The 1153433-nt window shown below is 43.7% G+C and overlaps 2 protein-coding genes and 2 long non-coding RNA genes across 5 annotated transcripts; 3 read left to right on the top strand and 1 right to left on the bottom strand.

Annotated features, from left to right (window-relative positions):
* Window positions 1–182099: 182099 nt before the first annotated feature.
* LRMDA (leucine rich melanocyte differentiation associated) lies at window positions 182100–955940 on the bottom strand. 2 transcript variants are annotated; one of them, XM_066600375.1, is made up of 7 exons: window positions 955729–955940; window positions 945197–945297; window positions 409780–409911; window positions 405927–406061; window positions 401095–401221; window positions 262104–262188; window positions 182100–182338 (listed from the first exon to the last, which is right to left on the bottom strand). In XM_066600375.1, exons 1-7 carry the CDS (start codon window positions 955783–955785, stop codon window positions 182259–182261), a joined length of 717 nt encoding a protein of 238 aa, XP_066456472.1. In that variant the 5' UTR covers window positions 955786–955940; the 3' UTR covers window positions 182100–182258. The 2 variants fall into 2 exon arrangements, with proteins under 2 accessions (XP_066456472.1, XP_066456471.1); XM_066600374.1 differs by having other exon boundaries at window positions 405927–406064; window positions 409783–409911; window positions 955729–955938.
* LOC136624783 (uncharacterized) lies at window positions 713527–738291 on the top strand. Its single transcript, XR_010792430.1, has 3 exons — window positions 713527–713606; window positions 718013–718153; window positions 737495–738291. It is a non-coding gene; the product is annotated as an uncharacterized lncRNA (long non-coding RNA).
* Window positions 882889–969198, top strand: LOC136625837 (uncharacterized). The gene is made up of 4 exons (XR_010792586.1): window positions 882889–882933; window positions 885946–886201; window positions 960664–960758; window positions 969138–969198. It is a non-coding gene; the product is annotated as an uncharacterized lncRNA (long non-coding RNA).
* A 78866-nt stretch (window positions 969199–1048064) lies between these two features.
* ZNF503 (zinc finger protein 503) lies at window positions 1048065–1051222 on the top strand. Its single transcript, XM_066600377.1, has 2 exons — window positions 1048065–1048717; window positions 1049274–1051222. Exons 1-2 carry the CDS (start codon window positions 1048472–1048474, stop codon window positions 1050642–1050644), a joined length of 1617 nt encoding a protein of 538 aa, XP_066456474.1. The 5' UTR covers window positions 1048065–1048471; the 3' UTR covers window positions 1050645–1051222.
* The last annotated feature ends 102211 nt before the right edge of the window (window positions 1051223–1153433 follow it).

Raw genomic sequence — 1153433 nt, forward strand, 5'->3', positions numbered from 1 at the left:
CTTGACGCATGCAGGTATATACACTAAGCTCTGCTACACGCAAGTATATACACTCAGCTCTGCTACATGCAGGTATATAGTGGTCTACAGCTCAGTGACTGTATTCTCTCTCTATAGTAGATCCAATCTGTAGAGTATACCAGAGATACAAGATATTACATCGTATATTCAGGATACACCGAATATCCACAGTAACATATACTAAGTGGTGTAATTTATCGATATGTAATATACAGTAATTGACTGTTGTCATGATCCCAAAACGTGGATGACCAAGCCATGGACGGCGAAGATTTCAAGCCGAATCCCCACTCAACAACTGTTAAAACATCTACAACCATTCATACAAACATTTTATGTTCACATAGCGAACATCGGGTCAATCTAGTACTCAATAAAAGTACAACTCTCAGACTCCCCTGAGTAATGAATGACAAGCCTCATGTCCCCTCATGTAATGAACAATAATCCACACTGTCCCCCTGTAGTAAATAAGAAGCCATACTAAACCCCTGTAGTAAATAGCCATACAGTTTCCCTGTAGTAACATATGGCTATACTGTCCTCCTGTAGTAAAAAACATGAACTATACTGTCCTTTTGTAGTAATAAATAGTAGAGATGAGCGAACGTACTCGTCTGAGCTTGATACTCGTTCGAATATTAGCGTGTTCGAGATGCTCGTTACTCGAGACGAGTACCACGCGATGTTCGAGTTACTTTCACTTTCATCTCTGAGACGTTAGCGCGCTTTTCTGGCCAATAGAAAGACAGGGGAGGCATTACAACTTCCCCCTGCGACGTTCAAGCCCTATACCACCCCCCTGCGTGAGTGGCTGGCGAGATCAGGTGTCACCCGAGTATATAAATCGGCCCCTCACGCGGCTCGCCACAGATGCATTCTGACAGAGATCAGGGAAAGTGCTGCTGGTGCCGGAGCTGCTATAGGGAGAGCGTTAGGAGTGATTTTAGGCTTCAAGAACCCCAACGGTCCTTCTTAGGGCCACATCTGACCTTGTGCAGTACTGTTGAGGCTGCTTTTAGCAGTGTTGCACAATTTTTTTTTTTTTTGTATATCGGGCGTGCAGAGCATTGCGTCCGCAGTCTGCAGTCATTGTACAGAGTATAGGGCCAGTACTGGTGAGGCAGGGAAAGAGATATTCAGGCTATATAGGCAGTGGGCTTTTTCCAAAAAATTGGGGAAAAATACTATATTTGGGCTGCCTGTGACCGTCTTCAGTTTACTGCGTGTCTGCTGGGGGTAGTAGTCCTAATTAATATGCAGCTAAGCGTTACAGCAGGCTTGCGCAAAATTGTTTCCTGGATCTGCTGTCTCTGTTACATGATCGCCGTCATCCCGCCAGAGGGAAAGAGTATACATAATATTATACGCTGCCTACAGTATCTATCTGCTGGGGGTAGTAGTCCTAATTAATACGCAGCTAAGCGTTACAGCAGGCTTGCGCAAAATTGTTTCCTGGATCTGCTGTCTGTTACATGATCGCCATCATCCCGCCAGAGGGAAACAGTATACATAATATTATACGCTGCCTACAGTATCTATCTGCTGGGGGTAGTAGTCCTAATTATTACACAGCTAAGCGTTACAGCAGGCTTGCGCAAAATTGTTTCCTGGATCTGCTGTCTCTGTTACATGATCGCCGTCATCCTGCCAGAGGGAAAGAGTATACATAATATTATACGCTGCCTACAGTATCTGTCTGCTGTATCAGCTCAGCATTTTAAAAAAATAGAAGCAAAATACTTAAGGCCTACTACTGGCCTTTGGCCACTTGACTGCTTCTGCGCTGTGAATTCCACTAGCTCAGTCATACGCACCTACGTCTCACTACAGGCGTGCGCAAAATTGTTTCCTGGCTCTGCTGTGCGTTCCATAAGGGAAGTCAGCCCCCAATCACAGGCCAATAAGCGGCACATTTAATTACAGCATTCTGTTTCTGCACTACTGGTAATACAGCATGCTGAGGGGTAGGGGCAGGCCTAGAGGACACGGGCGAGGACGCGGAGGCCCAAGTCAGGGTGTGGGCACAGGCCGAGCTCCTGATCCAGGTGTATCGCAGCCGACTGCTGCGGGATTAGGAGAGAGGCACGTTTCTGGCGTCCCCACATTCATCTCACAATTAATGGGTCCACGCGGTAGACCTTTATTAGAAAATGAGCAGTGTGAGCAGGTCCTGTCGTTGATGGCAGAAAGTGCATCCAGCAATCTATCAACCACCCAGAATTCTGCGCCGTCCACTGCTGCAACTCTGAATCCTCTGGCTGCTGCTCCTCCTTCCTCCCAGCCTCCTCACTCCATTACAATGACACATTCTGAGGAGCAGGCAGACTCCCAGGAACTGTTCTCGGGCCCCTGCCCAGAATGGGCAGCAATGGTTCTGCATCCTCTCCCACTGGAGGAGTTTGTCGTGACCGATGCCCAACCTTTGAAAAGTTCCCGGGGTCCGGGGGATGAGGCTGGAGACTTCCGGCAACTGTCTCAAGAGCTTTCAGTGGGTGAGGAGGACGATGACGATGAGACACAGTTGTCTATCACTCAGGTAGTAGTAATTGGAGTAAGTCCGAGGGAGGAGCGCACACAGGATTCGGAGGAAGAGCAGCAGGATGATGAGGTGACTGACCCCACCTGGTTTGCTACGCCTACTGAGGACAGGTCTTCAGAGGGGGAGGCAAGGGCAGCAGCAGGGCAGGTTGCAAGAGGCAGTGCGGTGTCCAGGGGTAGCTAAAACGTGGACATTTTAGCTTCATCAATCTGTGTACAATATTCATCCTCCTCCTCCTGCTCCTCCTCCTGAAACCTCACGTAATCACGCCGAACGGGCAATTTTCCTTAGGCACACAAGGCTCAGTCATATAATTTTTGTAAACAATTTTTATACGTTTCAATGCTCACTAAAGCGTTGAAACTTGCACCTGAACCAATTTTTATTTTAACTGGGCTGCCTCCAGGCCTAGTTACAAAATAAGCCACATTAACCAAAGCGATTAATGGGTTTCACCTGCCTTCTTGGTTGGGCATGGGCAATTTTTCTGACGTACATTAGTACTGTTGGTACACCAATTTTTTGGGGCCCTCGCCTACAGTATAATCCAATTAATTTTTTGCCCACCTGCATTAAAGCTGACGTTACATCAGCTGTGCTGGGCACTGCAATGGGATATATTTATGTACCGCCGGTTGGTTCCAGGGAGCCACCCATGCTGTGGGTCCACAGGGAGTTGTAACTGCATGTGTCTACTTCTAAAGAACCCCAGTCGGACTGGGGCATGCAGTGTGGGCCGAAGCCCACCTGCATTTAATCGGACGTTACCTCAGCTGTGATGGGCACTGCAATGGGATACATTTATGTACAGCCGGTGGGTTCCAGGGAGCCACCCATGCTGTGGGTCCACAGGGAGTTGTAACTGCATGTGTCCACTTCTAAAGAACCCCAGTCTGACTGGGGCATGCAGTGTGGGCCGAAGCCCACCTGCATTTAATCGGACGTTACCTCAGCTGTGATGGGCACTGCAATGGGATACATTTATGTACAGCCGGTGGGTTCCAGGGAGCCACCCATGCTGTGGGTGCACACGGAATTCCCATTGCGGAGTTGTACCTGCCTGTGACTATTTATAAAAAACCGCGGTCTGACTGGGGCATGCAGACACCTTGACAGAATGAATAGTGTGTGGCACATAGGTTCCCCATTGCTATGCCCACGTGTGCAGCTCCTGATGGTGGTGGCACAGGATTATATTTCTCATTGCTTCTGTACAGCATTGTGGGCTATCGCCCCGCCCCTATTAAAGAGGGTCGCTGCCTAGCCGTGCCAACCCTCTGCAGTGTGTGCCTGCGGTTCCTCCTCATGGCAGACGCACTTATAAATAGACATGAGTGTGGCGTGGCATGAGGGCAGCTGAAGGCTGGGCAGGGACAGTTTAGTGTGTGCTGTGGACACTGGGTCGTGCGGGGGGGGGGGGGTTGGGCAGCATGTAACCCAGGAGAAGTGGCAGCGGAGTGTCATGCAGGCAGTGATTGTGCTTTGTTGGAGGTAGTGTGGTGCTTAGTTAAGGTATGCATTGCTAATGAGGGCTTTTCAGAAGTAAAAGTTGTTGGGAGGGGGGGGGGGGGCAACTCTTGCCGCTATTGTGGCTTAATAGTGGGACCTGGGAACTTGAGATGCAGCCCAACATGTAGCCCCTCGCCTGCCCTATCCGTTGCTGTGTCGTTCCCATCGCTTTCTTGAATTGCCCAGATTTTCACAAATGGAAACCTTAGCGAGCATCGGCGATATACAAAAATGCTCGAGTCGCCCATTGACTTCAATGGGGTTCGTTACTCGAAACGAACCCTCGAGCATCGCGAAAATTTCGTCCCGAGTAACGAGCACCCGAGCATTTTGGTGCTCGCTCATCTCTAATAAATAGCTATACTGCCTCGTGTAGTAATAAATAGCTGTACTGTCCCCTGCAGTAATAATTAGCCATGCTGTTCCCCTGTAGTAAATAAGGAGTTATTCCATCCCGCTGCAGTAATAAATAGACATAAATACCCCTGTAGCAAGCAATATATATATATATATATATATATATATATATATATATATATGCGCAAGTTGGGCTTACTTGCCAGGGATCTCCTGCTTACTTTCCACTGCCCAGGGGTGACAGCACCACAATGATGTCCAGGTACACAAGGTAAAGTCCAGATGCCGTTTCCTCCAGCGTTTATTTAAGCATAGCAGGGTTTTTAGTATACATACAGTCCAGCATGTCATATACAACTTCACACTGTTGTCCATCACAGTGTACACAGCAATGCAAACCACTTCCTTCAGCGGACCTTCCAGGAAGGTGACTTCACCCCAACAGGCGATGAGCGTGGGGCAGACTATCACTTGTCCGCTCCATGCTTCCAGGTCCCTCACAGACCAGCACCAGGTCTACATAGACCTTAGGCCCCACAGGCCTCAATGGACCTAAGCTCCACAGGCTTCAAGGACCCTGAGTTTGTGAGGGAGGAGAAATTTAAACTGTGTAGCCTCACCCTTGCAGGTGCAGGTTAACTAAATCAAATACGATGACTGTGCTCTGAGGCCCTCTACAGGTCACTCTTGCTACTGCACTGTCACTATATATATATTAGTATAATAGTTCGTAGTAAAGGAATTAGATAGAAACTGAGAATGATAGTAAGGTAACCAAAATCTAAACACTTTATAATTTTTACCCAAAGGAATATTTAAAGATTTCTCCATTTTACAAGATGCAGCAGAAAGGTTTTCTTCACAGTCATACAGGAATTACACAGATTGCTTAAACAATTAAAGTGAGGTAGACAGGATGATTTAGGGATATCTGGAATACGCTGGTTGCCGGGCAGATTACACCTAATCCTATTACTGGGCAGATCAATCTGTGGTTAACCATTTAAGTCCCAGGGGAGTGTCTTAACTACCTTAAAACTGTATCAACATTATGGAGGACCCTTTTCGGGTCACTACAGTTCTCCCTGCTTTGACAACAGCAATCCTCAGCAATTGTATGCTCACCATCTCACCTCGTCGGGCACCTGCTTCCACATCCGGCCCAATTCTCTCATCCAGAGGCAGCTCCGCCGCTCGGTCCACCACATCAATCCTTATCAGGCGAGTACAAAAGTGAAAAAAATGCTGCTTGTGTGTGAGAATCTAGCCTTTATTCTTCAGTGTCCCTACATAGAAGTCAAATTGACAATGTGTTTCGATTCGCAATGAATCTTGGTGACCAAGATGGTCGAATGGAAATGTGTCCTCAATCTGACATCTATGTAGTGAGACTGAAGAATAAAGGCTAGATTCTCACACACAAGCAGCATTTTTTTCATTTTTGTACACACCTCTGTGTTGCACCTTAGGGAACAGCACAGGTGGATAACTGTCACACATGATAATTTGTGTATATGGGATTTTAACCCATCAGTAAGGAAAGAAAGGTTGTGTTATTATTTCTCATGCATAATAACAATAACTTTTCACAAATTGTAGGTGATCCACCTGGTGGGAGGAATAGGTTAGTTCACAGCCAAAATATCTTTTGACAGTGGCATAACAGTGGGATAAGCAGGCTTTGCAAGATAATAAATCAAGTCTTTTGTTGGTTAGAGGTTACAAGGCTCTTTAGATAAAGCCTAGGCGTAACACCTTAGACCCCGGTAGTCAGCCTGCAACTACCTGTTTGCAATATCATCCCCAAGGTGCAGTTTGGGACACACAGGCTAAAGTACATCAGATGAAACTAAACAAGAACTGGGCTCCAAGTAGTCTCTTGGGGTGCAAATCTTCTAATCCACAGCAGAACAGGTAATAAATAATAATAATAAGTGCCAACTTATTCCGCAGTGCTTTCAAGCATTGGAGAACACAGACAATACAACAATTACATGTGATATACAATCAGTTTGAAACAAACGGGGTGGGGCGTGATACAGGAGGTACAAGGGGGGATAAGGCATGGGGAAACACAGGCAGTACGGGAATTACATGTGGAAATCAGTTATTAAGAAGTAAACGGGGTGGGCCGCTAAGGAAGAGCAGGGGTAGAGGTCATATGCAATAAGCAGGGTGGAAGGTGTGGGGAACCATAGAGAGGAGTAGGGGGACTAGGTCAAGAGATTTGGTATGCCTCCCTGAAAAGATGCATTTTTTACTGTTACACTTAGCCCTCACCCTTACCCTGGATCCCTGCCACAAATTGCTGGACAGTGCTATTCCCCTGCACTGCGCTCCCGGCCCTCCTTGTCCCTGCAGCCCCCTGGTCATGTGGCCCCGATAACAATGCACCAAACCCGCCTCCTCTGCGCCGGCCCTCCCAATGCTACGTTGTGCTGCCGGTGCCGCCGATGCTGCTGCTGGCCTCAGTCCAGCTGCCGCGGCAGCCATCCTCTCTTCTTCCCAATTTTATCAAAGAGATTGAATTAGCAGCACAAAAAAGACATCCCAATAGGGGTTAGACCTATGTGCAATCGCCAGTAAGGAGATCCAAACCAATAGTCCATATAAGAAAGAGATCCGGCAGCACTTCAGGATGCAATGAAAAATCCAATGGTTGTTTATTTACCCATCACCCACAGACAGCGACATTTCGGCTTGAATAAGAAGAAGGCTTATTCAAGCCGAAACGTCGCTGTCTGTGGGTGATGGGTAAATAAACAACCATTGGATTTTTCATTGCATCCTGAAGTGCTGCCGGATCTCTTTCTTATATATCCTCTCTCCTTCCCGGCAGCCCAGATGTCAGCATACCCCCAGCCAATCACAAACTGGGAGCGTTACCATTTCTGACAACTGATGTCTTATGTCACCACCACTAGCTTCTGATGGTGACATAATACACCAGTACCGGGCTCCTGCACTTGCTGCTTACCCGCTATGGGATATCTCTGCTATCTGCTCCACCCTGCATCTCCACTCTCTGTCTTCTGCTTACCGCTGCTCTCACTAACTAACTGCTCTTACTGCACTCTTTCTCTCCTCCAATCACGAGCTTACTTTCATCTGTCACCCCCCACTGTTTGCTAGCCAATCCCATAATTCTTCTCTTGGTAGACACTGTCTAATGAAAATTAGGACTGCTGGCAGCCAATGAAAATAGTCTGGTTGCTGGGCAGATTATACCTAATCCTGTTACTAAACAGATTAATTTGTGTTTAACCATTTAGCGTTCAGGTGAAAGTCTGAACTACTTCAAAACAGTGTTAACATTATGTAGGACCCTTTTAGGGTCCCTACAAGAGGGTTGCTTTAATTTTTTAAAATACTCAGTTAAAGTCTGTTCCAGTTACCAGAGGTGTGACCTGATGTTCCTATTCCATATCTGTAACATGTCATCCACCTCCCTCAATTTTACAAGCAATTTGTCTGGTAACTCAATACTGGAGCAAAGACATTGTCAAATTCCCCAATGAATACACAATGGGGGATATTTATTACTACTGTACACGATACAAACAGTTTCTCCCTAAAGCAAGCAGGTACCAAATTTGTCAATGGAGTGCACACTTGGTGCAAGACTAAAACCCTGTCTTCCTTTTCTGTCACATTTGTAGCTGTTGGATAAAGTGGTGCAGGCACTTAATAAATACGGCATTCATCCTGAATACCATATTTTCCAATGTGTTTATGTCAGAAAACTGGTGTAAATGCATTCATAAATTTGTCCCGATGTACTGTATGCATACTTCATTTTTAGTGCTTTTTAGAATATTAAGTTGCTAGTGTAGAGAAATTCTTGCTGTCTGCATCAGCACACCAGCAGTACATAATGAAAGTGCCTGATATTTTATACTCCTTGTCCCCGGCTCTGACACATCTATTTGTGCTCTGCGAGGGTAGAGATCCTTTCAGCTCCCAGCATGTTCCACTAACGAGCCAATGGCAAAATCAATATGCTCAGTGCCAGCAAAGTCACAGCAACCTTTGAAGGCATCAGACAGATCCATCCCAACCCGCAACATCTTAATTTCCAATCAGCAGTGTTCCAGCCCCTGTGTCACCCGCATGACACCTCAAACAAACAACTAACTCATTCTCTCCTGGAGCCAGTGTCAGGTTATGCTGTCTACAAAGATATCAAAGTCATTTTTAGAACATGAAGTTGCCTTTATAAAATGTAGAACAATGTTCACACATGCATACAGGCTCTGCAGATAATATGCACAACGGATCATCATCTCCAGGGTTCACCATAAATAATTACTCTTACTGCAATTAAGATTCACATGAGCTGTAAAAAACTGTTTGTCTACAGTTCTGCGCCTCAATATTGTCAGACATGTTTCAGCCATATATATCTTTATCATTATGACAAGGTGTTTTCAGCTACAACCAAAGACTGGATGTAGAAATCATATCAGTGTAAACTGATTTTTGTGACATTCCAGTAAGAGGGGGGAATATAATCACTTAAATATCGGGTAATGGGATAAATAGATCTCATCACATTCTGTTAGGCATATTGCTATGCTATGTTGTTGCTAGAAGACAAAATGCACTGACATGCCAAAAGTCCTAGGATAGCGGAGTATGAAGTGGCGTGACCTCAGGGAACGCCCATGCTGGTATAAGTTGTAAGGGAGGTGGAACACTGGCCAGCGTGCTCATGAGAAGGTGATGTAAAGTTTCAGAGGTCGAACAATTCTCAATAGCGGGTGCCAAATGGATGGGACATTCCATTTCCAAAGTTGTGCTGGCATTTAAAATTCCCTGATCCATGGTGTGACCTATGTAACAGGAATACATCATTGAAGGCATTACCAGCGACAGTGGTCAGCAAGGTGGTTGCCCTTGGCTGCTTAATGATTGCTACAGGAGGCGTCTGACTAGAATTGTCCGTATGAACAGACAAGCTACTCTGGCATAAATCACATCCAAATTTGATGCAGGAGGCCTCACACTCATACTCCGCAGGTCAGTGCAGTGTTCTTCAGGTTCCAGGGGATATGGGAGCAGAAGACCCACTAGAGTGCCTCTGTTATCACCATGACATTGGACACAGTGTCTCACCTGCGCTCGTCGAGTGCTAACTTGACCATAGAGAACTGACAACATGTGGCGTGGTCCGATAATTCAAGGTATCAAATGTTTGAGACTGATGGTTGGGTTTGTGTGTGGTGAAGAACCCATGAAGTCATGGAACCCAAATGTCAACAAGGCACTGTGCTAATGATGGTTCTGTGCAGCCTTTCATGAACTTTATATATGCCCACAATAATAGGATATTCCAGCAGTATATTGCACCGTGCCATCGGGCCCAAGTTGTCCAAAATTGGTTTGGGGAACATTCTAAAGAGTTCTTTACAAATGGTGTGGCCTACACGTTTGCCCGGCATGAGACCAACCCAGCACTTATGGAATGTAAGGAGGTCCATTTGCACCCAATATCCTGCAATTACAAATAGCACGGAGCTGTGGGCGCTATCCAGCGGCTCAACATCCCTTCCAATGTCTTCCATCCACTTGTGGAACCAATGCCACATTGAGTTGCTGCAATTTGCTGGGCTAGAGGCATCCTACACGATATTAGTTCCTGTCCCATGACTTGTGGAATGTCAATGTATTTATACATATATCATATACATGTCCACGTACAACAAATCTGCACATCATATACACACGCACACACAAATATGCACATTATACATTTTTTTAGATTACAGTTAACTTTTTCCAAGTCAAGACATTATATCACTTACTGCAGAAGTGTAAAATTATTAACCCTTCCTGCCCAGAGCCCCTGCACCATGCAGGCTGCAGACACCCTCCCCATCATCATCCCAACTGCTGAGGTGTTCCAGAGGGGGAAAGCTCTGACACAGGAGTGAAGACAGAAGCAGCCCTGAAGGTGGGCAGGTGGCACGTATTCCATTATTTTCCTTCCTCTGCACTCCTTCTCCTCCCTCTCCAAGGTTCTTGTTGGTTGCAGTCAGGGCCGGCCCATAGGCGTATCGTGAGGGGGAGCAGGGGTTGCTGTTGCGACCCGGCCCTTGCTCTGCAGGGGGCCCAGAAGCCCCGCCATATTCAAAATGCACATTTGTGCATTCTGTAGAAGGCGGAGCAGGGCGACCGGCATTACACTGACAGCCCTGTGATTGGTGCGGCTGGGGTGTGTGGCTGCTGGAGGGGAGGGGAGGCTGACATAGCCACGCAGCTGTGGCTCCTCTCGGGGGTTCTTTTCAGCGTGTCGGCAGCCACCAGCGAGACATCCTGGGAACCAAGAGGCTGCTATCTGCTTCCAGAAACCTTCTTTGCTGTGGTAAACTCCCGATTGGCTCCTCCCACAGGCTGGTCACATGACTGGCCACATGAGTGTGACCTCATCAGAGGTCCTTGCTGCCGGCTTCCGGGAGGAAGACCCCTCTGTCTGCTGGGAGTCTCACAAACTAGTGGAGTTACACAGGTAAAGAGATTTACATAAAGTCCCTGCAATAACCTTCCATCTCTAACCTCACTGACCAGCAGTGAATGCCTGCTGTTAACTCCTTCATGACTGACCTGGTTTAACCCCTTCCCGCCCCATGACATAAGGGTATCTCATGGGAGCGGGGTACTTCCCGCAAAAAGACGTACCCTTACATCATGGGGATAGCGCGAGATCATAGCAGATCTCGCACTATCCCGCAGCAGGAGGGCATTGGTTCCCCCCCCCCCTCCTGCTGTTAACCCCTTTCCTGCCACGATCTAAGTAGATCTAAGCGCCCTCCCTCTGTGACTTCAGTCAGGCTCTCGCGATAAAATCACGAGAGCCCGGCTGGTTGCTATGGCAACAGGACGCTGCATGCCGGTGTCCTGTATTGCCATAGCCTGTGATCGCTATAGTAAGCGATAGGGCATGGCAGGAGAGAAGTCCTGCCATGCCTTATTGTAGCGATCTGCAGTGCTGCAGTTAAAGTCCCTCAGAGGGACACAGACTGTGTAAAAAAAGAGTAAAATAAAGTGCAAAAAATAAAAATGTAAAAAAAGTTTAAAAAAACCCTTTTTTATGCTTTCTCTCATATTAGCGTAAAAAAATTAAAAATCCCACATATTTGGTATCGACGCGTCCGTAACGACATGTACATTACATTGAATGCACTTATTATCCTGCACGACTAAAAGCGCTAAAAAAATGCTAAAAAACTGAGGCAAAATGCTAATTTTTAGTATTTTGTCTCCCAAGAAACACAATAAAAGTGATAAAAAAAGGATGTACCCCAAAATGGTACCAATAAAAACTTTTTTTTTACCTCAATTTTGAGCATTTTTGAACGCATGGTAAAGCAGTTTTAATGCACCCCACAATTGTGATGGGTGGGGAGGTGCGTTAGAAAACGCAAATACAGGACAGATAGCTCTCGAAAATCACTGCTTCCGTGGTCACGTCCGAGTAATCGCATTCAAATCAATGGAAGCAGTGTACCGCGATATAAAGCGGTGTGTGTGAGAGTGGCCTAAGGGGCTACAAACAAATTTTCATGTAGTGCATTAATGGGGCTAATTCATGTATTTGCAGCTGTATGCAGCATGATTTAGGTATGGGTACGCGGTGAGAAAGGGAGGGGGCCCGAGCTGAACCTTTGCACCCGAGCCCCTGAGCCTTTAGGTACGCCCCTGGGTATACGACCTGAGCTGCACAAGGTGCAGCACCTTTCTGGAGTTCAAGGGGCACCATAACACCCCTTCCTCCAACCTCTGATTGCTTTTACCCACCCCCTCGATCAGCTGAGGCTCCCTCTGCTCTTCACACCTTGCTCTTCTATCCCTGTGGCTCTACACTGGAACTCTGCTGTGATCACAAACAGGCTCTGCCTCCCCCTCCCCCGGACTTGTGTATTTGCTGCGGATTTTGGTGTGGATTCACCGCAGATTTCACCCCCTCATTTAACCCCTTAACGACTGCCCCATCGGGAAACTACGTCCTCAGAAAGTGGGCCTTAATCCTAGAGGACGTAGTTTTATGCATCCTCTTTGGATTGATGCCCACTTGCCTGAGGACGTGACAGCTCCATGCTGTCGGTGCCCGCAGGTAGCCGACAGCATGGAGCTGTCATCCCAGGATGCGGGCAGTCCCCCCCGGCATTGCGATCGGCGCTAGCCAATGGCTAGCGCCGATCGCAAAAAAGTAAAGAAAACTGTCAAAAAAGTTAGTTCTTCAGATGCCCTGCTGGATCGGCTCCACCAGGGCAGCTGAAATTACTTACCTGGCTTGTCGGCGGTGTCCCACGGAGATCTCGTCCTCCCGGACCCGCCGGCGGCCTTCTGCGCATGCGCGCCAGACGATGACGTCACGCGCATGCGCAGAAGCCCGGGAGCCCCCGGCAAATTTAAAATCTCCTGGCTCCCGGCTCCTGAAGGTAGCCGGGAGCCAGGAGGTGTTACCGGGGACCGCTGTGAGCGGTCCCCGGGCCCGCGATCGCCGCTATCGATTAGATAGCGGCGATCGCGAAAAAGTTGAAAAAGTAAAAAAAAAGTAAGGTTTCACCTCCCCTCATGGATCGGATCCATGAGGGGAGGTGAAAATACTCACCCCCGGTCCTCTGCGATGTCCCGATGTCCCGGGACCCGAAATCCCGGTCTGCGCATGCGCGCCCGATGATTGACATCGGGCGTGTGCACAGAGGGGCTCGAGCCCCGGGAAATTTAAAATCCCTCTGCTCTTGGCTGCCATGTGTAGCCAAGAGCAGAGGGATGTCACTGGGGACATGATCACTGTCATCCAATGGATGACAGTGATCATGTAAAGTAAAAAAAAAGTGCAAAAAGTTAAAAAATAAAAATAAAAAAAGGGGTAAAAAGTAAAAAAAAAAAGGGCAAAAAGTTTAAAAAAAAGTTTAAAAAAGTTTAAAAACTTGCGTTTCATCTCCCCCCACGGATCATATCCGTGAGGGAGGATGAAATGACGTACCTAAGGCCTGCGGATTAATCCACGGACCTTACCCCAGCTTCTGCGCACGCGCCCGTCGCCAATGTGGCAGGCGCATGCGCAAAAGCCGTGGTAATTTAAAATCTCCCTGCTCCTGGCTACAAAACTTAGCTGAGAGCCTGGAGATTTCACGGGGGGCCGCGGTGAGCGGTTCCTGATCACGTGTTCGCCGTTATCCAATGGATAATGGCGATCACGTAAAAGTAAAAAAAAGGTGAAGGTTCATCTCCCCTCACCGATGTGATCGGTGAGAGGAGATGAAACTTTTTACCGGAGGCCTCCGTATTTGCGCCCCGACACAATCTTCTTCCGTGAACGTTCCCGGATTCTGCGCATGCGACCGCCGGCAAAACATCGGACACATGCGCAGGAGTCGGGGAGCCCAGGAAATTTTAAATCTCCTTGCTCCCAGCGACCAACGGTCGCCGAGAGCCTGGAGCAGTGACGGGTGGCCTCGTTGGGCGGTCCCCGGTCACGTGAAAAAAAGGTAGCGATCTACCTTAGGTCGGTCTCACATGACCGGATAGGAATTACGGATTCCGCATGCTTCTGATCCGCGGTAATACGCAGATCAATCGCATTGGATTACACAATTCCGCTCACATTAGCGGGTCGGAATTGCGTAATCCACTCGCAGAAAAGAGAACGCAGCAGGTTCTATTTTACCGCGGATATCCGCAACATAGAGCCCATTGTGCTCCATGGTCGCGGATATACCCGCAGCCCATACGCAACTACCTTGTATACGGGCTGCGGGTACCCGGGTCATCGCTAAGCGACGGTGCGGAAAATACAAACAAAAAATATATATATATACTGCGTATGACCGCCTGTGTGAGTAGGCAGTTATGCGCAGTACATTACGCAGCCGTACGCAGGGTCACAGCCGGGCTCACAGCTGGGATCCTCTGCGGGCCTCCGCAAGCGGATTCCACCTACGGCTGTGTGAGCCCGGCGTTATTCAGATCGCTACCTGTAATACGTAATTTACAAGAAGCCCCGGGAACGTTCGCCTTCCTGCAGTTCCAGGAGCAGCTTGTTGAGCGCCTTCTGTGTGAGACCGCCGCATCTCATTAAGCTTACGGAGACTCACAGAGCGCCACTTTTTACACCCCATACCCGCTACTGAGGTCAAGAAATGACCCCCAAAAAGCATGAGAGGAGGGGGGATACACGGTTTTATAGCCCCATGTACCCATCCAGCCTCTGTAATTACCCCTGTCTTTGGAAATATTACACAGTTCACATTATTACTTTTATCTAAGATTTGGGTAACGCCGAAAAGGGCGGAGCGGTAGGGGTGGGTGTGTGTGTGGGGGGGGGGGGGGATATTTTTTTAAGGTGTCAATTTTTATTCCGTACAAGTGGGCAATGGGGCCTGGAATTTATTCAGTTGTGCCCTGCAATCCAACGGGTGTTCCCTCCATTATAGGCCTTGCCATGTTTCCTGTAAGTAGATTAGGGCCACAATGGGTATGTTTCTGAACAAGGGACAAACGGGGGTACCCATTTGGGGGTGAACGTCTTCATTCCTATGTACACTGTACAAAAAAAACAGTTTTTAAATTGACAAAATTGCCAAAAAAATGAAAATCGTAATTTTTTCCTTCTGCTTTGCTTAGATTTATTCAAATACTGTGGGGTCAAAATACGCAATACACCCCTAGATGAATTCATTAAGGGGTCTAGTTTTTAAAATGGGGTCATTTGTGGGGGGGTTTTATCGTTTTGGACGCTCAATGGCTCTATAAGTGGGCAATGGGGCCTGGAATTTATACCGTTGTACCCTGAAATCCAACGGGTGCTCCATCCATTATAGGCCTAGCCATGTGTCCTTTAAGTAGATTAGGGTTACAAGGGTTATGGTTCTGAACACGGGACAAACGGGGGTATCCATTTTGGGGTGAAAGTCTTCATTCCTATGTGTGCTGTACAAAAAAAAACAGTTTTTAAATTGATACAACTGCCGAAATAATGAAAATTGTAATTTTTCTCCTACTGCTTTGCTTAGATTTATTCAAAAATTGTAGTGTAAAAATGCACAGTACCCCCCTAGATAAATTCGTTAGGGGGTCTAGTTTTCAAAATGGGGTCATTTGTGGGGGCTCTCTGTCGTTTTGGCCGCTCAAGGGCTCTACAAGTAGGCAATGGGGCCTAAATCACCTTCATGCTAAATTTCTGTTCTGAAAGCCACCGATTACTCCTTTCATTTTGGGCCCCGTTGTGCATCCAGACAAAAGATTAGGGCCACAATAGGTATGTTTCTGAACACGGGACAAACTGGGGTATCTATTTTGGGGTGCAAGTCTTCATTCATGTGTGTGCTGTACAAAAAAAGCTGTTTTTAAAATGACAGAATTGACAAAAAAATGAAAATCACAATTTTTTCCTTTTGCTTTGCTTCAATTCTTTCAAAAACTGTGGGGTCAAAATGGGCAGTACACCCCTAGATAAATTCGTTAAGGGGTCTAGTTTTAAAAATGGGGTCATTTGTGGGGGTTCTCTTTGGTTTTGGCCACTCAAGAGCTCTACAAATGTGCTATGGGGCCTAAAACGCCTTCAAGGAAAATTTATGTTCTGAAAGACACCGACTACTCCTTTGGTTTTGGTCCCCGTTGTGCATCCAGACATAAGATTAGGGCCACAATGGGTATGTCTCTGAACACGGGAGAAACAGGGGTATCCATTTTGGGGTGCAAGGCTCCATTCATGTGTGTGCTGTACAAAAAAAGCTGTTTTTAAAATGACAGAATTGACAAAAAAACGAAAATCACAATTTTTTCCTTTTGCTTTGCTTCAATTCTTTCAAAAACTGTGGGGTCAAAATGGGCAGTACACCCCTAGATAAATTCGTTAAGGGGTCTAGTTTTCAAAATGGGGTCACTGGTGGGGGCTCTCTTTGGTTTTGGCCGCTCAAGAGCTCTACAAAAGTGCTATGGGGCCTAAAACGCCTTCAAGCAAAATTTCTGTTCTGAAAGACACCGACTACTCCTTTCATTTTGGGTCCCGTTGTGCATCCAGACATAAGATTAGGGCCACAATGGGTATGTTTCTGAACACGGGAGAAACAGGGGTATCCATTTTGGTGTGTAAATCCTCATTTTCATGGGCTCTATAGGAAAAAAATATGTCTCTAAAATGACATATTTGCAAAAATATGAAATTTTATTTTTTCTCCTCTAAATTGAATTAATTCCTGAAAAAAACTGGTGGGGTCAAAATACTCATGACACCCCTCAGTGAATACATTAAGGGGTGTAGTTTTTAAAATGGGGTCATTTGAGGGGGTATCTATTATTCTGACACTTATGAGCCTTTGCAAACTTGGTTTGGTGCAGGAAAGCAAAGTGTTCCTCAAAATGCTGAAAAGTAATGTTAAATTTGTATGTCCTCTAAATGGTTAAAAAAAACACAAAAGTTTTTCAAGTGTGCATTCAGAATAAAGTAAACAGATGGAAATATATATCTTATCAAAAATTTGTACAGTATGTTTGGACATATTTGAGCTATTACGGTTGAAAATGTGAAAAAATGACAATTTTTTCAAAATTTTTCCAATATTGGTACTTTTAATAAATATACACAAATTATATCGGTCTCTTTTTACAACCTAAATGAAGTACAACATGTGGCGAAAAAACAATGTCAGAATCACTTGGATATGTAAAGCCTTTATGGAGTTATGCTACGTTGAACGACGCATATCAGATTTCCAAAATTTGGCTCCGTCACTAAGGCGCAAACAGGCTTCGTCACTAAGGGGTTAAACGGTTGTAATCCACAGTATAAGGCCTCATGTCCACGGGGAAAATAAGATCCGCTGCAGATTCTCCATGTAGAATCTGCAGCGGGTCCCTCCTGCCCCGCGGACATGAGCGCCGAAAATAAGAATTTAAAAGCATTTACCTATCCGGCGCGGGCGGGGAAGGTCAGCTGTTCCTCACGGCCGGATCTTCTTTTTCGGACGGCGGATGAATTCCTCACGCCGGCGGCACGTCGCCGGCACGTCGTCGACGTGCCGCGCGCATGCGCCGGGCACATCCGCCGAGCCGAAGCAAGGAAGATGCGGCCGTGAGGAAGAGGAGACCTTCCCGGTCCGCTACGGATGGTAAATACTTTAAATTCCTATTTTAGGTCTCCCGCGGATCCGGACGGCTTCCATAGGCTTCAATAGAAGCCCGCGGGAGCCGTCCCCGCGGGAGACCCGCACGAAAATGGAGCATGGTCCAGATTTTTCCATGCTCCATTTTTTTTTAAATCCCTTTTATTGACGATCCGCGGGTATTTATCTACCCGCGGGTGGTCAATGCATCCCTATGGGATGCGGATCCGCATGCGGGAGATCCGCTGCGGATCTTAAATCATATTTTGCCCGTGGACATGAGCCCTAAGGCCGCCTGCAGACGAGCGGGTCGGATCCGGCAGCGAGAAATCTCGCCGCGCGATCCGACCCCAGAGCCTGCAGGGACGAGCGCGTACTCACCCGCGCTTGGCGGCCCCGGCTCTTTGATGTGCCGGCTGCCGCGCAGCCGGCGCATGCGCAGACCGGAGCCGGCGGCCAGGTGAGTGCGTGCCCCGCAGAAAATTACAACATGCCGCGGTTTGTTTGCCGCGCGAGATTTCGCGCGGCCAAACCGCGGCCGTCTGCATAGGAGTGCGTATTGTAATGCACTCCTATGCAGACTTTCAGCGGCGGAAATCCCGCGGGAAATCCCGCGGCGGGATTTCCGCTCATCTGCAGGCGGCCTTAAGCTGCGATATCACAACTGTATTTTGCTACTTTTTTGTATCCATAATACGGACTTGTGTCCCGACCTGATCGCAGGTCTGCTGACCCGAACTGTGAGAATTGTAGGAATCTATGCTGCTTGGAGCTTGGGTCAGGAGACCTGTGATCTGTGTGGGAGACATGTCTGCATTAGGGTGCATTTACATAGCGATTTTCTCATGCAATTTCTGTGCGTTGTGAGATGCACATGAAAAGGTCTGTTTACATGTGTGATGTGCGAGAAAGTATAATGTCCTATTTTTGGTCAATTCCGTTCAAAAATCGCCCATTCTTTCCTATGGGAGTAAAAAAAAATAAAAATCCCATTGCACTCACATGCACATTTCATGAAAGCGCAATTTTTATTTTTTTTTTTGCTATTGGAACAACATACAATTTTCATGCTTGTGAAAATTGCAAGTGCAGTGGTGCATTTCTCTTGCAAAGCATATCACACTCATATAAAAAATTGCAGGTTTGTAAATGTGATATCAATTCAAGTTTCTTGGACTGATTTTACACCCTCAGGGCTTCTACCCACTAGCATTTTTCTTAATGCTGCGATATTGCTGCGTTTTTTTTAATGTGACTTTTTAATGTTAAAATCGCATCGGACCAAATCGCAAGTTTATGCTTTTGCAATGTTTGTGCGATCCAATTTTAATATTAGAAAGTCGCTAAAAAACGTTAGTGGGTAGAAGCCCCCAGGGTGAACACCCACTTGCATTTTTTTTTTACGGTGTGATATCGCTGCGTTTTTTAACGCGATTGTCAATGGAACTTTCTAATGTTAAAAACGGATTGCAGGTTGATGCTTTGCAATTTTTGTGTGATGCGTTTTTACCAGTAGAAAGTCCCATTGACAATCGCAGGAAAAAAACGCAAGTATGCAAGAGCCCTCACAGATACAAAACAGTGGATGAAACATGGTTGTGTCTCCTCATCCTAAATCCATGTGCTGTGTATTTAAAATGTGTGATTGTTCTCAGTGGGAGAAACCAAGCAATCTTGTAGATATGATACCTTTTAATGGCTAATAAAAATGCATGATGTTATAGCAGTGATGGGCAACCTTTTGGGCTCGGTGTGCCAAAATTCGCCAAAAAACCGAGGATAACTCGGGTGGTGTGTCACTTCGAGAAAAAAATCCATAAATTCGCGATATTTATAGTTTAAATAACAAAAAAGTATAATTGTAATATATAACTGTATTTAGTAAACCTTAAACACCCATAGCACAGGCCCTCGCCTCTACCAGCCTCCCCCTCACTTATCTTACTAAATAGCCCCCAGCAGTGATAGTGTCCCCCACAGCAGCCCCCAGCAGTGACAGCGGCCCACTACAGAGCCACCCCCAGCAGCGGGCCCCCAACAGCCGCCCCACAGCAGCAACAGCGGCCCCACAGCAGCAACAGCCCCCCCCCCCCCCACAGCAGCGACAGCGCCCCGCAACAGTGGCCCCCCAGCAGCGACAGCGGCCCCCCCACAGCTGTGACAGCGCCCTGCACAGCGCCCCCCCCCCCCAGCAGCAACAGCGCCCCACACAGCGGCCCCTCCAGCAGCGACAGAGGACCCCCCCAGCAGCGACAGAGGACCCCCCCAGCAGCGACAGAGGACCCCCCCAGCAGCGACAGTGGACCCCCCAACAGCGACAGTGGACCCCTCCAGCAGTGACAGCGGCCCCCTGAGACCCACATACTCACCCTATCCACGTCCTGGAAGCTCTGCTCCTCCGCTGGCCTCCGCCGCTAACAGAGATGATCTCCGGCGCACACTGACATCAGTGTGCTGCCGGACTCCTCCTCCCCGGACACTCTCGCGGAACCAAGTGGTAAGAGACGTCGGGGGAGGGGGTTGGGGATCCTGACTGCACACTGACATCACAGTGTGCGCTGGGATCAGCGCTGCTACTGGTAGTAGCGCTGGTTAGTGAATACCAGCAGGGGAGCCGCGGCCCCTGTTAGTATTCACCAACGGGGTGAACGGCCGACAGCGGCTGCGTGTCAGCGACTATGGCCATGCGTGTCATAGGTTCGCCATCACGGTGTTACAGCAACCTTTCAGGGATATCTCGCCCCCTTCGTCAGGCTATTGTTCAATCACACATTGCTCTACTGGCTAACACGGTACCAAACCTTTTTTTTTGTGGTTTTAAAACAAACACCACTGGTCTATTTTCGCCGCAGATTTCTTCTAGATTGTGTGAATAAAATTAGTTTTATTGCCATTGCCTGAGCTGTAATGCGCTGCGGATCTTTGCATGCAAATCCACATCAGAAAATGCGCTACGTATACGCTTAAATAGACATACCCTAATTAGCTGTGGGAAACCCGCAGAGTCCTACAGTATCAGCACAGTGGCTGCAGAAACTGACCTGCACAACTGCAGCATGCCAATGTATGCTGTGGAGTGTATAAAAACAAAACAAACCCAAATTGCTCATCCGCAAAAAGTTGGGAAGTATGGACATGTAAAGAAGGGAACACTACTGTGTGCCAATAATACAATGTTTATGAACTGCTTTTTTACAAAAGATAGTGGATATTTTTTTTCTCTGATAGAGACAAACGTAAGCTTTTTTCAACTTTCGTATATATGCAGCAGTCTTGGTTCTGGTACCATATCTATGTAGTAAGATTGCTTCTGGTATCATATCTATGTAGTAAGGTTAGTTCTGGTATTATGTTGTAAGCTCATTTCTGGTATTGTATCCATGTAGTAAACTTTATTCTGGTACTGTATCTATACAGTAAGCTCTGTTCTAGTACCATATTTCTATAGTAAGCTTAGTTCTGGTTCCATATCTATGTAGTAAGTTCGGTTCTATTTTGGTACGACTCACAAATGAGACTACGACATACAATGACCACCAATCCCGCTGCTCAGACAGCAAGCAGACGTGCATTTATGTCCCGTCTGATGCCAACTGCACCCGAGAATCTTGAGCACAACTCAGGCTCTGCTATCTGAATATAACCTTAGGGTTCTGTCATGAGTGTTGTTTTGACTCTTAGTAGGTGCATAAAAAATTTGCATCTAAAAGAACTCATGACTTCTTATGGGTTTTTTCAGATGAACGATTTTTTGATGTGCCGAAAAAATTGCACGTCCCTGAGATTTCTCTTTGTCAAAAGATAGGACATGTCCTATCTTTTAACGGCATAGGGACAGCAGCTCCCATAGACTCCTGTTGGAGTTGGCTGGCAAAGGGAGGGTGCGGGGGTGGGGAGCGGCATACTCGCTAATAGCAGCTACGACGTGCTCGCGGCTGCTTTTCATTCACCTGATTTAACACGGATTGCATGGCTGTCTGAGCATTAAAACAGTGCTTGTGTGAAAGAGTCCTTACTGTGCGAGTGGGAGATAAACACTACGAGAGATAGATATGGTAATAGCTAGAGATGAGCGAGCACCAAAATGCTCGGGTGCTCGTTACTCGGGACGAAATTATCGCAATGCTCGAGAGATCGTTTCGAGTAACGAACCTCATTGAAGTCAATGGGCGACCCGAGCATTTTTGTATATCGCCAATGCTCGCTAAGGTTTTCATTTGTGAAAATCTGGGCAATTCAAGAAAGTGATGGGAACGACACAGCAACGGATAGGGCAGGCGAGGGGCTACATGTTGGGCTGCATCTCAAGTTCCCAGGTCCCACTATTAAGCCACAATAGCGGCAAGAGTGCCCCCCCCCCTCCCAACAACTTTTACTTCTGAAAAGCCCTCATTAGCAATGCATGCCTTAGCTAAGCACCACACTACCTCCAACAACAAAGCACAGTCACTGCCTGCATGACACTCCGCTGCCACTTCTCCTGGGTTACATGCTGCCCAACCCCCCCCCCCCCCGCACGACCCAGTGTCCACAGCGCACACCAAAGTGTCCCTGCGCAGCCTTCAGCTGCGCTCATGCCACACCACCCTCATGTCTATTTATAAGTGCGTCTGCCATGAGGAGGAACCGCAGGCACACACTGCAGAGGGTTGGCACGGCTAGGCAGCGACCCTCTTTAAAAGGGGCGGGGCGATAGCCCACAATGCTGTACAGAAGCAATGAGAAATATAATCCTGTGCCACCGCCATCAGGAGCTGCACATATGGGCATAGCAATGGGGAACCTATGTGCCACACACTATTCGTTCTGTCAAGGTGTCTGCATGCCCCAGTCAGACCGCGTTTTTTTATAAATAGTCACAGGCAGGTACAACTCCGCAATGGGAATTCCGTGTGCACCCACAGCATGGGTGGCTCCCTGGAACCCACCGGCTGTACATAAATGTATCCCATTGCAGTGTCCTGGACAGCAGAGCTAACGTCAGATTAAATGCAGGTGGGCTTCGGCCCACACTGCATGCCCCAACCTGACCGGGGTTTTTAATTCATAGACACAGGCAGGTACAACTCCCTGTGGACCCACAGCATGGGTGGGTGCCAGGAAGCCACCGGCGGTACATAAATATATCCCATTGCATTGCCCATCACAGCTGAGGTAATGTCATGTTTAATGCAGGTGGGCTTCGGCCCACACTGCATGCCCCAGTCAGACTGGGGTTCTTTAGAAGTGGACACATGCAGTTACAACTCCCTGTGGACCGACAGCATGGGTGGGTGCCAGGAAGCCACCGGCGGTACATAAATATATCCCATTGCAGTGCCCAGCACAGCTGATGTAACGTCAGCTTTAATGCAGGTGTACCAACAGTACTAATGTACGTCAGAAAAATTGCCCATGCCCAACCAAGAGGGCAGGTGAAACCCATTAATCGCTTTGGTTAATGTGGCTTAATTTGTAACTAGGCCTGGAGGCAGCCCAGTTAAAATAAAAATTGGTTCAGGTGCAAGTTTCAACGCTTTAATGAGCATTGAAACGTATAAAAATTGTTTACAAAAATTATATGACTGAGCCTTGTGCGCCTAAGAGAAATTGCCCGTTCGGCGTGATTACGTCAGGTTTCAGGAGGATGAGCAGGAGGACGAGGATGAATATTATACACAGATTGATGAAGCTAAAAGGTCCATGTTTTTGATGGTGATAGAGAACAATGCTTCCATCCGCGGGTGCAGCCTACGTATTGTTTAGGTATCGCTGCTGTCCCCTGGTGGAGAAGAGAAGTCTGGGGAAATCCAGGCTTTGTTCATCTTGATGAGTGTAAGCCTGTCGGCACTGTCGGTTGACAGGCGGGTACGCTTATCCGTGATGATTCCCCCAGCCGCACTAAACACCCTCTCTGACAAGACGCTAGCCGCAGGACAAGCAAGCACCTCCAGGGCATACAGCACGAGTTCAGGCCACTTGTCCAGCTTCGACACCCAGTAGTTGTAGGGGGCAGAGGCGTCACGGAGGACGGTCGTGTGATCGGCTACATACTTCCTCACCATCCTTTTACAGTGCTCCCGCCGACTCAGCCTTGACTGGGGAGCGGTGACACAGTCTTGCTGGGGAGCCAGAAAGCTGTCAAAGGCCTTAGAGAGTGTTCCCCTGCCTGTGCTGTACATGCTGCCTGATCTCCGCGCCTCCCCTGCTACCTGGCCCTCGGAACTGCGCCTTCGGCCACTAGCGCTGTCGGATGGGAATTTTACCATCAGCTTGTCCGCCAGGGTCCTGTGGTATAGCATCACTCTCGAACCCCTTTCCTCTTTGGGTATGAGAGTGGAAAGGTTCTCCTTATACCGTGGGTCGAGCAGTGTGTACACCCAGTAATCCATAGTGGCCAGAATGCGTGTAACGCGAGGGTCACGAGAAAGGCATACTAACATGAAGTCAGCCATGTGTGCCAGGGTACCTGTACGCAACACATGGCTGTCCGCACTAGGAAGATCACTTTCAGGATCCTCCTCCTCCTCCTCCTCCTCCTCAGGCCATACACGCTGAAAGGATGACAGGCAAGCAGCATGGGTACCCTCAGCATTGGGCCAAGCAGTCTCTTCCCCCTCCTCCTCATCCTCCTCATGCTCCTCCTCCTCCTCCTGAACGCGCTGAGATATAGACGGGAGGGTGCTCTGACTATCCAGCGATATACTGTCTTCCCCGGCCTCTGTTTTCGAGCGCAAAGCGTCTGCCTTTATGCTTTGCAGGGAACTTCTCAAGAGGCATAGCAGAGGAATGGTGACGCTAATGATTGCAGCATCGCCGCTCACCATCTGGGTAGACTCCTCAAAGTTTCCAAGGACCTGGCAGATGTCTGCCAACCAGGCCCACTCTTCTGTAAAGAATTGAGGAGGCTGACTCCCACTGCGCCGCCCATGTTGGAGTTGGTATTCCACTATAGCTCTACGCTGCTCATAGAGCCTGGCCAACATGTGGAGCGTAGAGTTCCACCGTGTGGGCACGTCGCATAGCAGTCGGTGCACTGGCAGATGAAACCGATGTTGCAGGGTGCGCAGGGTGGCAGCCTCCGTGTGGGACTTGCGGAAATGTGCGCAGAGCCGGCGCACCTTTCCGAGCAGGTCTGACAAGCGTGGGTAGCTTTTCAGAAAGCGCTGAACCACCAAATTAAAGACGTGGGCCAGGCATGGCACGTGCGTGAGGCTGCCGAGCTGCAGAGCCACCACCAGGTTACGGCCGTTGTCACACACGACCATGCCCGGTTGGAGGCTCAGCGGCCCAAGCCAGCGGTCGATCTGCTCTGTCAGACCCTGCAGCAGTTCGTGGGCCGTGTGCCTCTTATCTCCTAAGCTGAGTAGTTTCAGCACGGCCTGCTGACGCTTGCCCACCGCTGTGCTGCCACGCCGCGCGACACCAACTGCTGGCGACGTGCTGCTGCTGACACATCTTGATTGCGAGACAGAGGTTGCATAGGAGGAGGAGGAGGAGGGTGGTTTAGTGGAGGAAGCATACACCGCCGCAGATACCACCACCGAGCTGGGGCCCGCAATTCTGGGGGTGGGTAGGACGTGAGTGGTCCCAGGCTCTGACTCTGTCCCAGCCTCCACTAAATTCACCCAATGTGCCGTCAGGGAGATATAGTGGCCCTGCCCGCCTGTGCTTGTCCACGTGTCTGTTGTTAGGTGGACCTTGGCAGTAACCGCGTTGGTGAGGGCGCGTACAATGTTGCGGGAGACGTGGTCGTGCAGGGCTGGGACGGCACATCGGGAAACGTAGTGGCGACTAGGAACTGAGTAGCGCGGGGCCGCCGCCGCCATCATACCTTTGAAAGCCTCCGTTTCCACAACCCTATACGGCAGCATCTCCAGGCTGATAAATTTGGCTATGTGGACGTTTAACGCTTGAGCGTGCGGGTGCGTGGCGGCGTACTTGCGCTTGCGCTCCAACACTTGCGCTAGCGACGGCTGGACGGTGCGCTGAGAGACATTGGTGGATGGGGCCGAGCACAGCGGAGGTGAGGGTGTGGGTGCAGGCCAGGAGACGGTAGTGCCTGTGTCCTGAGAGGGAGGTTGGATCTCAGTGGCCGGTTGGGGCACAGGGGGAGAGGCAGCGGTGCAAACCGGAGGCAGTGAACGGCCTTCGTCCCACCTAGTGGGGTGCTTGGCCATCATATGTCTGCGCATGCTGGTGGTGGTGAGGCTGGTGGTGGTGGCTCCCCGGCTGATCTTGGCGCGACAAAGGTTGCACACCACTGTTCGTCGGTCGTCTGCACTCTCAGTGAAAAACTGCCAGACCTTTGAGCACCTCGGCCTCTGCAGGGTGGCATGGCGCGAGGGGGCGCTATGGGAAACAGTTGGTGGATTATTCGGTCAGGCCCTACCTCTACCCCTGGACACCGCACTGCCTCTTCCAACTTGCCCTGCTGCTGCACTTGCCTCCCCCTCTGAAGACCTGTCCTCAGTAGGCGTAGCAAACCAGGTGGGGTCAGTCACCTCATCGTCCTGCTGCTCTTCCTCCGAATCCTCTGTGCGCTCCTCCCTCGGACTTACTCCAATTACTACTACCTGAGTGATAGACAACTGTGTCTCATCGTCATCGTCCTCCTCACCCACTGAAAGCTCTTGAGACAGTTGCCGGAAGTCCCCAGCCTCATCCCCCGGACCCCGGGAACTTTCCAAAGGTTGGGCATCGGTCACGACAAACTCCTCCGGTGGAAGAGGAACCATTGCTGGCCATTCTGGGCAGGGGCCCGAGAATAGTTCCTGGGAGTCTGCCTGCTCCTCAGAATGTGTCATTGTAATGGAGTGAGGAGGCTGGGAGGAAGGAGGAGCAGCAGCCAGAGGATTCAGAGTTGCAGCAGTGGACGGCGCAGAACTCTGGGTGGTCGATAGATTGCTGGATGCACTTTCTGCCATCCACGACAGGACCTGCTCACACTGATCATTTTCTAATAAAGGTCTACCGCGTGGACCCATTAATTGTGAGATGAATGTGGGGACGCCAGAAACGTGCCTCTCTCCTAATCGCGCAGCAGTCGGCTGCGATACACCTGGATCAGGAGCTCGGCCTGTGCCCACACCCTGACTTGGGCCTCCACGTCCTCGCCCGCGTCCACATCCTCTAGGCCCACCCCTACCCCTCAGCATGGTGTATTACCAGTAGTGCAGAAACAGAACGCTGTAATTAAATGTGCCGCTTATTGGCCTGTGGTTGGAGGCTGACTTCGCTTACGGAACGCACAGCAGAGGCAGGAAAGAATTTTGCGCAAGCCTTCTGTAACCCTTAGATGGCTGCGTATGAATTAGGACAACTACCCCCAGCAGAGACCCAGTACACAGAGGACAGTCACAGGCAGCCCAAATAGATTTTTTTTCCCAAATGTTTTTGGAAAGGCCCACTGCCTATATACACTAAATATGTCTTCTGTCCCTGCCTCACCACTACTGGCCCTGGACAATGTAAAATTACTGCAGACTGTTTCACTGTGGACAGGAATACAGCGGTGATGTAAGAGGCAACACAGAGGCAGGAAAGAATTTTGCGCAAGACTGCTGTAACACTTAGCTGGCTGCGTATGAATTAGGACAACTACTCCCAGCAGAGACCCAGTACACAGAGGATGGTCACAGGCAGCCCAAATAGATTTTTTTTCCCAAATGTTTTTGGAAAGGCCCACTGCCTATATATACTAAATATGTCTTCTGTCCCTGCCTCACCACTACTAGCCCTGGACAATGTAAAATTACTGCAGACTGTTTCACTGTGGACAGGAATACAGCGGTGATGTAAGAGGCAACACAGAGGCAGGAAAGAATTTTGCGCAAGCCTGCTGTAACACTTAGCTGGCTGCGTATGAATTAGGACAACTACCCCCAGCAGAGACCCAGTACACTTGTGGACAGGAATACAGCGGTGATGTAAGAGGCAACACAGAGGCAGGAAAGAATTTTGCGCAAGCCTGCTGTAACACTTAGCTGACTGCGTATGAATTAGGACAACTACCCCCAGCAGAGACCCAGTACACTGAGGACGGTCACAGGCAGCCCAAATAGATTTTTTTTTCTAAATGTTTTTGGAAAGGCCCACTGCCTATATACACTAAATATGTCTTCTGTCCCTGCCTCACCACTACTGGCCCTGGACAATGTAAAATTACTGCAGGACGCAATGCTCTGCACGGCCGATATACAAAAAAAAAAAAAAGTGCAACACTGCTAAAAGCAGCCTCCACACTACTGCACACGGTTAGATGTGGCCCTAAGAAGGACCGTTGGGTTTCTTGAAGCCTAAAATAACTCCTAACGCTCTCCCTATAGCAGCTCCGGCACCAGCAGCACTGTCCCTGATCTCTGTCAGAATGCATCTGTGGCGAGCCGTGGGAGGGGCCGATTTATATACTCGGGTGACACCTGATCTCGCCAGCCACTCACTGCAGGGGGGTGGTATAGGACTTGAACGTCGCAGGGGGAAGTTGTAATGCCTTCCCTGTCTTTCTATTGGCCAGAAAAGCGCACTAACGTCTCAGAGATGAAAGTGAAAGTAACTCGAACATCGCATGGTACTCGTCTCGAGTAACGAGCATCTCGAACACGCTAATACTCGAACGAGTATCAAACTCGGACAAGTACGTTTGCTCATCTCTAGTAATAGCGTATTATGCGTACGGGTTTAAAGCCCGTAATATGCTGTATCAATACCCTAAGGTGGCCAGGTTGCCGCTCACTTGAATTGTGTAAATTACGCATGCAAGAAAAATCTCAGCATATTCTATCTTGGCATGTATTACGTGTGCATACACACCAAGATAGTACATGGAGACGGGCGGTACACAGCCCGTACTCAATGTCATTGCGTGCTGGCTGCATGCCGTGCATGTATATTTCGAAGCCTGGCCAAGTGGTTACAACACATAATGGTAGTGTATAACGCGACATAACCTAACATAACGCTGCATGGCCAGACTTAGTTGGCTTCTATGGGCTAAAACTGTGACTAAATGGATCTTTCAGGACATGCTGCATTTAAAAAATAAAACAATATGTGCATAAAAAGCAAGTTTAAAAAAATGAAAATCTGAATAAAACCATTTAAATATATTGTCAGCGCTCTTCTCAGTGCGAGAAAAACCAGAGATGATATGGATTTGTAACATGCACGTAGTTCCAGGCGAAGCACCATTGTATTCAGATAGAGGTAGCTGGGTGTTAGGAATGATTATTTATACTGCAAAAGTTGTTCTAGGTTGTTCTACTGCCAGGACCAGACGTAGTTTCTGCTGACAGCGAGCACATAAAAGCACTTCCTCCCTCCTTTCTCCCTCTCTCACAGCTCAGTGTCCATTCCGTTATAATTGGCTCCCGAATTATTTATGACATTAATTGCTGTATTATCGACTGTCTGTCAGCTGCCCTGCCAGTCAGTCCATCGTTCTGAGCTCACGGTGCAGGGTGCAGCCTCCGTCAGACTGACAAGCTAATTAGACCCGTCACCCGCCTCTGTGACAAATGCTGCTCCCTTTGAACAGTTCCCTGAAATAGGCTTCTATTTTCTGGCCCACCTGTCTCCCCGGCCCCCACCTTTCCTCTACTTTTAACAGTTTGCCAGCTATTGCCAAGAACATCAAAGTGCAACGTAAAAGCAGAAGCCATGTAAGCCAGTAGGAATCTGAAGACTGATTTGTAAGAATAAAATATACCAAACTGTCATCTCTCGGCCACAAAGTCTGAGCATTATAATGAATGCCCGGCAAATAAACTGCTGCAGAAGGTGTGAAATGACTCAATTATATCATATTCAGTGATCACAGGACTATCTACAATCATTACATCTGGCAGAAAACATAACTCATGAAACGTCTTACCTACATCCCTCCCTATGTTAATGGAGGACCAAAGGTGTCGATTGCCAGCTCAAAAACATCTTTTGGCAATTAGCTTTTATGTATAGCAAGCATAATACGAAATAAAGAAAGGAACTACAGGTACCAGCCTGCGGAGATTCTTCTGTGAACCACATAAAGGCTATTTACCAAGATAAGCTCAGCTGTCATACAAACATCTGTGCAGAGTACAGTAACTAAAATCAGAGCCAATCAGCCTGCTCTCACACCGGCATTAGGGTCAGTTCAGGTGAGGCTGCTCTCACACGGGCGTTAGGGTCACTTCCGTTGAGGCTGCTCTCACACGGGCGTTAGGGTCAGTTCTTTTGAGGCTGCTCTCATACCGTCGTTAGGGTCAGTTCAGGTGAGGCTGCTCTCACACCAGCGTTAGGGTCAGTTCAGGTGAGGCTGCTCTCACACCAGTGTTATGGTCAGTTCAGGGTTTTCTGTCCTGTACTCCATTTTTGGAGAGAAACTGAAATAAAATGGATCTGTTTTTCCCCATTGGGTTTAAAGAAAAACAAAATGGAAAACAAACTTAATGGAAGCAAAGTGAAGCCTTCCCCTTTTCTTTCATTTTTTGAAACACCATTGAAATCGATGGGGAAAAATGGAATCAGTTTCTCCCCTCCAAAATCGGAGCAGAGACAGAAAACCTAGACTGACCCTAACACAGGTGTGAGAGCAGCCTAAAGCTTATCCATTGTGTAATGAAAAGACTGTTATCCAAAATACTTTCTGTATTCCTCCCTTACAGTTTTCAAGCTCTCTACTTGCTGTTAACCAATAGAACTCTTCATTGTGAATCGATTACAGTTAGAGTGTACCAGTGCTCGGACTACCAACAAGATGAGTCTGTGGTGATCATGCTAAATAACATGTATATGTATTCTGTGATAAGGCTGGAGTTCACACTTTGCACTATTTAGGTGGGACATCCACTGCAGCGATGGGTATTTCAGTGGTGACAACGGCTATTTTGGAATCTGAGCTAATCATCTATGTCCATCACATAACCAGGAACAGATTTCTATTCCTATTAAATAACTGTAAGCAGAGATCAAAGTAAACTGTTTACATTTTTATTACACAAAGAATAACCTTTATCGTTGAACCTGTAATTCCTGTGTTTTAACTTTTAGGACAGCTTCGTACAAGTATAATATGAGTCTTTTACTGTCTCTCTATTACTTCTGTAAATTTTGACTGACAATGGATCTGTGCTGTGAAGTTTAATATCGGGAGATTCACCCATCTTTGTGTGTCAACTATTGCTCCCTGTTATCAACCACTTCCTAAATGAATACTGTCAAGTGTTAGGTGCAATTAGGTGTGCATCCTGTCATGGCAGAAGCTCAATCAATATTCATTGGTCCTTAATTCACACTTAAAAGGGCTTTTTTTAGTCCATCCTCCCTTTTGTGACAGTCAAAGATGGGGCATTAGCATTGCTGTGTATTTTTGTATCCCACTAACAAAATTACTAAGTCATAGGAGATACCATGTGAAGTCTTCCTCATTGTTTCTCCCTATTTATACAGTCACTAAACTGACCATCTTGGACATTTAGTAACTAGAACCAGACGATGGCCAATTAATAACTGGAACTATGAATCCAGCTAGTTATATTTTCTGAATCGGGAGATGACCCCAAACCCAATGCAGACACCCCAATTGTTGTGCTATTTCAGGAACATGTAGAATCGCGTACATACTGAACAGATAATCTTCCATATATGATGTCTACTTGTATATAAATTAATGTTACAAAATATTTCAGCGGCTCAAAGCGTAACTCAGGACACGGGGCACGTGCTGAGGAGCTGGGAGGGTAAAGTTGTCACTTGTCATGGTGGCACTTACCAGACTCCTGCTCAGAGGGACACACGAAGCCTCGGCCAGAGTATCGCTGGGCCTCTTCCAGACACCCCTAAGAGAGGGATGGCCAATATACGTGCCGTAGAGCATTAGATTGTCACGTGACGCCATTCTTCCTTACCCACCGAAATGAACCTTAGCGAGAGGTTCACACACGCTTTAGTGTTTAAGTACCTTAGTTCCTAGTAATGGTCAGGGTTTGGTACAACTTTACTTGAAACTTTGGCACTTTACAACTTCAGAACACACTAGTGTAGGCAAGACAGAAGGGAGGTCATGGAGATAATTAGAATGATGCCGGTCCTACAGTCCTGATTATCTGTATGATACTGCTCCTGGAAGGGGAAACTTTCTCAGAGAGTATACTCTGGATCGGCCCCACAGTCCTCGTTATCTGTATGGTGCCACTCCTGGAATGGGTAGGAGACAAACTCTCCTCAGACACTCACAGATAAAGTACCCCTGCACAGTGATCTTGACTTGCTTTTGTACTCATGCTCTCTCACTCTCTCCTTACACTCTACTGGCTCCTGGCAATGGGGTACTAAAGATAGCTTTCTTATTCTTCCATGCTCTTCACCACCTGAGGGTTAAAGGTACCCCCATGTGGCTGGCTCTACACTCCTCTCCTAACCATTGAAGATTCTGGACTCCACCTTACTCTCCTACACTCATACTTATAGTCTCTAACATACCACGTAACAGGACATAAATTGATACATTTGCAGACATCTCCCAGTCTCATGCAGACATTAACCCTTCATCTGCTGCAGCTGTGCAATACACATAATAAGAGACAAGACAGTTTGCACAGTGCATCCACACAAAGGACATGAGATGTATGACAGTTATGGAGGGGCCAGGAATAGATGTTCTGGCCACTACACTATGGCAGCCATAGTTTTCCTCTTAGAGCGTCTCCTGGGGATATATGACTGAAATATTGAATCGTTTTTTCATCTAGAAAATGTGTGCATTCACTTAGCTATCCTCTCCCTAATGTGATCAGGGGAGGTCAGAGTGTGTCTCATAGAGCCTTAAAAATTGTGGGGACACAGACCCCAAGCTGTTATACCCAAGGAGCTTTATCTGCTTAGAGGACTGTCCATACAGTTCTGTGTGCTGCTCGCAACCTGTACATTTGAAACAAATTTGTAAGAACTAGTACGTCTACTCAGAGGCGTAACTTAAAGCTCCTGGGCCCCAATGCAAAATGTGTAGCAGGGCCCCTAATTATGTTTTATTAATAGTATTGGGCTCCCTATATGGAGAAGAGAGGCCTTATGGGCCCCCTAAAGCTCCTGGGCCCGGCACTCACTATAGTTATGCCCCTGCATCTACTATATTATCCCTTTTATTTTCAATAACTGTTTTTTTGTATATTGTTTGTTCCTTATCCTTTGCACTTTACCCCTTTTTTATTTTTTGTATAAGCACTGCTATCTTTATAGAATAAAGCCTTAAAACTTTATTAGTTCTTTCTTGCGGCTTTACAAACATTCCATAAACCCTGATAGGTGCAATAATTGTGTTTGGGCTGCTGGAAAGATGGAAAAAGTGTCCGTATCACGTCAGTGAGCAGAACCTAGATGGCTGACCTACCTGGAAGTAAAATGGTCAGTGGTGGTAGCAAAGTGTTTTGGGGCACGCAAGAACATGCCTGGGTGTGATTTAGGCTCCATCATGCATGAGTATGAGTTCCAGGGAATAAGTCAACTCTGTGGTCTGCCCTACACTATCCATGACAAATTAATAAAGATCTAAGAAGTCACTGGGAGCTCCCGAGGATAGACCACCAAAATGACCTCCGTAATAACCAACTTTGTTTATTCAGATGCAACACGTTTCGCTGCAACGCGTTGCATCTAAATAAAGAAAGTTGGTTATTACCGAGGTCATTTTGGTGGTCTATCCTCTGGAGCACCCAGTAACATTTTCCATCTTTACTACATTGCGATATTTGGGTCCACCTTCCCGGAGGACACAGACACCTGGCAGCTCTGCTGAACTCTCATGATAGAGGAAAAGACCAGAAAACCTCATCTATATATCTTCAAGTTTACCGGGATGTGGAGATGCTAGTGGGGATTTCTCTGCCCCAGGATCCCCACTAGGCACCGGGTAAGTCCCGTTCTTATTACATGATTTTCTCCTATTGATGCTGGTGCAGCGCTGTTCCAACCATCTTCTTTTAACATCACACATTAGTGACAAGTGGCAAGATAGAAAGTTAGTGCTTGGCTTAAGTAGTTATTCCCTGCACTAAAAAGCTGGCAGTTTTCTTGCAAGGAGCACTCCAGCTTTACAAGAACTAACTTAGTGCTTATTTGTGTAAAGACATAATATACATGCAGGCAGTTCTACACCATTCTTGTTTTTCTTTCCTATCTTTTGGTAATGGTTGACTCGCATATAGCAGCCATGTACAAGAAGCTGAACAAGTAGGCTGTGGCTAATCTTTGCACAGAGAGACATTGACTCAGTGGACAAGGCCAAGGAGCAGATGGTTTGCTTGCTAGTGGAGCCCAATCTCAACAAGGCACCAGTAGTGCTCAGGAGAGAGCAGCAGTGGATGCTAATCCAGAAACCACCTCTTCAGGAGATTTAAGTATCACCAGCTCTTAGGAGGATTTGTTTTACTACAGTTGGGCACAGATAATCCTAATCTGCACATGCAGCTCATTCTCCAGTTCCAACAGGCCGAGGCAGAACAAGAAGCTGTGGAATTACAGGCAGAGTTTGCAGCCTGACAGGCCCATTTGGAGAGAGCACTAACTCAAGTTAGCCTAATTTAAGTGCACATTCTGAACCGTGAGTCCAGCAGTACCATACCTTTTAAATTCTGTGTGGAAAACTTCCCTGTTATAGAGAAGGATGGGGACCTGGACACTTTTCTAAGGGGTTTGAAAACACTTGTTGCCAGTACCAGATACCCCGTAATCAGTAGGCTAGAAGGAAAAGCCCCAGATGTATTTGCAGCCCTGCATGAAGACAATGATGGAAACTACGAGGCCATCAAGCAGGCCCCAATCTACAAATACAATGTGACTCCAGAAGTGTATGACAAGACATTTTGGAGCTTACAATGTGAACCCAAAGACAGCTGCTCTAATTTGGTAGATTATCTGAGTACCACCCCCAGCAATGGATCCAGGGACTGTCAATCACCAGCTTTAATGGCCTGAAGGATCAGTTTCTGCATGATTGCCTGGAGAATGCAAGACAGTTAGTCATGGATCCTGAGTCCAAGTATGCAGGCTAAGCAGCACAGATTGCTGAATACTATGTGCCCAACTGTGCACCAGAAGCACGGAAATCTGCTACGACCATCTGGAGAGGGAGTAAGCCGAACACTAACTTCTTTGCCCCTGTCAACCAACCCTCAGAGGGGTCTGCCCCCTTTTCATGCCACCAAGTCTGCCACAGATTCCCACAGGTGTTTTGCAGGTAACAAAGTTAGTCACCTCAGTAGCCCAATAAGAAGAATGCTTCCTCTCCCAAGCCCCAAGTGTTCGCTCCAGCTGTTTTATTTGTAGGTGGGGATGATGGAAGAGCCAGTGCCAATCTGCAGTCAGTCACCTGGGGCAAAGCTGTCACTTTGGGGCTGCGAGACACCAGCGTTGAAATGACTCTCATCCATCCTGAACTTCTGTCCTCCAAGAATATAATTCCCAGAAAAACTTTGACTGTCACAGGGATAAAATAATGCAAGGTTCTTGGTATATAATTTCCTCAAATCATATTGGCCAATCTACCAAGTCTTCTGTGCCTCCTATTGCATCATATAAATGGTATCCTACCCTCCCTGGTTTCATTTGTAGGCTTAGGCCCAAGAGAGGTGAATCTTAAAGATAGGTACCCATGTTTCCCAGGTTAACATTAGACCACATAGTATTACTGCTAGGACCCATCTAAAAGCTTGGTCATTTGGATATTGGCAGATGGGCCAATTTGATTTGATCAAATTATATACCAAGAACCTTCCATTATTTAGTTTCAAAGGTTTTTATTAAAGTAGCAAAATCTAATTCATATGCCATTCATCCATCCGTTATCCCCACGCAGGGGGCAATAATGTCAATGGAGCAAAAAGCGATAACATTTATATAGTTATGTTTGCAGTCCAATCATAAATGTTCTCACAATGTCATAAGCTATATAGTATGTAAATTTTATCCTGAACTATAATCTTATCAATAAAACTTATCAAACTCAACCGTAGGTCATCCAGCCTATCTTTTTCTATACGATCTCAGTGGTCCAAAAACAATAAATATATATATATATATATATATATATATATATATATATATATATAGATAGATAGATAGATATGACGAAAGCACTGACTGACTGACTGACTGACTAACTCGCCAAAAGTTCTCCAACTTCCCGATGTCGTAGAAACATGAATTTTGGCACAAGCATAGATTATCTCCAAAATAGGAGAAGTAATTGGGTCCCAACTCGATTATTCAATTCTAGCGCAAAAGAATTAGCGTCGAAATTTAACGTACATAACCTAAATCTCTCACTTCCCAATGTCATAGAAACTTAAAATTTGGCACGGGCATTGATTATGTCATAAATAGGAAAAGTTAATAGGTCCCAACTCGATTATTCAATTCTATGCGTAAAAGAATTAGCGTCCAAATTTTACGTACGGAATCTAATTCTCTCACTTCCCGGTGTCATAGAAACTCAAAATTTGGCAGGAGCATTGATTATGTCATAAATAGGAAAAGTTAATGGGTCCCAACTCGATTATTTAATTCTATGCGCAAAAGAATTAGCGTCCAAATTTTACGTACAGAATCTAATTTTCTCACATAGAAACTTAAAATTTGGCACGGGCATTGAATATGTCATAAATAGGAAAAGTTAATGGGTCCTAACTAGAGATGAGCGAGCATACTCGTCCGAGCTTGATGCTCGTTCGAGTATTAGGGTGCTCAAGATGCTTGTTACTCGAGACGAGCACCACGTGGTACTCGTCTCGATTAAACGAGCACTGACCATTGAATTCAATGGAGCCGGCGATCTCAGGATGAATTTTCGGGAAGGGCTTAAAAATATAAGCCCTTACCTGAAAATCATCCTAAAATGTGTAAAAATAAAAAAATAAAAATGTCAGCATAAAGATCGTTCTCCTCTGCCATAGCTGTGGCAGAGAAGAACGATGTTAGCCCATTGAATTCAATGGAGCCGGCAATACAGCCGGCTCTATTGAAAGCAATGGGCTGCCGGCGAGCGCGGGAGTGAGGCACCCCCCCCCCCCCCCGCACTGTGAGCATAAAGATTGTTCTCCTCTGCCACAGCTGTAACAGCTGTGGCAGAGAAGAATGATGTTAGCCCATTGAATTCAATGGAGCCGGAAATACAGCCGGCTCCATTGAAAGCAATGCGCTGCGGGCGATCGCGGGATGAATTGTCGGGAAGGGGTTAAATATATAAGCCCTTCCCTGCAATTCATCCTGAAATGTGTAAAAATAAACAAGATATATATACTTACCTTTCCGCTGCAGCCGGAGCTCAGCTGCGGCCGCCGGCAGTTCTCCTGAACCGCTTCTCTATATTATTCAGCAGCCGGGGCTTTAAAATCCCCGCCTGCTGAATGAGCTGCCTCTCATTGGTCACAGCCTGACCAATCAGAGGCAGGTCTCACACACACACCCATTCATGACTGCTGCCTCTCATTGGCTCAGCAGGACCAATCTCTTTGGTCCTGAGAAAGGGTGGGCAGCAGGAAGGATTCCATGAAATTGTGCCCTAGAGTCTCTACATTGCCCTTATGATCCTTAAAAAGTGATGCACAATGTTTAGCAAATGTATCACATATTTTATCTGGGTTACTGTTGGTGGTGTTATGAGGCATATATAGTTTAAAGACAGAGTTCATCCTTTGTCTCTTTCGCAGTTCCATTGCTAACAACCTATCTGGTTTGTTTCTATAAGTATAATATTTATATCTAGTCCATTGAAGTGCTTGCTTTACCTCTTCCGACAATAGAACATTGAGCTGCAGCTTAAGATTTCCTTGGTCGTGGCCCTCAAGGGAAGACGCTGATTATAGGTTTCTAATAGGAACAGCCTTCTTTCTAGAGCCAGAAAGGCTTGGGACTTCTCTTTTTTTTGAGAGGATAAGCAAATTAGCTGTCCCCAGATATAGGCCTTATGTGAGAGCCATATCCAATGGGTTAGAATTGTGACAAAAGAATTCAGAGATCTGACTGGAAATCTGCGCTGAAATATTAGGATCCTGAATAAGGGCTTCATTCCACTGCCATTTAAATAGATGTCTGGGAGTCTCATCACATTGAATCTCTGAAATGACTAGGTCGTGTTCCAACCATACACATGGATAGTGTCTTGTGGTCGTTAGGTAGGGTAGGAAGGATGTGGACATCAGTATATAGTCCAGTCTAGAGTAAGTCTGGCTTACTGGTGAAAATAAGGTGTATCCCTTCTTATTTCCATGAATTTCCGTCCAGCTATCAGCTGTTGCCAATATGGACAATTTGTTTTCCCGTCTAAGGTTGAGGAGAGGGGAGAGTTAAAATCGTCTGCCCATAATATTTTATACTGGGTATATGTAAGCGGTGTGTTGGCAATCAGCCGGATAGTGGGCAAGGGATTCTCCGAGTGGGCATAGATGTTAATTATGGCCAATGATTGATTGTGTAGTTTATAGAGATGAGCGAACACGTTCGGCCCCGCCCCTTTTTCGCCCGAACACCGAACTTTGCGAACACCTCGGTGTTCGGGCGAAAAAGTTCGGGGGCCGCCGTGGCAGCGCGGGGGGGTGCGGCGGGGAGCGGGGGGGAGAGGGAGAGAGAGAGGGCTCCCCCCTGTTCCCCGCTACTGCCGCCCGCGCCGCCGCGCATCTCCCCGCCCCCCGGCGGCACCCGGACACTTACGCGCGAACACTCCAGTGTTCGCTAAAGCCGGTGTCCGGGTGCGGATGTGTCCGTTACGGACACGTTCGCTCATCTCTAGTAGTTTACCCAAAAGAATACAATACCTTCCCTCTCAATCAATTTCTGTCTGTTTGGGAAATGAATTGTGTAACAGAGTGAGTATGCCTCTGTGTTTTTTAGGGGCAGTAGCCATAAAGTATCTAGACTAATGCTGACTGAAGTGTTTGGGAACTGAAGTGTGGGACAAATGGGTCTCCTGAAGACAAACTATTTCTGGCTTATGTTTTATGTACTTCAGGCAAGTTTTTTTTCCGTTTATTTGGGAAATTGAACCCCCTTACATTATGGGATAATAAACCATTGGATGTCTTGAATAAAGCGCTTTTTAGCCTTTCTGCCCCAAACCTCCTGTCTCTCCTGTAATTGTCTGTCTACTAGACCTGTTGTGAGATTGATGACCTGTAACCATGAAAAAGAAAGAGTAACAAATAGGCAAATAAATAATGCAACTCCCCTAAACCTAAAGCGGAGAGGCATCACACCTAAAACAGAAAACAAAAGTGAAAAGGTCCTAGGACCATTGTAGTCAAGATTAGTAATGGTCTTCCTTACTAGAAAGCAGGCAATCATTGAAATTCGAGGCAGCTATCCATCCATAACCGGACTAGTCTTTAAAGCAGAAGGATCTCACCTCTCTTCATCCATACGGCAGGAAGAAATATACTCACGTCCGAGACCACTCGGTCGGGTGGTTGTATTTGCAAATAGTACTGTAGTCGCGGGAATATGGACATACACCGAGTATATTCTTCTCTTTATTAGAAATACTGCTTCACATAATCAGGTGCACGGAATACGCGTTTCAGCTCAGAAGAACCTCAGAAGAATATACTCAGTGTATGTTCGTATTCCCGTGACTACGTATCCGGACTAGCACTCTTACAACACTAGCTATCACATTTCAACATACAACCTTAATATTTTGGCAAGCCCCCGTAAACTAGTCTACTGGACTTACACCACCTCTAACTATTTTAATTCAACTTCAATATTATAACAGAGAATATAGTAAACCAAACGTACCCTTAACCCCCCTCCCCCTTCTTCGATCAAAATTCTGTGGCCGCTCAAGGAAAGAGCTACACTTAGGCGTCCTTTATGATCAACTAGATTGACCTGCTCTAAAGTCCTGAGTGAGGGGTCCAGTTGGGTTCTGCGGAGAATACTACATGTTCCAAGCACATCTGTGGTGAGGACACAAGGGCCCTGCTCCATGCGGCTTCTCCACATAGATCTCCACCCTCCTGAGAGCTCCATAAGACTCCTCTAATGATTTGACAGAGTATGACCTTCCGTGATATTGAAAGTGGAGGACAAAGGGAAAGCACCATTTATATCTGACATTGGCTGAGCCCAGAGTCTGCGTAATTGGCCAGAAGCCTCTCCATTTAGCCAAGGTCGACTGGGTTACATCAGCAAACAGCTGGACCAAGGTAGGCAGCCCCGGCATCGCCAACAGATTCTTAGAAGCCGACAACAGCTGGTCTCAGACTTTGTAATAGTGCAATTTTAGGTCTACATCCCTCGGGAGGTACGGATTAGGAGAGTGGGCCAATGCTCTATGGATCCAATCTATCCTCAGACATGCTTAATCAATTTGTGGCAAATTGATTGCGGTCTCTTATAGGGCCGTAATTGACTCTGGTAGTCCCCTTATACGTATATTGGAGCAACGATACCTGTTCTCCAAATACTCATATTTGGTCTCCAAGAGCTCAATTTTAGCTTCCAGATCCGCTACATGGCTGCGGTCCCCCTCCATAGTGTCGACAATATCGTCTGCCCTTCTTTCCAACTCATATGTCCTCTGACCCAAGTTTCGGATCTGCTCTAAAAATTCTTTCACTGCAGCTGATAAATCAGTCTTTAAGATCACCTTCATCTCATCTAGCAGAATCGAGTGGTTGCTGGTGACAAGGCTGGTTCCTATAGCTAAAGCCCTTTGAGGGCTTGATGTATAGACCTCAGGTTCTGATGGACTCTAGAAAATTGTCGATCCTCCAAAAGTAAATCACAGCAGCACTCCTCAGTACAAAGACCACCACAGTGGGAGGCAGCGAAGATAGTGCGCACAGCTCACATAAAAGAGCCAGATTCCCTTGGCTCCTCCAAACGCAACCAGCAAAGTTCATGTGAATGAGCAGCGCCAAGAGTGGTTTCTTCTTTTAAAAATGCATCATAAGATGCCTCTTTATTGCATCCAGTAAAAGAAACACAACGTTTCGACCCATGCAAGGGTCTTTTTCAAGTCTTGAAAAAGACCCTTGCATGGGTCGAAACGTTGTGTTTCTTTTACTGGATGCAATAAAGAGGCATCTTATGATGCATCTGGAAAATTGTCAGGGAGGGAGGGACTTGATGTATAGACCTCAGGTTCTGTTGGACTCTGGAAAATTGTTGGGGAGGGAGGGTCTGTCTGAGACGGAGAGGCAGACAATCTGGGCAGATTAGCCCTAGATGGGGGTCTGAAAGATCTTCGGTATTTTGCCTTTGTTCTTGGCCGCAGCTATGTTAAATTCTGGAAATATGCCAGAAAGTGCTGGTGTATGTTGAAGTAAATTTTATCGCATCTCAGAGTGCTTATATCCGGATGGAGCAGAAATTAAGGATGCATTCTCCAATCCATCCTTTTCTGCACAAGCACCTTAAAAGTCCCTATTTTGTTAGCAGTGGAGCCAAAAGTATGTACCATTACCTGTATGTACAGTAGGTAGCAGCAAAACCTCATAGAGAAATATAGAACACTTGCAGAAATCTGTAATCAAGAGTCCCAGAGAATGTTAAATCTGCCTTGGACCAATCTAAGCTCCAGCAAGCTATTTAAAGTCCAGCAAACAAGTGGCTCTAATTATGTGTGCAGCAAATTCTCAGAGGGGTTCAACTTTAATCCTCCTCCCTTCCTCTATGAACTGGATAATAGTCTCTATCTGGTCACCACTGGCTGCTGGCTAGAAGCAAAATATGGCTCCCCTGCCTCTTCCCTGGATCTCCTTGGGTTTCTCTGTCAGGGGCCTGCAGGCCTGCCACTCCACAGCTCCTCTCTGTTCTCTTTTTCCCTGCCCCTTCTGGGGTAAAGAGGCGGCCCCTGTGCCTCTAGGCTGCAAAGCTGCTGCAGCCGGGCCAATCGCGTTCTACGGCCACCAAACTTCCGGTGCCTACCACCACTTCACTGACCCGCTCACCTTCTCCTTCTGAGAGTCGGCACCTCTCGCTGCAGCAGAGTCCCCTCCACTCCCTTCCCCCGGCTCGGAGCTTGGCTCCGATGTCCTCAGGAGCCGATCGCAGCAGGGCCTCCTCTTCCACTTCCGGGTGCCTGCGCTCAGAACTCCAGCCCGGGGATGCATCTGACCAGGGAGGCTGCGACCGCTGTCCTACTTCAATTTGCCTGCAGAGGATCTCGACCTGCTCCTCTCAGTCTGGGGAGGACTGTGCTTGGGATTTCAGGACCCGTTGGACCTCAGGGCCAGCGGGAAATCACAGAGAATCGTCCTCAGCTCTGGAGCTCCAGCCGCTGTGTCTTCCTCCATTGCAGGCTCACCTTGCATTATTTAATGTGGTTAGTGTATATACTTTAGTTAGGTATATTTTCTGATAACATATGTATTTTGCTGTTACTGCTTTTTGGTTTCTGCTTCTATGTTATTTTGCAGCCATGGGTTTAACGTGCACCTGTAGATTTGTATTTGGAAGTGATGACTTTTTTTCTTTTTTTAATTGTACGACTAGCCAAAAATCCATCATCACAGATCCTTCAGTCTTCACTGTTGAGCATCGCCCCTTGTGATCACAGGTCCTTCAGTCCTAGCACACATCCTAGTCTTATAACAACATTACTGGTCCTTCAGTCTCCACTGAAATGTACAGAACAGGACGTGACGTCAGACGCCAGGTAACGGGCGCCAGAAGCAGGAGCTAGCCTGTAGCAGGGGACACCGGAGCGGCACAGGAGCCGTAGCTGCCAGGAGTCCTAGGGAGCGGCCGATCAGCGGGCAGAAGTGGAGGAGCAGGTCCCAGAGTGGCAGGAGGACAGAGAGTGTGTCCGTCAGGAGAGAGGTCCTGCCGGTGAGGCTGCAGGAGCTGGGGAGGAGCTGCCGACAGAGCTAATAAGTATAATCTGTGTGTCTTAGTGTGTGTGTACCTGTGGGTGTGTGTCTGTGACTAAGGGAGGGGGTGTTAGAGTAGCAGTGTGTAAGTGTCTGTGTGCAAGGTGTAAGTTCAGCAGGATTAGGGGATTGAGTGAGAAAAAAAAAAGTGTGTGAGTGGTTGCGCATAGGCAGAAGCGTGTGAGTGGTTGCGTATAGGTGGCAGCGTGTGAGCGGTTGCGTATAGGTGGCAGCGTGTGAGCGGTTGCGCATAGGCGGCAGCGTGTGAGAGGTTGCGCATAGGCGGCAGCGTGTGAGCGGTTGCGCATAGGCGGCAGCGTGTGAGCGGTTGCGCATAGGCGGCAGCGTGTGAGCGGTTGCGCATAGGCGGCAGCGCGTGAGTGGAGTGTGAGCAAGTCTATCTTCACTACTACCGTAATTTAATTGTAGATCCCCATTAGGATGAGCTCCATGCCTGGCAATGTGATCCAGTGTGCTACTTGTGCAATGTATGTGGTCCTTGATCAGACAATCGAGGGTGCATAATGTTGCACAAGATGCGTGCACCTCACACATTTAGAAGCCCAAATCCTGGATCTAAATGGGCAACTGGCAACACTGAAAGCCATTGACATCATGGAAAGGAGTTTGGTGCTCTCTGAGCAGACATTCGCCGGGGTAGAGGCGGGGGCGGATGGTAGTACGGAAGAGCAGCGGGAGCAGGCAGTCAGCTGGGTGATAGATAGACGGAGGGGTAGAGGGAAGAGAACCAGGGAGGCTAGTCCTGAACTGGCACAACCCAACAAGTTTGCAAAGTTGGCAGATGAGGGGGATGCCATTACAGAGCCAGCACTGCTGCAGCACGACATGCCCTCTGAACGTCAGGGAGAGGACTGCTCCAGTGAGATGGGGACGGGAAGCGCAGGGCAGGCTAGACAGGTCCTAGTGGTGGGGGACCCAATCATAAGGGGGACAGATAGGGCAATCTGCCATAAAGACCGGGATCGTCGAACGGTTTGTTGTCTTCCTGGTGCTCAAGTTCGACACATCGCGGATCGGATTGATAGATTACTGGCAAAGGCTGGTGAGGATCCAGTGGTCATGGTGCATGTTGGCACCAATGAACAAATTACAGGTCAATGGAGTGCCCTCAAAAATGATTTCAGGGACTTGGGGTCCAAGCTTAGGGCGAGGACCTCCAGGGTAGTTTTCTCGGAAATACTACCTGCACCTAAAGCCACACTAGAAAGGCAGCAGGATCTTAGGGAGGTAAACAAGTGGCTCCAGAGCTGGTGTAAGAGGGAGGGATTTGGGTTCCTGCAGAACTGGGCTAACTTTGCTGTCGACTACAGGCTCTGCCATAGGGACGGGCTGCATCTTAGTGGGGGAGGGTGCAGCTGTGCTGGGTGAGAAGATGGCTAGAAGGCTGGAGGAGTGTTTAAACTAGGGACTGGGGGGAGGGCAGAAAGAGAAATAAGGGGGTAGTCAGCGTAGCTAGTGAACTGCGTCTAAGCAATGGGAATGGGGGTCGAGGAGGAGGAGGGGTTAGTACAGTTAGAACTGTCAGATCAGCCAATGGTACCATTAGTAACAAAATGAATTTAAAGAACAAAAAAAACTGTATAAATTGTATGACCACGAATGCAGGAAGTCTGATCGGTAAAGTGGGTGAGCTTGAAGCGACAATGGCTGATGAAAACTATGATATAGTCAGAATAATGGAAACATGGCTTGATGATAAGTGCGATTGGGTGGGGAATTTACAGGGTTACAACCTCTTCAGAAGAGACCATGGAAACCAGAAAGGGGGAGGGGTAACATTAATTGGGACAACGTCCTCAAAAATATCAGTACAGAGGACAAATCGAAAAAGTTTAAAAGGATCCTAATCACCTCATGCAAGCAGTTCATTCCCTTTAAAAATAAAAGAACTTCAAGTAAAAGGAAACCATTGCGGCTCGACAAGACTGTAAGGAAGGGCAATAAGCGAAAAAAAGAAAGCGTTCAAACTACTAAAGCAAGAAGGCAGCGAAGAAGCGCTAAAATCGTACAGGAAAAAAAAACAAAATATGCAAAGATAAGATCAAAATTGCTAAGGAGGAGGTGGAAAGACTGATCGCCAAAGAGAGCAAAAACTATTTTTTAACTATATTAACAGCAAAGGATTTGCACCGAGAGAACTGATCCTTTAACAAATAATGCAGGAGAAATCATTGAAGATGATGGAGAGAAGGCAAACCTATTAAATAGTTTCTTTTCAAGCATATTCACGAACGAAAAGGAAATGCCACATGAGATGCAAGGGACCAAAAGAACCCCTCACAAAATATATCATACCTAACGCAGAAGGAAGTGCAGAACTGGTTAAAGAAGATTAAAATCGATAAATCGCCAGATAGAATACACCCAAGGGTACTAAGGGAACTAAGTGATGAGATAGCTAGGCCGCTATATCTAATATTTATGGATACTATCAAGACCAGAGTTGTACCACTGGATTGGCGCATTGCCAACATGGTTCCAATTTACAAAAAGGGGTCCAAAAGTGAGCCTGGTAACTACAGGCCGGTAAGTCTCACTTCAGTAACTGGAAAAATATTCAAGGGGTTTCTGAGAGACGCCACCTAAGAATACCTCAAGGAGAACAACGGAATAACTCCTCACCAGCATGAATTCATGAAGGGTCGATCATGTCAGACCAATCTGATCAGCTTCTACGATGAAGCAAGCTCTAGGCTGGACCTGGGAGAGTCTATTGATCTTGTATATCTGGAATTCTCTAAAGCATTTGACACCGTGCCACATAATAGGCTGATATATAAAATGAGACAGCTCGGATTGGGTGAAAACATGTGTATCTAGGTAAAGAATTGGCTCAGAGATAGAAAGCAGAGGGTGGTAATAAATGGTTCATACTCTGGGCCACCGTCGCTAGCGGGGTGCCACAGGGTTCAGTATTGGGCCCCATTCTATTCAATATTATCAACAACCTGATAGAGGGGCTGTACAGAAAAATATCAATATTTGCAGATGACACAAAATTGTACAATATAATCAATGCAAGGAGGACAATGTACGGCTACAAACGGACCTAGATAAACTGGGGGCTTGGGCAGAAAAATGGCAAATGAAGTTCAATGTTGATAAATGTAAGGTTATGCACATGGGTAGAAACGGATGTCACCAATATACACTTAATGGGGTACTGCTAGGGAAGAGAGATATGGAAAAAGACCTGAGGGTACTAGTGGATTGGGGTGCATTAAAAGAGGTATAGGGGTGAGGGACGAGAACATTATTCTACCACTATATAAGGCACTTGTCAGGCCCCACATGGAATACTGCGTACAGTTCTGGTCACTGGTGCTCAGGAAAGATGTTACAGTGCTTGAGGCAGTTCAAAGAAGGGCAACTGAACTAACACATGGAATGACGAGACTGGAATGCTCAGAGAGGCTATCAAAATTGGGATTATTTACCTTGAAAAAAAAAACAGCTAAGGGGTGATAAATATGTATAAATACATTAGGGGACAATACAAGGATCTCTCCCATGATCTGTTTATACCCAAGACTGTGACTGTAACGAGGGCATCCGCTACGTCTAGAAGAAAGCAGGTTTCATCACTAACACATTAAAGGGTTCTTTACTGTAAGAGCAGTGAGACTGTGGAACTCTTTGCCTGAGGATGTGGTGATGGCAAAATCCATAGAGGAGTTTAAAAGGGGACTTGATGTCTTTCTGCAGCGGAAGGATATTACAGGATATAAATCTTAGGTTAATTGTTAATCCGGGTATACAGGCAGGTAGGAACTATTAGTGGTTCATCCAGGGATTAGTCTGATTGCCATTAGGGAGTTGGGAAGGAATTTTTCCCCCAAAAGGGCTAATTGGCTCCTGCCTCTTGGGGTTTTTTGCCTTCCTCTGGATCAACAACATAGGAGGATAAACAGGCTGAACTAGATGGAAATTGTCTTCATTCCGCCTTACATACTATGTTACTATGTTACTGCTGAGCCACCCCTCCCCCTTGTAACATCATGGCACATCCTTATTCAATTAAACTCTCCACATCACCACAGGTGATGTCTACTGCGTCGCTTAAAGTGTAAAGCTCAACTTGCCTCATGGATGGAGCACCTCTGTGGGGACTGCATTATGAGATGGGGTATAGATAGAGTATAGTGTAATAGCCCTGAACATAAAGGGGGAGCTGCTGTAGCGATATTGGTAATATTTAGAGAGAATTAAAGGGGTTCTCTTTAAATGGAAATGTATCACGAATCTACAAGATTGGATAGGTAATACATTGCTGCATGATGTAATTTGGGAGAAGTTTGAAGGAAGTGACAGTTGAGCCTGTGCGTAGCAAATATATTAAGTCTATAAATGGCCGATGGAAACAGCCGAGTGCTATATGCAGGGGCATATAGTGTTCTCTTTGCCTCCAAAGTATGGTGGTGCAAGAACACAATGTGCTGCGGTAAGTAATCCACCAGGGACAGTCATACAGTACTGCTCCATACACTTGTGTGCCATATTAAGGCTAAAAATACCAAAATTCCATAAAACGTCCATGTAAATGATGTCAAAATATCCACAAATGGAAAAAGTTCTTCCAGTAAAGATTACGCTAGTATTCTGTTAATATATAGTGTTTGGTCATACATTCAAAGTATAATGAAAACAGATTATGTAAAAAAATGAATGATTTGGGTGCAGTTTAGAGATGAGCGAACGTGTTCTTCCGAGCTTGATATTCGTGCGAATATTAGGGTGTTCGGGATGTTCGTTATTCGTAACGAACACCATGCGGTGTTCTGGTTACTTTCACTTCCTTCCCTGAGACGTTAGCGCGCTTTTTTTGGCCAATTGAAAGACAGGGAAGGCATTACAACTTCCCCCTGTGACGTTCAAGCCCTATACCACCCCCCTGCTGTGAGTGGCTGGGAAGATCAGGTGTCACCCGAACATAAAAGTCGGCCCCTCCCGCGGTTCGGCTCAGATGCCTGGTGAGTTAGCTGAGGGACAGTGCTGTTTGTACCGGAGCTGCTGTAGGGAAAGAATTGGTAGTTAGTGTAGGCTTCAAGACCCCCCAAAGGTCCTTATTAGGGCCACTGATAGCTGTGTGTTGGCTGCTGTTAGCAGTGCCATTTTTTTTCTTCTCAAAATCGGCTCTGCAGAGCGTTGCACCTGGCATTAGGGACAGAAGTGCTGCATAGGCAGGGAGAGTGTTAGGAGTGAGTGTAGCCTTCAAGAACCTCAACGGTCCTTTCTAGGGCCATATTTATCCGTGTCCAGTACTGTCCAGGCTGCTGTTAGCTGTGCTGCATTTTTTTTTGCTTCTCAAAATCGCCTCTGCAGAGCATTCCACCCTCCATTGATACTGCAGGGAAAGAATTGTATAGGCAGGGCCACAACACAGTTATTATTCATAGAATATACGCAGTGCTGCCTTTTGCTTGTAAAACAAGTGAAAATAATTCTATTTGTCCTGCCTCTGTCCGTCCTAACGCCGGTGGACACGTGTCGGCTGCGTCTGCAACCTGTAAAAATCATACGCACCCAGCTACGTTTTACTCCTGGCTTCGCCATTTGCTTTCCTTAATTGGGAAAAAAAATACCTGCTCTGCCACAGTTAATAACTCTGCTACCCTCACGTTCTGTGACACATTAGCAGGAAAACAGCACAGTTATTAAACTTCTCATGTTCATAGAATATACGCAGTGCTGCCTTTTGGTGCAAAAAAACGGAAAATAATTCTATTTGTCCTGCCTCTGTCCGTCCTAACGCCGGTGGACACGTGTCGGCTGCGTCTGCAACCTGTAAAAATCATACGCACCCAGCTACGTTTTACTCCTGGCTTCGCCATTTGCTTTCCTTAATTGGGAAAAAAAATACCTGCTCTGCCACAGTTAATAACTCTGCTACCCTCACGTTCTGTGACACATTAGCAGGAAAACAGCACAGTTATTAAACTTCTCATGTTCATAGAATATACGCAGTGCTGCCTTTTGGTGCAAAAAAACGGAAAATAATTCTATTTGTCCTGCCTCTGTCCGTCCTAACGCCGGTGGACACGTGTCGGCTGCGTCTGCAACCTGTAAAAATCATACGCACCCAGCTACGTTTTACTCCTGGCTTCGCCATTTGCTTTCCTTAATTGGGAAAAAAAATACCTGCTCTGCCACAGTTAATAACTCTGCTACCCTCACGTTCTGTGACACATTAGCAGGAAAACAGCACAGTTATTAAACTTCTCATGTTCATAGAATATACGCAGTGCTGCCTTTTGGTGCAAAAAAACGGAAAATAATTCTATTTGTCCTGCCTCTGTCCGTCCTAACGCCGGTGGACACGTGTCGGCTGCGTCTGCAACCTGTAAAAATCATACGCACCCAGCTACGTTTTACTCCTGGCTTCGCCATTTGCTTTCCTTAATTGGGAAAAAAAATACCTGCTCTGCCACAGTTAATAACTCTGCTACCCTCACGTTCTGTGACACATTAGCAGGAAAACAGCACAGTTATTAAACTTCTCATGTTCATAGAATATACGCAGTGCTGCCTTTTGGTGCAAAAAAACGGAAAATAATTCTATTTGTCCTGCCTCTGTCCGTCCTAACGCCGGTGGACACGTGTCGGCTGCGTCTGCAACCTGTAAAAATCATACGCACCCAGCTACGTTTTACTCCTGGCTTCGCCATTTGCTTTCCTTAATTGGGAAAAAAAATACCTGCTCTGCCACAGTTAATAACTCTGCTACCCTCACGTTCTGTGACACATTAGCAGGAAAACAGCACAGTTATTAAACTTAGATTATTCATTCACTAGAGGCAGTGGGGCCTTTCGTTTTCAAAAAAGGGAAAAAATTATATTTGGCCTGCAGTCTTGCGCCAATTTATTTCCTGCCTGTGAAATCAAATCACTGGTAATACAGCATGCTGAGGGGTAGGGGTAGGCCTAGAGGACGTGGACGCGGCCGAGGACGCGGAGGGCCAAGTCAGGGTGTGGGCACAGGCCAAGCTCCTGATCCAGGTGTGTCGCAGCCGACTGCTGCGCGATTAGGAGAGAGGCACGTTTCTGGCGTCCCCACATTCATCGCCCAATTAATGGGTCCACGCGGGAGACGGTTATTAGAAAATGAGCAGTGTGAGCAGGTCCTGTCCTGGATGGCAGAAAGTGCTTCGAGCAACCTATCGTCTACCCGCAGTTCTGCGCCGTCCACTGCTGCCAATCCGAATCCTCTGTCTGCTGCTCCTCCTTCCTCCCAGCCTCCTCACTCCACTACAATAACACCTGCTCAGGAGCGGGAACACTCCCAGGAACTGTTCTCGGGCCCCTGCTTAGATTGGGCAGCAGCGGTTCCTCTCCCACCAGAGGAGTTTATCGTCACTGATGCCCAACCATTCGAAAGTTCCCGGGGTCCGGGGGAAGAGGCTGGGGACTTCCGCCAACTGTCTCAACAACTTTCTGTGGGTGAGGAGGACGATGACGATCAGACACAGTTGTCTTGCAGTGAGGTAGTAGTAAGGGCAGTAAGTCCGAGGGAGCAGCGCACAGAGGATTCGGAGGAAGAGCAGCAGGACGATGAGGTGACTGACCCCACCTGGTGTGCAACGCTTACTCAGGAGGACAGGTCTTCAGAGGGGGAGTCAAGGGCATCAGCAGGGCAGGTTGCAAGAGGCAGTGTGGTGGCCAGGGGTAGAGGCAGGGCCAGACCGAATAATCCACCAAGTGTTTCCCAAAGCGCCCCCTCGCGCCATGCCACCCTGCAGAGGCCGAGGTGCTCTAAGGTCTGGCAGTTTTTCACAGAGACGCCTGACGACCGACGAACAGTGGTGTGCAACCTTTGTCGCGCAAAGCTCAGCCGGGGAGCCAACACCAACAGCCTCACCACCACCACCATGCGCAGACATATGATGGCCAAGCACCCCGCAAGGTGGGACGAAGGCCGTTCAGCGCCTCCGGTTTGCACCCCTGCCTCTCCCCCTGTGCCCCAACCTGCCACTGAGATGCAACCCCCCTCTCAGGACACAGGCACTACCGTCTCCTGGCCTGCACCCACACCCTCACCTCCGCTGTCCTCGGCCCCATCCAGCAGTGTAGTTCAGCGCACCGTCCAGCCGTCGCTTGCGCAACTGTTGGAGCGCAAGCGCAAGTACGCCGCCACGCACCCGCACGCTCAAACGTTAACCGTCCGCATAGCAAAATTCATCAGCCTTGAGATGCTGCCGTATAGGGTTGTGGAAACGGAGTCCTTCAAAAGTATCATGGAGGCGGCGGCCCCGCGCTACTCAGTTCCCAGTCGCCACTACTTTTCCCGATGTGCCGTCCCAGCCCTGCACGACCACGTCTCCCGCAACATTGTACGCGCCCTCACCAACGCGGTTACTGCCACGGTCCACTTAACTACGGACACGTGGACAAGCACAGGCGGGCAGGGCCACTACATCTCCCTGACGGCACATTGGGTGAATTTAGTGGAGGCTGGGACAGAGTCAGAGCCTGGGACCGCTCACGTCCTACCCACCCCCAGAATTGCGGGCCCCAGCTCGGTGGTGGTATCTGCGGAGGTGTATGCTTCCTCCACTAAAGCACCCTCCTCCTCCTCCTCCTCCTCCTCTGTCTCGCAATCAAGATGTGTTAGCAGCAGCATGTCGCCAGCAGTCGGTGTCGCGCGGTGTGGCAGCACAGCGGTGGGCAAGCGTCAGCAGGCCGTGCTGAAACTACTCAGCTTAGGCGATAAGAGGCACACGGCCCACGAACTGCTGCAGGGTCTGACACAGCAGACCGACCGCTGGCTTGCGCCGCTGAGCCTCCAACCGGGCATGGTCGTGTGTGACAACGGCCGTAACCTGGTGGCGGCTCTGCAGCTCGGCAGCATCACGCACGTGCCATGCCTGGCCCACGTCTTTAATTTGGTGGTTCAGCGCTTTCTGAAAAGCTACCCACGCTTGTCAGACCTGCTCGTAAAGGCGCGCCGGCTCTGTGCACATTTTCGCAAGTCCCACACGGACGCTGCCACCCTGCGCACCCTGCAACATCACTTTAAGCTGCCAGTGCACCGACTGCTGTGCGACGTGCCCACACGGTGGAACTCTACGCTCCACATGTTGGCCAGGCTCTATGAACAGCGTAGAGCTATAGTCGAATACCAACTCCAACATGGGCGGCGCAGTGGGAGTCAGCCTCCTCAATTCCTTTCAGAAGAGTGGGCCTGGTTGGCAGACATCTGCCATGTCCTTGGTAATTTTGAGGAGTCTACCCAGGTGGTGAGCGGCGATGCTACAATCATTAGCGTCACCATTCCTCTGCTATGCATCTTGAGAAATTCCCTGCAAACCATAAAGGCAGCTGCTTTGCGCTCGGAAACGGGGGCGGGGGAAGACAGTATGCCGCTGGATAGTCAGGGCACCCTCCTGTCTATTTCTCAGCGCGTACAGGAGGAGGAGGAGGAGCATGAGGAGGATGAGGAGGAGGGGGAAGAGACAGCTTGGGCCGCTGCTGACGGTACACCGGCTGATTGCCTGTCATCCTTTCAGCGTGAGGAGGAGGAGGAGGATCCTGAAAGTGATCTTCCTAGTGAAGACAGCCATGTGTTGCGTACAGGTACCCTGGCACACATGGCTGACTTCATGTTAGGATGCCTTTCTCGTGACCCTCGCGTTGCACGCATTCTGGCCACGACGGATTACTGGGTGTACACACTGCTCGATCCACGGTATAAGGAGAACCTGCCCACTCTGATTCCCGAAGAGGAAAGGGGTTCGAGAGTGTTGCTATACCACAGGACCCTTGCGGACAAGCTGATGGTAAAATTCCCAGCCGACAGCGCTAGTGGCAGAAGGCGCAGTACCGAGGGCAAGGTAGCAGGGGATGTGCGTAGATCGAGCAGCATGTACATCCCAGGCAGTGCAACAGTCTTTAAGGGCCTGGCCAGCTTTATGGCTCCCCACCAAGACTGTGTCACCGCTCCCCAGTCACGGCTGAGTCGGCGGGAGCACTGTAAAAGGATGGTGAGGGAGTACGTAGCGGATCGCACGACCATCCTTGGTGACGCCTCTGCCCCCTACAACTACTGGGTGTCGAAGCTGGACACGTGGCCTGAACTAGCGCTGTATGCCCTGGAGGTGCTTGCTTGTCCTGCGGCTAGCGTCTTGTCGGAGAGGGTGTTTAGTGCGGCTGGGGGAATCATCACAGATAAGCGTAGCCGCTTGTCAACCGACAGTGCCGACAGGCTAACACTCATCAAGATGAACAAAGGCTGGATTTCCCCAGACTTCTGTTCTCCACCAGCGGACAGCAGCGATACGTAAGCAATACGTAGGCTGCACCCGCGGATGGAAGCTACGTTCTCTCTCACCATCCAAAACGGGGACATTTCTGCTTCATCAATCTGTGTCTAATATTCCTCCTCCTCCTCCTCCTGCTCCTCCTCCTGAAACCTCACGTAATCACGCTGAACGGGCAATTTTTCTTAGGGCCACAAGGCTCACTCAAATAATTTTTCAGAACAATTTTTATAAGTTTCAATGCGCTTAAAAGCATTGGAACTTTAACTTGAACCAATTTTTCGTTACACTGGGCTGCCTCCAGGCCTAGTTACCACTTAAGCCACATTAACCAAAGCGATTAATGGGTTTCACCTGCCCTCTTGGCTGGCCATGGCCAATTTTTGGGATGTACATTAGTACTGTTGATACAGCAATTTTTGTGGGCCCTCGCCTACAGTGTAATCAAATTAATTTTTAGCCCACCTGCATTACAGCTGACGTTACCTCAGCTGTGTTGGGCAATGCAATGGGATATTTTTATGTACCGCCGGTGGGTTCCAGGGAGCCACCCATGCTGTAGGTGCACACGGAGTTTTTAATACATCTGTACACTTCTAAAGAACCCCAGTCTGACTGGGGCATGCAGTGTGGGCCGAAGCCCACCTGTATTACGCACGACATTACTACCTCAGCTGTGTTGGGCAATGCAATGGGATATTTCTATGTACCGCCGGTGGCTTCCTGGCACCCACCCAGGCAGTGGGTCCACAGGGAGTTTAACCTACATGTGTCCACTTCTAAAGAACCCCAGTCTGACTGGGGCATGCAGTGTGGGCCGAAGCCCACCTGCATTAAGCACGACATTACTACCTCAGCTGTGTTGGGCAATGCAATGGGATATTTTTATGTACCGCCGGTGGGTTCCAGGGAGCCACCCATGCTGTAGGTGCACACGGAGTTTTTAATACATCTGTACACTTCTAAAGAACCCCAGTCTGACTGGGGCATGCAGTGTGGGCCGAAGCCCACCTGTATTACGCACGACATTACTACCTCAGCTGTGTTGGGCAATGCAATGGGATATTTCTATGTACCGCCGGTGGCTTCCTGGCACCCACCCAGGCAGTGGGTCCACAGGGAGTTTAACCTACATGTGTCCACTTCTAAAGAACCCCAGTCTGACTGGGGCACGCAGTGTGGGCCGAAGCCCACCTGCATTAAGCACGACATTACTACCTCAGCTGTGTTGGGCAATGCAATGGGATATTTCTATGTACCGCCGGTGGCTTCCTGGCACCCACCCATGCTGTGGGTCCACAGGGAATTATAAATGCATCTGTTTCCACTTATAAAGAAACCCAGTCTGACTGGGGCATGCAGTGTGGGCCGAAACCCACCTGCATTAACCCTTTCCAGTCCACTGTGTGACCTGTGAAGACATTAGGGTTTAAGGCTGTACAGCTCCGTTGTTGGTAGACGTCCGTCGGGGTTCTCTTACTGTATATTGCCAGCCTCTCTGCTGTCGGAGCCTATCCTACGTGTCAGCTCATGCAGTACTGGCTTTAGCCAGCATATAGCGCCGTTGTATAACGGCAGAAAAAGAGTAAGCCCCCTAGGAAAACCATATACAAATTGGATTGGAAAGGGTTAAGCACAACATTATTACCTCAGCTGTGTTGGGCAATGCAATGGGATATTTCTATGTACCGCCGGTGGCTTCCTGGCACCCACCCATGCTGTAGGTGCACACGGAGTTTTTACTACATCTGTACACTTATAAAGAACCCCAGTCAGACTGGGGCATGCAGTGTGGGCCGAAGCCCACCTGCATTAAGCACGACATTACTACCTCAGCTGTGTTGGGCAATGCAATGGGATATTTCTGTGTACCGCCGGTGGGTTCCAGGGAGCCACCCATGCTGTGGGTCGACAGGGACTTCACAATAGGGAGTTGTACCTGCCTGTGTCTATGAATTAAAAAGCCCGGTCTGACTGGGGCATGCAGACACCTTGACAGAATGAATAGTGTGTGGCACATAGGTTCCCCATTGCTATGCCCACGTGTGCAGCTCCTGATGGCGGTGGCACAGGATTCTATTTCTCATTGCTTCTGTACAGCATTGTGGGCTATCGCTCCGCCACTTTTAAAGAGGGTCGCTGCCTAGCCGTGCCAACCTCTGCAGTGTGTGCCTGCGGTCCCTCGTCATGGCAGACGCAATTCTAAATAGACATGAGCGTGGTGTGGCATGAGGGCAGCTGAAGGCTGCCCAGGGACACTTTGGTGTGCGCTGTGGGGGGGAGGGGGGGCGGTTGGGCAGCATGTAACCCAGGAGAAGTGTCAGTGGAGTGTCATGCAGGCAGTGATTGTGCTTTGTTGGAGGTAGTGTGGTGCTTAGCAAAGGTATGCCATGCTAATGAGGGCTTTTCAGAAGTAAAAGTTGTTGGGAGGGGGGGGGGCCCACTCTTGCCGGTATTGTGGCTTAATAGTGGGACCTGTGAACTTGAGATGCAGCCCAACATGTAGCCCCTCGCCTGCCCTATCCGTTGCTGTGTCGTTCCCATCACTTTGTTGAATTGCCCAGATTTTCACAAATGAAAACCTTAGCGAGCATCGGCGAAATACAAAAATGCTCTGGTCGCCCATTGACTTCAATGGGGTTCGTTGTTCGAAACGAACCCTCGAGCATCGCGGGAAGTTCGTTCCGAATAACGAGCACCCGAACATTTTGGTGTTCGCTCATCTCTAGTGCAGTTATATATCTTGGATTTCTCCAAGAATGAACAAAAACCTTTAACATACTGTATATTTAATTTGAGGCGGTTTTTGGTTTGCTAAGAATTTCTTTTCTTATTCTGGTATTCATACTACTTTAATCAAACTGTAAAATCTCATGTGATGATGATGTCCCTTTAAGGAATCATCATTATGAAGCATGCCCCAGTGGGTTCTATCCTGTTTGACCTCTGTAGATTCCTTGCAATGTAACATTTAAAGAATAGCAGCAGTTCATATCCCCCAACCAAGAAAAAGCAGGCTTTAAATGTCAGGAGACGGGATAGGAGGCAGGCCCACATGCTAGCTACTTTCTAATTAATCAAAATAACATCTCTTTTAGTCATTAGACAAGGAAATCAATGGAGTCAGCTTCTATATGGCAACCAGGGACACAGGAAAACACCTTGTATTGGCAGCTTTCTGGAATACTTAACTATTTAAGGACAAGAAGCTTTTTCAGACTTCAAGTCAGTAAGAAAAGGATGCAAGCAAAACACTAGAAAACCTGCAATATGAACTGTTAAGTAACCCATTAAGATGTAGCCTTTACAGGGCTCAATGTTCAAGCACAAACATTAGCAGGAACATTAGTTTGCCCAATCATTGGATCATGTGCCTACACCTGATAAGCCAATAAACGAGCACACACTCATTTGTGGTTTGATTGACATGTGTCTGCTACACTAAGGCTGTGGCTTCTGATACAGTAACCGCTTACCACCGAAACCCCACCATGCAGCAGCCAGTGGCTGCACAATCTTGCCACAGTTACTACATCATGGAGCCACACTGCTGCCTTCACCCTGTACCAGTCACTGCACTGATTTCTCCACCCTGTACCAGCCACTGCACTGAAGCCTCCACCCTGTACCAGCCACTGCACTGAAGCCTCCACCCTGTGCCAGTCACTGCACTCATGCCTCCACTCTGTGCCAATTGGTTGCCCATCCACTATAGAACTCAATTTAAACTCCTCACTCTCATCCATAAAGCTCTCCACAGTGCTGCACTTCCCTACATCTCCTCTCTAATCTCTATCAGGCTACCCATGCTCTCTGCTCTGTTAATAACCTTAGTCTGAGTTCTGCCATAGTCTGAACTTCAAACTCCTGTGTCCAAGACTTTTCTAAAGCTGCTCCAATTCATGGAATGTGCTACCCCAGACAATTTAGTTGACCCCCAATACTCATGATTTTAAGCGTGCTTTAAAAACACATATACCATGTTTCTCCAAAAATAAGACCCTGTCCTATATTAATTTTTGCCCCAAAAGAGGCACTAGGTCTTATTTTTGGGGGAGGTCTTATTATACTTACCTAGCAGGCTCAGTTCAGGTCCCGCTGTGCTCCACAACTGTGACGCACTTTCAGTAGTCCTCGGCTGCTTATACAATATCACTCTGGTTCTGGGATTCATAAATCCTGCCTCCAGGAAGCGATGGCTGTGATTGACTCAGCAGTGGTCAAAAACCAATCAATACAGCACTGGATGAACCAATGTTATGGCTGTTATTTGTTTATCCAGCACTGCATTGATTGGCTGAGCAGCAGTGAAATAAACCAATCAACAGCCATTATGTTGTAGAGGCAGGATTTATGAATTGGCTGAGCCGCGGCCAATCACCGCCATTGCATTGTTTCATCCAGTGCTGCATTGATTGGCTGAGCTGAAGAACCAATCACAGCCATTGCTTCCTGGAGTTGGGATTTATGAATCCTGTAACCAGGAAGTGATGTTGTACGAGAGGCTGAGGACTGTGTGAACCGCGCTGAACCTTGAGAGAGCAGCGGGAAGGACCTGGACTGAGCCTGTTAGGTAATGTACTCCTTTTTTATGTAGTGTAACTAGGGCTTATTTTTGTGGTGGGGCTTATATTTCAAGCCTCTCTGAAAATCAGGCTGGGGCTTATTTTCGTGGTGGGTCTTATTTCCGAGGAAACAGGGTATTTACTGTATTTTCCAGACTATAATGTGATAGTTCTCAGTAAAAGAAACCAAGTAATTTTGTAGATATGAGACCTCTTAATGGCTAACAAAAAAACATAATGTTACAGCACCTTCCAAACCTACTTAGGGTTCTTAGTTCTAAGAAGCATATACATATATATACACTGTGAGGTACTGAGGGGCGTAGTGGTGGATGGTTGCTACGTCGCCCCTAGGTTCCGGTACTATGCATAAGGGGACTGGAGGAACGTCATGTCTCGCTCTCGGAGACGTAAGAAACCCAGAGCGTAATGTGGTCTCCAGCAAGCAGTTGCTGGAGATCTGTTCTTTAAAAATATCCGGGCCTGGTTTTTTTGGAATGGATGGCAGGTTGGTAGTGGGGCTGTCCATTCCACCTCCTCCACTCCAGGGTGTGGGCAAGCTCAATCAGCCCAGGTGCTGAGGCTGAGCCAGTTCTAGTGTGCACATAAATAGCAGGTGCACGGACACAGGGTAGCTAAGAAGGCTGCTGGACCCTGGCAGCCTGTGTGATCGGCTGGAGATAGAAACCCTGCTGTGCGCTGTACCTGTTAAGTGCAACCTGATCAGGCCGGGACGGCCTGATAGCTGGATTTTGGACTATTATTTGTTTGCCTGAAGTTAAGGTTGGACTTTTATGTTGCTGTTATAAAAATAAACGCAGGTCACGCCTGCTTTTGGACTGCATCTGCTGGTGTCCCATCTCTGAATATCGCGAAAATTGCACGCTACCGAGCTATCCTCCCACATATGGTGTTTCGGATGCAGGCAACGAAGTGACACCAGTGACTAACCATGCATGTCCTGGATAAAAGCCGCTGGTGTCCTATCGGAAAAGACTGCGGCCATGGAGGACCTGGTGTGACAGCTGGCGCAGATATGTTTACAGCAGCAAAACGCCCAGGCAGAGGCAAGGCAGATGCAACAAGAAACTAATCGCCTCTAAATAGAGCAAATGGCGACACTGCGAAAGGCCATGGGGATTCAACGGCCGGCGATCACAGCAAGCCAGAGCACCCACTTCCAGGGGGCCCAAGGAGGACAACCATCCGCAAGGGCCTCAGTGTAAGCTGTGCTGCAGAAAATGACCGCCGACGACGACGTGGAAGCCTACCTTCACGTCTTTGAGAAGGTGGCGGAACGAGAAGGGCTGCCCTCGGACCAGTGGGCAGATGTCGTGGCCCCTTATCTGTCGGGGGAGGCCCAAAAGGCCTATTACGACTTGAGTGAAATGGACTCCCGTAACTACGCCAAACTGAGGGCTGAAATCCTGGCACGTCTGGGAGTCACCATACAGGTGCATGCAGGCCGGGTACATGCCTGGAGGTTCTCAGAGAGCCTACCACCGCGGTCCCAAATGCATGATTTGATACACCTGGTCTTCAAGTGGCTCCAGCCAGAGGACTGCACTTCTGCGCAAATGGTGGAGAGGGTCGTCTTCGATATCTTCCACCGTTCCTTGCCTCCTGCGGTACAGCGTTGGGTGGGACAGGCCGGGCCGACTGACGCCAACCACCTTGTGAACCTAGTTGAGAGGTATTGCGCCACGGAGGAGTTGTTACAAGCCTCTACAAGACGGGGCCGCGCCAGAGAGGAAAAGGGTCCTCGTCGAGATGGTAAGACTGTACCATATTCTGCTCCCAGGGGGCCGGTGTGGAAGAATGGAGGGGGCTCAGGAGGCGAGCCAGCGGTTGGCCCACACCAGGGTGCTCGAGAGCGGGACCCCGGACGCCTACAGTGCTGGCGATGTCACGAGTGGGGTCATGTCGCGGCACATTGCCCCCTAGGCTCCGAGCCCATGGACTGCAGCTCCGGGCGGAGGGTCTCCCTATACACACGCCCCATGCTAGCCGCCGAAAACCTGTCCGAGGATGAGCCTTGTGACCCTGGTACATGGGACATTGGTAAACTCAACCTCCTACAATGGAGGCCGAGTGGGTGTACTGTGCATCCACGGGGACACTTGGGAGTACTCCACCGCTACCGTACCAATAGCCACCCCTTGTGGCACCACTACCCACTAGGAAGGAATGGTTAAGTCCCTAATGCACGAGGCTATAATCGGAAGGGACTTTCCACTGTTCTGGGCCTTGTGGAGGAAACGGACTTCGGTTAATAAGAATGTGATTGATAATGTTGTTTGTCAGGAGGTAAGCCCTGAGCTGTATGACCCAGACACGGCTGGGCCCGAATTCGGGGTGACCATCGGTGACCATTGTCCCCTAGCTGTACTGGCTGGCGACACTGAAAGCCTGGCAGACGTTCTTGCCATGCCGGAACTTGAGGTGTCCCGTGAAAATTTTGGGTCTGCTCAGCTGAATGACCGCACGTTGATCAGGGCCCGTGAGGCCGTAACCAAAGTAAACGGGGTACCTCAAACTCCAGGTGGGAGTGAAGTATACCCATATATGGCTGTGAATAATGACATGTTGTACCGAGTGGATAAGGTGCGCGGGGAAGAACTGGAACAGCTAGTGGTACCCCAACCCTATCGCCGGATAGTCCTCGACCTGGCACATAAACATGTGCTTGGAGGTCATCTGGGGGTGGAAAACACCCGCGAACAAGTGTTGCAGCGGTTCTATTGGCCCGGGGTACATGAGGAGGTTAAGCGGTATTGCGTGGCACAGAGTCGAGTCTGTAACAGGTCGGCCAAAGTCAGAACCTTTTGCCCGGGAGATAGGGTGTTAGTTTTGGTGCCTACAGTAGAGAGCAAGTTCTTAGCCAAATGGCAGGGGCCCTATGAGGTGCTGGAGCGTATAGGAGAAGTCAATTATAAAGTGTACCAACCTGGCAGGAGGAGGCCGGAGCAAGTGTACCATGTGAATTTGCTCAAACCCTGGAAAGAACAAGAGTCTCCGGCAGCAGTAAATGCGCCGAGCAGCCAGGTTTTTGTGAAGTCCATGGACAAAGCTCCTAAAGTAGCTATCTCAGGGTCCCTATCTAAGGTACAGAAACAGGAGGCAAAGGAGTTGGTACTTCGAAACACGGATGTGTTTTCGGAACTACCGGGACGTACGTCAGTAATCAAACACGACATTGTCACGGAACCCTACATAAGGGTCCGGGTGAAACCCTACAGAATTCCTGAAGCACGTAGACAGGCTATATCAGAGGAAGTAAAGAAGATGTTCGACCTTGGGGTCATTGAAGTGTCAAAAAGTGAATGGTCTAGTCCCATTGCCCCGATTCCTAAGCCCGATGGCACCTTGAGGTTTTGCAACAACTTCCGGAAGTTAAACGAAGTCTCTAAGTTTGACTCCTACCCGATGCTACGAGTAGATGAGCTAATAGAAAGGCTAGGACATGCTCGGTTTTTTTCTACCTTAGACCTGACTAAAGGGTATTGGCAGGTACCACTTACCGACGAGGCCAAAGAAAAGACTGCCTTTTCTACTCCCGAGGGACTCTTCCAGTATGTCTGCCTACCTTTTGGGCTACATGGGGCCCCACCCACGTTCCAAAGAATGATGGATATCATCCTGAGGCCGCACCGTCGGTATGCCTCCGCCTATCTGGATGACATCATTATATTTAGTACTGACTGGGAGAGTCACTTGGCCAAAGTACAGGCGGTAGTTAATTCCCTCAGTCATCTATCTTAGCAGGAAACTTACCCCCGCAGAGAGAAATTATAGCATTGTGGAACGAGAGTGTCTGGCGATAAAGTGGGCTTTAGAGTCCCTACGGTATCTGCTTGGACGACATTTCAGATTGGTGACAGACCACTCCCCGCTCACCTGGATGAGTCAGGCCAAAGAGCGAAACGCTCGAGTGACGAGGTGGTTCCTTTCGTTACAAAACTTTAAATTTAATGTAGAGCACAGGGCTGGTAAGCTACAAGGAAATGCCAATGCGTTGTCCCGGACCCACTGCTTGATTAGTAAAAGTGTTCGCCCCTACAGGTTCGAGCAGAGGGGGAGGGTATGTGAGGTACTGAGGGGCGTAGTGGTGGACGGTCGCTACGTCACCCCTAGGTTCCGGTACTATGCATAAGGGGACTGGAGGAAGGTCATGTCCCGCTCTCGGAGACGTAAGAAACCAGGAGCGTAATGTGGTCTCCAGCAAGCAGTTGCTGGAGATCTGTTCTTTAAAAATATCCGGGCCTGGTTTTTTTAGAATGGATGGCAGGTTGGTAGTGGGGCTGTCCATAAATAGCAGGTGCACGGACACAGGGTAGCTGAGATGGCTGCTGGACCCTGGCAGCCTGTGTGACCGGCTGGAGATAGAAACCCTGCTGTGCGCTGCACCTGCTAAATGCGACATGATCAGACAGAGACTACCTGATAGCTGGATTTTGGACTATTATTTGTTTGCCTGAAGCTAAGGTTGGACTTTTATGTTGCTGTTATAAAAATAAATGCAGGCCACGCCTGCTTTTGGACTGCATCTGCTGGTGTTCCGTCTCTGAATTTCGCGAAACTTGCACGCTAACGAGCTATCCTCCCACAACACATACATATAAAAAGGCACAGACATGGTGTGGTTAATTTGCACTTCAAACAATACTAGAAAAAGATGAGTAGAGGAGTAAATATTTAATTAGTCCACTGATAAGGGATGTGAAATTTTATGGTATCTAAACTGGTGTTAGGGGGTCACCAGGCCTGTGTGTTATCTGTGCTATAGACTTCTCATATTCTCTATTATTGTATGAAGCCTCTTGAGATGTTGATTCCAGATGGTTATAAACTTGTATTCCCAAATTCTTCTGTGTTGTTGAGATCTGGAATTGCCTTTCAATATAGTAACTTTCATATGTTCTATGTTGTGCCCATGGCTAGAACAATGCTCCACCACAGGTGATTCTGTCTTTCTTTCTTTAATTGTGTTGCGGTGCACTCAGATTTAGACTACAGAAAACAGGGTTAAAAAATGTAATGTTAATTCTATCTTCTAGGTAATTTAAGCTAGTGATTTGCTGCAGTGGCCACTTATATATGGGCACGTCACCACTGCAGCACATAAATAAAGCTAGAGCAGTGGCATTAGGAGCAGAAGGGAATCATGTGGAAGAGAATAAACATTATTTTAGGATATTCGTTGCAGTTAACAAAATAATTTGGTAACTTAGTTAACCCCTCTCATGCACTATGAATATTTTTCCTACAGGATGTGACAGATGGGTACTGCTTTGGATTTAGCTATGGGGGGCCCTTTTTTCAGCCTGTATTTTGGGCCACATTCCACTCTGCACAGGTTCTTTACTCTAGTGCTACGTCCAACTTGAACACGCTGGATCTGTCACTCGCAAATCATCTGTGTCACCATGACAATACAGATACTCCATGGAATAGAAGAGGCACTCTCCGGCTTCCACTGTGCTATGCCAACACACCCACCACACCAGGAGAGGTATAACAGAGAACCCTGCATGGTGCTGAGTGCCTGGTGCTTTCTCACACCTCCACACAAAGTGGGAAGCCCTCTTACTAGTCTGGTCCAATAGGAACCTGACTACAGTGGCTCTGACAGTCCAAGTGATGCGGCAGTACCATTCCTGATCCAGGCATAGAAATAATGGTCAGCAGAGTTTATAAGCACCCTGCTGATCATTAAGAAAGCAGTAGGAGGGGTCCGGCACCACCACACCCCCTGACACCAGAGTAAAAGAGGCAGGCATTTTTTAGCAAGATTTTTTTTCTTGCTAAAATGTGCATCTTTTAGTCCAAAAAAATATGATATAACACTACCCCTAATCTAATACTTCCCCACTTATCCTGTTTCTACACTCACACTCAAAACCTGATAATACCCCATATACCCTAAACCCCTACATATTTGTAAGTATGTAGATACTGGTTCATACTACGACCTTATTTATATAAAGGATGGTTAGACTACTGTATGGAACAAATACTTCTACCTCTTGTGTCACCCCTATTTCCACATAGATTTTAAACTCTTGTGAGCATAACCCTCGCTCCCATTGTTCATAATGTTTATTAGTTTAGTTATGTATATAATGCTTGATTGTGTTTGTTTGTATACCCTCTGATATGTAAACTTGCTGCGAAATAGGTTGGTGCTATAGAAGTCAACATTATTTTTAAGATTATTGTTAGGAATACTCTAGGGAAAATTTACTAAGTAAAATTAGACTGAATTTTGTCAATAATTTTATGGCTCTAATGACAACAGCTGGACATTAGATGGCAAAACTTGACTTTACCTACTGCCTTTACTGTAAGTTAGGGTTGAATTATGAAATAACCCTACAAATATATGCAGCATGTACCAACACCAATAAGAAACACAAAAGACAGGGAACTCACCAATAGATGACAGAAACAGAATGGTGATTTAATCAGATGATGATTATGATGATAGATATTGAGCAGATGGTTGATGGAAACAGAAATAACAACCTGAAAGAGTTAGGGTTACCTAAATGTAATTCTTGCTCTCCCTAAGTCTTTCCTAATCTATCCCGAACACTGCCCCAAACACTAGGCACCACTGAACCTGAGTAACCTTCAGATATACCTAATTAAAACACTATCTGAAACACTGTCCCTGAAAAACAATACAAGGGCACTAGTTTCAAGAGGCAAGCAAGCCAAGCAAAGTAAAGCTGAACTATGAAACAAGACTAAAGGCCCATTAACACTGAATAGATATCGGGCAAACGATACCCAACACTCATCCCTGTGTGTACTCGCTCCTGTGCTGCTGCACTGTAGTGAGTATCGCTGGCTCACTTACAGAACAGCCAATAGGGGGCCGGGGCGGCTGGAGGAGATTCGGCCACTGCGAAAGTGAATGGATAGGGGCAGGGGGAGAGCGAGGAGAGAAATTTCCTCCAGCCGCCTCGCCTCCCTGCTGAGCGAGCCAGCGATACTCGCTACTGTGAAGCAGCATAGGAGCAAGTACACACAGGGACGACTATCGGGTATCATTTGCCTGGCATTTGTCCAGTGTAAATGGGCCTTTAAGAGATACATATAGAGATGGAACAGAACAAAAAAAAAACACAAGGCTAGGGAGCAGAGAATGGACCACATATAACCATAGAAATAATACGTCATTGACCAGAGCAAGCTAAACTAGAGCAAGATAGTAGAAGTAAACAAGGAATACTGGACATAAATGCACATAGTTTCTGCTATAACCAGTGACGCCCTGAAGATGCCAGGAATATTTCAAGAGAGCCTAGCAACTAATGAACTTCTTCCCAAACAAAAATGTCTGAGTAGTGTGGTCAGTTGATTCGCTCTAATAGATCAGCAGTGAAGCAGTTGAATAACATCAAACTTAGAAGACAGATGCTAATGAAACACAGAAGCAGAATTCCTGCTGATTGAATCAAGTGTAGAATATATGATGTGCATTTTTAATTAAAAATGTATAATATATCATGGCACATCAATTTTGATATTTTTAATACAATTGGTGCCAATTTTACTGACTTGATCCATTTTATAGTAGTATTGATAAAGCTTCCCTTTTTAAAAAAAAAAAAGTATTAAAAACGAGTATAAAAAGTAGTACAAAAAGTAAGTACATTTTTTGGAAAATAGAATGTATAATCAATTGCATCTACCTAAAAAGTTTCTCCTCACTATGTCTGTGATGGTGGTGGGGAACTGAGGTTTAATTTGAAAAATATTTGCTATATGGCAAGAGCTTGGTGTTGTAAGAAGCAAAGATTATTAGTAGGGATGAGCGAACGTGTCCGTTACGGACACATCCGCACCCGGACACCGGCTTTGCCGAACACTGCAGTGTTCGCGCGTAAGTGTCCGGGTGCCGCCGGGGGGCGGGGAGATGCGCGGCGGCGCGGGCGGCAGTAGCGGGGAACAGGGGGGAGCCCTCTCTCTCTGCCTCTCCCCCCCACTCCCCGCCGCACCCCCCCGCGCTGCCACGGCGGCCCCCGAACTTTTTCGCCCGAACACTGAAGTGTTCGCAAAGTTCGGTGTTCGGGCGAAAAAGGGGCGGAGCCGAACGTGTTCGCTCATCTCTAATTATTAGTCAATCTGCAAATTTTCTGGCTGCTTTAGGTAATTTCTCCATTTTCCACTTGCTGGAGTTTAGATTCATTTCAATCATTGCTTTCTAATGTAGCAGCAATTTCTGATTATGGGGTTCAAGAAATGTAATTAAATAACATTGTCAGGTAAGCAAGAGAGATATCCATGCATGGACAGGGAGAAGTCAACATTTATTTATTCAACAAGTTTCTTCATTACTTGTTGCTGTGTGCTACTATAATGGAACAATATTACAAAGAGTTAAAGGGGTTGTCTCGCGGCAGCAAGTGGGGTTATACACTTCTGTATGGCCATATTAATGCACTTTGTAATGTACATCGTGCATTAAATATGAGCCTTACAGAAGTTATTCACTTACCTGCTCCGTTGCTAGCGTCCCCGTCGCCATGGATCCGTCTAATTCTGATGTCTTCTTGCTTTTTTAGACGCACTTGCGCTGTGCGGTCTTCTTCCTGGTGAATGGGGCCGCTCGTGCCGGAGAGCTGGTCCTTGTAGCTCCGCCCCGTCACGTGTGCCGATTCCAGCCAATCAGGAGGCTGGAGTCGGCAATGGACCGCACAGAGCCCACGGTGCACCATGGGAGAAGACCCACGGTGCATCGTGGGTGAAGATCCCGGTGGCCATCTTGGTGAAGGAAGAAGAAGGAAGAAGGAAGACGTCGCAGAGCGGGGATTCGGGTAAGTAATACATTTTTTTTTTAAACACATCCTTTGGGGTTGTCCTGCGCCGAACGGGGGGCCTATGGAAAAAAAAAAGGTTTCGGCGCGAGACAACCCCTTTAAGATCTTAATCATCTCCATCTCTATGCATTGTATACTATGAGGATACTCACGATAATGCTGAATACTGGGTGTGGTTAGGCTCTTAATCCCTACAGTGCCACCAACATTTAGCTGCTCACGTTTTAAAGGACATTTTCTGTTAGCATTTATGAATGTTATAGGTGGTTGGTTTCTCGTTTGGGACCCCAGTTAGCCTGAGTTGGTTCTGCTCTGGTGATCTATGGCCTGCCGAAGGGACAATAGGTTTCAGTAATGACTTATGAAAAACCCTATGAACCCTCCATGTAGCTGGCAAATCAAATTCATAAGCAAGCGGATCTACTACCCGCGTGATGACAAAGGGACCCAAGTAACGCGGCGCCAGTTTCAAAGACGAAACCTTCAATTTGAAATTTCTAGAAGTCAAATATACCTTCTGTCCCATCCTGTAAGGTTCAGATAGTGACTGACTCCTCCCATTATGTAACTGCATACGAGCTCCCGTTGCTTCCAGGTTCTTCTGTACTTCTTTCCATACCTCCTACAGCGCATCTGTGGTGACATCTGTGGTGGCAGATGGAGTAGAAATAGCCATAAGGAAGCGAGGATGCTGACCATATATGCAAAGGAATGGAGATACCCCAGTGGAAGAACAAGTGCGGTTGTTTAGTGCAAACTCTGCCAACGGCAGGAATTCTGCCCACTGATGAGCCTTTTTACTAGCAAACAACTGTAAATATTGCACTAAATCCTTATTCTTCCGCTCAGTCTGACCATTAGTTTGCGGGTGGAATGCTGACGAGAAGGAAAGCGACGTTCCCAGGTTTCTATAGAAGGCTCACCAAAATTGTGTAACAAACTGAACACCACGATCAGATACAATGTTCTAGGGAACCCCATGTAGGCAAAGGATTTCTTTTGCAAAAATCTTGTAAAATTCTATCGCAGAAGGTAGCTTCTTTAACGCCACGAAATGTGCTATCTTTGAGAAATAGTTTACAACAACTAGGATAGTGGTGAATTTCTGAGACTCAGGTAGAAATTTGCGAAACTTAAAAACTGCTAGAGAGCTTTCAGGTTATCTGGTCTGACCCATTGGGAGATTGCTGCAACTTTATCAGACTCCATTTGAATCTCCGTGGGTGAAACCACATAACCAAGGAAAGACACTTGTTTAGTACCAAAAATACATTTCTCCAACTTGACAAAAACGGGTCAGAACCAGCCTCAGGTGCGTCACATGTGAGTCACAGTCTGGGGAGTACACCAGAATGACCAAAAATACCCCCAGGAAGTCATAGAAGACCACGTTCATAAATCCCTGGAACACAGCAGGGGCATTACAAAGTCCGAAGGGCATGATTAAACATTCAAAATGTCCGAACGAGGTGTTGAACGCGGTCTTCCACTCATCTCCCTTTCGGATGCGAATTAAATTGTAAGCCCCCCTCAAGGCCAATTTGGAAAACCAGTGGGCCCCTACCACCTGATTCAATAAATCAGGAATCAGGGGCAAGGAGCACTGGTTCTTTACTGTAATTTTATTCAAAGCCCGATAATCCACACAAGGCGTCAACGTCCCATCCTTCTTCTCTACAAAGAAGAGACCTGCCCCGGCAGGGGAACTGGATAGTCTGCTATGTCGTTTGGCCAGAGACTTTGGGATATAGGACTTAAGGGCTTCGTGCTCACGCCCAGACAAATTGAAAATGGCTCCCTCAGGGATAGGACTGTCGGGGATCAAATCAATACCACAGTCCCACTCTTTATGGGGAGGCAAAGTCTCAGACAGTTTCTTGGAAAATACATCATGAAAATCGGACAAATACTGAGGAATAAGTATGGTATCTGCTGAACACATGGATATAGTAGCTAAGTGACTATGACAGGAGAACCCCCAATGTGTCAATTCCCGAGTGGACCAATCAAATCGGGGATTGTGCAGTGCCAACAAGGGCATACCAAGCACTGCATCAACAGACATCCTTTCCATTACCAAGAATGACAGATTCTCAGAATGGAGAACACCCACTGTGAACTGTAACATGGGAGTCCTCCATTGTACAACCCCTGCAGACAGAGGAGTAGAATCAATACTAGTGAAGCGTATGGGAATTTTTAATGCCAAGAATTCAGTCATCAGAGGTCTGACAAAACTTAAACTAATCAAATTGGCGGCAGCACCCAAATCAATAAAAGCTTGACCGGACCGAGTGAAATTCCGGAAGCCAATCTGACAAGGCACCAACAACTTAGGGAGTACCTGTGATCCTAGGCGATCCTCCTAAAGATCGCCTAGGATCTGAAGTTTTCCTCCAGTTCAGACTGATGTTGTAGATGCTTCTGAGGACACGATGTCTGGCTTTCCCACAATAGAGGCAGAGTCAGTGAGTCATCCGGAACCGTCGCCATTCCTCGGGATTTAGCTGATCCACTTCCATAGGCTCGGCACCAGAAGTTGGCATGGAAGAAGGGGGAGCGGGCCTGCCAGATTGCCTAGCCTTACGGGCCTGATGTTCCTCTTTTCTAGATATAAGCCTCCTGTTAGCTTTGACTGCCAATTCCATCGCATCATTGAGTGTCAAGGGAGCAGGATGAGAAATGAGTAGATCCTCGACAGCATCAGAAAGACCCAACAAGAATACATCTTTAAGGGCGCTATCATTTCAAAAGGTTTCACCTGCATAGTCTAAATTTAGAGCAATAGTGCTCTACCCACTGCTGCCCCTGACATAGAGACATGAGATGAGATACCGCCAACCCCGCACGGTCTGGCTCATCAAAAATACCTCCAAGTTCCTGAAAAAACAAATCAACTGACTGCAGGCAAGCCGAACTCTCGGGCCCATGTCTGGGGGGCACCCCGAAGTAAGGGCATAATCAATCCAACTTTCTGTGAATCTGAGCCAGAGGAGCGGGGCCGCATCTGAAAATACAATCTACATGCCTGCTGAAAAACAAAAAACTTGCTCCGCTCCCCTGAAAATACCTCAGGAAGAGGACACTTGTGCACGGGAATAGAAGGGGCGGTAGAAACATGCACTGACTCCCGCTGCTCCTGGGCCACCATACGATCGGACAGGTCTTGGATCACGACCACTAAATCCTGCAACTGACTTGTGAGGATACTCATGGCCTCCATTGGAGAGCAATTTTAAAGGCCAGTTATTATGTTACGGTATACTACCCTTGATACGCCAGCCCAGGTGCCCTAGATCTCACCCACAACCCCTGTCCCTGCCTGCTTGCCTCCACTCCTGGCTAACCCCAGGCGGGCAACTGGGCGGTGGTCCCTGCTGTCACTAGGGGCCGAAAAGGGACACTAGCATACCTGGATGGAAAGGGTAGAATACTGACCGAAAAGGCAGATGTAAATAACCAACACGAACAATACTAAGCAGAACTGAGGCAGATGGAAAAACCTGGCAGACAATAGCAAAGTATAGCAGACAAGATGACAGTGGCAGGAGACCAACAGAGGCAGACCAGCTAGCACACTGAGGGAAACCAATAACTGGCAGTGATTGCAAGTCTCTGCCCGACCTTTTAAACAAAAGCCTCCGCCCAGGGGCTGAGGGAGGGGGACAGCCAACTCCCAACAGAACATAAAAAAAAGGGAGCAGGGAGCTTGTGCACGGCAGCTACACTCACAGGTGCGCACGCCACCAGCACCACGCCGGCCGAGCACCCACGCCCCCGGAGGGACGCGCCCCGACCGCGGGACCCTGCACACCGCTGCCTCGGGAGGACCAGCAACCGCCGCATGGTAACAACTAACAGTTGAGACAATAACAGAAATGTCAAAATTTTGCCTCTGTACAATACCACCAAAGATTTGAAACAAAACCATGAAGATGTGGTTAAAGTTTAGACTTTCAGCTTTAATTTAAGGCATTTAAGAAAATTATTGCATTATAGGAGTTTTCCAATAATTATAAAAATTGTTGACATTGGGAGGATGCAGTATATATTGTGATTAGAGATGAGCGAACGTACTCGGATAAGCACTACTCGTCCGAGTAATTTGCTTTATCCGAGTATCTCGCCGCTCCTCCTGAAAGATTCGGGGCGCTCCGCTGCTGACAGGTGAGTCGCAGCGGGGAGCAGGGGAGAGCGGGCGGGAGAGAAGGAGAGAAAGATCTCCCCTCCGTTCCTCCCCGCTCTCCCCTGCAGCTCCCCGCTCCGCAGCGCGTCCCGAATCTTTCAGGACGAGCGGGGAGGTACTCGGATAAAGCACATTACTCGGACGAGTAGTGCTTATCCGAGTACGTTCGCTCATCTCTAATTGTGATCCTTTGTCCTCCAGGGGAGAGGCGGCAGCTACACACAGGAGTCCAAGTAGTGGGTAAAACGCACTTCAAGCTTTATTTCGTGCAGCACACTCCAAGCCAAAACGAAATACAACTGTCCATATACCACAAAAGGTGCACCACGCAGGGTGCTCAGGTAGTTTTCTCTGCAGACAATTTATACAGAACAGAAACACAAAAGGTCCACATGATACACTTTCATGCACTTCTGCACCATGCAGGCTGCTCAGGTCCACCAGGTAAGTGGTATTCCTACCTCAGGCTGCTGGACACTGACTCCTGGGGGGCTGCAGCTTTTTATGCCCCAGTAATGAGGTCAGTGCCTGCAGCTGAGGTTCCTCAGAACCAGGATGAAGTTGTGGACTGGATCTCCACCCTGTCCAGACTAAGAGGCTGGGAGGGAGATATAATACCTCCACCTCTGCTCTCCGTACTCTGGTCTTTTGCTTACTTTAGTTGCAGCGATCAAGTGGGTTGTTTACCCGCGTGACCACTGCAGCCAATAGAAGGCCCGACAGGGACGTCATCAGTGAGATCCTGTAAAACTTCTATATTAGAAATCCACAGGACAGGTTTATAGGATGTCACCAGGTCTTCTGGCCTGTTAACATCACCTGTCAAATGCCATGGTGCTACAGTGCCAAATTGGAGGTCCAGGACTGGTGTGAGTATTGACCTCATATAGTTTTGGGCACATGGGGCCTAAAACTATTTACAAAAATAAGTCTGAAAACCCATTTAACCATTTGGGAATTATAACTGTTCCTCCATTTTAACTGACTCAAAAGTAATTGGACAAATTGACATAATTATAAATATACCGATTATTTTTAATATCAGAATGCAAATACTTAGAGGTCAATGACTGTCTTAAGTCCACATGGACATCACCAAATGCTGAGTTTCCTTCCTTGAGATAATTTGCCAGACCTTTACTGCCGTCACCTTAAAGGGGTTGCCCCGTGGCAGCAAGTGGGGTTATACACTTCTGTATGGCCATATTAATGCATTTTGTAATATACATTGTGCATTAAATATGAGCCATACAGAAGTTATACACTTACCTCCTCCCGGTGTTGGCGTCCCCGTCTCCATGGCAACGAACAAACTTCTTCTCTGGTCGCGGGAACAGTCGCACTTGCTCACAGAGGATTCTTCTCCTAGATGGTCCAGGCTCACGAGCTGCGTCCTGGCTCCTCCCCCTTCTCAGCATCATCGCATAGCTCCGCCCCGTCACATGGTGCCGATCAGCCAATGAGGTGGCTGGAATCGGCAGTCGAACGCAGACAGCAGAAGAACATCCACAGTGCACCATGGGACAAGACCCGCGGTGCACTGTGAGAGAAGACCAGCGGCAGCCATCTTGGACAGAAGATTTTTTAAAGTTGCTGAACGGGGATTCAGGTAAGGGAATTTTTTTTTTTTTTTACTAACACATGTCAGCGGTTTTCCTTTGCAGGTACTGGGGGACTGGGCAAAAAAAAATTTATCTTTTGGCGCAGGACAACCCCTTTAATTTAATGTTTGCTTGTGGTTCTATCAATTTTTTTGAATGTTTTTCTGCTTTTAGGATGGAATAGAACTATGGCAGCCAAAATGCTGATGTGAACCCAGCCTATCTCTATACACTTCATAATCCACTTTGATGCATCTATCGACAATTACATCATTAACAATCACCAGTATCCCAGTCCCACTGGCAGCCATATATGCTCCTGCCCTTAACACTGCCTCCATCATCTGTGAGAGGTGATGTGGCATGCTTCTAATCATGATCCCTTCCTTTCCTGCTACCCTTCCCTACTCTTCTCTTCCCATCATTCTGGTACAACTTAATTTTAGTTTCTTCTTTCCAAAAATCTTGTTCCAGAACTTAGCAGCTTTCTTACATGTTTTCTAGTAATATTTTATATTGCTTTTTTGTTCTTGAGTGTTAACAGTGGCTGGCATCTTGAGATAAACCCTCTGGACTTACATTCATGTAGGTGTTTCTTGACCTCCTGTCTCTTTGACAGTGTTCCTGACTTGGCTAGATGTTGTGAAGGGGATTTTCTTTATCAAGGAAAGAATTCTGCAATCATCCACTTTAGTTTCCTTCTGTGCTCTTACAGATATTGCTGCTGCTGAGCTTGCTTGTTTTCCTTCTTTTTAAAAATGTATCAAATTGTTGAATTGGCCACTACTAAAGTTTTTGCGATCCATCTTCATTTTTCATGAAATGAAGAGAACAGCTGTCAGAACAGCATGTGAAGCCATTGCATCACAAACCAATTTTGCTTGGGACTACTCCTGAGGGCAGCACCTAGGCTTCCCTGGTATTCACCCTTTAACTCTAACGTTTGAGATCTTGTCTTCACCACAGGCCAGTACCCCAGAAGTAGTTTCAGTGTTGTGGCATTTGCAAACTGGTCAGTAATAATGTAGCACAGTACCGAATAAGCAGGCAGAGACATGGTCATGATACCAAGCTGAGATTAGGGCAGGTAGTATTCTTGTATAACAATATAACATTCCAAGCTGAAGGCAAGCAGTAGACAGATTAAGCATGGTCCAGAAACAAGCCAAGTTCAGGAATGGAGAAGATGGAAAATCTGGGTGAAACAGGCACAGGTTGGTCAGAACAGGTAAATACTTTTGTAAACCAGAAAAGACTAAATGCTTAGGCACCTGCTCCTGGGGAAGGCTGCCTTACATAGCCAAAGTCTTGTGCAGATTGGCTCGGGATGGAAAAGCTGGGTACTCACTCTTGCCCTTTAATCCTGTGGGCACCAGGTATCTTACAGCTGATTCCACAAAAGACACAGAGAATTTTTCAGGCCCTTGCCAATACTGTTATCTAACTAATTTTTCCAGCCTTCGCCTACACTCTTGGTAAATAAAGTTCGCCTATACTCTTGGTACACCAATGTTTCAGGGGTTCGCCTACACTCTTGCTACGAAAATGTTACAGGGGTCCGCCTATACACTTGGTACAGAAATGTTACAGGGGTTCGCCTATACTTGTGCTACATAAATGTTAATGGGGTCCTCCTATACTTTTGCTTCAGAAATGTTACAGGGGTCCGCCTATACTCTTGCTACAGAAATGTTACAGGGGTTCGCCTATACTCTTGCTACAGAAATATTACTGGGGTCCGCCTATACTCTTGCTACAGAAATGTTACAGGGGTTCGCCTATACTCTTGCTACATAAATGTTACTGGGGTCCGCCTATACTCTTGCTACAGAAATATTACTTGGGTCCGCCTATACTCTTGCTACAGAAATGTTACTGGGGTCCGCCTATACACTTGGTACTGAAAGGTTTAAGGGGTCTGCCTATACTCTTGATACAGAAATGTTACAGGGGTTCGCCTATACCCTTGCTGCATAAATGTTATTCGGGTCCGTCTATACTCTTGCTACAGAAATGTTACTGGGGTCCGCCTATACTCTTGCTAAATAAATGTTACTGGGGTCCACCTATACTCTTGCTACAGAAATGTGACAGGGGTTCACCTATACTCTTGCTACATAAATGTTACTGGGGTCCGCCTATACACTTGGTACTGAAAGGTTTGAGGTGTTCACCTTTACTCTTGCTACAGAAATGTTACTGGGGTCTGCCTATACTGTGGGTGCAAAAAGGTTTCCCATTGCGGTGTTCAGCTGCCTGACACATACACAGAATGAAGTGTGTGGGGACACATGGGCTCCCCATAGCTATTTAACTCACAGCACCTTGGGTCACACAAGGTGGAGGCTGGGACCGAGCCTGATCCAGGGCCCGCTCACGTACTTCCCACACAGAGTATTGTGGGTCCTACCTCGTTCATGGTTTCTCGGCCTTATTATGCCACCTCCTCCTCCTGCTTGGGGTCTGGGGATCAGCGCTGGGCAACATGTATTTTCTCTCGTGTTACCACAGTTATCTGAGACAGTGGTTTGGGCCCGAGTCCGCTTGAGGCCCACGATTACTGAGGGTGTGAGCCGAGGCCGAGGTCCTTGGCGGGGTGAAACTGCCTTGTTTGAGCGCTCTGATTTCTTTATGTGTAATACCGTCTTTGAGTTTCATGGGCTTGCCTATGTTGTGGGTGCACAAAGACTTCCCATTGCGTTGTTTTACCTGTCTGTCTGAAATGCACTGACTGACTTGGCTAGGGTGCAGATAGCTTTCCCATTGCGGTGTTTTACCTATCTGGCACAAATACACTGAATGACTAGGGCAGAAGTGTGGGCCAAGGCCCTGGGTGGGGTGAAACTCTGCCATGTTTGGGCACTCTCTTTTCTTCATGTTTAATACGGTCTTTGAGTTTCTTGGGCTCGCCTATGCTGTGGGTGCACAAAGGCTTCCCCATTGCATTGTTCAGCTATCTGACACATATAAAGAATGAATTGGGCAGACATATGGGCCGAGGTCCTCAGCGGGGTGAAACTCTGCCATGTTTGGGCACTCTCTTTTCTTCCTGTTTAATTTTGTCCCTTGGTTTCAGGGGCTCACCTATACTGTGGGTGCACAAAGGCTTCCCCATTGCATTGTTCAGCTGAAACATACAAAGAATGAATTGGGCAGAAATGTGGCCCGAGGCAGAAGTCCTTGGCGGGGTGAAACTCTGCCATGTTTGGGCACTCTGATTTCTTCCTGTGTAATACCATCTTTGTGCACCGACAGCATAGGCGAGCCCAAGGAACTCAAAGACTTCCCATTGCGGTGTTGAGCTATCTGACCCCTACACAGAATGAATTGTGAGGGGACACATGGATTTCCCATTGCTATGTAACTCGCGGCACCTTGGGTCACACAAGGTGGAGGCTGGGACCAAGCCTGACTCTGGTCCCGCTCATGTGCTTCCCACACAGAGTATTGCTGCATTGTGGAGATGTGTAGAAGTGCTGGCACCTGAGTCCCCTTTATGCCTACGTTTGCAGCTCCTGACAATTTTGTGATGGAGGTGGCACGGGATTGGAATGGTGATCGTACGTCAATTTATCATCAATTCTCAACAGCATTGTGGGCTATCGCACACACTTTCAAAGAGGGTCGCTGCCTAGCCCTGCCAACCCTCTGCAGTGTGTGCCTCCGGTTCCTCCTCATCCAGTACGCACTTATAAATAGACATGAGGGTGATGTGGCTATGAAGCAAGCCTGTGGCATGAGGCCAGCTAAACGCTGCGCAGGGAAAATTTTGTATGCACTGTGGGCGCAGGGTCGTGCGGAGGGTTGGACAGCAATGCCAGCATGTAACCCAGGAAAAGAGGCAGCGGTGTCACCCGCAGGCAGTGATTGTCCTTGGTTGCAGGTAGTGTGGTGCTTAGCTAAGATGTGCCAGCGTGTGTGCCTTGCTAATGAGGGTTTATCCCAAGTAAATTGTTAGGGGGGTGACCACCAGGCTCTTGCCCCCATTTTGGCTTAATAGTTGGACCTGGGAGCCTCAGATACCTCTGCCGTTCCCTATCCATTTCTGTGGTGTTTCCATGACTTTTTGATGTTTTCTGGTGTTTCACAAGTCATCACCTATGCGGAGCATCGGTCCCATACAAAAATGCTCGAGTCCCTCATTGACTTCAATGCGGTTCGTTACTCGAAATGAGCTCTCGAGCATTACGAAAAGTTCGACTCGAGTACCCAGCACCCGAGCATTTTGGTGCTTGCTCATCTCTAATTATTGTCCAAATAGTTCTAGACTCAGCTGTAGGTGGCTCTGTAGAAGCTCTAAGTTGTATGAAGACATAACACAGTGCTCATAGAAGTTTGTGGATCCATACTGTGTCTCTTATGCTGTATGCATGAGTCCTTACACTCACTAATCAATAATCCATAATGCAATCTACTGCTGTGTATGCAGAGTTAAAACCGATTTTGAGCATGTGAGGGTTCAGATGCAGTATACCCCAAAATCTATTCCTGCAACAATAACATGTAATGCCCTAAGCTTTCTTAATCCAGCCAATTTTCCTTTATACCAGTAACCTTTAAGTGTCAAGAAGCTTATTCTGTAATATAATTAGTACGAACATTTATCTAGTCCCAGTGAAATAATTAATTAATAGGCTATTTTTTTGTTCTGTTCCCGAGGGAACTTTCACTCACAGAATTACAGCCCACTAAATTTATTTGTCTGAAATTCTATTTGTGCATCTCACGGCAAACTTATCAAAAAGCCCCCAATTGCTGTTCAGGCATAAAGCTCTCTTTGCATTAGCTTCCTCCACTGCTTTCTTGCCAAATGTGCAAATGCAATATATTTTCCCTATGTATTATTAATTATGTGTTTATTAATGCATGAGACTACAAGCCATTTCAATACAGAACAAAATGATGCATTTTGTACAATACAACACTCCTGCAGAACGTCAGGGAACTTAATATAACATGAGGGGGTACGTGGGGAGGGAGAGGAACCTGAAAACAAGGGGAGAACAGCTGTTCTGAATAATGAATCTCTGACTCCATACCGGAAAGTGCCGGTCAGAAGCTAACAAGCACATTTTCTTCTATATGACCATGCTATCGACCTGTAGGTAATAAAAACTGAGAAATGTAAATAGGTCACAGTGCAATCTACACATACAGTTAAGTCACATGCACACGACAAAGCACAGAGGCTATAAGGCTCCCAAGTATGGAGCTTTGTGACCTTCATGTGCTTCTATACAAGCTTTGTCAAGTGTCCATATGTATGGAGTAATGCTAATGTGGAAAATACCTCTGTACATAGGACAGCCGATATAGCATGCCACAATTATTAGGAGGCATATGGAAACAGGGTAGTTTGAGACAAGATTAGAAATGGGGCCCCAAATACTGAAACACTGCATTAACAACACAGTCACATTCAAGATATTCAGGAGACACATGCATAATATTGCGGAGCTGAACTCTAGTACTTATAAGGGTGTTTAGTATTTTTTTGTAAAACCCTTCATGTATATTTCTAACAGCAATAAATATTACCCCCATACAGTGATTAAATATTACCACTATACAGTGATTATATATCACTGTAGTAGGATTCAAAGACACCAGGTCAGATACTTTGGGAAACATAACTTCTTTAATTGTATCAATATAGGTTCAGAAGAGTAATCTCAAATTCTGAACACTGTACACAGGGGCGTACACTTTTTGTACAACTTACACAATAGAAATTCCTTTCTTATATGCTGATTGGTCACATTGTGTCGCATTGCTATGCAGGCAAAGTAAACTTTTCTCTATGCAAACAGCTGTCTTATTTCCTTGTTCTTAAATAGGCATACTTCCACCCTCCACTCTGTGGCATCCGCCATCTTACTTGCGTTAACTTTTTCTTATCTGGATCCCAGCTACCATATTTTCCCCTTTGATGCTCAGTATACCTACAGAGCATAATCATTTTGGTATAGGGGTTTATAATTCCATAAAGTCATAACATGAGCAGTAGTTTTCCTTTCCACCATGACTTATACTGTACCAGTAATAGTACGCATAAGTAGGGGTAGTAGGCAAGGCAATAGGAGACATAATACCAAAATAAGCAATACTAGGCCTACTAAGGGCTTATTCCCCCCACCCTTACAAAAAAGGTGAAAACCACCCGCCAAATGAATCACTAGGGTTCCATCCATTCCAGGCATGCACTATCTTTTGCATCCTATCTGTAATTTCTTTAATAACTTTCCCTTTATCATCAATCTGGAGACAGCAATTTGTAGGCTTAAATTTACCACATACACCTCCTTCAGATGCTAACAGATGATCTAACCCAAGCAATTCTGATATATAAGATGAGTGTATCTGATTATTCTGTTTTGTAAGTATCTTTAAAGCTTTTGCAGTCTCATTGGTTATAATTTGTACTACAGCCTGCAACCTGATTATACGGTTCAGCCTGTACATATGGAGTCCTATATTCCCATGAGCCATCTTTGGCCAAGGAGGCTTGGTCCTAGTATTGGATAATTCTTTCAGGGGGCCATTCATCATTTTTCCAGCTACCTATTCTCAAGTCCCTTTTGCCCATCCCTTTTTACATTGTATAAGACATAATAGGAAGGCATTCCTCAGTCTTCTGCCGTACGTAGACCAGAAAGCCTGTGTCTGTGGCCCTATACCGTCGCCTGGTGGGTAGGGTTCAAGGTCTCTTGGGTTACGTATTTTCAGTTTGCAGAAATTATCGGTATATTTCACACTTCCATTCAGTATGGGCTGGTTTGATGCGGCTGCACCATCATTGAAGTAACTTGATATAAAGCACTCACTTAGAAAGTGAGGTTTTCATGCTGGAAATGGAGAAAGTATACAAAACTTCATAGGGACCCAACTTATTCTTACGATTAGGCACGGTTCTGACTGATTAGAGGGCTAATAAATTGTGTACCTCTGTTATTTTCTATGACTTTTGGTACACCATATATATAATTTTCTTCATTTAACAATTTCTAACCCATAGTCTTTGCACTGGCATTTTTGTTATTTTACAAGCCATTCCTCTAGCTGACCTGAGAAGTCTATGCAAACAAACACAAACTCCAAAACACTAACCTTCAATAGCTGTATGCAGTCAATCTTAGGTCGCTGAAGCAAATAGTCTAGCCTTGAAGCAACAGCGAGGTGGTACTTTAACCAATTGGCCTGGGTTGTGATGGGCATATACCATGCAGTGTGACGCTCCAGGGGGTTTAAACACGAGGCAAACAACAAAAGTCCGTTTGTGTTTGTTTATTCACACGAGAGGTTATAACATAAACAGCTGGTATCCCAGTAAAAGTGGAAGAAATGAAAAGTCCTTCAAGTTCAATGCAGTAAGTAGTATGAACATCTGAATGTCCTTTTTATCCATAGCAATAAACCATATAACAGTGGTAGTTCTTTTTCAGCTTGAAGCAACGTCTTGATAGACTTGTAAGTAGCTTCCTCTAGTCAGTAGTAGCAGGGACAGGGATCTCATCAGCCTTCTGGGAAGACAAACTCCTGTTTTAGTCTTACACAGTGCACATGTCTGAAGCTCTCAGACACACACACACACACACCACACCTACCTCACCGAGTTGAGCAACCTCTGCGACACATACCTTCCATCCCAGACTTCTCCTCTCACCCTGCTACATACCCTCCCCCTTTGCCCCAAGCCGGGGGGCTGGGCACCAACTGCCACTAAACAATGGACCCTTGAAAGGGCATCTGCATTGCCATGTAGTTTTCTTGGCCTATGTTCTACATCGAACTCAAACTCCTGTAAGGCCAAAAACCACCTTGTAATTCTTGCATTGTACCCTTTTCTCAACCATTTCAAGGGGGCATGATCAGATACTAACTTAAATTTCCTCCCTAGGAGATAATACTTCAGTGATTCCAGCGCTCACTTTATAGCTAATCCCTCTTTCTCAATGATGGCATAACTTTTCTCACAGGGAGACAGTTTCTGGCTTAAAAACATCACTGGATACTCTTTTCCATTCACTTCCTGCGACGTGACGGCCCCTAGTCCTACATCTGATGCATCTGTCTGCACTATAAATTCTTTTGTGAAATCTTGTTCTACCAAAACGGGCTACTGACACAACATGCATTTTAGGGTTTGGAACGCCTGTTCTGCCTCTGATGACCATTGAGCCATCACTGGCTGTTTACCTTTGGTTAGCTCTGTTAAGGGGGCTGCTATTGTTGCAAAATTAGGAACAAAACACCTGTAATATCCCCCTATCCCCAAGAATGCTCTCACTTGCTTTTTTGTTAACGGACGGGGCCAATCTTGTATGGCTTCCACTTTGTTAGCTTGAGGTTTGATCAAACCCCTTCCCACTATGTAGCCGAAGTATTTGACTTCCTCCATTCCAATGGCACTTTTTGGGGGGTTAATTGTAAACCCAGCCCTTCTAAGGGAATCTAGTACAGCCTGCACTTTCCCTAAGTGACTCTCCCAATCTTGACTAAATATGACAATATTGTCAAGGTATGCCGCTGCATTCTTCCTGTGGGGATGTAATATTCTATTCATTGGCCTCTGAAATGTCGCTAGAGCGCCTTTTAACCCGAAAGGCATCCTTACATATTGGAAACAGCCTTCGGGAGTGGAAAAAGCTGTTTTTTCCCTTGCCCCGGCTGACAGGGGAATTTGCCAGTACCCTTTTGTTAAATCCAGGGTAGTTATGTATCTGGCTGACCCTAGCCTCTCGATTAGCTCATCTACTCTTGGCATTGGGTAGGCATCTGATTTTGAGACTTCATTTAGTTTTCTATAGTCATTACAGAACCTCCATTCTCCCGAGGGTTTTGGCAATAGCACAATTGGACTTGACCAAGCCACTCTTTGACTCCTCGATTACCCCCAGGTCCAGTATTTTCTTAACTTCCTGGGATACTATCGCTCTGCGGGCCTCTGGAATCCTATAAGGTTTTACATTGACTATTTTGTGGGGGTTTGTAATAATTTCATGTTTAATTATGTTAGTGTGCCCAGGTAAATCTGTAAACAGATCCGTATTCCGCTGTAGGAACTCTCTACACTGCTGTTTTTGGGGTTTTAACAGTGTTTCTGCTACTGTCACGTCATGGATGCCACTGCTTGTCTCCAACGCCAGGCAAGGTGAGGTCAGGTAGCCTTCCAGGATTTCAATAAATTCACATGATACAACTGTATGGGCTTTCTTTTTCCTGGCTGGTGTACTTTGTAGTTTACTTCCCTAACCTTTTCCACAATCTCATACGGAACTTGCTCTCTCTACTGTGGGCACCAGGACTAACACCCTGGACTGAACTGTCTGATTTTTGCTGACCTGTTATACACCTGCGGAATATGTTAGCCCTATACAAATAAGGATTATTATTATTTATTATTACACCCTGGCTTGTCTTTCTTTTACCTTGAGGAGGTGTTCTCTCACCAGCGGCAATACTTTGGCTATCCTTTCCTGCATTTTTGCCACATGCTCAATGACACTTCTATGTAGCATAACTTCATTCTCCCAGGTTTCCTTGGGGATGTCAAGCAATCCAAGGGGTTGCCGTGCATATAGTAACTCAAAGGGCGAGAACCCAGTGGAGGCTTGAGGTACTTCTCTAATAGAGAACATCAGGTAGGGCAACAAACAGTCCCAATCGCGACCATCCTTCTCTACTACTTTTTTTAACATGTTTTTTAGGGTTTTGTTGAATCTTTCTACCAGCCCATCAGTCTGCAGGTGGTAGACAGAAGTACGCAATTGCTTAATCTGCCAGAGTTTATACAGTTCCTTCATAATCTTGGACATAAAATGTGTTCCCTGATCAGTCAATATCTCTTTAGGAAAACCAACCTGGGAAAACATGTGGAACAATTCTCTTCCAAAGCTTTTGGATGAGGTGTTTCGTAGCGGAACCGCCTCTGGATATCTGGTTGCATAATCTACAATTACCAGTATATACTGATGACCCATAGCGCTTTTTACTAGGGGCCCCACAATGTCCATTGCAATCCGGATGTTCAAAGGGTATCTCAATTATCAGCAACGGTACCAATGGGCTTTTAAATTGAGGAGCAGGTGCGGTCACCTGGCAAACAGGACAGGACTGGCAAAACGACATTATCTCACGAATGCATCCTGGCCAAAAGAACCTTTGTAGGATGTGCTCCTGTGTCTTGTCTGCTCTCAGGTGACCCCCCCCCCCCCCAATACGTGTGAGCCATATCCAAGACTCTGTGTCTATAGCAACCAGGTTCCAGCAGTTGTTTCACTACCTCACCTCCTACTTGTGTTACTCGGTACAACAATTCATTATACCTTTCAAAGCGGGGGAAGCACCCCTCAGCCCCCACATTTTGGGAGCACCATTTACCACCGAAACATTTTCAAATGCATTTTTCAACATGGGATCAGTGATTTGGGCTGACCGAAAGTCACTTGGAGCCACCTCCAGATCAAGCACCTGTGGTTCTGGAACTTCGTCATCACCCACAGTCACACCTGCAAAGGGGAAGTTATTGGTAGCAACGGAATTGTCCATCAGAGGGTCCAATGTACCCTTATTGAGTCCTGTAGTATCTACACGATCGCCGGGGCGTGACACCTTCATCCACAGGTCCCAAAACAAAGGAAAGTCTCTCCCAATAATCACAGGGTGGAGTAATTTTCCCACCTCCCCAACCTGATGCTGACGAGTCCCAGAGTCTGTGGTTATCAATACATGGGCACCTGGGTACTCTCTGGTATCCACATGGATGCACACCACCCCCAACCTCCCTTCAGGGGTGAGCACATGCGGTAGGGAGGCATCTATTAACGTGACCAGGCTCCCTGAGTCGAGGAGCGCAGCAACCTGGTTTATCTGACACATCTGTGGCTGTTTGTCTCTTGAAGGAACTGCGCCACATGCGGGGTGAGCCCATAACAAGGTGTCCATATGTACATTCAATTGGTTCAGCTTGGGTAGGACAGTGAGCTGCAATACGCCCAGGTGCCTGGCACTCCCAGCACGTAAGTGGAGCTGCTTGGTTTCTTCTGGAATGCTCCGCATTAGACCGGGTTTCCCCTTTAGGTTTAGGGTCACGGCACACGGAAGCCACAGCAGCCGACATCTCCTCCGCGGTGGGGTACTTTTCCACCAGACCTACAAGTGCGTCTGCATCTCGTGGATATCCCTGAGCAACCCAACGCTGCATGGCTCTGGGCAGGGTCTGCACGAACCGGTCCATCACCACTTTCTCCACCATTTGTGCAGGGGAGGAAGACTCTGGTTGTAGCCACTTCTGGACCAGGTGTAGCAGGTCAAATATCTAAGACCTGGGAGGTTTGTCCGGGCGGTACCTCCAGATGTGGACCTGTTGAGCTCTGACCGTCATACTAACTCCCAGGCGAGCAAGAATTTCTGCTTTCAGTTTGCCATATTCAGGTGCGTTTTGCTGTGTCAGGTCTTAGTAGGCTTTCTAAGGCTCCCCAGTCAAGTAGGGGGCTAGCACCTCCGCCCACTGCTCTGGAGGCAACTTTTCTCTTTCTGCTATCCTCTCAAAGATTGTGAGGAAAGCTTCCATGTCGTCTTCTGGGGTCATTTTAGTATGTCCATACTGGTCTTTTTACTGAAAAGACCTACAGTCCCTTTTTTGACAGTCTCAGACAGTATAGCCATTTGCTTGATCAGGAGTTGGTTGGTCTCCTGTTGTTGCAGATTTGCTTGCACCAACTGTTTCATTACCTCCTCCATGCTTGTAGAGGCAGCTCCTATTGCTGTTTTCACCCAGGACATTTATTAGTGGGTCTTTATTTATCTGCATCCTCCACCACTTGTGACGCTCCAGGGGGTTTAAACATGAGGCAAACAACAAAAGTCCATTTGTGTTTGTTTATTCACGCATGAGGTTATAACATAAACAGCTGGTATCCCAGTAAAAGTGGAAGAAATCAAAAGTCCTTCAAGTTCAATGCAGTAAGTAGTATGAACATCTGAATGTCCTTTTTATCCATAAGTGCATTTAAATGATAGGAGTTTGGATGCATAGAGATAAAAGCTTTCTTCTATTTATTCAGTATGTGCCCATCATAACAAGAAAAATACAAACATCCTGAGGACGCGTTTCAACCTTCTCAGGTGATCAAGACCTGAGAAGGTTGAAACGTGTCCTCAGGACATTTGTATTTTTCTTGTTATGATGGGCACATACAGAATAAATGGAAGAAAGCTTTTATCTCTATGCATCCAAGCTCCTATCATTTAAATGCACTTGTGTCAAGAAACCGCCTAGGATCGAGCGGTATGGATGAGAGACTGCTTTCTTCATCCTGAAAAGAGGACACAGCAAGAAATAGAAGACGGGAGCTAACATAACCTGCTACATAGGTGAGATTATTATCTTTATTTGAATATTTATGCTTTTTATCCATAGCAATAAACAGTATAACAGTGGTAGTTCTGTGTCAGGCAGCTTTTACCAGCTTGAAGTGGAGCCTCCTTGGTAGAAACCTGTTACTAGACTTGTGAGTAGCTTCCTCTAGTCAGTAGTAGCAGGGACAGGGATCTCATCAGCCTCCTGGGAAGACAAACTCCTATTTTAGTCTTCCACAGTGCACATGTCTGAAGCTCTCAGACACACAGAGACACAGAGACACAGACACGCAGAGACGCACGGACGCACGGACGCACGGACGCACGGACGCACGGACGCACGGACGCACGGACGCACGGACGCACAGACGCACAGACGCACAGACGCACAGACGCACCACCCTGCTCTTCAGACTGACTCCTTTTATATCTAGCAGGTGCCTGAGCTCCACCTGGTTCCCTGGCTCAGGTGAAAACCTGTACTGGAGAGAGGATGCGAGGCCTACCTCACCGAGTTGAGCAACCTCTGCGACACATACCTTCCATCCCTGACTTCTCCTCTCACCCTGCTACAGCAGACATTTAGAAACCACGTCGCAGCAGTGTTGAACCCTGTGGCAAGCCAAGCAGAAGACATTATACCACACATTACCTCCTTGGATTGATGGGTTGGCCCATGACTCACATGTGACATCATGAAGCAGAGTGTGGGGGTGGGGAGCGAAGGAGTTTATCTTTTCTCCAGGTGCCATCAGTGTTCTGTTCGCTCCTCTCTTTTGCTATTCCTCCTTTTCTCCCTTTGAAGCGTGTTCCTGCAAGTTAAGGAACAGAGAGATATCCACATTTGCTTTGGGTGCAACCATGTTAACAGCCGTCACATCCGTCACGGGGAGTCGAGCTGCTGATTTAGCTATTGCATCTCCTCTCCGGTTCTCTGGAGGCTCAGGAGTTGTCTCCTTGATGTGAGCCTAGACTTTGATGACAGCCACCTGTTTAGGAAAAACTAAAACCTCGTACAACAAAGACACTGCTTCTGCATTCTGGATTGGTTTACCTGATGATCCAACAAAATTTCCACTGCTCCACAAAGGTGCAAAATAGAATGTGATTCCAAGAGCGCACCTTGAGTTGGTGCAGACATTAACCCTTTCCAATCCACTGTCTGACTTCTAAAGACATTATGATTTAAGGCTGTACAGCTCTGATGTTGGAAGACGTCCGTCGGGGTTCTCTTACTATCCAACGTGTCACCTCATGCAGTACTGGCTTTAGCCAGCAGATTGAGCCATTGTATAATGGCAGAAAGAGTATACCCCCCAAGAAAACCAGGATACAAATTGGATTGGAAAGGGTTAACAGTCTTACCTTCAACCAGTCTACACACTGCAGCGAGTGCCTTCAATTTCAGCCTCCTGAGCAGACAAATCAGGAAAGGAATGTTTTCGTTTTTTTTATTACCAATATTGGTTACCACTGCACAACCTGTTCTGTTTGTCTATTTTCATGATTTCTGGAAGAATCTCAAAACCTGCATTAGCAATTGTTTCTTATTTAACACGCTCAAATCTAAGGATTTTGTGCACCCTGTGAGAAAACCAGTCAGATATATTGATCACGTTTAAAGGTGAAAGTGAACAAGCACTGGCAGGACTCCAGCAGTGGAATCCCAAGAAAGGTATTTTCTAGATCCACATCACTAAAATGAGTGGCAGTAGGGGCTAGCCTTTTTTTCCTTTCTTTTTGATTGAATACAGTGGAATATTATTACAATGAGAAATGGTTTCTTTTTATGGCCCTGGCCTGTAGTAAGGCATGAATTGCCACTTTAATGGCTACCTCTTGTGCAAGGCTCAGGGGGTACTAAGTCGTGTGAGGAAGCCCAGCCAGTCCTTTCCGCTTGACCAAAACAGGTGGGACCAGAAGCTTCTCAATTTCTGTCTTGCTAGTCACCCATAGCATCTGTGCGACCTGAGTAAGCTGGGCTATATCTGCAGGGGGCGTGGAGTTGTTAGCTTTTTCCAAGAAGAGAAAAGCTTTTAAGAAGCAAATTAACTGTTCATTCACCTAAGAGCCAAGGGTAACAGTACCAACAGGAGAGAAGTGGATAGTGGCTTTCAAGGCTTGTAGCACATCTGCCCCAAGCAGATTTACAGATGCAGTGTTTCTGACTAGGAATTGTGTTAGAACCTTATGCCTGGGGGAGACAATTTTGAATTGTCCAGATGATATCTGCATTAGCAATGGGAGTTTCAACAACTTTTTCAAGACCCCAAAATTCATTAATGCTGGACAATCATGGTCTTGAATTCCAATGCTATGGTCTGCCCCTGCTGCCCCTACCTTCCCCCTTTGCAAATTCAGCAGAAGGAATGAAGCTGTATTTAGAGCTATTTTGATTGGGATGTGAAGGTGCTAGCAGGGCGGTCTCATACTTAGTGACTCTGGCAGCTAAAGGATTGTGCTCAATGCAGGATTTCAATGCCTGCATGAGGGACCATGACAATAAGAGGGCTACACCACCTCTGGAATCTGCAAAAAAACTTGTTGCAGATAGGAGGAGGATTTACAATCTATAACCATAAGAACTATAGAAATAGTGGTTAACTGCTGGTTCATTAAAGGCCTAATATCCCTAATACCGTTTCAGGTATGTTCAATATTTCTCCCTGTACCACAGGAAGTATGTCTGCCCTAATAAGTTGACTGGGCAGGTCTCTGACCTCATAATAAATCTACCCATACTGGAAATGACACCAGGGCAGTTTCTTCAGAAAACATAGCTTCTTTAATCATATCGATAAAGGTGCAGAAGAGTAATCTCAAATTCTGAACAGTGAACACAAGGTGCATACACTTTTTATACAACTTACACAATAGAAATTCCTTTCTTATAAATGTATATCAATATGCTGATTGGTCACATTCTGCTGCATTGCTACGCATGTGTAGTAAACTTTTCTTTATACAAACTGCTGTCTCATTTCTTTGCCCTTAAACCTATCTGTACACTTGCACATTGGAAAGTTCAATCAGTGCCTCAGATTGATTAAAGGGCACCCTTTGGGGTTGGGGGTCTTGGGCAATTGCCAGTTTGTTCCCCTGAATGGAAGTACAGTAGAGGGTGTCTTAGGAGCAAAGCTCAAACATGGGGAGGTACAGTAAATCATTTTCTATGTTCCTTAAGAATATAATAAATGCTTTGAGTAACTCTTCAAATGTGAAAATGCTTCCTGCAAAAGAGCATTTCACAATTTTTTCTTGCAATTTCATATGACTCAGTGTAAAATAAGTCACACGAAGGTACTTTTTGGGCCCATAGCAGACTATGGATGCTGTATTACTAATCCAAACAATACAGATCTGTAATGTAGTCATGTGGATGAGTTCTGTGGTTGTGTAAAATTATACAGTATATCACTATGCCATGGACATTGCCTAACACCAAATGTCATAGCAGCTAATAAAACACTGGTTTATTGGGTAAATAGAGAGCAGGCTACATTGGACCAAAACAATTTATGATGTTTTACAGTATTCTCAAGGTATTTACCATACTTTTTCTTCAAAGTAAAGCTTTCATTTCAAGAAACATTCTGAAAATGATATGGCTAAGCAACAGTTATGGGGGCAGACAGAAGATGGCAAATGTGCTCGATGTATTTGAATGAGAGTTCAAAACGTTTCTGCACTTAATCAAGATGAATTTGCACAAATAAAAAATGCTGTTTCACAAAGCTTAGACTACTCTCTGATGGGGTTCTGTAGTTTTAAATGTTGTCATACAAATGAATGAAACACAATGTAATATAATTAGAGATGAGCGAACGCGTTCGTCCGAGCTTGATATTCGTGCGAATATTAGGGTGTTCGTGATGTTCGTTATTCGTAACGAACACCATGCGGTGTTCTGGTTATTTTCACTTCCTTCCCTGAGACGTTAGCGCGCTTTTCTGGCCAATTGAAAGACAGGGAAGGCATTACAACTTCCCCCTGCAACGTTTAAGCCCTATACCACCCCCCTGCAGTGAGTGGCTGGGGAGATCAGGTGTTCGCCTAATATAAAAGTCGGCCCCTCCCGCGGCTCGCCTCAGATGCGGTGTGAGTTAGATGAGGGACAGTGCTGTTTATACCGGAGCTGCTGTAGGGAAAGAAATAGCAGTTAGTGTAGGCTTCAAGACCCCCCAAAGGTCCTTATTAGGGCCACTGATAGCTGTGTGTTGGCTGCTGTTAGCAGTGGGATTTTTTTTTTTCTCAAAATCGCCTCTGCAGACCGTTGCACCTGGCATTAGGGACAGAAGTGCTGCATAGGCAGGGAGAGTGTTAGGAGTGAGTGTAGCCTTCAAGAACCTCAACGGTCCTTTCTAGGGCCATATTTATCCGTGTGCAGTACTGTCCAGGCTGCTGTTAGCTGTGCTGCATTTTTTTTGGGCTTCTCAAAATCGCCTCTGCAGAGCATTCCACCCTCCATTGATACTGCAGGGAAAGAATTGTATAGGCAGGGCCACAACACAGTTATTATTCATAGAATATACGCAGTGCTGCCTTTTGGTGGGAAAAAACTGAAAACAAATCTATTTGTCCAGCCTCTGTCCGTCCTTACGGGCGGTGGAGACGTGTGAGCTGCGTGAAGAACAGTGCTAAATCATACGCACCCAGCTACGCTTTACTGCTGGCTTCGCCATTTGCTTTCCTTAATTGGGAAAAAAAATACCTGCTCTGCCAGAGTTATAATAACTCTGCTACCCTCACGTTCTGTGACACATAAGCAGGGACACAGCACAGTTATTAAACTTCTCATGTTCATTGAATATACGCAGTGCTGCCTTTTGGTGGGAAAAAACTGAAAACAAATCTATTTGTCCAGCCTCTGTCCGTCCTTACGGGCGGTGGAGACGTGTGAGCTGCGTGAAGAACAGTGCTAAATCATACGCACCCAGCTACGCTTTACTGCTGGCTTCGCCATTTGCTTTCCTTAATTGGGAAAAAAAATACCTGCTCTGCCAGAGTTATAATAACTCTGCTACCCTCACGTTCTGTGACACATAAGCAGGGACACAGCACAGTTATTAAACTTCTCATGTTCATTGAATATACGCAGTGCTGCCTTTTGGTGGGAAAAAACTGAAAACAAATCTATTTGTCCAGCCTCTGTCCGTCCTTACGGGCGGTGGAGACGTGTGAGCTGCGTGAAGAACAGTGCTAAATCATACGCACCCAGCTACGCTTTACTGCTGGCTTCGCCATTTGCTTTCCTTAATTGGGAAAAAAAATACCTGCTCTGCCAGAGTTATAATAACTCTGCTACCCTCACGTTCTGTGACACATAAGCAGGGACACAGCACAGTTATTAAACTTCTCATGTTCATTGAATATACGCAGTGCTGCCTTTTGGTGGGAAAAAACTGAAAACAAATCTATTTGTCCAGCCTCTGTCCGTCCTTACGGGCGGTGGAGACGTGTGAGCTGCGTGAAGAACAGTGCTAAATCATACGCACCCAGCTACGCTTTACTGCTGGCTTCGCCATTTGCTTTCCTTAATTGGGAAAAAAAATACCTGCTCTGCCAGAGTTATAATAACTCTGCTACCCTCACGTTCTGTGACACATAAGCAGGGACACAGCACAGTTATTAAACTTCTCATGTTCATAGAATATACGCAGTGCTGCCTTTTGGTGGGAAAAAACTGAAAACAAATCTATTTGTCCAGCCTCTGTCCGTCCTTACGGGCGGTGGAGACGTGTGAGCTGCGTGAAGAACAGTGCTAAATCATACGCACCCAGCTACGCTTTACTGCTGGCTTCGCCATTTGCTTTCCTTAATTGGGAAAAAAAATACCTGCTCTGCCAGAGTTATAATAACTCTGCTACCCTCACGTTCTGTGACACATAAGCAGGGACACAGCACAGTTATTAAACTTCTCATGTTCATTGAATATACGCAGTGCTGCCTTTTGGTGGGAAAAAACTGAAAACAAATCTATTTGTCCAGCCTCTGTCCGTCCTTACGGGCGGTGGAGACGTGTGAGCTGCGTGAAGAACAGTGCTAAATCATACGCACCCAGCTACGCTTTACTGCTGGCTTCGCCATTTGCTTTCCTTAATTGGGAAAAAAAATACCTGCTCTGCCAGAGTTATAATAACTCTGCTACCCTCACGTTCTGTGACACATAAGCAGGGACACAGCACAGTTATTAAACTTAGATAATTCATTTACTAGAGGCAGTGGGGCCTTTCGTTTTCCAAAAAGGGCAAAAATTATATTTGGCCTGCAGTCTTGCGCCAATTTATTTCCTGCCTGTGAAATCAAATCACTGGTAATACAGCATGCTGAGGGGTAGGGGTAGGCCTAGAGGACGTGGACGCGGCCGAGGACGCGGAGGGCCAAGTCAGGGTGTGGGCACAGGCCAAGCTCCTGATCCAGGTGTGTCGCAGCCGACTGCTGCGCGATTAGGAGAGAGGCACGTTTCTGGCGTCCCCACATTCATCGCCCAATTAATGGGTCCACGCGGGAGACGGTTATTAGAAAATGAGCAGTGTGAGCAGGTCCTGTCCTGGATGGCAGAAAGTGCTTCGAGCAACCTATCGTCTACCCGCAGTTCTGCGCCGTCCACTGCTGCCAATCCGAATCCTCTGTCTGCTGCTCCTCCTTCCTCCCAGCCCCCTCACTCCACTACAATAACACCTGCTCAGGAGCGGGAGCACTCCCAGGAACTGTTCTCGGGCCCCTGCTTAGATTGGGCAGCAGCGGTTCCTCTCCCACCAGAGGAGTTTATCGTCACTGATGCCCAACCATTCGAAAGTTCCCGGGGTCCGGGGGAAGAGGCTGGGGACTTCCGCCAACTGTCTCAACAACTTTCTGTGGGTGAGGAGGACGATGACGATCAGACACAGTTGTCTTGCAGTGAGGTAGTAGTAAGGGCAGTAAGTCCCAGGGAGCAGCGCACAGAGGATTCGGAGGAAGAGCAGCAGGACGATGAGGTGACTGACCCCACCTGGTGTGCAACGCTTACTCAGGAGGACAGGTCTTCAGAGGGGGAGTCAAGGGCATCAGCAGGGCAGGTTGCAAGAGGCAGTGCAGTGGCCAGGGGTAGAGGCAGGGCCAGACCGAATAATCCACCAAGTGTTTCCCAAAGCGCCCCCTCGCGCCATGCCACCCTGCGGAGGCCGAGGTGCTCTAAGGTCTGGCAGTTTTTCACAGAGACGCCTGACGACCGACGAACAGTGGTGTGCAACCTTTGTCGCGCAAAGCTCAGCCGGGGAGCCAACACCAACAGCCTCACCACCACCACCATGCGCAGACATATGATGGCCAAGCACCCCGCAAGGTGGGACAAAGGCCGTTCACCGCCTCCGGTTTGCACCCCTGCCTCTCCCCCTGTGCCCCAACCTGCCACTGAGATGCAACCCCCCTCTCAGGACACAGGCACTACCGCCTCATGGCCTGCACCCACACCCTCATCTCCGCTGTCCTCGGCCCCATCCAGCAGTGTAGTTCAGCGCACCGTTCAGCCGTCGCTTGCGCAAGTGTTCGAGCGCAAGCGCAAGTACGCCGCCACGCACCCGCACACTCAAACGTTAACCGTCCGCATAGCAAAATTCATCAGCCTTGAGATGCTGCCGTATAGGGTTGTGGAAACTGAGTCCTTCAAAAGTATCATGGAGGCGGCGGCCCCGCGCTACTCAGTTCCCAGTCGCCACTACTTTTCCCGATGTGCCGTCCCAGCCCTGCACGACCACGTCTCCCGCAACATTGTGCGCGCCCTCACCAACGCGGTTACTGCCACGGTCCACTTAACTACGGACACGTGGACAAGCACAGGCGGGCAGGGCCACTACATCTCCCTGACGGCACATTGGGTGAATTTAGTGGAGGCTGGGACAGAGTCAGAGCCTGGGACCGCTCACGTCCTACCCACCCCCAGAATTGCGGGCCCCAGCTCGGTGCTGGTATCTGCGGAGGTGTATGCTTCCTCCACTAAAGCACCCTCCTCCTCCTCCTCCTCCTCTGTCTCACAATCAAGATGTGTTAGCAGCAGCATGTCGCCAGCAGTCGGTGTCGCGCGGTGTGGCAGCACAGCGGTGGGCAAGCGTCAGCAGGCCGTGCTGAAACTACTCAGCTTAGGCGATAAGAGGCACACGGCCCACGAACTGCTGCAGGGTCTGACACAGCAGACCGACCGCTGGCTTGCGCCGCTGAGCCTCCAACCGGGCATGGTCGTGTGTGACAACGGCCGTAACCTGGTGGCGGCTCTGCAGCTCGGCAGCCTCACGCACGTGCCATGCCTGGCCCACGTCTTTAATTTGGTGGTTCAGCGCTTTCTGAAAAGCTACCCACGCTTGTCAGACCTGCTCGTAAAGGCGCGCCGGCTCTGTGCACATTTCCGCAAGTCCCACACGGACGCTGCCACCCTGCGCACCCTGCAACATCACTTTAAGCTGCCAGTGCACCGACTGCTGTGCGACGTGCCCACACGGTGGAACTCTACGCTCCACATGTTGGCCAGGCTCTATGAACAACGTAGAGCTATAGTCGAATACCAACTCCAACATGGGCGGCGCAGTGGGAGTCAGCCTCCTCAATTCCTTTCAGAAGAGTGGGCCTGGTTGGCAGACATCTGCCATGTCCTTGGTAATTTTGAGGAGTCTACCCAGGTGGTGAGCGGCGATGCTACAATCATTAGCGTCACCATTCCTCTGCTATGCATCTTGAGAAATTCCCTGCAAACCATAAAGGCAGCTGCTTTGCGCTCGGAAACGGGGGCGGGGGAAGACAGTATGCCGCTGGATAGTCAGGGCACCCTCCTGTCTATTTCTCAGCGCGTACAGGAGGAGGAGGAGGAGCATGAGGAGGATGAGGAGGAGGGGGAAGAGACAGCTTGGCCCGCTGCTGACGGTACACCGGCTGATTGCCTGTCATCCTTTCAGCGTGTATGGCCTGAGGAGGAGGAGGAGGAGGAGGAGGAGGAGGAGGATCCTGATAGTGATCTTCCTAGTGAAGACAGCCATGTGTTGCGTACAGGTACCCTGGCACACATGGCTGACTTCATGTTAGGATGCCTTTCTCGTGACCCTCGCGTTGCACGCATTCTGGCCACGACGGATTACTGGGTGTACACACTGCTCGATCCACGGTATAAGGAGAACCTGCCCACTCTGATTCCCGAAGAGGAAAGGGGTTCGAGAGTGTTGCTATACCACAGGACCCTTGCGGACAAGCTGATGATAAAATTCCCAGCCGACAGCGCTAGTGGCAGAAGGCGCAGTACCGAGGGCAAGGTAGAAGGGGATGTGCGTAGATCGAGCAGCATGTACATCCCAGGCAGTGCAACAGTCTTTAAGGGCCTGGCCAGCTTTATGGCTCCCCACCAAGACTGTGTCACCGCTCCCCAGTCACGGCTGAGTCGGCGGGAGCACTGTAAAAGGATGGTGAGGGAGTACGTAGCGGATCGCACGACCATCCTTGGTGACGCCTCTGCCCCCTACAACTACTGGGTGTCGAAGCTGGACACGTGGCCTGAACTAGCCCTGTATGCCCTTGAGGTGCTTGCTTGTCCTGCGGCTAGCGTCTTGTCGGAAAGGGTGTTTAGTGCGGCTGGGGGAATCATCACAGATAAGCGTAGCCGCTTGTCAACCGACAGTGCCGACAGGCTAACACTCATCAAGATGAACAAAGGCTGGATTTCCCCAGACTTCTGTTCTCCACCAGCGGACAGCAGCGATACGTAAGCAATACGTAGGCTGCACCCACGGATGGAAGCTACGTTCTCTCTCACCATCCAAAACGGGGACATTTCTGCTTCATCAATCTGTGTCTAATATTCCTCCTCCTCCTCCTCCTGCTCCTCCTCGTGAAACCTCACGTAATCACGCTGAACGGGCAATTTTTCTTAGGGCCACAAGGCTCACTCAAATAATTTTTCAGAACAATTTTTATAAGTTTCAATGCGCTTAAAAGCATTGGAACTTTAACTTGAACCAATTTTTCGTTACACTGGGCTGCCTCCAGGCCTAGTTACCACTTAAGCCACATTAACCAAAGCGATTAATGGGTTTCACCTGCCCTCTTGGCTGGCCATGGCCAATTTTTGGGATGTACATTAGTACTGTTGATACAGCAATTTTTGTGGGCCCTCGCCTACAGTGTAATCAAATTAATTTTTAGCCCACCTGCATTACAGCTGACGTTACCTCAGCTGTGTTGGGCAATGCAATGGGATATTTTTATGTACCGCCGGTGGGTTCCAGGGAGCCACCCATGCTGTAGGTGCACACTGAGTTTTTAATACATCACTACACTTCTAAAGAACCCGTCTGACTGGGCCATGCAGTGTGGGCCGAAGCCCACCTGTATTACGCACGACATTACTACCTCAGCTGTGTTGGGCAATGCAATGGGATATTTCTATGTACCGCCGGTGGCTTCCTGGCACCCACCTAGGCAGTGGGTCCACAGGGAGTTTAACCTACATGTGTCCACTTGTAAAGAACCCCAGTCTGACTGGGGCATGCAGTGTGGGCCGAAACCCACCTGCATTAACCCTTTCCAGTCCACTGTGTGACCTGTGAAGACATTAGGGTTTAAGGCTGTACAGCTCCGTTGTTGGTAGACGTCCGTCGGGGTTCTCTTACTGTATATTGCCAGCCTCTCTGCTGTCGGAGCGTATCCTACGTGTCAGCTCATGCAGTACTGGCTTTAGCCAGCATATAACGCCGTTGTATAACGGCAGAAAAAGAGTAAGCCCCCTAGGAAAACCATATACAAATTGGATTGGAAAGGGTTAAGCACAACATTACTACCTCAGCTGTGTTGGGCAATGCAATGGGATATTTCTGTGTACCGCCGGTGGGTTCCAGGGAGCCACCCATGCTGTGGGTCGACAGGGACTTCACAATAGGGAGTTGTACCTGCCTGTGTCTATGAATTAAAAAGTCCGGTCTGACTGGGGCATGCAGACACCTTGACAGAATGAATAGTGTGTGGCACATAGGTTCCCCATTGCTATGCCCACGTGTGCAGCTCCTGATGGCGGTGGCACAGGATTCTATTTCTCATTGCTTCTGTACAGCATTGTGGGCTATCGCTCCGCCACTTTTAAAGAGGGTCGCTGCCTAGCCGTGCCAACCTCTGCAGTGTGTGCCTGCGGTCCCTCGTCATGGCAGACGCAATTCTAAATAGACATGAGCGTGGTGTGGCATGAGGGCAGCTGAAGGCTGCCCAGGGACACTTTGGTGTGCGCTGTGGGGGGGGGAGGGGGGGCGGTTGGGCAGCATGTAACCCAGGAGAAGTGTCAGTGGAGTGTCATGCAGGCAGTGATTGTGCTTTGTTGGAGGTAGTGTGGTGCTTAGCAAAGGTATGCCATGCTAATGAGGGCTTTTCAGAAGTAAAAGTTGTTGGGAGGGGGGGGGGGGGGGGGCACTCTTGCCGGTATTGTGGCTTAATAGTGGGACCTGTGAACTTGAGATGCAGCCCAACATGTAGCCCCTCGCCTGCCCTATCCGTTTCTGTGTCATTCCCATCACTTTCTTGAATTGCCCAGATTTTCACACATGAAAACCTTAGCGAGCATCGGCGAAATACAAAAATGCTCTGGTCGCCCATTGACTTCAATGGGGTTCGTTGTTCGAAACGAACCCTCGAGCATCACGGGAAGTTCGTTCCGAATAACGAACACCCGAACATTTTGGTGTTCGCTCATCTCTAAATATAATACATTAAACTTTACAATTCACATTGTATTTGTATTATATGCTGTCTGAAAGACAAGATTTTGGGGAGCTTTGCCATAGATTGGCTATATAGTAGCACAAACACACCGAGCACCAACTATGGTCCTAAGATATCAGCATATGGGCTAAATCTGTGGAGTATGACTAGGGGTCAAAGTAATTGTGCCTTTGTCCAACCTTTTACTACCCTTAAAAAACAAAAATATGCATCCAGTGATTGTACCAAAGAAAAAAAATATCAGCCACTAAATAGTGAAGAAGAATAGAAGTGGAATGTAGGGCTTGCTTTTTCTGGCAAATGTTGACAAAGCTTAATAGGTGACGCTGAAAGGAGGGATTTAAAAAAAAAATAAAAAAACACAACATCTGCCTTGAACCCCTTAACCCCTTAATGACATGGCCTATTTTGGCGTTGAGGACCAAGCGATTTTTTGGTATTTTTCCATCTCCATTTTTCAAAAGCCATAACTTTTTTATTTTTCCGTGGACGCGGCCGTGTAAGGGCTTGTTTTTTGCGTGGCGATCTGTAGTTTTTATCGGTGCCACTTTTGGGTATATAGACAATATCGTAAATTTTTTATTTTTATTTTTTTAATGATAACAGGGAGAGAAAACGCATCAATTCTGCCATAGATTTTTTTTTTTTTTTTACAGCGTTAATCATGCAGCATAAATGACACACTAAAATTTTTCTGCGGGTCAGTACGGTAACAACGATACCAAAATTGTTATATTTTTTTTAGGTTTTTACACTTTTTTGCAATAAAACCCCCTTTTTTTGGAATTTTTTTTTTTTCTCTATAGCTGCATTCAAAGTCCTGTAACTTTTTTATTTTTCTATGTACGGAGCTCTTTAAGGGCTTATTTTTTGCGAGACGAGCTGTAGTTTTTATTGGTACCATTTTGGGAAATGTATGGCTTTTTTGATCACTTTTATTGCATTTTTTGTGAGGCAAAATGCTAAAAATTAGCATTTTGCCTTTGTTTTTTAGCGTTTTTTTTTACGCTTTTTGTCGTACAAAATAAAAAGCATGTTCAACTTTTTGTACACATCGTTACGGACGCGTCAATACCCAATATGTGGGGTTTTAGTTTTTTTTCCCTTTTTTTATGCTAATATTAGAAAAAGCATAAAAAAGGGGTTTTTTACATTTTTTTTTTTACATTTTTCTTTTTTTTACACTTTTCTTTTCTTTTTTTTTATACTATTTGAGTCCCTCTGAGGGACTTACATCACTGTGCCTATGATCGCTGCCATAAGGCATGGCAGAGCTACTGCTCTGCCATGCCTTATCGCTTGTACAGCGATTATAGGCACAGGCAATACAGGACGCCAGTGTCTGGCGTCCTGTTGCCATGGTGACAGGCCGGGCTCTCGCGATAACATCGCGAGTTCCGGCCGGAGACACAGTGGTATCGCGATCCCTCTGTGAACTCTTTCCCTGCCGCGATCTACTTAGATCGCGGCAGGGAAGGGGTTAACAGCGGCGGGCGCATCTCCGATGTCCCCCCGCTGTTGGAGCGGGACGCCGGCTGTGACTGACAGCCGGCTCCCGCTGCGGGATAGCGCGGGATCACATGTGATCCTGCGCTATCTCCAGGACGTACCAGGTACGTCATGTTGCGGGAAGTACCAGGCTGCCATGACGTACCAGGTACGTCCAGGAGCGGGAAGGAGTTAATGGGCTTACCACATGGAAGCAAGTTATCCCCTATCCCTGAAAAAATTTCCCCCTGTTCTAGACTGGGCCCAAAAACTGTCAGTGCTCTGAAATTCCTTTCCCTCACTTTGGTAGGCCAAAATTTTTTTTACTGAAGATGAAGTTTTTTCTCAAAATGTTATGTCCTTCACATCTTGCCCATTTTAGTCCATAAGAATTTTTTACGTATCCTGCACCAAATACTCCTCTTATGGAGAGGCCCTCTTCTAATAATTAAATTAGAAACCCTCTGTCTTCCAGTACATTGGAGTGGGTTTCTAATTAACTAATCATTTCTAATTAGCTAGCCAACTGGTCTAAGCAAGTTGGTGGCTGTTCTTATCTGATTACAATCTAATAGTAGGCTTGGAATGTAAGGTTTCGGGCCCTGATCAGCATTTGCATGGTCTGCTGTTGAGAGAGCTAACGCTCATTAAGGGGTACCAAGAATTATGCATCTTGAGGTCTACCTTTTTGGGTTTGTGGATGATATCCTGTAGCTTGTACCTTGTATGCAAAAAAAGGAATTTTACTTAATTGGAAACATCCTAATGGACCCTTCATATGGGACGCAACATTCCTCAACAACCTTGCAAAATATAAGGCCTGGAATTCTGCACCAAGATATGCACAGCTAACTATGGATTTTGATGCAGAATTACCAGCAGAATTCTGCTATTTTCAATTCCACAATAAAATTCACATGTCAGATTTTAGTGCTGAATACTCCACAGAAAGGCATATTCCACAACTCTGTTGCGGAATATTCTGTCATGTATGAAAGGTGCCTAAGAGGCCAACTAGGGCTGAAAGGATCCAGGTGGTCAGCGGTGTAGCACCCCTGTATAAGCTAAGATATGTAGCTTCGGCTGGCCTGCAAAATTTGATAAAATTTGGGGTTGTTGGAGAAAATATCCTGCAGCAGTGGTAGAGATGGCTGCTTAATTGTATTGATCGGACTTGGTGTAGAAGCCCCTTTTCAGCTTTTTTTAAAATGTATTCAATGTGGATGTACTGTCCTCCCCCCGCTTTGTTAATTTGAGGTTCTTTCTACCTCATTTTTGCAATAAAAAAGTAACATATATGATCAATGCAGGTTAAGAGTTTATTTACACATTCTTTAACCCCTTAGTGACCACTCTATTGTGTTTTTACGTCCTGCCATTGCTATCTCCCTCCATACATCGCAGGTGTCAGCTGCCGATCGGGACTGTCAACCCCTTAAATGCCGCTGTCAAATCTGCAGTGAGATCGGGGGAACCGTGCGGGTGTCATGGCAAAATGCCTATCAAGCCATCCCCGAGGGTTGGCTTGATAGACTGCCTATCAGAATGCAATATGATGCAATGCTATTACATCATACTGCATAAGTGATCTAAGCATCGCTAGTTGTTGTCCCCCAGGAGGACTAAAAGAAAAAGTAAAAACAAGAGCAATAAAGTTTTATTAATTATGTAAAAAAAAAAAGTTATTAAAAGTTCAAAAAACCCACCTTTTGCCATATTTAAAATTAAAAAAAAATCTAAATAAAACAAAAATACATATTTGGTATCGCTGCATCTGTAAAAGTCCGTTCTATCAAAGTAACACATTATTTATTGCGCAAAGTGAACATGAAATGCGCTTTTTTTGGTCACTCTGTTGCCAAGAAAAAAATCTAATAAAAAGCGATTAAATAGTCCTACGTATTCTAGAATGCTACTAACGGAAACTACAGGATGTAATGCACAAAATAAGCACTCACATAACTATATCGACGGAAAAATAAAAAGTTATTGTGCGCAGAGGATGGAGACAGAAAATAATTTTTGAAAATTAAATATCATATATAAGTAGTACAGAAAAAAAACTACACAAGTTTGGTATCGTAGTAATCGTACTGACTAAAGATGAGCGAGCATACTCGTCCGAGCTTGATGCTCGTTCGAGTATTAGGGTGCTCGAGATGCTCGTTACGCGAGACGAGCACCACGCGGTACTCGTCTCGATTAAACGAGCACTGACCATTGAATTCAATGGAGCCGGCAATACAGCCGGCTCCATTGAAAGCAATGGGCTGCCGGCGATCGCGGGATGAATTGTCGGGAAGGGCTTAAATATATCAGCCCTTCCCTGCAATTCATCCAGAAATGTGTAAAAATAAAAAAAATATATACTCACCTTGTCCCGGCAGAACGATGTTAGCCCATTGAATTCAATGGAGCCGGCAATACAGCCGGCTCCATTGAAGGCAATGGGCTGCCGGCGATCGCACAATGAATTGTTGGGAAGGGCTTAAATATATAAGCCCTTCCCTGCAATTCATCCAGAAATGTGTAAAAATAAAAAATATATATATACTCACCTTGTCCCGGCAGACTGAGTTCAGCGCGGCTGGCCTGCAGTGGGTGTGAAGGGGGTGTGAGTTAGACATGCCCCTGATTGGCTCAGCGCTGAGCCAATCAGAGGCAGATCTCACTCACACCCATTCATGAATTCATGAATGGGTGAGTGAGTGTTGCCTCTGATTGGCTCAGCGCAGCTCTCAGCTGAATGACAGCAGTTCAGCACCACAGTGCAGGGGACAGCAGGAGAACACGCGGCTGTGCCCCGGCAGCTGAAGGGAGGTGAGTATCTATTTTTTTTGTTTTTTAAATCACTTTTAATTCATTTCCAGGGAATGGCTTATATGTAAAGTCCTTCCCTGAAAAAGAATTCAGGTGTGCCAGCGGACCATTGTCTTCAATTGAGTCGCCAGCAGCAGCAGCGGCTCCATTGAAGAGAATGCCTGCATTTTTATTCTTTTTTACACTAAAATCTTTCTTTTTCAGGTAAGGGCTTATATTTTTAAGCCCTTCCTGAAAATTCATCTCGCGCTCGCCGGCAGCCCATTGCTTTCAATGGAGCCGGCTGTATTGCCGGCTCCATTGAATTCAATGGGCTAACATCGTTCTTCTCTGCCACAGCTGTTACAGAGGAGAACGATCGTTATGCTGACAGTGCGGGGGGGGGGGGGAGGGGTCTCACTCTTGCCACTATTGTGGCTTAATAGTGAGACCTCGGAGCCCGAAATGCAGCCCTGCATGTTGCTCCTCGCCTGCCCTATCAATTTCTGTGTTTTTTACATGACTTTGGTGATTTGCTAAGATTTTCACAAATGAAAACCTTAGCGGAGCACCAGTCATATACAAAAATGCTCGAGTCGCCCATTGACTTCAGTGGGGTTTGTTACTCGAAACGAACTCTCGAGCATCACTGAAAGTTCGACTCGAGTAACGAGCACCCGAGCATTTTGGTGCTCGCTCATCTCTAGTACTGACGCATAGAATAAAGTTATCATGCTATTTTTGTTGCAGTTTATGTACCGTAAAAACAAGACGCACTGACAGATGGCTGAATGTCGTTTATTTTCCATTTCTCTCCACTTAGAATTTTGTAAAAGTTTTTCAGTACATTATATGGTACATTAAATAGCACCATTGAAAAATACAACTCGTCCCGCAAAAAAAAAGCCCTCATACAGCGACGTCGATGGATAAATAAAGGAGTTACGATTTTTTAAAGGGGGGGGGGGAAACAAAAATGGAAAAAAGCAAAAACGTGTGGTCACTAAGGGGTTAATATATTCTATACATTGCAATGTACTCATCCTTTTTCCTTATTCGGTTTCACTAAAACAATGTTTTGATACCGAATTCTCCATGTTTTATTCTTCAGCATAATAATTGTTCCTTTAACAAAAACTGGCTACCTCTTGTGTCAGTCCTTTTTCCTCATAGATTGTAAGCTCTTGTGAGCAGGGCTCTCACTCTTATTGTTCAAACTGTTTAATAATGTAATACTGTATGTAATGTCCAATTTTGAATATTCTTGTACCTTCTGATTTGTAAAGTGGTGCTGAATATGTAGGCACTAGAGAAATAAAGATTATTATTATAATTATCTAGTCAAAAAGCTTATTTCAATCTACAGTAACTCAGGAACACGTTAATGATATCACATTAAAAGTGGAGATCCTAGCTTTCTTAGGATTGACTCTTGCCGTGTGAAAATTAAAAAATGCCACATTCTCAGTTTTTGATCTGCTACATCTTGTATATAGATGGCTTTAGTCTGAGACCTTGAATCTGATAGACATAAATCATATTGGATTGCTATTTTAACAACCTAACTCAAGTGCTAGATTACCACGTTGTCCAGAAATATATTTTGTCCTCGGATCAAATGGTCTCTCTGATTGAGAAGTATACCACTCTTGAACAGTGTCTCAGTCATGACAGAAGAGCTCGACCATTGGAACATCTTCTGAAAGGAGGAGCCTATTCAGTGAACCAAGTTTGGGTGAACTGTATCAACAGGATCTGCAACCCAAAGAAGGGTTGATTTTCACTGGTAGAGATATCAACGATTGGGACATATTGCAGCAAACTGTCTTTATCAACTGGAGCCAGAAGAATGTCGTGCCATCTGATGTTGCTTCGCTACTTGCTTATATATTCCGCACTGGAGTTCTACTGTAGAAAGTGGCCCCTTAGAAGTGTCAGTCCATTGTAAATTGTCCTTTGGCCAGGAAGCCAGAGGAACAGTAGAGCAGAGATTCAACTTGGTGGGCAGAATCTCACTGTTTCTCATTCTGGAACATGCCCAAGAATTTTCAAGGGTGCATCCAGACATATTGCTGATCATTAAAGGGCTTGTCCGAGTTGTAACATCTTAGTACAACCCCTTCCCCATTGAGTAACATAACTAGTGATATAATTACCTCTCCCCACTCCCACTGTGTCTCTATCACTATTTCACTATATCACCATTTGGGGAAGGGGTTGTACCAAGATGTTACTACTCTAACAACTCCTTTAAGGCTGTGTTCACACATAGTTGATTTGGTACAAATTTTGTAATGAATTTTGGTGCAGATCTGCAGCAGATTTCACCCCTTCAATTGAATGGGTGAAATCTGCTGCAGATCTGCACCAAATCAGAAAAATTCTGAGTGGTGAGACTATTTTTCTCACTTTTGCCTTTACTGCCAAGAGATTTTTTTGACTGTGATATTTGATTGTATGGTACAAATATAGCAAAGTCAATGTGTGGTCCAAAGCATTAAGAGAAGAGATCATTATATTGCACAAAGAAGGAAAAGTATAAAAAAGATAGAAAAGGCACTGAATGTTCCCAGAGATACAGTTGGAAGTATAGTTCATATGTAGAGATGAGCGAACACCAAAATGTTCGGGTGTTCGTTATTCGAAACGAACTTCCCGCGATGTTCGAGGGTTCGTTTCGAATAACGAACCCCATTGAAGTCAATGGGCGACCAGAGCATTTTTGTATTTCGCCGATGCTCGCTAAGGTTTTCATGTGTGAAAATCTGGGCAATTCAAGAAAGTGATGGGAATGACACAGAAACGGATAGGGCAGGCGAGGGGCTACATGTTGGGCTGCATCTCAAGTTCACATGTCCCACTATTAAGCCACAATACCGGCAAGAGTGGGCCCCCCCTCCCAACAACTTTTACTTCTGAAAAGCCCTCATTAGCATGGCATACCTTTGCTAAGCACCACACTACCTCCAACAAAGCACAATCACTGCCTGGATGACACTCCGCTGCCACTTCTCCTGGGTTACATGCTGACCAACCGCCCCCCCCTCCCCCCCACAGCGCACACCAAAGTGTCCCTGCGCAGCCTTCAGCTGCCCTCATGCCACACCACCCTCATGTCTATTTAGAAGTGCGTCTGCCATGAGGAGGAACTGCAGGCACACACTGCAGAGGGTTGGCACGGCTAGGCAGCGACCCTCTATAAAAGGGGCGGGGCGATAGCCCACAATGCTGTACAGAAGCAATGAGAAATATAATCCTGTGTCACCGCCATCAGGAGCTGCACACGTGGGCATAGCAATGGGGAACCTATGTGCCACACACTATTCATTCTGTCAAGGTGTCTGCATGCCCCAGTCAGACTGGTAATATGTACCTTAACAGTAACCGCGTTGGTGGTAATGTGGTGGTGACTGCGGACCTAGTAGCACGGTTGTATTTTGTTGGTTTTCGGAATGCGGCCAGGATTAAGTGGGCCGTGGCGGGGGGATGGTGTGGGGGCTCTCTTGTTGTGTCGGTAAAGGTGAAATTCTTGGACTGCCACCAGACGAACCAATGCAAAGGCATTTGCCAAGAATGTTTTCCCTGTTGGAGGAGGAGGGGGATGTTTTTGAGGCACTACGTGTCCTCTCCACGTGTCCGTGGTTATATGCACCTTAACAGTAACCGCGTTGGTGGTAATGTGGTGGTGACTGCGGACCTAGTAGCACGGTTGTATTTTGTTGGTTTTCGGAATGCGGCCAGGATTAAGTGGGTCGTGGCGGGGGGATGGTGTGGGGGCTCTCTTGTTGTGTCGGTAAAGGTGAAATTCTTGGACTGCCACCAGACGAACCAATGCAAAGGCATTTGCCAAGAATGTTTTCCCTGTTGGAGGAGGAGGGGGATGTTTTTGAGGCACTACGTGTCCTCTCCACGTGTCCGTGGTTATATGCACCTTAACAGTAACCACGTTGGTGGTAATGTGGTGGTGACTGCGGACCTAGTAGCACGGTTGTATTTTGTTGGTTTTCGGAATGCGGCCAGGATTAAGTGGGTCGTGGCGGGGGGATGGTGTGGGGGCTCTCTTGTTGTGTCGGTAAAGGTGAAATTCTTGGACTGCCACCAGACGAACCAATGCAAAGGCATTTGCCAAGAATGTTTTCCCTGTTGGAGGAGGAGGGGGATGTTTTTGAGGCACTACGTGTCCTCTCCACGTGTCCGTGGTTATATGCACCTTAACAGTAACCGCGTTGGTGGTAATGTGGTGGTGACTGCGGACCTAGTAGCACGGTTGTATTTTGTTGGTTTTCGGAATGTGGCCAGGATTAAGTGGGTCGTGGCGGGGGGATGGTGTGGGGGCTCTCTTGTTGTGTCGGTAAAGGTGAAATTCTTGGACTGCCACCAGACGAACCAATGCAAAGGCATTTGCCAAGAATGTTTTCCCTGTTGGAGGAGGAGGGGGATGTTTTTGAGGCACTACGTGTCCTCTCCACGTGTCCGTGGTTATATGCACCTTAACAGTAACCGCGTTGGTGGGAAATGGCCTCGCCGCCATCATGTCTTTGGGAAGCCTCTGTTTCCACACCCCAGAGACATACCATTAGCAGCGGTATAGGCAGAGCCCAGAATTCGTAACATTTCAGCCGTAGCATTAGGACAGGCCCCACTAACATATCAGTAGCAGCATTATAGGAGGAGCGCAGTCTTCGTTCCATGTCAGCAATAGTAGCACTCAAGACAGGCCCCAGTAACAATTCCGAAGCAGCAGTATTGCGGGAGCGCAGTCTTCGTTCCATGTCAGCAATAGTAGCACTCAAGACAGGCCCCAGTAACAATTCCGAAGCAGCAGTATAGCGGGAGCGCAGTCTTAGTTCCATTTCAGTAGCCTTAGTATAGCCAAGGCCCAAGTTACATTTATGTAGCTAAAGTGTAGGCCAACCCCACACACCTTTCTGTACCATGAGTGCAGGCGAAGAACATACAAATTGCTATGATTACACTGTAGGTGAGGGCCCCAAAAAATTGGTGTACCAACAGTACTAATGTACCTCAGTAAAAATTGGCCATGCCCAACCAAGATGGCAGGTGAATCGCTTTGGTTAATGTGGCTTAAGTGGTAACTAGGCCTGGAGGCAGCCCAGTGTAACGAAAAATTGGTTCAAGTTAAAGTTCCAACGCTTTTAAGCGCATTGAAACTTATAAAAATTGTTCAGAAAAATTATTTGAGTGAGCCTTGTGGCCCTAAGAAAAATTGCCCGTTCAGCGTGATTACGTGAGGTTTCAGGAGGAGGAGCAGGAGGAGGAGGAGGAATATTAGACACAGATTGATGAAGCAGAAATGTCCCCGTTTTGGATGGTGAGAGAGAACGTAGCTTCCATCCGCGGGTGCAGCCTACGTATTGCTTACGTATCGCTGCTGTCCGCTGGTGGAGAACAGAAGTCTGGGGAAATCCAGCCTTTGTTCATCTTGATGAGTGTTAGCCTGTCGGCACTGTCGGTTGACAAGCGGCTACGCTTATCTGTGATGATTCCCCCAGCCGCACTAAACACCCTCTCCGACAAGACGCTAGCCGCAGGACAAGCAAGCACCTCCAGGGCATACAGCGCTAGTTCAGGCCACGTGTCCAGCTTCGACACCCAGTAGTTGTAGGGGGCAGAGGCGTCACCGAGGATGGTCGTGCGATCGGCTACGTACTCCCTCACCATCCTTTTACAGTGCTCCTGCCGACTCAGCCTTGACTGGGGAGCGGTGACACAGTCTTGGTGGGGAGCCATAAAGCTGGCCAGGCCCTTAAAGACTGTTGCACTGCCTGGGATGTACATGCTGCTCGATCTCCGCACCTCCCCTGCTACCTTGCCCTCGGTACTGCGCCTTCTGCCACTAGCGCTGTCGACTGGGAATTTTACCATCAGCTTGTCCGCAAGGGTCCTGTGGTATAGCAACACTCTCGAACCCCTTTCCTCTTCGGGAATGAGAGTGGGCAGGTTCTCCTTATAGCGTGGGTCGAGCAGTGTGTACACCCAGTAATCCGTCGTGGCCAGAATGCGTGCAACGCGAGGGTCACGAGAAAGGCATCCTAACATGAAGTCAGCCATGTGTGCCAGGGTACCGGTACGCAACACATGGCTGTCTTCACTACGAAGATCACTGCCAGGATCCTCCTCCTCCTCCTCCTCCTCAGGCCATACACGCTGAAAGGATGACAGGCAATCAGCCGGTGTACCGTCAGCAGCGGGCCAAGCTGTCTCTTCCCCCTCCTCCTCATCCTCCTCCTGCTCCTCCTCCTCCTCCTGTACGCGCTGAGAAATAGACAGGAGGGTGCCCTGACTATCCAGCGGCATACTGTCTTCCCCCGCCCCCGTTTCCGAGCGCAAAGCAGCTGCCTTTATGGTTTGCAGGGAATTTCTCAAGATGCATAGCAGAGGAATGGTGACGCTAATGATTGTAGCATCGCCGCTCACCACCTGGGTAGACTCCTCAAAATTACCAAGGACATGGCAGATGTCTGCCAACCAGGCCCACTCTTCTGAAAGGAATTGAGGAGGCTGACTCCCACTGCGCCGCCCATGTTGGAGTTGGTATTCGACTATAGCTCTACGCTGTTCATAGAGCCTGGCCAACATGTGGAGCGTAGAGTTCCACCGTGTGGGCACGTCGCACAGCAGTCGGTGCACTGGCAGCTTAAAGTGATGTTGCAGGGTGCGCAGGGTGGCAGCGTCCGTGTGGGACTTGCGGAAATGTGCGCAGAGCCGGCGCGCCTTTCCGAGCAGGTCTGACAAGCGTGGGTAGCTTTTCAGAAAGCGCTGAACCACCAAATTAAAGACGTGGGCCAGGCATGGCACGTGCGTGAGGCTGCCGAGCTGCAGAGCCGCCACCAGGTTACGGCCGTTGTCACACACGACCATGCCCAGTTGGAGGCTCAGTGGCGCAAGCCAGCGGTCGGTCTGCTGTGTCAGACCCTGCAGCAGTTCGTGGGCCGTGTGCCTCTTATCGCCTAAGCTGAGTAGTTTCAGCACGGCCTGCTGACGCTTGCCCACCGCTGTGCTGCCACACCACGCGACACCGACTGCTGGCGACATGCTGCTGCTAACACATCTTGATTGCGAGACAGAGGAGGAGGAGGAGGGTGCTTTAGTGGAGGAAGCATACACCTCCGCAGATACCACCACCGAGCTGGGGCCCGCAATTCTGGGGGTGGGTGGGACGTGAGCGGTCCCAGGCTCTGACTCTGTCCCAGCCTCCACTAAATTCACCCAATGTGCCGTCAGGGAGATGTAGTGGCCCTGCCCGTCTGTGCTTGTCCACGTGTCCGTTGTTAAATGGACCGTGGCAGTAACCGCGTTGGTGAGGGCGCGTACAATGTTGCGGGAGACGTGGTCGTGCAGGGCTGGGACGGCACATCGGGAAAAGTAGTGGCGACTGGGAACTGAGTAGCGCGGGGCCGCCGCCTCCATGATACTTTTGGAGGACTCCGTTTCCACAACCCTATACGGCAGCATCTCAAGGCTGATGAATTTTGCTATGCGGACGGTTAACGTTTGAGCGTGCGGGTGCGTGGCGGCGTACTTGCGCTTGCGCTCCAACAGTTGCGCAAGCGACGGCTGGACAGTGCGCTGAACTACACTGCTGGATGGGGCCGAGGACAGCGGAGATGAAGGTGTGGGTGCAGGCCATGAGGCGGTAGTGCCTGTGTCCTGAGAGGGGGGTTGCATCTCAGTGGCAGGTTGGGGCACAGGGGGAGAGGCAGGGGTGCAAACTGGAGGCGCTGAACGGCCTTCGTCCCACCTTGTGGGGTGCTTGGCCATCATATGTCTGCGCATGGTGGTGGTGGTGAGGCTGTTGGTGTTGGCTCCCCGGCTGAGCTTTGCGCGACAAAGGTTGCACACCACTGTTCGTCGGTCGTCAGGCGTCTCTGTGAAAAACTGCCAGACCTTTGAGCACCTCGGCCTCTGCAGGGTGGCATGGCGCGAGGGGGCGCTTTGGGAAACAGTTGGTGGATTATTCGGTCTGGCCCTGCCTCTACCCCTGGCCACCGCACTGCCTCTTGCAACCTGCCCTGCTGATGCCCTTGACTCCCCCTCTGAAGACCTGTCCTCCTGAGTAAGCGTTGCACACCAGGTGGGGTCAGTCACCTCATCGTCCTGCTGCTCTTCCTCCGAATCCTCTGTGCGCTGCTCCCTCGGACTTACTGCCCTTACTACTACCTCACTGCAAGACAACTGTGTCTGATCGTCATCGTCCTCCTCACCCACAGAAAGTTGTTGAGACAGTTGGCGTAAGTCCCCAGCCTCTTCCCCCGGACCCCGGGAACTTTCGAATGGTTGGGCATCAGTGACGATAAACTCCTCTGGTGGGAGAGGAACCGCTGCTGCCCAATCTAAGCAGGGGCCCGAGAACAGTTCCTGGGAGTGTTCCCGCTCCTGAGCAGGTGTCATTGTAGTGGAGTGAGGAGGCTGGGAGGAAGGAGGAGCAGCAGACAGAGGATTCGGATTTGCAGCAGTGGACGGCGCAGAACTGCGTGTTGACGATAGGTTGCTCGAAGCACTTTCTGCCATCCAGGACAGGACCTGCTCACACTGCTCATTTTCTAATACCCGTCTCCCGCGTGGACCCATTAATTGGGCGATGAATGTGGGGACGCCAGAAACGTGCCTCTCTCCTAATCGCGCAGCAGTCGGCTGCGACACACCTGGATCAGGAGCTTGGCCTGTGCCCACACCCTGACTTGGCCCTCCGCGTCCTCGGCCGCGTCCACGTCCTCTAGGCCTACCCCTACCCCTCAGCATGCTGTATTACCAGTGATTTGATTTCACAGGCAGGAAATAAATTGGCGCAAGACTGCAGCCAAATATAATTTTTTCCCTTTTTTGAAAACGAAAGGCCCCACTGCCTCTAGTGAATGAATAATCTAAGTTTAATAACTGTGCTGTGTCCCTGCTAATGTGTCACAGAACGTGAGGGTAGCAGAGTTATTAACTCTGGCAGAGCAGGTATTTTTTTCCCAATTAAGGAAAGCAAATGGCGAAGCCAGGAGTAAAACGTAGCTGGGTGCGTCTGATTTTTAAACGTTGCACACGCAGCCGACACGTGTCCACCGCCCGTAGGACGGACAGAGGCAGGACAAATACAATTATTTTCAGTTTTTTTCCACCAAAAGGCAGCACTGCGTATATTCAATGAACATGAGAAGTTTAATAACTGTGCTGTGGCCCTGCTAATGTGGCACAGAACGTGAGGGTAGCAGAGTTATTAACTCTGGCAGAGCAGGTATTTTTTTTCCCAATTAAGGAAAGCAAATGGCGAAGCCAGGAGTAAAACGTAGCTGGGTGCGTCTGATTTTTAAACGTTGCACACGCAGCCGACACGTGTCCACCGCCCTTAGGACGGACAGAGGCAGGACAAATACAATTATTTTCAGTTTTTTTCCACCAAAAGGCAGCACTGCGTATATTCAATGAACATGAGAAGTTTAATAACTGTGCTGTGGCCCTGCTAATGTGGCACAGAACGTGAGGGTAGCAGAGTTATTAACTCTGGCAGAGCAGGTATTTTTTTTCCCAATTAAGGAAAGCAAATGGCGAAGCCAGGAGTAAAACGTAGCTGGGTGCGTCTGATTTTTAAACGTTGCACACGCAGCCGACACGTGTCCACCGCCCTTAGGACGGACAGAGGCAGGACAAATACAATTATTTTCAGTTTTTTTCCACCAAAAGGCAGCACTGCGTATATTCAATGAACATGAGAAGTTTAATAACTGTGCTGTGGCCCTGCTAATGTGGCACAGAACGTGAGGGTAGTAGAGTTATTAACTCTGGCAGAGCAGGTATTTTTTTTCCCAATTAAGGAAAGCAAATGGCAAAGCCAGGAGTAAAACGTAGCTGGGTGCGTCTGATTTTTAAACGTTGCACACGCAGCCGACACGTGTCCACCGCCCTTAGGACGGACAGAGGCAGGACAAATACAATTATTTTCAGTTTTTTTCCACCAAAAGGCAGCACCGCGTATATTCAATGAACATGAGAAGTTTAATAACTGTGCTGTGGCCCTGCTAATGTGGCACAGAACGTGAGGGTAGCAGAGTTATTAACTCTGGCAGAGCAGGTATTTTTTTTCCCAATTAAGGAAAGCAAATGGCGAAGCCAGGAGTAAAACGTAGCTGGGTGCGTCTGATTTTTAAACGTTGCACACGCAGCCGACACGTGTCCACCGCCCTTAGGACGGACAGAGGCAGGACAAATACAATTATTTTCAGTTTTTTTCCACCAAAAGGCAGCACTGCGTATATTCAATGAACATGAGAAGTTTAATAACTGTGCTGTGGCCCTGCTAATGTGGCACAGAACGTGAGGGTAGCAGAGTTATTAACTCTGGCAGAGCAGGTATTTTTTTTCCCAATTAAGGAAAGCAAATGGCGAAGCCAGGAGTAAAACGTAGCTGGGTGCGTCTGATTTTTAAACGTTGCACACGCAGCCGACACGTGTCCACCGCCCTTAGGACGGACAGAGGCAGGACAAATACAATTATTTTCAGTTTTTTTCCACCAAAAGGCAGCACTGCGTATATTCAATGAACATGAGAAGTTTAATAACTGTGCTGTGGCCCTGCTAATGTGGCACAGAACGTGAGGGTAGCAGAGTTATTAACTCTGGCAGAGCAGGTATTTTTTTTCCCAATTAAGGAAAGCAAATGGCAAAGCCAGGAGTAAAACGTAGCTGGGTGCGTCTGATTTTTAAATGTTGCACACGCAGCCGACACGTGTCCACCGCCCTTAGGACGGACAGAGGCAGGACAAATACAATTATTTTCAGTTTTTTTCCACCAAAAGGCAGCACTGCGTATATTCAATGAACATGAGAAGTTTAATAACTGTGCTGTGGCCCTGCTAATGTGGCACAGAACGTGAGGGTAGCAGAGTTATTAACTCTGGCAGAGCAGGTATTTTTTTTCCCAATTAAGGAAAGCAAATGGCGAAGCCAGGAGTAAAACGTAGCTGGGTGCGTCTGATTTTTAAACGTTGCACACGCAGCCGACACGTGTCCACCGCCCTTAGGACGGACAGAGGCAGGACAAATACAATTATTTTCAGTTTTTTTCCACCAAAAGGCAGCACTGCGTATATTCAATGAACATGAGAAGTTTAATAACTGTGCTGTGGCCCTGCTAATGTGGCACAGAACGTGAGGGTAGCAGAGTTATTAACTCTGGCAGAGCAGGTATTTTTTTTCCCAATTAAGGAAAGCAAATGGCAAAGCCAGGAGTAAAACGTAGCTGGGTGCGTCTGATTTTTAAACGTTGCACACGCAGCCGACACGTGTCCACCGCCCTTAGGACGGACAGAGGCAGGACAAATACAATTATTTTCAGTTTTTTTCCACCAAAAGGCAGCACCGCGTATATTCAATGAACATGAGAAGTTTAATAACTGTGCTGTGGCCCTGCTAATGTGGCACAGAACGTGAGGGTAGCAGAGTTATTAACTCTGGCAGAGCAGGTATTTTTTTTCCCAATTAAGGAAAGCAAATGGCGAAGCCAGGAGTAAAACGTAGCTGGGTGCGTCTGATTTTTAAACGTTGCACACGCAGCCGACACGTGTCCACCGCCCTTAGGACGGACAGAGGCAGGACAAATACAATTATTTTCAGTTTTTTTCCACCAAAAGGCAGCACTGCGTATATTCAATGAACATGAGAAGTTTAATAACTGTGCTGTGGCCCTGCTAATGTGGCACAGAACGTGAGGGTAGCAGAGTTATTAACTCTGGCAGAGCAGGTATTTTTTTTCCCAATTAAGGAAAGCAAATGGCAAAGCCAGGAGTAAAACGTAGCTGGGTGCGTCTGATTTTTAAATGTTGCACACGCAGCCGACACGTGTCCACCGCCCTTAGGACGGACAGAGGCAGGACAAATACAATTATTTTCAGTTTTTTTCCACCAAAAGGCAGCACTGCGTATATTCAATGAACATGAGAAGTTTAATAACTGTGCTGTGGCCCTGCTAATGTGGCACAGAACGTGAGGGTAGCAGAGTTATTAACTCTGGCAGAGCAGGTATTTTTTTTCCCAATTAAGGAAAGCAAATGGCGAAGCCAGGAGTAAAACGTAGCTGGGTGCGTCTGATTTTTAAACGTTGCACACGCAGCCGACACGTGTCCACCGCCCTTAGGACGGACAGAGGCAGGACAAATACAATTATTTTCAGTTTTTTTCCACCAAAAGGCAGCACTGCGTATATTCAATGAACATGAGAAGTTTAATAACTGTGCTGTGGCCCTGCTAATGTGGCACAGAACGTGAGGGTAGCAGAGTTATTAACTCTGGCAGAGCAGGTATTTTTTTTCCCAATTAAGGAAAGCAAGTGGCAAAGCCAAGAGTAAAACGTAGCTGGGTGCGTCTGATTTTTAAACGTTGCACACGCAGCCGACACGTGTCCACCGCCCTTAGGACGGACAGAGGCAGGACAAATACAATTATTTTCAGTTTTTTTCCACCAAAAGGCAGCACTGCGTATATTCAATGAATAATAACTGTGTTGTGGCCCTGCCTACACAATTCTTTCCCTGCAGTATCAATGGAGGGTGCAATGCTCTGCAGAGGCGATTTTGAGAAGAAAAAAAAAATGCAGCACAGCTAACAGCAGCCAGCACAGTACTGCACACGGTTAAATATGGCCCTAGAAAGGACCGTTGAGGTTCTTGAAGGCTACACTCACTCCTAACACTCTCCCTGCCTATGCAGCACTTCTGTCCCTAATGCCGGGTGCAACGCTCTGCAGAGGCGATTTTGAGAAAAAAAATAATTGCCACTGCTAACAGCAGCCAACACACAGCTATCAGTGGCCCTAATAAGGACCTTTGGGGGTCTTGAAGCCTACACTAACTACCAATTCTTTCCCTACAGCAGCTCCGGTACAAACAGCACTGTCCCTCATCTAACTCACACGGCATCTGAGGCGAGCCGCGGGAGGGGCCGACTTTTATATTCGGCGGACACCTGATCACCCCAGCCACTCACAGCAGGGGGGTGGTATAGGGCTGGAACAACACAGGGGGAAGTTGTAATGCCTTCCCTGTCTTTCAATTGGCCAGAAAAGCGCGCTAACGTCTCAGGGAAGGAAGTGAAAGTAACCCGAACACCGCATGGTGTTCGTTACGAATAACGAACATCCCGAACACCCTAATATTCGCACGAATATCAAGCTCGGACGAACACGTTCGCTCATCTCTATTCATATGTTCAAAATTAAAGGAATCATAACTACACTACCTAGATGTGGCAGAAATAGGAATTTATCAACAGCTTCCACCATAATCCTGAGGAAATAGGTGGTCAAATACCCTTGCATGACAGCAAAAGACCTGAAGCAAGATTTGGTAGCAGCAAGTACTGAGGTTTCTATCTGCACAGTAAGGCACATACTAAACACTGAAGGTCTTCATATCCAAACTCCAAGACGTACACCTCTATTGATCAAGAGTCCATAAAGATCGACACTAGAGATGAGCGAGCGTACTCGTCCGAGCTTGATACTCGTTCGAGTATTAGGGTGTTCGAGATGCTCGTTACTCGAGACGAGTACCACGCGATGTTCGAGTTACTTTCACTTTCATCTCTGAGACGTTAGCGCGCTTTTCTGGCCAATAGAAAGACAGGGAAGGCATTACAACTTCCCCCTGCGACGTTCAAGCCCTATACCACCCCCCTGCAGTGAGTGGCTGGCGAGATCAGGTGTCACCCGAGTATTAAAATCTGCCCGCCCGCGGCTCGCCACAGATGATTCTGACAGAGATCAGGGAAAGTGCTGTTGATGCCGGAGCTGCTATAGGGAGAGCGTTAGGAGTGATTTTAGGCTTTAAGAACCCCAACGGTCCTTCTTAGGCCATAGTCAGAAATCGCAGATCGCACCTATCTGCGATTCCTGTTCTCTTCTCTATATGCGCTCAATGGGGCCGGCGGCAGCAGCGCCGACCCCATTGAGAACATACAGAAGACAAATCATTCTTCTCTTCCACAGCTGTAACAGCTGTGGCAGAGAAGAACGATGTTTGCCCATTGAATTCAATGGAGCCGGCAATACAGCAGGTTCCACTGAAAGCAATGGGCTGTCAGCGTGCGCGGGATGAATTGTCGGGAAGGGCTTAAATATAGAAGCCCTTCCCTGCAATTCATCCAGAAATGTGTTAAAATAAAGCCAATCAGGGGGCAGGTCTGACTCACACCCCCTTCACACCCACTGTAGGCCGGCCGCGCTGAACTCCGTCTGCCGGGACAAGGTAAGTATATACCGTATATACTGGCGTATAAGACGACTTTTGAACCCCGAAAAATCTGCTCTGAAGTCGGGGGTCGTCTTATACGCCGGTAATGCAAAAAAAAGAAAAAGTGTCAAAAAAAAAATCATTACTCACCTCCCCCGGTGTTCTGCGGCGCTGCTGCAGGCTGTCGCTCCCTCCTGGTCCCTGGCAGAGCATTGCTTTCTGGACGCAGGGCTTGAAATCCCCGCCTCCAGAAAGCTACTGTGATTAGCTAACACACGCCGTCAGCCAATCACAGCCATTCAATGACATCATTGTCATTGGCTGTGATTGGCTGAAGGCACGTGTGTTTTCTGGAGGCGGGGATTTCAAGCCCTGCGTCCAGAAAGCAATGCTCTGCCGGGGACCAGGAGGGAGCGACATCCTGCAGCAGCGCCGCAGAACGCCGGGGGAGGTGAGTAATGATTTTTTTTTTTTTGCTCCGCTGTATTCCCGGCGTATAAGGTGACAGTTGGGGGGTCGTCTTATACGCCCTGTCGCCTTATACGCCGGTATATACGGTATATTTTTTTTATTTTTACACATTTCTGGATGAATTGCAGGGAAGGGCTTCTATATTTAAGCCCTTCCCGACAATTCATCCAGCGCACGCCGGCAGCCCATTGCTTTCAGTGGAACCGGCTATAAACATGTAACCCAGGAGAAGTGGCAGCGGAGTGTCATGCAGGCAGTGATTGTGCTTTGTTGGAGGTGGTGTGGTGCTTAGCTAAGGTATGCATTGCTAATGAGGGCTTTTCAGAAGTAAAAGTTGTTGGGAGGGGGGGCCCACTCTTGCCGCTATTGTGGCTTAATAGTGGGACCTGGGAACTTGAGATGCAGCCCAACATGTAGCCCCTCGCCTGCCCTATCTGTTGCTGTGTCGTTCCCATCACTTTCTTGAATTGCCCAGATTTTCACAAATGAAAACCTTAGCGAGCATTGGCGATATACAAAAATGCTTGGGTCGCCCATTGACTTCAATGGGGTTCGTTACTCGAAACGAACCCTCGAGCATCGCGATAATTTCGTCCCGAGTAACGAGCAGCCGAGCATTTTGGTGCTCGCTCATCTCTAATCGACACCAATGTGCTCAAAGCAATATATATAAGCCATAAAAATTTTGGGATTCTGTTCTGTGTGAGATGAAACAAAACTGGACTTTTGGGGCCTATAGATCAGTGGTATGTCTAAAAGAAGAAGAATGTAGCACACGCTGAAAAGAACCCCTTACCTACAGTTTAGCATAGCGGTAGCTAAGTTATGTTCTGGAGCTTCTTTACTCCCTCTGGCACTGGAAACCTTCAGTTTGTAGAGGACAAGATGGATTCAATCAAGTAACAGAAAATCCTGAGAGAAAACATAGGTCATAGAATGGTAGAGTTGGAAGGGACCTCCACTGTCATCTGGTCCAACTCACTGCTCAATGCAGGATCACTAAATCATCCCAGACAGATGTCTGCCAGCCTCTGTTTGAAGACTTTCATTGAAGGAAGTCCATTCCATCTCCTGTGGCAACCTGTTCCACTCATTGATCATCCTCACTGTCTAATATCTAATCTGTGTCTTCTTTTCAGTTTTATCCTACAGTTTCTAGTCTTTCCTTGTACAGATGAGAATAGGGCTAATCCCTCTGCACTGTGACAGCCCTTTAGATATTTGTAGACAGCTATTAAGTCTCCTCTCAGCCTTCTTTTTTGCAAGCTAAACATTCCCAGATCCTTTAATTGTTCCTCATAAGACATGATTTGCAGACTGCTCACCATCCTGGTAGCTCTTCTCTAAACTTGCTCCAGCTTGTCCATATCTTTTTTTTTATTATTATTGTGCTGCCCAGAACTGCACACAATATTCCAGATGAGGTCTGACTAAGGAAGACTAGAGGGAGATAATTACCTCACATCATCTAAACTTTATGCTTCTCTCAATACAACCCAGAATTGTGTTTGCCTTTTTTGCTGCTACATCACACTGTCGACTCATGTTCTGTCTGTGAGCTATTAGTATACCCAAGTCTTTTTTCACATGTGCTGCTGCTTAGTCCAATTCTCCCCATTCTGTATGTGCTATTTCATTTTTCTTGCTCAACTCAATTGCTTCATCTAGATTATTTATAAAAATGTTGAACAATACTTGGCCAAGAACAAAGCCTTGTGGTACCCCACTTGACACATTTTTCCAATTGGGTGTGCAGCCATTTATGACCACTCTGAGTATGATCACGCAGCCAGTTTGAATTCATCAAACAGTTGCCTTGTCAATCCCATATTTGGTCAGTTTTAAATTAGGATGGTATGATATACTTTTTAAATGCTTTACTAAAGTCATGTTGTTCTAAATCAACTGCATTTCCTCAATCAACACAGTCCGCGATTCTGTCATAGAAATAAATTAGATCAGTCTGCCATGACCCATGCTGGCTCTGGTTAATTACTCCATTCTCATCCAAGTACTTGCATATATGCTATTTAATAATTTTTTCAAAGATCTTTTCCAGTATAGAAGTCAGGCTTACAGGCCTGTAGTTTCCTGGGTCCACCTTATTCCCTTTTATAAAGAAAGGTACAACATTTGCCCTTCTCAAATCATCTGGGACTTCTGTAATCCATGACTTTTCAAAGATTATAGTGAGTGGTTCAGCAATTACCTCAGTTGCTTCCCTTAGTATCCTAAGATGCAATTCATCTGGACTTAGAGACTTGGGTTAATGTAAGTTAGCTAAAGTGTTGCCTCATCATCTCTCTGCTTATAGATATCCTGAATTTGTTTATTCCCCCAATAGCACAAGGAAGATCAGCTGATGTTACATTTACTTTCTGAGAGAAAACAGATACAAAATAGGAATTTAAAGCTTGGCCTTCTCAACGTAATCTTTAACCAATTCATCATTTTCATCCTGTAAACATCCTAGAGCATCTTCGACTTTTCTTTTGCTTTTGACATTACCCCAAATCCTTTTTTATTGCTTTTAGCCTCTGTTGCAAGCCTCAAGTCATTATTAGCTTTAGGCTTTCTTTCTGATACTTGCCCTACAGTTTCTGTAAACTGCATTATATTCTTCTTTAGATATCCTCCACCCTTCCATTTGATAAACATATTTTTCTTCTTTTAGCATGTATGTAAGTTTTGTGTTCATCCATCCTGGTTTCTTTAAATGCTTCCCATTCTTTTAGGGATTGTTAACAATTGTGCTTTGAGAATCTCATTTTGCAACATTTCCCAATCTTCTTCCCAACATCATGCCTTCTGTGAAGAAATTGAAACTTGGGTGTCATTGAACCTTCAAACAGGAAAATGATCGCAAAAAGACCTCAAAGTTTATCACAGCTTGGCTGCAAAAGAAGTGCTGATAAATTCTGGAGATCTTTTATTACAAAATTGAAAAACATAAAAACAGGAACAGAAATATAGCTCACATTGCATATAACACAACAAAAGGCATACACCAAATTATTACTTACACTAAAAATCTAAACTGAAACACCACTACACTCTCCTTAATTCAGGATGAAATCAATACCAAAGGTCCGTCTGGTCCAGACTAATACATGCACATACAATACACTATATTCACTCACTCATACTCATCACCATCACTGCACCACACAACCCTTATAACATATAAACAAGCGAAAATTGGACAATCACTTATCCTTACAGAACTAACATGATTCAGAGATCCAGTCTGAACCAAATTCAGACCTATACTTGGTCTAAATTTATGTAAATACGGGGATCTGTTGTTCTGTATGGGTTTCCAGCAGCACAGCTTCACAGGTGTGGGATAATTGAGCTGGCTGGGCGTAGAGTTTCTCCCGCCAGCCAATCCCAACTGGTCTTCTGCACATAAATACTAGCTCTTATGGCTACAGGATGTTGGTCATTTATTAACCCTATGTTATTCCCACTCAGAGCTTGGTGTTGTTGCATGTTGGTCTGAAGTGTTTTTCCTACCTTCCCTGAGGATGGTCTGGACACATGCATTCCCTGTTTCCATTTTATGTGAGCCCCTTCTTCCCTTTCCCATGCAGGTGCAGCCTTACAGACATCCGGTGCCATGTGTATTGTCAGGTGAGTGATGCTGACACGGTTCCCGGTATGTCAGTTTGGTGTCTGACTCTTTCCCCTTGGTGTGAGGACTCTTGCACTAGCAATTGCTTAATATCTGTATACATGAGAGTTCTGAATGGGGTTCCTGTTCTGTGTTATCGATGTGAACAGTAATGTGATCATTGGCCAGACAAGGCATATGAACAGTCCTGTTCTGTCTTACATGCAAATACCTGGTGTGTTGATGTGAGCTGCATCCTGTCCTGCTGTGGATCGTTTGCCATCAAGGACGAGGTAGGTCTCTTAATTCCAGCATGGGGCCATCACTATCGGGACAATCGCCCCACATGGAGGCAGGTTTCACATGGTAGTTGTCTTGTGAAAGTAGGGACCCATGAGACGAGGACCCTTGTCGGTGGGCTCGTGGGTTTGTGACTTGGTTAATTCACAAACTAATACCTTGTACTTTTATAGCTATTCCATGTGTTATGTGTGCCGGTATGTATGGTGCATCTTTTGGTCATCAGTAGAGATGAGCGAGCACCAAAATGCTCGGGTGCTCGTTACTCGGGACGAACTTTTCGCGATGCTCGAGGGTTCGTTTCGAGTAACGAACCCAATTGAAGTCAATGGGCGACCCGAGCATTTTTGTATATCGCCGATGCTCGCTAAGGTTTTCGTTTGTGAAAATCTGGGCAATTCAAGAAAGTGATGGGAACGACACAGCAACAGATAGGGCAGGCGAGGGGCTACATGTTGGGCTGTATCTCAAGTTCCCAGGTCCCACTATTAAGCCACAATAGCGGCAAGAGTGCCCCCCCCCCGCACTGTCAGCATAAAGATCGTTCTCCTCACAGCTGTGGCAGAGAAGAACGATGTTTGCCCATTGAATTCAATGGAGCCGGCAATACAGCAGGTTCCACTGAAAGCAATGGGCTGCCGGCGATCACGGGATGAATTGTCGGGAAGGGCTTAAGTAATTCCCTGCAATTCATCCAGAAATGTGTTACAATAAAAATATATACCGGCGTATAAGGCGACGGGGCGTATAAGACGACCCCCCAACTGTCACCTTATATGCCGGGAATACAGCGGAGCAAAGAATAAAAATCATTACTCACTTCTCCTGGCGTTCTGCGGTGGTCCTGCAGGCTGTCGCTCCCTCCTGGTCCCCGGCAGAGCATTGCTTTCTGGACATCATTGTCATTGGCTGTGATTGGCTGAAGGCACGTGTGTTTCTGGAGGCGGGGATTTAAAGCCCTTCGTAGAGAAAGCAATGCTCTGCCGGGGACCAGGAGGGAGCGACAGCCTGTAGCAGCACCGCAGAACGCCAGGAGAAGTGAGTAATGATTTTTATTCTTTGCTCTGCTGTATTCCCGGCGTATAAGGTGACAGTTGGGGGGTCGTCTTATACGCCCCGTCGCCTTATACGCCGGTATATATTTTTATTGTAACACATTTCTGGATGAATTGCAGGGAAGGGCTTATATATTTAAGCCCTTCCCGACAATTCATCCCGCGATCGCCGGCAACCCATTGCTTTCAGTGGAACCTGCTGTATTGCCGGCTCCATTGAATTCAATGGGCAAACATCGTTCTTCTCTGCCACAGCTGTTACAGCTGTGGCAGAGAAGAATAATTTGTCTTCTATATGTTCTCAATGGCGTCGGCGCTGCTGCCGCCGGCCCCATTGAGCGCATATAGAGAAGAGAACAGGAATCGCAGATCGCACATAGGTGCGATCTGCGATTTCTATGGCCTAAGAAGAACCGTTGAGGTTCTTGAAGCCTAAAATAACTCCTAACGGTCTCCCTATAGCAGCAGCACTTTCCCTGATTTATGTCAGAAGGCATCTGTGGCGAGCCGCGGGAGGGCAGATTTTAATCCTCGGGTGACACCTAATCTCGCCAGCCACTCACTGCAGGGGGGTGGTATAGGGCTTGAACGTTGCAGGGGGAAGTTGTAATGCCTTCCCTGTCTTTCTATTGGCCAGAAAAGCGCGCAAATTTCTCAGGGAAGAAAATGAAAGTAACTCGAACATCGCGTGGTACTCGTTACGAGTAACGAGCATCTCGAACACCCTAATACTCGAACGAGTATCAAGCTCGGACGAGTATGCTCGCTTATCTCTAGTCATCAGTTCATTAACACATGCAAACAACATATACAGTGCTTACTTTAGCTAATGCAGCAAATGGAGAGGATTTCACATGATTGTCTCTACATTTAAATGTTCAGTATTGCTATGCAAAAAAATTATTAATTCGTTCAGTCTTTCGTTCGTTCAAACAATAATCATTGTGTGTAAATGGGGCTTTAAACTAATAAAAGGCACCCACCCCCCAGCAAACCCTCACCCAACCTATCTACAACCCCTAACACTATATACATACACCAATAATACTAAATATACACCTATTATATAACAACCCTTGCAATTTTTACAAAAATACTATTATGCCATAACTACATACCTTAGACATAATAGCCATACTTCTTAATGTCTTGACCCAAAACAAAAATCTATCAGTGCCACACACAGCCCTCCACAAGGACTGGATATACCAAGCTGGGCACTGACAATTAAAGCATCCTATCACTAGACTTATCTGTCCATAAAATTTCCCTACTATTTCTCTAAAATTAACCCTCAGAAAAACTGTCCCTAAATTTATCTATTCTGTTCCTAAAATGACCCTTGGATCTGTAGTTCCTCTGACCTTCTTTATAGCAACAGTGGAACACTCAGGATATGTGGGAAGATTGGCAGACTAGGCCACCGCCCAATGCACCCTCTCCACAGCTGATAGGCGCTTCAGAGACACAAGCAGGACAGCCAAGCCATCAGAGATGGGAACTTGCGCAAAATTACCCCTCTCCCACTGGGAGGTGACCAACAGTGCCAGCAGCTCCAGATTGGCAGCGACACTTCATTTTGCTTTTCCCACTGACCAAAACCTTCTCTGCTTCCTTAACACCTCCATTCCCACTACTGGAACAAGCAGGGACAGAGTTGTGTGCCATGTTAACATTTTCTACCCTAGTTCCCTGCATCTGACCCACTACAAAGCCCAGGCCAAGAAGCATACCGGGGCTAGCACCATAATCTGACTTTGGTGGTCTTTTTTTTTTCTTTTTAACAGCTGCTGTTTCTCCTCTCCAAAAAACAGGCCCTGCATCCTTTTACAGAACTCTTGCAGCCCGATTTGTTGCATAATCAAGACCCCTTCTTCATTGCTGCTGCTGTCATTGTCCCCATCCTCAGCATCTGACTCTTCTGATGTGGCAGTCAGGCCAACCTGTTCAGCTGGAATGCTGATATCTACAGTACTCCCACACTGCAAGAACTGTTGCTCACCTGAGCAAATAGCCTGCCCACCCTGTGTATCCTCAGAGATGCTGCTGACACTGTCACTACTGCCTTGCTCCATTCTGGAGAATCTTTTGTCATTCATAAGTTTCTCCTTAAAAGGACCACTGGCTTGCAGAATTCTCTCTCTTTCTTCTTTGTAAAAGTCAATTGCCTCTTTGCAGGCTTTAAAGGAAATCTATCAGTTTATGTACTGAAAGTAAGAGTCCATCCATTCTAATGTTATAATGTGCAGACTACTTACTATTGATCTGCGGCTTTCAGCGATCATATCGGGGGAACAACGGGGGAAGTAAATATAACACTTACATCCCTGGACTCAGCAGGTCACCTACTTTCAACCCATAAGCTTAGCTCATAGGACTAAAAGTAGGTGACAGGGTGTCTTTAATCTTCTCTGCAATGTTTTTTGGGTTTTTTTTAATTACAGGGGACTCTGTCCACTTCATAGCGGGCAGCATGTAGCTCCATGGGTATTTACACAGCTACTCCCCAGCCTCCTCATATTTCAGCATTCTTGTTGTGATACCTAATTACATGCCCACCACAGATTTGCCCTCTTTGCAAGAACTACAGCTTGTACTTGTATGTGCTTTGCAGCACTAACCTGTTTGCTTTTCTTGATTTGGCCGTGTGTCCTCCTGGACTCTGTTTCCTCCATGGGGGTCAGGCTGCCACCCTTACCAGATCTTCTTCCCTTCTGGAATTCATTCCTCTCTCCCCCTGACTGAAATTGGAGGGAAGAGGTCCAGGATGCCATAGGAGCTTGTAGCCCAGAACCAGTAAGCTTTCCTAGGCCAAACACAGAATCATTTTTGAGGGGAATAGGCTAAGATTCTGGAGTGGCCGTCAGTCACCTGACTTGTACTCCGTAGAAAAACTTTGGTGAGATTTGACCAAGGCAGTTGCAGTACACAAACTTAAGAATATTAGTGAAGTGGAGGCCGCTGCCCATGAGAAACAGGCTAAGATTCCCCACAAACACTGTCAGAAGCTATTGTCCAGCAATGTATCACATTGTCAGCAGGTCATAACAGCAAAAGGGGCTTCACTAAGTACTAAAGATGCTTGTCATGAAGGAAATGAATAATTCTGAGACTTCAGTAGTCAGTAAAAGCGGCATTTTGTGTTGAATTTGGAGAAACCACTTGTTAGATTAGATTTGTTCTTGTCTGATAGTTTTTTTTGCAAACAGCTATAAATTTGGCAAATAAACTTAATTTGCAATGGGAAAACTGCAATAATTGAGAATGATGCACTATGTAACTACAGACTAGGTCTAGGACATTAAGAGAGCTTGCCTCCCCCCAATGTCAATCACTTGATACACTATATGGACAAAAGTATTTGGATGTGCGTGTTTTTCAGTAAAAGTGCTTTATTCTTCTATTTAGTAACGTGTCGGCCATACTTTCGCTTGTATTACAGCGGCAGCATGTTGAGGCGTACTTTCCACAAGTTCTCTGTAAGTCTGGGTAGGAATAGCTCGCCATTCCTCATGCAAGGCTGTGAGAAGAGATTGTTGTGAAGATGGGCATGGGTGGCGGTGTTGTACCCGTCGCTCCAGTTCTTCCCACAAGTGCTCGATCGGATGAATGAATAGTTATTACAAAATGAGCCGCTTTTTATTTTACCCATGCCCTTCCCAGCATATAGTTCGGCAAACTTAGTATTTGCATATTTGCTGAAGCAAACTATAAATGATAATATAGTAAGATAGTTGTATTTTAGGATTTGTAGCAATCATCATATCCAAAGTTAAGGGTATTTTACAGCTAAGCTTCCTACTGTATATGTGAATTTCTTAGTATTCCACCATCTAGAAAGGGTTAATACATCTGAACAACCTCACAGGTGTGAGATCATGTCGAATAAGAGAAGCTTGCGCTAAAAATGAAGAGATAGCTGATAAGTGTTTAGAACAGAGGAATCAGGGACTGTGGCGTCCCTTCCAGGTATAAGCCAAATGTCCAGAGAGAACTTCTCTCTCTGTCTGATCCCTGCTGTCCTCGCAGAGCATATTATTTCAGAAGTCCAGCTTTTCAACTGCAGAAGATGCAGGACATTTCTACAGTGATTAACTAAGCATGACAGTCACTGTCACAACCCAATATGTCACCCTGGAAATGTCTCTGTGCTTTTATAAACTAGTGGTGCTTCAAGTAATTTCCTCTTTAACTCTGCCTGTGCTGAGAGAACCTGTTCTGTGATGGACCAAGTGCAAAAATATGGATTCTTTTGGGATAAATTGTGTTCTGCTAAATTTTATACAAGGTGAGAATGGTTAAACTGTTCAAATAATAGGTTAAATATTCTTTCAGCATGTAATAAAATGAATAAGTGTGAATATGAAGTTAATTTGTGTTTATGGAAAGGGTAATGTTCACATGACATAATTCACTGCTGAAATTTTTGTGCGAATTCCACCTCTAAAAACAGCATCAAAATCTTCATCTTTCTGGTGTCCTTTCAGAATTCCACACTTAGATTTTACCCATTGACAGAGCAAATTCTGTGTATGGATCTATGCCAAAAGTTATGTCAGAAAGATGTCGATTATTACGTGGTTTTTAGGCTGGAATTCATGCACAATATTTCGGGTGAATTCCACCATGTGATCATACCTTAATAGTTAATTAACTACCACATTTTATAGTTTTATACAATATTTTATTACTACAAATGATATTTTATCACATATTTTTATTATGATATTTTATTATTAAAATATAAAATCTAATGTGCCAACACATGGCCGCTTCAGCCATGCAGCTACCAGGAAGGCGGGAGAACCCTGGGCCCCAACGCTGATTTACACCATGGAACCTCGGCAGGGGTCTAGTGGTGAGTAAATAATAAGGTACATTTTTGCTGATGCGTTGTTAGTCTATTTTTTGGCTGATGGGATTTTTTGTATCACTTTCTAAATTGTGCAGGCAACTAATTTATTACAATATTTTAAGCCTGAAACCTTCATCTTAGGCCTCACGCATGGCATTTGTGTGCAGGAGTCTGTATGGTGACACATGGAGCTTGATGCCGTGCTACTTTATAGGCATCCAACAAAACACTGAACGTTGGCATGGGGCACGTGTTTTACATACCCACCACACACACACACACACACTGCGCAGCCTGCATCAGAAGCTCTGGGATCAGCCTTAGGGACCATCCCACACCATATGTAAATGAGGCTCCAGCAGTTCAATGAGTTGTCCTGGGCTTTCTGCATTAGGCAACCATCCACTGCTCTCCCTGGTTCTTGATTGGCAGCTAAAGTATAATGTTAGCTTCCAAACAAAAGCAGGGGGGAATGGTTGATAATCACTTAAAGGACGTCTGTCAGCTAATTTTTGCTTATTAAACTCAATATACTGACACATGGACGAGTGAATGATGATTAAAATGGTATGATTAATGGAATGATTAAAACTGCACCAAGTCTTCAGACGCTGTGATTCCTCCTCAGCAGAAATGATGTCTTACGCATATGCTATCCTCAGTGCAGAGCAGGCGCGCTGTATGTGGAACACATGACGTCCCCAGCAGCCAGAGCTGGAGAAGTCCATCAACATAGAAGGGGCGTTTTTAGCAGAAGATGGAGGGAAAGAGCCCGGACCACTGGAAGATGTGATCCGCCCAGTGGACGATCTGAGACTAATTAACATATGGAATGGGAAGCATTTCTGCAGCTTTATCTAGAGATGGGAGCCACAGTGCGCAGAGGTAATGGCACTGCTTTAACTCATGCATCAATAGATTGAGTTTAATGGGCAAAAATTAGCTGACAGTCTACCTTTAATGTATAAGGGTCAAGACTGCTATCCAGCAGTGGACCACCCATCGGACCGCTCGAGTGTCATCCACATATGGTGTACAGCAATTTCAGGGCTCTGGAGGCAGATTGAATAGTGGGGCAGGTATTTATAAGTCAATGTCTCTGCTGGGCTACCGGTTTAGTAGCTGCAAGGATATGGAAAATGCCCTTTAGATACAACATACTACAATGCTGTAAATGGAGTTATTAGGATGTGCCAGTAATGTTAACGATTGCTACATCTGCTCATAACATGCATAATCCTTTAACAAAAAATCAACATGATGCATAAGCCACTGACCTTCTATACTTGTATGTATGAGGACGAGCCCTACTCAATGAAAATCAAATGTAATTTACATTTTAACAAAATGTAAAATTAGAGGGTTCTAATTGTCATTAAATGTATATTCGTGCCACTTTAAGAATTATCTAAATAATGGAGATGACCAAATTCTGAAAAATAAATATTCGTAATTCTACAAAAATGTGTTCTGTATATTCTTTGACAACGACTGCTAGTTAAGAACGTTGTACATGATATAGCTTTCTTGTAGATGTTATTTCCGTGCAAGTTCTACATCCTATCATTCTCTGTATTGAGATATGTTCTCCTCACCACTCGTGGGTTCCATTTTTCTATTCCCTTATGAGAAAGCAGAATCCACTGGCTGAGAGCATCCATCTTATGATGAAACCAAACAGTGACGAATCGACTATAATGGGATTCATTGAGTTTCCATCCAGACAAAATAAATATTTCATCTACGATTTCCATGAAAAATCTATGACAGAGGCTCCAAACGGAACTGATACTGATGTGAACATAGCCTTACTGCACATGATAACACGGTATTTATCTGGTGGCACAGTGCAGATTGCAGATCATAGGCAACAAGTAGTCTATTTCTTGCTGGGTCCAAAACATCAAACTATTATAAACTCCCAAATCTCACTATCAGATCATTAGGACTCTCCATAAATCTAATTTACAAAATGTAGTGTTGCAGTGCCCAGGTGAGCTGTGAGCATTCCAGTGTACCTGTATGTGGGGGAACTAATGGTAAGTATAATGACATTATTCCAGCAATTTTCTAATCAATCAATTAAAAGTTGCCTACAACCAGAGCTTCACTTCAATGAGACCTGGTCCTTCTTTAGAGGAGATCTTGTGAAACTTTTATTTAATGCAAAAAGATTAACTGCCACAAATAGAATCATAATTACAAAGCACACATATGGCATACTTCTTAGTAAGAAAGCATTCAACTGATAATGCTAACCTGTATTTTAGCACCATATTTTAATATCTTTTAATGTACTATTTTGTTTCGGGTTTTTTTTAAGCTAAACTTGCTTCTATCGTCCATTTTAGCTTTATTCCCCTTTCCCCTGGACGTGCCCTGATGTGAATTCAATGTGACACACACCAAACTCCACATGTCCTGAAGCTAGCATGGATGGCTCCGCTAATGTCATGTCCTAGTACATCACGCTGCACTGTCTCAATGGCTGAGCCCCTGACACATGTCAGAAACTTTTAAATATCTGCTCTTTCCTTACTAACCTCCCCCTTCAGCATACACACATACTTCTTTTCATTGCCACCCACCTTAATCAGGATACACTTACAGGGCAGAGAAGGACTTGAGTGGGGGAGTTGGCATTTCATGATGGGCAGGGGCATTGTTGCCCATATCTTCCTCCCACCCCTTCGCCTGTCAAACGCATTTTCTTCGAACCATGTCAGGCCGCCAGCCAATCTGTTTTGTCAGGTCCAAACCCACGTACTAGTCAATTGCTTCCGACCTTAAGAAGAACAAGAAAAAAATTAAAGAAAAAGACAGTGATTTATTTATTTGCAGTGAGGGAGGAGGAAGGGTCTGTAAAATAAACAAGGATTGGGAAGAATTGTTATAAACAGCAGGCTATAGATGACCTTTTAGGATTCGGTGCTTTGAAAATTGATGCTTACAGTGCCATGCACAGAAGACCCTACAATTTCTCTCTTCTCATCAAGCTGGAATGATTTGGCATATAAAGCGCACTGGGGGTTCTATAAAATTGCTGTGGATATTTGGAATACTTAACATTTTTAGAGGTTAAATAAAAATGCTCAAACACACGAATAACAGTTTGTGGAGCTTCAAGAAAGTGATTAATTTGGGCAACATTGTTAGTACTAGAGGATAACATGCAGAATACAATGTTGCACTATAGTATTGCCAGACATACAACATACTGTAGCTTAGGGTGCTCTAATGACCACAGTGATAGGTAGAAGAAATGGTACCAATATAGTAAGATATTTGGGTGTATGCAATCAGCGCAGATTTATTAATGTGTTGAAGAATTATAGCTAACCTTAAATCTGCAACAGGTGAGACATTTTGAGGCTACTTAGGATACCTTAGACCTCAAGCTTTGATGCACGCAAACGGGTTTTCAATCATATTCTGTATGAATCTACTAGAAGAAAAAAAAGTCCAATCTGATGGCATATTACATCTTCTCACCTAGAAGTAATGCTCTGAAGTACAGCATCACAGGTAGTGCTGATAGCTCTGTAGCAGGAACCTACAGGGACTGCATGTCCTCCATCCAGCATCCTGCACAGAGCTCTGCCATGTTCACAAGGCAAAAGATCACGTTCTCAATTCCTTTTGCAGGAAAAAAAAGTGCATGAAAAGAATGTGAATAAGAGTTGTAGAAATTACATTCAGTATGATGTGGACCTTTAAATGTTACCTGTCATTTAAACAAACTTTGCCTACATCAATGGTGCAGGCAAAGATACGAAAAATGTTACCTTCTCCACTTACCAGGCTCTTTTCCTCCTCCCTCCTAAACTGTTCACCTACTCTGAAAAACTGCTAATATCTGTCTTGGTAGACAGGATGGGCTAAAGGCCCATTTACACTGAAACACAATCGCTCAAAAATCACTCAAACGACAGTTTAAGTGACAGTTTTGAGTGATCATCTTTGCATAACTCTAAGTAGCTGCTTAGAGTTATGAAGCTGAGCGGGATAACGCCGTGACAGCTCAGAAAACAAAGCAGCCGTTTTGTATATTTAAACAGCTGCATTGTTCTCTGAGCTTTCAGCTGGTGTCCCACTGAGAACTTACAGCGGGATACCAGCTGAAAGAATACTATCAGTGCCGCCCGCTGAGAAAATCACGGGTGGCACTGATAAGAGTCATCTGTGATTTCTAGCTTGCTGGAAATCACCGATGGACAAATAGTTCACGAACAGTGCATGATGGCCACGCATTTAGAGGCAACGATTCTCACTCAAAAGATGGCTTTTGAGCGAATTTTGAGTAATAATCGTTGTGTCTGAATAGGCCTTAACAGTTCACTGATTAGATACTCTCCATAAATGTCTAGAGGGGAGGTGGAGGAAGCAGAAAGGGCCAAGTAAGAGCAACAGAGACCACTGTAATAGTAAATATGTTATCTCACAGCTTCTGGCATCACATCTACACTGCTCAGTACTCCTCTATAATTTATTCCATGCTGCTGCTTCTCTGTTTATGGGAGATAGTGGTATAGGAGCAGACTTTCCTTTTGTCTATGTGTGTAGTGTGTGTAGTTATCATACCAGCTAATTTGCATCTTCTAGCTCAGGAAAAACTGAAATTAGAGTTAGTATCTGCAGGGGGGAGAACTGGTGAAAAATTCAGGATACAACTCATATGTTGGCTAAAAATAGTGTAACTATTTATGTGGGTATGACAGCTTACTGTGAAAGTCCTTTTAAACGACATGTACACCCTAATTCACTATCAATACTGTTACCTAGCAAACTTTTACATTTTCCCTTCACAAAAGCAATTTTAGGAACAAATTTCCCTATTTCAATATGTAAATCACATCAGATCCCCTTCCTATCTAATAATCTTTAGGAGAAGACCACCCCCTTATCTAGACCAGATTTTCTGTTTATCTATATATTATGTGATGAGAGAGGTTTGTATATTAGTGACCGAGTATTAATTTGTGCTCACAGGAGTGGGATATAACAGGGCTTACTCATTCAATAATTGCCACCATTGACACAGGGCATTATGGTAGAATTTGCTGAAAAATATTTTTAAATGTATCTATATAAATCCCCATTCATGACGTCTGGCATGCACTGTATTATTTGATCCTTTGCTGCTATACTAACACTGGTGTGTTGGCAAATATTTTAATATGAAATGTAAATGAATTTTGGTGAGACTCGCTGACCGTCAGATGTCTATGGGGGTCTCCCAACTTTCTCTGGTAGCAGATTTTTCTTTTTGAACACAACAGGAATTGGTACACATTAGAAATTGTACTGATCTTTCCATTAAAACACAATTATGCTCCCGGTCAGTCAATTTAGCTGTAGATGGTTATATTAGATCAGTGAAAATACATTATTTATGCAAATAACGTTTCTTTAAAGGGTACTCTGCCAAAAGCATATTTTTCCATCCCTGCTTGTGCTGCTTTCCTCATCCTGTCACACTCTGGGTATTTCCTATGTAATGTATATTGCAGTCGCTTTTATCCAGTGCAGCCTCCTGTCTGATACTTGTCAGGCAGCATCTTAATGCTAAAAAATCTTACTCTCAAGATGGTGCCTGAAAAGCATCAGACAGGCATGGAAGTGGCTGCATTACACAGAGGAGATCTCCAGAGTGTGAAAGGCAATCAATGAACAGGAGCAGGCAATAAAAAATCTTTTTTTCGCAGAAGTAGCCCTTTAAGGGATGTGTACACGGCAGAAGGAATGCAAATGTTTCTGTGTAGATTCTGCCTCTAAAAACAACGGTGGAAATCTGCAGCTATGTGAAATATTTCTGCACACAAATTTAACCCTGTCAATGGGCAAAATCTGTTTGCAGAATTTAAGACGTGCATGAAGAAGTGTCAGTTCTACACTCATGTGGAATCGCATTATAAATTTACAGGGCTAAATCCATTTGTGGATCTGAGGCAAAATATGGCTTAGCCACAGATTTCCGAGCTATTTTTTTACAGGGAGAATTTGCGCAGAAAAATCTGTGTTGGATTCTACCACATGAACATACTCTAACAGAACAATATTTCTTAATATAGAAATATTGCAGTGTGTTGTACAAGCAATCAACCAATTGCAGGTTCAAGTCCCTGCTTGGGACTAAAATAATAATAAAAATAAGTTTATTGAAATTCTAGAGAATAGAAAAAAATAAAAATCAAAAGGAAAAAATTCCAATGTTCCAAATTCCCAATTTTGTAAAAAAAAATCTAAACAATAAAAAACGTACACATATTACCGCCGGGTTTGTAAAAGTTCAAACTATTAGAGTATTGCATTATTTATCCTGCACCATGAAAATGTACCCAATTGTTTAATGAATTTAGTTAGCTGGTTGATTTAGTAGCTTAGGGGGCACTTTTTCCTATATGGCTAGTAAAAGCTGAACTGCATTTTTCCTTTAATAAGGGACCTTTTACATGTGCGCAATTTTTCGCAATACTTCACTACAAACCACAGTAAATTCTGCACCAAAATCCGCACAGTTTAGTATGTATTTTGTTGCAGAATGAATACTGCCTAATTCTGCAAGTAACTTCACAGTCTGCAATGCGGCTTACAGGTTTTGCTGCGGAGTTTGCAGCACCCAATTAATGTGCAGATTTTAGTGCAGAACGTGGAAAAATTCCACCTGTGTGAAAAGTGCTTAAGTAAAATCATCATTCAAAAGCAGCATTTTATGTTTCAGTTTTCTTTGTCTAATATTAAAAGTTTGATAATCTAAAATATTGAAGTGTGGTAAATATGCAAACATAGAAAAAAATGGAAACGGGACAAATATTTTTCACAGTCCTACAAGTAATGCTGTTTTTGATATTCTCTTCCATTTTCCCTTTAGGCCAAACTTTTTTTACTAAACCCAGTCAATTCCTTTAAGGGGGTTGGTCCAGGGTTAGAAAAACATGGCTTCTTTCTTCCAGAACAAACGCCACCCATGCCCATAGGTTTGTGTGTTGTATTGCAGCTTGGCTCCATTGACGTGAATGGGAGCTGAGTTGCAATACCATACACAAGCCATAGACAAGGGTGGCTCTGTGTTTGGAAGAAAGAAGCCATGTTTTTCTAGCCTTGGACAATTCCCTTAGAAGTGTTTTCCAGCTATTGATGACCTAGCTATTCAATCCCCCTTACTAGGCCACAATAAAACCTACAGTATTGCATAATTGCCATCAGTAGGACCTGCTGTTCTGTTCTAAATTTCACAGTTTTGCTTTATGAAACCTTGTGTCTCCTCTTTACAGGCAGGCTGCTAAATGTATATATATATATATATATATATATATATATATATAAAGCCCTATGTATATATTATTGGAGCATTACTATAAAAAAGCATATATGAGGTCGTGTCCATATTGTTACTTTACCTTCCTCGTGATACATTTTTAAAAATAATTTCTCATAAAGAATGAATGTCTGTAATCAACGTGGATATTGTGTTTTGTCCAAATTTAGGAGCATCCAAAAACATCTGGTGAGGTAGAAGACTGCAGCATCACCTTAGTACCCCCAGCCCTGCATTCTACAGTCTTGATTTGCACAAGATACAGTGACAACTTCCATAAGCTTGTAAAGGAAAACATATGACAGGCAGGATAATTAAGTAACAGAGCATCTTGGTTACCGGCAAACATACCTGCGAGGGATTGTTGTTTGATAAGAATATTCTTCACTGCTGAAAAGTTGGTTATGTAAAGGGTTAGCACACTACATGACATAGGATGTTTGAGCCCTTCTGACCATATTCTTTGTCCTCCCTTAATCTCCCTGACAGTGTGACCAGAACTGTGGGATCAGCCTTTTCACAAGCTTTCAAAGAGCGTATATTTCTGTGGGCAAAGTAAGTCCCAGTCATGTTCGTTTCACAAGAAATCACCATCACACTGACAAACTCCGCTCTCATCACAGTCTCCTTTATAGGCACAATTTCCTCCTATAAGACATGGCTAGGGACAAACCAATGCTTATACAGTGCACAAGCCTCTGTATACCAGAACATTCATACATTTGCGTGACCAACATGCAGTCACTTTTGTCAGATTATCTAAAACAAATAAAATGAACGGCATAGGCAGCTGTTGTTAATAGCGATTCCAAATGTTAAAGGGGTTTTTCCACTACAGATAAAATAGAAAAAAGTTTGATACTGTGGTAAGCAGTTCACTGCAATAGCATATAGTTAGTATATGCCATCACTATAAGATAAGTTAGGATTAGAGATGAGCGAATGTGTTCTTCCGAGCTTGATATTCGTGCGAATATTAGGGTGTTCGGGATGTTCGTTATTCGTAACGAACACCATGCGGTGTTCTGGTTACTTTCACTTCCTTCCCTGAGACGTTAGCGCGCTTTTCTGGCCAATTGAAAGACAGGGAAGGCATTACAACTTCCCCCTGTGACGTTCAAGCCCTATACCACCCCCCTGCTGTGAGTGGCTGGGAAGATCAGGTGTCACCCGAACATAAAAGTCGGCCCCTCCCGCGGTTCGCCTCAGATGCCGTGTGAGTTAGATGAGGGACAGTGCTGTTTGTACCGGAGCTGCTGTAGGGAAAGAATTGGTAGTTAGTGTAGGCTTCAAGACCCCCCAAAGGTCCTTATTAGGGCCACTGATAGCTGTGTGTTGGCTGCTGTTAGCAGTGGCAATTTTTTTTTCCTCAAAATCGGCTCTGCAGAGCGTTGCACCCGGCATTAGGGACAGAAGTGCTGCATAGGCAGGGAGAGTGTTAGGAGTGAGTGTAGCCTTCAAGAACCTCAACGGTCCTTTCTAGGGCCACATTTAACCGTGTGCAGTACTGTCCAGGCTGCTGTTAGCTGTGCTGCATTTTTTTTTGCTTCTCAAAATCGCCTCTGCAGAGCATTGCACCCTCCATTGATACTGCAGGGAAAGAATTGTATAGGCAGGGCCACAACACAGTTATTATTCATTGAATATACGCAGTGCTGTCTTTTGCTTGTAAAACAAGTGAAAATAATTCTATTTGTCCTGCCTCTGTCCGTCCTAAGGGCGGTGGACACGTGTCGGCTGCGTGTGCAACCTTTAAAAATCAGACGCACCCAGCTACGTTTTACTCCTGGCTTTGCCATTTGCTTTCCTTAATTGGGAAAAAAAATACCTGCTCTGCCACAGTAAATAACTCTGCTACCCTCACGTTCTGTGACACATTAGCAGGGACACAGCACAGTTATTAAACTTCTCATGTTCATAGAATATACGCAGTGCTGCCTTTTGGTGCCAAAAAACGGAAAATAATTCTATTTGTCCTGCCTCTGTCCGTCCTAAGGGCGGTGGACACGTCTCGGCTGCGTGTGCAACCTTTAAAAATCAGACGCACCCAGCTACGTTTTACTCCTGGCTTTGCCATTTGCTTTCCTTAATTGGGAAAAAAAATACCTGCTCTGCCACAGTAAATAACTCTGCTACCCTCACGTTCTGTGACACATTAGCAGGGACACAGCACAGTTATTAAACTTAGATTATACATTCACTAGAGGCAGTGGGGCCTTTCGTTTTCAAAAAAGGGAAAAAATTATATTTGGCCTGCAGTCTTGCGCCAATTTATTAGCTGCCTGTGAAATCAAATCACTGGTAATACAGCATGCTGAGGGGTAGGGGTAGGCCTAGAGGACGTGGACGCGGCCGAGGACGCGGAGGGCCAAGTCAGGGTGTGGGCACAGGCCGAGCTCCTGATCCAGGTGTGTCGCAGCCGACTGCTGCGCGATTAGGAGAGAGGCACGTTTCTGGTGTCCCCACATTCATCGCCCAATTAATGGGTCCACGCGGGAGACGGTTATTAGAAAATGAGCAGTGTGAGCAGGTCCTGTCCTGGATGGCAGAAAGTGCTTCGAGCAACCTATCGTCAACCCGCAGTTCTGCGCCGTCCACTGCTGCAAATCCGAATCCTCTGTCTGCTGCTCCTCCTTCCTCCCAGCCTCCTCACTCCACTACAATGACACCTGCTCAGGAGCGGGAACACTCCCAGGAACTGTTCTCGGGCTCCTGCTTAGATTGGGCAGCAGCAGTTCCTCTCCCACCAGAGGAGTTTATCGTCACTGATGCCCAACCATTCGAAAGTTCCTGGGGTCCGGGGGAAGAGGCTGGGGACTTCCGCCAACTGTCTCAACAACTTTCTGTGGGTGAGGAGGACGATGACGATCAGACACAGTTGTCTTGCAGTGAGGTAGTAGTAAGGGCAGTAAGTCCGAGGGAGCAGCGCACAGAGGATTCGGAGGAAGAGCAGCAGGACGATGAGGTGACTGACCCCACCTGGTGTGCAACGCTTACTCAGGAGGACAGGTCTTCAGAGGGGGAGTCAAGGGCATCAGCAGGGCAGGTTGCAAGAGGCAGTGCGGTGGCCAGGGGTAGAGGCAGGGCCAGACCGAATAATCCACCAAGTGTTTCCCAAAGCGCCCCCTCGTGCCATGCCACCCTGCAGAGGCCGAGGTGCTCTAAGGTCTGGCAGTTTTTCACAGAGACGCCTGACGACCGACGAACAGTGGTGTGCAACCTTTGTCGCGCAAAGCTCAGCCGGGGAGCCAACACCAACAGCCTCACCACCACCACCATGCGCAGACATATGATGGCCAAGCACCCCACAAGGTGGGACGAAGGCCGTTCAGCGCCTCCGGTTTGCACCCCTGCCTCTCCCCCTGTGCCCCAACCTGCCACTGAGATGCAACCCCCCTCTCAGGACACAGGCACTACCGTCTCCTGGCCTGCACCCACACCCTCACCTCCGCTGTCCTCGGCCCCATCCAGCAGTGTAGTTCAGCGCACCGTCCAGCCGTCGCTTGCGCAACTGTTGGAGCGCAAGCGCAAGTACGCCGCCACGCACCCGCACGCTCAAACGTTAACCGTCCGCATAGCAAAATTCATCAGCCTTGAGATGCTGCCGTATAGGGTTGTGGAAACGGAGTCCTTCAAAAGTATCATGGAGGCGGCGGCCCCGCGCTACTCAGTTCCCAGTCTCCACTACTTTTCCCGATGTGCCGTCCCAGCCCTGCACGACCACGTCTCCCGCAACATTGTACGCGCCCTCACCAACGCGGTTACTGCCACGGTCCACTTAACTACGGACACGTGGACAAGCACAGGCGGGCAGGGCCACTACATCTCCCTGACGGCACATTGGGTGAATTTAGTGGAGGCTGGGACAGAGTCAGAGCCTGGGACCGCTCATGTCCTACCCACCCCCAGAATTGCGGGCCCCAGCTCGGTGGTGGTATCTGCGGAGGTGTATGCTTCCTCCACTAAAGCACCCTCCTCCTCCTCCTCCTCTGTCTCGCAATCAAGATGTGTTAGCAGCAGCATGTCGCCAGCAGTCAGTGTCGCGCGGTGTGGCAGCACAGCGGTGGGCAAGCGTCAGCAGGCCGTGCTGAAACTACTCAGCTTAGGCGATAAGAGGCACACGGCCCACGAACTGCTGCAGGGTCTGACACAGCAGACCGACCGCTGGCTTGCGCCGCTGAGCCTCCAACCGGGCATGGTCGTGTGTGACAACGGCCGTAACCTGGTGGCGGCTCTGCAGCTCGGCAGCCTCACGCACGTGCCATGCCTGGCCCACGTCTTTAATTTGGTGGTTCAGCGCTTTCTGAAAAGCTACCCACGCTTGTCAGACCTGCTCGTAAAGGCGCGCCGGCTCTGCGCACATTTTCGCAAGTCCCACACGGACGCTGCCACCCTGCGCACCCTGCAACATCACTTTAAGCTGCCAGTGCACCGACTGCTGTGCGACGTGCCCACACGGTGGAACTCTACGCTCCACATGTTGGCCAGGCTCTATGAACAGCGTAGAGCTATAGTCGAATACCAACTCCAACATGGGCGGCGCAGTGGGAGTCAGCCTCCTCAATTCCTTTCAGAAGAGTGGGCCTGGTTGGCAGACATCTGCCATGTCCTTGGTAATTTTGAGGAGTCTACCCAGGTGGTGAACGGCGATGCTACAATCATTAGCGTCACCATTCCTCTGCTATGCATCTTAAGAAATTCCCTGCAAACCATAAAGGCAGCTGCTTTGCGCTCGGAAACGGGGGCGGGGGAAGACAGTATGCCGCTGGATAGTCAGGGCACCCTCCTGTCTATTTCTCAGCGCGTACAGGAGGAGGAGGAGCATGAGGAGGATGAGGAGGAGGGGGAAGAGACAGCTTGGCCCGCTGCTGACGGTACACCGGCTGATTGCCTGTCATCCTTTCAGCGTGTATGGCCTGAGGAGGAGGAGGAGGAGGAGGAGGATCCTGAAAGTGATCTTCCTAGTGAAGACAGCCATGTGTTGCGTACAGGTACCCTGGCACACATGGCTGACTTCATGTTAGGATGCCTTTCTCGTGACCCTCGCGTTGCACGCATTCTGGCCACGACGGATTACTGGGTGTACACACTGCTCGATCCACGGTATAAGGAGAACCTGCCCACTCTGATTCCCGAAGAGGAAAGGGGTTCGAGAGTGTTGCTATACCACAGGACCCTTGCGGACAAGCTGATGGTAAAATTCCCAGCCGACAGCGCTAGTGGCCGAAGGCGCAGTACCGAGGGCAAGGTAGCAGGGGATGTGCGTAGATCGAGCAGCATGTACATCCCAGGCAGTGCAACAGTCTTTAAGGGCCTGGCCAGCTTTATGGCTCCCCACCAAGACTGTGTCACCGCTCCCCAGTCACGGCTGAGTCGGCGGGAGCACTGTAAAAGGATGGTGAGGGAGTACGTAGCCGATCGCACGACCATCCTCGGTGACGCCTCTGCCCCCTACAACTACTGGGTGTCGAAGCTTGACACATGGCCTGAACTAGCGCTGTATGCCCTGGAGGTGCTTGCTTGTCCTGCGGCTAGCGTCTTGTCGGAGAGGGTGTTTAGTGCGGCTGGGGGAATCATCACAGATAAGCGTAGCCGCTTGTCAACCGACAGTGCCGACAGGCTAACACTCATCAAGATGAACAAAGGCTGGATTTCCCCAGACTTCTGTTCTCCACCAGCGGACAGCAGCGATACGTAAGCAATACGTAGGCTGCACCCGCGGATGGAAGCTACGTTCTCTCTCACCATCCAAAACGGGGACATTTCTGCTTCATCAATCTGTGTCTAATATTCCTCCTCCTCCTCCTGCTCCTCCTCCTGAAACCTCACATAATCACGGTGAACGGGCAATTTTTCTTAGGGCCACAAGGCTCACTCAAATAATTTTTCTGAACAATTTTTATAAGTTTCAATGCGCTTAAAAGCGTTGGAACTTTAACTTGAACCAATTTTTCGTTACACTGGGCTGCCTCCAGGCCTAGTTACCACTTAAGCCACATTAACCAAAGCGATTAATGGGTTTCACCTGCCCTCTTGGCTGGCCATGGCCAATTTTTGGGATGTACATTAGTACTGTTGATACAGCAATTTTTGTGGGCCCTCGCCTACAGTGTAATCAAATTAATTTTTAGCAAACCTGCATTACAGCTGACGTTACCTCAGCTGTGTTGGGCAATGCAATGGGATATTTTTGTGTACCGCCGGTGGGTTCCAGGGAGCCACCCATGCTGTAGGTGCACACGGAGTTTTTAATACATCTGTACACTTCTAAAGAACCCCAGTCTGACTGGGGCATGCAGTGTGGGCCGAAGCCCACCTGTATTACGCACGACATTACTACCTCAGCTGTGTTGGGCAATGCAATGGGATATTTCTATGTACCGCCGGTGGCTTCCTGGCACCCACCCAGGCAGTGGGTCCACAGGGAGTTTAACCTACATGTGTCCACTTGTAAAGAACCCCAGTCTGACTGGGGCATGCAGTGTGGGCCGAAGCCCACCTGCATTATGCACGACATTACTACCTCAGCTGTGTTGGGCAATGCAATGGGATATTTTTGTGTACCGCCGGTGGGTTCCAGGGAGCCACCCATGCTGTAGGTGCACACGGAGTTTTTAATACATCTGTACACTTCTAAAGAACCCCAGTCTGACTGGGGCATGCAGTGTGGGCCGAAGCCCACCTGTATTACGCACGACATTACTACCTCAGCTGTGTTGGGCAATGCAATGGGATATTTCTATGTACCGCCGGTGGCTTCCTGGCACCCACCCAGGCAGTGGGTCCACAGGGAGTTTAACCTACATGTGTCCACTTGTAAAGAACCCCAGTCTGACTGGGGCATGCAGAGTGGGCCGAAGCCCACCTGCATTATGCACGACATTACTACCTCAGCTGTGTTGGGCAATGCAATGGGATATTTTTGTGTACCGCCGGTGGGTTCCAGGGAGCCACCCATGCTGTAGGTGCACACAGAGTTTTTAATACATCTGTACACTTCTAAAGAACCCCAGTCTGACTGGGGCATGCAGTGTGGGCCGAAGCCCACCTGTATTACGCACGACATTACTACCTCAGCTGTGTTGGGCAATGCAATGGGATATTTCTATGTACCGCCGGTGGCTTCCTGGCACCCACCCAGGCAGTGGGTCCACAGGGACTTCACAATAGGGAGTTGTACCTGCCTGTGTCTATGAATTAAAAAGCCCGGTCTAACTGGGGCATGCAGACACCTTGACAGAATGAATAGTGTGTGACACATAGGTTCCCCATTGCTATGCCTACGTGTGCAGCTCCTGATGGCGGTGGCACAGGATTCTATTTCTCATTGCTTCTGTACAGCATTGTGGGCTATCGCCCCGCCCCTTTTAAAGAGGGTCGCTGCCTAGCCATGCCAACCCTCTGCAGTGTGTGCCTGCGGTTCCTCCTCATGGCAGACGCACTTCTAAATAGACATGAGTGTGGCGTGGCATGAGGGCAGCTGAAGGCTGCGCAGGGACACTTTGGTGTGCGCTGTGGGGGGGAGGGGGGCCGGTTGGTCAGCATGTAACCCAGGAGAAGTGGCAGCGGAGTGTCATCCAGGCAGTGATTGTGCTTTGTTGTAGCTAGTGTGGTGCTTAGCAAAGGTATGCCATGCTAATGAGGGCTTTTCAGAAGTAAAAGTTGTTGGGAGGGGGGGGGGCCCACTCTTGCCGCTATTGTGGCTTAATAGTGGGACCTGTGAACTTGAGATGCAGCCCAACATGTAGCCCCTCGCCTGCCCTATCCGTTTCTGTGTCATTCCCATCACTTTCTTGAATTGGCCAGATTTTCACACATGAAAACCTTAGCGAGCATCGGCGAAATACAAAAATGCTCTGGTCGCCCATTGACTTCAATGGGGTTCGTTGTTCGAAACGAACCCTCGAGCATCGCGGGAAGTTCGTTCCGAATAACGAACACCCGAACATTTTGGTGTTCGCTCATCTCTAGTTAGGATCCAACTACTGGGGCTCCCAAAATCAACTACCACCAACGTCCCTTTGTAGTACCACTTCGGAGCCAGGGCAGTGCAGATCCTGCAACTCAGCTCTGTTAAAAGGACTGCAACATTAATGACCAATCCTTAGAATAATATGCAATCAATATCTGATCAGCGTGGGTCGGATGCTTGAGTCTCCCACCGATCAACTCTATAAAGAAGCCTTTGTGCTCAGGCAAACATTGCAGCCTTTTCACTGCATACCAGGCACAGCATTCCATATGTTTTGTAAGAACAGTGCTGGGCATAGCAGCTCAATCCGATTCACTTGGATGATAGCGAGCTTCTCTCAGGCCATGTGACGAATGAACATGACATCACTAACCTGAGAAGAGGCCGTGCTGCTACTTGAGCGACAGACCCCTACTGACCAGTTATTGCTGGCCTGTTCAAAGGATAGGTCAATATTGAAGACCCGGACAATCCGTTTAACTTTTATAGGATGTTATTGCAATTGTGCCCAGGGCAGCATTATACAGGAAGAAAGCCTCATTTTTCTAGTAATTATTAGAGATTTCAGAAATTGGACCCCAAATCACCAAAATCAGTAAAAAGTTATATCCAAGTGAGATTGTGGAGACCCTTCTTAACCACTTAAGGAAGGGGAGAGAGAGTTCCCGCATTGTGACTCCTTCTTAACTGAGTCCCCACCACGAAATCCAGTCTGAGAGGTCACCGTTTCTGGTGCTCACCGAAGGGACCTTCAGTCTTAGGTTCCTGGAGAACAGATGCACCTTCTGACCCACCTTGTAGGGTTCAGAAACTGAGAGGCCATAGGCGTATCGTGAGGGGGAGCAAGGGTCGCCGTTGCGACCCGGCCCTTGCTCTGCAGGGGGCCCAGAAGCCCCGCCATATTCAAAATGCACACTTGTGCATTCTATAGAAGGCGGAGCAGGGCGACCGGCATTACACTAGCAGCTGCGTGATTGGTGCGGCTGGGGTGTGTGGCTACTGGAGGGGAGGAGCGAGGAGGGGAGGCGAGGCAAGGCTGACTTACCCATGCAGAGAACACTGCAGACGTGGCTCCTCTCCGGTTACTTCTCCTCCCGCAGCGTGTCGGCAGCCACCAATGAGACGTCCAGGGAACAAACAGGCTTCTCTCTGGTTCTGTAAGCATTCTTTCTTGAAGTAAAGTCCCGATTGGCTCCTCCCACAGGCTGTTCACATGACTGGCCACATGAGTGTGACATCAGAGGTCCTTGACAGACAGCACCCACCCGCACCCGGCTCAGGTAGTTAACCATGTGCTGCCTGCTTCCTGGAGGAGAAGCCCTCTGTCTGCTGGGAGTCCCCCAAACTATTGCAGATTTACATGCAGTTCACCCAACAACCCTCCATCTGTAACCTCACTGACCAGCAGTGAATGCCCGCAGTTAACTCCTTCATGACTGACCTGGTTTAAGCACTAATGAGCAACCAGTTTTTCAGTCTTTATTTTTATGCATTCCTGGGATCAGAACTCTTTTTTTTTTCTTGTTGACATGTTTGTTTTGAGGACTTGTTTTTGTGTGAAAAGTTGTTTATTTAACCCCTTCCCGCCCCATGACATAAGGGTACGTCATGGCAGGGTGCTACTTCTCGCAAAGTGACGTACCCTTATGTCATAGGGATAGCGCGAGATCATAGCAGATCTCGCGCTATCCCGCAGCGGGAGCCAGCTGTCACTAGTAGCCAGCGTCCTGCTGCAACAGCGGGGGGCATCGGAGATGCGCCCCCCTGCTGTAAACCCCTTCCCTGCTGCGATCTATGTTGATCGCAGCAGGGAAAGGGTTCACAGAGGGAGCGCGCTCCCTCTGTGACTTCAGCCGGCTCTCGCAATGTTATCGCAGAGCCTGGCTGGTTGTTATGGCAACAGGACGCCAGATACTGGCGTCCTGTATTGCCAGCGCCTAAGATCGCTATAGTAAGCATTTTAGCATTTTGCCTCACAAAAAAACACAATAAAAGTGATTAAAAAAGCGTATGTACCCCAAAATGGTACAAATAAAAACTACAGCTCGTCTCGCAAAAAATAAGCCCTCAGAGAGCTCCGTCCATGGAAAAATAAAAAAGTTATAGGACTTTGAATGCAGTGAGTTAAGAAAAAAATAATAATTTCCAAAAAAGGTATATTTTATACCAAATATAAGAATTTTGGTATCATTGTAACCGTACCATCCCGCAGAAAAAAAAATGTAGTGTATCATTTATGCTGCATGATTAACGCTATAAAAAAACCCTCAAAATTCTATGGCAGAATTGATGCGTTTTCTCTCCCTGCGATCATAAAAAAAAGATGTGATACAGGCGAACATGGAGGCTCTAGTACCCTGTTGTCCCACCTCTAGCTTGGATACAAGATGTGATACAGGCGAGCATGGAGGCTCTAGTACTTTGTTGTACCGCCTCTAGCTTGGATACAAGATGTGATATGGGGGGCAATTGAGGCATACAGGTTCCATATTGTATTATGTGTCCACATTTGCTGTGACTGAGCCTCTAGATCATACAAACTTCTAGGCTGTGGGAGTTGCCGTCCTAAATGCGCAGACCGGTGCCAGCGGCCGGCGAGTGACGTTTCTGTGCGGGGCTCTGCGACCCCCGCCCAGAAATAGAGCATGCCGCGGTTTGTTTTCCACGTGTGATTTCGCGCGGACAAACCGCGGCGGTCTGCCTAGGATTGCGTTTTCTAACGCAATCCTATGGCAGCTTCCATGGGTGGAAATTCTGCGGGAAATCCGGCAGCGGAATTTCCGCCCGTGTGCACGGGGCCTAAGGCTGCTCTAAGACGTGCGTTCAGAAAACACAGCTTAAAATCGTGGTTTTTTTACCTCAATTTTGAGCAGCACTTTTGAACGCATGGTAAAGCGGTTTTAATACACCCCACAATTGTGATGGGTGGGGAGGTGCGTTAGAAAACGCAAATACAGGACAGATAGCGCTTAAAAATCACCGCTTCCGAGCTCACGTCTGAGTAATCGCATTCAAATCAATGGAAGCAGTATACCGCAATAAAAAGCGGTGTGTGTGTGTGTGTGATTTTCATCTAGTGCAGGAAACGCGTTAATAGGGCTAATTCATGTATGGGAATTCGTTTTGCAGCTGTATGCAGCATGATTTAGGTATGGGTACGCAGTGAGAAAGGGAAGGGGGGGGGGGGGGCCCTGAGCTGAACTTTTGCACCCGGGCCCTTGAGCCTTTAGGTACGCCCCTGTGAGAGGCTTAATGATTCTGGCACAAACCATCTGCCCTCGGGAACCCCTGGTGGAGCGTCCTGCTGAGCCCTCTGAAGGCGGGGAATGAGACCAAAGTCCACAGCCGCAACCACAACCCCAGGTTCCAGGGTATTTTCGGGAGGCAGTGACTCACATTCTGGCACCCCAAAACTCTGCGAGAGGGCATCACCCTTGACATTCCCCTTAGAGATGGGCTTGTTTGGAATAAGGTCTATCCCACAATCCCACTCTCTGTGAGGAGGCAGGGTCTCTGACAGGCTTTGGGAAAACACATCCTGGAAGTCAGACAAGTCTTCCGGAATGAGCGCGGTATCTACTGAGCAGAGAGGAAGGGGAGCAAGATGGCTCTGGCAGGATGGTCCCCAATGACTCAGTTCCCGGGTGGTCCAATTGAATTGGGGGTTGTGCAACGCCAACCACGGCATCCCTAGTACCATGTCAACCGACATCTTCTCCATCACCAGGAATGATAGTTCTTCTGAGTGGGAACTCCCCACCGTGAACTGTAACACTGGGGTCCTCCATCGTACCAAGCCCGTAGCAAGAGGGGTAGCATCAATGCTAGTAAAACGAATTGGCGTCTTCAGCGCCACAAATTCAGCCATCAGGGGTCTAACGAAACGTCTGCTTATCAGGTTAGCGGCTGCTCCGGAATCAATAAACGCCTGCCCCAGGCAGGAAAAGTTCCGGGATCTAACCTGACAAGGTACCATAAGTTTAGGAAGTACCTGCCGTCCTAGGCGATCCTCCCAGCAATCGCCTAGGACTTTGGAGTTTTCCGCCAGTTCAGACTGTGGGCGCTGAGGCTTCAGGGGGCAGGTTATCCCCCGATGTCCAGCTTTCCCTCAGTAGAGGCAGAGATGATGCAATAAACGAATCCGACGTCGCTCCTTGAGGTCCAGCTCCATAGGCTCGGGAACAGAGACTGGTACGGAAGAGGAGGGAACAGGACAAACGACCTCCCTGACTCTACGGGCCAGTCTATCTTGCTTCCCAGCCCTGAGCCTCCTATCTGCCTTCACCGCTAGCTCCATGGCCTCCTTTAAGGACCCGGGAACGGGATGGGAAATCAACAGTTCTTTAACCGCGTCTGAGAGGCCCTGCAGAAAAACGTCTTTCAGAGCGCTATCGTTCCATGCAGTATCACCCGCATAGCGTCTGAAATTGGAGCAATAATCCTCCACACAAAGCGACCCCTGATGCAGCGCCAACAGCCGGGAAACCGCCAACCCCACTCGGTCCGGTTCATTGAAGATACCCCCGAGTTCCTGAAAAAAGGAGTCCACCAACTGCAGGCAGGGGGAACCCTCAGGAATGGAAAAAGCCCCGCAGCAGGGACATTATAAGCCCAACCCTTTGGGCCTCCGACCCTGAAGAACGGGGAAGCATCCGAAAAAACAGGTGACACGCCTGTTGGAAAACAAAAAACTTGTTCCTCTCCCCAGAGAACACTTCGGGAAGAGGGCACTTGGGTTCGGGACTGGTTGAGGCGTCCGGCCCCTGCGACAACGCCCACTGCTCCTGGGCCACCATGCGAGCTGATAAATCCTGGACCACCGGCACCAGGGCTTGCAGCTGGTTCGCAAGGGTGCTGTTCGCCTCCATGAAAACGGTTTAAAGGGCCAGTTATTATGTTACGGCACTCTGCCCCCCCCGGAGCGCCAGGTGGGGTGCCCTGATCTTACCGCACCCCACTGCCCCTGCCTACTTGCCTCGGCCCTGGCTAACCCCAGGTGGACAACTGGACGGCGGTCCCTGCACTGGCTTGGGACCTGGCGACTGACAAGATGTGACTAACTGATGGGGGGAACAGAGTGCCGACAGAGAAGGCAGATGGAATTGACCAACAGAACATACAGAGAAAGCAAAGCTGGAAATGGAAGCTGACAGGCAAACTAGAGGCTGAACTGAGACTTAGCTGCAGACAGGACCGACTAGATGCTAGCAGAACCAATAACTGTCAGTGAGCTCAGATCACTGCCAGTTTTTTAACTACAAGGCTCCGCCCATGGGCGGGGAGTGGGGGGAGGCAACTCCTCCCACTGCTGCATAAGAAGGATGGAGGCGTGCGGGTGGCACCCTATGGGCGGACACGCCCACGCCGCCACCCACCGGATGCCCCAAGCCGCCGGGAGAGCCCCGGCACCAGAGCTCCAGGACGCCGACGCCGGAGCGACGCACGCCGACCGCGGGACCCCGCGCCGCCCTGCATGGTAACACACGCTTCCTACAATGTGGTGGCCATTTTTCCATTCCCTCTTAGAACTCTGGTGCTTGGAGTCCTGCATGTTCTGTTTTGGTGTAGTTGCATGCAGGTGGTTCTGCATGGATTCCCTTCTGTTGGTCTGATTACTTGAACAGTGACTTGTTCCTGCCCTTATTCGGGTTGTGTCCATGTAGGTCGCTGTTTCCATGACCTACAACAGTTTCAGTTGCTTAAAATCACGAGTACTATTCTCAGACCTCCTATTATTATACAGTCATGATTTAGCCCTTTTTTGGATGATGTGATAGTCTTAGTTCTACAAATGTGTATATACTAGCATATCTCTATATGTCTTTTTATATGTATCTACCACATAAGCTTAAACCAAAACTCTTCATGCCTACTGTGTGTGTCTTGGGCAATCTATATATTATATATTCCACATTCCTTCTTATAACCTGCCTGCTTGTTACATATGTCAATGTACCAATTGAATTTATAATATAATTGTTTTTCATTTTAGGTCATCATGGTCTTCTAACCCCCCACCCACTGCAAGTGTGATAGTTTTGGGGGGGCATCGCATATGACAGTTGGTCACCCCTAATAGTGGTACGAGGGATAATGACAGCTCAGCGATATGTACAGGACATCCTGCAGCCACATGTGTTCCTCTCATGGCGGCTTCCAGCAGGATAATGCTTTGAAGCACACACAAGGAGGTCACAGGAAGCCCCCACAACATTGTCACACTTCCAGGGCTGTCCTGTCACCAGATTTATCGCCAATAGGACATTCATGGGACATTATTATTTATGGGATGGATTATTGTAAAAAAGTCTCCCTTTTTCTGTGATTTTTTCAAAATTATTTATGGGTCAGAGGCATCAGCAACAGAACAAATGTCCATCTTTCCTCACACAAGATTAAAGATTCAAAGAAATTTTATTGGCAGGACTAAATAGACATCAGTAATGCCGAAGCAATTAGAAAATAGGCCTAAGGGGATCGGAGTGGCAGATCAGGACTAAGGATTTAGAGGTTTGAGGCACTTCCAGGGTGAAGGGTGTAGAGTCCATGGCATAACATGTAGGGGGTATAGAAATCCATGGCATATTGCACTCCTATCAGTTTATGCCAAGTGTTGTTTGGGTCTATGTTGTTCTTATTGGAGGCTGTTCTTAGGATCTTCTGTACAGTTTTGTACTCTTTATCAAACCACCCATTGGGAGGACTTTCTTTTGTCCTCATGTGGTTGTGTTTTTTGAGGTCAGACATTTTTGCCATGGTAATAATATTTTATTGAGGTCTCTGATGGCTTGGTTAATCCCTTCTAGGTTTACTTCATACATTTTGGTATAGAAGTTGTAGAATATCTACCTGATTTCTGGTCTGTTGGAGACCTCTATATTTTGTAGCGAACATCATTTGGATCATTTAAAAGATGGAGCAGGTAGGAGAGGCTGCTGTGCTTTTCTATGTATAGTTCACTTGTGGATTTTATGTATAGCGGCAGTTGGTTGTGGTCTGACAAATTGGTTTATGGGGTGACTATGAAGGTGTCGGATCTATGTCCATATTAGCGTAAACTACCACACTGCTGCCTACATGGGAGATCATGGTATGCCTTCTAGAGAGTCTCACTTTGTGCAGCCACTGAGTATGTGAAGAGCCAGGCTTCAGCATAGGTTCAGCAGTTTTTTGCCACTCTTGTTGACTGTGTGATTATAGCTGTTTTTCTCAGTGTGTTCTGAGCTATAGCGGTCAGTCTCTGCTCTGAATGTGTAGATGTTTCTATTGGAGGCCACATACCATAGTCTTTTTCTCTCCCTGTTTTTGCATTGAGGTCACCTTAGATGAGGACTTTGCCCATGTTCTGATAATGGGTGGCTTCCCTCTGCAAGATTTCAAAGCTGTTGGAATTGTAGTACTGGACTTTGGTGGTGCTATGTGCATCGCACAGGGGTGGACGTCAGACTGAGATGTGAGGATGGAGCTGCTGATTCTCATCCAGAAGTGGTTGTTTCTTCTCTTCACCAGTTTGATATACTCATGGAGGTGGTCTCCATACAGGACTAATATCCCTCCTGAGCTTGCTGTTTTTATGCTTCAGGGCAAGGACAGAGATTTCCCTATATCCAGCGGGCACCAGGGATTCATCCTCCACCTTGGTCCATGTTTCCAGTAGGATCTGTATGTTGATACTTTTCAATTTTTGGCTGAAGCTTGGATCATTTGTTTTCCATCTGAAGGCCGAGGCATTCAGACCATGGATGTTTCAGCTGCTGATAATAAATTAGGTTATGGTGGGTCTTGTAAACCTTGTAATAATCTTAACAATAGGTTAGTCACGGTTGCTGTGTTTTGGAAGATGCGTTTTTGTCCAGTCACATAAATTTTCTACATATGGTGCTGAGCAGGGTCTTTATTTCCTCCATGTCTCTGCTCCGCCTGTAGTGGTTTCATCCATGGCTTTTGCCACTGGTGGCCTGATCTTGGGTAGGGGCTTTGTTTCTTCTTCAGTGTGGGACATGTAGAATTTGAGGTGCTTTAATTGTTGGTTGTCTTTCTATGAAGGTTTCTCTTGTGTGGGTTCCACGTCTGGGGTGTTTTTGTGTTGCTGGTGGTCTTTCTGCAGTGGTTTATCTTATGTGGTAGCCAGGCCTGGGGTCTCTGTTTAGAGCAATGTCTTTTGGTTCTTTGGCAAGCAGGCTGACATCTTGTTTGTTGAGGTGCTTAGTATTATGCGGGTGGTAATAGTTATGGAGAGTTGCTGTGCCAGGGTGATGTCTGGCATGGAGTTGATTTTAGCTGCCAGCTCGGCATTGAAGCTTTTAATAGTATGGATGGATATGTCCCTCCTTGGGAGCAATGAAGAAACCATTATTTTACAGCCAGGTAACTTTTGTTGCGCAGTCTTCACTAGCTGGGGCAGCAGTTCTGCGTTCTGCTGGTCAAATTTTCGTTCAAAAAGTTTTTATTAGGACAATATATACATCGTAAGTGAAGCGTATCATTCCGTATTACAACAAATACCAGCTTGAACATATTAGAGTGGAGACACTCTCCATCATTTAACAGACCCTGCAAGCTATATCAAGATTCACACTGTCCTAAAATTTAACTAAAATAAAAACCTAGCTAACCAGAAATAAAACAAAATTAAAAACAAAAAGAAATACCTGAAAAAAAATAAAAGAGCAACAAAGCAAGGAGAGAAAGATACAGTAAGAGAAGGTAGAAAAAAATGGGAGAGGAGGGAAGAGGGTTAGTTAGGGGTGAAGGATGGGTTGTCCGCTTACCTCAACGGATGGACTTGCATCTCCATGCATTGAAGTCATCAAGAACTGAACCGACTAAACCAGCGGGCGGCACAGAATCATTAACTGGTGCAATGTCCTCGTGTTTCCCCTTTTCCTGAGCAGGAGAGGACAGACCGCACGCGTATGGCGAAATTAGCACCTGGGCTACCCATTCTGCAGCACCGGTGGTATTCCCACCAAATATGAGACATATTTCCCCTTATGTCTGGACATCTCCAACACGCGGGCGAGGATTGAGGAAACATTTTATGTAGGCGTTTCAGGATTCTGTACCAACGTGACACAATCTTGAAATTTAGTCCCTGTAGTCTGGTAAAGACTGACCCTTTATGTGTCAAAACAAAAGCCTTCTCCCAAACCACCAGAGGGAAACATCTGCCCAGCTCCTCCTCCCAGGCCCTCACATACCCCATCGGGGCGTCCCCCATCTCCGACTCCAGCAACATCTTATAAAGTAACGAAATTAAATGTCTGGGAGAGTCAGTGGACATGCATATTTCTTCAAAGGGAGTGAGGTGTTTTGCTAGACTCGGCCCAGGCGTCAGGGAGTCCAACGAGATCCTCAGCTGAAAGTATTCCAGCCAGGCTCCAGGTGGAACATGACCCTCTGGAAACAGCTCCGTCAGGCGCCTCAGCCCCGATTGCCCCAGCACATATCCCTTAAACGTGGCATGAAGTTTGTGGAGACGGTCAGCAGGGATTTTCGCTGCTCGAAAGCTTTAAATTGGGGTTTTGTTAGAAGTGGGGTGAGGGGGTCAGGAACGGAAACCATCTAATACCCCCTCGCGAAACCCGACAAAGCCTCCACCAGTTGGCTCAGCAGTGGTGAAAGTGTAGGGGAACTTCTAAGCAGACCGCCAGGGATCCAGAACACACCCTGAGCCAACCTGAGCTCCAGGTCATGCTCACTTTCGACCCATAGCTTAGACTCCTGATGTTTGAGAAGATTCAACATGCAATTAGCTGTTAGCCTTATAATACTAGGAAGAGTCCAGGAGGCCCAGGCCTTTCCTCGATTTGGCTCTAGCAAGCACGCTATATTTTTGTTCTGGGTCTACGGCCTCGCCAAACAAATTTTGTAATTAAGGAGTGAATATGTATCAAAAAGGGCCTGTGTAGCTTAAAAGGGAATGCCTGACATATATATATTAACCTTGGGAGGGAATCCATCTTAACTGAATTAACTCTTCTCATCCAGGACAGGAAAAGTGGATTCCAGTTATTTAGGTCTCTTTCTAATTTAGCTAAAAATGGTTTAAAGTTCAGCTCAAACACACCCAAGGGTTCTGCTGGAAGCTGAACCCCCAAATATTTAGTGAAGTTAACTTGTCATTTGAAAGGAAACTGTCTCTGTAGAGACAGCACCTCAGACCGCGGAAGGGAGACATTCATTATTTCTGTTTTCTGCAAGTTGATTTTGAAGTTGCTCACTGCGCTGAACCTACCTAACTTCTGCAACAGCATCGGAATTCCCACGCTCGGACAGGACAAATATATAAGGAGATTGTCTGCGAATAAGGAAAGTTTATGGTCCACTTGTCCCACCCTAACACCCCTAATAGAGTTGTTCTTCCTGATAGCATTGGCTAAGGATTCTATTGTTAGGATAAACAAAAAAGGCGCCAGTGGGCAGTCCTGCCTCATTCATAAGGCTCTGTTAACCCTGACCCTAGCCGAGGGGTTGTTATACAGAGCCATGATCCAGTCTCTCATGCGAGGCCCCAGCTCCACTGTCCACAGGTTGACCTCTAAAAATCTCCATCCAACTCTATCAAAGGCCTTTTCTGTGTCCACCGCCATGAGGCAGAGCGACATTAGTGACATAGATTTTATTATGTTATCCCTTCCTTCCCTTCCTGGGACAAATCCCACCTGATCCCTATGTATCAGCTTCAGGATGCAGGGCTGTAGTCGGGTCGCAATCAGTTTCGCAAATAATTTAATATCTACATTATCAAGCGAGATGGGTATATAATTCCTGCACGCCATAGGATCCTTTCCCGGCTTGGGTAATACAACCAAATGCGCTTGAAGCGCCTGGGTTGGAAAGGGACAACCCCTACTTATCGCATTGAAGGCATTAAGTAACAATGAAGATAATTCTTCCTTAAAGAGTTTGTAGAATTTGGGAGTGAGCCGGTCTGGGCCCGGATTCTTGCCTACTTTGAGCTCCTTTATCAAGGCTGAATATTCCGAGATCGAAAAATCCTTCTCCATGCCGGTGGACTCATCCGGGTCTACCGGGCCTGGAGCATAGCAGTCAAGATACTCCCTGACCACACACACACACACACACACACACACACACACACACACACACACACCTCCTCCGCCCCTTGCATTGGAACAGGGTTTTGCCCTATATTATTTAGGTTATTGAAGTAATTATGAAAAACTTCTAGGATCTCTGAGGTCGAATGCGCGACTCTCCCACCCTGTTTCTGAATCTTAGGGATATGAGCCAGAGGAGTTCTGGGATGTAGGGTTCTGGAAAGCCGCCTTCCGCATTTATCCCCGTACTCAAAAGCACATCTGCGCATTCTGTCTTTGAACCCCATCGACTTCTGATCCAGAATTGACAAAATTTGATGGCGTATCGTGGAAATTTCTGCTTTTGTCAAATTCGATGGGTGGCCCTTATTTATTTGCTCTTTAGAGTGTAGTTCGATGAGGAGCCTATTCAATTTCACTGCTCTATCCTTCTTGAGGCGAGCCCCAGGGGAGATAAAGACACCCCTCAGGACACACTTGGGAGCCTCCCACTTAACTGGGAAACTAGTAGCGTCTTCCCTATAGGTTTCCTCAAATGTTGCGATTGCTTTTTTAACGTCACTGACACAGAGGAAATCGTTAAGGAGGTTCTCATTTAACCTCCACAGATTTATTTTGGGTAACCTACCCGTGTTAGTGAGTTCCCCGTATATTGGAGCGTGGTCGGAGAACAAAAATGGGCTTATAGAGCATGCACGGTTAGAATCTAATAGCCTTTTTGTGAGATGAAGAGATAATCTAATCGGCTATAACTATTGTGGGCCACCGAATGAAAACTGTAGTCCCTGACACCCGGGTGTAAAATTCTCCTCCACATGTCCACTAGCTGCAACCTCTCCAGCTCCCTCTTCAATGTGCGACATGCTGTGTGGGAAATGGGGGACTTACCTACCGATGAGTCCACCTCGGGATCCATCACCAGGTTGAGATCGCCTCCCAAGATCACATTAGCAAAATCAGCCAGTACCATCAGCAAAATCGGCCAGCTTTCTTAGCGTAGTTAACCCGAAGGCCACTTGACCCTGGTTAGAAAAATAGAGATTAGCGAATGACATCACTGAGCCCATGACTTCCATTTAAAAAAAAATATATTGACCGAGCGGGTCCACCACCTGGTCGATAATTACATGCTGAAGAGACGTATGCAATGTCACCGAGACCCCTCCTACTTTTTTGGTGGGGTGCGAAGCATGAATCCAAGTAGTATAAAATTTGGATGAAATGCATGGGATGTTATCCACCTTGAAGAGGGTTTCCTGCAGCATGGCCACAATAACCCTTTTTTCTGGGGTATTCAACCCTTTTACATTATATGTACATGTAGTTACATTAGCCATATGTATATAAGTAAAAGATGCGTGTAGAACGACCCAAAGCTCAAACCCCAATGGGACAGGGAAACGGGGAGGGACAGGAAGAAAGAAATAGAAAAAAAGGAAACTAGTAAAACATGAGGCTTAGCGCCTCCAAACATTGCCGAACACATTCTATGAAAAAACCCTTTCAGAGCAGCATGCTGGCTGTGCACCCTATTGGAGGGTAAGGAAAACCAAAGGCGAGACTACACCCCGTGGCAGCTCCGGCTAAATAATAGAAATGAAAAACAAAAAAAGGCAGTACCGACTTTGTTCATTACCTGTCTGTGCGGAGAACATATCACAATTGAACCTGAAAAGAGAAATAAGCAGAGACTCGAACAGGCATGCACAAATCACTTAAGTGAGATGGTGGACTTAAGTTCAGTGTTTGGCTCTACCACCAACTCTCCACCATGAGGAGCCTATAGCTGGTGCTAGCCCCCCCCCCCCTCTCGTTGTGGCCAATCTGGCAGGGCGATCATTGGAAGTTCAAAAGCTGCTGGTCAAATTTTACTGACTTTTTTGTTGGAAGAGTCACAATCAAACCATTGGTCTATGTCTGCTTCACTGATAGCATTATAATCATCTGGACCAACTTCAAGCAAGAACTAAGAAAACTCCAACACACAGAGAAGGAAGGAAATGATGGTGTACTTCTAGTAGTGACCTACAATTCACAGCCAGAGGTACTAAGGAAATCCGCAAAGAAACTCCATCAAACCCTACACAAGGATGAGTGTCTGAAAACCATATTTCCAGACCCCCTTCTATGTTACAGGCAACCTCCAAATTTGAGTAACTTTATAATGAGGAGTGCATTGGCCTCCGACACACAAAAGGAACTTATCCCTGCAACATAAGGAGCTGCAAGACCTGCTGACATGTACTGACAACAGACAGGATACGAATCTCCAACACACAGCAGGACAATAAGATCCCGGGGACATTCACATGTTCCACGTCCGATGTTGTGTACCTGATCCTGTGCAGTAAAAGTCCTGTTGGGGGTCTTTATGTTGAAAAAACAGGACAAAAACTGAAAGCGAGGATAAGGTCTCACCGCCACACAATTAAAGAAAGAAAGACAGAATTACCTGTGACGGAGCATTAGTCTAGTCATTTACACAACATAGAACATATGAAAGTTACTGTATTATAGGCAACTTTAAATCTCCACGTCATAAAAGAATTTAGGAGTACAAGTTTATAACTATCTTTGACACTCTCAAGATGGGAATCAACATCTCAAGTGGCTTCATGCAACATTGGAGAATATGAGATAACACATAAGCCTGGTGACCCCCTAATAGCAATTTAGAGACCATAAAACTTTCACATCCCTATCAGTGGACTAATTAAGTATTTACTCCTCTGCTCATCTTGTTCTGGTATTGTTTAAGAACAAATTAATCACACCATGTATGTGCCTTTTTATATGTATGTATATATATATATATATATATATATATATATATATATATATATATATATATATATATATATATATATATATATATATATATATATATATATATATATATATATATATATATATATATATATACTTCTTTGGATCTATTCAATCAAGCCTGAGGAAGAAACCCCAAGTAGGTTTGAAAGCTTGCTATACCATCATGTATTTTTGTTAGTTATTAAAAGGTATCATATCTACAAGAATACTTGGTTTTTCTTGCTGAGAACAATCACATTTTGATATACTTGATAAGGAGAGATATTTTTTCAAATTGGTCTAGCTTCTCCTCCTTGTTTTATATCATAATGGTGCCACTACTGTATACGTGTATGGTAAGGATATTATTGTCTGTGTCTTTAACCCCAATCAGTTGGCCCTTAGTATTGTCACTCAGTGATATATTCTTTTTCTTTTAGTAGCAGCCTATGCCTCAGGATTGGATCACATATAGTGCAGCAATCTCCTTCTGAGGCGTTACCACATCACAATGGGTAGTTTAGATTTTGTTTTTTGTTTTCTAGTTTTATGGTAGTCAAAACCCAATGGATGTCAGGTGGAAAAGGTAATAACATAAGTGTAAATACAGCCTTGCACCTTATTTTGCTGTTGAGTGAATGTTTACATGAAAAGTATGGGGACAGACTAAATATTGAGTTCAAGTGTTTCAGCCACATCCATTACAAATAGATGGTAGTAGTATCAATCGTGCTGAAGAGCTTAGTTACTTAAAATGTGGCAATCATAGGATTTCACCTTTGAGTCAATTTTATGAATTTTCAGAGCCAGGTCAGTAGTATTTGCTATTATTGTGAAGTAGAAGTGTGTAGGAGTAACCACTCAAGGTAGGTTTGATGAATGCTCAACCCATTAGTCACTAATAGACTTTTTTCACTTACATACACCTTTTTATGGTGCTGCATGTCAGGCTCGGCTATCCCATGCTGAGTATAGCAATAGCTCAGCTGTCGACAAAAATTAGGCTCCTGCATTAACTGCCACCCTGACCATTTAACCTATTGGATGCCATGGTCAATGCAGCTGCATCAGCTAAGAGGTTGACAGAGGCAGTCTCCCGTGCAGAGCCTATGTGTTGCTATGGCACTCTAAAGCTCAACAATAGCTTCCGTGTCAGCCACATTGACCATAGGCAGGGTCTAATAGGCTTGCAGAATGCTGAAATATTGTTATGTATAATCAAAGAAAATTGAGTCAAAGTTTCCTGGCGGAAGAAAAATAGAAAGTGAATAAAAGTACAATGAGAATGCTAAAAAATGTTATAAAAAGCATTAGAAGACCCCCCACCCCCCTTTACCTCATTATTACGTTAAAAAAACAATTAAAAATGAAGAATATAGAATTGGTTTTCAAATGTTTGTAGCAACCAAATATAAATTAGAACATTATTTAATATGAATTGTTAGAGAATATATATTTATTTAACAACGCCGACTCCATCTTTATATATGATTATATTCCTCATTGTGTTTAAAATTGTATGTGTAGCTTTGTAGAAAGTAAATATTTTATCTTAAAGTAGTTTTTAGCTACAGGGCGTAGCTTAGCATAGCTGCTTCGGCTCGTTTATCTAGATGACACAGCCAGAAGAAACACCCTTGATATGAAACCACTGACATCATTGCATGAACAAGCAATACGACACAGCAGAACTAATTTTCTACAACCTTCTACATTGTCATATTGACTAGGAAGATAGGCACACCTATGTGCACCCTTTGATATAAAAGTTGCTGTATGATAAAATAAAGCAGATATCATTCTGATTACACCAAAACCTGAGTGTGACATATCATGATTTCCAGAACAGCTGCTATCCATTATAACAAACAGAATAATGAACATTGAGAAAAAAAATCCCCAAAACATGGCCAAATAGGTCATTTCGTGTCTCAACTTACAAAAAAGGGAATAAAAAGCAAGCAAAAATTCTTTTAAACCAAAAAGAAGACACAAACATAACCAGGCCATGCTTGATTGTAGTAATATGATAAAAATAATTTATTAATCCATCAGTGAGAAATCAGAGAAAGTCTTGTGATTAGAGATGAGCAAGCATACTTGTTAAGGGCAATTACTCGAGCGAGCATTGCCCTTAGCGAGTACCTGCCGCTCGGAAGAATAGATTCAGCTGCCGTCGCGGGGGAGTGGTGAGTTGCGGGAGTGAGCAGGAGGAAGCGGGGAAGGAGAGAGGGAGAGAGAGATCTCCCCTCCGTCCCCCCGTCCTCCGCTCTCCCCCGCCGGCGCCAGAATCTTTTAATCTGAGCGGGCAGGTACTCGCTAAGGGCAATGCTCGCTTGAGTAATTGCCCTTAACGAGTATGCTCTCTCATCTCTACTTGTGATGTTTTAGTCCAGTCTTGGGCCTTTCTTAAGCAGCAGCTGTGCAGGAAAAGCAAATATACATAGATTAAATGTAGACCAGACTAGGATCACTGCAACAGCCACATGAGGGAAAGCTTGATTGCAGTAAGCTATATACTGTAAAGCAGTTGCATTTGCATTCCAGTTGTTGCAGCAGACCTACCTGCCATAATGTGTATGGCAGGAATATTTTACCTCTATCCCTTAAAATCATGACCAAATGCTTACAGTTATTCAACTTATACTCTTAGCTTGAAAAAGGCCTTATCTATACACCTAGCACTAGTTAACACTTAAAAACATTCCTTTATTGTGATGTTTAACCTTTTAGTGACCAAGCCTTAATGACCAAGCCAAATTTGGAAATCTGACATGTATCACTTTAACATACAATAACTTTGTAAAGGTTTTGCATAGACTGATAGAATTTGTGTATAGTTATTAAAAGCGCAAAAATTGGGAAAATGTTGAAAAGAATTGTAAATCTTTTCACATTTTCAACTGCAATATGTCAAATATGTGCAAACATACTGTACACATTTTTGATAAGATATATATTTCTATGTGTTTACTTTATTCTGGAAGCACATTGGGAAAACGTTAGCTTTTTTTAACCATTTAGGAGACGTACAAATTTAATATTAATTGTTAAAATTTTGAGGAACATATGGTTTACAAACAGATTGCAAAGGCTCATAGGTGTCAGAATGATAGATACCCCCACAAATGACCCCATTTAAAAAATACACCCCTTAAAGTATTTACTGAGGTGTGTCATGAGTAGTTTGAGTTAATACAATTTAGAGAAGAAAAAAATAAAATGTCATATTTTGGCATATATGTCATTTTAAAGATAGGTTTTGTTCTATAGTGCACATGAAAATGAGGATTTGCACCCTAAAATGGATACCCCTGTTTGTCCTGTGTTTAATAACATACCCATTGTGGCCCTAATCTTACGCCTGTATGCACAACGGGGCCCAAACCGAAAGGAGCAGCAGGTGGCTTTCAAAACAGGCATTTGCTTGAAGGTGTTTCAGGTCCCATAATACACTTGTAGCGTCCATGAACTGCCAAAACTTTAGAGAATTCCCAAAAATGAGCCTATTTTGAAAACTAGACCACTTAACGAATTCATCTAGGGGTGTACTGCATATTTTGACCCAACAGTTTTTGAATGAATCTAAGCTAAAGAGAAGGAAACAAAAACAATTTTCATTTTTTTTGGCAAGCGTGTCATTTTAAAAAGTTTTTTGTTTGTACAGCCCACATATGAATGAAGACTTGCACCCCAAATGGATACCCTTGTTTGTGCTGTGTTCAGAAACATACCCCTTGTGGCCCTAATCTTCTTACTGGACTATATGTGGCTATAATGGAGGGAACACCCTTTGGCTTTGCACGAGCATTGATTATGTCATATATAGGAAAAGCTAATGGGTCCCAACTTGATTATTCATTTCTAAGCGCAAAAGAATTAGCGTCCAAATTTTACGTACGAAATCTAATTCTCTCACTTCCTGATGTCGTAGAAATTTGAAATTTGGCAAGAGCATTGATTATGTCCAAAATAGGAAAAGCTAATGGGTCCCAACTCCATTATTAAATTCTAAGCGCAAAAGAATTTGCACCCAAATTTTACGTATGGAATCTAATTCTTTCACTTCCCGATGTCATAGAAATTTGAAATTTGGCACAAGCATTGATTATGTCATAAATAGGAAAAGCTAATGGGTCCTAACTCGAATATTCAATTCTAAGCACAAAAGAATTAGCGTCCAAATTTTACGTACCAAATTTAATTCTCTCACTTCCCGATGTCTTGGAAACTTTAAATTTGGCATGAGCATTGATTATGTCATAAATAGGAAAAGCTAATGGGTCCCAACTCGATTATTCAATTCTAAGTGCAAAATAATTAGCGTCCAAATTATATGTACGTAATCTAATTCTCTCACTTCCCGATGTCATAGAAATTTGAAATTTGGCAGGGCATTGGTTATGTCATAAGTAGGAAAAGCTAATGGTTTCCAGCTCGAATATTCAATTCTAAGCGCAAAAGAATTAGTGTCCATATTTTACGTACGTAATCTAATTCTCTCACTTCCTGATGTCATTTTATATAAAGGAATAGTCGCATGGTTACCTCCATGTGGTGTTTCCTGGGTAACGCAAAGAACCATGCAAAATGGTGAACATATGTTTTTCCTCAGTATCTCTAAAGTAACCACGACTTCATAAGATTTTCCGTGTGAACACCAGATAAACACCAGTACCAAATTAACTCGGATGAAGCCGGGTATATCAGCTAGTTATTTATATAAGAGACTATGTGTACCTGCGTTCTTATTTAGCCATAGATTTGATCATTGGTTTAGAAAATTTTCAAAGTGCCAACGACCACTTGTCCATTCATCCGTGTGTGCTGTGAGTTGCACGCAGAGCCTGACAACACCTGTGATGATGTCACCATCATGTAATCAGTTACCTGTTCGCATGATGGTGATGTAGTCACAGGTCCTTTATCCTCCTTCTGCACTGAATGAGAGATTATGGGCTGACTAAACCGCGAGATTTCCGGCGGGATTCTGCCCTGTGTGAACCAGTGTACACTGGTTTAAATTTTTGACAATGACAATGATGCTATCTTCAAGTATGTGAAAATATTTTCTGCATGTCATAGTTATAAAATGTTCAGAGGTCAAGGTGATAGAATTTATCTTCCCTAAAGCTCTCTAAATAATATGTTATTGATTCATTCCCCTACTGAAGCAATGTATAGTTGCAACAAAGTGTGGGTCAGGGGTGGACATACCTACCTGTGCACATGGACCCAGAGGGACAAGGCTACTTTGTCACAGCAGTTGCCCCACTCCTCCTCACATTTCAACTTTTTAAAGTATGTTTAGGGTCATTGCATGTCAACTAGCCTAATTTGGGAGAGGGTCCCTGCTTGACCACCTTCAATATTGCTGAAATTTTTACAGCATGTTCATACATCACCTGCATGAAGTTCTGCAAAGTTTCAGCTTGTTGCAAAGCTTGGATTAGGAACTAGAGCTATTTGCATTAAAGTCGCTCTTCCCTCGCAGGTCGTTTCGAAAAAATATCCAAGTTTGTGTTGGCATTGTTCGAGGAGTATGGGCACATAGGACATACACTAGGGATAGACCAGGTATGTAGAGCATAACAGTAGGAGCCTGTTTCAGAGCTCTGTTGTCAACAAACTTCTTTACCAACCAGAACCTAGGAAGTGTTTGGCCCTGGGACTCGGACCCAGGGAAGCAGTTATGCCCAGAGTGATAATGTCATTGAAATGAATTTCATTCTGAACTTGATTACCAAGTGTCACCAGCACAGCCTGTGGGCTCAAGCCCAATTGTGATGCTCCACTCACCCTCATAAGTTGGGCAGTGTTTGTGTTTACTGTTGGAAATTAGACTTGCACCACTGGGATATTGGTCACTATGAAGAAGGAACTAAAATGACTCTTCTATGAACTGTGAGTGCTCGGCAGATGCTTGCATCGTGTACTGTTCACCCAATTTGCAAAAGAACTGTTGCTCGATCAACTGCTGCATTGGAGAAATCTTTTATATATCGGGACAATTTTTTCTTAATGGTTTTCAGAAACTCTTTTTCAGTAACTATAGCATTTTAAATGGACTTAGCTTTATTACTTAAGGTTGGGGAAGGTTTAGACTTTCCAAGATACAGTCTGATTGCTTATACTTGGGAGCAATATAAAGTTTAGGGTAGAACTGATGAAAGAGATTTCATACTGTATATCTTGGATGGCTGGGATGTATTATGGACAGGTTTGACCCGAATACTATGGGTCTGTTTAAGCCACTGGTGATTTTGTAATATCTGTGCCAGCAATTTATTGGGTTTATTGGCCCACTTATATGTGGCTTTGGTCCACCGAATGACTTTTTCAGTGCACTCAGTTAAAATCATGTCCAATTAAAATGTAGTATCTTTTATAACTTTTATTTCTTTTATTATATACTAGGAGTGGTGGTGGTGGAAAAAGGGGGGAAGGTGGTGGAGCTACTCCTATGAGGATCCAGTGAGGAGAATAATAGGGTGTTATTTTCAGTAGATGATTTTCTTCTGTGTGTAGTAAGGAAAGCTGTGTGCATCAATTCTCTGGTGCTGCCAAAACAGTGACTGCAACCTGGGCAGGTTGGCAAGTGATATAATGAATAAAGAAGAAATAAAAAACTGATAGGGTGGTGCAACCTTATCAACTAAATAAAGTTCCATCTTCCTTCGGGACCCAAGCATGTGCACAATTGTCCAGATAAGGTTGCGCCACCCTACCAGTTTTTTATTTCTTCTTTACTCATTATTATATACTAAAAATGATCACACTATATATTTTTAAAATTCATAACAACCACTGTTGACAGCAGTATATAATTATAAAAGTAATGTTTTAAGGTCCCACTTTACGGTTTATTGTCCCTGGAATATGGTATCATACTGGTTAAGGTTTAACCCAAGTGGGTCTTGATCCTGCTTTTTTTGAGTTGTAGGTACAGTATATGGAGTAGACATTTTTTTAGAATATGCAAAATTAGTTTGAAAAATATCATGATCAGACCAGGCACAATGTACGAGGGTGATTCAGAAATGATTTGCACTCCATTTATTTAAACTTCTGTTGGCTGCACTGTTTTATCAATGCTTTCCGTTGTAGGTCTCACTCAAACCTGCACAGCAGTGACTGTGGAGACGGTGTTACGTCAATTAATTTGTGCACAGTATGAAGAAAGTGTTTTTTGTCACAATAAAGTGTTTATGAATTGATAAAGAAGTTCCAGAGAGGTCACACTTGTGACAGCCATGAAGAAGGAGCTGTAATATTATCAGGGAAAAGGTTCAACTATCAACAGTTCTTGTTACACTGAGATGCTCACTCAGGAACTGAAAGTTCAAACAAAGCACAAATGACTGCTATCTAGAGATGAGCGAACGTACTCGGTAAAGCACTACTCGTCCGAGTAATGTGCTTTATCCGAGTACCTCCCTGCTCGTCCTGAAAGATTCGGGGAGCGCCGCTGCTGACAGGTGAGTTGCGGCGGGGAGCAGGGGAGAGAGATCTCCCCTCCGTTCCTCCCCGCTCTCCCCTGCAGCTCCCCGCTCCGCGGCGCTCCCCGAATCTTTCAGGACGAGCGGGGAGGTACTCGGATAAAGCACATTACTCGGAAGAGTAGTGCTTTACCGAGTACGTTCGCTCATCTCTACCCAGTGCTATCCAAAGATGTTGTGTTGTTGCATGGCAATGCACGTCCGCACACCGCTGCCCATACTGTCGACACTCTCCAGAAACTTTACTATGAGGTGTTAAAGCATCCTTCCTATGGTCTTGATCTTGCCCCATTGGACTACCACCTATTTAGTCCTGTCAAAGCAGCTCTAAGAGGATGAAAATTCACGTCTGATGAAGAGGTGAAGACTGTAGTGCATTTGTGGCTCGCAGCTCAGATTAAAACATTTTTAATGAGGGAATATCAAAGCGTGTTGACAGATTGACAACGTATATTGGAAAGCAGAGAGATTATGATGAGATGCAATGTCTTTGTCTTTCCTGAAAGTTGATTACAATAAATTCTACATCCAGAGTGCGAATTATTTTTGACTCACCCTTGTATATGCCATACAGAAGATATGATAAGATCTGGGTGTGACAAAATCTTGTCTGTGGAAGTATAAAGGTGATGAGTGGGGAAAAAGTAGTAGCATCCTCTCTGAGTCCCATTACGTTCCATCAGCTAATGTTAGATTTTGAAAGTTAGCAAGTATCAAGCGCTGCTGCGCACTTGAGAGCCTCAGTGGTACCAGATAAGAACTTTTAAATTTGCAGGTGACCACAACAAATAATCCTATTGAAAGTACTCTATTACTTTGCACATATTGGCAAAAAATGAATGGGATCTTCAGGTGGGGCGTATTAGTTAACAATGCCTATTCTTTTATCTTGTAAGGTTTCCTCTAAGATACGACGACGCTTTGGGTCTACTAATTTCTGAATGGATGGAAATAGGAATGAGCTATGCAATATAATGATCACTCCTCAGCTTTTAGAATGAAAAGAGGTCTTAAAAACTCTGGAAAAGCCATGGTGTATATATTTTGGAAACAAGGATCGTGTGAAATGTGACTCTTGTATGCATCTATCAGGACATAATTTAACATAACCAAGAAATGCATTTTTTTGCATTTTATAGGGGAATTGAATCCCCTAACATTGTGTGATAGTGTACAAAATATAACCCTGGTAGATAACTGTTAATAGTCTGTGGATACAAGAGATACAGCTGGAATCTAAACACCCTATAATCAGAATAATAGTATAGAAACCTAATTTGGAAGTGGGACCCCGGGTAGTATTGTTAGACTACAGACAGCACCCAGAATTTTGTCACAAATCTGGGTAGTAGAGCTGCAATATAACATCTCTAGGTATATCTGGGTTCTTTGGCCTTGTCACGGCATGGTGAATCCTGTCCATATGCAGCATTTCCAGAGGCACTTGAGGAGAGGAGTAGACCCTGAAATACAGATTTAACTGTTTCTTTAAGAATTGTTAAAGTCTTGGGTAGCCCTACAATTCTAATATAGGCCCACTATGATTGATTCTCCAAGTCCTCTAACATAAGTCCAAGTGCTTCAATATTGCTGTGATGATCTAAGAGGTCTTGGCGGTCAGCTTCCAAAGCATCAGTTAGCTCATTTGTCTTAGCCTCTATATCTAAAAAACACTGACCTAGGTCATGTAGTTACTGTGTAAACCTGGTTACTGCTTGGGAAAGTTCCTCTCGGCACAGTTTTTATTTGTTGTGGAAAACAACACTCGGGTGTACAATCTCACCTGCTGAAATCCCCATAGCAAGCTGCAGTTGAAGATCTCTGTCCTCTAAGGCCTGGTTTGAAGCAGGGGATGTCACAGTCACCATATTGGATGGTTTGGCTGTATGGAAGAGCTCTGGAAGGGTCTGAGAAAGCGACTAGGGATGACACTTTTTCCCTTTTATGGAGGAATTGTGCATGTCTCCCTGTTGATACAGCTGATGTTCGAGCTGTTGTACCACAGAAGTCTATTTTTGTATGGTTGGCATGGACCTCACATCAGACATGTCTTTCCTGATGAGCTGCGCACATGCACCCCCATATTTGAACTTTTTATTGTACATTGAATAAACATCCACAGCACAGAAGGAAAATGTAAGAGAACTCTTAAAATTACTAACCTTCAGATCCCTGATTAGTAGCAATTACCTCCACTGAAGATTTCCTCGAGCTGCAAAAAGATTTGCACAAAGTTGAGGCAGATTTTTGGACCATTCCACCCTGAAAATGTGTTTCAGTTCATAAATATTTCTGGGATGCTTTGCATAAACTTAACCCTGTCAAGATACTGTGGCATGACCAGAAACAGGCTAAGTTCATGATTCTGACTTGGTAATAAAATCTTTTCTCAATTTACCTGTGTGCTTTGGGTTATTGTCTTGCTGCATCACCCATAATTAGAGATGAGCAAGCATCAAAATGCTCGGGTGCTCGTTACTCGGGACGAAATTTTCGCGATGCTCGAGGGTTCGTTTCGAGTAACGAACCCCATTGAAGTCAATGGGCGACCCGAGCATTTTTGTATATCGCCGATGCTCGCTAAGGTTTCCATTTGTGAAAATCTGGGCAATTCAAGAAAGTGATGGGAACGACACAGCAACGGATAGGGCAGGCGAGGGGCTACATGTTGGGCTGCATCTCAAGTTCCCAGGTCCCACTATTAAGCCACAATAGCGGCAAGAATGGGCCCCCCCCCTCCCAACAATTTTTACTTCTGAAAAGCCCTCATTAGCAATGCATACCTTAGCTAAGCACCACACTACCTCCAACAAAGCACAATCACTGCCTGCATGACACTCCGCTGCCACTTCTCCTGGGTTACATGCTGCCCAACCCTCCCCCCCCCCGCACGACCCAGTGTCCACAGCGCACACCAAACTGTCCCTGCGCAGCCTTCAGCTGCTCTCATGCCACGCCACACTCATGTCTATTTATAAGTGCGTTTGCAATGAGGAGGAACGGCAGGCACACACTGCAGAGGGTTGGCACGGCTAGGCAGCGACCCTCTTTAAAAGGGGCGGGGCGATAGCCCACAATGCTGTACAGAAGCAATGAGAAATATAATCCTGTGCCACCGCCATCAGGAGCTCCACACGTGGGCATAGCAATGGGGAACCTATGTGCCACACACTATTCATTCTGTCAAGGTGTCTGCATGCCCCAGTCAGACCGCGGTTTTTTATAAATAGTCATAGGCAGGTACAACTCCGCAATGGGAATTCCGTGTGCACCCACAGCATGGGTGACTCCCTGGAACCCACCGGCTGTACATAAATGTATCCCATTGCAGTGCCCTGGACAGCAGAGCTAACGTCAGATTAAATGCAGGTGGGCTTCGGCCACACTGCATGCCCCAACCTGACCGGGGTTTTTAATTCATAGACACAGGCAGAAGTGGACACATGCAGTTACAACTCCGTGTGGACCGACAGCATGGGTGGCTCCCTGGAACCCACCGGCGGTACATAAATATATCCCATTGCATTGCCCATCACAGCTGAGGTAATGTCATGTTTAATGCAGGTGGGCTTCGGCTCACACTGCATGCCCCAGTCAGACTGGGATTCTTTAGAAGTGGATACATGCAGTTACAACTCCGTGTGGACCGACAGCATGGGTGGGTGCCAGGAAGCCACCGGCGGTACATAAATATATCCCATTGCAGTGCCCAGCACAGCTGATGTAACGTCAGCTTTAATGCAGGTGGGCAAAAAATTAATTGGATTACACTGTAGGCGAGGGCCCCAAAAAATTGGTGTACCAACAGTACTAATGTACGTCAGAAAAATTGCCCATGCCCAACCAAGAGGGCAGGTGAAACCCATTAATCGCTTTGGTTAATGTGGCTTAATTTGTAACTAGGCCTGGAGGCAGCCCAGTTAAAATAAAAATTGGTTCAGGTGCAAGTTTCAACGCTTTAATGAGCATTGAAACGTATAAAAATTGTTTACAAAAATTATATGACTGAGCCTTGTGGGCCTAAGAAAAATTGCCCGTTCGGCGTGATTATGTGAGGTTTCAGGAGCAGGAGCAGGAGGATGAATATTATACACAGATTGATGAAGCTAAAAGGTCCACGTTTTTGATGGTGATAGAGAACGATGCTTCCATCCGCGGGTGCAGCCTACGTATTGTTTAGGTATCGCTGCTGTCCGCTGGTGGAGAAGAGAAGTCTGGGGAAATCCAGGCTTTGTTCATCTTGATGAGTGTAAGCCTGTCGGCACTGTCGGTTGACAGGCGGGTACGCTTATCTGTGATGATTTCCCCAGCTGCACTAAACACCCTCTCTACAAGACGCTAGCCGCAGGACAAGCAAGCACCTCCAGGGCATACAGCGCGAGTTCAGGCCACGTTTCCAGCTTTGACACCCAGTAGTTGTAGGGGGCAGAGGCGTCACGGAGGATGGTCGTGCGATCGGCTACGTACTCCCTCACCATCCTTTTACAGTGCTCCCGCCGACTCAGCCTTGACTGGGGAGCGGTGACACAGTCTTGCTGGGGAGCCAGAAAGCTGTCAAAGGCCTTAGAGAGTGTTCCCCTGCCTGTGCTGTACATGCTGCCTGATCTCCGCGCCTCCCCTGCTACCTGGCCCTCGGAACTGCGCCTTCGGCCACTAGCGCTGTCGGATGGGAATTTTACCATCAGTTTGTCCACCAGGGTCCTGTGGTATAGCATCACTCTCGAACCCCTTTCCTCTTCGGGTATGAGAGTGGAAAGGTTCTCCTTATACCGTGGGTCGAGCAGTGTGTACACCCAGTAATCCGTAGTGGCCAGAATGCGTGTAACGCGAGGGTCACGAGAAAGGCATCCTAACATGAAGTCAGCCATGTGTGCCAGGGTACCTGTACGCAACACATGGCTGTCCTCACTAGGATGATCACTTTCAGGTTCCTCCCCCTCCTCCTCCTCCTCCTCAGGCCATACACGCTGAAAGGATGGCAGGCAAGCAGCATGGGTACCCTCAGCAGTGGGCCAAGCTGTCTCTTCCCCCTCCTCCTCATCCTCCTCATGCTCCTCCTCCTCCTCCTCAACGCGCTGAGATATAGACAGGAGGGTGCTCTGACTATCCAGCGACATACTGTCTTCCCCCGCCTCTGTTTCCGAGCGCAAAGCGTCTGCCTTTATGCTTTGCAGGGAACTTCTCAAGAGGCATAGCAGAGGAATGGTGACGCTAATGATTGCAGCAACGCCACTCACCATCTGGGTAGACTCCTCAAATTTTCCAAGGACCTGGCAGATGTCTGCCAACCAGGCCCACACTTCTGTAAAGAATTGAGGAGGCTGACTCCCACTGCGCCGCCCATGTTGGAGTTGGTATTCCACTATAGCTCTACGCTGCTCATAGAGCCTGGCCAACATGTGGAGCGTAGAGTTCCACCGTGTGGGCACGTCGCACAGCAATCGGTGCACTGGCAGATGAAACCGATGTTGCAGGGTGCGCAGGTTGGCAGCGTCCGTGTGGGACTTGCGGAAATGTGCGCAGAGCCGGCGCACCTTTCCGAGCAGGTCTGACAAGCGTGGGTAGCTTTTCAGAAAGCGCTGAACCACCAAATTAAAGACGTGGGCCAGGCATGGCACGTGCGTGAGGCTGCCGAGCTGCAGAGCCGCCACCAGGTTACGGCCGTTGTCACACACGACCATGCCCGGTTGGAGGCTCAGCGGCGCAAGCCAGCGGTCGGTCTGCTCTGTCAGACCCTGCAGCAGTTTGTGGGCCGTGTGCCTCTTATCTCCTAAGCTGAGTAGTTTCAGCACGGCCTGCTGACGCTTGCCCACCGCTGTGCTGCCACGCCGCGCGACACCAACTGCTGGCGACGTGCTGCTGCTGACACATCTTGATTGCGAGACAGAGGTTGCATAGGAGGAGGAGGAGGAGGGTGGTTTAGTGGAGGAAGCATACACCGCCGCAGATACCACCACCGAGCTGGAGCTCGCAATTCTGGGGGTGGGTAGGACGTGAGCGGTCCCAGGCTCTGACTCTGTCCCAGCCTCCACTTAATTCACCCAATGTGCCGTCAGGGAGATATAGTGGCCCTGCCCGCCTGTGCTTGTCCACGTGTCCGTTGTTATGTGGACCTTGGCAGTAACCGTGTTGGTGAGGGCGCGTACAATGTTGCGGGAGACGTGGTCGTGCAGGGCTGGGACAGCACATTGGGAAAAGTAGTGGCGACTGGGAACTGAGTAGCGCGGGGCTGCCGCCGCCATCATACTTTTGAAAGACTCCGTTTCCACAACCCTATACGGCAGCATCTCCAGGCTGATAAATTTGGCTATGTGCACGTTTAACGCTTGAGCGTGCGGGTGCGTGGCGGCGTACTTGCGCTTGCGCTCCAACACTTGCGCTAGCGACGGCTGGACGGTGCGCTGAGAGACATTGGTGGATGGGGCCGAGGTCAGCGGAGTTGAGGTTGTGGGTGCAGGCCAGGAGACGGTAGTGCCTGTGTCCTGAGAGGGGGGTTGGATCTCAGTGGCAGGTTGGGGCACAGGGGGAGAGGCAGCGGTGCAAACCGGAGGCGGTGAACGGCCTTCGTCCCACCTTGTGGGGTGCTTGGCCATCATATGTCTGCACATGCTGGTGGTGGTGAGGCTGGTGGTGGTGGCTCCCCGGCTGATCTTGGCGCGACAAAGGTTGCACACCACTGTTCGTCGGTCGTCTGCACTCTCAGTGAAAAACTGCCAGACCTTTGAGCACCTCGGCCTCTGCAGGGTGGCATGGCGCGAGAGGGTGCTTTGGGAAACAGTTGGTGGATTATTCGGTCTGGCCCTGCCTCTACCCCTGGCCACCGCACTGCCTCTTCCAACCTGCCCTGCTGCTGCACTTGCCTCCTCCTCTGAAGACCTGTCCTCAGTAGGCGTAGCAAACCAGGTGGGGTCAGTCACCTCATCGTCCTGCTGCTCTTCCTCCGAATCCTCTGTGCGCTCCTCCCTCGGACTTACTCCAATTACTACTACCTGAGTGATAGACAACTGTGTCTCATCGTCATCGTATTCCTCACCCACTGAAAGCTCTTGAGACAGTTGCCGGAAGTCCCCAGCCTCATACCCCAGACCCCGGGAACTTTCCAAAGGTTGGGCATCGGTCACGACAAACTCCTCCAGTGGGAGAGGATTCAGAACTAGAGATGAGCGAACGTACTCGTCCGAGCTTGATACTCGTTCGAGTATTAGCGTGTTCGAGATGCTCGTTACTCGAGACGAGTACCACGCGATGTTCGAGTTACTTTCACTTTCATCTCTGAGACGTTAGCGCGCTTTTCTGGCCAATAGAAAGACAGGGAAAGAATTACAACTTCCCCCTGCGACGTTCAAGCCCTATACCACCCCCCTGCAGTGAGTGGCTGGCGAGATCAGGTGTCACCCGAGTATAAAAATCGGCCCCTCCAGCGGCTTGCCACAGATTTGTTCTGACATAGAGGAGGGAAAGTGCTGCTGGTGCCGGAGCTGCTATAGGGAGAGTGTTAGGAGTATTTTTGGCTTCAAGAACCCCAACGGTTCTTCTTAGGGCCACATATAACCGTGTGCAGTACTGTGGAGGCTGCTTTTTGCAGTGTTGCACATTTTTTTTTTTGTATATCGGCCGTGCAGAGCATTGCGCCCTGCAGTAATTATACATAGTGCAGGGCCAGTAGTGGTGAGGCAGGGACAGAAGACATATATTGTGAGGCAGGGACAGAAGACATATATTGTGAGGCAGGGACAGAAGACATATATTGTGAGGCAGGGAGAGAAGACATATATTTATTGAATATAGGCAGTGGGCCTTTGCAAAAACATTTGGGGAAAAAAATCTATTTGGGCTGCCTGTGAGTGTCCTCAGTGTACTGGGTCTGTGCTGGGTGTAGTTGTCCTCCTAATTCATACGCAGCCAGCTAAGTGTTACAGCAGGCTTGCGCAAAATTATTTCCTGGCTCTGTGTTGGTTGTTAAATCACCGCTGTATTCCAGTCCACAGTGCAACAGTCTGCAGTTATTTTACATACTCCAGGGCCAGTAGTGGTGACGCAGAGAGAGAAGACATATACAGTGTATATAGGCAGTGGGCCTTTGCAAAAACATTTGGGGAAAAAAATCTATCTGGGCTGCCTGTGACTGTCCTCAGTGTACTGGGTCTGTGCTGGGTGTAGTTGTCCTCCTAATTCATACGCAGCCAGCTAAGTGTTACAGCAGGCTTGCGCAAAATTATTTCCTGGCTCTGTGTTGGCTGTTAAATCACCGCTGTATTCCAGTCCACAGTGCAACAGTCTGCAGTTATTTTACATACTCCAGGGCCAGTAGTGGTGACGCAGACAGAGAAGACATATACAGTGTATATAGGCAGTGGGCCTTTGCAAAAACATTTGGGGAAAAAAATCTATTTGGGCTGCCTGTGACTGTCCTCAGTATACTGGGTCTGTGCTGGGTGTAGTTGTCCTCCTAATTCATACGCAGCCAGCTAAGTGTTACAGCAGGCTTGCGCAAAATTATTTCCTGGCGTTCCATAAGCGAAGTCAGCCTCCAACCACAGGCCAATAAGCGGCACATTTAATTACAGCGTTCTGTTTCTGCACTACTGGTAATACACCATGCTGAGGGGTAGGGGTAGGCCTAGAGGACGTGGACGCGGGCGAGGACGCGGAGGCCCAAGTCAGGGTGTGGGCACAGGCCGAGCTCCTGATCCAGGTGTATCGCAGCCGACTGCTGCGGGATTAGGAGAGAGGCACGTTTCTGGCATCCCCACATTCATTTCACAATTAATGGGTCTACGCGGTAGACCTTTATTAGCAAAATGAGCAGTTCCTGTCGTGGATGGCAGAAAGTGCATCCAGCAATCTATCGTCCACCCAGAGTTCTGCGCTGTCCACTGCTGCAACTCTGAATCCTCTGGCTGCTGCTCCTCCTTCCTCCCAGCCTCCTCACTCCATTACAATGACACATTCTGAGGAGCGGGCAGACTCCCAGGAACTGTTCTCGGGCCCCTGCTCAGATTGGGCAGCAATGGTTCCTCTCCCACCAGAGGAGTTTATCGTGACTGATGCCCATCCTTTGGAAAGTTCCCGGGGTCCGGGAGATGAGGCTGGGGACTTCCGGCAACTGTCTCAAGACCTTTCAGTGGGTGAGGAGGATGATGACGATGAGACACAGTTGTCTATCAGTGAGGTAGTAGTAAGGGCAGTAAGTCCGAGGGAGGAGCGCAAAGAGGATTCGGAGGAAGAGCAGCAGGACGATGAGGTGACTGACCCCACCTGCTTTGCTACGCCTACTGAGGACAGGTCTTCAGAGTGGGAGGCAAGGGCAGCAGCAGGGCAGGTTGCAAGAGGCAGTGCGGTGGCCAGGGGTAGAGGCAGGGCCAGACCGAATAATCCACCAACTGTTTCCCAAAGCGCCCCCTCGCGCCATGCCACCCTGCAGAGGCCGAGGTGCTCAAAGGTCTGGCAGTTTTTCACTGAGAGTGCAGATGACCGACGAACAGTGGTGTGCAACCTTTGTCGCGCCAAGATCAGCCGAGGAGCCACCACCACCAGCCTCACCTCCACCAGCATGCGCAGACATATGATGGCCAAGCACCCCACAAGGTGGGACAAAGGCCGTTCACCGCCTCCGGTTTGCACCGCTGCCTCTCCCCCTGTGCCCCAACCTGCCACTGAGATCCAACCCCCCTCTCAGGGCACAGGCACTACCGTCTCCTGGCCTGCACCCACACCCTCACCTCCGCTGACCTCGGCCCTATCCACCAATGTCTGTCAGAGCACCGTCCAGCCATCGCTAGCGCAAGTGTTGGAGCGCAAGCGTAAGTACGCCGCCACGCACCCGCACGCTCAAGCGTTAAACGTGCACATAGCCAAATTTATCAGCCTGGAGATGCTGCCGTATAGGGTTGTGGAAACGGAGTCTTTCAAAAGTATGATGGCGGCGGCGGCCCCGCGCTACTCAGTTCCCAGTCACCACTACTTTTCCCGATGTGCTGTCCCAGCCCTGCACGACCACGTCTCCCGCAACATTGTACGCGCCCTCACCAACGCGGTTACTGGCAAGGTCCACTTAACAACGGACACGTCGACAAGCACAGGCGGGCAGGGCCACTATATCTCCCTGATGGCACATTGGGTGAATTTAGCGGAGGCTGGGACAGAGTCAGAGCCTGGGACCGCTCACGTCCTACCCACCCCCAGAATTGCGGGCCCCAGCTCGGTGGTGGTATCTGCGGCGGTGTATGCTTCCTCCACTAAACCACCCTCCTCCTCCTCCTCCTCCTACGCAACCTCTGTCTCGCAATCAAGATGTGTCAGCAGCAGCACGTCGCCAGCAGTCGGTGTCGCGCGGCATGGCAGCACAGCGGTGGGCAAGCGTCAGCAGGCCGTGCTGAAACTACTCAGCTTAGGAGATAAGAGGCACACGGCCCACAAACTGCTGCAGGGTCTGACAGAGCAGACCGACCGCTGGCTTGCGCCGCTGAGCCTCCAACCGGCATGGTCGTGTGTGACAACGGCCGTAACCTGGTGGCGGCTCTGCAGCTCGGCAGCCTCACGCACGTGCCATGCCTGGCCCACGTCTTTAATTTGGTGGTTCAGCGCTTTCTGAAAAGCTACCCACGCTTGTCAGACCTGCTCGGAAAGGTGCGTCGTCTCTGCGCACATTTCCGCAAGTCCCACACGGACGCTGCCACCCTGCGCACCCTGCAACATCGGTTTCATCTGCCAGTGCACCGATTGCTGTGCGACGTGCCCACACGGTGGAACTCTACGCTCCACATGTTGGCCAGGCTCTATGAGCAGCGTAGAGCTATAGTGGAATACCAACTCCAACATGGGTGGCGCAGTGGGAGTCAGCCTCCTCAATTCTTTACAGAAGAGTGGGCCTGGTTGGCAGACATCTGCCAGGTCCTTGGAAACTTTGAGGAGTCTACCCAGATGGTGAGCGGCGATGCTGCAATCATTAGCGTCACCATTCCTCTGCTATGCCTCTTGAGAAGTTCCCTGCAAAGCATAAAGGCAGACGCTTTGCGCTCGGAAACAGAGGCGGGGGAAGACAGTATGTCGCTGGATAGTCAGAGCACCCTCCTGTCTATATCTCTGCGCGTTGAGGAGGAGGAGGAGCATGAGGAGGATGAGGAGGAGGGGGAAGAGACAGCTTGGCCCACTGCTGAGGGTACCCATGCTGCTTGCCTGTCATCCTTTCAGCGTGTATGGCCTGAGGAGGAGGAGGATCCTGAAAGTGATCTTCCTAGTGAGGACAGCCATGTGTTGCATACAGGTACCCTGGCACACATGGCTGACTTCATGTTAGGATGCCTTTCTCGTGACCCTCGCGTTACACGCATTCTGGCCACTACGGATTACTGGGTGTACACACTGCTCGACCCACGGTATAAGGAGAACCTTTCCACTCTCATACCCGAAGAGGAAAGGGGTTCGAGAGTGATGCTATACCACAGGACCCTGGCGGACAAACTGATGGTAAAATTCCCATCCGACAGCGCTAGTGGCCGAAGGCGCAGTTCCGAGGGCCAGGTAGCAGGGGAGGCGCAGAGATCAGGCAGCATGTACAGCACAGGCAGGGGAACACTCTCTAAGGCCTTTGACAGCTTTCTGGCTCCCCAGCAAGACTGTGTCACCGCTCCCCAGTCAAGGCTGAGTCGGCGGGAGCACTGTAAAAGGATGGTGAGGGAGTACGTAGCCGATCGCACGACCGTCCTCCGTGACGCCTCTGCCCCCTACAACTACTGGGTGTCGAAGCTGGACATGTGGCCTGAACTTGCGCTGAATGCCCTGGAGGTGCTTGCTTGTCCTGCGGCTAGCGTCTTGTCAGAGAGGTTGTTTAGTGCGACTGGGGGAATCATCACAGATAAGCGTACCCGCCTGTCAACCGACAGTGCCGACAGGCTTACACTCATCAAGATGAACAAAGCCTGGATTTCCCCAGACTTCTCTTCTCCACCAGCGGACAGCAGCGATACCTAAACAATACGTAGGCTGCACCCGCGGATGGAAGCATCGTTCTCTATCACCATCAAAAACGTGGACCTTTTAGCTTCATCAATCTGTGTATAATATTCATCCTCCTCCTCTTGCTCCTCCTCCTGAAACCTGACGCAATCACGCCGAACGGGCAATTTTTCTTAGGCCCACAAGGCTCAGTCATATAATTTTTGTAAACAATTTTTATACGCTTCAATGCTCATTAAAGCGTTGAAACTTTGACCTGAACCAATTTTTATTTTAATTGGGCTGCCTCCAGGCCTAGTAGTTACAAATTAAGCCACATTAACCAAAGCGATTAATGGGTTTCACCTGCCCTCTTGGTTGGGCATGGGCAATTTTTCTGACGTACATTAGTACTGTTGGTACACCAATTTTTGGGGGCCCTCGCCTACAGTGTAATCCAATTAATTTTTTGCCCACCTGCATTAAAGCTGATGTTACATCAGCTGTGTTGGGCACTGCAATGGGATATATTTATGTACCGCCGGTGGGTTCCAGGGAGCCACCCATGCTGTGGGTCCACAGGGAGTTGTAACTGCATGTGTCTACTTCTAAAGAACCCTAGTCTGACTGGGGCATGCAGTGTGGGCCGAAGCCCACCTGCATTTAATCGGACGTTACCTCAGCTGTGATGGGCACTGCAATGGGATACATTTATGTACAGCCGGTGGGTTCCAGGGAGCCACCCATGCGTGCACACGGAATTCCCATTGCGGAGTTGTACCTGGCTGTGACTATTTATAAAAAAACGCGGTCTGACTGGGGCATGCAGACACCTTGACAGAATGAATAGTGTGTGGCACATAGGTTCCCCATTGCTATGCCCATATGTGCAGCTCCTGATGGAGGTGGCACAGGATTGGATTTCTCATTGCTTCTGTACAGCATTGTGGGCTATCACCCCGCCCCTTCTGAAGAGGGTCGCTGCCTAGCCGTGCCAACCCTCTGCAGTGTGTGCCTGCGGTTCCTACTCATGGCAGACGCACTTATAAATAGACATGAGTGTGGCGTGGCATGAGGGCAGCTGAAGGCTGCGCAGGGACAGTTTGGTGTGCGCTGTGGACACTGGGTCGTGCGGGGGGGGGCAGCATGTAACCCAGGAGAAGTGGCAGCGGAGTGTCATGCAGGCAGTGATTGTGCTTTGTTGGAGGTAGTGTGGTGCTTAGCTAAGGTATGCATTGCTAATGAGGGCTTTTCAGAAGTAAAAGTTGTTGGGGGGGGCACTCTTGCCGGTATTGTGGCTTAATAGTGGGACCTGGGAACTTCAGATGCAGCCCAACATCTAGCTCCTCGCCTGCCCTATCCATTGCTGTGTCGTTCCCATCACTTTCTTGAATTGCCCAGATTTTCACAAATGAAAACCTTAGCAAGCATCGGCGATATACAAAAATGCTCGGGTCGCCCATTGACTTCAATGGGGTTCGTTACTCGAAACGAACCCTCGAGCATCGCGATAATTTCGTCCCGAGTAACGAGCACCCGAGCATTTTGGTGCTCGCTCATCTCTATTCGGAACCATTGCTGCCCATTCTGGGCAGGGGCCCGAGAACAGTTTCTGGGAGTCTGCCTGCTCCTCAGAATGTGTCATTGTAATGGAGTGAGGAGGCTGGGAGGAAGGAGGAGCAGCAGCCAGAGGATTCAGAGTTGCAGCAGTGGACGGCGCAGAATTCTGGGTGGTCGATAGATTGCTGGATGCACTTTCTGCCATCCACGACAGGACCTGCTCACACTGCTTATTTTCTAATAAAGGTCTACCGCGTGGACCCATTAATTGTGAGATGAATGTGGGGACGCCAGAAACGTGCCTCTCTCCTAATCCCGCAGCAGTCGGCTGCGATACACCTGGATCAGGAGCTCGGCCTGTGCCCACACCCTGACTTGGGCCTCTACGTCCTCACCCGCGTCCATGTCCTCTAGGCCTACCCCTACCCCTCAGCATGCTGTATTACCAGTAGTGCAGAAACAGAACGCTGTAATTAAATGTGCCACTTATTGGCCTGTGGTTGGAGGCTGACTTCGCTTATGGAACGCACAGCAGAGGCAGGAAAGAATTTTGCGCATGCCTGCTGTAACACTTAGCTGGCTGCGTATGAATTAGGACAACTACCCCCAGCAGAGACGCAGTACAGTCAGGACAGTCACAGGCAGCCCAAATAGATTTTTTTTCCCAAATTTTTTTGGAAAAGCCCACTGCCTATATAGACTGGATATGTCTTTCACTGTCCCTGCCTCACCACCACTACTGGCCATGGACTATGTAAAATTACTGCAGACTGTTTCACTCTGGACAGGATGACAGCGGTGATGTAAGAGGCAACGCAGAGCCAGGAAAGAATTTTGCGCAAGCCTGCTGTAACACTTAGCTGGCTGCGTATGAATTAGGACAACTACCCCCAGCAGAGACGCAGTACAGTCAGGACGGTCACAGGCAGCCAAAATAGATTTTTTTTCCAAAATTTTTTTGGAAAAGCCCACTGCCTATATAGACTGGATATGTCTTTCACTGTCCCTGCCTCACCACCACTACTGGCCGTGGACTATGTAAAATTACTGCAGACTGTTGCACTCTGGACAGGATGACAGCGGTGATGTAAGAGGCAACGCAGAGCCAGGAAAGAATTTTGCGCAAGCCTGCTGTAACACTTAGCTGGCTGCGTATGAATTAGGACAACTACCCCCAGCAGAGACGCAGTACAGTCAGGACGGTCACAGGCAGCCCAAATAGATTTTTTTTCCCAAATTTTTTGGGAAAAGCCCACTGCCTATATAGACTGGATATGTCTTTCACTGTCCCTGCCTCACCACCACTACTAGCCGTGGACTATGTAAAATTACTGCAGGACGCAATGCTCTGCACGGCCGATATACAAAAAAAAATGTGCAACACTGCAAAAAGTTGCCTCAACAGTACTGCACACGGTCAGATGTGGCCCTAAGAAGAACCGTTGGGGTTCTTGAAGCCTAAAATCAATCCTAACACTCTCCCTATAGCAGCTCTGGCATCAGCAGCACTTTCCCTGATCTCTGTCAGAATGCATCTGTGGCGAGCTGCGGGAGGGGCCGATTTATATACTCGGGTGACACCTAATCTCGCCAGCCACTCACTGCAGGGGGGTGGTATAGTTCTTGAACGTCGCAGGGGGAAGTTGTAATGCCTTCCCTGTCTTTCCATTGGCCAGAAAAGCGCGCTAACGTCTCAGAGATGAAAGTGAAAGTAACTCGAACATCGCATGGTGCTCGCCTCTAGTAACGAGCATCTCGAACACTCTAATACTCGAACAAGTATCAAGCTCGGACGAGTACGTTCGCTCATCTCTACCCATAATCTTTTCAGTTTAAGGTCATTGACTGCTATCCTTTACCTTCTCCTGTAAAATGCTTGATGCACCTATACATTGTTCCCTTAATGATTGCAAGGTGTTAAGGTCCAGATGTAGCAAAGCAGCTACAAAACATGATGCTCCCCCTCTCTGCTTCACTGTTGGTGTGCAGTGTATTTTTTCCCTCCAAACACAGCATTTATGCATTGGTGCTAAAAGGTTTTAGTTTTGTCTCATTTGTCCATACAACATTTTCCCAGAAACATTGTGGAACATCCAGGGGGTTGAAGGCAAACTTTAGATGAACCACATTGTAGTCCACCCATTCCAGTTATTACTTTAGTTGCCACCTTTGTACTCGCTCAAGCTCTGATATGTCCTTCTTGAGTACCAGAACCCAAAACTGTACATAATATTCCTTGTGTGGTCTGACCAGTGACTTGTAAAGAGGAAGAACAATGTTCTCATTGAGGCCCCTAGACCTCTTCTGATGCACCCCATTATCATATTTGCCTTGGCACCAGCTGGCTAACACTGGTTGCTCCAGTTAAAGGGGTTGTCTCGCGAAAGCAAGTGGGTCTATACACTTCTGTATGGCCATATTAATGCACTTTGTAATATACATCGTGCATTAAATATGAGCCATACAGAAGTTATTCACTTACCTGCTCTGTTGCTAGCGTCCCCGTTGCCATGGTTCCGTCTAACTTCGGTGTCTTCTTGCTTTTTTAGACGCGCTTGCGCAGATGCATCTTCTCCCTTCGGCTGGTCTTGGAAGCATCGGCGTTTTGGCTCCGCCCCCTTGTACGCATCATCGCGTAGCTCCGCCCCATGATGTGTGCCGGTTCCAGCCTCCTGATTGGCTGGAATCGGCACATGACGGGGGCGGAGCTACGCGATGACGCGAAAAGGGGGCGGAGCCAAAACGCTGATGCTTCCAAGACCAGCCGAAGGGAGAAGATGCATCTGCGCAAGCGCGTCTAAAAAAGCAAGAAGACACCGAAGTTAGACGGAACCATGGCAACGGGGGCGCTAGCAACGGAGCAGGTAAGTGAATAACTTCTGTATGGCTCATATTTAATGCACGATGTATATTACAAAGTGCATTAATATGGCCATACAGAAGTGTATAACCCCACTTGCTGCCGCGAGACAACCCCTTTAAGCTTACAGTTGACTAAAATCCCTAAGTCCTTTTCCATGTCAATGTTACCCAGTGTCTGTCCAGCCTTTGTTTGAAGACTTCCATTGAAAGAGAACTCACCACCTCCCATGGCAACCTGTTCCACCCATCGATCACCCTCCCTGTCAAAAAGTTTTTTATAATGTCTAATGTGTCTCCTCCCTTTAAATTTCATCACATTGCTTCGTCTTTCCTTGTTCAAATGAGAATAGGGCTGATGCCTCTGCACTGTGACAGCCTTTCAGATATTTCTAGACAGCTATTAGGTATCCTCTCAGCCTTCTCTTCTGCAAGCTAAACATTCCCAGATCCTTTAACCGTTCCTAATAGGACATGATCTGCAGAATGCTCAAAATCCTGATAGACAAACTGGAGTAAGTTCAGAGAAGAGCTATGTCTTTTTAAAATTGTGGTGCCCAGAACGGTGTACAGTATTTCAGATGAGTTCAGACTAAGGAAGAGTAGAGGGACATAATTACTTTATGTGATCTAGACTTTATGCTTCTCTTAATGCAACCCAGAATTGTGTTTGCGTTTTTTGTTGCATCACCAAACTGCTGACTCATGTTCAGTCTGTGATATACTAGTACACCCAAGTCTTTTTCACATGTGCTTCTCCTCGGCTCAATTCCTCACATTCTGTATGTACTTTTTTCATTTTTCTTACCCAGATGTAGGACCTTGCATTTTTTCTTGTTAAATACCACTCTGTTAGTCCGCTGCCCACTGTTCAAGCTTGTCAAGATCTTTCTTTAATCCTTTCTCTCTCTTCTCTAGTATTAGCAATCTCTCCTAGCTTTGTGTCATTGGTAAATTTGATCAGTTTTCCATTAAATCCCTCCTCCAGATCATTTATAAAAATGTTGAACAACACTGGGCTAGGACAGAGCCTTGTGGTACCCCACTTGACACATATTTCCAATTGTATGTGCAGCCATTTATAACCACTCTTTGAGTACGGTCAATTAGCCAGTTGTGAATCCATTTAACAGTTGCCTTGTCAATCCTATATTTGGCCTTTTTCAAATAAGGATAGTATAAGTTACTTTGTCAAATGCTTTACTAAAGTCAAGATATACTATATCTACCGGGTTTCCCTGATTAACCCAGTTGGTGATTCTGTTATAGAAGGAAATTAGCATAGTCTGGCCTGACTTGTTTGTCCTGGTCAATTACTCCCTTCTCATTCAAGTCCTTGCATACATGCTGTTTAATTTGCTTAAAGCTCTTTCCTGGTAAAGAAGTCAGGCTCATAGACGTGTAGTTTCCTGGGTCCACCTTCTTCCTATTTTTGAAGATAGGGTCAACATTTACCCTTTTCCAATCTTCTAGGACTTCTCCTGTTCTCCAGGAATTTTCAAAGATTTCTTTGAGTGGTTCAGCAATTACCTCTGCAGATTTTTTTTAGTATTCTAGGATGTAATTTATCTGGACCTTGAGACTTGATTCAGGTAAGTTAGCTAAGTGTGTCCTCACTAGAGATGAGCAAACGTGCTCGGCCACGCCCCTTTTTCGCCCGAATACCGCGATTTTCGAGTACTCCCGTACTCTGGCAAAAAAATTCGGGGGGCGCCGTGGGTGAGTGGGGGGTTGCAGCAGGGAGTGGGGGGGGGAGAGGGAGAGAGAGAGAGGGCTCCCCCCTGTTCCCCGCTGCTACCCCCCACTCACCCACGGCGCCCCCCGCCCCCCGGCGACCCCGAGTACTTTTCACTCGAGTACTGAAGTACTCGAAAATGGCGGTACTCGATCGAGTAATTACTCGAAACGAGTACGTTCGCTCATCTCTAGTCCTCACCATCTCTCTGTTTATAGATCACCTGCATTCTTGTATTCCCCCAATAGCACAGGGAAGTTCAGCTGATGTTACATTTATTTTCTGAGAAAATTTAAAAGTTCGGCCTTCTCAACAACATTTTTAACCAATTTACCATTTTCATCCTGTAAACATCCTATAGCATCTTCCGCTTTTCATTTGCTTTTTACATACCCTGAAAAAAACTTTTTTTTAATTGCTTTTGGCCTCTGTTGCAAGCCTCAATTCATTATTGGCTTTAGCTTTTCTCACACTTGCCCTACAGTTTCTGCAGACTGCATTATATTTTCTTTAGATATCCTCCAATCTTTCCATTTTATAAACATATTCGTCTTCCTTTTTAAAATGAGTGTAAGAGACCAGAATGTTCATACATTCTGGTATTTTTGAATGCTTCCAATTCTTCCTTCTATTAGGGATTGTTAATGATTGTGCTTTGAGAATCTCATTTTGCAGTATTTCCATTTCTTCTGTCCTTAAGAACATCCAGCCATTGGATCCTTCCTACCCTCTTTCTGAGTCCATTAACATCTGCCTTTCTGAAATCCAACCTTGAGGTCTGAGTTTTCTCAGGTCTTCCTCCTCTTTTTATCCAAGATTTAAGGAGAACATGATCACTGCCTCCTAAGGTCCCAGCCACCCTTACTTCCACAACCATTTCCTCCTGGTTAGTAAAAATTAGGTCCAAGATAGCAGATCCTCTTGTTTTATCTTCTACCTTTTGGAAGAAAAAAGTTGTCAGCAAGAGCGGATAAGAATTTCTTTTACCCAAAAGAGATTCCCAACAAAAGTCTGGAAAGTTAAAATCTCCCATAATCACTATGTTGTACTTTTTGGAGAATTTGGCCATCTGATGTAGAAAAAGTCCATCAATATCTTCTGCCTGTCCAGGTGGCCTATAATAAATGACTACAATGGTGTCCTTTCTGTTGTTCTCTCCTTGTATTCTTACCCAAACAGTTTCTTCAGAACTACCATGCAATGAAGCTTGAATCTATGAATATGTATGCTTTCCTAACATACAACTCAATATTTCCTCCTCTTTTATAACCAGTCTCTGCATTCTACCACTGAGCCAGTTACTTACGCAGTCTCACACATTCTGGCCCAGACCAAGCATTGTCATTTTATATTCCAATTTATGTGGCACGGTATTAAATGATTTGCAAAAATTGAGATATATGAAATGTAATGATTTCCCCAAGTCCAGTCTAGAACTTACCTCTTCATAGAAGCTGATTAGTTTGGTTTGACAGGAGTGATCCCTCATAAACACATGTTGATATGCAGTTATGCAGCAATTTTTATTGTGGTAATCCAGGATAGCATCTCTCAGAAACTCTTCAAACATTTTACCCACAGTCAAAGTTAGACTTCCCGGTTGCAGTTTCCAGGTTCACTTCATAACCCCTTTTGGAACACTGGCAAAACATTTGTTATGCACCAATTCTGTGAATCAGAAATTGTCACTATAGAATACTGAAATAAGAAAGAACAGTCTATCACATTACTTAATTCCCTTAGAACCCAGTGGTGTATGTCATCGGGACCCAGAAATTAGTCTATTTTAATGTTTTTAAGATGGCACCACACTTCTTAATGGGTTAGACTTGTCATATTTAATGGAGAGTTTACTCTATCTTTGTGCATTTCACCTGACATTTCATTTTCCTCTGTAAATACACTTGAGAAAAACTATTTAATAGATTTGCTTTCTCCTCATCACCCTCTACACTTTCAGTTTTAATCTTTTTACTATTTATATAATTGAAGAACAGTTTACTCTTAGTTTTTTCTGGTAATGAGTCACTCTGTCTCCACCTTTGCTGCTTTTAGATTTCATTTTTTTTTTTATAGCTTTTTAGTGCAGCTTCCATGTCTTCTTATTTTAGTAGTTTAAATGCTCTGTTCTTGTTGTTTATTGTCCCTCCATGCCTGTTTTTTTATATAGGCCGCAGTCCCGCCTGGCTTACAGGACATCACATGCACTGCAGCCAATGGCAGAGCTTAGCGACCAATCACTAAGCTCTACCATTGTTTGCAGCACCTGTGATATCCCATAAACAGGCTCGAGCAGCCTGTAAACCTGACATCAAAGGGGAGAACCGGAGCAGCCCACAGGAAACAGCAAGAGTGAGAAGAGGTGAATATATAACTATTTGTTATGTTACTGCATGAACAATGGATTGTACCAAAAACCTGCAACTCAGTCAGACCCTTTAAATACCTGGTGTTGGCACTGTCGGTTACTTCCCCAGCCTCTGCCAAGCCTTCAAATGTCAGGGCCACTCTACTGTCTGAAGACAGCCAAATTTGAGTTTGTGACCCATGATGACCCCACCACGTGCTAATGTGCAAAGTTTAGACATGTCAAAAAGATAAGCAAACATATATTCACTTTTACAATGTAAATTTTATTTTTCTTGTTATACATAAGGAAAAGTAGAATTTATAGTTGTGATACTATGATTTCAAGATACCAGTGTGAATAAAAAAGGTTACATTATTGGCCATCTCCATAATCCACAGTGTTTTCTGGTAGCAGAAGTGAAAATTGCACTTTATTCTGTTCAGAGCTGGTCATCACGAATAAATCTGTTGCCTTCTGAATGTTTCCCATAGTAAACATAGTGGCATTTCCCTGCAACCCCTGAAACCAAAAGAAAAGAGTGGCAGTCATTTCAAACTGTGATCATATAAAGTATATCAATTTCATTTCTAAAAATATTGTACAATGGAAACCTACATCAGAAACACTTTCCATAAGCATTGATAGGATAAATTGAAAGTGACATTTTAACATTCTGCACATATATAGTCTTCTTTATATATAGTCTTCTTCTTAATCTGCAAAGAATGTGATTTACATACTGCTATTCCTAATTTAAAAGTAATCCCACAGGTAATAAGTCCCACTTCTTCAATACAGACAGGCCGAACGCTGAGAGATCATAAACATCAGGCTCTATTAGTTTCTTCAGAAAATGGTTACGTTTTATCTACAACTTCCTAAATGAACGTGGCATTAAATAGCCTATGACTCCTTTTAGGTGCATCTTTTCGCATTTAACTGAACCCTATTATCATTACTCTTCTCCATTAGTTCCAAGGCACTGTATATAAGAAGATAAAACAAGAACAATAAACAAGACTAAATGAGTGACACGGTACAAAGAGGACCTTGCTATGCTACATGTGATGACTGTATGCATTGTGGGGTGTGATGGTGTGTGATGAGTCGTACCAAAGACTGGGGGCAAAACCAGGTCTTGCTAAGCGGAAGCTGCCAGACATGCCCGTCATAGAGTAAACCTGCAGCTACTACTACTTGTTACAGATTATGATGCCCGCCAAGTAATTTGCCACTGTAAAACACCAAAACAATATGTAACACAGGACAAAAATATATACCAACAATTAAGAAACAATGAAAAAAGACTTCGGCAGCATCCAGGGTGCAAATTGATATCCAACGTTTTATTCCCCCATCACAGAAAAACAGGCAACGTTTCGGCCATATTGGCCTTTGTCAAGCTTGACAAAGGCCAACATGGCCGAAACGTTGCCTGTTTTTCTGTGATGGGGGAATAAAACTTTGGATATCAATTTGCACCCTGGATGCTGCCGAAGTCTTTTTTCATTGCTGCATGTGATTTTGGTGATAAGGATCCATTCACCTGTTTCTTTGGCTACTGCATAATCTATGCCCAGCCCTTGGAGGGATGTACAATTTGTGCTGCTGGCGACCTGCTTTCTCTGAACAATTGAGAAACAATATGCATAACTGTGGCCATACATGTATGACTGCAATCTTACAGATATTGTTTCTTTTTTTAAGAGTTTTTAATATTTATTGATCATTATAATAAAGTCACATTATTTGTATTCTTTGCGATTCATGCAGAGTTCTCTTTCCCCTATGTTATACTTCTATGCATACCGTGTTATGGAGCTATTCCCCCTCATATGGCACCCAGTGGTCCATGGTGTAACACTACAGAGAGTTCCTGCAGCTCTGTAGTACAGAGCCATATAGTACTCACTTGGGGCAGAACAACCTCCTGCGCACAGGACTAAGAAAGCTTATAAAGGAGCTGCAGTTTCTGTTTTAATCATTAAACTTTCCTGTCCTACTTGTCAGAATTACAAAACAATGTGAAAGAATCTGCCATATAGTTATCATAGGTCTTTGTCAGTTACCGATGTACAAACCCTCTAAATACCAATCTAACAAGAATAAACAATTACTTTCAAAACCAAAGAGTCAAAAGAAGCACAAAACCACATATCAAAAGCAGCTAAAGATAGACATTCATTGATCGCCTTAGAATAAAGAGAGACTGCAGCGAGCCACCCTGCAAGTTACATGACTGCTATAATCGGAGAAGACACTGTCAAACATGTAGACAGGACAGGAGCCACGCACTGTGACAGAAAGCAGAGCATCTGACAAAGATACTGGTGCCAGGATTCGCTTGCACCAATCACATCCCTAACAAGAGGTGACAATGCTCGCCAGCCTCCGTGTCTTCAAGTTCTCATTTTGACTCTCTCAGACTCTCCTCGCTACAAATATCTTCATCACAGACAATGGTGCTTGGAGGCTGCAGTGTGAAAAGGATACAAAAAGATGGCAAAGACATTGAATATTCCTAGAGATGCAGATGGAAGTATAGTTTGCACGCTCAGTTAGGCCGGTGTCACGCGAACGTATTGGTGCGGTGTTTGGCATGGACTAGTACCCATTAATTTCAATGGGTTTGTTCACATTAGAGTGTATTGCTTGCACATTTTGGTCACACAAAAAACAACATACTCTATTTTCCTCTGCATTTGTGCACGAAAAAAGCACATACTGAACTAATTAACTTAATTGCCCTTTTCAATGAATGGGAGCATGGCTGCATATTTTTTGCATGCACAAATATGCAACGCATTGTGTAAATGCGCGTGTAAATGTGTGGTGACCCAGACTGAGGAGGGGGAGCAGCGGGGTAGTCATGGTGGCGCTGCTGCTCCTCTCCGATGGCAAAACGTGGTCTTAAGGTGGTGCTACCACAGTGGTAAATTGGCAGTTTTTATTTAAGCCCTTAGTGACGGAGCCAAATTTTGGAAATCTGTCATGTGTCACTTTAACATATAATAACTCTGTAAAGGTTTTGCATATCCAAATGATTCTAACACTGTTTTTTCACCACATATTGTAGTTCATTTAGGTTGTAAAAATAGACCGATAGAATTTGTGTATATTTATTAAAAGCGCCAAAATCCGGACAAATTTGTCATTTTCATGACAGTTTTCTTTGTTTCAAGCAAAAAAACAGGGGGGGGGGGCACCCCAAATTTTTTAGCACTAGTTCTTCTGTGTTCAGCAATACCCCCATTATTGCCCCAATCTGCATAAAGGACATATGGCTAGGCCTATAATGGAGGGAACACCCATTGGATTTTAGGGCACAACTGCCCTTTTTTGGCATTCCCTATATATTAAATAAAATTAATAATGTAAGATTATATGGTAGGTTCCAAAACAGTAGTAATTACAAAGGCCTCCTTCTCCCTTGCTTATTGCAAACCCGACACTTTTTTGGGGGGGTATTTTTTGCCCGCAGTTTCTGGGTTGGGGTGCAGAAAGTGGCGCTCTATGAGCCTTCGCACCTACCACACACATAATGATTTCTTGGGGTGCGTGTTGCGTCCTAAGAACGTGCAACCTCAATAACATAAATCAAAGGCACAACTGTGCAAAAGGAAACAAAAACTAAAGGGGAATGCTCTCCCTATCGTCCCCTAACCCGGGAGGGGGCCCTGCCTACTCGGCAGACCGACCGCGCTGATAAGTGCAAGCCTGCACTCGAACCTGGGCCACTGACCAGTCCCTCACTGGGGGCCCTAGCACAAAACAAAAGGAGAAACAAAACAAAACAGTAAAGAACTTAGCTTCAAATGAAGAGCTTCCACCACTCTGTGTTGCTCCGATGCTGTCCAACATAGGACTGAAGTGAATTGATCAGCACAGGAGTAACAGTTAGCACTGTTTAAATAGCAGCAGAGCTACTTAGCACAAGATTAATGTCAGTCAGCAACTGACATTAATCTTGCAACCACCACACCTCTCAGCTCCAGGAGAGGTAGGAATGCTGCTAAACCCTGGTCTGGCCTAAAAGCAAGGTGGGAACCTAAGAACAGCTGCAACAGTACCTCCCCTTCTAGGAGGGGCCCCAGGACCCTTAAGATCAGGACGACCAGGGTTTGATCTGTGAAATTTTTTGACTCGACGGTAGTCCAAAATGTGACTTATTACCAACTGCTCCTCCTCATCCGCTAGCACAAGAGCTGGGGGTGGAGGGTCATTCCCAGGATCGATGAATCTTTTGAGCAGAGATTTGTGGAAAACATTGTTAATTTTCATCGCCCTGGGAATTTCTAACCAGAAGGCCACCGCGTTAGTCTCAATTATTTTAAACGGACCGATAAATTGCGGGCCCAGTTTAGCGGATGGTTGTTTCAGTTTTATATTCCCGGTAGACAACCAAACCAAGTCTCCAACATGGAATTCCGCCCTCTCTGGGCGGTGACTGTTAGCAACTCGCTTTCTCCGCTGAACTGCTCGCCGTAACTCTCTGGACCTCGGCCATAATAGGCCCAGAAAAATCCGGCTGCCCCAGTGCCGGAGCCGTAGCAACACACTTCTTCAATTTCAGAACCCCTCTCAGGATCCCTCTTAAAACCCTCTTGGGTATAAGCTTTGAGCGTCAGTCTCTCAGGAGGGGGTATGCGGCTCCTGGGGAACTCGTAGTCAGGGAGAAGTTAAATAGCACAATCTCCCTGTCTGTGTGGTGGTAATTTGTCTGCCCCCACTTGGGGAAGCCCCTCAGAGAGGTCGGCGATGACTTCCGGCAGCTCTTCTGTCTGAGTAGAAGCTATATCAACAGAAACGCAACCGGACAGACAACCAGGGCTCCATTCAACAATGTCCCCCTTCTCCCAGTCTACTACCGGGTTGTGTAGACATAGCCAAGGCAGCCCCAAGACTACTTGCGAAGGGAGGGATTCTATGACATAGAATGTTATAATCTCCCTGTGGAACAGCCCAATTTTTAAACGGACGTTAGGCACACAAAACCTCAGACTTCTCTGCGATAGTGGAGCAGCATCAATGGCGGATACGGGAATGGGAAAGTCCAGAGCCTTCATCTCTAAGCCTAAACGTCTGAACGTCTCCCGATGTATTAAATTAATACTAGCTCCACAATCCAGAAGGACTCTTATGGGGTTGCCCACACTATCAGACAGGATCTCAGCAGGAAGCACCAGTCTGGAGGGTGATATCCAGGCAATTTGATGGCCTAGAGGGCCCCCTCAGTAATCTCCCAGCCATCAAGTCCTGGCTGGCAATTATGACAGGGACAACACTGAGCCATGCGACCAATGCGGTTACAGGAAAAGCAACGACCTTTACACTGTACTTTGTTCCCATTCCTAGCCCTGGCAGTCAGAGACCCCAACTGCATGGGCTCCTCCACATCCGCTGATAAGAGGCCAGAATCTATGGAGAGTTCCTGATGTCTCTCCCTGATCCATCTCCCAGCTTTGATAGCCAGAGACATGGCCTCATCAAGACTGCGGGGTACTGGATAACCTACCAGTACATTCTTGATTTTATTGGATAGACCCCAATGGAACTGGCTCTTTAAAGCAGGGTCATTCCACTGGGTTTCTGCTGCCCAACGTTGAAACCCAGCACAATAATCTTCGACAGAGGAGTCTCCCTGTTGTAAACGTCTGATATTCCCTTCAGCCACCGACATCTTGTCTGGGTCGTCATAGATTAGACCCAATGCAGCAAAAAAGTCATCCACCGAGTCCAAGGCCTCAGACATTGGGGGTAATGAAAAAGCCCATGCCTGTGGCGCCCCCTGCAGTCTGGACATGACAATGCCCACCTTCTGGGCGTCGTCCCCTGAAGACACTGGACGCAGTCTAAAGTAAAGCTTACAGGCATCCGGAAAGGATCCAAATTCCTGCCTATCACCAGAAAAACGGTCGGGTAGCTCAATTTTTGGTTCCTTTCTGGGAACCTGCAGCGCAGTTTGGTGCTGTTTTATCTCAGCGAGCTCAGCAGCCAGCGAGCCAAGCTGGTACGACAAACCTCAAGGGGATTCATAGTAACAGCACACAATCTCCCTGAGTAGGTAAGGGCTGGTCAATCTGTTGCGTCCTTAGAACGTGCAACCTCAATAACATAAATCAAAGGCACAACTGTGCAAAAGGAAACAAAAACTAAAGGGGAATGCTCTCCCTATCGTCCCCTAACACGGGAGGGGGCCCTGCCTACTCGGCAGACCTACCGCGCTGATAAGTGCGAGCCTGCACTCGAACCTGGGCCACTGACCAGTCCCTCACTGGGGGCCCTAGCACAAAACAAAAGGAGAAACAAAACAAAACCAAACAGTAAAGAACTTAGCTTCAAATGAAGAGCTTCCACCACTCTGTGTTGCTCCGACGCTATCCAACATAGGACTGAAGTGAAATGACCAGCACAGGACTAACAGTTAGCACTGCTTAAATAGCAGCAGAGCTACTTAGCACCAGGTGCTGACTGACATTAATCTTGCAACCACCACACCTCTCAGCTCCAGGAGAGGTAGGAATGCTGCTAAACCCTGGTCTGGCCTGAAAGCAAGGTAGGAACCTCAGAACGGCTGCAACAGTGCGGTGGTCTCAAACAAAAGGTGCTCAATAAGTTGCTCCTGGAACTGCAGGAAGCTCAGCATTTCCTGGGATGTCTTTTAAATTACATACGCATTATATGTAGCGATCTGAATCGGATAGATTGCTACATTTTTATACCAAGCCCCAGTCTTGCGCTTCACCAAAAATGGCTGAAGCCCCTGGTCAGATAGCTCTACACCCTCATAAATTTATTATAACCCGTGACGTGGACAGATTTTCTGCGCTGCGCTGCAGCCCCTCTCTACCTTAGGGCTCAGTCACACGGGCGTTTTTCCGCATGTAAAAAAGATACACCCACGTGCAATGCTGGAAGGATCTCTTTCGGCCCTGGAGAGGTATTTCTGTGGACACCTTGTATAATATTAAATACACACTGTAGCAACCCGGGGATCATTCGCCCACATCACAGGTAGACACCAATGGGTTAAACTCCAAATGTCTCTTTATTTTCAACTTCACAGCAACAGCAGCTTACTTCAGCACAGCACTTTATGCACATAAACTTAAATGTCCTTTTACTTCAAGGTTTTAATAAACAGTCCAACTGTGGTTCTCACCCACTCTCCAGGGTAGAGAAATTGGAAGTTCCAGCAGCAATCCAAACAGCAGCAAAAGTCTTCACTTAATCAGTCATTGCTTTAATGATCACAGGACAATGGTTTACAACAGCAACATTTCGATCCCAAAATGGGGATCTTTTTCAAGCTTGAAAAAAATCCCCATTTTGGGATCGAAATGTTGCTATTGTAAACCATTGTCCTGTGATCATTAAAGCAATGACTGATTAAGTGAAGACTCTTGCTGCTGTTTGGATTGCTGCTGGAACTTCCAATTTCTCTACTACGATATATTTAAAGAGCCGGGATTCAGCTCTTTTTCAGCTTGCAACCACGAATTGGCCGTTTGACCATTCCCTTAGGGGTAAGTGCTGCGACTACTCTGATTTTGACACTCTCCAGGGTAGCTTCATACAGTTGCTTTCAGGACTCACTCTGTTTCCCTCAGGACGGTTTCACTCCAACCTTCCTGAGGCACACGAACAGTCTCTCCAGCATCCAGGTCTGTCTCCAGACCTCTTGCTCTCAGGGCCAGAGTTCCCCAAGCGTCCCGCCAGGACAATGTCTCTCCGCCTAGTCACAACGTCTCTCTTTGTTTACAACAGGAGTTAAGTTAACCAGAAGTCTCGTCACAACACAAGTCTGGTTCTCCCAGACACACACACCTCCTCCTTACTTCCACCTGTCCCTTTACATAGCTTGCTGTTTCATTTGGAAGATCTGGCCTGGAGTATTATTGGATCGATCTACATCACAGAAGCTAACAACCTCTGTGACATACATCTTCCATTCCATACCATACCTGTGGGTGTTTTTCCTCTTGTCTCAGGCACCAGACTGACTGTCTGTTGCCCCCTACAGGTCATTCTCTGTAGTGCACCTCTACATATCCCTCCCCCTTGATGAAGGCCGTATCACACTCATTCTTTTTTCTGGCCCTCCAGGGTCAAAACTCCATGCTCGGCGGTCTCTTTCTACTTTTACTTGTCTAACAAGTTCTTTCTTCTTGTCTTCACTCTGCTCATCACATCCTTGCAGATCTCTGTCAGACTGTGCTCTCACAGCTTACAAGTTGGCTTCCAAGTGCAACTCTATATCCTCTGTGGCTTGTAACTTATAATCAAGTTTCTCTACCTGAATCTTCATTTCTTCTACTTGTTGTTCCAAGGCTTTAGTAGACTTTTCTAGTTCATATACAGTCTTTCCACCATCATCCTTGGAGCTAAGTCCTACATTTCAGTGCAAAATGGCTTGTTAAGACTTTCAAACTGAACCTCCATTTTGAAGGTCTCTTCTAGCTCAAAAACCTTGTCTCTCTATTCTTCCAGTTCCTCTTGTAGCTCATGCTTCAGCATGGCCTTGCTATGGATTGCAGTCTCCGATTCATTCTTCCATCCATTCAGCTTTATAATTATCTTTTTCTCACTTTGTAACAATTCTATTTCTTCTCTTAGTACAATGTTGTCATTGGTTAGAACCATTAGCATTCTTCGAAGCTCCTTTACCTCTGAATCATACTTTTGCTTGGTAGTATTCAGTTCACTGATGAGTTGGTCCTTGGAGCCAGCATACCTGTAATAGGCTTCTACCATTTGGACAAATTGTTTCTCCACTTTCTGGGTTTGCTTTTTGAAGTCATTATTGTTTTGCTGCAGTTCTTCCAAGACTTCTGCTGCCACTTTTGAGACCTTCTCAGCTTCAGTAGCCTCACTTTGTAAACATAATTTGGCATTTTTCACTACTTGTAACTCTGTTTTCAGATTCTTTAACAAGATCATTTCTTCTTCTCTTTTCTGTCTGAACTGGGTTTTAGACATCTCTGGTCTCTGAACCCTTCTTTCAGCCGCTTGACTATTTGATTTCCAGCATTTCATCTTCACGCATAACTCCTCTGAGAACTGCTGAAGCTCCGCTCTTTCTTCTGATACCACATTCAGGGTGTGTGTCAGGGTTAGTACCTCTGTTTCTTTCTCATTAGCCCTTTTTTCTGCATGCTCAAGTTAAGTGGCATATCTTGCAGATCTGGCTTTCTCTTCAGTCAGCCCCTGTTCACACAGTTTCTGTTTCTTCTCGAATTTGGACACAAGCTCCTGTTGCTGACCAAACGTAACAGTAACATCTTCTAACTCTTTCTGAAGACTTACTTTAACCTTCTCAAGTTTATCATAGGCGGCTGTTTTCTCTTTACACTGCTGCCTTGTAGTTTCTAATTCTCCTTGTACTTCTCTTTTCTGCTCTTCCACAGAATCCAAGCACATAGCACTCTTCTCCAGTCTATCTTCCAGATCCACCACCTCAGCCTGAAGTGTTGCAATCTGCTCTGATAGGTTTCTCTTAGCTTCTGCATCTTCCTCTAACTGCTTGAGGAACACATCTCTCTCATCTTGCATTGTCTTCAGGTGTGCACTGAGACCAATCTTCTGCTGCGTCTCTTCCTGTAGCAACTTCTGGGATGCTTCACTCTGAGCTTCCAGCTCCACCTGCAGCCTGCTCAGACAACGCTGTCTGTACACTGTCACCTTCAGTTACTTTTATTTGTAGCTCTTGAAGTTGCATCTCTACTGTATTTCTCTTGCATTCAGACTCCTGCTTAGCCTGCAAAAGAACCTTCAGCTTATGGGTAAGCTCAGTACACTTGCCTTCCACAGACTGTTTAACCTCTTCCAAGGTTTCATTCATCTTTTCAGCTTGCTCTAACCGTTGGGACAGTTCGCTCTCAGCTAGCGCATGAGTCTGCTTAAGGTTCTGGATCTGAGCTTCATATAGTTCTATTTCTTCATTCCTGCTTATCTGTAGCTGGGTGAGCACCTGCTCCTGACGAGCTTCTTGGGCTTTCTTAAAGTCCAGTATGCCTCTCAATACCTCTGATTGCTTCTCTGCTTTGCTGCAACTTCCCTTTCAACATTTCTCTTTGCTGACTGTGTCTTCAACTTTTTAAAGCCTTGTTCACACCTATGGGTTTGTTTTCCCAACAACGCCCTGTGATCAGCTTCAGTTTCTCTTATGAGGTGCTCATTCTCCTTTAAGACAGTCTCTCTTTGGCTTCGAGGTGCTAACTTCTCTATAGCTCTGACTGACTCTGTCAGTGCAGCCAACTGCTTCATTAGGAGTTGCCTTTCTTCCAGCTGCACCTGCATAACCTCCACATGGGCTTTCTGCTGCTGAGCAATGGTCTCCTGTTGCTGCACCTTCTCTTGTATTAATTGCTTCAGCTATTCCTTCATACTCCTAGAGGCTGTCTGCATTTTCACTGACGTTTTTGAGCTGGGACATTCACCACTTGTGCCAGTGCATCCTCCACAATATGTAGCAACCCAGGGATCATTCACTTACATCACAGGTAGACACCAATGGGTTAAACTCCAAATGTCTCTTTATTTTCAACTTCACAGCAACAGCAGCTTACTTCAGCACAGCACTTTATGCACGTAAACTTAAATGTCCATTTACTTCAAGGTTTTATTAAACAGTCCAAGTGTGGTTCTCACCCACTCTCCAGGGCAGCTTCATACAGTTGTCTGCAGGACTCACTCTGTTTTCCCTCAGGACGGTTTCACTCCAACCTTCCTTAGGCACATGAACAGTCTCTCCAGCATCCAGGTCTCTCTCCAGACCTCTTGCTCCCAGGGTCAGAGCTCCCCAAGCGTCCCGCCAGGACAACATCTCTCCGCCTAGTCACAGCGTCTCTCTCTGTTTACAACAGGAGTCAAGTTAACCAGAAGTCTGGTCACAACACAAGTCTGGTTCTCCCAGACACACACACCTCCTCCTTACTTCCACCTATCCCTTTACATAGCTTGCTGGTTCAGGTGGATGATCTGGCCTGGAGTATTATTGGACCGATCTACATCACAGAAGCTAACAGCCTCTGTGACATACATCTTCCATTCCATACCATACCTGTGGGTGTTTTCCCTCTTGTCTCAGGCACCAGACTGACAGTTTGTTGCACCCTACAGGTCATTCTCTGTAGTGCAGCTCTACAACACACATATATACATAATACAGTGCAAAAGCTTTAGGCTGCCTGTCCACGCACGGTCGATGATCCGCTGGCGATAAATCATCCGCGGATCATACTCTGTGAAGTTTTCCACAGGATTGCTATGGAAAGCGCAGCACCAGCATCCACGAGCAGAGAATTACAGCGATTGTCCGCTCACGGGATTTAATGCTGAGATTGTCATGATTCTCCATGGTGAGCCTATCTATAAGATAGGCTCACCTTGGATACCTGTCAGCGTTCCCCCCTCCTCACCCGTGGCGGAATATCGCTAGCGATATTCTACCTTGGCAGTGGACAGGGGGCCTCAGGCAGGTATGAAAAAGCACTGCAAAGTTGGAATGTTTTCATAACAAAAGTGTTAATGGTATATTTTTGTCAAATAAACTGCTAAGTGACTGAACAAGAGGGAAATCGAGAAATCTAAATCACATCAATATTTGATGTGACCACCCTTTGCCTTCAAGGCAGTATCAATTCTTCATTATTATCAACTATAACGCAAGCAGTGATGTGGCCTGGTCCCTTTTCCCTGTGACCACCATTGAAACAGCAAATCCAGCGATAGATGCTACAAGAAGTTACTATATCTCCCTGTAAGAAGTCTGATACCTTTGTGCTGTATGGAGACTTGAGTGTCCCTCATTTTCTCATTCTGACTCACCAGCCAGAAGCTGACGACAGAGGTTCTGTCCTCTGAACTGTAGCTGGGCCCTCCCTTAGCCTCAGCACACCAAAACTGCTCTCTGACCCCTGCCAGAAGCTCCACCCAATTCTTGTCTGTAAGTCCATAGAGTTAACATAACTCATAGAATATAATGGAAGCCAGTTCCTTATGTTAAATTTTGGGCTCTCTCGAGTGGTGAGAGCCAAAATGTCAGCCCCATTGTCACACAAATCATACTAGTAACTCCCTATGACCTTCCACAGATTCTTTTGTCAGACCTTTTCTGCCCACCTTTTTGTCACATTGTTTTTGCTGCGGATCCACATTCGGATTTAGCTCGGCCAATGGGCAAAATCTATGAGAGGAATTCCAGTGTAGAAAATTGTGTTTATGTGTCAAGAAGATTCCATCATGGTCCCTGACATTTTTCAGGATGCAATAGTGCTGTGTACATCTGATGATCATTATCCGTTGAGTCGTGGCCAACTGTCACTCTCTTTATTGATCAACATTCTCCATGCTTTCCTATCCTGGACGCTTCTTTTAGTTCTTGTGCATGTTTATATCAGCCTTGATTGCGTCCAGCCAGCGTGTTATTTGTCATCCTCTTCATGACCCACTAACTGTGCTGAGCATCAATGCTGTTTCCAGAGAATTGGCTAAAAACTTGGATTTTAATGGAAATCTGTGAAGGTGGCTCCGAACAGAACCTTTGACACAGATGGGAGTGAGCCAAGTTACTTGGCCAAGTAGTCAAGTCTAGCAGATACAGAGACTGCGAGTAAAACAACTAGCAGCTATTTCATAGCCTGGATGAGCTACAAACTATGATCCTTTATTACATCAGAATTGTCAAAGTAACAACACAAATGTTTAATGTTTAATGTTAATTAAAACTAAGCACATAAAACAGCATTATTATTTTTTTAGATAAATTATTCATTATTCACTTCTAACCAGCAGCTAACATGACAAGTCTCACTGACTACAAGGATATTTTTATATTTATAGCTCAAATGAGCAGACACATGAATGGTTTTAGATCATATTAATTTTATGACATATAAATCAGACTTCCCGGACACCTGCAGAGAGGGGACTTTCATATATGGTCACCTCTTGTGAAAGCTGCTGATGTATGAATTCTATGATAAATTCAATTCACATGTGAAAATAATTCAAGAATTCTACTTACTGGACAGCTGTACATCATTGTTAATTCTGACATATGGCTCTCTATACGATGGTAGACTTGTTGGCCGTTTTGAGATTAGGAAGTGCCAACAGTGATGTGAAGGTGGAATAAAACCTCAGGCCACATTGGAAATTTTGTAACAAAAAAATTCTCCCAAGAAATAATTTAGTACATTTCTACCACATATAAAACAATGATCCATATTGTTTCCCAAACAGGGTCCATCTGAGAGTACTTTTCCTGCGTCTTCACTATCCTACTACTTCAATTGTGTTCAAAGAATATAGGACATCTATGCAGCTCCTGAAGAATCCCTGAAACAAAACTAAGAAGTTGATTTGATTATTTAGGTGTATAGAGCGACTGCCCGTGTGGAGGGGGTGTTGGATGAGTAGAGCAATTGTAAACAACTTTCATTAATGTGACTTTCTAGACCAGGGGTACTCAACTACTTTTTGTAAAGGTCCCCTTATCTGGGTCTGCTGACAGTGATACCAAATATATTAAGGGTTTTTTCTTCTTGCTACTTTTGCACTATAGAACACTCTATAAAACACTGACTGTTTTGTTTTCCCATCAGTGGAGCTGTGCAAGGGACTGTTTTTTGCAGAATGAGTTAGGCTGCTCTCACACAGGCAGCTGTAAAAATGGCACGTTTTAAACACGACGCTTTACAGCGTTTTTGAATGGCATTTTCAAAAGCATTCAACAGCATTTTTTAACGCACCCCATCATTGCAATGGGTGATAAGGTGCGTTAAAAATCACTGAAATGCACTAAAATAGAGCAGAGAGCGTTTGAAAATTGCAGCATTAGAAATGCCATGCTTGAACGCTCGTCTAAGAAACCCCATTGAAATCAATGGAGGCGTTTTACAGCGTTTACTAAACACCATAGTACAGTTTCCTCCAGTGATCAAAAATGACATCATCTCTAATTAGTGACATCTGTTTTGGTTTTCCTTCCCTATCTGGGCCAAGACCACTATGAGCAGCTATGACTCATCTCTGCACATTCTTCCCACCCTGCCACTGCCCCCAATGCCCCTCTCAGTAGCACCGCTATAGTAAATAGTGCCCACTCTGTAGCCCTTCTTAGTTATACCGCCCCCTATGTGATATACCTCTTAAGTATGCTGATCACTCTGTGTTCCCTCTTAGGTTCTTTTATATGATTGATTGTCTCAACACTTATCAATCCTGTGCTTTCACACTGGAGTGATGATTGTTCAGTGAATGGAGGCGGAGCGGGCTGGATGAATGACCGCCTGTTTACAGGGGCCAATCATCATTTAATTTTTATGCCTGCACAAAATGAATGACAAACAATAGGCAAACAAATCGTTGTTTAGTCGCTGTCGGCATTTACACTGAATGATTATTGTTGAGATTCACACAATCCAGCCAGAATCTAAGCGATAATTGTTCTGTGTAAAAATGCCCTTAGTTATATTGCCCCCTCTATGGCCCCTCTTAGGTATGCTGACCCCTTGTGGCCCCAGTTCGTTACACTGCCCCCTGTGGCCCTTCTTAGTTATAGTTACCTCCTGCGACCCCATTGGTTATAGTGCCCACTCTCAACTAATTCCTCCATCAAACAGTCCCATGTAAAATGCTCCCTCCCCTCCTTTTACCAGTACACATGTTAATGAGCTCTATACTGCTGCCTCCTGTTATGAGACACAGCGCCACCGACTCTTGTTCTCAATATCGCTGAGTCTCTGTATCCTGGGAAAGGGTGAAGCAGTGTTCAGTGTCAGGTCTGTAGGTGTGATCATGCTGATTACATTGAAAGGAGTTCGAAGAAGTGGAAGGAGAACTGATGGCGGCTCCTTCTCCTTGCCTGGACTGCCTTTTGAGTACTTCTCTTCTAAGTTTCCCCTTACTAAGGCTCACTCGGTCAGTATAATGGATGTGTGGCAATTATCTGTAATTGGTTGTTTAGTAGTCTGTATTTCATACTCATTCTACCCTTGCTATAATAAAAACCAGCTCTGCATAAACAGACTACCTGCTGAACTTGTAACAGACTTGTGTTTACACCCAGCAGCCAATGTGAAGAGGAAGAGCAACAGAGTCAGGAAAAGAGCAGAAGGCTGAACCAAGGAGATTCCATTGGAAAAATCCAATGGGGAGTCTGCAACACATATCTAAAGCCAATCCTTGGATTTTTGCTGTAGATTTACAGTTTGGCATGCTGAGTTTGACATTCAGTGGGACTAATCCACGTGTGGCTACTCACCAGGGCTTTTATGCCAGTAACATAGTATGTTAGGCCGAAAAAAAGCCCCATGTCCATCTGGTTTAGCCTATTACCCCCCTAATGTTGATCCAGAGAAAGGCAAAAAAAAAAACCAATGAGATAGAAGCCAATTTTCCCCATTTAAGGGAAAAAATCCTTTCCCGCTCCAATGTGGCAATCGGAATAATCCCCAGATCACTGGCCCGAAGGAAGTTACATTAACTACAGCAAAAACAACTAGAGGAGTTTTACATGAGATTTTCATGTAGATTTCAAATCTATTATTTCAACATGTCCTAATAGAAGAGGAGGTGGCGTTAAAACTGCCTTAGATTCCCTGTAGGTGCAGATCAACTAAATAAAAATATATGAGTAAAACAAAGTCTACCATTTCCTACTGGTAATTACTCATAGTGTGTGTAATAGAAATGCAGATACTTTGATGCCTGAATAGGTTTCTTATTTAAATGTGAGAATCAGATTTTTATTTACCAGTCCTGAATTTCACGGACCATTTTTTTTCAAGTTATCTACGGATTAAAGAAATTTTAAGTAGAGAAAAGTGGTTTTGTGTATATGAAGCAGCAGTTTAAGTAGTGAGTACTAGATACAGTAAAAGCACTATCATCAGAGATGTCACAATAAACATTACATTGGGTGTCCTAGATTATTCTATACTGTTCTTTCCCACTCCTCGTAAAGCACAAACAATATTCCTAATTTTCCTAGTAACAATCTAATGAGTAAAAACCCTGTACAAAAATGACTTGCTGACTACGAATACCAACCGACTGTACATACGGCCTCCTTTATTCTGTAAGATGTCTGCACAAATGTAAAACGCACAATAGAACATCTCATCCCCTGACCCTATCTGCTTTTCTGCTGCTTTCAAGATGTAATGTGACCTTAAATTCAGTCTACTTACTATTCATGTATTCCTGACTCAGGGACTATTAACCTGATTGCACTTAACGTGAATAGGGAAGAGCACTATTAGGTGGAGAGTGACATAAAGGCCTGTCGGGATTGCTTTTAGTGATCAGTTTACTAGTAGTGATTTATGTTTTAACTCTTCCAAAGCAAAGACCTGAATATGGGTTGAAAACACAAGAGTTTTATAATACAGTATAAACAGTAACTTGGTTTGATGGGTACAAATTTACTCTGTCACTTAGAAGATGGTAATGGTCTAAGTAGAAAACAAAAGAAATAATAAAGCAGCAGAGTGGAGTAGATAAAAAATGCAATAATAAGTACTATCAGAACCAACAATTTTATTTCATTTTGAAGGTAGGTACCAAATGTTTCTGAGGATCAATAACCCACAATCCCACATATCAGAACAATTTAAAAAATACACAATTAATACTTGTTAAAGAGGTATTTCCATCTTATCATCAGTGATGGCTGTTCCATGAAAAAAGGCCCAAAGAAAAAAGCCCTCAGCCATGAATGCCCACATGAAAATTGACGCCCCCTGTTCCTGATTGGCTGCACGCCATTGTTCCCTTTCTCGGGCTCACAGGTCCTGTTTCTGGCCCCGTGGTGACTGTAGCCGGCATCCCAGCAGCGCCACTGTCACTCTCCCCTGGCGCCCCTTTCTCGGCTTCACAGCTCTTGCTGCTGGCCCCGCTGTCCCCTCCGCTGCCTTGTAGCGATCGGCTGTGACTCTCTCTCCTCACTGTCACACCTCCTGCTCCTGGTCACCCTGTCACTGCAGTGGAGCCGCTGTAACACTGCAACAGAAAAGGTGAGTATACTGGGGTTCCCCCAACCACCGCTCTGCAGCACTCAGTGATCCGTGGCGTGAAGTGCCGACCACTGGCGCTCAGCGCTACGGCCCACAGCAGCGCCGTGAACTGCCCACCGCTGACCACCGCCCACAGCAGCGCTGTGAACTTCGCCGTTCTACCTGTGAGAGCCACCGGTCACCGCTCCCTGGCACAGCAGGGCTGTAAACTGCGGACTGCCCGCTCTCACCTTCCTCCACGGCGTCATCCGCTGGCCAGCAGTGCTCATAAGTCCTAAGCGCCGCCCATTACCTTCCTCCACAGAGGCCGGCGGGTGGCTACAGGACCTGTGAGGCCGAGGATGGGGAGACAGCCATTCAGACACATGGGGCGGGAACCCCCTGTCAAGCACCTTGTATCTTGGCTCCACCTGTACTTCCGGTGGTGTCAAGATACAATAATACCCCTCAGAACATGCCATTTTATTTTAAATGACTAGGTGATAAAACCTCCATGTTACTAGGGCTGTATTTGTCACTGGGCACTAGAGGACACTTGCAGCCTGGCCATTATCTGGTGAGTGTCCACAGCTCATTAATCTGTATGCACTGATTAAACTACAACGAATATTCAAGGTGAATAAAGTGGTGAATAAGTCTCATCAACAACATTTTTCATGCTTGTTGATAGTTTCCGAGTTGTAACAAAGCATTTGGCAACATGTCTTGTAGGTGTTTAGAATTATGCAAAGCATATGTAGACAACAATGGCGCACTAGGCACTCCGTGACACAATGTTGCACCTCCATGAAGCACTGGATTCTTTTCAGGAGCCATGTTTCCTGAAGTGAATAGGTGCAGATAGAGCAGGCGGTAATGTTTTTTTCCTCAAGAATTACAATGAAATGTGTGTGAAGAGAATAGTGTGCGCTTCTGGATAAAATTGTATAGATTTCTATGGACACCATATTCCAAATTTGTGTGATCCCGGAACATGTTGTCTATGTACCCTAATAGGGCATAAGGACAGAGGCCATTCTTGTGAGATACCTCTTTCTGATGGAACTTTCATGGAAGCACAATGATTTGCTTTTGGGTTGTAGTTGGAAACAAAAGTATCCAGGGCAATTATACATATTGCGAGTATGGGGAGGATATACAAACTGAGAGGACACAGATGTTGTATTGGCTAATGAAAGTCAAAGATTACAAGAGGAGTTTTATTATACTAAATCTGCCGTTATCAAGGATGTATAAATCAAGCCACAAGATAATTAAGATTTGTAGCTAATAACTGAACATCACTGTCATCTAAAATGTGCATTGAAAGGAGTGAAATCGACATATTGGGTCTTTAGGTGGATTTATAAATCCACACTGCAGGTGATTGTCCATGCAGACAAGTTCCTCAGCGTGCGGGTGAGATGTGTTCAGACCCATCTACAAGCCTTGTAACTGCTGCAGACGTCCACAGTATTCTTGGTGTATGTGAACGGACCCTAAGAGTGCATAGTCCCTCTTCACAGCTCATAATACTTAAAGATATATTCTAAGTTTTAGCGAAGACTGTGTATTCATTGTATAATGAATATTCTCTCATTTTCTCTACAAGTTCTTCACAGTTTTCAGGATCTCTGCTTGTAGTCACTGAATGGGGATTTTCATTATTTATTAAAACAATTAATTAAAAGCTGTCCTAGTTACAAAATAGTTTTTGCTCGTGTTGTTCCAGCAATATTCACAAATTCAATGCAAACATGGGGTGTTTTATTAATGCATTATTTATTATGGAAGTAAAAAATGAAGACCGCTATTGAACAAGCAGAGATCTTAAAACATGAGAAAAAGATACAAAAGTTATAAAGAATGCATAAGGATAAATATACAAAGAACAAGTTTTCATTACTGCTGTAATACCTCTTTAAAAGTATATTGGCATTAACTGTGATCTACAATGTGTTATCTACTTAAAGTGGAGACTGACGGAGGATCAATCTGACCACCATAAGTATAAAGAGGATGAAGAATAGGGGTCCTCATTATTGTACTGGTAGATACAAGATATGTGATTATGTTTAGAGTTTTCATGTACGTAAGCAAGTATCATCATAATACAGGGGAATATGGGACCGCTCTGGTACTCCTGCTAACAAGTGATGGAGAGAGGATCAAACTGGACACAGAATAGATAGAATGGGGTGGAAAAGAGACAATAAAAAGATAAAAGAAGAAAGACAGTCTGGAATGACAGAGAGCTGGAGACAGTTACAAATAAATGTGCCCAGAGGGTGATAGGAAGAGAGATGTGAAAGTTTTGATCCCCGGCCAGCAGTTTGATCCAGAAATGTTCAGTGTAAACTAACAAGCAGCTGATGTGTGATTTGTGCAGCCTGTTAGAAATACAGTTCAATGCACATCATGCAGCTGGGAAAGTAAATGAAGCTAAATCCCCCACCCCAAACAAAAAAAAGAGAAGGCTAATTGGGCTTGGTGAGCCCCACACACTAACTTATACAAAAGCTGCTAGAAAACATTCAGAAAGACAAAGTAAATGATCAAGGGAAAGTGTCAATTCTTCCAGATGTATAGCTAGGGGCAAGGGTCTGGCCGGGAATGTTCCCCGGGTGTCAAAGAGGGCACCAAATAGTCATTCTGCCTTGGGGAGAGTATTTACAGACAAGGCTGGGACAACAAACTGAATCTTTGCCGTAGGTGAAGGAAACTCAACTAGTGTGAAGACTGGAGTCCTTCATGCACTCTATATTGTTCACCTCCCAAGTTGATGCAATTCAGAAACACAAAAAGGAAAGACTTATCAAAAGTAGTGTCAAGGAAAAGCAAAGTAGTGGCCCATGGCAAGCAATCAGATTTCCAAAGGGCCTCTGTAAAACGAGAGCTGCAATCTAATTGGTTGCCATGGACAACTAATTCACTTTTGCTGCACACCAGTTTTGTAAAATCTCTGATTTGCAAAGTGCTGCGGAATATGTTGGCACTACATAAATAACGATTATTCACGTCTCCCGCAAAGTTTTTTTCAATCCTTCATTACAATTTTCTCTCAGTGTACACTACATAAAGTTCAGCACAATGAGGCAGATTTACTAATACTGATTAGTAGGTAGAGAGTGCAAGATTTTAGACAGAACAGTCTTAAAATGCACCTCTTTATCACACGGCCTCATGCTGGGTGATAAATCAGATACTTTCATCGAATTTCAAACCACTTATTAGTTAGCCTAGTTTACGCCAATTTTTGCTCCAATATTTTAGCACAATTTTGGCACACAATGTCACATTTATGCCATACCCCCTTTCAGTAAAACTACACGACTTTCAATAAAGCCATGCCCCCTTTTTGGGACACAGCAAAAAACCTGTCTAAAACACAACCTAAGGGCTTCTGCTCACTAGCATTTTTTTTTAACGCTGCGATATCGCTGCGTTTTTTTTAATAGGACTTTATGATTTTAAAATCCCATCACACAAAAATCACAAAAGCGCAAACTTGTGATTTTTGTGCGATGCGATTTTAACATTAGAAAGTCGCATTGAAAAAACCGCTATCGCAGCGTTAAAAAAAACGCTAGTGGGTAGAAGCCCTAATTATGGTGCAAAGCCAGTAATACAATTTTATTATTCAATTTATTCCAGAAAACCGGTACATTTTCAATAGTAAATATGACCAATTGCTTGTTTTGTTTGCTTAGTTTTTTTTTAAAGGGGTAAAAAATAATTTTACTCCCTATCCCAACCTGACCTAGGAGAAAGGAAGGAAGGGAGGATGGAAGGGAAGGTAATGAAGGAAAGGAAGGGAAACCTGTCATTATTCATTACTTATTTTTAATACAACGTGTAGTCATTTTTTGCCACCATCAAAAAAATTCTTTATCCTGGGGCATTCTGTATAGAAACTCTTTACTTTCCTATCTATTATTCCTCTGAACCATAATCAGCAAGTATACTTGTATTATCTATATTCTTCTTTCATTGCAAAATGTATGACTTATATATGACATCCACCAATAAGACTCCTAGAATTGGCATTATTTCCCATGAATCTCCCTCTAAATCTGTTTGAATCCTAAGATAAAGGTAAGTAGGTTTACATTCTAACACAGATCCTGTCCAGTGCTGCATCCATTGCTGCTTTTTTCCAGCTAACCTCAGTGTAACCTGACTGATCCTATTATACTGGAAGTCAATGGGATCCACTGGGTGTCATTGGTGTCCATGATGCGACAAGTCCAGCAGAGTGCTGTGAACCGAGCCGTACTTACTGCTCAATTATTTCTATTAATGTTTTAAACAAAGCAATAAGTTTTGATACTGTTCTTTGTAAAAGTCCACAAACACCAAAATGCTGCGTGTACAAATCCTGTATGGCAGCAAAAGGGTCGCTACAGTTCAGTTTCAAGGACAGGTCGGCACTCTATACACTGAGAGGGACTATATTCTCTCCTAAAAGCCTTGCTTCTTCATACTTCTGTAATGCAGCATCCAATGGAAACAGCCACATGTTTTGTGCCATGGAGTCAGTTTAGGTCTACAACATTCTATAGGCTCCACATTACAGACCTGTAGAACAGAGATCTGCTGTAGGACCAAGCGTTCGACTATAACTCCTAGTGAGCTTTAGTGAAAAGAAGGCACCCGATTAAAAATGATCAAATGTATTATTTTGTATGTAAATGGAATTCATTGCATTTATTTGATGCAAACTATGTATACAAAGTGGTGAAAGAAGAGGATTTTAGGGCTTTGAAAAGAACGTATTTAATTGTGGAATAGATGTACTGATGTAGGAGATACTTTCTGCGGCTCTAAGTCACCCAGTGTGTGTGATAAAGGGTATTCTCCCCACATTTCCTAAACCTAGACTGACATTATTCTCCGCAGCCTGGGCTGACATCTCTTTATAGCTCCCTACATATTAAGGAACCATTAGGCTGACACATTAGAAGTTATCTGCAGGCTAATGTTTCCATTATGTGCGTGCTGGCTGTGGGACAAGCAATGCTTTGTTCTTTGGATGTCATACTTTGTATAATAAGAGGGAGGGGGCCTCTTAGCTTTTTGGATGACTTTGACATGACTGGCTGTAATCTGGACATGTGCTGTCAGTTGATGCTGTGTGTCTGGATTCTGTACTGGAAGCCACATGTTCTTCTTAGCTGTAATTGACATCAACAATGGCGCTAGTGCCAAGTGCAGGCTGAAGAGGGAGAGTTCCCAGGTCATGCCCATCGCAACATTTACGTGTACATTTTATCATCTCCATAAAGAAAAGCAGAATATTTAGCGAACACTAAATATTACAGAATCTCTGCAGGCTTCCGGTAATTGTCATAACTCTGGTACATCTGATGGATAACTATACATTACCGACATTTCTACCTATTATATATATAGTTCTGGGTTCTTTTATATATTTATGGATAAATACAAACATAATTGAAGTTATAGTAAATATCATTGTAATGCCATTTTATTGGATACAATCTGGCTTCGTGAACTTGGCTTCATGTTCCGGGCTCAGATCAGAGGTTCTGTGGTTTGGTAAGGCGAGTGTCCCTATATCATTACATGTGAGAAGTTTGTGTTGGGGGATAGGTGGCGAGTCAGAGATTCCCTTTATGATTCCTATCTCAACATATTGTTTACCATCTGTAGCAATCCCATAATGTCTTACAAATCCATCAGTAGAAGGCAGCCTGCACACTCTGTGGTAGCTTACATTCTGCTTATGGACCAGTAGACATAGACAGCATTAAAGCAGCCAGTGTGGGATATGTACCCCGAAAGAGTCAATTTTACAAGCATTCACTCCTTTCCTTTAATAAAATTGCAGCTGCTGTAAATGGCGCTAAGGTTCTTGGACATGATGCAATTAAAAAGTGGTATAAAATAAGTAACATAAATGGTTCACAGACTGACTTTATATGTGGTATGCTAGCTGACGTCTTCCTTAGGCCGCTTTCATACTGGCGACAAAATCGTGCAATTTTATCACGATGCAATAGTACGAGAAAACGTATGTATGTGAAGCCCATGCTTTCCAATGGGTTCCTTCATATTAGCGATGTTTGCTTTGATGCCATCTTGCGAGGAAAACAAATTGCGTCATGCTGTATGTTGCTGTGATTTGCGATTTTTTTGTAGACCATGTTTCCCTATGGAGCCTTTATTTTTGTCACATTGCACAGCACGAAAGCGTGTTTTTCATGCAAATTGATGCGACTTTAACATTCTAAAATAAGCCCTACCCCAAAACTTAGCTCTAGCAGTACAACTTTTAAAAAAAAGGGAATACTTACCTAGCAGGTTTGGTTCAGGCCCTTCCGCTGCTCCCCGGAGCTCTGCCAAGCGTCCTGCAGTCTTCGTTCACCCACAGAATATCACTTCCTGGTTGTGGGATTCATAAATCCTGCCTGCGATGGCTGTGATTGGTTCATCCAGCGCTGTATTGATTGGCTGAGCATCGCTGGATAAACCAATCAAAGCCATTGCTTCCTGGAGGCGGGATCCAGAAACCAGGAAGTGATCTTTTGTGGGTGAACTAAAACTGCAGGATGCATGGCAGAGCTTTGGAGAGCAGCGGGTGGACCCGGACTGAGCCTTTTAGCTAAGTTTTTGTTTTTTTAATGCAGTGCAGCTAGGGCTTACTTTCAGGGTAGGGCTTAACCTTATCATCAATGACACTACAAAATCGCGGTGTCAATGCTGCTATATTGTCGCGATTTTGTAGCGGCAATATCACCGTCGCCCCTGTGAGAAAGAAGCCTTAAAGTTATTGAATATGAACATATTAGGTTGCAGTCAGATAGGGCAATGGTGATGCAGAAGAAAGCATCACTAAGAATGCAAGAAAAAAAATGAAAAATGTATCTATTTTCCTGCAATTAATAAACACTCAGACCTTTTTTCATAGCATTTATGCACACATTGGGGGTTAAGTCACAGTGTTTGTTGTGACTTTCCAAATACACCATGAAGGCCGCCTGCAGACGGGCGGAAATTCCACGGCAGCATTTCCCGCGGAATTTCCGCCCTTGGAAGCTGCCATAGGATTGTGTTAGCAAACGCAATCCTAGGCAGACGGCTGTGATTTGCCCGCACAAAATCTCGCACGGCAAACAAAACGCAGCATGTTCTATTTCTGTGCGGGGCTCACCGGCCACCGGCTCCGGTCTGCACATGCGCTGGCTGCCCGGCAGCCGGCACATGAAAGATCCGGAGCTGCGGGGCGCGGGTGAATACGCGCTGCTCTCTGCAGGCGCTCGGGTCGGGTCCCGCGGCGAAAATTCTCGCTGCCGGATCTGACCCGGCCGTCTGCAGGCGGCCTAAAACCGCAGATCACAGCAAAATCCACAACGTTACTGTTATATGTGAATAAACTCTTAATACGAGAGTTATTATCTCATATACAGATCATTTATATTCTAGGGATCCTGTTTCTGCATCCTAATATGTCTCAGAGTTAAAGGTGTTTTGGACAATCGCTATCTAGCAGCTATTTATCCCCAAAATGTGGTTATACCAAGCCGTCCGACTTCTACAAACACGGAGATCAAGTCTTATTGCAGGGAAGTGGCCTGCTCAGACTTCTAGTTCTCCACCGTGGAGCAGAGCGGTTTATCCAAAGTCCCGGGTAAAGCCACGGATAAGACACTGGGCTACCATGAAGACAACTCAGAGCTGCAACATGAAAGTAGCTTGGCTCCAGTTTATCTGTAAAGAGCAAATAAGGGAGATAGAATAATATTTGCATATTACCCAGAGGAGCATGAATGGCCTTTTGAGTCTCCTCACAAACAGTCTAGGTGCTCTCCCTGAGGAGAAAATATAGCGTATCTGAAAAGAGAAAATGTTCCTGTATTCCTGCGTGAAGCTATGATGGATTTTCATTCCACGATATATCCACTAGAGGGTGACATCAATCTGCTGGAGGACACTTGTCTAACTTCACTTACCAGGAAGGTTCTGCTTGTATTTTTGCACTCAAGGAAAAAGTTTATAGAAAAACAGGCAGAGGAACACAGATGTAATAAGCCACGGTGCAAGGAGGTTAAAGTTAACCCAAGAATCATCTGACATTAATCAAGAACAACAGGAAAAAGAAAGCCACTAATGATTATTGGACTGAAGCTCAATAATACAATCACATCCTATATAAACAGCTTCATAAATCCAAGACACATAAGTTTAGAGTTTACCCGGCCAGCTTTAGATCCCATAAGGACACAAAGAAAGAAGACTGCGATGAGAAGAGTTTATCAGGATGAGACAATATTTAGGCAGATCGGATGTCTGGATAAAATCAGCCGCCATGGTGGAGGAATACGTAACATAAATACCACTTGTAAGTAACAGAAAGTCTCTGCTGATTACAGGAACAGAAATGCAGAGCCCTGGCAGATGGACGGCTAATTCCAAGAGTCGGGAATTAAGAAAGCAAGGCAAACTGTTTTAGTGACGGTGATATTATTACACAAACTCATGAGATTTATTGGACAGAAACTACTGAGAAGTTCTGGATGGAGCGACGTGCAGCTTCACAATGCTGGCGCAGATGTTGGAGGCCGCGGTGTAAAGTCTGTGTTGTGCTACGCCACATTTAGTGGAACTAACCTCTAGCAATAACAAGATCAAAAGAGATTTCCTATCCGTTACTGAAGACTTAATGGCCTGAAAAATCTCACTGTAGTTTTCATTTGTTCTTGGTAATTTAGATGCACTAATGCAGAGGTTAAACTGAATTTTAGTGGAAATGTGCAGGTAATGTATGTACTTTGCAGCTCTGCACTTTGGGAACTAGCAAAATGGAAGGAATATTTAGCAAGAATAAGGAAAATATTATTTAATGGTAAGAGTGTAATTTGTCGGTAATTTCCTCTATCAAGATGAGACCTTGGGAGCTGCGGCTACATGAATTGTGCTGCGCTTGCTTCCAGAAGGTCATCCATACAGCACTTTATCTACCTGCTATGGGCATTGGATGCTATGACCTACATTTATTGCACAGGTTGGGGCTGATTTTGGTGGAAACAAAAATAGTTAAAAAGCTGCAACTAAATTGCACCAAAATGTGTGCCATCCGTCTTCACAAAAGGAAATAGCCAAAAAAAGTGGGCATGATACGTCTAGTCAAAGGTTAAAAAGAAAAAGCAAATTAGTGATACAGATGTCCGGGCGATCACAGTAGCTGTAAAAAAATTGCAGTCAGGCCATCGGAGCATGCGTATGTATCCTTGTGCGCATGTAGAAAAAACTGCAATACGCAGGGAAGACGCGTAAATACACTGCATATTATGTGACTGAAATACGCACTTTCATGTAAATGAGCCCTAAGAATAGAAAAGCACTGAAGGGGACTGTGGCTTACAGAGAGCTGCTTCTAAGGGAGGATGACGCAGTCCAGAGCAGGACCTGACATGCCTGGAGCTCTGGACAGAGTCTCTGACCCTCCCAGACAGATCTTTATGGTAGAACAATTGAGAAAGGAAGCGATTCAGTTATAGAAACAACTGGGAATATTTTGTATGCAAATGAAATATAAAACTATAAATTAATATTCCAACACGTCTGTTACTACAACAAATAGAAGATATGCAGTGAGACAGGCGTTACTGAGCTCCAGTCATCCATGGCTGACCTCCGTTGGGTGCTGTAGGACCTGGAAAGCCACAGGTTGTTATATTAAACCTCAAAATTAACTGCCCTCTTTCCACATGGTTACACGTGTTCTTCATTGCCTTCGATAATTTGCTTACTGCAAGCATCAGAGTTTTGTTCCCCCCACTCTTCCACTGCCTGTAGAATTGGACTAAGAGACTATGAAGTAACTTGTTAGTGTTGCTATATTTCAACCTTCTTGTGTTGTTACTGAGCAGTCAATTTATGGCCATAGTGTTAGAATAGCTCCAGGCTGCAAGAAACACACTTTTTAAAAAGGTAGTAAAACGTGTGCAATAGCATCCTAGATGCTTTTTAAACCCCTGCCGGGATATTCAGTTCTAAGTCATGAAATATGTCTTCATTGTTTCTTTATCTGAAGCAAGCTGTCTTCCTCTTCCCCTCTTTTATAAAAACAGGATAAAAAAGCCTGATACAAATGCGACAAGAGAGAAAGGTTAAAGAAACAGAGTAAGAAGCTTGTTTGCGGCCTCCTGCCCCAACGCTCCTATGAATGCTGTCAAGAACATGGAGCAGCTTTATTGATCCGGACTTCTCTGATTTTAACGATAGGCTTCATAATTTGCTTACTGTGGCCTACATGTCAGTCTGTTCTTTTTAAGACTGCCACGTCCAGAAACCTCAAGAATGTCTATGACCATGCACTTCAGCAATACACATCAGAATAGGACACTCCATGTAACTACAAACATCTAGCATATGAAGGGTCCTGCAGGCACTACTAAGGAAATAATATGGTGACTTCTACGGGTACACAGGATTTCAATTTGCCTTTGATTTTACACTGTTTATTTTCTCCTTGGCGTGCAATATTATCTTATGGTGCTGGCAAGGTCATAGCGAGTCTTGGCTTTATCCAGGGCAAAGAATCAGTTCACTAGTCCTGTAGCTAAATGCACTGGTCATGATACAGTGAACTGTTGGCACCGAGGGCACATTCCCCGCCAGCCGCTCTAGCTAGACCTCTGATTGTGGAGAAGAGTGTAATGCCCCATGTAGGCACAATATGGAGTCACACTAAGTACCTATGGGCGCAGCAGTGCCACCTGCATGATTGCTTGAATGTGATTGGTTATCGTGCACAACTTCTCCATTTGGACCAGTTTAGCGTTTTGTGGTACTTGCATGTGTTCAGAGGAATTGTCTGTGCATTGTCGAATTTCCAGAGCTGGCACCTCTGTAGGCTGGAGCTGAGCCCCATTCACTTCAGTGTATGGAGAAGAGTGGAGCCTGGCAACAAAATACTGAAACAAGTCAACCTTTTTAATCTTGCAGACGTTGCTGGCCACAGGGCATATGTATGTGGGGGCTACAATAGCTGATTATACTGTCAGCAATGTATGCACAGTGCCAACAACTGGAGAGTGATTTCTTTTCAATATGGCTAGTGCACACCAGCATAACTGCAAGTCTCATCGAAAGACACAGAGGCCCCAATTTGTGTGCTGTCCGATATACACGGACACGGCACATTCACATGCATTGGCATGTCCCATTTCTCATCTGTGAAGCAAACAGGAATAGGACATGTCATGAGTTTTTTCGGTACTTGTGGGTTATCGGTCACCACTTTTTAAATTAATTTCACAAATGTTTCATCAAGAGATAAGCGTAAAAAAACAAAAAAGCATTTCTTAAAAACTCTTTTTATTTTTCCAAAATATAAATACTTATAATAATATTCAGGTGCTATAAATGCGGCAATAGCCTACAAGATAGCGTTGAATGGTAAAATTAAAAAAAATGGTGACAGATAACGTACAAATACCGTTTTCTTCATATGGTCCGTGGGTCTGTGTGAAAAAATGTCCATATGTTTAGCCCTATAGGCTAGAATAAGGCCATGTGTTATCTGTGGAGATCCAAAAGCTTGCAATAAGGGTGCATTCCCACGAACATATATCGGCTCGGTTTTCACGCCGAGCCGATATACGTTGTCCTCGTGTGCAGGGGGGGGGGGGAGGATGGAAGAGCCAGAAGCAGGAACTGAGCTCCCGCCCCCTCTCTGCCTCCTCTCCGCCCCTCTGCACTATTTGCAATGGGGAAGGCGGGCCGGGGGCAGGGCTAATTCTCGGAACTTAGTCCCGCCCCCGGCCCGCCTCTCCCCATTGCAAATAGTGTAGAGGGGCGGAGAGGAGGCAGAGATGGGGTGGGAGCTCAGTTCCTGCTCCTGGCTCTTCCATTCCCCCTCCCCTCACACGAGGACAATGTATATCGGCTGGGCGTGAAAACCGAGCCGATATACGTTCGTCTGAATGCAGCCTGAGATCTTGTTTTTTTGTTAGCCATTAAAGGGTGTCATATCTACAAGATTACTTGGTTTCTCCTACTGGGAAGAATAACACTTTGCTCTGCTGGCTAACACTGTACCAGACCTTTTTTTCCGTTTTATCTGTGGAACTACATGGACAGCACATAGTCTGGTGTACAATCATGTATGATTGGACTATAAGCAGAGTGACATCATTATCTTGGTCACACACAAGGGGCCACAACAGTTTACAGTATATACCAAATGGCATATTACTTTCACACCATTCAATAGCTAAAACACTGGTATTTTGCTGAATGAGACCGCTTGGTTTTCTATAGTAAGGGGTAGGAGGAGCAGAGAAAAGCCTTTTTTTCATTGCATCCTTCAGGAAAAAACAAATTTATCAAGTGCTGGTTAAAGTGGTTTTAATGATTGCATTCTGCATACAATCAGCTTTCCCCTTTTCAAGGACCATCAATATGTCATGAATAGACTTATCTGAAGGCTAAGGCTTTTAACATCAAGGTTATCTATTCTGCACAAGGCTCTTGCTTTCCATTGCCTCCCTCATAGCTGATGCTGTCTAATGTTTTCATCAAATTTGCAATCAATCAGGGTAATAATGTTGTGCAAAAAATCAATTAACAACGCAATTAAACTTTCCTTATTATCTTGAAGGGCGGAAATAATACCCCGTGGGATGACAGACTTCTATGACTGCGGGCAACCATAATTTGGAATAACATGCAGGACTTGGCAGAGTTTGCAATTGAGCTGTTGGTAAGTGCAAAAGCTGAGGTGTACCATGTTAATTGCACTCAGGTGGAGTTCTTACTGCATTTGCAGTGTATGTAGCAGGTATACAGAGAAAAATACTCCCAACATATACTATACCCCAGTATAGGCATACAGAAGGATGCATCACCCAAGGCTGGTTTTTAACGTAAAAAAAAAAAAACTCCTGTATACCACGGAGTATATTTTTATCTTGCAGGACATCTGTGTATTGGCCAGTGTAGTTGACTATATTAATCTATACACTTTAAGCAAAGTTATACTACCCAACAGAGGCTAAAAGGACACTCTTGGCATATGTCAAGTCAGTGAAGCTCTATTTTCTATGGAGTGTGTGCCAACAGCGGTGTACCGTTAGGGGTTGCAGCAGTCACAATATATGTCCTGGCTCCTTGGCTAGGGGCATCTTCAGGAGACACTCAGGAAGAGGAGGGCCGTTAACCGGGGCAGCCGGCAGCCAGCTCCACGCTGCAGACTACTCTGGCGCGTGGTCCTTTCTAACATTCAGAGACACGCTTTAGTAGGACACTTGAAATTTAGCTCCGGGGACCTCCCATTTTTCTGGATCATCTCTGAGGTGTTTCTACACCTTGATTGGAGTCACCTGTGGTAAATTCAGTGGATTAGACATAATTTTAAATGACGAACCCCTGTCTATATAAGGTCTCACAGCTCACAATGCACATCAGAGCCAAAACCAGGCCACGAGGAGAAAAGAACTGCATGTAGAGCTCAATGACAGGATTGCGTAGAGGCACCGGTCTGGAGAATGCTACAAAATAATTTCTGCTGCATTGAAAATTCCCTTAAGCCCAGCGGCCTCCAGAATTGTTAATTGTTGGAAATTGTTAGAAGTTTTGGACAACCAGGACTCTTTCTAGAGCTGGCCAACCCACCAAACTAAGAAATCAGGGGAGAAGGGCCTTAGTAAGTGAGGTTCAGGTGTTGTTCATTTTGATCGGCTGGATGGAAAAATCATGCCTGTTTTCACCAAATCAAATCAGATAAGTCCAAACCAATTCTAGGAGAAAACTGCAGGAAATTGAATTTCCCATAATGCCTGCAGCAGCAAGGGCATCTTGATGATGTCACCAAATGTTTCCGCCATTTTGCTAATGGGCAAGTTTCATTAGACACCTGCATCACATGACCTACCCATATATTATATAGGCATAGTATATCCAGCAGCTATTTTAGAGCGGAGCACAAAAAAGAGAAGCTGCATTACATTTATAGCTCTAGGGAGCTTTTTGATTATTCAGTGTCATGGATGTCAATGGGGCAGTCTAAACAACCAGAGGGAGAAGACCAAGACATCAAAAGAACGGATTCCTAACTATTTTTTTTTTTCAACAAAGAGGAAGATGAGGGTGGGTCAGTCCGTGCGGTCAGCTCTCCACAGGCAATGTGTACTCAGGGGAATTTGGAAACGAAGGTGCCAGCTCCTGGTGCTCAATGAAACATAGTGTCCACTGAGAAGGACGAAGAGGAATAGAAGATGTAAGATGATGAGGTGCCTGACCCAACATGGACAAGTAGGAATAGTCATCATAGCAGCTCGCAGTTGGAGGAGGAAAAGATGGACATTGTGGAGCAGCACCTAACTAAGACAGGGAGTGGGATGCAGAAAAACATAAGTGCCATACCTTCACCATCAGCTACCACTAGTCGCAGCAGAAGAAACATCAGGCCATCTTTGAAACCGCAATTGATGACAGTCGAGCAGTCATCTGCAAGAGCTGTGGTAAGTATTTAAAATGCAGTAAGAACATAAACAACCTCAACACAACATGTCTGAATAGTCACGGGAAGTCCCACCACTCACTGCCTTAGAGAGCCCATCTAAGCCAGAGGACAAAGAGTCAGTCTCATCGTGCTCCCCTTTCCACTGCTGTAGCTGCCTACCTGCCTCCATCTTCCTCCCTGTTCATGTAGTAGCCTCTAAGCACATAAAGGAAGTTTTGCACATGGGGTAGTTGTCATTGTAGGTGAAGGTAGAGGTGATGGTGGCACACCTAATTCAGGTCTCTCTTCTGCAATTGATGGCTGGGCTGCAGACTTCAGAGCCAGGAGTGGGAAACAGAGAGCATAGAATCATAGTGGTAGAGTTGGAAGGGACCGCCAGGGTCATCGGGTCCAACCTGCTGCTCAGTGCAGGATTCACTAAATCATCCCAGACAGATATTTGTCCAGCCTTTGTTTGAACACTTCCATTGAAGGAGAATTAACCACCTCCTGTGGTAACCTGTTCCACTCAGAGCAGAAATTGAGCTGCCAACATCATCTCTACCTTCAACTACATCCAATCTGTGGCCGGAACCTGTCAGCTGCACCTCAAGAACATCGCAAGAATCCGCTCTTCTCATCATAGACACGCTGAAAAAGCTTATTGTTGCCCTCATCCACTCACGGCTCGATTATTGCAACTCGTTGCTGATCTGCCTCCCCTGCACTAGACTCTACCCTCTCCAATCCATCCTGAATGCGGCAGCCAGGCTCATATTCCTGTCCAGCCGCTACTCAGACGCCTCTGCCCTGTGTCGGTTGCCCGTTAAATACAGAATTCAATTTAAACTTACTACCTTAATCCACAAAGCCCTCCACAGCACAGCACCCCCCTGTAAGGCAGCTGCAAGAGGATCTGGATAAGTTGGGGGCAGAAAAGTGGCAAATGAGGTTTAACACTGATAAATGTAAGGTTCTGCACATGAGCAAGAAATACATGTCACCATTACACACTAAATGGGAAACCACTGGGGAACACCTGTGGTGTCCCAGCAACCACCTAAACACGAGGCCCGCGCTGAGGAGCTGGGAGGATAGAGTTGGCCCTTGTCACGGTGGTTCTTACCAGACTGCTCCCCGGAAGTGCGCACGCAACCTCAGGTTAAGTACAACTAGTTGTCTTCCTGGCAACGCTGGGACAGTGATTACCTGTATAAGTGTGGTGGACTATAGACTTGTCACATGTGACGCTACCGCTCCTTACACACAGGTATAATCCTCGGCGGAGAAATGAAAGGAAGTCCACACACGATTAACTTTTAGTACCTCAGTCCCTGGGAACGGACAAGGGCTGGAAAACTTTACTTGCAGCCTAACAGTATACAGCTGCAGGCTGCAGGCAGGACAGTAGATTTGAGGTCAGGGAGGAGACTCAGGATGATATCGGTCCTACAGTCCATGTTATCTGTATGGAAGCGCTCCTGGAAGGGGAACTCTCCAGAGGAGGATGAGGGGTAGGATCACTCTATAGACACTGACTTGACTCAGGACTTAGATCTCAGCACGGTGGACTCCTCTCTTCTCTCTCACTCACAAATGGGTCTGGGCATTGGGGACCTCAGGATACCTTTCTTTCTCCTCCATCGCTCTTCACCACATGAAGGTTGAAGGTACCCCCATGTGGCCGGCACTCCACTCCGCTCTCTACCGTTGAAGATGGTGGACTGATTGAAGAACACCACACCTTGTTCGCAGAAGATATAAGTTGCTGGCAACAGCAAAAAAACTTCCACGCTCTTTGACTTAATAATATCAAAGGATTTTTTGGTCCAAAAATAATCAAACCAATGAAAGTGCAGGAGAGTATTCAACGACTCCAACACACTGATTTGATTAAGGCAGCGCGTTCCGATGTACTAAGGCGACCTTATCAACCATAGAGCTCAAGTAATGACACTCATATAAATAAGAATATGTACCAGATAATACTTCCAATTGAAAAGAACTGCCGATTCATCTGGTGCCGGGTGCTGAAAGGACGTCATCCTGGATGTCACTACACTTAGAATTGAGGCAGAGAGCATGGCTGCCAAATGGAACGCAACGTGCGCTCCATGATGCGTCGTAAGTGACAAAGACCAAAAAAAAACATCATGACGCAGACAAATTGGACCGCAAAATGCGCATGAAGCAATGTGCATGTGCAGAAGAAAACCAATAGTAAAAAGTGGAACGCACCATATGCTCCACCTAGCCTGCGCAAGCACGGAAATAATTCCATAGTGGGGACGGCATAGAAATATAAATACTAATAAAAACTTTAAATATGGGACCTATATACATATAATTAAGTAAACTACATTTCATATAAAGTGTATATACAATGATGGAAAGTGCATACTAATAATATGAACTTCGTATTTTCAAGTAAAACGCATAAACATAAATTCATTGGAAAAAAAAACATAAAACCTATACATATATGATATACAGTATAATACGAAACAATTCATGTAAATTACGAAGGAGAAAAATTATCTAAAGCCCCTGTACGTATGCAACGCTTAAAAAATGGATATTAAAATTTTTCTAAAACTTCGTTAAGCCCATTGGGTGAAAGTGTGTTCAGTCTATAGATCCAGTACATTTCTTTCATTTTTAGCTTCACAAAAGACCTGGATCCTACCAAATCCAAAGGGGTAACAAATAAGAGGTCTGGATTATTTTCATGGAAAATACAGAAATGGTGGGAAACACTATGTTAATCAAATCCATTTTTTATATTGAATGAATGTTTGTTTATTCGAATCCTTAAAGTGTACATCGAAACAATGTTTTTAATTGGAAGTATTTCCAGCTACATATTCTTATATATATGAGTGTTGTTACTTGTGCTGTATGCTTGATAAGGACGCCTTACTGCGTCGAAACGCGTTGCCTTAATCTTATCGGTATGTTGGAGTAGTTGAATACGCCCCTGCACTTTTATATGTTTGATTATTTTTGGACTAATAAATCCTTTGATATTATTAAGTCAAAGACCGCACAGCTTTTTTTGCTGTTGCCAGCAACTTATATCTTCTTGGACTATTAACTCCTTACTGAAAAGTAAAGGGTTTACCTCACGCTGCTGCCTGAACCCCGGACCTCGTGGACCAGGAGCGACTCAATCTGTATTCTGCCAGCCAGGATTGCAGGTACTGAGCCGGCCTTTCCCCCTTTGCTAGAGGGATCCCCGCTCAGTGCCAGGTGACTCCCACCTAGATAATAATTCTACTATATATTTGTATCCATCTCTGGTGCTTCCCTATATATATTTTGCTCACACCCTGCTCTCAAAAACTCATACTTATAATCTCTAGCATGCCACATGACATAAATTGATACTTTTCCAGACATATTCGAGTCACATTCAGACATTAACCTCTCATGTGCTGCAGCTGTGCAATACACATAACAAAAGACTAGACAGTTTGCACAGTGCATCTACACAAAAGACATGCCAAATACGACATTTATGGAGGAACCAGAAATATAGACTTCGGGCCACTACACACCGGCATGGAAAAGGATGGGGTTTTGTTTTAATGACAAAATCTCTTTAAGTGCATTCAAACACTTCCTTTAACTAGATACTGTATAGGCCTTCTAGCAACATATTAAAGGGGTTGTCCCGCGATAGCAATTGGGGTTATGCACTTCTGTATGGCCATATTAATGCACTTTGTAATATACATCGTGCATTAAATATGAGCCATACAGAAGTTATTCACTTACCTGCTCCATTGCTGGCGTTCCCGTCGCCATGGTCTTTCCCTTCGGCTCGGTCCGGCACGAGCAGTGTTCTGGCTCCGCCCCCTTGTACGCGTCATCGCTTAGCTCCGCCCCGTCACATGTGCCGATTCCAGCCTCCTGATTGGCTGGAATCGGCACATGTGACGGGGCGGAGCTACGCGATGACGTGTACAAGGGGGCGGAGCTAGAACGCCGCTGCTGCCGGACCAAGCCGAAGGGAAAAGACCCATCTGCGCAAGCGCGTCTAATCGGGCGATTAGACGCTGAAATTAGACGGCACCATGGCGACGGGGACGCCAGCAACGGAGCAGGTAAGTGAATAACTTCTGTATGGCTCATATTTAATGCACGATGTATATTACAAAATGCATTAATATGGCCATACAGAAGTGTATAACCCCACTTGCTGCCGCGGGACAACATATGAATGCTTCAAAAAGTGGGCCGAATAAAACACATTTTTCTCATTTTTAAATTTGGTGTTTTGTTAAGACAATGACAGATTCCTGAACAGGATGTACAATATATTGGGGAAGAGATTGTAGGAATAAATCCCCTCCCTTGAAGTCTATGGAAGACATGAAAAGAGCTTGTCGGACAGTGCTCTGTGCTTTCCTTAACCCTCATACACTTCAATGGAGACAAATGTAAGCAAGCACGACCACCTCTGTAGCCCCATTCTCCTGATATAAGGAACCTACACCCATCAGACATTTATGGCATATTCTATAAATGCCCAAAATAGGAATACACTTATAGGCCACCTGCACACGACTGGGTTTGAATTGTGGAATCCGCAAATGATCCGGGCATTCTGCACAAATTCAAACCAATAGAGCATCCACATGTCCGCTCACATAAGCGGACAGCGACTGCGATTTTCCGCTCACAAAAAAAAAATAGCAGCATGCTCTATTTTTGGGCAGATTCCGCACAGATGGCTTCCAAGTCAACGGAAGCTGTCCAATCCATGGCCCTTCCGCAACTGACATTGTGGAAAGGTCACAAATTCTTTAAAAAACTCCTGCTTTTCCCGCGTCATCACTATTCTGTACTGCGCATGTCTGACGGTGAGCCATGCGGAGCATCCGTAGTACAGAAAAAAAGACAAAATGACAAGTATGAGCGGACGCCGGCTAGGCACAGGATCAGATTCCGCCTACGGAATTCGTCTCTGCCGTGTGCAGGCGGTCTCAACAGTTTTTTAAGAGACTGAGATTAAATTTTAGGAAATGGAAAGGTGGTAAAACCAGTTGTTGTGTTTCAGTGGTAGTCACTTAGGGCTAATGCCTGCAGATGGATTTCTGCCGCTTTTTACGTGGCGGAAATCTGCGGCGTTATTCCACAGCTATTAGGTTCTATTGAACCTAATAGCTCAATGTTCACGCTGCGAAATTCCACCTCGGAATTCTGCAGCGTAAAAGAAATCACAGCATGTTTTAATTGCCATGGGAAAACACGTAGTTGGCTTCCATTGTAGTCAATAGAATCCATCCGTCACACGATACGTGTGATTACGCGTCACCGCCCACTGCTGGCGCAGCATGCACTGTACTGTGCATGCGCGCTGGCTCGCCAAATGGGACTCGCGTGGCCGATCCGGAGAGGTGAGTATGGGGTCTTTGGGGGGCGGTGCTTTGGACTCTGCTGCGATATTCCACTGGCGGAGTCCAACATGGCCGTGAGCATGAGACCTTACTCATCTTTTAGCTAACATTACAGTTTGCTATATATAACTTATTTTGCAGGATTTGTACACAATATAACTTATAAATTATATCTATAATATATATTAACATATAAATATCCTCCACAATGAGTTAATGATTGAGCTTCATCGACTCTGCAAAGTCAACTCTCCTCCCAAGATAAACACGCACATAAAAATAAAAGAAAAAACAAAACTTTGAAGTTCTAATAAGGAATATTACTCAAGAGGACAAACTGATCCTTCAAAGAAAACATAAAATATAAATGCAATAATTCCATGTACATCTGTATGTAAACAAGAACAATCAATTATTCCAGAATCTGCAGTCGGAACAGAACTGCCAAGGTATCTTTAAATTCCACAGGATTAATGGGAGAGAGAAAGATTCCTTATCTTCCCTGTGTTATTAGGCTCAGTCTTGGGAACACTGCCATGCATTCCCAGAGAAACTAAATGTTCAGAAGCAACAGCAACAACAATATTCAAAAAAAGATCTCGACACTTGGGCCTCCGCTCTACAAGATAAGTATGTTTTACTTACCATAGCACTGCTGAACCCAAAAACTACAGCAGTTCAGTTATATTCCAGCAGCTCCCAACACACTTATTGTTCCCATGCTTTCAAGCCACAAGGTGTACATCAACTATGTTCATGTTAGATTGTATGGCTCCAAGTGGTAAAAAAACAATAAATAAATAAAATGCCCATCAGACATTTATGGCTACATAAGAACAGAAAAAAACTACTAATGGTGACCGACTGTCGAATGTGATGGCCCCCCAGACCATCACACCAACAGCGGCAGTGTGCTGCTCCTGTGGAAAAGCAGGATAGAGGAACTAACCCCAAAGTCTCCAGACACAAACAGAGCCATCGTCAGTGCACAAACTAACCCTGGAGACATCACTTAAGACAACCTGGTTCCACTCCATAGCATAGTTTTGTCATTTACAACACCACTGAAATAAGAGGCAACAGCGGGTGGGTGTCAAAGGCAGTACACATAATGGGTGCTGAGAGACCAAATGTCCTTCAGCCAAGCACCTGGAAATGGTTCTGACAAACATAGGGGCCCGGTCACCTTGTGCGCCCTCACGTATCCACTGGTCCCAACACCTCCTAGCAATCTAGTCAGAATGGCCCAGGTGGGGGACAATTCATTGATACAACCATCCAGCTTCTCACATCCCAATAATGTGCCCAGACTCTGGTAACGTAGAGGTGTTTAGTGGTCAACAAGCTCTACACAAGCAGAAGAAGAGATCTCTACACACAAGGAGCCTCCGAGAGCCTTTTATAGGCCAAGGGGGGGAATCACTTTTAGGGCCTCAGGTGGGAAGACCGTTCAACTAATCAAACCACAACTTTCATCATTTACATATCTGCCTGAGATGGAACTGTATACTGAGTTTTGTAGCAAAATGGCAACTTCTTGCAGGTGTGATATTTTGTTTTATAAAGTTATTATAAGTCAGTGAAAAAAAGCTAATAAAAAATCGTCCTATATGTCATGGGAAAAAAAGCAACAAAAATAATTTTGGTAGCTGGAAGAAAAAAATAGGGCAGTAAGACCACCACATGGGTAAAGTTCTTTAGGACCAAAACAGTCTGATCCTTAAGGGGTGAAGGACTGAAATACTCTGGGGATGAACTCGGACTACAGTTTGGGTGTCAAAAGCTCATGGTAGAGCCATGTACACCCAGGCTGTATGAGGGTGCATGGAGTCCCCAGAGCCTCTAAACTACCACAACAGAAGCACTCGGTGTGCCACCATACTGTGTTCTGTACAGCCCTGTATTACTGAGAGATTCTCTCCTTGAAGCTATGCTTATAAAGAATTGTTTAGAAATCTGGTGTCTAATAGAAAGTGACATTATTTTTTTCAGTCAGAATGGTATGAAATCAGCCGCATATTGGGGTGCAGCGGGGCACTCATAGAAGTCTATGGAAGTTGCATTGCCTCTTCATACACATTGGAGGTCCTACAAAGCATTAATCCAATTGTGTGCATAAGCTCAGTACATTTGAATCATATTGCAGCCCATGCTTACATAGATAGAAAAAGTATTCCATAAATGGTTAATCCAAAGTTTTACCTTTTCAAACCCCATAAAGAAGTTCTATAATGAGACGGTTGTGGTGTTAAATCTCACTGACTGCACATGAGAATCCTCCACTAGCTTAGAAAACTGAATGACAGCCAGCATCATATTGATTAATACATTAGTTAACGTGCTGCTTTTCTACAAATACATAGAAGTAATGACTTGACCCAAGCATTTAAAAATAGTTGCATCAATTTTGGGGAGTTCAATGCAGGGGAGCAAAACACTTCCACAGACGTCTTTCATCCGCAGGCTGCTGCAGGGAAAGGAGCTTTTCTTGTCATATCCTCATTACTGCAAATCAAGAACAACATTCTCTTGATCGTTGATTAACTGTCAGCAGCCAGGATTCAGCTGTGAGGGGCTGATTGACAGAGCTGCCAGTATGCCGTCACTTACTATCAGATATAAATACAATGATACCTTCAACAGTAATTTATCAAAGCAATGCTGCAAAGATTGACAGTCAATTGAGGCGAGCGTGGACTACATCTTATTGCTTTACCCTGGGAGTCAAATCTGCACACCTCAGATGGCACCTCGCACACTAGAGTATCAAGCTTTCATAGGAACAAAATGTTTCATGAAACTTACAGCAAAAATGCTAAAATAAATAGAAAAATGTTAAATTTTATGTATGTAAATATTTCACTATTCAGTGAATCCCCCGAGCGCTCATCATCACGCTTGAAGAAGGGGCTGGGTCCCCCAGAAACATTTGTTCCCCTTGCAGGTGAGAACTCTGTAGGAAATGGACTCAGTAACTCGTCTTCTTGATTACATGTATGCAACACAAGCTGAAATAAATATTAGGACAATGTTCCAAAAAAAACCCTACTGAAATGTGAGCACTGGAAATGATACATATCCTTATTACCTGCTATATATTATGGCCATCCAGAAAAGGTTGGGTTGTGGGTGAGCAATGATAGAAGAAAGGTGCAGGTGAACTATAGAATGTAATATATTGTCAGATCAGCCATAGCTTGGTTCTATGAGCCGCGTATGCTCGACCACGGCTCCATCTAAAGTCCTCCTCACTACAGAAAACTCAGTCACCAAGTCAGCCAAGGAGACTCATATGTACATTAGGGGGCAGTATACAATAAGCTCCTCCTCGTAGTGGCAGGATATAATTAACTATGCAGAGGACGTAGTGCTCTACATCATTAAGATACAGCGCAGCCCACCATAAGATATATGTATTAAAAAATGAATCAGCTCAGAATATTGACCTTGAAAACGACATGATGGTAAAAGGTGTTAAGGGATGTTTTGCACAGGAATATTCCGTAACAACGTTGTGGATTGTGCGCTCCCGTGGAATATTCAGCACCGAAATGCATAGCGCTAATGGGAAGATTCTGATGAGGAATATGCCGTCCCATGTGAACGGTCCCTACGGTTACTTTTGGATAATACAAGTGCATGTTGGGCCTAAAAATATCCAGGCCCCCCTTATGGCAGGTCTTCCGGCTGATGGAGATCCATGTTCAGTCCAGTAGAACCTCAAGAGAATCTGGGTTCAAATTTATAATATGGACAGTTTAGTACACAAACAAACTGCCTTCTGTGGAAGCCCTTGGAATAATTAGAAACAATCATTTGCCCCCTGGGGTCTACCTTTCATTGGTTACTTCACAGATAACTTATTAGACCTTACTGATGATATATCCTGTGTGTGCAGTGGTGACAACAAAGTTTCCAAAGCATTTAAAGAGAACCTGTCTTGTCCCATAGCACCATAAACTAACTTATGAAGCTGTTAGAGGATCTGAGGGGTGTCAGGGATGTATTTCTTATGCTCGCCCACTCCCTGATTCCGGCGGTGTCCACCTGTAAAGATCGAACAGCGCACAGAAATCTGACTATTTTCAGAGCTCCATCCGCACACTCTCCTATATACTTGTATGGGACCCTACTATATGTTCTGTACAAGTGATTTTCTAAGCTATATAATCAAGTTAGAGTATGTTGATGAGATTCTGCTTTCTTTAACAACTAAACACTGGTAGTGGTATAATATGTAAGGCTTTCAAAATGCGAAACAGAGGCCTTGCTGCTTCTCAGGCAGCAAGCAATAGATTCTCGTTCCTCCTTTGTCCCCAATGTATTCTTCTCCTTATTTATTCGTTCATCTGTCACTGTCACCGACCTGCCACCAATTTCTCGCCCACCTTCCAGGAAAAGGAAGAGAACGCTGGCCTCGCAAAACTTAAGTTGACATTTGCTCTCTCCCAATAAAAAATATTTAGTCCATTAAGCATAAATACCTGTCATTCTAATGCAGCGGCCCGAGCGGGCTGCTGTTTCCTTCTGATGTTTATTACAGGCAAACAACTGCAGTGCCTGCATGTTTTCAACTTTAGTGTATTGATTAAACTTTTAAATGGCTGCCATATAACCCAGGGACAGCGGAAAGATTAATTGGCGTCAATGTTCATCTGTAATTCATTAGCCATTTATTCTTTACAACCACATGGGCTATCAGGAAAATGCAAGCCATTTTTCACTCGGCATAGGCTTGGGAACAGATTCTGGCATTTCTGCCGCATACTAATAAGCCTTGGCCACACAAACTGAACTGGGATTCGTTTTTCAAAGTAATGCTGGGAATAAGAAGTGGAAAAGAGGCGGGATAAAGCACAAGGTTGAAATTATGTGTCTAAGGGGTGATTAACTTAACACCTTTTACATGCCATCGCTTCTCAATGCAAATCATGTCATCTGATGAAATTGATGAAAATGACGGCATACTGAGCGTTTCTGCAAGTCAGAGCTCTTTGTATCACTGTGCACACAGTGTATAGAACAATAGAAGGAAGACAAATGTGGACATGCACTTTACAGGGCAGCTGTCACTCAGAAAGACCCTGGAACTTCTGATATAGACAAATAACATGGTCTGCTTGTCACTAAAGATGCCCATAACACTTTCCATAGCTGTTCATCTGACGGCTATGTCTCACGACTCCCCCAAAGACATGAACACACGGCTAGATGGAGTGTTCATGCATTTTCAATGGGGAGAGTGGAGGAAGCTACTACCTCAGGGACAGCTTATCTCCAGAAAGAACAAAAGAATCTCCCAATATCATTTGTCAATTAGAGTCGGGATGCCACTATTCACATATTACAGTTCGTTGGTGGCACCAAAATTGGCAGGTTAAGATTACTCTTCCCCTAGGTGTATAGGGACCTTTAGTCCTCTCAGTCAGTCAAAAGTGTGCTCCAGTATGATCCCAACCACCCCATAGTCATATACCACACAAGACTTGATTTGGTGAAATGCACCCGAAAGACGAAATTCACGAAAATGTAAATCTCTGGGCCAGAACATCTTACTTCCTTAGTGATCAGCCTATTCTGTGTCTTAAGGACCCATAGATTTTCATCGTCGCATTGCAAGAGTCCTAACTCGCTGACAGCCATATGAGGGCTCTGTTTTTTAGGATTAGTTGTATTGACACACATTGGAAAAATCTCAGTTTTTTTAACCATTTAGAAGATGTACAAATTTTACATTGATTCACTGGTCTACAAAAAAAACCTATTTTTCTGTTACAAGAACAAAACACACTGTTTCTGGAAGATAATTCTTCCCTGAATCCAGATCTAATTTCAGAATTTCTGTATCAGCCTCAGTTTTCATGTCATAATGGCTTATGTAAACGCTTGCGTCGGCGTATGTAGCTATTATATGTATCTGGCAGCAAAGGGCATGTGACATGTTCCTTTTAACCAGCTTGTCGGGAGTGTAACACATATCAAACAGCAAATGTAGAGAGCCCATTTGGGGTCCTGTTCACCAACCTTACACCCAAAATATAGTTCGTAGCACTTTTTTACAAGAGGATTAAGTTTTTATTTTTGCAATTTCAGAGTAAACTCTCCACAGATATAACAAAAAGAATTTGGGCTATTTGCACGGGTACGAGGCATTTCTTCTGAATTGACACAAAGCACAAACCTTCACAAACGTAGAACTACAAGAAGTCACTTCCAACACCAATTGATGACTGAACAGGTGGCAACTGACGCAACACAACATGATTGTACATGTTCGAGCATGACTCATGGGCAATGTTGCCAAATCTCCCTTATTTCCTGGTGGTGGCTTTCTAAACTAAGGGTTTTGTATTGTAATTCCTAGTATATTTCAATTGTTTTTAGACAATTACAACTGCTGAATTAAATTAAGCCACAGCAGAATACCAAAATGCAGCATTTTCAAGGATTTCTATAGAAGGGTAGCATGTCACAAGAAAACTGAGCACGATAGGCAAAAAATGATTTCATTTTCAAATTCAGCACTCATGACTTAGCTAAGAACACCAGTCACATTCATTGTAACGAAAATGCTGTTTACCAGTGCTTTGAGGAACATTTTGTTTTCCTGCACCAAGCCAGAATGGCAAAAGCTCATAGATATCAGAATAATAGATGCCCCCACAAATGACCCCATTTAGAAAAATACACATTTGAATGTATTCACTGAGGGGGTCAGGAGTATTTTGACCCCACAGTTTCTTTTCAGGAAATACTGCAATTTAGAGGAGAAAAAATTTTGAGGTATTCAAGCCCCGCTTCTGGGAAGAAACACTCTGTCGGCGTGGAGGAGGACGCGGCAGCCTGCAGCAGCGCCACAGACCATCACAAGTATCGGAACGCCGGCAGTAGGGGAGTATTAGATACCCCGAGCCTCAGCTTGCAAACTTCTTGACTTGCGAGGAGACTCGTTACCCAAGTTTTTGCAATTAAATCAGGGCAAAAATTCAGGAGAGAGTCTGCTCGCAAGTCAAGAAGCTCGCAAGCTGAGGTACCACTGTATTATACCACCGTGTATACAGGCATATGTGACTATTATGATACCGTGTATATAAGCACATGTGAATATTATGACATCCCCTATATAGACAAATGTGAGTATTATAATGCCATGTATATAGGAGCATGGGAGTAGTACGATTCTGTGTATGTAGGCACATGTGAATATTATGATTATGGGTATATAGGCACATGTGAGTATTATGATATCCTGTATACAGGCAAATGTGAGTATTATGATACCGTGTAAATAAGCAGATGTGAATATTATGATACCGTGTATATAGGCACATGTGAGTATTAGGATATGTGTATATAGGTACATGTGAGTATTATGATACCGTGTATACAGGCACATGAGACCATTTTGATACCGTGTATATAGGCACATGTGAGTGTTAGGATATGTGTATATAGGCACATGTGAGTATTATGATACCATGTATATAGGCACATGTGAGTATTATGATACCGTGTATATAGGCACATGTGAGTATTATGATACTGTGTATATAGGCACACGTGACGATTATGATACCGTGTATATAGGCACATATGAGTATTATGATATTCCCTATATAGACAAATGTGAATATTTTGATACCGTGTATATAAGCAGATGTGAATATTATGATACCGTGTATATAGGCACATGTGAGTATTAGGATATGTGTATATAGGTCCATGTGAGTATTAGGATATGTGTATATAGGTCCATGTGAGCATTATGATACCATGTATACAGGCACATGAGACTATTTTGATACTGTGTATATAGGCAAATGTGAGTACTATGATTATGTAACATAGTAACATAGTATGTTATGCTGAATGAAGACAATACCCATCTAGTTCAGCCTATTTTAACCCCCTAGTTGATCCAGAGAAAGGCAAAAACCCCAAGAGGCAAAAGCCAATTAGCCCATTTGGGGGAAAATTCCTTCCCGACTCCATAATGGCATTCAGAATAATCCCTGGATCAACCTTTGATAGTTCCTACCTGACTGTAAGACCCGAAACTGCAAACCCGCTGGTCACCTAATATCTATATGTGTATAAAGGCACATGTGACTATTATAATTATGTGTATATAGGCATATGTGAGTATTATGATACTGTGTATATACAGTAGGAACATGTGAGTATTATGATACCGTGTATGTAGACACATGTGAGTATTATGATTATGTGTATATAGGTGCATGAGAGTATAATGATATCCTGTATAAAGGCACATGTGAGTATTAGGATACCGTGTATACAGGCGCATGTGAGCATTATGACATTGTGTATATAGGCACATGTGAGTATTATATCGTGTATATAGGCGCATGTGAGTATTATGATTATGTGTATAAAGGCGCATGTGAGTATTATGATTATGTGTATATAGGCAAATGTGAGTATTATGATACCGTGTATACAGGCGCATGTGAGCATTATGACATTGTGTATATAGGCACATGTGAGTATTATATCGTGTATATAGGCGCATGTGAGTATTATGATTATGTGTATAAAGGCGCATGTGAGTATTATGATTATGTGTATATAGGCAAATGTGAGTATTATGATACCGTGTATATACGGTAGGCACATGTGAGTATTATGATACCCAGTATGTAGGCCCATGTGAGTATTATGATACTGTGAATATAGGCACATGTGAGTATTATGATATTGTGTATATAGGCACATGTGAGTATTATGATACCGTGTATGTAGGCCCATGTGAGTATTATGACTATGTGTATATTGGTACATGTGAATATTATATCGTGTATATAGGCACATGTGAGTATTATGATTACCGTGTATATAGGCACATGTGAGTATTATGATACCTGGTATAGGCATATGGTGAGTATTATGATACCGTGTATATAGGCACATGTATTATGATATTTTGTATATAGGCACATGTGAGTATTATGATACCATGTATATAGGCACATGTGAGTATTATGATACCGTGTATGTAGGCCCATGTGAGTATTATGACTATGTGTATATAGGTACATGTGAATATTATATCGTCTATATAGGCACATGTGAGTATTATGATATCGTGTATATAGGCACATGTGAGTATTATGATATCGTGTATATAGGTGCATGTGAGTATTATGATATCCTGTATAAAGGCAAATGTGATTATTATGATACCGTGTATATAGGCATATGTGAGTAGTATGACATTGTGTATATAGGTACATGTGAGTATTATGATTATGTGCATATATAGGCACATGTGAGTATTATGATTATGTGTATATAGGCATATTTGAGTATTTTGATACCTGGTATAGGCATATGGTGAGTATTATGATACCGTGTATATAGGCACATGTATTATGATATTGTGTATATAGGCACATGTAAGTATTATGATAACATGTATATAGGCACATGTGAGTATTATGATACCGTGTATGTAGGCCCATGTGAGTATTATGATACCGTGTATGTAGGCCCATGTGAGTATTATGACTATGTGTATATAGGCACATTTGAGTATTATGATACCTGGTATAGGCATATGGTGAGTATTATGATACCGTGTATATAGGCACATGTATTATGATATTGTGTATGTAGGCACATGTGAGTATTATGATACGATGTATATAGGCACATGTGAGTATTATGACTATGTGAATATTATATCGTGTATATAGGCACATGTGAGTATTATGATACCGTGCATATAGGCACATGTGAGTATTATGATACCATGTATATACGTGCATGTGAGTATTATGATATCCTGTATAAAGGCAAATGTGAGGATTATGATACCGTGTATATACGGTAGACACATGTGAGTATAATGATACCGTGTATATAGGCACATGTGAGTAGTATGACATTGTATATATAGCCACATGTGAGTATTATGATTATGTGCATATATAGGCACATGTAAGTATTATGATTATGTGTATATAGGCACATTTGAGTATTATGATACCGTGTATCTATAGGCACATGTATTATGCTATTGTGTATATAGGCACATGTGCGTATTATGATACAATGTATATAGGCACATGTGAGTATTATGATACCATGTATTTAGGTACATGTAAGTATTATGATTCTGTGTATATAGGCATATTTAAATATTATGATATTGTGTATATAGGCACATGTGAGTATTATGATATCGTCTATATAGACACATGTGAGTATTATGATTATGTGTATATAGGCGCGTGTGAGTATTAGGATATTGTGTATATAGGTACATGTGAGTATTATGATATCGTGTATATAGGTACATGTGAGTGTTATGATACCGTGTATATAGGCACATGTGGGTATGATGATACCATGTATATATAGGCACATGTGAGTATTATGATTATGCGTATATAGGTACATGTGAGTATTATGATTATGTGTATTGTTTTTTATTCGTTTGAATCAATTATAAAGATAGCTTAGTCAAATAATTTATATCTCACCCCAATGGAATAGGCATACCTGTTAGCAGCATGAATGAACAGTGTGCCATCTTGTCTTGGCATAATGCCTCTCTGGAACCATTAGTCAATGTGTAGACATGTGCGGAGTTACAGGGTCATTATGACTGTCCACATCACACTTTTCTTCTATCCACAACTCTGGCTGATCTGATTAAAGGTCAAGGAGACAGATGGCAGCTGGCACCCTAAGGAAACATGGCTGTACTTTGCTGGGCATCAGACCAAGTAAATGTAATGCAAACACATTTAACTCCTTCAACACCACTTGGCAGTGTGGTCTATAAATTCTAGTGTAAGAGCGACGCAGAGAAGCGGCATTAACAATGTAGCCATTTAAATACACAAGCCTGTGAATTCTATTTCCACTCTGGACACCTGTGCTTCCATCTGTAATTGGGTAATAATGATAATAAAAATGTTCTTTTCTCTGTACTTAGGAGGCTGTCTTTACATTACAGCCACTCGAAAGGAGAAAGTATTAAAATTAATGTGCTATTTAAATACACGACTATTTGGAAAAGCCGTAAAAAGTGATCAGGATGCCTGTATAAAGCTATGATATGTGACTTTCTACTAGCAGGTTAATACACTGACATACAATCCTATCCAAGTCATTTTTTTACTAAACAGGGAGGCAGAGATGATCTTTTACTGTATAATAAATATAATGTATAACACACACACTGTCTAGTGGCTCACAATACATTACAGGCAGGTTTGTCTTTGGTGAGTCTTCTGTACAATTTTTTATTGTTATGTTATGTAATGAACGAATGTTGTAACTTTTTCTTTCCACTTTTTATCAAGTTTGATGCCACTATATTGTGACAATGGCTCACACTACATTACCCCTCCGTGACAGGCTACCAAAGGCCCCAAGCTCTTCCTCAAATGTACCCCCAACATGCAATTCTTAGCCTAATACTTCAGTGGTTTAATTCGATAATCACTTTATGTAATGTTTTCGATTTCTAGAACAAGTTGTGTTAATTAAAAAGTGATTGTATATTATTTGTTGTATTGTAACTACTATATAACAAAGTAATAGGATGCTTGCCTGTTCTATTTTTCATTCATTTTTATTAACATCTTTTCAATTCCGTAATGGCTTTTTACTATTTTATACAGGGTCCTTCAATGGACCCAGAACAGTCTACCCACAGAAGGTATGGGTACAGATCACCCCCTTACTTTTCCTGCTGACCGTGGCATACAAAGGTTTAAGGGTGTATATTCTGTACAGACTTCTACTTGTGCCATACTATTATGGAAATATTTATTTGTAAGAAGGAGAAGATGATGGACTGTGGGCGCGTCCCTTGTAATGTAAAGTGCATAAAAGCAAAGGGATTAACCCCAGTGACGGATCTCAGCGCTGAAGATCTGACTGCTTACTTTAAAAAGAAAATCAACGATATCCATCAGGAAATAACCTCCTAATATCAAACTAGCCCTGACCCTAGTCTTATGAGTACTTCATATAGCTCCTGCTCACTCTCCATACTCAGACCAAAGACAGAGGAAGAAGTCTCCAGATGGCTTTCCTCTGCTCGCCCCACCACCTGCGCTAGCGCCCCTCTCCCACTCTCACACCTCCTCTGGTCCATTTCCCCGGTGGTTATCTCCCATCTTACCACTATATTCAACCTCTCTCTGACCTCTGGCATTTTTCCCTCCTCTTTCAAAAATGCCATCATATCACCACCGCTGAAGAAAGCGACTCGACTCAACTGATGCTGCCAACTACCGACCCATCTCAAATCTCCCCTTAATCTCCCCTTTAACTACTACTATGCCTGGTTTACTCCTGCCCCCTACACTCGACAGAAACGCCCTTACAAAAGGTGTCTAACGACCTCCTGACAGCCAAATCGAGTGGCGACTATTCCTTCTGATCTTCCTCAACCTCTCCGCAGCATTCGACACTGTTGACCACAAACTTCTCCTCAGTATGCTTTACTCTATTGGACTAAAGGACACTGCTCTTTCCTAGTTCTCCTCCTACCTATCTGACTGCTCATTCAGTGTCTCCTTTGTTGGCTCTACCTCCCTTCCTCTTCCCCTTGCTGTTGGGGTACCCCAGAGCTCGGCCCCTTCTATACAGCCTTCTCCATCTATACAGACGAAATTGGACAAATCATCAGGAGATTTCGGTCCTCGGACCCATCCTCCAATACCATCTCTACGCTGACGACACCCAGTTATACACCTCTTCCGGTGACATCTCTGCACCTTTCCTCCAAAACATCACCGACTGTCTGTCTGTTGTCTCTACCACCATGTCATCTAAAACCTCTCAAAAACTGACCTCTCTTGAACCTCTCAAAAACTGACCTACTGGTGTTTCCACCCTCTGCTAACTGACCTCATCCTGACATCTCCATCTTAGTGTGTGGCATGCCCATAACTCCCAGCACACCCGCTGTCTTGGGGTGATATTCAACTCTGATCTTTCCTTTACTCCCATATTGAAATCTCTGGCCTGAACATGCCTCAAAAACATCACAAAAATCTACCCTTTTCTCATTGTGGACACGCTAAAAATGCTCACTGTTGCCCTCATCCACTCTCGGCTCAATTACTGCAACTCACTGCTGATTGGCCTCACCCGCACCAGACTCTCGCCCCTCATATCCATCCTGAATGCAGCAGCCAGGCTCATCTTCCTGTCCAGCCGCTACTCGGCCGCCTCTGCCCTGTGCCAGACACTGCACTGGCTGCCCGTCAAATATTTAATTCAATTCAAACTCACTACTTTCATCCATAAAGCTCCGCATAGCACCGCACCGCCCTACATTGCTTCCCTCATCTCAATCCACCACCCAACCTGCGCCCTCCACTAACTAAATCAGACTGAGTGGCCCTTTAATTCGAACCTCTGATTCCTGCCTCCAAGACTTCTCCAGAGCAGCACCAGTCCTCTAAAACACGCTACCCCAAACTATCCAGGCATTCCCTAGCACACAAAATTTCAAGGGTATTAGTGCAATATGTCCCCACCTAAAGTATGGGTGGAGACATCGGTTGGCTGGGCTGAGATACAGGGAACACTCACAGCTGCTGATTGGCTGGCAGACACACACCTTTAGAGCCACACCCACAGCAGCTCAAGCCCATAGCACATCCTCCGATTGGAGACATACTCCAGGAACAACACACTAGCATCATCAGCACCCGTGTGTGAGGATGAGAATATCCACAGAAGCTGCTGCTGGCTACTCACTCCCCACCTACCTCAAGGCGGCAGCCAGGCGGCTTCCCAGCCACCTGTGGACCAGATAGGTATTCGTATGGAAACAGAGTGAGCTGCCTCCCCCCACACGGCTGAATCACGGGACTGTCTTCAGCATGCTTGACCTCTCAGTAACGGCGGCTGTCAGGAAGAAAGGCGTGCACTCGTTGGCTGGCAGCAGTTGCTTCTCTATTGGCTAAGAGCTGCATTCTCTGGCCGAGTGTGAGGAGTGCCGGGAGCACACACAGTGCTAGTCAGCGGCTCCCGGAGTTGCGCGATGGGCCTGGTACACAGAGCTGCTGCTGCTTTTGCTGGGATGAGGAAGGGCTATGAGTACAGCTGCCGACCCCGAGCAGCCCCTCACTGTGGCATACATGTCCTCCTGCTCCTCCTCACAGGGGTAAGCCGGGAGCTGTGTTAGGAGTACAGGAGTCAGGATGGTGTGGACACTTCCTGTTAATCAGCCGCATCGTTAATAACGTGTGTGTGCGGGCAGTCAATCAGCAGCTGTAGGCATTCCCATTAACTCTGCACTGTAAAACTATGTCTCCACCCACACTTCCGGTGGAGACATATTGCACTAATACCAATTTCAGGTGTGCTCTAAAAAAGCACCTCTTCAGGGAAGCATACCATATTTCCTAAACCAAACCCCTTTGTACTCTGCCTGATAAAATGCTCCCTATACTACTGACTGCAATGCCTGCTAGCCGCAATCAACCACCCCCTGCAGTCATACCGATTCAGCCACTATACGGCTTAAGTCTGACCATTGTCTATGTGTATAGCATCCCTTACTCTCCACCTCACCATACCTTGCACATCTCCAGCCCATTTACCTTCTGTATCACCCCATTATGTGTAGTATGTAAGCTCATTGGAGCAGGACCCTCACCCTACTGTTTCCATCAATTGATTACTACATGCAATTTTGTATTTTTGTACTTTTGTCATTCTGTATCCCCCTGTTTTGTAAGCGTTATGGAATGTGTTGGCGCTATATAAATAAAGATTATTATTAAATGATAGCAAGCCCAAATAACGCAGGGATATTACTGGATATTCATGTCCTGTACTCCCAGGAAAGAAGGAATAGCAGGTCATTTCTTTTTTCCTGGGAGTACAGGACATGAATATGCAGTAACATCCCTGTATTTTTTCCGGACATTTCTAAAGAAGAGTCCGGGTCCCCGAAACATGTTATTTGTGCTGGTTATCATTTAATTAATAAAGAAGAAATTGAGTTAGTCCCTTTGTTTGTATGTGCTATACATTACAAGGGTTGCACCCATGGTACATCATTTTCTCCTTCTTACAATTAAGCATTTCTATGCCCCATTATCTGTGCTGATGGTAATTGGACTGGCAGCATCCTGCTAACTATTCTACAAAAACTATTCTGAATATTAGGATCACATCCTTAATAGGAGTTGCTCCACCCTTCTCATCTCTTGGATATTATTATGGAACACATTTTTAACATATTAAAGGGGTTGTCCCGCGCCGAAACGTTGTTTTTTTTTATTCAATAGGCCCCCCGTTTGGCGCGAGACAAACCCAATGCATGTGTTAAAAAAAAAAACGTTTAGTACTTACCCGAATCCCCGCGCTGTGGCGACTTCTTCCTTACCTTACTAAGATGGCCGCCGGGATCTTCACCCACGATGCACCGCGGGTCTTCTCCCATGGTGCACCGTGGGCTCTGTGCGGTCCATTGCCGATTCCAGCCTCCTGAATGACGCGTAGAAGGGGGCGGAGCCAGAACACCGCTCGTGCCGAGACCCAAGAGAAGGGAGAAGACCCTTCTGCGCAAGCGCGTCTAATCGGGCGATTAGACGCTGAAATTAGACGGCACCATGGAGACGGGGACGCCAGCAACAGAGCAGGTAAGTGAATAACTTCTGTATGGCTCATATTTAATGCACGATGTATATTACAAAGTGCATTAATATGGCCATACAGAAGTGCTTACCCCCACTTGCTTTCTCGGGACAACCCCTTTAAGTGGCAGATTAAATGATGGCCACTTGGGGCATCCATGGGCCCCCAGGAACCTCAGGCCTTTGCATTCACTTAAACCACCCTTATTATAATCCATTGTATGACACTTTGTAGTATGTTCCCTTAAGAATGTTAGCGTGCCAAAGGGTGTCACGATGTTCAGTGGTGGTACAGAGTGCATTGATACCATTTTGCAGGCGGACCAGAAGTTTTTGATGGCAGCCCTGTTTTTTTTTCTCATTCTTTTTTGTTTCTATAGTTAATTGCAAAAGAGTACTTCTAGAGTGAACGCTGTGTAGATGTGGCTAAATGTCACTACATATCTTTCCCAAAAAGTTTAGACTATGGTATTTATGCATGGAAATTGTTTATAGAGAGCTAGAAGTTGACAGCCATGAAAAAAACAACAAAATGACTTTAAAAAAACTTGCCAGTAAGACAAAAGGAAAAACAATAACAAGAAAATACCTGATAAAGCGTAAGACAGAATGGAAGCCAAACGCCCCCTCACTTATCCCAAAGAGATGGCTCATGGGGAGGAATGTGATGAGGTGCTTCTGGCGTAGCTGTCAGCTTTGTCAGGTGCAAAAAAAGGAATGCCAGAATTCTAACTCAAAACATGCAATCACATGTAGGATTCTCTCCCTATTCTTGTTTGTTTGAGAAAGTTAGATCACTTGTGCTGTAACAAAACTAATTGCTGGCTTCTATCTTACAATAATAATAATCTGCCCTATGTGCTTAAAATGATAAATTATAACAAAAAATATTTCAGAATCACAATTTGCTGACAATTCCCTGTCTGAACGTTTGTGACTGTTAATTTATTTTGAACCAAATATTTTGATGCTTATTACAAGTAGACAACAAATATTAAGAAGATAGAAAGCAAATTCTTGAAAGTGTCACATTGTGAGAATGTACTTCCAAGATGTCTAAGTACTGTATATGTTTGGAAGGTAAAGTATTTGTACTGCTAACATCCAAACTTCCAGCTGCGCTAACAGAAGACATTACTTGTGCTAATATTCTTCAGCTAGAAAGGTTGGAAATGTTGAGCTTCAGAACACAGCGATTAGATAGGGTCTTCATGAAAAATTCTTCACATTTCATGCTATCAAAGAGAAAAAGGAAGGGCTACCACCAACCTTATACAATATATGGAGAGATTTATCAAACTCTAGCAGAACTGTGAATTTAGGAAAAATCTATTTCATCAGGACTCATGAACAAAAAAAAGGCACGAGCATGTTTACTGAGAAGATAAAAATTACTTGTCATTCCTTCTAAATTTTGGACAACAGCAACTCAGCATTAAACAACATTAATTGTATGCTTTAAATTAATAAAAGAATATTCCATCTCAAAAAGTGATAGCATATCACTGCAATATGCCATTATTTTATGATCGGTGGTTGCCTGCCTTTTGGGACCCCAACCAACGCAAAGGATGAATACGTTGCACCTCTTAATCGGCACTGCGTCCCCTTCACAGTTTTTCCTCGCACAGTAGTAGCCCAGCCACCAACGATGCAAGAGAATGGCACTACGGCTCTACGCAAGTGAATATGGCTGCCTGCAGTACGCTGATTTGATGATATGGATGTTCTATGATTGAACTGGTCTGCACACTTGAACCCTATTGGGCATGCATTTACACGGAGTGATAATTGTTCAGATTTCTGCTGGATGTAAGAATTTCAATGATTTATGCACCCGTGTAAAAGGGCCTTTATGTTTTGCTCTGAAACGCTACACCTTTGCAAAGGAAACATTGTTTAAATAGGAACTAGGAAAGGAGAGAAGAGTCATTGGGGGAGCTTTTTCTTGGCTTTACCCCGCCCAGCTTAGCTAGATTGATAGGTCCAGAGTAAAGCATAAATCTCCTGACACATTCCCTTTAAAGAATAAAAACTTCATTCTGATGTTTGTTGTTCTAGCTGCATTCGAGCCTTGCATTCACCACTGGTAGCACAAGAACATAACATTTAAATCGATGAGTGTTCTTTAGTTTATATTTGAGTTTTACGCAAATCATTTCAGAGGAAATCCAAAACCTCATTCACAACGTAACATAAATATACAAAAATGAAATTTAAAGTAGCTCCATTATAAATGTTGTCTAAAATAAGAGATCATTTGGAGCAGCTAATCTAAGAGAGATTAAATTCATTTTTGGTGACATCCATTCTATTAAGAAGAAAACTGCAGTAAAAACACAAAAGCCCCTGCTAGCCAGAGATAAGAGTCCAGTGATTTAAAGGCAGGCCACAACTGAAGACTGAAACAATTTAATCTGGGTGTTACAACATCTTCCACGACCTCCCATTAATGACTTCAAGTAAAAGTGACAAGTATTATTAGCTGTTAATTGGATTTGGGAGATTCAGTATAAAGTTAGGATAATTTAAATGGCTGTTGACATTGGAAATGTTCTGTAAATTCCTTGAATCAGCTATATTTGTCAATGTACTCAGTCTTAGAAGAATAACCAGGCAGATAAAAAAGTTGCTGTAATAGAGAAAAAAAAGTCACAAAATGCTGAGAGGTCATACAGAAGAATCTCCCCCATTCTCCTGCACTGGTTATACCATTAAGCTTATCATAAACTCTTTGGTCTCAGCGCAAAATATATTACAGAGTGTCCCATACAGCATGTGCTATTTATTACAGTGGTGTCTTATGTGGCATATCGACCTGTGCGCCACCTGAGACCCCAGTGCCTTGGTGCAACTGCTACCTCTGTATCCCATATAGCTACCCCCATTGTAATAATATAAGTAATTAAAGATTTTACAAAATTCACAAATTTGGCCAAAGTTTTCCTTAAAATATTCAGTTCTGTATATATACATATCCAAGAAAAATTAAGTGAATCCTTCTGCATTAATTAACCATAAGATGTGCTATGCTTGTCATCTGAGGTCGGCTGCACTCGGGCGGATTTGCATTGTGGAATCCAGGGCAGGCGTCCACCTCCGGGTTCCGCAGCAGATGCCTTCCATAACATGCTATGCAAAAGCACTTTTTCCTGCACACGAGCTGAAATCTATTGCAATTTTATACTCAAGAACTAAAAATCACAGTATGCTCTATTTTTGCGCAGATTATGCACTGACAATAAATGACGCTGGAAAAGCAGGGGTTTAAGAAAAAAATCTGTACTGCGCATGTTCAACGATGAGCCGTGCGGACCATCCACAGTACAGAAGAGAAGACGAAGTGAGAGGTACACGCGGATGCCGGCCAGGCACAGGATTGGATTCCACTGCCGGTTTCCGCATGCGGAATCTGATCCCGTTGTGTGCAGCCGGCCTAAGTCACAATTATATACAAACACTGACTAAACTAATAATACACAAACAGTTGTACTGCTCGTGTTTTATTTGGAATATTGAGTAAACATTCACAGTGTACAGAGACAAGGTAAGTGAACCTCTGTGCTAATGACTTCTCCAGGAGCTAATCGGCAAAAGTTGTTTTGATTAAGTAGATGAGATTGAAAGTTTGGGTTTCACAAGTACTTTTTCCATTAAATAAAGTCAAACAAAGCCTGGTCAATAACAAATCTGTTTTTATTCGCTTGCAGCAAGTGTGTTGTTGAGAGGCATAAAGCTGGAAAACATTACTAAAGACATACTACATCAATCCAATGTTAGACAAATGGACAATATATAGCTCTGTTGCTACTCTTGTAGTGTGTGGTCTGTGAAGATCACTCCAAGAACACGACAGGCAAACCTGAAAGGGTTCACTTACTTTTTCTTGTTTGTTACTCATTATTAGTCTTGCAGATGTTGCATGTACAACTCAAGTAAATAATCATTCTCACCATTCTTACTGATATACTGTATATCATTTATCTGCTCTACAGACATTAGTGGAATTACATGGTTAATATTATACAATTACTTAAGGTTACTTTGCAAAAAGTATCATCATCAGAGGCACAAAGGGATCATTCCTTTCCGAGCCCTGGTGTCTGAACCAAAGACCTAATATGCCCTATTAGGACGTTAAAGGCAGGGGTTTCCCTGCTTGGAATCTATGAGACACATTGAGAACCCCCTATGTAACAGCAGCTCCAACTCTGGTGGTGATATGTATTATTCAGTAGATATCATAAGCATTTTCAGATACCCGATTAAAAAGAAACTTTAAAGGTCTACTTACATCCTACAAAGCTCACCTAAAGAGTTGGGGTGTTACATACTTATTAGTCTAGCCAAGCCTGGTGTCTTGTAGAGGAGATCACAGAGGGCTTTTTTAACTTACAACGCCTGGCAAGAACTCACAGGTGTGAGGAATCTTTACTTCTTGGGCATTATACCACCATAACCAAAAATTAGTAGCCCTAAAGACTTCCATGTAAACACCATATTCTCACAGTGTTCCCATATGCCAGGATATATCGAATTTGGCTTAGTTTATTCTAAAATAGGAGGCAACTCATTGAAAAACTAAATGCCCTACAATACAGAATGCAAAAATAAATACCCTAAATGCCAGACTTCCAGTGTACTACAATGACTCATATAACAACAGTATATAATATTAAATACCATTCAAGGCAATTTGCTTCAGTCATCAGACATTTTTGCTGAATGCATTAGATTTTCAAATTGATATTCTATATGTAAATAATGAAGAATGCAATTTCTGTTTTCGAGTTCTGCAGTATAGAGCCCAATATGCCATTGAAGGCTAGAAGATGCAGAAAAAGAGTTGTCTGCTATTTGAAAATACAGCACCAATGCTGCTCATGGGTTCTGTTTGGTATTACAGCTTAAAGAGGTTGTAAACTATTGATGGCTTATTCTTATGATAGATCATCAAAAGTAAATCAGTAGTAGTTAGAGATGAGCGAACGTACTCGGATAAGCACTACTTGTCCGAGTAATGTGCCTTATCCGAGTACCGCTGTACTCGTGCTGAAAGATTCGGGGCGCTCCGCTGCTGACAGGTGAGTCGCAGCGGGGAGCGGGGCAGAGCGGGCGGGAGAGAAGGAGAGAAAGATCTCCCCTCCGTTCCTCCCCGCTCTCCCCTGCAGCTCCCCGCTCCGCAGCGCGTCCCGAATCTTTCAGCACGAGTACAGCGGTACTCGGATAAGGCACATTACTCGGACGAGTAGTGCTTATCCGAGTACGTTCGCTCATCTCTAGTAGTAGTCCATCACCTGGGAGACTTGCCGATCAACTGTTCCTAGGCAGATGCACTGATGGATTCAGCTAATTTCTGCAGCAAGCAAACAGCTCTGTTCCCTCTGCAGTGGCCAGGCATGGCATTGCAAGCCAAGTTCTCATTGAAATAAATAGGAGCAATACCAATCCTTGCCACTGCATGGAGCTGTCTGCTTCCTGCAGAAATTACTTCAGTGACAAATGCACCAGCCTGACTAACAACTGATTGGTAGGGGTTCCTGCTGATGAACCCCATGACAATCTATTATTGATAATCTAGCCTAAGAATAGACCATCAACCCCTTTAATCCCATTTATTTTAATTTGTCTATTACTCACTGCTCATTGATCCAGCAATCTTCTCCTGTTTGCAACTGTTGCCTGTGACTGTTATGGCAGCTGGTCATAGCCGACTATCTTCCAAGTCTTTTCCTGCCAGCAGCCACTATCAGTGCTGTATGCCCTGTTTTCTCTGCAGCAGCTGTAAGTTTCCGGGTGCCTAAAGGCGAGTGGACATCCTGGGGTAATGGCCTGGGGGTCCCTGAAGCAAAGACCAGATCCCAATTGGTGGAGTTAAAGTATGAGTACCAGGGAACCCCAGGTGCTGCCCCCAGAAGTAGCCCAAGCCAAATTGGTTTTAGCACGGTCTTGTGTTTTATTTTGTGTTCGATCTCAACCACTGACATCTGCTTTGGCCATGGTGTTATGCTTTCGTACTGTCCCTAGTGGTTTTGCTATGTGTACTCCAATTACCTGTATATGGATGTCTGGCTTGTCTGTTCAGTCTCCATTTACTCTTCTGCTTTGTTGCACCTTGATCTACTTTCCTAATATCGACTCCTGGCTTTATTAACACTACTACATGTGTTCCTGATGTTCATACAGTGCTTCTGCCACCAACTAGTGACTACGCTGGGGACTGTAATAAGGGGAATAGACTCTATACCTCAGTACAGCCATTGTCAAGTTGAAATTTAAGGATTCACTTCTCTATTGAGAGCTGCAAATTAGTTAATGAAAAATAGAGCTTAGTTTCTGCCATGTAGCTGAAGTCATAGAGAAAGCAGAATGTCCTTCATGTGTGGAGAGATATCTGCATGACATGGCCCACCACTAAACATTCTGTAAATCAGAATAGCAAGACTAAGGACAGGGCACTCATTATAAACCTTTAAAAATATATTTTCAGGCTGTAATAAATTTACAACCAAAACGCTTAGATACAGAATCCAACTCTTCTTAGAACTTGTAGGTACTTTGCATATTCTGACTTGGAGTAACTAGACAGAATGCAGTAATTACTTCTCCTTTTTTCTTAGTAGTCATCATCCAGCTGCTACCAAATCAATAGAGCTATTAGTTGTGTGAATGTTATGGAATCTGACAAAAGAATTCATAATTGCTCCTTTCTGGTCCTGTCAATAACACTCAGCCACATCCTCTGCAATGTGTCCACGGCACCAGAAAAAAGAATCACACCATGATAAGGATATTGTGTTTCAGACCGAACATTACAAAGTTACCCCAATATCAATAACATCTGTAACACCTTCTCAGACACGCACACTGACATCTGCAGCTTTCTGGCTTCAAAGGAAATGAAAACTTGAAATGAAACCTTATAATGATCATTAATAATGTATTCAGTAAGAACACAGATTAACCCTTGCCCGGACAGCAGACTATGAGGGGCTTAAAGAACTTCATTTTACATCAAATGGGTCCATATGGGTTGTTTTTATGACCAGGTTGTATTTTGTGGTGTCTGAATGAAGGCTGTTTTATTGTATTCCTGGAACTGTAAGAAGTATGGCCATGTAAACAAGTAATGGCAATGAGCTGTAAATAGAGAAACAGTACATTTACCAATAGGCCTTAGGGTCCATTCACAGGGGTGAAAGTGAGTCATGCCCGACATTCTCAGGCGTGACTCGCATTGCACTACACAAGGACACTCTGTCCATGCGCTGTGCGATGTGCGGAAGACCACATAACTATATATTCTATTCTCATGCTAGACTTACATGAAAAAAAACCTCTCGGTTTCGCAGTATCAGCCATGTAAAACACCCATTACATATAATGGATTGTATTTTTGTGTGAGTTTTGTGCGTTTCGCAATGCCCAAAACTAGCATGATTTTCTCACCTGTGTGAATGCACCCTCAGCTATCAATCCTCAAAGCTGGTGTAATGTCCATCAGTCATGTGCATATCATCTAATGACTCTAGTGTTGTATTTGGACTGGGCTACAGAAGACTGGTCTACAGAGTATCCAAGAGTCAGACACGACTTAAAGGACAGAATTGGAAAGCCAATGGCTTAATTCTGCACTATTGAAGGAGAATGCTCGGGATGATGACAGAGGGGGGTGGTTGTTGTTATTTTTAATATTAGAATGATCATTTTGTATGCTGCGCACATTAAAAAATTGAAGGAGAACTGGTGTTCACTTTGAAGATGTAAATTACATTGCAACTATTTGGCATGTCAAGAAGCAGCTGGAATATTTCACCCCATGACGATGTACCTGCTGGAAAACATAAACCATCATATCAACAAATGAAAAGGAAATGTGCCAAGCTAAACTTCACAGTTATAGGGCTGGAAGTAATGAAGTGAGCAATTATGGGCGCATATCTTAGATTTTGGGGTTACTGGAAACTATTAATCTTTTCTCTAATTATTCATAACAAAAGGCTAGGTTATAATAACATTTGTCAAAGAACACAAGAGATGAAGGCAGCTGAATTATGGTAGATGAGGTCATGTTGATGAATTCCGGATTCTGTGTGCCATCTAATGATAATACATGACTTATGGATTCAAAGAAAGATTTTCACAGGCGCTTTTTTATGGTTCCCATCAGTGATATTTGATAAAAAGAAACTAAATGTTCATAGCAGTAACAATGTAAACTACATGAGGCATTTGAGTTAGAGTGTTTAGTGACCACTGCTTTACATATAGCCCAGTGATTTCAACAGAGAGGGAAAATTATCAAAAGGCTTGGATTTTTTCAAGAAGTAGTGTCACTGTTGTCCATGCACTGTGTTAGTTTACCCACATTCAAGTGAAGGGGCAAGAATTCTGGAAAACCCTTTCAAAAATCCACTTTGATGTCTATTTGCATTACCTTTATTTGTTTTGCCCACATTGAAGCCTTAAAGGGGTTATCAGGGTTATAAAAATTGATGGCTTATCCTCAAAATAGGCCATCATGATTTGCGGGGTTCAGCTCTTGGCACCCTTGCCAATCAGCTGTTTGAAAGGAGCTATCACTCAGGTGAGAGATGTGGCCTCTTCAATGTCTACATCTACTTGCAAACTTGTTTGTATTTAGAGTACAAGCCTTTTCATAGCAGCTGCTCTTTTTACTGCAGATGTCAGTGTCCCATTGAATTGAATGGGACAACACTGCAAGACTCAGTCACTATGAAAATACTGTGTTCTGAGTATGAAAACATCCCTTGGAAACATCACTTGAATGTTTCTCACTGTTTTCTTCTCCAATGCATCGAATAATAATTAGGCATACCTGCTTGATAAGGCTATGATACCTATTGAGTATTACCTAAATTATGTGATTAGTCCAACATACCTCAGTCCTCGACTGAACTACCCCTTCTCACACACAAAAGTAATAAATGAATAGGCAACCTTAGCACATTGACCTGAGATAAAAATGGAAGCCAGCTTCCAGGGTTACAAAGAGGTGTTGGAAAAAAAAGAAGGACTTCATAGCGTATAAACAAACAGTCTTTAATTTCAAATCTGCACTCATCTTTGCCAAAAAGCACTACTTCTGTTGCTGTCAACATATATTGCAGCAAAGCATAGAGAAAAACTATGCTTTGGTGTGGGAAATATTGCAGTTCTCTGTTTGTGGCCTCAGATGTCGTTTAAAGTCACCAGGCTAGCCACTATGTATTATGTGCATGCCTTATGCAGCTAACAGTGGGGCTTGGGGAAGTCAATTCCTCACCTCGGACATGTTAAAGACACTTCTTGCCGCCCTCATCCACTCCTGACTTGACTACTGCAACTATGCTATTCATTGGCTTTCCCCGCACCAGCCACGCTCCTCTCCAATCCATACTAAACGCGGCAGGTAGGCTCATTTTTCTATCCAGACATTTCTCAGATGCCTCTGCATTATGCCAGTCACTGTATTGGCTGCCCATCCACTGCAGAACTAAATTTAGAATCCTCACCCTCAAAGCTCTCCATGGCTCAGCACCACCGTATATCACTTTCCTCCTGTCTGTACACCACCCAGCCCGCTCACTCCAATCCACTGCCACACTCAGACTAAACACCCCTCTAACACAAACCTCACATGCTCGCCTACAGGACTTCACCAGAGCAGTACCCATCCTCTGGAATGCTCTACCCCAAGGCATCCTGACATCCCCCCAAGGCATTCCCGATGCACGAGATTTCAGACGCCCCTTAAAATTGCACTTCTTCAGGGAGGCATACCAAATCTCCTGACCTAGTCCCCATGCCCTCCCCTATGGCTCCCCACACCTTCCACCCTGCTTATTGCATACGACCTCTACCCCTGCATCTCCTTACCGCCTCCACCTCGTCTGCTTCCTAATAACTGATTTCCATATGTAATTCCAGTACCACCTGTTTTCCCCCATGCCTCATCTCCCTCCCCATCCTTGTACCTCCTGTATCATGCCCACCCCATTTGTTTCAAACTGATGGTAGATCACATGTATTTGTTGTATTGTCTGTGTTATTCTTTGCTTGAAAGTGCTGTGGATTTTCGTGAAATCGGTCCTATACTGACATGAATTGATTATTCCACTAATTGCTTGTCAATAATTACAAACTCTCTCCTCCCTTGGTTTCACAACTAGGCCAACTACTGGATCTCCTCATACCTCACTGACTGAACATTCCCACTTGCATGCCACATCTTAGCCCCACACTCTATGTAACATAACATAGTACCATAGTATGTAAGGCCAAAAAAGACATATGTCCATCCATTTCAGCCTATTATGCCCTCAATGTTGTTACCTTCCTTCTCTCTTGATGTTCTTCAAGACTCTGTCCTATGTTGTGTACTCTCGATCATGTATTCTCAATCTATCCCTATGGCCTAGGACAGCTTAAAGAATCCTTCAACTTTTAGTACTATCTTTATGTCGATGACACTCAATCTAGTTCTCTGGCCCAGATGTCATCTCTCTCCAATCCAGAATCACAAAGTGTCTATTTCCCATCTCCTCCTTCTCCTCCTGCTTTCCAAAACTTAATATGGAGAAAACTGAACTCATCATCTTTCCCCCATCTCACTCAACGCCCCACCAGACTTATCATTCACAATCAGCAGCTCCATACTTTCACCAACTCCACAAGTTCATTGTCTCAGTGTAAAATTTGATTTCACCCTCCCCTTCAAACTGCATATACAAGTCATAAGCTCCCCAACACAGCATGAGACCTTCTACCCTAACCTATTGTTTCCTTCCCCTTTCCTCATAGTCTATAGGCCCTCATTGCAGGGTCCTCTATTTTACTATATCAATTCGTTAGTAATTTACTGGATGTTTATTGTTCCTGTCATTTTAGATATGTAATATATTTAAACTCCTGTTTTTGTATGTATAGTCCCCTGGAATCAATGCGTTCTAAAATAAATATGTACAAGATCACAAGCAGATGTAAACTATGAAGAGGCTGCAGAGCTTGCAAAAGCATCATGGTGCTTTTTAAATAGCTATTCAGCAGGGATGCCGAGAGTCAAACCACCACCGATCAGATATTCGAGGCCTATCCTAGACCATCAATTTTTAATATCTGGATCACCCAACTGAAAGGTGCTGATATCATAGAAAAACAAAATCTAATATAAAAAATCCTACATGCTTTTTCTTGCACTACACTTTGACCCCTTTTCGTGACCTTTGGTGGGTGATTTTGGTGTAATTAGATTGGGTACATCCTCACCACCGCCATAAAATCATAAAATTTGAGTTTGATACATTGAGCGACTGTCAGGCAAGGTCACAGTTCCTATGTTAAGTCTAGAAGCGCTGTTGTGCTTTAGCCAACAGCGCCACTAGGGAGAGTCAGGGCTCCTCCACACTGGCAAGGGCGATATCGCACTCGCAATCCATGTGGAAACCCCTGGATGCGAGGTGTTTTCAAATGGAAACAGCCTTGCATCCCTGTAGGGCTGAAAGAACTCCCCGGCGTGCCTGTCACAGCTGTTGCAGGAGATCGCGATGTTCTCCCATTGTTTTCAATGGGGCCGGAGCTGCAGCTGTTGCCTGCCCCATTGAAAACAATGGCTGATATCGCAAAAAAAAAAAGGACATGCTGCGATTTTTCCCTGCATAGCATTGCAACGCGGTGCCATGCAGGAAAACATTGCAAATGTGACTGAACCCATTTTATGTTCCCATAGCGAACATCGTGTCAATTTAGTAATTATAAAAACTGCTAAAACCAACATAGTATTAGGATTTAAAAAATAGCATAAAAAAGCATTTAAAAAATCAGTCGTACCGTGTAACAGACAGTAATTCAGTCATTTGCATACCATTCCTATGCATTTCCAGACACCCCTGACAGACTAACGATGGACTGAATGAGTTATGCCAAAAAAAAGCAATTTTTCAAATTTTAATACTCTGACACGATATTTATACTGTACCATCCTCTTTTGTACAAACAAATATGACATTGTTCACCATTTTTGAATTTTCTATTGAATTGTCTACTCATTTTATATTCAATATGATATGCTACTTTTATTTATTTTTATTTCCCAATGATCTATGGCCTATTTATGTATTTATGTATTCACCTATTTGGGTGCATTCTTTTATTGTAATTTAACAGTAATTTTTCTTGTTTTATTCAATTGTTATTCTCTTTCTGTTCTTATATGTTGTTATCACTTCTATGACCTTGCATAAACTTCATGTATTAGGCCCACCCAGCATGACTGAAGAAGGGGTTCGCCCTGAAACGCGTATCCTATGCTGGTTCTTAATATACTCAATAAAAGAGAAGTTGGATAATACATCCTACCGTCCCACTATCTTTTCTGGAGAGTTGCGCCTATCCACCAGTCTTTTCTCTCTATACCTTTTTCACATAACTGACGTGCCCACCACTGGTGGGCTCTTCTGGTTGGCAGCATCTTCACAACTCCTTTAACTTTCACAGCCCACTCTAAGGATTTTTAGGTCCCCAGACACCATCTGGGATCAAAACCTCCAATACCATCGGGGTTTCTCCATCCCTCTCCTTTCATATTGAAATGAATGGAGCAGTGCCACTCCATTCATTCCAATGCTACTGAAATAGCTTAGCATTATGCACTATCTCTGTGTGCCCCATTGAAGTGAAAGGAACCATGTGATCAGTGGCCCATTCGCTTTTGTTGCTACATTATGAAAGGAAAAAGCGAGAAGGTATCCTACATCGCAAAATAGGGAGGACACAGATTTCCCGTTTTCAAGATTGTGGGGGTTCCAGCGGTTGGACCTCCACTGGTCTATCAATTTTCACCCATTCTGTGGATGGGTGAAAACTTGTAATTTCCTCCACTAACCGAAATAAAGATTTTTTTTTGCCTAGTGTTATAATCTTATGGGTTTCTCTTAACTTTATCACCCACAAAGTGTTTAAAGTTTTTGGTAGACTACAGTTCACCATCATCCACTTTGAACAATCACTTGCATTGGTTTTTCAAGTTAGGATTGCTCCAAAAGGGCCAAAATCAATTATTTCTGGCAATTATTACGTCACAGGATTGTCATATAGCGGAATGCTTGCTTTGCTGTGTATCACTGATATGAAGACAGAAGATCGCTGGCATGCTCCATTGAGCTGTAGATTCCCACTGTGAGATTTGGGCTTGGTCTTTCAAAGATATGAACCCCATTCTTTAGAATGGAGTCACATACATAAGCGTGCGTTCCAGCGACTGTATCCGTGTCCAGACTTCTGGAGTACAGTAATACTCAATATTGTGGCTATCCAAAACTTGAAAAAGGAGGCCGAATTTTCACTGAAACCTGTTACCCCCTTTTTTTGTTTTTTGTTTATTGTGTCAATATAGCTTCATTAATAAACCGAAAATCTCCATACATCTCCATTGTGGACTATTGACTTGGACCCCTGGAGAACATCCTTGTGGTATTCTGCAGACCAGGTTCATGGGGTGTTCTCATTGGCTTTTACTTTATCTTGATGTCTATAATCCCTGGAGCCCCGGGTTTTGTTTGTTCATTTTAATTTCTACACTTCACGTGACCGAGATTTACTTCAGAATCCCGTTGACGCACTCCACCAGTGGATGTCTTTGTTACTAGGGCAATTATTGGCCACACCAAACCTAGCATTTGACAATTTCCCAGGGACTTCAGGTGTAAAAGTCTGCCCTTATCCTCGGTAGACTGGTCACACCAGTAAGTCAGACGTGTCTTTAGTATTTCTTCTTTTTCTATGCCCATGCCTCTGGAGCGCTGCCCTGTCTTTAACTGTAAATATGATCCCTAGAAAGCACTGCTAAGGAGTTATGGAGGTACCACAGACTGAGATGGAGATATAAGATTTAGGTAGGTTAGCAAATGTCAGAAACACAAGAAGTTACATTTTTGAGAGATTCAGTTTTAGATAGAGAGATGTCATGGGCAGCACGGTGGCTCAGTGGTTAGCACTGTTGCCCTGTAGCGCTAGAGTCTAGGTTCAAATTTGAATAAGTTTGTATGTTCTCCCTATATTTGCATGGGTTTCCTCTGGGTACTTCAAGTTCCTCCCACAATCTAAAAACATACAGATATGTGATCCCCTATGGGGACAGAACCAAAAGTGTTGTGTAATATACATGAGCTATATAAATAAAAGTGATTATTAATATTAGATACAGCGGACAGAGAATCACTGGTAGGTGCCATCAGCACTGAAAGCCAAATCTGCTGATAGTTTGTCCAATAGGGCCATGTAGATGGAAAGAAGGAAAGAACCGAAGTCTGATTACCGAGAAACCCAAACAGGAAGAAGAGAAGAAACAGTGACGGCAAATGATACACTGAATCAGGAGAGAGCAGTATCCTTATGAACAACAGAGTGCAGCATTCTAAGTAGGAATTGGTGATCTATGGTGTCAAACGCTGCAGAGAGATCCAGAAGGATCAGTAAAGAGCAGTCGCCGTTCAAAAAGAAAAAGAAAAAAAAAAGTGAGGTGTAGTGCACATTGAATGGTGAGGGATCCCGCTGAACACCACTATTAGCAGCTATCATGAGGTCTAATAAATGTTCATGACACAACAGTTTATTTCTCAACAGATCTAACACTATTTCTACTATTAGGCTACCTACATATGGGTGAGAGCGATATCAGGCCGAGAATTTTGGTCTGATATTGTGCTCGCCAACTCCTCAAAAATGCCTCCTATTGCTTCTGGGAAGTAGAGTCAGAGGATCGGCAAGCATTTCCCATTGTTTTTTCTGTGCTATGTTTTCCTGATTGGCTGCAGCAGTCACCTGACTTCCAGTGACATAATCTGTCACAAGAAATGCTGGGACCACGGCGGGGCTGGAGCGTTGGATCCTGGTGGGAGAGAACAGGTAAGTACTGCTGCTATTCTTATTTTAGCACACAGGATACTAAAGAGGCATGTTACACAGTAAGCAGACAATCCCTTTAAGAGGTCTGTTCTCTGTGTCAGCAAATGTAAGATCCATATACAATGATATAACTCTAACTATGAGAAGAGCACAATATCTGCAACAATGCATAAAGCATATTTTGAAGGGGAAAAAAAGTACACACACAATTCCTTGTCCACGCTCGCCTTCAGACTCGGCATTGGTGACTAGCAGCATAATAATAGTTATACATCACTGCCCTGAAAGTCCCATCCCCTAAATCTTCCCCTGCTGGAGCCTCAGAGACTCAATTACTTTATTGACATGCAATCTTCATAAGGGAAGAAATATTGTGCATGTATAGTCACTTGCTTATGAAGACATATTATAATCTGATATGCATGAGGGCTGCAGAGTTCCAGTTTGACAGCGCTAATTATAATGGTACATGATCGAGGGCTCGCTGTACATTATGTCTCTGTCTTCACTAAAGGTGAGGTAAGCTCATGACATCAGCAGGGAAGGCGCAGACAATAAACTGCCGCAACAGCATAAATAACGGCTTGTGATTGTAAGATACATAAAGGATGATCAGTGTGAAGAATTACAAATCAATGATACAACAAACCATACGGAAATACTAGACGAGTCTCATCATGGTTTCACGAATGCGGACATCACTTAATAATCATGTATGAACCCAAGATGCTCTTAATTCAATATATTGCACTGCAACAACCTCCATGAGCTGGACACAAATATAGAAGACGGATCACAGTTTAAGAGAACATGAAGATACATTTATATATTTTCCCTAAGGGTACGGTGCCATGTAGTGGTACATATTGCCAAACTCCTACACAACTCAGCAGTCCTGACAGAACACATTGACCTACCACCACCACAGAGATCCAGTGGGCTGAAGGACCTGTGGTGATGTCACTGCTGTGGGAGGAGCAAGCTGTGTTTGCCTTTTGTGGTAATCAAGCTACTGTGAGTGTGCTGTGCCACCAGAAACACTGCTACTATAATGTCCTAATAATTACTAGTATGTATATATATATATATATATATATATATATATATATAAGGGTGAAAGCCCTCACTGACTGACTCACTGGCCACTAATTCTTTAACTTCCTGGTTTCGTACAAACATATTTGGCAGGAGCATTCTTTAGGTCCTAAATAGGAAAAATAGAGGGGTCGAAACTTGATTATTCATGCTAAGTGCAAAAGTATAGGCACCCCTATGTAATATACCTAATGTAATTCTCTAACTTCCCAATGTCGTACAAACATGAAATTTGACAGGACCATTCTTTAGGTCCTAAATAAGAAAAGTAAAGGGGTCACAACTCAATTATTCAATGCTAATTGCAAAAGTTAAGTGCACCCTTATATAATGCAACTTCCAGGTGTCGTAGAAGCGTGAAATTTGGCACGAGCATTTTTAGGCCCTAAATACGAAAAGTAAAGGAATCGCAACTCGATTATTCAATGCTAATTGCAAAAGTAAGTGCACCCCTATGTAATGAAACTACCAGGTGTCGTAAAAGCGTGAAATTTGGCACAAGCATTCTTTAGGTCCTAAATAGGAAAAGTAAAGGGGTCTGAGGAGAATCTACTGCTCCTCTATGTGTATACATATTTTATTCCTTGGTTTCTTAGAAGTAACCACGACTTTATAAAATTTTCTGTGTGAACAACACATAAACACCTGTATGAAATTAACTCGGGCGAAGCCGGGTATATCAGCTAGTACTAACAAAAAACTAAAAGGGAAGTTATGAATCGATTTGCACTAGTGTCTGGCATAAACTGCAATAAAATGTTGCAGCTCATCATGGACACCAAAATCATTTTTCAGCTCTGATGGGTACTAGGCATGATGAACTTTTAGAAATGTACTAATACGAAAGCAAGAAAATAAAGAACATTTTGGCACAAATCTATGCCTGGCCTTTAAAACAGTCCAAAATGTGACAAATTTGTTAAGAGGATTACATGTTTTAATAAATTTGGCACAATTCCCGCCAACAATTCTCTATTTTCAGACTTCTGGACCTACAAATTTAAAAACAAATGTTATTTTTTGCACCAAATATGGCAGTCGCTATCAATGTACTATCATTTTGCCTTACAATCTGTGCATTTTCCACATAAATTTCACTTGTATTCAAGTATGCACAAGAATTGTTCAGCTGTAGTGAATCCCACCACACTAAAAGTCTTGGCTGAGGGCTGAGTAAGATCAGGGCTGAGGGCAGTTTCCCACAAATGTCCAGTGTATTGTAGTCAAACACATTGAAGCTGAATACAACGCTGGTGCACTATTTAATAAGTCTGAATGCACAACTCATCATTCCTTAGCACCTTAAGACCCCCACCCATCAGACATCTATCATACTGGCTGTCCAATTATTTAATTGGCCTCCATTACAAACCAGGGTCTACAATGGACATATATATTGTTGTGGGGCCACCCCTGTAGGGGCAATTACCCTGCCTTTAGGGTTAAACACAAGTGTGTACTCGTTTTTTCCTTACTCCATTTATTTTTGTAGCTGGTTGTGGTGATACATCTTTGAGGCCACTTTATGTTTAACCTGATTGTTGCATTGTATTGTGTTGTTCATTGACTTTGTAGCACTTTGTGTACTGCTACAATAAAAGTTGTCAAGTTTTAGCATTAGCTCTTTCAATGACAGGTATTATGCATGCATCATGGTTGGTACTATATATTCTGTATGGTAAAGCTTGGCTATTATGGAAGCACTATGGCTAACACAAATATACTGTATGCAGTACGATTGGCATTATTTATGCACTACTGAAGGTACCAGAAGTGTCGCTTAAACATTTCAGGGAAAACAAGTCTGAGTGAAAGTAATATAAAGAAAATATACTTCATTGGCTCACTAATAAATATCAACTATAGTAGTAATACAAATTGAATTCTAGGTATACTCTATGTGAGTTCTATGGACTCATCTCTTGCATTTAATGAGATTTGAAAAATATAAAGAATCTGCTGTTGTTCTAGCCAAAGTGTTTATAAGTTCAAACAGCATATTAAATGCTACAGAAAACCTTTGGGTTGCTATTTGAAATCACACCTTGAAAGACCTCTGGGAAGAGTACACATAAACCCCCCTAGTTCAGTGTTAGCCTGAGGTTTCCTGCACAGCATCGGACCCCTCCACGCTCCTCACATTCCCCCGGCTCAGCAGCTTTCTCCAGTCATCCACGGGCTAAATGAGTAACATGAAAATGTAAAATAAATCTCCAAGCTCATCCTCCATGTGGAGGGAGGATAATTTATTGAGCATTGCCATTAATCAACTGAATTTTTATGAGCCAGATAAAAGAGAGAATCAGGAGGATCCCCCACCCAACATGTTCTGTTCACCTTCTCTGGTTCCATTTTAGAAGAAGGCCTCCAAAGGAATGAGGTGGAGAGGTTTTAGTAGTAAGGTTAACCACACAATTACATGTCAGCTCAGCTCATTCTTGCTTAGATCAATGTGTTAGAGGGAAAGCAAGAATTCTGCTGGATTCAACAGGGAGAACTGACCCCTGCAAGTCATTCATCTGAATCATCCTGAGGTGACATCACTTGTCATAACTCATCAACCAGCAGGACCCTTGAATGGAGCAGACTTGTCCTCTTGGATTAAACTGACACTATGCAAGGTTCTGCTTCCTTTCTGTGAAGGGAAACACAGGACTAAGACTACCAAGAATAAACCTGCCATTCCCTTTCGGAATGCAATATGTAAATGTTCGATCTATGTCTGAGTACTTAGTTTATGCAGATTAAAACAATAGAAATGCCAATTCATAAAACTAAATACATTTTGAGTTCAAACATAAAACTGTAAGTTGTGAGAATAGAGCTGTGAAGACTATCGGGTACAGGAATGTACAGTAGTATATCGCAGCTTTATTACAAGTAGCCACAATGTAACGGCTAAGTGAACCTCGGCAATAAAATTATACTTTAATGCATTTAAAATTACTTTGCAAGGGAACTTTGCAAATATCACTGATCAAAAAGAGCCCACCGTACTGTGTGCATGCAAACCTACCGTTGTGTGTTAAGGCCCTTTTACACTGATCGATTATTGTTCAATGTAAACTTAGCCAACGATTGAACGACGAATAATGAATCGTCCATTTTTCATTGATCATTCTTTTATGCAAGCATAAGAATAATTGTTGGCTCGTTCACTAATCATTCGGTTTAAAAACTGATCATTCAGTTGTTCTCACTTATACAGCAAATGTGAATGACTGAATGATTTCTCGTTTGAACAAGCCAATGATTTATCTGTCCGTTTAAACAAGCTGCCCATTTCGCTCATTTAAACGATGAATTGTTTGGTGTAAACGGACCCTATTCTTCCTGCCACCTCACCTTGTTAGTTATAGACAACAGAACAGTAGATAGGGGGGAAGAGGTAGTAGTTGCACCTGGACTCTAAAGTAAGAGGGGGGCTTAAATAAGATACTAGTATTATAAATTTCACATGATAGATGGAGGGGGTACTGGTGCACCTTGACGCAACCGGAAGCTACAGGCTGAGAGGGCTTTGGTGGAGTGAACGCCCGCTGTCCGGCCCCTAGCTTCCGATTGGCTGTTAGTACGGCAGAGAGAACACTGAGAGCAGGGCCAGCTTCTTTGCCCCCATGGCGAGGAACTGACGGCTCTCCCTGCCGCTGTACTGCCACTGCCATGTGCGCTCCCATTCAGCCTTTCGGCCGCTGCAGGAAACAGCGCTGTCACTCAGCTTGCCGCAGCTGTCGCCGACGGACTGGAACCTCCACTGCCGTTTTCCCCCTCCGCCACTGACAATGTACGCTCAGTGGTTCTTCATCTCCGGCCCCTCGTCAGACAATTAGGGAACGAGAGTCGAGGTGTCAGTCCGCCAGGGAGAGCAGTGGGGAGGTGAGTGACAGCTGTCCCAGCTGCAGCGCTCACAGGCTGCATGGGTCCAGAGCCACAGGGGAAAGAAGTGGGAAGGTGAGTGAAAGCGGTCCTGGCTGCAGTGCTCGCAGGCTGCACGGGATCGGAGCCACAGAGCGAAACAGGAGCAGAGCACTTCTCCGATCGGCTGGCAGTGACGGCTACTCTGCTGCCCTACCTCCTCTCCCTTCAGCAGCTGTCAATGGCACCGCTGCTGAGAGGCAGATGGGGAGTGAAGTGGCCCTGAGCGGCCGCATCTAGCACAAGGGAGAACAGTGTGGGTGCCAGCGGGGTCCAGCGGCGGCGGGGGGTATGTTCCCCGTCCAAAGAAGTTGCTTCCCGGACGTCCGCCCAGACAACTATGTAGCCAATCGGGAGCAAAGGGTGTGACAGGGGTGTTCTTCCATGCAAGCCCTGGCAAACCTCTAGCTTCCGGTGGCGTCAAGGTACAATAGTACCGATGAAGGGTCTGTTACAAATTAAATATTAGGCTCCAGGAGCCACAACTTACGATTCTGCAGGTTTGCAAGACAAGATTTTTAGATGCACTGGAGTAAAAAAAAGTTGCAAATGTGTACATATCTTTTAACTACACATGGTATAGAGACATCAAAGACTTAAAGATAAATACAAGAAGGTATTCTATCCATTACGTTAAAGGTTATGCTCCTTTTACACCTAACGAGAACCTCACAATCCTCGTTCTCCCAAGCTTGTGACGTCATCACTAGCTCATTCGTGCTCGGGCCGCCTCTTTAGACATGTAAATTACATAATTCCACACAAATCCAAAGGTAAGGAGTCCATTGATCATTATAGAAAATGGGCGGAGACATGCAAATCATTAACCATAACCATCATTTTGATGTAGCTTTAACTCTAGATGTAAGTGTATACTTCTTGCAAGTTGGTTAATTGTTCACTAGAAAACCTCTGACATTGATGACAACTAGACTTAGAGGAGAACTCGCCCCCACTTGTGTGCCTATATATCATTACCTTATGACCATTCATCCCTAAAAAGAGGCAGGCTGAAGCAGGGCTTGTCAGATTCTCTAGCAGGAAAGGAATTAAGAGATTCTCCATCTGGATGACCCTTCCCCACTGTCATTGATAAATGTGCTGAGTTTGACATTACACAGGAAGCACGCCTGCCTTGGCCTGCATACTTTCCCCACACACTGGTTACATTACAATGGGACTCAGATGTAGGAGAGCAGGGAGTAAATCATCCAAACCTGGACAGTCAGCTCAGAGAGTTTCTGCTCTGCCTACCATACAGCACTGGAAGTTTTTCCTACTTTGTACTTGAAGACATTTGTGTTCTCATTATAAAGCTCTGCAGATGTTCTTAACCCTGCATGGAAGTGGGCTTGCTGACATAATGAAAAATCATCACAAGAAAGCAGGATATCATTAACTCTTTCCTATATTGTAAGACTACACTATTCCTCCGGTATTGATTTACTTATATATATCTTTAATTTAACTACAGATTTTGTTTTCATAGTTAGAAAAGTCTTCTCTTTTTTGAAGAATTCATGCTTTTAAAGAATGATAATAAAGGATGATGAGATGTCCAGTACATACTTCTTTAAGATAGTTTTTCAGTATGGAAAACTCTATTTCTAGGTGTAGCCCCTCTGGAAATCAATTGGGCTGCTGAAACCTGCAACAACCATGGGGAATGCACAGTGCCTGTTCAAGAGATGCTCTATGCACTACTTCTCTACTAAGGGTGACTGTACATGGGTCTTTCATCACAGGAGTAAACACTTAAAGGGCAATTACAGGCAACTGTCCTCATTTGTCGGAGTCGCTTGGTTTATAGTTCACATAAAAACCAAGTGACTATCGGCCCGTGTAAACAGGTAGTCCTTGATCTGTTTACTTTGAATGGAACCAGGTGTCCAGAAGAGATCTCCAGCACACTCTGCTTCCATTCAATGAGCGATTATCCATACTGTGTAAAAGCAATTAAGCCATAACCCGACAGCCTTCCCATGTAAAGCCACCCTGAGGCTGATAAGTGGGAGCCTGGAACCCCATAGCATGGCATCATGGTTCTCCAAACCAATTTAATTTTAATATCCATGAAACTGTCATTAAACTGTATCTGCATTTTTGAAGTTCTTTTCACAAATTCACTAAAGGAGGCACTCTCCAAAGTAATCATTTCTGAAATACTACCTGTGTTGGTAAACATGTGGCCCCAGTGTTGGTGTACAAAGGAGGTTTTGGGTTCCTGCAGAACTGGGTTGCATCTCAATGGGGAGAATATGACTAGAAGGTTGGAGGAGTGTTTAAACTAAGAACTGGGGGTTAACCAGAGATAGATAGTGTAGACAGTGTCCTGGGACTAAGTAATGAGAATGAATGTGGAGCCACAGGAGGGGTCAGTACAGTTAGAACTGGCAGAATAGTTAATAGAGATACACACACTATAGAAAAGAATCAAAAACGTCTAAACTGTATGGTCACTTAGATGTCTGACCAATAAAATAGGCAAAATGGAAGTAATAATGTCTGAGGAAAATGATGACATAGTAGAAATAACAAAGGCCTGGTTGGATGAAAGCTGTGACTGGGTGCTCAATGTACAGGGTTAACGTCTGTTCAGAAGGGTTTGTAAAAAAAACAGAAAGAGGAGGAGTTTGTCTTTATGTAACATTCTGTTTGAAGCCCACACTAGGGAAACATATATATGGGAGGGAGATGAACTTGTGGAGTCTCTATGGGTAGAAATACAAGGAAGGAAAAACAATAACAACATCCTCATAGGGCTTTTTGTAGGCCAACAAATATAACAGAAGCTACTGAAAATCTATTACTGAGATAAATAGATGAAGCAGCAAATCACAATGCGGTAATTATTATGGGGGACTTTATCCGGATATAAACTGGGAAGCCGAAACCTGCGGATCTCATAAAAGCTATACATTTTTGTCAATAACTAGAGATAATTAGTTACCTTTCCTAAATTGCACAGGACCCAACTAGAGGGACGGCCATTTTGGATTTAATATTAACCAACATGCCTGACAGAATAACAGGAGTGCAGGTTGGGGGGCACCTGGGAAATAGTGACCATAATATAATACATTTCAACTTGTCCTTCAAGAGAGGGTTTTATAGGGAGCTATGAAAATACTAAACTTTAGAAAGGCAAAGTTCGAATAGCTCAGAGCTGTCCTTAACCTCATTGACTAGGACAATGTTGTCAGAAATAACAGTACAAACAATAAATGGAAAACGTTTAAAAACATCCTAATTATTTACTTGGAGAGTTTAATAACTTACAGGAATAAAAGAGTTGGTAATAGAAGAAAACCAATGTGGCTCAATAAAGATGTAAAGGGGGGCAATAAACAGAAAAAAAGAAACATTAAATTACTAAAACAAGAAGGCAACAGAGCAGCATTAAAAACCTATAAGGAAAAAAAAAAATAAAAAGCAGATAAAAGCAGCAAAAATGGAGACAGAGAGACTTATTTCCAAAGAGTAAAACTAACCCTAAACTGTTCTTTAACTATATAAATAGTAAAAAATTAATACTGAAAGTGTTGGCCCTTTAATAAATAATTTTGTAGAAATTGTAGAAGCTAAAAAGGAGAAAGCAAATCTATTAAATAGTTTTCTCTCCAGTGTATTCACGGAGGAAAATGATTAAGTAAACTCTCCACTAAATATCAACAGATTAACGCAAAAAGAAGTGCAGACACGCCTTCAACAGATTAAAATAGATAAATCTCTGGCCCCTGTTGGCATACACCCCTGGGTTCTAAGGGAATTAAGTAATGTGTTAAACAAAACGTTGTTTATATAGTGACAGGGTCTTTTCACAGGATTGGTGTATCGATAATGTGGTGCCAATATTCAAAAAGAGGTCAAAAAGTGAACCTGGAAACTGTCTTACTTCTATTGTGGGTAAAATGCTTGAGGGGTTTATAAGAGATGCTATCCTAGAGTACCCCAAGGAACCTTGCTGTATAAATCCATATCAGCATGGGTTTATGAGAAGTCGCTCCTGCCAAATTAATCTGATCAGCTTCTATGAGGAGGTAAGTTCTAGACTGGGCCTGGGAGAGTCACTGAATCTTGTGTATCTGGACTTTTTCAAAGCGTTTCATACTGTGCCGCATAAAAGGTTGGTAAATAAAATGAGGATGCTTGGTCTGGGTGAGAATGTGCATAGGTAGGTAAGTAACTGTCTCAATGATAAAAAGAAGAGGGGGATTATACAGGATACATACTCTGATTGGGTCACCATCACTAGTGGGGTACAACAGGGGTTATAATTGGAGGGTCTCATAGTCACTAGTGGGGTACCACAGGAGTCAATATGGGTCCCTATTCTTTTTAATATATTTATTAATGACCTGGTAGGAGGCTTGTGCAGTAAAATATCAATATTTGCAAATGATACAAAACTATGCAAAGTAATTAACACAAAAGAGGACAAAATGCGGTTACAAATGGATGTGGATAAGCTGGAGGTTGAGCAAAAAAGTGGCAAATGAGTTTTTACACTGATAAATGTAAAGTTATGCACATGGGCAGAGGAAATACATTTCACCATTAAACACTAAATAAGAAACCACTGGGCAAAACTGACATGGAAAAAGACTTGGGGATTTTAGTTTACTGTAAGCTTAACTGGAGCAACGAGTGTCAGGCAGCTGATAAGGCAAATAGGATCATGGGGGGGGGGGTATCAAAAAAGGTCTAGGGGCGATGAAACCATTGTTCTTCCTCTTTATAAGTCACTGGTCAGATCACACATGGAATATTGTGGACAGTTTTGGGCACTGGAACTCAAGGAGGACATATCAGAGCTTGAGCGAGTACAACGACGAGCAACTTAAGTAATAAATTGAATGGGCGGACTACAATACCCGGAGAGGTTATTAAAATTGGCGTTATTTAGTTTAGAAAAAAGATGACTCAGGGGGTGATCTGATAGCTTTGTACAAGTATATCAGGGGACAATACAGAGATCTCTCCGATCATCTATTTATACTCAGGACTGTAACAGGGGGGCGCTCGAATAACTATGCATAAATATATCAGGCGTCAGTACAGAGATCTCTCCTATCATCTAATATATCCAGGACTGTAACAAGGGGGCGCTCTAATAACTATGTAGAAATATATCAGTGATCAGTACAGAGATCTCTCCCATCATTAATTTATACCCAGGACTGCAACAGGGGGATGCTCTAATAACTGTGTATAGATATACCAGGGGTCAGTACAGAGATCTCTCCCATCATCTATTTATATCCAGGACTGTGACAGTAACAAGGGGGAGCCCTCTACGTCTAGAGGAAAGAATGTTTCTACACGACATAGAAGGGGGTTCTTTACTGTAAGAGCAGTGACACTATGGAACACTATGAACACTATGGGCATGGTGGTGGCATACTTAATAAAAGAGTATAAGAGGGGCCTGGACCTTTTTGAGTGTTACAATATTACATGTTATATTGCATGTTATATCGCTGACTGCTTCAAAAGGGTCATGATCCGTGGATTGTTCCCATTGCCAAATTTGGAGTCGAGAAGAAAAGTTTTTCCCTTAAATGAGTAAAATTGGCTTCATTGGGAGTTTTTGCTTTCCTCTGGATCAACCGTGTGGGGGATAAGGCTGAACTGAATGAACATGTCTTTTTTCAGTCTAACATACTATGTTAGGAAGCAGAACGAAAGTCTCACGTGTGATGCTCACCAGTCTGGAAGGACAGCCAGCAGTTGTGCAGCTCCCTGACGAGTGAGGTGGCCTTCTGAGTAGAGAAACCCCTCTAAAGCAGATGAAAGAGGGCCTAAGAAAGGATTAGACTTCTGTATCCCTGCTATATATTTGGTAACTGAGTTGGGTAGAGAGACAAGGAGTTAGGGCCCATTTACACGCAACGATTATCACTTAAAATTTGCTAAAAAGCCATTGTTTGAGTGATAATCGTTGTGTGTAAATGCTCCCATCTTTTACTCTTTGGCTGAACAATGATTTTTAGGTGAACATAAAATCGATCGTTCAGCTGGAGAGAAGATAACACAGACCGCATGCTGTGTTTGCTGTCCATGGTGCTGTATGCTCCATGGGAGTGCTGATTACATTGTATTCAGATTGCACCCCCAGGACAGAACAAAGGAGCTGAATGCAGAGAACCGACCATCTGCTGTTCTATGCATACAGGGCCTGGAGGCTCATTTAAATGCAAATGAAAGTGATAAACTGCTAATGGACATTAGTGTCCATTAGCAGTTTATGCAAAACAATAACTCAAAACCTATCTTTTGAACGATTATCTTTGTGTGTAAATGGGCCTTAAGTTTGCTGTGTTTGTCGCCAAATGAGCAGATCCAGAGATTGAGAGACCAGAGACATTTTTCGCTGCTACGACCATATAGGATAGCTCAGAGTCTGGTTAGGCCCAGTATGTGTAGCGGGGGTTTTCAGTGACTTGTTACTTCTAACATCGACAGTCCCTCATTCTTGGGTCACGTAGTGGCCTTAAATAATTTATAGCGAGTTACTGAAGAGTTCTGCTACCAATACTAGGCCTGACTAGAATAAGAGTGTGAGCTATGCGGACTGACTGGCGAGGTATGTTGCAGTGGCAGCTGACATAGCTGTAGTGACTGGGCATGTCAGGAGATGAGTGCCATAAGAAGACTGTGAGATGGAGTGCCATTGAAGAGACTGTGGTGTGAATTCTGTATTGTATTAATCTGAGAACCACTAAGCCTTACGGTGCCTCTTGTGAGTAAAAAGAAGCTATTTTTGCAACTGACATTCATGTGAGATTTTCATTGAAGGACATGCCATCAGGCAACAACCCAGTGTGCCCCAATATACCAGCTCTCCACATTACAGAATCACCTTTGAACTGTAAAAGAGCTGCAAAATAAAGACTTAGGACACATTTAAATTCTCACCAACTTCTCATACTTTCTAGTTTTTACAGGTAAAAGAGTAAAATAGCTTGCAAAAGAATACGGATTTACAAATACAGGGACACATCTGTATATTTTATATCTTATGAACTTGTTGCAGCCCCATGCACCCCCCCCTCCCCCTCCTCATGACTCTTCTATGGGTGTAATCTTTCCAGGAAACCACATGTATAAAAATGGTACTACAGGATCGGAGGCACCAGAGACATCCAGAAAGTTAGAGTTAATCCTTACTTTATCTCTTCCTTTAAATTGCACTGTACACTTTGGCCACACAGGGCCACTATCAAGCCAAAAGGTACAAGACAAATATAAGCATGCTTTCTGGATCTCTCTGGTGCCTCGGATTCTCTTGTACCCTTTGTATTCTGTAAACAGGTACATAAATAACAATAACCAACTCTTTACTTTACAAAATAGCAGAAGACAATTCAAGCTATTCAACTGGAGCCTTCCCATACTGACAATCATTTATGTCTTCACCTCTCTGGATGAAGCATACTCAGTGATATTTCACATCATGTATCATGCAGCATAGTTGTGCAATGTGTTGCAAGCCTCAGGAAATAAATCTGGTCTATGAGGTTGGAGCTTAAATGTCAACCTCATTCTGCTTATGTGACCTAGCAAAGGACCTCTAGGTGCTGAGGACAGAGTGATGGTCCCTATATTTTGCTACGACTCTCTCTCAGGTTTAACTCTTGCTGTTTTGCTCCTGCACTAATCATTGCCTTTTGCTAACTTAACACGCTGGCTCTGAGACTTGATAAGGATGTTTTTTTCATCATCAGTTTGAAGAAGTGCAGAATGGATAGGGAAACTGCTGAGCCAGCGGGATCTAAGATACAGCAAGATGATGTGCTGTAAACTTTTTACCACCTTGCAATAAAAGACTATATAAATAATATTTCATGTACATCTTACCTTTGTGATAGGTTGGGTCCCTCGATGCTGATGGCAGGGGGGTGTAAGGCAAATCAGGAGAGCAGGAGTCTGCGCCACTTGAAATCTGAGGAGAGGGAGATGATATCAACCAGGTAAGTAATGCTGCCGTACTTTACAGCTGCAATCAAAGGTCATGAGGACAACAAGCCTTTTACTAGTAGGTGGTGGTCACACACGGGAGGTTAGTACAGGATATGAAGCTAAAACCTGGAGAGGATTCTAATGGGAGAAAATGTATACTATAGGGGCTCCCACACAGTTGCGTTTTTTTTAACGTGTGTTAACGATGTGTTTTTTTTAACACTAATGTCAATGGGACTTTCTCATTTTAAAAATGCATTGCCCAAAAATTGCAAAGTGCAAACTTGCAATGTGGAAAGTCCCATTGACATTCGCTAAAAAAACTGTAGCATTATCGCAGCGTTAAAAAAAAAAAACGCAACTGTGTGGGAGCCCTAAATGAGAGACTTCTACTTCTTGTTGGTTGGTTTATTTTTTTTAAAACCTGGTTTAAGCCAAAATCTTTACCAAAGCTGCACTTTATGAGCAAGGCATTACTCTAATAACGAGCCCAACATGGGGAGATAAGGTTTCTTCATAGATAACACAAGCTACATATATACCGCATGGTCCCCATAAGGCAATCACAGAGCTTCAGTGTGCTCGGCTGCTGATGCCACGTATGTGCTTGAGCAGCCTGAAGCCATGACTTAGATACTTCAATACAAGAGCTTCTTCGGTATCCCAGACTACCAGGGACATTATAATTAACCCATTCACTGTCATACACAACCAGAAATATAAGCATTAGTCCATCACTACTGGTTCACCAACTCTAAAAACTTCTCTCCTCTAGATCACCATATATGTCCCCATTATTCCCTTTATTACCTGAGACACCAAGCATGCTGGCTGCAAATAACTTTTTTTTGCAATTTGGCTGAGGGTTGTGGTTCTACACCGGCCCTTATACTGCATCAGTATATCTATAAGTATGGCTGCTGGCAGGGATTTTCTTGAGTTGATATATCCTCTTTCTGTGATTTGTTTGTGATAGTAGTTTAGGGACCTGCAAGAGAACGAGGATCCTTGACATGTGGGCTTCTGTATTTTGGCCAAAATATTAACTGTTGCCTTGTATTTATTGTTATATTTGCAGCAAGTGGTCTGGCTGTAAATGCTTGGGGAGCTGTATCAGTTGGTGCGGCAACCATTGTATGCCTTATCTATGTGCAGGAATAATATTAAGCAGACCCTCTCCCTCAATATGTGGTCGGTGTGTGAATGGTTGTTCATTAGTATTTTGCCCCTGTCCAATGCAATTTGTCTCTCTGCATGCTGAGGGTTGTGGTTCTACACTGGCCCTTGTACTTTGTATGAGTATACTAGTAAGTATGTCCTCTGGCAGGGATTTTCTTGAAATAATCCTTTTACTACATTAAGCAATAAGCATTTATCCCAAAACCTTTTCCTTTTAACCCTCTTCTAAACTTACAGCCAGGAACGGCCTCATGTTAAATAGTTTGTCCGCTTTAGACAACTTATTTACATATGCCATTTTTAGAAAATTTAGATGTCTTGTGCTTAAGACCTCATCTCTTATCAAAAGCTACCGACGAGACGATCATTTTTGGGGGATCCAAATTATGTGTGCATTACTAGGCTGTCTCATTGATTTCAGTGGCAGCTAGCAGGGCAGCCTGGGACCAGCTAATTGATGAGAGTTGTCCAAAGCAAAAACATACAATGAATGCGAAAATGTTTAGAGTCACTATTAATTCTGAATATTAAATGATATAAGTGTGTATCTTTGAGTTTATACATTGTCAGACCGAGGGGTCCAACAATAGAATGGATTCCGGCAGCCCCCACTACAGCGATACCATAAGACAAAAGGGTTTATTCAGGCATAACTAATAATAATAATTTGGCTGCAGAATAAATTATAAAATAAAACAGACTCTAGTCACCTGTTAAATCCCAGACAACTCCAGGGCGGGCTTCTGTTTACATGGCAGCAGTGAGGATGTGTCCCAGCAGTAACACCTAGACATATGGCGTATCCTCTCTGCCGCCATATCAATAATATTTGGAACTCGTAGAAATCATCCCCAGGGAGATGGAAGAATGTGGAGCATCAAGTGGAAAATTTGGGGGCTTAAGACGTGTTCTGTCTTTACAAGGTCCAAAAAAGGTACTAGAGGAGCAGGAGAAGCAAGGGCAGTAGATGTGGGGGATACCTGGAGCAGGGCACTAAGGGGAGGTAGTTGCAGTAGGGAGATATTGACCTCAGGCGTCACCTCAGCACCGTAGAGGAGGAGCTATGTCATCTTGTATAAGAGCACAAAGTACAACACCGCCTACTGGATTTCTTCTGTAAAACACAGGAGGGACAATTATTACTGCTGTCACTTACACCTCTGCAGACGGGCATCAGAGCAGGAGATGTTGTCAGAACATGGTCACCCAGGGAGGCTTCTGTAGAGTTGTTGTTGCACTGGTCAGGAGGCAGCTGAGCATGATTAGATGATGTTGGGTGGGGATCGAGCATGTTAAAAAGGCGCGGCTTAACAAAAGAATATGCCACAGCAAGCTGAGTAAACTACACCCCAGGCTAATTGTGCCTAATTATTAAGAGGCCTGTACCTCCTAACACATCTAGTGGCACCTCTGTGCGCCAGTCTGAAACCTATGCCAGCTGAGATGGTATAGGTTTCAGCTATAATTTATGCTAGTTTCTCGCATAAATTATAGGAAATGTGACAGGCAGCCTATTCACACCCCCTAACACTAAGCCCCATCCACTTTTTGAAAAATGTCAGGGCCTGGTATAAAAGTCCAATAAGTTGCAATTTTGTCACGTACAACAAAATTGCAACTTTTGTATGGCAGCAAACTGGCATACAACGTTCTAGCTAAACAGGCCTACCAGTTGGTTTAATTGTTTCTTTGTGACAGAAGGTGTCGTAATCAAGCACATTATCAGTTCTCAAGGCAAAGGGACGTCTCTAGATAATATGGTGAATCTTCGTGGCTGTCAGGGGTTTGGTGCTGACCACACTGGGTTGTGCAGGAATACCCTGGTTTTTATCCTTGCCGCTGGCAAGGAGTGTTGAACCTCAGAATGGCCACCGGTTGGTAGCTGTATCCTGGAGAGGTGGATGTAATGATTGGACTGAAGAGTAAACAACACAGGAAACATGGTCACAAGACTAATGTGCGGCTCAGGCTGGATCGTAGTCTAGGAGAGCCACAAGGAGAGCAATGCAGGAACTGGGCAAAGAGTCAGAGCCACCAAGAAGGAACTGACCAGAAGTAGCCATTCAAGCAAACTAGAGGCAGCGGGCCAGATGAGAACAGTAAAAGGAAACTGTACTGTGAACTTAAAGTTGAAACGAAGGCCCTGAAAGATGGAAGCACTCTTGATTAGGGGCACTCTTACATGACTGTTACTTGCTGCAGGTAATGCTCTTGTTTTACTGCAATTGCTGGACACTACCTGGACTAGAAACTATACCAAGTCGAGGTGCATCCCTGCAATTAGCAGTCATACATGAGTGTTACCCGTGGCAGGTAATACTCATGTAATAGCACCCTTAGGCCACCTTAACATGGTGTGATATAAGGCCATGAATCCCCTGCCCATATCACGCTGACCATCCATGTGAAATCCCTGAGGATGTGAGACGTCTTTCATGTGAAAACAACCTCACATCACTTCGGGAAAGCAGGGAACCCCCATAGAGTTTCTCCCATTGTTCTCAATGGGAGTCCTCGCATCGCCTGCACCTAGCATGCGGTGCGATACTGCCACTGGCCCCATTGAAAACAATGGGCGCTGTGATGCAAGAGCACGCACAAGATAGAACATGCCGCATTTTGCTTCCCGCAAAGCATCACATCGCGGTGCCATGCAGGAAAATATAGCTCATGTGTATGAAATGGGGTACATTTTGTGTGTCTCGCAACGCACAAATCTCACACGATTTTAATGCCCATGTGAAGCCAGCCTTAGGGTGCTATTACACAAGCTCTGGCAGTGACAGCTAGTGATCACATTTTTTCTGGCAATTGCAGGGCTGGAACTGCAAGCACAAGTGCAGCCCTGCAATTAGCACTATTACCCAAGCATTAACGACACTTGTATAATACTATTCATACATCAGATGTTGATTAACACATACATGGCTGCAAGACAAGAGAGTTCAAAACCATGTAAGAGTTTAAAGGGGTGGTCTCGCGAAAGCAAGTGGGTCTATACACTTCTGTATGGCCATATTAATGCACTTTGTAATATACATCGTGCATTAAATATGAGCCATACAGAAGTTATTCACTTACCTGCTCCGTTGCTAGCGTCCCCGTCGCCATGGTTCCGTCTAATTTCGGTGTCTTCTTGCCTTTTTAGACGCGCTTGCGCAGATCCGTCTTCTCCCTTCTTCTCCCTTCGGCTCCGCTCGGCAGCATCGGCATTTTGGCTCCGCCCCCTTGTACGCATCATCGCGTAGCTCCGCCCCATGACGTGTGCCGGTTCCAGCCTCCTGATTGGCTGGAATCGGCACATGACGGGGGCGGAGCTACGCGATGACGCGAAAAGGGGGCGGAGCCAAAACTCCGATGCTTCCAAGACCAGCCGAAGGGAGAAGATGCATCTGCGCAAGCGCGTCTAAAAAAGCAAGAAGACACCGAAGTTAGACGGAACCATGGCAACGGGGACGCTAGCAACGGAGCAGGTAAGTGAATAACTTCTGTATGGCTCATATTTAATGCACGATGTATATTACAAAGTGCATTAATATGGCCATACAGAAGTGTATAGACCCACTTGCTTTCGCGAGACCACCCCTTTAACCATTGCTTTGCTGGAGGAGCAGGAAGTAGTCATGTGCAATGAATAACTCAAGCGTAAATCAGAATAAAAAATGCAAATTGAATAGCCCACAAGGATCACATGGCATCATGACAGTCGGAGAGAGACAAGTAACAGAGAAGTTCATGCCAGTATAGAAAGAGCATCAAACAGATCTCTGGACTGTCCATTCATATATTTGTATGTTGTAATTGGATTGCCCAGAGAATAACCCCTCTTGCCCCTGCTGTAGTTCCACTATCTCTTTCTTATACTCAGGTGCCCAATATTCTACACAATATTCTATATGTGGTGTGACTAGTGATTTTTTTGTACATCTGTTTTTTGATTTGTCCCATAATTTTAATTGCCTTAGCAGAAGCTGCCTGGCACTGATTGCTAAAATTGAGTTCTACAAGTATTTTTCAAGGCAGGCATTATTTGATAGTAGGAGTATGGAGAGACATTTTTTGTGGGGGCATAAAATTGCTATATTGCTTTGTGGTGGCACAGAGGGGCAATATTTATGAAGACACAATTAGTTTGTGAAAGAAGAGAAGAACACTATTACTTTATGGGCAAGATGGAAGACATTATTACTGTGGTGCACAAAGGAGGAATTATTTATTGTGGTGTGCACTATTGGAAAACTATTACTGTGAGGAGACACTATTTACGGAGCACAAAGTACTGTATGGGGCAAAAAGGGGAACACTATTACTATGAGGGTACTAAAAGTGGCATTCGGAGTAGCAGCAGGATCAGGAGAGTGTGCAGAGTTGAATTGTGGCTGGAAGAAGTCTTCATGGAGGTCTGGGCCTGGATAGAGAAGAAAAGTAAGATGGTACATGCCTCTTGCCTAGATTGAATATTGCACATATTTTGTGCATCTTTGCTGCACCCTCCCCCATATAGCATCATCCCTCACTTCTATGTCCAGTTTTAAAGTGGAGGTGTTGCTTATGTAAGTGAGCCCTAAAAGCTCTGGGAGGGTCACTGGCTAGTTGCTTAATGAATCTAATTAAACGAGTCCCTCCCAGCTGTTGCCTGTTGCTTGGTTTTAAAAGTGGCTGTACATGCATGTGTTTCCTAGATGAAGTGTGACCGGGATCAAGTGTACTTTTATGCAGTTAAACATGGCAGTTCAACATGGCAAAAGACAGGTATGCCACATAAATTGTCTGAACACCTTGTCTGACCATCACTACTACTATAGCCTATTCTTATCTTTATTGTTTTCTTTCAAACCTACCTCCAACGCCCACCTCTGATGCATTTTATCCATATCAGCCCCTCTCTCCTTTCTTCATCCATGCACAGCTCACACGCACTCTTCACTTTCCTAAGACTCCTCAATCTCCCTAAAGCCACAAAGAAACATAACAATCGTCCTCATGAATCCCCTAACCACCTGCTCACCCTTGCTATCCTGCTGCTACCACGTTTTTCTGAAAATAAGACACTGTCTTATATTAGTTTTTGCCCCAAAAGAGGCACAGTCTTTTTTCGATGGGTGTCTTAATACTTACCTAACAGGCACCATCCACGTCCCTCTCGCTGCTCTCCAGACGTTGCAGCAATCTTTCGTGTTGTCCTCAGCGCTGAAAGAGCATTCTCTACCTGGTAACTTGGGTTGAATACGGCACCTCCAGCAAGAGAATGCTATGATTGGCTGAGGACCGCAGCCTGAGTCAATCACAGTCTGTGCTTGATGAGCCAATCACAGCCATTCAGTGAATTACATCATTGAATGGCTATGATTGGTTCATCGTCCTCTGTCTCTAACACTATGTCCTCTCTCTACCTAAAAATGCACCTCTCAAAAACTGACCTACTCTTGTTTCCACCCTCTACTAACCAACCTCATTCTGTCATCTCCATCTTAGTTTGTGGCACCACCATAATATAATGACTATATTATTTAAAGCTGTACCATCATAAATAGAGCTGTGCCTCTGTATATGAGCTTGCTGGGATGTTAAAAGTAATCTTATGCTACAGATATGCAGTCAGAGTGCCAGAAAGAGAAGCGGGGGGGGGGGGGGGGGGGGGGGCCCAAGCAGAACATTTGCACCAGGGTTCACATGTCTTCAGCTATGTTCCTGGTCTAGTGGCTGGGGGTCCCAACACTGATCATGAATTTGGGGGTCCAGTCCCATACAATAGACTTTGAATGAACAGCACGCAAGCTCAACCACTGCTGCATTCAAATAGTGAACACGGAACCCCTATTCTCATGAACAGTGGTGGTTTCAGCAGGGATGTCCAGCGATTAGACACATCATCTAGCATGTGTACAAGTAATAAGTCTTAATTCTGGGAAAACCCTTTATTGCCTTGCCACTACCATCAGGCTTTAGTATTTGAAACACTTTTTGTATCATGCATTGCTTCCCTTGCAGCTTAATTTAAAGGGGCACTAACTTTTCAGGCAACTTCTACTCATCTACTAGCCGAGTCTCAACATTTCTGTAATATACTTGCAGTAATAATTTTATTACTTTACCCCTGTAAATCACCTTGGAAGTAATTGCCACTAGAAGTCTACCTTACAGCATCTCTACAATCCACTCTCTGTGATTAGGTACAGAGCTTCTGTAATAACAAGGGCACATGGGCATCTCCACAGCAACAGGGTGCGGGGCTACTTTCACAGGCAGCTCCATTGCACTTACAGGCTGCAGGCTGACAGATCTACAGACATTGTGATCTCCACTATCTCTGCCTCTCCTGCCCTTACAGCGTGCGTGTGTCCCATATCTTTAATAATAGAGCCCCCTTCAGTTTTATGGACATAAACATTGTTGTTGTGATAGAATGAACATTGAATAGAAATGTTACCTCTATACCTTGCCAAAAACAAATGTCTTTAAAAAGATCATTAATGATTACAGTCTCTTGAGAAATGCTGTATAATGAATGACATGTTTGCAGAATCGTAAGGAGAAACTACAGTAATGAGAACATAAACCCACATAAAACATCCCAGAATGTGTTTAGAGTTTGTATTTTACAATACACAGTTGTAAGTGAATTCTAAATTTGTAACTGTGCCACCCCGAAGAGCCTACTAAACATTTCAACATCCCCCTCCTGTTGTTACTGAATTATTTGCTTCCTGTTACAGACCAACCACCAACAAATACATGAACATAAAGAACTGTTTTTTCTCAGCAGCATCTAAAAAGAGCTGACCTAGATCTGCAGTTTATATGAAATAATAATGGAAAGCAATACACCAAAAACTGCTCGGCCCAGGAAACAAGCCAAAGTGTTTGCAATGTATACAAAGTAGTGCTCCCTGCACAATAAAACATAAATACGACACTTATTAGTAAAAAAAAAACACTTTCCTATTCATCAAAATGACCAAGAGATTGTCCAAGCTCCGCCTCTTTATAGGTCATGTGGTTGCCATCACTTGTTACAGCAAATAAAGGGATTATCCGGGGAGAAAAGTTGTAGCAAGTGATGAAGAAGCCATACTCGCTGCACCCGATTACCCGCTGCCGCCATGTCACAATCTGCATGTAACGTGAATTTCAGTGTGAGTTTTGTTGAGAAGGTGAAGTCTGCACTGAAAATTTGCAGCAAAAATTGACATACTGTGGATTTAAAATCTACACTGCAGGTCAATTTACGCCATAGATATTTTAAGCAATCTGTGTATAGATTTTCTCAAAATCCCAAGCACTTTGTTGCGGTGATGCGCTATTTTCCACAGCGTATTCGTCACATGTGAACATACTCTAAGGGACACATAATGTGGGCTTCAGAAACACTGCAAAGGCTAGTGGCCACATCAATGATGTCCTAAGGTGGGAAAAGGGTTACAAGGAAGAATTCCATTTCTAAAGCACAAAAAGGACTAATAGTCCCATCCATGGTAATGATGTAGAACAGTGGGTGTCAATGAATCATAGAATGGTAGCATTGGAAGGGACCTCCAGGGTCATCGAGTCCAACCTCCTGCTCAGTGCAGTATTCAGTAAATCCTCCCAGACAGATATTTGTCCAGCCTTTGTTTGAACACTTCCCTTGAAGGAGAACTCACCACCTCCCATGGTAACCTGTTCCACTCATTGATTACCCTTACTGTCAGAAAGTTTTTTCTACTATCTAATTTGTGTCTGCTCCCTTTCAGTTTCATCCTATTGCTTCTAGTCTTTCCTTGTGCAAATGAGAATAAGGCTGATCCCTCTGCAATGTGACAGCCCTTCAGATATTTGTAGACAGCTATTAAGTTGCCTCTCAGCCTTCCTTTTTGCAAGCTAAATGTTCCCAGATCCTTTATCCGTTCCTCATAGGGCATGATCTGTAGACTGCTCACCATTTTGGTAACTCTTCTCTGAACTTGCTCTAGTTTGTCTATGTCTTTTTTAAAGTAGGGTGCCCAGAACTGGACACAGTATTCCAGATGAGGTCTGACTAAGAAAGAGTAGAGGGGTATAATTACCTAATGTGATCTAGACCCTATGCTTCTCTTAGTACATCCCAGAATTGTGTTAGCTTTTTTGACTGCTGCATCACATTGTTGACTCATGTTCAGTCTATGATTTATTAGTATACCAAAATCTTTTTCACATGTGCTGTTGCTTAGCCCAATTCCTCCCATTTAGTATGTGCTTTTTTCATTTTTATTGCCCAGATGTAGGACTTTGCATTTCTCCTTGTTAAATACCATTCTGTTAGTCGCTGCCCACTTTACAAGCTTTTCCAGATCTTTTTGAATACTCTCACTCTCTTCCCTAGTGTTAGTTATCCCTCCTGACTTTCTGTTATCGGCAAATTTAATCAGCTTTCCATCAATTCCCTCCTCCAAATCATTTATAAAAATGTAAAACACTGGGCCTAGGACAGAGCCCTGTGGTACCCCACTTGATACATTCTTCCACTTGGATGTGCAGCCATTTATCTGATTTGTCTAGCATGACTTGTTTGTTACAAACCCATGCTGGCTCTGGTTAATTACTTCACTTTTATCCAAGTATTTGCATGCATGCTGTTTAATAATTTGTTCAAAGATCTTTCCCAGTATAGAAGTCAGGTTCACAGACCTGTAGTTTCGTGGATCCACCTTCTTCCCTTTCTTGAAGATAGGGACAGCATTTGCCCTTTTCCCATCTTCTGGGACCTCTGCTGTTCTCCAGGAATTTTCAAAGATTATGGCGAATGGTTCAGCAATTACTTCAGCTGCTTCCTTTAGTATCCTAGGATCTAATTCATTTGGACCCAGAGACTTGAATTCATTTAAGTTTTCCCTCACCATCTCTCTGCTTATAGATAGTCTGTATTCTTTTGTTCCCCCAAAAGCACAGGGAAGATCAGTTGATGTTTCATCTACTTTCTAAGAAAAAACATACAAAATAGGAATTTAAAAGTTCGGCCTTCTCAATATCATTCTTAATCAATTCACCATTTTCATCTTGTAAGCATTAGAGATGAGTGAATGTACTCGTCCGAGCTTGATACTCGTTCGAGTATTAGCGTGTTCGAGATGCTCGTTACTCGTGACGAGTACCACGCGATGTTCGAGTTACTTTCACTTTCATCTCTGAGACGTTAGCGCGCTTTTCTGGCCAATAGAAAGACAGGGAAGGCATTACAACTTCCCCCTGCGACGTTCAAGCCCTATACCACCCCCCTGCAGTGAGTGGCTGGCGAGATCAGGTGTCACCCGAGTATAAAAATCGGCCCCTCCCGCGGCTCGCCACAGATGCATTCTGACAGAGATCAGGGACAGTGCTGCTGATGCCGGAGCTGCTATAGGGAGAGCGTTAGGAGTTATTTTAGGCTTCAAGAACCCCAACGGTCCTTCTTAGGGCCACATCTAACCGTGTGCAGCACTGTGGAGGCTGCTTTTTGCAGTGTTGCATTTTTTTTTTTTTTGTATATCGGCCGTGCAGAGCATTGCGCCCTGCAGTAATTATACATACTCCAGGGCCAGTAGTGGTGAGGCAGGGACAGAAGACATATATTTATTGAATATAGGCAGTGGGCCTTTCCAAAAACATTTGGGAAAAAAAATCTATTTGGGCTGCCTGTGACTGTCCTCAGTGTGCTGGGTGTAGTTGTCTTCCTAATTCATACGCAGCCAGCTAAGTGTTACAGCAGGCTTGCGCAAAATTATTTCCTAGCTCTGCTGTGCGTTCCGTAAGCGAAGTCAGCCTCCAACCACAGGCCAATAAGCGGCACATTTAATTACAGCATTCTGTTTCTGCACTACTGGTAATACACCATGCTGAGGGGTAGGGGTAGGACTAGAGGACATGGACGCGGGCGAGGACGCGGAGGCCCAAGTCAGGGTGTGGGCACAGGCCGAGCCAGTGCGGTGGCCAGGGGTAGAGGCAGGGCCAGACCGAATAATCCACCAACTGTTTCCCAAAGCGCCCCCTCGCGCCATACCACCCTGCAGAGCTCAAGGTGCTCTACGGTGTGGCAGTTTTTCACAGAGATGCCTGACGACCGACGAACAGGGGTGTGCAACCTTTGTCGCGCCAAGATCAGCTGGGGAGCCACCACCACCAGCAAGCGCAGGCATATGATGGCCAAGCACCCCACAAGGTGGGACGAAGGCCATTCACCGCCTCCGGTTTGCACCACTGCCTCTCCCCCTGTGCCCCAACCTGCCACTGAGATCCAACCCCCCTCTGAGGACACAGGCACTACCGTCTCCTGGCCTGCACCCACACCCTCACCTCCGCTGTCCTCGGCCCCATCCAGCAATGTCTCTCAGCGCAGCGTCCAGACGTCGCTAGCGCCACTGTTTGAGCGCGAGCGCAAGTACACCACCACGCACCCGCACGCTCAAGCGTTAAACGTGCACATTGCCAAATTGATCAGCCTGGAGATGCTGCCGTATAGGCTTGTGGAAACGGAGGCTTTCAAAAGCATGATGGCGGCGGCGGCCCCGCGCTACTCGGTTCCCAGTTGCCACTACTTTTCCCGATGTGCCGTCCCAGCCCTGCACGACCACGTCTCCTGCAACATTGTACGCGCCCTCACCAACGCGGTTACTGCCAAGGTCCACTTAACAACGGACACGTGGACAAGCACAGGCGGGCAGGGCCACTATATCTCCCTGACGGCACATTGGGTGAATTTAGTGGAGGCTGGGACCGAGTCAGAGCCTGGGACCGCTCACGTCCTACCCACCCCCAGAATTGCGGGCCCCAGCTCGGTGCTGGTATCTGTGGCGGTGTATGCTTCCTCCACTAAACCACCCTCCTCCTCCTCCTCCTCCAACGCAACCTCTGTCTTGCAATCAAGATGTGTTAGCAGCAGCAGCACGTCGCCAGCAGTCGGTGTCGCGCGGCATGGCAGCACAGCGGTGGGCAAGCGTCAGCAGGCCGTGCTGAAACTACTCAGTTTAGGAGAGAAGAGGCACACGGCCCACGAACTGCTGCAGGGTCTGACAGAGCAGACCGACCGCTGGCTTGCGCCGCTGAGCCTCCAACCGGGCATGGTCGTGTGTGACAACGGCCGTAACCTGGTGGCGGCTCTGCAGCTCGGCAGCCTCACACACGTGCCATGCCTGGCCCATGTCTTTAATTTGGTGGTTCAGCGCTTTCTGAAAAGCTACCCACACTTGTCATACCTGCTCGGAAAGGTGCGCCGGGTCAGCGCACATTTCCGCAACTCCAAGACCGACGCTGCCACCCTGCGGACCCTGCAACATCGGTTTAATCTGCCAGTGCACCGACTGCTGTGCGATGTGCCCACATGGTGGAATTCTACGCTCCACATGTTGGCCAGGCTCTATGAGCAGCGTAGAGCTATAGTGGAATACCAACTCCAACATGGGCGGCGTAGTGGGAGTCACCCTCCTCAATTCTTTACAGAAGAGTGGGCCTGGTTGGCAGACATCTGCCAGGTCCTTGGAAACATTGAGGAGTCTACCCAGATGGTGAGCGGGGATGCTGCAATCATTAGCATCACCATTCCTCTGCTATGCCTCTTGAGAAGGTCCCTGCAAAGCATAAAGGCAGACGCTTTGCACTTGGCAACGGAGGCGTGGGAAGACAGTATGTCGCTGGATAGTCAGAGCACCCTCATGTCTATATCTCAGCGCATTGAGGAGGAGGAGGGGGAGGAGCATGCGGAGGAGGGGGAAGAGACAGCTTGGCCCACTGCTGAGGGTACACATGCTGCTTGCCTGTCATCCTTTCAGCGTGTATGGCCGGAGGAGGAGGAGGAGGATCCTGAAAGTGATCTTCCTAGTGAGGACAGCCATGTGCTGCGTACAGGTACCCTGGCACACATGGCTGACTTCATGTTAGGATGCCTTTCTCGTGACCCTCGCGTTACACGCATTCTGGCCACTACGGATTACTGGGTGTACACACTGCTTGACCCACGGTATAAGGAGAACCTTTTCACTCTCATTCCCGAAGAGGAAAGGGGTTCGAGAATGATGCTATACAGCAGGGCGCTGGTGGACAAACTGATGGTAAACTTCCCATCCGACAGCGCTAGTGGCCGAAGGCGCAGTTCCGAGGGCCAGGTAGCAGGGGAGGCGCAGAGATCAGGCAGCATGTACAGCGCAGGCAGGGGAACATTCTCCAAGGCCTTTGCCAGCTTTATGGCTCCCCAGCAAGACTGTGTCACCGCTCCCCAGTCAAGGCTGAGTTGGCGGGAGCACTGTAAAAGGGTGGTGAGGGAGTACGTAGCCGATCGCATGACCGTCCTCGGTGATGCCTCTGCCCCCTACAACTACTGGGTGTCGAAGCTGGACACGTGGCCTGAACTCGCGCTGTATGCCCTGGAGGTGCTTGCTTGTCCTGCGGCTAGCGTCTTGTCAGAGAGGGTGTTTAGTGCGGCTGGGGGAATCATCACAGATAAGCGTACCCGCCTGTCAACCGACAGTGCCGACAGGCTTACACTCATCAAGATGAACAAAGCCTGGATTTCCCCAGACTTCTCTTCTTCACCAGCGGACAGCAGCGATACCTAAGCAATACGTAGGCTGCACCCGCGGATGGAAGCATTGTTCTCTATCACCATCAAAAACGTGGACCTTTTAGCTTAATCAATCTGTGTATAATATTCCTCCTCCTCCTCCTGCTCCTCCTCCTGAAACCTCACGTAATCACGCCGAACGGGCAATTTTTCTTAGGCCCACAAGGCTCAGTCATATAATTTTTCGAAACAATTTTTATACGTTTCAATGCTCATTAAAGCGTTGAAACTTGCACCTGAACCAATTTTTATTTTAACTGGGCTGCCTCCAGGCCTAGTTACCAATTAAGCCACATTAACCAAAGCGATTAATGGGTTTCACCTGCCCTCTTGGTTGGGCATGGGCAATTTTTCTGAGGTACATTAGTACTGTTGGTACACCAATTTTTTGGGGCCCTCGTCTACAGTGTAATCCAATTAATTTTTTGCCCACCTGCATTACAGCTGACGTTACATCAGCTGTGCTGGGCACTGCAATGGGATATATTTATGTACCGCCGGTGGGTTCCGGGGAGCCACCCATGCTGTCGGTCCACACAGAGTTGTAACTACATGTGTCCACTTCTAAAGAACCCCAGTCTGACTGGGGCATGCAGTGTGGGCCGAAGCCCACCTGCATTAAACATGACATTACCTCAGCTGTGATGGGCAATGCTATGGGATATATTTATGTGCTGCCGGTGGCTTCCTGGCACCCACCCATGCTGTCACAGGGACTTCACAATAGGGAGTTGTACCTGCCTGTGTCTATGAATTAAAAAGCCCGGTCAGGTTGGGGCATGCAGTGTGGGCCGAAGCCCACCTGCATTTAATCTGACGTTAGCTCAGCTGTGATGGGCACTGCAATGGGATACATTTATGTACAGCCGGTGGGTTCCAGGGAGCCACCCATGCTGTGGGTGCACACGGAATTCCCATTGCGGAGTTGTACCTGCCTGTGACTATTTATAAAAAACCGCGGTCTGACTGGGGCATGCAGACACCTTGACAGAATGAATAGTGTGTGGCACATAGGTTCCCCATTGCTATGCCCACGTGTGCAGCTCCTGATGGCGGTGGCACAGGATTATATTTCTCATTGCTTCTGTACAGCATTGTGGGCTATCACCCCGCCCCTTTTAAAGAGGGTCGCTGGCTAGCCGTGCCAACCCTCTGCAGTGTGTGCCTGTGGTTCCTCCTCATGGCAGACGCACTTATAAATAGACATGAGGGTGGGGTGGCATGAGGGCAGCTGAAGGCTGCGCAGGGACAATTTGGTGTGCGCTGTGGACACTGGGTCGTTCAGGGGGGGGGTTGGACAGCATGTAACCCAGGAGAAGTGGCAGCGGAGTGTCATGCAGGCAGTGATTGTGCTTTGTTGGAGGTAGTGTGGTGCTTAGCTAAGGTATGCATTGCTAATGAGGGCTTTTCAGAAGTAAAAGTTGTTGGGGGGGGGGGCCCACTCTTGCCGCTATTGTGGCTTAATAGTGGGACCTGGGAACTTGAGATGCAGCCCAACATGTAGCCCCTCGCCTGCCCTATCCGTTGCTGTGTCGTTCCCATCACTTTCTTGAATTGCCCAGATTTTCACAAATGGAAACCTTAGCGAGCATCGGCGATATACAAAAATGCCCATTGTCGCCCATTGACTTCAATGGGGTTCGTTACTCGAAACGAACCCTCGAGCATCGCGATAATTTCGTCCCGAGTAATGAGCACCCGAGCATTTTGGTGCTCGCTCATCTCTAGTAAGCATCCAGTAGAATATTTGACTTTTCTTTTGCTTTTGACATACCCCCCAAATCCTTTTTTTTATTACTTTTGACCTCTGTTGCAAGCCTCAATTCATTATTGGCTTTAGCTTCTCTGACACTTGCCCTACAGTTTCTGCAGACGGCATTATATTTTTCTTTAGATATTCCCCCTTTTGGCATTTGCTAAGCATATTTTTCTTTGTTTTTAACATGTGTGCAAGTCCTGCGTTCATCCATCCTGGTTTCTTTAAATGCTTCCCATTCTTCCTTCTTCTATGGATTGTTAACGATTGTGCTTTGAGAATCTCATTTGGCAATATTTCCCAACCTTCTTGGATATTTCTGTCTTTAAGAACATTCAGCCATTGGATTGTTCCTACCCTCTTTCTGAGTTCATTAAAATCTGCCTTTCTGAAATTCAACATTGAGGTCTGAGTTTTCTCAGGTCTTCCTCCCCTTTTTATCCAAAATTCAATGATAGCATGATTACTGCTTCCTATGGTCCCAGCCACCCTTACTTCCTCAACCATTCCTAACAAATGTCTGTATAGTTACAATCTTGCATAATCACTATGTCATGTTTTTTTGAGAGCTTGGCCATCTGATGTAGAAAGAGTTCATCGATATCTTCTGCTTGTCCAGGCGGCCTATAGTAAAGGCCTACAATGGTGACCTTTCTGTTGTTCTCTCCTTGTATTCTTATCCAAACAGTTTCTACAGAACTACCATGCTCTGAAGCTTGAATCTCTGTGGAGATTAATGTTTTCATAACATACAACGCAATACCTCCTCCTCTTTTTTTCGGTCTTTTTCTTCTAAATAAGTTGTATCCTTCAAGCCTTGTATTCCAATCATGTGAATCATTCCACCAAGTTTCCGTGATGCCTATGACATCATATTTCTCTTCCTGTGTTAGGAGCTCCAATTCTCCTTGTTTGGTTCCCATGCTCTGTGGATTTGTGTAGAAACATTTTAGTTTGTGATCGGTGTCTCTTGCTCCTCCACTTCTGAATTTTTAGTTATTTTTTTCCATTTCTAATAGCAAGGTTCTCGAATGTATTAATTAGCTGTTTATTTTTACCTGGCCTTTCACTTCCCTTTCCATATTGTTCTAGTTTAAAGCTCCCCTAATGAGTGAATGGGGTACACCTTTAGTGATCTAGAGCAGGAAAATCTTAGCTTGGCCCAGAACGTGTCCCACTAGCCCCTCCCAATATTATGACTTATTAGAGAAAATTACACAGGGAGAATATAAGAGGGGGGACAGTACTCCCATGCTGTTAAGTGATATTAGAAGACATTACAGCGAAGGGGTATAATGGAACTACAACTCCCAGATCATCTAGGCTTTTGCTAAAGGATGTTAGAAGGTATAAGGATGAGAGTACTAAAACTCCCAGCATTTCCTTAGCTCTAGGATTTCACCTGAAAAACCATAATCATTCTCTACTGCTGAGCTCCGTCCCTCATGACATCACAGATCCTTTAGTCTGCAAGGCTAAACTCCGGCCCTCATGACATCACCATAAGTCTTTCTGCCACAGTATTCATTCCAGCTCCATTGCAGAGATTTGCCCCTTGAAGTATCATGGCAGGTCCTTCCTCTACACCCCTCCTGCCTGCTGTGACACCCCCCCTTCCTTCAAGATGGTGCCACATAAGACAAAAGACTCAACTTGCCTCATTGACGAAGTGGCCCTGGGTGGAAACTGCACATATTGTAGTGTGGTAGCAGCAGGTCTACTGTCAAGGCCAGTTTTAGAGAAAGTGTGGCCCTGGGGACAATTAAAAATTAGCCCCTAATTCTGAAATATCGAGCCAACACAATCAAGGTGAATCAACTCAGTAAATTAATAGTGAACAGAACAGTGTCATTCTCAGATTTCTGATGTCCAAATTATGTGTATAACCACGCTTAGACCTCTCACACATACTGTGGTCCTGGAAAATAAGAGCTACACCGATAATAAGCCCTAGCCTGCTTTCCAAAGAATAAAGGGGGTGCTTAAAATATAAGCCCTCCCCGAAAATAAGCCCTAGCTACACTAGATTAAAAAAAAAAACGGCAATGCTCACCTAGTGGACAACGTCTGGGTCCCTTGCGCTGGTCTTCGGCACTGCGGCATGCTGCAGTGTAATTCTCCGCACTGACCACATTCTCTTCCTGATAATGAGGCTTTGAACACCCCGCCTCCAGCAAGCGAATTCTGTGATTGGTTCATCGAGCATCGGCCGTGGTTGGCTGAGCCAGCAGCACTCGTGATCCAATCACAGCGCTTGCTTGCTGGAGGTGGGATATTTAAAGCCCCGTTAGTTACCAGGAAGAAAATGCTGTCAGTGCGGAGGACATGGCAGCCTGGCGCAGTGCCGGAGACCAGTGCGAGGCACCGGAACACTGTCGGCTAGGTGAATATAAGAAACCTTCCGAAAATAAGACACTGTGCCTCTTTTGGAGCAAAAATTAATTTAAGACAGTGTCTTATTTTCGGGGAAACATGGTAGCATTGGCAAAACGCTGCAATAATCATGGTGAAAAGCATATCTGTGAAGCCACTCTCACACATCCACTTTATACCGGCATTTTGAACACTGCAACAATCGCGGTACAAGGCTCCCATTGATTTCGATGGGGCCTCGCAGACATGCGCTCGTTCACTGCGTTTTCTAACACCTGAATTTTCGAGTGTTGTCTGCTCTAATTTGCCACGATTAATGCACTTCCTCACTGATCAGAATGATAGGGTGCATTAAAACCCGCTGTCAGAGGCTATAACTTGAGTTCCGAAAACGACGGTAAAATTGCGGCAAAACGCCGCAATCAAAGCCACTGTGTTTTGCTGATGCTATGTGTGAGAGTGGCCTTACTGCAGGGATGTGCTAATAGAACAAAGTTTAAAACATAGATACAGTACCAGAAATAAGCTTACATTTACCTTTAACATACATAAAAACTTACTACCATTATAAAAATATAGCACTAGAAACCAACAAAACAAAAACAGATGCTTCAAAAACAGCAAATATTTGTGCCCCTAGATGTGGATTTTGCTACAGATCAACAAATTTTGTGGATTTTGACACCACCATTCTGCAACAACTTTGCAACCAATGCACAGCATAAATTGACTGGTAGATTTAATGTCAGCTGTGGATTTTCTCTGCTAAGTGTGGATGAGTTGTAGAGTCCAAGCCTCAACGGGTCAGGGCTGTTTTGGTGGTACAAGGTGGACAATAGTTAATATTGTGGCTGATCAGTGTATACACACATATTAAACATTGTTCTTTTGTTAAATTGCTATACAATACTCTTAGCCTGGGAGAATATGCCGGCAGCAATCTACACATATGTACCGTGAGGGGGGAATGCTATGACAACGTATTTGTTGTCTCAGACATGAAGGCAAGCCAAAGTTTCATGAGCAAAGTTTAATGCTAGGATGTCAGTACAGAAAGGACAACAGCCTGCCAGAAGAATATGGAGCCAGCATTCAAATGCCACTGAATTTCCATCATAGAGTTCTTGTGAATTATCACCGGAGATGCGCTCCAAATGTGAGAGCAGATTTTATCCATGTTTTACCCATGAATCATAAATGGGAAAAAAATTTACAGTCTAAATTGCACTTAAAAAGAATAAAGTCATTTTATGTCAGGCATGATTTATCAAAATGATCTCATTTTAAGAATACTGCGGTGTATCTTGATTAATAACATTAGATAGAATGACAAATTGCCTCTTTAATGGGAAGACAGAAATGCAGCATCAAGAAATAGAGGCAGCTAAAAAATAGGAGGCAGAAAATAGCCAATTACTAGGAAGTTACGGCGGATCTCGACATTTGCTAAAAATGTAAAACATTGTAACAGAAAACCTGTACTTTGAAATAATGTGCAATTGTTGACATCAGTCAAACATGCAGATTTATCACTTTGTGTGGCCTGTTGCTGAGCCCCCTCAGTTATGATTACATTATACTTATTAGTCGGGGTCCACGGCAAGCTGGCTCATTAGACCCCACTGCTTCTGCACGGGGATCATGTCTGATCAGAATCAGGACATCATTTCTTGTGTATCTCCCACAATGGCTGCCCATAAAGACTAAACAATGTACTTCTTATCCATTGGCCTCATAGAAAAAAGTGTCATACCCAAGGAAGCTACTCAGCTATTCTGAGGACCCACTAGTCTACACAACATTCGTCTTGTAATTGCATCCTAGATTTTTTGAATATTGAGACTATTTTTCTTATGGAACAATTGTCTGGGCCGTCACACATCCCAGAATTAATATCCCATCTAAAATGACCAATGTTTAGAAAAAAAAGATTTTCATCCCACCTTAGACGGCTTCTAGCTCCTGGTTCCATGCAGCAAAATCACAGTGGTATTTCAAATCTATATAATCAACGAATCGCCCTTCACAGATATAGATTAAAACTAATAACTTTTATTGTCAACTAATTAAAAATAGGGCCACATACAACATAAAACAAACGTGGACTAACAACATAAATCGTGCTTAATAAACCCAGTAACCGGGTAGTGTGAGGGTATCGATTCCCCCAGGTAGCCAGTCTGGTTAGACCCTTTTAACGATATTAGGGGACTGGGTCACTAGTCTAGAGTGGCACGTCACGCTTCGTGGAGTGATCAAAGTGTCAGGCTTCCAATCATTAGATTATATAACTACTCGAGTATTTCTATTCATGTTTCAGCGATGGAAGCTATCTGTCTGTTAGTGTCGCCGCTTCGATGTTTATATACGTATTTTCACAATAGGGGTTCATGTAATTGTTCAGATGTTTTTGCATGTTTCACCATTAAAGGTAGTGTAGTTACTCAGATGTTTTTTGCATGTTTCAACATTAGAGGTAGTGTAATTGCTCGACGCGTTTCTCCGTCCCTGTCTAGGGCGGTTCCTCATGAGCAGGGCCGACGATCGCCCAGAAGTGTGCGTGATTGTCCCTATTCGTCCTATCACAGTAGTTCGGACCAATGTTGATAGTCCTTTAAAAGATTGAACCTTGTCGTTGGTTCAGACAAAATTCTCCTATAAACCCTTTTCCTGCCTTGACTCAGAACCTAGATGTAGTAGGTCACTATATTAGATGAGTTGGCACAGAGTCTAACTTCACCATAAGTAAATTTATTAGAGACCAAGCACCGAGCCGCTCCGAGATACCGATCGGGGGATTTGGTCTCAAAGCGGATAGGCGGGGGTTAATAACCCCAATATCTCGCCACAGAGGGAAGAGGCAGAAATCTATCTCATACAGCGCATTCTATAAGATGCCCCTATATGGCGAGAAACTGTTCCAGGTGGACAAAATGGTCCAAGCATAATAGCTCTGAAATAGTCTCCTATTTTTAAAATAGAAACGAGAAAAGCCTATAAAAGATGATACGGCTCTTGATCCATAAAAAAAATCCCTATTGCGGGAATGGATCAGGTATCCCCAATGCGCTTATGTGGGCTAACAGCAGTACCAAGACTGTAAGACAATACTGCGTTACCCCACTAGCTAGAGGAAGTATATTACAGGTGAAGGATAGGAGGAGAGATGCAGCGCCTGCGGCTCCCATGGATAGCAGCGATCATGGAAAAGTTGTAAAAAGTTAAAAAGTGTATAAGTTTCATCTCCCCTCACGGATCGGATCCGTGAGGGGAGATGAAAATAGTCCCCAAAAGTCCCCAAAGCCCCCAAAATTGCCGAAAATAACAGCAAAACTGTCAAAATGGCGACGCATGCGCAGTAGAGCCTAAGGCAAAAGTTGCCTTAGGCATAGTGACTTGCAGGGACCAAAGTGATTGGTCCCTGCTGACATGGATGGCTGTGATATACCTATCACAGCAATCCATGTCATTTGTTTAGTAAATATCGCACACGATGAGTCCTGCGTATCTCTCCCCTGTCACTCAGAGTGATTTGTGACAGGAGAGAGATAGCTGAGAAAAATCGTGTGCGATATTCAGTGAAAAAACACAGAAAAAAACCCCGCCGCCGTCCCATATTTACCGCCCCTCATACCCTTATTACCCCTCTATACCCGCGTCCATTTTTTTTTTTAATTTTGGGGGGGGGTAAAATTTTTTTTTTTTATTTTGTCTACCTCCTCACCCTGTCTTCGCCGCCCCTCATACCCTAATTACCCCACTATACCCAAGTCTGTCTTTTTTTTGTGGGTTACATTATTTTTTTTCATTTTTTTTTATGTCCATTTAAAAAAAATTTATAAAATGGATCGTAGACGCTATACCACAGAGCAAGCGTATGCGATGCTCTTTGCATCAAGCTCCGGTAGCGAGGCTACCAGCGAGTCAGAGTTTTTTTTAAGCGACGACTCAGCCTCTAGCGCTGTAGAGGCTGAGGTAGTTGTTGGGGCAGCAGGGCCAAGCATTGTGGCGCCTGCGACTGCGTGGAGTAACGCAGATGAATTTTTGCCCCGCATCCCCGCATTTACCGCCACGCCTGGCATAAATGAGGAGGTCGCTAATTTCACTCCATTTAATTTTTTAAATTTATTTATAAGTGATGCCGTCCTGGATCTTATTGTCCGGCAGACAAACACTTATGCCGGACAGTACATAACCGCGCACCCCGCGTCGGTATACTCCAGGACGTGGACCCCCATTGACATCCCAGGAGTTAAAAAATTCCTGGGAATTGTACTTCTTATGGGACTCGTAAAAAAAAATCTTTACGGTCATACTTGACTGCTAGCGCCGTTCACGCAACACCTGTGTTTGCGTCAGTAATGCCCCGCCAGCAGTTCGAAAACACCATGCGATTTTTCCACCTCGCCGATAATACACAAATTCCCCCCAGAAACGACCCCGAGTATGACCGCTTGTCTAAGTTGAGACCCCTTGTAATTTTATTAAAAGATTATTTTAAAAATGTTTACACCCCAGAAAAAAATTTGGCGGTAGACGAGTCGCTAATGAGCTTCAAGGGCCGTCTATCTTTTCGCCAGTTCATACCATCAAAACGCGCTAGATATGGTGTGAAACTATATAAAATATGTGAAAGCGCGAGCGGATATACGTCCGATTTTTTTATTTATGAGGGCAGAGACCGCCACCTAAATCCCCCCAATTGTCCTGAAGATATCGGCGTGAGTGGGAAAATCGTGTGGGAGCTTGTGGGCCCTTTTTTAAATAAAGGGTACCACATTTACACTGACAATTATTACACCAGCATCCCCCTGTTCAAGGCATTACATGACGCAGACACAGGTGCCTGCGGAACGGTGCGCAGAAATAGAGTAGGGATCCCACAACCCCTAGTTTCAAGACGCGTGGACAAAGGAGCGTCTTACGCGCTGGCAAAGGACCCCTTACTTGCGATAAAGTGGTGCGACAAAAAGGACGTTTATATGTTGTCCACCATTCACACAGACGCCTGCGTTGCAGTAAGGGAGAGGGGGGCTGCAACGCAGAAAATAAAACCGGTCTGTGTGACTGATTATAATAAATTTTTTTTGGGGGGGGGGTCGATTTATCCGACCAAGCTCTACAACCGTACTTGGTTAAAAGAAAGACGCGTGCGTGGTATAAGAAGGTAGCGATCTACCTAATACAGATCGCTACCTATAACGCGCATGTCGTCTATAAGTTATCTGGGGGCACCCTGAGCTTCCTCCAGTTCCAGGAGGAGCTCATCGAGCATCTATTATTTGAGACCACCGCACCTCAAAATGCATTGGAATCTGAGGAGGTGCGTAGGCTCACAAAACGCCACATTATGCACCCCATCCCGGAGACTCCGGGCAAAAAATACTCTCAAAAAAGGTGTCGCGCCTGCTCCAAGCAAGGGAGGAGGAGGGATACGCGTTTTTATTGCCCCACGTGCCCATCCCACCCTGGCCTTTGTAATTACCCCTGTTTCGAAATTTATCACACCGTTTTACATTATTAATTTTACTTTTTAAATTTCTTTATCACTTATGCCGCCCTATAACTTATTGTCCTGAAACGCCAAAAGGAGGGGGGTGGGGGGGAGTGTTCTTTTTAGGGAGTCATTTTTATTTAGTTGCGCCCTGAAATCCAATAGGTGGTCCCTCCATTATAGGCCTAGCAATGTGTCCTGTATGCAAATTGGACCTATAATGGGGGTATTGCTGAACACAGAACAATTACCGCTATAAACCTTGGGGTACATCTCCCCAGTTTCCTCTGCTTAAAACAAAGAAAACTGTCATGAAAATGACAAATTTATGAAAAAAAAATGACACAATCAGCTAAAAAATCAAAATTGGTATTTTGTTCCTTCCGCTTTATTCCAATTCATTCAAAAATTGTGGAGTCAAAATACACAGTACACCCCTAGATGAATTCGTTAAGGGGTCTAGTTTTCAAAATGGGGTCATTTGTGGGGGTCCTCAATGGTTTTGGCAGTTTAATGATTCTACAAGTGAGCAATGAGGCCTGGAATTTATTCAGTTGTGCCCTAAAATCCAATGGGTGTTCTCTCCATTACAGGCTTCACCATGTCCCCAGTTAGCAGATTGGGGCTACAATGAGTATGTTTCTGAATGCGGGACAAACAGGGGAATCCATTTTGGGGTGCAAGTCTTCATTCATACGTTCGCTGCACAAAAATTTTTTTTATTAAAATGACATGCTTGGTATAAAAATGAAAATTGTGATTTGTTTCCTCCTCCATTACTCAAATTCATTCAAAAATTGTGGAGTCAAAATACACAGTACACCCCTAGATGAATTCGTTAAGGGGTCTAGTTTTCAAAATGGGGTCATTTGTGGGCGTCCTCAATGGTTTTGGCAGTTTAATGATTCTACAAGTGAGCAATGAGGCCTGGAATTTATTCAGTTGTGCCCTAAAATCCAATGGGTGTTCTCTCCATTACAGGCTTCACCATGTCCCCAGTTAGCAGATTGGGGCTACAATGAGTATGTTTCTGAACGCGGGACAAACAGGGGTATCCATTTTGGGGTGCAACTCTTCATTCATACGTTCGCTGCACAAAAAACCTTTCTATTAAAAAGACACAATCAGCTAAAAAATCAAAATTGGGATTTTGTTCCTTCTGCTTTACTCAAATTCATTTAAAAATTGTGGAGTCAAAAAGGTCAGTACACCCCTAGATAAATCCGTTAAGGGGTCTAGTTTTCAAAATGGGGTCATTTGTGCGGGTCCTCAATGGTTTTGGTCGCTCAAGAGCTCTACAAGTATGATATGGGGCCTAAAGAGCCTTCAAGCTAAATTTCTGTTCTGAAAGCCACCGACTACTCCTTTCATTTAGGGCCCCGTTGTGCACGAGACATAAAATTAGGGCCACAATGGGTATGTTTCTGAACACGGGACAAACAGGGGTATCTATTTTGGGGTGCAAGTCTTCATTTATATGTGTGCTGAAGAAAAAAATCTGCTTTTAAAATGACAGAATTGCCAAAAAAATGAAAATCCCAATTTTTTCTTTCTGCTTTGCTTGAATTCATTCAAAAACTGTGGGGTCAAAATAGTCAGTACACCCCTAGATAAATTCGTTAAGGGGTCTAGTTTTCAAAATGGGGTCATTTGTGGGGGTCCTCAATGGTTTTGGCCACTCAAGAGCTCTACAAGTGTGATATGGGGCCGAAAAGCCTTCAAGGAAATTTTCTGCTCTGAAAGCCACCGACTACTCCTTTCATTTTGGGCCCCGTAGTGCATCGAGACATAAGATTAGGGCCACAATGGGTATGTTTCTGAAAACAGGACAAACAGGGGTATCCATTTTGGGGTGTCACTCCTTATTCTCATGTGCACTATAGAAAAAAAAATGTCTTTAAAATGACATATTTGCAAAACTGTGAATTTTTATTTTTTCTCTTCTAAATTGCATTAACTCCTGAATAAAAACTATGGGGTCAAAATACTCATGACACCCCTCAGTGAATACATTAAGGGGTGTAGTTTTTAAAATGGGGTCATTTGTGGGGGTAGCTATCATTCTGACACCTATGAGCCTTTGCAATCTTGCGGTGGTGCAGGAAAACAAAGTGTTTCTCAAAATGCTGAAAAGTAATGTTAAATTTGTATGTCTCCTAAATGGTTAAAAAAAACACGAAAGTTTTTCAAATGTGCGTTCAGAATAAAGTAAACAGATGGAAATATATACCTTAGCAAAAATTTGTACAGTATGTTTGCACATATTTGCGTAATTACAGTTGAAAATGTGAAAAAAATGACAATTTTTTCAAAATTTTCCCAATATTGGCACTTTTAATAAATATTCATAAATACTATCCATCTATTTTTTCCACCTATATGAAGTACAACATGTGGCGAAAAAACAATGTCAGAATCACTTGGATATGTAAAGCCTTTACGGAGTTATGCTATGTTGAACGACGCATGTCAGATTTCCAAAATTTGGCTCCGTCACTAAGGCGCAAACAGGCTTTGTCACTAAGGGGTTAAAAATTGTGCATATTCACAGAAAAACAAGAATGTTGTTTTTCTGTGAATATGCACAATTTTTAAACAATAAAGCAGCAAGTTTCTCACACCAGTGCCTCCCCTTCTATGGAACTTACTTGTAAAATGACCAATGTTGTCTTCCAACAGCACTTTTAGCTAATATTATTGCAAACAAATACAGCCACACCCAGACAGATGCAGAAATGAAATTAAGTGCCTCGTGGATGCTCTTTTATAATGTGCAGCTAGTTGCGATAGGCCGCCTGTCCACGGCCGTGACGGAATAGGGGAAGGAGGGGGGAGCACTAAAAAGTCCCCGCAATGACCCTATATTAATGACAGGTTCACTGCGGAGAATTGGAGCAAATCGCGGCATGCCGCGATTTTAATCACGCGACCGAAAAATCACTATGATTTTCCGCTTGTGTGCAGTAGGCTGCACTTACCATAGTTATCCTACGGAAAGCATGTCATGCAGATCTCGCAATGACACCTCACCTGTAGACACCAAGCCTTATAAGGCTTTTCTGACAAGGACCTTGCAGTACAACCAACCACCTGGTCCTTTTTCCAATATCAAAAATTATGTACATGTCCAATTTTGTTGCCACATTTTTAAGTCAGCAACAAATGATCAAAAATGGAGGAGAAGAAAATAAATACTTATCAATCCTACTCAACACCAAACCATCATAAGATATGCAATTACAACAGCCTCACATGCACCTTTCACTGGTATAAGTGCATGTACTCATTGGCTGTCTAGTAGCACCTCTACAGCGCAGGAATAACGCATAGCTCCGCCCACTGGACCTCTAAGCTCAAAAAATGGACATGCAAAAAGTCAGGAAGAACACCACACTGAAACTATATGGAAGTCTGCTCATGTAAAGGGGTCAATGTTATCGTCATTATTCAGAATAAAACCAAATTAGAATGAATGGCTATTATACCATTGTCTTTGCACCAACTAACCTCTATCTCTTTCCTAAAACAGACTTGTCCCTAGAACAACAAAACAAGGAACTGAGATGTTCTCTTGTGTGGGCTTCTAATATTGCTTTAAGATATTTAATGGAGTAAATATTCTCAGTTATCTACTTCTTGTCTCTAGTTTTTAAAGCGGTCTTGACTAGTCCTTCCACGCTGGTCCGATGGAAATGGTTTGAAGGGAGCATACTGTACACTGTGCTCACTGAGGTCCCCATATAATAGTGACATACATGCTACTTTCAGTGGTTTGTCATTTGTGACTTAGAGTGCAGTGTTTCTTAAGAACTTACAGCTTGTTCCTGCAGCTTCCTTCAAGAGATGAATCTAGATTATTCATGATGCCATTGACATGGCAAATTATCGTATGGATCTGCACCAAAAAACAGGGCAACATGTTGCAGATTTTGATGCGTTTTATTAGGCAAAATTCTGTGATGTATTCCACTGTGTGAATATACTGTTAAGGTCCTTTTTGATTATTGCCCACAACGAGCGCTGGTTGATGCAAGTCGATCAGTGCTCGTTGGATTTACATTTACATGCTGCAGTTATCAAGCGGCGGTTCTTACAGACGTTCGTTCGGATAAACACATTTACATTACAGTCAGCAGAAATTCTGTTTGCAAGAGGGGAGATCTTTGACAAATGATTATTTTTATGTCTAGATAAAAGATGCGACAAACGAGTATTTTTTAATTTATTGTTTGATCACTGGGCACCTTACTGGGCAGTGAGAGAGGGAGAGTGTTTAGAAATGTAACCATTTGATCATCAGCCCGTATAAAAGGCCTCCTATGTTCTGTGAAGCTCAGAATTTATACAGAGAAACAGAATCTGGTCTCTATAAAGTTATATAATGATTTTTAACAACTGCATTTTTAACTTATTTACAGTAAGTAAAACAGGCACAATGCCATCACTATTTATGGGCATTTGGATGGCATTGTTAATCTCTGGCACTATTAACTGTGAGCACTAAGCTGACACTTTGGGGGACGATGACGGGACTATTAATGTAAGCACTGGCCAATATGGGGTTGCTGGGGTTTATATAAAAATTTAGATCTCCCATGAAAATGCCATAGTACATATTTAAAGGTAGGTTTACCTGTAGTCGTATTGGAAGCTACAAATGCCCCAAAGACTGGGGTACGGGATGATAATGCAGCAAGATGTTACTTTTATGACAACTGTAAGGTCCCTATTTAGGCCTATTAAAACCATTATTTTTTCATATTTTATCCATTAGTTAATGTTTTACTTATATTCTCATAGAACAGAGGTTTTAATATTTCATTTGAGTCAAATTCTGTAGGTGAAAACTGTTGTAGTAAGAAAAAACAATAGAGTAGTAGAGAAATGGTCTTAGGGCGAGGATGTGATCTTGTATGTTCTGTCATTCAAGATAGACTATAAGACTTCTATTACAAAGGCTTTATTTTGACATATAACCACAGTGAAGGCTCATTCCCCCCTCCCAAACACTTTTAATATCCCCTACATTTTGGGTTTAAAGCCTTTAAAGTTTGGTTAATCTGACTCCCGCTTGCCCTGACTAATTTTTCTTTCAGTTGACAGATCACAGGTCTTTTAAACTCTCCATCCTTACCCCCTTCCCTTGTCTAACATAGAAGAGTCTCTAATCCAGAAACCCTGTCCCAATTAATATTGCTAAGTTGCCACACTATTAACATTGCCACCCACTGAGGGGCAACACTCTTCTGAGTTTAAGAAGACCCCTTGCTAAGCATCAAAGATCTCCATCAAAGGCTGTCCTGATCCAGGTTGCCATGAGCATCAAAAACACTGCCATCCTTTCCCCCCCACTGATCAAACATTTTCACTTGGAGATCAATTCACCTCCCACACCCATTTCCTCTAGGGGATTTAGCATAATGTGTGCCCCCTCGGGTCGCCTACTACTTACAGGTCTCATGGCTAGCAGCTTCCACTTTCTAGATAGGAAAACAACCGTAGGCTAAACATGAGGAGGTGAAAAGAAATATAAAAGTAATAAATGGATTGGTGAAGCTAAATGTAAATCTTCAAGCCGTTATGAAGATTTGCCTTTCGTCCCAGAACCCCCACCCTCCGCCACTGTTTAAACAGCCTGAAGCTGCACTGACTTAGGAAGAGGATGAAATGACTTTTCAAGATCAAAGGCCCACAAAGTCTTTACACACACATAAATCACAAGGCCGCTGAGAAGTTCAGATTGATTTGTTTCACTGTAGAACAGAAAGCATGTAATAACAATTGGGCTTTTGTTTCCTTAAGACTTGAAGAAGGGCCGGACATCTGAAAGAGGGTTGAGTCGGAGAGTGTTGTGTTTAATATCCAAGATATGAAGGAAACTTAGGATATAAAATTATTATGCCAAGCAGTGCACAAGCCATTTTAGTAAATGGCAGAACCAGCTGCTGCCCACTCCCATCACACTGCCGAATGCCAGCAATTTGTTCTAATTATGAGCACAAATAACAGCGACGGGGGTATTCCAGGACTTCTGTACAATTCTAGAGATTGTGTAGCGTAATTCTTCTTTCATATCACTCGGAAAATCCTTTATTAAACTCCAGCGGCTCATCGTTCGCATTCAGTTATCTAACAGACTCTGAGAGTCTCGGGCATAAGCCCTCTCGAGGAAACGTTTTAATTTAATATTATACCATATAAATTAAATTAAGAAGCAGATGCTGTGTGGGCAAAACGAGCCCTTAAGAACTTCTTTCACATTTAGATTTTAAGATGTTAAACTGTAGCGTGCGAGGACTCCCATCTATAAAAATAATAATAATCACCTGTATTTATATAGCACATACATATTACGCAGCACTTTATATTACTTGACATTGGGTTCTGTCCCTATTGGGGCTCACAATCTGTATGTTTTTGGAGTGTGAGAGCAAATCGGAGTACCCAGAGGAAACCCATACAAATACAGGGAGAACATACAAACTCCATGCAGATGTTGTCCTTAGTTAGGTTTAAACCTAGGACCCCAGCGCTGGAAGCAACACAGTGCTAACCACTGAGCCACCATTTTACCGTATTTGGAAATTCTAATTTCATTATATAATCATATTTTTGAAATGTGTGGAGACATCACTAATGCAAAATGACTACTTGGTACATTGGAATCAGTGGCATAGCAGCTTTGGTACCATGATAAAATCAGTCCAGGACAACATCTGTATGGAGTTTGTATGTTCGTTTGTACTTTGTGTGTGTTTCCTCTAACTACATGGGTTACATTCCACAAACATAGTTATGGTAGGTTACCTGGCTTTCAGCAAAGTTCACTGTGTCTAAGAAAAACGTTGTAAGCACCAATGACTGTGACTAGTAAATGCATTCACATATAACATGGTATATAAGATGATCCTGGTTTGGTTGAGCTGCTCTGTTTTAAAAATGAAAAAAAATATTTATTTTTTTTTGTACAATTTACCTTTAATTAAACAAAAAAGAAAAACTTTCTATACAAAATAGAGTGAAAAACACTTATGTGTCATCTGGTTGTAAAAGAAGTTGATAATAAAGTCTAAAACTTAAAAACTCAACATCATCCAGTGTTTGTGCCAATACTTGCCTTGAGTAAACACTACCAAACCCCTGTATTAACTGAATTTTTTTTCCTAGGACTTAATGCGGACCTGTCATGTCCTCATGTCAAGAGACCTAGCTGCATAGCTCTGCAGCCGCGGCCCTGCTGACTCCAGCGATGTCTCTCTTTTTCCTCTACTCCCTCTTGTTCCCTATGAAGACTCTTCTTAGCTTCTGCTGTTAGTGCATCAAGCGGGTGGTCCTCACTGTGAATGGGCAATGTCAGACTTGATTGACAGTTTCTGTTGGGAACCACCTACCTGACATATTCACATTGAAACTAAGAGGAGGCCATACGGAGGAACTGGAAAGAGTCGGGGAAAAAGAGAAATTTTAAGCTTTGAAGTCGGCCCTCCCGATATGCCAGGTTCTTTTTAAATATTGACTCCTGGTTGATTGCTGTGGCCTCTTCAGCCTCTGACATCAAGTTACATTATCAGTCACATGGACTTTCTACAACTCAATCCCATTCAAATAAATTGCGATAGGCCTTCCGCTACACAATGAAAGACGCTGTGTTTGGTATACAATGAATGGTATACATTCAAACAGCTGTTCAGTTGGCCTGCCAGGAGTCGGACCCCCATCGATCTGATATTGATGACCTAAGGATAAGTCATCAATATTTATTTCCTGGAAAACCCCTTTAAATTTTGCCAAATCAACAAGGCTGACATAGCTTTATTTTTTTACCATCTTAAAATGGAAGTTTGGGATGAAGTTCCCACAGACAGAGACTGACAGTAATAAATTTATCATTTTACTTTTCCAGAAACATTTCAGGGTTCAGAAGTCTGAAAGAGATGTATGAAGAAGGCCTCATGCAGGCAAAAGGGAGGCTTTAGGGCCCTACGTGAAATCTAATAAAGCAACTTTTCAAAAGCTCAGTATACAGTAGTTGGCATCTGATGGAGCATGCCATAATTTTGGTTGGATACTAACAAGAGCTCTATACACTTGTATGGGAGCTAATGGAAATGGCGCAGCACAGGGTGCCGTAAATTGCATACTGCTCATATAATTCCAGCATTAGTATATACAAAATATCAATGTTGTGTCCCCATTTAACCAGACATAGTGATAATATATTCTTCAGAAAACCCTACCACCTACAATAAGCCCTGCTGCCACTCTACTACTATATACAGTAAGCCGCTTGTACCTACTGTTTCATTCCCTCTTCCCTTGTAAATTGGAAGCCCTCATTGGCAAGAACCTCTCTCTCTGTGTAACAGAGTCTCTCATGTAGTTCAAGTTTATTTACTAGTTTTTATCTTATGTACTTAATGACTACCTGCACTTTTCAAAAACTTTTGATATGTTATAGCGATATGACAGATGTTTTGGTCAGCAGGGGTCCAAATGCTCAGACCTCACATGTGTTTGCCCCTTCAGCTGTCTCGGCTGCCTGCCGACTCCACTTGGGAGCAAAATATGGATGCATAGACATTTATAGACATCTATGTGTCAATCTACAACTGACAAGAGGAGCTGACAGGCAGCAAAGACAGCCAAAGGGGCACAATACTTGAGCGCAGCAGTGCCTTCATTTCAGCGATCAGTGTAGGTCTCAGTACCCAGATCCCTACTGATCACAACTTTTTATATGTCACTCTGACATGTCAAAAGTGTTTTTAAAAAGCAAAGTTACTCTTGGATTTTTAACGCCTTCCACCCCCGTTGAAAAGTTATGCCCTGGATAAGAAAGGATTTCCGCAAATGGGTATGCACTTATGTCCTATAGGTGGTTCAGGCTCAGAAGCTGAGCCCACGCCATCCACAGCGGGAGCAGCTGACCTCCTGCTACAACAGCAGGAATCTGTGAGAACACCAATCCTCACAGTTATTGCCTTACATGTCATGATCAATGTTGATCACAGAAGGAGGACCGTGATCAACAGGTTTACAAAGAGAGGGCATATCCTTCCTGTGATGTCATTGGACCTTCACCATGTAATCGCAGAGCGCCAATGTGTTGCCATGGCAACCGGACACTAGTCTGTGATCACTATGATAAGCAATAACACACTGCAGCACAGAAGTACTGCAGTTTATTGTCAGAATGATCATAGCATCACAGGTTTATCTCGCCTAGAGGGGCATATTAAAAAAAAAAATAAAACTAGTTTTAAAAAAACATGTAAAAAATGACATATAGTATCGTCGCATCCTTAATGCCTTGTACAACAAATTTAACACACTTTGCTATAAAAAGAAATACACAAGCAAAATGCTTCCGTAGTTCATCTAGCCTAAAAAAAATGCTATGAAAGTGATCAAAACAGCCATACGTACCCCAAAAAACTACAGCTCTATTGATGGAAAGATAAAAGCGTTATGGGACTATGCAGTGATGCAAAAAATTTAAATATTTTCAAAAAAATAAATTCTTTTGCAAAAGTAGAAAAAAAAGAAAAAAAAATAATAATAAAAAAATATATATATAAGGCCGCCTGCAGATGGCCGGGTCGGATCCGGCAGTGAGAATTCTCGCCGCGGGACCCGACCCGAGCGCCTGCAGAGAGCAGCGCGTATTCACCCGCGCCCCGCAACTCCGGATCTTTCATGTGCCGGCTGGCGGGCAGCCGGTGCACGTGCAGACCTGAGCCGGCGGCCGGTGAGTGACATTTCTGTGCGGGGCTCGCAGAGCCCCGCACAGAAACAGAACATGCTGTGGTTTGTTTGCCGTGTGAGATTTCGCGCGGACAAACCGCAGCCGTCTGCCTAGGATTGCAATCCTATGGCAGCTTCCAAGGGCGGAAATTCCGCGGAATTTCCGCCTGTCTGCAGGCGGCCTAACTTTGGTACAGTAGTAGCAGAGAGAATTATTGCCTCACTTATGCTGCATGATTAATTCACTAAAAAAAAAATTTGGTCTGACAAATAGAAGGAAAAAAAGGTGGTGTGCAAGTACCCGAATCTTAACAGCTTGTTGCTGCTCTCTCCTCTACTGCCTGAAAATCACATAAAAGTAGCTAATCCACAACTGCTCGCCTGTGACTTGGTCTTCCTCTGCTGAGCTCTGTTAATAGGACTAGCAAAGGGAAGGTCTCCACCGACTGCTCCAGTCTAACAGATACAATGCTGCCACAATGGACCTTCTGCTCCTATTCCTGCTCAGGGAGACCATGTTTTATTTGATAACCGGTGGGGGGCTTACGTAAGCAAGGACTGTTACCTAATACTGTATGTAACTTGTAGGCTTTGCTTCCCGACATCTGTAATTCGTACAGATTTATTTAAACATAAGAATTTCATTACATTCACTTTTGGAACTATTAGGCTGGTTTCACACACAAGTTTTTAAAAAAGCAGTTTTTCATGTACTTTTTTGAGCCAAAGTCAGAAGTAGATCCAGCGGGGAGAAGTAGAAGTCCCTTCTCTATATTACAGATGCCAATATATAGTACATAACTATATCTAATAAAATTAAACATGAGACACATTCAGCCTCGAGCCCAATCCCAAATTATCACCAGAATAGAAACGGTCCACCCATGTTAACTGAGTGACAATTCCCACTAAAAGCTGCCATGGCATCCAGAGAGGGGGGGGGGGGGGTGCTGCTTCTGCTCTTTTGCTCCAAAGGACAAACTTCCATTGAAACAACTGGCTTAAATAATCCTGAAACTCCAAACTGCTGCTGGTCAATCCGGAGGAAGCACAGCCGGCCTTCTCCAACCTTCCAGAACAAACCATAGCCAACTTATGATATCACAGCTGACATTCTGATAAACTGCGGACTGGTAGGACCTAATGTTCCTCAAAAAACAATGGAGGGAGAAATACCATAAACATAAAACAGCAAGTTTGGCAACATGTTACTTGGGTTATGTTCCTTTTGAATCCACTTCTGGCTTTGGCTCAAAAAACTGCATGAAGAGCCGAGTGTGAATCCGCCATGAGGAGGAGATGCTGCAGATTCTCCATAGTGGAATTGGCTGCGGAAAATGTCAAGAAATCTCATCCAACACGCTGCAGAGAAACAGCAGCATAAATTGACCTGCGATGCGGATTTTAAATCTGCAGCATATCAAATTAAGCTTTAGGTTTTAGTATGAATTTCATGTATTCCAATAAGGGGGTGAAATCTGTGTCAAAATCTGCATATTTTGTGGGTATTTTGTTGTGGATCTTGATGCAGTTCCGCAGCAAAATCTGTGACTTGTTAACAAGGACTATAAGTAATTAAGAAAAACTAAGTCAACTAAACTATTAATTAAGAGTCACCAGAGCTCAGGAACATTTAGGGAGCAGTAAAGTGTACTGGATCTGTATAACCACTGCAAGAAGTTTGAATGGATTCCCAGGGTTTTGTCCTCTCTGCACAGATTGTCCCTGTTTATATGAAGGAGAGAGTGAGGTAAAGTAGGCCAGCTGAAATCTCGGTCTGTCGGCAGAAGGGGGCGCTGGTGTGTCATCCATTTAAGATGCAAATAGAGTATTGCTGTAGTTGCAGATTAAAGCGAGCATTTACGGCACTTGGCAGGTTCCCAGCGTGCCAATGCTGGAATCAAGCTTGTCACCACGCACTGAAGGTTATTAATAGTGCTTCCAATCACAGGCCTGTGAAATGTGCAAGTTAAAAGCAAAGAAACAAGACGGAGTTTATTTGCTCTTGGGGAGAAAGGAGCTCTTTGGGCCACAACTGTCAGGCTGACAAACATTTTCACATGCTGCAGACTCTGCGGTTCTCAAGCACTTGGCATGTGAGTGACAGACCCGCATCCTGGTCACTCTTTGTTGGCTTTCTTCTTCTATCTGTGTGTTCTCAGTATGCCGAGCGGTTTTGCTGCAGGCGTACAAACATTCCTGAAACCACTTGCTTTAAGTCACTGAAGGAGCCGAAACAAAAAGAAATGTGTGACAAAACATATTTTACAGGGACGTTCTTCTTTGCTATATGTCCAGGAAGGGAAAGTATTCACGTAACTGCTCGGCAAGAAAAGGGTTAATAGCCAGATCAGGCCCTAAAGGGATCGTTAACGAATCACTAATCATTAAGGAATCACTAATTATTAGGTTGTAGAGATATAATGCAATCTGCATATAAAGCCCAGCACTTCCCTGACAGCACCATGACTTTAATAGCCCAACGTGAGAGACTTTCCCAGTACAGACCAGTTCCTGTCTCACAATTACATGTCCCAGTCTGCAAAGCGAGGGAAGGAAAAAACGTGTAAACACTGTAACATTTTATCTAGTGATACATCTGGACATGCAGACAATGTGCTAAAACAACACAGATCTGCCCTCACGGTGACTTCCAGGAGTTCACATCGGGCAAGGAAGCTGCTTGCAAGGACAGGAATGTTGCTGCTTAGCATGGGGTCTGTAACTTAGAAGATCCCCGGGGAGCGGGTTCTTATAAAGTAGTGTACAATGCAAGGTTAAAGTGTATGAAAAGGGCTCACGGGAGCTTCTTTGAAGTAATTAGCCAGTTCAATGGCCGCCAGCAGACCACAGACCTAGAAAAGCGGTTGTGCAACCTGTAGAACGCAGATAATCGTTCCTGTGCTTTTACACTGGAATGAGCATCGCTAGTGAATGGAAGCCGTGTGGGCCGAAGAGCGTTCATAAGTGACCAACAACCTGTTTACACAGCCGATCTGACACTTCGTTTTCTACATTCAGAAACAGTGACAAACGAGAAGCAAGTGAATTCTAATCTGTCAGTCCATCAGGGCATTTACACTGAACGATAGCCATTCAGATCTCCCCTGGATGCTTAGAACTGTGAGATATAAGCAGCTGCCAGGAACCTCTAGAACTGTGTTTAGCCACTGGAAACAAAAAGATTGAACCAGAAATGACCACACTGTCCTACATGTATGTCCTGTCTTCCACGTTGGCTGAAGGTCTGCAAGGTCACATGGACACTAGATTGTCAGCAGATACACTCAATCGGTGGGAGCCGTTGAAAAAAATCTAATATTCATTACGGCATACAGAATAATGTAAACAATAACCTCTCTCTCAATCCAGGAGTCACTAGCTCACATGATGCTAAATATATGAGACTATAGCCAACACTACTACCGAGAAGGATTACCCCATATATGACTAAGACCTACTATGCTGCACCTTGCAATGCTTCATTCCCAATAATAGCAAGAGAAAGTATTCTTGTCCCGTGACATCAGACCATAGGCCTAATTCCTCTACTAAGAGCCGACTGCTGAAACATGGCTGTACCTTGGTGATAAGGATACCGCGCATCAAACCGTTTACTGAGGCATTTGTGGTTTTGTTTGGTCACTGTTAACTTTGTACTTTACACGAAGACCTTATGAGTGTTAACGGTTAACCAATGGGCATATAAATAGGCAACATTGTAGTCTATGTATGGTTTTCAAAGGGGTTATCCAGGCTTTAAAAATTGTTGGCCTATCCATCTGCTCAGTAGGGGGCCTACTGCCCAAGACTCCCACCAGTCAGCTGATTGAAGGGGGTGCAGCACTTGTACAAGTGATGCAGTCTCTTCAATGTTTCCATCTGAGTTACGATACTATGAATGCTTAGAACACCATATTTTTTATAGCGGACATTTTGAGTATTGCAGGCTTATCCATCCCGTTCACATCAATGGGAAAAACCTGTAGTACCTAGAATGGCTGCTATAAAAATAAGGCCTTTGAAAAACTCATAGTATCATAACTCAGATGGAAACATTGAAGGGACTGCAGCGCTCACACTAGTACCGTGGCCCTTTCATTCAGCAGAGGTCCCGTGCAGCAGATTCCACCAATCAGATATTGATGACCTATCCTTAGCATAGGCCATCGATTTGTAAAGCCTGTGTAACACCTTCACTTGCAGGTATAGTATAATATCACAGTTCCTACTACAGTAATGATTAATGGTGCATTCAGGAGACAAAGATCTCCCCAAATTCGATGTTTCTGACTATCCCTAAAAATATCATTTTAATGCCAGCAGCTAAGAATACATAAACAGATGCCGCGCTGAAAAAGACGTGATCTGGTAGAATAGGGATCAATGTCATTTTCTTAATTAGCATGGATTGTAGATGGAAGAAATATTCACATATATATCTATACTATTAAATTTCATTTCACTTACAGCTGTGATATTCTTTCCACCATAACTCAACACTAAGTCATTGGACCTTTCAGGCCGGTCTATTCTGCACCAGCATCAATCTAGACCCTTTCTATAGGTCTTGGCATTGAACACGGTTGCTGTGTTTGTAGAAGGCCTCAGCATGTAGCGCCAAGATGCGAGATGTTCGTGTGCACCTTTTGTACGACAAGCCGGCTTACATGCAACAAGAAGTTAATGAGTCGTACCAGCAAGCTCTCCACTTAATGCAGTTCATGCAGATGAATTTTAAGAAGCCGACTGTGTGGCACTTACTCTTTGTTTTTACCTATTTATACCTGGCAAAACAAACAGTCAGTGTGAAAAGGCCATGAAGAACAGCTCTACCCGTGGGGCTGTAATGTGCTCGCTTCCATGCATGAGAGACCGCAGAACACATACACATACCAACAAGTCATTATGTACAAAAAACAGGCCAATACCATATGCTTATTATATACAGATTAACCTGGGACCACAAGAACTAAATACAGCGTGAAATGCACAGTCTAACTTTCAGATGGCACAGGTCGACTGCCCCATAAGTTATTCCTGCACTTACTCCTACCCTCATTGTTTCTGCCAGCACATCCATTATATCATGAAAATACATGAAGCAGCATGGAAGTCATGTTTGCAGCATAAAAACACACCATTGACTATTATTACTCATTAATATGTAAACTTACAACTTAAATTTCAGCCTAAGAAATGCTCTGCAGCCAGAAGCCTCCGGCAGTAAAGAAGTTAATCTTCTCTTTGTAGCTAATAATGGGCGGAATAAATCTGCCCCGACAGATGCCACCTGCAACATTAATACAAACACAATTTCTAACACGCAGTTGTCCTTCCCTTGTGTGTCTTTGTGACCTGAGCGAATAACTTATTGAACATTGTTTCTTCAATATCCAGGCCTTATTTATGCTGGTATAAATCACATAAATATGTTGGCTATTTAAAAATTTAATAATGATATTTAGTCGATGAGAATGACATTTTGGCAAATCCTACTAAGGATATTTCTGCTTGCAGCTGGTTATCCTGCCCTGTTCTACGCCTGACCGTTACCTGCAAGGTTATCATCTCTTTACTGGTTGTCTCTATAGAAGTCCCGATGAATCAGTGCAAATACTTTCAGTATTATCTACCAACCACTGCTGTCCTATCTGATGGTTTGTATAAACTCACGGGTCAACAAATCAGTATTCATGTGATTACTAAAACATCTATTGGGGCCTTACAACCCAAAAATGACCCTTCAATGGCTGTAAGGCTGAGTTCACACAGGATGGAATTGCCGTAGAATTTCCGTGCAGACTTTGTGTTCGGAAATTCCGCTGACAATTTTTATCCTGGGATAAAGCAGCAAAGTGGACGAGATTTACAAAATCAGTGGCCAAGCCGCACTGAAACTGACATGCTGCGCGGAAATCAAAGCCGCGGCATGTCAATTATATCGCCGTCTTCGCTGCAGCCTCTCTCCTCTCTATGGGGAGAGATGGCCGCAGCAAGATGCAGGCGGTGAGGCCGCTTCAAAACCCGCACCAAACGGCACAAGTTTTGAAGCTGCATTTCTGCCGAGGAAATCTCACTGTATTTCTGTGCGGTCATTTCACAGGATTTATGCCTTGTCTAACCCAGCCTAAGGGCTCTTTCACACGAGCATATATCGGCTTGCCGTTTTCACAGCCGGCCGATATACGCTACAATCTGATGCATTGGATTACAATGCATCAGATCACATGGCCGTATTCCCGTGACGTAAAAGCGCCCAGGGGGCCAATATAGCGCCGGCCGCTTTAACAACGGGCCGAAAGGATAGTCCTGGAACTATCTATCTGGGCGGAATACTTCGGCCGTTGTATGGGCTCCCATGGGAGCCAATGACAGGGTCCGGAAAAAAAAGGTGGAAAGGAGTTTAGCAGCATGACTGATAAACTCCCTCACTTCTCCCCTCCTGTTGTTTACAATGGGAGGGGGTGGGGCGGGGTGGGACAGGGTGGAGCTAAGCTCCATCCCCGTTCCGTCCACTCCCATTGCAAACAGCTGGAGAGGAGAGAGGAGATGAGCCAGCGAGGGGGAGGGAAGAGGAGGCAATGGCATTGCGGCTCGGTGCATATGCTCTGGGATCTGTGTCTTCTGAACGTGTGCACAAACGTTAGATTTGTGCGCCCGCTCACACGTTTTTACGATTCCGGCAGGCGCACGTAAAAACGCCTATGGCTATGTGAAAGAGGCCTAAGGACGACATAAGGCTAAATTCACATCATGTTGGTGGTTTACTTTTAGCATCTGTATTGGGAAATCTCCTGACATGCAGAATATGTCAACATGGCCACAGACCTCAGTGGGCTAATGTAAGCTAAACAAAGGTGCCCTTTTGACATACGTTTGGCCTGAATAAGTAGAAATCTTGAACCCCAGCTATAGTGAAAGTATAGACAACTGCAATTTTCACTGCAACTAAATTTAAAAAAAGTATATTAAACGATATTCTCTCTTTTTTCATTCCAGCCGAAATAATCAGCTATAGAGGAAAATGTTTAGTGGGACTATTTCAAACAACTAAGCATTACCATTCCTCTTGTCAGCTGGACATGGTCAGGACTAACTGAAGAGATACTTCCCATTGAAAAGAAGAGAGGAGCGAATCACACCTATAGAACCCAAATTCAGGGCGAACTTTGCTATAAATTTGATTCAGGGGGATCATTTCTGCCCAAAACAAGTTCTGAACGGGGACGATGCAGTGGGTGGTGTGTGGTGGTTTATTGAGTGTAGCTCATTGGTATAACTGTTGCCTTGCAATGCTGGGGTCCTAGTTTCAAATCTGACCCAAGACATCTACATGCTGTTTTCCAATTCCATGCAGATGTTGTCCTTAGTCAGATTTCAGCCTGAACTCGGGGACTGCAAGGCATCAATGCTAACTCAAAAAACAAAAAAAAAGGTCAGCTCACTCAATCTTGCAAATGTTGCTCTCAATCTGAAAGTTGCTTAGAGGAGTGCACAGCTCCAATGGACCCTTGGAGATATATATAGTGATCCAAAAATAGAAAAAAATCCCAGCACTAAAAAGTTCAACAATCCTTAAAAATGACAACGGTAGTGACTGCACACAACAGCCGCTACGCGTTTCAAGCATTACCTACGAAAATGGTCATGTCATGGGAGTGGACAGCTCTTGGGCTTGGGCTTCTATTCAATTTATTGGTAATGTATGAGCAGTATAGTGATGAAATATACTATTAATTGGGACGATTTGCAAAAAAGATTTCCATTTATGACAATTCTAACAGGATTATTATCTCACCCATGTCATTCAGACAGTTCAGCGATAAGAACGCAAACAATTTGAAAATATTTAAATAGGCACCACTTGTGTGTTGTAAAACATGGACCAATATATCCAGGCTGGAATTGATAAAACTCTATATGCTCCATACCATCCCCAGATAATGTGTATGTGGTGTGTGTTGTGAAGAAGCTGTTATCTAAGGAAGTCTGGAGTGACTGCGCCTCCACAGAGAACTTTTGAAGGTGAAGCCTTTTAGCAGAGAGGGAGGCGAGGGACATAAAAGCTAAGAAGAACCCCGGATAAAAATGAAATAGAAAGTAGCTGTCTCGCAGTGTAATTGTGCTCTTCTCCTGAGCACGCTTTCCGATATATAAATGTGATTTAACATCCACTTGCAACTACAAATCAGGCTTTGAGAAACACTTGTGCTCCGAAATAGTTTAATCTCATCAAGGCTCTGCTCTCACAGCACGCCATAACTCACCACGCTTTTGTTATCACAGACCTCCACGGGTGCTGTTCAGGCAGGCAATGGATTGTAAGTATATTTAATCCAGACTGCACAAACACTGGCCTAACTCAAAAAAGCATAGACCTTCAAAAAAAAAAAGCTGAAAAATAAGCCAGTCCTCAGTGCATCTACTTGGCCCCCGTGATGGATTTTTCATTTCCTTCGCTCTGCATCTATTCCCCCACAAATTATGAGCCCATAAATTTCTTGTCAACGAGAACGGTCAATTAATTAAGTTAAAAATTTACTCATGATCACAGCTACAAAACCAAACAGGGTTCTTGCAGGCAATTTTCCAGTTAGCTAATATACGATGGGTTGGCTTAATGAATAATTTTTTACTTTTGTAATAAACTACACAACCAGTTAATATCTGAAGGGAGAAAACACGTCTGTGGGGGTGACAGCCGTTGACAGATTTATTTGGCTTGTATTCATATGTAAGCTTGACTGCTTGCATCTGGAGGCTGGAATAAAAGTTGAAGTAATTGCATAAGTTTTTCAAGCCCGTGCAAACAGCGCCGTGATTAATTCCGTATGATACAGCTGGTTAAATGTTTATAAATTGAAGTTCTTAATACAGTACGTATATCATGAAAATGTCCACAACTAACATGTCACTGACCTTAAAGCTGCTTAATTAGATAAATGGATCTGTTAATGGAGGGCGGAATGGAGCTGAACTTTCTTTCCTGAATATTTAACTGGCAGCTGGCTAAAAAAATCCAGATTAGACTCTACAGTCAACGATGGGCTGCAAATACATTTGTCTTATTGTAAAACAGAGGATCAGTAAAGCATGGGCACCCATCATTCCAGCACCTTTCTACAATAATTGGGAACTCTACATAGAATGATACAGGTATGGAATGCTGTCTAGAAGCACAAACTGCTGCACGGCTTCCCTTATTTTTTAATTTTTAAGGCGAGTACAGAGAAGAAATGAAACTAGTGTAATTTACGGCCACTATGATTACTGGTATTTGGGACAACAATATTAAGTCTCTACATCTAGCAGAAATCAGTAAGCAATATGGCATAATGTAGCACAAACCCGCAGTAATAGGTCAAGATCAGGGAGAATGTTGTCATTCTTGACTAATTTTGGTAGTCCCTTGTGCACTGGATCCCATTTGAAGCCAGGGACACATTGAGTCCCCGTAGTACATGTGATGTATGCTGCTCCCTGAGCCACAGAAGTTTGTTGCATTTTATTTTTCTGATGGATTTGAATGGATTATGATGGTCTCTCCTCCCTATGTATGAAATCAGAGGGGAGCCCCATAGAAAAATTGTGGGTACCCCATTACAGCTCCATACAACTCGGAGGTTGTAAAGAGCTGATAGGCACATAATAGGGCTGTGCACATGAGGCCTTATACAAATGTGCTTCCCAAATTGTGCTGGCAAAACCCATATATCCATAATTAAATAATCTCCAGTACTGTAACACATTATTTCATTGGTCTTTTGACCAGACTGGCTGAAATGCAATCCTTCATGACAGCAGTTGCCAGATTCATCTTACTCAATAATCGCTTCCCTTATGTTGCATCACTCTGCTACTTTGCAAAGGAACTACCGATTTATTTAAAATTGACCTACAAACTCTCACAGAGTGTACAAAACTTTCCCTACTTCTTTCTTCACTTGTAAACGCTGTTGGCTGCCATCATCCTGTAGACACTCCTCACAGTCCTGTATCTGCTCTTAGCATAAAGGTTCATCACGGCAATACGAATCTCTAAAGGCGCGGATATCGGCAGACGGACATCGCTCCAATGTGTTGGCATTGTTATACTAAATGATGACACTATAACCATTTCATGTAAACGGGATAGAAGTCATAAGCCTTTCGTGATGCCGGCCCTGATCCATAGGGATTTCTAGATGACCTTTTTAAATAATAATAATAATAATAATAATAATCTTTATTTATATAGCGCCAACTTATTCCGCAACACTTGCAAGACAGGGCAAATAACACAAGACAACAGTTACATGAAGTAATCAATTAATGGAAACAGTAGGGGTGAGGGCCCTGCTCCAACGAGCTTACATACTACAGATAATTGGGTGATAAAGAAGGTAAAGAGGCTGGAGATGTGCGTGGTATGGCGAGGTGGAGAGTGAGGGATGCTACTCGTATTCACATAGACAATAGTCAAATTGGGCCGTATAGTGGCTGCATCGGTATGCAGGGGCCGGTTGATTACGGCTAGGAGGGATTGCAGTCGGTAGGACAGGGAGCATGTTATCAGGCAGAGTACAGAGTGGTTTGGTTTAGGAGATATGGTATGCCTCCCTGAAGAGGTGCTTTTTTAGAGCACTCCTGAAGCTTTACCACAACATCTCACGCCGTGAAGAACTACGTACGCACCGCATTTGTTGGATTTGCCACTAGTATGGAATGGCATGAAGAAGGATGTCAGGCAAACTGGAAATTTGCAAAAGCATTATATTCTCCAGACCTTGAGATTTAATATCTGATGCTTGGAAGAATAAATAAATGCTGTTGTCAGCCTCCATCTCGGAGCCTTGCGAGCTACGCTTTTTTCTCACAGCAGTGTTTTCGAAACCCCACTGTGGATAGGAAATGGATTTTATAGCTAGTGAATCTTTGCATTAAAAGGTGTGAGAGACAACAGATTCTGAGCTTTCGTACAACAGTTTTGCTTTTCAGTGTCAGTATACGCCATATATTTGTGCAAACGTGACATTTCCAGCCATGTCCAGGTTACCAGTGGCACAGTCAATATTATTTAGCCCACACTGCTAGGATGTTTGGGTTAATGCTAAATGCTGGGAAAGGTAAATTCATACACAGGAATTGGTATATTTCACTTGGCACAGCTTGGATTTCCATCTCTTACAATTTTCAGATGATATGCTCAAAATCATCCCACGGACCAAGTGATGCATCACAAAACAATTTTTGTAAAAGTCATTTGAAATACATTAAAAAAAGTTAAGAAGTGAAGTTTGCAGCTGTATACGGGTTGCTCTTCTCTTTTGGTTTCCCAGTGAAAGTTCTTGTGTGATTTATGTAGTCATAGGGCAGTGGTCTTCAAGTTATAGCTCTCCAGCTGTTGTGAAACTACAAATCTCAGCATGTCACGACAGCCTGCCAACTAACTCATAGCAGCCGGAGAGCTGCAGATTGGTTGCCACAGGGACAATATGTGAGAGGAAAAAATCCCATCTACATTAATGTTCTCATGCTAACTTGAATAGTGGAAGTTCAGACATGAGTATCGATGGAATTGTACTATTAGTTAGTATTCCACTACTCTTGTAAATAGAGAAGTGGTGGAAAATATGGACTCTGAGGCCCTGAACACACTCTGTGACACTGCATGGAACATGCACCCGCCAAAGTAATATACAAACAAAACTTTATTTAGTACAACACCATTAAAAACACTCATATCCAAAAAGGAAAGGAAGGTAGGTGAGAGGTTTGATACATAGGAGCTGTAGGCAACGGCCTGATGGGTTCTTGAATCTTGGTTCCCATGTTGGGTTTACGATTAGCTTCTATACTTAATTGGATTACGCGGATGTGCTTGGATGCAAGGTGTGATATGGGTGGGCACGGAGACTATAGTGCCCTGTTGCACCATCTGCAGCTTGGATACAAGATGTGATATAGACAGGCATGGAGGCTCTAGTACCCTGTTGTATCGCCTCTAGCTTGGATAAAAGATGTGAAACAGGCGGCCATGGAGGCTCTAGTACACTTTTGTACCACCTTTTGTTTCGATACAAGATGTGATATGGGTGGGCATGGAAGCTTTAGTACCCTGTTTGGCTGCCTCTTGCTTGGATACAAGATGTGATACAGGCAGGCATGGAGGCTTACAGGTTCTGTATGGTGTCCTGCAGCATATTGCTTTACATTTCCTGTAAGTGAGCCTCTATATTGTGCAAACTCTTAGGCTGTGAAAGTCGGCGTCCCACTTGATCCCATACTTGTTCTATTGGTGATAAATTTAGCAACCCGGAAAGCCACAGAAGTGTGGCAATGTTGTGGAGACATTCCTGTGACCCCCTTGTGTGCGGTCAAGCATTATCCTGCTGCCTCTTGGAAGCCACTACAAGAGGAACACATGTGGTTGGGAGATGTCCTGAACATATCATTTAGCTGTCATTGTCCCTTGTACCAATACTAGGGATGACCTACTGTCATATGTGATGGCCCCCCAGACCATCACACCAGCAGTGGGGGCAATGTGCCACAGCAAAGGCAAGAGTGAGGTGCTTACCCCTAAGTCCCTAGACACTAACATGGCAGTCATTAGTGCCCAAACTAAACCTGGATTCATAGCTGAAGACACCCCAGTTTTACTCTGCAGCATTCAGTTTTATTGATCACGACGCCACAGCAAACAGAGGCAACGGTGGGTGTCAAAGGCAAAACATGTAATGGGCGCAATGAGATGAAATGTCTTTTAGCCAAGTGCCTGGAAATGGTTCCAACAGCCACAGAGTCTGTAATGATGACCTGTCTCTGGATGGTGGACAAGGACAACAGTTGGGGCTGCTCCAGACAATCCTCTCTACTGGTGGTTTGTTGAGGGCATCCTGAGCCCGGTCATCTTGTGTGCCCTCACACATCCACTGGTCTCAACTCCTCTTAGCAGTCTGGTGAGAATGGCCCAGGTAAGGGACAATTCATTGATACGACCATCCAGCTTCTCACATCCCAGTAATGCGCCCCCTCTCAGACTTTGGTAACAGGATGAAATCTCTTCTCTGCATTGTAGAGGCATCTAGTGGTCAACAAGCTCTACACAAGCGGAAGAAGAGGTCACTGCTCCTCTGGGAGCCTTTTATAGGGCAAGGGGGGAACCACTTTTAGGGCTTTAGGTGGCAAGAGCGTTATCATCTAAAGCCCCCAATGTGGGTTCTTACGCAATACTTTATTGACCTTCTACAATCAAGAATTTTTTATGTGGTCCATCAGAAGATATCAGTACTCAAGCCATAAAGATGAATTTTTTGAGACAGTAAGTATGCAAAGCATCTCTTTCAGAAGGAAGAAATAGTCCCCTTGTATCAACTGTAGGTAGCAGTCCTGTAAGTGAATGTTCAACCCATAAAAATGCCTTTAAACAGGACTAGGAATGTAAACCACAGCAGATACCCATCATTTTAGCAGATGTCACAAGAAAACCAATGTGCTCTTGTCACATGCGCAGAAGAACATCACAAGGGCTGGACTCAAATTAGGGTGTAAAAACTACATCACTCATTTTTCTATATTTTTTAGGGCATCCAGCTCATATGTCAAACAGTGGCTTAAATTTCCTCAAAAGGTCGCATCGCTCCCTAGACAGGAAGACAACTTACAGTTATCATAAAAGTCGATCAAATGAGTGTATTTTGGCAACTGTTACACATTGCAGCAAACGGCATTGGGCGAGAAGTCGCGCAGTTGTCGCTAGTTCCTCTTCAGTGCTGAGTGACTTCTTGCTCAGGGTAAACAGGAGTCGCTCAGTGTTTGAGTGACTGCCTCTTTACAGTGAATGGAGGCAAACGGGCCCGAACGATTTCCGGTCTGGTCCACCTCCATACACTTGAGCAACTATCGCTCCTGTGTAAAGCACCGAAGCAATAATCGCTGGATCGACGTTTGTGAGCTTATGCGTCCGACAGTCGTCCAGTATAAAGGGGCCTTTAGCTTTCAATGAAACAGGAATTCTCTCTCAGCAGCCTTCAGCGACAGATGAAATAAGTTAACTAGCAAGTGACAAGCATCGTCAGTAGCTCATTACCTCCGATCGCTGTGCTGGTGCTGGAAGCAGAGTAATGCAATGAGCAGAATGATGACAGTACACCCACAACTCATCTGCCCTCACACTTGCTCATTTTACCTATTTTGTGCCATTTATCCTTTTTTAGCAATATAGGATCCTCATGTCGTCATGTTTTGTTAATGGTTACTTTGCTAAGGTGTAAGCGTTTAATGATACAGTATGTGTATATGACGATGGGAACAATTGGCATCATTGATAAGCAGATTTAATAAAACAAATTAGACCAGCGCAGTAAACAGACAATGTTCTGCAATGGTAATATTATGTTTGGTAGCTACGCTTAAATACAAAAATCCATTAGACTGGACTTTTCCGGCCTGGCCTGAACATCAACCCTGGTGTTCCTGGCGAGGAAGTTGGTAACTCCTCTCACCCCGTGCAGTAAAAAAGTCCAGAAAGTAATCACAGCAGAGACCGGAGACAAGAACTGCTGGAATTAAAGAGATGGTAAGTCTCCATGCAGCTGCCAAACATGATACACAAACATTCAATTGATAATACTCAAAGTCTGGCCCTTCCCCAAACCTGAAGAACTAGGTCTTATTTCACTTGCTCTTGAAACTGTCTCTCTTGATGATAAACGAGCGCAGATCTTGCCAGTTTTCTCCTGTGTTTGCCGTTTTGTTTAGCTCTGCCGCTGACAAGCCAAGAGCCCAGACATCTGGCTGAATGTGTAATATACATCTCTGGTCAGCTTTGCTTTTCTTCTTTGACAAAATTATGTCAAACAATCACATTACGGCTGGCTCTGATCTCTTTGTTGTTAGCTAATAAATTAAGAGTATTTATTATCCATGATCTTTCCCCCCTCCTTCTTTCCTTTTCCTTATTTTTTCAGTGGTGACACATTTTTGTGGTGAATTACAGAGTAGCTTCATAGACTGAGTCCTTGCCAATGTTTGACTCCAAAAGATTTTTTTTCAACCTGGTTAGTTAACCCCTCTGGTGCCGGGACAACATAAGTGGAATCGTTGAGAGTTCCATAACAGATACTCTTCTGAAAGCTATGAAGTAGTTAATTAAACTCCGGACTTCTAGACGCTGCTAGCCCAATGTGATTCTCTTGGTTGTGATAACATATTCGATCAGCATCTTAAATGGTCTCTGATGTAACACTTAAGATTTCAAGTAAATAAATCTGTTTTTGTTGACGGTTCTAAAAAGCTCAAGGCCAGAGGATATATGATGAATAAGGGGAATGTATGACCACATATGCTCAAACCAATGTTGTACATACCTATAGTCCTAGATGGAATATATTAAATATATTAATGTCGTGTAATGTGAATATGTCAAATGCAGTTGGATTTCTAAACTCACTGTAAGATTAGTACTTGAGGAGATATTGCTAGTAACCAATCTGAAATCTATAGTATTAAATGTCTTACTGGATAGTAGAGATGAGCGAACCTACTCGTTTCGAGTAATTACTCGATCGAGCACCGCGATTTTCGAGTACTTCAGTACTCGGGTGAAAAGATTCGGGGGGCGCCGGGGGGCGGGGGGAGGTGTGGCGGAGCGGGGGGTAGCAGCGGGGAACAGGGGGGAGCCCTCTCTCTCTCCCTCTCCCCCCCCACTCCCCGCTGCAACCCCCCACTCACCCACGGCGCCCCCCGAATCTTTTCGCCCGAGTACGGAAGTACTCGAAAATCGCGGTGCTCGGGCGAAAAAGGGGCGTGGCCGAGTAGGTTCACTCATCTCTACTGGATAGATGTAGAGTCTGCAATGAACATTGACTCGAAATGACACCACTGTCACTAATATGTGACATACAGCGCCCCGGGGCAGACCACAGAGTGTACATATTGCCAGCTTCCTCGATCCTGCACTTGTGCAAGATGGAGCCTAAATCACATCCAAACATGGTCTTGCACACCTCAAAAACACTTTGCAGCCACCATTGGCCATTTATTTGCCACGTAGGTCAGCACCTCAGTTCTGCTTGCTGAGTGAATATGGACCTTTTCTGGTTTCCAGCATTCCACACACCTACAGGGTTAATGGATTACTTAGAGCCTCAAGGACAGGCTAATAAAGTTTTAAGACTTTCTTCTAAAAGGTAGCAGTGCTTATATAAAAAATATATAGAATATGGTAATGTACAAAGGAGTAAGGCACATACAATAAACACACAAACCAGTTATGAATATAAAAGGGATAAAATAATAGGAATACCAGTCTTACAAAGTTAATTCAAATAGCCCTGGCTGCGAGGAGCACAAAGAAAAATGAACGGTCCTTTATCAGATACAGCTCCTTGATCTACCGATGTTTTCTGTGTGCCCCCCATGTTTTAAGGTTCCTCCAAACCACACCCCCAACCTTCCCCCATGATATCAGGTAAAGGCCATCTGGGTGAATGCACAGAACTTCCAGATGAACACAATTTATTATATTTGCTATATTTCCCCAGGAAGCGTCCCAGAAGGGAAACTATGGCTGCCATATTTCATAACATTGTTCGAATTTATCTGCAAATAGACACCAAACGCCATATGTAGAAGATTATTAGTCCAGTGGGTATGTAATTTCATGTGTTCTGGAGATTACACAGCAATGGGAGTGAATGCTTTGAGTTTGCGGGCGACTCATGGTTCTGAAAATATAACTGGTTTCAGGCTGAACCACTCAAATGACTCGTAATCCCAGTTATTAATTTCTTCTTTGATTGATAACTATATTTAATCTCAGGGACATAAAGTCTGGGTTTGTAGATTGTGCTAACAGGATGGAAACAATGTTGCGGATGTTGTTGATTGGTAATTTCATTATGGAAATACAAAGAGCCATAGCCATGCTGATTGCCACATCCTTAAAGTTACAAAGACAGAGGATGGGGTCAGAAAACCCCTATTCAGGTGTGACAAAGTCTAGCAAATTTCCATTGAGCGTCACTTCTGACAGGATGAACACCTGAGCATTTCATTTAATTAATCCAGATTTCCCACGCATGAAAATAGCTGACACCAGAGAACATTAGCTGAAAGGCAAAGATAGGTCAATCTCCCAGCGTCATACTTCATAACAAATAGTAGGGTCATTTAAAAAGCCTTTTCAGTACTACATGGGAAGGTTTGGAGATTTAAGGTCCACTTTCCAGAACTTTTTTTTTTCAAGGAAAAATACTAGAGATGAGCGAGCTTGCTTGGTTGGGGAAATTACTCGAGCGAGCATCGGCATTTTCGAGTAACCGCCTGCTCTTCCAAAAAGATTCGGGGGGCGGCGGGGGAGATCGGGGGGATCGCTCTCCCCCAAAACCCACCGCTCACCCCCGCCACTCCGCGAATCTTTTCGGACGAGCAGGCAGTTACTCGAAAATGCTGATGCTCGCTCGAGTAATTTCCCTAAACGAGCATGCTTGCTCATCTCTAAAAAAAATACCCTTAAAATACATTTGACTCAAAAATGTGGGATCTTCTGATGCGCAGAACAGGAATTTCCAAGCTGATAGCTATGAGGAACTCCTGCTAATGTTTGTCACCCTACTGACACTCCTGACTCAAAGAAGCTTGTGTAAGGGAAAGTAAAACATTCTTTAATTCTTTGTACATTTGTGTTGTGTTGTACAATTCCAACTCTAGAATTGGCAGGTCTTTCTGCGGTGGCTGTTTTATGAGAACCCCCTGTTTGGGCAATACACCGGTCTTGACCATTATAGGTCCGATATAATTGCACAGGGTAAGATAGAATTTTCAAGGGGGCTAATCGTACGCTGTAATTATGCTACAGACAGTACAAGATGAGCTTCTTGCCTCACAGAAATTGTATGCTCACAGAGTATCCACCATTTCAAGTGAGAATCTAGTAAGAATGTAGAATCACTATGAGGACTCCTTATGACAAACTTTTGTAAGTGCTGTAAATGAAGAAAATGCTGTCATGAATACAAATTTCTAAGAGACAGACTTAAAGATTTACACAGACTGCTGCCCCGATGCTGGGGGATTGGCTGGCCTTATCTAAATAACAGGGCACAAAAGGTTAATGAAATATATGGTAGATTTACAACAATATGGTCTGCCTACTTGTAAATGCTATCTGAAGTGGAGGGCATGGGAACCAAACAAAGCACAGTATTTGGAAGTGATGCTTTATTTGGCTGAATATGGAGTACTGTGGAGGACTGACGGCATATCCGTGGCTGAGGCCGGCCATACATAGATAGAAGTTGCTAACTGAACAACCACTTAACGAAGCATCGTCTGCTAAATGTTCATTTCGCAAATACAGTAATACAAGTTTTAGTCCATATTGGCTGTCACAGTTGATCAAACTGGGCGCACGTTTAATAACAGTGCACCAAAATGTGTACGCAATCTGCAGTAAATCATGTGAACACATCCATTATCTTCTATTTGGACACAATATGGCATGCTCATGTGAATAAGGCCTTACAAGAACAATGGCCGCTGGGAATTCATCTTCTTTCCCATCAGCCAATCTCAAGCATGTCTGCTGCTCTGTGTTCATAAAACTATGGAAGAACTTAAGACTGTAGAACTGGTAAAGGAAAGTATATGTCTGGGTAAGTAAGGCCCATGGAAGAGTCGGTTGGACATTTTTTAAAGACTCCAGTGCATCTAATATTAAAATGAAGTGACTGTATAACGAGTCTTCCATATTAAATGTTCTGTTACTCTGTTTGCACAGCTCCTATGCAGATCTATGCATTTCTATGGTTACAGACAGCGAACGAACTGTAGTCACACTCCTTTCCATCTGTTCCAACTTTCAGATAACCTACCGATTCTACATTAGCAAACAAGTGAGGACAGATGGAAGCGAGGATGTCTGCAGCATCTGACCACATAGCTTATCTGAAGTCTACAGCCATAAAGACAGTTTACATAGGAGCGTAAGACGGTGACCGTACGACAACCCTATTGTGACAGTGCTTCAGTTTTCATTTTAGAGGCGTTGGGACAAAAGAAAAATTGTAGCGAAGGTGGAAATAACTGCTTTAGCAGAAAAATATATCTGAATTATGTCTTTATTAATTGCCTTCCACAATGAGCTAGTCCTTGACCTATTACTGTTAATTTATTTACTGAGTATATACAGCAGAACCAGCAACATTTTACTTCCTGCGAAATATCTCAGCCTGTCCTGCCTACAGAAATACAATGATTTATTATCCACCTTTTCCAGCAATCTTATAAATATACAAGAAAGCTAAATGCATTTACAAACTCAAACTGAGTTAAAGGGATTACCCATAAAAACTATTGTTTCTACTAAAACACAACCTATAATTATAAACATTCCTTGTAATTAGAGTTATTAAAAAGAATGTTTCTACCTCCAGATTAGCGTTAGAATAGCGCCACCTGCTGCTCCGGTTGAAGATCCTTTCTATGTCCGCTCCGCCTCAGTAAATGTTCCAAGGTGGTCACATCTACTCAGTCTTGCTTCTTCACAGTAACACCATCTCTCTAACCATTTGCTCAGCATCTTTTCTTACATCAGACAAGATGCAGCAACTTCAGGAGCAGCTGCTGACCACAAGAGGGAGCTCTCCACATTCCAGGGGCAGAGAGGAAAGCACCACTGAGCAGGTGGAAGAATTTGATGCACAAACAATAGAGACAGCAAGCGGCACTATTCTAGCATTAGTCCTGGAATATCTGGGGCTACAGAGGTTTTTTTTCTAATAATTGTTAATACAAAAAATATTTAGAATTATGGGCTGGATTTAACTATAAACAATATTTTTTGTTGGACAACTCCTCTAAGTTGTCACGGAGATATGTTTGTCAAATATATTCATTCTAAGCTAAGTGCCCCAAACAGTAGCGGTCAGCCCTCCTGACATATCTGCTTTGGCAGATATCCATTTCCCATTAATATCAATTTATTTGTATGCTTCCAGGAGGACTAACAGAAGAATGGCACAATGTACAGTAGAGAAGCTCTAGAATAGTTAAGTATTACCTTTTCCCACACGAATAGTGTGTCCACCTACACACATTTAAAGGGGAAGATTGTGCACTAGATGAGTGGGGCACACAAATTTTCTCCATAGTGAAGGGCTCTAATGTAAATTATCACATTGCCTCTCTGTATTAACACCAAATCTTAGAAGCAATCCAACCAATAACCCAGTTATTGCACTTTCAGCGCTGCCGGCGGGCGGTCGTGGCAGCTTACAGTGTAGGTTTGAGCTTGTCTGCCAACCCCATTAAATATGTTACATGGCAATTGCGTGTTTACATTTGTCTGGATGACCTTTAATGGAATTGGTATTTCCATAGCAACTCGTGTACCCAGTATGCAGTGGGGTCTCATCAGGAGCAGCGGCGGCCGGCTTGATGTTTAACGCTTCTGACAGAAATTCCAAGCCATCTCTAGGCATCTTTTGTATCATCACTGCTTGTTGTTGGGTCCTGTGGTACCATCACAAGCACCACGCTGCCCCGCTGGACTGGTGCAAAACAAAATACACCACATAACTCATTATCAGTGACGGGTTCCCCAGTTTGTTTTAGCCATTTTGATATATAACTTGTGTAGTGTGAAATTACAGAGCAGCTATGGTGATGGTTTGGGCAGGAGTTTCTGATTTCTTTAATATTTATTTTTGTATATTTTTTAACATCTTCGTCCCCCACAACATCATATAAGACCTCTAGGGACTCACAACATAATTATTTCTCTTATTTTACAACTTTCCACTATAACTGGGTCATCCATAGGAGCCGCAGTTACAGGTGAAACATCCTCCACTTGAGACATTAACCATTGGTAGAGCTGAGCTGGATCTGCTAAGACCTAGAAGCACTGCCATGCCGATTCACAAAGGATTACTTGGCAGCAATCAATAGGTTAATCAACAGTTTTTTTTGTACGACAAGCAAACAGTCAGTGATGTACAAGACTTCTATCAACTAGAGTGTGTGTCTCAAGGCACATTTAGATGGGATGAATGTCGGGCAAACAATGCCCGTCACTCATCCCCGCAAGTACCCGCTCACGTGCTTTTGCACAGGAGCGAGTATCGTTGCTTCACAGTGGGGCGGCTGGAGGAGAGTTCTCTCCTCGCTCTCCCCCGCCCCTCTCCATTCACTTAACATATCGGCCGTTCAGTACTGAACGGCTGCTATTTACACTGAAGGATCATTGTTCAGGATTTTATGAAGCATAAACGATGGACAATGAGCTGAACAATGAGCGATGAGTGAAAATAGCTATGTTAAGTGAATGGAGAGAGGCGGGGGACCGCGAGAAGAGAAGTCTCCTGCAGCCACCGCGCTGTGAAGCAACGATACTCACTCCTGTGCAAAAGCATATCAGCAGGTACTTGCGGGGACGAGTGTCGGGCATTGTTTCCCAACAATTGTCCCGCCTAAATGGGCCTTTAGTCCTCCTGTGCACAAAGAGTCACTCTTCCTCTTATTTCTGCCAGTGGTGGGGCACGAAGTGGCAGCAGGCATCAGGCTCCTTAAGTAATACAGTCTTCATCTGTTCAGGGGTTCCAACTGAGCAACAACTGCTTCCTCCAGAGCTTGCAAGCCGGACACCGGCTCTTATATGTAGGCCATGCCAGGGGGCCCGATACAGAAGACAGCTGGCAGCCATACCTTTCTCTCCAGCATGCCAGGCCACGCCAGGGAGCCTGATATAGAATCCCCATCGGCAGCCGCTTCTTACTTCTCACATTTCTGCTGACATACTCTGATGCTGCGTAAAATTACTTTATCTAGTCCTAAGAACCTTTGGGACCTTCCTAGACATGTGATTTCCTAACAGCCTATCACAAAATAGCATACATTTACATTGCGAAAGGAACCAAAAATAGTAACGCTGAATGGCCACTAGAGGTTAGCCTTCATCTACAGTTTAACACAAATATCAACATATATCTGAAAATCAACATAACAACACGTGGTACGTTCCTTCACGATGACCCCCTTACAACTACAGAGCGCTCACTGAGCACACAATGTGCTCCTTCAAGATGACAAGACCAGAAACTTTAAACCTGCGCCATATATTTAGAATGTTTGCGGGTTTAAAAGGACCAAGTGCCATACATGGAATTGGGTTAAAAAATTTGTTAATCAACATAAACATATGTAGACTTCATTCTCAAATCCATTAAACTATATCTCCCGCAGGGTATCCTTTACTTCTTCCCAAACTTAAACCAGCATGATGTGGGATAAAGCAACGTTCTCAGACTTCTTTGCTGTGTTCTGACCAAGATTTAGTGACTCCTTTGTTTGTCCCCATACAAAGCATCCTTGAGCGGGCTGGAATTGGTTTGCCACCCTTATGGAGGACTTGTCATTTACTGATTTACAATTCATGTGAAAAATATATTGCAAAATTCCATTATACAGAGCTTGTCCAGAATTAGAAAGACATGGCGGCTTTCTTTTAAAAACCGTGCCGCGCCTCACCAGAATGTGGTCCTGCAGCGCTGCTCCACTGAAGTGAATAAGACTGCAGTATAACACAACCGATGGAGAGGTTTCATGCCGATTCTGGAGGAGAGCAGACATGTATCTCTAATCCTGGACGACCCCTTTATCTCATACTGGAACGTAACGACACATTTTGTACATGAGTTACGGTAGATGGTGATTAAATTGTTCCAAGAATAAAAATGTTCTAATCATGGAATTCTGGGAATGGCTACTTCTTATAAGCCGCTGCTATGCTTATTGTTTGACATGTCAATGGAAACATTGCTCACAAAATAATTATTGATCCCAATGGATGCACGCGCTCCATATGCTATTGGATGCATAAAGTAACGTAACCTTGAACAGTAGCTATGCAGCCAGAAGGACAAAGTGCTGCAAGAACACAAAAACAATGGCTGGATGACAGTTTTAGGGAAAAAAAACTACAGAAAAAATAAATTCTACAAACAAACGCTCATCACCAAAATTTCCTTTAAAAATGTATACATGAAGTTCCTGATCACTCCCAGGCCTATCCCCATCTCACATCACAACATGCCTGTGCTGCACAGTTGGCATATATGTTGATATCCCTGTCGTCCGTCATGTGGGGATATATTATGCCACATTTATAGGCCAGTACTAGTAGTCAAAATGGCACAAAAATGTGTGACGTGTTGCTGTAAGAATACATTGGACTACTTCTTATCAGTCCACCGTATTTACAATGCTGCCGCAGTATTCTCTGCTTTCCCGATCCCTCAGGCATATTGGATACTGAAGAAAGGGGGCAGAGGAAAGAAGACTCCATCAGGGCACTGTATTCTTTCACACATTTTGTGCCATTTTGGCTACTAGGAGTAAGGACCTGCAGCTCTAATGTGCTGCAGTTATGTAAAACAGCATATTAACCCTCTAGCAACCAGACTTTTTTTTTTATTTTCGTTTTTCAAGAGCCATAATGTTTTTCATTTTTCCACTGACAGCCTCATGTGGGTTTGTTTTTTTTCTGGGATAAGTTGTATTTTTGAATGGTACCATTTAATATATCATGTAATGTTTTGAAAAACTTACACTAATTTTGGTAAAGTAGGGTTTTTTCATCCACTCCTTCAGAATTATAACTTTTTATTTTCCTCTCTTTTTAGTCGTATAAGGGCTTGTTTGTTGCAGGACGACTTGTATTTCTCAATGCTACTATTTAATGCACGATATAATTTGAATAAATGGGAAAATGCAATTGCACCTTTTTGGGGAGGAATTGGCTTTTATAGTGATCCTGGTGCAGTAAAAATGTTATCTTTATTCTGTGGATCAATACGGTAACGGCAAAAATAAAATACCTTTTAAAAAAATTCTGATCCCCATAATGTGTTTATTTTTCCATTGATAGTGTTGAGAGAGGGCTTGTTTTTTTGCAGGGTGACCTGTAGTTTTTATTGATATTTAAGACTTTTTGATTACTTTTTATTCAACTTTTTCTTGGAGACGGGTGACCAAAAAAGTGCAATTCTGGTGCTGCGTACTGTTATTCTAACAACGTTTACCATGCAGGATAAATAATTGTGTTATTTTGATAGATCAAATTTTTACAGATGTGGCAATACAAATTGCTTTTTGCTTTTATTATTTAAAATAAAAAAAGGAAAGCAAAAGGAAGGAGGAACTTTTAATATCCTTTAGGGTGACTACCCACTACAGTTTTTTTTCACTGCGACATTCGCAGCATTTTTATTTCTGCAGGGGTCTATGGGACTTGTAATGTTAAAATCACTATTTCGCGTTAAATAGCGATTTTGCGCGATCGCAATTTTAACATTACAAGTCCCATAGACCCCTGCAGAAAAAAAAAGCTGCGAATGTCGCAGTGAAAAAAAACTGTAGTGGGTAGTCACCCTTATTTTTGTACATTATTTTTTTGTTTTGTTTTGTTTTTAGTCCCTTTGTGGTGCTTTCACACAGATGGAATTATTCTGCCAGGATGCATTGCAAGATGCAGCTTAGGCCTTATGTCCACTAGGAAATTCTGGCCCGCGCGGATTCTTTATGCAGAATCCCGCAGTGGGTCCCTCCTTTCCCACAGACATGAGGCCTGAAAATTGATTTTTCTTACCTGTCCGGACGCAGCGGATCTTCCCTCCGTTGCGGCCGGATCTTTCTTCGGCCCGGCGGATGTGCTCGGTACGCCGGAAGCGTGCCGCGCGCATGTACTGTACAGAGAGCAAAAATTCAGCTGCGGGTGTGCCGCGGATATGGATGGCCTATGGAAGACCCGCTGAAAATGGAACATGCTGCGGGTGATTTCCCGCAGGTGCGATCCGCGCGGCAGGGAAAAAGGACATCCGCAGGTATTTACTTACCTGTGGGTGTCCAATGCATCCCTATGGCTGCGGAAAAAGCGTGAGGGACACCCGCACAGATTTTTTAATTATAATTATCCAGCGGACATGAGGCCTTAAGCTTCAGACTTCCGCTCTGCAACCTGAGAATTTTGATGCTGATTTGCAGGCAGAGTTAAGCCATTTTGAATTCTGCATAAAATTTGGAGGTAGTGCTTAGGATTTTGGTGTAAAATTTACTGTGTGTTGCAGTGCAGATTGTAAGCTAATTCCGGCCATGTGAAAGACCTCTAAGCAGACTTGGCATTTGATTGCTTATAATATATACCGCAATGCTTCAGTATTGAAGGATTCAGGCATTCTATTGAGACGTACCACAAGCACATCTTTATAGACTGGAATACATGGTAGCCCTGGGGCTATGGCACCTGTACAGCACCTCATGATCTCATCCTTGGGGGGGCAGTTTGGGACCCTCCAATAGACTATTAGAACATTTAAAGGGTTAATAGGCACAATCAGTGTTATCTCGAATCCTGGTTATGAATAGTGATTGTCAGCTGTCAAAGATGGCAAACACCTGCAGTGCATGGAGTGAGCTTGGTCCCATATCCACTCCATAGAATTTAATGACACCAATTTATTACCACATAATGTATTTGTATCTTTATTATTGCATTCCAATGTATTTTCCTGTCAATATAGCCGTATTCTTGTTTCCTGCGGGATGGCTGGTATTTTTTAAAGGGATTTTGAAATACATATAATGAACTGAATAAGTTTTTTCAATTCTCTGCCCCCGCCTCACACTATCTCTTCTCCCATAGTATATAAATCCTCCCATGGTATTTTCTCCCCCCCCCCCCCCCCCCCCACCTCATAATAACTAGTCTATATCTCTCCATTCACAGTATATAAATACTGTGTACCTTTCCAAGTATATATCCCTTCTACCAGTATTTTCTCTGTCCCCACAGTACATCACACCCTTGTATATATCTCTCCCACCATTCTATCTATATATATATATATATATATATACACTACCGTTCAAAAGTTTGGGGTCACCCAAACAATTTTGTGTTTTCCATGAAAAGTCACACTTATTCACCACCATGCGTTGTGAAATGAATAGAAAATAGAGTCAAGACATTGACAAGGTTAGAAATAATGATTTGTATTTGAAATAACATTGTTTTTACATCAAACTTTGCTTTCATCAAAGAATCCTCCTTTTGCAGCAATTACAGCATTGCACACCTTTGACATTCTAGCTGTTAATTTGTTGAGGTAAGCTTGAGAAATTGCACCCCACGCTTCTAGAAGCATCTCCCACAAGTTGGATTGGTTGGATGGGCACTTCTGGCGTACCATACGGTCAAGCTGCTCCCACAACAGCTCAATGGGGTTCAGATCTGGTGACTGCGCTGGCCACTCCATTACCGATAGAATACCAGCTGCCTGCTTCTGCTGTAAATAGTTCTTGCACAATTTGGAGGTGTGTTTAGGGTCATTGTCCTGTTGTAGGATGAAATTGGTTCCAATCAAGCGCTGTCCACTGGGTATGGCATGGCGTTGCAAAATGGAGTGATAGCCTTCCTTATTCAGAATCCCTTTTACCCTGTACAAATCTCCCACCTTACCAGCACCAAAGCAACCCCAGACCATCACATTATCTCCACCATGCTTAACAGATGGCGTCAGGCATTCTTCCAGCATCTTTTCATTTGTTCTGCGTCTCACAAACGTTCTTCTTTGTGATCCAAGCACCTCAAACTTGGATTCATCCGTCCACAACACTTTTTTCTAGTTTTCCTCTGTCCAATGTCTGTGTTCTTTTGCCCATCTTAATCTTTTTCTTTTATTGGCCAGTCTCAGATATGGCTTTTTCTTTGCCACTCTGCCCTGAAGCCCAAAATCCCGCAGCCGTCTCTTCACTGTAGATGTTGACACTGGTGTTTTGCGGGTACTATTTAATGAAGATGCCAGTTGGGTACCTGTGAGGCGTCTGTTTCTCAAACTAGAGACTCTAATGTGCTTATCTTCTTGCTTAGTTGTGCAACGCGGCCTCCCACTTCTTTTTCTACTCTGGTTAGAGCCTGTTTGTGCTGTCCTCTGAAGGGAGTAGTACACACCGTTGTAGGAAATCTTCAATTTCTTAGCAATTTCTCGCATGGAATAGCCTTCATTTCTAAGAACAAGAATAGACTGTCGAGTTTCTGATGAAAGTTCTCTTTTTCTGGCCATTTTGAGCGTTTAATTGACCCCACAAATGTGATGCTCCAGAAACTCAATCTGCTCACAGGAAGGTCAGTTTTGTAGCTTCTGTAACGAGCTAGACTGTTTTCAGATGTGTGAACATGATTGCACAAGGGTTTTCTAATCATCAATTAGCCTTCTGAGCCAATGAGCAAACACATTGTACCATTAGAACACTGGAGTGATAGTTGCTGGAAATGGGCCTCTATACACCTTTGTAGATATTGCACAAAAAACCAGACATTTGCAGCTAGAATAGTCATTTACCACATTAGCAATGTATAGAGTGCATTTGTTTAAAGTTAGGACTAGTTTAAAGTTATCTTCATTGAAAAGTACAGTGCTTTTCCTTCAAAAATAAGGACATTACAATGTGACCCCAAACTTTTGAACGGTAGTGTATATATATATATATATATATACATATATATACACACACATACTAGTGTGTCCACCCTAACTTTATGAAGTTGTTGCCCTTAGGCCCAGCATAAAAGCCACGTCAGAGGACAGCCACTGTGCAGCTAGTGTTATGAAGTTCTGACAGTGTTCTATCTGATTGGCTGGAACCCTCCAGAAAAATATAGCAATGGTTGGTGTATTCAACTGTATAGACATACAGGAAGTAATTCCCAAACATGGTGTAAGTTCAGCGTAGTCTGGATATTTTGCAAAAAAAAGAAAAAAAGACAACAGACTTAATACATCTGTGCCGTGAGATTCACTTTGGTCAATGGATTATAGGATCCTGAGAATGAAGCTATGAAATTATGTCAGCAATACACCTGCTGTGTTCCATTGGGTCTCTTACGGTTAACCTAATTCTAACGCATTACTTCGTACGTCTTCCCTAAATGTACCGAGATCTGTATATAATGTTTACCAGTTTAAAACACCTTTATGGAGCTGAAACCACTCAAGTTACTAACAGCAATAAAGAACAATCAGGGAAAAGGCTAACAATTTTCATATCATACCGAGCAGTTTAAAAGGATTTCTGCATAGTCAACCTATCATTTCATAAAAAGGAAGGAAAGAAAACAAATCATAAAACATTTATTAACCTCTCAAATGGAAACATTCAGCCCTCTGGCAAACGTCTTCATTTGCATGTTTGTGTGGCGCGCCGGCCGGTGCTAATCAGAGTTGCACTTGCAAGTGTAGATACAGCATGGCAGAGCTCTTTTTAACCTCTCACCCTGCTTGTAATGGACCATTGTATTTAAATACTCTCCAGATTTAATGCAGAACGAGCCAGTATAAAGCTGCCTCTAATTATATTAGTCATTCTTTCATTAGCAACCGCAGAAAGTTCAAGGAACTCTCCTCCAATCTGTCTCGCTCACCTCGCTGCTCATGCTCCATTAATCATTAGTCTTGAGTCCATTTCAACTCAATTATAGCCTGCCAGAGAAGTATTCCACTCCAAAGACTGGGGTGAAAACATTGCTTCTTCAAATTGCTGAACTTTCACCTCGGTGCAGTTCATGAGCCGCCTTCATCACTGATCACAACATAGGAAGTGATAAAATAGCATCTTAGTTTGAACTGTTTTTCTATGGAAGCCTGGCCATACTGTTACATCAGTATCATCTTAAGGCAACAGAACTTCTGGACGCCTGCAAGCTGCAGAAGAACCGCAATGCAATCACAACGTTCCCCTATGGGACCAGGTAGGATTTGTAGTTGGTTTTACAGTTAGAAAAAAGAAAAGTTTGCCATATAATCCAACACTAGAGCAGTCCGCTCACACAACACCGCCGTCCAGCCTGTAGGTATCTCTCACTTCTCCACCATAAACACTTAGTAATTGTTTCCTAATGCTTCTATAGATTGTCACCATTTAAATCAGTCAATGTCCCCAATGGCCTTCACAACTTAGTTTCCCTATTGGGACCACATACACATAAAGGCCAATTTCCATACATAGACCACCTATTGCTATACATTCAGAGTGTGGGAGAAAAACAAAATCCGCTAAGGAGACCAGCAGAAACATAGTGGATTGTACAAAACATATGCAGATGTTGCCCTTGGCTAAATCCAAAGCAAGAACCCAATGCTGTAAGACTATTGACTACTGGGCTGCACTTGGTGGAATTTTTCATGTTAATAGTCAAACATCATAATAAGTAATAACAAAACTACAAGTCAGAGAAGACATAATAAAAACTGCAGTTTTCAACCACATAATGTGAAAATAATTTGAAAAAATGGAGCGTAGTCAAAACACAGCAAAACTGGGATGTTTCAATGTATGTGAAGGGGTCAGCCACGTTCTAGTAGAAATCACTTTAGCTGTGCCAAAAATTATGAAGTGTTATTCCAGGGACTACTGCAGAATCTCAGTGCATTCTTTATCTGGAGGCGCCCTGCTGCTCACTGTAAGTGTTGGATGCGGTCACTTGATTTGGTAATGTGGTTTAGCCACATGACAGCTTTCTCGGTTGTTGTCTCAGCACCATCCAGTTCCGCACAGACACAGGTCCGTTTGTTGTCTGTATCTGTGTATCCACCAATCAAATTCAGTACCTGCACAAAAGTGGATGGAGCCAAGGGAACCACCAGGGAAGCGGTTACGTGGCCAAATGATGTGACTGCCACCATCTTCAATCTTATGGGCAATGCTTACAGTGGGCAGCAGTAGGCCTTCAAATACAGAATGGAGTAGACACTGAGATTCTGTAGTAGTTCCTAGAATAAAACCTAATCATTTATGGCACAACCGAAATCTTTACCAGAAACTGGACAAGCCCTTTAAGCATCTTTTCTAGGAGATATATTTTTAGAATGATCCACGATAATAAGTCTTGGAACAGGGAATGTACAAAAGAGAGGGGCCTTAAAGGTTCAATTAGAAATTCAGTTCTATATAAAATAAATTTAGGGAAAAAATTTGGTTGTAGGCGCACTCCCTTTTTACTTAAGAGGCACAAGATGTGTTTTTAAGCGCGACTCCTCTGTTTTTATTAAGAATGAATCCAGCATATAATAATGAACGCATTTCGGGGCCATTGCGCCCCTTTCTCAGTATTTTTGCTAGGGCCACATAGCCAGCAGTGGTGCGTTCTCTTTGCTCTACAGCAATTCCTAAAATAGTTGATATATTGGGACCACCGCTATCCAGTACTGTGCTTGGCAAATTGTAGTCCTATACTCCTTCACATGAGTGACACAAGAGGTTTAGTGAGGATATTGGTTTGTAGCAACTTATTATCACTATTTGTCACTTTCGGTTAGAGCCTTTGTCAATCTTTCATGTGTAATTCTGCCTTGGATCCTAGTCTAGTGCGTGTTGCAGAATTATACCATAAGAACAGCGATCGCCTTCGTTTGTAGAAATTGGCTCTGTATGGGTTCCAATTGTCATAAATACATCAACAGCATCAGGCCCCTTTAAAAGAATATGATGTCAGTAATAAAAAACGCAACGTAATGCCACAAATGGCCTTTCATCACAAGGTGCAGGAGGCTGGATGGTGCTTAGTGTGGCACTTCATGTCCGCTCTACAGGAGAACATCCCCATAATGCAGCGTCTGATGGAGCGGCGATGATTACTTTTCTGTGGGATTCATATGGAATCTGGCACAACAGGTCTCTGCATACGTCTGCGAGTGCCTTATTACAGCTCTATATTTCCAATGCACTCGTGTACAACAGCTCCCCCGCCCAAGGATCGGTGCAGAGGTCTTTATCTCAACCCCATTACAGTCATGTAAAAAGATCCACTGCGGGTTTTTATTAAATCTTCTCTTACTTTGCAACGCCGTGCATTCACTGACAAACGACACAAGTTACAGAGATACTTATTAATATTCACAACTTAGGGAAATACTTCACAAGACTCGTCTTTACGCTCATGTGTCATGGCTGCCATACTCAACAAAACTAATATCTCCAGTCCTCTCATAGCAACGGTACTTTCCAAAAACAGTATGACCACCTAATTCCACCCACAATTATACAGCTGGAGTCACGACAGCGTTGCCTGTCATTTCTAATAGAGAAAAGCTTTAATTATAACCTTGATTAGATAACACATCATTACAAGTCTTTAACTAATAACAGAAAGCTGTATGTGTGCGTGTGTATGTGTGTATGATGGGGAGGGGGTGACCCCTTCTTGCTTTGATTTTCTTAATGTGGATAGCTTTTTATCTGAGCACTTGGAGGCATCTCCCCCTGATATGTTAATTGCAGAGTGCTTTAAGTACTGGAAGATTAACATAAAACCCTTTGCAAACAAGCTAATAGTTTATGATAATTTCTGTGCGGCCTTTGTGTGTCTATCATTGTACTGCCTCTAGCTGTAATTTTATAAAGAAGCTGTAAAATATCATTTAAACGTGCTCATTTACACATAATTATTACTGGGATTGCATTATTCAATTTAGTTCCTCTTGCCTAATAACGAGCACCAAACTAAAATGTAATTAAAATATTTTCCTTTTATGAAGCTATTCATTACAATGTGTGGTGCGTGCAAGGACGTGGGGGGGACTTCAACACTTGGCTGCAGACATTGACAAGTGTGGTGCATACTCAAGATTGGTAATTGCATTATAAAACCATAGCTGTCAGTTCCATCAGTAAGGTGAGGGCGGCTGGTAGCCGAGTCCCGCACAGTCCTCAGTAGTCGTGAAGATGGGTGCAGACTTCTGCCAGGCTGCAGTCAGTTATACCTGGGTTAATGATAAATTCTGCATATAACATTCACTATATGATAATGATAACAGAATAGCTATACTGGAAATCCCATCCAGCAACCAACATACCCCGGGCACCTCCCCCCCCCCCCAATGACTCCAGCTTTACTCTTACCAAAGGGATACAGCAGTCTCATTTAATCTTCCATATTAGGCAATGCAAGTCCCAGGATTCCATCTGGATTGCCAAAAATGTCCTCCAGACAGAGCCCTGGAAGTAACCACAGGCAGTCATTACTAATGGACACCAAAATACTAAGCTTTGCTCTCTATTGCAGCAGGTTTGCATTTGTTTGCGCCAATTGTACAGTATAGAATAGCGTAGGCAACTCCACTATTTTTTAGCTTTGGTCTCCGTGTTAGTAATAACACGTGTGATAGCTTGTGATTTCAGCCATCGCTCTATCTGAATGCCATGTTCAGTGATCCAGACAGTTCTGGTCAACTATCCAGGTTGTAAGCTTGGTTCCGGTATTGAATTTAAGCAGTAAACTTGGGTCTGTTATTGTAATGTATAATTCTGCTATGGTAATGTGCATGTTTTTTTTCAGATTACGTGAATGTATGAGCCTCGTGTGGGGCAGAGTGTTAAGGTAGCAGAAATGTAGTTCTAAGCTCTCGCTCACGACCTGAAGGTTGCAAGTTCCATTCCCGCTCAGTTCAGGTAGCTGACTCCAGGTTAACTCAACCTTCCATTCTTCCAGGATTGGTAAAATGAGTACCCAGCTTGCTGAAGGGTAAAAGATGATTGGGGAAGGCAATGGCAAACCACCTCTCAAAAACAGTCACAATGTGATATCACCCTAGGAGTCAGTCATGACTTGGTGCTTGCACCAGGGAACTTTACCTTTACCTAATGTGCATGTGGCCTAAAAATAAACAGAATATATTCAAGTGACTGTAGGGTGAGCTCCCGCAGTCAGTTTTACTGGTGGGCCCTAGCTACCCCCAGGCTGACACTGCCCATACACCTTCTGTAGTGGCCCGAAGTCTAAATATCTGGCGCCTCCATAACTGTCATACATGTCAGGTCTTCATTGTGGTTACTCTGTACAAATTGCCTTGTCTTTAGTTATGTGTATTGCACAGCTGCAGCATGTAAGGGGTTAATGTCTGGGGTATGTCTGGAAATTGTAAGTAGTTATGTTGTCACCTGAGTAATCAAGTTAAATATGTGAGTGCAAGAGAAAAAAAAAAGTTTTTGGTTGCTTTTGAGATTCCATTGCTTCAACGGTTGAGTGTGGAGGGAGAGTGCCAGCCACATGGGAGTACCTCCAACCCTCATGGGCTGATGAATGAAAGAGAGAGAGAGGGGGAGGAGAGAAAGAGAGAGAGGGAGAGGAGAGAAAGAGAGAGGGGGGGAGGAGAGCGAGGGGGGAGGAGAGAGAGGGGGGGAGGAGAGAGAGAGGGGGGGAGAGAGAGAGAGGGGGGGAGGAGAGAGAGAGAGAGGGAGGAGAGAGAGAGGGGGGAGGAGAGAGAGGGGGGAGAGGAGAGAGAGGGGGAGGAGAGAGAGAGAGGGGGAGGAGAGAGAGAGGGGGAGGAGAGAGAGGCGGGGGAGGAGAGAGAGAGCGGGGGAGGAGAGAGAGAGCGGGGGAGGAGAGAGAGAGGGGGGAGGAGAGAGAGAGAGGGGGGAGGAGAGAGAGAGAGGGGGGGAGGAGAGAAAGGGGGGGGAGAGAGAGAGAGGGGGGAGAAAGAGAGAGGGAGGAGAGGGGGAGGAGAGAGAGAGAGGGGGAGGAGAGAGAGAGGGGGAGGAGAGAGAGGGGGAGGAGAGAGAGAGAGGGGAGGAGAGAGAGAGGGGGAGGAGAGAGAGAGGGGGGGGGGAGAGAGAGAGAGGGGGGAGGAGAGAGAGAGGGGGGGAGGAGAGAGAGAGGAGGGAGGAGAGAGAGAGCAGGGGAGGAGAGAGAGAGAGGGGGAGGAGAGAGAGAGGGGGAGGAGAGAGAGGGGGGAGGAGAGAGAGAGGGGGAGGAGAGAGAGAGCGGGGGAGGAGAGAGAGGGGGAGAGGAGAGAGAGAGGGGGAGGAGAGAGAGAGAGGGGGAGGAGAGAGAGGGGGGGAGGAGAGAGAGAGGGGGGAGGAGAGAGAGAGAGGGGGAGGAGAGAGAGGGGGGGAGGAGAGAGAGAGGGGGGAGGAGAGAGAGAGGGGGGGAGGAGAGAGAGTAAAGTCCAGTCACTGACCATTCCCAGTGACTGAAGTTGTCAAATTACTCATGTGTAGACTCTCTTACTTTTACCGTCAGACATCCTATGGAGTAAGGATCCATGGCGTCACCCGTGACATTTCTTCAAGTCCACTAAATCACCTATTCAGGTAACCGCTGCCTCAGCGTTGCCTGTAGGAGGCCTGGCGGCGCCTTGGCCAAGGTTGCACGTGTCCCTCCCATGACATCACTGACAACTACCCTGCCATCTCCTCAATGGTGTGCCTTGTGTTTTGGTTGTTGCACTTCTAATAGCGGTTAGCTGAATGCTCATTTAGCTGGCAGTTTTATTGCTAACCCCCCCAAACACATGAACACTCTCAAAATAATTTGTCCACAAAACCAGCTTATCACCTATTCCCGTGTTAGGTGGCTGATCGGTGGGCTCCAACTGTTAGGACCTCCACTGATCATAAGAACAGGAGTTGTGAGTGTCGCCGTATGAATGAAGTTGTGGTGACATGTGCAGATTGCTGCTCCATTACTCTGTACCAGGGATAGCTGCCTACATACACTATGGGTGTTGATGTGTTTGCCCATCCATTATCCTGGCTTTTATGTTGGGTCTTGTGAGCCTGATAAAGTGAATGGCTGTACGTTCTACATGATCATAATGGTGGTTACTAATTTTATGATTTATAATCGTGACTGTTCTATGAATATTGGTATTAATCCTATTTATTAAGCATTTACACATTTTAGTCCTATACTTCATTAGCTCAACAATACGACAGTAAACATGACAGCACATGTTATATGAGCTTGTGGCCACGCCGACCCACGTCTACGATATCCATCCGGTCCGCACTTGCAGCGGCAGTTCTGCTGTCTCTGTATACGAAGGTGTTTTTGCTTGCTGCACCCTGGAGGCTTTGGATGATACAGGATTGCTTACAGTTCTTCAGCAGGAACTAATTTGCTATTTAAAGGGGTTGTCCCGCGCCGAAACGGGTTTTTTTTTTTTTCAACCCCCCCCCCGTTCGGCGCGAGACAACCCCGATGCAGGGACGTACAGACAGCTTACCGGAGCGCTTACCTTGATCCCCGCGCTCCGGTGACTTCTATACTTACCTGTGAAGATGGCCGCCGGGAACCTCTTGCTTCGTGGACCGCAGCTCTTCTGTGCGGTCCACTGCCGATTCCAGCCTCCTGATTGGCTGGAATCGGCACGTGACGGGGCGGAGCTACACGGAGCCGCTCTCTGTCACGAGCGGCTCCATAGAAGAACACAGAAGACCCGGACTGCGCAAGCGCGGCTAATTTGGCCATCGGAGGCCAAAAATTAGTCGGCTCCATGGAGACGAGGACGCTAACAACGGAGCAGGTAAGTAAAAAACTTTTTATAACTTCTGTATGGCTCATAATTAATGCACAATGTATATTACAAAGTGCATTATTATGGCCATACAGAAGTGTATAGACCCACTTGCTGCCTCGGGACAACCCCTTTAAGTTTGCATTTCAGCAGATTTAAGGGTAATTAAAGCTGAGCAGACCTGCCTCGCAACTCTTCTACACAGCTGACGACGGGAGACCATTTCAGCCTTGTGTCTAGTGGGTGGTAAATTTTCACCTGCCTAATTAAGTGGTAACGAGCTGTTTGTCAGGCTTTATCAGGCAGGTAAGGGCCCACAAGGGGCTCAGCCCGGCTATGATTGGTAGTTACTGTACAATCGTAAACAAGTCCAAGGGAGTAGAGATTGAAGATAACAAGTTTCAATGATGCAGACGTTATAACCGAGCCAACTGCCAGTGCATGTTGTCTGGGCAATACTTTATGGATATACTTTATGCCTTCACAATATAAACCTAAGAAAACAAATGGAATAGGCAGTAAGCTCTTCGGTCCGGGATAATCGTATATGTTTTAAATAGAATCTGAAAAACAGGATTTTCTGAGGTAAAAACTGTTGCACAAAAATAACCAACCAACTGCTAACATGCACACCCATATAAATACCCCCAGAAAGCGGCAGTACATACCCAGATGTAATCATCCGTCGGTGTTTTGGAGGCCTGGATGCTGTCAGTCAAAGTCTTGCTACATAGCAGCCAATTGCACACTTAGCATAATGGATGTATAATAACCCTAAATGTTATTTCTCTTAAAAAATAACATTTTTATACCGGATATTCAAACAGACAAGCACTAAGAAGGGAAGACGCGATGCTTCTTAGTCTCCTACCAAAGAGATCAACAAAACACACAATGCATTCTTTGAATAGATGTTCATTTTACTGACGTTAAAATACAAGATCTCTCTGTTAATCGTTCCTTTCGGGCCAAAGAATTGCTTCTTAGTGTCCAGGTTTATAGTCTTTTGGTTTACATTGATATCTTCTTCCACCTGAGTGATAGTGCAGTATATAGGACACTTATTCAGTAGCTTATTTAGGGGACTATATGTAACCAAGACAAGCGCTAAAATATCCTAATACTCCGCTATGGCAGACTGGTAAGATTGGGCTACGGACATTTTTGTTTTGGCTAGCTCCATCAACAATCTACCTGTATCTATTACAGGGAGAAGAAGTGATCAGATGGACTGAATCCAAACCATCCTATTACTCTCCTCACGTAAGCAAACAAAGGGCGTCTGGTGGGATGGCTACCGAGTCGAATTCTTGTCTGAAAATAGGAAAACTGGAACAGATCGCTCCCACCCAGATGTATAATTTTTCATCCACATGGATACTGTATGTAAAAACGTTTCAACCCAATCTTGGGTCTTTTTCAAGCTTGATGCATGGATTCATGTGAATAAAGGATTGTGCATCAGAATAGGTGTGCTGCAATCTGCTCCACTGTTTGCACCCATGTTCTACCCGACCAGAAACTCTCGTTGCTCTATGAACTTTTTGTAGTATTAACCAAATAAGAGGAGGTGTGCTGTTCAACTAGTCTGTTGTCCTATGAAGGGAGTCATGTTAGAAGACGATGAAATTAATATTTAACAGAAAATTATTTTATGCCCAAAGACACCTCAAGGCTGTCTGCACAATGGCTGGATTTCCTGCAGGCAATCTGCACCGAATGGTCTGGATTTTGCCACAGAATTTGATGCAGATTTGCCACCGATTTCACCCTTGCATTGCAGGGGGTCAAATACGTGATCAAATTTGCAGCAAACAAATGACATGTTGTGTATTTAGAAGCCGCAGCATAGGTCAATCCGAGATGTTTCCAGTCTTATCTGCATGTGTTTTCAATAGGGGGAGGTGAATAAGCCCCAGCAGACATTGCTAGCAGAGGATTCTCTTCTGTGCAAACAAAAGCTTGAAACTCAACAAATTCCAATATTAATATTAATTTCAGTAGTGAAGAGAAGGCAATTGTAACAAGTGTGCGGTTTGTTTTTGCAAATGTCTTCCCTGTTGATAAAACTTGTCAGGTTACAAGAAATATACCTAATGCCTAAGCGATTGGTCACATTAGAAACCTTCTATTTCCCAGGGATGGCAAATAAGGGAATAGCTCAGGATCCCTATTAGTTAGGGGATCGTTCTTTCTGATCGCATTTCTACTCTTTGGTCACCTAGTGGTAAAATCATGCCACAACAGCTTTTGAGATTATGAGAAAGGATGTCTAGTGAGGCTACTTTGCTCAGAGCCACTTTACTATAAACCAGCCCGTGGTCCTGCTTACATTTGACATCTTGATGCAGTTTTTGTATGACATTTTTCAAATTCCTCTATTAAAGCTCCACTGTTGTATAAAAACAAACAAAATATAAAATTACAAAAAATCTATAAAAAAAGAGGACTGAGTCTGTATATCTAGGAGTCTGAATTTTTTCCTTATGTTGATGTAGCAAAAAACGGAGCGAAAATGATGCCAGAACTGAAACTATATTTTTCTACAAGACCATATGCAAATGGGAAGATGGAGCAATAGCTCTGCAGCGCCCCCTATTGGAAGGCAGGATTCCTGCAAGTCTATGTCCGACCTTATAACAAGTCTTGTAACAATGACTGGGAATATAAGCCAAAGCCGGAGTCTTGTGCAGAAGGAACAGATAACCGTGTACAGACAGCTCTTTCGGGGTTATTGCCTATGATGTAAGTCAGGAAGAGTACCCCCCCCCATCCCAATCCTGCATGAGATCCCGCGCGTCAGTTTTAACATCGGATGCCTACTGAACAGAAGACCGCCGCCTGCAGCATTTATGTCCATCTATGGAAACTGGAGCAATATATACATCAATATGAAATCAGCTGCGTCCATCTCTGGCATAAACCACTAGCCAGACACAAGTAATAGACAGGGACCAGCCGTAGCAACTGATCTGGGTGAGAATTAGCTATTTAATTAGTTATTTCACCAGAAATGAAATGCTCATCTTTCCCATAAGTCCTAATAATTGGCGCTGGGCTAATAGTTCATCACGTGTGCACGGTTACACATCCTGAGAACACGGGTGGAGTATTACAGGCTGGTCTCCCACCGCAAAATACAATCTCTTTTACTTGTTTCAATGGCAGATACTAAGCTGATAAGCATATGCACAAGCACAGGCCATTAGCATTCTTTTTCTTCCATCCTCCGTATGTTTAAGCAACATAAACTTATTTATTTGTGCCGCAGACGGCCTCCACGCAGCGACACGTCCTTTATTTTATCTGTTTATAAATTACTAGCTAATCCCCTTCTCCTGCCTGGGTTTCCAGATCATTAGCACTGCTCTTATATCGGCTTAAGTCCTTGTCACCGGCTTTCATACGGAAGGATGAAGTAGAGCTCATTGGGTGTTTATCTTTCATTCCTATTTAGAGGTGTTTTACTGATCCCGACTCGTTTGCTTCATCTCTCTTTGCACCAAAAGGCCTTTCAACTCACTTAACAACCCTTCCAGCCTGAGAGCTCCAAAGTCCCTACACAGACACACACAAAAAAGAGAAAGAGAAAAAAAAGGGAAATAACATCATTTTAAGACAGAAAGGCAGCCAAGAACACCTCATTAAAAGAACAGCCTGATAAGCAGAAAGCAGGCTGAAACTTTCTCTACACTAACACCGCCTTGGTGTGCAACTCATGCAGAGACGTGTGCGGAATAAGGACACGCTACTTAGGAAGTTAGCTCCAAGACTAGCTCCCTGAGATAGAAGACCCCCATACACATCAATGTTTGAGCCCCCCCTGATTTGGATGAAACTGACTCACCATCTAGTGCTGGGGGACAAATCTGTCCTAATTTGACTATTAAAAGTCAATGGAATCTAATAAATACACAGCGAATACGCACAATGCACTACGCATGAAGGCAGGAGGAATCTGTGGGACCTTCCTGCATTTCTTTTGCACATATGAAAAGCGCAATGAATACGTGCACAAAAAAACACAAGAGGGCCAAAATACGCAGTGAATAATATGCACAGTTTTGGTTTGTGAAAACACTGTATATTTCACAGACTAAAGCTGCATCCACTCCTTACATGGATATTGCGTTCTATGAACTATGATGGGTTTCTCCCCTTCCATCTCTTAAACACTGAGCGTCCTACCTTAGCGGGTGTCTAGGGCACCTGGGTAGGGCTGTCAGAGTTGTGCTACCACCTTTGAGTTGCTGAACAGAGTGTTGTCGAGACGCAGGAGCTCAAAATCAAAGATGGCACCCACTCACTGGGCTGGCAGCGCCCCCTCTGCCATGTACTGGCTGCATCCTCCAGGGAAAGAGGAGAGCCGGTCCTTCTGTGTCCATCCCTCATCGTGGGTCACATAAAATGACGTTGCAGGCTAGATTCATCCTGCGGGCCTTGAATTTCACACATGTGACTTGTGTATATGGGGGCCTCCCAATTCTACCCTGAAAGGTGTTGTCTGGGGAAAAAGGATCAAGCATGTTGAACTTCAAAGCCTTTTGTTCTGGCAAGAGATACACTGCCACCACAGGTGTCTGGCAGTGGCTTACTCTCCTTTCTCTACCCAGAACACACACGGTCGAGGATACATGCAGTTTAAATACCAAGATTAGAACCCCTGTCCATATGTCCTATTAGGGTATACGAATGTCAAAGAGAGGGATCCTCTCCCCTTCTATGACCTAGAATGGAGAGCCACTCTGTAGGAGTCCCATTCTGGCAGACTGTACCGTGCTTGTATAACAGGACCAGCATTCATTATGTAATACTACATTTCCCCAAACGGGGAACGTCTGCCTTGGCTATTCGCGGCAATGACTGTCCGGCGCACTCAACAGTAAATGGAGGTGGAGCAAGCCGGGATTATTCCAGCCGCCTCCATTCACAGGAAATGAACGACTACCTGTTTAAACAGCCTGATCGTTATTTGATTTTTAGGCCTGCATATCCCAATGACGAACAAAATATTGTTTGTCATTAAGACTGTGTAGCATTTACATGGTTTACATGGCAGTGAACGAGAACTGGATGATTTTCAATGAGTATCATGCAGTCTAAACAGGCAGCCCGAACACGGACGTGCTGGTAATGACGTTACAAGCTAATTTGCTTGGGCAAATGAGAATCGTGAGATTCCCGTCGTGCCTAAAAAGGCCCTAAATGTTTTTGCAAGGCCATAGATATCATGCCTTAGAATTTGTAGTTGGGGGTGTGATAGGCCATCATGGGGTTAACTATGAAGATTGTGGTGCATCACTAGCTGCATGGAGTTTCTGTTGGGGGATAAGTGACTGGTACTTAAGGAGGGTGCTGGAAAAAGAGTGTCCCTTTCTATCCTTGTGAACTTCCCAACCTCCCTCCCCATTTTTGCTCAGTTGTTTGCTCATTGAATTGTGCACTTGCTGTAAGATTACAGCTGGCAGCCAGTTTAGTAATCCATAGGACCCACATCCTCATCCATGGCGCTGGTATTCAGGTATTGCCTTTTTCTCACATAACTAATAAAATCTTGGTATTTGTATAGCGCCAACTTATTCCGCAGTGCTTTCAGGTAATTATTACTTATTACCCGCCACCAAGCTGGGTTCCCATTTTACTGACCTCGGAAGGATGGAAGGCTGAGTCAACCTTGAGCCGGTTACCTGAATCATGCGGGGATCGAACTTGCAACCTTCAGGTCATAGGCAAGAGCTTACACTCTGCACCACACGAGACTAATATTTACTCAAGTTTATTTAAAGTTTACCAGAAAATATTTAACAAAGTTAAGTGTAAGTTATTTATGGTTTTAATGAAAGGATTAAGGTGATGTTACACTTGTCATTCATTGGTTAACACAACTTTAAGTCTGAAACTTCTAAAGCAGCACAGACGTGACTGTAGTGGGGGATTTCAACATTCCTTAGAGACCATATTTAATCACCTTATCCATATTCTTTCACTCTAAGAAGTAAAAATGATATAAATAACATGTCACATAATTTTTCATTAAACTTTGTCATAATTCATTAAGCTAAAGAAAGTGGTCCACTATACTCTCTTTATCTGTTCACACTACAAATAAAGTTAAACTAGGTTGGGCTCATTAGAAAGAGCACAGTAGTGACTTCACGCAGTTGATGTCTCTTGCTTTTTCTCTGATGATCACTAATTAATTTGGACACATGGGAGAACTCAGATGCCGGTAATCTTATTACTAAATCTAAATTTAAAGGGTTACTCCAAAACTGTAACCAACCATTGATCAACCCACAATGTTAATCAAGAATTTTGTGTCTGTCATTCTTTTACACTAATATATCCTTATTTGCAACCACCTGGCTTGTGTACTTGTTATCTTTGGGCAGTCATCTGCGGCTGAGTAGCTAAAGGCACTTTTACATGGGCTGATAAATTGTTGCGATTCCTGCATCCAGTAGAAACCTGAACAATTATCGTTCAGTGCAAATGCTGCCCCGACTAAACGATGAAGGAGAATTTGTTCACTTTTCATTTGTCATTCAGTTTCTGCATGCATAAAACTGAGCGATGGATCGGCCCATGTAAACAGGCACTTGTTCACCTATGAACAACATTCAACTTACTATGAATGGAGGTTGAGTGGGACAAAGTGATCCCCGGCCTGCTCCACTTCCATCTACTGTAAAAGCACAGGAACGATTCACTGGGGCAACCTTTTCATTCAATTTTTTTGGGAGCCAGGGTAATAAAAAAAAATAATTCAGGAACCATATACTTTTTTTCTATCATGCAGAATAAATAATAATTTTATTGTATAGCTTTTTTAATGGGAAAAATTATTTAAAGGTTTTCAAAGATGGTAATTCCGTGAGCCAACCCCCCTGCAAAATGTTTAATCTAGATATATATACATATATATATATATATATATATACACACACACACACACACACACATATATATATATATATATATATATATATACATACATACACACACACACACAAATATATTTGTGTGTGTAATATATACATATACAAATTAAATCTGTATATAGAGCAGGACTGTATATATCAGGGCCTGCAATCTTAACTTCCATTACAGCTCTGACAACGTAATTAATTCCAGTCAATCAATCCTGGGACAGGAACGCACAGGTGACCTTAATATAACACATAATCCGCAGCCAACTAGTCACAACAGCGCTGAGAGAATTCCCTCGGAAAGGGATGAAGCCAGCGGTGTGTGGCTGCGAGAGGCCTAGCCTGCACTAACCCATCGTCTGTGATCTCTCGGGGAGATGAAAGACCTCTGACAGGCTGGATTACACAGAACAATTATGTGTGCTAAAATCACAGGGAATCGGCTTTCAGACATACCTAATCATTGCCAATTAGCTGTGTCTTTTTGACATGTTAGAGGAACCTTGCCAGAAACTGCATGTAAGGGCTTGGGACTCTCTTAACCCCTTAATACAACTGGGATATCAACAACACCAAAGCTATAACATTATCTTAGGGACATGATGAAAGGTTAAATTCAGCAATCTGGTGACAAAGTATGGAAACAAAAAGGTGGGCACAAAACATACAGAACCGATGTCACATTGGGTTGTCATTAGAAATGAGCGAACGTACTCGGTAAAGCACTACTCGTCCAAATAATGTGCTTTATCCGAGTACCTCCCCGCTCGTCCTGAAAGATTCGGGGAGCGCCGCTGCTGACAGGTGAGTTGCGGCGGGGAGCAGGGGAGAGCGGGCGGGAGAGAAGGAGAGAGAGAGATCTCCCCTCCGTTCCTCCCCGCTCTCCCCTGCAGCTCCGCGGCGCTCCCCGAATCTTTCAGGACGAGCGGGGAGATACTCGGATAAAGCACATTACTCGGACGAGTAGTGCTTTACCGAGTACGTTCGCTCATCTCTAGTTGTCATGCAACTGTCACCATTCTGGATCCTTGGAGTAAACATCAGTGCAGACAGAGCCGATACAACGGCATTTTATCCTTCCATTGATGGAGGTTTATTTGTCCCCCACTGCATCTATAGTGGCAACATATTTTGCAGTGCTGTACAGAGGTTACCCACCACTCACATCCCTTCCCAACCTCCCTCTCTCAGGCATACACAGAAGGCCAAGTAACCTAGCTATATGTTATTGGAGTGTGGAAAGAAGCTGGACAACCAAAAGGAAACCCACATCAACCCAAAATGTCCATGAAGATGTCTTTGGCCAGATTTGAGCCCAGGTTGTCAAACACACAACAGTGATAACAGCTGAGTCACTTAGCTGTATGTACTCAGAATACTCTGAAAATGGCTTTTCCCACTCTTCAAAAACATCTGTTATTGGCTTCCTGTGAATTAGTGCTTGGGACAGGGTACTGTATATGTGGGCCTAATGGCAGCAGATTCTCTAAACATCACTGCAGAATATATTTGGACTATAAAAATAGGAGTTTGTTCAGCACATCCCACAGATGCTCAACCAAATTGAGATCTTGGAGGCTAAATGAAGACCGGTAACTCTTTATCACGTCTGAACAGTTGTTGCACTATCTTGCTGAAAGAGGGTACTGCCATTATAGAAACACGGTTGCCATGCAGGGACATACCTGGCTTGTAGTGTTTAGGTAGGTGGTATGTAACACAGGAATATCCATATGAATTCAAGGACCTATGGTTTTCCAACAGAACATTGCCCATCCGCGAGCATACCTTCTTCTCATAGAGCATCCTGCAGCCATCGTTTCCGCATTCAGCCATTCACGTAATGAAAAAGAAGACTTTATTCATTAGATCAGACCATCTTCTTTCATTGCTCCCTTGTCCAGTTCTGATGCTCATGTGCCCATTGCAGACGCTTGCAATGTTTGACAGGGGTTGGCATGGGTTTCACAGCCTCATAAACAGAACGCTGTAATGCCGTGTGTTTTGACACTTTTCTATCACAACCAGCAATACTTTTTTCAGCAATTTGTGCTACAGTAGCTCTTTAGATTAGTTTTCACTTTCCACGTGAGCCTTGGAAGTCTGTGAGCCTGTCGTTGGTGCACCGATTGTCCTTCTTCTGATCACTTTTTGTAGATACTAACCACTGGATACCAGCAACACCCCACAACACCAGACTTCTTTGAGTTGCACTGACTCGTCAAGCCATCACAATTTCTTATTTTCCAAAGTGCAGCTCCGATCCCTACATTTGCTTATTTTTCTTGTTTCCAAAGCAAGAACTGATTACTCGCTTGCTGCCTTTTCTATATCTCCTTCCTTCACTGGTGTCACAAGATTATCAATGTTATTTACTTTCCTGGCATTGGTTGTAGCGTTATGGTGGATCCGTTTATGCTATTGGCACATTCCAAGGAACAGTTTTAGATGTGCAAGTCCATGAATTAAACCAAATTAGCTTTCTGATCTAAACAGCATTGGCGTAGTTGTGAGCATGTCAATCCCATGGTATGTTTTTTTAATAAAAACTTTATACAGCAGAGGAATTCACAAATGTTCAAAAACACACCAAATAAAACTAGAACATTTTCAATGTAAATGTAACTTATACGATGTATCCCTGAAAATAAGACTCTGTCTTATATGAATTTTTGGCCCAAAAGAGGGACAGTGTCTTATTTTTGGGGAAGGGGGCTTATGCTCACCTGGTCCGTGGCGTCCTGATGCCTTGCGTTGCTGGTCTCCTACGGCGATGCGACAGTCTGCAGTGTCCTCCGCGCTGAGATATGCTCTTCTTACTGTCAACAGGGCTTTGAATACCCCGCCTCCAGCAAAGTGAGAGCTGTGATTGGGTCCAGCGCCAGCTAATCAGTGCCGGCACTCGATGAACCAATCACAGCCATTCAGTGATGTCATTCACTGAATGGCTGTGAATGATCGAGCGCCAGCTTTGATTGGCTGGCGCGTGATCCAATCACAGCGCTCGCTTTGCTGGAGGTGAGGTATTCAAAGCCCTGTGAAGGACTCAGACACCGCGGGTGTATACAGTCAGGAGGATGAGCTGCGATCTCCGATCTCCTCTTTTATAATTGTGTGACAGGCACTGTGTGATCATCATCAGTAACTGTGACAAGAGTGTCTATATCCACCTCTAGGCAGTTGTACTGGTAGATCCATGTAATAGTATCACATAGACAGAGAAATTGACAAGAAAATGAATTTATAACCCAATCAGTAGATCTGGGCGGGTCAAAACTGAGATCACATTACCATCTGAGGAGAAGGAGGCCAGGAGATTCAGACAGAAAGAAATAACTAACCGAGGTAACAGTAGCTCACTTATTTAAGCTGGGGAGATAGCTACATAATGAATGAATTTTTTAAAAAGTCACCAGTGTGTCCCTTTAAAGGTCTCCTGATTAAAGAGACCCTGCTATCAGTGAGACATTCTTAGAGGGCTGCACTCTGACTTGGCATTATGACCTTGTGATAAACCCATTATCAGCACCTAGTGACTCTTACTAGATCTGGCGTCACACAGCTTTATGACAAATCTGTAGGGTGTCTGCAGGCGACTGGTTATAGTTCAACATCGTAGCACTTATGCATCGCAATGTACTAACCAAGGACATGTTAACACTTTTAAGTGGCTCTTAGATAGACTGGACTGATTTTCTACATGTAAGAATGTATATCCGGGTTTCTTCTAAAGACAGTTGTGTTATATGGACAAAAAAGGTACATACAAAACTGCAACTTGTTCCACACATGCTCCATTACCTTTCTTTGAGATGAAAGCTCAACTAAAGTGTGCACACAGCCGAACCGCGACCAACCACAGCAGCCAATGAGTACATGAGTTTGTGGTAAAACTGAGTGCAGAGTAGCTACATCAAGTGTATGGGGTTTTGGACAGGTGCAACTCTAGACTTTGTGTCCATACCCTATTGTGAGATTATTCAGGTCATCACACGAAAAGAAAATGTTTACATAATAAAATCCACAACTTTTGCATTTGGGCAGTTTGCCCATTATATCAAAATCAAAAATAATTTCATAATATATTTTAGATTCATTTAGACCTTGATGCATGAAGGGGACTAAAATCTGATAAGAAGCCATCAGTTTTCTAAATGACACATAGTAGCTGAGGGGTATGTTAAAAATGTAACATTGGGGCTCAAAAACCTAAATCACCAATTGTCACGGATACAGGGTTAACAGGTCTGACAGTCACTAATCTGTGACATACAGCATCCAGGGGCAGACAAGGTTGGGACATCGAAAACCGATATTTTGAAATATCGATATATCGCTAATGCTTTGGTGATACTTTACATCGATATTGTTATGTCCGATATATCGGTATCATGGATAGTGTAAGGCAATATAATATCGATTTTGTAAAGGAGAAACATGTCTTGTGGTCTAGTGACCAGATTTTCTTTCGTTTAATTCTTTCCTTTGTGTTGGTACAGGATATAGTTTTGCTCGAGGCACTAATGAACTCATAAACAAGTTCTAGAAAATTTTGGAAAGTATGAGGTGACTCTTTGTCACCAATAAGGTTTTCTCCAGGCAAAACGACTCTCAGAAAAAGTGGGGTCTTAGGCCCCTTTTCCACATGCTTTTGTGCATCGCGTTAGACGAACGCTTGCATCTAACGCGATGGCTATGGGCAATGCTTTCTAAATGAAAGCATTTCCACATGCAGATGGAGGGCTGCACTAAACGTACGAAGGTCGCATCCACAAAAGGAGACGCGACATGTCGTGCGTTCAGCGTCTAACACGAATGCACTGCCCATAGAAAAGATAGGAGACCCATCTAAGGCAATTACAATTGTGTTCGGAGCACTGCGTTCGCCTTACCAGGCCCTGCATCTCCCAGTCTCTTGCAAACAATGAACTCCTCATTTGCTGCAGCTGTACAATACACATAACAGAATGACAAGACACTTTTACACAGAGCACCTACAAAAGCTATTACATGTATGACACTTATGGAGGGGCCAGCAACGTAGACTTCTGGTCACTACAGCTATAACATCATGTATTTTTGTTAGCCATTAAAAGGTGTCATATCTACAAAATTACTTGGTTTCTCTTACTAAGAACAATCACACCAAATGTGTGTCAACTGATAAGGAAATACTGAGCAATGTAAGGCCTAGAGGAGTATGTTATTTACACGCCGGGTGCCGTTAGTTTGTCCGAGTAACCGCCTGCCTGCATGGGATCAAATACTGAAAATGGTGCAGACAACAAACAATGCACTGTAGATCACTATGCTGCTCTTAATAAAAGGTCCAGGTGAAAATGTACACGAAAGATGCAGACAGCACATGGGAGCTACTAACAAGAATAAACATGGAAGGTAAATGATATACTCAAAGAATACCAAATGAAGACTGGCAGGGGACACAACACCAAAACACATGGACAAAAGTATTTGGACGCTGCGTGTTTTTCAGTAAAAGTGCTTTATTCTTCTATTTAGTAACGTGTCGGCCATACTTTCACTTGTATTACAGCGGCAGCATGTTGAGGTGTACTTTCCACAAGTTCTCTGTAAGTCTGGGCAGGAATAGCTTACCATTCCTCATGCAAGGCTGTGAGAAGAGATAGTTGTGAAGATGGGCGTGGGTGGCGGTGTTGTACCCGTCGCTCCAGTTCATCCAAGTGCTCGATCGGATGAATGAATAGTTATTACAAAATGAGCCGCTTTTTATTTGACCCATGCCCTTCCCAGCATACTGTTTGGCTAACTCAGTATTTGCATATTTACTGATTTTCTGCGGTGTCCAAATACTTTTGTCCATTTAGTGTATACTCCATGGAGAGAACTGGTAGAGAAGAGGCAATTCTAGACAAGGAGCTTACAAGCCATGTTGTCTAAGAACGGACAATCATTGTGCCTCCCGTCTAAAACAGCAAAGATCTGTCATCTCTTAAGGAAACGCCAACAAGATGCTGGAATAATTTGCTGACATCCCCAAAATGACAAGTATTAATGTTACAGCTTGTTTAGAGAAGTTTATTGTTTAATGAATGGAAAATCCAATATTACAACTTTTAGATCAGTGACGGCCAGGCTTTTCTAGCATGCAAGCTACATTTTGTACAGTTTGAGTTCAACCAACCAGCACTGGATTCAACCTCTGGCTCCATCAAGAACCAGTGATTGCAGTATTTGCTGCACCCTTTCAAGCAGAATTCAGTACAACCATTACAGATCCTTTCAATCCTACTATAAGGCTAGTTTCATATCTGTGTTGGAAACTCCAGTTGGAAGTTCCACTGCAGGTCCTGCTCAAAATACCGGAAAAAAAGTGCAGCTAAAAGCCGGGCAGCTTAACGGAAACCGAACGGACCTCATTATATTCAATGGGGTACATCCGTTGCTGTTCGGTTCTGTCCTGAGACAGAGCCATTCAGCCGTGAGGTTCCCCCTTTCATAGAATAGTAGCGTTGGAAGGGACCTCCATGGTCATCGGGTCCGACCCCCTGCTCCATGCAAGATTCACTAAATCATCCTATACAGATATTTGTCCAGCCTTTGTTAGAACACATCCATTGAAGGAGAACTTACCACCTCCCGTGACAACCTATTCCACTCATTGATCACCCTCACTGTCAGAAAGTTTTTTTCTAATATCTAATTTGTGTCTCCTCCCCGAACAGAGCAGGAAAGTGGAACCTCAAGTGTAGGTGTGAAGCCACCCTAAGATAATTGTGTGAACCAGACCAAATGTTCTGATCTACTTAATAGTGATCTGCTGAAGGTTTAACTCCCGGCAAAAATGGAAACTACAGCTAGACTTCTGGAGCTCAACGTGTCTACAAAATGTTATTACATTCAAGGGACCTATCATGTACTATGAGCACCATAAGCTAAGTTTATGGTCTAATAGGACAGAGGCGGCTGCGGGTGGATATATTTTTTATACTTACCCGTCTCCTCATTTCCTCGCTGTCAACCCGGGAATTTGCCGTTCGGAACACTGAATGGACCCCACTCCTTTCAGAGAACAGTGTGTGTGTAGAAGAGTGAACTCAATGCACCACACGGTGACTTCACAGGTCGACAGCAAGAGAACCAGGAGCTGGATAGCATATAAAATACATCCCCGGGCTGTTCTATCAGACCATAGGCTTAATTTATGGTGCTCCTAGGACATGATATATTCCCTTTAAAAGGGTTTCCAAGTACATAAAAAAAAGTGCAGCTGTCCATGTCTAAAACAATAAAACAGCCTATTCTCACTCATCTCAGGTCCCTGAACTTCCAGTACCGCAACTCCATTCTCCTCGCCAGTACTACAGGCTGCAGTAAACCTGCTGATGGGACATCACTGGCTGCCGCAGCCAATCACAGCCCTCAGTAATTGAAGGTCTGCTTTTGGCTGCAAAAGCCTGTGATGTTCCTTTCAGCTTCTGCAGCTTGTAAACCGACCTGCTGGAGAAAATAGAGACGGGTCACTGTAGGGGCAGTTTTTATTGTTTAGGGGCTTCTGCAGCTGGCTTTAATAAATATAGCAGTGAAAACCCCTTTATATGGCCTTACTAGAGATCCTCCACAATCCACTACCACATTGGAGTCCACAGGTGAAAGTCTACTTAAAGGGGTTGTCTGAGATATTAAAAATGTGTTAAAAGCAGGGAATGTGAAAAGATAATAAGATAAGCTATACTCACCTGACTACACCTGCATGTGCCCAAACACCCAAGCTGATCACTGCAGCCAATCACTGGCTTCTGCAGTCCCATGCTATACACTACTGAGGTCAGTGAATGGCTGCACTGCTCATGTAATGTATATGTCACTGCAACAGCCAAGTAAACGCAGTCTGGCAGTGGAAGTGATGCGGGATTTAACAGGTAAGTACAGCTTGTTTTATTATTTTTCACATTTACTGCAGTAGTTTAGCAGGATTGCCTTGAAAAAATACCCCAACTACCAATGACCAGGGATATTGTGTTAATTACATGTATACGTGGAGCGGGTACTAACGCAGCAATGGAGGCATCATGGCATGCAGAAGGGGATTCCTAGGGATTCATGTGTAGAAAGAGATTGTAAGGTATTTTACATTGCTACAATTCAGCCACACCCTCATAGCAGCTTAAAGGGGTTGTACCACAATCAATTTATATCATCTATTCCTAGAATAAGTGGTAAAAGTCTGATTGGGGGGTGTCTTACCGCTGAGAGCCCACTGAACCCATGCACCCCCTCTCTTCACTGTGTGCTCACTGCACGCCCTGCAGTGAAAAGGAGATTGAATGGAGTGGCAGTCGCACATGCTCAGTGCAACAAAATAATAATATCCCAGCGCTCCTGGTGAATGGATATTAAACAATGTGAGTGATATATACACATACTCCATTGAGGAGTCTTCTTCCAAGGTAGGACTCTACTAAATCACGAGTTAGTCAGCACCCATACTGCTCAGGAACCGGTACCAGGCTCTCCAGCAGGAGAACAATGAAGAGTTACATCACAAAGAACAGTAAGAACTCAGAATCCTCTTGGATGGGGAAAAAGAAATGTTGTTGTGAAGAAGAGAAGAGTGCTGGTTATTGAGAGGAACAGAGGCCGCTGTCTGCTGACATAACCTCACGAGAGGTGTGCTGTCTTCCAGGTGCACAAATCAAAGATGTCTCTGATTGGCTATCAAGACTCTTCAGAACTCCTACAGAACTCTACCGATTCCCACTAATACATGTAGAGACAAATTAAACTGCAGATAGTTACAAGGTTCTTTTATGCAGAGACTTTGAAGACCTCAGAAAGAAGGTGAAGGAACTAGGAGCACAGGTGGTCTTCTCATCCATCCTCCCAATGGAGGGCCATAGAATAAGGAGATGGAACTGGAGGTGAAAAACTGGCTGCGTCTATGGTGCCGTCAGCAAAGATTTGGATATCTAGGCCATGGAGTGAATTACCTATATGACCGGTAGGCATATATTTGGCAGGCACCTTGCTACACTCATCAGGGGAGCTTTAAACTAAAACAATATGGGAAGGAAAGTGAAAGGCAAAACTATGCAGCTAATGAATACAATTGAGAATCTTGCTATTAGAATTGGAAAGAAAAAACAAAGACAAAAAATTCAGAAGGAAAGTACAGGAGCAAGAGACACCGATTACAAACTAACATGTCTCTACACAAATGCACAGAGCATGGGCAGCTCCTAACACAGGAAGAGAAATATGATGTCATAGACATCACAGAAACCTGATGAGACAATACACATGATTGGAATACAAGGCTTGAAGGATACAACGTATTTCTAAGAAACAGACCTAATTAAAAGGGAGGAGGTGTTATATTATATGTTAGGAAAGCATCATCTCCACAGAGATTCAAGCTTCAGCGTATGGTAGTTCTGTAGAAACTGTTTGGGTAAGAATACAAGGAGAGAACAACAGAAAGGACACCATGGTAGACATTTACTTATAGGCCGCCTGGACAAGCAGAAGATATGGATGAACTCTTTCTACATGAGATGGCCAAATCTCTAGTACCCACTGAACTAAACATTTGACAGGCACCTTTAACTCTGATATGAAGGAGTGTGCTGTCCCCTCAGAAATGTTGTAGGCTACCATAGTGGCAATTCCCAAACCAGGCAAAAGCATGGCATCCCCATCAAATTTCAGGCCTATATCTCTCTTAAACAGCGATATAAAATTGTACGGTAAAATAATTGCCCACCAGCTAATGACAATAATCCCACACCTAATACACAGAGACCAGTCTGGGTTTGTGATTGGTAGGTAGACTTGTGACACCACCAGAAGAGCTCTGAACTTGATGCATAAAGCTAACGAGCTCCGGACACCTTCTCTGTTCCTTACACTGGATGCGGAGAAGGCATTCGATAGAATTCACTAGGGATACACATTCTCAGTACTACAAAAATTTGGAGTTGAAGCAATTAAGGCTCTATATGTAACACCGTCGGCAAGAGTCCTCATTAATGGGGTCCTATCGAAGCCATTTGGAATAACCAATGGAACCCACCAGCAGTGTCGCCTATCCCCTTTGTTATTCATTCTCACAATATAGCCATTCGCAGAAGCAATAAGAGGAAATATCAACATAAGAGGTATACCAATTGCATGCAGGCTTCAGTAAAGTCTCTCATTATAGAATTAATGATTCTAAATCCCAAATACTGGCCATAAATAGCTCCAGCTGCCTAAGAGACCAAATGAAAAAAGAATTCACCTATGAGTGGAATAAATCATCAGTCCCTTACCTAGGATTCTCTCTTCCCCTGAAAGAAATACCAGATAAAAACCTTATTAATCCCCATGACACTACTCAGAAAGAACTTAATTCCTTTGTTGCGATGGAGCCTTCCTGGTTGGGAAGGATAGTCTTATATAAGATGATGATCTTCCCGAAAATACTATACATTTTGTGTATTCTCCCACTTTCCATACCACAAAAACTCATAAAATCCCTACAAAGACAAATGTTGAATAAACTAGAAAGACACCTAACAAAGGGCAAATGCATAAGAAACTTACTCATAGCGGTGTCTCTGGCTCCCTCTCTCTCTATCCCAGAGTGCCCCTCCATCAAAGCGTCAGTTCGCTAGGACACAGGGTCCCAAGAAAAATGTGCCAATACCCATAGAGACCCTGGAGCTTTATTCAGAATGCCTAACAGTGGCCTCAAGGAGGGAAAGAGGAGTGACACTCCTCTCCAACCTCTTAGAGAACTCCAAAATGAAATATTTTCAGAGCCTGAGTGGGGAGTTCAAACTACCAGAAAATGAAGTATTTAAATATCTGCAAATCCAAAACATTATTACTTAATTAAAAATACTGCAGCTGCAGCTACCTACATATGTTTATAACTAAATATTTACACAACCCCCCCCCCCCCCCATAGCTTGAAACACCTCTACAAGATTTTCAACAAAGAGGCAGATGACATAGTAGGAAGTTATAAGAAGGCCGATATCCTCAATTGGGAGAGATCTAAACACTACACATTGCTCGGCTATTTCCGTCAGCCCTATTGAAATGAATGGAGCCTTCTTACTTCTTCATTCACTCTGTTGTCACTGTGAGTAGGATAAGTGACGAGGAGAAGAAAGGCAGGCATGGGTTCCCCCGTTCTTGGAATAGGTGGGAATCTTGGTGGTGAGATCCCCACCATTCAGACTTTTATCAGCTATCCTACAGATAGGTGATAACATTTATTTCTGGTACAGTCTCTTTAAAGTGTTCCTTTTACTGTGTCCTTTTAGTGGGCTAGTTACAGATTCCTCTCATGGTAATGTACCAGATACAAAATCCCCCATAATATTTTCTGCCAAAGAAGCCCAGCCCCCATAGTAATGTGTCAGTCATAGGCGCCCCCATAAGTGTGGCACTCTCTCATGTATTAGCTATAAAACCCAGCCATAGATACCTTAACCCCCTTATGGAGATTTCTGTACTAAGCACTGATATCCCCATGAGTGTCAGCCGCAGATGTCCCCTAACAACATACTGTCCACAGATGACCCCCTAATAGAATACAGTAGAATACCACCCGCAGGTAATGTTGTAACAGACTACTTACTGATGCAGCCTGACAATTACTCTTAGTTTCCCACTTGGAGTAATGGTCCTTTTACATGGGACGACAGTTGGGCAAATGACTGCACGAGCGCTGACATCACCGCTAAGGTCGTTGGTGCTCATGCAGAACATTTTGGACAGACAGACTTCATCTCTGGATCGCTGGATTCTTGCTGGCTTCTCACTCAGCGCTTTACCTTCTATGTTAACAAAGAGCATTTACACGGAACGAGAAGCCCGCGATCCAGTGATAGTTTTAATGCTGACTGAAAGTCAGAACGAGAAGTGAACAAATAGAAAATTATTTTTTTGCATTTACACTGGACGATTCATTTGAACGAATTTCAAGCGATAATCGTCCCGTGTGAATGGCCCTCAAACAGATTCTATTACTTACTTCACAGCCAAGATAATTCTAACACTGGAACTTAGAACACCAGAGTCTGGCACAGATTCAGCCTTCATAGAGGCACAAAATGAACTTATCATATATTTGTGGGTATGTAACTAGTGCTTGGCTGTCTCCTGCAGTCCCATTGAAAGTAATACAGCGGTAGTGTGCAGGCATGACCACCGTTCCAGGACACTCTGGATTTCTGTTCTTGTGATCGATGGGGATCTAGTGGTTCCACCACTAATTAGACCAGATACTTACCATTAGAGATGAGTGAGCGTACTCGGAAAAGCACTATTCGCTCGAGTAATTTGCTTTATCCGAGTATCGCTGTGCTCGTCCCTGAAAATTCGGGTGCCGGCACGGAGGGGGGAGCTGCAGGGGAGAGCGGGGAGGAACGGAGGGGAGATCTTTCTCTCCCTCTCTCCCGCCCGCTCTGCCCTGCTCCCCGCTGCGACTTACCTGTCAGCCGCAGCGGCACCCGAATCTTCAGGGACGAGCACAGCGATACTCGGATAAAGCAAATTACTCGAGCGAGTAGTGCTTTTCCGAGTACGCTCGCTCATCTCTACTTACCATCTATTCTGTGGTTAGGTACTAAGTTGCTTTAAGGAAACAACTCCATTAAAGGAATTGTATGACATTAAAAAAGGATCTACATTTGTTTTCTTTTTTTTTTTTATGATAAGGGAACCATATTTGTTTATGGGCTGTATTTGATTTTGAAGTTTAGCTCTATTCACTTGAATTAAGTTCATGTGCAATACCAGACACAACCTACAGCCGATAATGGCGCTATTTAAAAAATAAATTAAAAAAGCAGACCCTTCTTCCTAACCTCATATGAACCCCTTCAAGTATAAAGCAATTAATTTCAGTGCTTTCCTACAGATAAATTGCCTTTCGGCAGCCTCTGTCCTGATAAAATTATGAAGTACATGTTACAGATTCCTTGCAGAAGAATTGGTTCTATATACACGGAGTTTAATCAATAACAGAAATAAGTGTTAAGCCTTTTGAAAATGTCACAAACAAGACTCACGTATAGACGCTGAGCATTGATCAAACAAATATGACTTTGCTTCTCGACAATAGTCAACAGATACCAATATTGATGCATATAACATAATACGCTTTAACTGCAAGTCCCAAAGCTTGGAGGCTCCAGAGAGGCGTCAGAGAGGCACTGGAGAGGCGTCAGGGTGCTGTGAGAGCAGCAGGCACAGTAATTCCACTTTAGGTCTGGCGGTGAAGTAGTTACACACAGCTCGTTGGCAAACAATTTATGAACCGATTTCTTCCTCTCTTGGTTTCTCCTCCTGTTAGATCTGATTTAGTGGGAAATAATATAAAATGGAGGAAAATAAGATCTGGCTCTCCAGGGAATATCAGCACAGGCTGTTTAGAGAAATTACGATTTTCTGTTTTCACTCCAAAACAGTTATTTTCTTTTTGGGAGGGGCTCTTAAAAGCTTTTTCAGTTCCTGAAGGAGGAGGGAAAAGAAGGCACTGGTGGAAATTAATTTAATTGCTCATATTTTTAGGGTGCGATGAGAGCGAGAAAGACAAGCTTGTGAAGAAGGGTTTTTTTCTATCCTTCATTCGCTCCTGTTTTCCGGATAAAGGCAATGCAGAACGCAAAAGGGCAGAGCGCATATAAGTCTGCCTGACGCTTCCTATAACTCTGTTATATTACCATCTGGCTCTTTTATATGTAGTATTCGGGAGTGAATATAAAAAATGATCTAGAGCTGAAATTATTTCCTTGATAACACTTGTTTTAAACACCGCGACACTAAATAGCTGAAAAGTCTCAAAAGTGAATGCATAACGCGTATAAAAGCCACAAGCAAACCAACATAAATTCTTAAGATTAAAGCCATAACTCTTGGGGAAAGGTGGGAAAACGCATGCTCCGATAAATCTGTTTATAATAGTATTTGGGTTCCAGCAACAGCTTTCATTGTTCTCAAGTGAGTAACATATAAAACAATGCATTTCAAGTGTTATTGCAATTCCTTACGGGGCTTGGTTCTATCTACATATTGCCTGTCAAATGCATCTCCGACAGGAGAACAAACATGCTCTGCAAAGAGAGAAGCATTGGTCTTACATTAACTCTTTGGATGCTATGATGGCGCTATTTTGCAATGCCCCAAGGAACACGGGGGACCGAAAACACTGCAACTTCAACTGCAATTTGGTTTTCCAAATGAAGTTGCAACTGTCAGAGTGCACAAAATGCTAATCTGTCTGTTCGGTAACGCCACCCTGCAACTTTTATTAAATAGTTTATCTTTCCGGTTCCTCCTACATTGTTTAGCAAATGTTTCATTCCACAGTTATATAGTTAATATGTGCAATCACTTTTAGATGGGAGGCAGGTCTGTTAGCCAGTCTATAGTTTTTTTGTTACTATGCACGATGTCGTAAACAGTATGACAAACAACAAAATAGAGTCATAAATGATTTAATAGAAGGAGGATGAGTTGTCATGTATTTGTGTGATTACACCTGGGCGGCTGTAGCACAGCTCAATCCTACCCGAAAAGGTAAGCATTGCGCTATGTAAAAAGATGCAGAAATGAGTTAAAGTTGTAAGAAGAATTCCAACAGATAAGGTATATCACTGGTGGTCTGCACATGGAATACAGCTGGGTTCACATAGGACCATTTACAAAAAATAAGGAACCCGTGAGCACAACACCAGCATATAGAAAACAATAACAGATAATGTTCATATGCCGTAATTGTGTTGCCAAAATGTTCACAAAACTCATCAAAACACAGCAAAAATCATAGTGGGACCACAATGCAGTATTACCCCCCACCCCCCAACCACATCCTGTGAGCAGTCTTTTACTAATGCTTAAAGGGTTTTTTCCACAAAGACATTTCTGTGCTATTCAGGTGCGGATACATTACCACTGCTCCATTCAATCGCCACCTTGATGTTTTGGCCAGCTGGAGCCACGTCAGGCAAATTGGGGGTGAGGAGAAATGCCATAAATGTTTTTCCTGTAAAATCACGGATGTGAGGATTATCCCAAGGACCAGCCAATAATGTAGACGTCCCCCATAAAGCCTGGCAGTGGTGATTCTTTTAAGCTTTGAGATTGCATGGCAATTTGAGAAGACTGTGTGGACGAAGGCAAGACATGACTCTACTAGAGATCTACAAATTCTGGAAGCCAATGTCCCTCACTCATTAGCGAGACTGAGCAGCTTATACAACAAGACAAGGGCCCACAACACACCGGGCTTTAATTTTAACCTTCTACTTCAAGATACAAAAATGTTAAGGTTTAGATTGCAGTTGAAGAGTTCAGCTAAGCTTTTATTTTACAGAATCACAACACTTAATTCTAAAAATGCCTCTGACTTGTCTTACATGGCATACTTAAGTCACTGACTTCCAGGGCGTATATGTCACGCACGTAATATACCCAGTACACAGCAAATATGCCCCTACATGCGTATATGCTGCTCACAGTTAATCCCCATAGCCTATATTGTTGGGAAATATACACCAAAATAGGACATACTGCGTTTTTTTCACGAATATGGCCCAATAGAAATTCATGGGCTTTTAGCACCACGTTTTGCAGGCGACATATGCCCATGTGAGTGAGCCCTTAAGAACAGACTGTAAGTAGGGTAGCCTTCGGGTGACTCAGATGTAAGAGCATGTACAGGTATGTTGGCACCTCCACAAGGAGTTATTGTGTTGTGCAATGTTACATTATTGTTATGGTAATGTCTCTTTAAGAGCAGTAAGGATGCATAACTATAAAGGCAGGGTGGTGTGTGGCAAGTGGAAGTGGCTGTGTTAGGTAAGCCGGGTTCACGTGCAGAGTGGTGAATGTGAAGGCTGTGAGGCATGCAATTGTGATTATGCATTTGTGATGTTTAGGATGAGCAAGTATTGTGGTATTGTGGCAGTACTCCCTGAGTACTGGTAGGTTGCAGTGGCCATTGCTGAACTCAGATGCTGCCTGAAGAGAGTCAGAGTGAGACAAGCACTAATACTGCAAAGCATCAAGTCAATGTGTGCGTGATATCATCCCAAGCAAGTGTGATTGCTGCTGCCGCCACTATTGGGAATTACCCTATTGTGATTCAAGACTGTTACGGAGCAAGAATGCCGCCTCAGCCTCCATGAAGAAAGGACTAAAAAGGGGCTCCATAGTGTGATACTGCATAGGTAAAATAAAGAGATACGGTGGAAAAATAGTACCTGGGATAACAAGAAAATGGCAATGCAGCAGAGTCCTACTAGCAGCAACCTCCCTGCTGACCAGACAAGCTCCAGCATAGGCCATAAGGAAGGAGAAAAATCACAGGTGAATGGTGTACTCAGACAAAAGCCTTTATTGAGTCCAGATGAAGGCGTTGATATGGCACTGAAAAGCATTGCCATTGAACTGCTGACCCTCCAGGTCTCCTTCTTTTACCGAGCGCACCATTCATCTACGAGTTTTCTCCTTCCCTATACAGTAGGCTTCACACGACCGAATTCAAATTCCTATTGCAGAATCCATGATCAGCGTTCATGTGGAGGATCCACAACAAATCGCATGCTTTGGAAGATATGTACTTTAGCTTTTTCCTTCCCACTCACAGATACGAATTGCGTATTGTGCGAGTGGAGGAAAAATCGCAGCATGTTGTAATGTGCTGCAGATTCAGCGCCACAGACGGCCTCGATTGAAGTCAATGGAGGCCGTCCGACCCACAGCCCATACGCAATTAACACTGTGTATAGGTTGCGGGTACAGCGTCATTGCCTAGCGGCGATGCAGATAATACTAATATTTTAAAAAAAAATCTGCAGTGAGCATGACCGCCTGTGAACCTCCGCGCTTATCTGCATTACAGATAAATCAGGTACATGGGGTTGCCGACCAGGGTCACAGACGGATTCCACTGTGGATCCCGCATGCAGAATCCAGTTTGCTTGTGTGCAGCTGGTCTTACTGCCATTTCCTTCATATCCCTAGACACATTCTGTACAATAAATATGTATGTTGTTAATTTCCCACCCAGCAACTCTGACCGCCTAGCAATATCTGGGGGCGGCTTCTGTGAGCTGCGTCCTTTTACACAGACCATGTTTGTGCAAGCAATGCTGCATGGAGGACTGTTGTTTTTTAGTAATGGTTGCAAGGTCCATTGCAACTTTTTGTCCCATAGAAAAGCACTGAAAGCAGACCAAACAGCAAATGGCAACACTGGCAGTGGAGCTCTAGCCCTAGGCACATGAAATTTAGGTGGTTAAAGGTACACTATGAAAGCACAAGCCATAGAAGTGAAAGTTTTCTAGGGATGTTTGTGTAGATAATACTTCATGCCTTGTTATTAAGAGATGACTAATTTTAACAATGGAGTCTATAGTTTTACAGCTCTTTGCAGGGCCTCCATCTGCATTGTCCCGGGCCACCACTATGTAATTGGTGGCTGTACTGCTATGCTGCTAAATGCTTAGCTGGTGTTATTTCATGCATGACAGATGTTTCCATTCCATAGTCAGAGCTGCCCTTACAAAAGCAGACTTGTATAGTATCCATGATGACACAAAACAGGTATGACAATCTGGAAAAGAGGAAAGATCTCACTGCTGGATGAAGTTCAATCAAAGTTAACTTAACAATAACGCACAACTTCCTCATCCCTCATCACAAATGAAAAGAGATGGATGAAAATATGATAAATTAGCTTTCCCAGTGTTGATATAAATCCTGTCCAGCATTCCAACAACACAATGTAAAACAGACCTGCTGGCTGAAAGTTAGCAAAGTATCCAGAGTATCCTTCCAAATGAAAACTTATGCAAGACAGAGAAATTAACCCTATGTTTGCTGAAAACAATCCAAAGCAAGAAAAAAAACAGTACCTTATACAATGAAAGTTTTTCGAAGCACAGTTACTATTCCACACTACATATATATCATCTTTATAATGGGGTTGTCTCATCTTGAAAGCCTGTTTTCCAAATGAAGGCAGTTGGATGATCAGTGTAATACAAGATTGGCTCCAGAAACAGCTGGTGATCATTTGTGCCAAGCCAAACGTTTTTAAGTTTTACATGTCGAAAATTCAAATAGTCGGGTGCACCAGGGCAAGAGTTATTGTTGTTAGCAGCTCTTCAGTCGAATGCGACCCCGCTAAGATGTCCATATGTCTTGCTAGGACACATGAATAAGGGTTAATTTAGTAAGACAACCCCTTTAAGATTTAAGAGGATTGGCTGCAAGATCCCTTAATAGGATTACCTGATGGTAAATATGGTGTAAGGTAATATCTCCAACTAATATGGTGTGTTCCCACAGAAAGGAACCGGCTTCCGGCTGAGTCTCCTCCCAGCCATGGCTACCAATAGAAGCGCGATCTTGCTGATAAGGTTGGCAAGATCATGTGGCTATGAGCAGCCATGGCTCAGCAGAGCCTCCGCCGCCAGTCAGTACCTTTACATGGGAATGCACCCTTTAGACAGAAGTAATGTGGTAAATTTTCATGTCTGTATTAGAGAAGAAATACTTAAACCTTCTAGCCTAGGGTCACACGGGGCGGATTGCCGTCGGAAATCTCGCGGTTTGGCCGCAGCAAAAACCGCGAGATCTCCGCCGGCAGAGCCGCCGCGGTTTAAGCCGCGGCGGCTTTGAAGCGGTCCGGCCGCTTGCTCTTCCGTTGCGGCCGGCGCTCCCATAGAGGAGAGCGCGGCCGCAGCGGAATGAAAAAAAGAATGAGCATGCTGCTTCTTTTGAAACCGCGGCTGCGGCCGCCGCAGCCGCGGTTTCAACCGGATTTACCGCAGCGGATTAGCCGTCCCGTGTGGACGAGGTTTCTGAGAAACCTCGTCCACATGGCTGGCTAATCCCGGGCTTAGCGGCCGCGGGCGGATCTGCTGCGGCAAAACCGCGGCAAATCCGCCCTGTGTGACCCCAGCCCTAGGATTCTACAGAACTGAACTGAACTAAGATCTTTTAGTGATCTCAGTCTACTTCATAGAAATGCAGGAGGTATGAGTATTGCTGTTGTAGTGGCCCAGTACATCTATTCCTGGCCCCCTCCATTAATGTCATATATGTAATTTCTTGTGTTGGTGCGCTGTGCAAAAGTGTCATTCTGCTATGTGTATTGCACAGCTGCAGCAAGTGAGGAGTTAAGTTTTTGCATAAGCCTTGGAGATGACTGCAATGTATCAATTTGTCTTGTCACATGGTATGAGTGAGAATATAAATAGGAGTGTGTGAGAGCGGGAGAAGTCTTCTGTTCTTCTGTGTTCCTGAGAGAGAGAGAGTGTCAGCCATATAGGGGTACCTTCAACTCCCATGTGGTAAAGAATAGAGGAGGATGAGCGGTTCCCAACTACCTGTGTAACGTCAACCGTGGCAGAGTGAGTCCCAAGAGAAAGAGAGCGTGAGCAAGAGAAGGTGCATACAGCCAGGCCTATTGCAGAGGTACTTAGTGATTATTTTTCCTACGCGACCGTCCTGAAGTCTGGGATCACCGCGTAGAGGTACACCCATTTGTTTTTCACATCCGGCCATCCTGAAGACTGGGATCACTGGGTGGAGGTACTCTAAGTCTACTTCTTTACCTGCACTGACAATTTGTGTAAACTGTCCCATCTTCTGGAACAAATGTCAAGCAAAGTTTTGCCAGGCCCTGACCATTCCCAGAGACCTGAGGTACGTTACTTTTGTCTACGGTTCCATTATTTACCGCCGAGGGTCATACCGGTAGGTAATGGAATGGTGGCGTCACCCGTGTCATCTGCTATCCCTGTCCCCCAGTTTATTGGGCATACCTATCCTAGGGGTGTCCAGAAAAGGCCTAGCGCTGCTCTGGATGAGGCTGTATGTGTCCCTCTGGGAGGGAGCCTGGTAAGTGTCACCGTGACAAGTGACCACTCTACCCTCCCAGCTCCTCAACGTGTGCCTTGTGTCTGGGGTCACCCTACAGGATGCTGCACTGTCATGGTATTCATGGTACAGATGATTGCTACAATTGGCCATATTGCAGCCATGTGAGAGTGCTGGTACGTCTCCTTCATACATGAACTACGAATGGGACTCACGGACAAACATAAACCAATGACTGACAAACGCCCAAAACACTCACCTTGCATACCTGCACGCATAAACAAATAGAATAGATATGGTACAAGTACTGGTTCGTGTTTTGGCCAAGACACTTAAGCCCATGAGCCCGCGACAAGGGTCTTCGTTGTCTCGTGGGTCCCCACTCTCACAAGACAACATAGTCAAGGGGTACTGCCTGCAAGCAGGGTGATCTTCCCAATAGGGGCAGCCCCACGCTGGAACCTGAGGACCTAACTATGCCTAGATGGTAAACAAACCAAGCAGACAGGAAACAGTTCACACCAACACACCTGGAAATGCACACCACGCAGAACAGGACTGCTTATACCAAATTTCAAGCAACTTACGCAGACCCACAGAATACGTCACTGCTTACACCTACAGAACACCATGCATGGGAGCAAACACCAAGGTGTTGGGAAACCAGCATCCTCTAGCCAGAGGGGCTGGTATATATGTGCAGCACACCGGTGGGGATTGGCTGGCTGGCAAAACTCCACACCCAGCCAGCACGATCATACCACACCTGTGAAGGTGTGCTCCTGGAACCTCATAGTACTACAGGTCCAAAGAGCACAACCTAACTAGCAGTCTAAACCCCTGTTATTTTAAATGTCCTTCTTTTCAATTACCAATTTGTTTTTCTTTTATCCACGAGAGGTTTTCCTAGTTTCTCAGGTCCTCTTTGTGGCCATGTAAATGCACCCAAAATTGTTATGAAGTTCAGGCTGCTTTCTCATATGCGTCAAGTGATTAGTGCTAACTTTCAGCAGTGATAACATGTATAAATTATTAACGGCTAAAAGAGTAAACTTCAGTCCCTTAGGCTAAATCATCAATCACATAGCACATGTCTGAGGTAAATTGATGAAGACCCCATAGCCATCTCACTTCTGTAGTGTTTCTCATCATGTAACCCGGTAAGAGAAGTAACCTGTTCACATCAACACCCTCAACTTGGTAAACTGTCCTCCTGGTGACACTTGTCAGATTTCTCAGAATGGAGACTTGCTGTGGAGCATCTGTCTAAGGATCTGCACACATAATCTTATGGCGTTACATTTGTTCATAATAATCATGATAAAATCATCTAACGCCGGCGATAAATTTAATATGTTTACATTTCTGTCCCTCTCATAATTTTTTTTATAGAAAATTACAGGAAATGTTAGAAATATTGACACAAGAATATTACAGTGGCTCAGTGGTTAGCACTGTTGTCTTGCAGCTCTGTAGTCCCGGGTTCAAATCTAACTAAGAGCAACATTTGTATTAAGTTTATATATTCTCCCCGTGTTTATATAGGTTTTCCCCCACACTCCAAAAAGCATACAAGTATATTGGTTTGAAGTATAGATTGCAAGCCCCAATGCAGGCGATGACAATCTATGAACCGCAGAATGTGTATGCACCATATAAATGTAAAATAGAGTAAAAAAGTCAGAAAAAGCTTTGAGGAAAAACATTCAAGAGTTCTACTTTTGGCAGGTGTTATGTATACCGGCAATCCAGGCAGCCTGGACCCCCTTCTAACATCTAGACGGTTAATTTTAAAATTTAAAAAAACAACTTTGTATGGGTGATAATTTTTATGCTTGTCTACTACGGTAAGTAGAGCTCAAAGAAGTACTCTGAGATGTTTTTTACCTAAAGCCCCTTTTGTAAATCACATTAAGTAACATGTATTGGTGGGAACTCTCTTACTCAAGAAACTTCATTAAACAGTTTTCTGCTCTGGTATTAGATGTTGGTAGATCATGTGATCTCCACCCTGAAAACCCGAATCCCACAGCATCTTCTGTATAGATCGAATGTCAGTTTCTCTATGCAAATCTATGAGACTCACATAAATGCTCTTATAGACTTACATTGAGAAGTAGACATCCAGTCCACATAGTAGATCAGTGAGGGACTGTCACCCAGGACCCAACTGATCAACTTTTCACCAGGCTAGTGTGCTTATATACTGAGCCCCATAGCCATCTCACTTCTGTAGTGTTTCTCATCATGTAACCCGGTAAGAGAAGTAACCTGTTCACATCAACACCCTCAACTTGGTAAACTGTCCTCCTGGTGACACTTGTCAGATTTCTCAGAATGGAGACTTGCTGTGGAGCATCTGTCTAAGGATCTGCACACATAATCTTATGGCGTTACATTTGTTCATAATAATCATGATAAAATCATCTAACGCCGGCGATAAATTTAATATGTTTACATTTCTGTCCCTCTCATAATTTTTTTTATAGAAAATTACAGGAAATGTTAGAAATATTGACACAAGAATATTACAGTGGCTCAGTGGTTAGCACTGTTGTCTTGCAGCTCTGTAGTCCCGGGTTCAAATCTAACTAAGAGCAACATTTGTATTAAGTTTATATATTCTCCCCGTGTTTATATAGGTTTTCCCCCACACTCCAAAAAGCATACAAGTATATTGGTTTGAAGTATAGATTGCAAGCCCCAATGCAGGCGATGACAATCTATGAACCGCAGAATGTGTATGCACCATATAAATGTAAAATAGAGTAAAAAAGTCAGAAAAAGCTTTGAGGAAAAACATTCAAGAGTTCTACTTTTGGCAGGTGTTATGTATACCGGCAATCCAGGCAGCCTGGACCCCCTTCTAACATCTAGACGGTTAATTTTAAAATTTAAAAAAACAACTTTGTATGGGTGATAATTTTTATGCTTGTCTACTACGGTAAGTAGAGCTCAAAGAAGTACTCTGAGATGTTTTTTACCTAAAGCCCCTTTTGTAAATCACATTAAGTAACATGTATTGGTGGGAACTCTCTTACTCAAGAAACTTCATTAAACAGTTTTCTGCTCTGGTATTAGATGTTGGTAGATCATGTGATCTCCACCCTGAAAACCCGAATCCCACAGCATCTTCTGTATAGATCGAATGTCAGTTTCTCTATGCAAATCTATGAGACTCACATAAATGCTCTTATAGACTTACATTGAGAAGTAGACATCCAGTCCACATAGTAGATCAGTGAGGGACTGTCACCCAGGACCCAACTGATCAACTTTTCACCAGGCTAGTGTGCTTATATACTGAGCCGATTTCTGCAGGAAGCAGACAGCTCCATTCTCAATGCTGTAGTCAGGCCTAGTATAACAGGCAAAGTTCCTATTGAATGGAACCTGTAATACAAAGCTGACCACTGCAGTGGGAATGGAGCTGTCTGTTTCCTGAAAAAAATCAGCTCAGTGCATGAGTGCACTGGCCTGTCAAACAGCCAATCAGCAGCAATCCCAAGTGGCGAACCCCCGCCAATCTATTGCTAGAATATCTACGAGTACAGAGTAGAATATCTACAGTACAGAGATCTCTCCCATAATCTATTTATACCCAGGACTGTAACAAGGGGGCGCTCTAATAACTATGTATAGATATATCAGGGATTAGTACAGAGATCTCTCTCATCATCTACTTATACCCAAGACTATAACAAGGGGGTGTTCTAATAAATATTTATAGATATATCAGTGGTCAGTACAGAGATCTCACCCCTCATCTATTATACCCAGGACTGTGACAAGGGGGCGCTCTAATAACTATGTATAAATATATGAGGGGACAGTACAGAGATCTCTCCAATCATCTATTTATAACCAGAACTGTAACAAGGGGGCGCTCTAATAACTATGTATAGATATATCGGAGGTGAATACAGAGATCTTTCCCATCATCTATTTATACCGAGGACTGTGAAAGTAATAAGGAGGCGCTCTAACAACTTCCGGTATGTATAGATATCTCAGGGGTCAGTACAGAGATTTCTCCCATCATCTATTATATCCAGGACTGTAACAAGGGGGCGCTCTAATAACTATCTATAGATTAATCGGGGGTCAGTACAGAGATCTCTGCAATCATCTATTATACCCAGGATTGTGAATGTATAAGGGTTTGGCTGGCAAATTTTACCCTGGGGGCAAGCACTCAGCACTGGCTTTTCAGTAGCAGCTCCCCCTAAGGGTTCTTTTAGATGAGTGGATTATCGTTTAAACAAGTGAGTGATGTAATTGTTAGCTTTTTCGCTCTCATGTAGCCCGTTCATACAGCAGATACATCGTTCGCTCGTTTAAATGCAAAATGTTCAGTCTTTTACATTCGTCGTATAAGAAACAAGAGGGACTGAACGGTTGCTGTTAGAGATGAGCGAGCACCAAAATGGTCGGGTGCTCGTTGCTCGAGTCAAACTTCCCGCGATGCTCGAGGGTTCGTTTCGAGTAATGAACCCCATTGAAGTCAATGGGCGACCCGAGCATTTTTGTATGGGACCTATGCTCCGCTAAAGTTTTCATTTGTGAAAATCTGTGAAATTCAAGAAAGTGATGGGAACGACACAGAAACGGATAGGGCAGGCGAGGGGCTACATGTTGGGCTGCATCTCAAGTTCCCAGGTCCCACTATTAAGCCACAATAGCGGCAAGAGTGCCCCCCCCCCCCAACAATTTTTACTTCTGAAAAGCCCTCATTAGCAAGGCATACCTTAGCTAAGCACCACACTACCCCCAACAAAGCACAATCACTGCCTGCTTGACACTCCGCTGCCACTTCTCCTGGGTAACATGCTGCCCAACCGCCCATTTCAGTAATAGTAGCAGTGAAGACAGGCGCCAGTAACAATTCCAAAGCAGCAGTATAGGGGGAGCACAGTATTAGTTCCATTTCAGTAGTAGTAGCAATCTGGACAGGCCCCAGTAACATATCACTAGCAGCAGTATAGGGGGAGCACAGTATTAGTTCCATTTCAGTAGTAGTAGCAGTCTAGACAGGCCCCAGTAACATATCACTAGCAGCAGTATAGGGGGAGCACAGTATTAGTTCCATTTCAGTAATAGTAGCAGTCAAGACAGGCCCCAGTAACAATTCCAAAGTAGCAGTATAGGGGGAGCACAGTATTAGTTCCATTTCAGTAGTAGTAGCAGTCTACACAGGTCCCAGTAACATATCACTAGCAGCAGTATAGGGGAGCACAGTATTAGTTCCATTTCAGTAGTAATAGCAGTCTAGACAGGCCCCAGTAACATATCACTAGCAGCAGTATAGGGGGAGCACAGCATTAGTTCCATTTCAGTAGTAGAAGCAATCTGGACAGGCCCCAGTAACATATCACTAGCAGCAGTATAGGGGGAGCACAGTATTAGTTCCATTTCAGTAGTAGTAGCAGTCTAGACAGGCCCCAGTAACATATCACTAGCAGCAGTATAGGGGGAGCACAGTATTAGTTCCATTTCAGTAATAGTAGCAGTCAAGACAGGCCCCAGTAACAATTCCAAAGCAGCAGTATAGGGGGAGCACAGTATTAGTTCCATTTCAGTAGTAGTTGCAGTCTAGACAGGTCCCAGTAACATATCACTAGCAGCAGTATAGGGGGAGCACAGCATTAGTTCCATTTCAGTAGTAGTAGCAGTCTAGACAGGCCCCAGTAACATATCACTAGCAGCAGTATAGGGGGAGCACAGTATTAGTTCCATTTCAGTAGTAGTTGCAGTCTAGACAGGCCCCAGTAACATATCACTAGCAGCAGTTTAGGGGGAGCACAGTCTTAGTTCCATTTCAGTAATAGTAGCAGTCAAGACAGGCCCCAGTAACAATTCCGAAGCAGCAGTATAGGGGGAGCACAGTATTAGTTCCATTTCAGTAGTAGTAGCAGTCAAGACAGGCCACAGTAACATTCCCATTGCAGCAGTTTCGGGAGATAACAGTCTCTTTCACATTTCAGTAGTTGCAGTATAGACAAGGCCCCAGTTACATTTATGTAGCAAAACTGTAGGCCAACCCCACACACCTTGCTGTACCATGAGTGCAGGGGAAGCCCATAAAAATTACTAGGATTACACTGTAGGCGAGGGGCCAAAAAAATTGGTTTACCAACAGTACTAATGTACCTCAGAAAAATTGCCCATGCCCAACCAAGAGGGCAGGTGAAACCCATTAATCGCTTTGGTTACTGTGGCTTAATTCGTAACTAGGCCTGGAGGCAGCCCAGTTAAAATAAAAATTGGTTCAGGTGCAAGTTTCAACGCTTTAATGAGAATTGAAACGTATAAACATTGTTTACAAAAGTAATATGACTGAGCCTTGTGGGCCTAAGAAAAATTGCCCGTTCGGCGTGACTACGTGAGGTTTCAGGAGGAGGAGGAGGATGAATATAATACACAGATTGATGAAGCTAAAAGGTCCCCGTTTTTTATGGTGATGGAGAACGATGCTTCCATCCGCGGGTGCAGCCTACGTATTGTTTAGGTACAGCTGCTGTCCGCTGGTGGAGAAGAGAAGTCTGGGGAAATCCAGGCTTTGTTCATACTTATGAGTGTAAGCCTGTCGGCACTGTCAGTTGACAGGCGGGTACGCTTATCCGTGATGATTCCCCCAGCCGCACTAAACACCCTCTCTGACAAGACGCTAGCCGCAGGGCAAGCAAGCACCTCCAGGGCATACAGCGCAAGTTCAGGCCACGTGTCCAGCTTCGACACCCAGTAGTTGTACGGAGCAGAGGCGTCACGGAGGACGGTCGTGCGATCGGCTACGTACTCCCTCACCATCCTTTTACAGTGCTTCCGCCGACTCAGCCTTGACTGTGGAGCGGTGACACAGTCTTGCTGGGGAGCCATAAAGCTGGCAAAGGCCTTGGAGAGTGTCACAGGCAGCCCAAATATAGTATTTTTTTCCAATTTTTGGGAAAAAGCCCACTGCCTATATAGCCTGTATATGGATTTCCCTGTTGGAGGATGACTGTGGTTATTGAAAGCACAGTGCAGCCAGAAAAAATTATGCGCAAGGCTGCAGTAACACCTAGCTGGGTAATAGTGAGCGACTACTACCCCCAGCAGACACGCAGTAAACTAAACACAGGCAGCCCAAAGATTTTTTTTTCCAATTTTTTTTTAAAAAGCCCACTGCCTATATAGCCAGTATATCTCTTTCCCTGTACCACTGTCCCTGCCTCACCAGTACTGCCCCTATACTCCGTAAAATGACTGCAGACTGAGGACGCTATGGTCTGCACGCCCGATATACAAAAAAAAAATAAAAAATGTGCAAAACTGCTAAAAGCAGCCTCAACAGTACTGCACACGGTCAGATGTGGCCCTAAGAAGGACTGTTGGGGTTCTTGAAGATGAAGATAACAGCCTAACACTCTCCCTATAGCAGCTACAGCAGGACGGCACTATCCCTAATGTCTCTCAGCGTGCATCTGTGGCGAGCCGCGGCCGGCCCCAGTTTATATACTCGGGTGTCACCTGATCTCCCCAGCCACTCACTGCAGGGGGGTGGGATAGGGCTGGAACTTCACATGAGGAAGTTGTAATGCCTTCCCTGTGTTTCTATTGGCCAGAAAACGGCGCAAACTTTTCTGGGAAGAAAATGGAAGTGACTCGAACACCGCGTGGTGCTCGTCTCGAGTAACGAGCATCTCGAGTACCCTAATACTCGAACGAGCATCAAGCTCGGACGAGTACGCTCGCTCATCTCTAGTTGCTGTTTAAAACAAACGATAACTGAATGATGATTTTTATGCCTGTAGAAAGTGGACAAAAGTGAATGATTATCGTTCATCCGCTGCCTGCTTTTAGACTGAACAATTACTGCTCATTTTCGCTCGTTAGAACGATTTTTGGAGTGATAATCATTCCATCTAAAAGCCGCTTAAAGGGGTTGTCTCGCGAAATCAAGTGGGTCTATACACTTCTGTATGGCCATATTAATGCACTTTGTAATATACATCGTGCATTAAATATGAGCCATACAGAAGTTATTCACTTACCTGCTCCGTTGCTAGCGTCCCCGTCGCCATGGTTCCGTCTAATTTCGGTGTCTTCTTGCCTTTTTAGACGCGCTTGCGCAGATCCGTCTTCTCCCTTCTTCTCCCTTCGGCTCCGCTCGGCAGCATCGGCATTTTGGCTCCGCCCCCTTGTACGCATCATCGCGTAGCTCCGCCCATGATGTGTGCCGGTTCCAGCCTCCTGATTGGCTGGAATCGGCACGTGACGGGGGCGGAGCTACGCGATGATGCGTACAAGGGGGCGGAGCCAAAATGCCGATGCTGCCGAGCGGAGCCGAAGGGAGAAGACGGATCTGCGCAAGCGCGTCTAAAAAGGCAAGAAGACACCGAAATTAGACGGAACCATGGCGACGGGGACGCTAGCAACGGAGCAGGTAAGTGAATAACTTCTGTATGGCTCATATTTAATGCACGATGTATATTACAAAGTGCATTAATATGGCCATACAGAAGTGTATAACCCCACTTGCTGCTGCGAGACAACCCCTTTAAGGTTGTATATACACAAACTTGTGTTATGGATGGAATTCACATGGGAACAGAACCTATTATTTTCAGTGGATATACGAGTGATTTTTCTCTCGGACCTAGGGTCCCATAGTAAAATTCAGAATTTGTTGCCCCCCCCCCCTTTCCCCTCTCAAAAAATATACATATACAATATATGATAACTTTTATAATGCATCAGGCATAGATACAGCGCTCCAGCTCTAACATACTGCATAATAATACAGATATAATGTACTCAAATACTAGTTCTACACACTGATTACAGAGCCTTATCTATTTGGAGTCATCTGTATTCGGTTTTCTTCATTCTGGATCCAGAACACCACTAAGATTTTTTCCAATGATTCACTTCTGCACATTTTCCCATCTTGCTGCTGCAGCCCCTAATGAACTTCTCAGTGCCCCCACCATAGTCATAATGTAGGTTTTGTGGTCCCTATATGCAATATTGGCCTTGCTGTGGCCCCACCAAGTAATATTACCCGTGCTATGCCCCCACCTAGTAATAAAACCTCTGTGGGCCCAATCAATAATGAAACCCCACTGTGGTCCCAATTAGTAATGAGTAGTACAACCCTTCTGTGGCCCTATCGGTGTCCCAAATGAGTAACAGAATGCCCCTCTGTAGCCCCAATGAATAGGATCCCCCGCTCTGTTTCCGCAAGGAGTAATAGAATGCTTTTCTGTGGTCCAATGAACAATAGGATGTCCCTCTTTGCTCTAAATGAGTAATATGACCCCATTAGTAACAGCAGTGCCCCTTGTAATTAATGTGGGACCCCGTCCCCTAGATAGCCCCACAACTCCTGACACTAGTAGAGTACCAGCAGCCGGACCAGGGGTGAGCTAGACTGGGGCCAGTGGGACAGAGCGGCTGTGCGTTTAGGAGTTGTGGCCCTAAACATGGAAGTCTGGACCAGTGGGCTCATTACTCTCTGCCCCCCCCCCCCCCCCAAGCGCAGCCTATCCCTGATACTTTACATCTAGAGGAAAGAAGGTTTCTACACAACATCAAAGGGGGTTCTTTACTGTAAGAGTAGTGAGACTACACACCTCTGTGCCTGAGGACATGTTAATAGTGAATTCGATAAGAGTTCAAGAGGGGCCTGGACGCCTTACATGTTGTTACGATCGTGTGGGAAGACTAAGCACAGGGCACACAGATCGTGACCAAAGGGGACTGAGTACACACTCGGGTTTCAGCAACTATGTTGCGATCGTGTGGGCATCTAAGCACGGGGCCCACATGATCGTGACCAAGACGAGGACTGGGTTTGCACACTGGTTTGAAGCAACTGACTCTGTTCTACACGGGAGGATGGCATAGCCCTACCTAAGCGGGGACATTGCCCCAATAAGGGCAGCCCAGCGGTCTTCGGATCTCGGCCCTAGCTGATCCTAGGAGCCACGCACCAGAACAGGACACATTCACATGCCACATGAAAGGGACTGAACAACAGGACACACAGAGCCAGAATACACAGCATACAGCAGCCACAATGCAAACACTAATAGCAGATGATAAGCTGAATTTAAAGGCGAGGTGTTAGTTCGTACATTGGCCAATGAACTTAAGCTGCAAGGCCCCTCATATCTTGCAGTCCCTACACTAGCAAGACACATCTACTAGAGGGCCCTAGGGGCCAACCTAGCGCAGACATAACAAACAAACTCAGCAGACGAAACTGACAGAAAATAAACCTACAAACGGACATGAACCGCAAGGCACAGATCACACAGCAAGGTGCAAACAGAACAGAGAACAGGACACATGTCACAGATACATCCAAACAGTACAAGGCCAGCTTCAGACTGACCAGGAGCTGGGTTTATATGTGAGCACAGACCCAGGGGATTGGCTAGCAGGAAGAACCACACCCAGCCAGCTCAATCATTAACCCTGAGAGTGCTGTGCTGCTGGAAGCACAGTAGCACAACATGTCTCAGCAGCGCACATAACAGTACCTCCCTTTTAAAAAAGGGGCCTTCGGACCCTTTAAGCATAACAACAATTATGCGACTCCTCCAAACAGCGCACGTGTACAGGATTTATCTAAAAAGGACCTGACACCAAGGCACAGATGGCAAAATGGGAGAGAGTAAGGCAACCCACCCTACTGACATAGCGTGCACAGGACTTATCCATATGGGCCTAGTGCGGACGCCAGCCAGTCAGCAGGAGAAGGGAAAAGGCTCAGGTACATACCAAACAGGGGTCTACAAAAAATTACATCCACTGGGCACACCTCGCCGCAGGACGGAACCCGGGACAGGAATACAGACTGCATAACGCAGGATGGGTAACAGACAGAGATGGAACTCAGACACAACATGCATGCCACTAAAGCTGTATGGAGCCACCACACCCACCGTACAAGCGGAAGGACCGCCAGAACACCCATCTGGCCTATGAGGAAAATTGTGGCCAGCATCACCAGCTCGCACCACGCACACAAAATCAGATGTTTGGAGGCCGCACCTGCCAAGGGAAAGGAGAAACCTGCAAGTGGCTGCACTTGCGCGGTCACCATACAACACACTACTGAGTGCACCACCCCAGAACGCCAGGAGGGGAGGAACAGCAGGTGTCCAAACCTCACATCCTCTTCCCCTTGCTGTTGGGGTCCCCCAGGGCTCAGTCCTCGGCCCCCTCCTTTTCTCTATCTACACAGCCCCAATTGGACAAACCATTAGGAGATTTGGCCTCCAACACCACCTGTATGCTGACGACACACAGCTACACACCTCTTCCCGTGATATCTCTGCACCTTTCCTCCAAAACATCACCGACTGTCAGTCCGCTGTCTCTAACACTATGTCCTCTCTCTACCTAAAACTAAACCTCTCTAAAACTGACTTACTGGTATTTCCACCCTCCACTAATCGACCTCATTCTGACATCTCCATCTCAGTGTGTAGCGCCACCATAACTCCTAGACAACATGCCCGCTGCCTTGGGGTCATATTCGATTCTGATCTCTCTTTAACCCCTTACATCCAATCTCTCGCCTGAACATGTCAGCTGCACTTCAAAAACATCGCAAGAATCAGCTCTTTTCTCACCATGGACACGCTAAAAACGCTTACTGTTGCCCTCATCCACTCTCGGCTCGATTATTGCAACTTGTTTCTGATCGGCCTCCCCTGCACCAGACTCTACCCTCTCCAATCCATCCTGAATGCGGCAGCCAGGCTCATCTTCCTGTCCAGTCGCTACTCAGACGTCTCTGCCCTGTGCCAGTCACTGCACTTGTTGCCTGTTAAATACAGAATTCAATTTAAACTCGCTAACTTCATCCACAAAGCCCTCCACTGCGCAGCGCCCCCCCCCCCCCCCTATATTGCCTCCCTCATCTCAATCCATCACCCAGCCCGGGGGCTTCCGCTCTGCTAACGAAACCAGACTGCGTGCCCCTTTAATTCGAACTTCTCATTCCCGCCTCCAAGACTTCTCTAGAGCAGCACCGATCCTCTGGAATGCACTACCAAAGGCTACCCGAGCAATTCAGGACTCGCAGAACTTCAGGCGTGCTCTAAAAACGCACCTCTTCAGGGAGGCATACCGCATTCCCTAAACAAACCCCTCTGTACCCCTGTCACTGTTCACATACAATATCCTCAAAACAGGACTATCCACACCTGATGTCTGGCCACCTGCACAGACACTGGATCTGTCACTGTTCACACACCACTTAATGTATACCACATAGCAGACAATATATAACATAACATAAACGTACAAACGGACATAAACCACATTGCACAGATCACACAGCAAACTGCAACAGAACAGAGAACAGGTAACAGGACACGTCACAGATACATCCAAACAGTACAAGACCAGCTTCAGACTGACCAGGAGCTGGGTTTATATGTGAGCACAGACCCAGGGGATTGGCTAGCAGGAAGTACCACACCCAGCCAGCTCAATCATTAACCCTGAGTGTGCTGTGCTGCTGGAAGCACAGTAGCACAACATGTCTCAGAAGCACACGTAACACATGTTATGGCTGCAGGTTGCTTTAGAAGGATTGTTGATCCAAAGATTTATTCTGACTGCCAGTTGAGAAGGATTTTTTTCCCCATTTAAATTAGGAAAATTGGTTTCTACCTCATTGGGTTTTTTTTGTCTTCCTCTGGTTCAACATTGGACTGAAATGGATGGACATGTGGCTTTTTTTGACCTATCATACTATGTTACTATAATTATATAGATGTTAGTGGAATGCAAGTTACCATAAATTACTGCTCAATGTATGAGCAACCCTTCTCAATCAATGAGCTGTACTTTGTGGGCTCACATGTAATGGCTCCGCTCCTCAAAGACTTCAGATTTATGTATAGATTTTGGTCATGACCTACTACTGGCTGAAAAAAAACATAACAGATCAATATTTCAGCAGATTGTCAATTATCAGCCATTTGCAGAAAAGAAAATGGTAAATTAGAAGCCGACATATGTGGAAAAAAACGTTGAAATCATCTGTTTTCCAACAACATTTATTTCATATGTATCAGCAGCCGAAGATTTTACAGTGAATTTAACATAGTCCTGGATTTACCGCAGTAAATGGCTGGAAAACACAGGCTAGAAACTGTCATTTTTACTACAAAACCAATGTTTTATTAGACTAAAGATTTGAACTACCTACTGCCAGACATCTGACACACTCAAAAAGGGGAACGCTGCTTATCAAAAAAGCAGATAAATGCATCTAACTAAATCGTCACATATATAGCCTCCAGATTCTTAAAGAGGCCTTGTCTGCTCCCTACAGCACCATAGACTAACTGTGCTGTTAGGGGAGGTGACAGGGAGCCGGGGGATGGATTTTTTTAAAAAAATCCCTCTCTAAAGTCAGCACACAGCACAACAATCTGCCTATCTTCAGAGTCCCGTGCTCACATTCTCCTAAACAAGTCTATGTGAGAGTGCGAGCAAGGGACTCTAAAGTGAGTCAGATTTTTGTGATTTCATAGACTTCTATGGGCAACATGTAATCTAAACTGCCAGCGAGATGTTAGTCAATATCTTCTTTCAAGACAGATTTTAACAGTATCCCAAAGCTGGTGAACAATTCCAACATGCGCTGCTGCTAAATGATGTGCGGTGTGCGAATGCCACCCGCCAGACACTGCATTGGTGTAGAGGACTTGCAGAAAAGATAAGCGGCTGGGCCCGGGAAGGGCCTCCTTATTACATGGGCCCACCTCCTCAATCCATGATTGCTAAGCAACGCAGTACTAGTTTTTTTGCACTGGATCGGAGCCTCTGACACTGATGTGCACAAAGCCTAAGCATGCTTTCTCACATCACGCCAAGGATCCATCTGCATCAAAATCTGCATGTGAGGCATGTAAATTTCAGTGTGAATTTGCTTGTGGTGGATTTTCCTCCCACATGAGAAAACATCCTTACTATTCTAAATTCTGTAACGGACGGTCTGATACTTTCCCTCTTGAACCACAACTCCCAGCATGCCCTGACAACTGCAGATCTTTGGGTACTGCCAGGATTGGTACTCTTTCTTACAGTACATGGCAGCGATGCTGTGAGCCCAGGAGATGCGCCGTCTTCATCACTCAATGGTACCAACAGCCAGGACCAAAGATAATTACCATCCCAGCCATTTAACCCCTCAGAGGCCACAGTCAATGTCAACCATGGTACCTCAAAGTAATATAAAAAAAAAAAACTGTATTTATAAAAAAAATGGTGGTGTCGACCAAGGTCACACATAGCAGAATTGCTGCATAATTTCGGCTGTGGAAGAAAATAAACAGCAGAATCTAAAATCTAATGCTCATGCTGTCTTAGAAACGCGATGGACTTTCACTGGGAATTTCACTTATTGCAATGTGTTGAGTGAAATCTGCTATCAAAGTCCATATAAAAATCCACAATGACAGTTATGTGCGGATTGCATCAGTTTCTGGTGTGGATTTACTTGTGCGAATTCCGTCTCTAAAAGCCGCATCAAAATCCATGGCTTTCTAACATGGTTTTTGGCGTGGATCTGCAAGTGGACTATGCCCTGTCAATGGGCAAATTACAGATGTGGATTTCCGATGCAGAAACTATGGTTTCTGCATCAAGAAGTAACATGTCGCTTCTTCTTACCCAGAAACGCTTGTTTCTGCATTGGAATTGTACATGCGTAATTTACACATTGACAGGGCAAAATCATGAGTGCAGATTCATGCCAAAAACTATGGCAGAAAGCCAGAGACTTTAACGCAGTTTTTAGAGGCGAAATTCGCTACAAAACTTTTGCTGTGAATTCTGCCATGTGAACATACCCTTACTCTTTTTTCCAAGCTTTCAAAGAAATAAAGGTTAATCAAGAAATTATATGTACCTCAAAATAGTGGTAATAAAAAATAGAACTTGTCCTGCAAAAAAAAAACCCAGCCCTCGTATGACCATATCAGCGGAAGAATAACAAGGGGCTAACTCTTAGAATGTGATGAAACAAAAAGTATTTTTCAGAAAACAAGCTTTTACTGTGCAAAAGTAGTAAAATATGAAATTATTACAGTCAGCGACTGTGAACTTGACAGATAGTCTGTCCAGTTAGCCTTCGCTAGGTATGTACACACCTACTGTAATTGTAATGCCCTGCACACTACAGCTGTCACATTATGGTATATACCATGAATTCCATCTCTGGGACCTTCATCTATTGTGTAAATGGAGGTCCGTTGACCCCTGTTCGCCAATTCCTGCTCATCGCATTCTGTATACACTCGTGTGCGGCCCCTCCATTGTTGTTTATGGGAGTTAAAGAGCCGAGTGCTGCCATAGGTTTCCTTTCAATGAGGCAAATCCGTGTGTGATATCCCGACGCAGATTTCACGCCAAGAACTGACAAGTTAATTCTTTTTTCTGCAGCGTGGATTTTAGAATACGGGTGCAGAAAAATCATCAGCATGTAAACTACAGCGTAGATTTCCCTAGCATTCAGTAGAAAGCTAAAATACTGTGGATTTTGCTGTGGAATCCATGCCCAAATCTGCGGTGAAATTCCACAGTCTGAACAAGGCCTAATGTTCCATGTAGCATAGGGTGGGCGTCCACCTCCAGATTCTGCAGCAAATACGGCCCAAAAACATGCTATGGAAAATTGCTTTTACATGTTCACGAGCAGAAAGCCATTGCGATTTACCGCTCACGGAGGGAAAATCACAGCTTATTCCAGAGTGAACAGCTTCCGATCTGCAGCCCTTCCACAGTCATAATTGCGGAAAGGTCGCGGAATCCGCGCCATTGCCTAGCGACGACACGGCATAATCTGCCCTGCACATGTGCGCCAGCCGCACACCTGCAAGAGGTATGCAGGGGTCACCGGCCGAGCACAGGGTCGGGTCTCGCTGCAGGATCCGGCATGCAGAATCTGAACTGGCCGTGTGTATTCAGCCTTATGAAACATTTGTTGGAAGTCCGGTAACCATTTAACTCCCCCTCATTGCACATTATCTGAAGTTTGTATCCAAGTAGCGTCTGTTGTTGTACAATCTGCTCATTACTCCCAACAGTCGTCAAGTAAAATTGGGGTTCAACACCTTACTTACAAATGTACAGTATAGAAGCCGTTTCCATGCCTATAATATATACATAGTGAATAAAGAATGGCAGCATCCTGGATGCTGCTATACTTTATTCACTATTTGGCATTTAATACGGAATTGGTCTCATCCGTCTATGGCTGGTGCATCCACTATTAGGATCCAACCACAGGTGTGGGATGATTTTTTTGTGCTGCTGGTGATTTACTATACATGTAATATATACATACACACAGGCGGGTCTTTCTTAAGTTTGACACTTAAAATGACATGATATGGCGGTTCGCCGCACTATCAGGTGGTTTATTACCTGGATTTTACCATAAGATAACTTTCTGCACAGTGCTATCACCATCGCGGTTTAATGCGTCCCGTCTGTACTGTACGGACACATCATAGTAAATGGAATATTAATATTTCGTACGAGCCTCAGCTCCCGTGCGCAGACTGACAACCATGGAGTCTTGGTATGGAGAGGGCTCATGCTGAGCCCACATTGTGTCGCCTACTGATGTCTGCTCTCCCTCTAAGCTTCGCATGAAGTAGACCATATGCCGTTGCTTCAGCAGAACCCACAATCCTTGGCACTGAAGCCGTCTGTCCATCTCTCTCTCTCCTTGCAAGCATGAAAAGTTCCAGCACTGCAGAGAGCTGTCAACGTACCTATTAGCTTGATGTCTTCATTTGACCAGCCATCTGTGCCCGTCGAGGGACAGAAGAGACAGTCTATGTCACGTTGAGCAAGTACCTTTTCCCTTGCAAGAAATGTCACCTGCTGGGGATTGGGGAGGGAAGGACACAGACAGAATGACCTGTCCAACACCAGCAGATGTGAGCTACCAACATTACAAAATCAATGCCCACTCCCGGGACTAATTAAGAAGAAATAAAGAGCACAGAAAGAGAACATTTGTGCCATATTATCCAGAACTCCATCCACATTTTAGGATCTCATCTCTGGCAAGCAGCCTCTGACCCAGTCAAGACACGGAGAGTGAGACATCACTAGTGGAGACAATTTGGATGAAGTTGTTGTCAGTTATATCGTATACATCAGAAATAAAGCTTGACAAATGGATTCCCGAATGCAGAGCAGTTGATAATATCAGATCAGCTTCTGTGTATATTTTGCCAATGTATAAAGTCTATGACTAGTTGTAATTATTTTTGCACTTCATATAGTGTTGAAGTGTCCATTAGGGAATTTTTACTTTGGCAATTGCACCAGAATGCTGCCAATAATTGCACAAAAAAGCCTAGTGCTTATACTATGTGCCAGATTTGGAGCGCGTTTTTTGTGCCTCATTAGACACTTCTTCAGGCCTCCTGCACACGGGTGGAAATTCCGCGGCAGGATTCCCCGCAGAATTTCCGCCCGTACATGCCTGCATAGGATTGCATTACAATACGTAATCCTATGCAGATGGCTGCGATTTGTCACGCGCAGAAAACAAATCGCGGCATGCTTCATTACTGTGCGGGTCTCGCAGATCCCCGCACAGAAATGTCACTCCCCGGCCACCGGCTCCAGCCGGCACATGAAAGGTCCGGGGCCGCGGGAGCAGGTGAGTGACACAATGCTCTCTTCTGGGGCTCAGGTTGGGTCCCGCTGCGCCGGATCCGACCCGGCCGTCTGCAGGCGGCCTAAAAGTGTTTTAAAAAGGGGATGGGGCTAAATGGAGTCCTAAAATGCTCCAAACGTATTATTTACATATGCCTCAATTTTGGCATCAAATTCTAGAGTAAAGAAAGCCAGCCCAGAGGTGACGTAAAGAGAAGAGCGTCTAATAAGATCTGCCCAAACTATTACACAGCGTGTGCCACCTTGGTGCACCTCCTCCTCTAGGTTTACCCTGTCATTATATAGCCACTATTACTAAACCTGCCGCAGTGACTATTGGGTGTGCTACTCTTTTAAGATCAGTGAATTCTTAAGGTACCTTTACACAGTAGTCATTCAAGTGGATGAAGGCTGAGCGGGCCGGGGATCACACTGGCTGCCCGTAAAAATAGGCATTGTTCATAGATTGAGCATCCCCCACTTACACTTAGTGAGAAGCCGCTCAGCAGTCGTTCCATTTAAGTGAGCTGAAACAAAACCACTAGCGACAGCTGTGTGACTTCTCGCTGGGTTCCATATTGGGGGACAAGTGTACACAGGCCAACAGTCACCCGAAATCACTCATTTGACCAATTATTTGGGTGACTATCGGCTTATGCAAAGGTACCTTAACACATTTAGTTCAGGGAATTCCTGAAGTTTTCTGCAGCTCTAGAGACATTCAGCAGAGGTGAATGTGGGGAATCTTTCACGGAAGGACAGACAACATTGTCATTCTTTGAGTGATCGCACAGAACTAATGGTATTCATGACCAATGAGAGCTAACAGGCTCCACTTTACTTGGAATAAGTAACTAATTTTGTATCTATAGACAATGTAAAAAAATTACCAATTTTTTAAATCACATTTCTATGTTTTTTGTTAACATTTTTTAACTTTGGTTTTGCTTTTTCACCTTCTACATTTTATATAAAAATATAGCAGTTTTCAGACTGGCGGCAGGATCAGCAGTCAACTTATCATCATTAGAGTCCAGAATACAATGAAAGTTAACATCTCTATTATAAAGTTGGAGGCGGATTGGCAATACTGCAGGTGATGGAGATAGTAGCTTCACTCCTCCTACTATTACAGGGAGTTCCACGCAGGACACGGAGCAAACAACTATAGATTTAAGGACATTTTACATGGGACAAAATCGTTCAGATTCGTTGATACAGCATGCCCCGACTGCATGTCGAACAACAATTCATTCAATTCTCACTCGTCATTCAGTTTCTGTATGCAGAAAACTGAATGACGGATCGTTTCATGTAAACAGGCAGTCATTCAGTTATAAACGACTGCCTGTTTCCTGTGAATGGAGAGGGGAGGAACAATCTCCGGCCTCCTCAGCCTCTATTCACTAACGATGATAGAGCCTGTGCAAAAGCACAGGAACAATTATAACTGTGATGAACTTTCGGGCATCTGCGCCTGCCCAACAGGATGTCCCGTGTAAAGACATCCTTAGGGCACATGTTTGCTGTTGGATTACCCTTTTAATGTGTACAGTAAGTTTACCTTTGAACAAGGGTGGGCAACCAGCAGCCTGAGGCCCCCAACCAAAAGGATAGACTAATTTGTCTGTGTCCTAACGGTTCAGAAAGACACTGCTTAGGGGTTCTCTAGGCGGCTGTCACTATCATAGGGGCACACTTATGGGGTTTGTGTGTGACTGGCACTGTCATGGGGAGGGATTGTGGGACTTTATGTCTTCTATTTTAAACAAATAAACGAGCAATCAAGGCAAAATAGTCACTGTGTTACAACTGATGCAGACAATGACTGCTATCCGCTTTGGTGGTCCGGGCATAACACAGGGCATCAGTTTCACCTAGAATACTACTTATAAAGGGGTATTACCATCTGAAACAAGTGGTTAGATTGGGGTGTTCAGAGCTCACCAGTAAAATTTATTCTGTACAAATAAATGCAAATATTACCAGAACCCCATTCACAAATTTCTTGCCGCTGTATGCTCCATGTACTTCACGAAAAAGGTGGCTTTGTCACTACCAAAGTATTTGGAGAATGCAGAGGGCAGGAACTGGAAGACTCCCGTCTACCTAATATGTGTAGAACCTGTGTGCAGCTTGCACAGAGGGTGGAGGACTGAGAAGCCCACCAAGGCTCAGGGCCCACCTAGGGTTCCACTTGTTCCCCTGTGGGCCAGTCCAGGTCTAGATATACCATAAATGTTTAGCACTCCACAAAGGAAGAGACAAGCTGGAAAGGCGGCCATTGTGCTTTATGGGCATTTTGCATGGGCTGCAGCCTTGTCTCCTTTTTACTGACAAATTGACAATATGAATGTCTCCTTTAGGAAAACACCTTCAAGTGTTATTTGGGCCTTTGGGAGTAGTACAGACGGGTAATGTGGCTCTTGGCAAGTAAAGGTTGTGCATCCTGCTTTTAGTTTCACAGTTTCCATGTATATACGAGTCTACATACAAAATAGTTAGGAAACTTTGCAAACATGTTGCTATATGTATCTTGTGCTGAAGTTACAGCCTCTTGTATATCCAGAAATGAACTGATCATTCTGCCGACCGCTGAACTCACATAACGCAGCAATGACTTTTGCTTCAGATGATTTAGAAGACTTGGTGATTTGGGGAAGTGTAGCCTTTAGGGTAGATCCGTCACTTGACTGTGCTACCTTATGTGATGGTCGCTTAGTCCTGTGTGGGGAGAGATTTGCTCTCCTATCACACAGATATTGAGCTGTACGGTTATAGCGAGGATCAAAGAATCCATCGGCCACTTAGTGTAGGAGTCTGATGTATTCACAAGCAGAGTGTTTCGATTATTAACTTGATAAATCTCCCCCTATGTATCCGGAAGATTCTTTGATCACTCCTATTTACCAAACAGCATAATGGTTTTTGTAGTATTTTGGCTCCTCAGACGGCAGACCTGTTCCCTATAGTCTGCTGCTCTTACATAAAGCAGCGTAGTCAGATGACAGATCCATTTCAGACCAGCTACCATACAGCAATATAAAGAACACAAAACTTTCCAAGAATATAAGGAGATACAGGGTATTGCAGTGTAGCTCAGTTATACTATTAGACTATCTATACAGTTATGCTATCTATACACCGAAAGTTGTGCAATAATGTAAAAATAAGTTATCCTGTATACAAAGGATAAGAGATAACCTACTGATCGGGGAGGGTTCCCCAATAATCCAGAGAAAAGCTGTCCTACTGTAATCTACTGTTATTTACCAGCAGAAAATATAACCCCGAATAGGGCATCAGGGCTTGTTGATAGTAATAATAATAATCTTTATTTGTATAGCGCCAACTTATTCCGCAGCGCTTTCAAGCATGGGAGAAAACACAGACAATACAACAATTACATGTGATATACAAACGGGGTTGAGGTGGTACAGAAGGTACGGGGGGGGGGGGATATAAGCAGGAACATAAAGATGAAGGTTCAGGGCTGTATTCAGGAGTGTATAGGCTCTTACTCCACCTCTTTTGTGACCTCCATTTTGCAAGCAGAATCCAGAGGGTAAAAAACTCAAGCCATATTACAAATAATGCTTCTAGACGAGTACGTAGCGCCTCAGGGAAGCACCACATGGTGGCACATAGAGCAGCCCACATTATGGATGTATGCGGTGTATGCTCCCCTATAATACAGTCCATCAATCACCACAGGTGATTGTATAACATGCATTACATCTACACTTGTAGCAAAGTTTAACATGACTGTGATGACTTCCTACAACAAATTATCTTATTTTAAGACATTGAAAAGCTTTTTTGTCATTTTACTATACACATTTTCCTAACATGCCAGTTTAGACTTTGCTACATCCATACATTTTACACATATTAGTAGCAACATATCGATTGTCTCCAGTGCTGTTCTACGTGAATAGTATTCTTATTACTACATAATGGTAGGTAAAGAGTCATGTCGGTGAGGCAGAAAGCTCTATTTCTTTATTCGTACTTGTAGACCCTGCTTTCTTGTACAGAAGAGCAGGTGAGCAGGAGCGCAAGCTCTAACATCTGCTAGAAGTGTCATCTGTAGTTGTAGTGACAGGCCCTCGCCTGACCCACCGAGAGCCTGCGGGGACATTAATCATATAACAGACAGAACTGGGGAAGAAACAAGGACTGCCCGTATCCTGTTACAGACCTCGTCCCCTGCTCCCCGCATGATCTGTGGCAATGTGCAGCCTCCCAGGGGATCCGGGCATTGGCAGTGATATGTAGCAAGCGCCACTACCTACTAGTATTGTTAAGCTCTCTAAACACAGGCAATTATTTCTTCACATCCTCAACAGTTTTGCAGGGATGCCATTTCCAAAGCCACATGTACACTAACATGCAACACAAAAGACGTTTAAAATCAGTGAAGAAACAATCATTTGGTGTAACACTATTGGAAACTTGCATGTTGTACATAAGTGGAAAGTATCAGATGACATTGGAGGCATCCCGAATGCTGAGACAAAGTACAGACAAGCGCAGCAACTGACAGAACCAACATGTCTTACTGGCAGTCGCATATATGACTGATATCTAAAGGTGTATCTGACCATAGAAACATAAGTAATTTGCATGATCCTACCAATGACAAGCAGACAGAGCGATAGACACTCTATGTAGACAAACCTATTATTGACCCGTTTATTATCTTTGGTTACTAGTAGAGATGAGCGAGCGTACTCGGAAAAGCACTACTCGCTCGAGTAATTTGCTTTATCCGAGTATCGCTGTGCTCGTCCCTGAAGATTCGGGTGCCGCTGCGGCTGACAGGTGAGTCGCAGCGGGGAGCAGGGGAGAGCGGGCGGGAGAGAGGGAGAGAAAGATCTTACCTCCGTTCCTCCCCGCTCTCCCCTGCAGCTCCCCGCTCCGTGCCGGCACCCGAATCTTCAGGGACGAGCACAGCGATACTCGGATAAAGCAAATTACTCGAGCAAGTAGTGCTTTTCCGAGTACGCTCGCTCATCTCTAGTTACTAGTTATGTCACAATCATTTGAGTCAGTGCCTTTCTGATGAAGGCCATGGACTCAAACTTAAGTTTTAATTTTGAAACGACATGTGTAGTAGCTCAAAGTGTTAATAGGATGCTGAAGTGCAGGTTCATTTATAGGCTTCCATCATTGGTTGAGGACTGTGTGCTGAGAGACCCAACAATCTCTAGACTGAAGAGGCCGCAGTGGTCTACTGAACTCTGTGGGGGAAATTCATATTCCCCATAATTCTGGTGTAAAAAAGTTATAATTTGTGTGAAAGTCCGTACCAGGTGTAGAATTCAGCAACCAAAGAAGCAACAAAAGTATTAAGAGGCTTGTGCCTTTAAATATATGCAGTACATCTTACAGTATTCCAGCAACACTTATACAAGGCCGGTATATATAATGCAGGTCTTAGACCAAAATGTCCCCATGTCACTTCAGCCTTTGGCTCAGAGTCCTTGGGATCTTTGAATTGTGTTGACAGATCTTCTATTGAAATCAAAAGAATTGTTCTGTGGGGGTTCATTACATGGACCTCCCCCCCGCCCCCCACGACATCGCCTGACATGCCCTAAAGACAACTGAGCAGATAACCCACACTTTCAAACAGCATATTTGTCAATGATAATCCATATATGATGAAGCACATGTAATATGCTAAAGCAGTACCAAAAAAGACACGTGAAAGCCCATCATGCATACCGGGGAAGAAAGCAACTCACACCACTGAAGGATGTAGACGAAGCCGTCTAGAGATACATACGACAGCATTAGCAGCCACAGTAGCGCAGTCTAAAGATACTGTAGCCGAGTGATTAGACAGTACAACATGATTTTCCAGCAACCCAAGAGAGCCAGCGATAGACCAAGTCTCAACATTAACACTTCTCCTTCAGGTGCAATGGTGGGACGGTACCCTATGCTGCTGTCCACAGAAAAAAGGAAAAAAATGACAATGTGGGAAAGATCTTTCATTACAGAGAGTATAAATAGTATGATTTATCAGGGCTGCCAATCTGAGTGATTGATTATTGCCTGCCAGACAGAAGAGTGACATATTAGAAAAGTTTTGTTAACAATGTCTATTGCTCGTCAGTCTGCCACCGAAGCTGGTGATTAATGTGTTGTCAGCCAGTAATCCCACACCCCAAGCTAATGAGGGAGGCATTTATCATCCTCATCGAGTGGCACATGTCAGCGCGGAAGGAACTCAAGTACTGGAAACAATATCGTTTTCCTTATCCCGACTGACGGCTGTGACAAGTCTGGAAAAGCCACAAAGCTGCTTTGTGTGAGCACTAACTTAACAAAGAGAGAGAGGAAGACAAAAAAGAAAAAGGGAAAGGAAAAAGCACTTTCATTTGCTTTCTTCTCAGTGGTAGAGCTTGGCAAGAGTTAGCTTGGCACTCAGGCACCCAGATCGGGGTTAATGTCTGCTTGTCTGGAGTGTTTAACCCTTCCGCTTATTTGTTTGCACCTTGTTAAGCCTGAGGTAATCACTCCTCTTTCTGTTGTTCGATACAAAAATGAGTTGTCTGTATTAGGGTTCTTGGCTCCATACTGGAAAGAACAACGGGCACGTGAGCGCGGCAGCGTGTTTCAGATATTGTAAAATATACTTTTACAATGTTGGTCTTGTTTTGAAGGAAAGACAAATCTCGACTGTCAGATGGAAAACAGCAAAAGAGGCTGCTGGATGGTGGATTGTATGAGATATATTGACCTTACATGCTAAAGTCATAGAACAGACATTGCACAGAAGTAATCTATTGTGTGTGCTTCACCGTGCTTTGAAAGTGCTGCGGAATAAGTTGGCACTATACAAATAAAGATTATTATTAATGTAATCTAATAGCCTCAGGGGATGGATCGCAGATCACTTCCATTTCCAGGTGTACAGTCTCCTGTTTATCTGACATGTTCCTGATGTGATGAGTCAACATCCCGAGAGCCCACTTGTTAGATTTAATCCAACTAAATTAGCTATGATCAGGCGTTAAGATCATTTTGTTGGCCAGATATGGAGTTAGGGCCTCACGTGGGCATCACAGGGCCTCTTATGGATACTCAAAGTATCTCTTAGGGCTCTAACTCACTGGTGATACGACTTCCCTGCGATGTGAGAGTGAGTGAAAAGGCATTATAATGAAACCAATGATTTTCAATGGTTTCATTTACATTAGCGATGCTTTCACTGTAACCTCACATCACAAAGAAGAATGTGCAATAGCCCCATTGAAATCAATAGGTAAAGATCGCGAAGCAGGCTAGGAATCCTCCCCGAGAGAGGAGAGAGGGGGTGGAGCTACAGGGGATCTCTGACATATCTCCCCATATTTGGAAAGATGAGGCGGGGCTAATGGGTTTCCCTGCAATCAGAGGGTGGGGTTTGAGAGCGGCAGGACTAGAGGGGTTATTATAGTAATATCTCTCTAGCCAATTAAGCGGGTGGGGCTAGCCCTGCCCCCTTACTTGGCTAGAGAGGGATCACTGTGATAAGCCCCGCCCCCCGCTCTCGGGGAGCTGCCAGCCACATTGAAAACAATGGGTGATATCGCACATTCTTCTTTGCAATGCGAGGTTGGGAGAGTGAAAACATTGCTAATGAGAATGAAACCATTGAAAATCATTGGTTTCATTATCATGCATTTTCCCTCACTCTCGCATTGCAGGGAAGTCGTATCGCCAGTCATATCGCCACTCAATGTGTCACGACACAGTGCTCTGTCAAGTGCAAAACTCATGTTAGAGCCAATGCATTCTATCTATCATGCACAATTTAGTTTTTTCGTCACATGTGCACGCTGGAGCCTATACTTCAAAAGCAGAAAGAATTTTACACGAAAGTGAACTTTATGTTTTCCCTTATAGAACATGGACTGAGATGTATTGTATGTAAATAGTGGCCTGTTCCTATAAATGGACTTCTTTAATTGTATTTGTGTATTTTTCTACGGATGTACTGCATGTACGGTGCCAGAGCGGAGGCTGGCTGTTGCGGGTGAGACAACGGAGTACTCAAGGTGGTTGTCACGGGTGATCTCTCCCGAACAATGGCGGAACGTGGCCCAGCTCGGTCGCACGCAGTGCAAAAAGCATAGGCAGATGTAAATGATAGTGAACAGTGCAATCGATGTTGTCACATGACGCCAGTGCCTCTTTCCAAGTAAATGGTTGTTCGTTGCTAAATAAAAGAGTCCACAGACAAAGATAGTTTTCAAAACCGGAGATACATTGTTTTCTTTATTCACGGAATCCAACTTTGATTTTTTCGAGAGCACAGCAAATGGACAGTTTCAGACACAACACTTCTAGCAGGCTTTCTTCCGTTTCACTTCTGTTACACAGATACACACATTTTGTCTAGGGGGCACTTTCCTTCCCAATACTAGGTGTCCTCAGTCCACGTTATCTGATAGATGGCCCCCGGGGTGTACACGCCTGACACTGTGGAGCAACACACAACTCTTGCCTTTCCTTGTCGGCTAATTACTCCTCTCATTTAGCAGGAGCCACCACTGTAAGCTTTAGTCCCCAGAGGGGAGATATCCCACAGCAAATGAGATAGGCCCACAGCTCGGCACAGGCAGAAGCAAAACTGAGCTTCAGCCTCCCACTGACAGGCCCTCGTCCACCGACTACATCTGTGCCACACTTTTAGTTTTCTAGACTCCGCCCCCAACTACTCCTAAACTCCTACTAGACCCCACACAACACACAAGTTAGGTGAGACAATGTTGTCACAACAAAGCTTGTTAGCACCTACAAAGAACATAAGTACACACAAGACAGTTTACACAAAACTGACCTACAGTTACTCTAAAGACACCCAACTCTGAGACACTACACATGTATATTCTGCTCTTTAGCACGCTGACTGGCAGATTGCTGTACTGCCCTGTGACACTGCCACAAACAAAATGTGATAGATGGAAAACCAGTGTCTTTTAGCAGACAGTTAATAGAGAAGTCCTGGAGTCAGAGCTAAGCCAAGGAAGAGCCCAACATCCACTAGGACATCAAGAGCAGTGGCTCTAATACAATGTGCCACCATATTTTTATATGGAGAGGCAGAGGAGAGCCTACAAAAGAAGAATTGGAGCAAATAAAGGAGAGTGCATGTGATCCATGTGAAGTGTAGTGAATAGACTGGGACCTTGTCACCAACAGGAAAAGCTTCTCCTTTGCATAGAGGCAGGACAGACTAGAAGCTGTTGTGAATCAGATGTCAGAAGACATGACGTAGGGTTGTGCGGAGCTGAGAAGTTTTCCTGCAGAGAGTGAGTCCCTAAAGGAAAGTGGTTTGGCGGTTTTGTGACATGGGGCCTAGAACGTGGGTCATGGATGGTGAGCTAGCAAGGTGGCTGATAGATTTGGGCAGTGTAGGATGCAGGCCTGCCAGTGTACTGTGTGGGCTGACAACTATATAGAGAAGGCTAAACTGTAGCATTAGCTAAAATGGTTGGCTATATGAATACACTGGGGCTCTGGGAATAATCCGCCCACTTTGGGAACCAATGGTGGGGTAAGTGGTGCTGAGATCAAACTTGGACAAGGCTGTAGTTAGAACCTGCTGGGGGGGGGGGGGGGGCGCTCAGGAAGAACCATGTTCCTGTGGGCCGGAAGATAGCTGCAGTGAAGACTGGTTGATATGTGGTCTGCTAATATAGACCTGAACTGTGGGAGATGTGGCGCCGTCGGAGCCTTTGAGTGTAAGGGCCCTAGCATGAAGGCTACCCAAATGTCGGAGTGATTGTGGGATAGACCTAACCATGGTCTCAGTGGACCCCATTGGGAATGCATACAGGGCATTTCTAAGAGGGAATCTGAGAGAAACTGAACCTTTGTACAGCAGAAGGACGCCAGGGAATTGAGGCCTCATAGAAACTGGGGCGTAAAGGGGGTAAATGTTTTTGGTATAGCCGTGGATGGGTATGGGTTAATTGTAAAGGTTTGGGGGGGGGGGGACTTTTTTCTAACCTGTTTTATTAGGTCATTCTAGGGTCAGCTGGAGCATGAAGAAATTGCTATAGAAGATGGAAGCCCCGGTGAAAGACAATGATTGGGCTAAAGAAAATGGCAGAAACCTATCAGGAGAGCGTGTGCTGGGATGCAGGGACCTAGCAACAGGAGGCGATTGGTGGAGGTGACAAGTAGGAGTGGATAGGAGTTGAGGAAGTGCTTATCCATTTCCACAGCTTCTTCACAGCATTGAAGTTTGCCCCACCCTTCTGCCGATGATATTACTATGTTAATATCTTGTTGCGGCATCTTAAATGGAGGTATGTCGCCCGCCTCCTGCGGGTGGACGTAAAGGTTTATTAAAAGTATTTTGGTGGTGTAGACTGGAGTATTCAGGACCAAAGGTCCATTTACACGGGATGACTGTCGGGCAAACGATACCCGACACTCGTCCCTGTGTGTCCGCACTCCTTTGCTCCTGCACGGGAGCTAGCAGAGCTCTCTACTGAACAACGGCTATTTAAACTGAACGATGAGCCCATCGTCCATCGTTTATGCAGCATACACAATGAGCGATGAGCTCATTGTTCAGTTTAAATGGAGTCCGTTCAGTAGTGAATGGCCGCTGTGTTATGTCAATGAAGAGGGGCAGGGGAGTGAGAGGAGAGAAATCTGATGCACTGCCCTGTCCTCTGCTAGCCGCTCCGTGAGCGAGACGGCTCTGGTAGCTCCCGTGTGACAGCACGGGAGTGCGGACACACAGGAACGAGTGTCAGGCATCATTTGCCCGACAGCCGTCCTGTGTAAATGGACCCTAAGTCTACAGGTTGTATTGTATTTGATTATATTATATTTGGTGAGTAGACTTGAGAAGGACGTACTGAGTCTACGTGTTATATATTTTATTATATTTAATATGCTATTTTAACCCCGTTTAAATAAATGCCAGGGCCTTTTAATCCAAGTTTGGACTTCGTGTGAGGCAGGTGAAGCAATCATGGAGTTCAGCAATCAAGAACTGGGCTCTGTGATTGGTTGCAGCAACCTGTGACATTGCGCACAAAGGCTTCTGCAGCCTGCAAACAATACCTCACAGGGGAGACTTAGGCCTCATGTCCACGGGGAAAATCGGGCCCGCTACGGATTCTACATGTAGAATCTGCAGCGGGTCCCTCCTGCCCCGCGGACATGAGCGCTGAAAATAAGAATTTATAAGAATTTACCTATCCGTAGCGGGCAGAGAAGCTCTGCTCTTCCTCACGGCCGGATCTTCTTTTTCGGCCGGCGGATGAATTCCTCACGCCGGCGGCACGTCGCCGGCACGTCGTCGACGTGCCGCGCGCATGCGCCGGGCACATCCGCCGAGCCGAAGCAAGGGAGATGCAGCCGTGAGGAACAGAAGACCTTCCCGGTCCGCTGCGGGTGAGTAAATTCTTTTAAATTCCTATTTTAGGTCTCCCGCGGATCCGGACGGCTTCCATAGGCTTTAATAGAAGCCCGCGGGAGACCCGCACGAAAATGGAGCATGGTCCAGATTTTTTCATGCTCCATTTTTTTTTAAATCACTTTTATTGACCATCCGCGGGTATTTATCTACCCGTGGGTGGTCAATGCATCCCTATGGGATGCGGATCCGCGTGCGGGAGATCCGCTGCGGATCTTAAATCATATTTTGCCCGTGGACATGAGGCCTAAAAGCTGTTGGCGGAGGACATGCGGGAACCTGGGAAAGCTGAGTATAAGCTGGATTATTTGTTGCTGTGAAGGACTTGTTTTAATCATAAAAATCTAACTAGGACAACCTCTTTAAGCTCACAGTGCCTCTTAAAGTGAGAGTAACCATAAAATGCTTTGTGTGTAACTGTACCTGCAATTGTGTTCAGCAGGGTTGAACTGCTTGAATTTTAATTGGTGTGTGATTGTACTTTTATAAAGGGGAATCCCAGAGGGATGTTACATAATGAATTTAAATTGCATGTGATACCTAGGAAGCCTTACAACAGATTTTGCACTGGGGCCAGGAGGTTCTGAACTTTTATCAGATGACTTTACAAAGTGATCAAAGTCTTTTCACTTTATACTATAAGCTTAATAGTACACTGTAACGTGTGCTGCATGATAGGATGTGGACACAGTAATAGTGCATATTATGACACCCATATGAGGTATATTTCTTCTCACATTGTAGAAGCAGCTGAGGAATAATGTGATCACCGTGTAATGGCTGGAAGATGAGGGCGCCTTATGAATTACCATGAGCAGAACATCCCAGATCAATAGGCAGCAACATGCTAAACCAATACAGGAAGGAACAGATCAGCTTTTGTTAGCTAATGTGTGTTCCTTGGCTAAAGAAGCCTCACTCCAACTTAATTTTGCCTAGTGTTACATGTTAGGGTTGGCATTGTACTTCTGGGCACTGTCAGATCATGTTCATGTTGAAGTTACATTGAGTGCCTTTACTTATAAACTCTTCCACGTCTTCTGCCTTCCCAGGGATCACTCACACCTGATTGTTGCCATCCAACCTGGTTACATCTCGACTGCTGCTGAAATGTACCAGAGCCCCAGATGACCATTTGTACAGTGCAAACTGAATCAATATCTCAGATGTGTCTACATGCGTTCATTTAATTCCTAGCCCAGATGTCATCTCACTAGCCACATTAATGAAAAGTTATTTTTCTAGGCTGGAAGTTTCATTACACGGAAAACTTCCTTTGTGGTTAGCATTTTCAACTGCAGGAAAAGGTTATGGATTCTACAGGAAAGATAAAAAAGCGCCCACACCCAACATGCGTCTCATATTTAAAATGTAATGCTCTTTTATTAGGGACATATGGGTCTCACTGCATGCATTAAATGTCACGTCAGAGATGGAGTCTTGTAAATCACGTTTAGACTCATTTGTGACCTGACTCCTGGGGTTTCCCTTAGATCCAAAATACTTCTTTGTAAATCTGGCTGTTTAGGTGCCATCATAAATCATCATAAATCACTTGCAAAGCATATTATTTCTTCATTTTATTGCTGCAGAGAGGGGAATTCCTGAGGAGCCTAGTTTTGAAAGTCTTTTCAAAATAGAGATGAAAGAGTAATTTGTACTATTTTCCCAGGCTAGGCTCTGATAATGAACACTGAGGGTCAGGGAAAATGGATGGAAGACACCGTTGGTCCAGACTTACATTTTTACAAGACCGATACTTTAGAGCTTTACCCTATAGCCTTATATCACCAGCACATATAGAAATCAAATGTTGAATGTCTAGAAATGCAGTGCTGGGGTAAGATCTCTACCATTATCTTATAGACCTACCAGCAGATTACACGCATTTCATGTGCTCCAACTGGCCAGTTGTCACAGACCTTTTTCTCTACAAGAGTCTAGAACACTCGACTTTTTAAACAGAAGTAAACTAACTTAAAGGAGTTGTCTAACAAAAAATATTGTTTATAGTTTAATTAAGCCCATTTTTGCTATTTACATTTACTTTAAAAAATGCTTTTACCCCCAGATATTCCAAGAGTAATTTTAGAATAGCGCCACCTGCTGTTTCTATTTAGGAGCCTTCCTATGTCCACTTCAACTTAGTAAATGTTCCAAAGTGTTCACACCTACTCGGTCTTGCCTCTCTATTCCACTGGATATTCGGAGGAATCATTACTGTGGTGAGTGGCTGCTCCTGAGTCTACAGGGTCTTCTCTGCTTATCACGGAGGATTCTGAGAAATTCTGAGAAACTGTAATTACAATAGCGTTGTATCTCCCTCTTATCACTTGTTCAGGAGCTCTTAGGACATCATAGAAGATGCTGAAGCTTCAGAAGCAGCCGCTCACTACACCAGAGATCCCTCCACATCCCCGATGGAGCAGAGGGGATAGCAAGAATAAGCATGTGAGACCACCTTGGAACAATTACTGAGGTGGCCTGGACAGAGAAAAGCTCCTTAATAGAGACAGCAGGTGGCACTAGTGTAAAAGCCTGGAATATCTGGGGATAGAAACATTTTTAAATAATTAATTGAACGTTTACTGCCAGGTTTCCCTGTAAACAACATTGATTATCCAAAGCTGACAACCACAATAACTGGAATGTGTAAATATTTTTAGGGTGTTTTCACACATAGCAGAAGATTCCACACCAAAACCCACAAGCCTTGCTGAGGGCGAAATCTGCAGCAATTCTGCGTCTGTGGTGCAATCTGACCATGGCAGAGTCTCCTCCCCATGTGAGAGCACACGGATAATTCACAGTAGTGATACAATGTACCATTGATTTACCCCATACTGAACAGTTTTTTAAATAATTTGCACTACTTCGATGTAGAGATGGGAAGGCCTGGGGGGAAAAATGGATAAATTAGGGAAAAAATGGGTTTTTTTCTGAAGCCATTTTTTACATTATATAGTTTGAATATCATGTCATAGATATATTATTTATCATTGGAAAATAACATATTCTACACACTTTTTTATTCAATTTTTCCAAAAAAAAATGGCTTTGGAAAAAAAAGTGTTTTTTTTCCAGGCCTTCCCATCACTACTTAGATGGAAATACTCTGCATGTGGTCTGGATGAAACTGCAAAAAAGCAGCTTATAATTATATTGTGATACCTATGATTAACCCCTTCCAATCCACTGTCTGACCTCTGAAGACATTATGATTTAAGGTTGTACAGCTTCGATGTTGGAAGACGTCCATCGGGGGTTCTCTTACTGTATTCTGCCAGCCTCTCTGCTGTCGGAGCCTATCCAACGTGTCACCTCATGCAGTACTAGCTTTAGCTACCATATAGCGCCGTTGTAGAACTGCAGAAAAAGAGTAAGCCCCTAGGAAAACCAGGATACAAATTGGATTGGAAAGGGTTAATCTGAACAAATTAGAGGGAACCTGTTATCTCCCGACAGTATTGGAAAAGAAGTTATGGAGCTCTTAGAGGAGTGACGGGGAGCCGGTTATGCATTTTTTATACTGATACGAACTTCCAATCCCGATATGACTCTTTTGAGATTGCCATGGCACTGTTCTACTATACAAATCTATGGGAAAGGGTGCACACAGCAATCTGAAAAGAGTCAGACTTTCGTGTGGCACTGGATCGGGAAAGTGTGCGAGTATAAAACATACCTCACCGGCTCCCCATCACCTGCCCTAACGGCACCATAATGTGTGATGCTGTATGGATAAGACAGATTCTCTTTTAAACCTACTTGCAGCCCATGATACAGTCTGCTAATATTATTGGGGCATCCCAATATCACAAATATATCTCTGTAAATGAAACTTCCAGTCAATCTTGATTCATCCCTTGCGATAGCCCTCTGGGTGAGACAATGGCAATACACTCTAAAGGTTCCACCAAGAAGTCATGCCGTCACAATGTTCTACTTTGCATTCAAGCAAAATAGTTGTTGGCTTTCAAGCGTAACCAACAGAATTCTATTATCAGCAGTACAGGCATAGAATAAACTGTAGCCAGTAATACAGAATTAATACATGCCCCAAGATAAGATTTTTGTAAAGTAATTCAAATGTTATGCGGATTTACACTGTGAACTGCTGTCAACCTCAGAACTGTACTTCAAACATGAATAAGGTAGGGGGGAGTCATATAATGTATATTTGTAACAGGAAAGTTCTGTGGCTATCGTATTCATCTGCACAGGGCTTGCAGAAAACCCGGTGCTTGCTGCGGACACTGCCCTATTCAGGTGGATGGAAACCTCTTTGAATTGAACAAATTTCTGAAACAATTTTCCTGCCTATAAAGGTAGCTAAAAAGTCCAATGAAAACCTCTGATGAATATACGCACATGAGAATACAGTGTTTAGTATGTGCTGCGGTAAAAAAGCCAGTGCTTGTGCTCTGTGGATTTAGTTCCTCTAGTAGAACGTCTTCTGTTATTGCTGTGTATATGTAGATATTTCAGTGTAATATGTAGCCCATGATAAATGTGTATGGAGAGGAGCACTGAGAATTCTCTATTGAACATCACAGACTTTGGTGACCAGTGAGAAGACCAGCTAGAAACCTGGGAATAATTTGATTTTCAGACATTTCAGATCAAAGCCAGTAAATATGATTGTGACTTTTTCACCACCCGGCACATTATTCATCGTGAGGCCATCTGGAGTACTCGAAATTCCATCGCATGGAGGGACACAGCTGGAAAGCACAGTAACTCATTCTGTAGCTATGAAAAATTCTCTTTTGTGTATGTTCACACTTAGAAGAATTGCTGCGGAAAATTCTGTGGCAAAAACAGAATCAAAATCCGAAGTAGTGGTGCAGATTTTCACTCTGTTTTTGAAGTCGAAATGCAGCAGAATTTTCCACTGCGGCGAATCCACAGCATTTTTGCTACATGTGAACAAGCTCCACAACTTCAGAATTTATTGCACATTTTATGAATATCCTGACTTGAGCACAGGTGAATGACTCAATCATTGTGATAGACTGAGCAGTCCTAATGACAGATGTAACTGTGCTCAATCAGAGCAGTAATTAAGCAATAGCTGAAGGATTAAAGTGGTTGTGAGAAACTAACATAGCTGAGCAGCTTCTGACAGAGTAGGGCGCTCAGCTGTCAGTCAGTGACCGACTCTTTGTAGACTCATTAGGGAAATACCTGCCATCCAAAGACGTCAGCAATATACTTGGCTCTGGTGAACTATTTGCTGAAAGAACACCAACTCCATGAACCTGAAGTTGTTGTAATACATTCACATAATGAAACTTTATATTAAGTCAATCCTTTATGTCAAACTAAGACAATGCCTTAGTAACTACAAAGCAGGGAAGAGAGAAGCAAGAAGTTGTTCATTATATAATATGTATAAAAATACTGAAATTATATATTTTTAGGTCTGTAAATCTGTCCCAATTTTATACTGTATGACTTCACTTTTACGCCAAATGTGGAGCATAAATAATGACATAAGACAGATTTACCAATTGAGTCTAATAGTCTGGAACGGGGAGTCTAAACGTGCATCACACACTTACCACACAGTGGCTCACGACGGATGATAAATCCTGCACATCCTCAGACACTTTATCTAACTTTACTGAAAGCTTTACATCACTTAGTGGGAAAGGAGACGTGGCTTATATGTGATAAGATGCACCCTGATTATGACAAAATTTAACAGCAAGTAGTCACATTTAGGTCACGCCTTGTCTTCCACAAGGTCACCCCCACCCCCCTGTTGTGCAAGGTATAGAAAGTGTCTAAAACACATAATAAATGTAGTGCAAGGCGTATGCACCAGTTTTGCTTGTGCAAATTAAGTTTGAATTCTGGCACATTTAGCTTAGTAAATTTTCCCCATTGTCATAAGCAAAATTCCTTCAGTTCTTCTATCAGCTGCAACCAATCGGATTGAGGGCTGTCAACATAAAATTGTTGGTATCCAAATGGGTTTTGTCAGCAGGGGAAGATTTTCTACTGCCAACAAGATAGAAGCACACAGGTGGACAATAACTTTCCTTGCTCTGCCCATACAGTAAGAAACCTTGTGGACACGCTGCAAAAGCAAGGGTGTAGATATGGGGGGTTCAGAACTAACAGTTGCACTCAGGCTCTGGTGTTTGAATGGCTAAGACATCAGTATTATAAACGGTACATTATACATGGGGGCTTTGCTAAAAATGTTTGCATTCAGTCATAGCAGCTTGAAGCTACATCTATGCTTTGTAAGCCCCAAATAATGACGGACAGCACTGGCAAGGGGCACAAGTCTCACTGAACAGCCCCGTGGCTTCTGCTCTCTGTTCCAAGTGGACCTTCACTTTTAATGGTACATTTTTCTATACTGGAAAAACACCATCATGGATTTTGCTACATATTCCAGTGAATAAACATTTAACCCTAAGGGCGGCCTCTGTTGTGAAATCTATGGAAGACGTTGACATGCTGTGGATTTAAGATCCACAACCTCAGCACATTGGTGTAGCATGCAAAAGTGATATGATAATATCTCATTCACTTTGCTGCTTCTGCATTATCCTTTGGATTTTCTGCCTGCAAATCTGCATGGAAATTTTGCAGCGTATGCACTGTGTGTGAACATACCCTTAAGAGGTTGTCCCAAAACTGATGTCATAATTGTCTGATTAGTGAGGTCCCTAAAATTTGCTGACAACTGGCCTGTGCCAGCCATGAATAGAAACTGTCCTAGCATGTATGTTGCGAGGTGAATGGGTCATAGAAACCTCTTTATATGTCCATCCTCGTGATTGGTGGAGATATCAGCAGCCAAAGGGCCCTCGTGTTGGCATTTATGACATGTGTAGTAGCCATTTCATTAGTGATTTTTGAGACAACCCTTTAAAATGGCCTTATTTGCAGAATATTATATTTACACAGTAGTGTCAAAGATGACACAAACAATAATAAAATAGTTACCGCTATTGTATGTGCCTAATGAAATATTTGTAACATATTTGTTGTTCTCTATAATAGTTGAAGAATTAAAGACAATTATGTAATCTATGGAATCATACATAATAATGTAATATTAACTCTATCTACTCCACTACAAATGGTGGCAGGGGAGAAGGTGTTAAAACATATTGCCTTGTCTCAACAGTGCACAGGGGAACAATGCGAATGTCTTTGCAGCCTTTTGCTGCCTAATTGCCATTAGTGACAATTACAGGGATCCGTACAGAAATTAACATGAGAGCAAGCACTAATTGTGGTGTATTTTCTACCGTATTGATGGCCCCCTGCCTGCTGTTGGAAAATGTACCAACAGAAATCAACGCGAAAGCAAAACAAAACATCTCATTATACTCTACCCTTCCATCAGTGGATGACCCCATCGGAAAACATAGCTTTACATAATGATTGTATGTGATACAAACTCTCTTGTGTTTGGCATAAACACAAATATTTGTGGCGCTATACTCTACTTTGTACAAAAAAACGTTATTACATAACTATATGTTAGCGGGAAGGTGGTTAATTGTAAATTAGCTTCTCTATTTTTACCTATTAATTAGTAATGTAGCAGGATGCTTTCTTTACAGTAACAACGACTACATTGTTACCTTGGGCATCGTTGTAAGGTTACAACCACAATGTAACAACTGCCCTGAGTAAAACTAGCCACAAATTATCAAAGAACGTCAATGAACACATGATATTAGCCACCACTTCCACAATATATATGTTCTATATGTCACCGTCTGAGATGAAGAGTCCAATACCCTTCAGCAATAAGACAGCCAGCTCATACACTCCGTAACACAGGGATGAAATTGTACCTTTCCAACAGTTCTATTCAGAGGTTAATCATCAGTCGCTAATTATGTAGTGAGACAATGGGACGAGTTCTCATCAATTAATAGTAAAAATGAATACTTGCTATTTTCGGTTGAAAACATGAGACTGGATAAGTTAGTAGACAAGTAAGGTTGCAAAGTGTATCAGTGTGTTTGTTGGAGGAGTGACATAAAGCATCAGAAACAGTAACATCTATAGCAATTAACAGGTACATATAATCCTTTGAGTTGTTTGAGGTGAGTGCGCCATAAGAGAGTTTTATTAAAGATTTTTAAAAAATGAAAGAAGGAAAATAATATACTGTGATCAGACGCCGATGCACAGGGCAGTGATCATGGGAAGAAACTGTAATATCAAATAGTTAGTAATCATGTGGGGTTGGGTGGGGGTTAAACTGGAAAAGGCCAAGGGAGTAAAAGGCTAATACCGTGGAAAGGTTAGAGGGTTGAAAAGAAAAAAATTGGGGTAGGCAGATTAAATCCACAAAACCCAAATTTTAACCCCGTAGTGACCAAGCTTTTTTCCGCTTTTTTATTTTTGTTTTTTCTTCCCCTCTTTTAAAAATCATAGCTCCTTTATTTATCCATCAATGTAGCTATATGAGGGCTTGTTTTTTTGCAGGACGAGTTTTATTTTTCAACAGTGCTATGTAACCCTTTCCAATCCACTGTCTGATGTCTAAAGTCATTATGATTTAAGGCTGTACAGCTGCAATGTTGGAAGACGTCCTTCGGTGTTCTCTTACTATATATTGCCAGCCTCTCTGCCATCGGAGCCTATCCAACGTGTCACCTCATGTAGTACTGGCTTTAGCCAGCATATAGGGCAGTTGTATAACGGCAGCAAAGGAGTAAGCCCCCTAGGAAAATCTAGATACAAATTGGATTGGAAAGGGTTAATGTACCATATAATGTACTGAAAAACGTTTTAAAAATTCTAAGTGGAGAGAAATGGAAAAAAAAACAACATTTCACCATCTTTTAGTGTGTCTTGTTTCTACAGCGCACAAACTGCAACAAAAATGACACGATAACTTTACTCTATGGGTCTGTATGATTATTATGATACCAAACTTAGGGCTTATTTAGATGACCGTATATCGATATTCACGCCCGGTCGATATACGACGCCTCTCTGCAGCGGGAGGAGGCTGGAAGAGCCGGGAACAGTGCACTAAGCTCCTGCCCTCTCTCAGCCCCTCTGCCCTATTTGCCACAGGAAGGGGCGGGGCTAAGTCTCTGAACTATTTGGAATACCTAATATGTATTTTGTTTTATTATTTAGATTATTTTATTACAAATAATTGGTAAAACTTTATTGTACTTATTTTTACTTTTTTTTTTAGTCCCCAGAAGGGGCCACAACTTGTCATGCTTTGAACGCTCCTGCACGGGGCTGACTTGATAGGCATTCTGCCATGACAGCCCTGGGGCCTTTCAGAAGGCCCCTGGCTGCCGTCATACCTGCACTGCTCCCCATGACCTCATCGGGGGGGGGGGGGGGGGTTCGGGGGAATTTAAAAGGTTAACAGCTCCGATGAGCTGCATGGCTGATAGGTGCTGTTGCCACTGGGGGTCAGCTGTAAGAAACAGTCGATGCCCGGGGTGTATGAAGAGAGAGCACCGCTGCAATCTGTCTGCATACATAGACCACCAATATAGAGAGAGTAAAGGACAGCAAACTCCAGGTACCAAACTAGAACTTACATCTCCATGGATGTATCTTTATTCCTTCAAAGGCATTTAAAATAGCGACATTTCGACTGACTAACAGCAGTCTTTGTCAAGCTCGCACAAACTATTCCGCTTCATTGGGAAATTATATACCCTTAAAAGAGTGCTGCTGTGGAACGATATTTCTTTGGTAAAAGGTGTATCGGCAGTCACTAAGGGGTTAAGGTATTTGGGATAGGAACCTCCAATTACATTTATGAGTTGTTATTGTTGTTGATGAAGAAGTTATCTAAGTAAAGCTACATTCACATCTCCGTCGGAGGCTCTATTTGGATCTTCCAATGAAGGTCCGGCACAAAATGGCACACGAAATAGCATAGCCCGCTAAGTTATGTTGTCTGGGAAATTTTTCTCTGACATGCCAGAAGACAGATGGACCCATTATAGTCAATCGGGTCTGATCAGCACTGCAGGTGTATCTGGCAGTTCTGGTATGTTTATTGCTCAGTTCTGAGGACGGAGCTGAACTGTAGAAATGAGCTTGAGGTGCAGATGCAATCTTTGTCTAAGAATCTTTGGCTACCAAAAATATTGAAGATACAAAATCCGTGCGATGAGGAGGTGAATGTAGAATAATTGAAATGCAAAAAAGCCTCCCTTGGGACAGCATGTGCTATGTGCAAGAGGACTAGATAACAGGGTACAAACACGCACCTTTCATACAGAATCCATTATAATGGGATCAAAGGAGGATGGAGGGCTCTAAGGGTGCTTTTAGAATGGATGACTATTACTCCTCTGCTTTTACACAGGAGCAATAATCATTCAGTGAATAGATGCAGAGAGCAGGATATCTCCTCTGGCCACCGATCTTCATTCACTGCAAACAGGCAGTCAGTCCTTCATAGATGAACTGCTGCCTGTTTATACGGAGCAAGAAGTCGCTCAGTAGTCATTCCTCTTTAGTGAGCTGAAACTAAGCAACTGGCGCCTAATGAGTGACTTAGTCGCCAGATAATGAGTGACTACTCTCTCAGTACAATATCAGGTGCCATGCTTACACGGGCCAACGGCCATCTGTCATCACTCTTTTGAGTACCCAACGCTGCATCTTCTGCTTTGTTCTGAGTGTAGGCCACTTCTACCTTCCACTAAGCAATTTACAAATTTGATGAGAGACTCCATTGGTAGTATCAGACCTCTAGACTTAGGAGCTACATGGCATACTGGAGGGGGTCAATTTTAGCAAGCAAGCATGTTTCAGTTGCAAATAACAGAAGAATTCCAAGGAGGTAGGAGGGGATTGATTTCTCTTTGTAACACTTAAGGGCTCAGTCACACGGGCGTTTTGACGGACAAATTTTTGAACGCATAACTGGTGCATTCAAAAATTTGCGTGACCTAAGTGGGTGTCATGGCGGAAAAAACGCTGCTAGCAGCGTTTATCCGCTCAGAAGGGCTCGGTCACAGCATTGTCACAGTGTCCAGTGACAATGGTACTCCCCGCGAAGATGAAGAAACCCTCTGCCATAGCTGTCACAGCTGTGGCAGAGGAGCGCGATGTTCTCCCATTGAATTCAATGGAGCCGGCAATACAGCCAGCTCCATTGAAAGAAATGGGCTGCTGGCAAGCTCTGCAGTGATTTTTGGGGAAGGGCTTTAAATATAAGCCCTTCTCTGAAAATCAATCCAGAAATGTGTAAAAAAAAAAAAATCTATACTCACCTCTCTGCAGCTGCCGGGGCTCAGCTGCGTCCAGCCGACGCTTCTCCCTGCACTGCTCTGAGTAGTATTCAGCAGGCGGGGATTTAAAATCCCCGCCTGCTGAATGGGCTGTCTCTGATTGGCTGAGAACTGTGACCAATCAGAGACAGCTCTCAGCTATTGAGTGACAGCTGAGAGCTGCCTCAGATTGGTCCCTGCGCTCAGCCAATCAGAGGCAGAACTCACCCATTCATGAATTAATTTTATTGCCAGCTCCATTGAATTCAATGGGAGAACATTGTGCAGAGCTGTGGCAGAGGAGAGCAATCTTCAGTATATGTTCTCAATGGGGTCGGCGCTGCTGCCGCCGGCCCCATTCAGCGCAAGGTGAAACCCCTGGATGCAAAAACATCCAAGAGTTATACATACATAGAACACCGGTTAGCCGCAGTTACATGCGTTCTGCGAACCAGTGCCCTATAATTTTCGCTGCAGGCGTTTTTCCGCATGTAAAATTCGCACATGTGACCGCTGCTATTGAAAAGCATTGGTTCTATCTAGTGCGAATTTTTTGAAGTGCGGAAAAAGGCACGTTAAAAAACACCCGTGTGACTGAGCCCTAAGGAAGAGAAGGCCTAAATTATAAACTCTGTCAAAAGCTTTTGTCCGCTATCAAGAAAAAGTGAGAAAGATTTTCTAGACCACGAGTTAATGTTGGGGAAATCAGTGTGGAAGAGAAATTCACAGCAGAGACTTGTGTTACAACAGCGGTCTGAAGTTACACAGGTATGAAGTCAGCAGGACCCCTTATAGGGAGTCTATAGAAAGGCAGATAATAGAAACTGTGAAGAGTAGACCTTGGCTTACTGCAACCAGGGAGCTCTGTTCCTGCATACAATAATCCTACAGTGTTTGTAGATTTCCTGTTCACTACAAAGTACTGTATATATTGTTACAAGTAGTGTTATAAATGCATTTACAGTATACAGAATTTCATCTTTTGTAGCCAAGGATCCAAACACAAGAGCATAACCAACAGTATATAGGAATCTAGCTAGGTCTAAAGGCAACCGTCAAAGTAGTAAGAATTCCCCAAACACTGCGCAGCTAGCCCTAAGCCCGGCTTATTCAGCACTGCACTCACCACTCACTCGTTATCTGTACTCGAACCAAGGACTGAGGAAGAAGTCTTTAGACTGCTGTCCGCTGCCCACCCCGCCACCTGCACCAGACACCCTCTCCCCTCATCCTCCTGGGGTCCCCTTCCTCGGCTGCCATTACCCACCTCACCACCATCTTCAACCTCTCCCTGCCCTCTGATATTTTCCCCTCCTCTTTCAAACACTTCATCATATCCCCTCTCATCAAGTAACCGACCCTTGACCCAACAGATGCTGCCAACTACCCAACCATCTCACCTCCCTTTCATCTCCAAACTACTTGAACGTCTGGTCAACTCCCGCCTCACACGCTTTCTCTTTGACAACTCTCTCCTTGACCCATCTCCAATCTGTATAGCTAGCAGCACACCAATTTCAAACAAAGCACTTGCTGAGGCCCTTGTATCCTTCTGCCAAACGCCACTCAGAAGTCAGAACCCATACTTCTGTGTAGATATTACCAGTAATCAAGAAAGAAGAGTGGCAGCAGATATGGTGCAAACTATTAAAAAGTCCATTTTATTCCTCCATGTTAAAAACAGAGGCAAAGTTTCGACTTTGCCAGTCTTTATCAAGCTTGATAAAGACTGGCCAAGTCGAAATGTCCCGGCTGATTTTAACATGGAGGAATAAAATGGACTTTTAAATTGTTTGCTGCTTTTCTTCTTTCTTGATTACTGGAATTCTCTCCTTGACCCCCTCCAGTCCAGTTTCTGTACCCTCCACCCGACCGAAACCGCCCTCACAAAAGTGTCTAACAATCTGATAATGGCCAAGTTAAGAAACAACTACTCCCTACCCTACTAATCCTCCTTGACCTCTCTGCTGCATTTCATACTGTCAACCATGACCTCCTCCTTGCTATACTCTGCTCTATCAGCCTAAAGGACACTGCTCTCTCCTGGTTCTTCTCCTATCTCTCTGACCGCTCTTTCAGCGTCTCTTTCTCTGGCTCTACCTCCTCTCCACTTCCTCTCACTGTTGGGGTCCCCCAGGGCTCGGTCCTTGACCCCCTTCTCTTCTCTATCTATACAGCCCCAATTGGACAAACCATTTTGCCTCCAACATCACCTCTATGCTGATGACACCCAGTTATACACCTCTTCCTGTGACATCTCTGCACCTTTCCTCCAAAACATCTCAGACTGTCTGTCTGCTGTCTCAAACACCATGTTCTCCCTTTTTCTCAAACTTTACCTATCTAAAACTAACCTTCTCATTTTTCTACCCTCTACCAGCTGACCTCCCCCCAACATCTATCAGTAGCTGGAACTACCATAACACTTAGACAGCAAGCCCTCTGGGTTGCATTGGACTCAGACCTTGCCTTCATCCCCCACATCCAATCTCTAGCCCGAACCTGCCACCTGCACCTCTGGAACATTGCAAAAATCTGTCTGTTCCTGATCACGGACACGCTAAAGACTCTCATTGTTGCCATCATCCATTCCCGACTCGATTACTGCAACTCACTGCTAATTGGCCTTCCTTGCACTAGACTCTCCCCTCTCCAATCCACACTAAATGCGGCAGCTAGATTCCTCTTCCTATCCAGCCGCTTCTCAGACGCCTCTGCACTATGCCAGTCACTCCACTGGCTGCCCATGTATTACAGAACTCAATTCAAACTCATCACCCTCACTCATAATGCTCTCCATGGCATTGTGCCATACATCACCCCCCTCCTGTCCATACATCACTTAACTGCTGTGCTAACAGGAGTCAGACTAGATGGCCCCTTAATACGAACCTTACATGTTCGCCTCCACGACTTCACCAGAGCGGAACCAGACCTATGGAACGCTCTACCCCAAGACATCCGGACAATACCTGATGCATGGAATTTCAGACGTGCCCTAAAGACTCACCTCTTCAAAGAAGTATACCAATTTTCCTGATTTAGTTCCCCTGCCCTCAAATTACACCCATCATGTACACTCCCCGCCCCATACCTCCTGTACTACCCCATCCCGTGCTGACTCAGCTCCCCCATGCATCAAAGCACTGCAGAATAAGTTGGCGCTATACACATAAAGATTATTATTATTTTGTGGCCTACAGTTTAAGAAGAAAACTACCTGGACTCTCTCATGAATGATGAATAGAGCATGTATCTTATAAAGTGCAAATAAATTGGATTTTTAATCATAGGAATTCTTACCTTATAGTCGTCAGGCTTTACAACTTTCATAAAAGCTCCTCTGGAACTCGCTACTTCACGCTCTTTGTTTGTCACTTTTCTGGTATCCAAAAATTTAAGATTAGGAATTTTGTTCAGGACAAAGTACCTGCAGAAAAGAGGCATGGATAAACATTTATCATTGTGACAGCTTGCTTTGTAAGCCACAACCATCTTTTGGTACCGTGAATTTATGTCAAGCTGACTCCATTCCTACAACTCGGTTATTTAGCAGATTTCTTAATCCATGTGCAACTAAATAATTCCACTGAAAAGTTATTAGGTGGATTAATGTTCAACTGAAAAACCTTGCAGTATGATTTTCCAGTACATTGTATGCATAGCAAAAGAGAAAAGTTAAGAGCCAGAAGAGTAATAGGCAGCTTTTAATGGGAGCGAAGATGCCTACTACAGTTTCAGCTCTGACCCCAATGACGACATCCAGCACCGCTGTACTGACAGTGGGCCGAGCAATCAACTGATCGGCAGGGATCCTTAATGGCAGATCCCCATTGATCAACTATTCATGACCTATACGGAGGATAAGTCATCAATAGTAAAAGCCCAGAAAACTGATATAGCATTCGTATTCTATAGGGAGTAGCTTCTGGCCAGGTAACAGTGAGTGTAATGCTGCTAAGAGTCAGTACAGCAATAAGGTGGGACCTGTGATGCAATGTACCCAGGAGGGAGGATAGTGGTGGCCGGAGCCATCTAGTCCTACATCCATTCTGTGAGCATCACCCCGCAGTATCTGCTGGTGAGGAATATGGATCAGAGAGTTCGATGTGATTGCCAGAGGGTATGAAGCAACAGATCAGCTGAAGAATGCTGTGCTTATGTCCACGGAGGGTCTGAGACAGCAGGTGTGAAGTAAGAGACACCAGAGCTGGGTAACATAGAAGTATCTTAAAGGAGTTGCTCAGGAATTCAACAAAATGGTCATCTGCCATGCAGCCTGTAGAAACCCATCCTAGGATAGGTGAATGCACCTCTAGACCATAGGGGAAAGGGGTGGAGCCTAACACCACACTTCCTGTCAAGTTTTTACTATCAGGTCTACTGGGACTGACCACTGTGGCAATAGGCTTCTTCCTATTCCGGTCTAGAAATGCACTTCTTGTACTAGGATGGAGAAAACAGCACATGCATCTGTAAAAGATTAGGTGCCTTTCTGTCAGAAGAGGTTGTTGCTTTAAAATTGAACTGTGTGGCTGAAAATATCGGTACCCAGTTAGGTAAAAAATTGCTGAGACTTGAGAGACTGACTCCTTGTGGGCCAAATCAGGAATAAAGACGTTACCCTTGTGACCAATTTACACTGTACTATAAGTTCCAGTAAAATTAATGAGAACTTTGTGACTCTGTCTTCCAGAAGGTCTGTCTTTCTGCTTGTGAATATCCTTAGTGGGTGTCCCGCCATCATGGAACTTCTTCCCATGACATACCTATAAATAACCAGTTATGTGACAACTCTGTGAAAGTCTCCATAGAGATAGCTGTATAGAGCATATATGTGGAAAATACTCTTTAAAGTCTGAACACTCAGGTAGAGGGATGAAAGAGGTCATATACATCAGTCCACGGTGGTAAGGCGCCAGTAGACACACAGACAAGTTTGTCATCACTGGCTACATATAGATCATGGCGCAGAAAGAAAGGAGGATTCAACCACTCTTTGATTTGGAAGACACGGAACAAAGGGAGATGAAAGCTTCTGTCTACTCAAGACTCTCTGTCTGGGGGATTCTGAAGTTGCCAAAGGTGAACTTGAAGAGGAGGCAAGTGATATCATGTGTCTGTAGAGCTAAGTGGTGCAGACTTTCTGCTCATCAGATAACTCATTGTTTAACATGTGCAGTTAGTTTCAGATGAAGTTATACAAGCCAACTTGTTCACATCATGTTGGTGCCTGAACCACAAGATCTAGCAAAAAGTTAAAGTGCACAAAAATGCGCAAAACTGCATGTGCCAAAGTCTGGAATTACGTAACGCAATCAGTATCATTATTATAGAAAAAACATCCTCACATTCATGACCTATTCATCTCCCGTAAACTTACCTTCCAGGCTATAACAGAAATGTGCCTTTCCTGCTGCACTCTTCTATGGTGGCCCTCAAGTCACCCACAATCCCCACCATGGCAACAAGGAGAAAAGTTGACCTTCTCTTGTCAGATAACTGCTCCTTCGCTCTCATTATGTTTCTACCATTCCTCACTCTGCCCTCTTTCAAAGTTCACTTGCTACCTGACAATTACATATTTTCTCCACTGACATCTCCACCACCATCATGGGTGACTTCAACTTCCCTGTTGACACATCCTGTGACAAATTATTGCTGACTGCCTTTGTTGGCTTTTCACAATGGTCCTCTGCCCCGACTCTGCTCCCTATATAATCTTGCTAACTTAATTCTCCTGTTATCTGACCACAATTTATTTAGCTTCACCTCTCTCCTCTTCAATTGCTCCACATGTCCAGGAACTAGTGCACCCCTGTAGAAACCTCAAGCGTCTTGACAGTCACATTCACTCTGACTTCTTCCTACTGCTTTCTTCCATAACTTCACTCCAAGACACAGATGTGGCCACTGCCATCTATGAGACCACAATTACCTCATGCTTGGACTCAGCATGCAAAATGACTAAGTGAATCAATAGGCAACCCTGGAACACCAACCTGACAGATAAACTGAGGCATGCCACTAGGGTTGTAGAGAGGAAGAAAACCCACTCCAAGGTTGGCTTCACAATGTACAAACAGGCTGTCCTCAACCAAATCTGCACTCGCCTCTACCACACATCACTACTTTACCACTCTCATATTCTACCTCTCCCACAACCCCAGACAACTATGTAACACATTGAACACTCTTTTCTGCCCCATGTATCTCTCATTTCCACCAAGACTTTGCCCCACACTTCAAAGGTAAGATTGATAATATTGGAGAAAGTGTTAATCTACAGTCCCCACAAACACACTGCCCGGCTACTTTGTGCTCTCCCCCTTTTACCTACTTCCCTAGAATTACCGAGAACAAGTTCTCCACCCTACTCTCCAAATAACACTCACAACCTGGGTGCTTGCCGCAATTCCAGCCCACCTATCCCCAACCTTACCACCATGTTCATCCTGGCCCAGACCCACCTTTGCAACCTCTAGTTAACTACTGCTTCGTACTTTAAACATGCCTCCCTCACACCCACCCTTAGAAAAAAAAAACATTCCTCGATTCTTCCTCTGTCCAGATACCACCCCATAACACTGCTCCCTTCTGCTTCAAAGCTACTGGAACAGCATGTCCACCTTGAACTGTCCTCTTATCTCTCATCCAGCTCGCTATTCAACCAACGTTAATCTAGTTTACGACCTCAGTACTCCACTGAAACCGCTCTTAACAAAGTAGCTAATGATCTGCTCACGGCAAACTTAGCCCTTTCCTGGATATCCTTGTATCTCACTGACCTAATATTTGGTGTCTCCCACTTGCACACCACGGCATCGTCTCACCGCCTCTTTGTTGGTGTCTCTTAAAGGGGTTGCCAAATTAAGGAAACCCCTGTCACCAGGTCCCCATACCTCAAAATAAAAATCAGTGGTTACTCACCTCTTCCCGCTCTGTTCGTCCTCCATCGCCTAACTTTGGTTTCACAACGTGTCCCCTCCCTATATCTCTGACCTTATAACTCTATACCCCCTCCCCCCCACTCATAACCTCTGGTCCTTGCAAGACCTCCTCCTAATGAGCTCCCCACATAATCATCTCCAGGATTTCTCTCGTGTTTCACCTATACTCTGGAACTCACTAACTCAACACGTCAGACTCTCTGACACCTTGGAAAGCTTCAAAAGGAACCTCAAAACCCTCCTCTCCAGACAAGCTACAACCTCCTGCAGCGATGCTGCCACCACAACAAGAGCACCTTCTACCATCACCTACTGTCCCCTTCCCCTGTACACTGTACGGGCAGCGTCCTCTCTCCCTCTGTATCAATCTGTTAGACACTTAGCAGATGATTATCTTTGTTGTCATTTTATAAATGTAATGTGGTTATACTGTATATGTAGTAGTAGACATTATTTATATGTAGTATAATGTAGTTAAACCCCTATTTCTTCATTTATATAGCACCCTGGAATTAATGGTGCTTTAATATAGATAATAAGGGCACTGTCTCTTTAAAGACCACTCAAATTATCTTGTAAAAGTAGCAATACCAGGAGTATAACTGTAGCTTCACATGGGTTTATTATAATTTGTACTATTTAGTACTTGAACCTTTGGAACTTTTCCCTGTGCCTCTTAACTACTCCAGTCAATCATGCTGCTGGAGTTGAATGCTAAAGAGAACCTGTTACATCCCCACATAAACTAAGTTATGGTGCTGTTATGGGAAGTGACATGGAGCCGGGGGATGTAGTTTTTATACTCACCTGATCCTGCGATTGAGCAGTGTCCCCCTCTAAAGTTGGCCATAGCACAGAGATCTGACAGTTCTCAAAGTCTTGTGCGCATACTCTCCTATACAAGTCTATGGGTTTATGAAAGAAACGTGAAAAATAAGCAGCTGTGAATTAAGCCATTGGAATCAATGGATCTATTCACCGCGCAATATATTGCCATAAACGTCCATGTGAGTGAGCCCTTAAAGTGTAAGAATCTTTGTCGGCATCCCATTTACTCCATATCTCATTGCAAGCTGTGGAATCCAACAATATTTAATGAGAACGGGGGGCTTCATAACTTTCATGAACTATTATAAAGGCTCTCATGGAAGGATGTGCTGAACAGAAGGGTGAAGAACAACTCACCTATATCTTTGGTAGTCATCCTCATCTTTCTCCATGCTTACAAGTTCATTGGGGCAGGCCTGGTTACCAAGTAAACTGAGATATTCCAGGGCTGGAACAGATGTGGCCAATGTGTCCAAAAGACAATCCAGCTCTGTCATGTATATCAATCAAAGTTAAGAGAATACAATGGAGAAATTGTACAGTAGACTACACACTTATTTTTCTTCACGTCCCCCAATGTATTTAAAAGGTGTTATAAGAAATTTGATGAACATAGCTGCTTTCTTCCAGAAACAGCCGTCTTGTTCGTGGTTTGTGTTAGGCATTCCAGCTCTGCCCAATGTATGTGAATGGAGCCAAAACGTCCCACCAACTACATCCAATGGACAAGTATTATGCTGTTGGAGCAACACCATATACATCGGATGTATATCTCTGGAAGAAGCCATGTTTGTCTAATCACATACCACCTTTTAATAGGAGAGTTTACATCACGTTCCTGGCCTTCATGTAAAGCGTATGCAGAAAAAGCTTCCAGTGTATACACCAAATATATCCATGAGAATCCACTAATCTGAAGTAGGCCAAAAGAGTTTCCTTTTGGCCTCCATCAGGATGGTCTCTTTCTATGCCACAAAAAAGTGCATGGACTAGCATAGAAGACTATGCAATTTGAGGGCAAATGCCCATGACCGGATTTCCACCGTGTTTCATGCACAGCTATTAGATTCTATTGAACTTAATAGCTCAATGTACATGCTGTGGAATTCCACCACGGAATTCCGCAGCGTGAAATTCCCCGCAGCATGTCCTATTTGCTGTGGGAATACGCGCGGATGGCTTCCATTGTAGTCAATGGAAGCTGCCCGTGACGCTATACTTCCACTGTGCTACGTGAATACGCGCCCTGCCCACCGCCGGCCGCATCATATGACGCTGCCGGTGCGTCATGTGACACCGTCTGCGTGTTATGCGCTGTACTGCGCATGCGTGCCAGCAGTGTTATGCGGGAGCTATGCAGCGGATCTGGAGGTGATTATGGGGTCTTTGGGAGGATGCAGTTACGGCTGTGGGCATGAGCCCTTATATGATATCCAGCAAAAAACAAGTATACAACGTAATGTGCGGTTTTGTGTTTTAACATGGGAGTGTATCGCTGACAATTACAACCACAAGGCATCGGTTGGACAACAATGTCAGGAGCTTTTTCAGCACATACCTCAAACAGGGGCCATTAACGTGGTGTGAACAGGTGTTAAGATTTACCCGACCATTATAACAAGCATCTGCATTTTTTTTAAAGTGTTGGCCACATAAGACAATCACACTCTTGATTGTGCTAGTTTCCATGTACGAGGTCTAGGGGGTCCAATAAAAATGTGGCTTTTTGATATGTCACACTTCAGTTCTGTGGTGCCAAGTTTTTCTTACAATTGCCTGTAAATATCTGCAGATGAGCAAAATAGATATTAAAAGTTGTTTTCTTTTTTAAATATACATTGATCCTTAGCAGCGTGAAGGCGCCATAGTGCTCCAGCTAGTATTGTCAATCCAGACATACTGGCACATCCGAACATACTGCAGCTCAGCATCACTGGGTTGCATGTGGGTGTTTTGGAGTACAGACCCGCACCAATGCCACCCTCAGAGCTTATACTAAGCCATCAATGTACATATTTCAGGAAAACCCCATTACAAAAAATTTGACTTGTAAGCATGAAAACATGATTAGATGTAAGGTGAGCCGGCTCTTATACCTCGTACTGAAGGTGGCAGTTGTATCCTGGTATACACTCATCTACTACAAGTACAGGCTGTTTATTGCAAATCATACCGACTACAGTACATATAATACTGCATACTGGTATTTTACCACCAGAGGGCACATGTATAGATGTATGTTAACTACTAAAGTCTCACTTTGTTGTTCTTTACCTTTTTTATGGAGGGAATTAGAATTTTTTATTTGTTTTTACTTTATTCTAATACAATTGAAATGCATTGCTTCATAACTGCTCATTTTCAGTGTTCAGAGTGGCAACTTTGTTTCTATTCATTCTGTGTCTGTTGTCTTTGGGTACATAATGTTATAGTCCAGAATCTGATCATTTAAACTAATTAGGAATTTTTTGAGTAAGATTCTGCAGTTGACAATTCCTTGGCACAAGCAGCAACAAGTCTGACACTTTGTGTTACACTGTTGATAGTAATTCAGAACTGAAGAGGCACAGAGCTGACAGAGAGGCTGTGACATTAACTCAGAGTGTTGAGAGCATAGCCGAAGGGGCTAGAGGTGAAACCATGGACTTTAAAGAGGACCTGTCAGCTTTCCTGACGCATCTGTTTTAGTAAATAACTATATTCTACATGAAATAACAATTCTGAATTTTTTCTTACAACTTTACATTAGTATTTCACTTAATACATTGACAACTGGGTGTTTGTCCTTGGGGAGTGTCGCTGCATACTCTGACATTGTCCAATTAGTGTTGACAGTATCCAACTGTGTAGGAACACACCTCTGACACAGGAAATGGTAACACCAAGTTGTCAGATTTCTGGGTGGAATAAAAGAGGAATCGGACGACACACAGTTCTAAACAAGATGATCCAGAATTGTTATTTTGTCAGGAAAGCTAACAAGTCTTCTTTCCAGCATGTCTATTGAATACAGCGGTGCTGGCAGTAGCTTCCTCCGCTCCCACTGACAACACGTAAGCTCGTCCCATGCAAAAGTGTGTGTATGGGATAGGCAAGATTACTACCAACCTAAAAAGCATTCCTCCGACAACCATTTAACACGTATGGCTCCTGATAGGTGCAGGCTCCACTAAGGCCTCATGTCCACGGGGAAAATCAGGCCCGCTACGGATTCTCCATGGAGAATCTGCAGCGGGTCCCTCCTGCCCCGCGGACATGAGCGCTGAAAATAAGAATAAATCAGAATTAACTCACCTCCCGCACGCTCCGGATCCTTCCTTCGCTGCGGCGTCATGTTCTCTGCGTCGCGGCCGGATCTTCTTTCTTCGGCCCGGCGGATGCGCAGGATGACGTCGGTGACGTGCCCCGCGCATGCGCCGGCCCGAAGCAAAATGATCCGGCCGCGACTGAGAGAAGATGGCGCCGCGGCGAAGAGAAGAAACGGAGCGGGTGAGTAAAATCTGATTTTTGTCTCCCGCGGATCCGGACGGCTTCCATAGGCTTCAATAGAAGCCCGTGGAGACCCGCAACAAAATGGAGCATGGTCCAGATTTTTTCATGCTCCATTTTTTTTTAAATCACTTTTATTGACCATCCGCGGGTATTTATCTACCCGCGGGTGGTCAATGCATCCCTATGGGGCGCGGATCCGCGGGCAGGAGAAGAGTTAAAATCTGCTGTGGATTTTAATTCTTCTTTTGCCCGTGGACATGAGGCCTTAGAGGTTTTCCACCTATGAGACATTTATGCCATATACTTTTCATATATCATAAATATGCCATATGGTGATACCCTTGCTCTAGAGCACAGATCCCCAACCTTTTTTACCTTGTGAGCCATATTCAACTGTGTGATAGTGAGCAACACTGAGCTCAAAAATGTAGGCAAGACATATTCAATTTGGTGAAATAACAAATCCCAAATTTGTGAACATTTGCTTATAGGTGCTGCATTTCAGTGTAAATTTGACACTGGTAATATATCATTTTATTTGGCGCTGTTTAATGTTTAGGAAATGACTGTAATAATGTCAGTTGTCCAAGAATATAGCTATTACTGAGAATACTTTTGGTGAGCCGCTAGCTGGGGATCCCACTTCTGCAGTCATGGCAGCTGCACCCTGAGAGCCTAAACAGACTGATGGGTTAGGCAGAAGTACATAGTCTGAAAGGATATATTATTCTTGTTTAGGGTCAATGTGTGCAGGTATGGAAGCATTGGGAAGGTGATATGATTTCCTAGTTGATTGTTGTCTAGTATTAGCTCTTCAAGGCACACAAAACCTTCCAGTCCTTCTAGAGACCTGCAGAGAGAACAAAAAAAACATAAACTACAGCATTCAAACTGCTAAAAGTAGTTAAAATGAAGCTTCACCTATATAAAATGTAGAATCTAGCCTATTTGTAATCTATATTACTGGTGTTCCCATAGTTTATACTGGGCAAATGAATGGCAATATTTTGTTATCACAAGCAAATCTATCTGTCCATAGAGGTCTTTGTGGTTTAAATATTCTTGAGGTTGAGAGTGTAATTGAACAAAGGAGAACTTACTGCTAACATCTTCTACTACTACTCAGATTTGCATACTGCAGCCTACACCTAAAATATTCACCTGTATATAGCAAAGTGTTTTCAGCAAAGTTTGGGACGCTCGCAGACGCCACTTGCACTTTATAAAGTATTGAGCTTCTACCATATTTGATGGAGCGGTATATAGTGACATATTCTTGGAACTCCTGTGGGGTACATTTTGAGGGCCTAGATCTGGTCAGCCGCATAGCCTCTCACCATGAGTGGTGTAAATTTGCTAAACAGAAACCTCTATACAGGGGCTAAGTATAAAAAAGTAAACTAGCCCTTCTCTCAGATATGAGTCGCATAATCTCCGGACCCTTCTATCCTAGGATAGGGGCGTAAAGTAGTGGGAGAAGCCTCAGGAGGGGGTTCCAGTTTTGACTTCTTGAGTTGCATCTCTCATTTGTAGTATGGTAATTACTGTGCCTCTGCATCACAATGTCAAAAATGAACATCCAGGTATCATCAGGCACCGCAGAATAGCAACTAAATCTAACAAGAGAAAATATTCACCTGAACAGCCGGCATAGTGTACAAAAAAAAAAGAAGAATATGGTATACATTGTAAGGGTGGAAAAAGGACAATGCCCAAAACACTAGTGAGATGTATTTGTCAATGTCTGGCATCTCCAAGCACCTAGTCTTTCCTGGACCCAACCTCCATTCCCAAGATAAATAAGGCTGTCACAGTTCACCTTCAATCCCTGGGCACAAATTTAAGATGTCATCCATCATTCATGCCTGAGTAAATATCAACCACCCCTTTCTGTCTACTCCCTGCAACATCAATAAATAGAGCATAGGATTGGAGGGTATAATTTGGAGCTTAACTCATTCATATTTGAACAGAACTCACTGGCTCTAAATGTTTTCTCTTCCATCTCTGTCTATCCCGTTGCTCTCTTCTGGGCTCAAACAAGGTCCTCTGGGGTAAGTAGTGCATCATGTCCAGTCAATAGCACATATTTGTGCACTGCAAGGACATGGCATAAATCAACAGTGACAGCGGGAAGGCTCCGAAGAAGCATGACACCCAGTTAGGCATTTCTAGTAAATAATTCTGAGCCGGCCGGCTGCATTAACCGGCTGGCAGCCAGGAAATCTGGCAAAGTAGGTACTTAATGTTAACCAATTGGAAGATGTTTTTAAATGAAGCTCAGTGGAGGAAATAAATGGTGTTCCGCCAAATATCAGTCTTCCTGTGGGACTAGTACCCGAGTCTGAAGAAATACACAGATATTCTAAGGGTTAAAAAGCACAGTGGAATGAGAGCACAATTGCTTTCTACACGTCCGGTTCAGATTGTCCTATTTCTTTGTAATATTGTTAGTTTCTCGGCTAGTCGGCCACAAACTTCAAGAGTTGATAATTGTTTTCACTCCAGCAGACTATTGGGCCTTTGTGTAATTCTGGAGTCCAATTTTCATCTGAAGATCAAAGCAGTAAATACTATTAGTGAAGATCCCACAGTGAGATTATTAACCATCCTGCGGTTATTTTATTTGTTGGTGTCCTGGGTGTAAATATCACATCCCTGTGGTGATACACAAATAGAGAATTGTAATGAAATATGTTTTGCAGGTATCACAGCTGCATGCAAAGTGCAGGATACACGCAGAATATGTTGCGAATACGTGCCGGATACAAGCCGGATACATGCCCCGCACACTGCAGGCACATTGTTTATCAACAACACGCTTATGTAATGGAACTTTTATTGCCATGGATACCAATCACAATGCAGGGATCAGCACGCCGCCACATCTTCTGTAGTTGTCACGATGCTCGGTTTAGTAAATCGGTAGGAACAGGAAGTATAGAGGTGGTGTTATGCTTAACTGCAATTGTTGTTAAAAGTTTTATATATATGACATACATATTACTTATTGCTTAACCACTTCTTGACAATACATTTTACCCCAGTTCCTTAACAGGCATGGACAGTTAGCAACTGGTTAAAGGGGTTTCCATGATCATTGTTTTAAATAAAATCCAGCTCTCATGCCATAAAGCAAGAAATAGTCATGCACTCACCTCTCCCCGATCTCATTGTATCCCAAAGGGCCTCTCCGGGTCCCCCCTGGCATCATATTTACAGGCTTCTACAGACGACTTACGGGACATCCCAGGTGCCGAAGCCAATGACAGAGCTTGGAAATTAAGCATTAGTTTCAGTACCTGTGAAGTTACGTAAACTCAGTGGGACTGCAATCTGTACACAAATGAAGGAGTGGAGGAACGAGCAGTGGCATGGCAGAGGGGAGAGCGAGGAGAGGTGAATGTATGACTATTTCTTGTTTTATGGCGGGGAGCTGGATTTTATGCACAAATCTCGCACGAATATGCGAGATTGCATGTTGGCGAGCACAATATCGGGCCAACTTTCACAGCCTGATATCGAACTTACCTGTGTGAAGTTATCCTAATGGTCAGGAGTGGAGAAAACCTCAGTTCCTAACCATTTAACCCCTTACTTACCACAATCAATTGTAATCAACAACATTTAAACAGCTCCTCCTGTCATCCATCAGTAACCTGCAACATGATTGTGGGATGCCAATGGATTCCAATGACAGTCGAAGACCTCCGGTAGGGTCTGATTGCTGATCGGTCAAAAGCACACTATGCTGCACTTCAAGTAGTGCAATGTAGTGTATCAGCGATTCAACAATCACAACCTCAAGTCCATTGAAGAGACATAAAATGTGTAAAAAAAAAAAGTGCAATAAAGTTAAAAAAAAAGTTACCATATATACTCGAGTATAAGCCTAGGTTTTCAGCACAATTTTTTATGCTGAAAAAGCCCCCCTCGGCTTATACTCGAGTGAGGTAAAAAAAGAACAAAAAAAACCCCAGAATACTCACATCCCAAGCTGTGTCTGTGTCCCCGGCGTGATGGTCTTCCCGGCAGTAAGGCCAGTTGCTTGAGCATTCTCCCCGCTGTCATCTCCCTGCATGGCTTTGAATTACCCCGCTGTCAGCGCTGTGTAGGTAAGCGCTGTGATTGGATCGAGCGCCAGCCAATCACAGACGGTGCTCGATTATTCACAGCCATTCAGTGGATGACATCGGTTTATTGAGCGCTGGCTGTGATTGGCTGGCGCTCGATCCAATCACAGCACTTACTTACACAGCGCTGACAGTGGGGGAATTCAAAGCCTAGCAGGGAGATGACAGCGGGGAGAATTCTCAAGCAGCTTGGGCACCCCTGGGGAGACCATCGCGCCGGGGACACAGACGCCGGCTGGGAGGGGAGTATTGCATTTTTTCTTTGCTATTTGTGGTAAACCCTATTGACTCTGCTTATACTTGGGTCGGCTAATACTCGAGTATATACGGTAAATTAGTTTACTTAAAAACCCCCTTTATAGTAGGAAAAATTAAAAAAATAAACATTATATATTACCGAGTTCATAATTACCCATACTATAAAAATAACCCAGCCATGTAGGAGTCATCTATATACAGCAGTACCAAGTCAGGATAAAAAAAGAGAGGGTTAGGGAGAGACCTCATGACCTACCCTGAAAAAACCTTGCCTTGGAAACCCTATGAAAGAGTCCTCAAATGACTCGGATATGGTATCCGATGGTAGGCCCTCCAGGTCAAAGGATTCTCTAAATGCTACTGGGAAAGAGCAAGGTTTCGAGTACAAGTAGTCGGAGTTTCCCTCATGATGAAACTGGGGGAAAGCCCTCGGTAAGCCCAGGTGATGAAAGGAAAGGACCGCGCTGTACCAAAGCTCACATACTAGCAACATGGAATGTATGTGGCATGAGTCTAGGGAAACTGGGCATTGTGAAACGACAAGACTTAACATTAATATTCTAGGAATTAGCTAATTGCACTGGACAGGCAATGGAAATTTTCAGTCCAATGACTTCACATTGCACTATGCCGGACATGAGGATACCAAGAGGAATGGAATAGCATTTATTACAAACTAGCAGACCTCAAAGGCAGTAGAAAGTTTTAGAGCAATCAGCGACTGTATCATTGCTATCTGGATACGTAGTAAGCCAGTGAACATCTCACTCTTACTGGTATATGCCCCAACAACTGATGCTAATAAGGAAACCATTGAAGATTTTTATGCCGACATCCAGAAAACTCTAAACAAAGTGCCAAAGAAGGACATCACTTACATTATGGGCATTTCAATTCAAAAGTCGGCAGCCAGACAGAAGCAACCATCACAGGAAGATTTGGGCTTGGTGAAAGAAATTAAGCCATTGATCGCCTGGTACAGTTCTGCCAAAAAAATAGGCTCAGGAAAGCAAACACATGGTTTATGCAACCCAAACACCGACTGTACACGTGGACATCTCCCAATGGCCACTATCGAAGTCAGATGGATTACATTCTGTGTAATCATTGTGGACGAAGTTCAGTCATTGCAATAAAAACCTTTCCTGCGCAGACTGCGGCACTAATCAGGAACTCCTTGCCGCTTGGATCAAGATCAAATTCCGTAGCATTAAGAAAGGTGCTCCATTGAGAAAATTCAACACCTCTGAAATCCCCCAATCATACACTACTGAGGTAGCAAACCAATTTAAACTGCTTAACACATCAGAAAAGCATCCAGAGGAACTATGGTACGATATACAGTACAGTCCACAGTTATGGAAACAGCCAGTAAGCATCTCATCTATAAGAAGCAGGAGAAACAATGCTATTGGTTGTCTGAGCAAACCCACAGAATAGCCGATAAAAGAAGAGCAGCAATGGTGGCCGGCAACAAAGATGAAGTTCGGCAACTAAATGCTGATTTTCAGCGAGCGGCAAAGATAAGAAAATGGACTGGAATGAGCGTTGCAAACAACTCGAAGAACTCCGCAACAAAAATACGCCTGTGTGCATTATGCCTAAGCCTGTAAAAAAAATGGCTGAATTTCTGCCTTTTTTCCATCCTCGCCAAAAAAAAATTAACAAAAGTTAACCAAAAAGTTGTCCTGCAAAAAGCAGTGCCAGAGATGGCAAAAAAGTGTCTAAAGCACATCACAAATGTGGTGCTAAACATGTAAAACAGTTTTCTGGCACAGTTTGCCATAAAGCTGGTGCATAGTCAGTAGTAAATCTGCTCCATTGTCAAGCGCTGCGGAAGAAGTTGGCGCTATAAAAATAAAGATTATTATTATTATTATTATCCATTGTTGTTCAATTCATTTTTGTTTGGTGCCAATGAACAAAAACATTCTTGTTGACATCCAGAGTCTACGAACCTGCCCAGGCCTCCCTACAACTGAGAAGCGAATACAACTACTAATATAAACGTATAACCAGGACCGCAGCTATATTATACGTTTATCATCTACAAAATTGTAGTGTGGGAGCGCATTCACATGCTGCGAGCGCCCCACGATGGTTTTAGTATGGTTATTTTGTCTCTTTAGGATGTTTGTATTTTCTTGAACTATTTTAACTTTTTATTTTTAATAAATGACTAATTTATCAAAATACTTAGGCCAGTTTTACACGGGCGATAAAATAGCGCGATATGAGAGAATTATGAAACCCATGCTTTTCAATAGTTTCCTTCACATTTGTGGTGTTTTCACCCAAGTGATGTTGCGTGAAAAATAAATAGCTGCATGCCCTATCTTTCTGTTTTTTGCTCTTTTTTATTATCCATATTTCCCTATGGAGCCTTTGTTTTATTGCAACGCATGAATTTGCGATTTTCGTGGTATGCGATGCGTATTTAGAAAGTCCTATTGCTTCTCTCGGGGGAAAATCGCAAGCAGCAGCGATGTTCTTGCAAAGAAAAGCAGCGCTGTTGCTCAGACATATCCTGAACAAAGTTGCGATATTGCCAAGATTTTCACGCAGTGATATCGCAATCGCCCGTGTGAAACTACACTTAGAGCCGCCTCTCGTCTTGTATATTATTAATGAGGGCTGCACATCAGCAACAAAAGCAGGGAGGTCCATACAGGTATCACTGCATTGCTGTGATTTATACACCAGTGTACAAACTGGACAATCCTCTGTAAGCTAAATATATTACCAGCCCAAATGTTTTTCGGATAGTGTGCTGCAATGTATCAGTCTGGAGTCCAGTCTGTTTAGCTCACAAAGGATTGCATATATAATTTTTAGATTTGTTTGGATTTTCAGCCTTTGGGTATACAGTAGGTCAGGAACATCTTTGGACCGGCTCACTTTTTTTTACATTTTGTTATGTTGTGGCCTTGTGGAAATTAAAGAAAAAAATCATGTTTTTTCCTATCATTCTGCACTCAATACCCCATAATGACAAAGTGACAACAGAATGTTAGAAATATTTGTAAATTTAAAAATAAAAAACATTTTGCATTGACATACGTATTCACACCCTTCAGCATGACACTTGAAATCTAGCTCTGTGGACCTCCCATTTCCCTTGATCATCTTTGAGATGTTTTTACTCCTTGATTGGAGTCACCTGTGAGAAGTTTAGTTGACTGAACATCATTTTAAAAACACCCCCCTGCCCATGTAAGGTCTCACCGCTCACAATGCTTATCAGCACTAAAACCAAGCCATGAGGCCGAGGAGGAAAGAACAGCATGTAGAGCTCAGAGACAGGATTGTGTGGAGGCACAGATCTGGAGAAGGCTACAAATACATTTCTGCTGCACTGAAAGTTCCCAAGAGCCCAGCGCCCTCCATAATTCTTACATGGAAGAACAACCACCAGGATTCTTCCTACTGTTGGTTGACCCATCAAACTAAGCCATTGGAGGAAGAAGGAGTAATAGAGGTGAGCAAGAAACCACATTATAAAATGTAAAAAAAAGTGAAAAAGTCCAAAGACTCTCCGGACCCACTGCATACAATAATATTTTATTCACTGCCATACTTTTTTAAGTTGTATAACTTCAGGTTTCATTTGCATAAAACCGAGCTTCAACCTAGTTTGGATTCAAGTACATCCATTTATTTTCTACTAATATTTTGAACTAGAAGAACTAATATAGGAGGGTGTGAAATTGCGAGTTACAGTGTAAAAAAAGAAACATGAATCCAATTCTGAGCATCACCCAACTTAATACTGATGCCCCCTCCCCTTCTCTTATTAGTCCTGCTGGGAAATATCCCTAGCAAATACTCAATGGATATGACAAACCATCAAAACACATTCATGTTCCTTTTGAGTCAAACAGAGATGAACCTTTAGTTTCCACTGTAATTAACCCTATACTTGTTAAGATAATTATGATCAAGCTCTCTGTCACAGCTAATTTCAAATCATCACTGTTGTTTGGTTACTCTCCACCCTTATTAGCAGGCAGGAGGAGGTTTTTGTTAAGCATTCAGGGTAACAAAGATGTCCCACTGTAAAGGATACGTATGCAATTTATCTCAGGCATTTTTAGTTTCAAATTGTATGATAGGTAAATAATTGCAGAAAAAAAGCATAAGAAGGAAACAAGAATGAGATTCCCACTGAGGGAAACATTAAGATATGAAATAAATAATACAATGGAAACCATTGTCTGGAGCGCAGGAAAGGGAAGACATGCTAGGAACACACTAGGTAAGAACAAGGTACATGCATCAAACAAAGCAGATGAACCAGCTCCCCAGCCCACTCCAAACATCAATGAGGGCACGGACATGGTGGACCAACCAGATGTGTAGATACTTGTAGAGAAAAACTCAGAAAGTTAGAAGAATCCTAAAATCCGACTTTAATTCATAAATATTAAAAACACGGTGACCCTACTTCAAGAGAACTTTCTAGCGCATTTCTGGCACAAACCTGCAACCTTAGATGTAGTTAATCAGAGACACCAATGAGAGCTACACCTGTAGTTACAAGCACCGGCCACTACACAGGAGTCGGCACAGCAGTTTCCACTCCAACCCCTGTGTGTAGCGGCTCTGACAGTATGCGCTCACTTAGCTAATTGGCCATGTTCCTGAACGGCAGACCCAAGCCGATCAACTATTGATGACCAACCCCAAGAATAGGTCATCATTTGTATTTGTGCCTGCAAAACTCCTTTAATGATATTACTATGAATAAGGGCTACTAGAGTTTCCCTATTGGAAAAGGGTAAAACCTTCTGCCTCCACGAGTGCCATGGAGATATCATCAGAATTTCTATTACGTGTAGAGAGATAATGTGAGGGGACATGGCCGCCTCTAGATTTTGTCTATTGTGGACACCGAGCAGGAGTGCGGAGATTACCACAGGGAGTAAAGGGACCCTTTAATGGAGCAACATACAAATAGTCACTTAGAAAAGTCACTGAAGCGTACAAATTTTTCACTTGCTTTTTCACAGAGCAATGATTGTTTATTAGTTGCATGCTGAAATATCATTCATAGAGGGAATTTCCATGCAAATTTATTTACTGAGACAATACAAACTGAGACTTCACATCAATTGACTTTTGCTGAATCAACAACTATGTTTTTTGTAAGTTGAAGTGAAACAAGTATCTTATCACTCAGCACCCTGTTGGTGGCCATGTTTACGCTGAATGACTATCATTAGGATTAAGGAGTATTGGAGCCAAGTGTACTTTGGGACCAGGAGAAAGTCCACTGAAGATCTCAGGAGCATTTAGAACTGCTTATGCCTGGGCCAGACCAAAGCCAGGATGGGATATGGCAGAAGACTTTGGGTTATTCACAGGCCTGTGACAGGTGGAATGGGTAGAACTGTTGTTTATGATACAAGGGTACAGCAAACCATCTAGGAAAAAATTAAATAAAAAGTTAATTCATTAATTTGGGGAAGGCAGGGGCGCTAAATTATAGGAAGGCCTTGTGGGACACAATGTAAGACAATTTATCTGAATTTTGTTATGTCAGTTATGCCACGTGACATTCAAAGGGGGTTGTCTGCCCTCTTTTTCACTGACGATGTATCCTCTGGATAGGTCATCAGTAGTTGATGGACAGAGGTCCACCGCTAATTGTCCGGGCTGCTGTCCAGTGCTCCGGGACGGAAGTTGTCATTAATGGTCAGGGGTGGAAGTGCATGTGCCAGCTTCACTCCCATTGAAAACAATGGGAAAGCCACGCTGCTATGGCACTTCCAGTTCCTCTCCAAAGCAGGATTGGATATAACGTCCTGATCAGCAGTAAAAAAAGAGTACAGACAATTCCTTTGATGCAATGTTAAAATATCCATGCCCTCCCATGGAGGAAACCATTTTCCTCTATTTTTTTAAGCAAAGTTCAGGTTTTATTTAGATGGACTTTGGTTGATATTCAACCTTGCCACCAATGCAAGTTCTAAAACAGGTTTGATTTATTAGTTTTGTAGTCCTGGATCAAGTATATAGTTTGTGCCTTTTGTTTTGTGTATCTCCGACTGGTTGTCATGGAGTCCAAAGTAGCGGAAAGTTGTTACTATTGGTTTAAGTTATGCGCATGCGCAGCGACAATCTGTGAGGTCATCGTTTGGTACGGTCACGATACTTTGCCTGGTATGTGCATGCGCTCTAGGTTTATCTGGTTGAGATTGTGTTCCTGTAGACAATTAGCCTTGTGATTGGTTGAGATACGTGTGTGTGCGCACCCAAGATCCTAAGACGCAGAGTATCACTTCGTGAGACAGCTGATTGTTGATTAAACTTAACGTGTGGTGAGTCTTTCACCTGGCGACGGATCCACGTACCCTATGGAGAGGTTGGAGAAGTGGGTGTGTATTGGTACATGTCGTGATTGGTGTGTAGTTTGTACATATATGTATTCATTGCACTGTTGTATATGCTTGATAAAGACCAGATTCTTTGCTGAAACATTGCAGCACATTCTATGTATGTAGACAATAAAGTAATTTCTTTTATACAAATGAAGATTTAATGATTTCCTGAGTGCTACTCTCTATCTACTTCTTGCTGGATTACGGAGGGTTTACAAGTCTAAACCCACTTCTGGAGTGTACACTAACCTTGCTTCCCCATGGATTGTTAATAGGTAGAGATGAGCGAGCGTACTCGGAAAAGCACTACTCGCTCGAGTAATTTGCTTTATCCGAGTATCGCTGTGCTCGTCCCTGAAGATTCGGGTGCCGCTGCGGCTGACAGGTGAGTCGCAGCGGGGAGCAGGGGAGAGCGGGCGGGAGAGAGGGAGAGAAAGATCTCCCCTCCGTTCCTCCCCGCTCTCCCCTGCAGCTGCCTGCTCCGTGCCGGCACCCGAATCTTCAGGGACGAGCACAGCGATACTCGGATAAAGCAAATTACTCGAGCGAGTAGTGCTTTTCCGAGTACGCTCGCTCATCTCTATTAATAGGCTGTGCTACTGACAACTTCTCCTTTCTCGTATCCTCAGGATAAGTCATCAGTAGTTGATGGACAGAGGCCCACCGCTAATTGTCCGGCCTGCTGTCCCGTGCTGTGGGACGGAAGTTGTCATAAGTGGTCAGGGGTGAAAGTGCATGTGCCAGCTTCATTCCCATTGAAAACAATTGGAAAGCCACACTGCTATGGCACTTCTTGTTCCTCTATGAAGCAGGACTGGATATAACGTCCTGATCAGCAGAGAAAGAGGATGTGCCGTAGCAGTGCGACTATCCCATTGATTTCAATAGGACTGAAGTGCATGCACTTCCTGTACTGACAGCTATGGGTAACATCTGGCCTGCTGCACTGACAGCGGACCAGATAATTGGCCGATGTATGGGGTTCTAAAGCAGCGGGAGGCCAGATGAAAAAGGTCCTCAGTGAAAAAGAGTACAGACAACTCCTTTGATGCAATGTTAAAATATCCGTACCCTCCCATGGAGTAAACCATTTACTTCTACGTTTTTAAGCAAAGTTCTGTTTTACAAAAAGTGTTCTGCCTCCATCCTGTCACTGCCACGCCATGTAACACCGACTACCTGCAACATGTGGACACCACTCTATACACAGTGCACACTTGTTAAAAAAACTGTGATAACCTGAGACCAAACACCTGCAGTGTTTGTGGACCACAGCTAAAACCTGTACTGTGCCAAAGGGCAACTACAAACCTACCTATCACTCTAGATCCAGTCCTGGAAACACGTTTTACCAAACTTTGTAGCAAACCATGTTTTTCTAGAGAAATTAAACTTTCCGGGCCTTCATCTAGCTCTCCTGGATTCTAAGTTATGCAAGACTGCCTGCACACAAATGGGTCAGATTCCGTATTCAGGATCCCGCAGCGAACCTGACCCTGTGCCTGGCCAGGACCCCGCTTACCTGCTTGGATTCTTCATATTCTGTACTGTGGATGTGCCGGCTGTGGTGCCAGCACACATGCGCAGTACAGATTATGTCGCACTGTCACTAGGCGATGACGCGGATCCTGCGACCTTCCCGCAATGATAATTGCGTAAGGGCCGCTTACATTGACTTCAATGGAATCCCCTTAAAAATAGAGCATGCTGCGATTTTACCAAGGCGAGTAGAAAATCGCAATTGATTTGCACTCCACGCCCATTCTGGATTTCACAATGCAAATCCGGCCGTGTGCAGTCGGCCTAAGACAGGACTCTAGAGGAAAATTGCATCACTCAACCTCCGTCCCTGTCACTGTCTTACTCACATGTATTATTAGGACTAGTAATTATTAGGATATTATAGTACCAGTGTTTCTGGTGGCGCAATGCACCACACAGCTGTGCTACATGCACGTCACACACACAGCACTGCTACATACACTGTTATTTCATATAAGAGGGATCAGAAGCAGTACAGCAGTGGAGATGGAGGACCTGTGATGACGTCACCATCATGCTCTGCCCCATGATGCTGATGCTCATCCCAAGTGAATGACTTACATGCTCCGTCCCTGATCACATGATGGTGACGTCATCAAAGGTCCTGCATTCTTGTGCAGATTATTATTGGCGGACTACAAACCCCCCGCGTGCTCAGTTTCTATGGAATACTAACAAACACCTACCCAGACAGCAGCAGTGTGCTTACAGGCCTGTGATGACGTCACCGTCATGTAATCAGGGGCGGAGCGTGTAAGTCACTCACAAACCCACTTACCCACACACGGATGGACAGGTCGTTCTTAGTAGTTTGATCGTCTCTTGTTTTGATTATAATTCAGGAACATTATAAGATGCAACACTTCACAACTTGAATTTCATGGTGTGATATGTTGTTAATGTAACGTAACTAAAGTATTTTTGTCCAAAATTCATTAACAGTTAATGGCTACATAAATATCGTAACGCAGTGAACAATAGTTTTATGCATTGAATGAACAGGCCAAGCACAACAAACATTACTTTGGCACATGCTAGATCTTCATCCTTCACAAAAGATGGCATCATTTAACTCTTTGCGCGGGCATCCTTAAGACAGTGCTGAATAAGCCAAATATAACTCTAAAATCGGCACTCAGCCTTCAAGATCTGATGGTAAGGTCTGAAATTAAAAAACGCAGAATAACACAGGCCTTTGGTTTTCCCTCCACCTGGAGGAATGTATGCAGGGCAGTGGTGGTGTTTATATGTAGTGGGCCTGGGAGCCAAGCTCGCTCCATACATGGCTGATGCCATTTGAATTTGTTCGCACTGATCGCAGCTGTTAAGCCTTTAACCCTTTCCAATCCAATTTGTATCCTGGTTTTCCTAGGGGGCTTACTCTTTTTCTGTCGTTATACAACGGTGCTATCTGCTGGCTAAAGCCAGTACCGCATGAGGTGACACATTAGATAGGCTCCGATAGCGGAGTGGCTAGCAATATACAGTAAGAGAACCCCGAAGGACATCTTCCAACATCGGAGCTGTACAGCCTTAAATCATGTCTTTGGATGTCAGACAGTGGATTGGAAAGGGTTAAATGTGATGAGATTGCAAGGTTCCATTCGCTTGTTATGGAAGCCCAGGGCATTCTGAAGGTCCCAGGGCTGACAGGTATTTCTGCCTATTAAGATTGGCTTGTGGTTTGCCTTAATACAAAATTTCTGCAGAAATTGCAGTATAAGCGATGAAACGATGGCAAGTCAAAGATCCCCATGGGGCATAAAAAAAGTAAAAGTGGAAAAAATGGTTTATTATTGTAACAAATAAAGGATATTAAAATAACAAATAAAGGATATTAAAAGTTTTAAAAAAAACAAAACAGATTTATAATAAAAAATATATATATACAATATACTTAGTACTGCTGCATCCATAAAAGTTCAGTCTATGAAAACAAAACATATTTTTTTTTTCTGATGCCGCTCTCCTTGTGGGATAAATAATAATGCCAGAATTGTACTTTTTTGTTGTCCCCTGATAAAATTATCATGTTATATTTGCTGCACCATGATCAGAGTGAGGCTGGATTCACACGAATGTATATCGGCTCGATTTTCACGCCGAGCCGATATACGTCGTCCTCATCTGCGGGGGGGGGGGGGGGAATGTAAGAGCCAGGAGCAGGAACTGAGCTCCCACCCCCTCTCTGCCTCCTCTCCATCCCTCTGCACTATTTGCAATGGGGAGGTGCGGGACAGGGGCGGGGCTAATTCTCGGAACCTAGCCCCGCCCGTCCCCTTTCATTGTAAATAGTGCAGAGGGGCGGAGAGGGTGTGGAGAGGAGGCAGAGAAGAGGCAGAGAGGGGGCGGTAGCTCAGTTCCTGCTCCTGGCTCTTCCATCCTCCCCCCCCCCCCCTGCAGATGAGGACGACGTATATCGGCTCGGCGTGAAAACCGAGCCGATATACGTTCGTGTGAATCCAGCCTAAGAGATGGCAAAATTATATATTTTTTTTCATTTCACTTCACTTAGAAATTTTTGAAAGTTTTTCAGTGCATTCTATGTACATCACATGGTACCACTGCAAAATACAACTCGCCCGGCATAAAAAGCAACAAGCGCTCAGACGTCAATGGAAAAATAAAGGAGATATGTTTTTTTGAAAGAGGGGGAGAAATAAAAACATTTTTTTTATAGGGTCATGTCCCTTTAAAGTGAGGTGGAGTAAGGTGGAGTTTTTACCACTTTCTTGGCCCATCAAATGTTTACTTTTTCAATTATTTTAATTTTATTGTTATTTCTGTACTTTTTTTTGCACATTCCTTACAGTTTTTTCTTAATTTGTTTCGGGTGGATGTGATATAACTTTAAGAATCTATTTACGCTGAATATGATTATAGACTCAGGTTGGCTTTGATTCAGTTAAATAAATCATGCATCCCACTCAGATGTCTAGCAATGCTGTAAGGAATTCACATGATAGTGCACCATTGTGTGTGATGACACCAAACCAGTTGCCATCTTGGCTTCTTGCTGCAGTATGGGGGAAGAACGATTGTATGAACGATTGATTGTCCCCTATGCCACCCAATTTGGCCTGAATGTAGGTCAGTTAAATCACCGGATCGCAAGCAACAATTATTAAATTCAGTGCTTGCTATCCAGCTTATATCCATGGGAAAGGATCCTTAGTGTTTGGATTATTTCCATTTTTGCTATGTCTTTGTTTGCTTTACTCAGTGAATCTGTGCATTGAAGAACACTGGCTTGCAGAAATTGTGAAAGCGTTAAAAGTCGCTTTGTAATCCTTGGAATAGCAAGTTGCAGCAATAAGATGCCTGTCAGGTTGCTCACAGATACCTGTCATGCAAAATCCAGACTTTCACCAGCACAGCATTTTTGAACTACGTACAATATTAGAAGTCACTTGGCCACTCGGAGCTCGAGCCGCCTTTTGTAAGATGCACAACGGAAGATAATTAGTTTTGTAGAGTGTGAGCTCCTTCTCCTGTCCCCAGGTTCACCATAAGACTGAAGGGGAGAGACAGCAACATAGGCAAAGCCAGGCTGGGTGTGACAAGTGAGTTATAGACTGCCAGTAAGGATTCACAGCTCCGTGTGCTGGGAGGTTAATATTCTCACATGTCATTAGGTCTGCTTGCTCCACTGATGGTTCATTGAATCAGGCAGCAAATTATTCCCTCTCTACAGTAGAGGACACCACACTTCAAAGGGAAGTAGCCCGGGTCAAGACAGCTCTCTGGTTTGATTAATGACTTGAGATCAGTAGAGGTTTCTAGTTGGTAGGAATGTGACTGAAGTTTTTGGCAAGGAAGATATCTTGGCACAAGGTCGAATCCAACATAAGAACCTTCCTGACAGTGTTATGACCCTCGCATAACCCGAGACCTCTGGGAGGTATCTATAAGCTGGGAAGCCATTGCTCTACATATAAGGTTTATTTCATAAAGTGTTCCTTTAGGACTGCTTTATAAATGATTATGACAAGGGAAATCATAATGCAAAAATGTACCTGACATAGTAAACATAAAAGTAATTGTAAAAAGGTAAAACAGAGCTATTCCTTCAAGCAGATTTATGAATGACAGTTAATTGAATACAATGAACTTTCTTGCAAATCACACAAAATGTCAAAATAAACCAATGGACACTTTCCAATATTTCTGGATAAAATAATATTATTTACAGTTTCTTTAAACAATAGGCAGTAGATACGTCATTCAGATACTGCCTGTGTTTGGGTGATGTATTGCACTAAAGATGGGGCTGTAGGACTAAAGCTGCATTCAAAATTATTCAACCCCCACTGCAAATTAGGTTTATATGGCAAAGCAAGGCAATGATATCTTTTCTTAAGCTTTTGGACCACTCTATTAACTAAGGGTGCCCAACAGGTCGTCCCAGCAGTGATCGTTCCTGCGCTTTTACACAGGAATGATCAGCGCTGGTGAATGGAGGAGGAGCGGGTCAGAGATTATTTCAGCCCATCTGCCTCCATTCACAGAAAAAAGGCAGTCATTCATAAGTCAACGACTGCCTGTTGACACAGGCCGATTCATCGTTCAGATTTCTGTACATAAAAACTGAATGACAAACGAGAAGCAAATGAACTCTCATTTCTCATTCAATTGGGGCATGCATTTTCTCTGAACAATAATCATTCAGATTCTCACTGGATCCTGGGAATATGAATGAATATCGGCCCATATAAAAGCCCCTTTAGCTATAATTCTAAAACAAACAATAAAGTCAACAAAGCCCTAGCCCATCTAGGTATTTGATGCACTTTAACTCAAGCACACCTGATATAACTAATGAAGATCTTGATTAGTTACATCTGGTGTGTTTGAGACAACACCTGATTTGCAAAGGTGTGTTCTTGTGCGGGATTCTATTCAGAGGGTTGAATAATTTTGAGACTGCTGTAGTAATAACAAGTAGAATTGTGGGTTGAATTTGGAGAAACCACTCCTCATATTAGTTGTGTTGAGCTATTTCAATTGTTCTGGTTTGATTAAATTGTTCTTGTATACTACACAGAACTTTATACAGTTAAGTTTGAAAGGTTGTACTATAATGTCCAGGTTCTAAACCTGACCCCCTTCTTCCTGCTGTATCCCCCACACACCCTCTTGCACTTCTCACTGCATATACACAGATACAGCTGGTGACTGGCTCATACGGTTCATGCTCACATATAAACATTGAAGAGGCATGCGTTCACACGAACACTGTGGCCACCTCAGTCAGTCTAGGCTATTAATATATCAGATCGATGGGGGTCCACTGCTTGCAACCCCCGCCAATCAGTTGAGTGAAGAGGCTGCAACGCTCTTGTAAATGTTGCAGCCTCTTCAATGTTTACATCTGAGCATAAACTTATTTGTACTCAGAATACCATATTACGTTATAGTGGCTGTTCTGAGTACTATAGGCTTGGCCCATTGACTTCAATGGAACAATCCTGTAATACTCAAAACAACCACTATAAATAATATGGCATTCTGAAGGTAAACAGGATTGGGCTCAGATGTAAACATTGAAGAGGCTGCCATGGCCCATTCAGTCAGCTGATCAGTGGGAGTCCCGAGCTTCGGCCCCCCACTGATCTGATATTTATGGCCTTTCATCAGGATAGGCCATCAAGTTTTAAAGGCTGGATAAACCCTTTAAAAAAAAAAAAAAAAGAATAAACAACATATGTATCATATAAAAGCACTTTGTAGAACTGAAATGTATATTTTTTCATGTGAATATGTGTTTGATTCTCAAACTACATTTGTTATGTAATTTTTTTAATCTTTTAAAACTACTGTAATAGAAAATAAAAGAACACTGAAGTGGCCTAAGGAAAAAACAATGGTCCATGCTACAAGTTTTACTTTCTCTCGGGTCCTATTATCAGCTCATCCTTATTTTTATAGCCAACAGATTAAAATGCTAGCTACGCAATCTTTGATCTCCCGTTCACTGACACAAATCCTTTCTACGCCCCCAATGTGTTCTTCTGAGGTAATTAGTACTAATTAAAAGGTTTCCAACAGCCTTTGGTTCTCTTCCCCCTCCTGACTCTCTCCAAGGAAAGCACATTGTGCCTTTGAAATGCAAGAATCACTCACTCTCTGTTTAACTCAGGCGTCAATTGGACTTCTGTAGCTCCATTATATTAGGAGAAAACACAATTGTGCCCATCAGTGGTCTGTGTACCGTGTATATTATATCACTCTTCAGTCCTACGTATTGCTGCTTTGTATGGAATCCCGGCTTTCGCATTTGTTTCAGAAATGCACCCCAACAGGTACGGAGCTTGGCCTCTATAACAAAAGGCATTTTTGTTCTCTTCTAGAATATTCAAAATAGGAGGCTATTCGTGATGTAAATAAAATTACCTCGGTGTGTGTGTGTTGGGGTTGGGTGCATTTTGTAGACCTCTCCTCAAACTTGCAAGCACCAACATTAAAAAACAAAATAATACTTCTTGTTTTTCTCCTTTTGTGACCACACAGCAAAATTACAAAGCAATGGGGGATGCCATAGAAGACTAAACATAAAGTGGGCTATGTATATAAAGGCAGTTTGCTACCATGCAAAAATCTTGTAAAATATTGCATTTACAAGGTTCTCCATCTGCGAGTGACTGTGTGGACATGTACCACCATCTTATATTTGGAGATGTGGTTGCGTTCACCATTAGCTGATTACATGTTAACTCCTGTTAAAAAATAGTCAGTCCCCCCATGCCATTATTTACAATGATTCTAATTTTCCCTACATAAAGTTCGCCTCTTTTAGGAGGATTTTCCTGACATTTTCTTAGTAAAGATCTTACAGCACATCAAGGGGTTCTGATTGTTAGAAAGTATCTATCAGGAGAAAAGGACCACAACATGTCCAAGGCATTACATATACCCTGAATGATAGTGAAGACTGTCAGCAAAAAAGGAGATTAATGGCTCAACAGTGACATCACCAAGAACTGGAAGTCCTTCAAAAATTGATAAAAAGGCCAGAAGAATATTGGTCTGGGAGGCTAAGAGGCTGCCGGCAACATTAAAGGAGCTACAGGAGTTTCTGGCAAGTACTGGTTGTGTAAAGCATGTGACAACCATCTCCTGTGTTCTTTATATGTCTAAGCTGTGGGAGAGGGGGGACAAAACGGAAGCCTTTTCTAACAAAGAAGAACATCCAAGCCAGGCAATGTTTTGCGAAAACGTCCATCAAGTCTGACAGAAGTCTGTGGAGAACGTTTTGTGTCTGATGAGACTGAGGGGGAACATGATGGCCAGAATTCCAGAAGGTATGTTTAGTGCAAAAACACTGCCATCACCAGAAGAACACCAGACCTGCAGTGAAAATGGTGGGGACAGCATTATGTGTTGGCTGTTCTGCTGCTGGAACTGGGGCTTTAGTCAGGGGGGAGGGAATTATGAACAGTCCCAAATATCAGTTCATTCTGGCACAAAACCTTCAGGCCTTGACTAAAAAGCCGAAGATGAATTTCACCTTTCAGTGCGACCCAAAGCAGACTTCCAAATCACCAATAGAAAGGCTTCACCAGAGGAAGATCAAAGTTTTAGAATGGCCCAGACAGAACCCAGACCTGAATCTTACTGCAGGTCTGTGAGTAACCTGAAGAGGGCGCTACTCACCAGATGCCCCCACAATCTGACAGATTTGGAGCACTTTTGCAGGGAAGAGTGGGCAAAGATTGCCAAGTCAAGATGTGCCATGCGGATAGACAACGACCCAAAAAGATGGAATGCTGTCATTAAGTGAAAGGGTACAACAACAAATTAGTTGTAAAGTGTGCATATTTATGCAACCACATTATTTTAGCTTTGATTATTTTTCCGCCCTAAAAGTTTTCAGTTTGTTTTACAAAGGAATTGTACAGATAACAAGTCACACTGAAGGTGGAAATACGTCTGAAATGAATCATCTGTCAATTTTTTTTTTCAACATGGCCAAAACATGCAGAGGTGTGTAGACTTTTTATATACACTTTATATGTGTGTGTGTGTATATATATATATATATATATATATATATATATATATATATATATACACACACACACATGCTTTTTGCCTTATTTATGTATTATATATATTTTTTGGTTTGTTTGTTTTATGTATTATAAGTGGTTGTACACTACAGTATTGAATTGATTATCATCCTCCATCATGAACAAAAAAGAACAATAAATTGCTTAGCAAACAAACAACTGCACAAAAGTCTGACAGATGTTAAATACTCCCAATAAGTTAAGAAAACATGATATTCACAAGGATTAAGCACTAGAGATGAGCGAGCACCAAAATGCTCGGGTGCTCGTTACTCGGCACGAAATTTTCGCGATGCTCGAGGGTTCGTTTCGAGTAACGAACCCCATTGAAGTCAATGGGCGACTCGAGCATTTTTGTATATCGCCGATGCTCGCTAAGGTTTCCATTTGTGAAAATCTGGGCAATTCAAGAAAGTGATGGGAACGACACAGCAACGGATAGGGCAGGCGAGGGGCTACATGTTGGGCTGCATCTCAAGTTCCCAGGTCCCACTATTAAGCCACAATAGCGGCAAGAGTGCCCCCCCCAACAACTTTTACTTCTGAAAAGCCCTCATTAGCAATGCATACCTAAGCTAAGCACCACACTACCTCCAACAAAGCACAATCACTGCCTGCATAACACTCTGCTGCCACTTCTCCTGGGTTACATGCTGCCCAACCCCCCCCCCCCCCCCCCCCCCCCCCGCACGACGCAGCGTTCACAGCGCACACCAAAGTGACCTTGCGCAGCCTTCAGCTGCACTCATGCCACACCACCCTCATGTCTATTTATAAGTGCGTCTGCCATGAGGAGGAACCGCAGGCACACACTGCAGAGGGTTGGCATGGCTAGGCAGCGACCCTCTTTAAAAGGGGCGGGGCGATAGCCCACAATGCTGTACAGAAGCAATGAGAAATATAATCCTGTGCCACCGCCATCAGGAGCTGCACACGTAGGCATAGCAATGGGGAACCTATGTGCCACACACTATTCATTCTGTCAAGGTATCTGCATGCCCCAGTCAGACCGCGGTTTTTTATAAATAGTCACAGGCAGGTACAACTCCGCAATGGGAATTCCGTGTGCACCCACAGCATGGGTGGCTCCCTGGAACCCACCGGCTATACATAAATGTATCCCATTGCAGTGCCCATCACAGCTGAGGTAACGTCCGATTAAATGCAGGTGGGCTTCGGCCCACACTGCATGCCCCAGTCAGACTGGGGTTCTTTAGAAGTGGACACATGCAGTTACAACTCCCTGTGGACCGACAGCATGGGTGGGTGCCAGGAAGCCACCGGCGGTACATAAATATATCCCATTGCATTGCCCATCACAGCTGAGGTAATGTCATGTTTAATGCAGGTGGGCTTCAGCCCACACTGCATGCACCAGTCAGACTGGGGTTCTTTAGAAGTGGACACATGCAGTTACAACTCCCTGTGGACCCACAGCATGGGTGGCTCCCTGGAACCCACCGGCTGTACATAAATGTATCCCATTGCAGTGCCCAGCACAGCTGAGGTAACGTCCGATTAAATGCAGGTGGGCTTCGGCCCACACTGCATGCCCCAGTCAGACTGGGGTTCTTTAGAAGTGCAGTTACAACTCCCTGTGGACCCACAGCATGGGTGGCTCCCTAGAACCCATCGGCGGTACATAAATATATCCCATTGCAGTGCCCAGCACAGCTGATGTAACGTCAGCTTTAATGCAGGTGGGCAAAAAATTAATTGGATTACACTGTAGGCGAGGGCCCCCAAAAATTGGTGTACCAACAGTACTAATGTACGTCAGAAAAATTGCCCATGCCCAACCAAGAGGGCAGGTGAAACCCATTAATCGCTTTGGTTAATGTGGCTTAATTTGTAACTAGGCCTGGAGGCAGCCCAGTTAACATAAAAATTGGTTCAGGTGCAAGTTTCAACGCTTTAATGAGCATTGAAACGTATAAAAATTGTTTACAAAAATTATATGACTGAGCCTTGTGGGCCTAAGAAAAATTGCCCGTTCGGCGTGATTACGTCAGGTTTCAGGAGGAGGAGCAGGAGGAGGAGGATGAATATTATACACAGATTGATGAAGCTAAAAGGTCCACGTTTTTGATGGTGATAGAGAACAATGCTTCCATCCGCGGGTGCAGCCTAGGTATTGTTTAGGTATCGTTGCTGTCCGCTGGTGGAGAAGAGAAGTCTGGAGAAATCCAGGCTTTGTTCATCTTGATGAGTGTAAGCCTGTCGGCACTGTTGGTTGACAGGCGGGTACGCTTATCTGTGATGATTCCCCCAGCCGCACTAAACACCCTCTCTGACAAGACGCTAGCCGCAGGACAAGCAAGCACCTCCAGGGCATACAGCGCGAGTTCAGGCCACGTGTCCAGCTTCGACACCCAGTAGTTGTAGGGGGCAGAGGCGTCACGGAGGACGGTCGTGCGATCGGCTACGTACTCCCTCACCATCCTTTTACAGTGCTCCTGCCGACACAGTCTTGCTGGGGAGCCAGAAAGCTGTCAAAGGCCTTAGAGAGTGTTCCCCTGCCTGTGCTGTACATGCTGCCTGATTGCTGCGCCTCCCCTGCTACCTGGCCCTCGGAACTGCGCCTTCGGCCACTAGCGCTGTCGGATGGGAATTTTACCATCAGTTTGTCCGCCAGGGTCCTGTGGTATAGCATCACTCTCGAACCCCTTTCCTCTTCGGGTATGAGAGTGGAAAGGTTCTCCTTATACCGCGGGTCGAGCTGTGTGTACACCCAGTAATCCGTAGTGGCCAGAATGCGTGTAACGCGAGGGTCATGAGAAAGGCATCCTAACATGAAGTCAGCCATGTGTGCCAGGGTACCTGTACGCAACACTTGGCTGTCCTCACTAGGAAGATCACTTTCAGGATCCTCCTCCTCCTCCTCAGGCCATACACGCTGAAAGTATGACAGGCAAGCAGCATGGGTACCCTCAGCAGTGGGCCAAGCTGTCTCTTCCCCCTCCTCCTCATCCTCCTCATGCTCCTCCTCCTCAACGCGCTGAGATATAGAAAGGAGGGTGCTCTGACTATCCAGCAACATACTGTCTTCCCCCGCCTCTGTTTCCGAGCGCAAAGCGTCTGCCTTTATGCTTTGCAGGGAACTTCTCAAGAGGCATAGCAGAGGAATGGTGATGCTTATGATTGCAGCATCGCCGCTCACCATCTGGGTAGACTCCTCAAAGTTTCCAAGGACCTGGCAGATGTCTGCCAACCAGGCCCACTCTTCTGTAAAGAATTGAGGAGGCTGACTCCCACTGCGCCGCCCATGTTGGAGTTGGTATTCCACTATAGCTCTACGCTGCTCATAGAGCCTGGCCAACATGTGGAGCGTAGAGTTCCACCGTGTGGGCACGTCGCACAGCAGTCAGTGCACTGGCAGATGAAACCGATGTTGCAGGGTGCGCAGGGTGGCAGCATCCGTGTGGGACTTGTGGAAATGTGCGCAGAGCCGGCGCACTTTTCCGAGCAGGTCTGACAAGCGTGGGTAGCTTTTCAGAAAGCGCTGAACCACCAAATTAAAGACGTGGGCTAGGCATGGCACGTGCGTGAGGCTGCCGAGCTGCAGAGCAGCCACCAGGTTACGGCCGTTGTCACACACGACCATGCCCGGTTGGAGGCTCAGCGGCGCAAGCCAGCAGTCGGTCTGCTCTGTCAGACCCTGCAGCAGTTCGTGGGCCGTGTGCCTCTTCTCTCCTAAGCTGAGTAGTTTCAGCACGGCCTGCTGACGCTTGCCCACCGCTGTGCTGCCACGACACGCGACACCGACTGCTGGTGACGTGCTGCTGCTGACACATCTTGATTGCGAGACAGAGGTTGCGTAGGAGGAGGAGGAGGGTGGTTTAGTGGAGGAAGCATACACCGCCGCAGATACCACCACCGAGCTGGGGCCCGCAATTCTGGGGGTGGGTAGGATGTGAGCGGTCTCAGGCTCTGACTCTGTCTCAGCCTCCACTAAATTCACCCAATGTGCCGTCAGGGAGATATAGTGGCCCTGCCCGCCTGTGCTTGTCCACGTGTCCGTTGTTAAGTGGACCTTGCCAGTAACCGCGTTGGTGAGGGCACGTACAATGTTGCGGGAGACGTGGTCGTGCAGGGCTGGGACGGCACATCGGGAAAAGTAGTGGCGACTGGGAACTGAGTAGCGCGGGGCCGCCGCCGTAATCATACCTTTGAAAGCCTCCGTTTCCACAACCCTATACGGCAGCATCTCCAGGCTGATAAATTTGGCTATGTGCACGTTTAACGCTTGAGCGTGCGGGTGTGTGGCGGCGTACTTGCGCTCCAACACTTGCGCTAGCGACGGCTGGATGGTGCGCTGAGAGACATTGGTGGATGGGGCCTAGCACAGCGGAGGTGAGGGTGTGGGTGCAGGCCAGGAGACGGTAGTGCCTGTGTCCTGAGAGGGGGCTGAATCTCAGTGGCAGGTTGGGGCACAGGGGGAGAGGCAGCGGTGCGAACCGGAGGCGGTGAAGGGCCTTCGTCCCACCTTGTGGGGTGCTTGGCCATCATATGTCTGCGCATGCTGGTGGTGGTGAGGCTGGTGGTGGTGGCTCCCCGGCTGATCTTGGCGCGACAAAGGTTCCACACCACTGTTCGTCAGAAGTCTGCCAGACCTTTAAACACCTCGGCCTCTGCAGGGTGGCATGGCGCGAGGGGGCGCTTTGGGAAACAGTTGGTGGATTATTCGGTCTGGCCCTGCCTCTACCCCTGGCCATCGCACTGCCTCTTCCAACCTGCCCTGCTGCTGCACTTGCCTCCCCCTCTGAAGACCTGTCCTCAGTAGGCGTAGCAAACCAGGTGGGGTCAGTCACCTCATTGTCCTGCTGCTCTTTCTCCGAATCCTCTGTGCGCTCCTCCCTCGGACTTACTCCAATTACTACTACCTGAGTGATAGACAACTGTGTCTCATCGTCATCGTCCTCCTCACTTTCCAAAGGTTGGGCATCGGTCACGAGAAACTCCTCCAGTGGGAGAGGATTCGGAACCATTGCTGCCCATTCTGGGCAGGGGCCCGAGAACAGTTCCTGGGAGTCTGCCTGCTCCTCAGAATGTGTCATTGTAATGGAGTGAGCAGGCTGGGAGGAAGGAGGAGCAGTAGCCAGAGGATTCAGAGTTGCAGCAGTGGACGGCGCAGAATTCTGGGTGGTCGATAGATTGCTGGATGCACTTTCTGCCATCCACGACAGGACCTGCTCACACTGCTCATTTTCTAATAAAGGTCTACCGCGTGGACCCATTAAGTGTGAGATAAATGTGGGGACTCCAGAAACGTGCCTCTCTCCTAATCCCGCAGCAGTCGGCTGCGATACACCTGGATCAGGAGCTCGGCCTGTGCCCACACCCTGACTTGGGCCTCCGCGTCCTCGCCCGCGTCCACGTCCTCTAGGCCTACCCCTACCCCTCAGCATGCTGTATTACCAGTAGTGCAGAAACAGAACGCTGTAATTAAATGTGCCGCTTATTGGCCTGTGGTTGGAGGCTGACTTCCCTTACGGAACGCACAGCAGAGCCAGGAAACAACTTTGCGCACGCCTGTAGTGAGATGTAGGTGCGTATGACTGAGCTAGTGGAATTCACAGCGCAGAAGCAGTCAAGTAGCCAAAGGCCAGTAGTAGGCCTTAAGTATTTTGCTTTTTTTTTTTTTTAAATGCTGAGCTGATACAGCAGACAGATACTGTAGGCAGCGTATAATATTATGTATACTCTTTCCCTCTGGCGGGATGACGGCGATCATGTAACAGAGACAGCAGATCCAGGAAACAATTTTGCGCAAGCCTGCTGTAACGCTTAGCTGCGTATTAATTAGGACTACTACCCCCAGCAGATAGATATTGTAGGCAGCGTATAATATTATGTATACTCTTTCCCTCTGGCGGGATGACGGCGCTGATGTAACAGAGACAGCAGATCCAGGAAACAATTTTGCGCAAGCCTGCTGTAACGCTTAGCTGCGTATTAATTAGGACTACTACCCCCAGCAGATAGATACTGTAGGCAGCGTATAATATTATGTATACTGTTTCCCTCTGGCGGGATGACGGCACTGATGTAACAGAGACAGCAGATCCAGGAAACAATTTTGCGCCAGCCTGCTGTAACGCTTAGCTGCGTATTAATTAGGACTACTACCCCCAGCAGACACGCAGTAAACTGAAGACGGTCACAGGTAGCCCAAATATAGTATTTTTCCCCAATTTTTTGGAAAAAGCCCACTGCCTATATAGCCTGAATATCTCTTTCCCTGCCTCACCAGTACTGGCCCTATACTCTGTACAATGACTGCAGACTGCGGACGCAATGCTCTGCACGCCCGATATACAAAAAAAAAAATTGTGCGACACTGCTAAAAGCAGCCTTAACAGTACTGCACACGGTCAGATGTGGCCCTAAGAAGGACCGTTGGGGTTCTTGAAGCCTAAAATCAATCCTAACACTCTCCCTATAGCAGCTCCGGCATCAGCAGCACTTTCCCTGATCTCTGTCAGAATGCATCTGTGGCGAGCCGTGGGAGGGGCCGATTTATATACTCGGGTGACACCTGATCTCGCCAGCCACTCACAGCAGGGGGTGGTATAGGGCTTGAACGTCGCAGGGGGAAGTTGTAATGCCTTCCCTGTCTTTCTATTGGCCAGAAAAGCGCGCTAACGTCTCAGAGATGAAAGTGAAAGTAACTCGAACATCGCGTGGTACTCGTCTCGAGTAACGAGCATCTCGAACACGCTAATACTCGAACGAGTATCAAGCTCGGAAGAGTACGTTCGCTCATCTCTATTAAGCACCCATATTATATTGGCTTATATCGCCCCTGGTTTATATTGCACTCACTTCCATGCAGTGCAGTTTTCTGCCTGATACTTATCAGATACCAACTTGATATTTAGGTCTCTTCCTCTGTGCTGTGCTAGCAATCCTATAAAGTATCAGCTCAGCATCTATGCCTGCTGAGAGGACAGTGTGATTAGCATCGCTTGATTAGCATTACTTTCTCCTCTACATTCCCCTTAATAAGTTAAAGACCAGAAGTATACAAGCATTTAGACAAGTAAGGTGAGCTGTGATCTTCTTCACTATAACTGTGTGACAGAAGCCTCTAATCATCATCAGTAACTGTGACATGAGGTTTTTGTCCCCTGTGAAGAGCTTTTGTGGTACAGCACATGCAGTTTCACTATACAGAAGGTGCTGGTGACTGAAAAAGTGACTTCTTGAGAGAGTACAAAGCCAAGTAAATCTCAGCTGCTCACAATTAGATTATATGACCCAATTGCAGAAAAGAAGTCCAGAAATTTTCAGATAAAAAGGATTAAAGGGGTTGTCCCGCGATAGCAAGTGGGGTTATACACTTCTGTATGGCCATATTATTGCACTTTGTAATATACATCGTGCATTAAATATGTGGCAATCAGGAGGCTGGAATCGGCACACACGAGGGGGCGGAGCTACGTGATGATGCATAGAAGGGGGCGGGGCCAGAATGCCGCTGCTGCCGGACCGAGCCGAAGGGAAAAGACCCTTCTGAGCAAGCGCGTCTAATCGGGCGATTAGACGCTGAAATTAGACGGCACCATGGCGACGGGGACGCCAGCAACGGAGCAGGTAAGTGAATAACTTCTGTATGGCACATATTTAATGCACGATGTATATTGCAAAGTGCATTAATATGGCCATACAGAAGTGTATAACCCCACTTGCTTTCGCGGGACAACCCCTTTAACTAAACAAGGTAAAACTAGCTTACTTATATATACGGGGGTATTAGTTACATAATGCATGGGAAAAAATTACCGGACTGGCCATAAGATACAACATTATTTTTTTTTTTTTTTTTTTTAAACTGATGTTATATTGGCCTTGTTGGCTGACATTGCAGTATATATCGTAGAGCATGTGACCAATACAGATTACAACAAAATGTGTTCTTTTCTATATAACTGCCCCAATTGAAATACAATGAGAAATCAAATCAAACAAATGAGAGAAAATTCCGAAAAACAAGCAGAGGTGAGCAAAAATCAAATGAAAAGATAGTTCCATTGCTATATTAAGGGTCACAGAAACCTGATAACCTTTCTCTCGTGCTTAGCCATCACCCAATACAGAAGAAGATGAGAGCAGACAGGTAAAAGCATTGGAGTCTTTTACTCAGAGTTTGGTGATTAGTTAGGCTATTGAAACATCAAAATGCATAGCTGTTGAGAAAGTGGGGCCAAAATGAGTCCAATGACTGGAGTCAGAAGAGGACAAATGTCTTGCTCATCATCAATAGCAGTATAGTGTAGTATGTTATGTATATTTCAATTCTGTATTTGCAGACAGTTCGGCATTGTTCTTTATCCACCTTTCAAGCACTTTCTATTCGTAGATGCCACATAACCTTGATAATAAAACTTGTAAGCACACAAATCATGTAGACTTGCACAAAGTAACCAAGTTACACCTACAGGGTTAAAAATGTCAGCTAAATTGTTTTTCTTCTGAAAAGAAAGAGATACAGTCGAAGCATTTTCTTGCAATTTTCAGGGGAAAAAAAGCAAGTGCATGTTAAAGACTATTTCACGGCATCTCATTCCTCCCGAAATGAGTGTGTCAACCTGGCAGCTTCTATGTTACTCCTACCCCCTTCCCTCTCTGACAGATAAATTATTGAATCAAAAGAAAGAATGCCATTAAACCCCCCAGGTTACAGAGTGTCAGAAACAGTTTAAAAAGATCCCCCATTCATTCTCCAAACATGCAGTGAATCTCACTAATGTGTGTTTATCATGTATAATGAGACAAAGGTAATAAAGGAAGTACAATTGCATACGGTGTAAGTCTAACTCCATCTCTCAAGATACCACGGCTATTCACCAGGAAATAATGATGACAAAAAGAAAGAAAGGGGAAAAGAAATGCTTTCTTCAAAATGGAATTCAAGTGAAATGTAGACAGAAATTAGGTTTTTTTTAGGTAGTTGATGTACATTTTGAACAGTGCATTAAGATGAAATCCAGAACTTTTAGGTCAATTATATTGTCAGTGGGTCTGAAATGCATAGTTAAGCATGGAACGGGAAATATAATAAGGCAGTTAGAGGCAACTAAAGAAAACCAAGCCAGACCAAGGAAATCCTAAAGGTTTTCAACTTTTGATTACATGTCACATATATATTCAAAGAAAATAAATACATAATACACAAAAATGACACCGGTGATTAACATGTGATGGTGTCCTGTTAAAAGAGAAGACTCAGAACATGAAACGTGTACACAGACAATTAGTGTTTCTAAGAAGTTGTCTCTGTCTAGTGGGGAATTGCTGTTTAAGGGCTTTAATAAGGGGAGAAGAACAAGATTGGAGTTTTTTCCTAGCAGAAAGTGCAGTTCTTGTTCGCAGGGTATGTCTAGTGTTGTAACACAAGCGCACTCAAAGTCATGACTCAGCTAACACAGTTGGATTGTGGGGATTACTTATGTCACAACTGTCACACTAGAATCCTCAGTTTTCAAGTTCACTTAGGTTATAAAGATCAGGAAAGTTTTTCAATCATAAACCTTTTTCTAACTGAACTACTGGAATTTTTCTATTTAATTGCTGATGACCTTTTTTTAAAAGCGATAGCAGGAAGTGCAGCCATATTAGTAGGCGGTTTTGAAGTTTGAAGCTGTGACTGTGTCATTAACAGAACTTCTAATTTATTAATATACGTTTCTATGCTTTGGTAGAAGTCATATTTAGGTGGCTGGTACATGTACAGTAAATTAGTGAGAAAGTGCATATTGAGGTGAACTTCAGTGTCCATATGCGAGTCAGTCAAGTGACTTATTGCTACACTTTATATTTCCTTCAATTCAATTAAAAGCAGCAAACTAAAGGGGCTATCTGAGAACAATGTATACTTAAAAAAAGCTATCCAAAGTACTGTACAAACAAAACAAGAGCCATACTCACAAACTCCGCTCCCTGCAGCTCTTAGTCTGCCAGCTTCAGATAACTGACCGGCAGTTATTTCTCCCAAGACCATAAACATGTACATTCACCCAACCCACGTCTCTAGGCCAAGCCAGAAACCTACTGTACACTGATGAGGGGCAAACACCCTTAAACAACTGTCTGTGTATGGTTATTCTGGATTTGGCTTACAATTTCCAGTCATCATTTCAAGGCTTTTTTAAAAAGTCTCACATTGACTTGCAGGAATGCTGCTTTCCAATAGGTGGCGCTGTAGAGATATTGTTTCATCTTACCATTTGTATTCACCTTGTTTATTTTCATGGTGGAAATAAAGTGCTTTCAGACACTCCTAGCAGGGACTTATCACCTGCGTCAACAAAGTTTCAGGCATATTCAAATCAATGAAACTCAAATATGCCGACCTTTCTTCTCCTCACATATGCTGCAAGGGAACAGTCTGGAGGCCCCGATACACAGAGTATAAACAGCTTTAGTTATCACATATGATTGAGATCAGCCTAATATATATTACTACAGTAAGCAATGAAAAGAGTTAAATTACCATTAAATGAATACTAATAGCAGTAATGATCAAAAAGAAAGCAGAGGGATGCTAAAATGGCGCACATTTGTATATTGTTTATTAATCGGAATCTGTAAGTTTTTAAAAATTCATTTTAATTAGTAATTTTAATATTCAACAAAAATATACAACTTAAATCACTAATTATAGTATCAGACATAACATAAATGACACATGTTGGTCTAGAGACAAAACAAGATATACATTATTTAGTTACATATGTCCACAAAACAGAGTAACTGATGTAAAGCTATTCCTACAAGATGACTTTATTCTTCATTCCTACGTCCCTCCTATGGTGAAGTACAGTATACTTGTGGCCCAAATGTGTCACCAAATTTGTAGTCTAATTTCTTTCCATAAGCAAGACCTTTCTCGTAAAGCTATGTGTAATTAATTGATATTATGACCTCCTCCAAACCTGGGGTGATGGAGCTTTTCCAGTATCTGGTAAGAATAAGTTTAGTCAATACTAAAACTTTAGCTACTAACATCCTACGGCTTCTTTTCCCCGAGTGTATATCAGCCGTCCGATTTCATATCCGGTTGATGTATGCTGTGATCTGATGCATTGGATTCCATATAGCCATATTCCTGAGACGGAAAAGCACCCAGCCAGCCCAATATAACGCCGGGCGTTTTTACGTCGGGCCCAAAAGATACTCCTAGAACTATCTTTTGGACTGGAATACGTTGGCTGCTAAACTCCCTCCCTCTGCTCTCTTTCCCCAATGCAGACTCACCTGTCCTCTCCTCCCCATTGGCTCTCTGCAATGGGAGCGGGCAGGGCAGGGCGGAGCTAAGTATCGACCTGCTTCGCCTCCTCACATTCCTGGCTGTGGACAAGGGGCGGGATGTGGGTGGAGCTAAGCTCCCACCCTCTCCCCGCCACTTGTCCATAGCCATCAATGGGAGGAGGTGGGGCAGGCTGGTGCTTAGCTCCACCCTGCCCCACCCCCTCCCATTGCAAAGAACAAGAAGGGAGGAGAAGAGAGGTGAGCCTGTGATGGGGAGGGAGGGAAAAGGGGCGACAGCATAGTAGTTTCGGCGCATATGCGCCAGGACCCATGCCGTCTGAACAGGCGCACAAACGTTTGATTTGTGCGCCCGTTCACCAATTTTATCTCTCCCAACATAGCGTATATCGGCCGGCCGTGAAAACAGACGGCTGATATACGCTTGTGGGAAAGAAGCCTATGGTGGGGAGGCAATTGACACCAATGAACGGGATGACTACTTACAGGGATTTATTTATAGTCTGGTGAAAGAGCTAGGCAAGGAATTCACAAATGCGAAAAGGTAAAAAGCCCTGAAACTTGCTTGCAGATCATTGAAATGCTGTTCCCATTTCTAAGCAGCTTGGAAAACGTTTTTGAGCCGGTACCTCACTCAAGATCACCAGAGTTTATTGTAACCAATTTTTTCACCATTGTTGGAGAGGCTCTAAAGACGGGGTCACTAGAGTCCCCTATGGTCATGTCCTAAAGTAGAACATTTTCAGATTTGAATCCACCACTAAAGCAAATATGTTCGAAACCGGACAATAATTCTAACCAATTATAAGAATATTCAATGTTATTGAACGATGTATGTGGTAGCATTTAATAAATTATTGCAGACAAAGTGCTATGACTTTATGTACTTGATATTCTAAAAAAAAATGTTAGTTTGTAGTTCAAAGTGTCTCAGCTATATAGAAGTATTGCATGCAAGGAAATGCAAAGTAGAGCTTTTTTCTCTATATGAAGATCCAAAACAAACAGAAGCATCAGCAAAGACTTGTCTATGTGGGAGAGTCCTGTAAGTGATGTGCTCGCTGATAACACAATGGTGCCATGGCTTTTGGGGATAATTTGCTAATTTACATCTCCACGCAACAAACTAGTTTTGTTTTGGCTGCTGGCTATTGTATCCTAACATATTCATAGCTAATGTAACAGACAGAAACTCAGAGGGAAAATGTCAACACCCAACACAGTAATTGCTGAAGTACCTCACTGATGGAAATTAAACACTATAAGATGTTACTATGGTTGTTGTGCATACGGACATATCGAAGAATATTTAGAAACTCCATCCAGTCCAGCTACCCAACTGCCCAGAAACAATAAGTTTAAGCAGATATTCTCCATGTCTGTACATTGTTGACTTGTGTGAGCTACATGGTATCAAGCTATACCAAAACACTAGCTGTTGTGCAGCATACAACAGTATATGGGGAAGAACCTGCAGCATAATGTCTTGTTAACACAGCAACGGAAGAAATCTGCAACTAATCCAGAAGAAATTTACAACAGACCCAAAAATAAGAAGCATACCGTGTATGTATGACAGATTTTAGGTAGAAAGTATGCGGCTCTGACTCGCAAATTTGTTCAAAAGTGGTGCAGGTGATTTAAAAATCATAACTGTCAACCAAGAATATTTCATTGACGTATAGCAAACTATTTCTGAAAAATGTGAGCGCGTTGGTCGAAGTTAGTAATGTCAGCCGTCCAACTAACTAACTTTAGTAATATATGCGGTCTAACTAACTAACTTTAGTAAGATCAGTGGTCAAACTAACTAACTTTAGTAATGTCAGCGGTCCAACTAACTAACTTTAGTAATATATGCGGTCTAACTAACTAACTTTAGTAAGATCAGTGGTCAAACTAACTTTAGTAATGTCAGCGGTCCAACTAACTAACTTTAGTTATGTCAGCTGTCCAACTAATTAACTTTGGAGCAGTTGTAGTTGCCATCATAATTGTTCCCTTAGTGTACCATTCCACAACTCTCCCCCAGAACTTGCATTATTACAATTGCAATAGTTGTTATTGGTTCCCATCTCTCTGTGGACGGTTCCAGAGTTCTTTCTTGAATTTCTTTTAGCACACATTCTCGCATATCCCAACCCTAGGTTAGGGTTGCCAATTGTATATCTCACAACCCCTTAAGTGAGTACGCTCATCCTTATCACATTCTTCTCCCCCATTCTGCTGGATTACCCATTTTTAAGTGCTCCGTTACCTCATTTTATTCTTCCCTCTCTTCGTCACTGTTTACTATCTGCTCTACTCATTTTCCCACCTCAGATTTCTTCCTTTTCTTGCTCTAACTTTCTTCCACACCTTCTCTCACTCTTCTCTCTCTCTCCCTCTTCCAATTTTTCTGCATTCGGTTTGTGTCTGCCTGCATCCAGATAGCTGAAAAGGCTCCTTTCTCTTTTCCCTCCATCAATGCCAGGGACTTGAACACACCCGAAAAACCGTCCTTGCTCCTTCATCTGTTATGGTGTAAGCATGTGCAGGTGGTCTTTAATCAAAAAACACATCTACATGCGCTCTCTCCAATCTCCAAGGCATCATGAATCGTAGCATAGCTGTTTCTCTGAGTCTAAATAATATAGAGGGGTCAGTATTTTGCTTTCCAGAGGGGTTCAATGGGAGCCGGGCTCAATTCTTACAGATTCTAAATGCTAATCTACTGAAAACGAATCCATTGGTGCCCCTGAGCGGCATCCTTCTTAAACCGGATGAATCTACAGAGGGTACACTGGTACAGGGGAGGACTTTAACATAGTGCTTTATGCCTTGGTAGAGGTTTCCAGGGGGCCTCCAATTTCGCATACTCACTCCTGAAACAATTTCAAAAGCTTTCTTTACACTTATCAGTTGCTTGGCGCATCACTAACCCCAAAGATTACATGTTTTATTTTCTCTCTCTCTCAATATTTATTCTAGAATTGATTACTTTTTATCTGCAATGCAGATATACCTCTTAGGCCTCCTTCCCACGAGCGTGACGGGCTCCGCAGCGTAATATTCCGCTGTGAAGCCCGTCACGGCGCCCCCCAGAGCCCCTATACTTACCTGCGGGAGATAGCGTGAAATCGCTTCCCCGCCCACCGCCGCGCGTCACCGCCCGTCACCGCCCACCGCCCTCGCGTCACCAGCCGTGTCACGTGACGCGGCCGGCCGTGTCACGTGACACGGCCGGCCGCGTCATTTGGCGTCAGATGACGCGCGGCGGTGGGCGGGAAAGCGTTTTTTCACGCTATCTCCCGCTGGTTACAGCGGGAGATAGCGTGAACGGACGGCTTCCATTGACTGCAATGGAAGCCGTCAGTGCGTACAGCCCGTCCTCACCCGCAGAAAATAGAGCATGCTGCGGGTGAGGACGGGAGAAATCGCGGTGCGTAATTCCGCGCTGGAATTACGCATCGTGAGCATTGTGCTATTAGGTTCAATAGAACCTAATAGCTGCGGGCAACGCAGCGGATTTTCGCCGCGAATTACGCGGCGGAAATCCGTTCGTGGGAAGGAGGCCTTATACACTCATAGATTCAATCACCTTCTCAGACCACATTGTGTTCTCTCTTTCTTTGACCTCCCCAGTGACACGCCCTAAGGCCTACTCCTGTCATCTAATCAAGTCTCTTCTCTGAAATGTGGTTACCTTTAGGGACATCAAAATTGGGTTGTTTCATTTCTTTCAGAAGAACCTCCCTAAAGACACTTCCCCTTTAACAGTTTGGGCTGCTCACAAATGTGTCTTCAAGAAACTATTTGTGCAGCATGGAGCATGCATGAAAAAGGGAGAACAGAGGAAATTGTGGTCTTACCATCAGAAATTGAGTCTCTGGAGAGATCTCATTAAAAATGGCACACTCTTGCACTTCAACAGCAGTTAGCTAAAGCCCGGAAACGATTGCATGACAAATTGCAAGTGAAAACTAAGATGCTATTGAGCCAGGGCAGGAGGCATTTTTATGAGTCTGGCAACAAAAACAGCTGGACCCTCGCCTGCTCCTTGAGAGAGCGTAGAGCTTGTAACTTTATCTTGTTGATCACTCAGCATGGCGGCACTAACACCAATGCCCTGAATACAATAGCAGCGGAATTCGCTAGGTTCTACTCTAACCTGTATAACCTCCATCCCAGCCTTCTGACACATCGACTCCAGAGTAATCCCACATACTAGACACTTATTTAGCAGAGTCTGCTATGCCCTTGTTGCAACCAGAATAAATCTTGTACTTGAAGATTCCTGTCATGAGGGAAGAGGTGTCCCAAAAAGTACTTGTTAGAAAAAATACTCGGAGCTCCTCTTTAATTTCATATCTACCGGATCACCTAATCCGCTGGACATGATGCATATTCATATTACAGGTATACACAAAAGTTGGGTGTGAAACGTAGAGGACAGATAGCAAAGAAAAAAACCTCAATTGGGATCATTTGTTAAGACTGGCATTTTAGAAGGCATTCTTAATATACAGTGCCCTTGAGTAAGATGTGCCTCCTTTTTTACGAGACCTCTTAGTCCTTATTCACACAGGCATATACGATTTTGGTCATTGAAAAACTGACTGACTTCAATGCAAATGTATGTTTTACATAATTTTTTGTTCACTTGTTGTCTTTTTACTGTCATCTGAGTATAATCTTTTTTACGTTAAAAAAAAAGGAAGGTGGCCCAAAAGATGTAATTTAAAACTTACATTGAAGTCAATGGTTGCAAGAAAAAAACGGATCACACATGCATGCCATGCGAGTCCAATGTTTTTTAACACACCCATTAACATGAATGGATGATTTTGGTCCAAGAATTGCACCACAATAGAACATGCTCTAATTTCTCTCCCACGGACCATCAATCCATGAAAAAGGTGCACATTTGATTACACTCATTGATTTCAATGAGTCCGAACAAGTTATATCAGTTTCAAACTCAGACGTTAAAGCTGATTGTGTGAATAAGTCCTTAATACATTAAGCACATCTCTGACTTTGAGCTGGCGTAGATTTCCATGATAATTTACATCATTTCTAGCAGAAATTAAAGTAAATCTATCAGGCCATGGGGGGGTCACCAGTCACTTTTCTTTCAACTATTGAAAAGTGTTGAAAAAGGTTAAAAGGTACAAATTGTAACAGATGACATACATAAATACAGTTCAAGAATCAAGCTCATAACAAATATAATAAGAACCATGGCACATACAGCACCATAACCAGGCTCATAGCATAAAGATCGCATCAGAACCAAGCTCAGTACATAAATACAACGCCAGAACTAAAGTGAATTCATAAGTAAATACTATGGTCTGTGTTCGAACTGAAGGGTTAATTTAGTCGGGTAGGTGATATATTTATAAAGGAGGACTGACATTGAGTGGAACACACGTCAGGTGACAAGCAGCTTCACCGCTCGTCCAAGAAAGTCTTTAACACAATTCTTGGTCCGATCAGCCACCATATGCCTCAAACCGCTCTGTTAGGCAGGGAGAGTGTCACGGAATGTCCCAAAGGTATGGAAATACCTTTAAATAAGTAAAAAATAAATGTACAAAAAAATCCTGGTTTCTGGTGGATTGATGAGATGAATAAGGGAGAGACACTAGGGCAATGGAATGCCTCTAAAATCCTGGAAGACACGGAGCAGAAACTCGTAGCAATACCAACAGGCTGGCGTAACCGGTCCAATTTTATTTTTAATTTAATAAAACAAAACAAGAACGTGGGGGCATACAAAGCGCATAAACAGTCCATGCATGTTAGGTATTATGATTAGTATGCTTATGCAATGCGTTTCAGAGATAAACTTCTTTATCAAGCATATGTTACAGTTCAAAGAAAAATTTAAATATATATCTTCCTAGGGAGTAAGTGAGATAGGAGGGGGGGGGGGCATTTGCACCAATAAGGTGCAAATCCACGCCCACCACTATGGCCGCGAGCCGGATTCTAGAGAAGTCCCATCAGTCTAGCGGACTCCTCTACCAAGTAAGTAAATTGTCTTTCCTATTTTATCGCATCCATCCATCAGGAATGCAGGATTTTTCTCTACATCTATTGTTTCCTTATTTAAATTGTATTTATAAACATGGCACCAGACCTTAGCTCAGTACATAAACAGGATACCAGAACTAAACCCAGTAAATAGAGCACCACAACCAACCTTAATACGTACTCACAGTACAAGAAACAACCTCAGTATAGTACATTTTTGGTATATAAGGTCCGTGTGTGTATAATATATATATATATATATATATATATATATAAAATACATTTCAACTAAAACAAAAAGGCAATACGTCAGCACTGTTTTAAAGAGTCCATATTTAAGTATATGGGCATGCATATAAGACCGGTAGTGCCCAGCAGCACAGGATAATCCATATGAATAAAGCAATCCAAACAGAAACATGCCTCATTCCCCAATCAATATAAATGTAAACTTTTAATCCAGAAAAGACAGACAGTCACATAGCGGGCATGAACACGTGCAACAGCTTGATTTTATATTTTCTTAAACCTTAACCAAGGCTCAAAGAAACGTGGAATGGCATGAAAGAGCTGTTGCCAGGTATTGCACATGTTCACACCTGCTATGTGATTGTCTGTCTTTTTTGGATTAAAAGTTTCCATTGTCATTGATCAGTTGAGTGTTGCATTTTTCCATTTGGACTGCGCTTTTGGATATTTAAATATATTGCTCTCAATCTCTTCCTTCTATTGTCCCAATCTGGCGGCCGAACACTACAATAAAACTCTCAATAGTACCCTGGACAAAGCAGCACGGCTCACTCTCTGACCTCTAGATGCAGACCACGGCAACCCTGGCACACACCTCAAACAAATATCCTTCGGTGCTGCTCTAGGTGTGTGGAACACCTGTGAAGAAAATCAGGTTTTCTCCATTAAAAATTCATGCTCAATACATACAACCTTGCCCTTCACTATACCAAACAATCCTATTTCACCACTCTTACCTCATTACTATCAAATAATTCAAAATGACGTTGACACTTTTCAATCTCTTCGTAGCCCTAAAGTGCAGCGGCCTATAACAGATGTCAGTGCTGAAGACCCGGCCACTTATTTAAAGAGAAAACTGACAAGATTGGGCAGGAAATAATCACCCAATCCCCAAGTAACTTTGATCCCCTTCTCTCCTGCACCCCTCTAGTTCATTCTCAGCATTTGACCCAACAGTAGAAATCTCCAGGCCCTCTCTTCTTCTCGCCCTACTACCTGCATTAGTAAACCAATCCCTCACACCTCATCCAATCTCTCTTCTCGACTGGCATCAGTCGCCTCACTACAATTAACTTTTCTTTTGCTTCTGGTACCTTTCTGTCCTCTTCGAAACATGCAGTAATATCACCATTATGGAAAAATCCATCTCTTGATTGGTCCTGTGCTGCCAACTACCGGCCACATATATAGACAAACGTTATTAGACATAATTAGCCACTTAGCCTTTATATTGGAGGCAGTAGTGGAGGCTGAAGTATGGAGGCACTCCTGGGGGATGTGGGAATGAAAGGCATCCTATGGAGCTCACTTCAATGACTTAGAAGCATCTTCACACTAAAAGCAGCCATGGATCCGCTAGGTGGCCTCTACTGACGTCAGCAAGCAGACATGCTCTGCCTGCTTCTGACTGGCTTAAAGTGCTGCTGTCGTTTATTGCTGCTGCCAAGCAATAATGTGGTGGAGCTCACAGACTTCTGTGTGTCTCTTTCTCCATTGCAACACAGAAGCGGATGCTTACTAAGTGTGTGCAGTGCTATCCGGCACAAACTATAAAGAACCAATGTACGTACCGGTCTCTGATATGGGAACATGTATGGTTTTTGGGCGGGATGGGATTTCCGACTGTTGAAGGGTACCTAGTGAATGGAACATGGATCCTGTTCTTTGTGGGGTTCCTCTTCCCCATTGCTCAGGGGTTGGAAAAGATAGTAACTGCGTATTGTGCATCATACCATCATGGTGCTGTATTCTACAGCCGGTAGACCCCATCCCCTCAGGTCTTATTAAATGTGCCTCGATGCATTGCTATACACCAGAAATATGTTCTTTGTGTTTCCACACCTTTTATGGTTGGCTATTATCATTTCACAATTTTATATTGACAATAATGTTGTTTTGAAAACTTAAAAATGTACAAATAAAGAATTAAGAAAAAAAAAAGAATCAAATATAGGGCCTTCCTAAGTTGCCAGTTGCCGCTCACTCCTATAATCCTATATTATGCCTTCACAAAGTAAAACAAGCTCAGAACGTGATCTCCTCAGCTTTCTGAAAAAGTGGAGTGTCCTGGGCCGATTCACTCTTGACTCTACATGAATGCTGGAGCCGCCCTCCCTTTCACACTAGGCGGCACCACAGATGCACCCCCGGGCCCTGTGCAAATACATACTGAAGCTCCAGGGAGCCCGTAGCAGTTTGTGCTGTATTGTGGATCCATCTTCTACAGACCCCTAATATAGTCAAGTGTATGAGGCCTAACTTGCTCATATCTGTCACTATCCCAACAAAACCAGGACTCTCTGAAAAGACCACAACACTCATAAACTGCACTCCTACTGTCCATCGGCAAACTAAATAATGATCAAATACAACAGACCAAAAACAGAGGCATATTATAGTAGGTTTGATGAAATCCTAAGGCTGGGTTCACACGAGATGGAATTTCTGTGTGGCAATTCCGCCTGCGGCTCCTAATCCCGGGATTAGCCAGCCACGTGGACGAGATGTTGCAAACATCTTGTCCACACGGCTAATTTGTTGCAGCAAAGCCAGGCAGAAATGGACATGCGGCGCAGAGTTCAATTTTTTTCCCGCTGCGGCCCCACTTCTCTCTATGGGGAGAGAAAGCCGCAGTGGAATGCTGGTGGCTGAACCACTCCGAAACCCGGTGCAGCTAAGCCACGAGATTTCTGCAGGATTTCTGTCCCATGAGAACCCAGCCTTATTGTTCTACAACACTCTTGCCTAGAGTAAACACTTTTATAAAAAATAAAAAAAATAAAAAAAATTTACTTCCAAGTACATTTCAGTACAGTAAACCACAAAACCGTACCAACTATATGACATCTTGGCTTATGTAAAATTTCAAACAACAATGTCTTTAGTGCTAAGGATACGAAAAATGTTTTTTACCCTATCCAGAACTCTGAAGCCGCTGTATATCATGTCAATGGAAGTTACATTTATGCATAGAGGGATACAGCAAGCTGAATGCAGAACAGTAGGACAATAATTAATTTTTACCATTCGATGGCAGCAAATGGTGATATACAAGGGAGGGACTATGCCAAGCTTATGATTAATATCAATAATGAAACAAAAAAGGATAGTACAAATTAAAATAAAGGACAGCTGAGGTGCAGCTGAACACATTTTATTCTCACCCCTCAAACATTTAAATGAACACTCCTTGAGAGCAAAGTACAAAATGGTAACCTTGAGGTTCTGAGTGGCAGTAAGAATTATGGGTTATTGTACTGTCAGTGTTCTAGACAACTGAATGATGGGTTACTGTGTTATTTAGACAATCAAAAACTTGGAAGCGAATGTGACATATTCTGCAGTGTGAAAGCTTCTGACATGCAACATGAGCATTTGTAAAGGGACAAAATGTTATCTAAAAATGATTTGTGAAAAAAAAAATACATGGTGCTTCATAGAATAGAAAAGTAACAGCTTAGGGATCGCTTATATTCAAGATCTGAACAGAAAATAACATTCTGTACTGATGTTCCACTTGTTCGCAAACAGAAAGGTTAGAATCTGGTTATGCAAATTTAGACCAAATTATACTAAACCCCCAGTACAGACTATACAGTAGCTGGTCTATGAAAGATGCAACAAAACCAAGAAGCGTAATTGCCTCAGACCAACGATTCATGTCAGTTAGAAGACTCAATGGCCGGTACACCGTTTACTTATATTGTTTCTTGAGATAGAAATGTTTATGGTGTATTCCAAGCAAAGATATGATTTAGGACCCTTTTATACAGAATGACCTCTCAGACACAGATGCCTGATAGGCCGTCCCAGTGATAATTGTTTCTCTGCTTTTACACAGGAACAACCATCGCTAATGAATGGATGCAGAGCAGCCAATGACCGTTCCAGCCCACTGCCTTCATTTACATTAAGCAGTAAGTAAACGACTGCCTGTTTACACGGGCCGATCCATTGTTCAGTTTTCTGTATGCAGAAACCGAACGACAAACGAGAAGTGAAGGAACTCTTGTCCATCAGTTGGGGCGTGCCTTTACACTGAGTGATAATCACTCAGATTCCTGCTGGATGCGAGAATCCGAATGATTTATTGGCCCATGTAAAAGGATAATAATACATTTTGGGGTCCCACTTCACCCAACACCACTATGTTCACAAATAGGAGGAGAAGACAGGGGTGCTGGTGTACAACATTCTCTATTGAAATCTACAAGAATTACAGAAATTGGTGAGCAAGCTCTCTCTATCGCCGTCTTCTTCTATTGGAGAAAGCAGCAAGCAAGTTTTCAATGCAGAATGGGGGTGAAGGGATTTCTTTATAGATGGAGGTTCCAGAAGTTAAATGACCATTTATCACAGATTTATGTCCACTGGATGTATATCATAAATGTCTTGGTAATGCCCCTTTAAATAGTATACAAAGTGGTGCCTTAAAATCGCAGCTATTTTCAGGTAATTTTTGATAATTGCTTTAAAAGTTCTGCAATTTTCCTGTATAAAGTTCACTGTAAGGTTATCACATAGCACTTTTTATTTAAGTGTAAACTAGAGGTAATTAATAATCATTTTGTTTGACACGTTCAGCTCAGGCAGCCAGTCTGAAATAAATATGGGATCCTTTGGGATACCTACTGGATCACTTGCCAATTATAGACTATCTGCGCTGCTTCCCTCATGTATGAGGTCTTCTTCGTACCCCTGTTGTTGTTTTATATAATAGTTCTCTGTGATCTGTTACTATTTCATCGAGTTCATTAAGATTATGTATTAGAGATAAGCGAGCGTACTCGGTAAGGACAGATACTCGAGCGAGTATCGTCCTTACCGAGTACCTGCCTGCTTGCCCGCAAAGATTCAGGTGTCGGTGGGGGGCGCCGGGGGAGAACGGGAGGGAGATCTCTCTCCCCCCCCCCCCCCCCCCCCGCTCCCTGCTGCTCACTCCCGCAACAAAGCGCTCACCCACGCCGGCATCCGAATCTTTATGGGCAAGCAGGCAAGTACTCAGTAAGGACGATACTCGCTCGAGTATCTGTCCTTACCAAGTACGCTCGCTCATCTCTATTATGTATCATTGTTTCATAAGTTACTTCCAAACTCCTGTCTATTTTTGACTGTGTAGATAGAAAAGAGAAGAGGACCTAGGGGGAAACTTGATGAACCGCAATGGCAAGAGGAAGAGGAGAAGAAAGAGGTAGAAGGAAAACCAGGAGAGATTAGTATCCTGAAAGCCTTGCCTGCCTGAAATGTCACACTCCGAGAACGGACTTGTTTAATAGCATTTGGATATGTGGAGCAACTCAGAACTATTGGAGGGCAGTGGTAGCTCTAGTCTCTTAGACCTGGTGCATTACACTGCCGCTTGAACCTCAAACTCTCCTATTCCATTATTGGGTAGGAGACAAAAGAAAATTATCACAAATAATTCATACACTTCTTTTGCTGGCAAAATGCTGCCTTCTCCTTAAATGGCTTCAACCAAGGCCACCCTCTACCCCTGAAGTAACTCAACAACTAAGGCATATTCTTGATATGGATAGGCCTGAGACCGCAAGAACCAAAATCACTCTGAAAAATGTTTTTAAAAAGTCAAAAGTCATTATTAGCCATTTCCTAAATGAAATAAAAAGACAGATGACCCCCTTCTGCTACACCTCATGGTTTTTGATGTTTGAGTTGGCAGGCTCTCTAGGTAATTTGCGGGTACAACTGATGGCGCAATAAGTGATTAAAATATTTTATTGTTTCAATTTTTCCTGATCAGCAATATAATTGAAATGTAATTAATGTGGCATCCATGGGCCTGGGGGAGGGTATGTCCATTGATATTTCAGAAAGATATATAAAGAAACAAGTCTGTATTTGCAGAATCCCCTTTGACAACTTGTACTGTAATTCTTTATTTTATTATGTTTTAAAAGAACATAAAAAGTGTCCAGTCTCCATGTGCTCTTGGGATGAGGTGAAGGACAGCTGACAGCTACATTCAGAGCCTGCAGAGGGAAAACTGGTGATAAGTATGAGATACAAGTCATGTACACAATCTTGCTGGTCCTGAAAAAGTCACCAGAAAGGACAAGTACACTTTAACCCCTTCCCGCTCTGCAACATACCACTACATTGCTGCGAGGAGGTCATTCCCATGAAGCAATGTAATAGTACGTTGCAGCGATAGTAACCATCTCAGAAGCTGTATCCTCGCTGTCACTTATGGGTGCCAGCTGTATAATCCAACAGACACCTGGCCCGGATCAGAGATAACTACATTTGTGGCTGTTTAACCCCTTACATGCTGCTGCCAGTGCTGAAACCAGCATGTGGAGTTAACAGAAGGTCTCTCTGCCTATTGGCCCCCGAGATCACACAATGGCCTCCAGTTGCCATGCCTGCGAAATGTAAATGGAGTAAAATAATATGCTGCAATATATAAGTATTGAAATGTATATTATCATGTGTTCATGTCCCCTACTAAGACCCAGGGGGAAAAAAGGTTGGGACAAAAAAGAAAAAAATTTCCCGCAGAATTTCCGCCCGTGCACGCTGCCATAAGATTGCATTCGGTAATTGCATTAGGTAATGCAATCCTATGTAGACAGCCGCGATTTGACCACGTAAAAACTCGTGCGGTAAACAAATCGCGGCATGTCCTATTTCTGTGCGAGCCTCGCAGAGACCCGCACAGAAACATCACGGCTGACGTGCCGACTCTGCACTGTGCACTTGCGGCTGTGAGCCAGCCGGGTCATCGCAGTGCAGAGAGAGAAGACGCCGGCCAGGTGAGCACAAACTCAATATCGGGGCACGGGTCACAACAGGATCTGACCCGGCTGGGTGCAGGCGGCCTACCTCAAAATAGTTCTAATAAAAGCAACAAATTGCCCTACAAATAAGAGAAAGGCTTCACACAGATCCAACAATGAAAAAAAAATGTTATGGGTCTTTGCATTTTAATTTTGGCATCTTTAATCATAGCGACATGAAATTACCATGTCGTTCATTGCACATGTTGAATGCTGTAAGAAAATTTAAAAAAAAAAACAAAAACAGAATCGCTGTTTTTTTAAATCTGTCACCTAAAAAGAATTAATACAAGTGATGCAATACAAAATATGTACCCCGAATTGGTATCAATAAAAACTACAACTTTACCTGCAACATACAAGCCCTCAAATGGCCATGTAAACAGAAAAGTAAAAACATTATGGTTTTGAAAAGTGGAGATAAAAAAATTGTTGCATCATTAAGTACCAAACTTAATCTTAGGTTAGGCTGCATCGTCAAGGAATTAAAGGCTTTTTTTTACAATAATTTTTATTGAGGTTTGAAAATTATTTAAATGAAACAAAGATTGAATAATGTATATTGTAGTTACATAGTATCAGAACACTGGAGTGTTCATAATAGCAAGAGTAAGGAAGAGATAAAGGACCATGATGAGTGGTACCCTGGATGAACAAGTCTTTTATACCTTGTATGAACATTTCTAAATAGTTATTCGTAAAGTAAATTAGAATAGCAGCCTGGCCAGGGTCAAACGTCTAATAAATAGAGATGAGCAAGCACCAAAATGCTCGGGTGCTCGTTACTCGAGTCAAACTTCCCGCGATGCTCGAGGGTTCGTTTCGAGTAACGAACCCCATTGAAGTCAATAGGCGACCCGAGCATTTTTGTATGGGACCTATGCTCCGCTAAGGTTTTCATTTGTGAAAATCTGGGAAATTCAAGAAAGTGATGGGAACGACACAGAAACGGATAGGGCAGGCGAGGGGCTACATGTTGGGCTGCATCTCAAGTTCCCAGGTCCCACTATTAAGCCACAATAGCGGCAAGAGTGCCCCCCCCCAACAATTTTTACTTCTGAAAAACCCTCATTAGCAAGGCATACCTTAGCTAAGCACCACACTACCTCCAACAAAGCACAATCACTGCCTGCATGACACTCCGCTGCCACTTCTCCTGGGTAACATGCTGCCCAACCGCCCATTTCAGTAATAGTAGCAGTCAAGACAGGCCCCAGTAACAATTCCAAAGCAGCAGTATAGGGGGAGCACTGTATTAGTTCCATTTCAGTAGTAGTAGCAGTCTAGACAGGCCCCAGTAACATATCACTAGCAGCAGTATAGGGGGAGCACAGTATTAGTTCCATTTCAGTAGTAGTAGCAGTCTAGACAGGCCCCAGTAACATATCACTAGCAGCAGTATAGGGGGAGCACAGTATTAGTTCCATTTCAGTAGTAGTAGCAGTCTAGACAAGCCCCAGTAACATATCACTAGCAGCAGTATAGGGGGAGCACAGTATTAGTTCCATTTCAGTAGTAGTAGCAGTCAAGACAGGCCCCAGTAACATATCACTAGCAGCAATATAGGGGGAGCACAGTCTTAGTTCCATTTCAGTAATAGTAGCAGTCAAGACAGGCCCCAGTAACAGTTCCGAAGCAGCAGTATAGGGGGAGCACAGTATTAGTTCCATTTCAGTAGTAGTAGCAGTCAAGACAGGCCACAGTAACATTCCCGTTGCAGCAGTTTAGGGAGATAATAGTCTCTTTCACATTTCAGTAGTTGCAGTATAGACAAGGCCCCAGTTACATTTATGTAGCAAAAGTGTAGGCCAATCCCACACACCTTGCTGTACCATGAGTGCAGGCGAAGCCCATAAAAGTTACTAGGATTACACTGTAGGCGAGGGCCCAAAACAATTGGTGTACCAACAGTACTAATGTACCTCAGAAAAATTGCCCATGCCCAACCAGGTGAAACCCATTAATCGCTTTGGTTACTGTGGCTTAATTTATAACTAGGCCTGAAGGCAGCCCAGTTAAAATAAAAATTGGTTCAGGTAAAAGTTTCAACGCTTTAATGAGCATTGAAACGTATAAACATTGTTTGCAAAAGTAATATGACTGACCCTTGTGGGCCTAAGAAAAATTGCCCGTTCGGCATGATTACGTGAGGTTTCAGGAGGAGGAGGATGAATAAAATACACAGATTGATGAAGCTAAAACGTCCCCGTTTTTTATGGTGATAGAGAACGATGCTTCCATCCGCGGGTGCAGCCTACGTATTGTTTAGGTACCGCTGCTGTCCGCTGGTGGAGAAGAGAAGTCTGGGGAAATCCAGGCTTTGTTCATCTTTATGAGTGTAAGCCTGTCGGCACTGTCAGTTGACAGGCAGGTACGCTTATCCGTGATGATTCCCCTAACCGCACTAAACACCATCTCTGACAAGACGCTATCCGCAGGGAAAGCAAGCACCTCCAGGGCATACAGCGCAAGTTCAGGCCACGTGTCCAGCTTCGACACCCAGTAGTTGTACGGAGCAGAGGCATCACGGAGGACGGTCGTGCGATCGGCTATGTACTCCCTCACCATCCTTTTACAGTGCTCCAGCCGACTCAGCCTTGACTGGGGAGCGGTGACACAGTCTTGCTGGGGAGCCATAAAGCTGGCAAAGGCCTTGGAGAGTGTTCCCCTGCCTGCGCTGTACATGCTGCCTGATCTCCGCGCCTCCCCTGCTACCTGGCCCTCGGAACTGTGCCTTCTGCCACTAGCCCTGTCGGATGGGAATTTTACCATCAGTTTGTCCACCAGGGTCCTGTGGTATAGCATCACTCTCGAACCCCTTTCCTCTTCGGGTATGAGAGTGGAAATGTTCTCCTTATACCGTGGGTCGAGCAGTGTGTACACCCAGTAATCCGTAGTGGCCAGAATGCGTCTAACGCGAGGGTCACGAGAAAGGCATCCTAGAATGAAGTCAGCCATGTGTGCCAGGGTACCTGTACGCAACACATGGCTGTCCTCACTAGGAAGATCACTTTCAGGATCCTCCTCCTCCTCCTCAGGCCATACACGCTGAAAGGATGACAGGCAAGCAGCATGTGTACCCTCAGCAGTGGGCCAAGCTGTCTCTTCCCCCTCCTCCTCATGCTCCTCCCCCTCCTCCTCCAAAACGCGCTGAGATATAGACATGAGGGTGCTCTGACTATCCAGCGACATACTGTCTTCCCCCGCCTCCGTTTCCGAGCGCAAAGCATCTGCCTTTATGCTTTGCAGGGAACTTCTCAAGAGGCATAGCAGAGGAATGGTGACGCTAATGATTGCAGCATCGCCGCTCACCATCTGGGTAGACTCCTCAAAGTTTCCAAGGACCTGGCAGATGTCTGCCAACCAGGCCCACTCTTCTGTAAAGAATTGAGGAGGCTGACTCCCACTACGCCGCCCATGTTGGAGTTGGTATTCCACTATAGCTCTACGCTGCTCATAGAGCCTGGCCAACATGTGGAGAGTAGAGTTCCACCGTGTGGGCACGACGCACAGCAGTCGGTGCACTGGCAGATTAAACCGATGTTGCAGGGTCCGCAGGGTGGCAGCGTCCGTGTTGGACTTGCGGAAATGTGCACTGACCCGGCGCACCTTTCCGAGCAGGTCTGACAAGTGTGGGTAGCTTTTCAGAAACCGCTGAACCACCAAATTAAAGACGTGGGCCAGGCATGGCACGTGCGTGAGGCTGCCGAGCTGCAGAGCCGCCACCAGGTTACGGGCGTTGTCACACACGACCATGCCCGGTTGGAGGCTCAGCGGCGCAAGCCAGTGGTCGGTCTGCTCTGTCAGACCCTGCAGCAGTTCGTGGGCCGTGTGCCTCTTCTCTCCTAAGCTGAGTAGTTTCAGCACGGCCTGCTGACGCTTGCCCACCGCTGTGCTGCCATGCCGCGCGACACCGACTGCTGGCGACGTGCTGCTGCTGACACATCTTGATTGCGAGACAGAGGTTGCATAGGAGGAGGAGGGTGGTTTAGTGGAGGACGCATACACCGCTGCAGATACCAGCACCAAGCTGGGGCTCGCAATTCTGGGGGTGGGTAGGATGGCGTAGAAGACTGGGTGGTCGATAGATTGCTGGATGCACTTTCTGCCATCCACGACAGGACCTGCTCACACTGCTCAGTTTCTAATAAAGGTCTACCGCGTGGACCCATTAATTGTGAGATGAATCTGGGGACCCCAGAAACTTGCCTCTCTCCTAATCCCGCAGCAGTCGGCTACGATACACCTGGACCAGGAGCTCGGCCTGTGCCCACACCCTGACTTGGGCCTCCGCGTCCTCGCCCGTGTCCACGTCCTCTAGGCCTACCCCTACCCCTCAGCATGGTGTATTACGAGTAGAGCAGAAACAGAACGCTGTAATTAAATGTACCGCTTATTGGCCTGTGGTTGGAGGCTGACTTCGCTTACGGAACGCACAGCAGAGCCCGGAAACAATTATGCGCAAGCCTGTAGTGAGACCTAGGTGCGTATGACTGAGCTACTGGAATTCACTGCGCAGAACCAGTCAAGTGGCCAAAGGCCAGTGGTAGGCCTTAAGTATTTTGCTTCAATTTTTTAAAATGGTGAGGAGAAAAACCAGACAGACACCGTATGCAGCGTATATATGTATACTCTTTCCCTCTGGCGGGATGACGGCGATCATGTAACGGACACAGCAGAGCCAGGAAACAATTATGGGCAAGCCTGCTGTAACGCTTAGCTGGGTAATAATGAGCGACTACTACCCCCAGCAGACACGCAGTAAACTGTACACGGTCACAGGCTTGGCTGGGTAATAATGAGTGACTACTACCCCCAGCAGACACGCAGTAAACTGAAGACGGTCACAGGCAGCCCAAATATAGTATTTTTTTCCAATTTTTGGGAAAAAGCCCACTGCCTATATAGCCTGTATATGGATTTCCCTGTTGGAGGATGACTGTGGTTATTGAAAGCACAGTGCAGCCAGAACAAAATTATGCGCAAGACTGGGTATTAATGAGCGACTACTACCCCCAGCAGACACGCAGTAAACTGAAGACGGTCACAGGCAGGCCAAATATAGTATTTTTTTCCAATTTTTGAGAAAAAGCCCACTGCCTATATAGCCTGTATATGGATTTCCCTGTTGGAGGATGACTGTGGTTATTGAAAACACAGAGCAGCCAGAAAAAATTATGCACAAGGCTGGGTATTAATGAGCGACTACTACCCCCAGCAGACACGCAGTAAACTGAAGACGGTCACAGGCAGCCCAAATATAGTATTTTTTTCCAATTTTTGGGAAAAAGCCCACTGCCTGTGTAGCCTGTATATGGATTTCCCTGTTGGAGGATGACTGTGGTTATTGAAAGCACAGTGCAGCCAGAAAAAATTATGCGCAAGGCTGGGTATTAAAGGGGTTGTCCCGCGAAACAAAGTTGGGGTATACACTTCTGTATGGCCATATTAATGCACTTTGTAATGTACATTGTGCATTAATTATGAGCCATACAGAAGTTATTCACTTACCTGCTCCGTTGCTAGCGTCCTCGTCTCCATGGTGCCGTCTAATTTTCAGCGTCTAATAGCCCGATTAGACGCGCTTGCGCAGTCCGGTCTTCTCCGTGTTGAATGGGGCTACTCGTGCTGGAGAGCTGCTCCTCGTAGCTCCGCCCCGTCACGTGTGCCGATTCCAGCCAATCAGGAGTCTGGAATCGGCAATGGACCACACAGAAGACCTGCGGTCCACCAAGGGTGAAGATCCCGGCGGCCATCTTCGCAAGGTAAGTAAGAAGTCACCGGAGCACGGGGATTCGGGTAAGTACTATCTAGTTTTTTTTTTCAACACATGCATCGGGTTTGTCTCGCGCCGAACGGGGGGGGCTATTGAAAAAAAAAAAACAGTTTCGGCACGGGACAACCCCTTTAATGAGCGAATACTACCCCCAGCAGACACGCAGTAAACTGGAGACGGTCACATGCAGGCCAAATATAGTATTTTTTTCCAATTTTTGGGAAAAAGACCACTGCCTAAGTGCCTGTATATGGATTTCCCTGTTGGAGGATGACTGTGGTTATTGAAAGCACAGTGCAGCCAGAAAAAATTATGCGCAAGGCTGGGTATTAATGAGCGACTACTACCCCCAGCAGACACGCAGTAAACTGAAGACGGTCACAGGCAGGCCAAATATAGTATTGTTTTCCAATTTTTGGGAAAAAGTCCACTGCCTATATAGCCTGTATATGGATTTCCCTGTTGGAGGATGACTGTGGTTATTGAAAACACAGTGCAGCCAGAAAAAATTATGCACAAGACTGGGTATTAATGAGCGACTACTACCCCCAGCAGACACGCAGTAAACTGAAGACGGTCACAGGCAGGCCAAATATAGTATTTTTTTCCAATTTTTGAGAAAAAGCCCACTGCCTATATAGCCTGTATATGGATTTCCCTGTTGGAGGATGACTGTGGTTATTGAAAACACAGAGCAGCCAGAAAAAATTATGCACAAGGCTGGGTATTAATGAGCGACTACTACCCCCAGCAGACACGCAGTAAACTGAAGACGGTCACAGGCAGCCCAAATATAGTATTTTTTTCCAATTTTTGGGAAAAAGCCCACTGCCTGTGTAGCCTGTATATGGATTTCCCTGTTGGAGGATGACTGTGGTTATTGAAAGCACAGTGCAGCCAGAAAAAATTATGCGCAAGGCTGGGTATTAAAGGGGTTGTCCCGCGAAACAAAGTTGGGGTATACACTTCTGTATGGCCATATTAATCCACTTTGTAATGTACATTGTGCATTAATTATGAGCCATACAGAAGTTATTCACTTACCTGCTCCGTTGCTAGCGTCCTCGTCTCCATGGTGCCGTCTAATTTTCAGCGTCTAATAGCCCGATTAGACGCGCTTGCGCAGTCCGGTCTTCTCCGTGTTGAATGGGGCTACTCGTGCTGGAGAGCTGCTCCTCGTAGCTCCGCCCCGTCACGTGTGCCGATTCCAGCCAATCAGGAGTCTGGAATCGGCAATGGACCACACAGAAGACCTGCGGTCCACCAAGGGTGAAGATCCCGGCGGCCATCTTCGCAAGGTAAGTAAGAAGTCACCGGAGCACGGGGATTCGGGTAAGTACTATCTAGTTTTTTTTTTCAACACATGCATCGGGTTTGTCTCGCGCCGAACGGGGGGGGGGCTATTGAAAAAAAAAAAACAGTTTCGGCACGGGACAACCCCTTTAATGAGCGAATACTACCCCCAGCAGACACGCAGTAAACTGGAGACGGTCACATGCAGGCCAAATATAGTATTTTTTTCCAATTTTTGGGAAAAAGACCACTGCCTAAGTGCCTGTATATGGATTTCCCTGTTGGAGGATGACTGTGGTTATTGAAAGCACAGTGCAGCCAGAAAAAATTATGCGCAAGGCTGGGTATTAATGAGCGACTACTACCCCCAGCAGACACGCAGTAAACTGAAGACGGTCACAGGCAGGCCAAATATAGTATTGTTTTCCAATTTTTGGGAAAAAGTCCACTGCCTATATAGCCTGTATATGGATTTCCCTGTTGGAGGATGACTATGGTTATTGAAAACACAGTGCAGCCAGAAAAAATTATGCACAAGGCTGGGTATTGAGCGACTACTACCCCCAGCAGACACGCAGTAAACTGAAGACGTTCACAGGCAGCCCAAATATAGTATTTTTTTCCAATTTTTGGGAAAAAGCCCACTGCCTATGTAGCCTGTATATGGATTTCCCTGTTGGAGGATGACTGTGGTTATTGAAAGCACAGTGCAGCCAGAACAAAATTATGAGCAAGGCTGGGTATTAATGAGCGACTACTACCCCCAGCAGACACGCAGTAAACTGAAGACGGTCACAGGCAGACCAAATATAGTATTTTTTTCCCAATTTTTGGGGAAAAGCCCACTGCCTATATAGCCTGTGTATGGATTTCCCTGTTGGAGTGTGACTGTGGTTATTGAAAGCACAGTGCAGCCAGAAAAAATTATGCTCAAGGCTGCAGTAACACCTAGCTGGGTATTAATGAGCGACTACTACCCCCAGGCAGACACGCAGTAAACTGAACGCGGTCACAGGCAGCCCAAAGATTTTTTTTTTCCAATTTTTTTGAAAAAGCCCACTGCCTGTATAGCCAGTATAGATCTTTCCCTGTACCACTGTCCCTGCCTCACCAGTACTGCCCCTATACTCAGTAAAATGACTGCAGACTGAGGACGCTATGGTCTGCACGCCCGATATACAAAAAAAAAAAATTTGCAAAACTGCTAAAAGCAGCCTCAACAGTACTGCACACGGTCAGATGTGGCCCTAAGAAGGACTGTTGGGGTTCTTGAAGATGAAGATAACAGCCTAACACTCTCCCTATAGCAGCTACAGCAGGACGGCACTATCCCTAATGTCTCTCAGCGTGCATCTGTGGCGAGCCGCGGCCGGCCCCAGTTTATATACTCGGGTGTCACCTGATCTCCCTAGCCACTCACTGCAGGGGGGTGGGATAGGGCTGGAACATCACAGGAGGAAGTTGTAATGCCTTCCCTGTGTTACTATTGGCCAGAAAAGGGCGCAAAATTTTCTGGGAAGAAAATGGAAGTGACTCGAACACCGCGCGGTGCTCGTGTCGAGTACCCTAATACTCGAACGAGCATCAAGCTCGGATGAGTACGCTCGCTCATCTCTACTAATAAACAAAAGGAGGGGGGAGGTGAGCAAGGTGAAGGGAAGGCCGGGAGGTACCTGAGACAAGGGAGCTTCTTCCGCGGGGTTGATGTCAGGAAAGGGAGTACAGGGTTTTGAGAGGCATTATTATTATAGAGAGGCTAGAGGCCTATTATCTTGACAGGGTAGAACATAATTTAACCATGGGTTCTGGACCCTCAAAAATGCCTTGTGTCTATCCTCCAGTATTGACATCAATTTTTCATTTATTAGGTACCAATTCGTTCGGCGTCTGACCTTAGAGAAGTCGAGAGGCTTTGCGCCATGAATTGGCAATAGTCTGTTTTGTAGCTAGAAATAGGAAGGAGATTAGTTTCCTGGCATCAGAAGGAATATTATCAATACATTTATTAAATAGGGCCTTCCAAGGGGTTTTGTGTACATTGCAATTAGCTACTGAATATATATAAAGAGTATACTCAAATTCAGAGTCAGCATGACCCACATATCTGGAGCATGTCGCCTGGGGTCGAACCACCCCCGGAAACAGCTGGGGGAGTAACCTGGTACTGCATGAGCTACCCAAGTGGGGATTAGGTACCAATGCAATAAGATTTTATATGAGGTTTCAGAAATTAAAGGCTTTATTCACAAAGTGCAGATTTAGTCAGTATTTTGTATCAATATATTGAAGTCGAATTTAGGATTTGATACAAAGAAGTACAAATCTTCCTATTATATTTCCCCTGTGTTTGAGTTCCATTTCTGGTTTTTGTTTCAAATACTGATACAAAATCCTGATCAACTCCTCTGTATGTGAATAAGGCCAAAGAGTTATTCCCATGATAGATATTTATGGCATATCTACAATATATGCCATAAATGTCTAACAGCTCTTGGATCCATTACTGACAGCTAAACCTTTCTCTTGTACCATGGGGTCCACTGAAAAAGGTTTCCTGGAATTTATAATCAACTTTTTCAATTAACTCTAGACCACTAGGGATTTAAAAATTATGAGAAAACTCTCATGGTGAGTAAGGGGACTTACTTGCTAGCAAAGATGCTGGTACCTGCAGCCCATACGCAATGTAAATTGCATATGGGCTGCGGGTCGGACGGCCTCTATTGACTTCAATGGAGGCTGTCCACGTCTGCACAAATTCGCTGCAAAACAGAGCTTGCTGCAATCTTTCCTCCGCTTGTGGAATATGCAATTTGTATCTGTGAATGTGAGCGAAAAAGTGAATTTACATGCTTTTCAATGCCCGCACTTTGCCGCGGATTCTCCCATGTGAGCTGGCCTTATTGTTATCCAAGTCAGAATTATAGACAAACATAAATACAAGAATAGTTGAAGCAGTAACGTCTGAGCACATTAAGTAAACATTCATAGTGCAGAGAGAAAAATAAGTGAACCCTTGAATTTAACAACCTTTTGATGTCAATTAGCAACAATCACCTTCAGCAAATATTTACTATAGCTGCGAATAAGATTTGCACAACGCTGAGGGGGAATTTTCAACTATTACTCCCTGTAAATGTGTTTCAGTTTAATCAATATTTCTGGGATGTCTTACACGCACAGTCATCCTCGGGTCACGTCAAAACATCTCAATAGGGTTATGGTTAGGACTCGGACTTGGCCATTCCAAAACACAAATCATCTTCTTTTCCAAGCAATTTTTATGGTGATTTTCTTGTGTGCTTTGGGTCATTGTCTTGTTGCATCATCTAATACCTCTTCAGCTTCTGATAATTGACTTTTGTCCTTATATTCTTCTGTAAAATGTTTTATGCACCTTAGAATATATTGTTCCATCAATGATCACAAGGCATCCGGGCCCAGAGGCAACAAACCATGTTGCTAACTCCACCATGCTTCACGGTTGAGATGAAGTTTTGGTATTGGTGTGCTGAATTCGTTTTGTGCTAAAAATTTTCACTTTTGTCTCAACTGTCCATAGAACATTTTCTCAGAAGCATTGCAGAACATCCAAGTGATCTTGGGCATAGTTCAGGCAGCAGAAATCTTTTCTTTGCACAGCAAGAAGATTCTTTCCCGGTGTCCTTCCATGAACACCATTCTTGTTCAGTGTTTTCCAATAACAGAGACATGAACAGAGGTAATCTTCTGTAGCTTTTTGACAGAAATCTTTGTGTTGCTTTTTAACTCTTTCAGCATTGCTCATTTTGCTCTTGAAGTTACCTTAACAAGCTGCCCTTTCTTAGGGAGAGTGCAACAGACATGATTTCTCTCTATTAGTAGATAACACTGCCCAATGATGATTTTGTTTTGGGCTCAAAATTAGCATATTCATATGTATTTCTATCTGCTGAATTCAAAAATCACCATAAAAATGTCCGATTAGTAGAGATGAGCGAACGTACTCGTCCGAGCTTGATATTCGTGCGAATATTAGGGTGTTCGGGATGCTCGTTACTCGTAACGAGTACCACGCGGTGTTCCGGTTACTTTCAGTTTCCTCTCTGAGACGTTTGCGCGCTTTTCTGGCCAATTGAAAGACAGGGAAGGCATTACAACTTCCCCCTGTGACGTTCAAGCCCTATACCACCCCCCTGCTGTGAGTGGCTGGGGCGATCAGATGTCACCCGAGTATATAAATCGGCCCCTCCCGCAGCTCGCCACACATGCCTTGTGACTTATCTGAGGGAAAGTGCTGCTGCTGGTGCTGCTGTAGGGAGAGCGTTAGGAGTCAGTGTAGGCTTCGAGAACCCCAACGGCCCTTCTCAGGGCCACATCTACTAGTGTGCAGTACTGTGTTAGCACAGTAATTTTTATTTTTTTTGTCCAAAATTGGATCTGCAGAGCATTGCGCCCAGCAATAGGGACAGAAGTGGGGGTTAGGCAGGGAGAGTGTTAGGAGTTAGTGTAGGCTTCAAGAACCCCAACGGTCCTTTCTAGGGCCACTTCTATCCGTGTGCAGTACTGTCCAGGCTGCTGTTAGCAGTGTTGCATATTTTTTTTTTTTCTCAAAACCGGCTGTGCAGAGCATTGCACCCGGCATTAATACCACAGGGATAGAATTGTGTAGGCAGGGCCATAAGACATTTATTATTCATTGAATACACGCAGTGGGGTCTTCCCTTTGCTAAAAAGGAAAAGAAATTATATTTGGCCTGCCTGTGTCAGTCCTAAGGTCTGCGTGTACGTGTGTGCTGCGTGTACAACGTACAAAAATCAGACGCAACCAGCTACGCTTTACTGCAGCCTAGCGCCATTGTCTTTCCTGACTGGCAAATACCTGCTCTGCTAGAGTTAATAACTCTGCTACACTATAGTTGTGTGACACTTTTTGAGGGCCACACCACAGATATTAAACTTCTTGTTCATTGAATATACGCAGTGGGTGCTTCCCTTTGCTAAAAAGGAAAAGAAATTATATTTGGCCTGCCTGTGTCAGTCCTAAGGTCTGCGTGTACGTGTGTGCTGCGTGTACAACGTACAAAAATCAGACGCAACCAGCTACGCTTTACTGCAGCCTAGCGCCATTGTCTTTCCTGACTAGCAAATACCTGCTCTGCTAGAGTTAATAACTCTGCTACACTATAGTTGTGTGACACTTTTTGAGGGCCACACCACAGATATTAAACTTCTTGTTCATTGAATATACGCAGTGGGGTCTTCCCTAAGCTAAAAAGGAAAAAAATTATATTTGGCCTGCCTGTGTCAGTCCTAAGGTCTCCGTGTACGTGTGTGCTGCGTGGACAACGTACAAAAATCAGACGCAACCAGCTACGGTTGAGTGCAGCCTTGCGCCAATTTCTTTCCTGCCTGGGAAATCAAATCACTGGTAATACAGCATGCTGTGAGGTAGGGGTAGGCCTAGAGGATGTGGACGCGGCCGAGGACGCGGAGGGCCAAGTGAGGGTGTGGGCACAGGCCGAGCCAGTGCGGTGGCCAGGGGTAGAGGCAGGGCCAGACCGAATAATCCACCAACTGTTTCCCAAAGCGCCCCCTCGCGCCATGCCACCCTGCACAGGTCAAGGTGCTCTACGGTGTGGCAGTTTTTCACAGAGACGCCTGACGACCGACGAACAGTGGTGTGCAACCTTTGTCGCGCCAAGATCAGCTGGGGAGGCACCACCAACAGCATGCGCAGGCATATGATGGCCAAGCACCCCACAAGGTGGGACGATGCCCGTTCAACGCCTCCGGTTTGCACCACTGCCTCTCCCCCTGTGCCCCAACCTGCCACTGAGATCCAACCCCCCTCTGAGGACACAGGCACTACCGTCTCCTGGCCTGCACCCACACCATCACCTCCGCTGTCCTCGGCCCCATCCAGCAATGGCTCTCAGCGCAGCGTCCAGACGTCGCTAGTGCCACAGTTTGAGCGCAAGCGCAAGTACGACGCCACGCACCCGCACGCTCAAGCGTTAAACGTGCACATTGCAAAATTGATCAGCCTACAGATGCTGCCGTATAGGCTTGTGGAAACGGAGGCTTTCAAAAGCATGATGGCGGCGGCTGCCCCACGCTACTCGGTTCCCAGTCGCCACTACTTTTCCCGATGTGCCGTCCCAGGCCTGCACGACCACGTCTCCCGCAACATTGTATGCGCCCTCACCAACGCGGTTACTGCCAAGGTCCACTTAACAACGGACACGTGGACAAGCACAGGCAGGCAGGGCCACTATATCTCCCTGACGGCACATTGGGTGAATTTAGTGGAGGCTGGGACAGAGTCAGAGCCTGGGACCGCTCACGTCCTACCCACCCCCAGAATTGCGGGCCACAGCTCGGTGGTGGTATCTGCGGCGGTGTATGCTTCCTCCACTAAAGCACCTTCCTCCTCCTCCTCCTCCAACGCAACCTCTGTCTCGCAATCAAGATGTGTCAGCAGTACGTCGCCAGCAGTCGGTGTCACGCGGCGTGGCAGCACAGCGGTGGGCAAGCGTCAGCAGGCCGTGCTGAAACTACTCAGCTTAGGAGAGAAGAGGCACACGGCCCACGAACTGCTGCAGGGTCTGACAGAGCAGACCGACCACTGGCTTGCGCCGCTGAGCCTCCAATCGGGCATGGTCGTGTGTGACAACGGCCGTAAGCTGGTGGCGGCTCTGCGGCTCGGCAGCCTCACGCACGTGCCCTGCCTGGCCCATGTCTTTAATTTGGTGGTTCAGCGCTTTCTGAAAAGCTACCCCCACTTGTCAGACCTGCTCGGAAAGGTGCGCCAGCTTTGCGCACATTTCCGCAAATCCCACAAGCACGCTGCCACCCTGCGGACACTGCAACATAGGTTTAATCTGCCAGTGCACCGACTGCTGTGCGACGTGCCCACACAGTGGAACTCTACGCTCCACATGTTGGCCAGACTCTATGAGCAGCGTAGAGCTATAGTGGAATACCAATTTCAACTTGCGCGGCGCAGTGGGAGTCAGCCTCCTCAATTATTTACAGAAGAGTGGCCCTGGTTGGCAGCCATCTGTCAGGTCCTTGGAACATTTGAGGAGTCTACCCAGGTGGTGAGCGGCGATGCTGCAATCATTAGCGTCACCATTCCTCTGCTATGCATCTTGAGAAGTTCCCTGCAAAGCATAAAGGCAGACGCTTTGCGCTCGGAAACAGAGCCGGGGGAAGACAGTATGTCGCTGGATAGTCAGAGCACCCGCCTGTCTATATCTCAGCGCGTTGAGGAGGAGGAGGAGGAGCATGAGGAGGATGAGGAGGAGGGGGAAGAGACAGCTTGGCCCACTGCTGAGGGTACAGATGCTGCTGGGCTGTCATCCTTTCAGCGTGTATGGCCTGAGGAGGAGGAAGAGGAGGAGGATCCTGAAAGTGATCTTCCTAGTGAGGACAGCCATGTGTTGCGTACAGGTACTCTGGCACACATGGCGGACTTCATGTTAGGATGCCTTTCTCGTGACCCTCGCGTTACACGCATTCTGGCCACTACAGATTACTGGGTGTACACATTGCTCGACCCACGGTATAAGGAGAACTTTTCCACTCTGATTCCCGAAGAGGAAAGGGGTTCGAGAGTGATGCTATACCACAGGGCGCTGGTGGACAAACTGATGGTAAACTTCCCATCCGACAGCGCTAGTGGCAGAAGGCGCAGTTCCGAGGGCCAGGTAGCAGGGGAGGCGCAGAGATCAGGCAGCATGTACAGCGCAGGCAGGGGAACATTCTCCAAGGCCTTTGCCAGCATTATGGCTCCTCAGCAAGACTGTGTCACCGCTCCCCAGTCAAGACTGAGTCGGCGGGAGCACTGTAAAAGGATGGTGAGGGAGTACGTAGCCGATCGCACGACCGTCCTCCGTGACGCCTCTGCCCCCTACAACTACTGGGTGTCGAAGCTGGACACGTGGCCTGAACTCGCGCTGTATGCCCTGGAGGTGCTTGCTTGTCCTGCGGCTAGCGTCTTGTCAGAGAGTGTGTTTAGTGTGGCTGGGGGAATCATCACGGATAAGCGTACCCACCTGTCAACCAACAGTGCCGACAGGCTTACACTCATCAAGATGAACAAAGCCTGGATTTCCCCAGACTTTTTTTCTCCACCAGCGGACAGCAGCGATACGTAAGCAATACGTAGGCTGCACCCGCGGATGGAAGCTACGTTCTCTCTCACCATCCAAAACGGGGACATTTCTGCTTCATCAATCTGTGTCTAATATTCCTCCTCCTGCTCCTCCTCCTGAAACCTCACGTAATCACGCTGAACGGGCAATTTTTCTTAGGGCCACAAGGCTCACTCATATAATTTTTCTAAACAATTTTAATATGTTTCAATGCTCTTAAAAGCGTTGAAACTTTAACTTGAACCAATTTTTCGTTAAACTGGGCTGCCTCCAGGCCTAGTTACCACTTAAGCCACATTAACCAAAGCGATTAATGGGTTTCACCTGCCCTCTTGGTTGGCCATGGCCAATTTTTTGGATGTACATTAGTACTGTTGATACAGCAATTTTTGTGGGCCCTCGCCTACAGTGTAATCAAATGAATTTTTAGCCCACCTGCATTACAGCTGATGTTACATCCGCTGTGTTGGGCAATGCAATGGGATATTTTTATGTACCGCCGGTGGGTTCCAGGGAGCCACCCATGCTGTAGGTGCACACGGAGTTTAACCTACGTCTGTCCACTTGTAAAGAACCCCAGTCTGACTGGGGCATGCAGTGTGGGCCGAAGCCCACCTGTATTAAGCACGACATTACTACCTCAGCTGTGTTGGGCAATGCAATGGGATATTTCTATGTACCGCCGGTGGCTTCCTGGCACCCACCCATGCTGTGGGTCCACACAGGGAATTATAAATGCATCTGTTTCCACTTCTAAAGAACCCCAGTCTGACTGGGGCATGCAGTGTGGGCTGAAGCCCACCTGCATTAAGCACGACATTACTACCTCAGCTGTGTTGGGCAATGCAATGGGATATTTCTATGTACCGCCGGTGGCTTCCTGGCACCCACCCATGCTGTGGGTCCACAGGGAATTATAAATGCATCTGTTTCCACTTGTAAAGAACCCCAGTCTGACTGGGGCATGCAGTGTGGGCCGAAGCCCACCTGCATTAAACATGACATTACTACCTCAGCTGTGATGGGCAATGCAATGGGATATTTTTATGTTCCGCCGGTGGGTTCCAGGGAGCCACCCATGCTGTCGGTCCACAGGGACTTCACAATAGGGAGTTGTACCTGCCTGTGTCTATGAATTAAAAACCGCGGTCTGACTGGGGCATGCAGACACCTTGACAGAATGAATAGTGTGTGGCACATAGGTTCCCCATTGCTATGCCCACGTGTGCAGCTCCTGATGGCGGTGGCACAGGATTCTATTTCTCATTGCTTCTGTACAGCATTGTGGGCTATCGCCCCGCCCCTTTTAAAGAGGGTCGCTGCCTAGCCGTGCCAACCCTCTGCAGTGTGTGCCTGCGGTTCCTCCTCATGGCAGACGCACTTCTAAATAGACATGAGTGTGGCGTGGCATGAGGGCAGCTGAAGGCTGCGCAGGGACACTTTGGTGTGCGCTGTGGGGGGGAGGGGGGGCGGTTGGGCAGCATGTAAGCCAGGAGAAGTGGCAGTGGAGTGTCATGCAGGCAGTGATTGTGCTTTGTTGGAGGTAGTGTGGTGCTTAGCTAAGGTATGCATTGCTAATGAGGGCTCTTCAGAAGTAAAAGTTTTTGGGAGGGGGGGGGGCCCTGTGGGACCTGGGAACTTGAGATGCAGCCCAACATGTAGCCCCTCGCCTGCCCTATCCGTTGCTGTGTCGTTCCCATCACTTTCTTGAATTGCCCAGATTTTCACACAAGGAAACCTTAGCGAGCATAGGCGAAATACAAAAATGCTCGGGTCGCCCATTGACTTCAATGGGGTTCGTTATTCGAAACGAACCCTCGAGCATCGCGAAAAGTTTGTTCCGAGTAACGAGCACCCGAGCATTTTGGTGCTCGCTCATCTCTACGGATTAGCTCTTGCTTTGGAGATACAGTGACATGTCATTTTTTACAGTTTACATTTTTATTTTGGGGGATTTTTGGGGGGGGGGGGGGTGGGAGTTGTCACACCTCTCAACTGACATAACACAATGATCTCTATATGTTTGTAGGTTATAAACATAATAAATGTTGCTATGAGTGAGTTTCATATTGTTTCTGTTTTTCTTTTTTTCAGAATTTTTGGTTTTTGAGAGCTTTTGAAGTGTAAAATTTGCTATATCAAAATGCCACGAAAATGTGTAAATTTAGTGAATAATTTTTGTTACATTTGTGGTGAAATAATTATTTTCATTACAGAAACGCAATCTGTCTTCTTGTGAAGACTGTCTGTTATCATTATTTTGGTATGAAGGTAGGGGACTAAGATAAGTCATGGGCTCCACATATTTGTTGCAACTCTTGTTCAGTTAAACTACAAGAATGGCTGAATAATAAAAAATGATCTATGGCTTCTGCTTGACTATGCCTATAAAGGCTGGATTGTCAATGAAGAAAACAGGAACAGTTCAATACCCGAATCTTCCCTCTGCTATTCGACCTATTCCACATTCAGATAGTTTACCAGTTCCCACTCCACCCCAACATTATGAGCTTGAAGTAGAAAATGAAGAAAGTGTGGAAAAAGAAGAACCCAGCAAGCCTTCCACATCCCATGACCTTAATTTTTAGGTAAAAGATGATACACCGCACAAGACCTTGACTTGTCAAAGTAGAAGCCGGAACTTCTAGGGTAAAGACTACAGCAATGGAATCGTTTCCAATGTGATGTCAGGGTCTCACAGTACAGAGAACATATGAGGGATCTGGTTTCCTTTTTTTTAACAAAAAAAACAAATTTGGCTGTTTGCTGCAACGTTAATGGCTTGATGAAATGTTTGAATTTGAACCATGATCCAACTGAATGGAGGCTATTCATAGACATCTCCAAGGTTATTTTGAAAGCTGTAAAACTCCACAACGGCAACCGTCTTCCTTCTATTCCGGTTGGTCATGCAGTTCACATTAAGGAGACTTATGCAAACATGACAGCCCTCCTCGACTCAATCAAATATGCTGAATACAAATGGAAAATCTGTGGCAATCTAAAAGTCATCACTGTATTCTAAAGGCCCATTTAAACAGGACGAGTGTCGGGAAAACGATGCCCGACACTCGTCCCTGTGTCTCCGCGCTCCCGTGCTCCTGCACGGGAGCTAGTAGAGCTGGCTGTTTCATGGAGCAGCCAGCAGGGGGGCGGGGCAGTGCAGGAGATTTCTCTCCTCTCGCTCCCCTGCCCCCCTCGATTGAGATAACACAGCGGCTGTTCGCTACTGAACGGCCGCTGTTTAAACTGCACGATGAGCTTCATCGCTCATCTTTTATGCTGCATCAAGGTTTCCTCAAAGTGTTCAATAAAATACATGAATGGTACAAAGTGCACAACTGTGTGTTGTTAGTTTACTTAGATTTTATTTGTCTATAATTGTGCTTTAGATAATAATCAAACCATAATTTATTAGTAATCAATGCAGAAATCCAGATAAATCTAAAAAAGTTCACATATTTTTCATGTAACAGGAATATAAATGAAGTTGTCTTTATGCTATTCAGGTGTCCTGGATTTGTTCCTGATTTGTGCTGTGTTTTTGTTTACAGCTCATACACCATGTGTGACTGTGGCCTCTAATGCTTAAAACCAATTTTCCACTGGTTATATACTATGTTGCTCATGCTGTGATAATTTAATTTTTTTAAGGACAAACGTGTCCAGTTTAAGGACTATCAGCGCGCAGGTCGGCTCTCCACTCTTTATTGTAAATAAAACCTTGCCAGTTTCTTTGCAATATTTTATGCACTTTTGAGTGGAAACAGGCTTTTTACAGTTTGTACTGTCAGCGTCCCTTTCTTCTGCATTTCATTAGGTAGCAGTTTACCATAAATACTAGAATTTGAATTTCTCCCAAGTAATGCATTAATCCGTACAAAACCATTAATTCTTGCCCTTTTTTGTAATAAATGAGGATCCACAATAAATAAACTGCAGTTCTGCCATGTAGGAACTTAGATAACGACATCAAGGAGATCTGAAAGGCAAACCACTTTCTGTGCAGGCAAGAGCTACTGAGTTATACTTGTGAGATATTAACCCATTTCTTGCCAAGACGCCAACTGCAAAGAAGATAACTGAATCTAACAAATGCAACCAATATGCATCATCAACTGAGTACTAGCTATTATTTTGATACCACATCTAGTAGTATACCCGTAACATAGCTTGACCACAGATTAGTACATAAAGACCCTAATAAACCTGACAAGGTGGGCAAAAACTGGTAGAAATTTCAAGAGACCCTCCAGTTTTAGGAAAAATTCTGCCCTAGGACCGGAGGGGGAGGGGAGTATATTGCCTGCAGTTGTTCTCTTCCAATCTGTTGGGTCCGAGTCCTGTTTTCAGTCATCCAAGATGTCCAACACAACTTTCAGTCTAATCCCTACAGAGCATTGGTAGTATGCTAGACTACTATACCAGCTCTCTGATTGGCCAGAACTGCTCAGACAGTAGTGCACAGTGTGCATTAGGTAGTAGAAATTTGCTGCAGTCACCTTGGACGGCCAAAAACAGGGCCTGAAATTGGAAATAGCTGCAGGTAATATATCCCCTCCCTCTTTGGTCCAGGAACAGAATTTTGTACCAAAACAGAAGTGCCACCTTAATGATGATAGGTGTGAAGAAATGCACCCAGGCCACAGTAGTATTACACGCTACTCAATGTCAAGATGCAACTGTAAAAGCAAACAAGATTTTTAGCTGCATAAAAAGAGAGATAAAAATCTGTGATCCAAATTAATTACCCCACTGTATTACCCTTGTAAGACCACATCTCAAAAACAGGACTCGGTTCTGGGCTCCACAATGAAAAAAGGACATATGAAAACTGGAAAGGGTTTAACCCATTAATGCTCCATGACATACAGTTACATCATGGAGGTTCAGGGTTTTTTAACGGAGGGAGATTGGGAGACAATCCCACTCCATGCAATGCAGGTGTAGGCTGTTTCTTGCAGCCGAGACCCACTTACAACAGCTGCTATCAGCACTCCCACTGATCATGGCTGTTAACACTTTAAATGCTGTCGTCAATTAGGACAATGGAATAAAATGCCCCAATTGGAGTTCGGGAGGTTCCGAATGCCTCTGCGATGAGATTGTGGGGTGCCATTTGCTTGCCATGGCAATCAGGGGCCTTCTAAAAGCCTCCAGAGCTGCCAATGCAGATCACCTATCAAGCCCTGCCTGTGGCGTAGCTTAATAGAATGCCTGTCAGATCGTGGAATAATGCAATATTATTATATTACACCATACAGCAGAAGTGAACAGACCATCGCAAGTTCTTGTTCCCCTAGTGGGACAAAAAAAAAATTGAATTCAGCTTTAAAAAGTTTTATTAATTATTTAAAAAATTTTAAAAAGGTAAGAAAAGTTTAACCCCCCCCCCCCCTTTTGCCATATTTATAATAGAAAAATAATTAAAACCCCCCAAAACATTATTGCCTCATCCATAAAAGTCTGATCTATCACAGTAACGAATTATTTACCCCACGCGGTGAATGTCGTCGGAAAGATGAAATACAAAAATCAGAGTTGCACTTTTTTTTGTCACTCCATCTCCAAGAAAAAATGTAATTAAAAAAAGCTATTGAAAAGCCATATGTCCACCAAATAGAAACTACAGGCTGTCCTGCAAAAAATGAGCCCTTGCACAACTGTGTCAATGGAAAAATAAAAGAGTTATGGTGGTCAGAAGATGGCGGCAGAAAATATTGGTTTTCCAGATATATATATTTTTTTGAAAGTAGTACAGGGAAAAAAATTAAATCAATCTTGTATTATAGTTATTGTAAGGAGCCACAGAATAGAGTTATTTTGTTATTTTTGCTGCAGTGTGTATACCTTAGAAAGGAGAACCCCTCCCCACCCCCAAAGATGTTGGAATTGCGTTTTTTTTCTATTTCACTCCTTAGAATTTTTTAAAAGTTTTTTAGTACATTATATGGTACATTCCATAGTAACTTCGAACAATGCAACTCGTCCGGCAAAAAACAAGCCCTCATACAGCTACATTGATGGATAAATAAAACAGTAAAAGAGTTATGATTTTTTTTTAAAGGGGGGAGGCAAAAACTAAGATTAAAAAAAGGCTGCATCATTAAGGGGTTAAAGACAGATGACTAGATTATAAATGTAAATGAGATTTAATACATTTCATTCAAAAAATGAGGGGCTGTAATAATTGTGTGTGTTTACTGTTCTATGTGTGGTCAGTACAAGGAACGGCCCCATGTAGCATGCACTCCCGTAGAGGACCGGACACAGGTGCATCACGCAGGCTACTATTCAGTAATCTCATGTCTCAAATCTGAGTTTGTTCCTTCAAACAGCTGTGTGTTCAGGCATCCATCACCAATTGAGGACTATACACTGTCGTTTAATGGGGGATTCAATTCATCACCCTAGTTTAAGTTGTACATTGTGGCACCAAGGACTGCCAGGTGAATTGGCCATTTTCAAACCTTTTTGAATGTTTTGAATTTAGGTGCAAACTGAAGTACTTAGGAGAAATCCATACAAAAAACGTAAAGGTTCTATGAAAACAGTGCCAAGAAAGGATTCACAGCACTGACCCGGAATGTCCATCGACTGGTTATTTCTTATTGGGGGATTGTAAGATTTTGCTATTTACACACTCATATTTAATAAGATTTAAGAAAAAAGTGTCTAGTTCTAGTAATAAAGAGCCGGGAACAGTGGAAGCACCAGAGCAATATCTCTTCTCTTGAAAACTAAGTCATTTGTAGTTACATTATTTTCTTTCTTCTATAACAGCTAAGAAAAAAGGGTTAATAATTCACAGACTCTGTAATGTCATACACTAGCCAAATCACTTCCCAGTAATGAAATGGAAATGACCCATCGCTGGGTATATTGCATATACATGACACTTTTCAAATTATGTAAGTATGTGGACAATATATTACACAGTCATTATGTTCAAGTAATGACAAATATAGGAAACGTGAATAACAATCTTTGTCTCATAGCTCAGGGAGAGATAATGATTTCAAGGTCATTCCATTAGTGATCATTGCTGTTCTTAAGTGAAACACATATAACCCCAATCCAATTAATGAAAAGGGTTAAGGGAAGCACTTCCCACACATGTTAATAGTGAATGATGTCTTCTTTACATCACTCAGTCATGTGTGGAAAGTATGGTGAGATGAAAAAATATTCAGCCAAGACGTCTTACAAATGCCAACTTCTACCCTACAGAGTTTACCTCACAAAGTTACCCTACGAAGTCACCTTACAGTTACCCTGCAGTGTTACCCTACAGAGTTACCCTACAGAGTTACCCTACAGAGTTACCCTACAGAGTTACGCTACAGAGTTACGCTACAGAGTTACGCTACAGAGTTACGCTACAGAGTTAACTTACCCAGCAGAGTTACCTTACAGAGTTACCTTGCAGTTACCCTACACAGTTACGTTATAGAGTTATCCTACAGGGAGAGCGGTTCTTCTGCTGTCCTTAAATATGTGCAGGGTGTAAACAAATGGAAAATAGATCCAATCCTTCGCCATCAGGCACCCCAATATCCTTTTCAGTAAAATATCCAGTTTCCCCAAAAATAAAACCTTCCCTGAAAATAAGCCCTACCCTGATTTGGGGGCATTTTCAGGGAGGCTTGAAATATAAACCCTACCCAAAAAAAGCCCTAGCTGCATTACATTAAAAAAAGGTATACATTACCTAGCAGCTTGTTTCAGGTCCCTCCCGCTGCTCTTAAGAGTTCCGACGTGCTTCTTACAGTCCTCGCCCGCCCACATAAAATCCCTTCCTGATTATGGGATTCATAAATCCCACCTTTCTTCTGGCCCCAGCCAGCGATAGCTCCTCTACAATTGTGAAGACTCCAGAATTCAACAAAACTTCCAACAACAGGGGAACACTTAAAGGGGTTGTCCCGAGGCAGCAAGTGGGTCTATACACTTCTGTATGGCCATAATAATGCACTTTGTAATATACATTGTGCATTAATTATGAGCCATACAGAAGTTATAAAAAGTTTTTTACTTACCTGCTCCGTTGTTAGCGTCCTCGTCTCCATGGAGCCGACTAATTTTTGGCCTCCGATGGCCAAATTAGCCGCGCTTGCGCAGTCCGGGTCTTCTGTGTTCTTCTATGGAGCCGCTCGTGACAGAGAGCGGCTCCGTGTAGCTCCGCCCCGTCACGTGCCGATTCCAGCCAATCAGGAGGCTGGAATCGGCAGTGGACCGCACAGAAGAGCTGCGGTCCACGAAGCAAGAGGTTCCCGGCGGCCATCTTCACAGGTAAGTATAGAAGTCACCGGAGCGCGGGGATCAAGGTAAGCGCTCCGGTAAGCTGTCTGTACGTCCCTGCATCGGGGTTGTCTCGCGCCGAACGGGGGGGGGGTTGAAAAAAAAAAAAACCCGTTTCGGCGCGGGACAACCCCTTTAAGGGCTCAGTCACATGGGTGTTTTGACGCACAAATTTTTGAACGTATAACTGATGTGTTAAAAGATTTGCGTGACCTAAACAGGTGTCAGGGCGGAAAAAAACGCTGCTAGCAGCATTTATCCGCTCAAAAGGGTTCGGTCACACGGGCATTTCCCGCTATCCCCTGCTGTGGCTGTGACAGCTGTGGCAGAGGATTTCTTCATTTCCGCGGGGAGCGCCATTGTCACTGGACACTGTGACAGCATAGTGATAATGGGACTGCCCGCAGAGATAAAGAAATCCTCAGCCACAGCTGTCACAGCTGTGGCAGAGGAGGGCAAAGTTCTCCCATTGAATTCAATAGAGCCGGCAATACAGCGGGGTCTATTGAAAGCAATGGGCTGCCGGCAAGCGCTGCAGTGATTTTCATGAATTCATGAATGGGTGGGTACTGCCTCTGACTGGCTAAGCGAGCGCAGGGACCAATCAGAGGCAGATCTCAGCTGTCATTTAAAAGCTGAGAGCTGCCTCTGATTGGTCACAGTGCTCAGCCAATCAGAGGCAGCCCATTCAGCAGGGGGGGATTTTAAATCCCTGTCTGCTGAATACTACTCAGAGCAGTGCAGGAGAAGAGCGGCAGGACACGGCTGAGCCCCGGCAGCTGCAGAGAGGTGAGTATAGATTTTTTTAAACACATTTTTGGATTGATTTTCAGGGAAGGGCTTATATTTGAAGCCCTTCCCCAAGAATCACTGCAGCGCTTGCCGGCAGCCCATTGCTTTCAATGGAGCTGACTGTATTGCCGGCTCCATTGAATTTAATGGGAGAACATCGCGCTCCTCTGCCACAGAGGAGAGCGATCTTCAGTATATGTTCTCAATGGTGTCGGTGCTGCTTCCGCATCAAGGGGTTTCAAATACATAGAACACCGGTTTGCCGCAGTTTCATGCATTCTGCAAACCGGTGTCCTATAGTTTTTGCGGCAGGCGTTTTTCCGCATGTAAAATTCGCACATGCGGCCACTGCTATTGAAAAGCATTGGTTCTATCTAGTGCAAATTTTTTGACATGCGGAAAAACACATGTAAAAATGCCCGTGTGACTGAGCCCTTAAAGGGCTGTAGAAGTCTAGTCTTTTTTCCAGAAACAGTTCAATTCTTATTTACGAGCTGTTTGGTATTGCAGCTCAGCTTCAATGAATTGTGTAATTTGTCGAACTGCAAAATTATACATAGCTCATGGATAGATGGAATGGTGGTGTTTCTGAAAAAAAAAACATACCTTGCCATGCCGTTGCAATGCTCTATTAAGTTACTGAGGCCCAGTGGTTCAATAGTCCCAGAATTTGTTGTACGAGCACACAGAGCATTTTCAACTGTGATGCTTTCAGTTAAGAAGACAACAAAATGCACCTTTTTTTGACACACTGTTGACTTCTAGCACAAAAGTACTACCATATTTTTTGCTTTATAAGACGCAGAAGATGATAAGATGCACCCCTGTTTTAGAGGGGAAAATAGGGAAAATTATTTTTAACTCACCCAGGGACAGTGCAGGGGATAGTACTGGGCGACGGAGCAGAAGGAGCTGTAGAGGTCCGAAACACCAGAGCTCTGTGTCCCAGCAGCGCTTGTTCAGCAGGAGGAAGGGAAGAAACTGATTGGTGGAGGAGGGAAAGCAGCAGTTCCCGCAGGCGCTCACGACCAATCAGCGGCATGTGTGGGCGGCAGTGGGGAGGAGAGAAAACTGGTAACTGATCGCACATTTGTTAGCGCGACTGCAAATTATTTAGCGCAGTCGCGCGAACAAATACCGATCCAACGAATTTAGGCACATTTGCTTTCTAAGATGCAGCAATTCCCCCCCCCCCCCCCCCCCGCTTTGGTAGGAAGAAAAGTACGTCTTATAAAGTGAAAAATACGGTATATGGGGACATCAAGCATCAACACTTTCCAAATCTTTCAGAGGCAGCCAAGGAAAGTGCCTGGTATAGTGTAGGAGAGGGAGAACAAAGGGGCTACCAGGTTGGGTGAAGCAGTCACCATCCATTTTGTTGAGGAATGGCCAAAAAATAAGGAGGCCACTAGTTAGACGTCACTGATGTACAGTAAGCTCTATGATATAGAAGAGCTGACACAAATATATGTATTATTATCTTGCTGCATCTATTGGTATGAATATTGCAGTATCAACCTGCTTAGAAGGATACTTGCTTACATGTTACTTTGCCCATACTATGGTGCATGTATTAATTACAGCAGCAGATTACATTCCCATGTTAAATCTTAAAATATGTAAATTATGACAGTGACAACAGAGATCAATGATTTTTCTGTCAACTGAGCATTTAAACATGCGATAGACAGGTGGTCAGTAGGCTGTGACCACTCTGCGTATAAAACACATTAATAACCAAGATGGGAACAAGCTGCTGCTAATCACTTTCCTTTAGTGACTGCCTGAAGGCGTCCACGGTGCAAATTAAACAGCGTCTTTCAAGAGCATTATTTACAAAGTTATTTCACTCACCTCTCCTTACACAAAAGTCATTATTGATACAATACATCTACCAAACGTCAAGATAGAATATGTAATACCCCACAGTGTTATCTCTAATCGCAATATTTTATCTTATTTGTATCATGTTGGATTTTCTGGAAAAAAAATGTTTCCATATGGTGCAAATTAATATTCAGAATAAATCTGGGTTAAATAGCTAAAAAAATAAAATATTTGTCTATTTAAATAGAATAAATGCAGGCTTTGTAGTCCAAATACCATCTGTAACTTCGGGTGTATTCTAATGTGACAAAAGGCAATAATAGTTTTCCACATGGACAATTAATGTAGCTAGCATTTTACCATGAATTACTATAGTTTTTGCAATGTCTTTTTTGGCCATGTGACCAGTATCGCCAATTACCACTGCTATCCATTAATACCCTAATGCACTGGCTCTTATAAGGGACGTACCACTCTAGACCTCAGCAATAAGATCCAAGGCCAGGACACAGAATGGCCTGTAGGCCTGTGGATAGGCATTCTGGGAACAGAATTGAGAGAGAACACCTGTAGGTGTGGCAAGAAGTAAAATAAAAGGATCAGTTCCTGCCACACTTAAGGAAAAGTTGGCTGAGAAGTGGTGTGAAGATGCCGCATCAGGAACTAGGAGCCTTAAGTCTGGCATGGACCAGTCGGGGGCCCGTCCCAAGTCTGACATAGGAGGATGCCTCTAGATGCCCCGGTTAGGGGATGGTGACTGCGACCCTGTGGGTTGGGAACTCTGAGGACTATATGTACCACAAGTGTTGCGTGTGATTTGAAATAAATGCAGGCAGGTGCCAGAATTGAAAGAAACTCAAGTCTCCTGAACCTTTCTGCATGTGTGCCTACCATCCTGATGATGAGATAGCGATCCTGATAAGCAAGTAACCCCCAGGTTGCCAAAATTCCTATGCTTTGCAAAGGTATTCTTGTCTGCTGTCTATTCTGACGTCTGTCTGCTTACCATTTGCCACTGACCTATGCCAACCCCAATCTGTGCCTATCTACAATTTCCGTCCCCTGCCTTGATACTACAAATTGGTCTATATTATCCGTTCACGTGCCATCAGATGCTAATGGAGACTTCGACCTGGGAATATCCTGTGGGAAAATCTATACCTCCTCGTGGGGGTTGATGGTAAAGAACTCACAATCTCTTCACCTCAAATCCGCTAGAAATCCAGTGGATGCACATCATCTCCCGAAGGTCTCATGACATCCATATGTACCATAGTAGTTTGAGGTAAAACATAGACCGTTTTTAGTATGGCACACAACTGGTGTCAGCATATACCCTTCTATGGTCATATATATGATTTGTAAGTGAGTTATATAAAAAATTTGGTTTAGTACCTTTTCAAAAAAGTATCTACCACACTTATAATTCTGTATGGGTGCTGTAGTATGCATATGCACCTCAAAGATCCACAAGATTGTGGTGTGCAAATAAGCAAAGTATGCCTAAAGCGCTTCGCCCACAATAAATACTGTTCATAGTTGAATCCAGTCCACAATTACCGCATAAACACTTTTTGCATTTACACTTCTATCTCAAATATTTCCAGACTAATAGTGAATTTATTGAAGAGCCTTCCTGTGTCCAGTCCACCCAAGTAAATGTTCCAAAGTGGTCGCACGTGCTCAGTCTCGCTTCTCTGCAGGAATGCTGTCACACTGTCTTATTACTTGCTCAACATCCCTTCTGACACAGTAACTTCAGAAGCAGCCGCTCAGTAAACAAGAGATCCTACACAGCCCCGGTGGAGCAAAGAGAAACAAGACTGAGAATGTGGAACCTGTCCGTGCACAGGCTCTCCCTCCTTCCTGCTTTCGGAGTAATGCTGCTGATAGGGGGGGTGGGAGGTGGGAGCTACCTGTGTACGGACTGAGCAGGGCTGAATATAAGTGAAGCTTCTGCAGCTGGATGTTCAGAAGAAGTCAAGCCACAAAGGCGAGGCATCAGTGCTTGGGGGGCACAGGGGACACTTACAGGATGCTGGCAGCTGTTCCCCTACCGCAGCTGTCATGTGTGACAGCCATGGTAGGGAATTCTTTATTCCCCGCAGTGATGAAGAATTCCTTTGCTACATCTGTCACAGATGTGGCAGGTGCAGCAGGGAATTCTTTTTCCTCGCAGGGATGCATGCGGCAGATGTGTTCTTCATCCCTGTGGGGACACAGCAGCAGAGGAGAGGTACGTTTGTTATTTTTTTTAACACTAAAATTCTTGTTTTTCAGGGAAGAGCTTACATTTAAAGCTCTTCCCTGAAAAACAATTACGGGGTGCCAGCAGACCATTGTCTTCAATGGAGGTGCCGGCAGCAGCCGCGGTTCCATTGATGGCAATGTGCGGACCTTCATGCATGTGTGTTTTTGCGCATACAGGGGTGCGCACCTATGTACACACCTATATATGCACATGCTCGTGAGAAGCCACCCTAAGAGTGCATTCGCATAGGAAGTATATTTTGCAGAAGAAGATCCATTGTAAACTGTGGTGCGATTCTGCAGAATAATCCACAAAGAATCTGTATGTGTGACACGTGGTGTGATTGATGAGATGGGATTTTTTTTGTGAGTTCCTTAAAAGATTTTCCCCAGAATTCACTATGTGTTACAAAAGGTAAATCTGTGGTAAAAATCCACAGTATTAATTGAGAAACTGTGGATTTGAAAGCCGAACCGCAAGTCAATTTACGTTGCAGATTTTTTTCTGTGATTTTGCAGGATTTCACCCACTTTGCTGCTCCTGTGAACACTGCCTATCTTCCATACACTATTCTGTAGCAAAAAACCTGCAAGCGTTTACACCGCATGTGGACCCTCATGAAAAGCCTGAGCAGTCTAGAAGAAAAATGGCGCTTCATGAAATATCGAGAGATCAGTTCAGACACGGATAATTCGTAACGGAACATGCATTAGTGTGGTTTAGATGGAGACCCCGAAAGTCACGGTTCAGGATCATGTCCTCATTACTGTTTATTCTTTATATGTGGATTATATTCTGTGTTCTCACTATTCTGGGTTGTGTAGGACTGTGAGTTCGCAGTGTTCCGGATTCTAAACATGCATTCTCACATCTGCCACCAATGAATGTAGTTATAGTCACCTAGTTGTCCGAAGACTGTAGGAATGATGGTCCCATGCCACCCCTAGAACAATCCTGGCACGTTTCTTTAAACTACAAAGTCTACAGCTCTTATGTTCAATGCAACAGATTACAAAATGGCTGACCCCAGAATGTACTGCCAGCAGAGGGCGCTGAGGATTACTGTTCTAAAGCATATTAAGTGCTTGGCTTGAGCGCGCTGGCTACGGTTTGAGTTTTGCTCTGGGAGATTTCTTTCAACAAATAGCACAGCCCAGGAGAATTCCCAGATATAATTGCTTCCCATGGTGCTGTATTCTGCTTCCTGGCAAGGTTAAGATTAAAGCATCTGGGCTCCACCCAGCAGTCATTACACAGTTAACTAATAGTTTCACCACTTGGCAAACGTTCAGTCAAAAAGCTGGCGGAAAGCCTGTTGTTTACTGAAGCTCGGGAAGAGGCATCTGCAACATTACAGAAAGCATATTGTAAGAGGCAACACATACAAATTAAACCTCTTGAGCTATGAGGAAACTGCCGAGGAAATGTATAACTCATTTAATAAGACTTGAAGGGAATGTGCAACTGAGAATAAGACCTTGTTTTCAATCAAGTAAACAAAACAGGGAAATGCTTCTGGAATTTTTGTGCCAACCTTTGCTTAATAGATATATTATTGTACTTCTAAGTACTCCGAGGTGCTCTACGGAACAGGACCGCCGTGTCCTCAACTTCTGGCATGCACCTAATTTACATTATTGATCAAAAGCTACTGCTATACTATACTGGCACACCAACATAAAACTGCCCCACTCTTACACCCCGCTCCATCCAAAATAGAAAAAATGTGTTGACCATTAAATACACTGGTCCTGTTCTTACAAACAGTCAACTATTTTACATTATTCCATGGGCTACTTTTAAGAAAGATGATAGCTATGCCCAAAGGATTCTGTCACCAGATTCATGCAGCCCCAAGCACAGGCAGCAGGAACCCGGGGCACAAATGCCTATTGCTCTGTGTGTATTTTATTCGGAAACGCTGAGGCATCTCAGAAAAAACACACTTTGAAGTTAGACTCAGAGCGGAGCTCCGAGTCACAGAGGCGGGCCGGGCTATCCTCTCCCCACCCCCACCATGCAGAGTGACAGCTCTCTCCCCTTTTGTGTAGAGGTCGGTGTGGCCTGCCTCCATGACTCGGAGCTCAGCTCCAAGTCAAACTTCAAGGTGTGTTTATTTTGAAACACTGTAGCGTTTAAGAACAAAACATGCATGGAGGCGATGACACACCTGTCCAGCTTCATGCTGCCCCTGCTTCAGGTAGCATGCACCTGACGATGAGATTCCTTTAACAGTCAAAGCAGGCAAATACAAAAACACCTTTACACCTTCAATCAGACAGTTATGGCACTTCAGATATAATTTTGCGAACATCAGATAATAGTAGGTTTTCTAACTGACTTTCCTTTCTCTATATTTTTTTGCATATATTATGTTGTTGAATAAAGATTATTGCCTGTATATAGAATTCCCGAATATATATTCACAAAACAGGCGTAATTAGGGTATTAGTGAAAAGCAATAGTGAGTAATGCATTCCAGGCACTGATTACGGTAACCCATACAAATCTACAGTACGTTTTTAATGGTGGGAGTAGCAGAGTTGTCACAATCAACGCATTCCTTCAGAAAGCAGCAGTTATAAAGTAAATGATGTCAATAACGAAAATATATTACATAGTGTAATACCAGGCAAGTCACCCATACACATGGGAACACAGGGATTAGTAGGGTTTCTAGGGAAGGGAAACACACACCAAGGTCAACTGCTAGAGCCGGCCATACACAAAAAATTAAGATTGGACCATTCATTAGATCGTTTGTTCAAATGATCTGACCCTCAACATACAAGCTAAACTGGCAGATCAAAGAAACATATAGTATTATACTAATTATTAGTAAATAATAGTACCAGCGCTGCTGGTGGCACAATGTGCCATAGAGCTCTGCTACATGCATGTCACACACACAGCACTGCTACATAATAATAATCTTTATTTGAATAGTACCAACTTATTCCACAGCGTTTTCAAGGCACATGGGGGACACAAACAATGCAAAAATTACTGGTATTCAATTATTTGAAGACGAAGGTGTAGGGGTGATACAGAAGGTATGGGGACAAGCGGTGGAGCAAGGGGGAACACATCAATGCGATGATAACAAGTGATATACATTTTTGGGGGACAGAAATGGGGTGGGGGTAGTACAGGAGGTGTTTGACAGGAAGTATACATGAGCCGTAGGGAGGGGCAGGGGCATACTGTGTGAATAGAGGACTAGATCAGGTGGTTTGGTATGCCTCTATGAAGAAGTGCATCTTTAAGGCGCTACTGAAGTTTTGCGCGTTGGGGATTATCCGGATGTTTTGGGGTAGAGCGTTCCAGAGGATCGGTGCTGCTTTAGAGAAGTCCTGGAGGCGAGCATGTGAGGTTCGTATCAGAGGGGTGTTTAGTCTGAGTGTGTTAGCAGAGCGGAGCATGTGGGATGGGTGATGTATGGACAGGAGGGAGGCAACGTATGGTGGTGCGGCGACATGGAGGACTTTGTGGGTGAGGGTGATCAGTTTGAATTGAGTTCTGTAGTGAGGACGTCACCGTCATGCTCTGCCCCAATCACATGACGGTGATGTCATCAAAGGTCCTTAATCCCTGTGCAGATTATGGGTGGACTATATCCCCTACAAATCCCCTACGGCCTCAGCTGCTATGGAATACTAACAAACACCTAGCCACACCACAGCCATGTGCTTACAGGACCTGTATAGATGTCACCGTCATGTGATCAGGGGCAGAGCATGTAACTCACTCACGGACAGACAGGTGGTCGTTAGTATTTTAAATATATATGTGGTATATTTAAAAAGTATTTTGTGCTTTCACAAAATAAAGAGTGATCAGCCAATCACGCTGTACAAACTTAGTTTTAGCTGATAACGGACAAAAAATTCCAACATGACAGATCACTATTTTGGCAAACTCGCATATAATTTTAGAGCATTGCTGTACTGAAATTGTTAAAATTCCGCTGTTTTAGACTAATTTATGTTTATAGTCAGCTTTAAGACAGGCCATAGGTGTATACTCCTACAGAGTGATGTAGCTATAGGGAATGCAATGACCACAGTTGTGATCGCAAACCGATAGCCGCAGTAACAACCTGCTACTTTGTGCAAAACAGGGTGTAAAGTTCTGCATGAGTATGGACAATGACACACAGCGCAGAGCGACAGATTCTCAGGCATCTAGAGTGTCCTGGAACTAAAATGCTGGGGGGCCCATGGACTTTCCGCAATTTATGGTTTAAGTACAAGGCTTAACTTATAACTGTGGGAGCTCTATGTATTAACAGTTGAGTGGATCACAGTCTACTCCACTGTCTGTATTGTGCAGCTGATTGGCCCTCTGTGGCGGTAGCATAGTGAGTAACCTGTGTAACCAGATTGCGGGGCACAAATATCCTTACCGTCCCACAACTTCCTTTGCCAGGCCATTTCTAAACTATTTGGAGTCCATCTTTCTACTTAAAAAAAAGATTATTCACAAGCGGAAAACATTCAAGACAGTTGACAATCTTCACAGGTGGGGCCCCAGTAAATTCCCTCCACAGGTCAGTCCGTGCAATGCGCAAAAAAAAAAAGAGGCCCATTTAGACACCACGATTGTCTTTTGAGCAACTTTTGAGTGATAATTGTTGTGTTCCTTTCAGCGCAAGGTGATCGTTCAAATGTGGAGCGATCACTTTGCGCTCCGAGTGTGGGATGCAGAAGACAAGCGGGGCTGCTTTGAGCGAATTTTGAGCGATAATTGTTGTATCTAAATGAGCCTTTAGAGCTGCATTTCACACTGTAAAGGCCCCAGTTAGCATGTTAAATGTTCATGTTCATCAGTACAATTAGAAAAGACTGAATAAGTATGGCCTGTGTGGAAGGGTTGCCAAGAGAAAGCCTCTTCTTTCTGAAAACAACATGTCAGCATGACTAAAGTTAGCAAAGTTGCATCAGAACAAACCAGTAGACAGATGAGATTAAAGTACAGATGCCCGGTGGAGGGGTGATGATTTGGGCTTATTTTTCAGCCACAGGACCTGGGAACCTTGCAGTTATTGAGTCATTGGGTCAACCATGAACTCCTCTGTATACCAAAGTATTATATTTGATCGTATATCACATCTTATTGTTGTATTGTCTGTGTTCTCCCATGCCTGAAAGCGCTGCGGAATAAGTTGGCACTATACAAATAAAGATTATTATTATAGAGTCAAATGTGAGACCATTTACCCAAAAGCTTAAGCTAGGGTTAAACTAGGCCAAACAATTGGACAATGATCCCAAGCACACCAGCAAGTCTACTTCAGAATGGCTTAAAAAGAAAAGAATTTAGGTCTTGCAATGGCCCAGTCAAAGTCCAGACCTCAACCCAATTGAAATGCTGTGGTGGGACCTTAAAGGGGTTGTCCCGTGAAAGCAAGTGGGTCTATACACTTCTGTATGGCCATATTAATGCACTTTGTAATGTACATTGTGCATTAATTATGAGCCATACAGAAGTTATCAGAAATTATTCACTTACCTGTTCCGTTGCTGGCGTCCCCGTCTCCATGGTGCCGTCTAATTTTCAGTGTCTAATCGCCGGATTAGACGCGCTTGCGCAGTCCGGTCGTCTTCTTTTCTGAATGGGGCCGCTCGTGCCGGAGAGCGACTCCTTGTAGCTCCGCCCCGTCACGTGCCGATTCCAGCCAATCAGGAGGCTGGAATCGGCAATGGACCGCACAGAAGCCCTGCGGTCCACCGAGGGAGAAGATCCCGGCGGCCATCTTCAACCGGTAAGTAAGAAGTCACCGGAGCGCGGGGATTCAGGTAAGCGCTGTGAGTTTTTTTTTTAAGTCCCTGCATCGGGTTTGTCTCGCGCCGAACGGGGGGGCTGTTGAAAAAAAAAAAAACCCGTTTCGGCGCGGGACAACCCCTTTAAGAGAGCTGTGCATAAGCAAATGCCAACAAGCCTCAATGAACTGCAGCAATGTTGTAAAGAGTGGGCCAAAATTCATCCAGAACGATTTGAGGGACTGATAAAGTCTTACAGAAAATGATTACTTCAAGTTACTGCTGCTAAAGGTGGTTTCTTAGACACTGCTTCTAGATTTTGGCCTAGTTTTTGTTAAATAAATAATCACATAGTGTAATTTGTCGTGTGTTCTTGTTAATCTATATTTGCTGAATTTTAATTTTAAGAACAAGGACTATGTCCTTATATGTAAAACCATAGACTTCAAAGAGGGTGCACTTAGTTTTCCTCATTACTGTGTGTATATTAAATATATCAACTATATATATAGTTGATATCTGCTAACGAAACCAGATTGAGCGCCCCTTTAATTCGAACTTCTCATTCCCGTCTCCAAGACTTCTCCAGAGCAGCACCAGTCCTCTGGAACGCACTACCAAAGGCTACCCGAACAATCCAGGACTCGCAGAACTTCAGGCGTGCTCTAAAAACACACCTCTTCAGGGAGGCATACCGAATTCCCTAAACAAACCCCTCTGTACTCCGCCTGATAACATGCTCCCTGACCTACTGACTGCAATCCCTGCTAGCCATCATAAACCGCGCCTGCAGTCATACTCTTTCTGCTGTCACACGGCTAAATGTCTGACCATTGTCTATGTGTATAGCATCCCTCACTCTCCACCTCGCCATACAGTGCACATCTCCAGCCCCTTTACCTTCTGTATCACCCCATTACTTGTAGTATGTAAGCTCGTTGGAGCAGGACCCGCACCCCTATTGTTTCCATCAATTGATTACTTTGTAACCGTGGTTCTGTAATGTTTGTACTTTTGTCTTTCTGTATCCCCTGTCTATGTAAGCGCTGCGGAATATGTTGGCGCTATACAAATAAAGATTATTATTATTATATATACATACATATACATACACACACATTATCAAGAAAAAAATCAAGTAGCTAGAAGTTGTTGTAGGAATTGATTCAGGGAGGGCACGGAGGCTCTAGTTCCCTGTTAGGCTGCCTCCAGCTTGGATACAAGATGTGATATGGGTGGGCATGGAGACATACAGGTTCTGTTTAGTATCCTGCAGCATATTGCTCCCCATTTGCTGTAACTGAGCCTCAAGATTGTACAAACTAATAGGCTGTTAATTTTGGCTTACCAGATGGTCCCATACATGTTCTATTGGCGATACATCTAGCAACTGGGCAGGCCATTGAAGTGTGACAATGTTGTGGGGGCTTGCTGTGATCATCTTGTGTGTGCGCGGCCGAGCATTATCCTGCTGCCTCTTGGAAGTTGCCATGAGAGGAACACATGTGGCTGCAGGATGTCCAGAACATATCGCTGAGCTGTCATTGTCCATTGTACCACTACTGGGGGTGACCGACTGTCATATGCAATGGCCTCACTGACCATCAGACCAACAGTGAGGACAGTGTGCGGCTCCACAGCAAAGGCAGGATTGGGGCACTCATGCCTAGGTCTCCAGACGTGAACATGGCAGTCATCACCGCCCAAACTAAACCAGGATTCGTCACTGAAGACAACTTGGTTCCACTTTAAAGCAGTCCAGTTTCATCGTTCACAAAACCACTGCAAACGGAGGAGATGGTGGGTGAGTATCAAAGGCTGTACACGTATTGGGTGCAGTGAGACCAAGTTTTCTTCAGCTAAGTGCCTGGAAATGTTTCCAACAAACACAGGGGCCTTTAATGATGGTGCCGCCTGTCTCTGCATGGCAGACAATGAAACAGTTGGAGTATCAGAAGCTTGTGAGACAATCCATTATTTGGGCTAAGTAGGGCAGTTTTAGGCTGTTTTTTCCCCAAGAATTTCCTTGAGGAATACTCCCGCCTCTCTAAAATGTACTGTGAAAAGAGCAATATTTTGTAATTGTATGGCAATATTACATGAATGACGTATTGGTTCAGCAACATATGGTGATACTATTTGAGTAGGATATAGTGGTATTATTTGATCAATGTATGGTGGTAATATCTAGATAAACAATGATGGTATTATTTGAGAAATATAAATTGTGGTCTTGATTGTGCAATGTACAGCAGAATTATTTAAGGAGCATTTAGGTAATGTATGGTGGTATTATGTGGCAAGCTACATCAATGAAACTCGACCACCTTCTGAACTGGCTTGTCAGTGACATAATATCAGTGAGGAATTGCATGGGCGAGGGAGACAATGGCGGACCCAAGCTTAACTTTTGCTATAGGGCCAATGAGCCTTTGGCTACAACACTGCTTCAAAACCTGAGTAATACAACGATCTATTTTATTAAGGTAAAAAAAGAAAGAAATCTGCAACTAGATGCAAAACCTTCTACTTCCTATAGGTGGGTGGGGGTGGGGGTACCAGAAACTGTGAAATCATAATTTGGGGGAGTACATAATAAATAGGTTATCGTCTGTGGCTGAACATTTCATTTGGCAATATTATGAATTAGGCAAGAAAGCACAGTCAATTCCACACTATAAAATGATGTCCTTAGGAAACAATAAAATATCCATGAATCCTTCACGTACTCCTCTGAAGTGCCTCGGACTTTTGAAGGGACCAGTGGTAAACAACATCTTAAAGCCCAGATTAAATTCTGTTACTTTTTGTTTGTCATTGCTCTTTTTTGCATTCCTGTTCTTGTTCTTTCCCTCGCCTTTGCAGTCTAATCTCCCTCTGCCTCCTTTTTATTTTATAGCTTCCCTCCCCCTTCTCTCTTTCTCTCTCCCTCACTTTCTGCAGAACTGTGTCCTGACCTTGCTGTTTCTATGCCCCATCCATCTTGGGCTGCTTAGCCATTTCGCTGGCTTCATACAGAGCAGATTAACACGATTCATCACTGCAATCATCGCCGATTCATCACCCTTTCCAATGAATGTTTTGACATCCAGTTAATTTTCTGCTGATGATTTATCAAATTATAATTACCGTGCTCTGAAGGACTCATTTATTATGTTGATACATGATAATGATGCCAAAGTGGATTGAATTTTAAGTAAGTTCTTTGCGATTATAACATATGCGTTATTGTGAGTAATGTTATACAATTTAGTTTTTTACAGCCTGGAAACTCCTGGGACTCTCTTAATGTTATAATAATCAATGCAAAAAAGTCAGATTGGTAATTCAATTTTTTTTGTACAAATTGTTTGGCTAGGGAGCAAGAAGCATGAAAAGTTCAATTAAATTTTTAGCTTTGGTTTAAAGATGCCTGGTAATTAAAGCTTGCAATCATTTATTTGGGGTACATGGGAAACCCCGAGCAGGAAGTGTAGATGAAAGAGCTGCTATGCCTCAGTTCTGAACAGTCTGGAAACACTTGCTCTCAGTAATAAGTCTATGGAAAAACTGCCTTGCAAAGACCTTATATCTAAAAACTAAAATTATGTAGTAGCATCGCCTGTAGGAGGAAGAAACGTTTATGTATGATATATATCTACACACTCGCATGCGTAGATCTCCATTATATCATGGTGGGATTAAAAACTATTAGTCTACGGGTCCAGGATCTCTTCTGGTTCACCAGATTTGGTGTCAGGCAACAGAATCCTAGATTTGACCAGTAGCTTCAGTTTGAGCTCTGTAGTAATGGACATTGATTGGTAATATAATGTTTTAATGGTGCCTAATCTTCCACAGAGTAAAACTAAAAATCCTGTAATCACTTATATGTTCCATGTTCTACATCAGAAGATTCATCCATTATCCAACCATCATCAACATTAACGCCAAATCATAGATATAAAAATATTCTAACAATAGGTCAATGCGGAAACAGATCATTTCCATGGCACGGATCTGCCGTTTTCTTTCAGACACAAGGTACAAATAGGTCCTTCCCGTAAAACAGATATCCCCTCCTTTATACAACCCCTCTTTAACTCCGCTTCCATCCTTCAGCTTTTATCAATCCTCATTTAGCAGCTCGGGGATATATTAAAAGTGAGCTGGGGCAAGAAAAGGGCGTTCCTGCGGCCTGATACCTCATACATCAGCTCCTCATAGGCCTGTCGGTGACAATGAAAAGATTTCACAGTGCCTAGCAGTAGAATCTCATTCCCTCTCTCATCCATCATACTAAAGCCAGAAGCAATTCCGGTGACCTCATCTGTAATGCGTGGCCGATCAGGGGAGATTTTTTAAAGGCAGCTTTCATTATTGTTAGTTACAAGGAAGAAGTCTGTGCTATTAGAAACGGAGCCTAAATTGTGCACAGAGAACTGGAGTATCCGGATTTGTATTTAAGTAGCGATTAACAAATGTAGTGAGCATTATACTGTGAATCAGCAGAAAATACCAACAAGAAAAACTTCAATTTAATGTATATACCAATACAGTTAAATTGAGGTAAATTACATGCTTAAGGCTTCCACTCAAATATTCATATTTGCATTCAAAGTCTCCATTCAGACGCTCCGCCACAAATCTGACATGAAATGCCAGACGAAAATGCCCTGTGTGCAGGACTTCTTTGTCTGGTAAAATGTCAGATGGCAGAGCAGAAACTGAATGGATCCCATTATAGTCAATGGGGTCCGTTGGGTGCCATTCGGTTCCGTCATAAAATGGGTTTGTTCGGCCAGGGGTTTCTCCTTTCCTACTCCCATAACTGAGCAGACAGGCAGGATCTGCTATTGCAGTTGTAAGCAAAGCCTAAAGGCCCTTTTAGACTGGACGAATGTTGGGCAAACGATGCCTAACGCTTGTCCCCACACATACTTGCTCTTGTGTTGCTGCACAGGAGCTAGTATTGTTTGCTCTCAGCGGGGGGGCTGCAGAAGATTTCTCTCCTCTCGCTCCCCCACCCCTCTCCATTGACATAACATAGCAGCCATTCAAAAATGAACAGCCACTATTTACACTGAATGATGGGCGATCAGCTCATCGTCCATTGTTTATGCAGCATAAACGATGGACGATGAGCTGATCGCTCATTGTTCAGCGTAAATAGTGGCGGTTCAGTACTGAACAGCCGCTATGTTAAGTCAATGGAGAGGGTTGGGGGAGCGAGAGGAGAGAAATCTACTGCAGCCTCCCCGCCCTCCTGCTGTCTGCTCTGTGAGCGAGCCAGCTATACTAGCTCCTATGTGACAGCACAGGAGCGAGGACACACAGGAACGAGTGTTGGGCATCGTTTGCCCGACATTCGTCCCATCTAGATGGACCCTAATACATACATTTACCTGGAGCATTTCATTAAGCATATCTATACGAGAAAATAGGGAAAGGTACGGGCAGGCTTGAAAAATAGACATTGTGGAATCATTCATGGTTCGATTAGAATATTTGCAAAAACAGCTAACCAAAAATGAATTTACTAATACTTCAACACTGTGGACATAGTCATTTAATAAAGTAGTCGACTATGGTTTGTGCTGACATTTTGTAATAAATGCGTATTATTCAGAATGTACAATGTCACTTAATACATAGAAGAAAACTATAGTAATACAGTCTATGGACTGCGCCAAGTAAAGGACAAAGAATTGTCACATCCAAGGTCTACTGGACTCTTATCACTCCTCTTACCATCCTATATTCTGCACTTTATTTTAAAACTTTAATGAAAGGAATCATCTGTATGCCCTCTAAATGAATTTTCGCCTGCTTGACCCCTACTACAAAAACCATGTCAATCTTAAACATTTTTTTAATAGAACATTTCTTGCTGGTGCTTTGTTCTCTGGTACAAACTTTAAATGGGCCGAAGCTGCAAAACCTCCTTCCTTTAATAGCATTCTAGAATTAAACTGTAGTATTGTGGGTGCAGATACTTCCACCTAACAGAGGCTGAGGGCTAGCAGAATTAATCATTCCACTCTTAAAGGTGTTTGCCAGGAAAATAATATTGATGACCAATCCTTAGGATAGATCGTCAATAGTTAATCGACGGGGATCAATCGCTCGATCAGCTGAGCATGCTGTCAGCGCTGGAAATACACAGAGGTCGGAGCGAAAGTCTTTGCGCCGACCTCCTTATAGTGACCAGCACTTGTAACTGCAGGCACGGATCCCATTGATTTCGCTCTGACCTCTGTGTATTTGCGGCGCTGACAGCATGCCTCTGTTCAGCTGATCGGTCGGGGTCCCGAGCTGCAGACCCCAGCCAATCAACTATTGATGACCTATCCTGATGATAGGTCATCAATAGTATTTCCCTGGAAAACCCGTTTAACACGGGATCTGTAGGTGTCCAATTCTTCATAAGGCTAAAGAACGCAGTTTCTATAAGGTGGGATGTGGGCCCTGATGGGGTTTGGGGTTCTGGGCCGCAAGTCACTGCAATCTGTTCAAATGGTCAGTCCCCTCCGAATGCACTTAAAAGTGTACTGCAAGCTACAAACTAATAGGGACTACAAGCTCATAACATGCTGGAAAACTCCAGGCTAGATTTTGGGATTATATACTATACTTTGCCTATATGCACCCTTTAGATCTATGCTGATTATCTGACAGCAGCTCTCAATGTTCTTCCCAAGTGTCATTTCCATTCTATACTAATGCAGCAGAATTAAGTTAAGCAATATTGCAAAGTTGAGTTTATCATTTGGCATGCTGTTAACTGTGGTTTTCCATAGATTTGTCTCTTCTTAAAAAAACATTAATCACAAAATCAACTCTGCTATATCACTTCCTGGAATCACCAATGTTAAAATTAGGGGTCATCTGAAAAGACACAAGAGCAAAATTGCTGCACAAGTCAGTCAATAGAATATTTATAAATACCGTATTTTATGGCGTATAAGATGACCCCCGACTTTTCGTCTTATATGCCGGGAATACAGTGTGAAAAAAAAAAATTAATACTCACCTCCGGCGGCGGTGCTGCAGGCTGTCGCTCCCTTGTGCACGCCAGCAGAGCATTGCTTTCTGCAAGTGGGGCTTGAATGCTAATGTTCTGATTGGCTAACCTAGTCTAGCATTAGCCAATCACAGCCATTCAATGACGTCATGATTGGCTGTGATTGGCTAACGCCAGACTAGGTTGGCCAATCAGAGAATTACCTTTCTGGAGGTGGGGCATTCAAGCCCCGCTTGCAGAAAGCAATGTTCTGCCGGCGTGCACGAGTAAGCGTCAGCCTGCAGCAGTGCCACAAGAGGTGAGTATTGATTTTTTTTGGGGCGGGGGGCAGCGCCTCATTATTTGTATACCCGGCGTATAAGACGACCCCCAACTGCAGAGCAGATTTTTTGGGGTTAAAAGGTTGTCTTATATGCCGGAAAATACGGTATTATTCCTATTTTAATATTATGAAATTTACTATTATTGGCTTTTTATACCTCTGTCTTAAACCAGACCAATATGTTGGAGTAAAATGTGCTAAATTTATTAAAAAGCATATACCACATTAAAAAATTGCCGCATCTTTAACTATCAATGCACCAGAAATTGGAATCTGCACCTGATATGCAGAGAGAAGGCGGAGATTTGCACTTAAAGTTGCACTTAAATTAAAAAGATACAAAGTTTAACATAAGTGTGATGTACAGATATTGGAGACATTTCTAGGGCAGACAAGTGTTGTAAATCATTTAAGAAATTTTCCTCAAGCTATTATTCATATGGGGCAAAGATGTAGAACACACATATAGGAATTGTAGAAAAACATTATAACTCCTTGTGGCAATCCATGAGGTACTGCATTCTCCCCTAGAAGCAATTTTACTAAAAGAGAAAACCTCCATAATATAGCATGCGATGCTAAATAGAAAGGTGAAGTACAGAGGGACAGTATTCTTAATTTAGGCAAAGTCTCCAACATCATTACATCACACGAAACTATAACAGTCAACTGAATTGCAGAGGGTGAAAAGGAGAAAGCAAATATGTTGAATAGTTTTTTCTCCTGTGTATTCACTCAGGAAAATGAAATGTCTGGTGAAACGCAAAGTGATAAAGTAAACTCTCCATTAAATCTCACCAGTCTACTTCCAGAAAGAACTGTGGAGCCACCTTAGAAAGGTTAAAATAGACAAATTCCGAGGTCCTGATGGCATACACACCCAGATCTAAGGGAATTAAGTAATGTTGCCATTATTTATTATATTTAAGGACTGTATAAGTGAACCTAGAAACTACAGGCCGGTAAGTCTAACTTCTATTGTGGGTAATTTGTTTGAAGGGTTTCTAAGAGATGCTGTCCTGGAGGACCTAAAGGAAAATAGCTGTATAAATCTGTATCAGCATGGGTTTATAAGGGGTCGCTCCTGTCAGACCAACCTGATCAGCTTCTACAAAGAGGTAAGTTGTAGACTAGTCTTGAGAGAATCATTGGATTTTGTGTATTTGGACTTTTCCAAAACGTTTGACACTGTGCCGCATGAACGGTTGGTATATTAAATGAGAATGCTTGGTCTAGGCAAGAATATGTGTAAATAGGTGAGTAACTGGTTCAATGATAGAAAGCAGAGTGTGGATATTAATATTGCATACTCTGATTGGGTCACTGTTACTAGTGGGGTAACACATAGAATCATAGAATGGTAGAGTTGGAAGGGACCTCCAGGGTTATCGGGTCCAACCCCCTGCTCAGTGCACACAAGGGGCAGTATTGGAGGAGTCACCATTACTAGTGGCATTACACAAGGGGGAAGTATTGGAGGGGTCACTATTACTAGTAGGGTACCACAGGAGGCTGTATTGGGCCCTATTCTTTTTAATATATGTATTAATAATCTGTAGAAGGATGGAACAGTAAAATATCAGTAATAGTAACACTGATAAATGTAAGGTTCTGCACATGGCGAGGGAAATACATGTCCCAATGGCACACTAATTGGGAAACCACTGGGTAACACTGATGTGGAAAAGGACTTGGGGATTTTAGTTAACAGCATACTTAGCTGGAGCAACCAGTGTCAGGCAGCTGCTGCCAAGGCAAAAAGGATCATGGAGTGCATCAAAAGAGGTCTAGGGACACATGATGAGAACATTGTTCTTCCACTTTACAAGTCACTGATCAGACCACACATGGAATATTGTGGACGGTTTTGGGCACCAGTACTCAAGGAGGACATATCAGAGCCTGAGCGAGTACAAAGGCGGCAAATAAAAGTAATAAATGGAAAGGGCGGACTACAAATCCCAGAGAGGCTATTAAAATTGGGGTTATTTAGTTTAGAAAAAATACAGCTGAGGGGCAACCTAATAACTATGTATAAATATATCAGGGGTCAGTACAGAGATCTCTCCCATCATGTATTTATATCCAGGACTGTAACAAGGGGATGCTCTAATAACTATGTATAGATATATCAGGGTTTAGTACAGAGATCTATCCCATCATCTATTTATACCCAGGACTGTAACTGTAACAAGGGGGCACCCTCTACATCTAGAGGAAAAAAGGTTTCCACACCAACATAGAAGGGGGTTCTTTACTGTAAGAGCAGTGAGACTATGGAACTCTCTCGTAAGGGCATGGTAATGGAAAATTCGATAACAGAGTATAAAAGGGGCCTGGACACCATTCTTGAGCGTTACTCAGTGATTACTTCAGTAGGTTTGGTGATGCAGGGATTACTACGATTGCCATATCAGCAATCATTGAGGTTTTTTTGCCTTCCTCTGGATCAAGATTGGAGGGGTAATAGACTGAACTAAAGGAACATATGTCTTTTTCAGCCATACACACTGTTACTATGTAACTGTTCTGTCACTGACACTAGTAACTAGTTGCTCAGTAAACAACCACCTCTTTATTTCACCCTTTGTAACCTTTCAGTTCCTTGGAACCTTTCTCAAGCAAATCCTTAAGAAACGTTCTAATGAAATGAAATGTTGCAAGGGGTAAAACAAAAATGTTGTTATACAGTGCATGTACTGTCTCCTGCATCTTGATTTGGTTGTTTGGATTGAGCCCCTTGGAAGACTCGCACCTGTGCCTGTTACACTTCAGTGCTGCTTCACCTTGTAAACTTTACTTTTAGCTGCTCAGTAAACTTCTGCACCTTTCATATGGCAGTCAACATCGCACAGTTCCTTGTGAGCCTTGTGATTTATTAGAGAAACATACTAGAGTGATGGAGTAACTGTAATAATGTCTATATGTGTGTGGCTAAAGCTTTTCATTGTGCTCAATGGATTTGGAAACAGAAAATACAAACCATTCCTTTCAGTACATTATAACCGTCACAGGGTCTGGACCATGTAACTGAGCTGCCGCTTATAAAGAGCTCGGATTCCATTGTCTCTCTTCTCATATGAAACCCCCAAAACATCAGCTTGACTCCCGTCTGATCTCCCACGAAAAGAAGGGGTCAGCCTGATGCGCATTAATCATTCTTGACAGTTACATGCTTGAAGATGCCATTTTCAATTAGGCAGAGTTTTACAGTCCCAGAAAGAAAACAGTACATGCTAATCAATCAATCTTGTGTTCCCGGATTAGAGCAGAACAAAACACAAGATATTATCTCAATGAATACATAAATATGACATGAATGTCTGACTGTGTGACCCATGCAGAATCATTCACAGGAATATAAACCATTACACACAATGCTACAGATAACCTTCTACATAAAGCCCAGCCTAAGAATTAACATTATTACAGAAATCTACTGTATACTAGAAAAAATATTAGCATTTTTCTTAAATTGCTGAGAAAACAAGAAAGCTGCACTAGAATTGCTTGCTATGGGCAGTTTTGATAAATTTCTGCCTAAATATCCAAATAGCTCCAATTTGAAGCAGAGATTTTATTTCTTATGGATTCTTATGGAAACTGACAGAATAAATGCATGTGTTAAATTCCATCAGATACTTTAGTATAAAGATATATGGCAGTGTACAGTGGCACATGCAGCATCTACAGGGTGAAGGGTGATGACTGATCACAATTCTTCCAAGTCACATGGTGCTCAGTTGATGACCTCTCTCTGTCTCAAATATGTTGACTGCAGCTCCTGATTAGGCCCCTCAGCTGTTGCAGACCCACTCTCCAGTTAGAGCCCTCTATCCGACCCACTCTGCTGCATTACTCTTATAATGGGAATGTGCACATAGAATGGACGTACACTCTGCGATGGCTCTTGCGCCTGCTAACCGTTACTGCACTTCAACTAGCACTACAAATCCCTCTGCCTCGTGGGGTAAACTATTTCTAAATATAGCTTTGCCATAAGTCCATGTGAGCAACATGGTGGGTCCGCACCGCTGCGTCCTCACGCTGGTTGAGGCTAACTCCCACCAGATTTCCCAACAGACATGGTGCTTGGGCAATTACTCCCCAGCACCATATTGAACAGTGCACAGTTAACATGCCTGAGAACCATTGCACCCCACAACATAATATAGGTTCCTCTCACAGGCAGAATGCACACATTAAAAATATAAGGCTTTTTCTCTGGAACTCCACCCATAGAGACAGACATAACATTTAGCATAGCATGTTATAAAATAAGAACAGTCTCTAATCCAATCGGAGCCCATCCACTCACTATATTACCACCTGGCATATTTGGCATAATAATGGGTGGGTACTACAGTAACGTTCGCTATTCCTTCTTTCCTGGGAGTACAGAACATGAATAACCAGTAACATCACTTTATTCTTTACGGCCATTTCTGAAGAAGGGGCTGTGTCCCCGAAACACATTATTTGTGCTGGTTATCGTTTAATTAATAAAGAAGAAATTGGGTTAATCCCTTTGCTTTTATGTGCTTTACATAACAACGGTTGCGTTCACAGTCCATCATTTTCTCCTTCTTACCTACCTTGCGAAGATGGCCGCCGGGATCTTCACCCTCGGTGGACCGCAGGTCTTCTGTGCGGTCCATTGCCGATTCCAGCCTCCTGATTGGCTGGAATCGGCACACGTGACGGGGCGGAGCTACGAGGAGCAGCTCTCCAGCACGAGCAGCCCCATTCAACACGGAGAAGACCGGACTACGCAAGCGCGTCTAATCGGGCGATTAGACGCTGAAAATTAGACGGCACCATGGAGACGGGGACGCCAGCAACGGAACAGGTAAGTGAATAACTTCTGTATGGCTCATAATTAATGCACAATGTACATTACAAAGTGCATTAATATGGCCATACAGAAGTGTATACCCCAACTTTGTTTCGCGGGACAACCCCTTTAAGCATTTCTATACCCAGTTACCCTTGATGACGGTAGTTAGAATGGCAGCATCCTACTACCTATTCCACAAAAAACTATTATGAATTTTAGGATCACATTTTTAATAGGAGTCACTCCACCCATCTCTTCTCCTGGACAAAGCAGCATCCTCCACACTTTGACCCACCCAACACAGATTGCGGCAACACTTGAACAAGCCTCAAACATATGCCAGTGGAGAAAATCAGACATTCCTCCACTACAAGTTCATGCGTCAGAACTTACAAATTACACTTCACCATGCCAAATAAGTGTATTTCACAGCTCCCATCTAAACACTATCCAATAATTCAAAAAAACTCTTTGGACTCTTTTCACTCTCTCCTTGGCCCTAAAGTGCAGCTGCAGACCTGGTCACATAATTCTAAGAATAAATTGACAACATCTAGCAGGGATTAATCTCCAATCCCCAAGTATCTTTGATCCCCTTGCCTGCTAGTTTATTCTCAGCATTCAACTCAACAGCAGTAGCAGTCTCCAGGCTTTTCATCTCGCCCTACCACCTGCATTATTGACTCTATTCCCTCACACCTCATCCAGTCTCCCCAACTGTCATCAGCCTCCTCACTACAATTTTAACCTCTCTCTTTCCCCTGTTAGCTTTCCATCTCTTTTAAACATGCTTTCATATCCCTATTACTAAAGAAACCATCTTTTGACCTGTCCTGTGCTGCCAACTACCGACCTGTCTCTAATTTCTCTTTAATCTCCAAATTTATGGAATATATGGTCTACTCTTGCCTAACAAGATATCCCCGATAACTCTCTGCTTGACCCCTTACAATCTGTTTTTTGTACTCTACATTCTACAAAAACCACCTGTACTGGATTGTAAAACAATCCTAATGGCTAAATAGAACAATGACTACAATCTATTGATTCTTCTGGATCTCTCTGTGGTGTTCCTACACTGTAGATCACCAACTTCTTCTCAGTATGCTCAACTCTGTCGGTGTTCAAGATGCTGCTCTCTCCTGGTTTTCTTCCTACCTGTCTGTCTGCTAATCCAGTGTATCATTTGCTACTTCTTTTCCTCTTCCTCTGCCTATTGGGATTCCTCAAGTTTTGGTTCTAAGACCCTTCCTATTTACTATCTACAAAGCCCCTAGTAGACAAACTATAAGCAGATTTGGCTTTCACTACCATCTCTACGCTGACGATACCCAATTATATACTTCTTCGTGTGACATTACATTCTCACTACTATAAGATGCCAGTGATTGTCCACTTTCTCTAAAATCATGTCCTCCCTCTACCTGAACTGGGCCCTTGAAAAAACTGAACTTCTTGTGATTTCACCATCTGCTAACGGACCTAAACCCGATATTTTGACTTCAAAATGTAGTACCTGTGGGTACCACCAAACTCGTAGGCACCATGCCTGCTATTGTGGGGTCATATTTGACTCTGATCTGTACTTTACTCTCTACATTCAAATACGTGCCTGCCTCCACCCTGTGCCAGTCACTGCACTGATGCCTCCACCCTATGCCAGTCACTGCACTGATGCCTCCATCCTGTGCCCGTCACTGCACTGGTCGCCATCCACTATAGAATACAATTTAAACTCATCACTCTCATCTATAGCTCTCCACGATGTTGCACCATGCTACATCTCCTCCCTCATATCTGTCTACCAACCTACCTGTGCTCTCCATTCTGCAAAAGATTTTTCCCAAGCAGTACCAGATGTCTGGAAAGAACAATGCCAGACAATCAGGTTAGATTCCCCCTCAGAAATTGACCTCCTTTATTTCACTGTATCCCCCACATCACATACACCCTATTGCATGTCATATCTGTATATAAGCAGATACTGGTTGTTGACTGGTTCATAAAGCTTTAAGTGTAGTACCCTATATATTTAAAAGATGCTTGGGCCATTGCACAGAAGAATGTAGCATACCTTAACTTAAGCCATTAAACTATTTTCCTCTTAACACAATAGTAACTGAAAGAGTAAAGACACTGTGGCACAACAAGTTAGCAGAATGCGATAAAAGTCATTTAAAACTTTGCTGCATCTGTATCACTTGTGTCACTCTTATTTCTTGTATGTTGTCTTGTTTTGTCTACGTTCCCTCTGGCGTATGCTGTGGAGTATAATGGCGTATGCTGACCCTGCATAATGATGATTGTTATTACAGGTGAGACTATTGATACGGAGAATAAACACGTCCTCTTTACACTTGCCAGTCAACCCCACCATACATCATGTCACAAAACTATGTCACCTTCTCACAGTTTCTATATTGTTAAACATGCGAATACTAACATTTGTTGCCTAGGAAGTTGGCGAGTTCAGAAAATAAAAATTCTAGAAAAAAAAAAAGACAACAAATATTTTGCATAAAAATTGGTATTGTCAAACTGTAACATTGTATTATCTTACATAAAATAATTCTTTTCACTTTCAATGAATGATTGATTGACAATATAAATATCTGCACATGCAGAGTATATTAATATTCCCGAAAATCATAGAATAGATGTAACAACTCAAAGTATTTTATATTGTGTAAATCTTGCGGAAGAAAGTCTTGACTTGACTGCTGCGCAAACCTATAATACAAGGATGATGAATACAATGTGGCGGCCTAGAACGCCAAATATAAATGTAAAGGTTCTTTCAAGAAAAAATGGACTGAAAAAAAATTCACACCACACATTTCTTTTTTTTTTTTTCTACAGATGTCTCCAAAATGGCCAATTTAACTTGTACATATCTATAATGTATATCATCAGTGACTAGAGGAGGGAAATTTTTATATGATTTTTGACAATTTAACAAGTCCTACTGACAAATTAAACGCTTGTGGTGACAACTTAACTGTACTGCCAATCAGCGTTTTCAATTACTTTCATTGTCATTCAGAAAAAATACAACTTGGGGTCAGATAATGGTAGAAACTGAGGACGCAAAATAATACCATTTAGGGCTGAGAGGGAAAAACCATTTAACTTAACGGCAGAGACACTGTGTTTTCAGCACTTTGGTTTGCGGAGAACAATTGGCCAGATAAGCTGACAGAGATATTACATGGCACACGTGTTGGACAATATTCTTCTACATTGCAACAAAGTGGAGTTTGTAGGATGTGATGGGTAAACGGCACACGCAGAGAGGGTATTGACAAGTTTACTAACCCTACTACAAAGAAGAAACATCGTGAAGACATTAAACCTCCGGACATATTTTCAAAATTAGTAAAACTGACCTGGCAATTAACTAGTTCAGGTACCGGGTATTTGGGGTCTTCAGTACCAAAGTAGGAAAAGCTGTTTTTATTCGTAAGTATTACTACTCAGGAAGCAGGATTACATCCATACTATAAATATACATTGGCGCAAGATTAAAGACTAGAGATGAGTGAGCGTACTCGGCCACGCCCCTTTTTCACCCGAGTGCCGCGATTTTCGAGTACTTCCGTACTCGGGCGAAAAGATTCGGGGGGCGCCGAGGGTGAGTGGGGCGTTGCAGCGGGGAGTGGGGGGGGAGAGGGAGAGAGAGTTGGCTCCCCCCCTGTTCCCCGCTGCTACCCCCGCTCCACCACACCTCCCCCCCCGCCGCCCCCTGAATCTTTTCACCCGTGTACGGAAGTGCTCGAAAATCGCGGTGCTCGATCGAGTAATCACTCGAAACGAGTAGGTTCGCTCATCTCTATTAAAGACCAAAAGACTTACAGCAGGCAGCCCTAAATTATCAACATACTTGAACTCACATGCTCGCCTACAGGACTTCACCAGAGCAGCACCCATCCTCTGAAACGCTCTACCCCAAGGCATCTGGACAATTCCCAATGCACGAAATTTCAGACGAGCCTTAAAAACGCACCTCTTCAGGGAAGCATACCAAATCTCCTGACCTAGTCCCTCGCCCCTCCCTATGGCGCCCCACCCTGTTTGCCTTCTAATAATTGATCTCCACATGAAATCCCCCATTGCTTGTGTTCCCCATGCCTTGTTCCTCCCACCCCCCCACCCCTTGCACCTCCTGTACCACCCCCAACCCATTTGTGTCAAACCCAATGCACCTCACATTGTAATTGTTGCAATTGTTGTATTGTTTTGCATTTATCCATGCCTGAAAGCGCTGCGGAATAAGTTGGCGCTATACAAATAAAGATTATTATTATATTATTATTACTGTTAGTTGCCTCTTCCCCCTATGACTTTCTGCTTTGCAGCTATTGGCTGAGGCTGCACCTCACAGACTTCCTGCTTCCCCCCGGATGCAATCTACGCAAAAAGCTGGTAATTGTGGCCAGTTCTGTCTGTGTTTGAACCAAAAAATATGTGGATAAGACTGAAAGAGGACAAATAACTCTCTGTATTAGCCCAGTTCCACAAAAGCCTATTTCAGTTACAAATCCCAGCCATACATTATTTATTCTGCATCCCAGACCTCTAGAAGGCTGTCAGTTCAGGTCACTCAGCCCGCATGGTTGACCCAAGATTTGTGCCTATTTTGTGCTAGTGTAAATCTAGCCTTATATAGGAAGTGTATTGAGAGGCAGAGCCATATTTAGCATTCATGCTGCCTTAGGAACTTTTAGTGATCACGACCCTAATAAAGAGTCAGATTAAAGAAGCAATCATAATGCATAGATACAATACCAGAACTGACCTTATTGCATATTAAGAATACCAGATTATAATTTACTACATATCGTAGATACAGTATAAAAACATACTGCATAGACATAGTACCAGAGCTGAACTTCCTGCATAGCGGGAGTAACATAACAAAGTTTACTATATAGATACAATAACAAAACCAAGCTTATTGTATCGATATGACAACAGAACCAAGCTAAAAGCATAGATATAGTACCAGAACTAACTTTACTACAGAGATATGAGAACAGAACCAATCTTAACCCTTTGCAATCCAATTTGTATCCTGGTTTTCCTAGGGAGCTTACTCTTTTTCTGCCGTTATACAACGGCACTATATGCTTGCTAAAGCCAGTCCTGCATGAGGTGACACGTTGGATAGACTCGAACAGCAGAGAGGCTTGCAATATACAGTAAGAGAACCCCGACGGACATCTACCAACATCGGAGCTGTACAGCCTTAAATCATAATGTCTTCAGACGTCAGACAGTGGATTGGAAATGGTTAATGTATAGAAACAATACCATAACAAGTTTACTGCTTAGCTCAGTATCCAAACTTAACTTACTAGATAGATATGTATAAGAAAAGAGCATACTACATATATATGGTACCAGAGCTGAACTTACAGCATAAGTACTTGTAACAGAACAAAGCCTACTGCATAGATATAATAATGGAACCAAGCTCCAAGCTTACTGCATAGATACGTTAACAGAACCAAACCTACTGCATAAATAAGGCAACAGTACAAAGCTTCATGCATAGATACAGAAACAGAATGAAGTTTATGTCAGAAGAATATATCCACTACCAGTGTAAAAAAAAAGAGAAAAAAAAAAACAAGGATCAATCCATTACAGCATATACTTGACATACAGTTGTGTACTAACCAGTATACGTAGAAACATTTGATCTGCTTGTGGTAGCAAGCAAAGACAGACAATAAGAATGTCAGTTAGTGCTTGTTAACATTTATATGGGCAGGTGATCTGCAGTTTGGGAATGAACGATTGTTAATACAAGCAGATATCAGACAACTGACAAGTCTTTTATGCTCACCTAAACAAGACATTTACATGTTTGTCGGCTGATTGTTGGCATATTTACACATTCGTGCCCAATAATTGAGTCATGTGAAAGGCCCCTCAGTTACAGATCTAGTAAAAATGTTGCGATATGTATTTTTGTACACACGTTAGTAAATCTTACACACAGGCACAACATTCTGTTAACAGTTTAGCAGTATTGTAGCTCTTGTGTCCCTGGTTTATACAATATTACCAGTAGGCCCTTGGGGTGAGCTGCCTCTCTCAAGGTGAATCTCCCGGCAGTAATGGCTGACTTGTAACTTATTAAGGAGAAAAATGTGAATAAATAAAAATATAAGCTCGGCATAACCAGCGTCTTATGGGTGGAAATTAGTTTAGCTATTGTAACAAAGTCGTCCCAGGGGGTGGGGCGGCACAGACACTCTGGATTCAAAGTGGATAAACTTACTTCAGTTTATTCAGGAAAACACAGCAAAACAGAAAAGTCCTTTCAAAATAGCAGAGGCACCATGTATGGTTGCTCAGGTCCATGCAATATCACAGATGAGGTGCTGCACGACGCAGGGTGCTCAGAGTGCTTTCTCCCCAGGCTGTCAGGCACTGACTCCCTGGGAGCTGCAGCCTTTTATGCCCCAGTAACGGGGTCAGTGCCCACACCTGAGCTCCCTCAGAATCAGGGTGAAGTTGTGGACTGGACCGCTACCCTGTCCAGACTAAGAGCCTGGGAGGGAGATATACTCCATCCACAACTTCACCCTTTAACTGCCTACATATCCCCCCTCTTCTCCTTTTTGGTGGTCAGACAATGCACCCTAGACAGGGCATCAGCATTACCTTGTGACTTGCCTGGTCTATACTCGAGAGTGAACTTGAAGTTCTGAAGTGAAAGAAACCCCCTCGGCACCCTCACATTATTTTCCTTATTTTGCTTCATCCAGGTCAAGAGGGCATGGTCTGACACCAATTTGAACTTTCATCCCAAGAGATAGTATCTCAATGTTTCCAGTGCCCATTTTACTGCTAAACATTCACATTCAACAATAGCGTAATTCTTCTCTGCAGGAGATAGCTTTTAGCTTAAATACAGTACTGGATGTTTTTCCTCATTTATGGACTGGGACAACACTGCACCCAACGCTACATTAGAAGCATCCGTCTGCACAATAAACTCTTTCAAAAAGTCATCCGTTATCAATACTGTCTGTTGGCAAAGAGTAGACTTTAAACTTTGAAAGGCCTGCTCGACCTCGGCTGTCCATGCCCCCATTACCGACTTTCCCCCTTTTGTCAAGTCCGTAAGTGGTGCTGCAATGGAGGCAAAGTTAGGCACAAACCTACGGTTGTACCCGGTCATTCCTAAAAGGTTTCTGACTTGTTTTTTTGTTAAAGGTCTACGCCATGCCTGTATGTCCTCTATCTTGTTGACCTGGGGTTTAATGATGCCATGGCAAATAACATAGCCAAGGTACTTGGCTTCCTCCAGGGCTAGTGCACATTTTCCAGGGTTTAAGGTTAAACCTGCCATTTTTATGGCATCCATGACCGCCTGTACCTTCCCAAGGTGACTCTCCCAATCGGTACTATAGACTACGACATCGTCTAGGTACGCGGCAGAATAGTTACGGTGAGACCTCAAAATCCAATCCATTAACCTTTAAAAGGTAGCAGGCGCGCCATGTAATCCAAACGGCATGTCTTTGTACTGAAACAAGACCTCTAGGGTTGAGAAGGCTGTTTTCTCTGTGGCCTTGTCAGTCAGAGGTATTTGCCAGTACCCTTTAGTAAGGTCAAGTGTGGTGATATATCTGGCATTACCCAGTGTCTCAATTAATTCATCAAGCCTGGACATGGGATATGCATCAAATTTGGAGATTTCGTTTAACTTCCTGAAATCATTGCAAAACCTCCAAGTACCGTCTGGTTTGGGGACTAACACAATGGGGCTTGACCACTCGATTTTTGATTCCTCTATCACTCCTAATTCCAGCATGCGCTTAACCTCGGCAGAGACTGCTTTTCTACGTGCTTCTGGAATCCTATACGGTTTTAAGTTTACCTTCATCCCGGGTTCAGTTATGATATCATGTGTTATGACGTGTGTAGGACCTGGCAGGTCAGAGAATTTGTCTCTGTTTCTTTGCAGGAACTCTTTTGCCTCTTGCCATTGGCACACCGAGAGGGCCTCACCTACTCTAACATCGGGCAGGGAGGGCTGCGGACCACCCCTCCTGATGCTTGAGGTAGCCAAAGCTTCTCTATTCTTCCAGGGTTTTATTAAATTAACAAGGTACACCTGATACGGCTTCCTTTTCCCCGGCTGGTGCACTCTATAGTTTACTCTTTACAGTAGGCACCAAGATGAGAACTTAGTCACCGGGGCTAAAAGTTCTCACCCTGGCAGAACGATTGTGCACTCTGTTTTGGGCCTCCTGTGCCCTCTGCAAGTGTTCCCTGACAATGGGCATTACAGTATTAATGCAATCCTGCATCTGAGCCACCTGCTATATGACACTCCTATAGGGAGTAGACTGGGCCTCCCAGGTTTCTCTGGCTATATCCAACAACCCTCTGGGGTGCCAAATGGCGAGAAACCTGTGGAAGCCTGTGGTACTTTCCGTATGGAGAACATGAGATAAGGTAACAGACGGTCCCAGTCCCGACCATCTTTCTCTACTACCTGCTTTAGCATTTGCTTCAGAGTCTTATTGAACCTCTCCACCAACCCGTCCGTTTGAGGGTGGTATACCGAGGTTCGTATGGGATCAATTTTAAAGAGTTGGCACAATTCTTTCGTTACTTTGGACATGAACGGGGTCCCTTGGTCCGTGAGGATTTCCTTGGGAAGACCTATTCTGGAGAACATAAGGGACAACTCTCGTGCAATGTTTTTGGCAGTAAGTTTTTTTTAAAGGGATTGCCTCAAGGTATTGAGTGGCATAATCTAACATGACCAAAATGTATTGATGCCCTCTAGCCGACTTGACTATGGGACCCACTAAATCCATTCCAATTCTTTCAAAGGGGACCTCTATAATCGGGAGAAGCACTAATAGACTTCGGAAGTGCGATACAGGAGCGGTCATCTGACAAGTGGGGCACGACTTACAGTACTCCTTTATGTCCTTACATACTTCTGGCCAGAAGAACCTTTAAAGAATTCTATCCTGCGTTTTATCAGTTCCTAAATGTCCTCCTAATATATGATTATGTGCTAAGTCTAGCACCTTGCGCCTGTACGGCTTTGGCATGACCAACTATTCCACCACCTTCCCGCTTATATTTGTTACTCTATACAACAAGTTATCATTCATGGCAAAATGGGGGAACCGTTGGTCAGAACTCGGTTCCTGTACCACACCATTTATCACTATAACATTTTCTTTGGCATTGATGAGTGGGGTCTCTAACTGGGCTGTCCCAAAGTTCCCAGGCGCATCTTCCAAATCGAACACATCCTAAACCGAGGGGTAGACTTCCTCCTCAGTGTCATCTCCAGCCAAGACCTGTAAAGGAAAAGTTACATTCTCTGGTTCAACATCCACATTGATCCCGCTATCCTGCGGAGGTGTAAGGTCAGCTGGGTTTGCATCAGTCTCTTTAGAAGGGATTATCACTTTTCCACATAAGTCCCAGAATACAGGAAAATCGCGCAGCAATATCACGCCGTGCATCAATCCCGTGACAACACCTACATCGTAGGTCACAGTTCCGACATGAGTTTCAAAGTTGCACTGTACCATACGATACACCCTTGTGTCACCGTGTATACATACCACACTTATGTGCTTACCCGGTATGAAACTTTCTGCTATCAGGCTAGCTTGCACTAAAGTGACCAGGCTACCCGAGTCCAGTAGAGCCTCCACAGAATGGTGGTTTACACTCATGCGACACAGTTGTGGCTCAGTCTCTAGTCTCTGGGAGGCATTGCAAATAGGGCGTGCGAACAAGGACCGGTGCCAAGCACCGTCACACTCCATAGGCTTATTGGTCATATGGCCCTGAGCCAACACATGCCCGAGCCCCTGGCATCTCCAGCACCTCAAAGGCCCTGGTTTCCACGCTTAGCAAACGGGTTGGGGCTATCAGAGGCTTTTCACTCCAACGGTGCCCCTTCCAGTGGCCCGACCTCCTTCCCGCCATGCCACAGCTTCCCTCTGTCATCTTGTGGTCTCTTACCCCGTGTAGGTTTGTAAGTCGTAGCGGGGGTCTGGACAGAATGGACGTCCTTGAGGTAGTTCTCAGTCTCTCTGGGCCTATCTGTGGTCGGAGCGCCTTCCTTCAGTAAGATGGGATGCTTTAGGAAGACCTCCGTCAGCCGGTCCATCCACGCCAACAGCTCCTCCATAGCCGGGGTTGGCGCTTGCATCGTGGTCGCAGACTTTATCCAGGACATCCACTGGGTGTCTTGCCATTGCCCTCAGCGGTCGGGATTGCTGCCCGCATCCGAGCACCAAATGTAACAAAGTCCTCCCAGGGGGTGGGGCGGCACAAAGTGGATAAACTTACTTCAGTTTATTCAGGAAAACACAGCAAAACAGAAAAGTCCTTTCAAAATAGCAGAGGCACCATGTATGGTTGCTCAGGTCCATGCAATATCACAGATGAGGTGCTGCACGACGCAGGGTGCTCAGAGTGTTTTCTCCCCAGGCTGTCAGGCACTGACTCCCTGGGAGCTGCAGCCTTTTATGCCCCAGTAACGGGGTCAGTGCCCACAGCTGAGCTTCCTAAGACTGAGAGCCTGCAAGGGAGATATGCTCCATCCACAACTTCACACTTTAACTGCCTACACTATATTTTATACATAAGTTTGGAAGGAAAGTCCCAGAAAGTAAATTTCATTAAAAATAAATTTTTTCTTTAAATCACTTTTGAAGATGATTCCCGGGGACGTCAGAAGACGCTATAGATAGAGGTCCAGGAACATTTCCTAGCTGATTCCACAATGGAGGTGGCTGCAATCCTCTGTAAAGTGCCCAAAAATATTTGGAGCTCATATAACACAATTTACCTCTTACAAACACAGACCTTTTTAGCCTTCACAATGCAGCCATCTTTTTTGCTTTCATCTCTGCATTCTGAAAGGCGTAATTTTCTAATTTTTCCGTAAACATAGCCACACGGGGGCTTGATTTTTGTAGTACGAGTTATAATTTTTACTGGCACCATTTTGGAGTACATATGACTTATAATAATTTTTTTTTGGATGAAAAGGAAAAAACAGCAATTCCTCCATTGCTTTTTAGGCATGTTGAATTTTGCACTGTTCAGCATAAATACTGCATTACGGAGATCCCAAATTTATTTTAAAATACTTTAAAAACGTGTTTCTGTGTTATTTTGTAGCGCTATAACGTTATGTTTCCATCAAAACTGCCATGTTGGGGCTCCTGTCCACAGGCGATTGTGCACTGCGTTCCCCGCAGTGATAATCCATCCGCGGGAAAGGCAGTGAACGCTTTCCATAGCGTTGCTATGGAAAGCGCAGTCCCTTGTTCACGAGTGGAGAATCATAGCGATTCTCCACTCGCGGACGGCAAATCGTGGCATGCCGCAATTCGCCGTGGTGAGCCTATCTGTCAGATAGGCTCACCGCAGAGAACTGACAGTTCTCTCTGCTGCTCCCGCTAGCGATATTCCGCAATGCCCATGGACAGGTGGCCTAAGGTTGGTTTCACACCTACATTGGGGATTCTGCTTCCCTTTACATTCGGTGACCAGAAAAGGGGAATCCCCACGGCCATACGGCTCCGTTGCTGGATGGAACCGAACAGTGCTAGACAGACCCACATTGACTATAATGGGATCCACCTGCTTTCCGCCCAGCTGGCTGGCTTTTGGATGGAATAAAAAGCACTGCATGCAGTGCTTTTTCTTCTGGTGTTTTCAGGCTGATCTGTGACGGAACCGTGGGGCGGAGGTTCTGACGCAGATATGAAGCCAGCCTAAGAGGCATGTTTTTTGCAGGACGGGTGGTTGTTTTCCTTGGTGTCATCTTGAGGTACATACAACCGTTGGATTCTTTTTTACCTATTTTTTGGGAGATGGGATTTATTTGAGAGCATTTGTTAAATATCATGATAATTTTATTGTTCAGGGCATTACAAACATTGCAATATCAATTAAGTGAACTTTTGTCAGTTTTTTTGTATTTTTTTACATAATGGAGCATTTTTAATCTATATTCATTTTTTTAATTCTTAAATTTTTTTTGTATACTTTTTATTGTAGTCCTGCTAGGGACCCCAAACTCCTATATGACTGATTGTTCGTATAAAGCACACTAATACTTCCATATTGCATGGTCTAAATAAGTAAGATGGCAGACATTGGGAGAAAGAAATGCAGCTGCTGCAGAAGCGGATTTCAATCTTGCATAGCTCCAAGACCAATAAGGTGAGGAATGCTTAATAAAATGTGAGTATGACACAAGGGAGGATGGTAGAGACCACTGAAAGCATGGGAAGGTTGAAGCGGTGAAAATAGGAGTGTGTCATAGAAGAGCTTTTGAAATCCATCAAGTCTTTATCGTGCATGTTAGCCAGGAAAAATTAGAAGCACAGATGCTGAGGTGGCACGATGTCATCTCCGGGTCTAAGTGGCCGGCAAGTAAAGTGCAGGACCCAATGTGTCTGAGCCTCAGCCCTCACAGACAGCAGGAGTGGAGGTGAACAGGCACAGGATGCTCCTGGCAGGTCACATCAGGAACCTGTTGTGCGGGAAAAGATCTCATAGCACGTAAGTGCAGGATAAACAGTACAGGCAGCCAGGTGATAGTAGGGCTGCAACCTGGAGAACAGCTGTTAGTCGCAGCGTGCTCAGCATGGCATAAAAAACAGGTCAGTACTGATGGCAGGGTGGTCTCCAGTGGGCAGCAGGAGTTGGCTAATAATACTTGTAATGCGGGAACGATGGTGGATCAAATGGATGGGGCTCCAGGGGATGGGCCTGGGGTGGTATTGGAGATTGAGTCTGTGGAACATGCGGCTGAACTCTTTTCATTTTCCAAACTGGACAGTTCCGGTAGTAGTGAGAAGAAATCATCCCCTTGATCAACTGTAACCTTGTGTTTCTATTTGGAGAGAGATGTGGACTAACAGAAAAGGAATCACAAGTCGTGAACACGGACACACAGAGAGAAGAAGGAGCACACAACCATCATCAGTATGGGGCTTCAGGTCAGGAGGTTCCATCACCCAGGGAACTAGGAAAGTCCCTCAGGAGGAGTGAGGATGCCAGCAGTAAGATACAGTGGGCCCATTCTCCACCATTATCTCCAGCAAAAGAGACATGGCGAATCTATCTTCAGGCTTAGGTTTGAGGGATCCTGTGGTCAAGAGGACTGGAGTGCGAAGCTTGGCCAGGGAGTTGCAGGTCCGTGTTTGGGAACTGACTTCTTCTTTAATGGGTGGAGGCAACTCTACGGTGACAGGGGGTTGGAACCAGTTTCCCCAGAGGTGTCGATTGCAGGTAACATGACGATTGACGCGGAGTCCAGCAAGGTAGCAGATTCGGACAAGCTGGAGTCTTATGTGACTTTTTCTATCCCTTTTGGTACACATTGATAGCCTGAGACTATGGAGAAAAGCAAAAATAGGAAATTCATTTAATTATCTCCCCTCCTTCTATTGGATTTTTTTCCTGGAAATTAGGGATTCCAATTCATGTGAGAAACAAAAACAGAATTAGGAGGAGGAAAGGAAGCGATGTTACAGGAAGATCCCCAAAACTTTCAGCAATTGGCTCAGATCCTTCTGCACTTTTGTGAGCAATTGGGGGACAAAACACCATGGGGAGTATTCATCAGTCGTTTGGGAGATTAATAATATTTGGGAGGCATGCAGGCCATATGGAGGTTTATAGTAGCGGCAGTATGCTGAACATTTTCAGCAGCGTCTGGTCGCGCACGGGGACATGCATTGGATGCAGATAAATTTACTGCTATAGTAACAAATTATATAAGAGACATATGTCCATCTAGTTCAGTCTATTACCCCCCCTCCGCCAATGTTGATCCAGAGGAAGACAAAAAAAACCCGAATGAGGTAGAAGCCAGTTTTCCTCATTTAAGAACAAAAAATTCCTTCCTGACTCCAATCTGGCAATTGGAGTAATCTCCGGATCACCGACCCTTCTGGAGTTAATAATGCTTATAGCAAATAATATTGTAACGCTCAAGAGAGGCATCCAGGCCCCTCTTGAACTCTTTTATTGAATTTGTCATCACCACATCATCAGGCAGAGAGTTCCATAGTCTCACTGCTCTAACAGTAAAGAATCCCCTCCTATGTTGGGGTAGAAACCTTCCTTCCTCTAGATGTAGAGAGTGCCCCCTTGTTACTATCACAGTCCTGGGTATAATAAATGATGGGAGAGATCTCTGTACTGACCCCCGATATGTATATTCATAGCTATGAGAGCACCCCCTTGTTACAGTCCTGGGTATAAATAGATAATGGGGGAGATCTCTGTATTGACCCCTGGTACATAGTTATTAGATCGCCCTTCATTTGTCTCTTTTCTAAACTAAATAATCCCAATTTCGATAATCTCTCTGGGTGTTGCAGTCCATCCATTCCATTTATTGCTTTAGTTGCCTGCCTTTGTACCCGCTCAAGCTCTGATATGTCCTTCCTGAGTTCCGGTGCCCAAAACGGTCCAGAATATTCCATGTGTGGTCTGACCAGTGATTTGTAAAGAGGAAGAACAATGTTCTCATCATGCGCCCCTAGACCTCTCCTGATGCACCCCATGATCCTATTTGCCTTGGCAGCAGCTGCCTGACACTGGTTGTTCCAGTTAAGCTTACAGTTACCTAAAAACCCCAAGTCCTTTTCCATGTCAGTGTTTCCCAGTGGTTTCCCATTTAGTGTGTAATGGTGATATGCATTTCCCTGTGCATGTGCAGAACCTTACATTTATTAGTGTTAAACCTCATTTGCTACTTTTTTGTCCCCAATTTATCCAGATCCTCTTGCAATCTCCTTGAATCCCCTCTTGCGTTAATATATTTACATAGTTTTGTGCCATCTGCAAATATTGATATTTTACTGCACAATCCTTCTACCAAGTCATTAATAAATATATTATACCAATGGTGTAGATTTTGATTCTGTTTTTGATGCTTGACAAAGGCCAACATGGCCGAAACATTGCTGATCTGTTTGTGATGGGGAAATAAAGATTTGAATACTGAAATTGCACCTCAGATGCTGCCGAAGCTTCCTTTTTGCATCATACTTTCATCGCAGGGGTAAGGATTTGGTCACCTGCTGCCTCGGCTATTGCATGTTATATGCCCAGCCCCAGAGTGGGGTTTGTAATTTGTGCTGCTGTCGGACTCTTTTCTTCTCTCTGTTTTTGATGTGGAAAGTGGGTGGATCAGTGATTGATAGCTATCTTTGTATGACTGTACATAGAGGGATAGCTGTTCATCACTGATAGCTCCGCCCACTTGACTGTTCAGCTTGGAATGTGCAGAGATATAAATGGATAAAATACAAGTTCTACTGAATCTTTCCCCATAAACCTAGATATCAGTCTGTTCAGCTCCTCCTGCTCCATAACATCAAACCTGCAGATCGGACAGTATGTTCAAGACAACAAATTCCCTTTAAAGCAAGATTTCCTCTTTGATGCATTTCATTAGCTATATTGAATTTTTAACATTTATACAAATGTTGCTGCTAAATTACAGTGCTTCTTGGGATAATGCAAAGCAATGTCTTATATTACCCTTGAGCTTGTTATTTGACCTGTCCAGCAGATCTGTTCAGCACTGAAGATGTTAACTGTCCCTGCAGCAGATAGGAATTTGCTTGTCAGAACTGGTGGCATCTGCTTTGATTTAGTTTCGCTGGGATGAGGCCGATGTCTGCAGGATGATATAGCCTTGCTGAATATGGGGTATTTGTTACCTTTTGCTTTGACAGGAAGATAATTGCTGATGGTTAACAGAGAAGAGTCAATGCCATTGGTCTAGTGACAGCACCTGGAAAGAATGTTGAGTCAGCAGCCAGGAAGTGGAGTGACCTCAGCCCCCCAGGCACGCGGCACCCAATCAAAGTACTCAACTGGAACTACCAAAATGAAATGGGCTGTTCAATGTGTCACTTTCTCTCTGAATTCAGGATTCATGGGTTTTTCCTCACTGTGTAAATATTTCTTCTTTACACAAAAAGAATTGTTCTATAGTAATTGGTGTTTGTTTCTGTGAGCGCAGTATAAACGGCGTGATCGTATATTACTGATTTTCTGTATTCAGACAGACTGTATGCACTTTGTAGCTTCCCTATATGGAATATTTTTAGCTTGGCTGTACCTATTATACAATTAGTAGATGCTACCAATTATCTTGTGTAGGCCGACTGCACAGGAAAAAACTGGAAACGCAAAATGCAAACTTCACCGTAGCCATTTCACTGGTGGTCAGGAATTGGAGAAACAGTTATAAAAGTGTATCAAAACCTCCAAGTAGTATTCTGATTTTAGCAAACAAAGCTTATTTATTGTATAAGGAACGGTTTAACAATTTTCTAATATGCTTTTTGTATTATGTCGTCACATTTTTAAAGTCTCTGCTTATAATCATTGAATTGAAACATTAATTCTTTCCTGTTCATATGATCAAATGTAATATATCTATGTCTTAGCCTGATGTGGTGCAGTTTGTTATCAAAACAATTCTGCCCTCCTGTGGATGTACTATGTAGCTGCATGCTGTGCTTCACACTCATCATCCCCATAGCATCTAGAGCAGTGGTGGCGAACCTATGGCACGCGTGCCAGAGGCGGTACGCAGAGCCCTCCCTGCTGGCACGCAGAGCCATCGGCCGCTCACCACTAGTAAGTACCTGGAGTGGCCGCGGCTCCCCTACAGCAGGAGACGGAGTGCCGCCGACGGCAGCAGAAGACGGAGCGTCTGCGAAGGCAGCAGGGGACAGAGCGCCGGCGGCGACAGCAGGGGACGGAGCGCCGGCGGCGGCAGCAGGGGACGGAGCGCCGGCGGCGGCAGCAGGGATCGGAGCGCCGCCGGCGGCAGCAGGGGTCAGAGCGCCGGCAGTGGCAGCAGGGGTCAGAGCGCCGGCAGCGGCAGCAGGGGATGGAGCGCCTGCGGCAGCTGCAGGGGACAGAGCGCCGGCGGCCGCAGTAGCGGACTAAGCGCCGGCGACCGCAGCACCAGGAATGCTGGAGGGAGCGCCGCTGACGTGTTTGCAGAATAACTATCATTTCTAATTCCACTGAAGGATTTTCAGGAGTATGGATATTGTTACGTTCACATGTGGGTCTCTTTCACCTTGCTTACACGAATGCAATCTATATAAGGCTGGAAGGGAAGGATATACATACACACGATTGGACGCCATTCAGACCAAACATAAAATCAAACGTGTAAGCAACAAAGGCGAAATAGGGACGTCAGCTGGTACACCATCACCAGGCGGCCAAATACTTACCAAAAGTACTACAACAAGACATAGAAATATTGATTTGTATGAGGTATTGCTTTTTATTTTGGCCAGAATACATAAGTTCACCAACCCACATCAAGGATCCTCATGGTCTTGTGAATCCCTACTCTAACAAGACAACTAAACCCAGGAAAGAGAACCCTATCTATAAGCGGGAATATTGTCCCAATAAGGACGGCCCGACACTGGAACCTAAGGACCACCTGTCTTAACCTAGATAGGCATAGGCAGAAAAACCAACATAGGACATAATGTACACTAGTTGTCTGCACATACAGACAGACACTGAACAAGTAATAGTTGGTGTTCTGACACCTGGTGTGAACTGACAGACAGTGAAAAAGTCAATGTTCACACCAGGTGTCTTCTCACCTACAGACACAGGGGAATCTCACACAGAAACTCATGCATACATACATGGACATAGTTTAACCCCTTAGTGACGAAGCCTGTTTGCGCCTTAGTGACGGAGCCAAATTTTGGAAATCTGACATGCGTCATTCAACGTAGCATAACTCCATAAAGGCTTTACATATCCAAGTGATTCTGACATTGTTTTTTCGCCACATGTTGTACTTCATTTAGGTTGTAAAAAGAGACCGATATAATTTGTGTATATTTATTAAAAGTACCAATATTGGAAAAAGTTTGAAAAAATTGTCATTTTTTCACATTTTCAACCGTAATAGCTCAAATATGTCCAAACATACTGTACAAATTTTTGATAAGATATATATTTCCATCTGTTTACTTTATTCTGAATGCACACTTGAAAAACTTTTGTGTTTTTTTTAACCATTTAGAGGACATACAAATTTAACATTACTTTTCAGCATTTTGAGGAACACTTTGCTTTCCTGCACCAAACCAAGTTTGCAAAGGCTCATAAGTGTCAGAATAACAGATACCCCCTCAAATGACCCCATTTTAAAAACTACACCCCTTAATGTATTCACTGAGGGGTGTCATGAGTATTTTGACCCCACCAGTTTTTTTCAGGAATTAATTCAATTTAGAGGAGAAAAAATAAAATTTCATATTTTTGCAAATATGTCATTTTAAAGACATATTTTTTTCCTATAGAGCCCATGAAAATGAGGATTTACACCCCAAAATGGATACCCCCCGTTTCTCCCGTGTTCAGAAACATACCCATTGTGGCCCTAATCTTATGTCTGGATGCACAACGGGACCCAAAATGAAAGGAGTAGTCGGTGTCTTTCAGAACATAAATTTTGCTTGAAGGCGTTTTAGGCCCCATAGCACTTTTGTAGAGCTCTTGAGCGGCCAAAACCAAAGAGAGCCCCAACCAGTGACCCCATTTTGAAAACTAGACCCCTTAACGAATTTATCTAGGGGTGTACTGCCCATTTTGACCCCACAGTTTTTGAATGAATTCAAGCCAAGCAAAAGGAAAAAATTGTGATTTTCGTTTTTTTGTCAATTCTGTCATTTTAAAAACAGCTTTTTTTGTACAGCACACACATGAATGGAGCCTTGCACCCCAAAATGGATACCCCTGTTTCTCCCGTGTTCAGAGACATACCCATTGTTGCCCTAATCTTATGTTTGGATGCACAACAGGACCCAAATTGAAATGAGTAGTCGGTGTCTTTCAGAACATAAATTTTGCTTGAAGGCGTTTTAGGCCCCATAGCACATTTGTAGAGCTCTTGAATGGCCAAAACCAAAGAGAACCCCCACAAATGACCCCATTTTGAAAACTAGACCCCTTAACGAATTTATCTAGGGGTGTACTGCCCATTTTGACCCCACAGTTTTTGAAAGAATTGAAGCAAAGCAAAAGGAAAAAATTGTGATTTTCGTTTTTTTGTCAATTCTGTCATTTTAAAAACAGCTTTTTTTGTACAGCACACACATGAATGAAGACTTGCACCCCAAAATAGATACCCCAGTTTGTCCCGTGTTCAGAAACATACCTATTGTGGCCCTAATCTTATGTTTGGATGCACAACAGGACCCAAATTGAAATGAGTAGTCGGTGTCTTTCAGAACATAAATTTTGCTTGAAGGCGTTTTAGGCCCCATAGCACATTTGTAGAGCTCTTGAATGGCCAAAACCAAAGAGAACCCCCACAAATGACCCCATTTTGAAAACTAGACCCCTTAACGAATTTATCTAGGGGTGTACTGCCCATTTTAACCCCACAGTTTTTGAAAGAATTGAAGCAAAGCAAAAGGAAAAAATTGTGATTTTCGTTTTTTTGTCAATTCTGTCATTTTAAAAACAGCTTTTTTTGTACAGCACACACATGAATGAAGACTTGCACCCCAAAATAGATACCCCAGTTTGTCCCGTGTTCAGAAACATACCTATTGTGGCCCTAATCTTTTGTCTGGATGCACAAGGGGGCCCAAAATGAAAGGAGTAATCGGTGGCTTTCAGAACAGAAATTTAGCATGAAGGTGATTTAGGCCCCATTGCCTACTTGTAGAGCCCTTGAGCGGCCAAAACGACAGAGAGCCCCCACAAATGACCCCATTTTGAAAACTAGACCCCCTAACGAATTTATCTAGGGGTGTACTGTGTATTTTTACACTACAATTTTTGAATAAATCTAAGCAAAGCAGTAGGAGAAAAATTACAATTTTCATTATTTCGGCAGTTGTATCAATTTAAAAACAGTTTTTTTTGTACAGCACACATAGGAATGAAGACTTTCACCCCAAAATGGATACCCCCGTTTGTCCCGTGTTCAGAAAGAACCATAACCCTTGTAACCCTAATCTACTTAAAGGACACATGGCTAGGCCTATAATGGATGGAGCACCCGTTGGATTTCAGGGTACAACGGTATAAATTCCAGTCCCCATTGCCCACTTATAGAGCCATTGAGCGTCCAAAACGATAAAACCCCCCCACAAATGACCCCATTTTAAAAACTAGACCCCTTAATGAATTCATCTAGGGGTGTATTGCGTATTTTGACCCCACAGTATTTGAATAAATCTAAGCAAAGCAGAAGGAAAAAATTACGATTTTCATTTTTTTGGCAATTTTGTCAATTTAAAAACTGTTTTTTTTGTACAGCGTACATAGGAATGAAGACGTTCACCCCAAAATGGATACCCCCGTTTGTCCCGTGTTCAGAAACATACCCATTGTGGCCCCAATCTACTTACTGGACACATGGCTAGGCCTATAATGGAGGGAACACCCGTTGGATTGCAGGGCACGACTGAATACATTCCAGGCCCCATTGCCCACTTGTACGGAATAAAAATTGACAAAAAATATCCCCCCCCCCCCCCACACACCCACCCCTACCGCTTCGCCCTTTTCGGCGTTACCCAAATCTTAGATAAAAGTAATAATGTGAACTGTGTAATATTTCCAAAGACAAGGGTAATTACGGAGGCTGGTTGGGATGGGTACATGGGGCTATAAAACCGTGTATCCCCCCTCCTCTCATGCTTTTTGGGGGTATTTCTTGACCTCAGTAGCGGGTATGGGGTGTAAAAAGTGGCGCTCTGTGAGTCTCCGTAAGCTTAATGAGATGTGGCGGTCTCACACAGAAGGCGCTCAACAAGCTGCTCCTGGAACTGCAGGAAGGCGAACGTTCCCGGGGCTTCTTGTAAATTGCGTATTACAGGTAGCGGTCTGAATAACGCCGGGCTCACATGGCTGTAGGTAGAATCCGCTTGCGGAGGCCCGCAGAGGATCCCAGCTGTGAGCCCGGCTGTGACCCTGCGTACGGCTGCGTAATGTACTGCGCATAACTGCCTACTCACACAGGCGGTCATACGCAGTATAGATATATTTTTTTGTTTGTATTTTCCGCACCGTCGCTTAGCGATGACGCGGGTAACCGCAGCCCGTATACAAGGTAGTTGCGTATGGGCAGCGGGTATATCCGCGACCATGGAGCACAATGGGCTCTATGTTGCGGATATCCGCGGTAAAATAGAACCTGCTGCGTTCTCTTTTCTGCGAGTGGATTACGCAATTCCGACCCACTAATGTGAGCGGAATTGTGTAATCCAATGCGATTGATCTGCGTATTACCGCGGATCAGAAGCATGCGGAATCCGTAATTCCTATCTGGTCATGTGAGACCGACCTAAGGTAGATCGCTACCTTTTTTTCACGTGACCGGGGACCGCCCAACGAGGCCACCCGTCACTGCTCCGGGCTCTCGGCGACCGTTGGTCGCTGGGAGCAAGGAGATTTTAAATTTCCTGGGCTCCCCGACTCCTGCGCATGTGTCCGATGTTTTGCCGGCGGTCGCATGCGCAGAATCCGGGAACGTTCACGGAAGAAGATTGTGTCGGGGCGCAAATACGGAGGCCTCCGGCAAAAAGTTTCATCTCCTCTCACCGATCGCATCAGTGAGGGGAGATGAACCTTCACCTTTTTTTTACTTTTACGTGATCGCCATTATCCATTGGATAACGGCGAACACGTGATCAGGAACCACTCACCGCGGCCCCCCGTGAAATCTCCAGGCTCTCGGCTAAGTTTTGTAGCCAGGAGCAGGGAGATTTTAAATTACCACGGCTTTTGCGCATGCACCTGCCATATTGGCGACGGGCGCGTGCGCAGAAGCTGGGGTAAGGTCCGCGGATAAATCCGCGGGCCTTAGGTACGTCATTTCATCCTCCCTCACGGATATGATCCGTGGGGGGAGATGAAACGCAAGTTTTTAAAACTTTTTTAAACTTTTTTTATTTAACTTTTTGCACTTTTTTTTTTTTACTTTTTCCCCCTTTTTTTATTTTTATTTTTTAACTTTTTGCACTTTTTTTTTTACTTTACATGATCACTGTCATCCATTGGATGACAGTGATCATGTCCCCAGTGACATCCCTCTGCTCTTTGCTACACATGGCAGCCAAGAGCAGAGGGATTTTGAATTTCCCGGGGCTCGAGCCCCTCTGTGCACGCGCCCGATGTCAATCATCGGGCGCGCATGCGCAGACGGGGATTTCGGGTCCCGGGATATCGGGACATCGCAGAGGACCGGGGGTGAGTATTTTCACCTCCCCTCATGGATCCGATCCATGAGGGGAGGTGAAACCTTACTTTTTTTTTACTTTTTCAACTTTTTCGCGATCGCCGCTATCTAATCGATAGCGGCGATCGCGGGCCCGGGGACCGCTCACAGCGGTCCCCGGTAACACCTCCTGGCTCCCGGCTACCTTCAGGAGCCGGGAGCCAGGAGATTTTAAATTTGCCGGGGGCTCCCAGGCTTCTGCGCATGCGCGTGACGTCATCGTCTGGCGCGCATGCGCAGAAGGCCGCCGGCGGGTCCGGGAGGACGAGATCTCCGTGGGACACCGCCGACAAGCCGGGTAAGTAATTTCAGCTGCCCTGGTGGAGCCGATCCAGCAGGGCAGCTGAAGAACTAACTTTTTTGACAGTTTTCTTTACTTTTTTGCGATCGGCGCTAGCCATTGGCTAGCACCGATCGCAATGCCGGGGGGGTCTGCCCGCATCCTGGGATGACAGCTCCATGCTGTCGGCTACCTGCGGGCACCGACAGCATGGAGCTGTCACGTCCTCAGGCAAGTGGGCATTAATCCAAAGAGGATGCATAAAACTACGTCCTCTAGGATTAAGGCCCACTTTCTGAGGACGTAGTTTCCCGATGGGGCAGTCGTTAAGGGGTTAAAATGTCCAAAAATGTAAGGGACAAAGTGTCAGACATCACCCATCTGATCTAAAAGGGACAAGGTGTCAGACATCACCCATCTGAAGGAGAAGGGACAAGGTGTCAGACATCACCCATCTGAGAGTGTAAAAGACATCTGATGTCTGGAGGCCATACCTGACAGAAAGTTAAGGGAAAAGGGACCACAGAACATGCGAACAGGGGAATCAGCTGTCCAGACCATCTTCAGAAAGAGTGCGGGAGAACAACTCAAACAACAAGACAGCATGCAGGACTCCAAACATCCTTCTAAGGGAAGGATGAGGAATGGATAATGACCCGCACTGTCCAGGAAGAGCACATGGTACTTATATATATGGTGATTGGCTGGAGAACTCCACACCATCAGCCAGTCAAACCAACCCCACCTGCAACAGTGTGCTCCTGGACTACAGGTTCCAGGAGCACAATGTGACAGATATATTATGTATATAGGTTGATGTCACCATCCTGGGACCGGCTTTCCACTAATGTATAATAGATTATACTTTATTTAAACCAGAATACCTGTTTTCCTACAAATTCAGTGCATAACGAGGTCTAAGAATTTTTTTTTTAACTAATACTAGAAATTTGACATTTTCAGGGAAAAGATTCTGATAAATCACAATGTGACCAATAATAAAGCCGATGGAATGTTTCCCACAACAGACATGATAATGTTTTTTTCAATTAATATAAATAATGTTTGAGACTCCTAAGGCCTAAATGTTTCCAAAACCAACCGACCTCAACACTTCTGAGCAGAGAGAAGCACGAAGACTCCGTATTAATAGAAAGAATAATGTGCATTTGTAGGAAAGGATACAGTAAAATGGACCTATTTTGAACATTAAACATACCAGGGCTGTTAATTCTTTCACATTAAAAAAAAATTATGTGCATATCGTGGGTTGTTAGTGCTGAGGCACCCACCAATCCCTAGAACAGGACCCTGCTGATCCTGAAGTATGGGCAGCAGTGGTCACATATGCACACTGCTGCACCAATCACTTCAATAGAACCACCAGAGATAAAGTTCAAACTTGGCATTACTCCTTTATCCCTGTCCTGTCTGTAGAAAAAGGTTCCCATAAAATGTTGTATATTTGCAAAATGGATGGTGTGCCCTTGCCATCCGCAGCGGCCAGCTGTAACCGCTCAACTGATCAATTCCGATCGCAGCATGTACCGATGGAGGAAGCTGCTCTTCTTCTTTGGGCTCAGATACCGATGTGCTCCACTCGTGGTATGTTAGACCAGGGGTCCGCAACTCCAGTCCTCAGGGACCACCAATAGGTCATGTTTTCAGGATATTCTATGGTAAGGACACCTGTGGCAATGTCTGAGGCACCGACAATAATTACATCACCTGTACAATACTGAGGAAATCCTGAAAACATGACCTGTTGGGGGTCCCTGAGGACTGGAGTTGGGGAACACTGTGTTAGAATACTCATGGTTTTTTATATAGGTCATTTTAACAATTTTTATGTATTCTTAAAAAGGACGTGTCAATTATGCCAATTGTGTTAATTCTCCCTTTGATGTTTTATGATAGTTCTGTGCAGCAACTGCAAATTTTGGGTCAAGCTTCTGCTGGTTAAATTCCGGGAAAATGTGTTGATCTTGGCACTATGAGAACGGGAAAGGGAGGATCCCAGGAAAAGTCAAATCCATTACTTATGCTGATATATCAAAAACATAGAAAGATGGTCTGCAGATCCACTGTTCCATAGTATCTAGTGTGTTGACTCCCATGGAATTGGGGGTATGCTGACCATCTTTCTATGTTTTTGATATATCAGCATAAATAGTGGATTTGGCTTTTTCACGGATCCTCCTTTTCCTGTTCTCATAGTGCTGCACAAAGTTGGCGCTTTATCCAGGATGAAGTGTTACGTGGAGAATTTGTCTTCATGCTGCAACATGGATGCTAGAGGTATTTCAGTGTTATTTATATGCTCCTGGCACTGTTCAAGGTGTTGATTATATTCTCTAATCTCTTCTAGTCTATGTTTATCTTCCAATTCCCACCCACAAAAAAACTTCCTTGGAGAGTTGTCTGTATCTGTAACTGAGGGGATAGAGGTGCCCCTAACATGAAGAGCCACTCTGGGGAAACTTTTGTCCCCCTGAAAATAAGACCAACCCCCAAAATAAGCCCTAGCAAGATTTTTCAGGATTTTTGAAGATGCTTGAACTATAAGCCCTACTCCCAAAATCAGCCCTAGTTATAGTTAATAAAAAAAAGTAAATTTAAATAGTGCCCAGGCAGATATACATGTAAAAAAGTAAAATATTTTGGAACACAAATTAATATAGGACCCTGCCCTATTTTCAGGGAAACAGGGTAATAACTACATGTTACATGGGACAACAGCAGACCAGATTGGAACAGGTCTCTCCTGAATGAAGCAGTGGATAAGTATATTAACTGCTACAGTAGGGCTGTTTGGCAATTGCACCATGGGGAAACAATAAAAAGTTCAGATCTTTAAAAATATTCTCAGCCCAGTGCTGCTGCCTTATAGTTACTGACCAGAAAATCATACTAACAGAAGGATTCCACATTTTATCAAAATCCAACTTTTGCCATTGCACATTTAGTACACGGAATTGATTATTTGATGTAAATGTTCACTAAATGACATGTCAACAACTATAATCTATGTAAGGCTTGTACATACACTTTGTTAAACACCTGATCTATTACCAAGCTCATAATTACTCTTTATTATGTTTGATTCCTATTTATCATGTAAGTGTAATTACAAAGTACATTCTCATTCTTCGTCTCTGAAAGCTTGTATTAGCAAACTGTTTAGATGGTCATGCATGACTACTGCAATGCAAATGAAAAGAGTCTCAATTTGCACATTTTGTGTGTATTATTAGTGGGCACAAAATACTCCTTCCATCATTCCATATCTGCAGCGTATAAGTCAGCTACATTTTATCAGGATACAACAATGCAGGGCGTTTATTAGATGCTTAGGGTGTATTTTGGCCAAAGTCCTGCTGTGAGACGATCATGGGGACTTTTCTCATGAGGTTTCAGTTACTGAAAGACAACCATTCGATGTTGTTCTACACTTTAGCTAATTGGGGGTCATGGTGGGTATAAAAAAATTACTTAAAACTAAACAGGCACGTCCTTCAGGCACAATCCAATTCATCCATATCCATTTACACAGGGAAAGTTGAAAGAGCTGGGATATAAATTATGTATAAACTATGAATCCCTGTACAACATAGAAACATGATTCACACTAATAAATATAATAAATCTGTCCAGCACTGATGCATAAAGCAGTCACACCACCTCGTTAGGCTACTCTCAAATGAGGAAAGTTGACCATACATGATGGCGTCCTGCTGAACCTGGCTGAATGCTTCCAGATTTTATGAGAAATGTGATGTTTGTCATACTCCCATATTTAGCGCTCAGGCTGCCCCAGGTACTTTTAGTGCTCTCGTCCCCTATTGGTGAGCCAGGTTAATTAACTGGTGGGCACATACTTATCAGGACGATAGCTATTGCTCCCAAATTCTACATACATATACATACTCAGCTGAGTGCACATAGTTTTTATTGGAGAGGAATTAAACCCCAGGCAAAGACTTATTTCCTATGGGAACATACATATAGCAACACAGCCAAGATTACTGTGTAAATATCATAACAGAACTGAGCTTACTACAGACATACGTTAAGAAAACTGTGCTCACTACACAGATACAGCAACAGAACCAAGCTTATTACATAGATACAATAGCAGAACCAAGGTTCAATGGATATGGTACCAGAATCAATCTAGCTACATAGATATGATACCAGAACCAAGCTTGCATTTGTCTCTGTCACAAAAAAAATATATTCACCGTCATTGTAAAAAGGGATTGTAATCCATCATAAACAGCATATAATAGAAATAGTCGTGTCCACTTTTATGTAGTAAACTAGATCTTGATACATTTGAAAACTGGGTACAAATCTCATCTAAGTTACCGATTTTAAAAAGCCACAAACATCTAAATCTTTTCAGACAGTGATGCGCTTTTACATATTTGTAGTATTGTAGCATCGTACAAATACACAGAGTCAGTTTTAGAGTATGTCCACACATTGTGTACACGCTGCGTATTGTCCGGAGGGGATGCAGAAAATACAGAGTATTACAATACAAGCAAGAAACTCATCCAAAATCCCGCCTCCAGGAACAATGGCCCTGATTAGCTCTTGAGCGCTGCTCAGCCAATCAATACAGCACTAAAGGAACCAATGCGATGGCTGTGATTGGTTCATCCAGCGTTGCATTAATTGGCTGATCAGCGCTCGAAAACCAATAAAAAGCCATCGAGTTGTGCAGGCGCGATTTATGAATTGGCTGAGCCACAGCATTTATTGGCCAATTTATAAATCCCGCCTTCACAATGCAATGGCTGTGATTGGTTCTCGAGCGCTGCTCAGCCAATCAATGCAGTGCTGGATGTACCGAACACAACCATCTAATTAGCTCATCCAGCACTGCATTGATTGGCTGAGCAGCGCTCGGGAACCAATCAGAGCCATCGCTTCCTGGAGGCGGGATTTATGAGTCCCGCCACCAGGAAGTAATCTTCTGTGGGTGGCCAAGGACTGCAGGAAGCCTGCCAGAGCTCTGAAGTGCGGCGAGAGGGACCTGTACTGAGCTTGCTAGGTAATGTATTGCTTTTTTATGTAATGCTACTGGGGCTTATTTTCAGGGTAGGGCTTATATTTCAAGCCTTCTCAAAAATTAACCCCCCCCCCCCCCCAAATCAGGGTAGGGTTTATTTTTAGCATAGGTTTTATTTTTGGGGAAACACAGTGATGGCTTTTTTGGAGCCTCAGTGATGACTGCCTCCCATTCAAGCATTCAGCCACAGACACACAGGAAAAATGCTCCACAATGGTCCGTATTTTTCAGATGTGTAGCTCACCCAAAGCCTATCCTTTAATATCGAAGATAAGCATCTAAAGCATGCCTCTGTTCTCAGGCTGTATTAACCAGGACTGAGTGGAAAGAGAAGGCACTGCTAGGATGATGCCGCCCCCCAGACAAAGGCTTTGCCAAAATGCATGCTGTATTTGGTGCAATGGGGTCAGTAGAAAAGGACCCAGGCCTGTAATACAGGCAAATGTCCTGGCACAACTGTGGGTCTACTGACTTGAATTCACAGCATTACAAGAGTCTATGATGCTGTGAGTTTAGGTCAGTAAACCCATGGTAAGGCCAAGACAACCCGTCCATATTGCAGGCACAAAAAATGAACCCAAAATACACTCATCTGAAACTGGCCACATGGGTATACCTTCTTACTCTTCTTTATCAGATATGTTTTAGCCCTGTTCCCCGGCTCCCCTACATAGTGCTCTCTTTAAAGGGGTTCTCACACTACACAGGATAGGTCATCAATCGTAGACTGGTGGGAGTCGGACTCCCATAACTCCTGTTTTTCCGGGGCCAGTCCATATGTGTACAGACCTGTCTTTCTGCAGGCACTCTGTACATTCTGCTGTTTCATTTTATCTTATCAACTGTCAATTGTGGGTTGGCTTACGTGGAAGAATCTATTAAAAGAAAATCAAGAATAGAATTCAACATGCAAAAGAAATCCCCCTGGAAAATATGTAATTAATTTAAGCCATATTGTCATTCAGCTGGGGTACCGATCCGTTGACTGAGTGCCCCCAACTACACAGAGGCAGCCCCAGAGATCTCTTATTAAAGGATATCTTGCACATTTCTACTGCACACCACAGCAATGCTGCTCTTGCAAAGTTACATAATCTTGATTGTAAGTGGAGCATCTACCTTCCAGGTTAATCTGAGAGTAAGTAAATACAGTAAGCTAGTGGAAAAACAGCATTTCAGAGGAGCTTTCAAGGTGCAGTTCTTTTATTTGTAGCTTTGGCTGAAAGCGATAATTGAGATACTGCACCCGCCGCCCACGCTTCCGTGGGGCAATTTCTAAAAAAGCCTAATCATGGATAATACGCGCTTTAAGAGATGGTGTTGTCCCATACCGAGTGTCAGTTTCACTAAAGGTAATTGGTGCAATTGAAACCACAGCACCGCAGCAGGACTCTGCCTTCTTCTTCCCTCCCCTATTCTAGCCTGCAGCCAAAAGCAAGGATCAATATTTGTTAGGATTGCTTCTTGTTCCAACAATGTAAGATTTACAATCCGTGCTTGGCTTCTCACTTTGTCTTCACACAACTCATCAGTAGAACCCAATTACTAACCCCAGACAAACAGCATTAACATGAGCCTCAGAGGTTCTTTATGGTGTGTCAGCGGAGTCTCATTTCAGAATCTTCAGGCAGTGCCACTATAACAGATACTACACTTTAAAGTGTGCTCCAAGGAATAAATTTTCAGTCTTTCATTACTCGTACCTTGATTTACTTCATATCAGCTTGCTGGCTATAGACAAAGATAACACACTGTAAATTACAGCCACCCTGACTTGGAGCCTGGAGATGGGGGGAAGGCAGGGAGTCATCATGTACCGCAGTACTAATGCTACCGCAGGCCTAAGCAGCACTACTGCAGGGACCACATGTTATGGTACAGCTCTCCCTGAAATACCAGGGAGCTCTTATGTATAGAGATTAGTCATGTGTATAGGTAAGACTGGGGCCACATGTATAACCAGAGATGAGCTGCTTCATATAAGATCCCCAACTTACCGTACACGCATGTGTCTTGTGTGCGACCGTACTCGCATTAAATCTATGGTGAATAGCTAAACTATTGAATGATTTAGGATTCCAAAACTATAGCAGTTTATCAAACTATCATTTAGATGGTTATTTAAAAAGTGATGTGCAAAAATTGTAGATCCACTTGTGACAATACAGATGTCCTGTGTCTCCAACTATAGTTAGTCCTTAGGCCTCATTAGCATGAGTACATTTAAATATGGCTTAATTATAGATCCAAACATAGACACCTAGAGGTACATTTATTACACTATTTCCACTTTTAGGTGCAGTTTGCACGATACTTCTGTTGCGCCAACTGTATTATTTGTGTTCCAGTTTTTCTTTCATTTGCTCCTTCTTGGTTGATTTTAATTGTGTTTACTTGTGTTTAATTGTGTTTAGGCGTGGCTTTGGTAGCGCACGTGTTTTCATCATATTTATGAATTTTTAGTTTCTAAAAAGTCACACTTTTTACAGAAAAATCACTAGATGGGTGCCTAAAAATAATCTTAGTTTGTGGAAGATTTAATAAGGAACACATGACATTTTCCTAAAATTGGCACCAAAAAAATCACCAAAAAGGAGGCGAAAAAATATTAGATTCTAAATATTCCATTACTGATAAATAGGGACCATAATCTAGATAATTAATAATATTGATTATGTGGAATATTAATAATATTCCACATTTTAGGGCTTAGTCTGCAGATTACCATAAAACAACTGTGTTAACACATGTACTGACCAACATAGATTTATGTACAGAACAAAAGAATGAAACACTAATACAGATGTGGAAAATGATATGATATGAAATATGTAAGTAATACAGCACAGAACTTAAAGGGGTTGTAAGGCTGAGCAGGTGATAAAATAATAAAAGACTCACCTGTCTTTGGCCTCGCTGGACCCAGCTGACGGTCTCCCGCTGCCCCTTTCCCCATCAGCGGAAGTCAGGTGACCACTGCAGCCAATCAGAAGCTGCAGTGTCACTGCCCCAAACGCCTGTTATCATGGTGCCCAAGATGTGAGTGCTTATGCCAGGAGTTCAGAAGGTGACAGTGCAGCTTCTTATTGGCTGTAGTGGTCACCTGACTTCCAGTAGCCGTTCACAGTGGAGGATGGAGACAGAGCAGCAGGAGTCGATCAGCTGGGTCCCAAGGGGCTGAAGACAGGTGAGTATGTGTTCCACCTGCTCAGGTGCTGGAGGATGATAAATGAAGAAAACATACAGTGCACGCAGAAAGATACTTCTCGCTTTTAATTGTATTATATGTCCCCACAAACGACACATCAAAAAGTGTGACAAGAGGAAAAAAAACAAAACGTTCCGTGTATTACATTTATTAAATAATGTGTTTATAACAAGAGGTGTGAACTACCCATCAGCAAATTATTCAATTCATCCCTTCGCTATACTGTATTGCAGTTCTGTACAACCCCTGAGAAGCCACGACGACGCACATACGGTAGACATCGCTGGCCGGCTGTACCTCCATATGTCCCGGATTCAATATGAAGGCAGAGAGAATTTTTTTTCGCTGTATGAATCAAAACCTACGTCATGTTCTATCGGATCTCGTAATACGGATATGCTACATTTCCACACAGAGTGCTTCCAGCTCTACCATGTATATGGGGACTTATCTAGTTTCTCCAACATTCATTGCAGACTAAAAAAATGGAGCAATTCATTATTTGAGTTTCTTGCTTTGCTTTTGTGATACATTGTACATACAATAAGTTTACATCAGGAAAGACTAGAAGGTAGAGGTTATATATTGTCCTCAGGGGACTAAATTCTGGATCAAATATACATAAACAATCTACACATCTTTTTCAAATCTGCCCAAGTGGCAACAATGCTAACATTCCCAGTGAAACATAATGACTATATTACGATATTACATATATCAATTCTAATAGGACTTGCACAGCAATGTAGCATTACAGAACAGCACTAATCTTGTTGGCATGGGAAGGCTGGGATATAACAGGACTAATAAACAATTAAGTTTCAGCTTCAGCAATGAATACTTTTTCAGAAAACACTGATACTATTGAAAAACACTTCTAAAGCAGAAAACATGCTTACAATTTAAACACCGCAACAAGGCAGAATAAATATAGTACTGACAAACATTTCCGTGAGCAATTCCCTGCCACAACAAGGTGTCGACACAATATACCACAGTGGGAGTATATGCTTATTATGAGCTAAACAGAAGCAGGAATATGTGTGAAGATGGATTTGCATGAAGATTTCTAATGTTTACTAAATCATACTCTGTATTTGTATCCATCAGTAGCTGCTATTCAACTACTTATATATACACTCAGCAAGAGCAGTTCTCTATCATTGTAGCCGATGGGTCATTGGAAAGAACTGGCAGCGTTGTCTGTTGCAGTCCCCCCCAGCTGCGCTCCTTCCTCTCCATTCTATTCCAAAGCCTGATAAGTAAGAACATTAGTTTTATGCGACTTGTCAAGCTCAAATGAAAAGAGAGCTAACTTTAATGACACTGCAATTAATCGCCCCACCAGACTGACAGCTAAAAGACAAGATATTGACTTCATTAAGGATAATGGATTATGTCATTAAGTTGCTAGGGTCACCTTGCGTACCATGCTTGCTTGCTAATATATCGGCATTTTCGCTCAAATAAGATAAATTCAGATGTGAATGATAAAGCTGATTAGAGAATGTTCCATCTTAGGAGACTCTCTGCTGTCTATATGCTGCCTTCTTGGGAACGGAAGAAAGAAAATGATGTTACCCTTCCTCTCAAAGGCAGCAAAACGCTGTCACTAAGATTGCTTTGACGGCGGCCTTTTTTCTTCATTAAACTTTATTCCCCTGTCTGCATATACGAGAAATTATGCAGCATCAACATACGGGCCAACCAATAGTGTGTAAATTATATGTCTACGTCTGAAGCAACATCAAATCGCTAACCTATAATTACTGCTCATCTTGATCATCCAGGCGATAAAACTGGCCCCATTTTAGCAAGATCCAGCTAAGGTAAGTCCGAACCGAATTTTGGCAAAAATCACAGGAAAATCTTATTTCCATAATTCTTGCTGCGAAGGTCAGCGTGCAGCCAATTAGCAGCAAGATGGCCTTGCTCATGTCACAAAATGTGCCCTCCATCTTGCATATGGGCAGCTATGCCTATATATCATGTCATCTGTTGTTAGGGACAGATATTCTAGAGAGGCTATATCGCTGTTGGTGTGCAAGCTTATATTACAGGTGTTATATTGGAGGTACCAGAGAAAGAAGCAGCATCACATTTATATGTATATATAACACGTGGTCTGTTGTTGTTCGGACAGATATTCTACAGAGGATATATCGCTATTGGTGTGAAAGTTTGTATACCGGCAGAGAACTTAAACAGGGTTCTATTGGCAAGAGCAGAGAAAGAAGTTGCATGATGTTTATATGCCCATACGAAAAGTGGTCTGTACATTAGAAAAGGGTACATTTCTGCTGCTGTTACTATATATAGCAGCAACGCAGGCAGACAAACTAAACTTTGGCATGGGGAATATTGCAGTTATCGGTTTGTGGCCTCACACGTCATAAAGTCATCAGTCTGGCCACTACAAATTATGTAGTCCACAGTATGTGGAGCTGTTTGATCATTCAGTGTCATGGATGTCAATGGGACAGTCCACACAACCAGAGGGAGAAGACCAAGATGTGGAATGCACTAATGCCCATCCATTTTTGGGGGGTCAGCTCTCCACAGGCAGTGTGTACTCAGGAGGATGTAGAAATGAAGGTGCCAGATCCAGGTGCTCCCTGTGACAGAGTCCACTTAGGAGGAGAAGGAAGATGATCAGGTGCTTGACCCAACATGGACTGACAGGGAGAGTTATGATAGCACTTGCAGGGGGAAGAAGAAGAGGCGGACATGGCGAGGCAGCACCATGTTAAGATAGAAAAATACAAGGGCCGTACCATCACCATCATCTACTACTAGTCACAGCAGCACCAACATCAGGCCCACAAAGAGGTCTACTCACAGGACTTGTGCAGCCTGGGCATTCTTTGAAACTGCAGGTGATGATACAAGAGTGGTCATCTGTAAAATCTGCAGCAAGGGTTTAAAACACAGCAAGAACGGAAACCACCGCAAGACAACGTGTGTGACCAGTCACATAAACTCCCACCACCCACCTGAGACAGAGGGTAAAGAGTCAGCCTCATCTTGCTCCCTCTTCCGCTGATGTAACTGCCTCTTCCTCCATCTCCCTCCCTGGTCATGCAAAATACTCTGAGCACAGAGAGGAAGCTTTGTGAAAGCACATTAGCACATCTACTTTGAGCCGCCACTCTGCAATTGACGATCGGTCTGCAGGCTTCAAAGCCAGTAGTAGGAAACAGAGAGCAGAAGTTGAGTCACCACCATTACCACCACCTCCACCGATATGGACATCTATATGTCAATATACACATATTACAGCGTGTCCAAGGTCAGCAGCCAACCCTCCATTCCCCAGCTATGGGAATATAAAAAAAAAAATACCACCCCACCCATCCATGGGCACAGATTCTGATCGTAGGCATTGCACAGCTGACTGCCAGGGAAATACTTCCCTTCAGGCTAGTGGACACAGGCACCTTCTGCAATGTGATGTTCCATGCCAATCCACAATACTAGATGCATTTCTTTGCCCAAAAAGTCAATCTTGAACTGCAATGTCATATCAGTGCTAACGTGTCCCTGGTGTTTAAGAACGCTGTCAGTGGAAGGGTGCACCTGACCATGGACACATGGTCCAGCAAGCATGGTCAGCTGCATTACATATTCCTAACAGGATCAATGTCCTGCAGGTGGGGCATGAAGCAAAAAGTGATAATCCACATTTCATGGTACCACCCAAGCGCTATGGGACATACATCCTTTTCTACCCCTCTTCTCCATCCTCCTTCTTCCAAAACAAAAATTTCTAAAGCACAATAAACACCTGCAGCTCTACAGCTTTTCCTTGGAGAAAGCCTGTGCTTAAGTCTTTTGTTCACTTGGTAGAATTAGTACTTTGCAAACTTCATGCCATTGCTTTTAAAACAAGCAGCACATCTGCTGTCTCCCTTGGTTTAATTTTTGTCAACTCTACTGCTTTCCTTGGAGGAGGAGGCCCATGCTTGAGTGTTGTGTTCACCTGGCAGGATTTCTTATATCATTTATGACATTGTTTTTTTTTAAAAAAACAAGCTCCACTACTGCTGTCATGTGTAGCGAAATTTCGGTAGCTCTACAGCAGTTCCTTGGAGCAAGTCCGTGCTTGAGTGTTGTGTTCACCTAGCAAAATTTATGACATTGCTTTCAAACAAACATCTTACCTGCTGTCTTGAGCTAGGAGACCCAATGTGGGCCTTCTTTTCTTTTCAGTGACACCCCGATACTATGATTTATCCCCACACCGCTGTACAGAATTTTGACCAATTTTTGGGAGGAACACAGTGTTCCACAGATGTGTGGCTGCATTTCCATGTAATTTGGGGGCTTTGACTGCTTTAGGGAGCTTCTAGAAGGCAAATTGGTGAATCAGATTTTCACTCCAATTGACTTCAATGGGAGTCGGAATCAACCATCCCGATTCACGATCTTCTTGAAATTTGACCGGTACTGACATACAACGATTATTCCATTAATCCCTCATCACTGGAGGTTATCAAAATGTATAAATATATCAGGGGGCAGTACTGAGATCTCTCCCATTATCTATTATACCCAAGACAGTAACAAGGGGGCAACGTAATAACTATGTATAACATATCAGGGGAAAATACAGAGATTTCTCCCATCATATATTTATGCGCAGGACCATTATTGTAACAAGGGGGTGCTCTCTACATCTAAAGGAAATGAGGTTTCTACACAACATAGAATAGGGTTCTTTACTGTAAGAGCAGTGAGACTATGAAACCTTCTGCCTCAGGACGCAGTTATGGTGATCATAAATAACTTCTAAACGATTGTTGATCCAGGGATTATTCTGCTTGCCAGATTGGAGTTTTTTCCCTTAAATATGAAAAATTGGCTTCTACCTTTTTTTTTTTGATCAACATTGGGGGTTAATAGGTTAAACTGGATGGACATATGTCTTTTTTCGTTTTACATACTGTATTACGATGTTACCATCTAAAATGCTTTTCATGCCATATACAGTACCAAAATATATAAAAACATGTTTTGACTAGAGATGAGTGAGCGTACTCGCTAAGGCAAATTACTCGAGCGAGTATTGCCATTTTCAAGTACATGCCCACTCGTGCCAAAAGATTCGGGGGCCGGCGGGGCTGAGCGGTGAGTTGCGGGAGTGAGCATGGGAGAGCGAGGGGAAGAGAGAGAGAGATCTTGCCCCGTTCCTCCCCCCCCCCCCCGAATCTTTTGGCATGAGTGGGCATGTACTTGAAAATGGCAATATTTGCTCGAGTAATTTGCCTTAGTGAGTACGCTCGCTCATCTCTAGTTTTGACGCATATATGGATTAGTGACAGCACGTACAGAGTATGTTCTGACAGTTCATTATGACCTACCAGACGTCATATTTGTACACTACAAGGGCATGCAAGTGTGTTAGCAAAGTTTTCCTTTAGTATCAAACACAGAACTGCAACATTCTAAACCATACAGAGAATCCTTTCAAATCGATCCCCAGTGCGTGTCACAATTTTATAGGATGCCAATCAATTTATGAGTATGTTCTTGGGCTGTGGAAGCAAATGAAGATGCGTAGGCACAACTGAATAAAGCAGACACAACGTACAATCTCCATGCAGTTTTTGCTGTTGGTCTAATTCAAATCCTGAATCCCAATACAAAGCAACAGCACCACCATGTTGGTTTTTAATCTTCGCACTTGGTTATTATTTACTATCAGCGCCGCGGAATAAGTTGGCGCTATACAAATAAAGATTATTATTATCATTTTCAGCTTTCTGTCACTGTTTGACACCAGAAATAACAGATTTTCATATAGTAAAAAGAAACTTTAGATACCATAATGTAAACTTACCATTTAACAATTAAGTACATGTAATTTCAGTAAATATATGCAAGTTATAATATTGCGGTATTGTTTAGTAAAGCCTCAAGGAACTGTGATGCCCAGTAAATTATTAATGCATAACTCCTATTGCTTATAAGCATTTTTCCAAGGAGAAAGGGTGATACTATATAAACTATTAGTCGCAACCTAATGAATCAGACAATTCAAATCACCTAATCTATCACACTTCAGCAAGTATGCATGGATCCCAAATCAATTGAACATTTGTGTATCTAATAATCAATCATATTAGTAAAACCTACATTATAAGCTGATATCAATTAGCTCTGACAACATCAGCCCCATCCTCCCTTCCTAAATAAGCTCTAATTGACTCTGCAATGTCCTTTAGTCAACACCCATATAAAAGAAAACTAAAAGCTAAGCGTGAGATTGGCCAAGACCTCACCGGATTACAATGCCAGATGTTGATTGGTGAAATGATAAATGGACATCAGCTAACAAAGGATCGAGTTGTGCACAAAACAGCCCCCTCATAATGGATGAATGGAGGACCAAGGCGCAGATTATTTCCAAGGCAAAGGGCTTCTCAGCCAGTACGTATGACAAAGGGAAAAGGCGACAATCATTGATTTACAGCAGGGAATGACAGGTGAAAAATTTAACAATAATCATGATGAACGATGGAGGAGATGCAGCCAAAGGAAAAGGACAAAATAAATAAATAAGAGATGCCAGCAGTAAGTAATATGCCAAGGTCATGGGCAGATTGACAGAAAGAATGGTTGCAAATGATGGCATAACCAGCTAGAAGCACTGATGCCAAATGTAACCTTGCCTATTAGAAAACGAAATATTTTCATTTTTTTTCTTTTTTTTTATTAGAAACAATTATCCTCCCAAGTTTTCCTCTGACCTCCCTGATATTGCAGTTTATACATTGGCTCTATTCTGTGTGAAGTTTGAGTTGTGTTTCTCTTATTTCTACCCCTCTGGAACTTTCTTTATGTTCTAATTGGCTAGCAATAAATAATAAAAAAAGTCCCTCATCAAACACTCTAGTGTCCCCCAAGACAGCCGGCACATTATATCAGCATCGGTGCTTTGGTGTAGAGGTTCAATATCTGTTCTAACACAAGATACAGGTGTAAAATATCACATAATTTATGTAACATATGAAATATATTGCTATAGAGGATATATTATCATGGGGCATAGCTGAGTGGCCTAGTAGGGCATGTGCCCCAAGTTCTGAGTGCCAAGGTATTTGGGTACAGGCTAGTGAAGCAAAGTAAAGTTGTGCCCAGAGTGAAGAAAAGCCTCTTTCTGACTGATATTGTGCGAGATGTTCAAGTAGATCATATTATAGAATTATAATTACAATAGTCAATTAGTATTATCATGCGCTAGTTATGTTCAATTACCTTTGGGGTTTCCATTTTATACGCTACTATATTTATGCATTCTGTCAGTTCATGGCCACTTTTATATGGCCAAAGCACGTGTGCTGTGCTGTCATGTTATGCCAATGTGAGAGCGCCAACACTTTAACATAATCAGTACATTTGTCATTGAAACAATAGTATAATTTTTTCAGCAGTTAGATGTCTGCACTCCAAAAGCTGACAAATTGCTATTGCAGAATGATTTGATTTCTTTCTGTGGAGAATTTTTTTTACATTTCCTGAGCGCAAAGAAATAGAATCTATCAAAGAAGTACTGCAAATAACATCTGTATCACATAAAAAGCAGTGTAACTTTTAAATACACCGTATTACTAAAGGTACTGTATTGTACCTCAGTGCTGTATTCATATTTTGGTCAGTCGTTATTGTAAACAGTCAACAGCTTGTCGCCACACACATGTAACATCGTAACTGAGCTCCTATAACACTGTAGGAGAGGAAGTTCTAGAGATACATCAGATTAAAGGGGTTGTACCAGAATAACAAGTTATTCCCTTGCTGATCCGTTGGGGTTTCAGAGCCGAGTCTGCCGCCGATCTGGAGAACAGGAGTCCCATGTCCCGCTGTCCCGTCACTGTGGCTGTTGTTCCTCCCCCTGCAGTGACGTCACTCTGAATGAAGCGCTGGCTGAGCATGAGTTGTCAATATTCTATTCATTTCAGTGGGAGTGACGGAAATAGCTAAACGGTAGTCCCATTGGAAGTGAATGGAGCGCTGGGGCGATTGCTCCATCAGTGCTTCATTCAGTGTCCTCTTTCCTTCTCTTTAGGGGGTGCAGTAACCCCAAAGTGAGGAGAATAGGGGACACAGTACCTCTGTTCTTAAGATGGGTGGAGGTCTCATCGCTGAGACCACCACCGATCAGCAAGGTATCTTGTGAATAAGGGATAACTTGAAATTCTGGTAGAACCCCTTCAACACCTTTGTTGCCCAATGTTGGGTTAGTTGTTTTGCCAGACAAGTTTTAAAAAAATATAAATAACTTCAATTTCAATGCACTTTTAGCTGCATTTGTTTTTTATTAGAGAGTGCAAGGCTGTGAGGAATTTTCTGTCCCCTAATGCTCGCCCTCAATCGACAAACTAGACACTGCCATTTGACACTCTCCTATGGCTAAAGTAACTTTTTTTTATGTGGGGGGGATTGATTTCTGTATTTTCCTAGTATATTCATCATAGCAACTTCACAGTGGGGCTTTTATTGAAATACGGATATTTTGCTCATGTCTTTGTGTCCTCAGAATTTCTCATTACATCACACATCAATAATCCTAGCACAAGTGTTATCAAAACGGCAGTTGTTTCAGGGCAGATCAGATGAGGTTCAGGCAATCCCACGTGATATCATTTGTATGTCTTGGTGGGTAACCTCATTAGCATGACATTGGCGGTGCAATTATTCTGATGCTTGCAAATAGTTACATGATGATTGTTTACACACCGCAAGTTCTCAGTATGATGTAAATCATTTCTGTAAGACCCGGCTTGCAGTCTGATGCTGGGAAGTCGGCAAATCCTCCGCTGGTGACTGTAATCCAGCTTACATGCGGCTGTGCCATGATCTGGCTGTCTGAGGACCCAAAATGTTGGATTCATTTCATAGACAAGGCAGTGATCACTTCAGGTCTTTAACATGTAGCAATTATTGGTAGAGTCAGTAATAGGGAGCTAGAAGGCAAATACAACTGCAGCGTGTAAACCCGCTGCAACGCACACCCCACGACTGATGAACGCCCCACGACTAGACTCCTCGTCAACAGATGGAGAGACGGAGATTTGTCCTCTCGTCATCATACATAGCTTTAGTAAAAGTAGGTAATTAATACACACAGCGGATCATGCTTCTCGGTAATGTGTTACTGGGTTCACAACAAAGGCAATTACGGAGACAAGTGTGATGAATCACTCCATCCTGGAGAGCAGATTACAAAGGTTAAACTTGCTGGATAAACGGCCATTGCTAAATAGTTAAACAGCTCAGTAAAATGAGGCTAACAAACTGCGGGAGATGCAAACAGCGCTATTTAAGGAGACAATTTGTTACCGTAATTTGTGAATTCCAAAGGAGAAGAGCAAGAACAAACACAAGCAAAAATTGCGCTGCGGAAGTCTCTAATACTGAGGTGACCCTTGTGAACCTCCTGTGGTAAATTCATGATGGAAAACTATAGAAAAACAAGCCCACACCCCACACCCATATCCGCACAAGCACTCTGTATATTACGTCCCCGGCACAGCAAGATATCTGCAGCTAAGCTGCTTAAAAGTGTTATTTGCCTCATTCACACAGCATAATGACTGCAACAAGGTAAAATCGCTTATTTATTGGGTTTGAAGGTGGGTGAGAGACATGCAGAGTGTGCTAAAAGCTAGCTATCACTTTCCCTCACATTACCATGGAAGTTTAGACTGTGACAAGAGACATAGATTGGTAAATTGTTCCTCTAATCTGCTTCCCCCTCTCTGTGCTCACAACCAAAATGTTATTTACATGAAAAGATCCTTTTATAATAGATCTCCGAGTAGACGGATAGTATATAATATACATCTGTACTCCGTGTCTGCATGCGGCTTTTCCACGGTCAGCGCGGTTGCTCATAGTGCCGGGGCCTCAGCTTTACTTGCTACATCATATCTCCATGCTACATTGCAAATTACTCAGTTGTTACATTGTCTTTAGCACATCCAACATATCTGCTTGGCCCTTTAGTCCTCCTATATTGTATGCAATCTTCCCCAATTGGCATATTTCACTTTCTCCATACACAATGTGCATGCCCCCAGCTGTCATATATGTAATGCAGAGAGCCCCCGTGTTGCCTTATTTCTATTGTTTTCTGGATACGGACAAAAATCCATAAACATTTGCAACCCAAGTGGGCACCGCCGCCAAATACAGTTGGTTTTCACCATTTTCTGCTCTCTCTTCTCCTATCTACTTGCAGCTTTTAGCCCCCTCCCTTTGCCCGCTTAATGGCTCTAACTTTATGCCATGTTCTCTCCCACTTTCAGCGTCGCTGAGCAAGGCTGACAGTCGGATTCCTTTGCTTTTCAAGGTATTAAAGCCACTTTCCCGCTCTGACAGCCTGCTCTCCTTTGCCACCACAACGCTCTGGCTTCACACTTCTCCGGGCAGCCACTGTGTCTTGACAGACTATTGTCATTCCCCATCAACCTCTCCCCGCTCTCCCTCTCTCCCCCCTCGGCACGCATACCCACTTTCCAATCCAATGCAATTATTTTTTCTGACAAGCTATCCATCAACTCACCCTTTAAAAGCACTTTCTGCTGATATCCATTCTTAAATCCCCTTGCTTTTTTATGGGGCTTGCATGAGAGAATATGATATCAGACATTCAAACCACCAAACCATGTAAATTTACTTTGTTCTCTGCTATGTTCCCAATTTCACGTCCAATTTTTCGGTACATTATGCGTAGTTGTTGTGCCTAATATGATGTTGTCAAATCCCATTAAAGTTCACTGCATGGCGTGGCTTTAAAAACAGGTTACAATTTGCATTCTATAAAAGAACGGGAGACGGCTGAGTCTGAAGTCAGAGCGAATCTTATTAAAATGATCTGCTCAATTGTTACATTTGCAGATGAAGTAATTTTGAGGCATTAGCGGAGACACGTATGAGAATGTCATTCCACTGACGATGACAATGAAAGCAAAAGGAATCTATCTGTGAAACTCAATAATGCAGCTTGTGCTGGGGACATAAATTTGATGGTAATCTGAGGAAATGAATAAGGACCATTCAAGTTTGAGAACGAATTACCTTTTCTACTTAATAATTTTCTTGCATTTCAGCCTGGCCTACATCTAGGCAGACCCGCCACAATCATTCTCTTTCAAGAAGCTTAGTATTCCTCTAGGGGCAGAACGATCCCAAGAGAAGTGCAAAATAAGCATTTATTAGCATTAAACTGGACTACCTTGTTTAGCAGCGGAACTGTAATAGTGGGAAATAATTCAGCCATGGAACGGCCCTCCACCAAGAGCACCAATACTACCGTGTGTGAAGCTCACAGTCTAGAGGATAACGCAAACAGTAAATGCTAAAAACACATCATTTTCAGTACTTTGAAACACTTAAAGTTAAAATGCATGCCTTCCTAAATACTAAAACTTTCCATGTGCTCATGAATATTTCTATTTGATAGGTGCGCATGGTCTTTCACTTGCTACAACAGCAGTTTATAATCCACAGCTCCTCTTTCTGCTGTAATTGAAGAATGATAAAACCAATGTCAGTCATTTTGAATGCTGTTGAGTGGAGTATTCTGGTCATTCAATCACCCAGGTTTCATACAACTACATGCAATCTCCTCCCTAGGTTGGTTGAGTATATGATATTTGCAAACATTTTTCTTAAAATATTGCTATGACAGCCTGGTTAACACCCCTGAGGAACACTTCTCCTTATTAGTAATGGTCTTTCACTACATTGGCAGATGCAGCCCATTAGACAAGAGCAACAATATAATAATGAATAAGTCATTATAGTTTTCAGTTGTTTCTAAGGGGGGGGGGATCCACTGCTTTTGCGAGTTTATGGAAGTGGTGACATTCTTTGTCTGGACACTTCACTTAAGTACCGATCGTTGCCAGGACCTGCTCTGAAGTGTCAAATTGCTAAAGGAAATATATTACTAAGTTTGTTGACTAAGATCTATCATACAGGCGAGTGTAATTTTGGCCAGTGAAAAACTGACCGATTTCGCTGCCTGTGTATGTGTGTTTACGTCAGTTTTTGCATTTTCAAATGTGTCTCATCTGATTGTAATCTGTTTTTCAAGAGTGCCAAAAAACAGAAGCTCAATTAATGGCATTTAAAAATTCCCATTGAAGTCGGTGGGTGCATGAAAAAAAACATAGCACACATGCCATGCGAGTGCACTCAGTTTTTTTTTCTTGCACCTATTGCTTTTAATTTGTAATTTTGGTGTGTGAAAATGCACCAAAATAGTACATGTTGCAATTTTTTAACACAGATTATTGGTCTGTGAAAAAAAAAATCCATGTGTAAATGACTGCATTCACTTTAATGGGTCTGGGTTCTGTTATTTGCAAACTCAGAGAGAATTTGGGCTTTAAACCCGTCCATGCGACTAAACCCTTAACCTTATATACACAAATCAAAAGGTGGGGTAGATATAATACATATACATGTCAGACATAGAAGCACTGAGATGAAGGGGTCTGCCGCTCTCATTGAGAGTCAAGTAACTGAAGTGCCCAAGAGCAAGTGTGCCTTGGTTTCTTGTTTCCAACAGTAATTAACATAAGCCCACAAGAACTAAAAATGTTACATGGCCAGTCATAAGTATTAGTTTAGATTGTTTCTGTGTTTCTATGGGTATAATCAAACCATGCCCAAACGTGTCCTCATTGGAAACAGTACCCGACAAAGTGGCATATTTTGTAACAGTGCCCCCAAATGTGGCCTTTTTAGTAAATCCGCCCCCAGTTCTTACCTCTCAGCAACAGTGCCCCTAATGATGACCACCTACCATAAGATATGTCCTCTAACCACCTAGCGTTGCTATCGCGACTCAATTCATGTTGCTACCAGCCAATCACTTATCCGGCAGTATTGCAGGCCAACTGCTCCTCCGTCTGCAGAGTGGTCTGAGCACTGGATACACAAAGGAGACATCAGGCTCTGATGCTGCCTGCCAGATGAGATGACTAAGTTGCGGCGAGAGAAAGTTTGAGTTCCTGCCACCGCCGCTCTGTTATCTAACCCAGAAGCATCAAAGCCCGACTGCTCCTATGTGTCTCCAGCAATCGGACTGTGCAACAAACAAAGGAGGAGTCAGGATGCGATGCTGCTGGACAGGTGACTGACTGGTGGTGACAGGAAGTTAGTGGCAATAGCATAACGAAACTGGGTGGACAGAAGGTGGGACAAAACAGATGTTACAATGTGGCAAGGGGGGCCAGCTTAGGGGCTGGGTCGCAATTGCTACAGCTACACCACTATACAGAATTTAAAAAAATATGTATGTTGTAGCAACCACCATTCAGAACAGGTCGTAACGGATGCAAAAACAGACAGGAATCTTTGGCACATATATGTAAATAACCAGGAATGTCAGTTGAAGCCTGAAGCATCGTCGGCAAAATTGCATAGCAGAAATTCAGAACCCTAAATAGAAAAATCCACCATCGAGAGCCCTTAAACAACTAAGAGGATAGATCATGAAACAGATGTGTAAAGTGGAGGCAAAAGAATTGTGGTGTTCAACTCCAAGCGTATCGCCACTACTGAGGTCGCTCCATGCGTATCGCCACTACTGGGATCAATCCAAGCATATCGCCATTACTGAGATCACTCCAAATGTATTGCCACTACTGGGGTCACTCCAAGCGTATTGCTACTACTGGGGTCATGCCAAACATATCGCCACCACTGGGGTCACTCCAAACATATCGCCACCACTGGGGTCACGCCAAGTGTATTGCTGCCACTACTGGGGTGGCTTCCTCAGGAATTCTTCCCAACCACATGAAACAGACAGAAAAAGAAGAGAATATTAGGGAAAAGTAGTAAATGCTTCAAAAACTTTAAGTTCTTTACTCCAGATGGACTCAAAAGACTTGAAAACCAAAGTGCAGTTTATTCTAGTAATAGAGTGGTTAAAAGTAGTGTCATGGGGCATCCTGTCATGCCGTTGCTGTGTAGTGTCAGCCATAACCTCCCTAGATGGTTCAGTAATGAGCAGCTCCTGTTTATCATTCACTGGGTATGATTTATGTCCTAAATGAGTGAAACGAAAGCACGGTGACCAACTCAATAACAGCAACAGCTGCCAAATATTCATTTAGCTGAATGAGTTTAGCAAAGTTTCAGCAGATTGCTTTCACGAGGCTTAGTTCAACAAAAGGAAGCATAATAAATGAGCTAATATCGGCGTGTGTCTGGCTCCGCTAATGAATATCAAATTGCACAGAAACCCGTATAAATCATCATTATCTGGAATTTTAATTGAACTCGCAATTAAACATGACAAATTTTATATACACTAAACCTTTAATTTATACTTTCAAACAAGGGATAATTCATCATTTTTTAGTATTTCATAGTTAATTTCCCCAATATGGGCACTTCTAATTAACAGGGACAGACGGTAAAAGGGGGGGAGATGGTCCTTGTTCTCAATTACATTTGCAACACAGTAAAATAGTAAACTTAAAGGAACAAGGGTATTTTGTGGAGGACATAGGAATCACATTTCATCCTTGTCACTCGTACTGTGGAAAGTCATCCAGGAATGTAAAAAAACATTTATCACATCTCTATAACAATAATTAAAAATGGCTGGCAGCATCCTGTCAATGAGACAACCTTCCAAGTAGCACTGCCATGGCACCAGCAACAAAGCACTCCGGATGGGTTTTTAGGTTATCCTATTTGTAAGATTGTATGTTGTACGACACTTGATTTGTCTATGAATGGAAAGCAATATTTTGGCTAGGGGCCAGTAGGGAACACTGCGCCATTATTCAACCCACTGTATCCTGTTGGTTGACACACACCCATTTGTGTTAAGTTACATTAATATTAAATTACAGGGTACGATTAAAGGCGGCTGTGGACAGTTAAATGCAGGCTCTTCGGCTCAGCAATGGAGTTATTGTGAGATTTCTCCATAAACATAAGTTACCAGATAACAAACCTTTCATTTTCATCAGATGATCATACAGAATGTGACCAATAAGGCACAATACTACAGTTGTATGGTCAATTTAAAATGGTTCTCTGCTTCAGTTGCCTTGTATGTGCTCTATTAAAGTGGGTATATCAGTTTAAAAAAACTCAGCTTTTTTTCTTGACCATATGGACCACCTCTGACTGCACAGCACCATCCCAGGCAAGAGAATAAGGCTGGATTGAAGTACCAGATACGATCCAGAAACCAACAGGTGTTACCATGCAGGGCAGCGCAGGGTCCCGCGGTCAGCGCGCGCCGCACCGGCGTCGGCTCCAGCGTCCTGCAGCCCTGATGTCGGGGCTCTACCGGCGACGTGGAATGGCTGGTGTGCGGCGGCGTGGGCGTGTCCGCCCGTTGGGCGCCGCCCGCACTCCTCCATCTCTCTTGTGCAGTAGTGGGGGACCTGGCTCCTCCCACTCTCCGCCCCGGGGTGGAGTCTTTCGTTTATAAGGCTGGCAGTGACCGGAGCTCACTGCCAGTTATTGGTTCTGTTAGCCACTAGTCAGTTCTGCCTGTGTCAGTCAGTCAGTACTAGTTGCTAGTCAGTCTCTTTCTAGTGTGCCTTTTACTCAGTCTGTTCTGGTTCTGTCTGCTACTAGCTAGTCTGTCTGCAGCTACCCTCAGCTAGCCCTAGTTTTCCAGTCAGTTTCCTTCAGCCTGCCTGTAGCTTTGTTTGTTCTCTTGGTCTTTTCCATCTGCCTCTCTGTCGGCACTCTGTCCCCCCATCAGTTAGTTTCTCTTGTCAGTCGCCAGGTCCCTAGCCAGCGCAGGGACCGCCGTCCAGTTGTCCGCCTGGGATTAGCCAGGGCCGAGGCAAGTAGGCAGGGACAGTGGGGTGCGGGAAGTTCAGAGCACCCCACCTGGCGCTCGGGGGTCAGAGTGTCGTAACATAATAACTGGCCCTTTAATCTTTTTTTTTCCAGGGAGGCGAACGGCTCCCTCACAAACCAGCTGAAAGCCCTGGTGCCGGTGATCCAGGATTTGTCAGCTCGCATGGTGGCCCAGGAGCAGTGGGCATTGTCGCAGGAGCGGGACGCCTCAACCAGTCCTGAACCCAAGTGCCCTCTTCCCGAGGTGTTCTCTGGGGAGAGGAACAAGTTTTTTGTTTTTCAACAGGCGTGTCGGTTGTTTTTTCGTATGCGTCCCCGTTCTTCCGGGTCGGAGGCCCAGAGGGTCGGGCTTATAATGTCTCTGCTGCGGGGCTCTGCCCAGACCTGGGCTTTTTCCATTCCCGAGGGTTCCCCCGGCCTGCAGTCGGTGGACTCCTTTTTCCAGGAACTCAGGGGTATCTTCGACGAACCGGACCGAGTGGGGTTGGCGGTTTCTTGGCTGTTGGCTTTGCATCAGGGGTCGCATTGTGTGGAGGATTATTGCTCCAATTTCAGACGCTATGCGGGTGATACTGCATGGAACGATAGCGCTCTGAAAGACATTTTTTGGAGGGCCTCTCGGACGCGGTTAAAGAACTATTGATTTCCCATCCCGTTCCTGGGTCCTTAAAGGAGGCTATGGAGCTAGCGGTGAAGGCAGATAGGAGGCTCAGGGCTGGGAAGCAAGATAGACAGGTTCGTAGAGTCAGCGAGGTCGTTTGTCCTGTTTCCTCCTCTTCCGTACCAGTCTCTGTTCCCAAGCCTATGGAAATGGACCCGCTGGACCCCAAGGAGCGACGCCAGATTAGTTTATTGCATCATCTCTGCCTCTACTGCGGGAAAGCTGGACATCGGGTGATAACCTGCCCCCTGAGGCCTCAGCGCCCACAGTCTGAATCGGCAGAAAGACTCCAAGTCCTAGGAGATTGCAGGGAGGATCGCCTAGGACTACAGGTACGTCCTATACTTCTGGTACCCTGCCAGGTTAGATTCCGGAACTTCTCCCGCCCAGGGCAGGCGTTTATTGATTCCGGAGCAGCCGCTAACCTGATAAGCATGCGTTTCGTTGGGCCCCTGATGGCTGGATTTGTGGCGCTGAAGACGCCAATTCGTTTTGCTAGCATTGATGCTACCCCTCTTGCTTCGGGCTTGGTACAATGGAGGACCCCAGTGTTACAGTTCACGGTGGGGGGTCGCCACTCGGAAGATCTATCATTCCTGGTGATGGAGAAAATGTCGGTAGACATGGTACTAGGGATGCCGTGGCTGGCGTTGCACAACCCCCAATTCGATTGGGCCACTGGGGAGCTGACCCAGTGAGGCCCATCCTGCCATAGCCATCTTGCTCCCCTTCCTCTCTGCTCAGTTGATACCGTGCTCAGTCCCCGTGGTCTGACTTCCCTTCCCACCCCGTCTGCCTGTCCTGCTGCTGATGTCACCACCGATGTGCTGCAGGGGGGACGGCAGGAAGTGCAAAAGAATCTGGAAGTGGTGGGGTCTCGTGTGCAGTTGCGTAGTGGGAAGAGTCTGTCTGTGTCTGAGCCATGCAGGGTGGGACAGAAGGTGTGCCGGTCCTCTGGAAATCCCAAAAGGAGGGTTCGCAGGGGGTTCCATAAGTCTTTATCGAAACTAGCTAGTCTGTCTGCAGCTACCCTCAGCTAGCCCTAGTTTGCCAGTCAGTTTCCTTCAGCCTGCCTGTAGCTTTGTTTGTTCTGTTGGTCTTTTCCATCTGCCTCTCTGTCGGCACTCTGTCCCCCCATCAGTTAGTTTCTCTTGTCAGTCGCCAGGTCCCTAGCCAGCGCAGGGACCGCCGTCCAGTTGTCCGCCTGGGATTAGCCAGGGCTGAGGCAAGTAGGCAGGGACAGTGGGGTGCGGGAAGTTCAGGGCACCTCACCTGGCGCTCGGGGGTCAGAGTGTCGTAACAACAGGGCTCTGTTTCTGGGCAGATAAAGCAGACTATCGTTTCTAATCCTGAACAACAACTTTAAGGCACGTTTAGCAACTTTAGCTTTTTCACATTCGGCTGATTTAGATGGCCTCTATGGGTGTAGCAGCTGTGGGGGCCCATCACAACTCAAAGTTGAGGGCATGTTAATGCTTGAGTGGGGCCCCAGTCCCATGGCATCCCATTATCTAAAGCCGAAGAGAAAATAACTGTGCATGTACATTGTAGCAACCTGGAAGGTTACGGCTGATGACTGGGTAGTCCCCCGTAGCAGCAACACTTTGTGTTGATCAGTAGGAAGAGTTACTGCTTCAGATGCACTTGTACAAAACTTTTATCACAATGCTGCTATGTAGTCAATGGATGTGATGGACATGATGGTAAATGCAAACCATTTCTACATATAAGCCTCACATTTACTCCTCTTATAATTTCACACTGTCTGTAGTTTGTGATTTTTTTTTCTTTCCCTGAACTGCTTCTGTCTCAATGCATCGCAGTTAAAGCTTGTCTCAAGTTATCAGCTTTCCGCAGAGAGATCAGCTTCCTCTCACTTACAAACCTGTCAGTAATAATCGAACTTTCAAGACTCCATCTCGTTGAGAATTCAAGAGACATAGAGGTCATAGGAGTCAGCTGTCACCAGCTTTCCCGCAGGACCCAGCCCAAGTTCAGTAGGCAATAGACTTCCAGTACTTTGTGGGTCTCTTTTATGAAGCAGAGGTGGAGGGGGTTATGGGGGGGGGGGAGGCTACAGGTTGGCACCATATCAATCCACTCATAATAAACATTTTTGTAATCAAAAAAAAGAATTAAAATAACAAAAAATAAGGGAAAAAAATCAAGAATATAATATTCTCATATTACTATGACGCTCAGCTGCAGGAGCCCAATATCAAGTTTGTTTAAATATTTCTAGTAGAAATTTTTCCAATATTTCTTTACAACATTGTAAATCCAATCTGTGAAAATATTTACAAACTCGCTAAGAGGACAGCAGGGAAAACAATTCAATTACTATGAAATGAATAGTAAATAACTTACTAAATACTGTTCCCATCAAGTACGCATATGATGCCCACAGAGAAATTAAACTAACACGGTGCCACAAAACAATTCCTACCCACACAGTCATCGGAAGCTACAAAATAATAGTCAACCTAGTGGTTTTACCAATCCATAGCCGAACCTTACAATAGTGCTAAACACAGTCATGCTGTCATTCGGAAGCACAAGGCCATGACACTTAACATACCAGATTTTCATGCAAAGTACGGTAGTACCAGCATACATTGTCAGCATATAGTAGTACTGACACCATATTGCTTTTATTACCCTGCCACATACCAGTAATAGTACTTCTATGGCTGAGAACGACAGACAGGACCATGAAGTTGGCGAATATAAAATTCCATCATAGTATGTTTCATACAAGTAAATAATATTTATGCTAATACAGTTGTGAGCAGTTAATAATAATAATCTTTTATACAACACCAACATATTCTGCAGCACTTTACAAATCAGAGGGAACATAAACAGTCAAAATCTGAAATTACATACAGTATTAAACTAAGAAAAATATGAACAATAGAAGTGAGGGCCCTGTTCACAAGAGCTTACATTCTATGTATCTATCTATATACAATGGTCCTGCCATCTTGTATATAGTTAGGGTAATATACATAAAGTTGCATGAGCCGGTCACCTGCCAATATCTGCATATGTACTGGTATAAAGTGCAATTGAATGTAGGAAGTGCGGGGGATACAGTAGGATGAAGGGGGTTCGGGTTCTGAGGGGGAGAGTAGAGAAGGGGTAAATGCAGAAAAGTTAGATTAGGGAATGTGATAGACTTCCCTAAACAGATATATTTCTAGGGTGCACTTAAAGTTGTTGGTGTTGGGGATTAACCTGGTTGTCCGGGTTAGCGCACTCCAGAGAACAGCAGCAGCTTTGGAAAAATCTTAAGCTTCATTTAGACATAACGATTATCGCTCCAAATTCACTCAAAAGCCATCTTTTGAGCGATAAGCTTTGTGTCTAAATGTGCCCATCTCTTATTTTTCTGCCGAACTACGGTTTTTAGTTCTGCTTGAAAATCGTTGTTCAGCAGAAGAGCTGATAAGCAGAACTGCAGGCTGTGTTCTGCCAGCTGAGATCTGTCACCCTCGCCTGCAGAACAGCTGATTAGCAGGGCCACAGGCTTGTCTGCATGTCCATGGTGGTGAATGCTCCATGGGGAGTTTGTGGCTCAATCATACAGCTATTTACAGAGCTCAGACATCCTGCTGAATTCTGCAACAGCTCCCAGAAGCTAATTTGCATGCAAATAAAACTGATAAGTACTAATAGCAATTGGTGCATATTAGTACTTTTATGCAAAACAATCACTGATCTTTCAATCTTTTGAAAGATATCTGTGTGTGTAAATAGACCTTTAGAGACAAGAGTGGGAGGTTAGGATTAGGGAGGAACTAATAGCCCTTTTACACAGGACACTTATCACTCAGAATCATTCAAATTCCTGCATGCAGCAGCTTAAAGACTGAACGAGAATTGTTCAGTCTCTGCATGCAGAAAACTGAATGAGAAGCGACAGCAGATAGACAATCACTGGTGTTTTGTAGAAGTGGGGGTGTGATGTAATGAGAAGGGTGTGATGTAATGAGAAGTATATAATTGTGTCATCAGTGTAGAGATGGCATTGAAAGCCAAACCTGCTGATAGTTTGTCCAACAGAAACAGTATAGATAGAAAAGAGGAGAAGACTGAGCCCCAAGGAACCCCAACAGCAAGAGAAGTAGAGCCAGCAAATGTTATACTGAAGAGAGGTAGGAGGTTGACCGGGAGAGAGCAATATCCTTCCGGGCAACAGAGTGCAGCATTCTGAGGAGGGGTTGGTGATCTATGGTGTCAAATGCTGCAAAGAGATCCAGAAGAATCAGTAGAGTGCAGTCGCCGTTAGATTTGGCCATCAGCAGAGACCCTCTTTATGACATTCAAATAGTAACATAGAACATTAGGCCAAAAAAAAACATATGTCCATCCAGTTCAGCCTATTACCCCCTACTGTTGATCCAGAGGAAGGCAAAAAGAAAACAAACAATGAGGTAGAAGGCAATTTTCCCCATTTAAAGGAAAAAATTCCTCCCCGACTCCAATCTGGCAATAAGAATAATTCCTAGATCACCAGCTATTCTGAAGCTATTAATGATTATAACATGTAATATTGTAACACTCAGGAAAGGCAAGTGAAGGTTGTGAGTGCAATCCCCGCATGGTTCAGCTAGCTGGCTCAAGGTTGACTCAGCCTTCCATCCTTCCGAGGTTGGTAAAATGAGTACCGAGCTTGCTCTTACAGTAAAGAACCTCCTTCTATGTCAGTGTAGAAACCTTCTTTCCTCTAAACGTAGAGCGTGCCCCTTTGTTACAGTCACAGTCCGGGGTATAAACAGATGATGGGAGAGATCTCTGTACTGTCCCCTGATATATCTATACATAGATATTAGAGTGCCCCCTTGTTACAGTCCTGGGTATAATAGATGATAGGAGAGATCTCTGTATTATCACCAGATATATTATACATAGTTATTAGAGTGTTCCCTCTTTACAGTCCTGGGTATAAATAGATGATGGGAGAGATCTCTGTATTGTCCCATGATATATTACACATAGTTATTAGATGCGCCCTTGTTGCAGTCCTAGATATAAGAGATGATGGGAGAGATCTCTGTACTGACACCTGATATATTTATACATGGTTTTTAGAGTACCCCCTTGTTACAGTCCTGGGTATAATAGATGATGGGAGAGATCTCCATATTGTCACCTGATATATTATACATAGTTATTAGAGTGTCCACTTTTTACAGTCCTCGGTATAAATAGATGATGGGAGAGATCTCTGTACTGACTCGTGATATATTTATACATAGCTATTAGAGTACCCCCTTGTTACAGTCTCGGGTATAATAGATGATGAGGGTGATCTCTGTAATGACCCCTGATATATCTATACACAGTTATTAGAGTGCCCCCTTGTTACAGTCCTGGGTATAATAGATGATGAGGAAGATATCTGTAATGACCCCTGATATATTATACATGATTATTAGAGAACCCTCTTGTTACAGTCTTGGGTATAATAGATGATAGGAGAGATCTCTGTACTGATCCCTGATATAGCTATACATATTTATTAGACCGCCACCTTGGTACAGTCCTGGATATAATAGATGATGGGAGAGATCCTTGTACTGATCCCTGCATAGTATTGTAGTCCGCCCATTGCATTTATTACTTTAGTTGCCGCTTTTGTACCCACTCAAGCTCTGATATGTCCTTCTCGAGTACTGGTGTCCAAAACTGTCTACAATATTCCATGTGTGGTCTGATCAGTGACTTGTAAAGAGTAAGAACAATGTTCTCATGTGTCCCTAGACCTCTTTTGATGCACCCCATGATCCTATTTGCCTTGGCAGCAGCTGCCTGACACTGGTCACTCTAGTTTAGCTTACAGTTAACTAAAATCCCCAAGTCCTTTTCCATGTCAGTGTTCCCCAGTGGTTTCCCATTTAGTGTGTAATGGTGACATGCATTTCCTTCTGCCACTTTTCTGTCCCCAACTTATTCGGATCCTTTCCAGATTCAGTTCTCTCTCGCGATAATTACTTTACATAGTTTTGTATCATTTACAAACATTGCTAAATCTTCTAACAGAGCATATGGCCAGGTGTTATGTTCATGAGACAACCCCTTTAACGTGAATCTCCAACTTTTGTCATCATGTTGATTATAGATTCAAAATTTTGTGCTGATAAATTTCTTAATATGTTGCAATATTGGTCAGAGCTCCATTCCTCTCAGTGAGCGGAAGCAGATTGTAAAGGAGTCTGCTTTTTCCTATGAACAATGCCACTCCTCCACATTGATTTTATTAGGCATCGCACACAACTCACAGCTGTAATCACGGCCAAATTCTATGAACAGAAGTGGCTTTATTTCTTAAAAAAAGAAAAAAGGAAGCATTATAAAACCCCAAATTGTGTTCTTTTCCCCTTTCATTGCACAAAATTGTAAAAAAAAAAAATTTTTTAATTTCCCACGAGTATTTGAGACATTTATTTTTGCAATTAAAAAAATGCACCTCATCCACAAAAGACAAGTCTTCATACCAATATATGACACAATTGAACAAGTTATGGCAATTGGAAGGTGAGGATGAAAAACAATGCAAACTGTGTCATAAAGGGGTTAATAACAATAGACGTTGCTAATTCACTGATTTTAATTAGTTAAAAAAAGCTCATTTTGACTGGAATATTAGTGCCATGTTTCTTGCTAGAACTGATAAGGCGCAGTCTCTCTTAGGAAATGATAAACCGCGAGGACCGAGTGGAACAGCCGCACAGGCAGAGTAAAATGAGCACTATGTAAAATATGCCTTGTGTGTCACTTTGGATTTCTTCCCACCCATCGCCTCTTCTTGTCTGATTAAATATCTGTGCTTGTTGTGGAGTCCTGAACAAACTACCAGAAGCTTTTATTAGGCTCATTAGCATAACTTGATAAGTGATAGCATTTGATTTTGTGACTTCTGTATTGGCGCTTCAGCTCCACGCTGATGTAATGCCACTGATTGGCTCTTTCCACTGCCGACACATTTCCATGCACAATGAAAGCGTACTGGAGGAAGGCGATGCAGGATTGAACAGGAAGTGACAGGGGTGCTCACACAAGAAATTTACAACGTGCATCCAGGGGGTCTTAATTTGAGGGTGTGTTAGTGTTTGTGCAGAACCAAATGAAGCAAAAAAATAAAAAAGCATTTTCCTTCGTGTTGTCTTGATCAGAACAGATCTGATCAGTGAGACATTCGCTCCGTCAGACACCATCTCATAAAGAAAGCTGCAAACTAAATCAGTCAGCTGGAATCTATGATCTAGTTTGTAGTCTTATAGGCTTGTCAGCATGTGCTAAGGTGATTGAAGCTGTGATATCACCTCTCTCCATAATGCTGTGGGGATACAGGGATAGGGGAAGACTTGATTACAATATGAAAGTTAGTAGACTTCATGGAGTAGAATGTGACGCGCCGCGAGATACCGGCTACAATGACACCTCACTTTGCTTTGAAAATAACTTGTAATTTAAAATCCCCCTATACAGATATGAAAGCGGAGCTTCCCATTTGGTTCTGCTGTGGACTGGCTTCCATGAGACTACTAAGCAGCCTTTTTCTTTAAGAAAGCGAGTAAAAGAATAAATGAACTTGAATGACTTATCAATACATCATCAGATGCTTTAAACCACAGTTCAGTATCACAGGAACCGCTTTATCTTTGTGTTTATTAGGCAACACACCATTAAGCAACATCAGCATATGCATCTCTGCATCCATCTCCATTGCCAGCTGTCTCCCACACATGTGAACTGTTTCTGAAACAAAGTAATTTGGGATCTTTGCAGCCTGAGCTCGCTGGTCGGCATTTCATAGCAGACGCACTAATTCGATGGCTCTTCTCACTGCGACTGTTGGCCTTCCCTTTCCTGGACTTAGAATAAATACATTTAAAACTTCTATTATACACTGCTGTCAAATTAAATATTCCAATGATCTCATAGAATTGTACAGTTGGAAGGGACCTCCAGGGTTATCTAGTCCAACCCCCTATGTAATTGGCCAATTACATAGATTAATGTTGCCTGTGTGTAACAGGAATTAAAGGGGTTATCTCGGATGAAAAAAAAATTATGACAGGCTCAGAGTGGTGGAATAACCTATAATAACCTATAATAAGCCATACTCAGAAAATGCGAAGGAAGCTGATAAATTTCTGTCAGTATGGCAGCCATGGATAGAATTTGAGTCCTACACAGAGTTTCGAGACTTGTTCTCTTAGGCATGATGAATATAGGACCCACCTATGGACCATCAGAATAGCAGGGTTAATAATACTAAACCTATCTGCTTTCCCCTCTCAATAAAACCAAATTGAACAATAAGCCATAGTCACCTTCCTCAATACTCTGCCACTCCAGTTCCGCTAGTGATGGCCCCCAGCAATGATGTCACTGACACCAGGAACATGTGGCTGCTACAGCCAATCACCTGCTCACTTCAGACGTCACATATCCCCTTTATTAGGATATCATCGCTCTCTAGTTAGAAGTGAAGACCAGCAGGTGACCCGGCCCCTGCGGAGTGGGAGGGACATGGAATCAGGGGAGGCGGGTATTGCTTTTTATAGACTATCCCACCTCACTGAGCTTGTTTAAAGGGGTTATCCAAGAAAGAAAAAAGAAATTCCAAGTGGTTGTCTGAAAGTAGAAAAACATGGCTGCTTTTTTCCAGTACCATAGATCTTCATAGACTCTGTTTGATAGTCAGGCTCAGCCCCATTCTCTAGCAAATTCAGAACTCCCATTCTGCTATACAGATAAAGAAAAACTACTTTGAATGGTGAATTGTGCTAGCTTCAAACATGGAAAGGCCATTTCAGGCACTGGTGCAAAAAAAAAGCAAAAGTCTCAACTCCTATGTTAGTCTCATGCTACAATGTATCAGACGTGTGGTGAATAGGATTGGTCGTTGGTATACACGAAGACAGAAGTAAGTTGTTCTCTTTATTCACACTTACCAATGATTATGCAATCTGGGTTTAGCAGGTTTTGTGGTTATTAATAAAGTTAGATATTGACAAGAATTTAACAGAATACCAGTTTAAATAATATATTCCTCATTTCCTAATTGATCTTCAATGAAAGAGTTATTCTATATATATATAAAATAGGATGTATGTATGTGTGTGTGTATGTGCCACCATAACTCGTGAACGCCTGGAGCAACCAAACTTGGTACATAAATAACTCATCCCATGGGGACAAATTTGGGGGAATAAGACAGCCCCACTACCCCTGGGGGTAGGGGGAATGCTGGAATTGCAGTTGAGCAGATGGTTTTTATTTTACAGTCTTATCTAACACAGACAACCTCCTCTTCATCATACACTAATCTATTACACAGACGACCTCCTTCTCCTCAAATACTAATATATTACACTGACCTGCTCCTCAGATAATAATATCTTACACAGACAACCTCCTTCTCTGCTCCAACTACCACACAGCTTCCCACCAGCACTAATCCACTATGTACCACACAGAAATGAGCCCAGCACCCTCTCTTATGAAAGCTGGCCAAAAGGAAATCTGTGTTGCCCATAGCAACCAATCACAGTGCAGCTTTCATTTTACCTTAGCAAGTGAAAGCTGAGCTGTGATTGGTTGCTATTGGCAACAAAAATTACAGGGGAAGTCTGTGAGTTTTGGATTCTAAATAATGCCAGTATTACCCAGACCTCCTGTTCCTCAGATAATATCTTATACAAACAACTTCCTCTTCCTTAAATACTATTACACAGACAACCTCCTTCTTATATACCAATATATTACACAGACGACCTCCTCCTCATGCAGTAAGATATTACACAGATGCCCTCCTCCTCATATACTAATATATTACACAGATGACCTCTTCCTCATGCAGTATGATGTTACACAGACAAACTCCTCCTCATGCAGTAAAGCCGGCTGCACACGGCCGTGACGGGCTCCGCCGTGGAATATTCCGCGGCGAAGCCCGTCACGGCGCCCCCAGAGACCCCATACTTACCGGCGTCCTGGGTCCCGCATGACGCTTCGACGTGACGCGCCGCAGCGTCATGTGACACGCCGGCCATGTCACAAGACACGCCCACAGCGTCACATGACACGGCGGCGGTGGGCGGAGAGGCAATTTCACGCTATCTTCCGCTGTGCTTCAATAGAACCTAATAGCTGCGGGCAACGCGGCGGATTTTTGCTGCGTATTACGCGGAAGAAATCCGTCCGTGGGAAGGAGGCCTAAGATATTACAGACAACCTTCTCCTCATATACCAGTATATTACACAGACGACCTCCTCCTCATGCAGTAAGATATTACACAGATGCCCTCCTCCTCATATACTAATATATTACACAGATGACCTCTTCCTCATGCAGTATGATGTTAAACAGACGAACTCCTCCTCTTGCAGTAAGATATTACAGCCAACCTCTTCCTCATATACTAATATAATACACAGATGACCTTTTCGTCCTCATATACTAATATATTAAATCAGTACGCATATATATATATATATATATATATATATATATAAACACAGACATATTTAAATTATTTTCGAGTCTAAAAATAAAATACACGGGCAACGCCGGGTAATCAGCTAGTCTGGGATAAAAAAGGTGATTATGTATTATAGAAAGACAAAAAGTAAAAAGTAAAAGGAGTTGTGGATTTCAAAAATATATTATTAAACCTTCATCTCAATCGTCAAGTTTCTGATGCAGTGAGATGTAAAAGATCTGCTTTTTCCTAAACTAGAGGCAGTACAGAAAGAAAGGAACCTGATGTGTAAACAATATCAGGTGAGAAATAATACAAGTTCCAAGCTTTAGTAGGTCCAGAAGTGCAACATAACACTCCTAGACCCCAATACAAAATCCGGGTCGCTCAACTGCCATATGCCATTTATCATATTGAGGTCATCTTATGTGGCAGAGGCGTCTTTGGAGCCCCTCAAGGACCAGAGCTCAGGTGTAACTGATACCCCTGCACTGTGTAGAACAGAAAATTGAAAGTGCCTAGCCGTCTTTCTCAAAAATGTTGGTAAATGTGTGCTGCTGTATGGAGCCTTTTTTTAAGAAAAAATTCTTAATGGGTCCCAAATAGAGATGAGCGAACGTGCTCGGCCACGCCCCTTTTTCGCCCGAATACCGCGATTTTCGAGTACTTCCGTACTCGGGCGAAAAAATTCGGGGGTCGCCCTGGCGGCGCGGGGGGTTGCAGCGGGGAGTGGGGGGAGAGGGAGAGAGAGAGGGCTCCCCCCTGTTCCCCGCTGCTACCCCCCACGCCGCCACGCCTCTCCCCGCCCCCGGCGCACCCGAGTACTTTTCACCCGAGTAGTGAAGTACTCGAAAATCGCGGTATTCGGGCGAAAAAGGGGCGGGGCCGAGCACGTTCGCTCATCTCTAGTCCCAAATAGTTACAGTTTATTATGCATATGACTTTTCAATCATTTTTGTGTATTTTTGTAGTGGATGTGCACAAAAATCCACAACTCTGTCATTGTTTTTATATATTTTTACATGCCATTAACTATGCAGTGAAAATGATATGTTACTCTTATTCTGGGGGATGAGTTGACATCATTTTTGTGAGACAGGATGATCAAAAATCGGTGATTTTGGCAATGCATTTTCTTTCTTTTTTAATGGTGTCGCCATATGGGATAAATAAAATTATTCTATTGTTCCGACTGTTGCGAATGCATCAATGTCAAATTCGTGTGTTTTTTATTTGCATTTTTCCAATAATAACGTTTGCGTGTGAAAAAATATATATATATACATTTTTTACCACATTTCTTCTTCACAGAAGGGGACTTGAAGATGCAATCCTTTGATCCCTTAGATAATACACTGTACTACATATGTACTGCAGGGTATTATCTGACATTGTCAGTTCGTCACTGACAGTACAGCCTGTTAATGTCAGTGCCCTGACCTCCAGTTGCCATGACAACCATTGGCACCCCGGAAGGGCTGATAGGGTGAAGAAAATAAATAAAGACCGTGGCAGCATGGGTAGATGCGGATAAAACATAACTTTTATTCCCTCATAGTACAAAGCTGCAAAGTTTTGCAGCTTTGTACTATGGGGGGATAAAAGTTATGTTTTATCCACATCTACCCATGCTACCACGGTATTTATTTATTTGAATTACCTACTGTTGAGAACTGCATCCGGATCTCTGACTGTGGCGACCATACCGTTCGGTCCTGTCTTGTTGGATTTTTGGTGAGTGCCGCTAGTGGTATTTCATATACTATTGGGCTGATAGGCTGAAGGATGGGGCCATCTCCAAACCCTCTATATGTCACTGTCTGCATAGACAGCAGCATCTAAAGGGTTAAATTACCGGGATTGCAGCGGGAGCATAGCGGGAAGCTGCAGACCCCTGGAAATCAGCACCATACATGTACGGCATGAAGCCTGCTGCACTGTACATGTTAGGAAGGGATCAAGGGAGCCCGGCTATCAACTACTGAAGCTGTATCCATGCGATAACTATGACATAAAACTATTCCATGACGTGATAATGAAACAAAGGTGGACAAAGGCTAAAAAGTGTTTCCTGGGAGCTTTACAGACTTTTTTGACTTCTAACAAAGCCCATGCTAATGAGTCAGCTGACCCCCATCACCAGCTCAAGTGTTACCCTGTAATACTACTAGAGCTCAGAAAAAGCTTTTGATCAGAGAAATCTAGTGTTGTCTCCTGTCAGTGTGCGGAATGCCGCTGACAAAGCACCAATAAGGGTAAGTTCACATGCTGCACATTTGACAAATTCTCCTTATACCTGTGAACGGGGTTGTTTCTGCAGCATCTGCGTGACCTCTGCAAACCCCCTTCAAATGCATAGGATAGTCACAGGAATGTCTACAACAAACCCTCATGTGGAAATGTACCCCAAAACCATCACCCCTTCTCCAACACGCTTCTTGATGGGATCTACCTATCCAGACATCATCAATGAAAGAATAGAGTGCCTCCTAGCAGCAGCATGCGGTGGTGCAGGACTGTACATATGTGCAGAATGAAAACTGTAACCTCAGCATTAGTCGGTCTGTAGTGTTCTCTACCGCGGCACTCTCATCAGAAATATGTGCTGAAAAAAGTTGTGTGACAAATTTCCAGGTCATCACGAATTATTTTGGGTCACGTCACGGATTCCCATTCACTGACTGCCGATTTATAATATCAATGTGTATGTCATCCGTCTCATACATTTGCTTCTGTCTGGGTGTTTGATACTTTGTAACAGCATCCACTCCATATGGGTTAAAAAATACATTGTTCTTAAAAATGATGATGCTGAAATGACAGCAATAAAAGTGTATTTAAGTTCCTTAGCAAACAGATCGCTATTGACACGGCGTGTAAGAAACAGGATAGACTGGCTTGTCCTGCAGTCAGTAACCTTGGTGGAGGATGCAATGTCACCATGGCCCGGCCATCATTCTAGCAGAGTTACAGCTCCTTATTTAAAAGGGAAACAAATACCAGTCAGCAAATGTCAAAGCAAGGACACTTCTCCCGCCTCACAGCTAAAGTTATCAGCTCTGGGGTTTAATATTGGACTCTTCTCTTTTATAACCATCCCTGAAGATTTATCTCCAAGAGCTGCTTCAGATTCCAGCAGTTCCCAGGACCAAGATTTACACACACGAAGAACAGTTCAATTTATCACCACTCCTGGGGTGCTTCACAATGTGTTTCAGACCCATATGGCTCGCCCGGATGCTTAATTCACAACTTGTTGTCCCCCAGAAATGGCTGCACAGTGCTTTTCTGCTTAGGTGGCATAAATTCTGTCGATGCCCTTCCAAATCAGTGGACTTTATCGTCCTGCAAGAGCAGACTTTATAAATCAAAACTATTTAATCATTTCCTCCATTTTAATTTAAGCAAAAGAAAAAAAAAGTGGGAAAAAAAGGAAAAATTGTTTTTGCCGTAAACATCCAAAAGGTCCTCGGAAATTGGTGATAATTTCTCTTTTCCTTGGCTGTCACCACAAAGGCTGATGTGATAGTGAGTTATTAAGCTGGCTTCAGCTGGGGGAAGGTTGACCTAGAAATCACAGCAAGAAATCAGTAGGTGCAAATACTCTGCAGCTAGAAGGATGGAGGGGAAAAAAAAAGAGGATGGATTTATATTGCCAAGTCCAACACCTTATAAATCACCCAGCAGAAGATCAAGGGAAGAAGAAAGATAAAAAAGGGGAACTTGTCCCTAAGATCTGAGATAGGAAGCAAAATATGCAAATCAGCCACTCTATTCCTGAAGTAATAAATTGCACTCCCATAAATTAATTCACTGAAGACTCCACATCAGACATCTAAGGAGAAGTATACTTCTTTATTAGTATATGCAAAATGTTTCACAACGTATTCCAATCTGCGACTTGTCAAGAGACACTGGAAATTGTTATAATTACCTTTAAACAATATGGATATGAAATATGATTTTTAAAGCATTCTGGTTTTCAGAAGCAAGGGCTTCTGGGATTGGCATATATTTGGAAGAGGCAGAACCAGCTAGACAATATTGATGGCTTTTAGTGTACATAACAGGAAAGATCAGAGTGAAACCCAACAGAACACAGCGCTGAAGAGGCCGGCCAGCAACTAATATGAATTAGACCGATTGCATCTAATGGTATGAAAATAAGTCTCTACAGAACGTCGAAACAATACGTTGGGGTGGATTTCCACTTTAAATCTAAAAAATCCAAAGAATGACAGATCTCTGTAGCCAACAGTAGAATGCCCGACTCCAAAATAAGAAATGGCATGTAAAGACGGAAGAAGGAGAGAAACCTCATCTCACCAGGGAAAGGAACAAGGCTTCGGAAATAAACACATTGATTACATTGAATCACATGGCACATTGTTGTAGAGGTGAACCAATTTATCTGTGAATTAGAAATCTTTGGACAACATTGGGCAAATCCTCCCAAAAAGAAAAGCCAAAAACATTCCAGCATAAGAATATCATAGCAAGAGTGCTGTAACACTTGAAAATTGCCTCATGAGAACACCCCCTTCTTAAAACAGAGGCTGACCCAGCAATCAGTTGTTGCCAATGGAAGAAACCAGATCAGGACCAAGACGGGGTCCCAAGGGGCACAGAGCATATAGACAGGGGTTCACCTTGTGAGACAACCCTTTCAATGGAAGTATTAATGCTGCAATGTGTACAGTATACAAGTTCAAGATGGCTGGTGAAGGGAATGGCAGAGAGGGAAGATGATAGCGATGTCCGGAATGGGGTTCTGTAAATACCTCTGATACAATGAATCTCGGAAAACAGATTTGACTGAAGACGTGGCAATGCAATAAATATACTGCAAAACTATTTAGCGGCTGGACACTTTATAGAGGAAAAATAGTGCAGAGGAAATGAGTTTAAATACAAAAATACTGGCTATATATGGTAGAGGGAAAGAAAGTAGAAGAATATAATGAACACTAATTACAATGTTAACATTTCACGAGCTAAAACAAGCATTTAACTCAATTATATCAGATAGCAGCTGCTGTAGACAGATGTCGGCAATGCACATGCCTGGATGAACACTGTGGGCACTGGACGCCTAAATGATCTCTACTAGTGTTTAAACCATAAGAAACAATGACCAATCTCACCGTCATTATTATACTGTTTACTTGTCTTATAGCAGAACACGTATCCTGTTAAAGTCGGGTTTGCCACATGGCGCTCGCATGAAAACCGCATCTACATGCCAGTATAATGTGATTTTTTGATATTTTAGAAAATAATGAGCGAGATTGCAATTTTTTTTATTGCCGTATGAATACACCCAAATAATAAATAATGTTATGTAAATAATGGGTTGCATTTCCATGCATGTTTTGTGCATCTCGCAATACATAAAACTCGTGCAAAAATAACAAGCTTGTATGTGATGTCATTATTCCGCACCCACTAGGTAACAGGTCGGCAGTAAAGGAAATGGTGGAGAGGAGAGGTGGGAGAGAAATGAGATTAGAAGTGGATTGATTGACAAGGGAGGACTACAGGAAGATGTAGCAATGTCAGCAGGATATGATAAGAGCAAGCACTGTGATGTACAAGCATTGTTTATGAAGAGCGAGCGGCTTTGAGGAGTCAGCTATGGCAGGAGGCGGTATGGGCCTAGATGTGCCGCCGTTTAAAGGCCATTGCCAGTGAATAAGCCAAACGCAAGCACATGTCCATAGGGCTTCTAAAAGATGGCAGAAGTGTATCCTTGTGCACTTGTTAGATCAATATACCTTTTTTTCAATTGTAAGACGAAGGGCTCATTCAGACGACCGTGATTTCAATGACTATTACACGCGCAATGCACAGCCGTGTGATACGTGGTGAATGGAGTCAATGAAAGTACATAGACTCCATTGATCCATGCACATGAGTATGTAGATATGCATGAGAAATAGATGGCAGCATGCTCCATTTCATCACGTATCATGCAGTGTGAGCCCTATTCTTTTCTCCATATAGAATACATTGCATATGGGTGACGATACATACGCAATGCCACTGAAAGACAGAGCAGGAAATTTTAAAAAAAGACCAAAGTCACATTGAGCATGACCACATGCGTGAGATATGCCATCATGCGCAGTGCACTTGCTGCTATACGTGGCCTTCGCTCACACAAACCAGTAAAACGCTGCATGACCCACGCAGTTGTGAATAAGCCCTTACACAGTATTTCCATGGGCTACTGTGCTATAGATGTCAGACAAAATCAGACCTATATATTCACTTGCTTTTTCAGCTACAGTTCAGAGATTGCGATGTGTTTCGATGTAAAAAGCATATCCCTGTACATGCGTTCTTCATGCACGTGAAAAAAAAACCAAAACCGCATACTGTGCAAATAGTTCACATGAAAAAAACCGCATACTATTCCAATAGTTTTCATCCATTTAACTGGAGCCTCAATGGCTGTGGATTTTTCACCATTCATGGCATTTACATGAGCTGCTGGGAACACATATATATTTTTGTTTCTGATTCTTGGTTGCGGGTTCTCTGGTCTGATCTGGCCATTTCACTGACAACCTCGTTATGACTTGGGGCGGCTATGAGATGACCATACTGGATTTCATTGAACACCTAAACCAAAATTATTTAAATCTCAGTTTTTCAGCAGAGGTACCAAAACAGAAGAGAGTGTTTTTGGATTTGTATCTTGTGGGGGCAGTCGTCTCCTCCATTTATTGTAAGCCCATTGCTGGAAACACGCTCCTTCAGGCGCAGTCGTGTCATTCAATGCATATAAGAAGAGTGTTACCCTTAGGGGGATTTATAAGAACAAGGAGAAATTGTTCAACTGAAATTGCATGAAATATAGAAAAGGAAATGGTGAGCGACCGTTTAAGTGAACGGGGATCCCCTAAGGGGTTAATAGAACAGGCAAATTTAAGAGAGAAATTCATGGCTGAACAGTAAATAGCGCGTTTGAGCAAATAAATGCAAAATGAGCTTCATTTTTTCTACTGAATATAGTTCTGAATTTGGCCATATTAAAACTTTTGAACTGTTGACCAATTTTGCGCCAGGACGCGATGCTGGATGTTGTGATTAAGGATGGAGTGAGATGTGACCTAACAGCGTTCCTACACTGGTGAAAACTAAACTCCAAATTTGTATTCTGAGGACAAAGAAAACAAAACCAGGTTATCAGTGCAGGGTGCTGTAAGCACAGACAAAAAGCGTGTGAAGTGTGCGGCAAAGACGGGTAATTCTTCATTCTACAGTGATTGAGAGACATAAAATAACATCTTATAGTAATTGTAACACCACATTTGTGGTTTACTTAACCCCTAACACTACAGGGCGTACAGTTACGTCCTGCAGCTTCCGGGTATGTATGAAGAGGGTCGTGAGATGATCTCACTCAATACAATGCAGGTGCTGGCTTGCTTAAAGAATCTAACATTGATTTGAAGGAATGCTGCCATCCAATAGGTGGCGCTGCAGAGGTATTGTTCCATCTTCCTTATTTGCATATTAATCTGGTGACTCTTGAACATTGATTGGTTTAGATGCCTCTGTGTCAGCATATGTCCTATAATGAGGGTCATTCTGTTGTTGGCGGTGATTTCATGTTCCCTCATTGGTTCTTTTGTGTATATACAGAATGGTCATTCTGTGAGAGAATACGCTATGAATAAGAACTCTATTGGAAACATGTGAGTGCAATTTTGGAAGATGTTTTTATCCATGAAATTGAGATAAAACTGTGTTTTTATTCTGGAATCCATTGAAGTGCAGGAGTTTTGTTTCTAAAGTGTTGTCAGTAAATTGGCTGAGGTCAGGACAGGCATAGCACAGGAAAGCTGGATATTCTGGCAGAGGGTTAAAGTCAGGAAGTAAGCAGAATACTGTAACACTAGGAACCTCATTGCTCAGGCACCTTCCAGTGATGGAAGCTGCCACACAGTATACCTAACTTTTCAGAATAAGCCCCCAGGTTTATAAATGAAGAATTGGCACAGAAAGAAAAAAAAGACTCAGGCGAATATACTGGAGATAAAGCAAAAAAGTGTGCCAAAAGCACAGTTAAACTTCTAGAGCTTCATTCATCTTAAAGCCTCATGCCCACAGCCGGGTTGGATTCCACCTGCGAAATCTTGCAGTAGAATCAGACCCGGTGCACCCCAGAGACCCCATATTCACCTCTACGGATCCGTTAAAGGGTGTCGGCTGGCGAGCCGGTGCACATGTGCAGTGCAGTGCATGATGCGCCGGCGCTAGGGTATGACGCGGATTCCCCCGATACTTCTGCTGTGTCAGCACAGCGCAGAGCATCGCAGGACGGACGGATTCCATTGACTGCAATGGAAGCCGTCTGTGCGATATTCCACACAAATTAGAACATGCTGCGATCCTCCCCCGCAAGCAGAAATTTGCAGCCGATCTCCGCTCGTCGGCATAGGAGAATCTTTTTTAACACAGCATGTCTATGGATGGTCATTGCTGCAGAAATCGCGGCAGGTGTCTGACTGCAGTTTCCGCAGTGATAATCCATCCGTAGGACTTCGGCCTATATGTAACTTTCACTGATGCATTAAGAATAAGGATGAGCGAGTATACTTGCTAAAGCACTACTCGTTCGAGTAATGTGCTTTAGACGAGTATCTCCGTGCTCGTCCCTGAAGATTCGGGAGCCGCCGCAGCTGACAGGTGAGTTGCGGCGGGGAGCAGGGGAGAACGGGCGGGAGAGAGAGATCTCCCCTCCGTTCCTCCCCGCAGCTCCCTGCTCCGCAGCGGTCCGCGAATCTTCAGGGACGAGCAGGGAGATACTCGTCTAAAGCACATTGCTCGAACGAGTAGTGCCTTAGCGAGTATACTCGCTCATCCCTAATTAAGAAGTCATCGTTTATTATCAACCAGTTGCAATAAAAACACATAGTGGCAGCAAGACAAAAATATAATTGACAGGAGAGGTATTAGTGTACCTTGACGCCACCAGAAGGTAGGGGTTTGACAGGAGGAACGCCCCTGTCACACCCCTAGCTCTAGATTGGTGGCAGATGTCAAGGTCCTGAAATGTAAGTAGGCAGTGTTCCCCGCGCGGTATCGTCTTCCTTGCTGTGCTTCTCCAGCGTTGTGGCTGTCACAGTGATCTTAGGCCTCCCTGCTGTCCACTGCTTGTGCAGTGGCCTCCCTCATCTCCTCCTCCTGCATGCGTGCCCCGCATTTGTGTGTGTGGTCGACGGCGCTTCGGCGTCAGTGCTGCAGCTGTGGCAGGGAAGGTGCTTCAGTGCTCTGTGGGGCCCCTGCTCAGGGCTACTCTCAACGTGCATGCGGTGCCGCCGGGGAAGGAGATAAAGCACGCTGTCCTGTCCCTGCTGACGCTTCCCCTGTGCGGTGAATGAGCCCTCTGATGATCGTGAAGTTCTTTACTACCGCTGTGCCGCTGGGGCTGCCTGGCTGCATCGGGAGGCGCAGGGTCGCTGGCAGCAGTATGAAAGTAGCTTAACGCTGCTGCCCCTGGGTGGCTGCAGGGGGAGCTGCGAGGTCACTGCCGTTTTCCATGAAGTACCTTAATGCAGCTGTGCTGCTGGTGCTGGCTGGCTGCAGCGGGGGTCCCTGTATTATTTCCCCAGACATCACTCGTGAGCTGCCAGGACCTGCAGCCCTTCAAAGTCTGCAGCCAATCAGGTACAGGGGGCGTCACCCCCCCCTGTCAATCTTGACTCCAACACTTGTTCATGGTGGCGTCAAGATACACTAATACCGACAGGAGAGACAGAACTGTCTTGCTGTCCGCAGTGGAAGACCAGTGACTTTATTTGTAATTGCTAGTAAGCAGTGTAGCAAAGTTTCACCTCCCCCCAAATGTGTTACTGGTGGCCAAGCTTAATCAACGAAGAGGGCAAATGAGTGTAATCCTCCAAACCCATGGATGTACGGGGTTAGTGGGATAATCAAGTCTCACCCACAGATTGTGGACTGTGTAGTGTATTGGTAGATATAAAAACTGTTCACATTATGTGAGTGAAAGCAAGTTTGATTTTTTTCAATGTTACTCACAAGACCAGCGATACACAATTATTAGCAGATTGGTCAGATGAGACATCCAGCTCCAGTAATACACGGGAACATCTCTCTAATATATACACAGAGATAAATTGGACTTATTCCCCTTGATGCAAACAGTTATAACTGAGGTGCCAGTTGCAAAGAATATGAGTGTCTGATGGTGTTTGGATTACCATTACCCCTCAGTGAGCGAGCAGATACTGCAGCAACCTCCCTGGATAGGAGCTTCTTCTAGTTTAAGGACACTATTCAGAGTAACTTATTCCTATTGACACTGGTGCCTTCTCTTGGTTAGCTGTTGAAATTGACATTATCCCAGCTGATAAGGCTAAAAACAGTTTAACCACTGAATAGGTATTCAATATCAGCATCCAATTGAAAGCCACAATCTATAAATACTTAGACAAGTGGTGTGAGGAAGGTGTCAAGAAGATACACAAAGTATGTTCAGTAGAAATCAACTGAATAAACTGAGCATGCCCAGGGAATTAGTGTACAATCCAGTTTATTATCCTTTGCACACTAATCCCCTGAGCATGCTCAGTAGGACCGATAAGTGTAGATGTGAATAAATAGCAGCAAATCACTCACCATTATCTCTAAGCACATGTTTGTGTGTTTCGCCTTCTGTTCCTCCCCTCTGTTCTCATAGACTTAAATAATCATGATGATTCATCTTCCTCCTTCACTTCCTGTTCTGCTATCTCCAGTATCAGAAATATCATCACTGCATGCAGAGAGCAAGTTAACAGGGAGACCTCCCCTCTAGTATTGATTTTTCAGCACAAAAATGTAACTTCGCTAGTTATATTAGTTATCATAAAAGTACAAGTTGTTTGGAAAGTTAAAGGGGTTGTCTCGCGAAAGCAAGTGGGGTTCAGCACTTCTGTATGGCCATATTAATGCACTTTGTAATATACATCGTGCATTAAATATGAACCATACACAAGTTATTCACTTACCTTCCCTGCGCTGGCGTCCCCGTCTCCATGGCTCCGTCTAACTTCAGCGTCTAATCGCCCGATTAGACGCGCTTGCGCAGAAGGGTCTTCTGCCTTCGGCTCGGCAGCAGCGGCGTTCTGGCTCCCCCCCCCCTTCTACGCGTCATCGCGTAGCTCCGCCCCGTCACGTGTGCCGATTCCAGCCAATCAGGAGTCTGGAATCGGCACACGTCATGGGGCGGAGCTACGCGATGACGCGTAGAAGGGGGCGGAGCCAGAACGCCGCTGCTGCCGAGCCGAGCCGAAGGCAGAAGACCCTTCTGCGCAAGTGCGTCTAATCGGGCGATTAGACGCTGAAGTTAGACGGAGCCATGGAGACGGGGACGCCAGCGCAGGGAAGGTAAGTGAATAACTTCTGTATTGCTCATATTTAATGCACGATGTATATTACAAAGTGCATTAATATGGCCATACAGAAGTGCTTAACCCCACTTGCTTTCGCGAGACAACCCCTTTAATGACCATCTACATAACCAGGGAAGAGCTAGGGACAGGAAAGCTGGGTGTGCTCATTTGCCCTTTAAGAGGCAGGCTGAGCACATGTGCACCCTCTGGGTCCCAGCAGTGGCAGATAGAATGATTCGGTGCTGGCTACATTACAGAGGACACCAGAAATGGCAGAGGGAGGTGAGGGGAGGCGCTGCTGGTTGTGTCTGGCAGCCACAATATTGACACAAAAATAAAATATGCCTTTATTCCGCAAACTTACTAAAAATTAAATAAAACTCCACATATTTTGTTTCACTGCAATTGTATCAACACATAGAATGACGATAACATTTTATTTATACCACCACGCACGGTAAAAAATGTAAAATATATCGCAATAAAACAATAGGAAAATATAGTTTTTGTTTTTTTCTTCTCCGCAAAACAATAAAAGTTGGAATGCAATGAAAAAGCAAAAAAAAATACTACATCCTAAAATAGCCAGGTCCTTAAGGAGGACAATCACAAGAAATCCTAACCTGATAGGTTTATTGTAATTGTTGAGTCGCAACACAGTTGCATTCACTTACATTAGGTTGTGATGTAGCTGCGCCACAGTAGGACGCTGCACTGCGTGGCTTGTGGACCTGCCAGGGTTGCACCCTATGTGAACTGTTTACAACAAAAAGTAATATATTATATTGTGCAATCTGATGCCAGTATTACGACATCCAAATTAGCGCTGCTTCATATTTAGGATATGCGTGCAATTATATCAATTGCCAATACATATAGTCAGAACTCAGGACTCCCATGGCGAGGAGCAAGGGGTCCCAAGCCACTGGTGGGGGTCACTGTTCTAGAGCATTTGAAATGAAAATGGAACAATGTTATAATATGCTGTGACTGAAGTATTCCTATAGTTACCGTGTTTCCCTGAAAAAAGGTCCTACCCCGATAGTAAGACCTATCTGGTTTTTGGGGGAGACTTAAAAAAGGCCTCCCTTGAAATAGGACCTAGCTCAGATGCCCAAAAATTTTTTTAAAAAATCAATACTCACCTTGTCCACGGCGGCGCTGCGGCAAAGGGCTGAGTCCTCCCCATCTGCCTGCTCAGCTTCTGCTGGTGACGGGGCTTTGAATACCCTGCCTCCAGCAAAGCGAGCCCTGTAATTGGCTAATCTCAGCGCCATCTGCCAATCACAGCTGGTGCTTCATGAGCCAATCACAGCCATTCATTCAGTGGATGACATCACGGAATGGCTGTGATTGGCTCATCGAGCGCCGGCTGTGATTGGCTGCTGGCGCTGTGATTAGCCAATCACAGCGCTCGCTTTGCTGGAGGCGGGGTATTTAAAGCCCCATCGCCAGAAAGAAGCTGAGCAGGCAGACAGGGAGGACACTTGCCGCAGCACTGCTGGAGACGATTCGGACGCCGTGGACCAGGTGAGTATAAACCCCCCGAAAATAAGACACGGTGCCCTTTTGGGGGGAAAAATAATATAAGACAGTGTCTTATTTTCAGGGGAACGCGGTATGTTTCCACAACTTCTATGCAAGTAACAGTCAGCAACCATATTCTGTAAAGCCTGATTTTGCAGCTTTACGCCCCTGATGTGCTCCGTATATACATTTGGTAGGATATCAAGACATAAAGGAAGAGATGAAATGAGAATGACTTCAGAATCAGACTACACAAACCTCGTTGTCAGTTACTATGGGAATGCATATGAGTTGCAGAAATACAACAAGCACAATGAGCACATTTTAAAGGGCCACTGTGGCAAAAACACATTTTTCCCCTTGCCCCCTCACATGATTGCCTGTCACATTCTGGAATTCTCGTCTGTATACTGCAGCCCTCTGCCTGATTCCTATTAGGCACCATCTTGATGGTGAGATTTTTTTTTCCGCTTTGACATCAATCCCATGATGCAATAGCTCAGCATTAGGGCTCCCACACACTTGTGCTTGCATTTTTTGTTAACGCGATTGTCAATGGCACTTTCTAATGTTAAAAACGCAACGCAATGCAACTTGCATTTTTAGTGCATCGCGTTTCGTTTTTAACATTAGAAAGTGCCATTGACAATCGCGTTAACAAAATACGCAAACGCAAGTGTGTGGGAGCCCTTAGGGTGCCTTTCCACTAGCCTTTTTTTATCGCTGCGCTTTTTTTTCAATGGGACTTTCTAATGTTAAAAAAACATCGCACAAAAATCGCAAAGCACAAACTTGCGATGCATTTTTAACATTAGAAAGTCCCATTGACAATCGCGTTAAAAAAAACGCAGTGATAAAAAAAAGGCTAGTGGAAAAGCACCCTTAGTTAGAGACTATGCCATTGTACATGCTGAGGTGACAGTTTAATTATAATTACCTTCTATATTCACTTAAATATGCTACAGACTACATAGATACAGATACAAGAACCAAGCTTACTACATAGATACTGGTACTGGACCCAAGCTTTCGTTTGCCTATGTGTCCGCTGCTATTGTTGAAACAACAGCAACATACAAAACATTACACAGCTCCATCAAAACAAGCATATAGTTGACATTCACTTGCATTCCCTTATTTTGTAGCATTCTTGTATATATTTGTACACATAGGGGAAAATGTACAAGACTGCGATGTCCAACACCGGTCTTAATATAATTTGCCCTGACACAGGCTTCTTCATGTATTAGGCACACGTCGGGACCTCCATGTGCCTTCTCCATGTGCTGGGTCCGACCTGGCGTACATTTCTGGCGTAAATTATACATAAATCTGTTTATCTGGGATGGCCATGATGCCTCCAACAAGCCATGCCCCCTTTTTGAAAAGGTGACGAGGACAGCACAAAAATAAGAAAAAATTCAAATTTTGTCACAAGTGGGTGGCAGCTAGCGGGAGCCGTGGTGAAGGCATATTGCTAAAAGCACCTTATAAGTTTTGGGAAAAAAAGGCCAGAACTTCAGAAGGTTTCGGACTTTAGCCTCCGACACACTTGCTATGTGTCTGAGCTGTGCCCATGAGACTTCGGACCAACTTGCATCAAACACCAGAGATGGTCCACACATTGACATGCATTTGCATGCCCTAATTCTCATCCAGGATATGGACATGTGATGGGTTTATTCATACGGACCATTGGTCTGCATGAAACATGGAAGTGTGCATAGCCCCATACGCTATAATGGGTCCATGTGCTGCCCATGAATTAACATGGACCCAAATACGCTAGTGCGCTGGTGGAGTTTTTCATGTACACATGCACACACATAGTGATACATTTTGAGGGTATGTCCACATGTTGTGGAATTTTGATGTGAATTTCATCTCCTCATTTGAAGCAGTGAAATCTGTACTGAAAATCTGCAACATAAGCTTACATGCCGCGGGTTTAAACCACCAAAGTAATAACACTTTCACATGCATAAATAGTTTTACATAACCACAAACACACAAAAATTATTATACATATATGTATACACACACACACACACACACACATGCCCACATGAAGCAGCCTCTAAAGCACAGTGGCACTGGGCAGGTGGAGCAGGGATTTACAACAGAAAGGAGTCACTGCCAGCGCCGCTAAACTCCTTGGAGAGCCGGGAAATGTGTGGCAGCAGTGGCCGCTGCTGCAGGCTGTAAAGTTGGTTGTATGTTCAGTTGCTGCCACCACTGTGCATAAGTAGTGCACCCTGTAACGAACTTTAAGCCCCAGCCTTGCAAGCAACCCGGCAAATTAAAGGGGCAGGCCGAGAAGGAGCCGAGCAACCCGCTTGGAATCTCTGTGGTAGGGCAGATGGCTAGTCCAGGCATGGTGCATCTCATCAGCTCCCTGGCTTATGTCATTGATCATATGATTTCCCTAGTGGCAAGTATATTCTCGGCACTTTCAAGTACAAAATTAGTAAGTAGTGAATGTCTATATAAGTAGCGATTTGCAGTCTGCATTCCAACCATCCTAAGGGAAACAACTTACAAACATTGGAGGAACAAAAAAGGGGTTCAAGTCAGTTGTGGTGTGTTTGATGGAACATTACAGTAGTTTGGAGTGCTATTCTTGTCATTAAAAAGCCTGGTAACCTGATGGAGCCCATTATAAGTCAGTGGTATCCGTCAGCATTCATTAGAAGTGGATCCATCATAGCTGTCATACCTCCATTAGTGAGGACAGAGGCTTCTGTATGAATTAGTGAGGACAGGTATGGAGGTGGAGCTGGATATTTACTATGGTCTCAGCAAATAATAGATTTTATCTTTAAGCATTAAGTCGAGCTTCATTTCGGAGGAAAGATTTGTTTGCTTCTCTATTTTCAATTGTGATTGACACTAATGTGCATCTTAATACACTAGCTCTCTAAAAGATGCTGGAGTGACAAGTCAACACTGTAGATGGAGAATTAATAGACCTGCTCAGCATTTCGCACCTGGTCATATCCGCTCCTCACCACACAAACAGATTTCATACGTACAGTTACGGTACGAGGAACCCAACATGTAAAAGGAGAAAATCTAATGAGAGAACCAAGCATTCTTGAATCCATAAATATCATGTAACAGCCACAAGTAAAATGTCAGTGAAACTAATCCATAGAAGTGACACAAGCATTCAGAGACACCTGGCTTATAGAGTCTGTAGAAAGAGTGTAGAAGCCATATTTATCATTCTTCAAACAGAAGATTAATAATATTAGTTTGCCATGTGCTTTCCGTATTATCATACACCTAAATATTTGAAAATTATCTCATTATGTTACTACAAAGCACCTCTCTCCATTGTATAGAGAATTCTCCACCCACAATTGCATTTAACCCCTTAAGGACCAGGCTGTTTTGTACCTTAAGGGCTTATTTACACAAGCGTATATCGGCCGGCGTTTTCACAGCCGTCCGCTATATACTTCCATCTGAGCAGTCCCCCCCTTCCCTCCCCCTCGCCGGCTTTCTGCTGCTCTCCTTCACTCTGGCATTTGCAATGGGAGGGGGCAGAGCTAAGCTCCACTCTGTCTAGCCCACTCCCATTGCTAGTTGTGGGAAGGGGGCGGGAGCTTAGCTCCAACTCTGTCCCACCCCCTCCCATTGTAAACCGCTCAGAGGGGAGAAGAGAGCCGGTGAGGGGGAGGGAAGGACTGCTCAGATGGAAGCGTATATTGGCCGGCCATGAAAACGCCAGCCGCTATACACTCGTGTAAATAAGCGCTTTGAACTAGACACTTTTTAAGGATTTTACCCATGTGGTGGTTTTACTGCCCTATTTTTTTCCTTTAGCTATCAAAATTATTTTTGCTGCGTTTTTTCTTACATGACATATAGGGATATTTGTTTATATCTTTTTCACTGACCTTTTTTTACGTTTTTTAGTTTTATTGGGGGTAAAAAGCTAGAAAAATGATTTCTTTAACATTTCTAGTTATTTTTTTTTAAATTAGTATATTTATGCTAAAATAAAGTATGGGAACGGGATCCTCATTTTATTTCAGATGTTTTGATATATAATATGTATGGTTTTGGTTTACAGGGTGCTTACAGCTACAGTTTTGGTTGGCGTCGGTTTTGGGTTATTTTCTTTTTTATGTATATATTGTTGTTTTATTCTGTAATTTTGTTTTACTTATTTATGTAGCTATGTTTTTTACTATCTATGCCCCCATGATGTCATTTAAGACCTCTGGGGGACATTCATATGTTTTTGTTTTATTTGACACGTTCCCACTGTAGCTGGGGCATCCATAGAAGCCCCAGTTACAGGGGAAAACAACCCCTGTAGTGACATTAGTCAGTGGCAGAGCTGGTCAGGGTCTAGTACGACCCTGCAGCTGTGCTATAGCATGGAATCCCGGCGGTCACGTGACCCCCGGGCTCCTGTAGTGAAAGCTACACTTCCCCTTTCACTTTTCAACACACACTGTGTGCTCGGGGAAGGAAAAGGCAGGAAGGGTTAAAAACACCTGCTGCCTTCTCCTCCAGGTTATCAGCTGTCACTAACAGCTGACAACCCCTCCTAGTTTTATTATCAGCTGGGCTTTAGGCCCGGGACCAGACACCATATATTTACTATGCCTGGTCCTAAACGAGTTAGGCCTCATGTCCACGGGGAAAATCAGATCCGCTGCAGATTCTCAATGGAGAATCTGCAGCGGGTCCCTCCTGCCCCGCGGACATGAGCGCCGAAAATAGCAATTTAAAAGCATTTACCTATCCGTAGCGGGCGGGGACGCTCTGCTCTTCCTCACGGCCGGATCTTCATTTTCGGCCGGCGGATGAATTCCTGACGCCGGCGGCACGTCGCCGGCACGTCGTCGACGTGCCGCGCGCATGCGCCGGGCACATCCGCCGAGCCGAAGCAAGGGAGATGCGGCCGTGAGGAAGAGAAGAGCTTCCCTGCCCGCTGCGGGTGAGTAAATGCTTTAAATTCCTATTTTAGGTCTCCCGCGGATCCGGACGGCTTCCATAGGCTTCAATAGAAGCCCGCGGGAGCCGTCCCCGCGGGAGACCCGCATGAAAATGGAGCATGGTCCAGATTTTTTCATGCTCCATTTTTTTTTAAATCACTTTTATTGACGATCCGCGGGTATTTATGTACCCGCGGGTGGTCAATGCATCCCTATGGGGTGCGGATCCGCGTGCAGGTAATCCGCTGCGGATCCTAAATCATATTTTCCCCGTGGACATGAGCCCTTAAACAAATATATATGTATAAGAATTCTACTTACACAATCAAGTTTTAAAAAGGCAAGAAATCCTGCTAAAAGAGTCATTTGGAGTGGCCAACCATTCCTTTATGACAGGTGCCCTGACATTAAATGGATCAACTGCAGGATCCTCCAGAATGAGTGTTGCTCGTAGTAGTGGACCACCACTCCACTTAAGAGGGGGCTTCCTGGAAATGAATCGCAACACATTGTATGGGCAGACGTACAGCTTCCTGGCAGTTAGCAATATGCAGAGGTGTAACCTGAAGCTCCATGGCCCAAAGCAAAAATCTTCACCAGGGACTCACGCCTATTGTGCTATTTTTTAACATTGGTAGTCTCTCACTTGACAGAGGGGCTTTTGAGCCCCTTAATCCCCTAATGACACGGCTGTTTTTTTCCCTTAGGCCTCATTCAGATGAGCATTTTTTCTTGAGCGCCTACTGGTATGTGCGCAAAAAAAATTTGCTCCTCGCTTATGTGGAAAATGTGTGAACAGGCAAAGTTTGTGCATGAAAGTTTGCCCGTTCACTGTAGCAGCTGCACCACGAAGGTCTCCTCATCACTGGACATTGTGACAGTGATGAGTGACTGCAGAGTGGACGAAAGAATCCCTTGCCACAGCTGTGGCAGAAGAGCACAATGCCATCCCATTGCTTTCAATGGGGCCGGTGCTGCTGCTGCCCCATTGAAAGCAATGGGATTAAGGCAACCCCTACAGCGATGATTTTAGGGGAAGGACTTGAAATATAATCCCTTCCCTGAAAATCATCCCTAGCTGTAGAAAAAAAATAACAAAACATTAACTCACCTAGAAGCGCTGTCTGGCTCTTGTCCCTGTCCGTGGCAGTCTTCTTCTGTATTCTGGTGGCCGGGGATTGAAAAATCCCTTACTCTAGAAAACTCTGCTTCTGATTGGCTGAGCGCTGTGACCAATCAGAGCAGCGCTCAGCTATCATTCAATGGACACAATGACCACATTGTCCAACATGCTCAATAATCTAATAATAGTCAAATCTAAAGGGGTCATTAAAAAACTATGGCTGTTCTGGGGCCACACCTACTGCCATTCACTGCCAATAGTCTGATGTCCATTTAATTAGCCCAGCAGGTGGCACTGTGATGGTTTGCAGCATCTATGGATATTTATTATAACTAAATAATTGCCATGTAAAATATTGCTTCTACCTTGTAAGCGCCATTCTTTGCTAGGGGTTAGCAAATATTTTGTGAATGCACCTTCATAAAATGTTTCTCATTGATGGCATATTGAGTTTTCTAAGAAAAAGTATCTACAAAGTGAACATGACTACTTGGCACAGAGATTTGCAATTTTTGCTTTACTATTTTGTCTGCAGCTTAAAACAGGGTAATTAATAATAAAATCTCACGAGCGGGCAGGTGGAACTGATACTATGAATCCCAGTGTCTTGGTGGAGGTTACAGATGAAGAATAGGGGTTGGATTGAAATGTACTGAGCTGCTTTTAGCTGTGCCTTTCTTTCTACCAAGGTGGATTAGTTAGGAAACAATTAGGTCCATATACAAAGCAATTTGCAGGCAGTCTGACTCCTTCAGCTTCCTAAGTGAAGGGCCTTTCAGGGCTGATTTATAACACTGTCGTCTTCAAGAGGCAAAATAATTAATAGGAGCATGGACTTCTAATTTCAGTGACTTCCACAGAAAGTGGATTTGCTGTGATTTATGATCGGCAGTGACTTAGCATTTTATCAGTTCATTATTTATGCTGATGACCAATTTCATTGGGTCGCCATCATCTAACTCACGGCTAATCAAAGAGAATTAGGGTTCACTGCATTATTTAGAAGTCATTAATTTATCTTCGGAACAAGAAACCGGATGGAACTAGTGATTCTCTTCTCGGGAGAAACGAGGAAAATGAAAAAAACTACAGAGAATTATTTCAAATTAGAATAGGACTGTGCAGCGAAACACACATGCCGCATGTATAACGATGTGAAGTAATCTTCATGTACGTTGCAGGTATTTAGCAGAAATATGACAAGCTAAAAAAACATTCATTATGAAGGGAAGTCAGGAAGAAAAATAAGATGTGGAAGTATAAAGCATCATGTTTGTATCAATTAGAAGTCAAAAAGGATTATATATTAGAATGTAGCTTTTAAACGCCTTCACGTATAAGAAAAAACATTTACAAAATAAGAAGATACATTTAGGGCTTGTGGCTGTATTATAGGTCAGCAGAAACATTACAATGCACAGAACAGCGTACAAGTTTATACCGGAGCGGCACAGGAGGCCGCCAGGAGACCAAGGGATCCACTGGAGGATTGCCCGCTGAGGGATCAGCGGGCTGAAGCAGAGGAGCAGGACCCGGACCAGCAGGAGGACACAGAGCGCGGCCGCCGAGAGAAAGGATCTAACGCTGAGCCGGCAGGTGACGTCATTGGAGCTGCAGAGGAGCTGATAAGTATTATGTGTATCTAAGTGTGTCTTAGTGTGTGTCTGTGGGTCTAAGTGTGTGTCTTAGTGTATGTCTGTGGGTCTAGTGTGTGTCTGTGACTAAGTGAGGGGGTATTAGAGTGTGAGTATGTAAGTGAAGAAAAAAAAAGGTAAGTGTCTGAGGTGTAAGTGAAGCAGGATTGGGTGACTGAGCAAGAGTAAATAGTGGGTGTGTGAGTGTAAAAAAAAAAAAGTGTGAGCAGTTGCGCAAGAGCGGAGGCGTTTGAGCGGTCGCGCAAGGACGAAGGCGTGTGAGCAGTCGCGCACGGGTGGAGGCGTGTGAGCGGTCGCGCACGGGCGGAGGCGTGTGAGCGGTTGCGCACGGGCGGAGGCATGTGAGCAGTCACGCACAGGCGGGGGTCTGTGAGCAGTCACGCACGGGCGGAGGCCTGTAAGCAGTCGCGCTCAGGCGAGGGCGTGTGAGTGGTCGTGCACGGGTGGAGGCATGTGATCTATTCAATCTTCTTTACTTCCACAAGCAAATTGGGATGAGCTCCATGCCTGGCAATGTCATCCAGTGTGCTACTTGTGCAATGTATGCGGTCCTTGATCAGCCGATCGAGGGTGCATACTGTTGCGCAAGATGCGTGCTTTTCGCACATTTGGAAGCCCAAATCTTGGATCAAAATGAGCAACTTGCAACACTGCAATCCATTAACAACATGGAAAGGAGTTTGCTGCTCACTGGGGTAGAGGCGGGGGGAGGATGGTAGTATGGAAGAGCAGAGGGAGCAGGCAGTTAGCTGGGTGACAGTTAGAAAGGGTAGAGGGGGAAAGAGAACCAGGGAGGCTAGTCCTGAACAGGCACAACCCAACAAGTGTGCAAAGTTGGCAGATGAGGGGGATGCCATTACAGAGCCAGCACCACTGCAGCACAACATGCCCTCTGAACGCCAGGGGGATGACTGCTCCAGTGAGGAGGAGACAGGAAGCGGAGGGCAGGGTAGACAGATCCCAGTGGTGGGGGACTCAATTATAAGGGGGACAGATAGGGCAATCTGCCATAAAAACCGGGATCGTCGAACGTTGTGTTGTCTTCCTGGTGCTCGAGTTCGACACATCGCAGATCAGATTGACAGATTACTGGGAGGGGCTGGTGAGGATCCAGCGGTCATGGTGCACATTGGCACCAATGAACAAATTAGAGGTCAATGGAGGGCTCTCAAAAATGATTTTGGGGATTTAGAGTCCAAGCTTAGGGCGAGGAACTGCAGGGTAGTCTTCTCGGAAATACTACCTGCACCTAAAGCCACACTAGAAAGGCAGCAGGATCTTAGGGAGGTAAACAAGTGGCTCTGGAGTTGGTGTAGGAAGAAGGGATTCAGGTTCCTGGAGAACTGGGCTGACTTTGCTGTTGGCTACAGGCTCTACCATAGGGACGGGCTGCATCTTAATGGGGAGAGTGCAGCTGTGCTGGGAGAGAAGATGGTTAGAAGGCTGGAGGAGTGTTTAAACTAGGGTCTGGGGGAGAGGGCAAAAAGAGAAACAAGGGGGTATTCAGTGTAGTTAGCGATCTGGGGCCAAGTAATAGGAATGGGGGTCGAGCAGGCGGTGGGGTCAGTACAGTTAGAATGGACAGAGCAGCCAATAGTAGCAAAACGAATTTAAAAAACAAAAACAACAAATTGTATGACTACGAATGCAAGAAGTCTGATCGGCAAAGTGGGTGAGCTGAAGTAAGAATGACCGATGAGAACTACGACATAGTTGGAATAATGGAAACATGGCTTGATGATAAGTGTGATTGGGCAATGAATTTACAAGGCTACAATCTCTTCAGAAGAGACCGTGGTGAACTGAAAGGGGGGAGGGGTATGTCTGTACGTTAAATCGTACTTAATGCCGAAGCTATGGGAAGATATAGGGGCAGGAGATGAACACGTCGAATCTCTGTGGGTAGAAATACAGGGAGAAAAAAATAACTAAATACTGATAGGGGTTTTCTATAGGCCACCAAAAGCAGCATAAGAAACTTAAACCTTACTATTAAGGCAGATAGAAGAGGTGTCAAACCACTACAAAGTAATTATTATGGGAGACTTTAATTACCCAGATATAATATGGGATAACGAGACCTGCAAATCTCAGGGGTGATAAATTTTTGAGAACAATTAAAGATAACTACTTTACCCAACTTGTGCGTGAGCCAGCTAGAGGGAAGGCCACTCTGGACTTAGCATTAACTAACAATCCGGACCAAATAATGGGGGTGCAGGTTGAGGGACACTTGGGAAATAGTGACCACAATATAATTAATTTCCAGCTGTCATTCAATAAGAAACCTCATCAGGGAGCGACAAATAAACTAAACTTTAGTGAAGCAAAATTTGATCAGCTCAGAACTATTGTCGGTAACATTAATTGGGACAACATCCTCAGAAATAACAGTACAGACGACAAATGGGAAAATTTTAAAAACATCTTAATTACCTCAGTTCAGCAGTTCATGCCCTTTAAAAACAAAAGAACTACAAGTAGTAAGAAACCAATGTGACTCGACAAGACTGTAAGGGGGGCAATAAACGAAAAAAAGAAAGCGTTTAAACTACTAAAACAAGAAGTCAGCGAAGAAGCGCTAAAATCATACAGGGAAAAAAACAAAATATGTAAAGAAAAGATCAAAATTGCTAAGGAGGAGGCAGAAAGACTGATCGACAAAGAGAGCAAAAACCACCCGAAACTATTCTTCAACTATATTAACAGTAAAAGGATTTGCACTGAGAGCATCGGCCCTTTAACAAATAATACAGAAGAAATCATAGAAAACGATGGGGGGAAGGCAAACCTAATAAATAGTTTCTTTACAAGTGTATTTACTAACAAAAAAGAAATGTCACATGAGATGCAGGGGAATAAAACAAATCCCTCGCAAAACATCACATACCTAATACAGGTGGAAGTGCAGAGCCAGTTAAAGAGGATTAAAATGGACAAATCGCCGGGCCCAGATGGAATACACCCAAGGGTTCTAAGGGAACTTAGTGATGTGATAGCTAGGCCTCTGTTTTTAATATTTATGGATACTACCGGGGTTGTACCATTGGATTGGCGCATTGCCAATGTTGTTCCAATTCACAAAAGGGGGTCCAAAAGAGAGCCTAATAACTACAGGCCGGTAAGTCTCACTTCTATAACTGGAAAAATATTCGAGGGGTTTCTGAGAGACGCCATCCTAGAATACCTTAAGGGGTTTTTGCCTTCCTCTAGATCAACGAAGAGGTTGAAACAGGCTGAACTAGATGGACATTGTCCTCATACAGCCTAACATACTATGTTACTATATTATACTGCACCTCTCTATCGTCTGATGTTGTATACCAGGTGCCGTCAGACACCTTGGGGGATTTTCTGTTCAAATCCACATCAATCAGAGGTAGAAAATATGCAGATATGGTGCCATATGGAGCTCACAGTGTGCCTACACCTTCGTACTTTGAAGTTGCACGGACTCTATGTGCTTCCTGGCAGCCTCCTACATACAAGCCCACCATGAACAGAAGCCCTCATGCATCCCATTTTTGATGAGATAAGCTAATAATTTTTTGTGATGCACTTTATTTGGTAACAATTAAATGGAACTTTCCAGTTTCAGAACTTCTCCAATGACACAGAAAAAAATGGTCTGACTATATACTGAGCTTGAGGAAGGTCTATTTGACCGAAACGTCGCTACTATTTTTTCTGTAATGGGGTAAATAAACATTTTTGTATCTTTCTACATTCCTGTTTGCTGCCGGTTACTACTATTTTTACCTGGATTGCATTTGGTGAGCTCGTCTGGTTTGGGCTCCTTTACTGGCGTTTGCATCTTTATTGCCTGACTCTATCAGAGGACTAGTGCAGTGCTGCTGTGAATCTACTTCTGTTTTTGGATACATACTGAGGATATTGACACACGTAGCATCCAAGAATGGCCGCGACAAGACTGTTGCCGCATGCGGTGTTACTGCATATCAGCATAGTTTTCATATTTATTGTAACTGCTACATATGTTCATACCCCCATTACAAAAAGCATCAATACTATAGCACCTGAATCTTTTAAGGGGTGCATGACACATGCAGGAAATGTGGCCACAAGAATAAATAGTAAACTGTAAATATCCCTCTGTATGTGTACCATTAAAGGTTGCAATACTTTTCAAAACCACCAGAAAACCACAATAATCATATAGGTTAAATTATACATTTTTTAAGTCAATGATAGTCTCATCCAAGCCAATATAATAAAAAAGGTTTATCTGGTAAGAGGCAAGCACTTAAGGAGGCACCTGATTGACTAGAAACATCTCTGCAGGGAACGGCATTCCATTTAACCCCTTCAGTGGCAGGTTTATTATTACCATGTCATGCCTCACAGGGCAAGTTTTTTAAATAAGATTCAACCATTCAATTTAATCTCGCAAGTATTTATTAAGAAATGCAACAATCACATCGCAACATTTTTTTGTAATGAAAGAATACATTAAAACAATTTTGGAAAATAATTTCCAAATTTTGGAGGAATGAGATTTTCCAGGCATGCCACTAAAGGGGTTAAAACTGGCATTTAAAGAGGAAAATCACAGAAGAATGGCCGTGTTACTTTTTTTTAATGAAACGTTTATTGGGTATTCTCATACGATATAATACAAATATGCAAAGGAAAAAACATCAGCAGTATTTTGTGAATTTGAATGATCAAAACTTTCAAACTCTTTCCATCCTTTCTAGCTACATATACCCTTTTATTTGTTTATCCCCTACCCCCTCAAAAACACCAACAGAACCCTAGATTCCCAAACAGGGGAATCGTGATAACTAAAACATAAAAACCAAAGTTTTGCTTTGTCATCACAGCATGTATTCAGTATCCTTGTGCATAGTGAGCAGTAGGAAGGGAGATACCTCCCAATTTTCCCCCAAAAAATATTCAGATACGTCTGATGTAGTATTAGGGCAGTCATTCATTTGGCGGGAAAACCTCGGGAGATATATGTCAATTTATATAGAGGGATGATTCCATTTACTTCAAGCTGCCAAGCAGCCCTAGAAGTTCTTTTGGGGCATTTCCAGTTAAGCTATATAACTTTTTTTAGCATAGAAGAACAACAGTTTAATCAAAATGTCCTCCATAAGGCCAAAGAGACAAATTTTAGGATGTGCAGGAGACCCTCGGTGCATCTCCATACACTCAAGGACATCTTCTCAGTAGGTCTGCAAAACATGGCATTCCCAAACCATGTGCATAATTGTGCCTGCACTCACCAAGAATCTTGGACAGTCGCATTGGGAGTTAGACCCATGGTACACAAGCAAGTGGGAGTATAGTAGATTCTGTGCAAAAACTTGACTTGGATTAACCTATCCCTTGCACTGATCAAGGGCCGCCCTGAGCTGGCCAAAAGGCCATCTCGGTCATCCAAGTCCAGGTCTAGTATGTCCAAGCTCCACTTTTCAAGAGCCGCTCCCTCAGCAAGGCATGACCCCTTGTCAGTTGGCTATAAAAACAGGAGAGCAGCTTCAGAGTATTTGGCATCTGTGCCAGCTTCTCTAGTTGGGTTAGTGTGAGGGATATGTTCAGGACTCTAAATTGGGCTCCCAGGGCATGACGGAGCTGGAGATATCTAAAGAGGGAATTAGGAAGACCTGATCGTATCTGTAGTTGTGAGAAGGTACTAAGAACACCATTCTTAACCACATCCGAGAGGGTAGTTATCGCACTGTGCCTCCAGAATATAATGTCTGGCATTTCTTGCAAGTGCTGGAGGTTAGGGTTTCTCCACAGTGGAGTATGAGGGGACCATTTTGCTGCCTCATCCTGTGTCAAGCGGAGAACCATACTCCAAGCTTTAAGGGTCACCCACATAGGTAATAGGCAGGGTATTTATGCGTGAAGTTGGGCCCCTTAGCAATAATCCTGTCAAACTTTGTTCAGGACTTACTATTCTGTGCTCAAGCCCCACCACTGGGTTATAATCACTAGAAGACAGCTACCACCCCGCACATACCAGCTCACTAGCCAGGTATTAGTAGTGAAAATGGAGGAGGGTTATCCCTTCTCCTTCCACGGACAGAGAGTTTCTAGTATAATTCTCGGGGTAGATCCTCTCCACAGTATATGGAGGAGTATCTTTCTGAGAGACGTAAAAACCTTTTTAGGGATCAAAATAGGTGTATTCTGGAATATATATAGAAATTCGGGCAATAGTTTCATTTTAATTTGGTTTATTCGACCTACTAGTGTCAGTGGGAGTGAAGCCCATCGGGTTGCCATAGCTCCTGTCCATTCCAAAAGTGGGGCCAGGTTGTCTGCATAGAAATGGTCAGCAGACTTTTGCACCCCTATCCCAAGGTAAATAACCCTGCCTGTCCACCTCAGAGGGGCAGGGATGGCCAAAGAGGTCGCTGATGCATCGACCACCAGCAGCCCAGTTTTATCCCAATTGACCTTCACACCAGAGTACATTCTAAATGTATCAAAAAAAGAGAGTACTGCTGCGAAGGAGAATTCTGGTTCTTGCAAAAATAAGATTATCATTCGCGTATAGTGCCACCTGTTCTTCATATGCTCTCAGCCGGAACCCCGCAACCCCAGTTGATGCTCTAATTTGAATCGCGCGTGGTTGCAATCGCAAAAAGTGCTGGGGGCAGCCCTGACGCGGTTCTCTAGCCATGGAGATCTGCTTAAACATATAGGTATTTGTGCGTATCTGAGCCACCGGGAGATAGTACTTTGTTTGTAACCATTTAATGAAGCTCAACCCAAAACCGAACCGAGTCATCACCTCCCACAGGTATCTCCACTCCCTGAATCAAAGGCCTTAGCTTGGTCGATGAAGACCAGAGTAGACTTTCCCCGGTTGGCGTGTGATAATGCAAGGTTAGTGAAAAGTTGTCTAACATTCATGGTCGCACTCTTGCCCGGCATGAATCCCGATTGATCAGCATGTATGATATGGATAAGGGCCCTATTAATGCGTATTTTAATATTGTTAAGGATGGAGATGGGTCGGTATGAGCCACAGACCCCTGGGTCCTTCCCAGGTTTAGGATTTAAAACTATAAGGACCTCATGCATGGTTGCCGGTAGGATCCCCTCCCGAAGGATATAATTATATAACTCAAGGCGTTTCGGGACTATGAATTCCGTGTTTCTTTTGTACCACTCTATGGGGAGTCTGGGCCCGGGGATTTTCTGTTTGGGAAGGTTTGGATGGTCTTTATTACCTCCTCTAGCTCTAAGTTCCCATCTAGCATAGTCATGCTACTCTTTGGTAATGTCGGGAATACAATAGTTTCAAGGTAAGTGCTCTTTATTGCTAAGCTCAGGGTCAGTGACCATGGCTCCAGACACATCCCGGACGGTCACAATTGGGGGTATGACATTGTCTTTGCTAGCAAGATAAGCATATTAGTCAACCGTTTTTGTCCCCTTGGTTGAAAACATGGTGTTGAGAGTGCAGAAGCTTTTTCTTGGTGTAGTCAAGCACTAGCAATGTATATTGATTCCGTAGATTATTAAGAGCAGAGTGGTTGGCTTTAGTGGGGCTCGTAACATAGAAAGCCTCCGCCTCATAGAGGCGGCGCTCCGAGCCAAGTCTATGCTGTTGTAGGGATTTTCTATGGACAGAGATAGCTGCCGTGAAGGAGCCCCTACTAAAGGCCTTAAAGGCCTCTCAGATCATAGACTCAGGTACCGAAGCAGCATCCCCCCCCCCCCCCCCCAATAGGTCTCTGGCTCCTGATCAATATAGATATAGACTTCATGTTAATTTAGCCATAGGGAATTAAGCCTCCATGGAGGATGGGTGTCCCCCCCTTCCCCCTCAATTGTAGTACTAGCTGAAGTGGTGAGTGATTGGAGATACCCTGGGGCAAGTAAGAAACATCACACACCAAGGAAAGACATTCCGGGGACCCAAAACACATCTATTCTGGAAAAGGAGCTATGAAACACCAAGTTACAAAACTATGCAGTATCATGCAGATGTTTCAAACTCCACATATCCACCAGCAGGTAAGAGGAGGCCCATATCAGTAGTTGGGTTCCCATCGAGGTCGCTGGCGAAGACGATCCCGTATCGGGTCCATAAGTTGATTAAAATCTCCCATCAGTATTAATGGGGCTGTGTCCAAGAGCATCACTTTAGCCATAGCATTATGCAGCACTTAAGTATCAGCTGGAGCACGTACATAAATATTAACTATGGTTAGGAATTGCCCACCGATGGAGTCCTGCAGTATAAGTAGTCTTTCAAATGTAAATGGTAGAGATTTAGCCACCAGGATTGTCACACCTCTAGCCTATTTAGAATATGTGGCATGGTAGGCTGAACCGACAAATTTGCTTTTAAGCGCCATAACCCTAGAACCCTGTAAGTGCTTCTCTTATAGCAGGAGGATATTGGGGTGTGAGGGTAAAGTATATATTGCCATATGTTTTTTATGCTTTTATACCTGTATGCAAGTTCTATGCAATGCTAAAATGCAAAAAACGTCATATGTAGCCTTAAAAATCATATCAGATATGCCAAGAGAGAGATGTGTCCAGAAATTCAGAGATGATACAGAACCGGATACAAAGGCCGCATGCTTGGCTGTTTTCCCAGTATCCAGATAAAAACTGTTTAACTACGTATATGACTAATACTGCCACAGGCAGAACTGCGGACATCACATATATGGTTATGCGGTGGATTTGAGCCAATAAGACACACCTCTAATGACGTGATAAAGGGTATAAAGCCCCATGTAATCTGTAATAAAGTACGCAACTATTTCCCCCTGTGAGGAACTATACCAGACGTCTGTGTGTGGTGTTTCTTCTTTACCGCTGGCAAGGGGGCATTGGGGTGGGCCTGATTGGTGTTGTATGCAGAAATTCCCTGACAGGGGGAGTAATTTCTAAGAAAATTAAACACTAATGCTTTACTTTAGAATTAAGGCCTCTGACAATCCATGAGATCAGCTTAAGTCTATCAGCCATTGGGAATTAAGAGGAAGCTCGGAAAGGTCACAGTGGCACAAGGCACCTGCGCCACCTTCTATAGATTGTCGTATCGTGGGTCAAACCTGAAAATCAAACTGTACATAAGCACCAATTTCCCTCCCCACCCTACCCATCCAACCCAACTAAGGGCAGGTTTAACCCCTTAAGGACCAGGCTGTTTTGTACCTTATGGAGCAGACACTTTTGGGGGATTTTACCAATGTGGTGGTTTTACTGTCCTATTTTTTTTTTCCTTCAGCTACCAAAATTGTTTTTGCTGCGTTTTTTTTTCCATAACAGAGAGAGATATTTTTTTAATATCCTTTTCACAGTTTTTTTTTTTCCATATTTTTTCGTTTTATTGTATGGGAGCAGGTTCCTCATTTTGTTTCCGATGTTTCGATATATAGTTTGTATGGTTTTGGATTACAGGGCGCATATTGCGACGGTTTTGGTTGGTGTTGGCTTTGGGTTATTTTCTTTCTGTATATATTGTTGTTTTATTCTGTAATTTTTTTACTTATGTATGCAATTATGTTTTTTACTATCTATGTCCCCCATGACGTCTTATAAGACCTCTGGGGGACATTCACGGTTTTTTTTATTTGACACTTTCCCACTGTAGCTGGGACATCCATAGGAACCCCAGTTACAGGAGAAAACATCCCCTGTAGTCACATTAGTCACTGGCAGAGCTGATTAGGGTTTAGTATGACTCTGCAGCTCTGCTGTAGCCAGGAATTCCAGCGGTCACGTGAGCCCCCCGGCCTCGCGTAGTGGAAGAAACACTTCCACTTTCACTTTAGTACATATCGCTCATTGAGCACTGTGTACTAAAGAAAGGAGGAGGCAGAAAGAGTTAAAACCCACTTCTCCCTTCTCCTTTGGGTTATCAGCTGTGACTAACAGCTGACAACCCATCCTGCTTCTGAATGATTACAGAAGCAGAAGGCTTTAATCGCTGCCGTAATTTTACATACGGCTGGACTTTAAGCCCGGGACCAAGCGCCGTATATTTACAGTGCTTGGTCCTAAATGGGTTAAATCCCTGGAACAGTTCAATCAAGAAAAGGGGGACGTGTGCCCACCAAACAACCTCTAAGGAACAGAAAAGAAGGAACCCTGTGAAAAAGACAGAACAAGAAGGAAGAATAGGGAGGACCCCCCATCTATGCCCATATCAGTACGGCAGACATAGTCCCATATGAAGCCTAGTATCACGTATTCTGCACTCCAGCTAGTGGCCCAGTGCAGGGAAAGGGTTCGTTCATCCATGGATGAATCCTCCTCCCAAGGCCAAGAGCCCCCAACTAAACCACAGCATATTTGATTTGCAGGCCTAAATTTGTATGTTGGGTCAACCAGTCAAGAACCAAAGGCGAGAGAAAGAGAAACGGTAGACAGTATAAAGCAGCTACATCAATACAATTGTGGGACATGCATTAATCAGTCATAACTTAGTATAACATACAATCAATCACACATCCCCCCCCCCCCCAAAAGAGAGTCTGTCTCCCCCATCTGAACTGATCAGTCCCCTTCAAGTGACATAGGGCACTCAGGATCTATTGGCGCTCTAACCAGGCGATCACATCCTCTGGTCTATCAAAGAAATGAGCCCGGTTGTCTCTGATCACCTTAAGTTTAGCTGGGAACATTTAGAGTGCAGGAGACGCTTTCCCTCTTTAAACTTCTGACTACGCTTCTGCACCTCTACGAGATAGTCGGGGAAAATTCTCACATGCTGGCCTTGAACTTTTAAGGGATCCCTTTTCCAGTTCAAATGGCTGTATTGCTTACCAAGGTACTGATAGGACATAGATGGTCAGGCGGACACTCCACCTCCCTCAAATGCAGACAGCCCAGCTGAATAGAGGGGCATGTCACAGGTGCAAAGTACTGATGGACAATCGCTCACATGATCCCCCTGTAATGAGTGAAGCGGCTACTTAGTGCTACACTTGCACATCGTTTAAGTATATAAAGGGTGGCAGGCCAGTTGACACATGTAGTGCACTGTGCAGACCCATAAATAACACCAAATTACAATTCAGTGGGCTGCCCTGTACCTCACAGACGAACACACTGGCACAGACACCCCGTGCGCCCTCAGCATCTGAAGCCACACAGAGATCATGAGGGTGCCGGCGGGTCACATGATCATCGGGGGAATGTGAAAGTAATACTTCCGCATACTCTCTTCACCCTCCTGATCTCAGCTGTGGGTAATGGCCGAGATCAGGAGGGTGTCGGCGGTCACGTGATCGCCGGGCGGAATGTGGAAGTAACACTTCAGTATTCTCTCTTCATCCTCGCGACCTAGGCTGTGAGTGACAGCTGAGATCAGGAGGCTCCCAGCGGTCACATGATCGCTGGGCGTTTTGCCGAAGTGTTACATCCTCATTCTCACTCCATTACATAGCGCTATTTGAGCGCTACGTAATGCAGGAGAATGAGGAATAATAGTAATAATAATAGAAGGAGCTGTCAGAATTGAATGAAACTTTATACGTGCAATTGTAACATTGATATAAGTGACGCCAAGGTCTCCAGACATGAACTTGGCCATCGTCCGTGCCCAAACTAAACCAGGATGCAGCACTGTTCCACTCTGTAGAAGTCCAATTTCAATATTCGAAACACCAGTGCAAATTAAGGCGACGGGTGAGTATCTTCGACAGAACACGTAATGTGAGCTGCGAGACCAAATGTCCTTCAGCCAAGTGCATTGAAATGGTTCCAACAGACATAGGGGTGTAACGATGGCACCAACTGTCTCTAGATGGCAGACAACAAAACAATTATTACTGCTCATGCTTGTTGGACGATCCGCTCTACTGGTGGTCTGTCGTGGTGTCCTGAGCCCGGTCACCTTGTGTGCCCTCACACATCCACTGGTCCCAACACCTCCTAACAGTCTGGTCAGAGTGGCCAGGGTGGAGACAATTTGTTAATACAACCATCCAGCTTCTGAAATCCCAATAATACGCCCCCTCTCAGACTCGAGATGAAATCTCTTCTTTGCGTCGTAGAGGCGTCTAGTGGTCAACAAGCTCTACACAAGTGGAAGAAGAGGTCACTACACACAAGGAGCCTCCGAGAGCCTTTTATAGGCCATGGGGGGAAAAACACTTTTAGGGCCTCAGGTGTCAAGACTGTTCATGTAATCACATCACAACTCTCATCATTTTTTATATTTGCCAATCTCTTCTAAGGGCTAGATTGTTTTTGACAAAAAGTGTATTTCTTAGCGGACGTATCAGAAAGATGACTAAATCCCCTAAATATATTCAGATCCCCCAATTTTATGTCAGACCTCAGACCAGAGCCCTAAAAATAATAAATCTTTATATAGCACCAGCATTTTCAATTCAGCAGGTACATGAATGGACAGAATCAGCAATTACAGAGTGGTGAGGACTGCTCAGTAGAGCTTACAATCTATGACCTCTATATTAATATCAGACCCCCTGAATATATTCAGACTGCTGACCCAGATATGCGTACTCCTAAGGATAGTCGATGCAGAATAATCTACACTTCCTGAGAGGTTGATCCCTGTAGTCTTATTCTATTCAGTTATCACCAAATGTGTTATGAAATAGAATGAATGTTATCTTGCCACGAATAGAGATAAGCGAGCATGCTCGGATAAGACAGTTAGCCCGGACGAGAATGCAGTTACTCGAGAAGAGCGATGCTCGTTCGAGTAACTGCCTTATCAGAGCGTGCTCGCTCATCTCTAGCCACGAACAAAGGCATAACTGGCCTGAGCGGAGTGCCGAGATATAAGGTATGGAAATGCTGGAGCTAGTGATTTGGAAACTTTGGAAAATCCAGCATTTTTGCTAGATAAAGGGTCTAATTGTGGGCCAGTCACTGAATGCACTTTCATATGTTTAGCACCGAGGACCAGATAGAATACAGCTTATACAACTGACCAAAAGGACTCATGTACAGCCAATGGATGCATATTATGGACCTGCAACAATCAATATTCATATTAGTCCTAATCACTATGAGTAATTATAGTAGAGCTATTCCAGCTTCCTCAGTTGCTCAGCATCTCTTCGGATATTAGAAAACACACAGAATCAGGCTCTGATCACACCAAGGATCCTTCCGCATACCCGGTGAATCAGATAAAGAAGCAAAACTGATCATGTGTATCTACCATGGAACAATAAGGGTCAGTTTAAACGAGCCAATTCTCGTTTGAACAAGTGATTGACGTCACCGCTAACTTGTTTGCTTGTGCAGCCTGTTTAGACAGGCAAATGCACCGTTGGGTCGTTCAAACTTGAATCGTTCAGATTTGTTTAATCCTTTTTTAAGTGAAAAGCGTGACTGAACGATTGATGTTTGAACCGATTGATAAGTAAACGACCCAGCGATGATTTTTATGCTGCAAAGGTTGGACAATGAACGAAAAGTGAATAGTAAAAGCAGGTGGCCCCATTATATTATTGGTCCGGGCACATCGAGGCACACAAATCATTTCTTAGTAAATGTGCATGCAAAAAACTATTATACATTAAACTCTATGCTATCGTTTTCATGGATTTCTCCCTTTTATGGCTGCCTGTCCACGGCGATATGTCACTGCGTTATCCGCAGTTACCCGGTCGCAGGTAACGCAGTAAATGCTTCCATAGACTACTATAGAAAGCGCAGCTTAACATCCATGAGTGGAGAATCATAGCGATATTCTCCGCTCGCGGGATTAAAATCGCGGCATGCTGCGATTTGCCACAATTCTCCGTGGTGAGCCTATCAGATAGGCTCATCACGGAGACATGTCAGTGCTCCCCCCTCATACCCCGCGGCAAAATATCGCTAGTGGTATTCCGTCACGGCAGTGGACAGGCAACCTAAGTGAGAGATCTGAATTACACATTTAGTTCTCCTATATTTGTACATGCCATTTAAGTAGACTTCATGGAAAATCCAGATCTGACCTACAATATATTTCATTCATTTAAAAGGTAAATAAGGACAATGGGAAGATGCAATCTTAAAGCCAGGTCATACGTCTACAGAAGAGAAAATCTGTCTCATCAGAAGACCACTAGGGGATTATGCATGGCTCTGCTAGAATCCAAGTACACCAATGAAGATTTATAGCTTGTAGGGGTGCCCACAATTCAGAATCATTCTTAGTTACTGACTTGTGTACTTTATAAAACGTGGCAGCTTTAGCCATGACAAAAGGTTTTAAGCCAAGCCAGGCAGAGTGATAGCTCAAAAAGCAAAATCCTGGTTTTAGAAAAACGAAAATGAAAAGCTATTCTTTTGAGCTGTCATGAAGGTCGGACAAAGGATTTACTTTATTTTACTCATTTCTATTACTATCTTAGCAGAGCCTAATAAAAAATTTGAGTAAAACATTTTAGAAAAATGCCATAAAATCTACAACTGCACAACAGTTCATAAAGCTGCTAAATACACATATACATAGGAAAATGCAGAAATGTATGAAAGTGTATATTTATTTTCCTACTATTTACGTATTTCAGAATTGTAAACCAATAAGTGTTTGCAATTCACACTTGATCCTGCATGTCATGCAAATGCACTAGTGCAATAAAGCGCAGCTATGGAGCAGTAGTGAAATAACCTGCGTATTTTCAGTGGATTCCTACCTTAAGGCCTTAGTCACATGGGCGTTTTTTCACGCGATTTGCGGATCGCATGACGGATGCGCATCCGCAAATCGCGTGACCGGTGCGCGCAAGTCGCCCGCAAATCGCCCGAAAATCTGCTCCTAGCCGCGTTTCATTAGAAACGGGCCGGAGCTGTCCAGCGCATTGCATTCAATGGAGACGGCAATAGAGCCGGCTCCATTTAAAGCAATGCGCTGCGGGCGAGCCCGGGATGAATTGTCGGGAAGGGCTTAAATATATAAGCCCTTCCCTGCAATTCATCCTAAAATGTGTAAAAATAAAAAATATATATATACTCACCTTCTCCCGGCAGTCGGAGCTCCGCGCGGCCGTCCTGCAGTGGGTGTGAAGGGGGTGTGAGTCAGACCTGCCCCCTGATTGGCTCAGCGCTGAGCCAATCAGAGGCATGTCTCACTCACACCCATTCATGAATTCATAAATGGATGTGAGTCAGACCTGCCCCTGATTGGCTCAGCGCTGAGAGGCAGCAGTCACTTACCCATTCATGAATTCATGAATGGGTGTGTGAGTGAAACCTGCCTCTGACTGGTCAGGGCTGTGACCAATCAGAGGCAGATCATTCAGAATGCGGGGATTTTAAAGCCCCGCCGGCTGAATAGTGCCGAGAAGCAGTTCAGGAGAACTGACAGCGGCCGCGGCTGGACTCCGGCTGCAGCGGAAAGGTGAGTATACAATTTTTTTTATTTTAACACATTTTAGGATGAATTGCAGGGAAGGGCTTATATATTTAAGCCCTTCCCGACAATTCACCCCGCGCACGCCGGCAGCCCATTGCTTTCAATGGAGCGGCTGTATTGCCGGCTCCATTGAATTCAATGGGCAAACATCGTTCTTCCCTGTCACAGCTGTTACAGCTGTGGCAGAGAAGAATGATTTGTCTTCTATATGTTCTCAATGGGGTCGGCGCTGCTGCCGCCGGCCCAATTGAGCGCATATAGAGAAGAGAACAGGAATCGCAGATCGCAGATAGGTGCGATCTGCGATTTCTGTTCTATAATTTATCGGACGAGCGCATAAAAAGCGCTCATGTGTCCGATACCATTGCAAAGCAATGGTTTTATAAAATCGCCGGGCGCATGCGCATGCGCAAATCGTGGCTAAAAACACCCGTCTGACTAAGGCCTAATAGTGTATGTTCACACGGTGGAATTCACCATGAAATTTTCCGCTTGAAACCACCTCCAAAATAGTGCCAAATTCCGTTTAGTTTTGCCACAGTTTTAGCAAAAGATCCAGGTGCAGATTTAGCCCGGTCAATGGGGAAGATCTGCATGTGGAATTCTGAAGCGAAACATTGTGTTTCCACATCAAGAAGTGACATGTAACTTGTTGATGCGGAAATGCGATTGAGATTCCGCACGTGATTTTGCTATAAGCCGATCTAACGTTTTTAGATGCAGAGTTCATGCTGAAAATTCTGCGATGAATTCTGTCATGTGATCATATCCGCATTGGAATGAACTATTCATGGAATTGTCAAGCATGGAATGTTCCTCTGGTGTTACAGCGGTATTCCTCCGAGATAGAGGGAAGAATGCCTCCATAATCCGGTGTAGTCAATGGGAGCCGTGTCTTCAGCACCAACCCAGGCTGCACAATACGGATAGTGCCATCTACTTCCAGCGCTGACCACACTCACTGCTGTCTGGGAGGGGTTCCCGAGGATGGTCACCGATAGTGAAACTCCCCTTTAACATAAATTCCTTTCTTTTATGTGGTTTAAACTCAGATCTACTTGGCGGGATTCATCATTCATTCATAAAATATTGTTGTTTATCACACTAAAACAGACTTCTAAACTTACAAAACTCTGGTTAAAAGTACTTATTAGAAAGCAAAAAATATGCCACGTCCCTAGAACTGAAGGAGTTAACATTTATTAATATCTCTCGCTCATATTTATGGAGCAGACCACGAAAATCTGTGTGATCAGCATTGCAGCCTTTGCATGCCCTGTGTTTGTGCTTATTAAATAAAAGAAGACACAAGAAAAAGATCACCTTCAAGGATATTAATGACAAGCCGCAGGATGAAAGATGCCTGCAAAAAACGCACAGCATCTGTTTGGCCCCCTCTTCTCTCAGCGTGAGGCACCTATTCCTCATACCTAATGATGCTCATCCACTCTGCAAGTTTTACGAACAAATGTGTGTTTAGGTACATTCATCACTCTGAATGAGCACTCCTGATGAAGCGCCCGCCGGCGTGCTTCACTAGCTCTGCTACACTGTAACAAATGACAAAATATTGGCGGATCCTTCACTGTTTAAAATAAATATATAAGGAAAAAGGGGGGCGACAACAAAAAGTCATCCATGAAAACAATACATTTGACATTGTTTCATAAGTGCATGCAGAATTTATATTTTCAGGGCCAGAAGTATAAAACATGAACAAAAATGGATGACTACTACAATCATAAGGCAATGCTTTACCAATTACTGAAATCATATAATTTTTTGACTCCAACTATTTGCAGTCCACTTGTATTACTCCTATTACAATGCCCAGAAGATATCCCTTTCCTTTCACAGGGCTTGGGTAACAAATTCTAGGATTAACACAATTTTCATTATCATCTTTACTTTACACCCTCTACCGCTCTTTGCCCTTGTGAACGCAGTTCGTTACTTTTTGGGGGAGTTTAACTTTATTTTATACTTTTAATCCTCTCTAGAGATGAGCGAACACGTTCGGCCCCGCCCCTTTTTCGCCCGAACACCGAACTTTGCGAACACCTCGGTGTTCGGGCGAAAAAGTTCGGGGGCCGCCGTGGCAGCGCGGGGGGGTGCGGCGGGGAGTGGGGGGGAGAGGGAGAGAGAGAGGGCTCCCCCCTGTTCCCCGCTACTGCCGCCCGCGCCGCCGCGCATCTCCCCGCCCCCCGGCGGCACCCGGACACTTACGCGCGAACACTGCAGTGTTCGCTAAAGCCGGTGTCCGGGTGCGGATGTGTCCGTTACGGACACGTTCGCTCATCTCTAATCCTCTCCAATTCCTTGTTGTAGATCACAAGTAACAGTGATCGTATTAACATGAAGGTAAGTATACGGGTGATACATCCGGAATCTCTTCTGCATGAATAATGCATGGCAAACAGTAATATTCCTCAGGAATAAAGAACTAGTTGGGCACAAAATCTGCATCTTTATTTGCTTTCCCCGTGCTTGTATGTCTTCCTTCTATGCAAACCTTTTGTGGGAGGTTGGAGAAAGTTTTGCCTCTTAATAAATTTGATGTACTTTTTGTTGTGCGCCAGAAATTTAAATATACTATTACCAGGTGGAGATTTGAGCTATAATTTATGCCAGTTTCTGGAGTAAATCATATCACATCTTCCAGTCCATGAGGTGGCCCACCCACTATACCTATCCAATTTTGAAAAGTGGTAAGAGAAGTGCAAAATGTCTGAAAGTCACAAATTATTGCGCTAATGTAACATGCACCTTAATTTACAACTTTTTTTTACACCAGAAAACTTTTGAATAGCTTTTAATAAATATCCCACTTCATTCCCACATTCCACAAAACTTTGTTTGTGTCACTGTCTAAAGAATGGGCTTAAAGCAGTGTTCCTATCTCCCTGTTTTCCTCCTGTGCAGCTTCTATGGCCGGCTACTTCCTAGCTTCCACTGGGTAGGACCTGACTGATTGACAGCCTTGATGTACATACTCCTGCTGCCCTTATATAAGCTGTAGGTGTAGCACCGTCACCATAAAAACCTCCCGACACGGTTCATTTAACTATTCTAGCTGTTGCTTTGCTCCCTCCTCCATTCCCCACCTGTTCCATTTATCCCGCTCAAATCCCATGCTTGTGAGATGCGAGGGTGCGGGCTCCACAGTCTGGACTGTTATCTCTGTAATTTCCATAGAGTTAACTGACACTTATGACCCTTTAATATGGGACGAGCTGTCAGGCAAATGCTGCCCAACAGCTCATCCCAATGATGCTTGCTCTTGAGCTGTTATAGAGCAGTGGGTATGGCTGGCATCGTTCACTGCACTGCCATATTGGAGATGGAATAGGTCAGGGAGCATTCTCCCCTGCCGTTTTTTGCATGCAGAGATTGAACAACTAAACAACTCTTGTCCAGTTGCTGCATGCGTTTACACATGACGATCGTCAGTCAAATTCCCACGGAAGCATGGGAATCTGAACGATTCTTAGCAATAATCATCCTGTGTAAAAGGGCCATAAGAGCTGGCACACTGTCAGCCCTGATAAGCTCTCTAAACAAAGAGGATGTATTGACCTCCATTGAAGGGCTTCAGAGCTACTGAGCATGCCCAGAAGGCATTCTATGAAGAGGAAGTGCAGAGCAGAGGCCGGGTGGTGGTCTGTCTCTTTGACAGTAAGCTGTACACTGTGAACTCTGCCATCTCTGCAGTGCTGTTGTTTGGTCACAGGAAGTAAATTGGTGAACACAAAAAGCAATCAAGTAAAAAAAACATAATTGGAATCACCATAACTATAAAAGTCTGAACTATTAAAATATTATTACATTATTATTATACATTATTTCCCCGCACTGTGAGCGCACCACGAAAAGAAAAACAATGCTAGAATTGCAGTCTGTCTCCCCAAAAAATTGAATAAAAAGTGATCAAAAAGTCATGTAATCTGAAATTGTACGAAGAAAAAACTACAAGCCTCCCCACATATAGCAAGCCCTTACACAGCACCATTGACCGAAAGATTAAAAGATAAAAAAAAGTTAAGGGGCTCAGAAATGGCAGCACGTAGCAATTTTTCAAAAAGTAGCAAAACATTAAAAAAATCTATATAAATTTAGTATCACACAGACCTGCAGAGTAACGAGTACGTGCCATTTTTACCATGCAGTGGATTTTGTTAAAACAAAATTCAAAAAAACATTGCTGCCATTGCTTTTGTTCTATTTTACCACCCTTGAAATTTTTTCTAAGATTTTTAGTATATTACATATTACAGTACATTAAATGGCAGCACTAAAAATACAACTTCTCCCCCAAAAAGTAGGTGATGGCTCTTGAATGGAGTTGAAGAACATCTGAAAAATGTCTCATCCTTGGAGGTTAAGGAGGATATCCAGGTAACGAAACCCCTCTCCCAGCACTGTAACCCCATGCAGTCAGGTGCGATTGCTGAGGGACACTGGCGGCACCTGCACAATTGTAATGTTGCACACTTTGATTAAGTTGCATTCATTATAATAAACATACTGAACAAATGGACACATTATAGGGCAGATGTATGAAACTTATGAAAGGTGCGTTTTCACCTACAGTATGTGGGTGGGATCGGCAAAGAAATCTGCAGAATAATTTGAGCTGTGGATTTTGCTGCAAACCTGCAGCATTGATGTGTTTTGATGTACTTTTTTGCTGCAACGCTGTAAAATGCATACATTGATTTTAATGGTGCTTTTCAGACTAGCATTCGAACGTAGCGTTTCTAACGCTGTGCTTTTCAAGCGCTGTCTGTTCCATTTTCAGGTGTCTAAGCGTTTTTAAATGTGATGCGTGCCCATTGAAGTCAATTATGAGCATTTTTAATGCTGTCCAAAATATGGTAAACCGATATAGACAGCGTTTTTGAACGCAGCATTTTAGGTCACTGGGAGGAAAAGTGAAAGTGGTGACGCCATCGGCTTGCTTTGCTAAAAGCACAATAACAACGCAGGCAAACGGTAAGTGCTGTAAAGCAGCTCTGCCCTAGTAAGAATGCAGCGTTTGTACTATGGCCTCTGTGAGAGTGGCCTAAGTATCTGCTCTACTGTGTTTCCATAACTCCCATTCATCTCTATAGGAATTACAGAAATAACATAAAACAGTTTTTTTTAATCCTGGCCATGGTGAACAGACTGGTATTGCAACTCAGGTATGTTTGATTGAGATGCGAATACTCCTTTAACTGCGTTACAGTAGAAGATTATAGTGGAGTTATTATAGTTTGTTATGAAGTATAAGACACTGTATTTCATATTACTATAGTCCAAAGTTACTGTACAAATTGAATGTATTAAACAAAGCAATATCACGTATATTATGGCGTCACGTGATTTTTGCACCATCTACAGCCTTATAAAATACAAACCATTTATAGTTGGTGATAATTTAATATGCAATATTTTCCAATAAATCCAATAGCCCTAGAAAAACTGTTACCTCGGTGGAGGAGTGTATTAGGCTGTGAACTGTGTATTTGGGAAGCTTTCCGGGGGGGTTAACTTATGCTGACCACCAGAGGAATTTTACTTTCAAGTTGCATAAATCATCTCTCCTTGATGTGCTGCTCGATAGCAGCTCTGAGAACAATGCACTAGAAGCTATTGACTCCAGTCTCGGCACTGCAAGGTGTATCTTCCAGCTGAGGGCGATAATTAGACAGTGAATATACTGGAAACTGCCAATAGACGTGTCGATAAAAGGACTGTTTAGTATCTAGCAACCATTAAGAATCAATGAGGTTATTTTTTTCTCTCCTTTCATTCAGTTCTAAACTCACAAAAATGTTACTGTACCTTTCTGTGAATACCGAGAGGACTCTCTGACAGCAGTCAGTCAAAGATGGAAACTTGCTCTATCTTTCCATCTCCCCATACCAGTTGCTCATTCATATACGGCAAATGTACATTGATACTACTAGTAATTATTAGGAAATTATAGTACCAAAGTTTCTGGTGGCGCAATGCGTCACACAGCTGTGCTGCATGCACATCACACACACACAGCTCTGCTACATGTACATCACATACAGCACTGCTTCATACATTCTTCATCCCATACAATAGGGATCACAAGCAGCACAGCACTCGGAATGAAGGACCTGTTATGACGTTACCGTCATGCTCCGCCCTTGATCATGACGGTGACGTCATCACAGGTCCTTCATCCCGTGCGAGTTACATGCTCCGCTTCTGATCACATGACAGTAACGTCATCATATGTCCTTCATTCCTGTGCAGATTAAGGGCGGACTTCATACCCTGCAAACCCTGTAGCCTCAGTTGCTATGGAATACTAAGGAACACCTAGCCAGACAGCAGCAGTGTGCTTACAGAACCTGTGATGAAGTCACCATCATATGATCAGGGGCGGAGCGTGTAACTCACTCACTGACAGGTGGCCGTTAGTATTTTGATTAGCAGAACAGAGAACCAAAAGAATATCATCAATGCCGTAATGCTGCGATCCTAAAGAAGCCACACTTCAGAAAACATTAACGTACAAGAACTTACCACCATAGTTTGTCAAGGTTTATTTCAGTGGACCGTCCAGCATCTATTTTAGCACGTATTTTGTTCTAAATGTTATTATAAATTTCCAGGCAAGTTTGTTTTACTAGAACATTTATAATATAGTTACAGGTTCATACGTTCTGTGACCTGGAAGTAATAACGCTGTACAATAAATAATATGCGGCTATTAAGGATTTTGTAGACTCCATTAGAACCCAAACAGGTAATCCAGTCATAGAAAGAGATGGTCTATCCCAATTGGACACCCACAAAAGACTCCTGGACTTCTTCCCTGTATGGGGCGCTATGGAGAGCAGAAGATGCTTTTAAAGAGTTAATTTCACCCTTACCTGAGAAGTGATTGGCTAACAGAAAATCTTTTACAATTGCTTATTTCAGGGTATTGAGTTTTATGAACACTAGAACCATATTTCACTCTTATTGGAATGAATCCCAAGCAAATACAAAGTACATACTTAACAGAGGCACACATCTATCAGCTAGTGAAACTCCCACTGTGTAAACCAACAGGGTACATTTGGTTCACTAGCGGATTATCAGCAAATAGGCCTGTCTATACACAACGTCCTATAAAATATCCACAACTATAATTTCTCCAACCTTGTGTTCAATCTTTACAATTTATAGGAAGCAGCAAGAAGTGACTGCATTTTCAAATCTCATCAGCTAATTGGAAAGTTAGAAAACTACACATGATTTCAAGAGTTTTCCGACAATATAAAGAGAAATAGTTGTAGGAGAAGGGTGGGCTTCTGAATCAATCTCCATGGCATTTACGCAGGTAAGGAAGATGATTTATGAAGATCAATCGCCCCTGCCCATCTCGCCTTGAATTGACAGCCAGTCTTCATCAGGGCTGTTTAAAAGGCAGTGCTGACAGGGAAGAGCGATCCTCTGATTAAGGGTTATGTCTGGCTAACCTTTTATTTGAAGAATGATTGCTGCTGAGTGACAAACATTCCTCTGTTCATTTTCAGTTAGAGATGTTGGTATGCAAGCAAGCCTTGTATCTGTGCACAGCAGGTAATAGCCAAGGTGGCAGGGTAAGCTAAGGTAAAGCACTAATGCAACAACCAGAGGGTGTCGGATACAAAATTCCCATTTGTCAACAGCTTGCACCCCATGCTTCTACCTCTGCCCAGTGTCACTCTTCTATCCACTGTTTTCCTGTCTTTGTGGCTGATGTCTAACTTTTTGCTACTCTCTAGTTCTAGGCCCTTCTGCCCAGCATCAAGCTTGCTGATACTTCTCTACTGCTGAGTCTCTGGTGTTGTGCACACAATGACTCCTGCCTCCTTAAAAGCGTAATTTCCTTCTGCTCCAGACTTCTTCAGGACCCTTCTCCTAGTCACCATGGCCTGACTAATAAGGTCCTTTAAGTATTTGTTAGCTGCAAAGGTGTTCTCCTTTCCATTGACAGAGCTTGTTTTTCTGATCTTGTCTATCCATCTGCCTCCTGTCCTGACCTTCTGCCGTTCTACTCTATTGCCTGTACTCCATCTTCCCTGACCTTGGCCTGTCTACCATTATGAACATACTCTACTGCCTTGACCTCAGCCTTTCTGCCTGCTGCCTTGTTACCACAAATTAATGCAGTTGCTAAAGGAAACTACTCGAGGGTGGTGACCTGAGGATTTCCTATGAGAAAGTCCATATTTCCATGGCAGGGCTCTATGGTGAAGAATTCACAATCCCTTAGATTTTGCTCCCCTGATTTAGCCCTGTACTAAATCTGTAGGAAACCATTGGGTCCACATCAGCTCTAGTAAGCCTTGTGAGACTATTCTGATTTCTCATAAGCATCTATGTTAGTTCATGCTAACAAATCTGTCATCACATTATTGACCTGTGCTAAATTATCAGCAGGAGTTGCAAAAATGTAATGTCATATATAGTTGAATAGCTAATAATGATTGGCCTGAAAGGTGCAGTAAGATTCTAACTGCTTGTTGTTTCATACTATAATAACCTTAATATATTACAGACTTATATATCCTTGAAATCATATGTAGTTTTCTAGCTTTCCAATTAGCTAATATGCAGTCACTGTAAATGTAATAAGCAGGAAATCCACGTTTCATTGGTAAGAGACTACAAACTAACCCTCTGTAGTCTGATCTTGCAATCCTACTCCCTTCCACCTGTTACCTACTTGCTAACACAGCTTCAATATGTATCAAGAAGTAGGAGACGTACAGAAGGGGGTAGGGCTGTAGCATCACACTCATGAAGATGCACAGGTCTACATAGAAGCCATGTTTTTAATGATGACTATTGGCAATGTTGCCCTATGTTAGATGCATTAGAGCAATACAAATGGTAGTGAAAGTGAACCTACTCTTTAACAGTTTTTAAGTTAATATCAGATGTTTAGACCAACAATACCCCCCCCCCACCCCCCGAAGAAGTGTTGCAAGCACAATATATGCGTTGACAAGCTCCTTTCAACAAAGAACAAAATACGTTTCAATTTAAATAGTAAAACTTTATCTTTTCTTCCCAATCCCATGATCTGCAGATGTGTTTGTTCACAGCTATTTCATGTCAGGCCTGGAGTAGCACCCAAGACTGTCAAAAATCCCTATCAATTACAAAGGGTAATCTGCGGTTGAACGGCAGGCTTTTAATCAAAACTAGAAAGTGCATTTAGGTTATCAGCTGCCTCAGTGCTATAGTCCAAGAGTGACGTCTTCCCTTTCTCTTACAGCATATTTGAATGAAGTGTTTGAATAGCTTTCTGGTCTTTCATCTTTACAGCTTTCAAAGCCCTCAGACTTCAGATCTGATCTGTAACAAAGAAATATGACTTTCCAGTTTGACAGCTTGGACATAATTAAAGACTGCTATGAATGTACTGCCATGCTGAACAAGTCAGCTTCATAATGCATTTTATAAAGCACTGTTTACCCTTCAAACAATTCCCCGACAAGGTTTAAACAGGTGCACTCTGGATTCTTTTCATACAAGATTTGCAAAACCTGGAGATATGAACCTTTTCTTCACTCTAGTACTGAGCACACACAATCTATTTAACCACACGGGGTCAAAACATTATCTGCCTGAGCTGATAGGAAAACTAAATAGATCTTCCTTTACTGCAACTGCCTCTCTAGATAAAAATGCTCTAGTGGCAGCTGTGACATTCTCTACTAAGGACATGGTAGGGACACAAATTATGTTTAAAGGGATTATCCCTCTTCTAGACATTTTTCTACAGGAAGCAGATAGCTCTGTATATTGCACAGTGACCCAGGTGGGTACTGCAGGCTGAGTCCCATTCACATCAATAGGACTCAGTCTGTAGTACCAACCTGGGCCACTACACAATGTACGGAGCTGTCTGCATCCTGCAGCAAAACAGCTAGAAGTGGGATAATCCCTTGAAGTAAAAATATATATGGCATGCATCAATGGTAGCAGTAATACATAGAGGCTCAGCAGTTCCCTACATAAAGAATTCAGAAAATTCACTACTATTAAAAGAGTTGTCCAGAATTAGAAAAGATGACTGCTTTTTTGCAGGAACACCTTCACAACTGTCCATGAGTTGTTTCTCACATTCTAGTTCAGCTCCATTAGTGAATGGCACCCATGCTGCAATACCAAACATAGAAAATACTGCACTCTAAAAGTGTTTAAAGGGGTTATCCCGAAATCTAAATGGGGGTTGGGGTATATCCATCCAGTTCATAGTCTGAACTGGATGGATATGTATGTCTTTTTTCGGCCTAACATACTATGCTACTATGTCACGATATTACTACAGTTATTTCTTGTTTTTTCCACATACATTTTAACCACATTGTTTTTTTTTCCTGTGGCTAGACTCACTATGGGTTTCTGTGGTATCACCTAATTTGCAACAGCTGCACTATGCAAGTGATTCTACATGGCAGAGTGAACATTTTCTATCAAAAATTGTGCTGGGAGGTACCATATGCTACTTCCTGTATTATGGAGTCATGGTTCCTCCACTGTTGAAGATGTTAAAATGCTCAATAACTAGAATGCTATCAGGTTGCTTTGAGTTCATAATTAGAGATTAAGTTTTAAGTGACTTTGAGGACAACTTTTTGTATGTTTTTTATCTGTAAGACCTTGCTTCTGGTCAATTTGTCAACTTTCTTGTGGGAGGAGGAGATAAGGAGCCAACATAGATAAGGCAGATTGTCTACATTTAAAGCTGGCTGTACATTTTCAATAGCTGTTGGGCAAATGCTAATTTGGCCCACAGCTCTCCCCAAACTCCCCATACACATGTACATTTAGCTCAGTTGAGCATACATGTGTTCAGAATGGGGAGTGGGAAGTAAGTCACTGCTAGATTCCTCTGGGAGTTGGAACATAAGGATAAGGTGGGGACATAAGGATAAGGTATATTGAAGTGCAATTCTCCAATATTTCTCTTCCCTGACATCTGCCATAGGGGGAGATGTGGGAGGGCCCGGTACACATTAGGTGCTTTGACAATCCCACTACAATTGGAGAGTTTGGCCAACATTAGTCTAATGTATATGGCTAAGTTAAATACTTGTTTAAACATATACAGTTGGAAGCAAAAGTAAGTGAACCCTTTGGAATTACCTGGATTTTTGCATGGACTACACTGGGGAATAAAAAAAAACGCCATGGTGCCTGGAATTTTAGACCTTATTCTTGGTACTTTTGTGCAGCTGATTACGAAAATTCCATCCACTTGGTTCTAGGAGCTCTAGTTTCTGAGATATTCCTGATGTCATTATCCATTTTTGCTATATTCATTTTATTTTCCCGCCAGCATTTGCTTACTTTTAGTACATTTGATACATATCGCCACCTTTGCACATCACACTTGGTTTAATGAAACAATGTGCAAAGACATTGAATAATGGATCATGTTTGAGCTACAAATGTAGAAAATTCACTGCGATGAGCATAGAGAAGATAAAAGCAGAAGAATTCAATGAACCACAAATCCAAGAGCTCATGAAAGACCAGTGCCTCCAAGATTCCATGGACAACTTTGAGGCAGGAGCGGGTCGCTGTTTTGTAGGGTTGTAAAGCATTTCCTTGGAAACTATAAGACCGCGAACTCCGGTGAACTTGTGGAGAATCTGCCCACTTTTGTTACTGAACACTTGGGTGTAAACATGAGCATCAGATTGCAGGACTTGCAGTCATTTTGGATCGAATTCCAGATTGACTAAGGGATGTAAGTGATAAACAGGGGGAAGGATTTCACCAAAAAATAAAGACTGTGAAAGAACAGTACTGCGGACGATAGGATATACATATGATGGCGAACTATTGGTGAAACATCGAGAGTGAATGTCTAGGAATACCTCAGGAAATCATAGAAATGTGGTTTCATCAACATCTCACTGAAGAAAGTTTTTGTTACATTTGTGTTCTCAGCTTCTAGGGATTTATCTTTGTACCTTCAGCTTTTGATTAGTAGTCATTACATGTATAATACAATATGTATACATTTATATGGACATATGTCATATCTTGATAAGCAAACCTAATGAAGAAAAACTAATGTCATTTTCAGAATCTATGACCCCAAAATACCCCCAAAAAGCTCTTACATTTCAGTCACCAAAAGTTGTGTTCCTGAGTGTTACTAATAAAATGTGGTTAAAATGTGGGAAGATTGTTACTCTAACCATTCTTTTTTTATTGAGGATATGAGTAAACATCCAGAGAGGTGGGATAAAAAGTGAACACCTGAATTTAATAACCTATAGATAAATTTTTGGAACATTCTTTTGTATGTGTTTCAGTTCAACAATATCCGTGAGATGCCTTGCATACCACATCCCTCTTCAGGTCATAGCATGTATTTCAATAGTGTTAGGGTTATGACTTGGCTACTCCAAAACACAAATCTTTTTCAATCATTCTTTAGCTGATTTACTTTAGTGCTTTGGCTCATTGTCTTGGTACAATACCCAATGCTTCTTTAGCTTGAGGTCATGGACTGCTGTCCTTATGTTCTTCTGTAAAATATTTTGATACACCTTAGATTTCACTGCTCGCTTAATCCCAAATCCCCAAAACATATTGGTAGATTGTATTGTATAAAACAATCTCTTGTGTGCTTGCAATATAATTCATTTTGATAAAGAATCCTACCAGAGACTAGTACTGATGTGTGATTGCAATCTTTGTATCATGCTCAGGAATAGGTTGGTGTTATTTAAGCAATTCAGAAATGGATTAATTAGTTAGGGCCTATTTACACACACAGATATCTTTCAAAAGATTGAAAGATCAGCAATCGTTTGCATAAAGTACTAATGGGCACTAATTGCTATTAGTACTTTATTACTTTAATTTGCATTCAAATTAGCTTCCGGGAGCTGTTACAGAACTCAGCAGGAGGTCTGAGCTCTGTAATTAGCTCCATTGTTCAGCCATGGGCTCCCAGTGGAGAATTCAGCACCACATACAGCAGACACAGTGTGGTCCTGCTTATCAGCTGCTCTGCCGGGAGGCTGACAGCTGAGACAAAGCAATCAGCTGTAATCAGCTCCCCCCAACCCCCCCCCCCCCCCCCCGGCAGAACACAGCATGTGGTCCTGCTTATCAGCTGCTCTGCTGATGGGGCTGACAGCTGAGACAAAGCAATCCACTGTAATCAGCTCCCCCCCCCCCTCCCGGCAGAACACAGCATGCGGTCCTGCGTACCAGCTGTTCTACTGAACAGCGTTTTTCAAGCTGAACTGAAAACCGTTGTTCGGCCGAATAGTGAAAGATGGGCACATTTAGACACAACAATTATCATGCAAAAGCCAACTTTTGAACGGTAATTATTGCGTCAAAATGGCCTTTATACAACATGGGATGGACAAACCTGCTAAATGGGTTGCTTCATCACAGACAACACCAGTGATATGAGCCAATTAAGCTGATCATACTAGTCTCAGCAAAAGCATATTTATAACTGCACTGTATGTTGCCAGCAGCTGACCATTTCCAGTTTGTAGACGACACACAGTATTACATGTGACCATTTAACTCCATTTAACTTTGGACCCTACTGAGCAAGTTTATTTTTTTTCTTTTTTGATCATTACATTTCAAAATCCATAACTTTTTTACTTTTCATTTAACACAGCCATCTGAGGCCTTGATTTTTGTGGAAAGAGTTGCATTTCTTAATGGGAACAATTTAGGAGCACATCATGTATTGTACAACTTTGATTAATCTTTTCTACTATTTTTTTCAGGTTTTAGAATTACAGTTTTCACAGTGCAGTAAAAGTAACACAGCAGACTTATTCTCTGAAACAATAGTATTAAGGTTATATCAAACTTAGGCCTCATGCCCACGGCTGTGAAGGACTCCGCCAGCTGAATATCGCAGCGTCATCACGGTGCCCCCCCAAAACCCCATACTCACCTCTCCAGATCGGCCGCTCGAGTCCCGTCCGGTAAGCCGGCACACATGCACAGTACAGTGCATGATGTGCCAGCAGTGGGCGATGACGCGGCCGATGGTGGGCGGTGATGCGTAATCACGTGATACTTCCACTGTGCTCACAGCGGAAGTATCACGTGACGGCTGGCTTCCATTGACTACAATGGAAGTCGGCCGTGCGCTTTCCCCGGCAATTAAAACATACCGTGGTTTCTTTCACAATGTGGAATTCTACGGTAGACTTCCGCAGCATGAACATTGAGCTATTAGGTTCAATAGAACCTAATAGCTGCGGGATAACGCCACTGATTTCCACCGTGTTTCACAGAGCAGAAATCTGGCTGTGGGCATCAGCTCTTATATAGTTTCTTTTTATATATCACTGCTTTTGTATAATAATGTTGTTTCGTTGCCGCATTCCAATACCCCTACCATTTATATTTTTTCTAATGGCAGAACTGTATGAGGGCTTATGTTCTGCAGGACAAGTTGAAGTTTTCATTGGTACCATTTGGGGTGAACACAACTTACTAAATTACTTTTACGGCCGTAAGTAACTGCGCGTTTTGCATGAGAGTCACATATGCGAGCATACAGCAAGTATGCAATGTCATGTGTACTGCTGCAAGCTGGCAATTGCCATACACTATCTTGGTGTGCATGTGTACAGAATATGCACCAAAATAGTACCTGCCACAATTTTTTCCCTGCAAGTGAGGCTGCCTGCACACAGCAGAATACGACCCTGTGCCCGGCCAACGACCCTGCGTACCTGTCCGCAGTCATTATAATCTGTGCTGCGGATGTTCCGGCCGGCGCACATGTGCAGTGCAGATTATGCCATGCCATCACTAGGCAATGACGCTGATCCCATGACCTTTCCACAATGATGACTGCGTTAGTGTTGCGGTGTGGACGGCTTTCATTGACTTCAATGGAAGCTGTCTGCACAGAAGCCACAAAGAATTGCAGCATGCTGCGAATTCTCCTCTGCGAGCGGAAAATCGCAATCGATTTTTACACATGTAGAGGAAATCACATTTTGCCATAGCATTTTATGGGCCGTATTTACTATGGAGTCCGGAGGCAGACGCCCGCTCCGGATTCCGCAATGCAAATCTGTCCGTGTGCAGGCAGCCTAATACATGCGCGAAAAAACACCAGTGTGGGTAGCCTAATAGAAATCAATGGGCCATAGGCATCACATGTTGCCTGTGACGAGGAAGCACAATACGCTTGTATGAGAGAAGCCTAACCTTTTTACTGTAACCCAGTTTTTGTTAATAGAATTTTAAACGGAACTTGCTCAGCCTAATTAGCCGTGATATGAAACATACGTCCTCCCATAGATTTTTTACTTTTAAACAGATACATTATGGGTAAAAATTGAAGTCACCGGGGAGTGAAAGACGGGATACAGTTTGAAAATAAACAACTGTCTGTTTAGATTTGGAATATTCCTTGGCTGAGGAACTTGTGTGGAATTCATTCCTGCAAATCGATTTTGTTGATATGCCGTCATTTCTGCGGGGAACCTGTCACTTCTTTTTGTCAGTTTCTCTGCCTCCTGTCAGCAGCCGATGCTGTCAGAACCTTGCGCTGATGGAAAGAAATATTATTTGTAACTTAATCTCTTCCCTGTCCTCTGGAAATGATGCAAATTTCCCATCTTATCGCTATTATGGTGATGCGTGTGTCACGGGTTTAGCCAGGGCTGCAGTGCACAAGTCTGCTTCATTTCTCAAGCTTGGCAAGAGTCCTGTGTACTTTCATTCCAAACACATAACCATTTGTCATTTTTACCAGTCCTGTGACAGCTCTTCTCTAAGATAAATAACATTATTAATCAGTTTTGATTGCAACAGGCCTGTTTCTTCTAAAAGCCAAAATTACAAGCATGACATTTAGCTATCAACATCTCTTGATAGTTAACATGCACTAAACAAGCATTACTAATGAGGCCACGGAGTAGACAATATTAACCATTTTGGTGCAGACAGGAGTCCCGTAGCCCTGGAAGGTTATTCATGAATGCATACTACTTACAACTACTTCGGGGTAGAAGGGTATTCAGTATTTGTAAGGCCGGGTGTCATTTCAGCATAAAAAAGTGTAATGATGGAGTTACAGTCGTTCGGATTTCACAGTGCAGGATCTCTGATATCACGCGGCACTTTGAGACAATAAACATACTTTAATTTCTATGGATCTGCCCTTATATTCATACTGTCATTTCATAGCTCAAAGTAATGTAGGACCAGAAGGATAGTTACAAAAGCAGATACAAGAAACATAACTTCTTACCACGTTCAGTACAAGGTAAAACAGGGGGCTGTCCAAAGCAAAACAGGTTGTACCTCTAGTGTGTGTATTGTAATTATTTGAAAATATATTATTTATGCCTCAAACAAAAGCTTCAAGGGCCACTCTGGTGAAAAAAACGCTATTCCATCCCTGCACCCCTCACTTCATTTCCATGCAGGGCAGTCTCCTGTCTGATGCTTATCAAGCACCATCTTGATGCTGAGGTTTCTCGCTGCTTTCTCCTTCACTGTTCTGTGTTATCAATCCCTTGATGCATCACCGCAGCATGAGATGAGCAGCTAGAGCTTGTACCATGTTGCTGAGAGGAGACTGCAATTACCATTACCTTCTATACTCACCTATATAAGCTACACACCATAAGTATGTAGTCAGTAGGATGAACTGCCACCCCCTTCATTAAAGTTATATTGCAGGAGCCTGCAATCATCAGCAGATAGGAGCTTTTGTGTCCCCCTTTAAAGCACCTGTGTTATACGGTCCATTTCACAGGAATTATGCTGACTGAACAACTGGCTTTTTAAGATGAGGAGGAGTCCAGGAAGTTTAGTTTAGAAAGGAATAACTAACCAAGGTAATACTAGCCAACTTATATTTACTGAGACGGGAAGGGGTGGGTGTGGGAGACTAGTTACATAATGAATGCAAAAAAATACTACATTTCAGTAAGAAAACAAAGCTTCAGTTAGGCCCCTGTTCCCCCAAAGATTACTGTTCTGCCCCACATAAACCGAAGCTACATAACATTCCATTCTAGGTGTTTAGTGGTTACAGCACCATCTAGCTGTGTTGCAAATGTATTACAACTTGTGTTTCTACCATAAAGACTGATGTATTATGGGTAGTTTGCAAGGCATTGTGGGAAGAAGGAACTTCCAGCCAGAGACAATAAGAGACAGACTTATCTTTGCTCCCTCCTCTTCAAAATCCACCATCTTGGTAAAAGCATATCTGGTAAGAAAGCTACCCTTGTTTCTGAGACAGAATGTTATGCAGAGCTGTTCAGTAGCCAGTTGTATTGTTACTCAGGGAGTTATAACTGTTTAGTTAGCCATGCAGCACTATGTGTAGCAGCCATTTTACCATGTACCTCCATGTTAATGTTATGTAATGTTTCCTATGCATCATACTTATGCAAATTATCTGTATTCTTATAGTTTTACCAATCAATCAATCCACGCATTATCACAAGCCCAATCGCATTGAATGCACGCTTGTATGCTTCGATCTGTTAACCAATAAACCTGTCAGATTAAGAAGAACAGTTTGTTTATTTGGAAGACAGAAATGGTTAAGCTGAATGTCGGACTGCACACTGTGTGAACGTGTAAGAAGACAGAACAATTACACCATATACACTGATCTTAAATCAAGTGAGCTGGACCCTGCACTGCGCCAGCTCTTACAGGTGCATGTGGTCCTATCTCTTGTTCCTCTTTGGCATAGAGAGGGGAACACATGGAAACAACAAACAGGACAACCTAAAGATAAGCATAGAAGAAAGGGGTTACCCTTAGCTACTCACTGGCCTTGTTGGTCCAGAGGAAGGTAAAAAAAAACAACCAATGATGCAGAAGCCATTTAGCCCATTGGGGGACTAAAATTCCTTCCCTACTCCATAATGGCAATCAAAATAATCCCTGGATCGATGTTTGAAAGTTCCTACCTGACTTCAAGACTCGGATCAACAACCCCACTGGTTATTTAATGCCTAGTATTTTGCATACATACACCTTGTGTAACATAGTAGGCAAAGGACATTATCTTATATTAAGGAGGTTTTCCCACAAAAAGCTTGTTACTTGAACGAAAAAGGGTATGTTCACATGTAGCATATATGCTGCATATTTTCTGTTGTAGATTTGTATGTGGAAAATATGCAACATATTACAATACCAGCAAAATGAATGAGATCTTACCAAATCTCATCCACATACTGTGCAAAAATATCTGCAGTGGAGAATGACCTGTGGTGCACAATTTAAATTCACAGCATGTCAATTTAGGTTAGAAAGCGAGATGAGTGAGCATACTCGCTAAGGCAAACTACTCGAGCGAGAAGTGCCTTATGCGAGTACCTGCCCGCTCGTCTCTAAAGATTCGGGTGCCGGCGGGGGAGAGTGGGGGGGGGGGGGAACGGGGGGGGGGGGAGATCTCTCTCTCACTCTCTCCCCCCCGCTCACTCCCGCAACTCACCGCTCACTCCCGCCGGCACCCGCACCAGTAGTGACGAGCGGGCAGGTACTCGCATAAGGCACTACTCGCTCGAGTAGTTTGCCTTAGCGAGTATGCTCGCTCATCTCTAGTTAGGAATTTTCTCTGCGGATTTTGCCTCTTGCAATACATAGAGTGAATGTAGTGCCAAATCCACAAAAACAATCCATGCTTGTTCTGCATGTAACATGAAGATTTTGCCACAGATTTGTTGCAAATTTTCTGCTGCAGAACATCTGTTGCCTTATATTTTATAGATGATACTAAAAAAGATCACAAATAATTTTGTATCTGTAAAAAAAAGAGGTTGTATCTAAACATGCATCAGCCCCCATGTCTGAGCAACCGTGATTATTGTACATTGTACTAAGTAGAAATACTTTGATAAGACCCTTTCATATAACACAGTATCTTTTAAAAAAAAAATAATACTTGGTTTGCTTTTTGGCCAAACAGGCAAGTCACATTTTATAATTTACAAAACATTTAAAATTCCAAATGAAGATTTAGATTATTGTAACAACTATATTGCTTCTTTGTTGTAACTGTTTATCTGTCTTTCCAAACAAATAATGAATTTTATTAGCAGGTCATCATTAACTTAATGGTCACAGCAGTAACTCAAAAATGTTCATTCTGGCATGGCAGCCTAGTGTTCAATTGGTGAATACCCATATTGAATGACTTTGTCTAAAAGAGGACTTGTGGACTGAATTATTCTAATTAGATGTGCCAATAATTACTACGCAAACCATTTCTCAATTTTTTTAATCTGGAAAATAATCAGTCATGCTTAAAAAGGTAAAAGCCTTTCATGACCATTGATGTGAAAAACCATGATGGAGTCTGGTTTTGACACTGACAGAAAGGCGTCTGCATAATTAGTTGTGTTCCACCATCAGAGAGACAAAATCTCTCCTGCTCCCCACTAGTGTATTGAGCTAGCTGATAATAACTGAATGAATTAAGACTACTAAAGCATATTCTGCAGGTATATTGTTGTATATTTTGTATATGATACGGGTAGCCTTCATCTTTTATGTATCGCAATCCATAAGCTAATCTTCCATGCAATTGAAAAAAAAACAGTACTTATTTATTTTTTTCCAAAGAAATTAAAATTTAAATGTAAATTAACCTCATTCTCACTCTTGGACAGAAAGCAAAGAGAAAACCTAGAAGCAAAGCAGAAATATAACCACATCACAGCAGTTTGCGAACAAATTGTTGGGTTTACTACAGTAAAAAATCTTTGAAAAAGATGCGCTCCAGCTGTTAAATCTGGTCTGCAGAATACTGCCAATTTTCTCTGGTGGATTGTTCTTTTGTACATTTGAGAACTTGTTGCAATTAAGGGATTTTCTCTCTTCATAATTCCATGATTTAGGACGTTATCTTGTGCCACGGCTCCAGCGAGTGCCTAACATTCAGAAGTGTTTATTCAATTTCACAAATCTGCCCAGAGCTTTGATTCCAGCGCCTTCACTTTATCAGGTTCTAAACAATTGCAAATAATATATATGTGAGTAAATTGTTTAAGCCTCAGTATTTGGAAGCCTGTCCAGAATTGTTGAATGAACTAAGTGAAATAAACATCAATATGATGCACTAAGCACTTCAAGCTAACATGTTCTTCCTACTTTTCTCCCCCCGAGCTGTTAGATTTCTTCATTTATCAATTGCAAATCAGCAGAAAATAAAATTTAAATTGGTCACTGCTAACCAAACTAATGCCGGCCAAATTAGACAGCTGTCAGATAAGCATGTTCCCTTCAAAATGGACTTGGGAAGAAGCAACTTAGGGCTCACTCAGGCTTTCAGTCTCTCGGTTCCGTTTTTGGAGCAAAAAGTCAAAATAAAAACGGAACTAAACGGTTCCTTTTTTTCAACATTGATTTAAATGTTAAAAAAAAAAAAAAACGGAAAGGAAATGGGAAGTTGTGGACTGCTCTATTTGTTCCAGTAGTAAGCTAAAACCTAACTGAACAGAAGGCTGTTGTTTAAAAAAAAACAAAAAAAAACATTTAAATCAAATCAATGGGGAAAAATTGAACGATTTAATTTAGCTTTAATTCAGAGAAAAGGAAAGCATGAACACAAGCTGAACGTTGGTGTGCACGAGACCTTACAGACATCTCTGGCTTCTCTCTTGACAGTACAAAGAATCACGTAGATATTCAGTATTAGTTCCCGCTTACTCTGGATGTTGTGTAGACTTGGGACACTCATACAGTACACTTTAGATTTAATGCGTATAACCAGCTTGAGATGAGTTTAAAAATAAAAAGCTAAAAAGGGATTATATCACCATTTTTTGTTTTTAAATTGAAACCAGATAGAGAAACATTTTTCAATTTTCGAGTCTGTTTTTATTTTCTGACTGTAGATCGTTTTATTTTGTTGTCAGTACATGACCGAGGGGGCGGCTATCTAGTCTTTACATGACCGAGGGGGCGGCTATCTAGTCTGTACATGACTGAGGAGGCAGTCATCTAGTCTTTACATGACAGAGGGGGCGGCTATCTAGTCTGTACATGACTGAGGGGGCGGCCATCTAGTCTTTACATGACCGAGGGGGCGGCCATCTAGTCTTTACATGACTGAGGGGGCGGCCATTTAGTCTACATGACTGTGGGGGTGGCCATCTAGTCTGTACATGACTGATTGGGCAGCCATCTAGTCTGTACATAACTGTGGGGGTGGCCATCTAGTCTCTACATGACTGTGGGGGCGGCTATCTAGTCTGGACATGATTGCAGCGACGGCAATCTAGTCTGGACATGACTGTGGGGGTGGCCATCTTTCCTGAGCTACATTTAGAGCATTTCTAAGATATGCTTTACAGGAGCCTCATAGGCCATTCACATAATGAATCCACTGACTTGTATGGGAGACTGGTCCAGATATACTCTGTGACCTGTGCAGAGGTTATCATACAGGGATAGTGATGGGTAGATGGTCACATCTGATCACCTGTTGTGAATGGTGGATTCTGTGTTACCTGTATATAGGTGTCACCTGCCTGTGATGTCAGTGAGATGACAGCTGAGTTGTTTTCTCTACAGAACAGGAAGTTTTAGACTATTATTAGGCTCTGTGGGCAGAGTGCAGGGAGGGGGAAGAGGTGAGCTGTGATCACCTATTGTGAACGGTGAGTCCTGTGTTATCTGTATATAGATATTATCTCTCAGTGTAATCCTGCCTGTGATGTCAGTGAGATGACTGCTGCAAAGTTCTCTACAGATCAGTAAGTGTCAGACTAGTATTTGGCTCTGCGGGCAGGGTTAAAAATGCAGGATTTTAGGATTTTTTTTAAAATATAGATTGTGACTAATAGTTAAAAAAATCACCAAAAATTGTTTAAAATATGTTTAACACAAAAATGTAATTAGTTCATTTTCTGATGACGCATTTCATTGCGCCACTTAAAAGGCCGTTTTCTAATCTATTCCCTGGCAGGCTGCATATTCCAATTCAATATGGGAAACTAAAGGAAACTTAAAGGGGTTGTCCCGCGCCAAAACGGGTTTTTTTTAATTTTTCACCCCCCCCCCCCCGTTCGGCGCGAGACAACCCCGATGCAGGGGTTAAAAAAGAAGACCGCACAGCGCTTACCTGAATTCCCCGCGCTCCGGTGACTTCTTACTTACCTGCTGAAGATAGCCGCCGGGATCTTCTACCTCGGTGGACCGCAGGGCTTCTGTGCGGTCCATTGCCGATTCCAGCCTCCTGATTGGCTGGAATCGGCACGTGACGGGGCGGAGCTACACGGAGCCCCATTAAGAAAAGAAGAAGACCCGGACTGCGCAAGCGCGTCTAATTTGGCCATTAGACGCCGAAAATTAGACGGCCTCCATGGAAACGAGGACGCTAGCAACGGAGCAGGTAAGTGAAAAACTTCTTATAACTTCTGTATGGCTCATAATTAATGCACAATGTACATTACAAAGTGCATTAATATGGCCATACAGAAGTGTATAGACCCACTTGCTGCCGCGGGACAACCCCTTTAAAAGAGGTTTTCCAGACCTTTAAAAAAAATTATAGGCTTTAAACGGTATGAAATAAAGAAAAAAAAACAAACAAACATTCACCTGCTTCAGAGGCTCCCCACCCAGTGCTGAAGTCCCTTGAAATGCAGAATGATAACTTCTGCCCATCTGCTGGCTTCATCCAGGTTCCAAGCAGGGTAGTCTGGGGCTGCAGTGCTGAATGAGGAGCGGCTAGAGTATGTATGTAAGTATTTTTTTGTTTTATTGGTTGCCATTTTAAACCTGTCATTTTTAATGTCCTAGTAAACCCCTTTAAAGCCCATAATTCTAAACATTTTTTGGTATTTACACTTATTTAAAAGGCCAACCCGGAGAAAACACGTTTTTCCATTCCCCTCCCCCTGTACCCAATTGCCTGTCGCACTCTGGATGTCTCTTACATATATTGTAGTCACTTCCATACAGTACAGTCTCCTATCTGATACTTATCAGACACCATCTTTCACCTTCAAATCAGTCCCATAATGCATGAGCAAAGGATTACATGAGCAGCTTCAGCTTGTACCATCTCTGCAACACTGCATTACCATTTGTATTCACATAAATAAGCTACAGACCATAAGTATACAGTCAGGAGGATGAGCTGTGATCTCCTCTATTATAAATGTGTGATAGGAGCTATGTGATCATCATTAAAAACTGTGATAGGAATTTATGCGTCCCTTTCTAGGCAGTTAGGGTCCAGGTAACAGCTTGACACAAAGTGAGAAACTGAGCAGAAATTAAACATATAGTGCCAAGCAAATCTGAGCTGGTCAGAATTGAGATCACATCACCATCTGAGAAGAAAAAGGCCAGGAGCTTCAGATAGAGAGAAATAACTAAACAAGGTAATATAATCCTGGGATAAAGCAGCAAAGTGGATGAGATTTGCAAAAATCTCATCCACGCGCTGCGGCCGATCTGTTGTGGCCAAGCTACGCTGAATTCAAAGACACGGCATGTCAATTCTTTCCCTATTTCTGCGGTGGCCTTCCTCCTCTCTATGGGGAGAGCTGGCCGCCACGGAATGCAGGTAGTAAAGCAGCTCCAAAATCTGCAGCAAAAGGCCACGGATTTGGAAGCTGCATTTCTTCAGTGGAAATCTCACCGTACTTCCGTGCGGTCATGCGGCGAGATTTCTGCGGGATTTCGGTCTCATGTGACCCCAGCCTAACTCTCCTGACATCACAGAAAATGTAGCAATTTGAGGAGCAGCTGCTCACTACGCCAGGGGACAGAGAAAAAACCAAAACTGAGGTAAACACTGAATAGAGACAGCAGTTGCCGCTATTCTAACATTAGTTCTGGAATGTCTTAGGATATAATAATTTAAAAAAATATATAAATGTAAAAAAAAAAATAATTATGGACTGGATTTAACTATAAATAATATTTTTTGTGAGTCAACCATTTTAAAAGGCTATAGAAATCTTTGGGGGCATTTTTTTCTTAAATGTGTATATTGTTTGGTATAACATAATATCTTTAATTAGTTTTTATTAAACATTTTCAAATATTTGGCTTCTGTAGCTTTCATGTATCATGGTACAAAGCAAGCTATAGAATGCCATCTGTCTGACTGTTCCGTCTACAGCCCCTCTTTCTCCTTTCCAGAACAATCTTCTAAGTTGATTTATTGTAAAGTCAAAGTTCACCTTTAAATCACTTCTTCCAGCCAGAAACAAAGATTCTCAAACAGGGATTTATAAGCCGTTTGTGTTTCTGTAGATGGAATTTACTAGCTATCAAGTCCTGATATTACTACAGCATCATCAGCACCTATTGCAGCAGGTAGTCTTTGAGATGTGGTGACCATGACCAGGGTGCAGCTCCACTGCTCCCTTCTCCCCTCCTGTAACATACATAAAGGTTTTCATCATGTCCCCATCTTCCTTCTCTCCTCCCGTAACATATATAAAGGTTTCCATCATGTTCCCCTCTCCCTTCTTTCCTCCTCTAATATATATAAAGGTTTCCCTCATGTCCCTCTCTCCCTTCTCTCCTCCTGTATCTTATATAAAGGTTTCCATCATGTCCCCTCTCCTTTCTCTCCTCCTGTAACATATATATAGGTTTCCATCATGTCCCCCCTCTCCCTTCTCTTCTCCTTTAACATATATAAAGGTTTCCATCATATCCCCCTCGCCTTTCTCTGCTCCTGTATCTTATATAAAGGTTTCCATAATATCTCCCCTCTCCCTTCTCTCCTCCTGTAACATATATAAAGGTTTCCATCATGTCCCCCCTCTCCCTTCTCTTCTCCTGTAACATATATAAAGGTTTCTATCATGTCCTCCTCTCCCTTCTCTCCTCCTGTATCTTATATAAAGGTTTACATCATGTCTCCTCTCCTTTCTCTCCTCCTGTAACATATATATAGGCTTCCATCTGCCCTCCTCTCCCTTCTCTCCTCCTGTAACATGTATAACGGTTTCCATCATTTCCCCCCCTCTCTTTTCTCTCCTCCTGTAACATATATATGTTTCCATGATGTCCCCATTTACCTTCTCTCCTCCTGTAACATATATAAAGGTTTCCATCATGTCCCACTCTCCCTTCTCTCCTCCTGTAACATATATAAGGCCAAATGCACAGTGGCGTATTTGCATTGTGGAATTCGTAGCGGGCATCCACCACCAGATTCCACAGCAAATACTGCCCATAAACATGCTATGGAAAATCGCTTTTCCATGTCCATGAGTGGAAATCAATTGCGATTTTCGGCTCGCGAAGGGAAAGTCACAGCATGTTCTATTCCAGCGCGGATTCTGTGCGGACGGCTTACATTGAAGTCAATGGGAGCCGTCTGATCCGCGGCCCTTCCACAATCATCATTGCGGAAAGGTCATGGACTCCACGTAATTTCCTAGCAACAACGCGGCATAATCTGTACTGCGCATGTGCGCCGCCCGTCACATCCGCAATGCAGATCACTAAGGATCTGGAGAGGTCACCAGCTGGGCATGAGGTCGGACTCCACTGCGGGATCCCCCATGCAAAATCCGACCGGGCCGTGTGCATTTGGCCTAAAGGTTTCCATCATGTACCCCCTCTCCTTTCTCTCCTTCTGTAACATATATAAAAGGTTTACATCATGTCCCTCCTCTCCTCCTGTAACATATATATAGGTTTTCATCATGTCCCCCTCTCCCTTCTCTCCTCCTGTAACATATATAAAGATTTACATCTTGTCTGTCGTCTCCCTTCTCTCCTCCTGTAAGATATATAAAAGTTTACATCATGTCCCTCCTCACCTCCTGTAACATATATAGAGGTTTACAACATGTCCCTCGTCTCCCTTCTCTCCTCCTGTAACATATATGAAGGTTTCCATCATGTCCCCATCTCCTTTCTCTCCTCCTGTAACATATATAAAGGTTTACATCATGTCCCTCGTCTCCCTTCTCTCCTCCTGTAACATATATAAAGGTTTCCATCATGTCTCCCTCTCCCTTCTCTCCTCCTGTAACATATATAAAGGTTTCTTTCATGTCCCTCGTCTCACTTCTCTCCTCCTGTAACATATATAAAGGTTTCCATCATGTCTCCCTCTCCCTTCTCTCCTCCTGTAACATATATAAAGGTTTCTTTCATGTCCCTCGTCTCACTTCTCTCCTCCTGTAACATATATAAAGGTTTCCATCATGTCTCCCTCTCCCTTCTCTCCTCCTGTAACATATATAAAGGTTTCTTTCATGTCCCCCTCTTCCTTCTCTCCTCCTGTAACATATATAGAGGTTTACAACATGCCCCTCGTCTCCCTTCTCTCCTCCTGTAACATATATAAAGGTTTACATCATGTCCCTCGTCTCCCTTCTCTCCTCCTGTAACATATATAAAGGTTTCCTTCATGTCCCCCTCTTCCTTCTCTCCTCCTGAAACATATATAAAGGTTTACATCATGTCCCTTGTCTCACTTCTCCCCTCCTGTAACATATATAAAGGTTTCCATTATGACCCCCTCTCACTTCTCTCCTCCTGTAACATTTATAAGGGTTTTCATCATGTCCCCTTCTCCCCTCCTGTAACATATATAAAGTTTTCCATCATAACCTCCTCTCACGTCTCTCCTCCTGTAACATATATATAGGTTAACATCATGTCCCTCCTCTCCTCCTGTAACATATATAAAGGTTTACATCATGTCCCTCTTCACCTCCTGTAACGTATATAAAGGTTTCCATCATGTCCCCCCTCTCCCTTCTCTCCTCCTGTAACATATATAAAGGTTTCCATCATGTCCCCCCTCTCCCTTCTCTCCACCTGTAGCATATATAAAGGTTTCCATCATGTTCCTCCTCTCCTCTAAGCTATACAGATTTAAGTTCCTTGAATGCCCATTTAGATGCAACGATTATAGCTCAAAATACGTTAAAAGCGTCTAAAGTGAGCGATAATTGTTACGTGTAAACGCGTGCCCATTGTGCATTTTTTGTAGGTAATTCGCTCATCGCTGTCTTTCAGTCCGCTTAAAAGCAACTGGTTGGTAGTTCGCTTATTGTTTGGTTTAAATGAAAATCGTTCGTTTAACGATTTTTACCTCATGTTTTTACCTTCACTGATGCACATGCCATTTAAACAAACTGTCGCTGAATTATCATCCATTTTCCAACGATAATCGTTACGTTTAAACGGTCGTCTTTGGACTCATTTTATTTTATCAATGTCCTCCTGTAGATGAGATCTGAACTGATCTAAGTATTCCAAATATGGTTTTACGAGGGCTGTATACAGCAGGATCACAATCTCCCTCTTTCTTCTGGTTATATTTCTAGTTGTGCAGCTGAGCATCCTACTTGCCTTCTTTGTTGTCTGATTTTACTGTGGACTCTGGCCAGAATCTGAACCCCTAAATCCTTCTCTTATAAAGTCTGGGATAACACAGAACAAGGTAATATGGTACTTAGTTTGCTGATTTCTTCTGCCCAAGTGCATTATTTTACATTTGGAAACATTGAACAGCAGTTTCCACTGATTTGACCATTTATCCAGTAGGGCTAAATGGTTCTCCATGTTCAAGACACCTCAGGGAGTATTAATCTTATTGCACACTTTTGTATCATTAGTAAGCAGACAAACATTACCTACTAAACCTTCTCCTATGTCACTTATAGACATCTTAGAAAAAAAAGGACCCAGAATAGACTCTTATGGTCACCACTTGAAACTTGTCAATTTTTAGAATACACTCCGTTAACAACTACACTCTGATAGTCTGGTGGATTCACTATTTGTTAAAGATAAATATCAAAGAATTAAGTCCTGCAGCACAAATAGCTAAGCTTTGACAGAAAAAGCTCCTCATAGGTGCTTAAAGTAAATTAATTTTAACCCTTTCCAATCCAATGTCGGGACTGCCCCGACATCATCATTTCCCTTCACAGCTCCAATCTCGGGACAGGCCCGACACTGCAGTGCAGGAGTGCATCTGCACCCGATCATCAGACACATCAGGTGCAGATACACTGCACTGGTCCTCATCGAGGACTCCCGAGGAGAAGGCAGAAAGGGTTTTTAACCCTTTCTACCTTCTTCTTCAGACATTACATAGCGCTCAATTAGCGCTATGTAATGCAGAGAGATTTCGGCCGGTGATCATGTGACCGCCGGTGTTACCTGACCCCAAGCAGTCACATGAAGGCCGAGCCGGGAGCCTGCACTGGGGGGATAATGCAGAAGTAATACTTCCGCATTCTCCCTTCTGCCTCCCGACCCGGCGATCATGTGACCGCTGGGTGCCACCTGACCGTAGCAGTCACATGATTGCCGAGCCGGGAGGCAGAAGGGAGAATGTGGAAGTAATACTTCCGCATTCCCCCCACAGTGCAGTGAGCACCTGCACCCTTCTGAACTCTGTCAGTTCAGGAGGGTGAAGGGAAAATTAATTTTTCTCATCCATTCTCCCAAGCTCCAATTTATTTGGAGCTGGGGAGAATGGATGAGAAAAAATAAATGGATTGGAAAGGGTTAAAGCACTGTGAAGTTTTCATATTTGTACTACAAGTACACTTTACTAAACCCAAGTCTATAATGGATTTATTCCTCCAGTAATAATTAAAGGGGTTGTCCCACGAAACAAAGTTGGGGTATACACTTCTGTATGGCCATATTAATGCGCTTTGTAATGTACATTGTGCATTAATTATGAGCCATACAGAAGTTATTCACTTACCTGTTCCGTTGCTAGCGTCCCCGTCTCCATGGTGCCGTCTAATTTTCAGCGTCTAATTGCCCGATTAGACGCGCTTGCGCAGTCCGGTCTTCTCCGTGTTGAATGGGGCTGCTCGTGCTGGAGAGCTGCTCCTCGTAGCTCCGCCCCGTCACGTGTGCCGATTCCAGCCAATTAGGAGGCTGGAATCAGCAATGGACCGCACAGAAGACCTGCGGTCCACCGAGGGTGAAGATCCCGGCGGCCATCTTCGCAAGGTAAGTAAGAAGTAACCGGAGCGCGGGGATTCGGGTAAGTACTATCCGTTTTTTTTTTTTCAACACATGCATCGGGTTTGTCTCGTGCCGAACGGGGGGGCTATTGAAAAAAAAAAACCCCGTTTCGGCGCGGGACAACCCCTTTAACAGTGGACACCCTGCTGCATGTATTTTGTAGAAGTGGCAAGGCTGAGAGCACAGCATCTACTTCTTAGGAACTGGTAACCATTTTGATGCCTCTGTTGCTCCCAACAAAGTGGGAGAATTCCGATTCTGTAATTGAGTATACTATAAACAGATTTTTCTCAGTACATGCAATAACTAATAAAAGTTACTTGTAACTGATGACACACAAATGTAAAAAAAGTTATTGAGCCCTAAATGAGTCTTTTTGCTGAAATGTCAATAAAGCCAGAACCATTCACAGCCAGAATAAGGTTAAAAAAAAACAAAAAAACAGGATTTTAATTGCTGTTACAACATACATGACAGATAATAAATATATAAACATCAAGGTGGAAAGGACTGCTGTGAATTCATTATGTGATGAGTGCCTGCTTCAAAGAACTATGTAAATGTGCAGTTACCAATTTGTAGAGGATTGCAGGATGGCAGAGGGTATGGCATGTTGACAAAGTACAAGGAAATATTTGTGCTTTATGACAGTTGTTCCTAATGCTGTGAGAGTGCTCGATGCTCACACTTCCTTATCAAAGTGGAAGAAGTGAAAGGTGGAATGAAAAGAAGAGTCGGGCTTGGAGAGCAACTACAGTAATTACGGGCATAAGCTTGATATTAGACTATAGAAAAAACACACAAAATCTCTATTGACAATATCATTTACTAAAGTGTTGAAAATGACATTGAAAACATCAAATACTAACTCCACTGGGATCATTTTCTCATTGCAAGCTTATTATATTATATGTATAAACTAAAGCATTATAGTCATCAGGCAGCAATACTTTAACCTACTTTTGGAATCTCATAGATGCTTTTTCTAAAACTACTGATTACTCAAAGCATCTACTGTACAGAATCAGAGTCCGTGAGGCCATATACTGAGCCTGGCATGCAATTGAAAAGGACATTCAGGAAGAGAATTGGAAGGACAGGGCCACTTCTCAACCAAACAGCATTTCTGAGAACACATTTAGTGATGCTGAATGGCTGAGAGTGGACGGATGGCAGGAACAGTGCATAGCTGCATCTCCTCATCCCATGCTTAGAGATTGTGGGGACTCTTAGAACACATTTGAGTAACTCTAAGGCCAAGTCACTGGTGCATTTTTGGTACCTCAAGACAAAGGTGCTCCACACCCACCAATTTAATACAGGTATTCTGGAAGCTAACAAATATTTAAGAGGGTCCTCATATGGGAAAGAAAACAATTTTATCTGTAGCTACCCCTACCTGTGGCACTTCAGGGCACTGAAGCTCACCTATGGTCCCATCAGAACCACATTGATTCACACTTGTTTACAGATGCTGATATAAATACACAAAAAGTAAAACTACATATTAACATGTTGAGTGCCCAGTGCTCCTCGACTGTGCTCCCTGCGGGGCCCAGTTGATAAGCGTATGTCTGTCACCCAAGTTTTGCAGCTCGCGATCCTTAAAACACAAACATTCTGCTCCAAACATCTACGAAGCGCTATGCATGTTTTTCTCAATTTTAGGACAAGCTGCTAAAACAGATATTTTAACATAATCATACCTGCTGCCCACGTTTGGTGTGAGGTAGCACTCAATGGTACAGGAATAAATAGCATCCTGTTCAATTTAAGAAGCAGTGTATAAATCAAGTAATAAAGCTCAGTACACCATAACACATGGTCTAATTAGCAAGTGGGCAACCACCACATGTATCACATGTACTTTTACAACCCCAATTGCAAAAACGTTGGGCAGCAGTGTAAAGTCTAAATAACTGTAAAGAAAAAAAAGAATGTAATGATTTGGAAATCTCATATAACTATATTGCAGTCGCAACAGAACATAGAACACCTGTGAAAAGTTGAAAATGAGACATTTTTCCATTTCATTAAAAAAAATTTAAAATTGGTGGCAGCAACACATCTCACAAAAGTTGGGATGGGGTAACAAAAGGCTGTAAATCTAAGTGTTACTAAGGTTAAACAACTGGTGGGTCATCTTTCTAATAAGTCACATGACTGTGTATAAAAAGAGCATGTTAGAGAGGCAGAGTCTCTCAAAAGTAAAGATGCTAAAAGGTTCACCAATATGTGAAAAACTGTATCTAAACATTGTGGAACAACTTCAGAAAAATGTTCCTCAACATAAAATTGCAAACACTTTGAATATCCCACCATCTACAATATATAACATCATCAAAAGATTCAGAGAATCTGCTGAAACTCATGTGCACAAGGGACAAGGCTGATGGTCAATATTGGATGCTCGAGATTTACAAACCTTCAGGCAACACTGCATTAAAAACAGGCCTGATTCTGTAATACAAATCACCACATGGGCTCAAGAATACTTCCAGATATCATTGACCATGAACACAGTTTGCCATGCTATTCACAAATGCAATGAAGCAGCAATATATCAAAACAATTCAAAAACACTGGCGTCTTCTTTGGGCCAAAGCTCATTTAAAATGAACTGATGAAAAATGGGAAACTGTTGTGTGATTAGATGAATCAAATTTTGAAATTATTTTTGGAAACCACGGACGTCGTGTCTTGTGGACTCAAGAGGGGAGGGTCCATCCCGCTTGTTATCAGCGTGCACTTTAAAATCCTCCATTTCTGCATATTTCAGCAGGATAATGCTAAACCACATACTGCCTCCATCACAACAGCATGACTTCCCAAAAGAAGAGTCTGGGTGCTGAACCAGCTGCCTGCAATCGGGACAGTTCATCAATAGGAAACATTTGGTAAATTATAAAATGAACTATTTGACAAATACAAGCTAGAATCCTACATCAAACAAGAATGGGACAACATTCCTCTCCCCAAACTCCAGAAGTTGATCTCCTTACTTCCCAGACATTCACAGATTGCTGTAAAAAGAAGAGGGGACACTACACAATGGTAGACACGGTCCTGACTCAAATTTTTAGAGAGGTGCTGCTGCCAGTAATTTCTAAATTATTATTAAAAAGTCTCTCTTTCCCCTTTCAGATATGTGTTCTATGTTCTATTGTTAATAAAATATGAGACTTTCAAATCCTTCCATTCTTTATTTTTTTTTACATTTAATATATATTTTACACAGCATCCCAACTGTTTTTAGAATTGGGGTTGTACAATGCATTATGGTTTTGCAACACATATAGTGGTCACAAAGTTTGTATAGGTGAAAATGTGCTAAAAATGGATTTTTAGCTATAAAAAAAAAGTGTGGCCAAAAATTGCATTGGAATCAGTGGTTTTGCCACTTGGTTTTTGCTGCATGGTGCAATATCAGCCTGTGTAAGTACACCCCTATAAGTTAGTTTATCTGTCTCTAAATATCATGATACATATTGATCTAATTAGTATCCATATACTGAGGAGTCAGTGGTTCTCTATCAGGAGTTAAACAGTGCATGCCTTGTAAACGGAATAATCTGGAAATATGGAGCACTGAAATTCATCTGGAAATGCGTCTTTCATCTACAGCACTGGAACTTCCTCCTCTATTCACGGAAGTAAAAACCTCAGGCATATGATTAATTATCAGCACTTGCACTCAATTTGTTTGTTTTAATAAAGCCAGCCATTTAGGCAAATAAACACTGATATATAATGCCTAATGAAATGGCCAACCAGTAACTTGTAAAAAATAGGATTAATGGGACAAGGCATATGCAGTATAAAGTATCGGGTAGACTAAAGCATTAGGCAATTACCATTCGAGTACAGAAGTCTGTGATATTACAGGGTAATATTTTCTTAACGTTAGACTTCATTAACCTTAAGATAATCTTAGATAAATTTTGCTGATTTTAAGAAGGCACAGAAAACACCCTGAAATAAATTATGTTTATTAAACTACTCAATGTGTTTATAAAAACAAGGCGTAATATAATGCATCTAAGAATCTCATCCTTATCTAAAACATCGAAGAGCTCATAAATAAAATATCACATAACAAAGTGCGTGTTAAAATTCATTATGGTAATAGACCATGTATATGATCAGTTTCATTATCACCCTCCTATCCCTGAACAAATAGCTTCCCCATCCTGGCAGCGCAAAGTCATTTACAAGACAAAATACACAGCTACCACATTTTATTCTCTCTCATTTTCTCTTATCTGTCTAATCCTCAACTTTCCAAATTAATTCTTCCTTTAAATCTCCTTTCTGCACACAGTGTAATTCTGAGCTCATTAGCAGCTCTGAAAGATACAGGGGCAGTGGCAGTAATTCACATACAAGCAGGAAGGATGGCCTGCCTGCGGCCTTTGTTTCTCTTTACCCGTACTACTGATACATAAAGGGTTATTTTACAATGTGCAATTAAACAAACAATAAAAATATAAGTAATGGTTTAAATAAGAAAGGAAGATATTTATTCCAATGAAATATACAAAGCAAGGAAATGAAGACATAAACTACAAGGGAAACATGGAAGGATGGGAATGTTAAATGGGGGGCTAACAAAAGTGAAATCAGATGTACACAGCAGACACATTCTGGGAAATAGACACAAAATAGTTTTTTTTTATCAGCAACGATTAGGCAGAACAGACAATTCTTTTAACTATACATCTAAGAAATGGCAGCGATAATATCAGAGTGTGCGCATCATTCATATACACGCACATTGTATCCGTATGTAGCTCTCCATATTACGGATGTAACACCTGAAACCCCATTGGACCAAACTTACAATATCATAGATCCGTAAGATCAGATGTCTTCTTTCTTAGGCTGCCTGTCCACCACTGTAACGGAATATCGCTAGTGATATTCCGCTGCAGGGGAGGAGGGGGGAGCACCAACAGGTCTCCATGATGAGCCTATCTAATAGATAGGCTCACCGCAGAGAATCACGGCAAATCACAGCATGCAATGACTTTATTCCTGGGAGCGGAGAATCGCGATGACTCTCCGCTTGTGGATGTTGGGCTGTGCTTTCCATATCTGGCTTATGGAAAGTTTTCCATAGCCTGATCCGCAGGCGATTTATCGCCGTGGATCACGCTATGACTATCGCCCGCGGACAGGCAGCATTACCCTTATATGTACATAACCGCTTTGAAAACATTTTTTTGCTTTACTTTCAACACCCAAAAGAATAAGGCCACGTTCAGACGAGCATATTTTAACTCCATGGTTTGGTTTGTGTTTTGAAGACCATATTACGTAGCTAATGTAAATCTATGTATCTATTCGCTTCGCGGTAGTTTTCTTGGTCGTTCTTTAAAAACACAGCATGACCTATTTTTTTCCCCTTTTGTCTCCGAATTGGTATTGTTTTCTATTGGGCAAAAACAGATCACTATTTGCCCAGTATAAAATAAAACCAATTACAGTAAATATAAAGTTAAGTACTGATGAAATACTGATGACATACAGTAGTACTGTCATCTGTAACATGTCCATATTACGGATCTGTATTTACGGACGTGTTACAATACCGGCTTAACACGATTTTCTTTCCAAGGTCAGTCATTTTGTGCGCCTTAATCCTGGATAATTTAAAACAGGGGAACAGGTAAAGATAAGCACATCTCAATCCGCCCATCTTCAAACAAGGTGTAAAATCACTTTAACATGAGTTTATCTTTAATGTTTTTGTTATCTTTTTACATAAAAGCAAAACCAAACTATAATAGAATTAATTTCACATAGAAACTGATGTAGTTTTACTTGGGTTGATATCATTTAAATCAGTGACTGTTGTTTTTTATTACTCATACATTTTTGGGGCCTAAAATTAGAACCAGATCCAAACACTGAATGACAAACGGACTTATGATGATTGTATGTGTTAGTTTCTAATCAGTTTATCTTCAGTTGCCCAAGAATGCAGAAAAGACAAGAAAAAACAGAAGTATGGATGTGGCCTAAATTGCTACAGGAGACTAACACAGTTTTAAATGATACTTCAGACAGGGTCATTTATTTGGCATTTTTGGTAATTTTCTTAACGTAGTTGCTTAAAAATATATTGCAAAATTAGTCTATGAAACAGACATACAATTTTAACCTCTGGACACCTTTGATTGGTATTTTTACTTAAAATGTACCTAGCTTTTCAGATGACTTTTCAGAATAAGCTGCCATGTGTATAAATGAGGAATAACACTATATCTGTCCATTATATGATATGTATCCTGCATTTTCCCCTCTGCACGGTATACATCTTATTCTCAATCCTCTCACTACTGGTGGGAGGAGCCTGCTGCTGAGCTGGGTCTATAAACTGTACACAGAGAACTGCATTTCCTGCCCTCTGAATGTCTATAACACACACAGACACAAAATAATGTTGTAGTACAGTGTAGAGCAAGAATGAGCAGTTCAAATGTGATTTCTGTAGTTGAAACACAGCAATCACATACTATTAGCTTGCAGGCAGAGTCTGTAACTTTCTCCTTCTCCTCTCCCCGGCTCCCTTCTATATATTTCAATGAGCACCATGAATCATCCCTTTCCCCCATTATTGTTCTAAGATCTCCATGTCTTCTGCCAATCATTTGAGAGCAGGTAGTGGACAGCAAGCTAGGTGGAAGGAAGACATTTAAGAGTGATTTTTCAACACAAAAAAGTAATTTCAGGTAAATAAAGTAAGCAGCAGTTTTGCTAGATATCACACTTGCTGTCATATAAACACAAGTTGCTTGAAAAGTTAATGGCCATTTAAAGGCTTCTATTGTGGGCTGACAGACATTTTTGCAATTGGCTTTCATTTAGAAAAATTGCAGTTTGTCTTTTGCAGCTCTAACTTATCACTGTATGTAGAAACTGCAGGCTGAGTCTCAATAGGTGATCTGTCAGTGAGCTGAACATTCTTCACAGCTAATTTGTAAACTAGAACAAAGATAAACTTTGTTGCAGTCATAAATTAGTTGGTAAGAGCATCCAGGACAGGAGGAAAACTAGTCATCTGTCCAGCTTCACTGATGGATGTTCATTTGACTCAGCCTGCAGTTTCTACATGCAGTGATAAGTAGAAGCTGTAGAAGACAAAACAATACAACATTTTTAATTAAACCCAATTACAAAAAAATGCCGTTAGCCCCAAATACAAGCATTTAAATGCAATTATACAATTTCTCATGATACTAGTTTAACATAATCTTGTGCCATCCACCAAAGAACATATACGTTAAAAGTTCACTTTTTGTAACATGGGAGCCTACGGGTGAACGGCCTGCTAACATATGGCATTAGTCACAACCATCCAGTGGAGAAAAAGTTTACATTAAACATATACCTTTAAAACATGGAAGCTTATGGGTGATGGATGATGGGCATTGGGGCATCAAACATATACATTTTTTGTCAATTTTAACATCATGCCCATAGTTCACAGGTTTTGTGATGTGCTGTATTTTGGTGTTTTTTCATTCTTGTCTTTCAAGAACTATAACATTTTATATCTAACAACAAGGGTTTATATTTTTTACATGATAAAGCATTTTTATTTGGAGAAAAGGGATTTTGAAATATTTTGTAATATTTTATTTAACTTTTTTTTTACATTTACATGTATTTTAGACCCACTAGAGACTAAAGAATGTCCCAGTAGTGTACTAAGAGAGAACTAAGATAGAAGCCTTTATTAGGGCCTCATGGCTATTATGACAACCACTAACAATTAAGATGCCATTGACCATAGCATCCAAGGGGTTAAATAAGCAGGATTTGATTTATCTCCAATCACAGCTATTACAGTAACAACTGATCATCCGCTGCCAATGGCATGGGCTCCTCCCTTGAGCTTGTGCCATTATAGCTCTATATGATTGGTGGACTATACATAGTCTTTGGAGGCATAGATGTATACATACTTTGGATGTTGCTAAGGGGTTAACCAAGCTTTAGGTGTATGAGCGTGTAGAAATGTCTACTATACACAGTGCACAAAAACGTCATTGTGGGTATAAGCAAAGCTCCTTTACTCCAGCACATTTCATACAGGGAACAATATAACATCTTCTCTTCAAATTCTTGTGATTCATGCGCTTCATCCATTAATAATGTCAATATTCACCCCATATGCAATAATATAATGCACGCAGTTTATTGTGGGAATGGTCGGTAGTACAAATGGCAGAACATGCGCTCATCACCAGAGTAGAGGAGGGTTAACCGGGCTTCTTCAGGGGCTGCCGGTGTAGCCCAGCTTAACACATCAAGAACGCTCCATAAGGCAGCAGAAATAAATCACAGCGGCATAAAGCAACATCTGACTAGTTAATCAAACAAATAGGGACATGGAACAAATACAGAAGCTATAAATATTGACAAGTAGCTAGTTCAGTCACAAAAGCACTCAATACTTCACTCTTCAAGTGCAGGTTTTTATATCGGTCCCTTAGAAACTCTCTGAATTCTCCAATAAATTGTTGCCGCTGATTCACCTGCCTTCCACCCTTCAGCCATTTCCTTCAGAAGCTGTCAGAGCCAGCGAGGGTAATATATGTCCCTAGCAAAGCGAACAGCTGTAAGCATTCTCTGTGCTGCTCCCTGTACCCTGTCCTGCATAAAATAATACATCAAGATTAATTGATTTGCCATCACTCTCGCAGAACAGAAAATTAATTTTCATGTAGCTGTGTTTTCAATCTTCCTGATGCCCCCACCTTCCGTTTTTGCCTACAGCAGCATATGAGTGTGAGACTTGGCAGGACATTTTAGATTTTTAATTTTTCACAGCAAGGGTGACGTCGCTGGTATTTTTTTGGGGGGGGGATGGAGGGGCTTCCCCCATCTGTTAAGCTTGGTTCATTGAGATAAATGGAATATAGCACTGACGAGTAAAGATATAGAAGTGGCCTGACATGAACATTATACGGCATCTGCTAAATTCTGAGGCTCTTTAAATTAAAGATCAATTTTACCTATATATGTTAATTACAATTTTTTGCAATTGAAAATTTGGAGATTACCAGATGGCACCTCTGTTCAAGATCATGTTGACAAATGGATGTTACTGATGTCTTGTTATACCAGGCTAAAGGAGAATTTGTTTCCGCATCAATGGGTAAAAGAAATGTATAGAATTTGCGGAGCATCTTCAAGAATAAAGCCCAAACAATACCTACTATTGTAAAGGCATCTTAGAACTTCCAAAGCCATAACTTGTTTTATTTCCATCTGCCTAGCTATATAAAGGCCTGTTCTTGCACAGGATGGGTTATACTTGTATAATGGTACCATTCTGCAGCCACATAATGTGTTGCATCATTTTTAGAATTGTTTTGGTAGGTTGAGAAGAGAAAGCACAGCAATTCCACCATGATTTTGGGGTCCTATTTGTATGGTTTTAACTGTGTTGTATAAATAACAACATAACTTTAGTCTGCAAGTCGGTACAATAAAATTATATATATTTTTTAGGTTTTCTAATTTTTACACCATAAAAATATATTTTTTAAATAATTTATTTTTGTGTTGCTGCATTCAAAGGCCCATAACATCATCTTCTATTTGCAGTGCTGTGCAATATTTTGTTTTTTTTTGGATGAAGTGTGGATTTTATTGATTTTGGAGTACATATGATTTTTTTAACCAGCTGGTTTGTACTTACAGTTCCAGCGTTTCAGCAACTTATAAAAATTTTCCCAAGATGGTCGCCGGCTTTTTTCCCGTCGCTTGCTGTAGTTTGACTCAGAACAGAGCTCTGAGTCATGGAGGAGGGCCGCACCGACCTCTCTCCACCCAAATCATGCAGATTTACAGTTCTCTTCCCATTTGTGTACAAGGTGAGCTGTTATTCTGCATACTGCAGGTAGGGAGAGGGCAGTGTGGCCCAACTTCATGAGTTGGACTAAGCTCTCGTCAAACATCGTGTTTATTCTGAAATGCCACAGCGTTTCAGAACAGAACATACACAGAGTCAATGTGTCCCAGTTCCATGCTACCCTGTGGTTCAGTCAGCATTAACCTGTTGACAAAATCCCTTTAAGAAAAGGAGTTTAGTTTTTTATTTTACCTGTGATTTTTTTCCACAGTATTTTTTTTTTACTTTGTCTAACCAAGTCACAGTTTACATTAGGATACTTGAACATGTGATCCTCTGACTACACAAACAGTAATACACTGCAATGCTTTTGTATTGCAGTATATTATGACTGTTACTGAAGATCTGATAGACAGCCCATTAGGGCTGCTCAGGGCAGGCCTGAGGTCATTGTTAGGTCCCTGGCTGCTTTTGAATCCCACTGTGATAATTAAAGGCACATGGGATAATAGAGGAAGACCCTCCTTCTGTTAATAACTTTGATGCTATGATCAGCATTGGCTTGAGAAATGTGGGGACAGTGGGCTACACGTGACATGTGAACATATCGGTAAACAAACCAGCATTGCGCTTTATCAAATTTGAAGTGGTTTGGGATTATTCCATACACACAAGAAAATCTCCAGTATGTCTAAGAATTATGTTGTCAAGCACTTTGGCAGACACAGCAGAAAACTTTGCATTGAGGTAAAAGCTGCAGGATATAAGGGTCTCATCAGAAAAGGGCTCCTACTACTTTCTATACATGCATATTGGGTGCTTCTACCTTCACGTGGGTATAACAGAGATCTTCTAATTATTGCTAGAGTCCTAATTAGCATTTAGTCTTACATTACAACAACGGCAGGAATATTGTGCTGCTTCTGTAATAAACCATATTCACAGTGTGCAGCCAACTGCTAAAGCATGCGATGAGAATTAATAGCACTGCACGACAATGCTAAATCCTGTGGCTCCTGCTGTGTGTGTTTAATAATTTTTCACTCCTTCCAGATTGTTCCCATCAAGCACAAATCCCCAGACCCTAATCAACTTCCCTTCCCTATCAATATTGTACACAGAACGGAGTGCTGAAAATTATCTGCAATTTCAAAAACTGCTTTCTTGCATTATTAGGCCAGTGACCTAAGAGGTAATGGGTAAATAGTTTCTGAAATATGTGTATGGCCGATGCAAATTAGAGCTCAGAGTTGTACCTGCTGTTCTCTGCAGAGCTTGAAAATACACTTGATTACACTTCCATACTAAAAACATCCTGTGCAGCAATTACCTCCAGAACCAACAGGGAAACTGGGTAAGGGAAGCTATATTTACAGTATTTGCCCTGCAAAGCGATAAGGCAGCACTTTGTATAGAACAGAGCAACACTATTTAACTATTAAAAAGCCAAACATTATAGTCAAAAAAATTCCACCAGAGCAAGTCTTCCCTGTTGGTTGCAGTCAGAGGTGTTCACCAATTTTAAAACTAAAGGTACTAAATGACCCCCTGCTGGGATATGCCATCGGATTGTGGGGGGTCCTACTGTCAATCACTGCAACAAATAGCAGCACTAAGAATGTGCTGTTCCACTTTAGTTCCCACCAGCTTGACTCTGCTTCTTCATGGGGCCCAGTTATCCCAAATAAAGTCAATGGTTGATAAAGTCAATGGTTGCTGTCACATGTTCTAGCAGTAGAGAGGGGTCACTGCCACTGGATGTCAACCGGTTAGATATTGATGCAGTAGCATCTCCTAGTAAGCGTTGAAGAGATGTCTGAAGTGAGTTGTAAGGCCTTAGGAGGATTAATGTGTTTGAGCTGTGGTGCTGGTAAAAGCTGCTGTGTATGCCCTGGACAGCAAGAGTAACAACCAGAGAAGTCCTGAATCAGATAAGACCTAATATATCACTGGAGGTTAAGATGACCGGGCTCAGACTCACGTATTTTGGCCATGTAATGTAAGCAGAGTTGCTAGAAAAATCTACACTGCTTGAACAGATCATGTGGCGCAGAGAGTTAAAGGCAGCAGAATGCAGTCCTAAGCTCTCATTCACGAAATGAAGGTTGCATGGTTCAGGTAGCTGTCTGAGGTCGGTAAATTCAGTACCCAGCTTGCTGGGGATAATAAACAAATTACCTTAAAGCGCTGCAGAATAAGTTGGTGCTATACAAAATAATAAGTTCCCTAACAAGTCCCCAAAAGACGACCTGGCCGCCAAAGGACACGATGGCTGATACTGGCATGGATATCACACAACTGAAAGAAGCTGTGGACCAAGGACATGGAGGGAGGGAGCATTTAGGGTCACCGAGGGTCTTGAACGACTAAACAGCTAACAAGGCCTTATTCACATGATCACATGCAATTTTTTAATGAAAAAAAAACTAACGATTTTAATGCATGTGTCTGCCCGTGTGACATTTGTATGTTTTGCGTGTGTCAGTTTTGGACGTCTGTGTGTAATCGGTGTGTCATCGTTTTGTTTCCTTGCTAAAAGAAACGGAAGGCGGACCATTTCCTTTTCTAAAATTGCTTTTATTTTTGCACACCTATTGATTTGAATGGGTGATAGTTGTCTAAGAGTAGGACATGCTGCTTCTTTTTATAGTCCATGTAAAATAAACCCAAGTCTATATAACCCCACTGACTAGAATGTGCTGTCTTGGTGCAGTCGGTTGTAAGTTTACACTGCACACAGTAAGTAAATCAACACTAAACCTAACCAATATTGAAGCTGGTAATATGTAAACTACTGTTGCTGCTACACATGGAAGATAGAGGTCATGCTATGTTACATATCCACACTAATGAGTCAAGTGTCTGAATTAGTTATGGAAGAATCCTCAGACTACCAACAGTTCCAAAATGCTAATTAACCGGACTTCTATTTTACCTGCACACCCCTGAGGAAGCTTTACTAATCCTACGTGCTGCAGACTTATGATAGTACCGCCGACTGACATGGAGATATTAAAGGAGATGTCCCGAGGCAGCAAGTGGGTCTATACACTTCTGTATGGCCATAATAATGCACTTTGTAATGTACATTGTGCATTAATTATGAGCCATACAGAAGTTATAAGAAGTTTTATACTTACCTGCTCCGTTGCTGGCGTCCTCGTCTCCATGGAGCCGACTAATTTTTGGCCTCCGATGGCCAAATTAGCCGCGCTTGCGCAGTCCGGGTCTTCAGCTTTCTTCTATGGAGCCGCTCGTGCCAGAGAGCAGCTCCGTGTAGCTCCGCCCCGTCACGTGCCGATTCCAGCCAATCAGGAGGCTGGAATCGGCAGTGGACCGCACAGAAGAGCTGCGGTCCACGAAGGTAGAAGATCCCGGCGGCCATCTTCAGCGGTAAGTATTGAAGTCACCGGACCGCCGGGATTCAGGTAAGCGCTGTGCGGGTGGTTTTTTTAACCCCTGCATCGGGGTTGTCTCGCGCCGAACGGGGGGGGGGGTTAAAAAAAAAAAAAGCCGTTTCGGCGCGGGACATCTCCTTTAAGGTTTAGGTTGGTTGGGAGATGGCAGAAACAGAAACTCAGTTTTTGAGAGATGACAATGTTAGAAACAGCAAATAGACAATCACTAACGTTTGGATGCTGTTAGCGTAAAGATGGTATTAGAACCCAATCTACTGGGTAAGGACAGGAAAGGACCAAGGACCGAACCAGAGGAACCCCAACTGCAAGCAAAAGAGGAGAAGAAATAGAGCCAGCAAGTGATACACTGAACGAGCGTTCAGGAAGCTATTCAAAGATATGCTTTAATGTCATCCTATTATTTTTCAGCGATTTTGCAGTTTGGTGAAGTTTGATTTTACTGAGACGATACCAGCTCTATTGGTTGCTTCATTACATCTATATGTTCAACAATATTGCTTTGTGATATTGAAGCACAAATCACAGAGCAATTAAAAATATAAATGGAAAGTGATCAAAGAGATTTAAATAAAAATTTTCATTCTAAAATATCAAGTAGACTATTAAGAAAATAGTTCTTCAGGTACTAATTAACACAGAGTCATGTGAGCTTTTCCAGCGGGTTCTCACTGCAACTAATTGGGGACATTTTATACTATATAATTATGAATTTCTTTAATTTATTTTCCTTACAACACATTCATAGACTCTGACCTTCGACATTATACTGCTTGATGAAAAGTTTTTTCAAACTGCAATATTGTCTAAGAATGCCTGTAGACATAAAGATTACCGTTACTGTGCAACGTTTAGTACAAATCTACGGCTGCTCAGGAGCCCTATCCTATCCTGGACTTTATATTCCTACATGTCTGTCTGTTTTTCTTCATCCTTTTATTACATTTAACATTTTGACACTGACACTATGTCTGTAAGGCCTCTCTTGGTAGCGGACATAAATCCGCTGTGCCTCATGAAGGATTTGACTTGGGGCTAGATTGTAAAGGGGAACCGCTGTCCCCATGCTCCCACTTACAATGTCCAGCAGCACAGATGTTGGGAAGGAGTCTCGAGCAGCCGCTGGATTTGGGCCTTGTCCCCTCCCTCCGGGCTGAGATGAGGCTAGGAGGGGAAAGGAGAGATAAGGGCGCTTAAAGCGTCTGTGTCAGCGCCATCCTCCCTGCCAGGACAGCGTCAGGAAGGGAGATAGGGACAATACTTGCAGCGCTGATGGAGGAAGTGCTACCAAGAAGACTGCTTCCCGATGACACAGCAGTGATGCGAATAGCGTACCATTGGGAGAAGACTGCTACATATGGTAGGAACTCATCCCCTGCCCTCACAGGTGACATCACTGCAGCCATATTGGAAATATGAAAAAAGAGTTAGCATCACAAAATTGGAGAAGGTGTCAGAACTGTGCAGTAAGCAAAGCTGCTGTGAAGGCCGCCTAGGAGAACGCAGGGGCTCTAATTGGGCACAGAGTGGTTGCCACTTGGGGAGCACCGGAACTGTCAGGAGCAGCAACAGGGCTGCTGAGCCACAAAGAGCATGGTGTTGCTGAGGCTGACAAGCTGGCATTGAGATGTTGGAACCCTTCATTTTAATGCTGAGAACTGCTAGGTTTTGCCAAAGGGACCGCAAGCGAGAGTAAGCCAAAGTCTACAGAAGTATTGCCAATTGAAAAGTGACGAGCTGTGAAAGAAAGAGTTTGGAACTGCGCTACGGATAAGACAGATCAAGCCCCACCAGAGGACATCAAGAAAGTGACTGCTGAGGTGCAGGACAACTCGCCGGTCTGAATCGCATGTATTAATAAGCTGTAAGCCTGCATGGTGCTTGTATGCCTTATCTACGTGTAAGTATAATACTAAGCAACCCCCCAATATGTGGTCGCTGTGTGAGTGGCTGTTCATCAGTACCTTGCAGCTGTGCGATTCTCCTCTATATCGTGATTTGGCCATATGCATGCTGAGGGATATGGTGTCTATGTCTGTAAGGACAGAAGGTGTTTTTTTTTTTTTTTACATTTTAGTAATCAGTGCAGAAATCCAGTTGATCCCAAAGAGTTCAGTTACTTTTTCTTTCAACTGTAAATTTTCATATATATTTTTAATTCTATTTGGAGTACATGATTATGTCTTAGCTACTGTTAACAGCAATCAGAGATACTGCATGTTGTACGCTACACACACATGAACCATAGCAACCTGAAGGATGAAGACAACGCAATGACTTCTATAAGTGAGTGTTGATTTAAAGAATAGCTGCACTTAGAGACATGTCAAAAGCAGCAAACATAGCTGAGGGGATACAGAGCTCAGGTGAGCACTGCAATCCCCTCGTTCTAACGATCAGCGGGGATCTAACCAGTGGGACCCCCACTGATCAATACTTTTGACATGTCTGTATCACATGTCAAAAGTTAAATGAAGGTGCAGGTACTCTTTAAACAACAGGTCATTTTTTGATGACACATTCATACCTTTTAATCCCTTAGTAACAGCCCCATTGCCTATTTACATCCTGCCTAAGTGGGCTTTAATCCTCAGGGACGTAAAAACATGCATCGCCCGAGGATTAAAGCCACGTGGGCTGTGGACGTGACAGCTCCATGCTGTCGGTTCCCAGAGGAAGCCGACAACATGGAGCTGTCATGGGGTCCACGGGGAGCCCCCTGACAATGCGATTGGTGCTATCCAATGGATAATGCCGATTGCGTAAAAGTCAATAAAAAGTTAAATAAAGTTAAAGATTCAGCTTCCCTCATGGATCAGGTCCATGAGGGCAGCTGAGTGTATTCACCCCCTGTTCTCCGCGATGTCCCATGGTGATCTAGTCCTCCAGGACCTGACGCTGGTCTTCTGCGCATGCGCGCCAGATGTATGACGTCACACGCATGCGCAGAAGCCTGGATCGCCTGGGGGATTTGAAATCTCCTGGCTTCCAGCTCCTGAAGGTAGCTGGAAGACAAGAGATATCACCGGGGACCGGTCCCCCGGCTCGTGATTGCTGGTATCCATTGGCTGAAAATACTCACCTCCGTCTTTCCCGATTTCCTGCGGTGGTCTGGGCCTGCTGCGGGTTTCTGTGCATGCGCAGATGTGACACGCATGCGCAGAAGGCCAGAGGGCAAATTTTAAATCTCCCTGCACCCGGCTGTCAAAGGTAGCCTAGTGCAGGGAGATGTGATCGGGGGCGGCTGTATGTAGTTCCCGGTCACATGATCACCGTCATTCATCGAATAATAGTGATCATATAAAGTTAAAAAAAAGTTAAAATAGAAGGCTTAAAAAGTTAAAGTTTCATCTCCCCTTACGGATCGTATCTGTAAGGGAAGATGAAATTACATACCTAAGGTCTCCAGGGAGCTGCGGTGAGCGGTCCACGGTCACGTGATCGCCGTTATCCAATGGATAATGGCAATCACGTAAAACTAAAAAAAAGCATTGAAGTTTCATTTTCCCTCACTAATGTGATCAGTGAGAGGAGAGGAAACTTCTTAACGGAGGCCTCCGTATTTGAACCCCAATGCGATCCTCCTCCACAGGCCTTCCCTGGATTCTGTGCAAAGTGCCGGACACATGCCCAGGAGCCAAGGGGGGCCAGGAAATTTAAAATCTCCTTACTCCCGGCTACCAAAGGTAAAAAAAATAATAAATAAAAAGGTAGCGATCTACCTTAGGCAGGTCTCATACGATCGGATAGGAATTACAGATTCCACATGTGTTTGATCCGCGGTTATATGTGTATCAATCAAATGCATTGAATTACACAATTCTGCTCCCATTAGCAGGTTAGAATTACATAATTCACTCGCAGAAAACAGCATGAAGAATGTTCTATTTTACCACTGATATCCTCGATATAGAGCCCATTGTGCTCCATGGTCGCAGATATACCCGCAGCCCATATGTAACTACAGTATGTACGGGCTGCGGGTACCTGCCTCATCGCTAAGCGGCGGCGCGGGAAATACAAACAAAAAAAAGTATACTGCACATGACCGCCTGTAAGAGTACGCATTTATGTGCAGTACATTATGTGGCCATACACAGGGCCACGGCTGGGCTCACAGCTGGGATCCGCTGCGTGTATAACACGGTGTTATTCAGACCGCTACATGTAATACATAATTTACAAGAAGCCCCCATAATCTTTATATTTTTCGGCATGCCAAATCCGAAAATGACTTCTGTTTTGTCGTAGGACATCACGTTTCCTGACAATTCAGTTATCTACGTTAAATAAGGCAATACCTTAAAATAAATGAAAAGACCTATAAAATTTATTTTTTAATTACAAATTTTACATGAAAATCATTTTTTAACTAAAATGGGCTCACTAAAACACACTAAAATCGTTTATTTTTCCCTGTGAGGCTCCTCTTGGTACATTTACGCATCTGGAATGTCTCTCTGAAGCATCCAACAGTTGTCTGCCATCATTGTAAAGCTCCATTTTCCCTGGTATCTTCTTTCCATCTCTTTAATGTCCTGGTGGAATCGTTCACTTTGTTCTTCACTCACAGCTTCCAAATTTTAGGGAAAACAGTCAAGGTGGGATTGGAGGAAATGCCCTTTCAAACTCATTAGGCAACCTAAAGCTTGAAATGCTTTCAGCATTCGTCCGACGATCTTTTTGTAGTCAGGATCTTTCTTATTGCCTAAAAATTTCTCTACGACCTCTTTAAATGCAATCCACCCTTCTTTTTGAGAATCCGACATGGTATTGACAAACTCTTGATCAGCTATAAGCCTTCTAATGTCTGGTCCGACGAACACAGCTTCCTTCAATTTTGCCTCAGAGAGGCCTGGAAACTTGGTGACCAAATATTTGAAGCATTGTCCATCTCTTGGAAGAGATTTCACGAATTGCTTCATCAATCCCAATTTTATATGGAGAGGTGGTAGAAGAACTTTATGTGGAGGTACCAAAGTTTCTCGGAGGACATTTTTTTGACCGACTATGAGCACCCTCGCCTGCGAACTCTTCTTGGTCCAGTGATTTTGTCAGTCTCGACTGTCCCAAATACACAGAAAGCAAGGGTATTTGGTATATCCAGCTTGTTGCCCGAGCAGCATGCACAAGACCTTTAAATCCCCCCACACTTGTCAACCACGGTCTTTATATTTAAGTTTACAAAGAACCAATTCCAAGTTCTCGTAGGCTTCCTTCAAGTATACGGAATGACCTACAGGGATGGAAGCGTAAAAGCTGCCATTGTGGAGCAAAACTGCTTTGAGACTTCTTTTTGAAGAATCTATGAAAAGTCGCCATTGCGTTGAATCATATTGGATTCTGAATTGACCCATCAAACCTTCGACATCAATGCAATAAACCAACTTGTCTTCCTGGGCAAAGTAAGGAATGAAATCCTTTTCACGATGTCTGAACCATGAAAAAGACATTCCTGGCAATAATAAATTCCTACTTTTGAGCCTTGAACCGCGTAACTCAGCGGCATCTTTGGGAAGATTCAAGTCTCTTAAATTTTGGTCTTGTATCATCTTCAAAGTCAAAACTTGATTCGTTATATGGTTCAGGTATGACTCCACCTTCATCGGAGCTAGGTATCTCTTCCAAGGTAGCAGGGGGCTTGGGTACTGGTATAACTGTGCCGTGGGGGATGGGATGAATTGCTGAGTGAAGATTGGGGTATGAAATGGAATACTTTCATTTGGAATTATACCCTTTCACATCCCATGAACAAAAGTAACAGTCATCACTATGGTTCTTTTGCTCTCGCCATACCATAGGAATCCCATAACGAAAAGCTTTTTTCTTACCCTTGAACCAATTTCGAAGGTCCTCAACACACTTTTTCCCCACTTTTTGAGGCGCCCAACCTTTATCTTGATCTCCAAGTTTTAGTCCGAAGTATGCGAAGTATACTTTTTTCACAAAGTCTGTAATATTCAGCTGTTGCTTCAACACTGTATATTCACTTCAAATGAAACAGAAACTGTCAGGCGAATTAATAAACTTCTGCAGAACCATAACGCTAATTTGGGGAAACACGATTTAGAATGACAAGCTAACATGAGGAGATTGTGGGAGTTACTCCCTCTCTTTCCGTTTGTCAGCGGCCACAGCAGCAAAGAGCCAGCGTCTGAGACAGAGCTGAGAGGCGGCACAGTGGCACAGACACGTCTCCAGAGGAAGCTGTGAGGGAGAAGATGGCCAGGGGAGATGCTCTGCAGCTTTGTAAGCCACAGCGCAAGGGCTTTGCCAGGAGAGATGGGAGGGCACAGCCTCATAGCAGGGGGATTCCTAGAGCGGCAGATGCCTGTCAGTGCAGGTGTGGCATAGCGGTTTGCGACGGGGAGAAGGGAGGGGGACGGCTGCTATGGGGAGAGTGATTGCTGCGGCGTGCTAGGACCTTGCTCATGGCAGTCAATCAGCTCCTGGGGACGTCACTGCCCTGTCAAGCACCCTGTATCTTGTCTCCATCCATACTTCCGGTGGTGTCAAGATACAATAGTACTATAGGTGAGAACCAAGAAAAAAAATTGAATCAAGCCCGTGCATGTCAGAGCCTGTGCGGTCAGCTTGCAACACCTTGATGCTGGTTTCCATTAGCTCTTTTCTTTGAAAGTTATGTTTTTTGGCATTGTATATTTTATGCACTAATGTGAATTAATTATTAGTAATTTTGACTTTGAATTTAGTTAAAAACCCTAAGATAAAATAAAAATGCCAAAAATTGAGAAAAATTTGCTAAATTTAAAGAGAATTTTGCATTTTGTGGTAAATCCTGATGTCTAGGATTTTTTTCAAATTTTTTTTTTGTTTTCAGAACCAAATATACAGCATTAAAATACATGGAAATTAGTTGAAAATAATTAAGCAGCTTTTCAGTCGCAGATCTGTGTAATTGTTCCTGTGCTTTTACACAGGAAGGAGCATCACTAGTGAATAAAGATCGTTCCGGTCGCCGGCTTCCATTCACAGTAAGCAAGCAGTCATTCACAGATGAACAACTGCCTGTTTACACGGGATGATTCGCTGTTCAGTTTTCGTCATGCAGAAACTGAGCAATGAAAGAGATCAAATGAATTTCGTTCGTTGTTCAGTCGGGCATTTATTTACACTGAGCAATAATCTTTTGGATTCCTGCTGGATGTGAGAATCTGAACTATTTATCGACATGTGAAATAAACCTCAAAGCTTTAAACGTGAATGAGGCATTAGTGATGCCAGGTGACCACTGATAAAAAACGTCTATATGAGATGATGAACTAGAGGCTGCACTAGAGGTCTTTATAGGTGAATTGATAAAGATCTAATACATTTTAAATACAAAAAAGTTTTATTTCTACTCCCCCATGAGCTTACAAGTGCTGTTACAAGCAAAGCAGTTTCAAATGAACATTGCTGATTAAAAATGAGATCTTGGTGGTTTTACTGCTTCAGCTCAAGATGAAGAGATTCCTGCTTGCTGCATAAGTAATGGCATGTTAAAGTCAGTATGTCACGTAACTATGTTTGTGGCTCTATTTGTAAAAGTGACTAAAGGCCGTTGCTTAGAAACAGTGAAAATGTCCATTGTCACAGGAAATTCCCTGCCAAATATTTCATGATGACTTGATAAAACTGAACAGTTCTAAAATGCGAAGCTTGGTGAAGTTCAATCTGTGCATAATGGGTCATGGGCAATTGCAACAAATACGTATCAATGTAACCAAAGAGGCATACACAGTTGACTACATCTCTGATTTGTCTGTTGAGATTTCTGAAGACAAATGCTCACAGTTCTGTGCAATGTGTGCCAATATGAGTGATGAAGCTTTGTAAAGTTATCCAAATAAAACTGTTATTTCAAGAGCACGGAGGATTCTACATTCATTGCACGCTATATTTGATTTGTGTTGCCATTCTACAGCCAAGAAAACACCCTGCCATCCTAAGCTGGGAGAGTGGTCCCACTGATTAATGACAGCCCCATCAAGGCAGTGCCTCTAGCTCTTCTAATCTGACGTTATCAGATTCCTTCAGCCAGCCAAGCAACTACTGCACTAAATAACAGTGTCACCACAAATACCTCATTCCATCAGAAATAACACTTAGGAAATGTGGATTAGCAAAGGCCAGCAGGTCAAGCTTTTACAATTTGCGGGTTTATTCTGCAACAAGGTGCTGCAGGACTTTAGCATGTGCCAGAATATTCCATGGAAGGTGGCGAATAAGGTGAGTCATATGGGATATACATAGTTCCAGCTTTTTTATTTCAAAATCCAAGTTGATCCAGAGAACGTTGTAACCATCCAGCATGGCTTGTCCATGTGCAAACGTTACTTCCATGTCCAAACTGATATCAGACAGATCCCTGGATCAACATTCAATGTATAACCCTATATTCTGTGTTTTTCCAAGGATGTCACACACCCTTTCTTTATGTCTATCTACAGTTTAATCCACTACCAGCTGGTTTAATAACTGTACAGCTCATGTGCGTTTGGATACATGTTCTATGTGGAAGACACACACAAAAAAATAAAGCTATTGGTTATTATAGGGATAATATATATATATATATATATATATATATATATATATATATATATATATATATATATATCTCAGTTCATCTCTCAGACTATTCTATACAGCCAATGCATTCAGTTTTGATAATCTTTTCCATCAACTGAGATTTTCTATAGCTCTAATAAATTTAACGGCCCTTCTTTGAACGTTCTTCTGTGAACGTGTCCAGAGCTAAAACGGAATGGCAAATTCAGGATTCTGTCTCACCAGTACTTTATAAAAGCAGAGAAACATTCAGTGCTATAAAGTTTGTCATCACTACAATAACAGCACCCAAATTCTTCTCTATTATATAAAACCACAGTAGATAGCAAGAGTTATGCATGATGTCCATATAATTCTTCACCTTTTCTGTTACGAATTAACCCTTCGTGACTACCGATACGCCTTTTGACGGCCTGTATTGGCGGTCTATGTATGAAGAGAGATCGCGGGGTGATCTCTATTCATACATCGCGGACGCAGGCTGTTTCTTACAGCTGACACTCGGCAGCAACAGCCCCAATCAGCTGTGTGGCTCATCAGGGCTGTTAACCCTTTAAATGCCACTGTTAATTCTGACAGTGGCATTTAAATACCCTGAACAATGTTCGGGGATCCCGTATGGCCTTCTGAAAGGCCCAAAGGCTGACATGGCAGAATGCTTATCAAGCCATGTTCGTGGGGTGGCTTGATAGACTGCCTGTCAGATTGCAGTATGATGTAATGCTATAGCATTACACTATACTGCAGGAGTGATCAAAGCATCGAAAGTTCTTGTCCCTTCTGGGGACTAAAAAAAAAAGGAAAAATAAGAACAATAAAGTTTTGCTAATTATTTTTAAAAAAGTAATAAAAGTTTTTTTTTAAAAAAAACCCTTTTGCCATATTTATAATAAAAGAATCAAAATCATAAAACAAAAATATATATTTGGTAATTCTGTGTCCATAAAAATCTGACCTATCAAAGTAATGCATTATTTATCCCGCACAGTGAACGTAGTCTGAAAAATATAAATAAAGAACGCTAGAAGTGCACTTTTTTGGTCACCGTCTCAAAGAAAAAATGCAATGAAAAGTGATCGAAAAGTCGTATGTATTCCCAAATGGTACTAACACAAACTCCAGGACGTCCCACAAAAAAACCCCCAAACCTTGCACAACTAAGTAAAAAAAACGGAGTAAAAAAACAGAAAGTTATTGTGTGCAGAAGATGTCGGCAGAAAATAATTAATGAAATTGTAATGTCTTTGAAAAAAAATAAATGTGGTACAGCAAAAAATATATATATAAGTTTGGTATCGTAATAATCGTACTGACTCATAGAATAAAGCTATCATGTCATTTTTGTTGCAGTTTGTGAGCCATAGAAACAAAACGCACTCATTGACTGCGTAATTTCAGTTTTTTTCTATTTTACACCACTTTTTAAAACTTTTTTCAGTACATTATATGTTACATTAACTAGTACCATTGAAAAATGCAACTCGTTCCACAAAAAACAAGCCCTCATACAGCTACGTCGATGGATAAATAAGGGAGTTACGATTTTTTATGGTTCAAAAAGTTTTTTATTTTGTCTGTTATATAGATATGAAGGTTACAAAATTGTAGTGTCATTTTCATCAAATAAACATTTTTGCAATAACAGAGATTGTCTTTCATTGTCTGACCTACATTCTTGTTCTTTAAAACAGACTGTTTAAACGATAACATTAACTGTAATACTATCAACGTTTATAGCTTGTAACTCTCGAGTAGATTTCTGAAATCTCTGGTTCCAGTTACTAATTGGTTAAGATAAGAAAAGAAAAATTAAGCATTAAACAGGTCTAATATGGTAACTTCCTGTGAAGAGAACTATGGAAGTAAAGAGAGGGATAAAGAGGGTTGAGGTATTATGAATGGAGAGGGGAAGAGAGGGTTGGTGAGGGATAGCGGATGGGGGGGGGGTCGTCTCGCGTCTTAAAATGAAGGTTGCAGTTTCAAGGTTTAATGGTGTCAGAAGGATTGTTGACTGTATTTGTGTTGGGAGGCAACCCGCTTTCGAGCCATAGGTTGAGGTCGCGGGAGAAGCGGAACTGATTCCACAGCATCCAAGTAGCCTGGTGTTTATCAAATCTCATCTCGTCTCTGGCACATAGCTCCTCCATGTATTTTATGTGGTCTAATTCCTCTAGCCACATTAGTCTGGAGGGGGGGGGTTGGCGATTTCCATTTTTTAGGGATTATCTGGCGCATTGCCAGGATGAAAAATCTCAGCAGGGAACGTTTTGATTGTGCCAGTGAGCCCGGGATCATTGACAGTAATGCAATCTCGGGGGTTAGCTGTATTTGATTTCTGCAGACAGCGGTGTAGAGGGAGTTGATCTCCTGCCAGAGGGGACAGATCAGTGGACAATACCACCAGATGTGTATAAATGTTCCCATCATACATCTCCAGCAGGTATTCGGGTTCTGGGAGAATATCCTCCTCAATCTTGCCGGTGTCTGGTACCATCTAGTTAAAATTTTGTAGTTTAGTTCTTGTAACTTGCTAGATACATTCATTTTATGGGTCAAAGTATAGGCCTTTGCTCATGACTCCTCTGAGGGTGTAGTGTTCAGTTCTCTCTCCCACTCCTGCTCCAGCGCTCCATTACAATGTTGTGTGTCTTCGACTAAGAGCATCCGATATAGGTTTGAGATTTTGTGGTGGTCTGTGGGAGTTGTGATGCATAGGTTTTCGAAGGGGATGATGGGGCGTCTCAGCTGTTGTGTATCCCTTAATGAGCCGACATAGTGGCACAGTTGTAGGTACTGAAACCACGCTCCGAGATGGGGCCGCTGCTCCCCCAGGATCTCGTGTAATGGTCTGAGGCCGGTGTCGGAGATCACGTACCGCACCCTTGGGATTGTGTTCGTGATCATGTTGGTCAACGCGGAGCCCCGCAGAGAAGAGGGGGCAGCTGGGTTTCCCACCAAGGGTGTAAGTGGGCCCGGCCTGTGGATCAGGCCTGTCTTAGTCGCGGGGCCTACCCAAGCCGTCACCATGTCTTCTATGAATGGGGATAACCCCAGCCCTCTATGTTTCCCCTTACCTGGTAACCATATAATCCCCTTGCCCTGGAAATGTGTCATGTCTTGCTCCATCTCTACCCACAACTTCTGTGATCTACCGTGGAGAAGATCAAGAATTTGTTTGGACAGTGTCGCTCTGTAGTATAGGGCTATATTCGGGACCCCCATGCCTCCTGACTCTCTTAGGCTGGTTAGGGCTTTCCACTTGCGCCTAGGTTTTGTACCTCCACATATGAAGCTCATGATCGCCTTCCTGACCCATGCCAAAAAAGAGCCCGGTAGGGCGATTGGGACTGTCTGGAGGATGTAAAGAAACCTCGGAAGGGCATTCATTTTTACTGTGCTGATCCTTCCAAACCAGGATAAAGGGACTCCCTTCCACCTGTTAAAGTCTGACTCTAGTTTAGTTAAGAGAGGTATGTAGTTTTTTTTGTAAAAAGTTTGTCCGGATCTGTGGGGAGCATTGTTCCTAAGTACATTATTTCTTCAGATTTCCATTGGAATGGGAGAGATGGTTTTAAGACTTCGACCTCTGTGTTTGGTAGGGTTACGTTGAGGATCAGTGACTTACTTAGATTGACTTTGAAATTGGATAACCTACTAAATCTTTTAAACTCTTCTAGTGTGTTAGGGAGCGCTATTCTTGGGTTTCTAATATAGATCAACAGATCATCTGCATATAAAGCTACTTTATGTTCATTTTCGCCTATTCTAATTCCTTGCAGTTTGGAGTTTGTCCTGAGTGCACTCGCCAGGGTCTCCATCACTAGGATGTACAGGGAGAGGGACAGGGGACAGCCTTGCCGGGTGCCATTGTGAATGTAAATTGGACGTGATAGTTGGCCTTTAACTTTTACACGGGCTAAGGGATTTCTATATAGTGCCATCACCCAGTCCATGAACCTGGGACCAAGGCCAGTGCGCTGTAATGTCGCCTCCCTGAATCCCCAACTCACTCTATCAAACGCCTTCTCGGCGTCCACCGAGAGTAGGCATAGGGGCTCCCCGGATTTGCGAGCTCTCGACATGAGGACCAATGTTCTTATTGTGCTGCCCCTGCCTCCCTTCACATGACAAAGCCCACTTGGTCTCTGTGCACCAGGGTCGGAATACACGCCTGGAGACGTGTGGCCAAAATTTTTGCGAATATTTTCGTGTCTATATTTAAGAGGGATATCGGCCTATAGCTACCACAGGCAGCTGGGTCTTTACCTGGTTTAGGTATTACAGTTATCACTGCCTGTAGTGCCTGGGCGGGGAAGGGGCAAGACTGCGATATTGAGTTAAATGCATTAAGCATCAGGGGGGCTAGTTTTTCTCCCAAAAGTTTGAAGAAGCGTGGGGGGTAGCCGTCGGGTCCTGGGCTTTTACCACTTTTGAGGGAATGGATCGCCTCTTTTATTTCCTGGAGGGAGATGTCCTCCTCTAGGGCCTCCTGCGTGGTCTCTGATATCCGTTTTTGGGCGTAATTGGTTAAGTACTCATCTCTGTCCTGAATCAGTTCTTTATTTTGTTCCCTGTATTTGTCCGGCAAATTGTACAGGTTATGGTAATAGTTATAAAAATTGTCAGTTATTTTGGCATTGGTGTGAACCAGTCCTCCGCCTGGGGTTTGGGTTGCGAAGATATATGTCTGAGGTGCTCGAGGGTTCAGGGCCCTGGCTAGTCCTCTGCTGCATTTGTTGCCATGCTCATAGAATTTCACCCGGGCTCTATCCCGTTGGCACAATGAGATCTGATCCATAAGGAGGAGTATTTTATTTCGAGTTGCGGATATTTCTGCTGTCCTGGCGTCTTGCGTTGCTTTTTTGTTTAGGTTCTCTAAGTGACTTAGATGGTCTAGGAGACCTTTTAAGGTATTGGCCCTTTCTCTTTTTAAACTTGCCCCGTGTGAGATGAGGACTCCGCGGATCACGCACTTAAGTGCTTCCCACTTAGTTGGCGCAGGGGTGGGGTCAGAGGTGTGGTCGTTTGTGAAGTTTTCGATAGTCTGCTGAATTTCCTGCAAGCATATTGCATCATTCAACAGGTTATCGTTTAGGCGCCAGTTAAACTCCTTCTGTTCCCCAAATTTCCCTCTCAGTGATCCCCATACTGGAGCGTGGTCTGACCATATGAAAGATCCTATTGAGCTGAGGGGGTTTTGGTCGACAAGCTTGTGTGAGACAAGTAAGTAATCTAAACGCTGGTAGCAGTTGTGGGAGGGGGAGTAAAAGCTATAGTCTTTTGTTTTTGGGTGTAATGTCCTCCACAGGTCAACTAGCCTGAGGCTGTGGAGCTCCCTGCGAAGTCTGCGTAATGCTGTGTGTGTAGTTTTTGACTTACCCCCAGAGGAGTCTAGCGCTGGATCCAAGCTGAGGTTAAGGTTGCCTCCGAGAATGATGTTGGAGCCGTCTGCGAAGGCCCTCAGAGCCCCCAGTATCCGGATACCACAGCATACCTGTGCTTGATTTGGAAAGTATACGTTAGCAAAAGTCAAGATTTCACTTCCGGTTTGAATTTTCAAAAAAAAGGATCGTCCCTCTGGATCTACTGATGAGGAGATGAATTTGTGAGGAAATTGTCTATGGATTGCGATGTGCCTCACGCTTTTTTGGTGGGGTGTGGACTGTGGTACCAGGTGGTGTAGTTACGATTCCTGAATTTGGGAATTTTGTGGGCCTGAAAATGTGTCTCTTGCAAGAGAGCTATCATAATTTTGTGTCTATGGAGGTGGTCTAGAATCTGTCCCCTCTTGGCAGGTTTATTCATCCCTCTTACATTATATGTGCCGAATGAGATATCATCCATTTGTGGCCTCGGTTACTGCTGTTACCTTAAGGTTAGCTGGGGATGGGGAAGGTAGACTTTGAGGGGGAGAGAGGAGGGGTAAGGAAAGGAAAAGAACTGGGGGGGGGGAGGGAGTAAAGAGAAGGAGAAGTAGGGTTTTGTTTAACAAACCCTATGCAGCTGTAGGTAGCTGCAAGTGACTACGTGGTGAAGTGTTAGTAAAATGCTAGTAGTCTCTGTATTATGCGACGGTTCATCCTGGGTGGGAGGTGGAGGGAGGTCTGTAAGAGTGGGGTCGATCTCCGGTCATCCTCCCCCCCCCCCCCAGAGTGCGTATGAGTAAACTGAGGTACCCATAAGGGGTCCTTTTCGTATGTGATGTCTCCAAATTTTGGCGAGCTTGAACTGTAATACAATCTAAGTAAAACCTTAAACAAGCTATGTTAGAACAATCAACAGGCAAATAATGTCGTCAGTGGTCTTGAGCTTTTCCGTGATGGAGCGCGGGTCCCGAGTCAGAGTCCTGAAACTATGTGGGTCACATGGGGTGCCATAACGCGATTTCAGGAGTCTGCTACATGTCCTCTGCGTCGCTCACGGCATTGCTTAGGTTGAACTGTTTGCCACTGATCTTTGGTCCTCTGCGTGAGTAGGTTCGGAATTGTTGGCCAGTCTGGAAGATTAATCTGCGGGAGCTGAAATGTTCCTAAAAACTTGGGCAGATCTCCTAGTATACGCAGTGTAGATGTTTTGCCTTCTTTTGTGGCCGTCAGGGAGAACGGAAACCCCCAGCGGTATGATATATTATTGTCTTTGAGTGCTATCAAGAACGGTTTCAGGGCTCCTCTGAGACGGAGCGTGTGGCGCACGAGATCTTGCAGTACAATAATCAGCCTGTCTTTATGTAGGAGATCTCCCTTCTCCTAGCGGCGCGCAGGATAGCATCTTTTTCTCTGTAAAAGTGAATTCTGCAAATTATATCTCTGGGCTGTTTTGGGTCTGTTGCTCTTGGCCCCAATACCCAGTGGATTCTGTCCATCATGACAGGGTTTTCGGGTGAACGACCCAGGAGTTGTGAAAAGAATGTTTGTGCCCAGTCTTCCAATTGGTGGCCCTCAATTTCCTCTGTTAGGCCTCGGATACGTAAATTGCTTCTTCTATTTCTATTCTCGAGGTCATCGAGGTGCATTATGAGATTGTGGATCTGGTCTGCCTGATACTGAATGGCCTGTCTGTGCGTTTCTAGTATAGCTGTTCTTTCTTTCTGGCCTTCCTCCACCTCTATAAGTCTGTGGCCCAATTGCTGGATGTCTGTATGTATCCGCTCTAATGCTTGTTTGTTAGATGACTCGAGTCTGGCGAATAGGGCGTGTAACTCGTCTTTGGTAGGTATGGACATAATGTGCGTTTTCCATGCATCTTTTTCTTCCCTACTCATGTTTTTTATGTTTGTGGCATGCTCTGGGCTGCTGCAGGGACTTGGGTCTGGTGAGATTGACCACCCCATGATGTCTGCATTTTTTTTTGCTTTGGGGACTGTTTGTGGCTCCCTGTAGGGTGTTTTGTGCAGCGTGAGTGCAGGTGGGCTAGTATGTCTTTTACTCACTGTTCTGCTGCTCTCTGGGGTTGTTTGTGGAGTCTCTTGCTCCTCGTTGGCTGTGTCTTGCAGTCCCCTCTGCTCGTCTTCTCCTGAGGAGCTGCTGGCCAGGGAGCGCTGCGGGGGTGAGTGCTGCTGACCTGGCTGCTCAGCAGGGAGCTCAGCCCCACGTGTGCCCTCTGTGGTCGGCGCCATCTTCATTCTCTGTGCTCCCTGCTTTGGGATATCGGCGCTGTGGTCTGCTGCTGCCGCTCCTCCCACTGCTTCTGTCTGCGGGGGTTGCGGTGGTGAGCACTGCTGTATTGAGCTGGCTGCTGGTGGAAGGGAGGCTCCGGCGTTCTCAGGCGCCATCTTGCTCTTCCTCGCATGCGGCCCCGGCGCTCCGAGAAAGCGTTCCATGCCGCTCTTTTTCCTGCTCTCCGCCAGTGTTTTGGCCTCTGCAGTCGCCCGCTTCCTTGTCTGGCTCATTGGTGGTGATTTCGCCGCTATTTGGAGGTAAATGGTAGTCTCTGGGGGAGATTAGACCGGAAGCGTTCTCCTTATGCGTCCTGCTCGGCCATCCGCTAACCACGCCCCCTCATACTCCTTCGAGTTATGATTTTTTAAAAGGGGTGAGGAAAAAAAAAAAAGCTTGGTCACTAAGGGGTTAAATAGAATTTCTTGGTGATTGAACCCTTTGGCTAATAGTAAACAAAGAGCTAAAGAAAAATCGAACAGAATACGAACAATAACCATATTTATTATATAGAGAAATAAATCTTTGTATACCATTCAGAGTCATATGTTCTATGTTGCTAAATTATAGTTAAAGGGGTTGTCCAGTTGTAAACTATTGATGACCTATGCTCAGGATAAGGCATCAATAGTAGATTAGTAGGGGTTTGTTGCCCAGGTTCACTGCCAAACAGCTGTTTGTCAGACTGTTAACACTTGGGTACTGAACTGAATTCTGCAGGAAGCAGACAGCTCCATTCTTACTGTAGTGGCCAGGGTTTGTATTGCAGGTTAAGTTACCATTGAAATTAATGGTAATTTTGCCTTCAATACTAAGCTTGGCCACAGCAGTGGGAATGGAGCTGTCTGCTTCCTGCAGAAATCAGCTCAATGCACAAGCATGTCAGCTTGGTAAGCAGCTGATCGGTGGGGTCCCAGGGAGCAGACCTCCACTAGTCTACTGTTGATAATTATAATGATGATTGGCCATCAATAGTTTACAACTAGACAACCCTTTTAACGAGTATATCATTATCTAAAATAGGTACCTTGAAAACTGGCAAAAAGGATGTGTCATACATAGCTGTTGAAGGGAAAGAGTGGAATATGATAATGTAAACAGCCAGGGTGCTATGTCACAATAGATAATAAAATAAAACCACGCATTGACAAGATCTCTCAGCAGTTTCAGGAAGCCATGAAAAATGACTAATTGGCAGAATTAGCAATTGAATTTGACTTCATATGTCAAGAAGTCTGCTGTTGACATTTTTGCAAAAATGAGTGCAAAACAAAATTAAATTTCAGTATTTGGTAATTTACAGGAATTACTGCAGCTAAGAATTTTATAAGGAAACAAAACGTAAGTGTGGCAGCGTGCATGCATGTGTGTTGTGATCTAAAGTGTGTTGTGTCAAGTGTGTGATTTGAGATTAAACTACATTTAGGGATTTCAAAAGGGAGTCAATTATAATTCATATTATTCACTGTTTATCTTTTTTCACTTGCATAAATTACTGTAATTTTTCTGTACTATCCACATTAATTAGAATGTGCTCCATGACAGACAATGCCATCCAATGTACATCTTGTGCCATGTATACAGTCATTGAACGGCTGTGGGCGGTGCATGGTACACATTTGGAAGCCCAAATCCTGGATGTCTATGAGCAGCCTGCAATAATAAGATCCATTGACATCATGGAAAGGAGTTTCCTGCTCACTGAATTGGCAGTCACTGGGACAGATGCGGGCTTGATGTTAGCATGGAAGTGCAGAATGATGAGGGAAAAGCATCAGGGAGGCTAATCCTAATCTGGCACACCCCAATAAATTTACAAAATAGGTGGATTAGGGGAATACCATTATTGTAGCATGACATGTCTTCTGACCCCCAGTAAGTAGGTGAATAGAAGCATCAGGCAGGCTAGACAGGTTCTGGTAGTGGGGGACACAGTTACTAGGGGGACAGGCAGAACAAGTATACAGTGACCTGGGACTAAGTAATAAACATAAGCGTGAAAAGGTGGGAGGGGTTAGCACAGTTAGAACTGTCAAAACAGTTAGTAGAGATGAACTTAAAATAAAAAATAACATAAAACCCCTAAACTGCATGGCGACTAATTCTAGAAGTCTGACCAACAAAATAACTAACTGGAAATAATAATGTCTGATGAAAACTATGACGTAGTAGGAATAACTGAGACCTGGTTGGATGAAAACTGTAACTGGGCGGTTAATTTACAGGATTACAGTGTGTTTGAAAGGGATACTAAATCCAGAAAGGAGGTTTGTCTTTTTGTAAAGTTCTGTTTAAAGCCACATTATGGGAGGATATATGTGAGGGAGATGAACATGTGGAGTCTCTATGGGTAGAAATACATTGAGGGAAAAAAATTAAATAAAATCCTCATAGGTGTTTTCTATCGGCCACCAAATATAACAGAATCCATTGAAAATCTATTACTGAGATAAAGCGGACAATCATAATGAGGTAATTATTATGAGGGACTTTAACTATCCGGATATAAACTGGGAAATTGAAACCTGCAGATTAGTCTGTAGCGCTATTTGTTCCGTTAGAAAAAAAAAAAGGAAAACTAATGAAACAGAAACAAACACAGCAACACAGCATTCTGTTCTTTTAAAAAAACAAACATTGAAATCAATGGAGAAAAGGAAACATTTAATTCCATTATAATTCCATTTTTCTGCTCTGTAAATGAAACACAGAGACCGAAACCCCTAATGTGGCTGGGAACAAGCCCTAAAATAAGATGGCAGCGAAGAAGCACTAAAAGTTTTAAGGAAAAAATAAACTGTATAAATCAAATACAAGCAATAAAGGTGCAAAGAGAGAGAAACACTGCCAAAGAAAGTTAAACTAACCCTAAAATGTTCTTCACTTATGCAGTTATTACAGTAAAAACAGTAATACTGAAAGTGTTGGCCCTTTAAAAAGTAATGAGAGAAACGTTATAGAAGGTGATAAGAAGAAAATGAAATGTGAGGTGAAATGCAGAGTGTTTAACTAAACTCTCTATTAAACGTCACCAATAGAAAGCCTGATCAGGGAGCGACAAAAAATCTAAACTTTAGTAAAGCAAAATTTAATCAGCTTAGAATTACTCTTGGGAATATTAATTGGGGCAATGTCCTCAAAAGTAACAGTACAGGCGACAAATGGGAGAAGTTTATAAACATCCTAATAACCACATGTGAGCAGTTCATACCCTTTAAAATAGTAGAAGGAAACCAATGTGGCTCAACAGGATTAAAAGGGGGGGGGGGAAATAAGCGAAAAAAAGAAAGTGTTTAAATTATTAAAACAAGAAGGCAGTGAAAAAGCGCTAAAACATAAAGGGAAAAAAACAAATTATTTAAGGAACAGATCAAAACTGTCAAGGAGGAGGTAGAGAGACTGGTTGCCAGACAGAGCAAAAATAACCCTGAACTATTTTTCAATTATATAAACAGTAAAAGGATTTGCACTGAAAGCACCGGCCCTTTAACAAATAATGCAGGAGAAACCATGGCTAGTCATGGTGGGAAGGGCAAATCTATTAAATAGTCTTTTCTCAAGTGTATTCATGAATGAAAAAGAAATGTCACACGAAATGCAGGGTGATAAAACGACCCCCCCCCCCCCCCCCCCCGCTAAATATCACCTGGCCTGGCTAATGCAGGAGGAAGTGAAGAATCAGTTTAAAAGGATTAAAATCAACAAATCACCAAGCCCAGATGGAGTACACCCAAGGGTTCTAAGGGGAACTAAGTGACATGATAGCTAGGCCGCTATTTCTTATATTTAGGAACTTTATTGGCGTATTGTCAATGTGGTTCCAATATACAAAAAGGGGTCAATAAGAAAGCTTAGTAACTACAGGCTGGTAAGTCTCACTTCAATAATTGGAAAAACATTCAAGGGTTTTCTGAAGGTTTCATCACCAACACAGAAGAGGGTTCTTTACTGCAAGAGCAAGAAGACTGTGGATCTCTCTGACTGAGGACGTGGTGACTGCAAAATCGATAGAGGAGTTTAAGAGGGGACTAGACGTCTTTTTAGAGGGCTATGATATCACAGGATATAGACATTAAATAACCAGTGGCGTTGTTGTTTCGGGTCTTGGAATCAGGTAGAAACCTTCAAACATTGATCCAGGGATTATTCTGACTGCCATTATGGAGTCGGGAAGGAATGTCTTCCCCCAAATGGGTTGAATTGGCTTCTGCCTGATTGTTTTTTTTTTGCCTTCCTCTGGATCAACAGGGTGGGGTGGAAAAAGGCTGACTAGATGGACATTGTCTTCTTTCAGCCTAACATACTATGTTACTAGTCTAACCTAGGAAGAAGTGAAGACACATCTTAAAAAGAATAAAATAGACAAATCACCATGTCCTGATGGCATACACACCTGGGTTTTAAGGGAATTAGGCAATGTGATAGACAGACCATCGTATCCTATATTAAAGGACTCTAAAGTGATAGGGCTCATCCCACAGGATTGGCACATAGAAACTGCTGTGCCAATATTCAAAAAGGTTTCAAGAAGTAAACCCAGATATTACTGGCCACTAAGTCTAACTTCTTTTGTGGGTACGATGTTTATGAGAGATCGCTCCTGTCAAACCAACCTGATCAGCTTCTACGAGGAGGTAAGTTGTAGACTTGAACAGGGAGAGTCATTGGATCTCTCATCTGTTTGATGCCTCATAAAAATGGTATGTAAAATTAGAATGCTTGGTCTGGGGAAAAATTTGTGTACAGATCCAGCAAAATTTAACACGACTAAAGGCCCATTTACATGTAACGATTATCGCTCAAAATTCGTTCAAACAAACGAATTTCAGTGATAATCGTTCAGTGTGAATACAAAAAAAATGCTCACTTGTCGTTCACAGTTGTTCAAGCTGACTTTTCAGTCAGCTGAAAAAAAATTTGTTGGCTCGCTGGCTTCTTTTTCTGTGTAAATCCTCCCCGCTCAGCTCTTTTTATAGAAGGTGAAGTGCTGAGCGAGAAGCGGACGAGAAGCCCGCGAGCCGGCAGCAAGACTGTCAGTTTAAATGCTGTGCACAAGCACTGGCGACTTTAGCAGTGATGTCAGCACTAGTGCAGTCCAAATGTAAAGCTTGACAAAGACCCTCTACATCTCAGGTCGAAACGTTGCTGTGGAGTTGCAGTGATAAATAAAGCAATAATCATACATTGATGTAATTGTGTTTGCACCAACTTATGCTATCCCTGACAATTTCTTTTTTGTCAGCAGTAGTGCAGTCATTTAAAAATTGTCGGCCTGTGTAAAAAGGCCTTTAATGTGTTATGATAACTCTCTGTACCACAGTTTATTTACACTTTCAATTACTTTACAGAAGCTTTTTTTGTGTTAAGATGAGTGAACAATTGAGAAGATAATTTTCTGTGACAAGTTATAACTAGTGTTGGTCGTGATCAGCCGTGTGATAAAATTGGGCTAATTTATTTCTAAAGGCCCATTTAGACACAACGATAATCGCTCAAAAGATATCGCTCAAGCGACTTTTGAGCGATCATCGTTGATGACTATAATATAATATATTCCACTTGTCTTTCAATAGGGTGTTTTGTCGGGGGGCCACAAAAATACTAAACTATAGGAAGGCAAAGTTCAATCAGCTTAGAGTTGCCCTTTGCCTTATCAGCTGGGACAATGTCCTCAAAAATAAGAGCATAGACAAAAAAATGGAAATTTTAAAAAATAACTTAAATACTCACTGTAAGTGGTTCATACCTTATAGGGATAAAAGGATTAGGAATAGGAGAAAAACAATATGGTTAAATAAAAATGTAAAAGGGGCAATAAACAAGAAGGAAGTGAAGAAGCATTAAAAAGATAAAAGAAAAAAACTAAATATGGGATACTGTGCCGAATATAGATAAATGTAAAAAAAATGCAATTATTTGGAAATCTCATACAACTATTTTATTCACAATAAATCGTAGAATATATATCCGAAGTTGAAAGACATTTTCCATTTCATTTTTACAAAATTAACTGATTTAGAAATTGATGGCTGCAACACATCTAACAAAAGTTCAGACAGGGGTAACAAAAGGTTGGAAAAGAAAGTGGTGCTGATGGAAACCTGTTGAAGGGTCAAATGACTGTATAAAAAGCATGTTAGAGAGGCAAAGTTTCTCAGAAGCAAAGATGGTCTGAGCTTTCCCAGTCTGTGAAAAACTGCATCTAGAAATTGTGGAACCATTTCAGAAAATATTCCTTGATGTAAATTTTTGAAGACTCTAAATATTTGATGCATTATGAAACAAAAAATCCAGGAAAGACAATTCAAGACTGTTGAGCAGCTAGAATCCACATCAGATTAAATAATGTAACATAGTGAGTTAGGCCAAAAAAGGACATATGTCCATCCAGTTCAGACTATTACACTCATAATGTTGATCCAGAGGAAGGCAAAAAAAAAACCCCATGAGGTAACAACCAATTTTACCCATTTAGAGGAAAAAAAATTCCTTTCTGACTCCAAACTGGCAATAAGAATAATCCATGGATCACCAACCCATCTAAAGTAATCATGAACTATAACACATAATGCTTAAGAAAAGAATCCAGCCCACTCTCTAAATCTTATCAAGCTCGCCATCACCAGGTCCTTAGGCAGATAGTTTCATAGTCTCACTGCTCTAACAGTAAAGAACTCCCTCCTATGTTGGTGTAGAAACCTTCTTTCCCCTAGACATAAAGGATGCCCTCTTGTTACAGTCACAGTCCTTGGTACAGATAAGTCAGGAGAGATCTCTGTATTGTCTCCTGATATATTTATACATAGATATTAAGTCACCACTCAGCAGTTTTTTCCTAAACTAAATAACCTTAATTTTGATATCTTCTCTAGGTATTGCAGTCTGCCCATTCCATTTATTATTTCATTTGCTGCCTTTGTACCCTCTCAAACTCTGATATGTCTTGAGTACTGGTGCCCAAAACTGTCCACAATATTCACAGTCTTTGATTTAAATAGATCATGGAAGAGATCTTTGTATTGACCTCTGTATTGACTAAATAATCCCAAATTTCAATAATCGCTCTGCATGTCCAGCCATTCTATTTATTTCTTTATCTGCCTGCCTTTGAAACCGCTCAAGCTACAAAAAGTCTTTGAGTACCGATGCCCAAAACTGTCCACAATATTCCATGTGTGGTCTGACCAGTGACTTGTAAAGAGGAAGAACAATGTTCTCATCATGTGCCACTAGTCCACTTTTGATGCACCTCATGATCCTATTTGTTTCAGTTAAGCTTACAGTTAACTAAAATCCACAAGTCATTTTCCATGTCAGTTTTGCCCAATAGATCCCCATTTAGTGTGTAATAGTGACATTTATTTCCTCTGCCCATATGCAGAACCTTACATTTATCAGTGTTCAACCTCATTTCCCCCTTTTCTGCACCCAATGTATCCAGATCCTCTTGCCACCGGATTCTGTTCTCTCTTGTATTAATTACTTTACATAGTTTTGCATCATCTGCAAATATTGCTATTTTACTCTACAATCTGTTTACCAGGTCATTTATAAATATATCGAAAGGAATAGGGCCAAGTACTGACCCCTGTGGTACCCCATTAGTGGCGATGACCCTATCAGAGTATGAACCATTAATAACCAACCTCTGCTTTCTATCATTGAGCCAGTTACTTACCCACTTACACACATTCTCATTTTATATACCAACTTTCTATGCTGCACAGTATCAAATGCTTTGGAAAAGTCCAGATACACAAGAGCCAATGATTCTCCCTAGTCCAGTCTAGGACTTACCTGCTCATAGAAGCTGATCAGATTAAGAGCAATCGTTCATAAACCCATGCTGAATACAGAGTTATACCGCTATTTTCCTTGAGATACTCCAGAATAGCATATCATAGAAACCCTTCAAACATTTTACCCGCAATAGAAGACTTACCGGCCCGTAATTTCCAGCTTCACTTTTTGACCCCTTTTTGAGCATCGACACCGCATTGGCTATGCGCCAATCCAGTGGAATAGTCCCTTATTATAGAGTCCTTAAATACAAAAAACATTAATTGATGTCTACTTAATTACTTAACTGTCTATCACATTACTTAATTTCCTTAGAACCCAGGTGAGTATACCATCGAGACCCCGCAATTTGTCTATTTTAGTCCTTTTAAGATGGCTCTACACTTTTTCCTGGGTTAGACTGGGGACATTTGGTGGAGAGTTTACTTTATTACACTGCACCTCATCTGATGTTCCATTTTCCTCTGTGAATACACTGGAGAAAAAAATATTTAATAGTTTTGCTTTCTCCTTATCGCCCTCTACAATTTTCCCTACAATATGTATTACAGGGCCAACACTTCCAATATTAATCTTTTACTATTTATATAATTGAAGAATAGTTTAGGGTTAGTTTTACTCTCTTTGGCAATAAGTATCCCTGTCTCCTTCTTTGCTGCTTTTTACATTATGTGTTTCCTTGTAGGGTTTTAGTGCTTCTTTGCTGCCTTCTTGTTTCAATAGTTTAAACATATTCTTTTGCTGTTTATTGCCCCCTTTACATCCATATTCAGCCACATTGATTTTCTTCAACGTCAAAGTATTTAATTATGAACCTCTCACAGTAAATTTTTATGATATATTAAACATTTCCTAATTATTGGCTATACTCTTATTTCTAAGGACATCATGCCAGTCATTAAGATTAAGGGCATCTCAGAGGTGGTCGAACTTTGCCTTCCTAAAGTTTCGTATTTTCTTAGCTCCCATATAAAATTCTTTCTTGAAAAACAAGTTGAAATGTATTATATTATGGTCACTATTTCCGAGGTGCTCCTCCCCTGTACCCCTGTTTTTCTGTCAGGTCTGTTGGTTAATATTAAGTCCAAAATGGCTGTCTCTCTAGTCGGATCCTGTACAAGTTTGGTAAGATAATTATCTTCAGTTATTGACAGAAATGAGTTACCTTAATGAGATCGGCAGGTTTCAGCTTCCAGTTTATATCCGGATAGTTAAAATTTCCCATAATAATTACTTCATTGTGATTTGCTGCTGTATCTATTTGCCTCAGTAATAGAGTTTTGGTGCTTTCTGTTATATTTGGTGGCCTATAAGAAAACCCCTATCAGGATTTTATTACTGTTTTTCCCTCCAGGTATACCTGCCCATAGAGACGCCACATGTTCATTTCTGGGCTTTAAACAGAATTTTACATAAAGATGAACCTCTCCCTTTTTTCTAGTTTTTTTTAATCCCAATTGAACAGACTGTAACCCTGTAAGTTCACCGCCCAGTCACATCTTTCATCGAATCAGGTCTCTGTTATTCCCGCTATTTTGAACTTTTCCTCAGATATTATTACTTCCACTTCGTCAACCTTATTTGACAGACCTCTAGTATTAGTCACCATACAGTTTAGAAGGTTTTGATTATTTTTTAAGTGTGCCCCTATTAACTATTCTGGCAGTTCCAAATGTACTGACCCCTCCCACCACTCCACCCCCATTTCCATTACTTAGTCCCAGGTCACTGTCTACACTATCTTCTCCTCTTTCTCTCTGGTTGCCCTCCCCACCCAGTCCCTACTATAAACACTCCTACAACCTTCTAGCTATCTTCTGCTCTAGCACAGCTATATCCTCCCCATTGATATGTAGCCTATCCCTATAGGAGTACCTGTAGCCAACAGCAAAGTCGGCCCAATTTTCCAGGAACCCAAACTCCTCCTTCCTTTCTGCCTTTTTGGTGTGGCACATGGTACAGGTAGTATTTCAGAAAATATGACTTCGGAGGTTCTTGTCCTAAGCTTACATCCTAGTTCCCTGAAATTCTTTTTAAGGACCTCTAACCAACCTCTAACTTTGTCATTGGTGCCAAGGTGTATCATGCCCACTGTATCTTCACCGTATCTATTCTGTCAACCCGATCTAAAGGTTTCGAAATTGTGCACCAGGAAGGCAACACGCTGTTCGAAAACCCTGGTCTTTGTGGAAGATTGCCCTGCCCCCCCTAATAATTGAGTCTACCACTACCAGGACCTGTCTAGCCTGCACTCCTGTTCCCCTTCTTACTGGAGCAGACATTCCCATATTTCTAACTGTTACCCAACTAGCTGCCTGATCATCCTGCTGTCACATGCTACCATCCAGCCCCACATCTACCCCAATGTCAATGGATCTCAGTGTTGCAAGCTGCTCATTTAGATTCAGGATCTAGGCTTACAAATGCACAACATGCTCACATTTCAACAACAGAATGTACCCTCAAATGGCTGTTTAAGGACTGCATATATGGCACAGGATGTACACTGAACAGCATTGTCAATCATGGAGCACATTCTAAAAGGGATCACACAGATAGATTAGATAAAAACTAACATATGCAAACAAAATTTTAATGAATAAATTAAATATAAGTAACTCTTCCAAAGTCACTAATTCCAAGTCACACTTAAGACACAGTACACTTTAGAAGACAGCACAAGCACACTCAGATTGCACGCTCACTTATGCTTTGATTTATCTAGCACTTGTCTGTAGTATTTCTGCTGCTCCTCTGTTTAGAAAGGAAACAAGATTCATCTCCCAAAATCCCAGATGTCGATCTCCTCTTTTCCCAGATGTTTACAGACTGTTGAAAAAAAGAAGCTGGGATACTACACAATGGTAGACATACCCTTATCCCAACTTTTATGGGATGCGTTGCTGCCATCAATTTATAAATGAGTTAATTTTTTTTTAATGAAATGGGAAAATATCTCACTTTCAACTTCTGATATGTGTTCTATGTTCTATTGTGAATAAAATGTGGTTAGATGAGATCTCCAAATCACTGCATTCTTTTTATTCTTCACATTTATTTACATTTTTCACAACGTCACAACTTTTTTGGAATTGGGGTTGCAAAAGCTGCAACAGTAGACAGAGATTCATTGCCAATAAGAGCAAAACTAACACTAAACTGTTCTTCAAGAATTGTTAAGTCTGTTACTGATAATGTTCCACAGAATTGGCAAATGTATAGCAAATGTAGTGTCAATATTCAAAAAGGGGTGAAAGTGAACCCGAAAACAACAGTCCGGCAAGTCTTACTTCTGTTGTGCGTAAAATGTTTGAAGGGTGTCTAGGAGATGCTATCCTGCAGTACCTCAAGGAAAATAGCTGCATAACCCAATTTCAACATGGGTTTATGATCATTTTGACATTGGGGAAAGTTCCAGACTAGACCACGGAGAGTCACTGTATGCCATATATCTCAATTTTTCTAAAGTGTTTTATACTGTGCCGCATAAAAAGTTGTTATGTAAAATGAGAATGCTTCACCTGCGAGAAAGTGTGTGTAAGTGGGTAAGTAACTGGCTCAATGATAGAAAGCAGAAGGTGATAGAAAGCAGAGGATAGTCATTATTCGTACATACTTTGATTGGGTCACAGTTACTAGTTGAGTACAATGTAGTTAATATTAAGCCCTATTGCTTTTAATATATTTATTAACAGCCTCATAGAAGGATTGAGTAGTAAAATATTAATATTTGCAGATTATACAAAACTATGTAAAATAATTAATACAAGAGAGGACAGTATACGGTTGCAAATGGATCTGGATAAGCTGCAGATTGGGCATAATTGTCGCAAATGTGGTTTAATGCTGATTGGCTGAGCGCTCAGCCAATAACAGCTAGTGCTTAGCTATTGGCTGAACGCTCAGTCAATTACAGATAGTGCTTAGCTATTTATTCATGAATAGCTAACATAGTGCTATTCATTCATGAATAGCTAAGCACTATCTGTAATTGGATGAGCGCTCAGCTAATAGCTAAGCATTAGCTGTTATTGGCTGAGCGCTCAGCTAATCAGCACAGCCCTTTCAGTAGGCGGGGATTTTTAAATCCCCGCCTGCTGAAAGTGCTGGACAGCAGTGTCGGGGAGCCAGCTGGAGGACGCGTGTGAGCGTCGGAGAGGTGACTACTTTTTTTTTTTTAGTTTTTTAACAACTTATTGATGATTTTCAGGGAAGGGCTTATATTTCAAGCCCTTCCCCAAAAATCATACTGCAGGGTTTGCCACAAACCACTGCTTTCAATGGGACCGGCAGCAGCGCCAATCCCATTAAAAGCAATGGATAGCATGCTGCACTTCTGCCACAGCTGTTACAGCTGTGACAGCTGTGGCCAAAGTCTGCGGTATTCTCCATATCTTTTTAATGGGGCTAGCGCTGCCGCTGGTCCCATTGAAAAGACTGGCAATATACCGGTCTCATTCCAGCGTCTTTCTTGAGCTGCGAGTCGAGTGTTTTTACTTGCTCTCGCAGCACAAGATAGAAAATATCGCCATTGGGTGTCTGCCCTAAGCCTAGTACTCTGTTTTTATACCCTAATAATTATGTAACTGTGTTGTATATGTACTGTTTGTTCGTTTGATATTATCTTTTTATACCTTTTTATAAGTGCATCTACTTTAGGTAATAAAGTTTTAATCTTAATTAAGGTCAGTCCTTGTGGTTCTATACAAACAACCTATAGACCCCAATGAAAGTGTAACTTGACTGCGCGAGTACAGCGAGTGCCAATACCCAGTACATTACCAAAGCTTTTTGTTTGCGTGACCTGATCTTCAATTAAAAGGTTAGTGGTGGCAGCAAGTATTTTAGGGACATGTAGGACTATTTTGGGGTGAAAGTTATGCTCTATCTTCCAACAAGTGCAGGATTGAGAGAGTTGAAGTAAGTCAACCCCTGTGCTCCCATCCATTTCATGGGCTATGAGGCCTGGTTCGTGACAAATTGGTTTGGGTGACTGACCTGCCCAACAGTAAAATGGTCAGTGTTTAGGTAATCAACAATGCTTCAGTGAAAGCAAAGGATGAAATAAGATAAATATCCTACAGTGATGTGACACCAAAAGGATTGAAGAGAGGAGAAGTCCTCCCAAAATTATATAAGCATAACATTTAAAACAGCAAAAAGTAGCATATATCTCTATTTTATCTTAGATGGGGTTAGGTACCATCTAAGACAGATTTTAAGCGCTACTTGTAAAATATAATATACTAGCTTACCCGTCGTGCGTTGCTGCGAAGACAGACAGACATACATTCATTCGTTTTTATATATCTAGATAACAACCAATCACACCGCAGCTTTCATGTTACCTCAGTGGTATAATATATAACAACCAATCACAGCGCAGCTTTCATGTTACCTTAGCAGTATAAAATATAACAACCAATCACAGCGCAGCTTTCATGTTACCTCAGCAGTAAGAGAAATAACAAGCAATCACAGCGCAACTTTTATTCTGCCTCAGCAATATAAAAAATAGCAACCAATCACAGCGCAGCTTTCATGTTACCTCTGCGGTATTATATATAGCAACCAATCACAGAGCAGCTTTCATGTTACCTCAGTGGTATAATATATAACAACGAATCGCAGCACAGCTTTCATGCAACCTCAGTAGTATAAGAAGTAGCCACCAATCACAGCACAGCTTTCATGTTACCTCAGCAGTATAAGAAATAGCAACCAATCACAGCACAGCTTTCATTTTACCTCAGCATTCTCAATATCCAGTAATTGTCTTGCGAAACATTCGGCGGACGCATCATTTTCTGGTTGAACACTCATCCCGTTGGTCGTAATGCCTTTTGCTTTCGTGCTTGAGATGGAAATCAAACGATCTTTGTCTGGGGGGCATAACTGTCGACGATGCTCGCACGCGCGGCACCTATCGTAGGATAATTGTACTATGCCTATAATCTTCCCAGGAGTGTACTCAGCAACTTCCCAAAGTCTCATGGCAATTGGATGAATGGTGTAGTAATGCATAAAGGACAGACAGACAGACGTATACATTCATTTATATATATCAGGAAGTGAGAAAATGACATTCCGTACGTAAAATTTGGACGCTAATTGTTTTGCGCTTAGAATTGAATAATCGACTTGGGATCCATTAATTTTTCCTATTTATGGCATATTCAATGCCTGTGCCAAATTTCAAGTTTCTATGTGAGAAAATTACATTCCGTATGTAAAATTTGGACGCTAATTCTTTGGCGCATAGAATTGAATAATCGAGTTGGGACCCATTAGCGTTTCCTATTTATGACATATTCAATGCCCGTGCCAAATTTCAAGTTTCTATGTTAAAAAATGACATTCCGTACATAAAATTTGGACGCTAATTCTTTTGCGCATAGAATTGACTAATGGAGTTGGGACCCATTAGCTTTTCCTATTTATGACATATTCAATGCCCGTGCCAAATTTCAAGTTTCTATGTGAGAAAATTACATTCCGTACGTAAAATTTGGACGCTAATTCTTTTGCGCATAGAATTGAATAATCGAGTTGGGACCCATTAGCGTTTCCTATTTATGACATATTCAATGCCCGTGCCAAAGTTCAAGTTTCTATGTGAGAAAATTACATTCCGTACGTAAAATTTGGACGCTAATTCTTTGGCGCATAGAATTGAATAATCGAGTTGGGACCCATTAGCTTTTCCTATTTATGACATAATCAATGTTCGTGCCAAATTTCAAGTTTCTATGACATTAGGAAGCGAGAAAATTAGATTCCGTACGTAAAATTTGGACGCTAATTCTTTGGCGCATAGAATTGAATAATCGAGTTGGGACCAATTAGCTTTTCCTATTTATGACATAATCAATGCCCTTGCCAAATTTCAAGTTTCTATGTGAGAAAATTACATTCCGTACGTAAAATTTGGACGCTAATTCTTTGGCGCATGGAATTGAATAATCGAGTTGGGACCCATTAGCTTTTCCTATTTATGACATAATCAATGCTCGTGCCAAATTTCAAGTTTCTATGACATTGGGAAGCAAGAAAATTAGATTCCGTACGTAAAATTTGGACGCTAATTCTTTGGCGCTTAGAATTGAATAATTGAGTTGGGACCCATTAGCTTTTCCTATTTATGACATAATCAATGCTCGTGCCAAATTTCATGTTTCTACAACATCGGGAAGTGAGAGAATTAGTGGCAATGATGGAAATCGAACGATCTACGTGGGGGGGTCGTAACTGTCGACGACGCACGCACGCGTGCCATTTATCGTGGGATAGTTTTACTATGCCTATAATCTTCCCAGGAGTGTACTCAACAACTTCCCAAAGTTTCATGGCGATCGGATGAATGGTGTAGTAGCGCATAAAGGACAAACAGACACGCACACAGACAGATAGACAGACACGCATACATTCAATTTTATATATATAGATAAATGGCCATCTTAGAAGTTAGGATTGTTCACCAGAGGTCGGTGAAGGAATACAAAGAGGGTTATTTGTTTTTGTTTTTTTGCCATGCCTGGATAAAATAGGATTACTTTTCTTTTCAACAATGCCTTGTGATGTGGAAGACTAGCTAAAGCAGCATCCTTGGAAAACTGGCAGTCAAGAGGTGGAGAGTCATAATAGAAGATGCCATGAAACCCAGCCAATCAGACATGATTGTGAAAAGAGTTGGGCAAATTAATAGCTCCATTAGTTTACTGTTCTTTCCAGAGTTCATATGCAAAAGGCTATATCTTCAATATATACCCAAATCAATGTTTGGTAAAGGTAGTTTATTGAATTTTCTTTATTTTAGAGCCATGTATATAGCGAGGATGTGAAGGAGAATACAGGAGGTGTAGGAATTCTGCCATTTTAATTAGGTCTACCCTCGCTAAATAAGAGAGATTGGAATGTGGTTAGAGTAAATTGTGTGATTGAAGAAATACCAACTGTTTATAAATCTCATCCATGTCCTCAAAATACAACTGCCGCTGGACTAGTATGCCAGTGTGACGTCTTGCAAATACAATCAGATTACAAAAAGCTTTTCAATTACTAACGGTCATGTGATCATTTCTGGCCACATGATCACTTTCAATCAAATGTCAGAATCAGGCCAAGTGATCAGGATTTAAAGAAGCTTTAGGATGTTATAAATAAATGAGTGACTAAAAGAAAATCAATGGGTCCAAAGAGTTCTCAGTAGCAATGATTTAGTTTTATTAAAATTAAGAGAGTATGTAGCCTGACATTGTTTTTCCTGCTCGAGTTTTCCAACTAAAGGAGTAAATACGTTTCTGGAGGCCGCTAAGGCTGCCACACTTAGTTCCAATTTGTCCTTTTTTAACTTAATAAAGGTTGAAGCCTTCAAGTGATGTAAAAAAAATGATTAGTATTTATTTTGGTGTTTATGAGTTGAATACATTGAAGTTGCTTTACCAGTGAACTTACTACTTACTACAGGAGCAGTAAACCCCCATTCAGACAGACACAATTTTGGTCTGTGTGCTGTCCCTGTATTCCACAGACAGCATGCGTATTATAGCCTATGAGACTATAGATACAATCAGTTTTTCAGACTGACCAAAAGTCTGTGTGATAAAAATTGCTGCATGTCCAATTCTCATCTGTTTTCATGGTCGAGCATAGGACAGGTAATATGTACTGTCTGTGGAGATGGGACCAGGCTGTGTCTACTACCAGGTGGAGGGTGCAAGTGCACAGTATGCAAGGACATGGGGGCACAAACAGGGCCAACTGCTGCTACTACGGCCCTGGCCTGCACCACTCTGTTCTCTTCTGCATAGAGCAATTGCATGATCAGTACACGTGACCGCTGTGGCTGATCTAAAGCTTTAATATGGCCGAGCAACACTGAAACCAGTGCCTGGCCCTTGCAATCACGTGATCGCTCAACCTGGAAGTCAGAGTGGGACAGTGTGCCGTGAACTGCTGAGGCTGGGAGCAAAAATAGAGAGGCGACTATATGAAGTTTTTCTTTCTTTTACTGTACGTACATAGGGACTATGGGGGAATTACTACTACTATATATTGGGAATGGGGCATTATTACTACTATACATAGAGGCAAAGGTGTAACTTGAAGCTTCTGGGCCGCAACGCAAAATCTGTAATGGGGCCCCCACCTGTAATGCTTTATTCATAGTACTAGGCTCCCTATATGGAAAAGAGAGGCCTTATGGGCCCAGGTGCCACCGCATCCCCTATAGTTACACTAGTGCATGGATGCATTAATACTACTATACATGGGCCATAGGGACATTATTACTACTACAGAGGGCCATGGTGCCATTGTTATTTCTATAAATGTGGTCATGGTGGCATTATTATTACTATGCCATGTGGGTATTCTTATTACTATAAAAAAAGACCATGGGGCAATTATTATTACTATAATTAGGCCATGGGGGGATTTGTTATTAGTAAACCAAGGCTACGAAGGGTCAATTATTACTACTAAATGGAAGCCATGAGGAGCATTTTTGCTAAAGGTGGGTCATCGTGAGGGGCACTATTACTGAATGGTGGCCATGAAGGGCAATGTTACATTATTACTGAATGGAGGTCATGAAGAGCATTACAGAATAGCAGCATAAATGGGGGAACATTACTATGTGAGGCACTAAAAGTGAGACTTACTGTGTGAGGCCTACAGGGAGTACAAAAAGGGGATACTATTACTATATGTGGCACAAGGTATTATTACTGTCTGGGGCACCGTGGATGGGGAGATTATGTAGAGTTTTGGAAAATGAATGCAGTTGGCTGGAAATTTGAGGAGTCAAAGATGTCTGTATCTCAGATTTCACAGAGAGTTGTGACTGAGAGAAGTCATCACGGTGGTCTGGTCTGGATGGAGAAGAAAAGGAAAAAAGTGAATGACCCCAATCAGAGGGAACATTACCTGTGATCACTGAAGGTAACTGTACTGTAATTGCTTATACAGTCTGCAGAACGCCTTTGTACAACTAATATGCATAACTATATGTATACTGTTTTTTTAAGTAACACTATTGTGGTATTTTGTGGTCACGATCTGAGGGTATAATTTGGGCCTCATTTAGTGTTGCTATTGGTAATCTCGATCTCTGTGGTGGCCATTCAGCAAACGTTCAGTGCTTATTACCACCAGTATGTGGGGGTATTATGTGATCATGGCGGTATCATTTAGCCCTTTTATAGTGTTATTATTGGTAACACTGGTCTTGGTATGGTGGGTTTTATTCATTGACTTAGAGGCAATAGGTTAAGAAGATTGCAGTGATACTGTGTGTGGTTTTATTTCACTTTCACAAAACAGAATATTTTTGTGCAAATTTTTATTTTAATAAACGTTATTAATATTTATTCCAATGTTTATTTAGTCCCACTAGGGATGTCACAAATGCAATTTGATTGCTTTTTTAATGTTTTAGTATACTCTGGGGTGGGGGAGTAATTTGATTTTCACCCTAATGACCAAATTCCCTAGAAACTGCTCTGGATGGGACAGCACACAGATGTGTATCCATATTCTCTCAGATACATGTTGAGCTCACATACAAACATCCATGTTCTGTCCGATACATGTTGAGCCCACATACAAACATCCATCTGAATTAGTCCTAAAGCTGAGATATGATGTACAAAGACATACAAAAAAAACCCCAATAATAAATCATGATGTTGTACTGCATCGTTGACTGCCAGTCGGTTCTGGAAAGTATCTTCTCTTTCATACAGGTAGCCAAGCAGAGCGCGAGTAATACCAGCATGCATTCTGCTTTTGCTGGAAATGTAAAATCAACAACAATCTTTCTCTCTGTCCTTTCAGCAGGTAGCTTGACCTATAAATGTTAAGTAAGTGAGCAGCAGTTCAACCTAAATTAGATGGCAAAACATTACGTGTAAACATTAATGCTGCCGCACGTCCTTAACTATACAACTGGGAACACAGAAATCATTTATTTTCCAATAGGTTTGCATTTGTATTTCTTTCTTTCATTCTTTTTCTTTATGTTAACGACAATATTGTAGATTCCAGCTATAATGGATATACACACAAAAAATTGTTTCAAAATCATGACAAATAAAACTTATTCTGTGGGGTTCTTTTGTAAAGCTACACTTTTTTATGCAAACAGTCCTTATAGAAGATTTCCAGCTATATAAATATGGTTATATACAGATGAGTTGCTCTCTAGCTTGATTCCTAATGCTATGTGATATTGCGGTGAGCCAAGCTAACAGTAGTTTATTTATACTTTGCATTACTTTGCAGTGAGTTGTGTTGTGTCAAGAGAACAATAGCTTTTCAATTGGTTAAGATAACTGTGTGCCATGCTTTCACAATCAAGGTATAATTTGCCCCATCTGTACTACCGTATTTCCCTGAAAATAAGTCCTACCCTGATATTTGGCCATTTTGGGGAGGCTTGAAATATAAGCCCTACCCAGAAAATAAGCCCTAGCTAGACTAATGAGTACTTTACTTAACAGACGCAACCCGGGTCCCTCCCTGTCTTATATTAATTTTTGCCCCAAAACAGGCACTAGGTCTTATTTTTGGGGAATGTCTTATGTTCCTTACCTAGCAGGCAAGGTCCGGGTCCCTCCTGCTGGTCTCTGAAGTTCCATTGCACATCCTGCACTCCTCGGCTGCCGACAGAACATCACTTCCTGGTCGCGTGGTTCATAAATCCAGCCTCCAGGAAGCGAAGGCTCTAATTGGTTCAGCGAGCGCTTTCAGCTAATCACAGCTATTACATTGGTTCAGCAACAGCTGCATTGATTGGCTGAGAGCAGCGCTCGCTGAACTAATCAGAGCTATCGCTTCCTAGAGGTGGGATTTATGAACCCACGCGACCAGAAAGTGATGTTATGTTGATGGGAGGGACCTGGACCTTGCCTGCTAGGTAAGTAAAATAAGACATTACCCAAAAATAAGACCTAGTGCCTCTTTTGGGGCAAACATTAATATAAAACAGGGTCTTATTTTGGGGGAAACATGGTAGTTAATCTGATGTCACAGTGATTGCAAACATTTGGTAATTAGGTTTTGCTTGAATCAAGATATTTTCCTTTTTCTATTTATTTGGAGTGGCTATCTTTGCAAAAGTGGACAAAAGGAAGAGCCTCCATAAGTGCTGGCACGTTTGTGTTTGAATTGCTGTTATTTTGTCAGAATGTTTTATCAATAACATTGTGTTAACCTCAGTTTCTGAGAAGATAAGGCAAAAGCAATAACCAATGTGGACTCACTTCCTGTCATGACTTTTCAATAATAGCTGTTGCAACTGAACAGAAAATGATATCTGCAAGTTAAAGAATAAACTTAATTAAACTGTCACTATTACTCTCATTCTTCATTTATAAGGTCTCGTTCAAATCTGTGTTAGGACATTTCGCCTCTTTGTTCCCTTTTTCAAAAAGAAAAATAGAATTAACATGGAATAAACATGTTTTTTTCCCCATTGATTTCAATGGGTTTTCAGAAAAATGGAAAGCTTTCAGCTTGCTTTCGTTCAGTTATGTTTGTTTTTCTAACGCAATAGTGCTGCAGACTGCGCTATTTGTTCTATTGAAAAGAAAAAAAACTGAAAATTACAGAAGGGTAGCAAACAAAGCTTTCTGTGTTTTTGAAAACCCATTAAAATCAATATAGAAAAAAAATGGAAAGGTTTGCAAAGATGCTTTGATTCCGTTTCTTTTTGTTCCAAAAACAGAACCCAGAGACAGAAAGCCCTTTAGCAGGTGTGAAGGAGCCCTAAACCTATTACTGTCATAGATAGTTTGGGTTTTTATGACGTGGTGATTTTGTGTGACGTGAACATTAAAGGGGTTGTCTCGCGAAAGCAAGTGGGGTTAAGCACTTCTGTATGGCCATATTAATGCACTTTGTAATATACATCGTGCATTAAATATGAGCCATACAGAAGTTATTCACTTACCTGCTCCACTGCTAGCGTCCTCGTCGCCATGGTTCCGTCTAATTTCGGGGTCTTCTTGCTTCTTTAGACGCGCTTGCGCAGATCTGTCTTCTCCCTTCGGCTCCGCTCGGCAGCATTGGCGATTTGGCTCCGCCCCCTTGTACGCATCATCGCGTAGCTCCGCCCCATGATGTGTGCCGGTTCCAGCCTCCTGATTGGCTGGAATCGGCACGTGACGGGGGCGGAGCTACGCGATGATGCGTACAAGGGGGCGGAGCCAAATCGCCAATGCTGCCGAGCGGAGCCGAAGGGAGAAGACAGATCTGCGCAAGCGCGTCTAAAGAAGCAAGAAGACCCCGAAATTAGACGGAACCATGGCGACGAGGACGCTAGCAGTGGAGCAGGTAAGTGAATAACTTCTGTATGGCTCATATTTAATGCACGATGTATATTACAAAGTGCATTAATATGGCCATACAGAAGTGCTTAACCCCACTTGCTGCCGCGAGACAACCCCTTTAAGGATAGCAGACCAAAGACAAATTGAAGCTTTCGAGCTGTTTGGGAAGACTTCGACAAATCCTCTAAGCAGCTAGGGTCACCAACAAAGCTGTCCAGGACCGTATCACCCCAGAGGTGTCCCTGGAAGGCAGAGACTGACTAAAGTCCCATTTGCATGCGACGATTATCGCTGAAAATTCATTCAAACTATGGCTTTTGAGCGATAATCGTTGCGTGTAAATCCTTCAATCGTTCGCCTTTCTGCCGAATGATGGATATCACGTGAGCATTAAATCCATGCTTCGTGATAGCAGGGACCAAAATCTAAATTCTCCACAAGAGCGCTGATGACATTGTTTTCAGCTGCAGTCCCACAGCAGAACAAAGGGTCTGTATGCAGAGAACAGACCACCAGCTGTTATCTGCATACAGTGAAGGGAGACTCATTTACATGCAAAGGAAGCTAATAAGCTATTAATGGGCATTAGTGCCCATTAATAGTTTATGCAAAATGATCGCTCAAACTGTCAATCAAACTGTCTTTTGAATTCATTTTGAGTGATCATCTTTGCATGTATATGGTTTTACTTTGGACATATGATGTGGGTGAATTCGCTGGAAAAAGAGATGCTACCTGGAATGGTCAAAGGCAAAAGGAAACAGGGAAGACACAAGACACGTCGGCTGGACACCATCAAGAAAAACACAGAAATGGACAGACAACTGAAAGCAGCTGTAGAGAATAGAGAAGCAAGGAGAGAACCAGCCTACCAAGTATGCACAAGTCACACACCACTGAATGGGTGGAATTGGAATTTATAATTATATATAATAAGTTTAGCATTGTTTTTATATTTTTTTCCACAGTTTTCACGGTGTGAGCAGCAAAACTGACGCGCTAAATTTATTCCCCATGGCTATGGGGGAAATGGTGGTTTGCACTATCCTGCGTTTATCCTTACTTTTCCAGATTTTGTCTATGTTTAGCATCGCGCTTCACCCCAATGGTGTCCAAGTTTTATGTATGGCATAGATTTTCCAGCCTGCTAATTTTTGAGCCAAGGAAGATGAAGTCTCGCTCGCATTTTATGACCTCATTGTATATTTTGATTTTAATTTGGCCATTTTTTGCAGTTGTCATAATTTTAGTTTTCTTTAAATTCAGGTAGAGGCCCCTTTTTTTACTCTCAGTTTTGATCTTACATATCAGCTGCTTCAGACCTGCTTCTTTTTCTGTAATAAGAGTTGTGTCATTCGCATAACGGAGATTGTTGATGTTTTTGCCACCGATTTCCAATTCGTCTGGGTCCATTTTCCACATGAGTACTTCTGCATGTAGGTTAAACAAGAAGGGGCACATAGGGGACATTATTTTTGTCTAAAAGGACAAGGGGACATTTTTATTTAGTAAAGTGCACTATTGTGGGCAATATTATTACTTGGGAGCGCAATTGGGGAACTATTTGTGTGGGACACTAGGAAGAGCACTATCACTGTATGGGATACAAAAGACGGCACTATTACTGTGTGGGGCACTATTAACTTCTGGTGCACAAAATGGGACTCTAGCTGTTTGGCAGTACTAATTTTATAAGCACTTTATTGTCGATTTCTGGGATGCTGTCTGTGTGGTACTATTCTGGGGGGGGGATAATTAAAGGTTATGACAGCATTACTTTTGAACTACAATATTTGATGGCATTGTGCCACATAGTAGGTATTGTGGGTAGTAGCAGGATGGAAAATGTGTGAAGTTTGATAAAAAGTTTTGGGTTGCTGGAAATGCAGAAGAACATAAGATGTCTGTGTTGAAAATTCTGCAAACATAAATCTTGGTTGGAAGAAATCTTCATGGCGGTTTGGGCCAGTTGGAAAAGTGGACTATTTTAGTCAGAAGATGTCCTCTGTTAGTCACTAAATATAACTGTACTGTGATCATTTATACATAGATTGCCTGTATAGAGATGTTATCTACCACAGTATGATCACTGTATGGTAGAAATACTGGTTTTTGAGTGTTTATTTCCCCCTTAACAGTAAAGTGATATTTTTAATCACCGTTTACTCATCATAGTGTGGCAGTTTTACTTTGGCCTTGTAGGGTGCTAATATTTGCCTTTGTATAATGCATTTTGTTCAGCAACGTTATGTAAATATCCAACACTGTATGTGCACTGTGGTGTATGGCAGTATTATAGGCTATACCTATACATTATCATCATATAAGGGAATTTTATTATATCTATATTTATTACACACACGTATACACATGCATAAAAAATTGTGCATGCCTGTTCCCGACTGTATAATTACATAGTATGTAAAACAGAAAAAAGCTCTGTGTCCATTCAGTTCAGCCCCTTACCCCCCCAATGTTGATCCAGAGTAAGGCAAAAAAAACCCAATGAGGTGGAACACAATTTTCCCTATTTAAGGGAAAAAAATTTCTTCACGACTTCAATCTGGTGTTTATATGTTTCAGTATAAATTTTCCTTCTGGTATTGATAGTGTGATTTACGTATTTAAAGTGCTTGGACCCCTTATTCTTATTCTCTCAGGAGTTTCATGGCCTGAGCTGTGGGCAGCATACAATTCTGACAGGCACCTGCATTACAGACATCTATGTTCATACACAAATAGGGAGAGACTGGTCAATGCAGACAGGGAGTAGTACGCTTTTATGAAAATAACTACTTGGTGGGGGGATTTTTATACTACCGGTAGTTACACCAGGGCATTAAAAGGTCTCTAACTTTTGCAAGTCATATTGGTGCAATAATTTCCGACTTTTTGTCCTTTTTGCACCACAGCTGTCAGGGCTTAAAAAAGGGGACATACAAGATCTTCCACAAAGAGAAATGCTAGAGGAACTAAATATACAAACAACTAACCAAGCCCTCTAACCTTGGGAGGACTGCCCTTTCCCCCTGTTCATATAGCTTTCAATAAAGACTCTCTCTTTCTGGCAGTAGCCAAAAGTGACCAAACACTGTACGATCTCCAATATATTGTTTACATCTTTAAATTTATGCATCATCTTTATTTTGCAGGGATGTTCACTGGCCTTTTTGCTTTGGAAGAATTGGTTTCCTCCTGGGCCTACATGTAATAATTCGTTTTGTACAGCTTATTCCCTCCAGCAGGATTCCTGGGGCTCTGGGGGGATCCACCACAACGGAGCCTGGCATCTACCTTTACTGATATGTAGTCAGGATGGGTTTATGTGGGGATACTGGGATCTATAGTGCACCAGCTTTAGGTAATATCAATTGTCGGGGGTTAGTAAGGAAGTGTGGGCTCGCTATTACCTTCCTTTTCCCCACGTAGGGTTTACAACATGGATATTTGTAATGACAGAAGTCATTTGTTAGATTTGAAACAAATTACATTTCTGTAACTCACTGTTTTATTAGGAATTATGGGTTATCTACCTTTTCCTTTCTCTTCACCTCTTCTCTTTCTTCCTTGCTTTCGCACTTCACTACCTTACTCTCCCACTTGCATCTTTTCATTTGGTGTCCTCTTAGGAGTGGCCTACACTCATTATGGCTCACTCCCTAAATAGAAAGTCATGTCGTCCATAACATTTTGCAGATACGCCAGGGGCCTTAATAAACCGGAAAAACAGAGTCAAATTTTATACAGGCTTCATTAAAAGAGGGTAATGATAGCCATGTTTGAAGAAAGACACTTAGCGGCTTCATGAGTTCCCCGTTGTAGTAACAATTATTATACCAACTGGTATCATGCTCCACATCTGAGTCGTAAGGCTGGGGAAGTCTATATAGCCTTGCATAAATCATTTCAGCCTACTCTTGACTTCCCAGGTTGACTCAAAGGGTTGATACCTTTTCCTAAGAATTACAATATTGGGATCTAGATATACAGTCACTAACATTTATTTCCCCAATCAGGAACAAACCTTATTTGGGTCCAGAGTAGAGATGAGCGAGCGTACTCGGTAAGGACAGATACTCGAGCGAGTATTGTCCTTACCGAGTACCTGCCTGTCGCCCGCAAAGATTCGGTTGCCAACGGGGGTGAACGCTGTGTTGCGGGAGTGAGCAGGAGGGAGCGGGGGGAGAGAGAGAGATCTCCCTTTCGTCCCCCCCCTGCTCTCCCCCGCCGGCACCCGAATCTTTGCGGGCGAGCAGGCAGGTACTCGGTAAGGACGATACTCACTCGATTATCTGTCCTTACCAAGTACGCTCGCTCATCTCTAGTCCAGAGTTCTCCAGAAACTGGAAAGACTTGCTAAGGGAATGGGCATTGTCTTGGGAGGAGACTTTAACCTGGTGTTTGATCATTCCTTGGATATGTCCACAGGCCGAAAATCGGTTTGCCGTTCGGGGATTAGCAGAGTGAAAAAGGCCCTGGTAAGTCTACAATTGGTGGACCTATGGCAGATACTACACCGAATGGGAAAGATTATAGTTTCCACTGACTAGCACATAATTGGTATAGCTGTTACCTGTTTATCACAAAAACATTTAGATAATACACCAGGATGATTCCTAGATAATTTTGTTTGGTCTGGCCATTCCCTGGTATATGGAACACTAGGTTGTAGTAGTGAGGGACTTAGAACCAAGAGTTGGTGGCCTAATAACAACTTTTTGAAATACACGGTATGTTTGACAGAAATTAAAATGGCTATTCAGAAGTTAATAGCAGATCACCAATCAGGCTCCACTTAGTCTCCCATTCAGTGGGAGGCATCAAAGTGTGTCTTGAGGGGGATGTTTTACCTCAAGGATACAGTGAGAGCAAGGTATTATGGGTTGGTGACAGATGCGGTAGTTGGTTGGCCAGAACACTGAGGCATCGATCCTCTCGATCACATCTGTTTTCCATCAATTCTCCCAATGGAGACGAGTGCTAGTGCATACTCCTCAGGGAATTTTGGAGGAGTTTCGCTCCTACTACTCCAGACTATGCAAAATCCTACATTCTTATAGCTCCTCAGGAACAATACTACAACAGGACATTACACAATACCTGGAGCTTAATGTTCCAGGGTCTATATTCCTGGGGAAGAGGCACAGGACTTTGAACCTGATTATAGAGCTGAGGAAATGAAGCAGGTTTTATGTGGTTTGAAAGTTGGGAAGAGTCCGGGGCCAGATGGATTTACCTCCAGGTTTTATAACTTGTGTTGTAGTTTAGTCTCTACCCCTTTATTGAAGGCATTCAATGCGGTGGCAGTGGTAGTCCCTTTCCTCCCCAGGCCCTGCAGACATCATTGTACATCAAGAATATTGTATATCTTTCAGACCATTCCCTGGGATGTGCCTAAGCAGTTCTTGAAGAGGATCTGGAAACTGATCACTGGCTTTGTGTGGAGAACTTCATCACCGCACATCAGTTACAAGATGCTGACCAGACCGTCCCAGACGGTTCTTGGCCACAATACTTCCAACTAAGAAGCTTTATTAATACCATTGCCCAACTTCCTGACTTGGTCAAGGAGCTCACCCCTTTTAGTATGGGAAACTCCTATACATGTGGTTTCCAAGAACTATGGTCTGTTACTGGCTGGGTAGGCAAGGGAGTCAGCTTCTGGCTGGATTGGGGCCTGGGAGAGCGCACTGGGCAGGTCATTCTCTGGAGAACTCCAGACCAAATTATTCAAATTAACCCATAAAATGTCAATAACAGGTTGCAGAAGCTTAATTATAAAATAATATCACAATGGTGTAGAACTCAAACTAAAATACATCAAAATAGCAAGAAAAATACCCCCGCACTCCGGAACCAAGGCACCGATATAAGCAAATATTATACTTTATTGCGACGCGTTTCGGCGGTACATTGCCGCCTTCTTCAAGCAATACAGTCATTTGAAAACACACACCTTTATAGTTACAATAAAATTATTCTTACTTACAAACACACGATCATAAGAATAATTTTATTGTAACTATAAAGGTGTGTGTTTTCAAATGAATGTATTGCTTGAAGAAGGCGGCAATGTACCGCCGAAATGTGTCGCAATAAAGTATAATATTTGCTTATATTGGTGCCTTGGTTCCGGAGAGCGGGGGTATTTTTCTTGCTATTTGGATATACATAGCCCCACGTAGGCTATAACCCCGGGACGTCTCTCCTATTGTTTGGGATTGTGGACCAGGATTGTTTTTGAGGCTGTCATGGACTTTGGGTGCCGGTGGCTTCTCCTTTCAGAGAAGTCCACTGTGCACCAGGTGAGTGGACACTCACTATTCCGTATAATGTTTTTTAATTTGTATATGAGGCGCTGAGATTTTGTTCTTTTTATGCAACTAAAATACATAAAATTTTCCATCAATATTGGTTTAATGTTGGAGATGTTCAGCACAATTGGCTCAATATTACACATATGCTGGGAATTTTCACTTATATATACTCTCTGGCAAGATATTGCTAAATTATATAACAAATTATGTACATCTTCGATATACATACCCCAAAGATGGTGCTTCTGTCAATGTTCCCGGGATCTAGCTCCAGATTCAAAAAGGGACTTTTACGCCACTTCGTAATGGCCATGAGACAGGTCATCCCCAGATTCTGGAAACAGAGTATAGGTAGCCCGAGAATCACATGGGTAGAGGCATTGGATCACTTGAGATACATGCAGGAGCTTAGATGCTCGTCTCAAAATGAGGACCTGGGGTAGTTTCTCTCTACGGCGTCAATCTGGATAGACTTTAGAGGCTCACCCTCTTTCTCTGATTGGTTATTAAACCATTATGATACATAGTGGGGTTGTGCTGCGTGAGATGCTTCAGATGGGTATACCATATCTACCTCTCTTATCCTTAACCCTTCTTTATCTCCTTCCTCCTCTAATTTCTTACTAAAGGGCCATTTAGACACAATGATTATCGCTCAAAATTCGTTATAACAATCAAAAATGAGCGATGGTTTTGCTTTTAAAGAATGATGTTTTAACCTAACCAAAATCGTTGGAAGATGGACGTAGCGGCAGGGCATTTCAGTTATTCGATTATCGTTTTGTAGCATTTGCATTAAACTATAATTAAACGGTAATTGAGCGATAGTTTGTTTGAAAGGCATGCGCATTTAGTGAAGGGAAAAAAAGAGCTTCTTTGTATTGGCTCGTGAAAACGGTGGGTGCGCTTATTTTGTTTTTTTTTTTAAAACCTGGCTGTTTAGTAGTGACAGAAAGAAACTAGAGGTTTTTAATATAAAGGTAAAAAAAGACGCCTATTATGGGCAATCTATGCTAAGGAATTCTATGAAAAAAAACTAGGTGGTACAAACGATAGTATTTTTGTCATTGGAATGCAAATAATCTCTAGCTCAGAAATCTGCACGAGCCTAAATAAAAATGATCCGTGAATCGAAGACCTTTGCACGTGCGTTTAAAATGGCAAATTAATTTTTCAATGGTCTTGGTTGCTGCTTGCAGGGTACGTCACAATGGCACAGTCAATGGTTGAGCACTAGGTGGGCGTGTTAAAATCGAAGCTTTGTCTTTCTGACAGCCAATCGCTCTACCTTTAGCCAGCTGAATGTACGCCCCACCAAGCGATTAAACACTCCCCTCAAATTGCTGAACGAATGTCACTTAAACCAAAAGAAAAGCGAACTGCTGAATGATGGATTTTAGGCAGACTTAAAGAAAACGATGAACGAATAGGTTACGCAATATGCATGATGGGCACGCGTTTTCACACAACGATTATCGCTCACAAGATGGCATTTGGGCGAATCTTCAGCAATAATCATTGTGTCTAAATGGGCCTTAACTATCTCTCTCCTCCTCTCTTCTTTTGCTACCCCCTTGCTTTACTTCAGGAGTTTAACAAAGAACTACCAGGTTTTGTCTCCTATACTCACAACCAATTTAAAAGCTTTATGCCTTACTTAAATACTTTCTTTCATCTGGTACCATTTAACCCGTCCGGAATACGTCAGACGGAGATGATTTTCAAAAGAGACAACAAGGCTTTGTTTTGTTTCATGGCTTTGTTAAATTTTCAAAATTTAAGAGACGCTGTTAGTGTACTACAATAGAAGAGACAATGTGGAAAGTGCTATGACAGATAGCTATGTATTTCACTGATTAAACTATTGAACTCTGCTTCAATAAAAACCTTGTAAACATGAGGGTATGACCACCTATTGCCCAATGAAATTACTAACATTTTCAACAAAATCTGGCATTAATTATTACAGAAATCTACAACAGTTCATAGCTGGTGAAGGTTTCACAATTTGAAATACGGTCTGGCTAGACGTGTGCCTCTAATACATTTGGTTCACTTCACTACAGAGCGCTCTTTACCTAGATTGCCATATAAAATGCTGGTATAAGTAAATCTTCCTCTATATACCTGTGGATGAATTCAGAGGCATCCAAAAGCACAGTAGGGCTGCATATGAGACTATGGGTCCATACTGCAGCACTATACAACTCGGAGGTTGTGTAGATCAGTAATATCACCAATTTTAAGAGGTCTAAAGGAAAGCAAAGTAAGAGTGGGTCCAATATTTATTTCCGTAGTGGCTATATTGTACATGATCTTGTTCTTTTGCTCTGTATAAGCCCCGTCTCACACGTACGGGTTGGATTCCGCATGCGGGTACCTGCAGCCCATCCGCAATGTCAATTGCAGATGGGCCGCGGGTCGGACAGCTGTCATTAACTTCAATGAAACCATCTGTGTGGATTACGCAAGAAAATAGAATATGCTGTGATTTAATTTCTGCGAGCGGAAATCAAAGTCGCTGTCCACTCATAGCAATTCAAATCCGGTCATGTGAGACTGGCCTAAGTTATGCTTACATGTGGCGCAGCCAACTTTGCAGACTTTAGTTGGGACTGGACATTTGTTCAGTTTTGACTACATACTAAAAAAACCCCATAAATATAGACAGATATAATGCAATTTCCAAAAATATGTCATGACTAAAAGACTGGCATCATGTTTTAGTATACATTTTAAATAATGTTTATTTCAACTCTTTTTGTCTTAAGCGTTCTACTGTTTAAACATGTTAGGGGGATAATTTTACATAAAAACAGAACAAATAAATTTGAACTCTCTACTATATGGTAATTGTAATCCTTACTCTTTCAACTGCTTTAGGATGCAGAAGGGACCCATATGCAAATATAAAATAAGTAATTTAACCTACTTAACCATTACTGCAAGTTGAAACACAGAATGAATTATAACCAAAGCAAAAAACATGAAGGAATGAATCTCCACTCCTTGCAGGCATAAAATGCCAAAAAAGAAACTGTATAAAATGTTTGATTCATTATACTTCGGAGCTAGAATTCCATTCTTATTGCTACATATCAATTTTCTACTGTTGCTATTACAGAAAGCAGAAACAAAAGTTTTAACAAAAAGACCATATCCTACTACTATAAAGTATTACTGCTGAATAGTTCTATATCTAGAAGCAGAAACTGGGTGCTGCTCAATTACATTTCATTCGGATAATGCTATAAAACAATACATAAAGACAAGGCAATGCTTAGTTTAGAAGGCAGAAAACGCACATATTTGAATAGGACGACAACCCAGAGTTAACTAACAGAGGGAAATTACAATTAAAGGGGTTGGTCCACAACACACATTTATCACCGCACAATCGTGAGGACAGGGATTCCCCATCTGAATGTAGCGGTCATCCCCCATGTGCTCTATAATTCTGTCACTGCCTAGCTAGCCAAGTGATAATTGTTGCTCATGGATTAAGTTTTTTAACCCCTTAGTGACCAAGCCTGTTTGCGCTTTAATGACCAGGCCAAATTTTGGAAATCTGACGTGTCACTCCGTTGACTCCATAAAGGTTTTGCAATTCCAAGTGATTCTGACATTATTTTTTTGCCACATGTTGTACTTCATTTAGGTGGTAAAAAATAGACAGAATTTGTGTATATTTATTAAAAGTGCCAAAATTGGGAAAATTGTGAAAAAATTGCCATTTTTTCACATTGCAATATCTCAAATATGTGCAAACATACTGTAGAAATGTTTGCTAAAATATACACTACCGTTCAAAAGTTTGGGGTCACCCAAACAATTTTGTGTTTTCCATGAAAAGTCACACTTATTCACCACCATGCGTTGTGAAATGAATAGAAAATAGAGTCAAGACATTGACAAGGTTAGAAATAATGATTTGTATTTGAAATAACATTGTTTTTACATCAAACTTTGCTTTCGTCAAAGAATCCTCCTTTTGCAACGATTACAGCATTGCACACCTTTGACATTCTAGCTGTTAATTTGTTGAGGTAAGCTTGTGAAATTGCACCCCACGCTTCTAGAAGCATCTCCCACAAGTTGGATTGGTTGGATGGGCACTTCTGGCGTACCATACGGTCAAGCTGCTCCCACAACAGCTCAATGGGGTTCAGATCTGGTGACTGCGCTGGCCACTCCATTACCGATAGAATACCAGCTGCCTGCTTCTGCTGTAAATAGTTCTTGCACAATTTGGAGGTGTGTTTAGGGTCATTGTCCTGTTGTAGGATGAAATTGGTTCCAATCAAGCGCTGTCCACTGGGTATGGCATGGCGTTGCAAAATGGAGTGATAGCCTTCCTTATTCAGAATCCCTTTTACCCTGTACAAATCTCCCACCTTACCAGCACCAAAGCAACCCCAGACCATCACATTACCTCCACCATGCTTAACAGATGGCGTCAGGCATTCTTCCAGCATCTTTTCATTTGTTCTGCGTCTCACAAACGTTCTTCTTTGTGATCCAAACACCTCAAACTTGGATTCATCCGTCCACAACACTTTTTTCCAGTCTTCCTCTGTCCAATGTCTGTGTTCTTTTGCCCATCTTAATCTTTTTCTTTTATTGGCCAGTCTCAGATATGGCTTTTTCTTTGCCACTCTGCCCTGAAGCCCAAAATCCTGCAGCCGCCTCTTCACTGTAGATGTTGACACTGGTGTTTTGCGGGTACTATTTAATGAAGATGCCAGTTGGGTACCTGTGAGGCGTCTGTTTCTCAAACTAGAGACTCTAATGTGCTTATCTTCTTGCTTAGTTGTGCAACGCGGCCTCCCACTTCTTTTTCTACTCTGGTTAGAGCCTGTTTGTGCTGTCCTCTGAAGGGAGTAGTACACACCGTTGTAGGAAATCTTCAATTTCTTAGCAATTTCTCGCATGGAATAGCCTTCATTTCTAAGAACAAGAATAGACTGTCGAGTTTCAGATGAAAGTTCTCTTTTTCTGGCCATTTTGAGCGTTTAATTGACCCCACAAATGTGATGCTCCAGAAACTCAATCTGCTCACAGGAAGGTCAGTTTTGTAGCTTCTGTAACGCGCTAGACTGTTTTCAGATGTGTGAACATGATTGCACAAGGGTTTTCTAATCATCAATTAGCCTTCTGAGCCAATGAGCAAACACATTGTACCATTAGAACACTGGAGTGATAGTTGCTGGAAATGGGCCTCTATTCACCTTTGTAGATATTGCACAAAAAACCAGGCATTTGCAGCTAGAATAGTCATTTACCACATTAGCAATGTATAGAGTGCATTTGTTTAAAGTTAGGACTAGTTTAAAGTTATCTTCATTGAAAAGTACAGTGCTTTTCCTTCAAAAATAAGGACATTTCAATGTGACCCCAAACTTTTGAACGGTAGTGTATATTTCCATCTGTTTACTTTATTCCGGACACATATATGAAAAACTTTCTTTTTTTGTAACCATTTAGGAGACGTACACATTTAACATTAACTATCAACATTTTGAGGAACATTTGGTTTTCCTGCACCAAGCCAAGATTGCAAATGACCCCATTTTAAAAACTACACACTTTAATATATTCACTGAGGGGGTGTAATGAGTATTTTGACCTCACATTTTTTTTCTGGAGATATTACAATTTAGAGGAGAAAAAAATAAAGTTTCATATTTTTGCAAATATGTCATCTTAAAGGCATTTTTTTTTCTACAGAGCACATGTAAATGAGGATTTACACTCCAGAATAGATTTTCCTTTTTTTTGGCAATAGTGTCATTTTAAAAACTGCTTTTTGGACAACATACACTACCGTTCAAAAGTTTGGGGTCACATTGAAATATCCTTATTTTTGAAGGAAAAGCACTGTACTTTTCAATGAAGATAACTTTAAACTAGTCCTAACTTTAAACAAATGCACTCTATACATTGCTAATGTGGTAAATGACTATTCTAGCTGCAAATGCCTGGTTTTTTGTGCAATATCTACAAAGGTGAATAGAGGCCCATTTCCAGCAACTATCACTCCAGTGTTCTAATGGTACAATGTGTTTGCTCATTGGCTCAGAAGGCTAATTGATGATTAGAAAACCCTTGTGCAATCATGTTCACACATCTGAAAACAGTCTAGCTCGTTACAGAAGCTACAAAACTGACCTTCCTGTGAGCAGATTGAGTTTCTGGAGCATCACATTTGTGGGGTCAATTAAACGCTCAAAATGGCCAGAAAAAGAGAACTTTCATCTGAAACTCGACAGTCTATTCTTGTTCTTAGAAATGAAGGCTATTCCATGCGAGAAATTGCTAAGAAATTGAAGATTTCCTACAACGGTGTGTACTACTCCCTTCAGAGGACAGCACAAACAGGCTCTAACCAGAGTAGAAAAAGAAGTGGGAGGCCGCGTTGCACAACTAAGCAAGAAGATAAGCACGTTAGAGTCTCTAGTTTGAGAAACAGACGCCTCACAGGTACCCAACTGGCATCTTCATTAAATAGTACCCGCAAAACACCAGTGTCAACATCTACAGTGAAGAGGCGGCTGCGGGATTTTGGGCTTCAGGGCAGAGTGGCAAAGAAAAAGCTATATCTGAGACTGGCCAATAAAAGAAAAAGATTAAGATGGGCAAAAGAACACATACATTGGACAGAGGAAGACTGGAAAAAAGTGTTGTGGACGGATGAATCCAAGTTTGAGGTGTTTGGATCACAAAGAAGAACATTTGTGAGACGCAGAACAAATGAAAAGATGCTGGAAGAATGCCTGACGCCATCTGTTAAGCATGGTGGAGGTAATGTGATGGTCTGGGGTTGCTTTGGTGCTGGTAAGGTGGGAGATTTGTACAGCGTAAAAGGGATTCTGAATAAGGAAGGCTATCACTCCATTTTGCAACGCCATGCCATACCCAGTGGACAGCGCTTGATTGGAACCAATTTCATCCTACAACAGGACAATGACCCTAAACACACCTCCAAATTGTGCAAGAACTATTTACAGCAGAAGCAGGCAGCTGGTATTCTATCGGTAATGGAGTGGCCAGCGCAGTCACCAGATCTGAACCCCATTGAGCTGTTGTGGGAGCAGCTTGACCGTATGGTACGCCAGAAGTGCCCATCCAACCAATCCAACTTGTGGGAGATGCTTCTAGAAGCGTGGGGTGCAATTTCACAAGCTTACCTCAACAAATTAACAGCTAGAATGTCAAAGGTGTGCAATGCTGTAATTGCTGCAAAAGGAGGATTCTTTGACGAAAGCAAAGTTTGATGTAAAAACAATGTTATTTCAAATACAAATCATTATTTCTAACCTTGTCAATGTCTTGACTCTATTTTCTATTCATTTCACAACGCATGGTGGTGAATAAGTGTGACTTTTCATGGAAAACACAAAATTGTTTGGGTGACCCCAAACTTTTGAACGGTAGTGTACATATGAGTGAAGACTTGCACGTCAAAATGGATACCCCCTGTTTGTCCTGTGTTCAAAAACATACCCATTGTGGCCCTAATCTTATGTTTACATGCACAACGGGGCCCAAAATGAAAGCAGCAGCCGATGGCTTTCAGAACAGAAATTTTGCTTGAAGGTCTTTTAGGCCGCATAGCCCACTTGTAGAGCCCTTGAGTGGCCAAAACAATGGAGAGCCCCCACAAATGACCCTCATCTAGGGGTGTACTGCGTATTTTGACCCCAGAGTTTTTGAATGAACCTAGGCAAAGCAGAAGGGAAAAATTACAATTTTCTTTTTTTGGCAATTGTGTAATTTAAAAACTGTTTTTTTTTGTACAGCACACATATGAATAAAGACTTTCACCCCAAAATGGATCCCCCTGTTTGTCCCGTGTTCAGAACCATACCCATTGTAGCCGTAATCTGCTTATAAAACACATGGATAGGTGTTCCCTCCATTGGCTTTCAAGGCACAACTGAATGAATTCCAGGTCCTATTGCTCACTTGTGCGGGGAAAAAAAAAGAACTCCCTAAAAATAATTTCACCCCATGGCATTCCCTAAATCTTAGATAAAAGCAATAATGTAAACTGTGTGGTATGTCCGAAGACGGGGGTAATTACGGAGGCCTGGTTGGGATGGGCACATGGGGCAATAAAACCGGATATCCCTCCTTTTGCCATTCTTTCTGCAGTGGCTGGGATGGGGTATAAAAAGTGGCGCTGTGAGGCTTCGTAAGCTTGCCGAAATGCGGCGGTCTCACACAGAAGGCGCTAAACAAGATGCTCCTGGAACTGCAGGAAGACTAGTGTTCCTGGGGGCTTCTTGTAAGTTACATATTACAGGTAGCGCTCTGAATAATGCCGGGCTCACACGGACATATGTGGAATCCGCTTGTGGAGGTCAGCAGTGGATCCTGCCTATGAGTCAGTCGTGGCCCTGCATACGGCCACGTAATGCACTGCGCATAACTGCGTACTCACACAGGTGGTCATGTGCAGTACACCTTTTTTTGTTTGTATTTCACGTGCCGTCGCTTAGCGATGACGCAGGTACCCACAGCTCGTACACAATGTAGTTATCTACGGCCATGGAGCACAATGGGCTCTAGGTTGCGGATATCCACGGTAAAATAGAACATGCTGCTTTCTATGAGTTGATTACACAATTCTGACCTGCTAATTTGAGCGGAATTGTGTAATCCAATGCATTTGATTGATCATTGTATTACTGCTGATCAAATCACATGCTGAATGCGCAATTTCTATCCGGTCGTGTGAGACTGGCCTAAAGTAGATCGCTACCTTTTTATTACGTGACCAGGGACCACTCAACGAGGCCACCGGGCACTGCTCCAGGCTCTTGGTGACCTTTGGTAGCTGGGAGCAAGGGGATTTTGCTGGCGGATGCATGCACAGAAGCCAGGACGGTCCATTGGCATTCAAATGCAGAGGCCTCTGGTAAGACGTTTCATCTCCTCTCCCTGATTGCATCGGTGAGGGGGGATTAAACTTAAACTTTTTTTTTTACTTCTACGTGATTGCATACCGTGGCCCCCGTGACATCGCCAAGCTCTTGGCTACGTTGAGTAGCAATGAGCAGTGAGATTTTAAATTTAACGGACAATTCTTGACTATTGTGCATGTGTCCACCATTTTGCTAACGGGCACATGCCTCGAAGCTGAGAAAGGTCCGCAGATAAAGATCCGATTGGGGGACAAATCTGGGGACCTTAAGTATATCATTTCATTTCCCTTTACGGAAACAATACGTAAGGGGAGGTGAAATTTTAAGAGGCCTTATGGGCCCCCTAAGGCCTCATGTCCACGGGGAAAATCAGGCCTGCCGCGGATTCTTCATGCAGAATCCCGCAGCGGGTCCCTCCTTTTCCGCGGACATGATGCCTAAAAGAAGAATAACTTACCTTTCCGGACGCTGCAGATCTTCCCTCCGTCGCGGCCGGCTCTTCTTTCTGCGGCCCGGCGGATGTGCGCCTCAGGGGAAAATGACATCGGCAGGTAATTAACTACCTGCGGTTGTCCAATGCATCCGTATGGGGCGCGGATCACGCATGCGGGTGGCCCGCTGCGGATCTGTCCGTGGACATGAGGCCTAAGGCTCCTGGGCGAGGGTGCGGCCGCATCCCCTGTAGTTACACCAGTGGCCGCGGAACATCACGGAGGATAGAGGTGAGTATTTTTAGCTGCCCTCATGGATCCGGTCTATGAGGGCAGCTGAAACTTTAACTTTTTTTTAACTTTTACGTGATTGCGGGTATCCATTAGATACCGGCGATCACGGGCCCGGCGACTGCGCACTGCGGTCCTCTGTGATATCACCTGCCTCCAGAAATATTTTAAATTTACTGGGCCTCCCGGCTTCTGTAAATGTGTCTGACGTAATGACAGCTGCGTGCATGCGCAGAAGATCTGCGTCAAGTCCTAGAGGACCAGATTGCCACAGGACATCGCGGAGGACGGGAGTGAGTATCTTCAGCTGCCCTCATGTAAAAACATGCCCTCATGTTTTTACATCACTGGGAATTAAAGCCCACTAAAGTAGGATGTAAAAACACTATGGGGTGGTCACTAAGGGGTTAAACTATTATGTAACAAAATTTGCATGTTCTAGTTACCAAGGTCTGCCAGGTACAAAGAGATCCTACTCAAGCTTAACATTAACCAAATCAAGTAGGGCCACAGAACATGGTCAAGTGCATGCAGAACATGTTCTGTACCTCAAAAATAAGCCCTACTACTGTTGGGTTACAAGTAGTATGAAAGCATAAGTCAATGGCAGAAAAGCTTGTAGCAGTGTGAAAAATTTATGGTCACATCCACTCCAAAGGCATCAAAAATTGGTTGTAGTACACTTGAATAAGTGGAATGTACTCGAAAGATGGATTCAAATGGTTGTCCCTGAAAAAATGTATTAGTTTTTTTTTACTGTGGTGCTTACATAAGTTGGTTTAACATGTACAGGTAATCTGTTCATGGTAATGAACAGGTGCTTGATAATATTTACAGTTTATTGCTAGCATGTGGATTAATGTAGCTGCAATAGTTCATTGCAATGAGGAATGCTTTGTCAGAGCACTGCTAACACGGGAAAACATGCCTGCAAAAAATACACGCTCAATTGATGAGCAAGTCTTGCCTCATTCGTCGGCTAATTGTGTGTATTTTCACATTGGCTAATAATTGGTGAAACAAACGTTCATGCCTGGTCATCGGCCCATATAAAAGGGCGTTTAGTTACATTCTAAACTGAATTTCAGACTAATGTTGGCATCTTCGCGTTGTAAGAATTTGTGTCAACTTAGCTTATAGATGCTGCGGTAATTTCACCTATAAAACCTTAACAGGCGAGTTTAAGAAGAACTTTATGGAATTTGTGTTCTTTTAATGAACTGTAATAGGGTTGCCATAGAGATGCATCACCCTGTACTGTACATCCATATAGCTCCAGTTTCATAAGGTTGCACAGTCTTTCTGGTAAATTCCATACAAATACAGAGAATACCTTTTGATAAGGAATGAAGCCAATTTTGTAGACAAATAATTTATTTTCAGACAAAACAAGTTCTATATATATATAAAGACACTGACTCACTCGCCACTAATTCTCCAACTTCCCGATGTCGTAGAAACATGAAATTTGGCACGAGCATAGATTATGTCCAAAATAGGAAAAGTAAATGGGTCCCAACTCGATTATTCAATTCTAGCGCAAAAGAATTAGCATCCAAATTTTATGTACGTAATCTAATTCTCTCACTTCCCGATGTCATAGAAATTTGAAATTTAGCACGAGCATTGATTATGTCATAAATAGGAAAAGTTATTGGGTCCCAACTCGATTATTCAATTCTAAGCGCAAAAGAATGAGCGTCCAAATTGTAAGTATGTAATCTAATTCTTTCACTTCCCGATGTCATAGAAACTTGAAATTTGGAACGAGCATAGATTATGTCCGAAATAGGAAAAGTAAAGAGGTCCCAACTCGATTATTCAATTCTAAGTGCAAAAGAATTAGTGTCCAAATTTTACGTACGTAATTTAATTCTCTCACTTCCCGATGTCATTTTATAGAAAGGAAACATTGCATGGTTACCTCCACTTGGTGTTTCCTGGGTAACGCAAAGCACCATGCAAAATGGTGAACATATTTTTTCCTCGGTATCTCTAAAGTAACCACGACTTTATAAGATTTTCCGTGTGAACACCAGTACCAAATTAACTCGAGCGAAGCCGGGTATAACAGCCAGTTTATTGATAAGTTAGATTTTTAATCAGGTATAATATGATATTCAGAGAAGAACCCTGAAGTACAACACCCATTGAGCATGTATTTGTTTGGTATGGAAGGGTCTCCTTTAGTAGCCAGAATGTCCCCCATTGTAAAATAAAAAACGCATTCATCTTCCCCCATCTTCTCACAGCACCTCCCGTTCACCGCCTGCATCTAGAACTTATGTGTCCATACAGTCGATATTATTGATTAAATTGGTCTCTTTGGTAGTAATTTTTGTTCCTTGTATATTGGTTAATTGTTAAGTGTATGACTGTATTATTCAGAGATGCACTATTACATATACATTAGTGTTTATTATTGGAAAATTATTGGTGAGCAGGGCTGATGTATCTATAGGTGAAGTCTCCAAAGTTTTGGTTTCCATTATAAAGGGTTGATAGGAGTGTATCTTTGCCTATCATATTTTCTAAAAGTTGTATTATAGCTATACTGTCTTTCGTATATTGTTTGGAGGGAGGGGCAAAACATATGTCCTTGGGTTCATGCCCCCAATCTTTTTAGATCCTGGTAATGCCCTAGAAGCAAGCAATACAAAACAGAATACGGTATGAATATAGCCTTACTAAAATATATTTTTTTCCATCTTTAAAACTTTGTTTTATTCAGTTGCCAAATTGGTCAAAAGTATCATTCATAAAGTATAGATGTGATATTTGTCTCTTTTTTTAACAGTGGTTATTGCAGTGATATATTCATAACTTTTTTCACATTTGCTTAAAGCTGCATTTACCATTAGACTTCTGTGAATGATAGAATTGTTCTAATATAATCATTAGCAAATATGTTTTGCCAATAATATGTGTAATTGGTACCAAGTAATTATATCTGACAGAATTCTGGTGTATAGACGACCACATCTATTGGAGATATTGGAAATTTCTTGGTAGATTGTCATTAGAAGAAATAGTAAAAAGTCAATAAATTGATTTGCAGGAAATTAGTTTTTGAACAAAAGTTTATCTGATAGTCATTCTGCTAACAAACAAATATACTGTAGAAAATTTTTGTGACTCATGGTGCTGTTTAGAGATGAGCGAGCGTACTCGCTAGGCAAATTACTTGAGTGAGTATTGCCTTTTTCGAGTACATGCCTGCTCGTGCCAAAAGATTCGGGGGCCGGCGGGGGTGAGCGGTGAGTTGCGGGAGTGAGCATGGGAGAGAGAGATCTCGCCCCCTTTCCTCCCCCGAATCTTTGGCACGAGCGGGCATGTACTGGAAAATGGCAATACTCGTTCGAGTAATTTGCCTTAGCGAGTACGCTCGCTCATCTCTAGTGCTGTTACATATATAGATTTTGATGAAGTTTTTTGATGCAGTCCTTAAAGCCAAAACCAGTAGTGGGTTTAAAAAAAAAGGTTGAAGCAGTATCTATCCTTTAAACCTTTTCTCCATTTATGATACATACCTTATTTTGACCTCACAAACTGCATCATAAAACGTGAACAAAACCTGCATGTGTGAATGCACCCTTAAAAGGGGCACAAACTTTTGAGTCAACTTATGCTCATCTCAAAGCCCTTGTGTGCCTCATCAATCTGGTAATATACTTTTATTAAAAGTGTTGTTGTTTTAACACTGAAAATCAAAGTCACTAGGTGTCTCCCTTCCAGACCCTCTGCAATCCACTGTCTATTGCTAAATATTGAGCTTCTGTAGTTAGTGGAACAACTAGGACATAGGAGAGGGCTGCTGTTCCTGCTGTTACAGATTGTGCGTATATTATATAGGGTTTACTAACCATTTGGACAGAATCTCTTTGAATACTAGAATGGCCCTGGGACACCACAGAGGCAAGCATTCAGATGTCTCCCTGCTGATTGGACGAGAAACTGGGCAATGCAGCTTGAGAAGTGAGGGAAAGGAAGCACAAGACCGTGAACTACTGGAAAATACTAGGCTTGCTACATGCCCCCCTACCTGAAAGCAGATTTGAAACATCAGGGCAGCAGAAAAATGGGGAAGACCATCTGTAAATTAGGACTTAAAAAGATGAAACAGGGTGCAAAAAGTGGCAAATGAGGGTAAGGAGAACCTTCTATATCCTAACAGCATGATACTGCCACCCCCATGCTTCACTGTAGGAATGGTATTGGACAGGTGATGAGCAGTGCTTGGCTTCCTCCCAACATAATTCCTGGAATTGAGGCCAAAAAGTTCAATCTTGGTTCCATCAGAGCAGAGACTCTTGTTCCTCAGTCTGAGAGTTCTGTAGGTGCTTTTGGAAAACTCCAGGCAGCTTCCATGTGTCTTTTACTGAGGAGAGGCTTATTTCTGGCCACTCTGCCATAAAGCCCAGATTGGTGGCGTGTTGTAGTGCTGGTTGACCTTTTGAAAGTTTCTCCCATCTGCACACAGGATCTTTGGAGCTCAGCCAGAGTGACCATTGGATTCTTATCACTTCTCTTACCAATACCTTTCTTTCTCAATTACTTAGTTTGGCGGGTCAGCCACTGGTTGTTCCAAACCTCTCCCATGTAAGAATTATGGAGGCCGCTGTGCTCTTGGGAACTATCAGTGCAGGAGAAAATATTTTGTAGCCTCCACACTATTCTGTATCATGGCTTAATTTTGGCTCTGATATGCATTGTGAGCTGTGAGATCTTATATAGACAGGGGCGTCTTTTAAAATTATGTCCAGTCAACTAAATTTACCGCAGGTGACTCCAATTAATGATTATCAAGAGAAATTGGAGGCCCCTAGAGCTAAATTACAAGTGTCATACCAAATTGTGAATAGTTATATCAACACAAAATGTTAATTTTTAAATTTTTTTAAATGCTCAAATAATTCTACCATTCTGTTGTCACTTTGTCAGTATAGAATGTAACATGGGGAAAAACTTGCCCTTTTTTTAAAATTTGTACAAGGCCATAACATAATAAAATGTACAAAAAAGTGAAAGTCTGAAGACTTTCTAAATGCATTGTTTATATAACCACCAGGGTCTAAGAGAGGTACAGCATATCGAGTGCTGCTATCCAACCCATTTATTTGGCGTATACACTGTACCTTTCCTTATAGATAAATTAGACTGTTGTAAATAGTTATCTTGTTCAGTTGGCCAAAGGTCTCATTCGTGTGTATAGAGAAGAACAGCACATACTTGTCCTAATGCTTGTACTGTTCACAGCTAGAGAGCTGGCTAGTAGAAGCCCAAATAGGGTCTTATACTGGACCGCTCATGGTAACCCTGTTAGGCCCCAGATAAGACAGCATAAAACGGTCTGCCCCTAAATCCCAATACCAGACTGGCAGTGAGAAATCAAACATTCAAGGTTAAGAAAATTATTCCACACGTATCCTACATTAGTCAGTGGTGGTATTGGTATTTCAAAAAGGAAATGTAAAAGAATCGAATTCAACAAAAATATTTACATTAAAAAACAAAACAAAACATTGCAGAGAACAATGGAAATGTTTAATTTAGTTTTTATTTCTGTTTCTCTGCTCCTCAAATAGAAATTGCTAACTGAGACTAATGCCAGTGTGAACGATTCCTAAAAATTTCTATGCCAAATTTTTTGGCTGCAAGCAACGCTAATTTTCCAATAGAAGAAATAAGTGAAAGCGATCATAACAGAAACAAACAGTAAATAATGGGATTGGTCACAGTTATAGCTACATTTTTCAATTCATAAAACAGATATAAAAGCAAGAAATAAGTGGAAATACACGGCGCAGGTGTGAACGAAGCCTCATGACTACAAATATTTTGCTCATAGAAATAGGTGATCCAGCAATTGCTTACTAACACAGTATGAGACTGTTGTGTCCAATAAGTTAAAAGCATCTAGCTTGCCCACTCAAATGAAGCCATTTTGAATTATAAGGGGTGTCCTACCTGGTTGGTTCCCGAGTCTCTAATGGCCGATCAACTTATTTTGTGGAATTGGGAATCCTGTTATACTGGAGACCACCTGAGGAGGAGCCTCTTCATCTAGTAGCCTTTACCTTAAGAATACCAATGATATACAATAACAATACAGTAAAAGGCTTTTCTTCTCATATATCCACTGTTGATTATCCTTATGAACTGATACAAATCAGCAGTGTCCATTTTATTGTTGTGCCACTATATTCTTAATGTATCCAAAGGAGGATTCTATATTCTATTCATTTCTTTTGAGAGATTAGGCCACCTACAGTATATCCGATATTATCTGGTTGTTATGGACAAGTCAACTCCACAGCATAGTAACTTCTAAAGTATTTTCCCAGCAGAAGATGTATGTTTGACTACCCAGAAAAAAATCAGTCTGCATGTGACTGCTGCAAATAATCACTAGAGTCAGCTGTCTATGGCACGAGACCGCGGAGATAAGTGATTGGCTAAAGTGATCACGTATATATGAGCACGTCACCGCTGCAGCCATGTAAACACACACTGGCGAGGGGGACTGAAGCAGGGATGGTGGTGGTACAACAGAGGATTAAATCATGGAAAGCTGCTTTTTTGTATTTTACAATATTACCTGCATGTAAGAAAAATATATTGAACAGCAGATTTAAGCGGATGCTGTTGCCTCCAAATGGCACCGTAAACTAAGTTACGCCGGGGGATTGGGTGAATATGAAATATACATTCCATGACCCCCACATCACCTCTCCGTACAGCACAAGAACTTAATTTATGGTACTATTCAGAGGTGTCAGGTTCCCTTTAATGAGCAAAGCACCTGTGAAACCCACACTTCCAGTCTCACGTCCTCAAGGTTACCTTCATACTCACTACTTTGTTGGCAGGGTTTTTTTGCGTAAAGAAATAGGGGGGGGGGGGTGCTGCATTTCTTTTAGTACATACATGCATAATTTATAGGCGATTTTTGCTGTTGTTTTATCGTTTCATATGTTTTAATAGTTTTTATATGGCATTTTTTATGTCCAATAGATGAGCCTATGCAAAACCCCCCAGAAAAAGTCACTAACCCATATAGCCTGCTTTGACTAGAAAGAAAAATGTCACTGACCCAAAATACACATGACAAATAAAAAAAAATGCCACCAAAACAAAAGCCCAGTTTGTAGAGCATCTAATATTTCCCTACTGACTTCTAGTTATCTTTTGGCTGCAGCAAAAAGCAACCGAAAGGCAAAAGTGTGAAGTAAAATGGAGCATTTAAAAAAAATAATTTAAAAATGATATATATATATATATATTTCTATACAGTGTAAAACCACCCTTATGGAAATATACATATATGGAAATCTTTTTTTGCCAATTAGCTGTTGGGGAAGTCATTAACGTAGAGGTTCACTTACTTTTTGTCTTTGCATTGTGGATATATACTCAATGTGCTCTATGAGAGACATAGTGCTTGCATGCTATCAGATAGTTAGCCCGTGTTTGTATGTAACTGTGACGTGTGTTCGGTTCCCACTATGGGAGCAGAAAAATGAATCTATCCTACAACAGAATCAAACCCTGAATATAATGGGGTCCATCCGTCTATTATGCCCTTTCCCAAATGAAATAGAGCAGCATGTTGCGCTGTTTCATCCGGATCTATGCTGGAGGCTCAGAATAGAGCTTCCGGCTCAGATGTGAATGTAGCCTTGGAGAACAATCAGACCACATTTTATTAGTAATCAATAGAGGAATTCAGGTAATTCCACAGGGTTCACTTACTTTGACTTTCAGCTGTACTCCCTGATACTGACAGCCACAAGTTATCTACGTAAAGCACAGCATTAGGCATTTATTCAAGCTTCTGAAGTTTTAGTAGTAAAGGGTTAACAGTCTCCTACATAGTAATCAATAGCTGTGATCTATTGCTAGACATGCCAATACATTAATGGCTCCGTCCTGTGTTGGAAGGCGCCATTAATCATGGCGGTGCCACAGTGCTTAGCAGGCATCCATGCAAACCACTTGCCCTGAGAGTCAGGGAGGGGGAGAGGAAAGAAACAACCTGCAGCAATTAACGTCCAGCCGTACTGCAGCTTGAGGGCCTGATGACTTTTACATACTGAAATAGTAAGCAAGGCCCCAATGGTAAATCAATAAAACAATAAGACAAACTATTTTAATAACATGGAGGCACCCAGTTTATCACCGTTCTTCCTTTATTTATGGATGCTTTTGTGAAAATGAATAAATACTTAGCAACTAACAGCAGGGTTACAGAACAGGCCTCCGAACACAGGGAAATTATTCTCAATATAGCTTACCAGCTTAAGAATATATATTTCTTCATTTTATGTACTGACAGTATATTCAAATGTGAGAGCTTTGTAAAACTTCTGTCAGCATACAAGTCACATTAATAATTGATTGTTCCTCTGTATTATAATATAGTGCCATATTTACTAGGGTTCTCTGGGATTCAGTATTTTTGGTCTTCTGTTTATTGTCTATTTTTGTTACTTTATTCCTAGGAAATCTGTGAAATTAAAAAAATAAAACATCCATAGAGTGAATGTTCATAATGGCATCACTTCAATATTATTATATATTATTTAGATTCTGCATGTTTCGCCTGCATACTGATTTATTAAAATTACAATCCAGATAAATTACACGTATTGATATAATTTTACAAGATTTTACAAATCATCACTATTCCTCTAAATTACTCATTTCATCTCAGCTTTAATCTATGGCATCTACTTTGGTTTTTGTCTTTGCCAGTAACAGATTTCTGCTACATGCTGTATCTAACAATTGTATTGCTGTGTGATGTTGATGACATATCAATGATACAAAAAATATAACAATATAAATATTGAATGTGAACCTAGAAGAAATTTATAAAGAGACCTATTTGTTTACACTATCTTCCATAATAAGACTTAATGATACACTCCAAAGAGACTGCACTGTATGCACATTGTCATGGGGTTGAGGAAATGGTTAAAGGGGTTGTCCCGCGCCGAAACGGGTTGTTTTTTTTTCAACCCCCCCCCCCCCCCCCCCGTTCGGCGCGAGACAACCCCGATGCAGGGGTTAAAAAAGAACACCGGACAGCGCTTACCTGAATCCCCATGCTCCAGTGACTTCTTACTTACCTGCTGAAGATGGCCACCGGAATCTTCTCCCTCGGTGGACCGCAGGGCTTCTGTGCGGTCCATTGCCGATTCCAGCCTCCTGATTGGCTGGAATCGGCACGTGACGGTGCGGAGCTACACGGAGCCCCATTGAGAAAAAGAGAAGACCCGGACTGCGCAAGCGCGTCTAATTTGGCCATTAGACGGCGAAAATTAGACGGCAACCATGGAGACGAGGACGCCAGCAACGGAGCAGGTAAGTGAATAACTTTTGATAACTTCTGTATGGCTCATAATTAATGCACAATGTACATTACAAAGTGCATTAATATGGCCATACAGAAGTGTATAGACCCACTTGCTGCCGCGGGACAACCCCTTTAACTGAGGCGAACGTTTTTCAATTCTCAAAATGGAATAAAAAAGTAGAAAATGGGCGGAGATGCACGGCGCAGGTGTGAATGCAGCCTCGTTGACTACAAATATTTTGCTCATAGAAATAGGTGATCCAGCAATTGCTTACTGACACAGTATGAGAGTGTTGTGTCCAATAAGTTAAAAGCATCTAGCTTGCCCACTCGAATGAAGCCAAATGATCTAGCAAGTTTTTGTTACTCATACTATGTAGGAAACATAGCTGGCTCCTGGACAAAGTAGACCGGTCCATTGTATATTGTATATCTTTCTGCCATCTCCTTACTGGTACATATGTGGCCATGTATCGCCTCTTTGTACAAAGCATGACTGGTAATTATTAGTAGCTGTGCTACATGGTACATGCATTATGATCCCCACACATCACACACACAGCTCGACTACAAGACACACACAGCTGTAGTACATCCATCTTGATTCCCACACATTACACACACAGCTCTGCTACATTGTAGATTCATTATGATTCCCACACATTACACACACAGCTCTACTACATCCATCTTGATTTCCACACATTACACACACAGCTCTACTACATGCATGCTGACCCAACATCACACACACAGCACATTACACACACAGCTCTGCTACATTGTACATTCATTTACATCCATCCGGATCCCACACATCACACACACAGCTCTGTTACATCCTGATTCACACACATCACACACACAGCTTTGCTATTCCACATGTCACCAGACTCCTGGATACAGTGATCACCCGATGTCATGTAGCTGCTGTCGGCTTATCCAATATACAGCACTTTTTACCAAACAGCACAATGGCTCATCCCACAGCAGTGACATCACCACAGGTCCTTCATCCCACTGGATCTCTTTTACTAAACTGCACAACGGCTCCTCCCACCACAGTGACGTCACCACAGGTCCTAAAGCCCACTGGATCTCTGTGGTGGCGGTAGGTCGGTGTCTTCTGTCAGGACCAACAAGTTGTGTCTGAGATGATAACGGTTCAGTTGTATTCTCATTTTGTTATTTTTGTAATCCCCTTTTCAAGAGCCCTAACTTTGTTGTTCTTCTGTAGGTCAGGCTCTGTGCTTTATAGATGTTGTAGGACCTTCGATGACGTCACCAAAGGCCGGAGCGATGACGTCTCCAGGTGTGGAGCATAAAAAGCACACATTATAACTAACAAGTGGTCATTAGTAGTTTGATTAAGCCGTTCATTCTGGCGTGACGTACATTTATGTTGCAGATGTGCAGGTTAGCTACAGAGCAAGTGCTTAGCCCATAACCGATGGGTGCTGGCTGTTTGAAACCACTGACACCTATCTGCTGAAACTGGAGCTACCTGGAATCACTGCTATTTACATGCTTACATGTCTTGGCAATCATGAAAGAAACACACCAAAAAATTGCACAGCTGCATTTTTTCAATTTAACCCCTACTTAAATTTTTTTAAACGTTTTTAAGGAAATTATATGGGCTATCAAATGGTAACAATAAAAAAAATACAACTTGCCCCCAAGTTTTCATAAGGCTATGTCAACAACTAAAAAAAAAAGTTATGGGTCTTTAAAAGTAAGGATGAAAAAAAGAAAAAGGAAGGCATGAAAATTAGCTGATGTTCCTGAATCACCAACATATTTATGAACATAATATGGGGCATTACATACACTTGTAATTGCATGGGACTGTGTGTGGGCATATAAACACTGGATAGTCCCTCCGTAAGGCCGTCTGTCCACGGGCGTTGCATTTTAACGCAAGCAAAGCAGATTTTCGCCGCGGGAGAACATTTAAAGTCAATGCGATTTATCGCAGCTTTAAACATGGAAGATTCAGCGCAGAAATTCGTGGCATGCCACGATTTTTATTACGTGAGCGGAAAATTGCAATGGATTTCCGCTCGTGTACATCAGGCTGCGTTTTTCATAGTTATCCTATGGACAGTGTTTCATGCGTTACCCACGGCAGATTATCGCCGCAGATAATGCAATGAACAATCGCCTGTGGACAGGAGGCCTAAAGCTTTAAAGGGTTTATGTATCTGGGCTGAAGAATTGAGGAATTTGTTAGTAAATAGGATGTACAAACTGCTGACAATACATGACTTAATTTCATCAGTCATGAAGCTAAAAAGTAACACATTACCTATTTTAATTCAGCTTGCATTGACTTATATGAAGCAGGACTACACAACATTTTAGTGCCTAGGCGAAGAATTGTGAGCTATTCCTCTGAGTGGCTTGTTCTGCATCTATGTGCGCACAAAGGAAGGTCTCTCCGGGGAAGACATGTTGATATCTCATCCCCCTCCCATCCTTTGTACCTCCTGTTAAGAATATAAGTGCTGGCACTTTTTTCCAGTATCCGTTGCTAGGAAAATGTATGCAAAAAGCCTGGAATCCCCATAGAGCAAGTGATATATAGGAATCTCTTTATTACAACAATAAAACGTAGTGACATTTCCATAATTCGGCAAATAGCTTTCCGGCATCAATCTTCTGAATTAGGAGAGAAATTAAGCTGTAAATTAAAAGGGAGGTACGCGTCTGGGACATAGTGGGATATGTCAGGGGAATGGAGAGAACAGGGAGTTTGTGGCTGCCGGAAAGAACAGTCCAATAAGATTTTAGGCTGCTACTATACAAGCCACATATAAGCAGACTATAAATTGTTACTGAACAGAAGAGCTTATTGGTAAAATAGTGTAAAGTAATTAGAAAATATGCTTGTTATGCATTTTATTTTAATTAGGAAAGGAGTATGTGTGGGTTTTTTTAATCGTAAACCCGGGAAAGAAGTATAGCTACAGTATGCCAATATGACAAAAATGTCAAAAATATATTGTATGACCCAGTGTTAGCAGGTCTCTAGTGCAAATATGTCCATTACTGATAAATGTTATAGCAGAAAGATAGGAATCTGATGCAAACATCAGTAGTAATAATAGCAGTATTCTGTAAAATGTTAGCACTTCTAAGTGCATTGCTGTTGTGCACAACAACCCAGCTACCCCAAGCTTGATGGAGATGCGCCATGGCATTGTTCCCTTTAGCCAGCATAAGCATACATGCTCAGGGCATCAACTCAACTGTCAATTTGTGAAGTTGGTGTGGATGGAAGTGCACTTGTACTATGTCCTTCTAGGCAGGACCGGCCTTACGTTGGATGGCTCCCCAAGCAGTAGCTTCTCATTCCATACTAAACAGTGCCCAACTATAAGCCCTATACAGAATAGTGAGAACACATTACCCAAATAACAATTCCACACAGCTGCCACCACCAGGATTTGTAATGTTCACAAGCCTTGTGACGGCACAGGATTAACATCCCTAAGGCCTCCTGCACACAGGCGGATATTTGCTGCGGAATCCTGGTGAACATCCGCACCGCGAATCCACAGTAAATTCCACCCTTTACTTCCTATGGAGATTTGCTGCTTCCAACATGTGAGCAGAAATCAATTGCGATTTCCGTTCGCGGAGTAAAAATCGCAGCATGCTCCATTTTCATTCAGGCTCTGACACAGACGGCTTCCATTGAAGTCAATGGAAGCCGTTCGACCCGCGGCCCATCCACAATGTACATTGTGGACAGGTCGCGGATTCTGCATCGTCACCTAGCATCGATGCAGGGAAAAAAATTTGGAAAAAAAATCTGTGCTGAGCATTTGTGCGATGGCGAGGCGCTGGGTCCATCTGCAGTACAGAAAAGACTGCGACAGAGCAGGTAAGCATGGACGCCGCACACGTGCAGGGGGCTTGGAGACCTTTCACACTGGATGGAACTACGCTGCAGGATGCAGCCAAATCTACGGTTGTGGAATTGCGCACCACAATCTGTAGGTCTAACTGTATTTTTATGTGGAATCGCAGGCAGGTTTTAAGCCATTTTCTTTGACATAGATTTTATAAACCATTTTCAAGTTCAGCATCAAAATCTGCATGAAGCCTGAGGATTCTGGTGCTGAATTTACAGCAGCTTGCTGTGCGTCATGCATCCTATTTCGTCCCGTGGTAATGGGGCCTTTCACACATTACCACACATTGTATTTCTGCAAGATTCACCTAAAGACACAACTTAAGCTGCTGCAGATTTCTGCTCCTTGCCCTGCATGTACATATGCAGATTTTGGTTCTGCACTTTTTGCACTGTAAGATGCATCTTGCAGAATTATTCTGTATGAGTGGAAGGTCGCTAAGGCCTCATGTCCATGGGAAAAATATGTCCCGTGCAGATTTCCACAGAAGATGCACTATTGTCTTTTTTTTTGCATGCGGGAGATCAATTGAGATAGAGGACAATTGAGCCCATCTGCGCGTGATCCGCGTTAAAAGAGAGAGGGGGAGAGAGAGGGGGAGAGAGAGAGGGGGAGAGAGAGGGGGAGAGAGAGAGGGGGAGAGAGAGGGGGAGAGAGAGAGGGGGAGAGAGAGGGGGAGAGAGAGGGGGAGAGAGAGGGGGGAGAGAGAGGGGGAGAGAGAGGGGGGAGAGAGAGGGGGGGAGAGAGGGGGGAGAGAGAGAGGGGGGAGAGAGGGGGGAGAGAGAGAGGGGGGAGAGAGGGGGGGGGGAGAGAGAAAGGGGGGAGAGAGAGAGGGGGGGGGAGAGGGGGGGGGAGGAGAGAGAGAGAGGGAGAGAGAGAGAGAGAACCAAGGGGGAAAAAAAAAGCTTGGGACCCGGTGTCCCACATACAAATTGCTCGAGTCTCCCATTGTAGTCAATGGAGTTCGTTACTCGAGTAGAGCTCTCGAATTTTACGAAAAGCTCGACTCAAGTAACGGGACCCGAGCATTTGGGTGCTCGCTCATCTCTAGTAGTAATGTGACTTGGGGTATATGGCTTTGTTATTTTCCTGCCAAGTGCCCTGGAGTGGCTGCTCTATCTAATCCTTCCACTCATCTCCAGCGGGTAGTGACCCCACCCGAGAGCTCTCCTAGTGCTGCACCTGTCGCCACTTCCTTCCACTTAGTTGCCTCCTGCATTTGACAATAGGGAGTGCTGCTCTGGTCTGAGCCGGAGTGCAGAGAACAAGTAGACAGTAAAGTAGTAATACTTGTTACTGACTGTCAGCAACTTCTACCAGTCCATCTGAGCACCGCAAGGCTGAGTTATCACCAAGAGCACAATGAAATCTCTTACGAGATGCCGGAGTTCATCAGTGATCACGGGAAGATCAGTATTGGCACAAACATAACACAGCATAGCAGGCCGTGGGAGAACAGCTGTTTATCAGGACTGATGGCTACTTACTGTTGTGCGCTAGGTCACAAGGCACAGACAGCAACAACTAAGGAGAGTAGGATGAACAGACTATGAGCTGTGTGTATACTGCTGCGTGATTGTAGCCTTCTGAGCTCCGTTACACTAGCTAAGCCCCGCCCCTACTTCCTACAACTTGTCTTAGAGACGGCCATCAGTTGATGGGAGACCTTTAGTGACCAGCACTTTGGAGTGATTTTTCAGGAAGAAAACATTTTCAGTAAATAAAGTAAATTGCAATTTTGCTAGTTATCGCATTGGCTATTATATTACCAAAAGTTTGTTGAAACCACAGTGACCATTTACAGGAACACTTCTGGCAAAGTGGATACATTGTATTATGACTTCGTTCAGTGCTTGACAGAATGGTGCATAGCTCAAGGATTTAAATACCACCTGAGGCCGCCTGCAGACGGGCGGAAATTCTGCGGCGGGATTTCCACCGCTGGAAGCCTGCATAGGATTGCGTTAACAAATGCAATCCTATGCAGACAGCCGCGCGGCAAACAAATCGCGGCATGTTCTATTTCTCTGCGAGCCCTGCACAGAAACGACAGTGCCGGCCGCTGGCTCCGGTCTGTGCATGCGCTGGCTGCCCGGCAGCCAGCACATGAAAGATCCGGAGCTGCGGAGCGCGGGTGAGTACGCGCTGCTCTCTGCAGGCGCTTGGGTCGGGTCCCGCGGCGAGAATTCTCACTGCCGGATCCGACCCGGCCGTCTGCAGGCGGCCTGAAGAAAAAACCCATGTTAAAAAGGTTGTCCCACTTCTAGCTGTTATGCTGAGGGAAGCCGTCAGCTCCGTATATTGCTCAGTGGCCTGGATTGGTACTGCAGGCTGCGTCCTATTGAAGTAAATGGACCTCAGCCTGTGGTATCACTGATTACTTCAACAATATTAAATGTTGTAGTCACAGATTACTTTATAAGGGTTGGTGATCTGGTGATCCAATTGCCAGATTGGAGTCGGGAAGTAATTATTTTATCCTAAAATGAGGAAAATTGGCTTCTACTTAATTGGGTTGTTTGCCTTCCCTTGGATCAACATTGGTGGGTAATATGCTGAACTGAATGGACATATATCTTTTTTCAGCCTAAAATACTATGTAACTATATCATGTTATTAAAATCTGCTGACGACATCTGCAATGTGTGAACATACCATTATGTCCGCCAACTGCTATACACTACCCCATAATAATGGACAGCTTGGCTAAGCCGGTATGTTCATTTCATTGGGGAGAAGTTAACATGTCCGGCAGCAGGTTATCTCACAGGATAAAAGAGTATTTGGACAGGTAGGAAAACAAGAATTGGACATCTTGGATTTCAAACAACTGCCATTAGGGTAAAGACCAACATACACTTTAGATGGTTGGGATCTGCTGCATTAACCTAATATTTGGATGCCTATGAAATTGTTATGTAACTACACCATAAAATCAGTGTAATGCAATATGAAGACACGGGAGCTTTGTAGTATTTTCTGTTGCCAAACAATATTGCGATCTATGATGCGAAAATCATGAGAAAGTCTCCGACAGACTTGTATATGGTGTAACAATAAATTTACAACTAGCTCGTACTAACATTATAAGAATATTTCCCTAAATATATGAAACATGTAATGAGGGACTTAAATAAAATGCAATTTCAGCAATCACCGTGTGAAGCAAAATGATATTCAAAACAAGACAAAAAGCTGTGTGATGGGAAACTTTAAATATTCGGTGTATGTATATGCATCAATCCATAACTCCATTTATCTATCTAACCAAACTATGTGAATATCACTGTGCAAAAAGACATAAATTTGAAGTTTATGTTCTGTAAAGAACAAATACGGAAAAAATGCATCAAAATAATGAAAGATTGTTTATGTATTCTGGCATGAAGTGCGAATGTGTTATGAGTCTGACAGAGAGAGGGAGGCGGGGGTGGAAGGGGAGAGAGAAAGCCTCACTCATGATAGATAGACATGGCTGACACTTCCGTATCCATTTTGCATGGTACACCAGTTGCGGCGTTGCTTGCTGCCGACAACGCAATAAATCAAGGTCTGCCGGTGCTGTATCTACAGCTTATTACATTCGAGATGACAAATAAATAATAACCCGTGTCACGTCGGCCCTTTGCTCAGAGATTCAGCTTGAAACCTCTGGCTCATCGCTCTTGATCTTGAGTAAAAATGCTACAAACCAGAGTGCGGAAGGCCATGAAGAAGCTGATATTTTTGAGATGACTGAGGCATAGAAGATGCAACCAAGGTCTTGCAGGAAGGTGTCGTGTGAAAAGGTCACAAAAATTTAAGGGCATGTAAAGGAGAGAAAAAAGGTGTTCTGCGAAAATGGAAAATACCATTCCGAATATGAGGAAATAACTTACAACTACACAAGACTAAATTTGTGTAAAGACATATATAGGGTCTACGAATTGTGGCAAACTAATTACATATGGAGAGAACAACAACCAATATAACACTGAACTGGGATTCTTCTACAGTCATGTACAGGGCTATCTGGTCACGTCTTTAGGTTCAAAACTATTCATGTATGTCTGAGTACAAATACATATTTTACATGAACTAACATGCTATATAGAACAGACTGAGGTCAACCCAAGTGCTCATACTATTACACCGTTTCATCTACGATACTGTTAAGAAATACAACCTATTTGTAGTAATTATATTATATGAGGACAACAGGGGTAAATACAAAGTGAAAATGTTTGCCATACGCAGACAGGCACCAAACATATCACTTAGGCCACTCTCACACATGGATGCGGCAAAGCAGCACTGGAAAGTGCCGTCCAGCATCGTGATCGAGCCCGTCTGCGAGGCCCCATTGAAATCAATGGGAACGTTATAGCATGGTGTTTTGAACAAGCACCTGTGCGAAAGCGGCCTTATAAGAGGTTGGCAGCCACAGCATGGTGGGAACAACCAAAAAGGGTCATGGCCAGTCAATGGTACAGTCGTGGTGGAGGCGCACCAAAGGGGGGACTACATTTTCTCAAATCTTTGAGGGCATCTGCTATTGTAGTAGGTGACTATTTAAAAAGGCAATGTATCATTAAGGTATTATCTAGGTTGGTGAAGCTGTCACCTTCTACCACAGGGTGATGACTTTCCTTGTCCAATCTCACATACTTACGTTTGTTCCACACAAACGTATTTGAATTGCGCATTCAATGATCACCATCTGCAGTAATTGAAAGGCATGTATTTTCGCGGTTTCCTTCACACCTGCAGGTACGTACTGCGTATTCCGCAAGATGAATAAAAATCACAGCATGCTCTATTTTAACGTGAATTCCCTCAATAGAGGTCTATGGATGCAAGTGACCCGCAACCCATACACAATTAACATTGCGTATGAGCGATGGAAATGCTCGCAACTTAATGAGAATAGATCGAAAAGCCATGTCAGCTGGAGGAGAGAGACATCGATCTCCTACGCAGACAATAAACTGTGCATACACGTACATCAGCGATCTTCCGCAACAGTTCGCAATTACGTTCCACGATGGATTGCAGGTCTACTGCTGTGTATATTCACATACTGAATCTGACTCGTTCATGTGAGCCGCTCTAATGGAGAGGTAATCCCAAGTATTCCCTGTAGTAATGCTGTGAATTCATGAAACTGGCTGCATTGTTGGAGTAAACGTATATGGATGCCTTCTTTAAGTTTTATTTTTAAGGAGGTGCAGATAACTTTATTTACTGCCACTGGGATGTGTGAGGCTAAGATACCATGGAAGGGACAGCCAGAAATCTATAGTATAATGCAACATAATACACTAATAAAACAGGGCAATATGAATAATAGACCACATAAATTTACTTGTTCCTACCAACAGGACTATTTAATGAGAGTGCCTCACCTAAATAACTACTACCCAGAGTGCCATACCCCAATATCACCCATAAAGATGATAAAACCGTTTTAGCTGGCTGCAAATTCAAAAACGTAACTCTAGAATGAAGCTGTGACCTTACTTGAGGGAACAGAAACTCCTTAATTGGGCGGCTCCGAAGTTGCGCAGCCTTTCCTGGTTGGTGTGGGACAGTCTACGATGTGGTGCTTATATATAAGTTACAGAGCCTTTCCTGGTTCGTGTGGGTCAGTCTACAATGCAGCGCTTATATGTAGTGGGACTACATATAAGCTACATGGTACATCCATTATGATCCCCACACATCATACACACACAAAAGCTCTAATTACATACATACTGATTCACGAACATCACACACAGCTGTGGTACATCCATGCTGGTTTCCAGACATCACTAGCTCAGCAAACTCATGGATACAGTGATCAGCCCCCTGGTCATGTGATCCCTGACTCCACCCACACAGGTGATCACATGATGGTGACAGGTCCTGGTGGCTGCTGTCGGCTTATCCAGTATACAGTACTTTCTACCAAACTGCTAAATGGCTCCTTCCACAGCAGTGATGTCACCACAGGTCCTTTAGCCCGCTGAATCTCTGTGGTGGCAGTAGGTCAGTGTCTTAAGTCAGAAACGCTGAGTTGTGTCTGAGATAATAACGGCTTAGTGGTATTCTCATTTTGTTATTTTTGTCCTCCCCTTCCTAACCCCTAACTTTGTTGTTCTTCTGTCGGTCAGGCTCTGTGTTTTATATATGTGGTAGGACCTGTGATGACATCACCAGGGGCGGAGCATGAGAAGCACCCACACACAAACATACATACTCACGGAGAAGTAGTAGTTAATAGATTCATTTGATTTTGCCACAAACTCAGGGTTCCCCCTTGTAATGACCCTTGTATTTTGGGTTTAATGACATGGCAGGCTATAGGTGATGATCTGAAAGGTTGACCTGAGACAAATCTTCCTGGAATGTTGATGAGGCGCATGGTACCAACAGAATGTGAACAAGGCAATATGATAGTATAGGCCAAAGTATCTTTTCGCTGACTCCCATACAGTAGTTATGTTAGGACTGAATTTTAGCATCATGGAAGTTTAGGGAGTGCTCAATAAATGTTTTCAAAGGACTATTCATTTGTTAGAATGTAATTGCTCAGCATATTAATCTCCGAGAACTACTCAAGGTAACAGTGGGGTTCCAATCGAATGGGACTTGACTGTAGTTCCTTGCATAGAGGGTGGCCGGGAGCATTTCTGGGCAGAGAAAATCAGTTGTGGAGTTGTAGCTCTAAACTAGTGGTGCAGACCCTTTTACTGAGGATCTATGGGGGTCCCGACAGTCAGACATACCAAAGCCATTATAGTGAAGATACCCCCTTACGTTGCACTACACAATAGATCCTCCAGCATGACTGACTACAGGAAAATACACTTAGGCCAGCTGCACATGACCAAATTTGCATTGCAGAATCTGGAGCGGGCATCAATTGCAATTTTCTGCTCGTGGAGGTAAAACCGCAGCATGCTCTATTTTTGCGTGGATTCTACGCGGACAGCTTCCATTGAAGTCAATGTAAGCCAATTAAAATGTACCAACAATATTTTATTTTGCTAATTTACATAGCACATACATATTCTACAGCGCAGTACAGAGATTGCCATCACTTACATATAAAAGAAAACACAAAATAAAATCTTTTTACAAGCAGCGTGAGAGGTTTTTATTTCGGCGCAGAGATCATGACATAACATCCTCTCAGATATCTGTAGCACTAAACATTTTAATGCTGGGAGTCACAATCAATGAATCCTCCCAATGCTACCCTCCTGATACTCTGTAAACAAGCAGAGCTTTCAGCATAAAGTGCTCATCACTGGGCGAAACAAAGCAAAGCTTCTATCAAGCAGCCATTTTAAGTGTAAATCAGAATACGAGGAATGGAACGCAGATTTCCAGCAGGGATATTTGTGGAAACAGAGATTACCAGATTTGCACAAACATGCTTTTAAACCCATTTATTACAGCATCTAGCGGGTTAACCTTTCAGGCACCTTCTACCTGACGATCCTAAATATTTCATATTCCTATTTCACTCTGACATTTGTAGATGACTAAAGTGTTACAAAAGAAATAAAATGCTGATTGAAGAGTTCGCCGTCATAAAGGTTACTGAATTGTAAATGGCCCTTTGAATCTTACTGTTAATAGGGACCCAGCTGTAAACAGCATGAAGTATGTGACGAGGAGGTCTGTGCAGCTCCTTCAGGAGTCGTTTCGACATTAATCACCGGATCACCAAGCCATGCTTAATTGCAAGTTGTATATCACTGGGATCCATGCTAAGCAGAAAGGAACTCATTATGCTGCTGCATGGTAAGTGCTCTTGTACTGCTGCGTTTAACCTGCTCACAGCTGGGAGAAGGCTCACTTTACCTATTTCCAAGGCGGACTTGCACCATATGAAGTTGCTGGGAACTACACAGATGTCACTAATGAAAAAATCTTAGTACAGAATTATTCATGATTTAAAAAGGGTAGATTCTGATAGGGCAAGTCAAGCTCCACACCAGATACACCCCTAAAGGGGTTGTCCGGTTGTAAGCTTAGTATAGGACATCAATAAAAGATCGGTGGGAGCCAGCAATCCGGGATCCCTGTTGATCACCTGTTTGCCAGGTCGGTAAGCTTATGCACTGAGCGGATATCTGCAGACAACAGACAGCTCCCTTCCCACTGTAGTGACCAGGCTTGGTACTGCAGGCAGTGTTACCAATGAAGTGAATGGGAACTTTGCCTGTAATACCAACTCTGGCCACTGCAGTAGGAATGGAGCTGTCTGCTTCCTACAGAAATCAGCACAATGTACAAGAACACTGGTGCAGCACACAGTTGATCAGAGAGGGTCCTGGGTAGCAGACCCTGTGATTGTAATATTGATTCCCATCCCGAGGATACTCATCAATCGTTTACAAGTGGACAACCCCTTTAATTAGCTAGAGCCATGAATGTCAACAAACATGGCTCCCCCTCTCTAATAGTTCCATATAAAGAACGACTATAAAATGTAGATGCAAAATCAATTTTAAGGCTGTTATTACATGAGTGCTGGCAGGGGGTGCTAGCACTTGCATTTTTCTGACAACTGGCAGGCTTAACCAGCAAGTACAGTCCGGCAATTAGCACTATTACACTAGCATTAATAGCACTGGTGTAATAGCAGCTTAAAGGGGTTTTCCCACAATCGACATTTATCAGGTAAAGGTGTCACGAGTTTCCAGTTCCATCTCACTGGTATGATCACGCTCAAGCTAGCGAAGAGCAATCGTCAGACAACTGCATTAGTGATTGGTGGGGTGATTGGTCCCAGAAATTATGACCTGTCTAGTGACTGTGGATAAGTAATAAGTAGAGATGAGCGAGTATACTCGCTAAGGCACATTACTAGAGCGAGTAGTGTCTTAGCCGATTATCTTCCTGCTCGTCTCTAAAGATTTGGGGGCCGGCGGGGGGCGGCGGGGGAGAGTGGGGAGAAACGGGGGGGGGGGGGGGGGGAGATCTCTCTCTCCCCCACTCCCCCCTGCAACTCACCTGTCACCGGCGCTGGCCCCCGAATCTTTAGAGGGAGATACTTGGCTAAGGCACATTACTCGCTCGAGTAATGTGCCTTAGCGAGTATACTCGCTCATCTCTAGTAATAAGTGTTAACGGTAAACTGACTCACTCAACTCACAGACTACACCAAGTTTAAGATGGCAACTGAAACTAAAATTTGTTTTGCTTCATCACTTTATAATGTGTTTTGTTTTTATATAGAATAATGCTGCGCTGCTTGTAGGACCAGGACTAAAAACAAACACTGTCTGCCAGTCACAGAGCAACTGCAACCAATTATTTCAGTGCACTTGAAATGAAAATTGAAGCAAATTTGCAAGAGGCCTTCATTATTAATTTAAAAATGTCATATTGTTTTAGGTCTTCAGCTCCTATACAGTCGTATGCGTCTCCATGGTAACGTACTATAAATACACCCTGTGTAGTCTGAGACTACAGCCATATTCCTTTCCATCTGTCCCCCACTTCTTGCTAATATTGACTTACAGTTGTAAGAGTTTTTCCACAGTGTGTTTACTACATTGGGGGGTTATGTCAGGGGGTTTGGTCACAGCTGCCGTAAACATCGCTCTGACGGAAGCCCGAACTGAAAGAAACCAAACCATTGACTTGTATTAGTTGATTAAACTATTCTATATTCCAAAAATAACGGAAAGGAATGGAACCAAATAGACACCAAAGTGGTATCTGTTTCACTAATGACAGTAAATGGCTCCACTCATGCTCCCTAAATTAGCATGAAGAAAGTGATGGATGACAGAACGACTGTAGGATCAGATCACAGAGTTTTGTTTGCAGTCTGTTGCCATGAAGCCCTATAGGTACCCATAGGACCTGTAGATGGGAAATATAAGTTGCTTATTTTGTGTTTTTTTAGATGCATTTGAACAATAAAAATGATTGCAAGAACTGGACCTTCCCTTTTGTCACCAGTTTCATTAAGTTAGACCTGGAGCTGAGCTCTGAGTCATGGAGGTGGACCGGGCCGGCTTCTCCCCGCCTGCATCGTGCAGACAGACAACTCTCTCCCCTTTTATGTATAGGGTGGGAGGTATCACTCTGCATGCTGCTGTAGGGAGAGGGTGGTGTGGCCCACCTCCATGACTCGGAGCTCAGCTCCAAGTCAATCGTAATGAAGCCGGTGACAGAATCCCTTTAAGCAGTATCATTATTAATACTGGTTTCCAGTGTCTAATCATTTAGTAAATGTATATTGTGTGGCTTAACCCAGGTAAATAACTAGAGACCCAAAATCATAAACACCCAATCTTCCAATATTTGATATTCAAGGTGTAAGCATATGTACGGACAATGCACGGTAACCCTGCTGAAATGGTTAACACAAGCAGCACCTGCTTTATATTATAATGAGAGGGAAACAAGCAATCCAGAAAAATAGGAAAATAGATTTGCCCTCTTTCCCTTCCAGGATTCCAGGAGACTGTTGTATATTTTGTTTTGACAAAATTATTGATTTAAATCCGGCACAATAGTACAGTACTATTTAAAGGTCAACGAAAGACAAATGAGTTTACACTTGAACAGTGCAAGCTTATCTGTCATGAAAGTGTAATGATGTCCTTATCCTGTGCTGCGCTCAGCACTACATATTTCACAGGGAAGTCACACCAGCCTCGCATTCTCCTTCTACACTTCTAGGTTGTTTGTTGGTGGGGGAAGTCGTGGCAGGAAACTCAAGCACTTCTATAGACTTTCCTGCGCTTAATAAGTGAAGATTAACAACAGGTAAGGCAATCTTGTTAAAGACAAACAATTGACAAGAATAGAAAAAAAAATAGAACCCGTAATGAGCTTTTTCTCTTATTGTTGGGCGTACCTGCAAGAAATATGGAACACGTCATTATCTATTTCAGCTGTTTATGTGGAATTGAGGTTTTCTGCTCACATTTTAAGTCTGCTCTTACACCGGCGTTAGGGTCAGTTCGGGGTTTCTGGCTCTTTGCTCCGGTCTTGGAGGATATAAAACTGAAAAAAAACTATCCTTTTTTTCTTCATTAATTTTAATGGGTTTTCAAAAAAACTGAAGATTTTCCGTCCGCTTAAGTTCCATTTTGCTCCACAAAAGTGGAGCAGATGAAAACCCTGAACTGACCCCAATGCAGGTGTGAAACTACCCTAACCCCATGTTGAACGCTATATATAAGCCAATAAAAGTATAAGAAGTGAATAGAAGTTTAACACACAACTCATCCCGTACAATTAGTAAAGAGTTCCCCGACAGCTGCCATCAGAGCCAAGTATGATCAGACATTTTGGAATTCAATGTGTCTCTTTAAGCAAAATGTGGCTTGATGACCTAAGTGGACTATATTAGTGCCTTAAGAAATGAGAAAATCAACTATGTGATAAAATATGCATATCATATGAATAAATATATATTACACAGATTAAAAAGGTTTCCTCATAATAGACAATTTAGCATCAGTAATGTCTTGCAGTATTGTTCCGCATCAGTGATTCTAACATCACATAGAAAGTATACACCCCCATATGTTAAATCATTCCTTACCTTCAGCGATCCTGCGCTGGCCCACCCGGTCTATGTTTACAGGCGCTCAGCACTTGACCATTGTAGGCAATCCGTGTTATCAGCAGTCACATGCCATACTACGGTCATCATGGCACAGACATAGCAGTGATGGTAACATGACCACGGAGACAACTGTTTGGCTACAACAGTCACATTGCCACTTGTAAAAAAAAAAAAGTGGGAGGTTTGCCGAAGTGCCAGTGCTGGACCACCGGGATAAAGCACAGATTAGTAGGAGTTTTGTATTATTCACATTTACAACTGTTATGTATTTAGGAGTTGGATTACCCCTTTAACATTGATAAAACTATGAAAGCCATATGAACAACTATTTTCACTAACTGTGATTGTTCATCTTCAAAAGGAAAGAGAAAACATGAAATGACTGTGTTGTCAAAGAGGAAAAAAATGACTTCAGCTTTGTGATTCTGCAGTAAAAGTAATATTGCAAAAGCCAGTTATGTGACATAAAGCTCTGAGAACATTTGTTACAACACCAAAAATGTATTTCAAGCAAGCTGACAGATATTTACCACTCTCAAGTGAATAGGGGAGACGCCGGTTTACTATGTATAAATTTTTACCAGTCCACTAGTCAGAAGACTGCACAATTATTCAAGGGAGGTCAGCAAAAAAACAGAAAAAAGGTAAAAGTTCATTTATAAGAACAATGTTCTTAAATTTACAAAATACTAATGTGATAGAACTTGCTTGATAATATAAACTGGATCTAGAGGAAAGAAGGTTTCTACACAACATGGAAGGGTTCTTTACTGTAAGAGCAGTGAGACTACATAACTCTCTGCCTGAGGATGTGGTGATGGTGAATACAATAAAAGAGTTCAAGATGCGCATGGATGCCTTTCTTGAGTGATACAATATTACATGTTATATCACTGATTACTCAGAAGGGTTGGTGATCTGGGGATTATTCTGATTGCCAGATTTTGGAATCGGGAGGGAATTCTTTCCCTTAAATGGAGAAAATTGGCTTCTACCTCATTGGGATTTGTTTGCCTCCCTCTGGATCAACATTGGGGACAATAGGCTGAACTGGATAGACATATGCCTTTTTTTAGCCTTACATATCATACTACTATGATATGTCAGATGTTACTACATTACAAAAATGCTGAGAATGCTTTAAAGTAATAGAAGTAGTAATTCTCACCTTACAAATAAATGAACTAGGTGTTACTATTTTCCCTGTCAATACGGTGGGTACTACAGACCCCAAAGGTGAAGCCAGTGGTACTGGATAATCATCTAATGTGTCTGACAGTCTACTGATGGCAGATGTTGGGATTGGACGGCTAGACTTTAACAGCCCCATCCTTTTTTTCTCAGGAGATAAGCCATTGCCAGAAGTGTCGGACACGGGCTTTGTCCCCCTACTACATACAATACATGTCAACTAAGAGGATCATCAGACTCATTCAGATAGTACGGAAATTTTGTAAATTCGACCTTTGATAACAATAAGATACAATACAAATGTTTATTGCTTTTACAATACAATCTGTCCTTTAGTGGTTAAATGCAGAGCCTGGAGAGAGTATCACTGTACTCTTATCAGACATCATATAAAAGCTGTCGCTACTAATAAGACTGTACAAGACAATCAATGCAGTGAAGTAGCCAGTGCTATCCATCAGGTCATCCATCATTTATTGATTGCCACACCAATTAGTTGGTAGCAACAAAAGGACTGTGTACACTGCTAAATGTGTCCTGCAACCATCAGCAAGGTCAGTGGCTTATTAATAAATGCAATGTAATCTTTATATATTTGATTCACGATGAAAAGTCTGCAAAAATGTACTGTACACAACGTGGACTACCGTGTGTTGGCACTGTAATTAGTTATTGCAGCCATGTACATCAATCTCATTGGTAAGGTTGGTTTTACATGTTAGGACTGTCAAGGTGCTTGTCTGGTTAGGTAAGGGGGTCATCTCACGACAGGTTGTGTCAGGCAGCCATGGTTCATCCCAAAGTGTATGGCAGCAGGAGGTTGCACCCAGGTAAAACCTTTTATGAAACAACCGCTTTAAAACTAACAAACCTATTCAGAATGCTTTAAAATAATGTAAGAAGTACTCTGCACCTTACCGATCCCCGGCCATCCTAATACTTCCCAGGTAACCTGCTATAGCCTTTGTATTTCCTGGTTCCTGCCGGCCATGGGACTACTGAAACCAATCACGGGCTGTAATGATGTAATAAATGTCCTGTACTCCACAATTTGACGTGAGGTGCCTGTGGAGGACTTATTACAGTCATTACACACTAAAGAACCCACCGCACTCTCGTTATCCGTGCAATTATCCCAAAATTGTATTGAATCATATAAACATTCAGGCATTGAGGGCCTAGAGAGGGAACGTTAGCACGGCTGTTAGATCACTACCAAACGTCTCAATCACACAGGACTTTACTCAACAGTATATCATATAGCCTGAAGCGATCACTTGTATAATGCTCGCACCCAGAGCAGATCACCACTGCCGCCAGCAGGGGACAGCGCTCTAACCTCGCTGAATCATAAAAATATTCAAGGCTGCAGTAACACTTCAAATATATGAAGCTCTGCAAAAGCTGTAATGTAGTACAGAAAGAATAAACTCTCCGCCCTACTGTCTAACTGAAAAAATATTCCACATCCATAATCCATTACAACTTTATCAACCTCTAATTACATTACACGAGAGTAGCCATCAACAGAGAACCGGCCGCTGCTCCCATTTTACGAAACAGCCAAAATAAACTTGACAGAGTTCAGAGACCGAAGGGGGTGGACACAGCCAGAGACACCGCAAAAAAGGATCTTGCATTATTTCCTTTGTATTAGATGGCTCCTTTCATCCAAGAAATATGAGGCCCCAAATGAATTGTACTTTGCTGCAGCTTCCTCTTCTCATTGAGAGTAGTGCCAACACCAGGCTGTATGTTAATGAAAACAGTTTGATAAATGAGCCTCTGATATTTTGCACACATTTTTCTCTCTGAAGTGCTCTAAACTGATGTAGCTCACAGAGAATAAGGCACATTAAGTCATTATATCAATTTTTGTTACCCTGATGCTTCAGTCCCCGTTAAGAGCTGACAGCCAATATAAAGCAAGGCAAGGGCATGATACCACTCCATCCATCACACCTTGGCAAAGACAGATTGCCTATTACACAAAGAGAAGGGAGCACATACTCGCTTTGCCGTTTTATGCTCTCCAATTAAGGGATAACATTGGGACTCTCTCATAAATCTGCTAATTGCGACTGAATTAATTTAACACGTTTCGCCAACTGCTGTGGAGTATGCTTGGGAGAGGGAGAAGGGGGGCTCCAACGGATTATGATTGTAGCAAAGAAAAAACAGAAATAAAAATGTATTTTGGGAAAAGGGACAGGTTAAGCTAATATAACATAGCAGTTGTTGAGGGAAGAGATTGCTTAAATGGACTCTTGATATGCTGTGTTGGTGAGAGATGTCACAAGTACTTAGCTATCTGCTACTCCCCTGTCGATGACCCAACTCTTTACATAAAACCAATCTGTCTCTGCTCATTTTATTTTTCTTGTTTCATTTTTGCTCCCCTATGTAGCTGCGCTTGATTATTCTTCTGAGACATTGTGACACTAAAAAAATGAATTGCTGCTCCCTCCTGACTACAGACGGAACCAACTGTACCTGCAAAATTAATTCACATTAATGGAGTTGCTTGTTGTAAGAGAGATAAAAGCAGGTGAGTTGCAATATATACTATACATCATACACCAATCTGCCATAAGATTAAAACCTAATACTATGTGAGCCACCCTTGTGTCACCAAAACGGCTCTGGTTCATCAGGTTTCTATGGGTTTGTTTTTAGCACCTCCTATGGATGTTCCATCAGACTGAGATCTGGGGAGTTTGGAGGCCAAGTCAACGCCTTGTTCTGCTCTGGGTGTGAGCATTATACAAGTGATTGCGTCAGGCAATCACTAAATCTAAATCATAAAATAAAATAAAAATATTTGGTATCGCCGCGTCCGTAAAAGTCTGATCTATCAAAGTAGCACATTATTTACCCTGCACGGTGAACGTCGTCCGAAAAAAAAAAAATAAAGAACGCCAGAAATGCACTTTTTCAGTCACTTTGTCTCCCAGAAAAAAACGCAATAAAAAGCGATCAAAAAGTCGTATGTATTCTGAATTAGTACTAACGGAAAATACAGGACATCCCGCAAAAAATGAGCCCTCGCTGAACTACGTCAACGGAAAAATAAAAAAGTTATTGCGCGCACAAGATGACAGCTGTCCTGCTGTTTGCAATCCACTTTCAGAGAAGGAACGTGTAGCAAGCCTAGCATTCTGGCAGTAGTTCACTGTCCTGCACTTCCTTCCCATGCTGCATTGCACAGTCTGTGGGCCAATTAACAGGGAGGCAATACCTCAATGCCTGACCCTCTGTTTTCCCAGGACGATTCAGAGACTCTGAGCAAAACCCAAACCCAAAGTAATACACGTGCGCACATGCTCACACAGGAATAGGAGAGGCAGAGATTTTGGAGGTTGCAGACATAGTGTCTGCAGATATGTCATTCTGTGAGTGCAAGGCAGCAGCCTGTGAAGATAGTCTCTACCCCACATCCTAGTGTCCCAGTAACGCAATACCTAGGAACAGGCAGTGAACTGCAGAGGGGCTGGAAGGGAGATCCCTAGTGGCAGCCACTTCCAACTTGATTTACAATGGTAAAAACATTTTTAATGAAAGTCCATTACCAGATTGATGAGGCACACACAGGCTATTAGATGAACATACGCTCTCTGGAATGTTAGTGTCCCTTTAAATCATTCCTAAACAATTTTTGCAATGTGGCAGGATGCATTCCTGCTGAAAGAAGCCACTGCAATTTATAAATATCATTGCCATGAAGGGGTGTGAATGGTCTGAAAGAATGTTAAGGTAGATGGTATTTGTCCAACATAACATCCGCATGAATGCTAGTTGCCACACAGAATATTGCCTGGAGCATCACAATGTCTCTGCCATCTCACCTTCTTCGAATAGTGCATCCTAGTGCCATCTCTTGTGTATGGCCATTTATGTGTAGGTGATGCACACATAACTGGCCATAAGCAACATGCAAAATAAAATGTGAGTGATCGAACCAGGCTACCTTCTTCCGTTGCGCCGTCCTCCAGTTCTGACGCCCATGTGTCCACTGTAAGCGCTCGTGGTAATGGATAGGGATCAGCATGGGCATTCTATTTTGTGGCTACAGTCTCATATGCAGCACGGTGAGATTTATTGTGTGTTCTGACACCTTTCTAGCATAGCTAGTAGAAATTTGTTCAGTAATTTGTGCTACAGTACCTTTTTTGTGATATTGGACCAGATGGCCTAGACTTCACTTCCCACATGCATCAATGAGTCTTGGGCGCCCATGACCCCGTCGCCAATAAACCAGTTGTCCTCTTTTGGTTTGGACTACTTTTGGTAGGTACTAATTTCCCTAACCACTTTATACCAGTAACAACCCACAAGAATGGCTGCTTTGGAGATGCTCTGACCTGCATCTAAAATGGCTTCATAGAGTTGAGGTAAAACACTGCACACATGTATGGTGAATAAAGAGACTCCCTTTATTATCATTAGGCGTGTTAGAGTCCTTTTGCTATTTTATAAATATATAATTTAGTATATGTCCATAACATTCAGCAGTTGTCAGGAGACCAGACTGTTATCCTCAATGTTTGGGGCTAATATACACAATGTATAGACGGCTGGAGTTCTGGGAAAGTGTATGGCAAATAAGTAGTGCTCTCTTCTCAGTTACCTTGTCCTTAACATTCAGAGCATTCTTCAAGATCTGCGGAGTGAATAAATAACCAATCGGAAAACAAACACAACAAATGGAACAGGAAGTTTAACAAGACACCTCTCCGCATTATATGCTTTGTCTACAGAAGCTCCCAGTTGCCCACTGCCTTTAATATTCACTTGGAAGAGGCTGCACATTAAAGAAATACAATACAAATTTGACTGGACTTGCTACCTCAGAGACAGCTTCCACTGCCGCATAAAACTAATTCCAGCTGTCACTTACTGTAAGTCAAATGACGAATATCGGTAATACCTGTCAGAGCAGGAATGCTTTAAAAAGAGTTATGCAGCTGTCAAGCGTTTGATGACTTTAACAGGAGAAAAATAAGCGGAGAGGAGCGAAATACAGACAGTGCCGCAGCTATCCAGCCACATACCCAAATATGCGACAGAACACTATTAATAAAAGCAAATTACTTCCCATAAAATAAAAGAATGGTGGGAGAGGGCACAAGAGACATGGTGGAGATAGATAGATATGAGATAGATAGATAGATAGATAGATAGATATGAGATAGGTATGAGATAGACAGATATGAGACAGAGATAGATATGATATGTGGTTCACTGATGGAAATGCAGGGCAACCAGCCGAATTATCATGGCATCATTAATAGGTTGCTGGTCTGCATGGTGAACTACATATATCAGAATGGTCTGGCACCCTGTATCCGCTATATGTGGGAGTATACATCAAGCAGCCACCCCCCTCTATATCAAGAGGCAGTGTGAGTGGCTGTCTTATCGGTGTCCTGCACAGGTGTTATTCACTCCTCCATTTGGTAGTAAGCAACCTGCATGGTGAGAGGATGCATCTATATGCACTCTTCACTCAGTAAGTAACAGCCATTTTCTGTGATTGTTTTTAATTTTTTTCCCCCCTTCTGTGATGCAGAGATAGATATGAGAGGTAAATACATAAGAGATAGATAGATATGAGATATAGATAGATAGATATGATATAGACATGAGATGAGACAGACAGACAGATATGAGAGAGACAGATATGAGAGAGACAGATAGATATGAGATAGATAGATATAAGACGGATAGATATGAGATGGATAGATATATAGATACATAAGAGATAGATATGAGAGATAGATACATAAGAGATAGATATGAGAGATAGATACATAACAGATATATATGAGAGATAGATAGATAGATATGATATGATATAGACATGAGATGAGATAGACAGATATGAGAGACAGATATGAGATAGATAGATATTAGATAGATTGACAGATATGAGCTAGAGATAGCCATGAAATAGATAGTTATGAGATAGATATATCTATCTATCTATCGCTTAGCTTTCTATTTCATATCTATCATCTATCTTTATCATATCTCTTTATCTTTATTTCATATCTGTCTATCTATATATATAAAGACGAAAGCCCTCACTGACTGACTTGCCACTAATTCTCCAACTTCCTGATGTCGTAGAAACTAGTAATTTGGCACGAGCATAGATTATGTCCAAAATAGGAAAAGTTAATGGGTCCCAACTCGATTATTCAATTCTAGCGCAAAAGAACTAGCGTCCAAATTTTATGTACGGAATCTAATTCTCTCACTTCCCGATGTCATAGAAACTTGAAATTTGGCACGAGCATTGACGTCATAAATAGGAAAAGTTAATGGGTCCCAACTCGATTATTCAATTTTAAGCACAAAAAATTAGCGTCCAAATTTTACGTACGTAATCTAATTCTCTCACTTCCCAATGCCATAGAAATTTGGCACGAGCATTGATTATGTCCTAAATAGAAAAAGTTTATGGAACCCAACTCGATTATTCAATTCTAAGCGCAAAAGAATGAGCATATAAATTTTACGTATGTAATTTAATTCTCTCCCTTCCCGATGTCATAAAAACTTGAAATTTGGCACGAGCATTGATTATGTCATAAATAGGAAAAGTTAATGGATCCCAACTCGATTATTCTATTTTAAGCACAAAAAATTAGCGTCCAAATTTTACGTACGTAATCTAATTCTCTCACTTCCCAATGTCATAGAAATTTGGCACGAGCATTGATTATGTCCTAAATAGAAAAAGTTAATGGAACCCAACTCGATTATTCAATTCTAAGTGCAAAAGAATTAGCATCCACATTTTACATACTTAATCTAATTCTCTCCCTTTCTGATGTCATAAAAACATGAAATTTGGAACGAGCATTGATTATGTCATAAGTAGGAAAAGTTACTGGGTCCCAACTCGATTATTCAATTTTAAGCGCAAAAGAATTAGCGTCCAAATTTTACGTACGTAATCTAATTCTCTCGCTTCCTGATGTAATTTTATATAAAGGAAATGTCGTATGGTTACCTCCACGTCGTGTTTCCTGGGTAACGCAAAGAACCATGCAAAATGGTGAACATATTTTTTTCCTCGGTATTGCTAAAGTAACCCCGACTTCATAAGATTTTCTGTGTGAACACCAGATAAACACCAGTACCAAATTAACTCGGGCGAAGCCGGGTATATCAGCTAGTCTTATTATATATATATATATATATAATATCTATTTAGCTTTCTTGCTATCTATCTCATATCTCTCTATGTACCTAACTATGTCAGATCTCACTCTCAATCTCATATCTCTCTATGGTCATATCTATCTCATATCCATGTACCTATAAACCTATCTATCTATCTCATATCTATTTAGCTTTCTTTCTATGTTATATCTATCTACCTCATATCTCTCTATGTCATATCTCTCTATCATATCTATCTATCTGCGACAGACAGATATATATGAGACAGACAGATATGAGATAAACAGCCAGACAGATATGAGACAGACATACAGACAGATATGAGGCAGACAGACATGAGACAAAGATGAGGCAGACAGACATGAGGCAGACAGACATGAGGCAGACAGACATGAGACAGACAGATGTGAGACAGATTGACAGATATGAGATAGATGGATGGATAGATAGATACATGTAAACTTATTTTTGTTCATCATGCTGGAAGTGAATATTTGAGATTAAACTAATGTGGCAGTTGTAAAAGTGTAGAATAGGAAGGGATAACACAATATTTACTCTGTCCTATCTGCAAGTGGCATAAACTAGTGACAGAGACTCTGAACTTGGTCACCTATTTTGTTAGCTGCTAACCCCCCCCCCCCCCTTTTTTTAAGACCTGTCACCGGATAAAGTTAGTGGGCTGGCGGCAGGACTCTGCAGATATGGCCTCTCTGAGTCTAGCCTAGGTTTTTTCACTATACGTAGGTCTGTCCATTGGTGTAGTCAATGTGTTAGGTGAGCAGGCCCCACCACTCACTCTCAATAGATGATGATGGACTTGATTGACAGTATAACATCACCCATTGTGAGTGAGCGATGAGGAAGTCCCACTCGACATGTTGAGAGCACCACGAGCAGGATCTAAGAAGAGCCAAACCAAGAGTAGGGAGAGGAGTATGGAAAAAGAAATAAGGATAAGGTCAGCGTGGCAGCGGCCGCAGAGCCATGTAGCCAACCCTGCTGACTTCATCCAGTGACAGTTCCTCTTTAAAATCTGTCTCACTGTGCTGCAGCATATAGTCCAATCTATTCACGACCTTTACTGTGCATGGAAAGACAGCTATCAATCATTCATGAGAGAGCAGGGGCGGTCGCAGCCAATGAATATTGCAGACTACACAGAGAAACGGATTTAATTTTTTAAAATTTTGTCCAATTTGAAAAAAAAAAAAATTTATAAATCATTTGAAAATAAAGTGATTGTGCAGTCACGATATACCAAATCTGTTAACGATTACTACAGTTTGTATATATTGATAGCAAGGTCATAGAGGAAGATCACGCGACTGCTACGGGGCCCTTGGAGACAGGGGGCCCCAGTTGTGATTGCACCATCCCGTTACTACTGGGTAGTGAGAACATTTTACGACCTTCCTCCAGAAAGGAAATGTATTGTTAGCAAATTTAGACTAAAATTTGACTAAGGGTCATTTTAAAGGGCTTGGAACAAGAAACAAACACCAGACCCTTGTGTCTTGGGTGGTAAAACTGGATGCCATAAAGCGGGGCCCGTTTAAGTTTTTGCTACAGGTCTACATCTAGAGATGAGCGAGCATACTCGCTAAGGACAATTGCTCGATCGAGCATTGTCCTTAGCGAGTATCTCCCCTCTCGGCAGGGAAGGTTCAACTGCCGGCGCGGGTGACAGGTGAGTTGCGGCCATGAGCAAGGGAGAGCAGGGGGGAGAGAGGGAGAGAGAGATCTCCCCTCCGTTCCTCCCCGCTCTCCCTGGCCCGCCACTGGCAGCCAAATCTTTGCTCCCGAGAGGGCAGGTACTCGCTAAGGGCAATGCTCGATAGAGCAATTGCCCTTAGCGAGTATGCTCGCTCATCTCTAGCTACATCCCTTCTGATGTATGCCACTGATTGAAAGTCTGTAGCAGGAAAACTACGGAGGTTTTGGATAAGTCTTTCTTCAGAGAATTTGCCCAACAACAAGCAATGCAACAGGAAACCATCTATTTCTATATGGAACAAAACTGCTGTGCTTAAAGAGACTCATATGGCACATTCAGAAATGAAGGTGGGAAAGGAATTCTGAGACTTTTAACATGATGAAGGCTATGCAAGGTGTCTTGCAAAGGATGACACCAGCATAGTGTTTGATAGAGTTGCTGAAGGAGAGAAACTCCCAGCTGCTGGATGGGCAGTGATTCTTGCACTTTACCGGATGGCTGAGCCTCAAAAAAGCCTATTATAACCTCAGTGAGCAGGATGTCAAGGACTATGCAAAATTGAAAGCTGAGATTCTTGCTCATCCGGTGGTCACAGCTGCTGTTTGTGCCTGCAGGGTTCATAATTTAAGATACAGCATGGACATGCCTGACAGGTCTCAGATATATGAACGCATCCACCTTAAGAGAAAATGGTTGCAATCAGACTCCTCTATAACTACAGAAATAATGGAGATGTTGATCGTGAACCTCTATATCTGGGGCTCTCCTTGACGATTTACAATGCTGCGTCAAGCATGGAGATTCACAGTATGTAGACTAATTCAGCAAACTGGTGGAAGGGTTCCTAGCTACTGTACCTCTGAGATGTTCTGCCGCACGATCTCTTTCTAGGAGCACTAGACCTGCAACTTTTTCTGGTAAGAATGTTCTATCTATTAAGGGAGAGTGGAAGAGTGCAAATTTTTCTCATGGACAAAAGACTGATGATGGTCCCAAATGGTCAAATACCCCTAGAAAGGACTCTCCACCAAGGAGACCAGAGCTAATTCCCTATGCTATGAAATGGGAGATACTTCAGAAAAATTTACTATTACCTCTTAACTGGAGCGTGACACCGACTGGCATCAATCGCTGTTTGTGGAATCCATTTTGGTAGACTAGAGACTGAGTCTCAGGCCTGCAATACTGTTGTGCATAACTACTCTGTCAAAGTCTTGTTGGATTTGGGTCGCCTTGTAACACTGGTTGATACCAGACTGGTAAATGGTTTAGGCTACTGTCAGACCATGACTCTCATGGGAAAGATGGTAGATGAAGCACGTTAAGGGGAAAATGCAAGAGTGACTAGGTGGGTCCTGTCCTTGCAAAATGTTTTGGAACATTAACCAGGCAAATTATAGAGAAATACTGATGCACTGTCCAGAGTGTACTGTTGTTGGGTGAAAGGAGCCAACCCTCCGATATGAAAAAGGGAAGGTGGGTATGTGAGCCTGCTGCAGGAAAAGAACTGAAGGATCACTAGAAGATTTACTTTTGCTATGAACTGTCATGCCCTATTTTTTTTTAAATTGGTTAAAATAAAGACTACAAAGAATGTTTGTAGTTGGTTACCACAGAGATGTATACATCTGCATAGGAGCAGGAGACACAAAACGACAGGACATTTTTAATCAAAACTATTTGCTAAGTTGATTATTTTTTATTTTCTATGCATTGGAACAATAACAAAAACAGTTGTGAAGTTGGGCATAGTCTTTATGCTCCCTACACAGATATGTTTTTGCCTCTAAAAACTGCAGAAGAAATCCATAACTAAAGCCCCATTTACACACAACGATTATCGTTCACAATTCGTTCAAATGATGTCTTTTGAGCGATAATCATTGCGTGTAAATGCTACCATTGTTTGCTTTTCGGCCAAACAATGATTTTTAGTTCAGCATAAAAAACATTGTTCGGCTGGCCAGCTGAAAACGGGGACCACATGCTGTGATTCTCCATGGGAGCGTTGATAACATTGTTTTCAGCTGCTATCCTGTGAGAGAACAATGGAGCTGTATGCAGAAAACAGACCACCCGCTGTTATCTGCATACAGCAAAGGGAGGCTCATTTGCACACAAATGAAGCTAATAAACTACAAATTGGCATTAGTGCCCATTAGTAGTTTATGCAAAATGATCACTCAAACTATCATTCAAGCTCTCTTTTGAACGAATTTTGAGCGATCATCTTCTCGTGTAAATGGGGCTTTAGCCACATATTTCTGCTGCGTATATGCACATGGATTTAGCCCTGTGATTGTCTAACATCCGCATATGGAATTTCCTATGCAATTTCAAGTAAATTCGCATGTGGCTGCATCCACACTGACAGCAGGCCGGATAATAGCTGATCACCGGGGTTTCTGAGTGGTGGACCTCTGCCCATCAGCTATTGATGACCTACTGAGGATTGGTCATCAATACTTCAGTCCTGGAAAACACCTTCAATGAGGCTCATTTCTCTCAGTATATGCATGCTATCTAGATGAAAAGGTTTTACTCAGTTACTTCATGTTTATTCACTCATTTAACCCTTGCTGTAAGTATCTCAACAAGCCTGGGCTCGGGCTTATTTCAGTGGTGATGATGATTTAGACAAGCATTATCCCTAGTTAGTATAGTGCAATCAATACAATATGTAAAGACATTACGTGGACATTTTAGTTTAAGTTTACACAAGTAATTATAGTTTTGTAACTACAAAATATTGCTTAAAGGCAAATAATTACAAGGAAATATAGTAGAACAATAAAGAGTTCATTCAACGGCTAATTTAAGTTGGTTGTGTGAGAGTAGAAAAATTTGTCCAATTTTTTTCAAAACTATGTCAATCTTGCACATGGGATATGTCTGATACAGCAGTTCAGCCCTATTCGCTTGGTCAGTTCTGAGTTACAGTACCAGGCACAGTCCATGAAAACAGTGGAGTTGTTTCTGCGGGAAAAGCAGACATATTTTTCTAATTTACCACTATTTCAGCACTGTCTTGAAGTACAATAATTTATAAGACTGTGTTACTCATTATCTCATCTAAAGAACATATAATGTTGCTGTTTGCACACAATTATCCTGCCTTGTACCCCTTGTTAGATCACTCTAGCAGTCACAAGAAAAGAAAAACAAAAAAAAACTTAAAAAAAAGGTTGTAATTTGATATATCAAATATAGAGTTGAGCGAACATACTCTGTCGAGCTTGATGCTCGCTCGAGTATTAGCGTACTCAATGGTGCTCGTTACTCAAACGAGCATCAAGCCGTGTTCGACCCCGCCCCAGTTTTGGCTCCTCCCCGCTGTGACGTGCCTGTCCTGGCCCCTCCCCAGCACGCATCATTGGCAAATTTTTTGTCTGGCATGCGAGAGAGAGAGAGAGAGAGAGAGAGAGAGAGAAACAAACCTAGAAAAAAAAAAAATAGCTCAGGACCCGGCGTCCCACTTACAAAGATGCTCGAGTCTCCCATTGTAGTCAATGGGGTTCGTTACTCGAGTAGAGCTCTCGAATTTTACGAAAAGCTCGACCCGAATAACGCAGACTCAGGGTGCGGGCAGACGAGCGTAGGCGTATTTACGTTCGCACGAGCGCAACGTATAATCGCCCGAGCGATCGTTTTTCACCGATCACGACCAGAGCTAGAAAGCGTATTTTCGTTTGTTCCTACTTTGCAAACAGTCTTTTCGGCGATCGAATATGCGTTGGCGCGTATTTCGGTCGCATATGTTCCGGTTTTTTTTCGAATTGCCGTTTTTACGCGCCGTAAAATCGCCCATGTGAACGAATACATTCGAAACCATTGCCTCAGATGGTCACGTATATACGTTTGGTCGCAAAAACGCGCCGTTTATGCGCTCGTCTGCCTGCACCCTTAAGCATTTGGGTGCTCGCTCATCTCTTAGTAAATGGTAATATGCTTGCACTCTAATAAGTAAAGAATCTTATGAAACCTGTATACTGGGTGCCAGAAGGGGCTGCAGCCAAGAAGCCACATTACCGTGCCAAGGTATTCAGAAACAGTGCAGCACGCGGAGACCTGCTATATCACTGCTCGTTTTGGATTGTTAGAAGCGATACAATCAATGTATTTACTTGTAAAGCACATGCACAGGTCCTACCAAGAACATGACGCTGAGGGTTCCTACAGGTGGATTCACGCAGGATTTTTTTTTTTTTATAAATTCCACTGAAGTTTTTGATGCAATTATTTGAGCCAAAGAAATCCACTTCTAGATTTGGCTCAAAAACTGCTTGAAAAACTGACAAAAACCACCTAAAGAAACAAGCATGAGGATGGTTTAAAAAACAGCATTTTTTGGAAGAAACGCAGTGTTTTCATGAAAATTTTAAAAGCATTTTTTCAGCTTTTTTGTTTAGTGAGACATTATATTCAATTCTATAGCAAAACTAAAGGCCCTACTAAACTTTTTTCTATCATTTTGGCTTTTTTTTTGGAGTCCGTGATATTTCATTTTCAAAACACAGTATTTACGTATTTATGTGGTGGAAACCAACATACACCCGTGTGAACAAGGCCTAACTGATCCATTTTTTCCTTTTTTTTTCCTTTACATTTGCAGCTTTGGTGGAAAAAAAGACCTCAAGAAGAATGGCGCCATTCTATGCCTATCCTGTTGCATACAGTGGCCACAGACTTGCATTACAAGTATTTTGGTGTTTTTATTTTCGCTAAATGGCTAAGTAGTTTAGGGAATGTAGGTAGATGTTAAAAATTGTGGTGAAAGCCCTAAGAAGTTGTGGAAAGTACAATGCTTTTTTTGTTTTTTAATATTACTCACAGAACACCACTGATAAAATTATTTTATAGGTAGCTTTCGTGACAAATTTACTATATATATATATATATATATATATATATATATCTTACTAATTGTTATAGGATCAGCAAAAATTTGGGGCCTGGAACTGGAATGTATTTTTCCTTTTATAATGTCTAACATTTCAGTGCTTATAACTTTTTATTTTTCTTTGTATGTAGTTATATAATGCTTTTTTTCTCTAGGGAGGGGGGAAATGTATTGGTTTTTAATTATAATTTCTATGAATAAAGACACTATAGTGTAGTAAGACACCAACTAAAATGACATTTCAGGCAACCAGAGAGTGTGTGCAGCAATGACAGAGACCCTTCTCTGTAATTGATTGGGTTTAAAAATGAGAATAAGGTATGGCTGCTGAGGTGGGAAGCAAAGGGTGGTCTCCCAGTCCGTCCATCCATCCAGTCCTGAATGGAGCTGTCTAATTGGGCTGATAAGGGAAAGACCTTTAAATAAATTGTGAGCGACGACTCCAAACACCATATTGGTCCGGAACCTGAGGATGGCTGTCATACGCTATATGAGAGTGTGAGGGCAAAACCACAGCACAAACCCACATGAGTGCTGGCTAGTCTACTTACCAGCATGGCTTCCCGTCAATAATGAGTTGGGTGTTAGAAAGTATTACAGCAACAAATCTGTGAGAAGAGTGATTAGCTATTGTGGTGGCACACCTTTGCTGGAAGACAGGGTTGGACTGACACTGTGAACGACTATGGTTCTGAGAGAATGAATGGGCTGAGAGATGTAGGGCCTGAGATCAAGTGTGCGTTTGAGACAGTAGGGACAAAGTAAGCCATTGATTAACACCAGGACTAGGTACAAAGAAGTGAACAGCGATTTAACACTATACCAGGAGGACCACTGCACTGTGCCACCTGTAACAAAGTGCCTCTCCTTCCAGAGGAAAAACCATAGTCTTCCATTGAACCTTGTATAAAGTGACTGCACACTGGAGGCAGAGTGTTGCAGACGTAGAGAGACGGACCTTTATTAAGGCTGAATCAAGCATAAGCACTTTTCCCAGTGTGACAACTTTTGTTAATAGGTTTTCAGTAAAGTCACCAAGAACGCTACACTACTGTCTACAGTGTATCTGTCTGTCCATGATGGGTTTCTACTTCCCCTTTGTGGGCCTTACATCATTTCAGGTACTGAGCTGTGTGTTAGTGGCCAGATGCCTGCAATTAGTTTTTTTAATGTTCTATTGTGTTACTGTGAGCCACCGCAGCCATCCCTGCTCGCCTGCTACTGGGGCTGTGTTCCATTGCCACTCTTATTCCCATGCTGCACGCCATGTCCTCTCCTCAGCAGGTTCACTGGGCTTCTACCTGTAACACTTGGGGGTTCCTACCCCAAGACTTAAAGAGCCAGTGCATGCTGCCATAACTTGTCCCTCACCATTCCTCCTCCAACTGGTCAACAAATTTTTACAAAAGACATGTTACTGAAATAAAATTAGTCATTTCTTATCAATTTTTATGTGCTCAACACGAATATGACAGTCAAAAAGCAAAATTGGTTTTATTTTTTTTGTAATGTGCGATAATTGTTTACATCACGAAATGCATGCCAATAGTAATAGGCCTATGGTTAATACCTGTAAAAAATTAAGTCGTAGACTACGTCTTAGATTTATTTTCTTGTTTTTTCTACAGCCATTCGGGAGCATCTCTTTCGAGTGTCCAGCAGTAGTCAGCCAATATGGTAGTGGACCATGGTATCTTTGTTCCATTGTTGTGATATCTAGATGAAAAAATTCAACATTTTCATCACTAACCATACCACAGTTGTCTGGAAAGAAATCCAGATGGAAATGAAGGAGTGGATTTTTAGAGACATATTACAGCCAAGTTTCTGATACTGCATCAGCATGTCTTGTCTTAATTCCTTGTAGTTTTTTACCCTAACATTCCCGAGAAATTTTGTAGACACTAGGCGAAAAGCATTCCATGCTTGTTTTGCATCGCCCTGCAGCAAGTTGTTGAACCAGTCATCTTTGAAGAGCTCTCAAATCTGAGAACCCCCAAAAACTCCTCCTTTAATCTTTGCCTCGCTGAGTTGAGGGAATTTTTCATGAAGGTATCGGAAAGCAGGCAAAGTCCAGTCAATGGCTTTTACAAAGTTCGTCATCAAACCTAGTTTGATGTGAAGGGGTGGTAGCAGGATTTTGTGAGCCTCGACCAGAGATGGATGCTGGATATTCTTCTCTCCAACTGCTACATTTTGTCTGCGAGTCCATTTCTTCCGCAAGTAGTGCAGTTCCCTTGTTCGGCTATCCCACTCACATAAGAACCACATGTATTTTGTAGATCCCTGCTGCAGTCCCAGCTGTAGTTGTTATACTCAATGGAATTCAGTAGCTGCTTTATTTAAGTTAACGTACGTCTCTTTCATGTGGACAGCATGCACTACTGGAATAGATCAAGACTGCTTCCATTGTGCAAAAGCACAGCCTTAAGACTCTGTTTCGAAAAGTCTACAAATAGTCTCCATTCTTGTGGGTCATGAGTGATTTCCAAGGCATTCATGTGGCCCTCAATGTCAGAACAGAATATCAGATTACCTTCCTTTCTGAAGAAAGGCTCAAACTGCTGGTGCCGCTTTCAATATGAAGAAATTGTGAGATCTTCTTCTAGAAGATTCCAGAAAATATTCTGGAATAGGAAGTCCCTCACCATGTGGAACTGGTCTAAATGACAACAGAATATTGGAGTAGATTATTCTCGACTTCTTTTGCTTCGTCATCTCGACGGAAAGAGGAGGAACCAAGTAGAAGTAACAGTCATTTAAGTGGTTGCTTGGCTCTCTCCATAGCATGGGGACTGCAAATGGCATTGATAGTCTTTTGCCATTCAACCACTGAGAAAGCTATGTTATACATGTAGCAAAGCATATATGCAGGGCCCAAGGCTTGTATTGGTTGCCAATCTTGCATCTGAATAAAAGTGATATGCCTTCTTCACTTGAGAAGTGATACTTTTTTTTGATTGGCAAATGTTACTTCCCCACAAATATAACAAACATTGTCCATGGTATTAACACCTTCGAGGCATCAGTGTTCTGTATTGTAACTAATTGGATAAAATAATAGTTTTATATAATAGTAGCTTAAACTGTATCCCACAAAGTCTGAAATATTTTAAATGGTCAGCCTTTTCGACTAGGCTTTATATAGTACACTAGTGATTAGGTGTTGATACATACATTGGTACTGTGGTTGTTAACATGGTGTACAGGTTATGTTTGGGTTAGGTGTAAGGTAATGACCTCAGAGGGAGTGACTGATCACATGATGGTGACATCATCACTGGTCCTGTAAGCACATGGCTGCTGCCTGGCTCAAACTGTAAGTGTAACTGTAACTTTAAGCTCAATGTCCACGGGTGGATTTTATTTATGGGATCTGTGCAGGAGATCCGCAGCTCTAGCCGCCCATAGATAAGCATTCGCACTTCATTTAAGTCCTGTGGATTTGATTTTAAATGATTTGTGGATGCCATGTGCGAATAATAAATCGCAGCAAGTTCCATTTTACCGCGGCTCTGGCTCCATTCATCTCTATGGGAGCGTAGGATCCACACTGCATCTGCAAATACATTTAAATACATTTGTGGATCCGCTGCGGACTTGAAGGTTAAAGGCAATTAGAGAGGTGGGGAAAAAGGCTGTGAGGCATCATCCAAATCTGCAATCTGCGATCTCCTGCAAGGGGGAAAAAAAAAATCAAATTTAAGATGACCCGCAGTGCATCCGCTGTGGAAATCCGCATGAAATATCTGCGCGTGCCGTGGATATGAGGCCTTAGACCTCCTTCCCACGAACGGATTTACGCCGCGTAAATTCGCGGCAAAAATCCGCTGCGTGGCCCCCTGCTATTAGGTTCTATTGAACCTAATAGCACAATGCTCACGATGCGTAATTCCACCGCGGAATTACGCACTGCGATTTCTCCCGTCCTCACCCGCAGCATGCTCTATTTGCTGCGGGTGAGGACGGGCTGTACGCGCTGACGGCTTCCATTGCAGTCAATGGAAGCCGTCCGTTCACGCTATCTCCCGCTGTAACCAGCGGGAGATAGCGTGAAAAAACGCTTCCCCACCTACCGCCGCAGCGTCATTTGACGCGGCCGGCGCGTCACGTGACACTGCCGGTCGCGTCACGTGACGCAGTGGGCGTGTCACACGACGCGACGGCGGTGGGCGGGGAAGCGTTTTCACGCTATCTCCCGCTGGTAAGTATAGGGTCTCTGGGGGGCGCCGTGACGGGCTTCACTGCGTAATATTACGCGGCGGAGCCCGTCACGCTCGTGGGAAGGAGGCCTGAGGATGTTGTTACAGTCCTACTGGATAAATTTGCACAGTGAAACACAGAAAATGAACTATATGAAATATCTTCAAAACAAGAGTCAATAAAAAATTTTCATGGTCATGTTCGTGTTCAGCACACCAAGATACTACAGATTAGGTCAGTAACGATTTCAATGTAGACCAGTTAGGCATCCACACCCAAGGGCAGATCGCTAAACAATTGGTTTCTACTGATGTGACAAAGTTCCAGTTTGTGCATTCTCTTGGTTAAGTCTTCTGCTACTCTTTGTATTCCTGACCTTGGCTAAGTTTTTGGATCATGCTATTTATCTGCTACCTGCCCTAACCCACCGTCTAATATAGAATGTTGCAGCCTGCCCTGATCTAGGATTACAGTTATGATCACATCCTCAGGTACTGTGCCTCGGCCTTGTATAGTGTCAGCAGACACATTACTGAGACTATTTTCTTTTGCTAGTAATTGCTTGGGGATGCCACATCCCTCCTGAAGGAGTCAAGGGTGAAAACAGAAGTTCCCCAAGTGCTGCCTCCAGACATAGCCCAAGGCCAAATCAGTGTGTGGCAGGTGATACCTGCAGCGTTTTACTGATATGGCTATGGACATGAGGCCTTACTAGTAAAGAAAAACTTTGTTAAGCTTTATTTTTCCTTTTTTTTCTTTAATTTGTAGTCATATAATGCATGTGCAATATACTACAATACTGAAGTATCGCAGTATATTGTTGCAATTGTAAAAAGCTTTATAATACATTATACGGTATGTTAAATGGTACCATTGAAAAATGCAACTTTTCAAGCAAAAAGCAAGCCCTCATGTGGCTATGTTGCCAGAAAAATAAAAAAATATATCTTTTTTGAAATTGGGAAAGGAAAAATGAAAAAAAAAAGGGGGAAACAGTGGGAAGTGGTTAAAGACACTGGGCATGCCACATGCAATTAAAGGGGTTGCATGGTTAGTTCTGTGACAGATGATGAGGTAACAGGAGATCAGGTGACCACTGCATCCAATGAGAGGCTGCAGCACTACTGCCCCATCTCATGATGCCAGGAGTTCAAGAGCATAACACGGCAGCCTATCACAGCCTGCAGCAGTCACGTGACTTCCTGTGACATCATCTGTCACAACAACCTATAGGGCCACAGCGGGCAGAAGCGCTGGATCTCAGCATCTGCAGAGGGCAAGTATATCTCTGTATATTATTTTTACAGAGGGGATCCTTTTGAAAAGGGGGTTTCCAATAAGCGGACAACCCCTTTAAATTCTTTAATTGTTTTTCCATAAATACCTCTTAAAGCAGGTTATTCCAATATGTAACCACTTTTACTGTAAAGAAACCTTTCCTATACAATACTCTTTCTTATCATAGTTGCGTAAAAGTAGACAATGCCCATGATACGTTGCTTGGAATGAAAGGTTCATGCACCAATTACATGCATTAAATTTGTATATACTTTAACCTCTAAAATTACATTCATTTTTCCAACCTTTGGTGCATTAGATATTTACCATTCCTTTCATTACACTGATAGACAAAAATTTTGCTACTGGGAGAAAAACATTATTAACATTATTTACATAAAATTGAGTGCACTGAATCCGAATCTGGAGGCAAAATTTGCCTAGGACGTCTATATCTTATGTTATAGGCCAAATACAGTTTGGCGACAGCTTGGTAGATTAGCCCATGTGCTGATGCATTGCAACATTATGATTGCTGCACCACTACCGGCATCGTGTCTTACAGCTCCTTGTTTGTAACACATCCAGGCAGCAGCGGGTACCTGCAGCATCTGGGCACATCGGTAAGCTGATGTCAGCACTTACTAGGCCTATATAATGTGAGATGGGCCAAGCACAAGCTTCTAGTTGACAATACTGTTTTCTTATGTACAGTAAAACCTCTCCTAACAATGGTAATCCGTCCGAAAGCAATCGGCTTTACCTGAAACCATTGCTACTCGAGGTAATAATTTTCATGGGACTCAATGTAAATCCAATAATTCATTCTAGACATACCAAAAAAACACACCAAACCACATTTAATGGAGAATAAATATGGTATTTAATACCAAAAACAATAATAAATGAATATAAAAGACTACTGCAAAGAATAAATTAACATTTACCATGTTATTGAATATGTTACTGTGTGTTATCTGTGATGTTACATAGGACTGCAGGTCACATCTACTACATCATCTGTCCTCAGCGTTATCACTGTGTTCTCTGTGCTGTTACACAGGACTGCAGGTGACATCATTAAATGTACTCAGCGTTATCACTGTGCTCTCTGTGCTGTTACATTGGAGTACAATTGTACAGTAGTGTACTAGTGTATTACCCGTCGCTGATGATGATGAATGGTGGGTTGTATTAGCAGCAGGAGGAGGAGACGCCGAGCAGGGGATCACGTTGGTTAAGCAGCAAAGTCACATGGGCCGGCACACACCGGTGGTGTTAGAGGCAACCAATGTTACTAGAGACAAAATTTTGGCTAAAAAAACCTTATTCAAAATCGGACTTAGTAGATGTCAATGCTAGTAGAGGTTTTACTCTACCTAGTACGTCTGTTTCAGCCTAAAGATTAGTAGGTAGAGCAGTCAACCATCCAGGTAATTTTTGCTAAATTTGTGATGAATACAACACAGGCATTCAGCACAAAAAACTGACAAAGACTGAAGATTGCTTACAAGTATTATTTTGTGTGTAAAGTCACATCTGCTGCACCGTGTGCTACTCTGGCCTCACACAGTGGCTCAACGGCAAGAGGAAGGCAATGCCATTTGCAACCAAAAGGTCATCACTTGGGTGGTTATTTCTGCATGACCAATGTTGCTGGATTTTCAAATAAGAACAAGCCAAACATTGTTTCTCCTGATTGTGAGCGATCATTACAAAGTGACGCAGATGCCAGCCAGAGTTGAGCATATTGTTGGCAGATACAATGTGCTACACACATCACTGGTTCATCCAATGAAAGTGTACCCTCCACCACTTCACATTAAGCTGGGCCTAATGAAAAACTGTCGGGGCCATGGATCAGAATGGAAATGGTTTCCAGTTATCTAAAGGACAAATTTGGAAAAACCAAAAAGAAAGTCTAAGTAAAAGCAGGAATTTTTGTTGGCCCTAAAATCCGTGAATTAATGCATAATGACTAGAGTTGAGCGAACATACTCTAGCGAGCTTGATGTTCGAGCATTAGCGTACTCGATGGTGCTCGTTACTTGAACGAGCATCAAATCGTGTTCGACCCTGCCCCAGCTTTTGGCTCCTCCCCGCTGTGACGTGCCTGTTTTGCCCCTCCCTGCCACGATGCAGCGTGCGTCATTTGAAAATTTTTGGTCTGGCAGGGAGGGAGGGGGAGGGGGAGAGAGGGGGAGGGGGAGAGAGGGGGAGAGGGAGGGGGAGAGAGAGAGAGAGAGAGAGAGAGAGAGAGAGAGAGACGAACCAAGTAAAAAACAAAAAAAAGCTCGGGACCCTGCGTTCCACATACAAAAATGCTCGAGTCTCCCATTGTAGTCAATGGGGTTCGTTACTCGAGTAGAGCTCTCGAATTTTACAAAAAGCTCGACTCGAATAACGCGAACCCGAGCATTTGGGTGCTCGCTCATCTCTAATGATAACACATTCAGATCCAGTTGCACAAATGCTTCTTGACAACTATCGGGCTGACAACCATGTTGAACTTGTAAGCAACATGTTAGCAGCATATCAGCAACTCGACTGCCGAATGTTGCTCAAAATTAATTTCTTACATTCTCGTCTGCATTTTTTAGGTGACATGAGTGATGAACGTGGGGAAAGATTCCATCAGGATATTGCCACCATGGAAAAAAGATATCATGGCCAATTCAACCCCAACATGATGGCGACGACTGCTGTATTCTGCAGTGGTCAACAGACATTTACAAGCGCAAAAGCAAATGCCTAAAGCACTTTTGAACACTGTATGTACATTGCGTAAAGACTCAAGTGAACGTTTTATTTACATGTTTGTTAATGTGAATACGTTTTTATAATCTCTCAGGTTTGAAGTACAATATAGTCATGTACAGTGGCTGGATAACAAACATAAAATCAGTTTCCCGCATCTATATGAATAGCCAATGACATAATGTCCTGGGCAAAATCTGACTACAGATTTGGACTCTGCATACTCGGTTTAGTATAGGACACATGAAAAGCCCAAGTAGCAGACACATTTTTTTCCCCTCTGATCCAGTGTTATCATAGTCTAATGCCTTTACAATCTTCTTTAGTTTGTATGTCATAGTAATTTGGATTGTGCATAAACTAAGCTGTGCCCAACGTTAGTGATTAGCAACCACTATACAAAAGTAACTTACGGGTGTCCAATGTCATAACTCATTTAGGCACCAAAGTGCTTCAGTGTAGTTTCTAAAACAACTGAGGATTTCCTTCCCGACAAGATTTTGTAAAAGGAAATAGCTCTTGATATGTAAGCTAGAAATGTAAAAATAGAGGCTAAACCACAGGGCATACTATACAACTGGTACACTCCTCAAGTTTACCCCTTAGAATGATGCCTTTTTTTTTCAATTTTTGGTTTTTCCTCTCCACTTAAAAATAAAACATTGTATCTCTTTTTTTCCTTGAAAGTAGTTGTCTGAAGGCTTGTTTTTTGTTGTTGCAGAAATAGTTGATTTTTCATTGGTACTATTTAATGTTCCTTTTAATGTACGGAAAAACTTGTGATTTTATCGCAAGTGGGCTGTTCGGGTCCCCTTATTGCCACTCATGCCATTTAAATGCTTTTACCAATTTTAAGGGTTAACAAGTGTATTGGCTTCAATTCCGATCAAAGTTGTTGCAGCTGGGTGTCAACTGCAATAGACAGATGACAATGGCCATATATGGAGTGGGCTCGGCTTCCGAGACTACGCCATATTAACCCTGTGCACCTACGACGTACAGGACTTGTATGCCCTGGGCCACTAAAAGGTTAAACCAGAGTCTCTGAATAAATGCCCCATGTGTTTAGCTCAATCTGGGACCTTTATTCTCTTATTATTGACCTTGACCCGAAATACAAGGATACTGGGTTTATCTAGTAAAACTTTTAATTGGCCACATACTTAGAAGCTACTAATTTGTGCTCAAATATGGACCGGAGAGGTTTAGTCAGTAATGCTGACATCTGCGGAGAACAACGAAAAGACATGTTTGACTTTTCCTATGAGGACAGAGGTATTATCTGTAAAACTAGTATTTCTTTATATCCACTGCATTGAGGGTAATAAATTAAGGCATAAATGATGCAGGAAGAAATGAAATATTTAAAAGAAAACTGTAATGAACATTATTTTGGCATCCGATTATAGAACTGTAAAACAGGCCCCTAAGTGAGTCTTTAGCTGTTCAAACTCTTTGAAGCGGTTGTAATTTAAAGCAAGAATTATTATTGATGAATGGCTCGGGAAGTAGAAACTAATAGCTCGACATAAAACAAAATTACTAAGCATTTCCTTTAAACACATATTTATACACAAATAGAAGAAATCAGATTTACACAGTTCTATGTGCTGTTTGAACACAGCCTCTATCGCATTAAAGAGCACCTGTCATCAGCAAAATGCTTTTATAGGTTTACAATTGGTTTTGAAATAATACAATATATATATCTTGCATATGACATCAGATATACACTCTTTTTTTTTTTTAAATCCAGCCTCTAGAACAGGGGTCCCCAACTCCAGTCCTCAGGGACCACCAACAGGCCATGTTTTCAGGATATCCTATGGTAAGAACACATGTGGCAATGTCTGAGGCACCGAGCATAATTACATCACCTGTGCAATACTGAGGAAATCCTGAAAACATGACCTGTTGGTGGTCCCTAAGGACTGGAGTTGGGGAACACTGCTCTAGAAGAAGTTGTCATTTTACTACAAAACTTAGCATGCAGTTACATCTCAGGCAGATATGCAAATGATTAGAGTTGTGGCGTAATTAGACGAACAGTCTTACCACATGACGCCCTAAAAGTGGTTCCACCTTTGGCCTATTAAAAGGCTCTTAGGGGCCAATTATGTGCCGTGGACCTCTTTTCCGCTTGTGTGGAGCTTGTTGACCACTACATGCTTCTAAGACGCAGAGAAGAGATTTCACCCAGTTAACATAGCCTGAGAAGGGGCACATTATTGGGATGTGAGAAGCTGGATGGCCGTATCGATTAATTGTGCACCAGCTAGGTCGCTCTGACCAGACCGTTAGGAGGTGTTGGGACGCATGGGGGCACACACACGACTCGGGGCACACACACGACTCAGGGCACCCCCGACAGACCAGCAGTAGAGAAGGTCGTCTGATTGTCCGACAAGCGCAAGCAGGCCCAAACTGTTGTTGTACACCATCCATTTTCAGGCACTTGGCTGAAGGAACTTTGGTCTCACAGCATCCATTACTGTCCTTGACAGCCATCCACCGTCTCCTCCATTTGCTGTGGTGTCATGAATGCCAAAACTGAACTGCTGACAAGTGGAACTGGATTGTCTTCAGCGACAAATCTAGGTTTAGTTTGGACACTGATAATGGCCGTACTCATGTCTGGAGACCTCGGGGTGTGTGCCTGAATCTTACCTTTGCTGTGGAGCAGCACACTGCCTTCACTTCTGGTATGATTGTTTGGCCATCGCATAGGACAGTCAGTCAACCCTAGTAATGGTATGAGGGACATTGACAGCTCAGCAATATGTTCATGACATCCTACAGCCACATGTGTTGCCTCCTATGGCAGGGCTTCCAAGAGGCATTTTCCAGCAGAATAATGGTCAGCCAAAAACACAAGGGTGTCACAGGAATGTCTCCACTATATTGCCACACTTTCCTGATGTGTCTGATTGCCAAATTTATTGCCAATAGAACATGTATGTGATCATCTGGGATGCCAACTTCGAAAGCCAACGAGTTCACACAATCTAGAGGCTCAGTTACAGCAAATATTGACAGATATTCTGCAGCATATCATACAGAACCTGTATGCCTCCATGCCCTCCAGTATCACATTTTGCATCTAAACTAGAATTGGCCAAACAGGCTTCTAGAGCCTCCCTTTAGGTGTTTTCCGCAATAAATTATATTTTTGCTCAGATATTGTAATCATTTACTTTTATCAACATTACAATCGCACACAAAAAGTTTTTTTCCACTCCGACAGCATCTGCTCGGTGCTTGATTTTTTTTTTTACAATGAGTGTACAGTAAAAAGGACAACTCAAAGAAGCACTTCTGCAACACTCTTTGCAATCATTAGCAGAATAAGAAGCTGCCAGGTTGTGTGTCTTCGCAGAAGATGTTGAGAGACAAAGGCTATTGGCAGAGGAAGAAGCCACAAAACAGAGGGCTGGATCAGGACACTTCCTTACACAAAAAGTTGGCTAGCATTAATGAAACCAAATGGTTAAGGACCAGGTCTTAGAAACCCTTAGCCCCTTTACTCTCCATCCAGTTTTGGCCTTCCTGAACAGTCCCCATTTTTCAAATCTGACATGTATCACTTTAAGTAGTAATAAGGTTGGAATGCTGTTACTTAAACAAGTGATTCCGAGGCTGTTTTTTTCATGATACATGCTACTTGATATTAGTGATAAATTTTCACCGATACATTTTTGCATTTATAAAAATATCCTAAACTTTACTGAAATTTTAGAAAAAGTAGCAATTTTCAAACTTGTAGCAAATTCTCAAACTGAATTCTTCTGCTTGCAAGACAGACAATCACTAGAGATGAGCGAGCACCAAAATGCTCGGGTGCTCGTTACTCGGGACGAACTTTTCGCGATGCTCGAGGGTTCGTTTCGAGTAACGAACCCCATTGAAGTGAATGGGCGACGGGAGCATTTTTGTATTTAGCCGATGCTCGCTAAGGTTTCCTTGTGTGAAAATCTGGGCAATTCAAGAAAGTGATGGGAACGACACAGCAACGGATAGGGCAGGCGAGGGGCTACATGTTGGGCTGCATCTCAAGTTCACAGGTCCCACTATTAAGCCACAATAGCGGCAAGAGTGGGCCCCCCCCCTCCCAACAACTTTTACTTCTGAAAAGTCCTCATTAGCATGGCATACCTTTGCTAAGCACCACACTACCTCCAACAAAGCACAATCACTGCCTGCATGACACTCCACTGCCACTTCTCCTGGGTTACATGCTGCCCAACCGCCCCCCCTCCCCCCCACAGCGCACACCAAAGTGTCCCTGCGCAGCCTTCAGCTGCCCTCATGCCACACCACCCTCATGTCTATTTAGAAGTGCGTCTGCCATGAGGAGGAACCGCAGGCACACACTGCAGAGGGTTGGCACGGCTAGGCAGCGACCCTCTTTAAAAGGGGCGGGGCGATAGCCCACAATGCTGTACAGAAGCAATGAGAAATAGAATCCTGTGCCACCGCCATCAGGAGCTGCACACGTGGGCATAGCAATGGGGAACCTATGTGCCACACACTATTCATTCTGTCAAGGTGTCTCTGCATGCCCCAGTCAGACCGGGCTTTTTAATTCATAGACTCAGGCAGGTACAACTCCCTATTGTGAAGTCCCTGTCGACCGACAGCATGGGTGGCTCCCTGGAACCCACCGGCGATACACAAAAATATCCCATTGCATTGCCCAACACAGCTGAGGTAGTAATGTCGTGCTTAATGCAGGTGGGCTTCGGCCCACACTGCATGCCCCAGTAAGACTGGGGTTCTTTACAAGTGGAAACAGATGCATTTATAATTCCCTGTGGACCCACAGCATGGGTGGGTGCCAGGAAGCCACCGGCGGTACATAGAAATATCCCATTGCATTGCCCAACACAGCTGAGGTAGTAATGTCGTGCTTAATGCAGGTGGGCTTCGGCCCACACTGCATGCCCCAGTCAGACTGGGGTTCTTTACAAGTGGAAACAGATGCATTTATAATTCCCTGTGGACCACAGCATGCGTGGGTGCCAGGAAGCCACCGGCGGTACATAGAAATATCCCATTGCATTGCCCAACACAGCTGAGGTAGTAATGTCGTGCTTAATGCAGGTGGGCTTCGGCCCACACTGCATGCCCCAGTCAGACTGGGGTTCTTTACAAGTGGAAACAGATGCATTTATAATTCCCTGTGGACCCACAGCATGGGTGGGTGCCAGGAAGCCACCGGCTGTACATAGAAATATCCCATTGCATTGCCCAACACAGCTGAGGTAGTAATGTCGTGCTTAATGCAGGTGGGCTTCGGCCCACACTGCATGCCCCAGTCAGACTGGGGTTCTTTACAAGTGGACACATGTAGGTTAAACTCCGTGTGCACCTACAGCATGGGTGGCTCCCTGGAACCCACCGGCGATACACAAAAATATCCCATTGCATTGCCCAACACAGCTGAGGTAGTAATGTCGTGCTTAATGCAGGTGGGCTTCGGCCCACACTGCATGCTCCAGTCAGACTGGTAATATGTACCTTAACAGTAACCGCGTTGGTGGTAATGTGGTGGTGACTGCGGACCTAGTAGCACGGTTTTATTTTGTTGGTTTTCGGAATGTGGCCAGGATTAAGTGGGCCGTGGCGGGGGATGTTTTGGAGGCACTACGTGTCCTCTCCACGTGTCCGTGGTTATATGCACCTTAACAGTAACAGCGTTGGTGGGAAATGGCCTCGCCGCCATCATGTCTTTGGGAAGCCTCTGTTTCCACACCCCAGAGACATACCATTAGCAGCGGTATAGGCAGAGCCCAGAATTAGTAACATTTCAGCCGTAGCATTAGCGACAGGCCCCACTAACATATCACTAGCAGCATTATAGGGGGGAGCACAGTCTTAGTTCCATTTCAGTAATAGTAGCAGCCTACACAGGCCCCAGTAACAATTCCGAAGCAGCAGTATAGTGGGAGCGCAGTCTTCGTTCCATTTCAGTAATAGTAGCAGCCTACACAGGCCCCAGGAACAATTCCGAAGCAGCAGTATAGTGGGAGCGCAGTCTTAGTTCCATTTCAGTAGCTGCAGTATAGCCAAGGCCCAAGTTACATTTATGTAGCTAAAGTGTAGGCCAACCCCACACACACTTCTGTACCATGAGTGCAGGCGAAGAACATACAAATTGCTATGATTACACTGTAGGTGAGGGCCCCAAAACATTGGTGTACCAACATTACTAATGTACCTCAGTAAAAATTGGCCATGCCCAACCAAGATGGCAGGTGAAACCCATTAATCGCTTTGGTTAATGTGGCTTAAGTGGTAACTAGGCCTGGAGGCAGCCCAGTTTAACAAAAAATTGGTTCAAGTTAAAGTTTCAACGTTTTTAAGAGCATTGAAACATATAAAAATTGTTTAGAAAAATTAGATGAGTGAGCCTTGTGGCCCTAAGAAAAATTGCCCGTTCAACGTGATTACGTGAGGTTTCAGGAGGAGGAGCAGGAGGAGGAATATTAGACACAGATTGATGAAGCAGAAATGTCCCCGTTTTGGATGGTGAGAGAGAACGTAGCTTCCATCCGCGGGTGCAGCCTACGTATTGCTTACGTATCGCTGCTGTCCGCTGGTGGAGAAGAGAAGTCTGGGGAAATCCAGGCTTTGTTCATCTTGATGAGTGTTAGCCTGTCGGCACTGTCGGTTGACAGGCGGGTACGCTTATCTGTGATGATTCCCCCAGCCGCACTAAACACCCTTTCCGACAAGACGCTAGCCGCAGGACAGGCAAGCACCTCCAGGGCATACAGCGCTAGTTCAGGCCACGTGTCCAGCTTCGACACCCAGTAGTTGTAGGTGGCAGAGGCGTCACGGAGGACGGTCGTGCAATCGGCTACGTACTCCCTCACCATCCTTTTACAGTGCTCCCGCCGACTCAGCCTTGACTGGGGAGCGGTGACACAGTCTTGGTGGGGAGCCATAAAGCTGTCCAAGCCCTTAAAGACTGTTGCACTGCCTGGGCTGTACATGCTGCTCGATCTCCGCACCTCCCCTGCTACCTGGCCCTCGGAACTGCGCCTTCTGCCACTAGCGCTGTCGGATGGGAATTTTACCATCAGCTTGTCCGCCAGGGTCCTGTGGTATAGCAACACTCTCGAACCCCTTTCCTCTTCGGGAATGAGAGCGTGGGTCGAGCAGTGTGTACACCCAGTAATCCGTAGTGGCCAGAATGCGTGTAACGCGAGGGTCACGAGAAAGGCATCCTAACATGAAGTCAGCCATGTGTGCCAGGGTACCTGTACGCAACACATGGCTGTCCGCACTAGGAAGATCACTTTCAGGATCCTCCTCCTCCTCCTCCTCCTCCTCCTCCTCAGGCCATACACGCTGAAATGATGACAGGCAAGCAGCATGGGTACCGTCAGCAGTGGGCCAAGCTGTCTCTTCCCCCTCCTCCTCATGCTCCTCCTCCTCCTCCTGAACGCGCTGAGATATAGACAGGAGGGTGCTCTGACTATCCAGCGACATACTGTCTTCCCCCGGCTCTGTTTCCGAGCGCAAAGCGGCTGCCTTTATGGTTTGCAGGGAACTTCTCAAGATGCATAGCAGAGGAATGGTGACGCTAATGATTGCAGCATCGCCGCTCACCACCTGGGTAGACTGCTCAAAGTTTCGAAGGACCTGGCAGATGTCTGCCAACCAGGCCCACTCTTCTGAAAAGAATTGAGGAGGCTGACTCCCACTGCGCCGCCCATGTTGGAGTTGGTATTCCACTATAGCTCTACGCTGCTCATAGAGCCTGTCCAACATGTGGAGCGTAGAGTTCCACCGTGTGGGCACGTCGCACAGCAGTCGGTGCACTGGCAGATTAAACCGATGTTGCAGTGTCCGCAGGGTGGCAGCGTCCGTGTGGGACTTGCGGAAATGTGCGCAGAGCCGGCGCACCTTTACGAGCAGGTCTGACAAGCGTGGGTAGCTTTTCAGAAAGCGCTGAACCACCAAATTAAAGACGTGGGCCAGGCATGGCACGTGCGTGAGGCTGCCGAGCTGCAGAGCCGCCACCAGGTTACGGCCGTTGTCACACACGACCATGCCCGGTTGGAGGCTCAGCGGCGCAAGCCAACGGTCGGTCTGCTCTGTCAGACCCTGCAGCAGTTCGTGGGCCGTGTGCCTCTTCTCTCCTAAGCTGAGTAGTTTCAGCACGGCCTGCTGACGCTTGCCCACCGCTGTGCTGCCACGCCGCGCGACACCGACTGCTGGCGACGTCCTGCTGCTGCTGACACATCTAGATTGCGAGACAGAGGTTGAGGAGGAGGAGGAGGGTGCTTTAGTGGAAGAAGCATACACCGCCGAACATACCACCACCGAGCTGGGGCCCGCAATTCTGGGGGTGGGTAGGACGTGAGCGGTCCCAGGCTCTGACTCTGTCCCAGCTTCCACTAAATTCACCCAATGTGCCGTCAGGGAGATGTAGTGGCCCTGCCCGCCTGTGCTTGTCCACGTGTCCGTAGTTAAGTGGACCTTGCCACTAACCGCATTGGTGAGGGCGCGTACAATGTTGCGGGAGACGTGGTCGTGCAGGGCTGGGACGGCACATCGGGAAAAGTAGTGGCGACTGGGAACTGAGTAGCGCGGGGCCGCCGCCGCCATCATAGCTTTGAAAGCCTCCGTTTCCACAACCCTATACGGCAGCATCTCAAGGCTGATAAATTTGGCTATGTGGACGGTTAACGATTGAGCGTGCGGGTGCGTGGCGGCGTACTTGCGCTCCAACACTTGCGCTAGCGACGGCTGGACTGTGCGGTGCGAGACATTGGTGGATGGGGCCGAGGACAGCGGAGGTGAGGGTGTGGGTGCAGGCCATGAGACGGTAGTGCCTGTGTCCTGAGAGGGGGGTTGGATCTCAGTGGCAGGTTGGGGCACAGGGGGAGAGGCAGCGGTGCAAACCGGAGGCAGTGAACGGCCTTCGTCCCACCTTGTGGGGTGCTTGGCCATCATATGTCTGCGCATGCTGGTGGTGGTGAGGCTGTTGGTGGTGGCTCCCCGGCTGATCTTGGCGCGACAAAGGTTGCACACCACTGTTCGTCGGTCGTCAGGCGTCTCGGTGAAAAACTGCCAGACCTTAGAGCACCTCGGCCTCTGCAGGGTGGCATGGCGCGAGGGTGTGCTTTGGGAAACAGTTGGTGGATTATTTGGTCTGGCCCTGCCTCTACCCCTGGACACCGCACTGCCTCTTGCAACCTGCCCTGCTGCTGCCTGTGCCTCCCCCTCTGAAGACCTGTCCTGTGTAGGCGTTGCACACCAGGTGGGGTCAGTCACCTCATCGTCCTGCTGCTCTTCCTCCGAATCCTCTGTGCGCTCCTTACTGCCCTTACTACTACCTCACTGCAAGACAACTGTGTCTCATCGTCATCGTCCTCCTCACCCACTGAAAGGTCTTGAGACAGTTGCCGGAAGTCCCCAGCCTCTTCCCCCGGACCCCGGGAACTTTCCAATGGTTGTGCATCAGTGACGATAAACTCATCTGGTGGGAGAGGAACCACTGCTGACCAATCTGAGCAGGGGCCCGAGAACAGTTCCTGGGAGTCTTTCCGCTCCTGAGCATGTGTCATTGTAGTGGAGTGAGGAGGCTGGGAGGAAGGAGGAGCAGCAGACAGAGGATTCGGATTTGCAGCACTGGACGGCGCAGAACTCTGGGTGGATGATAGCTTGCTCGAAGCACTTTCTGCCATCCACGACAGGACCTGCTCACACTGCTCATTTTCTAATAAAGGTCTCCCGCGTGGACCCATTAATTGGGCGATGAATGTGGGGACGCCAGAAACGTGCCTCTCTCCTAATCGCGCAGCAGTCGGCTGCGACACACCTGGATCAGGAGCTCGGCCTGTGCCCACACCCTCACTTGGGCCTACGCGTCCTCGGCCGCGTCCACGTCCTCTCGGCCTACCCCTACCCCTCAGCATGCTGTATTACCAGTGATTTCCAAGCTAGGAAAGAAATTGGCGCAAGCCTGCAGCCAAAATAGAATTTTTTCCCTTGTTTTTCAAAGGACAAGCCACACTGCGTGTATTCAATGAATACTACTAAGTTTAATAACTGTGTTGTGGCCCTGCAAATGTGTCAGAGAACTGCAGTGATGCAAAGTTATTGGCTCCAGCAGATCAGGGATTTCCCATGCAGGAAAAAAATGGGCGCAAGCCTGCAGTAAAACGTAGCTGGCTGCGTCTGATTTTTTTTAACGTTCTGCACGCAGCACACACGTACCCAGAGCCCTGAGGACTGTCAGAGGCAGGCGAAATAGAATTTTTTCCCTTGTTTTTCAAAGGACAAGCCACACTGCGTGTATTCAATGAATAATGTATGACTTCTGGCCCTGCCTACACAATTCTATCCCTGTAGTATTAATGCCGGGTGCAATGGTCTGCACAGCCGGTTTTGAGAAAAAAAAAAAATATGCAACACTGCTAACAGCAGCCTGGACAGTACTGCACATGGATAGATGTGGCCCTAGAAAGGACCGTTGGGGTTCTTGAAGCCTACACTCACTGCTAACACTCTCCCTGCCTAACCACCACTTCTGTCCCTATTGCAGGGCGCAATGCTCTGCAGATCCAATTTTGAAAAAAAAAAAAAAAATACAGTGCTAACATAGTACTGCACACTATTAGATGTGGCCCTGAGAAGGACCGTTGGGGTTCTTGAAGCCTACACTAACTCCTAACGCTCTCCCTACAGCAGCTCCAGCACGATACCACTGTCCCTCAGCTAACTCACAAGGCATGTGTGGCGAGCCGCGGGAGGGGCCGACTTTTATACTCGGGTGACATCTGATCGCCCCAGCCACTCACAGCAGGGGGGTGGTATAGGGCTTGAACGTCACAGGGGGAAGTTGTAATGCCTTCCCTGTCTTTCAATTGGCCAGAAAAGCGCGCTAACGTCTCAGAGAGGAAACTGAAAGTAACCGGAACACCGCGTGGTACTCGTTACGAGTAACGAGCATCCCGAACACCCTAATATTCGCACGAATATCAAGCTCGGACGAGTACGTTCGCTCATCTCTAATAATCACACCATGTAAAATAACTAATAAATAACATTTAGCATATGTGTACTGCATGTTGTAACTATTTTGAAAGCGCTCGTTTTCTACATCCGAAAGCATGTAAGCGATGGAAATATCCAAAATCAATTTTTTTTAATATAAACTCTTTACTTGTAATTTTCATTTAATAGAAACATTTGCAATTTGGTATCTGTTGTGTGGCACGCATGTCTAGAGTACATTTGAGTTAAATAAGCGGTATATTCATTAATCAACATGAAAACACTATTTTCAGACATGCCACTGTTTATTTCTTTGTAGATATTATTTAAACAGTAATCTAAATCAGGAACCGCGAGTGGGGAGGGTGATATAGGGGAGGAGAAAAGGAGAATTGAGGTAAAGTGGTAAAGGAAAGGCAAAAGGTTAGGGGTGTACAGGGGCAGAGGAATAAAGAAGGTAGCAAAGAGGACCAGCATGTCTATTAGGCACAATTTAAAGATCTATATTCAGGGGAGTTTTGGAATTCGTTCCAATTCCAAAATCTATTTTTTATTGGATCAATTAAGTTCTGAAGTGACTTTGAGAGGCCTGTACATTAGAACCCCCCTATATTTCAACCAATTTTAAAAAGCGTACCATTCAAAGTTTTCAAAACAGCATTTATAAGTTCTTTTAAATACTTTAGGTGTTTCCCAGGAACTAAGATCCAAAAGTGGAGTTCATTCTGGCCAACGACTTTCCAAACTTTTGGCAGTTGTGGGAGGAAAAGGATCATGTGCACCCTCCTACAAAACTGGCTGTTCAGCAGTATAATCAGCTGAGCCAGAAAGAAGCCTCTGAGCAGTTGGTGGGTGGAATTTCACCGACTAATGGTGTAAACTAATGATGGTCCTACATCGGTGTGTGCTAAGAAGCTGCAGTGCTGCAAGATAAGTCGACAGGGTTGTGAAACATGGACTTCTAAAAACTGATAATCGTTGGGTTAAAAATGTGTTGCCGGATGTTTGTGTTGCTAGAAAGGACATAGAACAAACAGCTGATAAGGGTATTACAAAGTCACGTGACATGCTTAATGTATTTTCTTTGCAGGATGGTGCAGTGCAATTTGCACATTGTGCATTAGCATTTAAGAAAAATGTATATGGAGGGTACACTGATAAAAATATGTTATATGAAATATAATCTCATCAGCCCCACACATAGGAAAATTAGCTCAATCATGTCACTATTGGTAGGATGTAAAAATAATGAAAGGATTGCATGGAGTTCCGAGTGTGAAGGCAAATTAAAAAGAGGTTGTGTGAGTATAGTTTCCTGTGAAATTAATGTGGTTGCTAGTGGCAACCAAAATGTCCGCTGTGCCTATAGATTAGAAAAATATAAAGAAGAAAATGAAAAATATGACAGCTTCTCTGAAGACAGAAGGTGGAGTCTGTGAAGACCATGATGTTCAAAATGGAGAAGAAGGTGAACAGCTGCGCAGAGTTCAAAAGAAACTTATCCAGATACGTGGATAACATGGATATTCTTTGGAAGGCTAAAATGATTGTAGAAGAAACATGTCAAGGTGCAAATGAAAGATATCAGGAGCAGTTTAAAAAAGGTAGTGGACAGCTTGCATCTAATTGCAGGAGAAGCCGTATATGCTGCTGGCAGAAGAAGAAACAGGAAGGATCCCGAATGAAAAGTGGGCTGCCATCAATAAAATTGTCCAGTTAAAGACAGAAGTTGAGGTCATCCTAAAAGAGAATGAGCACCTCAGAAGATAAGCTAAAGCTGAAGCTGATCACAGAATTATTACTGGAAGAGTGAACTGCTCAATGCAAGCAAGATGTTGAGGAATTACATGCTGCCCTTGCCAGGGAAGAGGAAATTTCTGTACAAGATAATGTTTGATCATAAAAGGGAGAAAGAGAAGGACTGTTAGGCTGGGTTCACACAGGGCGGATTTGCTCATTCTTTTTCTTCCTACGCTGCGTCCGCGATCTCCTCTATGGGAGCGCCTGCCGCAGCGGAAGAGCGAGTGGCCATGCCGCTTCAAAATCCGTGGCTAAGTGCCGCGGGTTTTGAAGCAGCGCTTCTCCCGGCGGAAATCTCGCGGTTTTTCGCTGCGGCCAAACCGCGAGATTTCCGCCGGGAGTCCGCTGTGTGGGAACCCAGGCTAAGTGCAACCTTCATAATGTGAAGCGCATTAAAGCAAAGGGGTTAACCGAGAAGGAACAACGCTTCTTCAGAAATAGCTAGAAAGGATACTAGTAGAACAAATGGATAATGAAAAATAGGAAGAATAATAATTTAAAAATGAAGAAAACAAAAAAAATAAAAGCAATAAGTACGAACTAAGTACTTAAATAGATAAAGAAATCCTAAAAGAAGTAATAGAAAAGCTAAACACAGATCAGAAAGATTATAAAACTCTTAATATTAAATATTGATCAAAGAATAAGCATATTTCTTCCAATGAAATGGAATTCCTTCCATTCTTGACTCTCAGAAGAAAACTGAAAAAGACCGAGATCTTTCTTTACCTGCGATAGCACCTCAAAATGACACTTCATTTGCACTTCTATCATTGCAAACCACTCTTAAACCAAAATCAGTGTTCTACCTGATACATCGCAAGGGTAATCACGTAGAGACCTTTTTCACCCTGCTTTCTTCTGAAAGCTGTGATATTAATTAAAAAAAGTAAAGTAACAAATAACTTAAATAAAGAAGAAAAGAGATACATTGCCTCTTTAGCTCAAAATAAGAACCTAATGATCCACAATGGGGATAAAGGAGGTAGAGTGGAATTGCAATCCCACAATACCTATAAAAAAGAGGCCATGTGGATTTTATTTGACATGGATTACACTTCTCTCTCAAAAGATCCTGCTCAGTCATTCATTCACCTAATTGAATTAGCTCATTATAATAAGATCATTACAGACAAGGAAACAGATTTCTTAACTATAAAAAATCCCCGTATTCCAATTTTTTTACCACCTCCCCAAAGTTCAATCCAATCCCCCTGGTAGGCCTATAACTTTGGGGATTAACTTCATAACAAGCAATTTCTCTTACTCTTACCTGGAAGTCAGCTTTTTCCTTAAAGGGGTTGTCCCGCGCCGAAACGGGTTTTTTTTTTTTCAACCCCCCCCCCCCCGTTCGGCGCGAGACAACCCCGATGCAGGGACGTACAGAAAGCTTACCGGAGCGCTTACCTTAATCCCCGCGCTCCGGTGACTTCTATACTTACCTGTGAAGATGGCCGCCGGAATCCTCTTCTTCCGTGGACCGCAGCTCTTCTGTGCGGTCCATTGCCGATTCCAGCCTCCTGATTGGCTGGAATCGGCACGTGACGGGGCGGAGCTACACGGAGCCGGCATCCTGCACGAAAGGCTCCATAGAAGAAAGCAGAAGACCCGGACTGCGCAAGCGCGGCTAATTTGGCCATCGGAGGGCGAAAATTAGTCGGCACCATGGAGACGAGGACGCCAGCAACGGAGCAGGTAAGTAAAAAACTTTTTATAACTTCTGTATGGCTCATAATTAATGCACAATGTATATTACAAAGTGCATTAATATGGCCATACAGAAGTGTATAGACCCACTTGCTGCCGCGGGACAACCCCTTTAAGACCATACTCGCAAACATTGAATGGAAGCTCTCTTACAGATGAGCCACACTTCACATCACTTCCTTATATTCAAACATTCCCCACGATACTGGTACCAACATCATTGCGTCAATACTGGAAAAAGACTATGCCATACCATATCTGCAAAAACATTTTATCACTGACAGTAGAAGATTCATTTTGGAAAATAGCTTATTTTCATTCGACTCAACTATTTAAACAAACGAAGGGCAAAGCAATGAGCACGCATTTCGCACCCAGCTTTGCAAATTTATATGTGGGTGAATTTGAAAAAAAATATATACCCTCTCAACACCAGTAGTCAGGTAATATAGTTTTATATAAATGATACATTGATGATTTGATCGTTATGTGGGAGGGGTCATTAACTGAATTTCCCAATTTTACCATATACCTTAATAGGAATGACTGGAATCTTATATTCACAGGCCAGCACTTTGACCTCTCCATTGATTACCTGGACCTAAATCTAAGCCAGGAACATAATAAAATTATCACAAAAACCTTTTTCACAAAGGTGGATAGCAACAGCCTGCTACATTATAAAAGCACCCATTTCAAAAAATAGAAGGATAACATCCACTTTGATCAATTCCACTACCTTAGAGGAAATTGTACCAAAAAAACGAAGATTTTCAGACTCAAAGCTCCATTATAAAAAAAGACTAAATCAAAAAGGTTATCCGCATTCTCTGATCAACAAAAGCCTACAAAAAGGCAAAAAATAGAATCCCTTTGAGACTAAAAGAGCTACAGAAGGACCTATGTGATTTTCGTTGTAATTTTATCACCACATGCCACTGATCATATTCCACTATTACATCAACACTTGAGTAACACTGTGGTATACTTCTTCGAGACCCATATCTATCCAAAAATGTACCACCTTAACATATAATCACAGTTAGGAGGGCTTGAACACTAAAAAAACATTTAGCACCAAGCAGTTTAAAAAATGAAAAATCTTCCCATCCTCTAGTTTCACCCCTCCACAACATTGTAGGCTGCTACAAATGTAATACTATAAAATGTAAATGCTGTTCTAATATAAAATTTAAGGTGGTCACATTAAAAGGCAATTATACTAATGAAGTATTCCAAATCAAGACATTCATCAATAGTCCTACTAGTTAAGTAAGTTACCTACTGGAATGCTCATGTGGCCTACAGTATATTGGAACCACCATACAATGTCTACGCACAACAATAAGCAAACACAGATCTAATACCAGTAATTGTTATTGAAAACACAGTGTTTCACGTCATGGCACAATAACGCATAACTGTGATATTAATGATTTTACTGTCACGGCAGTGGAGCAGGTACTATCTAATACAATAAATAGATTTGATACTTTAAAAAAATACGATATATACTGGATCTATACATTAAATACACTAGTGCTGCTAGGACCAAACGGGAGCTTGGAAAATATCAATGACTAATATGCAATTCACTTTTCAACTTTTGTCATATTATATTTCTTTTCCCTCCTCCCCTTCCCTTGCTCCAAGAATTAACCCCTTAGTGACCAAGCCTGTTTGCACCTTAATGACCAGGCCAAATTTTGCAAATCTGACATGTGTCACTTTAACATGGAAAAACACCAGAAAGGTTTTGCATATCCAAGTGATTCTGACATTGTTTTTTCGCCACATGTTGTACTTCATTTAGGCGGAAAAAAAAGACCGAAAGAATGTGTTTATTTATTAAAAGCGCCAAAATTGGGAACATTTTGAAAAAATCGTCATTTTTTCACATTTCCAACTGCAATATCTAAAATATGTGCACACATAATATAGAAATTTTTGCTAAGATATATATTTCCATCCGTTTACTTTATTTTGGGCGCACATTGGAAAAACTTTCATTTTTTTTTTAACCATTTAGGAGACGTACAAATGTAACATTACTTTTCAGCATTTTGAGGAACACTTTGTTTTCCTACACCAAGCCAAGATTGGAAAGGCTCATAGGAGTCAAAATGATAGATACCCCTACAAGTGACCCCATTTTAAAAACTACACCCCTTAGCGTATTCACTGAGGGGTGTCATGAGTATTTTAACCCCACAGTTTTTTTTCAGGAGTCAATGCAATTTAGAAGAGAAAAACTAAAATTTCATATTTTTGCAAATATGTCATTTTAAAGACAGGACTTTTTTCTATAGTACACATGAAAATGAGGATTTGCACCCCAGAATGGATACCCTAGTTTGTCCCGTGCTCAGAAACATACCCATTGTGGCCCTAATCTTACGTCTGTATGCACAATGGGGCCCAAAATGAAAAGAGCAACTGGTGGCTTTCGGAACAGAAATTTTGCTTGAAGGAGATTTAGGCCCTATTGCACACTTGTAGAGCCATTGAGTGACCAAAACGATGGGAGAACCCCCACAAGTGACCCCATTTTGAAAAGTAGACCCCTTAACGAATTTAGGGGTACGATGACTTTTTTGACTTCACAGTTTTTGAATGAATCTAAGCAAAGCTGAAGGAAAAGATTACGATTTTCATTTTTTTGGCAATTTTGTCGATTTAAAAACAGTTTTTTTGTACAGTGTACATAGGAATGAAGACGTTCACCCCAAAATGGATACCTCCGTTTGGCCCGTGTTCAGAAACATACCCATTGTGGCCCTAAACTACTTACAGGACACATGGCTAGGCCCATAATGGAGGGAATGCCCGCTGGATTTCAGGGTACAACTGAATAAATTCAAGGCCCCATTGCCCACTTATATGGAAAAAAAATTGACTTCCTAAAAATAATCCCCCCCACCCCCATTTTTTGGCATTCCCTAAATATTAGATAAAAGTAATAATATAAACTGCGTTTTATGTCCGAAGACAGGGGTAATTACGGAGGCTGGTTGGGTTGGGCACATGGGGCAAGAAAACCGGGTATCCCCCCATCTCTCTCGCTTGGGGGTATTTCGTGACCTCAGCGGCAGGGATGGGGTGTAAAAAGTGGCGCTCTGTGAGTCTGCCGAGGTCCGGCGGTCTCACACAGAAGGCGCTCAACAAGCTGCTCCTGGAACTGCATGAAGGCAAGCGTTCCCAGGGCTTCTTGTAAATTACGGATTACAGGTAGCGGTCTGAATAACGCCGGGCTCATGCAGCCGTAGGTGGAATCCGCTTGCGGAGGCCCGCAGCGGATCCCAGCTGTGAGCACAGCTGTGACCCTGTGTACGGCCGCGTAATGTACTGCGCATAACTGCCTACTCACACAGGCGGTCATGCGCAGTACACCGTTTTTTGTTTATATTTCCCGCGGCGTCGCTTAGAGATGACCCGAGTACCCGCAGCCCGTACATAATGTATTTGCATATGGGCTGCGAGTATATCCACAGTCATAGAGCACAATGGCCTCTAGGTCGCGGATATCTGCTGTAAAATACAGCATGTCGTGTTCTGTTTCTGCGAGTGGATTACGTAATTCCGACCCGCTAATTGGGGGGAATTGTGTAATCCAAAGCATGTGATTGATCCGTGGATTACCGCTGATCAAGTGCATGCAGAACCTGTAATTCCTCTCCGGTCATGCGTGACCGGCCTAATGTTATATCGCTAATTTATCACGTGATCGGGGACTGCTCAACGAGGCCTCCGGTCACTGCTCCAATCACTCAGCGACCGTTGGTCGCTGGGAGCAAGGAGATTTAAAATTTCCTGGGCTCCACGGCTCCTGCGAATGTGTCCGGCATTTTGCGGCGGGCGCATACCCAGTAGCCGGCAGAATCCATGGAGGATAATCGCATCTGGATTCAAATGCGGAAGCCTCCGAGAAGATGTTTCATCTCCCCTCACCGATCGCATCGGTGAGGGGAGATGAAACTTCCACTTTTTTAAGAACTTTTACGTGATCGCCCCTATGCATTGGGTAACGGCGATCACGTGACCAGTAACCGCATACCGCGGCTTCCCGTGACATCTCCAGGCTCTTGGCTACCTTTGGTAGCCAGCAGCAGGGAGATTTTAAATTTCTTGGGCAATCTTTCACTTTTGCGCATGCGTCCGCCATCATGCTGACGAGCGCATGCGCCGAAGCTGGGGTAAGGTCCACGGATCAACATCCCACCAGGGAACAAATCCGGGGACCTAGGGTATGTAATTTCATCCCCCCTTACAGATACGATCTGTAAGGGGAGATGAAACTTTAACTTTATAAACTTTGTTTTAACTTTTAACTTTTTTTTTTTCTTCTTCTACTTTTTAACTTTATATGATCACCGTTATCCGATGGATAACGGTGATCATATGACTGGAAACCGCATACAGCAGTCCCCAGTCATATCTCCCTGCACTCGGCTATCTATGACAGCCGGGTGCAGGGAGATTTTGAATTTGCCAGGCTTGCCGGCATCGCCGTTATCCATTGGATAACAGCGATCGCGGTACCGGGGACCGCTCACCGCGGTCCCCGCTGACATCTCCTGCCTCCCGGCTACCTACAGGAGCCGGGAGCCAGGAGATTTTAAATTTCCGGGGCCGCCGGGCCTTCTGCGCATGCGGCTGACGTAATGCCGCCTGGCGCGCATGCGCAGAAGGCCAGCTTCGGGGCCCGGAGGACCAGGAGAGCGGGGAGCAGCGCGGCGGACTAGGGTGAGTAATTTCAGCTACCCTGATGGATAATAATAATAATAAACTTTATTTGTTTAGCGCCAACATATTCCGCAGCGCGATCCGATCCATCAGGGCAGCTGAATCTTTAACTTTTTAAAAACTTTTTTAAACTTTTATGCGATCGGCGCTATCCATTGGATAGCGCTGATCGCATTGCTGGGGGGGTCCCTGCAGCCCAGGATGACAGCTCCATGCTGTCGGCTACCTGCGGGCACCGACAGCATGGAGCTGTCACGTCCAGAGCCCGAGGGGCTTTATTCTCTGCAGGACACATGTTTTTACGTCCTCAGAGAATAAAGCCCACCTCGAGAGGACGTAAAAACACTATAGGCTGGTCGTTAAGGGGTTAAACGACATCATTCACCATTAGAAATGAAGAATCATTATTAATTTATTTATCTACGCAGTATAATATGAATGTGCTTATTCTATGATATGGTATATATATATATATGTGTGTGTGTGTGTGTAATTTTAAAAGGATATAATACTACAAACAATTCATTCAATATCATCTTATTACTATTATTCACCTTTATTTTTCACATTTCAAACACGATAACTTTTTTCTTACTTTTACTGTTCAATTTTTTACCAACTTACCATTTATAAATTTCATTAGGGCTGGGCTCACAAGGCCATAATTTGCTGTGTGCTACCAATCCCATGAACTACCTTGGTGTGTATGTGCTGTGATTTATCTTGTTACAGCGTATTACATGTGGGTAATACGCATTTGCAATACGGTCATGTGAAAGAGCCCTCATACAGCTAACATTACATTAATGCCAGCATTCCCATTCATTCCTATGTTTGTATCTCAACAGATTTCGACATGCGCAGGCGCTGTTTTAAAAACAACAAAACACCACCAATACTGAGGGCTTTAAAAGCCCTTTAATCTTCCTTTTCCCAAAATCCCACCATTTCTTCTTGACTAGAAGTACAGGATACGATTATCCAATAACATTCCCGGTAAGTTTTGTTGTTCTTCGTCCCTGTAACTCACTCTGCCCATTGGTGATCCTCATCAGCGCTTATACATCTTTCCCTATACACGTGTATGTGTGTATATTTCATAATTATATATTATACACTAATTTTTTTCTTGTAATTAAAATTATGGTACTGTGTTCCACCGCTTTCCATTTCTACTATATATTTTATGCCATTTTTAGTTTACATTTTTATGATTGGCATTATTAGATTATTTTACTATGATTCCTAATTATATTATGTTCATGGTCCTCACTAGTGTTGATTATATCATTTTCCAGTAGAAAAATATATTTATTTTATTCGCATTAATTTCTCTAGCATTTGGGATTTTATACTAGCATAGTTTTTTTGTCTCATGTTAGACATATTAATCACTCTCCAGCCAGTTACAGTAGTTCACAGACTCACTATTTTACATTTTATGATAATTTCACTTTACATTAAAAAGACATTTTATTTTTTATATAATTATTATTAACTGAGTGTATTGGATTTATTTACCCCTCCAATGCGCAAATTTATTGTTTATTAATGTTCCTAATTATTGCTTTTAACTTTTTTGTTTACTTCATTTTTAACCCTTTCCCGCTTCAGGATGCAGAAATCCTGGCTGGTTGCCATGGTAACAGAACGCCACCTTCAGGCGTCCTGTATTACCACTGCCTATGATCGCTGTAAGAAGCGATAGGGCATTGTAGGAGAGAAGTCCTGAAATGCCTTATCATAGCGATCATCGGTGGTATGATGTAATTCCCCCACAGGGACACAAATGGTGTAAAAAAAAAAAGATAAAAATAATGTACAAAAAGTAAAAATATTAAAAAAATGTTTTAAAAAAACCCTTTTTTATGTGCTTTTTCTCATTAGCATAAAAAAAATCCTACATATTTGGTATCGCCGTGTCTGTAACGGCAAAAAGCGTAAAAAAAAGCTAAAAAATTGAAGCAAAATTGATGAGCAGATGAGTGATGCCATTTTGCAAGCTGAAAATTACACACTGCTTGTAAACCAAGTTGAGGAGCGTTCGAGGCAGAAAGAGCTGGAAGAAATAAGACAAAAAGACGAGTTCAGTCAAAAGGAAAAGGAGTTGTTAGACAAAATGAAAGAGATGAAGGAGAAATATATTATCTGTGCAGAAAATCCACCCCGTGTACATGTACCCTTAAGGTCATTCCACAGCATTTCAATATGGTCAAGATCAGGACTTTGACTTGTTCATTCCAAAACACACATCCTCTTTTTCAACCATTCTTTACCTAATGTACTTTGGTTCATTGTCTTATTACATCATTCAACATCTCTTCAGATTGATATCACGGATGGCTGCCCTTACATTATCCTGTAAAATGTTTTGACACACCTTAGAAATTCATTGTTGCTTCAATGACTGCAAAGCCTCGAGGCCCTCGTCGAGCAATGAAATCCCAGGCAATGATGCTCTCTCCACCATGCTTCCCAATTGGGAGAGGTTTTGGTGTGTAATTTTTTATCTCTGAATTGAGGTACATATGGTATATCCAAGGTTTTTGGAAATACTTCTGTATCCTTTTTACAGCCTTAGGAGGTCTTTCTAATATGTATTCTGAAGAATTCTAAAAGTTGTCTGCATTAAGACATGGCTGACACTAACCAATCATTTTTTAGAAGAACAGATTTGTCAGTAACCAGGCCTTAAGTGCCATTATTTAATGGACAGAGCACCTCTGAAACTTTCACTTCCAGTCTCATGTCCTATACTGAACACTTTTTGGCAACTAGCTCTTGGAGAAATTATTAATATAAAGGATAATTTATTTCCTTAACTGTAGATGTTTATTCAGTGTGCTCAATAAAAGACATAAGTGGTACAACTGTTTGCGTGTTTAGTTAGATTGTGTTTGTCTACAATTGTGTCTTAGCTAAGAAATTATATCTACACACATGTTCAGATAATTATTGCATATGAACAGGACAATCAGAAGTTTACAAGGCCTAAAGAAGAAAAGCTGCGACTGACCTCTGCTTACACGAGTGTGTGTTCAGGGGAATTTTTTTTTTTTTTTACTTTATCTATTGGATAGCAGCGATCATGTGACCGGGAACCGCACACAGCGGCTCCTGGCGACATCTATCTGCTCCTGGCTACACATCTTAGCTGGAAGCCAGACAGATTTAAAATTTCCCGGGTCGTGCACCCTTTTGTGTATGCGCTGACGTACGATGTCTGGTGTGCATGCACAGAAGGCGCCGTCGAGACCCAGGAGGCCAAAATGCCGCAGGACATCGCGGTGAGTACTTTCAGCTGCTCTGATGGATCCGATCTTTAACTTTTATTTACTTTTAATGGAGTTTCATGCGATTGCCAGCATTCGGTAAATGCCGGCGATCATGTAACCGAGATGACAGCTCCAGGTTGTCGGCTACCTCCAGGAGCCAGCAGCATGGAGCTGTCATGTCCACAGCCTGCAGAGTTTTAATCCCTGCAGGAAGCATGTGTTTACATCCCTGGGGGATTAAAGCCCAGCAAGCCAGAATGTAAAAAGGCAATGGTGTGGTCACGAAGAGGTTTAACCCTAATAATAAATAAATCGTAACAATTTATGCACATGTATAAGTCAGGTGTCCTCTAGCCTCATTTTCAATGTTTTATTTTTGTCTAAGAGGACTATAAATACTTGTGCTTGTTAAAAAATAAACTGAATCATTCACGATTTACACAAATGCTGTGTGACATGTCATTGATTCTCTGAGCAGCTCGCACTTAACCCTGATTTGGAACACAAGAATATACTTGTAGTGCTCCACTGTGCTGACATTGCTTTATTCTACTGTTAAGGTTATTGTCTGTCACGATCTGAGCACAAATTTGGAATCAGCACCCAAAACTCTGTAAGAAGACAGGAATTAGGTTCGACTTGTTAATTCCTTTTCTTGAAGTCATCCTGACAGCATACACCTGGAGGTTGTCCGCTGGACACCTGTTGGGACAGGAAGCGGAAAACACACAAAAGGTAACTCCCACCACCAGCTCACCAGTGTGTACCAAATGACTACAGTGACCCGGCTTTGCTTAACCAATAATTTTTAATAAAGAAATCATAGCACAATACGTTACTTCACGTAAAAATAACTCAAGGGGAGGAAAAAGCCCCTATGCTGTCAGGATGACTTCAAGAAAAGGAATTAACAGGTAGGACCTAATTCCTGTCTTCCCCTTGTCATTTTGACAGCATACACATGGAGAAGTGCCAACAACCAAGGGCTTTAGGGAGGGACCACTGCCTGTAGCACCTTCCACCCAAAGGCCATATCACGGCTGGCCCCCAGGTCTAGGCGATAGTGTTTAGTGAAGGCATGAGTGCTCGACCATGTGGCGGCCCTGCAGGTCTAGTGGGTTGTCGCCTGGGCTCTCTCTGCCCAGGAACAGGCGACCGCCCTAGTGGAATGGGCTCTAACGTTGCCCGGGAGTGGAATCCCCTGGGATCTGTACGCCTCTTCTATGGCCCTCCTGACCCAACGCGCTAAGGAGTCCTTAGTAGCGGCCCCTCCTCTGCGTGGACCCTGAAATTGAATAAAAAGGTTGTTAGACTTCCTGAAGGAATGTGTGTGTCCAAAATACTTCAGGATTGCTCGTCTAACATCTAGATTATGGAACCTCTGTTCTGTGGTGTTACGGGGTTCCTGGCAGAAGGAGGGAAGTACTATTCGCTGTTCTCTGTGAAAGTCTGTGAGAACTTTAGGTTGGAAAAAGGGGTCAGGCCTGAACTCAATTTTATCCGGGAAGATGGAGTCCTAATAGAGAGGGATTGGATCTCCCCAATCCGTCTAGCGGATGTGATGGCGACTAGAAAAGCTACCTTATAGGAGAGGATCTTAACTGATAGATCTTCCAAGGGCTCAAAGGGGTGTGCGCAGAGGGCCTGTAAAACTAGGTTCAGGTCCCATGGGGGCATGGTTTCCCTTACAAAGGGGTGGAGTCTGACTGCCCCTTTAAGATATTTCCTAATTAGCCTATGGTCGCCTAAGGGGGAGTCAAAGAAGGCTCCAAGGGCGGCCACCTGGACCTTAAGGGTACTAGGTCTTAGCCCCATATCTAATCCATCCTGTAAGAACCCCAATATCTTGTTAATGTCAGGCTGTTGGAGGTCATGGATACTATGCCCCAACCACCTAGAGAAGGTATCCCACACCCTAGTGTATATATCTCTGGTGGATTTTTTGAGGCTCTCGCATAAAGTAGTGGTCACCCTCCCTGATAGGCCCTGGCTCAGGTATTTTACCCGCTCAGCTTCCAGGCCGCCAGTCTGAACTGTCGGACCTTTGGGCATATCAGAGGACCCTGCTGAAGGAGGTCATCTCTCTGCGGCAGATGTAGAGGGTCCTGTGTCGAGAGAGCGGCCAGGAGCGGAAACCAGGGTCTCTTGGGCCAGAATGGGGCCACCAGGATAACGGACCCTGGGGACCCCTGAATTTTCCTTAGGACCAGAGGGATCAGAGGGATGGGTGGGAAGGCGTATGCAAGGTCCCAATCCCAAGCCTGGGACAGTGCGTCTATTCCCAGGGAGCCCCCGTCTGCTCCCCTGGAGAAAAGCCGAGGACACTTGGTGTTCTCCCGAGTGGCGAACAAGTCCACCCTTGGTGTCCCCCATCTTTCTATAACTAGCTGGAATGCGTGTGGATGTAGAGTCCACTCCCCTGGATCTATCTTCCTGCGGCTGAGATGGTCTGCCATGGAGTTCTCTGGGCCCCTTACGTGGAACGCTGTGACGGAAGGTGTCCGCTGCTCTATCCACCCGAGATCTTTCGCCGCCAGGTCTTGGAGTCGGAGGTTCCGCGTGGATCCCTGGTGGCGAATGAGGGACACAGTTGTTATATTATCCGAAAAGATCTTAATGTGTCTACCCCTGATCTCTGTCTCGAGGCCCCGAATGGCCTTCCAGACAGCGCAAAGTTCTTTGTAGTTGGAGGACTGAGTAGCTTCCTCCCGGTTCCACCCCCCTTGGATGTAATGACGGCCTAAGTGGGCCCCCCAGCCAGTTGCACTCGCGTCAGTAAAGATGGATACTGGGGAAGTGGGGTACCAAACCGTGGCTCTGGCAAGGCTGGTAATGGACATCCACCACTCCAAGGAGGACTTTATCTTGTGGGTAAGGATGACTATCTGATCCAGGGAAGCGGGTGATTTATCCCAGTTGCTCAGGATAAAGTCCTGGAGGGTTCTACAATGTATTTGGGCTCAAGGGACTACCCTGATGCAAGTTGTCATGAGGCCGAGGACCCTCATGCCTCTCCTAAGGGAGACTTTGGTGGCTAGAGAAAGTGCCCGACACTCGTCCATGCGAGTCCAGAATAACTCCCAGGAATTTTTTTTTTGTTCGGGCAGGAGACTAGATTTAACGGTGTTGATGATCCAGCCTAACGATTCGAACAGACGGAGTGTGAGATTGACCGGGAACCGGAGTTTTGAAGCTGATCCTGCTATGATCAGGAAATCATCGAGGTACGGGACAATCAACACCTTGTTGGTCCTTAGTGTCGCCACCATCTCGAACACCAGTTTTGAGAACACCCGGGGTGCGGAGGAAATCCCGAACGGCAGGCACGTAAACTGGAAGTGAAAGACTGATCCATCAATCACCAGGGCAAATCGCAGGAACTGCTGGAAATCTGTGTGTATAGGGACATGGTAGTAGGCGTCCTTTAAGTCCACGGTGGCCACGACACTATCTGGTGCGATTAAGGGGATTGCTGACTGCACCAATTCCATTTTAAATCTTTGATATGAGATAGATTTATTTAGGAATTTCAAATTAATGATGGTTCTATAGGACCTGTTGGTTTTTTTTAGCGAGAAACAAGGGGGAGTAGCACCCCTTGAACCGTTCTTCTGTGGGAACCCGAATGATGGCTCCTAGGGACAACAGCTCCTGCACCCCCAACTGGAGGGCCTGAGCAGACGAGGGTGACTCGCAGGGGGTGACCACGAACCTCCGGGGAGGAAAATTCTATTTTATAGCCTTCCGAGACTAGGCGTAAGGCCCAGGGATTGGAGGTCACCTCATTGCATTTAAGGGCGAACCCCATCAGCCTACCCCCTACTTGCAGGGTCTTGGAAGGCGGATTCTCACCCTTTCCACCTTTGGGATAGGACCAGCGTCCAGTTTTCCCTTTTCCCTTGTATGTTCTAGAGGGAATAAAGGGTGGAGGGTAGGAGGAGGAAGGCCGCTTGAAGGACTTCTCCGTTGGTAGTCCCTGACTTTTATCCGATGCCCTCTCTAGGAGGGTATCCAAGGAGGGCCCAAAGATTCTGTGTCCTTGGAAGGGCAGGGAACAGAGCCTGTTCTTCGATGCGTTATCGCCTGTCCAGGCCTTAACCCAGACGGCCCTCCTGGCTGTGTTAGAGAGGGCTACTGAACGAGCCCCGAACCTCACCGACTCCATAGAGGCGTCTGCCAGAAAGCCGGTTGCCTGTTGGAGGAGGGGAAGGCAGTTGGAGATGTCTTCCCTAGAGCCCCTCTGAGAAATCAGCGTGTGAAGTTGGTCCAACCAGACCGTCATAGACCTTGCCACAGATGTGGCCGTGACGTTAGCTTTAACGGTCAGGGCCGCAATCTCCCAGGCCTTTTTCATCGCTGAATCCACTTTGGTATCTAGTGGATCCCGCAGTTGGGAAATGTCCTCAAAGGGGAGGGCTGCTTTCTTTGAGACCCTGGCAACCGCCAGGTCCACCTTAGGGACGGTTTCCAGGAACTCGATATCTTCTGGTGTGAAGACCATCCGATCCTTAAATTCTTTGGACAGGAAGAATTTTTGTTCTGCCTGCTTCCATTATGTCAGGATCAACTGTTTTAAAATGTCATTAACCGGGAATGACGGTTTTTGCTGCGGTAGGAGCCCCCAGAACAGGCTATCTTGAAAAGATGGCTGCTGCGGCACCTCTTCCTCCACCTGCATGGTGCGTCGGACCGCAGTTAACAGCTGACCCAGGTCCGCCGATGAGAAGAAGTATTTCCTTACATCTTCCATTGGTGGCATGGATTCTGAGGGAGAATCTTCTAGGAGTCCTTCCTCAGAGTCAGACTCTTCCGTTTGTGTCCGCCTCTCCCTTTTCATGGGGGGGCAGAAGAGAAAGAGGAAAGAGAGGCTTCAATTTCCTCGCGAATCATGGATCGGATGTCCGACATGGCAGAGGACCCCTCTTCACGGACCACTTTCTCCGTACAGTCCGCACATAGTGGCTTGGTGTGGCCTTCTTCTAGCCGCCGCAAGCAGACCGGACATTTGCGCACTCGCTTTTTGGCCTCTCTAACCTTTTGCGCATCTCTGTCCTAAAGAGACGGAGACAGCAAAAGGAACTTCCAGCACCTTGATATATGTTTCTCCTTCCTCCCCCCGGTACAAGACCCAAAGGAGGTCTACTCACCAGCAGGCTGCTCTCAGCGTCCTCTCTGGCTGACATCTTCAGTAAAGGTGCAGACAGGAGACATGCAGGGAAATCCAGCCTTTTAATTTTCAAATTTGGTGCCAACACGCCCCCTTTAAGCGAGGCCCCGCCCCCACGTGACGCGGCCGCTGACGTCACGCCGACGCGCCGGACCCGGGGGATACGCCGCATACACAGGGACGCCGACTAGGAGACACACATGGAGCCGCTGCCGCGTGCATGCCGACTGGACTGGCACCCGAGCCCCTGCTATTAGCCGCATACCTCTGCCCTGATGGGCTGCTGGATCCCCGCTGGAGACGCCGGGCTTCTCTTCCAAGCCCTCCAGGTACCGGGGCTGCTTCTGCCAGTACGACTAACCTCTGGGCAGCGTACTGAGGGAGGATTTCCACAAGGGAAACAGTGCTGGGTAGATCCTGCGGGTGAGGGTCCCCTCGTCGGGTCTCACCCGCGCAAGCCCTGTCAGCCCGACCAGAGAGTCCCCCCCCCAGGGGCTGACAGGCTGCATGGGAGTCTTCTTTTTCCTTGTTCACCTCCAGCATACACCTGGAGGCTCCGCTTGGACTGTCCTGTAGGGACAGGAAGACACTGGTGAGCCGGTGGTGGGAGTTACCTTTTGTGTTTTTTCCGCTTCCTGTCCCAACAGGTGTCCAGCGGATAACCTCCAGGTGTATGCTGTCAGGATGACGAGGGGAAATAAAGATTTTGTCCAGAAAAATAGGTTTTTTTTGTAACAGTGAATTTACTATGGAAAACTGACCTCATGAAGGGAGGCACTAGCACCCTGTTGGGATGTGATACAGACGGGCATAGTGGCTCTAGCACCCTGTCAGGATGTGATACAGGCGGGCATAGTGGCTCTAGCACCCTGTCAGGCTGCCTATAGCTTGGATACAAGATGTGATACGGGCGGGCATGGTAGCTCTAGCACCCTGTCGAGTTGCCTTTAGCTTGGATACAAAATATGATACAGGAGGGCATGGTGGCTCTAGTACTCTATTGGGCCACCTCTAGCTCAGATACAAGATATGATATGGGCTCGGATACAAGATGTGATACGGCATAGAGGTTCTATATGGTATCCTGCAACATATCGCTAAACATTTGCTGTAACCAAGCCTCCAGATTGTGCAAAGTTGTAGGCTGTCGAAGTTGGTATCCCAAAGGGTCCCATACATGTTCTATTTGCAATAAATCAGGTGACCGGGCAGATCACGGAAGCGTGGCAATGTGGTGGAGGCATTCCTGTGACCCCCCTTGTGTGCGGTCGAGCATTATTCTGCTGGAAGATACCTTCTCGAAGCCCTGCCATGAGAGGCAACACATGTGGCTACAAGATGTCGTGAACGTATAGCTGAGCTGTCATTGTTACTCATACCGTTACTAGGAGTGATCAAATGTCGGATGCAATGGCCCCCCAGACCATCACACCAGCAGTAGGCGCAGTGTGCTGCTCCACAGCAAAGGCAAACTTCAGGTGCTTACCTCTAGGTCTCTAGACATAAACAGGACCATCATTAATGCCCAAATTATACCTGCATTAATTGCTGAAGACAACCAGTTCCACTCCATAACAGTCCAGTTTTGTGTTTCACAACACCACTGCAAATGGTGGTGACACTTGGTGGTTATCAAAGGCAGAACAAGTAATGGGCGCAGTGAGACCAAATGTCCTTCAACCAAGCACCTGGAAATGGTTCCGATAGACCTAGGGGTCTGTAGCGACGGTGCCATGTGTCTCTAGTGGTCTGTTGAGGGTGTCCTGAGCCTGGTCATCTTGTGTGCGTGCCCTCAGACCTCCACTGGTCCCAACACCTAACAGTCTGGTTACAATACCCAGGTGGTAGGCAATTCATCGATATGACCATCCAGCTTCTCGCATTCCAATAATGTGCCCCCTCTCAAACTCTGCTAAGTGGACAAAATCTCTTTGAATGCATCGTAGAGGCATCTATTAGTTAACAAGCTCTACACAAGCGGAAAAAGAGCTCCACTACACACAAGGATCCTCAGAAAGCCTTTTTATAGGCCAAGAGTGGAAACACGTTTAGGGCCTCAGGTGGCAAGACCGTTCATCTGATCACACCACAACTTTTGCATTTGTATATCTGCCTGAAATGAAACTGCATGCCGAGTTTTGCAGTAAAAAGACAACTTGCTTCTAGGTGCTTGACTTTTATGACAAATAGTGTACCATACATTTTCTCATTGCAAATTCACTCTGTGCATAAAAAAATGGAAATTTTGTTATAGTTTAAAATCCTTTTTTGTCAAGAGAAATGATGAGCCACTTCTTGATGTGGTAAACAGGTGGTAACAGTTGCCATGTTTTGGGCTTAACGCCCTTTGTCAAGCATATGCAGAAACATGGAGTACTAAGGGTTATTGACAGTAATTCAGCCTGAATATCGGTAATGTCAATTCAGCCTGAATATCGGTAATGTCAATAACCCAGTGTGAACATCTGGACTGTTCCAATAAACCTTACGACTATTTTAAAAAAACCCTCAGTGTGTGCCGTCCAACTGTTCACTTCTGATACCGATAGAGTCTGTGACACTGCACCACGTCTGACCTACATGAGGGCGCGCTACCAAATGCAGTTCTAACTTCCTGATTTGGTATCCATGTGGGGTTATCCAAACATGGATCTGCTGCACCTGATAGTAAAAAAAAAAATCATACTTGTTATCTTTCCGTTGATTTCGGTTGTTGATTATGTGGTTGTTGAAGGAAAGGGAAATGGAGAGGTAGGTAAAGACTGAAGAGGGGCAGGTAGGTACATGGAGAGGGTGAGCGGCAAGGAGAGGGAGGGAGGGAGGCAGGCGGAGGAAGAGAGAGAAAGAGGGAGCAAGACTGGGAGAGCAAGGAATAGAGCGTTAGGGAGAAAGAGTGAGAGGTATGAAGATGGAGGGAGAGGTAGGGACATAGAGAGGCTGAGCTACAGAGAGAGGGAGGAAGATGACGAGAGAGGAAAAGAGACAGTGGGAGAGGAGAGTTGTCAGAAAGTGAGGGACATACAGACAGAGGTATTGAAAGAGACATAAAAACAGAAAAAACTGTAAATTCCTTAAAGCTGTATTCACACGTGGTGGTTGAGGTGCAGTAAAAAGCAGATACCTTTTTGCCCCGTTTTTGATGTGGTTGCAGTAAAAATTGTTGCTACAGAGAATACGTGTGATTACATCGATGACTTTTTTGTCATGGTTTTTACTGCACCTGAACTTCCCCACATGAAGACAGTCTGAGGGTAAAAACACACCAATAAATACATCAACAAAACCGACTTTTGAATGGACTCTTAGCATTCATTTATGTCTCAAGATGTGTGCGGTATTATTGTATCTTGACGCCACCAAGAATTTCTGGTGGAGGCAAGACTGACAGGGGGTGACGCCCCCTGTAGCTGATTGGCTGCACAGTGTCTTGGGCTGCAGATCCTGTAAGGCCACAAAAGATTGTTACTAAAGGTACAGAGTGGACGCCGGCGCTACAGCCACGCACCCCCAGGACCAAGTGCCTTACCCGGCGGCCGACAACGCAGAACCCTCCCCCCTCACTGTACGGATGTCACAGTGGTATGCCGCGAGCGGCCCTCACGGACCATTGATGCGGCCGGTGGAACCGAGATGACAGGCGCCAACTGTGGGTGGCCGCGGAGCAGGCATTCCATAAATGCCAGCCGGGACAGAGAAGTGAGCGGCCGGCCACGTAGCAAACATGGCACTAATGGCGGGCAGGAAGGAGCACACAGGCTGCAGCGTCTGCATAGATTTGTCCCAGCGCTGCAGCCTAGCCTGACGGTTACTATAGTTCTTAGCCTTACATTATGACAAGTAAATGTTGGCATGTTACAGCGGTAACATCACAGCATTTACAGCTTTTAATGTAAGGCTAAGAAGTATAGTAACCGTCAGGCTAGGCTGCAGTGCTGGGACAAATCTATGCACAGTGTGCAGCTAGGACCTTTGTGGCTTGACCTTATAGGGAGCTAGGGGTGTGAGAGGGGCGTTCCTTCTGTCAAACCCCTAGCTTCCAGTGGTGTCAAGATACAATAATACCGATGTGCGCATATACCTTGCAAAGGAATATGTAATTTAAAAAATACCAATGTAAAAATGTAATAGCGGAATATTTACTGTAAATGCATGAAAATGTCAATTTAGAGACAATTTTATTTTGCCAAACTGCACTAGATACAACTCTACATGAGCACGGAGATGTGGATTGCATTGGGAGGTGTAGCTTGTACTATAGGGCCCAATGTCCATTTGTACGCAAGGATTCTACTGCTTAATCCCGCAACAGAATCCAGCCATGCCCGCAGACATGGAGAGAAAAATACGTTTTCTTACCTGCCCTGCTCCAGCACGGATCTTCATTCTTCAGCACGGCGGGTATGTCCAGACCACTGGCGACGTGCTGGATGTATGTGCAGTGCAATTTATTAATTTTTTAAACTCCCCTGATTTTCCGTGGATCTGCGGCAGGTCCACAATGACAGCTGCGGCTGTGCCGCAGATCAGATGGCTTCCATTTACTTCAATGGAAGTTGTCCTGCGGAATCTGCAGAAAAATGGAGCATGCCGCGACTTCTTGCGCGTGCAAGAGAAAATCACATCTGCATACTTTATCTTGTGGATGCTAATGCATCTCTATGGGCGGCTGGAGGTGCGGATCTTTATAAATAAAATCGACCAGTGGACATTGGGCCTAAGGGTGCTTTCATATGGAGTGGTCCACAGCAGCACTGGAGAATATGTAGTCCCAGAATTCCGCACCAAAATCTGAACTGCTAATATGAGGCTTTTGATATGGAATTGTTGGTAGAATTCTGCCATGTTCAATTCTGCATCAAAAACCCCATGTCAGCAGTGCAGATGTTGGTGCGAAATATTCAGCAAGAGGGCATAGTCTGTACGCTGTTGTGGAATATCCCGTGTGTAAGCACCCTAAGAGCAGACACACATGGAAAGAGTGTGATGGTGGGACACATTGGGCATCTTCACAAGCTGCAAATGCTGCAGACTTTTCAACAGTGAAATTTGCTGTGCAAAATGGCAGATTGGAGTTGGGAAGGAATCTTCCCCTTAAATAAGGTAAATTGGCTTCTACCTCATTGTTTTTTTTTTTGCCTTCCTCTGGAAGAACATTGGGGGATAACAGGATGAACTAGATGGACATATGTCTTCTTTTGGCCTTACATACTATACAGTCTTACTAAATCTGCAGCATTTATAGTACCAAGTAAAAAGTTCCTCTGGGAATCCACAGTGTAACTGAAATAGGCGGCAGATTCTAAATTCTCGGCATGTAAATGTACGCTCCAGATTTCAATCTTTTAAAGATCATGATTGAGGGCTCCTACCCACTAGCGTTTTTTTACTGCGAAATTCGCAGCGTTTTTTTTTTTTCTGCAGGGGTTTTTGGGCTATGGGAGTTGTAAAGCTAAAATCGCGATTGCGCAAAATCGCGATTTCGCGGTAAATCACGATTTTAACATTACAAGTCCCATAGACCTCCTGTAGAAAAAAAAAACCTGCGAATTTCGCAGTGAAAAAAAACGCTAGTGGGTAGGAGCCCTGAAACACACAACAAATCTGCACAATGTAAGTGTGGATCTGGCTGCTGCAGAGTGGTGACAAGTTTTCCGCAGCAAATACGGTCCGTATGGAGAGGATTGGTTTGCCATCAAGGGAGGGAGGAACAAGTAATACTGGAAATACTCATAAAAACATGAGATTTGGAAGTGGTTTGGGTACTTATTCACAGGATGACTATTGGGCTTTTGGGGCGTCCGAAAAACCGCTTCTGCAGCAAAACCGTTTTAAAGCTTATTTTTGTCTAACGTATTTTGCGCGCTTTTTCGGCTCGGAAAATCCATAAGCAGTTTTTCTGCAGCGCTTTTTACTTTTTGCAGTGGATTTTAATGTGGATGTTGCTGCGTCCATGGAGGTCTATGGACAAAAAGCGCTGCGGAAAAGTCCAAAGAATTAATATGCTGCGTCTTTAAAAAACGCACCGCAGCAGCATATCCGCTCTACGGCAGTGAGGAAAAATTCCGTCCTGTGAGAACAGCTTTTTGCCAAACACATTGACTTTGCTTTGTACTGTAAATGCTGCAGTTTTTTTGCAGCTGCGGATATGCAACGGCAAACCGCAGCAAATCCGCCTTGTATGAACCCAGGCTTAGTGTTATTACATTAGTGGAGCTCAGTGCTGAAGGTTACAGGGCTGTGAGCAGGGGGAGGGGTTACACAAGCTCCACCTGCACAGCTAATCTGCATAGCAAGCAGACATGCCCACAATCCTTAGCACAAGCAATAACCAGAGGCCCTTCTGATAGCAGGAGCTAAGAAAAAATTATCATTTTCACTTCAGTGGGCTCATCAGGTGGCTGGGGTATGGGGGACAGATTTTGGCCAGGTAATTTTTTTTATTAACTCAGAAAACCCCTTTAAGAACAGTGTCAAAAGAAGACAAATATATAGGGCATTGATGCACAGATACGGATTGCCTGAGCAAACATGAACTATGTCATCCAAAACAATTCTCACCTACAAAAACAATATATAGGAGATGCACGGTGAAGCCAATAACATTAAAATGGCGCCACATACGAAGCTACATGTTAAGTGTTTTCCCACGACTGGACACACGGATGGAGCGCCGTGTCATATAACATGATCTTGCAACTTGTGTGCAGACTCACTGAGATCAAAGCGCTCCTGCTAAATTTACATGCCAACAGCTGGCACCATTCATGTCTGGAACCCCCTGGAGAGGAAGGCAATGCGAAAAATATAGGGAATAGATATCAAACACAATTGATTATTTGGCTCTTATGTAAGAAATCTACAACAGTGCCATAGAAATGAATGGAATGGCAACATGAATGCGGTGGGTATCCGACTGCTGGGACCCCACCGTTCACAAGAACGAGGATCCCGTGCCCTCCCCATGTGTATAGGGCAGCATTCAAGCATGCAGACTGCCAGTCCATTCATCTATAGGAGTGCCAGTGACAGCGCCTGGCTATCTCTGGCAGTTCTGTAGAAATGAATGGAGGTAGAAGTATTGGGGTTATACTGTGACTTTGGTCATACAGTATTGCTGAAGCTATAACTTCAGTGTGATGTGAAGGGACTCAGCCACACAACGGTCACATATCTGTAATTTCAACACAAGACATGTGAGACTTCCGAAACAGGACAGAGCTATGCAAATTATCAACGGAAAAAGCTTGGAAGACACACAAAACTCACATCATATCTTTTTCAAGGTCACATGTGCTGTTTTTGGAGCGTTGCAAAAATTGTAAGTAGCCGAAACCTCACACGTCTTTATAGTGTGTCTGCTGCCTCGTACCCATGCAATCAAAACCGTTGTGTAATATTAGACAGTCTGGTATATGTATACACACCAGACTGTATATATAGTGGCAAGCCAGAGTCACTGGGCTGCGGATCGCTGACCTCTCCGTCTCAGTGATGGACAGCCACCTCTCTATGCACAGTCATACACAGCTGTCCATCACTGATAGCTCCGCCCATTGGACTGTTCAGCTCACAATAAGCAGAGAAGTAAATTAATAAAATACAAGATCTACTGAATCTTTTCCCATAAAACTATACATCAGTCTGCTCGGCTCCTCCGGCTCTATAACATGATGCCTGCAGAACCGACAGCACGCTTCAGCTGACAGACTCCTTATAAAGAGTTAAAAAACTAACATATATGCATTTTTTTGCACATACACTTTAAAAGCTGCAGACTTGGAAAGGTAGTGACAAGGGAACAGAAGGAAGGAGGGGTGTGAATGTGTATTTATGTGTGCATATTCACACACTGCTTTTTGTAGCAGAGTCATTAATTAAGATATGCCTGGGTGCTGATAATGTGAAGCTGCAGTCAGCTTGCTGGCTCGGTGTTGAAGAAAAGACTGCAGAAAAGGGGGAGCCTCTGGTGGCACTGCCCTGTTGGTGTTGATTATGTATGATTAATGGTTTAAAAGAAACAGTAAAAAAAGAAAGGTCAACGTCTGAGTTCAACGCAGAGCAGTGAAATGGGGAGTAATTAAAATCCCTGAGTAAGCATGATTAATAAGCAGTAAATGCACACAGAGCTGTAAACAAGATGCAACCAGATGGTTGGAATAAAGTGCATTTTTCAGAGAAGGCAGTTTTTTCCCTCTGTAGTGTGTCATCTCACTCTATACTGTCCAATCACAACAGTTTTATCCAATCGCTTCATCAACAGTAACTTGAGATAACTGGATAAATTAACTTAACTTTCCATTGTACCATTCCTGGGCTATTCCTCTTGGAAATGTATGACTTAATTGACAACTGGGTGTTACCATTGCCTTTGTCAATAAGGTGTGTCCCGGCTCAATCTGACAGGGTCAGCTCTGAATGCACAATGTGAGTGAAGCGTGGACATGCTCCAATGAGAAAATGAATAGTCACAACCAATTTCTTTCTACTACATGTGCACAATGTAGCAGTCACCCACACCGAGCCTGCTGTCTCGGTAGCTAGAAAGAAATACTAAGCAGACCTAAAATCCAAAAGAAACTACTTCCCTATGAAAAGTAAACATCTGATTCCCTGAAAATAAAAGGGAGAAAACAAACTCACTTGCAATTCAAAGGAAGATCCAAATCTACTGCCCTGCCAGTGTTTAAAGTGTGTTTTCAAAGAAAATAGGTGCAAAGAATAATCAGCTCCATTAGTTGGACTTGTCCTCTATGTTATTCAACACCTGTGCATGGAAACAAAGGAAACCGCACTGCCCCGTCTGCATTAACACTCCTTGCAATTCACATTTGAAAAGTGCCAAACTCATCTTTGTTGTCAAGGCTTTTATGTAAGGTTCAGTGAATAGCTACAGCATGACAAAAGTTCAGGAGGAGGCCTTTCAAGTTTCAGTCGTCAGGTCTCTTCCGCCTACTGTGTGACAGGCAGAATAGAGGGATCAATGCTCGTGTGAGCAGAAAGGGACTTTAGACAGGTGTCAGCCCAGTCCTGTAGGCAGTCCCAAAGATGACTAATCAGTGCGGCTGTTCTATTACCCAACAGATCCAACTTATTTTCTCTGAAAAACAATTACTGGGTTGTGAAACTTGCTCTGCATATTTCTGCTTGTCACTTCATATTAGAGTAAAGTGCAAAAAAGTCAGCGGGGACGCACTTTCAAAGGGGCGAAAACTGAGGCAGGTTTATCCACCAGTAATATAATTATCAGATTGAGGAAGAAAGAATGAGAGTCAAATTACCCCACAAATGGGTAAATCCTACTAGGTAATTTTCCAATTTCACTGGCATTCACAGCACATGACATCTCTCTTGCTTGCAATATCTTCAGTAATACTTAAAGTACACAAAGTGATGCCGCATTTGAACATAAAATGCATTTTACATCAGAATCTAAAAGAGAAAAGCAGTGTCGATTACTGTGCACATCTATAGTGAAGGTTCTCAAAGAACGTTCAGAATTAGGGGAGTTGCCAAGGAATTTCCATTTTTAGTATATCCTTAGGTTATACTATCAAGGTGTGGATTGGTGGGCTAACCAGAACACAGGATCTCACTGCAATTCCATATATACATACACACACACACACACGCGGCTACTGCTCCGTTTAGATGGAATGATTATTAGAGATGAGCGAATACACTCGTTTCGAGTAATTACTCGATCGAGCACCGCGATTTTCGAGTACTTCCGTACTCGGGTGAAAAGATTCGGGGGGCGCCGGGGGCCGGCGTGGCGGAGCGGGGGGTAGCAGCGGGGAGCCCTCTCTCCTCCCCCTACTCCCCGCTGCAACCCCCCACTCACCCACGGCGCCCCCCGAATCTTTTCACCCGAGTATGGAAGTACTCGAAAATCGCGGCGCTTGGGCGAAAAAGGGGCGTGGCTGAGTAGGTTCGCTCATCTCTAATGATTATCATTCAGAAAATTATTCAAACGAGCCGAACAATCATAATCGTTCAGTTTAACCGCAGGCAAACGACTAAACAACAAACGAGAATTGTGAGGTTCTCGCTCATCTTTCAGTTTCAACCGGCATAAAAACCAGCGCCGGCTCGGGCACTTCTCTTCAGTTTAACCATTGTTGTACATAGGAATGTGGAAGACTGAATGACTACCGGTAGCACACGAGAACTGCACCATTCTCATCGGGAAGCATGCAGTCTCCATCATCAGCTCCTTGGCTTGGGCAAATGAGAATTGCGAGAATCTCAGCCCGTGTAAAAGGGTAATTTGTCGGGTACTGCAGCACAGCCTCATTCATATAATGGCACCATGAAACTTTTACCTAAATGATGCTTTGCATTAAAAAACTCTTTTGAAATTCAACCCAAAAGATACATGTATCGTAGGCCTCGCTATACATATTCACGTTTTACCAAACAATACAGCCTGATGTTTTCTGAGAGACATGCATTTAACTGAGGTATTATTTTATGTACTGCATACTTATTCCCCTCAGAGACAAATGGCACTAGAGGTGCTTATTATCCATTAACTCCTTAAGGACCAAGAGCTGTTAATTTACAGCGCTTAGCCCTGGGCTTTAATCCCAGACGATAGTAGAAAAACGGTGCAGAATTAAAGCCTCTGCCCCTGCAATCAAGGAGGAACAGGTTGGGTCCTCGGCTATTAGTCATAGCTGAGAACTTGGGGGAGAAGTGGTTTTAACGGCTTCTGCCTTCTCCTTTCCCTGGTACATAGCGCTCAATGAGCACTATGTAATAAGTGAAAGTGTTTCTTCCACTACGTGACCCGGCGATCGCATGACCACCGGGAGCCCCCTGTTACAGTAAAACTGAAGTGTCCTAGCAGAACCTGATCAGCTCTGCCAGTGACTATTGTCACTATAGGGGGCTGTTTTCCCCTGTAACTGGGGCTCCTATGGATGCCCCAGCTACAGTGGAAAAGTGTGTAATAAAGAAAAAAAAAAGGACCATGTGAATTACCCCTATAGGTATTATATGTCATCATGGGCGACATAGATGGTAAATAAAATTGTTACAAAATCAAGTTTAAAAAACCTACAGAATAAAATACAAATATATGCATAAAAAAGAAAATGGCTCGATGCCAAACAAAACTTTATGCGCCTTGAAATCCCAAACTATACATATTATATATCAAAACGTCCGAAACAAAATGAGGAACCCATCCCCATACTTTATTGTAGCGTAAATTTACTAAATTTAAAAAAGCAACTAAAAAATGTAAAAAAAAATATATTTTTTTTAGCCTCTAACCCTCAATAAAAGTTAAAAAAAAAGTCAGTAAAAAAGATGTTAAAAAATAGCCCCCTATGTAAGCGGAAAAAATCCGAGCAAAAATAATTGTGGTAGGGGTCGTGTCGCCTCCGGGATCCCATGGAACCCATTGAAAAATTGTTTCTACAAACCACCCCCCCCACCCGTGCTCTCTCAAGGATCCACGGCATTATACTAGGGAAGCTCACCCAGGGTCTTCCCCAATACACCAAGGGGTGGGAGAGGGACCTGTCACTGGAGCTGCAGGGCTCTGATTGGGAGAGAGCATTCACATTTGCTCACAAACTACCCCTGGCCTGTGTGGCGCAAGAGAAAAACTTCAAGCTACTCTCCAGGTGGTATAGATGCCCAGATCTGCTCCATCGCATATTCCCATCAGTGCCAGACACTTGCTGGAGATGCGGGTTCGCGCGTGGAACCATGCTGCACATCTGGTGGGAGTGCCCGCCCATCCAGTCCTTTTGGAGGACCGTTTTTGAACTGTTTGAGGGGGTGTCCCACAGCACGGTGGAGGTCACCCCACAACTGGCGCTGCTCTCTGTTATTCCTGGTCCCTTTGCTACGATCAAGAAGGGTCTCCTACGTCATTTCCTCACTGCAGCCAGGGCCGTTATTCCACGCCATTGGCGAAGCGGCATCACCCCCTCGATTCTGGAATTTATACAAGAGCTGAATCAGCTAATGTACATGGAGGAATTGGGAGATGAGGGCTCTGGTGTCGAGAGCCCAGGCAGGCGGGCCTGGTCAATATGGAACGAATTTCGCGACTCAGCGGAGTTTCAGAATATCACAGGGTGGTGAGGAGACAAGCCTCCCCAGGGCTCCCACGAAGTCAGGCCGCAAACACGGTTCCTGGATTGACAGCTGATTAGATTAGAGCGGTCATACATTTATCCTGCATGCCACGTAAGGGCCACCTCCCTGCTTGTTTGGTTACCTACCCTTGGTAACTCCCCCCACCCCCCTTTTATTTTTATCATTATTTATTAATGTTTTTTTCTCTTTCCTCTTTCCCCCTTATCCCCCATACTATCTCCCTTCCCATCTACTTGTATTCTAGGTCTGTACGCTCCTGTGTTTTTTCTTTTTGGTGCTTTTTCTTCCTTTTTTTTTGTGGTCTTAACTACTCAATCTGTGGTGTTTTGTCTTTGTTTTCCTTTTTTTTTGTTTTTTTGTTTTTTCTTTTGTTTACAAGGGCTAAGCACATTGGCGGGTCCGGTTATGGAAAGACCCACGTCAAATGTATAACTACTGATGGGGCGCCAGCTAGGCACCGAGTATATGTGAGTTTCAATAGACTTTGGTATGATCGAACAGTTTTATAGCTCTTAGTTTAATGGAGCAGTCCTGCGAGACTAGCTACTTGTTATGTCTGTATTGTTTATTTTTATGTAAAGAATTTCTACAAAAGTCCTAATAAAAGCATATTAAACATAAAAATAATTGTGGTAGGTGAAGGAAAAAAAATAGTGTGATAAAACCACCACATGGGTAAAATCCCTAAAAAGTGTCTGGTCCTTTAGGTCAGGGGTCCCCAACTTCAGTCCTCAGGGACCACCAACAGGTCATGTTTTCAGGATATCCTCTGATGAGTACACCTGTGGCAATGTCTGAGGCACCAACAATAATTACATCACCTGTGCAATTCTGAGGAAATCCTAAAAGAATGACCTGTTGCAGGTCCCTGAGGACTGGAGTTGGGGAACACAGCTTTAGGTAAAAAACAGCCTGGTCCTTAATGGGTTAAAGTAGACTGTACTAGGACAGACCTTTATGACCTAATAAAAATCTGATCTGTAGGGGGGCGCTCACTGATAAGACCCCCACCAATCCTGAAAATGGTGGTCCCATGCGCTCTCCTTCTCACTGTGGGCTTGCTGCACCCCCCCAGCGAGGAGGAGAATGATGGGAGTGATGGCCATGCATGCATGGTGCTATTCCATTTATTTTCAAGGGGACTGCCGGAGATAGCGCAGCACAAGCCCTCGACTATTTCCATCCTAATTTCCCTACTATATAAATTACTGCAAGGAGCCGAGGTTGATTCCGACGCTCGCTCTTATATGACTAAATGGGTAAAAGGAATTGGGGACCCTTTCCAACTTGTAGATTTGGAACATGCTATTCAGCTCACACACAAAATCTCTATTTCCAACAGTCTGCAGGAGACAAAACACCAAAATCTTGGCCCATTGGTACAGGACCCCAGTACTTCTACATAGTCTAGTCCCTGAGGTTCCCTAACTATGCTGTCTTTCACATAGAGGAACCAGGGCCCATATTTGATGGTTTTGTTTGCCTTTAAAGACAGGTGAGATGAAATAATTTCTCTATACAACAGGTTGTGCTCGGCTTCCATCATCAATAGTTCAGAACTTGCCATGTTCTCAATTACAGAAGGTTCTATCCTCTTTTATAAAGGACCTGTTACAACATTTTATTATGGCAATGAGACTGACTATCCCCCGGTTGTGGAGAGACACTGCCACTCCAACCAGAGCTTAATGGGTGGGCTTGTCACACGATATTATGAGAATGGAAGACATGTTGGCAGCAGATCATAACACACAGAACATGATACATTTCAAAGCAAACAACATACCTAATGTCTCATGAAAATGCAATAAGTTATGAATCTCTTTAACATCTAAAAGTTCTTCTTCATAGTGTAAGGTTCTTCCCTAAAGACTTAAATTGCTATGAAGATGGAAAACCTAGGGTTGTAGTGACCTCTAGTTACCAGTTTGAAAAACCGCACCTAGATATATGCTATGTTTTGATTGGCTGTGGGAAGGTCATGTGTTGGAAGGTCCTAAAATGCTGGATTGTAAGGACTGAGCATGATCACTGGGAACTTCTTGATGGAATGATGTCAGGAAATAAAAGGGGGTAAGTTGAGCTCCTTAATAGGAGCGTGCAGGAACGGTCACAGTGAGCAGAGATGGTGCTGGGAGCATTACCAAGAAAGACATGATAGGCTGCAGAAGAGCTGCTGTTGGATAGGCTGAGCGAGCGCTGTGATCCTGAGACACAAGCATTGTGGAGACCAGACAGAAACAGAGCGGGATTGTTCTATAGAGCAATGAGATGAGACCCGGAGAGATATCTAAGAATTTGGTGGCTTGCAAGTAAGGCAGGTCTTAGTATAACCACTAGGTATGCACACCGCTAAAGACAAAACAGTCAACAGGCCCGCTGCGACTAGGAACAGAGACATTGATAAAAGCTGATCCTGCAATCTCAAATATTTTAATACCAGGGCTTACCCCATTTCCGTTCTAAATTTGCGGTTTCGTAGAAAGTACCTGTTAACCCTTGATAGACGAACTGTGCGTGATGCTGCACAATTTCTCCTTTTGATCCTTAAGCTTGATCTTTGAACTCTGCCAATACGGTTTCTCATTGTAAAGTATTGTAAAGTATTATTGATCCTAGGATTTAGTTAGCCGCACCTAGTGACAGGTAAATCTACGGTAAAGGTTAAGCTTTTTCTTGTTACTATTTTCTACTTGCATTTCTTTGTAAATCAATATTACATATTTTTGTAACTCCTTCTGCTGCATGGTATCCTGCATTGCAATACAATCACCTACAACAATAATATGAAAATTTAGGGCTTCTGCACACTTGTGTTTTTCTTGCGCGTTTTTTTCACGTGATTGTTAATGGGACTTTCTAATGTTAAAAACGCAACACAAGTTGGTGCTTTGCAATTTTTGTGCGATGCATTTTTAACATTAGAAAGTCCCATTGACCATCGCGTGAAAGAAACGCAGCGATATTGCGTGAAAAAAACGTGCAAGAAAAAACACAAGTAAGGAGCTCTTACTGTGATTCAAGTTGTCTTTTTTTTTTTTTAACATCCCTAATTTTTTTTTTAATCACCCAATGGTCACCATACATGTCCGCCTTGTCAGTGATTTCCTTCTCAGCTATGAAATATGAAGAAATAATTTCGATTTGAATACTGAAGCATAAGGCACAAGGACATATTGTTTCATATTGTAAATTCTTTATGCTGAGGCCAAGACTTCCTCACAGAGATATATTTATTTTAATATACTGTTTGACATACAAGTCTTTCCAACAAATCTCTAAAACAGTCACTTAAGTGAAATAACAGCCATCAGTGCTGTGAGAAAATGAATCGATAGGCCACAAGTGACCTGTGTCTTCTTCACCAAACAATGGCAGTGACAGAATCTGTAGACCATAGGTCTCTCATATCATTACCTTTCAGCATTTGGCATTGAAATAATCAATGAGCCACAGCCCATGTCTATGCTTGTCACACGCTTAAAGGGGTTTTACAGGCAACCTATTGATGAGCTATCCAAGGATTGATCCAGGGGTTATTCCGATTGCCAGACTTGGAAGTCAAGAAGGAATTTTTCCCCCCCTTAAATGAGGAAAATTGGCTTCTACCTCATTGGGGTTTTTGCCTTCCTCTGGATCAACATTGAGCAATAGGATGAACTACAGGGACATAGTATGTAAGGCTGGAAAAAAACAACCTATGTTACTATTCTCAGTATAGATCATCAATAGTGGATTGGCTGTGGTCTACTGCTTAGGACCCCGATGGATTAGCTGTTCAGGCACCCACTGTCAGCGCCACAACACACAGGGTATGGAGTGGAAGTAGATCGCTACAAACCCGGTGTAGTGGCCGACACTAGTAATTACAGGTGCAGCACTTATCAAAAGGTGATAAAAGTCTGATCACCACTGAGATCCCATAAACCCTAAGAACACAGTTACCATGCCCCCCTCCTCTGTCTCTGAAGGCTTGCTACACCGACCTACAGTGACAAAAGATTGAATGGAGCAGCAGTCACACATGTGCGGCGCGGCTCCATTTATTTCAATGGGGTGGACAGTAGTAGCCGAGTACAAGTGCAGTCACACTGAAAATTAATGGAGCAGCACCACGCATGCGTGACTGCCACTTCATTTAATCTCCTACCTGAGGTAGGACCCCACTGTTGGAATTGGCGGGCGTCTTAACGTTGAGACCCCCAACAATCAGACTTGTATCACCTATCCTGTGGAAAAAAAAAGTCAACCATAGTACAACCCCTTTGTGTGCCACACTTCTTCTGGCATGATATTCATATGGCTACATCTGCATATGCCTTATGCATCAGTGGCCATCAGTGACCTGCACACATTCAGGACAATGCTGGGACCGTACATTTTACAACAGCTGGGGAACTACAAATGCAGAAGATTGGTATAAATCTATTCATTCAAGCCATGTGCATAAATAATGCATGCAAATATTGGAAGCACACTGGATAAATCATTGATAGCTCTGCGGGGAAATATCCTGCATGTTGGACAGTGAATTTAAGTGATAATGGGAGGCGGTTACTGTGAACAGGGGATAACAATTTGGGTAAGCCAACAGAGTGTGCACAGCATAGTGAAGTAAACCACTCAAATACCGGAAAAATGCTAAAAAGAGTGTCCAACACTTCCCGTTCAAAAGTCCAAAGTACTTCCTGTCAAGATAAAGAAACAGGAAGCCCAACTTGGCTCGAACCCTTTATTGGAATCTGTTCAAAGCTGTGAATTCAGTGGGGGTAAATCAGTATCATTCTATCAGTAACTGTGTACTTGTTGCTGAACTGCTAATTGGAATATGTAGTAACATAAAGACCCCTAAGAATGGAACATGCTTTTAAACACGTGATATCACTTTAACAGTGAAGATAAGACGTACAATGCAATGTGACTGAAGGGCAAAATCAATCATCTTAGATGAATTCACATTGCTGCCTTGCTGACCAAAGCAACATCTCCTTAGATCTCCGATGTTCATTTTATTTTCCGTTTCCTCACCTGAAGTTTAATGTGACCCAAGGTTCATTTTCCTCCTTCAAATGAAAAATAAAATCAGTCGTCCTCAAGGAAAGCTCCTTCTACCCTACACAGCATTTGTAGGTGCGGAATATTTTATAAGTAGACCTATAAAACCAAATTATATGCTGCAGACTCAGATGGGAGAACAAACATCTGTCTAATGATCTTTGTATACTCGGGCCTGTAATGGTGATGTGGAGGCATCCTCCTCGTCTGTAGGGAAGTTTTCATCATGATCATGGATGAGGTTTCTCTAAGGGCTCACACCCACTTGCGTTTTTTTAACGCTGCGATATCGCTGCGTTTTTTTAATGCAATTGTCAATGGGACTTTCTAATGTTAAAAATGCGTCACAAGTTTGTGCTTTGCAATTTTTATGCGATGCGTTTTTAACATTAGAAAGTCCCATTGACAATCACGTGAAAAAAACGCGCAAGAAAAACGCAAGTGTGCGGGAGCCTTAAGGTAAGAGTAGTGAGACTATGGAACTCTGTACTATGACAAGTTGTGATGGTTGAATCATTGAACAAGCCTGAGAGGGGTCTAGATGCCTTTTATTAGAGACATCAAAAGCACCAGTACTAGATGTTGGCAGGTGGGTCGTTCATCCAGGGAATTATTCTGCTTGCAATATTTGAGGTCAGAAAGGTATTTGCTGTCGACACAATTATGCAGTAAACCTTAACCCCTTAGTGACCAGCCCATAGTGTTTTTACGTCCTGGCCGGCTGGGCTTAATTCCCAGAGGACGTAAAAACATGCATCCTCTGGGAATGGCAGCCCTGCAGGCTCAGGACGTGACAGCTCTATGCTGCTGGTTACCGGAGGTAGCCAACAGCATAGAGCTGTCATCCCGGGCCGCGGGATCCCACTCCCAGTCACGCGATCGCCAATATTCACCGGATACAGGCAATCGCGTTAAAGTCTATGGGCGGTTTAAAAAAAGTAAAGTTTCAGCTCCCCTTACGCATCGGATCCGTAAGGGGAGCTGAGAATACTCACCCCCCCGTCCTCCGCGCTGTCTGGCGTCTTCCTTCTCCTCCCCGGACCCGCCGCCGGCGTCTGCGCATGCGTACCAGACGCATTACGTCACACGCATGCGCAGAGAGCCAGGAGGCCCGGGAAATTTAAAAACTCCCGGCTAGTATGAGTAGCCGAGAGCAGGGAGCTGTCACCGGGAGCCGCATGCGGTTCCCGGTCACATGATCGCTGTTATGCAATGGATAACAGCGATCATGTACAAGTTTAAAAAAGTGTAAAAAAAAAAAAGAAAAAAAGTTTGTTTCATCTCCCCTCATGTATCAGATATCGGTGAGGGGAGATGAAATTAGGTACCCAAGGCCCCAGATTTAACTGCAGACCTTACCATAGCTTCTGTGCATGCGTCTATCGCCAAAATGGCAGACGCAGGCGCAAAAGCTGCAGATTGCCGGGGTAATTTAAAATCTCCCTGCGCCTGGCTACTAAATGTAGCCAAGAGCCTGAAGATTTTATGGGGGGCACAGTTCCCAGTCACGTGATGCCGTTATCCATTGGATAACGGCAATCACGTAAAAGTAAAAAAAAAGCTAAAGTTTCACCTCCCGTCAGGGATCTGATCCGTGAGGAGAGGTGAAATTACTGAATTAAGGCCACCGGCGATGTCCCCCGATGGGATCCTTATCTGTGGACCTTTCCTCAGCGTTGGGGCATGCGCCTGTCGTCAAAATGGCGGGCGCAAGCGCAGAAGCTGCGGAGGGCAAGGGGAAATTCAAAATCTCCTTGCTCCTGGCTACTAAAGGTAGCCGAGAGCTTGGAGATGTCACGGGGGGCCGCGTTGAGTGTTCCTTGGTCATGTGATCGCCATTATCCATGGATAATGGCGATCATGTAAAAGTTAAATGACAGTTAAAGTTTGATGTGCAGTTCAGTTTGGGCCCCGTTGTGCATCCAGACAGAAGATTAGGGCCACAATGGGTATGTCTCTGAACACGGGACAAATGGGGGTATCCATTTTGGGGTGAAAGTCTTCATTCCTATGTGTGCTGTACAAAAAAAACTATTTTTAAAATGACATAATTACTAAAAAAAAAAAAGTTATTTTTTTTCTTTCTGCTTTGCTTTGATTCATTCAAAAACGGTGGAGTCAAAATACGCCATACACCTCTAGATGAATTCGTTAAGGGGTCTAGTTTCCAAAATGGGGTGATTTGTGGGGGTTCTCCATCGTTTTGGCCGCTCAAGGGCTCAACAAGTGGGCAATGGAGCCCAAAACACCTTCAAGCAAAATCTCTGTTCTGAAAACCACCGGCTGCTCCTTTCGGTTTGGGCCCCGTTGTGCATACGGACAGAAGATAAGGGCCACAAGGAGTATGTTTCTAAACACAGGACAAATGGGGGTATCCATTTTGGGGTGCAAATTCTCATTTTCATGTGCACTATACAAAAAAAGCCTGTGTTTAAAATTACATATTTGCAAAAATATGAAATTTTATTTTTTCTCGTCTAAACTACATTAATTCCTGAAAAGAAACTGTGGGGTCAAAATACTGCTAACCCCCCTCAGTGAATACACTAAGGGGTGTAGTTTTCAAAAGGGGGTTATTTGTAGGGGCATCTATCATTATGACACCTATGAGCCTTTACAATCTTGGCTTGGTGTGGGAAAATAAAGTGTTCCTCAAAATGTTAATAATTAATGTTAAATTTGTACGTCTCCTAAATGGTTAAAAAAAAAAAAACGAAAGTTTTTCCAATGTGTGCCCAAAATAAAGTAAACGGATGGAAATATATATCTTAGCAAAAATTTCTATATTATGTTTGCACATATTTGAGATATTACAGTTGGAAATGTGAAAAAAAATGACGATTTGTTTCAAAATTTTCCCAATATTGGCGATTTTGATAAATATGCACAAATTCTATCGGTCTATTTTTTTCCGCCTAAATGAAGTACAACATGTGGCGAAAAAACAATGTCAGAATCACTTGGATATGTAAAACCTTTACGGTGTTAATCCATGTTAAGGTGACACATGTCAGATTTACAAAATTTAGCCTGGTCATGAAGGCACAAACAGGCTTGGTCACTAAGGGGTTAAGGATATGTTCAAATGCGTGAAATCCACTTTCGATTTTTACACGCAGAGTCTCAAAAACTGCGGCAGAAATCTGTGATCGACCCACAGATTTCCCAATGCGGAAGCTACATCAAGAAGTCACTTTTTTTTTTATACACAGGTTTTCAAATAGATTGCATATAGTGTATACTACAGTGCAGATTCACATTAAAACTATTGGGGCACTTAGATGTGGATTTGAAGCGGAATCTGCATTAAATATCTGCCCTGTGAACAAACCCTTCATAATTCATGGTAGAACTAGACAACTTTAGAAACAATTGGCCTCATATATAAAGGTAGACAAAAATACTTTTCCTCGGTCAAAGTGGTTAAATGATCTTCAAGAAGCCTATCAATTACTAGTACAGGTGAGGCTATACATAGTAGTTATCTTCTCTACTCAAAAGGGTGGTACAAAAATTCATTTTTATTGCCTATTCACAGAATAGGTGATAAAAATCTGATTGGTGGGGGGGCTCACCACTGAGACCCCCACCTATCCTGAGATCGGGAGGTCCCGTTTCCAACATTCCTCTTCACTGCACACTTACTTTACCCCCTTCCCCTGCAGTGAGGAGCAGAATGAATGGAGTGGCGGTCACGCATGTGCAGTGCTGCTTCATTCATCTTCAATAGGACTGCTGAGATAGCAGAGTGCTTGCATCGCAATAACACGACTACCATGTTGAAAATCAAATTATCATAACGCATTAAATGTCAAGTTGACATTTGCTAACTCTGTACATACATATACACAAGCATGCATACTGGTGATTTTACAATTTCAGCCGAAACCCATTCCTGGGATTTGTTTATTCTCAAAACATGACCTGTTAAATGAAGACGAAGGTAGGAAAAATAAACTGTAGTAAGCGTTAGTGACTCGTTGTGACGATCACTTTAAAAGGAAGCTATATTCAAATTATTAGGGAGCTCGAAGGGAAACAGAAGGATAAATTATATAGAAGGTGCTGCAGTGAGGAGTTTGAGCCTCTATGGGGCAATATTTCAGGGAAATGATTGGCAGAGCAGGGCTTTTCTCCAATGTGGCTCAATATGCTGCACTTAAGAGGCCTTGTTAAAAAGAGATAACAGTCTCTCAGTGATGGTTCCCATTCTGAGCCAGGAGAGAACGGGACAGGTTACGCAAAAAGCCATACGGTACTGATCATCTCACACAACAGGGTATGAGACGCAACCTGTGCTGATATGTGTCATGTTTGAGGCTTTGGCCGCTAGGCGTGACTAGAGAGGGTGTTGCTAATGTGTAGTAAGAGGCAAGATGACCCAACAGAATACTAGAGCCTCCATGCCTGTCCGTATCATATCTTGTATCCATGCTAGAGGCGGTCCAACAGGGTACTAGAGCCTCCATGCCCACCTGTATCACATCTTGTACTAAGCTAGAGGCGGTCCAACAGGGTACTAGAGCCTCCATGCCCACCTGTATCACATCTTGTACTAAGCTAGAGGTGGCCCAATAGAGTACTAGAGCCTCCATGCCCGCTTGTATCACATCTTGTATCCAAACTAGAAGTGGTCCAACAGGGTACTAGAGTCTTCATGCCCACCCGGAGCACATCTTGCACCAAGCTAGAGGCGGTACAACATGATACTAGAGCCTCCATGCCCACCTGTATCACATCTTGTATCCAAGCTAGAGGCAGTACAACAGGGTACTAAAGCCTTCATGCCCACCCGTATCACATCTTGTATCCAAACTAGGATCGGTACAACAGGGTACTAGAACCTTCATACCACTTTGTTTCACATCTTTTATCCAAGCCAGGGGTGGTACAACAAGGTACTAGAGTCTCTTTGCCCACATGTATCACATCCTGTATCCAAGCTAGAGTCAGTACAGCAGGATAGTAGAGCTTCCATGCCTGCCCGTATCGCATCTTGTATCCAAGTTAGAGGTGGTACAACAGGGTACTAGAGCCTCCATGCCTGCCTGTATCACATCTTGTATCCAGGCTAGAGGTGGTACAGGAGGGTACTAGAACCTCCCTTCATTGGGTAAGTTTTTCACAGCAAATGATCCTTTTGCTCTGATATTGTAATCACTTACAAATATCAACGTTACAATCAAATAAAGAAAGTTTCATTCCATTCAACAACTTCCAGGAGAGGGATTGTTTTTTACTGCAAACACACACACACACACACGCATATATACACACACATACATATTATATACACACACACACACACACACACTAATGCTAGCAGATATACCTGGCCTTGTACGAGTTAATTTGATACAGGTGTTTACATGTTGTTTGCACAGAAAATTTTATGAAGTCAGGGTTACTTTAGAGTAGCCGAGGATTAAATATTTATACACATAGAGGAGCGAGAGATTCTCCTGAGGCTGCATGTAAGGATGTCCCTCTGCAGAATGTGCCACCCCTCCCACTCTCCTCAGTTAAGACCTAAAGAAGGCTCGCGCCAAATTTCACGCTTGTACGACACCGAGAAGTTACATTACATAGGTGTGCGCTTACTTTTGCAATTAGCATTGAATAATCGAGATGCGACCCCTTTACTTTTCCTACTTAGAACCTAAAGAATGGTCATGCCAAATTTCATGTTTGTACGGCATCAGGAAGTTAGAGAATTAGATTAGGTACATTACATAGGGGTGCCAATACTTTTGCAATTAGCATTGAATAATCAAGTTGTGACCCATTTACTTTTCCTATTTAGGACCTAAAGAATGCTCCTGCCAAATGTCATGTTTGTGCAACACCAGGAAGTTAGAGAATTAGTGGCGAGTCAGTCAGTGAGGGTTCTTTCTTTCTTTCTCTCTCTCTCTCTCTCTCTCTCTCTTTCTCTCTCTCTATCTATCTATCTATCTATCTAAATATTAGTGTTTGCAGGTTCAGACAAAAGAATAAAAGCTGGTGAATAGGTAACTGTGCCAGGAATAGCATTAAGGGGCAACTTAAAGAGCCCATGCCTGAATGTATACAAGCAAAATCAAGTCTGGGGACAGAACAGTTTAACTGCTGTTCACATAGGACTCCACAATGTCATCCAGCAGTGTTTACAATCTACAGATCTGTCTCTGTGAACAGTTCACAGCTATTGTGCTTTGATGACAGGACACTGCTTGTAATTCTGATATAAATTATCTCTACCTACTGTTTGGTCCCAGCGTGGAGCCGTTCTGTGAACTATACATCACCTCCAGTCAGTCAGGGCCTTGACAGAACTCATGAAAGGGACTCCTGTTTTATTTATGACCACCAGTAACAAGGTCTGGTCAGAGTTCAGGCTGAGGTCAGGGAAGAGAATAGCCACCGATTCAGAGACAGAAGACTGCGGATCTGTCAGGGCAAACCTCTGTGTGTCTTCTTTCCACAGGATGAGAGGTGACTGAAGCCAAGGGTGACGACACGAAATTACACAGCTGTTATAACAATTTACTAACCTTGTTGCTTCCGGACAGGGTGTGAAACCTATCAGGGCAGCTGCACATAGCCATTAAATTACTTCTGGCATTTCAAATGTAAACTTTAATTTATAGAATGACCAAAATACTGTGCACCAGCTAGGCCCTCGCCACACAAACTAGGCCCTCACTACAGTATGCTAAACCCCCCTACTGCACAAGCTAGAACATCACCACATCAAGCTAAGAACTCCACAACTACGTCCTCCTCTGCTCTGAATTTTCATAAATATTTTGAATGAAAAAAAAAAGATTAAACAAGCCGAAAGGGGACTGGATGTCTATCTTGAGTGCTAAGATATTACAGGCTATAGATATTAGCGGGTTGTTGATCCGGGTCTTATATTCAGGTAGGAACTATCAGAGGTTCATCCAGGGATTATTCTGACTGCCATTATGGAGTTGGGAAGGAATTTTTCACCCAAATGGGCTAATTGGCTTCTGTCTCTTGGGGTTTTTTGCCTTCCTCTGGATCAACAAGGGGGTTGAAACAGGCTAAACTAGATGGACATTGTCTTCATTCAGCCTAGCATACTATGTTACTAAGTACTAAAGGAGAACACTGGGGCACATACCATAAATGTGTTGTCCGAGTTACGTAAAGGGCATCTCAGCAGGTCCCTCCTGGTGTAAAATAACAAAACAACTTATTCTCACCTCTCCCCTCTCTTCTTTGCTGGCAGCTTTAGCTCTCCACTGTGCTGTATATTTACAGGCTGAAGTCAGTAGAAGGAAATCTGCTGTTGCAGCCAATAACAGTGCTCAGTGATCACAGAGCGCCGTCATTGGCTGCAGCAGCTCATTTGGAGACACCTCAGGCTGACTGCAGCCTGTAAAGTAGACATCAGCGGGGAGACCCAGAACCGCCATCGTGAGATGAGTAGGGTGAGGTGGGTATGAGCGGTTTTGTTATTTTACACTATGGGTAACTGACTGAGATGCCCTTTTATGACTTGGAAAACCCTTTTAAGGCTGTCTTGCATTTAGAAAGCATAAAGTTAGTGGAGCAATCCAAAGATGCAACAAGTCTATCACAGTATTGCACGATGCTTGATAGATTTGGTGCACATTGGTATCTGTTTCCTTGGGATGGTATACTTTAGACTAGTTTTTAGTACCTAGAAACTAGCATACGCAAGTACTAAAATGGTCTTTTTTACTACTGGACAAAATCACAGCAACTTTTCTGATAACTTTTAGAATATGTCTAGAAAGTCATTTGTTCTTCTTGGTGCAAATCATTAACACATTTGTCTAAAATGATTTGTGCAGAAATATACAACTAATGGAATTCTGGTACAACTAGAATCTTTTCGGACCACGCACTAATTTCACTGTCCATTACATTACCAACAATTTATCCATACAGTAGGCAATGGCATTTTAATGATTAATTTCTCCATAAGCCACAGGCTACGTAGGAATTACCTAGGGATCTGCAGGAATACTTTGACAACAATGTAATGGCAGATGTAGACCCCTTATCTATCTGAGAAGCACATAAGTGAGTTTTATTCAACTCTATTTAATTAAAGTTGGATTGAAACACATACAAGAATGAGTGGCATTTGTAAAGGGTCTTTCATTCCGTGAACACACTCTAGACCAGACGCATAAAGCAGCACTGGACAAGATCATTGGGGCAGTTAGTACAACTGAAGGACCAGGTGCATTCATTGTGTCTAGCTAAAGCCAAGACTACAGCAACAAAATGTTTCTTTGAAATTGGTAATAAACCAAGCAAGATGTTAGCACGCACGCTCCGGAAACAATGAGCTTGTACATTTATCCCACGTCTTTCCTGCTCTTCCTTAGGCCAAAGTCTCCATTTCCAACATCAAACGGAAGCCTTTGGTTCTTATTACCAATCATTATACTGCATAATATCCATCAGCGTCTCTCAGATCAGTACTGAGCAGCCGATAGCAATAATATTCGTAACTACCTTTAATTCTGTGGAATGGGCCACCTCCCTAGAGAAACACTGACTTTCCTTGAGGCTCCAATCTCTACAGAAGAATAATCCTGAGCACTAAAAGACTCTCAGTCTGGGAAAGTACCAGGACCTGATGTCTCCCTCTACAATATAACGAAGTATTCAGCAACATTCTCTCATTTACGTCCCTTTCATCGGGTGGCACCTGACCACAGGATTCACTTAGATGCCTCCCGCTGCCAAAATTACCGTCTGTTGTTGAATGTGGATCTTAACATAGTTTTAAAACAATATTGGCAACCAGATTATCCCCTTTACTGCAGGTCTTCTTTTGCCACTGATCTGTCCAAGCACTGAATATATCATGCAGCAAAATCTGATATACCCATGTTTGAGTTATCCAGCAACGCAGATAAAACATTCAATCACATTAACTGAAACTTTATGTTCAAGACTCTCTAATATATCGTTTTGGCTAACAGCAGGATGCACTTCCTTTTCTACTTTACTAGTAATTATTAAGGAATTCTAGTACCAGTGTTTCTGGTGGCGCAATGCACCACACAGCTCTGCTACATGCATGTCACACACACACAGCTCTGCTACGCTACTTTTGCATATAAGCTGCATGTGATTTACGAACTTCAGCAGGTCGCTGAGGAGATATGTTCGCTCGTAGCTTTCACATATCTGCTGCACAAGATTTACAAACTTCAGATGGTGGCTGAGGTGAAATCGTGGCTTGTCGCTGTGTCATGTAAGCTGCATTAGCTTCACGGTGGTGTTGAACCCTCTGTGGTGACATGTTTACACGACAGCAATGGTTTGTTTCAACACTGGAGAACGGTTGACGGTTAGATGAAGGCTGGACTGGTGTGCATTAGCGCTTGAGATGACATGATATCACGTTCAGGAGATGTGAAGATAGTGGTGAAGGACTATGCTTCAGTGTTGTTGGTTAACATGCACCGCCAGCTATGTATGTGTGTACATTTGTAAGGTGTAATTTATTGTAGTCTCCACACAGGTGTCCAGCTACAAACTGCCAGACTGAGTACGGCTGTATCCATAGAAACAGAGGCCACAGGATTTGTGGCGGATGTAGTCCACCCATAATCCCTTATTCAGCTCAAAGGCCATGTGACTGATCACATGACGGTGACATCATCACGGGTCCAGTCAGCACACAAGCTTTGCATCATAAATTTGTGAGGTGTCATTTATTGAAGTCTCCACACAGGTGAGCCGATGTCTCACAACCAACTGCAAACTGCCAGACTGAGTACTGCTGTATCCTTAGCAATTGAGGCCGCAGGGGGTTGTAGAGGATGCTTTGACAGTACGGCACACCCGCAGTTTAGGTAGCATCTTATAGCAGGTAGACACCATTTATAGACTGTCACCTATATATGCATGCTTTCTTTAAACATTTTCTAGGTCAGTCAATGTAACCAATTAATTTATCAATCCATGTTCTTTTCTGCCATAACAAATTTCCTTCTTGCCAACATAAAAAACGTGTCCATTATGCACCGGATTCCAGCTCTCCCTCCACAGCCGGTGCAGCTGTGTAATTATATTTCTTCCCCTGACAACTTGCATGATTGTTTTAGTAACAGTATATTACTTCGTTAGTACTTTCCAATATACGTTATTTTTAAACTGTCACTTTCTCCTGACTCGTCTCATTCCTAGGCTCGTCTGTTTATCATAACAATCATTAATAACTGTCACTCTGCGCCATCAATTTAACAAACTCCCTCCCTCATTAGCATGTTCCAGCATTTGTTCCGTGAAAGGCCTGATTCCTTCCACAACAGGCCAAGCCAATTACTTTGGTGAAATGGAATCACATTAATCAAAACTTAACAAGCTGGCAAATTTAAAGATATCAAATTGCAAAAGGCAGCGTAACTAATATGTCAATGTCATGGAAGGAAAGGGGTCTTGGGCATGCTTGCTGCTCTGAGGTATGCAGATTGCACAGTGCTGCTTTTAAAGTGGGGGCAGCTCCCTGGGTTCTCGAACATATACAAGGAGTCGGGCTTGCAGTAGTTTATGATGTATTTTCAGCCAGGCTTCCAACGGCAGTGTTCTGGAATTAACTCTAAACGAGGCAACAATTTAAACAACGGGATATTAATACACTAAGCAATGTTATACATCGCACGTACTTCTTCAGGAACATATGGATTCATTTATTAGTCAAGAGCCCCAAAATAGAAGTATGAAAAAATATATGATGCTCTGAGGGACACAGAACATGAATCAGGAGGTTACACAGGACCTGACAACAAGCAAAAAGTCAGTTTGGAGTCTCACAGGGTTTGATCTGGGCAAGGATGGGTCAAAGACAGCAGAGAAGAGTGGCCGGTATAGCGGGAGGGCTGTGATTTACACCGAATGCAGCCTTTGCATTGTCATTGAGATGCTTTACAGTTTAAAAGATGAGTCTCATCTATTAGGACTAAGACAGCTGTATAAAAACCAGCTGCAAGCAAGCAGAGCATCGCAGTATAAACCGCTGACAACACATAAAGAACAGAAAATAGAGGAAGGAAAGTGACACAACTGTTGGTGACTGAAGAAAGTTGTGTTTCAAAATAATGCTAGAGTTGTGAAATGGTAACAAGAAAACTAAGCCGTGCATGTAGGGAAACACTGAACGGTCACCCAGAAAACGGCTGAACCTATGAAAACAAACTAGAATAGAGATGCAGTACATGAAAATGGGGCACACGGGTTTCTGGGGTATGTCTCTTAAAAATGAAACACATACTGTATGCAACAAAGTTACATTATACCGTACCTAACCATCATGCTTTCCTCATGGGCATCAAGGTTGGGGATTATGGAGCGGATTTCCATTAGAATCATTTTTTTCCTATCAGGATGCATTTTTGCATCTGCGCAGATTCCACGTTAAAATCCACAGTGTAAACAGGGCTAAAAGGACAAATCAAGTATATAATGTAGAATAGTGCTTCTAGAAGGACTAATGGTGCATGTGTTTTTTTTTTCATTTTGTAAATACATTTGTGGAACATTTTTGTGGTTGTTTTATGTGTAGAAAATGTACTGGAATTCTGTAAATTTGGCACATTGTCATAAAAACTTTCCTACAAAATTTCCATTTCATACATGGCCATATTGTGAGCAATAAGTCAATTGTAGACTCCAGTCATGGGTTAACACACTCATATGTAACCTAGAAGGAGGATATGTAGCTATAACCCTTTAACACATAAGTAGTGACGCATTAATTGGACCAATGTATATTAGTCCATGTTCTAGGAGCCGCCCACATACCGGAACAATAAAGGCCCTTTTCTGTAAGTGTTACGATGGGAAGATAGGTCAGCAAATTTACACAATATACAATCTCTTAACGATGTGTGTTTGTAGCGCAGCACCGACCATCTGTCATCACCTTCGTTGAAGGATGCCGTGAGTAAAGGGTTAATGGTCTGATAGAGTAAAGGGAAGCTGTCACATCCCCACATAAACTAAGATATGGTGTTAGGGGATGTGACGGGGGATGGATTTTTTTATACTCACCCAATCCCGCGGTGTCCTCCTCTGAAGTTGGTGTGCTGCACGAAAATCTGACTCTTCAGAGTGGCGTGTGCACACTCTCCTGTAGACTTGTATAGATAAATAAAATCCATCACCCGACTCCAAATCACGTCTCCTAACACCATAACTTAGTTTATGGGGGATGTGACAGGTTCCATTTAATGAAGTGAAATCAATCAGCAAGTGCAAAGTAAGTGTCTATTATCTCCAATCAATCTGCTTCAGAGAAAGAAACTGAACGCATTGGGGCACATTTAGGTTGCATACACCGCATTTTAGGTGGATTTGTGAACTGCAACCAAATTTTTCACAGTGGCTCATGCTGGTTTATAGATCTTGCGCCTCTTTACATTGCCTGGCTTATTTTGCTCCAAAAGTCTGGTTGGATGGCAGCGTTGTCGTGTGGTCTGATCTCGGCATATTATTCCTGCTAAACAAACAGGCTTGATGGGGATAACGCTCTGCACTTGCTCCTTCAGCGGATGACCCCTTTATGGCCCCACCAAACTCATGGTTTTCGGCTGAGGAAAGGTTGGTGACACTATCCTCTGCCCCTCATTTCTGGATATATAGAAGCCACTCATGGCACCGTGGTCTATATTTTTGACAGATCTCCTTCCTAACAGTTCAGATATAGTCACATGAAACAGATTTGTTACGGAAACTTTGCAAATGAGAATCTGCTGCATACATGTGAACGAGGCTGTTTCTGCAGCAGGAACTTTCCTCATTCAGAAAGTAGAGACCACAGCAGAAACGGTAGAAATTTCTACAACAAATCTGTTGAGTGTTAATATAAGGTTTATACATAATCAAGGGCATCACATAATGTGGGTTGTCAATATCTAACTATGTGGAAGCGGAGCAGAGTCCAAGCAGCGCAAGGATTTGCTGGGTCGGCGCTGTTGTACGTCCTTTCAGGGACTTAATAACCATCTGTTCTTTATTTTCATCATCTTGTCTGTGGGTCATATCTGATCCCAATCTACATTATTAGAGCTGAGCTGCAATACCAGATACAGACAATGAACAAGAGGAGCGCTGTTTTGGGAAAAAAATGAAATCCTATACAAGTACTGGGAGTATACTAGAAGGTATGGGCTGTTTCATATCAACAAGTAAGTGTGGTTTCACAGCTGCACCTGTTCAGGGAGCAGGAAAGGGGGAATCCCCTTGTCAAACGGCTCCGTCTTTGGATGGAACCAAACAGCGCAGAAGGAACCCCATTGATTATAATGAGGTCTGTTGGGTTTCCGCTCAGCTGCCCAGCTTTAAGGCGGATATGCAAGAGAACTTCCAACCAGAGGTTCCAATGCAGAAGTGAAACCACCCTAATCCATCAGCGCTTCATACACTATTTGGATTGCTTGAAAGTATATTCCTATGTCATACATTTATGGCATAAAAGGTCTGATAGGTACGGGTCCCAATTCTAGAACTCACATCTATCTCCAAAATGGAGGTCCCGCGACCGACCCAGCTCACCTCTGTAGACCAGTGCTTGAAGTTACAGAAACAGCTGAAATGGCAGTTCAATGTGGTTTCTGTAATTCCACAGAAGTGAATAGGAGTTACGGAAGCAGAGCGCTAGCTGGTAACTGCCCTCTGTGCCACACAGTTTTCATCACTGCCATTCATTAGAAACAACTAAATCCAGTTTGGGCCTACACGTAATCCTGGCCCCCGATGGTGGTGGCATTAGGACCCCTATACTCCTTTAAGCCTTAGATTCAGCTGTAAGTCAATAATGAAGTTTACATTTGAATTTACTTCCCAGCCAGGCAACTCTGCTGCACAGAGTAAAAGTGAACTTGAACAAGAATGGAAGGCATGGAGAAAATAAATGGCAAATAGGTCATTTCTGTATAGAAGTTGGATTAGAGCTGTTCCAACAGCCCTGGCATTAGAGCGCTCTGATAAATGAGAAAGAGGTGCACATACTTTTAGTCCATCAGAACTGCATCTAAAAGTTTCGTTCTTGCCCTTGCACGGTGCATGCTCTGACTCGAGATTAATCCCTGTAGAGTTTTTCTTATTTCCTATTCTGCCTATCTTTCATCTTTAGTACAGGGCTAAGCAGATGGATGTGAATTCAAAGTTTTCTGATCTTTAGCACAAGTTATAGAGGGTTATCTTTAGCAGTCTATCTTTCTGCTGGCAGCTCTCCCTTGGCGATGAAGGATTACCACCACAGCTGTCTCTCCCCCAGAATGATGCAGTGCAGCGCTCCTCCTTGTGACAGCCTCACTTAATCTTAATGTCCGCTCTCTAAGCTCAGTCACACTGGGAACAGCCAATCAGCATCAGATGCCACTAGGATGGACCCTGCTGCTCGGCCCCTGAGTCTTTTACCTTCAAACATCCATTAATCAACATCAGCCAGGCCCTGCCTATTGCTCCTTTGTCTCAAGAACACATTTAAACAAAGCTATGGGTGAATGCCAGCCTGCAACACCGGCATTCACAAGCTACAAGTCTGCCGGCGAGATAGAGAAAAGGAGGTCAAGCAATATTTGGTTAACGACGACTGACAAAAAGTGCCGGACATTGAAAGTTATTTACTGAGAACTTGACAGGTCACATGACAGATTTGGCGTTATTGCATTGTTGCTTGAAGGCGTGAGGTTTTACTTAATAGTCTATCTCCATGTAAACAAAATCCATGTAGGCTTAGAGACAGAACACCTTTTTATAGGAGAAGATAGAAAAAAGTCTACATGTTCTCATAAAAAGTGTTACCCGAAACTAGAACAAGAGTCTGTCTTGTATTCCGGAAGCAGCACGACTCTTGTCCACGGCCACTTTCTGGTATTCAAGCTCCGTCTCATGCAAGTGAAAGGGCCTGCAACACTAGACTGTCTGTGGACAAAAGTGCAACCATTTCTGGGAAGACAAAAGTAATCTAAGAGTAACTATTACATTGTAACGTTATTGGGGAACAGATGTTACACACAAGGATTTAACCCGATAAGCACCAAGTGCCGTAAATTTACTGTGCTTGATCCTGGACTTCAGTCCTGCGACATAGTAAAAATACGGCGCAGGATTAAAGCTCCTACAGTCAAGCAGCAACAGGTCGGGTCCTCAGCTGTCAGCTGCAGCCTAGGTTTCGGAGGAGAAGGCAGAAGCTGTTTTTACCACTTCTGTCTTTTGTTTTGATGGCTATATAGCGCTCAATGAGTACTATGCAGTAAATAGAGCAAGCAGAAGTGTAGCTTCCACTATTTGACCAAGCAATGACGTAAATCAGCTCTACCACAGATTAATGTCACTACAGGGGGATGTTTTCCCCTATACCTGGTGTTCCTATGGATTCCCCAGTTAGGGCTTTCACCCACTGGCTTTTTTGTTTAACGCTGCGATATCGCTGCATTTTTTTCAATGGGATTTTCTACTGTTAAAATCGCAGTTTGTCCCCATGCGATTTTTATCTATGGGGAAATTTAATGCAGAAAGCTTACAACAATAATCTGTATACTCTAGATGATCTCATGGAAAACATCATGAACATTATTTGCAGCATCACTGTTGAGCTGCAAGCACTTTAAGCCAACTTGTTGCAACATGCCCAGAGGTACAAAAAAGTGAAACATGGATCACTTCCACCATTTGTTGTAATATGTAGATTTGGAAAAAATCCACTTGCACGTTTTTCCTGTCAGAGGTAGGCTACCTTTCTGGCCCATCCTGTGGTATTCTCCAATAGATGGTGTGTTACAGAGCTATTCACCTTTTGAAGCATTGCTTCTAGGAGAGAACAACTCTGACACAGGCCTAGGCATTTTGACCTAAAATAACAACACTACTTATAGGTAATCAATTTTCCATGAGCCAATGACAGCACTAATGAGAGATCACCTCCAATTCAAGCATTGAGGCAGAACCTCCCAGGTCTATTTTTTTTTAATTTAGTTTCTTCCTTTACACTTTCAGGCCTTAGACACACGGGCGTTTTTTCCCGCGATTTGCGGATCGCATGACGGATGCGCATCCGCAAATAGCGTGACCGGGGCCGAAAAATCGCCCGAAAATACTGCTCCTAGCCGCGTTTCAATAGAAACGGGCCGGAGCTGTCCAGCGCATTGAATTCAATAGAGCCGGAAATACAGCCGGCTCCATTGAAAGCAGTGCGCTGCGGGCGATCGCGGGATGAATTTTCGAGAAGGGCTTAAATATATAAGCCCTTCCCTGAAATTCATCCAGAAATGTGTAAAAACAAAAAAAATATATATACTCACCTTGTCCCGGCAGACGGAGTTCAGCGCGGCCGGCCGGCAGTTCTCCTGAACTGCTCAGAGAATGAGCTGCCTCTGATTGGTCACAGCCTGACCAATCAGAGGTAGCTCTCACTCGCACCCATTCATGAATTCATGAATGGGTGTGAGTGAGAGCTGCCCCTCATTGGTCCCTGCGCTGTGACCAATCAGAGGCAGCTTATTCAGCAGGCGGGGATTTTAAATCCCTGGCTGCTGAATACTACTCTGAGCAGTTCAGGAGAGCTGCCGCCGGCAGGTGAGTATATATTTTTTTTTGTTTTTACACATGTCTGGATGAATTTCAGGGAAGGGCTTATATATTTAAGCCCCTCCCAAAAATGCATCCCGCGATCGCCGGCAGCCCATTGCTTTCAATGGAGCCGGCTGTATTGCCGGCTCCATTGAATTCAATGGGCAAACATCATTCTTCTCTGCCACAGCTGTTACAGCTGTGGCAGAGGAGAATGATTTGTCTACTATATGTTCTCAATGGGGTCGACGCTGCTGCCGCCGGCCCCATTGAGCGCATATAGAGAAGAGCACAGGAATCGCAGATCGCAGATAGGTGCGATCTGCGATTTCTGTTCTATAATTTATCGGACGAGCGCATAAAAAGCGCTCATGTGTCCGATACCATTGCAAAGCAATGGTTTTATAAAATCGCCGGACGCATGCACAAATCGCGTGAAAAAACGCCCGTCTGACTGAGCTCTCGAAAACAACTTATTTATCCATTGATGTAGCTGTCTGAAGGCTTGTTTTTTGCTACACGAGTTGTATTTTTCAATAGTCCTATTTAATGTACCATATAATGTACTGAAAACCTTTTAAAAATGCTTTTCTAAGTGAAATGAAATGGAAAAAACAGTAATTTTGCCAACTTTGGGGGTGGGGGTAGGGGGGTCTTTATTTTTATGGTGTACATATTATATTTTTTCTTGGTAATGGCATGGCCAAAAAAGTGCAATTCTGGTGTTTTTTTTCCTGATAACGTTCACCATGTGGGATAAACAATGCATTACTTTGATAAATTATACTTTTACAGATGCAGCGATACCAAGTGTGTGTTTTCTATTATGATTTTTTTTAATAGAAATTTTGGAAATGGGGTTTTAAAAATAAGCCTTTTCTAACTTTTATTTTTTCTAATAATTAATAAAACGTTTTCCCCTTATTTCCACATTTTCTTTTCATTTTCCATAGGTGACTTGAACCTGCGATCATTTGATCGCTCATCTATATCTATCTATGTAAAAGACCTCACTAACTGACTGAGTGACTCACCTCTAATTCTCTAACTTCCTGGTGTCATACAAACATGAAATTTGGCACAACCATTCTTTAGGTCCTAAATGGGAAAAGTAAAGGAGTCACAACTTGATTATTCAATGCCAAGTGCAAAAGCATTGGTAACCCTGTGTAATGTACCTAAGCTAATTCTTTAACTTCCCGTTGTCGTACTAACATGAAATTAGGCACAACCATTCTTTAAGTCCTGAATAGGAAAAGTAAAGGGGTCACAACTCAATTATTCAATGCTCAGTGCAAAAGTAAGTGCACACCTATGTAATGCAACTTCCTGGTGCCGTACAAGCGTAAAATTTGGCGCAAGCATTCTTTAATGTAACTTCCCGGTGTTGTGCAACAAGAAATTTGGCATGAGCATTCTTTAGGCTCTAAGTACGAAAAGTAAAAGGGGTGGCAACTCGATTATTCAATGCTAATTGCAAACATAAGTGCACCCCTATGTAATGTAAAAATTCCCTGTGTCGTACGAGTGTGAAATTTAGCACAAGCATTCTTTAAATCCTAAATAGTAAAGGTAAAGGGGGTCAAAACTCGATTATTCCATGCTAATTGCAAAAATAAGTGCACACCTATGTAATGCAACTTCCTGGTGCCGTACAAGCATAAAATTTGGCGTAAGCATTCTTTAAGTTTTAAGTGAGGAGAGTGGGAGCGGTGGCAGAGACACATCGGTACGTGTATACATATTTTATTCCTCGGTTCCTCTAAAGTAACCTTGACTTCATAAAATTGTCCGTGTGAACACCACAAACACCTATATCATATTAACTCGGGGTGAAGCCAGGTATATCAGCTAGTACAGTATAATGCAATACCATTGTATTGCATTATGCCACATATCTTGATAAGCAATCAGTTATGGCAGCCCTTGGGTCCTTCAGAAGGCCCCATCCTGCCATGGCAACTGAATGGTACCTTGCGATCGCATCATGTCAGGGCCGTTTGGGACCCTTGAACACTAATCAGGGCACTTAAATGCTGTCAGAATTAACAGCAGCATTTAAATGGTTAACACCCTGGGGCGTGAAGCAGTTAATGGGGGGTTGATAGTCTGAAATATGATTCTACTCATTGAATTGAAATATTGGATCTCTTTTTGCACCGGATGTTGAAACTCGTCTAGTGGAATGTGTTTTTCCACTAGATGTTGGTTCTAACCCTATAGAGATGTATGGCAGCTTCCAGGATCCACCTGGCTGTTGTTAAACTAGTTACTCTATTATCTTTATTACAGCCATCCAGATTATGGAGCCCAACTTCTTTATGAGGGCTTCTACCCACTTGTGTTTTTTTAACACTGCGTTTTTTAATGCGAATGTCAATGGGTCTTTCTAATGTTAAAAACGCATCGCAAGTTTATGCATTGCAGTGCATTTTTAACATAAGAAAGTCCCATTGACATTCGCGTTAAAAACCGCAAGTGGGTAGGAGCCCTAAGTCTTAAGATTCTGACAAAAAAAAGCGGTAAGGAACAAGACATTTACACAATATTGCATCAAGACATTGTAAGTGGAATGACACACTCCTAAAAAACTAAAGCTGAGGTTTTAGCTTGAGCCCTAAAACTGAAATAATAAGAGGATTCATGTAGACAATTTGTCACACAAGACCCCCACTACTTAAGTGAAAGTAACAGAAACTGAACATAACGATCAGGAATCCAAAAAGGCAAGGGTTAAAAAGGGACTTGGTAAGTGCATAAAGGACCAGATTAATGTCCCCAGAAATTACATTGATCAGAAACTGTATTGGATTTAAATAGACAGTAACTTTTCACAAACTTCTGCTCATCTAATAGCCTGTGTCATCGATCTTGTAACATACTTGTGTTTATATAGAGAGATTTTTTAATTATTTATTTTTTTTTAAATCATTGAAAATGTAGGGGTGTTCCCATCAGCACTTTCACAATCCAGTGCCTGACACCAGTCATTTGGTTTCTCTAGTAATGGACATGGGGGTACTGCTAGATATTACAAGTACCAGAGGGACGGGCATCCAGATGCTGCCTCGCAGCTGATTGCAGCAGTATGGAAAGGGCCTGCAACACTTTAAAGGGTTTGTCTAGTTACCGGACAACATCCCTTTAATAGGGCTGTCTGTAGTAGAATAATAAGCAGAGCTGTACTTACCTCTCGGCTGCCTCTGCCATCTAGCACTTCAGTCCCGCTGCAGTCCCAGTATTTGTTGTGGCAGCGGCCGTCATCAGAAGTCAGGTGACTGCTGCAGCGTCCCCACTATTTCTCTTGGCATTGCCACTCACATCCTGAGCACCATGATGCAGAGGCTTGGGAATGTGATGCGTCAGCCTCTGATTGGCTGCAGCGGTCACCTGACTTCCGGTGACAGACGCTGTCACAACACACACCAGACCACAGAATTGTTCTGCATGCACATCACTTATGCAAGAGAACCTTATTTATACACACATACAAAGGATGGGTTTCCACTTCCTTCAGTCACTGCAGCCCCCTGTGTACTAGCCATACCCCCAGTCATCACAGCCTCCATACATTTGTGTGCTGAAACATAGCAACTAGTGACAACTGAATGATTTCTCGCTCTGTACCCTTTCAGGTCCCGTGTCCACATGGGACAACTATTGCTGAAAATGATTTATTGAGGGATTTTTCAGCGAATCGTCATCCCATGTAAAGCCATCCTTACATTAATGCTGGTCATACACATAGTATAAAAATTGACTGAACCCACCAATATTGACTGGATAGGCTAACTTTCCCATGGGTATGGGGTTCTGACCAATGTCGGACTGATTGCAGATGTTGGGGGAAAGAGGTATGATGCACCTTGGATTTCAACATGACTGATCTTCTGCTTCCGCAGGAGATTGTTCCAGTTGCTCCACATAAAACAGTTTGCATGCTCCGATCACGTATATTTATGGTGGAAATAGAAATGGTCAAATCTAGTTCGGTAGACATTACTGCATGTGTATGACCGGGTTCTGAGGACTCTTTTTGCTCCATTCCAGCCTCTCCAATTTTTATATGTAATCTGCTTTGGAAAATAAGTGAATCTAGAAGTGACTTCACCACTTTGTTGTAAGATCTCCAAGCCTCCTGAGATGCCTACACTCCGGACAGCAGACTCTTACACATCTACTTTAAACTGATGTCATTTGTACATCTATGTATGTTGCCACCATTATTCCTCTGATGAAATACACCTCAATTGATGTGAAAGGTATGATTAGCTGTGTTATAGTTATGGAGATAAACTGCTAATTGTTTTACTTTGTGCCTTTTTGTTAATTTCTTTGAATTGTAGTGGGAAATGTCTACTTGTAAGAGGCCGACTCAATAAAGGAATAAATTACGATCAGAGTTTACAAAACAAATGTAGCCTAGTTACATTTTTTTTCATGGGGGGAGAGGCAAGCAAAATCTTTATTTTCGCTTACATTTGCAATTTTATTGCTGAAGCACGGTTATTTCTTACTTATGCAACATTAAAATGTATAAGAAATCCTCCCGTGTGCTATATCCAGCAACTACTCTAGATTTATAACACCCAATTTAGGGAAAAGAAAAAAAAACATGCACGTAAAACTGATTTAAATCACAGATTACTCAGTGTAACAGGAGCAAGGGACTATTGCAAGCTGTAAGTGGAACAAGAATATATTTATCTGTGATGTGCAGGTTTATTATGCACAGCGCTGGTGCTTCTGATTTTAGGTTTTAACCTATAAATCTTAGATTAACACCTACAATTTAGTTTATTCTGTTTAGAAGACTGACAACAAAAGTAATAAAGGCAGGATAAAGCTACAAGGTGTGTGTGTATAAAAGTAGTGGGAAAGGAAACATCTTCCCCATTCCTACATGGTAGATGTAAAGATGTACATGCTTGTTTGATCATATAAAAGCACACAAAATACCTACAGAGAAACACAGTCAACAACGATCTTGGACAAACTAGGATGGCCGCACCGCTACTCTGACTACCTGATGCACAATGTGTAATAGTATTCGTATGCATCGGTAGTCTAGGATACAATGTCCTGCACTGACAGGCCGGTGCTGCCACCATGGGCAGTGCTGGCCAATCATAGCAGTGTCTTAGACTAAGGATGCACTAGCAATACACAGTATACATCAGGTAGTCCGAAAAGCAGTGCGGCCATGTTTGTTTGTCCAAGACCGAAGAGTCACATAAAAGGGGTTATCTGACTTGTTACAACTTGAGGCCTATCTTCAGGAGAGGCCATAAATATCTGATCTGTGGGAGTCTGCCGCCATTACCATGGTGGGGGCACCCTACATCTTCTTCAATGTTCGTACTCCGCATTAAGAGGACTGTACTCACATGTACCGTATATACCGGCGTATAAGGCGACGGGGCGTATAAGACAACCCCCCAACTTTCACCTTATACGCCGGTAATACAGTGGAGGAAAAAAAAAATCATTACTCACCTCCCCCAGCGTTCTGCGGTGCAGCTGGAGGCTGTCGCTCCCTCCTGGTCCCCGGCAGAGCATTGCTTTCTGAATGCGGGGCTTGAAATCCCTGCCTCCAGAAAGCTAATACACACGCCGTCAGCCAGTTACAGCCATTCAATGGCATCATTGAATGGCTGTGAGTGGCTAAAACACACGTGGCTTCAGCCAATCACACTATTCAATGACATCATTGAATGGGTGTGATTGCTAACACACATGCGCCTTCAGCCAATCACAGCCATTCAATGATGTCATTGAATGGCTGTAACTGGCTGACGGCGTGTGTATTAGCTTTCTGGAGGCGGGGATTTCAAGCCCCGCATTCAGAAAGCAATGCTCTGCCGGGGGACCAGGAGGGAGCGACAGCCTGCCGGAGCGTGACAGAATGCCGGGGGAGGTGAGTAATGATTTTTTTTTTTGACACTTTTTTTTTTTGTATTACCGGCGTATAAGACGACCCCCAACTTCAGAGCAGATTTTTCGGGGTTCAAAAGTCGTCTTATACGCCGGTATATACGGTAAATATTTTAGAAGCTGTAGTATTTGCACAAGATCCACGGCCCCTTCAAGCAGATCGGCTGGGGGACCCTATCAGCCCCCTCGACAACATCATAGCAGCCCAGAGACTCCTGAAGTCTCTCAGGCCTGCTATGGAATCAAGCCCATTAAAGTGATCATCTACTGCTAAACAAACAAAGATGGCTACACTGCTTCTCCGACTACCTGATGCACACTTTGCTAGTATGCATTGGTAGTCGAAGACACTACATGCTGCTCTGATTGGCCAGTGCTGCTCATGTGTAATGATTAGAGATGAGCGAGCATGCTCGGTAAGGTTACTTGAGGGAGCCTCGCTCATCTCGAGTAACTGCCTTTTCCTCTGAGCATCAAGAGTAGCGTTTTTGTGAGTGTTTGCCTGCGTTTTTATTGCACATTTTGTGCTACAACGACGCAGGCAAAGTAAGCGGATGACGTCACGGTTTTTCTTCTCCTCCCGGGGGCATAGTAAGCAACGTTAAACACGCAGTACACAACGTTTTTAACGTACCCCATCCCATTTATTTCAATGGCCAATGCAGGGCGTCAAAAATGTGCTACAATGCTGAAAATAGATCATAAAGCGTTCATTTTAGCACGCGTTATAAAGGCTGCGCTAAACTGCTCATCTAAGAAGCCCCATTGAAATAAATTGAAGCTTAATACAGCGTTTTTAGTGTGGGTTAAAAACGCCCCCTAAACGCTGTTAAATAAAACACCTGTGCGAGAGAGGCCAAAGAATAATGCATTTTTTTACATTTATTCCAATTTAAAACATTTTTACCATTTTGTCAGTGCATTATATGGTACATGAAAAAGTACTATTAAAAATATAACTTTTCCTGCAAAAAAAAAGCAGTCATATGGCTATGTTGACCGTAAAATAAAAACGTTATAACTCCTAGCATGCAGCACTACACAGCCTTGTACTTTATACTTACAGTGGGTTTCTGCTCTGGCTCATACAGGTGGACGGTCTGCTATGATGTCCATATGCCTTAATAGGGCACAATATCTTGGGCTGCCATAATAAGACAACAGCCATAATGACAGCATTTAAAAAAAACAAGGAATAGAAATCAGAAAGAGACGAGAATTCTTCCAAGGCACAGAAATTTTTATATAAAATTTGCATGAAAGTTTTATGTAACTGGTTTGTCCAGGAGCCTGGAAAAAGACTATGTTATAAAATAACAAAACAGTCAATAGCTGTTAAATTCCCTGTTGCTGCAGCGCCGATGCATTCATTGTTCCTCACCAGTCTTTCTTTACATTGCAGAAGTAATGACTGGTTGTCACCACTGCAAGAAATCACTAGGAAGGGTCAGATCCAGTCCCCAAACACATTGTTATAGATTTCTTAAAGCAAAAATACACTCTTTGTCAAAACAATCCAGCCTCTAGAAGTTTTTGTTTTGCTATAAAACCCAGCATGCAGTTCCATCTCAGGCAGATATGTAAATGATGAGAGTTGTGGTGTGATTAGATGAATGGTCTTGTCACTTGAGGCACTAAAAGTGGTTCCCCCCTTGCCCTATAAAAGGCTCACAGAGGCTCCTTGTGTGTAGTGACCTCTTCTTCCGCTTGTGTAGAGCTTGTTGACCACTAGACGCCTCTACGATGTAGAGAAGAGATTTCACCCCGTTACCAGAGTCTGAGAGAGGGCGCATTATTGGGATGTGAGAAACTGGATAGTCATATTGATGAATTGTCCCCCATTGTGGTCATTCTGGCCAGACTGTTAGAAGGTTTTGGGACCAGTGGATGTGTGAGGACACACAAGGCGACCAGGCTCAGGACCCTCGACAGACCAACAGTAGAGAGGAGCCTCTGATCATCCGACAAGCACTATCAGCAACTGTTTTGTTGTCCATAATCCAGACAGGTAGAACCATTGTTAACCCACTGTGTCTGTTGGAACCAATTCCAAGCGCTTCACCGATGGACATTTGGTGTCTCAGCACCCATTACGTGTACCGCCTTTGCCACCTACCCACCATCACCTCCGTTTGCAGAGGTATTGTGAAAGACAAAACTGGACTACTACAGAGTGGAACCGGGTTGTCTTCAGGGACGAATACAGGTTTATTTTATGCACGGACGATGGCCGTGTTTGTGTCTAGAGACCTCAGGGTGAGCGCATTAATCCTGCCATGCTGGTGTGATGGTCTGGGAGACAGTCGGTCATCCCTAGTAGTGGTACGAGAGACAATGACAGCTTAGTGATATGTTCAGGACAAACTGCAGCCACATGTGTTCCTATGCCAAGGCTGCCCGGTCGCCAGATTTATCACCAAAAGAACATGTGTGGGACCATCTGGGATGCCAACTTTCACAATCTACGAGTTTGCACAATCTAGACGCTCAGTTACAGCAAATAAGGAGCAATATGCTACAGGTTGTCATACGGAACCTGCATTCTTCTAAGCCCGCCCATATCAAATCTTGTATCCAAGCTAGCATTGTTACAACAGGGTACTAGAGCCTCCATGCCCGCCCATATCACATCTTGTATCCAAATTAGAGGCGGTACAACAGAGTACTAGAGGCTCCATGCTCGCCTGTATCACATCTTGTATCCAAGCTAGAGGTGGGACAACAGGGTACTAGAGCCTCCATGCCCTCCTGTAGCATATCTTGTATCCAAGCTAGAGGCGGCCCAATAGGGTACTACAGCCTCCTTTCATGGGTTTAGTTTTGTAGCATAAATGCTCCTTTTGTCTGATATTGTAATCACTTACTTCTATCAATGTTCCAATCACACAGAGAAAGTTCCCACTTATTCTGACAACTTCTAGGGGAGGAATTGTTTTTTGACAATTACTGTATTTTGGTACAGTGTAAGCCAGTGGATTTCTTAACACAACTATTTGCCTTGGTTCTTACATCTGCATTATTTAGCAACATCAGTGCTCATCTCACTAGAAAGGAACTTTTCTAATTTATTTCAAAGATAATTTAGAATAGCAGCTCCGGGCTAGAGATCTCTAAATGGGAACCATTGCACTTAATTTGTATAGTTTTGTCACTCAAGATTGTCAGTAAAAGGTGTAAACAGAAGTAAATTACTTTTTATCATCTAACATACCATATCAGACAAGACAGACAGATGTAAAAAAAAATAAATTGTTTTTTGCAGCTGGGTAAGTCTTCTGCATAAAGTGAATTATTGATGAAAGTGAATTACCGACTGCTTTCACTATACTAAATTTATCAAACATTATTTATGGTGAATCCTGATAGTTTGACTTGGAGCTGAGCTCTGAATCCCAGGGCGGGCCCGTGCTGCCCTCTCCCAGGCTGCAGCATGTAGATGGACAGTGCTTTCCCTATATGCAAAAGCGGAGATCTGTCACTTTGCAAAATGCAGGTGCGGAGGAGAGACTGGCACGGCCCACCTTTGTGACGCAGAGCTTAGTTCCAAGTCAAACTCCAAAGTGTGTGTATTCTGAAAGCCCACAGCATTTCAGGATCGAACATACATGAGGGCCATGAGCAGAGCAGTTTTGGTCAATAGGCACCCAAGGGCACGTGCCTAGAGCGGACATGTTTAGATGAGATGAATAAAATACATTTTTATGCTGGGATATCCATTCTAAAAATACTATACCTCCACTCCACCCGCAGTGTACCTCAGCCATCTTCACTGCATGCAGTACACTCTTACTGTGTGCAGAGGCCGCGTGAGAAGCGCTAGCGACAAATTTTATTCTATGTGGTTGAGGCAACTGCTCGGGGTTTTCGGGGTTCCCATGGCTACACAAACTAATCTTAAAAAAACATTACGTTACATTTAGGAAGTGCAACCATCAGTATTCTGGGTGCACTTTCCTCAGCAGATGGAGGGAAAGAAGCAGCGGCGGCAATCAACAAACAGCCTCGGCGCCACATTCAATTCTGAGCTCCAACTGCGGCGGTCCACCTCAGTGCTCCCCTGGCAGTAGGGTAAGTATGTACAGTGCTGTATGTATGTTTGTGTTCCTATGTACATACAGTATGTGAAGTGTGTATATATAAAAAAAAGTTCACCTGTGTCTGTTTATGGATGTGTAAAAGAAAGTAAGTGCATTTGTGTGAAAAACTAGGCCTGTGTGTATATCTGTGTGAAGCCACATTTACACTGCTTAAGGCTGCCTGTCCACGGACATTGCGGGAGCCGCTGCCCGGGAGCAGAAGTCTGCAGACGGATCCCCGCGGTCAGCCTGTCTGAGAAACCTTGGTTTTATTTTCAAATGAATCTCCAGAATGTCCTAAAAGTGAAGAAGATTTCATTTGACATAAAATGGACATATACACCAATAAATCATTAAACTGGATCAACAGCCAGATTTTCATGTCGTGCAACTGCGGCTTATTATCGGGAAAACACTGTAGAATATTTGTGAACTCTTGAAAATTTTCAATATTTCTGCTTATATTTGACCAAAAACTGCTTAAGCTTTTGACACAAGTCCTAAAAGTAGATAAAGAGAACCAAATCAAAACACGTAGTCAAAAAAATTTAGACTGTCAATTATTTGATGAAAATGATCCAATATTTCATGTCTGTGAGTAGAAAAAGTATGTGAACCTTGGCTTTCAATATCTGTTGTTCCCCCCCTTGTGCAGCAATAACTACTAATGAATATTTCCGGTAGTTGTTGATTAGTCCTGCACATCAGTTTAGAGGAATTTTAGCCCATTCCTCCATACAAAACGGCTTCAACTCTGTTATGTTGGTGAACGGCTCATGTCAGGTCCTTCCACAGCACTCCATAGCATTAAGGTCAGGACTTTGACTTGGCCATTCCAAAGTTTTAACTTCATTCGCCTTTAACCATTTTTTTGTAGAACCACTTGTGCGCGTTCTGTCGTTGTCTTGCTATATAACCCACATTGAAATTGAGTTTATAGACAGATGTGCAGACATATTTTTTTAGAATTTGCTGGTACCGTATAATTCAGAATTCATTGTTCCATCAATGATGGCAAGCCGTCTTCAGACAGATGCAGAAAAACAGGCACAAAACATGACACCACCACTACCATGTTTCACAGATAGTATGAGGTGTTTCATTAAAAGCGTTACATTTGGGGGGAAAAAACGCTACATTTCAGCAAAATCAAAAAGCTCTATTTTGGTCTCATCCATCCACAAAACACTGTTCCAACAGTCTTCTGGCTTCTCCAGGTGATCTTTAGCAAACTACAGATAATAATAAATAATCCGTTTTATTTCACCTCTCGGTGGTTTTAACGTTATGGCCAGTTGGTGTGTGTGTGTGTATATATATTTAGTTTTATTCTTTTAACAGTTTGAATGAGGTACTATAGATTCAATTGCAGTTGTTGGACCAGGAGGGCAGGAGTTATATCATATACTCTAATGGAATAGAGACACAAGCTAAAGGCCCATTTACACTGAGCGAAGATCGCTCAAAGATTGCTAAAAAAGGGATTGTTTGAGCGATAATCATTGCGTCCAAATGCACCGCCATTGTGCACTTTTCGTGCACTGCTAGCTCATCATTAAATTCAGTCCAACCTAAAAATCATCAGCCTTATCAGCAGTTTTCAGCGGGTAGTGCTGATAGCATTGTTTCCCGTTGAAGAACAAAGGGACTGAAAACAGATAAGAGGCCTCGGGCTCTTAACTGCTTTCAGCAAGGCTTTATTTGCACATTTATTTGCTCTTAAAGGGGTTGTCCCGCGAAAGCAAGTGGGTCTATACACTTCTGTATGGCCATATTAATGCACTTTGTAATGTACATTGTGCATTAATTATGAGCCATACAGAAGTTATCAGAAATCATTCACTTACCTGTTCCGTTGCTAGCGTCCTCGTCTCCATGGTGCCGTCTAATTTTCAGCGTCTAATCGCCGGATTAGACGCGCTTGCGCAGTCCGGGTCTTCTTCTTTTCTCAATGGGGCCGCTCGTTCCGGAGAGCGGCTCCGTGTAGCTCCGCCCCGTCACGTGCCGATTCCAGCCAATCAGGAGTCTGGAATCGGCAATGGACCGCACAGAAGCCCTGCGGTCCACCGAGGGAGAAGATCCCGGCGGCCATCTTCAGCCGGTAAGTAAGAAGTCACCGGAGCGCGGGGATTCAGGTAAGCGCTGTGCGGATTTTTTTTTAGGTCCCTGCATCGGGTTTGTCTCGCGCCGAACGGGGGGGCTGTTGAAAAAAAAAAAACCCGTTTCGGCGCGGGACAACCCCTTTAAGTAACTGAGTAGCAGGAAGATTAAGGGAAGATTTACCATATGTGCCGTTTTGTTGTGACTTCTTAGCTATTCTTATGCCAAAAATGCACCTAATTCTTCAAAATGTCACATTCAGCATGTAAAATTAGTGAAAATACCTTCTTTTCTGGGTGTGAAACTTTGTGCTGAAGATACGCCTCCTTAAAAAAGTTGCACATTATAAAATTAAGTCTAAACTGCCGAACCACCTAAGTTAATGCCATACCATAAAATGCCCATGAATTTAGACTAAAATGATAATGGCGTGAACTGGCATACAGATTAAAAAACAGGCGCACGCTAACTACACAAGAAAAAGTTGCATTTAAGACAAAATCCAGGCACAGTGGCTAGATAACTCTTCATATAGACTTCTAGAGTCCCTGTGATTTACATTATGGTGTCTTCCTGGGGTACCATATTAGCCCATAGAAGCCACACAAACTCATGCTCTGAGTGATTTTTATTGATAGGTGCCCTGTGTTATATACAGGACCCAACAGGGCACTAAGTAAGAAGCTGCCTCGTTGCAGCTCACTGAAACAAAGCGAGTACTGTGCGACTTCTCACTCAGTCTTTCACCCTTGAACGATCGCCTGCTCACAACAAATAGAGGCCGACGGCCAGAAGTGACCTCCGACGGGCTCCGCCCCAGTCAAGGAACCACTATCACTCCTGTGGACAGGAACAATAAGTCTTAAGAAGGCTGCCACCTGAGAGTCGTCTCATCAAAAGCGTAAAATGTTCTGCAATGTTTTCCTATTGCTTTAACCCTATGGTATATGCACTGTATATAATTAATCACATGGGGTATTTGGTATATATTGTATATATGTCTAGGGCAGCCCAGATCGAGAGATTATGTTGTTGTTTCTTTTTTTTTTTACTACACTAGATAATGACATATGTCTTATTTTTATTTCAGCCTGAGGAAGTTTTTTTCCAAATTGTCGCTGTTATGGCAAAAACAGCAAATAATGGAATATATACAAAATGCCAATACAATTCTGAAAGGCTGATATTCGATCAGGAGTTGTATATATATGAAATATGCAAGTAACTTTTGGATCATGTTTACAAAACGCACAAATTAAAGAATATTTAAAAGCACAAGAAGTTTGAAGTGCTGTTCCTATTTCTTTGTTGCATGGATCATGGACCCCAAGGCAGTATGGGTAAGGAAGCAGCACCCAGCACAATACAGGCAGAGCCACCTTAGAGTGTACTTTATTTCACATTTGTGTCCTACATCATACAAAAAAAATTGGGGAGAGGGAGACAGCAACAACATATCCTACAGCCAAGGATATCTAGACTGCTTCTTTGTCTCAGCCATTGTGGTCTCTGATTTACACTGCAGCTCTGCTTGTTCAAATAGATGACTGTGCATAATAAGCACAAGCTCAGCAGGGTGTTAGTGCAAGGTGTGCTGATGTCTATTACAACTAGGATATTATTATGGTACACTATATGTGAAACTATGTAACTTCCTCACACATACCTTGCCAGTCAAATTAGTATCCAAATTTGCTTTAACTTTTGCTGTACTTCCTATGACTTACAGAAGGCCACAGGGGAACAATAAACTATGGGAAGCTTATACGCGATTGAATAGTGCACGCTATCCAAGTATACTGGGATGGAGTAAGTGATGCAGTTAGTTATGCATTCTGTCAGTACAATGCACAGTTACTTTCAAAGTTATTTAACTATTGAAAATTAGGTTTATTTGCAACAGTTACAAACTTTCAGCTGTTTGCAAAAAACAATCAGACAAGAACAAAGTAATGTAGCAAAACACAATTAACAAGTAGTTTGTCCAAATTCAACATAAAAATGCCACTTTTACTGACTGCTGGAGCCTGAATTATCCAACCGTTCATGATCGGCGCCTTAGTACTTAGTGGAGCCCCTTTGCAGTTATGACCTGCTGCCAATGTGGTGCACAACCAGACAGCAGCTTCTGACAGCGTTCCTGAGAAATCTTAGCCCATTCTGCATGGGCAGTGGCCTCAAACTCACTAATATTCTTGGGTTTGTGCGCTGTAACCACCCTGGTGAAATCTCAAAGATTTTCCTTATTTTCCAGAAATGTTTTTACTATGGAACTTCTCAACAAATAGGAAAAAATGGAAAAATAAAAGTATGCCATATTCATTGCCTCACAGGGCAAGAGTCAAAGGAAATTATATCAATTGCCACCATCAGAGCATTCCACGAATATGAGAATAGTAGTTTTTAGTTCTAGATTAGGCACGCAAAGGAGGCAAGATGCAGATGACCATGACCATACTATCCAGATATTACAGTCAAATAAAGTCCTGTAAAGGAAGGAAACAACTGAAAAAGAGAAAAAAGGCATTTACTGACAACCTGAGGCTAGTAGAACTAACAGAGTAGTAAACAGTATATATATGTAGAATTTCTCTCAGCATATAGAAATGTTATATTATATGAGCGGCTTACAAAACGGAGGGTTTCTGTAATAAGGCATATTCATTTTCACATTGTTGGATTACTCCCAAAGTAATCAGTGACATCAAAGAGTGAGTCATGTGACCTGCTGGAGTGCAGAGCACTCATGCTCCAGATGACGCAATCATAAACCGCCTGTAGAGGGAGGATCTCTATTCTAGCCTGCTCAGTAGAGACCAGCCAGAGCACACCAGAAATAGTTATCACACTGAGGACTGGCTTCATACTTACCTAACAGGTAATCCTTGCCCTTTCTGCATGCAACCCTATGCTGCACACTGTGCGTCCAGGATAAATTGCATAAGGGCTCGCTCACCCGGGCATATGGTGGCTGGATGTTTTGCTTGTATTTTTCCCGCCCATTGATTTGCATTGGGCCAATTAGACATGTATGTCTTTAATATGAAAAAAAACTGCAACATGTCCTATCATTTGGCATGTAATACGCAAATTATAGGCTATGGCGGTTTAAAATGCGTAGAAAACTCACACGTTACATCTGTATTTAACTGTGTACTGTGTATTTTGTGCACATAATACGTAGCTCTCATGAGCCCGTGTGAGTGAGCTCTAAGGGTTTTTGCACTGGGCGCTGATATCTTTATGCTCTGCTTTTGGATGGAACAAAGCCAGCACAATCTGAGTATGCTCCAGTAATAGTAATGAATAAGCCAGAGCATGTACTCTGTAGGTAGATTCATTTTTACATTTTGACCAGGCTTAAATGGGGTCTGTGGGAGATTACACATATAATTGCTACTGTTCTAGCAAGCTGTGGGATATCATTTACATCGAAAAAAAACAAAATTAGAGCTAGCTCCAACCAAAGAATTTCTATGGGGTTCAAGTCAGGTGACTATGATGGCCACTCTAAAATCTTCCAAGACTTCTTCTGAAACCAAGCCTTGGTAGACTTTGAGGTATGTTTGGGATCATCGTCCTGTTGGAAGGTCCAATGATGTCAAGACCTGCTTTGTTTCAATTGCCATATCTGCTGGCTGTGGTTCTTGGTTGCCAATTGTACTGAGGATACTTCTCTACACAGGTGCCATACATGCTGGTGAGTTTGATTATGCCATTTACAGACTAGTTGATTTTTTTGTATCTCTCGTAATTACTATCAGCCATGGAAGTTTGGTAATGTATTGGCTAAATTGGAGGGATATATATTGAGACCACCCAGTTGCACTCTGTAGTAGTCCACTTTCGGCATGACATAACTACAATCGGAGGCAACAGAGGGTAGGTGTCACATGTAGGTAGTTCATGTAATGGGTGCCACAAGACCAAATGTCCTTCAGCCAAGTGTCTGTAAATGGTTCAGACAGACACAGGGGTCTGTAACGATGGTGCCACCTGTCTCTGGATGATAAACAAAATAGTTGGAGCTGCTCGTGCTTGTCAGATGATCCTCTCTACTGGTGGTCTCTAAAAGGCGTCCTGAGCTGTGTCACCTTGTGCGCCCTCACCCATCCACTGGTCACAACACCTTTTAATAGTCTGGTTAGAAAGGCCCAGATGGCTGGCAGTTCATCTATATGATCATCCAGCATCTTGTATTCCAACTCAACCTCTGATAACTGGGAGAAAACTCTTTGACTGCATTGTAGAGGCGACTAGTGGTCAACAAGCTCTACACAAGCAGAAAAAGAGGTCACTACACAGAAGGAGCCTCTGAGAGCCTTTTATAGGCCAAGCAGGGAACCAATTCTAGGGCCTCAGTTGATAAGACCGTTCATCTAATCGTGCCACAACTCTGTTTTATTTGCATATCTGCCTGAGATGTAACTGCTTGCTGAATTTTCCAGCAAAATGACAACACCTTGTGCTGATTTAATATTACAACTATTTTCTCTAAATTGTGTCAAATTTTTTGCAAAATGTGTAATTTTAGCAAATTAACAAAATTTGTAATGGGTTAAATCATTTTGATTGCAACTGTATGTTGTTTTTTTTAATATAAAAGTGCAGCATGCTCTATTTCCCTATATGGATTTCCTGAACCTTTGTGGGGGTAGGTAAAGGTAAAGTCCCCTGGTGCAAGCACCAAGTTGTGACATCACCTTGTGACGTTTTCTTGGCAAAGCTTTTTTGCGTAGTGGTTTGCCATTGCCTTTCCCAGTCATCTTTTTACCCCCCAGCAAGCTGGGTACTCATTTTACCGACCTCAGAGGGATGGAAGACCGGCTACCTGAACCACACGGGGATTGAGCCTGCAACCTTCAGATAATGAGCGAGGACTGCATTTCTGCTGCCTTAACACTCTGCGCCGCCACATGAGGCTCTTAGCTAACAAATTCTTAATAAGCATTAGTAACAGGTTTAATTCCATTACAAACCTCATGTGAGCATGGCCTAAACTAGCGGATAGTGCGTTTGCATTATTGCAGATGCTATAGGTGACCTGTAGGAGGTTCTGAAAAAGGATCAAAGAACAGCAGAAGCATCATTTCTAGCAGTCCACTGAGCTGTAAGTGAAATTATAAGTGGTTAATCAAATTCCGCAGTTCATGAGAAAACATCATTAATTCTCTAATTTGATCTCTGGCAAATTACACAAATATTTATTGCTAGGTTATTCAAACTATCACAGCTTTTCCAACAATAGCCAGGGCAGTTTTATTACTGGAGTGGCATTAATACGCTTATCATCGCCAATTCAAAGCAGATAATAAAGTGCTGACACATTTATTATCATTATTAATTAACAGTTTTGTGAGATGGAATTGAATCAATATGCTGCTCCCATATCATTTTAACTAGTTATGCAAATCAAACATTTAGAGCCCAGCAGCAGGGTGTAAATGGAGTTTAACATTCACTTCACACTTAATTCAGCAGTACTATTCCTCAGGAGTGAAAAGGGGCTTTAATATGAAATAAGAAAACAGACAATTTCACAGTAAATGTTGCTGCTCAGTGATGGCTGTAAAGATGCACTCTAGGACTTTAATTATTATTTGGGTAGTACAATACATGGAGGAAATGGAAAGTGCAATTCCACTAGAAAAGAAATTCATATTGCATGGATTCAAGGGCTTTTGTCATCATAACAGTTCCTTCTCAATTGCCCTATTAAGACATATAGGTGTCATTTTGGGAGTTGCCTGGCTAAGGACCTCGCTCCGTGTGCCAGAACGGTGAGCCCAGCCTGTCTATCACTTGGAAAGCTATTCTCCTGCTTTTAGACTGTAAATTTGTATTGTTGATTTACAAAAGCATAAATTACAGAGATCATAGTACAGGAGCGGATATAGGAAGTCCTCTAAGAGCAAAACCAGATAACAGCACAAGTAGGTTGAATATTGAGGCACCCATGAGGTAGGTACAGGATGGCCCTTAGAGTATGGGCTCACTCACACAGGCGTATTATGTATATAGTTTTCATGTGCGGAATACAAGGTGCTAATAAACCCACAGATTTCTACTGGGTCACTCCCACCTGGGTGTTTTTCATGCGTGTATTATGCATGTGAAAAAAACGCAGCATTTCCCATGTTGGTGCAGAATACACTATGGTGCATATAAGCTATGGGGAGTGATCACAATCAACAAATACGCATGTTAAATGCATATCTGTAGTGTACTGTGTATTAAGCACCTAAAAACCTGTGTGCAATACGCAATGACAATACTCCCGTGAGTAAGCCCTAAATAAGACACTTAATCATGTCATTAAATAGTACATTTCGTGGACCTGAAAGAGGTCATGCAATAACCCAATATGTTCATCATCCGTGTATATCTGATGCAATTTGCAGCTACAGCACTAAGCCTTAGAGAAATGGTATACTCAGTATTTTCCAAGCATAAGCAAAGGTTTGTTAAGTGGCAAGAAACGAGGAGAAGAACAAGCCAGGGGATACCTGGGATACATTTGTTAAGTAGAGCTTCCCAAGGGTTTTTAACAAGCTTATGACCTGTAATAGAGAAAATGGATGAGTACACCCTTATCCCAAGTATTTGAACTTAAGGACAATGCAACCAAATATAAAGAATATCACCTCAGAGTCGGCATTCTCAAAAATATGTGGGAACCACCTTTGCAATTCTGGTGTTAAATACCATCCCATTAGAATCTTGTAACCAATATCAAGTACAAAGGTATTAGGATATTAAGATGGCCCTGGGACGTAAAAGACCAACATTGAGCTCATTGCTCATCTGTTAGTAAAGTATCGAAGTCCGATTCCCAACAGGTCACATAACTGAGGTGTTGTCTATAAGATGCATGTATCAAATGAGTATCTAACAATGAGATAGTCCCAGCAGAATGGGTAGTTTGGTGGCACCATTGCCCAAACTGAGTAGGAGAAATAAGTGATGTAGAATGGTTTCACTAGGGTAGATTAAGAAGTGTTTAAGGGTCCTTTTAGAGGAGCCGAGTGAGTGAGCTAACCGTGACGGTACTTGCTTCACTCTCGTGCAGCCTGTATTTGAACGAGCATCGTTGGCTCGTTCAAACAAGAAATCGTTTCGTCTTTCACATTTGCCATATAGGTAACTAGAGGGACTTACTGAGTGCTGTTTAACCAAAAAATAACTGAAGGGGACAACAATGATTTTTATGCCTGCACAAAATGAACGACGAACCAAAAGTGTACATATGCCGTTCGCTGTTCGGTCTTGACTCGAATTAGACAGAACAATTATTGTTCACTTTCGCTTGCTTGAATGACTTTTTGAACAATAATTGTTCCGTCTAAAAGCACCTTAAGTTGTGGATAACAAAATACTTTCCCACACAGAAGATTAAATCTCTCTTGTAAGAAAGGTAAGTACCCAACCTTTGTGAGGCTCCTTTACCACAAAGCAATTTATCATCTGCATAAGCGAATGATGACACAATTCACTCGGGCAAATAAATCGCTCCCTCATGTGGAGAAGTGAAGTGTTTTTCTCTTGGTTGAACATTGGTTTTATGTTTGTAACCTTAAGGTGCTTTTGCACAGGCCGATCGTCGTTTAGATTCCCGTGATCCAGTGAGAATCTGAATGATTATCGTTCAGTGTAAATGCATGCACCAACTGAAGGACGAACAAGGAGTCACTCACTTCTCGCTTGTTGTTCAGTTTCTTTGCCGTACACTTATGAAGGTCTGCCTGCTTATTGTTGAGGCGGGCGAGCTGGAACGATCCACGGCCGCACCGCCTCCATTCATTGGCAATGCTCGTCCTTGTGTAAAATCCCGAAGAAGATTATCGCAAGGATGGCCTGTCGGACAGATCGTTCCGTGTGAAAGTACCTTTAGTTGTGGTGCATGAGTTCGTTTGGTTAGACAAACGTCTGTGTGACTGCTTCTTTCTCTTTGCTTTCCTCATTGGGCAGCCACCTAATGTTCTACCTATTCCTTTCTTCCTGGTTGTGTCAACTGGGAAAATGAGGAACATGCTTGGAAGAAAATATGCCAGTATGTTTTGTGTGATAATATTCCTTACCCGCACTGATGAAGCTGCAGCAGGATGTCTGCTCTGAGGCTGTAAGCAGCAGACCAGCACCAATTCAATCATTTTATAGAGATTGAAGGATGGTGGGAGTTTCCATTTATATAAAAGGTCACACACAGAGCAATCAAGGTGATATTGATCAAGAGACAGTGCAAAGAGCAGGTCTGTGGATTAAGGGACTTTCTGGTTTGGCCCATGTAAAGATGCGCTGCTTCCAATGATTAACACCTTCCAATCCAATTTGTATCCTGGTTTTCCTAGAGGGCTTACTCTTTTTCTGCCGTTATACAACGGCGCTATATGCTGGCTAAAGTTGGTACTGCATGAGGTGACACGTTGGATAGGTTCCGACAGCAGAGAGGCTGACAATATACAGGAAGAGAACCCCGACGGATGTCTACCAACATCAGAGCTGTACAGCTTTAAATCATAATGTCTTCACAGGTCAGACAGTGGATTGGAAGGGGTTAAATATTGTTTTCAGCAATATTCAGCAAACCAAGGTTTATTGTTCCTTTGAAACTCCAAGCTTCACAGCTCACAAATCATTTAGTTGTTCACTGTATCAGTAATTGGGAACAACTAAACAATGGCTGTTAATTTGCAATGATGTGTAAACGAGCAAACAACGATTTTTACGTGGGAGGGGAACACTGGCAATTCCAGGGAAGCCAAAGTGGTTGTTAAGGTTGTGCATGATAAAGTCAGCCGGGCCGATTGCGTCACGTTTGGGACCTCCAGTCGCAAGTACACATTTCTGTGATGATATAGCATGGCCCTATTGAAACTAGGAATGCCACTCTGCCAGACAAATGTGTTAACTAAATACTGAATTATTCAAGCATAAAAAGCAGGAACGGAGATAGGAAGTACATGAGAACAGAAAGGGAATTCAGGGGGTAGGATTATCTTACAAGCATGGATTCGACCTAAACAGAAAATATTTACTTATCAACAAATCAGGAGTCTAAATTTCATATTTGCTGAAGTAATCTAATCGATCCAAAGACCATTACAAGTTAAGTTGTATATGATTTCCCAGTGACTCCAGAACAGAGATATTAATAGCCGAACACTTAAATTAACTAACAACTAAGCCTAAAATTGACGTGAAGGTAGACAGAGGTTTAATTAAATTTGGTAAGGAGATGTGAGGTGCCTTGAGCATGACTAGAATATCGGCTACAAACATGTAGAGCTTATGGGAGAACGATGCTTCCATACATGTCAGGCTTATGACAATCATGGCCAAAAGATCCAAGGACTAGCAGGAAACGTAATGCAGTAAGTGGGCACCTCTGCAGTGTCTATGAATTACAAAGGGCTCATATAATGCGCTTGAGCTATTGAGGCACTATAGCTGGCCTAAATTCATATAAGAACACGTGGGAACCCCAGCTACACAACACTGCAAACAGGTATATCCAAGAAGAAGTTAAACGCTTTTAATGCCAAGTAACAGAATCACGGCCTGCAATTTGTGATGTAACAGCAGATGCAAGTTAGAGGCTTGCCAGTTTGAGACAAAGCCAACTAGATCCTTAAAGGAGTATTCCCTGTATGCCGTGGCCACTGTTGGCTGGAAGTACGGAAACATCCCAACTGCCTTTTTTATGCTATTTCCATAAACCAAAGAGGTAACTGAGAGTTAGGGATAGAGCATAATGTTTTCAGACTAAATTCTATCAGACATTTATGGCATATCCTGTTGATATACTGTTATCATCCAAGATACCAGCTGTCAATGGCATGACTGAATCAACTGCATAATATAATTATTACACATGTTATAAGCAGTACTACTGTTGGAAATGGGTTGTTGATCCACACAAGATTTATTTTGATTGCCTTATTTGGAGTGGACAAGGATTTTTTTCCTCTCTTCATTATTTCCTGCCTTTTTGATTAGAGGATAATAAGTTAGTTTTGATGGATTTTCTCAACCTCATCATATTAATATTATCAACGTTTTCTACAGAAGGAAACGTGCCACTGTAACAGCATGCATTAATATTTAATTTTTTTACAAGGTATTTAAAACGTAGCCGTAGAGTTCATCAACACATTATCATGTATGAGAATACCCAAAGGATCTAAGACACTAAAAGATCCTAATAAGACCATATTTACACAGGCGATCTCCTTGTCTGAGTTCTATCTGATGGAACTCGCAGTGAGAAAATGACCCATTATTTTCTGTGCGTTTACAAACGGGTGATTTTTCTTCCGGACCGATAGAAAAGATAAAAAAGTTGTGGCGTGTTGTATTTTTTGGGGCAGTATTGCCCATTATTTTCTAAGGGAACAATAAGAAAAAAATACATAAAAATCGCATTGCACTCACATGCAGATGTATTTTTTTTATTTTTCCTATTGTAACATATGCCGTATAATGCATCACAACCGCGGGTAAAATCACATTTACAAGCGTGATATCGATCTGAGTGTCCTGTAAATATGGCCTAAAAGACCAAGTATTTGCCTATATGCTGCATTAACATGCTCATATTGGGATAATGCACCACTACAAAGCACCGAGCTGTTTACTACCACTTACAAGGCAAGAGGAATTTCATTTTTCCACTCGGCTCTTTTCAAAGGCTCCAGCCAAGGGGCTGGTATCGATGGCAGAGGTTTCCCATATGAGCCACGGAAAGCCAAGATGGGAGTATGTCTTTAAGAAACATTGTTGAAATGCCTTTTGTCGCCATCTTCTGGGACCCATAGCTATTTCTTTTTCTGTAGATAACACTGTGAGGGCTCCTGCACACTTACGTTTTTCTTGTGCTTTTTTCTAAAGTCCATAGGACTTTCTAATGTTAAAAACACATCGCATGAAAATCGCTATGCATTTTTAACATTAGAAAGCCCTATTGAATTCTGCATTAAAAAAATGCTGCAAAATCGCGTTAGAAAAACGTAAGTGTGCAGGAGCCCTGAGGGTTTGCTTTTTTCAAGGCGAGCTGTACTTTATATTAGTAATATTCTGAGGTTCGTACAACTTTTTGATTGATTTTTAGAAGTGAAAATTGGAAAGGGTCAAGGGACCAGAGGGATGATCAATACAAATGATCTACTACTACTAGACTACTGAACTGAAACCTACAGTATATGTATACTGCAAGCTACTATTACTATTAGACTGCTATGTTTAGAGGGAAGGCGAGAACTGAAACCTATATACATATTAGAGTCTTAAAAGGGAAATACGATTTTCAATAAGCCATTCTTGTCCTTTAACAGAATATACTGTATGCGACAGCCAGATCAGGTCCTCATATGTAACATGACTTCCTTAGGAGTCTTCAGTTATAGTTTCCTCTAGGTTCACTTGTAGAAACAAGATCTAAAGATATAAGTTGTACATTAAATAGGGTAGGTAATTATTCAGATACAGGTAATACAATTAAAATGCTACCACTGTAGGACATGACGTTCAGGAGGGCAGGGGTTAAATTACTAACCAGGATCTACATTATGTAAATTCTTATAAGCTTTGCATTAGCTCATCTTCAGCAAAAGATGCTCAGTTAAGAATTCTTCTCCGACAAGAACTTCTAGCATAATTAATTGTATTATTATACCCCTGAACTAAAGGCAATTAATTATCTTACAGAATGGAAGCAGCAAGAATCTGTCAGTGGAAAGTGCTATAACAGGAAACACACACAATAAATACACATTTTTATTCTCTTTGCTAGTATATACGCAACAAATAAAAATGGTCTTGTATAGATAAAATGCTACAAAACTAAAAAGAAAGGAATGATGTAAGTAAAAACAGCAGCTCTGGTAGCACCTCTACTCTGAAAACCTTTAAACACTATGAGAGGAATGATAATTTGCTAGAAAAAAATTTAAGACGTCTAATTAATTTTTCAACTGGTGAATGAGGTTTCTCCTGTTACTATAAACACATTATGTTTTAGCAGAAATATTGGCATTAGTCATGTCTGCCAATGTAGTTCATGGTTTAGGATTAAAAAGAAAGCACAAAGTATGGGAAAAAGAGACGGATAGAAGTAGGACTTGAGATTAAAGAGGCATTAACTTTTCAGACAATTTATTCTCATTTACTAGTTTGTGTTAGTCTCATAATTTCTGTAATATACTCACATTAAAAATTAAGTTGTGTTACCACTGTAAATCATGCTTGTAGTGGCTGCCACTAGGGGTCTCCCCTCCAGCTTCTCTGCAATCCACTACCAGTTTTTAGGTACAAATCTTCTGTAGTAATAAGGACACAGGGACGTTTTCTTCGTAATGGAAAGAAGTCATCTTCAGAGGGGTGCTCCCATGCACTAAGCCTGCAGGCTGTCAGATCTACAATCTCTGTCTCTCCTGGCTGTGTGTGTACACACATTGCATTGGGTTTACTCGCCATTTAGTTAGAATGTCTAAATCCCCCTATGCATGCAGGGGAAGGGCATTCAGATACCGCCTTCTTGCTGATTGGTTCTCAGACTGTGCAATTCAGCATGAGAAATCAGAGCAAAGAAATGCAGGACAGTGAACTACTGGAAGAATGCTGGGTTTGCAGCACACCCCCTCCCTGAAAGTGGATTGCAAACAGCAGGGTAAAAGAAAACTGGAGAGAACCACCCAAAAAAATATGAATTTGCAGACATGAGACAGGGTGCAAACACCAGCAAATGAGTGGCCAAGGAGAACTTGGTATATTTTAGAAAACTTGCTAAAAATTCAGGTACACTTTAAGGGTGGCAGCAGGACTTTGAAGCTTTATTCTGGTGCTGGGATTAAGAGGACACTTTACAGGCTTCATATGAAACTTTTGCACATGTTTTCATAGATGTATTTTGTATATTAGATCTTGTTTGCGCCCTTTCCAACTCCTTCACTTGTCCTGTGTAAAAATAACCTCCGTATGGCAAAGTTGACGGCTAAATTTTTTTGGCCAGACTAAGAGCCCGAGAGGTTCACAAGCTCGCTATTACATCATGTATTTTTGTTAGCCATTAAAAGGTATCCTATCTACAAGTTTATGTGGTTTCTCTTGCTGGGAACAATTACATTTTAATTAGAAAGCATGGAAGGAAAAGCAAAAATAAAAACATGAAAAATCTGTAGTCTTGTAAAGGTTAAAATGTTACATTGACTGACGATGGCCACGCACTTTAGATAGTTGTTGTTTGCAGCTATCGCTCCTCAGCTCACCATACACTTGCAGGCTCGTCTGACCATGGATGTAGTCTGAATGAGGAGAAGGGACTAAGGGTCCTTTTAGATGGTACAAATGGGTACTTAAGCGCCATCACTGTTCGCTAGCTGAAAACAGACTCTATGAGAAGTCTATGCGCCTGACTCCATCTAGCGAGTAGTGACCGAGAAGCGGAGTATGTTAGCGGAGAGACATTCTATGCAGAAGGGTTCCGTATTGGTCACAGCTGCTGAACCCACAGCGACACCTCAAAGGTTTTAAGAAAGTGTAGTTACATTTTAAAGTCATAACTTCAAAAAAGGAAGGGTTCAACATAAAAAAAATTTGGTTCAATATTTATGATAACTTAAAATAGATAATTTGTGGAATAATTACACAAGCAATAATCCTTCATTTGCACTTCAATGCACAGACTCTAGAGGAAAAACTAAATAAATGTAAAATAAAACCAGCAAATATATAGGGAAAAGACATTTGTTCAGTTCAGCTATTGCCTTTAATTATAATTTCAGCGAGCACTGGAGGGATGTCAGGTCTGACATCTCTTTCTGCTTTTCAGAATTACTCACATCTGTATGATATAGTAATTGTTTTCACCGTAAAGTTATTGGAGCAATTTTGCTCTCTCTATTCCCGATCAATTCCACCTCTCCAGGGCGCACTTGAAAAGTGATATTTGAAAACGGGCCTCTGATAGATAACGCGGTTAAGCAGCAGAAAAGACAAGCAAACCTAATCCTGCACAAATTAGTTCAGCTGCCAGCAATACTTTCCCACAAAGATGTAAATTATGTTGTCAAAATCAGGCCCTTTCTGCTGTAGCTTGCTGCTCTGCTAACAAGAAACCACTTTGGCTTCATAAAGATGAGCTGAATCTCTTTCTTGCTGACAAATTCGCAAATCTGCCAGTTCAGCACAAACAGGGAGTCTTGGGAAAAAGGGACACAGGAAGACGGTTAGTTGGGCAACATTGTTGAATATATTTTTTTTTCCTTTTTATTATGGTTATGTAGGAATATTTAGCTACCGGCCATCTGTGGAACTTAAGTATAGTAGAAACTGTAATACAGTCGTCATAAAGTTAAAGAGAAAATACTACCTAGAACTCGATATACACAAAAACAGAATGTATTCCAATTACAGAGAATATTTCTGTAATGCTATCATTTACATATATCACAGATTTAAGGGGTTGTCGAGTTATCAGGCAACATTGCTGCTGTAGATGCAACTGTCTTAAAACAACAAAAAGAGCAGTACTTACCCATCCTCTGCTGCGGGGATCCAGCGCTGTTGCCTTGCTGCCCTACCTGTGATTGTTGTGTAACATGACGTCAGCAGAAGTCACCTGCATTCAATAGCAAGTTGTCAGCAGCACAGACCTACTTAACTCAAATGAGTGAGGCAATAAATGCAGAGCCCAAAGTACCATGAACCAATGGTCCCAATTTAGTCCAAATATAGAGGTAAGGGCAGTAGTCAGTAGGTGCAGTAAGGGCAGCAGTCTCCGGCCTTTTTCCTATTCCACTTCTGTGTACATACAAATGCACTGTGATTCGTCATTTAGTTAATGCTGCTAGTACTCCAAAATCTCCCACAGTGTGTATAGCTCATCAAAGTGTTGTCTTGGGACTAGGCATAAAAAGTATTAAATTGTCACCTCTGCCAAGCTCAAAAAAAGGAGAAACACTAACCATTAGAAAGAATGTTTGCTGTCAACCTTTCATACAAAATTTACACCTAATGTGGAACGCTGGGGCCCAAACCAAATTTTCTCAGAACTTCAAGCAGATATTGCTTCACAGAATCAAAAAGCCATCTTGCAAAGTGAAGGCTGATTCCTTTCCCCTAGCTACACCAACCTGGGAGATAACTTGTACCCATTTTATTTTAGCTATTGTTTTTTTGCCTGGTATAAAGCTCAACTAGAACTGCCCATTTGTTTCCAATCTCCGGAGCCAGGTTTTCCTGCTAATCTCAAATTTTAGATTTATCCAGATTCCACCTAATTCTGCTTTAAGGCCCATTTAGACCCAATGATTCTCGCTCAAAAATCACTCAAAGCCGTCATTTGAGCGAGAATTCGTTGGGTCTGACTGCACGGACATCGTACAGTTTTCGTTAACAAGTCATTCATCGTTGTTTTCAGCAAGCTGAAAGAGGATGAGCCTTATCAGTGCCGTTGCACTGAGTTCTCAGCGGGATACCACTGAGAGAACACAGGTATCCCGCTCAGAGAACACAGCCGGAGTATGAAGAAGACAAGCAGTCCACCTGTGTTCTGCATACTGTGCTCGGAGTGCTCAGCTGTATACCAGCTGTGCGCTCCTTGAACACAGCAGGAGTATCTCTGTTTTCTGTATACCCCGCCCGGAGAAAACAGCTGTGTGCAGAAGACAAGCAGCCCCGCTTGTTTTCTGCATACCCCGCTCGGAGCACTCAGCTGTATACCAGCTGAGCGCTCCAAGAAAACAACAGCTGTATACAGAAAATAGCGGTCCCGCTAGTCTTCTGCATACCCTGCTCGAAGCAATCAGCTGTATACCAGCTGAGTGCTCCGAGAAGACAACAGCTGTATACAGAAGATGGTGGTCCCGCTTGTCTTCTGCATACAGCGTGTCTTCATTTATGCAAACTGAATGCTCAAAACTATCATTCAAACTACTGTTTGAGCGAATTTTGAGCGATCATCTTGCCTTGTAAATGCACACAACGATTATCGCTCAAAAGATGTCTTTTGAGCGACTTTTGAGTGATAATTGTTGTGTCTAAATGGGCCCTTAGCCTTGCTAGGCATAGATGCTGAACAACTGCCTTCTACAGAACGCACCCCTTTACTCCATATTTTGATTGCATGCAGAACTACCATTGTCCATTATTGGAACAGTAAATCAATTCCCCCCATTTCTGACATGACTATATCAGTAAACAACTGCTGATTGGAATGCAAACACTCAAGTGCTATAATGCAAAAGGAAAATTCAGAAGCCTGGCTCCAAAGTTCCTATTGTTTCATGCCCTTTTAAATCAATTATTAGTTGTCTACGTAAATAATTACCATATGAGGCTCTTTGGCTGAACATAATCATACTTAGGCAGTGAATTCCACCTTGGTCTTGGTATTGATGTTAGCGCATTGTACATTTTGTAACTTTTCAAGTATAATACCTATGTAGACTTACACTTGTATAAGCAATCTACTTATTATTACTATTAGTGTTATTGCAACTTTTACTATTATTGTCAATTAAAAAAAAATAGATTTCAATAAAAACCCATTATTCAAAAAAAAAACAAAAAACAACTGGTCGGAATTTATTATACTAAGAATAACCTTATGAAGACAATACGTTAGGTTTTTTAACACCCTATAATCCACATTTAACAGTGAAATAGGGCAATATGACCCACAATTTAAGGGCCTTTGGTCTGGCTTTACTAGGTGGAGCCAGGAAACTACAGGCCTGTGAGCCTGACTTCTATACCGGGAAAGATCTTTGAACAAATCATTAAACAGCATATATGCAAGTACTTGGATGAGAATCGAGTAAATAACCAGAGGGAGCATGGGTTTGTAATAAACAAGTTATACCAGACTAATCCAATTTCCTCCTATGACAAAATCACTGCTTGGGTTGATCAGGGAAATGCGGTAGATATATCACGAGAATGGAGGAATATAGAGGGTACATGGGGTGGGTTCGGTTTAGGTAGAAGGGTGGGGAGGCATGGGTCGGGGACTGACCTTTAATGAGGGTCCTCTTACCTCTTTACAGGGGTTGCAAAATCCAGGACCAATCATAATAGCAGTTCACATTTGCAATACCATAGGCAGTACCTGAATAGGCCCACCTCCAGGGGTTTATTGTACATGCTTTAATGTTTAGCACTTTGTCTTAATCCAGTTGGGGAATTCTGCACCACTGGTTAGGTTGCAGGTTGTCATTTTCTTTGCATTACCTAACAGTGATTTAACTTGTTGTTCTGGAAAAATGGAAAATTCATAAATAAAGAATTTTTTTTTAAAAATGCGGTAGATATAGGATATCTTGACTTTAGTAAAGCATTTGACAACGTATCTCATACCATCCTTAATGAAAACATGACCAAATGTAGGATCTACAAGGCAACTGTTAGGTGGATTCACAACTTGTGAAGTGCTTGTACTTAGAGTGTTAATAAACAGCTGCACATTCAACTGGAAGAATGTCTCAAGTGGGGAAACACAAGGCTCTGTTCTCGGCCCATGTTGTTCAACATTTTTATAAATTATCTGGAGGAGGGTATTGAGGGGAAATGTATCACATTTGCCAAGGATACAAAGCTCTAGAAAAGCTTGAACAGTGGGCGGCGACTAACAGAATGGTATTTAACAGTGACAAAATGCACCTGGGCAAGAAAAATAGTAGAAAAAAAACATACAAAATGGTAGGAATTGAGCTAAGCAGCAGAATATGTGAAAAAGATTTGGGTATACTAATAGATCACAGACTGAACATGAGTCAACAGTATGATGGAGCAATAAAAAGGCAAACACAATTCTGGGAGGTATTATTAGAAGCATAGAGTCTGGATGACGTGAGGTAATTATCCCCCTCTACTCTTCCTTACTCAGTTACTACAGAAGTTGAATGTTTAACAAAAAAGCAGTGGATTGCAGAGGGGCTGCACTTCAGCCTTGATTTAAAGTAGTGAAACACAAAAATGTTAACAAAAGTATTTTGCAATGACATACACAGGCTATTAAATGTGCATAAGCTATTTAAAAAATTAAGTATCCTCAGGATAGGCCATCAATAGTTGATCCGCTGGGGTCCGTCGCTTAGTACCCCGACCGATCAGCTGATTGTGCGCCCACTGACAGTGCCGCAATTACACAGGGGTCGGAGTGGAAGTCTCCTGCTCCGACCTTTGTGAAGTGGTCGGCGCCTGTAACTGCAACTACAGTTCTCATTAAAATCAATGGGGGCCGTGTCTGCAGTTACAACCCAATATACCATAAAATTATGGTTTATGTGCCAGTAGCTGAAGTTTACTCAAAAATGCCCACTAAAATAATAAAAAAAATTAGACAGCTACACTTTTTAATCTAAAGCTATACCTGGAATGCTCCTGAAATATCTGCTGAACATACATCGCAGATGTGAGACATAGATTCTAAACTAAAATTATCTCCCAGAGCAATGTACTGTAGCTGCAAAACAAAAACACAAAAAGAAAAATAATTCATAATGTAAACGGTATTAAAATAAAAACCATATATGACTATAATGTTCAGGTCACATGTAGCAGGAAAAAAAAGGTCTGAAGTGGAACTAGTGAGGAAGTCTGAGGTCTACAGAAAGGATGCAGTTTGGGTTATAGAAACCATTTCTTGCAGGGATTGATGTACAGAATTGTCTTTCTTCAGTTTTGGTTTGTATAAACAGAAAAAGAAGTCTGCTAAGCAATTTTGAAACAAAACTACACACTAAATAAAACAACAAATTTAGTAATGAATCATAAAGTAGTCATTCTCCATACGGTTAGATGATAACTGAATCATTCTATGTAAACCAATTACAGTGATACATTGTTTAAGAAATATTTTTACCTGCCTTTCAGTAAGTGTAACAGGCACAGGAGGTAGTAGTTCTGTTGTTCTAGAACGTGAATGAATATTACAGCTGCCCAGCCTGTTAACGTGTCACAGAATAAGTGCTTACACAGAGGAACAAACCGCAAACCCAGCTTTTTCCCCCAGAGAGAGAAGAAAATGTGTCACTGTGAAGACAAGAGGTGAGATGTGGCAGAAAAAGAAGGGGAAAAACATGTATTATTTTTTCATCCAGAGACTCTTGTAGCTGGTGAGGGGATGTAAGGGCTGGACAATGGCTTTTCTAAAGCACTCAGCAGGAGAAGACAGGTTTGAAAAATACTAATGACCATGATTAATGGCAGCAGGTTAGAGGAGAACAGGGATGAGCCTAGGACCCATATATCATAGTCTGGCTTTTCTTTCACTCAACCAATAGGGCTTATTAAAATTGCCTTATCGTATTTCCCTTTTGAAAACACACTTATTAGAGTTCCAAACTGAAATGCCAATTACAATGTCCCACCTAAAGATAGATGATCGCTAGCGAGACAGACAGAGATAGACAGATGCTCACACTGACTGGAAGAAATTTGTATCACTCTTCCATGGAGAATTTCTTTAGCTGTGTAGCGTTCGAGGGGTTTCTCATATGTACAACCTATGTCAAAACCGCCAACAGCATTTCAAAGATTTAGATTTAGGCTTTGACTTGACCATTCAAGAACCCCCTTTATTTTTCTGCCATGTCTTGGTGGATTTAGAGGTATGTTGACAGTCCTTGTCATGTTGCAAGGTCCACTTTAGATGAGCATCAATATTCTGACAGATGGTCTCTAGCATGTGTTAAATTCAAAGTGCATTCTATGCAAAGAAGCGCTAAACAAAAACATATCCTCCAACAAAAGCAAAGATGCAGTTAAATGGATAACCTGTATTGGTTCCATGATGTAAGTAAATTGCAAGCATCCAAGACTACTTGAGTCTCTTCATTGATAGAAACGGCATGAGTATCGACAAATGCTTACAATTTATAACATACTGAATTTGCTAGTAAAGTGATTTTTTGGTGCAGTTTTAGGCCTCCTTCACACGGGCCTAACATTGCTACGATGCTACAAATCGCATGTATGAGAAGCCCATGGTTTCCTATGGGTTCCTTCACACATGAGATGTTTTGTAGCATGCTACAAAACGACACACAAACCTCGCATGTCTGACGATATGCCCACGACACGGGAGGTTTTGTAGCCCATGCTTCTCTATGGAGCCTTCCTCTCTGTTGCATCGCATCACAGGAAAAGGCGGTTTGCATGCGATGCGATGCAACTTTGACAGCAGCAGATGCTACAAAGTCACGTGATTTTGTAGCGTCACATGCGACTTTGTAGTGCTACAAAATCACAGTATTGCTGCAAGAAAATCGCAGCGATATCGTACAGTGCAGCGATGCGATATCGCTGCGATTTTCTCGCAGCGATGCGGTGTCGCCCGTGTGAAGGAGGCCTTAGGGTGACTACCTACTAGCATTTTTTTTTTCTGCTGCAAATTTGCTCCTATTTTTTCTTCCAAATGTCAATGGGACTTCCTAATGTTAAAACCGCAACGCGACGCATCGCGATGCAAAGCAACTTTGCGTTTTTAGCATTAGGAAGTCCCATTGACAATTGGAAGAAAAAATAGGAGCAAATTTGCAGCAGAAAAAAAAAACGCTAGTGGGTAGTCACCCTTATACCTGCTAGATTGGGCAACATGGCCCTGCTTCTTGGCCACCGTGCTCCCCAGACTTCTTCCTGTGGCATCACCTTAAAGCAGCTGTCTACAACACAAACCCTGCAGCAACTTGTGATGTTGGCAAACTGCAGAGACGAATACTAGTAGCCTGTAAACAGATGACCCCAGAAATGCTACAAGCCGTCCATTCTGCCACGTTTACCTGTGGACATCAGGGTATTACCACTGATGGTGGTCATTTTTAGCACTTTCTTTAAGATAATAAAGCTGATTCTCTGTTTCAAGTCCTGTATCTGTCTGTATCTTTGCGGTCAGAAATTATTGTCTAGTTAATTTGTCTTTAATTGATGGCCTCTGGTTATTTTAGTGCTGGAACAAGCATGCCACATGGGCATCACACATACTGTCGTGCAACGCTGGGAAGACCCCTTTTGCCAGTGGATAGGTATTACTGTGGACACTGAGTATATAATATCATTGAAAAGGGATTCTAAAGACGAGAGAGAAAATGTACAATTTAAATAATTTCCTTTCTTCTGACAATGAGAGGTAAATGCTGTCTCACCACAGGCCCAATCCTTCCTCTACTGCTAGCAGGCACCCACATGCATAGTTAAAGGTTTTCAAATCATCCCCAGCCTGTGTGCAATTTGAAGATTACTTTCAGTCTGTTTGCTAAGCCCCAGAAGCTACTGTCTAATGTTCCTGCTTAGAAAAAAAGATCAATCTGCTTGTTGTAAATCTCAAGGACATCCTGGGAGTCCTGCTAATGTGACGGAGACGGTGTGACTTGGGAGTTCAGTGACCATTTTTTCGGTAAGGCCAAACTATAGGATACGTACCACAGAAAGGTCGGGCGAGGAGAATTCCTACTCAGCTTTTTCAAAAGTCATTCCTGGAAGAGTTCAGTCCTGGCTCAGCAATAGTTAAGCGATTCCCTGCAAGAACCTAAAGTAAAGAGGTAATTGCTTTCCCCTGTCTCAGCATCAGAATAGCCAAAGCCCAAGCTGGCTCAATTTACCCACCTCTATAATTTTCAGATATTTTCACCAGTCTTGCCGTTTTAACAAGTATACAGTGTTTTACATCTCTCTGGAACCGAAAGTCAATCCTAACTAATGATAGACAGAATGTTTTATTATCCACATTCTACCCTTGTCATAGCTGGACAACTGACAACGCACACAAATTCCTTCAACATATGAAGGTGAAAATTGACTAGAACGGTGGAAATAGTCAGGATGACATTATGAAAAGAATGAGACAATAGAGACATAGTTTCACATTGAGTGAAATAAATACATTTTAGGAATGGAAGATTTTCCACCCAAAACAAATAGTTTCTCTTTCTAATTCCATAAGTCATAATATACAAGCAATATGGAAGGCTTGTGGCTAGTAAACTTTTGCATCCGCACTGAACGGGTAGCTAGCGCTGTGACTAGTAGATTTTGCTGTTTCTAAGTTTACATAGCTGAATGCGAATAAAGCCGGACAAACACAGCTTTATTCCTGCAACTGTGTAGCTTCAGTGATGCTTTCTATTGTGAATAATCTCGCATTGCGTCGCTGCTACCTGTGATAAAATCGCGCGAGTTTTATAATGAGAAAGTTAATAGGACTTTCGAATGTTAAAAATGTATCGTATAGCACGAAAATTTAAAGTACATGCTATGTATGCAATGTGATAAACAAGGAGGCTCCATAGGGAAACATGGGCTACAAAAAATAGCACATCGCAGAAAGATAGAACATGCCATGATTTTTTTTTTCTTGCAACATAGTATCAGTGAAAACATTGCTAATGTGAAGGAAACAATTGAAAAGCATGGGTTTCACAAACAAAGGATCTGACATCGCTTATCCCAATCGTCCCCCCCTTCACGCACTGAACTAAGCAGGAATGATTGGCTAATCATATATGTTTAGGGTGGAGTCATTAAAAATACGGCGCTATGAAAAACATTTCACCCTTCCCAATTTTTGCATATTTGTGAATGTTTCAGATCATCATACTACTTTAGATATTAGTTTAATCAATTTTATTAATTTTACTGAAAACAAAGGATAGTCCATAGATTGGATGCAAGCACATCCATGTATTCAGGTGAGCAGGTTATAAGGTATAGCGTACACTTACACAACAGGTATATTGGCAGTACTATATGTAAAAAATAAAGTCCCATGAAAGCCTTGTAGACGAGGTTGTAAAGAACTGTAATAAAGCATACCGGTACAAATAAACTTCTGTCGACTATATTAGCCCTGTTGAAAGTATAAATGAATATCATAAAACATGACATACTGGAAGGACAATATGGACAATAAAAACAAGAAAGATAAAGTGAGGAGAGGAAGAAAAGGCAAAAAAGAGAGCTGATAAAGAAGGGGGGAGGGAAAAAACATTGTAGTAAAAAAAGACAAAGTCAGGGGACTCCTGGAAGGAAATCCAAGACTGGCACACTTTCAGAAATTTACCTGGGTCATTTGGAGTCTCAGGTACCAGTTCTTGTTATTTATTTCTTGGACTCATTCAACAATTAAGGGGCCTGCATAGATTACCAGTGCATAAATATGAGCCACCAGGAGGAAGTGACAAAAAATACTGTTTTTGATAGGGCAAGGAGCCAAGTACAATATAAGAGAAGTGCGACTTGGGGTTTGACTACACTGAATGTCCACCACGTTTTAAGTGGAAAAAATTTGTTCCAGAAGAACTTGAAATCCAGACAGTCCCACTACACATGTAGCCCAGACCCCTCCGTGGAACTACGCCACAACAATCTGACAGCACTGGAGAATACAAAAGACACGCCCATGTCCCGCCGGGCCCCAAGTACTGTCAGAGTCTCAGTCATCAAGATGACGATGTTTTATGCTGCATGGGCATTAGCGCAGTGGCTGCCTTCACTTTTGTTGTGCACATCATTCACCTGTCACAGTGAACGTATATAGCCAGGTATCCAGCTTTCCCTCTCATCTGGAGGATTTTTGCCCAAAGAGAAGTGTCTTTAGAGTTTAGGACTCATCCAATAAGGTTTGCCTGGGCGTGGTCGATGGGCCCACATGTTTTCATCAAATGTGCTAAAGAACCCTGCATTTTTATGTGGTTACTATAATCAATAGTTGCACAATTCTATTCACATATTAAATGTGTATGAGTGCTGAAGCACCTGTTTCTGTTACTGTAAGCTCTTATGGGTGTACATGAAGAGAAGCAATATTTCTAGCCATTGTGTGACTTGTATATGGCACTTTTCACCAGTGTTTCCCTCTGCAGACTCTCACTCTAAGGCCACCTGCAGACGGGTCGGATCCGGCGGTGAGAATTCTCGCCGCGGGACCCAACCTGAGCGCCTGCAGAGACGAGCACGTACTCCCCCGCGCCCGGCGGCCCCGGCTCTTTCATGTGCCGGCGCATGCGCAGACCGGAGCCGGCGGCCGGGTGAGTGACGTTTCTGTGCGAGGCTCTGCGAGCCCCGCACAAAGATAGGACATGCCGCGGTTTGTTTGCCGCGCGATATTTCGCGCGGCCAAACCGCGGCCGTCTGCATAGGAGTGCGTATTGTAATGCACTCCTATGCAGGCTTTCAGTGGCGGAAATCCCACGGGAAATCCTGCCGCGGGATTTCCGCCCGTGTGCAGGCGGCCTAATTCTCAGTTTTCCGTGAGTTAGTAGATGGAGACTAGCTGCTATGATGCGTACCATACAAAGCTCACGAAAATGAGAGATCCGTCTACCCTATTTTGTATCTCTCATATAAAGAGAAACAGCATGAAGATAGCATACAGCAGTGTAGATGTGAATCCAGCATTGAGGTGGGGAAAAAAAAACACTTTCTAGAAGCTGTAACCATGTATTTATTAGTCTCTCTGCCTGTCTCCCTCCAGCAGTCCCTACTCCTCTCCTCTTCATAGACTTCTATGGGCAGCAAGAGACAACAGCAAGCAAAAACCCACCCCACTTCCTGTAATCTGTCATGGTGTCTCTGCTGCTAGAGACAGTTTTCACATGACAACAGGCAACGGATAATAAATAAGAATGAAGTGGGACTCCTAGTACTCGGTGGTTTAAAGCTATTTTTCAGCACAAAAACATTTTAAGTAAACAAAGTTTTTTGCATTCCTGCTACTCATTACATTGGCTATGACATAAGCACAAGTTTGTTGACCTTTTAAATGGATGCCACCATTAAGAATCCATAGCAACTTCAGTTTAACATACACTTGAGGAGCTGCAATGGAAACCAAAAATGTGAACATAGTCTTTGCAGCTTTCATGGAAAACTCACAAGAAATATATCAATAGGGAGCTGTAGACCACTACATACATGTACAATCTGCAATGCCATGTGCAGATGAGAAGATGTAAATAAGCAATAATCTCATTTACATACAGTATCTCAGATCAGTGATTCGTTTTCTACAAATTATATGTATTGCATGCATCAGGAAATGTTACTAAGGTCCCGTAGAAAAGAATGGAAATATAAAGAGCCCCATGAGGAAACAAAGTCACCATTGATACGTTATCGCAGTAGTGGGCATGCAATGGTACCTGGCGACACTAGCAGAACAAAGCCAACAACTTGAATCATATGAATTATGATTTCATAAAATAAAGACATTTTACATAACTTGGGACTTACTGTTGGTTACTAATCTTACTTAAATGTGAGTCACTGAAGAATCCTATATTTTCAGTTTATTAAATAAGAAAAAATGCTCCTCTCTGACAAGTGAAGGAAACGGCACTAGTCAGACCACGACTAGAAAATGGCACTCGTATTGTGTTTGCTATGCAGAGAAGGGATATTTAACCTGCAATAAGCAGCAGCTTTCGGCTATGAGCAGCGTGTCATTTTTGGTTGCCCTGTTGCTCAACATCAAGGAGAATGTCCGCACTACAAGATCAACAAGGACCTCAGAGCCTCTGTCCATTTCAGAGGCATTAGAAGTAATTTTCTTTCTCCACAGTTGCCCGCTTGCCTACAGCTCCGGGCCGCTCCGTCTCTCCACTCACCACCTTTCCCTGCACAGCAAGACACAAGCGGCTGACACACTGACAAGCTGCTGTGACTGACAACTGATTTGTACAAATTTCAAGCTTTATAAATCTACCTGTCACAATAGCAACATTAAAGAATGAAGAAACCCAGCAGGTAATATGGTCCAACCTTAACCTTACAGCAAATTTTGTAAGGCGTGCAGCATAACTTGATTTACGCTGGTTCCTCTACTCGTTAGCTAACAAAAAGAAAAAAAATAGGGCATATTAATTTTGCATTGCTACAAATGAATTAGCAATTCTAGATCATCAAAAGATCAAAGACAACAGCAAAGGATGTTTGTCAAGTCCAGTCTGCAACCACTTCTATTCTACAGCTGGCAGAGTGAATAGACAAACAGAATTTACAGATGGGCAATGAAGGAAGGGGACATATAAATATACAGAGTATTCATGAAGCAGGGGCAAGTAACATGAATAGATTAACAGAGGTCCCACTGAGGCCCTAATGTTGCTTCGAGGAAGTTGTAAATGTTTTACTCTTTAGTGCAGTTTCACACTTAAGAGTTTTCTCAAAAAATTCTGTTTTCTGTGGCATCTTTCCTGGCACTTCTTTCTGCTCTAAATAAAACATGCCGTTCCCACAAATTATCTGTTAGTCGAAAGGCAAATAGGAAATGTACAACAAATAGCGCATTGCATTCGCAGAGCTGGGAAGATGTGACAACTCATAAACAGTGCATAATATGTAATGGCCAAGGAAAACGACATAGTAATCCCAGGAACACAAGAAATACCCCTAAAAATAATGTGGAATTAAAGGGGTTGTCCCGCGAAAGCAAGTGGGGTTATACACTTCTGTATGGCCATATTAATGCACTTGTAATATACATCGTGCATTAATTATGAGCCATACAGAAGTTATTCACTTACCTGTTCCGCTGCTAGCGTCCCCGTCGCCATGGTGCCGTCTAATTTCAGCGTCTAATCGCCCGATTAGACGCGCTTGCGCAGTCCGGTCTTCTTCCTGGTGAATGGGGCTGCTCATGCCGGAGAGCTGGTCCTCGTAGCTCCGCCCCGTCACGTGTGCCGATTCCAGCCAATCAGGAGGCTGGAATCGGCACTGGACCGCACAGAGCCCACGGTGCACCATGGGAGAAGACCCGCGGTGCATCGTGGGTGAAGATCCCGGCGGCCATCTTGCTAAGGTAAGGAAGAAGTCGCCGCAGCGCGGGGATTCGGGTAAGTACTAAACGTTTTTTTTTTTAACCCATCCCTTGGGTTTGTCTCGCGCCGAACGGGGGGCCTATTGAATAAAAAAAAAAACCGTTTCGGCGCGGGACAACCCCTTTAAGAGGAAGCCAATGCTACATATACGCACTCGTAGGAGGTAAGTCACCGGGAACCCTTTGCAGTTGGCCTGTTGACATCACAATTAACAAAACAACTGGAGGGTTACCTACCACAATGTTTACTAAACCAGAAAACATGCAATGTTTAATACTAGGAACAGACTGGATATCACATGGCAACAGAAATACCATAAAAACACATAGTCTAAACTGTCTCCAAATGTGCATCAAATGAGGAGGTGTGATGTAAAATAAATTGAAATATAAAAGTTGAGATTGAAATATACATATTTTAATTTATTTTTTATAGAACCATTTTTTTACATTTTCTCTAGTTACAAAATAAGACTTTACTATGCCATTGCTAGTATGCTACACTACAATAATTCGGTATTGCAGTGCATTTTTCCTCTCCAGATTTTCCGATTTAGCCCTGCCTCTGTCAGACCATAATAGGTATTACAATGATGTTAGAAAAAAGTCACCGCGCTACGTGGTACTTGTGTTATGCACATAAGTGCTTTTTTCTCTTCCTTCTAGCGGTAATGCATAAAGGTGAGTAATAGCGAACAAAGGACACTTACTGGAAAGGAGGGGGGGGGGTGTATATTGCAGAAGCCCCCTCCTTTTCTGCAATATACACCCCCCCTCCTTTCCAGTAAGTGTCCTTTGTTCGCTATTACTCACCTTTATGCATTACCGCTAGAAGGAAGAGAAAAAAGCACTTATGTGCATAACACAAGTACCACGTAGCGCAGTGACTTTTTTCTAACATCATTGTATTATATTTCTCTGTGAGGGTTACCCTTTATAAGGGAAACCCTTTTTTAACGTCCTGCAGCTCTACTGATAACGAGTGGATCCGGTACTTGCGAAGTTCCTTTGGAGTTTTGAAGACCTTGTGGCGCATTCCTACCCTATTTAATAATAGGTATTACAATGCCATACCTGCAGGCCTTCACTAGGCCACTGGCTGCATTGACTACTGCTACACATCCATGGGGGTGGCCAATCCTTCTGTCTAATAAAGTAGATGTTGCTATGCTAATTACCTTGGCATCCAAGGATAAAAGGCAAGGAAAGGTTAAAGGGGTTGTCCCGCGCCGAAACGGGGTTTTTTTTTTTTTCAACCCCCCCCCGGTCGGCGCGAGACAACCCCGATGCAGGGAGGTAAAGAAAGCTTACCGGAGCGCTTACCTTAATCCCCGCGCTCCGGTGACTTCAATACTTACCGCTGAAGATGGCCGCCGGGATCCTCTGTCTCCGTGGACCGCAGCTCTTCTGTGCGGTCCATTGCCAATTCCAGCCTCCTGATTGGCTGGAATCGGCACGTGACGGGGCGGAGCTACACGGAGCCTGCATTCTGCACGAGCGGCTCCATAGAAGACTGCAGAAGACCCGGACTGCGCAAGCGCGGCTAATTTGGCCATCGGAGGGCGAAAATTAGTCGGCTCCATGGGAACGAGGACGCTAGCAACGGAGCAGGTAAGTAAAAAACTTTTTATAACTTCTGTATGGCTCATAATTAATGCACAATGTATATTACAAAGTGCATTATTATGGCCATACAGAAGTGTATAGACCCACTTGCTGCCGCGGGACAACCCCTTTAACATCTTTAATCCAGACCATTGTAGGTGTGTGCTAGCGGTACAACACAGCTGGCACCTCCCATGTATGGCACAGATGGGAACAGCTCCTGAGCCCTCTCCATACAATCCCTTCCAATTTCCAATATATAAGTATGAAGGATGCTGCCATAGGCTTAAACTTACAAAGGAATTTAGCGAACAGAAAAATTAAGTGAACTCTTTGGCATTACCTAGTTGTATGGTATGTGAGGCGGTAATGTTTCTACTTCCTACTTACTGAACACATTTGCAAAGGCAGCATATGGAAAAGACTAGCTAGCTCCTTTCTCAGGCATTGAAGTAGTGTGTACTAGGACAAACAAAAGGGAGGCAGCAGATGAAGTCTAACCTGGTTCTCCAAACACTCTCTTGAAGGTGGTTAAGAAGGTCTGCAGGTTAAAAACAGTCAAACACCCTCTCTCCTACATAGGCTTAACTCAGGCTAAGGCCTCTCTATTCAACAACAAAATTATAAATGCTATTTTCGAACAATCCATGGAAAATTGGGCTGAGTGTAATTCAAAACGGGTTAAGCACTGGTTTATGAAGCCACGGCATATCTTAGGATCTCCCTTGTAACAAGGTGGTAATGGTAGACGAGGACCAGGAGCTGGAGACATGGAGCTGGGCAATAGAGTATCTTGTAGGTAGACGGCTGACTTGTAGCTGCAGCAGAGAACTGAGTTGCTACAGTACTTGGTTAGCAGTTTGCATGGTGACTTGAAGAGGTGCTTGAACTATTTGAATGAGATCAATGTCATCCAGCTTGGTGATGAGCTGCTGGAAGCACTGTAGAAAATGCTCCTGGAAAGCATGTTAACGCACAGCTAAATTTTGCTAACCTGATGAAGTGTCAGTGGGATGCATGCACTGAACTACTGTCAGGATCAGCGGGTGTACATGCACTGTGACGCATGCTGGTTTGGCTTAGGGCCGAATCTAAAGATAACACCTGAGGAACCCCAGTCCTCACCCGTTATCCTCACCAATCGAGATGTGGACTTCGTTGCACATTACTTTGAAAGTAGGCCCAGTAATGTGGAAGCTGACGCTACTATACACCAAGATGCCACACCTGAGGGTGTGAACAGAAGCATTGTCAGACAATCCCGGTTGGGCCAGTCAACATAATTTCACAATGAGGAACAAACTGGAGGTAAGGACACACATAATGGGTTGAGCATGGTGAAACAAAGGCAAGAGGTTGGGGCAGGTAGAAGATAGAAGCTTGGTCAATATAACAAGAAACGAGTTCAGAAATAGTTGAAATCAGTAACTAGAGAATCAGGATACACTTGAACAGCACCTTAAGCAGGACCAAAAGACCCTAAACTCAAGCACCTTCCACTGGGGGAGCGTGTCAGATATAGCCAAGGGTATCACATAAGTAGTAGGGGTAACCCTCTGGGTTGCCATCAGGGACTGGGCAGGCACCAGAGCAGGGCATCTGCTAAAAAATAGAAAAAGGATGTGTGCCATGGCAGCTGGAAGAGGTAAGCCGGTGGGCATGATCTATAACACTACAGTTGACTTGTGTGCTTTAGGTCGCGGTATCACCCAACAGCTTTTCAGCTGGAGGTCATGGATGTCTGTCCTTACATTCTACTGTAAAATCTTTGGCTACAACTTCCCTCAATGATCGTAAAGCATAAAGGGCCTGAAGCAATCCCAAACTATGATGCTCCCTTCACCGTGCTTCGCAGGTGGGATAAGGTTTAGGTGTTGATGTGCATTATGTTTCCTCCTCAAAACATAATGTCCTTTGGTGTTTAAGGCCTCTCTCACACAGGCACTTTTTTCCGCGATTATTGCAGCGTTTTCAGCAGATGCTCACACAGAAACGTCACTACTGACGTGCCATGTCTGCTCTGCGCATGTGCGGCTGTACGCCAGCTGGCACATCGCAGTGCAGAGAGAGAAGACGCCAGACGGGTAAGCGAGAGGTCACTGCAGGAGCACGGGTCGCGAGAATCTTGCAGTCAGAATCCGACCCGGCTGTGTGCACAAGGCCTAAGGGCTCCTACACGCTTGCGTTTTTTTAATGCTGCGGTTTTTTTTAACATGAATGTCAATGGGACTTTCTAATGTTAAAAACGCATCGCAAGTTGGTACTTTGCAATTTTTGTGCGATGCGTTTTTAACATTAGAATGTCCCATTGACAGTCGCGTTAAAAAAACCGCAGCATTAAAAAAAACGCAAGTGTGTGGAAGCCCTAATAGTGGATATAAGAACAGAGGTTTGGTCTTTTGCTAATACTGTTGAGTCATTTCTCACCTCTTTCAGGTTGTGTTCTTAAGGAAGTTAAAGGGGTTGTCCAGCGTCGAAACGGTTTTTTTTTTTTTTCAACAGCCCCCCCGTTCGGCGCGAGACAACCCCGATGCAGGGGTTAAACAAGAACAACGGACAGCGCTTACCTGAATCCCCGCGCTCCAGTGACTTCTTACTTACCTGCTGAAGATGGCCGCCGGGATCTTCTCCCTCGGTGGACCGCAGGGCTTCTGTGCGGTCCATTGCCGATTCCAGCCTCCTGATTGGCTGGAATCGGCACGTGACGGGGCGGAGCTACACGGAGCCCCATTGAGAAAAGAAGAAGACCCGGACTGCGCAAGCGCGTCTAATTTGGCGATTAGACGCTGAAAATTAGACGGCTCCATGGAAACGAGGACGCTAGCAACGGAACAGGTAAGTGAAAAATTTCTGATAACTTCTGTATGGCTCATAATTAATGCACAATGTACATTACAAAGTGCATTAATATGGCCATACAGAAGTGTATAGACCCACTTTGTTTCGCGGGACAACCCCTTTAACAACAGTCCTGAATACTCTCCACTTGTATGATTTGCCCAATGCAGATTGATGCGCACCCAGGTCTTTAGCAATGTTTTTGTAACATTTCCCAGCACTTCATGTGGGTAGCAGCCCTTACATATCATCTGAGGTTTTTTGAAAGTTGTTTGTTTTAAGGCACGGTTCACAGCAGGCAATCTTTTTGAGAACAGATTTGTCTGTATCCAGGCTGTATGTGCTTTTACATAATTGCAAAGCATAAATGAAACCCACAATTTCAATCTCATCTTCTTAGTTTAAATACCTTTTCTTAATTACAGTAGCTCTTAGGGATGTCATTAACACAGAGGTTCACTTACTTCTCTCCTCTCACTCCCCCGCCCCTCTCCATTGGCTTAACACAGCGGCCGATCACTACTGAATGACGGCTATTAAAAATGAACAATGAGCTCATCGTCCATCGTTTAGGCAGCTTAAAAGATGGACGATGAGCTCATCACTCATCGTTCAGTTTAAATAGCGGCCGTTCAGTAGTGAACAGCCGCTGTGTTATGCCAATAGAGAGGGGCGGGGGAGCGAGAGGAGAGAAATCTCCTGCATTGCCCCCCTGCTGGCCGCTCCGTGAGCGAGCCAGCACTACTACCGTGTTTCCTCGAAAATAAGACACCCCCTAAAAATAGGACCTAGTAGAGGTTTTGATGAAGTGCTAAATATAAGGCCTCCCCCGAAAGTAAGACCTAGTTCTGTCCCTGCTGTGCGAGTCTGCTGTGATGAGCTCCCCCTGGCGGCCGGAAGCTGCAATACCGTCCCTGCTGTACAAGTGGTCCAGGAACTGCTGTGTGTGATCATTACAGTCTCCAGACAGTGTGTGGGAGCCAGGTACTTTACAGCCCTTATTTTTTGTGGCCCTGTTTGTAAGTCAGGTAACCAGCGTGTTACTTTGATTCTTTAGGGGTTTGTCACAGTTTGTCTGGTTATGCTGGTTTGTGATGACAACTACTGTATAATATATTATAAATGTTCATTTTTTGGTCAACAATAAATGTGAATTCTTCTTCATGGAAAAATAAGACATCCCCTAAAAATAAAACCTAGCGTATCTTTGGGAGCAAAAATTAATATAAGACACTGTCTTATTTTTGGGGAAACAGGGTAGTTCCCGTGTGCAAGCACGGAAGCGCGGACACACAAAAACGAGTGTCGGGCATCATTTGTACAAAAGTGTTTCGGTACTTTTAGACGAGCCGATTTATCATTTGAATGAGTGAATGACGTCTCTGCTAGCTCGTGCAGCCTGTTTATAATGGCAGATACATTGTTGGCTCATTCAAACGAGAAATCATTCAGTCTTTGACATTCGCTGTATAAGTGAGTGAGAAGTATCCGTTTGCGAAGCTCTCCCACCAATTTCAATGGGGATGGCGTTGCCCCTTTGAAAGCCATAGAATGCCAGGACCGCCCCAGTTATTTTCGGAGAAATAAGCCCTAGGTGTAGTAAAAAATAAAAAAATAAAAAAATACATACTCACCTGTCTGCCGCTGCCGGGGTTCAGGCGTGTCTAGCTGCCGCTTGTTCTCCCTGCATTTTTAATCCCCGCCTGCTGAAAAGCTTCAGAGCAGCGTAGAGAGAACAAGCGGCGGCTAGTCACGCCTGAGCCCCGGCAGCAGCAGATAGGCGAGTTTGTATTTTTTAAAATTTTTTTACTACAACTAGGGATGATTTTCAGGGAAGGCTTATATTTAAAGCCCTTCTCCGTAAATCACTGTGGGGGTGCCGGCGTCCTATTGCTTTCAATGGGGCAATGCCATCCCCATTAAAAAATTTGTGGGAAAGCTTCGCGATCCTGAACGGATTAATGGCTTTTCCATTCATTTCAATGGGGAAAATTGATTTGACTTACGAGTGTTTTAGGTTAAGAGCTCCGGCACCACTGTATATTAAAAAACAACACACACTATTCACCTCTCGCTGCCATGCTGCTTCCCTGCTGCCACTCTGGTCATTCCGTAAACCTGTCTTGGGGCTTCTACATTAAAAGCCCATGTGACAGGTTTACAGGATGTCACTAGGTCTTATCGTCCCGTTGACATCACTTGTTAGGTGCTATGTTGCCAAGGTAAGTATATTGATTTCATATAGTTTGTGGCACAAAACTATATTTAAAAAAACCCTCTAAAAGCCATTTTAAAATGCCAATCAATTTTGACATAAGGGGAGTCATACTCCAGAGAGGTTTACCCGGATATGAACAATATTTCCCATGTTAATATTTTAGGAATATTGTGCATTAGCATTGCCCCACACTATTTTTTTTGAAAGTTCGTAAACTAAAACCTAAGATTGTAGGCAAATTCAAATTCTAAATTTCAACTTTGAACAGACATCAAAAGACATTAGATGATCCATAGGATCAGCTGACAAAAATCTGAGGCCTTACATAGATTCATGGCCAATAAGGGCATGTGATGGTAATAAAGTGAGGATCTGTGATCAGGACCAAATCTCTATTAGCCACACCAAGAAGCAGCTTTAAAGAATGCATCTAGCTCCAGACTGCTACTGGTATGCCTTCAAACGATGCCCAACATTCGTCCCTGTGTCTCCACGCTCCCATGCTCCTGCACAGGAGCTAGTAGAGCGGGCTCGCACACGGAGAGCGGGGGGGGGGGGGGGGGGGAGGGGGGCGGGGCAGTGCAGGAGATTTCTCTCCTCTCACTCCCCTCCATTGAGATAACACAGTGTCCGTTCACTACTGAACGGCTGCTGTTTAAACTGCACGATGATAAATGAGCTCATCGCTGATCTTTTATGTGTAAATGGGCCTTTATACATTAAACTTTCACTCCTTTATCAGTGCCTAGTTAAAATGTTTATGTCTCTGTTGCTGTATTCCTTTTAAGTGCAAACCAATCACATCCATGTCTGTGCCTTGCTATAAGTATGTATAAATATTCATGCCTCTTCGAATCTATTCCATTTTAGGCTGAAGAAGAACCTGCGAGGTTTGCAAGCTCAGTATAACATCATGTACTTTTGCTAGCCATTAAAAGGTATCATATCTACAAGATTACTTGGTTTCTCTTGCGGGGAACAATCACATTTGGCTCTACTGGCTAACATGGTACCAAACCTTTGTTTTTATTATGCATTACTCATCAGTCACGGATTTCAAAGCCCACCATGGATGCATCTCTTCTACATTTAACAAAGAATGATCATGATAATAACAGTCAGCACCATTTATGAGGACCTTCCTCTAGGAAGTCTAAGCTGGAACTCCTTTAAGGCAGTCTCCCACAAAAGCAAAAATACCCGCTATCCACAAAGGATAACTTGATGATTGGTGGAGGTTCAACTGCTGGAACCTATGGATCCTGTAAACAAGGGCTGGGAGCATCCAGGAATGAACAGAGTAGTGGTCATACATGGACACTGCTGTTCCATTCATTTCAATGGGACTGCTCAACTATCTCTGGCAGTGACATGGAAGGAATTGCTGGTGCGTCTACTGCTGCCTTTGCTGAAGAACACTCTGGACCTCCCTTCTCTGGATTGGTTGAACTCCCAGTGGTTAGACCCCATCTAATCAGCAAGTTATTCCCTATATAGAGAATAACTTGGAACAACCCCTTTAAGCTATAACTGGTTAAAGGTCAAAACCACAAAAAAATCTTAGAAAGTAGCTATATGCTTCTTTTTCAAAAAGGAAACACTATAACTGAAGGTTTCCATATGCACAACAGGAAAATCAACTTTGGCACGACCAGTCAACTAACTAATGCGTATGAAGAAATCTGAACTCTCTCTTGATGGCAATAATCTAAGGAAAGGAAGATCAAGCATCTTGGATTTCCACATGCATCCTCTTATTCCAACAGGACATAAGCCACCGCCAAAGAAGTCTGGCAGCACCTTATACCCTGCCCCCCTTTGTATAGGTGAGGTGGGAGAAAAAGTGGTCGGGCAGACACTTGGCAGATGTCTGTTTTATTATGACCTATCCTCAGGATAGACCATAAATAGTTGATTGGCTGTGGTTTGCTGCTCGAGACTCCAGACCACCAGCTGATAAGTCGCCCGCTGACCGGACCCGGCCTGCAGCTACAAGCGCAGGCCACTACACAGCGGTTGGAGCAACTTCTTCTGCTCCGCCCCTCTATGTATTTGTGGCACAGTCAGCCGGGGTCCCGAGCAAGGGATCCCAGACGATTAAATATTGATGACATATCTTGAGGATAGGTCATCAGTACCCCCCTGTTTCCCTGAACATAAGACAGGGTCTTATATTCATTTTTGCTCCAAAATATTTTACTTTTTTACATTTATTGCTACCTGGACACTATTTAAATTAACTTTTTCTTAATTAAAAGTAGCTAGGGTTTATTTTTGGAGTAGGGCTTATATTTCAACAGCCTCAAAAATCATGATAGGGCTTATTTTTGGAGTAGGTCTTATTTTCAGGGAACAGGGTAGTATTTGCCTTGTAAAACCACTTTTATCCTCAGGACTGTGTTGCAGAATGTTATCAGAGATAACGGATCACTTATTAATTATGTAATTTAGTTAAGACTTTTCTTTCAATTAATGAGCAGGAATACAAACTTTTCGGCATGAATAAAAGATCAGTCACAAGAAACAATTATTTTAATGTTCAGCATTTGGTCGTTCACATTACGGATATGTTTTTTTAAATGTTAGCAGCAGCCAACCATGATAAATATAACAAGACAACTAAACAATCTTCAGGTTCAACATGTTTATTTTTGTAAGAAAACATTAAATACACCGCATTATACACCTGATAGTCTGTCATTCACAGAGGAGATTTTAAAGTCTCTTTGTTACAAAATGTAACTTGAACTAGTCCATCAACACCATCGTACAGGACAGGATACAAACCCCAAACTGCACAGTACTCCTGAAATATTCATGCCAAACGGTCCTGAAAAAGCTCACAGACAAAATGGCTCTACTGTAATTGAGCTGTTGAATACCTACCGGTAGTTCAATTCTCCCACATAAGTGGAAAGTGACAGATATATTCCTGAACTATACAACAAAGGCAAAAATGAGAATGAGCAAACCCAGCCATGTCACAAGTATAAGCTACTAGTAGAGAGGCCGTCCCAGGACAAAACTGCATATACTATTATATATAGAAATATCCATGCTCACAAAAATAACTGAGTGGAATTAAGAATAATAGCCAAGTACAGGGCACAGTGCAGTGAGTTTGGAGGAGACGGCTTCCTCCCCCAAACAACGTTATATATTTCTATATAGCGCTTCGATGTGGGCGCTGTGAGTGCAGCAGGTGCCGCTCTCCGCTATACTGGTGAGTGGGTGGCACTACATCATTTTCCCCTAACCCCCACCACCTCGGCTGAGGTGCGAGCCAGTGTCCTATTTCAGTTACAAACCGACACAGGACACGCTAAGTCATATATCTATACACACACACACACATACATATATAGTTCGTGTAATAGTAAGCCTCATGCATAGCGCGGTATATTGTACAACCACCTTTAGTACCACGTGTCTCCAAATAATTGTGGCATGTCGCACTACATGCTATATCATGGAGATGTGCTCCTCCAGAAACATTCCTTCTACATAACAATACAGTACTTCATGGCAGCAATACAGACCCACAAGGAATCCAATCTATACAGTATAGGGCAAATTGATTTCCTGTGTGTATGGGTCCTTAGGAGTCTTTAGGGATTTTCAACACGTCATGTCAAAGCTCTTTTGGGCCTTGGAACACTTCAGGCAAAACTAACAAGCGGTCTTATGTGTAGTGCAGAGCCTGATGGGGCTCGGGAAAGCCAATGATGGGGAGATTATTTCTCCAAGAGACTCGGCTTACCTCTGAAACCACCAAGTAATTGTTAAAAGCATGGATGCATTGGTCATGTCATGCTCGCCATACATCATACTCTCATGGGGTATCTGTATTGATTTGGGGGTTTCTTAAATGGGAACCAGAAAAGACCCAGGTGGCCCGAGAAGGTAATTTAATTTTGTTAAGGCCAAAATAAATCTTCGATACATGATCCTCTGCTTGTATAACCCACCCCCTGCATCCCTTGGGTATTTCCTTTACTACTAAAGCCCCATTTACATAGGACGAATGTCAGACAAACGATGCCAGACACTCATCCCCACATGTACTTGCTTCCGTGCTATTGCACAGGAGCAAGTATCGTTGGCTCGTAGTGGGGCAGCTAGAGAAGATTTCTCTCCTCGCTCTCTCCCGCCCCTCTCCATTCACTTAACACAGCAGCTGTTCAGTACTGAACAGCTGCGGTTTACACTGAACAATCCACGTTCAGATCATCACTCATTGTTTAGGCTGCATAAAATCCTGAACGAAGATCGTTCAGTGTAAATAGCAGCGGTTCAGTACTGAAAGGCTGCTATGTTAAGTGAATGGAGAGGGGCAGGGGGAGAGCGAGGAGAGAAACCTCTTCCAGCCCTCCTGGCTGCCTTCTGGCCGCTCTGTGAGAGCCAGCGATACTCGCTCCTGTGTGACAGCACGGGAGCGAGTACACACAGGGACGAGTGTTGGGCATAGTTTGGCCGACATTCGTCCAGTGTAAATGGGTCTTTAAACTAGGGACTGGGGGGAGGGCAACCCAAGAGATAGGAGGGAAGACAGTGTAGACAGTGATCTGGGACTAAGTAATGGAAATGGGAGGTAGAGCAGCAGGAGGGATTAATACAGTTAGAACTTGCAGAACAGTTAGTAGAGATGCAAGTAATATAAAAAATAACCAAAACCTTCTAAACTGTATGGTGACTAATGCTAGAAGTCTGACCAATAAAGTAGACAAATTAGAAGTAACAACATCTGAGGAAAACTACGACATAGTGGGAATAATGGAAACCTGGTTAGATGAAAGCTGTGTCTGGGCGGTAAACTTACAGGGTTACAGTCTGTTCAGAAGGGATTGTAAAAACCAGAAAGGGAGAGCTGTTTCTTACAGCTGACATCCACCAGCAACAGCTCCAATAAGCTGCGTGGCTAATTGGAGCTGTTAACTCTTTAAATGCTGTCAATTCTGACAGCAGCATTTAAATCCCCCAGGCTGTCATAGCTGAATGCTTATAAAGCTGCGCCTATGGCATGGCTTGACAGAATGCCTGTCAGATCGCAGTATAATGTAATGCTATGGCATTACATTATACTGAAGGAGTGATCAAAGCATCTCAAGTTCTTGTTCCATCTGGGGACTAAAATCTAAGTAAAAATAAGTTTTAAAAAGTTTTACTAATTATTAAAAAAAAAGTAATAAAAGTATATATTATATATATAAAAAACCTTTTGCCAAATTTATAATAAAATAATCTAAATAATAAAACAAGAATACATATTCGGTATCACTGCATCCGTAACAATCCGATCTATCAAAGTAACTCATAATTTACCCCGTACGGTAAACGTCAAAAAAATAAAGAACGCCAGAATTTTTGGGTCACCCTGTCTCCAAGAAAAAATGTAATAAAAAGCAATCAAAAAGTTGTACGTATTCAAAAATGGTACAAAACAGAAACTACAGGACGTACAGTACAAAATGAGCCCTTGCACAACTATGTCAACTGAAAAAAAAAAGGGATTGCGGTCAGAAGATGGCGACAGAAAATAATTTTAAAAAGTTAAATTTATTTTAAAAAAAAAATTATTGGTATATATAGTTTGTCAACATTCATTCTTTCCTCCTATACTGAGGATATTCTCAGACAATTCTACATTCACTGAATCCAATGATATACTTATTAGCTTCAGACACTTCTATAACACTTTGTACGAGTCCCAGATTACATATACTATGGAGGAGCTGTGGGCTTACCTGGATACTATCAGATTTCCACGGCTCCTCAATGACAATATACTCCTACTAGATCCCCCCATCACTGCAGATGAGATTGAGGAGCCTCTATTATCTATGGCTAGGAAAAAGTCTCGCTATCAGACTATACATACAATATAGAGAGATACTAATTCTGCAGTTACTTTCCCTTTATAAGAGAGTATCTGCAGAAGATCGTTTCCTGGACTAATTTTCTCAGGCTACTACAGTACTGATAATAAAGTTATTAAAATCCGATAAAAACCCAGAGGAGTGTGGCTCTTTTCGACCTCTCTCCCTCTAAAACTCGGATTATGAGATTCTAACTAACCTGACTAAAACTAGTCATTCATGACATTGTATACCCCAATCAATCAGGTTTTATGCCTGAGAAGTCTACCTCCGATCATATTAGAAGAGTTCAGGCGATTACACAAATTAGTTGGAAGTAGCAGATTGGTTGGGCCTTATCATCTCTAGAACTGCTAAGGCCTTCAATTATGTTAAATGGCCTTACCTGTTGGAGGTGCTACACTGTTTCAGGTTTGGGGATTCCTTCATTAGAATATCCATTATGTATGGCATGCCAGTTGCCACAGCCTCTGTGAATAGATTGCTCTCTATGCCTTTACCCCTGAGCAGAGGTATGTGAACGTATTGCCCCCTTCCACCCTTTTGTTTGCGATTGCTGCAGAGCCCCTTGGTTTAATTGTTTGACCGAACCCCTCTTATTCGGGTATTGGCATTGGACATAGGAAGGACTGCTTTGGCCTTTATGTGGATGACATGATAAAAAAAAGTATCTAACCCCAAAAAATCCCTCCCATATGCCATTTCACTTACTGATAGTTTTGGTAATTTCTTTGGCCTTCGATACTTTGTGCAACTCCCTAGCCATGACCCATACACAGAATGCATTCTAGTATTTAATGGACTTATTACAGCCTGCAACTCCCCATACAGACTAATCTATATCAATTTAAACGCAATTTTACAATTATCGTTGATTTTGATATGAAAATCTCTCTTTGATTGTGGTTGCTGTATATATTTTTTATCCACCAACCATTATGTATGTAAACTTTGTTTGTACAAGCACATCTGTATTATGTTTACACTACAACAGTATTGTAGGTGTTATTTTTCGATAAAATGAGTTAAAAAATCAAAGTTATGAATGTTAAAGATAGGAGATACAATCTTTTTTTTGGCGCTGGTCAGAAGTCCCAATTTAGTCTAGCCATTAAGGATCTAAACATCACAAATTGCCAAGTAAATAAAAATCAAAACAAACAATAAATTTAAGGAGTTAAAAAAGCTTTTTCTGACAAAAGTAAAATTACAAATCCAATAAGCTAGGTGGGATCATTTTTAAGAACACGTGACACTTTAAAATCATTCTTATTTGAAAAGTCAATTAGGTTTTAATTAGAAATTGCCACAAAAAACTGCCAATCACTTAGGGTAATGTAAGAGCCAACTATGTCTGCAAGCTGAGCCAAAACTGCTTTCCTTAATGCATTTATCTATTTATCCAAGTGCTTACAATATAAATGACCCATTTAAAACAGTGTTAAGCATCTTTAATTCTACATTAACTTTTCAAATTGCCATTTCTATTTGTGCTTTGGTCCCATGAGTTCTTTCTGCACTGGAACTTGGGACCTTTATCTGCTGGAAATGATGATGTCATAAGGTAGAAATTATTACAATGTTCAAGTCTAGAACACAACGCAAATTCTAAGAGATTTATTTTTACAGTTGGAAATTATTGATTTATAACATTATTGTATTAATGTAGGATTATTACTATTATAATGCGTTAATACCGCTACCAAGTGTTTGTCAATGAGTGTGATGTCTGGTCTGTTGTGGTGTGTTGTTTTGTCTGTGATTATGGCTCTGCCATAGCACAATTTGTGCGTGTTGTTTTCTAGCATGTCTGTGGCGTGTATTTGTAGAATGGGATATGAGTGTCTGATAGTTGGTGCTCTTGGTGGATTAGATTTACTATTTGATTAGATCTGTGTAAATCATCTGTGCCAAGAGCAGCCAGAGGTGATATGTTATATTGTTTCTGGCATAGTGTGGCATTTTCTGCTAGTGTTATCAGTAAGGCCGGCTTAACATGGCTGATAAAATCACGCAGGAATTGTGCGTTGCAAAACGCACAAATCTCGCACAAGTATGAACCCCATTTTTTTGAAAAGGGTCATACACGTAGGCGATTTGTCTGCATGGCACCACCCATTCTTTTCAATTGGGCCGGCGACAGAATTGCGCCATGTGCAAAGTATACGCTAAATAATGCGAGGTGTCCCATTGAAATGGGAAAAATTCCATGAACCGACAGCCATGGCAGGGGATTGCTTCTTCCCTTCTTCATTTTACCACAGCAGAATACAAAATGAAACCTGGGCTGTGATTGGTTGATATGAGCAGCAAAGACAGTTTCTCTTTCAGATAGTTTCATAAATCTCCCCCATTGTGGTTAAGGCTAAAAAAAGACATATGTCCATGTAATTTAACCTATTATCCTGCAATGTTGATCTAGAAGAAGGCAAAATAGGGAATGTACAATACAGAGGAATCATCAGAATATAAAGTTCATTAAAAACCAATCATAAAGATTGGGTCGGCATTAGAGATGAGCGAACGTACTCGTTTCGAGTAATTACTCGATCGAGCACCGCGATTTTCGAGTACTTCCGTACTCGGGTGAAAAGATTCGGGGGGGCGGGGGGAGGCGTGGCGGAGCGGGGGGTAGCAGCGGGGAACAGGGGGGAGCCCTCTCCCCCCCCCCCCCACTGCAACACCCCACTCACCCACGGCGCCCCCCGAATCTTTTCGCCCGAGTATGGAAGTACTCGAAAATCGCGGCGCTCGGGCGAAAAAGGGGCGTGGCCGAGTAGGTTCGCTCATCTCTAGTCGGCATACATAAAGGAGTGGCTGTTACATTATTTAGTTCTTTATTTGTCTTTGGAACTTTATCCCAACACACCTGGGAAGCATCCATGTGTGCTGCTATATCAATGTTACTCTTGAATAGTAAAATTTTCCTGTGGTTTTGAGGAAATCTACCGTAGTATTATATAGCTTATGTGACTAATATAAGAGGTCCCCAAAGGTCCCTATGACATCCATATACCCTAATGGACAACTCATTCCAAAACATAAATTGCGCAGCAATGGCAAATGCATACCTCCACTAGTTCACTGGCTTTTTTAATGTGCTCAGCACCCGCCTTCAGCCTTTCCATGCTTTATTGTGTAACTCATAACAAATGTATTTTGGCTTTTGTAACAGAGAAATCAGATCTCCACTAAGAAATCTTCTAAAATTTCAAGTATCACTGTGTCTTATCTACCCAGCTTCTCTGACCTCCAACAGTTTATATCCCCAGGGAAAGCTGCAATCGGCCATTCAATTCGACTGCAGTGGCTTAGCTGTACATGGATTTTTAAAGGTTTGCTAACATATATGTATGTAAATTAACTTTGAGAACCGACAATACAAGTCTCAATGGCAGCAGAAATCAAGCAGTATATTGCATTTAGTGCTATCTGAATGCCAAATCTAACAGTATGCTCCCCTATACCGGCCTTAAGAGCACTGCTCGCTCTTGGTTTTCTTCTTCCCTATCTGACAGCTCATTCAGTGTTTTATTGCATAGGGGCCTCGTATGGCGCAGAGTGTTAAGGCAGCAGTAAGCAGCCCTAAGCTCTCACTCACGACCTGGAGGTTGCAGGTTCAGTCCCCGCTTGGTTCAGGTAGCTGGCTCAAGGTTGACTCAGTCTTCCATCCTTCTGAGGTTAGTAAAATGAGTACCCAGCTTGCTGGGGGTAATAAATAAATTACCTGGAAGTGTTGTGGGATAAGCTGGCTCTGTACAAATAACAAGTCCCTTTCCCCTTTCCTTTTATTTATCCTGGCTCTACTTTTTACCTCTTCCTTTTGGGATTCCTCAGGCTTCTCATCTAGGTCCTCTCCTCTTTTTCTATGTATACAGTCCCTACTGAAGAAACCACAAGATTTGGTTTTCAGTACTATTTCTACCCTGATGACACCCAATTATACACCTCTTCACCAGACATCATCCAAAACGGCAAGACACCGGTGAATGTACGCTGTCTCTAACTGTAACTGAATCTTTCAAAAACTCAACTTCTTGTTTTTCCACAATCTACAAACCTACCTAAATCTGATATTTTCATTTCGATGTGTGATGTTACCTTTACACTAAACGCCCATTTACACAGAGCGATGATCGTTCAAAGATCGCTCAAAGCTGTCACTCGAACTGTGGTTTGAGCGATCATTTTGCATAAACTATTAAGTAGCCACTCAGCTACATAATAGCTATTTATTGTGCAAATGAAGCCTTTAGCTAAATGCAGTTAATAGCTGGAGGGCTCTTATCTGCTTTCAGTTCCTTAGTTCTCCGACGGGAAACAATCAGCACTACCTGCAGAGAAATCCTGAAAAGACCACTGGACGATTTTTAGGTTGGCCTGAATTTAACGATCAGCTAGCAGTGTCCGAAAAGTGCATGATGGCAGCACGTTTAGACGCAACAATGATCACTCAAACAATCGCTTTTTAGCAATTTTTGAGCGATCATCGCTCTGTGTAAATGGACCTTTAGGCAGCATGCCCCGGTCTTACACACTCAGGTTAACTGCACCTAAAAATCATCTCCTGAATCTGCCCTCTGGATAAGTCTTCACTACTGCAACTCACTACTAATTGGTCTTTCCCTCACCAAACTTCTCCCTTTACCAATAATATCCTGAATGCAGCAGCTAGACTCATCTTTTTGTCCAACCGTTACATCGATGCCTCCACCCTGTGCCAGTAACCACACTGGTTGTCCATCTACTGAATACAATTTAAACATCACTCTTATCCATAAAGCTCCCCACAATGCTGCACCAGCCCACAGTATATCTCATTCATATCCGTCAACCAACCTACCCATGTTCTCCATTCTGCTAATGACCTTAGACTAAAATTCCTCCATAATCCAAATCTCCCACTCCTGTCTCCAAGATTTTTCCAAAGCTGCATCAGTTCTCTAGTCCAGACAATCAGGTTAGTCCTCAATGCCCACATCTCTTTATAGAGATCTATCACATTCCCAAATCTAACTTTTCTCCATTTACCTCTCTTCTGCATTCTCCATCTGAGCCCAACCCTCTTCATCCCAATGTCCCCCTCAACCCTTGCACCATCATAATTAATAGTATGAAAGGACAAGCATTGTTACCTCTTCCACCCCTCCTATTATCTTGGAGAGTTGAAGCTCTTGCAAACAGGGCTCTCACTCCTATAGTTCAAATTTGATTTGATAGTTGCATAATATTATATGTAATGTCTGATTTTATCTCTTCATGTATCCTCTGATATGTAAAGTGCTGTGAAATATGTTGACACCATATAAAAAAAGACTTATTATCATTTGAAATGCAGTAAAGCAAAGCACAGTTGTGGAGGTGCTCAGCAGCTCATATAGAATGAAGCTGTGGAAGGTTGTAAATATACTGTGCAAAAGTGCAGATTTCACTGCTTGCTGCAATGTTAATACATGGCAAACCAATGAAAACTGGGGAAAAAAACAATATGTGAATTTTTTTCTGATTCTGCTAGTGGAGTTGCTAAATGTTTTTATTTTCCTTACTCATGTTCTTTCAATAAGGTACATGTCAGTAAATTGCTTTATGTTTTCTATAAAAGCCTTTGATCTTGTTGACAGTTTGGTTGTATTAGTGAAAGTGCTCTGGTTAATCCTTAGCTTAACTCATTCTGTGTGGCACAGCCAGAGGCCTTTTCCAATGGTAATCTGTCAGCAGAGGCTAAACCTTAATCAAACAGGCGAGAAGATGCTGAGAGCAAAGCAACAAGCTGTAGAAGGGCATCCTGGGGCCTTATTGTTTGAGGCTTGTGCCGAAGAATTGTGGAAATCTTATAAAATATTTAAACTTTCCTCATAAAATGATCTGTATTCCCTTAAACAGGAGAGCTTGGCAGGCAGAAAGGATTGCAGCTAATGGTGTTACGTATCCGGATTTCTTCTCTTATTCGTGTGATTAAATCCGCCTATGCATTGTCACAACACTTTAAATATTGGTAATAATTAAAAATGGGAATATTTTAAAAGTAAAACTAAGGAAAACTTAAATACTAAATACTAATGAGAGCTATTAGGATATGTAGAAAGAATAATGATTCTTTTCCTATACAATATGACCCAATAATGAGTAGACGTGATGATAAGCATCATCTCTATGGAACCAAGATTAATGACATCTGACCAAGTGAAAGCTTTTAAATAGTACTTAAAATTGATTGCTGCGAGGATCAGTCCCATTTTTGAGCAATCTGTGTTTGACTATCAAATATTCTTTTGAGAGTATTCCGTTTAATGAGTGAGCTCTAATATTTTTGGGCCCTGTTGTTCAGTCTTAAAGGGGTTATCCAGTTGTAAACTATTTAAGCCCTATCCTTAGGACACAGTAGATTGGTGGGGGTTGGTCGCTCATAAGCCCTATTAAACAGCTGTTCGCATACTGCTGCATTAAGCAGATTTCTACAGGAAGTAGACAGCTCTATTCTTACTTCAGTGGCCAGGCTTGGTATTGCAGTTTAAGTTCCCGTTCTCTTCAATGGGAACTTGGACTGCAATACCAAGCCTAGCCACTGAAGTAGGGACAGAGCTATCTGCTTCCTGCCAAAATAAGCTCAGTGCATAAGTCCACCGGGCTGGTGAATAGCTGATCAATGTGGATCCTGGATGACTGACCCCCGCTAATCTACTACTCATAACTTGACCTGAGGATAGACCATGAATAGTTCACAACTGGATAACTCCTTTAAAAAATTTTCAATGAGTACAAAATAGTCTACACGGATTGCCTATGTTTTAAAAAGGGTTGTAAAGTTCTACTTTATTAACTTGAAGGGAGTTGGTCAGCTATACCACACACAGCCCACGTACAAGAGTGGCACTGTAAATGGAAGAAAGCAGCCATTTTTTTCTGATAAAACCCTTTTCATGAGTTTATAAGATGCAGTTTATAGACTTGTTCAGAGAAAGCTTTGACTAGTAAAACTTGAGAACTGTAAAATACACTTACATAATGGTAGTGTAATAATTCTAAACGAAGAAGCAGAAGTGGATCCTGGAACCGCAAACAGATTGGTGCTGGCTAAAGAAGTACAGAGTCTAAAAAGTGACCATATACATTAAATAAAGTTGATGGAAATAGACCATTGCAACTAAAATGATAATTTGTCAGGTAAAATTTTACAATGATCAATCTTTTTAGCCAACCGATGACAGAACTTCATCATCTGGAAAGAAGTCAGCCATGCTTGAAATGTTTTTCTAATAGATGAAAGATCTTTTGTTTTCATGAATGATCTTTCCTCAACTAATGATCTTCTTTTAAAAGAACATTCTCAGGAAGATTATTTGTCCGTCACCCCAGTGTCATTGAATATGTATGGCCAATTTGGACAATCACTGCATTAGATATACCCCCATAAAGACACAATTTATTAATCCGATTAAAACCCAAGTTCTCAATGATGCAAAGATGGCACCCAATTTCTTATAATACAGTCAGTAGGTAAATACACAATAGTGCAGCGTAAATACAGAAATGGAAAACCAGTGTGGACTATATTCTATAGATAACATGATAATATATATCCATTATTAGTAGCAGCAAAATCCAAATGGGTCATACTCACAATTTGTTGAAAATGTGTTTCAAACCCAATATCCAATATTCCTGATAGTGAGCCATTTCATGCTGAAAAGACAGACAACTGCAGACCCCACTTCACATTGGATGTCATACAGGAAGTTATTGTCCTACACTGGCCCTAACCAGTAGAGACATCACCCTGAAAACAGTGACCCTACTGAACAAGGGTTGTCCACTGCATACAGTCTATTATACCCTACATATGTATACTTCCTGAATAAATAGTAAGTAAATGAGTAAGCTGATAAATCAAGATGGAATTCCTTCAGAAAAGAGTTCCAGTCCCAAAGTGTTTCCCCTTTTATCCCGCGGGATATCGCTACGCCCGTGGACAGGAGCCTTCTGAATGAAATCCTTATTTTATTTGAATCATTTTGCTACATACCTTGCATAGCCTTGGTTTACAAGGCAGCTATGGAAACTGTTGGGATTAGCATGGGTGGGTTTTTTTCTTTTTATTTGCATTTTATAGTCTTTTTTTTACTAATTTCTATTTTTTAACACAATGCATTCCCATGACATCACAAAAGACATCTGAGAACCATTCACAATTTACCATTTTTTCTTTTTGCACCCAGTCACTAGACTAGCTCCTGCTTGATTGACAGGAGTTTTAAAGCCATGCTGTATGTGTAAAATGGCACAAGTTTACAGCCAAATATCACGCAGAATGGTCATAAGCAAGTTAGACAAAAGTGTATATAACCACCAAACAAGTTACAATATTCCTACCATAAAAGCAGAGAACTTGGGGATATAGCACTGGAGATGACAAAATATAAACACCCCGCTTGTTATTATCTTGTGACAGCTTTTTAGCACCAAGAACAAATTTCCATGTGACACTACTAGTGCAGCATAAAAGGCAAAGCACATCTTCATTAAAGTTTCGCACATGACCAAACAAATAAATGAACCAGAAACTGTTGCAGACTGGTACAAACACTTGCTTAAATATAATTAAGCTGTTCTTACTGGTCATGGGAGAATTAATCATATTTATACTTATAGTCCTTACACCACATCTTCATAGTCTAAGGAGCTATTACAGTAGTTGTCCGAGATAAGAGTTGTGTCCAGAGAAAGAGCTCCTGCATGGCCACAGCATAGCAATAAGCTTACGCTGGCCAATCTGTTCCAGTGATCCCATGAGCCCCGCCATTGGCTGCAGCAGCAGGTATACTGGACGTCACAGGCTGACTGTAAACTAGGTTATCAAGGAGGAGACACAGAGTTGCCGGCAGGGAAATTGCGGTGGCGGATAGAATAAGCTTTTTGTTATGTTGTGACCACAGGGGAGCGTTTTGTTTTTATAAATTTGGAAAACCCCTTTATGCAAGCAAGCTATCTCCTAGTTAACCACTTACTATCCCTGACACACAATATATGTGTACAACACTAAAATATGTATGTAATATTGGATAGATAGTTAACAAAACAATAGTACATGAGGATCTGGAATTTTCATAGCTAAGCAGTGGCATGGATTCCGCTGCAATAATCCGCCTGTGTGCAGGCGGTCTTACTTATAGGCACATTAGGTGCATTGTGTGTCTGTGAGAATGACATTAAGGCCAGTGTTGGAAACGTCACACTTAATACATGTGCATTGCCAACCTCCTAACACAGTGGTGTAAAACACACTATGATATGACGAAGCGGAATAACCAGAAGTAATGAATTATGCTTCACCGACACGCAATCTGATAGAGGCCATCCTGTAAAGCCTCATGTCCACGGGGAAAATCAGGTCCGGATATGTAACGCGGATTTCTGCAGCGGATGAGCTTAAATTCCTTTTTTTTCATGCAGGAGATCAATTGAGCTATGAGCTCTATGAGCTCCCACACGCGTGATCCGCACTTAAATGGAGCATGTCGCGGTTTTTTTTTTATGTGCATGAAATTTTTAAATCACTTTCAAATACCATCTGCGGCTATTTATATAACCGCGGGTGGTCAATGCATTCCAATGGGAAATTTTAGGTGCGGATCACGCACGCGGGTGATCCGCTGCGGATTTTAAATTTTATTTTCCCCGTGGACATGAGGCCTAAAGACTGGTGGAGTAGTAATGGTCTATGTCTGCCCAGTGAATAGAAATCATAATGACAATGACATTTCTGGAGCCATGTTTGTCTTCAAAGATAGTATGGCAATGTCTACATACATAATGCCAGCGTCATTAAAAAGAATATTCAAAGTTTGCTGTTAAAAGCTTATACAGACATCTTTAGAATGGAATATACTAACAGTATCTTTCAAAATACAAGAGGAGTGCACTCCCAGAAAAGGAGAGAATGACATTAATAGTAAGAATTTGTCAGATAAATTATGGCTAAATGTAAATGGTGTTGATTGACTCCTCCAGCGAAATGTCATTGTCTCACAGTGATACAACCAACGCTGAACCCATCTATCCTCACCAAAGGGGAAGCGTAAGTAGAGTTATTGCACTTGCCATGCTTGGGACCGCCAACCGGGCACATTTACATACAAGAATAAAGTTTGTTTTCTCTGAAAGTCACACTCTATAAACTGCTGCCTAGGATTTATGCGCTGCTCCTTCAGAAGTGAAGAAATTAAAATTCAGTAACTTTACTCACTATTAATTTCACTTATTTCTATTTGACAAAAATGCAATATGTGAGCCTGACCTTGAAAATAGGAGGATGGAACAATACCTCTACAGCGCCACCTATTGGAAGGCAGCATTCCTGCAAGTCAATGTCAGACCTTTTAACAAGCTTTGTAACAATGACTGGGAGAATGAACCAAAGTCAGAGCCTTCTCCAAAAGTAACAGATAACCATGTACACACGGACTGTTGTTTTTTTGCCCCTCGCCGGTGTACAGCAGGTTTCTAGCCTGACTAGTGAGAAGCCTATGGATATGGGTTAAGAAGCGTATCATTTCTCCTCTAGCTGGTTCACCCTATGGAGAAACGATACCCTTCCTGATAAGTAATCAGACAATTACAGCTTGAAGTCCTCAATGAGGACTAAAAAAAGAGACACTAAAAAGTTTTAATCATTACAAAAAAAATATTAAAAGTTAAACATCACTGAGTGGGTTAAAAACTGTATAAGCTCCACACAACCCCATCAATGGAAAAAAGTTATGGCAGTCAAAAAAAGGTGACAAAGTAATTTTTTTTAAGGATATTTTTTAAAGCAGTACAGCAAGAAAAACTATGAATTTGGTATCAGTGTGATCATACTAACCTACAGAATAAAGCAAATGTTAATTTTGCTGCGTTGTGTATAGGGCAAAAACAAGACCCCTACAGCTCATCCTGCAAAAAAAGACAAGCCCTCAGATGGCTATATCAGCAGAAAAGTACATTGTTTTTTGTTGAAGTGGGACGGAAAAAAACAAAAAGAAAAAAAAATGAAAAATGGATCAGAAGTAAAAGGGATTAATGATTCATGGACAGGAAAAGGAAGAATAGTACAGATAGTCTTTTTGCATGCCAAAGGACCATTTACAAGAAGTGGTTAGAACGGCCATTCCAAATGGCTACCCAGTGTAAACATGTGCATCGACACGACAACGTATGGTAATTCGCTTGCTTGGCTTTGATTGCACCTTTTATGCTGACATACAAATCGTCGTTTGTCATCAGTACATCCACTCTTGTAAGCAGGCATCTACACATTGCTCATAATTCAATGAGCATGAGACAAGTGATCGCACAAATCATCTCATCAATGAAAAACCTAACAATTATTGTACCAAATAAATGCAAGCCTAAACCCTATTAGCAATTTGCGACTGTTATGGGCAATTTATCTGCCTTGTAAAAGGTTTCCCCGTAAGGCTATTTTCACATTAGGATTTTATCTCTGGCGCTATACCACTAACAAAGAGTCTTATAAATGCAGAATCAAACTTTGTGGGTGTGAGCAGACACTGCCGTTACTGCAATGCGGCAGCAAGCCTGCCAAACCAAGGCAACTGACCGTTCCATCATGGCAGCATTATCAGCAAGGTTGTGTGGGTATTGGGCATTGTGGGTGGTCAGGGTTGCAGCGGCCTTGAAGTTACTACAAAGTCGTCCTGTTACTCCAGTTATAGGCTCCACAACTCCAATCTTCTCACTCTCAATCAACTGCTAAAATCCATCCAGATCATTATGTATACAAGGAAGTATTACTATAACTTCTAATACTGCTTTACTGCAAAGAGAACGTAGGGAATTCTAAACCTAATCTACATCATACACTATAAATATAAGACTGGGACATCGTGCAACGTATTGAAAAAATGTGTGAAGTCACATAGGTGGCCGTACCCCAAAACAAAAGCCACTGTTGGTTGCACATAGGAACTGATCAGACAACAGTGTTCAATTTAAAACCAGCATTAGGGAAATGCACACAGTAATAATGCCCCCTTTTCTGCTCCCATACAGTAATAATGCCCCCTTATGCCACGCATCAGTAATTATGCCACTTTCTCTGTCCCCTCACAGCAATAATGCCTCCTTTATGCCTGATCAATAAAAATGCTGTATTTTTGGTCTCAATACGGAAATAGTGTCCTTTTTATGCTGTAAAAAATGCAGAAACACCTAACCGCTATGATTAACCCCTGAGATGCTGAAGCCAGGGACTAGCTGCAACGTACATGTGATATCTAGCAGGTGATCATGATAGCAGGAAGGAGAAGGGACTTTAGAATGCTTGGCTCCACTCACATCTGGTGGTCTATGGGCCCCTCAACTTCACAGGGTTTCGTCCCTGTGCACAGAGGGACCCCGAATCAAACTCTGAGCCAAGCCTATTCTGCCAGGAGGGGTCTCAGTTACGCCCACAGTTGGAGATGTGACTGAACATATGGCATGTGCTGCACTCCTCATAGAATTCCACCCATACAAACTTTTCTAGCCCCCCTCCTATACGTTCACATCACAATTGACATGCTAGCAAGCCAGGTACATTCCTGATGGTGCCGGGTCTTAAGGGCCTGTGATTTGTTGGTTTCACCACAGCCCATAATGCGCAACAAGGTAGGGCTTCTCTTCCGACGTGAACTTTGTGCCATCTTGGTAGGCAGGGTTTGTCTCAAAACTTGGAGGGCCCGTCAAGTGCCATTGGATGCCGAATCTTCAGTGGAGCAGAAGGGAGCTCCTCCAACACCTTACTGTCCCACATACTGGCCACACAGAGAGTAGACGAGACCGTGGTCTTCTAACATTATATAACAAACCCTCAGACAGCATGGAGGACGTTACACAGTAGTACTGAGCAGTGTAGCTGAGAATCCAGTGTTGTGGTGAGACAGAAAAACTTAATAGATCCTTCAGTAGCAGCAACTCTTGAGTGTCTTTGCCTTTCTCATTCAACATCTGCTGCCTTTCCCCCTCCCCTCACCATACATTTCAATTGTTCAACTGATTTTTAGGAAGTGGTTTATAATTTGAGATTATATGTGCAAATATGTACAGATATACTGTACACATTTTTGATGAGATATATTTCCATCTGTTTACTTTATTCTGGAAGCACATTGGAACAACTTTTATTTTTTTAACCATTTAGGAGACGTACAAATTTAACATTAATTATTAACATTTAGAGGAATCCTTTATTTTCCTACACCAAGCCAAAATTGCAAAGGCTCATAGGTATCAGAATGATAGATACCCCCACAAATGACCCTAGTTTAAAAAATACATTTTTTTATGTATTCTCTGAGGGGGGTCATGAGTATTTTTACCCCACAGTTTCTTTCCAGGAATTAATGCAATTTAGAGGAGAAAAAAAATAGACTTTCATATTTTTGCAAATATGTCATTTTAAAGGCAGATTTTTTTCTATAGTTCACATGAAAATGAGAATTTGCGCCCCAAAATGGATACCCCTGTTTGTCCTGTGTTCAGAAACATACCCATTGTGGCCCTAATATTATGTCTGTATGCACAACAGGACCCAAACCGAAAGGAGCAGCTGGGGCTTTCAGAACAGAAATTTTGCTTGAAGGTATGTTAGGTCCCATTGCAGACTTGTAGAGCCCTTGAGCGGCCAAAATGACAGAGAACCCCCACAAATGACATTTTGAAATCTAGACCACTCAATAAATTAATCTAGTACAAATGTACTGCTTATTTTGACCCCAGAGTTTTTGATTGAATCTAAGCAAAGCAGAAGGAAAAAATTACGATCTTCAATTTTTGGGCAATTATGTAATTTTTAAAGCAGTTTTTTTTGTAGAGCACACATATGCATGAAGATTTTCACATGAAAATAGATACCCCCATTTTTCCTGTGTTCAGAAACATACCCATTGTTGATACCTGTGTGATCGTGTGACCGGGAGGAAGGCTTCCCGCAGCCCCCCATGGTAGTTCCAGGTTGTCGGCTACCTCTGGTAACCAACACGATGGAGCTGTCATGTCCACAGCCCCCGTGGCTTCAATTCCCAGAGCAAGCGTGTTTTACAGCCCTGGGGATTAAAGCCCAGTAAAGCAGGACGTAAAAAGTCTATGGGATGGTCACTAAGGGGTTAAGGAATTAACAATAACATACAAAAACCATAAAATAGCACAGTGATCAGCAAATTGAGCTGTTAATCATACTGGTACGAAGATACATGTGATTGGTACAACAGGACAAGTCAATGAAATCAAATACAGTTTACAATAACAATAGGCATAAGATAGATAAAAGAGAACAAAAGAAACCGCAAGATAATGCCACCCTATGAGCCAATTCAATGCTGTTCCTGTAGATTCTGTTTCCAAATAGCACAACTCTTTAGATCTTATAGCATGCAGTAAAACCTTGTTTGGACAGCAATAGGGTGGAGCTGCCAAACCTTCAAGTATGCCAGAAAACATAGACGACCACAGAGTGCCATTCAGTGGTCTTTAGATTCAGATTTACTCAGATCCTGTCACTGGAGTGAGTTGAACTTCTCAAGTACAAACTATCAGCAGGAGTTCAGTTCTCTGAGCAAAGAGGGACAATACAAAATGTGGCTGGTTTATAGTACAAAGTAAAGGTGTCCCTGCAGATTAGTTTAACTCTTTCATCACAAAGGGTTATTCATGCTCCCGTGTCCAGGACACATTCTGCAGTTCTGCTAATACCCATATTCAAAAAAATCCAAACTTTTCTTTCCTGTGATAAGCACATGAGGGCATTTTGTGGGAGGCGTTGTATTTTTCAAATGGCACAATTGAACGTACCATACAATATTTTGGAAAACTGCTAAAAGTTTCTAACTGGGGCAAGATGGTAAAAAAAAACAAACATGATTACACCATTTTTTGGGAATTTTCTTTTACGGCATTCACAGTGAAGTGATATTACTAGAGATGAGCGAGCATACTCGTCCGAGCTTGATGCTCGTTCGAGTATTAGGGTGTTCAAGATGCTCGTTACTCGAGACGAGCACCACGCGGTACTCGTCTCGATTAAACGAGCACTGACCATTGAATTCAATGAAGCCGGCAATACAGCCGGCTCCATTGAAAGCAATGGGCTGCCGGCGATCGCGGGATGAATTGTCAGGAAGGGCTTAAATATATAAGCCCTTCCCTGCAATTCATCCAGAAATGTGTAAAAATAAAAAAATATATACTCACCTTGTCCCGGCAGAACGATGTTAGCCCATTGAATTCAATGGAGCCGGCAATACAGCCGGCTCTATTGAAAGCAATGGGCTGCCGGCGATCGCGGGATGAATTGTCGGGAAGGGCTTAAATATATAAGCCCTTCCCTGCAATTCATCCAGAAATGTGTAAAAATAAAAAAATATATATATACTCACCTTGTCCCGGCAGACGGAGTTCAGCGCGGCCGGCCTGCAGTGGGTGTGAAGGGGGTGTGAGTCAGACATGCCCCTGATTGGCTCAGCGCTGAGCCAATCAGAGGCAGATCTCACTCACACCCATTCATGAATTCATTCAGCTATTCTATAGTGTAACGGCAACAGATGTAGTTATATCTAGAAACAAGGGTGAATCAAAAAGTAATGTCTCCATGTCTGTAACATTCTATCCAGTGACTGTGAATAGCAATGAATGATGTTATATTGGTGTCCTTACTCTACTAACGTCTGCTGCTCTTTTTTAGATTGATGAATTAGAACCATGGATCTGAGACTAAAACTAAGAGCGGTCATTGAATTTCTGGTGAAAGAGGGGTGTAAACCTAAGGAAATCCATAATAGGCTGAAGAATGTTTATGGGGACACATGCAATGCATCAGCAATATGCTGAGCTGTTCTGTAGTCTTCTCAAAAAATGCATCCGCACGTTGTAGGTTCTCATCGGTGACTGAAGTTGATGGATGGCCACTCCAAAGTTAACAGCAATTTTTGTTTCTCCTGCCTCAAACTTCTCCCAACGCTATACATTCCTAGTGTCTATTACAGTGTCCCCATAAACATTCTTCAGCCCATCATGGATTTCCACAGGTACACCCCTTTACCAGAAATTCAATGACAGTTCTTTGTTTCAGCCTCAGATCTGTGGTTCTAATCACTCAGTCTGAAAAGGAATAGCATACATTAGGAGAAAAAAGATACCTACAGAACATTATTCATACCTGATATTAGAGTCAATCAAAAAGGAATGCCCCCATGCTTGTAAGTTTATCTATTGGAGTGACTATGAATGGCTAACACGGTAATGATGATATTGAAGTGATTCCGACAATTATGTCTCTTCGCAGTTATCCCTTAAACTGTGTAGACACATGCTGGATTGTGGAGCACCGTGGAGTGTAAAACATGATCCTTTATCAGTCACTAGTTTTTGTTTGGCATGTCAGCCTAGTGTATGCCTTTTTAATTCCAATAAATGCTGAGTATACAGTAGTTCAACCATGATGGACGCAGTAGGAAGTAGTAGGAAGTAGCTAGCGTCCCCACCACTTACATGTCTGGCAGTCTGGGACATACACTACTTAAAGCCAAGATGCTATTTTTAACTAACAAATGTAGCCCTTCTATTGTACTTCTTCATCAACCTAGTTTCAAATCTTGAAAATTCAACTGATGTGAATTAATTCCCCAGGTGACCAATTATCGTGTCTTCTGGCCATGTCATTGCTGTGTCTTAACTTCATTGAGTTATCTTTTATGCTGGCCATATGCATAAAATCGCTGTTTGGCCGATAGTTATCACCTCCAACTTCACCATAAGCATACACACTTTGATTGACCAAGTAATATATGGTTCAAAAGGATTTCATTCAGGCTCTCAAAACAGTGTGTACCCATGTTCATGAGATTACATAAAACTATTCCAATCACCAACCGCCTTTGGTGTAGTATAGTCCATCGTACTTTGACAATGTAGCCTTTTACCTTTATCTCTGACAAATATAAGTTAGTCCTATACAGGAGAAAATGAGTGAAAGCAGAGGAATAGATATAAGGAAATACATAAAAGGGCAGGAAAAGGTGAAGAAGGGAGTGAGAGGCTAGGGTAACTAAGGGGTTTTAGCCGCATACACTGGGGTTCACTTAGGCAAGAGAAGCCGTATCCAATTTGATGGGTAAATCTTATGTTGGCAAGAGAATCAGATAGGGGCAACCCTGTTAGCTAGCCATGTATTTAAGCCTGGAGAGGCACGGAACTGGATCCAGACGGCCCAAGTTGTGTAACATTTAGTGTATCTCAGCTCATTTTTAGCTGACCACTGGACAATCTGAGCAATTTTACAATAGCTGATGGACGTTTTGTCTAAAGTACCAAACTGATTATGATTAACGCTTATGATTAATGGAAATCTGTTCTATTGGTGACAACTTATAATTCATGGTTCAAACGGTTTATCAGATGTTAATTGTATACACGATTAACCAAGTGATTACTTTATGATCATTTGAGTTAAATATCTGTGGGACAAGGCAAATCTGGTCTTCTCACAATCTGAAGGACTTTCCATAGGTAAAAAACTCAGTGATAACATGGTTTTTGATGTTTTTATACTGCTGTGAACCAAGAGAACAGTTTATCTGTTGGACAGCTTTCATCTCATGACTATGGTCAGAATGAAGAGAACAAATTTGGTATCGTGTTAGCCAGCAAAAGAAAATAGAGAAACCTAGACTCTTATAAATGCGATAACTCTTAATAGCTAACAAAAAGAAAGGATGTTATAATAAGCTTTCAAAACTACTTTGGCTTCTTCATCAGACATCTAATAGCATATCCTATCATCCTATTAGTAGCCTGATAAAGAGACTTAAAGGTGTTTTCCAGGCATAAATACTATTGATGACCTATCATCAGGATAGGTCATCAATAGTTGATCAGCCGGGGTCCGAAGCTCAGGACCCCGCCCTTTTAGCTGAGCGGGCGCACGCTGTCAGGCCTACAACTACACAGAGGTCAGAGTTGAAGCCTCCGCGACGACCTCTGTGTAGTGGCCGGTGCTTGTAAGAGCAGGCAAGGCTCTCGTTCAAATCAACAGGAGCTGTGCCTGCAGTGACAAGTGCTAGACACTACACAGAGGTCGGCGCGTGGACTCCCGCACCAAATACACAGAGGTCGGACCCCGGTCGATCAGCTATTGATGAACCATCCTCGTGATAGGTCATCAATAGTATTTATGCCTGGAAAAACCCTTTAAGTAGTTTTGAAAGCTTGCAGTAACATCATCATTTTGTTAGCCATTAAAAGGCTTCATATCTACAAGATGACTTTGTTTCTCTTACATAGAACCACATTATAACCAGAACAGTGCTGCACCCTTGACGGACTCATTTTGCATTGCGATTCACTCATTTTTGCAGAAGTACAGTTATATTTATTTCCATATTTCTAAATCAATGACCCAATCGACTTCATGCATATCGCTTCACTCTACCCAGAGCAAAAATGAAAAAGGTAACCAAAATTGTTAATAAAACTGAATAAAATTAAAATAAAATGTAATTCGGCTCTTGGATATTATAGTTCTGTGAAACATCTGAGTTCTATGGAGCCACAACAGAAAGAACATTTCAAATTATATAAAGCTCTATTGAGATAATCTAGGGGAAAAGTTATCTGTAGTATTGTGCCATATATCGGCACAAAGTGTGTCTATATCTGCAAGAAATGGTGGGACGTCTCACGCAAGTCACCTTCACGTGGGAAAAGTGTAAAGTGAAACATAATCTAATGCAGGGAGGAACTTGTTGGTTACTACCGTATTACAAACAAGCCATGTGTTACAGTAACAGTATGACATACATACCTTCCCGTTCAGTTTAGTACCCTGCAATGTTGAGCCGGAGAAAGACCCATGAGGTAGAAGCTAAATTTCCTCATTTTAGAAAAAAAATTCCTAAACCCCTTAATGACATGACCTTTTTGGGTCCTAAGAAGGGGACGAGTTTTTGGGGATTTTATTTACACATTTTATAACTCATAACTTTTATTTTTCTGTCGACATGGCCATACGAAGGCTTGACTTTCTCATGGAAAACTGTAGTTTTCATTGGTATTATTTTTTTGAGTACATATAACGTATTAATTAAAGGGGTTGTCTCGCGAAAGCAAGTGGGGTTATACAGTTCTGTATGGCCATATTAATGCACTTTGTAATATACATCGTGCATTAAATATGAGCCATACAGAAGTTATTCACTTACCTTTCCTGCGCTGGCATCCCCGTCTAATTTCAGCGTCTAATCTCCCAATTAGACGCGCTTGCGCAGAAGGGTCTTCTGGCTTCTGTTCGGTCCGGCACGAGCGGCGTTCTGGCTCCGCCCCTTCTACGCGTCATCGCGTAGCTCCGCCCCATCACGTGAGCCATGGAGACGGGGACGCCAGCGCAGGGAAGGTAAGTGAATAACTTCTGTATGGCTCATATTTAATGCACGATGTATATTACAAAGTGCATTAATATGGCCATACAGAAGTGTATAACCCCACTTGCTTTTGCGAGACAACCCCTTTAACTTAAATTTTTTGGGGGGTGAAAAAAAACATCAATTCTGACACTTTTTTAAATAATATAAAGGCCCATTTACATTGGACGAGTGTCGGGCAAATGATGCCCAACAGTCGTCCCTGTATCCGCGCGCTTCCGTGCTCCTGCACGGGAGCTAGTGCAGCTGGCTCGCACACAGGGCGGCCAGCAGGGGGGTGGGGCAGTGCAGAAGATTTCTCTCCTCTCGCTCCCCGACCCCCCTCCATTCACATAACACAGCCGCTGTTCGCTACTGAACGGCAGCTGTTTAAACTGCACTATGAGCGATGATAGTCATCGTTCATCTTTTGGGCTGCTAAAAGATGAGCGATGACGATCATCGCTCATAGTGCAGTTTAACCCCTTAGTGACCAAGCCTGTTTACGCCTTAATGACCAGGCCACATTTTGGAAATTTGACATGTGTCACTTTAATATAGAATAGCGCCGTAAAGCTTTTGCATATCCAAGTGATTCTGACATTGTTTTTTCGCCATATGTTCTACTTCATTTATGTGGTGAAAATAATCCGATATAATTTGTGTATATTTATTAAAAGTGCCAATATTGGGAACATTTTTAAAAAATTATTGTTTTTTCACATTTTCGATTGTAATATATCAAATATGTGCAAACATAATGTACAAACTTTTTTTAAGATATATATTTTCATCTATTTACTTTATTCTGGATGCACATTTGAAAAACGTATGATTTTTTTAACCATTTAGGAGACGTACAAATTTAACATTACTTTTCAGCATTTTGAGGAACACTTTGTTTTCCTACACCAAGGCAAGATTGTAAAGGCTCATAGGTGTCAGAATGATAGATACCCCCACAAATGACCCTATTTTAAAAACCACACCCCTTAATGTATACACTGAGGGGTGTCGTGAGTATTTTGACCCCACAGTTTTTTTTCAGGAATTAATTCAATTTAGAGGAGAAAAAGTAAAATTTCATATTTTTGCAAATATGTCATTTTAAAGACATATTTTTTTCCTATACTTTACTTGAAAATGAGGATTTACACCCCAAAATGGATCCCCCTGTTTGTCCCATGTTTTTAAACATACCCTTTGTGGCCCTAATCTTATATCTGGATGCACAACTGGGAACAAAATTAAAGGAGTAGTCAGTGTCTTTCAGAACAGAAATTTTGCTTGAAGTCCTTTTAGGCCCCATAGCACACATGTAAAGTTCTTGAGCGCCCAAAACCATAGAAAACCCCTACCAGTGACCCCATTTTGAAAACTAGACCCCTTAACGAATTTATCTAGAGTTGTACTGCTTATTTTGATCCCTCAGTTTTTGAATGAATTCAAGCAAAGCAAAGGGAAAAAATTGTGATTTTCATTTTTTTGGCAATTCTGTCATTTTAAAAACAGCTTTTTTTTGTACAGCACACATATGAAGACTTGCACCCCAAAATGGATACCCCTGTTTGTCCTGTTTTTAGAAATATACCCACTGTGGCCCTAATCTTATGTCTAGATGCACAACAGGGCCCAAAATGAAAGGAGTAGTCACTGGCTTTTAGAACATAAATTTTGCTTGAAGGCCTTTTATGCCCCATAGCACACTTGTAGAGTTCTTGAGCGCCCAAAACTATAGAGTTCCCCAACAAATGACCTCATTTTGAAAACTAGACCCCTTAACGCGTTCATGTAGGGGTGTACTGTGCATTTTAACCCTACAATTTTTGAATAGATCTAAGCAAAGCCGTAGGAAAAAAATTACGATTTTCATTTTTTGGGCAATTGTGTCAATTTAAAAACAGGTTTTTTTGTACAGCACACATATAAATGAAGACTTTCACCCCAAAATGGATACCCCCTGTTTGTCCCGTGTTCAAAAACATACCCATTGTGGCCCTAATCTACTTACAGGACATATCGCAAGGTCTATAATGGAAGGTGCACCCGTTAGATTTCAGGGTACAACTGAATAAATTTCAGGCCCCATTGCCCACTTATAGAGCCATTAAGCTGCCAAAATGATAAGGAACCCCCTCAAATGACCCCATTTCGAAACTAGACCCCTTAACGAATTCCTCTGGGGGTGTACTGCGTATTTTGACCCCACAGTATTTGAATGAATCTAAGCAAAGCAGAAGGAAAAAATTACGATTTTCATTTTTTTTGGCAATTTTGTCAATTCAAAAACAGGTTTTTTTTGTACAGTGTACACAGGAATGAAGACAGTCACCCCAAAATGGATACCCTGGTTTGTCCTGTGTTCAGAAACATACCCATTGTGGCCCTAATCTACTTACAGGACCCATGGCAAGGCCTATAATGGAGGGAACACCCGTTGAAATGCAGGGCACAACTAAATAAATTCCCCATTGCTCACTTATACGGAATAAAAATTGACTCCCTAAAAATATCCCCTCCGCGCCCTTTTCAGTGTTCCCCAAATCTTAGATAAAAGTAATAATGTGAACTGTGTGGTATTTCCAAAGACAGGGGTAATTACGGAGGCTGGTTGGGATGGGTACATGGGGCAATAAAACCAGGTATCCCCCCTCCTCTCATGCTTTTTGGGGGTCATTTCTTGACCTCAGTGGCGGGTATGGGGTATAAAAAGTGGCACTCCGTGAGTCTTCGTAAGCTTGCGGAGGTGCGGTGGTCTCACACAGAAGGCGCTCAACAAGCTGCTCCTGGAACTGGAGGAAGGCGAGCGTTCCTGGGGCTTCTAGTAAAATACGTATTACAGGTAGCGGTCTGAATAACGCCTGGCTCACGCAGCCGTAGGTGGAATCCGCTTGCGGAGACCCGCAGCGGATCCCAGCTGTGACCCTGCGTACGGCCGCGTAATGTACTGCGCATAACTGCCTACTCACACAGGCGGTCATGCGCAGTACACCTTTTTTTTATTTGTATTTCCCGCACCGTCACTTAGCGATGACACAAGTACCCGCAGCCCGTACACAATGTAGTTGCGTATGGGCTGCGGGTATATCCACGACCACGGAGCACAATAGGCTCTATGCTGCGGATATCCGCGGTAAAATAGAACCTGCTGCATTCTCTTTTCTGCGAGTGGATTACGCAATTCCGACCCACTAATGTGAGCGGAATTGTGTAATCCAATGCAATTGATCTGCGTATTACCGCGGATCAGATGCATGCGGAATCCATAATTCCACAGCTTTTGCGCATGCGTCCGCCATTTTGGTGACGTGCGTGTGCGCAGAAGCTGGGGTAAGGTCTGCGGATAAATCCGCGGGCCTTATGTACATACTTTCATCCTCCCTCACGGATATGATCCGTGAGGGGAGATGAAACGTAAGCTTTTTAAACTTTTTTTAAGTTTTTTTTTTTACTTTAAATGATCACTGTTATACATTTGATCACTGTTATCACCGTGTCCCCGGTGAAATCTCTCTGCTCCTGGCTACACATGGTAGCCAGGAGCAGGGAGATTTTGAATTTCCCGGGGCCTGAGCCCCTCTGTACACGCGCCCGATGTATGACGTCGGGCGCGCATGCGCATAAGGGGACTTCAGGTCCTGGAACACCGGGACATTGCGGAGGACCCGAGGTGAGTATATTCACCTCCCCTCATGAATCCGAACCATGAGGGGAGGTGAAACTTGTAATTTTTGAAAAACTTTTTGTGGCGAGCAGAGCCTGTGTTATGTGAATGGAGGGGGGCGGGGGAGCGAGAGAATAGAAAAAACTCCTGCACTGCCCCGCCGCTCTGCTGGCCGCTCCGTGTGCAAGCCAGCTGGAGCACGGGAGTGCGCGGATACAGGGACGAGTGTCGTGCATCATTTGCCTGACACTCGTCCAATGTAAATGGGGCTCTAATCATGCAGCATAAATTACATGATAATTTTTTTCTGCGGGTTGGTACGATTATGACAATATCAAAATTATATATTTTTTTAAAAGTTTTTCCACTTTTGCATAATATAACCACTTTGCATCATGGCATTCAAAGTCCCATAATTTTATAATTTTTCTATTGACTCTGTGAGGGCTTGTTTTTAAAGTGACGAGCTATGCTTACATTGGTATCATTGTGGTACAGCTTTTTAAATCACTTTCATCGTGCTTTTTTTGGGAGGAGCAATGAAAAAAATAAGCATTTTGGCTTTGTTTTTTGGGCTTTCTTTTTATATGTTTCCCGTGCAGGAAAAATAGTGTGTTTAATTTATAGCATAGGTTGTTACAGAAGCAATGATAACAAACTTGTGCGCTTCTATTGTTTTAATAAAAATTGTGGAAAAAAGTTTATTTTTTATTACTAGTTTTTCACAGTTTTTATTTTAATTTTTTTTCACATTTTTTATGTTTCTATAGGGGACTTGAACTTGAGAAACTATGATTGCTATATTGCTGTCCAGGGGTGAGGCGCAATATCACTTGCGATATTCCGCCGTGCGGGACTAGGGGAGAAAACTGTCAGTTCTCTGCAGTGAGCCTATCTGACACAAAAGCTCACTGCAGAGAATCATGGCAAATTGCAGCATGCTGCAATCTAAGTCCCACGAGCAGAAAATCGCAATGACAGGGGGCTGCGTTCAATGCGTTACCCACTGACAGATTATCACCGCGGATAACGCAATGAATTATATAGCCCATGGGTAGGAGCCCTTATTGTTATTATTAGTGATCAAAGACCATGGCAGACACAGACACCATTATCTGATGTTGGCAAACCATGGGTTCTCTGTGATTTCATGGCAGAGGGTTGATGACAGCACAGAGGGAGCACCCTTCCTCTGTGAACCTTTTTCATGCTGCAAACAAAAATGATTGTGTATGTAAGGGGTTTACAGTAGAGATCGGTTTTCTCACTCATTCGCGGTGTTGCAGTGGGGGTCCAGATGTCAGTCCCTGGCAGCTCTTGCTGCGTAATGCGCAGGCTCCGTTAGAATGGCTGCGATTTACACTGAACAATCATCATAAACAATCGTTTATGCTGCATAAAGGATGGACGATGAGCTGAACGCTGATCATTCAGTGCAAATAGCAGCCGTTCAATATTGAATGGCCGCTATGTTAAGTGAATGGGGAGGGGCAGGGGAGAGCGAGGAGAGAAATCTCCTGCAGCCTCCCCACCACCTGCTGGCCGCTCTGTGAGTGAGCCAGTGATACTAGCTACCGTGTAACAGCACAGGAGCAAGTGTATGCATGGACAAATGTTGGGCATCGTTTGTCCGACATTCGTCCTGTGTAAATTGGCCATTAGTAAATTTCCCCCATATATTTACATTAGCTCTATTTTGCGGTCCATAAAACACGGACCAAATATGGAATAAAAATACACAAGGCTGAAAGTGGCATAGTAAGGAAAAATTTGTTTAGATACTCATCCAACACATGGACTAAATGTAATAATATGAAAATTATATGATTTTGTCATACTTTTCCTTTTTTTTCTGAAATATGTGAAGTATTGTATACAATGCTTCGTCTACATAGAAATAATTTGCATTCATTCTAATTCTTAAGCCTGGAAGTCTATATGAAATACTATTGTTTCGCAATTACCATCTACTTTGGCCAATTTTCAAGAGTTTATAAGTGTCAAAATTCCTAAGTGCCATAGAACAAACAAAAAGAAAATGCTCACTAATGTGTGCATTAATATCGATCGGCAATAGTCACTTCTAAACTGCTTCAATAAACAATAGTGGCTGTCATGCTTTAATGACTAGACACTAATGATAGCCTTCTGTCAAGATGCATGACAGCTCATTCACAATGATAAGTGCAAGGAGGAACAAGAGTGATCTAATGGAACCAGTGCTCTCTGCAAAGTGCTACCTAGATAATTCCTTAATGTTGAAAGCAAAATAAGGTAAACATGAATATGGGTCAATCGCTTCACTAGATTTTGCACATATAGATTGATCAACTGATATATAGACATCATGTATACATCCTTCATAATCTGCTTGCAACAACACAAAAATAGCTCCAATGCCACAAGAGCTCTTCAGCCTGGGATTTGGTGACTACTACACACAACACACTGCTCACAGTACAAGGAAGATATCCGACCAGTACAAGGAAGATATCCGACCAGAAAGCAGTTTGGGCCGTGGCAACAGATCTCTTCACAATGTGTTACTGGGTTCCATTAAACATGCGTTTTGGGAAAAGCTCTCCATGTTAGGTGTGAGGAGGCTGTGGTGGGTACCTCACGGTGGGATCTTTCACCCATAGTTTATAGTGGCATCCTGTAATAAAATCATTCAAGCATCTATCAAGCTACAAAAATCTTTGCGTAGCTTTGGCTTAAGGCCTCATGTCCACGGGCAAAAGAAGAATTAAAATCCGCAGCGGATTTTAACTCTTCTCCCGCACGCGGATCCGCACCCCATAGGGATGCATTGACCACCCGCGGGTAGATAAATACCCGCGGATGGTCAATAAAAGGGATTTAAAAAAAAATGGAGCATGAAAAAATCTGGACCATGCTCCATTTTCGTGCGGGTCTCCCGCAGGGACGGCTCCCGCGGGCTTCTATTGAAGCCTATGGAAGCCGTCCGGATCCGCGGGAGACCTAAAATAGGAATTTAAAAGAATTAACTCACCCGCAGCGGACCGGGAAGGTCTTCTCTTCCTCACGGCCGGATCTTTCTTGCTTCGGCGCGGCGGATGTGCCCGGCGCATGCGCGCGGCACGTCTGCGATGTGCCGCCGGCGTGACGAGTTCATCCGCCGGCCGAAAAAGAAGATCCGGCCGTGAGGAAGAGAAGACCTTCCCGGTCCGCTGCGGGTGAGTTAATTCTTTTAAATTCTTATTTTAAGCGCTCATGTCCGCGGGGCAGGAGGGACCCGCTGCAGATTCTACATGGAGAATCTGTAGCGGGCCTGATTTTCCCCGTGGACATGAGGCCTAAAGGTGGCAGCAGACACAAGAGAATGTCTCTTATGAAAGTTCATTGGAATGCACATTTCATAAGTGAAACATCTGAGCAGGGCACCAAAGATGGCGCACAAAACAGAAATCTTCAAATCATTAGAATAAACGAAAAGCTTCATTGAAATCAATGGGTTTTATTCTCTGCTTATTTAGGCCCACGTGAATGATCCCCAACACTGATAAATGTAGGTTCTGCACATGGGCAGGGAAATACATGTCACCATTACACACTAAATGGGAAACCACTGGGAAACACTGACATGGAAAAGGACTTGGGGATTTTAGTTAACTGTAAGCTTAACTGGAGTAACCAATGTCAGGCAGCTGCTGCCAAGGCAAATAGGATCATGGGGGTGCATCAGGAGAGGTCTAGGGGCACATGATGAGAACATTGTTCTTCCTCTTTACAAGTCACTGGTCAGACCACACATGGAATATTGTGGACGGTTTTGGCCACTAGTACTCAAAAAGGATATATCAGAGCTTGAGTGCGTTCAAGGGTGGAGAAAAAGCCATGCAAATGAGTGAAGGAACAAATCCTCCAGAGAGCTGCCTAGAGGAATGGTAGATAGATATTGTATCAAGCAGCTTCCATTCCAATAGGTGATACTGGGGTTTTCTTCCATCACTCACTTGCCAGCAGTTATGTTGAAGGATCAGAGGTCTCGGCGTGGCTGTAAGAATTCTTGGTATCATCTTGTGATTCATGTGTGATTATTATTTTATACATATTGCAAATAAAGGACATAAGTGTATTCTGAGGATAGCGGCAAACATCAGCAGCCTTACAGTTTAATAGCAACAGTCGAGTGACTATTTTTCTTTGTTCTTCATATTTTGTTGCTTGATAGAGGACAGCGTACACAAGAGACTGAAGAAGGGGAGATAAGAACATCAGAGGTGTGAGAAGCAAGGACGGAAGCTGAAGCTGAGCAGATGTAGAAGGCTGCATGGATCGTGGGAGGCAATGAAGGAAAGAGATATTCTCTGGGCAAATGCAACTGGAACCCAGGTTGGAACTGGTGTTGGTGGTTGAAGGGTAGTCAAGAATATGCCAGTTTCTTGTAAGCTATAATCTATATATATAAAGCTGAAAGCCCTCAATGATTGACTCACTGACTGACTCGCCAAAAGTTCTCCAACTTCCCAATGTCGTAGAAACATGAAATTTGGCACAAGCATAGATTATCTCCAAAATAGGAAAAGTAATTGGGTCCCAACTTGATTATTCAATTCTAGCGCAAAAGAATTAGCGTCGAAATTTTAAGTACGTAATCTAAATCTCTCACTTCCCAATGTCCTAGAAACTTAAAATTTGGCACGAGCATTGATTATGACATAAATAGGAAAATTAATGGGTCCAAACTCGATTATTCAATTCTATGCGCAAAAGAATTAGCGTCCAAATTTTACGTACGAAATCTTATTCTCTCACTTCCCGGTGTCATAGAAACTCGAAATTTGGCAGGAGCCTTAATAATGTCAGAAATAGGAAAAGCTAATGTGTCCCAACTCGATTATTCAATTCTAGCGCAAAAGAATTGGCGTCGAAATTTTACGTACGGAATGTAATTTTTTCACTTTCCGGTGTCATAGAAACGTGAAATTTGGCACGAGCATTGATTATGTCAAAAGTAGGTAAAGCTAATGGGTCCCAACTCGATTATTCAATTCTAGCGCAAAAGAATTGGCGTCGAAATTTTACGTGCGGAATGTAATTTTTTCACTTTCCGGTGTCATAGAAACAGGAAATTTGGCACGAGCATTGATTATGTCAAAAATAGGAAAAGCTAATGGGTCCCAACTCGATTATTCAATTCTAGCGCAAAAGAATTGGTGTCGAAATTTTACGTGCGGAATGTAATTTTTTCACTTTCCGGTGTCAGAGAAACGGGAAATTTTGCACGAGCATTGATTTTGTCCTAAATAGGAATAGCTAATGGGTCCCAACTCGATTATTCAATTCTATGCGCAACAGAATTAGCGTCCAAATTTTACGTGCGGAATGTAATTTCTTCACTTTCCGTTGTCATAGAAACGTGAAATTTGGCACGAGCATTGATTATGTCATAAATAGGAAAAGCTAATGGGTCCCAACTCGATTATTCAATTCTAGCGCAAAAGAATTGGCGTCCAAATTTTATGTACGGAATCTAATTTTTTCACTTTCCGGTGTCATAGAAACGGGAAATTTGGCACGAGCATTGATTATGTTATAAATAGGAAAAGCTAATGGGTCCCAACTCGATTATTCAATTCTAAGCGCAAAAGAATTAGTGTCCAAATTTTACGCATGTAATCTAATTCTCTCACTTCCTGATGTCATTTTATATAAAGGAAACGTCGCATGGTTGCCTCCCCGTGGTATTTCCTGGGTAACGCAGAGAACTATGCAAAATGGTGAACATATTTTTTTTCCTCAGTATCTCTAAAGTAACCACGACTTCATAAGCTTTTCCGTGTGAACACCAGATAAACACCAGTACCAAATTAACTCGGGCGAAGCCGGGTATATCAGCTAGTCTATATATATAAAGACGAAAGCACTGACTGACTCGCCAAAAGTTCTCCAACTTCCCGATGTCGTAGAAACATGACTTTTGGCACAGGCATAGATTATCTACAAAAAAGTAATTGTTTCCCAACTCGATTATTCAATTCTAGCGCAAAAGAATTGGTGTCGAAATTTTACGTACATAATCTAAATCTCTCAATCTTCCCAATGTCATAGAAACATGAAATTTGGCACGCGCATTGATTATGTCATAAATAGGAAAAGTTAATGGGTCCCAACTCGATTATTCAATTCTATGTTTAAAAGAATTAGCATCCAAATTTTACGTACGGAATGTAATTTTCTCACTTTCTGGTGTCATAGAAACGTGAAATTTGGCACGAGCATTGATTATGTCATAAATAGGAAAAGCTAATGGGTCCCAACTCCAGCATTCAATTCTATGCGCAAAAGAATTAGCGTCCAAATTTTACGTACGGAATGTAATTTTCTCACTTTCCGGTGTCATAAAAACTTAAAATTTGGCACGCGCATTGATTATGTCATAAATAGGAAAAGTTAATAGGTCCCAACTCCATTATTTAATTCTAGCGCAAAAGAATTAGCGTCGAAATTTTACGTGCGGAATGTAATTTTTTCACTTTCCGGTGTCATAGAAATGGGAAATTTGGCACGAGCATTGATTATGTCATAAATATGAAAAGCTAAAGGGTCCCAACTCCATTATTCAATTCTATGCACAAAAGAATTAGCGTCCAAATTTTATGTGCGGAATCTAATTTTCTCACTTTCCGGTGTCATAGAAACGGGAAATTTGGCACAAGCATTGATTGTGTCATAAATATGAAAAGCTAATGGGTCCCAACTCGATTATTCAATTCTAAGCGCAAAAGAATTAGTGTCCAAATTTTATGTACGTAATCAAATTCTCTCACTTCCTGATGTCATTTTATATAAAGGAAATGTCGCATGGTTACCTCCCCATGGTGTTTCCTGGGTAACGCAGAGAACTATGAAAAATGGTGAACATATGTTTTTCCTCGGTATCTCTAAAGTAACCACGACTTCATAAGATTTTCCGTGTGAACACCAGATAAACAAGATTTCGAAAATCTCATCCACTTTGCTGCTATTGTAAATAGCCGTGTCTCCGTGGAGAGTTTGAATGGAAATATTGCGGCAAATTCCCCAGTGTTGACATAGTCTTAGAAGGGGTGCAATGCAGACAATAAAAAATAAGTGCTGCAAAAAGCATTATTTGCCATCAAAAGGCAAAAAAACACCAGACAAGCTGAAAATACAGGTGGAATTAAACTTTGCAATTCATGCTAAAGCTTGAGAATTCAAACAAATGAACGTAATGTAGTTGACCAAATGCTCTCTTATGGCATTTTGTAGACTTTCATTAGAGAACAAGTCATACTGCCTTAGTGAAGACTAGATATGCTGGTATAAACCATCAGATTACTAGAAATCCAGATGAAAATTGAAAGAATCTATATTTATTCACTGGCAATCCCGTCTATAGAAAATCATCAGTCAAACTAAATAACATTTGAAAAATGTCTTCCATAGGCCCAGAAACCTAAAAATAAACAAAAATTCTGACTAACCAATTTGTCATAATACTAAATGGTGTTAATGCTTAGTCAACCTGCAAGATTTTACGACTCCCATTTTCAGAACCTCTATGATAGTGGTCTATGATCGGAGACAGCTGCTCCATAGTACTACAAGTATTTTCACATCTCCTTCATCCTGAATTCATATTAAATGAGACTTCCAATTGTTCTGCGGTTCACTTACAAAAATATACATTTATTGATCAGTTTTATAATTTAAAGAAATATTATGACTTAACCGACTTTCCCTCCTTGTGTCTTTGGAAAGGCCATTGGCTAATGCCTTTCCAAGCCTTGAAGCATGACAGCATAGAGAACATGTGATATTGGGAGCTCACATTGCTAAAAAGATGCTCTGAAACGTCATTTAGCAAAACTGTTTGGAAGTAATATTCAATTAATGGTCAAAAACAGGCAGCAAAGACCCCCTGACACAAGAAATACAATGTAACGCCATCATTTTCCTGCTATGCACGAATCAGAAGTCCTAGCCTTGGTAGACCAATCTCAGTAATCTATGTGTATTGTGTGAATTACAATTTGACTTTAAAGGAATATTCACTTAGGCCTCCTGCCCGCGGCAGGGTCGGATTCCGACTGCTAAATCTTGCAGTGGAATCAGACCCAGCGCCCCGCAGAGACCCCATACTCACCTCTCCCGGAAAAGCCGGCAAGCATGCGCAGTGCAGCGACACAAATTCCCACGATACTTCCGCAGTGCTCATGGACTGCAATGGAAGCCGTCCGTTCGTTTTTACCCACAAATTAGAACATGCTGTGATTCTTCCATGCGCGTGGAAAATCATAGTTGATTTCCGCTCATGGGCAGGGAAGAATCATTTACCATTGCATGTCTTTGAATGGACATTGCTGCGGAATTCACGGCGGGCACCTAGACGCAAATTACGCAGCGATAATCCGTCCATGCGCATTTGGCCTTATGGTTAATACTCCCCAAATACAGTGGGTGCTTTTTATTTACCTCTATTAATAGGAGGGCTCTTACAAAACACTGAGAACCTCGTCCAGATAGCAGACAGGCAGACAATGAGTCAATCTTATTTTTAAACCTTGGCGTGAAGTATAACAAGTAAACGGAGTCCATAACTACCATGCATAGCTTTTCGCAATAAATCAGCCAAAATGCACTACATAGTTCTTGAGAACCCTATCTATTCTGGTGGAGAATTACATTTTTAGCCTTAAGCCTGGGGCGGCTTTAGACTTTAAATCTTCAATAGGTTTAGTCATGCAAGCAGAGGATTTTTTAAAGTTACCAAAGACTTACTTTAAAGCTCAAGAAAATGTGGACTGTCAGGCTCTTTTGTACAGGCTCTAGGGCTTAAAACTATTCAGCACTCTGGTGACCTACTGCCTTGAATTCCCCATTTTCTATTGACATCAGATTTAAGGCCGATTGTTAGATTTTTCTTCGTAAATAAAATGAAAAGGATTAAAAGCCCAGCTGCAGCAACTAAGGGTGTAAATACAGTTTAGTCACCATTTTTTCCCAATCAGGATCATTTCTCTTCCTGCCACTAATTAACAGAGTTAAGCAAATCTTCCACCTCCATTGTGGGAGGCCTCAGTCCATTACATGCAATGTCAGCGACTGAAGCGGACAGTTTCAGGCAAAAAAAAAATATATAAGAGGCGAGGTAAAAAACTGTTCAAGCCTGGGCTTGCTGCCACATACTGCCACAGGCATATTTCTTACACAATTGAGCAACGCCACCTTGTTCTGGAAAGCACTAGCATGCCACAAAGATCAAAACAGCAGTGGAGAATGGAGTTAAACTGAAGGTGTCAAGGTACGTACGGGATTCTGTAAGGAGTTCATGCTGCCCACACCATAGGCAATATGAAGCCAGGCCGGTGTGCTCATTACCCCCATGGATCTTTTATTTTAAAATACCGTGGAATAAACACACTTTGAAGTTTGACTCGGATTGGATCTTCGAGTCATGGAGGAGGGCCGCACTGTCCTGCATCATACACAGTGACAGCTGTCCCCCATTCTGTATAATGGGGCAGAGCTGCCACTCTACATGATGCAGGACAGTGCGGCATGCCTCCGTGACTCGGAGCTCACAAGGTGTACAGCCTCTCCCTAAGCTTCTCTATGGCCAAGCCATTTGAATGGATAAACCCAGCAAAAACATTAAAACTGCTCACAGATGTCCAGTAAACGTGAAGATGGATTCCACTATGAAGCGCTTTATAATACAGGCAAATGATACAACCACAGTTTATAGACTTCCTCAAGCCGGATAAGGCGATATCTATACACTAATATGGAGAACTGACGGGCACAGTTTGCTGTTCACTCTGCAAGTGGTGACAAATAAATTTAAAAAGTTTGATTTCTGGGGCAGGAACCTGTAGTCATTAAAGTAATTGCCCAATAAAGGTTCTTTCTGTTAATAATTAAACAAGGGTAAACGCACATCTTACCTACTATCAGCACAATATCAAGATTGGGAGAGTTGTTTTATGATGGACATTAATACGTAGATATATTTTATTAGGATGTCCAATATTTACCTGCAGAAGTCTTTCCTCATCAGAACAAGATGAAATCCTCCTAACGCTTGGTGCACACTAGCATAATGTGGTCGTGGAATTACACAGACTGCACACAGATCCATTATAGCCTATGAGGCCATACAACATGGACATTTTTTCACATGGAAAAAACTCATGAGAGAAAATTCATTTTATGGATGGGAAATAGGACATGCCAATATATGCTGTGCCCGTGCTGAGTTGCACTACAGTCTTTTGGGCGCAACTCGCAGTTATGGCAAGTGTGCACCTAGCCTTAGTGAAACCTGCCTAGGTCACGTAATGAAGTCTTCTGAGATCAGACAACAATCATACTGATAATGAAGATTACAGAGAAAATTTCTTAGAAGGAATCTGTCATCTCCTACGGACACCATAAACTAAAGTTATGGGCTTATAGGAGCAGAAACACTGAATCCAGGAATGTGACTATTATACTTACCCTCCACGTAGTTCCCCTCCGGATTTATACGGAATAATTAATATCAGTCTCACTGAGGGCTGAAACATATGCACACAAATGCAGCCTAAGGGCTCAAACAGACAGACGTATTACGGCCCTGTGCTGCTATCGCTGGCACTAGGTATATGGCTCATACACTGAACTATAATACATTTCATTGCCTTTGCAATTTGCCAACTGGTTAAATATCATTATAATGTTGAGCTTGATTTTCACAACAATACAAGGTGCACATAGGCATGAACTAATACAGGGACTGCAAGAAGTCTGTAGTATGAATCCACATGGTAGTGTGCTGAAGCATGGTGCCGCTGTGCACGTCCATAAGACACAGGTATAAAACCTCTTCAATACAACATAACAAAGTATGTAAGGCCGAAACACACACATGCCAATGCAGTTCAGCCTATTACCCCCAATGTTGATCTGGAGAAAGGAAAAAAAAAAACAATGATGTAGAAGCCAATTTTCCCTAATATTAATGAGAACATGTAAGAGATTCACACGAATGTGCAGAGCCCAAGGAATTCTCTGTGTCCCTTGTTTACTTTTTGTACAAGAGCCCTGAAATGGGTGTAGCCTCACAAGGAAAAGCGGAGAAAAAACTAAAGTTTTCACCAAGAAAGCTCTTTTCACATTTCTGTAACGGTTTCCATTAAACGTATGCGCTGACAAAAGCTTTCAACGTAGATGTTTAATGAAGGCTATGTTTTATGCCCAAGACTACTTTCACACTGCATTTTTCAGATCTATTTTGCATATGCGCTGGGGGGGTTCCTGGACCATGCATCAAACAGATCCATAGAGCCCCTATTCACAAGATGGTGGCCCTCTCTGCCTCCGTTAGCCATGTGTCTAGTGGAGATACGGGGGTTTTTAGATGGAAATAGGGCACTGCAGACTGCACTACTCCAACCAGACACATCTTGGGAAAAGCATATTTGTTAAGCGGATACAATTATAGCCTAAATCTTTTAAACGTACTCCATTATCACTAACAGGTGGCACCTGTCATTATTAGGCATCTGTTTAACACATCCATCAGCCATTGCCAATAATGGTATCTGTTTAATGAATACATCATGAAGAGCTATTGATATATCATGATGTATCTGGATGCCTGTGACAGAGGCCATGTAGCGGTAACTGTCATCCAAAAACTGTTATAGTATCCATTTATCAGATATGTTCTTTTACAGGATGTGTCTGGAGAGACTACTAGCCAAAAACAGGCATAAAAGGCCTCCAGGATGCACGCTTACGTGCTGGGACCCCTCCTAGCACTTATGTCAAACAGATCACAAAAGCGCACTGTGAAGGAAACCTGACAGAATTGTAGAGAAGGATGCCAATGGCTCAAAGACCATGTTAGTGGATTGCCACATTCATGAGTAAAAAGAAAATGGCAATCACTGTTCTATACTTAACAATCCCTAAAAGAAGAAAGAATGGGAAGCATTTAAAGAAGCCAGGATGGATAAACACAGAACTTGCACACATGTTAAAAAGGAAGAAAAATATGTTTAGCAAATGGAAAGTCGAGACCTATCTCAAGAAGAATATAATGCAGTCTGCAGAAACTGTAGGGCAAGTGTCAGAAAAGCTAAAGCTAATAATGAATTGAGACTTGCAAGAGAGACCAAACGCAATAAAAAAGGATTCGGGGGAAATATCAAAAGCAAGAGAACAGTCAAAGTATATAGGATGTATACATGATGAAAATAGTGAATTAGTTAAAATGGTGAGGAAGAACTTTTAAATTCCTATTTTGTATCTGTTTTCTCTCAAAAAGTAGATGTAACATCAGCTGAACTTCCCTGTGCTATTGTCGAATACAAGAATGCAGGCTATCAACAGAGAGATGGTGATGGAGCACTAAGCTAACTTACATGAATCCAAGTCTCCAGGTCCAGATGAATTGCAGCCTAGGATACTAAAGGAAGCAGCAGGGGTAATTGCTGAACCACTCGCTGGAATCTTTGAACATTCCTGAAGAACAGGAGAAGTCCCAGAAGATTGGAAAAGGGCAAATGTCCCTATCTTCAAAAAAGGTAAGAAGGTGGATCCAGGAAACTACATGCCTGTGAGCCTGACTTCTATATCATGAAAGATTTTTGAGCAAATTAATAAACAGTGTGTTTGCAAGTACTTGGATGAGAATGGAGTAATTAAACAGAGCCAGCATGGGTTTGTAACAAACAAGTCATGCCAGACATACGTCCATCTAACTGAACTCTTACACTTGACATTCTAAAAGAGAAAAGGTTTGCTTAGCGGTACTTCCCATGGTGATACCCACTAGCTGGGAACAGCTGACCAATACCTACACCTGCCTGCCCGTAGTAGTGCAAAATACAGCAATTGGTAAGATTATGATCGATTTAACTTTCATCATAACATTTGACCTAAAACATCTTCTTACACAATGGACGGTATATACATGTTGCAACTACAGTTCTGATTATTCTGAGCATTTCAATAATTTCCCTGTTTACATGCATAAAACCAGTGATAGAAGTATTGTGTGTCATCTAATTATCCTTTATGGAATTGTAATGTAAATAATGAGTTCTATTAATAATTTGAGGTGTCTGCTCTAGTAAATTGTTGTTTTGAAGAAATCTGTAAATCCAAGCGGTTATTATTTCTCAGGCTCCATAGAAGGTCACTAGCTTTCATTGTATTACTGGAAATATGTGTATGAAATGAACATCCATTTCTGGTTTGGAAGAAATTGTCTTTTGTTAGGGTGCTATTACTCGAGCGATAGCAGCAGTCGCTCGTGTTTTCCTGACAATTAGCGCTAATTGCCGGGGGGGCAGTTTGGTAATTATTGCTTTGGATTTGGCTATGACATCAGGAAGGGGGTATACTGTAACATGTAAGCATTCCTGCCTTGCAATACTACACTTTTGGCATTGTTGGTCTCAGCGTTATAGAGTGCCCTGTTCTAGTGTTAACACACCCATGTTTTAGTTGTCATTGTTTGACACACACCAAAGTGTAACTGCCTTACCCAGAAAGGTTTAATTTTCCTTTTTGTTTTTTCGATCCATGCTTTTCAAGAGCCATAACTTTGTCAACACAGCCGTATAAGAGCGCGTGTTTTTGCAGGATGAGTTGTAGAATAGCTCTTTTATTGTGGCATATAATGTACTGAAAAACATTAAAAAGTTTTTAAGTGGGATGAAGTGGAAAAAAGCCTCACAATTGTGCTATAGTTTTTTTAGGCTTTGTTTTAACAGTGCAAATGCATCAATAACAGATTTAGACAGGTTTTTTATGTTTTACGTAAAAAAAAAAACAAAAGAAAACTTATTTTAGAAAAAATAGCTTTCCATTTTCCGAGAATCATAACTTTTTTATGTTTCAGTCAATAGAGCTGTGTGAGGTCCTGTTTTTTGCACGGTGACCTGCAGTTTTTCTTGCTACCATTTTGGGGAGCATAAGCACTTTTTTATTAGTTTTATTCAACTTTTTAGGAGGTAGGATGTCCAAAAAAACCACACTTAGTTTTTTTTTTTCTTGTGATGTGCAGGATAAATAATGATATATCACATGAGTCTAAACTATTAAAAATACAACTTGTCCTGTAAAAAAAAGCTCTTCTATGGGTAATGGCTTAGTAGCAGCGGTCAGCATTGACTGTGGTCTCCACGTTGTTAGATGGCAGTGATTGGAGCCATCTCTAGTTGTAGTTTTTGCAGGCAGGTTTTAGGTGTTTTAAATAGCTGACACCTGCCGGCTCAGCTATCGAGTCCACTCCATAAGCCACCCGCAAGCGCCGGCCCTGCGTTTATGGCCAGTGGTTGTTGACAGATTAAAGTAAGAGTTGCATTCACAGATCTTCAGCTGGTTGAAAACATTTGGCAAACGTGCTGAGATACAGATCCCAAAGCATTTAGCTGAGCTTTAAAGTGTACCTATCACTACATTCCTGCAGCCCAAACCACAGCAATTTGAACTCAGGACTGGCCATTGCAATAATTTATGTTCTATTTTGAAACGCTGGGGCATTTCCATAAAAATGTACTGTATTGTGGAAAGCTTTCCAGAAGCGGGTCTTGAAGTTAAGGAGATGGGCCTCACCCAGCTTCTGCTCGGAAGATCACCTAAACTGAGAGTTGCTTCTCTATAACACAAACCGGGGAGAGACCTGCCAGTCTAGTTGTTCCAGGCTTGAGAGGCCCGCCCCCAGGATTTTAAGCCCCCACTCCAAGCATCTTTTTAAAGTGTGTGTTTTTTTTCCTCGTCTTAAAGATGGCAGCTCATCAGAATAAGACATGCAAGACCGCAACAGCAGTGCCTTACCTGGGTTTATACTGTCCATGGGTCGGGCAGTGACAGGTTCACCTTAAAGACATCGGCTCACATTTTATAAGCAGTTAGGACAGTTTTGAATGTTAACTGTGCATTGAAAAGTTGTAAATCATGGTGCAGAGAAAAGTGAGCATGGTCCCAAATTTTAGACTCATTTACTAAAGGGCTTCTCTCACCATGTACCCATGATAAGCAGGATCCTCGTGCCATCCTGTCGCTGATTGACAGCTTTTTCCTCATGCGCAGTAATAGGGAGAAAGCTATCAATCAGTGGCTGAAGGATGGACTACATACCCTTTAATACATTGGACTGCTCACAGTGAATGCATGGCACTTCAAGGAGTCAACTGCAAGTTTAATAGAACAACTGTGTCTTCACAAAAAATATCACTTTCCTGCCATCTCTACTGCATGCCGCCCTCAAACACGGCTATATAAACCTGGTGACAGAAGAAAGTCAGAAAATGGTGCCAATCTCTGCCTGTTCCTGGAACAGACAGTCCTAAATGTGAAAAATGTATTAAGAGACATACACCTTTTAATTTGGCAAAAATCACTCCAACTGTCTTTTTCTAAGACTGGCATGAGAATGGAAACGTGGGCTATAGACTCATTGAATAATCTTCAAACATTTCAGATCTGAAGCCTGCAGAATTTTAATGCTGATCTGGGCTAAATAATACCCCGGAAAGCAGCCATATACTTACCAATGTACTGATACAAGAGGGCCAGCAGAAGAACCACAACCCTCAGCATGCAGACAGCCAAACTGCTGAATGGTGGAGGATTGAGCTGGGCTCACATGGTCACCCTGCGTACCTGATTTATCTGTATTGATAATGACCACGGTGGCCTGCTGTCAGCCATGCACAGTACTTTGTTTTTCCTTTGTATTTCCTGCTTTGTCGCTTGACTTCCATGGAGGCCATCTGCGCGGAGAGCATGCTGCAATTTTTCTTCCGCTAGCAGAGTATGCAATTTATATCCACAAGTGTGAAGGGAAGATCGAAAGTACATGCCTTTCAATGCCGACATTTGTCTGAGACCCCCCTTACAATGGGCTAAAATACACTCAGATTGGGAGGATCAATACATGATAAATAAGAGCGCATGCACACTAACAGGTCGGAATCCGACCCTGACAGCAGCTAGCGTCCGCGAGTACCTGTCGTCATGTTTTATCTGTATCGCGGATAGCTGCGGCAAGCAGAGCCGCCTTTAGATATGTGCAGAATCCGTGACCTTTCTGCAGTGTTAATTGCTTAGGGTCCACGTGTCGGACAGCTTCAATTGACTTCAATAGAAGCCGTCCGTGCAGAATCTGCACTAAAATGGAACATGCTGCGATTGAAAGCGCAATTCGATTCCGCAAGTGTGGAAGAAGGAGCACTTTTCCGTAGCATGTAACGAACAGTATTTGCTGCGGATCCATGATACAGACGCCAACCACGGATTCTGCAATGCAAATCCATTTGTGTGTAGGCGGCCCAAAGCAGTATATTTACTCAATGTTAAACCCTTGAAGACCGGGACAATTTTGGCCTCCAGGACAACAATTTTTCAATGTAGTATCCAAGCAGTTCCAATCTTAGTATTTTCTGTTCAGCGGATCTGTACTAAGCCTTGTCTTTGTGGGATGAGTCGTACTTTATGCAGCTGACATGTTATAGTACATATAAATATTGGTTTAATTTATATTGCCGTTTTGTCAAAAATGCAGAAAAACCCAATTCTGCTGCAGTTTTTACCTATTCATTTATTTTTCACAGCATACATAAATCATGGTTAATTAATTGTACAGTTTGATCCATTAAGGCCTCACTACACATCTTACAGCACTTTTTAAGATCTGCTGTTAAAATTTTAATGGTGGACACCACAGGACACCTTCAGCCTGTCCCTCGATGCGTCCGAGCACAAGGGGAGGAGGGCTGCTCAGTTTAATAGGTGGTATTGATCTTATGACTGGTCAATGTACATTGGATTATACTAGAATGAAAAATACACGTGCTGATGGAGATAACGAGCGCTGGATACTGTATCACCGAATGATTTGTAAAGACAATAAAAAAGCCTTTAGAATGAACAAGAGCTGTTTTAAGAAGTGTAAGTTCATATAGCTAATAGTCTAGGTCAGTCGTGGACAACCCAACACAGTGAATTGAGCCAGAGCAAAGACCAGGGCTGCAGGTGTATACGGGATATCTCATGTTGGGGTTCGCTCTGCTACATTGAAGCCATGACATTGGTCATCGGAGAGTAGGTGGTGCCAGACTTCTGGAAAAGTCAGGGGATTTCCATTAGACAGAATGTCCATTTTCACCCAGCGGTTATCTTTGCTAGTCATCGTTTTCTGTGCAGGTTTGGAAAATAAAGCCATGTTTAGTTTATTATACTCATTTTATATAACACATGCATATTCTGTAGTGTTGTCACAATGGACCACAAAGCTAACATTTATGTCTGTCAGCTTACAAAATATCATTCCTGACTATATCCTTTTTAAATTGTATTGAAATGTGATCATAGTTTTTGATCATTGTATTAGAAGTATACATATAACTGTACATGTTTAAGGGGATGTATTAAATAACTTTACTGAACACAATAAAACTGAATTCCCACTTCTAATCATCAATTAAACTGTTAATCTGTATCCTTTTAATTCTGTAACTGTACCCCCTCCCCTGGAACCGAAGGCTTAAGAGGCCATCACCTATGAAATCACGTTGTCCAAAAGCCAAAACTCCACCCTGCGACTGCAGAGTAAATAGATTCTCATGACAGGATAATAAAACTGGAGTCAAGAAAACATCAACTGTAAGTGACAGCTCACAGAGATCTGGTGCTTGTTAGGACCGGATCAGAAGCCCAGATGCCTGGGATGTAAACTCATGAAGAGAAGATTAATTTATCTGTCATCCCAGACTTTGACAGTTGTTGTAAATCTGATTTAGCTGTAAGCGGAGAGAAGGAGGGAGGATGGAAAGGGGGGTGTACTTAGGTGGATGAGCCAGGAAGGGTACAAAGACCTCTGCCTTTCTGAAGGGGGAACTAAAAGGAAAATTAAATATTGTAGTGGCGGAATAACAAATTAGAATAATGACCTCTTTAAAGCTTCTGTGAGTTCCCTTGCAGTCAGATATATAAGCCTGTAATACGGTATGTGTGGATAGCACTTTTTATCCTATGAAGCTTTGGGACTTGCAGATTAATAAAAGCCACAGGCATATTGTGGTACACTTACTCCAAAGTTAGGCCTCATATCCACGGGCGGATCAGATTCCGCATGCTGAAGCCCGCAGCAGAATCCGACCCTACTTGTGGCCGAGGACACTACTTACCAGTCCAGGTCTTCCATTTCCTTCCCTGCGGATGTGTGCGGAAGCGCCGTCCGCCGCACATGTGCAGTGGAGTTTTCTTCTTTTTTTTTTTAAACCCCTGGTTTCCCTCGGAATCTGCAGCCTGTCTGCAATTCAATTGTAGATGGGCCGCGTATCGGACGGCCTCCATTGACTTCAATGGAAGCCGTCCGTGCGGGAACCGAACTGAAATGGAGCATGCTGCAATTTTTTTCCGGACCAATGCTTTATTTCATTTGCAGATGCCCATGTATGCCTATGGGTGGCTTGATTTGCGGATCTTTCACGCTGATTCCGCAAATCAAATCCGCCTGTGGACATTGGGCCTTACTGTGAGACTGGTAACACTGAATACTGAATGTCTGGGACTGAAGTTTAAACAAACATTTATGCTTTGGTAAGGGTGGCTTCACACGGGACAACTATTGGTAAAATAAATGGCTCAAATGAGTAATTTTCAATGCTAGTTGTCGACGGGACCCTACAGGGTACTAAGCAAGAAATCGCTAAGTAATCATTAATCACTTCATTTCAGCCCAATGAAACAAAGAGACTAGTGAGCGAGTTCACATTGACTGCAAACAGGCAGTCTTTTATGTTTGAATGACTGCTTGTTCACAGTGAATGGAGGCAGCCAGAAGAGATCTCCGGTGTGCTCCACCTTTATTAACTGAAAGACTATTGTTTCTGTATGAAAGCCCAGGAGCGATAAAGGCCCATTTACATGGAGCGATGATCGCTCAAACAACAGTATGAGTGACAGCTTTGAACGATCATTTTGCATAAACTATTGAGTAGCTATTCAGTTACTTAATAGCTTATTAGCATGCAAATGAAGCCTTTAGCTGAATGCAGTTAATAGCCGGAGGGCTCTTATCTGCTTTCAGCTCCTTTGTTGTCTGATGGGAAGCAATGCTATCAGCACTACCCACGGAGAACTCAACGTGCAATCCTAATAAGACCGCACGACTATTTTTAGGTTGACCTGAATTTAACCCCTTAGTGACAAAGCCTGTTTGTGCCTTAGTGACGGAGCCAAATTTTGGAAATCTGACAGGTCTCTAACATAAAATAACTCCGTAAAGGCTTTGCATATCCAAGTGATTCTGACATTGTTTTTTCGCCACATATTGTACTTCATTTAGATAGTAAAAATAGACAGATAGAAGTGTGTATTTATCAAAAGTGTCAATATTGGAAAAATCATTTTTTTCACATTTTCAACTGTAATATCTAAAATATGTGCAAACATACTGTACAAATTTTTGATAGGATATATATTTCCATCTGTTTACTTTATTCTGGATGCACATTTGAAAAACATTCGTTTTTTTTTAACCATTTGGGAGACGTACAAATTTAGCATTGCTTTTCAACATTTTGAGGAACACTTTGTTTTCCTACACCAAGCCAAGATTGCAAAGGCTCATAGGTGTCAGAATGATAGATACCCCCACAAATGACCCCATTTTAAAAACTACAGACCTTAATGTGTTCACTGAGGGGTGTCAGGAGTATTTTTACCCCACAGTTTTTTACAGGAATTAATGCAATTTAGAGGAGAAAAAATAATTTTTTGCAAATATGTCATTTTAAAGACAATTTTTCTTCTATAGTTCACATGAAAATGAGGATTTACACCCCAAAACGGATACCCCTGTTTGCCGTGTGTTTAGAAGCATACCCATTGTGGCCCTTATCTTATATCTGGATGCACAACAAGGCCCAAAATGAAAGGAGTAGTCAAGTATCTTTCAGAACAGAAATTGTGCACACTTGTAGAGCTCTTGAGCGGCCAAAACCATAAAAAAAAAACACAAATGACCCCATTTTGAAAACTAGACCCCTTAACGAATTTATCTAGAGTTGTACTGCATATTTTGAACCCACAGTTTTTGAATGAATTCAAGCAAAGGAAAAGGAAAAAATTGTGATTCTTGTTTTTTTGGCAATTCTGCCAATTTAAAAATAGCTTTTTCTGTACAGCAGACATATGAATGAAGACTTGCACCCTTAGGGCGCCCACCCACTGGCGTTTTTTTTCCCTGCGAAATTCGCAGCATTTTTTTTCTGCAGGGGTCTATGGGACTTGTAATGTTAAAATCGCGATCGCGCAAAATCGCAATTTACCGCGATTCGCGGTAAATTGCGATTTTGCTCGATCGCGATTTTAACATTACAAGTCCCATAGACCCCAGGAGAAAAAAAATGCTGCGAATTTCGCAGGGAAAAAAAAACGCCAGTGGGTGGGCGCCCTAAAATGGATACCCCGGTTTGTCTTGTTTTCAGAAATATACCCATTGTGGCCCTAATCTTATGTCTGGATGCACAACGGGGCCCAAAATAAAAGGAGCAGTCGGTGGCTTTCAGAACAGACATTTTGCCAAGGTGATTTAGGCCTCATTGCACACTTGTAGAGCCCTTGAGCGGCCAAAACTACAGAGAACCCCAACAAATGATCCCATTTCGAGAACTAGACCCCTTAAAAAATTCATCTAGGGGTGTACTGTGTATTTTTACCCTACAATTTTTGAATAAATCTAAGCAAAGCAGAAGGAAAAAAATTACGATTTTCATTTTTTTGGGCAATTTTGTCAGTTAAAAAACTGTTTTTTTTTGTACAGTACACACATGAAGACTTGCACCCCAAAATGGATACCCCTGTTTGTCCCGTGTTCAGAAACATACTCCTTGTGGCCCTAATCTACTTAAAGGACACATGGCTAGGCCTATAATGGAAGAAACACCTGTTGGATTGCAGGGCACAACTGAATATATTCCAGGCCCCATTGCTGACCTGTGCGGAAAAAAAACCTGACACCCTAAAAATAATCCCCCCCCCCCCCCCCTCTCCGCGCCCTTTTTGGCGGTCCCAAAATTTTAGATAAAAGTAATAATGTTCACTGTGTGGTATTTTTGAAGACAGAGGTAATTGTGGGGGCCTGGTTGGGATGAGCACATGGGGCAATAAAATTGGGTATTCCCCCTGCTCTCATGTTTTTTGTTGGGTATTTCTTGACCTCAGCGGCAGGGATGGGGTGTAAAAAGTGGCGCTCTGTGAGGCTTCATAATCTTGCTGAGGTGCGGCGGGCTCACACAGAAGGTGCTCAACAAGCTGCCCCTGGAACTGCAGGAAGGCGAGCGTTCCCAGGGCTTCTTGTAAATTATGTATTACAGGTAGCGGTCTGAATAATGCCGAGCTGACACGGCCGTATGTGGAATCCGTTTGCGGAGGCCCGCAGCGGATCCCAGCTGTGAGCCCATCTGTGAGCCCTGCGTACGGCCGTGTATTGTACTGCGCATAACTGCCTACTCACACAGGTGGTCATGCGCAGTACACCTTTTTTTGTTTGTATTTCCCGCACCGTCACTTAGCGATGACGCAGGTACCCGCAGCCCGTAAACAATGTAGATGCGTATGGGCTGCAGGTACCTCCGCGAGCATAGAGCACAATGGGCTCTATATTGCGGATATCCGCAGTAAAATAGAACCTGCTGCATTCTGTTTTCTGCGAGTGGATTATGTAATTCCATCCCACTAATGTGAGCGTGATTGTGTAATCCAATGCGATTGAGCTGCGTATTACCGCGGATCAGACACATGTAGAATCCGTAATTACTATCCGGTCATGTGAGACCGGCCTAAGGTAGATCGCTATCATTTTATCACGTGACCGAGGACCACTTAACGAGGCCACCGGTCACTGCTCCAGGCTCTCAGTGACAGTTGGTCGCCAGGAGGAAGGAGATTTTAAATTTCCTGGACTCCCCGCCTCCTGCGCATGTGTCTGGCGTTTTGCCGGTGGTCGCATGTGCAGAATCCGGGAAGGTTCACGGAGGAGGATCACATTGGGGTTCAAACATGGAGGCCACTGGTAAAAAGTCTCATCTCCTCTCACCGATCGTATCGGTGAGGGGAGATGAAACTTCAACGGTTTTTTTTTACTTTACATGATCGCCATCATCCATTGGATAATGGCGAACACGTGACCAGGAACTGCTGACCGCGGCCCCCCCGTGAAATCTCCAGGCTCTCGGTTAAGTTTTGCAACCAGGAGCAGGGAGATTTAAAATTACCCTGGCAATCCACGGCTTTTGCGCATGCGACGGGCACGTGTGCAGAAGCAGTGGTAAGGTCTGCAGGTCCGGGGGCCTTAGGTACGTAATTTCATCCCCCCTCACGCATATGGTCACTAAGGGGTTAACGATTGTGCTTTGAGAATGTCATTTCATGATATTTAACAACCTTCTTGGACATTTGTGTCCTGAGATTCCCAACAAATGTCTGGATAGGTAAAATGATCACTGTCTTGTGCTTTTTTGAGAGCTTGGCCATCTGATGTTAAAAGAGTTCATCCATATCTTCTGCTTGTCCAGGTGGCCTATAGTAAATGGCTACAATGGTGTCCTTTCTGTTGTTCTCTCCTTGTATTCTTACCCACACAGTTTCTACAGAACTCCCATGTTCTGAGAAGCTTGAATCTCTGTGGAGATGATGCTTTCCTAACATACAATGTAATACCACCTCCTCTTTTTATCAGTCTGCTTCTAATAAATAATTTGTATATATGTAAACCATTTCAATACAACAGAACAAATATATCAAACTTAACCCTTTCCAATCCAATGTCGGGCCTGCCCCGACATCATCATTTTCCTCCACAGCTCCGATGCCGGGGCAGGTCCGACACTGCAGTGCAAGAGTGCATCTGCACCCGATCGTCAGACACATCGGGTGCAGATGCACTCCTGCACTGGTCTTCATCGAGGACCCCCGAGGAGAAGGCAGAAAAGGTTAAAAACCCTTTCTGCCTTCTCCTTTACACATTACATAGCGCTCAATTAGTGCTATGTAATGCACGGAGATTCCGGCCGGCGATCATGTGACCGCCGATGTCACCTGACCCCCAGTGGTCACATGAACGCCGAGCTGGGAGCCTGAAGGGAGAATGCGGAAGTATTACTTCCGCATTCCGCCCGGCAATCATGTGACCGTCGTTGTCACCTGACCCCCAGCTGTCACGTTATCGCCGAGTCGGGAGGCTGAAGGGAGAATAAGGAAGTAATACTTCCACATTTCCCCCACGGTGTGGTTACCACCTGCCCCCTTCTGAACTGTCTGATCAGGAGGGTAAAGGGAAAACTTATTTTTTCTCATCCATTCTCCCCAGCTCCAATTTATTTGGAGCTGGGGAGAATGGATGAGAAAAATAAATGGATTGGAAAGGGTTAAAGAGGAGTGGTCAGGTCCTCCAACAAGTAAGACAGTCTGCATACATTTGTAGCCATTGTTATTTTTCTTATAGGTCCCCACCGAATTAGCCTGCAATGGCTTCCATTACATATGGAGACGACAACAGTTTTCCATCTAATGGAGTGTCTCCGCTGTCCAGGACGCAGGGTGGGGATTACACTGGATGTCTCTCTCTAGAGTGTCTCTCCTGTCCTTACACAGGCAACCCTGACATTTGAATGGGTGGCGTGTAATGTGTAATTTGCCCCTTGGTGGTGCTCCAGGCACCTATTGCCAGGTTTCCCCAAAAATAGCAGATGATTTCCTGGAGTCCCAAGCAGGGAAGAACTTTGTGATTCATTTATTCTCATGGGGCCCTTCTAACATGTACAAGATAAATAAAATGTATTTGCCTCGTTACACAATCTTATATTGTTTGTAGATCTAAGAATCTATCCTGTTTGTCACGTGGAGACATTTTTTCATAAGATTAAGAAAATTGAATTCCGTCTCATACGGTAGTAGTTTAGCCTTCATCTGGATAAACAGTGCAGGATATTAGGCTAAACTGGATGATCATGCCTCTTTTTTCAGCCATATGTCACTGTATGTATGTAGAACATACATGTAAACAATAAAATGGAGTTCTAAGTTGGCAACATGATAAAGTGTAAAACTGAATAAATGGTTAAGAGTTTTGTGTTTTAGTTCTATATTATAAAATTAATTATAGCACGATGACTCTCCAGTCCCACATTTAATTATCTGTTAAACGGGTCTCTAGACGTATATCATAAAATGACTCACTAAGGTAAGATAAACAATGCTTGTGCAATCAATGTATTGCAGCACCTTCAAAAACAGGAAATAAAAAGCTTTTGCTTTCTGTATAATTGGACAACTAAGACAAAAACAGACATACTTGCAAGCTACACACACACACACACACACACACACACTGTAAGAATTCAATTTGGAAACCATCACAACTGACTGAGAGGAGGACAGCAAAGTCATATTGCTGTAATGCTTAGATTATCAATCATTTTGACATATTATTGGCTTTATCACTACACATACCATTAAAATGATGTCTGGCCGGGAATGTCAGGAGGCAGACATTAAACAGAGCAGGAATAAAGAGCACGGACAGCTTGCTGCTGAAGTTTGCTTTCCACTCTGAAATTAGTAAAGAACTGGAAGAGAAGAATAAGCGGAATTGTTTGAGATTATGGAGAAGACGTGGAGTCCAGAACCCCCACAATGTACAGATCTTCTACCAGCACTGAGCTCATATACATGATTTATCACAGTGTGTAATTGCAAATAAAGATAAAGCACCAGTATGAGGGGCTACCAACACCGGGATCCGCTACCAATCAAACAGTTAAACCATAGAAGGTTTGTTAAGCTCCTTGAAGTCAGAAGAAAATGCAAATAGCCAGCTGCTTTTTCACCAAACCCCAAGTTAACAGTGGCCCATCATCATTAAAGCAATTCAGCAGATTTAAGAGGATCTTGGAGGGAACACATTCATAATTCATCAGTTCGGCTGTTAAACACAGCAGATGGAAGAAAGATACAAGTTAAAATGATAAAATACTTTATATATAATTAACCTTTATTTATAAAGTAACACCATTTTATTTAAAATCCAATAATTGTATAAAAAAGCTACACATACATGTCCTACCTTCTGTGAAATTCACATGGTCAGAAAACTGTTTGTCCCACTTCTATCTGTTTTGCTGTAGTAAGCAGGTAGCTCCATACATTGCGCAGTGGCCCACTTTGGTACTGCATTCACGTCTGTAGCAAAACACCTAGAAGTGTTTAGGAAGTGTTCACATGTCGCTGATTTGCTGCAGATTTTAGTGCTGATCTGCAGCAGGATTTCACCTTTTCAACTGAATTCGAATTGAGGGTGAAATCTGCTGCAGATCTATATCAAACTTGTGACAAAATGCGCAACAAATCAGTTACATGTGAACACATCCTAAAGGGGTTGTATGAAGGTTATAAGTTATCCCCTATTCACAGGATAAGGGAACTTGCAGATTGTTGGCGTCTTACCTCTGAGACCCCCGCCAATCTGCCTGTCACTAAGGGGGTTCACTTCTCCCCCATAAGATCAGAGTAGAGCGCTAACCGAGCATGCCCAGTTGGCGTTCCATTCATTTCAATAGAGCTGATGGAAATATCTGAGCGCTTGCCGCTCGGCTATCTAAGCAGTCCCACTGAAAATTAATGGTTAGAATGCTTGCACGATCAGTGCTCCATTCAATCTATTCCTCACTATGGGAAGAGTCAGTAAGCCCGCAGTGAGGAGCGGGAAATGGGACTCCCATTCTCAAGATCAGCTTGGGTCTCCGAGGTGAGACCCCCACCAATCAGAAAGTGATCCCCTTATGGGATGGTAATAACTTGAAACGTACAACCCTTTCACTTTCAAAAATCATAAATCGTATATTTCCATTGACGTAGATGTCAGAGGGTTTGTTGTGTGCAGGACAAATTGTGTTTTTCAATGGTAATATTTAATGCACTATATAATGTACTGAAAAACTTAGGCCTCATGTCCATGGGGAAAATCGGGCCCGCTACGGATTCTACATGTAGAATCTGCAGCGGGTCCCTCCTGCCCCGCGACATGAGCGCTGAAAATAAGAATTTATAAGAATCTACCTATCCGTAGCGGGCGGAGAAGCTCTGCTCTTCCTCACGGCCGGATCTTCTTTTTCGGCCGGCGGATGAATTCCTCACGCCGGCGGCATGTCGCCGGCACGTCGTCGACGTGCCGCGCGCATGCGCCGGGCACATCCGCCGAGCCGAAGCAAGGGAGATGCGGCCGTGAGGAAGAGAAGACCTTCCCGGCCCGCTGCGGGTGAGTAAATTCTTTTAAATTCCTATTTTAGGTCTCCCGCGGATCCGGCCGGCTTCCATAGGCTTCAATAGAAGCCCGCAGGAGCCGTCCCCGCGGGAGACCCGCACGAAAATGGAGCATGGTCCAGATTTTTTCATGCTCCATTTTTTTTTAAATCACTTTTATTGACGATCCGCGGGTATTTATCTACCCGCGGGTGGTCAATGCATCCCTATGGGGTGCGGATCCGCGCGCGGGAGAAGAGTTAAAATCCGCTGCGGATTTTAATTCTTATTTTCCCCGTGGACATGAGGCCTTACAATTTTCTAATTGCAGTGAAATGGAAAAAATGCAACTGCACCATCTTGGGGAGGAAGCGGCAAAAATTACCATATATACAATTACATAGATACCAAATTTGTTTAGCTTTTTTTTCTGCTGTACTACTTTAAAAAAAAAAAAAAACGCTCTTTAAGCGCATCTTTTTTTCAGCTGCCATCTTCTGACTGCTATAACTTTTTTTATTTCCATTGATGCAGCTGTGGGACAGATCATTTTTTTGCAAAACAACTTGTAACTTCTATCAGTACCATTCTGGAGTACAAATGACTTTTGGTTGCTTTTTATTTATTGGAGATGGGTGACCAAAAAAAGCACAATTCTGGGGGTTGTGTATTTTTATTATTTTTCAACGGCGTTCATAATGCGTTAATTTGATAGGGTAGACTTGTAGGTCTCATGCCCACGGCCGTGGCAGACTCTGCCAGTGGAATATCGCAGCGGAATCCGACACGGTGCCCCATAAGAACCCATATTCACCTCCCCGGATCCACCGTGTGAGTTCGCCCGGTAAGCCGGCAGTGGGCGATGACGCAGCCGGCGGTGACATGTAATCACACGATACTTCCGCTGTGCTCACAGCGGAAGTAACACGTGACGGACGGCTTCCATTGACTACAATGGAAGCCAGCCGCGCGTTTTTCCGCAGCAATTAGAACATGCTGCGATTTCTTTCATGCTGCGGAATTCTGCAGAATTTCACAGCGTGAACATTGAGCTATTAGGTTTATTAGAGCCTAATAGCTGTGGAATAATGCGGCGGTTTTTCTCAGCATGAAACGCAGCAGAAATCCGTCCGTCGGCATTGGGTCACTGCAAAACCAAATATGTTTGAGGGTGTTTTGTTTATTACAAATACAGGAAAAGGAGGAGTTTAAACTTTTAATGTCTTTTATTTTTAACAATAATATAAAACTTTTTTTCTTTGCAATTGTTTGATTGTTTATTTCATATCATCAGTATGCGTCATTTCTGCAAGCAATATTAATGATATGCTAAAGGCAAGTCTTAATAGGTAGAAACACACATTAGTCCTGGAGTCCTTCAGAAGACCCTTGGCTGCCATGACACAATCTCATTGCGGGAGGGCGGTTTAGGGCCTCCGACTGCCGATCAGGCCATTTAAATGTCACTGTGAGGTTTGGCAGCGTTATTTTTTTTTTTTTACTTGTTTTTATTAAACAATCAAGACATACATCCCAATCTTGGTACCGGGTTAGACATATTTAACATCTATGAGGTCAGTCTCTGATGAGACTCCAAGTAGCAGTCCAAAAATGTCCATCAGCATATATATAGTTAGATGCAGTCCTGATAAACTTTTTCAACTTTTACTCCCTCTCAAAAAGCTACAAAATAAAATTTAAAAAAAAACAATATAAAATAAAACAGTAAAATATAGAATTTTTTTTAAAAAAAGACTACTAAATAGTAATCAACAACATATATATATATATATATATATATAAACAGAAACCAGACCTGCTATGACCTCAGAGTTGTAGATTGTCTCCTCTCTCGCTCCAAGGAGATTTGATAATTTGCATCTGCTCTCCAGTATGGCAGCGTTATTTAAAAGGTTAACAGTTGCGTTCATCGTGAACTATGACTTCGGCTTCTGAAGTCATCCGTGTATAAAGCGGGCTTGGCTTTTAAACAGGTATAATATCAACCAGAGCAGGCGCGTCAGAGGTGACGTTTCTGTGCAAGCCTCTGCCAGGCCCGCACAAAAAAAATACCGCAAGAGTTTTCACATGGTCAAATCACGGCTGTCGGCATAGGATTGCATAAACTAATGCAATCCTACCACAGTGTGCCACGGCAGAAATACTGTAAAAAATACCGCCGCAGAATTTTCGCCCGTGGGCATTGGGCCTTAAGAGGACAACCCTGATCATAATATAAAAATGTACATATTCATCAAAAATCAGGCAGAACATAAATAGGTGGACAGCATGTAAGAAACATTAAAGGGATTTCGTCATTAAGACTGATGGGGGAGGAATAGGCAAGTATAGAATTTTATTTTTCTTATGACTGAGCCCCTTTAAGCATGTCAAGGCATAAATACTGAAGGGTTACTACCGGCCCATCCCTAAGTACCACCCCAGAATTTTTAGAAACTGAAAGGAAGAGAAGTAAGGACAGTGATAGATGACAAGAAAGGGCAAAGGAAAAAGGTGGGGTGTCCAAACAAGCCTGAATAGGGAGGAGAACAAAGAAGAAGGAGTGCACTCTAGTGTCACAGCAAAACCAAAACATGAGGGAAGCACTCAATCAGAATTATCTAAAAAATCAGCGTATTTGGAGAGTTTGGGAATTTCATCCAGTATTAAAATGTTTTCTAAAATCGGTCATCAGACCCATGTAGAGGATGTGAGGTCCTCCATATGCATAACATCGTTCATTTAGAGAACCAGAGCGATATAGTAGGGGAGTGTTTTTTCCCCCACAACAAAGGAATGAATGTTTTTGTGGTCATGACAAAAAAAGTGGAGGATCCATGATTTTTATACAGACATGGATGTCTCACAATAATGACAAAGGAGCTGGATCCAGGTGGACAGATGATCCTGCGATCTTCTAGATCACCATTTGCACCCTATTCTAAAAAGAGGACAAGATCCTACAGGAGCAGAAAATATGTGGGAAGAAGCCCTCTGCTTCACCACATCTCCAACAAAGGGGGCTCATGGAGGGCATAAGTTCAAGCAAGCAAGAAGACACTCTACACCATCTAAAGAGGACTTTGGAGTTAATTACATTAAACAGGAGCTAATGGAAAGTTTAAGGGCAAGCAGAAAGATATGCTGATATTGGGCTTGAGACAAAGGCAGGACCAGATTAGTTTCCCAATGTGAAATAAACAAAGACGGTAACTGATTAGGCGGGGATAGAAACAGTAAGTATAAAGGAAACTAAAGTGTGTCCGACAGGGCCAGGAGCCCATAAAGAGTTCCTCGAAGGAGGGCGAAAAAAAAAGTTGCAGCTGAGACGTTCTCCAAAACGCCAGTGGTGGCAAAGGAAGAGAAGAAGCTAACAAGAGTTAAAAGACTCCAGCAGCATAGTTGATTTAATGGTGGAGTTCATATATAACAACGCCAAACATTGCTCTACCTCGCAGAGTCCATTTTTTGCCAACTATGGATTATATTCAGTATTTTTTATGGGCTTCCCGATTGACACTCCTGTCCCCACGGCCAAACACAGACTAGTAACCTTACAGGAAACTCTGGAAAAATTGAAGGAAATACTGCAGGAGGTTCAACCGAGATACAGATCAGATCTGCAGATCACCATCGCAGGGCCTCCCCTGCCTTTCAGGTAGGGGACAAGGTGTGGCTGTCTAACTGGAACCTGAAGAGCTATGTCCCTTCTTCGGCCCAAAATTCATGGGGTCATTTCCAATCACAGCAAAGGTGGGCCAAGTAGCATTCCATCTGCACTTGCTACTTGGTCCACCCGGTGTCTCATACAACCCTCCTAAAACCATTTTAAGAAAACCCCTCTTCTGGAAGGTCTCAAACACCTGCTCAGCCAGTAGAGGTCCAAGGAGAGGAGAGGAGTATTAGGTAGAGAAAATCATGGACTCCAGATTGCGGAGAGGGGGGTTACAGTACCTCAGGCCCTGGAAAGGGTATGGCCCGACATAGAATTTGTGGGAGCTGGCTCAGGATGTTCATGCTCTGGGACTCACAGTAGACTTCTGCCGAAAATACCCAGGAAAGCCAGCCCCTGGGACGTCTGGAGGCTGTTCTTGAAGGAAGGGGGTTATTGTCTGGATTTAAACCAGCAACCTCCTGGACCCTGAGTGGTAAGCCCAACCTATTAAGCTGTTCAGAATGCTGGATAGCTCCCCTGAGTCCTGATACCTTGTTCTTCATCCCTTGTCTCCTGTTCCTTGTTCTTGGCTCCATGTCTTTCCTGTCTAGTCCACCCTGTGTCTTGAACCTTCTCCAATTAGTCTCCTATATAAACCTGGTCTTGTTCCCTCCTTCCTTGCATGTTTATTGTGCCCTGTGCCTCTAACCAAGTTATCCTCCCGCATACCTGCTCCTCTACAACTGATCGGCCATCTTGTGTGACAGACCCCAGCTATTCCTCTCAACTACATTACTGCTTAAACCCTCTGTGCTACACCATCTTCTTGTGTACCAGACCTCGGCTTCCTCTCGACTATGTTACTGCCTAAACCCTCTGTGCTGCGCAGTCATCCCACGTACCAGACCCTGGCTGCCTCCTTGACCACGTTTCTCGCTAGCGGTGGCTACAACAAGTGTCTCCAGTCCTGTCCCAGATCGTGACAAACTTATATCAACATTACAATCACACATACCGTATAATGTTTCATTAGATTCTGCAATAGATGAAGGCAGTGCTCCTGGGATCAAGCAGTGTACAGATATTTGACACTAGATGGTAGATACGAGGTGACTTACCTGGCGTTAATGGGATGCCCAAAGTGGGGGCAGTCCGTTACGCCTGAAGTTCTAGTGGGCAATAATAGTAATAAATGGGTTGGTTGGATCTGCAGGTCCTGGTTACATGGACATGCACACAAGGGGTCATGTCAATGGGGACTCCAAATATGGATATCAGATTACAAAAAAGCAATATACAGTACATGAAAAAGGACCTCAGCGCTCCAGGAGGCAGACCTTGTATAGTTGGCAGAAATAAATCAATAAATTACCGTATATACTCGAGCATTTGCCGACCCAAGTATAAGCCGAGTCAATAAGTTTTACCACAAAAAAATGGTAAAACTTATTGACTCAAGTATAAGCTTTACTGGGTAAAGAAAAAATGCAATACTTACCTCCCAGCCAGCGTCTGTTTCCCTGGCACAATGGTCTCCCTGGCGGTGCGGCAAGCTGCTTTAGAATTCTCCCCACTGTCATCTCCCTGCTTGGCTTTGAATTTTCCTGCTGTCAGCACTCTGTAAGTAAGCGCTGTGATTGGATCGGGCGCCAGCCAATCACAGCCCGCGTTCGATAAACCAATCACAGCCATTCAGTGATGTCATCTACTGAATGACTGTGAATAATCAAGCGCCAGCTGGGATTGGCTGGTACTTGATCCAATCACAGCGTTTACCTACACAGAGCTGACTGCAGGGGAATTCAAAGCTGAGCAGGGAGATGACAGCGGGGAGAATTCTCAAGCAGCTTGCCACATAACGGGGGAGACCATCGCTCCGGAGACACAGACGCAGGCTGGGAGGTAAGTATTGCGGGGGGGGGTTGTTGTTTTTTTACCTCACTAGGGCATAAGCCGAGGGGGCCTTTTCAGCATAAACTAAGTGCTGAAAAACTAGGCTTATATTCAAGTATATACGGTACTTCACAGGGGTGTCTCAGATGCGATCACCCCTAATCCAAGCAGGAAGTTGGTCACAATAAGATTCCCACACTCTTTTTGAAGGAAATCCAGCTGGGTGTAGATTACAATATGGATAATTAAATTTAGATTTTTTAACCAAATAAAGATTTGGAATATACACGCTGCTGGATCTCTTTCACAAAGAGTGTGGGAATCTTAGTGTGACCAACTGCCTGCTTGGATTAGGGGTGATCTCATCTGAGACAACCCTGTGAAGTTCTATTTCTGCCAACTATTTAAGGTCTGTCTCCTGGATCACCGATGTCCTTTTTCATGTACTGTATATTTGCTTTTTCATTCTGACAACTCCATCTAGGTGCTTGAATTTTTTTGGACAATGAATATACATGGCTGAAAGGTGTGCTGATAAGATATCATGAAATGTACTGTAGTACAAGGGGGAAAGTCCATTTGAGCTAGGATCTTTCCCAGGAGCTACCAAGGTCTTCAGTAATTTGGTTAATATGAAAGGTGTCTCTAGAACAGATTTTTCTGAATCTTTAATGGTAAGTACAAGGGGCTTTAGAAGGACGTGTGCCATTCATTTTCTTAGCAATAGCTGTACTCCTATAATAACCGTTCCATTGAGGTACTTTATTTATACCATGTGACCTGCACTCTAAGTCTCCGAATCATGCAGCATTCTTCAGTGTGGACCAGAAGTCAGTCTCTCTATGTATTCCAATGAGATTTATTGTGCATCTCATAGACTTGCATAGAGAAATGTTTAACCACTTACATGCCGATCAATAGCAACCACATTATTTAAAATGATTTAAGAGAGGGGTGGGGAACATTTGGTTCCAACTGCTTGTCATGGCTGCCAGGTCTATTTTTGTACAATTTTTAGGTTGCCTAGTGTATTATATGGGACTAGTGGGACTTACAATTTTAAACCTTTTCAAGGAGTATTCCCAATATACACTTTTATTGCCTATCCATAGGATAGGTAATAAAAGCCTGATCGGTGGGAGTCTAACCAAATGCTTATACTTCGCTATCTAAGCCAGTTCCATTGAAAATGAATGAAGGAGCATCGCGCATGCATGACCATAGTTCCATTCAGTCTCTTTCTCACTGTGGGGTGTCCAGCGAGCCAGCAGTAAGATGCACAGATGAAAAGGGAACCGGTTCTTGGGATTGGTGGGGCCCCAACCAATCAGACTTTCATCACCTATCCTGTATATAGGTGATAAAAGTTAATCTTGGTACAGCCCCTTTAAAGGTTACTTATCACCGCCTTACAGAACCATAGACTAAGTAATGGTGCTGTTAGGGGAAGTAACAGAGAGTTGGAGTGATATATGTTTTTATACGCACCTGCTCACCCTATCCTGTGCTGTCACCTGAAGCTTGTGTGCCACACAAAAAGCTGACTCTTTTCACACTGCTGTCTCCGCACTCTCGCATAGGAGTCATTCCAGGACAAATTGCCATCTCACATTTTTATGCAACTTTGCACATTTGTTCACTATCAGAATGTATATAAAAATTTCAATTTTTATACCCTTTGGGAGAAGAAATACACAGGGGTCAATTTTGCAAAGGTCATTGAGAACCATAATTTTTGATAATTCATATCTCAGAAACTATTGGGCGTAGGAAGATGCTCAAGGTGTCATTCTCTTCATAATAATATGATGTCCGTCGTTTTACTGTAAAAAAAAAATAGTGCAGCATGCATTTCTGACGGAGGTGTAAAGCGTCTTAGAATGTGATGTAGGAGGGAACGATTCACATGTCTCTAGCAGTGAGAATGTGAAGGGTTAGGACTCCGCTATCTGCAGGACAACCCTGCCCAGGAGTCAATACTGCGATGTTGGGAGCTATAAAGAGGCCGGATATTTTTAATAAAGACAATTTAGAAAAAAGTTTTATTTATTTTGGATCAATAAAAAGATGGTTCAAAACCTGCATGTGTACTTTAACCTACCTAGTTATAGCAGTACTGCCCTACAGAGTAAATTTAACATGTCGTTTACACCATATGGTGAAAATGTATAAAAGGTATATAAGCACATCATATGTACCCATAAAACTCTTCCTGCTAAAAACAAGTCCTCCTAGGAATAAGGTGAAGTTTAAAAAAAACAAGCAAAAACAAATGGCTACTCCTTCTGGAATACAGAGATAAAAAACTGGAAAACAAAATATCGCCTAATCCTCAAGGCCAAAGCCAGCTGTATCCTTAAGCAGTTATTTAAGGTGGATTCAAAGGATAGTAAATCTAACACAAAAAAAAACCTAAAGTACTGAAAAGTTACTTTTATGCAGTCCTGCTGGTAACTAACAAACTAGAATACAGACTACAACCAAAATGAAGAGATGCTTACACATGATGTACATATTAAGAACATTAGCAGTAATCTTGTTTCTCACAGACATACCTATTACCAGGAATCACTTTAAACTTCAAAACCAAATTATTAAACATTTAACATGAATATATATAGCCATGTAGGAGTCCCAAGCCCGGATAAATTGGGAGGGGTTAGGGAAAGACCTGGCGACCTACCCTGTAAAAACTTTGCCTTGGAAACCCTATGAAAGAGCTCCAAATGTTTCAGATATTGTATCCAATGGCCCCCCCAGGCCAAAGGATTCTCTAAATGCTACTGGAGAAGAGTAAGGTCCGAGTAGAAGCAGTCGGGGTTTTCCTCATGATGTAACTGGGGGAAAGCCCTCGGTAAGCCCAGGTGATGAAAGAAAAGGACCGCGCTGTACCAAAGCTCACATACTAGCAACATGGAATGTATGTGGCATGAGTCTAGGGAAATTGGACATTGTGAAACGCGAAACAACAAGACTTAACATTGATATTCTTGGAATTAGTGAATTGCACTGGACAGGTAATGGAAATTTTCAGTCCGATGACTTCACATTGCACTATGCCGGACATGAGGATACTAAAAGGAATGGAATAGCATTTATTACAAACTAGCAGACCTCAAAGGCAGTAGAAAGTTTTAGAGCAATCAGCGACTGTATCATTGCTATGCGAATACATGGTAAGCCAGTGAACATCTCAATCTTAGAGGTATATGCCCCAACGACTGATGCTGATGAGGAAACCACTGAAGATTTTTATGCCGACATCCAGAAAACTCTAAGCAAAGTGCCAAAGAAGGACATCATTTACATTATGGGTGACTTCAATTCCAAAGACAGCATCCAGCCAGAAGCAACCATCACAGGAAGATTTGGGCTTGGTGAAAGAAATTAAGCCATTGATCGTCTGGTACAGTTCTGCCAAGAAAATAGGCTCAGGAAAGCAAACACATGGTTTATGCAACCCAAACACCGACTGTACACGTGGACATCTCCCAATGGCCTCCATCAAAATCAGATTGATTACATCCTGTGTAATCATTGTTGGTGAAGTTCAGTCATGGCACCGACTGTGGCACTAATCATGAACTTCTTGCAGCTAAGATCCAAGATCAAATTCCGTAGCATTAAGAAAGGTACTCCACTGAAAAAATTTGACACCTCTAAAATCCCCTAATCATACACTATTGAGGTAGCAAACCGATTCGAACTGCTTGAAGCATCAGAAAAGCATCCAGAGGAACCTTGGCACAATATACAGTCCACAGTTATGGAAACAGCCAGTAAGCATCTCATCTATAAGAAGCACGAAAAACAATGCTATTAGTTTTCAAGCAAATCCTCAGAATAGCTAATAAAAAAAGAGCAGCAAAGGTGGCTGGCAAAAAAGATGAAGTTCGACAACTCAATGCCTATTTTCAGCGAGCGGCAAAGAAAGACAAGGAAATGGACTGGAATGAACGTTGCAAACAACTCGAAGCACAAGCCATGAAAGGCCATATGCGAGGCCTATTCTTACAAGTCAAGATGGCCCAAAAACCTTTCATGGCACGCAACAGCACAATCAAAGGCAAAAAAAATCGGAAGGAACTGAATGAGTACCAAGGATAGGTGGAGGGAAAACTCAGAGGAACTTTATGCCTGCAACCACATACCTGGACCATTGCATGAGGTGGAACCTGTGAGCTTGGAGCCCTCCATTAGTGAGTCATAAGTGGTTATGACAATGAAACAACTAGCAAAAAATAGAGCACCAGAGATAGATTACATACCGGCAGAGCTATTGCTGCCAGTACCATTGAAAACCATCACAGTGCTGTGCCACAGGACTGGAAAAGATCTGTCTTCATCCCTCTACCTAAGAAAGGCGACTACCAGAATTGCTTCAACTACCGAACAATAGCCCTCATTCCGCATGCAAGCAAGATCATTCTCAAAATTATACAGGAAAGACTAAGATCGGTAGTCGAAGAGGCACCCGCTGATGTGCAGGCAGGATTTTGTCGAGGACGCGATACCCGTGACCATATTGCAAACTTGCGATGGACCATGGAAAAAGCTTGAATACCAATAGAATATCTACATGTACTTAATCGACTACATCAAGGCCTTTGACTGCATCGATTATGACAAGCTATGGCAGACCCTACAAGAGCTGGGCGTATCGGCACATCTAGTCAAGACAATTAAATCCCTTTATACCAATCAAAAAGCCACTGTGAAAACACAGTATGGGGACACCGATTGGTTTGGGATCGGCAAGGGTGTCCGACAGGGCTGCATCCTCTCACCCTTCTTGTTTAACCTAGAAACAGAAGTGATCATGCGAAAAATGGGCCTAGACGAATTGGAAATTGGGGTGAAAATTGGTGGCAGAAACATCAACAATCTCTGTTATGCAGACGACACAAATCTGGTTGCAGAAACTGAAGCAGGTCTAAAGCAGGTGATATGTAGGATTAAAACTGAAAGTGAAAAAATGGGCCTCGACCTGAATTTAAAGGAGATGTCCCGAGGCAGCAAGTGGGGTTATACACTTCTGTATGGCCATAATAATGCACTTTGTAATATACATTGTGCATTAATTATGAGCCATACAGAAGTTATCAAAAGTTTTATACTTACCTGCTCCGTTGCTGGCGTCCTCGTCTCCATGGTGCCGACTAATTTTCGGCCTCCGATGGCCAAATTAGCCGCGCTTGCGCAGTCCGGGTCTTCTGTAGTCTTCTATGGAGCCGCTCGTGCCAGAGAGCGGCTCCGTGTAGCTCCGCCCCGTCACGTGCCGATTCCAGCCAATCAGGAGGCTGGAATCGGCAGTGGACCGCACAGAAGAGCTGCGGTCCACGAAGGCAGAGGATCCCGGCGGCCATCTTCAGCAGGTGAGTATGAAGACGCCGGACCGCCGGGATTCAGGTAAGCGCTGTGCGGGTGGGTTTTTTAACCCCTGCATCGGGGTTGTCTCGCGCCGAACGGGGGGGGGGTTTAAAAAAAAAAAAACCCGTTTCGGCGCGGGACATCTCCTTTAAAGAAGACTAGAATTATGAGAACTGAAAAAAAATGGCCAAATTCAAATCAAAATCGACAATGAGGTCATAGAATGCGTGCGAGACTTCATCTTTCTTGGCTCAAAAATTGACCAGGCTGGAGAATCTATGCCAGAGATAAAACGTTATGGGGCTCCAATGTGAGGGTACCAGTAGCCTGGAGAGCTGTGTATCAATCTTACTGTTCACCGTTTTCCAGTGTTGTGTCTGTGTGAAGTTGGTGCGCACCAGCAGCCTAACTCTTTCTGCATGTGCATCTCCCACTCATCTGAATAGAGCAGTGATGCATATGTCTGACTAGTTCTATTCACTTATATAGGACTGACAAAGAAAGCCAAGTTCTCAGCCATCTCCACAGAGAGCAAATCAAGGAGTGGTCATATATGTGCAGTGTTGCTCCATTCACCGCAGGGACTCGGGACGTTCGCTTCTCATAATTATGTGGGGATCCAGCTGTTAGAACCCCAGTATTCAATCACTTATCACTCACCTATACTGTGGAGAGACTATACCTGATTTTCAGGGGATACCCCTTTAACAGGGGTTTTGCCAACATGTACAACTACTCCCTGGATGTGGGGGCCTTGGAAAAATAAAAAATACTGTAGCTTATTGGTCGACTGTCCCATGTGCTGCTCTCAGCACCTCCACCAGTCAGCTGATATTGCCAGAGGAAGCCACGGCCATCCAAACAATACACTGCAGTGGAAATCTAGTATTACAGGATGGCACAAGATCCATCAGAACGGGAACTGCTCTTGCTCAGTGGCTCTCCATTCTAGGTCACAAATGGGGGCATATGAACAGGTGTTGTGCTTTAGGCACATCCCCTTTAAGAGTGCTTGTCCGAAACATGTGTTGTGACTTTGACTGATTTAGGTGAATTCTGGTCAGGCTGTGATCTAACTACAGCTCAGCTGCAACAAAAAATGTCTAGTAACATAAAAAAGTGTTGCATAAAATAAATGTAGAATAAAGACATAAGTGCATATTAATTTATTGTTTATGGGGATCTATTGATTGACTGTCGCACATTTTATCTTTTGGTCCATAGTTAGACAACGACACAATGAAATGAAATAAAAAGGTTGAAAAAAAAACAATAAAATGAAGTTGACAGTTCTGAAATTAGCATTTCTAATGAGTCATAAAACAGCCCCTTTGTTCTTTCCACTTGTAAGAAAGCTTTTGAAATGTAATTACAACATGGCATAAAATAAAAAAACTGCATTTCATTTTACTGAGGCCATGAACAATATTGTCCTTTTTTATCGTAGTAGGAAGCCTAAAGACATCCTTTAGATTCTTTCAATGAGCTTCGTTCAATAAATGCTAAACCCCTTCAAGCTTTTAAATGTATTAGTGTGATTATGATATCATCATTCTAAAGCACTTCAATAAGACGTGTAGACTAAAGTAATTTTCCTCCTTACCACCCGCGCAGGCAGTGACAAAAGTGTGATTTAAGGTGCATTTTATCCCATATTTCCTTGAGCATTTATCCTTAGACAAAATTTTTGAAATCTATACAATGTACCTCTGCTGTCAGGCAATGGAGATAAACAGAGAAAGGTTATGGTGAAAACACAGAAAGGTTATGTATCTACACAGGGGCTTAAGAGAGACTCTGTCACCTACCTTTAGTACTATGAGCCAAGTTCATGGGCTGAAAGCAGGTGACCCTCTGATTCCAGGGGTGTGTTGTACTTACCTTCTCCATCGTTCCCCCGACGTCAGAGCTGAAATGCGTTGTGCAGTGTGGACCGTTATAAAATTTGAACGGGAGGACTACTCAACATGCCGCTCAATGCATTTAGCAGCAGTTTTCAGGAATGACAGAGGAAGTAAGTATAACACTGACATTCCCGGCCTTAGCGAGCCACCTACTTTCAGCCCATAAGGCTAAAAGTAAGTGACAGATTCCCTTTAAGCAGAATATGTGAATAGAGGGAACAAGTGAATAACAAGTCAATTATATAAGTTTACTAACAGTAATATAGAAAAGTAAAAACTATTTCCATACACTAATCAAATCTCTTTTACCACCTTCTTACCAAGTTATTTGGTATGTAAAGACAAACTATCAGAAATAAGGCACAAATGTTATAGTGCATTAAACATGTGGGAAAAAAACTACATTTTCAGAATTTTTCTGTGATGAAATAGGGCTGCTGGGAGATGTACAGGCCCATGAAGCTGTCATTGTAATGACAGTATGTTCCCCAAATTTCCTCTCGATGACCATTATCGGGATGTAGATTCAGAAATACGTTTTCTACTTTAGTTCCAGAAAATGTGGAATCAGACCAGGAAACAATATCAGAATCTCTCCTTTGCAGAGCTTGGGCTTTGGCCTGTAGATTCAGGCACATATGAAAAATATAGTTCACATTTTAATGCATAAACTAAACTAAAAGACCCATTTTAATTGCCATGTGTTACATTTGTTTTTTTATGATTGAGAATAGGAAAACTTGAAGAACTTGATTTTCTGTTACAAATGTCATATATTATAAGTAAACCTTCCATAAGTCTGCTTCCATAATAATCTATATATATAAAAACGAATATATGTCTGTCTTTTTGTCCTTTATGCATTACTACACCATTCATCCGATCGCCATGAAACTTTGGGAAGTTGCTGAGTACACTCCTGCGACGGTACATCTATCCTACGATAGGTGGCGCGCGTGTCGTACCAAATTTCCGGAATGGGCAAAGTTCTCCAAACATGTGAACTTATCATATGGGATGAGTGCACAATGGCTCACAAAAAAGCATTGGAAGCTCTTGATCGTACACTGTAGGATTTAAGGGGAAATGCACAGCCCTTCGGTGGAGCACTCATTTTATTGTCTAGTGATTTTCAACAAACTCTGCCAGTTATACCACGTTCAACACCCACTTATGAACTTAATGCATGTCTCAAATCATCAGTTCTATGGCGACATGTTAAGAAATTGACTTTGAAAACCAATATGCGTGTTCAACTACAAAATGATGCATCCGCCGAACGTTTCGCAAAACAATTGCTGGATATTGGGAATAGGAAAATGGCAATCGACAGATCTACACGATGTATAACATTGCCCACAAACTTTGGTAAGATGACATCAACCAAAGGCGAATTGATTCAAAAGGTTTTCCCAAATATTGCGTGGAATTACAAGATTCATCAGTGGCTCAGCGCACGGGCTATATTAGCAGCTACCAACAATAATGTCAATGCCAGCAATTTCAGCATTCAAAATGGAATACCAGGTGAAGCGACAATGTATAAGTCCATCGATACTGTGATGAATAAAGACGAAGTTGTCAATTACCCAACGGAATTCTTGAATTCACTTGATTTTCCAGGTATACCACCGCACATTTTAACAGTGAAAATTGGCGGGCCTATCATTCTTCTCTGAAACATCAATCCACCACGACTTTGCAACGGTACATGACTTTTGGAGAAAAAGATGATGAACAAGGTCATCGAAGCTACAATTTTGAATGAGAAATTCAAGGGGGAACATGTACTGTTGCCACGTATTCCAATGATCCCAACAGATATGCCATTTGAATTCAAACATTTTGGAATAACCATCAACAAAGCACAAGGACAATCGCTGCAACTGTGTGGGCTAGATTTGGAGAATCCATGCTTCTCACATGGACAACTGTATGTGACCAGCTCACAAGTCGCAAAACCTTCTGATTTATTCGCGTACGCACCAGACGGAAAAACAAAAAATATCATGGATCCACAAACACTCGAATAAATAAATAGAATTAAAACGACACTTTGAAATGTTTTCCATATGAAAATGGATACGTTTCAAAAAAAAGGACACACTGTAAATTCAATGTTATCAGAACGAGTTTCCTTGAATTTTTCTTTCTTCTGAAATCGCAGCAACGCGCAACGGGTACGCTAGTAAATGATAATAATCTGTATTTGTATAGCGCCAGCTTATTCTGCAGTGCTTCAAAGAAACTCCACCTACATCTGATCCAAATACCCCCCGATTCACTACTCCATTAAATGTCTCTTTTCTGAACAAGAGTAATAGGTTTGCATGAAAATAGTCACTATGTTGCCATGTCTGTCTAGTTCTACTTCGTGGCTATTTATGAATAAAAAGACAGCTGAAGACTTTGAATATGGATACGAGTTTATATTTTCCACAATGAACTAATGTGTCTTTTCTTATGGAAATGTTGTGAAGAATCCACAAGTATCTTTATGTCAAGCCACTGCTGCAGAAGTAATGTAAAATGCAATATGCTATAATCAAGTGTTATTTACAAGAAACATAGTAAGAGCAAGCTAGGCCACTGAAAAGATCTAAAGGGTTAAAAATGAGCTTTTATTGAATGCTTCTAAAATATTATGGCGTGTACACTTACTTACCACAGTGCGCCACACTGGCGTGACACCCCAGGCTGCCTCAGCATGTATAGCAGACTGAACACAAAAAAAATTACTGATAAATGCGTGTTAGCTAGCATTTTGGCCAAGACACATAAGCTGACGTGCTACGGCAAGGCCACCAGTTTTTTGTGTTACATATATGTCTGCTGTACTTGTCAGAGGAAATGCCAAGCAATTGGCACTGCAGTAACGCCAACTCCCTCTTATCACTTGCTCAGCATCTCTTCTTACATCAGAGAGGACACAGCAACTTCAGAAGCAGCAGCTCACCACACCAGAGATCCCAGAGGAAAGAGAGAAGCAAGAACGGATGTGTGTGGCCAACGCTGGCACAGTTACGGAGATGGAAACAATAGAAATAGCAGGAAACATTTCTGGAATATCTGGGGATAGAAACTCTTTTGTAATAAATGTAAATTCAAAAATGTTTAGAATTCTGGACTGGGTTTGACTAAAACAATATTATTGTCGGACATCACTTTTAATTTATTTTTATGATGGCAGAATGCAAGAAAAACTATTTTACAGATTTTTTTCTATTTTTTACAGTGTTCACCATAATATGAATAAATAGCATAATTTTATATTACACTGTAGTATAAGTGCTCCAAACTAAAAAAAATGTCTTAGGAATCATCGGCTCCTGAAGTGAACAAATCTAGACATCAAATTTCAATATATACACAATTAACCCCTTACCCCTGCAGCCATTGCAATGGGTGATGTGGTAAGTTAAAAAGTGCTATATCGCACTGAAATAGAACAAACACCGTTTTAGCGGGCACTTCAAACATCCACTAAAACAATGTAAAAACCGCCTTTGTGAGAGTGTGTCCTTAGGCAAGTGATTCTGAGATTGTTTGGGGTGCATACGACTTCTTGATCACTAGTTAATTCATGTTTTCTGCAGTAGGATGATCAAAATCAGCAATTTTGGCATTCTTTTTTTTTTGTACAGCGTTCGCCATATGTCATAAATAACAAATTTATTGTATCGATCAATACGAATGTGTCATTACCAATTTTATGATGAGGGGGCTATTTTGCATTTTTCCAAAAATAAATAGCACTTTATTGGAAAAATTGGGATTTTCGGATTTATTTTTTTAAGACAGGGGTTTATATGTGAAAACATTCTTACCATCTTTTTATTTTTACCACATTTGTTTGTCCCACAAGGGCACTTGAATATGCAATCCTTTGATTCCTTAGATAATACACTGCACTTCTTATGTAGTACAGTGTATTTATCTGGCATTGTCACATTCATCACTTATAGTATGGCCTGTTACTGTTAATGATGAACATTGAACATCCCAAGCCACCGTACGCAGCAAATCTGGAGGCCATGATTTGACTTCCAGTTGCCATGATCAGATCGTGGAAGTGGGGATGGGATGAAGGAGGGAGTCGTCCTCTCACTCTGCAAACCTTTTGGATGCTGCTGTTTGAATTGACAGTGGCATCTAAAGGGTTAAATCTCTGGGATTGGATCTGAGCTCTATCCTGCTAGTTGCAGCAAGAGCGCAGCTGTAATTTACACACTGCCATTTTGATTACTGGGGGCTCAGCTTTTAAGCACCCTGGTAATCAGTGTGGTACACGTACGGCGCCTGTCAGGAAGGGGTTAAGGTTATAATAAAAAGACTTACTCTCTGCATCCCTACTCCTCCTGATTCCGCCTTTTCTGTTTCTTACAGCTACTAATAGCTAGAATAGCTAGGTTAGACTAGACTATACTACCCGTTGTGTACAAGAAAATAACTACTATAATACCATCCTCTATGTGCAATATAAATACAATACTGTCCACATATATAACTAGTATAATACTGCCACCATGTACAATGTAACTTCTATAACGCCACTTCCATGTACAAGAATATAACTACTATAATACCATCCTCTATGTGCAATAGAACTACAATACTGCCCACATATACAATATAACTAGTATAATACTGCTCCCATGTACAATATACCACCCCGAGGTACGAGTATATAACTACTATACCGTCACCCCCTATGCTCAAGAATATAAGTACTATATCATCACACCTGTGGTGATATGCAGTGCAGTCATCTCCTCCCAGTATATGACTCATATTATATGCTTGCGAACAGCCAGCGCCAAGTGGAACACGTCAACTGAAGCACGGCAGCACACACTCTCCAGATGCTTGCAGGCAACATGTCGTCAAGGCATGGGTCATCCTGGAGACATGCAAAGTCTGTGGCACATCTCCTAGAAGCAGAATGCATCTTTTTTATTGCAGAATGATGGTATTGTGGTGAGCATAGCTGCCTTCCAAGCAATTGACCTGGGTTTGATTCCCAGCCAACTCGGAAAGCTTTTGAAGGGCTGTTACACTGCAGAGGGATCAGCCCAATTCTCAATTGCACAAGGAAAGACTAGAAGCAATGGGATGAAACTGAAAGGGAGAAGACATAAATTAGATATTAGATAGTGAGGGGGATCAATGAGTGGAACAGGTTGCCGCAGGAGGTGGCGAGTTTCTCTTCAATGGAAGTCTTCAGAGGCTGGACACTGGGATGATAGAGTGAATCCTGCACTGAGCAGGGGGTTAGACCCGAAGACCCTGGAGGTCCCTTTCAACTCCATCATTCTATGATTCTAGCTGCACAAAGTGGCAAGATTGAACAATTGTGTCACCATTTGCAACCTCTTGGTCACATTGTTGACCATTTTCATCACCATCTGGAGCCCTATGACTAGGTTCTAACTGTTTTGCGCGTTAATAAATTTAGCCATTTAAAAAGTGCTTATTTTGTGTGTAACTTTTTTTAATTGTTAATTTTGTGTAATTATTTTTGCATTCTGTTTTTGTCTCTTTAGGGTACTTTTATTCTTTTCAAACCATAATGTATTATTTTGTAATTATATGACAGTCCATTACTGCTTGTGCATTTAAAATGCAAGCGTGACCTAGGCACAACTGGAGGCCTTTATTAGGCTGTAAATATTAAAAAGTCAGCCCAGACCGCAAAGTCAGTGTTCTTTATCTCAAGGAATGTTATTTCTATGGCTTCACTCAGTTATAAATAAAAGAAGTTACATTCCTTGAAATAAGGAATAAACCACAAGACTAAGTAGAAACGTTTCTGTCAGTCAGAGCCACACTCCTGTTATCAACTGTGACACTGCAGAAATAATCCGCCCATAAAGTGCTAAATCAGTCACGATGTAGTTAAAGATGTGACAGAGCCACATACATCTTAATACAGAATTAAAAGCCATCGATATGATTTGATTCTTAAACCAAGCTTCAGCAATACTATGACATGGCTGTTGCCACTGGGAGCAATGGGATTAATAGCTGCCAAGAGATGAGGATCCACATGCAGGGGCCAGAAGCCACTGGTTGGGGAATAGTGGTCTAAAATATCACGCTACGATAGAACCATAGGAGCATAACTGGACAGCACTTGGCCCCAAACAAACATGTCTTGGAGCTCATGTAGCTAGAATATTATATCAGAGAACAGAATTCTAAACATTGTATTCTATTGATGTCAACTGCTACAAATTTGATGAGAAGATGCCATTTCAATTCTACTCCGATATTTGATGGGAATGGCTCGTTTGTTAAGAGCGTTTCTATAAAGTCATGGCCACTGCACCGTATTTCTCCTTCAAGTTGACCAGAATAGAGGGAGTACATGCCCGTACTTCTAATAAACAGAGGAGGTATATGTATTGTAAAGGCCTACGATAGAGGTTATCCATGGTAAAAAAAAACTTCAACAATCAAATATTGATGCTACCACTATAACAGGTTGCTCAAACCCCAGGCGAACCAAGTGCTCTCCTCAGTTTATGGAAATTATAAATGTCAAAAAACTGGTAAATAATATATATTTATCTAACGTTAGGGTCACTGTGTAGTGTTCAGGCTAGGCCATGACCAGGACCACAGTGATTAGAAGTGCCACACATACAGCAACTTTGTAGCGAGTTACAGTAGCTAATTAGACCATTGTTCTTACCACAGAAAGATACAGAAAAATACTAATATGCATTAAATTCTTCGTAGCAAGTTTGGTCTTCCCTGCCTCACTGCTCATGTCCTGCCTGTTCTATAAGCTTCCGTTAGTTGTCAAAACCAAAAGACTGCCAAGTGAAGGCATGAATTAGTTTAAGGAAATGTGATAAGCAATTATTGCCATTTTTCTAAGAGCTTTTTACACTAATGCAACCGCACTTTGCATAGCAAATACCTACATTTGCATTGCAAGTTTGCAAGTTGCTAGGAAAACCTGCTTATGAGCTGCCATGGCCTTTCATGTTGCTTTGTCTTATTTCCACTGGAGCAAAAGAGAATATTGCTTTGACAGATAGAGAGGCAGCCTTGAAGTGGTCCTCTCAATGAGGCTGGAGGGGGAAATTATCACAACGCTGGAGAATTCTTCTTAAAAGGTGCATTCATGATTAGGTTACAATTGAGAAAATTAGACTGTCAATTTATTTACATAGGAATATAGTATTTGCCTTCAGAAATTTAAGAGGTAAAAAGACAGTAACTTATTAAAATGTGTATGGAATTGTAATCATACTGCTAGAACACGTTAGAGATGTATATTGACTGGAACCAAATTTTCACAGCAGAATAGGGTAACTAGGGGTATGTTCACACGGGGTGGATATGCTGCATATTTTTCAAGTGCAGACTTGCATGCAGAAAATACACAGAGTATTACAGTAGAAGCCAAGAGAATAAGATTATACAAATCCCATTCACATACTGCGGAAAACATTAGCAGCGTAATTTGACTTGTGGTGTGGACTCTAAATCCACAGCATGTCTATTTATGCTGTGGACTGGTTCCGTGGTGATAGGTGGCTGGGGAGTAAAAATCTGCAAATCCAACTTTTCGCTGATTCTGTTGCAAATTACTCACAGATTCACAGCAAAATACGTAGGTCAGTACACTTGTAAGTGTTATATGGACATCGACTGCTGCAGCAGTCACATGGGTCAAGACTTCAACGCTTGAAATCAGGAGAGACAGTAGGAAAGCAGGAAAGTTTCTACATGGGAGTAAGAAGAGGATAGAGAACATCAGTAAGTGGGTTGTTTGTTTACCTGCAGTGGTAAAACCACAAGCAAGTATGAATCAAAATGGTGCAGATTTACCAAAACAGAATTCCACCAAAAATCCATCTAAAAATTCAGTAGCACATCTGGGCCGGTGAGCATACCGTAAGGATGGTAGGATGGTATCATTTACAGGGGTTTTGGGAAAAATACAACTGCTGTTTTTGATGTAGCTTTTCCAAAAAAGTTTCAGTGGCTTTTTATTTCAGCCAAACACAGGAATGGATATCATAGAGATGTCTTATTTTCTTTCTTTTATATTCACCCCTGTGTTTGGCTCAAAAAACTGCATTTAAAACTGCTTGTCTGACTCTAGCCTTAACTATAAACAAATCTATTAGCCCCTTGCCTTACTCCGTCGTCAGGCATGCATTCAGGTGAAAAATGTTACATTTGTCTCCGACGCATGACATGCAACGTGCAAGAGCAGCTATGGCCTTATTGAAATCAATGGGTGATGATCGTGATCCGCTGCCACTGCTGTAACAGCAGTGGCAGAGGATTCCTTCACTGTGTGCTGTCACAGTGATGAGGGAACTCCCGGCGGCGATAATTTTGTGGGAGTGGGGGCTTGAAATATAAGCCCTTTCCCGAAAATCAATCCAAACGTGTGTAAAATGAAACACGTAATGTAAAAATATATATACACTCACCCCTCCGCCGCTGCCGGGGCTCGGCGCGACCTCCCACTTGGTTCCCCGGCTCTGTACTGAAGATCTTTCAGCCGGCGGGGATTTAAAATCCCCACTTCCTGAAAGTGCTGCGTCTGTTTATGAATGGCTGACCGCTGCCTATGATTGATTGGCTGTGAGCTGTGACCAATCACAGGCAGCGTTCAGCTGTCATTCAATGAATGGCTGAGCGCTGTCTGTGATTGGCTGAATGCTCAGCCAATTAGACGCATATCTTTTTTTTTATATGGCCAGTATCAACCTGATAGCTCTGTCATTAGCGGAATAGACAATTAGGTCTATTTTAAAGTTGCTGCTTTTATTAAGTTCCAAAATATCAAAATACACTATGGTCAGAAGTGTGAGACTTCTCGGACATCAAAACCTATAACCATACCACTTCACTTTTCCAATGAAATGCATAGATGCTGGGATTCATGATTATTCAGTCACATAAGCATTAATGAAGAAAAGCAGAGAGGTTGAGCTATATCAATTTATTGCAAAAGTGTTTGCCGAAACAGCTCTGTGCAGGCCAGTAAGGGCACTTTTACACGGGCCAATATCAGCATTAAAGAAGCACCAATCATAGAGACTGGCACTCTTAACTGGCATTTCACACAGGCTGATCAGACTCTAATTGGTGATGAAGGATCATTTATTTAATCTTTTGTCCACCATTCACTTTCATCACTGTCAGCAGAACATTCCCTGTTTATAGGGGGAAAAGTTCTGCCAAAAACTATTCTTTTTCAGACTCCACAAAAGATGCGACTTATTTCTATAATTTATTTCTCATTCATAGACACAGGTCATATGGAACAGACAAGTCCTATGTAAACTACACATACCACCACCCTGAAAAAGAAGTCCATGGGATCCTTACTTGGAGTGATGATACTCACTAGTAGTGAATAAATATTGAAATATAAACCACTAAAGTGTGCTCTATTAGCATTGCAAGGTTCAATCAATGATGATCCTGTGAAAAAACTCTTAAAGCGGACAATCTGGATTCAGAACAAAATTCTGTCCTGGGACCAAAGGAGTTGAGGGTAATACTACCTACGCTTGTTCTTCTCTGTTGTTTATGCAGACTGCTGGTTCTGGTCCCGATTTTGTCTGTCCAAGATGGCCACTGCAATTTCTGATCTAGCCAATGCACATTGTGCCCTGCTCTCTGATTGACCACTGGCCAATCAGAGAGCAGGCATAGGGCATTAGTAGTCTAACATTACCACTGCACTATTGGGATTAGGTAGTCTGAAGATTGCATTGACCATGTTGAAGGTCATAAGTGGGACCCAAAATTAGCAGCTCAGACGGACAGCAAAAAAGAACAAGTGCAGGTAATTTATTAGCCGCCTCCACTGCTCCCAGGATAGAATTCTTTCCTGAAACTGGAGGGTTAATTTTAAGTGTAGATCAGTTAATATATGCCTCGAAAACTACGGTGAGAAACTCATACTTGCTTATAACGGATCTCAGCTGAGCAGATGTGTATAGAGTTTTTGGATAAAATTAGAGAAAATATCGAGTCTCTGTTGGGTTATCCTTTTAAGAGTTTTGATTTTACACTAAAATTGACCAATACTGTGAAATATAAATCATTACTGAGCAGCTGAAGATGCCAGAATAATAGAATTTTATAGTGATGGCTTAAAACAGATGTTCAGAGACATTATAAAGCATAGTGTTGTGTTCTCATAACGTATCTAAAATCGAGAACTTTTAAACTAATGTGTTTGAAACCTTGTGACATGATGCAACGGAAGCAGAAGCCAAGTCATCAAAAGATTTCAAAGTTCTGACATAAGGAGACCTAACGCTACTCCTATCATCAGCTTCTCTTAGCACAAAGCCGGCTCTGAAGTTCCTCTGAGTGAAGCATCTAGGGCTTTGCTCACAACGCTGTTTTGAAGATGCATTTTCTTTACGGTGAAAGTGGGAACATAAAATCTGCACTTCCAGGTTGTTTGTCTGTGACACACACACACTTAACTGGCACATAAACAACCACAATGCACATAGCAGCAGAGCTTTCGGCATACGTATTACTTTAGTAATTAGAATTGTTACTGTAGGGGTAAGATTGCAGGACTTCCTAGAACTGTGGCAAATGCATACTAATATTATAAATGCAAAAGTCTGTTAACTTTTCACGGCTAAGCCGCTGGAGCGATTTTGATGAAATTTGGCGGCGGCGAGATAAGCTATGTAGAGCGCAGCAAGACAGATTTAATTGGATGATGCTCATGCGCACCTCCGCTCCACCACCAGTGCTATGCGGCGAAGCGGAGGGGAAGGGTGTGCACATCATAAGCTAGGCCTCCCCGTTGCCGCACGTATGCGATTATTAAGCTAGCAGGGATACCCAGCGTTGTCCAGGATTAAAATTTGAACGAAAGACACATTAACATAGATTGAAATTTTAAAGAAAATCTGTTTCGCCCATAACAACCAATCACAGTTCAACTTTTATTTTACCTCAGCAGTATAACAAATGAAAGCTGGGCTGTACGACAGATTTTGCAAGGTTTATTCTCAACTGCAACCTAATATGGGGAATAAAGAATGGTTGTGTAAAAGTACAATTTTGGCACCAACTAATGAAACTGTAGGACAGATGAATGAAAAACTTATTTCACAAGTCGAAGGAGAAACTGTAGAGTATCTGTCGGTGGATAATGTTATGGACACTGAACAAGTCACCTCATACCCTGTAGAGTTCCTTAACTCTTTGGAATTGCTAGGAGTGCCTTCCCATAATCTGAGGTTAAAAGTTGGTGTTCTGGTCCTATTAATGCGTAATCTTGATGCGCCAAAACTGTGCAATGGCGCACAATTACAAATTACACATCTGGGGCAAAATATTGTAAAAGCCATTATTATGACTGGAATAGCAAGAGAAGAAAGGGTTTTAATTCCACGTATTCCAATAATAGTGAGGGATTTGCCTTTTCAACTCAAAAGGCTGCAATTCCCTCTAAAAATAGTATTTGCAATGACAATCAATAAAGCTGAAGGGCAAACACTTAAGGTAGCAGGTGTACATTTAGAAAAAACATGTTTTTCTCATGATCAATTGTATGCGGCATGCTCACGTATATATACAGCCCACAAAGCCTTTATATCCTAGCACAGTACAGAACTGTGCTGACAGCATACTGCAGTTACATTCCTTTCACTATTTCAACTTTTTGTTTTAATATACAGCAACTTCGTCCTCTTTGTCTCACAGCTGAGCTTCTGCTGGTGACGGGGCTTTGAATACCCTGCCTCCAGCAAAGCGAGAGCTGTGATTGGCTCATCGAGCGCCAGCAGCCAATCACAGCCGGCGCTCGATGAGCCAATCACAGCAATTCAGTGATGTCATTCACTAAAAGTGATACGGAGCTCCGGTGTTTCAGACCTCTGCTGCTCCTTCTGTTTCATCGCCTGGAAATCTCACAGTGGAATCAGACCCTGAGTCCCCCAGAGGCCCATACTCCCCTCTCCAGATCCATGGTGAGAGTTTCTGCCGGCATGCATGCGCAGTGCAGCTCATGACGTGCCGGCGCACGGTTTCCCGCGATACTTCCGCTGTGCTCACAGTGCGGGACAGACAGCTTCCATTGACTGCAATGAAAGCTGTCCGCGCGATGAATAGGACATGCTGTGATTCTTTCCCGCGAGAGCGGAAAATCGCAGTTGATTTCTGCTCGTGGGCAGGGGCGAATCTGTTAAAATAGCATGTCTATCGACAGCTATTGCTGCGGGACTCGCGGCAGGTGTCTGACCGCGAATCCTGCAGCGATTATCCGTCCGTGGGCATTCAGCCTTAGCGTTTGACACTTGTACCAGCAATCATGTGAATGCTGGGACCAAAAGTCTATTGTGTAAAAAGTGCTGATTAAGTATTGTGTGCACAGATATTGAGAAGGCAGAAATAGTATTTGACTTCTCCTTTGGGTACCTGGCTCTGGGTCATCCATGCAGTCACTCTTCGATTGGTCCATAAAAATACAGAGCAACAGGAATGTCCCCTATGGAGTCACTGTAAAGCATTATACGTCGGCTGTTAAGGGGTTAGCTAAATTAGTGGGGGTCCTATTTTCATGAAACAAAACAGAAGTAATTAGGGAAGGTAAAGCCGTAAAGGCTTAGTTCTTACAGTAATACTTACTCTAAATGCAAGAATCACCAGAAATAAACTTTCTAAGATATCTATGAACGTCTACATCACCCAAAAACATCCACACGTCCGGTGAGCGGCTCTGGGTTTATCTGGGGTTTCAGAAGCCATTTACTGGTTCAGCAAGATAAACAATGGATAGCGATGGGAGCACACATCAGTTGTGGAGAACAAACAAGGTATATTTTACCTGAGGTTACACTTTCAAAGGTATTATATGCATTCGGCTTGGCAGGTGTGACGTACCGTAGGACTGACCCTAGTTCAGGTTATCCAATCCCAAAAGATCTGCATTAAAATCCGCAGCACATTTTCTGCTGAAGAAATGATATCCCTTGTGAACATAACCAAAGCTGTGAAGCCTGTGGTGAAACTCTGCTGCATAAATGGACTTGCTGCGGATTTAAAATCTGTACTACGGGTCAATTTCTGCTGTGGATTTGTTATGCAGCGTATGGATGAGATTTAGTACAATGCAATTCCCTTTGCTGCGGCTGTAATATGCTGCAGATCTTCCACATGCAGATTGTACAGCATATTTATAAAATATGAACACATCGCAAAAGAATTACTAGGATCTCCTATATGGAAGATCCGGGGTCCGGGGTGGGGCATTGCTCTCCTCTGGTCCTCTCCATCAGGATTGTTACAGCAGTGAGTTAGATGGATCTAAAACACAATCCACCTCAATGTCTACCTGGCCACTTCTGACTGTCCACGGACTAATAATTGTTCTTGAAAGGCATGTCCACTCATTACTATGGTTTTTATAAAGACAACTGGATGTTCTCCCCTAGAGCTAAAAATTTGGGATTTAAATTGTTAAAAATAAATAAATATGTATCCTTTATTTATATAGCTTGATTATTTTTCCTAGTAGTGCACAGTTTGCATTAGATGTCAGGAAGTTTTGGTGATGTAGCGGGACCTTAGTAAGCTGTATCTATAAACTTGCTCCGTGGGTGGACCCTATATTGAGGGGAGGGGTTGGAGATTTCATATCACTTATACCACATAGGGAAAAGGTTTCAAAACATAAAAAACAAACATTGTCAGAATTGTTGTTTTTTTAACATCTCATCTCCTGAAAGTGTTAAAGATTAATAAGGTCTGCACCCCGAAATGGTAACAATCAATCGTAGATGGAAAAATAAGAATATTCTGGTTCTCTGAATACGGCAAAGAAAAACTGGCCCCAAAAACCACAAGGTTATCCTTGATTTCTGTGGCCTGTGTTTAACTGATTTTACACACTAGGGCCACACATGGGATATTTATAAAAACTGCAGATTGATGGTAATATATATTAAGATTTGTTTGTCTGGTAACTTCTCTTGTGTTGCAGGGAAAAAAATATTCCAATCAAAAATCTGCAAGAAAAACTACTTTGCTTTAGTTCATATGAAACATAGAGAATTAACAGAATTTGTAAATTCTGTTAATAACAAGTAAATTCTGCTGTAACAAGTTATAACGTTACCCCCTATCCACAGGATCTGAGTTCAAGTGCTTTGGTAAGCTAAGGCGCTGTCCTTAAAGTGAAGAGAGCAGCGGGCATAGGAGATAACTTTACAACTTGGCACAACCTCTTTAATTCCAGGGTATTGTTAATATGACAACAAGTTTAACCCCTGCACTCCCAAGGGTTCTTTTACACGCAACGATTATTGCTCAAAATTCGTCCAAATGGCCGAAAATGAGCGGTTATCGTTACATGTAAATGCGGCATTGTGTACGTTTTGTTTGAACAATGGATTTTGGTTCACTTAAAATCCTTCATTCAGCCGCTGAAAGACTGAGCAAATACCATCCATCTGAATGTATTTCGCTTATCTTTCAATAGACTGCAAGATATTCTCTTCACGGCATGTTTAAGGCCCTTTTACACATGATGATTATTTTCTCCCGCAAGGTTTTATATGATAATCGCCCTGTGTAAAAGCATGCAGAAAGTGAACGACTGAACAAGAATTGTCCAATTGTTCAATTTTAGGCAGCTTAAAAGATGAACAACACGGAGTAAGCAGCAGTCGTTCAGTACTGAGCACCCACTGCTTACAGTGAATGGAAAGGGGCGGGGGAGAGCGAGAAGAAAACTGTCTTCCAGCCGCCCCGCTGTGAGCTATCGAGCGATGCTCGCCCCTGTGCAGAGCGAGCATCACAGGGATGAGTGTCGGGCATCGTTTGCCCGACACTCGTTGTATGTAAAAGGACTCTAACACTAGCTGCAAGGATAACAATTGAGTGTGCTGGCAGCTGTTTACACAGCTGGGAGTGTGTTTAAGCTAATGCTGGGCTCTGCAAACAACTCTATCTTTCAAATGAAGATGATAAAGTGTTAATGACCTTTAAAGCTATTAGCACTTTACGCAAATACATTGCTAAATCTTTCAGTTTGTCATTCGTTTGAAAGATTATCTTTGCATGTAAAAGGGCATTAAGTCATTTTTTTTATTTTTATCTTCCTTGTTCTATATATCATTCAATTTTTAAGAGCTTTAACTTTTTCATCAACATGGTGCAATAAAAGCTTATTTTTTTGCATAAGTTGTATTTTTCATGGTACTATTTGATGTACTGAAAAATTTTAAGTCGAGTGAAATGAAAAAAAAAATGCAATTGGCCCACGGTTCATTGGGTATTGTTTTTACAGTGTACAGTAAAAATGACTTAACGATATTCTGTGGGCCAATACAATTAAGGTAGTTTTTTTTTCTTTAGTAAAACATAAAGCTTTCTGTTGCCATAGTCTGAGCCCCCTAACTGTATTTTTCTTTGAAAATGGAACTTGATTTTTGGGGGGCATGCTGTAGTTTCTACTGGTATCCTTATTGGGTATATGTGACTTTTTGATCAGTTTTTGTTCAATATTTTTGGAGAGGCGGTATAACCGTAAAACGCAATCTTGCGAATTTTTTTTTTAGTGTTCTCCTTCAAGAATACAGAATGCAATTTTTTAGGGGTATATGCACATAGCGTTATGTTTCCGTAAAAGTTTCATCCAATTCACATACGGCAGCTGGGCATATATGGTTATTTTCATGGGGAGAGTAGACTAAAGTGCTGCACGACACCTTAAGCCTTGGCTTATGTCCTGTGGGAAGGATCAAGTATGTGGAAATCCAATGTGCCCGATCCTCTGTTCCCCTGATCTTTACTGCTGGAATATAGTTTAGAGGCCTTCGTACAAACAAGATCATTGTCCTAGCAAAATCGGCGGGCATGTTTGACTTTTACTTAATGTACGGCCAGATGTCAATCACAAAAATACATCAACTGTTTAATTTACTTGTTGGGTCTCATTTACAGGGGGATTTCATGCACAGACTGACATTTTAAAATCTAATGTACATCATTACAATAAGTCACTCTGTAATAGGCTCACCGTACCCCGTCTAGCTCATTTCTTCATTTCCTATTTATGTAAAGTGACCCTTAAAAATATCTCTATTTCCTCCCCTGCCCATAACAGCCAACATCCTGTGAGCAATGCATGATGGGAGGACAGGGGTAGAAACATTGCATTGTATGGATAATGTGCAGTTCAGAGTGCTGGAAGCTCCGGTCTGTCTGCTTTAGCAGCTTTCTCTGCACTCTGAGAGTGAGGTTAGTGCTGGTAAGTTGTAGGACCTGTGAGCTGTGGGCGGAGCTACAGTGCTGGCGGTAAATAAGCTCTATGCATGTAAACACAGTGGCAGATTGGCAGCTGCACAGGATGAAGAAGAGGGTCCAGAGCGGCAGATAAAAGGTGCAGGTTGCTACTACTTAGCTGCATCACCTAGATTTCAATGGTGTAAAGGAGCCAAAAGCGTGCAGCTCTGTCGGCACAGCTTCCACCGAATTCCCAAGCAGTGGACCCTCACCGATCAACTATTGATGACTTATCCCCAGGATAGGTCATCAATAGTTAACACCTAGAAAACCCTTGCTATGCTTGAAACAGAAAAAAACACTTTATTGAAAATTATGTAGGCAGTTCAGTCCAGCCTTCTACTCCTGAATTATTCTGTGTAGCTGGCCTTCATATTCACAAAAAGCCAGACGAGTTTTTTTTCTCTCCTCTTCCCCACTGCTGACACATGGGACTCAAAAGAATATAATGAATTAAAACAGACAGATGAGTAAGCTATGCGTACCAGAGTAATACTATAATGTGCTTTAGATATGAATATCAACTGACACCAGTGACAGGCCGTACAAGGTTTTATTTCATTTTGCACTGTATCTAGGCTTCATACTTTATCTTCTTTGTTCTCTTTTCATCAAGCTCCCAGCATCTCATTCTGACAGCCCAAGACATTTAAGGCACTTTTCGTTTTGAATGGAAGTTATCGTGCTTGATTTGTCATTAAAATGCAAAACGACTGCCAGCCCAGGTAAATGTAGGTATGCTTAAAAGGTTACATTGACAAATGTGAAAGAGAAAAATTGCTTATAGCTGGGTTCTAAGCAATTTTTCACAGATCGGGGAAACTTTTTTTTCCCTTTAACTAGAAGTAAACAATGAAGCTTGAAAATAGACAGTCCCCGAGTAAAACTGACCTCCCTAACGTAAATGCCAACTTTGCAGGACTTTTCATTAGCAGAAATTTTAAAGAGTAATACTCATGCAAGGATTTTTGCGACAATGGGAAGGTGGCCATACACATTAGATGGAAGGAGGCGGATGACCGAACAACTGGTGATCGCTGGGTGAACTATTTAGTACTTCTTCCAAACATACACATTTTAGTTATTGGGTATTACAGTTGTTCAATGTCCCCAGGTGACAGACTAACATTCTGGGGACGTTCTTTCAACTAAAGATCTTTAATAGACAAAATATCTTTCGTTTGACTATCATAGGAAAATTTCAAAGGCGGCCGCCTTCTTTCCAAACAATGACATGATAGTTCATGATAAATTTCACCCGTCGTTTGAACAATCATTTTGGTTGAAGTAGTTCATTTTTATCGACTTTAGTCTAATGCGTATCGGTACATTTACTAAGAAAACCTGACACAAAAAAAGACTAGTTAAGATGGAGATATCAGTATGATGTCCTACTAGAGCTATACGGGTAAGTACAATCATAGCTACTAAGTAGCACCCCCTAAAGCAACAAGTGCTGAAAAGAAAGCACATTCTGCTTTTGTCAAGTCACAGACTACTAAATTGAGCCTCTTTAAGTGCTCCTACCTTGAAAAAAATACAGCTAGGTATCAAAGTTAAATGCATATTCCCATCTCAGGAATCCTGTTTCAATGTGCTTGAAATCGCAAAACAACGCATTCACCCATAAGATGTTCATTTCCAAAATCCTCCATTCTACAAATATTGCAGGTATTGATTCCTCTGCCCTCCGATTGTTTACTACTCGTTTGCCAGGGAAACCGTAAACAACCGGAGCTGAGCACGGCAGTAGCTGCTGGCCCGCTAAAAGCTGGTGACCGTGCGCTCCTGAGATCCCGGGCAACAGTTACATGAAAGGAGCTCCTCTGCTGCTCCACTACTTATTTTCAGAATTTTAAATAATTGTAAATGATGATGATTAACCATTCAGTCGCTGCCAACTCTGGGTCACCCTTTGACTGGCAAATCGTCATGCCAGTGTGTGCCATGATTGTGTCTAACCAGCGAGTTGTTTGACAACGTATTCTTCACGAGCCACTGACGCATCCCAGCATAACCCTTTAGTGAAGGCTCCATAGTGTGTTTACGTCCTAGCTAAATGGGCTTTAACCCTCAGGGACGTAAAAACATGCCTCTGAGGATTAAAGCCCCGAGGACATGGCAGCTCCATGCTGTCGGCTCCTGGAGGATAGTGCCGATCACATTCAAGTAAATAAAGAGTGAAAAAAAGTAAAGAGTTTTAACCTCCCCTCACGGATCGCATACATGAGGGGAACTGAAACTACTCACCCCCGTCTTCCGCGACGTCCCGTGACGAACTGGTCCTAAAAGGACATTCAGCCGTCTTCTGCGCATGCGTTGCCATTTTTCCTTCTGGATTGTCGCGGGACATTTAAAATCTGCTGCTTCCCAGCTACTAAAGGTAGCCGGGAAGCAGGAGATGTCACCGGGGACCTCAGTGACCGATCCCTGGGCCCATGATCACTGCTATCTAATAGATAACAGCGATCACAGAAAAGTTCAAAAAAGTAAAATAAAGTTAAAGTTTCACCTCCCCTCATGGATTGGATCCATGAGGGGAGGTGAAAATACTCACCCCCGTCCTCAGGGATGTCCCATGGCGATATGGTCCTTCCACGACCTCACGTCGCCTTCTGCGCTTGCGCGCCCGCTGTTTCTGTGTATAGAAGGGCTCATGCTCCTGAACACTTAAAATCCCTCTGCTACTTGCCAGCATGTGCAGCCTGGAGCAGAGAGATGTCACCGGGGACCGCTGTATGTGGTTCCCCATCACATGATCACTGCTATCCAATGTTATCTTCAGGGAGGCATACCATATTCCCGAACCAAACCCCTCTGTACTCCACCTGATAACATGTTCCTGTCCTACCGACTGCAATTCCTGCTAGCCGTGATCAACCGGCACCTACAGTATACTGTTTCAGCCACTATACGGCCCAATTTGACTATTGTCTGTGTGTATAGCATCCCACACTCTCCACCTCGCCATACTGTGCACATCTCCAGCCCCCTTATCTTCTGTATAATCCCATTATTTGTAGTATGTAAGCTTGTTGGAGCAGAACCCTCACCCCTACTATTTCCATCAATTGGTTACTTAAATTTTTTCCTTCTGCTTTGCTTAGATTCATTCAAAAACTGTGGGGTCAAAATACGCAGCACACCCCTAGATGAAATCGCTAAGGAGTCTAGTTTTCAAAATGGGGTCATTTGTGGGGGTTCTCTGTCATTTTGGCCGCTCAAGGGCTCTACAAGTGATTGGCTGGAATCGGCACATGTGACGGGGGTGGAGCTACGCGATGACGCATAGAAGGGGACGGAGCCAGAACGCCGCTGCTGCCGGACAGACCCGAAGGCAGAAGACCCTTCTGCGCAAGCGCGTCTAATCGGGCGATTAGACGCTGAAGTTAGACGGAGCCATGGAGACGGGGGCGCCAGCGCAGGGAAGGTAAGTGAATAACTTCTGTATGGCTCATATTTAATGCACGATGTATATTACAAAGTGCATTAATATGGCCATACAGTAGTGCTTAACCCCACTTGCTTTCGCGAGATAACCCCTTTAATTACTGGAAACTAGGAAGCTCTCAATGTGGCCAGCTTCAAACAGGCAAGCCGGATTCTGCATGCGGGATCCCACAGCGGAATCCAGTTGTGACCCCGGCCAGCAACCCTGCGTACCTGCATTATCTGTATTGCTGATGCCTGCGGCGGCTCACTATTTGTATTTCCCACGCCATCGCTAGACGATGACGCAGGTACCCATGGCCCATACGCAATGTTAATGCAGGTCGGATGGCCTCCACTGACATCAATGGAGTCCGTCCGCAGCAAAAAAAAATTTTTAAAAAGTACTGTGATTTTTCCTACGCGAGCGGAATACACAATTCCTATCTGCAGGTGTGAGTGAAAAAGCGAATTTGCATGCTTTGCAATGCAAGCGATTTGCTGAGGATCCTCCATGCGGACTCCAATCATGAATTCTGCAATAGTAATCCGGTTGTGTGAAGCTGGCCTATGTTGTACTTAGAATAGCGCTTCCTATACACCTCTACGCCGGCCGTCTTCAGCTGCTAGACGCAGATGAAAACCATAGAAGACAGCAGAGGAGGGCACAAAACTTGGGTGAGCGCTGCAGCTTCCTCAGTCTAGCAATCAGCATGGGTCTTAGCAGTGGGACCCCCACTGATCAAGACTTTTGATATAACTTGTGACATGTCAAAAATTATCTAAGAAGTGTAGCTGTTCTTTAAAGGAAATTGTATGATTATAAAATGATCACAATTTTATGTAGAAATTGAAACATTAAAGGAGATTCTCCTCAATTAATTGCTATGGCTTATCCACTGGACAGCTGATGCTACATTGCTGGGACTCCCACTGATCACTACTGGGGGGGTCCTGTGTCTCCGTGACCTCCCCACCACTCTCCCACAACCTATGGAAAGGATAAAAGGATTGACAGGGACTGTTCTAAAAAAAAGCTTTGGAAACATTGCGATACTAGACATTACACATATTAAACATTAACAACATAAACTGGAAAAAAACTGTATAAAAAATATTATTTTAATTATTGCAATATCAGACAGATACTCTTTCAACATGTTTAACAAATGACTGTAAAATGGAAGGGTGAAAAAGTGAAAAAATAATAAAGCTACTAATTCTATGGAACAGGAAACAAAGCCGTTATAAAGATAAATCAATTAGCTTGCTAATTTCTCCCTTCTCATTTATTTAGCTGTACACTGTATTTGTAGTAATTGACTACAATTATGTTAATTACTAACTCTAGTGTAATTACTATATTTATTGTAATTGATCAAGCAATGTACCCACAGCAAAGCTGGCATTTTGTCGGGCATCAAAGGAACAGGCTGTTCGAAGACTGTTCTCCAAACTACATACAGGGAGGGGGATATGCTATTAGCAATTGAAAAGGGTAAGTTGGATTTTACGCCCTGTTAGCTTGAAAGCACCAGTTCATTAAGGATATTAATTTCCTGATAACGACACATTGAAGCATGACATACCAGCACTGTATCTATAGGACTTACGGATTATAAATGCCTGACAGCTTCAACAGCTAAAGTGAAATCAATTAAAACCACAGCATTTACAATCCAAGAAGACATAACGGCACCATAACTACCTAAGACTACAATTTTCACACGACAAAAAAATAAAATAAAAAGAGAGAGAGGGAAAAAAGGCCATTCAGACACCTTCAAAATCTGACAGGTCAAGAAAGAAGTTTGAAACAAAACCAACTTATAACCATCATCTCTCCCTTTTGCTTGTCAGATCAGCGTTACCACGCCTGTGCCGTTACTGCTTCAGCCTGCCAGCTGCCACAAGGTGATTTTTCATGTCTTGTCAAAAAAAATCTTTTATTCTATTTGCTCTGCATTAACATGTCAGGTTTATTGATCAAGCTCCCTTCTGCTTCCACAGCAGGGCACTGTGCTCTTATGCCTAAGGGGGCTTTGATGTCCTCATGGCATTCCAGGCCAAATAATGCACATACTAAATGGATTTAATGCAGAAAATGTGTTTCCGTGTGACAGCTACATTAATAACAGCCATCCATGCTGATAAATATGCATTTCTATCAAGAGATAACTACACTCCTCTTATTCTGCCTATTCTCAACACTCTTCTACTTCCCAACAATTACATTATCACTTTCTGTAGCAATCCCATACTTAATCTTCAAGTAGCATACCAAAAGAGCAGGGGCCAGCGAATATGTCCATACAGACAGCTCACACAATTCATATGAAAGCAATACATTCTACTTCATTTCAGTGTTCAAATGCAGAAATAGGTTCAAATAGTCATGCAAAACTTACTTCACGGTTTGCTAGCATATTAGCTAAAAGTGAAGGGTGTAAAGAAAGGGCCCCTGGGTAATTTTTTCACAGACGTTGTCGTTCTGTAGAGAAGAAGGTTTTCTGTGGTTTCTCACCATTCATTAAAAAGAGGCCAAGGCTGCCTGGGATGGGCGCCATCTTTCTAGAGAGTCAGAAGCCGTTGTGAAGAACCCTATTCATCTCGGTAGAGAATGACCAGGACTCTACCTGCTGGAACCATATTGGAAAGACATTTCAAAAAACACTGGTCAATGTATTTGGAAAGGCCTAAATATCCCCAATGTTGAGGAGTTCCTGTAATGCCAATATTATTGCACGGCCCGGAGACCTGGACCTTGCTATCACAAACCACTGAGCGTCTGGAATCCTTTCACCTGCGATGCCAACGCCAGATTCTCTGTGTCCGTTGGTTTGACTTCATCAGAAACAGTGAGATACAGGCTTGCACGGGGCTTGAGTCAATTACAGAAACAATAACAAGGAGACGACTTGCACTTTTTGGTCATGTTGCACGCTTGTCAGAAGCTGTTTCGGCCCAAGGTGCTCTAACTGCAGGAATTGCTAGGAAAATCAAGAGACGACCCCCTGCCGGATGGCGGAGGCCTCCTGGTCGTCTGCGGCGCTCGTGGGTGCAGCAGATAGGCAACTGTACCTTCTCCGACATCAACACTGAATGGAACAATGCTCTCGGTCATGGTCATTCTAGATCGGCGCTACAGACCCTCATCATCCAAGCGAGATAACTAACTAACTAGTGAACATCTGTTGTATGACGACTTCCTGAGACGTAGATATGGAATCTACTACACGCGATGTTATTTTGTATACGTGTGCATTCTTTTACTGGACATTTAAAGGGATATTCCTATCTTTTAATGTTATGCTTATCCTAGTGATATGCCATATCATCAGTGGGGAGGTCCAACATCTGGGAACTCCTTCATGCCAGAAAGCAAAGGTATGGACATCTCCTCCACAGTGGGGCACCCAGCCACCCTCTGTGCAGGGAACTGCAACACAGCTCTAGTCAAATGAGCAGAGCGGTGGATGTCTGGAAGCATTGCTGGGCAGGGAAAAATCCATGAAAGAGCCTCAGCAAGTAACCTCATTCTATGGGCGTCCTTGCAGTCATACAGTCATGAGCGTCCTGGCAGTCATACAGTCATCGATCACTAAAGCTAACCTACACTTCTAGATAATTCTTCAAAATAAGCAGCCACTTGTATGCAAATGGGCATCAGCACTATTTCTGGCTGCCATATGACTTGTATCCTGCATAAGTTCACCAGTTTTTACCTCTACAGGCTGTATCTCTAGTTTTCAGTCCTCCCAGAGCTGGTAGGTGAAGTCTAGTTGTTACAATATTGCTGTACGCAGCACATGGAGTAAACTGCAGGTTCTGCTCCCTAACTCTCTGTAGCACAAAGAAAAAACATGCATTATGGAGGACAACAGAGAAATACTGAGCAGTAAAGAGGCGATTCCAGTAGCTGTAAAACAGTAAACACTAAGTATTAGCTGCAGCACTACATCTGTGCGAGTCTCTCGGCAACTTCCTCCTCCTTTCCACTTTCTTAGGCCTCCTTCCCACGAGCGTGACGGGGTCCGCCGCGTAATATTACGCAGTGAAGCCCGTCACGGCGCCCCCCAGAGCCCCTATACTTACCTGCGGGAGATAGCGTGAAATCGCTTCCCCGCCCACCGCCGCCGCGTCACCGCCCGTCACCGCCCACCGCCGCCGCGTCACCGGCCGTGTCACGTGCACGGCCGGCCGTGTCACGTGACGCGGCCGGCCGCGTCATATGGCGTCATATGACGCGCGGCGGTGGGCGGGAAAGCGTTTTTTCACGCTATCTCCCGCTGGTTACAGCGGGAGATAGCGTGAACGGACGGCTTCCATTGACTGCAATGGAAGCCGTCAGTGCGTACAGCCCGTCCTCACCCGCAGAAAATAGAGCATGCTGCGGGTGAGGACGGGAGAAATCGCGGTGCGTAATTCTGCGGTGGAATTCCGCATCGTGAGCATTGTGCTATTAGGTTCAATAGAACCTAATAGCTGCGGGCAACGCAGCGGATTTTCGCCGCGAATTACGCGGCGGAAATCCGTTCGTGGGAAGGAGGCCTTACTCATAGATTTCTATGAGCAGCATGAGACAACAGCAGCTCCTCCACTTGCTACATTCCATCTCAGTGCGTCTGTTACTACACACAGATTTAAATATGTCAAAAGCCGGTGAACAAGGAAGTGAGAAAGTTATTGGCAACTTTAGAATGATTTTTCAGCCCCAAAATCTAATTTTAAGTAAATAATGCGATTTGCACTTTTGTTAGTTACCACATTGGCTAACATATAAGGTTGTCTGAAAGTGCAGTGACCATTTAAACGATTGCATATCCTAACAAAAACATCTTTAAAAGGAGCTGTCTCATGACAGGCAACCCCTTCAAAATGTAGCACTTGCACCTAAGGTGGATTCACAACCAATAGGTTTATGCAAGAAAGGTCTGTGGTTGTCTCATTCTTTTGTACAGGGTTTGTAGAAATCCCATATGATAGTCCCCAAAACAACCCATTCTGATAAACTAGATTAATTTTCAGCTACAGAAATGGCTACAAGAAATGTGATGCGTGTGAACATATCCTTAGGACCACCATGTGCACTGCTAAACTGTAGAAAAACAAATGTGAAGAGCTAAAGGGGTTGTCTCGTGAAATCAAGTGGGGTTCAGCACTTCTGTATGGCCATATTAATGCACTTTGTAATATACATCGTGCATTAATTATGAGCCATACAGAAGTTATTCACTTACCTGCTCCGTTGCTAGCGTCCCCGTCGCCATGGATCCGTCTAAATTCGCTGTCTTCTGGCGTTTTTAGACGCGCTTGCGCAGTCTGGTCTTCTCCCTGGTGAATGGGGCCGCTCGTGCCGGAGAGCTGGTCCTCGTAGCTCCGCCCCGTCACGTGTGCCGATTCCAGCCAATCAGGAGGCTGGAATCGGCAATGGACCGCACAGAGCCCACGGTGCACCATGGGAGAAGACCCGCGGTGCATCGTGGGTGAAGATCCCGGTGGCCATCTTGGTAAAGGAAGAAAGAAGTCGCCGCAGCGCGGGGATTCGGGTAAGTAATAAACTTTTTTTTTTTTTTTTTTAACCCATCCCTTGGGTTTGTCTCGCGCCGAACGGGGGGCCTATTGAATAAAAAAAAAACGTTTCGGCGTGAGACAACCCCTTTAAGTCCTCTGGTTGTCATTTTTTTAAAGGGATATTATCATCTGAGACATTTATGGCAAGATGCATATGTAGCTGTAGAACGGGGGTCCGAAACCTTGTCCTGCCTCACTGCCACTGCCTGAGGTAGACAAATTACAAAGACAGCTGTAATGGCCATTTTATGCGATTTCCATTACTCCTGTAGAAGTGAATGGGAGTACCGGAAACAGCGCAGCACCGTGAGCGACACCCTTTACTACATTTCAAATATTACAGAAACAGTGGAGCTTGCAGTGTTAGTCTGCTTCAGTAACTCCTATCCACTTCAGTGGAAGTTATGGAAACAGCGTAGAAGCTAGTTTGTCTGTTTCCGCAATCCTGGAGAACCGGTGGCCGTGGCAAAGACACTGGTATTTTCTTCAGAGCCATGACTGGCTGAGTTGGAATACCCCTTTAAGATATTGGGTTGAAATACTTCAACTGATAAGTTGTGACTTGGAAAAAATATTCTGGTTGAAATGAAGATGTATAATGTCATGTGCGCAGAATTCACCGATGATTCACATGTAACCTCTACAAAGTCTTTTTTTAGCTAGCTGTTATTTTTAAGAAAAATAGAGTGCTGTCATAGTGACACAATACATTAGACACATCACATAAATGAGGAGAAATAGGAACTTGAAGAACTAATGGATTGTTCAATGACTGAGTGCAAGCAAGTTTTACGGATGCAAGAAAACAGGCATCTGGTACAGCTTGTAATAGAGGCCAACTAAGATTTATAAACTAAGAAAGGATGGCACACACAAACTGACGGATGGGTACTTTAAGACACTCAAGACTGACATGCAGAACAAATCTTATTTAACACTTTACTACAGTGTACACACTGTACAGAAATCCTAGCTGTCACAATTAATAACATGCATTTAATCTGATGACCAAAAGGGGGAAGGGGAAGGAGAACAAACACAAAACATTGTCCAAAACTTGGCTGCCGGATTCCTTCACAGAGATGTCAGGCAGAAACATGCATCTCTCTTAAATCATGTGGACAAGATGCATGTGACACGTTAGCAGACTGATCTATCTGCGTTCCACAGTTACAAATAGTAACATAACTTAGTGAAGGCTAGGGACAACGTTTGTCCCATTTTTTATTGCTTCGGAACATCTAAAAGTAAAAAACTGCTTTACAATTAGAGTTGATGCCATCTACAACGTCTATGCAGGTCTGTGTGTCTTCATGCGTGCAGTCTGGTTCTGCACACTTACTGGAAAGTTATCAAGGGCCTTCCTCATAGCAGCTCTAGATTTCAAAGAAACCCCAAGATGTGAAATATGTATTAAGAGACTTATGCCTTTTAATAAATTTGGTGCATTTTACTCCAACGAACTTCAGTTTAAGACCGACGTATGAAAGGCCAGCGTTAATAAATCTCCCCTGTAGTTCCTTCCATCTGTCCACTACTTGTTCGCCTAAAAAATGTATAAGGAAAATTGGAGCTCTCAAATCTATAACAATGTATTAGGAAATTAACAGAGAAGAGATTTGGACCTAAGAGTGTTAAAGAGGTTTTCAGGAATTATAAAATGTGGCCGAAGTAAGGAATTGGTATAAAATAACAAAAGAACTAATACTCGCCCATTAAACCCCCCAGGATCCGGGCGCGATGGTGCCCACTGGTCCTTGTTGACTTGGCTGCTGCAACAACATGTATACACAAGTAGCCACTACAGCGAATGTCTGTCCTCCGTGGACTCCTGTCATTCACCCCTGAGGGTGGAGATTAGTTGCAGCGGGTCACGTGGGTATACTGCACATCACCGCCTCTGACAAGTAAACACAGACCCATGGGGACCACCAAGCGGTGGGGGGTTTAACAGGTGAGTATTCTTTACTGTTCTTTTGTTATTTTATGCCATTTCCTCCCTTTGGCCAGATGGGTTTTGAGAAACTGCTTTAGTGGAGGACATTTATTTTAAAAGGGACATTCCAGCAGATAACACTTTCCTCCTTGCATGTATATAGGTTTTAACCCCTTAAGGACCAGGCTGTTATGTACCTGAAAAGGACCAGGCACTTTTTAGGGATTTTACCCATGTGGTGGTTTTACAGTTCTATTTTTTTTTCCTTCAGCTACCAAAATTAATTTTGCTTAGTTTTAATATCTTTTTTCACTGACTTTTTTGCCATTTTTTTTATTTTAATGGGGGTAAAAAGCTAAAAAAAAATACTTGTTTTTTTAACATTTATAGTTTTTTATTAGCATATTTCTGCTGAAATAAAGTATTCAATAGGATCCTCATTTTGTTTCGGACGTTTTGGTATACAATATGTTTAGTTTTGGATTACAGGGCTCATACGGTGATGGTTTTGGTTGGTGTCGGCTTTGGGTGATTTTCTTTTTTATGCATTTATTTTTATTTTTTCTGTTATGTCCCCCATGACGTCATACAAGACCTGTGGGGGTAATTCCCATTGTCTTTTTCTTCTTTATTTTACACTTTTCCCCCATAACTGTGGTATCCACAGGAGCCCCAGTTACAGGGGAAAACATGCCCTGTAGTGACATCAGTCACTAACAGAGTTAATTTGGGTCTGCTAGGACTCTGAACCTCTGCTCTAACGGGGCACCCGGTGGTCACGTTATCGCCGGATTGCGTAGTGGAAGAAATACTTCCACTTCATAGTACACAGCATTCATTGAGCACTATGTACCCGGGAAAGATGAAGGCAGAAGCGATTAAAAACCACTTCTCCCTTCTCCTCCGGGTTCTCAACTGTGACTAACAGCTGAGAACTCAACCTGCTGCTGCTTGATGGCAGGAGTAGAGGCTTTAATCCCGCACTGTATTTTTGCTATTGGCGGGTATTAAAGCCCAGGACCAAGCTCCGTATATTTACAGAGATTGGTCCTTAAGGGGCTAAAAGTGCAATCCACCAGCAAGACTGCTGTGAGGAAGAATAATGCCAATATATTCACAGGAATCTATTAATTAGTTAATTCTATTTCTAAACACACAAACAGCTTGCAACTTGTTGCTTGGAAAAGGATTGAAGCGTTTATGTAAATATAGGCATAATTTTTCTATACTTTTCTGAATGTACAAGCCACTAAAAATATGTGCAGAAAAAAACTGAAAGAATACCTATGGATTTTTTTTATCAGTAATTTTAGCAGTCACTGTACTTCCTACCAGCAGGGAGAGATTAAAGGGTTGCAATAACTGAAGTCTTCTACTCTGCTTCATATTTTTTAATATATTATTTAAATGTATAAACTGAATTACGAGGGTAATCTCACTTATTTTCACATCAATGAAGTTCTAGAATTTGAAAGCTGATTCTTTGCAATACTTTGACAGCAAATTTTGGAGACAACATGGAGGAGTGTGCACCTGAAGTCACGGAAGTACAGTACTACACATAATATAGCTTTAACTTCAAACATTGAAAATAATTTATACCAAAGCCTGTTATGCCCTAATCCGTCTCCTAGATACTAACCTATTGATGAAACATGTGGGGTACCCATCCTGACAAAGACTACTCTGACGTGAACCTATACCCTATTATTCCCTGTCAAGTAAAATGGAGAGCGGGGTTGGAAAAGTGTAGATTCCTACACACAATCATCCAAAATATCAACAATGGTAGCTGAAAACTCAAAACAATTCCCAAATAATGTTTGATATATTCAAATCGGTGACACTATACTGGGTCTTAATTCTTTTTAGTCACCAACGTGTTTCGTTCCACCAATTACAAAGGCGCATCATGGACCAAAGATTATTCAAGCCCCGCTACCAGGAAGAACAGCTCTGTCGGTGTGAAGGAGGACACGGTGGCTTGCAGCAGCCATGGAGAACATTGCGAGGGATCCCGAATGCCGGCTGCTAGCTGAGTATTGTTTTTTTTTTACATGTAGTGTAGCTATGGCTTTTTTTTAGAGGGAGGGGGGGCTTATATTTCAAGAACACGTGCATCCTGCCTACCTTTTGACCATGGTTTTAATAAGGTCTCTCCTGTCCCAGTGCATATTTATATCCCTGTTAGTATACTATCTGGGTATCTCCTTGTCCTTCATCTTACTTCTTAGATCATCAGAGTCCTGTTTAAGCGCACAAAGAGAGGAACAGTTTCTCTGCATTCTAAGATGTCCCTTCACGATCCCACATTTTTGAGACCTTTGGTGGTGGCTGTCCCACCTAGGAAGGCTATTTCCTGCTGTTGGCTTTATGAAAGTTCTGGTAGAAAGTCTCCCCAATTCTTCACATGTGATAACGATATCTAAAAAACACGACTCCTCTGCTTGTATTTCATAAGTAAATCTTAGATTAATGTTGCTGTTGTCGAGCTCACCAAAAAATATTTCAAACTCTATTTTTGACCCCAACCAGATAATAATCACGTTATATATATAATGACTCCAAAATGTAATCTTATGTTGGTAACGATGCAAGGGCTCCCCAAATACCAGTGTGTTTTCCCACCAGTCCAGAAGCAAATTGGCATAAGATGGGACTGCCCATAGTGGTGCCCCTGAGCTGGTGGTAGACCCTGACGTCAAATAAAAAATAATTATGGGTCAGGACGAATCTGAGAAACTCATTGTGTTGTCTAAGATAAACACCATAGTTTCCGAGGTAGTATGCAGCTGATTTCACTGCAAAGTAAAGCAAAGCAGTGATGAAGTTCCCGTTTCTGAAAAGGAAGTCGAACAAAGACATTCATCGCGACATAGTGCAAACATCAGGCGACAACTGCCCTTCGTACTCCACAGTGAAAAACTGGGTTGCCAAATTTTAAACTGACCACTTCAACACAGACCATGAAAACCATTCTAGGAGACCATTCCAGAAACCATAGACACCATCCATGACATTCTGGTAGACCAGCAAATTTCTGCAAAGACGATAGCTGACTCTTTGAACATTTCCTGAGAAAGAGTTGGGCCTATAACTCATCATCATCTGGACATGAGGAAGCCGTCTACCAAGTGGGTCCCGAAATATTTGTCAGATCAAAAGCATGCCTATGTGCAAGTCTCCTGGCAGGATGCTAATGCTTTCCTGTCTCAACTAGTGACCATGGAGGAGACATGGATATTTATGTAGGATCCTGAGTCAAAAGAACAGTCAAAAGAATGGAGACACAGTGTTTCCCCACATCCAAAGTAGTTCATAGGGCAGAAGTCACCATCCAAGGTGATGGTGTCTGTCTTCTGGGATAAAGATGGGATACCGCTTGTGGACTACCTTCCAAAGGCTTTTACTATCAGGGCTGTATATTACACAACACTTCTGCATAAACTGAAAGAGGTATTGAAGATAAAAATGCGCAGAAAGTTCCCCCAAGGTGTTCTGTTCTTGCATGACAATGCCTTGTCAGCAGCCATCACCCAGAGCAGACTGGCTGACTTGGGCTTCAAGGTGCTGGACCATCCCCCTTATTCACCTGATCTGGCACCCTCGGACATTCATGTTTTCTAATTTGAAGAAACCACATCAAAACTAAAATTTGCCTACATTTATGAAGCAGCTGTAGCAGCTAACACCTGATTTGCCACCCAACGAAAGGAATTCTATCTGGTTGGATTGAAGAAGATGCAACACCGTAGTCAGAAGTGCATTTATATCCAAGAGGACTATGTAGAATAACTGTAAAAAGTCATTGTTCTATGTCAGTTTTTTTGTGGTCAAAGCCAAGGACTTATCCATACCCCTCAAACAAGAAACATAAAACAAACAGAGAACATTACAAACCTATACATATTTATTACCACAAATTGCAATGAGTAGAGTATGCAAGTACTGAAGCCACTGAGATCAGCCACGTATTTTTAAATGAGGAACTTGAATGTACACATTAAGGCCCGGGTCACATGGGCGGACCAGATTCCACATGTGGGAGGCCCACAGCGAATTCCGCCTGTGAGCCGGATGGTCACCCTATATACCTCATTTTTCTGTACTGCGGATGACCGTGGTGGCTCGCCATCGGTCATGCACAGTACAGTTTTTTTTTTCTTTGTATTTCCAACTGCATCTGGGCTGCAGGTAAGATGGCCTCTATTGACTTCATTGGAGGCCATATGCGCGGAGTCCGTGATAAAACGGAGCATGCCGCGATTTTTCATCAGCTCGTGGAATATGCAATTCGCATCCGCAAGTGCGAAGGAAAAATCTTTTGCAATTTAAATCAGATTCTGCAGTTGGAATCCATCCGTGTTAAACCCCCCCACTCCACCTTAGGGTTAACTCATCCCCAACACATCCCATGTATATAAAAGCCGCTGTTCAATGAACTTTAGGCAACAGCCATACAATTATGGCGAGGGAGCAGTGTAGTTTCAGGAGCTGAGCCGACATCATTGGTAGCAAGTGTCAGTTGTATATTACAGCAGTCATTTTGCCACAACAGCCAGAATTAGAAATAGCTGCAATCCTGGTGATTTAAAGATGTTAGATGCTGTAGTTAGACATAGGGAGGAGGCCCTGTCACCTTATGTCGCTGGGTTGTCATGGCCTCTAGGTCTGCCATCTTTGCAAGCTTGACACCATACAGAAGTATTGCAGTGTATATGAGTGATCAAGCTCATACATGGCCCCTAGTGGAACTACATATTGATAAAGATCAGCACCAAACTACGCACTAGAAATTCTATTACGTGTGGACATATTCTAAAAATTGTTTGCAGTTTCCCAATGCCTTTAAACAAAGCCTTGTAATCCAATAACAGTGCTGACCTCACTTTTCAAAGTTTAATAAAAACTTTACCAGAAGAGTAGAGGCTATAGCAGCAACATCTCAATATTACCACTCTAAATATGGAATGAGATGTTCACAAAGAACACATTTTATGTGTCGATTTGGAGTTCATTAACTTTTAGCCATGTAGTATATGTAAGCATGCAAATAAACTGCAGATGTGCACACCCTATACTTCTTTTTGTTTGCAAAAACTCAGCAAACATATTTAAACAGTAAGGAGCAAAATGTAGAGGAAAGAAACTGCACATTTAAAACTGTCCTTTGTGCTGTAAATATGAAGCAAGATTCACTTACCTTAATAAATTAAAGCTCAGATCGAGTCTCTTTGCTTGGTGTCCATATCGCTGTCCGAGGAATGATGGAATCTTAGTACAATCTTTTCCAATGTAAGACACCTAAAATAAGAACACCCATAAATATCATCGTGGCAATCTTACAATGTACAGTTTTGCATAACCTTAAAAGCAACATAATGTTGTGATGGGGAAACATTTTCTTACTCATCTATTATTACTATTTTTTTTGTGCCCCAGCTGTTGGACCCTCTACTCTAAGCTACAACGTATGTTTTTATATCAGATGGCTTCAGGAGTATTGTTATATTTTTTGAGGAGTTGAAGGGAACCTGTCAGCAGAACATCATGCGTCGCTTATACAGCCAACTCCTGCTCTGTCTTCCACTCTCAGAGCTCTCCGAGCAGCAGGAGACAGGAGAGGAGGTGGGCTGTACAAGCGGTGTGCAGGGTCTGACAGCAGGAAGAGTAATAAAGATTGTTCGCTGTTGACCAAGGCATAAGGACAGGGAGCACAGAGTGGGTAATTATTAATCTGGGGGGCTACAAAATTGGGCACTAGTACTGTGTAGGGGCACTGAAAGGAACATTAAAGGGGTTGTCCCGCGATAGCAAGTGGGTTTATACACTTCTGTATGGCCATAATAATGCACTTTGTAATATACATCGTGCATTAAATATGAGCCATACAGAAGTTATTCACTTACCTGTTCCGTTGCTGGCGTCCCCGTCTCCATGCTGCCGTCTAATTTCAGCGTCTAATCTCCCAATTAGACACGCTTGCGCAGAAGGGTCTTCTCCCATCTCTTCGGTCTGTGCACGAGCGGCGTTCTGGCCCAGCCCCCTTCTACGCGTCATCGCGTAGCCCCGCCCCATGTGCCGATTCCAGCCAATCAGGAGGCTGGAATCGGCAATGGACCGCACAGAGCCCACGGTGCACCATGGGAGAAGACCCGCGGTGCATCGTGGGTGAAGATCCCGGCGGCCATCTTGGCTGCAAAGAAGGAAGAAGCTGCAGAGACGGGATTCGGGTAAGTAAAATTATTATTTTTTTTTTATCACGTCCCTTGTGTTTGTCCCGCGCTGAACGGGGGGTCTATGAAAAAAAAAAAAAGCCGTTTCGGCGCGGGGCAACCCCTTTAAGGCTAGTAGCAGAAGAGAAGAGTCATGACTGGAAAATAACTTCATGACAGTTTCAGGCCTGGATAGGGAAGAAACTCCAATCACAGTTGACTCCACCCAAGAGCACTGTTGGCGTGGCATCAGTGGAAAAGGGACACGATTTAAATGCAACACCATATGCCAAAGTTAACCTTAATTTTGACGTAAACTAAGACAACCAATAGGTGGTATAAAGTTATATATAATGCACCAAATTTATCATCCAGCATGAGCCAATGTGATCAATTTGGCACATTTTAAGTCTGTCTAGTCTAAGTTTACTCTCTTACTATGAGTATTAGTAAATCTGTGCCATTGTGATTTTCAATCCCTTAGGGTGGACACCCACTGGCGTTTTATTCTATCTTGCGCTGCTGCTGTCCAGCACTTTCAGCAGGCGAAAGTTTAAAAATCCCCGCCTCCTGAAAGGGCTGTGCTGATTGGCTGAGCACTCAGCCAATTACAGCTAGTGCTTAGCTATTCCTTCATTCATTCATGATAGCATGCTGCACTTCTGCCACAGCTGTGACAGCTGTGGCAGAGGACTCTTTCAACCCCGCCGGGGTTAAGGAAACTCCTGCCACAGCTGTGACTGCTGTGGCAAAAGTCCACGGTATTCTCCCAATGTTTTCAATAGGACTAGCGCTGCTGCCGCTGGCCCCATTGAAAACACTGGTGATATCCCGGTGTCTTTCTTGCGCTGCGAGTGTTTACACTTGTTCTTGCAGCGTAAGAGAGAATAAAATGCTAGTGCATGTGAGCCCTTAAGGCCACATGATGTACATTTACGTCCTGTGCATTTAGGTTTATAGGGAGGGGGATCACAGGTCGATTCCGCTCCATACAATACAGGTGCTAGCTGCTTCTTACAGCCGACACCCGCCCGCAACAACTGTACTTAAGCTGATCACAACTATTAACCCTTTAAAATTGATGGTGGCATTTAAATACTCAGATCAATGTTCAGGGCTGCCATGCAGTTGCCATGGCAGCCACGGGGCTTTTAGAAGATTGCCTGTTAGCTTGCGGTATAATGTAATACTATGGTATTACATCATACTGCAGGAGCGAGCAGATTATTGCAAGTTCTTATTCCCTAAAAAAAAATGTAAAAATAAGTTTAAACATGTTTATTAATTATTAAAAAAAAATAATAAATGTTTTTTAACCCCTTAGGGACCAGCCCATTGCCTTTTTACATCCTGGCCTGCTGGGCTTAATTCCCAGAGGACATAAAAACATGCATCCTCTGGGAATGACAGTCCTGCAGGCTCTGGACATGACAGCTTCATGCTGTCAGTTACCAGAGGTAGCCGACAGCATGGAGCTGTCATCCCGGGCCGCGGGACCCCACACCCGGTCACGCAATCGCCAATGTCCCCCGGATACCAGCGATCGCGGTAAAGTCTATGGGCACTTTAAAAAAAAGTTTCAGATCGGATCCGTAAGGGGAGCTGAGAATACTCACCCCCCTGTCCTCCGCGCTGTCCGGCGTCTTCCTTCTCCTCCCCGGACCCGCTGCCAGCGTCTGTACATGCGCGCCAGACACATTATGTCACCGCATGCGCAGAGGGCCAGGAGGCCCGGGAACTTTAAAAACTCCCTGCTCCCGGCTATCCAATGGATGACAGCAATCATGTAAAAGTTTTTAAAAAGTTTAAAAAAAAAAAAAAGTTAGTTTCATCTCCCCTCATGAATCATATCCGTGAGGGGAGATGAAATTGGGTACCTAAGGGACCCGGATTAATCCGCAGACCCTACCCCAGCTTCTGCGCACGCGTCCATTGCCAACATGGCGGACGTAGGCGCAAAAGCTGCAGATTGCCGGGGTAATTTAAAATCTCCCCGCACCTGGCTACTAAATGTAGCCAAGAGCCTGAAGATTTCATGGGGGCCACAGTACGCGGTTTCCAGTCACGTGATCGCAGTTATCGGCGAGTAATAGATAACGGCGATCACGTAAAAGTTTTTAAAAAAAGCTAAAGTTTCACCTATCGTCACGGATCCGATCTGTGAGGGGAGGTGAAATTACTGAATTAAGGCCACCGGCGATGTCCCCTGACACGATCCTTATCTGTGGACCTCTCCTCAGCTTTGGCGCATGCGCCCGTCGCCAACATGGTGGACACAAGCGCAGAAGCTAGGGAGGGCAAGGGGAAATTCAAAATCTGCTTCCTCCTGGCTACTAAAGGTAGCCGAGAGCTTGGAGATGTCACGGGGGGCCGCAGTGAGTGTTCCTTGGTCACGTGATCGCCATTATCCATGGATAATGGCGATCATGTAAAAATTAAAAGACAGTTAAAGTTTGATGTGCAGTTCAGTTTGGGCCCCGTTGTGCATCCAGACAGAAGATAGGGGCCACATTGGGTATGTCTCTGAACACGGGACAAATGGGGGTATCCATTTTGGGGTGAAAGTCTTCATTCATATGTGTGCTGTACAAAAAAAAACTATTTTTAAAATTACATAATTGTCAAAAAAATAAAAAATGGAATTTTTTATTTCTGCTTTGCTTAGATTCATTTAAAAACTGTGGGGTCCAAATATGCCATGCACCCCTAGATGAATTCGTTAAAGGGTATAGTTTCCAAAATAGGGTCATTTGTGGGGGTTCTCTATCGTTTTGGGCGCTCAAGGGCTCTACAAGTGGGCAATGGGGTCTAAAACGCCTTCAAGCAAAATGTCTGTTCTGAAAACCACCGGCTGCTCCTTTCAGTTTGGGCCTCGTTTTGCATACGGACAGAAGATTAGGGCCACAATGGGTATATTTCTAAACACAAGACAAATAGGGGTATACATTTTTGGGTGCAAATCCTCATTTTCATGTGCACTATGGAAAAAAATCCTGTGTTTAAAATTACGTATTTGCAAAAATATGACATTTTCTTTTTTCTCGTCTAAAGTGCATTAATTCCTGAAAAGAAACCTGTGGGGTCAAAATACTCCTGACCCCCCTCAGTGAATACACTAAGGGGTGTAGTTTTTAAAATGGGGTCATTTGTGGGGGTATCTATCATTCTGACACCTATGAGCCTTTGTAATCTTGGTTTGGTGTAGGAAAATAAAGTGTTCCTCAAAATGTTCATAATTAATGTTAAATTTGTACGTCTCCTAAATGGTTAAAAAAAAAATGAGTTTTTCCAATGTGCACCTAAAATAAAATAAACAGATGGAAATATATATCTTATCAAAAGTTTCTATATTATGTTTGCACATATTTGAGATATTGCAGTTGAAAATGTGAAAAAAAATTACAATTTTTTTCAAAATGTTCCCAATTTGGGCACTTTTAATAAATATACACAAATTTTATCGGTCTATTCTTACCACCTAAATGAAGTACAATATGTGGGGAAAAAACAATGTCAGAATCAGTTGGATATGCAAAACCTTTACGGAGTTATGCTACGTTAAAACAACACATCTCAGATTTGCAAAATTTGGTCTTGTCATTAAGGTGCAAACAGGCTTGGTCACTAAGGGGTTAAAAACGTTTGCTATTTTTATAATAAAAGAATCTAAATAACATAAACCCAAGACATATTTGGCATTGCTGCATTTGTAAACGTCCGCATGTACAGCTACTGCAGGAAATGCATCGTTTTTTTCCCCCTACGTGTGAACAGGATTTGTTTTAACCCCATTCACTTTTATAGTAAACATTTCTGCTGCATTTTTTTTTTGCAGTGTTTCCGCAGCAGGGGGGGGAGGTACCATTCAGGTGGCTTTCCCACCACTTAAAATTGCTTCACAACAACTGTGTCCTTGCTGACCAAGACATGTGACTGCTGCAGCCAATCACTGGCTGTCGATAGGGACCGCTGTGGCCAGTGACTGACTGCAGCAGTCACGTGTGACATAAGTCATGCGGATTTCTAGAGTTATTCACTTCCGAGTTATTTCAACAGCACATTCTTTATTGCTGCTGAGCAGTCATATTTGAAAAGCCTGAAAGCTGGACTGAAATATAGAGCCGGGGTACAAAACTGGTGGACTGCCTCCCAAATCCGGACCGCAGACGCCAGCCAATGTGCAGAGTGGCGGGGGTCCGTGGCATTTTCCAGCTGCACCAGCTCTGAAGCCATGCGGCTGCTACATTCTTCCATCCCAACGGCTGTGCTGTTCCCTCTACTAGTCAGCACCGCCACCCTCCTCTTCAGATTTGGGGCAGCAGGAAGGAGGAGACAGGACAACAGCGCTGCCACGTAGGTACTGGTGCATGCATGTCTCCTCCATGTCTTAATTAGTTACAACTGGATGAAGGGAAAGGCCAGCGCTGACGGCCACAGAGGGACAAATGCAAAATGTATGCATTTCATTCTGAGCGGACCGAATGCCGACAACTGACCGCTCAGCACTTGTATCCGAGTCAGATGATATTGGCATTTTTCTGCCCCCGTTATGGATGAGTGTCGGCCTGCACTTACAGCATTATAGTCCCGTAGGACGCTGTGTGTTCAGGTCCGCAGACCCTTAGTCAGGCCAACACTCATAATACTGCCACGACAATGTGATGGTAATCTGCTCATCGGCAAGCGACCCAAAGCTGGCTCCCACGCCGCAGTCAGCCTATTGGTCATGGCTTTATGGTGATGCACAAGGTATTAGTGTATCTTGACGTCAGCAGGAAGTCCTGGTGGAGCCAAGATTGACAGGGGGTTGACGCCCCCTGTACCTGATTGGCTGAGCTGCATCCTTGCCTGCAGGTCCTGGCAGCCCACAAATTTGAAGCTGTATATGGAACAGCTTAGTTTGCAAGTGGGCCTGCAGCTTTTTACATTAATGTACCCCGCAGCAGCTGCGCATTGGGCCACCTGGAAGGCCATTCTCCACCGTCCGTTCAGAACACACCACCCCGCTCTGTGTAGAAGAGCAGAGAAGAGTCGGCATTACAGATGGCACAGTGCCCAGAAGCGCTGCCCCCTCCCCCCCCCCCCCCATTCGGCAGCACGGAGGACACAGTGGTGGAGGGGGGACTCTCTGACAGCGTGCAGGCACAACAGGTGTGCAGCAGGGACATGCCAGCACCGCGCTGCCTCTGAGAGCACCTGCTGACAGTGCATACAGTTCGGAGACCAGAGCTGCGTACACGGGGTAAGGCCGGTAAGCACACCTGTTCACTTCCATTGCTTATAGCTCACACAAATGCCGTTTCACAGCTTCAAGGACCTTACAGTCTTGACCCTATTGGGAGCTGGGGGTGTGATAGGGGCGTTCCTCCTGTCAAACTTCTGGTGGCGTCAAGATACACTAATACCGATGCACAGTAATTCTGCCTCTGAGTTGGGTAGAAGTACTGTGCATCACCATTTAGGCATTTGTGCATGCCGGAATGCTGCGTTTTTGCGGAATGAACAATGCTTTTTTGCCCGCACATCGGCTTATTTTAGTGTACCTTTTGCCCCCACAAGACATGTTCATTTGCATTCGGCAAACAAACACTCCAATTGAAATGGCTAATTTGTTCCAGTTGTGTTCCTTTTCCAGTGGAATTACACCGTGTATCACGCATCTCCATGCATATTGCACGCACATTTGTGCGACCCCCATTGACTTTTATGGGGACCTTTGGTGCGCAACTAGACAGAAAAATAAAGCATTTTCTGTTTTTTTGTGCGCACAAAATACAGAAATGTGAATGAACCCATTAAAAAAAAATCAATGGGCTCTGCATACTGCCGATGCAAATGTGCGTACGTAAATAAGCCTGTGTGAAGCTGGCCTTAAACTGAGCTTCCCACGCTGTGGTAACCACACGTGGCTTAGACTCCGCCACCCACTGTTGGACAAGTGCTGCACGATTTTGCCATTAATGCTGCCCTTTTACTGACAATATCTTCGTGCCATGGTGGATGGGTGGGTGCGTTTTTGGATGCATGTAGTTACTGCAGCTTTGAACACAGCCTAAGGGGTCATTCACACGGGCATAAGCTTATTCCCTGCGTATTTTCACTCATACCAGTTGGGTTTTTGTGTAAATTTGCTGCATATTTACGCATGCAGAACAAATCTGCAGCAGGGCCCATTGTTTGGATCTGCACATATACAGTGAATACGCGTGTTTCATGTATATTCAGTATTAGCGCCCGCCCCTTCACTTCTATGGCCTATTTTGGTGTGTAATAAGACGTGCTGCGTATTTTATCACAAGACCAGAAATTGTGTGACACAACTACGGCACCCGGCACAATCACCGTAGAAGCACAACTCAATGCATTTCTTGATCATTTGGAGTGGGAATAAAAGTGATTAAAGCAACGTGATCATTATGCTTCTTGCTTGTTCTTCCTTTCAGCACCCAGCCAGCGTCTACAACCCATGCCATGATTACAAGCGTTCCTCAGATTGCTTCCATTCGCACAGTTAAGGGCAGTTCAGCATCTGAGCTTGGGATTGCCCTTTCCTGCTCTCTGAGCAGCCCGGTCTCTGGGTGAAACTGAACAGCAGCAGATGGACCCCATTGAGATGTGAAACCAGGCTAATTGACATGAAAGCATCGCCTCACATTACATTTTGCGTTGCATTGTGGTACTGCTTCCCCCCACCACCAACCACAGTGACATCATGCTGTACGGAGCACGAGCGGTCAGCGCTCCATTCAATGGGAGTGACGGAAATATCTGAGCGGCTGCGGCCTCGGTATCTGGGCAGTCCTACTGGAAGTGAATGGAGCGCAGATGCACTTGCCCAACCAGCGCCCGTCTCCTCCTCAGTGTGCGGAGTGCAGTAAACCTGCAAGATAAACGGGGGACACAGGCCCTCGCTGTTCTTGAGATTGGTGGGATTCTCAGCCGTGAGACACCCACCAATCAGCAAGGGGATAGCTTCATATTTTGGTAAAACCTCATTAACCCCTTAGTGACCAAGCCTGTTTGTGCCACATTGTAGTTCATTTAGGTGGTAAAAACAGACTGATAGAATTTGTGTATATTTACAAAAAGCGCCAAAGTTGGGAAAACTTTTTTAAAAAATTATCATTTTTTCACATTTTCAACTGCAATATCTCAAATATTGATGAGATATATATTTCCATCTGTTTACTTTATTCTGAGCACACATTGGAAAAACTGTTTTTTTTTTTAACCCTTTAGAAGATTACAAATTTAACATTAATTAATAACATTTTGAGGTACTTTGCTTTCCTACACCAAGCCAAGATTGTAAAGGCTCATGTCAGAATGATAGATATCCCCACAAATGACCCCATTTTAAAAACTACACCCCTTAATGTATGCACTGAGGGGTATCATGAGTATTTTGACCCCACAGTTTATTTTCAGGAATTAATGCAAATTAGCAGAGGATGGGGGTGAGCACTTTCAGCTGCCCTGATGGATTCGATCCATGAGGGCAGCTTAATCTTTAACATTTTTTAACACTTAATTGACTTTCATATGATTGCCGGCATCCGGTAAATGCCGGCAATCATGTGACCGATGAGGGGTCCTGCGGCCCAGGATGACAGCTCCACATTGCCGGCTACCTCCGGTAACCAACAGCATGGATCTGTCACGTCCACAGCATGCAGGATTTTAATCCCTGCAGAAAGCATGTTTTTACGTCCCTGGGGATTAAGGCCCAGCAAGCCAGGACATAAACAGGCAATGGGGCGGTCACTAAGAGGTTGACACAATTTTACCACAATTTTTTCCAATGTGATAGCAGGGCCAGTATTCGCCTTAGGCTGCCTGTCCACGGGCGTTGCGATATACCGCAGCGGATCTCCGCCGGGGAACATGAGCCTGCCCACAGATCGCCGCGGTGAGCCTATCTGACAGATGGGCTGACAGCGGAGAATCGCAGCAATTCGCAGCATGCTGTGATTTGCCAGCTGCGAGTTGAGAATCGCTACGATTTTCCACTTGCGAACAAGGGGGCTGCGCTTTCCATAGCAACACTATGAAGAGCGTGCACTGCGTTTTCCGCAACTGGATTATCGCCGCCGGGAAGGCAATGCAAAGACGCCCGTGCACAGGCAGCCTTGAGGCCAGATTCACATGGCCGGGAAACTCATGTTAGATTTGTGCGTTGCGAGATGCACAAACATCTCGTGAATATGAACTCCATTCCTTTAGTCATACGCACGGGTGATTTTTTCCCATGCGGTCCTGTAGTTTCTATTGCTACCATTTTGGAGTACATATAGTTTTTTGCTCACTTTTTATTAAATTTTTTTCTTGTAGACAGGGGGGGGTGGGGGGGGGGGGGGAGAGACAAAAAAAAAGCCCAATTCTGTGTTACTCTTTGATAGATCAGACATTTTCGGAGGCAGCGATACCATATATGTTTTTGGGTTTAATTATTTACATTTTTTCATTAGAAATGTAGCAAAACTTGTGTTTATGTTTTTTACTTTTACCTTTTATTTTTTTTTAATAATTAAAACTTTTTTAAACCACTTTTTAAATTTGTTTTTCTTTTAAGTCCCCTTAGGGGAGAACTTGTGATGGTCTGTTCGCTCCTGCAGTGTGATGCAATACCATAGTATTACATTATACCACGATCTGACAGAAGGCCCCGGCTGCCATGGCAATTGAATGACACACTGTGATGTCATCAGGGGTGGGCGGCATTCGCATTGTACAGAGTGAGACCGACTCCTGATCCCAACCCTCCAGGACGTTAGCGTCAACGGGCTAAGGCTGCGGTATACTGGCTGATGTGCAGGATTAGCGCTTCGTGTAAACGCTGCCGCAACTGAACCGCGGGCGAGAATTCCTTCACGGTTTGGTTTCTGCATGTAGAATACTGAAGGGCGGATGCTGTGAACAGGCTGCGGATGCTGTGAACAGGTGCCCGGCGCTCACCGGCTGCGGATGCTGTGAACAGGCGCTCACCGGCTGCGGATGCTGTGAACAGGCGCTCACCGGCTGCGGATGGCTGAAATGTTCCCCGCTGCCTTTATTCACCGGTGATGCTCGGCCTGTACACGGAAACGACCATGGCTGGGCTGTCTGGCATCTACACCCGTCGGGTCGGCCCATGTAACAGAGCCCTAATGTCACTTTTACATGGGCCGGTAAACGGCTGCTGGGGTCTCCACTGCGGTCGCCGGCGCTCGTGCGGAGTGTTCACACTGACAGACGGCACCGTGCATGGCAGCTCCTCGTCCGCTTCTACGGCAGCGTTTACACGGAGGGACGAGCCGCCATCCAGCCAGGGTCTTATAAGTCGACGACAAGAACCTGTGGAGGATATGCGCCCGTGGGAGAGCCGGCAGTCAACTGCAGCTCATCTGCCAAGATACAAGTGCCGGACCAGCAGACTCCTGCCGGATGAGTTGTGGCTCGGTGAGGCCCCCGCTCTCACGCCACTTCACTTCAGGTCTCCGCGCGCCGTCAGGTGTTGGCCCCGCCCCGTCACGTGCTTCACCTGTGAGCCCGCCAGCACCTCCTCTCCCGCGCCGGACATGCTCTCCGCCGCCGCCATCAGCTCCAGCCCGTCCCGCACCCACAGACTTAGCAGCCGGTCAGCTGACGGGAGCGCGGGCCGCACTGCCGGGTCACGTGCCGCGGTCTGAGGAGAGGAGCACGTGACTGCAGTGTGTGCCCGCCCGATGTCTCCACACACAGCACGAGCTCTGGCCGGCATCCGCTGACTCCGCTGACCCCCCGCCCCCTCGTGACCGGCAGCCAGAAGCTGGCATGAAGTATAACAGACATGTATGATAGTTTCTCTAGAGGTGTCAAGTGCACCAAATACATGAGGAGGCGTGTGCCAGGGCAAATCATACCAATACCATTAGGGGGTTAATGTAAAAACAGACGGATACCAGTGGTTATTACTTTTGACGCAAAAAAAATGTGTAAACCTGTGAATTGGATACTTATGGAACCTTTTCTCTTTAACATATATGCTACATTCTGCCCCGGGTCTGCAAGTGTTCGGCCGCTTTCACACATCAGCAAAACGCCACAATTTTTATTGACGCTTTTGAACGTAGGTTACAGCATAAAACAGCGCCTCATAGCGCGCCCATGACTGTGACAGGGGATGAGGTCTGTTAAAGTGAAAACGTGCCAGAATACAGCAGACGGCACTCGAAAGTCACGGAGTTAGAGAACGCTGCGTTTGACCGCAGGTCTGCAAGGCCCAATTAAAATCAGTACAGAGCGCCCGTGTGAGAGCGGCCGCACACACGTGACCGCTTCTGTCATGGATGGCCTGCCTGTAACTGCCGTGATCCTATTGCCAGTGGTGTGTGCTGTATGTATCCACCGTTCATCACTTCATGCCAGTGGTGTGTGCTGTATGTATCCACCGACGGAAGAGCAGGGGAAGCAGGCAGTCAGCTGGGTGACAGAAAGAAGGAGGGATAGAGGGAAGAGAACCAGGGAGGCTAGTCCTGAACTGGCACAACCCAACAAATTTGCAAGATTGGCAGATGAGGGGGATGCCATTACAGAGCCAGCACCGCTGCAGCACGACACGCCCTCTGAACGCCAGGGGGATGACTGCTCCAGTGAGACGGGGCCGGGGAGCGCAGGGCAGGCTAGACAGGTTCTAGTGGTGGGGGACTCAATTATTAGGGGGACAGAGAGGGCAATCTGCCATAAAGACCGGGATCGTCGAACGGTGTGTTGTCTTCCTGGCGCTCGAGTTCGACACATCGCGGATCGGATTGACAGATTACTGGGAGGGGCTGGTGAGGATCCAGCAGTCATGGTGCACGTTGGCACCAATGAACAAGTTAGAGGTCAATGGAGGGCCCTCAAAAATGATTTCAGGGACTTAGGGTCCAAGCTCAGGGCAAGGACCTCCAGGGTAGTTTTCTCGGAAATACTACCTGTACCTAAAGCCACACTAGAAAGGCAGCAGGACCTTAGGGAGGTAAACAAGTGGCTCCGGAGTTGGTGTAAGAAGGAGGGATTTGGGTTCCTGGAGAACTGGGCTGACTTTGCGGTCGGCTACAGGCTCTACCGTAGGGACGGGCTGCATCTAAATGGGGAGGGTGCAGCTGTGCTGGGGGAAAAGATGGCTAGAAGGCTGGAGCAGTGTTTAAACTAGGGACTGGGGGGGAGGGCAAAATGAGAAATAGTGGGGTAGCCAGTGTAATTAGCGATCTGGGTCCAAGCAAAGGGAATGGGGGACGAGCAGGGGGTGGGGTTAGTACAGTTAGAACTGATAGATCAGCCATAAGTACGAATAGCAACAAAACAAATTTAAAAAACAAAAAAAATGATATAAATTGTATGATCACGAATGCACGAAGTCTGATCGGTAAAGTGGGCGAGCTTGAAGCAAGAATGACTGATGAAAGTTATGATATAGTCGGAATTACTGAAACATGGCTTGATGATAAGTGCGATTGGGCGGTGAATTTGCAGGGGTACAATCTCTTCAGAAGAGACCGAAGGAACCAGAAAGGGGGAGGGGTATGTCTGTACGTCAAATCGAACTTGAAGCCGAGGCTACGGGAGGATATAGGGGTAGGAGACGAACAGGTGGAATCTCTGTGGGTAGAAATACAGGGAGGAAAAAATAACAAAATCCTGATAGGGGTCTTCTATCGACCACCAAAAGCAACAGAAGAAACTGAAGACTTACTACTAAGGCAGATAGATGAGGTGTCAAAACGAAACGAAGTAATTATCATGGGGGACTTTAATTACCCAGATATAACATGGGAGAACGAAACCTGCAAATCTCACAGGGGTGATAAGTTCTTGAGAGTAATTAAAGACAATTACCTGAACCAACTTGTGCAGGAACCAACAAGAGGGAGAGCCATTCTGGACCTAGTACTAACTAACAAACCGGAACGTATAAGGGGGGTGCAGGTTGAGGGGCACTTGGGGAACAGCGACCACAATATAATCAACTTCCAGCTGTCAATCAATAGGAAGCCTTATCAGGGAGAGACAAAGAAACTAAACTTTAGTAAAGCAAAATTTGATGAGCTTAGAACTACTATCGGTAACATTAATTGGGACAACATCCTCAAAAATATCAGTACGGAGGAAAAATGGGAAAAGTTCAAAAGGATCCTAATCACCTCATGTGAGCAGTTCATTCCCTTTAAAAATAAAAGAAACTCAGCTAAAAGGAAACCAATGTGGCTCGACAAGACGGTACGAGGGGCAATAAACGAAAAGAAGAAAGCGTTCAAACTACTAAAGCAAGAAGGCAGCGAAGAAGCGCTAAAATCATACAGGGAAAAAAACAAAATATGCAAAGATACGATCAAAACTGCCAAGGAGGAAGCAGAAAGACAGATCGCAAAAGAGAGCAGAAACAACCCGAAGCTATTTTTCAACTACATAAACAGCAAAAGGATTTGCAGGGAGAGCGCTGGCCCTTTAAAAAACAATGCAGGAGAAATCATTGATGATGACGAAGGGAAAGCAAATCTACTAAACAGCTTCTTCTCAAGTGTGTTCACCAAAGAAAAGGAAATGCCACACGAGATGCAGGGGAATAAAACGAACCCCTCACAAAATATCTCATACCTAACGCAGGAGGAGGTGCGGAAGCGTCTAAAGAAAACTAAAATTGATAAATCACCGGGCCCAGATGGATTACACCCAAGGATACTAAAGAAACTAAGTGACGAGATAGCTAGGCCGCTATACCTAATATTTCTAGACACTATCAAGACCGGAGTAGTACCATTGGACTGGCGCATTGCCAACGTGGTTCCAATTTACAAAAAAGGGAGCAAACGTGAGCCTGGTAACTACAGGCCAGTAAGTCTCACTTCAGTAACGGGAAAAATTTTCGAGGGGATTCTGAGAGACGCCATCGATGAGTACCTCAGGGAGATTAAGGGAATAACTCCTCACCAGCATGGATTCATGAAGGGTCGCTCATGTCAGACAAATCTGATCAGTTTCTACGATGAAGTAAGCTCTAAGCTGGACCAGGGAGAATCTATTGATCTTGTATATCTGGACTTCTCTAAAGCCTTTGACACCGTGCCACATAATAGGCTAATATACAAAATGAGGCAGCTCGGACTGGGCGAAAACGTGTGTAAGTGGGTAAAAAATTGGCTCAACGATAGAAAGCAGAGGGTGGTAATAAATGGTTCGTACTCTGATTGGACCACAGTCGCTAGCGGGGTGCCACAGGGTTCAGTATTAGGCCCCACTCTGTTCAACATATTTATTAATGACCTGATAGAGGGGCTGCACAGCAAAATATCAATATTTGCAGATGACACAAAATTATACAATATAATTAATGCAACGGAGGACAATGTGCGGCTACAAACAGACCTGGATAAGATGGGGGCTTGGGCAGAAAAATGGCAAATGAAGTTCAATGTTGAAAAATGTAAGACTATGCACATGGGCAGGAGGAACGGATGTCACAAATATTCACTTAATGGGGTACCGCTGGGGAAAAGTGATATGGAAAAGGATCTGGGGGTATTAGTGGATAGTAGACTAAACTGGAGTAACCAATGCCAGTCAGCTGCTGCAAAGGCAAATAAAGTCTTAGGGTGCATCAAAAGAGGTATAGGGGCGAAGGACGAGAACATTATCCTTCCACTATATAAGGCACTTGTCAGGCCTCACATGGAATACTGCGTACAATTCTGGACACCGGTGCTCAGGAAAGATGTCACAGTGCTTGAAGGGGTTCAAAGAAGGGCAACTAAACTAATACATGGAATGACGGGACTGGAATACCCAGAGAGGCTAACCAAATTGGGACTATTTACTCTAGAAAAAAGAAGGTTAAGAGGCGACCAAATAACCATGTATAAGTACATGAGGGGACAACACATGGATCTCTCCCGTGATCTGTTTACACCCAGGACCACAAAGGTAACAAGAGGACATCCGCTACGATTAGAGGAAAGTAGGTTTCATCACCAACACAGAAAGGGGTTCTTTACTGTAAGAGCAGTTAGACTGTGGAACTCTCTACCGGAGGAAGTGGTGATGGCAAAATCGATAGAGGAGTTTAAAAGGGGACTTGATGTCTTTCTGGAGAAGAAGTATATTACAGGATATAAATATTAGGTTAAGTGTCAATCCTGGTATACAGGCAGGTAGGAACTATTAGGGGTTGATCCAGGGAACAGTCTGATTGCCATTAGGGAGTCGGGAAGGAATTTTTCCCCCAAAAGGGCTAATTGGCTTCTGGCCTTGGGGTTTTTTGCCTTCCTCTGGATCAACACAGTAGGATAGACAGGCTGGACTAGATGGACAATGTCTTCATTCGGCCTTACATACTATGTTACTATGTTACTATGTTACCGTTCATCACTTCATGCCAGTGGTGTGTGCTGTATGTATCCACCGTTCATCACTTCATTCTCTGCTCAATGTGTGTTCATCTCTATTTTCTGCCCCTCAGGAATTCACATTATTCGGGGAAACCTCTGAAGACGCTCTTAGGGCATTTCTGAGTGTGTATTTGGGTAGATCTCTGGACGGAGTCTCCATTTTCAGGTGGGTGCTCTGTATTACCGTAGGGCGCATACAGCCAGAGTTCGGTCCTAGTCACATATATGTGCAGCTAATTTCGCTGCAACCATCTGAATCATTAGATTCCAATGTATTCATCAGATGAGCATTTTTTTAGGCGGGAAAAAAATTGCGCCGGGAAAAGTAGGACAACAGCGACTGATTTTATACGGCGCGTGAAAAGATAGGTCTTGCCCTATCTTCTGCCAAGATACGCTGGAAGCTCCCATAGACTTCTATGGCAGCTGGAAAAAAAGGGAGTTTAGCTGCGTCTAACGTTGTAAAAAGACAGGTGCCCTATTATACATTAAGGCCCAATGTCCACCGGCAAAATAGGATTAGTAAATCTGTGCGCGTGATCCGCGCCCATAGGGAATCATTGGACACCCACAGGTAATTAAATACCTGTGGATGTCATTTCTCCCTGGCGTGCAGATCGCCACCCGCAGCATGCTCCATTTTGTGTGGTGATCCCGTACAGACGGCTCCCGTGGCATCCATGGAAGCCGTCTGGTCCCACGGTACACCCGCAGCTGTTATTGTGCTGTGCTGCAGGAGTTAAAAAAAAAAAAAGTGTGCACGACGGGGACACCGTGGCGTCCGGACAGGTAAGTATAATCTATTTCTTAGGCCCGCCGCGGAGTCTCCATGCAGAATCCGCAGCAGGTCCCTCCTTTCCCGGGGACATGAGGCCTGAAAATAAGAATAAACTCACCTGTTCTGGACGCTGTGGGTCTCCCCTCCGTCGCGGCCGGATCTTCTTTCTTCTGCCCGGCCCCGGGCACGTCCACGGGCCGAAGAAAGAAGATCCGGACGCGACAGAGGGGAGACCCACAGCGTCCAGGACAGGTAAGTTTTAATTCTGGTGCACGTGTTCCGCGGATCCGGAGGGTTTCCATAGGCTTCAATAGAAGCCTGCGGGAGCCGTCCCCGCAGGAGACCCGCACTAAAATGGAGCATGTCGTGTTTTTTTTCCCACACGCGGATCCGCGCCTGAAGGGAAAAATGACATCCGCAGGTATTTAACTACCTGCGGGTGTCCAATGCATCCCTACGGGGCGCGGATCCGCGTGCGGGAAAAACGTTGCGGATTTTAAAGGCCTCATGTCTGCGGGCCAGGAGGGACCCGCTGCGGGATTCTGCATGGAGAATCCGTGTGGGTCCGAATTTCCCCGTGGACATGAGGCCTAACTAATTCAGAGGATTTCTGCTGACCGAGGGATTTCCCGTGCAGCAGTGTATTTTTTTCTTCAATACGCCGCGGCCTCCCATGTGAATGGACGAGAAAACAGTAATCAAGATCATGACTAAGGCCTCAGGTCCACGGGGAAAATCAGGCCCGCCGCGGATTCTTCATGTAGACATGGGGTCTAAAAAGAAGTATAAACTCACCTGCTCCGGACGATGCGGTTCTTCCCTTCTTCGCGACCAGAACTTCTTTCTTCGGCGCGGCGGATGTGCTCGGCATGCTGGAAGCAGTGAGCGGTCACACGATCGCTGTTTTCCAAATTAATAATGCCGATCACATAAAAGTTTTTTAAAAAGTTGAAGTTTAATATCCCCTCTCCGATGCGATCGGTGAGAGGAGATGAAACTTCTTACCTGAGATCTCCACATTTGAACTCCAACACGATCCTCCTCCACCTACCCTCACCAGCATCTGCGCATGCCGGCAAAATGCCGGACACATGCAGAGGTCATGGAGGGCCCTGGAAATGTAAAATCTCCTTGCTCTACCACAGGGAGGCAAGAACCTGGAGCAGTGACTGATGGCCTTGTTGAGTGGTTTCCGGTCATGTGATAAAAAGGTAGCGATCTACCTTAGGCCAGTCTCGCACGACTGGATAGAAATTGCGGATTCGCAAGCGTTTGATCCGCGATAATATGTGGATCAATCAAATGCATTGGATTACACAATTCCGCTCACATTAGCGGGTCGGAATTAAGTAATCGACTCACAGGAAACATAACACATGTTCTATTTTACCGTGGATATTGTGCTCCATTGTCGCGGATATACCTGCAGCCATACAACTACATTGTGTACGGGCTGCGGGTTTTCGTGTCATCGCTAAGCGACGGCGCTGGAAAAATAAACAAAAAAGGTGTACTGCGCACGACTGCCTGTGTGAGTACGCAATTATGCACAATACATTACGTGGCCGTACACAGGGCCATGGCCGGGCTCACAGCTGGGATCAACTGCAGGCCTCCGCAAGCGGATCCCACATACGGCCGTGTGAATTTATTAAGTTGTGCCCTGAAATCCAATGGTTGTTTCTCCATTACAGGCCTAGCCATGTGTCCAGTAAGCAGATTGGTATGTTTCTGAACACAGGACAAACGGGGGTATCCATTTTTGGGTGCAAGTCTTCATTCATATGTGTGCTGTACAAAAAAAACAGTTTTTAAAATGTCACAATTGCCAAAAAAAATGAAAATCGTAATTTTTTTTCCTTCTGCTTTGTTTACATTTATTCCAAAACTGTAGGGTCATAATACACAGTACACCCCTAGATTAATTTGTAGAGGGGTCTAGTTTTAAAAATAAGATCATTTGTGGGGGTTCTCTGTCGTTTTAGTAGCTCAAGGGCTCTACAAGTGTGCTATTGGTCTTAAAACACCTTCAAGCAAAATTCGTTCTAAAAGCCACCGGCTGCTCCTTTCAGTCTGGCCCTCGTTGTGCATACCGACAGAAGATTCGGGCCACAGTAGGTATGTTTCTGAACACAGCAGAAACAGGGGTATCTATTTTGGGGTGTACAGCCTCATTTTTATATGCACTATAGAAAAAAAATATATCTTTAAAATGACATATTTGCAAAAATATGAAATTTTCTTTTTTCTACTCTAAATTGCATTAACTACTGAAAGAAAACTGGGGTTAAAATACTCATGACACCCCTCAATGAATATATTAAGGGGTGTAGTTTTTAATATCGGGTCATTTGTAGGGTTATCTATTATTCTGACACAAGAATTACTTGGATATTCAAAACCTTTACGGAGTTATTCTATGTTAAAGTGACGCATGTCAGATTTCCAAAATTTCACTTCATCATTAAAGGGGTTGTCCCGAGGCAAAAGTGACATTTTTTTTTCTGCCCAGTCCCCCTTCTAAATCAAACATTACAATGTACACGTGTAAAGAAAGTTTAAAGAAGGTTTTTACTCACCATTCTAGCGTTTCATCAACTTATAAAACTTCTTTCAAAGATGGCCGCCGGTCCTCTCCCAGGGATGCACCGCGGTTTTCTCCCATGGTGCACCGCGGGTCTTCTCCCATGGTGCACCGTGGGCTCTGTGCGGTCCATTGCCGATTCCAGCCTCCTGATTGGCTGGAATCGGCACACGTGATGGGGCGGAGCTACGCGATGACGCATAGAAGGGGGCGGAGCCAGAACGCCGCTCGTGCCCGGACCGACCAGAAGGAAGAAGACCCTTCTGCGCAAGCGCGTCTAATCGTGCGATTAGACGCTGAAATTAGACGGAGCCATGGAGACGGGGACGCCAGCAACGGAGTGGGTAAGTGAATAACTTCTGTATGGCTCATATTTAATGCACAATGTATATTACAAAGTGCATTAATATGGCCATACAGAAGTGCTTAACCCCACTTGCTTTCGCGAGAAAACCCCTTAAACCCATTTAGGACCAGCCACTGTATATATACGGCGGCTGGTCCTGGGCTTAGAGGACCACCGATAGTAAAAATACGGCGGTGCTCTAAGCCTCCTTCCTCTGCAATCAGTCAGAGGCAGGAACGGGTTATCAGCTGTTAGTGACAACTGATAACCCGGAGCAGAAGGCAGGAGGGGTTTTTAACCCTTCCTGCCTTCTGCTTCCCCAATATACAGTGTTCAATATGCACTGTATGGGGAAACTGAAAGTAACATTTACTTTTACTACGGGAGCCTCGGGGGGTCATGTGACCTCCTGGGATTCCCTGCTACTGCAGAGCTGGAGGGTCAGACTAGACCCTGGCAGCTCTTCAGGTGACTAATGTCACCACAGTTGCTTTCCCCTATAATTAGGGCTCCTATGAACGCCCTAGCTATAGTGGAAAGTGTCAAATAAAGTTTAAAAAAAAAAAAAGTGAATGTCCCCCAGAGGTCTTATATGACGTCATGGGGGACATAGATAGTAAAAAACATAATTACATAAATAAGTAAAACAAAACAACAGAATAAAACAACAATACATACAAAAGAAAAAGAATAACACAAAGCAGACGCCAACAAAAACCATCGCCGTATGCGCCTTGTAAACCAAAACCATACATACTATACATCAAAACGTCCGAAATAAATAGAGGAACCTATTCCCATACTTTATTTTAGTGTAAATATAAAAATAATTTTAAAAAAAACTATAAATGTTAAAAAAAAGCATTTTTTTTTAGCATTTTACCCCCAATAAAACTAAAAAACGGGAAAAAAAGTCAGTGAAAAAGATATTTAAAAAATTGTCCTATATGTCACGGAAAAAAAAACGCAGCAAAAATAATTTTGGTAGCTAAAGGAAAAAAAATGGAGCAGTAAAACCGCTACATGGGTAAAATCCCTAAAAAGTGTCTGGTCCTTAAGGTACAAAACAACCTGGTCCTTAAGGGGTTAAGGTGCAAACAGGCGTTGTCACTAAGGGGTTAAACATTTCCTTTGTAACCTGGTTTAATGCACAGCATGGAGAGATTAAAAATAATTTAAAAAAAAATATTAGACTATTTGAAAAATGATTGTATTAAAAAAAAACATTTAGGGGGTCATTCACAAAGGCGTATTGTCACTGCGTATTTCCTGTGCATAACACGTGGTGAATAGAGGCAGTGAAGGTCTATTGACTATCATTCTTCCATTCACACATGCGTATAAAACGCAGGAGAAATAAATCACAGCACGCTCTATTTCTCTCCGTTTTATATAGAGCCATTGAAGTGCGGTGTATTGACATGCTGCGCCTTCGCAATGCCTGCGACAGGGCAGCTTTTAATACAGGCGGCTTTAAAAAAAAAAAAGTCGCACTGCTCATGTCTATGACATCATAGTCCCGGGCATGCACAATGCCTATCGCAGCCCCTATGCGATCTCTGCGGGCTCTTCTGCTGGCAGAGTGTAGGGGCTGCAATGAGTACAACGCTAAAGACTCACAACTCTGTACTCATACAGCCATTTGAATGACCCTTTACCCAACAAACCTAGAACTGTATTTTGGAAGGATAAATCATTGAATAAACATCCTGGCTCCATCCCTTCTGAGAAAAGAAAAAACAACAACGGGGAACCCTTTTTCAAAAAAGAAGTGTTTTTAAAATGTGGCAAACCTGGGTGCGAGTGTTGTGGGGAGATTAAAGGGGTTCCATCATTTAAAAAAAAAAAATCAGTATTTACCTATTTCTCTCCAGGCAGTATTCTTACCATATCTTCTCCTCTCCGATCTTCTACTGGCTCCTCTAGGCCCCCCTGATCACCTTCAGCCGGCCAGATCCTCTTCTTCCTGTGACTTTATGTACATTGCCGGCATTCTCCTTCCTCTAAGTCAGTGTACCCAGTCACTAGTGACGTAGTGTTCACTGCCCAGCAAGGAATGCCAAATTCTATGCCGGGCTATTTCCAAGACTAAGCATGCGCACTGTCTCACCACGAGTGTTCATATACTATTGCCGCAGGACAGTGTGCATGTGCAGTCTCAACAATGGCCCGACATAGCATTCAGCATTCCCTGCTAGGCAGTGAATACTACGTCACTAGTGACCGGGTACACTGACCTGCAGGAAGCAGAATGCCTGTTAATGTACGCAACGTCCCAGGAAGAAAAGGATCTGTCCATCTGGAGATAAGCTGACCTGGGGGACTGCAGGAGCCAGGAAAAGACCAGGGAGGTGAAGATGTGGTAAGAAGACTGCGTAGGGAGGAATAGGTGAGGTATAGAATTTGTATTTTCTGATTTACAGAACTCCATTAAACATAGTAGGAATACTGTTGAGATTAGAGAGAACGATTTTCCTTTCCAAATTAAACAATGATTGGATCGCAGTTCCTGTTTACGCAGTCTATTTTTGGGGGTATCTTCGCATGGTGGAATTATCCACAGAATTTTCAGTGTCAATTCGCCTTTAAAAGCTGCGTCAGAATCTGCGTTTTTTTTTTACGTAAATTTTCACACGGATCACTATGCAGAATTTGCCCTGTCAATGGGCAAAATATGAGTGCAGAATTTCAAAGTAGAAAATCTTGTTTCCGCATCAAGAAATAAAATGTCACTTCTTTTTAGTTACCACTTTGAATTTCCACACAAAAGCGTCTCAAAAAGTCACCGCTTTTGCAGACCTGTGTAGTGGCCCAAAACACCTATTTCTGGCTCCTCCATAATTGTCATATATGTCATGTCTTTCATGTGGATGCACTGTGCAAAGTGTCTGCTGTTATGTGTATTGCACAGCTGCAGCATCCAAGAGGTTAATGTCTGAAAGTGGCTGGGATATGTCTGGGAAAGTAACAATTCTGTCTAGTTACGTGTTTTCTACCCTCTATAAATGTGAGTGATTGAGACATGTCATGTGTCTTTCATCATCTTCAACGCTTGTGAGTGGAGTAGGAGTGCTGGCCACATGGGGGTACCTTCAACCCTCATGTGGTGAAGTGATGGAAGAGGAGGAAAGGTATCCTGAGTCCTTCCATGCCAGGAACCACCTCTGGGGATAGAAAGGAGTAAGGAGTCCACCGTGCATAGTCGTCCTCAAAAGTTCTGAGTGAGTGTCAGTGGAGTGTTGTATTTCTCCTCTGGAGTAATTCAGAATCCCTGAGTGTGTGTGTCCAGGAGTGGAGCACTGTAGGTTTCATCCTGAGTTCTCCTCCCTGACCAAAAATCTGTCTTTCCTGCACTTGTGAGTAAGCTGTATTGTATCCTGATTTACAGTAAAGTTCACCGATCATTGCCTATTCCCAGTGACTGAGTTATCAAGTTCCAATAGTATGTGTGGACTCTCTTTAGGGAGGGAAGGAATGGTGGCGTCACGCGTGACAACTGCAAATTCACCACACTTATACAGATAACCACTGTCCCAGCATTGCCTGGAAGAGACCTAGTGGTGCCTTGGCCGAGGTTCCATGTGTCCCTCCGGGAAGGAGTCTGGTAGAGCCACAGTGACAAGTGACACCTCCACCCCCGCCAGCTCCTCAGTGTGGGCCTCGTGTCTTGGTCGCTGCAGGACACCACACCTGCCTACTTATGTTCGACACACTTCTTGCTGGTTTGGGCCCACCTAAAACATAAGGCCACTTTGTGATTTTTTTTAATTTTTTTTTGCAGGGCCACTTTGGTCCCCAAACCCCCCACCCCCCCACCCCCCCGCCTAAGCACACACAATAACATAAGTCACTGTGAGCAACATCCATCAGTCATCGCTATTCCAGTCTATAGCTGTGGCCACTGCATACCTTCCTCCTCAGTGCAACATTCTCGTCATCACTCTGAGCTTGCCGGCGGGCTTAGACTGATAGTGGTAAATTTACACGGTGAGCGGATGGGGATTAAAGGGAGTCTGTCAGCTGGAACATGCTGCCAAACTGCAGGCATGATGTTATAGAGCGGGAGGAGCTGAATTAGATTAATATATAGTTTTATGGTGAAAGATTCAGTAGAACCTGTATTTTATTCAGTCCAGTGGGTGGAGCTATGAGCGATTGACAGCTACCCCTGTATGTACAGTCATACACACATAGCTGTCAATCACTGATCGCTCCACCCATTGAATTGTTCAGCTCAAAATGAGCAGAGATATAAGTGAATAACATACAAGTTCTACTAAATCTTTCCCCATAAACTATATAGCTCCTGCGCCTCTATAACATGATGTCTACAGAATGAACAGCCTGTTCCATCTGACTCCCTTTAAATAAAATACTCATCCTCTAAGGGCTCATTCACATGGGCGTATTGTCACTACGATACACAATATATATGCAATGCCAATGTAAGTACTTGCCTAGCAGATGCTTTTTTCACGCATGTTGCTAGGAAACATGCAAATGCTGGAAAAGGACAACACCCTGAACATGTCTCAGACATACAAAGTTGGCAAATTGATTGCCTTAAAGCAGGACCACCCTGCCATATGGAATACAAATGTTCCTGAGTTCCAGGACAGAGTCCTGATGGAGCAGTCCTGGGATGCGCTCGCATCTCTCGTGTATGAAGGCAAGTTGGAGTCACAATGAGGAAAAGGGATATGCGTGAGGATTATTTTGCTAATATTTCTGTATTGTTTTTTGACTGTTGTGCATCAGCATTGATTGTTGGCTGCGTGCGTTCATACGTCCTAATTTTTTTTTCCATATCTGCATTTCTTGTTTTGGGTGCATTCAGATGGCCATATGGACAACTATAGTCGCAGTTACGGCTCCCTATGCCTTCTGCTACCACCAGCAGTTTTGGGTCAACATTTTCCAGCCCCAGGAGTGATGTCTTATGCAGCCTGACTGATAAAGGGGCCTTCCCCGAAACATGTATCTGCTGGTTTTCATTGATATAATAAAAAAAAGTTTAATATTTTATCTCACTGTCTGTGGAATTTTATTGGAGAGCAGCGCCTGAACACCAGTATTGTTTCTCCACTCACTCCACTTGACCACCATTTGGTGGATCTATCTGGTCAGCAGCGCCTCCCTAGCCAAACTCTCTTCACACACATTCACACTTTTTTTTTCTTCAGCTCCTTGAGGTTTCTGGGCCCTGGACTTCTGACGGGACCCGATACCTTTAAATGCATAGGGTTTGCTCCACATCTTTCCTTCATATTTATTCCCAGGACTGTAACAAAGGGGCACTTAAATAACTATGTATAGTTATATCAGGAGTCACTAAAGAGCTCTTTCTCATCTATTATATCCAGGACTGTAACAATTGGGCATTCTAATAGCTATGTGTAATACATCAGGGGACGATACAGAAATCTCTCCCATCATCTATTTATATCCAGGACTGTAACAAGGGGGCGATCAAATAACTAAGTATAATATATCAAGGGTCAGTACAGAGATCTTTCCCATCATCTGTTTATACCCAGGACCGTAACAAGGGGGCGCTCTAATAACTATGTACAGATATATCAGGGGTCACTACAGAGATCTCTCCCATCATCCGTTTATATCCAGGACTGTAACAAGGGAGTGCTGTAATATAACTGTGTATAGATATATCAGGGGACAGTACAGAGATCTCTCCCATCATCTATTTACACCCAGGAATGTAACAAAGGGGTGCTCTAATAACTATGTGTAGATATATCAGGGGTTAATACAGAGATATTTCCTATCATCTATTCATACCCAGGACTGTGACTGTAACAAGCGGGTGCTCTCTACATCTAGAGGAAAGGTTTCTACACAACATAGAAAGGGGTTCTTTACTGTAAGAGCAGTGAGACTATGGAACTTTCTGCTGAGGATGTGGTGAAGTTGATAAAATAGTATAAGGCCGAATGCCCACGGACAGATTATCACTGCGGAATTCGCAGTCAGACACCTGCCAGGATTTCCCAGCAATGTACATCCATAGACATGCTGTGGTAAACTTTTCTCTGCTGCCCACGAGTAGAAATCAACAGCGATTTTCCATTCGCAGGGGAGGATCGCAGCATGTTCTATTCTGTGCGAAAAATCCCGTGGACAACTTCCATTGCAGTCAATAGAAACCGCTTGCCCCGCGATACTTCCGTAGTGAGCACTGTGGAAGTACCGCGAGAATCCACAGCGCCGCGCCGACATGTTATGGGTAGTACTGCGCATGCACGCCGGCTCGCTGGGCGAGGCACTCGTGGCAGATTCGGAGAGGTGCGTACAGGGTCTCTGGGGAACGCCAGGTCTGTTTCCGCCTGTAACGTTTCACAGGGGGAATCCGACCCAGCCGTGGGCATGAGGCCTAAGAGGAGTCTGGACACCTTTCTTGAGCGGTACATTATTACATGTTATATCACGGATTACTCAGAAGGGTCGATGATGCAGGGATGCAGGGACCATATTTGCCACTACCCATCTACCTACTAGCTGTGTGCCACTAATAGCAAGACTCACAGGACAGTGCTAACCCAGCTGGTGTCAGAAGACACTGACTTCTACAGTCCTCTAACTATCACTGTGGTGCTACAGCATAGAGGGAGCTAGAGGACTGGAGTCTGTATCTCTCACAGCTAGGAGAACGGTCTGTGTCAGCGGAGGAGACCTGGACACTTATGTGAGCAGATACAAAGTGTCCACCTTATGTAACACCCCTCCCTGCGGGGAGGGCGGCGGCATAGGAAGGACACTTTGAGGAGTAGGTGGATGAGAAGGACACTGATGAGTGGGGGTGGGGAGGAGAATATCTAAGGACACTGCTATGAGATCAATTGGGGAAGGGAACATGATGGGACTGTGTGGTGAATGGGGGCATTTTGACGTGGATCCAAAGCAAACTTCATCATTTCAACTGAAAGGGTGCGATCTGCAGCAGATCCGCATCAAAATCCCTGTCGAAAGGTACAGATTTTGTTGTGGATTTGCACTAAACTCCGCTGCACAGAATCTGCCGCGTGTGAACTTATCCTTAATGGGGTGAGCTCAGGGTTAGTGCTGAGGGCAGCATGAGGTGTAAATACGGCCCTGCCAGGGATTATTCTAATTGCCAGATTGGAAGGAATGAGGAAAATTGGCTTCTACCTCATGGGAGTTTTTGCCTTCCTCCGGTTCTACATTGCAGTAGGGACTTATGTCTATTTCAGTCCTACATACTATGTTTCTGTAATAATTTTCAACAGGACAACCCCTTTAACTCTATAACATCATTATAGGGGTTAGAATGCCCATAAAAGATACCACATACACAAAATTTATATATATAAAGGTAAAAGCCCTCACTGACTGACCGACTCACTGACTAACCACTAATTCTCTAACTTCCTGCTGTCGTACAAACAGGAAATTTGGCAGAACTATTCTTTGGGTCCTAAATAAGAAAAGTAAAGGGGTCACAACTCGATTATTCAATGCTAAGTGCAAATATATTGGCACCCCTATGTAATGTACCTAATATAATTCTCTAACTTTCCGGTGTCGTACAAACAGGAAATTTGTCGCGCCCATTCTTTACTCGACTCTTGACTCGACTGATGCTGCCAATTATCGACCCATCTCAAACCTCCCCTTCATCTCCAAACTACTAGAACGCCTGGTTTACTCTCGCCTTATAATCTATCTCTCAGAAAACTTTCTTCTTGACCCTCTACAGTCCGGCTTCCGCCCCCTACACTCAACAGAAACTGCCCTGACTAAAGTGTCAAACGACCTCCTGACGGCCAAATCGAGGAGCGACTACTCCCTAATGATCCTCCTCGACCTCTCTGCAGCATTCGACACTATCGACAACAAACTTCTCCTCAGTATGCTTCGCTCCATTGGACTAAAGGACACTGCCCTCTCCTGGTTCTCCTCCTACCTATCCAACCACTCATTCACTGTCTGCTTTGCTGTCTCTACCTCCCTTCCTCTTCCACTTGCTGTTGGGGTCCCCCAGGGCTCGGTCCTCAGCCCCCATTGGACAAACCATCAGGAATTTTGGTTTCCAGTACCATCTCTATGCTGATGATACCCAGCTATATACCTCCTCCCGGGACATCACAGCAACATTCCTCCATAACACCACCAACTGTCTGTCTGCTGTCTCTAACACTATGTCCTCTCTTTACCTAAAACTAAACCTCTCAAAAACTGACTTTCTCCTGTTTACGCCCTCTACTAACCGACCTCATCCTGACATCTCCATCTCGTGTGTGGCACTACCATAACTCTCAGACAGCACGCCCGCTGTCTTGGGGTTATATTCGACTCCGATCTCTCCATCACCCCCTACATCCAATCTCGCCCGAACATGTCAGCTGCACCTCAAGAACATCGCTAGAATACGCCCTTTATCACCGTGGACACGCTACAAATGCTCACTGTTGCCCTCATCCACTCTTGGCTCGATTATTGCAACTTAATGCTGATAGGCCTCCCCTGCTCCAGACTCTACCGGCTCCAGTCCATCCTGAATGCAGGCTCATCTTCCTGTCCAGCCGCTACTCGGACAGCTCTGCCCTGTGCCAGTCATTGCACTGGCTGCCTGTCAAATACAGAATACAATTTAAACTAACTACCCTCATCCATAAAGCCCTCCACAGCACTGCACTGCCCTACATTGCTTTCTCATCTCCATTCATCACCCAGCCTGCACCCCCCACTCTGCCAATGAAATCAGAATGAGTTCCCCTTTAATTTGAACCTCTCATTCCCACCTCCAAAACTTCTCAAGATCAGCACCTGTCCTCTGGAACGTGCTACCAAAAAACATCCTGGCAATCACTGACACACTAAACTTCAGGCGTGCTCTAAAAACGCATCTCTTCTGGGAGGCATACCATATCCCCTAAACCAAACCCCTCTGTACTGCACCTGATAACATGCTCCCTGTCGTACAGACTGCAATCCCTGCTAGCCGTAATTAACCGGCACCTGCAGTCATCCCAATTCCGCCACTATACGGTCTGACCTTTGTCTGTGTGTATAGCATCCCTCACTCTCCACCTCGCCATACTGTGCACATCTCCAGCCCCTTTAACTTCTGTATCGCCCCACTATTTGTAGTATGTAAGCTCGTTGGAGCAGGACCCTCACCCCTAATGTTTCCATCAATTCATTACTTCATGTGACCGTGGTCTTGTTTTATTTCCCCTGTATTGTAAGCGCTGCGGAATATGTTGGCGCTATATAAATAAAGATTATTATTATTATTCTTTAGGTCCTAAATAGGAAAAATGAAGGGGTCACAACTAGAGATGAGCGAACGTACTCGTCCGAGCTTGATACTCGTTCGAGTATTAGCGTGTTCGAGATGCTCGTTACTCGTAACGAGCACCACGCGATGTTCGTGTTACTTTCACATTCATCTCTGAGACGTTAGCGCGCTTTTCTGGCCAATGGAAAGACAGGGAAGGCATTACAACTTCCCCCTGCGACGTTCAAGCCCTATACCACCCCCCTGCAGTGAGTGGCTGGCGAGATCAGGTGTCACCCGAGTATAAAAATCGGCCCCTCCTGCGGCTCGCCTCAGATGCGTTGTGACATAGCTGAGGGACAGTGCTGTTGGTGCCGGAGCTGCTATAGGGAGAGTGTTAGGAGTTAGTGTAGGCTTCAAGAACCCCAACGGTCCTTCTTAGGGCCACATCTAACCGTGTGCAGTAGTGTGGAGGCTGCTTTTTGCAGTGTTGCACTTTTTTTTTTTTTTGGTATATCGGCCGTGCAGAGCATTGCGCCCTGCAGTAATAGTCCAGGGACAGAAGTGTGGAGGCAGGGAGAGCGTTAGGAGTTATTGTAGGCTTCAAGAACCCCAACGGTCCTTCTTAGGGCCACATCTAACCGTGTGCAGTAGTGTGGAGGCTGCTTTTTGCAGTGTTGCACTTTTTTTTTTTTTTGGTATATCGGCCGTGCAGAGCATTGCACCCTGCAGTAATAGTCCAGGGACAGAAGTGTGGAGGCAGGGACAGAAGACATATATTATTGATTGAATATACGCAGTGGTCCTTTTCAAAAAAATATTGGGCATAAAATCTATTTGGCCTGCCTGTCACTGTGCTCAGTGTTCTGGGTCTGTGTCTGCTGCGGGTTGTAGTTCTCCAAATAAATACGCAGCCAGCTAAGTGTTACAGCAGGCGTGCGCCAAATTATTTCCTGGCTCTGAAATCACCGCTCTGTTGCAGTTAATAACAGTGCAACACTCTGCAGTTCTGTGACACACTCCAGGGACAGAATTGTGGAGGCAGGGCCAGAAGACATATATTATTGATTGAATATACGCAGTGGTCCTTTTCAAAAAAATATTGGGCAAAAAATCTATTTGGCCTGCCTGTCACTGTGCTCAGTGTTCTGGGTCTGTGTGTGCTGGGTGTAGTAGTTCTACAAATAAATACGCAGCCAGCTAAGTGTTACAGCAGGCGTGCGCCAAATTATTTCCTGGCTCTGAAATCACCGCTCTGTTGCAGTTAATAACAGTGCAACACTCTGCAGTTCTGTGACACACTCCAGGGACAGAAGACATATATTATTGATTGAATATACGCAGTGGGCCTTTTCTAAAAAATATTGGGCAAAAAATCTATTTGGCCTGCCTGTCACTGTGCTCAGTGTTCTGGGTCTGTGTGTGCTGGGTGTAGTAGTTCTACAAATAAATACGCAGCCAGCTAAGTGTTACAGCAGGCGTGCGCCAAATTATTTCCTGGCGTTCCGTAAACGAAGTCAGCCTCCAACCACAGGCCAATAAGCGGCACATTTAATTACAGCGTTCTGTTTCTGCACTACTGCTAATACACCATGCTGAGGGGTAGGGGTAGGCCTAAAGGACGTGTACGCGGGCGAGGACGCGGAGGCCCAAGTCAGGGTGTGGGCACAGGCCGAGCCAGTGCGGTGGCCAGGGGTAGAGGCAGGGCCAGACCGAATAATCCACCAACTGGTTCCCAAAGCGCCCCCTCGCGCCATGCCACCCTGCAGAGGTCAAGGTGCTCTACAGTGTGGCAGTTTTTCACAGAGACGCCTGACGACCGACGAACAGTGGTGTGCAACCTTTGTCGCGCCAAGATCAGCTGGGGAGGCACCACCACCAGCATGCGCAGGCATATGATGGCCATGCACCCCACAAGGTGGGACGATGCCCGTTCACCGCCTCCGGTTTGCACCACTGCCTCTCCCCCTGTGCCCCAACCTGCCACTGAGATCCAACCCCCCTCTGAGGACACAGGCAGTACCGTCTCCTGGCCTGCACCCACACCCTCACCTCCGCTGTCCTCGGCCCCATCCAGCAATGTCTCTCAGCGTAGCGTCCAGACGTCGCTAGCGCCACTGTTTGAGCGCAAGTAAGACGCCACGCACCCGCACGCTCAAGCGTTAAACGTGCACATTGCAAAATTGATCAGCCTAGACATGTTGCCGTATAGGCTTGTGGAAACGGAGGCTTTCAAAAGCATGATGGCGGCGGCGGCCCCGCGCTACTCGGTTCCCAGTCGGCACTACTTTTCCCGATGTGCCGTCCCAGGCCTGCACGACCACGTCTCCCGCAACATTGTACGCGCGATCACCAACGCGGTTACTGCCAAGGTCCACTTAACAACAGACACGTGGACAAGCACAGGCGGGCAGGGCCACTATATCTCCCTGACGGCACATTGGGTGAATTTAGTGGAGGCTGGGACCGAGTCAGAGCCTGGGACCGCTCACGTCCTACCCACCCCCTGAATTGCGTGCCCCAGCTCGGTGGTGGTATCTGCGGGGGTGTATGCTTCCTCCACTAAACCACCCTCCTCCTCCTCCTACGCAACCTCTGTCTCGCAATCAAGATGTGTCAGCAGCAGCAGCACGTCGCCAGCAGTCGGTGTCACGCGGCGTGGCAGCACAGCGGTGGGCAAGCGTCAGCAGGCCGTGCTGAAACTACTCAGCTTAGGAGAGAAGAGCCACACGGCCCACGAACTGCTGCAGGGTCTGACAGAGCAGTCCGACCGCTGGCTTGCGCCGCTGAGCCTCCAACCGGGCATGGTCGTGTGTGACAACGGCCGTAACCTGGTGGCGGCTCTGCAGCTCGGCAGCCTCACGCACGTGCCATGCCTGGCCCATGTCTTTAATTTGGTGGTTCAGCGCTTTCTGAAAAGCTACCCCCACTTGTCATACCTGCTCGGAAAGGTGCGCCAGCTCTGCGCACATTTCCGCAAATCCCACACGCACGCTGCCACCCTGCGGACACTGCAACATCGGTTTAATCTGCCAGTGCACCGACTGCTGTGCGACGTGCCCACACAGTGGAACTCTACGCTCCACATGTTGGCCAGACTCTATAAGCAGCGTAGAGCTATAGTGGAATACCAACTCCAACATGGGCGGCGCAGTGAAAGTCAGCCTCCTCAATTATTTAAAGAAGAGTGGGCCTGGTTGGCAGCCATCTGCCAGGTCCTTGGAAACTTTGAGGAGTCTACCCAGATGGTGAGCGGGGATGCTGCAATCATTAGCGTCACCATTCCTCTGCTATGCCTCTTGAGAAGTTCCCTGCAAAGCATAAAGGCAGACGCTTTGGAATCAGAAATGGAGGCGGGGGAAGACAGTATGTCGCTGGATAGTCAGAGCAACCTGATGTCTATATCTCAGCGCGTTGAGGAGGAGGGGGAGGAGCATGAGGAGGAGGGGGAAGAGACAGCTTGGCCCACTGCTGAGGGTACAGATGCAGCTTGCCTGTCATCCTTTCAGCGTGTATGGCCTGAGGAGGAGGAGGATCCTGAAAGTGATCTTCCTAGTGAGGACAGCCATGTGTTGCGTACAGGTACCCTGGCACACATGGCTGACTTCATGTTAGGATGCCTTTCTTGTGACCCTCGCGTTACTTGCATTCTGGCCACTACGGATTACTGGGTGTACACACTGCTCGACCCACGGTATAAGGAGAGCCTTTCCACTCTCATTCCCGAAGAGGAAAGGGGTTCGAGAATGATGCTATACCACAGGGCGCTGGTGGACAAACTGATGGTAAACTTCCCACCCGACAGCGCTAGTGGCCGAAGGCGCATTTCCGCGGCCCAGGTAGCAGGGGAGGCGCAGAGATCAGGCAGCATGTACAGCGCAGGCAGGGGAACACTCTCTAAGGCCTTTGACAGCTTTATGGCTCCCCAGCAAGACTGTGTCACCGCTCCCCAGTCAAGGCTGAGTTGGCGGGAGCACTGTAAAAGGATGGTGAGGGAGTACGTAGCCGATCGCACGACCGTCCTCGGTGATGCCTCTGCCCCCTACAACTACTGGGTGTTGAAGCTGGACACGTGGCCTGAACTCGCGCTGTATGCCCTGGAGGTGCTTGCTTGTCCTGCGGCTAGAGTCTTGTCAGAGAGTGTGTTTAGTGTGGCTGGGGGAATCATCACGGATAAGCGTACCCACCTGTCAACCGACAGTGCCGACAGGCTTACACTCATCAAGATGAACAAAGCCTGGATTTCCCCAGACTTCTCTTCTTCACCAGCGGACAGCAGCGATACATAAACAATACGTAGGCTGCACCCGCGGATGGAAGCATCGTTCTCTATCACCATCCAAAACAGGGACCTTTTTGCTTCATCAATCTGTGTATAATATTCATCCTCCTCCTCCTGCTCCTCCTCCTGAAACCTGACGTAATCACGCCGAACGTGCAATTTTTCTTAGGCCCACAAGGCTCAGTCATATAATTTTTCTAAACAATTTTTATACGTTTCAATGCTCATTAAAGCGTTGAAACTTTCACCTTAACCAATTTTTATTTTAACTGGGCTGCCTCCAGGCCTAGTTACCAATTAAGCCACATAAACCAAAGCGATTAATGGGTTTCACCTGCCCTCTCGGTTGGGCATGGGCAATTTTTCTCAGGTACATTAGTACTGTTGGTACACCAATTTTTGTGGGCCCTCGCCTACAGTGTAATCCAATTAATTTTTTGCCCACCTGCATTACAGCTGACGTAACATCAGCTGTGATGGGCAATGCAATGGGATATATTTATGTACCGCCGGTGGGTTCCACGGAGCCACCCATGCTGTGGGTCCACAGGGAGTTGTAAATGCATCTGTGTCCACTTCTAAAAAACCCCAGTCTGACTGGAGCATGCAGTGTGGGCCGAAGCCCACCTGCATTAAACATGACATTATTACCTCAGCTGTGATGGGCAATGCAATGGGATATTTTTATGTACCGCCGGTGGCTTCCTGGCACCCACCCATGCTGTGGGTCCACAGGGAGTTGTAAATGCATCTGTGTCCACTTCTAAAGAACCCCAGTCTGACTGGGGCATGCAGTGTGGGCCGAAGCCCACCTGCATTAAACATGACATTATTACCTCAGCTGTGATGGGCAATGCAATGGGATATATTTATGTACCGCCGGTGGGTTCCAGGGAGCCACCCATGCTGTGGGTCCACAGGGAGTTGTAAATGCATCTGTGTCCACTTCTAAAGAACCCCAGTCTTAAATTGATAGCAAGCAGACTACAAAACCAAATCCCTAAGCTGATTCACTTGGAGCAGGTTGGCTTTGTCCCTGGCAGAGAGGCAAGGGACAACACTATCAAAACAATGTCCCTAATAGCTAGGGCCAAATCGACTAACACCCCCCTATGCCTCCTGTCGATTGATGCAGAGAAGGCTTTTGACAGGGTGAGTTGGACCTTCCTCTCTGCCACACTAGAGAAAATCGGACTGGGCCCACGGATGCTCCAGTGGATCATGGCACTTTACCAGGACCCGACCGCGAGAATCAGGGTGAACGGGACGTTGTCCGGCACGCTCAGAGTGAGCAACGGGACGAGACAGGGGTGCCCCCTCTCCCCCTTTCTCTATATTCTTACTATGGAGACCCTAGCGAACGCTATTCGCAGCAACGACTCAATAAAGGGCTTCAGGGTTAGCACCTCAGAACATAAAATGGCATTATTCGCCAATGATCTGCTGCTATACCTGTCTAACCCCCGAATCGGCATGCCTGTGCTCTTAAAGGAATTCGAGAAATTCGGGAGAATTAATAACTACAAAATCAATGCACAGAAATCAGAGGCCCTGAACATAACACTCCCGCAGGCCGAGGTCTCGCATCTGAAGTCAGTACTCCCCTTTCGGTGGGTCGACTCGCACTTAAAATATCTAGGAATAAATATTTCAGCAGAGCCTACGGCAGCCTATAAATTAAACTTCATCCCATTCGTCGAGGGCCTGGAGAAGGATTTGGGTAAATGGAACCCCCTCTACATCTCATGGAATGGGCGAATTAATGCGGTAAAAATGGACGTGCTACCCAGATTTCTATACATTTGCCAAACCATTCCAATAGGCCTCCCAAGAGTATTTTTCAAAAAAATTAGATCCCTGATCATTAACTTTGTATGGAAGGGGTGCAAACCACGACTGCGCCACTCCATACTGACGAGGGAAAAAGAAAAGGGAGGCCTGGGCCTACCAGACTTCTCGTTATACCATAAAGCCAACATAGCAAACTGTGCCCTTGACATTATTAAAAACAGGAGTTCAAGGCTATGGGTGGAAATAGAGCACGCAGGGGAGACGGATGGCCTATACGGAGCCCCCTGGATACCAACCAGGTGGATAAAATATATTCCTAATATTTCCCCCTTCAGTCTCCAATTGTTTACGACATGGGCGGGCTTCGCGTCTCGCACCGGCCTGGTCACGGTTCCCGGGCCGTTAACACCGCTTACTGCAAATCCCTTATTTGAAACCACCAAAAATAGGACGGGTCTCCTGTCCCTCCCGGCTACACCAACCCCCAGACTAAGAGACGTAGTGACAGAGTCAGGATTGAAATCTTTGACAGAGATTCTAGACCAGGCTCCACCACAGCCAGGTTTTTGGCTGCAATACCTACAGTTAAGGGGTTTTGTGAGCTCGCTGACGCCGAAAGTGAATTTAACAGCGTCCCTTACGGAGTTCGAACAAATATGTCTTTCAGGCACAACCCAAAGGCACATGATCTCTAAGCTATATAAGATGCTGCTGGGTCGGGAGACGGGGGACGAGGCCCTGAGGTACAGGGAGTCCTGGGAGCGGGAGTTGGGGGACAACCTCACAGAGGAGGACTGGGGAAGGATCTGGAATCTGACCCATAAGGTCTCCACGGCAGGTAGAATTCAAGACCTTAACTACAAGATAGTTTCAAGGTGGTACAGAACCCCTGACCAACTGCAGAGGATCTTTCCCCAGGTTTCCTCGGAATGCTGGAGATGCAGCGGGAGCAGAGGCAACATGATACATATTTGGTGGGTATGTCAGCCAGTAGCCGAGCTCTGGAAAGAAGTGACAACCCTGTACAACCAAGTCAATCACTCGGACATTACGATGACACCCAAGCTTGCCCTGCTCTCACTGTTCCCGGGCTCCGTGAGGGAGGCGAAAGCAAGTCTATTAAAACATTTTATAATAGCAATGAGAAGACTCATTCCAAGACTGTGGCGCTCAGCCGCCGCCCCAACCAGGGGCATGTGGGTGGAAGAATTACATACCCTCATGAGATTCGACGAGCTGGGGGCAGACGAGCCCAAACTATGGGAAGCCTACTACAAGCTTTGGCAGCCGTGGGTTGCGTTCAGGGGAACGGACAATCTCAGAAAATGGATAGAGCAAGGCTCTACAGACCAGTGAGATCGTAAGAAAGACCCCCTGGGCGTAACACACGCGGCCATACCTACCTCTAACTCCACACACCTCTCCTCTCCCCCTCCCCGGTCCCCTTCTTTCCTCCTCCCTCCTTCCCTACCCTACTCCCCCCCCCCCCACTGTGTGTCATAGAGTAAGTAAAACTAATGTCGACAGCAAAGGAAAGGTACATATCAGAAATACAAGACGAGACGAGACTGGAGACTGTCCCAGTCCTGCAACATAGACCAAGACAGAGAAGAGAGAAGGGGAAAATACTCAACAAGGAGTCAACGCAAACCAGATGTCTTAGGATTACTGGGGGAAGCGCAACGTTAATCCCCCATGATACCCTGTTTTCTGTCCCCTCTTCTCTGCTAACCTTCTGCTCGATAATAAGTCTCTGAAGCAGACATATCTAATGGTGTACCAAGTCTATTTCACTGCTTGTCTTGATAAGGTTGAAGTGATTTACAAATGAGACCAAGCTGTCGATGTGCAATAAAATTTATTTGAACATAAAGAACCCCAGTCTGACTGGGGCATGCAGTGTGGGCCGAAGCCCACCTGCATTAAACATGACATTATTACCTCAGCTGTGATGGGCAATGCAATGGGATATATTTATGTACCGCCGGTGGCTTCCTGGCACCCACCCATGCTGTGGGTCCACAGGGAGTTGTAAATGCATCTGTGTCCACTTCTAAAGAACCCCAGTCTGACTGGGGCATGCAGTGTGGGCCGAAGCCCACCTGCATTAAACATGACATTATTACCTCAGCTGTGATGGGCAATGCAATGGGATATTTTTATGTACCGCCGGTGGGTTCCAGGGAGCCACCCATGCTGTGGGTCCACAGGGAGTTGTAAATGCATCTGTGTCCACTTCTAAATAACCCCAGTCTGACTGGGGCATGCAGTGTGGGCCGAAGCCCACCTGCATTAAACATGACATTATTACCTCAGCTGTGATGGGCAATGCAATGGGATATTTTTATGTACCGCCGGTGGGTTCCAGGGAGCCACCCATGCTGTGGGTGCACACGTAATTCCCATTGCGGAGTTGTACCTGCCTGTGACTATTTATAAAAAAACGCGGTCTGACTGGGGCATGCAGACACCTTGACAGAATGAATAGTGTGTGGCACATAGGTTCCCCATTGCTATGCCCACGTGTGCAGCTCCAGATGGAGGTGGCACAGGATTGGATTTCTCATTGCTTCTGTACAGCATTGTGGGCTATCGCCCCGCCCCTTTTAAAGAGGGTCGCTGCCTAGCCGTGCCAACCCTCTGCAGTGTGTGCCTGCGGTTCCTCTGGCAGACGCATTTATAAATAGACATGAGTGTGGCGTGGCATGAGGGCAGCTGAAGGCTGCGCAGGGACAATTTGGTGTGCGCTGTGGACACTGGGTCGTGCAGGGGGGGTTGGGCAGCATGTAACCCAGGAGAAGTTGCAGCGGAGTGTCATGCAGGCAGTGATTGTGCTTTGTTGGAGGTAGTGTGGTGCTTAGCTAAGGTATCCATTGCTAATGAGGGCTTTTCAGAAATAAAAGTTGTTGGGGGGGGGCCCACTCTTGCCGCTATTGTGGCTTAATAGTGGGACCTGTGAACTTGAGATGCAGCCCAACATGTACCCCTCGCCTGCCCTATCCGTAGCTGTGTCGTTCCCATCACTTTCTTGAATTGCCCAGATTTTCACAAATGAAAACCTTAGCGAGCATCGGCGATATACAAAAATGCTCGGGTCGCCCATTGACTTCAATGGGGTTCGTTACTCGAAACGAACCCTCGATCATCGCGGAAAGTTCGTCTCGAGTATCGAGCACCCGAGCATTTTGGTGCTCGCTCATCTCTAGTCACAACTCAATTATTTAATGCTAAGAGCAAAGGTATTGGCACCCCTGTGCAATGTACCTAATTTAATTCTCTAACTCCCAAGTGTCATACAAACACGAAATTCTATAGGTCCTAAATAGGAAATGTAAAAGGGTCACAACTTAATTATTCAATGCTAATTGCAAAAGTAAGTGCAACCCAATGTAATGTAACTTCCATGTCATGCAAGCGTGAAATTTGGCACAGGCATTCTTTAGGTCCTTAATAGGGAAAGTAAAGGGGTCACAACTCGATTATACAATGCTAAGTGCTAAAGTATTGGCACCTCTATATAATGTACCTAATCTAATTCTCTAACTTCCGGGTGTCATACAAACATGAAATTTTGCACAACCATTCTTTAGGTCCTAAATCGGAAACATAAAGGGGTCACAACTCGAAAATTTAATGCTAATTGCAAAAGTATTGGCACCTATATGTAATGTACCTAATCTAATTCTCTAACTTCCAGATGTCGTACAAACATGAAAATAGTCAGGATCATTCTTTAGGTCCTAAATATGAAATGGGTTACAACTCGATTATTCAATGCCAAGTGCAAAAGTATTGGCACCCGTATGTAATGTACCTAATCTGATTCTCTAACTTTCAGGTGTCGTACAAACATGAAATTTGGCACAACCATTCTTTGGCTCCTAAATAAAAAAAGTAAAGGGGTCACAAATCCATTATTCAATGCTAAGTGAAAATACATATGCTATGTGACTTCCCGGTGTCGTACAAACTTGAAATTTGGCAAGACCATTCTTTAGGTCCTATATAGAAAAAGTAAAGGGGTCACCACTTGATTATTCAATGCTAAATACAAAAGAAAGTGCACCCCTATGTAATGTACGTATTCTAATTCTCTAACTTACCAGTGTCCTACAACTTTGAAAATTGAAACCACTATTCTATAGATGCTAAATAGGAAAAGTAAAAGGGGTTACAGCTTAATTATTCAATACTAAGTACAAAAGTAAGTGCACCCCTATGTAATGTACCTAACCTAATTCTCTAACTTCCAGGTGTCATACAAACACGAAATTTGTCGTGACCATTCTATACGTCCTAAATAGGAAAAGTAAAAGGGTCACAACTCAATTATTCAATGCTAATTGCAAAAGTAAGTGCAACCCTATGTAATGTAACTTCCTGGTGTCGTACAAACATGAAATTTGGCACAAGCATGCTTTAGGTCCTAAATAGGAAAAGTAAAGGGGTCACAACTCGTAAATTCAATGCTAATTGCAAAAGTATTGACACTCGTATGTAATGTACCTAATCTAATTCTCTAACTTCCAGGTGTCGTACAAACATGAAATTTGGCATGACCATCCTTTAGGTCCTAAATAGGAAAAGTTAAGGGGTCACAACATACTATGTTTCTGTAATGATTTACAACTGGACAACCCCTTTAACTGTATAACATCATTATAGGGGTTAGAAGGCCCATAAAAGATACCACACACACAAAATCTATATATATAAAGGTGAAAGTCCCCACTGACTGACTGACTCACCACTAATTCTCTAACTTCCCACTGTTGTATTGGCAGGAGCATTCTTTAGGTCCTAAATATGAAAGGGGTCACAACTCAATTATTCAATGCTAAGTGCAAAAGTATTGGCACCCCTATATAATGTACCTAATCTAATTCTCTATCTTCTGGGTGTTGTACAAACATGAAATTTTGCACAACTATTCTTTAGGTCATAAATTGGAAATGTAAATGGATCACAACACGAAAATTCAGTGGTAATTGCAAAAGTATTGGCACCCCTCTGCAATGTACCTAATCTAATTCTCTAACTTTCCGGTGTCCTATAAACATGAAATTTGGCACAACCATTCTTTAGCTTCTAAATAGGGAAAATAAAAGGGTCACAACTCGATTATTCAATATTTAGTGCAAAAGTAATTGCCCCATTATGTAATGTAACTTCCCGGTGTCGTAGAAATTTGAAATTTGGCATGAGCATTCTTTCAGTCCTAAATGGAAAAAGTAATGAGGTCACAACTCGATTATTCAATGCTAATTGCAAAAGTAAGTGCACCCCTGTATAATTGAACTTTCCGATGTCGTAGAAGCATGATATTTTGCATGAGCATTCTTTAGGGCCTAACTACAAAAAGTAAAGGGGTCACAACTCGATTATTCAATGCTATTTGCAAAAGTAAGTGCACCCCTATGTAATGTACCTTTACAAGCATAAAATGTAGCATTCTTTAGGTCCTAAATAGAGATGAGCGAGTATACTCGCTAAGGCACATTACTCGAGCGAGTAGTGCCTTAGCCGAGTATCTCCCCGCTCGTCTCTAAAGATTCGGGGCCGGCGCCGGTGACAGGTGAGTTGCGGCAGGGAGCAAGGGGGAGCGGGTGGGAGAGAGGGAGAGAGAGATCTCCCCTCCATTCCTCCCCGCTTTCCCCCGCCGCTCCCCGCCCCCCCACTGGCCCCCGAATCTTTAGAGACGAGCGGGGAGATACTCGGCTAAGGCACTACTCACTCGAGTAATGTGCCTTAGCGAGTATCCTCGCTCATCTCTAGTCCTAAATCTGAAAAGTAAAGGGGTTGCAACTCAATTATTCAATGCTTTTATGAAAGTAAGTGCACCCCTATGTAATGTAATTTCCTAGTGTCGTACAAGCGTGAAATTTGGCACGAGCATTCTTTAGGTCCTAAATAGGAAAAGTAAAAGGGTCACAACTCGATTATTCAATGCTTATTGCAATAATAAGTACACCCCTATGTAATGTTACTTCCCGGTGTTGTACAAGCGTGAAATTTGGCACGAGCATTCTTTAGGTCCTAAATAGGAAAAGTAAAGGGGTCACAACTTGATCATTCAATGCTAATTGCAAAAGCAAGTGCACCCTTATGTAATGTAAGTTCCCGATGTCGTACATGTGAGAAAGTACAGGCTCATAAAATGGAAGAATCTGTCTCAAAATGGCCACTAGATACAAAATGGAGCATTATAAGATGTAAATAAGCTTGTGTGTAGTGAAACAATTATTCAAGCAGAAATAGCTTTAGAGCAGTATATTCGGTACAATGTGTAATGATGTGTCTCTCTCTGTTCTTTTTCATGAGAACCATTTCTGGACAACAGTTCTTATCAGGAAAAGTCCTCCCACACTCGTGACTAATGACGTATTCATTTTCTGTATTAGAACGATATCAAAGTGAATAAACTTTCAGTGTACGCGCCTTAAGCAGAGTGGGCTGTATATACTTGCCGCGGCCCATCTCTACATATCTGTGAGAGCTAATTACTATGAATCAGATAGTTTTTGGCCTCTCTGATGCATCCAGGTATGAACTAATTTGGAACCCAAGGCTTGAAAGGTTAATGTGACCGGTCATGTGTAACGGTCCTTAACAGTTGGTGTAGTCGGCAGGATTTACTGATTGACTCTTGTGTCACTCATCGGACGACGACATCGGACTGGGAGGACATATATCCACTGTGCCAAACCAGAGGACTGATCAACCTCACACATAGCCCGGTAAGTGTCATATTTATCATATGATGTCTGCCGTTGGTCTGTTTTGGCTCAGTTGATTGACAGACTCCTAGGTCAGTCGGATGTTTGATGTTTGACATCATAGTTGTCATCGGTAAAGAAGTTTACCTCAGGTCTTGGGTGGTCTATGACACCAGGGGACAGAATCTTTTAGGACATTATAAATTGGATTATCGAGCATACTTCTCAGGGACTGCAGATCCCGGTTGAGAGACGGCTTCGAGGGTTTAGTTTATCGAGCATACTTCTCAGGGACTGCAGATCCCGGTTGAGAGACGGCTTCGAGGGTTTAGGTTTAGTTTATTGAGCATACTTCTCAGGGAGTGATTGAGCAGACGGCATCGGACGTGACAAGTACGATCACGTGATTGAGCATACGGCTTCGGACTCCCGGTTGAGAGACGGCTCAGAGTTTAGTTTCGGAACATGTTTAAATTAAGGTACCTGACAGTGGTCTGTTTGATCCTGTCCACTTGGTGTCATGTAGAGGAGGGAAGGAGTATGTGAAGAAAGTCAAGAAGTTATGTGAAACTGTTGGTATAGTCACTGAGCAAAAGGCTCAGGCACTTAGAGATATACTTCCCAATGTGTCATTGAGCATAGGGCTAGGCATACCAAGTTGGTAGTATGTAGAGTCAATAAGTAATGTAAAGTTGAAGTAAGATAATTGCAGTTTCAAGTTGAAGACAAAGGAAGGCAGCCCTTCTTCTGAGGGCACTGCCCCGGCCGTGTCATGGATGATGTTTTTCTCCCTTTGCCCTGCCCCTAGATGGCCGTGTTGTTATTGGGGCCAATACCAGTCGATATATCTTGATATGTGTCTAGTATGTAGTATTCCTGGACCCTCCCGTCACCATCGCCCAGTCAGGCCACGCCTTTGGGGGGCCATTTCAGTGCCAGCCATGGCCCAGCGGCCATTTTAGCATCTGTTGCAACAATACCTTCAGTTACCCCTCAGATGTCATCCTAGCTCCGCAGCAGAAAGAAATGAGCTGGCCTCTGAACTCCCATCTATGTATGTTTTTACCCAGCATACCAATTCTTTGAACTGCAATGACGAGTGCCTTTTCTGAATTTTGCATAGAAACATTCAAGTCCCCTCATCGCGCCTGCAAACAGCCTCCTCCCGATTATCTGTTCTGCAGTCTGTATTCAGCACCCCCATTCCAAGTAGGTCTGTGCTTAAAATTGCCCACAAATGTAGTTGTCGCAAGGAGGAACCTGGGGGCGAGTTCAGGCAGAATCTGTGATCTATGTGACAATTTGTATGTCTTAAGGTCCCATCATTGTGTCATTGCTGTACGTGTTGTCCATTCCTCATAAGTCAGATACTGCTGAGAAGAAAGGTCACTATAGGTGCTAGGATCGCAGACGGCAGTAGGAAAGCTTACAGAACGAAGGAGAGGGTCAATATGTGATAATATATATAGATATATAAATATATAGGAGTACATAGAGGGTTAATGCTTGATCTATTAGAATCCACAGCTAGGCCGGAGCAGGTCCTCCCCCCTGTCTCCAATCTCCCCCCTTCCCTTTGTTTTTCTCTTCGCTCTAATCTTTGGCCTTGAGAGTTAGAGCGGAGAACACTGGACAATTAATTAAGTTTGCTTGACTAGAATAGAACCCAAAATGAATCCAGTGAATCTTACTGTTTTTGCTGTTCTTTGTGTAAATGTCAGTTCTGTGACTGGTCGGACGTGTGCATAATTGCTAAATGTGTGTTCCTTTTATGGGAAATATTAGTGCTGTGGAATCTGGTATACTTCTCTGGTATTACAGACAGGAGAGGTGGTAGTGATTGAATGCATTTGTTTGCAAGATGAGGACAGTTGCATCATACGCGTTACGTCCTGTGTGAACTCTTACTAACATTTGAATGAGAGAGACAGACTTGACCACATGGATGGATGAGAGTTAATGACCCGTGTTCAGACTATGATAAATGTAAGATGTGTGATGCAGATATTGACTGGGGATACAAGTTTTTCTCCCCCCCTTCTGCATATGCAGACTGTAAATTTTCAATGTGGATAGATGTTTGTAGAATATTCATGTCTGTTATTGGCACTGATATCTTACAGGCCTTATCTGCATCCATCAAATTCTCACCAGATGGATCAGTACGGGTTGAGACCTCAGGTGCCGGTTCAGAAGAGTTTTGTAAACTAACTGCTCCAACAAACACCCCTCTTTTTCCAGTCCAGAAAAGACGCTGAAGGGTCAGTCAGCCACCTACCGCATGTAGGCGCTGTGTGCTGTCGGCGCTGTGTGATGTAGGTGCTGTGTGCTGATGATCTGGAAGCCTGCCAACAGGCCACAATTTCACTGTTAATTTTTCTTGCAGAAAATGTCTGTAAAGCCTCTAAAGACAAACTCCAGTTCTGCAAAACTAAGGTTGTTCTCCTGGGTCATTGTTTAGGCCAAGGAACTGGACATCTGACATAGGAACAAAAGGCTGCTGTCCCGGCCATAGCTGTACCTATATGCGTTGCCAAACCCTGCACCTTTCTGGGCCTTGTTTCATACTGCCGACCATGAATGCACTCGGTTTCCCTTCTTATGCAACCACTCTATGACTGTCTTTCAATTATTCTTTTCTCTCTCACCTCTGAAGCAGCTCCCTCGTGTGTTTGTGCGGTGGCAGCAGTACAGGCAATGGTTAACAAATCTTCGGAGTTGGTATTGAACTAACCCCCCCCCCCATGACATCCGGAGCGTATACACGCAAGTGCAACCTAAGCACTTATTTCTGGCCCGTCAAATCCAGCTACAATGTGCTCTTGTCATTCTTCTCACTGTTGCTACTACCTTGAACTCGGTTACTCTCCCAATTAAGTACCCTAGTTCAAAGGGGGGGGGGGGAGAGAAGATATAGGTGATCTAGGTATTGCAGGTCAGCTATTTTTAAATTTTTAATTTTTTTCTTTTTCCTTTTTACAATAAGGTTATGATCTATTTGAAATAAAATACCAGCCTGATTGTCTAGCGGTAATCGGTGCAAGGGGTTCAGAAGTGCCAATTCAGCTGGTAGAAACTGAACCGCTTGAGGTAATGTTTTAAGGGTCACGATACCTCACTCGCTTCCTTATGCTGGAAGGTCCTGAAAGCATATTGAGAATTGCGTGATGGGACCCTTGGGAGGTTGTATCAAACTTCACCTGTCCGGTGAGGCTCGTATACACCCCGGGTCTGAAAGTCACCCGACCTTATATCGGATGGCAGCAGACCAAGCGACACCTCTACCCGTCCTCACTTTTACGTACGCAGAGGACCAAGCTCTTAGCCCCCTTGGTCCGTCAGTACCCCCTGGCACATGTCCAGGAAGATGCAATTGCAGACATTGTCTCTTCTTTATGTTAACTTAAAGCCCTTAAGAAATGTGTCTTCCCAGTCAAATACCCCTTTTGTTCCCCGTTAAAGAGAAAGAGTTTAAAGGGCCAGCCAGACTGTCAGTATTTGTTTGCATTTATTTTCAGAGGAAAGCAGTACTGTTGGACAGTACTGCCATAAGGGGCACAGAATAGCCCAAAACCAGTTTCCCAGATGCATGAAGCTGATATTAGACGCCTGGCCAATTCCCGAGGGCACCACCCTCTTGTAATATGTTGATGATTTACCTTTTTTTATGTACTCCTGACCCAAATAGTTACCTCAATGTATCACTAAGCCTTTTGTGTTTCCTCCATCAAGAATAGAAAAGCTGTAAGTTTACTAATGGAAGCCATCATGTTGCCAGAACAGGTGGCCATAATAAATGTTAACTGAAAGCCCTTGTTAATAATGCATATTCTGAGTTGTTTTTGTAGATGGTACCAGGGTGATTGACGACTCCACGCTGGATATGCAGTGGTCACGCAACAAGATGTCCTAAAAGCAGAATGCCTCCGCATGTCCCAGGACAGGAAGCGGAGTTACAGGCCCTCACTGAGGCGTGTGGAGTGATAGAAGGTAAGACGGCAAACATTTACACTGACTCCCGGTATGCATTTGGCATAGCTCATGACTACGGCCTAACATGGAAGGCCAGACAGCTTGTTACCTCAGCAGGACAGCCAATTAAGAATGGTGCAGCGGTGACAAAGTGGAAAGCTCACACCAATTCCTACAGCAGAGAAACAAGAGGCAACGCCATCACAGATCACACAGCAAAGGCAGTGGCCCTTAAGCCGTGGAAGAAAAGAAGAAAAGAAGAATTTAACAATAATTTTGGACTTTGATATAAACCTTGGACTTTGAATTACTTTGATACAAACTTTGGACTTTGATATGCTAAAGACTTTACAGTTACAAGCCAGCAATGAAGAAAAAGACAAATGGACTAAATATGGCAGCAGCAGAAATGGGACGGTGAATGGCGAACAGTCAACAGAACTTGCCTACCACGGTCCCTGTGCCACATGATGGCCCAGCTGATGCACGGAAAGACACACCTACCGGGGGTCTAGATGTCCGCCTTGAGGTCGTGTCCTCTGGCCTGCTCCGTCGCCTCCGGTGCCGTCCGACATGGCGTGCCCACAAAGGTCTTTCTGACTTTATTCCTGGTGATGTCGCCTCCTGTGGCTAGAAACGCGCTGACGCCAAAATCTGCGATCTGCACTGAGCCGTCTTCACCCAGGGGGATGTTTCCAGCCTTAACATCCCTGTGGATCTGGCCGTTCTTATGCAGGTACTCCAGGCCTTCCAGCACCTCCTTCAGCATGGTGGCGATGCTCGCCTCATCCAACACCCCGTTCAAAGCAGCAATGATGTCAGCGCTTGAACAACGACGGGTTGCTCCTGGGTTTTCTGTAGTTGCTGCATCATCACTTGTCCAATTTTGCATGATCTTTGCCGTAAGCAACAGGGCAGAAGTAAATTTGCCACATAACACTTGCCTAGACCACTCTACCCATTTCAGGGATTGCAAATTGGCTACATTCAGCTCCCACTTGTTGGGAAGTATGAATATGTGCTTGTTGTTGATTTCTTTTCAGGTTGGAGACCTACCCTGTTACCAAAGTAAATAAGCAGGTAACCGTACAGAAGCTCATGAATGAGATAATCCGCAGATATGGGGTACCGGAAGTAATTGAGTCTAACAAAGGTACAAATGTCACAGGTGAAATAATGCAATACATCATGTCTGCTTTGGGTATATTCCAGGCTTTTCCCACACCCTACCGTCCACGGAATAGTGGGAAAGTAAATCCATGGGCAATGAAGGAAACGGGTAAATCTTGAATTGAGTGTCTTCCATTAGTTTTTCTTTTTCTCCGGAGGATACATGCCACAGTAGCCAAGTTTGGGAAATAATTCTCTTGTTAATTTTGTCATAGGTCTCTCCAAGGAATTGTTAATAACGCATTCTGTGGTCTCTGCTTCTCTCTCAGGTCCTACAGACGAGCGTCACAATCTGAAACCAGGTGGCAGGTTTGATCCACATGTATATATATATATATATATATAGATGCAATCAGAGTGCCAAGGGGGGGGGGGTGCCAGATGAGTTTAAAGCCAGGGATCAAGTTAAGGCCGGATTTGAGTCCCTGTTTGGAATAGTAACCATCAATAAGAATGTTTGTATATATATTACAACTAACAAAGGTTCGTGAACTATACAAGAGATGCAATTCAAGGGCTTGCTGATCAGTTGGGCCCCACGGCCACCATGGCTTTCCGGAACCGAGTGGCTCTGGATATGATGCTAGCCGAGAACGGTGGTGTTTGTAAAATGATTGGTGAAAACTTGCTGTACATATATTCCAGATAACACAGGGCCCCACAGGTAAAGTGACTATCGCAATAAAGAAATTGGCCACATTGTCAGAAGAGCTGAAGCGTAATTCTGGGATAACTAACCCCTGGGATGAGTGGTTTGCATGGACCGGACAATGGAAACAATTCTTGATGCAGATAGGAATAGGGATTCTGGTTACTCTTATCATACTCCTGCTACTTTCTGTCTGTATTGTGCCCTGCATAAAACGCTCCTGTGCTAAGCTTACAGATAAGATGGTACCTGTCGCCCCCGTATATGTAAATGTAGAGACCCCAGGCTATATGCCTATGATACAACAAAGCGATTTGTCCCCTTATGGATCTGTCTCAGCAGAAACAGGGGTGACCACTCTAGTCTCCCAGCCATTAGAATAGAATAGCATGTGTGTTGTAGATCCCTTCTGTGTCTATTAGGTCTTCGAGTTTAGTTAGTTAGGATTAGTTGTCGGGGAAGGGATTAGCCCTTGGACAGCTGACCAACAATGATAGGTAGGGCATAGATCATAAACTAGAGATAGGGAAAGCAAACCTTACCCCGCCCAGTAGAAGTTATAAAGTATCGTTTATTTTGAGACAGTTTCTAGGGGGAATTGAGAAAGTACAGGCTCATAAAATGGAAGAATCTGTCTCAAAATGGCCGCTAGATACAAAATGGAGCATTATAAGATGTAAATAAGCTTGTGTGTAGTGAAACAATTATTCAAGCAGAAATAGCTTTAGAGCAGTATATTCGGTACAATGTGTAATGATGTGTCTCTCTCTGTTCTTTTTCATGAGAACCAAGTCTGGACAACAGTTCTTATCAGGAAAAGTCCTCCCACACTTTCAGAAAAACTTGGACAAGGGAATTGACTGTACTACAGCGAGCTGAATAACAAAGGGAGGACCAGGGAGGACGAGATAACGCTGAAGTGAAACAGACGCTTGAGAACATAAATATATTCTCACTAAACAATGCATGATTCTTAATGTTTTTCTAACCCAATGAGATTAAACCTCGTGACTAATGACGTATTCATTTTCTGTATTAGAACGATATCAAAGTGAATAAACTTTCAGTGTACGCGCCTTAAGCAGAGTGGGCTGTATATACTTGCCGCGGCCCATCTCTACATATCTGTGAGAGCTAATTACTATGAATCAGATAGTTTTTGGCCTCTCTGATGCATCCAGGTATGAACTAATTTGGAACCCAAGGCTTGAAAGGTTAATGTGACCGGTCATGTGTAACGGTCCTTAACACATGCATGAAATTTGGCACAAGCATTCTTTAGATCCTAAGTGAGGAGAGTGGGAGGGGTGGCACATTCTGCAGAGGGACATTGGTACATGCTGCCTGAGGAGAATCTAACACTCCTCTATGTGTATACATATTTTATTCTTTGGTTCCTCTAAAGTAACCTTAATAAAATTTTCAGTGCGAACATGTAAAACACGTGTATCAGCTAGTACAATATATAAGTGGAATATAATTTTTCAATTCAACATTTGAACGCTGAAACCAAGACATTCTTCTGTGAGCTCAGCCTAGGCAAATTATTTTACTTTATAAACATTTTTTACTTGTTTTTTTTCTAATAGTTGTTATAAGCAGTATATTTCCAATAATACATTCTTTATATGGTATGAACATAACTCCTTCCTTGCTTGATTGCTATTTAATGATCACTGCTTCACACATAATTATTTTTAGGAAACTTTATTTTCCTCTTGCATCAAGTGACATTTGTCAGGTGTGAGCTAAAATGTGTGAAAAAGCAAATGTATCACTTGTGTTTTTTCCTGCAATTCTGTCAATTACAATTGCTGAGAGTTGTAATATTGGGTTTAAAAGAAAAAAGGAATTCAGTTAAGGGAGTGCAGCACACAGTGTAATACAGCATGAAAAAGCAAGTCACACCGAGCTAATAGCTGTAGTACTAAAATAATACCTCCATATACAATTCAAATAACATCACCATACCATGTTTAAAGAATACCTCCTTAGGGCTCCTTCACACTGGCGAGTGCGATATTGGGCCGTTATTCACGGCTTTATATCGCTCTTGCTAGCATGAGAGAGCCCCATGGATGTGAAGCGATTTCATGTTGAAACAGCCTAGCATCACTAGGGGTAGACGGGTCTCAGAACACACAGTGCATCATACTTGTTGCTGAGTGCTAATGCTGACCCTGTCCAGCACCAAAAGAGCCAACTATGGGCAGATGAGCATCAGAACTGAACCATGGAGCAATAGAATAAGGTGGCTTTCTCCTAATAGGCCCTTTTTTACATCTTGTGGTGGGCTGTGTGTGTATGGGGGAAGAAAACAAGCTGGGTAGTGTTTTGCTGGGATACTCTTCAGTCCTACAGACCACTACCCACCTATTCCTACTAATACATGTAGGGACAAATGACACTGCAAAAAACAACATTGCAACTATCTGCAGAGACTTTGAAGACCTCAGCAGGAAGGTGAAGGAACTAGGAGCACAAGTTGCCTTTTAATCCATTCCTCCCAGTAGATGGCCATGGAATAAGAAGATAGAACAGGATTCTAGAGGGGAACAACTGGCTGTGTTGATGGTGCCGTAAGCAAAGATTTGTACGTCTAGACCAGGGGTGGGCAATTAATTTTCCCATGGGGCCACATGAGAAATTGGAATGGTTTTAGAGGGCCAGACCAACATACGAAGGCTCCATGCACATTGCCTTAATGGGGCCGTATTCCAGCCGCCCGATTTGCGGCCAGAATACGGCCGCCATTGAAAATGAATGGCGCTGTAATACGGCGCGGTGAACACCCGGTGTTTCACCCCGTTTTACGGCGCGGCCCCCGTGTCTGCCAATGGAGAGGGGAGCGGTAAGGAGCACTCCCATCTCCACTCAGAAGTTACAGTGGCATCACTAAGGGCTCATGTCCACGGGGAAAATCGGGCCCGCTACGGATTCTACATGTAGAATCTGCAGCGGGTCCCTCCTGCCCCGCGGACGTGAGCGCTGAAAATAACAATAAAAAGGAATTTACCCATCCGTAGCGGGCGGCGAAGCTCTGCTCTTCCTCACGGCCGGATCTTCTTTTTCGGCCGGCGGATGAATTCCTTACGCCGGCGGCACGTCGCCGGCACGTCATCGACGTGCCGCGCGCATGCGCCGGGCACATCCGCCGAGCCGAAGCAAGGGAGATGCGGCCGTGAGGAAGAGAAGAGCTTCGCGGCCCGCTGCGGGTGAGTAAATCCTTGAAATTCCTATTTTAGGTCTCCCGCGGATCCGGACGGCTTCCATAGGCTTCAATAGAAGCCCGCGGGAGCCGACCCCGCGGGAGACCCGCACGAAAATGGAGCATGGTCCAGATTTTTTCATGCTCCATTTTTTTTAAAATCCCTTTTATTGACGATCCGCGGGTATTTATCTACCCGCGGGTGGTCAATGCATCCCTATGGGGTGCGGATCCGCGCGCGGGAGATCCGCTGCGGATTTTAAATCTCATTTTGCCCGTGGACATGAGCCCTTAGGGCTCATGTCCACGGGGAAAAGAAGAATTAAAATCCGCAGCGGATTTTAACTCTTCTCCCGCGCGCGGATCCGCACCCCATAGGGATGCATTGACCACCCGCGGGTAGATAAATACCCGCGGATGGTCAATAAAAGTGATTTAAAAAAAAATGGAGCATGAAAAAATCTGGACCATGCTCCATTTTCATGCGGGTCTCCCGCGGGGACGGCTCCCGCCGGCTTCTATTGAAGCCTATGGAAGCCGTCCGGATCCGCGGGACACAAAAATCACATTTTACTTACCCGCTCCGGTTCTTCTCTTCGGCGCCGCGCCATCCTCTCTCAGCCGCGGCCGGATCATTTTGCTTCGGCCCGGCGCATGCGCGGGGCACGTCACCGACGTCATCGTGCACATCCGCCGAGCCGAAGAATGAAGATCCGGCCGCGACGAGAGAAGATGACGCCGCCGCGAAGAGAAGAAACGGAGCGGATGGGAGGTGAGTTTATTGTCATTTATTTGTATTTTCAGCGCTCATGTCCGCGGGGCAGGAGGGACCCGCTGCAGATTCTACATGTAGAATCCGTAGCGGGCCCGATTTTCCCCGTGGACATGAGCACCGGACTCATTGGTGAGTCACCAGGACACTCTTTGCGGGCCGGTCCGAGCTATTCAGCGGGCCGGATGTGGCCCGCGGGCCGTGCTTTGCCCAGGTCTGGTCTAGACCATGAAGTGAATTACCTATATGATAGACTCCTTGCTAGAGACAGGTTGCACCTTACAAATACTGATAGGCATATATTTGTCAGGCACCTTGCTACACTCATCTTGGGAGCTTCAAACTAGAACAGTATGGGAAGGCAAGTGAAAGACAAAAATATACTGCTAATGAATACAATTGAGAGCCTTGTAATTAGAGATGGAAAAATAGAACAAAGGCAAAAAAGGAGCAAGAGATCCTTATCACAAACTAACATATCTCTACACAAATCCACAGACCATGGGAAACAAATAAGGAGAATTGGAGCTCTTAACACAGGAAGAGAAATATGATGTCATAGACATCACAGAAACTTGATGGGATGATACATATGGTTGGAATACAAAGCTTGAAGGATACTACTTATTTATAATAAACAGACCTAATAAAGAGGGAGGAGGTGGACCCAGGAAACTTCAGACCTCTGAGCCTGACTTCTATACTGGGAAAGATTTTTGAACAAATTATTAGTTAATTTTAATTTTAGTGACAATAACAGCTTTGCATTTATAATAAAGATTAATAACAGAACAGGTGTTGTCTCTTTTGATGTCAGTCTATGTCTGGCAGGAGCCTAACGAGATATATGGTGCTCAATATAGAAAGGGGATATTCAAATAAGACATCACATTGATTTCCTAGTGATGGAGACAACACATGGTCATAACATAAACAAACATAAAATATAAACCAAAGGGGAAGAAGAGAAGGGAAGAAGAATAGAAAATAATAAAGTAGGAAGATAGAGGAAGTAGAAAAGATGAGAAGAGAAAGTATGGTGTACCTATCAAAGACAACCCACAAACCCCACCCAACTAAATCGCATCATGAAGTAGAACCATTTAATAACCAAGTATAGAGGAAACCCTCTAGTTTCTGGTCGAGATCCAAGCATCTAACTTCTTGCATGTATCTCAGTTGATCCAGAGCCTCCACCCACACAATTTTCAGGATAGTAATATTTTGTTTCCAGTACATAGGAATGACCTGACGCATAGCCATTGCAAAATGATGTAGAAGGCCCTTTTTGAACTTGAAGATTGAGTCTGGGAACACAGATGGGAGTGCAATTTCTGGAGTGATGTCTATCGAGGATCTACACAGTTTTTGTATAGGCTAGAGATACACTACCGTTCAAAAGTTTGGGGTCACCCAAACAATTTTGTGTTTTCCATGAAAAGTCACACTTATTCACCACCATGCGTTGTGAAATGAATAGAAAATAGAGTCAAGACATTGACAAGGTTAGAAATAATGATTTGTATTTGAAATAACATTGTTTTTACATCAAACTTTGCTTTTGTCAAAGAATCCTCCTTTTGCAGCAATTACAGCATTGCACACCTTTGACGTTCTAGCTGTTAATTTGTTGAGGTAAGCTTGTGAAATTGCACCCCACGCTTCTAGAAGCATCTCCCACAAGTTGGATTGGTTGGATGGGCACTTCTGGCGTACCATACGGTCAAGCTGCTCCCACAACAGCTCAATGGGGTTCAGATCTGGCCACTCCCTTACCGATAGAATACCAGCTGCCTGCTTCTGCTGTAAATAGTTCTTGCACAATTTGGAGGTGTGTTTAGGGTCATTGTCCTGTTGTAGGATGAAATTGGTTCCAATCAAGCGCTGTCCACTGGGTATGGCATGGCGTTGCAAAATGGAGTGATAGCCTTCCTTATTCAGAATCCCTTTTACCCTGTACAAATCTCCCACCTTACCAGCACCAAAGCAACCCCAGACCATCACATTACCTCCACCATGCTTAACAGATGGCGTCAGGCATTCTTCCAGCATCTTTTCATTTGTTCTGCGTCTCACAAACGTTCTTCTTTGTGATCCAAACACCTCAAACTTGGATTCATCCGTCCACAACACTTTTTTCCAGTCTTCCTCTGTCCAATGTCTGTGTTCTTTTGCCCATCTTAATCTTTTTCTTTTATTGGCCAGTCTCAGATATGGCTTTTTCTTTGCCACTCTGCCCTGAAGCCCAAAATCCCGCAGCCGCCTCTTCACTGTAGATGTTGACACTGGTGTTTTGCGGGTACTATTTAATGAAGATGCCAGTTGGGTACCCGTGAGGCGTCTGTTTCTCAAACTAGAGACTCTAATGTGCTTATCTTCTTGCTTAGTTGTGCAACGCGGCCTCCCACTTCTTTTTCTACTCTGGTTAGAGCCTGTTTGTGCTGTCCTCTGAAGGGAGTAGTACACACCGTTGTAGGAAATCTTCAATTTCTTAGCAATTTCTCGCATGGAATAGCCTTCATTTCTAAGAACAAGAATAGACTGTCAAGTTTCAGATGAAAGTTCTCTTTTTCTGGCCATTTTGAGCGTTTAATTGACCCTACAAATGTGATGCTCCAGAAACTCAATCTGCTCACAGGAAGGTCAGTTTTGTAGCTTCTGTAACGAGCTAGACTGTTTTCATATCTGTGAACATGATTGCACAAGGGTTTTCTAATCATCAATTAGCCTTCTGAGCCAATGAGCAAACACATTGTACCATTAGAACACTGGAGTGATAGTTGCTGGAAATGGGCCTCTATTCACCTTTGTAGATATTGCACAAAAAAACAGGCATTTGCAGCTAGAATAGTCATTTACCACAATAGCAATGTATAGAGTGCATTTGTTTAAAGTTAGGACTAGTTTAAAGTTATCTTCATTGAAAAGTACAGTGCTTTTCCTTCAAAAATAAGGACATTTCAATGTGACCCCAAACTTTTGAACGGTAGTGTAACTTGCCAGAGAAGTAATATAAGTGAGCATTCCCAATATATACGTAGCATTGAGCCCGTCGTTGTTGAGCATCTCCAACATTTATCTGATATTGACAGGAATATTTTATGTATTTTAGTGGCAGTTAGAGATGAGCGAACGTACTCGTCCGAGCTTGATGCTCGCTCGAGTATTAGGGTACTCGAGATGCTTGTTACTCGAGACGAGCACCACGCGGTACTCGAGTCAATTCCATTTCCTTCCCTGCATGTTTTGCGCCATTTTCTGGCCAATAGACATGCAGGGAAGGCATTACAACTTCCTCCTGTGACGTGCCAGCCCTATCCCACCCCCCTGCAGTGAGTGGCTGGCGAGATCAAGTGACCGCCGAGTATATAAAGCAGTCCCGCCCGCTGCTCGCCTCAGACACACACTGGCAGAGATTAGGGAGAGTGCTACTGGTGCTATAGGGAGAGTGTTAGCGTCTTCAAGAACCCCAACGGTCCTTCTTAGGGCCACATCTGACCGTGTGCATTACTGTTGTGGTTGCTGGGAGCAGTTTTGCACAATTTTTTTCATCTCGGGCTGTGCAGGCTATTACAGCTATAGCGTTCTCAGTCTGCAGTCTATTATACAGAGTATAGGGGCACTACTGGTCAGGCAGGGGCAGTGGTAGTGTAGAATCCGGTCAACAAGTACCCCAACGGTCCTTCTTTGGGCTACCTCTGACCATGTGCATTACTGTTGTGGCAGCTGGGAGCAGTTTTGCACTTTTTTTTTCCCATCTTGGGCTGTGCAGACTATTGCGCTTTCAGTCTGCAGCCAATTATACAGAGTATAGGGGCAGTACTGGTCAGGCAGGGACAGTGGTTGTGTAGAATCCTGTCAACAAGTACCCCAAAAAAGCTCCTCCTTAGGGCTACCTGTGAGCGTGTGCATTACTGTTGTAGTGGCTCACTATTAGCCAGCTAGGCATTTCTGCAGCCCAGCGTATATTTTTTTCGGCCTACAGTGTGCGTTACATAACCGCTGTGACCCTCCAAGTGCAGGCCAATAATTGCCTAATTTTTAACACCGCTCTGTGCGTCCCGTCAACTTCACGCGCAGCTTTCGCCCACAGCCGCTGATAGAGGGAAAGACATATATACGCTATCTAGGCGGCTGTTTTTTTTTTTTTTTTTTAAACTCCTCCTTAGGGCTACCTGTCAGCGTGTGCATTACTGTTGTAATGGCTCACTATTAGCCAGCTAGGCCTTTCTGCAGCCCAGCGTATAATTTTTTCGGCCTACAGTGTGCGTTACATAACCGCTGTGACCTTCCAAGTGCAGGCCAATAATTGCCTAATTTTTTACACCGCTCTGTGCATCCCGTCAACTTCACGCACAGCGTACAGCCACAGCCGCTGATAGAGGGAAAGACATATACACGCTATCTAGGCTCCTGTTTTTTTTCAAAAACATCTGGGAAAAAATCCTCCTTAGGGCTACCTGTGCGCGTGTGCAGCTTACTGCATGGCAGTTGTAGTGGCTCACTATTAGCCAGCTAGGCCTTTCTGCAGCCTAGTGTATAATTTTTTTGGCCTACAGTGTGCGTAACATAACCGCTGTCAGCCTCCAAGTGCAGGCAAATAATTGTCTAATTTTTTACAACGCTCTGTGTCTGCTGTATTCGAAATACACCATTCTGAGGGGTAGGGGTAGGCCTAGAGGATGTGGCCGTGGACGCGGGCGAGGACGCGGAAGTTCAAGTGAGAGTGTGGGCACAGGCCGAGTTTCTGGTCCAGGTGAATCGCAGCCGGCTGCTGCAGGATTGGGAGAGAGGCAAGTTTCTGGGGTCCCCAGCTTCATATCACAATTTATGGGTCCACATGGTAGACCTTTATTAGAAAATGAGCAGTGTGAGCAGGTCCTGTTGTGGATAGCAGAAAATGCATCCAGCAATGTATCGACCACCCAGTCTTCTACGCCGTCCACTGCTGCAACTCTGAATCCTCTGGCTGCTGCTCCTCCTTCCTCCCAGCCTCCTCACTCCATGAAAATGACACATTCTGATGAGCAGGCAGACTCCCAGGAACTGTTCTCGGGCCCCTGCCTTGATTGGGAAAAAATGGTTCCTCTCCCACCTGAGGAGTTTGTCGTGACCGATGCCCAACCTTTGGAAAGCTCCTGGGGTCCGGGTGATGAGGCTGGGGACTTCCGGCAACTGTCTCAAGGGCTTTCAGTGGGTGAGGAGGTCGATGATGATGAGGCACAGTTGTCTATCTGTGAGGTAGTAATAAGGGCAGTAAGTCCGAGGGAGGAGCGCACGGAGGAAGAGCCGCAGGACGATGAGGTGACTGACCCCACCTGGTTCGCTAAACCAACTGAGGACCGGTCTTCAGAGGGGGAGGCAAGTGCAGCAGCAGGACAGGTTGGAAGAGGCAGTAGGGTGGCCAGGGGTAGAGGCAGGGCCAGAGCGAAGACTCCCCCAACTGTTTCCCAAAGCACCCCATCGCGCCAAGCCACACTGCAGAGGCCTTGGTCTTCAAAGGTGTGGATGTTTTTCAGTGAGAGCGCGGACGACCGACGAACAGTGGTGTGCAACCTGTGTCGCACCAAGATCAGCCGGGGAGCCACCAGTACCAGCCTCACCACCACCAGCATGCGCAGGCATATGATGGCCAAGCACCCCATGAGGTGGGACGAAGGCCGTTCACCACCTCCGGGTCGCACCACTGCCTCTCCCCCTGTGCCCCTACCTGCCACTCAGATCCAACCCCCCTCTCAAGACACAGGCACGAGCGCCTCCGGGCCTGCACCCACACCCTCACCTCCGCTGTCCTGGGCCCCATCCAGCAATGTCTCTCAGCGCAGCGTCCAGCTGACGCTAGCGCAAGCGTTGGATCGCAAGCGCAAATACGCCGCCACGCACCCGCACACTCAAGCATTAAACGTGCACATTGCCAAATTGATCAGCCTGGAGATGCTGCCGTGCAGGCTTGTGGAAACGGAGGCTTTCAAAAACATGATGGCGGTGGCGTTCACGCGCTACTCGTTCCCCAGTCGCCACTATTTTTCCCGGTGTGTCATCCCAGCCCTATACCAGCACGTCTCCCGCAACATCAATCGTGCCCTCCTCAACGCGGTTACTGGGAAGGTCCACTTAACCACGGACACGTGGACAAGTACTGGCGGGCAGGGCCACTATATCTCCCTGATGGCGCATTGGGTGAATTTGGTGGAGGCTGGGACCGAGTCAGAGCCTGGGACCGCACACGTCCTACCCACACACAGAATTGCGGGTCCTACCTTGGTTCTGGTATCTGCGGTGGTCTATGCCACCTCCTCTAAACCCACCCACTCCTCCTCCTCCAACAATGAAAACATTCTTGGCAAATGCTTTCGTTTGGTCCGTCTTGCACCGGTCCAAGAATTTTACCTCTAGCGGCACAATATGCATGCCCCCGGCCGTCCCTCTTAATCATGGCCCCAGTTCTGAAAACCAACCAAATAGAAACGGGGTCCTATTCCATTATTCCTAGCTGAAGCATTCAGCCAACCCCCGGTATAAGGAGAACCTTTCCACTCTCATTCCCGAAGAGAAAAGGGGTTCGAGAGTGATGCAATACCACAGGGCCCTGGTGGACAAACTGATGGTAAACTTCCCATCTGACAGCGCTAGCGTCAGAAGGCACAGTTCCGAGGGCCAAGTAGCAGGGGAGGCGCAGAGATCAGGCAGCATGTTCAGCGCAGGCAGGGAAACACTGTCCAAGGCCTTTGCCAGCTTCATGGCTCCCCAGTAAGACTCCGTCACCACTCCCCAGTCAAGGCTGAGTCGGAGGGAGCACTGTAAAAAGATGGTGAGGGAGTACGCAGCTGATCGTACCACTGTCCTCCGTGATGCCTCTGCTCCATAGAACTATTGGGTGTCAAAGCTGGACACCTGGCACGAACTTGCGCTGTATGCCCTGGAGGTGCTGGCTTGCCCTGCCGCTAGCTTCTTGTCAGAAAGGGTGTTTAGTGCAGCTGGGGGAATCATCACGGACAAGCGTACCCGCCTGTCAACTGACAGTGCCGACATGCTTACATTCGTAAAGATGAACAAAGTCTGGATTTCCCCAGACTTCTCTTCTCCACCGGCGGAGAGCAGCGGAACCTAAAGATTCTTTTCGCTGCAACCGCAGATAAAAGCACTCTTCTCTGTCACCGGTAAAACGGGGCATTTAGGTTTGTCAATCTGTCTCTAAGATTACTCCCTCTCCTGCTACTCCTCCTCCAGAAACAACATGTCATCGCGCTGAACGGCCAATTTTTCTGCGGCCCAAAAGGCTCATCTACATCTACCAATGTTTTTACAATTTTTCTAAGTTTCAAAGGTATTGAGACTGTAACATGAACCAATTTTTTCAACAGGGCTGCCTACAGGCTCTGTTACAAATTAAGCAACAGTGAGCTGTATCTTTCAAAAAATGTTTATGGGTTTCACCTGCCCTCTCGGTTGATAAATTTTTCATAGGTACACTTGTACTCTTGGTACACTAATTTTTGGGGCCCACGCCTACACTTTTATCCAACTAATGTTTCCGGCATTCGCCTACGCTCATGGTATCCCAATGTTTCAGAGGTTGGCCTATACTATTACTACAGAAATTTTACTGGGGTCTGCCTGCCTATACTTCTGCTACAAGAAAGTTACAGAGGTCTTCCTATACTGCTGCCACAAGGTTGTTACTGGGGTCTGCCTATACTGCTGCAACGTTAATTTTACAGGGGTTTGCCTATAGTGCTGCCACAAGGATGTTACTGGGGTCTGCCAATACTGCTGCCACGTTAATGTTACAGGGGTCTGCCTATATTTCTGCTACAGAAATGTTACTGGGATCTGCCTATAATGTTACTACAGAAATGTTACTCGGCTCTGTCTATACCGTTACCACAGAAATGTTAGTGGGGTCTGTCTACACTTCTGCCTCGTTAATGTTACTGGGGTCTGCATATACTTCTGCTACAAAAATGGTACTGGGGTCTGCCTATGCTTCTGCTACATAAATGTTACAGGGGTCTGCTTATACAGTGGCGACAGACATGTTACTGGGGTCTGCCTTTACTTCTACAGAAATGGTACTCGGGGCTGCCTATACTGCTGCTACAAAAATGTTACAGGGGTCTGCATATACTGCTGCTACACAAATGTTACAGGGTTCTGCCAATACTGCTGCTACATAAATGTTACAGGGGTCTGCCTATACTTCTGCTAATGAAATGTTACTGGGGTCTGTCTATACTGTTACTACAGAAATGTTACTGGGGTCTCCCTAGACTTCTGCCACATAACTGTTAATGGGTTCAGCTTATACCTTTGCAACAGGAATATTACAGGGGTCTGTGTATACTATGGGTGCACTGAGTCTTCCCATCACGGTGTTCTACCTATCTGGCCCGAAAAACAACCCTGACTGACTAGGGCATGGCGTGTGGGTCGCAGCCAACGTGTATTTCCTCTCACGTAACCGCAGCTATCCGGGGCACTGCAATGGGATTTCTTTGTGTACCGTCTGTGTGTTCCTGCTAGCCACCCATGCTGCTGGTGCACACAGATTTGCCATAGCGGAGTTGTACCTGCCTGGCACTTTAAAAAAAAAAAAAAACAGAATGTCTAGGGCATGGCGTGTGGGCCGCAGCCAACATGTATTTCCTCTCACACAACTGCAGCTATCCGGGGCACTGCAATGAGATTTCTTTCTGTGCCGTCTGTGTGTTCCTGCTAGCCACCCATGCTGCGGGTGGACACAGACTTGCCATAGCGGAGTTGTACCTGCCTGGCACTTTTAAAGAAACCACGAATGTCTAGGGCATGGCGTGTGGGCCAAAGCCAACATGTATTTCCTATCACGTAACCTCAGCTATCCGGGGCACTGCAATGGGATTTCTTTATGTACCCTCTGTGGGTTCCTGGGGGCCACCCATGCTGTGGGTGCACACAGACTTCCCATTGAGGTGTTTTACCTGTCTGTCCCCAAAACACTGACAGACTTGGGTAGGGTGCAGAGTGCAGATGGTTTACCCCGTGCGTTGTCGATGAGGTATCCGACACCCAGACAGAATGAGTAGTGTGTGGACACATGGAGTCCCCATTGCTATGTCACTCGCAGCATCTTGGGCGACTCAGGGTGTTTGCTGAGACAGAGGCTGACCCAGGGCCCGCTCACATACTTCCCACACCGAGTATTGCTGCATTGTGGAGATGTGTAGAAGTGCTGGGCTGGCAGTGGACTCCCCTTTATGCCCACATTTGCAGCTCCTGACAGAGGTTTCAAAGCATTGGAATGAAGATGGAACGTCAATCTATTATCAATTCTCAAAAGCATTGTGGGCTATCGCTCACACTTTCAAAGAGGGTCCCTGCCTGGCCCTGCCAACCCTCTGCAGTGTGTGCCTCCAGTTCCTCCTCATGGCAGACGCACTTATAAATAGACATGAAGGTGGTGTGGCTATGAGGCCAGCTGAGGGCTGCGCAGGGGCACTTTTGTGTGCGCTGCGGACGCAGGGTCGTGCGGGGGGGTTGGGCAGCATGTAACTCAGGAGAAGAGGCAGCGGTGTGTTCTGCAGGCAGTGATTGTGCTTGGTTGGAGGTAGTGTGGTGCTTAGCTAAGGTGTACCTTGCTAATGAGGGTTTGTCCGAAGTAAAAATTGTTGAGGGGGGGCACTCTTGCCGCTATTGTGGCTTAATAGTGAGACCTGGGAACCTGAGATGCAGCCCTGCATGTTGCCCCCCGCCTGCCCTATCCGTTTCTGTGTAGTTTCCATCACTTTCGTAGGTTTTGCAGATTTGCACAAATGAAAACCTTAGCGAGCATCGACCATATACAAAAATGCTCGAGTCGCCCATTGACTTCAATGGGGTTCGTTACTCGAAAAGAACCCTCGAGCATCGCGGAAGGCTCGACTCGAGCAACGAGCACCCGAGCATTTTGGTGCTCGCTCATTTCTAGTGGGAGTCCTGTACCATTGTGATGTTATTTTATAATTAAACTCCTGAAGTCTGTTGGATATTGACATTTTTTGTGTTATTGTGAATGATTTGGTCCAGAGCTCGCCAGAAAATGATTTGCCCAATGCGCCTTCTCAGTCCTTAATCCAGCCTTAGATTCCCTCATCTGTCCGTCCAACAACACACTGCAGATCGAGAAAATCACATCTGTTGATAAGCATAATTTTTCAATGGCAGTGGGCTCTACGACCAGATTAGGAAAATGGGGTAAAGGTATTACTATAACTTTGTAATTAAAAATATTGTAGCCAAGATCTAACTAGAATACCGAAGTTTTTTCCTACGTCAGAGGGCTCTCTTAGTCCCAGTGGCACCATTACATCTATGATTCTAGGGGACTTCTCTGTCGGGAGAAATAGCAGATATATGTGTGGCAATGTAGAGGGGAACTGATGGTTTCCCACCAGGTGGGTCAGGGGGCCTGGTATATTTGTTAATTGACCCCTTTTACCTATTCTCTTCCATATATTTAGTAAGGTCAATAATAAAGAGGAAGCTCCCATTTGCTCCCAATTTACTTTAAGAGAGATGCAAATGGTTTGCTGTACTTCGAAGAGGTTGGAGATCTGTTCAATAGCTACCCATAGTTTCGTTGTGGTGTGGTGAAAAAGGTCAAGATCACAGAATGATAAAGGTCGAAATTAGGTAGGCCGATTTCCCCCTGTTCTTTGGGATCTGTAATGTCTTATAGCTGAGACGTGGCGATGAGGTTCTCTATACAAAACTAGCGGTCAGTTTCTGAGCTTCTCAAAGTGCTGCTTATGGAAATTTTTACGTTTGAGAAAGGCGCTTTTGTGTGCCGAAAAACGTCGCAGCACGTTGATTTCCAGTTGCACTGGAATTTTGTTTGTTTATTTCTTAATTAAATATCCCATTGGAAAAAGAGAAATTATACTCCTGTTTGATGTTGACTTTACCTGCATTTTCTATTGGATCTATTATCAACATCTCAACTAATCTGCATGTCCATGTTTGGGGAAAGGGGGGTCTCTAAACTCAGGGACCCCTCGTCTAAGTAAGTGTTTTTTCTGTTTTTACAGTTATATTCACATTTATATTTATAATTATGTATACAAAGTAGCGCAGCCCCTATATTTATTGTTCGCTTCCACAGCTTTTTCTGTCGGTCTGCAGCTCTCCACCTCCAAGTGGATCTTTTAGTCCTTAATATTTTTTATCCATTACATACAAAACTTTTGCCAGTTTTTATGTATTGGTTACTCTTACCAAAGTGCTCTCCCTTTTCCTTTTTTTCAATGTACTGCTTAGTTACGGGGAATGGATAAAAATATGGAAACACCGTACAAAATGCATGGGATTTTAATCATTAGCACTGAGCTACCTTTTTGACCCCTGCTTGGCTGAGAGCTTTTATGCCAAATTTGTGTTTACTTCACCTCTTACCCTACTCTGGGTGGTTTTGGGAGCCAACTGGTAACAGCAGCTGAGTGGCTCAAACCCCTGACCAATGGAACCTTCTTGCTCAAGCAGATGTGAACATCTGCCTGGCAGCATCTGTGTCATATGACCTCCACTTAAAATCAGTCTCTGCATGTCTTATTGAAATATGCTTTATAATTCCATGTAACTTAAAGGGGTTGTCCCGCGCCGAAACGGGTTTTTTTTTCTTCAAACCCCCCCCCCGTTCGGCGCGAGACAACCCCGATGCAGGGGTTAAAAAAGAACACCGCACAGCGCTTACCTGAATCCCCGCGCTCCGGTGACTTCTTACTTACCTGCTGAAGATGGCCGCCGGGATCTTCTCCCTCGGTGGACCGCAGGGCTTCTGTGCGGTCCATTGCCGATTCCAGCCTCCTGATTGGCTGGAATCGGCACGTGACGGGGCGGAGCTACACGGAGCTACACGGAGCCCCATTGAGAAAAGGAGAAGACCCGGACTGCGCAAGCGCGTCTAATTTGGCCATTAGACGCTGAAAATTAGACGGGCACCATGGAGACGAGGACGCCAGCAACGGAACAGGTAAGTGAATAACTTTTGATAACTTCTGTATGGCTCATAATTAATGCACAATATACATTACAAAGTGCATTAATATGGCCATACAGAAGTGTATAGACCCACTTTCTTTCGCGGGACAACCCCTTTAAGGCATGCATTTTGTATGGTGTTTAAATATTTTGTCCATCCCTGTACATCCCAAGGAATAGTCTGAAAGATGTATAGCGTTCTAGGAAGAATATCCATCTTTAATGCATGAATCAAACCATGATAATATGAGTTTATGCAAGTTATAAAGTTCTGCTTCTAAAATTAGGAGGAGGGGTTTATAATTTAGTTTGGAAGTTTGATCTAGGTTAGCTGGAAGTTGAATCCACAAGTATTTAATTGAAACCTATTTCCAACTAAAGGAAAATGATCCCTGGAGGTGTTACATTTCATTCGAGGGGATGGTAGTATTCAAGATTTCTAGTCTACCAAATCTGGCAAATTCTTGTAGGATGACTGGTAGACCTATTCTAGGAGCAGGAATATAAATCAATAGGTCATCTGCGAAGAGAGATAATTTATGTTCTTGAAACACCAATTTTTATTCCCTGGATTGAGGCATTATGTCTAAGAGCATTAGCCAAGGATTCCATCACCAATATAAATAGGTATCGTGAGTGGGGACAACCCTGCATCTTCCCGTTCCTAATCAGGAAGGGATTTGACAAGAGTCTGTTTACCCGCAGCCTAGCCGAGAGGCAACGGTAAAGTGACATGATCCAGGCCAACATTCTCAGACCAAGATCTATTTTACTAAAGCCCAATATCCACGGGCAGAATTAAATTACAGAATCTGCGCGGGGCACCCGCACAGACGATCTGCAGTTCAAGCCGCCCATAGACAATCATGCTCGGAAAACAAATCGCAGCAAGCTCTATTTTACTGCGGGTCCCGAATGCGATCAAGCGCTGCGGAATAAGTTGGCGCTATACAAATAAAGATTATTATTATTATTATTATCCATGGCCTGCCCGCAGCTGACACTGCAGATGGCTGTGGATCCTGCAGGAAAGCTGGAGATTTAAAAAGAAGAAAAACTCCACTGCGCATGTGCGGCGGGCCCGCTTACATCCGCAGTGGTGAAGATAAAAGATGAAAGTCCCGCACAACCACGCAGAGGATCTGGACAGGTAAGTAATGTCCTCTTGCAGCAGGCAGGGTGGGATTCTGCTGCGGGATCCCACCGAAGAAATCCGACCTGCCCGTGGACATGAGTTCTTAGTGTTGCCTCTAAGTATTCCCATCGAACCTATCAAATACTTTCTCCTCATCGATAGACTGCAAACACAGTAGTGACCCAGACCTACGAGTTCTGGATATCAACGGCATGGTTTTAATAGTGTTGTTGCGGGCTTCTCGACTTAGCACAAACCCAACTTGTTCCTTATGAATAATGAGAGGTATATATGGTTTTAATCTAAGAGCAATCATTTTGGAGAATAACTTAATATAGAAGATGGGGCGAAAATTACAACATACCGAGGGATATTTTCTGGGTTTGGGGATAACAATTATATGTGCCTGTAGGGCTTGAGGAGGAAAGGGGCAACCCCTAGAAATAGAATTAAATGCCTTCAGTAATGGGTCAAAAACTAAGCTGCAAAATAGTTAATAGTATCTGGGGGTGAATCCATTCAACCCTGGACTCCTCCCAGCTTTCAGTCCCTGAATGGCCTGATCTAGTTCATTGGATCTTGTTCAAGGCCATGTATCTCTTCTGTGGTAATAGACCCAGGAGAATTAAACTCCAAATACTGTGTAGTGTCATGTTGTAACAATTTTTCTAAGGACCCATGAGATTGTGTAATACTGTATAGTTTAGCATAGTAGGAGCGAAACTCCCCCAGAATTCCCTAAGTTGTATGCAGCAGGCCCTTAGTGGGAGAAGTGATGGAGAACATATGGGATTGAGAAGAGTGAGGATGTACCACCCATGTCACCATACTCATAATATCCATCTCGCAGCTTATCTCTAAGGCACAGAGTTCTTTGGTATAACAGTAATAAAATTTCGGACTAAAGAGATTATATTTCTGCAGCCAACACATCAGAAGGTTATGTTTTCTTAGCCGTTGTAGTGGCCCAGTGGGTCCTACAGAACACTCACAGCAACACTTGTCCTGTCTTACCTGTCTATGTGCAGTCCATGGACGTAAAAGGTGCCGTCTGTAGGAGAGACCCTGTTTTTCCCCTTCTCTCCGCTAAGCCTAGAGTTTAGCTCTGATGTCAGCTGGTGTCCTGTTGGCTGATAGTCAGCTTCAATCTCACTGGTACAGAGTCCAAGGGTGGGAAAGCCACAACACAAGTCCCTATGCCAAAGTGGGAGGAGTCCAGAAAGTGCAGGAAAGAAACAGAGGAGATAAAAGGAGGAGTCAGTGAGCAGTTAGGGAGATGCAGCCAAGAGTGAGAGAGGCGTGGTTGCAGTCCAGTTGTGTCAGAGAGGAGGAGGTACTCATGCAGGAAGAAGTTAACAGTAGCAGCCTGTTCTTCCCAAGGTTGAGTGAGGTGTGATTCCACTCTCTTGGCATCCTACAGTAGAGAGAAGGAGAGCCTTTCTGAGGTCGGTCTTTTACTAACAGTGAGTCAGAACTACCCGGTGAACTCAAAGCCAGGATTAGTCTTACAGTCACTTTTCACTTTGCTTCATCTACACTCTACTAAACTTTAATCACCCCTTTAGTTAAAACAACTAGTGGGGAAATTGTCTTTCAAATCAGTTCAGAGAAAAGAAAAGGAGAGAGCGTTGAAATCTGTTCTTAATTCAGTCAATATTACTGTGTTCTTCACCATGTTCAAATCACTGCTTACTGCTGCATCTGCTTGTATCATTCCAAAGTATCCTTGTGGAGATTGTATTTTCTATTGTTACACAAATTCAGTTTAGTAAATCTGTGTACTCTCAGATTACTACTACAAGATACTAGACTTGTCTCTGTTATTTCTTCGGCATTCAATCCCGAGGGTCCAGTTGGAGTACTGGCATGACAAAACAGGCCATCCTGTAAGTGTACCACGGTAAATTCCTTGGATCGCTGCACAACCCCCGAGCACAGCACCTTTGGCGCCACTGTCTGGAGGGGCCATAGAGCCACCTGTGACAACCCCTCTGCAACCCTCGTGGTCTCCCTCACTTTGCTGAGCTTTGCTCGGCCACTGCACCGTCTCCTGGAGCCACAGTGTCTGCAACAATTGGGAAAGTTTATGAGATCTGTTCTTTTTTAGTCTGGTTCCATGAGAAATTATGAACAAATTACTAAAAAGCTTGTATGTGTTTGGATGAAAATGTAGTAATTAACCAGAGCCATCATGGGTTTGTCACAAACAAGTCATGCCACACAAATCTAATTTCCTTCTATGACAGAATCACTGACTGGGTTGATCAGGGAAATGCGGTAAATATAACATAGTAACATACAGTAGTATTTAAGGCTGAAAAAAGACATATGTCCATCCAGTTCAGCCTATTCCCTCCCAATGTTGATTCAAATGCAGGCAAAAACACCCAAATGAGGTAGAAGCCAATTTTCCGCATTTAATGGAAAAAAAATCCTTCCCAACTCCAATCTGCAATCGGAAAAATCCCATGTAATATTTTATCACTTAAGAAAGATGTCCAGGTCTCTCTTGAACTCTTTTATCGAATTTGCCATCACCACATCCTCAGGTTGAGACTTCCATAGTCTCACTGCTCTTACAGTAAAGAGCCCCCTTCTATGTCAGTGTAGAAACCTTCTTTCCTCTAGACACAGAGTATGTCCTCTTGTTACTGTCATAGTCCTGGGTATAATAAATGATGGGAGAGATCTCTGTACTGACCCCTGATATATCTATACATAGTTAAAAGAGGGCCCCCTTGTTACATTCCTGGGTGTGGATAGATCATGAGAGAGATCCCTGTATTGTCCTCTGATATATTTATATATAGTTATTAGGTTGCTTCTCAACAGTCTTTATTCTAAACTACATAATCCCAATTTTGATAAACCCTCTGGGTATTGTAGTCCACCCATTCCAATTATTACTTTAGTTGCCTTCCTTTGTACCCGCTCAAGTTCTGATATGTCCTTCTTGAGTACAGATGCCCAAAACTGTACACAATATTTCATGTGTGGTCTGACCAGTGACTTGTAAAGAGGAAGAACAATGTTCTTGTCATGTGCCCTTAGACCTCTTTTGATGCCCCCATGATCCTAATTTTCTTGGCAGCAGCTGCCTGACACTGGTTGCTCCAGTTAAGCTTACAGTTAACTAAAATCCCCAAGTCCTTTTCCATGTCAGTGTTACCCATTGGTTTCCCATTTAGTGTGTAATGGTGACATGTATTTCCTCTGCCCATGTGCATAACTTAATCTCATTTGCCACTTTTCTGCCCAAGCCCGAAACATATCCAGATCCTCTTGCAACTGCTTTGAATCCTCTCTAGTGTTCATTTCTTTACATAGTTTTGTGTCATCTGTAAATATTGATATTTTACTATGCAATCCTTGTACCAGGTCATTAGTGTATATATATTAAAAAGAATAGGGCCCAAACCCGACCCCTGTGGTACCCCACTAGTAACGGTGACCCAATTAAAGTATGTACCATTTATTACCGCCCTCTGCTTTCTATCGCTAAGCCAGTTACTTACTCACTTACGCACATTCTCATCCAGACCAAGCATTCTCATTTTATATACCAACCTTTTATGCGACACAGTATCAAATGTTTTGGAACAGTCCAGATATACAAGATCCTCCTTTTCCTTGAGGTACTCCAGGATAGCATCTCTTAGAAACCCCTCAAACATTTTACCCACAATGGTAGTAAGGCTTACAGGCCCTATAATTTCCAGGTTCACTTTTTGACCCCTTTTTAAATATCAGCACAACATTGGCTACGTCAAAATCCAGTGGAACAAACCCCCGTCACTATAGAGTCTTTAAATGTAAGAAACAAGAGTCTGTGTATCTCATTACTTAGTTCCCCTAAAACCCGGGGGTGTATGCCATCGGGACTTGGCAATTTATCAATTTTATTCTTTTTAAGATGGCTCTGCATCTGTTCCAGGGTTAGATTGGTGACATTTAGTGGAGAGCTTACTTTATCTATCGGCATCTCATCTGATATTTCATTTTCCTCTGTGAATACACTGAAGAAAAAACTATTAAATAGATTCGCTTTCTCCTCATCACCCTCTACAATTTCTCCTACATTATTTATTAAAGGGCCAGCACTTTCAGTATTATTCTTTTTACAATTATTATAGTTAAAGAACAGTTTTGGGTTAGTTTTACTCTCTTTGGCAATAAGTTTCTCTGTCTTCATCTTTGCTGTTTTTACCTAAATTTATACAATTGGATTTTTACGGACGAGGCAATACCAAATATCTATTTTTTTCTTAGGATTTAGAATCTTTTATTATAAATATTGCAAAAGGTTTTTTTAAAAACTTTTATTACGTTTTGTTTTTTTAAACAATAATTTTTATTGAAAATGTTCCATTTTACAAAGGAATATAACATTGAGATAATGAATGTAGGCGTACAAGGCTGGCTGGGTTAGTGGTAGTAGTATAATTCTAATCCGTTATAGCCAGATTCTTCTCGGGGGGAGGGGTCTTCTCTCATGGGGCAGCAACCCAAGCGGGGAGGGATCCCCACGGTTAGCTTTCGGGCTTTGTATTTATAGTGCAGTTGAGGTGCCAGCCTTTTCTGTAGGGAGGGCGTAATCTATCCATGGGGTCCAAATATTTAGAAATCTGTCATACCTATCTTCTGATATTGGAACTAAAACATAACTTTTATTAAATCATTGTAAAACAGAACTTGATAATCAAGTCTTGAAAAAGACACACACAGTGACGTCCAGATATGGAATTAGGTTCCTGATGACGCTACTCTAATTGAAGCAGAAACGCGTCGAACCGCGTAACTTTTTAAAGCGACGTCCTAAAATTATTCCATATAATTGACGGATTAGTTATTCCCTCCCTGTTGGAGTGGAACTAATCAGTTCGGGAATACGTTCTTGGTCATTGATGGTTCATCCTCTATCGGATATAGCCACATAGGGATTCATCTATATTCAGTAGGCTAACTCTGAGAGGACTGGATCTTCTTTTTCTGCTGAGAGTACCCTTCAGTCTCTGTTAGAGTGCAACTTATAGGGAATTATCTATAGCCCCGTGCACCAACTAGGCTGGGGTAACGTGCGAAGTTGCTTATTATTTGAACACAATCACTGAGTCGACCCCTTTTATTGAGGGTGACGGGGACTGTCCTAGGTGGTTGGTGTTCTGAAAACATCTGAACGCAGTAGCTAGGTTGACCCTTTAGGTAAACGGCTACAGCTACACTACGTAATTCTGTAGCAAATCGTTGATTGTTTGAACCATTTCTGGTCCACTCCTTTAAAGCTCTGGACTAGAATTTTGAGCTTTAATCTTGTTTCTTCCGGAATACGGTCATTCCGTTCTATACAATAATTCCGGGAACCTTGTCAAAGGAGTATTTTTCTTTTAGTTCTGTGTGTGTCTTTTTCGAGACTTGATTATCAAGTTCTGTTTTACAATGATTTAATAAAAGTTATGTTTTAGTTCCGAACCCTACAGTGACAAATTTAATTGACCATCCAGTGTTCGTCCTGCTTCAGTGATTTCTTATCTTCTGATATTGATGTTAATTTCTCACTAATCAGGTACCAATTCATTCGGCGTTTAACCTCAGAGTAGTCCAGTGAGGTTTTTTTGCCAAGATTTAGCGATACTTTGTTTTGTGGCTAGGAAAAAGAATGAAATCAGCTTTCTAGAGTTTGGAGGTATATTTGTAATCCGTTTGTTCAGTAGGGCTTCCCATTGATTTTTATGCAGGTTATGATTAGTTACTGTATATAAGAGGAAGTAGACCCTAATCCAGACTCTTTTGACTCGAGGACAGGACCACCATATGTGGAACATATCTCCTGGGGAGGAGCATCCCTGGAAACATTCTTTAGAGCAACCTGGAACCGCATGAGCAATTCTTGTTATTACGTTTTTTTTATAATTAGTAAAACTTTATTGATCTTGTCTTTACTCCTTTTTTTTAGTCCCCAGAGGGGACAAATTGTGATGCTTTGATTTCTCCTGCAGCATGTTTTAATGCCATAGCATTACATCATACTGTGATCGGACAGGCAATCTATTAAGCCACCCTACGGGAATGGCTTGATAGGCATTCTGCCAAGATAGCCCTGGGGCCTTTCAGAAGCCTCCTGGCTGCCATGACACCTCCCCACCTGGGAGAAAAGAAAGTAGGTCCTACTCAGAATAACCAACAAGATGTCCAAATATGTTCGCCACTGCCGTGAAATTCTGATAACAGTAGAAGATGCACACATCTCAGCACTCTTAGCCATTGGTTCTCAATTGACTACAATACGAAAGGCACTCTGAGCGATACTAGGACCGAGTGGTTCTTGCGCAACCCTTGGAGCACTTCTTGGATCTTATCGCCACAAATGGCAAACCCGTACCACTAATAGGATATTGGAAACCCACTATCCATGCAGGACAGACCAAACTAGTACAGTAGGGTGTACTAGTGATTGATGTAGCAGAGAGAAATGCCCTGTTCATGATCCTGGGAATGCATGCACCCAGAAATTGTTTTGGAGAAATGCTAGAAGCTCTCCAGAGTCAAGTCATCTCCACTTCCCAAGCCCAACAAAGAGTGCTTATGAAGACTATTAAGATTCTCTCCGCCCAAGAGAAATTCACAAATTCCTGAGGAACAGTGGGAAGAGCAAAGATCAAGGATGTAAGACCCGTTATCATAGTGCCTGGCACAGAGATGCTGTTGCGGTGCCAGACCAGACCCGGTTTGCAAGCTGAAGACTACCAGGCTTTTATTGAATCCATCCTTTTTTTGATAGTGGCCAGAAGTTTGGCAACTGTCTTTGCGGATCGAGTGCCTGTTAGAGTCCTCAATACGGGTGACACTGCCGTCACTCTAAACAAATACTGTGCTGTAGCTCAAGTGTCCTTACTCCAGCCAGAGAATGTCCTAGACTCTGTCTTACCCTTCTGCAAGCCTCTCTGCAGACTTCTTCCACTGAAGCACCCTAGTGGTATAACCTTCATGTGGGCACTTTTGAAACCCCCAAGAAAGAATAAGAAGGAGTACTAGGAGTAGCTCACCAAAACCACACAGTCTTCAGCAAGCATGCCACAGAATTCTGTCAAGTAAAACATCTTCCCATCAAAAAGAAATATCGACCTCTGATCCCTTCTTCATATCAGAGTGTGAAAGGCATGATTTGATCTTTGAGCTTCACAAACACCTTTACGGTCAAACCACAGCGATCTGTTCTTGGAATGGAGGAAAAAAGTTATTTTTCTATTCTGCATCTACGTATGCTTCCACTGACCTCTTTTTGTACTTCAGATCTGAGTGCGGAATAGTGGTTCAAGTTCCCTAGTGGCTGTTGCATCATTCTGGTTTTACCCGTGTTGGGAATAATTGTGTGCTGCTGGTAAGCTTCTTTTTTCAAATACTGCATGAAAGACGCCATGATCAGGGATAGCTATTGTCCGTGGGTGGCTCCCTTAGTGTTAATTGGGAAAAAGAATGGAGGAATCAGATTTTGCACAGACTACCGTAAGCTCAACAACATCACTCATAAAGATGTATATCTGCTGCTCTGAATGGAAGAAACCCTTACTGCGCTAGGCTCTGCTGCTTATTTTTCCACCCTTGATGTTACCAGTGGGTATTGTCAGGCTCCAATGAAAGAACTAGATCGTGAAAAGACTGCGTTCACTACACCTATGAGTTTATTTGAGTTCAATTGCATGTCTTTTGGTCTCTGTAACGCTCCAAAAACATTTCAGAGACTTATGAAAAAATGTCTGGGGCATAAGAATTTTGAAACCATTCTGCCGTACTTAGACAATGTCATTGTGTACTCTAAAACCTATGAGAAGCACCTGAAACATTTGGATGAGTTGTTCAAGATATTGATCAAGCACAGCTTGAAAGTAAAACCTCCCAAGTGTCATTTCCTGCAGAGACAGGTTCGCTATCTGGGGCATATAGTCAGTGCAGAAAGAGTGAGCCCTGATCCTGAAAAGATAGAAGCATTAACTAAGTGGCCTACACTAAAGATGATCAAAGATGTACGCAGTTTCTTAGGCTTTGACAATTATTACAGGCGGTTTATTCCAAAGTTTGACACCATTACCGCTCCTTTGCAAGAACTACTGAGAGGGCATCCCAAAATGCAATCACATAGACCAGTAGCTATACACTGAAGAGCAGGAGCAGGCTTTCCGGGTTAAAGAGAAACTGACTACCCCCCCCTTTTTAGCTTATCCAGACTACAGTTTGCCATTCCACCTGTACACTGATGCTAGTCTCCAGGGTTTAGGTGCAGTACTCAGTCAAGTGTAGGATGGGCAAAAAAAAGACTCATCGCTTTCACCATTCGGTCTCTTAGAAGTACCAAAAGCAATGACCAGAACTACAGTGCCTTCAAGTTGGAATTCCTGGTGCTGGTTTTGGCCATCACTGTAAGATTTAAAGACTATCTTGCTTCAGTTACCTTTGTGGCCTTCATTGACAACAACCCCCTAGCTCACCTGAACATTGCCAAATTGGGTGCCTTAGAGCAATAGTGGGTCTCCCGACTTGCCAATTTTAACTTCACAATCAAGTTCCGCGCTGGAAAAAGTAACAATAACGTCAGTGCATTATCTCATTTGCCTTATGCTAGAGACTGTGCAGATGTCAATGATGATCAATGGGAAAAAATAGAACTGCCCGATTACGGAGCCAAAACAAAAACGCTCGTTGAATTCTCTTCAAGCGAAAGACACTGGAGGGACAAAAGGTTTCAATAAAGACTTATGGAAAACTCTGTGAACCCTCCATGTAGCTGGCAAACCCAGTTCATAGGTGAGAGGGTTCACTACACGTGTGATGACAAAGGGCCCCACGTAACGCAGCGCCAGCTTTAATGACGGGACCCTTAATTTGGGATTTTTAGAAGACAGGTATACCTTCTGTCCCACCCTGTAAGGTTCCAATACTGACAGACTCCTCCCACTACGCAACGGCATACAAGCCCCCGTTGCTTCTAAGTTTTTCTGTACCTCTTTCCATATTCCCTGTAGCGTATCTGTGGCAACGTCAGCTGCAGGACAGACAGATAGAGTAGGGATCGCTGTAAGGAAGCGAGGATACTGACCATATACACAAAAGAATGGAGATACCCCAGTGGAAGAACAAGTGCGGTTGTTTAGCGCAAACTCTGCCAATGGCAGGAACTCTGCCCACTGATGAGCCTTTTTGCTAGCAAACAACTGTAAATATTGCACTAAATCTTGGTTCTTCCGCTCAGTCTGACCATTGGTTTGTGGGTGGAATGCTGACAAGAAGGAAAGCGACGCTCCCAGGTTTCTGCAGAAGGCTTGCCAAAACTGCGCAACAAACTGAACCCCGCAATCAGATACAATGTTTTGGGGAACCCCATGAAGGTGAATGATTTCTTTTACAAAAATTTTGGCAAATTCTATTGCCGAAGGTAGCTTCTTTAACGACACAAAATATGCCATCTTTGAGAACCGGTCCACAACCACTAAGATAGTGGTGAACTTCTGGGATTCCGGTAGATCGGTGATAAAATCTACCGATAACTGTGACCACGGTCGAGAATGAGCCGGTAACGGTCTCAGAGGACCCTCCGGAGGACGCCGCCGACTCTTATTGCGTGCACAGACAAAGCATCCCTTAACAAAGTTGCGAATCTCCTGAGACATGCCTGGCCACCAGAAGTGTCTAGAACAAAGATCCAGGGTTCCCTGAAACCCCGGATGGCCTGCGAAAACCGACACATGAGATTCTTCAATGACTTTGAGACATAACGTCTCTGGCACAAACCATCTGCCCTCCGGCACCCCCGAAGGAGCGTCCTGCTGACAGTTCTGTAGTTGAGGGACGAAGTTAGATTCTACAGCTGCCACCACCACCCCAGGTGCTAAGCTATTCTCAGGAGTCATAGTCTCACTTTCCGGCGCCCCGAAACTCTGTGACAGGGTGTCCGCCTTCACATTCTTCTCTCCTGGGATATATGTCATGACGAAATTAAACCTGGCGAAAAACAACGCCCACCTGGCTTGACGAGCTGTGAGTCTTTTAGCATTGGCGAGATATACCAAATTTTTGTGATCGGTATACACGATAATGGGGTGTCTAGTTCCCTCAAGATGGTTTCACCACTCTTCTAAAGCCCATTTGATTGCCAGCAACTTACGGTTACCCACGTCGTAGTTGCGTTCTGCTGAACTAAACTTCCGCGAAAAGAATGCACATGGACTATACCCGGATCTCCCACTGACTTCCTGAGACAATACAGCTCCTGCCCCCACCTCAGACACATCTACCTCAATGAAAAAGGGTAGTCGCGCATCCGGCTGTACTAGCACCGGAGTAGTGGTAAACTCTCTTTTTAGATGACTAAAAGCCTCTAGGGACAAAGGCGACCATTTTACCAAGTCAGCCCCCTTCTTTGATTGAGCAATAACCGAGTAATTCTTAATGAATTTACGGTAAAAGTTCGCAAAACCCAAAAACCGCTGGAGAGCCTTAAGGTTGTCTGGTCTGACCCATTGGGAGATTTCTGCTACTTTATCAGACTCCATCCGAATCTCCGTGGGTGAAATCACATAACCCAGGAAGGATACTTGTTTAGTACCAAATGTACATTTCTCTAACCTGACAAAAACTTGATACTCGCGCAAACGGGTCTGAACCAACCTTAAGTGCCGCACATGTGAATCCCAGTCTGGAGAATACACCAGAATATCATCAAGATATATGACCAGAAATACCCCCAGGAAATCGTGGAAGACTGCGTTCATAAAACCCTGGAACACAGCGGGGGCGTTACAGAGTCCAAAGGGCATGACCAGACATACAAATTGTCCTAACGGGGTGTTGAACGCGGTCTTCCATTCATCTCTTTCTCGAATGCGAATTAAATTGTAAGCCCCCCTTAAGTCCAGTTTGGAAAAAACAGTTGGCCCCTACCACCTGATTCAACAAGTACGGAATCAGGGGCAAGGAGCACTGGTTCTTCACTGTGATTTTATTCAAAGCCCGATAAGCCACACAAGGTCTCAATGTCTCATCCTTCTTCTCAACAAAGAGGAGACCTGCCCCGGCAGGGGACCTGGATGGCTGGATATGTCGCTTGGCCAGAGACTCCGAGATATATGACTTAAGGGCTTCGTGCTCACGCCCCGACAAATTGAAAATGGCTCCCTCAGGGATGGGACTGTCGGGAATCAGATCAATAGCACAGTCCCACTCCCTATGGGGAGGCAAAGTCTCAGACAGTTTTTTGGAGAATACATGCAAACTTTCAAGCAATCCTGTGTGCAGCAGCTAATAAATCACCCCGAAGCTGAAACTGGTGGTTCTTTAAAACTTTCCAGCTCTGCTTTCTACCGAATAGCAACACAGACACGTGCTTCAGACAAGCAACAAGGAATCTTCATAGGAATTTCATGAGAGCTGAAGAAAACTTGAGCACAGTGTTTCATGGTGGGCAATTTACTGTTAGTCAGAAGAAAGGGGTTTTTAGATTGTGTCAGTTCTCACTCTATAGATCCCCCTAGCTCAGATGCTGCCTCCTCAGAGCTTGTTTATCTATGTATAAAGTGTCAAACTGTCTATATGCAATTTCCGGAGTTAAATATTATTGCAGACAACCACGTGCCTGAAAGTAAATGGTGTGCCTGTAGTTTACTTACAAATGTCTACTAGTCTCATTTTGCTACTAAAAGCTTTTAATCCAGGCACTGGCATCACAATCACCTAATTCCGGTTGCATACCTTCAGCGGTGCGCAAGATTACATAGAGCGTACTGCACTCATTGCCACTGTGACATGGCTCCTCAGCCACATCTTAGAAACCACTCAGAGAGTGCAGGCCTCTTTCCACTTGTCACACATTGCAGTAGCTCCCCTAAAAATCTCTCTCTTGAAGGGCAAGTGGAAACGTATTATTATATGGTCACTACTTCCCAGGTGCCCCCAACCTGCACCCCTGTTATTCTGTCAGGTCTGTTGGTTAGTATTAAGTCCAAAATGGCTGTCCCTCTAGTTGGGTCCTGTACAAGTTGACAGAAAGTTGTTACCTTTATGAGATCCGCGCATTTTGGCTTCCCAGTTTATATCCGGATAGTTAAAGCCGCCCATAATAATTACCTCATTGTGACTTGTTTCTTCATCTATTTTTAGTGTGATGCAGCAGTAAAAAAGGCAAACACAATTCTAGGATGTATTAGAGAAGCATAGAGTCTAGACCACGTGAGGTAATTATCCCCTTCTGCTCTTCTTTCGTCAGACTAACTGGAATACTGTGTCTGGGCACCCCAATTTAAAAAAGACATTGACAAACTGGAGCAAGTTCAGAGAAGAGTTACCAAGATAGTGAGCGGTCTGCAAATTATGTCCTATGAGGAAGGGTTAAAGGATCTAGGAATGTTTAGCTTGCAAAAAAGAAGGCTGAGAGGAGACTTAAAGGGGTTGTCCCGCGAAAGCAAGTGGGGTTATACACTTCTGTATGGCCATATTAATGCACTTTGTAATATACATCGTGCATTAATTATGAGCCATACAGAAGTTATTCACTTACCTGCTCCGTTGCTAGCATCCTCGTCTCCATGGTGCCGTCTAATTTCAGCGTCTAATCGCCCGATTAGACGCGCTTGCGCAGTCCGGTCTTCTGGCTGGTGAATGGGGCCGCTCGTGCCGGAGAGCTGGTCACCGCGTCGTCATCGTAGCTCCGCCCCGTCACGTGTGCCGATTCCAGCCAATCAGGAGGCTGGAATCGGCAATGGAACGCAAGGAAGGAGAAGAAAATCCATGGTGCACCATGGGAGAAGACCTGCGTTCCACCGTGGGAGACCAGCGGCGCCATCTTCACAAGAAGAAAAGAAGAAGCTGCAGAACGCTGATGCAGGTAAGCGCAATGTGCTTTTTAAAAACTAACCCATGCTTTCTTTTTAACAGGGCAGAATGCGGGGGTAAGTGGAAAAAAAAAATTTCACTTTCGCCGCGGGACAACCCCTTTAATAGCTTTCTACAAATATCTGAAGGGCTGTCACAGTGCAGAGGGATCTTCCCTATTCTCATTTGCACAAGGAAAGACTAGACACAATGGGATGAAACTGAAAGGTAGCAGGCACAGATTAGATATTAGACAGTGAGGGTGATTTAAGAGTGGAACAGGTTGCTACAGGAGGTGTTGAGTTCTCCTTCAATGGAAGTCTTCAGAGGCAGGACAGGGCAGGGGGATGGACTCGATGACTCTCGAGGTCCCTTCCAACTCAACTATTCTATCTACTCCCTTTCCTTTCAACGATATTCTCTAGTACCTGTTGCTGGCCTTTTTCAGTAAGATAATGAAATTATAAAGTAAGATACTGTACACGAACATAAAATGGTGCGCATTTTCAGCCATGCAAAAAGAGATAGAACATGCTCTATCTTTCTGCACATTTAGTACCAAAGTTCTCCACAGAAGTCAATGGGGGTTTGCATATGTGTGTGGAATATGCAAGGAGGTACATTAAACAAATCTGGAACCACTGGAAAAAAACACATCTGGAACTAATTGGCCTTTCCAATCAGTGTGTTTGTTTGCTGCGCACAAATAAACATGCCCTGTGAGCAGAAAAAGTACAGCAGGATACATTGATACACGTGCAAAAGAGTCTCCTTCATAATGCAAAACAGTTGAGCTTAAGCGTGCGCAGTTGCGTATTCACCCATGTGAAGCCAGCCTTAGGCCATACTTACACAGGCAATTTACTAGTTCCATCCGATTACGATATTTTTTATGTGTTTATATAAATGGAAAAATCACAGCATGTCATATTTGTAGGCAATATTGCCCATTTAATCCTATAGCTGTGTAAAAAAAAATCACATTACTGTCGCATGTAAATGCGATTTTTATGCGCGTGCCATGCACTTTTTTTTTAACTTTTGAAACATGCAGTTTTAATGTAAATGAAAAATGCATATGATAATTGCATGTGCAGCGATGTGGTTTTCACGCAAAACACCACAATCCCAGGTAAAATCGCATGTTTACAAGGGTGATATTGGTATGAGTCTCTCAAACCAAATTGTTAACATTGCCAGAACAGGTTTGCTTGGAATATTACATCTTGAGAATTGTACAGTTTGTGATCTTTGACACTATTGTGAGTCAAATGTTGCCTATTTAGCTCTGATCTATGTTTCATATCATGCTATAAGCAGGAGTGAACACATTACAGTAGACTTTAAAAGCCAATACAATATTTTAACTACAGGATATCAATAGTAAACAGCTCAAAAGTTACCATTGGCTACCTGGCTCCAGGGGAGAGGTTTAGCCCTAGCCATAAGAATTATTTCAAGTAAAAGATTAAAAAAGTGCAATTCTTGTGAATGAGAACTATAGGGGAGAAATATAATGAAGAGACAATTCATCTCATGTGTCTGATTTGGCAATTTAACAAAATGTTGCTGCTTTTAACAGTAACTCAGCCATTCAGAGTCATGAACTTATGTCAGCCCTCTCAAAGGGCTGGAAATAATGACAAATAAGCAGCATAAGAAAGCAATCTGTCTCATTTCAAAAGGACCAACTTATTGGAACACTGCTGGGTGATCAATACAGTCCTAAGTGTAATACTTTCTCTTTCCAAAAAGAGAAATCCACTTATAAGAAACATTGAAAGCTTGGGCCATCTCTGTTATATTTGAAAGCGGGAAGTAGAGCAGTACGCTGCCATTTGGTCTATCATACCAAAACGCTCTGTGGTTTAAAGTTACAGTCATCTCTTACAGCACTATATTTTAAGATCTCAGAGATTTATCAAATACATTTAGGCATGTTTACTTTTACAACTGAAAATGCTTTGTGAGTGGGTCTTTTTTCATTATTTAAGTAATAATACATCTAATCCTGAAGATCAAAGATCAACAGGAAAGTATATACATTACAAGACATTAAGGCCTCCTGCAGACAGCTGGGTTGGATCCCGCTGCGAGGATTCTCGCAGCGGGATGCACGCCGTGCACCTGCAGTGACCACTGTGGCTCACCTGCTCCCCATGAGCGGAGCTTGCGTGTCACTAGTGACGTTTCTGCGAGGCCCACACAGAAATAGGACATACTGCGATATGTTTACCGCACACGTTTTTATGCAGTCAAATCGTGGCTGTCTGCATAGGATTGCATTATCTAATGCAATCCTATGGCAGCGGGCGGAAATTCTGCAGGAAATCCCACCGTGCAATTTCCGCCCGTGTGCAGGAGGCCATAATCAACAATGTAAAAAAAGCACAAAATGTAGACTGCAAAAGGGATCACTATTATATTACCTACTCCATCACCTCTAATCACCCAAAATGCAGCTATCATTGCTCCTTCAACTTATATTTAAAGAAAACGAAAGCAGGGGAATGAACAAATAAATGCATTTAAAAAACTGGCATCCAAAAGAAAAGCGAGGACATGAGAAAGGAGAAGTCAGAAAAAGAAAGAAATGAAATTAAGTTTGTTCTTCCAACGGAGACCCAGCTCCAATTCCATCTATATCATGCTAACTTGCAGTATTTTTAAATTTAGATCAAGGTATTAAAATGTGCCCTTCCAGAAGAGTGAGTTAAAGAGGTGGCTGGTGCACTCAACTGCCTCCACAATGCAAGTGATGGAGCAACGATTTTCTATATGCCACAGAAGGACTCTCGTAATGATGGAGAAGCAATAATGCTGCTTCCAGCAGAATCTTTAATTTTGTCACCCTCCTAAACACAAGCCTCCAATAAATATTTGGAGGCAAATATTTGAAGTTGTTGGCATTAGCCCATGTAATTTTGATGCTTATTGACAGCGAGATTTTACTGTGAAATTATGAACCTGTCTATAAATTTGACAACATTGCTCTGCTGATAATAGAAATACCAAGTCTGTTTGCCATTGCTGAATATATGCTGTAACCTCCCGCTCTGAAGAAGTAACAAGGTATGCCTTGCTGGTTTCATTTCAATGCAAAGACTTTCAGGTGTAGGCAATTCTCTACAAAATGAAGGGATTTAAGAAAGCCTTGCTTAACTCACCATTGGCCCAGAAAACAGATGCTCAATGTTTAGCAGAGATGAAAAAGAAGTCAATTACCACCATTCCTTAAATGTGAGATTCATCGCAAGAGCTATACTTGGCACATAGGTGCTTCTATTACCCACTAAAATCAGCTTTGCCCAATAAAGGAAATTATATGTTGTGAAGTTCAGAAAGCCTCGATTTTTTGGATGATGGAATAAAGTTCACTGTCGCCCAGCTAATTTGCCTACTTAGATGAATCTATTTAGTAGCATCGAGAGAGATTTAAAGTAGGCCAAGGGAATCTTTACAGGTAAAGCCTGAAAAAAAATATAAAGGTGTCGGTAAGATGTTTGAAGAATGCACATGTGCTGAGCCATGAACGGACGGATCCTTCATGAACAGCCTTCTTGTAATGACTTAGGTAAAGTAGGGTAATGTAATCTATAAATGTCCCCTTGATCCTTAGAGAGCCACCCACCAATGACTGGAATCCCCATTTAAAGCTAAACAAGGCTTTCAGCTCCTCCACACAGGTTTTAGGCAACGTCACATCGGACACCTATGACCTCAAAAATGTAAAAGGGTTTTTCCGGCTAAAACTACTGATGACCTATGTTTAGGGTAGGCCATCAATAGCAGATTGGTGGGGGTTCCCCGCTCGGGATCCCTGACATTCAGCTAAAAAAGAAGCTGTTGCGACTGGCCGAAATGCTAAGAATGTCATCTAAGAGCAGTGGCCTGGTTTGTATTGCAGCTCTCCCCATTCACTTCATAGATTTAGCCCGTAAATTTGCTTTAATTTTATAATTAGATAAAGCATCAGAAATTTGGATCTCTTGCATTAAACTACGAAGAGAAATAAGAGACTGAATAATAAATCATCAGCATATGCTGCAATTTTATGTTCACTACCCTGTATAGAAAGGTCAATACAATTTAAATCAAGCTGCATCCTACGCAAAAAATATTCAATAGTCAATGTAAAAATTAATAGGGGGAGGGGACACCCCAGCCCAGTCCCACTGCTTATAGAAGCTATTGCTGTGATCACTAACTGGCACCTAGGCTGACAGATCAGAGCACAGGGGGCGAAGTAGTATGGCATATTTGAAGCCAAAGCCAGCCTTTGGATGACTTCATTATGGAAACCCAGTTCATCTGATCAAGTGCCAACTGTCTTGAGCTCTAAATGCTACACATATAACACTGCAGAGGAGAAACCAGCTGTCTGTGTATTATTCAAGCAATATTTTTACACAACCATTGTCAATACAAGCTTTCTCAGGATAAATATCAAATGCTAGGTGACAGTATTATTGTGTTGGTGAAAAGCCTACTGAAATATTGGTGAAGCCATGTGTCTGATATGGCTCTTGCCTGGTGGAAACTTCAGTCATATGGATTGTACCATAGAGCTAAATTTCAGTAATGTCACACAATCTTGGTTGACATTAAAGTACAGTAGTATCTGCAGCTGCCAAGAGATAATAAGCCGCATGCACAGGCCATGTAGAGGCTCAAATATACAGTAAAATTTGGGCTAGAATTCAAACTTTTAACAAGTTTATTAGGTCACTATGTGCGTGCCACAGGAAATTATTCCTAAGGTAATAATCAAATAAAACAATGACAATACTCCAAATATTGTTATTATTAATTTATTTATTGATTTGGGGTTGAGTAATGATCATATCTGAAAGATGATTTTGAGCAGGTGGTGATGACTTGCATGTATAGTTTGAAGGAGAGGGTGTCATCGCTGGACCAATAAATTCTTAACCCTCTCGTGTCTTATTCCAAATTGGTAGTAACAAGCTTGGAGAGAAACAAAGTCAGACACCAGCGTCTAGTTGGTATCAAAATGGTTCACTGATATATTCATAGCATGAGGTTGCATATATACACAAAATAATGTAACAGCAAAGATACATACCCATTAAAAGTCATAAGTATTCAGGATAGGTTATAACTCTAATGATTAACACATGTTTATGCCTTAGGGCCCTCTCACATGACCGTAGGCGTTTTTACGTGCGCCCGCTGGCACCGTAAAAACGCGTGAACGGGCACACAAATCTAACATTTGTGTGCCCGTTCACATGGCACGGGCCCCGGCGCATACATGCCAAGCCAGCAATACAATTGGGCCTCTTCTCCCTCCCCCTCACCGGCTCACCTCCTCTCTCCCCCCGTCAGGCTTTGTGCTGTTGGAGGGGGTGGGACGGAGGTGGAGATAAGCTCCCGCCCCCTCCCCGCCCCTTGTCTGTAGCCAGCAATGGGAGGGGGCAGGATGAGACGAGAGCTTAGCAACTAGCTCCTGCCTCGTCCTGCCTTGTGCCACCCCCTCCCATTGCAAACAGCCGGCAAGGGGTGGAGAGAAGGGGAGGGAGTTACCAGTTACACTGCTGAACTCCCTCCCATCTTCCTTCTACGGCAGCTGTCATTGGCTCCCATAGGAGTCTATGCAGTGGTCGACGTATTCCGGCCAGGAAGATAGTTCCCACCCCCTTCCATTGTAAACAGCTGGAGGGGATCAGAGAAAAGGGAAGGAGTTTAGCAGGCACGCTGCTAAACTCCCTCCCACCTCCCCTCTCCGGCCGCTGTCATTGGCTCCCATAGGAGCCCATGCAGTGGCCAACGTATTCCTGCCTGAAAGATAGTTCCAGGACTTTGCGGGCTGGCGTGAAAGCGCTTGACGCTATAATGGACGAGCCCAGTGCTTTCACGCGGCGGGAATATAGCTATGTGATCTGATGCACTGGAATCCAATCCATCAGATCGTAGCATATATCGGCCGGCCGTGAATATGGCGTTCGATGTACGCTTGTGTGAAAGAGGCCTTAAGGTGTAGATTACTGAGTTGTGCCTATTCAGACACGTGAATTCTAAGAAATGGATTTGAAACAAAGAAAACAAAACTACTAACTAAACTTAATGATTGCTAAATAAAGAGTGCAAGGGGGGATTGTAGCAGCTTTTTATCAACAAGAGGGATGAAAGCTGCTCTCAGAAGAAGATAGAGAGTTTTCCATGAGATTGAAGAGTGGGGGTAAAAAGGACCTTACAAATACAAACATATATTACACACAGTAACTATTTAGCTGCTGCTTATACTAGCAGGGTGCCATGTCTTGGCCAGCCTAGGTGAGTTAATATATATGTTCCCTTATCTCTCACAAGGGCGAAGTCGAATGTTATAAAGAACAAGCATTTCCACCATACAGTAATTAAATATTCCCTTCACTCTGTTACTGAACAAAACCCACTATACAAAACGACAATATCACAAATAATATCACTATGCAAGGCCCAAGTACTACTGTCACACAATGACCACTACACTACCATCACTATGTACTGACTGAATAATATTGCCAGTGTATTACTGAATAAACACCACTGTGCAAAGACCAAACTTACCAATAATACCAGTATACCAGGTTCAAATACTAGTGCCACACCATGATAGGAGTCTATCCCATAGGAGTCTATGGAAACTCCCACGCATCACACACCAAAGATAGGTCAGGTCCTGCCTTTTAATGCACCATGAAAAAGAAAAAAGAGGCAGCAAATGTTGGTGCGAAAAGCAGATTTTATGCCTCCATAGGAATGCAGAGTAGTTACCGCATCATCTCACAAATGGTCGAAACGTCGCCATTTGTCAGATGATGCGGTAACTACTCTGCATTCCTATGGAGGCATAAAATCTGCTTTTCGCACCAACATTTGCTGCCTGTTTTTCCTTTTTGATTGCTGCACTTCCATGGGACTTGGATTCAATCCCGGTACAGGCGTGCAATATACACGGTTTGGAAAACATCCCTTCGTTTCTTCCCCCTTATGGGTTGTGGTGAGTGCTGCTGGCTCCTATTATATTTCTTTTTTAATGCACCATGGACCTTAGATGCGAGCAATGCAGTTGCATGTTCTTTGTTAGATGCGAGTATTTTGCGTGTCTATAATTCGTTCATGTGAACGCTTCTACAGAAAACCATTGGTTCTAATAGACACGACCTTTCATGCGCCTATTATACGCTAAAACCACGCTCATGTGAACGAGGCCTAGGGGCGCTTTCACATGACAGTTTTTATGCTCAGTTTTTGTGCTCAGCCAAAACCAGGAGTGGAAACAAAGAATAATGAAAAGATTTGCATGTCTTCCATATTTTCTCTCCACTCCTGGTTTTGGCTCACAAAAAACTAAACACAAAAATTGTCATGTGAAAGCGCCCTAAGGCTTCACACTTGCGAGAAAATTGCGAGAGTGAATAAAATCGCAGAATTATGAAACCAATCATTTTCAATGGTTTCATTTGCATTTGCGATGTTTTCACTATGTGGAGTGAAAAAAAAAATCAGAGTCTTCTATCTTTCTGCATTTTGCGATTTTTTTTTATCTCCCAAGTTTCCCTATGGAGCCTCCTTTTTATCGCATTGCAAAGCACAAACTTGCAATTTTTGTGAGATGTGATGCGTTTTTAACATTAGAAACTCCTATTCTCTATTGTGAGAAAAGCGCACAAGAAAATCGCAAGCGGCAACGGTGTTTTTGCAAGAAAAAGCATCACTGACGCTCAGGCATCTCATGAGCAAAATTGCGATTTTGCCATGATTTTCTTGCGGCGATATTGCTATCATCAGTGTAAAGGAACCATAAGACCAGATTCACATGAGCATATGCCTATAAAAATTTATGCTGTGTTTTTGCTGAATTCGCATTTTCTACTGCACTTTTTGCATGTGCAAATCATGCGCATTTATGCATGCAAAAAAACACGCAATAATACTCTCACCCATTCAAATGACCAATTAATTTAATCATTTCAATATGTGTTCTTTCCCTGAGCAAATGCACAGGAAAATAGAGTATTTTGCATCTTTTTTTTTTGTACAGAAAAAACGCACACACCAAATACATGTATATGAATGAACCCAATGAAATCAATAGGTTCTATTTTTTATGTATTGAGGGCGCAAGTTTTTCATCTGGAAATACACACAAAAATATGGTCGTGAGAATCCAGTCTAAGTTGATTATCAGGGGGCCTATGGGGCACCTAAGCTCTGGGAGCCAGTTGCATTTACTACCCTTGCTACTTCTATAGCTCCATTGTTGCTTCCTGCATTACCAACACTCTGCTCCACCTCATCCATGGCCTTTTCTGTAAGAAAATGGCTACTAGTAATTGCCAGAGAAGGGAGATGGGAGGGAGTTCAGCAGTGTGACTGTTAACTCCCTCCCTCTTCTCTCCTCCTCTCCGCCCCTTGCCGGTTGTTTGCAATGGGAGGGGGCGGCACGAGGCAGGAGCTAGTTGCTAAGCTCATCCTGCCCCCTCCCATTGCTGGCTGCCAATAAGGGACGAAGAGGGGGTGGGAGCCTAGCACACTAGCTCCCGCCCCATCCCGTCTTCTCCCCTTAGTGAAATGTCTTCCCTCACCTGACGGCATTGCGGGCTCAGCGTATATGCGCCGGGCCTGGGCTGTCGGAACGTGCGCACAAACGGCAGCTTTGTGTGCCCGTTCACGTATTTTTTGTCAGTGACACAGCCGGCCAAAAAACGCCACGCTCGTGTGAAAGAGTCCTGAGGCTGACATTGTCCAACACTACTGTATGTTTACGTTGCAGTAGCAATAACTTTGCATATCAGTATAAGAGCCCTATAAAGGCCCATTTACACGAAGCGATGATCGCTCAAAAATCGCTCAAACGACAGTTTGAGTGAAAGCTTTGAGCGATCATTTTGCATAAACTATTAAGTAGCTTCTCAGCTACTTAACCCCTTAACGACTGCCCCATCGGGAAACTACTTCCTCAGCAAGTGGGCTTTAATCCTAGAGGACGTAGTTTTATGCATCCTCTTTGGATTAATGCCCACTTGCCTGAGGACGTGACAGCTCCATGCTGTCGGTGCCCGCAGGTAGCCGACAGCATGGAGCTGTCTTCTTAGGATGCGGGCAGTCCCCCCCAGTATTGCGTTGGCGCTATCCAATAGATATTCAGCTGCCCTGATGGATCGGATCCATCAGGGCAGCTGAAAATACTCACCCGCCTTGTCGGAGGTGTCCCCCAGAGATCGGGTCCTCCCGGAACTGCCGCCTGCCTTCTGCGCATGCGCGCCAGATGATGACGTCACGCACAGAAGCCCAGGAGCCCCGGCAAATTTAAAAACTTCTGGCTCCCGGCTCCTCCGATAGCGGCGATCGCGAAAAAGTTTTAAAAAGTTTAAAAAAAGTAAAGTTTCACCTCCCCTCATGGATCGAATCCAAGAGGGGAGGTGAGAATACTCACCTCGGGTCTTCTGCGATGTCCCGATGTCCCGGGACCCGAAGTGCCCGTCTGCGCATGCGCGCCCGATGATTGACATCGGGCGCTGGCACAGAGGGGCTCGAGCCCTGGGAAATTTAGAAATCCCTCTGCTCCAGGCTGCCATGTGTAGCCAGGAGCAGAAAGATGTCACCAGGGACATGATCACTGTCATCCAATGGATGACAGTGATCATGTAAAGTAAAAAAAAAAAGGGTAAAAAGTAAAAAAAAAAGGGTAAACAGTAAAAAAAAAAGTTTTAAAAAGTTAAAAAAGCTTGCATTTCATCTCCCCACACGGATCATATCTGTGAGGGAGGATGAAATGACGTACCTAAGGCCCGCGGATTTATCCGCGGACCTTAACCCAGCTTCTGCGCATGCCGCCGTCGCCACAATGGCAGGCGCATGCGCAAAAGCTGTGATAATTTAAAATCTCCCTGCTCCTGGCTACAAAACTTAGCCGAGAGCCTGGAGATTTCACGGGGGGCCGCAGTGAGCGGTTCCTGATCACGTGTTCGTCGTTATCCAATGGATAATGGCGATCACGTAAAAGTAAAAAAAAGGTGAAGGTTCATCTCCCCTCACTGATGCGATCGGTGAGAGGAGATGAAACTTTTTACCGGAGGCCTCCGTATTTGCACCCCGACGCGATCTTCTTCCGTGAACTTTCCCGGATTCTGCGCATGCGACCACCGGCAAAACACCGGACACATGCGCAGGAGTCGGGGAGCCCAGGAAAATTAAAATCTCCTTGCTCCCAGGCGACCAATGGTCGCCCAGAGCCTGGAGCAGTGATGGGTGGCCTCGTTGAGCGGTCCCCGGTCACGTGATAAAAAGGTAGCGATCTACCTTTGGCCAGTCTCACATGACCGGATAGGAATTACGGATTCCGCATGCGTCTGATCCACGCTAATACGCAGTTCAATCGCATTGGATTACACAATTCCGCTCACATTAGTGGGTTGGAATTGTGTAACCCACTCGCAAAAAAGAGAATGCAGCATGTTCTATTTTACCGCGGATATCCGCAACATAGAGCCCATTGTGCTCCATGGTCGCGAATATACCCGCTGCCCATACGCAGCTACATTGTATACAGGCTGCGGGTACCCGCGTCATCGCTAAGCAACGGTGCGGGAAATGCAAATAAAAAAAAAAAAAAGGACTGCGCATGACCGCCTGTGTGATTAGGCAGTTATGCGCAGTACATTACGCGGCCATACGCAGGGTCACAGCCCTGTGAGAGCCCGGCGTTATTCAGACCGCTACCTGTAATACGCAATTTACAAGAAGCCCCGGGAACGCTCGCCTTCCTGCAGTTCCAGGAGCACCTTGTCGAGCGCCTTCTGTGTGAGACCGCCGTACCTCATCAAGCTTACGGAGACTCACAGAGTGCCACTTTTTACACCCCATACCCGCCACTGAGGTCAAGAAATACCCCCAAAAAGCATGAGAGGAGGGGGATACCGGTTTTATTGCCCCATGTACCCATCCCAACCAGCCTCCGTAATTACCCCTGTCTTTGGAAATACCACACAGTTCACATTATTACTTTTATCTAAGATTTAGGAAACGCTGAAAAGTGTGCTGAGTGTGTGGGGAGGGGATATTTTTTTAAGGTGTCAATTTCTATTCCGTACAAGTGGGCAATGGAGCCTGTAATTTATTCAGTTGTGCCCTGCAATCCAACAGGTGTTCCCTCCATTATGGGCCTAGCCATGTGTCCTGTAAGTATATTAGGGCCACAATGAGTATGTTTTTGAACACGGGACAAATGGGGGTATCCATTTTGGGGTGAATGTCTTCATTCCTTTGTACACTGTACAAAAAAAACAGTTTTTAAATTGACGAAATTGCCAAAAAAATTAAAATCGTAATTTTTTCCTTCTGCTTTGCTTAGATTTATTCAAATACTGTGGGGTCAAAATACGCAGTACACCCCTAGATGAATTCATTAAGGGGTCTAGTTTTTAAAATGGGGTCATTTGAGGGGGTTCTTCATCGTTTTGGATGCTCAATGGCTCTACAAGTGGGCGATGGGGCCTGGAATTTATTCCGTTGTACCCTGAAATCCAACGGGTGCTGATTCTATTATAGACCTAGCCATGTGTCCTTTAAGTAGATTAGGGCCACTTGGGGTATGGTTCTGAACACGGGACAAAGAGGGGTATCCATTTTGGGGTGAAAGTCTTCATCCCGATGTGTGCTGTACCAAAAAAACAGTTTTTAAATTGATACAACTGCCAAAAAAATGAAAATTGTAATTTTTTTCTTACTGCTTTGCTTAGATTTATTCAAAAATTGTAGTGTAAAAATACACAGTACACCCCTAGATAAATTCCTTAGGGGGTCTAGTTTTCAAAATGGGGTCATTTGTTGGGGTTCTCTGCCGTTTTGGCCGCTCAAGGGCTCTACAAGTGTGCTATGGGGCCTAAATCACCTTCATGCTAAATTTCTGTCCTGAAAGCCACCGACTACTCCTTTCATTTTGGGCCCCGTTGTGCATCCAGACAAAAGATTAGGGCCACAATGGGTATGTCTCTGAACACGGGACAAACAGGGGTATCTATTTTGCGGTGCAAGTCTTCATTCATGTGTGTGCTGTACAAAAAAAACTGTTTTTAAAATGACAGAATTGCCAAAAAAACGAAAATCACATTTTTTTCCTTTTGCGTTGTTTGAATTCATTCAAAAACTGTGGGGTCAAAATGGGCAGTACACCCCTAGATAAATTCGTTAAGGGGTGTAGTTTTCAAAATGGGGTCACTTGTGAGGGTTCTCTTTGGTTTTGGCCGCTCAAGAGCTCTACAAATGTGCCATGGGGCCTAAAACGCCTTCAAGCAAAATTTATGTTCTGAAAGACACCGACTACTCCTTTCGTTTTGGGCCCCGTTGTGCATCCAGACATAAGATTAGGGCCACAATGGGTATGTCTCTGAACACAGGAGAAACAGGGGTATCCATTTTGGGTTGCAAGTCTTCATTCATGTGTGTGCTGTACAAAAAAAACTGTTTTTAAAATGACAGAATTGCCAAAAAAACGAAAATCACAATTTTTTCCTTTTGCGTTGCTTGAATTCATTCAAAAACTGTGGGGTCAAAATGGGCAGTACACCCCTAGATAAATTCGTTAAGGGGTCTAGTGTTCAAAATGGGGTCATTTGTGGGAGTTCTCTTTGGTTTTGGCTGCTCAAGAGCTCTACAAAGGTGCTATGGGGCCTAAAACGCCTTCAAGCAAAATTTATGTTCTGAAAGACACCGACTACTCCTTTCATTTTGGGTCCCGTGGTGCATCCAGACATAAGATTAGGGTCACAATGGGTATATTTCTGAATACGGGAGAAACGGGGGTATCCATTTTGGGGTGTAAATCCTCATTTTCATGGGCACTATAGGAAAAAAATATGTCTTTAAAATGACATATTTGCAAAAATATGAAATTTTATTTTTTCTCCTCTAAATTTAATTAATTCCTGAAAAAAAACTGTGGGGTCAAAATACTCATGACACCCCTCAGTGGATACATTAAGGGGTGTAGTTTTTAAAATGGGGTCATTTGGGGGGGGGTTCTATTATTCTGACACTAATGAGGCTTTGCAAACTTGGCTTGGTGCAGGAAAACAAAGTGTTCCTCAAAATGCTGAAAAGTAATGTTAAATTTGTATGTCCTCTAAATGGTTAAAAAAACACAAAAGTTTTTCAAATGTGCATTCAGAATAAAGTAAACAGATGGAAATATATATCTTATCAAAACTTTGTACAGTATGTTTGGACATATTTGAGATATTACAGTTGAAAATGTGAAGAAATGACAATTTTTTCAAAATTTTCCCAATTTTGGCGCTTTTAATAAATATACACAAATTATATCGGTCTCTTTTTACAACCAAAATGAAGTACAACATGTGACGAAAAAACTGTCAGAATCACTTGGATATGTAAAGCCTTTACAGAGTTATGCTACGTTGAACGACGCATGTCAGATTTCCAAACTTTGGCTCCGTCACTAAGGCGCAAACAGGCTTTGTCACTAAGGGGTTAATAGCTTATTAGTGTGCAAATGAAGCCTTTAGCTGAATGCAGTTAATAGCCGGAGGGCATTAACTGCATTCAGCTCCTTTGTTCTCCAAGAAGTTAAATAGCTGAAACAATGCTATCAGCACTACCTGTGGAGGACTCAGTGTGCGGTCCTGATAGGGCCGCATGACGATTTTTAGGCTGGCTTGAATTTAATGATCAACTAGCAATGCACGAAAGGTGCACGATGGCCGCGCGTTTAGAAGTAACAATTATCGCTCAAATGATCACTTTTTAACGTTTTTTGAGCGATCATCTCTCCATGTAAATGGGTCTTAAGGGACAGAATTCCTCCACACAAACATTTCTGTGTCACAATGTTATCCCCATGGGGCTTGAATTCACCTATTAAAATCTGCGCATCTTTACTTCAAAGCAGATAGATTAAATTCTACAGCAGAATTAAAGGGGTTGTCCCGCAAAAGCAAGTGGGTCTATACACTTCTGTATGGCCATATTAATGCACTTTGTAATGTACATTGTGCATTAATTATGAGCCATACAGAAGTTATCAGAAATTATTCACTTACCTGTCCCGTTGCTAGCATCCTCGTCTCCATGGTGCCGTCTAATTTTCAGCGTCTAATCGCCGGATTAGACGCACTTGCGCAGTCCGGTCTTCTTCTTTTCTCAATGGGGCCGCTCGTGCCGGAGAGCGGCTCCGTGTAGCTCCGCCCCGTCACGTGCCGATTCCAGCCAATCAGGAGGCTGGAATCGGCAATGGACCGCACAGAAGCCCTGCGGTCCACCGAGGGAGAAGATCCCGGCGGCCATCTTCACCAGGTAAGTAAGAAGTCACCGGAGCGCGGGGATTCAGGTAAGCGCTGTGCGTTTTTGTTTTTTTTTAAGTCCCTGCATCGGGTTTGTCTCGCGCCGAACGGGGGGGCTGTTGAAAAAAAAAAATACCGTTTCGGCGCGGGACAACCCCTTTAAGAATGTCTTGCGGAATTGTTGCAGGAGTTATACAGGAGATATAATTCTGCAATTAAAGTCTGCGGAAAAAAAAATGCAAGTTGCGCAGAACACATTACGCAACAAAATCCACATGTGTGCTGCATTCTGTGGCCTATTCCGTCCATGTGAAAGCACCCTGAGCAATCACTAACCACAGCGATCATGTCCTATACTTACTTGCATCAATACTGCGGCCAGTGATTCACTGCAACAACTTGTCATTACTGCTACAATGTAGACAGAGCTTTGGATCATGGAAACATCAGTGCTGGATCTTGGGGACTTAACAGGTGAATAGGTTATTAATGTCACCAGCCAATGAAAACTTGTTTGATGAGTCATAACAGATTGGGGATTTGTTCGTCAGCTGATCAGCTCATTTATGCAAGCATAAAAATGCTCGCTGGTCGACTGTACATTTCCCTGCCAAGCAATGACAACCCTATGAGAACAAGTGTCATAGTAAAGATCTTTTCCCCCATATCAGCAATTTTCAGCCCATGTAACAGAAATATAAATGACTGCTGATCAACATGCTTTGTAGACTTGCACGCTTTATATTGCGCAGAGAATTGACCTTCTATCAGATTAGACAAATTTCAGTCAAATCGCTTGGCCATTTCCATACACCAATTTAGCCTACTATTGGTCTGATGGCACTGTACAGAAATTGGACAAGTCTGTATGTGTAAAGGCACCCAGCTCACTCCAAATGTATCTACAAAACTGTATTCTACTGTTTGCATTCACATCTGGCTTTTATCTGTACACAATCTGGAAATCTGCTTCATGCATCCACTACCTTATTAGCAAAACAATACTACCAAATATGACTTCTGATCTTTCCATTCTTTAACCAATTATCTTTAAGGTTCAGTTAGGTATGTCATTTATGTATGGGTCCTAGGAAGCCATTGTTGTAAATGCTTGTTTTATAATATACAGCACCAATGAATATGATCATACTATGTATTTTAATAGTGCTAACATATTCCACTGTGCTTTGCAATTGGGAAAATATCAATCAAGTCAAGTGAGCAATAATCAAAAACTAACAATGAGACAAAAGGAGAGAGGCCCTGCCCATAGCAGCTCACACTCAAATAAGGCCTCCCATCAGGCATCATTTACATAAACGTATGCGATTTTACGCTTGCCGCACACGGATGAAAATCTCAATAGTGAAGTATAGCCGCGATGTAATTCTGACATTAATTAGCATTTTCTCATCCGTTCACAAGAGCGTATCGCGTGAAAAAAACCAACTGCAGCACGGAATTCCGTTGGTCGACAGAATGGCTTAGATTAGCTTTAATAGCTTCTTTTCTGGCGCCAGACACAAGTAAACTCCCTCCCACTCACCTTTTTTTCATCTCCCATATGACTCTATAGGACCTTTAGCATTTTTTGTCAAAAGATAGGTCATGGCCAATCTTTTAATGCAGCGAGAAAAATCAGGGACCGAAAACGGTTGATGATTTTACAGCGCAAGTTTTTCACGTGCGGGAAAATCGACCATGTGAATGAATGCATTGGAATCCAATACTTCACCGGGTAGCAATTTTTTGCTGATGTTTTATTGTGGTGAAATAGCTGCAATAAAATGTTGATGTGAATGAGGCCCCACATGACCATATGCGTTTTTACGTTTGCACTGTATTATCGCATGAATGAATAATTGCCGCTGCATATTTTCAGCCATTCACACGGACGCTGCTGCGTATTGGCAAAAAGATACGCAGTAGCCATGAAAATCATAGATTTGTAAAATGCTCAAAATGACCAATAATGGTTAAATCAGGCCAGCTATGTTTTTTTCCCCCAGCATTGTACACAGGGTAATTCCCCCCTCCCTTTTTTCCAGCTTCCATTAAAGTCTATGGGAGCTTCCTGCGTATCTCAGCAAAAGATAGGGCAAGAACTATCTTTTCTCGCCGCGTAGAAAATCAGTAACTGAAAATGGTCGAGGATGTGCTATTTTTCCTGGCAAGATTTTTTTTTACGCACACAAAAAACATTCACCTGAATGAATACATTGAAATCCAATGCTTCGGATTGTCCTGATTTTTGAGCGATTTTTTAGGCAGCTAAATACCTGCGTAAATACGGTTTGTGTGAATAAAGCCTAAGAATTATTTCACCTGTACATGTCTGGTGGGACATGCAATAATAAAATATTGTATTCCTATTTTCATATTATGAGTACACATAGAAAAGTTTCAGCTGTTCTGACAGCTCATGGCTGACAAGTAGTTAAAGCAGTTTCCTTACAGAAAACCCCATAGCAAGCAGGAGGCTGAGAACAGCTCTCAGATCAATGCTCAGTTTGGGGAATTAAAAACCACTCCACTAACAGCAGTTGGAACATTTCTAACCCATATGTCACCTCAGTGTTTTAAATAATTATATTTGCATGCAGGGAGTGATTCATAAATATGTCAGGCTAGTGAAATATAGGCAGGCATTTCAAACTTTCTATTTAAAAAACATGAATTATGGCCACGAAAAATGTGTTCCCATTTAAGGGTGATACGAAGTATTTGGAGTCTAGTACAGAGACCAATCCATCATGCAGACAATAAAGAGACTTTCTGCCTGACGCGGGAAATTTATGGCTGCCCTTCTCTGCCCTAATAACTCAGGCATTGTGTCAAGAGCTGACAGGCTCTGCGGAAAAACAGCTACCCTGTTATCAATCAAGAGGGCCTTTTACATTTTTAGCAAAACTCTGATCACCCATACACCCTTTTAATGTATATATTACATCATTATAGATCATTCTGCACTTTTACTGCACCTCACTCACAAGATATATGGCTGTGGAGGGCTGCTGATGAGTGTGCAGATAAATCACTGTGCCTCCACTAATGATCCTCTGGAGAAGAAAATGCCTGTATGCAAAGTGACATTCATTACATGTGTACGTGGGCGGGTACACCACATAGGCACACAAGTATGAACACTGGGTAACTGGCAAGGCTAGGGTAAGTAGGTCTTAAAGGAACCAAGAAGCCCTTTCACTCTAGTTCAGCAAAACACAGCAAAGTCGTCTTAAAACAGCAGGGATTTACATGTATTATTTATATCACACACATATAAGAAAGCTGATACAGTAAAAGCTCATGTATGGTTAGTGGGCAGAAACACTTTAACGTGTATGAAGACATATATGTTTAAAGGAGCACCAGTAGAAAATGCTTTGCTAATATTCACAAAAATACTGTATATATAGTGTAAATGTTGCAAAGGGCTTTCTGAGACTTCTTATATGAAGAGCACTACAATTAGTATATGTACAGCAGAAAATGGCTGCTTACAGTGAACAGTAAAGTACAGTGAACATACAACAAATATGTACATGAAGTTTAACATAATTAAGATTTTATCCTAAGAGCATTCCAATAGTTTTCATTATGAAAGACATGATACAGAAAGGGCGTACATACATAGAAAATTACAGTTTAAATGCTCAAACAATTGTTATATGCTATCCTCTGTAAGCAGCTACCATCTAAGGAAGATTCTGATATTGGTGGAGAAGATTTCTACTCTTCAGATTGATTTGATTTGGTTCCAATTTTGCTAATCATTACAAACCAGCCAAAAAAAATCTTCAGTTTTAATGTCCCCAAGAAACTAACAGAAAAAAAACTCAAAAGGAATATTAAAATAAATCTGCAGTACACAAAATAAGATATAATGCTCTTTATTTATTAGAAAGCATAATGCTGATGACACATAAACAATGCATCTTATATGTTTAGTATATCGCCCATCGTATGGATAGATAGATAGATAGATAGATAGATAGATAGATAGATAGATAGATAGATAGATAGATAGATAGATAGATAGATAGATAGATAGATAGATAGATAGATAGACAAATGCGCAGTATGTAATGTAAAAGCATAAAAGAATTGTATAACAGTTTACATTTAGCATACACTATATGTTGAACATTGTACACATTTGTAACACAGATATCAGATATTTGAAACTGTCATATGTAGAATTTAATATCTCACATATGTACAACATATTTTATTAATTTGGTGTTATACAACATAGTACACAACATATATTAAATGTATTATTTTTATTTCATAACAGTATTAATTTCAAATCCAATATATGTACAAATGGTGTAGGTATAATATGAAACATGCTAAATAGTATTTAACATAACAAATATACAGAATCATACATATCATACAATATATACATGATAGCAAATAGTACATAAAGCACATGAAACATACAACGGATATTGGAATCGTTTCACTTGACACAGTATCTATCATTTGCAGGTTGTGTGTTTAGAGATGCTTGATAACTCGATACTATACAATATATGACATGAATGAGTTTTTACTTCCTGGGTTGTTCTGCACTGTATGGAGAGGTAGGCTCCACACCCCTGTACATAACAGTGAATGTCCATGTTGTAGACACATTCATTCCTCTGCTTACAGAAATACTTGTGTGACATGATGGTGACAACACGAGATGTACACAACACACGGGGCTCTCTAGTTTGTCAATACAGCAGGCAGGACAGAGGATCCGGGAAGAGCAGAAAGTCAAGATTGTCTCTTTATTTACTTGACTTTGTGAACTTTTGAAGGATTGCTGTAACTAAATATGTGCTGCTGCTATTATTCCCCCAGTCAGCCCACAGGCTTCTATAGTAAATAGAGAAGAGAGCCGAGTTATGCTTTGAAATCTGCGCTTTTCAATCAAGCTGTCTGGGAAGAGAAAAGCTGCTTTTTTCACATTGGAAATAAAATGCTAAATGATAACCATAAAGCAATGTCATTGAAGGCGTCCTGTCACTTGTGCTACAAGCCAAAGTGTCAGCCATTCAATAGGTAATGAATAAACAAAGAGGGGAGAGGTGTGAAAGTGGAAGCTTTGTGACATCGCCTTAAAAATCACTGCTTCCATTTTACCCAAAAACTTCTACTGCAAAATCGATTAGGACAAATGACACTCAGCAGAGGGAGAAATACAGTCTGTAAAGCAACATATCATAAAGAGAGGGGGAAATCTAATACATCACATGCAATTAGATGTGCTCCAACCTGAGGGAGATGCTGTGTTTAAAGGGATGGACATGAGTTTTATTATTAAGCCCTAGTAATAAGCAAACACATGAAATGAGAGCAGTGAAAATGGGACGAAAGTACCCTGGAATATAGGGCATAATGCATATATACACATATATACATAAATACATATATACTCAATGCATTACATATATTATACCGTGAACATCTCAACTAATACATTCACTCACATCCTGATTTAAAAGCTCTCCTGCTATGGCTTCGTTCTACTCGAAATCATCGACGAACCATCAGTGATACGGTCTAATTAGTGATACACACACACACATATATATATATATATATATATATATATATATATATATATATATATATATATATATATATGTTTCATCTTAAAGATTCTTATGCTTGTCTATGTGTAGCACAAAAGATGATAAAGTGTATTATTGTCCCCTCAGAATAAAGGTAGTTGGATAGATAGATAGATAGATAGATAGATAGATAGATAGATAGATAGATAGATAGATAGATAGATAGATAGATAGATAGATAGATGTCTCTCATCTTTGCTGTACTTGGAGCCATGCACTTCTCCCCCTACCCAGCTCCATGCCTTCCCTGTCCAGACTTTCACTCTCACCAGCCTGACCTGTCAAGAGGATTATCCAAGTAGGAGATTAATAGGGTAGGCGGGCTGCAATAATAATCGTTTTGTTTGATGTGACAACTTTGATAGGCGTTGATTTACTTACAAACTGATAGGCTTTTAATTGAGCGCTTCCATACAGCTTCACATGAAAGGAGAACCCGCATTGAAACAGCTGCCCAGTGCCCTGAGCCTCAATACTGATTAGCCATCTCTACTGTGAATAGTTCAAGGAATTCACCAACTTTTTTTCCCTTTCCTTCATCCTCACATTTGCGCCAGCCCACTCCTTTCTAAGAGAAAATAAATCATTCCCATTGTGTGCAAATAAAATCGACTTGACAAGCCTTGCTATAGCTGCTAGGTAAAGAGGCCACAGAGCTCTCTAATTAATTTTGCCTTCACTTGCAGCTTTTCTCTCGTTCTAAAATGTTACATTACAATGTTTCCATGAGAAAGCTACCAGCCAAGATCAAACAAGCTTGTGTTAATGATAAGATGGAGGAGCAAGGGCCTATCCCCAGCTCCTGGCCATGCATAGCATTATATATATAATCGGCAGCTCAGTCCTGATTCTATGGATTACATAGTTGCACCTTGCCTCACCCGGCATAAACGATGTGTGATTAAAGAGCCCTCTCCCTTGCATGATCCAGCAGTAAAGCCCTTGTAGTGCACATGTCCTTCCTCACCTCTGATTTCAGACAGCAGCTCTTTCTTTCTCTCCCCTTCCCATTCTCACATCTCCCACCACCTTAAGGTAATTAATCTTAAATATTTCACCCCGGGAGGCAGGGCAAACACACCGATGAAACAGATAGCAGTCTCTCCGGTCCTGTAAGGAAAACAGCTGTTCCAAGCACTTTAATGCAAATGAACACAAATGAAGGGTTCAGCTCTTTTTTGCAGAGTTTTACTGCACTTCATTTATCAATTCGGCTTGACAACAAAAGAGAGAGAGAGAGATGTGGGGAGAGTAGCAGGCTTTAGACGGAGGAGGCAAATCCCGGCTGCCAGCCCTCCTCCTACCAGGTGAACCTCAATACACGAAACTACAGGGCTGGCAGTCTAGGGGTTAATATAGAAAAGGTGAAATGTACCGGATTCTAATCAGTCATTAGTGTGTACGGGAAAAAGCATCAATACAACAGGACAAAATAAAGTGCCCCTCTGTCTGTGCGACTACAAGGGGCTTCATCCCCAGATGTCACTGCAAGGGGAGAGCTCCATGCACTGAAGGAAAGATGGAGCACAAGTATTAGCACAGGAATAGCAGCCATCATTTACCATAAATATTAGATATGTTATATAGAAACAGACTGGAGCTCTTCTCGATCATCACATGGAGCGCAGGACACTTTGTAACAAAGTAGCATTGGTGATTCCAATATTATCTATAGTGTCCTTCCCCTACACATGGATGTACACAGCTCTATACGATCCATAAGCCGCAGGACGGTAATGAATGGTGGGATGGATCGCTGTGATCATTTGTGCAAAGTGTCAGTTTTATTGACATTCCAGGGATTTTCAGGATGTGTCAATCTTAATCCCCCTCCCCTCTCAAAAATCATTCAAAGCTGGCAGCAGCCTAGCAGGGGCATCCACTGCTTGCCAACTGGGCCACGAAGGGTTACCTCTGTGCAGAGCCCTCTCCCAGTACACAGGACACTGACCCCCGGGTGACCCGCTGGCAGCTCCGGGAGGGTCGGTGCTGCCGCAGGACTGCATAGAAATGGAGTTTAGACTGTGAACGATCTATTTCCTTAAAGTGAATGACTCTTTTCAAGCGCACAGCCTTCTCCCCCTTCCTTCTCCCTCTCTCTCCTTCCCTTCAAGTCACACCAGCCTTGTAATCAGCAACAAAAGCTGACATAAATCAGGAGCGGATTGACAGAGGCTGACAAATCACTGACTGATGGCGCTGGAGTCACATTGACAATTGATGGAGGGGAGGAGAGCTGGAAGGAGAGGGAGGAAGAGGGCTGCTCTCCTGGAAGCATGTGACTCTGCACCCCGCATCGGTCTCATGGTGTCATCACAAGCCTCATTGGCCAAACCTTCCTCGATTACGTGGTTCTAGGAAGAACCCAGTTGGGAAAACTATGCGGTAGGGCAAAAATCTTAGCAGGCCTCCGATATCAGCCTCTCAGTATATTGTACCCTATATGAAGTCACACTGCTGATATGCACGATGCAGTCTTAGGGCATATTTACGCAGGGTATTATGTGCACAACTTTTGCCTGTGTAATGTGCAGTGAATAGAACCTATTCATTTCAATGGGTTCATTCACATTAGCGCATTTTTCCCCATGATATTCAATGATGTGAAAAAATACATGACGTGTACTATTTTGGTGCGTATTACATGCCGCAATAGGCCATTGAAGTGAATGGGCAGCGCAAGAAACCTGCATATTCACTGCATATCTATAAAGAATTCACTGGAGCTGAGGGAACTTAGAAAGTATGAAGCCCTTTCACAGAAAAAGCACTGTATATCTATGCAGCAAATACATGGACCCTTCAGTGTACTTTTTTGCGTGCAGAAATATACGGTGTTATTGTGAGCTCAAACATCCATAGAAGCAGGTAAAATACACGGGTTTAAGTGATTTTCAGTCACGTGAATACACTGCATATTTACACACCCCAAATGCCCTTACGCCCATGTGAATGAGCCCTCAGGGACCTTTCAAATGGTGTGGAATTGTCCGCAATATGCTGATTTTGTCAATTAGTGTGGATTTTGTTGCATTTGTGACCGCGGAATGCATTCTGCGTAACATCTTGTGTGATTTCTTGTGTTTTATTCCACAGACTTTAATTGCAGAATTACAACTCCTGTATGTTAGAAATCCACAAAAACAATTCCGCAGAAGAAGGCTTTTCCGCTGCAGAATTTAATCTTGCAGTTTTGAAGTAAAGAAGTGGCGGATTTTAACAGATGCAAAATTTAAGCCCCATAGGGAGAACATTGTGACACAGAATAGTGCGTGTGTCCTAATTCCATCCTGTGTGAAAGGTCCCATAAGCATCAGTAAAATTGTAACATGTTTGCGGATTATTGTGAACTATAGACAGTACTGGTGAACATGATCGCGTCCTTGTATGACACCTCAGTGACAGGTTTTACTGGGAATCCTAGAAAATAGCTCTTAATAACTCTTGCATCACTGTAGTTCAGGCAAAAACTGAGATGTTGCCCTTAGCAATAACACATTTTGTATCATGGAATGGAATAATGACATCTGGAATCTGAGGGGCTGCCCCTATCCAAATATACTGATACCCAGAAGTGGAAGCAAGGCAAAAAATCCAAGTCCTCCAACATTGTAACCAGCAGATGTTTGTCAATTGTCTGGTCCGAAACTAAAGCTGCTGATACACATCAGAGGATCCTGTGATGCCTGCAAGATCTGCTGACAATGTGTTGTGTATGGGAGGCTTTATACAGAGTAACTATTGTTCGGATGGTCACTCAGAAAAGTCGCTGAAGCGTATGAACGACAGTCGCTTGAATGCTTTCACAAAGAGTGCTTATCATTCATTAGCTGTTTGCCGACATATCGTTTGTAGGGGGAAACTGTGGAAATTCATTTGCAAATCGTTCAAAGATGAACGACTCTGAGTTTACACAGCGACTATTTTTTAGGTGAGCTGAAATGATCACTTGTCGCCATATTGGTGGCCATCGTTACACTGAACAACTGTGCTTTAAATTTACTTTTGATGGTCCTCCTGTGTAAAGCCACCCTATAAGGGCTGCTGTTCCCAAATGTCTCTTGAGGTACAAAAGGCCAAGACACATTAAACAGATATTTCGTAGGTACCTATCCCCCATCTCTATGATCATCAACATGCACCCCAGCCAGTGTATGGCAAACATTGGCGGTGAAATTTCAAGTCACAGTTGAATTACTGGAGACGTTCATCTACTTTGGGGTTTTTAAAGGGAATATATGATCAGAAAATAACATTACTTAAATTGTATTTTAATAATATTTTGCTTACATTTTTGTTATGCTTTTCTCTGTCTTTATGTTATTATCCCTAAATAACTCCTGAAATATTCCATATTTCCCACTAGCAAACATAGCTCACACAATAGGTTTTCTGCGGCTTACTTTTACGTGTAGACTGGGACACATTCAGCAGAGTCATCTCACTGTCATTAGCTGGCTGAGGATTTAGGATAAGGATGCACAAAGCAGCAGCTACAAAAAAGGTTTTAAAATGGATTATTAACTGCTGTGAGATTTTCCAGGTAAATAGCAGCTCTACCTACAAAACCATTACATTGTTCGCAAAAAGCCACATAGTTTTACAGATAAAACTGCTGATTACCTTCAAAAATTCTGTGACTGTTAATAATCAATTGGAAAACCTGTTCTCAGCTGCATATACCTACTTTGGCGTGTTTCAGATGCATTCCGCTGCTCCGTGTGTTCTTCGCCTTATTGACAGCTTTATTGTATAGCTGGAAGTTTAGATGATAATGCAGATAACGGCATTATATACTATACTCACATATCTGAATCCAAGCTCTGTAGTGTCCACCCAGAGTAAGGCCTGAATAAAATGAGACCCGGTATTTAGATTACTGTAAAAACTTTTTAAGGCCAGTTTCAAACGAATATATTGTAACATGTCCGCAATACGAATCTATATTATAGACATGTTATAAATGACAGTACAACAGTATGTCATGAGTATTTCAGCACTATTTGATCAATATTTGCCTCAGTATATTTTATTTTCTACTGATCCGTATTTGCCTGATAGAAAATAATAGTAATAAGGAGGCACATAGAGAAAAATAAGTTATGCTGTGTTTTTAAAGAACGGCTATGAAAAATATGGCCATGTAGATATATCCGTAGAGTTACATTAGCTCCATATTACAGTCCACAAGGCACAGACCAAATACGGAGCTAATATACGCTCTTCTGAAAGCGACCCATCAGCTTCAAGTCATAGTACAATATTCTGCAGATCACTTCCTATTCAGGCTTGTATGTTGATAGCTGCATACAATCCGCTCAGAAATGCCGAGAACGCTCCGATATCAGGTAGCTTTGGAAGGGCCCTTTCACATTAGTATGTTAGGACTTCTGTCTTGTTTTTGGAAAAGAGGAATTAAAACAAAAGTTTGTTTTTTACCGATTGATTTCAATGTTTTTTACTGGAATGCTTTGTTTGCTTCCATTCCTTTTCCATTTTTTTTACTGGAATAAATGGCGCAGTTTGCTGTGCTGTCTGTTCAAGTAAAAATAAAAACAAAGTGAATGAAAGCAAACTGAAATCAATGGGGAAAAACTGTTTTAATTCAGTTTCTCGCCTCCATTAATGGAACAGATGGAAGCCCCAAAACACAAATGTGAACTGATCCTCGATGGTTTGATGCTTTAGATGACAACTTTATTTGCACAATCTTCCTCCGGTAATTACAACAACCCGGATATCGCAGATGGTTGGTGCGATCTGCTGGGAACCTGCAAGCTGTAGATGTGGCGTTTCTACCGGCTGCAGCCGTTGTGTGCGCGTTACGAGAGGCTGCTTTGCTGCAGTTCCGCACGATCAACGCTGCTGTGACCTGCCGTTCCTGCATGAGGGTGCGGCCGGCGATGGAACCGCCGCGGACTGCTTCTGCTAGTGTGAAGGATCGCGGAGAAGTAGATGCAGGAGACTGGAGCGGGCGGTGACGTGAACCAAAACTGTCAAGTACAGCAGCGCTGTGAACAGAGGCGAAACCATCGGGAGGAGGGAGGGGGAGCGGAGAGGAGCAGCCGAGGCATTAGAGCAGCGAGAAGGGGGACGTCACATCCCCTTGACCCTCCAATCACCTCGGGGTCCTATTTGATTGGAAGGCGGCAAAGGCTTTAATCTGCGCTCTAATTCAGAGGCTTTTGAAGTGAGTTTGTCTGGCAGAACTGCGGCTGCTGCTCACACTGCGCGTCTGCGGCGGCGGGGAGCGCGGCTCCTACGGGGAATGCACGCTGGATTGTACTGGGTCCTAATCGGATATAGCCGAGCTGCTGGATCTCTCGTCAGTCGGACGACCTGCCCTGGGATCTTACGGACCGACCTTTGTCTTATCGGAAGCTCCGGGGCGCCTCCCTGCAGCCCAGTCACCCCAATGCCGGTGCGGGGGACATGATCTGCTCGCCACCGGCTGCTGCCAACCGTGTGAGTCCTGCAGTCCAGGAGAGCGGAGAGAGCCCGGGGACGAGGAGCGCCACACACCGGGCGTTCGTTCACGCCGTGCCCCCCAGCGACCCTCTGCGCCAGGCCGGCCGGCTGCCCATCAAAGTGCTCAAGATGCTGACAGCCCGCAGTGGACACATCCTGCACCCCGAGTACCTGCAGCCCCTACCGTCCACTCCGGTCAGCCCCATAGAGGTGAGTAGCCGTGCTCTACCCTGCAGCCCCTCTCGCCAGAAGCCCTGCCGCTGGTGGCGGCTGCCGCTAATAGTGCCCGACGATGTATTCCCGAGCAGAGCGGATTGCGGCTCTCCGGGCGGGTTGTATCTGGCGTCCCCAGCAGATATTACTGCAGCCGGATCGTCCAGATACCAGTAGATACAGCCGTATCCTCCGCGGCAGATATTGTATCCTGCCCGGCAGATATTGTAGCCGTATCCTGCCCGGCAGATACAGTCCTATCCCCTGCACTGTCAGCCTTCATGAAGGTCATCTGCGGCGGAGGGTCGGCGTATAGCCGTCCGTATAGAGCAGACAAGGATCTAAGACATGGCACGGCTATATGGGCACCCGGTACCCCCTGGGTGACTAGGGCGCTTCTTGGAGAGACTAACCCCCCCCCCCCCCCCTACCTTCCCTTAGTGACCCGGCTGGAGGATCAGCAGTCATGTAGTAGCTCGTCCTCTAGGGGGTCTCACCGCGGGGGGCTGTTTTGGGGTGACATGTGACTTACTCTGCCTCTTCTCCTCCCCAGCTGGACGCCAAGAAGAGCCCGCTCGCCCTCCTCGCCCAGACCTGCTCCCAGATCGGCAAGCCGGACCCGACCCCGTCCAAGCTGTCCTCGGTGAGCGGATCGTCCGCGGCCGCCGACAAGGAGAAGTCCGGCCCGCTGAAGCTCAGTGACATCGGCGCGGAGGACAAGTCCAGCTTCAAGCCGTACTCCAAGCCCCCGGACAAAAAGGAGCCCTCCTCCGGGGACAAGTCCGGCTTCCGAGTGCCCAGCGCCGCCTGCCCTCCGTTCACCCCCAGGACTGGCAGCCCGAGCTCCCCTCGCACCCCGCCGCCATCCGCTGAGCCCAAAGCCTCCGGCGGAGGAGAGGACAAGAAGGAGCCGGAGCCGTGCGCCAAGAGCGGCCAGTCCGAGGGCGGCAGACACGGCCGGCTCAGCGCGGAGCTCACCCCGAACCACTCGGAGGGCTGCAAGAGCCTGTCGGCGGCTCCGTCCCCCACCCCGGTGTCCTCTTCCAGCTCCTCCGGCTCTGTGCTGGGCTCCGGCCTGGTGGCGCCGGTGTCCCCCTACAAGCCCGGACACACTGTGTTCCCGCTGCCCCCGGCTGGCATGTCGTACCCCGGCGCATTGAGTGGAGCCTACGCCGGGTACCCCCCGCAGTTTCTCGCTCATGGAGTTTCTCTGGACCCCACGAAGGGGAGCTCTTTGGTGGGAGCGCAGCTGAGCAGCCTGGGGTGTTCCAGCAAGTCTGCCGCCTCCAGCCCACTGACCGGGGCATCGCCACCCTCGGTAATGACTGCCAGCCTGTGCCGGGACCCGTACTGCCTCAGCTACCACTGCACCTCCCAGCTGGGGGCCAGTGCCACCTGCAGCCACGACCTCAAATCAGGATACCCCCTGGTGTACCCCAGCCACGCGCTGCACGGGGTCTCGCCGCCCTCTCTGCCCGGGCACCCCCTCTACCCCTATGGCTTCATGCTTCCCAATGACCCCCTGCCCCACGTATGTAACTGGGTATCGGCCACAGGGCCTTGTGACAAGCGCTTCTCCTCCTCCGAGGAGCTGCTCGGCCACCTACGGACACATACCGCCTTCCCAGGAGCAGCGGACAAGTTATTACCCGGTTACCCTAGTTCTTCATCCCTGGCAGCCGCTGCCATGGCCTGCCACATGCACATGCCGCCCGCAGGGGCCTCGCCCAGCCATCTGACTCTACGTAGCCCTCACCACCACCCCCTGGGACTCAGCAGCACCCGCTACCATCCATACTCCAAGAGCCCTCTGCCCTCAGGTGGGGCGCCGGTGCCGATGCCAGCCGCCACAGGACACTACTACTCCCCGTATGCACTGTACGGCCAGAGACTCACCACAGCCTCTGCTCTGGGATACCAGTGACTTCCCCCAGGGGGCGTCATCACCTGGACATTACAGACATCATTTAAGTAATTTTTTATTTTCTAATGGAAGAAACAAAAGCCTAGATTGTGTTCACCGTGGACGGATCATGGACGCTCTTATTTATTTCTGTTAGCTCCAAGCAGGACGCCTCATAAAGTGCATTTCTGGATAGGTAAAGTGACAATTCCCCCATGTAGTGTAATACAGGCCAGGGACACATCTTCTCCACATGTTCTTCTAAGAATGACTGCTTTTCTTGTATTGTATCTTATTTAATGTTCCTCCAGACTCTTCCTCCATCCAGTGCATGTTTCTTACTAAACAGCCAGCAATCTGTCACCATTTCCAGTTGCGGTTATTTTTAAGGTGTAAAACAGTAAAACAAAAAAGGAAGAAATTAGTATTTTTGTATGTATTCTGGGAGAAAATAAGAACACATTTTATTGCAAAAAAAATTTCCTAATTTGCCTTATTTTGTTCTCTCATTTCCACCCTCCGGCGGTCATTCTGCATCTTGTACCAAACTCACAGTGTATCGCTTTCCAATATTAAAAAAGAACATTATATTTGCTCTACATGCGGCTCAGTCTTTATTTCTGGGGTCCGGCCCCCCCCCCCCCCCCCCCCCCGGCTGCTGCTATTATCGGCACTTGGAGCCCGTTGGAATCCCTCTAAATATTTGCAATTTCGAAAATGAAGTTCAGTTGCAGGAGAGAAAAAAGGCTCAACTAAGAAATTAGCGTGGGAATATTGCATTCTTCTTATGCCTTTTTGCACCATTTATTTCTTCCATCATATCTAAGTATAATCTAGACCGGAAATGGTGGATTTCATAAAATACAGGGCAGATCCTTTACAAATGGGAGCTGAGGGAATGAGTCCAATTGTTCCTAAAATAGAGGCTATAATATCTGTAATGGCGGCTGTGCTCAATCAGAGCAAATATAATTATATGCACACCAATACACTAGAAAGATACCTAAATGTAGCCGGAGAATCCTCACTGGGATTGTTACTTTGTATCACTACAAGTGAATATCTTGTTTTCACTTTCTTGGATATTTGTGATCAACGTCCAAATAGTAAACGGAACTCCACGGCTTGTGTGGATACAATGTAATGTTATGTGCTATAATACAGAGTACATTATAATACATGGCAGGAACTGCACGGCTTGTGTGGATACAATGTAATGTTATGTGCTATAATACAGAGTACATTATAATACATGGCAGGAACTCCACGGCTTGTGTGGATACAATGTAATGTTATGTGCTATAATACAGAGTACATTATAATACATGGCAGGAACTCCACGGCTTGTGTGGATGTAATGTTATGTGCTATAATACAGAGTACATTATAATACATGGCAGGAACTGCACGGCTTGTGTGGATACAATGTAATGTTATGTGCTATAATACAGAGTACATTATAATACATGGCAGGAACTGCACGGCTTGTGTGGATACAATGTAATGTTATGTGCTATAATACAGAGTACATTATAATACATGGCAGGAACTCCACGGCTTGTGTGGATACAATGTAATGTTATGTGCTATAATACAGAGTACATTATAATACATGGCAGGAACTCCACGGCTTGTGTGGATGTAATGTTATGTGCTATAATACAGAGTACATTATAATACATGGCAGGAACTGCACGGCTTGTGTGGATACAATGTAATGTTATGTGCTATAATACAGAGTACATTATAATACATGGCAGGACTACACAGATTACTTGTGTTTACGAATTAATGAGTTTGGCTATAATATATTGTATGTGTGTAGAGGGCCATAGATGCCGTTATGATATGCATGTACATATAGTCTGCACGATTCCACGATGTATTTCTGAAGCGCAGGGCAGTTCAGACTGTTCTAGGCTTTTCCTTTGAAGTTAGTGCCTCTGATCACAATCATCCAGGCAACTGAAAACAATGTTTCCTGTTGGGATGTTATTTTATATCACCCCCATGTGGAGCGGGATATTGTCTTGTCAGCTGCGAGATTTTACTGTTTGTAGCAATTTATCTACAAAATATATACAGAATTTCTGCATTTATTTATTTATACATAGATATTCTCCCACATCCAAGTCCTACAGGTATAGTCACTATGGGCATGTTTACCAGGGCACTGAGAATGTCGGGCAGTTAGAGCCGTAGGGTACACAGGTTGGCACACATAGGCATGCACAACAAATCTGGGAGGTGATTCTAGTTCCTGTAACAAGCGCGGCTCGTAGGTCCCGGCTGCGGGAAGACACGAGGTGGGAGCTGGGCACTGCACCAGTAGGAAACTGGCACAATCACACTTTACACACCCCACGAGTATTAAAGCTTCTCGGAATCCGATTAATAAAATATTCTCCAAGCTAATTAATAAAAGAACTGGAGGGCAGAGCCGGGCACAGGAGCAGCGGGCACTGCAGGGGGCACATTCATATCCTATGGGTGATAAAATAAGCACACTTTACAATATGTGGCATCACACTCATCATCTCATATAACCAAAAAACTCTCCATACTTGTTGCTGTACTAATTAACCATTTCATATCACGTATTTGGTGCTCACTGATGTATCCGATCATCATGGTAATGATAATTGTATAATCGGACAGTAACAATGCACAAACGGAAGAGAAAAAAATATTTATTTTACACACCAACCCTTGTGTAAAAAAGTATAACCAAGAACTTGTCTAAAGTACTTCCTGCACGAGCCGATCTGTATAAAAGCTTATGTAGGCATGAGCACAAAGCAGTGCAAGCAGAGAAATAAATGGGACACTTCCATACCAAAACCCGATGCTGGGCCAGCAATAGCGTGCAATGCTATACTGTACCATCTAGTCATGATTTATGGAGCTGTGAAAATATAGATAAATGTCTTTGGAGCCATAAGTAAGATATAAGGAAATTAATCAAAGAAATGGTAGGTGCGGTCACAGTGGTATGTGCACATATGAACGTGTATGCCCAGTAATTTATATATATATATATATATATATATATATATATATATATATATATATATATATACATACACTGTCTATAGATATACATATGTGCTATATATATAAATATATATGTGTGTGTGCGCGTGTGTGATATTTTATATATAAATATCACACGAATATATATGTATATATATAATCACAGAATTCTATACAGAATATTATCACTGGGTGTGCATGTTTTCTTGTTTCTTGGACTTCCAAGGAGAGCAGCTGTTATCCGCTAGGATTGAGGCCGCCCAGACACCAGAGAAGAGAAAAGCATCAGCATTCTATAAAGTACTAAATATTTTGCATAATATCATTTTTTCAACTCTCAGACAAATCGAATTGTGTTTGAATCTTTTAAACTGTCTTCTTCATCCTGACGAGATGACTTAAAGATAAGATGACAATTCTGTCACAAATCTTCAGTGTCAAATAAAAGCGCAAATTAATGATCACAATGAAATGAATGGACGCCTACAGGAACCTGCGACTGCAAATACTTGAAAGAGTCTTAAATGGAATGCAATTATATACTCGTCCCACTTTCCTGCTCATCAAGTCATTTCATTTAGTTTTTAAGGCTTTTTTTCAATTGTTTTTTTTCTAGAAATTCTATTGATTTGTAGAGAAGAAAAAGAAAAATGCAAATAACAATACAATGCTATTGCTGTCAGTGGATTTCAGGAAAAAGGAAAATAAATGTACTACCAGTCCGGATAACCCAGGACCACACATAAATGTTTGATTTCCCTCCTAAGAACAGTTTTTACATACCGTATTACAAAATTGCATTATTTTCATGAAGGTCTCCAGACTTCACCTTTTCACCACTAGGCGTCGCTACTAAACTCATACGCTTCAAAGCTCATTTCTTCCAGTGTGTTTCGGTGCAAAAGCTGTACAGAACGATTGAAGGTTTCTGTCCTTGTCTAGAAAATTAAATGCCATTTCATTAGCCATTATTAGTATTAATCCTGTATTTACATTACTGGTAAGTAAATGCACCATTTTGTGCAGACATAAAAAGTTTCAGTTGTATCTTACATTCAGTTTTATGATAGATAGTGAAAGAGGGAGAGAAAATAGGCGTTGAGAGTGCCCACACTAATAAAAGTTTAATGATCTCTCAACGATGTATTTTATTTTTGTACTGATATTGATAGGTCATATTTTCTCCTGCCAGGCTTCCTTTGCAATACCACTCCAATTCATTTTTCTACAGTTGGAAACAATCTCTGATCTATAACAAGGAAAGTGTCTTCAGATAAATATATTTAGACAGATAAAAGGAGATGATGTGTTTGTTTCTAGAAAAGACAGGCTTATCTGGCATGTAATTCCAAACCCCATGAACATCCATATAAATTGCAAGCAAAGAAAACAATCATCTCCAATGCCTCTTAGGATGGGGTGATCTTATCAGGGTTACTGGGAGACAAATTCAGGCTCCTGAAATTGTTAGTTTATCCACACTTAAATCTTGTATTTTACAGGAATAATTCTTCAGATCTGTAGAAACAGTAAAAACGAATCCTGAAATATGTTATCTTGAGCCATTTTTAATCCCCCTTCTGTGGCCTAGAACAAGGATAGAACAGTAGTGCTATCATCTGGAATTTGGATAAACAAGTTTAAGGAATACAGACATATACTCAGAAACCTATGTCATTTTCTGGTCAGTTCGCCTGTCATAGTGCACGTATATAAGGTCCCTTGCATTAGGCCTTGTTCACACAGCATATTTTGCTGAGGAATTAACACATATTTTGATCAATATCTGCACCATATGTGCTTATAGTCGGCTTCTCATGAATTTCTATGGGAATTCCATGTTGCATTTTATACGATGCAGATTTTACCACTGCAGATTGAAAACCCGCATCTTGGAAAACAGAAATGACTTGCTACTTCTTAACACAGAATCTATGCTATATTTTTGCAACTGAAGTCAATGGGAGGTTAAAAATTCATTTAAAATCTGCATCAAAATGTGTGTGAAAATTTGAAAACCTGCTTTAAAATCTGTGAGTAGACATAGAGTTCACATAAAATGTAAGCAACGCATGAATCTAACCTGAGTGTACAGTGGTGTTTTTGAAGGACAATGCAAAGCAGACTGCAATAGCATCACTGTAATGCCCCTGAATGATATCTATAAGGGAAATAAAACATTTATTTTCTGCTTCCTGCTTTATACTGTAAATATGGTTGCTTGTAATTTATTAGCTTCCATAATAAATTCATATGTCAAATGATAAAACAAACTGAGGTGCTAGATTCTCAAAAAGCACCTAACAGTTGTATGTCAGGGCCTATGATTACTCAGCTTCTTGGATTTAGCACTCACAAACATCAGTATTGCCTCTAGGGCTACTTGTAACAATGGTAAAATGGCAAATGATGAAAAACAGAATACTGAAGCTTTCCTTTCTGTACGCTAAGCTTTATCAGACATATAAACAATATGTAATGATTATGTGTTTCATATCAAATGGTACAATATGCATTAAGGTGAGCTTAGCGTAATCAAATTAGTCTAAAATCTTGCTATAGAAATTAGATCCTAGTGAGCTCATCTCGACAATTTTGGTGTGATCAGCAGATCTTCTAATGTCTGTGGGGCTAAAATGTGTTCCACTACATCAAGAGAAACACGGATCAGACAAGACGAATTGTTCTTGTCCATTCATTTTATTTCCTCTATAAGTAAACAGCACCAGTGGTGTCTGTCAGCCGCTTATTGCCCCCTACACTAATAAAATAGTATTGGGACTGTTTGGTCACTCTAAAGCATCTTATTGTATTTGTAACATAATTAAGCCCAAAATTCTGTGCTTTTTAATTTCCTAGTATAACTTTATGTAGTTTTTTGATACAGAGCACCAAATCCTCTGCATAACATTGAGTTAAATTATGAACTACTGGCTGTCTGCAACCAGCACTCAGGAGTTGGTTAAAGACGATCTGTCAGCTCTCCTGATTTGTTTGTTTTAGTAAATACTTGTATTTTTCATGCAATACAAATTCGGGGGCATCTTTTTTCATAACTCTGTTATGTCATTCCTCTGAAATTCTTCCTAGAAATTTTTGAATACATCGACAACTTGTTACAATCAGTGATGACAAGTCATTTTTAAGCATGCAACTGAATAATGTGTATGCAATAAACCTCAAAGCTCCCCCTAGTGGCAGGGATTTGAGGCTCTGTAGCAGAAAACACTGACATCTTGAAAAATGTATTATGAAATTAATCAGTACACAATGTTGAACCTTAAACAATCAATAGCTGAAAGTGGACCTTCCTTTTAATATGATCTCAGCTAATGCAAGCAACTGTAATGTGTCTAACAAACATGCTCATTTGTTCTGATATTTGTGATGATCACGAACATTGTGTTATGTGTGTCCTTTCTTTTAAGGGCTAATAGAAATGTACTATTTCCTTTAATTTTATCCTGTTTCATAATATTATTCTGGCATATGTCTTATCTTGGTTTACTGAAAGTAGTCATTTTAGTTATCAATAACCGAGACCTCTAAATGTATTTTCTCACAGCATTATGTTTCTCTGGATCTGATGCTGCAGTATATAATTCAAAGTAACACAACAAAGATTAATAAAAGGGTTCACCATTAGCCCTATAAAGGTATTTCTGATGAAAAATAGTAGAACATACCAAATCTGACCTAATCCGAAGAAGCCTATCACACAAGCACTGATGAGTAGGAATCTTAGGTATGTTGAAGCTTGCAGCTAATTAGTATGTGAAGCTTTAATAAATTATCATACATCAGTATCAAGCAGACAACCATAACATGTGACACACCAAATAGAGCCTGGTGTCAGCAGACAGGAGAACAGTGTTTGATTAGTTGATTGTACAGCATTAATGGGCAGAGATGCATGTGCAGAAATGTACGAGATGTCACTCAGTCGCTACAGGTAGAGAAGGATGATTCTACAGACACCAAGTGGACATTTGTTGTGGATAAAACATGTCGTCGCCTGCCGCAGGGCCCAGGCCTTGTTCACATACGTTATTGAATGCCAGTCACAATATAATTCATTTATTGATTAGAATTCTGACACAGTTTGCAGCACTACAAAGAGTCTGTTCATATCAGGTTTTATTCCAATGCAGTTTGCATTCTAATTTTCTTAACCCATTCACAGGAAGGACAATTTTTCTAGAGACCTTCTAGCATGAACTTGGAAATAACAAGAGCAGCAAGACACAATCCACTGTATTTGTGGGTACCCATATGAATTGCATGCATCAGCCCATTGACTATGAGGTAATTTGGTGACAATTTCCATGCTTATGGATTTCGTTAGACACCTCCAGCCAAAAACCTCAGAGTTTATGGTGATTTACCAGGGTGGGTTTTGTCAGCTAGGAAAATCGGAAGTGCTGGATCCGATGTATGCCGCACTCGAACAGCATTAAACGGACGCAATGACTATAATGGATTCGGCCCAACTTTCAACTTCCTGGGTGAAATTTTCCCTGCTGAAACATTGCAGCATGCTGGGTCGTTTCGTTCAGGATTTCATGCCGGATGTGGACACAGCCTAAGGCAGCGTGAAAGTTAGGGAGCTTTTAGATGAGAAGATTATCGTTTGAATATATTGTTGAAATGACCGTAAGTGAACAATAATCGCTTAGCCTAAACGCAGCCAACGGCTAAGTGATTTTTATACCGAGGTATAAAAATCATTGTTGGCTCATTCACTGATTGTTTGGTTCAAGCACCGATCATTCACTCCTCAGTCACTTATACAGCGAATATGAGAAACTGAACGATTCTGAATGATTTCTCATGTGAACGAGCCAACGATGTGTCTGCCTTTATAAACAGGCTGCCCGAGCGAACTCTGATGTCGTTTGCGTGTTTGCTAATTCAAATGATAAATTAGCTCATCAAAAAGTACCCTTACTGGTTAGCACTGGTGTTTTTTAACACTGATGTCTGGGGTTTAATCAGGCCACATCTGCATAGAGTTTCTCTGTTCTCCCCATGTTTGTGTGGCTGTGTTCTGGATATTAAGATCCTTGACTTCTCCATCTGTGAAGCTCTAACCCATCAATGTCATACTACATATTGATTAGGATGTATATGGCACTCAGTGTTATTATTCTGCAGTAGTGATGATGATGATGATTACCACTAATACAATGATCAGACTATCCAGATAACATAAATAAATCATACATTTAGAATACTAATTAATACACTCTAAAGGGCTATTGCATATGAAATTGTTCCCATGCACAGACCCCACAGGTCTCTCAGAGTTTGCACCCTCATGCATACAGACAGATACAATCACACACATTACATTGAGTGCTCTGGTAGAAGTACACCGTGTGAATGCCAGGCAGAGGTGCTGCTTGCCTGTATATTTTACAGGACTCAGTGAAGATGTCACTGTCAACACTTTGTCAGAAGCTTCACTGTGAAAGAGTTGCTTGTGTCATTTCACACTGCCTGCATGCCTGGGACAACAGTGTGTGTCCAAACTCATTAATCACTTCATTTAACTTCTCTATGAGTTGAGGAGGAGTTAATGAGAGACACTTGCGTCTCAAGGTAGAAGATCTCCAGATCCCTCAGCATGGCCATGCTGAAGCATCTAGTGTATTTCACACAGGCGGAATTAGCCTGCATTACACACCGCAAGATGCGGTAAATTCATATAGATTTTAATGCAGAATTGAGAATGACTTAATTCTGCTGTCAATTTCGCATTGAAATCTGCAGGTAGACTGTGAGTTTTGTAGCGGAATTCTGCAGCAGCATTAAGCTTCGTTTTACAGAACAGAACTATTCCACTCAAGTGAAAGAGCCCTTAATATTCCCACTTAGGGCGCTTTCACACGACAGGTTTTGTGTTCAGTTTTTTGTGAGCCAAGACCAGGAGCGGGTCCAAAATACGGAAGACATGCAAATCTTTCCATTATTCTTTCTCTCCACTCCTGATTGTGGCTCACAAAAACTGAACATAAAAACTGTAGTGTGAAAGCGCCCTAAGGGCTCCTACACACTTGCGTTTTTTTAAGGGATTTTACCCACTAGTTGTGTTTTTTTTCTGCAAATGTCAATGGGACTTTCTAATGTTAAAATCGCATTGCACAAAAATCACAGAAGCGCAAACTTGCGCTTTTTATGCAATGTGATGTTAACATTCGAAAGTCCCATTGACATTTACAGGAAAAAAACAGCGCTATCGCAGTGTTTAAAAAACGCTAGTGGGTAAAAGCCTTAATGCTGCGTTAACGCTGCATTTTTTTAACGCAAATGTCAATGGGACTTTCTAATGTTAAAAACGCATCGCAAGTTGGTGCTTTGCGATTTTGAGCGATGCGTTTTTAACATTAGAAAGTCCCATTGACAGTTGCGTAAAAAAATGCAAGTGGGCAGGAGCCCTAAAGTCACTTTTTGGAACATATAGGTTAAACAGATTAGGTTATGCTAAAAACAAATTCCCCAAAATATAAGATTTGAAAAGAAAAAATATGTAATACGCAGTCATATATTAACACCATTCCAAATAAAGCTTGCATGCCCAAGGCATTCCAGCTGCAGATATTGATTCTTCCCACTCGTCCCCCTATAGGCAACAGAACTAGTTTCTATTCACTTTCAAATGGGAATGATAAGTGGCTGAAATGTACCTTCCCAAAGCTTTCAATGAAGCCAGCAGTCACCTGCAGCGATGTTTTCTGTGCCTTTAAATCTGTACACTACTTCAGATATTCTCCCTACTTTATTCTATTTCAACATTTGAAGACTATTATTTCAAGCTTGGGGATATTTTCCTGTCAAGAGAAACAAACACAATTATGTGTATAAAAGAAGAGAATACTAGATAGGCCTCAAGATTTGCTTTTTACCTATCCTAATGCTGAATTCCTATATGTAGAAGTCTAAAGAAGCTGACTCCTGCTGAACAGCCCTTTCATGCCACCTAGTGGCAAGGGTGATTGCTACAGATATTGGTTGAAGTCCTATATAGTTTATCCAAAAGCAGAGACAGCAATAATATATATTATTGTATTCTAAGTTTTCCGTTACCAGAGCACATGAACAATTTAATATCAAAATGTTACAAGTTCTAACAGATGTAACACTACCTTTCTATTAGTATGTATTATATTTTATTACTATTATATTTTTACAAATGCAATGCTCTGATGATGCCTTCTTTTTTACAGACCTTTTTGTGTTTTTTTTTTTGCTCACAGATAGGTTTTCTCATTTAATTTTCTTTTTAATCTATAGAATAGCCCGTGAGAAAAGTCCAAAAAAAAGCCATACTTTAAGAATAAGGCGATTTAGAAAAAATGCCATGGACCGCAAAAATGCACCAAAAGTGAGATAGACCACTACAAAAAAAACAACATTTGCAGTGCATTTCATAATTCCCAATTAACCTACAGTTATCATCTGGAAGCAATGTCTTTTGCTGCAAAATGCCTTTACAAAACACCACGAACTGTGCTGTTCTGTCCTCCAAAAGTGATAGAAATGAACGGAAACTACATTAAATGGAGACCAAAGTGATTTCCTTTGGACTCATAAAGGCAATTCGTTTGGTCCAGGGTTCTGTCTGAAAACTATTTTCAGCACTTCAGATGGAAAGCGTGTATATATACGATGAATGCAATGTGAACTCAATCTTAGTTCCAACACCACCTGGAATGTTATGTTTATGACGGCATCACGCGGGCGTATTTGCGTTTGCTGGAAATTCCTTAACTGCGCAAAAAAATTAGACCTGCTCTATTTTGTGCGCGTTTGCACACCAAAGATCCCTATAGGCTAAATAGCCATTTAAATCAGGACACGTTCATCTGCCGCACACAAAAGAACATGCCTTGTGTGCGCAAGTTACTGTAAAATGCACCAAATGCACATGTAAAATAGCTTAGTTCATAGAGCAAATACATTGCACTGAGATATGTACAAAAACGCATACACACACACGCCTCCACCACTTGGGGTGAACTCACACAAAACACGCATTTCTGCAAGCATGTTTGCATACATTACTGTACTTTTTGCACTTGCAGGGCCTTTTCACATGCAAACAGGACACAGCTGCACCCAGGTTTTAAAGGCTAAAGTTAAGGATAAAGTTCCTTCCTGTGTATTACTCAATTCCAAACTAAAATCCACATCAACAGTGCGAATTTTGGGGTTGAATACTCTGTAGGAGGGCATATTTTGCAATGCTGTTATGAAATATTCTGCAAATCAAGACGTGTGCCAGTATATGTAGATGCAAGAAAATTTTCAAATTTTTATACCTCCATTGCAGATGAATGCGACGTTTCGACCTATAGGTAGGTCTTTGTCAAGCATTATGCTGCCACACGCCTTGATTTGCTGTGTGTATGTTTGGGAATGAAGGTCCGGGTCCCTGCTGATGTGGCTTCGCATTTTTCCGGGTTCTGCCCATATGGGGCTTAAGTGAGTGCTGCTAGCAACCTTTTTGTTACGGAATATTCTGTCTTGGGTGAAAGGTCTTTAAACAGAGAAAAGAGTGCCGCATGCTGCTTGAAGGGGCAAAAGCGTTGTGTACAAACAAACCGGACAGGGTAAATTGTAACTTGATTTTACCTCTGATATTGCATCACCTTTTTGTAGTAGACTCCTTGTAGAAAATAAGACATTTGCAGCTATTGTAGATGCTTTTCCTTCTCTGCAGCTTTAGAGCGGCTCTTGGCGTACACATTTCTACTGATCACCCTTGCAAGAAAAACATTTACCTAACTGTTTAAATTATAAGGTAATTTCTTAGAGCTAATTAGCCAAGTGCTTCTTTAATCTCAATTAGAAGATGCAGGGAGGCTGGTTGTGTTTTCTGCAACAGTGAGAAATGATATAAATTAACCCTGACACCGCTAAAAGGAGGAGGCCAAAATCCAGCCTGTGTGAAGGAGACTGTGGAGTGACCAAGCAGCAAAGAGGCAGAGATGCTGCGTTGTATGTAATATATGACAAGTGCCTCGTGTGAAATAGGATTATTACTGCGACCTGCATACTGCTACTCATCACTTCTCGTATGTGCATAATATCATGCTTCCACAAAACCTTATAGGAATACATGCTTCATGATACTGCACTGTCATCTAATATTACATTAGTGCAATTGGATGCAAATTAGTACTCATTCACACGACCGTGATTTTGGCACGTATTACGCACGCAATGCACTACCGTATGACACGTGGTGAATGGAGTCAATGAAAGTACATGGACTTTCATTAATCCTTTCCCATTAGCGTGTAAACACTGCGTGTAGATATGCACGCGAAAAAGATCGCAGCATGCTCTATTTCACTGTGTATCAAGCGATGTGAGCCCTATCCGCTTCTATGGGCAGTGTATACAATGCTGTCCATACGCAATTCATCATGCATGGGTGAAGATACATATAAGATAAAAGTCACACTGTCATGGGCACTGCACTCGCTGCCATACGCGGCAATAGCTGTCTCACACAGACCGGTAAAATGCTGCGTGACCCACAAAGCGTTTTACACACGGTCATGTCAATGAGCCCTTATTGAGTTGAAGCGTTGCATCAGAACATCAACAGAATTTACATAACAAGCCTTGTAGATGGAAATGTGAAAAATCTTATCCATATGGGCTGCCTGGGATTAAGGGCAAAAACAGACAGCTGTATGCGCAACTAAGCTCAAGACTCAACTGGATAGGCCATCAGTTTTTAAAACTGATAGAAGCAGGGTAGATTGTGAGGAGTTTTGATTACGGACTGGCAAAGGGTGGAAGCTTCAGTGTAGTGAATGGCAGTGGATAGAAGCATCAGTGCTGTGATTGGCACAGGATAAAGGCATCTGTGTTGTGACTGGCACAGGGTGGAGGCATCAGTCAAGTGACTCGCACAGGGTGGAAGCAGCAGTGCAGTGACTGGCAAAGCATAGAGTCATCAGTGTAGTGACTGGCACAGGGTGGAGGCATCAGTGTTGTGACTGGCACAGGGTGGAAGCATCAGTGTAGTGACTGTAAAGGGTAGAGACATCAGCATAGTGACTGGCAAAGGGTTGAGGCATCAGTGCTGTGACTGGCAGAAAGTGATGGCATCCGTGTAGTGACTGACACAGGGTGGAGGCATCAGTGTAGTGACTGGTATAGGGTGAAGGCATCAGTGTAGTGACTGGTATAGGGTGAAGGCATCAGTGTAGTGACTTGCACAGGGCAGAAGCATCAGTGTAGTGACTATACAGGGTGGAGGCGTCAGTGCAGTGACTGGTACAGGACTGATCCATCAGGATAGTGACTGACTGGCACAGGGTGCAGGCATCAGTGTAGTGACTGACATAGGGTGGAGGCATCAGTGTAGTGGCTGGCACATGGTGGAGGTATCAGTGTAGTGACTGACACACGATAGAAGCATCAGTGTGGGGTCTGTACGGGGTGGACACCACTGTAGTGACTGGCACAGGGTGGAGGCATCGGTGTAGTGACTGGCACAGAGTGGAGGCATCAATGTAGTGACAGACACAGGGACGATGCATCAGTGTAGTGACTGGTATAGGGTGGAGGCATCAGTGTAGTGACTGGCACAGGGTGAAAGCATCAGTGTAGCGACCGTACAGGGTAAAGGCGTCTGTGCAGTGACTGGTACAGGACTGACCCATCAGGGTAGTGACTGACTGACACAGGGCGGAGGCATCAGTGTAGTGACTGACACAGAGTGGAGGCATCAGTGTAGTGACTGGTACAGGGCAGAAGCATCAGTGTAGTGGCTGGCACAGGGTGGAGGCATCAGTGTAGTGACTGAAACAGGGTAGTAGCATCAGTGTAGTGACTGTACTGGGTGGACATATCAGTGTAGTGACAGGAAAAGGTTGAAGGCATCAGTATAGTGACTGGCAAAGGGTGGAGACATGAGTGTAGTGACTGACACAGGGTGGAAGCATCAGTGTAGTGACTGAAACAGGGTAGTAGCATCAGTGTAGTGACTGTACTGGGTGGACATATCAGTGTAGTGACAGGAAAAGGTTGAAGGCATCAGTATAGTGACTGGCAAAGGGTGGAGACATCAGTGTAGTGACTGACACAGGGTGGAAGCATAAGTGTAGTGACTGTACAGGGTGGGCACATCAGTTTAGTGACTGGCATTGCGTTGAGGCATCGGTGCAGTGACTAGCACAGGGTGAATGCATCAGTGTAGTGACTGATACAGGGTGGAGGCATCAGTGTAGTGACTGATACAGTGTGAAGGCAACAGTGTAGTGACTAACACGGCATGGAGGCATCAATGTAGTGACTGACACAGGGTGGAAGCATCAGTTTAGGGACTTACACAGGGTGGAGGCATCAATGTAGTGACTGACACAGGGTGGAGACATCAGTTTAGTGACTGACATAGGGTGGAGGCATCATTGTAGTGACTGTAGTCGGTGGAGGCATCAGTCTAGTAATTCACACAGGATGGAGGCATCAGTGTAGTGACTGGAACAGGGTGGAAGCATCAATGTAGTGACTGGAAAAGGGTGGAGGCATCAGTATAGTGACTGGCAAAGGGTGGGGTCATGAGTGTAGTGACTGACACAGGGTGGAGGCATCAGTGTTGTGACTAGCACAGGGTGGAGGCATCAGTGTAGTGACTGACAAAGGGGTGGAGGCATCAGTGTAGTGACTGTCGCAGGATGGAGGCATCAGTGTAGTGACTGGTATAGGGTGGAGGCATCAGTGTAGTGACTGTCGCAGGGTGAAGGCATCAGTGTAGTGACCGGTACAGGGTGGAGGCATCAGTGTAGTGACTGGCACAGGGCGGAAGCATCAGTGTAGTGACCCGTACAGGGTGGAGGCGTCAGTGCAGTGACTGACACAGGGTGGAGGCATCAGTGTAGTGACTGGCACAGGGTGGAGGCATCAGTGTAGTCACTGGCGTAGGATAGAGGCATCAGTGTAGTGACTGGCAAAGGGTGGAGTCATGCTTGTAGTGACTGACACAGGGTGGAGGCATCAGTGTAGTGACTGGCACAGGGTGGAGGCATCAGTATAGTGACTGACACAGGGTGGAGGCATCAGTGTAGTGACTGGTGTAGGATGGAGGCATCAGTGTAGTGACTGATACAGGGTGAAAGCATAAGTGTAGTGACCGTACAGGGTGGAGGTGTCGGTGCAGTGACTGGTACAAGATTGATCCATCAGGGTAATGACTGACTGGCACAGGGTGGAGGAATCAATGTAGTGACTGACACAGGGTGGAGGCATCAGTGTAATGACTCGTACAGGGTGAAGGCACTAGTGTAGTTGCTGGCACAGACTAGAGGCACCAGTGTATTGACTTACACAGGGTAGAAGCTTCAGTGTAGTGACTGGCACATGATGGACTCATCAGTGTAGTGACTGGCACAGGGTGGAGGCATCGGTGTAGTAACTGGCACAGGGTGGAGGCATCAGTGTAGTGACTGACACAGGGGGGATGCATCATTGTAGTGACTGTAGTGGATGGAGGCATCAGTCTAGTGACTGACACAGGATGGAGGCATCAGTGTAGTAACTGGCACAGGGTGGAAGCATCAGTGTAGTGACTGTCCAGAGTGGACACATCAGTGTAGTGACTAACACAGGGTGGAGGCATGAATGTAGTGACTGACACAGGGTGTAGGCATCAGTGTAGTGACTGGCACAGGGTGTAGGCATCAGTGTAGTGACTGGTATAGGGTGGAGGCATCAGTGTAGTGACTGTCGCAGGGTGAAGGCATCAGTGTAGTGACTGGTATAGGGTGGAGGCATTAGTGTAGTGACTGTCGCAGGGTGAAGGCATCAGTGTAGTGACTGGCACAGGGCGGAAGCATCAGTGTAGTGACCCGTACAGGGTGGAGGCCTCAGTGCAGTGTCTGACACAGGGTGGAGGCATCAGTGTAGTGACTGGCACAGGGTGGAGGCATCAGTATAGTGACTCCCACAGGGTGGAGGCATCAGTATAGTGACTGACACAGGTTGGAGGCATCATTGTAGTGACTGGCACAGAGTGGAGGCATCAGTGTAGTGACCGACACAGGGGGGATGCATCATTGTAGTGACTGTAGTGGATGGTGGCATCAGTCTAGTGACTGACACAGGATGGAGGCATCAGTGTAGTAACTGGCACAGGGTGGAAGCATCAGTGTAGTGACTGTACAGAGTGGACACATCAGTGTAGTGACTGATACAGGGTGGAGGCATTAGTGTAGTGACTAACACAGGGTGGAGGCATGAATGTAGTGACTGACACAGGGTGTAGGCATCAGTGTAGTGACTGGCACAGGGTGGAGGCATCAGTATAGTGACTCCCACAGGGTGGAGTCATGAGTGTAGTGACTGACACAGGGTGGAGGCATCAGTGTAGTGACTGGCACAGGGTGGAGGCATCAGTATAGTGACTGACACAGGGTGGAGGCATCAGTGTAGTGACTGGTGTAGGATGGAGGCATCAGTGTAGTGACTGATACAGGGTGAAAGCATAAGTGTAGTGACCGTACAGGGTGGAGGTGTCGGTGCAGTGACTGGTACAAGATTGATCCATCAGGGTAATGACTGACTGGCACAGGGTGGAGGCATCAATGTAGTGACTAACACAGGGTGGAGGCATCAGTGTAATGACTCGTACAGGGTGAAGGCACTAGTGTAGTTGCTGGCACAGACTAGAGGCATCAGTGTATTGACTTACACAGGGTAGAAGCATCAGTGTAGTGACTGGCACATGATGGACTCATCAGTGTAGTGACTGGCACAGGGTGGAGGCATCGGTGTAGTAACTGGCACAGAGTGGAGGCATCAGTGTAGTGACCGACACAGGGGGGATGCATCATTGTAGTGACTGTAGTGGATGGAGGCATCAGTCTAGTGACTGACACAGGATGGAGGCATCAGTGTAGTAACTGGCACAGGGTGGAAGCATCAGTGTAGTGACTGTACAGAGTGGACACATCAGTGTAGTGACTGATACAGGGTGGAGGCATCAGTGTAGTGACTAACACAGGGTGGAGGCATGAATGTAGTGACTGACACAGGGTGTAGGCATCATTGTAGTGACTGGCACAGGGTGGAGGCATCAGTCTAGTAACTGACAGAGGATGGAGGCATCAGTCAAATAATTGACACAGGATGGACGCATCAGTCTAGTAACTGACACAGGATGGAGGCATTAGTGTAGTGACTGGAACAGGGTAGAGGCATCAGTGTAGTGACTGACACAGGGTAGAGGCATCAGTGTAGTGAATAAAGATGAGCGAGCACACCCGGATAAAGCAGTTACTCGAGCGAGCATCGCTCCTCTCGAGTAAAACTGCTTACTGGTCAGAGCATGCTCGGGGGGACGGCGGGGGTGAGCAGCGGGTGGCGTGGGGTAGTGGAGGGGGAGAGAGAAAGATCTCTCTAACTCTCCCCCCCCCCCCGCTGCCGCCTGCCGCTCACCCCCGCCCCCCCGAGCACGCTCGGACCAGTAAGCAGTTACTCGAGAGGAGCGATGCTCACCCGAGTAACTGCTTTACCCGAGCATGCTCGCTCATCTCTAGTAGTGAATGTACAGGGTGGAGGCATCAGTCTAATGACTGACACAGGGTGTAGGCATCAGTGTAGTGACTGGCACAGAGTGGATGCATCAGTTTAGTTGGAGGGTAGAATTGTCACTTGTTACGGTGGCTCTGATCAAACTCCTCCTCTTCCGGACACCCCTGGGACAGGGATGGCTTATAAACCTGTGACGGACTGTAAATATGTCACGTGTGACCCGACCATTCCTTACTTACCAGAATGACCCCCGGCGGAAAAAGAAAGGAAGTCCACGCACACAATTAACTTTTAGTTCCTCAGTCACTGGGAACGGTCAGGGCCTGGCAAAACTTTACTTGCAGCTTGACAGATTACAGCTTAATTACGCAGCAGGGCAGGCAGGAGTGGCTGGCACTCCACTCCATTCTCTAACGTAAAAGATGATAGACTGCCTGAAGAAGACCACACTTTCCTCTCAAACACTCAGTCACAGAGTGTGCAAGGCAAAACCTGTAAACACAGCTCCTACCCCCCGGTTATTATGTGAAAACATTAACGCATTTTGGGTGTTCTGAGACTACCTTATGAATATCATTTTCTGAGTAAAGCGTTTTTTATGACAGCGTGTAAAACATGGTTTGGCCTAACCATGAGGAGATTCTACTAGGCTTAACAGAATTCAGGATGCACTAGTAGCTATGGGGCACATACATGACTCTTCTCTGCACAGACAAAAGAGAATACAACACTGATGCTAAACTTCAAAATAGAGAGGGGCGACTGGCAGGAAAAATAAGAGACGAGTGGAATGATCATCACTCTCCCTGAAAAAGTACTACACTCCAGAACAGGTGGTAGCTTAAGTCAATATCCTCCATCCGGGACTAAAGAGATAAGGTGAAAGGGATGGCCCGCCTACTGGTACAGACTAGGACGGTGGACAGACACTAGCACATAACATGGGGAACAAAAACCTCCAGTCATACACATAAAATCAGGCATACCATTTCTACAAGCTCATTCAGACAGGAGAGTTTGTAGTGTAGCCATACAATTTTTCTTTTAAAGAAATAAGCATATTTAAACTACTTCCTCCTGTACGGTACTTGAACAAACGTTGCATAAACAATAACATTTTCAATATGAAAAACTAGCAATAGCAGCAAGCTATGAAAAGGGACATATAGGAAATAACTTTGTAGTTCTTTGCTAAATAAAGGTTCTTAACTGGGGAAACAAATGTCTCTTATGAAAAGAGTCTTTAGAATGAAAAGTGGTTGCACGGCCGGACCAGACTTGCAACCAGTATTGTATCTCTTCTTCGGTATGTGATCCACCTGGCAGGCGTGGAGGCGCTACACCATGAGCTGATCCCTAATGATGCCACCGAGGAAGGACTGTCCAGTTCCCGTAACCGCCAGAGGGATACTCGCGCTGGAGTGGATGGCGGCATAGGATAGCCAGTCTTGGATGGCTTTGTCATCGGCGTATGCAGGGGTCCCTATGCATGCAGGTGCTATCATTGGTGAAACAAGATTTTGACCCCAGGGTCTTCAAAGTCCCTTAGGAACGGACGCAAACCTGGGGGAATGGCCGCTCGTGCCACGTGGTTGTCTTTGTGAATAATTATCCATGGTAGTATCACGGCTTGAACCTGGTGAAACATCAGTGACCTTGTGGAATCCTGTTGCAGGGCTAAGACAGCAACATTCGGCTCCATGATAGCCACAGCAGTCTTCCGGGACCTAGCGGGTTGTGGGGTCCCAGGCCAAAATAATTTTTTTTTCTAGAGGGACCTCTCCTTAAGTGCCTCCGAAGGGAGAGGAAACTGCAGGCTCCGGCAGAGCATCCTGGTTGGATACCTCAGCCTCTTCGCTCCTAAAGAACCGCGACTGCGGTGGCGGATAACCGGAGGCCACACCCTTAATGGCTTTACTGGTTGAAGTGGCTGGAGAAAACATCTTTACTGCAGGATAGCTGGAAGTGTTCTGGTGAGACAAGTCCAGAGACTCTTCAAGTACTACTGACTTCACCCCTTGGTTGCGGGCTTGAGATGTGCGCCAAACTTCTAGAGATGGGGTAGTCCTCCCCCCTATGTTGCACACAGTGAGAGTAGGGACTTCCTGGCGCGAACTTTTTGGCGTCATGTCTTTGGCGGGAACCTCCTGTGGAGAAGGGAGAAGACATGGTGTCTGGGCGCCATCTTGGATAGACATGTTGTGACTCACGTCGGGCTCTATATCAAAGTCTATCAACTTCACATGGTCCAACAGAAGTAGTACACTCTCTCACTCGGCGTAATATTTCTTGGCTACTGCCACTGAAGAGGAAATTTTTTTCAGCACTGTAGATATGGTGGGAAAACTTGTCTCAGAGGTTTACTTGCTCTCCGGACTTCTCTCTCTCTCTCTCTCTGTCTCTCACACAATGGTTCCTGAAATTGAGGAACTCAGGGAACCTCTCTCCATCACTCTTCACAACATGAGGGTTGAAGGTACGCCCCCTGTGGCCAGCACTCCACTCCATTCTCTACCGTAGAACAGGATGGACTGCCTGAAGAAGACCATACCTTCCTCTCAAGCACTCATACTTATAGGCCTCCTGCAGACAACCGGGTCGGATCCCACTGCGAAAATTCTCGCAGTTGGTTGCGAGCCGTGCCCATGCAGTGACCCGGCGCTAACTTCCTCCTGGCATCTTTCTTTGCCCTGCACCCGCTGTCGCACGGGCTGTGCATGTGCAGACCAGAGCTGGAGCGTCACCAGGGACTTTTCTGTGTGGGCCTCTGCGAGGCTTGCACAGAAATAGGACATGCCGCGATTTGTTTACCGCGGTCAAGTCGTGGCTGTCTGTATAGGATTGCATTATCTAATGCAATCCTATGGCAGCGGGCATGGGCGGAAATCCTGCGGGACATCCCGCAGTGGAATTTCCTCCCGTGTGCATTTGGCCATAGTGTCTAGCATACCACAATATAAATATAGGATAGGACATAAATTGATTATTTTCCAGACATATCCCAGTTACATTCAGACATTAAACTCTCATGTGCTGCAGCTGTGCAGCTGTACAGGGTGGACACATCAGTATAGTGACTGGTACAGGGTGGAGGTATCAGTGCAGTGACTGGCACAGGGTGGAGGCGTCAGTGCAGTGACTGGCACAGGGTGGAGGCATCAGTGTAATGACTGTACATGGCTAAGGCATCAGTGCAGTGACTGGCGCAGGATTGAGGCATCAGTGTAGTGACTGGCACAGAGTGGAAGTATCATAATAGTGACTGGTACAGGGTGGAGGCATTAGTATAGTGACTGTACAGAGCAGAGGCATCAGTGCAGTGACTGGCACAGGATTGAGGCAACCATGTAGTTACTGGCACAGCGTGGAGGTATCCGTGTAGTGACTAGCACAGCGTGGAGGCATCAGTGCAGTGACTAGTACAGGATTGATCCATTAGTGTAGTGACGGTACGGGGTGTAGGTGTCAGTGCAGTGACTGGTACAGGATTGATCCAACAGTGTAGTGACTGGCACAGGGTGGAGGCATCAGTGTAGTGACTACACAGTGGAGACATCAGTGCATTGACTGGTACAGGATTCAGGCATCAATGCAGTGACTGGCAGAGGGTGGAGGTATCAGTGTAGTAAGTGGCACAGGATTGAGGCATCAGTGTAGTGACTGGCACAGCGTGGAGGCATCAGTGTAGTGACTATACAGGGCAGAGGCGTCAGTGTTGTGACTGGCAGAGGGTGGACGCATCCATGTAGTAACTGGCACAGGATTGAGGCATCAGCATAGTGACTGGCACAGAGTGGAGGCATCAGTGTAGTGACTATACAGGGCAGAGGCATCAGTGTAGTGTCTGGCACATGGTTGAGGCATCTGTGTATTGACCGGCACAGGGTGGAGGCATTAGTGTAGTAACTGTCGCAGGGTGGAGGCATCAGTGCAGTGACTGGCACAGGATGGAGGCATCAGTGTAGTGATTGTACAGGGTGGAGGCATTAGTGTAGTGACTGTACATTGCGGAGGCATCAGTGCAGTGACTGGCACAGGATTGAGGCATCAGTGTAGTAGCTGGCACAGGGTGGAGGCATCAGTGTAGTGACTGCCACAGGGTGGAGGTATTAGTGTAGTGACTTGCACAGAGTGGAAGTATCAATGTAGTGACTGGCACAGGATTAAGGCATCAGAGTAGTAACTGGCACAGGGTGGAGACATCAGTGTAGTGACTGTACAGGGTGGAGGCGTCAGTGCAGTGACTGCACAGCGTCCCATAGGGAGACTCTGAAACCTGACATACGTGGGGAGCTCGGAGGGTATAGTGCTGACTTTGCACGGTGGCACTCACCAGGCTCCATCCTAGAGGGACACACGCAGCCAAGGCCAGAGTAGTGCTGAGCCAAACTCTGGACACCCCTAGAATAAGCATGCCCAATAAACTGAAGAACAGGAAAACACTTGTCACACGTGATGCCACCGTTCCTGTATATGCCGGTATGACCTTTGGCGAATAAGAAATGCAGCCACATACAGTTCTTTAGTACTACGGGTCTCTGGGAATGCTCAGAGCCCCGTAAAAACTTTACTTGAATATAGAGTAACACAATACAAAGCACTTCAATCAAAGACTTCACAGTGCAGGCAAATGAACAGACTTCAGAGATTATTAACTTGCAGTACCTCCACACGGCCCTTCCAGACTTAAAGACGCACGTCTGAACAGAGATTAATGACTCGTAGTACCTCCACCCAGCCTTAGAGATGCGTGGGTGTGACAGACAAAAAGAATGTACCTCTACACGGGGAACCAAACTTCAGATGGCTGCGTAGGAAAATAATAGTACCTCTGCACTGGGCCTTGTAGAAACAAGTTAGACTTACTGACGCTCTCTCTCTTTCTCTCTCTCTTTCTTGGGGCTCACTCCATTAACATACAATCACATGCAGAACGAGAAAGCTCTCCTTCTCTTCACCACATGAAGGCTGAAGGTGCCCCCACGTGGCTCTGTACTTTAGACTCTCTTTTGGTGATGAAGATGGAACTCACACACACTACTACTTTCCCTGCTCTCAATCACTCACTTTTATAAACTCTCTCTTGTGTCTCTTGCCACATGACAGGACATAACTGATACATTTACATGCAGTCTCCAAACTGTGCAAACACTTAGGCCGCCTGTCCACGGGCGTAGCGGTATCCCGCGGCAGACCTCCGCCGCAGGAGCTGCTGCCTGGGAGCAGGAGTCGGCACACGGATCTCCACCAGTCAGCCTATCTGACAGATAGGCTAACCACGGAGGACCACGGAGAATCGCGGCAAATCGCAGCATGCTGCGATTTGTCGGCTGCGAGCAGAGAATTGCAATGGTTCTCTGCTCGTGGACAGGGCGGCTGCGCTCTCCATAGCAACGCTATGGAGAGCTTTCACTGTGTTCCCCGAGGCCGGATTATCGCCAAGGGGAACGCAATTCAAACTCGCCCGTGGGCAGGCAACCTTAACCCTTCACTTGCTGCAGCTGTGTAACATGCGTATTGGAAATAACAAGACAGCTTTGCACAGTGCATCTACATAAGACATATATGTATGACATTTATGGAGTGGACCAGGAGGATGTACTGGGTCTCTACAGATTCCCCCCTACTTAAGAACAAGCCGACGCTGGCACCTTCAAAGTGGAGTGCATAAATCCGGAGTCAGGCCATCTTGAGTGTATTACTTCCGTTCCCTTGAGAAATCTCTGTATTCAGGATGGGTTGAAGAGGGGAGAGTTTAATGAGGGGAAGACCAATGAGTAGCGAGTTGCAGTAATCAAGCTGAGAGTGGTGACAATAGGAGTTTTTGATGTTTTTGAGAATGGGGGGATAAGGAAGATGTTTTTGAGGTGCAGGTGACATGAGTGAGCAAGTGACTGGATATGAAGTGAAGGAAAGGTCAGAATCGAATATGACCCCCAGACAGTGGGCGTACTGCCGAGGAGTTATGATAGTACGACAGACTGACATGGAGATATCAGATTTAGGTTATTTGTGAGATGGCTGACACCCAAGAAGTTTGGTTTGTTAAGGGATTTAGTTTTCGATAGAGAGACAGCATAGTGTTGGAAACAGCGGACAGACAATCACTGGCCTTTTGTAGTAGCAAAGGTGTGATGTCACAGGAAGAAGCATATAATTGGGTATCATCAGCATAAAATGGTGTTGAAACCCAAATCTACTTATAGTTTGCCTAATAGGGGACATGTAGATGGAAGAGAGGAGAAAACCAATGACCGAAGTAGGCTTGTTTGGCATGCTGAAGGGCAAAGCTGTATGTTCTGAGCATAAATTTGTAATGGAATAAATCAGCATACCTTTTGTGACTTTCGGAACATTTAGAGAATGGCTGAAGGAAACGTGCTTGAGGTATGAGCCAGGGTTTCCATGGTCTGCATCAGGAAATTCAGAGCAAGGGGGGCATGGCTTCATTAAGTACAGTCTTTAGAGGTTTTCTGTAGTGCTCAGAAGTCAAATTGGGACAAGGGAAGGAGAGTCTGAAAATTGCTGGGTGAAAACAGCCTAAAGATTTCTGTGTGATAGGTAGGAGTGTTCTTAGATAGATTAAAATACTTGACAGTAAAGAAGAGGAAGTTATGATCAGACAGCGGAAAAGAAGAGTTTGTCAGAAACAGAGAAGCGAAGTCAGAAACAGAAGAAAGACGGAAGAAAGCCAAATTAAGCATATTGCCATCTTTATGTATTGGAGAAGCTGTAAGCTGTGAGTGGTCTAAGGAGGAGGCTAGTAATAGAAACTGAGAGGCAGACAGGGTGACGGGTCGTCAATGGGGATGTTAACGTTGCCCATCATAAGAATTGGAATTTTGCAGCATAAGAAGTGGGGAAGCCAGCCAGCAAGTGATGGAGAAACAGGCTGAAAGAGCCCAAAGGCTGGTAGATGACTGCCACTCGCATAGACAGAAGAGTCTAAAGGTGTGGATATCAAAAGAGAGGAAATGCGAGTGAGGGGTATCAGGGGAGGTAACCTGGGAGATGCATTGTGGAAAGAGAACATGTACTCCTCCATGACGCCTGTTTTCAGGTCCGGGGGTTTGAAAGAAGTGTACAGAGCAACAAGGGAAGCAATGTCTCCATGAGAGCCAGCAGGTTTAGAGATTTTGTAATGGAGTCATCATGAGTAATGGGGAGTTTATTGCAAGCTGACTAAGGCTGCTCTCACACATGAACGCGGCAAAGCACCGCGATTTCAAATGCGGCGCTTTTCCGCGTTTTTACTGCAGCTTTCAGCCGCAGCTCCCTGCGGCTGACAACATGTTTTAGCGCACTCCATGATTGTAATGGGCGATGAGGTGCGCTAAATGTCCAAATGTAGAAAAGACTCCACTCGAAAACCGCTGTGCTGGAAAGCACCGTCCAGTGCCGCGATCAAGCGCATGTCTGCAAAGCCCCATTGATTTCAATGGGAGAATTATACTACGATTAACGCGGCGTTCAAAACCGCAAATTTTAACCAGACTGGGGTGATGGATTCTTAGTGGGGCAGATAAGTTATAGCTAGTGGAAATAGTGGGTGGGCCATGGTTAGGCTGCCTGTCCACGGGCGTTGCAATATCCCGCCGCCCGGGAGCAGGAGCCTGCAGATGGATCTCCGCGATCAGCCTATCCAACAGATAGGCTGACCGTGGAGAATCGCGGCAATTCGCAGCATGCAAATGCAAATTGCAATGATTCTCCGCTCGTGGACAGGGGGGCTGCGCTTTCCATAGCAACGCTATGGAAAGCGTGCATTGCGTTCCCCGCGGCCGGATTATCGCTGTGGACAGGCAGCCTTAGGAGAGGTGTTCCCCGCAGCTAATAGTAGGAGAATGGAGAGAATGAGCAGATGGTTGAGACATCTGTGGGAGCAACTTTTATGATTTACAGCAGAGTCAGATAGTTTTGGACAGTTTAAGAAAGGGAATAGTGAGTGTGAACTGTGCTGAGTGATAGAAGGAGAAAGGGGCTAATGTGGATGGAGTATACTGAGGGAAGGAGAGAAAGCTTGATGTGGATGGGGTATACTGAGGGAAGAAGTAAGAAGGGTGATGTGGATGGAGTATACTGAGGAAAGGAGAGAGGCGTGATGTGGATGGAGTAGACTGAGGGAAGGAGAGAGGGCTAATGTTATGGATGGAGTAGACTGAGGGAAGGAGAGAGGGTTGATGTTATGGATGCTGTAGACTGAGGGAAGGAGAAAGGGGTGATGTGGATAGAGTATACTGAAGGAAGGAGAGAGAGGGGGTGATGTGTATGGAGTATACTGAGGGAAGGAGAAAGAGGGTGCAGTGTCCCATAGGGTGACCCCGAACACAGGGCATACATTGAGGAGAAGGGAGGGTAAGATGCTGTCTTGTCACGATGGCACTTACCATGCTCCCTCCCAGAGGGACGCATGTAGCCACGGCCAGGGCAGCGCTGGGCCTCTTCTGGACACCCCTAGTAGAGGGATGCCCAATAAACGGTAGAACAGGGATAGAAGTTGTCACAGGCGATGCCACCATTCAGATACACACTGGAATGACCTTCATTGGAGAATAAAAGAGCCGCAGACAGATATAACGTACCTCAGGTCCCTGGGAATGGTCAGGGCCTGGAACAACTTTACTTAAACAAACTTCAGCTGTACAAGACAAAGTAGACAATCTTCCAAGTGCAGCCATTTAGACAGACTTGATTAGGAGTACCTCCACACAGCGATCCCAGGCTTCAGGACGCCCGTGTGTGAACAATTGAAGATGCGTACCTCCACCAAGCGGTCCCAGACTGCAGGATCCTTGGGCATGAACAATTGAAGAAGAGTACCTCCACCCAGCGATCCCAGACTTCAGGATGCTCGAGTGTGAACAATTGATAAGAGTAACTGTGCACTGGGCCTTTGGAAAAATTCCACTTACTTCTCTCTCACACTCTCTCTCCAATTCGGGCTCACTCCTCTCTCATGCTAAATCAGGCAATCCAGGGAACCTCTCCTCCTCTTCCATTCTTCATTACATGAGGGTTAAAGGCACCCCCATGTAGCTGGCACTTTTTATCAGAAACCCAGAAGACTTGGACCTCTTCCTGCTCTTAAACACTCCTATTTATACTCACATTCATACCACATGACAGGGCATAGGTTTATACATTCACAGGCAATCTGCCGGCTTTGCAAACACTTAACTCATCACACGCTGCAGCTGTGCAACACACATAACAGAATGACTAGACAGATTTGCACAGCGTAACAACATAAGACATGACATGTATGAGATTATGGAGGGGGCCAGGAAAGCATGTACTGGGTCACTACAGGGGTGATGTGGATGGAGTTCACTGAGGGAAGGAGAGAGGGGTGAAGTGGATGGCGTATACTGAGGGAAGGAGAGAGGGGTGATGTGGATGGAGTATACTGAGGGAAGGAGAGAGGGGTGATGTGGATGGGAGTGTACTGAGGGAAGGAGAGAGGGGTGATGTGGATGGAGTAGACTGAGGGAAGGAGAGAGAAGGGTGATGTGAATGGAGTATACTGAGGGAAGAAGAGAGGGGCTAATGTGGATGGAGTATACAGAGGGAAGGACAGAGGGGTGATGTGGATGGAGTATACGGAGGGAAGGAGAGAGAGGTGATGTGCATGGAGTATACTAAGGGAATGAGAGAGAAGGGTGATGTGCATGCCGTGTACTGAGGAAAGGAGAGAGGGGTGATGTGGAATGAGTATACTAAGGGAAAGATAGAGGGGTGATGTGGATGGAGTATACTGAGGGAAGGATAGAGGGGTGATGTGGAATGAGTATACTAAGGGAAAGATAGAGGGGTGATGTGGATGGAGTATACTGAGGGAAGGATAGAGGGGTGATGTGGAATGAGTATACTAAGGGAAAGATAGAGGGGGGATGTGGATGGAGTATACTGAGGGAAGGAGAGAGGGGTGATGTGGATGGAGTATACTGAGGGAAGGATAGAGGGGTGATATGAATGACGTATGCTAAGGGAAAGATAGAGGGGTGATGTGGATGGAGTGTACTGAGGGAAGGAGAGAGTGACACTTTGCCAGAAATGACTTGTGCCTACCCCGACACGAATGCTAAATCTATATTTTAAAATCTAGGGCTAATTAAACAATTAACACTTAAAGTACAAACTGTAAGCATGGGAAGAAAAGCAAACAGATTTCTAGGCCTGTATCTATCAGAACTCTAATGAACGTCAAATAGTTAGACAAGAGTTTACAGATATAATCAGGTCAAAGAGGAAAGAATAATTAGACATATGAATATACCATAAAATTAAGCTTTGCTGCAGAGTGGAGATTTGGCTTGGATAGAGTTAATGCAGTGTTTTGCATGTGAATGGTTTGTGTATGGCGCAGCAGTGACTGGACATGAAATAGGGTCTTCACTTCAATAGAGGGTATGTAATGCTTGAATATTACATAATAAAATGTTAAAACTTGCATAATAGAACACTTGTCTCGGACCAGGCCGCAACAAATCACCTGCAGAACATTTACTGGCTGTTGGCTGTTATTGATACTGCTGACTTTTGCCTAGACCGATTTCCTTCTACCCTGTTGGGGCCATGTCTCCGCTACTGAGACACCAGATGTCGTAGATGTCAACTATCGCAGTTTTCGCAGGTCTCTTCTAGGCTTCATCCTACTTGCACAACATGCTTACCGTGCCCGGTGACTCACTGCGCCCTTACAATACTTGCAATCAAACAATTTAACCTTCACATCGCATCACAACTCCAGAACCAATTAATTACTCAGTCCAGGCTCCTCTCCGGACTTCTCAATCTCTACATGGATCCTTTATCCCTCCTACGTTGCTATCAGGCCTGCTTACTAATCATCCTGTCTCTTACATGTTGTACATCAATTTGTTTTGTATCGACCATCCTGCTCATGGTTCCATACTCATGAGATTCAGTGTCCTGATCCTTTACTGTGCTGTACCATTCTACACTCTCGCTGGAGCCCAGAGTCCTCTCAGGCAGTCCAGATATAGTCCTTAGTCGCCTCTATGGAAACAGCTTTTTTATGGTGCCATCTCTCCATGACACCTGCAGGACAGTCCCTAATCTCTCTGTGTCTCTTCCACAGCTTATTGCAGCAGTATCACACAGTGCTTTTGCAGTTATATTCACTTCTCCTTGCAGCACCACCCACAGGGTGAAAATACAGAGCCTTATGTCCCTCAACATCCTGCTGTATCTGCACTGCGGTCTCCTGCTGCACTCCATTTGCAACGGCTGCTACCACAATCCGTTTCATGCTGCGGTGGACACACCCACTAGACACTGCTGCTAGGATGGCTGACATGACCTCACATAAAGGTGGAACTTAACCTCCATTCTCAGCCCCAGAACTTTCCAGATCCTTCTGACCAATTTCACAGGGGGAAGAGGCAGAACCTCCCTTACACACCATCCCTGCCAATGGGCTAATTGTCTTCATCTTGGCAGTGACATGTCAGACAGATCATTGCGGGTGCAGAATCTCCTCCCAGTAGCACTCTTCTTTTCTCATTATGTCCTTCCCTGTTGCTGGTCTGGCAGGGGAGGGGGTGGGGCCTAACGCTGTGACCTTCATCCGCCTGCCAGAGCAGCTGTAAGCCACTGCATCTGTAAGGAGGAAGCGGGGCACCGCTCACCCGTCTTACACATTGCACAATGCATACCTGTATAAGAGCAAGAAAGATGGATAGATGTTAACTTTGCCATTGTTTAACTGCTCTGACACTTAGCAATTACAAGTGCTGGCCACTACACTAGCAGTATTGTAGGGCTGACAGCGGATGGCCAATCAGCTCATTGGCGGGGGTCTCAAGCGGTGTACCCCAGTTGATCAATTCTTGATGGCCTACCCTGATGATAGGTCATCAATAGTATTTCCCTGGAAAGTCCCTTTAATATTTAGATATTTTATTTTATCACATTCGATGTAAAGGCACTGCAGCTCTCCCCTCTGTGAATCATAAAATCCCTAGTATTTTTGTTATTTTTTTTTTTAATGCTTAAATTAATATTTGTGAACTTAAAGATGCAAAGGTGAAAAAAATGTATCACACCAAACTAAAAGAAAAATTCCAAGGCGTTTTGTGTGACTTTTTGCCAATAGCTCCTTTGTGTGTGCCTGATAAACAGCTCCCACTGCTTCAATCTTAAGGAGTGATATATTGTGACATGATGTATGGGGGCATATTCACAGCTTCTGTGATTGCAGTAATGAAGCTGTAAAGCACAGAGCATGAAACAAGCTAAGTCTTCCAATTTAATCAGCTCGTAAACAGAGGCACTGCATCAAACCAACGACATCATTACACATTGGACTTAAATCATGCTAATCTGAGGATATAACATCAGCATCATTAATGGTCACACGTTGTATGCATCAACACTAAAGCATCTTCTCTGACAGATAAATACTGAGCACGGTTCCCACAATGGATGCTGCTCAGAATAAGCCGTTCTTTTTAAGCTCACCCCTCCTTTTCTCTCCGCTGTTCTTTTTTATATTTTAATTCATTTGCATATTTCAAATTCATATTTGTGCATCAGCAGGAACAAAGGTAACCATTTGGGCTCAAATGTATGTTTAGAAATAGACTTGATTAAAGATACGTTGAACAGTTTGAGCATGGAATTAGGGATTTTTGGGAGATTCCTTTTTGGAATAACCATGATGACTACCATTCAAGTTACAATGCTCTTTGTGGGGCACAAATATAAGTACTGGTGGGTGCTATTTAGTTAGCATGGCACATATTCACATGAAACCCTGCTATAGCAGCTGCAGGAGTAGGAAGTTCCCAGTGGACAGCAGAGGACCAAAAAAGGCCAGTAAGCCTTAAATAACATGAAAGACCAGAGTCCTTTGCTAGGGACTAAGTGCGGGAGAAAAAGGAGTCTTCACCTGTTGTTGTGCTGTGTGGGGCCCAAATGATATCCTTGTGCCAGGACAGGAAACAGAGAAGGGCCCTGAAAAAGAGCGTCAATGTGCAAGAGGAGAGGGAGCTTCCCTTGACAAGGAATGATGCCAGCTGTGATGATGATCAGGCCACAGGCTGAGACCAGATAGACAGGATGATAAAAGCCGTGGGAGACTCCGGGTCTGTCTACCCTGCTGGGTGAGACAGTGCTGGGGTCCATGAGGGGAAAACCAGTGTCAGGCTTAGTGTTTAGTGTTTCACAGAATTGCAGTAAGGATGATTTCCTGGGTGAGTACATGCCACCGTAGGAGAGGAGACCCACCTACAACATCACCTCTCTATTAGAGGGCCCCCTTGGGACTTGCAATAAGAGAACCAGAGCTCTTGTATTAACTCAATCCTTGGGGCCACAATTTTATTTGTTACATCTGCAACTGACTAACATTTCAGCAATACAATAAAGTCCAGCAATACAACAGCTGAATAGGACAGACTACTGGACATGCCTGGGAGCTGACCTATTCAGTTATATCACTAGCAAAGAAGGGGTGAGACTGGGAGCTACTGAGCATGCTCCAACAATCCAACAGTGTGCGTACCTGAGAACTCGGCCATAAGACTGTAGTGCCGGACTAATTTTCCGTGGCGCCCGTACAACAAACTTCATGCCTCACATCATCCAGACAAGAAGCATGAAGCCGCCTCTCTCCATCACACACACAAGCCTACATGGTAAGATCTTCTTCATCAATAATCTGCTTAGGTTCCATGACGACGGTTTCATGAAGTGGCAAAATAATGCTGCACCTCTGCGGTATAACTATTATTCCTAATTCCATTGAGTAATCTCCCTGAGCAGGAGATATTATATAGAGATCACAGTTGCCGTCCTGCGACCGGCCTTCTACTAGTATACCATTCAGTGTTCTAGTTAAACCTTACAGGTGTTTCTCACATTGGTACGTTACAGCAACTGAATACTGAATATACTGAAGGGTTGAGTGGAAGACATTATTGGCGGTGATTTATTTAGCATGTGTTTTATCTACTCCGAGCAAACAAGTCTGCCACCACAACAAAACCCCTGTCCTGTAATGGCTTCATTCATTAATGGCTGAATCATTTTTCCTGCACACTCATTAATATCATGTTTACTTAAGATGGATATTTACATGTTGTGTAATGAGACGGACAACAGATGATCTAAGTGCAGGAGAATGAAGAAAAATGTCTACGACTGCCCTCACCCCGATTGCTAGACACAGAAGACATTTTGTAATTAACTCTTCAAGTCCTAGAATTAGGATTAGGGAATACAGGCAGACGTTTAGCATCAAATTTGTCTCTTTGAAGAGTTTAACCTCAAATGCAAAAATAGAAAGCATTTATATCGGTCATTAAATAAATGTGTTTAACTTGGCTAAGAGGTTGTCAATTGTGAGGTGTCAATTGTGTGTATACAAGGCTGGGTTCACAATGCAGTTGCATTGTGCATTTTCTTAAAAAAAAAATGGAATTTGAAGAAAACTTTCAGTTTCTACTTTTTTCAGGACTACATTCCTCTGGTTTACTGTTGGTCGCATCTTAAAGCATGATTATACCCATGCAAGAAGACTATGCAAACTTTTTAACTCACAAAGCAAAGTAAGTATTGATAAACCCAATTGGTTATTTGCCAACTTAGGTCAGCTTCAAAAACACACAGCAAGCATTAACCTGTTAAAAACCCTGAGATTTTTTTAGAAGGTTTTATTTAGGAGAGTTCAACCCGTCTTTGGAGAATATGGAAAATCTTCCTAATCACCTACCCACAGTCCTTGAAGAGTGGAAGTATTAACATAGTATATTAGGCTGAATGAAGACAATATCTATCTAGTTCACCATGTTTCCACCCCCCTTTCCTTGTTGATCCAGAGGAAGGCAAACCCACCCTACACTCAGGCAGAAGCCAATTTAGCCCATTTGGGGGAAAAACTTTCTTTCACGACTCCATAATGGCAGTCAGAATAATCCCTGGATCAACGTTTAAAAGGTCCTACGTGACTCCAAGACCCGGATCAACAACCCCGCTGATTATTTAATGTCTATATCCTGTAATATCATAGCGCTCTAAAAAGATGTCTAGTTCCCTCATAAACCCCTCTATCGATTTTGCCATCACCATGTCCTCAGGCAGAGAGTTCCACAGTCATACTGCTCTTACAGTAAAGAACCCTCTTCTGTGTTGGTGATGAAACCCGCTTTCCTCTAGACGTAGAGGATGCCCTCTTGTTACTGTCGTAGTCCTGGGTATAAAGAGATCATCGGAGAGATCCTTGTATTGTCCCCTAATGTATGTATACATCGTTATTTGGTTGCCCCATAACAGTCTTTTTTACAGGGTGAATAATTGCAATTTTGATAGCCTCTCTGGATATTCTAGTCCTCTCATTCTGTTTATTAATTTAGTTGCCCTTCTTTGAACCCCCTCAAGCACCTGCAACATGTTTCCTGAGCACTGGTGTCCAGAACTGTATACAGTATTCCATGTGAGGCCTGACAAGTGCCTTATATAGTGGAAGAATAATGTTCTTGTCCCTCGCCCCTATACCTCTTTTAATGCACCTCAAGACATTATTTGCTTTCGCAGCAGCTGACTGGCATTGATTGCTCCAGTTAGGTTTACAGTCAATTAGTACCCCCAGGTCTTTTTCAATATCACTTTTCCCTAGCATCACTGGTGTAACTATAGGGGATGCAGGGGATGCGGTTGCACCTGGGCCCAAGGAGCTTCAGGGGGCCCATAAGGCCTCTCTTCCCCATATAGGGAGCCCAGTACTATGAATGAAGCATTATAGTTGGGGGCCCTGTTACAGGTTTTGCATTGGGGCCCAGGAGCTTCAAGCTACGCCTCTGCCTAGCAGTACCCCATTTAGTGTATATTGGTGACATCCGTTTCTCCTGCCCATGTGCATAACTTTACATTTATCAATATTGAACTTCATTTGCCATTTTTCTACCCAAATCTCCAGTTTATCTAGGTCAATTTGCAGCTGTATATTGTCCTCCATTGTATTATCTTTTATAATTTTGTTTTGTTTGCAAATATCGATATTTTACTGTGCACGGACTGTGTAGTCCCTCTATCAGGTGATTGATAAATATATTGAACAGAATGGGGCCTAGTACTGAATCCATGTGGCACCCTGCTAGCAACAGTGGCCCAATCAGAGTACGAACCATTTATTATTGCTTTCTATCCCTGAGCCAGTTCTTTACCCAGCTACACACGTTTTCACCCAGACTAAGTTGTCTCATTTTATATATTAACCTATTATGCGTACAGTGTCAAATGCTTTTGAAAAATCCAAATCTACAAGATCAATAGACTCCCCCCTAGAACTTACTTCATTGTAGAAGCTGATCAGATTGGTCTGACAGGATCGACTCCTCATGATCCCATGCTGATGAGCAGTTATACCATTGTTTTCCTTGAGGTATGCCAGGATGGCATCTCTCAGAAACCCCCCAAATATTTTTCCAATTATTGAAGTGAGACTTACTGGCCTGTAGTTACCAGGCTCTCTTTTAGACCCCTTTTTGCATATAGGAACCACATTGGCGATACGCCAATCCAGTGGTACAACCCCGGTCTCAATAAAGTCCATAAATATAAGAAATAGCGGTCTAGCACGTCACTTAGTTCCTTTAGAACCCTTGGGTGTATTGCATCTGGGCCTGGTAATTTGTCGATTTTAATCTTTTTTAGCTGGCTCTGCACTTCTTCCTGCATTAGGCAGGTGATATTTAGCGGGGGGTTCGCTTTAACCCCCCACATCTTGTATGACATTTCTTTTTCCTTCATGAATACACTTGAAAAAAAGCTATTTAATAGATTCGCCTTCCCCCATCATCTTCTATGACTTCTCCTGCATTATTTGTTAGAGGGCAAGTGCTTTCAGTGCAAATCCTTTTACAGTTTATATAATTAAAAAATAGTTGAGGGTTATTTTTTATCTCTATGGCGATCAGTCTTTCTGCGTCCTTTGTAGTTTTGATCTTATCATTACATAATTTTTTCCCTTTATGTTTTTAGCGCTTCTTCGTTGCCTTCTTGTTTTAATAATTTAAACGCTTTCTTTTTTTCAGTTATTGCCCCCCTTACAGTCTTGTCAAGCCACATTGGTTTCCTTCTACTTGTAGTTCGTTTATTTTTAAAGGGTATGAACTGCTCACATGAGGTTATTAGGATGTTTTTAAATGTCTCCCATTTGTGATCTGTACAGTTATTTTTGAGGACATTGTCCCAATTAATGTTGCCTACAGTAATTCTGAGCTGATCAAATTTTGCTATACTAAAGTTTAGTTTTGTTTGTTGCTCCCTGATAAAGCTTCCTATGGGACAGCTGGAAATTAATTATTGGTCAACAAATCTTTACAAAAGTCATGTTACTGAAATAAAATTAGTCACTTCTTATCAATTTTTATATGCTCAACACGAATATGACAGTCAAAATGCAAAATTGGCTCTTTTTTTGTAATCTGCAATAATTGTTTACATCACGAAATGCATGGCAATAGTAATAGGCCTATGGTTAATAGCTGTAAAAAATCAAGTCGTAGACTACGTCTTAGATTTATTTGCCTGTCTCTTGTACAGCTCCTTAGGAGCATCTCTCTGGAGTGTCCAGCAGTAGTCAGCCAGCCTGGTAGTGGACCATTTCCCCTGGTATCTAACCACTAACCATACCACAGTTGTCTGGAAAGAAATTCAGATGGGAATGAAGGAAGTGGATTTTTAGAGACATATTACAGCCAAGTTTCTGATACTGCATCAGCATGTCTCGTACTAGTTCCTTGTAGTTTTCTGCCCTAACATTCCCGAGAAAGTTTATAGACACCAGGTGAAAAACATTCCATGCTTGTTCCGCATCACCCTGCAGCACGTTGTTGAACTGGTCATCTTTGAAGAGCTCTCGAATCTGAGGACCCACAAAAACTCCCTTCTTAATCTTTGCTTCGCTGAGTCGAGGGAATTTTTCATGAAGGTATCAGAAAGCTGGCGAAGTCCGGTCCATGGCTTTCACGAAGTTCTTCATCAAACCTAGTTTGATGTGAAGGGGTGGTAGCAGGATTTTGTGAGCCTTGACCAGAGCTGGTTGCTGGATATTCTTCTCTCCAACTGCTACATTTTGTCTGCAAACCCATTCCTTCCACAAGTAGTGCAATTCCCTTGCTCAGCTATTCCACTCACATAAAAAAACACATGTATTTTGTATATCCCTGGTACAGTCCCATTTAAAGGGCAACTACCTTTAAATCACCAGAGAGGTGCCAGCTGTAGTCGTTATACTCAATGGAATTCATTAGCGGCTTTAAGTTATTGCATGTCTCTTTCATGTGGCAAGCATGCGCTACTGGAATAGATGGAAAACATTCCATTGTGAAAAAGCACAGCCTTAAGACTCAGTTTCGAAGAGTCTACAAATAGTCTCCATTCTTGTCAGTCATGAGTGATTTCTAAGGCATTCATGAGGCCCTCAAGGTTGGAACAGAATACCAGATTACCTTCCTTTCTGAAGAAAGGCTCAAATTGCTGGTGCTGCTTTTGATATAAAGTAATTGTGACATGCTCTTCTAGAAGATTCCATTGTTGGAGTCTTGAACCTAGCAATTCTGCCTTGTTCTTGGATAAGTCCAAATCACGAACAAAGTCATTTAGTTCTTTCTGTGTTATTCTGTGTGAGGTTGATGATGCACCACAGTGAAAATCTGGACTAGGAGAAGAACAGGTCAACTCACCCTCATCCTCATCAGCTGAATCAAGAATATTCTCCTGGAGGTTCTGGAATAGGAAGTCCCTCACCATGTGGAACTGGTCTCAATGCAGACAGAATGTTGGGGTTGAGGATTCTCGACTTCTTTGGCTTTGTTATCCCGCTGGAAAGAGGAGGAACCAAGCAGAAGTAATAGTCATTTGTGTGGTTGCTTGGCTCTCTCCACACCATAGGGACTGCAAACGGCATTGACGGTCTTTTGCCATTCAACCACCGTGAAAGCTGTGTTATACAAGCTGTGTAACACAGCATATATCCGAGGCTCAAGGCTTATATTGGTCGCCAATCTTGCATCCGAAGTAAAGATGATATGCCTTCTTCACTTGAGAAGTGATACTTTTCTTCTGGTTGGCAAATGTCACTTTCCCACAAACATAGCAAAAATTGTCCATGGTATTTACGCACTTTCGAGGCACTAGTGTTCTGTATTGTAATGGATAAAATAATAGTTTTATGTAACAGTAGCTTAAACTTTATTCCACGAAGTCTGAAATATTTTAAATGCTCGACCTTTCCGACTGAGCTTTATATAGTACACCTGCAATTAGGTGTTGATACATACACTGGTACTGTGGGAATTAACATGGTGTACTGGTTATGTTGGGGTTAGGTGTAAGGTAATGACCTCAGAGGCACATGATAGTGACATCATCACAGGTCCTGTAAGCACACAGCTGCTGTCTGGCTCAAACTGTAAGTGTAACTGCAACTGTAAGGATGTAGTTACACTCTTACTGGATAAATTTACAGTGAAAAACAGAAAATGAACTATATGAAATATCTTCAAAATGAGAGCCAATAAAAAATTTTCATGGTCATATTCATGTTTAGCACACCAAGATACTACAGATTAGGACCTTTTTAAGTCAGTGACAATTTCAGTCTTGACCAGTGTAATATTGTGGTCACTATTTCCTAAGTGTCCCCCAACCTGCACCCCAATGATTCTGTACGGTTTGTTAGTTAATAATTAGTCCAAGATGGCCCTCCCTCTAGTTAGCTCCTGCACAAGTTGGGTAAGGTAGTCAAGCTTAATGGTTCTCAAGAACTTATTGCCCTTGTGAGATTCACAGGTTTCATCTTCCCATATTATGTCTGGATAATTAAAATCTCCCATAAAAATTACCCCCATTCCCATTACTTGGTCACAGGTCACTTATCTTTCCACCTATTGCTTTTGTTGTCTTCCCCTCTGGTCCCTAGTTTAAACACTCCTTCAACCTTCTAGCCATCTTCTCTAGTAGTTTGACTGCCATATTGCTTTGAATGAATTGGAGAAGGCCCTATCTTCGTTGCCCAATGGCAGCACATACCTTTTAAGGTAATTTGATTGCATTATCAGGCATTTCTATATATGTATATATTTTGCTATTTTATTTAGCAGTGTTGTATGCATTATGTTAAAAAAATGATCATTACAAATCATTTGATGGATGCTATTTATTTTTACATGGATGTGGAAGAAATATACATGAAAAATACTCCCGCTCTCAAAGAGTCCATCTATGCATAATTAATGAAAATCACAGCACTCCCTTGAAAAGGGAGCTCTAATAGACAGTCCAAAACTCCCCTTTCAGTGGATCCAGGATAGCCGTCAGAAGGTCTTTGTTAAACGAAAAGGATGTCAGGTTTCTGGTAGGAGATGATAAGAAATGGATAATGAGCAGCCAAACAAAGACTTTCTGATGGCTATTGTAGATCTACTAAAAGGGGAAGTTTGGACTCCCAACAAGCCTACCCTTTTCAAGTATGCACTGTGATTTTCATTACTTATGCACAGACAGACTCTTTCAGCGCAGGGGTATTTTTCCTGTATATTTCTTCCACATCCTTGTTGTTCCAAGTTTCTGGTGAATTCTTGTACCTGCCCTGGTTACGCTCTCCCAAGTTGTGGATGTCTGGTTGACAGAATGTTCCGTCTGCATCGGTATTGGGCTTCCAGGGACTATAGGTATAACAGTCCACCCTTCTGGTTAGGTTGTCTACATCAGGGCGAGTCCTTTTCATTTTATTTTTGGCTCTTTGTTTATTTGTTCCATTCTCTCCTTTCAGAAGTGCTGTCCTTTCTAATGTATTATTTATTTTTACAGGACTCATTGAAGTGAATGGATTGAAAACCTGCTGGAACCTGATATAATCTGACATCAGAAAGTCAAGTGAGAACTTAGTCAGAAGAGGACTAACTCATCAGTGTATGAGAAGCTCTGAAAAAATAAGGGCCAGCCAAAGACATTCCGATTTTGAGACAATTATTTGCCAATATGTCTATTTCTTATGGTTAACTGCCAAATAACATATTATACCTTATAGATGATATGTTCTATCTGTGCTATCATAACAACAAAGTTGATGATATAAAGTGGAAGTGCACATGTTCTGTGTAGATGAATGGGCCAGGATGGACCCAAGGAACCGCAGTCACCGACTGGTTATAACTAGAGATGAGCGAGCACCAAAATGCTCGGGTGCTCGTTACTCGAGTCGAACTTCCCGCGATGCTCGAGGGTTCGTTTCGAGTAACGAACCCCATTGAAGTCAATGGGCGACCCGAGCATTTTTGTATGGGACCTATGCTCCGCTAAGGTTTTCATTTGTGAAAATCTGGGAAATTCAAGAAAGTGATTGGAACGACACAGAAACGGATAGGGCAGGCGAGGGGCTACATGTTGGGCTGCATCTCAAGTTCCCAGGTCCCACTATTAAGCCACAATAGCGGCAAGAGTGCCCCCCCTCCAACAATTTTTACTTCTGAAAAACCCTCATTAGCAAGGCACACCTTAGCTAAGCACCACACTACCTCCAACAAAGCACAATCACTGCCTGCATGACACTCCGCTGCCACTTCTCCTGGGTAACATGCTGCCCAACCGCCCATTTCAGTAATAGTAGCAGTCAAGACAGGCCCCAGTAACAATTCCAAAGCAGCAGTATAGGGGGAGCACAGTATTAGTTCCATTTCAGTAGTAGTAGCAGTCTAGGGTATTAATGAGCGACTACTACCCCCAGCAGACACGCAGTAAACTGAACATGGTCACAGGCAGCCCAAAGATTTTTTTTTCCAATTTTTTTGAAAAAGCCCACTGCCTATATAGCCAGTATATCTCTTTCCCTGTACCACTGTCCCTGCCTCACCAGTACTGCCCCTATACTTAGTAAAATGACTGCAGACTGAGGACGCTATGGTCTGCACGCCCGATATACAAAAAAAAAAAAAATTGTGCAAAACTGCTAAAAGCAGCCTCAACAGTACTGCACACGGTCAGATGTGGCCCTAAGAAGGACCGTTGGGGTTCTTGAAGACGAAGATAACAGCCTAACACTCTCCCTATAGTAGCTACAGCAGGACGGCACTTTCCCTAATGTCTCTCATCTGTGGCGAGCCGCGGCCGGCCCCAGTTTATATACTCGGGTGTCACCTGATCTCCCCAGCCACTCACTGCAGGGGGGTGGGATAGGGCTGGAACTTCACAGGAGGAAGTTGTAATGCCTTCCCTGTGTTTCTATTGGCCAGAAAACGGCGCAAACTTTTCTGGGAAGAAAATGGAAGTGACTCGAACACCGCGTGGTGCTCGTCTCGAGTAACAAGCATCTCGAGTACCCTAATACTCGAACGAGCATCAAGCTCGGACGAGTACGCTCGCTTATCTCTAGTTATAACCTTAACAAGTTGGAAATAAGAACACATAATGATTTAAGTGATTTGCAGCTTAGTAAGATTCTTGTGGCCAAGTGTACTTTTAGTATTTAAGAAGTAACCATCTGGGCTTTTTGAACAAAAAAGTTTTAAGTTTCACCTTGAATGGTTTAACAAATGAAAAATATGCACCTTAGAATATTTCTGTAGTAAAAATAGTAAATGCCCAGAATTGTGAAAAAAACAGGTTAACCGCTGCTAGACAAACATGCATACATTAGAAACAGTAGTGGGCTGATTAACACCTATGCGCAGCTTCTTACAATCCATCATGGTTGACAAGCACCAAAGCATGCAAAGCTTCTGTTCTGTCATCTGAAACAGAGAATCTACTAACACAGAAACAGGCATCTTGAAAGATATCACCTGGTCTGAAAAACTGCTGCCCTTTGCATCATGTTTATTGGAGGGCAGTGAAGGATCTATGGATTCAACTGGGCTGTAATCAATGGTGAATTGGATAAAGAGCAACGGCTTTTTAATGTAGAATTAAGTAACATTTATTTGTACTTTGCAATTATTGAAAATGGTGTGGATTAGAATATTTTTTGCATGATCTGAAGCTCAGAGTACTTAAACCATACTCGGAATGCCTCAGGCATTTCAGTAACTCTAAGAAACAGATACAACAAGAAAACAAAACACAGTTTTCCAGGATAACATAGTAGCGTACCCTCTGCACAGAATGCAAAAACGACAAAAATACATGTCAAGGGTATAATAATAATGTAATATAATAAAAAATCTGCCATAAGGATATGTCCACATGGGACAGACTTTCCGAGTGGACCCCTCCGTATGGGAAATCCGTGGCATTTACAGTAGCAGCAAAGTGAATGAGATTTCAAAAATCTAGCTCTCACAATGTAAGGACTCTTTCACATGAGCATAAATTGGCCGCCGTTTTCACGGCCGACTGATATACGCTATGATCTGATGCATTTGATTCCAATGCATCAGATCACATGGCCGTATTCCTGCAGCATAAAAGCGCCCGGCCAGGCCAACATAGCATCGGGCGCTTTTACATTGAGCTGGAAAGATAGTTCTGGAACTATCTTTCCAGCTGGAATACTTCGGCCGCTGCATGGGCTCTTATGGGAGCCATTGACAGCGGTTGGAGACTGCTAAATTCCCTCCCCCTTCTCTCCTCCCCTCTGGCTGTGGTGGGACTGGGTGGAGCTAAGTCCTGCCCCGCCCCATTGCTGGCTGCTGACAAGGGGCAGGGAGGGGGCTGGAGCATAGCCCCCGGTTCCACCTCCTCCCATTGCAAACAGATGGAGGGGAGAAGAGAGGAGGTGAGCCGGTGACGGGGAGGGGGAAACAGCTAAGCTGTGTCCCCACGCCAAACGGCATTGTGGCCTCGGAGTATATGCGGCCTGGGGCTGTGCAGTCTTAATGGGCGCACAAACGTTAGATTTGTGCATCTGTTCATCTGCCCTCAGAAAAAATCTGCTGCGTGAAATGGACCTGCGGTGCTGAATTTAAATTCGTAGCATGTTAAATATAGCACCAGATTTTTTATTGCAGATTGCAATAAATGAATGAAGGGTTAATTCTGCACCAAAATCTGCAAAATCTGGTTTTTGATGTGGATTTTGTGCTGCGGATCTTTTGTGAAATGTCTGCTGCACACATCCTGCAGTAAATCTACCCCTGTGGATATACCCTTAATTGTCCTTACACGACATGGAACATTCTGCCATGGTCAAATCCGTACCAAAATTTGTACGTTTTACATAAGGAATAGCTGCAGATTTCCTAAGTGAGAAAACTGCAACATTTTTGTAGCAAATTGACAGAAAAATCCACATGTGAGACAGAAATTTTGATGTGAACTTAATAATAGTGGAATTTTCAACTCCATGTCAAAGCATCCTTACAGTTTTTTTGCATGTTGGTTGTTACAATTTAATAATAAAATAACAATACCAACAACTATCTAAAATCATATGAAAAGTAATGATTAGGTGTTACGATTTGTGGTTGCAGCCACCATTTTGCCTTAACTTTCCATGGCTGGTGCTGTGCTCTGGCATCCAGTCAGTCTCTCACTACTGCTAGAGTGGCACATGCGGGCATGCACCACTATACTTAAAGGGCCAGTGCGTGATCTGCTAAATTGTCCCCAACCTAGGCCTTTGGCTAAGCAATTTGTTTCCACCTGTTAAATCCTGATCAATAGTTTGTTTGCACTCCTGGTTTTCTGATTCCTGCTTGTTCCTGATTGTTCTGACTTCTCCATCTTTGACCTTGGTTACATTTATTGCACTCCTCTCTCTGCCTGCCCTGACTAAGACTGGTTATTGTACTACACCTGTTCTGCCAGCCCAGACCTCCGGCTTTCTTCCTAAACTGAAGTTTATGCTGCCTGCCTTGACCTGGACAGTCTCCTGGTTTTGTGTCTGTTCACACCTTCAGGTACTGCGCCTAAAGGTCCATTTAGCAGCATTGAATGGCCGCTATGCTAAGCCAATGGAGAGAAATCTCCTCCAGCCTCCCCGCTGTGAGCCAGCGATACTAGCTCCGGTGCAGCAGCATGGGAGCTAGTATGTGCGGGGACAAGTCCCGGGCATCGTTTGCCCGACATTCGTCCCGTCTAAATGGGCCTTTAGACTCATGCAGTGTCAGTTGCTATATAACTGAGATTACTTCTGAGTGTACTGGCGAAGAGACCTTGCAGCCAAGACCAAATCCAAATTGGAGGGGTAAAGGGTGAATACAGGGGTACCCCAGGTGTTGCCTCCAGATTTAGTCCAATGCCAAATCAGTGTGCGGCAAAGCGAGTCGACATTTGCTCGCTGACGTGAGGCTAATTTGTTGAAAATTACACTGTAAATTGCAGTCTTTTTTGTCTACTCATAACGCACTTTCTGGAGTATATAGGAAAATATATATTTTTTCTATAGTCAAATCTGCTGACAAGCTATTTACACAAATTAAAATTTTTTAACAAGTACTAGTAACTTTATGTGAAAGGAACCTTGCAGACCATTCCTCGCTGTATATTTATTTTTAGCATTAAAATATAGTTTTCTTTATGACTGGCTATGTACCCTTTCCCTGAATGAGAGAATAAAGCAGTGTTCTAGGGCATTGGAAGCTCAATGTCTTCCAGGCACTTTTGTACTATTGTCTTAACATTTTTAATTAGCTGCAATTAATTTCAAGTGACAGCGTCCTGAAATATCAAATTAATAGGCAGAGATAAACTTGGACTGTATGCTTCAAACTCGTTAAGAGATGCAATTAATTAATGATTTCATCTTGCATGAAACATTTCATACTCTCCCTAATCATGACACCCCTTCTACTCCCAGCTGCTTTGCAAAAATACATCTAAAAAGGTGAAGATGAAGACATGGAATCTCTGGACAGTAACCTAAATCAAAGATGGCAACAATTTCATAGAGCAAACAGACACTACCAAAATGGAAGAAAAAATGCTATGCGTTACTGAGAGGCACAGACATAACACAGACATCCCTCCATTATTACAGACACATTTTAATATGTTTTAAGGCCGGTTGCACCAAAGTTTTGATCTGAGAGCAGCGAGATGATCTAAAATCAAGTAGAAGAATGTTGCACCAACGCGGTTCAGCCCATGATCTTGGTTGAAAATCTAGGTTCAATTTGATTTTCTGATTTTGGCAGATCAAAATAGTTGAACATAGTTTAGCTGCCGAAATCCAAGATGTTGGACTAGGCTGGTAGTCTGATAGGCTTTTCCATTGTGGTGAAATTACACCAAAGTTTGCTGCTGGTGGCGAACATGTTTTTACTATCGCTATGAATGCTGGGAAGATCACCTGACTACAGTCACCAATCACCATGAGCAATACATTTCTTCTAGGTTCAACTAAACCTGGATCAACATCATGGTTGGTGCAACCTGCTCTTAACAGAATAACACTTTTATGGAGAGGGAATTATTTGGATTTTGGGATATATGTTTTCATTTGTGATTTCAAATTTAGCATACAGTTCCAATGATGGGAAAAGCTATATGGAAATGATGACAAAGGAGGAAATAAGTTTAGAGCAGTTTAAGATAAAGGCTGTCACTTTATGATAGTATCATAAATTGTACATAATACAGTATACCAAGAATAATCAAGCTGTGTTATGTTTAACCAATTTTTATTAAAGTTTTGCAATGATAACATAAACAATAGCACAAAGGTCTTGCAGGACCATATAAATGTATGAAAACGGTAACCCTAACATTTTTAGTTATGTAATTTCAAAACATATTTTATACATTTCTCCTTTTGATTTTGTGATTTGTTAATTTTTACATTATATTGTTGTAGGACAGGGAAATCCCCTAGAACTTATGAAATCAACAGTTTTAACTTTCACATTGCCTGATCTATGGATCGATTTTACTGTACCGTATATACCGGCGTATGAGACGACTTTTGAACCCCGAAAAATCTGCTCTGAAGTCGGGGGTCGTCTTATACGTCGGTAATACAAAAAAAAAAGTGTAAAAAAAAAAATCATTACTCACCTCCCCCGGCGTTCTGTCGCGCTCCGGCAGGATGTCGCTCGCTCCTCGTCCCCGGCGCAGCATTGCTTTCTGAATGCGGGGCTTGAAATCCCCGCCTCCAGAAAGCTAATACACACGCCGTCAGCCAGTTACAGCCATTCAATGACAGCATTGAATGGCTGTGATTGGCTGAAGGCGCACGTGTGTTAGCAATCACACCCATTCAATGATGTCATTGAATAGTGTGATTGGCTGAAGCCACGTGTGTTTTAGCCAATCACAGCCATTCAATGATGTCATTGAATGGCTGTAACTGGCTGACGGCGTGTGTATTAGCTTTCTGGAGGCGGGGATTTCAAGCCCCGCATTCAGAAAGCAATGCTGCGCCGGGGACGAGGAGCGAGCGACATCCTGCCGGAGCACGACAGAACGCCGGGGGAGGTGAGTAATGATTTTTTTTTTCTCCACTGTATTACCGGCGTATAAGGTGAAAGTTGGGGGGTCGTCTTATACGCCCCGTCGCCTTATACGCCGGTATATACGGTAGTTATAATTAGAGAGGTAACTAAGCATCCATGTTAACATCCTAAAAGGAGGTACTTTCTTAGTTTCAAATTTTAACTTAACTATATTGGACTCTAAGTAAGTTTACTATTGTTAACTTAGAAGTAGAATTTATCAAAAAGCAGATAGAGCAAAAAAGAGTGTGGAGAGAGCGGGGGAGGGAAAGCAATAAAATAAATATTAAGAAATAAAATATTTTTTTTATAAGGAAAATAACATACACATATCAGAGGATGGAATTGGAAGGTATCGTGAGGTGTCCCCATTGTCTTAGGGGTTAGGTTACCAAGGCCTGAAAATCAGCAGTGTTTAGAAACTCTAAGCAATGGCTTCGTATTGTGATATATTTCTCCGAGAAGTTTGAATCCTCAAATATTAGCCCTTCTATTGTCATGATCTCATTTATTTCCTTGACCCATTCAAGGGTAGTGGGTATTTGTGGAGTCTTCCAATATCTGGGTATAACAGCACGTGCTGCAGTTAGGAAATGCCATAAGATATCCTTGTTTGTTGATGAGGTGGATCCTGGAAGGATAGAGAGCAGAGCAATCTGAGGGAATGCTGTAACAGATCGTCTGGTAACTCTTGTGTAGGTGGAGAACAATATATTCCAGAATGGTTCCAGTGCCCGAGCCACATCTCCAGCAGCTTGCTGAGATAGATGTATACAATGTAGCAATGTCGGGCATCGATAAAACCTTGTTATTAGCTTATAATTATTTTCCTGGGCTTTACAGGCCATGGGGAGCTTGTGGGGTAGTAGAAATACTTTGCTCCACTCTTCTTGTGTTATGGTTGTAGCGAGCACATTTTCCTATGCGAAGTTGAGTGCTACATTGTAGTAGTAACCAAACTTTCTAATCACTTTTAAAAGCTTTGATCATCAATACATATTACTACTCGCAAGTTATATCCTTAATCAGGGCTTCTCAGCCTTTTCTTTTACTAGGGCCTCACCTACAGAAGATCTTTTTGCAAAACCCACTAAAATCAATGGGCAAAAGAATGGATCAATTTATTTCAGTATTAATTCTGTTTCTCTACTCAAAAATGAACAGAGAGATGGAATGACAAAGGCAAAATGCAGGAGTGAACCCACGCTAAGTCAAGCAAATGATTTATAGAGAAATCCTAGAGCTAACAAAATACCAAAAGCATAGTAACATACTATGTTATACTGAAAAAACACATATATAGATCCAGTTGAGCCTATTACCCTCCCCACCATGTTGATCCAGAGGAAGACAAAAAACCCAATGAGGTAGAAGCCAATTTTCCTCATTTAAGGGAAGTACAATTCTTTCCTGACTCCAATCTGGCAATCGGAATAACCCTTCTGAGTAATCAGGGATATAACATGTAATATTGTATTTCTCAAGAAATACGTCCAGGTGCCTCTAAAACTCTTATTGAATTCGACACCACCACATCTTTATGTACAGAGTTCCATAGTCTCACTGCTCTTACAGTAAAGAACCCCCTTCTATGTCGGCATATAAACCTTTGAGATGTAGGCGGCATGCCCTTGTTACTGTCACAGTCCTGGGTATAAATAGATGATGGGAAAGATCTCTGTACTGACCCCTGATATATCTATACATAGTTATTAGAGCACCCCCTTGTTACAGTCCTGGGTATAATAGATGACGGGAGAGATCTCTGCATTGATTCCTGATATATTTATACATAGTTATTAGAGCGCCCCTCAACTGTCTTTTTTTTAAACTAAAAATCCCCAATTTTGATAACCTCTTTGGGAATTGTAGGTTGTCCATTCTGTTTATTACTTTATTGCTGCAAACTAGAGATGAGCGAACGCGTTCGTCCGAGCTTGATATTCGTGCGAATATTAGGGTGTTCGGGATGTTCGTTATTCGTGACGAACACCATGCGGTGTTCTGGTTACTTTCACTTCCTTCCCTGAGACGTTAGCGCGCTTTTCTGGCCAATTGAAAGACAGGGAAGGCATTACAACTTCCCCCTGCAACGTTTAAGCCCTATACCACCCCCCTGCTGTGAGTGGCTGGCGAGATCAGGTGTTCGCCTAATATAAAAGTCGGCCCCTCCCGCGGCTCGCCTCAGATGCGGTGTGAGTTAGATGAGGGACAGTGCTGTTTATACCGGAGCTGCTGTAGGGAAAGAATTGGTAGTTAGTGTAGGCTTCAAGACCCCCCAAAGGTCCTTATTAGGGCCACTGATAGCTGTGTGTTGGCTGCTGTTAGCAGTGGGATTTTTTTTTTTTTCTCAAAATCGCCTCTGCAGACCGTTGCACCTGGCATTAGGGACAGAAGTGCTGCATAGGCAGGGAGAGTGTTAGGAGTGAGTGTAGCCTTCAAGAACCTCAACGGTCCTTTCTAGGGCCATATTTATCCGTGTGCAGTACTGTCCAGGCTGCTGTTGGCTGTGCTGCATTTTTTTTGGGCTTCTCAAAATCGCCTCTGCAGAGCATTGCACCCTCCATTGATACTGCAGGGAAAGAATTGTATAGGCAGGGCCACAACACAGTTATTATTCATAGAATATACGCAGTGCTGCCTGTTGGTGGGAAAAAACTGAAAACAAATCTATTTGTCCAGCCTGTGTCCGTCCTTACGCCTGTGTAGACGTGTGAGCTGCGTGAAAAACATTGCTAAATCATACGCAGCCAGCTACGCTTTACTGCTGGGTTCGCCATTTGCTTTCCTTAATTGGGAAAAAAAAATACCTGCTCTCCAAGAGTTATAATAACTCTGCTACCCTCACGTTCTGTGACACATAAGCAGGGACACAGCGCAGTTATTAAACTTCGCAGGTTCATTGAATATACGCAGTGCTGCCTGTTGGTGGGAAAAAACTGAAAACAAATCTATTTGTCCAGCCTGTGTCCGTCCTTACGCCTGTGTAGACGTGTGAGCTGCGTGAAAAACATTGCTAAATCATACGCAGCCAGCTACGCTTTACTGCTGGGTTCGCCATTTGCTTTCCTTAATTGGGAAAAAAAAATACCTGCTCTCCAAGAGTTATAATAACTCTGCTACCCTCACGTTCTGTGACACATAAGCAGGGACACAGCGCAGTTATTAAACTTCGCAGGTTCATTGAATATACGCAGTGCTGCCTGTTGGTGGGAAAAAACTGAAAACAAATCTATTTGTCCAGCCTGTGTCCGTCCTTACGCCTGTGTAGACGTGTGAGCTGCGTGAAAAACATTGCTAAATCATACGCACCCAGCTACGCTTTACTGCTGGGTTCGCCATTTGCTTTCCTTAATTGGGAAAAAAAAATACCTGCTCTCCAAGAGTTATAATAACTCTGCTACCCTCACGTTCTGTGACACATAAGCAGGGACACAGCGCAGTTATTAAACTTCGCAGGTTCATTGAATATACGCAGTGCTGCCTGTTGGTGGGAAAAAACTGAAAACAAATCTATTTGTCCAGCCTGTGTCCGTCCTTACGCCTGTGTAGACGTGTGAGCTGCGTGAAAAACATTGCTAAATCATACGCACCCAGCTACGCTTTACTGCTGGGTTCGCCATTTGCTTTCCTTAATTGGGAAAAAAAATACCTGCTCTCCAAGAGTTATAATAACTCTGCTACCCTCACGTTCTGTGACACATAAGCAGGGACACAGCGCAGTTATTAAACTTCGCAGGTTCATTGAATATACGCAGTGCTGCCTGTTGGTGGGAAAAAACTGAAAACAAATCTATTTGTCCAGCCTGTGTCCGTCCTTACGCCTGTGTAGACGTGTGAGCTGCGTGAAAAACATTGCTAAATCATACGCACCCAGCTACGCTTTACTGCTGGGTTCGCCATTTGCTTTCCTTAATTGGGAAAAAAAATACCTGCTCTCCAAGAGTTATAATAACTCTGCTACCCTCACGTTCTGTGACACATAAGCAGGGACACAGCGCAGTTATTAAACTTCGCAGGTTCATTGAATATACGCAGTGCTGCCTGTTGGTGGGAAAAAACTGAAAACAAATCTATTTGTCCAGCCTGTGTCCGTCCTTACGCCTGTGTAGACGTGTGAGCTGCGTGAAAAACATTGCTAAATCATACGCAGCCAGCTACGCTTTACTGCTGGGTTCGCCATTTGCTTTCCTTAATTGGGAAAAAAAAATACCTGCTCTCCAAGAGTTATAATAACTCTGCTACCCTCACGTTCTGTGACACATAAGCAGGGACACAGCGCAGTTATTAAACTTCGCAGGTTCATTGAATATACGCAGTGCTGCCTGTTGGTGGGAAAAAACTGAAAACAAATCTATTTGTCCAGCCTGTGTCCGTCCTTACGCCTGTGTAGACGTGTGAGCTGCGTGAAAAACATTGCTAAATCATACGCACCCAGCTACGCTTTACTGCTGGGTTCGCCATTTGCTTTCCTTAATTGGGAAAAAAAATACCTGCTCTCCAAGAGTTATAATAACTCTGCTACCCTCACGTTCTGTGACACATAAGCAGGGACACAGCACAGTTATTAAACTTAGATAATTCATTCACTAGAGGCAGTGGGGCCTTTCGTTTTCCAAAAAGGGCAAAAATTATATTTGGCCTGCAGTCTTGCGCCAATTTATTTCCTGCCTGGGAAATCTAATCACTGGTAATACAGCATGCTGAGGGGTAGGGGTAAGCCTAGAGGACGTGGACGTGGACGTGGCCGAGGACGCGGAGGGCCAAGTGAGGGTGTGGGCACAGGCCAAGCTCCTGATCCAGGTGTGTCGCAGCTGTCTGCTGCGCGATTAGGAGAGAGGCACGTTTCTGGCGTCCCCACATTCATCGCCCAATTAATGGGTCCACGCGGGAGACGGTTATTAGAAAATGAGCAGTGTGAGCAGGTCCTGTCCTGGATGGCAGAAAGTGCTTCGAGCAACCTATCGTCTACCCGCAGTTCTGCGCCGTCCACTGCTGCCAATCCGAATCCTCTGTCTGCTGCTCCTCCTTCCTCCCAGCCTCCTCAGTCCACTACAATGACACCTGCTCAGGAGCGGGAACACTCCCAGGAACTGTTCTCGGGCCCCTGCTTAGATTGGGCAGCAGCGGTTCCTCTCCCACCAGAGGAGTTTATCGTCACTGATGCCCAACCATTCGAAAGTTCCCGGGGTCCGGGGGAAGAGGCTGGGGACTTCCGCCAACTGTCTCAACAACTTTCTGTGGGTGAGGAGGACGATGACGATCAGACACAGTTGTCTTGCAGTGAGGTAGTAGTAAGGGCAGTAAGTCCCAGGGAGCAGCGCACAGAGGATTCGGAGGAAGAGCAGCAGGACGATGAGGTGACTGACCCCACCTGGTGTGCAACGCTTACTCAGGAGGACAGGTCTTCAGAGGGGGAGTCAAGGGCATCAGCAGGGCAGGTTGCAAGAGGCAGTGCGGTGGCCAGGGGTAGAGGCAGGGCCAGACCGAATAATCCACCAAGTGTTTCCCAAAGCGCCCCCTCGCGCCATGCCACCCTGCGTAGGCCGAGGTGCTCTAAGGTCTGGCAGTTTTTCACAGAGACGCCTGACGACCGACGAACAGTGGTGTGCAACCTTTGTCGCGCAAAGCTCAGCCGGGGAGCCAACACCAACAGCCTCACCACCACCACCATGCGCAGACATATGATGGCCAAGCACCCCGCAAGGTGGGACAAAGGCCGTTCACCGCCTCCGGTTTGCACCCCTGCCTCTCCCCCTGTGCCCCAACCTGCCACTGAGATGCAACCCCCCTCTCAGGACACAGGCACTACCGCCTCATGGCCTGCACCCACACCCTCATCTCCGCTGTCCTCGGCCCCATCCAGCAGTGTAGTTCAGCGCACCGTTCAGCCGTCGCTTGCGCAAGTGTTCGAGCGCAAGCGCAAGTACGCCGCCACGCACCCGCACGCTCAAACGTTAACCGTCCGCATCGCAAAATTCATCAGCCTTGAGATGCTGCCGTATAGGGTTGTGGAAACGGAGTCCTTCAAAAGTATCATGGAGGCGGCGGCCCCGCGCTACTCAGTTCCCAGTCGCCACTACTTTTCCCGATGTGCCGTCCCAGCCCTGCACGACCACGTCTCCCGCAACATTGTGCGCGCCCTCACCAACGCGGTTACTGCCACGGTCCACTTAACTACGGACACGTGGACAAGCACAGGCGGGCAGGGCCACTACATCTCCCTGACGGCACATTGGGTGAATTTAGTGGAGGCTGGGACAGAGTCAGAGCCTGGGACCGCTCACGTCCTACCCACCCCCAGAATTGCGGGCCCCAGCTCGGTGCTGGTATCTGCGGAGGTGTATGCTTCCTCCACTAAAGCACCCTCCTCCTCCTCCTCCTCCTCTGTCTCACAATCAAGATGTGTTAGCAGCAGCATGTCGCCAGCAGTCGGTGTCGCGCGGTGTGGCAGCACAGCGGTGGGCAAGCGTCAGCAGGCCGTGCTGAAACTACTCAGCTTAGGCGATAAGAGGCACACGGCCCACGAACTGCTGCAGGGTCTGACACAGCAGACCGACCGCTGGCTTGCGCCGCTGAGCCTCCAACCGGGCATGGTCGTGTGTGACAACGGCCGTAACCTGGTGGCGGCTCTGCAGCTTGGCAGCCTCACGCACGTGCCATGCCTGGCCCACGTCTTTAATTTGGTGGTTCAGCGGTTTCTGAAAAGCTACCCACGCTTGTCAGACCTGCTCGTAAAGGCGCGCCGGCTCTGCGCACATTTCCGCAAGTCCCACACGGACGCTGCCACCCTGCGCACCCTGCAACATCACTTTAAGCTGCCAGTGCACCGACTGCTGTGCGACGTGCCCACACGGTGGAACTCTACGCTCCACATGTTGGCCAGGCTCTATGAACAACGGAGAGCTATAGTCGAATACCAACTCCAACATGGGCGGCGCAGTGGGAGTCAGCCTCCTCAATTCCTTTCAGAAGAGTGGGCCTGGTTGGCAGACATCTGCCATGTCCTTGGTAATTTTGAGGAGTCTACCCAGGTGGTGAGCGGCGATGCTACAATCATTAGCGTCACCATTCCTCTGCTATGCATCTTGAGAAATTCCCTGCAAACCATAAAGGCAGCTGCTTTGCGCTCGGAAACGGGGGCGGGGGAAGACAGTATGCCGCTGGATAGTCAGGGCACCCTCCTGTCTATTTCTCAGCGCGTACAGGAGGAGGAGGAGGAGCATGAGGAGGATGAGGAGGAGGGGGAAGAGACAGCTTGGCCCGCTGCTGACGGTACACCGGCTGATTGCCTGTCATCCTTTCAGCGTGTATGGCCTGAGGAGGAGGAGGAGGAGGAGGAGGATCCTGAAAGTGATCTTCCTAGTGAAGACAGCCATGTGTTGCGTACAGGTACCCTGGCACACATGGCTGACTTCATGTTAGGATGCCTTTCTCGTGACCCTCGCGTTGCACGCATTCTGGCCACGACGGATTACTGGGTGTACACACTGCTCGATCCACGGTATAAGGAGAACCTGCCCACTCTGATTCCCGAAGAGGAAAGGGGTTCGAGAGTGTTGCTATACCACAGGACCCTTGCGGACAAGCTGATGGTAAAATTCCCAGCCGACAGCGCTAGTGGCAGAAGGCGCAGTTCCGAGGGCCATGTTGCAGGGGATGTGCGTAGATCGAGCAGCATGTACATCCCAGGCAGTGCAACAGTCTTTAAGGGCCTGGCCAGCTTTATGGCTCCCCACCAAGACTGTGTCACCGCTCCCCAGTCACGGCTGAGTCGGCGGGAGCACTGCAAAAGGATGGTGAGGGAGTACGTAGCGGATCGCACGACCATCCTTGGTGACGCCTCTGCCCCCTACAACTACTGGGTGTCGAAGCTGGACACGTGGCCTGAACTAGCCCTGTATGCCCTTGAGGTGCTTGCTTGTCCTGCGGCTAGCGTGTTGTCGGAGAGGGTGTTTAGTGCGGCTGGGGGAATCATCACAGATAAGCGTAGCCGCTTGTCAACCGACAGTGCCGACAGGCTAACACTCATCAAGATGAACAAAGGCTGGATTTCCCCAGACTTCTGTTCTCCACCAGCGGACAGCAGCGATACGTAAGCAATACGTAGGCTGCACCCGCGGATGGAAGCTACGTTCTCTCTCACCATCCAAAACGGGGACATTTCTGCTTCATCAATCTGTGTCTAATATTCCTCCTCCTCCTCCTCCTGCTCCACCTCCTGAAACCTCACGTAATCACGCTGAACGGGCAATTTTTCTTAGGGCCACAAGGCTCACTCAAATAATTTTTCAGAACAATTTTTATAAGTTTCAATGCGCTTAAAAGCATTGGAACTTTAACTTGAACCAATTTTTCGTTACACTGGGCTGCCTCCAGGCCTAGTTACCACTTAAGCCACATTAACCAAAGCGATTAATGGGTTTCACCTGCCCTCTTGGCTGGCCATGGCCAATTTTTGGGATGTACATTAGTACTGTTGATACAGCAATTTGTGTGGGCCCTCGCCTACAGTGTAATCAAATTAATTTTTAGCCCACCTGCATTACAGCTGACGTTACCTCAGCTGTGTTGGGCAATGCAATGGGATATTTTTGTGTACCGCCGGTGGGTTCCAGGGAGCCACCCATGCTGTAGGTGCACACTGAGTTTTTAATACATCTGTACACTTCTAAAGAACCCGTCTGACCGGGGCATGCAGTGTGGGCCGAAGCCCACCTGTATTACGCACGACATTACTACCTCAGCTGTGTTGGGCAATGCAATGGGATATTTCTATGTACCGCCGGTGGCTTCCTGGCACCCACCCAGGCAGTGGGTCCACAGGGAGTTAAACCTACATGTGTCCACTTGTAAAGAATCCCAGTCTGACTGGGGCATGCAGTGTGGGCCGAAGCACACCTGTATTACGCACGACATTACTACCTCAGCTGTGTTGGGCAATGCAATGGGATATTTCTATGTACCGCCGGTGGCTTCCTGGCACCCACCCAGGCAGTGGGTCCACAGGGAGTTAAACCTACATGTGTCCACTTGTAAAGAATCCCAGTCTGACTGGGGCATGCAGTGTGGGCCGAAGCCCACCTGTATTACGCACGACATTACTACCTCAGCTGTGTTGGGCAATGCAATGGGATATTTTTGTGTACCGCCGGTGGGTTCCAGGGAGCCACCCATGCTGTGGGTCGACAGGGACTTCACAATAGGGAGTTGTACCTGCCTGTGTCTATGAATTAAAAAGCCCGGTCTGACTGGGGCATGCAGACACCTTGACAGAATGAATAGTGTGTGGCACATAGGTTCCCCATTGCTATGCCCACGTGTGCAGCTCCAGATGGCGGTGGCACAGGATTCTATTTCTCATTGCTTCTGTACAGCATTGTGGGCTATCGCTCCGCCACTTTTAAAGAGGGTCGCTGCCTAGCCGTGCCAACCTCTGCAGTGTATGCCTGCGGTCCCTCGTCATGGCAGACGCAATTCTAAATAGACATGAGCGTGGTGTGGCATGAGGGCAGCTGAAGGCTGCGCAGGGACACTTTGGTGTGCGCTGTGGGGGGGAGGGGGTGCGGTTGGGCAGCATGTAACTCAGGAGAAGTGGCAGTGGAGTGTCATGCAGGCAGTGATTGTGCTTTGTTGGAGGTAGTGTGGTGCTTAGCAAAGGTATGCCATGCTAATGAGCGCTTTTCAGAAGTAAAAGTTGTTGGGAGGGGGGGGGGGCCCACTCTTGCCGCTATTGTGGCTTAATAGTGGGACCTGTGAACTTAGGATGCAGCCCAACATGTAGCCCCTCGCCTGCCCTATCCGTCACTGTGTCATTCCCATCACTTTCCTGAATTGCCCAGATTTTCACACATGAAAACCTTAGCGAGCATCGGCAAAATACAAAAATGTTCTGGTCGCCCATTGACTTCAATGGGGTTCGTTGTTCGAAACGAACCCTCGAGCATCACGGGAAGTTCGTTACGAATAACGAACACCCGAACATTTTGGTGTTCGCTCATCTCTACTGCAAACATTGATATTCTACTGCACTATCTTTTTACAAGGTCACAAGTAACCCCTCCAGTACTGCCCCTGTGGTACCCCACTAGTAATGGTGACCCCTCCAATACCGCCCCCTGTGGTACCCCACTAGTACAGGGACCCAATCTGAGTATGTAACATTTATAAACACCTTCTGCTTTCTATCACTGAGCCAGTTACTTACCCACACATTCCTGCCCTGACCAAGCATTCTCATTTTATATACCAAACTTTTATGCGGCACAGTATCAAACGACTTGAAAAAGTCTAGATACACAAGATCCAATAACTCCATGGTCCAGTCTAGAACTTACCTCCTCATACAAGGTGATCAGATTGGTTTGACAGGAGCGACCTCTCATAAACCCATGTTGATACAGAGTTATACAGCAATTTTGTGGAGGTCCTCCAGAACAGCATCTCTTATGAATCCTTTAAAAGATTTTAATCACAATAGAAGTAAGACTTACCAGCTTGTAGTTTTTAGGTTCACTTTTTGAACCCTTTTGAATATTGGAACCACATTGGCAATGCACTAATCCAGTGGAACAGACCTCGTCACTGTAGAGTTCTTAAACAAAACAAACAATGGTCTGTCTATCACATTACTTATTCACATTGGAACCCGGGGGTGTATGCCATTAGGACCTGCCGATTTGTCTAATTTAATTTTTTGAAGACGGCTCTGCACTCATTCTTGGGTTAGACTGGTGACATTTAGTGAAGAGTTTACATTATCACTCTGCATCTCATCTGACATTTCATTTTCCTCTGTGAATACACTAGAGAGAAAACTATTTAATAGATTTTCTTTCTACTCATCACCCTCTACAATTTCTCCTATATTATTTATTAAAGCGCCAACACTTTCAGTAATCATCTTTTTACTATTTATAAAGTTGAAGAATAGTTTAGGATTAGTTTTACTAAAAATGCTTTATTTTGTTGTTTATTGCCCCCCTTTACATCTTTCTTGAGCCACAATTGTTTTTTTTCCTATTCCTAACCCTTTTACTCCTGTAAGGTATGAATTGCCCACAGTAAGTAATTAGGGTGTTTTTAAACATTTCCCACTTATTGTTTGTACTCTTATTTCTGAGGACCTTGTCCCAGTCAGTAAGGTTGAGGGCATTACTCATCTGATTGAACTTGGCCTTCCTGAAGTTTAGTATTTTTGTAGCTCCTCTATAAAACTCTTTCTTGAAGGACAAGTTGAATTATATTATAGTCATTATTTCCCAGGTATTATGTTGTCAGGTCCGTGGGTTAATATTAAGTTCAAAATGGTCATCCCTCTAGTTAGGTCCTGTATAAGTTGGTTAAGGTAATTATCTTTAGTAATTGACAGAAATGTGTTACCTTTATGAGATCCACACATTTCAGCTACCCAGTTTATATCCGGATAGTTAAAGTCTCCCATAATAATTACCTCCTTATGATTTGTCGCTTCATCTATTTGCCTCAGTAATAGATTTTCAGTGACTTCTGTTATACTTGGTGGCCTATGAGGATTTTATTATAGTTCTCAAAGACACTATATATACACCTCTATATATATAAAACCAACACACCATATGAAATACTGATCCAAAAAAGCCTTATTATTTAATAAAAAATCAAAAGCAGGTACAGAACACTCAAAGATATGCTCATTCCCAAAAATGCACAATGAAGCAGTGTAAAGTAAATATGTTATATCACTGATAAACAAGAAAAGTGCAAGTGATTATCGTCCAAAACGAGAAAAGGTATTGTACACTGAAAAAGAGCTATATCGAATAAAAAAAGGCAATGCTTTTACGGACCAAAATTGCCCATACAAGTCTATGTTAAAAATGAGCAGTAAATACACATGCAAAGCATACACATAGCATATTTACACCAGAAGGGAGCAGAAATCCTTCACGTGCACAAAAAAAACACAAGGACCAAAATATACAATAAATACAAGCTATTTCAGTCTGTGAAAACGCTGCATATTTCTTGAACCAAAAATGCTTACGCCCGTGTGAGTAAGCCATAAGACTTCAATAAGTAAACCAAATGAATACGGCCAATAGAGATAAAGCAAAATCACTTGTACACAATAATACAAATATGCAATCCAGTAAACTTGTAGGGGGAACACAATGCTCTAGACACATGCACATGCCAGTGCATATAACTGTGGAACGTATGGGCTTGCAGTCAATCAATACCCAGGTTACGGCTGTATATGCAATAAGTAGCTTGTTATGATGGAATGTACATACACAAGCATGCGAGAGGGAGCCAGGAAGAGAAAGCACAAATGGAACAATCAAACGCCGCTGAGGAAATTTTTATATATATATCTCAAGTGTATTAACATTCAACGTTAAATAACACCCACTGCTCTGTCTTGGCTCACAGTCTCATACCCCCGATGAAGCCACAACAAAAACGTGCAACGGGACACAGCCATACCCAGGTTTGTATAGCACTGCATTTTTTATCTATATAGCTCTCTTTCAGTACATGGCCCCTTTCTTGCCTTGGATGATATGCACTTGCACTTTACATAGTTTCAGTGATGTGACTTATTTACTGCACGCTGATTAATTGATCATAATTTTTTTTTTTATATGGCCATGTGTCACAAGTCACCAACCGTGTCAGATCAAGACCATGTGGCCTCACGGCGTCAGCCCTGCCCCCCCCCCCACATGAGCCACATACCAGCACACGCTTAGTGTCATTTCAGCATTGGATGGCGATATGAGCACTTCTCTGCTGGTGTGGATATGGATTGGTTCAGCTGGAAGATGTGTGTTCAGTTGGCCAATTAGTGACTGTTTGTACACATTTATTTTGGCTCCTCCTAATGGAGAACGCTGGTTATATTTCTAGGCAGAAGGTGCTTCTGGTCTCATCTGTGGCTCCTGACCTGATTCTACTGTCAGATAAGTATGTTAAGTGTTTAAGATACTAGGGGTATTATAATATCTTTTTTTCTTAAAGTTATATCAGTATTAATAAATTATCTGGGTCTTATTGTGTTGTTTTACATCTATATATCATGTCATATATTTTAGCAAACATTATTCCTCTTATCAACCAGGGAGAGTCAAGCTCACCCCGGGATCCTGATATGGGGTTGCCCTTATCAGGACGAGTGCTACGTTTTTAGGTAGGATCTTATCACTTTAAAAGGTTAAAATTTTGCCATTCCCCACTTTTGGCTTAGTTACAAATCTCTTGTGTACTCCACGTTAGCAGAGTTTGTATATTTGTAATTTAGGACATAATAGTTTTAAATTTTGTATTAAATACAAAATCTGTTTTGGATCAGTATTTCACAAAGTGTGCACATTAAGGGGGTTGCAAGAAATTGATGTCCAAATTTCTTTGATGGGAACCCTTAAAAAGTTGCTGATTGGTGTAAAGGTTGTAAAAAAATTAGATTGTCAAAGCGAAAAGCAACTTTCAAAAAAATGTAAAAATTTGCTATAAACATGATAAAATTATTTTTTAACCATGCTTTTGTTGTTCGTTGAATTCTTAGCATTCAAACACATTAAACTAATGTTTCAAATAGAAGTTTTTTAAATGTATATTTTTAAAAATATTGTATTTTTTGTTTTCCAGAGCTGTAAGTAATAATGGATTCCGAACCTTCGAGTTCATCCTCGACAGTGGTGTAAAAACAAGATTTTTATGATTGGATATATGTCCCATCAAATTACTGGCAGTAAGCTGCCCTCCAATGGTCAAGTTTTACGCAGTGTGTTTTACAATAAACAAATTAAACTAGAAATCAGAGATGCTGCAAGGCTCACAATCCAGGAAGTTCTTTTTTTGGCAGAAAGTAAAGATACCTACCAAAGTAATTGTGTCACGTTTAGGGCTCAGTCAGACGAGTGAATTTTTCACGCATGTATAGGCACGTTTTCAAAACGAATCTATTAGCCAATGCTTTCCAATGAAAGCGGTCACATGTCCGTTTTTTAGAAGCGGAAAAAAATTGCATCTGCAAAAGATAGGACATGTGAGTTCAAATGGACCCGGGCAGACAATTTTTTCTACACGCGATGTGCAATTTTTTTCCTGCACCTATAATACCTGAAAAATGTTCTCGTCTGACTGAGGCCTTATGGTGAATTTTTTAATTTTTTGGAAAAAGTCGATTTTTTGGGTCTGGCCCACGAAAAAAGGCAAATATCTTCCGATCCGTACGTTATGCAAGTGAAAATTGAGGTCAGGAAAATTCTCTACAAAACTAAAAAAAAATAACATGCTCCTAGGATAAACTGGTTAAATTTTATAGAGGAAAAACACAGATTTTTTTTTTAAATAGCTGTTTTAGAATACTTTAAGGTTGATGAGGCAGATCTTAACGTTATCTGATCGAGCAGAAACTTTGACAATCACATTTTTATACCAATTGGCAACTTTTAAGGGATTTCCTTAGAAGATACAATAAAAAAATGTTCCCCCTATGTCTTGCGCATGTCTTATATGTAGGTGTATATATTTAAGGAAGCAATGAAAAAGAAAGCTAGCACAATTTCCTTCAATGCTTGACCAAACGGTCGTTACCAATTCAGAATTCATCACATAGTTTTTGTTCATAGGTTACATTAACATTCTGCTCAAATGAGGCAGACCTGAGCCCCATGGTATGACTGTGTCCCCCTGTTAGAGAGTGCTGGATTGATCCGTTAGCTCTTAAAATCCAGTTACACGTATTCTAGAGGACAATACTGGGGTTCACACTCCATCACTGCATATTTTTAGAAAACTCCTAGGAAAGTGAGGCTAGGTCTTTAGAAAATGGATTTCTCAATGCAATCTGACTAGTGTAGATTGGCTCAATTTGATCAATCAAATCTGTACATTTGAGACCAAGTTATTTACTAGTTTCCATTCTAATGTTGATTATTTGTGGACCAGATGACTTACGTGATCTATTTTTTTTCTCTTACTGTTTTTTCTTTCTCTCTGAAGTGGATGTGTTGGGGTTAATGTAGCTGTCCCTGAATTGTAAAGGCCCATTTACAAGCAACAATTATCACTCAAAAGCCATCGTTTGAGCCACAATCATTGTGTATAAATGCTCCCATCTTTTACTATTCGGCTGAATGATGATATTTAGGTGAGCATTAAAAATCCATAGTTCAGTCAGAGAGAAGATAGCACAGACTGCATGCTATGTTTGCTGTCCATAGTGCTGTATTCTCCATGGAAGCGCTGATTATATTGTATTCAGCTTGAAGCCCCGTGGCAGAACAAAGGAGCTGAATGCAGAGAACAGTCCACCTACTGTTATCTGCATACAGGCCTTGGAGGCTCATTTACATGTAAATGAAGGTGATAAGCTGCTAATGTTTATTGCTGTACATTAGCAATTTATGCAAAACATTCGCTCAAAACCTATCATTTGAACTAATATCTTTGTGTGTGAATGGGACTTTAGTAATTTATTTGTATTTATTTATTTTACACATTTAGGGCTTTTACCCCTAGCGTTTTTTTTAATGCTGCAATATCGCAGCGTTTTTTTTACTGCAAATGTCAATGGGACTTTCTAATGTTAAAATGGCATTGCACAAAAATCGCAGAAGCTCAAACTTGCGATTTTTGTGAGATGCAATTTTAACATTAGAAAGTCCCATTGACATTTGCAGTAAAAAAAAACGCAGCAATATCACAGCATAAACAAAACACTAGTGGGTAAACGCCCTTATATCATGCATACTTATTTCACAGCACTGTACATCACTTGATGTCCTCATTGGGGCTTACAGTCTAAGTTTACCTATTAGTATGTTTTTGGAGTGTGGGTGGAACCAGGAGTACCCAGAGGAAACCCACTCAAATATGGGGAGAACATACACACTCCATGCAGATGTTGTCCTTGGTGGGATTTGAACACAGGACCCCAGTGCTGCAAAGCAACAGTGCTAACCCCTGAGCCATAATCATTTTTTTTCATATAAATTATTGAAAATAAAAGGATGTAAACTACAAAAAAAAAATCTTTATTGTTGAAATGGCACAACAAGTGTATATCCTATTTTAATTGTATTGCATACTATGCAGTTATCACTGGGTGGTGGCCCTTGGAATAATTTCCTTTGGTGGACCCAAGGTTCAGCACTGAGCACATATATTGTAAATTGTCCACTATCAAATAATATGAAACAATATCAGTGCTTTTTTCCCCATGTTTTTAAAGTGTTAACAAGCACTTAAGGTTATATCAATGAACTACCATGCACTGTATATATACATATTTCATAGTCTAATAAGAGCATGCATTCTCATAAGCACACATATTTAATGCATGCACAGCCAACAAATTGCTGCCCTGTACAAAAATACGTGATGACTTAAGACTCTACTTGAAGGCTAGCCCTGAAAGTCTTATTTCCACAAGCTGTAGGCTGCATTTTGCAGCTTTTCAAACATCATAGAGGACTGTGTGTGAAGTTATAATGTTTTTGATGGGACAAATTGGCAAGCCACATTATTAGCTGGGTTACATCAAAGCACATTAATCTTTTGTTCCATTGCAAGTCCAAGTCCACATTAGTGCTTTCACCCAGTCATTATTAAGGCTTTAGCCCAGGGGTGTAATAAATGTTTTATGACATGCAAACCAAGGTAATGGAATGCAAATTCCACAATATATAACCATACATTTATTTTCTCACACAGGAAATCGGGATGGATTTTACCCAGGGAAATCTGCAGCATACTAACATAAAACTATACACAGAAGTCAACAAGTTTGTAATTTCAGAGAATACAGAGAACAGTATGTAACCAAACAAACTTCATTCAGAGAGGGTTTCTAGCGTTCACTGACGCAGTTATGTATTTTGTGCTCCTGGATGTAGCTAGGCTTTCCTATATAGTTTTTTTCCTCCTCTGGATCAACACTAGGGGGTAATAGGCTAAACTGGATGGACATGTGTCTTTTTTCGGCCTAATCTACTATGTTACTATGTTCACTCAGGGCAAAGATTTATGTTGACGCCCGCCTCTATATTGAGCTTAAAGGGAACTTGTCAGGTCCCTAATGGTACCCTGTCTATAGTGTCTGCAGTGTTGTGACAGTCTTGCTGATTTCAGTGGTCTGTCACTTACCCAAGGTACGCACTTGCATCGGACAGAATACACATACCAGTCTGTGTGCTGCCCAAAATACATGGACATGGCACATCCACATACATTGGCATGTCCTATATCTCATCTGTGAAACAGACAGAAATATGCCTTGAGTTTTTCTGTGGACCATGGGTATAGCCTCATAGGCTACAATGGGCCACGTACTATCTGTGGAATTACACGTACAGCACACAGCCCAAAAATATGTTAGTGAGTTTTCGAAAACGTACCTTTCAAATGTATAGCAAGCTGCAGAAGTGAGTCTGCTGCAGCTCATTAATATTCACATATTCACTGCTCTCCCCGCCTCCCTGCCACTGATTGACAGGTCTCTCTGTATTACTGTGCATATGGGGAGATTTGCCAATCATCCACAGGGAAGGCAGGGTGAGCAGTGAATATATGAATATTAATGAGCACATCGGACTGTTCTATGCAGCTCCCTGCAAACCTGGAAATGTAAGTTTTCAAAAACTTCTGAAGTGATCAGTATAAGTGACAGACCAAGAAAATCGGTGTGTCTGTCACTATACTAATCTCAGTATTGCAGCCTGAGATTAGGAACCTCACAGGTTCTCTTTAACTCCATTTGCTGATGTACCACCATTTAACAGAACCTTAAATTATTAATTTTAATAATTACAATTAATGTAACTTTAACACGGTTCTATTTGACATGAAAAACAATAGAAAAGGCCTGTATATATCATACAATACACATAAAATAGCAATTTTATCTGGCTCTGGTTCATCCCTTTATGTAAAGGGATTAAAAATGGTTACATTTTTTTATTTATTACTATGGCACTACTAAGTGCAGGTACTGAAATGGCTACTAGGGGGGCAATTAATAGACTTTTTAGGCAGTCAGTGGGGCATAGAAAGAGTTTATTTTGCTTTGGAGCTGACTAAATAGGCCAATTATGAGACACTTGAGAGGACTAAATAAGATCTGGCTGAGCCCTTCCCAAAAGGGCTCCAGACTAGGGAAACAGACAGGCACTGGTAAGGTCTGCAGAAGCCAACGCATCCAGGTAAAGGTAAGGATGCATCTTGCAATGAGAGAGGTTTTTGGATTGTAGGCCTTGACGCAGGTTTCGAGAGGGAGGGCTAAATGTATTAGTGGCTGGATGGCCCAGCGTTTATTTTGGTGTTGCACTGTGTTACTGTTAAGATCCGATAGCCAAAAAGGAGAATGTAGGCAATGGATAAAGTTAAAACATAACTTTTACTTATAACAATTGAAAAATGGTGCCAATAGAAAAACATAACGTCAAATGCCATGTGTCCACAAGCTAGATCAACAGTAAACAATTGTCCCACCAGTGGAAAAAGAAATGGAATGACATATCAAAGAACAATATGGGAAAGGAAGTGAAAGGCCGGGTAAAAATATTCAGCTAATTAATACATTTAAGAATCTTGCTATTAGAAGTGGAAGGAAAGAACAAAAGACAAAAAATTCACAAAAAAATAAGAGGAGCAAGAGACACTGATCACAAACTAAAATGTTTTTACACATATGCACAGAGCATGGGAAACAAACGAGGAGAATTGGAGCTCCTAACACAAGAAGAGAAATATGATGTCATAGGCATCACAGAAACTTGGTGGAATGATACACATGATTAGGATACAAGGCTTGAAGGATACAACTTATACATAAGAAACAGACCTAAGAAAAGAGGGGTGGAGGTATTGTGTTGCATGTTAAGAAAACATTCTTCTCCACAGAGATTCAAGCTTCAGAGCATGTTAGTTCTGTAGAAACTATTTGGGGAAGAATACAAGGAGAGAACAACAGAAAGGACACCATTGTAGGCATTTACTATAGGCCGCCTGGACAAGCAGAAGATATTGATGAACTCTTTCTACATCAGATGGCCAAGCTCTCAAAAAAGCATGAAATAGTGATTATGGGAGATTTTAACTATCCAAACATTTGTTGGGAATCCCTCTCATTTAAAAGTAATGGATCCAACAAATTCTTAGTCACTATTGCTGACAACTTTATCTTCCAAAGGGTAGAAGAGAAAACAAGGGATCTGCTATCTTGTACCTAATTCTTACTAACAGGGAGAAAATGGTTGAGGAAGTAAGAGTGGCTAGGACTTTAGGAGGCAGTGATCATGCTATACTTGAATTTTGGATAAAAAGGGGTGAAAGACCTGAGAGAACTCAAACCTCAAGGTTGGATTTCAGAAAGGCAGATTTTAATGAACTCAGAAAAAGGGTAGGAAGAATCCAGTGGCTGGATGTTCTTAAGAACAGAAATGTCCACGAAGGTTGGGAAATATAGCTAAATGAGATTCTCAAAGCACAAATGTTAACAATCCCTAAAAGAAGGAAGAATGGGAAGCATTTAAAGAGACCAGGATCGATGAACACAGAACTGGCACACATGCTAAAAATGAAGAAAAATATGTTTATGAAATAGAAAGAGGGGAGAATATCTAAAGAAGACTATAATGCAGTCTTTAGAAACTGTAGGGCAAGTGTCAGAAAAGCTAAAGCTAATAATAAATTGATGCTTGCAACAGAGGCCAAAAGCAATAAAAAAGGATTTGGGAGTATGTCAAAAGCAAAAGAAAACTCAAAGATGCTATTGGATGCTTACAAGATGAAAATGGTGAATTGGTTAAGAATGATGTTGAGAAGGATGAACTTTTAAATTACTATTTTGTATCTGTTTTCTCTCAGAAAGTGGATGGAACATCAACTGATCTTTCCTGTGCTATTTGGGGAATAAAAGAATGCAGGCTATCTATAAGCAGAGAGATGGTGAGGGAATACTTAGTTAACTTTAATGATTTCAAGTTTCAAGGTCAAGATGAATTACATCTTACGATACTAAAGGAAGCAGCAGAGGTAATTGCTGAACCACTCGCCATGATCCTTGAAGATTCCTGGAGAACAGCAGAAGTCCCAGAAGATTGGAAAGAGGCAGATGTTGTACCTATCTTCAAAAAAGGGAAGAAGGTGGATCCAGGAAACTGCAGGCCTGTGAGCCTGACTTCTATACCAGGAAAGATCTTTGAACAAATTATTAAACAGCATATATGCAAGTACTTGGATAAAAATGGAGTAATTAGCCAGAGCCAGCAAGGGTTTGAAACAAACAAGTCATGCCAGACGAATCTAATTTCCTTCTATAATAGAAACACCGACTGGGTTAATCAGGGAAATGCAGTGGATATGGTATATCTTGACTTTAGTAAAGCATTTGACAAAGTATCTTATACCATACTTATTGAAAAAAATGACCAAATATGGGATTGACAAGGCAACTGGTGGATTCACAACTGGCTGAGTGATCGTACTCAAAAAATGGTCATAAATGGCTGCACATCCAATTCGAAGAATGCATCAAGTGGGTACCACAAGGCTCTGTCCTAGGCCCAGTGTTGTTCAACATTTTTATAAATGATCTGGAAGAGGGAATTGATGGGAAACTGATCAAATTTGCTGATGACACAAAGCTAGGAGGGATAGCTAACACTAGGGAAGAGAAAGAGAGTATTCAAAAAGATCTAGAAAAGCTTGAACAGTGGGTGGCGACTAACAGAAGGGTATTTAACAAGGAGAAATGCAAAATCCTACATCTGGGCAAGAAAAATGAAAAAAGCCCTTACAGAATGGGAGAAATTGGCTTAAAGGGGTTGTCTCGCGAAATCAAGTGGGGTTATACACTTCTGTATGGCCATATTAATGCACTTTGTAATATACATCGTGCATTAAATATGAGCCATACAGAAGTTATTCACTTACCTGCTCTGTTGCTAGCGTCCTCGTCGCCATGGTTCCGTCTAATTTCGGGGTCTTCTTGCTTCTTTAGACGCGCTTGCGCTGTGCGGTCTTCTCCCTTCGGCTCTGCTCGGCAGCATCAGCGTTTTGGCCCCGCCCCTTGTACGCATCATCGCGTAGCTCCGCCCCCGTTACGTGCCGATTCCAGCCAATCAGGAGGCTGGAACCGGCACACGTCATGGGGCGGAGCTACGCGATGACGCGTACAAGAGGCGGAGCCAAAACGCCGATGCTGCCGAGCAGAGCCGAAGGGAGAAGACCGCACAGCGCAAGCGCGTCTAAAGAAGCAAGAAGACCCCGAAATTAGACGGAACCATGGCGACGAGGACGCTAGCAACGGAGCAGGTAAGTGAATAACTTCTGTATGGCTCATATTTAATGCACGATGTACATTACAAAGTGCATTAATATGGCCATACAGAAGTGTATAACCCCACTTGATTTTGCGAGACAACCCCTTTGAGCAGCAGCACATGTGAAAAAGACTTGGGTATACTAATAGATCATAGACTGAACATGAGTCAATAATGTGATGCAGCAGCCTAAAAGGCAAACACAATTCTGGGATATATTAATAGAAGTTATCCCCCTCTACTCTTTCTTAGTCAGACCTCATCTAGAATACTGTATCCACTTCTGGGCACCCCACTTTAAAAAAGACATAGACAAACTGGAGCAAGTTCAGAGAAGAGTTACCAAGATGGTGAGCGGTCTGCAAATCATGTCCTATGAGGAACGGTTAAAGGATCTGGGAATGTTTAGCTTGCATAAAAGAAGGCTGAGAGGAGACTTAATAGCTGTCTACAAATATCTGAAGGGCTGTCACAGTGCAGAGGTATCAGCCCTATTCTTATTTGCACAAGGAATGACTGGAAGCAATGGGATGAAACTGAAAGGGAGGAGACACAAATTAGATATTAGAAAAAAACTTTCTGACAGCGAGGGTGATCAATGAGTGGAACAGGTTACCATGGGAGGTGGCGAGTTCTCCTTCAATGGAAGCGTTCAAACAAAGACTGGACAAATATCTATCTGGAATGATTTAGTGAATCCTGCACTGAGCAGGGGGTTGGACCAGATGACCCTGGAGGTCCCTTCCAACTCTACCATTCTATGACTCTATGGTATTACCATTTCCTGTAGTTTTCCAGTTATAATAGTAACTATTCAGCCGAAGTTGCCCATAGCAACAAATAGTCTTCTATGGCCATGCAATGGGAAGGAGAAAGACTGTACTACTTGTACTGTAATGATCTGGTTCAGGGTTAGAGTTCTTTGTTTTAACTGGTGCGGATCGGTAGCATGGTTAGGGAAAGCCAGAGGTCGGTACAAAGGTAGTGGGTCCACATTATTTTTCTTGGTCCCAATGTGTTTTGTCCTATTACAGACTCATCAGGGGACCTAACAATGGCCAATTGCCTTATACTGAACAAAAAGATTCAGAGACAACAAGGGAAACAGGTAAAGTTCTAGTGGCTAATGTAACCAGCTATAGTCAAATGGAAAGATGTAACTAGAGTCTTGAACAATACTTACAGTGTTTTGTTTCTGACAATCAGGAAGAATGGGCAGGGTATTTGCCTTTAGCAGAGTTTGCACTGAACAATAAGTCTCTGAAATCTGCTGGCACCCCTCCTTTTTTTCTGTAATTATGGATTCCATCCATGTGGTTTCTTTTTTAAATTTGTCTCTGAGATACCTTGTGAGAATGAATTTTCGCCCCATATTGAGATGATTTGGGAAGAAGTTCAGAAAAATCTTATGAAATCAGTGAGAGATTACGAGAGGGTGGCAGACAGAAATCGGTTGGAGGATGTTACTTACTTACCTGGCTCCGCATTTTTTGGTCTATACAAAAGCAAAGAGTTATTTAAACCTGCGCTTTCAGGTTAGAGATCCCTAGTTCTTTTAAGATTGCTTATGTCTTTCACAAATCTTTAATCAAGAAGTATGGTAATCCTAGGAATGGGGAATCTCCCCCTCCTTCAGTTGTTGTGGATAGGAGTCTTCAGTTTGAGGTCACCCAAATAATTGATTCACTGCGTTTTAGGAACTCTTTGCAATATTTTGTACATTGGCAGGGGTGCAGTCCTGAAGAGAGTACTTGGGTTCCAGCCATGGATGTCAATGTTAACCGTCTTATTAAGAGTTTCCACTGGCTTAATCTGTCTAAGCTGTGACGACAACAAACACAGGGACATACAAACACTAAGGCAAGTCAGATGATCCGGGTCGGCAACAGTAGGGTACGCGGTACAAAAGGGTCAGCCGATAGTCGGGTCCAGAAGGCAGAGAGTCAAAAACCAGGAGTCAAACAGGCGTCAAGCAAAGAAAATGCAGGTACAGCTGGAAGACCAAACTAGCACTGGCAAGGATCAGCACACAGACAGGTTTAAATGCTGTCAGAGCTCACGCCGCAGCAGCTGATTGGGGCGGGGGTCTGACAGCAACAGAATATCACACAGGCAGAACTGGGGAACAGCCCCCAGCCCTGCAAGATAGGCGAAGCTCAGGATGCGATGGCTCCCAAGACGCGGCGCTGGGTGGCGCCCGTAGCGTCCCTAACAGCCCGGCGGCGAGGAGGAGCACGGCGGCCAGGGGAGGTAACCACGACCTTGGCTCCCCTGCGCCGCACGGCAGCCGCTTGTGTGAGAGGACCGGCAGTGAGGGCATGGAGCACCTGCAAGCCGCCGGTCCTGACAAAAAACATAGTTGGAGTATACAGTTAGTCCCCGACTTGCGAACAGGTTCCGTTCCGGGAGCCGGTTCGCAAGTCCGTTTTGTTCGCAAGTCGAACAAATGGTTGTATGGAGGGGATCGCGGGTGGATCCCGCTCCATACAACGTCGGGTGCCGGCTGTTCTTACAGCGGGCACCCGGCGGCAGCAGTTCCGACGAGCCGTGGCGCTTGTCGGAACTGTTAACACTTTAAATACCGCTCTGACAGCAGTATTTAAAGTGTTAACAGTTCTGACGAGCGGCGCGGCTCGTCGGAACTGCTGCCGCCGGGTGCCCGCTGTAAGAAACAGCCGGCACCTGACGTTCAGGGGGCCCGTACAGCGTCCCATGATGAGATCGCGGGACGCTGTGTGGTTGCTAGGCAGCCGGGGACCTCCTGAAAGGCCCCAGGGCTGCCTATGCAGACTGCCCATCAAGCGCACGGCAGCGCACGGCGCACGGCCATAGCATTACATCATACTGTGCAGGACAGATAGTTCGTATCTAGCGAAATTCGTAAGTCGAATGTTCGCAAGTCGGGGACTATCTGTACTTGTATTTCACATATTCATATGCCTAATAAATTTCAACAAAATTTAGATTTTTTTCTCACTGTTCTATCCCTGTTACCCAAACAATTGTACTCAGAATGTTTTCCTGAGTAGAGGTTAGATTAGATCCCTTTGATCAATATTTAGATTGCTCTGTCTCCTTTATTGGGGGGAGCATAAGGGAGTCATATATTGAGATTACCCTAGGTGTTTTCCCTGGCTGGCCAGTCTTTTAGAGTGTGTGTGTGTGTGTGTGTGTGTGTGTGTGGGAAGGGGGTGATAATGTATTCCAGCCCCTGCTCTTACTAGTTGCTGATTATTTATCTCTTGCAGTGGAGTTGTTCTGGTCCACATTTCCTTTGGTGCTGTCATTTTGATTCAGTTAAGTAGCTGATGTACTACTTGTGTATAGGAATTGCTTCTGCCATCGCCCCTGCTGCCTATAGTTGTTACCACCTGTTCTTAGATATTCCCTGTTTCCACCTAGGGTAAGTGCAGATATCCCTTAGGTTCCAGTGTGGGGCTGCCCTTATTGGTCGCTCCACTTTAGGCAGTGTATTTTCCCTCTTCTGGATTTGCCCTTTTTCCTCCTTGTTTATGTGGTAATTTTGGTGTTTTACATAGGATCTACTGGTGTTTATTTGTCCTGTGTGAACATTGCTTTGTGTCCATACTGGGTGTGGTGCGTAAATGCTCAGCATGGATGTAACAGGTTGTTACTAGAGATGAGCGAGCACAAAAATGCTCGGGTGCTCGTTACTCGGGACGAAATTATCGCGATGCTCGAGGGTTTGTTTCGAGTAACGAACCCCATTGAAGTCAATGGGCGACTCGAGCATTTTTGTATATCGCCGATGCTCGCTAAGGTTTCCATTTGTGAAAATCTTGGCAATTCAAGAAAGTGATGGGAACGACACAGCAACGGATAGGGCAGGCGAGGGGCTACCTGTTGGGCTGCATCTCAAGTTCCCAGGTCCCACTATTCAGCCACAATAGCGGCAAGAGTGGGCCCCCCCCCAAGAACTTTTACTTCTGAAAAGCCCTCATTAGCAATGCATACTTTAGCTAAGCACCACACTACCTCCAACAAAGCACAATCACGGCCTGCATGACACTACGCTGCCACTTCTCCTGGGTTACATGCTGCCCCCCCCCCTGCACGACGCAGTGTCCACAGCGCACACCAAAGTGTCCCTGCGCAGCCTTCAGCTGCACTCATGCCACACCACCCTCATGTCTATTTATAAGTGCGTCTGCCATGAGGAGGAACCGCAGGCACACACTGCAGAGGGTTGGCACGGCTAGGCAGCGACCTTCTTTAAAAGGGGCGGGGCGATAGCCCACAATGCTGTACAGAAGCAATGAGAAATATAATCCTGTGCCACCACCATCAGGAGCTGCACACATGGGCATAGCAATGGGGAACCTATGTGCCACACACTATTCATTCTGTCAAGGTGTCTGCATGCCCCAGTCAGACCGCGTTTTTTTATAAATAGTCACAGGCAGGTACAACTCCGCAATGGGAATTCCGTGTGCACCCACAGCATGGGTGGCTCCCTGGAACCCACCGGCTGTACATAAATGTATCCCATTGCAGTGCCCATCACAGCAGAGCTAACGTCAGATTAAATGCAGGTGGGCTTCGGCCCACACTGCATGCCCCAACCTGACCGGGGTTTTTAATTCATAGACACAGGCAGGTACAACTCCCTATTGTGAAGTCCCTGTGGACCGACAGCATGGGTGGGTGCCAGGAAGCCACCGGCGGTACATAAATATATCCCATTGCAGTGCCCATCACAGCTGAGGTAACGTCCGATTAAATGCAGGTGGGCTTCGGCCCACACTGCATGCCCCAGTCAGACTGGGGTTCTTTAGAAGTGGACACATGCAGTTACAACTCCGTGTGGACCGACGGCATGGGTGGGTGCCAGAAAGCCACCGGCGGTACATAAATATATCCCATTGCATTGCCCATCACAGCTGAGGTAATGTCATGTTTAATGCAGGTGGGCTTCGGCCCACACTGTATGCCCCAGTCAGACTGGGGTGCTTTAGAAGTGGACAAATGCAGTTACAACTCCCTGTGGACCCACAGCATGGGTGGCTCCCTGGAACCCACCGGCGGTACATAAATATATCCCATTGCAGTGCCCAGCACAGCTGATGTAACGTCGGAAAAACTGCCCATGCCCAACCAAGAGGGCAGGTGAAACCCATTAATCGCTTTGGTTAATGTGGCTTAATTTGTAACTAGGCCTGGAGGCAGCCCAGTTAAAATAAAAATTGGTTCAGGTGAAAGTTTTAACGCTTTAATGAGCATTGAAACGTATAAAAATTGTTTACAAAAATTATATGACTGAGCCTTGTGGGCCTAAGAAAAATTGCCCGTTCGGCGTGATTACGTCAGGTTTCAGGAGGAGGATGAATATTATACACAGATTGATGAAGCTAAAAGGTCCACGTTTTTGATGGTGATAGAGAACAATGCTTCCATCCGCGGGTGCAGCCTACGTATTGTTTAGGTATCGCTGCTGTCCGCTGGTGGAGAAGAGATGTCTGGGGAAATCCAGGCTTTGTTCATCTTGATGAGTGTAAGCCTGTCGGCACTGTCGGTTGACAGGCGGGTACGCTTATCTGTGATGATTCCCCCAGCCGCACTAAACACCCTCTCTGACAAGACGCTAGCCGCAGGACAAGCAAGCACCTCCAGGGCATACAGTGCGAGTTCAGGCCAGCTTCGACACCCAGTAGTTGTAGGGGGCAGAGGCGTCACGGAGGACGGTCGTGCGATCGGCTATGTACTCCCTCACCATCCTTTTACAGTGCTCCCGCCGACTCAGCCTTGACTGGGGAGCGGTGACACAGTCTTGCTGGGGAGCCAGAAAGCTGTCAAAGGCCTTAGAGAGTGTTCCCCTGCCTGTGCTGTACATGCTGCCTGATCTCTGCGCCTCCCCTGCTACCTGGCCCTCGGAACTGCGCCTTCGGCCACTAGGGCTGTTGGATGGGAATTTTACCATCAGTTTGTCCACCAGGGTCCTGTGGTATAGCATCACTCTCGAACCCCTTTCCTCTTCGGGTATGAGAGTGGAAAGGTTCTCCTTATACCCTGGGTCGAGCAGTGTGTACACCCAGTAATCCGTAGTGGCCAGAATGCGTGTAACGCGAGGGTCACGAGAAAGGCATCCTAACATGAAGTCAGCCATGTGTGCCAGGGTACCTGTACGCAACACATGGCTGTCCTCACTAGGAAGATCACTTTCAGGATCCTCCTCCTCCTCAGGCCATACACGCTGAAAGAATGACAGGCAAGCAGCATGGGTACCCTCAGCAGTGGGCCAAGCTGTCTCTTCCCCCTCCTCCTCATCCTCCTCATGCTCCTCCTCCTCCTCCTCAACACGCAGAGATATAGACAGGAGGGTGCTCTGACTATCCAGCGACATACTGTCTTCCCCCGCCTCTGTTTCCGAGCGCAAAGCGTCTGCCTTTATGCTTTGCAGGGAACTTCTCAAGAGGCATAGCAGAGGAATGGTGATGCTAATGATTGCAGCATCGCCGCTCACCATCTGGGTAGACTCCTCAAAGTTTCCAAGGACCTGGCAGATGTCTGCCAACCAGGCCCACACTTCTGTAAAGAATTGAGGAGGCTGACTCCCACTGCGCCGCCCATGTTGGAGTTGGTATTCCACTATAGCTCTACGCTGCTCATAGAGCCTGGCCAACATGTGGAGCGCAGAGTTCCACCGTGTGGGCACGTCGCACAGCAGTCGGTGCACTGGCAGATGAAACCGATGTTGCAGGGTGCGCAGGGTGGCAGCGTCCGTGTGGGACTTGCGGAAATGTGTGCAGAGCTGGCGCACCTTTCTGAGCAGGTCTGACAAGCGTGGGTAGCTTTTCAGAAAGCGCTGAACCACCAAATTAAAGACGTGGGCCAGGCATGGCACGTGCGTGAGGCTGCCGAGCTGCAGAGCCGCCACCAGGTTACGGCCGTTGTCACACACGACCATGCCCAGTTGGAGGCTCAGCGGCGCAAGCCAGCGGTCGGTCTGCTCTGTCAGACCCTGCAGCAGTTCGTGGGCCGTGTGCCTCTTCTCTCCTAAGCTGAGTAGTTTCAGCACGGCCTGCTGACGCTTGCCCACCGCTGTGCTGTCGTGCCGCGCGACACCGACTGCTGGCGACGTGCTGCTGCTGACACATCTTGATTGCGAGACAGAGGTTGCGTAGGAGAAGGAGGAGGGTGGTTTAGTGGAGGAAGCATACACCGCCGCAGATACCACCACCGAGCTGGGGCCCGCAATTCTGGGGGTGGGTAGGACGTGAGCGGACCCAGGCTCTGACTCTGTCCCAGCCTCCACTAAATTCACCCAATGTGCCGTCAGGGAGATATAGTGGCCCTGCCCGCCTGTGCTTGTCCACGTGTTCGTTGTTAAGTGGACCTTGGCAGTAACCACGTTGGTGAGGGCGCGTACAATGTTGCGGGAGACGTGGTCGTGCAGGGCTGGGACGGCACATCGGGAAAAGTAGTGGCGACTGGGAACTGAGTAGCGCGGGGCCGCCGCCGCCATCATACCTTTGAAAGCCTCCGTTTCCACAACCCTATACGGCAGCATCTCCAGGCTGATAAATTTGGCTATGTGCACGTTTAACGCTTGAGCGTGCGGGTGCGTGGCGGCGTACTTGCGCTTGCGCTCCAACACTTGCGCTAGCGACGGCTGGACGGTGCGCTGAGAGACATTGATGGATGGGGCCGAGCACAGCGGAGGTGAGGGTGTGGGTGCAGGCCAGGAGACGGTAGTGCCTGTGTCCTGAGAGGGGGGTTGGATCTCAGTGGCAGGTTGGGGCACAGGGGGAGAGGCAGCGGTGCTAACCGGAGGTGGTGAACGGCCTTCATCCCACCTTGTGGGGTGCTTGGCCATCATATGTCTGCGCATGCTGGTGGTGGTGAGGCTGGTGGTGGTGGCTCCCCGGCTGATCTTGGCGCGACAAAGGTTGCACACCCCTGTTCGTCGGTCATCTGCACTCTCAGTGAAAAACTGCCAGACCTTTGAGCACCTCGGCCTCTGCAGGGTGGCATGCCGCGAGGGGGCGCTTTGGGAAACAGTTGGTGGATTATTCGGTCTGGCCCTGCCTCTACCCCTGGCCACCACACTGCCTCTTCCAACCTGCCCTGCTGCTGCACTTGCCTCCCCCTCTGAAGACCTGTCCTCAGTAGGCGTAGCAAACCAGGTGGGGGCAGTCAACTTATCGTCCTGCTGCTCTTCCTCCGAATCCTCTGTGCGCTCCTCCCTCGTACTTACTCCAATTACTACTACCTGAGTGATAGACAACTGTGTCTCATCGTCATTGTCCTCCTCACCCACTGAAAGCTCTTGAGACAGTTGCCGGAAGTCCCCAGCCTCATCCCCCGGACCCCGGGAACTTTCCAAAGGTTGGGCATCGGTCGCGACAAACTCCTCCAGTGGGAGAGGATTCGGAACCATTGCTGCCCATTCTGGGCAGGGGCCCGAGAACAGTTCCTGGGAGACTGCCTGCTCCTCAGAATGTGTCATTGTAATGGAGTGAGGAGGCTGGGAGGAAGGAGGAGCAGCAGCCAGAGGATTCAGAGTTGCAGCAGTGGACGGCGCAGAATTCTGGGTGGTTGATAGATTGCTAGATGCACTTTCTGCCATCCACGACAGGACCTGCTCACACTGCTCATTTTCTAATAAAGGTCTACCGCGTGGACCCATTAATTGTGAGATGAATGTGGGGACGCCAAAAACGTGCCTCTCTCCTAATCCCGCTGCAGTCGGCTGCGATACACCTGGATCAGGGGCTCAGCCTGTGCCCACACCCTGACTTGGGCCTCCGCATCCTCGCCCGCGTCCACGTCCTCTAGGCCTACCCCTACCCCTCAGCATGCTGTTTTACCAGTAGTGCAGAAACAGAACGCTGTAATTAAATGTGCCGCTTATTGGCCTGTGGTTGGAGGCTGACTTCCCTTACGGAACGCACAGAAGAGCCAGGAAACAATTTTGCACACGCCTGTAGTGAGACGTAGGTGCGTATGACTGAGCTAGTGGAATTCACAGCGCAGAAGCAGTCAAGTGGCCAAAGCCCAGTAGTAGGCCTTAAGTATTTTGCATCTATTTTTTTAAAGTGCTGAACTGATACAGCAGACAGATACTGTAGGCAGCGTATAATATTATGTATACTGTTTCCCTCTGGCGGGATGACAGCGCTGATGTAACAGAGACAGCAGATCCAGGAAACAATTTTGCGCAAGCCTGCTGTAACGCTTAGCTGCGTATTAATTAGGACTACTACCCCCAGCAGATAGATACTGTAGGCAGCGTATAATATTATGTATACTATTTCCCTCTGGCGGGATGACGGCGATCATGTAACAGAGACAGCAGATCCAGGAAACAATTTTGCGCAAGCCTGCTGTAACGCTTAGCTGCGTATTAATTAGGACTACTACCCCCAGCAGATAGATACTGTAGGCAGCGTATAATATTATGTATACTGTTTCCCTCTGGCGGGATGACGGCGATCATGTAACAGAGACAGCAGATCCAGGAAACAATTTTGCGCAAGCCTGCTGTAACGCTTAGCTGCATATTAATTAGGACTACTACCCCCAGCAGATAGATACTGTAGGCAGCGTATAATATTATGTATACTCTTTTCCCCTGGCGGGATGACGGCGATCATGTAACAGAGACAGCAGATCCAGGAAACAATTTTGCGCAAGCCTGCTGTAACGCTTAGCTGCGTATTAATTAGGACTACTACCCCCAGCAGATAGATACTGTAGGCAGCGTATAATATTATGTATACTCTTTGCCTCTGGCGGGATGATGGCGATCATGTAACAGAGACAGCAGATCCAGGAAACAATTTTGCGCAAGCCTGCTGTAACACTTAGCTGTGTATTAATTAGGACTACTACCCCCAGCAGACACGCAGTAAACTGAAGACGGTCACAGGCAGCCCAAATATAGTATTTTTCCCCAATTTTTTGGAAAAAGCCCTCTGCCTATATAGCCTGAATATCTCTTTCCCTGCCTCACCAGTACTGGCCCTATACTCTGTACAATGACTGCAGACTGCGGACGCAATGCTCTGCACGGCCGATATACAAAAAAAAAAAATTGTGCAACACTGCTAAAAGCAGCCTCAACAGTACTGCACACGGTCAGATGTGGCCCTAAGAAGGACCGTTGGGGTTCTTGAAGCCTAAAATAACTCCTAATGCTCTCCCTATAGCAGCTCCGGCACCAGCAGCACTTTCCCTGATCTCTGTCAGAATGCATCTGTGGCGAGCCGCGGGAGGGGCCGATTTATATACTTGGGTGACACCTGATCTCGCCAGCCACTCACTGCAGGGGGGTGGTATAGGGCTTGAACGTCGCAGGGGGAAGTTGTAATGCCTTCCCTGTCTTTCTATTGGCCAGAAAAGCGCGCTAACGTCTCAGAGATGAAAGTGAAAGTAACTCGAACATCGCGTGGTACTCGCCTCTAGTAACGAGCATGTCGAACACGCTAATACTCGAACGAGTATCAAGCTCGGACGAGTACGTTCGCTCATCTCTAGTTGTTACATGTTGTGGTTTTGTGGTGTCATGGAATATAAAGTGTTAAGCTTCAGAATGCAATAAGTGTATGTTTCTTACCTTGTATTGGACTATTGACCCTCAAATAGAAGACTAAAACCTATGCTTTGTAGTGTCAGGAACTAGGATTTTATGATAAGAAGTCAACAGACAAATTAAATAAGGCTAAGCTATGTTAACAGAGAAGACACACAACTATTGCAGAACTATTGTCTAATGGAACAGCAATATCCTGACTTAGGTAATTTCTATGTTTGAGATGGGCCTTAAGAGCTTTGAGACTATTTGGTAGATGTCAATAAGTCTTGTGATCAATAAGTATTTTCCCCTTTGTAACAGTAAGCTACGTAACACTAATCTTTGTACCAAGCAACATTTGGATACGCCCTCGTCTTTCTGTATAAGAGTTGGCAATGTTCATAATAAAGTAGAATTCATTCTCACTGGAGAAATGTCTTGACATAACATGGAGTGATTTCATGCTATTGGTCGATAATGCTAGCAAAATCTCCTCATCACGGGCTTCCATATCTACCAATTTGGAACCTGGCAACGAGGTCATCAGATCGGTACCGGTGTGGTCCGATAACAGCGGCGATTGGGAAAAGTGGGTCAAGAAAAAAGACAGTAGGAAGCAAAAAATGGAGACTCGCTGAGAAATAGGGGATACAATGCTGAGTAAGAGGACAAGTCCAGAAAGAGCAGTAAAATAATGTAGTTTAATTGCGAACACTAAATATGAACATTTTTAGCAAACGATTAACTTGACACAATAAACAGGTTTTACACAAAATGACAACCAATAATTGTGGTATTCAATATTTAAATCTCTTAATTAACTGGTATATTTCATTTTATCACTAAACAGCTGTTCGCAAAAAACCTCACAGTGTCCACATGTAATATAAGGAACAAGTTTAGAACTAATATTTGAACTCTTGTCTAACTGGATCTTTATCGCGGGAATATAAGCAAGTCCACAATTTAGTCCGTAACTTTGGTTGTCATCCCTGGGAGGTCTGCAGAACACTAAAGATATGGCACTGTGTGATAGAGCTCTATACCGCAAGGATGTGGCCTGGTACCTGTTACCACGGAAATCACAAATCCAGCAATCACTCCCTGTAAGAAGTGGGGCAGCTGCAGTTGCTTGTGTCTTTGGCGTGTACACACTTACTTGCAGATTTCAGCATCTGCCTTGTTCCTGATAGAAAACCTAACAGTCCACCGGTAATAACTTACCTGTGTGGAGACTTGTCTGGTGTTGCAGAGTGTCCTTCTCTCTCACTGTGGAGATAAAGTATAGATAAAGAGAGATCTCTACGTTTGTAAGAGTTCTATTTTTGTTGCATATGGAGCAAAACAATCCGTCAAAGCATGTTCCAATATATATATATATATATTTTTTGTTCCAACAAAGCAAGAAAAAAAACCCAAAACATATAAAGCTCTGACTCATACATCAGGTCTGCATAGTGCAACGAGTTTCAGGGCAGACCCTTTTTTTAAGCGCTAGTCTTCTGGTCTTTGTAGTCTAGTGTCTATAAGTATATAGGTTGCTTGGGAAGTCTATTACTATTGGGGCTACTGTGGGGTTAATATTACTACTGGGGCTAATGAGGGGGTTAATATTGCTACTGAGGGGGTTAATATTACTGGGGCTACTGTGGGGTTAATATTATTACTGGGGCTACTGTGGGGTTAATATTACTACTGGGGCTACTGAAGGGTTAATATTACTACTGCGGCTACTGAGGGGTTCATATTACTGGAGCTACTGTGGGATTAATATTACTACTGGGATAGTGTGGGGTTAATTTTATTACTGGGGCCACTGTGGGGTTAATATTATTACTGGGGCTAATGGGGGTTTTAATAATACTAATGAGGGGCCTAATATAACTACTGAGGCTACTGAGGCGGTTAAATTGACAACTGGGGCTACTCTGGGGGTTAGTATTACTACTGGGGCTACAGTGGTGTTAATATTACTGGGGCTACGTAGGGATTAATATTACTCTGGGGCTATGGAGGGGGTTAATATTATTACTGTGGCTATGGAGAGGGTCAATATTATTTCTGGGGCTACTGTGGGGTTAATATTACTACTTGGGCTACTGAGGGTGCAGCGTCCCGTAGGGTGATCCCAGACACATGGCATTAGCTGAGGAGCTGGGAGGGCAAGATGCTGGCTTGTCACGGCGGCACTTACCACGCTCCCTCTAGGAGGGATGCACGCAGCCAAGGCAAGGGCAGCGCTGGGCCTCTTCCAGACACCCCCGGCATAGGGATGCCCAATAGATGGTGGAACAAGGATTGCGGTTGTTACGGGTAACGCCACCATTCTGACACTCACCGGCATGAACATCGGCGGGGAAATAAATGAGCCACAGACAGTGATATAGTACTCCAGGTCCCCGGGAACGGTCAGGGCCTGGAATAACTTTACTTGAAGGAAACTTCCACAATACACAAGGCACAAATTACAGACTGAGAAAGTGCAGGCAATAGATAAGCTAGAGTACCTCTACATGGCAGGCCCAGACTTCAGGACGCCTGTGTGTGTGACAATTGTAGATGCGTACCTTCACCCAGCAGTCCCAGACTTCAGGACGTTTGGGCGTGAACAGTTGAGAAAAGAAAAGTACCTCTGCACTTGGCCTTGAGAAAGTCTTACTCACTAGTTGCTCACTCTCTCTCTTGGGGGCTCACTCCATAATCATCACAGAAACAAGCACTCCTGGAAACCTCTCCTCCTATTCCATCTTCAACACATGAGAGCTGAAGGTGCCCTCATGTGTCTCAGTGCTTTGCTCTCTTAGCTGGAACTGAAGATGGGACACACGATGGAAGCCCTTTGCCACTCTCAAGCACTCACATTTATAGCCTCACTTATACCACCTGACAGGACATAAATTGATACATTTACAGACAGTCAGCTCACACTTTGCAGACATTAACCTCTCGTTTGCTGCAGCTGTGCAGTACACATAAAATAATGACAAGACAGTTTTGCACAGAGCATCTACATAAGAAATACATGTATGACATTATGGTGGGGCCAGGAAAGCATGTACTGGGCCACTACAAGGGGATAATATTACTACTGGGGCTACTGAGGGGTTAATATTACTACTGGGGCTACTGTGGGGTTAATATTACTACTGGGGCCACTGTGGGGTTAATATTATTACTGGGGCCAGTCTGCATGGGGCAGCATACCTCAAGCTGACTTAGGGTATGTTTACATGTGGCGGAAATGCTGCGCAATGTCCACAGTAGGGATTTCCGTGGCAAATTCCACAGCATTTTTGCATCCAAAAAACAGTCAGAATCCATACCATTGGTGCAGATACTGACTGGAAATCTGTTGCGTATTCGCAGCTGATTTCATACTATATGGCACTCCCATCACTTCTTTCGTAGGCTTCTTGCCGTCAGCGCCAGCTTGGTCAGGTGCGGTGCCACTGGTTGGGTCATGCTGATCAGTTGCTGGGAACAAGAAGCCGGACAGCGCTGACTGCGGGGAGCCTTTGGAGGAGGTGAGGTGGAGCGCCGCTTAGAATGAAATTAACTGTGGGTACGCTGCTGATTTCTAGTCAAAATCCACACTAACAGCAATCCATAGGGAAAAAAGAAACAGAGTTCCTTCCTGACTATTTTGAAGCGGCCATGTCCTTTTTATAATGACTGAGGTAAAAATCATACGTCGTGATAAGCCCTGCTCCCTGAACTGCTGGCACTTTACTAAGTTTGGGCACTTAGTCTCTAAAAGGTTCACCATCACTGCCCTGTGAGGACTGAAAGAAAATGTAAAAATCAGTTGAAAAAAGTTTAATTAATTATTTTTTAAAAAGTTAATAAAAGTTAAAAAAAAACCTGTCTTTTGCCATATTTATAATAAAAAATCTAAATAAAAAAACCCAAATCATTTTTTTTAATCGCTGCATCCATAAAAGCCTAATCTATCAAAGTATTGCATTATTTACCCCGCACATTGAACATGGTCAGAACAGCCCCCCCTCCCCCTGCCGCACAGCCAGGATTGCGCTTTTTTGCTCACCCTGTTTCCAAGAAAAATGTAATAGCAAGTGATCAAACAGTCATATGCAGTCCAACATGGTACCAATGGAACCTACAGGACTTCTTGCAAAAATTGAGCTCTTGCACAACTATGTAGACATAAAAATAAAAATGGTATGGTGGGCAGAATGTGGCAGCAGAAAATAATTTATTTCCAAAGATATTTTAGATTTTAAAAGTAGTGCAGCAAACAAAAAACTATTATATAAATTTGGTATCATAGAATCATACCAACCCACAGAATAAAGTTATGTCACATTTGCTGCAGTGTTTAAGTCACAGGAAAAATATTGCTACACGGATGGCGAAATTTAGTTTTTTTCCCATTTCACTCCACTTAGAAATTTTAAAAAGTTTTTCAGTACATTATATGGGACATTACATAGAACCATTGAAAAAAACAACAAGCCCTCAGAAATCTACATTGATGGATAAATAAAAGTTATGCTTTTAAGGGGCTAGTAACTCCCAGCTACATTACCACCACCTAAAACTGGCATAACCCAGCCGTGTTGTTGGCAACAGCTGCACGCCGGTCCTAAGTCCGGATAAATGGGGAGGGGCGGGGAAAGCAATGGCAAACTACTCCACTAACACTGCCAAAGATCAAGAAAAGCAAGGATATTAGCATTGCAACAAAAACCAGACTGGTTAATGCAATCGTCTTTCCCATAATGACGTATGGTTGCAAAAGTTGGACGCTCAGAAAAACAGACAGAAGGAAAATTGATGCGTTTGAACTATGGTGCTGGAGGAGAATGCTACAGATACCTTGGACTGCCATGACAACGAACAAGGTAGTGTTAGATCGCGTCAAACCGAAAATATCACTAGAGGGCAAAATCATCGAATAGCGGCTCTCTTTTTTGGACACGTGATGCACGCTAACTCACTGGAAACAGTACTGCTAAACTATAGCCATGTGCTTGCACTGTGTGTATCTGATAGGACCTTTAGGCCTTAGTCAGACGGGCATTTTTTCGCGCGATTTGCGCATGCGCATGCGATTTGCGCATATATAGAACCAATGGTTCGCTATGGTATCGGTCACATGTCCGCTTTTTATGCGGATATGCGAAAAATTATAGGACACGACGATTCGCAGATCGCGCCTATCTACGTTCTGCGTTTTATGTGCGCACCAAAATCATTTTTTTCGCCGGTCAGTCTAAGTTTGATGCGCATTTTGATGCGCACGGCGATTTTTCTCCGGTCAGATGGGCGTTTTGCTGCGACGATTAACGCGGCCAGGTGCATATTTTTCCCGCGATTTTTCGCCGCCGGTCACACGATTTGCGCATGCGACATGCGATGCGCAAATCGCGCGAAAAAACGCCCGTCTGACTAAGGCCTCAGGGTGATTTTACACGATAAAATTGTGCGATTTACATACGATGCGAGAGTGAGTAAAATTGCAGCATGCTCTATCTTTCTGCATTTTGCTTTTTTTTTTAATCTCCCAGGTTTTCCTATGGAGCCTTCTTTTTATCGCATCGCAAAGCACGAACTTCTGATTTTTGTGCGTTGCAATGTGTTTTTAACATTAGAAATTCCTATTGACTTTTGTGCTAAAAATAAAATGCGAGAAAAACACATGCGAGATAATTGCAAGTGGCAGCGATGTTTGCAAGTGGCAGCGACTGAGAAAAAGCAGTACTGAAGCTCCAAAATCACAGGAAAAAAGTTGCGATTTCACGGAGATTTTCTCGCTGCAATATCGCGATCATCTGTGTGAAACTAGCCTTACGCCACTCTCACACAGGCATTTTTTACAGTATTTAGCGGGCTTTTCTGTACTGTACTGAGTCTCTATTGAGTTCACTGGGGCTTCTTAGATGAGCGTTTTAGTGATGCGTTTCTAACGTGCGCTAAATCGAATGCTAGTTGTTTGATTTTTCAGTATTTGCAACAAAGGGGTGCGTTAAAATGCAGTTTTAAAATGCTGTAAATGCAGTGTTAAAAGACCGCGATGTGTAATGGACAGCAAAATAAAGCTATATTCAAATCTAGATCTGTTGGATATGCAGATTTTGGTGTGGACTTTTCTGCACGGTGAAATATTCCTGTTACGTGTTGAGAACTCCCTTAGGGCTTGGTCAGATGCTAGCAGCGCACAGAATGTGGTTTTAATAGGAAACCAATAGGTTCCTATCGAAGCGCTCACATGAGAGAATGTTAGGTGCGCACCTAACAAAGATAGGACATGCTGCAGGTCACATATAGCTCCGTAGTGCTCGCCAAAGATAGGACCTGTCCTATCTTCAGTGCGCGATGTGCAGGAGTTTCCATTGACTACTATAGGAGCAGGAGATTATGGAAACTCATGCGCAGGAAAAGAAGATTCCCCGCTGCTTACAGCAGGACATTTAAAATCTGCTGCCCAGAAGCACATTTTAAATGTCCCGCAATAAACTCCTGTTAGTTCCCGCAGGAACTAACAGAAATTTACAGCGGGACATATAAAATGTGCTTCTGTGCAGCTTGTTTTAAATGTCCTGCTGTAAGCAGCGGGGTACTCCTACAGCCCCGCTGCTGCGGAATTCCCCAGCAGCGAGGAGGGGGGGGGGGGGGGAGGAGGGGACTTCCTCCACCTCTCTCCCCAAGGGATTTCCCTATTGTGGAGAAAGAGAGGGAGCAGGGTTATAGGGTTGTCCCCTGAGAGCATGGGATCAATTCTCTAGCCCCACCCCCTATATTTGCTATAGGGAATCTCTGTGAGAAGCCCTATAGCCCTGCCCACTCTCTCTGTGCTATGGGGATATCCCTCGGGGGTTCTCAGAGTAGGGGGAGAGAGAACAGGACTGTGGATTAATCCCCTATAGCAAGAAGATCAATGTGAAAAACAGAAAATTAACCAGCGCTCCGGTGCTTTGGAAAATGGCAGATGATGCAAGGTAGTGCAAACGAGGTGTATATGATGTGGATGTTTACTTACTTCGCAGGGGTGCTAGTGGTTAAGCACCCCTGAATCCAAGGTAGCAGGCAGAATTCAGAAGGTATATATAGTAATTCCTTTTTATTGCGACGCGTTTTGGCCGTTATATCGGCCAAAACGCGTCGCAATAAAAAGGAATTACTATATATACCTTCTGAATTCTGCCTGCTACCTTGGATTCAGGGGTGCTTAACCACTAGCACCCCTGCGAAGTAAGTAAACATCCACAGCATATACACCTCGTTTGCACTACCTTGCATCATCTGCCATTTTCCAAAGCACCGGAGCGCTGGTTAATTTTCTGTTTTTCACATTGATCTATCCCTATCCCGTGGTGGTTTTTTCATCGCCGGGAGCAACCAAGACGCTCTCCTCAGGATGTCTCATGAGACCGGTGTGAGGAATTTCTTTCTGGATTGACACGCCATCTTGGATATTGACGCACGGGCACCCCACAGACGGGCCCAGCGTCACGGCATGAGTTACTTTCTGCACACGATTGCCCCATATTTATTTACGTATATTCTCTGTATTTTTTGACAACCACGTCTTATCCATTTCTTGGAGCGCTATCCATCTTTATCTTCTATAGCAAGAAGAGAGAGCATCTCTCCTTGCTATGAGTCTTTCCATCTCTCCCTGCTATGGGTTAATCTCCCATAGCTCTGCTCTCTCCATGCTATGGGGAAATCCTGAAGCCCTGCGGGGCTTCTCTCTCTGCTCCTGGAGCAGCTGCACTTTTTAAAAAGCAGCTGCTTAAGAGAATGGGCGGTTTTGAAGTGCGTGAAGCTCGGGTCTAATGCACATTAAACATTGCCCTTTCTCACGATTTTTACACACACAAGTGGTATGCCTATTGGTGCGCAAAAAAAATGCTCATCTGACCGAGCCCCTACTGGTCAGTACAAGAATCATATTTTGTACCAAGAATATCAAATCTCATCCTGTGAAATCAAGAATATATATTTTTTACAATGCTAGCTTTGGGAAAGGCCCTCCTGACCTAGCAGGTCACAATCTGATCATATACTTGGCTAAATATACATGCTGCAAAAACTCTGTTCTGGTTTCAGTAATAAATATCAGGAAGTCACATTTTTGTTCATATGTCCAGAAGACATTCCCTATACCTCATGCGGGATCCCGCAGCAGAATCCAGCTGTGACCCCCGCCAGCGACCCCGCATACCTGCATTAGCTGTAATGAAGATGACTGTAGAGGCTCAATGTTGGTCATGTGGAGTACAGTTTTAAAAAAAAAAAATTGTATTTTCCACGCTGTCACTAGGAGCTGATGCAGATACTCACAGCACATCCACAATGTTAATTGCATATGGGTTGCTGGTCGGATGGTTGTCCATGCAGAGACCCCAGGAAAATAGAGCATGCTTTGACTTTTCCTCCACTCGCGGAATATGCAATTCGTATCCGCAAATGTTTAGGATAAAGCGAAAGTACATACCTTTCAATGTGTGCAATTGATCGCGGATTCTGCACTAGGAATCCGGGCGTGTGGAGCCGGCCTCAGTTTTAGTGTAGAAATAGCACATAGAATAATACATTGCTTTTGGCAAACATCGTCAGGAAAGTATTTTGTATTTACCGCGCTAGAGACAAAATAGCACATCATGGGATTTATATCCTCATGCATTTTTATGACAAGCTTTGATGTATCAGGCAGATTCAGACCGCTGCGGCGCAAAACTAAACAAGTGTTCTGTGTTTGTAAGCAATAGTTTAAGTGCTGTCACCGCATATTTGTCAGCAGTGCTGCCTTGGCATGAAACAATTCATATAACAGTACATAGCTAGATAATATGCAAGCTGAGACATGTATGAGAAGGATTAGATTCTATGTATTGAATACAATCACTGGCATTAATCAGCTGTGTTAAACACTTCAACTCTCAGCATCACGCTAAACTATTTGAAGACCAGAGATTTTATTTTCATTTTTGGTTTTTTTTGTCCCTGCCTTCTAAGAGCCTTAACTTTTTTTTCCATTGACATAGCTGTGTAAGTTCTTATTTTCTGCAGTATCACTTGTATTTATTAAAGATAGGGCTAAACAGCAACTTTGCCTACGACGAGGGATGTGCGAGCCAAGATCACTGTGTAGCCCTGTGTCTTTATGCTGCTATCGAAGTCAATGGTGTGGCAGTCCAAGTCGCAGTTACTCACAGGTGGCAAAACAATCTTTTGAGGTTGGCTTGTTACATGCTAGAGTCATAGTTATAACAATTATCACTAGAAAAGAATGTCTAATATATTTCTGATGGACATAAGAGATTTCCATCAGTGAGAAATAACATTTTCACATGCTTTCAATTAGTTTTACAAAAAATGAGTATTAGTAATAATCACTTCTATTAATATAGCACGTGCATATTACATCACTTAATACTGGGTTCTGTCCCCATTGGGGCTCACAATCTATTTTCACGCATTTATATGTTTTTCGGAGTCTGGGTAGAAAGTAAGAGAAAACGCATGGATAACATAAACTCCATGCAGATGTTGTCTCTGGTGGGATTTGAAGTTAGGACTCCAGCACTATAAGGCAACAGTGCTCACCACCGAGCCACCATGCTATTAGCAAGTGCAATAGATTAAATGTAGGGATTTTGAGCTAGAGTTTGTATAGGGGAATGGGAAATTATATACCTACTAGCTAATATACCTGTCTTTGCCCGAGTTAATTTGGTACAGGTGTTTACCTGTTGTTCGCGTGGAAAATTTTATGGAGTCATGGTGACTTTGGAGGAACCAAGGAATAAAATATGTATACACATAGAGGAGAGTTAGATTATCCTCAGACTGCATGTATTGATGTCCATCTGCAGAATGTGCCACCCCTCCCACTCTCCTTAGTTTTTACCCTTAAAGGTAACACCTCTTTTATTCACATTTAATTCCAGACTGGAGGTTGCAGCTCCTTCTTAGCCTTGAAGGCATGCTCATCCCTGCAGTCCATGGCTGCTTCCTTATGTACTTTACAGCCTTAGATTCTCCTTAGTATATAAACATAGAAGTGAGGTAGATTCTCCTCAGTATACAAATCATTTCTCTAGGCTTTAAGGTTCTAAGAAAAGAACTATGTCATGTATCGCAAATTTTCACAGTTTTTCATGCTTAGAATTGAATATTGTAGTTGGAACCCTTTTATTTTTCCTATTAGGATATAAAGAATGGTTATGGCAAATTTCAAGCTTGTACGGCAGGGGGAAGTTACATAACATAGGGATGCACTTACTTTTGCATTTAGCATTGAATAATCGAGTTGTGACCCCTTTACTTTTCCTATTTAAGACCTAAAGAATGGTTGTGCCAAATTTCATGTTTGTACGACACTGGGAAATTAGAGAATTAGTGGTGAGTCAGTCAGTCTGTCAGTGAGTGAGAGCTTTCGACTTTATATATATGGATATAATCTCCAGTTTAATTTGCATACAAAGATTGATTGGCACATTACTATGGTATTGGTTGTTTTTAATGAATATATAAAAGGCTCCTCTAGAAGGAGTTAAGGGGTCACCATGGCAACAGACTAGATTGAGGTAAACTGATGACCGGAAGGACTAGGTATATTTGGCCACTCTCCAAACAGAGAGAATTGTTGCTGCATCAGAGGAAGTGGGGCAGTGAAGCAGTGGACAGAGAGATAGCAAGAGCTGTGTGCAGGGACTGACAGAAAAAATCTGTACTGCGCATGTCCGATGGCGAGCCGCCGGGTCCATCCACATTACAGATAAGGAACAGAAATAACATGTGCACACGGATGCCACTGCTGTCAGAGTCGGAATCCACTGTGGGCTCCCGCATGCAGAATCTGTCTCTACCGTGTGCAGGCAGCCTGAGGGCTCAGTCACACGGGCGCATCGGCGTCCGTGTGACTGCAGCCAGCAGACGGCCGTACCTGAAGACGGACATCTCTCTGCAGTGCCGGGAGTAAGCATGTGACCAGCTTCATTGCCGGTCATGTGTTCTTTCATCAGCGCTGGAGAGAGACGGCCGTCTTCAGGTACGGCCGTCTTCTAACTGTCAGTCACACGGGCGCATCGGCGCCGGTGAACGGGTGCCGATGCACCCGTGTGACTGAGCCCTTAGTCAGAGTTGAACCCAAGACCCCAGTACTTTAAAACAGCAATGTAACAAGTGAGCCACCATTGATTTTAACTTGTATGCATTTATTTGAATAATTACACTTTGTTGCAAAATTGCAAGAAGGCGTTTTCAGAGTGCTGAGTGGTATTTTTAATGTGCTTTTTTTTCAGAAAATAAGGATGTCAGCGTTTAGCATAAATTTTGTATTTTATAATTTAGGTTTCACTTGCATAAGTGGGAAACTACTAAAAGGTGTAATGACTGTCATGGTTACCAGAGCTGCAAAGTTACCAAAAATGCCTAGCAGCAAAAGGGTAAAAAAAAAAGATGTATATGCGGTTATGCCTGATGCAAGGCCTAACTGGGCAGTGTATGACACATCGGATTAAGAGAGAAAAACTTTGTGTCATACAACATCCCCTCTGGCCCTGTAACTGATGCCATATCAAAGTTGCCAAGGGAGTTCCTATAAAATTAGAAAACATTAATTGTACTATAAAATATATACATTTTACAAATAAATTCCAGTAATTATTAATTTCTACAGTGGCATTATCTTCCATGACCATATACAACGTCATAAGAGTGAGAATGTATACATAACTGTATAACTTCAGTGTATATAATAGAGGCAGAACAAACATGGTAGTAAGAGTACGTTCACATTAGCGTTAGGGCATCATTAGGCCTCTCTGTCTCCCTATTCTGTTTGTGAAGCAGAGAAACAGAATTAAAACTGAAATAAAATGTTTCCTTTTCCCCCCCACTGATTTTAATGTTTTGGTTTTCTTTTAATGGAAAGCTTCCAGTTTGCTTCCATTCCATTAGGCTATGTAAAAAACAAAATTGGAAGCCTAACAAAACTTCCATTTATTTTCTCCTCCCCAAACAAAAATAAGTAGCAACCTAATGGCATGGAAGAAAAGTGAAAGCTTTCTGTTTTTTTTAAACCCATTGAAATCAATTGGGGAAAAAATCAAGCTTTATTTCATTTTTTAGCTCTATCAACGATTGGAGGTCCTGAATGGCTCTCCCATGATAAGATTGCGGGGTCCCATGCGGGTGTCATTATAACTATGCATAATATATCAGGGAGTCAGTACAGAGATCTCTCCCATAATCTATTATACCCAGAACTGTAACAAGGGGCACTCTAATAACTATGTATAGATATATCAGGGGTCAGTACAGAGATCTCTCAATCATCTATTAGAACCAGGACTGTGACAAAGGGGCGCTCTAATAATTATCTATAGATATATCAGGATACAATACAGAGATCTCGCCCATCATCTATTTATACCCTGGGCTGGGAATGTAACAAGGTGTGCTCTCTATGCCTGGAGGAAAGAAGGTTTCTAAACAACATAGAAGGGGGTTCTTTACTGTAAGAGCAGTGAGACTATGGAACTCTCTGCCTGAAGATGTGGTCATGACAAATTCGATAAAAACATTTAAGAGGAGCCTTGACAATTTTTTGTGTAATAAATAATATTGCATGTTATATCACTGATTGCTTTAGAAAGGTCGGTGATCCAGGGATTATTCCAATTGCCAGACTTGGCATCAGGAAGGGTTTTTTTTCTCCTAAATGAGGAAACTCGGCTTCTATGTCATTGTTTTTATTCCCTTCCCTTGGATCAACATTGGGGGTAACAGGCTGAACTAGTTGGATTTATGTATTTTTTTCGATCTAACATATGTTATTATTAGAGATGAGCGAGCACCAAAATGCTCGGGTGCTCGTTACTCGTGACGAAATTTTCGCGATGCTTGAGGGTTCGTTTCGAGTAACGAACCCCATTGAAGTCACTGGGCGACCCGAGCATTTTTGTATATCGCCGATGCTCGCTAACGTTTCCATTTGTGAAAATCTGGGCAATTCAAGAAAGTGATGGGAACGATACAGCAACGGATAGGGCAGGCGAGGGGCTACATGTTGGGCTGCATCTCAAGTTCCCAGGTCCCACTATTAAGCCACAATAGCGGCAAGAGTGGGCCCCCCCCCACTGTCAGCATAAAGATCGTTCTCCTCTGCCATAGCTGTAACAGCTGTGGCAGAGAAGAACGATGTTTGCCCATTGAATTCAATGGAGCCAGCAATACAGCAGGTTCCACTGAAAGCAATGGGCTGCCGGCGATCGCGGGATGAATTGTCGGGAAGGGCTTAAATATATAAGCCCTTCCCTGCAATTCATCCAGAAATGTGTTACAATAAAAATATATACCGGCGTATAAGGCGACGGGGCGTATAAGACGACCCCCCAACTGTCACCTTATACGCCGGGAATAGAGTGGAGCAAAGAATAAAAATCATTACTCACTTCACCGGTGCTTCTGCGGTGCTCCTGCAGGCAGTCGCTCCCTTCTGGTCCCCGGCAGAGCATTGCTTTCTGGACGCAGTGGTTGAAATCCCCGCCTCCAGAAACACACGTGCCTTCAGCCAATCACAGCCATTCAATGACATCATTGTCATTGGCTGTGATTGGCTGAAGGCACGTGTGTTTCTGGAGGCGGGGATTTAAAGCCCTTCGTAGAGAAAGCAATGCTCTGCCGGGAACCAGGAGGGAGCGACAGCCTGCAGCAGCGGCGCAGAACACCAGGAGAAGTGAGTAATGATTTTTATTCTTTGCTCCGCTGTATTGCCGGCGTATAAGGTGACAGTTGGGGGGTCGTCTTATACGCCCCGTCGCCTTATATGCCGGTATATATTTTTATTGTAACACATTTCTGGATGAATTGCAGGGAAGGGCTTATATATTTAAGCCCTTCCCGACAATTCATCCCGCGATCGCCGGCAGGCCATTGCTTTCAGTGGAACCTGCTGTATTGCTGGCTCCATTGAATTCAATGGGCAAACATCATTCTTCTCTTCCACAGCTGTTACAGCTGTGGCAGAGAAGAATGATTTGTCTTCTATATGTTCTCAATGGGGTCGGCGCTGCTGCCGCCGGCCCCATTGAGCGCATATAGAGAAGAGAACAGAAATCGCAGATCGCACATAGGTGCGATCTGCGATTTCTATGGCCTAAGAAGGACCGTTGGGGTTCTTGAAGCCTAAAATCACTCCTAACACTCTCCCTATAGCAGCTCCGGCATCAACAACACTTTCCCTAAACTATGTCAGAATGCATCTGTGGCGAGCCGCGGGAGGGGCAGATTTTAATACTCGGGTGACACCTAATCTCGCCAGCCACTCACTGCAGGGGGGTGGTATAGGGCTTGAACGTTGTAGGGGGAAGTTGTAATGCCTTCCCTGTCTTTCTATTGGCCAGAAAAGCGCGCAAATTTGTCAGGGAAGAAAATGAAAGTAACCCGAACACCGCGTGGTACTCGTTACGAGTAACAAGCATCTCGAACACCCTAATACTCGAACGAGTATCAAGCTCGGACGAGTATGCTCGCTCATCTCTAGTTATTATGCAATTGAAACTATCGTGGTTTACAAAAGTAGCTACTTTCAAAATGCTTTTGTTGCCAAAAAAGCTATATTTACTTCATACTCTTTCCATGGAATTACGTTTTTTATAGCCGCGAATCAAATGTTATCCCATTTAATTGGGGCACCACACATACCCTGCCTAGCTAATAAAATACTTACAAAAGACAGATGGGTAGCAGGTATGGACCTCTCAGATATTCATAAATATTACCTTGCTTTCTTGTTTCCAAACTAGTAGTATGGTGGAGGTCTGAGATGCAGAAACAACAGGTCCATATAAGGAGTTCCCTATCATCTCCTGTTTCAATGAAATCACTTGTAATTCCTTTATGGAACTTACCCTTACCATCCTGCCTTTCTCCATTAATCTATAGGTCTTTAAAAGGTGTGGAAAGTGTTTCATAATAATGTAAAGCCCCATGTGTCTTCCCAAAGAAATATGTATTTCTGGACCTACTTCAGGATGTGGTTCCTTACTTGAAAATCTCTAGGTGGTTCACATTGGGTAATTCTACCTTGCCACAAGTATTGCAGGGTCAGTCCCTTAGACTGTTTGAACAACTAGTATTCCCATATCATCTGACTACTGGAAACTACTATAACTATTTAGAAATCTATTATTTCTTAAATGCTCAAAAATCTTCACTACTGCGGGGCAATCCAAATACATACAAAGTGTTTTCCAGAGGCACCAAAGGTTAAAACCCGTATATACTTTACTGCATGATCGTGCAACCTATCAAAAATACATCCACTAAGAGAATGGGAGAGGGAGTCTTTCACCTAACTCACAAAGCACTTAAGTGAAGCTCACAGGTGGAGACATTAACGAAAACAACATTAGATTGGTATTTACACCAGTTTGTCTGGCCCATATGTACCCCAACTGCACGGCCAATTACTAAAGAATTTGTGGAGATATGGGAACACCATTGCATCTTTTCTGGAGTTGCCCTTCAGCAATACTGGGACCCCTGTTTCAGACACTTATCTTCTCTGGTGGGATGTCTTGTTTAGAGAACCCAACCTTCTCACTCTTGTACAATGGCTCACGCACAATCCCACCAAAATCTTGGATAGAAAATGCTGGTTATGCAATTTGGTTATATAGCAACACTAGAAATGTGTAGATGTTCCTAATTTAGGAGAAATTATAGCCTTGATATATTAGACATATGTTTATGAGAAAATACTCGCAAGGAATGCCTTACGCTTTTTATATTCTATCATATATGGGTAACCTGGTCGTCCAGCTCCTATTGTCTAACTCCCATTATACATCTGATTAATTATACACCCTTAGGGGTTAAACACATGTATGTGGCTTAGTCCCGTTTAATCATCCGATAACTATCATGGCCGCATTACGGGACCAAACGAAACCACTTATTTCAATTGGTTTCAGTGGTTTCATTTTCACTATCGGGATTCTCGCCCATTAATTGTAGAGGAGACAAAAGAAAGGACTTGCCCTGTATATAGTATTAAGTACATGTGGGAAAGATAGGGCAGGACCTATCTTACCGCTATTTTTTTCAAACTCCTGCACTATGGTGCGGAGTTTGAATGGCCAGCAAAAAAAAAAAACAACCAAAAACCTTATTCAAGCGTCACAACGCTCCATACCAGCGAACGTAGTTGTGCATACGGCCATCTGAAATCGCCGTCATTCTCATGAAACACACATAAACTGCCATACAAAATGATAAAGACTTGTGCCTATCTTTCCGTGTTCAGGCTTTTTTGATATTCTTTTTAGTTTTATGTTTAAACACAACTACATCCTTCAGTTAATGTCTGACTGTTTTTATATGCTATTTCACATCAAATATATGATTGTATATTCTCTGTACATGAAAGACAATCACTTAACTTAAAATTACTTAACCGGTTGTATTCGGTTTTGAAATTTTAAACATTAAAAAATACAATTGAAACAAAACAAAATCCACAATGAACTTCATACCCGACTACATTGTGGAATTTGGTGCGGTTTTCACTGCAGATTTCACTCATTGCAAAGAATGAAATACAAGGTGAAAATCTGCCACTTCATGTGAGATCCACAGAATGAGTAGATTCTGTTGTGGATTTCTTTTACTGTGAGTGAATGCAGTTTGTTAAAACCCCATTCACTTTCATTGAACTGTATTTTGCTGCAGCATAGCCGTGTGTATTCTGCAGCCAAAATTCAGCAACAATTCCACAATTTGCGGACTGTCATAGAGTGTTGCTACACAGTGTTCAAATCAGTCACAAGATTCAAACAGTAAAAATAATAAAATTGCAAATGACGGGCTTAAATAGCACATGGTGGATTCCATTGACTACAATGGGGTCTGACGGTTTACCGTCATCCACGACAGCATATTACCCGACAACATAGCGCATCATGGTCATTTTATTTTGCTATCATTTAGTCAAATCAATTCACATTCGGGACAACTTTATTTCCATTGCCATGTGATGAGCATACTTTCATAATGTTTAAAGTTTCTTTTGCCTTTACTGCACTTGTTTCAGAATATATCTAAGTACTTTTTCTTTCAACAGAAGAGATAAATAGTTAGTTTGCAAGCTGTAACTTCTAAATGCACTCTGGTAAAGGAATTTTTCAGCGTGGGTGTGGGAATTTACTAGGTCTGTGAACTGGTTCAGTGTACAAACCCCACTCATTCACGCCTTGCTTGGAGCTGATAAACAGCACATAAATTAAATCCCTCCCCCCCATGTAATAAACCAGATGAGATGGGCATCTCTTTCCATCCTCCCTGAATGGTGATAATTTGATTAGTCACGCAAACCTTATGAATAGACATTCATTGCCTCTGTCAGAAGTACGGCTTTTTGAAGAGTGAAAGCAAAAAGAAAGAAAATGAAACAAAAATGTCAGGATTCATTAAGAGTATATGGGTCTGACTAAAGCCGTTATCTACATGGTAACTGCAAGTGTACTTCAGCTCTACTTACTAACTCTCCCTTTATTTTGTAGCACAGTAGATGTGGCCCATTTTGTAGTGACACATTACACAGAAGGGTCCTTTGACTATACCTGTCATATAATGCTTGGTCTGTGTGAATTAATGGTCCACTAAACCTAATGTACTAAACTGATACAAGAGATGCTAATATTTGCAAAATATAAATGTTACTGTTGGTTATAAGACAGGAGGTGGAGTAGAGCTCATGGGAGCAGACATTATTTTGGACTTCTAATCACTAACTCAAATGAAGAGCACTGCAACTACTCTCTCCCCATCATGAAATGATTGCATACATGGTTAGATGGAACAACAGATGAGATACAACTGCATAGTAAATGTACAGAAAATAGGCTTTAAGAAATGTCCCCTTTAACGGCTACTACAAATTCCTATTTAAAGTCACTGTCCCCTTGCACATCCTTTTACATTAAGAATTGTTATACATAACATGTTGAGCAGTTTTTATAGTACATAGTAGGATTGAAAAAAAAACATATGTCCACAAAGACATTCAGTATGTACATTTTATCTTGTACAGTTACAGCCTGTATTAATGTCTCCTGTCCAGAGTTGCACTTAAGAGGTTTTCTGAACCCTAAATGTATGTCACTCTGTGCATGTATACTGTATATACACTCTTTGTAAAAAGAAACATTTGCCTCTACAAGAAATTGTCGTTTTGCTGTAAAACTTGTCATGCGGTTACATTGCAGGCAGATATGTAAAATGAGAGTTGTTGTGTGATTATGTAGTGGCTCAGCACATCATCCTGGTCCCCTCCATAAATGTCATGTTACGTGTGCTGCTGGGATCTGTAGTTCTAAGCTTCCTAGCAGCACAGACCTTACAGGGTTAATTAATTGAGCTGGCTGGATGTGGTACTTCCTGCTAGCTAATCTCCTGAGTTTGTGCTCACATATAAACCCAGCTCCTGGTCAGTCTCTGTCTGGTGTTCAGGGTGAGCATTCATGAATCCTTATCTGTTGAAGTTTGCTGTGTGATCTGTGTCTTATTGGTTTATGTCCGTTTGTTCATTTACTTTCTGTCAGTTTGTGTTAGCTTGCTGTGTGACCTGTGATCTGTGTCCTGTCCTGTTGCAGCGTGTGGTGAACTGTGTCCGGTTCTGCTGGACTCCTAGTTAGTGTAGGGACTAGCAGTATAACCAGGATCCGTGAAGTGGCCTGCTAGCTTTCACGTTTTGTACAAAATGTCAACTGATACCTGGTATTTATATTCAGCCTTCTATCTGTTACTAGTGGTTGCATTTTGGCTGCTGTATGTTGTGTATTCTGGCTCTGTGTGTCCTGTTGTTCAGTCCCTGTCATGTGGCATGTGAATGCGTGTTATTCTGGTGCGTGGCTCCTAGGATCAGCTAGGGCCCAGATCGGAAGACCACTGGGCACACCTTGCTGCAGGGCGGAACCCGAGACAGGAATACAGACTGCATAACGCGGGACGGGTAACAGACAGAGATGAAACTCAGACACAACATGCATGCCATCAAAGCTATATGGAGCCACCACACCCACCAGACAAGGGGAAGGACCGCCAGAACACCTATCTGGCCTATAAAGAAAATTGTGGCTGGCATCACCAGCTCGCACCACGCACACAAAATAAGATGTTTGGAGGCCGCACCTGCCAAGGGAAAGGAGAAACCTGCGAGTGGCTGCACTTGCGCAGTCACCGAACCACACACTACTGAGTGCACCACCCCAGAACGCCAGGAGTGGAGGAACAGCAGGTGTCCAAACCATCTGCGGGGAAATATGGGGAAACTTGCTCCAATAACCGCATGCAAAAGACACTACAACACAATGTGTCTAACATACATATGAACCCCAGCATACTCAGAACAGTACTATCCACACCTGATGTCTGGCCCCCTGCACAGACACTGGATCTGTCACTGTTCAAACACAACTTACCAACATAGAACATACTAACATTGATGTTGCACAACATAATAACATACTACATACCAACATAGCTAACATAACATATAGCATAACATACTCACATAGCAACATACTCAGAATCAACATATAACATAGCTAACATAACATAGCAACATATAACATAATACCCCCCCACTTACAAAAGGGGGTGCATTATGTTACAATCATATCCAGAGGGGACTGGGTACGCACATGGGTTTCAAGCAAACTGACCCTGTGCTACAGGGGAGGAATGGCATGGCCCTACCTAAGCGGGGACCCTGCCCCAATAAGGGCAGCCCAGCGGTCTTCGGATCTGGGCCCTAGCTGATCCTAGGAGCCACGCACCAGAACAGGACGCATTCACATGCCACATGACAGGCACTGAACAACAGGACACACAGAGCCAGAATACACAACATACAGCAGCCAAAATGCAACTACTAGTAACAGATGGAAGGCTGAATATAAATACCAGGTATTAGTTGACATTTTGTACAAAACGTGAAAGCTAGCAGGCCACTTCACGGATCCTGGTTATACTGATAGTCCCTACACTAACCAGGAGTCCAGCAGAACCGGACACCGTTCACACAGAACGCTGCAACAGGACAGGAAACAGATAGCAGGTCACACAGCAAGCTAACACAAAACTGACAGAAAATAAACGAACAAACGGACATAAACCAGCAAGACACTCATTACACAGCAAACTTCAACAGACAAGGATTCATGACTGCTCACCCTGCACACCAGACAGAGACTGACCAGGAGCTGGGTTTATATGTGAGCACAAACTCAGGAGATTGGCTAGCAGGAAGTACCACACCCAGCCAGCTCAATCAATTAACCCTGTGAGGTCTGTGCTGCTAGGAAGCTTAGAACTACGGATCCCAGCAGCACATGTAACATGTCATACATGTTTGTCTCATATAGATGCGAGCCTGTCTTGTCATTTCCAGTGTCTGTGTTGCACAGCTGCGGCGCTTTAGAGGTTAACATCTGTAAAATCATTGCCTGGATGTAAATGTATCAGTCTGTCATGTCATGTGGTATGAGTGAGGGTATAAATAGGAGTGATTGAGGGTGGGAAAGGAGTTCCAGGTTCTTCCATCTTGTCTGCTACCTGAGTACCACCTAACACAGAGCCACATGGAAGCACCTTCAGCTTCCTTGTGGTGAAGAAATTTTGAGATCAGTAGATGCGTGAAGGCATGCATATAAGGCCACCGGGTCATGACTCCCTCGACAGACCATCAGTAGAGAGGATCAAATAACAAGCACGAGCAGCTCCAAATGTTTCATTGTCCACAATCCAGAGACATATGGCACTATCTTCACAGGCCCTTGTGTCTGTTGGGACCATTTCCAGGCACTTGGCTGAAGGATATTTGGTCTCACGGTGCCAAATACATGTTCTGCCTTTGACATCCACCGTTGCCTCCGTTTGCAGTGGTGTTATGGACAACAATACTGCACACTAGGGAATAAAACTGGCTTGTCTTCGACAATGAATCCAGGTTGAGTTTTAGCGCTGACGACGGCCGTATTTGTGTCTGAAGACTTTGGGGTGAGCTCCTCAATCCTGCTTTTGCTGTGGAGCGCACATTGCACCCACTGCTGGTATGATGGTCTGGTGGGTCATCACATATGACAGTTGGTCACCCCTAGTAGTGGTACAAGGGACAATGACAGCTCAGAGAAATGTTCAGGACATCCTGCAGCCAGATATGTTCCTCTCATGGTGGCTTCCAAGAGGCAGCAGGATAATGCTCGGACGCACACACAAGAGGTCACAGGAATACCCCCACAACATTGTCACATTTCCATGGCTGCCTGGTCGCCAGATTTATTGCACATAGAATATGTATGGGGCCATCTGAGATGCCAATTTCTACAGCCTATGAGTTTGCAGGATCTAGAGACTCATTACAGCAAATGTGGAGTGATATGGATACCATATGGAATCTTTATGCCTCCATGCCTGCTCGTATCACATCTTGCATCCAAGCTAGAGGTGGTACAACAGGGTACTTGAGCCTCCATGCCCCCCCCCCCCCCTAATCACATCTTGAATTCAAGCTAGAGGCGGTACAACAGGGTACTTGAGCTAAATATGTATGCATATATGTGCCAGCAGGTGTGTGGTATATACTGGTAAATACTCTAGATGCCTGTGTGCTTGTGTAATGTCTATATATATATATATATATATATATATATATGCTGAAGTCTTGATTTTCTGCTTTTCTTGAGTGTTGTACATGGCTGCAATCTGCTTAAATGTTCTCTGTTCTATCAGAACAATTCTTGACATCCTACTCTGACTCCTTTTGTCGGCAAGTTATGTCTACAAGCTCCCATTTTGTTGGATGCTGCTCCACCAGTCGAAGAGGTGCTGTACAGTCTTTCATGTTGAGAGTGCATGGCCAGCACTTTCTCCCTCTTTCTAGGCTCTGCAGACTGCTCCCTCCCTGTCGCTACTCCCTCTGTAGTGCCATCAGCCAAATGCTGTTTCTACCTCAGCAAAGGTAGCATTCAGATGATTGCCCTGCCTGTTGTAGTACAGACAGTCCCTATCCCCCTTTACTGTCTCACATCACTTCTATAAGGCAAAAGAATCTCTGGATACAGCCAGGAGATAAGACAATGGTAGGTAAGTGTGTATACATGTATTACTCTATATTCATGTTACAATATATAAATAATTAAAAGTATAACTAAACTTCTTTTAAGAGACTTATGACATATGAGAAGTATTGATCAAGGGGGGTGGGGGTTGTTCTAAGATCCCAACCGGTCACTAGAACAATAGAAAAAAGCATTTATCTGAGTGTTGGTTCAGTTCAGTTCTGTTCATCTCTGCTTGGATTGGTGTACCATAAAAAGTACAGCGCCAGGCCTCCACAATATATAGAACTGTCTACTTGCAGCAACAAAGCAGCTCCGTATATCAGTACACTGACTCTGGCAATCAGATATTGATCACCTGTACTAAAGGTAGGTAATCAATATTGGAAATAGGGCAACTGCTTTAACTCCTCAGTGACCGGCCTTATTTGTGCCTTACTGACCAAGCAATTTTCATCGTCGCACTGCAAAAGGCATAAATTGACATAGCCATAAGAGGGCTTGTTTTTTTGTGGAATGAGTTGTATATGGGCCCACTATGTAACTTCAGGCTTTTGCGCCCCAGGGTGAAATCTATCTATCGATCAATTGATCAATAGATAGATATATTTCACACTGGGGTACAGAAGCCTGAAGTTACACTTATGACTATGCATACATATAATAGCCCAGCTTCAGGATTGCTGAAGAGAAGTACTGAAATAGATGGTCAGATGTACTGATTATTAATTTGCAATGTGGGAATTTGCCTAGTGAATAATTAACCCCTTATCATCCTTTTAAAATATTGGCCGTCATATATATATATATACTATATATATATATATATATATAAAAAAAACATGATAGAACTTTATTACGCACTATTTCTATACTTCAAAGACCCCAAAGTCTACAAGGAGATGAGCCTTAAATAACCTTGCTGATACATCAACCCCCGGCCTATAATTAGTTTGTTTTTTTTTCTTTGCAGGGATTTTTTTTTGCACTTTGACTGGCAAGTTAATCACCCCCGCTCTTGAGTCGCAGTATAGATAGCTTCAGGGGGACTCATTCACTTTGAGACTTATGGTTGCGATCAACGTGAGGAAATTAACTCCGGACACACAAGTTTTATTTTTTTTTTAACTTTAGCTTTTTCCCTTTTATACATGAAAATATTTATCAAACAGTGACAATGACAGAAAGCAGTGGGGCATTACAATGCTCCCCATTAGTCTAAAACATGAAAAATGCAGCAAGACCTCATAGAAGCACAACATGTGTTATAGTGTCTGGCAGTCCATTAACAGCTGATAGACATTTCACTTACCTAAGTCAAATATAACAGTCTAGTATTCATTAATATAAGAATGGGGATGTAGGATCGGGGTTGCCATCTGGTTAGAACGACAGAATAATCTACAACTCATGATTAGGTCTAAGGAGTGGAATTTCACTTTAATCTTTTTCATTGCTCGAAATTTCCATCTGCAGAATAAGACACATCGTTCATCTTCAAGACAAATGTGCTGGTTTTCATGTTCCAAAATTAGATCACAAGCTGACGATTAATCATGTCAGTGCCCTGGGAGAGGAAACAAAGCCAGCAGATACGCTCTCTCCTAAGGAGAAAGGAAAGTGCCATTCTCTCCCAAGCTAGAAGATATGGTGCCAATATGCTGGACATAGGGTGGACCCCTTTTTTCACCTTGTCACCTAGCTAGGAGACTGCAAACATGCAGCTTGCATAAAATGTTGTGAATATGCAAATCATGTAAAATGTATACTAAGTTTTTTATTGTATTTGGATTATATAAAAAAAAAATTCTAAGCCCAGCATTTTGGATTCAGAGCATTTGAATGTGGTGCTCAGAATGATGCATGCAATTAATATATAATTTAATAATTCTATACAGTTGTAGAAATGTTTAACTTGACTCATAACTTTCTGTGATAGGTTATTTTATCCCAAGCCAGTAGGGCTTATTCAGACGACCGTATATCAGCCGCGTATTCACGCTGGCCGATATTCGTCGTCCCTCTCTGCAGGGGGAGGAGGCTAATTCCCGGAACTTAGCCCCGCCTCGGTCCCGCCTCCTCTCATTGCAAATAGTACAGAGGGGTGGAGAGGGGGTGGAGAGGAGGCAGAGAGGGGGGCGGGAGCTCAGTGGACTGCTCTTGGCTCTTCCAGCCTCCTCCCCCTGCAGAGAGGGACGCCGTATATCGGCCGTCGTGAATACCCGGCCGATATACGGTCGTCTGAATAAACCCTTAAAAAGATATTCTCTAAATACAGTGAAATTCATCTAAACGCTTTTAAAAGTGTAAACAAATGGTGGCACAGAAAGTTATTGCAACGTATTGAGTGAAGTTGAACTTTGCTACATCTGTACTGTGAACTTTAATGGCTATGTATTTTACATAAGGATCCTAGAGCAATTCATAGAGCTACTGGACTCAACTAGTCAAAAATTAAGAGGGTAGTAGCAATATGAGTCAGGATTGGTTTAGACTAGGGCTACACTGGCCCAATAAGGGCTCGTTCACACCTGTGTTAGCATTTTCGATACAATTCTGTCTCTGTGTTCCATTTTTTAAGCAGAAAAAAAGAAGTAAATGATTACATTTTTCCTCATTGCTTTTAATGCATTAAAAGAAGGATTCCTGCCAATTTGCTTCCATTCTGTTATGTTTCAGTTTTTTTTTACTGGAACAAATAAAACGTCAGACTGCACTATTTGTTCCTTTAAAATATGGAAACCTAACAGAATAGAATCAGATTGACAACAATCCTTTTTTTATATTAAACCCACTGAAAACAATGGGGAAAACCTGAAATGTTTAATTTTGTTTTCCTGCTATGCTGCTCCAACAAACAGAGAGATGGAATTGTGCGGGAAAGCTAAAAATCAGGTGTGAACGCAGCCTAATATTGCATGGAGAACCATTGTGGCCATAGATAATGATAGAGAGGATTTGATGTTTTTCAACTAGAGTAGTATAAGGCTATGTTTGATTTTTTTTATATGTATGGCACACAATATATCTGCAAGAAATTATAGATACAAGGCAAGTAAATGGGATTTTCAGCAAAATTTCCTTGTAACACAAATTTACTCTAAGATATTCACTAAAGCTGTATGAAGTAGCCAGTATGGAAGGCTAGAGGTGGGGTGTCTGTGCTACGGAGTCACCTTGTGTGGTTCTGTGGAGCTGCCCCCTAGAATGATTGCAGTGTACACAACACAAGCTATGAAGTGATTTCTGCAAAACAGCAAGTGTGAATCTCTTATGGCATATTCGAATTTCCAGACAGCTTTTCACAATAAACTGCCATGCCAGTGTGTACATGGGGAGTAGCGGTATTTCTGGCCATTATATGACTTATATCTTGCATCACCAGTTTTCCCCTTTACATGTTGTATATCTAATTCTCAGTCTTCCCTGAGCTGAAGAGTCGAGACTAGCTGCTATGTCTCCATATACTGCACATAGAGAAAACAGCAGAGTCTGCTCCCTAACTCTCTGTAGGAAAAGCAAAGAAATAACAGAATCAGAAAGATACTATAGAATAATACTGTAGATGTAATTCCATTAGTTGTAACACAGTAAACACTTTCTATTAGCTGCAGTAATGTCTCAGAGTCATTCCCCCTTTAGAAGCTTGCCCTCCCCCTTACCACTCTGTAGACCTCTGTGGGCAGCATTAGAAAACACCTTCCGCAACTTCCTGTGCTCACTTTACAAGGGGCAGTGGGCAACAAATTAGAAGGTTAGGAGACTCTGATTTACCAGCACTTTAGAATGATTTTCCAGCACAAAAAAATGTTGCTTTAGGTATATAAATTGACTTGCATCTTTGCTAGTTATCATACTGGTTATCATGTCAACAGAAATCTCAAAGTATG

Source organism: Eleutherodactylus coqui, chromosome 4 (genome assembly GCF_035609145.1).
Source record: "Eleutherodactylus coqui strain aEleCoq1 chromosome 4, aEleCoq1.hap1, whole genome shotgun sequence".
Lineage (NCBI taxonomy): Eukaryota > Metazoa > Chordata > Amphibia > Anura > Eleutherodactylidae > Eleutherodactylus > Eleutherodactylus coqui.

Excerpts from the sequence above, each read along its gene's own strand:
- LRMDA (XM_066600375.1), bottom strand. The coding sequence starts at position 955,785 with ATGGCGGCGGCGGAGAGCATGTCCGGCGCGGGAGAGGAGGTGCTGGCG. Across the intron at positions 406,062-409,779 it reads CTAAACAAGAATAATATATC|AGAGCTGGATTGTCTTTTGG; the intron begins CTTTCAGACTAT and ends GATATACATGAC. Across the intron at positions 262,189-401,094 it reads TAAAGCCTGACGACTATAAG|ATTTCAAGTGGCGCAGACTC; the intron begins GTAAGAATTCCT and ends CCCTCTCCTCAG.
- ZNF503 (XM_066600377.1), top strand. The coding sequence starts at position 1,048,472 with ATGATCTGCTCGCCACCGGCTGCTGCCAACCGTGTGAGTCCTGCAGTC. Across the intron at positions 1,048,718-1,049,273 it reads CTCCGGTCAGCCCCATAGAG|CTGGACGCCAAGAAGAGCCC; the intron begins GTGAGTAGCCGT and ends TCTCCTCCCCAG.